Below are 1,125,584 nucleotides of genomic sequence, written 5' to 3'. Positions count from 1 at the left end.
GGCTGACCGCGGTTTTGGCTGAGAAGATGGAGGAGGCGGGGTGGGAGTAGGGCTCACCGGCGGTCAGTGTGTGCCGTGCTTGGACTGAATGATTGGAATCAGTCAGTCGCACCCGTTGGGGTGACGGTCTGCTCTTTTCATGACTGACAGATGGACAAATCAGCTTCTGTGTAGTGGTTCTTACGTAGCTGGGGCTGAGGTAGGGTGACCAACTGGCATGGGTGCAAATTCAGGATGGTGAGTGTAAAAATTCAGGACAAAGGGTCAAAATTCAGGACAGGGGGGCAAAATTCAGGACAAAACTTCTGGACAAAAGGTAAGTTTTACAGACACATCAGAGGAGGTTGCGCAATAGTATGTAAGTAAGTAAATAAATAGACAGCCATTTAAGCACTAGTTAAAATAAGTTTATATTAAGTTGAAACAATCGTGTACTTCACTTTTCAGTATGCACGCAGCTTTGATCAACTGTGCAGGTCTTGTGTGGTATTTCATATGATAATGATCTCTATATATGGTTACAGCACTGGGTTGTCCAGTCTGATATTTTGTTTACAATTCATGGTCCTGCGCAGGCATGTTTGGTGAGAGAAATGGTTGGGAAGATCTGCTCGGATAGACATTGTGAAATGTAAAGTGGCAAGCATAAGATGCAGCTAATCCAGATCTAAACATATTCAACCATTTGCAAACCTATCCATCATGTATCCTTCCATCCATCATTTCACTCATCCATCCCTCAATCCACCCTTTTACTCATCCGTCCATTATCCATCCATCCACCCTTTCACCCCATCTATCAGCACACTCATCCATCCACTCTTCTTTATCCAATCTTTTGCCCATGCACCCTCCCCTCCCCTTCGCCCCCTCTGTCCATCCATTCACCCTTTCACTTATCAATTCATCAATCCATCCATCCATCATTTCACTCATCCATCCACCCATTCTTTCTCTCATCATCCATCCATTCACTATTTCATTCATCCAGTCAGTCAGTCAAATATCTTTATTCGGTTTATGTGCAAACCATAAAAGCATACTAAAAACAGATTATGTCAGCAACTGAAAATCCCTGGTATATAAAACACAAACATAGCCCATATATACATATAAAATCAGTTAATAAAAATTGTACAGACTAATTTCATTCTAACACACAATGATAAAAAAATATATACATGATTATAAAATATTAGGTTATTTTCCTCAGGGTTCTCACAGCTGCAGATAAAAAATTGGCAATGTTAAAAGTTACCTTTACATCATTCAGCATTTGCAGATAGAGAAGGGCAGGTCTCACTTGCATAAAACCTTTGTTTTTTAAAACTGGGAAAATAAAACGTTTCCTAATGACAATAAGGTGCTCACAGAAAAATAAGAAGTGTATGATGTCCTGTCCAGAGAAACTATCGCAGAGGCAGGGCCCAAGATCATCTACCTTCTTCCAACCCTTCTGTTCACCAAGTAGAAAATGAATTTGATTGAATCTAAATCGAATCAATAAGAAACGGTGGTTATTATTTGTGACGTAGCCTAAATATGGTTCCATCAATGGTGTTGTTTTACATACTGATGGGCCCTTACTGTCACCTTTGCCAGCTCTCTCTCTTCCCTGTCCGTGGCAGCTATACGTAGGTATGTTTCCTTAGACCTTTTTATATCTCCCTCAGGGGTGGGGAATTCCTATCTTCCGACGCTCGAGACATCTAGATTTCTTACAAGGGCAAGAGGTTTTAATTTCTAACTTGTCCAAAGGACAAGTAGGCAGTTTTATGGTAATCCGATACACAGCTGTTCAACCCTTTTGGTCACAGCCAGTTAATAATGAGCTCTGAGCAGTTTATTGGCAGTGAAAGGGTCAATGCAAAAGCTGGGGCCTGCACTTTAATTTCCCCAGAGCAGAACAACAACATGATGGAGCAGAGCTCAAAGTTGCAGCGCCATATAAAACATCCACAGCACGGTCAGGTAAGTCTTTTTGCTTTCTCCCCGAGGCTCTTGTGTGGCTTCCAGGCCCTCCCCTGGTCCTTTCATTTTCTTCGAGCACAAGACGCAGCTCCAGAACGCAGACATCACTGGAATGTAAGAAGCTGCCTTAAGGGCCTCATGGCTCCTGCTCTAACTTTAACCTTGTGACCCCCTGCCTTTTATTCTGTGCTTCACCCTTGAGCCTCAAATCGGCCCCAAGATCCCTCTGCTCCAGGGGCCTACAGTAAAGCTCATGCTTTCCCTTCTCATGCAGCCCCTGCACAACCCTCCTTTACACTTTGCTTGGCCTGTACACCTTATGTTTCACCCAGTGCCTGTACTTGCTAACCCCACTCCACCCCACCCCCCTCTGCTGCCCCCTCTGACTGCCCTGACCCGCTCCCCTTGGCTCTCATATTTTACCACATCCAGGGCTTACATTAAAGTTAATAAGTTTGCCCATGGGGAATTGATGCAATCCTCAGGCGCACCCTCATTTCTCTCCTTGCACTGGGCCTCTCGTATCACTTTGTGCGTGCACCAGGGGCATCTTACAAAACCGCTGTAGCAGCTACAGCAGCTGCGGAGTTCTTAATGGGCCTCTTCTTTCTGCAGGTCCAGACAAAGGTTCATAATTAACATGAAATGGTGGATGGATATATACATGGATGAAAAGGATGTATGTAAGAATGGATGAGTGAAATAATGGATGGATGGATGAGTGCAAGGGGGAATGAATTGATGGATGGGGTGAAAGTGGATGGATGGATGAGTGAAAGAATTGATGGATGAGTGAAATGGTGAGTGAATAGTTGGGGTGAAAGTGGATGGATGAGTGAAAGGATGGATGGTTGAATAAAAGGGTGGACTGATGGATGAGAGAGAGTGGATGAATGGCTGGAGTGGGTGGATGGCTGGGTGAACGGATGGATAGATGGGAGGAAGGATGGATAGATTGATGGATGGAAGGATGGATAGATTGATGGGTGGAAGGATGGATAGATTGATGGCTGGATAGTTGAGTGAAAGGGAGGATGGATATGAGTGAAAAGGTGGATGGATAGGAGTGGAAAGGAGGATGGCGGGGTGAAAGATGGAAGAGCAAAAGGATGGCTGTATTGTATTGTATTGCGACTTATATAGCGCACGTATCACCCGAAGGCATCAAGGCGCTTGCCTTGGGAACCCGTCCTGGCTTTTCCCTGTGAGATAACCCCTACTGGGTATCCCCAGGGTGAAAGCCAGGCATCCCGCAGCGGGTGGGCCGCCGTAGTGGAGATTAAGCAACTATTGCCCAGAGTTGCAGCGTGGGACCCCATGATTAGAATAGGCACCGAGGCGAGAATTATCGAGTCCGTTGACATTTTGGGCTCAGGACCCTGCCGCGTCGGGAATTGAACCCTGGTCCCGGGCCAGACCTCTGCATCAGGGTCTGCCGCTCTAATCAGTGAGCCACACTCCTCCACCTGGATGGAGGGATGAGTGAAAGAGTGGATGGATATGAGTGAAAGGGTGGATGAGGGGATGAAAGTGGATGGATGGATGTATGAATGGAATGAAGGAGGGATGGATGAGTTTGAATGATAGATTTGGAGCTGGAAGGATAGGTTGGGCCCCAAGGGCATTGTGAACCACTCGCTTTAGCAGCTACATAGGGAGTGGAGCTCTTGATGAGCCTCTTCTGTCTGCAGCTTGGCAGACAAAGGCCCATAATTAACGTGTAAGGGTGAGTGAGTGAGAGGATGGATGAGTAGGTGAAAGGGTAGATGAGTGAGTATGAGTGTAAGTGTGGCTTCCTAGATGGATGAATGAGTGAAAGGATAGATGATAGGGATGGTGGATGGAAGATGAAGGCGTTGATGAAGGAATGGGTGAAAAGATAGATGGGTTGCAGGGTGGATGGATCAGTAAGTCAAAGGATGGATGAGTGAAAGGGTAAATTGATGGATGAGCGGAAGGATGGAAGAGTCGAAGGGTAAATTGATGGATGAGCGGAAGAATGGGTGAAAAGATGGACAGATGGTTGAGATGAATGGATATGTTTGGGGATGGATGGGTGAATTTGGATATGGATGGATGAATTGACAAACAGAATGGTGAAAGGCTGATGAAAGAATGCATGGAAGCCAATGTAAAGGTGAAATGCTAGATATCAGTGGGTGAATGAAAGGATGAATGTGTAGATCTGCAGAAAAGAGGCAAAATAAGGAAATCACCAGTATTCAAATCCTTCTATACTATGAGCCTGACATAACCAGAGAGGCTATTATCCGAGCTCTTATATAATGAGTGCTGCCAATTTTTGACGGTGCACTACATGATGGTACTAAAGGGACAAGTGGATTTTGTACAGGACAAGTAGATTTATGAAGCTGTCTGTCCCATGGACAAGTAGATATTTTATTAAATTCCACCTCCCTGCTCCCTTCTCTAATGTTTCTGGGGAGTTATATAATTCTGGTCTACCTAGCTTGACTGATAGCTTCTGGACATAATTGAGCCAGGGTATACACAAGCCGCGATCGAGTGACATGCAATCTTCCAAGATGTCATGATTTAACACTAGATCAGGGTTTAGCCAAGTAGCTATCCATTTCTATAGGGGTGCCACGGCAATTGCATCTTCAACAAAGCCAATTCCGCATTCCTGATGGACAGTGTAATTGGCTGTTGATTTAGGGACAGTTAGAAGGTTCTTTAAAAACCTGTCTTCGACAATCTGTATCGCCTTCGTGTTTTTTATGCCCCACAGATCTGCCCCATACATAGCTAGTGATATACACTTTGCTCTGTATATTTGAATTAGGGCCTTCATTGGCCTGGCTTCTAACTTCCTGGCGAAACCCAACACAGCAGATGTAGCTCTAATCAGGACTGGGTTTTTTTTCGCTGCTGTTTGGGTTCCCCAGGATCCTTGATCGTCAAATAGTACTCCAAGGTATGGGAACGACGAGACCCTGGTTAATAGATTTCCCCCGCAGTAAATAGTTTTAACCTTTAAGGATTTCTGCCCAATGGCCATTATGTGTGATTTAGAATAGTTTACACTTAAGTCTAGTGACTTCATAAAGGCCGAAAAAGAGTCTAACAATGACTGTAGTCCCACTGCCGTTCTTGCTAAGAGGGCGGCGTCATCCGCATATAAAAGAGCGGGAATGAAGCGTTTCCCTGCACAGGGGATATCTTTACAGGAGGCAGTTAGGGTAATATCTAAGTTGTTAATATATAATGTAAAAAGCAGGGGCGCCAAAATGCACCCCTGCCTGACTCCATTTGAAATTGGAATGCCTTCCGTACAATTACCCCGCTGGTCATACCTCACCGTTGCAGATAAATCCCTGTGCAGGTCCGCTAGAAAATAGACAATGTTTTTGTCTACACCAAGGGTTAAAAGATTGGACCACAGCTGTGACCTGTTTACTCGGTCAAAGGCCGAGGACAGGTCCATGAAGGCCAAAAATAGTGCACCCTTCTTTGCCACCGTATATTTGCCTATTAAAAGTTGCAAGTTTAGGCATTGGTCTATTGTGCCCATCCCTTTTCTGAAGCCATACTGGGCTACAGAAAGGGTTCCCCTTGCCTCAAGAAAGCTATTCAGTTGGCTTAAAACCACCCTACCAAGTACTTTTACTGAGGAGTCAATTAGGGATATCGGGCGATAGCAACTCGGGTCACCTCTATTCCCTTTCTTATATATTGGTATGATGACAGATCTTGCCCATGTAGGAGGCAGGCCCAAATGACAAGCATTGATAAAGACATTGAACAATATCTTTGCCCAGGTCTTAACGTCTGCTTTAAAAAGGTCTGCCGGGACTCCATCTGGTCCCGGAGCCTTATTACTCGTCATTTGCATTATGGCTTGCTCTACCTCTAACTCTGTAAAGGTCAGTATATAATTTTCCAAATTTAGGGCTGGACCAACCGGCATCCCTTCCCCATCATAAACATTTTTAAAATGACTGAACCATTCTTGTTCCTGAATGCCACAGTCAAGCTCACTGTTGCTATTATCCTTGAAAAAAGGCTTTACCACTGACCAAAATTTGGCACTATTTTTAATAAAGTCAATGGATAGGAGCTCATTCCAGGCCTCCTCCCTAATTTCATTTTTCCGCTTTTTTTGTGTCAGTTTGTATGAGTTCCTAAGGGCAGCTACTTTCACTTTATCAGGGGGATTGGATTTCAGCGCTACCATCAGATTACGATGGGCTATTGAACAATTTTTGTCAAACCATTTCTCCCCATTCGATGATGGCCCCTTGACTACTTTTTTGAGATCATTATCGACCTGGGTACAAATTCTCTTGTAGGCCATAAGGACTTCTTCACCGACAATACCATCTGTTAAGCAGGTAGACATATCTTGCCCAACCTTTGCCAGCAAATTGTCCACAAAATCCCTAGGCACCACCCGACACCATTTCAGACGTCGAGCTTGATCAGTGGGGCATAAATCTGACGTTCCAGCTGTCAAATTGGTTTTATCTTTTTTCATTAAGTCATCCTTCAAGATCAGCCTTACAGGGTTATGGTCACCATATGGGGACCAGGAAACATTATACTGACAGACCCTATTAGCCACATTTGTACTGACAAAGATATAATCAATAATGGACCCAGTGCCTTTACCCTTAAACGTTGGAACGTCCCCTCTAGATTGGGTAGGGTAAACCAGATCATTTCCAGCCACCAATTCTTCTAAATACGATCCCTGAGGGGAATGCTCAAAGTGGATGTTGTATTGATTAGGTGGTCCTAAACAATCCCAGATATAACAATTAGCATTGCAACAGTGGACATTAAATCTCCAAGCACTATAACCGAATAACAATTTGTGCTGTTGACATTATACAGTTCTAAGAAATCATATAGGCTGACTAGATGTTCATTTAAAAAGGCTTTATCAAAGGAGTTGTAAAAGTTGACAATGAGCCAGTTACCAAGGGTTTTGGTTAAAATTTCCACAGCCAAACAGTATGGTGAACCTGTCTCCACTTTAATATAAGTGCCCTCAAGTTTTAGCGAAATAAGGGTTAGGAGTCCACCCTTCGCCCTCCCCATAGGGGAAGCAACTGCTGGCGACCAAAAGGCCGCGTACCCGTCCAAAAGAAAGGTATTTTTTGTATCCCACGTTTCCTGGAGCCCGATAATATCACAATCAGTAAGACAGTCCCTCCACTCAGCGTTATTTGCCTTGTTTGCAATGTTCCAGCTAAGGAACCTAGTTCCACGACGAGGGACCTTAGTTACCACCATGCCATCATTACAGCCACCTTGTGCTACCCCCAAGATATCTATAATGTTAGAATTGCCGCCCCCACATGCACTCACAGAGTTTCTTACTACTCCGGCTTCAGTCCCCACATCTGGTAAACAGACTTCTACAACAGATGAAGAGTGGGCACGGCCAGATTGGAGTCAATCGTTTGAGTCTAGACCACTCAGGGGTAGATAACAGTTGGATATGGCAACCCCACAGGAATTAAACCCAACAGTACTATTGCTTCTGCCCCTAAAAGAATCGTTAGAGGGTTGCTGGGTTAAATGCCTGTAAAAGTATCCCAGTGGTCGGAGTATAATACCCTGGTCGTTATGGGGTAAGGAGGTGGCTCTTAACAATACCGTGTTAGCAAGATGTGGATTTGTAAAATTAACAATGACACAGTCACCAATAATATTTTTTTGAGATCTACCTATCCAGGAGGCTCTTCTGGTGGTTAAAATCAGATGTGATAATGCCACTGGAAACCCACATTCTCGGTTAAGCCATGACACGGTTTTGTTCTTCAAAGAATCGTGAGTTTCTGACTTATTTAAGTGGCCAGTCTCTCTTATAGGTGGAACATTAGTAAGGACTGCCACGAACGGTGCTCATTCCGGTGGTAAGTCTGGTTGTGAGTTAACCAAGCAGCTATTCTTCACTTCTGCTCTTCCTATTATTTTCACTGGGTCTGTTGCGGGCAATGGGTTTTTACGTACGGTTTCCTGGGCTGCAGGTTCTGCAGGTTCAACTGTACGAGTTCCCCCGTTGGGAAGCTTAGAGGTGTCATTGTATATTCCAGGACCCTTTTCGGTAGCCTTATCGTTTTCAGTAGTATCAATGCGCGGGTACCAGGAGACCTCCTAATCTCGCTACTTCCGCAGAAATCAGGTCAAGTTTGGCCATCAGAGGTTTAACTAGCTTGGCAATTTTTGCATCTATAATGCTGATCAAAAGATCTAATTGCTCCGTGTCTATTTTAACTGTGGCATTGTCATCCAGTCACCCTTTCACTAATCCATCCAGCCATCCACCCATCCCTTCACTTACTCTCTCATCCACCTCTTCACATTAATTGCGAGCTGAGCCTTCGGCTGCAGAGTTGCAAACAAAAGAAACCCTTCAGGAACTCACCCCTTGCTGTGGTTCCTAAAACAAAGGGAGGGGTTCAAGATGCCCCTGCACATAGTCAATCTGAAACCTTGGAAGTCATGCTTGATGCACAGTGCTAGGACGTGAGGTGACTGTGACATGGAGTTGTTTCCAGGGCTTTTTAGTTGGATCACAAAACTGTGGGGTCTCTCCAAAGGAGGTGTTCGATGTAATTAAGGGCATAACTTAAAACACCTAAACTAAAAATCTGTGCTTAGCACAGTGTGCCGCCTGACTGGTTTTCTGCTACATCTGTTATTGCACCCAGATATGTAATAAATCACACCTACAACAAGGACTACTGGCTTTGTCAGATGTTGTTAGTTTTATCAAATAAAAAAGCAGAAACAATGGTTTCCTTGAATATAATATTTAAAATCCATCCGTTCTAAATCGATGGGACTGTGAAAGAACTATAACCCTTTTTTTTTTTAAAGTTCTTTCATTTCATTTCATCTTTATTTCGACAAAGGCAATCATAAAAGAGTGCACAATAAAACATCATATATCAATATAATTGTTAAAAGAAAATATGTTCCGGTGTTAAAATTATTTAAAATACATTGTCAAACCACAAATCATAGGACTATCCCCCGAAGAAGGCCTCAAATCATCACAGACCACGGAACTCCTTAAGGAAATTACACAATTGTAGTGCATCTCATTTTTCCAAAATTTTCCTTCTAGTGTTCCACATGGCAGCCAGGAATTTCGTGACAGCAAAAACAATAATTGGGGACAAATCTATTTTTAATATTCGATAGGAGTGAGAACACTGCCTAATACCCACATTTTTGCAGATAGGGATGATCCACTTCCTCCTAGAGTACTTATAGGAAGGACAAAAGAATAGTATGTGTAATTCGGACTCTGTTTCGGTAGCACACGCAGGGCAGTTTCTGGGGGCATTGGGATGCCAGCGTGAGGTCAGGGCCCTTATCGGTAGGGAGTCGTATCTCCATTGGAGATATAGCTTCCTATGGCCATTAGGGCTAATAATGTCAAAAACAGGCTCTAGTTTATAGTAGTCCTTTTGACCCAAAAATGATCTCGTCAATGTTCCAGTTTTGGCATTGGTTAGACAAGCAGACATATTTTTATCATAATACAGGCTAACCAATTCCCGTCTGGATAGACCACTGCACGCTTCTTCAGGGTTCATCCAAAGTAGAGAACATCCCAATCTATCGAATTCTTGCCTAATGTATTTCAGCCAGGGCAGGTTCCAGACATTTGATGTTTTTAGAAGTTCTGCGAGCTCTTGCTTGTAGCTGGCAAGTTCTGGTGTTACCCAAAGACGTCTCCAGAAGGTAAGGGGTTTAAGTCCCAATTCTTCCCAATTCTTCTTTAAGGGGTCTGAGTCCCAAATCCATCCTGAGGGGAAGTAGGGGCGTGCTGGCTGGCAAAGAGACCAGCTGCCTGAGAAACCTGTTTTCTATGGTGTTGATTTCAGGGTTGCAGTTATAGCCCCATAGCTCACCACCATAGATCACCGCTCCCCGTGCCTGCATCTTATAGATTTCAAGGGGTGAGAAATAGGTTTAGAGACTGATTGCTTCAGAAGTTTAAGAATCCCACCTGCTTTTTGGGAGAGTTTTAATTGGGTTTTGATCTGGTGTTGTACCCAAGTCATATCCTCATTTAGGGTTAGTCCCAAATATTCAAATGTTTGGACTCTCTCTAAACGAACACCTCCTATAGCAGGATTCGGGCGGATTGTTTTCGGTGAGTTAAAAATCATGAACTTCGTTTTGGATTTATTTATTTCCAGTCCCCGATCATGACAAAATGAGTCAAATGCATCCAAGACTCGCTGTATGCCCATTGGTGTCTTAGCCAGCAACAGTGTATCATCCGCGAACATAATCGCAGAGATCCCCTCACCAGCGAGCCTTGGAGCGTCTCTATTGGGGACCGAGAGTGGAGACGAATTAACATATTTAAGAGGGGGGTTGGAATGCCTAAATCCCTCAGTACGCTCCAGAGTTTCCCCCGTGGGACCAGATCGAAGGCCGCACGGAGGTCAACGAAAACAGTATAAAGCGAGCCGCCCTGGACTTTGACCGTTTTCCAGTAGAGCATGTTTAATCTAAAGATCTGGTCAGTTGTGGACACTTTCCTTCAGAAGCCTGCCTGAAAATCACTCAGGATTTCTGCCTTCTCAACCCAATCTAAAAGACAGTCCAAAATCAGCCTTGAGAAAAGTTTTTGAGATACATCTATTAGGCTGATTGGCCTATAGTTGAGTGGAAGGAGAGGTGACCCCTTCTTGAAGATTGGGACCAGGTCGGCTCCCAACCAAGTATTGGGAGGTGCCATTCCCCCGAGGACTGCATGAAAAATTTTTGGGACCTTATCCAACCCTGGGGCTTTTCCCATTGGGAGCTTAACTATGGCCGCATGGACCTCAGCTAGAGAAAACTTAAGGTCATGGGGATCAGGGACCAGAGTGCTTACTATGTCCATCGTATGGGCATGTGTGCCGTGGGTATCTTCCTTATAAAGCTCAGCAAAATGTTGTTCCCATACCTCAAGTTCTTTCACTACCTTATTTTGTGGAACTATATTCTCTCTTAGCAGCCTGGACGTTTTGTACATTTCTTCCTTCTGACAGGATGCCCGAGGCTGGAGGAGGCCCACCACATGCTTTTCAAGCCAGACTGGCCCATTGTCATTCTGTATGAGGCAATCATCAGCCCCACACAGAATGACAATGGGCGGGGTGGGGCTACTGTTGAGCTCAGCAGTGTGCAAGGCGCCCCATCAGGGAGTTAGGGATTCTCACAGGGGAACAGTGCTGTTGCCCAAAGGCCAAAATTACGGACAAAAGGAGTCCGTAAAACGGATCCTCGGGGGGGGCGTGGCCAAGGCGTCAAGATGGCGGTCGCACATTGAGAGTGCTCTGGACCCCCCTTCCGTCATCCGCCTTAATCCTACCTGCCACAGTGCCTATCAACGTTTCTAGCTTGGTTGCCGGTGTTCGCCGCCTCCCGGACTGCCTGCTGCTCCCTTCCCAAAGCTGACGGGCGTCTCCTGTGTCCGTGCGGCTCCCTTCTGCTCGGCGGCCGGGCGCCGAGACAAGATGGCGGCCCCCTGGTGCGTCCCTGCCTAGGTGGCGAGCTGCCTCACGGGCGGCCCCGCATCTGTTCCCCCCTGCCTCTGACCTCGCTGAAGACATCGTCGGAGCCCCGGAGACCGCTGCGACCGGCGGTGGCAAACCCAGAGGCTGGGTTCGCGCTGACCCCCCAGGGGCACTGGAGGCTGCAGTGGCTCGGCGGCCTGGCGCCGCGACAGGATGGCGGCCCCCGGATGCGCCCCTACCTGGGTGGTGGGCTGCCTCGCGGGCGCCCCCGCATCTGTTCCCCCTGCCTCTGATCCGGCTGACGGCTTCATCGGAGCCCCGGAGATCGCTGCGGACCAGAGGCGGCAGCGACGGCAGCTGTGTTCGCGCTGGTCCCCCGGGGGCGCTGGAATCTGCGTTGAGGTCCCGGGCTGCTCCCAATCCACACGGAGCCTGAAGGGAGCTGCGGAGTCCCGACTCGTCCCCGGGACGGAGGGGCGCCCGGGCCGGGGACAGCCGCCTAAGAAGCTGCCCCATATGTACTGTTGAAGCCTGTTGATCGACTCCGGCGAGGGACGACGCCTTGCTTACTTTGCGGCTGGGGCCCGGCGCGGGCCTTGTTGACTGGGCCTGCCCAGGTGGACGCCGCTTCCTGGACCTGAACCGAGGATGCCGAGTTGGAGGATACCTGGCTTCCCCGAGCACCTGGTTATTGGCGCCGGAGTGCCCCTGCCGCTCTTCCCCCCCTCCTATGCCCCATCTTGCTGGAGGAGCAGATACCCGGCCTGACTTTGCCCACTGGAGCTCTTTGCGCCAGCTGCCATCTCGGACGCGTGGAGGGGGTTTGAAGCAGGCGGCGCTGCAGGGTATCTCCTGACCACTGGATGTTGCAGCGGTTTCCACTCCGCCCAACTCCCGGCCGAAGGAGAGGGAGTGACAACACCCTGGAAGCTACCCGTTGAAGGAGGGCCGGTGAGTTGACGCTAGGATACCTGAAGGGCTACGCTACGGCTTCTACGGCTGGGGGTTCAGCCATCTTGTCGGGTGGCGTGTGGGTGGTGTGCGGTGTGAAGTGGCGCCCTCCCGCCCCCCACCCTCTGTGTCCCCCCTCCGACCGACGGGGGCGCCCGATCGGCTGATTGACCGGGTGGGGATCCTCGGGACGGCAGGTGGGCCCTCGTCCTAAGATTCGCCCTGGCCTCAACTGAGGAGATACAACCACCTCGCTCCCTGACCACGCTGAGGGGCTGAAGGGCCCAAGCCTTCCCCCAGGGGTGCCATCAACCTCCAGAGATGCCGACCAGCCTGCAGTCCCCGCACCGGGCAGCGTGCCGCCCCTGTCGTCCCTCACCTGCGGTGCCATGGACTGCGAGGGATAGAGGCCTGCGGACCGCCCACTTAAATTGCCGCACGGCCGAGGCGTCCCGCCCTGCGACTGCCCCTCTCTTCGGGGGCTCAGTGGCCCTCCGCACCCATGGGCAAACCCCGCGCACCCTCGGCCCCTGGCCCCACATCCCAAACGACACTGGACAAATTCGCCAAGGTGGACCGAGGGTCTGGCTTAGAAACGACACACGGCCCTGGCCCAGTCGGAGGAGACTAAGTGACTATCCTGCAAGCGATCTCGACATCCCAAACGTCTGTCGAGACCAAGATAGGAGAAGTACGGGTCGATGTGTCTCTCATTATCCAGGACCTCCGGAAAGCCACGGAACGAATTACAGAAGCTGAGTCCCGGATCTCCACTGTGGAAGACGACGTCTCCACCATTAAGTCCCAGATGGCCCGCCTCCAGTCACAGACCTCGGAGCTCCACCGTCGGGCCGAGGATGCCGAAAACAGGGCGCGCCGGAACAACTTGTGCCTCCTGGGCTTCCCGGAGGGAGTTGAAAAGGCAGACGCAGCTACCTTCTTAGAAGACTGGATCCGCACCTGGATGCCCAAGGAGAAGCTCTCCCCATGGTTTGCGATCGAGCGTGCCCACCGATCTCTAGCTCCCAAACCACCACTGGGAGCCCCGGCCCGACCCTTTATCCTCCGTGTCCTCAACTTCCGCGACACCATCTTGAGAGCAGCCAGGGAGTCGGGGCAGATACACCATCGAGAATCCAGGATAATGGTGTTCCCGGACTACTCAAGGGAGGCCAGTCCCAGCGTCGCTCCTATGACGAGGTGAAACAGAAGCTCAGAGCGATGGACCTCCGCTACGGGCTCCTCTTCCCGGCCCAACTCAAGGTGTTCTTTCAGGGACAGACCCTCTTCTTTGACTCCCCACAGGCGGCGTGGACTTGGCTCACGGGGGAGAGGCCCCTCTGACTGCAGGCGACCCGGTCCCCGCCCCAAAGGGCCCCCGACCGACAGAGCAGCGCTGCATCCAAGCCCAGGCGACGCAGGACTGGATCCCGCAGGAGGGGCGGGCGCCGGGGGAGGGGGTCCCGCTCGCCGGAGTTGAGGGCCCGGCGAGCCTCGCCCCAGGCGCAGCAGCGCGACCCCGATCCTCCACCATCGGCTTCGTCCCTGATTGACCTGGGCAGTGCCCCTGGACCTGCAGATGCCCTACGAAGCACAATGTCGGACACTGACCTCTCCAGGAGCCGGGTGATTTGCGGATCTTAAGAGGGACTCCGACTCATGACTGGTGGCACCACCGCATTGAAATGCTCTGACCCGATGCCCGGAACTCACGCCCACGTCTGAGGCGCTAGGATTGGACTCGGCTGGGGCCTACTGCCCGGACCCGCAGAAACTCTTTCAGCCCGGCGGCTGGGGGCTCGGGGTTTCTCCTACACCACCCCAGAGACACAGGCCTACCTATAGAATGTAACCCTTCTTCTATCCTTTATTTCGAATTGTGATGACTCTTTGCTTGTCACTGTTGGTAATTATCCTACACCATGGAGGGGGGTCCTCCCTAATGGTTTCTTGACCACTGTTCCTACCCCTTGCTAACTGTTTTAGATTAGCACCCTTCCCCTAGTAGGGGCTGGTTCTTGTTTGTGGAACTGAGTTTGGGGTGACAGATGCTTCCTGTTTTGAAGTGTAGGGTGGGGGGAGTTGGGGGGTGTGGGTGGATAGGGAGTCCGTTCGCTCCCCTTGGTTGGTTGTTGTTTTTGGCTGCCTAAGGGCCGCCCTCTGCCTTAACTCTGATTAGCCGCTCCTCTGCCTGTGTTGTTGCCACTCGCGAGTTGCGGGTTGCAGCTCTCCTCCTATGCGCACGGCAGTGGAAGGGACTCCGTCTGACTCCTAGTCCCCACGACCCAATGGTTTGTTATTTTCGACCGCCTACGGGCCACCATGGGAGGCAGCCGCGGGCGGCTGCCCCCCCCTCCCCATCCCCTCCCCATTGGCCCCTGGCGCCTCTGGTCCGCTGAAGGGCCTGGCTTGTCTCCCCCTGGCCCCGCGTGGCGCTGCATCTCCCCTCTTCCCGGGCCTTCCCGCCGGAGAATCTCCTCCTCCCCACAACTTCCTTCCCCTTGATGGCTTACACACTAACTAAACCCCTTCACATTCTCTCCTGGAATGTCAATGGCCTCCTAGATCGCATTAAGCGTGCGGCCATCCTCCGAGCGGCCCACCGCCATGCGGCGGATGTCCTCCTTCTCCAGGAGACCCACTTCCTAGGCACACAATGTAACTTCCTGGCCCGCTGTGGGTTCGCAATGGTCTGGCACTCCGGGTTTGCGCGTGGATCCCGGGGGGTGGCAATTCTGCTTAGGAAAAGCCTGCCTGTCACTCTCACCCGGGCCGACACCGACCCTCAGGGTCGCTATGTGGTGATCTCGGGTATGCTGGAGGGGTGTCCCCTGAACATCCTGAGTCTGTATATCCCACCTGCCCTTCTCCCCCCGACGCTCTGCTGCCTCACGGGGATCCTCTCCTCTCTCCCACAGGGCCTGACGGTGGTGGGAGGCGACTTCAAAGCTGTTATGCAGCCCCAGTGCGACACGACTGGAACCCCGTCCGCGGCTCGGATTGCCTCGGCTGCAGCTCTGTCGGGATGGGCCTCCGCCTTGGGGCTCTGTGATGCGTGGCGAGTCTGGAACCCTCGCAAGGCGCAATTCACCCACACATCGGCCTCCCACCATACCCAGTCTCGTATCGACCTTCTCCTGCTCCTGGCCACTGATTGTCACTCGGTCTCCGGGGTGGCTAGTCTACCTCGAGGGTTATCGGACCACTCCCCCATTTCCCTCCGCCTCGGTTCGCCCTTGGCAGGTCCGAGAGCGGTGTGGCGCCTTAATGCCTGGTTCCTCCAGGACCCCGAGCTGGTGGACTCGCCGGAACAGGAACTAGCCCACTACTTCTCGGCCAACGAGGGGACAGTCCCGTCGCCCGGTACCCTTTGGGAGGCTGGTAAGGCCGTGATTCGTGGGGTGGCACGAGGGTTTGTGCATGCCAAGCGGGCGGACCAGCTGGCCCGACTCGTGGAGTGGAGTCCCGGGCGGCTCGGATGGAGGCGGAACAAGCACTCACCGAACGCGCGGACCCCACCCGGCAACTAGCGCTAATTCGAGAGGAAATCCGGCAGATTTCACTGAACTCGGCCCAGATGCTCTGGCGCTCCTCAGTGGCGCGGGTATACGGGTGGGGCGACAAAAATGGCAAGCTCCTCCACAATCTAGTTTCATACCCCAAAGTCCATCGTATCATTCCGGAGATCCAGGCGCAGGACGACACCCTACAAACTACCTCGGAGGCCATAGCAGGCGTCTTTGCACGCTTCTACACAAACCTTTATGCGGCAGGACCGGCTAAGGACTCCCTGGCCGCCCTGCTGGAGGAGACGGGTGCTCTGCTTCCCTCTCTGCCGCGGGACTCCAGGGAGGCCTTAGATCGCCCCTTCACCTTGGAGGAGGTGGTGGAGGCTATTCCCCTCCTGCATCCCGGCAAGACGCCTGGCCCCGACGGATTCCCGCAAGAACACTATGCCGCCTTCCGGGCCACCCTAGCCCCTCAACTACTGGCCCTTTTCCACCATGTGGCAGACACCGGCTCCTTCCCCTCTGAATCCGATCTGGCCACAATAGTGGTCATCCCCAAGACCCATCCACCCTCCACGAGCTGCGCGGAATACCGACCAATTTCGCTCATCAACACAGAGATCAAGCTCTACGCCACCATACTAGCCCAGAGGCTTAAGCCTCTCTTGCCGGACCTGGTCCACCCAGACCAGTACGTGTTCATGCCTGCTAGGGGCACTCGCCATTGCCCTCCTCTTCATCGACTTTGAAAAGGCCTTCGACACAGTGAACTGGGACTACCTACAAGATGTGCTGGAGACAATGGGATTTGGTCCCGTTTTCCGCCGTCTTATCAGAGTCCTCTACGCCAACCCCCGGACCCGGGTGATGGTCAATGGAGTGCTCTCAGAGGCCTTTCCAATCCATAGAGGCACGCGCCGGGGGTGTCCCCTTTCACCTCTTCTATTCGCACTAGCGATGGAGCCCCTAGCAGCGATTATTCGCCAGGACCCCCTTGTCCAAGGGTGGACCTGGAACGAGAGCCACATAGATAAAATAGCCCTCTATGCGACGATGTGGTCCTGTACCTAGCAGACCCAGCGGCCTCGGGCCCCAAGAGCTTGCTATCCATCGCGGCCTTCGGAACAGTCTCCGGACTTTGGCTCAACGCGGCTAAATCCACGTTGGTTCCACTACACCCATCGAGGGACTGTATCGACTGGCTGTCGGACATCTCTTTACGACGCCAATCGGTCAAATATCTAGGGATATAAGGGATAACCCTTCTGCCGGAGCTCGAATGGGCGCTGAATATTGCCCACTTGGTTGCCCGAATGACGACTGATCTTGAAAAGTGGCAGTCACTCCCCCTCAACCCCTTAGGGAGAAGCGCCCTCTTTAAAATGATGTTCCTCCCGCGCTTTCTCTATGTCCTGCAGAACACTTCCTTCCCCCTCCCCCGCGCCTGGTTCCGCGAGCTAGACGGACTTCTGACCCGCTTCCTATGGGGGCATGGTCACCCGCGCATATCCCTGGCACACACCCAAATCCCCCCCTACGACGGGGGACTGGGGGTGACTCATCTCTTCCTCTACTACCTTGCCTCCAAGCTCATCGTTGTCCATGACTGGTATGCGGGCGGCTGGTCCGACCCAGCATACTGGGTGGAACTTGAGGAGACGGATTTTCCCCGATTCCAAGCCTTCTTGTATGGCAGCCCTGTGCCGCAATCCATGGCACCCGTTACCAGAACGATCTTCATGGCTTGGTGGGCAGCTCTGCGCTACACGGGCTGGAACCATAAACTCACTAGACAAACGCCGCTGTGATATGGCACCTGGCTCCGGGAAGTGGCGGCCTTGGACGGATTCCGGGATCTGGTTGGCATCTCGGTTCTGGGGGATGTTTGGGCCGGGGATCATATCCCGCCTTTCGCGGACCTACAGCGGAACCATGCCCTTTCCCATACCCAGCACTTTCGGTACCTGCAGCTGCGCCACACGCTCCACACACTTCTCCCACTGCCAGTCCCCCTCCCGGAATTCAGTCCGCTGGAGGCTCAGGTGATGATGGGGAACTTGGGAAGGGGGGGGTGTCCCGCATCTATCGCTCCCTAGTTAATAATGGCCCTGCGTCCCTGGACACGCTGCGCATTCGCTGGGAGGGGTGGGTGGGTCCCCTGGAGGAGGCGGGCTGGAGGAACGCTCTTATGGCGCCTAGAACCCTAACCACATCTGCCCAACTACGTCTGGTCCAAATTTACTACCAGCATGCGGTCTACCTCTCCCCTGAACGACTCTTCCGCGCCCGCCTGCGACCCTCCCCGGATTGCCCGAGGTGCGCCTTGGCACCCGCGGATTTCTATCACATGGTGTGGCTCTGCGCCGGGTTGGCAAGGTTCTGGAGGGGAGTGGAGCAAGAGCTCACGCGGGCCCTGGGCTGGGAGGTTCCCCATGAGCCATTGCGGCAGCTGCGGGGGGGTCTTTGACGGTCTGGATGGTTCCAGATCGGACAAACGCCTGCTGGGGACGGCGATAGCGGTGGCCAAAAGGGACATAGCAAGGCACTGGTCCCGAGCCGTGCCGCCCACTATGGGGGGATGGAGGAGGGGGGTTGATTGGTGCGGGACCCAGGAGGAGGCCCTTTTTGAAGCCAGGGGGGCAACGGAACTGTTCCATAGGATTTGGGGAAAATGGTTTAATCTACTTCCACCGTGATTGGAGATGTACTGCACGACTCATGCCTCTATACCTATTGCTACAAGATTTATATACGGACTGGAGAAGGATGACCCGACTTATACATCAATATAGAACAGATAGATAGAACATCAAGATGGCCGCCTGAGGAGGAGCTGCACTGGGGAGCTCCTGGTTTTGGGATCACCTTCGGGTGTAAATCCCTGATAAACCACCCAGCCCGCCCATCCTCCGTCCACCTACCACAACCGGAACATGGAAACAGGCGACAGATGACTTCAAATTGAAAATTGGAACGATCCTTACTGCGTTCTCCTGTCTGGTCACTGCCTGGTCACTGAGCAGCTCGGCGTGCGGCGAGTTTCCTGGGATCGGTGGATCACCCGAGTGTAGTGCTGAGGAGCGGTTCTGGGACTTGGCGTCGGACCACAGATGCATCTGCGATGCTGGTTGCGGTGTGCCGGTAAGCGGGATCAGAGGAAATAGATCAGTGTTTTTGAGGCCGCGTCGGAGGACCTGGAGCGAGGCTCATGACTGGAGCGGCTGCGCGGGAGCAATCAGGGGAGCGACGCGAGGAAGAGTGATTGCGCCAGAGCGGCGGGAGAAACCCTGGTTATGCTACCGGGAATCCGGCCCCGGTGAGGAGCATGGACATAAAGGAAGGACAAGCGACGGCGAGCTGAGAGGAGAATGAGTCACGAGAGAGGCTCTGGATCTCCCAGTCGGCGTTTCCAGCAGAAGGGAAGGCAGGACAGAAAAGGTCTCCCCATCTCACTTATTTACACACGGCTACCGGGGAATCCTTCACATCACAGAAGCTGGGAGACTGATACGGCATGCCTGACCCTAAGATGGCGGCTAGTGCAGACAAATAAGGACGTGGAAAGTGAGAAAAGACTCCCTGCAGACAAATAAGGACATGGAAAGTGAGAAAGGACTCCCTGCTAACAAATAAGGACATGGAAAGTGAGAAAGGACTCCCTGCTAACATAAAAACAAACACAACGGCAGCCATCTTACAAGGGTTGTTTTTTACATCAAGCATAGAGCTGAACAAGTGTCAGCTGGCGAATTAATTAATTGATTAATTAATTAATTAATTAATAAGCACTCTGAAAGGACTACGAGAGCTAAATGTGGAATAATTAGGAAAAAGAGAAGCCTTTCCCAGCACTACTCAGTGAAACGATAAGAAAAAAAAATTCTAGATCCGAAACTAGAAGCAACAACAAAATTAATATCAGCAGGGAGCCTACCTGGAATAAAACTGAAAAAGAAACACCATAACAAATGCAGAACGGAGCAAAAATGAGCGAAAGATACCCAGAAGTTACTGGCTTGAGTGCCCAGAGTATAAAATACCCCAATAACTTAACTAAAAATGCAGCTAAGAAGTTTAAACACGACTACCTGAGAAAAAACCCGGACATAATATTCGCAGACCTATACTTTAATGCAACTACTGGTACGAAAATGAATGACCTCATATTCTATACATCCAAAACAGCTAAATGGCGCAATGCCTTCGCTAGGATGCTTACCATAAAAACTACGAAAAACATTCCTCACGGATTAAAAATGTCAACCGCACCATCACAAAGATGCAGAGCCGAACTTAACATCACGATATATAAATCCGGAACAGTGCTGATACAAGCAGCAAACCATGATCTAGAGAGATTTGCCAAGACTTTCCCATCGATAAAAGACGCATTGGACGACCCGAGTAATCAACCTCTCCTAACCCCACCAGTAGACACTCCAGGCACCCATGAGGCCACAATCAGAGGCGCAATTAGAACCAGGAGCCATCATCATACACCGGCATCAACTCTAGCGACTACCCGGGTAGAGTTAACTGGACTAGTAAGGCCTCTACCAGAGAACACGACTAGAAGAACTGAGAGGCCTACCTCTCAAACAAACAAAGAACAAAATCAGCACCTTAGAAAAGAATTGCCCCTATTCCCGAACCATGAGACCTCTCAAACAGATCATACACTGGCAGTGAGGGTAGCGCCACCTAACAACCAGGAGTGGGATGAGACTGAGGATGGTGAGACAGTGAGGGTAGCGCCACCCAACAACCAGGAATTGGTTGCGACAGAAGACATCAGCCTTCCTACATCCCAAACCCTCGTCAGAACCATACCAACTTCGTACACACCCACATTAACTAACGAACTCACAACAACACAGGACCTATCTAACTCCAGCAACCTCCCCACACCTCACGCTAATACAACACCAGCGGCGCACAGACCCTCAACCTCTAACACGATCCTACCAACTCAGAACATATCCAACATCAACGAAGCACCGAATGGAGATGGAATAGACAATCAAAAAGAGAAGATAAAGAAAATGGCAGCGCAACGAAGATTCGTGCCAAAAAGGAGAAGAGTTGAGCGGATGTACAGATCGGCCGCCCCAAAGAAACCCCACCAGAACAAGAAGGACTTTATTAAGCTTCAGAAACTTGTGAGCAAGCTAACACAAGCCACTATGAATACCGTACAAGCGATAGAAAAAATCGAAGAGAGGACGGAGAACATTGACGCCAAAGTCACGGATATCCAAAATCTCGTACAGTCCTCACACAGAAAGAGCATCGAGGCGAACATGCGTTTAATACAGAGAGACAACCGACCAGACAGGGCGAAGTCACTATCTAAAGAGGAAACGTTGGCCTTAATCCGAACATATGACCTATCGGACCACAAGGAGGAAGAGAGAATCCAAACAGTCCCGCTAGACGCTAACAGAACAGCGAGGAAAAACGAGAGAACTTCCAACCCCCACAATCTACAGCACATACAGCTAACACCAAACGAAGCGGAAAATGTGATCGCCAGTAAAAAAGAAAAACACCTATCCTGTCTATTACTCAACTGCCGGTCAGCTACCAAACATGCATCGGACATAGCGGACCTCATCCTCAACAAGGACATCGACCTGGCAATCCTTACAGAAACTTGGCTTACGGAATCCTCATCCCCAACCATGGATCTATTGATACCACCGCAATTCAACGTTCTCAGACTGGATAGACACGGAAAGCTAGGGGGAGGGATAGCATGCATTCATCGATCTGACATAGAGGTTAAACAAATTCAGGCCGACCCGCTGGAATCATGTGAGTATCTTGGTCTTAACATAAGATCATCCAACACTCAATGGTGCAACCTGCATACTTTCTACCACCCACCAGGAGATAACACAAAGTTTATAGCAGAGTTAATGGAGATCATAACAGCCAACTCGAATGACGCTGCCAATAACATATTCCTAGGCGACTTCAACCTGCATTGGGAGAACTGCAATGACAAACTGGTCAACATGCTTAAAGGTTTCCTCACTGAACTAAACCTCACTCAAGCGTGCACACTGCCCACACATTCGAAAGGAGGGACGTTAGACTGGTTAATCTCAAGAAACAAAGCTGCTACAATCCACTCCATAACTCCATGTGACTGGTCGGATCATCACGCCATAACTTTCATGATACCTGCAACGAGAAAAGGTAGAACCAGGCAACCTGTCAAGACCAAAAAATGGACTCGAGACACAAAAGAAACAAATATGGAACTACTGGTCAAAAGCTGTGAAAGAGACTTAAAGCCACCCAACGATATGGAAACAGTTAACGAACTGACGGAACACTACATAACAACTGTCGAAAATATCGTTAATACCACCATGCCACTAAAATTAAAACGAATCTCAGAAAAGACAAAAAACCCGTGGTTTAACGAAGGACTAAATGAAGATAGACGCAAATTGAGAATGGCCGAAAGAAAATGGAGGCAACACCCATCAACTCCGGAACTGGAAGCCCTCAGAAAAACAAGGAAACAATATAATAAAAAAATCATCAACTCAAAAAAGGAATTTATAAGAGAAGAACTGGATAATGCCAAAAACAGGCCACGAAAACTATTTGAAATCCTAAAGGAGCAATCAAACAAACTAGCCAAAACAGTGCAAGAACATTCAAAAACATCTCTAAGCTGTGATGATTTCTCCACATTTTTCATGGAAAAGGCCAAAGCACTCGAAATAGAGCTTAAAAATTCGGCATTAAATCTTCCCAACGAACCTTGGGCTACTAACGATGCCAACTCTACAACAGTTTGCACTAAGGCTAAAAACAAGGCGAGCTGGGAAACATTTGAACTGTACGACCAACACACGATTGCCAAGACGCTCTCAGGAATCAAACCTAACAACCACCACCAAGACCCTCTACCTGCAAAATGCGTAAAAGAAATCAATCACATCTTGATTCCAATATGGACCGAAATAATAAATGCGTCACTGTCACAAGGGATCCTTCCAGACTGCCTAAAAACAGGTCAAGTCGTTCCCATAATCAAAAAACCCACAGCAGATACATCAGATCCAAATAACTTTCGCCCAGTGACCAACATCCCTTTACTGGCCAAGTTGACTGAGAAATGTGTGCAGAACCAACTGTGCCAACACATCAACAAATTCTCCTTGTTAGATGAATGCCAATCAGGATTCAGAGCAGGGCACAGCACTGAAACAGCGATTCTCCACATTACTGATGACGCATTACAGGCCCTTGACCAAAATCAAGCATGCTTACTGATTCTCCTGGACTTGTCATCGGCATTTGATACGGTAAATCATGAAGCATTACTGGCCAGGCTACGGGACAGGATGGGAATATCAGGAACAGTGCTGAAATGGTTCGAGTCCTTTTTACAGAACAGAACACAGCGCTTCCTAGTTAACCAATCAATCTCCCCTCCGTGCCCTACCACAATTGGAGTCCCTCAAGGATCGACATTATCCCCAGATCTGTTTAACCTATACGTCGAGCCACTCACAGAAATTCTACAAAAATCTCAAATATCCTATCACATGTATGCAGACGACACGCAAATATACGTAAAGATTGGATCCATAAAAGAATTGGAATTAATGAATGAGACACTAAAAATGACACTTCAATGGTTAATGGCAAACCACCTGAAGCTGAATGCACATAAAACAGAGTTCCTATTAATCTCTCCACCAAAGAGGAATATAGAAATAATGGAATGGATGAAAGTCGTGACTGCGCTAAACTGTACCCCTACCCTTGTCAACTCAGCCAAATCACTAGGAATCATCTTAGATGAGAATCTAGACATGAAAGCCCACATTAACTCAATGGCGAAAAGTGCCCGATTTCACTTGAACTACCTAAGAAAATTGAAACCTTTCATCACAGAGTCAGACCTTAAATTGGCAATCCAATCCTTAGTTATCTCGAGGATTGAATATGGGTGCACCACCTTGGCTGGATTACCAAAAATGTCCACAGGACCATTGAAAGCCTGCCTTAACGCTGCAGCAAGACTTATCACCGGAACTAGGAAATATGACCATATATCCCCACACCTGAAAGCATTAAACTGGCTACCATATGAAGCAATAATCCAAATGAAGTTAGCATGTATCACACATAAAGCATTACACGACAACACCCCAAGATATCTTACAAAGAAAATTCAGTTGTCCGGTGGCAACCGAACATCTAGGAGTGCTGGGGAGCTGCTACTACGACCAGCATTCTTCCGAAAGAAAAAAACTTATGACAGAGCGTTCTCAGGAGCGGCCCCCAGAATATGGAACTCACTCCCTCCAAACATCAGGAAGATCCAGAATCTGGTAACATTCAAACGGGAAGTGAAGAGCCTGCTGATGAATAGATACATTACTTAATGAAGATCACTGATCTTGGATCTGCTATAATACTGCCTTAGTACAGATCATGTACGCTATCAAAATAGGAGGCTCAGACAATACTATAATGGAATATGTATCCTAGGATATGGGAACAACCCAAAGTCAACAGGAATGGAGATTGGATTGAACAGAAGAACAATATCTTTCATGAACCTATACAGTGCTACCTCATACATGAACCTATACCATGCTACCTCATATTTGTTATATATACATGTCTTGTATTTTATTTAATCATAGCTCACTTACTTTTGCTAACGTCACATGTGTTACGAATTTATATGTCATCTACCTCACTGCGATTGCATGCTAACGACGTATACATATGTAACCGTGTTTCCTTTTACTACCTCATGTTAAGCGCTCTGATACCTACGGGTCTTGTTCGCGCTATACAAAACTTTATAATAAATAAATAAATAAATAAAAAATACAAATTAATGATTGTAATCTGTTGTGTGTGTTGATTGAACTGCAACCAATGATTTTTCTTTGCTGTTTTAAATACCCAATAAAGTTGATTATAAAAAAAAAGGGATCCTCACGGACAACGGACATGAGGTCTCAATTACGGACGGTCTGTGAAATTTACGGACGGTTGGTCACCCTAGTCTGAGGCCGGGCCAGAGACTGACTTAGCCTAGGGCAGTGGCCGCAGTTTACTTTGACACTTTATTTATTTTCGGTGTTATTATCGTGCAAACTCGACCCAAAAGTATTGGAAGGAATTTGCATAAGCATGTTACATTACACAAGTTTGGATTTTTTTAAGGCACGGGTATTCATTCGTTCAAAAATCTTTATTCGGTTTATAGACATAAAACCATAAAAGTATATAATAATACATCGTAATCACAAAATAGATTTAAAACAATCCATAAGCATATTTACACCCTGAAATACATTCCCCGTGGTGGTCCCCCCTGATATTTATAGTTTAGCATCATAATTTCGACTCTTATTGACTGGCAGAAGGCTTCGATAGGGGTCTAAAGAACATCACTAATCGCGTAACTTCAGACCCTTCCCTGTTTCCGGTCGGTAAGACATTGAAGTCATAATATTAAGTCAGAAATTAGGAAGTAGCGGTTTGATCTACTTACTCATATGTTAAGGCCTCGAGGTATGCTAATTTTTTCCTTCTTCCCATGGCCATTGTAATAAAAGTTATAATAGGCAAGCAGATATCACTTTTTTCCAGGACACATAAATAATGACTACTCGTCCTGATAAAATAATTATTTGCCACTTTTAACAAGCATTGGCATAGCCAGTAGGTCTCGCCTTTGGGTTCTTGTAAGTGTTTATTTTATTTATTTTATTTTATTCTAAAAGTTTTATATAGCACTAGCTTAACCCGTAGGTATCAGAGTGCTTTCCATACACACAGTAAACAGCAGAAGGACATTACACTACATAGTAGGCTGGCACTGAGTAAGCAAACAAAATAAAAGAAATACATCAAGGGAGATAAATATGCAGTGCATCGGAGGGGGAAAGAGCAATAAAAAGAAAAAGGTGAGAATGACATAGTCCGGTCACCCACTGTCCATTGAATGTCCAGGGAGAGAGGAGACAACTCAGATATAGTAGTCTAGGTAGGTTGACGTTGGTCATGAAAGTATTTGTTTAGGAGATGGAGTTTCAGGTTCCTTTTGAAACAGGAGAAGGAGGTGTTGCATCTGAGGATTCCAGGGAGAGCGTTCCATATCCTGGGAGCGTTGCCAGAAAACGATCGGTATAGGGTGGATTTCTTTTTCATTTTCGGAGGAATAAGAAGGAGTGAGTTGGAGCTTCTCAGTGATCTGGATTGACCAGCTCTTTTCAGTTTCTTATTTAGGTAGTTGGGGGCAGGAGAGTGAAGGGTTTTGTGTGTGATGCAGGCCAGTTTATAGATTCATCTCCCTTCTATGGGAAGCCAATTGAGGCAGTTGAGAGCTGGAGTGATGTGTTCAAATCTTTTAACTCCAGATAAGAGTTGAGCGGACATGTTCAGCACTGCCCTTAGAGGGGCTAGGTGAGCTTTTGGAGTCCCTGTAAGGATGGCGTTCCCGTTGTCTATTTTAGAGAGAACTAGGGATTGGACTACTGTCTTGATGTCATCGTGGGGTAGAAAAGGTTTACATTTCTTGAGGTGTTTTAGAGAGAAAAGAGCACTTTTTGCAGAGTTTTGATGTGGGTCTCCATTGATAAGTTCTTGTCAAGGGTGATGCCTAGAGACTTAACTGAGTCGGATAGGATAAGGGGGCAGTTTAGGGCAACCAGATTCTTGAGCCACTCTTGGATTGGATGATGGTTACTTTTTGGAGAGAATAGGATTAGTTCCATTTTGTCTGGGTTGAGCTTTAAGTGATTAACGTAGAACCAAAATTGGATCTCAGTTAAGGTAGTATTGAGGAGTTGGGTGTCGCTGGGGGACTTATTCCTGAAATAGATCAGGGTGTCGTCCCCGTAAACTGGTAGTTCACTCCAGCTTTTTTCAATATGATTGTGAGGGGCTCCATGAAGAGATTGAAGAGGGATGGGTAGAGGATTGAGCCTTGCGGGACCCCAAGTGTGGCTTTAGTAGGCTTTGAGAGACCGGAATTAATTTTGATTTCTTGTGAGCGGTGTTGAAGAAAGGAGCTGAACCATTTTAGTACTGTGCCATTTATACCATAGCGTTTCGACAGGGTCTCCAGAAGGGCTGGATGGTTTACTGTGTCGATTGCCGCAGAAAGGTCAATAAGGATGAGTAGGCAGGCATCACCTTAGTCTAGGGCCTTGTGAATGTCATCGGAGACTTTGAGTGTGAGAAGTTGGCCTGATGTATGATGTCTCCAATTCTGGGGGCACCTTGTATCAGTCCAAACAATCCCTTATGGTGGTGGTTGTAAGTCAACCTTAAAAGACAAGCTATCCTAATGGTAGCATGGACTAAGCAGCCTTCAGGCTTAACTCAAGAGGGCATGTGAAGCCAGCTGTTTTACCATATGCAATCCTGTAATATCAAATGAAAGGACACCACACAAGTTATATATTATACAAATATATGTATTTATTACTAGAATAATCCCCTGTACTCTTTATGAGTATAGAAGCACAAGCGTTTAAACAAAAGCACATTATTACATATGAAAGTTGCACAATTATGGATGAGGCCGGTGGCCACTCAAACCATATATCAAAAAAGTGATATAAGTATCACCTTTCGAAACTGTGGTAAGGCCTGGGGCCTTTGGAATCGCTGGGACTACACTGGACTAACAGCAGTTAGGACGGGAGTAGCCCGCGGGAATCGGGTACAGCGCTAAAAGCACACGCATGCACCAATGCAAAGTCAATGGTGCGTAAAAGTTATCGAGTTACAGTTTTAAGAGTCTTCCGACTGGAATAGAATTACCACACTTTAAACTTAGACACTAGAGGTGTAAACCACTACAGGAGCACCGGTGTTAGATCGTAACCTCACCCACAGGAAGCGGGTGCATAGGTGCCAAAGTGTGTCGGGTTTCGTCGTGTAGATCTATGGAACCTGGAGATGAAGATGCTGCAGGCGGCCAGTAGAGAAGAGTCCAGTTGGATCCAAGGGTGGATCGAAGATGTAGAGTACCTGAAAGCAGAGGGGACAGAGTCTGGGTCACTCAGCAGTGACTAGGATGGAACCAGGAAGGAACCAGGCAATGTCGGGCGCAATCAGGTGCTTGTCGCGAAACTTGTCTCCGCTGCCACGTGGACTCTGGGGCATCGAGGGCGTCCAGGAGTGGATCACGAGCTGTCCCACGAAGGCTTCCGGATCGGAGTTGACAAGCCTTGGCAAGTGCAACCCACGCAGGATTGGAAGATCGCTTCTTGTTCGGACCAGCATGGTCAGATAGATTGCTCCTTTTCAGGGAAGCGAGGGCCAGTCTGGAGCAACCAGACCAGCAGTGTAAATTCAAAGGATCATCGGTATTGGGGCCACTAGCCAACGGGCAAGTGACCGGACCAACGCGTCGAGCAGGAAAATGCAAAAGGGCCCCACGCAGCACTCGGTGAGAGTGGAGGGGAGATCTTCGGTGCAAAAGCTGCTTGGGGCTGGGGCTTCTCAAACCCCAATGCAGAGCTTCGAGGGAGCCTCGGGAGCTGCACGGTCAGCACTTCGTAGTTTTTCCAAGATGGCCGGCTCCCCGCTTCACGTCGCCTCCACGGGTCTCAGATTCGCTGGGACTGTGGATCGGGCTGTTAGAAGTCTAGGGGAGCTGGTCTTGTCGATCTCTGTCGCTCGAGTTCCGGCAGGAACTGCAACAAAGCAAACCGTTGGGCGCTGGATGGTGCCTGTTTGCGCAGGGTGGTCACTCCTTGACCACAAGGGAGATTCTTCAGTCTTCCACGTCGAGTGGGATGTCGAAGGGTCCAGAGTTCTGTATCCAAGTTTCAGTCAGGATAATCTACTGCTCATGGGAACAGCTCCTACCTTTATTCCAAATCAAGGGGCTGGATTACCTGCTAGGTCCCTCCTATGGGTGGGACCAGGGAAGGGGGTGGTTACACCCCTTTCCCTTTGTCCAGTTTCGTGCCAGAGCTGGGGCTGGAGTGCCCCAGAACCGATTTGACTTGATTTTGCCTGGGACACCTTGTGTGTCCCAAGCAGTGTCTAGTTTCTTTCAACCCTCCCTGCTCCAGTCCACTATCTCCTGTCTGGGGTGGTGTAACACCTCCCTGTGACAGCAAACTCTTTATCCAAGCCTCCCCTGCCAGGTTTCGGTCAGCAGCAGGAGGCCAGACTTGTGTCGGGGCAGCAGCATCCATTTTGTGATGCTGAGGCTCTGGTTAGATTTAACCACGTTTAAGTAAAGTAACATGTCTTCTCCCTCTAGAAGGGTGGAATGCTACCCCCGTCGCCAGAACTGGCGAGGGGGTAGTATTCCAAAGTGTATGACACCTTACACGACATGTTTTGATAAAGCCAAACCAAAGTTAGCAATAACCGCGAGGATTATAATGCACTTAAGAGCATATGGTATGGCAATATCCTGGAATAGCTATAAGGAAATGGTTCCGAAAGCTGCAGACAGGCTCAGCTCATGCTAGAGCACCATCTCACATAAAACCAAGCACTCTGCCTCCAGGATTGTTAAGGCCTGCCATAGGAGTGACTTATAGGTATATATGTGTCCAGATATAGGTTTAGATACAGGTATACTATATCTAAGCAAGGGGTGATTACAGGACCTTGCCCCAGCTGAGTGATCAGCCAGTTGTGTCAGTTTGGATGGCCAGCCAGGGGTGGCAAAAGATATGCTGAAGCCCCTGGTAAGCCTTGGATGCACCTATGCCCTGGGTACCTATAGTACACTGTACAGGGGCTAATAAGGTGACCCAATCCAATTTAGTTATGCACCTAGGGTACATGGAGTCCATTTTGAAGAGAGAGCGGATAGCCTGGGACCCTGATTAGCAGGATCCCTGGCCAACTAAGTCGAAAACCAGCTAAACACAAGGCAACAAATCTGGGGTAACCATAGTCAGGTATCCACCTTTCTACATTGAGCATAGCTGTTAGCGTGCCACAGCCTTTTCTGAAACCAGATTGAAAGGCGTCGAGGAAGTTAAACTCATCAATGTGTTTATTGAGTTGGAGGAGAACACATTTCTCCAATGTTTTTGCAAGGAATGGGAGGTTAGAGATAGGTCTGAGGTTGTTAAGATCATTAGGGTCAGCCCCAGATTTCTTGAGAATGGGTGTGATTTGTCCTAGTTGGAGGGAATCTGGGACACAGCCTGAGGTGAGAAAGGCGTTGATGATTTTTGTCCAGAAAGGGTAGATGATGTGGTTGAGTTCTTTTATAATTGTGGAAGGGAGGGGGTCCATAGTGTGGGAGGAAGGTTTTAGATTAGAAATTATATTGAAGACCTCGCTAACCGACATTAGCTCAAAGTCAGTGTCTTTAACCCCTTGCGTGCGTTCGTTGGCCAACACATTTTTTGAATCATTGTTTGTGAACGTGCTTAAATAATTTTTCAAAATAAAGTGTTTTCATTATTTCATATTTAAGATCTCTGATGTTTTGATGCTTGGTAGTGTGTTTACGAGCTTAAGTGGCCCATTTAGTGCATTAGATTGCTAAAAAGTGGGAAACATCACTTACAACGCAACTTTTACCACGCAATGCTTTTACATCGCAACTTTTACAACGCAAACCATTACAACGCATTGCGCTGGGGGGCGCTCTAGGATAGGGAATAGATTTAATTTACTATCCAACACCTTCCCTACTATCCACAGGGACTGGAGTTGGAATAGTAAATTAAACTATTCACTATCCAGCACCCCAAAGCGCTATGCGTTGTAAAGGCATGCGTTGTAAAACTTGCGATGTAAAAGCATACGTGATAAAAGCATGCGTTGTAATGTCGTACATCCCTAAAAAGTAGCCCATATTTACAAATTGGAGCAGTTTAGAACTTGCAAACATAACGTGTGCCTTTTATTTCTAACGCACGCATGGTGCAAAATGACATTTGCAAAATTTCAGAAGTGAGCTCAGTGGAACCCCTGAATAAATACATGAATAAATAAATGGACAAGTGGATGAATGTATTACTTACAAGTGAAGGGCATTTTTTGTGAAGTAATCTGGGTACTCTATGGTAATAGATCCCTCCTAAGTCAACCACTGTCGCTTCGCTGTATTTAAACCATGTTTTCTCGTTAGCCTGTGATTATGGGCATATCACTTAATTTCCCAATGAATAAAAAAACAAGCAACATACTATGATTTGAAAATATCACCACCAGGTTTTGTAAATTGTAGGAGAGTAGGGTCTGCTTTCCTATGGTCACCCCATTTTTTTGCTTTTTGCTTCACTGGTATTCGACTTAATGTGGCTGTGGGCCTGCTAATCAGACCCACAGCCCTGCTGTTCTCTCTCTAAATTTCACACCATGTACTTTAGGTACATCACCAATTGGGATTTGGGTCACTCTTATGAGTCCCTGTACAGTGTACCATAGGTACCCAGGGCATAGGTGCACCCAAGGCCTACCAGGGGCTGCAGCATATCTTTTGCCACCCCTGGCTGGCCATCATAATCCACATTTGTAAAGCGCACAATCACCTGTAAGGGTCTCTAGGCGCTGGGGGCCGTCGGGAAGATTAAGCAAGCTATTGCCCAGAGTCACATGGTGCTGGGCTAACCTGCCGCCGGAGCCGGGGATCGAACCCTGATCCCCAGATTCCAGCGTCAGTCGCCCTGGCTGCGGCGCCACACCTCTCCTCTCCATCCAAACTGACACAACTGGCTGACCACTCAGCTGGGGCAAGGTCGTGTAATCACCCCTTGCTTAGGTGTAGTATTCCTATACCTACCATTATATATAGACACATATGCACCTATAAGTCACTCCTATGGCAGGCCTTAACAATCCTGAAGGCAGAGTGCTTGGTTTTATGTGAGATGGTGCTCTAGCATGAGCTGAGCCTGTCAGCAGCTTTCGGAACCATTTCCTTATAGCTGTTCCAGGATATTGCCATACCATATACTCTTAAGTGCATTATAATCCTCGCGGTTATTGCTAACTTTGGTTTGGTTGCAGCTTTCGGAACCATGTCCTTATAGCTGTTCTATGATATAGCCATACCATATACTCTTAAGTGCATTATGAACCTCGCGGTTAAATGCTAACTTTTGTTTTGCTTTATCAAAACATGTCGTGTAAGGTGTCATACGCTTTGGAATACTACCCCCTCGCCAGTTCTGGCGACGGAGGTAGCATTCCACCCTTCTAGAGGGAGAAGACATGTTGTTCCTACTAATCCCGGTTAAAGTTAACCAGAGCCTCAGCATCACAAAATGGATGCTGCTGCCACAGACACAAGTCTGACCTCCTGCTGCTGGGAGTCCTTCCAGCGAGGGAGGCTTGGACAATAGGTTTCCTGTCTTGGGAGGTGCTAGCACCACCCCAGACGGGCTATAGTGTATTGGGGCAGGGAGGGCTGAATGAAATGAGACACTGCCTGGGGCACACAAGGTGTCCCATGCATAGTCCAGTTCAAACCGGTGCTCGGGCACTCCAGCCCCAGCTCTGGCGCGAAACTGGACAAATGGCAAGGGGTGTAACCACCCCCTTCCTGGGTCCCAACCATAGGAGGGACCTAACAGGTAATCCATCCCCTAAATTTGGTATATAGGTAGGAGCTGAGACCCAAGACTTTGGATTTATCCTGACTGAAACTCTGAAACAAAACTCTGGACCTTCGACGATCTACTTTGCAAGAAGACGACTGAAGAATCTCCCTGACCACCCTGTGCAAGCAGACACGTCAAGCGATCAACGGTTTGCTTTGTCGACGCTCCTGCCGGAGCCCGAGCACAGAGCCTGACAAGACCCGGACTTCCAGACTTCCAACAGCCCGATCCACAGTCACAGCAGAGCTGAGACCCGTGGAGGCGACGAGAGACGTGGGACCGGCCATCTTGGAAAGCCAGCGAATTGCTTTCCGTGCAACTTCTGAGACACCCTCGAAGTTGTGCATTGGGGATTGAGAAGCCCCAGCCCCGAGCACCAACTGCACCGAAGATCAGCCCTCCACACTCCACGAGTTCTGCGTGGGGCCCTTCTGCATTTTCCTGCTTGGCGCGTCTGTCCGGTCACTTGCCCGTTGGCTAGTGGCCTCTGTGACGACGAACCTTTGAATTTACAACGCTGGTCTGGTTGCTCCAGACTGGCCCCTGCTTCCCTGAAAAGGAGAAGCTCATCAGACCTTGCTGGTCTGATCAAGAAGCCATCTTCGATTCCTGCGTGGGTTGCCTTTGCCAAGGCTTGTTGACTCCAATCCGGAAGCCGACACCGCCGACAGCAATAGCCTTCGTGGGACAGTCCGTATCCAGCTCCTGGTCATCGTCGACACCTCCTGGTCCACGTGGCTGCAGAGACAAGCTTCACGACATCACCTGATTGCTTCGCGACATCGCCTGGTTCCTACCTGGTTCCTTCCTGGTCACTGGCTAGTGACCCAGACTCTGTCCCCTCTGCTTTCAGGTACTCTTCATCCTCGATCCGCCCTTGGATCCACCTGGAAACCTCTCTCCTGGTCGCCTGCAGCATCTTTCTCCAAGGCTCCATAGGAATCAGCTACGAAACCCGACACACTTTGAAACCTATGCACCCGCTTCCTGTGGGTGAGGTAACGCGAGTATTTTGGTACTCCTGTGGGTATTGACTATCCTAGTATCCTAGTTTCAAGTAGCTTTTCCCTAGTCCATCCGGAAGTGTCCTAAAATAACTAGTTTCCATTTCTTTCGTTCCCATTCTAACTCTATGGTAACTTGCATGCATGTAAAGACACTGCACGCGCATCCCGTGGGCCTCCTGCTCCCTATCCTTTGGTAGTACAGCATAGCCCCAGCGATTCTCCCGGCCCTAGGCCTTTCCTTTGTTCGTGACATGGTTCTTATACCACTATTTTAGTATATGGTTCAAAGTGCCCCTAGGGCATTACTGTATTTTGTGTAAGTTATTGTATTTTAATTAAGTATCTTGTTATGTGCTGGTGCCTCTGACCTCATAAAGAGTTCAGAGGATTATGTTAGAAATAAATACATATATATTTTGATATACAACCTGTGTGGTGTCCTTTCACTTGGTATTAAAGGGGTTACATATGGTAAAACAGCTGGCTTCACATGCCCTCTTGAGTTTAGCCTAAGACTGCTTTGCCCATGCTACCACTAGGATAGCTGGTCTATAAGGTTGACTTTACACCCATCACCATAAGGGTCGTTTAGACTAATACAAGGTGCCCACTAGAATAGTGGACATCACATATCAGGCCAACTTCTCACATTGGTGTGCAGCGGTTGGGATTTGAGCTTGCTGTTGTTTTACCAATTGTAATCTTTGAGATATCATTTGAAAGATCACATTAGGTACCATAGGTACATATAACAAGACTTAGAATACTTAAGTTCTACTGAACTTAGTTTTTGTAGACCAAAGGGCCTAGCACACCCTGACTACAACTCCTAGAGAGGTTTAGTAGGAAACACTTAGTGTAGGTAGGTGCACACACCACACCTCACTAGATCATGTCTGCCACCGGTGAGCCAAGTGTGCCTCTACCTGTGGGGAGTGACCCTCCAAGGGCACCCTCAAGATATGAAATACTCAACTTCCAAGAGCTGAGACACTTGTGTACCACAAGGAGGTTGAAACAGGGTTCTAACCCTACCCTTCAGCACCTGATGGAACTCCTAGAAGGTTATGATGCTCAGAAAGCCTCTAGCTCAGGTCCTACGGGCAATGCAGATGAGGTCCTGCCCTCAACAGAGGATACCACTGAGCCTACTATCATAGATAATGAGGATGGGGTGGAGGCAGAGGACCCTGAAGATGGGGAGGGTAGCCAAGGCCAGGTTCAGGTTAGACGACTTAGCCAGGCCAACTTAAGCCTATTTGGGGCTGAGAATGGGACAGCCCCATTCAGGCCTTCAAGTGGGTTTAACCAGAGGTATAGGAGGGAAATATCTCACTCAGGTGAATCTCTCCATTCCAATGCCTCTAGAGGTCCTCAGAGGGGAATGAATTCCTCTCAAAGGAGAGAACATGAGGCTAGGATGAGGGAAGTCCAACTCAGAATAGAGAGGGAAGAACTTGCCCTAGCCCAAGCAAACCTTGCTTTGGCAAGGGAGCAAAAGTTAAGTGGATTAGATTCCACTGGTGGCAGCAATATCCCTAAGGATAAAGACAGGTCTTATGACAATAGATACCTGAGTAAGATTGTGTCCCCCTATAGAGATGGGGATGATATCCACAAAGGGATAACTGCTTTGGAGAGAGCCTGCAAGGTACAGCAGATCCCCCAAAGTCTGTGGCAGTAATCTTATGGCTCTCCTTTGCAGAAAAAGGAAGAGACAAGCTCCTCACAGTTAGTGATGATGATGCTAACAATTACACTGTCCTGAAGAGTGCTCTAATTGATGGGTTTGGCCTAACCACTGAACAGTACAGGTTGATGTTCAGAGATACCCAGAAGACACAGACTCAGGACTGGACTGATTTTGTTGATTGTGCCACTAAGGCTCTGGAAGGCTGGTTACTGGGAAGTAAAGTTAAGGACTATACAGGAATGTATAATTTGATCATGAGAGAGCAAATTCTTAACAATTGTCAGAGCCAGTTGTTACACCAACACCTGATTGACTCAGATCTGACCTCTACCCAAGAATTGGGAAAGAAGGCAGACAAATAGGTCAGAACCAAGGTTAAGCAGAAACCCCAGAACCAAGGTGGTGATCAGAAAAAGGCAGACTAAAAAGGTGGTGGATCAGAAAGAAAAAGACCAGAAGTCTTCATCAGGCCCCCAAAATTCTAATGAAGGGGGGTCCCAAACTTCTAAGAAGAAGAAGAAAGAAGGTCCAAAGAAACCTTGGTGTAATTATTGTACACCTGTCTCTCACTGGTTTAGTAAGTGCACCAAGAAAGGTACATCCCCTACCACTGTAGCCCCTAAGGCATCTGCACCCCCTAGTACAGTTAACAGTGGTAGTTCCCAACTCAAGGCTATGGTGGGGTTAACCATGGGTACTGAGGTGGATTCTGGCCTAGTCAGGATCCCCACTTTGTGGACCCTGGACAGATTGTACTGGGTGATAATTACCTGGTGACCAATGCAAGCAACGTCACTACTACACATAGTGTGGCAGTTGTTAACTTCTCCTGGGGAGGGGTAACTGGCCTCAAAAGAGTTGTGGTAAGTACAGACCTCCCAGTTGAATGTCTGTTGGGCAATGATCTTGAATCCTCAGTATGGTCAGAAGTGGAGTATAGGTCTCATGCAGAGATGTTAGGCATATCAGCTCATGTCCTTGCTGTGACCAGGTCACAGGCCAAAAAGTGCCAAACTGAACAGGCCTCGGACCCTGAAACTATGGACCCAGTGTCACCCAAGAGAAAGAGCAGTAGGGTTAAGGCAGTGCCTTCCCCCCTGCCCTCAGGTGATGATCAGCCTTCTCAGGAAGCTGATTGTGAGACCCCTGAAGGAACTGTCCTAGAAGAGCTTGAACCTGACCAGGTTGAGTTTCTTGGGACAGGGGGACCTTCAAGGGCAGACTTGAGGCAGGCACAGTTAGACTGCCCCTCTCTTGAACCCCTCAGACAGCAAGCTGCTTCTGAGGCTGCTGGGAATGCTACAGGTACCCATAGAGTTTATTGGGATGAAGGACTCCTTTATTCTGAGGGTAGAGACCCCAAGCCTGGTGCTTCCAGGAGGTTGGTCATACCTCAGGCCTTTAGGGGTTTCCTTCTTACCTTAGCCCATGATATTCCCTTAGCAGGATATCTATGCCAGAACAAGACTTGGGACAGGCTTGTCTCTCACTTTCACTGGCCCCATATGTCATAAGATACTAAGGAGTTTTGTCGCTCCTGTGTGACCTGCCAAGCCAGTGGCAAATCAGGTGGCACAACAAAGGCCCCCCTCATACCACTACCTGTGGTGGGGGTACCCTTTGAAAGAGTAGGGATTGACATTGTTGGACCAATGGATCCCAAAACAGCCTCTGGGCACAGATTTATACTGGTGGTAGTGGATCATGCCACCAGGTATCCAGAAGCTATTCCCCTAAGGACCACAACAGCACCTGTTGTGGCAAGGGCCCTCCTGGGAGTTTTCTCAAGAGTGGGCTTTCCAAAGGAGGTTGTCTCAGACAGAGGTGCAAACTTCATGTCTGGGTACTTGACTGCTATGTGGAAGGAGTGTGGTGTTAATTACAAATTCACTACACCCTACCATTCACAGTGCAATGGGCTTGTTGAAAGATTCAACAAGACCCTCAAGGGTATGAGCAAGGGTTTACCTGAAAAGATTAGGCGAAGATGGGACATCCTTCTACCCTGCCTTCTGTTTGCTTACAGAGAGGTCCCACAAAAGGGGGTTGGCTACAGCCCTTTTGAACTTTTGTTTGGGCATCCTGTAAGGGAACCCCTATGTCTGGTGAAGGAAGGATGGGAGTTACCTCTCAAAAAGCCTAAACAAGACATAGTGGACTATGTACTTGGTCTCCGCTCCAGTATAGCTGAGTATATGAAGAAGGCTTCTAAAAAACGTGAGGCTAGCCAAGAACTTCAAAAAGCTTGGCATGACCAAAAGGCTGTGCTGACTGAGTACCAGCCAGGACAGAAGGTGTGGGTGTTGGAGCCAGTGGCCCCAGCAGCACTCCAGGACAAATGGTCTGGACCCCACACCATTGTTGAGAAAAAGGGAGAGGTCACCTACTTGGTTGACCTTTGGAGCTCCCAGGAGCCCCCACAGGGTGCTCCAGGTCAACAGACTCAAATAATAATAATAATAATAATCCACATTTGTAAAGCGCACAATCACCCGTAAGGGTCTCTAGGCGCTGGGGGCCGTCGGGAAGATTAAGCAAGCTATTGCCCAGAGTCACATGGTGCTGGGCTAATCTGCCGCCGGCGCTGGGGATCGAACAGTGATCCCCAGATTCCAACATCAGTCGCACTCAAAGCATATGTTGACAGGGCAGACATGGGCTTGCTCATGGCTACAGATGAGGAACAGGAGGAAGAGAGGGACCCTCCCCCACACCTGTTGACTCAGAACCCTGATGATGGTTCAGTTGATGGTGTGGCCTTAGCTGGCAGCCTCACTGACTAGCAGCAACAGGACTGCAGACAAGTTCTACAGTCCTTCAGACATATGTTTTCATTGACACCTTGTCAGACTAACTGGTGCACCCATGAGGTGGACACTGGTGACAGTCTGCCTGTGAACAGTAAGATCTACAGGCAACCTGACCATGTCAGGGACTGTATAAAGACTGAGGTACAGAAAATGCTGGAGTTCAAGGTAATTGAGCCATCAGAGAGCCCCTGGGCCAGCCCAGTAGTCCTTGTACCAAAACCTCACACCCAAGATGGTAAGAGAGAGATGAGGTTCTGTGTGGACTATAGCGGTCTCAATGCTGTCACTAGGACAGATGCTCACCCAATTCCAAGAGCAGATGAGCTCATTGATAGATTGGCTTCTGCCAAGTTTCTGAGCACATTTGATTTGACAGCTGGCTATTGGCAGATCAGGTTAGCTGAGGATGCCAAGGCCGAAACTGCTTTCTCAACCCCAGAAGGTCATTATCAATTTGTGGTAATGCCCTTTGGCTTGAAGAATGCACCTGCCACTTTCCAAAGGTTGGTGAACCAAGTCCTCACTGGGTTGGATGACTTTTGTGCAGCGTATCTTGATGATATTGCTGTCTTCAGCTCCACCTGGGAGGATCACCTAATCCACCTGAAGAAGGTTTTAGAGGCCCTGCAGAAGGCAGGCCTAACTATCAAGGCCACAAAGTGCCAGGTAGGGCAGAGTAAGGTTGTGTACCTGGGCCACCTTGTAGGTGGGGGTCAGGTTCAACCACTGGAGAGTAAGATCCAGACCATCAAGGACTGGGCTCCTCCAACCACCCAGACACAGGTCAGAGCTTTCTTGGGCCTGTCTGGTTACTACAGAAAGTTTATTAAGAACTATGAGTCCATTGTGACACCACTTAATGACTTGACTTCAAAGAAGATGCCAAAAAAGGTTCAGTGGACAGTTAGCTGTCAAAAGGCATTTGATGACCTGAAGAAGCCCATGTGCTCTGCACCTATCTTGAAGAGTCCTGACTACTCCAAAGAGTTTATTGTCCAAACAGATGCTTCTGAGTTGGGGGTGGGGGCTATGCTTTCACAACTTAATGTAGATGTCAAGACCAGCCCATTGCTTTTATTAGCAGAAGGCTGACCCCTAGAGAGAAACGTTGGTCAGCTATTGAGAGGGAGGCCTTTGCTGTGGTTTGGGCCCTGAAGAAGTTGAGGCCATACTTGTTTGGCACCCACTTCAAGATTCAGACTGACCATAAGCCCCTCTTGTGGCTAAATCAGATGAAGGGTGAGAATCCCAAACTGCTCAGGTGGTCCATTTCCCTACAGGGGATGGACTGTACAGTGGAGCACAGACCAGGGACTGACCATGGCAATACAGATGGTCTCTCCAGGTACTTCCACTTAGAACATGAAGACACAACTGGTCAAGGTTAGTCTAATGTCCATGCGTTTGGGGGGGGGGGGGGGGGTTTATGTAGGAGAGTAGGGTCTGCTTTCCTATGGTCACCCCATTTTTTTGCTTTTTGCTTCACTGGTTTTCGACTTAATGTGGCTGTGGGCCTGCTAATGAGACCCACAGCCCTGCTGTTCTCTCTTTAAATTTCACACCATGTATTTTAGGTACATCACCAATTGGGATTTGGGTCACTCTTATGAGTCCCTGTACAGTGTACCATAGGTACCCAGGGCATAGGTGCACCCAAGGCGTACCAGGGGCTGCGGCATATCTTTTGCCACCCCTGGCTGGCCATCCAAACTGACACAACTGGCTGATCACTCAGCTGGGGCAAGGTCATGTAATCACCCCTTGCTTAGGTGTAGTATTCCTATACCTACCATTATATATAGACACATATGCACCTATAAGTCACTCCTATGGCAGGCCTTAACAATCCTGAAGGCAGAGTGCTTGGTTTTATGTGAGATGGTGCTCTAGCATGAGCTGAGCCTGTCTGCAGCTTCCGGAACCATGTCCTTATAGCTGTTCTATGATATAGCCATACCATATACTCTTAAGTGCATTATGAACCTCGTGGTTAAATGCTAACTTTGGTTTTGCTTTATCAAAACATGTTGTGTAAGGTGTCATACGCTTTGGAATACTACCCCCTCGCCAGTTCTGGCGACGGGGGTAGCATTCCACCCTTATAGAGGGAGAAGACATGTTGTTACTACTAATCCCGGTTAAAGTTAACCAGAGCCTCAGCATCACAAAATGGATGCTGCTGCCACAGACACAAGTCTGACCTCCTGCTGCTGGGAGTCCTTCCAGCGAGGGAGGCTTGGACAATAGGTTTCCTGTCTTGGGAGGTGCTAGCACCACCCCAGACAGGCTATAGTGTATTGGGGCAGGGAGGGCTGAATGAAATGAGACACTGCCTGGGGCACACAAGGTGACCCATGCTTAGTCCAGTTCAAACCGGTGCTCGGGCACTCCAGCCCCAGCTCTGGCGCGAAACTGGACAAATGGAAAGGGGTGTAACCACCCCCTTCCTGGGTCCCACCCATAGGAGGGACCTACCAGGTAATCCAGCCCCTAAATTTGGTATATAGGTAGGAGCTGAGACCCAAGACTTTAGATTTATCCTGACTGAAACTTTAAAACAAAACTCTGGACCTTCGACGATCTACTTTGCAAGAAGACGACTGAAGAATCTCCCTTGTGGTCAAGGAGTGACCACCCTGTGCAAGCAGGCACCATCAAGCGATCAACGGTTTGCTTTGTCGACGCTACGGCCGGAGCCCGAGCACAGAGCCTGACAAGACCCGGACTTCCAGACTTCCAACAGCCCAATCCACAGTCACAGCAGAGCTGAGACCCGTGGAGGCGACGAGAGACGTGGGACCGGCCATCTTGGAAAGCCAGCGAATTGCTTTCCGTGCAACTTCTGAGGTACTCTCGAAGTTGTGCATTGGGGATTGAGAAGCCCCAGTCCCGAGCACCAACTGCACCGAAGATCAGCCCTCCACACTTCTGCATTTTCCTGCTCGACGCGTCTGTCCGGTCACTTGCCCGTTGGCTAGTGGCCTCTGTGTCGACGAACCCTTCAATTTACAACGCTGGTCTGATTGCTCCAGACTGGCCCCTCCTTCCCTGAAAAGGAGAAGCTCATCAGACCTTGCTGGTCTGATCAAGAAGCCGTCTTCGATTCCTGCGTGGGTTGCCTTTGCCAAGGCTTGTTGACTCCAATCCAGAAGCCGATAGCGAGAGCCTTCGTGGGACAGTCCGACACCTCCTGGTCCACGTGGCTGCAGAGACAAGCATCACGACATCACCTGATTGCTTTGCGACATCGCCTGGTTCCTACCTGGTTCCTTCCTGGTCACTGGCTAGTGACCCAGACTCTGTCCTCTCTGCTTTCAGGTACTCTTCATCCTCGATCCGCCCTTGGATCCACCCGGAAACCTCTCTCCTGGTCGCCTGCAGCATCTTTCTCCAAGGCTCCATAGGAATCAGCGACGAAACCCGACACACTTTGACACCTATGCACCCGCTTTCTGTGGGTGAGGTAACGCGAGTATTTTGGTATTCCTGTGGGTATTGACTATCCTAGTATCCTAGTTTCAAGTAGCTTTTCCCTAGTCCATCCGGAAGTGTCCTAAAAGAACTAGTTTCCATTTCTTTCGTTCCCATTCTAACTCTATGGTAACTTGCATGCATGTAAAGACACTGCACGCGCATCCTGTGGGCCTCCTGCTCCCTATCCTTTGGTAGTACAGCGTAGCCCCAGCGATTCTCCCGGCCCTAGGCCTTTCCTTTGTTCGTGACGTGGTACTTATACCACTATTTTAGTATATGGTTCGAAGTGCCCCTAGGGCATTACAGTATTTTGTGCAACTTATTGTATTTTAATTAAGTATCTTGTTATGTGCTGGTGCCTCTGACCTCATAAAGAGTTCAGAGGATTGTGTTAGAAATAAATACATATATATTTTGATATACAACCTGTGTGGTGTCCTTTCACTTGGTATTAAAGGGGTTACATATGGTAAAACAGCTGGCTTCACATGCCCTCTTGAGTTTAGCCTAAGACTGCTTTGTCCATGCTACCACTAGGATAGCTGGTCTACAAGGTTGACTTTACAACCATCACCATAAGGGTCATTTGGACTGATAAAAGGTGCCAACTAGAATAGTGGACATCACATATCAGGCCAACTTCTCATATAAATATTAAAAATAGCTCATAATTGTAATGACCAACACCTGCACGCCCCACTCGGGAGTCTGCTATCAGAGAGAAATTACTAGCCACCATGATGCAACATGGGTCATCCATCTCTGTATGCTGTACTGGTACCGACATGTGAGTAGGGCTTTCGCCCTAGGACGTACAAAATGTAACAATTATTACTGTGGAGTATAGTTACCCTGACATGCAAGTGATACTGACACCTGTGGAGTGCACCCGCTGAGGCTCACAAGACCAGGGGTAATTTACCATGGAAAAATAGTTTTAAAAAAAGTCCGCCTGGTAGAATCAACAACAGTTGTGTACAAACCCAGGGAAAACCTCTGGTAAACTCAAATCTCGCACTGCAGAAGAGACGAGGCATCACAAACGAGTAATTAGATCACATGTCCCTTTTACATAGGAGACCCTTCACCACTTACTGGTAAACCAGCAGGGAAACTCTCTCCACTTAAACAGAAAGCGTGAGGATCGCGCTGACCCGTGGAATAACTCTTCTCCTTGGACCCGACTTGGCTGTAGAATATGTGCATTCTAATTTCTGCGCTGGCCCGGGAACTATTTGGACCAGGGCTGCGCTGCTTGTCTGGGATATTGTGCTGCAGCTGGCACTGGGGTGGAAGGCACATTTAAAAGGCCCGCTGTACCAGGTCACATGATAAGAGAAAGAGCAGTGTTGCCATCTTGAAATGTGTTCTTGCCTATGCATAAATATTACTGCCTGCCCTCCGAGAACAGTGCCTCTGACATCGAAGCGCGTTTGGCTGGTCTTCAGCAAGATGGAATCGAGTTGAAAAGGCAAGAGGGTGATTCTAAAGTAACAAACTTTAAAAGGTCCCTTCCACCTTAAGGTATATTTTCTGTGAAATAAACAAACAACTCCTCCTGAATTCAGTTTGTGCCATCCCTCTTGACTGCATGTGTCCAATTGGGAGTTGGGCCAAGATGAAGGATAGATATTACAACGAAAAAAGAAAACGGAAGGAAGGAAATGAATCGGTACAAACGGGAAAGGCGTACAGAAGAGAAGCTGGCGAGGACAAATGGAATGGGGGCAGGGGGGCTCTCAGAAAGTAGAATATTGTTAAAAAGAGAAAAACATGAATACATCGAAGGGCAGATTAATAAAGCCGACACAAGAGGAAGGGGGATAGAGATGTGAAATCAGCTCTAAACAAGCACAGAAAAGCAGAGATAACAAAGGGGGATGTTCCCTGCGTTCGCTGCTGCTTCCAAATGCCCGAGCCGACTAGAAAGTGAAAGTGCCAGCGAGCAGGGTAATGTAAACAAGCGCGCGCATTGCTCGCTCCCACAAGGTGGATGCCACCACAAGCATAAGTTTGCTGTAAAAGTAGCAGACCGATTTCTAACGGCCATCTCCTAGAGCAGCTCATGTGTGCTGCCTAAGCGAGACCTAAAAAGGGGGATTAAAAAGTGTTTCCTGAGATCTTTATTAAAGCTGCAAAATAGAATAAAGTGCGTTGTGCTTTGTTGTGAATTGCCGTTGCATGGGCAATTTGTAGTCCATGCCCCACCTTTTGGGAAGGCAAACTGTACATGAAGTATCTCTAAGTGCAATCTGGTGAGATAAAGTCTTTTTTGGCTGTTTTTAATGATTGTCAGGTAGTTTGGCTGGCCCTCATGCACATAATGTTGGAGGTAACTAGCTACCATAGTTGTTTTACTCTCATTTAATTCTCTCTCCTTTTCTCTTTGTCCCATAATTATAGTCACTGACCTCTTTTTTGGAGTAGGTAAGAATTTTGGCTGTATCTATTATACCTATGTCAGGATTCAATTTACTTAGACAAACATCTAGGTAGGACAGCCATTTAATTTTCTTCCAGGCATCTAGCTTGAGACAGTCTAGAATTATCTCCTTTGTAAACTGTGTCCCTGTTTTACTCCATATATTGTGCCACAGGATGGTAGGCCTAATATATAGGTCATCTTCTAAAAAGGGGACAGCCAGTTCCTTATGTGATTTGTACGATGAGCTAGATTTTGGTATTGCCAGTAGACGTTCCAAGAACAGATTTTCTAGTGTCTGCAGTTTTGCGCAATTTGCATAACCTCATAAGGGAGCACCATAACCAGCACTTGGTAAACATTTACTTTTGTACAGCAGCAACACTTCTCTAATCGGTTTTTGGCCTATTTTATTAGAGAACCTAAAATTCGATTCTATCACCCACAAAAATTTCATTTTTGATATGTCTAATTGACTTTCCCAAGAGCCCGATGCAGTGAACTGAATAACCAAGTATGTAAAAGTTTGTGTCTCCCCTAGCCTCTCCCCCTTAATGTAATGTATCCTCTTTTTTGCTCTACCTTTTCCAGCTACCATGGTGACAGCTTTCTTTAAATTAACTTTTATATCTTTATCATCCATAAATGTTACGAATTCATCTATCAGCAGCTGCAGCCCATTAGCTGTTCTTGAAAGAAGGACTGCATCATCTGCATATAGTAAGATAGGCACAGGGCGAATGCCAACCATGGAGACATCAGCTTTAGTTTCTTTTAGGTATGCATCCACCTCGTTTATACAAAGTGAGAAGATCAGGGGGGGGCGAAGACACAACCCTGTCTAATACCACGGGTGACCGTAAAGCTGTCTGTACACTCCCCGTTTGGGCGTATCGTACCTGTGCTGAAAGGTGGGAATACCATTGGGATAGGTAATTAATGATACCCCGAGGAGCTTCTAGATCTGCAAGTTTTTTCCAGAGTTTGTTATGGTTTACCAGATCGAATGAACTGCTCAGATCGGCAAAACATAGGTGCACTTGTCCTGTCCTGGCAACCGTATATTTATTAATTAACAAGTGTAAATTGACACATTGCGCTATTGTTCCGATATCAGGTCTGAATATATATTGTGTATCAGATAGTATATGTTTTTTCTCCGACCGTTGTTCTAACCTGCCCAAAAGGATTTTACCCATTAGTTTGGCACTGGAGTCCAGGAGAGATATTTGGCGATAGAATTTCGGGTCGCCTCGATTTCCTTTTTTTAAAATAGGGACTAATGTGCTTTCTGTCCACAAGGTTGGGAGGAAACCCTTTACTGTAGAATTACATACTTGGGTCAGCATCGGTGCCCATAAAGTGACATGTGCTTTAAAAATATCCATTGGGACCCCATCAGGGCTAGAGGCCTATCCACTAGCTGCTTTGTTTAGGGCGTTAATGACCTCTTCTAAAGATATATCGGGAATGTTCGCTGGTTAAATTTGATAAAAATGTGTAAATGACAAATTAAAAGTGCGGCCCTCAGGGTTAAACATTGTGTTAAAATGTTCTATTCAGTCCCCCTGTTGTACAAATGTCTCTTTGGCTCTTTTAGGAATGGCTAATTTATTGTTTTCCAAAAGAGGATGTTATCATTTAAATCAGCCGCCTCAAATCTTCCCATATTTTTTCTTTCAACTTGCTTTTCCTTTTGTCGAGGACATTTTTGTACATAGTTCTCAATCTGCTATTTTTTTCTCTATCTTTTGGCGACTCCTGTAAGGCTTTCCTTAATTTCCTGTTTATTACTGAGCATTCTGTATCAAACCAACCCGTTTCTAATTTTTTTCCCTCTGGGTGGGCATTTAAGTTTCTCTGCAATTCGAGCCATAATTTGACAGAAAGCTTCCATAATAAGCATCAGGTTAAATATAAAATCTGTGCTGGTGTAAAAATCATTAAGAGAATCTGCCATAATTTCCTGGGTTTGTGCTTTACCATCTATATTTGCCCATCTTAAGATATGGCCATTTTTACCCTGTATTCCAATTTGCTTTTGTAAACTATTTGGCCTTGTAATGTTTATATTAAGAGCTAATATCAGGGCAGCATGGTCGCTAGAGGCATTCGGGGTAGCAGTAAGGGAATCTATAAAGTGTTCATCCTTTTTTGTCACCAGTACATGATCAATAACAGAGCTTCTACCATTCCCATAATATGTAAGTACTTGCATTTCACCTTCACCAATGCATTGTGCCATAAGAATCAAACTATACTTATAAATCATCATCATCACAAGCTTTATTTCGACACAATGTCATAAGAGCAACACAAACAAAACAAAAATAACACCCACAAGACTATATATAGGTTAAGAAGTAAAAAAGTACAATGACACGAATGCAATTAATCATCATAAAATCGAGTTAAAACTAGAAAATAATTAATAACTTTAAAATACACAGCGAAAACTTCAAGGTGCTAGAAGAATTGGCAATATTTAAAAAAGAGTAAAATGTTTGTACGTGATAATGTTTTCAACAATAAATGTTAATAGTTTATAAAATTGGCTGCTGGCTGAACGGATAGAACTACTACAACTTCTTCGCAAGTGCTTTTCTTCGTGTCAGCCACGCTTGGCCCAGGAACTTTGCCATACAACAAGTTATAAAAGGTCTGCTATCAGTTCTGAGAATTCGGAGTGTAACATGATGATCCCGTGTTCCAAACTGCCGACAGAGCGGGCTCAACCATTTTTCTCGCGATAATTTGTACGCCGGACAGGCAAACAAGATATGTGCCGTGCTTTCCACAGGGGCCATGCAGCTGGGGCAACCTTTTCCATTATTGGTGGACCACTTTACCGTCACCTCCCCTACTGGGAGAGAGCCGTACCTGAAGTGCATGTAGAGTATTCTATCTCTCGGCACTTTAATTAAATCCAGGTAGGGTTCAAAGTATCTTCTTTGCTTGTGTAGGTAGAACTCTGTTGTCAATTTGCCCATATTAGTTCTTCTAATATCGCGTTGGTCCACCCATTCCCAGTAGAGGCGTATAATTACCTCTCTCCTGGGGGTTCCTGACTGACCCAGCAACCACTGAGCCCAATTGCAGAAAGCATTTTTTTGGTGTCACGTATCCAGCCTATTTTCCCCCCGGTGTTAAGCCTACTGACCTCGGTAAGTGCCTCTGCGTATGTAGAGAGCTCAGGTGTCCTCCTAATACGAGCCCAGAATAGTAAAGACGCAACCTGGCTATGTCGCTTATCAACCGCCTACCCATATCCAAAAATAGTGGGGTAAGGGGAATGTATTTTGGTGCTGACACTAGGTCTCTTAGGAATTTGTGTTCTGCTATGGAGAGCTCATCCAATTTATCGTGTCCCCAAACTTCGGCGCCATATAGAGCAGCACTGACCACCTTTGCGTTGTATATCTGGAGGGCTGGGGCTATAGGTCTTGTGTGGGAAAGACAATGTTCCTTAACTACTGCACCTGACATACGCTTATCGGCCAATAACAACTTTCCCAGGTGTGGCCTCCAAGACATTTTATCGGAGAATTTTACACCTAAGTAGTTAAAGGTATCAACATTTTCGAGGGGGGTCCCACCTAAAAGTGGGCCCTTCGTGCATGCCCTATGGGGATTAAAGGCCATAAATGTGGTTTTACTGGCATTTATGATGAGGACTCGCGTTTCGCAAAAGTGGTGGAATCTGCCAACTAAGCGCTGTAGCCCTGCCCGGGTCTTGGATATCAACAACGTGTCGTCCGCGAACAACAAAGTTGGTATTGCCCCTCCCCCAGGGTCGGTGTGTCCTCTAGAAGAAAGTCCACCACCCCGTTCACATATAGAGAGAACAGGGTGGGGGCCAAGATGCAGCCCTGCCTTACACCTCGCTTGACAGGGATGGGCTCGGCGAGTTGACCCTGGCCTCCCCACCTGACCTGGGCATAGGTCCCCTCATGCAATCGAATCAATAAGTTGAGGACAAAGGGGGGCATACCCGTTTCACCGAGCGTGTCCCATAGCCTGGATCTAGGGACCAGGTCAAAGGCAGTCTTTAGATCGATAAATGCTACGTAAAGACTGCCTTTGCCTAGTACCACGATCTTCCAGTATATCCGAAGAAATCTGAACACTGGATCTATTGTCCCGGTCTTTGGTCTAAAACCCACTTGAAACTGGGAAAGAATGTCCCCTTCTTCAGACCATGCCTAGATCCTTTGCAGTAGCATCCGACCAAATACTTTTCTGCATAGCATCGATCAAGCTTATTGGTCGATAATTAGCGGGATCATCCCTGTCTCCCTTTTTGTATATTGGAACTGATAGAGCAAGATTTCGCATCGCGACTTGCTCGATTCATGAACCTCGAAACCGTTGTAACCTCGTAACGAATTGTACGTTTTACTAATATCCTTTATTTCCGATATATATGTATCATAGAGACGCTTGCATATGTGTTCTACTAATACGATTAATCTGTGTCCCTAAAATGGCCGCTGCTTGACTTTCCTCTTCTGCGCATGCGTCAGTCACACTCACGTGACTACGTTTAGAGATAGTTTTGGAGGGAAAAGGGCGCGCATGCGTAATAGCAATAACGTGCTTAAGCTGTGTGCTGCTGCTCCTGTGAAATTATTCGTTGCACTTATCACTAATGCATAGTATATTTTTATAATGATGAAACTAAAGTACGAACTTATAACATGTAATACATTCATTTATTTCCATGTATTAATTTGTTTTCGCTTACTTTTCATGTGTCCTCGGCACTGAGGGGTGATGGGGCTGGGGAGTCCATCTTGGAGGGTGTTTCTGCGCAGAATCACCCGGTGGTGCGGCGGCATTGAAACCAAGCCAAAGAAGGTTGATGCCAGAGCCTGCATGGGAACGTGCACCTTCACCCAGCCAAGGCATCATGATTGTATTCTATTTGTTTCAAATTGTATTCTTCCCATTGTATTCTGTGCGACTTCTCGTGGGAACCCTAATCTTGCTAGGCGGCACCTTAGCATGTAAATTAGGCCTTAGAATAGTCTGTTCTGATTGGTGTGTTAACCAAATCCTACCTTAGGACCAATCGAAATTTGGGGATTCTGACACTTTGCAACATTGGGGGGTGGTACACTGACCCAAAAGAGTATATCTAGCCTAGGTTTAGCTAGAGAAATTGTCCGACTTGTCTGAATAGCTGACCTGTCACTGACCCAACGCACTCAATAGGTGACTTGATACAGAGCGCTGCGGAGCACTCTGTCCGAAATTGACCATAGACTCTGAAGGTTTTACCGAACCTTAAGTGCTGGCGGAGCACTTTGCTGGGGAATTCGCTGACCCAATCGGGGTCCTGATCGATAGCTGCAGAGAGGGTGGAGCGCAGGCGTTGCTTCCGAACTGCGGGTGCTGGTCGTATCCTGGTGGTCCTGTCCTGATCCGAATCTGGGTTTCCTGTCCTGTCCTGGGGTGTCCATTCTGCACCTGCTGTCCTACTGAGGGTTATCCTTCCTTGAGGGTTTTCCTGTCCTTAACTGACCCGTGGCCAGGGTTGGTTTTCACACCAGTCTAGGTAAATATTGCTCTGAATTCTTAAACTGCACCTTCCTATTTTTCTGTCTTTGCTTCAATAAAGACATACCCTTGCTCGTGAATAATTTTCCATGCTTTCTCCTGCAACCATTGCATTTCATAAAATTGTTTGCATTTTTATTTCATAACGTGTTCCTATGTTACCCTACCTTTTAGAAATCATTTTCTGTATTGCAGTTTGCAACTTCCTGATATGGTCGTGGTTTGTCTCTCTTAAAACTGACTAAAGTAACTCAGATTTATAGCGTGTTCACTTTGTCCTTATCTTAGTTTTACTCTTACTTAGCGGGTTCCCTGTCGCACTAGCATTCTTTTGATAACGCTGTATGACTACCCTTTATTTGAATTTAAGATAAAACTTTCAAAACTTCCAGTTGTCCGTGGTCATTTCATGAAAAAGTAAAGTCTTATGTTGGGTTTTGTATTTTGCTGCCTTTCCTTTTACAGCTAGCTCCCTGACCCATCGTGGTCATAGGTACCCATAACGGCGGATGGTAAGTTGGGTACACTGGAAGTCATCGAAAGGAACTCACAATTATTGATAGTAGATTGTGTGGTCATCTGATCAATGTACAGGAGAAAGTAAAGTATATGGGCCCGAAGCCAGAAGTGGCGTAATTATTGGTCAGGTGACCCGCGATCTCTAGCAGTAATTTTCTGGTAGCGGAGAGGATGGTTAGGGAATAGTTAAAGGTTAGGTAGGACTAGTTAGTCTAGCTAAGTCGGATGCTGCTATAAGAGTAGGCGCTTCAAGAGAAATTGATCAATCGCTTGAAATTGTTTACTTTGAAAAACTATGAAATGTTTTAAAATTATTGTTCTTATTATTATACTGTTATATGTATTAATCCAGTCGTACGTGAAGCGTCTTGCATGTTGTTAAGGAATCCCCGGGGAATTGAATAGCGAGTGGTGAATAGAATCCACTTGCTTTGAGGTCACTGGCCCAAGGAAAGTTAGTGTAGGTTAGGCAGAACTGGAAGCACTGACTAGGGTTTTTTCTGAATGTATGATTGAATAAATGTTAGTAACGAGGTTCATTGGCAAAATTCCTACTGCGGCATAACCTAGTGAGGGTCGCACCGGAAAAGTAGCAGGTTCATCGGAGCTCGAGTGAAAGCAAAGGGGTCCGCTAGGGAAACTTTAGGCTCGGATATATCCCGGAAAAGGTGGATGAGTCTAGGGGAGTAACAGGTTCTCCAATGCTAGTGTGAAGGGTAGGCAGAAGAGATCTACTCGTAGTAAGTGAAAAGTAAATGTAAGTAGTTTACTTGCAGTAAAACAAATCTTTCCTGTCTAGACACTTGAGCACAGTGGCGAATGTGTATTCGTTGTTAAATAACCAAGCACTGAACACTTTAGAAAGTAAGAAAGTTTCCGTTACCTTGTGAAGGAGGGAGTCAGTCGCGAAGCGGCTCTGACGTCACTCCGTGCCGCGCTGGGATTGGTAGGCGTAGCGAGCTGGTAGCAGAGCTGAAATTGTAAAGGAGGGGTGAGTGCCCAAGCGTGAGAACTGTCTCGCGAAAGGCCGCGCACCCATTGGTCGAGATTATTTGAACTCGTGCATTTTATTGGTCGCACGAAAATAATAGGCGCACTCGGATTGGAAGTGGTTTTGTAAACAAAGTCACTCGTAGAAATCGCATGTGGCATTCGTATAGACCGCATACCAGACCTGATCCACGTTATATGGGATTTGAGAACGATCAGTGGAAAGGCGTCAAAAACGACATTATGTACGGAACTAAGAGAAAAGTGTCTCTCGTAAACAAAGTGAAGAATTATTTCAAAAAGGACAAGCCGATTAAAACTAGAGAAGGTGTTGTCATACCGCAGCCCAACACTCCCGCATCTTTCATGATGTTCGATAAAGGGTACAACACCTGTGTATGGTTGGAGAACTGGGTAAAGTACACGAAAGATGACGGAGTATTGGCTTTTCCGTTAGATGGAACATTTAATAGCAGAATTCTATTTAATTTGAGAACCCGAATGAATGACTTACATCCCAGACCTAGGTTAACGCAGTATGAAGCATTAGAGGAATGGGAAATTGAGGCTTTTGAAAGGGATAAGCCCCGAATGGATAAAGGGTTGACTAAATTTTATCCAAAGTTGAAGCAGGAAGCCCGAGCTAAAAAGATGAAACAGTGGAGGCAGAACATGATAGTGGAAGGATTGTTTCCCATGATGCCAGCAGATGATCCTTCTGAGGGAAAGAAACGGTTGGAAAAATCTAAACATTGGGTACCCATGGGAGAGTCGGATGATGAATTATTAGATGACCTGTGTACAAGAAGTCCGCCCCCTTATAATGAAGGACATCGACCTTCCAGTGCAGGAGATATTTCCCGAAGACTTCCTCCTCAGGAAGAAGTTAGGTCCGCAAGTGTAGGAGGGGGTTACCATATACCTCCCTATACCGAAAGTCTAGGACCAGTGGATACTAGAAACATTTACCCCAGAATGCCAGCTAGTGGGGAGACAGGATATTCCCGTGAAGGAGATTTTTGTTCTCGACCTCCCTATGGAGGCGAGATGAGACCCTCAAGTTCAGGAATGCCGTTATTACAGCCACCGTATGAGGAGGAACGAAGGTCCCTAGGATCAGGAAGTTTATTCCCAAGACCAAATTATGGTGAAGGACCCAGTGAGACTCATCCCACTGCCCCAAGTTATGCTCCCACACTGACCCCGCAGGTGTTACATGACAAATCTTTAGAAAGATTACTGGAAGAAAAGGAGCGGGAGGTTCTAGCAAAACAGAGAGCTGAGATCATTCATAAAATGACCCAGTTAAACACCAGTCCTGAAGCATTGACAATCCCAGTAACAATCGGACCCGTGGTTTCATTGTACGGGGATCGGCATGAAAGTCCAAAACCTCCAGTCATTACTCCCGTCATAGCACAGCCCAGACCAGAACCCTTAATTGTAGATGAACAGACAAGTGAGTGTGAATCTGAAGTCTCACTGCTGGATTTGCCCATTAGAAATACAGGGAAAAGGATGCAGAAAAGACATAATCCTTTCAATGCGAGGAAGATTCAGATGGAATCGACTTCGGGTACTAGAAGTGTCACTTTGGTCACACCTGAGGAAATCGAAAGATGGAGTCAAGAATTAGAGAAACAAACTTCGCAAACGAAACCTTTAGACCTCTACAAACTGAGAGTAGAAATCGAAGAATTAATGGCAGGAAATGTAGGATTAGACAGATTAAATACCTACTCTGAAGAAGAGCTGTTGTTTATGTGCAAAAGTCTTACCCGCAATGTCCGAGTACTTCATGAAAAATTGACAGATACTGCTGCTAGTATGGGAATAGACATTTCAAAATCGAAACCCTTGCAGAAGCCATACCGAGCAGAATTTTCAGACAAAGATTTGGAAAACCTGAATATATCAGGGAAAAAGGCACAGGTCAAAGAACTATTGACAGTGTTGCAGAAATGGGGAGACGTTGAAAAATGGAAAGCCAGGTGGGCTAGGAAAAAGGATGAGGCCAGGTCTAGGCAGGTAACTCCCGAATTCGCTCTAAGAGAAGCAGACAAGCCCGAACAGTTATGCCCTATGCGGGAAGTGCCAGGAGGTAAATATGTACATGTTCCATGGTCCCGTCAGGATATTGTGTCCTTTACAAATGACTTCCCGAAATTGCGAGAAAAGCCAGTCGACTGGTACCGGCAGGTAGAGAGATTCGTAAAAGTGCAGAAATGCCTATGGAAGGACCTGGATGGGTTCTTCGACATAGTGGTCCCTGTAGATTTGTGGACTGAGTGTAAAATAGCCATAGCTTGGCCTAGTGAGGAATACCCGAGGGATGACAAAACAGGGGAACCATCGAAGGAAGTGATGAGGAAGTATGAACAAGTAATTCGACACTTGAAATTAAAAGTGCCTGCAAAGGAAACTGATTGGACCAAGATAGATAGAACCACGCAGGAAAGGGACGAGACAGAGCATTCTTTTTATGAAAGGCTGTTGCAGGTATTTAAAACATACAGTGGTATAGATAACATCGAGATGAAGGATATGACCCATTTCATTTACAGGTTTGTAAACGGTTTAAGACCCGAAATTTGTCAGTGGATAAAGGATAATAAAATCTGTTGGCATACCAAAAAGATAGATGAGGTCCTACGGTACGCAAAGTACTGTGAGGACGAAATGGCAGAAAAGAAAAAGGCCCTGAAGGAGAAAGTGATGTGGGCTCAAGTGAAGCTCGCAGAACAGCAAGAAAAGCAACTGAGTAAGTTAAACAAAACTACTCAGAACCAAAGCCCTGGGGCTGGGGGAGGAGGAAAACCTAGGCCTAAAATGAGTAGAGAAGAAGCGAAAAAGAAATTTCCCTGCCACCAGTGCGGAGAAATTGGACATTGGCGAGACGAGTGTCCGTATTTACAAGGTGATAATGCCCAAACACCTGATTTAATTCCACAGACGCAGAATGAAAAGCAAAGAAAGACCCAGCAGCAGGTAAAAACGATTCAAGTGCCTCGAGCGCCAAAACCTATTTTTAAAGGGAAATCACCACAGGGTGATGATGTAAAAATCTGGGGAGGCAATGAAGATAGAAATACAGCAACTTCGCAATATTTGTTGAGCAACACTTTTTTCTGTGATGACCAGTACTGACCGGGCCTGAGAGGGGAGGACGAGGAGTGCGTACTTGGAGCCTCTTTGCCGGTAGACCAGTCAGGGCCATACATTGAAGGAAAGGTTGATGGAAATGATGTCACCTTTCTATTGGACACTGGTGCTACCCGTTCTACTGTGAGAACAGTGGACGTTCCAAACCTACCCCTCTCGGGAGAAGCAATCCAAGTAGTAGGAGTATCTAATCAATTGATTAGTACGCCTGTTACCGAACCCATGGAGATCTCAATTGGAAACTTTAAACAAATGCACAGATTTGTTGTCTGTGATACTAGTCCGGTAAATTTATTGGGACGTGATTTGCTGTGCAAAATGAATTGTACCATCTTTTGCACACCAAAGGGCGTCGAAATTCAAACCCCAGATGAAGACGGTATCTACAAGCTAATGTTAATTAGACCTGACTCAGAAATAAAACGACTGACTATACAGGACTTACCGGAAGAACTCCAGCAGACAGTGAAACCAGAAGTATGGGACTTTACAGGAAAGGATGTGGGATTAATGAAAAACGTAGACCCCATACAAATAGCCATGAAGGAAAATGCAGTATACCCGAATACCAAGCCTTACAGAATGAGTGCAGAAGTAAGAGCAGGTGTTGCCATTGAAATTCAGAAACTGCTAGAAGCAAACATCATACAGGAAGTAATGAGTAGCCCGTGCAACTCACCCATCATGGGCATCAAAAAGCCTAATGGCAAGTATCGAGTAGTGCAGGACCTGAGAAAGGTAAACAAGATAGTGGTCCCTTGCTGCCCTATTGTTCCGAACCCAGCAGTGATTCTGTATCAGATCCCCTGGGATGCTGAATGGTTCACGGTGATAGATTTATGTCATGCTTTCTTTTCGATCCCATTGCATCCAGATAGCAAATTTCTTTTCTCATTTGCTTTCAACAGTAACGTGTATGTCTGGAACAGGGTCCCCCAGGGGTACACAGAAAGCCCCTCTATCTTTAATCAGATCTTGAAAAAATGCCTGGAAACTTTGGTCTTACCTGGAAAATCTGTTTTAGTACAATACATCGACGACCTATTGGTGGCGTCTAAAAGCCATAGGGATTGCGTGGTTGACACCATTGCCCTACTGAATCACCTGAGTGAAAAGGGACATAAAGTGGCCCCTGAAAAATTACAGTTCTGTTCGAAATCAGTGAAATATCTGGGACACCAGATAGAAAAAGGTATCAGAAAAGTCACCTCAGAGAGAGTCAGAATAATTCAAAATATGCAGTTACCCCGTACTCAGAAAGAAATCCGAATGTTCCTTGGAGTTGTAGGTTACTGCAGGCAATGGATTGTGGGATTCGCAGTCCTTGCAAAGCCCTTGATACAAATGACAAAGAAAGGAGCAAAGGACCCAGTTGAATGGAATGACGAGAGCCTAACAGCTTTCACACAGTTGCGAAATTGCCTGTGTACAGCTCCTGCTCTGGGAATGCCTGATTACTCCAAGGAGTTTGGCTTGTTCTGTGACACTCGTGACAATTGTGCATTGTCAGTCCTGACTCAGGAGCATGGGTTGACCAGAAGGCCTGTGGCATATTTTTCTGCCACTTTGGATCCAGTGGCTGCTGGACTACCTGGATGTCTAAAAGCAGTAGCTGCAACTTGCACCAGTTTAGAACAAAGTGAGTCAATTATTATGGGTCATCCTGTAACTGTGTATGTTCCACATGCAGTTGTGATCCTATTGACTCGTACGAAAACTCAGTATCTCACCCCTAGTCGGCTGACTAAATATGAGAGGATTCTCATGGGTGCTGCAAATATAGTCATTACCCGATGTAACATTCTAAACCCTGCCACTCTACTCCCTGACTCAATGGTAATGGAAGATAAGGGAGATCATGAGCATGACTGTATTGACCTGACAGAGTTTAGTACTAAACCTCGCCCAGACATAAAAGAAACTCCTTTGCCTGTACATGATGTGGAATGGTTCGTGGATGGTTCATGTCTGAGGCATGAACTAGGAGGCCTAAGTGCTGCATATGCTGTAGTCACGTTAGAAAAAATTGAAGAAGCATCCTATTTATTTGGAGTAAAGTCTGCACAAGTAGCCGAATTGATCGCTCTGATAAGAGCTTGCAAATTGGGAAAAGACAAAAAAGTAACAGTGTATACTGATAGTCAGTACTGTTACGGGGTTGTGCATGACTTTGGCCAATTATGGCTACAAAGAGAATTCCTGACTTCTTCAGGTACCCCCATTCGAAATGGAAAAGTTGTTCAAGACCTTTTAGAGGCAATCCAATTACCAAAAGAATTGGCAGTGGTCAAATGCGTTGCTCATAAGAAGGGCCTTGACCCTGTATCTATGGGAAATGACTTTGCTGATCGGGTGGCAAAACAATGTGCTATGGAACAAATGAGAATAAATCCCAATCGAGGTGGGGTTGGAAACAGCTGCCAACTTAGAATGTTTGAAGAAGTGCCTACATGGGATGAAGTGAGAGAATGGCAGCATGTGACGCCCTGGGAAGAGAAAGAGAAGTGGAAAGAAGAAGGTTGTAAACCGAGACGTGAGGATGGTGTCATTGTGGGCCCAAATGGTATGCCTGTGTTACCCAGACACCTGCTTGCCCCAATGGCTCGATTGATACATGAGGGATCACACATTGGGAGGGACGCCATGATTTTGGTATTTCAACAGACATGGTACAACAAGAAGTTCAGGAAAGTAGCAGAATCTCTCTGCCAGAGGTGCTTGTCCTGTCAGCAGTTCAACGCTGGCAAAAGAACAGTGGTTGAATTGATGAAAATTGGGAGATCAGGTGGTCCCTTTGTGAGAATACAAATTGATTTCATTACCATGCCTCGTTGTGAGGGAAAAAGGTATGTCCTAGTCATTGTCTGCCTATTTTCAAAGTGGGTGGAAGCTTACCCTGCCACACAGAATGACGCCATAACAGTAGCTAAGCTCCTACTAAAAGAATTGATACCTAGGTTCGGGGTTCCAGTCTTTATTGATTCAGACAGAGGCACACATTTTCAGAATGAAATTTTGGCCCAGCTTTGCAAAGCATTCGGGATCACACAAAAGCTGCACTGTGCATATCATCCAGAGGCTTCTGGAGTAGTAGAACAAATAAATGGCACTATAAAAAATAGATTGGCAAAAATATGTGACTCTACTGGCTTGAACTGGATAAATGCCTTGCCTCTTGTTCTGATGGGACTCAGAAGCATTCCAGATCGAAGAACGGGCCTGAGTCCCCATGAGATATTGATGGGAAGAGTGATGAGACAAGCTTGGGTACCAGGATACAAACTGTTAAACATTTCTGATGATTTGGTACTTGAATACTGCAAGCAACTGGGTGACCAAGTGCGTTCTATCTCTCGCCAGATTGGGGCAGACGCCGTCGCCAACCCGACAACACCAGTTCACAAATTGATTCCTGGTGACTGGGTTAAGATAAAGAAGCATACTCGTTCGAGTTGCCTTGCACCAAGGTGGGGACAAAAGCGCCAAGTAATCCTGGTCACCACGACAGCGGTGAAGTGTGCAGGCGTTCCCAAGTGGATCCATGCCAGCCATACCCAGAAGGTGATACCCGACGAGGAACCTGGAGCCGAAGGTTGTCCAGCTGAGGGGTCTACAGCTGTTGGTCCTGAAGTAGCTGATATCAGACGGCCGAGCACCAGTCCCATTGAGGGTCCTGTAGGCGTCGGTCCAGAGGTAACTGATGACGTATGGCCAAGTACCAGTACTGCTGAGAATCCCACAGTTGTTGGTCCGAAAGTAGCTGATGACGAGCTGCAGAGGATTTGGCCAGAAGATTGGATACCCATAATTGACTTTCCTGGAGACCCACTCAGAACAAGAGAGCGAATTAGAGAAGACAGAGAGTGGAATAGAGAGGTCGAGCAAGGCACAGGCGAAGACCCTCAGATCATTGAGATTCGCATCAAATCTAAGGACGAAGAAGAAGGTCAGACAGGGACAGAACAAGTGATCGATACTCCTCCACTGACTCCTGATGTCGAAAAGGGACAGACTAGACATAGTGTAATAGTTCGAGCAGAAGAAAATCAAGGGATCGAAGTGCTCGAGCAGGATCAGGCAGAATTAGAAGAACGTGTTCAGGACACAGAAACAGAGACATTTGAAAGCCAAAATCAAAACTCACCTGAACAAGGCCAGCTTAGTAACCAGGCAGAAGAAGTAGATACAAGACCTGGGACTAGTCAGACAAAAAGGGAGAAGGCAGAAATTCAAGTGCCACAAACAAGTGAAAATAAAAGGACATTAGAAGAAAGCCAAGTAACAGTGCCAACCAAAAGACTCAAGAAAAAGAAGCACATTGAGCCAAGGTATATTAAGAGACTAAGATTAAGAATAAAAACAGTCCAAGAGAAACTTGCAGATATAAGAAAAAGTCCCCGAATTGCAGAACTACCGGAAGATAGCTCCAAGAGAAGAAGTGAGCGAATAAAAAGACAAAACGAAAAATACAAGGATCCGGAGTGGACCTACTTGATCTTGGAAAACTTTGAAGATCTTGATATTACTGACGAAAGCGATAGAGAACAGATTACTGATTACTCTGCAGAGGAAGAGGAAGAACCGCCGTGAGATTGCTCAGCATAAAAATACCTGGGCAAAGCCACAAAGAGGGGTTAAAATTTTATTCTGAGCCAAGATGTCTGATACAAATGTAAGTAGTAGACCTAGCCGGAGTTGTTGCAAAACCTGCTGCAAGGTGTGCATATGTAGTATACTTATAGTTATAGTAATCTGGATAGGATTAACAGTTTTCATTCCTTTTATGGTTAGCAAAAATACTAATATTGACCCTACTCAGATTTCCGACACTGAAGAACTGACAACACGAAGTGTAGAAAGACGTGAGAAAGCACTCAGACAGACAAAACGAGACTTAGAAGCATCAGATGAGGAAGGACTACATTACCACGGAGTTAGAAACCAGACACATTTAAATGTTTTCGCAAACCTGTTAGTGCATTACGTAGAAACTATGGAAATAGAAGATTGTTATGTCTGCATGAAGCTACCTACTTCTGTGGCTGAAGGCGTGACATATCATCACCTACCTCTGACCTATGGAATCTCCTGTAGTATTTTAGCAAGCTTATTTTACAAAAGAGGACCGTTACAGTACTATTACTCTAATAATGACGTGATCTTTTCTGAACTTCCTGTTCGTGGAAACTTGAATCCTGTACATACCAAAAGTGACGTAATACGATATATGGGAGACTACTTTCTGACTATAGGCAATATAGATATAGCTGAAGCACACAGAGATAACTTGACCTGTACATTACATGAACAAGAAAAGGTATTTTTAAACATGGCAGAGAAAAGAAGGGAGAGTTTCCAAAGAAAGGCAAATGACAAAAGGCAGAAAACACCTAAATGAGCTGAAAACATGGAAAGCACCTCAAATGGCGGGGCAGGGCCTGCTTTGTTGCTGGATTTCGAAAAGAAAGGGAAACTCTGTGTTCATCGCGAGAAGACTAGTTATTATAATAACATTTTCATTGGTTCCAGTCAATGTGAGCACAATTACAAGGTAATTGGGGGTTGGGGATTCAAAAATGGGTCGGAGCCTGTGTTTCCTGGAATTTATTATATATGTGGAGACAAGGCTTATTTCAAATTGCCGGATCACTGGTATGGAAGCTGCTATTTTGGCATTGTCTTCCCGAGAATATACCATGAGAATGAAATTGCTGGAAGCAGTGAAAACACTAATGGCTTAGTGCGTAGCAAAAGAGAAAGCGTAGGTGAAATAATAGGTAGTATTTTTAGTGCACTGATACCTGGAGTGGGAGTGGTTCTGAACACTCACAGAATTTGCAAATTGTCTACAATAGTGGATGTGTTGTCTACTGACACAGCTCACGGATTTCTGCTGGTCAATACCGAAATGGTTGCGATCAGATCAATGGTTTTGCAAAACAGACTTGCTCTTGACACCTTGTTAGCAAAAGAGGGCGGAGTCTGCCGGATGTTGAAGGCGCAACATTGTTGCACTTACATTCCGGACAAAAGCGTACAGCTCAAAAGATATGTGAAAAACATTACTAATTTGGAAAAGGAACTGAAACCACTCGAGGTTGACAGTGCCTGGAAGAGACTGGTTGATGGTCTCTCCAATGTAGGTCATTGGTTTGCTAGTTTAGGTAAAAGCTTATTACTTAAGGTACTGATGCCAATTGGAGTGATAGGTCTTATCCTATTTCTCATATTCGTCTGTTGCAAATGTCGAAAGCATACTAAGAAGTATCAGGTGAATGCAAGAGGAGTGAAACGGAGTGCGGATGAACTTGAATTGGAAGAAATGAATAATCAGATTTATATAAAGGTGAAAAACTCTCACCCTACCAAAACTGAGAATGAAAAGCTGAATCGCTTGTTGGAAGAAATAGAGATGTACAAAGTGTGAAAGAAAGTTGGCATCTGGTTCCATTTTTTTTTGTGATGATAGTAAATATCATCAAAGAGGGGATTGATAGAGCAAGATTTCGCATCGCGACTTGCTCGATTCATGAACCTCGAAACCGTTGTAACCTCGTAACGAATTGTACGTTTTACTAATATCCTTTATTTCCGATATATATGTATCATAGAGACGCTTGCATATGTGTTCTACTAATACGATTAATCTGTGTCCCTAAAATGGCCGCTGCTTGACTTTCCTCTTCTGCGCATGCGTCAGTCACACTCACGTGACTACGTTTAGAGATAGTTTTGGAGGGAAAAGGGCGCGCATGCGTAATAGCAATAACGTGCTTAAGCTGTGTGCTGCTGCTCCTGTGAAATTATTCGTTGCACTTATCACTAATGCATAGTATATTTTTATAATGATGAAACTAAAGTACGAACCTATAACATGTAATACATTCATTTATTTCCATGTATTAATTTGTTTTCGCTTACTTTTCATGTATCCTCGGCACTGAGGGGTGATGGGGCTGGGGAGTCCATCTTGGAGGGTGTTTCTGCGCAGAATCACCCGGTGGTGCGGCGGCATTGAAACCAAGCCAAAGAAGGTTGATGCCAGAGCCTGCATGGGAACGTGCACCTTCACCCAGCCAAGGCATCATGATTGTATTCTATTTGTTTCAAATTGTATTCTTCCCATTGTATTCTGTGCGACTTCTCGTGGGAACCCTAATCTTGCTAGGCGGCACCTTAGCATGTAAATTAGGCCTTAGAATAGTCTGTTCTGATTGGTGTGTTAACCAAATCCTACCTTAGGACCAATCGAAATGTGGGGATTCTGACACTTTGCAACATTGGGGGGTGGTACACTGACCCAAAAGAGTATATCTAGCCTAGGTTTAGCTAGAGAAATTGTCCGACTTGTCTGAATAGCTGACCTGTCACTGACCCAACGCACTCAATAGGTGACTTGATACAGAGCGCTGCGGAGCACTCTGTCCGAAATTGACCATAGACTCTGAAGGTTTTACTGAACCTTAAGTGCTGGCGGAGCACTTTGCTGGGGAATTCGCTGACCCAATCGGGGTCCTGATCGATAGCTGCAGAGAGGGCGGAGCGCAGGCGTTGCTTCCGAACTGCGGGTGCTGGTCGTATCCTGGTGGTCCTGTCCTGATCCGAATCTGGGTTTCCTGTCCTGTCCTGGGGTGTCCATTCTGCACCTGCTGTCCTACTGAGGGTTATCCTTCCTTGAGGGTTTTCATGTCCTTAACTGACCCGTGGCCAGGGTTGGTTTTCACACCAGTCTAGGTAAATATTGCTCTGAATTCTTAAACTGCACCTTCCTATTTTTCTGTCTTTGCTTCAATAAAGACATACCCTTGCTCGTGAATAATTTTCCATGCTTTCTCCTGCAACCATTGCATTTCATAAAATTGTTTGCATTTTTATTTCATAACGTGTTCCTATGTTACCCTACCTTTTAGAAATCATTTTCTGTATTGCAGTTTGCAACTTCCTGATATGGTCGTGGTTTGTCTCTCTTAAAACTGACTAAAGTAACTCAGATTTATAGCGTGTTCACTTTGTCCTTATCTTAGTTTTACTCTCACTTAGCGGGTTCCCTGTCGCACTAGCATTCTTTTGATAACGCTGTATGACTACCCTTTATTTGAATTTAAGATAAAACTTTCAAAACTTCCAGTTGTCCGTGGTCATTTCATGAAAAAGTAAAGTCTTATGTTGGGTTTTGTATTTTGCTGCCTTTCCTTTTACAGCTAGCTCCCTGACCCATCGTGGTCTTAGGTACCCATAACGGCGGATGGTAAGTTGGGTACACTGGAAGTCATCGAAAGGAACTCACAATTATTGATAGTAGATTGTGTGGTCATCTGATCAATGTACAGGAGAAAGTAAAGTATATGGGCCCGAAGCCAGAAGTGGCGTAATTATTGGTCAGGTGACCCGCGATCTCTAGCAGAACTATTTCAGCGGACTTCCAAGTCGCTGGGAAAGGTGCACCTTTAGCAATGGCGTTAGATAGTATTAAGATGTAGCATGTCCATTGTACACAATCAGCCAGGAACAGATCGCCTGGTAGGCCGTCCGGACTTGCGGCCTTTGTAGAGACTATTTTACTTATCGCCGTTTCAACTTCCTTAGACTTATAAATCATTTCATTTAAAACTTCTCCAGAGGGGTTATGCAGAAAATGTGACATACCATCACCATTAGTTTTAAGGTATCTACAACTTTCAGGTCATTGTCTATAACATGTACTGATTTTAAAATCTTCTACCTATAATAAAACATAATCCTCCATAATTTTGTCTAAAAATAAATGAACTTCTTTGCCTAAATCCATTATAACTGTCACTTTAGTTGTATCAAAAAAGTTATTATAGAAGTTAATTATAACCAAGTTAAACCTTTCTTCTCTGATTAAATGGATACAATGGAAATAGGGGGAGGACAAATAGGACCTTAAAACGTTCATCGAGGAGGTTATTGATATTAAAACAGCCAGGTCTCCCTTAGCCCATCACCCCGCTGAAGGAGTTGCTCGGGTTAAAAATGACATGAAGCCCTCCACAAAGAATTCATCTAGTGCCCTGTTTCTTGAAGACAAGCTAGTTGAGCTTGGTTGATAATTTCCAGCCACTCTGGATTCAATAGTTTATGTCTCATTCCGGCAATGTTCCAGGTCTTCAATATGGTTTTAATCGTTTTTGTGTTTTGGCAATTTGAGCAACTCTGTTCCTTACTCTGTAGATTTCTTACTTTATCCTGTACAACAACAGGCAAGTTTGGAGGTTCGGTCATTGGGCAGGACGATAGACCCAGTTCTGAGTTACTTAGGGCATATTCTTTCTGATGTTCCTCTGAGGTTATTCGTTGAGAGCCTAAATCTGGGATAACTATTGCTGAGTTTGCAAAGTGTACATCAATATGATTGTGACCCTTTTCTCCAGCCCTCTCTTGTTGTCAATCCTGGTCATCATAGTGCGCGTCTTCACCCTGGCCACTGGTGCAGTGTAGAACAGGCACACCAGGTGAATAAATCGGAGGTGGGGGCCAACCCGCCCCTTTACCTCTGCCCTGCCGGCGCTGTTTGCTTGGGGGTCACTTTTCAGCTGTTCTGGATGAAGGTCAGCAGTCAAAGAAGTGGGCGTGACCTTCAAATGCTATTCAAAGAGGGGCAGGGAATAACAATGAGTCGTGCAGATCCAGCTTGTGCAGTCACCACTTGAATGCTTGAAAGGAGTTCCTTTGTTTCTGAACTGCGATTGTGTACTGAGGTAAGAGCGTTAGCGAGGATTTCCTGAAGGTTGCGCGATTCACGTGAAATGGCGTTGCAGTCTCTGTAATTCAGAAGGTGGAATAAGAAGGGCCTGGGGCCTTACTTATTTGAGGGATAAAAAAACAACAAAAACAAGAAGGGCATGGGGCCAGTCCCGGGCGGTGGCCTCTGTGTCGAGACCCAATGAGCCTGCTCAACCAAGAAGAAAGGTGTGAACTCAGCATCCGGTAAGAGTGTGCAGATCCATTTCTCAGTAAAGTCTACAGTATCCAGGCACTCTTCCCCCTCTGGCAACTCCACCACTAGGACATTATTACTGCGGCAACAGCCCTCTACATACTCCACCTTATTCTCCAAGGTGTGGACACGATCAGCTAAAGATTGGAGCAACGCGGTGTAGTCCCACGTGATTGATGGAGCTCATATAGTGTGTACTCAGCATCCCGCACCCTGTCGGTGAGCTTAAAGTGGTCTGCGTGCAGAAGAGTGAAATATGCAGTGACCATGTCGATCCTGCCTTCCAGTGATGTGCATGTCAGTTCGAGCGTGGCCCCAGTCTTCTCCACCACCTGCAGTACGTGTCTAGCTTAGCCCCCAATGATACTTCCGAATGGGGGGCCTCAGATCCTGCACCCGTGGCTGATGACTGGTCTGTAAGTGATTCACTAGGAGCATGAGCCAGCGGTTCAGTCGAGCGAAGGCGACCCACGGCTAGCTGCTAGGCCATAGGCATCAGGCGGTTCTGAGCCACGTAAGTACTTAATGAAGGGAAGAATGTGTCAGCACAAAGTTGCAATGCGATTTTGTTAAATTGACGTGGCTCCCACGAGCATGTGACAGGTACAGCTGTCCCCTCCAAATCCAGGCTACAGGAAGAAACTGGGACTATGCACCACCAGGGGAGGAGGACTCTTATGTTTCAGGCAATGTTAAGGGGAGAGCGAGCCTCCAATGCACAGCAACCAGTTAGGGTCAGTTAAGTCCATGGCAAGTGAATAAGGCCTCAGAATATTCTTTGAGCAGGAATGTGATCTAAGGAGGCCATCGGCATTAAAGACATGGCTACTCACAGGCCTGGGCCCCCCCCCATTGTAGTACAGGTCCCATAGCCCAATAGGGGCAGTTCCAAAGCGTGCAGCCCACACAGTCACTGCTTAGCACCAGGGCCCCGCCAGGACTAAGTTCCTCAGTACACCACTTGTCGGAGCCTGCACCCACTGAGGTGCGCATTATCACAACCAGGGGGCCTGGGCCTGAGACAACCCAGTCCCCCCTCTCCCTCACCGGCCAGACATGAGGAGCTTTACCGCACTCAAAGGGCCATGGGGCAGGTCTAGATTACAGAGCCAGTCTGGGCGTTAACAGCCGCAAGGCCCTGGCCAGAGCAGGGCTCCACAGCCACCCCGCAGCTCATGCAGTTAATGGCACACCAGGTCACGAGCAGGGGGCTGGGCCTGGCACCACCCTCTTGCTCCCACTCCTTCACTGGTCGCTCAAGAGGCCCCAAAACCCAATGGAGGCCACAGCAGGCTATATGGCCTGCCCAGTCGCTATCAGCCGTTGGGGTAATAGTCAAGGCGAAGCTCCACAATAGATGCGCACCACGCCACCTCAATCGGTCGCGATGTGTGCAAGCCAGAGCAAGGGGGGGCCCGATCACATCCCCGTGCCCCCCCAATCACCAGTCTCTGCTCGCTGAGGTCAGTCACGATATATCTTCAACACCTCAATAGGGGTAGCACAAATGCAAACCTTTTTTCTCTCTTCTATCCCTCCACTATCCTTCTCAATCCAAATAACTGAAAAATGTCCACCACTCAAATTACTTTCATATTTCACTATACTTATTCACCACTAATCCTTATGGGTTCCGGAGTAGCGTGCTACTCACCAAAAAAGTGCTTTGACACCCCGTTCAGGGTAACCAGCACTATATAAATGCAAACCTTTTTTCCCTCTTCTATCCCTCCCATATTCTTCTCAATCCAAATAACTGACTAATACCCACCACTCAAATTACTTTCATATTTCACTATACTTATTCACCACTAATCCTTATGTTCCGGAGTAGCGTGCTACTCACCAAAAAAGTGCTTCGACACCCCGTTCAGGGTAACCAGCACTATATAAATGCATACCTTTTTTCCCTCTTCTATCCCTCCCATATTCTTCTCAATCCAAATAACTGACTAATACCCACCACTCAAAAGTACTTCCATATTTCACTATACTAATTCACCACTAATCCTTTATGGGTTCCAGAGTAGCGTAATACTCGCCGAAAAAAGCGCTTCAACACACCATCAGGGGTAACAAACACTATATAAATGCAAACCTTTTCCCTCTTCTATCCCTCTGCTATCCTTCTGAATCCAAATAACAGACTAACCTATCCACCACTCAAATTACTTTCATATTTCACTATACTAATTCAACACTAATCCTTTATTGGTTCCGGAGTAGCATGCTACTTGCCGAAAATTTGCTTTTTTTTGAGACCCCTTTTCCCAGTGGCTGTGATAGTTTACGTTTTCCCATTTATAGTGTCATTAATATTGGCCTGTGGCAATTAGTTGAAAAGGTTGCACAGTAAGTTAGAGGCAGTAGAAAAAGGAGATTTAAGAAAAGTTTATGGACAGACCTGATTTTATTTTCTCCCTCTTTTTGCTGACTTTAATGTCCCACTTCAGGCTGGGGCATGTAATTCCGGCCCCCCAAGGCAACAGGCAACAAGGCAGACAAACATCCCCGTATGCTGGTTCAAGAAGACAGAGGGGTGGCCCAGCCTCCTCCGGGCTCTGATGGGTGCAGACGGGCCCGCCCTTGGCCCGGGCTTCGGGTAGATTAAGTGATTTTCCGAGAAACCAACCCCAAGGTTTGAACCTGGTTCCCCAGTTCCAAGATCGACAGCTTTGGCGTGATGCTACATCTCCCTTTGCCCTATGAGATGGAAAGCGGAGGGGACGTGACTGAAGAAGCATAACTAGGAATCCTTTTAAAGAGATATAATTAAGGACGTGACTTAAAAAGTGAATGAGAAAATCCTGTGTGTGACTTGACTAGTATTTTGGTACCTTTCTATGAGTTTTCTGGTAGGGCGTTCAGTTTCGACACATCACTTGACACCGGACATAACTCCTAAAACACCCCAGCCCAGTTGGTTTTGATAATGCGTGTTAGCAATTTCAGATGAATGAATAAATGGCATTGCTTTAAATGGGAGAAACAAGTGTGGGTACTCAACAAATTAGGCTGAAGGTGTGGGGATGGGGCAAGTGGGTATGGCTACGAGGCAGAGCTAGGACCGAACATTTAATGAGCTCCAGATTAATTGAAAATGTTTCAATTCTGAAAATATTGTGAATTAGACATTGTAAGATCTGGAAGGGGTAGTGGTTTTTGGAGTTTGCCAATTAATTCCATTCTCCGCTATACACCATTTTATTTGAGACACTTCCATAATTTGTAGGTTTTGCCTAAACAGTGCTTGCAAAATCTCTTGTAACGAAAAACAATAATCTTAAAAGGGGCTTAGAGCCTGCCCATTACTTACCTTTATTTACTATTGGTTGGCTCCTATGCCCCTCTTGTTTCCTTTTATCCTGTTGGTCAGTGCCTCCTTCGGTCTCCAGATTCCTGCTAGCTTCACGTCTTCGTCCTTGCTGTGGAGCTTAGACCGGGTACTTCTTCCGGCGGCCTGTGTCCTTCCATTAACCGTGTACTTGTAACATACTTTTCTTTTTTACTTTCCAGCCTCCGCATTCTGTTCATTGATTTCAAATCCGTCCCACCACCTCAATTCTGTTACTGCATGCCCCTCCGCCACCCCGTCGCTAGACAGAGCTTGTTTTTATATAGTGCAAAGTCAACTTGAAGAACATGGAGCACTTGTCATGAGCGCTTGTTACAATACACAAAGATACATTTTTTACAGGCATGGGAGATTAAGGGCCTGATTTAGATGTTGGCGACGGGTTACTCTGTCACAACGGTGATGGACATCCTGTCCACCGAAATATAAATTCTATACGTTATAATGGGATTTATATTTCGCAGTCATTATTTCCGTCATCGTTGTGACGGAGTAACCTGTCCATCAACATCTAAATCAGGCCCTTAATCTTCCACACCTGTAAACATGAATGTGTCCTTGTGTAATGTGGACTCCCATCCTCTAAAATATAAATCCCATTATAACCTATGGGATTTATATTTTAGCAGACGGGATAACCCATCCGCGAACATCTAAACAGCTGCGGCTCCTCCACCGAGGTGGAGGTGCGTCGCCCCACTGCTTTAACAGCAGTGCAGAGGAAAAATAAAATGATAATAACTGACCATTATTATCATTTTATTTTTCGGTTCCTATGTGCGGGGAGGGGTGGGGCTGGCCAGATCTGGTGTCGGGGGGAGTAGTGGTGAGCACACTCAAAATGCACATGACTGTTTGGCCTGCCGTCTTGACACGGCCATACAGTCATGCGCACTTTGCATGTTCCCAACCTGGCTGCATTACATAGCCTGGTGAGGAAGATACGCAGGCTCCATGTCCTTGCCTGAGCGCTGAACCACAGCACTCAGACCAATCACAACGCTGCATTGCAGTGTTGTCATTGGCTTAGGGAGCCCGGGTGCTCCTATGATGGAGGAGAGGCGGCGGTTGGCGACATGACCAGCAGATATGTTTTCTTAATTTTTATTTTTTTCTACTACTCTCCGCCTCCTCACCACAGTTCCCCACCTGCCGCCACAGCATCTAAATCAGGCCTTAAGTGATTTGTTTGGGGGGGAAGTTTTATATAGCGTGAACTCGACACGCCGATATCGGAGCGCTTTACATGTGCATCAGTTGCCTTACAGATCGACACATTCATTTTGTTAGGCACGGGAAGATTAAGTTATTTGCCCAGAATCACAGGATGTTGAACGTCCCTGCCCAGAATCAAAGGTTGTTGAGCTGGCGTCGAGACTTGAACTTGGTTCCCCAGCTCCTAAGTCTGCAGCTCTGGCCATAACGCCACAGCCTCTCCATGTGTAGTGTTCCAGCTAGCTACACTTAGACAAGCTGGTAACTGTAATAGGCATTTGTTCAATTTATTTAAATTTTTTTTTAGTGTTTTCTATAGCGCGAACATGACCCTGCACAGGGTATCGGAGCGCTTTACAATACCATATAAACAATATTCTTACCTTTACATGTTGCTAGCCATTGGTGATTGCGGTATTAGCAATTCCGTAAGGGCTAACATAACCAAAAAGTTCACAGATAGATTTCCATAAAGTCTTTAGAACTTAAATGAGATAAAAACTAGTATAACATTCCAACCTAGTACAGTGAGTTGCTTGTGTGGAAATTCTACCAGCCAGGCAGAATTAAATAAATGAAGTACAGTTTTAAGGATTTAAGGGAGAAATGTCCTCATATAAAACAACTTTGCTTCCTTTTTAAATTTTGCGATGGTTGGAATTCTTCTCAAGTCCTGGAGGAGGGCGTTCCAAATTCTCGGCGCCGCCCCTGAGAATGCTCGGTCATAAGTTCTTTTCTTATGGAAGCGCGCCAGTTTCAGTAGTAGATCAGCATTGCTCCTGGAGGAACGGGACCCTCCCGATATCGTGAGTTTCTTGGCGAGGTAGACTGGAGATTTGTTGTGAATTGCTTTGTGTGTGACGCATGCCAGCTTGAACTGGATTCGTGCTTCGAAAGGAAGCCAGTTGAGAGCTTTCGAGTGGGGGGAGATATGGTCAACTTTTTTGGATCCCGCTATGAGTCTTGTGGCTGCATTAAGACATGCTTTCAATGGGGCTGTTGAGATCTTAGGGAGCCCGGCTAAGGTTGTGCAACAGTATTCAATCCTTGAGATGACCAATGCCTGAACTGCTGTTTTGAGGTCTGCTTTGTTTAAGAAAGGTTTTAGTTTTCGTAAGTAGCTTAAGTGGAACCTGACGTTTTTTGCCATTGTGTTGATATGTACAGACATATTAAGGTTTTTGTCCAGAATGATACCCAGAGATGTAGTTGACTCCACAATCTTCGGAGTGCACTTTAGTGCCGTGATGAGGTTGGACCATTCAGCAATCAGTGTTTTGCTTTTTTTAGGAGTAATCAGGAGGAATTCAGTTTTTTGAGGATTTAGTTTTAGGTGGTTCTTGGTTAGCCATAGAAGTGTTCTTGCTAGAGCAATGTTCATTGTCTTTAAATTATCAGTCGACGCAACCTTGATGTACAGCTGAGTGTTGTCAGCATACATATGGTAAGCAATGTTAGCTTTTTGAAGTATTTCCGTAAGAGGTTCTACGTATAGATAGAAAAGTGATGGAGATAGCGTTGAACCTTGAGGAACTCCTATAGTATTGCCTGTTGCGCTTGAAAGGGTTTGATTGACCATTACTTTTTGCGATCTATTCTCCAGAAAGGAGCTGAACCAGGATAGCACTGTACCCTCAAATCCCATCCTGTTTTTCAGTCAATCGAGTATATAGGCATGGTTCACCGTGTCGAAAGCTGACGACAGGTCCAATAAGATTAGGAGGCATGTTTCATTCTGGTCCAGAGCCAGTAAAGCGTCATCTACTATGTGCAGGATCGCAGTTTCTGTACTGTGATTTGGGCGGAAACCGGATTGGCAGTCGTTTAGAAGCTTGAATTCAGAGATGTGTAGGCTCAATTGATGTTGGACACATTTTTCCAGAATTTTGGCCAACATGGGAATATTGGTTACCGGTCTAAAGTTGTTCGCATCTAAGGGGTTCTCAGTCATTTTTTTAGGAGTGGGATGACTTGTCCTGTTTTTGAGCAGGCCGGTATTTGACCTTGAGACAACGAGGCATTAATGATCCTAGACCAGGCCAGGATTAGCAGGTAATTTATGGAGGACCAGCATTTCGCCGGAAGGGGATCGTTGTAATGATTGTTAGGTTTCGAGGTCGCCATGATCTTTGAAATGTCTAATTCGCTGACCTGTGTAAAGTCTGACCATCTAGCATTGTTTTTGGGTTTGGCTGATTCTGGTTCATCCAGCACCTTATCTGCCCGGTCCTTCTCCAATTCAATGTCATCCGCCGCTTTTTTGAGTTCCCTCTCCAATGAGTTGGCTTTGTTTGTAAAGAAGATCGAGAAGTCTTCGCTGTTTAAGCAAGTTTTGGCAAGGACTGGAGCTATTTTGGCCGCCTTGTTTGATTGATCTTTAAGTAGATCGAAGAGTTTCCTTGGTCTATTTACTGCATTGTCCAGTTCTTTCCTGAAGAATTCTTTTTTAGATTTAGTAATGCTTTTATTATACGCTTTCCTGGATTGTCTCAGTAAGGTTAGCTGGGGTGAGGAGGGGTGTTGTCGCCATTTACGTTCCGCTAATCTCAGTGACCTTCTTTCTTCATTTAGGGCACCGTTGAACCATGGGTTTTTGTCTTTGTCTGAGAATCTTTTTTGTTTTAGCGGGGCTATGTCCTCAATGATGCTGGACATTGTTTCGTTGTAATGTAGCGTGAGGTCGTTGACGTCATCCATGCTCATGGGTGGCTGTAGATCAATATTGCATCGTGACGCTAAGTTTTCCATATTAATTACTCTGGTGTCCCTAGACCACTTTTTAGGTTTAATAGCTTGTGTAGATGATTTAGATTTTCTGAGGGGAATTTCGAAGGTAATTATGTGGTGGTCCGACCAGGTGCAGGGTGTGATTGCAATGTTCTCAATAGATTTCTCTTTAGCTAAGATCCAATCAAGAATAGATCCTTTTTTGAGGAGGAGCCTAGCTCGCGACCGAGATGGCCGCGCTTTAGCTCGGCTCCGTTCGCCCGCCTGTGTTTTTCACATTTATCCTGCATTTATCCTGCCCCGGGAAGCCCTCCTTGCTGTGTGGTACTACTACGACGCACTGCAGGCACTTACCACTTGTTCCGGTTGTCCTGGCTGCTGTGGGTCCGGTGCAGTGCCCCCGACCATTCCCGGGACTCGAGAGCGGACTGGCCTGGTTCTTCGTCCCGGCTCCTGGGCCGGATGCAGCCTGCGGGCTTGCCCTTCGGGGCGCACTGGAGGTGACTGGAGGGCCGCTGTCCGTGTGAGCCGGAGGTTCCTGGCTGAGAGACTCCTGTGTGGCGGCAGCCTTGGATGGTGACGCTGCCCTTCATTATTGGGGTTCCTCGTGTGTTCAGCTTCCTCCCCCTTTGTTCTCCGGTCCGGCCATTTTGTTCTTTGCCGCCCGGACTCGGAGACTCGGAGATCGGGACTGGCGACATTGGGGGGCCGGCGAATCCCCTTCTTCTGGTGGCCCCCCTTCCTGTCCCGGGTGTTCTTCTGCCTGTCGGCGGGACTTCATCTGCTTGACTGCCGCCCCGGCGGAGGTTGTTGGCCGCGCGGCCTGTTCGGGCTCTCAAGATGGCGGCCAACCCCATTTGTCTGGGCCGGGCCCGGACGAGCACTGGGGGCCCGCCGCAAGGCCCGGGTGTCGGATACTGTGAAGGTTTTCCTGCACTTAAGGGGATCTTAAACATCCTGCTATCCTGGCGGCTCTCGGTGGCCGCGCCACTCCTGGCTCTGGAGACGGTTCCTCACTGCGGGCCTCCCGGGCCCCCACGACCGGATGAGGCATTGATATCGCGGGGTGTGGCTGGTACTCTCCTGGCGGACTCGGCCCCGGCTGCCGCCCCGGAGGTGCGTACCCTGATGGCGCCTTCTCCTCCTGTGCTGCCTCCTCTGCCCTTGGCCCGGGAGCTGGATTTTGTTTTGCCGGACTTTCATGATTCTCCTGGTCCCTCTCAATCACCACTGCCCGATGACGTCTCCTGTGCCGGCCCGGATGGGTCGGTTTTTATGGATATATCCTTGGAACTGTGCCTGCATCGTTTGCTACATTCTGTGATTTTCCTGGATCTTCCGTGCTTTTCTTCCTGTGACTTTTTTGGACTGCCGTTGGATTCTCCTGCTGCCTGCCTTCTGTTCTTTCTGGCAGGGTCCTCGTTGGATCGGACCCTTACTGCTTTGGATAAAAAGGGTCAGGGCTGATGAATACTGACTCTTATATGCGGTAGCTCATGAACGGCTTGGATGATCTCTGTGTCCTGATATGGTTCTGTGTAACTGATTAGTGCTCCTGGACTTTGGCCTGATACTCTTTGGCTTCCCGAGGACTTGGACCTTTAACCCGGGCGGGTGGATGGGTGCGTTTACTCCTGTCTTTGGCCCTCCCCCGTGTGTATGTTTGTATGTCTTTACTCCCTTCTTTCCTTCCCTTCCTTCCCCCCCCCCCCCTTTTTCTTTGTCTTTTCATTCCAACTTTTCTTGCTCCACTATATCTCGGGTTCTAATTAGGGCGACAGGCACGCTGCGGGGGGGGTAGGCCGTAGCCTTCTGCAGGGGTGCAGGGTGGGCTTAAGGGTGGGTGGGGGGGGTCTGTTTGTGTCGGGGGGTCTTTTTCCCCCCTTATTTTCCCCTTTTTTGTTCTATGGCTCTTGTGTATTCACTTTTTCGGGACTCTGTCACCTCGTATCTCCCCCGGGGGTTTTCTGTCCTTCTTCCGGTGTGTGGCTGATTGTGGTTCGCTGCCTATTCTGGTATCGTGTTTCTGTTACATCGCATGCCGGTTTTATTGTCCTGTTTTTCCCCCTGGGGGTGCATGGTCTGGCGGGTGTTCCTTTTGTTGTCTTTTTCTCCCTCTTTCCCTTCCTCCTTTCTGGAGGTTCCCTTTTTTCCGTTGAGGTGCGTATTGCATAGTCTTTGTGATGGGGCTTTTTGACCACGTCTTCTTTGTTCGGGTAGGGGCGGAGGTGAGTGAGCGCGATTGACTGTTGCCACTGTCGCTATTTGATGGTCTGATTCTGTTTCTGTCCTTTGCTAGATTTGATTATATGGTTTCATTTTCTTACGTTGTGTCTATAAAATGGCGGCTTGCCACGGTCCCTCCCTTGTACTCTCATATACGGCCCGTTATTCCTTCGGTCCCCTCCCCGTGTTAGAAAATTAACCTTTATTATCCTGCTCTTGCTGAACGCTCGATGATTTTATTGCTTCACCAGTGCTCCTGATGTTTTATCCTGTGCAGATCTTCTTTTTGTATGCTGGTTATTTGACCATTCTGTTCTGGCCAGCCCGTGGGGTTGTAGGCCAGTATTTGTGAGCTTTCATTGTTCAATAAAGGTTTAAAAAAAAAAAAAAAAAAAAAAGAATAGATCCTTTATTGTGGGTGGGGAGATGACATCCTTGGACTAAGGATTGGCTATCCAGGAAGGATTTTAACATGGTGATTTGATTGTCATCATGATCTTCCCAATGCATGTTGAAGTCTCCTAAGAATATATCGCTCGTCTGCAGATTAGAGTTAGTAGTTATGATTTCTATCAACTGGTCTATGAATTTGGTCTTAGTACCCGGGGGGTGGTATAAGGCATGTAGTTTACAGTTCAGGATATTTGCTGCTCTTAAGGACATGCCTAGATATTCACAAGACTCTAAAGGCTCAGCTTGTATTTTTGTTATGGAAATGTCAGATTTATGTATACAAGCGATGCCACCACCCTTTCTGATGATTCTGTCCTGCCTCAAAATCTGGTAGTTAGGGGGGACAAGTAGGTCTAGGCAGGGCGACGAAGAGTCAGAGAGCCATGTTTCCGTTAGAATGATTACGTCAATGTTATGGTTAAGAATGAGATCGGCTATGTCTGCCGCGTGTTTATTTGCCGATCGACAGTTGAGTAGAGCGCAGCGAAAATGCTTCTGCTCAATGCTCAAGGGTGGCAGAGATTCTTCGGGCGTTAATGCCACTCTCCTAAGATTGTTGGCATTGATCCATCTAGTATTAGCCTGAGAATTTCTACAGGCTTTCGTTACTATAGTTTGAATATTATGGTTTTCTTCTAGCTTAGTTTGAATGGTAGGCATGGGTTCATATGTGGATACAATAGATAATAACTCACTGTCAGTCAGATAGTTGAGTTGCGTGGGAGGACGGTAAATTCTATTCGATAAAGCCAATGGGGTGGATCTTTTTTTAACATGCGTTTCAGGGGGGGAAGAATGAAAAATCTCCATTTTTGCCAGCCATTTTTCAGACAGGCACAGTAGGTTTTTCATATCTTTAATGGCGTCAAGCATAGCTTTGTAAGTTTTACGAGATTGCGCACTGACGTTTAAGAGATCACTATTAGTTTGATGGATTCCGATCCTAGCGGAGTCTGAACTATCAGGGGTGTTAGTGGGTTGTGCCGAGGGTGTCTCTCTAGGAAGTTTTACTTTGGTTATCCCCGTAGGATCTAAGCATATTCTGTTATGCTTAAGGATGGTTCCTCGCTTCTCCTTGAGGTTCCCCAGCGCTCCATTTTCGCTGACTTGAACTTGCTCCGTCTGAGCGGTTTCCATCATGCTAACAGTTCCCGCTAGTGTGTCGATATAAGTGTTTGAGGTAGGCTGTGAGCTCAAGCCCAGATTCGGGGGCATTGTTGCTAGTTAAGTGTTATTGTCCCTGTCTACTTCTCGATTGGAGTCATGACCAAGACGTTGTACTACGTTGGGTGGGATGGTTTTAGACCTCAAGGCAGAATCGGACTGTTGTGTTTCTATCGCCATCAAGAATGCAAACTGCGTATTAAGTATAGGGAAAATAAATTTGTTAAACTTGTTTGTATCTGTGATTGTTTTTTACTTTCCAGCGTCCACATTCTGTTTATTGCCGGCCCGTCCCTACCACCACCTCAATTCGGTCACTGCATGCCCCTTCCCTGGTGGCTTGTCCCCCCACCACCTCACTCCTGTCACTGCATTCCCTTTCCCCACTCGGCATCTCTTATTTTATATAGCTCAAAGTTAAACGGAAGGTCGTGGAGCACTTTACATGAGTGCCAGTTACATTACACAAGGGCACATTAATATTTACAGGCAGGGGAGATTAAGTGATTTGCCCAGAATCACAGGATATTGAGCTGGTCCCGAGACTCAAAGTCAGCAGCTCTGACCATATCACCACAGCATCTCCGTGATCAGTGTTCCAGCTGGCTACACTTTGACACACTAGTAACTGCAATGGGCATTTATAGCTTGTTTGTACGTGCATTACTTAAAGTAAAAAAGCGCAATGATGCGGTCTGGCCCCAACAAATGACTTTTTAAAAAACTTTAAACTATGTAGCACAGCAGCTCGCACCTGTTGACTTTGCAGGTGCTTGTTCTCTCTGATATCCTTCAACTCTCACATTAGCTCCATCTTAGTATCAGTCTTTTAACTCTCATATTATCTCGCTCTTCATGACAGCCTTGCTTCACCTCCTCTTCACCTGCCCTCTCGCACGCACCAACGTACACGTTCACTCTCTCTTCTCATCTGTAAACACAACATTTTCCGTTGTCAATATTTTATCTGCTGCATACCTCCTTCACACACTTACCTACAGAATCATAATTAAAACTGGTACATATGGAACTATTGCTCTGTAAACTCTGCTGAGAGGTCATGGATTGGATGGGCATGATGTCTGAACACGTTTGTGACCCACTGGAAGGAACAATGAGAATGTCACACTTTCTTTATCAAGGCCAAAAGCTCCTGATCTCATCATACAATGTGCGCCAATCACATCTCATCACTCTGCCTATTAACTTCTGAATCTTCTAGAACTCATTTTGTTCTCTTCCCTATGTTCCTTGTTTTATCTCTTTATCAATCACTCTTCGATGGACATGAATATAGGGGCCCCTATTGCACTCATTCCAAGCCCCTCGAAGCCCCGGCCACACCAGATACGGAAGAATAACACTGCACTGAAAGGTACACGCCTGCATACATTAGGGTTGCCAACTGGTTGTTTTTTCACTGGCATGGCCAGTGCCTAGCCAGTACAAAAATTATGAAAATCACTTACATTCGATATATCCCCCTTACAATTATATACTTAGAACAGCAAATAAAGGAAGCACTTTAAAACTTGTGCTCAAACTGTATTGACTATGCTTCAGTGATAAATAGGGAAAAAAGACAGAAAAGCCGTTTTAAAAATGAATTTGGGTGAGTTTATGTGGAGTCCTATTTTTGAGCATCACATGCAGGCTTTTGCAGAATCTTAAAATATTAACACGTGTCTAGGTCCAAATTTGTGTCTAGGTCCTGTCCAGCGCCCAATAGAAGGAGGGTTCTGCTACAAATCCGCTGCAGGCTGCCTGGGGATGGCCCTCCTAGCTGGGTCCTCGATCTGGCTGCTGCGGGACTGCAGGGGCAAAGACGATCCTCGTCTATGCTCATCGCTGGGCTTGGCTGAATATGTATGGTCCTCCTCATTTAGTGACGGCATGGGTGCTCAAAGCTGCATGTGGCAAACAAGAAAGGGAACGCCATTGGAAGCCGCTCCCCTTGAAGGGATTCCCTTCCTTCCTGCCACACTGCAACTTCTAGGATGACGTCATAAGCCACGTTTAATGCAGTGGCTCCTCACGGAAAAATGGTCATGAAAGCATATGCTATAGTAGAAATGCAGTGCATGCTGACATGACAATTTCACCCAAAAACCCGACATGCCCTGCAGCCCTAGTGTGTACCGGTACTCTCCTCAGTCCTGGAAACGTGGGTCCCGTGCTCACTGTGCCACTGGATTCAAGTGAGACTGGCTGATGAGGGATGATACCCCAAAACCTGTCCCAGGATGCTTGTTTCCGGTCCAGGGAGAGCCTGATTTGGCAGTTTGGGCTGGACTGTTCTCATGAGGAGCAGTGTCAGGTCCGCCTTCAGGAATTTTGTTTTGGGTGGGCCAAAGGTGCATTTGGGTGGGCCACTGCGGGCCCACTTTGTCACTTCTTGTGGTAGCCTACAAGCCCTATATCACATCATATCTACTTGCAAACAGTCATCATCATACAACGGATCGATTCTGTGTGTATACAGAGCATGTGAGAGTTACTGGAAAGTAAGAGCAATGGCTGGACCTAAGTGCAGACTCTCAAATTCCAAATTCCAACAGGCCAGGCTTCAAAACAAGTACTTCCAGGCCTAATTATCCACTTTTCTACCATCCCTCTCCTGTGCACTATATCTCACAGCTGACCTTGGGCCCCAGCTCCATATCAGCCACCATCCAGCTCCACTTTCATTATTCCCGTAAAAAACATTAGTAAAATCACCTTCAAACTTAAAACATTGAATATAGCAGTAAATATAATTAGCACACACTTAAATATGTTCCACAGTTGCCCTAATGATGTGACTGCTAATTAAATAAAAACAGAAAGGCCATGACAGGGCCGAAAGTCTTTTTTGCTGCCCCACAATGACCTCTGTCTCCACAGATATCATTACTACCACCCTCCAACAGTGCCCTTCATCTCTCCATAGCCACTCTCTCACATACATTTAATTCCTTGTATAGCGCTACTCATATCAGTGTAGGATGTCACAGTACTTTCCACCACGCACACATTATACAGATACAATGAATCATACAAGTATGTAAATCAGTCTATAGGGAATGCCATATAAACCAATGAGGATTACAAGGTGTAGGAATCAAACGTCACCCATACTGGTGGGAAGTATATTTTAAGAGGGTTTGGGCTGGGGAAACACAAACTCAAGATTTAAAGCATACCCCAGTGGTTAGGGGTTGGCTTTACTAATAAAAATATCGGCCAAAAACTCTTTTTAGCAACATTAAAATAATGAAAGACTGGGGAAGTTCTAACTATATCACAACACAAAAAAAAGTGAAGTTCTAACTATACAATTCAGGTTTGTATGCAGCTCTTTAATTACAGTTCATAGGTCACTGTCCTTTGTTAGGATTGTAACTTCTGAACTGCAAGTAACACAATAAATTCTGTGACAAAGACAGTAACCCACTGAGCTATCCACATAAACTACAGATAATCTGCATTTCAAAACTACCAACAGGCAAAGGATTGCTCTCCAGCAGGATCAATAACCACCAGTTATATTGACATTTTTATTGTTGTCTTGCATCCTTGGCCATGATAATGATAAAAACAATTTAAATGAATCATACACAAAGTATTTGTCTTGCTGGGCCTGTGCAGATTTAAAAAATAAAAGCAAATAGTAGCACATCCTCTTACCTACTCCCTTAGTCAAACTTTTTGTCACAGCCTGATCTGATATGCAGCTACAGTGGTCAGGAAAGGTGAACAGGAATAAACAAACTTCTTTCTCCTGTGCTGAACAGAAAAGGAAATGTCCACGGAACAGGATGGTAGGGACACGTTACGTGCAAAATCAAGAATGTGCCCCCTTCGCCATGCCCCTATTGTTCCTGCATGACACAGCCAACCTTTCTAAAAGGAGTTGGGTGCTTTGGGATGGCTGTGAAAAAGATCCTAGGCCCAATCACGCAACTCCCAGAGCAGGATGGAAAACAACGTTACGAGTAACGTTTTAAATCAAAGATACCATTTTGTATAGCCCTTTGCGCCATCACTGCAAGGGCCAAGGCTTATGTTTGGGTGGGCCAGACTCATGTTTGGGTGGGCCTGGCCCCCCCGCCCCGGCTAGAACCGGGCCTGAGCAGTGTCAAGACTGATTTGCATATGGCTGGGTCCAAACTGTGGTGGCGTGGTGAGCAAAAAAACTATGGATTAAACCCAGATCTGTGACTGGGTGTGAAAGTTTGCATTGTTCAGCTTTCCGTCCATCACCTGTTCTTTATGTTTTATCATAGGCCACCTCACTCCCCCCCACCCCCTGGTGAAATAGTACTACCAGGGCGGACTCAACCTCAAGTTGGACTGGCTTGAGTGTGTTCTTAGAAATTATTTTTTTTCTCTGGAAAGAGTACTTGGATCCAGTTTAGTAGTATTAAAAAAAAACTTAGGGTAAACAGCAAAGTATCCTCTATTACGGTGGTACCCTAGGCCTGACTAAAAATACCGTGAGGTATTGTCAGAGGACGTTAGTGGTTACTATGAGCCTTACATGCCTCTGAGGTGCTGTGCCAAAATGTTTCTGTCCTTTTAATAAAGCCTAAAGAGGTCTCAGGCATTCGTCAGGGCTGAATGTATTTAACCCCAAGACTTAAATTTAAGTGAGTGAAACATGAGTAAATCTAGAGAGGACATACCTCTCTTCAAGCAATCACCAGGTTATGGTACCCAGTGCCAGAGAGCACTTTGCCTCAAGGTCTGTTCTGGGTGGGTGCCTCCTATAGTCACATATTCATCAAAGAGATGCTCTCATATTGATACTACCCTGCCCAGTGGAACAGCTGGCCTAGGGTACCACCGTAATAAAGGATACTTTGTGTGTTTACCCTAAGGTGTTTCTCTCTCCACCTGACTGGCAAACTCACATCCAGTCCTACAAACACTTGCTGCAAGAAATCTTGTTTTTCTCCCCCCACTTCATTGTGCGCAAAATCTGATCCCAGAAATTAGATAAACAATATGCTTTCTTGTTCTTCCACCAGGAATATATCCAAACTCAAAATGATGCTCAGTTTGGTACTTAGCCTAGCTAACCTGGCCACATCCGTACTCAAATTCAGATCATTCTCATTTAGAATTGGAGCAAACAACTTATATGTGTAAGAAAAGTGGATTATTAGTTGAAGTACTTGTGAGACCTCACCAAGTAATAATGCCACTATTCCATGTCAGGTTCAATTAGGGTTCTTTAAATCAAACCGTAGCTTAGCCCTGGGAGGCTATGGCACAGAGCAGTCAGGCTTAACTTAAAGGAAAACAAGTGCAAAGCATTTTTCAGTACCAAAATAATCAATAAGTAAGAACACAACACAATAAAAAAATCACACTTCAGTTTATAAAAAATTATATATTTTTATCTTGAAGGGAAACAGATTTTTGCACAATTTTTACAAATTGCGGCTTTTTATTCTAAAACGTTTTGAAAGTTTCAAAAAGTTTGGTAAATCACTGCTTTTCAGTCGTTGGGGTAGTCTATGAGCCTCGAACACAAGGGTCTGGGGCAAAGTCAAAGTTTCAGGCCGACCACAATGGATGTCTGGGTCGGATGCAGGCGTCCTGTTGGTCCCTGTAAAGATTTTACGTGAGCACTTAAAACTTTTCTTGTTCCTTTCTCATCAACAGTGAGGTAAGCTGAGATCTCTGCAGCTTGAGGTATGCATTGGGCTTGATAGACAGGTGAAGTCCAGCGGTCCAGTGGTCTTGGTTCTAGATGGCATTCAAGGCTACCCACGAACTATGAGTCTTTGACACTGTGCCCAAAAAACATTATCTTTTGCCTTTGGCTTGGAAGTTACAGTTCTGAGGGAAGAAAGAGTACAGTGCATCTCCAGCCAAGGGTCTCATGGGCTACATCAGTGGAGTCCAGGGCAAGTCCAGTGGTTACTGGTCAGCTAGACACTTTGCAGCTTTTGTGCCCCTGAAGCTTAGCAGGAGGTTAGCCAACTAGTCCTTGAAGTCCACCCACTGGTCATTGGCCCAAGTGGGAGCATGTTAAGCCCTTAGGTCTTTCTCCACAAAGTTGAAAGTGGTAGCAACCCTACTCTTTCGGAAGCCCTAGCTTTGTTAAGCAAGTGCAGTCTTCCTTAGTGCCGCACATTTTTTTCTGAGGTCCACAGGTTCAAACAGGTACAGTTCTTCTTCCCTTTCCAAGTCCATCAGTGTTCTGTGGCTAGAAGCCAGGAGTGCTTCTTTTATGCCAATTTAAAGTTTGTGGGCGGAGAGGACTCCTTAGCCATTAGGGCTACAATTCCCACTGGGCAACCCTACCCAGATTGACATCATTTCCTGTGGGGCTGGCACTAAACAATCCTACAGTGCATCTCCCTGCCCAAATCTAAGATGTTGGTACCCTTCTTCCCTGGGTAAGAGCTATGGGCACACCCCTGAGGTCTTTACTATTAAAAGGTACTTAAAGTCCAGCATCAGCATTAAGTCAGGTTTAATGTAACAACTAATTTGATACCTTGGATTACTATGTTTGCTGGTCCTAAACTGAAGTTAACACTAAGCACATGGTTTAGTATAACCGTCCATCCCTATGGGTGACTTATAAATATTAATAAAAAGGAGGGTTCTGAAGTGGCAAAAGCGTGTATTTTGCCATGTGGAGCTAGCAATTTAAAAGCTGCCAGACTAGGCTGCAGTGGAGAGTTGTTGATGCTCTAATAATGCTATGTATAAATTAGCACTTCCTACGCCATTTTCTTCTGGTACAAGGTGATCACTAGAACTAGTGAGCATCATATACCAGGCCAACTTCTCACATTGGTGAGCAGCGGATTGGGATTTGAGCTTGCTGTTGTTTTACCATTACAATCTTTGAGAGTATCATTTGAAAGATCATACAGGTACCTGATAGGTACACTAAAACAAGACTAGTATACTTAAGTTCTACTGAACTTAGTTGTTGTAGAGGATAGGGAGTAGCACACCCTGACTACAACTACTAGATAGGTTTGGTAGGAAAACACAAGTGTAGGTAGATTGCAACACATCCACCACACTAGAGCAATGTCTGGAGCAGAGGGATCCACTGGACCTATCTCTATTGAGAGTGACCCTCAAAGGGCACCATCCAAATTTGCTATCTTTCCTTTTAAGGAACTGAGGCAGCTGTGTTCCATGAGATGAATCAAAACAGGTCCTACTCCTACAGCAGGACACCTCAGAGAGCTTTTAGACCAGTCTGAAGCTCTAAAGAACTCCAAGCCAGGCCCCTCAGGGACTGGTGATGGAGGTTCTCCTTCTGAAGAAGAAAACACTGATGCCCCTGCCCCTGTTATCCACATAGATGAGGAAGACCAGGTCACTGGAGATACTCAGCCAGAGGATGAGGAAGAAGAGGAGGAGGAGGAGGAAAGTGGGTCTGATGATGAGAGAAATAGCCAGGTGTTAGTCAGCAGGCTTAACCAGGCTAACCTAAGCTTATTTGGGACTGAAGGTGGGTCCAACCCATTCAGACCCCCAAATGGACTTAACCAGGAGCATAGGAGGAGGAGGAATCACTCAGGTGAATCCAATACTTCCCATGTTTCTAGAGGTTCTCATGGCAACTCCAGAAGGGAGTTGACTAGCCCTCAGAGAAGGGAACATGAGGCCAAAATGAGAGAGGCTGAACTTAGGATCCAGAAGCAAGAATTAGAAGTTGCCCTGGCCAAAGAGAAACTTGCTAGAGCAAGGCAGCCTAGAGAGAGTGGATTCGGATCCACTGGTGGCAGCACTATCCCTAAGGATAAAGACAGGTCCTATGACAATAGAAACCTGAGTAAGATTGTGCCTCCCTACAAAGTTGGGGATGATATCCACAAATGGATGACTGCACTTGAGAGAGCTTGCAAAGTACAGCAGGTCCATCAGGATCAGTGGGCAGCAATCTTGTGGCTCTCCTTTGAAGGTAGAGGCCGAGACAGACTCCTCCCAGTCAGTGATGGGGATTCTAGAAACTACCTGGTCCTGAAGAGTGCTCTGATTGATGGGTTAGGCTTAACCACTGAACAGTACAGGTTAATGTTCAGAGATACCCAGAAGACACAGACTCAGGACTGGTCTGAATTTGTTGAATGTGCCACTAAGGCTCTGGAGGGCTGGTTGCTGGGAAGTAAGGTTACAGACTATGAAGGATTGTACAATTTGCTTATGAGAGAACAGATTTTAAATAACTGTCAGAACCAGCAGTTGCATCAACATTTGGTTGACTCAGATCTAACCTCTCCCCAAGAATTGGGAAAGAGGGCAGACAAATGGGTTAGAACCAGAGTTAAGCAAAATAACCAGAACCAGGGTGGTGACCAAAAGAAAACAGACCAGAAGGGTGGGGAGCAGAAAGCTAAAGACCAGAAGTCTTCAACAGGGCCCCAAACTAATACTGAGGGTGGGTCCCAAACTTCCAAGAAGAAGAAGAAAGAAGGTCAAAGAAAACCCTGGTGTAGCTTTTGCAAAAACACCACTCACTGGACAAGTGATTGTAAAAAGGGTGGAGCCCCCAACACTGCAGCCCCTAAGGCACCTGCACCCACTAGTACAGTTGGCAGTGTTGGTCCACAGACTAAGGGGGTAGTGGGTATCACCTTGGGAACTGAGGGAGATTCTGACCTAGTCAGAATCCCCACACAGGCTGTTCTGATTTGTGATGGGGAGATTGATTTTTCCCCTACTGTCAGTCCCAATAATTTGGGCAAGTACAGACAGACACCTTTGATTAATGAAAAAGTGGCTCAAGCATACAGGCACACATGTGCCAGTGTCACTATGGTGACGCCTAGCTTTGTGGACCCTGGACAGTACATACCAGGTGATAATTACCTGGTGACCAATGCCAGCAATGTCACTACTACACATAGTGTGGCAATTGTTAACTTTTCCTGGGGAGGGGTAACTGGCCTAAAAAGAGTTGTGGTTAGTGCTGATCTCCCAGTAGAATGTTTGTTGGGCAATGACATGGAGAGCTCTCTATGGTCAGAAGTTGAGTACAGGACTCATGCAGAGATGTTAGGGATATCATCACATGTCCTTGCTGTGACCAGGTCACAGGCCAAGAAGTGCCTCTCTGAACCTCAGGTCTTGGATCCTGGAACAATGGACCAAGTACCTCCCAAGACAAGGAACAGGAGGGTAAAGGCTGGGCCTTCCCAAATGCCTACAAGTGAGGATCAGTCTTCACAGGAAGATGATTCTGAGACCCCTGAAGGGACTGTCCCTATAGAGCTTGAACCTGATCAGGTTGAGTTTCTGGGGACAGGGGGACCTTCTAGGGCAGACTTGGGGCAGGCTCAGTTATCCTGTCCTTCTCTTGAACCCCTCAGACAGCAGGCTGCTGCTGAGGCTGCTGGGAATGCTCAAGGTACCCATAAAGTTTATTGGGATGATGGGCTCCTTTATTCAGAGGGTAGAGACCCCAAGCCTGGTACAACCAGGAGGTTGGTCATACCTCTGCAATTTAGGGGCTTCCTGCTTACCTTGGCACACGATATTCCCTTAGCAGGATACCTAGGCCAGAACAAAACATGGGACAGACTTGTCTGTCACTTTCACTGGCCTCACATGTCAGAAGATACAAAGGAGTTTTGCCGCTCCTGTGTAACCTGCCAAGCAAGTGGCAAAGCAGGTGGTACCACAAAGGCCCCTCTGATACCACTACCTGTGGTGGGGGTGCCCTTTGAAAGGGTGGGGATTGACATTGTTGGACCAATGGATCCCCCTACAGCCTCTGGGCACAGATTCATACTGGTGGTGGTGGACCATGCCACCAGGTACCCATAGGCAATTCCACTTAGGACCACAACAGCTCCTGTTGTGGCCAGGGCCTTACTTGGAGTTTTCTCCAGAGTGGGGTTTCCTAAGGAGGTAGTATCTGATAGAGGTGCAAACTTCATGTCAGGATACTTGACAGCTATGTGGAAGGAATGTGGTGTCAACTACAAGTTCACCACACCCTATCATCCACAATGAAATGGGCTTGTTGAAAGATTTAACAAGACCCTAAAGGGCATGATCAAAGGATTACCTGAAAAGCTCAGGCGAAGATGGGATATCCTTCTGCCCTGCCTTCTGTTTACTTACAGAGAGGTCCCACAAAAGGGGGTTGGCTTCAGCCCCTTTGAATTGTTGTTTGGGCACCCTGTGAGAGGACCCCTATGTCTAGTGAGGGAAGGATGAGAGTTACCTCTCAAAAAGCCCAAGCAAGACATAGTGGACTATGTACTTGGTCTCCGCTCCAGGATGGCTGAGTATATAGAGAAGGCATCCAAAAACCTTGAGGCTAGCCAGGAACTACAGGAAGCCTGGCATGACCAAAAGGCTGTCCTGACTGAGTACCAGCCTGGACAGAAGGTATGGGTGTTGGAGCCAGTGGCCCCAGCAGCACTCCAAGACAAATGGTCTGGACCCCATACAATCCTTGAGAAAAAGGGAGAGGGAGACACCCAGTCAGACTAACTGGTGTACCCATGTAGTGGACACTGGTGATAGTCTTCCTGTAAAGAACAAAATTTACAGGCAGCCTGACCATGTCAGAGACTGTATCAAGGCTGAGGTACAAAAGATGATGGAATTAGGTGTCATTGAGCCTTCAGAGAGCCCCTGGGCTAGCCCAGTGGTTCTGGTCCCCAAACCTCACACCAAAGATGGAAAGAGAGAGATGAGGTTCTGTGTGGATTACAGAGGACTCAATGCTGTCACCAGGACAGATGCACACCCAATTCCAAGGGCAGATGAGCTCATAGACAAATTGGCTTCTGCCAAGTATTTGAGCACATTTGACTTGACAGCTGGCTACTGGCAAATCAGGTTAGCTGAGGAGTCTAAATCCAAGACAGCATTTTCTACCCCTAGTGGGCATTATCAGTTTGTGGTGATGCCCTTTGGTTTGAAAAATGCACCTGCCACCTTCCAACGGTTGGTGAATCAAGTCCTCACTGGGTTGGATGAATTTTGTGCAGCATATCTGGACGATATTGCTGTCTTTAGCTCCACCTGGGAGGATCACCTGGTCCACCTGAAGGAAGTGCTAGAGGCCCTGCAAAAGGCAGGCCTCACTATCAAGGCAACCAAGTGCCAGATAGGGCAGAGTAAGGTTGTATACTTGGGCCACCTTGTGGGTGGAGGCCAAGTTCAACCACTGGAGAGTAAGATTCAGACCATAAAGGACTGGACTCCTCCAACTACCCAGACTCAGGTCAGAGCTTTCTTGGGCCTGACTAGGTACTACAGGAAGTTTGTTAAGAACTATGGGTCCATTGTGACTCCTCTTAATGATCTGACATCTAAGAAGATGCCCAAAAAGGTTCAGTGGACAGTAAGCTGTCAAAAGGCATTTGATGACCTGAAGAAGGCCATGTGCTCTGCACCTATCCTGAAGAGTCCTGACTACTCAAGAGAGTTTATTGTCCAAACAGATGCTTCTGAGTTGGGAGTGGGAGCTGTGCTTTCACAACTTAATGTAGATGGTCAAGACCAGCCCATTGCTTTCATTAGCAGAAGGCTGACCCCCAGAGAGAAACGTTGGTCAGCCATTGAGAGGGAGGCCTTTGCTGTGGTGTGGGCCCTGAAGAAGTTGAGACCATACTTGTTTAGCACTCACTTCAAGATTCAGACCGACCATAAGCCCCTCTTATGGCTTAATCAGATGAAGGGTGAAAACCCCAAACTGCTCAGGTGGTCCATTTCCCTACAGGGGATGGACTTTACAGTGGAGCACCGCCCAGGGACTGACCATGGTAATGCAGATGGTCTCTCCAGGTACTTCCACTTAGAACATGAAGACACAACTGGTCAAGGTTAGTCTAATGTCCCTGCGTTTGGAGGGGGTTGTGTAGGAGAGTAGGGTCTGCTATCCTATGGTCACCCCAAATTTTTGCTTTTTGCTTCACTGGTTTATGACTTAATGTGGCTGTGGGCCTGCTAATCAGACCCACAGCCTGCTGTTCTCTCTCTAAATTGTTACCCATGCACTTTAGGTGCATAACGAAATTGGAACTGGTTCACCTTATTGGCCCCTGTAACAGTGTACCCAGGTACCCAGGGCATAGGTGCTTCCAAGGCCTACCAGGGGCTGCAGCACGTATTGTGCCACCCCTGGCCTGGCCTCCATATTTGACACAACTGGCTGATCACTCAGCTGGGGTAAGTCGGTGTAACCACCCCTTACTTAGGTGTAGTATGCCTATACCTAACCTAAAATGGACACATATGTTCCTATCAGTCACTCCTATGGAAGGCCTCTTCAATCCTGGAGGCAGAGTGCTTGGAAATATGTGAGATGGTGCTCTGGCATGAGCTGAGCCTGTCTGCAGCTTTCGGAACCATGTCCTTTAGCTGTTTCATGATACTGCCATACCATATACTCTTAAGTGCATTATAATCCTCGCGGTTAAATGCTATCTTGGGTTTGGCTTTATCAAAACATGTCGAGTAAGGTGTCATACGAATTGGAATACTACCCCCTCGCCAGTTCTGGCGACGGGGGTAGCATTCCACCCTTCTAGAGGGACACGACATGTACCTAACCTGAACCCCGGTTAAAGTTAAACTGAGCCTTAGCATCACAAAATGGATGCTGCCACCAAAGACACAAGTCTGACCTCCTGTTGCTGGGAGTCCTTCCAGCGAGGGCAGCTTGGACAAAGGGTTTCCTGCCTTGGGAGGTGCTAGCACCACCCCAGACAGGATTTTGTGTATTGGGTAGGACAGGGCTGAATAGAATCAGACATGCCTGGGGCACACAAGGTGTCCCTGTGCATAGGCCAGTTCAAACCGGTGCTGGGGCCTTCCAGCCCAGTCCTGGCGCGAAACTGGACAAAGGAAAGGGGGTGTAACCACTCCCCTTCCTGGTCCCACCCAGAGGAGGGACCTAGTAGGTGATCCGGCCCCCCAGATTCGAATAAGAGTGGGAGCTGTGTCCTGAGACTTCAGATCATCCTGAATCAACTTGAAACTAAGAAGACGACTGGACTTCGACATTCTGCTGCACAGAAGACTGAAGAGCATCTCCCTTGTGGCCTAGGAGTGGCCACCCTGTGAACACAGGCACCATCCAGCAACTCGAAGTCTGCTTTGCCGCCGCCTCCCGCCGGAGCCCGAGCCCAGAGCCTGACAAGACCCAGACTCCCAGACTTCTCACAGCCCGATCCACAGTCCCTGCAAAGAAGGGACCCGTGGAGGCACCGAGAGACGTGGGACCGGACCTCTTGAAAGACCCCCGAGAAGCTGACTGCGCAGCACCCGAGGCCCCCTTGACGCTGTGCTTTGGGGTTTAAGAAGCCCCAACCTCGAGCAGCCCTTGCACCGAAGATCAGCCCCCCAGCATCTCCACGATCTGCGTGGGGCCCTTTTGCACTGTGCCACTCGACGCGCCATCCCGGCCACTTGCCACGTGGCTAGCGGCCATCTTGGCGACGAAAACAACAAACTACACCACTGTTCTGGTTGCTCCAGACTGGCCCTTGCTCCCCTAAAAAGGAGCACCCGCTCTGACCTTGCTGGTCCGAGTGAGAAGCTTGAATCAATTCCTGCGTGGCTTGCTTTAGCCAAGGCCTGTTTGCTTCAATCAAGTTGCCGACACCGCCATCAGCGAGAGCCTTTGTGGGACTGCTCGTGACCAATGCCTGGACGTCCTTGACCTCTTCGTGTCCACGTGGCTGCAGAGACAATCTTCACGACATCGCCTGTTTGCACCCGACATCGCCTGGTTCCTTCCTGGTTCCACGGTAGTCACTGGCTAGTGACTTTGAACATTGTCCCCTCTGCTTTCAGGTCTTCACCTCTTCAGATCCACCCTTGGATCCACCGGAACTCTTCACATCGAGCCGCCTGCAGCATCTTCAGCTCCAAGCACCATCGACCTGCGTGACGAAACCCGACACTACTTCGACCCTGTGCACAGGCTTCCTGTGGGTGAGGTAACTCAGCAACGCCGGTGTTCCCACACTGGTACACACCTCTAGTGTCTGTGTCTAAAGTTTCATCCTTCTAGGTCACTCAGAAGGTTCCTTAATAACTAACTTTGTAACTTTTACGCACCATTGACATTGCATTTGTATATGCGTGCACTTTCCACACTGCACCCGAGTCCCGCGGGCCTTTCCCGACTTCATCACTGTTAGTCCCGAACAGCGCCAGCGATTCCCCAGGCCCTAGGCCTCTTCACTTTCCCCATAGTGGTTCTTATACCACTATTTTAGTATATGGTTTAGGTGGCCCCTAGGGCTCATCCATATTCGTGCAACTTTTGTATATATAAACTGTGTTTTGTTTTAACGCATATGCTTCTGTGCTCATAAAGAGTATAGGGTATCTTTGTAGAAATAAATCTATATATATTTTCAATATATATCTGTGTGGTGTCCTTTCATTTGGTATTCAAGGGATTGTGTATGGTAAAACAGCTTGCTTCACATGCCTTTACAGAGTTTAGCCTAAGACTGCTTAGTCCATGCTACCCCTAGGATAGCTTGTCTATAAGGTTGACTTTACAACCTGCACCATAAGGGTTGCTTGGCATGGTACAAGGTGATCACTAGAACTAGTGAGCATCATATACCAGGCCAACTTCTCACAACAACCACCTCCTCACATGGGTTCAGCCAGTACATTATGCACCTGTCTCATAACCAAAGCCCCAGCCCCAATTATCTCAAAAAGTTGAAACTTTGGGCAGTGAGAATACTGCCGACCAAAATGTGGATCCCCCCTTCTTGGAATTGTTTTGTTCTAGATTTAGTAATATTCTATACAAAAGACTTAGCCCATTGGTGGAGCGTCTGGCCAGCTTAGAGAAGAGTGTGGAAGCAGTTTACAACCACCCAACGATGATAACTGGGGATGGGGATAGGGGCAATTTAACTCAGGATCCTTTCCCACCATCTGCATCCACATGGGTACACGCACTTCAGAACCACAGCTTAAATCCTAACGTGGGGTCAACTAAAGTAGTCTTGCCATGGTGTTGTAGACCAGCTCAGCCTGATAAGCAAAATCCTGCAGGGAACATTGTAACAGTAGTCGCCATTACCACTGCACAAAACAAACCACAATCTAGTAATCACAGAGGGGCAAGACCTGAAACTTGGTCTGCTCGCAATCACGCACACTGCCCTATGGACACAACAAAGTTTAACCAATAAGGATGTACTAGATCTACCTCCTGCAACCTGTCCATACGTATTAGTTCTGGCTGGCGTACCCCCGCTGAGGTGCTCCCAAAGTGAAATTTAGGGGAAGCTGCAGAATAAATATATCGACTGGCTCTTCAAACATAAATATTTCAATCCTTCAAGGTGTAACAAAATACTGATGGTGCGGAGGGTTGGGTGGGTAGGTCGTAGAAACAAAGACATTGAGAGAGAGAGAGATTGTATTGTCATCAATTTCAATAGGCCATTGAGCATACGTAACATGTTAAAACAGAAGGAGGTCATTGGTGGGTCCAACCCCAAAATGTGTTGCCTCCCCCTTGTTTTCTTTTATAGTCCCACAGCTTTAGGAATTCTTTCTCCCCCACAGTTATCCATTCACCACAACAGGTTCTCCATTTTAGTGGGCCTTGACGGTTTAGATTGACTGAGGTCCGATCAAAAAGACAGGGCTGGCCCCTCACGTAATATCACAGCTTATAAACCTCCTCGTAAAACTCCACTCACCCGAGTGTAACTCAAGGCAATGACAATCATCTACTAAAAATTGTGAGCTGGAATTGTGCAGGGCTACAATCAAAATTAGTTTGCCCTGACTGGCTTTTTTTTATTAACCAGTTTGATATCCTAATGTTTCAGGAAACCTGGACGACCCAAGAAATATTTGTTGACTGTTACAATAACCTAGCAACCCCTTCAAGATCAGGCCATGCAATAGGTGGGTTAGCTACTTGAGTGAATATTAAAGCAGGAGGTTTTGTGAAGGCATTAGAGATGATTGGCAGTAATATTCAGGCAGTTAGGTACCAAAGAGGGCTAACCATCTATTTAATTAACTTTTACAATAATGACTTCAGTAACGTACCCAATACCAAGTTCCTAATTCTGTTTGAATACATTTCATCTCTACAAAGTGCAGTAGGGGTTAGCGGCCAACTAGCTGGGTTTTGTCTTGGCTGTGATTTTAATGCTAGATTAAACCCTCCAAGCATTTCTTCAGATCCTTTTAACAACACCCTGTGCACTGACGCTGCCTTCTTATACACGGAACAGATCGGATGTTAGAGGATCTGAGCTGGCATTACTTCTGGCAACTTACGAACTAGATAATGTTATGGATCTTACAGTTAACCACACAGGGGCTCTACCTACCTTTAAGGGACAAGGGCATACATCTAAAATCGACCTTTTCTTCATATCTTCTAATCTAGAGGACTGTTGCTAACAGGAAAAGTTACTTCTTCTTGTCATAGTGACCATAACCCAATGGAGGTAGTCCTTTGCTTAGCCCCTAAAACCTACTAAAGGACGGAAACTGGAACTAGTAGCATAGAACCATCATAAGATGGTCTTAGATAAACATGGAGAGCAGTCGCACCTGCACGCTTATTTCAGAAAGTGATCAGTTAGAATCTCCATGTGGTTACGGCATGCCTTATTGAAGAACACACTGTTTACCCAGCAGCTGTGGCTTTTGCCCTGCTCAATTCCCTCATTAAGGAAGACCTTATGAGACTTATAAAACCCCACAGTAGTAAACCAAAATGGTTTAGTCATGAGTGCACTATCGCTAATCGACAATTGCGACAGGCACTTAAGGCCTCCCAGAGGAATTTGCAAGTAGTGACAGACCTACATAAGTCATTTAAGCAAGTAACCGCAGCCAGAAAAAAGGAAGGACAAGATCAGCATTGTGACTCCCTAGTTCTATCGGCCAACTCTAAGAACAGCAAACTCTTTTCGTTAGCAGAGAAAGAGATGAAACAGCACAGTCAAGTAGAGTCTTAGATTAGCTGTAATATCGCGAGTGAGGCCTTGGAACGGCACTTCTCTAATATTTACAGACCCCTTTCCTCTGACACGGATTATATCCTGGATCCAAATTTTGCCTCCATGCATCTAACACTGGGGAAAGTTGAGGATGCATGAAATCAGAGTATCGTGGGCAAGGCCCCTGGTTCAGACGGGGTACCCATTGACCTTTTTTAACATACCTAGGATTTTGGGTCCGATGTTACTGAAAGTTTTTAATAGTTTAGGATATTTCCCTTTACCAGGTACATGGTCAACATCAATAATAGTTCCCATTTTTAACAAGCATTTGCAATGCAATAGGTCTCGCATTACTGAAAGTATGGGCTATTGGCATTGCATTATCATTTGCATCACCAATAGCTTAAACTTCCACTCACTAAGATACCTACTGTGCTTCGATTATACACAGCAGCTGGTTATGCCCTTTACATTGGTGCGCATGGAGTTAATTCTAGTCCCCCTTGCTGCTTTTGCACCCTGCTGGAAGCACTTGCAGGGTATGACGTGCTTTACAAAACCAACACACTGAGGTAAATAGGAAACAAATATATTGTGTGGGTTTATAAATTAAAAATGCCAAAAGATAACTGTGTCATAATGGGAAATTCCAAAATAACTACAATCCTCCGATATATAAGACAACAGACACCACCAGCGTCCCATGCCCACACTACTCCAATGGGCAAACCCTTTAGTGATCTAAACGCTGTACATTAGTAGGCCTTATGCTAAGAACAGGTGACATTTTAGTAACGAGGTGTAGGCTGGTGAACTAAATTCAAACAGGAACAAGGGTGTGGTGTGCAAAGAACCAGATTACCTTGCATGAGGAAAGAACCTCCATAAAGGAGGTCCACTGAAGTTATACTGCGGAGAACAACCACACGTCGCCGTCAGCCTTCGTGAAGGTCCACCTCCACTCCTATAAATGTATCGGGAGTCCCACTAACATTTGTTGCATGCTTTACTACCAAAAGTTTTCACGAGTGGGCTCACCCACTCTTTCAGATCCACGGCATGCAGGGGTGAGTTGCCGGTGAAGAAACAGCAAGGACAGGCCTGTCAGCCCGATAATATCAGTGAAGTTGCCGGCTTAGGGACAGACACATGCATTGCTGTAAAGTAAAGAAGAGCTTCTTCTACAGCTACAAATGTGGATTCTGAGTTATTATTTCTACTCACCGTGTACTCAGAAAGACACACAAAATAAACACAGTCTTAAAACGGAAGACAAGGAGTGAAAAACAAGCTGCAGAGCACTCGTAGCCCTACCTTAAAGTTTCCGGGATGATGTCAGTTTTTAAGAAACATGCACCTCTGCAGAGCCGTAATTTGTTGATTGGTTGGCATGCCTGTAATGAAGCTCATGGTTTCATAATTAGCAGCTCCAATTGACTTAGTTTCGAAACTCATACGTTGTTGTACAGAGATTGTCAGCTGCCATTACGCACCACAAATAGATGCTGCGAGGTATCCCGAGTTCTGTCAGAGTCTGCTCGTTACCATTTTGAAATCTGCCTACAATAAGCATGCCATGAATCATTGTGTTTCATTATGTGGCTATAAACTTCAGGGCTTTGCATATCTATTCTCGCTGATTTCAAATAAAAAATTAGCTTGATACCATTATTTTAAAACTAAGATATTTTCAGGGGATGATGTAGTTGTCTGAAAGATTACATAAAATATTTTGTGCGCACAGCTTTCACCTGGCGACATGCATGAAGTGGCCCTTGAATAAGACGCAATATTTGAAAAGAATTCCCAATTTCGTGCCTGAATGGCTTTTCCAATACCTGATGGTTATTGCAGCCTCAAGTGGGCGGGCTGGGGTTTGACTGCCAGGGCTTCCACGAGTAAATTGTGGGTCAGTTTAGGGGCACTCCTGTGGGCAGCTGTAAGTGGAGCTCCATTAAGAAAAATAAACCTCGGAGGCTGCAAGGCAGCGCGTAAACTTCAACCTCTCTGTTCTCCACCAACAGCTGTTAACGAGGGAAATGCGATTTAAGCACTGTGTAAACAAGCAACGTCCACACTGACGAAATGCAGCCAGTGAATTGGAAAGCAAAGCCTGTGCGCTAAGAAACCATCACACATAATTGAAGCTTGTATAATTTCCATAGGTACATGCCCAGTCTCTGGGAAGCTGAACATATCTGTAATTTAAGATCACTGGGAGCATGTTCCAGATGTGATTTTCCATCCTGGGGTGCCCTCGGAGTAATCTGCTTTGTCCCCTCCAACTGATGAATGTGCAACAGAGCCTTGGGCACAAACTTATCACTAGCCAGGGGGGTCCTACTTTGCTGAGTTTAATAGTCCACGACCTACGCCATTCTTCAGTGGCTGGTAACACCGTCCACGCTCACTAATCACAGAGCGACAAGAAACAAGAAACAAAAAACTGGGCAGAGGGCGTAGGGACTGTCAGCAGAAGTGAATGAGCCCAGGCAGGTTGTGATGGTGGGGCCAAGCAGCACTGAGAGGAACCGAGCAGAGCAGTCGGCCTGAGGGAGAAATTAAAACAAAAACACAATTGGGGCAAAGGGCATTGTAAATGTGACAGATACAGCATGATTTTCAGCCCTGTTTACAGAAACAGCCTTGCTAAGCTCAGAGCAAGAATGCTCTGCAAAAGAAAAGGAAACCATCACTAAACACGAGTAGGAAACCAAGGAAAAAAAGCCCCTAGGGAACAGATAAACAGGACAAAGGGTAATGATACTGTAGTTAGTCCCTGCTGCTGGGAGGAACTAAAGAGACAAGTCACGTTTAAAGTACTCGCACGGGTGTCTCTGTACGTGACGCGGGCTGCATAACCAAAAGCTGCCTACGGAAATAATAAGCAAAGCAACAAAGGTGATTGGCCCATGCTGCCGTTTTTGCTGGGGTGAGTCCGTGCAGTTAAAATGATGGCGGACCAGAGAGGGAGCATGTCTTCAAGGAGTTCTGCCTCCTGATTGGCTGTTGAAATAAACACTGAATAGAAACCTGTGGTGCGCGCGCACCACAGAGGAGCCGACGCAGGAATCGAAACCAGTGGTGCGCGCGCACCAGAGGAGCGGGGGTAAGGGAGCGCAAAGACGCCGAGACAAGGTAGGGGATGTGTGTGTAAGGGGGGGGAAGGGGGTTCTCTGTGTATGTGTGTGCATGAGTGTGTGTATGCTGGGGGGGGGCTGTATGTGTGTTTGCACGTGTTGTGAACAGCCTGCCGGAATCAGAGCGCGTGTTGACGCGCGCAACCTGATCCCGGCAGGCTGCTGCGTGCATGCGCGTGCCAGTCTCTTGTCCTCTCCCTTTCAGTCCTTGAAAGCGAGAATGATTGCAATAGTCTCGCTCTGCGACAGCAGGCCTTTGGCCTGCAATCGCAGGGCGAGACCTAAAAAGGGAGACCACTTGCAGCCCAATTGTTATAGGCCCATTTCCTTAATCGATATGACACAAAAAAGTTTGGGGAGGGTCTTATACAATTGGATAAAAGAATGGGCACATGAGAAGGCAATTTCTTGTCCTTGTCAATATGGTTTTAGATCTAAGATCGGTACAATAGAACAGTGTCTCAATCTTAACTTACTGACTGGAAAATATACTATTGCACAAAACTCCCCAGTATAGCTGGCTTTTATGGACCAGAACACATCATTTGATAGTATAAACCACTCAAAGCTGTGGTCCATCCTTTTAGGTCATCCTTGGTATGAATGAATCACTTTTGCACTTGTAGCTTATTTACATAAATGCATGAAGGCCAGAATAAGAATAAACAACCGGGGAGTTTTCTCTGGCCATTGGAATTGCTAGGGGAGTGAGACAAGGATGTGTTTTAGCCCCACTCTTTTTTATTGTATATATATATAAATGTTCTTCATCCTTTTTTATCATCCATTACCCCCGATGTTCCTAACGTTAAAGGCTCATTTTTACCATCCCTGCTATATGCCAATGTTGCCGTACGAATGGCCCGCACTATACGGGCTCTGAGACTGTTAGTGCAAGATTTTATAAATGTTATGGCATCACTGGATTTACACACTAATTAAAAAAAAATCATATATAATGTTATGCGGCCCGAAGAAACATATTTTGACCTCACTTAAAGTGGTTGAGTCTATTTTAAAATGCACCGGCACTTTCTCCTACTTGGGATAAATTTTTGCTGATAATGGCTCATGGACCGCAAATGTGGAGCAAAGTAGTAATAAAATCTCAAGAGCGATTAATTCATTGTTTAGTATACCCTAACCAAGGAGGGGTGGAGCTCTTCTCCCACTCCTGCAGATCTCTAAGATGCAATGCCTACCGATAGCTACCTACAGGGCTGAGGTATGGGGTATTAATAAGTGCAATCAAATTCAAGTAGAAGAAAATAGATTTAGCAGAAGAGTCCTAGGGGTCTCTATTCCCACCTCCAATTTTGTCATAATGAAATGAACATCCCTTTTTATTGAAGATTATATCTATGTCTGCCCCCTTTTATTATGGTTAGTAATATGGAGAAAGACGGAAGCTGGTCTCACTAGAGATATTATCTCAGATTGTCTGGTATGTGAAAAAGGTAAGAATATCCCATGGTTGGCGACAGTGGAATCACGCTAACCAAAGGTAGGTTGCCAACAGTTGTTTGAAAACCCTGACGGACCTCACACCATTAATAGAAAACAGCTACAAGTCGTTTTTTATAAATCTCTACAGACCGGCCGATAGATTAGCTGTTGAGACCTCTAAGGTGAGTGTGGTGACCTACATGAATATTGGAACTAATACATCGATCACAGGCCATTTAACAAAACCCATGGGGCGCTGGAAGTGAAGTTTACTCTTTCGTTTCAGGGCAGGCACCATTAACTATTTGCTATGTTTCCCTTTAGATTTTCAGGCAGATCTGGATATTTACCACTGCCCATGTAATAGAGGTTCATGTCAATCTCTGTTACATTTCCTATTCTTCTGCAACTTTTACTCTAAAGTACACTAAGAGCATTTTACTTCCCCTAATTAAGAAGTTTGCCATCAGGGACTTTAAAGTAGCATATAGCAAGTTTCTCTCAACTCACTGGAGAAGAGAGTATTTTTTTATGTGGTTACATTTCTTAAAATCGCTGTTTGAGCACGCATCACAATGGACACTCATTAGAATTGTCTTATAGTAATTTTATAGCCTAATGACATTTCTTAATTTTATCATGATTTTTATTAAATGTTCGTTTTAATATCTTCTGTGTTTTCAAAATGTACTTTTATGGATACTTTTGTTTCCAAATAAAGATGAAATTGATTGATTGAGACTAAGCTGCAGCGGCAGGCCTAGACTCACCTTGTCACTGTAGCGGTGGCACAATAAATGCTGCAGTTCACTAGTGACCTTTAACTTACTAACCCTGGGTACACGTTGTACCCTATAATAGAGATTTATAGGTAAATTAAAGATGCCAATCAGGGGTTACACTTTGAGGGGTCAGAGTACATCCTCTGGGGCCTGGTCAACAGGGCCCAGTGTATTTTAAAGTAAAAAAACCAGCAGCATCAGTCCAAAAAATTGAGGGGTGATCATACTTAAAGAGGCAGTTTCTTGCACTATGTATGCAACAAAACCTTCCCCCCCCGCCGCATATATTCTGAATCTTTCAACCGCCCACGTGCATGTGAGTATTTCTTGCTCAATTTACAGAATAATGACATTCTTGTGGCCTCAGATCATGGGATGCAAAGGCCACTGTGCACTCTGAATCTCCTTTTCTCTGAGACAATATTGCTCTAACTCCCTCATTGCTCGCATCCACAGTGCAGAGCATCTGTCCATGTATGTATGCAGTGTGGAAAGAAGCATTCAACAAACACTCCTTGAAAGCGTGTTCCTGTTCCACACACCAGCCAAATGTATAATTTTTTTAAAGAATTTGTGTCAAAGTTCAACAGTTGCAAATCTTTCAATACATTTGCTGTAAAATTCACACATTCCCAGTGATGTTAACAATTGATCACTGTTCTTCAGAGCAGGCAACTAGAGGCCCATAGGAATGAATGGGAAGACAATCTCAATTTGCTAATCGCAATTAGCGATTCTCAAATTGAGATTGCGATTTCAAGGGTGCAGGGGTGTCCAAAGTACACCCTGTTGTGTTGAAAGTTAGGCTGAAACCGTCAACATTATCGGCGCCCTCTTGCTCACGTAAACCGCCGCCATTTTGAACACCATGGCTTCCCTGCCCTTTGCTGATAGCCAGCGCGTCTCTCTCTCTCTCTCCTAAGCCCCGTAGGCATCCCCCGCATGCTGACAACCCCCTCGCCCTCACATGCCTCGGGTCATAAACCTCTCTTCAGCGCAGCTCTGCCTCGGAGTCCCATCCTGTCCCCAGCACGACACCTCCCTTCATTCCTTTCATGGTCCCAGGTCCTTTGATACAAACCCCCTTTTCCTGTGTGCCCGTTTGTCTTCCTCGTTCCCAGGCCACCACCTGGCTCTACGGATACTGTTTATTACCCCCAGTACAGTAGGAAGCTTCCTCCCATTAAAGGACCCTCGGGTCGATCAAAGCCCCCACCCTACGAGATCCGATCGAACCCCACACATTCCGTGAATCGGCGGGATATCCAGCTGCGCGATAATCACCACCTGTTGTGACCGGGGTGGGGACTTCAACTGTAACTATGTGTGGGAACGGGCCTGAAGGGGAGTTTCCGAGGATGTCTTTCCGTACATCAAAGTATTGACGAGAATGTGTTTCATGCAATAAAGTGATAAACTTGTGTATAAGAGGCCAGGCCTCAGAGATGCGGGGAGAGCACCTCATGACGATACCTGCTGTCTGATTTGTCGTGTTCTCCTCCGGAGAGAATAAACCTTGTTTCCTGCCTTCCAGTCTCCAGCGCCTGCCTCTTCATTTGTTAATATCTTGTGGGTTCAAGAGGCGACACCGCCGGGCAATACTTAAGGATCTTATATTCTGGTTGTTAGCATTCACCCTTTTACAATTGGCGTCCCAAGCGTGGGGCCCATCAGCGACTCGTGGATCCAGTGGGAGAGGTCCTGACGACAGAGTGAACGACTGCAACGATCGGGAGCGCGCCTGTCCGATAGACCCTCGTCTGACAGCCGATCATCTGAACTTCACTGGTTCCGAACAGACCTCTCTCGAGTGATCTACGGTCCTGACTGGGAACCATCAGGAGTGCCGCGAGGATAACGGAGAAAAGAAGACGATCGGGCGCTGGATTCGGAAGACAAGAAACTGTCCATGCGGTCCGGGTAAGGTCGTGTAAACACGACGAGTTGCGAAATAATTGCTTGATTGTTTAGAAAATACTAGTATTACCCTTTTTATTTATTTGGAGATTCGCTGTCTGCAAACGGAGAAACAACAGGCTCTCTCTTTGCAAGCAGTGGAGGATAGGTAAGGCAGCCGTCGTGCCTATTTTTTTCTCCCCCACTGAATAATTACTTGAAACTGAACTGTTGTTCGCGAAACTATTGTTTTCTGGAGATTCACTGTCTGCAAACAGGAAAGAGACCTCCCTTTTTGCAGATAGTGAAAGGGGTAGGTAACGCAGACCTTTGCGGGCCTACTTATTCTCCCCACTGAATATTTATTGGTCATTTATTATTTGATCCATGAGGTATTCACTGCCTGCAAACAACGTAGAATAGAAATATTCTGTCTAGTCTTTGCACACAGTGATAAGATAGGCAGTGCTGACTTTTTGTCCCTCGTTGCGAGCCGTCATGTCTGTCTTCTCCCCACTGATTAGTAGCCTGTTTAGCCCGGACCGCTTATTAGAGATGGACCATCCAGCCCCACTGGAAGGCACCCCTAATAAGGACATGTTCATGAAGCATGGACTGATCGCTATAGCCTATAACAAACTGTGGCATAAATATACGAAAAAGGATCAAGAAAGACAGTGGCCACTGGTAGGATCCTTTGATGATGACAAAATAAGCGCGCTAGAAGTAGCCCTTGGTAAAAACAAGACAACGCCCACTATGCACGATAGTTTCGGCATGTGGCGCAAAGAAACTGAACAACGTAAAAAGAAAACTGAGAGTAGGTTGGGAAAAGAGCTGCGAAAAGCAGCCCACCTAGCTGCCCAGAAACTAGAAAAAGAGATAAAGGAAAGAGAGAAAGCTAAACAGAAACTAGAAATGGAAACATCGGGCCAGTGTCCGGTTAGAACTTCCTCCACGCTCTACCCTGATTTACCTTCGAAACAACGAACCAACGATGATCTACTGTTAGGTCCTCCTATCATCTACATGCCCCCTCCATATGCCCCTTCCCGACCCTTAGCGCAGCACGCACCACCCCCAGGTGCAAACAAAAGTACCACCACAGCTTCGGCCCCCATGGCCTCTGTGCCAGCCGAACCCCTTGTATTAAATACTACATCAACGACAACGTTAGGCGACCCTGAGGCTCGAGGGGCTGGCCTTGCAAGAACAAACAGACTAAACAAAGATGAGCGAGCAGGGATCGACAGGATAGTAAGAGCGCTGATAGGAAGGAGGGAAGGTGAGGAGCACATCACGGATGTATTTAACTCATATACTGGGAGTCACAGACGACACTTTACTGTACGACTGTGTTACCATGTCTTGAACGCATACGAGGACCGATATCGAGACCAAGGTCCCGAGAGCCTAACGACCCTGTACCGGAAGGTCGATATCGGGGAAGGGGGTGAGTGTGATGTGTCGGACCTCCTTACGCGTACGCTTGAGGTTTTCCGCCACCTCACTGAACGAAAATCGGGGACTAAACCTGCGACACCCGTAGCAACCGAACCTCAAACTGAACAACCTAACACCATGATGCCAATACGAGAGGCTGCCCCTTACTGGGTTCCGCCCCGAGGTTCAGGGACTAACGATGATGCAAACCACCAGGATGCAAAGGGAAGGGTAGTGTACAACTGGGTCTACCAGCCCTGGGACCGGCAAGAGATTCTGACATTCCGGAAATCTCTGCCCGACCTACGTAAAAACCCCACTGCCTTTTATACTGAATTGGGTACAGCCCTGGGTTCAACGATTATGACCTTGGCTGACATCGACTTGTTCTTCAGGTTATGTCTACCAGCTGATGTGTGGAAGCAAATCCGGAAAGTCGACCACCTTGAGCTGTTTGGACATACCTGGTCACAACTCGATGACCTGGATAAACAACGAGGACCTGGACAAAAGCCTTTGAAATCCATTCTAGACCTTCCAGATAAAATCGTAGAGAAATTAAAAACCCTGATTCCAGAAAAGAAAGTGGACTGGTCGATAGTAACGGCCTGTCGCCAGAAACCCCAGGAGGATGTATCGGAATACTTCTCCCGGTTTGAAACGGTGTTCTCCGATTACAGCAGCCAGGACATGACCACTGCGACCGGACACCATGTGTTTGTCCAGAATTATGTAAAGGGCCTGTCAACGGAGATCTCCCAGAAACTACAGGCCAGCGAGAGTAGTTGGGCAGCCTCCAAGCCTACAGCTATTCTCCAAATGGCCCAATATTATGAACATCAGAAAAATGAAAACGATAGGGCAACAGAGAAAAAGAAGAAGGACCTGAAAGAGAGGGTGATGATTGCCAAACTGCAAGGGGTGACTATAGGACGAGACCAATATCGGGGAAACTACCAGACGAACGTCCCTAAGACTACATTTCCCCAGGACCGCACTCTGACTTCCTACAGTGGACGTACAGACCTTAGAGAGGACCAGTGTGCTTTCTGCAAAGGAACTGGCCATTGGAAATCCCAGTGCCCAGTTCTTCTGGAAATAACCAAAAACAGAGACCCCAGGGACATAGCAAATGGACTGAGAAATAAGGGACAACAGCGAGGGCCCCCAAATGACACGACTAACGACAGATCAGGCAGACCAAATACGTTTGATCGACCCAGGCAGAACCAATATCAGCAATCCGACTATGAGGACACCCACAACTTTGCATAGGACAGCCAAGGGCAAGGGAGGGATCCAGTCGAGCTCTATGTTGACCAGCAGGGCCCTTACGTCACTGCTAAGGTCCTGGGTACCAAGTTTCCATTTCTGGTAGACACTGGCGCAACACGTAGTGCGTTATCTAAACGACTGATTCCAAGGGCACCCTTGTCTGGCTCACTCATAACATCGACAGGCTTCGATGGAACGCCCTCCACTAACCCTTTGTCTGCCCCGATTCTCTTTGACGTAGAAAACAACACCACTGACACCACGTTTTTGCTCTCTTCCAATAGCCCTGACGCCATTATGGGACTTGACTTACTGAAACACTTCCGAGCGACGATCAGATGTTCTCAAGATGGAGTTCGAGTGTTTCTTTACGACAACCCCGTTCTGCTTAGACATTGCTCTCCCCAACACATGTTTTCCATCACCGACGCTGACGCATCCCTGCTTGACACTCTGCCTCCGTATCTGTGGGCCAAAGCGGATTCGGACGTAGGGCGTATGTTGATTGACCCAGTGCACATTACTGTCCGACCAGACGCAACACTCCCAAAACTTCCACAATATCGGATATCGCCCGAGGGTGAGAAGGCATTGGTAAAGATTATCCAGTCACTGATAGACGCAGGAGTGGTAGAGGAAGTGGTTAGCAACATTTGCAACAGCCCTATCTTGCCCATCATCAAGAAACAGGGAGAGGGAGATGAGAAAGCATACCGTTTTATCATCGACCTCCGAGAGATCAACAAAGTGGTGGTACCCCAGTACCCTGTGGTCTCAGACATCACCACCATCCTGACTTTGATTCCTTCTACTGCCACCACCTTCACCGTCATCGACCTCAAAAATGCATTCTTTTCCATCCCCATCCATCCAGACAGCCGATATCTCTTCGGCTTTACCCTAAAAGCCCGCTCATATAGGTTTTGCCGAGCACCCCAGGGCTACACAGAAAGCCCTAGCATCTACAGCCAGGCCCTCAAAAGACAACTGGATCAAGTCCAGTTACCCGATGGAGTGGTGTTAGTACAATATGTCGATGACATCCTTTTGGCGGCCGACACTACCCCATTAGCGGTTACCGCCACCATTCAACTCCTGCACTTCCTTGCGGAAAATGGTCACAAGGTCTCCAAGAAGAAGTTGCAATTCTGCCAACCCCAAGTTACTTACCTAGGCCACCTTTTGTCCAAAGAAGGAAGGAAACTCACTCCCGACCGGATCCAAACCATTCTTGAAACTCCTGTCCCTAAGACCCAGAAACAGGTTCGCTCCCTACTAGGCCTCACCTCCTTCTGCCGACAGTGGTTACCAAACTTTAGCCTCATTGTGAAGCCACTGCTTTCTCTGCTAAATAAAGACATCCCCTTCCCACTCCCTTGGACCCCTGAGTGTCAGACCTCCTTCACGGAACTACGAGATGCCCTTTGTTCGGCCCCTGTCCTAGGTACCCCTGATTACAAAAAGCCCTTCTCCCTTTACATTCACGAAAGGGAGAGGTGCGCTTTGTCCGTCCTGACCCAGGCCATTGGCCCGAGACAACGACCGTGCGCTTACTTCTCTGCCACTCTTGACCCTGTAGCCAGGGCCTTACCTGCCTGCCTTCGAGCCGTGGCTGCGGCTGCAATCTCTATCCGACAGAGTGAGGGGATCGTACTCTCGAATCCCCTCACGGTACTGGTACCCCACGCCGTTGACACCCTCCTGAACCAAACCAAGACGCAACACCTGACGAGCGCACGACTGACCGGATACGAACTGACTTTGCTTGCACCCCATATCACCCTGAAAAGATGCACCACACTGAACCCGGCAACTCTGTTACCCTTACCAGAGAACGATCCCAATGTGCACCCTATACACGACTGCGTGACTCTCACAGACGAACAGACTAGAAGTAGGGTTGACCTCAGAGACACGGCTTTCCCTGACCCCGACGGGGAGCTGTGGGTGGACGGTTCTTGCATCAAACTCCCCGATGGCACCACTTCCGCTGCCTATGCAGTCACCACGGCTCGAACTGTAATCGAGACAGCCCGCATCACGCAACGATCTGCCCAGGCAGCGGAACTGATTGCCCTAACACGAGCTTGCATCCTAGCAGCAGGGACCACCGCGAACATCTACACCGACAGCCAGTATGCCTTCGGGGTGGTTCACCATTTTGGGCTCCTTTGGAGGGAAAGGGGATTCTTGACCTCACACGGCACACCCATTTTGCACGGGGATCTAGTCTCCGCCTTGATCGAAGCTGTCCTTCTCCCCAAAAAGCTTGCAGTCATCAAATGCCAGGCACACAAAAAGGTGACGGACATTATTGGACAGGGAAACGCGCTAGCCGACATCACTGCCCGAACGACAGCTGAAAATAGGACGACAACACGTATGTACGTGACCAGGTCACAAGCAGAAAACTGGACTGACGCTAAGGACACTATTAGAGACATTCAAACGGCTAGCACACAACACGAACTGACTGAATGGACACGGGTGGGATTAAAGGATGACGAAGGCTGCTGGCGGACAAAAGCCACAAACAAATGGTTGCTACCTGACTCATACTTGATTCCCATACTGACCATGGCACACTCCCCTGCCCACATAGGGTCAGCCCCCATGATCGAACTTGTCTCCAGAGTTTGGCACAATGATAAAATCCCAGATTCCGCCAAACGCCTGGTCCAACAATGCTTAATATGCCTGCAACACAACCCCGGGAAAGGAACTGTAGTACCCCGGGGGGGATTTGGGGTCCCCAACCACCCATTTGAAGTCCTGCAGATGGACTACATCCAGCTAGACAGGTGCCAAGGCCTAAAATATGTACTTGTTGTGGTGTGCGCATTTAGCAAATGGGTGGAAGCATATCCAACCCGTGACAACACCGCTATGGCCACTGCAAAGGTACTGTTAAAAGAATTTTTCCCCCGTTACGGCCTCTGTCGTATTTTATGGAGTGATAATGGCCCCCACTTCATAGCCGAAGTTATCCAACTCATCTTAAAGGGGTTGGGCATCAAACAGAAATTTCACGCAGTCTTCCACCCCCAATCTGCTGGACTTGTTGAGCGACACAATGTCACACTAAAGCTTAAACTGGCCAAGATAGTGGCTACCACGGGTCTGAAATGGCCAGACGCCCTCCCACTGGCATTGCTATCGATGCGCTCTACCCCCACCCGACATCACTTAACTCCTTATGAAGTTGTCTTCGGTCGACCCATGAGTGTCTGGTCTGCCCCAAAACCAACCTCCATTCATGACGTCCCGGACGTCCTAATGTCTGATTATCTGTATAAATTGACTGAAACTCTGTCTGTCATTCATCAGCAGGTGCAGCAGGCCATCCCCGATGCTTCCAGGGGTCCGGGTCACGCCATCCAACCTGGAGATTTCGTGCTGATCCGGAACTTTCAGCGGTCAAAGAGTTTGGAACCCCGGTGGACGGGCCCCTGGCAAGTGTTGATCACCACCCGGACGGCTCTTCGTGTGGAGGGGAAACGGCACTGGCTGCACGCACACCACTGTAAGAAGGTCTCCTCGACCCTGGCCACGACGGAAAACATCGACAACCAAGAAGAGCTCCTGAACAAAGACCGACCGTCGCTAACCTGCTATCCCGATACCGAAGCACTTGAACTTTCAAAATTCTCTGATCCCACTGTGCCATCCAGAGAAGGGTATTTCCTGCGTCGAAAGGAGGGAGCTTCGGCTAAGCAGACCACGAACTAAGTTAAATCTCAGAACGGTGACCCAAAGCAACCAAGGGTTACCTGGAGAGAAGCTAAACTAAGTCTGTGGTTCTGCCCACTACCGAGCACCTTGAAAACGAAGATGATGGAAGCGCCAGATAAGAAGATGATGGAAGCGCCAAATAAGAAGATGATGGAGGCAACAGGAAATACCCACTACAGAAACCCAAGAACAGACAGACTCCATAGCTCAAAGACAATTGCACTCTTCATCGCAATCCTTTTCTGCTTTCTCCTCATGACCACACTCTGGATTGTGGAAGAACATGCGCCTGCTCACGAAACATTCCTGACCACTGCTCAGCCTACCACCATGAAGGAACATTATCTGATTTCGCTCTCTCCTCAACTCAGAGAGAGGCGAAAGGAGTTTTGGAATAACTCTTTCGTACAGCTCCTTCACCAGCACAATCTCGCCACCAATGCCACCAACTGTTGGATCTGTGGGTTGCTACCCCACGCCACTGGACACTCGATACCATTCATCCCCTCACCCTTCTCAGTTCATGGCTCCTGCCTTGCTTGGCTGATCCTCCTGCAAGAAAGCTATAAGGACAATGCCACCTCCAGCAAAACCGTAACGCATTTCTTCCACGGGGTCTGGCGGAACAAAACAAAGGCACACTTCTGCCCGCAGACCTCCAACGACTCGATCCACATGGACATCCCTGCTAAAGAACGAATTGAAATGCAGGTGTTCAACAATCCAACCAGACCCACCTTCTCCTACCTGCGGAAACGAACGGCTGCCACTCTGACTGTGGCCCTGTCAGTCATCAACGTCACAGGCCACATGTGCATAGAAGGACATGGGACACAGCTGGTGGGCCGCAGTACTTGCCGTTTTACCAGAACTTTGGACTCCACGGATCCACCTTCCTTTGTGTCGTCCCCAAACATGTATTTCGTCTGCGGCACAAAGGCCTACACCTGGCTCCCCAAAGGCTGGGGGGGCACTTGTTTCATCTCCTTCGTCCTTCCCCCGACTTATGTGGCCCCAGCGAATCACCATAGACAAAAACGAGCCAAAGACATTGAGCAAGCCGACTCAACAGGAGCGCAGTTCCTCGATGCTATGAAAGGACTCGTCCCCCTCTGGGGCCCGATGGCAAACAGCCGTGCCATCCGACATCTGACTCAGGCGGTTGAGACCACCATGAACATCACAGCTGGTATCTTTGCTAACAACACTGCCGAGCTCCAAGCGGTCCGTCTGGTGGCTCTTCTGAACCGCCTTGTTCTAGATGTGGTTCTGGCGGACCGTGGAGGAGCATGCCGCATTATTGGGTCCAGCTGTTGTACATACATACCGGACAACTCACCCTCAGTGTACAAAGCCATCGAACATCTTCACAGGCTCTCTTCAGAAGTCCACCAAGAACAAGAAGAATGGTCGCTTGGTGGTTGGTTCTGGGACACCGTTAAGAACTGGGGCTGGAGACTGCTCACCATTGTCCTGATTCCTGTAGTTGTAATATGTGGTCTATGCTTAGGAATTCAATGTCTGCCACCTCTGTGTTCTTTATGTGCAAGTTGTATTTTCCCCAAAACTGTGGACTTTGGAAGCGAACACATGAGAGCATTGTATGATACCGAGGTTAGGAATTTGATGAAAATTGACATTGAGTAAGCAAGTTGGCTAGATATGTTGAAAAGGGAGGACTGTTGAAAGTTAGGCTGAAACCGTCAACATTATCGGCGCCCTCTTGCTCACGTAAACCGCCGCCATTTTGAACACCATGGCTTCCCTGCCCTTTGCTGATAGCCAGCGCGTCTCTCTCTCTCTCTCCTAAGCCCCGTAGGCATCCCCCGCATGCTGACAACCCCCTCGCCCTCACATGCCTCGGGTCATAAACCTCTCTTCAGCGCAGCTCTGCCTCGGAGTCCCATCCTGTCCCCAGCACGACACCTCCCTTCATTCCTTTCATGGTCCCAGGTCCTTTGATACAAACCCCCTTTTCCTGTGTGCCCGTTTGTCTTCCTCGTTCCCAGGCCACCACCTGGCTCTACGGATACTGTTTATTACCCCCAGTACAGTAGGAAGCTTCCTCCCATTAAAGGACCCTCGGGTCGATCAAAGCCCCCACCCTACGAGATCCGATCGAACCCCACACATTCCGTGAATCGGCGGGATATCCAGCTGCGCGATAATCACCACCTGTTGTGACCGGGGTGGGGACTTCAACTGTAACTATGTGTGGGAACGGGCCTGAAGGGGAGTTTCCGAGGATGTCTTTCCGTACATCAAAGTATTGACGAGAATGTGTTTCATGCAATAAAGTGATAAACTTGTGTATAAGAGGCCAGGCCTCAGAGATGCGGGGAGAGCACCTCATGACGATACCTGCTGTCTGATTTGTCGTGTTCTCCTCCGGAGAGAATAAACCTTGTTTCCTGCCTTCCAGTCTCCAGCGCCTGCCTCTTCATTTGTTAATATCTTGTGGGTTCAAGAGGCGACACCGCCGGGCAATACTTAAGGATCTTATATTCTGGTTGTTAGCATTCACCCTTTTACAGTTGCACCCCTGAAATTGATGTGTGCACATATGTTGCGCACACACATGCCCTTAGGGCATGTGTGTGCGCAACATGAAACTTTGAAAAATGCACTTTAGTGCATTTTTCAAAGTTTTTGCTATTCACCACGTAGTTAGACTTTGCGGTAAATAGCGGCCCCAGATTGCGAATTGGCAATTTTAATATGGTTCATGAATTGCATTTAAGGAATCTCAAATTGAGATTCCTTAAATGCAATTAATCGCAATTTAGCGATTTCTAGAATTGCGATTTTTGCATTTGGGATGATGAATCCCAAATGCAAAAATAGCGTTGGCAAAGGGCCAGATTCTCAGAATCTGGCCCTTTGCGAGCTGATTTTCGTTTGATGAATCTGGCTGTATGTTCCTTGTAATCCTTTAAAAAAACAAGATGATCTCTAGGAATGCTAGCACACCACTGTGTCCCTTCAATATTTCACTCATAAGAAGCCATGCTGGAAGAGCATCTGCGTATTCCCCTGTTAAGTTTGGATCAAGGAAACAGGTGAGTACATTCTTGATGAAGTTTATTTCCATAACAGAAAGATGCTAGCCAAGAGGGAAACATACACCCCTCAAACCACCGCACAGCAACTGCCCCCAGCTTCAAATCTCCACCGACATACTAATACAAAGCATTCTTCATTCCCCAGTAACATTCCATTAACATTTCATGCTATGCACAAAGCTAAAGCATATATATAACAGCCTGCCCAAAAGGATACCCTACAAAACTGAAAAACACAGGAATCACAAACGCAGTCAAGTGCTTGGACTCTTCTACCTGATGATAGGCTGAACATATATCCAGCTTTGACAAAAACTTCCCCTCTGTCAAGATGGTAACCATCTTGTGAACTTTGGGTAGCTTATGACAGTCAACCGTATTGCTCCACTAAGACTCCTGAGATCTATGGACATTCGCAACTAATTTTTCTCTTTCGCTCTACGACAATGGGGGACACCATAAAGATGACTGCCACTTCTATCACTCCTTCATTACAAAGTTGTTTGAGTTGTTTGAGTAATGTACTCGACACCTCTCTCATGCTCATAAGCACTCAACTTATTTTATGTTTGGCACACAACTGTGAGCCGGAGGTTTTGTTAACTTCTCTTGGAAAACTTCAGTATTCTCCTCCAACTAGGTATTACATTGCATGAACCACCCTCTCCAGGCCGTGGAAGGTTTGCCAGGCGAATCACTGACATAATACCGAAAGTCACATTATCGAAATGCAAATATTTCGACACAAAAATATCGACATCAAACATATCGATGATGTATACTTAATTATAAAAATACACTAATGTCAAAACCACATTATCGTAATGAAACTATATTGACTACACAAATATCGTACACATAAATATTGTAATACAAATTATCAATGGTTATAAATAAGTATAGGGCATGACCAAAATATTGAGAACAAAAATATAGACAGCAATATTATCGTTTTTTACAAAATATTGACAACTCAAATATACATTCAAACTACTACTTTCAACACCATAAATATGATAAAGGACATAAATGCACATATCACATAAAATTGATATAAAAACACAGCTATCAAAATAATAACAACATAAATTAAAAATTACATAACAACTACACACATAATAATATTTACAAACAAATACTATCAACATATTCAACATTGTAAATATATATTATACATTTCTTTTGATATAATCAATTCAACATCTCTTTCCTCACCTAAAAAAACCTTTTCTCTCAATTTACGTTTTCCATACAAGTAAAACAATTACCCCCAAAAAATTCTAATTAACCAATAGAAACACAGAAGATCGAAATAGACCAATCATTTTCAACAAACAATTAAGCACACACTATATAAACAAAAAAATCTGTCTTCTTTTACACCTTAAACAAAAATAATTAAGGAAGGAGAAACTCTGCCGGATTTTCACCACTCTCAAACACTCCTCTAAAATCAAGCCTACTACATCTAAGAAAAAGTAAGTAAATTAGCATTTCTAAATAAACTGTTAAATTAAAATGCAACACAGATTTCAATTGCTAACTAAAATTACTAACTTATATATTTTATCTCTTTATATTTCCACAACAGATATTACTCCAAAAACGTGAAAAAAGATTTCACCTTGCAAAAACAGCTAACTAACAAAGTAAGTATACTCTAAAAATAACTTGTTAAATCTCACTCAAAGAGAACTAAACATCTAAAATGTCCTAACAGCCAAAGCGATCACATTTAGACTTTTAAACTTTTTTTAAAAACGTTTGTAAAATGAAACTAAAACGTTAATAAAACTATACTCTGTCCTAACACCAATACCACCACGTATACATTGTAAAACTTGAAATAAAATATGCTTTACTTTCTTTTCACAGAGCACTTGGAACACACAGCATCTCCATTCAACTACAACTAAATAACAGTTGGTAAGTATACAATAAAATACATTTGTTACTATTCATATAAACATGTATAATATTCTTTTACATATACTTTCATGTACAATTTTTTATAGATTTTACCACCTCACAATGACTGAAGATGCCCAATATATAACATCTCAGATAGGGAAATTCTTATTGTGTTATATGAGGTATGTCTACACCCAAGAGAAGCAAACAGGCCTTAAAGTGAACTGGAAATGTTTGAAATATTACTCTAACAAATGTTATGGTCATGCTACCACCAGGCACCAGGGAAACAATTGTATTATATACGAGGGAGCATAACCATTCACCAAATATTTCTGAAATTGAAGTGAGATCAACCCTTGAGAATATTAAAGAATTAAGTAGCACCTCACAACTTCCTACAAGTGTTATACTTAAAGAACTGTTACCTAAAGTACCCAGAGAAGCAACAGGTCAATTACCATTAATTCCTTCTATTAAAAGAACAATAGCTACGACCAAAACATCTACAACACCAACAATACCTACACCTAAAAATTTTGAGGATGTCATAATTCCCCCAGAACTTAGTATAACACACAATGATAAACCTTTGATTTTCTTTGACAATAAAAATAAAAGGATTATTATGTTTGCTACAGCAAACAATATAACTAAACATCAACAATGCCTAACATGGATAATGGATGGCACCTTCACCATATGCCCCAAACCATTCTACCAACTATACAGTATCTATGGGAAAATATCATAACACTTGCATTCCATTTATATATGCTTTATTACCAAACAAACAGAATGCAGCATATACTGAAATGTTAGGTAAAATAAAGCAAGAAACAAATGACTTTTTCCCACAAAGAATAGTAATAGACTTTGAACAAGCCATGATAAATTCTATCCTCAAATTGTACCCCCACACATCTATTCAAGGATGTTTATGGAGACATTTGAAGAAATCTGCACTTAGAGGTCCATTAGGATGTAAGGCAGATCGCCACCCCCCACATGGCTGTGGCGATCCGCCCTACATCCTTCCTCGCCCGCCACCCACTTACCCCCCGCCATATTAGTATGGCGGGGGTACCGCGACGGATGGGAAGACGGTCCGCTGCTTTTACGCCCGGTCGACAAGTCGACCGGGCGGAAAAGGGTTTAAAATGGTGGCGGTGTCTGCTAGACACCGCCATCCATATTAGCATGGGGGCGGAAACATGTCTTTCTGTGGAGGCATTGCTGCCATGGAAAGGCATGCAGATTTTGCTTTCGGGGGCCCGTTGCAGGCCCGAGGGTATTGGGAGGATGGGGGTGCACATGGGGGTATCTATGGTACCCCCCTGCATTGTCATGGACATGATGGCAGGCACCTCCCTGTGCCTGTCACCTTGTACATGACAATGCACGCAGTGCATTCCCAGCATTGTGGCGGGCAGTGCTGTGAGCACCGCCCGCCACAATGCTGAGAATGGAGGATGCCACCGCCAAGGTGGCGGTGGCATCCTAATCACCATTGCAGGACCACCGCACCACTGGTGGCCTGTCCCAGCACTGCTAGGGTCCATCCTAATGAGCCCCCTAGTGTGGAATATGCAACTAATATTACCTTTGCATACCAAATAAACCACCTAATAGCCCTGGCCTATGTGCCAGTCACAGATGTGGCTGAGCACTATAACATTTTAATAGAAAGTCAATTTTTCCACCAAAATGGACAAAAATGATCTCCCCTCCTAGATTATTTTGAGGATACCTGGGTAGGGAGATTACACAGATCAGGCCATAGACGGCAACCTAAATTTCAAATTCCTTGGTGGAATGTGTACCTAACTACACTAAACCAAGAAGCCAGAACAAACAAAACAGTCGAGGGTTGGCATAATGCCTTCCTATCTTCTAGAGGACGAAGCACTCCTACCCTACATAAACTATTATTCCCCATACAAAAAGAACAAAGCTTCCAAGAACTAAGAATGGAACAATCTGTCATACAATTAAAGCCAAAACTGTCTAGACAAACTGCTCAAATGTATCAGTATCTTCAACAACAAGTACAAATATATCCTTCAACAAGAGGCCTAGAGTACTTAAATATGACTCTAGTCTAAAACATGAAACTATTTTAATTTATCAATCACCACAAACAATTATTGGAATAAAAACAATGTATTCTTTTAAATCAACCAAATAATTATTTTGTCTACTATATATTATTATTTCATAAAAACATATATAGAGACAAAATAATTAAACAACTAAACAACTACAGTTCTTAAAATAACATAATTTCCCTCTCACAATAAAAAATTTTTTAAAACTCTTACCTTTTTTACTGCTGTAATACAAAAATCCACATCATCCAAAATAATCCAGGTAGTTCACAATCCATAGTTTTTAAAAATAGACCCCAATAAAATGTAAAAATACAACTGTGTCAAAAAGTCGATCCTCCAGGTAAAAATCGACAATCCAATAACCATAAAAAAAAAACAAAATTCTTTAAAAAGTTAAAAAACGCTCCATGAAAACCGAATAATAAAGGAAGAGTAAAATAAATATTAGTTGATATAACTAATACACACTTCCTTTAAAAAAAAAAGGTCTGTTTTTCCAAAATGATTTGTCGTAATACCTAAAATAGAAAAACAAACATTCTCACCCACACAAATGTACAAATAATACACTTTAAAACACCACTACAAACATTATTAATACAATATTAACGTAAACTAAACTCAAATAGAAAAATACTAACTACGCTGCAAATACGAAACACAGCGTTAACAATTAGTACCTAAATAAACAACTAAAAACACCATAACTTCTAAAAGATAACTCCACGCACCCTAATCCCAACACTACTACATTCAAAACACACCTAAAATAGTTTAATATAATAGAAAATTACTCTTACCTTCTCAGACGCGAAGCAGCTCCCAACCATGAGCTTCTTTCTTCCCAAATGACCCAAAACAACAACTAACGGTTACTAAATTAAAGGCCCAGATAAAGATGTCAACTATAAAAATGTTAAATAAATGACTAAACAATGTATTCACTATTAAATAATGACTTAAAAATTACTGTTGCATTCTAATAAAATAATTAAAAATATACCTCATATTTTTAAATGTATTATGTGTTTTTTATCTATTGTAAAATTATAATAATAAATATTATGACATAATAATATTTAATATGATAACTATAAAAATGTATATATGTTAAACAATTACTAAAACATTGTATTAATATTCTTTATTGTTGTAAAAAATATGTAAAATGTAAATAAAATAAACAACTGTTATGTGTAATAATTATCAATATTAATGTTTTATTAATAATATTACCAATACAAATATATTTCGTTTGTATAATTGTCACAAGTCCGATAACGGACTGCAGACTTCGGGCCTGACCCTTCGGGTCTGACACCGTAATTTCGCCCTCTGTACAGGAAGGAGATGACCCCTTTAAGGGAATCTCTCACACGGGATCCCCGGGGCGTGGCCTATGACGTCACACCCCAGCGGCCTATCGGAAGAACAGCGGGCGCAAACAAGAGGGCCGCCCAAGGTAAAAAATTTCAGGGCCGCCCAGTTAAATGACGCCTCTCTTAAGCATGCTTGGCAGAGTGCACAGGAAACAAGGAATGCCCAAATTAAGACCTATCCTTGCTTTCTAGAACAGCACGTGCTGCTGTACCGCATAGCTAAGGAGGGGGCCACCCCATAACTTTTAGTACCAACAACTTTCAGAGACCAAGTCCTGTATTTCGGACACTCCTACTTGTTAGCAGGTCACGTGGGGGCAGAAAAGACCAGTCAGGCCATCCTGGATAACTTCTACTGGCCTGGCATATATCTCCAAATAAGAAAATATTGCCAGGAGTGTGAAGTGTGTCAGAAGCGCAACCCCTACACCCCTCCAAAGGCACCCCTACAACCCCAGCCTATTATTGGACATCCCTTTGAGCGTATAGGGATAGACCTGATAGGACCCCTCCCTAAGTCCAGCAAAGGCCATCAATACGTCCTCATGATTGTTGACTATGCCACCCGCTAGCCTGTAGCCCTGCCCCTAAAGACAGCCACTACCACCTCCATATCCCAGAAGTTAGTTGAGGTATTTTCAAGGATGGGTTTTCCGAAGGAAATTCTTACTGACCAGGGCACCCCTTTTGTGTCTCGTCTTATGAGGGAGATCTGTAAACAGTTCGATATAAGGCACATTCAAACGTCTGTATACCACCCACAGACAGACGGACTTGTTGAGCGTTATAATGGGAACCTGAAACTTACATTAAAGAAGCTCCTGTCAGGGGATGGAAGAAACTGGGATCAGCTTCTTCCGTTAGCATTATTTGTGATCCTGAGTACTGTACAATCAAGCCTGGGTGTGTCCCCCTCTGAACTCTTATTTGGGAGGCGCCCTCGTACCCTCCTTGAAATAACAAAGGAAACATGGGAAGAACAAGGCGTTGCTGAAGCACACGGTCTGTCGGACTATGCCAACCAAGTGAAGGTCAGACTTCACAAATTAAGAACCCTGGCCCAGGAGCAATTGGATAAGGCCCAAACAAGACATAAAACACACTACGACAGGGGAACAAAGTGGAGGGAGTTTAGAGTAGGTGATTGGTTTTTAATACTTCTCCCCTCCTCCACTCACAAACTACGAAAAGAATGGCAAGGTCCCTATGAGATCCTGAAGAAGATCGGGAGGACCACCTACGTGCTGCGTCTCTCCCCCAACAAAACCCAAATGTACCGCGTGAACCTACTTAAAAAGTGGGTGGGTCCACCTCCAGCGAACCCCTGTGGTGTCTCTTTCACCACACTGGCAGAAACCACAGTGGGGGATACCATCCTTGGTCCCGAACTCAGTATGACTGATAAGAAAGAGTTGCAAACCCTACTCCTTTCTTTCTCTGAGATCTTTTCCAACCGGCCAGGAAAAACATATTTAGCAACCCATTCAATACCCACCCTTGAGGGAGTGGTCATTAAACAGAAACCCTATCGGGTTCCCGTAGCACGTCGTGCAGCCCTAAAAAAGGAGGTGGCTGACATGTTGGCTCTAGGAGTAATAGTACCCTCCCAAAGTAATTGGTGTTCGCCAATAGTCCTAGTCCCGAAGCCAGACGCAAGCACCCGCTTCTGCATTGACTTCAGAGCGGTAAACCGCATTTCTAAACAAGATGGGTATCCCCTTCCTCGGGTGGATGAGCTGGTTGATCGGCTGGGTGAGGTTTGCTACATATCCACCATTGACCTCACCAAAGGTCATTGGCAGATGCCACTCCACCCAAAGGACCAAGAAAAGACGGCTTTCTCTACGCCGGACGGGCTCTTTCACTTTTCTGTGCTACCTTTTGGCCTTCATGGCGCCCCGGCTAGTTTTCAGAGACTCATGGACACCCTTCTGAATAACCATCTTGAGTACTCGTCAGCCTATTTAGATGACATTGTTGTATTTAGTAAAACATGGAAAGAACACCAAAACCACCTTTCCGCCATCCTCACAGAGTTAAAGAAAGCTAACCTTCACATAAACGCAAAGAAATCCAAATTTGCCTTTCAAAAAGTCAAATACCTCGGATTCCTATTAGGGGAGGGGATGATTGAACTCCAGGCGGAAAAAGTAAGAGCCATCCAAGACACTCCCTTTCCTAGTACCAGAAAAGAGATAAGGGCTTTTTTAGGTTTAGGCCGCTGTTATAGACGATTCATTCCTCACTTTTCACAAACAGCAGCCCCCCTCACTGACTTGCTAACAAAATCCTCCACATCTGCTCGTATCAAAACCCCCACAGAACAGGAACTCCAGGCTTTCAGGGCCCTAAAACAGCATACTTCTCACTCCAGATTTTCGTAAACCATTCATACTCCAAACAGACGCTTCTGGGGTGGGGATTGGGGCTGTTCTTTCCCAACTAGACAGCGTAGGTTTAGAACGTCCCCTTCTGTACATCAGCAGGAAACTTTTTCCCAGGGAAATGGCCTATCCCACAATAGAAAAGGAGTGTGTGGCACTGAAATGGAGTGTAGAAAAACGTTGTTAGTATTTAGAAGGGCGCTCTTTTCTGCTTTATACTGACCATGCCCCTCTTACCTGGCTCCAAAGAAACAAAGGGAATAACGACAGGGTTCTGCGGTGATTTCTGGCCCTGCAACCTTTCCGCTTTGAAGTGTTACACCGCAAGGGCAAGGACCAAGGCAATGCAGACTACCTGTCCTGATTTCCTCTTTCCCCGATCGGGGAATCCCAGGGTGGGGCATGTGTCACGAGTCCGATAACGGACTGCGGACTTTGTTGCCCTTCGGGTCTGAGACCGTCATTTCGCCCTCTGTACAGGAAGGAGACGACCCATTTAAGGAAATCTCTCAGACTGGATCCGCGGGGGCGTGGCCTATGACGTCACACCCCAGCGGCCTATTGGAAGAACAGCAGGCACAAACAAGAGGGCCGTCCTTCCTTCGATACACGGAAGCGGGTTCCCCCGTAGCCGGAGAGGTCGTGGCGTGAAGTAGTGGAGGCGAAATCTAAGCAGGAAGAAGCGGAGCCGGAGAAGACACCGAATCCAGGACTACGGCGGCGTGCAGAGACAACAAGCCAGGAGGCCAACAGTACCACGCTTCGCCCAGCCACCCCCCTGGAGGAGGATGGCTCACCAAGGTACGGGCAACTCTACAGGGGCTTGCGGGTCACGGGAGGGGGAAGGACGCTGTATAGAGGGAGGAGGGAGGTCACAACAGGGCTCACTCGGTGCCGGTTAAAGGTGACATCTCCCCTTCACTCCTTTTCCCTGAAAGAGAAACGCTGGTTTTCTCTGAAATTCACCCCAGTCTATTTTTTCTTTTGTTGTCTCACCCCCATCTACCCTCGCTATCCCATCAACGCTACGGAGGTGACCATCCAAAGTCCAGGGGACGACCTGGTGAAGACGGGACCTTTGTCCAACCAGGAATTCGGACCCCTGACAACCCAACAGACCTTGATTCTATTTTCTTTGTGCCTTATTTTTGGAATAAAGACTACTTGAGCTATAACCCTCTCTCTTGCAAATTTCCTTGGTTTGGCCGGTCTTCCTCTGGGAAAGATCCCCGGGTTACGACAATAATAAAATTAAACTATGTTATTGTTTTGTGAACTTTATTGTAAAATATTTACAGTATATTATGTTAATAAATACTTTTCACATTTTGTAACAGTTGTAACAATATTAAAATTGAAAAACAATATGTTGTACGTATTAAAAAGTAAGTACCAATTTACAAAATATCATTTAAAAAAATTAAAATGCATCATACTATATTTGTAAAATATATACAATTGTAAAATATCATTTTGTTCAGTATAACATTTTTGTTACAATAATTTACTTGTTAAAAAATACATACTGATAAAAAATAATTCTACGTAATAAATAAACTCTCCTGCAAATACTTATATTTTGTGATTATGTTTCTACTGTTTAATAAAAAATAACATTTTGAATTTACCTATCATTTCTATGTTTTATATAATAAAATGTGTTAAATAAAATAAAAAATCTCTATTTTTTTAACTACCTTTTCATTGCTATCACTTTAAATATACATACAAAATATTTTTCTTAATTAATTTATTAATTTAAAGAATATCATTAAAAAAATATATATATATATAAAAGATATATTCTTATTCAACATATAACTAAATATGTTTTAAATATGTTTACCTTAAATAATATTATTACACTATATTTAAAAAAAACTCACCTAAATTATACTTACAACTAGTGTTCCCACGAAGGCAGGCGCCTGCGCACCTCCATGCCCCGGAGCGCGCACTGGTGTGTCTGTGGTGCACACACATCCACGAGAGCATTTGCGCCGCCGCTATATTTAGCAAGTGCTCCCTCTTGCTAAATGTCTTTTGTTTTCTAGAGTGCGGCTGTGGGGTTCATTGCATGCTTTTGTTTAAATATTCATGTTAATTGCAGAGCCCGTCACGAGCTGCGATTAACACTAATGCTTTAAAGAAAAGCACAAATCTGCCTGCAGCCACACTCTAGAAAACAAAAGAAATGCAGCACCAAACACAGCGTGTGCTTTTAGTATCACTTAAAACCACACGCTGTGTTTGTAAGCTTGTTGCATTTCTTCTCTAAATAGAGCTGGGCTGTGGGGTGATAGTGTGCCTTTTTTAAAGTTTTCATGTTAATTGCAGCCCATAAAGGGCGCTGCCATTAACTAGAAAGCGTTAACAGAGGCGCACAATCACCCCGCAGCTGTGCTCTATTATGAGAAGAAATGCAGCAAGCTTACAAACGCTGCATTTGCTTACAGGTCACAAGCTACAGGAGTGACAATTTGCCCATGGTCTGCACTATGTGACTGTCGGGGATTCCGTCCCGGTCCCTAGGTAAATGGAGATATGAGCGAGTCTGGGGGTAGGGTTTACCAGCTTTATTGCTTCTTTTTGGTTTTACGTGCTCTGGTTGGCTCATGAACAAAGTAACACCCTTCACACAAGCACGAAGGGTTCAGTTGTACAGTCACTGCATCAGAAAGGAAACAAACTAATAGTCCATGTACTACATGGGAAGTCAGGTGCAAATGAAATAGGTGTCCCAAACAAGGTCTTGATTCTTGATCCCTTCTTCGGGTTGGGCTTGGCTTCACGGAGTTGAGGATGTGGACCGGCCTCCAGAACCAAGGGGGGGGGAGAAAAGGAAAGGAAAGAAAACACAAGCGTCAGGGTCTCTGAATTCACTCTGTACACTCAGGGAAGGGGATGTGTGCACACCTTAAACCGGTCCCTAACAGTGGAGTGTCTAAGTGGGGGAGTATCGTGCTAGCGACGCAGTGAGGTGCTCAGGCGGCCGGTCCACCACCCTTTAAACAAATACCCTGTCTCCCCCGTCACTCGCCTGTTGCCACGGTCCCCGGTGACCGTGGTATTGTGAGATCCGGCCGCCTCTGGTTCCCTCAGGGGGCCTGTCTCGCTTGCGTTCTCTGGGGTCTTTTCGGCGTCTTCGGCTTGGTCGCTCTTTCTCGTGGCGTCCTCGCTGTTCTCCTCGCTCTTGTCGGCGTCTTCTCCTCGGTCTCTCCTCCTCGGGGCGTCCTCACTGTTCTCCTCTCGGTCGTCCGTCTCCCGCTCCTGCTCCTCTCGCATCGGCTCTGCATACTCGGCCATTTGTGTCCACAAAGCGGACGTTGCACGGCCTGATTGTTTGTGGACGACTGGAACGCCAACTCCACTTCCGGTTGGGTCCAGCCCGGCGGCCATCTTGGGTTGGGTCGGGGCGAATCCCTCACAGTGACACATAGCGGACTACTAAAAACATCTCTCTTATACAGTGTCATAAGTGCAGGCACTGCTCGGTTGCCCCAGACAGAATGAAATGGGAGGGTCACTCTGGTATCTGTAGGGCGTCAGATGTGGAATGATCCATGACATGTGCACCAATAGGAAAGACTTCTAGTAATGCCAAATTAAAGCTCTCCCAGTTCCATGTTTGCCACCATACCTACAGTAACCTGATACTATTACATAAAGTGTACAAAAAAATGGAATGATAGCTACCCTACATGTTATACCGATTAGCCTACTACATCTTCATGAAGGATACAGTCTGTGGTAGGTGATTCCACGTAAGTCAGTAAAAGTGATTTTCATTTTTGGCATGGTGGGGAAAGCTTGTATGCTTGGTGATTCTATAGCAGTCTAGTGGAAGCTTTTCCCATATTGGGAGGGTAAAAATGATTGTCAGCTGGACAAAACCCTCTAAATGATAGTGGGGTGTGGATATATAAAATGTGGTGCACCCACTGCAACCTTCTTCCACTTGACCAGGGAATGTCCTAAAACAGCATTTTTTTGTAAAAGGCTTCAAAAGCTACTAGATTTGGTACGACAAGCCTGTTAATTGAGAACATTGAGGCAAGTCATGCCTGCTTAGCAAATCCCATTTCTCGAAAATACAATGAAGAGAAAAGATACCATCTATGATTTGGTCCTAGATAGTTGTATTGTTGCAATGAATTGACAGAGCTCAGAATCCCTTGCATGAAATGACTGGCTAAAGATGTTTGGAAAATAGGAGGAAGAAGTAAACCCAGCTCGAATCCATTGTGAAGAGAACCTGGCAGGTAACATCATTGATTGGAAGGAATTAGTTAGGCAATTATGTGCCAACATGGCTGCATGCCACCCTAAAAAATGATTCTAATGTTGTGATTTGTACATGCTGCCTTCTATAACTCGCCCAATTGACTGGCACAACTGGAAAGAAAGATATGTGGGATCTTCTATGACCATAATGTGGTTTGGGATGGGAATGCCCCCTCAAAGATGTCTAGTCACGTTCATGTTCCTCTGCCATGAGTGTACAACTATGAATATCTGGTATCCTATTTTTTTTCTTTTGGACCCAGTCTCACAATAATTTAGTGTGTGTGAAGGCATCTGCCTATCCCTACACATTTAGTAGATCCTGGACCTGTCCTGGACTTGGAGGGGCACACAATCATGCCCTCCTTTGTATGGCAGTGGAAAGCTTTCCTTGTTACAAGTTTACTTTGTAGAGCGGTGGCAGTAGCGTACCATGTTTGTAAATCAGTAGTCATTACACAGAGACAATTAATCATATGTGCCCTATGACCCTGCTCGCAGGCAGGTCGCTCCCCACGCTGCTGCACGGCTCTGCCTGCATTGTTTTTGCCTAATCTTGTATTTTTCCCCTGTGCCTAACTTGCTTTTATTCCTCTGTGCCTGTACTTGCTTTCTTGCCTAGGCTTGTTTTTATTTCCCTGTGCCTGTTCAACATCAAAGTACAATTCCTATTGCATTTTCAAACTGCTCGACATTCAGCAACTTATTACTGTAAAGTATTTAATGCTTACCTGTGCCAGGCTTGATCGGTTCTAAAATAAAACAACAGTATATTTTTTATACAAAAACAATTGGTCTAGAGTTCAGTCCTTGAGTGTGTGAATTCATTTGCTGACTGTGTGTGTACATCAAATGCTTAACACTGTCCTCTGATACTGCCTTACTGCTCGACCACTCTACCACAATTAGAGAGTAAGGTTCTTTCTAACTTTAACATCTGCCTACCTCTGGGGTCACCTAGACTCTATACACACTGAACCTCATTTCCTACAATAACCTCAGAAACTTTCGCACAGTTTGTAGTTGGTGTGGTTGGCAGCTGAAACAGAAAACAAAATGACTGTCACACATACCTCTGACGTAATACATCCTGCCACAACGGGGGCAGCAGCAGAAGGGTTGACTTGAGAGACACAATGGTGTCACAAACCTTGAAGCACCAACGTTCTGTGAAAGGAGTAACATTCCTGGGCCGAAAACATCTGAACACGGGGAATGGTGGCTCTTAGAAATTAAAGGAAACCGCACAGACTCATTGTTGAAGACAAAATTCAAGCTCGGGAGTCCACGCGACAATTACATACAGCATTGAGGATGAAAGTTAAGAAAGTTGCTGTCCAATCAATGGGCCTCCCTATTCTAGCCGGAAGGCCCGTTGGGTACCACGCGCTCGAGAAATGCCAAGAATAGAATAGAAGAAAGATTCTTGTCATGACAAGCGCTTCTCGTTTTTTTTATTTGTCGCCAATATTATGAGGCTAAACTTGGAGGGGTGGAGAGCAGCAAGAGTTTGATTAATTACTGCAAGGTAAAAGGGCAGCTGCTCTCAACCACTGCAGTATCTCCAAACCTCTCCTTGGTTCCTTCTGGGCTACCTCCCCAGAACTCCAGCACGCTGACCACATAGTGACAGAGGGCAACACTCCAAAGCAACCAGGACATCAGACAAGGCATAACTGTTTGATGTATGGATAAATGCAATATGACATTTATTACTTTGTTAGATGTTATCGTTGCTCTTGGGGGTGTAGGAGGGATGGTGGCAGGTACAGCTGTTTTTTTCTGAACTTGGGGGGGTCATTAGTATGGCGGGCGGATCGCCACCGCCCATATGGCGGTGGCGATCCGCCCGCCATAAACCACCGCCCGCTTACAAATTCCTCCCCTCTGCCACATTACCATGGCGGGGAGACACTGGCAGATGGAAAGACGGTCTGCCGGTTTTCCGCCCGGTCGAAGAGTCGACCTGGTGGAAAAGCTGCTAACATGGTGGCGGTGTCTGGGAGACACCGCCAACCATATTAGCATGTCTGTGGGGAAATGCTGTTGCCGCCACGGAAAGGCAGGCGGTTCAAGCAATTGGGGGCCTGTAGCGGGCCCCCAGGGATTCTGGGGGTTGGGGGGTGCACATGGGGGGTACCTATTCTACCCCCCTGCCGTTCCATGCACAACATGGCAGGCACCGCACGGTGCCTGCCACGTTGTGCATGAGAGTGCACGACATGCCTTCTTGGCCGCAATGCCAGGAATGCAGGATAAGCCCGCCAGTGGGGCGGGCGCATCCTAATGTCAACAACGGGAACGCCATAGCAATGGCGGGCAGTCCCATTTCACGAAAGGATGGCGGATCCTAATGACCCCCATAGTGTCAGTTGCACAAGACCAGAGAGATGTACTTTAAATTACAGCATTTTCTGGATATTGGCACAACTGCCTTTTGCACCACTATCCTGTTAACAAATAAATGCCCGGTTACTTACCAGTAATCATTACTCTGAGTTCAGGTCTTCCTCAAACAGTCACCCATAAGTGAACTACTCTGTGAACAAAAATATTGCCAAGCAAACAAAACACATAAAGTTTCCTATCCCTTCAAAATGGCCGATCTTTTATATAACACCTCATTTGCATGAATGAGAAGTCTGTTTACATCACTTCCTTCAATATTAAAGCTAAACCAAATTTGAAGCTGAAACTTCACCGCAAGGGAGGAATGGGAAACTATGACTGTCACGAGGAAGACCAGGCCTCAGAGTAATCCAGAAGATCCAGGAATCCACAGCCACTTCCCAGGTGCTCTTCAAGAGGCCAGAGGCCATGGGCCATGGTGAGTGCAGGTAGGAGGGTGTTCTGCAGCTGGTTGCAGAGGGGCTGCACATTATGTCCCCAGTAGCAGGAGTGGAGAACCAGGAGCCAGGCAGAGGAGAAGGCTGGTGCAGGGAGATAGAAAATCCAGCTCCTTGCAAAACGCTCCCTTTGGAGGCCTTTGGAGGCCATTGGGGATCGGGACCCCACTGTTGCCACGCCCCCCCTAGTGGCGGTGTGCTGCACCCACGCCCTGTGCCGGTGTCCCGGCGGAGCAGGGTGCACATTGCAGTGTCCACACCCTGCCTGCATGGACTGGGCAGGGGGAATAAAGGTCCCAACTTCTGTGCCAGCAATCAGCAGTGCTGGCCGAGTGGGGAGCTGGATGGGGCAACTGGGAGTGGGCTCCCTGCGCTGCCTCCGCTGCATGACCAAGTCTGTGGGTGACCAAAGTGGGGTTGGGGGACCCATATAAATAAAAATAAAGACCAACAAGACAAAAACGTATGCACCACGAGGCCGCAAATGTTCAAAGAGCACAGTAGCAAGGCTGCTCATCTATTATTCATAAATCCCGGCTGGTGCACTCAATAATGCCCTAGCCCTACGGGGACTTATTTGTACATGTTGTTTTGCTTCTGTGGTGTCCCAAAATGGGCAGGGAAACCACTAACGTGCAGTACAGATATTATGGGGGCTGCCGGAGGTGCAGCAGCTCTCCCAGGAAGAGATTTTTCATTGATTTGGGCATCCCTAGAGTTAAAGCTTTAGTTGTTGGGCTCTGGAGCACGGGGACTCATAGTGGTTGGGCCTATAGGTACCTTACGTAGCCTGTAGCTAGTGAAAAAAGACTCAGATGCACATTTGGGTTTGAATGGCAATGCTTTATTGACAACTTGAATATTAAACAATGGACCTATGCCATTATAATCAAAGCTAATGGCTGGAAGTACTGTTTTATTTGATTTTAATGGGGATATCATTGAGAATCACAACCTGTTGCTGTTGTATTCATGTGGCGACACCTCGACAAAGCCAGTAGACTTGCCTTATAGAATGTATGATGTTGCAACACATACATTTACAATGCATCCACTTACAACGCAGGTTTTACATCGCAACATCCACTGAAACGCATTCCATTTCATCGCATGACACTACATCGCATTTTAAAAAACTACTTTAACAAAACATTCCATTACATCGCATACTAACTTTACAACGCATACCATTACATTGCATTTAAGGTAAGTATTGGATAGTATTGGGGTAAAATTACTATTCTAACTCCAGGGGGGGCAACAGTAGGGTAAGTGTTGGATAGTGTAGGGGTAAAAATTACTATTCTAACTCCAGGGGGTGCAACAGTAGGGTAAGTCTTGGATAGTCTAGGGGTTAAAAATTGCTATTCTAACTCCAATGGTATGCGTTGTAATGGTATGCGTTGTAATGCCTGCGTTGTAGTATCATGCGGTGTAGTGTCATGCGTTGTAATGGTATGCGTTGTAATGCCTGCGTTGTAGTGTCAGGCTTTGTAAAGGATGTTGCGATGTAATGCCTGCATTGCAAGTGTAATGCGATGTAATGGTTGCGTTGTAAAGGTTGTTCCCCGCCTTATATAAACGGACACCCCTTATGATGGGTTAAATTGACAATGTATAACACGTGCTTATTGCTATTAATGTAGTGATCCTTTGACAAAGGCATCTTACTTAAAATTACACCACCTTACATTGGGATGTTGCATCAGATATAGGTTAGTTGTATTGTGATAATGGAGTTCAAGACACATTAGGGTTGAAATGTGATATGAGGCTGCCACCAAAAGTATTCCCATCTACCTGAATATATATATTTGTAATTTAATGTGTAATATTTAGTAATGTAGGTATAATAAAAGTACTTGTCCTTAAGAAAAAGCACTGACTGGACAATCATTTATTGAGTGTTGTTGCTGCATGCCAGCGAATTGGGATTGCTTGCCCACACAACCTCCCCTGAGTGGGCCTTAGACTGCTCTGCTTTGCTACTCTGAGAGATACTAGCCTTACAATGGGGTACTTGGTTCCCAGTAAAAATATAAATGTGGACCTATTACTTGTGAAGGACTCATTTCCTTCACAACTAATAACTCAATTTCTTACAGAGCTAAGATACCCTCAGTGGGTAAGGCTGAATTGAAATGAACCGGCAAGGCTAGATCGATAATTACAATAGTAATTCAACCTCGTACTACTAAAAGAACCAAGGTCTTGTCTTCCATGATCTTCTTCAATACTCTCAGAATCATAAGAATCAATGGAAATGCCTAAACCAGAACTTTTGGCAATTGAATGACAATGTGTCTATCCTCCAAGCATCTCAAAAGAACGTAATTGTTTAAAAACAATGGAGCTGAGAGTTTTTCTCAGAAGTAAAGAGGTCTATCTCTGGTAATCTAAACCTCTTCACTAATTGCTTAATTACACTGCAACAATGATAGTGAACTAATTTGGGAAAACTAATCAAATGATAAGCCACCCGATTCTCTTTGCCCTGGAAGATAAATCGTCTTCAAAAACCTCACTCTGACTTCTGGCTGTAGACAGAGCTCCGTTGGCAAAATGTTCAGAGCTTGCACATGGCAACCAACCTGATGCTTTAGATGATGCATCATAACTCTATTGTCTGTTCTGATTTCAACATGTTGATCTATTAGACGAGGAGACCTATTCAATAGAGATAGAGCTAGGTGAAATGCCTTGAGCTCCTTCCAGTCGGTTGACATTTCTGTCTGCCAACTGACCCATGTCCCCTGCACTGCAGAATTGTTGAGTGTAGCATCCTGCCCAAATCTGCGGGCAGCCATGGTCACTATCCTGGTTATACCACCTGTAAAAGTAACCCCTTTGAAAAGTTCTCGACCTTCAACCGCCATTGTAATGCCTCCTGAACCTGGGTGGTCATTGACATTTTCTGTTCAAACTTCTGCCAGCTCAGATCCCAGAGGCTCAGTAAATGATTTACAGGGCCTACAAGTGTAGTCTGCACCAAGTAATATCATCAGAGTAGATGCCATAAGTCCCTGAAATTTGTTAACTATTCCCTTTTTGGAGGAGCTTTGTTTGTCAATGGGGATAGGAGCACTCTAGGCAGGTAGAAATACCTGTCCCAAGTCTGAGTTGAACTGAGCTCCTATAAACGTTGGATTTTGGGTTGGGGAGAGATGAGACCTGTCCTGGTTTAACAAAAATCTATGCAATCAGACCAGCTTGCATACCTCTTCCACAGCCTGTTGTGGCTTAGTAAAAGAAGAAGAACAAATAAGCCAGTCAGCCAGGTATGGAAACAATTGCATTCCCCTGTCATGTATAATCACTACTACAGGAGCTAAAACGTTTGTGAATATCAGTGGGGAAGCTGAAAGACCAAAAGGAAGTACCTAGAATTGAAAATGCTGCAGTACGACACAAACGCTGGATCCACTTGAATGTAAAGGTATGCATTGAGTAGATCAAAAGACGCCAGGAAATATTCTTTCCTCATAAACAGAAGGATCTGTTGGAGTGCTATCATTCTGAACCACACTTGAGGAATACATGAGTTCACTGTTGAAAGAAATTGGGTTATTAGTTGAGGGAGATAAGTGCTCATCTCAAGTAATGATCATACTCCTTGTCAGTGTGAACCGTTAAAGTCACTAAATAAATATGAGCTCAGCCCCCTGGTAGCTGTAGCACAGGCCAGGCAGGCTTAACTTATAGGCAATGTATGGGAATGTTTTCTAGGTGTCACTGGTATGGATGAAGTTTTAAAAAGTTTTCAAACCTTCTGGTTCCCAAACCACCACACATGTACGCTTCCAAAGCCTACTCCCAGAACCTCCGGGGGGGCATTTAGAGACTCATAGAATGTCAGGCAGAGGTCCAGTCCAGGTACAGTTGCCATTGGTCAGCTAGGTAGTCTAGAAAAAGGCCTCTTGCAGCTTGTTGTCTCCCTGTAGCCACTCAGGATGTTAGCCAACTGGCACTGAGCTGAGTCCTTTATGGCTCCTCTTGGATCACAGATAGCACGCCCAACCCTCTTCTATCCTTCCGCAGCTCCAGAAAGTTTTCTAAGCAAGGCTGGGTGAGGATCCAGCTTTGTAGGGTTCACCAGCATATGGGTGGGGACACCCTAAGACAATCCTACTTCCTCTCTGATGCATGAAGTAAAGGTCCCCATGCCCTGACCTACCTACTTTTGCGGTGGATCTTGTTTGCCTTACCATAAACAGACCCAAAATGGCATATGTCAGGGTATTTTCTAGATGAAAGTCTTTGGCCACATTAAACTTGGGCTCTGGGGGCTAGGGGTGTGTTTGGAAGTACACTATGGTAATCCTAGTGTCCTGCCACATCTAACACTAAATTCCAGTTTGAAGCAGCTAGTGTACGCATAACAAACCCAGAGATCAAAGCAGAGTCATTCAGCAACTAGACGAGGGAGCTGCCATAATTGTCTTGGTATCGTGTTCTCTCCCTTTCAAGTGCGCTCCAAGTGTTAAATGTGGCTGAACAGACCCGTCAAACAGCATTTGATACAGTGCTGTCAAAAGAAGGCCCACAATCCCACCCTGAAGGACTCTGCTTCAGCAGGGCCAAACCAGGGTCCTTCAGCACCCAAACAGAGGATCTGCAAGAATTATCATGGCATTCTGTTCTCTCCCTTTCAAATGTGCCCCAAGTGTTAAATGTGGCTGAACAGACATGCCGAATAGCATTTGATACCATACTGTCAAAAGGAGGCACACGTCCCCACACTGCATATTTTGTTGAGCACAGAGGAATTATCTCTGCCCATTCTGGTCAGCCTATTGTTTGCTCCTGGGAGGCATTTCACACCTCATTCATGTCAAATCAAAGCTCAGCACAAGTTGTAAGAAGCTGGAGATCTAATGCATATCTGTCTCAAGGAACTTCCGGCAGAGAAATGTTAACTTTAGTTTTTTTAATAAATCTTTTTACTAACATACCTCGGCATCAAATAAACAGTACAGAGGAATTAGAAATATTATACATGGTGGAGACAATAAGTGAGAGATAATGACAACATTGCATCATAGGGGTAGGTTACGGGGTAAGGGGGTCATCATGTTCAATACTATGTGGTGGTTGGCATATCTCCCCTCGATACGAGTTCCACGGGCCCCATAGGCGGGACCATTCTTTGGGTCATCTAGTATTCTATCTTCCAACGGGGAAGACTCTGGAGGAGTGGAACCCTCTGGCAGAAAGGATCTTAATGCGTGGCAGGCTTGTGTATATCGAAAATGCTCAGTGTCGGCCAATTCGTATTGCTGTTGCAATGTAGTAAAGGATTTCACCTTGCCCTTATCCCAGAGGACTTTGATACGCGAGATCCCGATAAGTTCCCACTTGTCAAGCCCCTTTGATTTCCATAGGTTACCCAGCTTCTCGGAGTCCCACAGCGGAGTCGCTAAAGTCAATTGATGACCCCATCCAAGGAATTTAGTAGCAACATGCCATATGTGGACTGAGTGTTTGGTGGGGCCAGTCAATGTGTGGCGCTCAGGTTTGGAATAGAGCGCTCTATTATAGTTCCGTCCGGGAAGGAGCAACCTATCTATGGTATAGCCAGGATTGTCAAGCAAACCGTAGGTGCCCTGGCTAATGGCTGCTAAGGGTGCCGCCCAATAATATTTTTTGATGTCCGGGAGGCTGATGCCCCCATCGTACCAGTTTAATGTAAGCTTGTTTAGGGCGATGTTCGGTTTTCCGTCCCACAGCAGGTCCCTCTGGAGGCCTTCGATTTCTTTAAAGTAAGTCATCAGGACAGGATCTAAGGAGTTTTGTAGGACATAAAGGAAGCGGGGCAAGGAAATCATTTTGAAGAGGGCTGCTTTGCCTAATAGTGAGAGAGGAAGAGACTTCCAGCTGGTTACATTTCGTTTGAGTCTGTGCAGTGGCGGGAGAAGATTGCGAGTATATCGGAGTGAAGAGTCTAATGAAAGAAAAATACCTAAATACTTGAAGCCCACTGTGTTGATTTTCATGGGGCAGCCCCTCGGCGGGGCTGGTGAGTCTCCCTTGAGTATGTATAAAAGGGACTTGCTCCAGTTGACGGAGAATCCGGAATATTTACCGAAGATTGCTAGTATATCCAAGACCGCCACCAAGGATTTCCTGGGGAGGCAAGATAAAGTAGGATGTTGTCCACATAAAGCGAGATGCAGTCCTCCCACTCCGGGGACCAGCGTAATCCTCGTATGACTGGGTCCCTACGGACTCATGCTGCCAGCGACTCCAGAGCTAGGGCAAACAGGAGAGGCAAAAGCGGACACCCCTGGTGGGTCCCGCGACTGAGTGTGAATGTGACCGATTTTTTTGTTGTTAACCACCACTGGTGCCAAGGGCTCATTATACAAGAGCCCTGCCCATTGGATATAGTTTGGACCGAACCCCATCTTTGCCAACACTGCCCAGAGATAAGTCCATTCGATAGTGTCGAATGCCATAGTCGCATCCAGGGATACTATCATGGCTGGCTCTTGGATTGTGTCTGCTCTACCCAGCACCCCGTGGACTCTGCGCAAATTCAAAGCTGTATTACGATGTGGCATAAAGCCTGATTGATCTGGGTGAACTATGCCTCCAATTATCTTGACAAGTCGATTGGCCAAGAGCTTGGCCAGAATTTTGGGTTCAGAGCTCAAGAGAGATATCGGTCTGTACGAAGCACAATCAGTTTTGGGTTTTCCTTCTTTGTGAATGGTAACTATGGTAGCGACCCTCTGATCTCTAGGCAGTGTTCTCTTTTCCCTAGATTCCTCAAACCTGTGTGGAAATCGCAGGAATTGCTGTTAGCATGAGCTGAAGCTATTCTGTCTGCGGCATCCATTTGCATTAGCCATGTATTAGCCATGTGATTCTGCCGTCCGCACTGTTGCCTGCCTTCCTATTCTGCTTGAGTCATCAACTGTAGTTAACTCCTTCAATACTGAGCCAGAGCACTGCGCATGCTCGGAAAGGCCGTAGCTGCTAGAATGCACCTGTCTTAGAATGTAACTGTCAAGCTGTTTCAACTGACTAAGTTGTACTATGACCCCTCCCACGTTGCTGAGTAAGAGGTGTTTGTCTGCCCATGTTAGTTGATAGTTATTCTTGTACATGCATGTGCCTCCTCTTTGAGTCTCCATGCTTATTCAGCAACAAAGTGTGTATAAAAGGCCCCTGGTCTCTGTATTCCTTGTACTTTCTGATACAGTACCCGAGGGTGCTGTATCGATATAGTCCCACTCATGAGTGATTAATAAACTTTTTTTTTTATTACAGCCTCTGTGCCAATGTCTATCTTGTTGGTTTAAGGAACAGTGGACTGATAAGGGTGAACCCCTGCAGCAGTGAGCCCCTACAAAGGCTTATTTTTCCACAAATTGGCACCCGAACAGGAACTCATCGGAGACGCAGCCATCCGAACGAGCAGTCTTGACGGAGGACAGGAATCTACTGAGGAGGTACCCTGCACGAGGAAACCCTTTGTCTTTGCAGACTGACGTTTTTTCCGGTTTTTCCGATTTGACCCTCCAGGTGATGGCCTGTCCAGATTGAGATCTCTTTTGGTGTACGTTTTTAAGAAGACAGGTCGACCCAGAGCTTGGCAGGTGGAGATTGGAGACTTTGGTGTGGTTAGATCGCTGAAGTGACACTCTTGTTTTGGATTTGCTTGGCTAAGATTCTGGTTTTGTTTGTTTATTTACTGCAGTAAATAAAGGCAGACAATGAGGAGATTTTTGTCTACTTTGTATATACTCAGGATAAATACTATTTGACTATAATATGGTATTATAATATTTTTGGGGTGCCTGCTAGCACACTTCGTAGAATGTGTTGCTGTTTTGGTGGTACCAATATGGATTTAGAAAGTACTCAGCCGGCTCCCCTAGAGGGGACACCTAATACGTTTATGTACATTAAATACGGTATTTCTTTCATAATGTACAGTACACTGTGGAACAAATACACTAAAAAGGATCCTGATCTACAATGGCCTGTAAATGGGTCATTTGACCTTAAAAAGATTCAGTATGTTGAGCAGTGCCTATTGAGGAAAAAAAGTCAACAAGCTATGTTTGATTGTGTACAAATGTGGCTGAAAGAGGTGAATGAGAGAGTGAGGAAAGAAGAAGCTATAGCAGAAAAAGAACAGCGCAAATCAATTTACCAGACAGCATTGGAATTGAAAAATAAAGAGATGAGGGAAATAAAAGAGAAAGAAGATATGGAGCGTCATTTCGAGGTAACTGGCCAGTACCCTATTCGGCGCCCCCTTTATCCCATGCTTAATAGACCCCAAGATGATTCCATTTTGTTAGATAGACCTCCAACCCGTATAAATTCCCTAGTGCCTCTGAGAAGGAAGTTTCTGATGAAGAGCAATGGTCTGTGGATCAGAAAGATAAGGCTAAATCAGACGGGCGGACAACTCGCTCTACTTTAACCACTGACCATAAGGCCACTCTTGGATCCGCTGCCCGTAAAGCAGCTTATGGGCATGTCCCTGTTTCAGAGATTCTAGTTGTGATTCAGCAAAGGTCAGAATTAGAGCTTTTATATTTTTTAGAGACATTTACTAGTGAGGTAGTGGCTAAATTTAGAAAATATTCCAAAACTCTAGAGCCTCCTGATATAAGTTCTGATTATAAACAGTCATACGATGGCACCTTTCTCCCTTCACGGGTTTCTGATCTAATCAGGTGAGTGGTTAAAATGTGCGCTGATGTATTCCGACTACGAGAGGAGAAAAGGGCAGCTGAGAAAGCAGCAGCTGAGCTAATACTTCAGATCCCAGTACACCAAGAAGGAGCTACAGGGACAGATACAGACACTGGTAATCCTGTAGTCACTGTAAAACCGATGCGTAAAGCTGCGCCTTTGTATGTTCCTCCAAAGGGCGCGGGAACGAGTGACGATAAAACTTCAGATAACGCAAAAGGATATTTTATTAATAATTGGGTCTATACCCCTTGGAGTAGAGCAGATGTTATGGCTCTTAAAGCTGCTTTGCCTGATCCACGTAAAAATCCAGCCACTTTTTATGAAGAGGTAGAACGAGCTATTAGTTCTTGTACTAGGACATTGCCTGATATTGACATGTTCTTGGGACTTATTTTACCTCCGATATGTGGAGATTGATTCGGAAGATAGAAGATAATGTAGCTTAAGGTGATACTTGGGTGCAGTTAGAGGGAGAGATGCTGATAGAGCGCCTGTGCAGAAACCACAACAAGTGATATTAGATCTTCCCAAAGGCATTGTAACTAAGTTGAAAACTCATATATCCCCTATGAAAATAGATTGGACTACATTAGCGTCTTGTAAGAAGAAAGCGGGTGAGTCAGTTATAGATTTCTTTACGCGATTTGAAGAGACATTCCATGACTTTAGTGGGCAGTCATTGACAGATGACACTGGTAAGCATCTGTTCGTCGACAAATTTGTTGCTAACATGTTGCCAGAAATAGCTAATCCACTAAAGGCCAGTGAGAGTTCATAGACTACGTCATCCCCGTCTCCCTTTTGACTATGGCTCAGTATTAAGAGCATCAGGAATTGCAAGCAAAAGGCAAGGAGAAAAAGGTCAAGGATCTAAAAACGAAAGTCATGTTGACTCAAGTCTATGGCCCATCTTTTAGAGGTAGTGCGAGAGGTGGACGTACAATGTATCACCCTGTTGTACCCCCTTTCCCTCGAACAACTTTGTCTTCTGATCAATGTGCCTATTGTAAGGAGATTGGACATTGGCGTTCTGAGTGCCCTCTTTTTCGAGGTCAGTAGTATCAGCCGGGTAGAGGCAGTATGAGAGGTCGCCCATGGAACACAGGAAATAGGGGAAGCATGGATAATCGTATCAGATAAGAGTCAGCTGAAACTAATCCTACTTCTTTTAATACCTTTGACAGACGAAACCAATACCAAATGTCTGATTACTTGGCTGATAGCCATAAGGATTCTGATTATGCATAGGAATGCCTAGGATGGGGTAAGGAACCAGTTGCGGTCCCAGTAGATCAGAGGGGTCCCCATGTCGATGCAAACGTTTTGGGTTCTACTGATCATTTTCTGGTTGATACAGGAGCTACTCGTAGTGCTCTGTCTAAACCAATTGTTCCTTGGGCTCCCCTGTCTGGCGCAATGATAACATCAATAGGATTTGATGGGACACCTTTCCTTAGCCCACTGTCAAGCCACTTGCATTCAGTCTTGATAAATTCACTGCAGCATGTCCATTTCTGCTTTCCCCTAACACACCTGATAATATTGTGGGTGTTGATGTGCTCAAACATTTTCGTGCTAAAATACTTTGTTTCCCAGAAGGTGTGCATGTTATTTTAAATGACAACTATCCCATGGTTGAAAGGTCTTGTCTCATTAAAGAGGATGTTGCTCTGGCATCGTTACCTAGCACTTTGTGGGCTACATCTGATACCGATGTGGGATAAATGGTTATCCCACCAGTACATATTCAAGTAAAGGAAGGTGCTTCATTGCCTCGATTGCCCCAATATAAAATCTCTAGAGAGGGTGAAGAAACATTGATACATATTGTTCAGGATTTGTTCAGAGTTGGGGTTGTGGAAGAAGTCCCCTATAATACCTGTAATAGCCCTATTCTTCCCATTTTGAAAAAGGACACTGACACTAAGGTTTATAGATTTATCATTGACCTGCGAGAGGTAAACAAGATAGTCGTTCCTCAATATCCAGTAGTCTCTGACATCACAACACTTCTTACTATGGTTCCTCCTGCTACAACTACATTCAGTGTGAATGATTTGAAGAATGCTTTCTTATCGATACCTTTTCATCCTGACAGCCTACCACTTGTTCAGCTTCACTTTGAATAATCGATCCTTCAGATTCTTTAGAGCTCCACAGGGGTACACAGTGCGTCCTAGCATTTATAGCCAGGCATTGAAAAGACAGCTTGATTCTTTCCCTGTGCCGAAATAGGTGGCTCCTATTCAATATGTCGACGATATCTTGTTGGCAGCTGATACCCCTGAACAGTGTGAAGAAGGAACATTGTTATTGCTTTCATTTCTTGCATCCATCATCACAAGGTCTCTCGAAAGAAATTGCCGTATTGTAGACAGCAGGTTACCTATTTAGGTCACCTCCTGTCTAAGGAGGGACGTGCACTCACACCATATCGCATTCAAACTATTTTGGACACACCTGTGCCCTGTACTCAGAAGGATGTTCGTGCACTGATTGGCCTTACTTCTTTCTGTAGGCAGTGGATTTTTGGCTTTTCCCACATTGTTATGCCCTTGTTGGCCCTATTGACTAAAGACACTCCGATGCCTCTCCCATGGACTACTGAATTTCCGAATGCTTTTCAGCAGTTACGCCAAGCTCTTTGTTCTGAACCAGTATTAGGAACTCCATATTACACTAAGGCCTTCACACTCTATATACACAAGAGGGACAGTTGTGCTCTCTCGGTTTTAACACAGACACACGGTGATAAGCAGCGTCCCTGTGCCTATTTTTCAGCTGTCCTTGATCCAGTCGCTCATGCGTTGCCTGGGTGTTTTCGAGCAGTAGCGGCAACAACTGTGGCCATACGTCAGAGGGAGGGAATAGTCTTGTCACACAGATTACTTGTGTTAGTGCCCCATGCATTTTATGCCCTTCTGAACCAAACAAAAACACAACACTTAAATAGTGCTCGCTTGACAGGTTATGAATTGACACTCTTGGCCCCTCATATCACATTGAAAAGATGTTCGACCCTAAACCCTGCTACACTATTGCCATATCCAGCTACTCAGCCTCAGTTACAATAGTCACATGACTGTATATTCCTTAGTAAACAGCAAACAAAGGGTCGTGTTGGTCTACAAGATTCGCCCCTTTCTAGTGTTGACGGGGAGCTGTGGGTTGACGGGTCTTGCTTGAAATTGCCTGATGGCACAACATCTGCTGCTTATGCAATTACGACACTTCAGACTGTAGTTGAGACAGCTCGCATTCCACAGAAGTCAGCCCAGGCAGCTGAATTGATGGCGCTCACAAGAGCATGTGAGCTTAGTACTGATCTGTTTGTTAATATCTATACCGACAGCTGATATGCTTTTGGAGTGGCTCAAGATTTTGGGCTCCTCTGCGAGGAAAGAGGCTTCCTTATATCACACGGGAAGAGGCTTCCTTATATCACACGGGACGCAAATAGTGCATGGGGAATTCGTATGTAATCTCCTTACTGCGTTGACATATCCTAAGAAAATAGCGATTGTTAAGTGTAGCGCACACAAGAAATTGACTGATAAAATAGGACAGGGCAATGCTTTTGCGGACTACACCGCCCATGAGACTGCAATGCAGTGAAGCACTACATCTATGTACGTGGTTAAGTCTCAGGCTGAACGATGGCATGATGCCAGGCAAGAGGTATTGGACATGCAGCGATCTGCCTCTGCTGACGAATTAGACCAATAGTCTAAGGAGGGAACATTGGATGATGAGGGCTGTTGGAAGACTAAAAACATGATCAAGTGCAAATTGCCCACAGCCTACTTGCATCCTATGATTCACAAGGCACATGGGCCGGCACATGTTGGAGCATCCTCAATAGCAAAACTACTTATGCAGGTTTGGGATCATCCAGATATTGCTGGCACAGCTAAAAAGATAGTCCAGTCTTCTCTGATTTGTCTCCAGTATAATCCTGGAAAGGTAACACAAACTCCAACAGGAGGATTTGTAATACCAACTGCACCTTTTGAGGTTCTGCAAATAGATTACATCCAGCTAGAATGCTGTAATAATTTAAAGTATGTCTTAGTGGTGGTCTGTGCCTTTAGTAAGTGGATTGAGGCATACTCTACGAAGGATAATAAAGCTCTTACTACAGCACAGGTGCTCCTAAAGGAGTTCTTCCCCAGATTCGGTGTTTGTCGAGTTTTGTGAGGTGACAACGGACCTCATTTTATTGGACAAGTTGTTGAGTATGTAATGAAAGGCTTGGGGATTAAGCAGAAGTTTCATGAAGCTTTTCACCTGCAGTGAGCAGGTTTGGTGGAGCGTTACAACTCCACGTTATAATTGAAAATCGCTAAAATCTTAGCTACCACATCTCTGAAATGGCCTGATGAATTGCCTCTAGCTTTGCTCTCCATTAGATCAATACCACATACACAATCTGGCCTCACACCGTATGAGGTGGTATTTGGAAGGCCAATGAACATTTGGGTGATCCCTAAGCCGCGCCCTATACATGATGTACCTTATGTGTTGATGAGCAACTACTTGTCTCAGTTGACTGACAACTTGCTTTCTATTCATCAACAGGTTCGAGAAGCTCGTCCTGACAGGTCGCAAGGTGATGGTCATGATCTGCAGCCCGGTGACCAGGTGATAGTGAAGGTGTTCCAGAGGTCGCGCAGTTTGGAACCCAGATGGTGAGGACCTGATCAAGTTCTTCTGCCTACTAAAACTGCAGTCCGAGTAACCAATCCGAAGAATTGGGTCCACTCCACCCATTGCAAAAGGGTGCCGTTCACCTTTTTTTTTTTTTTTTACGGAGTTTTATATAGCGCGAACTTGACCCAAATCGGTTATCAGAGCACTTTACATAGCACCAGTTGCATTACATGAGGACACATTCTTTTTTTTGTTTGTTCTAGGCACAGGAAGATTAAGGGCCAGATATATCAAAGGGTTTTGCCCATTCTGTGTCTATGGGGAAAGGTGTTGATACATATGGCCCTAAGTGATTTGCCAAGAATCACAGGATGTTCAGCGTCGTTGCTAAGACTCGAACCCAGTTCCCAAGATTCGCGAATGACCGCCCTAGCTGTTATGAACCTACTACTCTGAAGGATCACCGCGACATCCTGGACACAGAGAGAGGCCAAGCTGCGTCACCTGCAGAACCTGAGGAAGTCTTCCCGGACTATACAATCCCTGGTGCATCTCGATATCAGCTGCGACCCCAGAAAGGAGAAACTTCATAGTTGAAAAAGACTGGTTGAGTCACCGCACTGGGTTAGTGGAAGGCTGAGCTATAAAGGGGGGGGACCCTTGTAGTGATACCCGTCTCAACCCTCATTGAAGAAACCAACGGCTGCCCAGGACCTTAGGACTCCATCTGTTTTGTTTTCCAGCATCGAAATGAATATGTCTGTGGAGAAGAGATCAACTGCTACGAGAATCTGTGATTCAAAGACTATGTTTATTGTTATCATCATTGCTACGAAAACATGGGTTATAGAGGGAGTAATTCCTGCTCGAAATCTACTGACTGTCACTACTCCTGTCCCCATTGAGCACCACTATTACACTCTCCCTTATCATGAGCAGAAGCACCGACAGTCCTATCTCAACAATACATTTATTCAAATGTTTCATCACACCCATAATGTTGGATGTGTGGAATATGTGTCTAAACAAGGTGTGTTACCCTGATGAGGAAGGAGATTCACAGGCTAAAGGAACTTTATGGGAAATGGAGGAGTATCGCCGAGGAAACTCCACCACACGTTATGTTTTCTCAAACACTCCAACAACCAAAGGAAATGGATCTCCTGTTATAGCTGTTACTAGAGCTCGAGCAGACCTATGTGTGAGCAGTATTGGTAGCATTCCCGTGGGGAAAAGTGATTGCACCAAAACACTAAACATTACTGGAATAAACAATAGTAGTTTTTTGTCATCACACAACCCGTATTTTATTTGTGGAAATAAAGGGTATTACCACTGTGGGAGGGATGGGCGGAAACAGAAGCTAGGAGGCTTTAGTAGTTTGTCAATTGTGGGGTTTATTATAGAACAGCACTATCCAGGTAATGATACAGGTAGAATGCAGAGTCCTTGGCGTCTTCTTTGGAGCTGGTGTTATCTGGTACGTCCTTCAACCCCCAGGATGCTCGAAAGAAAAAAACAAAGAGGACGGTAAGTGTTTTGGTCTCCTGAATAGGTTCTAGTATTTAGAAATGGGAAACCACCACCACACCCTGTGTAGTATAACGGTCGATGATTATTAGAGTGAGTCAGGGTGAATATGAGGTAACCAGACGGTAGTGCTCGGGCCCTATTTACAGTGAGGGCTAAGGTTTTGGAGAACTTTTAAGGATAGACTCATGTGGAGAATATGTGGCTTGGTATATACAGGGAACAGGGAACGTGCTCCTGTGACGAAATATTGCTTGGCGGTGCTCAGCTCAGTGCCTCACTCCCCTCCCGTCCTCCCCACTCCCACTCGGTCTTCCCGTCTCCCCAGACTAACCAGTTACGCCCCGTGTGCAAGGCCACTCACTGTCCGTGCCGTAACTCTCCTGAGTTACGGCGGCAGTTGCGCCCTCCTGGGGGGAGGATGGTATCCACCACTCCTCAAACCACTTTTCGGCTGCTCCGCTGTCGTCCGTGAGGTCCTCTGGTTCCGCGTCTCGCTCTGGTGCTTTCTCCGTACCCGTCTCCTCGCGTCCTCGCGCTGCTCCTCCTTCCTCTTCTCTTCCGGGTATGAGGACGACGCGTTCTACGTCCTGCTCTGCCTTTTCCTCTTGCGGGATGCGTCCGGATTGGGCGCCTTCCCTGGTCCCGCCTCTGGCTTCCTGCAATAGAGACCCGGACCAAGAGTTACCCGAGTTTTTGGACAGCGATTCTCTCTCCCAGGTGATTCCATCGGTATAAGTAAGTACGGGTCCCGGGTTTGCCTCATGTTCGATTGGTCCCTTCTGACAACCACCTGCCCATTGGGTGGTCAGGTAGCTGCTACGTGTCCTTTTTACTACCACCTGTGTTTTTGGCTCCTGCATCCTACCACAAAGACTATAAACTGTATAATGACATTTTTAGGAACTGATATAAGAGAACAATAAATCATGATGAGGTGGCTCAAACTGATACTGCACTGCAGCAGTATGTTGACGTTAATTTGGGACTATTCTTCTTTGTTGGCCTTAAACAGCAGAAAAATCAGGCACTTGCCACGTGTTGTAGAGACTGTAATCAGACAGCTATGGCACTTGCAAACGTCACGGAACAATTACAAATTGCGAGAATTTTGGCAATCCTAAACAGGATGGTCCTCGATGTGGTTCTAGCAGACCGTGGTGGAGCATGCCACATCATTGGGAGCAGTTGCTGCGTGTATATCCCTGACCATGCCCCTTCAGTTTTTGAGGCAATTTCTAAATAACACAAGATAGCCACTGAAATCCACCCGGATTCAGGGACTTGGACTTGGACTGGATGAATCTAGACACTATTCTCTGTTTAAGGCTGGAAGTTATTATCTGTATTATGTATATTTATTGTGATTCTGTGTTCCTGCTGTCTGTGTATACAATGTGGCTCAATGCTTTGTTCCCTATGTATTTCTACTTGCATTCCTTGCACATGAGTTAAACGTAATGTGCCGAAAGTAAATGCCCAACTAGTAACTGATCAAGAGATTAGCCAGTTAATGCTAATTAATATGGAAGATAATTTTCATGTATCCTCTATTGCATAGCAATGTCTTCAGCAAATGCTAAAAGGACCGTCTGTGGAAATCGCAGGAATTACTGTTAGCATGAGCTGAAGCCATTCTATTTGCAACATCCATTTGCATTAACCATGTGGTAGCCATGTGATTCTGCCATCCTCTCTGTTGCCTGCCTTCCTATTTTGCTTGAGTCATCAACTGTTGTTAACTCCTTCAGTACTGTGCCACAGCACTGCACATTCTCAGAAAGGCCTTAGCTGCTAGAATACACCTGTCTTAGAATGTAACAGTCAGGCTGTTTTAACTGACTAAGCTGTACTATTTCCCCTCCCACGTTGCTGAGTAAGAGGTTTTTGTCTGCACATGTTAGTCGATAGTTACTCTTGTACATGCTTGTACCTCCTCTTTGAGTCTCCATGCTTATTCAGCAACAACGTGTGTATAAAAGGCCCCTGGTGTCTGTATTCCTTGTACTGTCTCATACAGTGCCAGAGGGTGCTGTATCAATGTAGTCCAACTCATGAGTGATCAATAAACGTATTTTTTTTATTCCAGCCTCTGTGCCAATCTCTATCTTGTTGGTTTAAGGACCAGTGGACTGATAAGTGTGAACCCCTGCAGCAGTGAGCCCCTAAACAGGCTTATTTTTCCACACATGGATTATTTCAAATATGGTGCCAGTTTATCAGGTCTAAGTTTATATAATACAATGGGAATATCATTGGGACCAGTGGCTTTTCCTGAGTTTAAAGATCGGATTGCCTGCGCTATTTCATCTGCCGTCAAGACACTCTCCAGAAAATTAAGTTTTTCTAAAGAGAGCTTGGGGAGTCTAATATCTCTTAATAACTCATGAGAGTCTTCTACAGTGTAGGGTTCTACGGCAGTGTAAATGGCACTGAAATAGTTGGCAAATTTGTCCGCGATATCCTGCGGGTCTGATAGAGGAGCATCTCCCTCATCTCTAAGTTCAGGAACCAGTCTGCTTGCCCATTCTTTTTTACCGAGCTAAGCTATTAATTTTCCAGCTTTATCTCCTAGGTCGTATATCCTTCCCAGTTTGTCTCTTCCCAGGGTTTTAACCTTATCAGTCACTAATGCCCTATATTCGTGTTGTCCTAGACTCAGAAAGTGGAGTTATTCTGGTGTGACCAGTCTCCGGTTCTTTTTCTAACCGTCAGATCTCGGTCTCAATGTCTGAGACCCCTCGTTGTCTATGAAGTAGTTGTCCATGGCTTAGATGAGATCTTTACGGATTTTCGGATCCCGAAGGTACCATGGATTAATAGGGGCAAGTCTCCCCACCCTTATTTGGTTGAGAATTAAGTGAACCCATACAGGAGAGTGGTCAGAAATACCCCTGGTTAAGTGTTTGATTTCGGGAATATGAGTAGCTTAGGGTGCAGGGACTAGGAAATAGTCTATACGGGAGAGGCTATTATGTGCCCCAGAGTGAAAAGTGTGCTGTATTTTATGCGGGTGATACGTTCTCCACCCATCTACCAACCCCATGGCCTCAAGAAAATCTGGCAACCAGCGAGAGGATAGCCCCACCTCCCGAGGGGGGTGTCGGTCCAGTGTGTCCGAGACTACTGAGTTAAAGTCGCCCCCAAGGACCAATAGGCCGTCTGATATAGAAAGTAGAATAGCGCCAAGATCATTAAATGTGGTGTTTCGCCGACCTGGTGGTATGTAGACTGACATAAGTGTTATGGACCGCCCTTCCCAGGTGCCCGTTACTCCTATATATCTACCCTGATCGTCCACCCATGTGGTGCTGACAGCAAGGAGGAAGGGAGTTTTTATCATGACACCAACTCCCCTCGAGCTGGATGTGAACCCTGCATTTGCTATCATGTTATACCCCCATCTATGCATTGCTTTACACAAATTGCTGACCAGGTGAGTTTCTTGAAGCATGACAATACCCGGGGCCTGCCTCTTAATATACTGGAGGACCACGCTGCGTTTGGTCTTATCCCCAAACCCGTTAACATTCCAGTTCAATATTTTAACACTTTTGTCCCACTGTGTAGTCATAGATCACTGAATAGGTCCTTGCGCCCTCTGCGAGTGATCCGAGACATATTGCTGATGTTAGAATCACAACAAAAAACAAACAAAAACCCCCAACCCAACAACCCCCCATCCTGCTGCCCTGCATTCTGGGCGTAAAACTGCCCATTTTAAAACTTTGCAGAGTGCCTGTAGCCCTAGTGAATAACTAAAAGTAGAAAAAGTAGGGGCACAGCACACCGTTCCTCTGCCCCCCTTACTGACTAGAATCTTGCATCCCCAAAGGAGAGTCACACACCAAAGTCTTGGGTATCAACAGTTGGGAGAAAATCCCCCTGGCCGTAACGAACAAAGCAGCCAGTTACCTGTCTCAACACAAACTTGGACCCAGTGTACTCAACCTTAGTCCCGGCCACATAATCCGGGTGGGCTGGGATGTCGCATTATCTCCACTGCTGCAACTATGCGGGCTACGAACCACCCGGCTCTCAATCCAATCAGCAGCCTCCTCCGGGTGTTCAAAAAGCAGGCTCTTCCCTCCACTTCAACATGAAGATGTGCCGAAAACAGCATAGCATACTTCAAGCCTCTCTCCCTGAGTTTTTTTCTCATCACAAGGAATGTTCGTCTCGGTCTCTGCACCCTCTGCGTGACATCCGGGAAGAAGGTGATGTCCGCGTTATCGTAACGGAGAAGAGTCCCCATCCTAGCAGTCTGAAGAATCACATCTCTGTCCCGGAAGTTCAGAACTCCCGCTAGCATCGGGCGCTGGTGGCCCCGGCCTCGGGCGCCCCTCCCCCCCAGGTGTCAGACTGTGCGCCACCGAATCCAGTGGTCCACCTCCCAACGTCACCAACACTCTGAATGCTATACACAGAGTGTTCGAGCCACTAGGCGAGGAAAGGGAAAGGGAGGGGTCAGCAAGGAAGGGAGCCTGAAAAGACAAAAGGCATAAATATAAACAGTGCATATAACACCCTCTCTACTCTCATGAGGTCTCACTAAATGGGAATCTACCTGTTTCAAACTGCTATACAAAATCCACATGATATTTCCTCAAGATAGGTCCCCAGCAGCATGACTAACCTGGAAACCATAGAATTCCATCATATATGTTATAACCACATTCTTTGATACACATTTTTAATTACTACCACAGGCATATCATGAATAAAACAGGCTCTATCAGCAAACTGGATTTCTATAGTATGGTGGCTGAAAGGAAACCCTTTCTCCTAGGTATCCAACCATGTAATTGAAAATGAAATGAATCCTTGCTAATAGGAAATGATTCTTAACCCTAGTTGCAATGTCATCAAAATAATACACAGACACGGTAGTGCGTGGGAAGCAAGAACCACATCACTCCGCTCTGGGTTATGGTATGTGATGCCAATGTAAATTACAGCTTATTTGGCCCAGCGTAGCTGAAAACACACTAGCACAATAATTCACATACATGTTTTTTGCCCATGCTTTGAAACACGGAAACGCGTGGTTAACCTCATCACAGCGTTCCGCTTCCAATAAAAGTTATAATGATCCTGTGTACACGAGAACACGGTAGCGCGTGGTTGTGTCCACCACAGCGCTCCGCGTCAGTAAATAATAATAAATCAAAACTAAGGTAGCCTGTGGACTCACTTGCCGCGGCTCTCCTTATATTCAGGCAGACTTCTAAGTTATACACAAAAGAAAACGGCAGCACGTGGACTTTAACCACCACGCTCCACTTTAACAAGGAGATACGTGGAGTAACGTGGTTCGAGGGAAAGCGGCAGTGCGTGGTTCCTGTAACCACCGCGCTCCGCTTCTGAGAAGTTGTTAGTCCTTAATAGGGAAGAATACACAGTAGCACGCAGTATTCACCGCTGCGCTCCGCGAGGCAGACTTCAATCAATGCTCCTACCTTCCCGACTGGCTCACGAAGCCGAGGACGCTGAAGCGAGGTAATCCCGACGGGAACCGGGACCCCGCCCGGTGAGCAGCAACAATCCAGCTCGGACAAACAGGAAACTGTCAAAATTACGCGCAACGTTGGACGCGCGTCGTGGTTGAAATACCTCCGCTTCCTCAAGGATCATGGGGGTTGTAGTTTTCTGTCATACAATGCAGGCGCAGCTCCGTGAGACCTGACACCAGGACCTTGTGAGCCCTTTCGATGACAAAGAATTTCCTAAGGCCTTTGTGTTGTAGGTGCTTTAGGATTAGGTCTTCAACAAAGAGGTCAGGGGTCTGCCCCTAAGCTCATTCTGGCACCCCCAAAATGCGTATATTGTTGCGCTGAAGGCACCCCTCTTAATCGTCCAGCTTAAGTTCGGTGAATTTACGGAAGGCCTGTATGTCCTGGATCTCTCCTTGGAGCTGTGCAACGTCTCCCACCAGGCTGGTCTTGGTGATTTCCACCTGCTTGACTTTTTCATTAAGCTTGGTAAGGTCTCCTCGAATCAGGTTCACATCGATCGAGATGGAGTCCATTTTGTGCTCCAGGGAGGTCTTAACATCGGTGATCGCGCCCAAGACATCTTTTAACGATAACTCCTGGTCTTCACCTCCGTGGTCGCCCAAGGAAGTACCCCTGGATTGGCGGCCCTGTAGCATGTCCTTGGGTAGAGCGTAGCGGTCCAGTTTATTGGATTGTACTGATTTGGATCCTTTTGACACTGTGGTTTTGTTTCTGTCCATTGTAAATATTGACTTTTTAAAAGTTACTTTCTCTTAATATTTATTAAAAGCCCAGCTTCGCCATTAATTTAGATTTTTTATAACTATTAAAAAATAAATGTTGAGATATTTTTCTACCTGGTCCTGTTCCCAAATGCAGAATTAGTATTTTAATCTGTTCTCTAGTTTTCTACATAAGACAGTCATGCCAGGCCAGCCACAGTGATAAAAGCTTTTTGGGCTTTGTCACTGTAGGGACACAGTCATATTAATTTTCTACATGACCCGCTTTTAAATACCATGCACCCTACCATGTGGGCCACAAGGCTTATTTAGAGGTGACTTGCAAATATTTCAATGGGATGTTTTTACCTCTCAGAAAGGTTTATTTAACAGGTCGCACTGCAGGTTATACACAGCTACATGGGGAAGGCCTCTAGCAATGCTTGCACTGCAACTGTAGTGGATGGCACAATAGGTGCTGCAGTCCATAAGTGGCACTTAACTTCCAGGCCCCTGGTGCACTTTTTATACATATACTAGGGACTTACCAGAAAATTAAATGTGCTAATCTGGAATAAGCTACTTTAAACATGGTTAGTGGGGAAGCACATGCACTTTTTACTGGTTAGCAGAGGTAAAGCGCACAGAGTTCTAAAGTCAGCAAAAATATAGGGTCCAGCAAAATGTGCAGCATCCTTGGTGAACACATAGAAAAGGCGGGCTTCCTACAATATCTATTTGACAAAAACCATGGCAAAGAATGTCTGTATCCTTCCATTCTGTGTCCATGAACACCTTAATGGCACTATGTAAGAAAGCATATCTAGTTCCGTCTTCTGATATTGACAGAAAAGGGCCTCACTTTTTTCCATCATGGAAAACTCAGGAAAAGCCATATTATCCCTGATGTGTTACAGAATGTCCACTAATCCATATCCCTGAATAGACCTCTCCTTTGTATCCCCTTCCTTATTATCTAGCCTGTCCGCATCCATCAGGTCTGGGTGCATTTTCTTGGGCGAGGGAGTATTATCACCGGATTTGACTGCAGCTGCCACAGTCATCTCAATCATGCGCTGAATATTAGCCATGGTGATACCCCTTCTGGATAGTCCTCTGCCTCCAGTGTAGAATTATTGTTCTTTGTATTGTGACTGTTTTTTACCACATTTCTTGTGCTGCTCTACACTGGCACCAAAAAGCAGTCTTGCAAACGAAGGCTCTGATTTCACGCACAAGAACAGAACTTTTCATCCACCTTCAAAACGGGTCTCAACACTGAGGAGCAGTCTCTTCTCCTTTATGTGGTTACTAGGCAACCAAGTCATGTAAGATGGTGCTGTTTTAAGATCAGGCTGCACCTCACTCCAAAACTGAAACACATACTCATCCTAAGCGCATACAAATCACTAATAGTCCACTAAAGCAGGACTTAATAATTTGTATAACCTGCACCATGTGCAACTTTTCCTTAGTGTGTGGGTCCATTCATGCAGGACCACTTACCTGAAAAATATCTATCTGTATAACCTGCACCATGTGCAACTTTTCCTTAGCGTGTGGGTCCATTCATGCAGGTCCTCTTACCCGATAAATATCTGTGCTTTGCATAGACTACATAAAACATGAGGATCCAGTGATGTAGGACCTCTTACCGATCACCATGTATCAACAAGCATTGGCAAAACCAATAAGTTTCACCTATGCAAGACCTCTAGCCATTGTCAATGTTTTTTTAAAAGATGTTGCACAGCAGTGCCATCTGCTCTACAGCATGGCTTAAAGTAAATAAAAACAAAGTGCTATGGAATGACCAGCATTGACCATGTTATAGTGTTTTTTTTGTTTACTTTAGCCCCTTCGGTGCTCATGACGAGCTCAGCTCGTCATGAGGTACACCTCTTGTGTGCTCATGACGAGCTGAGCTCGTCATGACCACACCCATTTCCATTATGATCCAGCACAGCAGGGGAAAAAGTCAAGCAGCCAAGGTGTTAAGCCAAGATATACAGCAGCCCACGCTGCTGTGCAACATCTTTAAAATACTCTGATGCCAAAAGTTATGGCAAAGAAGAAACCTGTTGGCTTTGCCAATGCTTGTTTAAACCTCGACTATCCTTTTCAATAAAAATAACAGATTAACATGTCCACCTCTTAAATTAATTTTATTATACTAATTCACCACTAATCCTTTATGGGTTCCGGAGTAGCGTGCTACTCGCCAAAAAAGAGCTTCAACGCTCATCAGGGGTAGCAAGCGCTATATAAATGCAAAACTTTTTCCCTCTTGTATCCCTCCGCTATCCTTCTTAATCCAAATAACTAACATATCCACCACTCAAATTCCTTTCATATTTCTCTATACTAATTCACCACTAATTCTTTATGGGTTCCGGAGGAGCGTGCTAGTCGCTGAAAAAGCACTTCTTCTGCCCATCAGGGGTAGCAAGTGGTATATTTATAAATGCAAACCTTTTGAGTTTGAGTTTGAGTTTAAAATTATTTATTAAGCGCACGGTCACCAGCGGTTTCATGGCGCTACAACTAGCAGATAACAGGGTAGGAATAGTAAATACTAAGCTAAGGGAATTAGAACTACAGAAGGGCTAATTAAAAACTTGGGTGAACAAGTGAGCTTTAAGCTGTTTCCTGAATTGCGGATAAAGAGTAGAGGCTCTGAGTTCTGGGGGCAGGGAGTTCCAAAAAAGTGAAGCAAGGGTGGCAAATTTCGATCCTCCCCATTTCTTCCTCCGGAACCGCGGGACTGTTAGAAGGGATTCGGTGGATGAGCGTAGTTCCCTGGTAGGAACATAATGCAGAGATTTAAGGAGGGGGGTAACATGGTGAAACTTTGGCAATTTAAACACCAAGCGCGCCGCCTGGTTCTGAATCTGCTGCAACCGCCTTAGACTATATGCAGGTATGCTAGCATATAGGGCGTTGCCGTAATCCAGGCGGGAGATGACCATTGCCAAGGTAATCAACTTCAGAGCGTCAAAAGAAAAGAAACGGGACACCTTGCGTATAGTGCGCAGTGAAAGAAAGGAAGAGGACACCACAGAACTAACCTGGGAGTGAAGGGTGAGCTGGGAATTGAGTTTAATGCCCAATGTTTTTACTGAGGTAGAGGGGACAGGTGGGGAACCTAGGGAATGGGGCCAAAACAGAGAAGACCAGGGACTGGATGAACCACCCGTCAACACCAGCTCAGTCTTGTCTGGGTTGAGTTTCAGATGGTTGTGATTCATCCAGTCTCGGATGTGAATCATAATAGATTGAAAATTAGAAACAGAAGAAGGGGAAGAAGACAGATTAAAGACAAGTTGGAGGTCATCCGCGTAATTATACACGGAGACCTCCATCTGCTGCAATGAAAAAATAAGAGGGGCGATGTAAAGGTTAAACAAAAGGGGTAAAAGGGAGGAACCTTGGGGGACCCCGCACTGAACTTTCCGGAAGTCCGCAGTAAAATCACCCAGGCGAACCGCCTGGGTGCGGTCCCTCAGGAAGGAGGACAACCATACCAGGGCGGTACCCCCGATCCCCGCCGCCTTGACACGGGAAAGTAAGATGGTGTGGTCAACCGTGTCAAAGGCGGCTGAGAGGTCGAGGAGGACCAGGGCCTGGGTCTGGTTGGTATCCATACCCTCCCTGAGGTTGTCAAGGACCGAAAGTACTACGGACTCCGTAGAGTGTGCGGGGCGGAAACTGGCCTGACGGGGGGCTAAGACCCCATGCATCTCCACAAAAGAGCTCAAAGTGCAGGTGACATGGCGCTCGAGTACTTTTGCCAAGAATGGCAAAAGGGAGATGGGGCGATAGTTGGCGGGGACCGAGGGATCCGCGCCCGGTTTCTTTAGGATAGGGACAATGATTGCTGTTTTCAATGGGGCGGGTACAACGCCCTGAGAGAGAGAGCTGTTGAGAAGATGAAGGGGGGGGTCAGGGCAAGAGGAAAAAATGTGACGGAGAATGTGGGAGGGACAAGGGTCTAGGGGGGAACCAGATTTAACTAAAGGAATTATTGAAGTCAGGGATTCCTTGGTCAAAAGGGGAAGAACGCCAAGTTGTCCCTTGGGTGGGGGACACTGAGGGTCCACAAAAGTAGGGGAGGGAGGAGGAATGTTGGCTTTAATGATAGCAATTTTCTGGATCAAGAAGTTGTTGAGGGAGTGACATAGTTCCGGAGAGGGGGTGGGCTTCAGAGTGGTTCTGTCGGAGAATGCCAGATTGTGCACAATCGAGAAAATTTCCCTCGATTGGTTCTCCGCAGCGAGGACTTTGGAGGAGAAATAGGTTGTTTTCGCCGCCAAGATGGCCAGTTTATATTGGGTCAAGATGTTAGTGAACTTCAATCGGAGTAAGGGGCAATAGCTTCTCCTCCAGGCACGCTCCGCTCTGCGTACCGCTAATTTGATGGTCTTAAGGTCCTCATTAAACCACAGGTTTGCATCCTTCTCCCGCTTTGAAGTGACCCGCTTCAGAGGAGCGATGAAATCGCAGCCTGAGGTGAGCCACTGATCGATGGACGTGACCTGGGAGAGAGTAGACAGACCTTGTAGGGGGGGTAGGAAGCGGTGAGTGAGGCAGATAAATTGTCGGGGTCTACTCGCCCCCAAGCCCGGACCCATACATTTTTAGGAAGTGTGGGCTTGACTGGGGGATGGGTAGGGAGGGTAAATGAGATCAGATGATGGTCCGACCACGTACAGGGTGAGATGAGTATGGACTTTACAGGGCAATTCAAGGATCAGATCTGGTCTAAGATATGTCCTTTAACATGGGTAGGGGAGTGGATATGGGATGTGAAATTAAGAGATTGGAGGGTTTCTGAAAATTCCTTTGAGGAAGGGCATTCTGCGGGATCAGAAGGCCAGAAGTTGAAATCACCCAGGAGCAGAATGGAGGAGTTATTAATCGTGATCGTAGCTAGTACTTCCAGAAAGCTAGGGAGAAACAATAAGGGCGATTGGGGAGGACGATAAATAAGTACACAGGTGAGAGGGGGGGTAATAGAGGTGGTACGGATAGCCAGGTACTCCGTGGTGGCAATATCTGGCAAAGAAAGAGTTTGGAAAGGAACTTCGGCTCGGGCGATGACAGCTACGCCTCCCCCGGCCCTGCCATTGGGGCGATCTAAACGTAGAACATAGTATGGGGCTGGTAAAGTGGCCAATAGGACGGGGAGGGAGTCGTCGCAAAACCAGGTTTCTGTAAGGAACAGAATATCTGGTGAATGGAGGTCCAGCAGCACCGACAGTTCATGCGAGTGGGCTACAGCGGACCGGGTGTTCAAATAATAAGCCGAAAGAGTTTTAGTGGGACCAGAATTGACAGCACCCCCAGAAGAGTTAGGGGGAATGTGATGAGGGGGAGGAATGGCGTGAGCAGGAAACAAACCGAGGGAGGAGATATGGGAACAGGTGGTGGCAGCTAGAGGCCATGGGCCCTGGAGACTAAGAAGTTTCGCCGGGGAATAGATGATACATTGGGCAGAATGACGTGCCCCTCGCCCCGGCCGGCCGCGGACGGGCGCAGACGGGCTTGACTTGTGCGCGACTTCGGCGCGAAGTCGGCGCTCCCGCTGCGCTTGCTCCAGGTCGTCATTTATGTCTGGTTGCCGTGAACTACTAGACCGCTGACCTGCACGGTGGGGAGGCAGGGCGGAAGTGGTGCAGGACCAGGCAGGAAATGTCGCTCATGGGCTGACCCTCCGCTCAAACGGCACACAGCCGGGGCGGACCGGGGTCGAGAGCGAAGATAATCAAGGTAAGTTGCCAATAATCTAAATCAAAGTGCAGGCACGATACTTGTAGTCAGCATAAAACAATTTTTAAAAGCACACAGAGAGCGCGATGTTTGTAGTCAGCATAGCACAATTCTTTCCCTCCACTGTCCTTCTGAATCCAAATAACTGACTAACATATCCACCACTCAGATTACTTTCATATTTTCACTATACTAATTCACCACTAATCCTTTATAGGTTCTGGAGTAGCATACTACTCGCCAAAAAAGTGCTTCGACGCCTCGTCAGATGTAATAAGCGCCATAAAAATGCAATTACAATACAAATGAATGCCATAATCAGCTCATGATGTGTGAAGTGCTCTGCTAGCTAATTCTTGCAGTTTCTAGGTTTCTAACTGCATGCAGATTGCTTCTCAGCTGGTCATTGTGTTAGGTAGCTTGATTTTCGCTTGCCCCAAGCAGGAAGGGAGAAAGGCAGTGAATTAAAAAGAAACAGATGAAGCAGATAGCACATTCGACATACGTCAGTGAAATGTGTTTACCTGACCAGTGGTTGTTAGCCGAATTAAAGAAAATAATAATAACAACCTGTTTGAGATTTCTGAATCATCCGTTAAACTGCAGCGTACAAATGATGCGTGAATAAAAAAGGATGAACAATGAATGTTAGAAGTTTTTTTTCCAGAAAAGAACCAGGTCAAATTAGTGTACAGTGGGTTGCAGGGTTACTGAGCTATGAAAACGGATTTTATAATGGGACGTGCCTTGCCCAGGGTTGTTCTAGACAGATGACAAATACAAACACCCCAAAAATATTTTACCTGTTTCCTCGGTAGTCCAAACTTTTCAGCTGTGAGTGGAATTTCATCAACACAAGCAACATTTAAATCTCACTGGGAAGGTACAAGTACACATTGTCACCAAGTGAAGTAAATCTGTGGTACGCCACAGCCGACGAGTAACATGATGTGTATTTGTAAAGTGAGCATTCTCCTCAAAATGTTTCTTGGCGCTTTAAAACAAATGCTTTTTTGAACCCAATTCAACGTCACTAATTTAATTGCCGTCAGGAAGAAGAAAGGCCAAGTTCTCCAATCTATGATCACAGTATGAAACACAGATGTCTTCTGTCAGAGCATTGGCAGGGTAAACAACAAGGGCTGGGGTGGGAGGGTAAACACATGCACTATTAAGGAGTGCTGAGTTAAAAATTAAAATAAAAGTAGCTCTACAAGCTGTGGCCAGTGGAAGGATACTGTCCGCAGAGACAGGAAATGTACTTTGTCCAAGCTCCATGGACGACCCAACGAAGGACTGAAGAGGAAGTGGAAGCAGCAGGGATGCCCTGACCAATAATAAGCAAGGGAATGAAAGCGACGTGGGAGATGGTCCAAGTATGGGGTGGGCTCTGAACCTGTTTTAAAGTTTTTTTATTCACATAAGTGCACCATATTCAAAACAAAAAATGGAGCTGCTATACCAGACTCTACCATAACTTAAATAAATAATCACAATGAATAAGATTGATGTGAACCTGGTGATTACCTACAAAGAAACAAAAAAAAACAGGAAGGAGAAGCTAAATTATTAGCGTGGCTTAAAAATCGCAACACAAAGAGGTCTTTTTATAAGATATGGGGCGACTGGCGGGACTCCCATACCACAGACGCAGATATAGCAGAAGCCTTTGCCTCTTACTATGAGGTTCTGTATGCCTCCTGCACCACCATGACGGACGCTGACAATAAAGACTTTCTACAAAATGTGTCCCTCTGGGTGCTATCGGAAGAGGAACGCAAGGCCCTAGAAACAGACCTGACTTTGGAATAGCTAACGCAAGCTTTACACGAACTTCAGTCGGGCAAGGCACAGGGGCCCAATGGACTACCGGTCGAATTGTACAAAGGGTTGACAAGTGTTGTAGTTAAACCAATGTTAGTGATGTTCCAGGAAGCCACTGCCACTGGTTGCCTCCCCATTGATCAGAGGATGGCGACGATAGTGGTCATACCAAAGGAAGGTAAGCTCCCAATGACTGCGGGTCGTAAAGACCAATCGCACTGCTAAATGTGGAGACCAGAGTGGTAGCTAAATCTCTGGCGACCAGACTAGGGGGGATCCTGCCTTCGATTGTTCACCCTGACCAGTTGGGTTTCATTCCCAACTGAAGTACCTGGCTGAAACTGAGGCGTCTATATGGACTGCTTCACCTAACCGAGTTGGACCAGGAAACACAAACGATAGTGATGACTCTAGACGCGAGGATGACCTTTGACTCAGTGGAGTGGAACTAAATGTTTTTTGCTGTGCTGGCGAGACTCGACTTTGGTCTAAATTTAGGGCATGGGTTGCACTACTCTACCGGGCCCCCACGTCCAAAGTCAGGGTGAATGGCACAACACAATATCATACACTTTTGAACTCAGTAGGGATACTCGACAGGGCTGTCCGCTATCTCCCATGATGTTCGTCCTGGCATTTGAACCACTGGCAAGATGTATCCGGCGGGATCCCTTAATCTGAGTTATAGATGCACCAGGTGGATAGGAGGAAAGAATCTCTTCTCTTTTTTGGAGAGTTTTATATAACACGAACTAGACCCGAAGATATTGGGTATCAGAGCACTTTACATAGCACCAGTTTTGTTACACAAGGACACGTACATTTTTGTTAGGCACAGGGAGATTAAGTGATTTGCCCAGAATCACAGGATGTTGAGCGTCGTTGCCGAGACTCAAACCCGGTTCCCCAGCTTCGAGGTCGACTGCTCTATCCGTAAGGCTACATCCTTTCCCCTTTATGCAGTGATGTATTTTTATACATTGCACGTCCTAGCCATCCATCACCAGGGTTATGCAGGTTTTTCAGATTTTTGGTGAATGTTCTGAGTACACAATTAACTGGTCCAAGTCAATGATATATCCTCTTTCGGGAGAGACCCCCGCCTGCCTCGGGATTGCCTGGCCCCAGTGAGGTCGGATGGGTTCAGATATTTAGGGATCTATATCACGCAGGACTCACAAGAGTTCCTCAGTAAGAATGTTGAGCCACAGTTAGAAAGGTTTCGAGGAGATGTGACACACTGGGGATCCCTGCCATTGGCGCTAGTGGGCAGAGATGCCCTTTATAAGATGATGGAGGCTACTTTATATTGTGCAAAACACGCCCTATAAGATTCCGCCGAAAGTGTTCAAGGGCATTGACCAGGAAGTTTGTGGATTGCTGTGGAAAGGGGGAGCACCTAGAATAGCACTGGCTAATTTACAATAAGCGGTTTATGATGGGGGATTGGCAATCCCTGACATTCTGAAATACTACTGGGCCTCTCAGCTCCTGGTTGTGAACGACTGGATATTTGTTGACCATCAAGACCCAGCATATAGGGTAGACAGAGCGTCCATGGGCCGTGGTGGATATGAGGAATGTCTTTATGGAGTTGTTGGTAAGATTTATCTGCCATAACACACATGCAGTAGTTGATATATGGAAGGAGGCCACTCGGTTCCTGGGCTAGAAGGAAAAACGTACCTGTATGACGCCGCTCTAATGCAGCGCACACCTGTTGGAAATATGGGGATTGAAGGGGTTCCGGAAATTGGAGCTTCTTGGCATAGAACATCTGGTAGACGTCTGGAGGAATCAAGCCTACATAACATTTGCAGACCTGCAGGGGGATTTCGACCTGGAGGAATCTGAGCGCTTCCAATATATACAGTAGGGGCCCGCTTTGTGGTGTCATCTGTTTGAGGGTGAGTAGTTGCCAGAGTGCTCTCCCTTGGAGGACTGGATATTGACCGAGGCCCTACCGGAAAAAGGAATGTCATTGATCTAAAGGAAACTAATAAATAATTCTCCTGACTTATTGTGTCCCTTGAGGCCGGTGTGGGAAGAAGACCTAGGTGATTTTGAGGATGATGTATGGGCAGAGGCTCTCCAGGGCCCACGAGAAATGGATATTAGGGTGCGGTTCAGGCCGGTCCAATTAAGAATACTCCACAGGACTTACTATGCACAGGCGCTCCTACATAAAATAGTTAGGGTGGAATCCCCACTGTGCGGCAGGGGCTGTCGGAGTGCGGAGTCCTTTTTTACATCCTTCGGGGCAGTCATCTGGTGCGGAACTACTGGGCCAGAGTGGCAGCAATAATGGCTGGGGTGGTGTCGTTGGAGGTCCCGCTTGACGCCAAATGGTTCATCTTGGGGATAAAAGGGAAGCAAATCTGGCCCAGGAGATTTGGCTGAGATTGGTGACTGGTGTTGCTAAGCGTAATCTAGTGAAAGCATGGGGGCTACTGTTGCACCGGTGGTCCCTGGTTGGGAGAGAGACCTGGACTGGTGTCAAAGGGCAGAATAAATGGTGCACAAAGCGAGAGGCTGCCCCCCAAAAAATGGGAGAAAGTGTGGGAGGCATGGAAGGCATTTAGGGGACAGAGTTTATTAGAGAGTGTGGGGGGGTCTTCAGGGTGGAGGGAGGGAAGGCAAGATGTGTAAACTGATGTCACTGACCGTTAAGGAGCTGTAAATGTAAGTTTAAACACTGTATAGGAACTGTTGGAACTATCGAGACTCAATGTGCATGTATTGCAAACCAACCATGCTATTGTCATATGATTTGCAAAGTCTGAGGTTTTTTTTCAATTAAAAAGAATTTTTAAAAAACAAAAAAGAGATTTAGGTGGACTTTCCTTTCATGCAAATACGGTGTCATATAAGGGAATGCAGACCTGGCAACTCACTAGGTGCCACTGTGTGTCACACAATATCGACTCCCTTCACACAGCCACCCGGTGAGGAGCCGATGCTGCAGAATGACAGGAAAGTCTAACTGGAAACCACTACACGGAGTGGGTTTCCAGCTGGTTTTTGGAGGCCCTGAACTGTTGATGTTCACATGGGCGGCCGCAGGGGAGGGCAAGGGGGGGCACTTGCCCCCCCCCTGGAACCGGTCCGTCACTATTGACAGCCCCCACAGACAGTGGTGTTTGTCTGCAGGGCCGTCAATTTTAAAAGCGTGACAAAGCGCTTGCAGTGACTGTCCTGCTTGATGAGCGGGAAAACTGCTGCTGATGGGCAAGAGAGAAGGTCCGGGCCTCCTGCAATGCACCGTTTGCTACCTCTTGTATTTTGTTGACTCACGATTGTCACTTTTGTAATGCACCGTTTACTACCTCTTATACTTTGTTGGCGCACAATTGTAATTTTGCTTCATTTAATGTAACGTTTGCCTTTGTATTTTGCTCACTTGTAATGTTCTCATGTATCAGTTCTGTTCCTATTGTGAAGCGCTCTTACACCTTCGGGTAAAGTCCGCGCTATATAAAAATGCATAAATAAATAAATAAATAAATAAATGGCTGCTCCCACAGCTTGAAGCAGAGGCGCACCTAGAGTCAAATTTCGGAGGAGGGGGGAGGGCACATTTTTTAAGCTAAGGAAGAGTGGAGCTGCAGGGGCCCTAGGAAGGGGTGAAAACCATCAGTAGCAACCACTGTGATGCTGCAAATTGTAAGCTTTATGACCACTACATCCTTTTGTATACAAGGGCCCTAGTTATTTAGATAAAGCAGGATGTGCAGTGAAAGGAATGACGTTACAGATGAGTAGTGCCTTTAATGCTCTGGAAATGCTAGGATCTCCAATCTACCTCTCTACCTCTCTCTACCTCTTTCTCTACCTCTCTCGCTCTACCTCTCTCTCTATCGCTCTACCTCTCTCTACCTCTGTACCTCTCTTACCTCTCTCTCTGTGTCTCTCTACGTCTCTCTACCTCTCTCTCTCTACCTCTTTCTCTACCTCTCTCTCTCTACCTCTACCTCTCTCTCTACCTCTCTTACCTCTCTACCTCTCTCTCTACCTCTCTCTACCTCTCTCTCTACGTGGCTCTACCTCTCTCTCTACGTCTCTCTCCTTACCTCTCTACCTCTACCTACCTCTCTACACCATTCTCTCTACACCTCTCTACCTCTCGCTACCTCTCTCTCTCTCTCTACCCCTCTCTCTCTACCTCTCTCTCTCTACCTCTCTCTCTACCTCTCTCTCTACCTCCCTCTCTACCTCTCTCTCTCTCTCTCCATCTCTCTCTCTCCACCTCTCTCTCTCTACCTCTCTCTCTCTACCTCTCTCTCTCTCTACCTATCTCTCTCTACCTCCCTTTCTACCTCTCTCTCTCCCTACCTCTCTCTCTACCTCTCTCTCTCTCTCTCTCTACCTCTACCTCTCTCTCTCTGCCTCTCTCTACCTCTCTCTCTCTCTCTCTCTCTCTCTCTCTACCTCTCTACACCTCTCTACCTCTAACTCTCTCTCTCTACCTCTCTCTCTACCTCTCTTTCTCCCTACCTCTCTCTCTCTACCTCTCTCTCTCTACCGCTCTCTCTCCCTCTACCTCTCTCTCTTCCTCTCGCCCCCTACCTCTCTCCCTCTCTACCCCCTCCCCTCTCTACCTCTCTCTCTCCCTTCCTCTACCTCTACCTCTCTCTACCTCTCTCTACCTCTCTCTCTATCGCTCTACCTCTCTCTACCTCTGTACCTCTCTTACCTCTCTCTCTGTGTCTCTCTACGTCTCTCTACCTCTCTCTCTCTACCTCTTTCTCTACCTCTCTCTCTCTACCTCTACCTCTCTCTCTACCTCTCTTACCTCTCTACCTCTCTCTCTACCTCTCTCTACCTCTCTCTCTACGTGGCTCTACCTCTCTCTCTACGTCTCTCTCCTTACCTCTCTACCTCTACCTACCTCTCTACACCATTCTCTCTACACCTCTCTACCTCTCGCTACCTCTCTCTCTCTCTCTACCCCTCTCTCTCTACCTCTCTCTCTCTACCTCTCTCTCTACCTCTCTCTCTACCTCCCTCTCTACCTCTCTCTCTCTCTCTCCATCTCTCTCTCTCCACCTCTCTCTCTCTACCTCTCTCTCTCTACCTCTCTCTCTCTCTACCTATCTCTCTCTACCTCCCTCTCTACCTCTCTCTCTCCCTACCTCTCTCTCTACCTCTCTCTCTCTCTCTACCTCTACCTCTCTCTCTCTGCCTCTCTCTACCTCTCTCTCTCTCTCTCTCTCTCTCTCTCTACCTCTCTACACCTCTCTACCTCTAACTCTCTCTCTCTACCTCTCTCTCTACCTCTCTTTCTCCCTACCTCTCTCTCTCTACCTCTCTCTCTCTACCGCTCTCTCTCCCTCTACCTCTCTCTCTTCCTCTCGCCCCCTACCTCTCTCCCTCTCTACCCCCTCCCCTCTCTACCTCTCTCTCTCCCTTCCTCTACCTCTACCTCTCTCTACCTCTCTCTACCTCTCTCCCTCTCTCTCTCCCTACCACTACCTCTCTCTCTCTACCTCTCTCTCTCTCTCTAACTCTCTTTCTCTCCACCTCTCTCTCTCTACCTCTCTCTCTACCTCTCTCTCTCTACCTCTCTCTCTCTACCTCTCTCTCTCTCTGCCGCTCTCTCTCTACCTCTCTCGCTTCCTCTCTCTCTCTACCTCTCTACCTCTACCTCTCTCTCTACCTCTCTACCCCTCTCTACCTCTCTCTCTACCTCTCTCTCTTCCTCTCTTTCTACCTCTCTCTCTCTACCGCTCTCTCTCTCTTTACCCCTCTCTTTCTCTCTACCTCTCTCTCTACCTCTCTCTCTACCTCTCTCTCTCCCTACCTCTACCTCTACCTCTCTCTCTACCTATCTCTCTACCTACCTCTCTACCCCTCTCTCTCTAACCCTCTGTACCCCTCTCTACCTCTCTCTCTACCTCTCTCTTCCTCTCTTTCTACCTCTCTCTCTCTCTACCCCTCTCTACCTCTCTCTCTACCTCTCTCTCTACCTCTATCTCTCCCTACCTCTACCTCTACCTCTACCTCTCTCTCTACCTATCTCTCTACCTACCTCTCTACCCCTCTCTCTCTAACCCTCTCTGCCCCTCTCTACCTCTCTCTCTACCTCTCTTTCTCTACCTTTCCTACCTCTCTCTCTACCTCTCTCTCTACCTCTCTCTCTCTATCTACCGCTCTCTCTCTCTCTCTCTCTACCTCTCTCTCGCTCCCTCTCTCTCTCTCCCTACCTCTGCCTCTCTCTCTACCTCTCTCTCTCTCTACCCCTCTCTACCTCTCTCTCTATCTCTCTCTTTACCTCTCTCTACCTCTCCCTCTACAACTCTCTCTCTCTCTCTACCCCTCCCTCTCTCTATACCTCTCTCTCTACCTTTACACCTCTACCTCTCTACCACTCTCTCTCTACCTCTCTCTCTCTACCTCTCTCTCTCTCTCTCTACCTCTCTCTACCTCTCTACACCTCTCTCTCTCTTCCTCTCTACACCTGTCTACCTCTCAACCAGTTGAATTCCGGGAAGCCCAAACCATCAGTATTTCAAATTTGCGCATGAAACGTGGGTAAAATGAGCTGTGTAGCTCAGAAAGGGATGTTCTTTTTACATAATTTGTATTTAATAGAATTGGGAAGCAGTAGACCAGTCTCACAGTTGAGATAGGGATTAACATACACTGGTGACAACTTTTGAATTGGCTTTAAAACCATTCAAAGATGGCTGCAGCATCTACGTGGGATGTGGTGGACTAAGTGGCAGCCGGAGCCCTATAGCACTGCTTGTCATTTAAAAAAAAAAGCATTGACATAGCCAATAGGTCTCCCGTTTGGGACCTTATAAGTGTTTAGTTGTCCAGTACAATCTCCTTGGTGCAACAACATCAAGTGTTGCATGGCTAAACAGTTATAAGGTCCCAATGGCGAGACCTTTTGGCTATGCCAATGCTTGTTTGTTTTTTCCTCTGATTCATTGTGGTTGCCAGGTAATCTGCTGTGGAGCCTCACATGATTTTTCTCCCACCCCATGGGTTTCTTTTGTTATTTAAGCTCTTTGTCTTATTAGATTTTTTATTTGTTTATTTAATACTTGTGCTCAATCATGCCGGAGGATGGTGATGAAGTAAAAATGTTGCCCCCCCCTGGAAAAATTTCTGCGGACGCCCATGGATGTTCATTAAGGGGTGAGAAAGCACCCCAGGACATCGGCGGCAGCCTCAGCAAGCAGTGGCATAGCAAGGTCAGGTGGTACCCGGTGCAGAACATTTCTTGTCACCCCCCGGCTTGACAAAATGGTAAAAATATGTGTTTAAAACACATGTTTTTGCCATTTTGTCACTCCCCTCAGAGATGACACCCCGGGCGGCCTGCACCCATCGCACCCTCCTTCCTATGCCACCAGGGCTTTAAGTGGGCCGGGTCTGAGCACCAGCAGTTTTTTTATGGGGGCCTTGAAATGGGTCTCTATCGGGCTCTGTTTTGTGCCCTGGCACAGGCAGTCCTTTTTTCTGGACTGGAGTCTGCAGTGACAGCAGGCACGTCGATGTGCGCGTGGTGAGCGTTGTAGAAGAAGGGAAATCCTTTAAGAGAGTCTTTTCTCTCTAGATTTTCTTTTTATTTTTGAAACTCTAGAGCAGCAACATTGTTGTGGTGTCACCAGGGCTTTAAGTGGAAGTTTTTTCAATATTATATACAAGCCATAGTTGCTGCTTATTTATCTTATTCAACTAGCAACCATTGACAAAGCCAATAGTCCTGAGTTGTAGGTATGATGTTACTTGTTGAATCATATATCATGACGCAATGACAGGAACAGCAAAATACAAGTCGGGCGGCACACTATGCTAAGCACAGATTTTTAGCTTACGTGTTTTTAAGCCACGCCCTTAATTACATTGGCCACGCCCCTTTGAGAGACCCACCAGTTTTTTCAGCCCACTTAAAGACCTGTATGCCACTGTCAGCAATCTTTAGCTTTCTTTTTATTTTTATTTTGGGAATGGGGGTTGTAGAGGAGAAGGGTCAGAGAGCCTCTTAGGTAGCTCTCGCTATGAGGCCCCACCTCCTTCTAGGCCACGCCCCTTTCTCACATTGTGAGACACTTTTGTAAGCTGGCTGGTCTGATTGGAGTGGTAGGAAACCAGGGCACAAGTCGTAAAAAAAGAAGTGGGGGGACGCTGTCACCGGAAGTGACGTCACGGCAGGAAGTGACGTCACGGAAGGTGCCGAGCTGCTCGTCCCAGAGAGGCCAAAGAGTGAAGTCCAGCTGTTTGGCAGGGTGGACGGCGTCCCCCGGTAAAATAAGTGGGGGGACGCCGTCCACCCGTGTAGTACCCCGACTCGAGCCCTGTGGGAAACTATGTGTTTTGTTTGCTTGGTGATACTTCTGTTCACAGAAACGTTCACTCATGGGTAAGGATGTGGCAAGGAAGACAGAGGTGAAGGTAAAGGCGCACCTTTTTATCACAACCATATCTTCTGTGTGTACTATGTATGCGTAGTCTAGTTCAAAAACGTCTTTCTTCTCTGTAATGCACACTGAACAGGCAGTTTATCAACAATGGATTAATATTTCCACTGCTGGCACATAAGAGACTATTTAGCAGACGCGAATCAGGTGCACTGCATAGTGTTTTCAATGCCATTTAGAATGAACAGGTGTTTAACAATTAATGAATGACAACAATCATTTTGTTCTGAGTAATTAAAATTGAAAATGTTTACATGTCTGAAAATATGAAACTGAATGAAACGTGACCACAGTCTGCGGAAGCGGTCTCCAGAGTGTCTCAATCACATCCCTCGTCCCTTCAGCCTTCTTTCTTCTGTGGTCTCTCGCTCAGTTAGGCACTTACTTCTCCCCACACTTTCCTGGAATCCTCCACCTGCTGATCTCGCACTTTCCCATAATTACAATTGACATATTGTATTGTATTGTAATTGCATTTATAAAGCGCTTACTACCCCTGGCGAGGCGTCGACGCGCTTTTTAGGCGGGTAGCATGCTACTCCGGGACCCACAGAGGATTAGTGTTGAATTAGTATAGTGAAACATGCAAGTACATTTTAAGTGGTGGATAGGTTAGTCAGTTATTTGGATTTGGAATGATAGCAGAAGGATAGAGGAGGACAAAGGTTTGTATTTATTTATCGCTCCGCATGCTGTGCAGATAGGCCAAGGATTTAACGGGCATGTAATCTGCACATCTTTATGACACACTGAGAAGCTCACACTGCACTCTACCTCAGCATTAATGCTCTCAATTGTGCCCCCTCATAAACACCCATCCATGACCTGAATTCACTTAGACACCCGAAGAGGACTCCGTTCAAAGTATGCAGTATAAAAAAGTCTTATGTTGCATGTAAAGATACATCAAAGCTTGGAAAAAACCCAAATATTATTAGTAAATGCAAAGTGAAGTGAAATATGAATTGTAAACCAGGATTGCATCGCGCATATGGACTATCATAAGGGTTAATTACATAAGGGTTTTTATAGTCATTGTCAAAAAAAATCTATCAGTGTTTTGTCAGTAAACAAAGGACACGATTAGAGAGTCAGCTAGGTACCCGCCCCACTTAAAGGCCTGCATGTTTCTACAAGTTACTGACATTGTATATTCTGTCTGTTACGTGACACTGATTTTATTTGCACACAGCTTCTACACTTAATGCCCGGTTTAATTTCAGTCAACATGTCAATCTTGTGGGTCTTGAGTGACTAGGTAGGACAAATTCCTTATGGCGCCAATACACACAGGATGCATGGTGCATAGCATCCATACACCGGTCCAATTCTGCATGCCTGTACTTCATTTGAGCCAGTGGTTTCCTGTGCTCAGCACCAGCACTTAATTGTCAGCAACAGCACTTATGACAGTCTACCACATGGTGGCGCTGTCTGCCTAATTTAGGGATGCACACAACACAAGCAGTTTATTAATTGAATATACATCACCATTGACTAATAGTATCACCCAAGCCAATCTTATAGGTTTGGGGATGTAGAATAGTCTGAATTATCACACTTTGAAAGAGTGTGATGGTTAGTTGTGTTGGTACTGTCATTGGCAGCACTGGCAGGGCTAATGGATGGGGTAGGCTGCAGAGGCCTACTGGCAAGGGCCCTGGCACTTGTTTTTTTACAAGTTAAACACTGAATTGGCATAGATATATAGGTCTAGGCAAGTCATGTTCTGCATGGCACATATACACACATTGCATTCTGCAGAGCACTTGTATACAAATCAGGTTCTGCATAACACATATACATAGGTAGTGTCCTGAAAGGCATCCTTGTACAGGCTGCGTTCTAAACAGTACCCATACACAGGTCATGGTTTGTACGGCATCCATACACAGGTCATGGTTGGTAGGGCATCCATACACAGGACATGGTTGGTAGGGCATCCATACACAGGTCATGGTTGGCAGGGCATCCATACGCAGGTCATGGTTTGTAGGGCATCCATACACAGGTCATGGTTGGTAGGGCATCCATACACAGGTCATGGTTTGTAGGGCATCCATACACAGTCATGGTTGATAGGGCATCCATACACAGGTCATGATTTGTAGGGTATCCATACACAGGTCATGGTTGGTAGGGCATCCATACACAGGTTGCATTCTACATAGCACCCATTCACAGGTCCCGTTCTGCGTGGCAAAGATATACAGATCTCCACAGTGTTCCTGGTGGCCGCCATTTGCAAGTCGCGTTCTCCCCAGCACCCATTCACAGGTAGTCATCTGCAAGGCACCCACACACAGATCGTGTTATGCACGACACTCACCGAGGGGCTTCAATGTTCAACGTTCAGTAACAGGAGTAGGTCTACACTGATAAATGGTGAACACTATTTATATCTGTTGTCTGTGCGAGCTCTTTGAAAAAAGTTAATTCTTCTCTGAGTGAATTAGAATAATTACAGAGCCTGTTCCAGCTGTTTCTTTCCTAGATAATATATAATTTTAGAATAGAAAATTAGGTAAGATGATCACCTTTGAATGGCATTTTGGTATCTGAAAAAAATAGTCTTCGTTTTTCTAATTTTGAATGATGGTGAACCATGAGTTTTAATAAACAACAATCTTGTGAAGAGCGCACGTCATTAAGCAGACTGAGTTTCATTCAGAACCATGGATGTCAATTAGGGGTCGCAACTGCGACCCCTAAGCCACCTGTTGCGGCCCCTGCCACCTTACTTGTGACCCCTGAGAAAAGAGCATGAGTGAACCCCACGGTTAGTGCTACCAGGAGGAGAAGAGTGCACCTTTGGATTTATCAAGATTCAAATGGATAGCACTATTCTATAAAGGATGGATATGGACCATGTGATCAGTGTTTGAATTGGAAGAGGACAAGATTTTTACATATTGGGGCCACAACTATCATATTGATGAATGAGAATAGGAACGGAAACTTATAATACTAAATCGATAAATGTGTGGTCACACATCCGGGATACCATCCATCCGTCACAGAGAAGTGCAACTTAGAGAACATCCATAATCATATACTTTTGGATAAATTGGTGATGAGCCTTGAGAAAGCCCTGTGGGCGAAACGCGCGTCGGCTGCTGTTTTCTTCTTGTGAACTGTGGAAATTAAAAACAGACCTCAACCTAAGAAGATCTGTCTGAATCATTTGATTTTCCCATTTGAGACTTTTTTGGATTCAAATTACATAGGGTGCTGAGACGTCATTGAACTATTTGCAAAACTACCTGTACTACTGAGTTTGGAAACAAGAATATTGGTGTGCTCAGGTGCTTTGTGTGCTTACTTGTGACCCCTGGCTGGAAATCACTCAGTCAGTGTGAGCAGTGCTTGAATACACTGCTGAAGAAAGAGCCCCGAGGGACTGCAAGATTGCCTGCAAACTGGATGGGCCCACCAGCCCGGGCCTGGGCAGAACTTGGGGAAACATCCTTTACAACGCACACGTTCCAACGCATGCCATTACAACACATTTTTTACAACGCAAAATCCATTACAACGCATGTCATTATATCGCATAATCCATTACAACACATTCCCCAAAGTAACGCCCTCAGGAGTTAGAATAGTAATGTGTTGTAATGGATTATGCGTTGTAATGACATGCGCTGTAATGGATTTCGCGTTGTAAAAAATGTGTTGTAATGACACGCGTTGTAACGTGTGTGCTGTAACGTATCCTATTCCAGAACTTGTCCTCTCTGCCGTTGCTATGGTGACCCCAGGCAGGCCGGCACGCACCACTGAAATGACTTCATATTTCACCACATTAATTCACCACTAATCCTTCATGGGCTTCCTGAATAGCATGGGTCAAGCGTGTAACAAGCGCTATATAAATACAAAACTTTTTTTCCTCCTATATCCTTCTGCTGTCATTCCAAATCCAAATAACTGACTAACCTACCCACCACTTAAAATGTACTTGCATGTTTCACTATACTAATTCAGCACTAATCCTCAATGGGTCCCCGAGTAGTGTGCTACTCGCCGAAAAAGCGCTTCGACGCCTCGTCGGGGGTAGTAAGCGCTATATAAATGCAATTACAATACAATACAATACAATGTGTACGTATACGCTGCGCTGCGTGCCTGTGCCTCTCCTCAGTCACTTGCAGGGCCACAACTCTAGTAGTGCGAAAGCGCTGCTACCAATGACAAACCTGGCAAGATGTATTGGCCTGCCCTCGACAAGTCTCTCTCTTGGACTCAGGCTCATTTGACGACATGTGTCAGACTCCAGTGAGTGTCCAATGGTTTCCAAGTTACAGCCGGGTATGTTACCTCTGCACATCTCTAATTACATAGGGCCTCTGTACTTTCCTGTTATATGATATGCTAAATGATCTAGAAAACAGTTTTCCAAAGGTTGAATTGGTGCGCGTTTCAGTACATTGTAATCAGGGAAATCCCAGCTATAATTTCCTACATTTGAAGAGACATTTCACATTTGAAGCTTTCTGGGCCTCAAAACAAATGTGATATATGGATATGAAAAAGTACACTCAGGCCCTTGTTTGATGCACACAATAGAATGTACAGATGCATTATTCACGGAATGCTTTTTTCTTAACCGAGAATGGATGTTGTCAATAGCATGTTGCGACAGAATTCACGTTTTTCAAAACGTTATGCTCATTTTTAAAGAACAGTCTGGAGAAGACAACTAATTGAGTTGGAAAGCATCAGGGTAAAGAGTGTGTTTTAAACTTGGTTTAAAAGTCTGCCTGTTGGCGGCAATGCAAGGTGTCGTGACTCACCGCTGTTTGAATTTTGTCCAACCAATTGGTACTTCTGTAAACTGTGCTAAGTGCCCCAAATCCGGTTAATGAAGATTTTGCAAACTACTAAAGAGTTCTATGCTCAGGTGGATAGATGAGGCCCATCCATGGTCAACAGACTTTATATGGTGGTGGTAATTGACAAAGTTTTTCATCATTCATATAGTATATTTATTTTATTTATTTATTTTATTTATTAAGTTTTATATAGCACGAAAGTGACCCAAGCGGGTATCAGAGCGCTTCAGATAATGAGGGAACAACAATTCGACAGGGCAGGGTAAACGGGTAACAAGAGTACTGCCGTAACAGAACAGCACAAAAATGCAGTAAATACAGTAAAGGAGCAGACGTGTCCAGAGGGGGTCTCCCTGCATTGTTTCCGGGGGGAGTAGTTACAATACAGGTTCTGAGCGTATGCATAAGTGCTTTGACTTCTTTTTTGAAAGAGGACGTTGAGGGATTCAGTCTGATTTCCGGAGGCAGGGTGTTCCATATTCTCGGGGCGATACTGGAGAAGGCTCGGTTATAGGTTTTCTTTCTTTGACATTTTTGTGGCTTTGGCAGTAAAGTGTTTGAGCTCCTTTGTGGAGGAGTGTTAAGGCGAAGGGCTTGGTGCGCCATGCAATACATTTTAAGATGAATCCTAGCCTCAATAGGAAGCCAATATAAGGATTTCAAATCCGGTGTGATGCGGTTATTTCTTTTGGATCCTGTGATGAGCCTAGCCGCCGAGATCAGAGAGGCCCTCAGTGGGGCCAACTTGTAGCTCGGAAGCCCACAGAGAGTTGCTCTCCCATACTCCAATCTGGTGATGACTAGTGCTTGAACAGCAGACTTCAAGTATATGTTTAGGCTACGTTATTTATTATAATACTATTTTTGGGGGGGAGTTTTATATAGCACAAACTCGACCCAAAGGTAACAGCGCTTTACATGAGCACCAGTTGCATTAGAGAAGGGCACATTAATTTTTTAGGCACAGGGAGATTAAGTGATTTACCCAGAATCACAGGTTGTTGAGCCTCCTGCCGAGACGCCAACCTGGTTTTCCAGATTCAAAGCCAGCCGCGCTTGCCTTTACCTACATCCTCAACTGCCATGCAGCAAACACATACCACTAATCGGAGCCGGCCTTTGCTGAGATAGCGCCCTGGGCGGAGAGACATTTGGGGCCCTTGAACATTTGGGGCCCTTTTGTTTCATTGGTAGTGCTATTGAATTAATCTATCCTGTGTATATTGAATTAAATGAGGCAGCACGGGCCCCTTTTGTGTTCACTGGTCAGTCCCTGGCTGAGAAGTGACTGGCCCCTGAACACAAACATCTCTGGACCTCCTCCAGCGCACCTAAATCACTGATAGCTTTGCTGCCTCACACTGATGAGGGTGTTGGTGTGTGTCAGCAGGGGTGAGAGGATGAAGGGATGGCAAGGAAGGGGGCTAATGAGGTGTAAGAAAACATCCCCCACAGTACAAATTAAGTATTAAAACCACTTTAAACCTGCAAACCACTTTATATTTGCAAATTAGACAGAAACTAGCCCACTGGGGCACAGACGAGACATGAGCTAGATGACTGGAGTGCTGCTGTTGAAATAACCTTAATGCACACAGCTTCATGTGCCCCTCAGAATATTGGCACCCTGGCCTGGGCCCAGCTGTTCGCCCATGCTAAAGGCTGGCCCTGCAACTAATCCAGCATAAAGCGCTGTTCAGCTTTATTGTTCGCCTACTGCTTGATGAACAATACTTAACTGCATTTCTCTACTTTTATAGACTCGGCATCCATCCCCATTTTATTCAATGGTTATCGGCCATGTGCTGTATAATGTGTGTTATTTTTTTAAGTAAGAGCTGGTAATAACTCAACTATTCAGTTGTGTTATACACAACTTTCCTAGTGTTGCAGGCCTCAGGCTTGTAAGCTCTATTTATTCTGTGAGGACATTTCTGCTCTTGAATTATTTTGTTTTTGTGAACTAGAATAACACCTACAAAGGAGCAGGTTCTTCAGAAACCTTCAATATCTGAGGGTCTTCATGTGTGATTATGGTCAATGGTTTAATACCATCTGTGCCCTAATTGCCAGGGGGTTCAGCTCAGGGTCATTTAGTGACTTTGAGGGTTCACCCTGACAAGGGTTGTGATTATTCCATGAGGCCGGTAGTCATCCACCTCAAATAACAGTCCACCTGCTTACACCCAAGAGATCACACAGCTCACTAACTATGCCACAGAGGATAGCAATGATGTAAGGCTCAGCATTATTTAACAACGTAGGACCTGATGTACGCTATGATTTTGTCATTGCAAACTGTGTTATCCACAATTTTACTGAGTTTGTGACCTCAAAATACATACTGATTATGTACAAAACCCCTCTTATGAGTTGGAAAAGGTTTGGGTTGGTGGCATCAAGGGGTGTAGGCAGTGCTCCAGGGTTCCACTGTCTGCTCCTTCTGAAGTTTCCCTAAACAGAAAAAGCAGCGCCACTTCCTTGAAGGAACTCAGGCTGCTATAAAACCAAGTTTCTCTTTTGGGAATGTACAATTTGTGACAGCATTTTGTGAACTGAATCTTAGTACATAGGTTCCCCATAGTGTAAGTTCTCTAAAAAGTGTGGTTCCTATCTTAGCTCCAGAGGGGGCTACACCTTTCGTTTTCTTCCTGTATTATAGATGAAGGTGCCTTTTTCACTCTGCTCTTAACAAAGGCCATGTTCATGGGCGTCAATTTACCAAAATGCAAGGGGTAGCGGAACCTTTGACCCCAGTGACAACTCAGGAAGGGACATAATTTGACCTTTGACCTGATGTCATCCTAGGAAGTGATGTCACTGAAATTTACCCATGAAATAAGTGCAGTGCCTGTTATAAATAACTCCTATATATTAAGTAGGGTGGATTAAGAATGACATAGGAATATATATCACCTGTTCATTTACCACCATCGTACTCCAAAGGTGATCATACGCAATTGAAGCCTAAAGTGTCCAAGCACTACTACTGAATGCTTGAGCATTCTTCATCGTGCTACAGTGGAGTACAACCACCATAATATGCTATATTACATTTATTTCCAAGAGAAAATGACTGCTTTACTTGCCCAGTCTCCCTCTTTTGTCTCTCCATTTCTCATTTCAAATCACTCTCAATTGTCACATTTCTGTTACATATTTCTCTGCACAGCTCTTGCTTCACATCTCCCTTGTACTCTTCTGTCTTTGTCTTCTCCCTTGCTTCATTTCTCATATCACCTTTCTCCCTGGCCCTATTCCTCCTAACTGCTGTTTTTTCTCTCCTCTTATGTTTCTCGATGTTGTCATCCTTCTAAATCATTTGACTTTGTTTCATCTGTCTCCCCCTCTCTTTCTCAGTTGTACCTTTCCCATCAAAGTCTGACTCTTTGTCATCTATCTTTTTTTGCCTTTCTCCCCTATTAACAATCTGTTTCTAATCTGTCCGCTGTTTATCAACTCTGACATGTCTCTCCTCAGGTACATTTCTCACTTATCTCTTTCTTCTTACTTTCACCTGGTTTCCACCTCTCTCTCACCTTTTGCTTTCTCGCATATCTCACATGGCCTTTCTTCCCCACCTCCCTTTCTAAGGTGTCTCTTTATAACAAGCCTGGTTCACTTCACTCTGTCTCTTACATGTCTATCCCTCTTTGCCCTCTCTTTCAACTTTCTCGTATCTGTGTCGTTATCACCTGTCTCTTAATTGTATCTATCTCGTCAGTCTATAATCTCTCTTTCCCATTTGTCTACCCTCCCCGAACTCCCTCAGTTGTCTGTTTGTAGTCTGTCTCTTTTTAAAAAAAATCTCTTTCTCCCGCTCACTCTGAGCTGACTCTCACCAGAATGCATCTTTGCCACCTCTCTCTCACTGGCCTACATCACCTCCTCTCTGCATTAACCTTTCGCCTGTCTCCTGACTTTTTCATGCATGTCTCTGTGTCTCTGTTACCCCTTCACCTGTCTCAGATCTGGCATTCCTATATCTCTCTCACAACTGTCTTCTGTCTATCTCAGATCTGTATTCTTTCTCTCTCATACACAAACACATATGTGCCTTTTTTTGTCTTTCTGCCTCTCACCTGTTTCTTCGCAGTGTCCACTTTCTCTCTTCCATTCTTTCAGTTTTCCCTGGTCCTCTTTCCCTGGCCTCTTCTATATTTCCCTTTCCCGTTAGACAACCAGGGACAGCCAGACACAGAGAGACGCGTTTTTGCAAGTTTGTTACTTTTTGTTTTTCTGTATTTCTTGTACCATAATATACAGTCTGCAAAGTAATCTGAGGGGCAACTCAAAGGAGAGCCACTAGGTCATAAATGGTGTAAGACGGTAGCATATTTTACTAAACAGACAAATGTCCACATTCCTTGCAGGCAACAGAAAGTAAATAACCCTTAGAGAGCCCTGTTTAAGTTATGTTCCTTGCACTGCCTTTGATATCTTTGAGGCCAAGGATCGCAAAGGCATTGCCAGGGATTGCAAGGGGCAAGCCAGGAGTGACAGCGGGGACCCCTGACGACCTCTAAATTATGTCCTTGAAGATTGGCTGGCATCTCATTTTAGATACTACATAATATAGGGTAGGTAGCATTACACAGAAAGGTCAATTTGGTCCTGATGAAAGCCCAGTGATATTGTCACATATTGGGAAGGGCAGAAACATGTTGACCATTTAACAGAGATTAGGGAGGCGTCCTAACACTACCCATTCTCTTTTCAGCTTTTCAACTTGTATAATATGGAATTGGGCATGTGAGGAGTAACAACGCTGCAGTATGTATCCTATTCGATTGTTAATACAATTTCAAGCTTACCCTCGATCCTTCTCATATCCAAGAGACACTCACTCTCAACAAGAGCTCTGTGCTGGTGAAAGAGCACCTCTATGATGAAGCATGCTACTTAATGTGGGTGAGGGGTGTTCTCCATTTTTACAGAATGTTTCAGTGAGAGGGTTATAAAAAGCCACTTTAAGTAAAGAGTATTTCTTTACAAAAATAGCTTCCCTGCTTTGCTAGTCTTTAGGCTTCACCATGTGACCCTGTCCCCCAAGGGCAGAATGATTCAGGCCTGGATTACAGGACACTCATACATAATATGGGGAACAAGCATAAGCAAGTCCATTCAGTAAACAACTGGGCCAGACCGAAAGGTGGATATCTATGCACTGGCTGAGTGAACAGAGTATGAGGTAGGGCCAGTCTTTGCTGAAGTTAGCGGACATGTTCAGTGCCAAAAGGTAATGGTAGTCCTCTACTGGAAAATGGCCTGTCTCGGCTAAGGGAGATTAAGAGGTTATGGGCTAGTATGCCTTCAACTTGTACAGAGCTAGTTCACAAGAGGATGTGAAGAGGGTCGATCAAGCCAGATCATCGCTCACTAAATTTAACAGAGAAATTAGAGGTGTTTGTGCAGCTGCAGGTATACAGCAAGAAACAGCACACATTGCAGCTTGTGATTACAGCTTATTTCGAGAGGACAGAGGGGCATATTATCAAGGGGGGCGATAGGCACTTTTCGCCGGTTTAGCGGCCGAAGCGGCGAAAATCCTATCGCCCCATTATAAAGCTGTCACTAACAGCAGTTAGCGACAGCTTGAAGGCGATAGTGAGCGGTTTGGGTCCCGCTTTGCATGTCAGCGATATTTATCGCTAATGACATGCAAAGTGGGCGTACCCAAACCGTTAGCGACTGAAAGCAGTCGAAAACGTCGCTATCGCCAATTCACATGGCTGGCGTAGCGATGGAAATATTCCCGCTATCGCCAAAAACTAACGCCTGCTCTGACCAGTTCTTAGCCATGTTATCCAGTGGGAGGTGGATGACATGGCTAAGAGCATTTCGTCGCTAATGCGAGAATATCGCTATATTCTCAGCGATATTCTCGCATTACGCCGCTATCGCTGGATATTTTAGCGCAATGGAGAAAAACGTTGCTAATTGCATGTTTTCTCCGCTAAAATATCCAGCGATAGGCAGCGATAAAAAAAAAGTCGCTAAGCGCATTTAGCGATAAATTTCGCTAGTTGTTGGTAATATGCCCCAGAGTGCATTTGTTCTTCCTAGAAAATAAGCATTACTTAGGTGGAATAAGGGAAGATGTGGCACCAGTATTAGAGGAGACATTATCGCGGTAACTAATATAGGTTTGGGAATGGACTGAAGACACTATAGGAATGAGAAGCGGAAAACAACAGTGAGGGGAAAAGGGACATGGTAACAGGGGGCTAAGGAAAGGTGAATACATGTGACATTTAGAATGCGAGTTGCAGATATGGGGACTCGGCAAGCTGAGATGGATTTGGTTAGGGCAGTGTTATTGCTAGGATGCTTAAGTGGGGTGGTTATAGGAATGTCCTTTAGTGTTGGATTAAAGGCTGTAATATATGTATGGCTGTTTAGCAAATACCTAACCATTAAACAGCATTTCACACTTAACCCGTTTGCTGCTTCGAACGTTCAGCGCCAGTGCTGAACGTTCGAAGAAACGGGTGCGGCCGCGTCGGCCGTTGGACGTGCGCAGCACCAGGGAGGTAGCTCGCGCAACGTCCAACGGCCGACGGCAGCAGCGAAGGGGTTAACCATGCAACCGTGCTTGATACACCCCATCTCAGCCGAAACCCCAAAATAAAACATTGGTGAACAAGGGCAAGCTTTTGACAGATTTAAAGTCCCAGAAGATGGATCAAGAAAAGCTGGCAAGGCCGACAAATCTGATCTGGCTAACATTTTCAGTTATAAGCTAGACTGAATGGCATTGTCAATGCTTGTTTTACTCGATTGCTAATAAAGACAGACATTGAAGCCACCTGTATTTATCTGCTGAAAGGTACAATGGGATACAATAATTCCTTTGCTGAGAGAGACACAAACACACTTTGTTTACTGAAGTAGCCTTTTAATTCAGGGTTGTAAAGTGTTCAACACAAGACAACTTCAAATTCACAGCCAAGATATGAGTCCAAGGGATATACAGGCGGGAACCCGCATTTGCTTCCAGTGAAGACATGGGTCTACCCTAGGCCCAAACTCCGGATATCAACACAGGGAGCTGATATCACTTTTGCTGCATCCCCACTTGCAGCAGGTGTTGGACAAGCCCACAACAACATCACGTCCCCGACGCTCTGAGGGTCGCAGAGAGCCCAGTCCTTCGCCTGATACCCCGCCAGGCCCTTGACTCTGTCGCACTGAGCCAGTCAACAGCTCTCGCCAGGCCGGCAGACTTCCATAGTCACCCAGTTCTTTGTTAGAGAAGCCGGCCATGTTCCAGTCGATCGCTAGGCCTTCCTCGGACTCTGCGGTACCAGGGCCAGTGAGACCATCGAGAAGGTCCGCTAATGAGGGAAAGAGAGAAAGAAAAGCACATGTTGGGGTTCAGTACATATTGTACATATTCATTACATATATGGGTTCAGTAGTCTTCCATATTTAGCCCTAACAGGTAACAAGTATAAATGTAAAGTGATTTATATCATTCTGTGTCGTTACTGTGCCCCTCTAAGACACAAGTATTTGATATATGAGACCAAAAATGTGTTCCTCTCCACAACTGATATCCAACAGGAGATAAATAGGGGTCAATAGGTATAAATAACCTCTCGCTCCTATATTCATTCCTTCCATAAAGTAAATATCTGATTTCAAGGATGGTGTATCCTTTACTGAAGCCCTAGGTGCCAGATGAACAAAGTATTTTTTCAGTCCGTTTGCGACTGAAAGAATCCTTTTCTGAGGGCAATATGTATCAAGCATTTTTGCGTTCGCGAAATGTGCCAATTCTTAGAATCGGCCGGTTTGCGAAAGCAAAAAAATGCTTTTCACATGTATCAAACCCTATTTTGCGATTCGGTAACTTGTTACCAAATCGCAAAATGGGTTTGCGATTAGTATTTAAAGGGCGTGTTTAGGTCCTACCTTCCAAATACCAAACCGTAACAATACGTATGAGTTTTTTTGACCATGAATGCGATCGCAAAACATTCGCATTTTACCGCCAACTTCAAGTTGGTGGTAACCCATCCGCAAACAGAAGAGGTTCCCAAGAGACCCCTTCCCCTTCGTGAATGTATGCAAAAACTTTTTTGAGAGCAGGCAGTGGTCCCACGGACAACTGCCTGCTCTTAAAAATTAAAAGTGAACTATTCATTTTTTTTCTAAACGCAACCCGTTTTCCTTTAAGGAAAATGGGCTGCATTTTTAAAAAAAGATTGCTTTATTTAAAAGCAATCATGCAATCATGGACATGGTGGTCTGCTGACTCCAGCAGGCCAACATCCCCGTGATTTTAGCGATTCCTAGGGGGTCGCAAATTGCAACCTACGTCATTAATATTAATGAGGTAGGTCGATTTGTGACCCCCTATGAATCGCTATATGAAACTCTTGGAGTTTCATACATTTGTAATAGCGATTACCTAATTTTTATTCGCTGCAAATCGCTATTAGGTAATCGCTATTACAAATGTTGATACATGAGGCTCCAAGTGTACAAAATGCGATTCGGTAACTTATTACCAAATCGCATTTTGCATTTTGTTTTCTTTTTTAACACATCCGGTTTTCATTTAAGGAAACCAGGCTGTATTAAAAAAAAAAATTACTTTACTGATAAGCAATCACAGACATGGTGGTCTGCTGACCTCAGCAGGCCATCAGTCCCTGTGATAGCTGTGATCTCGAATGGGTCACAAACTGCGACCTACCTCATTAATATTCATGAGGCAGGTCAATTTGCGACCCACAAGGAGTCCCTAAATGAAACTCAAAAACTTTCATACATTAGGAATACTGATTTCCTAATTGCAATTCGGAGAGAATAGCAATTAGGAAATCGGTATTCCTAATGTTTGTCCATCTCGCCCTAAGAGAATGAAAAAGTGAAAGAGAGAGAAAGAGAGATTGATCTAAAGCATAACCTCTCCAGTCAAGAGCATTGTGTGAAAGAAGAGGGCATTGGATGAATACTGAGGCGTACATTGAACAAAAATCCAGTATCAGATATGGGGAATCAATAACATGCCATTGCTTAATCCCAGAGCTGCAAGGGAATAAATATTAGTTCTTGGGGATCAATAACACGCAGTCGCCTACACTGAGAGCCACCAGGCAATAATTATCAGTTCTTAGGGATCAATAACATGCTTTCTCCTACACTGAGTTACAGAACAAAAAAATCAAACATTGTGGATCAATAACATTTTGCATACGTATCCCCCCTAGAATATAAATATCCAATCTCGGTGATCAAGACGATATCGTCTCCTGTCCTGGAGCGATAATAATATGAGAGAGACACAGACTGACAAATAGGATTAAAAACATATCCTCCCTATCATATTTTGAGAGCTACCAGAACATATGAGGAAGAGAGACAATGTTAGATATTGGGGATCAATAGCGTGACGCCGGCAATGCTTAAGGCCACAACGAGCTATAAGAAACACAGCAAGAGTCTAAGACACCAGAGAGGAGAAAACTAAGAGATAGGAGCAAAGTGAGAGACTGACCTGTGACTGCTTCTAAAGACAAGCCACCAGATTATACATATATCCTGTTGAGGATCACCAAGAGGAGACAGGGAGGTGAGTACCGAAAGAGAAAGGGAAAAGTTAGAGAGGGAGGGAGCGAGAACAGGAGTGAGAAAGAGTGAGCGAGTGTGAGAGAAGAAAGCAAATATCAGAGATTTGTGATCAGTAGCCTGTCACTTTCTTTACTGACCCCATAATGGAGATGTCTAACAGATACTGTGACCAATAAGATGCCTTCTAGTACACAGAGACCATTGGGACCAATAAGAGATGTTGGTGATTAATGCCATCTCCTAAATTGAGAGCTTGGTGTCATTTTAGGTAATTTGGGGGGATCTGGTCAAAACATATTTGGCGGTCCCTGCTTAGAATAACTTTGTATTTTATTGCCCATTTTCTGCTAATCAAAACCCACATTATTCCAAACAATATTGAATTATACACTAAACTTTCCAAGACGGGTCATGCAGAAACAGTTGAAATTGAGATACAGAAAGACATGGGTGAGATATGTAAAAAGAGAGAATGTTCTCTTTCCCAGGAGGCCCTTTTGGGACATGGCGCCCTGGACTATTGCGCGCTTTACTCATGCCTTAAACCGCCTCTATTCAGAGCGTAACCAAGCAATCAATAACGTACTGCCTCCTATACTGAGGGCTGTCTTAAAGAGAGAGCCTGGGGTGGAGGGTGCTATGAAAATAGAAATCCGGAAAAAAGAAAGAGGAAAAAAGGAAAGAAAACATCAGATATTGGGGAGGAATAACATTCTAGATCTTACATTAGGAACTACCAGGAAATAAATATCAGCTATTTGTATAAATAATGTGCCAGTTCCTATGGTGAGGACACAAAGCATCATTAACACAACAGTGCAATGATTTCTAAATGAGCAGTATAACATAGCACTTAAAAATACAAAACACAAATGCAAAAAAAATGTCATCAATCCATCGCCGGTCTCTACCTCCAGTCACTGCAAATCTCCCTCAAAGCTGGACAAGTACCCCGAAAAAAAGACGGCATGTAAGAGACCGACTTATGTCAGGCCCAGCACAAATCACCATTTCTCAAACGCAATTAAATACTAAAAAACAGTACATTCAGTACCAATGGCAATTACAATAAAGGATATTTGAATTGTTTATTAATTGCAATGTTTACATTTAAAACTAGACAATTCCTAGTAGTTACATATATTGTATTAGCACCTATGGACAGTAAATTGAGCGCAGTGATGCCAGTTTGAAAGGAAACTATATCTGTTTAAAACAGTAAACCAATATATCTCCCTTTCAATATTGGAAACATTCTCACATCTCTCTGAAACACTCTGAAATAACCGAACACGTATAACATGGTGACCAATTAAACAAAGGCTTCATGCCAAGCGCGCAATATTTCAGTGAATACATTGAGAAATCACTCACATTATGGGGATTTAAAAAAAACTGCGAGAAAGGGTAGACAAGTCACTATTGTCGCATGAAGCTCTAGGCTGGCTCCTTATTTCCTTAAAATCCCAAAAGGGTGGCCCCAGATCTCACTAAAATTAGCAAAGGGTCGAGGTCTCCCTGTAATGATGATAAATCATTAACCCAAATCCCTGTGAAATGCCTATACAGGACCCCAAAATCCCCTGGAAATAGGATAAATGACCACAGATATCATTAACATGGACCGAAAAGTTGAGGATGGAAGACAGTCCCCTCGGTTTTCTATTTGACCCCCAACCCTCCCAGCACAAATGCACTTAGCGATGTTTGATTTATATACACGAGGTGACAGAGACGCCTCGTCGGATGCATTTAAATCCACCATGCACTGGAGGGAGTGGGTTGAACTTTTGAGGGTTGATTTGAAACTTGCATTCAGTAGATGCAGTGGTTGTAAGAAAAACTGAAAGAAAAAAGAATGTACTTACTGAAAGTGCAAATTAAAAATTAAAATATTAAAAGCATTACATAAATAAATCCACAGAGGATTCAGCACTCTCTCTTCCCAACACACAGATAAACAATTCCCCACTCGTATGCCTATGCAGACATACAATGGGACATACCGGCATACAGAAACATTCAAATAACTTTCAAACATGCTACCTCACACAAAAAGAGACCAGCGACACACAGACATACTGGACAGATGCACAGAAGCATGTACTGGCACTAAATGCAGGCACACCTTCACATTATTTCTCATACTCCCACCGCACACCGACAATTCTATAAATGTATGCACCGACCTACACACAACCTGAGGCAAACATACCCATGCACCAACACATAAATACACACATCACCAATCAAGTTTCAAATATCACACAATTATAACAGACTGACGTAGTTACACCCACCTTAATTATACTCCCACTACTCGATACATGGCAACATTTTAGATGAAAGGGGGAGTTTAAAAAAAAATCAGTAGAATGTATTTCTCCTATTTACTTTTATTGAGGCCTGAATCAGGTTTATTGCCATGTATGGGATTTGCAACTGCTGCTGCAGGATCGGATAGAGCAATGCAAATATTCATTTCTTTTAATTACCTGTTAGGAGCACAGAGAAGCGCTGTCCCAAGCAGAGAGCGGAAAAAAATGTGCATTGGCCTGCATACGTAGGTTACTGGCAGTATGTACTCAGAGTCACACAAGATCAGTCCCTGAGGGCAGAAGCCCTCCAAGGGATCGGGCATTTGCAAGCAGGAATCAGGAGGCAGGAGACTAGCCTTCAAATCAGTAGACTTGCGCCTGAATCGGGAGGGTTAGCATGCATGCTACTGCACACCTTACGATACCTGAGTGCAGCCTCTTCTGTCGCATGCTTGCCTGCCTCACTCCCTACTATATTTCTTCTAACTGTCAACACCTCTCCTCATAAATCACAACCTCTCCTTTTGTGTAACCATTCCTTGCAATCAAACAGGGAAACAGTGTTTAAAATGCTGTCAGAACAACGCAGTGCCATTACAACGCAGGAACTATGACAAACGCGTCTTTACCACACGTTCCATTACAACGCAAGTCATTACAAAGACTTGCTTTAGGGAACTCGGGGCCCGATGTAGGTAGGCATTTACCGGTCGTTAACGGCCGAATTCGGCCGTTACCGACCGGTAAATGCCTTTTCCAATGTAGGGGGCATGTATTTACAGATTCTGTATTTTTACCGAATCTGTATTTACCGAAACGGTAAAATTACTGAATTGGTAAATACAGACTCGGTAAAAATACCGAATCGTTAAATGCAGATGTAGGTGGCGCTTTAAACAGTGCCACAGGCCCCTCAGAATTCGTTATTTACCATGTAATACTATTGCATGGTAAATAACGAATTCAGGTGTACATGCACATCTGTGCATGTACACCTGTGCCATGTGACACACAGACATGCCCTTAGGGCATGTATGTGTGCCACATGGCACACAAGCCTGACATTGGGGTGCTACAGGGTGTCAAAGTGACACCCCGTTCCCCCTGGCAGGATTCGGTATTTACCGATTCGGTAATTACCGAATCGGTATTTGCCATTGATTCCTATGGGCTTCAAGGCCCGTAGGAATCAATGGCAAATACTGATTCGGTATTTAACGAATCGTTAATACCGAATAATACAGATTTGGTAATTTAAAAAGAAAAATTGCCTACATCTGCCTACTTCAAATTTACCTACTCTTAAATACCGAATCGGTATGATTCGGTATTTAAGAGTAGGTAAATCGAAATTACCTACATCGGGCCCTCAGTGTTGGATTTTAAATCCAACACCTTTCCTACTGTTGCCAAGACTGGAGTTGGAATAGTAAAATATACCATTCCAAACTCCAGCACTTCCCTAAAACAAGTCATTGTAACAACTTGCGTTGTAATGGAATGCGTGGTAATGACGCATTTGTTGTATATCCCGCAAAGGCATGCATTGTAAACGCATGCATGAAAATGTGGCCTATTTAATCAAACAATATCTAACACCCTCTAGTCCAGACTTCTCCAACTAGTAGCTCGTGAGCTACTGGTAACTCTCAAACTAGCTGCAAGTAGCTCTCCTGTGTGCAGCCCAATTCATTACATTAGCATATTTTGCATTGCTGAATGAATATATGTATATCAAAATTCAAAAGCATGTATATAAGATGAGAATGTGTGCATTTTCAGAACACATAATTGGCAGTTTGTCTAAGATGGTTGAATTTCCAGTTGAATTTCCAATTCAACAATTGCAACCATTCAGTTGATTACCAATAAACATGTTATTTCAGAGCCAAAATACTCTATGGGGTAAATTAGCACTTTACAAATACACGTTATATTTAATGCTGATATTTGAGTGATAAATTATGCGGCATTGAGGAAACTTATTATTTACTAGCATGAGGTGGCCACTAATGTCATCTTGTTTGATGTGGTCACTATTACAAAACTAATAATAGTAGTAGCTCGGGCTGATATTTTTTTTACTTTATTAGCTCTTGTTATAGAAAAGGTTGCAGACCTCTGCCTAGTCTGTCTACTCCCCACCAGTGCTTAATATGAGTCATGGCTGCTGGTGGGGGCTACCAGCACTCATTTTTGGGGGCCTGTACGTATTTTCCCTCGTCAGATACTGACCCCAATCAAGACCGGAAAAAATACACAAAGTGAAAAGACGGAGAAATGAAACGATTGAAAAAAAGATACAAAGGGTGAAACCAGGGACCAGCAAGAGCGAGATAAAGGGGCTGTGGTGTCTAGCAGTGGATTAAAGAGGCCTGAGGTGAATTCAAGTCTGCAAAGCCTTGGAATTCCAGGCACCAATTTTAATAGCACCGCCAGAGCAGAGCTTTGGGCACCTGCACTTAATCTTTTACAAATTAAGCACTGCACAGACCCTCCTTGATTGAACTAACACTAATGAAGACCAGTAACTCTAGCCACAAAATAAATTAAGAAAATGCATGGAACAGTTTACTGAGCGGACAAGACGAATTCCAATAAGCAAAAATAACGAATAACCACAAACCTTGGATTCCGGAGTAGCGTGCTACCTGCCATAAAGTGCTTCAATGGCTGGCCATGATGGGTAGTAAGTGCTATATAAATGCAAATAAAATACACTACCTGTCATCATGCCCCCAGATCTCCTCCATCTGGAACCGCCACAGGTGAAGATGACGGCGCGGATAAACTCCCTCCCACAAAGCTTCACGCCGTAGGGAGGGTTCCGGACTTCGGCTTCCACACCCTGCTCTCCAGCCAGCAACCAGAGGGCTGCCACCAGCAGGAACTTGTGCATGGTGTGGGTCGGAGGTTTGTTTGTGCCGCTGTTCACCTGCCCGTGTGCCTTCTACACTGCGGTTCAGTGCTGCGGTCAGTGGTGCCCTACTTCGCCTTCCTTTACTAGACCTTTTATAGAGTCCACAACTTTCCAAAGGTGCGCTCTCTCTCCATCTCCTAGTGGGCTTTCGTCACTTCATGCGTCAGAAGGGACAGTAGATAACAGGCGCCACACGACCTTTCAGGTACCACAACGTGACCTTTCAGGTTTTTCTAACCTTTTGGCTGCGCACTGATAATTATACATTGGTTGAGACAACGTTCCATCTACGGAGAACATCTCACAAAAGTGTCCCCCCCACAAACTCCCCCCTCTTCTCATGCAGGTGACTAGCCTCCATTCCTTATCCTGGACCTGCACATCGAAGGCACGCAAGATAAAGGGCGGCCATGACCTTTAATATTTAAGACTGCTAATGTATTCCTGTTGATAATTGAGACAATACCCGCGGCCATGTCCTTAAAACTCGCGCTTCCCACAAAAGTGCGCCTCCCGCAGCATAACTCTCCCCTCGATGGCTTCCGTAGCCTGGCGCACCGAAGGCGCTGCAGATAACGTGATCTCTCAGGCCTAGACGTGCTAATGTATTCCTTTGGATAATGAAACAATGGCCGCGTCCCCTTCTTCCGCGCCATCTTGACATGTTGATATTTCTGACCGCCGGCGTGGCTGAGCTGCTCGGGCCTACTCGAGGCCGGCAATTATCGGGGGCTGGAGATAACCTTTCGGCGCCGCGGCTGGTGCTACGCAAGCGCTGCCCTTCTTCCGCTGAGAAGCAAAGGGACTTTACTCTGGTACTCTGACAGGAAGTGAAGTCTATGGTTTGAGAAGGGGGGCACAGACGTGCCAAGGGCTGAGGTAGAGACGTGGGGGTGCACACCTCAACTTCCCAGAGAAGGACTCGCACAAGACTAGAACATAGGCAAACATGCCTATAGACCCGATCCAGCCGCCAGACTCCCGATTTTGGCTTTATTTTAGCTGTTTCCCTCCCGAAATTCCGTCTGCCTCAATAGAAATAAGACCAAGCAGGCCCATCAGGGACGTACATCGACACACTGAACGACAGCATCCGCTGCAGTACAAAACAATGTGGGCTGACCAACGACGTCCCCGCAGGGGAACCTCATAAGAGGGCGGCCCTTTAGCGCCACAGGATGGCACACTGGACAGCCTAGTGTCCGGAGACCCCTTTGGTGTCCCGCTTGTCACTTCCGGCTGAGGTGGGGGAAGGTGAGAGGTATAAGTTCTTCCCCTGCCCACCTGGCGGCCTCTTTGTCCCTCACCCTGACGCCATTTGGTAGCTGCTGCATCGAGGTCGCATCGGACCACGAGGTTAGTGCAATGCGGGCCTTGTCTCACCCCACCTCCTCCCCGGCCCAAGCAGGGGCTCCACCACGTGGGCATTGCTCCAAGAGCTCCAAGAAGAACTGCCGAGCCCTCGAGAAAGTATGGAGAAGGGAACCAACAATGAACAACATGTCCACCCTCAAGCTCGCCACCCGGAAACACCACCAACTGATCCGCGCCACCAAGAAAACTGCATACAAGGACCGTCTGGACAACAACGCACACAACTGCAAGGAACTCTTCAACATCGTGAAAGAGCTCTCCAACCCCAACGCCGGAAACAACGACATCACCCCATCGCAAGACCTCTGCAACTCCCTCGCCTCCTACTTCCACAACAAGATCGCGGACATACACAACAGCTTCAGCATCCAACCGACGCACGTCACAACCGCAGCAACGCCACCCACCACCACCCTCCGCGCCTGGACCCCGATCAACACCGAAGACACCATCTGCACGATGAACTCCATCCACTCCGGATCTCCAACCGACCCCTGCCCTCACCACGTCTTCAACAAGGCCGACGTCGTCATCGCACCCCACCTGCGGGACATTATCAACACCTCCTTCGACACCGCCACCTTCCCTGAGAGCTGGAAGCATGCCGAACTCAGCGCTCTACTCAAGAAACCTACAGCGGACCCCACCGAACTCAAGAATTACCGTCCCATCTCGCTCCTCCCGTTCCCGGCCAAAGTCATCGAAAAGACCGTCAACAAACAGCTGGCCGCCTTCCTCGAGACGAATGGATCCCTCGACCCCTCACAGTCTGGCTTCCGAGCCAACCACAGCACGAGACCGCCCTCATCGCCGCCACCGATGACATCCGAACCCTGATGGACAACGGAGAAACAGCGGCCCTCATCCTCCTGGACCTCTCCGCGGCATTCGACACTGTCTGCCACCGCACCCTAGTACAGCGCCTTGGCAACATCGGAATCCAGGAGAAGGCACTGGAATGGATCACCTCCTTCCTCGACGGAAGAACACAGAGAGTCCGCCTACCACCGTACAAGTCAGAGGCCACCGAAGTCATCTGCGGCGTCCCTCAAGGATCCTCGTTGAGTCCTACCCTCTTCAACGTCTACATGAGCCCCCTCGCGGCCATCGCACGCCAACATAACCTCAACATAATCTCCTACGCCGACGACACCCAACTGATCCTCTCCCTGACCAACGACCCCGCCGCCGCCAGAGCCAACCTGCACGAAGGGATGAAAGACGTAGCCGAGTGGATGACGACCAGCCGCCTGAAACTGAACTCAGGCAAGACGGAGGTCCTCATCCTGGGCTCCTCGCCCTCCGCCTGGGACGACTCCTGGTGGCCCCCCGCCCTGGGAACCGCACCCAAACCGACGGACCACGCACGCAACCTGGGCTTCATCCTGGACTCCTCCCTCTCCATGACCAGACAAGTCAACGCCGTCTCCTCGTCATGCTTCAACATCCTGCGCATGCTACGGAAGATCTTCTGGTGGATCCTCACCGAGACCAGGAAGACTGTCACCCAGGCCCTCGTCACCAGCCGACTGGACTACGGCAACGCCCTCTACGCCGGAACCACTGCCAAGCTCCAGAAGAGACTCCAGCGGATCCAGAACGCCTCAGCCAGACTCATCCTCGACATCCCACGAAACAGCCACATCTCCGGGCACCTGAGAGACCTGCACTGGCTCCCCGTCAACAAAAGAATCACCTTCCGCCTCCTCACCCACGCACACAAAGCCCTACACGACCAAGGACCGAGCTACCTCAACAACCGAATCAACTTCTACATCCCCAAGCGACACCTCAGATCAACCAGCCACGCCCTCGCCGCCGTCCCCCGCATCCGAAGAGCGACAACAGGAGGAAGGTCCTTCTCCTACCTGGCCGCCAAGACCTGGAACTCCCTCCCGACCGACCTACGCCTGACCCAGAACCACCTCTCCTTCAGGAAGAAGCTTAAGACCTGGCTGTTCGAGCAGTAAAGGCACCCCCCCTCCTAGCGCCTTGAGACCCTACGGGTGAGTAGTGCGCTCTATAAATGGATTGATTGATTGATTGATTGATTGATTGCCCGTGAGGGGCACTGTCCCAGCTCCAGCCCGACCTTGCCCCATTTCAGTTAACTCTTGACGGGACCTTGGGTGTTTGGGGGCTAGGGAGCGGGACGGGTGTTGGGGCAGGAAGGGTTGTGGTCTCGCTGGCAGCAGCTGCTTCAGGCCTCGTCGGCAAGGCCGAAGCCACGCTCTCGGGGGTAGGGCCTTCTTTCAGGGTCTCCCCACCACCCCACGCGACTAGGTCGCGGCTCTCTCTCGGGGGCTTGGCCTCCCCCTCCACCCCACACCACGAGCTGGTCATGTGGTACAGCAGGCCTCTGCCCCCCACAGGGGTGCTACGGGCCATGCGGGGTGGCAAGGTTTTTTGTTTAGGCCCTGGGGCTAGCGGAGGGGCCCAATTGTCGAGGCCATGATGGCCAGGGAGACCGAGGCCTGGGGGGGACGTGGGGAAGACATCGAGCACTCATGCACCCTCTTCCCTGAGTTGTGTGGGGGGACGTATGTAGAACGTGAGCAGGACAGGGTGGGACCAGGGCGCCTCCATCCAGGTAAGGGGCGGCGGGGCTAGGCTCTGGTTAAAGAGCGCTAATTGGGAAAAATCAAATTTGCATTGGGAGCCGACGGAGGCGGAGGTCGGCACACTCGCCCGCGTCAGGGCCAGCGGGTTGCTAGTGCTGGCAACTGCCCTCATGCCGCACGGTGGCGCTTCTACGCGAATATGTGCTCGGAGGTGCCGCATCTTATGCCCGGCCCTCGGGGCCAATCTAAATCTTACCGGCTCCCCTCTGCTTCTAACCCCAGCATCGGGGGGGTCAGCGTGATTGCAGGTTCATCGCTCCGGCCAGGTAGCAGGCCGCCTTCTTTCATCTGTCCTCGGCCGCGGGCTGTGTCACAGGACACGGTACCGCCCCCCAGCTGGCGGGGGTTTGTGTGGCAGGAGGCATAAGCCAGGCCCCGTCCTATTTGTGGTTGCGCATGGAGGGGGGCGGGGTCTTAGCACACTGCAGCCGTCTCCAGTACCCGTCTCCCCCCCTCTTCCAAGGGGTAGCTTGCAGCTTAGGGCACACTGCTCGCCGGATTCGGTCACAGGCACGCTTAGTTTAGAGGCAAATGCAAAAAGAACAGTTGATGGACAGAATGCAGAACAATGTCATACATTCATCCCAGTACAGAGATCTGGGCCTAAATCCATTCTTTTTTTGCACTCCACACCACCCCAATTAAGACATGGCCATATGCAAATCAGCCTTGACCCTGTGCCACATGGGAACAGTCCAGCCCGAACTCCCAAGCCATGTCTTTCCTGGACCAGAATCAAGCATCCTAGGTCCGGTTTCTGGCTATCAGCCGTCTTCAGCCAGGATAGCTTGACTCCAGTGGTGTGGAGAGCATAGGACTCACGTCTGAGCATACCCATCCCACTCGGGGTGACAAATGCAAAAAGAACAGTTGATGGACAGAATGCAGAACAATGTCATACATTCACCCCAGTACAGAGATCTGGGTCTAAATCCATCGTTTTTTTGCACTCCACACCACCCCAGTTCAGACATAGCCATATGCAAATCAGCCTTGACCCTGTGCCTCATGGGAACAGTCCAGCCCGAACTGCCAAGCCATGTCTTTCCTGGACCGGAATCAAGCATCCTAGGTCCGGTTTCTGGCTATCAGCCGTCTTCAGCCAGGATAGCTTGACTCCAGTGGTGTGGAGAGCATAGGACTCACGTCTGAGCATACCCATCCCACTCGGGGTGACAAATGCAAAAAGAACAGTTGATGGACAGAATGCAGAACAATGTCATACATTCACCCCAGTACAGAGATCTGGGCCTAAATCCATCGTTTTTTTGCACTTCACACCACCCCAGTTCAGACATGGCCATATGCAAATCAGCCTTGACCCTGTGCCTCATGGGAACAGTCCAGCCCGAACTGCCAAGCCATGTCTTTCCTGGACCGAATCAAGCATCCTAGGACCGGTTTCTGGCTATCAGCCGTCTTCAGTCAGGATAGCTTGACTCCAGTAGTGTGGAGAGCATGGGACTCACGTCTGAGCATACCCATCCCACTCGGGGTGACAAATGCAAAAAGAACAGTTGATGGACAGAATGCAGAACAATGTCATACATTCACCCCAGTACAGAGATCTGGGCCTAAATCCATTGTTTTTTTGCACTCCACACCACCCCAGTTCAGACATGGCCATATGCAAATCAGCCTTGACCCTGTGCCTCATGGGAACAGTCCAGCCCGATCTGCCAAGCCATGTCTTTCCTGGACCGGAATCAAGCATCCTAGGACCGTTTTCTGGCTATCAGCCGTCTTCAGCCAGGATAGCTTGACTCCAGTGGTGTGGGAACATGGGACTCACGTCTGAGCATACCCATTCCACTCGGGGTGACAAATGCAAAAAGAACAGTTGATGGACAGAATGCAGGACAATGTCATACATTCACCCCAGTACAGAGATCTGGGTCTAAATCCATTGTTTTTTTCACTCCACACCACCCCAGTTCAGATATGGCCATATGCAAATCAGCCTTGACCCTGTGCCTCATGGGAACAGTCCAGCCCGAACTGCCAAGCCATGTCTTTCCTGGACCGGAATCAAGCATCCTAGGACCGGTTTCTGGCTATCAGCCGTCTTCAGTCAGGATAGCTTGACTCCAGTGGTGTGGCGAGCAGGGGACTCACGTCTGAGCATACTCATCCCACTCGGGGTGACAAATGCAAAAAGAACAGTTGATGGACAGAATGCAGAACAATGTAATACATTCACCCCAGTACAGAGATCTGGGCCTAAATCCATCGTTTTTTTGCACTCCATCACACCCCAGTTCAGACATGGCCATATGCATCAGCCTTGACCCTGTGCCTCATGGGAACACTCCAGCCAGAACTGCCAAGCCATGTCTTTCCTGGACCGGAAGCAAGCATCCTAGGTCCGGTTTCTGGCTATCAGCCGTCTTCAGCCAGGATAGCTTGACTCCAGTGGTGTGGAGAGCATAGGACTCACGTCTGAGCATACCCATCCCACTCGGGGTGACAAATGCAAAAAGAACAGTTGATGGACAGAATGCAGAACAATGTCATACATTCACCCCAGTACAGAGAGCTGGGCCTAAATCCATCGTTTTTTTGCACTCCACACCACCCCAGTTCAGACATAGCCATATGCAAATCAGCCTTGACCCTGTGCCTCATGGGAACAGTCCAGCCCAAACTGCCAAGCCATGTCTTTCCTGGACCGGAATCAAGCATCCTAGGACCAGTTTCTGGCTATCAGCCGTCTTCAGCCAGGATAGCTTGACTCCAGAGGTGTCGAGTGCATGGGACTCACGTGTGAGCATACCCATCCCACTCGGGGTGACAAATGCAAAAAGAACAGTTGATGGAAAGAATGCAGAACAATGTCATACATTCACCCCAGTACAGAGATCTGGGCCTAAATCCATTGTTTTTTTGCACTCCACACCACCCCAGTTCAGACATGGCCATATGCAAATCAGCCTTGACCCTGTGCCTCATGTGAACAGTTCAGCCGGAACTGCCAAGCAATGTCTTTCCTGGACCGGAATCAAGCATCCTAGGACCGGTTTCTGGCTATCAGCTGTCTTCAGCCAGGATAGCTTGACTCCAGTGGTGTGGAGAGCATGGGACTCACGTCTGAGCATACCCATCTCACTCGGGGTGACAAATGCAAAAAGAACAGTTGATGGACAGAAGGCAGAACAATGTCATACATTCACCCCAGTACAGAGATCTGGGCCTAAATCCAGTATTTTTTTGCACTCCACACCACCCCAGTTCAGACATGGCCATATGCAAATCTGCCTTGACCCTGTGCCTCATGGGAACAGTCCAGCCCGAACTGCCAAGCCATGTCTTCCTGGACCGGAATCAAGCATCCTAGGACCGGTTTCTGGCTATCAGCCGTCTTCAGCCAGGATAGCTTGACTTCAGTGGGGTGGAGAGCAGGGAACTCACGTCTGAGCATATCCATCCCACTCGGGGTGACAAATGCAAAAAGAACAGTTGATGGACAAAATGCAGAACAATGTCATACATTCACCCCAGTACAGAGATCTGGGCCTAAATCCATCGTTTGTTTTGCACTCCACACCACCCCAGTTCAGACATGACCATATGCAAATCAGTCTTGACCCTGTGCCTCATGGGAACAGTTCAGCCCGAACTGCCAAACCATGTCTTTCCTGGACCGGAATCAAGCATCCTAGGACCGGTTTCTGGCTATCAGCCGTCTTCAGCCAGGATAGCTTGACTCCAGTGGTGTGGAGAGCATGGGACTCACGTCTGAGCATACCCATCCCACTCGGGGTGACAAATGCAAAATGAACAGTTGAAGGACAGGATGCAGAACAATGTCATACATTCACCCCAGTACAGAGATCTGGGCCTATGGGTATGCTCAGACGTGAGTCCCATGCTCACTTTGCCACTGGATTCAAGTAAGCCGGGCTGAAGACGGCTGAAATGCCAGAAACCGGTCCTCGGAAGCTTGTTTCCGGTCCAGGGAAGGCATGGCTTGGCAGTTCGTGTTGGACTGTTCCCATGAGGCAAAGGGTCAGACTGATTTGCATATGGCCATGTCTGAACTGGGATGGCAGAGTGGGCTAAAGAACGCTGATGGATTAAACCCAGATCTGTTGACTGGGTGTTTGATTGGTTCAGATGCTCTGTCCATCACCACCCCCTTTTGTACCACTTAGTTTAGAGGCAGGCACGCGGGGAATGCCACCGGGCAATCCTGGTGCCTCCAGAAGGCACGCTTTAAAACCTTCGCTGTGGTCCCGGGAGGCGCGGTGCTAAGGGGGCATTCAGAGGGGGGGTAGCTTGGGGGCGGTTATCGGGCCTGCGTGTTGGTAGCAAGCATGCGATGCAGGGCCCATCCCCGACCTGAAATGTTACTGATTTCAGCAGGATGAGTGTCAGATGAGAGTATAAGGAGTACGGGTGGCCTAGGGGTAGAGCTGCAGAATCTCACTCTCAAGGTTAGGTGTTCTATTCCCAGTGATTCAGTATCCTCATTTAAGTGGTATGAAATGGTAATGGTTTTAACTGCGGTTCCAAATGTGTTTTATAAGGAAGGTGGGATACCGCAGGCTGATAGCCAATTCACAAGCATTTCAAGCAAATGGGAATGCGGCCTTCTTGCTCTGTGCTCGGTCCAGGACAGCTATGAGGTATGCTTTCTAATGATATAATGTACAGGGCCATGGGAGTACGCCTGGCCCCTAACTGTCTTAACAAGTGTTGGGACACGTATGCAGTAAATGTACACAATGATGTGCGTGGCTAACTTCTCTTTACTTGCAGGGGCTGTGTCCTTCGATCTTGCTCCTAGCTTCGTGGTGTCCGGCGATGCATTTGCCCGCAGCAGGTACTGGGACCAAGGGTCACCAGCAGATATGCGGCAGAGCGCGAGGTGTTCCTGGACATAGGGATCACCCCGGAGCGCATTAAAACTCTCCTTTTTATTCCAGGTCAGAACCGGTCGTTAGGGAAGCAACGTCGCAGGCGGTCCGGCGAAAAGGGATGAACAGCAGGAATTAGGAGCAGGTAGGGGTCAAGGCTAGCGCCGGCGGGTGGGAACAGGGGAGATAGCACCGGGCCCCACTGGTGGGGCACCAGGAGCAATGCGGGTGTGCGCAGAAGGGTCGCTTAACTCGCGCCAAGGTCGCAGCTAACGTCTTCTTTTCTCCCCCCAGCCCCCCTCATTATCTGCGCACGCAGAGCACACATTGAACCAGCCTTTGGGCACGTCACGCCCAGGTCCACTCCCGCTACCACACATTAAGTAAGTATAGGGGGAAGGTGGCGCACGGAGCGCCTGTGGCAGCAGGGGACTTGAGAGTTCCTCCCTAGACAACGCAGTGAATCCTAATTGCTGATCCCAAACATTTTTCTCCCCAGTTTGGTCCGTGAGGCGACAGAGGTATGCATGGATAGCAAGAGCTCCTCCCCCTTTTCCCGGAGAGGTCCCAGGTGAAGGACTCGATGCCGTGCATTTCACAAGACGTGCAATGAGCGCCTTTCTTTGAGATGGTTATTTAACAACAAGGGGTGGTGATGGACAGAGTTTCTGAATTAAGCAGAATACTCTCACCCAGTCAAGAGATCAGGGCTAGATCCAACACCGTTTTTTAGCTCACTGCACCATCCCAGTTCAGAACCTGGCTATATGCAAATTAGTCTGTTCCTGTCCCAGTGCATGATGGGAACAGGGCAAACCAAACTACCAAGCCAATTCTTACACTGGGAAGGAAACAAGCTTCCGGGGACCGGTTTCTGGCATTTTAGCCGTCGTCGGCCCGGCTTGCTTGAATCCTGATGGTGCAATGAGCAAGGGACTCACATCTGAGTATACCCTTCCACGCTTAGGGTGGACAAAATATTTAACAACAAGGGGTGGTGATGGACAGAGTTTCTGAATTAAGCAGAATACTTTCTTTGAGATGGCCAAGGTCAAAGGCCTGGCGGGGCTAGCAGCATTATGAATGCTCCCGAGCAGGAAGACTCTGGGATCGTCGATATTTCCCTCACTACAGAGCAGCAGCCCGGCGCAGAGGCAGCCCCCTCTAGGCCCAAGTGGGTCCGCAAGCCGACGATCAGGGACTTCCCGGCAGATCCGCTTCCGCCACCCAGAAGCAGAGCAGTCCAGACCCCCAAGGAAGTCGTTCCAGCGCTGGGTGCTCCCCCGCCCCCAGGGCCGCCCACACCGATGGACAGTACCACGGCACCAGGTAACTACGCCACTAGGGATGATCTTGCCAAGCTCATGGACACTATGAACAGTTTCATGTCACATCTTCAAGTAGGTACTGTTGGCCGGAGCCCCGCGCATCCGTGCAACAGCGTCAGGTGCAGCTGGGGGCCACTGCGGCTGTGGGGATTTCTGCAACCTCTACCTCCGGGGGGGGGACAGAGGCGTGCCAGCACCCGTCTCTCTCCTCCCATAAACATCCAGCCCGTTTCCTCCTCCTGGGAACACCAGTACGGGGGCCGTATCTGTAGTGTCTCCTCTCGCACCCACTCTCCTTCCCGCTATGGCCCAACAAGTCACCTCCGCCCCGCTGATGTCAGGGCGTTGCTCACTGGCCTGGCAAGTGCCCCAGGCAGCCAAAGAAGGAATTTGGAGGAGTGAGTTAATAGACATTTTTACCCTGCTCATGTTGGGCCAAGAGGGCCTGGACGCTAGGAAGATAGGGGCAAAGGAGGATGATAAAAAAGTAAAGTAAAGTACCAGCCTTGGCCAGAGAAGAACATAGAAAACTGGCTTGAGGCTTTCTCCATCCTAGCTTCTGTGACAATAGAGAAATTCCTAGAGCAGGACCCCGATCTGGTGCAGTACTCGAGGACGATACACAACGAGGCTATGAAGTGGGGGGGAAATGGATGGTTGAATTATGATAGGGAGTTCAGGAGGAAGATGTCCCAATGCCCGGAGATGGGTTGGGACCAAAAAGAGGTCCAGCTTTGGATGGACCATATGGGTGCCCGTGCGCAGGAGAGCGCCGGCCCCCAGGTAAATTCACAGGTGGGAAAATCTTCCAGGGGGTCCTTTCAAGCAGGCGCAAGGGGCAAACAGACATTACATGGGGCACGCAGGTGGGGGAGACAAAGGGGGGTTTCAGGAGGTCCCCCCATCGTACATGCTGCCTTTTCAACAATGGATCCTGCTCCTGGGGAAAGACGTGCAAGTTTCTGCATGCATGCGACACATGTGGAGGGCCCCACAGAGCGGGTTCTTGCCACACAAAGCAGGATAGACAGCCAGCCCGCAAAGGCGGGCAACAAAGTTGAGGCTGAAAGATCACCAGTATCTCTAGCTCCCCCCCTACCCATCACCCGCCCCTGCTCACCACCATGTCCCCGCAAACAACTCAGACCTATCCGGGAGCCTTTTCACCACAGCTAGCCCACCTGTACCCGGGCACACCACCAAAGACCCGTCCCCTGTTAGCCTGGCCAATATCACACCTCTCCTCAGACTGTTCCCCAACAAACCAGATAGCAGCATGCTGCAGGTTGGCTTTACCGAAGGCTTTAAGATCCCCTATGTGGGCCACCTGGGCAGCAGAGAGGCTGACATCCTTAGATCTGCAAGGGAGCGACCAGAGGTAGTCCGGGCCAAGGTAGAGAAGGAGAGGGCCTTGGGCAGGGTGGCAGGTCCATTCTTGCATCCCGTTAGACAACTTTGTGGTCTCGCCCTGGGGTGGTGCCTAAGAAGGAACCGGGGGCTTTTCTTCTAATTCACCACCTCTCATACCCAGAAGGGCATCAGTTAACCATGGGCTGGCGGAGGGCACCTGCTCCCTGTTTTGTTGTACTCTGGATGTGGCACTGGACCTAGTCAGGAGGGTGGGCAGAGTGGCCTGGTTAGCCAAGGCGGACATTGAATCTGCCTTTCGCTTGCTATCAGTCCACCCGAGCAGCCATCACCTGCTGGGTTTCAAGCTGGAGGGCAGGTACTTTTATGACAAATGCATGCCCATGGGTTGCGCTGTGTCCTGTGCATATTTTGAGGCGTTCAGTTGTTTTCTGCAGTGGGCCCTCCAGGAGACCTACGGGGTGGAAGGGGTGACCCATTGCCTAGATGACTTCCTGTTCATAGGGAGTGACGGCGCGCAGGACTGTAGGCAGGCCCTTGCGGAATTGAATTTTGCACCCAGGGTCATCCCAGCGGGAGGGTGTTTGCCAGAAGGATAGCCAGGGCCACTGCCAAGGTCACAAAGAAGCACCACATGGTGAAATTAAGCAAAGGCATGAGACAGGACCTGGCCATGTGGGCAGAGTTCCTGGCCAATTTTAACGACTCAGTAATTTGGAGGGCTCCCTGGGCGGGCAGCCCGGACCTAGCCCTATATACAGATGCATTAGGCAGAGAAGGAATCGGGGCCATCTTAGACAGGGAATGGTGTAGGGAGAAATGGCCCAACTCTTGGCACAAGAAAAAGATAATGGCCAACATCATAGTTGTTCCCGATTGTGGTGGCATTCCACCTGTGCCCTGCAGTACTGGCGGCTAAGAGGGTCCTCTTTTGGTCTGACAATCTGGCGGTAGTGCAAGCCATTAACTCCCAGTCAGCGAGTTGCCCCCTGGTTTTGTGCCTCTTGAGGGAATTGGTGCGGGCGTGTCTGTACAATAATGTTGAATGCAGGGCGTGACACATTCAGGGTGTGCAAAACACAGCGCTGATGCTCTCATTTTCAGTGCCACCGGTTCTGGGAGGCATGGCCGAGAGCGAGAGAGCAGGGTACCCCTTTCCCATCACACCTTTGGTTCCTGCTGAAGTGGAAAATCGACTGAGGGGGCTGGGTGAGCTGTCCCTAGCACCCAGGACCAATAAGAGATATAGGTCCTGCGTTGAAAAATGTTGTTCAGTGGTGGGATCCTGGGAAGAAGGCGGGTTATCTCTAGAAAGCAGAGTACAGTCTTTCATATTGTGGGCCAAAGACAATAAGAAGAGTCATTCTTGGATTTCAGGCCATCTTGCAGCAATCAGCTACCACACTAGACTAAGGGGCCAGTCAGACTCCGCCTAATCCTTTTTGATCAGAGCTGCGTTAAAAGGGTGGGCCAGGAGTGAACCAAAAGCACCCAACAATGGGTCCTCCATAGACTTCGAGACACTGCAAGGGATGCTGGATTGGGTGCACAAGGCTACTCACTCAGCGTTTGAGGCGGCATTGTTTGCTGCCACTTTCAGCCTGGCTTTCTGCGGGGCACTTAGAATTAGTGAGTTGGTGGCCAGAGCCAAGAACGACAGGTCTTGGGTGGCGTTGAAGATACAAGATGCGGTGCTCTCAGGGGATTCCCTCAAAATAACGCAAGAAGGTCTAAGACGGATCAGTGCGGGGAGGGAAGGGTGTTCTGGATGCACAGTCTGGGTGATGGCAGGTATTGCCCAGTTGGCCTGTTTGCCGCCTAACTGGCCCTGTGCCCGGCAGCAGACGGTTACCTTTTCCTCCATGCAGACGGCACGCCCCTTACAAAGTACCAGGTGGAACACGTTATGTACGCGTGCCTGGCGCTGTCAGGCAACAAGGACCCTAGCACGTGTTTCTGCAGCTACTCTTTCCGCATAGGGGCAGCAACTACAGCGTTTAAGGTAGGCTTGCCAGCTGAGGGTTTCAAACAGGTGGGATGTTGGGAATCCCACTGTTTCAAGAGATACATACAGCCATGAGCCCACAAACTTTAATATTCTTTCAGCAACCGTGTCCTGGTGACTGGCAGAAGTATGTTGTGAAGTGTATTCTACTGTGTGCAATTTTGGTATGGCCATGAGCCAACAAACTTTAATTTTCTTGCAGCAACCTGAGTCCCGGTTACTGGCAGCAGTGTGTTGTGGAGTGAATTTTACTGTTTGCATTTTGGTGTGCTGTGTTGTTAATAAACGTTTTGCAACATCACATTTCTTTATTTGTCAGGAACAAAGGTCTGAGTGATTGGCCACTCTGGCGTCTGCAGATTAGCACAGCGGGCTGAAAGCAGGAAGTGGAGGCATGGCTTTTCCAACACCGAGATCACTTGGCTGGGGTACACGGGCATGCGATGGAATGAGTTGTTGGGCAAACTACAGTAGAGACTGGGGGGAGTCACCCATTCCCCCAACATGCTAGTTATACACATGGGGTGTAATGACCTGATGGCCCTGCGCAAAAGGACATTGCTTCAAAACATCAAGTCTACAATTTGCAAATTAAGCAAAAAGTTGGGGACATGTGAACTTTGGTGGTCCAAGATCCTGTGGCAGGGAGCTCGATCAGGGGAAGCAATGGAGGCTGTGCGCAGGAGAGTCAATAGCGCGATGCATAAATTCACCGAACAAATGCGATTTGGCTTCATAAGACACAGGTTGCTTTATGCGAAATCCACAGGGTGTTTCGAGGACAATGGGGTACATCTCTCCAGAATAGGCATGGACTTGTTCCTCTTGGATCTGGGGGAGGCCATGGAAATAGCGGGATGTAAGTAGGATCGCCAGCCTTAGTGGGGGGCCCTGGCTGCAATGGTCTCCACACCCAGGGCTGTGGCGGAGTTACAGGACGGTCCAGAGGCGGAAAGGTACTTACTCAAGGGTACCCTCTTCAGGAGCACAAAGGGTGCTGAGGCCGAATATCCGCAGGAAGTCTGCAGTGGACCCTGAGGTGCAACGGTGCCCTGCCTGTTCTACGGGCTGTTGGAAACCTGTACAACCGGGGGTTGCTTGAATGCTCCACCCCTCGTAGGGGGGGCGAGAGTAAGGGGGTGGACCGATGGTTCACCAGAAGTAGGAGGGGCTATCCCTTCACCACAACCGCTAAGCACCGATTGGCTAAGGCCACGATGCAAGTTTGCCCATCAGGTGGTAGGCCGCGAGGGGCGGCTTGCCTTTGGATTGCGTGTAAGATAACCCACCATGTTGGCATATTTGGTATACTAATAAACCTGCAGCAAGTGTCTCCAGCAAAAAAGTTGTCTTGTCTGCTTATTTATGTTACCTGTATGTTGCTGCATGAGGGCTGGTGAGTGTGGCCGATATTGGCACTAAGTGGGCTGACCGACGACGTCCCCGCAGGGGGCCCTCATATGAGGGCTGCCCCCTTAGTGCCGCAGGATGGCACACTGGACAGCCTAGAGTCGGGAAAACCCTTTGGGGTCCCGCTCGTCACTTCTGGCCGAGGTGGGGGAAGGGAGAGGTATAAGTTCCTCCCCCGCCCACTTGGCCTCTTTGTCCCTCACCCTGACGCCGTTTCCCTCCCTACCGCTTACCCAGCGTAATCAGGGTGGCGGGAAAGGATTTTCTAATCTTTTTATTTGCATTGTAGGCGGAGTTACAGGGCCATCCAGAGGTGGAAAGGTACTCAGGGGTACCCTCTTCAGGAGCACAAAGGGTGTTGAGGCCTAATATCCCATGGAAGTCTGTGCGGTGGACCCTGAGGTGCGATGGCGCCCCGTCTGTCCAACTATAGGTTGGAAACCTATACAACTGGGGTTTGCTTGAACGCTCCGCCCCTCGTAGGGGGGGCGTGAGTAAGGGGGTGGACTGATGGTTCACCGGAAGTGGGAGGGGCTATCCCCTCACCACAACCGCTAAGCACTGATTGGCTAAGGCCACGATGCAAGTTGGCACATCAGGTGGTAGGCCGTGAGGGGCGGCTTGCCTTTGGATCGCCTGTAAGATAACCCACCATGTTGGCATATTTGGTATGCTAATAAACCTGCAGCAAGTTTCTCCACCAAAAAGTTGTCATGTCTGCTTATTTATGTTACCTGTATGTTGCTGCGTGAGGGCTGGTGAGTGTGGCCGATATTACTACTATAGTAATGGTTCTTCAGGATACAGATGAATGCACATAATGCTCCAAACAGGTCATTTACAGGATCTATTTGATCAGTAACCAATATAATCAGACACAAAAAAATTTATATTAGCATGTCTTAGCCTTGGTGGTCACCATCCAAAATGACACTAAACAGTGTGTAACAACAAAATGCTGTCAACAGACCATTTTCTGTGGTGACACTTACCGTTTGAACGCCACATCTCCTGCTGAACATTTTTGCTGCCCAGACTGCCTCCCTAATCGCGCCTCAGCACATGGACATCTTGGTGTGCTGGTCCCCCGCCGCCGCCGCCTTCCATATCTTTACGCGGCCGCTGAGCAGGGGGACTACAGCCCCCAGAGTGCCTAGCGGGACTTCCCCGCCCACCCACGCACATTCACGCGCCCGGAGGCGCACAAAACAACGGCGTGCCCTCGGCAGAGCGGGTGACACTTACCGTTTGAACTCCACATCTCCTGCTGAACTTTTTTGCTGCCCAGACTGCCTCCCTAATCGCGCCTCAGCGCACGGACATCTTGGTTTGCTGGTCCCCCCCCCGCCGCCGCCTTCCACATCTTTACGCGGCCGCTGAGCGGGGGGACTACAGCCCCCAGAGTGCCTAGCGGGACTTCCCCGCCCACCCACGCACCTTCACGCGCCCGGAGGCGCACAAAACAACGGCGTGCCCTCCACGTCGCGGGACACGCACTGGCGGCGCCGGGCTAAGCCCGGGCAAAGGGCGGGCCGTCTGTGGCCGTCCGGGGCTGGCCAAGGCTGGGCTGGGCCACCACCCTTGGTCAATATTATTCGGGACATTAAAGTAAGACTCTACCTTTTACTGTCAACACACGTTATATTCAGTAACGTTTTCATGCCTTTTATGCTTACTGTTCTGAAATTCCTGTATAGAAAATGACTAGCACCCCTAGCTTAGGACGGAAATCACTGGTGGGAGGCTCTGTTAGAGGGACCTTAGATGCTTTTATTACCAGGGCCACCTCTGTCTTAGAAAAGGAAATTTTATTAACAGAGCGGCGTATATCCTCTGAGTGGCAGAATAAACGTTCATCCTTGGGGGCCATTCAGGCAGTTAAGACCCCCACACAGGATGGTTTCAGAACAGGACAAACAAATGATATAGGCATTCCCCCCAGCTACAAGATCTACCTGATCGCCCAGGGAGACCCGGGGATTCCAATTTTATTGACATCAGTACTGATTCGCAAATCGATCAAACCCGGACAGAGTCTTCACCAGTAACAGCTAGTAATCGTATCAATGAGAGGGATGTTAACATCAAAACATTAGGTCGAAGCACTTCTACAAAAAGAAAAAGGGGAGTAAACAAGCAAAAGGGGAATCAAGCAAAAACCCATAAGATCACCATGAGCCCTAAGAAATCTTAAGGCCCAGTTGTAAGCAAAGCTGATCAGGACCATTCGACTATAGATTTCCAGCAAGCTTTAATGAATAACATTGAGTAATTGATTAAATCTCTGATACTACCTCTAGTTGAGAGGGTAAAGCGAATAGCTGAACAACTTGGCTCCATCACAGCTATTGGAAGTGCTAATACCCACTTACTTAAAGAGCTGTCGACAAAGATCGACCCTCCGATTGCCCCTGAGCCGAAGATAGTTTTAAAAACAGCTAACCATGTAATCAGTGGTAATCGGCAACTTATAGATCACGATGACATCAGGGATATACAGTCCACAAATATAGTCCCTGAACCCCCTAAGTCTAGGGAAGTACTAGATAAAAGCAGGGTTGGACAACCAACTAAGAAAGGCCAACAGGAACATGGCAATAAGCAGAGGACTCCCCATTTGGACAAAGAGATCATAGGCCCTGCTCAGCATACAGATCTCCCGCCGGAGGCCGAACCCTATGTCATTGTATTAACAGGGGTGCCAGAACTGTCAGGGGGGGAGTTTGAAAGCCATCAGACTCTCAAGAACAAGGTTATGCACTGGCTAAGAGTGAACAGGCCATTATCCCCAAACTTAGACGGCGGAATTTTACACGTCAGAAGGCTAGGTTGGGTGGGAAGAAGACCAAAAGAGGTACCTGGGGATGCCATTATTATAAATTTTAGGGATCACAGGGCAGTAACCTACATCAGAGACTGGTACTAGGAAGGCTATGAAGGAGGTATATCTACTAGAGATTTAAGCTACTTCTATCCAAAAGCTTTAGTAGGCAACCCCCTAAGAAGAGGAAATTTAAATAGTAGGTCTGCGGTGCCCCCTATGTTTAACATCACCACCTCAAATCGTTTCTCTTCACTCATGGGAATGGAGGGGGTTGATTGACTCTCACACGGGAGTGATGGAATTTTGAGAGAGCATGATGATATCCCCACGATCATAGATGATGAAGAATTAAGTAAGGAAAAAGGCCAAAATGATACAAATTGTAGGACAGGAGGGGCTGACATTATTGACAAGAGGACACATAAAGGCCTACTGATCATGTCCTGGAACTTAGCGGACATGAAGAATAAAGTGGACGACCCTGATTGGCTAGAGATAATACATAAATATAGTATTCTGTGTTTCCAAGAAACATGGCTGACCCATGAGATACACTTAAAGGGATATCAAACTTTTAACACCCCAGGTACACCAAGCAATCATGGCAGAAACAAAGGTGGCTTATGTATTTATATTTCAAATGCATCTGACATTACAGCCACCAAATTGATCTCAGTAGAGTTTTACCAGGTCCTATTAGTCAGCTGGCCGGGAGTAAAAAAGCTGGCTATCAAAAATTTTTACAAAACACCCTTGCTTCCTTATGGGATGGTATTATCACTAATTTAAGGAGGCAGCTATATACACTGGAAAAAATAGGTGCTGGAGACTTGGCACTTATATGGGCAGGTGATTTTAATTGTTAAATCTGTACTGGCAGTGATACTGGTATCTGCCCCCTGAAGGAGAACAGGGCAGAAACACCGACCCACTTTGTTCATTAAGGGATAGGAGACCTGTTAAACGCATTGATCTATGAGTTTGACTTGGGCTTTGTAAATGAAAGTTGCTCTCCAGCGGAGGATTTTAAACCAACCTTCAATGAAAGAGGGGTAAACTCTATAATCGATTTTGCCCTTCTATCCCTTAGGTATCGGCGTTTAGTCCTGTCTTGGGAGACTTTAGATCTTGCTTTCAGTGACCATTACCCTATTTCCTTCTCCTTGTTAACAACGGGACAGGTACCAACTAATGAGGCGACCTATCATATGCCAATAACTTTAGGCAGCACAAACGGCTATTCCATCAAATGGGAGAGAGTAGAGCCTGATATCTTTTATATAAACTGGTCACCAGAGTTTTTGAGCATTTATTGATTTGTTTGTCTGAATCCGAAAGTCATCAACAAGTTCTTGACTCTTTTGGGGAAATTACGACCGAGATAAAGAAATTGCTGTTAAGACCATACAAAAACAGTCTCATAAAGGGAAGGGCTGGTTTGACAAAGCATGCTCAAAGGCACATAAAAATCTAATATTGGTATTACATGAATCACCAAGATCATTAGAACGGGTAAGACAGGCGCGAAAACTCTACCGGACTGCCCTAGTCAGAAGGAGACAAGAACTAAAACATGAAACATGGCAGAGCCTCCACGAAGCCTGTTTAAAAAATGATAATAATGCCTTCTGGAGGGCTGTTAACGCTCCTTTTTTCCTGGACAAAGATATAGACATAATTGATATAGCAGTAACAGGAGATGTCTAGGTTGAGCATTTTTCCACCTTGTATAAGAACCCTAACCGACGGGTGACTAATAATGCCATTGATAACCAGGAGTCCTCGGAGCGGTTTCCACTGGGGATTGGCTTTGAGCATAAGGAGGTAAAGAGGGCTATTAAGGAAAGCGCTTCAGGGAAGGCACCGGGACCAGATGGCGTTCCAATTGACATATATAAAAGCAAGCCAGCATTGTGGTCACCTTTATTAACAAATGTTTTAAATAGCGTTAATGTTTTAGGCTTTATTTCTACATGGCCAGAGGCAATAGTAGTGCCAATTTTTAAAAAAGGGGATAGGAATGATCCTGCCTGCTATTGTCCAATATCTCTTTTAGATGCCCTAATGAAGGTAGCAGGCAGAACCATTCTTAATAGGCTGCAGGATTGGGCGGAGGAAAACCAGGTTATATCCACCCTACAATATGGTTTTCGTACAGGCAAGGGCACGATAGAACAGGGCCTCAATTTAGCACTGCTGACTGCAAAATGCACTCAAGCAAAGAACGCAGGTCTTTTTATAACGTTTGTGGACTTAAGTTCCGCGTTTGACTGTGTAGACCACTCTTTGCTATGGGAGACGTTAGAAGGCATGGGCATAGATCAGCAGATTATACTATTCATTAAAGAACTGTATAGGGATGCAGGGGCGAGGGTAAGGTACGGGGCATGCTCTGATAAATTTAGCATTAATAGAGGAGTGAGACAAGGGTGCATTCTGGCGCCTTTCCTCTTTATCCTATATATAAACAGCGTGGCAGAGCACCTTAAGACCTTTCAGAGCGATTATCCGGCTGTGGGTGGAAATTCCATTCCCATCCTTTTGTATGCGGATGAGGCTGCAATTATATCCCGCACCATTATCGGCCTGCAAAGGACGGTGGCTGAATTCTCAGATTATATGAACACACGCGGGCTATTAATCAATGTTTCCAAGACATACTCTATGAGATGTAGTGCCTCTCAAAAAACTAATAAGGCAATCTTTTTGAACAAGAAAAAAATAGAAAACACCACCAGTTTTTCTTACTTAGGAGTAAACTTTGACAGCAGGGGGAGTTGGACTAAGGCAGTGTATGCCAGAAATATGGCTTTTAGTAGAGCCAACGGTGCCTTGAAAAACTTCGCGAGGAAATTAGGTGGTTGCCTAGTTAAAGAGCTTATACAAATATATAAAGCCAAATGCATCTCCACCGGCATTTATGGCGCTGGTATTTGAGGTTTTACCAGAACTGACCAGATACAACTTACTGAAAACGATTTCATCCGTTATTTACTGGCAACACCTAAATCAACGTCTATTTACTTCAGCCATAGTGAACTGGGGATCCCATACATCGAGGATATCATTAAATCCTCCCCCCTTCTTTTGTGGCACAAGATCTGGATTACTCCAGAGACATCCCTAAATAGGGAGGTTATTTTGGATTGCCTACAGTTGGATGGAGCATGAAACATCAAATGGTTGCATTATATTAAAAACATGGCAACAGACACTGGTCATAAAGAATATTTTGAAAATCCAGCGTGCTTAGAATCTGTCCCTAGGCGTACACTTTAAAAACAGATTTTGGAATTTTTAGACAACAAAAGATGGCTTGTCGAAAAAGATAAACACACGGTTAAGGCAAGCCAGGCCTTTGTTCTTCACAAAGGTATAAAACCTTATCTAATGATAGATTCTAGTCCTTTTTCGAGAATGCTACTGACTAGGTTTCGGGCAGACATCTATTATCGCCTGGTAACGTTCCCAAACTGCAATGATTGGTCCAAACATCTGGTGAAGTGCCCATGCGATGGGTCATCGGACCAATCAAATATTCATTCCATTCTCTTCTGTAAATTTTATGTGGCACCAAGGAAATTGTTTTTAAAGCCTGTTTTTACTAAATGGGGCATTAGGGGATGCAGAGCTGCTTATTGTAAGTTGAAGATGCTGGAAACAGCTTTTGTGGTAAAAGCAGTGGCATCATATTTGAGAATACTAAATGCCTTGAGGAAGACCATGTGAGTTGTGGGATTTATCCCGCACTGTTTGCAAGCTGTCTTAACTTTTTTATCCTCAAAATTTGCTGTTTACAAGTGCACCTTCGATTTGCCGTTCCCTAAATTTGGATTGATTTTATCTAATATGATGGATTGTTTATTATGATCGTTTTTAGCTTGTGATATGTTTTATGATTGTTTTTGCTATCAATGTCGTTTTAAATGTATCGTATCTGTGCTTTTATGATTTTGCTCAAAATCGAATAAAGCAATTTTAAAGTTAAAGCTGTGGTCTACCACTGCGCCAGAATGGCAATCGCTGCACAATTCTGAAAGCTCTTCGGGACGATACATGGTTGGAATTAATTATTCAAATGCACTTAACATAAAATATATACAAAGTTTCAAGGGATCCATGCCCGTTCCAAGAGCTTTGGATTCAGAGATGGCCTCCCTTAATTATGTACCCTTCCCTTGGGACTAGACTAAAGCCATCTAATGGGTCATATGCGCTATATTGAGAGTAGTAATGGAGGGTCCACGTTTGGTTGTACACAGTGAGCCCGAGGGAGAAAGCCATCTGCGCACCGGAGCTCAACTTAGTTTCACAACTATAAAGCATTTATGATTACGATTGTTATGCAGTCAGTCAAAATACTTTATTCGGTTCATAACAAAAACCACAAAAGTATACAGAGTACCACAAAGGGAAGAAACATTTAAAATTACAATAAGACTAGCTATTTACAACAACACAGCATCCAAAGAGAAAATGTGAGATTAAAAAGCAATAAAAATATATAAATTTCATGTCTGAATTTGCAAACGTACACAATTCATCTAGAAGAAAATAAATATTCGTTGCTTAACAAACTATAGAAAGAGATCGCGGAAAACTATCATCTGAAGCTGGCTAATTTTTTTCTCAGTCTCATAGCTATGTTTAAAAAAGTGGCAACGTTAAAAATTTCCCACACATTAGACAGCAGTTGAAGATATAGAAGGGCAGGTTTCACTTGTTTAAACCCCTTATTCTTTAGTAGGGGTACAATGAATTTTTTCCGTATCTCATTAAAGTAACCACAAAAGAACATAAAGTGGGCAGTATCCATTATGGAAAAACCATCACAGGTGCATAGTTTCAGGTCTGATACCTTGGTCCAACAAGGACGCCCAGAGAGGAGTAAATGAAATTTATTTAGTCTAAACTTGGTTAATAAATATCTATGGTTGGCATTGTTAACAACCTTCAGATATAATTCCAGGTCATTATCAGTTGTTACGACTAGCTGATGCGCTCTTACAGTAGGCTTAATCAGCTCAAGGCCCTCTCTATCCATCCCTCTATAAAGCTTAAAAGCGGTCTTGGCCCACTTTTTGTCCGCTTTAACCAGTTTAGACGGCTCTTCAAATATTTCTGGGCGCCCTAGTGAGACTGCAACCTTTTTAACATAATTTAGCCACGGGATAGATTCCCAGTGTTCTAAACTAAGACAGTCCCTCAGGATCTCGTGGTTCACATTCACTTCCGGGTTCAACCAGACCATGATCCACTTTAAAAGGGGTGCGATGGCAATCCGATCCTCTAAGTATTCCACCCCAAATTCCTGATGAACAATGAAACCTGGGGTCGATTGTGGTACTGATAGAATGGACTTTAAAAATGTGTCCTCTGCCACCTGTAACAACTTAACGTTCTTAAAACCCCACAAATCTGCGCCATACATTACTATGGAAACACATTTTGCAGCGTACACCTGTAATACTGCTTGTAACGGTTTTACCCCCAATTTGCGAGAAAAACCTAAGACAGCAGAGATGGACCGAACAAATGCATTTCTTTTCTCAGACAATTGAGGAAGCCAGGTGGAACTTTCATCAAAAACCACCCCAAGGTATGGAAATTTGGCTACCCTAAATAACCTGTTCCCATTACAGTGGAGTGTCATCAACTTCCTGTGCCTACCCTTTGTGCCCACGGCCATGACGTGAGATTTGGTATAGTTGACGCTAAGATCCAAAGAGGACATAAACTCATAAAAGGAATTTAAAAGACTTTGTAAGCCTACTGGGGTGCGCGCTATGAGTACGGCATCATCCGCATATAATAATGCGGGAATGGAAAACTTGCCTGCTTTTGGAATATCCTTACAAACTGCTCCCAGGACACTGGCTAACTCATTAATGTACAGGGTAAATTATAAAGGGGCTAAAATACAACCTTGCCTGACCCCGTTAACTATACCTATCTTGCCCATGCAATTCCCCTTACGATCATATCTTACTGTGGCTGCGAGGTCTCTGTGGAGGTCAGCTAGAAAGTATACTGTATTTTCATCGATGCCCATCTTCAGGAGTATGCCCCATAGCTTGGACCTGTTTACTCGTTCAAAGGCCGAGGACAGGTCCATAAATGCTATGTGCAAACAACCTTGCTTCGCTATGGTATACTTTCCAATCAGTAATTGGAGATTGAGGCTCTGATCTATCGTGCTACGCCCCTTTCTAAACCCATACTGTAATGCTGACAAAGAGTTTGTTTCTTCGAGCCAGACTGATAATTTACAAAAGACCACTCTACCTAGGACCTTCACAGCGGAATCTATAAGGGAAATTGGACGGTAATTGCTCGGCTCTTCTCTGTTACCTTTCTTAAAGATAGGTACAATTACCGACTGCGACCAGGTCGCTGGGATGCCAGATTTAGAAATTCTGTTAAAAACATTAGATAAAACTTTGGACCATATTGAAGTGTTAGATTTAAAAAGGTCAGCTGGTACGCCATCAGGTCCGGGGGCTTTATTGCTTGTCATTTTACTGATGGCCTCAGCCACCTCACCCTCGTTCACCACCAAAGTGTATGGGTGACTAACCCCAGAGGTTAAATCATCATTCCCTGCGGATGCCTGTTCATAGACTGACTTAAAATGGGTGAGCCACTTGTCTTCCTGAATACCACAGTCTAAGACATTATTGCTCGAGTCAACAAAGTAGGGTTGGTTGATCACTGCACAGAATTTGGCGCTGTTTTTTATTACGTCAATAGAAGTCAATTCTGCCCAGGCATCTTCCCTGATCTCCTGTTTCCTCTGTTCTACTGCTGCTTTGTATGCTTTCCTTAGCAATGCCACGCGTTGTCTATCGACAGGCTTACATTTCAAGGCCTCCTTTAGATTACGGTTGGCTGATGAACAATCGTGATTGAACCAGCCAACTGACCCTAAATCTTTTGTTTTGCCAGAGTGTGTTAGGTCCGACATAATCTGGTGGCAAACCTTTTGGTAAGCCTCCACCACCTCAATATCCCCAGCATCCTTGTCCATGCATACCTACAGCTCCTCCCCTCTACTATTGGAGAGGTTAATTTGGAAATCCTCAGGAACAATTTTACACCATTTAATTCTGCGAGCCTGATCTGTTGCGCGAATGTCTTGTTTATAAACCCTGTTCGGTTGTGTCTCAGATCTACTGAGGACACCACTAACACGTAACAAAACAGGGTTGTGATCGCTGAAATGAGACCAGACCGGAGAATAGTCTACAATGTAACTCCCTAGCGTTAAACTTGTAAAGATAAAGTAGATAGTTGACCCAGTACCATTTCCTTTAAAAGTTGGAATATCCACCTCATCCCCCATGGGTAACGTTAAACCATTTTCAGCCAAAATGTATTCCAATAAGGTTCCATGCTCTGTGTGCTCAAAATGAGCATCGCTCTGTTCATATGGAGCAAAAGGATCATTGGGCAAACATTTGTCTGGGCATCTATGGATATTAAAGTCCCCTAGTAGTATTATATAGCATTCTTTTTCAGACAGCTCCTTATAATCTGTTAAAAAGGAATGTAACGCTATCAGGTTGCTAGTTGAGGTGGCTCTGTCAAAAGAATTGTAAAAATTAATGATTAAAACATTATGTGCCCCTTTGCGGGCAATTTTGACTACCAGACAATAGGGGGACCCTGAGGCAATCACCGTGTGTGTGCCAGAAATATTAGCTGCCACCAAGGTTACCAGACCCCCCCTCGCTCTTCCTCTAGTGGTTGTGACTGCGGGGAGGGAATAGGTAGTGTATCCATCCAAGGTGAGTATGTTCTTAGTATCCCATATCTCTTGTAGGGCAATAATGTCTATGGTCCCTATAGATTCCCTCCAAATGGGGTCATCAACTTTGTTCCTCAGCCCAGCGATGTTCCATGTTCCTACCTTTATATATCTGTTGTCTCTAGGTGCTTTCCCACCCACTACTTGACTATATGGGCTAGATACTGGGTCCCTATCTTTACCCAGCTCATGGACAACGGGAACAGGTTCCCTGGTGTCCACACTTGGGTCCCCGGTCTCCGGGACCATTTTTGAGGGTGAGGCAGGGTTAGTCCTGATTCCTTTATCATATCCTAGCACTTTCCCCGCCTGTTGTCAATCCACCCACCCCAACTCAGACAGGCAATCATACTGATTTGTCGTTGGGATGTTACCAAAGTTATCTAGTGGATAGCGAGCCTGGGCGTAGTTGTGGGGATGACCAAAAAACGTACCATTGGCCCTAAAGCTATCTGCATGGTTTCCAATGTTATTGTTCTGTCTACCTCTTCTTCTCTGCACCAGGTTCCACCCCTCCTCACCACCCCTGCCCCAACTGTAAGGGTTCCTTTCACTGGGCACCTCTTGTCTCAACGCTCTTCTATAATGATTTGGGTCTTTAAGCCAACTCCATCTGTTATCTCGTTGGTCATTGGGCATATAAAAATAGGACAGGGGCCTGGCCGTGACTGAGGTATCATTGTTGCTACGATGATTCCCCCGACAGATATAATCCGCGATGGGGGAATCCTCGAAGGTCACTACTGTACAGTCCCCCGTGTTCTTTTCCTATTTTGTCCCACCCAAGGCGTTCTCTCAACCATTAAAATATTGCCCCAAAGATTTGGGGGTAAAGGATGATTTTTAGCCAGCCAGTGGCATACCTTATTTATGAGAGCGTGGACATTTTCTGTATTTGGGGGGACCAATTCCGTTACCCCCGTCAAAATAATCACATAAGGGCAAGCATCTGGCGATAGATGGATATTTCGCCGTGTCGTGTTATTTTGATAGGGAGATAGGGCGGGTTTTGAAGTAGGGATAGCGGGGCCTTTAACGTTGGCTTGGTCAGTAGGCTTATTTAGTGTGGGCGTTTGGGTGCTCTCTTTATTGATCACATGGTTGGAGGGGTTTATTGCTGATTTTTTGGGCATCTTGTTTTTTGTCACTGTTGCGCTCTTGCCCGCAAGCCTTGATTTACTGGCTTCAATAGTGGCATTAGTGGTCCTATTGGAAAAGAGGCTATCATGAAACCATATATCCTTGTGTATGTCATGAAGCACTTTTTCAATGCCATGAAGCCTAACTTCTAGGGGTGCGAGTAAGGTTTTAACAATTTTGGATATAATGCTGCCTATAGGCTCCTCCTCCCCATTAACCTCCCCCAATGAATCAAACCTCGATCTATTGGCTAGGGAGTTATCCAAAATAGTATTGTCGATGATGTTCAGGGGTAAATTGGCAACCTCTGCCGGGGACACTACCGCCCCGGTTTTCTGACTGATAACTTCATTGCCAGGATCTCTCAACTCTACCAATCCGCCCCTCTCATTCGAATCGATACTAGTATTCCCAGCTGTAGTAACACGGGCTTTCTTGGCTCCGGTAATGTTGGTGTTTGGGAGCTTGCGTTTAGGGATTGCACCCTCCCGCCTCCCCCTCTTTTGTTCATTTACAGTCACTACCTGGGTGTCTGCCTGATGATTTACCTGGTTAATGTCCGAGCTAATCCCTGTGAGGTTATGAGCCTGAACCTGGGGATTAAGGGGTGATAGGGCTCGTGAGCCTGACTGACTACAGTGCGCATTGTGAATATCAGCAAAAACCTGCACAGGATTGGGTATATGGGAAGAAGTATCAGGGGTGCGAGCAGAACCAATGAGACCCAAAGACGATCTTTAGGCAAAAGCCAAGTCCTGGGAAACCCTTCTCTCCATAAGTACAATCCCTTGGTCAACCAACGTGTTGGTACGCACAATGAAATCATCTAAGGTGCCGGTCAATTTTTTAGTACCCGCCGCTGCCATACTTCTAGTTTCGCGGCACTCCATGCTCCTCACCGGGACAAAGAGGGAAAGCAGCAGGGCACGCAAACACTAGACTCTCATAAAAAATCACTAAAATGACAACTAAACAGCTCAGAGTATCCCTAACTAGCGTTGAACCCGTTACGAGAAAGGAACACTTACACAAAACAATAGAAAAACTACCACAGTCTCATGAGCGGAGCCAAGAGCCTTGGCCCAGTCCAGTCTCTTCCGGCCTCTGACGGCCGCAGACGGTCCCGCCCATGTCCCGGGCTTCTCCCGGGATGCTCCCGCGCAGCGGTATATTAATCCTGTTATATGGGGTTTGGGAGAGGGCGGGGGGCGGGGCAGCAGGGAGAGCGGACCAGGTGTACTAACGGTCAATGCAGGGACTCCTGGGATACGGAGTCCCTGCTACGCTGCTCGCAGCCCTGCTGCAGTTCTTCCCCCTAGCGCTCCACACCGGGATCAGGCAACACCCTCCTCAGGCTGCGATGCGGGACCCGCGCAGCGGGTCCGGCGAGCAGTCAACGCACCCAAGGAAGGTAACGGCAAGAACAGGGTCCAAGGGCCAACTCCTTCTCCACGAACGATGCAAGGCTCCAAAGTGTCCCACAAGGGCAGGGAACGCCTCTACTCTTCAAGACTCGTGGGCGGGGGCGGGGCAGCAGGGAGAGCGGACCAGGTGTACTAACGGTCAATGCAGGCACTCCTGGGATACGGAGTCCCTGCTACGCTGCTCGCAGCCCTGCTGCAGTTCTTCCCCCTAGCGCTCCACACCGGGATCACGCAACACCCTCCTCAGGCTGCGATGCGGGACCCGCGCAGCGGGTCCGGCGAGCAGTCAACGCACCCAAGGAAGGTAACGGCAAGAACAGGGTCCAAGGGCCAACTCCTCCTCCACGAACGATGCAAGGCTCCAAAGTGTGATTGTTATGCATTTCAAATAAAAATAAAATGAGTTGCACAAATGTCATGATTTACAAGTATGAAATTCACCTTAAGGATTCATAAAATCAGAAGTCCTGCTCGTATACGTTGATTTAGACATGCACACAATTACAATATTATGATGTAATATTATTTGTGAGTAAATCTGCTCCCGTGGGCAAGCAGTGGGTGTTCTAGGCAGGGATTGCCACGGAAAGAAGGCAAACACCCATACCAACTGTGAGCTTTTGGGTATTTTAAACTGCTCCCATTCCATTCTTATGATGAATAGCATTGGAGCTGTCCTGCTGTCAAGACAAGGAATAAATCCATATCCAGAGTAGTATGGCGTGGAACACCCCTAAAGAAGGTGTAAAGTGTTCATCACGTATATTTACTGAAGTGAATAAGCAAATGTGAGTATTCCTGTAAAGCTGCATCCAGTAGTAGTATTTACCTTTTTGGAGAATTCTCCAAAAATTGTAAATTTAAACCAAACACAGATGTAAGTCTAAGAGTAAACTTAATTTTGTAAATCACATAGAGTATTCTTTTCATATATTTGTGAAACGCCATCTATATACCACGAAACAGTAACACCTGGACTTATGAAATAAAAGGGATAGGTCAGAGAAAGCCTTGCATTCACAATATGCCACCCATTTGACGTCTCTTCCGTTGTACAACATGACGAGTAAAAGAGAACAATGTTGGTATAGAGTGAAACAGAGAGAGCAAAAGAAGCGACACCATAATAAAGAGAATAACTGTCACGCCAGTTAGCTGAATCTTTAATAAAGACAATTACAAAATAGAACAGATTTATTATGATATTTCAAAACTGGTAGTCCAAGTTTCATACAAGTATATGTGGTAGGGTGGAACTTGGGCGCTATGTAAAGCATGTAACAACGTAGGGAGATTGTCATTAGGGGGGGCTTCATTTTTTGCATGTAAAGGTCCATTTTCTTCCACAAGGGATTGAGAGTATGTGTGTACTGCAGGATTTATACAACAATATTGCCTAAGATTTTGGGGGAGTAAAAAGGGCTCTTTTTAGACTAAAATTAGTCCCCAATGTGGCATTAGAAGCCCTGACACCATGTGAGATACAAGACAAGACAAAAAAGGTTTGAGTTCATATAGCGCATATTCACATGATTTGCTAATGAGAAAACGTACATTTTTCCTAAAAAAATTGACGTATTGCAATCAATATATTTTCTAAAAAACTGAAGTTTTCTTCATTACCGAATCATGTGAATATGAATTATAAAACATCAAACCTTTTCTGTCTTTTCAAGGAAATTGCCTATGCTGAACACAAAGTTGAGCCATGCCCACCGGGTATTTGCTACCATAGGTCTAGTGGGTGTCCCCAAGTATTGCTGCTATCGTTAAAGTGAAATCAGTCAGTAGTGGATAAGGCATCTGTTATTTGAGAGTACGGCTGGCTGAAAATAAACCTACATTTGTGGTAACGGAATCTAGGTTAAATTGTGTACAAAACATTCCCTCGATGTATGAATCAATCTCTTCTCATGTTGTAAAACACATTTACAGCGTCCTCCAATATAAGACCTACTTCGAGGAGTTTGACTGGGCTCCAGTAGGATCAGTTAGGACTTAGGTATATGCATTGAACCAAAGCAAAAATATTTCTATATACAGTGTCGTGACTCACGTGACTGGAGCTCTCTGACAAGTTTAGTTTGTTATTCCATTTTTCTTGCAGAGGAAGGCGGAATGTGTATTTAGTAGTTGTAAGTAACTTAGAAATCTTGGATGCAAGGTGTCCAGATACGCACAGCTCTTTCAACATTATAGTGTGCATACCGTGTGCGAGTCGCCCCCCCTGCAAAACATGTGGCCACATAAAAGACATGAAGCAGGTTGTTATCGTTCACTGCGTAGTCCTTTATTAAATCTTAAAGCAGTGTAATTAATCCTTTATTCATTTTGATTAAGGTACTTGACCATTTTCTTCCAGGCAAAGGTATACACAATATTATTTACAATCCAATCATGGCCATACCTCTTCGTCATGGACCCCTGTGCTTGTTGTGCCAGCAGGCCCCAACTCGCACTGTTTCAGTTGTAACTTTCCATGCTAGTCCTCCTCCCAGAGAGAGGCACTACCACCGGGGACTGCTTCCGCCTTGACCCCACCGTACAGGGGTATACCCCTTTCAATGTTCTTAAACATACACACCGGCATCTTGGGTAGGGCAGGAGAGTCCAGGACCACCATCAGGTCAGTCCCCCCTCCTGCCAGCCCAGAGCTTCACAATGAATGCTTGCCCTGTCCAGGGTCAGCCAGTCCAGGTCAAAAAGGAAGTCCACACCCTTTTCTTGCCTGGGCCCCCACCATTCTCGTCCTTATTTGTAGGGATGGGTGGGTGGGTAATTCATCGCTGGTCTGCTGCCACCGGAGCTGCTTAGAGAGGACAAAGAGGGTTAGTTCTGCCCCTCCCAATGCTTTTATACCCCCAGAGGATGGGAGGTCGACCCTGCACCTCTGATGACGTTGCACTCGCGTGGGCCCGCCTCACCTTCCACCCCTCTTTTACCTTGCTGTCTCCTCCTCCCTGTCCCCTTTCTACCTCAAGGGCATCTATTCTGGCTCCCGCCCGGGAGGCCGCTAAGAGCGCCACGCCCCTAGGTGCGGGTGGCGCCTCTCATTTGCAGGATGGAAGCACATTATCAGCCTAATTTGGGAATGAGTGGCTGAAGTTTGTACAGAAGTCTATGTTTGGTAGCTCAAACTTTATTTGTAGTTCAGGGAAACTCAACGGACGTGTTTCTCTTTACAGATCCAAGATCTGTCTTTTGTCATCCACCATACCAAAAATCAGATTAAATTCTTTTATTGTGCCATAGCAACCTGAGATTTGATTTATACCGTTTGTGCTCACATTTCCTATCTAACACAAAAGCATGCAGCGTATCATGCAGGACTGTGTTTTAGTATTCATATTTAATAGGGAAAATCAAAAACCGCAGACTGCATGTGAAGTGGGAGCATTGACTTTTCTTTACAATCATCAGGCAAACTTTTTTACACTTCCTTTACCAAGATATTTGTCTTTAAACAGTCACTATGGACAAAAAAATGCTGCTCTTCCCAACCAATCTTCGTTGAAAGTTCTCTTCCAATCTGGACAGTTGCATTTTATACATAATAGTTACAATTGTCAGTGAAAAAACATCTGCAATATATAATATCACTGTTTTGCACGTTTTCATCTTTATAAAATGCAATTAAATATTTGAAAAGAAGAAGGACGTTCCTTCCGTTGTCCCTTCACCTTCAGACAGATTTAAAAAAGATGCTAAGAACAAGCCAATAGGCTAGAAAAACGGTGGAGTGCCATGAGCATAAGTTTGCATCATGGTGTAACCTACTTCTAGATAGTTTGCGATTCAAGTTTCTCCTACATCATCCAAAAGGACTCTTACCTTTTAACCCACTGAGGGAGGCACCATCCATCTGGGGAAAAATCCTCAGGCCATGGAGACTGCTGAACCATTATGTATACCAAAATATTACTTGGTGGGTCTCCCGCTTGCAGATCTCTTTGCTCAGTTATACTTTGTTTCTTGGGTCTTGTCTACCGCAGGGGCTAGGCTAGCGATTACTTTGCTCCAACCTTGTTCCAACCTGTGGTGCCAGCTTGCCCCAATTCTATTCCATTATTGGCTTACCTGCTCCCTTGGCTATCATATCTTATCGGGCAGGAAGCCCAAGAAGGCTCACTATATTCAGCAGCCAATATGCATCCCTTGCCAATCTATTTCCTAAAGTAGAGACCTTAATTTCCAATAACCCCCGTCTAATAAGATCTCACTGAGTGCTATCGGGCCTGGACTACTGGGTTTGAGTGCACTTCTTGGTAGGACAGTGATCATTGGGCTCGGTGTAAGCAAAGCACTATATCAATAACAAGCATTTGCAATACAATAGGTCTCACATTACTGAAAGTTTGAGCTATTGGTGTTGCAAATAATAATGCAACGCCAATAGCTCAAACTTTCAGTCATGCGAGACCTAGTGATGGAGCAGATTTCATCTGCAGTCAGGCATTGTTTTATTTTTGTGCTTCAGACAGACTGCATTTAGATTGCCACGCAAATTTTGGTGCAGGTTAAAAACATGGCACATGAAAAACATGAAAGTGAGGCCTATTCAGTCTGAAAATGCTTTTGCTGAATTAACATGTGTTTTTTTTGCAATGTAGAGAAAAGTGGCCTTTTTAGCTTTGAAGATTAATAGAATGTGTTTCTCTCTTCCCAGCTTATCCCTTGCAATCTAAATTCACTATTTCTGTCTTAAAAGACTTTGACTTGTTGCATATTTTGATAAACATTTTCAGTTAATAACACCTCTTTTTATAATGTGTGTAAATTAATAATGCACCAAACACCACACAGGGGGCTAAATGCTTTTTTGCATGAAAAGCTATCTAAAACACTAAAGCATGTTGCTGTGTGTGCTCTATTAACTGTGTGAGCTGTATTAATTGTGTGTGCTTTTAAATTTACACTAAAGCATGAAAATGCTATGTTGCACATTGCACATTTATTTTGCATGTTGTCATAAATAATAGAATAGCTGCTTGAAACTAATAACTTGAAGACTAGCAATACTAGCAAAGCTACTCAGTAAGGAGGACTAAATAACGACGTAACAGTGAGGGGGGAGCTAGACTTTAACTCACCGGCGGAAAATACTCCAAATAAAGGGGCGGACGCGCGGCCCACGCTGAACACTATAATTGGGCCTCCGGAGGCTACGAATGGGGGGGTTGATTCAGAGGTGAATATTGATATTGATACTGACGCCCTTCCCTCTGATACTAATGCGCTCTTACAAACCGACATGGCCCCCATAGTGACTTCACTAATCCTTCAACCCCTACAAGCACAAGCGCAAGCGCAAGCACAACTACAAGCACAAGTACTGGTGCTGGCGCCGAATACAACTCTGGTAGAGAAAGGTTCCTGTATCGATACTGATATGGAGAGTATTGAGGCTAACTCATTACAGGAAAACAATTCTAATGATGAGTACGAGGAATATGTGGAAGGAGTAGAGGAAGGGGAAAATAGAGGATTTGAGAATGCCCGAGTTCAAACAAGAAGGGAGAAATCCTCTGCCATTAAGAGAAGGGGGAAAGGAAAACTAAGAGTTAAGAAAGGGAAGACTAAAGACACAGCAACATTGCTTACAACTCTATTATCAACATCAATATCTACAGGAGCTACAGGAGGGAACATAATCAGAGATCAAAGCCTCTTACTCAAGTGGATGCAGGTTAAGGGGGGTTCTCAAAAGCTGCCGTTTGCATTACCAGGACCAAGTTCAGACCTAACTCTGGGCTCAATACCTAATTCGGCTCCTATCACTGTGGTCTCTCCGGACCTCACACCTGCTAGGCTTCATATTGGACTAGACGGGTGTGCTACACCTAGCCAGAGAGATAATCCCTTTATATCTACTACCCCTTGTAATGAGGAAATAGAACTACCGGCTATATCAGCTACAATGGCTATACCCGCTACATCTCTCATTTTCTCTCCTACTCCAACTGAAACTCCTTCTTCCTCTCTGGATCTAATCTTGAAAACAATGATGGTACTTCATGAAGAATCTCAACAACACTTCCGCCAACTAAAGGAAGATAACTGTAAGATACATAATTGCTTACAGGAAGTCACCAGCAAGTTAAGTGGAGTCACTAAAGATATTGACACGTTAAAAACGATCATCGGGGTTATAGTAATATTCAGTCTAGGTGAGTCTGCGACAAGGGATGACATTGGGCAAAATTAACTCTGGTTCTTGAGCATTTTGTCTAATTGAGAACACCCTTCTTTAACACTCTACCAGACCAACAATCTTAATGGAGTAACGTGTTAATGATCAGAAGTGGTGCCATGATTTTTAATACATCTTGGACGCGTCATACCGTCCTTTTCTGTAAACCGCGGTGTAGACCGAGCTAGCAAGAATTTTTGTTGTGAAGTCAGCAGCAGCGGTGCTTCAACTACCTGCGCTGTAGCCAGGTGAGGTGGGGCTTTTCTCTCCTGCACAAATTGGTAAGTGAGAGAATAGATACCACAAAGAGGTATCGCTGTTAAATTAATATAACAGAACCAAGGCGAAACTAATGATATATCGTTTTCCTGTTGTAGACATGATGTATCAAATGATGTGAGATATTGGACATCAGACCTATGCTAACTGTCCGTTTGTCTTTCTTTGTAACTGTACATGTGTGCCCTGTTCGCTTTGGAATGTGGAAAATTCAGCTAGGAGAATGATTCTTCAAAAACCCAGGTGAAAAATTTCCATTTTTATTCTCACATTTCTTTGTTTTTAAGCAGTAGCGTTACAGGTCCTGTGGAATGCAGTGGATACCACTGGGGTCCTTCAAATCTGCAGAAACATGTCGACCAGTCCAGAATATATTAGTAGCTATTAGTTAAAACTACTATAATCACACTACTTTTTTATTGATTTAGAAGCAGCGAGGTCCTAAATACAAATTTTTCCTCCTGTCTATCTAATTTTAATCTATAAATAGCACAAATATTCACTTTTTCACTTATCACATAGCTTATATGCACTGCTTCACAGTAGCCTCCTGTTGCCTACATAGACAATTACTGGGTTCCTCCCCAGTCTAACATACTTAGTACTGGTGCAAAACAACCTTCCTTCGTGGTTTGAAGGAACCCATATGATGAAAAGGGCGCCACAGGTCGATTACTGATGGGTATTTTCTTCACTCATGAATGAAGTACCCCACAGACTCTAGTGAAGTGATGTCACTAAATTTTGGCGAAGAGCACATGTTGTCAGTTGCATAGTTAGTCATTTTTTTGTTCTTTGACCCACCGCTATTCTTTGTTGCTATACATTAGTACAACTTAACCTAACAAATTAAAAATATGTACTATGTGCCTTATACGGATCAAATATTGACGATGCGGGGGTTTTTGACCGTCTTAATATTGAACTCTTGGATTGGGAAGGGGATAGAATAATGATGGGGGATTTCAACTGCGTCATGAACTACGCCAGGGATACGACAAAGATGAGCCCATCACATCGTATGCGTAAAACTAGGGCAGCTATTTTAGAGTTATCTCGCATTCATAATTTAAAAGATGCTTGGAGGAACTTATACCCGACACTTGCAGGATACACATATTATTCTGCCCCCCACCAAATGTGCTCCCGCATTGACATGGCATGGACGACTGACCGGGTTTTAGAGGGTTGTAAAATGGAGATTTGTCCAAAAATAACTTCGAACCACAACCCTATCATATTACGGTTTAATATTTCATCTACTAAGCCGACCGTTAGGTTATTCTCTTTTCCAAGACATTTGGTAACATATACTTTATTTGTTTCTCAATTGAAGGAACATATTAAAGAATTCTTGGAATTTAACTTAGACTCAGCTCACCCCATTTATGTATGGGATGCATGTAAAGCAAGCATTAGAGGGTTCGCACAGCAGTTCATTATGAGACAAAATAAAGAACGAAAAAATTAGATCTTGGAAATGACTTCTAGAATACCCTCACTGGAAGAATATTTGGCTGAGGCTATTAGACAAGAGAATTTAGGGGGACGTACTTCAAAAAATAAACCTCTACTGGAACTTAAATTGACTACCCTCCGGTCTAAAACTAAAACACTTTTAAGAGAGAAAGTTAGTTTGAAACTACATAAATACAAACAATCACAATATGAAAGCGGCGACAGAGCTGGCAAGATTCTTGCTTATAAGGTTGCTGAAGATAGGGCCAATTCTCTGATTAAAAACATGAATGGGGTGGAAGGGGTTAGCTATAATCAACCAGAACAGATATTACAGCAATTTGTAACATATTATGGTAACCTTTATACACCAGAATCTACCACTACCGAAGAGCACATACAAAGATATATAATCAAGAACTGGACACTAGATAGGGAACCTGATTTAATGGAACCACTTGAAAGACATTTTTCACTCTCTGAATTGCAATCGGCTATTTCCTCTCTCCCACAGGGGAAATCTGCAGGTGATGACACACTCCCAATAGAAATCTATAAATGCTGCAGCGAGGAACTGTTACCTACATTCTGCTTGATGATTAACCAAATAGGTGATACAGGCAAAGCCCCTAACTCCTGGAAAACTGCCAAAATTATCTTTTTCTTAAAAAAAGATAAGTCACATTCGGAGTGTGGGTCTTATAGGCCCATCTCCTTGATAAACGCTGATGCTAAGGTTTATTCCAAGTTAATAGCCATGAGATTAGCCCCGCTAATGCCTAAATTAGTAAGCCAACACCAACACGACTTTGTGTCGGGCAGAGATACAACAGCACATGTTAATACTGCTATTACTGCATTCGACGTTGCCACTACTAATTCCTCCCCACTCGGTATGGTGTTATTAGATGCAGAAAAAGCATTCGACCGAGTGGGGTGGGATTATCTCTGGGCTATACTAAGGAGGATGGGCTTTGGGAAACAGTTCCTAACCAGGATCCAAGTATTGTGTGATTCCCCCAACGCAAAAATAAGATATGCCAATTTAATTTCTAACAGTTTTCCGGTTTTAAGAGGTACACACAAGGGTGCCCCTTATCTCCACTTTTGTTTGCTCTTTCAATGGAGCCTTTTATTAATGCGATACTGACTCAAGAATGCATTAAACCTTTCACTCATGGTAATAATTCTCTTAAAATTACTGCGTACGCAGACGATCTGGCAATTTATACAACTGATGGGCTGGAAGCCATAGCTGGGATCATTAAGGAAGCCAATGAATTTGGCTTGGTTTCGGGATACAAATTAAATTTTAATAAAACGCAAATCATTGTCAACCACAAGCTCCAGGCCCCAGTCTTGGTGGTATGTCATACAGCAAACTATCTGGGTATTAAAATAACATCTAACTTAAAAGAAATTATGGCTCTAAACTATGATACTTTACTGGAGGAGACAACAAGGCTTCTCAAAAAATGGCATACGGTTCCCTTAAATTTGCTTGGAAGAATTAACCTTATAAAAATGAACATCCTGCCTAAATTTTTGTATTTATTTAGGTCTATCCCTCTTTTTATTAACAATTTATTCTTTAAAAAACTGGATGGTATTCTAGGCAGCTTTATCTGGGGCTACAAGAAAAAACGTAGAGCTCTTTCTCTTCTCAAATTAACAGCTATTAAGGGCGGCCTTGAATTCCCTGATTTTAAACTTTACTTCTATGCTTCTTTTTTGGGTCGGATACGTAGCCTTTTTTCCTCTAGCTACCCTTATTTCTTTCACCAATTTATGCTTGGGTCAAATTCTGTACAATTTCTAGCTAGAAGCAACAACCCGAATTACTTTAAACGAGTGAAGTTTAAGACCGCTAAAGACGCGATTCACATATGGAATATCATCATGGCTATCGATAAAATTTCGTTTTTTCACCCTAAGCTAAGCATGTGGAATAACCCAGGCTTGCCTGAGATTTTTAGCGACCCAATAGTTAGAATATGGGCTAATCATGGTATTAATCAACTTTCTGACCTATACGGTTCATCAGGTTTTTTAACATTTGATACCTTAAGAATACTTTATAAACTCCCGGAAAATGCGCTATTCAAGTATATACAGATACGTGATTGTTTCGTGAATAAAATGAAATTAAAAGAAATTTTAGATTCAGAATTATGGACTTGTATTTACGGGGAAACCAACAAAAATATAATTAGTATAGGGTATAAATGCCTCTGTCAATATAAACCTGATGACTGTATTAAACTTGCACAGAAATGGACCACTAATTTAGGAATGCCCATTTCCCCGCATAACATCTCCACTTTTCTCCACAATAACAACTCTTTAACTCACTCTTCTAGTTTAAAACTCCAATCTTATAAGACTGTATGTCAGCTATATTATACCCCGCTTCGCTTTTTTAAGTGGTCAGGGAACAATGCATTCTCTGAACGTACAAAATGTCCAAAATGTGACCTACAAGCTGCTGATTTAATACATATAATTTTCTCATGCCCGGCCTTGCAAGTATTTTGGGACGAAGTAGAAAAAGTGCTGAAATTGAAAAAACTGATCTTCGCTAAATTATCTGCCGAGATGATATTTCTGGGTATACAACCAAATACCGGTATCTACAAGGACTTAATGTTTATTTTAATTTCCTGTGCTAGACTGATAATTGCTAGGGCTTGGATCTCAGATAAACCACCATTGGTAACCGAATGGTGGCTCTTGATAAATGAGATATACGATATGGAATTCTCCTCTGCAAAAATTCGAGGCAAACGATCCCTGAAGAAAGTGGATAAAATATGGGGTATCTTGTTTCCTCCTATCGAATGATCGATTACTTTTTGTTATATTAGATCTGGGAATAGTTCCTATTTTCTTTTACCTTATTATTTAAGGATTTGGATTTTCATTTTTTTTTCGCGCAGGACTTTAACTGCTTAGCACTAATCCGATTATGTTGTTTAGTAAACTTGATGGATGACATTCGTAGATTAAGGTGTCTGTTCGGCCAGGAAAATTACGAACTCAGCTATTAATATTGGGGAATTCCTCAGCAGTTGATTGATTTTTGGTTTAAAAGCTGGCTGCGAGCCCATTTGATGATTTTTAAAATGAAACTGATGTACCTCTATTTGACTTACTGTAATTTCTATGCTTATTGCTATTTGATTAAGTCTTTAAGGCATTGCATTTACTATAATTTTTATTTTCGGAAGTGCTTTATTTCTGAATGAATGACTGCCTGTGCTGTCAATAAAAAAAATTAAAAAAGAAACTAATAACTTGGCTAAGTAAACATTTTTAAGGGGTATTAGTATGGAGTTGGGAAACATAATGGGCTGATTTACATGAAATTAATATTATATTTGTGTTTGTTTTATTTTTGGGGCCTACAATTAAATGGCTGCCTGTGAATCCAGCAAGGCTGTGACTTGCAATTTCAATGAAAAGGGAGCATGCGCAGACTGAGCCAGCTTTCCTCATGACAAGAAGTCAAGGACATCTTGAACTGTACATTCTTGTGATTGTGCCAATGTACAAGTTAGTTAAAAGTATCCATCTGACTGCACTGTGGAAGGAAGGAAGGACGAATTAGAATGAAACATTTTTCCTAGTAAAAGTTGCAAACATATACAATGTATTAAATCATTTGCGCTTCTTTTGTTAAAACTGGTATAGTCAGGATTTTAGAATGAGTCAGGACAGTGTGACCTAATGCCATCATGACTGACCAATCACGTACAAGTTTTCCTGAAGATGAAACATTTTTGTGTAGTCTGCCAAGAATTAGAGTATAAATATTGAACTCTCTGGAGGCGTGTTTGGCTTCTAGGGTCATTAGGGGGGTGTGTGAGCTCTTGAGAGAAGGAACAGATTAGACCAGACATTCTATGGGTTAGGTACGAGAAACGTCCCGGGAGATTGCTGAAGGGCGGAGTTTGCGTCCGAGGAGAGTCAGGGGGAGGTTTCTTGCTTCCACGTTATATTTTGGCACTGCAGGCCACATTCCTTTGAGGTCTCGTGAAGGAGGGGCTGTTTTCCTCTTTAGACACAGACAGACAGAGAATGCAGTGGATTAAGATAGAATTAGATGCTAAACTTTAAGTTTATGCTTTGACTAATTAATTAGGTCTGAAAAGATTTATTTGTCTTATGCATTTATTTCTCTTTATGGAAGATTTTTGCCAACTATTTAATTATTGATTAGCCTTACAAGACTATTTTTCTTAGAAACTCTTTTAAGAGTTTTGACTGAAATTTTGCGCCACATTTTCTTTCCTACATGTAATGCTTATATGCAGACTGTAATGTGTTCTGTATTAATGCTATTTTTCCTGTTTTCCAAATTCTGTAACCTGATTGATATTTTACTAATGAATAAAGGGTCAGAGAAAAATTAACTTTTGACTAGAAAATAAAACCCTTTAAATATTCAACAACTCTCTTTATTGGCTTGAATAATAATTGCAGTTTTTACTGTCCATGATTATTTAAAATCTCCTGAAGGTAATACATGGTGTGAAGGGCCCAACACCTTTTGAGCGGTAAATTAGAGGTAGCATGAAGGTTTTACATTGAGAAACTACCAGAAGAAATTACCGCTCCATCAGTTTTTGGTAAGCAGAGGACGGTTATTATTGATTAGTTTGGTGATTAATGATTATTGATTTCACCATCAACTATTCAACTAATGGATCATTGACCTTAGGAGGGAAGTAAAATAATTGCCCAAGTTAGATAAATGTCCAAGTCCTGATTCCTGACTCCAATGCTCAGAACCTGAAGACTGGCAAAGCAGTACTGGAAAGTGATGCAAGAAGTGGTGTGAGTATCAATAGGGCTGTGAAATGGTTTTAATGTGCTAGGATGTATATTTTGAAGTGTTGAAAATATAAAGTTTTTTTTTACTGTTGGCGACATTTTGCTCATTTTGAATTGAAGGTGTTATTGATTATATTGGTAATTTCATAGGACATAATTTTTTGGTTATTGATTACATGTTTTAACTCTTCATGTTAAGTTAGTGTCTTGTTCTATGTTGTCTGAACACGCAGGTATGCACACCTGTGGAATCCTGGGAAGGAATAGCGGGTGGTAAATGGAAGCCACACTGCACTGAGGTTACTCGTCTGTTGGAATAACACTGAGAAGCTAGGTAGGGCTGGCAGTGTTAAATTAGGCCAAAACAATCGAGGAAGTGAAGAGGTACTGATAGAATCACCCTCCAATCAGATATGCATCAGATAGAATCTCTTTGTTTATGCAGTGTTAAATTAGGGACTATTTTCTGTGTGAGTGATTGATAGCAAAGAGTTCGCTGCTAGAATTTGGTGTGATATCACCTAGAAAGGGTCACACTGAAGGAGTAGCAGGTTCTTCTGAGCTTGAGTGACAGCAAAGAGTTCGCTGGTGAAACTTTGGTCTGATATCACCTAGAAAGGGTCACACCGAAGGAGTAGCAGGTTCTTCTGAGCTTGATTGACAGCAAAAGGGTTCGCTGGTGAAACTTTGGCCTAAGATATATCCTGAAGGATAAGTGCAAAGGAGTAGCAGGTTCTTCTGAGCTTGAGTGAAAGGTAAGCGGAAGGGATTTACCTGTAGTGTTTGAAGAGTAAACGGAAAGTCTTACTTTGTGAAGGGTAAGCGGAATGTGTTACTCGCAGTGAATATAAATCTATCCTTTATTTAGTGGAACAGACAGAGTAGCGAATGTATTTACGTTGTTACTAACAGAGTTATTGATTAAGAGAGATATTGCAGTAAGATTTTGTGGAGGGTCAGTGGTAGGAGTAAAACTGACTAAAATTGAGACTGACAGCTTTGGAAAAAAGAAATTGCATTGAACTATTACAAAAATGAAAATGTTTGAAGGTTTAAAGAAGCTGTTAGGAGGTAAAGTGAAAAAATCGTTTTTTATTGGTGATGCTCCTGAAGGAACACCTGTGCATTTTATGTCTACCAATTTGGGACAAAATACATGTATGTGGGTTCACCAATGGTGCAAGATTACTGAAAAAGAAGGTGCTTTGAGGTTTCCAAAAGATGGTACTTTTGAATTGCAAATTATTGACAAATTAAGGGAAGTGTTATGTGAAATAAAGACACCATCTAAATCTGCACAATTTGAGGCCTTAAGCATGTGGGAAAAAGCAGCAAGAGAGAAAGCAAGTGAGGATGAAAAGGTAAAGCACCAGATGCAGGAGAAGGGAATTAGTGATGATAAAGAGCTTCAAATAAATATTGATTCAGGGGATGAAATAATGGATGAATTGTTAACTGAGTGTCCACCACTGTATGTGGTTCCCATGAAAAATACTGAAAATAGTGCACCAGTAAATACTACAGGGGCTACTGCTTCTGTTGAACAGAGAGAAATACAGACTGGGAAAACTGTGCAAACATTTCAGATTGACCCATTACCTTTTGATTCAGCACTGACAGTGATACCTCCAAGTGTTACTGCTTCAAATATGACTGATTCAGTTCAAGAATTACAAACTGCAGATGCACAGATAATGCCTAGAAAAATTATGACAGTCCCAATTAATATGGTCCCTACTGAAAAGGTTGAAAGAGCTGCAGAAAAAATGATTTTGCCAGGGTTTATTTCAGAAACTCAGAATACACAGATTATTGAACAGAAATTACCCCAAGCACTGAAAGGTGAGGGAAAAATGGTATTTGCAACATCTGCAGCCCAGGATAAAATAAATGTAATTGAAAATGGGATTTTTCAAACCTGCTTAGAGGAAGCAGCAGTGATTAAAAAGATAGAGAACATGGGAGAACATATTAACACAGACCATGAAAAAGAGAAACAGCTTAGTGTTTTAAATGGAGCATTTGAACATGAAGAAATTAACAGTCCTTGTTGTTTAAATAATGAAAGTGTGAACCAGTGTCAGGAAAAAGAATTAATTTCCCTGAGTAAGGAAACAGCTGCATGTGCATTAACTACACATAATGGACTGACAGATTTGGCTCAAAAATATGAAATCGATGTTTCAGGAAGATTTTCATTTCAGAAAAGTTTTAGGGTACATATGGATGATGAAGCAAATGAGAACATGTGTTCTTCAGGAATGCATTTGCACATTTCAGAAATAAAATATATTTTTAAATGCAATGGGTTTGAGAAATTAGGAGAAAAGTGGGCAAGAAAACATGAGAAGAAAAAGAAACCACCAGACCTAGCAAGGAAACTGGATAAGGAAAAGAAGCCACCAGATTTAGTTGAGAAAAATAGGCAGAATGAGGGAGAAGCTTTTGTTTACTCATTGAGCGAAAAGGTGGGAGAAGTGCATGTTCCTATGCCACAGAATAAAAGTGAACTTGCAGCATTTCTGAACACATTCCCACAATTGAGAAACATAATTATGCTGTGGTGCCCACAAGTTGATGGATTTTATGAAATTTTAAAAGAGTTGTGCATTAATTTGGAAATTTTCTTTTATATTGCCATGCAAACTGAATTGTGGTTTGAATCTAATGTTGTTCAAGAGCCAGGTGAAGAGACAATGAAAATGGTTTGCGTGAATGCACCATCATTTTCTGTTGTTATGGAGGAAAATATAGCAGTGATTATTTTCCTGAAGGGTGGGGTGCCAGCAAAGGATGTTGATTGGGTACAGATTAAAAGAACACAGGATGGAAGTAAAGGTGTTTTGGTTTGTGCAAATTCAGGTATGGATGTTGTACTGCTGAAAAATGTGTCACTTTGCCATCTTCATAACAGATTTGAGCATTGGAAGAAGAAAAATAAATTTTGCCGAACTGACTAGCGCTTCGAGGGGACTAGCGCTTCGAGGGGACCGGAGGAGCTATGTGTGCGTGAGGCCAGCGATAACACCAGGCAGGCAGGTAGAGAAGCGCTGCAGAGACTCGCTCTCCCAGGAGTCCCTGCTTGACCCTGCACACCTGATCTGCGCTCCCTGCCCGCCACGCCCACAGCACACTGCAGCGTTAAAATACCTCCTTTTCCTCCCAGGAGTGGGATACTTTTGCTGTTGGTTTGCCCGTGAGGAGTGTCTGATAGCATCACCAGCCGACATCCATGGACCCTTCAGCTGTCACCGCTGCCGGCACACTTGCAGCACCGCCAAGAACACGGATCCAGCACAACCCGCCCACAAGAACACAACCGAACCGAAGACCCTGCAATGCATCCTCCTCAACGTCCGATCCCTCCACAAACACGCCACAGAAATCTGGGACCTCCTCGACAGCACCACCCCGGATGTAGCATTCTTCACCGAAACCTGGACCAACACCACCTCGGGACCGGACATCGCCATCGCCATCCCCCAAGGATACAAGATCTCCAGGAAGGACCGCCCCACCCACCCAGGAGGAGGAATCGCCATCGTCCACAAATCCAGCCTCCGCCTGAGCACACTCCCTGACGAGTCCACAGAACTGATGGAACACCTTCACTTCAAGATACTGGCCAGCCCCACCGCCGCCCTCCGAGGAACCCTCATCTACCGACCCCCTGGACCCCGCGGACCCTTCGCCAACTCCATCACGGACATTATCTCCCCGCAGGCCATCGCATCCACCAACTACACCCTGCTGGGAGACCTCAACTTCCACCTCGACAATCAACTGGACCCCAACACCACATGCCTCCTGGACAACCTCCACAACATTGGACTCAGCCAGATCGTGACCGAGCCCACGCACTCAGCAGCACACACCCTCGACCCCCTCTTCACTACAGGAAACTCCATCACCTTCAGCCACACCACCGAACTCCCATGGACCGACCATCGTTGCGTCCACTTCACCTTCAGAACACCCACCATCCACAGACACCAGCACCTGCTTCCACAAAGAAACTGGACCAAAATCACCAACGACCAGCTCACCTCCTCACTCACAACTCCACCCCAACCATCGCGGAAAACGACGACCCCAACTGCGCAGCCCGAACCCTGCATAGATGGATCTCGGACAGCACCAACACCATAGCCCCCCTCAAGAAAAACAACAATACCCGTGCCAAGAAAGCCAGATGGTTCACCACCGAACTTCGAGAATCCAGGCGCACATGCCGCCGCCTCAAAAAGGCCTGGAGAAACACCAAATCCACAGAAGCCCACAACAACTTCAGAGCCGCCACCAACGCCCACCATCAACTCATCAAGGAAACGAGGAAAAAAGCGATTGAAGACAGAATCTCCACCCACGCACACAACAGCAAGGAACTCTTCAGCATCATCAAGGAGTTCGCCCAACCCACCAGCGAGTCTACCGACATCCCCCCTCCACAAGACCTCTGCGACAAACTCAGCACCTTTTTCCACCACAAAATCAAGAGCATCTACGACAACTTCGACGAAGACAACCAACCCACTGAACCCTCACCAACCACCCCCGACACCCGGAAACCAGCGATTGATGACTGGACAGCCCTCACCACCGAAGACACACTGAAGACAATGAAGTCAATCCACTCAGGGGCCCCCACGGACGCCTGCCCCCACCACATCTTCAACAGAGCCGCCGACACCATCGCACCCATGCTCCGCCACACCATCAACCGCTCTCTGGCGACCGCCTCGTTCCCCGACGACTGGAAACACGCCGAGGGGAACCCCCTCCTAAAGAAACCCTCAGCGGACCCCACCGACCTCAAAAACTACAGACCCATCTCCCTGCTCCCGTTCCCAGCGAAAGTCATCGAGAAATCCATCAACAGCCAACTCGCCACATTCATTGAAGAACACAACATCCTCGACTCTTCCCAATCCGGCTTCAGAAAAAACCACGGCTGTAATGCCAGAAACCGGTCCCCGGAAGCTTGTTTCCTTTCCAGTAAAGAATTGGCTTGGTAGTTTGGTCGGCCCTGTTCCCATGATGCACTGGGCCAGGGACAGACTAATTTGCATGTAGCCAGGTTCTGAACTGGGATGGTGCAGTGAGCTAAAAAACGGTGATGGATCAAGCCCTGATCTGTTGACTGGGTAGGAGTGTTCTGATTAACTCAGATACTCTGTCCATCACCACCCCCTTTTTGAAATTATTTTGGCCACCACAAGTGTGGAAGGGTATGCTCAGATGTGAGTCCCTTGCTCACTGCACCATCAGGATTCAAGCAAGCCGGGCCGAAGACGGCTGTAATGCCAGAAACCGGTCCCCGGAAGCTTGTTTCCTTTCCAGTAAAGAACTGGCTTGGTAGTTTGGTCTCCCTGTTCCCATGATGCACTGGGCCAGGGACAGACTAATTTGCATGTAGCCAGGTTCTGAACTGGGATGGTGCAGTGAGCTAAAAAACGGTGATGGATCAAGCCCTGATCTGTTGACTGGGTAGGAGTGTTCTGATTAACTCAGATACTCTGTCCATCACCACCCCCTTTTTGAAATTATTTTGGCCACCACAAGTGTGGAAGGGTATGCTCAGATGTGAGTCCCTTGCTCACTGCACCATCAGGATTCAAGCAAGCCGAGCCGAAGATGGCTGTAATGCCAGAAACCGGTCCCCGGAAGCTTGTTTCCTTTCCAGTAAAGAATTGGCTTGGTAGTTTGGTCAGCCCTGTTCCCATGATGCACTGGGCCAGGGACAGACTAATTTGCATGTAGCCAGGTTCTGAACTGGGATGGTGCAGTGAGCTAAAAAACGGTGATGGATCAAGCCCTGATCTGTTGACTGGGTAGGAGTGTTCTGATTAACTCAGATACTCTGTCCATCACCACCCCCTTTTTGAAATTATTTTGGCCACCGCAAGTGTGGAAGGGTATGCTCAGATGTGAGTCCCTTGCTCACTGCACCATCAGGATTCAAGCAAGCCGGGCCGAAGACGGCTGTAATGCCAGAAACCGGTCCCCGGTAGCTTGTTTCCTTTCCAGTAAAGAATTGGCTTGGTAGTATGGTCTGCCCTGTTCCCATGATGCACTGGGCCAGGGACAGACTAATTTGCATGTAGCCAGGTTCTGAACTGGGATGGTGCAGTGAGCTAAAAAACGGTGATGGATCAAGCCCTGATCTGTTGACTGGGTAGGAGTGTTCTGATTAACTCAGATACTCTGTCCATCACCACCCCCTTTTTGAAATCAGAAAAAAACACAGCACGGAAACCGCCCTCCTCACCGCAACAGACGATATCCGCACCCTACTGGACAAAGGAGAAACAGTAGCCCTCATCCTCCTCGACCTATCAGCGGCGTTCGACACAGTCTCCCACCGCACCCTAATACGCAGACTCTACGACGCAGGAATCCAAGACAAGGCCCTCGACTGGATCTGCTCCTACCTCTCCGGCAGGACGCAGCGGGTCAGACTCCCCCCTTTCCTCTCGGACCCCACACCTACCACCTGTGGAGCCCCCCAGGGCTCCTCCCTCAGCCCGATGCTCTTCAACATCTACATGGCTCCACTTGCCCCCATCGTCAGAACCTACGGACTCAACATCGTGTCATACGCAGACGACACCCAGCTCATCCTCTCCCTATCCAACGAGCCCAACACCGCCAGACGCAACTTTCGAGAAGGCATGGAAGCCGTCGCCAAATGGATGAAAAACAGCTGCCTACAACTAAACACCAGCAAAACAGAAGTACTCATCATGGGCCAAAACCCCGACGCCTGGAGCGACACCTGGTGGCCCACCGCCCTCGGAAACCCGCCAACCCCCACAGACCACGCACGCAACCTGGGAATCATCCTGGACTCCGAGCTCAAAATGGACCGTCAGATCAACTCTGTCTCATCTTCCTGCTTCCACACCCTCCGCCTCCTTCGTAAGACCTTCAAATGGATCCCCCTCGAACACCGAAAGACAGTCACTCACGCCCTGGTCACCAGCAGACTCGACTACGGCAACGCACTCTACGCCGGAATAAACAAAAACCTCATCCGCAAGCTACAGAACATCCAGAACGCCGCCGCAAGACTGGTCCTCAACCTGCCAAAACACGCTTACATCTCCCAGCACCTGCGCACACTCCACTGGCTCCCCGTCGAGGCGAGAATCACCTTTAAGATGCTCACCCACGCACACAAGGCCCTCCACGGCACCGGACCAGCATACCTGAACAACCGACTCAAATTCCACGCACCCCAAAGGACCCTACGATCAGCCCAGCTCTCCTACGCCGTGGTCCCCCGCACCAGAAAGACCAGATCGGGAGGCCGCTCCTTCTACTTCCTCGCGGCCAAAGCATGGAACGCCCTTCCGCTCCACCTCAGACAGACAACATCGCTCCCCATCTTCGCAAGAAACCTCAAAATCTGGCTCTTCGACAGACCCCCTCCTTGATGGAATGGAACCTGCACCCCCCCCAACCCTAGCGCCTTGAGACCCTTATGGGTGAGTAGCCGCGCTTTAACAAACCCCTGATTGATTGATTGATAGGAGGAGGAGATCTTTTGGAACTGCTCGCCGCACCGCTCCGCGGGTGCCGCTTCGCCGAACTGACCCGGACTAGCGCTTCGAGGAGACCGGAGGAGCTGTGTGTGTGTGAGGCCAGCGATAACACCAGGCAGGCAGGTAGAGAAGCGCTGCAGGGACTTGCTCTCCCAGGAGTCCCTGCTTGACCCTGCACACCTGGTCTGCGCTCCCTGCCCGCCACGCCCACAGCAAGTCACACGCACTATTTCTTGGCCACAGTCTACCGCTGCGCGGGAGCGCGCGGGGCTAAGCCCGGGCAAAGGGCGGGCCGTCTGTGGCCGTCCGGGGCCGAGAGGGGCTGGGCTGGGCCATCCCCCTAAGAACTTCACCCCGGTGGCTTCGGGTTTGTGGACTGCTGCCTCTTTTTACTTTGTATAGCTCTACTGGTTGAGTTAGTATATATTAACATCTACTTGTAGGTTCTTTCCTCATGTCGATGCCTACACGCTCTGGTAAGAGCTTGAGGGGGGAGGCGGATGTGTGAGTGGAACTATGGACCAGTTTCTCACCCGCGCATTCTCGATCGTTGAGAAAGAGATTGCCTTGACGGAGCGTCGCCTCTCTCGTGAACCTCTTGCCCACAAACGTTCCTCCTTGGGGCCTCTGGCTCTGGTCCCCTCCCCTGTACATGCTGCTGATCCCTTGTTCAATGTTTCTACTGGCACTGACAACCTACGGGCAAATGCCATTTGGGCTAGATTGGATAGGTTACATTCTATAGTTCAGGGTAGGGCCGGAACCACCTTGCCAGTCCCAGGGCTTGTTGAGCCTCCTGCTCCTTTAGTCGCTTTGCATTCCCCTCCTAGCCATGATGCTCTCATTTCCCAGCCTGTGTTAGCATCACTGGTAGTAGATGGAGTTGTTCCTATTAAAAGGAAACACATTGTCAGTCCCCGCTAGGGTAGTTGTTCCAAACCCTATAAAAAGTTGAGGAAGAACTGCAGCAGGGGGGGTGGGACTATGAAGGGTACGGAGGCCGGAGTTAAACAATCTCATGGACTTCTGGGAGGAGTGACGCCTGGTGCCTCGTGCGAGCAGTCGAATGTAGATCTGCAAACTGCTCCCATTGTAGGCCCCCTACCTGAAACCCCACTGATTGCTCAGATCTAACAATTAATGAGATCTCTGATCCTGCCAGTATTGGAGAGAGTAAAAGGGTTGACTGAGCGGCTGGACAGATTTGAGCAGGTCTCCCTGGACAACTTTTTCTCCTTGAAATCTTTAATTAAACTGCATTCTAAAATTAGAGAGGATGGGTGGGCAGGGAACCCAGCCCCCAGGGTGACAGCTCCGGATGTTAACTCTCCGCCTAACCCAGTAGGGATAGTGCAGGGGGTTACTGAGGCAAATGCAACCATTGTGCACTTGGCGGTCTTCTCTGGGGATCTGTTAGACACAGGGATGGCTGCCGCAGATGTTTTAGTGCATTCTGAAGTCTCTAGGAAAAACAACAAAGCTGTTAAGAAGGCTAAAGAGCCCGCACATTCTGGTGCTGGGTGTTTAGCTAAGAATAAGATCTCTGATAACAGTAAAAGAGACAAAGTGATTGGGTCTGGCAACTCGATCCCCGCCCCAAAAGTCCAGCAAGAAGGTAAGAAGGGATCAACTACTGCCCGCCACGCTAATTTACCACCTGATTGTCAGCCTTTCGTAGTTGTTCTCACTGGGGTTCCTCCACTTAAACCAGGCAAACAGGAGTCATATACTGAACTTAAAAATAAAACACTATTCTGGCTTAGAGAAAATAGACCTCTACCTAGCTTCATGGATGGCCGGGTTATTCATGTGAGAAGGGTCAGCTGGGTAGGCACTAGGCCTAAAGATTTAAGGGGAGATTGCATTCTAGTTAACTTTAAAGACCCCAGGGTAGCTAGATTTATTTGCAGCCAGGAATCTAATGGGGGTACCTCTGGTATTAGTACTCGTGACCTTAGTTACTTCAACCCGCACCCAGTAACCCCATGGCTTAGTGATCCTCTGTATGGGGAGGGAAGGGGAAGTAGGTACCCCCTCCATGACCCAGCTCCCTTTAGCTTGATGTGCCAGAACACAGGCCCTAGCTCTTATTGGCCATGGTGGGGCTGTTGACACGATAGCCATAAACTAGCCAGAAATCTACCTGCTGTTGCTGTAGCACCCATGAGCTGTGGCACGAGCAGTCATGAGGACACGGGTTTCTTCTGTCCTCATGAATCCCCTACTGCTCTCTCCTCTGGTTTACTACACACGGCAGTACCCGGTGGTTTAAGTTCGATTGCCTCTAGCGCACTGGTAGTGGCGGAGGGTGTAACAAAGGAGTCTGGTTCCGAGTCCAGTCTGATCACGCAACGACCCCTAGCTGAGCAAGTGACAATCGATAACGAGCTGAAGATTGTCAGTTGGAACATAGCAGGCCTTTCCCGAAACCTAGAATTACCAGAGTGGAATACCTTCATTGAGTCTTTTGGGATATGCATCCTCCAGGAGACTTGGTGTCTGGAGCCACGCCATAAGGTCGGGTATACGACCTACTTTGTGCCTGCTATTGCCTCATCCTCAGGGAGGGGTCGTCCATCTGGCGGCCTGCTTACTTGGGTTAGCATTTCACTGGGCTGTCAGATTAGGCACATAGAAACCAAGTCTCCTGACCTGCAGAGGCTTTCAGTGAGAGGGCCCCTTAGCGGTCGGTCCATGGAGATCTTTAACATTTATGTTAGAGGCCCCAACGGGGGTTTGGCATCTTCGACTCTAGTGGCCCTCGAGGATGAACTTAGAACATGTAGCCCCAATGCCTACATCTTGCTTGCCGGTGATTTTAATTGCTCTTATGAGCCCCTGGCAGCAGATGACATTTCGGGTACCTTAGATGAGGACACCAGGAGAGGTATTCCACCTTTAACTGTAGCACCAATTAAGAGGTGGTCCCAACGGGCCGTACAATTAAATGCCCTCACATTGGAGTATGGGTTAAGGGCGACAAATGGGAGAACAGTTTCGGACCCCTGTGGTGCTCACACGTTCAACAGGGTTGGCCATTCGTCCAGAATCGATTACATCTTGCTGGACTTTAAGCTTTGGGCCTACCTGTTAGACACGGCAGTTCTATCATCTGCGGACAGTGACCACAACCCACTCACTCTGTCCCTGACCCCCTTATGGAAAGCGGATAAAGTTCTTCAGGCGCCTCATGTTTCGAGGTTGACAGGCGAAGTCTGTCCCTCGAACTGTGGGAGACGCATGAAATGGGATAAGGTTGTCATCGATGAGGGGAAGGTTTTGGAAATAGGGTCAATTATCTCCAAAACTTTACTCAGGCTGAAGTCCATTAGTATGAACACCCAGGAGGTATCTTCTCTTTTTTGCCATACTACCAAAGCTTTGGGCGATCTCTTTATTGTAGGCAGTCAAGGTGGCAAAATAGGCAAACGGGGCCGTCCCAAGGGTAATCCAGGATGGTATTCTAACACTTGTCGGAGGGCAAAAAGGGAATTAATTAACGCAGTCAAAACAAAGGAAATTGGGTTGATTGGTACTGCCAGGAAGAGGTATAGGGCTGCTATTAGTGAAGCTAAGAAGGGGTGGGAGAATCAGTTTTGGTGTGACCTGAAAGCGGCAAGTGTAGGGAGGGATCCTAGGGGCTTTTGGGATTTAGTGAGATCCAGGAATAGGCCCACTGACTCGCTCATTACATGTAACATTTCTGAGGTGTCATGGTTTGAGCACTTCTCTCGCCTTTATACTACCACTGTGGAAGATGGGTTGGGCCCCTTTGCACTACCACCATTGGGCACCCCAGGGCTGAGGGAGGGTTTAGCATTTACTGTTAATGAAGTGGAGAATGCCATCAAATCTCTTGTACCCAATAAAGCTGCAGGACCGGATGGTTTACCGGGGGATCTGTTTCGCCTCAACCTGTCGGAATGGGGGATTCTTATTGCCTCATTGCTTAATGTAACTTATTATGGTGCCACTCTCCCAGAATCCTGGATGGGCGCTGAGGTCGTCCCAATTTTTTAAAAAGGGGAACGGGACGACCCAGCAAACTACCGGCCCATAAGCTTAATTGATTCGTCACAAAAAGTTGCAGGGAAGGTAGTCCTTGGGAGGGTGCTCCAGTGGGCGGAAGAAAATAGGATCCTGTCTGACTTCCAAGCAGGTTTTAGGTCAGGCACTGGGACCATTGAGCAGTCGTTTCGACTGCTGATGCTATATTGGAAGGTGGTTGTACTGGGCAAAGGCAGTCTGTATCTTGCGTTTCTCGATTTGCGGACTGCCTTTGACCTAGTGCCCCGGGTGCGCCTATGGAGGGTATTGCTTGATTTGGGAATGCCTCCGTATCTACTGTCACTAATAATGAAGCTCCACGCTGAGAATTTTGCGCAGGTGCGGTGGGGCAACCAGGGCCAAAAGACCACTCGAAAACCAGTAAATAGAGGAGTCCGCCAGGGGTGCGTTCTTGCCCCCACTCTGTTCTCATTATATGTAAACCGAGTGGTGGAGCATCTTTTAAAAAAATCCTGCTGACACACCATCCCTGGCAGGGAGGAGAATACCCACTCTACTATTTGCAGACGATACCCTTTTGATATCCAAATCCCCGGTTGGTCTACAGAGCCTCCTCGACAGCTTTCAATCTTTTTGTGAGATTAGGGGCCTAAAGATCAATACTGAAAAAACAAAACACTTGGACCTGAACCCTCCTAAAAAACTTGGCCGGCCACCAGTATTGAATATGGTAACCCTGGAAAGAGTCAAGGAGTTTGACTACCTAGGTATCCGCCTCTCTGACACCATGAGGTGGAACAGTCACCTCCATAAAATGTTACTAAGTCACAAAAGTGTGGTGGGGGCCCTTCTTAAGGAACAGAGGTCATCTACCCTCAAACCTATTGCCCCGGTGCTAGATATTTATATGGCAAGAGGCGTTAGTGCGGCGCTATACGGGGCAGAGCTTTGGGGAGCCCTGAATGTAGACCAGCTATCCTGTTCAGAAAATAAATTTCTGAAGGATTTGATGGCCTCCCTAATAGTACCCCCACTCTTCCACTGCTTCTGGACATGGGTTGTCGTTCCATCAAAGACCAGGCTAGACTGAGACCCCTTCTTCTCTGGGCCCGCATATGGAGGGTCCCTGAACTCGGCAGCTATGCAGAGGGGTTAAAGGAAGTACTATCTATGTCTGGTTGGTCAAAAATAAGGTGGTAAAGCACTTGTTAGGTGAGTTGGGTCTTGGAGAGGCTTAGAACTCCAGATCCGCCCCTCCCAAGTCAGTTCTGAAAAGAATGTATTGGAATTGGGTAACGAGTAGGAGAAACATCGATCCCAATTTATGCAATGCCGCCAGAGAATTTTTAATAGTGAAGGATGTAGCCCTCCGGGAACCCTATCTTGACATTATTTCAATACCAAGAGATAGGGCCTTATATTTTAAATTTAGAATAGGTGTGCTCCCTGTGGGAGAACTGACTGCACGCTGGAAGATCCCGGCACAAACTGTATCTTCCTGCTCTTTTTGTCCTTTTAGGACCGAGTCGGTCCCCCACCTTTTATTTGAATGCCCTGCCTATAAAGCTCCTCGCAACAGGTGGTTAAAACCCTTGTGCAAAGAGCTGGGTACCAGACATTACAGCGTGGCTTTGCGAATTTTAAAGTCTGATACACGACCCCTGTTTGTTTGTGGTATAGCGAAGTTTTTAAGCTGGGCATGGCTGATTAGGTCAAAAAGGCTTATGCATATTGTTTAATTTAGGTCATTTTGTCAGACCATCTTAGGTAATTTATTGCCGCCATCTGTATTGTATTTTGTATGATTGTATTTTATGGCTAGGCTTTTATCTTTTTATTCTTGTTGTAATGTGTATGTACTGCTTTTGAAGATATTTTTTATATCGAAATAAAGCCAATTTGACTTGACTTGACTTGATACATAACAGTAAACAAATACTTACTCCTATGATGTAAACCCTAACTAGATGTACCTAAGTGTACCTAGCATGTATGTAGGTGCATAGCCAAGAATTCCCTTAGGATAGAACCAATCCCATTAACTGATGTGGGAGAATGCAGGACCCCATCTCGGTCTCGAGCTGGACACCCCGCAAGGGATGTCAAACCGTAGTGTCGGCATGCAGGGACCTCAGCATCTCGCGTCAGCGAGTCAGCATGGAAGTCTTTCCCCTCTGGTTTGCCCAGCAAAGATGTAGTGCTTATATACTCGAAAAGTTACCCTAAGAGGTCCTATATAGAAGTGTACTGTGGGCATGTTGGGCAAGGATGATGATAGAAGTGACCCTTATACAGAGTTATTATGCAGAAGATCATCATCCTGCTGTGATACTGAGAATCCTCATGCATAATACATGAGGGTAGTTTTCGGAGAAAACCACACAAAAATCATGTAGCACCTAACTAGGTAAAAGGTCATCGCCAACCAGTTATGTAGAACAATGGTAGGACAGATGTAGATAAAAGGTTGTGTAACTACCTAGGCCTATATTTGGTCTACATTGGGGTTCATAACAGACCTAAAGCCTGTCTGTGGATGCATGTGTATGCCAGGCAGCTAAAGCTGTCTCAAAGGACAGACTGAAAAGGTGTGAAAACCAAAACTTTGTAAATAAAAATAAGAAACCAACATTTTGAGTTTTAATGAAGCTTATGTATCTGGAAATTAGTTTCAACGCCAAAGATTTGAAATTGTGTCCAGACTCTGACTCCTACTGTAAGGGGCCCTAAATCAAATATTGACTGCCATCATATATCTCGCACTGCTATGTACACTAACCCATAGTCCCTAGCCCCATAATTTATTCATCCCTGTACCTAATCCTAACACTCTGCCTAATCCTAAACCAATCCCTTAATCCTAACAACACCTACTACCCTAACTCTAACACTATGTCTTAAATGTACCCTTCCTTATTTCATATCCAACCTTAATCATCTCATTAAAACTAATCCTAACCAAGACTGTGAACCTATCTTTAACTCTAATCGTAACCATACTAGTACGCATATTCCTGTTCCTTCCTCTTACCTTTATCCCTAGCCTAACATTAACCCTACAGCACATCTCTACCCTTTCACTAAAGCAAACTCTAACCCTAGCCCTCAACAATACATTTCACATTATTGCACATTAAATGAACCATGGAGTATTTTCCTCTTAAAAGCTAGTGAACATTCTAAATTATAAAGCCGTACCATTTTCACAGGTGCAATAAGCTTTCAATGAGCTGCAACACTTATGAATCAGGTTATTTTGCAAACCAACAATTCTGTACCACATATGCCACTTATACTGACTTTAGAAGCCAGCCATACTGCCTTTTACACACATGGTCAGCTCAGGTTGCTGCACTTACAAAACACGAATACTCTGCTGCTTGTACAGTAGTTAAAAGAATGTTTGAGGGTTGTTAGTTTAAACGTTCACCAAATGTACGCACTCATTATTATTGGTCCTACAGAAGGCCAACCCAGATGAACTCACTCTGATAGTATCAAGTGTATTTAACATGGACTTAAAACATTGGCAGTAGAACAGTTAAGGTTTTAGAAAGGAAGGCTAATTAGATAGCTCTGTAAACCTCTGTAAATTGACAGGAATGTATAACATTATAAGTAAGGCTCCCTGCTTTCAGTTTTTTCTGATTTTTATAGATAAATACAGATAAATACAGACAAAAAACCATTTATTTTCCTGTCTATTATTTTTTAATGTAGATAAAAACGGAAATTGGGTTGTTTTTGAGTGATTCTATATACTGTCAATCATGACTGCCAGGCCAATAGCTGTGCAGATTGACAGGCAAGGGGGTTTAAAAAAATATAGGGATTTTAGTAAAGAACTTTTAACAGCAGTAGATTTGCACAACCTTGATACTAAAATGTACATATTTTCTTACAAGTGCAAATGTTTCCATCTGAGTGTGTATATATATCTTTGAAACCTATCAGACGTTCAGGCATAAGTGCACAGTTACTGGTTAAATATATGCAGAAATATACACTTTTCAGCTTAATTGTTTCACGAAACCTAAAATAAAGATGGATAAATACAGGTAGAATTAGCAAAAATTAATTATGGATAAATACACACAGAAATGACAAAGATATAAATACCATATAACCGGGAGCCCTAATTATAATGAACACCTTTACCATGCATGGAAAGTACATTTAAAGTAAGTAAAAAACACACACACATATATATATACACAAACACACACACGTGTGTGTGTGAATATAACGTACCATTGAGTTGGGTAACAATAACAATCTGTTACTCAGCACTAAGATACCCTTGGGTGAACGTGCACTTTACAAATACATGTTATGTTACACACTCACACACACACACACACACACACACACACACACAGATATATATATATATATATATATATATATATATATATATATATATATATATATATATATATATATCTGCGCAAACTCCAAAAACAGCCACTACTGGTTCCCTTAAACATCGGAACCCTCCGGGCAATAAGGAGACGGACCACAAACTGGATACACAGCTGTTTAATGTGCAGGGGGTTGAAAAATAGCGAGGGCAAGACGCGTTTCGGGCTGCCAAAGCCCTTGTTCACATATATATATCAAAGCTCCTGTACACCAATGAAAACGGGTCACTCTTTGTAGTGGGTGCTGTAACGCGGTGGTGTCCCGCGTATTAAATACACGCTCCAATTTTCCTCTCCTTCTGAAGAAAATACAGCACTCGCGGATTTACTGGGCAATCAGCAAAGGGTTTATTTAAAAACAAACGCGTTTCGGGACGCGTTTGTTTTGAAATAAACCCTTTGCTGATTGCCCAGTAAATCCGCGAGTGCTGTATTTTCTTCAGAAGGAGAGGAAAATTGGAGCGTGTATATATATATATATATCCAACACAACAGTTCCATCAACGGGATCGAGGCAGTCTCCCGATCATATCCAACACAACAGTTCCAAATATTGATGGCACTCCACTCAGAGATGATTTTTCAAGATGTTTAATAGTAACAATTGAGATCTCAATTGTTACTATTAAACATCTTGAAAAATCATCTCTGAGTGGAGTGCCATCAATATTTGGAACTGTTGTGTTGGATATGATCGGGAGACTGCCTCGATCCCGTTGATGGCACCAGCGCGAATGAGCTCCCCCTGCGACGAGGCAAAGCGCGAGGGAATATATATATATATATATATATATATATATTTTACTGCTCCAAACACACCAGATAGCGAGTCACTCTACAGGCGGATGCTGCGGCGCGTGGCGTTGGTGTACCGCGGTATCAATGCAAGCTCAATAATCCTCTCCAAATCTCGGAAAAGAAAAAGCAGCACTCTCGGGAAATTTCAGCAATGCAAGATTTATTTCCAAGTCAGACGCGTTTCGGGAAATCTCCCTTCCTCGGTGTCTAAAGGTAACGCGCTGCGCGGCGCCATTTTAAAACCAGGCATAAATGGTCAAAACAAATGAGGGGTATTGCGCACCTTGCATAATGGCAGGCGCCATGTTGTAAGTACAATACTTGTACCACGCTGGGCCCCATAAACAACTACACATTATATAAACTGTGTGGTCATATCGTACCCAGTACACTGTTAAACATTGACGATTTCGTCCTGTTTTATACAATCTTGCCGTGGATCGGCTATGGCAACCCTGCTGGGTTGCGTCGTCCCTCAAAACGGAAGTTTTGACATTATCAATTAATCCATGTGTCTGTGACATTAACCATATCAGAAATCTTTCAGACTTGATGAAATATATATGGTCTATAGGCGGGACGTGTGTCCAATCCAGTCTTAAAATCAACATTACATCATAATGAACCCCCATCTTTCCCAGAAATAGAAAAACATACGTAATTATAAAAGTCAAAGTCAAATATCAAAATTACACTCAATCACATGTCAAAACGGATTATACAGTGTAAATACTCAGTTCACAATATCTCTCTATCGCTCTTCTAAATGCCCAAATGTACTGCCAACTCCTCCCCACTGTTCAAGCCCCCAGGGACCTTGGTTCGCAAATCCACTATGTATCGGGACTCCAGTCTTCGAAGTCTCTGCACTCTATCTCCTCCTCTTGGATTTTCCGGTACATGGTCTAAACAAAAGTACTGCAATAAATTTCTGTCACTCTGGTGTTTTATTACAAAATGCCGAGCCACCGGATAGGAAAAATCCCTCTTCACGATGGCACGCATATGTTCAAGGATTCTCAGTTTGACTGGATTGATGGTGCTCCCTACATACTTTAAATCGCAAGGACACCTCAGACAGTATACCGCGAAATTAGTGTGACAGGACATACATTTGTTGATTCTCTTTCCTCCCTTGCATCCCTTCACCTCATAGGATAACATTCTTCTACTGAACTTTTTTATGGAGTTTTTAAATTTATTTTAGTTCTTTTAGAGTATTGTTAAATGAGGGGAAGGAATTTATGGTACTGTTTTTTTAGGAGTATCTCATTTATATTGATTGCTGCTATGCTTGGGGGGGGGGGAGTTCTTACTGTGAATCATGGGAGACTAAAATTGAATCTTAGTTAATTATTTTAGGCCCCAGTAATTGTTATTAGTAGGAATGTAATCTTCAAATCTAGAGGCAGACCTTCATTAAGATTGTTTATTGATTATATATTTTTGGAGTAATTTGTACATAATCTTGCTGCTATGGGGGAGTGGATTTTGAAGTAGAAATGGAGCATTTGCACAAATTGTAACTTTTATATGTTTTATGAATTGCTTTTATCCATAGAAGTTTTAATTATAATGAAATATATGTATGTATTTTACTGGATTGGCTCTATGGTTGTCTAGGGGCAGATTTTTCTTTTTTGTTTATTTGAAGTATGTGTGTATATATGCATCTAGCACTATATTTTTAGGGAGATTTTTCTGGGCAACACAAGGAATATTTGTTTTATAGTGCTATACCTTTGTCTTTAGAAACTATGCAAAATATATGTATTTGAATAATTGTGGTTAAAGGATTCAAATATGTATTTATTTAATATTATGATAAAAGGCGATTTAATTTTAGCGTAATTTTTCGTAACCTTTTTTGTGAAACTCATTTGAGATCCAAATCTTAATAAAGAATTGAATTGAATATACTTTCTCATTTTTTAGTTTGTTTCAGCAGGTCACTCTAAGTTTTGTTAAAGTGTGGGCTTAATTTTGGGCTGAAGAGTATGCATTTTTTTTGTTCCATTTCCATGCACCCCCCATTAGACAGTGTCCAGCTCTTTGTGCACGTAGGAGTGTGTCATGATGCCTGGGTACTGGCAGCCCCCTCCTTGAAGTGCACCCACCTTTCAAGGTTTACTTGAGGTAATTAGGTAATTCAGTGGCATGTGCAAGGTGTGGGCTGCAGGCAGCATCAGACATTCATATGTTTTTTGAATGTCCTCGGGTTGCTACATTTTGGGAAGCTATTGGTAATACTCTTACAGTGTCATTGGGCTACCCTGTCACTATTGATCTATCTTTAGTAATTTTTGGGATCCTAATAGGATCACAGAATGCAGCCAGAAGCTTAGTGTTTTATACGGTCCTCTAGGCAAGGAGGGAGATATGCAGGAGGTGGAAGGACCCCTTACCCCCTTCCCATGGAGACTGGCTGGCTTCTTGTCTGCAGACGGCACAAATTGACCTTGCTAGGCCGGGGAATCCAAGTAAAAGAGCTTTTTGGCACATGCTTGTTTGGGCACAATAAAAATCCGTTTTTTTTTTTCCTTCCCCGAGTCCGATGATTACACTACTATGGTGCCTATTTTTTGCACGAGCACAGCAGATATCCGGTCATAGCCCGGCCCTGGCCTCGCTGTAGGCCCCCCCAATGGTAGCCAAGATTGCGACCAACCAGAGACAGCTGAGGGATGCTTGGTCCCCCTATCACGATTGATCCCTTCCAGTTATAATACTGAGACAGCTGATTTATGGTTTGTTCTATATGCCTTTCTTATACCATGGTGGATATGAGGACAAAAAAAAAACAACAAAAACAAGCATTTGCAATGCAATAGGTCTCGCATTTGCGAGAGTTTAAGCTATTGGCATTGTAAATGACAATGCCTTTAATTTATATTTTAAAAACCAACACGTAACTAAAAGGCATTGCCATTTACAATGCTAATAGCTCAAACTCTCACAACTGCGAGACCTATTGCATTGCAAATGCTTGTGTAATGTTGTGCCTAACTTCAAACACCTTCTTTTCAAGCCATTTGGCTGTGCACAGTATAGCTGGGTTCAGGCCCTGGGCCCACCCCTTTTTTTACTCAGCCAAGATCACCCTGAAATTTTTCCGGAAGGAGATATGTAAAAAAAAAACTGTCAATTCAATATCGGATTCTTTGCTCTCCTCTAAATAAACAGCTGAAAGCAATTACACCTCACTTTACAAGAAATCGGAACTTTTGTCAAAGAAGTGCTTTTTTTAAAAACATTTCAGGATAGGCTGGAAGGTTTTATGAAGTTAGAGGTATGTAGATTGAAAGTCTGTGGAAGGTCAGACACCCACAGGTTAAATTAAAAAAAATATTCAAATCTATCTGGACGAGGGAGTGTTTTTCCCTTATCCATTTCAAGTCCAAAGCCCAAAGCGTCAGACTGACAACACCGAAAAATCTGCTTTGATCGCTATTACAGAACTAAGTCACTACATCCTGAAAAACAAAACGAAAAAAAATTCTTTGAAGGTAGAGAAAAATAAAAATAAAATAAAAAGGACGTTTTGCTGCAGTGTTTGCAGATACTTGAGCCTAAGGTCCACAAACCCGTTTCAAGGTCCCATCACCTTTTCCCATTTGTCATCGCTGGGGGTTGCATCTTAAGAGCATCCAGCACATCTGCCTCCATCCAGGGGAGAGCTGTCGCACACTGCGACCGCAGGGGACTACATGAACCAGAATCCCCACTTGTAATCTCACCTCTGGCCGTTTAGTGCTAGTTAAGTGCGTTGCAGTCCCGCTGTGTGGGACGTGCACGGGGCAAAGCCTGGGACAAGTACGGGTGCCCCGCCAGAGTCCGGAGGAGGCTGGCCCACCCCTCGTGACTGTACTTTCTGGATTAAGCTTGCAAAGGTACTTTTTTCAAACTTGCTGTGCCCCTTTAATGTCATATGGCCTGGAAGTTTCTGAATGGAGGCTGATCTTGTTGGTGACTTATTTGTCTCTCGTCGCATTGTAGTCAATAAACAAACATACTTCATTACCTAAAAATTATACCCTGCGCCTGCATTTCTGTAGACTAACACCATTGTATGTTCCTTTGTATCCTCTCAATCAGCTCATTAAGTGTTTAGTAAAATGGGCTCTGGAAAAAGAATCAGATCTAGAACAGGGCATCGTCAAACACTCCAAAAGTTCCAGTAAACCTGATAATTGTATGCTTAGGGAGATCAACTGGCTAAATAAGGATGTGGAGACACTCATTAGCTCAGATACATTACCTCCAGTGGAAGACAGACCTGACAGGAACCACGCAAATACTGTAGCCTCCCATGACAACCTGGGTGCTATTCCCAAATTAAAACGCCTGTGTGTCCCCAAAGCAAATGTTAGAACAGATCCCAAGGGCAAGCGCAATGCTCCAAATATAGCAAACTATTTCAACAAGTTCCCGCTTCCCGCCGGGCTGCCGCGCTGCCTGCGACGACCCGGAAGCGGTTGGGCAGCCGGCCAATCGCAGCGCGGCCCCAACCGGAAGTCCCGCCCCCATCGCGGCGCGAGAGAGAAGCCACTGTCCGAGGAGCCCCGAGGGCTCCTGATCGAGTCCCGGTCCCGAGATGGGGGACCGGGTGAAGAGCGGCCGGGCGCATGAAGAAGGCGGGGCTCTCATGTGGTGAGAGAGCCCCGCAAAGCGCAACCGCCGCCTGAGAGGCACGCCGAGCACCGCCAGAACAGGTGAGTGTGTTGCGGGGGAGGAGGGGTGAGTGGGGGTGGGGTGTGCGCATGTGTCTGTTGTAGTGTGTCTGTGCGTGCGTGTGTCTGTCTGCGCGTGTGTCTGTTAAAGGGGGGGTGCGTGTGTGTGTGTGTGTATGCAGTGCGTGTATGTGCGCATGCGTGCAGGAGCCTTTCTGTGCATGGGAATAGCAGGGACGGCGACGCGACGTGCGCGCTCACGATATACAATCGCCAGGAGGACAAGCTCGTCACAGTCTGCTGTCTACATTCCCCGGAATCCCTGGAAAGTGGCGACATAAGTTGTCTCCCTAGACAGCACAAGCTTCGCTTTTGCTTTCGTCTAGGCGAGACCTAAAAACACAAGGTTTACTTGAGGTGCTCCTGGGAGCTGCTCTGCCCCTGGAGAGAGAGTGAAATATAGCGGGACTTGCATACAGAGCTAGTAGAGCAGCGGGGCACCCCTGAACCATGAACCACGCCACCACTACCACCCCACACAGGCACTGGACAACCCCAATTGTTAATTTATCAGCCAAACGCGAGGAGAGAGGGGGCCTGGCTCAGCAAGGCGGCAAGCTGTGGCTTCCTAAAATGTAACAAGTGTGCTTTTTATTCACTTTATATACATGTTATGTGGCAGGCCAGGCGGACAATAGAAGCATTTAGTGGAAAGCTAATAATGGTTGCCCTCAGCATTCTCCTCCCTGCCGGATACTCTCAATGCTTCCCTGAGTACACAATAAGGAGAGTAGCACACTCCTCCCACGGGCACTATGCATTCAGTTTCCAAACAAAAAAGTTGATTAAACCCGCCAGGGTCCCGGGCTTCACTTTAAAGAAGCATCTCCAAGGGGACATGACACTTGCAGTTTCAACTAAAACACAAGGGCAGGAAGCTCACCTGATATGACATTTTAACTTGAAGTCTTGCCACAAGCTAGAGAGGCAACACTTCTTGGATAAACAGACCTGGCTCTCCTGTGAGCCTTGTATTCATACTGAGCATTTGATGCTAAATAACATTGTATTCAGGTTCTTTGAGTTGCAGGTATGTGCAGATGTACAGTCTTTTATAGTCCTTTACTGCAGAACGTTTCTTTTCTTCTATACATTACAGTGGGTGTTTGATGTTGGCTTAATTAAAAGTAGTATTGCTCACAAATAAGTGCACAGCCTGCACTTCAAATTGAGTTAGTAAGAGGTGCTCCTGTTTTCCAGCACTGCAGTGTATTTTTTTGTTGAACCAAAAGTCATAGTCGTCGTCAACAGGGAGCCCCTTTCACAAACTCTCTGAACCAGGTGCTGAGCCAACTGACCTATCCTGTTATAAACCTCATATTGGCAACGCTACCTGTGCTGTTAGTATTAGGCGGGAAACAACCTTTACAACATAGTCATTACATCGCACTACCTTTACATAGCAGTCATTACATCGCACTACCTTTACATAGCAGTCATTACATCGCAACATCCTTTACATTGCATGTCATTACAACACAGCCATTATATTGCATGTCACTACAACGCATGTCATTACAATGCATGTATACAACACAGGCCTTACGTCGCACGTCATTACAACGCATACCATTACAACGCATAGTACCCTTACACTAACCGACACTTACCCTACTGTTACACTCACTGGAGTTAGAATAGTAATTTATACCGCTTCACTATCCAACACTTACTCATTTCTGTTGCACTCACTGGAGTTAGAATAGTAATGATTACCCCTATACTACCCAACACTTACCTTAAATGCAATGTAATGGTATGCATTGTAAAGGTATAATGCGATGTAATGCAATGCTTTGTAAAGGTAGTTTCTGAAAATGCAATGTAATGGCATGCTATGTAAAAGAATGCGTTGTTAAGGATGTTGCGATGTAAAAACTGTGTTGTAAAGGCATGCATAGTAAATGTATGCTTTGTAACGTCATACATTCGTATTAGGCACATGCTTCACATGTTACTCCGTTATAAGATAGATATCATAAAGTGATTTCCCTCGAGGCTCTTGTATAGGGTGTTTATGTGAAAGGCACTGGGAAAGTAAGCCCTGGACAGCAGTACAAGTGTCCTTACCCTGCTCAACAGCGAGCACCTAGGACATGCAGAGGTTTCAGATTCCTGCATTCTTCGCTCTGCCCTCCTTGCAGTGATCACTAACAAGTGTGCAACAGTTTACCTATGTGATGGCAACTGACGTGAGCTTGACAGTTCCACATTGAAAATAGTGTGATTTTATAAAGGCCTGCTCCTCAGCTAAAAACTGCTGGAGGAAACATGTCTGTGCCAGTCTAGGTCAGATTAAATGTAGCATATACACATCCTGATATGGGCTATCTATTCTGTGAGCTCTCACTCCTATCTATCCACTATACCATATCATTTTATGGCAAGACAGGAGGCTAGCATTACGCATTAAACCCTTTATCGCCACTTCCAAGCACACACTTCAAAGTAATCCAAAAAGAACTTAACAACCAAACTATGAAATAGAACTTTGCAGTCCAACAAATGACTCCTGCCAGCCCTCTCCTTCCTCTTTTGTTGCTGCTTCTGAGTAGATAAGTAATTCATGCTTAGTTATTGTATTGTGTGTTATGAATGGTGAATTAGATGTGGAAAATTATGAAATTTTGAGGTGTGGTGAAGGATGGTTGACAATCCAATTTATGGACTGATAAAAAGGCTTTGTTAATATAGAATTTTTTGGTTTTGAGTATTGATAGGTTTTAAGGTAAGTATTTACGAAAATAGTAAAAGTTGGTGTACATAGATTTATTTTGAAGAGTTTAAAAGTATCTGGCAAGCATTTACAGATTTGATTAATTTGAACTAAATGTGGTTTAAAATTAGAGATTAATTACCTTTGAAACGCTTAGTTATTTGTGGCAGTTGACTCACGCGGTCCATCTGCCTCGCGCAGACTTTTGAGTCGTTACAGGCGCAGGACGAGCCATGCTTTCTAGCATCTGGTCTCGCTGAGTCACGTATAAAGTATGGGCAAGTCTCTATGCCCGTTTCAACTTCAGGCGGGTGTTTGTGCTTAGGTGGCCATCTTTAGTGTGGGCACGCATGGCACTTAAATTAATATGTAATAGGAAACACCGGAAAGAAGCACATTTTATACACGACTCGAGTAGTTGTGAGTTGCAATGTTTTTTAAAAATAGAAGAAGTAAAACAAATAAAATGGGGCTAAAAAGACTTTTATCGCGTAGAGGCGCTCAGCCTCATTGTTTTTTAAAAATCTGATTTCGAGAGGAAGTTGAAGTATATGGGTTGCTAGGTGACACTTCTGTCGGAGGCACTGTCAACAGTTATTTTTCTAGTCACGCAGCAGAGAGGATAGGATAATTTAGGGTTTGTTTTAGGAATTTGAGAGGAAAGTGGCAATTTTAAGAGTTTTTTAGTGATTTGGAAGTAGGACTTTGGAAATTGGTTAATTTAATTTTTTTTTAAAGTCTAAGTTTATTAAATATAAATCACCGAACAGGCATCTAATGAGGCAAACCATTCTGGAAAGGTGGTAGACTATTTCTACAGAATTAAGGGTGTTTGTACAGTAGTCTGTGCATGAAGCGTTGTCAGGAAAGAAAAGGACTTTTAATAATGAGGAAGAAGAGTATTTTTTGATATCAGAAGGTTAGGATAGAGCTGTAAGAGGTCCATGGGGGAATTGTACAAGGATAAGAAAGAGTTTGGATATTCAGATTGAGGAGAGAGGAGTCCAAAGCGACTCAAAAAGAAAGGGTGTCCTTAGCGACACGTCAGATGGGCAGGTTAATCCTGCTTTTGATGTGGAAGATGTTGATGAATACATCTTGGATCTAGATGATAAAGATTTGTTTGATGATGATGTGGATGGATGTTTACAGAGCAAAGAAGCTTCTAAAGGTTCTGTGATGGATCCCTTGGGGGAGAATTTGCGTGATCCAAGAGGAATTAAACACCCTTAGATGGAGTGCATGGTGGCCTTTGCCTCATGTAGGAAAATATATTAAGAAATGGATACGTAAACCTCTTGAGAAGGAGGAAAGGAGATTTATGAGGGCGGAGTGTTGACGCCTAGTGATAGGTGATAAGGAGACTTTGATTTAAACCTGAATCATCAGTTAATCACGTACCTTTTTAAGCTAGGATGTGATCCAACAAAAGGGTAGGAATGCTTTTTAAAGCGGTGTGAGGATAAGCTGCTAGATCCTTGGGCCAGAAATTTGTATTTGGTAGAGGATTCGTACATTAAAGTTTGTGATTTAGATATTAATTTATTAAGCGGTTGGAGCCAGCATGCAATTTGTTTTTTAGGAAACGCAAAAGCTGGATTAATAGCTGAAAGGAGAAAAGCTGTTCTTTTATGGATAAATCCCAAATTAGGAGATTTGAATAGAAGAGAACCAAGTGAGGAGGCAAAAGGATTTCTTTTCGGAGGAGGAATGGATAAAAGTTTGGAAAAATATATTCCAACTTTTACTGCCTTAGACAAGGCACATTATACTATGAAGAGATTTTTTCAGGGCAGAACAATTTATATGGTAGGGCTGGGAGGAGAGGGCAACATCTTGGCTGTGCCTATTATAAGACCCAGTATGCTGGAAGAGGTTCATTTAGAGGAACCCAAGGATCAAGTAATGGAGAATTCTATACTCAGAGAGAAAGATCTTCAAGAGCAAGGACAAATCGTGGAAGAGGACATTCAACGTCGTCAGGAACAGGTGAATATGAAGAAAGTCATTGGTTTTAGCCACACAAAAGTGGGAGGAAAATTGTGATTTCATGTAGAAAAATGGAAGTCGATAACAAACGACGCATGGGTAATATCTACAATAACAGCTTATCAAATAGAGTTCTATTCAATGCCATGGCAGGTCCAAGAGCCGAAGGAGATCAGTTTCAAAGTAGAGTTACAAGATGTGGTGAGGTGCGAAATTGTATCTATGCTGAGCAAAGGAGCAATAAGAAAGATTTGCCACGAAAAAGTGGGTTTTGTAAGCACTTTGTTTGTAGTAGAAAAAATGGACATAGGTTGGCATCCAGTGATAAATTTGAGGGAACTGAATGTTTATGTGACTTATAGACATTTCAAGATGGAGGGAATTCATTTTCTGAGGGATGAGTTATTAGAAGGAGATTGGTTGGTAAAGATGGATCTAAAAGATGCATACTTCACAGTGCCTATAGCAGAGGAAAGCCAAAGATTTGTGCAGTTCCGGTATTTCAGTTTTTATGCCTTCTATTTGGATTAGTGTCGGCGCCTTGGTGATGAGGACGGTAGTAGGCTTATCGAGAGAGAGAGGGGTACATCTTTTAATTTATTTGGAAGATATTTTGATAATGAATCAAAGCAGTTTGGAATTTGAGGCACAATTGACGATGGTTAAAGAACTTTTGGAGTCTTTGGGATTCATGATAAATATGGGGTAATCCATTCTGCAACCCACACAAAATCTGGAGTTTTGGGGTTTCGTGGTGGATACAATCAAGGCACAACTTTTGTTGCCAGACAAGAAAATGTAAACAAATAATGAAGGATACAAGATTTGTCTTAAAAAGGGAGGTGGTCAAATTGAGAGAGGTGGCCAGAGTGATAGGACTTTTATCATCATCAATTTAAGCAGTGTTTCCAGGTCCATAACATTACATAACTTTGCAGAAAATGAAAAGATTGGAACTTTCGAAAGGGAAATGGTATGGAGACGTAGTGAGTATTTTGTTGGAAGCTGGAGAGGAGTTGACTGGGGTTGGAGAATATTTATACTTGGAATGGAAGGGCAATTTTTGGAATGAAAGCGGATTTTGTACTGGAAACAGATGCGAGCAGTTTGGGATCGGGAGCTTTGTATTCGAATCCAGAGACAGGTGACATTTGGAGTTTGAAAGAATGAGAGGATCATATTAATTGTTTAGAAATAAAGGCAGGTTGTTTTGCTTTACGGAGTTTCAGTTCCCAGTTCCAGCTGAGCTTTTGTTTTACTAAGGATGACAATGTAACAGCGGTAACTTATATAAACAGGTTGGGAGGAAGCAGGTCAAAGAGGCTAACAGATTTAGCAAAGGTAATGTGAGAGTATTGTATGGGGCACAAGATTGGATTAGTGGCACAATATTTGCCAGGAAAGGAGAATTGTGTAGCCGACTGGAATTCAAGGAATCTTTTAGATTTCAGCAATTGGAAGTTAAACAGAGGTGTGTTTTTGAGGATTCTCGACTTAATGGGTCCCTTAGAGATAGATCTGTTTGCCACCAGACTGACACATCAGTTAAAAAATTATTACAGCTGGAGACCGGATCTGGGAGCTTTAGTGGTGGATGCGTTTACTCAGGATTGGACGTAAATGAAAGGTTACGCATTTCCTCCTTTTGCGATGATATAGAGAGTACTGAATCAGGTGAAAAAGCAGAGATGCCAATCTCAGGCTTGGTTTACTGCAATAATGAAAATGACGGTAGAGATACCTTACCTGATAACTTGTTGCAAGGGGATGCTAAAAGGAGTGGAACCTCCTTTAGTACAGTCGAATTCGTTGCATTAATCTCCTGACTGTTGTCCCTGGCAGGGGGCTTACCGGGTTACCGCTGTTCCTTGGGCTCTGCTGTTCTCCCTCCCGCCGCCGCAGCAAGACATCTTGCGGCCGCCGTGCGGAGGGAGACTACACTCCCCAGCCTGCACTGCTTCCACCCGGAAGCCGACGCCGTTGTTCCCGCGCCCGGAGGCGCTTGAAATTACCGGCAGCCCCGGTGGAGCGGGTGTTGCATTAATCTCCTGACTGTTGTCCCTGGCAGGGGGCTTACCTGGTTACCGCTGTTCCTTGGGCTCTGCTGTTCTCCCTCCCGCTGCCGCAGCCAGACATCTTGCGGCCGCCGTGCGGAGGGAGACTACACTCCCCAGCCTGCACTGCTTCCAGCCGGAAGCCGACGCCGTTGTTCCCGCGCCCGGAGACGCTTGAAATTACCGGCAACCCCCGCGTCGCGGGACACGCGTGGGCGGCGCCGGGCTAAGCCCGGGCAAAGGGCGGGCCCTCTGTAGCCCTCAGGAGCCGAGGGAGGCCGGGCTGGGCCTACTTATTGACATTATTGACATTTCGCCCAAGAGAAACTGTGCTGAATGTTAGTAAGTTCATATATCTGATAGTGCGGTTAGAGGTCTGCTAGATTCCTTGGTTGTGCTCCTATTACCTCAAAATCACTTCCACAAGTAGGTGTGCTTACCATTGCTTCAGTTAAAAACTGTAATGCATTATGAGTTCGAACACCACTAAAGGATTACCGCCATTGGCAAGTGGCGCTAATAAAGGAACATTGGACAATTATGTAATTAGGATTACTCCTGACACCAAAAGGGAGAGTATACTTGAAGAGCGGCGTGCTGAGCGACGACGCTCAGTCGATTCGTTTAAAAACAAACGCTCCTTCCTTGGTCGGTCACAGCTGGATATTTCACCACTTATTAGCTGTCCCGCTGATAATGAGGATCCCGATATAACAAATAACAGCATTCCTATCCTCTTACGCGATGTAACTTCTACTCCTGATACGGTTAATGAATTACATAGACAAATTTCGTCTTCTCCCCGCAAATCGATACCAGAAATAGAAGTTATACCTGATACGCCCTTACCAGTGGTAGAGGTTGCGCGTAAAAAGTCCAAAAACATAAAGCAACCCCGAGTACAAGGTTCACCGCCAAGAAAAGAAGGAAAAGGGGGAATGAACCACAGAGAAAAAAGATTAGCCATACCGACTTCGGTAAATCTTCCAAAGGCCCCTTACCAAATACAACTACTATACCAGCCCTAGGAACTCCACCACAATGCCCGACATTAGAAACCCCTGGTATGGACTTAATGGGAACAATGGAACAACTAATTAGATCCTCGACATTGCTGTTAATAGAGAGACTGACAAGAATAGAAGATTGGCTTAGAACTCTAGAGAAGGCACTAGCTACAAATACAGGGCTAACTAAATCCACTGTGACACCCGTATTGGCAACTCTGCCCACGGTACCATCCATAAACATTATCGCCCAAAAAAAAAAAATTACTGAGTTAAAAAAATTAAAATCTCCATGGATAGTTACCCACAAGTCAACGTATCAAACTGCACAATACACTGCTAGAGAGGCCCAGATGGGAGAGAAACTACCTGACTCAGGAACTGCACAAAGTAAGCAGGTCAGAACAAGTTCAGTTAGGACCACAAAACTTAAGGGGTGTCAAGTGGATTTACCACCAGAAGCGGTGCCGCTGGTGGTGGTTCTTACAGGAGTCCCAACACTAGAGGATGGTAAGAGGGAAAACTATTCCCAGTTAAAAAATAAAACCACGCATTGGCTTAGGCAGAATCGTCCACTTCCTCCAAACCTAACCGGCGAGATATTACACGTTCGCCATCTTTCATGACTTGGAATCAGAACAAAGGACAAAAAGGGAGACATAATTGTCGTTAATTTCAGGGATCACAGAGCAGTCAGCTATATCCTAAATTGGTTTCCAGAAACCGGTAATAATTCCATCACAGCCTGCGAACTGACTTATTTTTATCCTAGATCTTTATTGGTCTCTACCCCCAATCCTAGGGATAAAATGTATTCTCAGGCAAATCACTTTATACCCCTCCAAAACCGTTATGCAGCTCTTTCGGGTCTGGAGGGAGGGGATTGACTCCACCATAAGCTCACACCACATGACACTGTCGGCAGTATGTCGGCCGTGTCCCTTAAAAATATTGAGCCAAATTGTATCCACATTTCCCTCGAGCCCCAGTTAAAACACATTGAGCCCCAGGTAACATTCACTGATTTGGTGGCTAGAATTACTGGGCCTGACCAACCCCTTCCCGTTTTTGTTCCTGTACAGGACTCTAACATCACAGCAATCAACATAGGGACTGGGAGACCAAAAGAGAGGGGAACCAGGCCCTCCATCTTTGCTTTGTTTTGGAACATAGCAGGGCAACGTTCAAAAGTAACAATTGAAGAGTGGAAGACTTTTATTCCAAACTTCGATGTCATAGCCCTTCAGGAGACTTGGTTGCTCGACGCAATACACATAGAAGGGTTTAAAACCTACTTCTCACCAGCCCAACCGTCGACCTCAGGCAGAGCTAAGGGAGGCCTAACCATCAAGTTCCTTATAGTGAACTACTACAACAATCTTCCGGAGAAAGAGGCAGTAAATTTGGTATCCTCGATTCGCTCTATTCTGTCATCACATACAAAGAAGTCTACCAAAGAAGAAGTATTAATTTGGGGGGGGGGGGTTTAACTTGGGACCCTGCCTAGCTGGCAATAACAACATCTGCGGCATCCTTGACGAATGGGATAATCCAATCTCTCACTTCAGACATTCTATTCTCGGAAACCATCTAAATGAAATCTTGTTTGAACTAGACCTAGTCCAAGCAAATAATCTGGAAAATGAGGTGTCATCACTGGCTCCTACATTTCATGGACAGGGTCATCAAACAACAGTAGATTACATCTTGGTACCAAATGGGGAGAGGACAAGGGAAACAATATTTTCCAGGCATCCAATCGCACTGAGTGACCACTATCCACTCAGCATTTCTTTCCTATTATCCTGTAATCCAAAAAATAATCTTGGTTCCATTTTAGATCAAAATAATTTAACGTTGAATAGATTAAACGGTTACGCACTGAAATGGGGGAAAGTTGATCCAATGGCAATAACAAAGGCAGTGATAACAGGGGCTCTCCCTGCTGTCATGAAATGTCTCGACTCTGACACGACAGATGAGGAACTTATATTTAATTTTGGTAGGATCATTAAAACCATAAACGAGGCCTTATGGATAAAAATCAAACACAAATCTAAACCGAGGAAGGGATGGTTTAATCATGAATGCACGACCGCTTACCTAAACTTAAAATCTGCACTAAGTAAAGCGGCCAGGATTCCACTTGAAATAAGAACTCTTAGGAAAAAATGTAACATCGCTTTAAAGAATAGGAAAAAAGAACTAAAGACCCTCCTTTGGGCCCAACTTCATGATAGCGGCGCTCACAAAAACTCTGCCGCTTACTGGCAAGTGGTCAAGTCTCCATTTCTAACAAATAACACTGACCACCCAAAACTAGACGTAGCGATAGAGGAAAAGGACTGGGTCCATCACTTTTCTAAGATCTTTAAGTCCTCCCCAAAGGATTCCACGTCTCAGGATAACATCCCCCAGAATGCCACTATCAGTGATAGATCTGAAGGCCCTTTCCCCATTGACCTTCAGTTCTCCCTTAATCAAGTAGACCTGGCCCTGCGTGCAAGTAAAAGTGGCAAGGCACCGGGCCCAGATGGTGTCCCCATCGATCTTTTTAAAGCACAGACGGACATTTGGACTCCCCTTCTAACTAGAGTGTTAAACGCAACATGCAATATAGGCCTACCGGACTCATGGTCCAAATCCATACTAGTACCAATTTTTAAAAAGGGGGATAGGGGGTCGGTAACCTGCTATCGCCCAATCTCACTCCTGGACTCGCTGGGAAAGATGGCGGGTCGACTTATCCTTGAGCAACTACAGGACTGGGCGGACGATGTCAGGGTTATTTCAGACCTCCAGTATGGGTTTCGTCAAGGGTTGGGGACCATTGAGCAGGCTCTAAACTTGACACTCTTAATAGACAAGTATGTGCATATCAAAAGGGGTGACTTGTATATGGTTTACGTGGACCTTTCGACTGCCTTCGATTGTGTCTCCCATTCAAAACTTTGGACCTTATTGGGGGACATGGGAGTACCAATGAACCTGATTAAGTTTCTGAGGGAACTCTATTCCAATGCCACAGCTAGGAGTCGCTACGGGGTGGGGGGGAGCTGACGGGGGAATTTGCAGTGGAGAAGGGGGTTAGGCAAGGTTGTGTCCTGGCTCCCCTGCTCTTCACTCTATACACCAATGGTCTAGAGGGAGTGATGATCAGGTGATGCCGGGACCTTCCTATGGTGAATGACCGGCCAATACCTGCCCTTCTCTACGCAGACGATGCCGTCATATTAGCCCGTACCCCCCCTAGAACTCCAAAAGAGCTTGAGCAGATATTCCACCTTCATGGCAGGTCTCGACCTGAAAATCAACACCAGTAAAACCTTTGTTATGAGGGCAGGTACCGGCCATAAACGGAGAATGAGGGATATCTATCTAGACGATCAAAAACTAGCGACCACACAAAACTATTCCTATCTGGGCATAGCGATAGATAACAAACTATCCTGGAAACCGGCTGTAGAAACCAGAAAACTACTTTTCTTAAGAACTACTGCAGCTCTTGTTAATTTTTCCAGGAAGTTGGGTAAGAGAGCTCCCCTCGAACTTGTCAAGATTTATAACGCCAAATGTCTATCTGTGGCCCTGTATGGGGCAGGGCTTTGGGGTTTTGTGCCCACAAAAGAAATACAAACAGTGGAAAACTCCTTTCTGAGGTACCTCTTGGCGGTCCCTAAGAGTGCGGGTACCATGGCTTGCCATATGGAGTTGAGTCTCCCATATGTAACGGACTTAGAAAAGGTTGAACTGATTTTATTATGGCGCAGAATTTGGACCTCTGATAAAGCTTCTCTTACCCAGTCCATCCTCTCTGATTGTCTAGCTTTGGATAATGCCCACAATTCTAGGTGGTTGTGTTATATTAAAAAGTCTTTGCAGGATTTGGGTTGGGAGAGATACTATCACGATCCCTCCCTAATTTGCGAGGTACCAAGGAAGGCTTTAAAAGCGAAATGCCTAGCCCATTTTGAGGAGTTGATACTAACGAATGAGGCTACGAAACCATCTGTAGCCCTTAGCCTGTTAATACAGACGGTAGCTACAATTCAACCCTACCTTACATTTAACATCACAAGCTATGAGAGCTACCTCTTGGTAAGGTTCAGGATGAATTTCTTTCATCGTCTGGTCACATTCCCCACCCGAAACAATTGGGTTAAAGATCTACCGCTTTGCCCTTGTGGCGATTCTTCTTCGCAATCCACCCTACACACCATTCTTTTTTGTAAATTTTACCATTGTTTTAGGAAAAAGTGGTTAGCTCCATTGTTACAGCAAATTGGTCTTAAACAATGTTGTCCTGCTTTCCTCTTTTTGCAGCTATTGGAGGGAGAGAAGATAGTCTAACTAATAGTGAACTTCCTTAAATGCATTGTCAGACATCGATTGAATTTAAATTAATTAATTACCTTACAAAAGTTACTGTTATTTTAAGCTCTTTTAACTTATTTTAAAATAATTATAGATAAACATGTTTTTATAAAGTAAAATTAAGACGTAATAGGTAAAGCTTTTTACGCTGATTTTAAAAGGGAAAAAGAAATGTTTCCTACTTGCAATTGAGCTATATATTTGTGAGGTTCGGTCTGCTATTTTTAATTTGTACATATAGATTTTTATCACAATTTAAGTTTGATGTAATTGATTGTTGTATGCTTTTTATGATTTATATTTTAAATCGAAATAAAGCTCAATTGACCTGACCAGTCAAATTCACTCATCCTTCTAGTTTGGAGAGTGTCAGGGGTTCAGGAAGCCTCAAAGATCTTTCGAGAGCAGCTTTGGAGTTGCTCAATGAATCTTGGGAACCAGGAACTCATAAAAGATGTTGGTGCATGGCAAGGGATTTGGATCCTGTGGAGGCTGATGAAGTTAAAAAAGCAACTTTTTTAGCAGATCTTTTTTCAGAAGGGTTTGATGTACAGAACTGTGAATTACTATAGGTCAGCTATTGCAGCAATGCATTCATTAGTGAATGGTGTTTCAATAGGCAGACGTCCTTTGATCTGAAGGTCATGAAAGTTATTTGTTTAAAAAGGTCTCCTGTTTCAAGATATGAGGTGGTTTGGGATGTGAATTTGGTGTTAAGACTTTTTCAACCTTGGCCAGGATATAAATACCTTTCATTAAAACAGCTATCATAAAAGGTGGTTACTCGATTGTGTTTAATTTCGATCAAATGAGTGTCAGATGTCAGAGCATTGGAGGTAAGTAGACGTTTTTATCATCCTGAAAGAGTGCATTTTGAAATATGGAAAAGAACCAAAACTATGTTGGAATCTGTGTTCTACCCTAAATTTGAACATAATTCAAAATTGTGTATTGTGAATTGTTTGCAAGAGTATGAGGCAAGAGTAAGAGAGTACAGATGTCATGGGAAGGATCAGTTGTTGATTTCATATGCTACGCTTTTTGAAGGGGTTTCTTCAGCTACCATTGCAAGACGGGTAAAGTTGGTTATGAAGGAAGCAGGAGCGAAGTTAAATCAGCTTAAGGCACATTCAGTAAGAGGTGCTATGGTGAGCAAGGTGTATTTGAATGGTGGAAGACTGGAGGAAATCTTGAAGGTGGCAGATTGGAGCAATGCGGGAGTTTTTAAGGAAGTTTTATTGCAGGCCAATTGAGCATGTATCAAACAAGGTGTTGGAAAGCTTTGAATATACATAATTCTAGCCTCCTGTCTTGCCATAAAATGTAGATTCTCAGAGGTTGCACTGCATGGAGAATCGTAATTGTATTAAAGATAAGGGGGTTAGCATTATCCTACCCACCCTCCCTGGGTGTGGTAAGGTCATTTGGATGGGATATTGTTATTGGTAATACGTATTATCTTTGGAGATGTGTAAAAATAATAATAATAAATATTTTATGATTTAGGATTTTTAAATACTGTATTTTTATTTCAGATACTTGAGTTTGGAGCAAGAATTGGAGGATAAAGTGTTTTTAAGAAGTCATCAGAACAAAAGAGGAAGTAGAGAGCTGGTAGGAGTCATTTTTTGGGCTGCAAAGTTCTATTTCATTGTTTGGTTGCTAAGCTCTTTTTGGAATATTTTGAAGCGTGCTGCTTGGAAGTGTCAATAAAGAGTTTAATGCATAATGCTAGCCTCCTCGTCTTTAATAAAATCACGATTCTCTATGCAGTGCAACCTCTGAGAATCAACATTCCACTCCACAATTTCACTCGACACCACACCACACAATTCCTCAACAAACAATTCCAATCCAACCCGCTTAATACCACATAATTCTACTCCACACCACATACATCCACTCAAGGCAACATACCAATTTAGACGGTATACCCCCTTCCTCTCTCTGTCTGATGAAGAGACGCTGATGCAAGGAGGAGGGGCCGGTGCAGCAGGTCGCGGCCGCTCTGAGTTCTTCCCGGTTCTTTTAAATTGAGTTCCCCCCCACGACTGCTCTTTGCTGGGGGGGGACTCCAACACCGTGTGCTGAGCCGTGTGCCGAGCACCCTGAAAGGAGAGCCCAGCACCGATAAAGCACTGGCAAGTGCAAAGGTGTGAGTGTGGCTGCTGTCAGACAGCAGCCGCGGAGAGCGAGCCTCAGGGGGGGAGCGGAGGCGGCCCCGTTAGTCCCGGGTGTAGCCTGCACCTACCCTATAGTGCCCCACTCGGCCCACCTGCAAGGAAACCTATAAAAATATCTTTTTTTAAAGCCATTGCTTTGGTGTCTACCACCACCTCTTGCCACACTGCTTTGCTGCCTTGCTTGCAGTTCCCGGAGCCTCAGCAGCGGACCCAAAGGAGACCCAGCAGTCAAACTTGCCCCTAGGACAGAGATAATCAATCAGAGAACTTGATAGAGTGGCCACCTGCTCTCCAGCCAGAGCGCTCTAGCCCCTTAGTCCAGGTCTCCTAGCCCTCCACCTGGCCCAAAGTTCCAATAGCCAACAGCCTTCACCTTTCCCTTAGGGGGCACTTTCCGGGGTAGCCAAGCCTTGCTTGGCCAGCAGCTGGTATCCTGAAGGGGAGCCTTCTAATGGTGGTTAGACATGGTGGAAGAATTAAGTCTGCATCTCCGGCATCTCGAAAGTAACTGCATCGGCACCTGTAATACAGTCACCCTGGGAAGACACCCGAAGGAATAAAACAAAAAGGGGCATTAGGAACTAGCAGCCAAGACCAAGACCAAACAAGGATGGTCAAAAAGAGGTGTCCGGGCAGAAGCACGGCCAGGAAGGGGCAAACAGACCACGCAAGTGAGTGCTCAGGCACAGTCGAAGGGGGGCAAAACAGTCCCTCACCTTCCCATTTGGGTACTAGTAAGATACACCTACAAATTCATCCACCAACGATAATTACAACGGAACCCAAAATGGAAACTGACAATCATCTGAAGAAGAGCCCACCCAAGATTGGTCCGCCAGTTACGTATTAGCGCCCTCCTCCACGGGGGAAAATCTAAAGTTCTTTTCAAAGAATCATTCACCCTACACACTCTATTGTAAACCTCAAATGCAACCACACCCTTGAAAAGGGTACGAAGGAATTAACCAGGTGCTCCCAACTTTCAAATAGGACAGTCTCATTGAGCCCAGAGCCGGCCCAGCCTAAAGGGGGCGACCTAAGGAGATCAAATTCCCACCTTACGCTCCATCAAGTCTGTGAGCCAAAAAAACTGGCCAAGGGAAATACACATTCCATAACAGCGCAAGTCCATGTAGGACCTTTAGCACAGGGGCCGGTCACTCACTTAAGTCCGCCAGTCTCTCCAGCCTTTTCAGTGAAACAAGTCCTACAAGGGAAGCAGAGTCAAAGTCTGGATGCCCACTCCCGTCTATCCAGCCACGCGATCAGTTTTCCTGCTTTGTCTCCGAGCTCATAGACTCTGCCTTGGACCTCTCTACCCTGCGCCCTAGCTCTATCCCTAGCGATGCTATGAAACTCATCTTGTCTCAATCTGAGAAGGTGAAGGCCCCTGGGGAAACCACCTGGGCCAGTTCCTCCTCTGACTTTACCACGTTCTCTTCCGCTCTTTCAAGATCAGTCTGCCTTTCTTTCTTTTTCCCGGCTATCAGGGAGAGCGTTTCACCCCTGACCACTGTTTTATATGCCTCCCATACAGTCTGTGCGGAGTCAAACGAATTCTTGTTTTCCTGAAAGTAGTGATCCGTAACTTTGACAATGTTTTTCTGGGTATGTGGATCTTTCAAGTACCATGGATTAATGGGAGCTACTCTACCCGCATTCACATACTCCCACTCTAGTTGTAGCCACACAGGGGAGTGATTGGAGATGCCCCTTCCCAAGTGACATACTTCTCGGATAGTATGGGCCTGCGCAGCCGAGACAAGGACATAGGAGCCATATGTAGGAAGCCTAATTCCGCTCGCAAATGCTGAAATTTGCAGACAAAAACCCACATGCAAAATTATTAATCGCAAAATTTGCGATTCCTTATTTTGCTATTGCATTTAAGGAATCGCAAATTGCGATTTCTTAAATGCAATGTAGGAAGCACCCAAGTTGTGCGACTTTTGGCTTAAGGAATCGCAAAATACCACCAACTTCAGGTTGGTGGTATTTTGCGATTTCTTTGAAAAAAGCACTTTTTGGCATTTTTCAAAGTGCCATGTGGGTCACATACATAACCTTAGGGCATGTATGTGGGCCACATGTGCACACATGTCAATTTCAGGGGGTGCAAAAGGGTGTCCTATTGACACCCTTACAACCCTGAAATTGCATACTCAATTTGCGATTCTCTAATTGAGAATCGCAAATTGAGAATGTCTTCCCACTCATTCCTATGGGCCTTCTAGCCCATAGGAAGGAATGAGAAAGTATTCCTTATTTGCGAATCGCAATTTGCGATTCGCAAATAACCAATAAGTGGGATTCGCAATAAAATTTGCTAATCCTACCTACATTTTGTTTTGCGATTCTCTAATTGTGATTCCCTAAAAATCGCAATTTGAGAATCGCAAAATGAAAATTACCTACATATTGTCAGATTTACTCCACAGGATCCAGTTGTTGAATAGTGGTTCCTCCTCCAAATGTCACCAACACCCCGATAGTACAAACAAGGTGCTCGAGCCATTAGGTGAGGGAAAATATGAGAAAATAAAAGAAACAGGAAGGGAAAGGAAGAGGTCAGCAGGGAAGGGAAACCTGAAACGACAAAAGGACATCTGCATGAACACCTCATATATAAGTAAGGCTACACTCATATATTCTCGCTAATAGGAGCCAAGTATACCTGCTTAAAGAAAAAGAACCAGACCATTCGATAGTATAAAAATCTTCACTCTCCACAACTGTCTCAGTTACTCCTAAGGGAACATAAATGAGAAACATGCAGTCACAGGCATTTATGGAGATCAAAGAACACATGAATGAGACTATCTCTGTCTAAGGACCTACCACTGGGCAGCATGAAGAAATGTGAAATAAGGGATTCAGTAGAAATGAATAAATGAATGAATTCAGAAATGAACAAGCCCGTAGTTAGATTTGCAAAATCTGGACACGGTAATGTGTAGGAAGCAAGAACCACAACACTCCGCTCCAATCAGTCCAAAGAGAAATCACTTGAATAATATAAGCTAATTCAGTATTCAAATACAGTAAGGGACACTACAGCAATGCGTAGTTGCGTCCACTACAGCGTTCTGCTCCCTTTTCTCCAAAACCACAACTGTTCAGTAAAACACGGCAGCGCGTAGTTCAAGTCACCACGGCGCTCCGCTTTTACTATTGAAAATCCTCCGACGAATTAAATGCCCCAGAAAACATGGCTGCGCGTGGTTCCTTGCACCACGGCGCTCCGCTAAATGCTATAAACATTTCCACGACTCCAAAGTCATTGTTCAAGAGAGGAATCAAAGAACAAAACACAAAGAAAGAAGTTCCTCCGCCTCTTTTCAAAGAAGCGAAACAGGGTTCTCAACAGCACGGACACCCGCTGTAGCTTGCGAACGAGTCCGTGTTCGTGCAGAGTTTGTATCTTACCGGCGGTATCCAGGAACAGCAGCCAGTGAAGGCACACCCGGCAGAAACGTCCAGGAAAGCCTACCTCGAATATCAGGAGCAATTCGGCAGCCTCAAACAGACTAGCCAACAGGGATTGACGTGCAGAGCAGACGCTCCCACGTCAGGAAACAGGAACAAGAACCAGAATAACACGCACCAGGATGCGTGTGTCAATCGCTAATGTAACTTCCTGGCAGCACCGCTAAGGGTCATGGGCAATGTAGTCTATTCCATATATCTGGCAATGCAGGTGCTGTTGGGGCGAAACCTGACAGTATGCCCCCCTTCCTAGCGCCTACTAGGCCCAGGCCGCAAAGGATAACAGCGATGATATGAACGTATAGCAGCAGGAGCATGAACGTTCTCCACAGGCTCCCATGAATCGTCCTCAGCCGAGTAGCCCTTCCAAGAGACTAGGTACCACAAAACGCCACTTCTTACCCTCGAGTCTTTGATACTCCGGACCTCGTATACAGCCCCATCATCACAGACCACTGGCGGAGGTGCACGCCTTCTAGCAGAATGAGCAGGTTTCAATAGGCTGCAATGAAACACAGGATGTATCCTGAGCGTACCAGGCAACTTCAGTTTGTAAGCCACTGGATTGATCTGCTTCACTATGGTGTAGGGCCCTATGTACCTGGGGTGGATTACACTGCGTAGCTTGAACCTGATGTTGCGGGTCGATAACCACACTCTGTCTCCTACTTGATAGACTGGACCCTTAACCCGGTGTCTGTCCTCCCACTTCTTGTATTCCTTTTTTGCCTGTATCAGATGGGCCCTGATCTTCCTGTTGTGAAGGGTTGTCATCTGACCCAATACTGTGGGTTGTCTAGACACCTCCTCAGGGATACGAACCGGAAGGATTCGTGCATCGAAGCCATATGTAGCAAGGAAAGGAGAAACCCCCACAGAACAATGCCATGCGTTGTTATAAGCGACTTCTGCCATCCATAACATAGAAACCCATGAATCCTGAGCATCTGTAGCGTAACAACGTAGATACTTTTTTAGTGTCTGGTTCAATCGCTCTGTCTGTCCATCCGTCTGTGGATGGAAACTGGTAGAGAGTGTGGATTGTATCTGTAAAGCCTGGCACCATGACCTCCAAAACCTGACAACAAACTGTGGGCCCCTATCTGCAACAATAACCTCAGGTACCCCATGTAATCGGATAACATTGGTCATTAGTAATTGAGCCGTCTGACTTGCTGTAGGAAGATTCACACAGGGAATAAAATGTCCCAGTTTCGTGAGACTGTCTATGACCACAAGGATAGCTGACTTACCCTGATCAGGGGGTAGTCCGGTTACAAAGTCTAGACTGATATTCTGCAAAGGTCTTCTTGGTGTTGGCATAGGCATTAATAGACCTTTCTTTCTTCCAGGTACATTTTTTGCTCGTGCACAGGCCTCGCACTGCTCAATCCATTTGGCTACATCGGTCTTTTCAGTTTCACACCAAAAATGCGTTTCATTAGCTGTAAGGTCTTTTGCACCCCTTGGTGACCTGCCAACGGGGAGTCATGGCACCAAGCGAATGCCTTCTTTTGCAGAGCTGTAGTTGGGAGATACAGACGGTTGTCCTGAAAATACAATCTTTGTTTCAACGAGCGGTTGCTGCCCTGTGTAGCCCAAAGAACCCAGGCATTCAGGTCCTTTGTCTTGCGAACAGTCTCCAGAAAAGAGTCTGCCTGAATAGCGCAAACCACCTTTCCTGGATCGACGATGGCCACCTTGGCATCGTTTTTCTCTTTTTCCTCCACCTGATCTCTTCGGGAGAGGGAGTCTGCTTTCTGATTATCCACTCCTGGACGGTAAGTGATGGTAAAATCATACTCAGAGAAGAACAGCATCCATCTCATCTGTCTCTGCGTGAGATGACGGGCTGTTTTCATGAACTAAAGATTTCTATGGTCTGTGTAGACTGTAACTGGGAAACTAGCCCCCCCATAGGTACTGACGCCATTCTTGGAATGCCCTTTTTATGGCTAACAGCTCCTTCTCAGCTATAGTATAATTTTTTTCGGGCTGACTCAATTTTTTAGAGAGATAAGCTACAGGATGGAGTTGTCCTGTGTCTTTATCCCTCTGGGACAGGATGGCCCGATGGCCTCATCCGATGCGTCTGCTTCTACAATGTAGGGATGTTCTGGTTTTGGGTGGGCAAGAATAGGAGCGGTGGTAAAAGCTTTCTTCAAATACTCAAAGGCTTCCGCTGCTTCTGTTGACCAATGGAATGAAACCCCTTTCCGAAGCAACCTTGTCAGGGGTACAGCCACCTGTGAGAACTGCAGAATAAATCTGCGGTAATAATTGGCAAAGCCTAAGAAGCTCTGTACTTTTTTCACACAGGTGGGGGTAGACCATTCCTGAACCGCCTGTATCTTTCTTTCAGACATTTGCAATCCCTCCTGACTCAGCATAACACCCAAGAATTCAACAGTGGACACGCTGAATTCGCATTTACTAATTTTGCAAAACAATTTGTTTTCTCTTAACTTCTGCAGTACCTCTACCACGTGTTGGTGATGCAAGGAGGTGTCCTCAGAATAAATCAGAATATCGTCTATGTACACTACTGCACTGATGTCCACAAACTCTTTCAAAACGTCGTTCAAGAAATACTGGAATGCCGCCGGCGCATTACACAGTCCGAACGGCATTACAGTATACTCAAACAAACCGTATCTGGTCTTAAAGGTGGTCTTCCATTCGTCCCCCTCTCGTACGTGAACCAAATGGTACGCGCCTCTCAGATCCAGCCTGGTGAACACTTTGGCATATCTTACTTGGTCCAACAAAACAGATATAAGGGGTAGAGGATATCTGTTTCTAATCGTGTTTTTATTTAGCATGCGATAGTCCACACAGGCTCTTAGATCCCCATTAGCCTTTTTGATGTAAAACAGGGGGGAAGCGGCAGGAGATCTGGAAGGCCTGATAAATCCTATGTCCACATAATGATCTAAATACTCTTTTAGGTGTGTTGTCTCTGGAATAGACAATGCATAAACTCTGCATGAAGGAATGGTGGCCCCTCTATTAAATCTATTCGGCAGTCATATAGCCGGTGCGGAGGGAGCTGCTCTGCCTTGCTCTCGCTAAAGACATCCCGAAAACTATGATACTCAACAGGCAAACACACTGTTTTCTCAGCTGCTGTGGATACCAACAAACGAATCAGCAAAGGTGATGACAGAGCATTCATATGCCCCTCCATATGTGTTTTACACTCCATGGACAAGAACTGTACTTTCTTTTCCTTCCAGTTTATCGTAGGGTTGTGGTGACTAAGCCAAGGCATCCCTAGGATCACCTCATACTGAGGGGCTTCAATTATATTCAATGACAACTCTTCCCTGTGTCTACCTTCTTTTACCTCCACAGATAATGTTATCTTTTCGGTTTGTTCGGTAATAAGACCTGAAGTTAAGCGTTTCCCGTCTACTGCTAGTACTTCTTCCGGTGTATCTCGGGGTACTCTGTCCAAGGATAGAGAAGACACCAACCCACTGTCAATAAAGTTGCCTGTGGCCCCTGAATCTATCATGGCCATTACTGAATGAACCTGAAGTTGACACTCTAACCTTAGGGGCAATAGGATATGTGACTCTGATTCCAACAATGCTAGTATAGTGGGAGAAGGAACTTTCCAGGGTTGAACTTCACCCTGACTGGTCTTAGACATCCCGCTCACCTCATCCTGTGCCCCAACCATAGTGGTGGCTACTCTTTTGTTTCTATTCCATTCCCCCGTAGTTTTAGGTTTAGAGGGACATTCTCTAACATAGTGACCCTTCTTGCCACAATACATGCACAGCCCTGCCACCCTACGGCTTTCCTTTTCTTCTCTGGTGAGAGGAGCTCTAACCGCACCTATCTCCATGGGCTCGGATATATTTTCTGTGGAAGGCAAGGCCCTGCGGGGAGTCCAATCAGGTCTAGAAGGGCCCCTGTCCCATCTTCCCCTATCTCCACTTCTATCAGCCATTCGTCCATCCAATCTCAGAGTCAAATTAACCATATCAATACAGGTGGTAGGTTGGGGATCAATCTGGGCTATCACGTCTTTTAAACCATCTCGTAATCCCTGGTAAAAAAGAGACATTCTTTTCTCCTCAGGCCAGGAGGTCTCAGTCACTAATCTGTTAAACTTGGTAAGATAAGAAATCAAATCCCCTCTGCCCTGCCTCAGTTCTAACAGTTCCCTACCTGCGCTCAGGGTAGTGGCCCGTCAGTCAAACACCTTTTCAAATTCTGTGCGGAAAGCTGACCAGTTAGAAAGCACAGGATCGCCCTTTCTCACTAGAGGTACCGCCCAATTGGCGGCATCTCCAGTAAGATAAGAAATGGCAAACGCCACACGAGAGTGGTTATTGGGGAAAGAGGACAGCTTACATGAAAAATGAAGCAGGACTTGAGTCAGGAACACTTGCGTTTTGGCGGGGTCTCCTGAATACCTCTCTGGATTAGCCAGAGGAATAGGTGGAGGGACTGTGACCTGTATATGTGGTGAGGAGGCATCAAAAGGATTTCTAGACAATCTGTCTACCTTGTCCCGTAAGGCCGCTGCTTCGGTTTTAGAGGAGGCTAACTCCTGTTGTACCAGAACCAGTGCCTGCATTACATCCTCCATGGTAGCCATATTCGAACAACTGAATCGGGTAGAGCAACTTTCGTGGGCGTGTTATTCTGTCAGATTTACTCCACAGGATCCAGTTGTTGAATAGTGGTTCCACCTCCAAATGTCACCAACACCCCGATAGTACAAACAAGGTGTTCGAGCCATTAGGTGAGGAAAAATATGATAAAATAAAAGAAACGGGAAGGGAAAGGAAGGGGTCAGCAGGGAAGGGAAACCTGAAACGACAAAAGGACATCTGCATGAACACCTCATATATAAGTAAGGCTACACTCATATATTCTCGCTAATAGGAGCCAAGTATACCTGCTTAAAGAAAAAGAACCAGACCATTCGATAGTATAACAATCTTCACTCTCCACAACTGTCTCAGTTACTCCTAAGGGAACATAAATGAGAAACATGCAGTCACAGGCATTTATGGAGATCAAAGAACACATGAATGAGACTATCTCTGTCTAAGGACCTACCACTGGGCAGCATGGAGAAATGTGAAATGAGGGATTCAGTAGAAATGAATAAATGAATGAATTCAGAAATGAACAAGCCCGTAGTTAGATTTGCAAAATCTGGACACGGTAATGTGTAGGAAGCAAGAACCACAACACTCCGCTCCAATCAGTCCAAAGAGAAATAACTTGAATAATATAAGCTAATTCAGTATTCAAATACAGTAAGGGACACTACAGCAACGCGTAGTTGCGTCCACTACAGCGTTCTGCTCCCTTTTCTCCAAAAACACAACTGTTCAGTAAAACACGGGAGCGCGTAGTTCCAGTCACCACGGCGCTCCGCTTTTACTATTGAAAATCCTCCGACGAATTAAATGCCCCAGAAAACACGGCTGCGCGTGGTTCCTTGCACCACGGTGCTCCGCTAAATGCTATAAACACTTCCACGACTCCAAAGTCATTGTTTGAGAGAGGAATCAAAGAACAAAACACAAAGAAAGAAGTTCCTCCGCCTCTTTTCACAGAAGCGGAACAGGGTTCTCAACAGCACGGACACCCGCTGTAGCTTGCGAACGAGTCCGTGTCCGTGCAGAGTTTGTATCTTACCGGCGGTATCCAGGAACAGCAGCCAGTGAAGGCACACCCGGCAGAAACGTCCAGGAAAGCCTACCTCGAATATCAGGAGCAATTCGGCAGCCTCAAACAGACTAGCCAACAGGGATTGACGTGCAGAGCAGACGCTCCCACGTCAGGAAACAGGAACAAGAACCAGAATAACACGCACCAGGATGCGTGTGTCAATCGCTAATGTAACTTCCTGGCAGCACCGCTAAGGGTCATGGGCAATGTAGTCTATTCCGCATATCTGGCAATGCAGGCGCTGTTGGGGCGAAACCTGACACATATGCCCCATAGTCTAGTCTTGACAAGCTATGGTGTGCCCCCGATATGTGTAAATTGTGTTCTATCTGGGTTGTGCGCCCTCCACCCATCCACCAGTCCCGCTGTGTCCACGAACTCAGGGAGCTGAGCAGGTCTGATTGCACGAGGGGGATGTCGATCGAGGTCTCCAGACATCACTGCAATCAATCAATCAATGCATTTATATAGCGCACTACTCACCCAGAGGGTCTCAAGGCACTAGGGGGGGGTCCACTACTGCTCGTACAGCCAGGTCTTGAGTTGCTTCCTGAAGGCGAGGTGGTCCTGGGTCAGGCGGAGGTGGTTCGGGAGGGAGTTCCATGTCTTGGCGGCGAGGTAGGAGAAGGATCGCCCCCCTGTGGTGGCTCTTCAGATGCGGGGGACGGCGGCGAGGGCGTGGCTGGTCGATCGAAGCTGGCGTTTGGGAGCGTAGAAGTTGAGGCGGCGGTTGAGGTATCCTCGGCCCTGGTTGTGTAGGGCTTTGTGTGCATGGGTGAGGAGTCGGAAGGTGATTCTCTTGTTGACCGGGAGCCAGTGCAGGTCTCTCAGGTGTCCGGAGATGTGGCTGCGACGGGGGATGTCCAGGATGAGTCGTGCTGAGGCGTTCTGGATCCGATGTAGTCTCTTCTGGAGTTTGGCGGTGGTTCCGGCGTAGAGGGAGTTGCCGTAGTCCAGACGGCTAGTGACGAGGGCCTGGGTGACTGTCTTCCTGGTCTCGGTGGGGATCCACCGGAAGATCTTCCGTTGCATGCGCAGGATGTTGAAGCACGACGAGGCGACGGCGTTGACTTGTCTGGTCATGGAGAGGGAGGAGTCCAGGATGAAGCCCAGGTTGCGTGCGTGGTCTGTTGGTTTGGGTGCGCTGCCTAGGGCGGGGGGCCACCAGGAGTCGTCCCAGGCGGAGGGTGAGGATCCCAGGATGAGGACTTCCGTCTTGTCCGAGTTCAGCTTCAGGCGCCTGTTCTTCATCCATTCGGCTACCTCTTTCATCCCTTCGTGAAGGTTGGCTCTGGCGGTGGAGGGGTCGTTGGTGAGGGCATTGAAGTCTACTCCCAATACCAGGACTCCCAGAGGAAGAGTGAGGAAAATCACGCCTTGGTCGGTAAACGTTTCCGTCTGTAGGCCGGGAAGGACATATATCGAAACTAATGTGGTCGTCTTCCCTTCCCATTGGCCCGAAATCCCTACATATCTGCCTTGTTTATCTGTCCACGTGCCTTGTAGTGTGAAAGGGAATTAATTTTTGATTAGTATTCCTGCTCCCCGCGACCCCGAAGTAAATCCTGCATGTGCCACCAGTTTATACCCTCCCCTGTGCAAGGCCATACACTTGTTTCCTATCAGGTGAGTTTCCTGAAAAAGGATCACTTCCGGTGCATGTCGTCTGATAAATTGGTTGACCATTCCCCGCTTTATTTTGTCCCCCAGCCCATTTACGTTCCAACTAAGCACTGTGATCCCTGATCTCTGTCTAGCGCTCGACATTTTGCCCCTGTAGTAGTCTTGGTAGCTCTGCTCTGCAATGTTGTCGAAGAAATCAAATTTGCAAACAATAAAATTCCAACATTGAAAAACACAACCCCCTCCCAACATCCCCCCGCCCAGCACCCTTGCTCTTGGCTTTCACTCATCCCAAACTGGCAGAGTGACTGTCGCCCTACACACTAAAACTAATAAATAACTGAAGTTAGTAAAGAAGAGGAAGGCCAGCACCCCCCCCCCCCAACCCGCATCATATCAAACGAATTGTCCTTTGATGCTCACATTACTTATTGCAAACTCTTTTTAACCCTGGAGAAAGTCGGATCTCTTATCATGGGGCCAATACCCCATGATAAGAGTGTCCAGTTAGTCCGTGAGCGTGAATGTCGGATCTCATTCTTGTTCCTGTTATGTTATGTTATGTTACTTTGGTTTATATAGCGCCAGCTCACCAACTGGTCTCAAGGCGCTCCGGACCAAAGAAAAACACACTTTATTCTTACTCACAGAATACTCAAAACAGATTATAGGTTAGCCAGTGTGTCCAAAAGCCTCCCTAAACAGGATCGTTTTCAGCTGTTTTCTGAAGCGAAGGAGATTCGACTCCTTACGCAAGGACACTGGTAGCTTGTTCCATAACAGTGGGGTAAGTATGGAGAAGGATCTTCCTCCTTTTGTGACTAAGTTAAAGCGGGGACAAGTCATTAGTAAGGCATCAGATGATCTTAAGGTTCGTTTCGGGTTGTAGGGCATTAAACGATCCTTAATATAGCCAGGGGCTTGCCCATGGATTGCCTTGTGTGCGATACACAGGCTCTTGAATTCTACCCTCTGCTTCACGGGAAGCCAGTGGAGCTTGGACAGTAAGGGGGAGGCATATGATCTTCTCGGAAGTTTGAAAATTAGGCGTGCAGCGTCGTTCAAAACGACCTGCAGTCTATGGATCAAATTCTTTGGTAGACCTAAGTACAGGACATTGCCATAGTCCAATCTTGATAATATGGTGGCCGAAACCACTGTCCGAAGCATAGATTCGGATAGTAGAGGGACTAGTCTACGCAATTGCCTAATTAGGCCAGTGCAGGTACCCACAACAGCAGAAATCTGGGTGACCATAAACAAATCATTGTCAATCTTTATACCCAGACTTTTCACATTTGGCTTTGGCATTGGGGTAGGCCCAAGTTCTTTTGGCCAAAACAGATCTCCCCAAGGTGAAATGCCAGTTGACACCACCAAAACCTCCGTTTTCTCGGGGTTGATTTTCAGCAGATTGTTCCTCCTCCAACTGACTGTATACTTAAGTACCTCCTGTGTATGTAGTTGTGCTGCTTTAGAGTTCTCAATGCTAAAGAGTAGTTGGGTGTCGTCTGCGTAGTTAAACACCCGACAACCCATCTGTACCAAGGATTCAATAAGGGGTTGCAGATAAAGATTAAAAAGTAACGGGGATAATGCGGATCCCTGCGGAACCCCACAGTTCATCCTGCCCAACTCAGAAATCTCCTCTCCCAATTGAATCCTCTGCTGCCTCCCTGTCAAAAAGGACTCTAGCCATTTATAGGCTGTGTCCTTTATTCCAAAATTCGCCAGTCTATCCAAGAGCAGATCATGGCTGACAGTGTCGAATGCCGCTGATAGATCTAAAAGTATCAGGGCACTCGGTTTCCTACTGTCAGCCATGTCCCTGAGCTCATCCAGCACCGAGAGTATCACCAACTCGGTGCTGTGATGTTCCCGAAAGCCTGCTTTGTAGTGTAGCTCCTATTTTCCCAATAGGCTCTGCGCATTGGAATAGTACCTACAGCAGTAAAGGCCTAGGCCAGACGTTAACTAGGTCTACTACTGTCGATACTAGACTTAATTTTTGGGTTTGCCAGCTAAGCTCAGAGTTCGCTAGAAACTTTCTCGAATGTTCAAGGAAGGATGAACTCCCCTGATTAGACAAGAAGGGATTTAGTTTCTGACAACCATAGAACATGACAACTTTGCTCTCCCCTAATCAAGAGTCAATCTCGAGAGTCGTGTGAGCACAAGGCAATTATTTTACTCAGTCAGTACGTGCATTCTTAGTCTCATCAGAATGTAGAGAAAAGGAAGAGACGGGCGTGTTCAATAAAAGATGTTATTTATTGATCAGTCTCTTTTCTCGTACAAGAGAAATGGATCGATATTATTGCAATACTTATAGTTAAGTAAAGTGCATACATTAGAAGCAATAGTATAAAATAATACTGTAAAAACATTGATATGGTTTCTGAGCCATATGATGTTTAAAATGATTAAAATATATTTACATACACATATACATTTTGACTAAACGTACTCAACTGGTGTTTCTAAATACGCCTACCCCGTGTACCTGACCTAAGTCTAATGCGTGGGCGGGAATAGAAAGTTACAGTTTAGTTTAAGTTTGTTTTTGCCAAGTGAATAACTAAAGAATTCTCTAGGAGGGGTTATTCAGTTCTGTACCTGGAATTTAGGATGAATGAGGAATGGTATCTCTTTCTCTGCTCTCGATATTCCAGGCTGCCTGCGAGGGCTGCCCAGAAGCGCCGGTGCTGGGTCTCTCGGCTTGAGATAGCAGCGCGTCTCTCAGCGCGTCAGGAAGGCGGGGCTGCTGCCTGCGGGATCTGCTTCTGCTCTCGGCTTCGGCAAGTATGGCTGCTCCGTCTTGTCACCACGCGTGTGTTTGCATAGGGCAAGGTCGGCAATATTTATACCTTAAAGGTGCCGAGATTGACGTAAGGATGGACATAGGTACGTCAATAAAGATGTCATACGACTTGCTCGTTAGCACATTCTTTACTAAAGTTCTCTGTGAAATCAAAACAATGGCCGCACGGATTATCCAGGTTGTCATAGGTTTGATTTGTTATGAGAACGTCGTATGCCTTATCAGGGGCTGGAGGAATGTCGCTTGTCTAATTAGATCTCAAGCGTTATGACCTAATCAGATAACACGTTCCTGTGCCGTAGTGTGACTGCGTCAGATAACGGTATCTGCATCATGGGGGTTTTCTTGCCTCATGGGCTGACTGTTAGTTAACTAGCTAGTAAGTTTAACCAGAATAGGGTCAGGAATAGGGGGATCGAATCAGAACCTATAGAAATACACGACACCCACTCCACGCTAACTATGGTCATATCTACTAATCTATGCATAGTATAACATAGTACAACATACTATAGAGTATAGTGTATACCTTACCACCCCAAAATACATAAATGCATTTCGAAATTTTCAAATATACTGAAAAATTGCAGTCATATATATTGTATGCACTTAAGCTATGAATTAAATGCAAAAGTAAACACGCATTGTTATGTATTATTGCTTGTTGGTATATGAGAAATACACATGAAATGGCTCTTAATATGGCTATACAGAAAAAAAGTCGAAACCATTTCATCACATAAAATCTATTGCGAACATACCAGCGGGCAGCTAAAGTCTATAAAGTCTATAAAGTATCTAAAATAGAAATCTTAGTTCTCTAGGAATAGTCTCTTACTTTAAGCAGAAAATCAGTGTCCCGGGAAAAAATATATAGAAAAATATTTTAGGGGCTTGCTGAAAAAAGTTGCTGTCCGTGAACTGGATTGTAATTGTTCATGTGACTTTATTTTTAAAGTTGAAGGCCGAATTCAGGGAACGCCGTGTGCGAGTTTACTCAAAAGTCTCTATTTCTGTTCCGGAGAGAACATCATATCATTCAGGCTTTCGAAAAAACTGTCAACAGCTTCATGGGAAAGTTCCTCTAAGTCGGAAATAGGGGTAACCATGCATTCATGCGCATGATTGTCTCCATTGACATTCTGATTTGCATTGCTGACAGAAGGTCGTACCTGTTCGATGCTGCTTTCATCTTGAACTTCACTACTCTTCAATCGCAGTGGTGAAGATTCCAGGAATGCCGTCATCAGAATTGGCAGCCTTTGAGGGCAGCACAGTGCGTGAACCTTGGTAGGAACCAACAGTGTATCTGCATCCACCGGCGCATCCGATTGTAGCGTCAGACAGGTGTCTAACACGCATTCTTCTCCGCATAGCAGACACCTTAGTACAGGTAAAACACACCTTTGCCACATTGGTCGAAATGATAGAAACCAAGTCATGTTTAGGTCTCTAAGCCGGGATAGTCCCAGGATTTTTGATATCCGGTCCCGGTATCCAATGGCTAGGATCGTATCTTCCATTGTCGCGAGAGTTTGATCTGTGACATGGGTTGCCATAACGAAAAATAAGGACTAGGAATAGGATTCCTGCAATTAGTCCCAGGATCAAGGGAAGTCCGCCAAAAATCGAATGGACGAAGTCTGGAAAAATACCCAGTATGGCTTTGAATGGTGTTAATGCCATCGAAAATACTGTCTTAAATACCTTTGAGACCCCAGTGGTATCAGAAATATTTAAGATTTCGCTCAGAATTTCCGCGAAATGTACGGGGGAATTAGTTGATAATAATGTATGTATCTCTGCAGTCGTCCTTGCGACTTGTAGATCATACGTTTCTTTAGATGACGTGAGCCTTGTAGGCGTCTGAAGAAGCACTGTTTTCATTCTGCTTAAAGTGTCTATTCGAATAGAAGTAATTTTCAGACCGGGCCATGCCCTTGCCTCCCTGTCTGGAAAGGAGCTGGGAAACAAAGAACGTCCACAGCACTTGACCTTCGCCGTCGTAGTGACGAGATAAGGAGTCCCGGGCATAAGACTACAGCATCTGCGGTCTACAATAAGAATGTAACTCCCATTATAGAGTCTTTGAAAGAATGGTTCTATTTCAGTTGCAGGTGCGCCTTGCTGGTGACATGAAAGGTTGTATGAATTCCCTTCACAGGCTCCGTGCAAACTAATACCGTTACACAGAAGCGTGCCGCTTAGTGACATAGCACAATTGTTGCCACTAAGAAACACTTTCTGTCCTTTGTTACTGACACATGCATGTGAATAGGGCAGGTTCCAAGTTGTTTTAAGGTACCCCTTTCCCAATTTCTCGTACATGCCAGCCTGTATATATTTTTGGCAGTATTGAAACCTGAAGGTTGAGATTGGAATATTTATGATTCCGTGGATTATCCATTCACTGACAGGTCGTTCTGACATTGTCAACGGTAATCTTTCTAGTTTTTCAATGCTCAAGATTGTATAATCAGCACCCTTCTGCGCCATACCGATCTGTCTATCAGTAAGGTTAAAGATTTGGAATAGTGACGTTGTGTTGATTAAACGCCAAGGCACATAGCCTGAACGCAGATTTTGTAACGTCCAGCCAAGCTGTACAATAGAACGCAATTGTGACTGACCATGTTGTAATAACAGTAAGTCTTGCGATAATATATCGATTGCTGAAGACACAATGCTGTCCAATGAAAAAATTCTGGAGGACAGAGTCATTAACCCATTGTCCACTACAGAAAGTGATTTTTCCAAATTAATACGGTCAATTTCCCGTATTCTCTCTGCTGTCTCAATTTGAGTAACCTTCCAGGCCTCATTGTATGCTGCATATACAGAGGCTGCTATGAAACGCTTTTGACGCTGTTTGCGTGGTCCCATTATGAAATCACGCAAGTCAGCACCATCAGTAAGTAAAGTTAGGTGTTGCTTAATTTCAGGCAGTGTGGAAGTTTGTAGCCATTGAAGGCATAATTTGCCCACACTGTAGGTTGTTATTATCCCTGGGTGATGTCTTTGGGGATATCTAGGGTCTGGCCTGGTCATTTTGAAACCCTGTGTTTTATTCAGGAATCTATCTTGACAGTTATTTGTATCTGTGGGCCAGATCAACCATTGTTTCCAATCAGGATGTGTTCTGTTTTGGTTAAGTATATGGTTTATGTCTATTTCTTCATCTGTTTCAGAGTTATTGCTAAACATTGCTGGCTTTGGAATAGACAGGTTATTTAAATCTTTGATTTTGGCTAAGCCAAGACAGGTGGTTTGTTGAACGGTGTCATTTAAAAATATCATTTGTTCTGGGATCATGCAGGCTCTAAACAAAGCTTCTAAACCCTGTACTTGCCATTCTTTTGTGCCCCAAACACTTTTCAAATCAACATGTTTGTCCCAATAATCAAATCCAAAAGTATTCATTTTTTCAAAGAAAGAATCTGAATATATCAATTTTGTGTTGGTTATCATGGTTTTCATCCCTGTCTTGTTTGACAATTTGTAATAAAATGTTTCAGCATTAGTTATGTTAAAACCTGAAAAATATGAATATTTGCCATACACGGTTCTAGAGCTCCCTTTTGGAGGTGTAGCACAATGTTCCCATTGATTAAAATTTAAAACATTTCTCGGTTGTGCAGATTTATGCAAGAAATGGTTACCATAATGGTTATAGCAGTACATGCTGTCATAATTTGTAGAACCCTGCAAATAATCATGTTTTGTAAATTTAGCAGACATTACTAAGTCAGACATCATATTGTTTATACTTTCAAAGTCCCAATCATCAGCAAATGAGTTTGGTTTAGCAAAGTCACTCAAGGAGATCTTGATTTGGTGTGGATATTTCAGGATCTCGACCGGACCATAAATTTCATAGTCAGTGTTGTCCCAGGCTACCCCACCAGATATTGGAATTGCTGTGAAGTTGGCTGAAGAAAGTTCTGAAGAAAGTTCTCTTTTCTCGACGTGTGAAGATGTGTGTGGTTTGAGGACCAAGTTGATGTTCTGACTTGCTGTGTCCATTTTAGCATATTTTCCCTCAATGAAGCGTCCCAAGGTAAATACCATGATGAGCCAAAGTATGAGGATAAATGCACCAAAACCCACCCAAAATTCAATCCATGGAGAAACTAGATATGTTTCTTGCAGTTGTTTCAAAAGTTCCTTAGCTTTGTCTTTAAAGGATTTTGATGATGGCTGTGTCTTTTGTTCGCTGAAGCCTTCAGAGGAATCATCGAAGTTGATGAAGTAACCGGATGCAGTTCTGTCAATTGTTCCAATTGGTTCAGGATTTTTGTTTCTCGCATTTTCACTTGGTACTTCTGTATAGATTGGTGTGTCTCTGCTAAATGTCTTTATTTGGGTTTTCAGAGGTCTAAGTTCTATTGCATTGTTGCATAGTCCTTGTTGTTCTTCTGTAGGCGTTTCGAATGTGATGAGCCTCTTTGATAGGACCTCTGTACTGGTAGCAAACCTTGGTGTTCTGCTACTTATTGGGAGTCCACTTGGCCTACTGTTGGTTATCGGCCACATGTTGTGGTTTTACCAGGTCGATGGATACAACTCGGTTCTCCTTTTTTCCAGCAAGTGGCGGTAGTACAACTGATCTTGTCCCGTTGACAGACAATACAGGAACTGCTTTTCTGTAAGAAGGCCCAAATTCCTTCTTTACCGCGATCTTCTCCCTGACTAGATCCCCGACTTTTGGAATCCAGACAGGTCTTGCTGGGACAGGTGGTGATTCTTCAGTGGTCGTTGGCTGTTCTTTCAACTGTATGTTGCTCAGGTCTTTTCTTGTTTTGTTTAAGTCCTGCAAAATAGCCAAACGGTCTTTGACATCAAAGCTTTTTTCTGTTACCACTGAAGTCTGACTATCAAGGTCAGAGATCAACATCCTAGTTCCGAATAATAATTCGTACGGACTGAATCCCTTCAGAGAATTTCTTGGCAAGTTATTTAGACTACGTTGGACACTTATTAGATGTTTGACCCACCCAGCTCCCGAACCTAATACCTTTGCCGTTATAGATTGCTTTATGTCACGGTTTTTTCTTTCAACAATTCCGTTCCCCTCAGGGTGAAATGGACAAGAGTACCGCAATTGCACGCCCATGCTGACCATGGCCTCCTTATAAGCCCGAGAGCTAAAAGCAGGACCATTGTCCGAATGCAGAATGCCAATTGCGTATGTGCCGATAAAGACTCGCAAATCTTTTATAACAGTTCTGGCGTCAGCCGTTCGCTGGGGCCACATCCATATGAATCTCGTGCGTGAATCCACTGCGACCAAGATATATTTATAGTTACCATCCCTTTGTAAGGGACCGCAGTGGTCTAGATAAACACAGGCTAATGGTTTATCCGAGATTAGAAGGGGCGTCTGTGCTGGACGTCTCACAGTTGATACTTTCATTTTTTGACATATTTCACATGCTAGAACATAGTTCCTTGTTTGTCTTCTCATTTGTGGCCACCAGTATCTCTGTTTTAATAATGATACAGTGGCTGAGACGCCAGCATGGGTAGAAGCAAGCCCTTCGTGTGCCGCTATTATCAGTCCTAACCTATGTTCCATGTTTGGAATTGCCCTATCCCCCACTCCAGGGATTCGAGCAAAAGGAACATTGTTTGTATCAGTTATGTATGAGTATTTTACTGGAAAGCCTTTAGGGAGTGGTTCTATCGAATCCTTTTCTGAAGCGCTGACAGCTTGTAATATTTCGCTGTCTATTTTTGTTTTTGACCGGGTGACGGCAGCTACGGAAGCCGTTTGCACAGCTGCCTTCGCGGCCTCATCAGCCAATGAATTCCCTGCAACGTGAACGCCATCACGTTGATGACTCAGTGTATGTATTACGTGAGTCTTTGGTAGTTCTTTTTGTAAAAGAGCTACTTGTTCCCAGAGCATTTTATGCTTGATTGTGCCACCTTTCGCATCCTTGAAACCATTCTGAAGCCAGATCTGCAAGTATTCATTATAAGATTGAACGCAATAATACGAATCGCACACTATGAGCGTGGGGAATTCTCGATCGGTATTTTCAAGCGCCATCTTGAATGCTAGTAATTCAGCTCGCTGAGCTGTACAATCTCCTAGGGATTGTGTTTTAGTGAGGGTTGGTTTAAATTTCCCTTCGTGCCAACGACCTTTAACAATCGCGCACGCAGCACTGTAAGCTTGTTTACCCCCTACTGCGGGTTGTGCTGATCCGTCTGTATATATTATACAGCCGTAGTGGTCTAGAGGCAGAATTTCGGTTGGCGGAGGACATTCAAATTCATATTGGAGAAATTCTTGTGTTTTTAAATAAGGATCAAATTCGTACATCACGTCTGTTGCAGCAAGAGAGTTAGCCCATTGTATCCATCTTGGATGGAGTGCTTTAGCATTTGGAATGCTTGCCTTTGTTACCGCCTCTAAGGCTGGTATTGGTGTCACGATTATTATTCGTTTACCTTGTGCCAGGGCTCGTTCTTTTGCTATAGCTGTCTGTGTTGCTGTAAGAATTTTTTCCGTTGGGCTAAATTTCATTTCAGCCTTAGTGTACAAGTGTGATTTGAATGCAATTGGTACCTTTTCTCCCTCATTAGAGGTCAGGTATGTGAATCCGCATCTCCCTGGGATGACTCGGATCACAAGGTTGCGTGTATTATCACGGGTTTCTAATTTTGTTTTAATTAGCATGTCTGTTTGTAAGGATCTCAAAATTTCTGTGTGTGCTTGAGTCCAACTGGATCTTTTAAAGTCTGGTTTAATTAGATCGTAAAAGGGTTTGACCCTTTCTGCGTAATTTGCAATATATGTTCTTCCGAAATTTAGGAAGCCTAGAATTGACTGTAGGTTTTTTAGTGTTTTAGGAGCTTGGATTACGGCACATTTCTCTAGGAAATTGTCTGCCAGGCTTTTGCCTTCACTTGATAACTCATATCCTAAGAATAGGACCGTCAGATGGGCAATTCTGGACTTTTTGAAGTTGAATTTGTAACCCTCTGCAGCGAAACCAAGTATTATGGTGTTCACTCTTTTCAAGTGAGTCTCCAAGTCATCATCTGTTAAGTAAATGTCATCGACATAAGATAATGCTTCATCATCATATAGTTGTAGTAATTCTGTTACTCTCGCTGAGAATACCCCCGGGCTATTCTTGTACCCCTGGGCTAACCGACAGAATTGTTTTTGAGTGCCATTTACTGAAAATGCAGTTAAATATCTGCTCTCTGGTGCTATGTTTTGACAAAAGAATCCATTGGAGATGTCCAAGGTTGTTTTGTATTTTTTGCGCACTATGTTATTCATTAGTGCAGCACTGTGTGAGTTTTGCACTGCAAAAGTTTTGCAACATGTGTTAAGGTGTCGGTAATCCAAAACTAGACGATATGAATTGTCTGGTTTGGAGACCGGAAACAAAGGATTGTTCATTTGTGAGGTGCAAGTTTCAATCACCCCCTGGTATTCTAGCTGATCTAGTATTTCATTTACTTGTTTTTTAGCTTCTTGCTTAATTGGGTACTGCCTTTGTGCAGTAGGTTGTGATTTTAACTGGACTTTGTGAGGAGGAGAATCCTCATCCCATCCTACATGATTTTTATATAAAGCAGGTGCTAAGGCCACTGCCCACTTTCTAGCAAGTGTATATTTTTTATGAATCGGTATTTGATTCGAGAAGGCAGGCATAATTACTTCTTCGCCATGAGGGCACTCCCTGACAAACTCCGGTGGCCAGTCTTTTTCAGCTAGAAGGATGTCATAGCCCTTGGATAGGTTATCCCAAAATAGTCCCCTTATTTTCCTAGTCTTATCTCCCTCTATACGTAATGTTATCTCGTATATTTTGTGGGGCTTGCTAACTCTGGTGTCTGCAGTTTCCACTTGAAGGTATTCATTCGTGTCCACTGTCTCCAGATGATTCATAAGGACTTTGCGAGCTATGCTCACCTCTGCTGCGCTGTCTAGCATTGTCTGAGCCCATTCTCCGTTTTTCAGTTGTGTCCTCAGTATTCTCGGCATTGTTAACTACCTTGATACTGGCTACCTTCTTTTTTGGAAATTGTGATTTCTTTTTCAGTTGAGCAGGTTCCTTGTCTTTGGACTTGGCGTGCTCTTCTGATCGTCCTCTTCTTTCCGATTTCTGCGAGGAATTCTGAAAAGATTGAGAGGGACGTGTATCAATGTCTTGATATCTATCAGGTTTTTTAATATTATCCCTATTTCTAAGGTTATATCTATTCCCAGAGGGTTCACTCTGAGGTGACCTTTGTCTCGGGTTTGGAGATTTCTCTCTTCGCCTAGGAGACCTTCCTCTGGACTGGAATTTCTTTTCTTTAGGATTGGATTGTTTATTTCCATCCCAGTTCTTTTTTGGTGAATTACTATTAAAAAATATTTTTTCTGGACTTGTAGTCAGTTGCGGTTTTACTGGTATTCCACCTAGACTATCTCTGCCTAGTTCTTCATAGGATTTTTCTATGATTCTGGCAATTTCAGCTGGTTGGTCTGCTATATCTGTCTCTTTTAACCTCTGGCGGATCGCCACGTTTGCTGCTTCACCTTTTATGTTGGCTAGTAATATAGCCGAGACCTGCTTGAAGTCTTTCAGTAATTTCATACCAAGAGTTAAAGCAGGTTCTGGACCGTATTCATCTTGAATTTGTTTTAGCACATCTGGTATTACCGAAATGGATGGAACACCGTGCGTTTTTGTATAGATGGAAGCAAAGACTGTACCCCAAGTGTCACAGTCCTCAATGTGTGGTGCGATTCCCATTGGGAGACATATAGTCAGAATCCTGTGTTTTTCCAGCGGGGTGGTGTCAGGAAACACCGCCTCTATTTGGGTAATTTTCTGTGCCAACCAGAATGGTATTTGTTCCCGTTTAGCTGGAACTTTACCTAGGCAGGATTGGATGTTCTGTGGTGTAATTTTATTTGTGTTCCCCTGGTGAGGGGTCAGCTGTGGAAGTTTAATCGCTGGCTGAATTGTTGAAGTCCGCATTACATACTGAACTAATTGTCTGTGAATTTTTAGTAGTTGTTTTAGCTGTATTAACAGCTCTGCTGCAGGCATTCTTTCGATGTCTGGATGTGGTGTGTATCCGGCTAGGACCGGCCACGTTGCTCCTGGTCTTCCTAAAGGACCGAGCCTTGTAATGTGATTGTTATGTATTAGGGCGCCATCAAATAAGAGCAAATGCTCTTGGAATTTGAGTGGTACTTCCACCTCCTCGAAAGGAGTGTACTCATTAGGAGGTTCCTCTACTTTGTAATAGTGGAAGTACTTTGTTACAGCATTTGCTGCTGGAAAATGTATCCATGTATAGTATACCTCTGTCTGCCGATATTCGTGTGCCTCGATTACGAATATGACTGTACCACCTCTAGGTGTCAGTCCATTTTCTATAAGTTTTAGAGTTATAGCTCTCCTTTTGGCGACCTGGATGAGTATTATATCCGGGTCTGCATCGAGTGCTGTAGTATCAGCTGCTGCTATTTCAGTAGCTAATCAAATTCAAATTCAAATTCAAAATTAGCTTTATTCGATTTGTTTGGTAAAAATCATAAAAGCATACAAAACATTTTATACAACAATTTTTCCCCAACGTTTAAAAAGTCGAAAAAGCCATTTTCACATGATAAGAACATAAAGTCAGTGATGTCATTTCAGAAGATCAACCTTAGGTCGAAACATGTACGAAGATTTAAATATATAAAAGTTACATCATAGAATTTCTAAATTTCATAACTGACTTTAAAAAACGAGAAACGACATAGATGACATACACATCATCTAGCAAAAGTAACTTAAAATAAGCGTTTTTGCATGTTCTTATGCCCCAGCATTTAAGGAGGGGTAATAAGTACAATTTCCTTGGGGCAGAATACAGTTTGCAAAAGAACATAACATGAATGTTACTTTGTGATGAGTGATCATCACACGGACAGATTAGATTCGGGGTAGACCAATCATTTTGTTTTGGTAAAGTAACCATACGAAAGAAAGTGCCTAGGCGGAGTCTGGTAAGTAACATACGGGGATAAGGTGCAGTTTCGGTCCTGAGATACAGTTGCAAGCCTTCAGTGGGAGTTATTCTTTGGTAGCTCAAAGTAGTATTTTTGAGTTTCTCAGCCTCCCATCTAATACCCTCCAGATGTGTGATTAGAAGTTTTCTGAGAGATGACCTAGAGAGGTTTTCTAAGGACTCTGGATCGTCAAAGTATTCAGGACAGCCAATCTTGGAAAACATCAACCGGACCTGTCGCAGCCATTTTATTTTGGATGCAGCGTCCAAATTCATACAATCACTGATCAGGTCTCTGTTAAGTTGGCATTCCTTGGTAGTCCAGATTTTGTGCCAGAGCAAGCACGGGGCCAGCTTTAAGGAGTCGCTAAGATATTTAAGGCCAGTCTCAATATGAGTGAGATAAGTAGAAGTAGTTTTACCCACACCCAATAAATAACGGATAAAAAGGTTCTCACAGGTTTGGAGTGAGGACACATCTTCAAACCCCCATAGGCCTGCTCCATACGTAACTGTCGCTACACACTTTGCTTTGTAAACCTGTATCATCTCAGCAGTCGGCTTGCCCCCAATTTTCGCTGCAAAAGTTCTCAGGGCCCCAATGGCACGCGTAAAGGCAAGCCTCCTAGCCGATACTGCATGCTTCCAGTCTCCTTTTCTCCCAAAGACAACACCCAAATAACAAAAAGTATCCATGCTCTCAATTCTTTGCTCGTCAAGGTAGATCGAGCATTGTGACTTTTTACTCTTTTGGGTGCACGGCATAGAGAAGGTTTTGGAAATATTCACTTTTAGGTTTCTTTTTCCCATATAGGATGAAAATTCTCTAACCGCTCGCTGCAACCCCATCATGGTCCTAGACATAATAGCCGCATCGTCGGCATATAGTAAGATGGGTACAGGCCTATCATTAACAACTGGATAATCATTTTGAAACATTGTCAGGTGGTCTACAACAGAATTGATATAAAAACTAAATAGAAGGGGCGCAAGGATACATCCTTGCCTGACCCCTCTGTTTATGGGAAATTTCTGTGTGCATTGTCCCTGGGTCCCGAACCTTACTCTGGCACCAGCCTCTCTATACAGTTCTTTAATAAATACAATGATGGTGGGATCCACCCCAATAAGCTCCAATGTTGACCAAAGCTGCAGATGATCCACACAATCAAATGCTGAGCTAAGGTCAACAAAGGTAACAAACAGATCCCCTTTTTTTGGCCTCAGTATATTTTGCCATCAGTAGGGACAGATTTAAACATTGTTCTTGAGTGCCTAGCCCTTTTCGGAAACCATATTGGAATTCCGTGATGATCTTGTTTTCTGTCTCCCAGTACTGGATTCTCTTGAGGATAATCCTTCCCGCAATTTTCATAAGGCCATCTAATAGGGATATAGGGCGATAGCACGCCGGATCGTCCCTATTTCCCTTTTTAAAAATGGGGACAACAATGGCTTCTGACCAGGTTTTAATTAAGCCACATTTATTTCCCATGTTCAAAACATTAGTTAGGAGTGGAGTCCAAAGTTCCAAATTTGCTTTATAGACATCAACTGGTGTGTAGTCCGGACCAGGGGCTTTCCCTGAAGGGCTTTCCCTAATTGCATTTTCCACTTCTAAGGTGCTGAAGACCAAATCAATTGGATAGGGGGAAGCTGGGGGGTCACTTGACTGATGAACCTGTGTAGATTTGTTCAGGGGTGAAAGAGCCCGTTGTTTATTCGTGTTGTCCCCCTGGCTATTGGTATAAAGTTTACCATAGTGTTCAACCCAGCGCTCTGCTGTGATTGCTACATCTATACAGTTCTCAGTATCCTTAGTATTATAAGCTAATCTAATCACTTTCCAGAAAAGGTTAGTATCCTTATTCCTGGCCGCTTCTCCCAAAGCTTCCCAGGCCTCTCGTTTCCTAGTTGCTTTCCTGAGGTTAATCTCTCTCTTATACTCGCGTCTGGCCTCAGAGATTAGGACCCTATTTTTCGGGATGACCTTTAGAACTTTCTTCAAGTTCTTTAAGGCAGCTGTACACCTAGGGTCAAACCACCCGGTAGCGCGTTTCCCCTTCTTTTTATGGCTCTTGGTAAGAAGGCTTTTTATGTGCTCCTGAATATTAACGAAAGCTGCCATAATCGCCTTAGGCTCAGTGTCTTCCTCTAAACAGACAGATATGTCTGCAAAGCAAGAGGTTGTTAGGTTGTGGAGAAAGATTGTAGGGTTTAGGGTCTCCCACTTGAGCACATAGCCATTTAACTTCGTTAAAGTAACCTCCAATGGATAGAGTGGGCCGCTAATTTCCTTTACTTTCTCCTGGGGGAGCCTGACCCCAAAGGTAATAGGGTAGTGATCACTCATTGGTTCATCCCCTATCTCCCAAGAGGTTATAAAATTAGGTATAGTGGGGGATATGAGTGCAAAGTCGATTATACTTTCACAACCTCTTCCATTGTATGTTGGGGCAAAGGGAACTGGTGGAGAGCATACCTGATTAATGAAGGTGAGGTCGAAAGTAAACACAATGCTGTTAAGGAGAGACCCCAGCTTGGTGTGTGAGAAATGGAAAGGACCGTCCTCCTCTCGATCTGCAAGGCCGCACAAACCTAACTCAGAGAGTGGACAGACGGTACAGTTAAAGTCTCCCACCCACAAAACTGTACTGTCTCCCAGGTTTTGATCTCTCTCCTTGTGAATATAGCTCAACATTTTATTCAGGATGCATTCCATTTCATTTACAGGCATATTATTATAAAAGTTCACCAGTATAAACTTTTGTGTGGTGCCCCATTTAAACGAAAGGATTTGAAAGTATTGATCCAAGTGGAAATTGTACACCTTTATATCCCCTATATTTGAAATATATATACACAGGCCCCCTTTGTTACGCCCCTGGATGGCGGGAGCCGCGGGTGAATGGAATGTACGATACCCCATGATATGCCTTTCCTCTGCGAGCCAAGTTTCTTGCAGGCAAAGTATATCATGCTTCCGGACGGTCTCCAGCCATGATGTCTGCCTGATCTTATTACCCAAGCCTGCTACATTCCAGGATAATAGTGAGTGTTTCGGTTCCCTAGCCACCTGGTGTGTGTGACCCACATACTCCATAGCATCAGCCTGGTCTTGGGGATGTGCCCTGTCTAGGTGTTGTATGACTTGCGCAAAAGGCGGGTGACGGGCAAGGGAGGTTTGGGTCGCCATCGCATGGGTCAAGTTATTAGGAATATGTGGCGATGTGATACTATTACTGGCAATTATTGCTTGCATTTGGTCACTTGATCGTGGGGGTTGATCGTCAGTTTCCAGTCAATCCACCTGATCTAAGCAAGCAAACCTATTCATGGTAGGTACACCTTCCCACCACTTGTTAGTGGGCTGCCAACCCTGTCCTTGACCCTTCCATCTATGATTATGGACCATAGTCCAAGCCCCAGGATACTCAGCTACCTGTTTAGGGGGATAAAAGAAGGTAAGGGGTTTGGTGACAATTGTTTGCTCCGCCATATATGGATCCCATGTGGTGATAAGGTGGGCAGTGTGAGGGTCAGCAAAGGACACCACGATACAATCTCCTGGTATCGATTTATAAGTACGGCCCACCCAGGGGACTCTCCTGGCCATAAGGACCCTGCTCCTGTTGGTTTGTGGGATCTGCCTATTGGTGTTCAACCAGTGGATCACTTTATTTTTTAGGGACCACTGGGTTTCAACAATATCAGGGGCGAGCGGAGGTACCCCGGCCAAAATAACAACATAAGCCCCAGCCTCAGGGGGGAGGTCAATATAGCCCCCACGAAAGTTCTGATGATTCAGGTGTGAGTTTGGTAAGGGCTCTAGGAGAGGAGTGGCAGAATTACTCGCCTTCTGGTCAAATCTAGAGGAAGGTTTAGGCTGGACATGTTTTTTAGTGGATTCTTCCTTGCCTTTTGGAAGATTGGCAGGGACATTAACAAATTTCCTCGGTTTGGGGATTGGTGTCGGCTTAGATGATGGGGTGGGTAAGGGTGCAGGCAAAATCAGAGGGACAGGAGGGTCCTCCTTTAACACTGTGGCTACTTTAGTGTTAGTCTTAGGGTCTGAGACAGATTGAATACCAACATTACTAGCCAGGGGTAAACCCTCGTTAATATGGGGATGTATTGCTTCCAGCTGTTTTAGACTAAGTGTGGCCAGGGATACTAATGTTTTATCCATTTCAAGTAGGTGATTCTCAATACGAGACAGTCTGAGTTCGAATGGTGTCAATAGTTGTTTTAACGTGACCCAGACAGTTTGAAGAAAGTCTTCATCATCACCTGGATTATCCGTATCCCTCTCTATCTCTTTTAGCCCTCCCGGTGTTAGGTTATCTACAGGAATAGTAGGATTCTCGACCACAAGGGCATTAAGGGGGGTAAGAAGATTGGAATTATTATCACCCCCTATTGGCTGTGTAACTAACGGTGGTATTTGTTTGCAATCCCCTACGTTGGGTAGAGTTCTTCTACGATTGAAAAACTGCTGCCTAGCCACTTTGGCTTTTTTGCGAGCATAGGCAGATTTTACATTATTTTTTTTCTTCTTCAAAGCATAGGAACCTGAATTTGTGCTTTTTGCTACAGAGAAGGAAGGGGCAGTTATAACCGGCATGATGGTAAGATTTTCCTGTTCGGTAGGTAGTGCACCCTCATTAGGTTGAACGGTCATGGGTGAAAAGATGAGAGAAGAATCTAGTGATGGTGAAGAAAAAGAAGGGGAATGATGAACATCCGCAAGGATCAACAGAGGAGGGGGGCGTTCAGCCGGCTGGGGGGAAACAGCGGACGCGATATTTCCCAGAGAGGATTTTTTGGAATTAGCAAAAGTTTGGGAGAGTCTACGTGCCGCATCTAACTCGATTGAAACCCTTTTCTGCATTTTTGTGATTTCTACATCTATAGCCAGATTTGTTTTTGCTAGAAAATTGTCCAAGGTGCCTTTTGACTTAGTTAATCCCAGTGCAGTCTTACTGCGAGTCCCCCGAGTACACATGATGTGTGACGATTATGTTTTATATGTAGTACTCACAAAGCTCAAGGTCCAGGCACAATGGCGATGAGGGGAACCAAGGGGGGTGGGCCAGGCCAGACCTCTTAGACCTCGAACGGCGTCAAACGGCCCGCTCTTAGCCCGGTCTTCGCCCCGGGCTGCGTCCCGCGCTGCGGGAGAACTGGGTCAGTAAATAGGTGATCGGGTAGACAAGGGGGCGTGGCAGCGGGGAGAGCGGACCGGAAGTTGGTGAGTGGTCTTGCAGGGACTCCTGGGCAATGGAGTCCCCTGCACGCTCGCAGCCCCGCTGACCGCACTCACCCGGTAACTCTGCAGTCCTTCCCCTGTGTCCCGGTTGTAAAATGCACGCAGCGGCACCCGCGGAGCGGGTGCGGCAAGAAGTGACAGGAATCCTTTGAAGAGGCGCTGAGGGCAGTTCAATCAGCCAAAAAGTGCGTCCGTGCTCTGGAGGGCGTCCCGCCGGAGAAAAAGAGGTGAGGGTTTTTAAACACACACAGCTGCAAAGGGCGGGGGGCGGCAGCGGGGAGAGCGGACCGGAAGTTGGTGAGTGGTCTTGCAGGGACTCCTGGGCAATGGAGTCCCCTGCACGCTCGCAGCCCCGCTGACCGCACTCACCCGGTAACTCTGCAGTCCTTCCCCTGTGTCCCGGTTGTAAAATGCACGCAGCGGCACCCGCGGAGCGGGTGCGGCAAGAAGTGACAGGAATCCTTTGAAGAGGCGCTGAGGGCAGTTCAATCAGCCAAAAAGTGCGTCCGTGCTCTGGAGGGCGTCCCGCCGGAGAAAAAGAGGTGAGGGTTTTTAAACACACACAGCTGCAAAGGGCGGGGGGCGGCAGCGGGGAGAGCGGACCGGAAGTTGGTGAGTGGTCTTGCAGGGACTCCTGGGCAATGGAGTCCCCTGCACGCTCGCAGCCCCGCTGACCGCACTCACCCGGTAACTCTGCAGTCCTTCCCCTGTGTCCCGGTTGTAAAATGCACGCAGCGGCACCCGCGGAGCGGGTGCGGCAAGAAGTGACAGGAATCCTTTGAAGAGGCGCTGAGGGCAGTTCAATCAGCCAAAAAGTGCGTCCGTGCTCTGGAGGGCGTCCCGCCGGAGAAAAAGAGGTGAGGGTTTTTAAACACACACAGCTGCAAAGGGCGGGGGGCGGCAGCGGGGAGAGCGGACCGGAAGTTGGTGAGTGGTCTTGCAGGGACTCCTGGGCAATGGAGTCCCCTGCACGCTCGCAGCCCCGCTGACCGCACTCACCCGGTAACTCTGCAGTCCTTCCCCTGTGTCCCGGTTGTAAAATGCACGCAGCGGCACCCGCGGAGCGGGTGCGGCAAGAAGTGACAGGAATCCTTTGAAGAGGCGCTGAGGGCAGTTCAATCAGCCAAAAAGTGCGTCCGTGCTCTGGAGTAGCTAATCTAATTGCCTCTCTTTCTCCATCACTGTCTCCCATTTTACAGACAGGATGGTATTATGTCTATTTGCAGATCAGGTTTCTTTATGGAAACAGAGATTAGATGCACAATATTCTGGAACTGTTTTATCCTTCAACGTTGACTAGACCAAGAACCATACATAGGAGTTCCCTCCTGCGAGGTTTTGGAGGATATAATAACCTTTCACCCACTCCAGACGTCTTTGGAGTATTTGGGAAAAGGGGTCTGAGTGAGAAAGCACGACTGAGTTACTCTAAATGTCTTACGTTAGTTTTATCGCCCTTTCCAAACGCGTTGGGCGCCATGTAGTGTAGCTCCTATTTTCCCAATAGGCTCTGCGCATTGGAATAGTACCTACAGCAGTAAAGGCCTAGGCCAGACGTTAACTAGGTCTACTACTGTCGATACTAGACTTAATTTTTGGGTTTGCCAGCTAAGCTCAGAGTTCGCTAGAAACTTTCTCGAATGTTCAAGGAAGGATGAACTCCCCTGATTAGACAAGAAGGGATTTAGTTTCTGACAACCATAGAACATGACAACTTTGCTCTCCCCTAATCAAGAGTCAATCTCGAGAGTCGTGTGAGCACAAGGCAATTATTTTACTCAGTCAGTACGTGCATTCTTAGTCTCATCAGAATGTAGAGAAAAGGAAGAGACGGGCGTGTTCAATAAAAGATGTTATTTATTGATCAGTCTCTTTTCTCGTACAAGAGAAATGGATCGATATTATTGCAATACTTATAGTTAAGTAAAGTGCATACATTAGAAGCAATAGTATAAAATAATACTGTAAAAACATTGATATGGTTTCTGAGCCATATGATGTTTAAAATGATTAAAATATATTTACATACACATATACATTTTGACTAAACGTACTCAACTGGTGTTTCTAAATACGCCTACCCCGTGTACCTGACCTAAGTCTAATGCGTGGGCGGGAATAGAAAGTTACAGTTTAGTTTAAGTTTGTTTTTGCCAAGTGAATAACTAAAGAATTCTCTAGGAGGGGTTATTCAGTTCTGTACCTGGAATTTAGGATGAATGAGGAATGGTATCTCTTTCTCTGCTCTCGATATTCCAGGCTGCCTGCGAGGGCTGCCCAGAAGCGCCGGTGCTGGGTCTCTCGGCTTGAGATAGCAGCGCGTCTCTCAGCGCGTCAGGAAGGCGGGGCTGCTGCCTGCGGGATCTGCTTCTGCTCTCGGCTTCGGCAAGTATGGCTGCTCCGTCTTGTCACCACGCGTGTGTTTGCATAGGGCAAGGTCGGCAATATTTATACCTTAAAGGTGCCGAGATTGACGTAAGGATGGACATAGGTACGTCAATAAAGATGTCATACGACTTGCTCGTTAGCACATTCTTTACTAAAGTTCTCTGTGAAATCAAAACAATGGCCGCACGGATTATCCAGGTTGTCATAGGTTTGATTTGTTATGAGAACGTCGTATGCCTTATCAGGGGCTGGAGGAATGTCGCTTGTCTAATTAGATCTCAAGCGTTATGACCTAATCAGATAACACGTTCCTGTGCCGTAGTGTGACTGCGTCAGATAACGGTATCTGCATCATGGGGGTTTTCTTGCCTCATGGGCTGACTGTTAGTTAACTAGCTAGTAAGTTTAACCAGAATAGGGTCAGGAATAGGGGGATCGAATCAGAACCTATAGAAATACACGACAGCTTGGCGTCCCTGGAGAAGATTGTGTGATTCCAGGAAAGCGGACATCGATTGTAACACATGCAGCTCAAGAATTTTGGACATAAACGGCAGCTGAGAAATTGGTCGATAATTTTTCAAATTTGTTTGTTCAGCTCCAGGTTTTTTCAGCAGGGGTCGTACCCGGGCTTCTTTAAGCTTTATTGGGAGATAGCCCGTTTGTAGTGAGCTATTTAAAAAAGAGGCAGTATGGTCTGACATCAAGGCTAATGCTAATGCTGCTTGATCTCCACCTCTGTCCTGTGATCCAGAGCCGCCGGGGGGGCGGCTGTCGAGCCAGTCAGACGCCACTTTGGGATTGTCGAGAAACCATGCTCTCCCCTCAACCTCTACCCTCAGAGCCGCCGGGAACATCATGGCATACCGTATTCCTTTGTCCCCGAGTTTTTGCTTGACTTTTAGGAAGTACCTTCGTTATTTCTGCACCAATTGCGTAAAATTGGGAAAGAGAGGGTGGCATTCTCTTAGTGCAAGGGGGTTCCCGTGCAGGAAGCCTGCAGAATAGCGTCTCTATCTCTAAAGTTCAGGACCCTCGCAATCATCGGGCGTGGGGGCGCACCGGGCTTTGGCCGCCCGCTTGGGACCCTGTGTGCATGTTCGATTGTGAAGAATTTACCAATACCCTTGGGTTTAAGGTGCGTTAGAATCAATTCTTCGACGAACAGGTCAGGGTCTGGCCCTTCTGATTTCTCGGGCACTCCCAAGATGTGGATATTATTGCAGCTAGCTCTCCTCGCGTAATTATCCAACTTACGCTCAGCCATTTCGTAGAAAGACTTAAGATCGCGTACTTCCTGCTGAAGCTGCGCCACATCATCAGTCAAACAGACCGTCTTTATGTCAAGGGATTTAACCTTTTCGTTGACTTTGGTGAGATCCGCGATTATGAGATTCACTTCTATGGAGACTGTGTCGAGCTTATTTTCCAATGATCCATTTTTTGCCCTATGGATTATTTTACCCCATCTATGGCCGCCATGACATCATGCAGGGTCAAGTCCGATATAGTGCTCGTGGAATCTCCTCCCACCATGATGGCATGCCTTGCGTCTGTCGGCGAACCCTTGGGGAGAGTGTATCGATCCAGTTTATTGGTCTGGACTTTCCTCAATCCCTTAGTGGTTCTAGGTTGATGTTTTTCGGAATCCAATTTGGTCGCAATTGTTTACCCAACTCACAGCGCAATCCAGCAGCTTCTCTCCCGGGATCCCAACGCAGGGTGCACCAGTCTGCGACCACGATGAGGGACCGTCCACGTGACCACCAGTCCACTGGGGATATACTGTTCGGCAGCTCCTGGGGGGCACCAGGCAAGCGACAGTGCTAGTGCGGGGTAGGAGCACCTGTGGTCTTTCCAGTTCGCCCGCTAGTGCCTGCAGATCCTACCACCATTGCCCCCAGTCTGGCTCTCAATACGGAGAGTCTATGGTCGGGGGAAGGGGTTGCGCCCCCCCAATCAGGACAGACACCCCCCAGCAGTGTGCCCTCACTCAGGTTCTCGGTCTCACTGCACAACGCCGTCTCCTCCCGGCCTGTTTATCGCTTCTTCGGCCCTCTATGGCCAGGGAACAGTCTCTGGGGGGTTAATCTCTGCCACCAGGCGCCTCCTGCAGTCCTCACCATCATGTGAGCCGGTATGACAGTCACCGGTCGGCTACCTTTGCCTCCGTGGGAGCGGCGACTGCCAACTCTAATCTTACTTTTGCTTGCCCCCCTCCAAGTGATATGAGGAGGGGCGAGAAGGATCCGGCAGTCACTCATCCCTGATCCCATGCGAGTCTGTCGGGTGCCAGCCTCCGCCCGAGCCTCGCACCGTGCACCGACGCCGCTGTGGCACTTGGTCTCTATATTCACCCGGTGTCAGAAGGGAGTGGGCTCCGGCGTAGGCCCGCCGTCGAAGACCGCCACCCGTTATGCTCACCGCCTATGTCCTGCCGCGGGATCCAGCTGCAGTCGTCGCTGGCGATGTCAGTGCCACCGACGACTTCCAGCCTGAGTCCCCGTTGTTGTCACACTCCGCACCGGCCACCTATTTACTTCAGTGTCTGGCCCCGGAGCTCCGCAAGGCCCCAAATTACGTTTTCGGACGTCACCGGAGGGCGGGATTTCAGCCGTCAGCTTTGCTCTTTCTCCTCTTGAGATCGCTGACCATTTTAAGCAGGATTACAGGCAGGATACCGGGCTTAGGGGACAGTGGCGGCGGAGCCGAGGACTCACACGGCCATCTTGGTCCGGTGCGTGGCTCCTCCCGTTTGGAAGTATATTAATGCACAGTCTAAGGTCTGTGCATTCAGTTCCACTAAACAATCTACTTGCAGAAGAACTTACCATTAATAATTGCATGTATCATTGCTCCACATTCATAAGATTGATTGATGCCACATGGTAGAAGAGAACAAGTAAAGAATGGAAAACAAATGATACTGCTCCTCAGAGAATCAAAGCAGGCAATAACTCGACCTGTTCACGTAGCATCTCCGTGAGGAATAGGCAAACTTGCTTTCTGCTTCGGATCGAGAACAAGTACCTCTCTAAAATTCTCGACAGACCTCCAGCGCCAGCTATTTTGTATCGCGGACCATGTTAACAGCCATATTAAAAGCGAATTAATAAAGCAGGCAATCACACCTTTTCAAAAGCCAGTATTACTGCTTTTAAAGAGGGCAACGTGAATTCAAGTTAAAAGTAAGGGAAACAGCTAAAGTGTTGCTTTGGTAAAAGTTCAGTGGTTTATGTAGTAAACATGCATTTATTAAAACAATAATTAAACGTAGAGCCAATAACTAAATATAAATTGTTTCACTGCAAATCAAATTAGAGGCTAGCTCCTAAAAGTGCACTTCAGATCGAAAAGTTGTTTGTGTGCCACTGCTGAAGAAGTTACTGGAAAATTAGCCGGCAGGCTGTCAAAAAGGTTCTGTGCTCTCCAGATACTGGTTTCGATTATTCTTGCAAAACAAAGCAGAAGTTGTTGCCAGAGCTTCGGTTTTTGCAATGGACTGGACGATCCAAATGTAACCAGATCGAGAAACAGCACAAAGTGGCTCAGGGTGGAGTGCACGGACTTATGCTGAAAAGCGTCTGTGCATCTATCATGCTTAAAACGTGTTGGACATCTTACTGCATAAACAAAGCACGGCGGGTGGCCGTGCACATAATTGGCATATTAAACCATATTAAACGTCTGTGCATTGCGTCCGTGAACCAGGTGCCATGGCGATTAAAAACAAGCGTGGCCGCTAAAGTGAAAGCGTGATACCAAACAGATGGCACCCTGCGCGCCCCGAAAACTAAACGAAAACAAGCACAAAGCCTTTGAAATCTAACACTGAACATATGGCACACTGAGCGCCTGCTGCTCGTAACCGCAAGGTCTTTAGGCCTTAGGCGTAAGCATTTTAAGACAAAGATGGGACAAAAAGACACCTTTGGCCAATTGCGTGCTTTCATTTTTTAAATCGACACGCAAAGGCCAATGAAATGTCACAACTTCGAGCACGAGCTTGCTCAAAGTCCAGAGTGATTCCAAGAAGCCGTTCCTAGAGCAGCGTATGCGCGCTGCACTAGGCTCGACCTAAAAACACAGGACCGTGAAAGAACACTTCCCAACACAGTCGATAAGCACAACCACTCTATTAGAGGAAGAGTATCAGAGTGCGGAATGGTAACAAAATAAGTCCAGCAGACTTGAGGAGCTAGACTGAAGTGACATTGTAATTAAATAGAACTGTACCAATGTCGGTAGTTTAACATGAGTATTTTTTGTAAAATTAAGGCCCAAAAGCAGCCAGGAGAAAGAGTGACAGCAGAGTGAACAGCTGACGAAGGAAAATTATGAACGCTCGGACATAGGGGAAGGTGATAGGGAGAAGGGGTGCAGACAAACTATGCACAACCTAACCTGCATATAATATCAATTACAACATCTCCCTTCTTTAAAATAAGGAAGAACTAATACATTACATATTCTCTGTCCATATTGGGAAAACAAGACAACCTTCTAGAACTGGTACATATTCCATCATACACATTTGTAGAAGAAGCAATTGTGCTTAAATCAACATAATGTTCAGAAACAACCAAACTAGGTACTCTGGAGTTCTGTGCATCAGAGTGGACAAAATGATGTCTGTTGCACTCACTTTCCATTTCAGCAACAGTCTGTGTAGAAAGCATAGATTTTCCACTGGTGGAAGCACCACCACCGTTGGGTTCCAAATTGCTAGAGTGGTCACTTGTCTCACCAACTGCGTTCTCAATTGGATCAGACCCAAACCAGAAGTAATTGTCTTCTGGATCTAAATTTTCACTTCTAGCTCCAACCATGAGATCTTTCTGTCCAGGTTTGAGTTTTATAACATCACTTTTGTACCTCCAACCTAGGTTATTCAAACGAACTGCACTTTCAGAGGCTTCTACAACTTCATAAGGTTCATCAATCAATCAATCAATCAGGAGTTTGTTAAAGCGCGACTACTCACCCGTAAGGGTCTCAAGGCGCTAGGGGTGGGGGGGGGAGTTGGGGGGGTGCAGGTTCCATTCCATCAAGGAGGGGGTCTGTCGAAGAGCCAGGTTTTGAGGTTTCTTGCGAAGATGGGGAGCGATGTTGTCTGTCTGAGGTGGAGCGGAAGGGCGTTCCATGCCTTGGCCGCGAGGAAGGAGAAGGAGCGGCCTCCCGATCTGGTCTTTCTGGTGCGGGGGACCACAGCGTAGGAAAGCTGGGCTGATCGTAGGGTCCTTTGGGGTGCATGGAATTTGAGTCGGCTGTTCAGGTATGCTGGTCCGGTGCCATGGAGGGCCTTGTGTGCGTGGGTGAGCATCTTAAAGGTGATTCTCGCCTCGACGGGGAGCCAGTGGAGTGTGCGCAGGTGCTGGGAGATGTGGCAGTGTTTTGGCAGGTTGAGGACCAGTCTTGCGGCGGCGTTCTGGATGTTCTGTAGCTTGCGGATGAGGTTTTTGTTTATTCCGGCGCAGAATACTTGGATTCTCCTTTCTGTTGAATAAACGGCTTTTTGACAATAACCCAATCGCCTTATTACCTTGGTAGGGATGTACGTTGTTACAACGCATGCTTTTAGCACGCATGCTGTAACAACGCGGTTTTTATAACGCATTCTTTTACAACGCATAACAGAAAGGGGTGTTGGATAGTGAATATTTTAATTTACTATTCCAACACCAGTCCCCGTTGACACTAGGGAAGGTGTTGGATAGTAAATTAAAAGTATTCCCTATCCTTGAGCGCCCCCCAGAGTCATGCTTTGTAATAGAATGCGATTTAAAAACCGCGTTGTAATAGCACTGCGTGCTAAAAGTTGCGTCGTAAATGACGTTTCCCCCTTGGTAGTAGCTCTATGAATCTTGTCATTGTATTCTTTTGATTTTAGTTGGTGCTCTAAAATTCTTTCTCTTACTGTGAGTTGGGTATCATCAACTTCAACAAACTTTGAATTACTTTCTTCAGAAATAGCAAATTTGTGACTGAGAAATGTGTTACTTTGTCTTCCTCTCATGAGAAAAAACGGGGAATGTCCAGTTATACGGTTGGTCGTGTTATTGTATGCATTGACACTCTCCTGAGTGAATGCTTTCACCGGAAAACCAGAAGCGATGGCAAGTTGAATTCCGTCTTTTAAGAAGCGATTGACTCTTTCAACTTGTCCACTAGATTTTGGAGAATAAAAGGGTGTGTTTTCTTGCTGAATACCATATTGTTTTAAAAATGCAACCATCTTCTCTGAGGTAAGTTGTTTACCATTGTCAGAAACTAATGTAAGTGGAAGTCCTTCTAAGGAAAAACAATTCTCCAAAAATTCAATTACAGAATTAGAGTCTATAGTTGATACAAATTTAACATAAATCCACTTACTATAATAGTCACTTAACACTATTAACATTTTAAAATCATGATCTAAAATGTTGAATGGACCTGCAAAATCTATGGCAAACTTGCTCCAAGAAGTATAGGGACTATGAACCAATTGCATTTCTTGTTCTCTGGGTTTCCAGTGCTTGTCCGATTTTAAGCAAACTACACATCCATCAACAAATAAATTAACATCGGAATCCAAACCTGCCCACCAATAGTATTTTTTAAGCATCTTTTTTGTCATGTTGGAACCTAAATGACTGTTGTGTGCAAATTCAATCAACCTCTTCCTCATTTTGGTTGGAGGAATCAAGAGATCTCCTCTCAAAAGAAAACCTTTTTCTATACTAAGGTCATCAGCAGCTTGAACACATGTTTTAAGGTCAGAAGATAAGTTTCTGATGGGTGGCCACTTACTTAAAATATATTCTTTAACTTTAACAAGAACAGAGTCATTGTTAATTAAACTTAACCATTGGGAACCACTACAAACGTGTTCCAGTTCGTTAAAATCAACTACATAAGATACCACACATTCAGTGTCTTCTTCTACTTTTGGTTCTGAAGAAGTTAAAGGTAAACGTGATGAAAAATTTGCTCTTACATTGTTTTTGCCAGCAATGTGTTTTATAGAAAAATTGTACTCTTGAAGTTTTGCTAATAGCCTAACCAACCTTGCTGAGGCTTTACGATTATCTTTGCCTAAACCATCCATCATGAAGGTTAGTGGTTTGTGATCTGTGATTAATTCAAATTGCTTGAGGTATGCCGGTCCGGTGTTGTGGAGCGCCTTGTGTGCGTGGGTGAGGAGCTTGAAGGTGATCCTCTTGTTGATGGGAAGCCAGTGCAGGTCTCTCAGGTGTGGTGTGATGTGGCTGTGGCGTGGAATGTTGAGGATGAGGCAAGCAGAGGCGTTCTGTATGCGTTGTAGTCGTTTCAGGAGTTTGGCCGAGGCTCCTGTGTAGAGGGCGTTTCCGTAGTCCAGCCTGCTGCTGATGAGGGCCTGGGTGACCATTCTTCTTGTCTTGGTGGGGATCCACCTGCAGATCTTGCGGAGCATGCGGAGGGTGTTGAAGCAGGAGGACGAGACGATTGTCTGAATGATAAAAAGCTCTTAGAAAGCGTGCGCTATACATACTAAAAGTTTGGCGTGAATTGCCTCTGTTTATCTGACAATAAACTCAGTTGCGTGAATATCGGTAACTGACAGAAGTATCGGAACTTACTTGAAAGAGATGGAAAACAAAATGCAGTCACGCAACGTAATTACGTGCACGCACGTGTAGGCGGCACAGAATACGTCATACAAAGTCAGTTCCAGCTGATACTGACGTTGGAAATTGACAGTTGCATCTGAGCGTTGTCCTGCCGCTAACAGTCATCCAACGGCAATCATAAACTCCACAGCAACTACAATATATGAATGTCGTGACCCGCGAGTCTTTCCCAGATGAAGAGTTGGCTAAACCAATTACTTTTTCAGGAGACAGATGTGTTGGTTGAGAATTCTTTTCTTTATTCAAAAGAAATGAAATACAAAATAAAGAAAACATCTGTAGTGTCTTCGGGGATCCAAACTCCTGGTTAAAAAAAAAGGTCCCGTCTTCACCAGGACGTCCCCTGGACTTTAGATGGTCGCCTCTTCAGTGTGGATGGGATGGCGTGAGTAGATGGAGATGGGACAGCAAAGAAATAAACCGGGGTGAGTTATGGAGAAAAAAAACGGCGGTTCTCTTTCAGGGGAAAGGAGTGAGGGGGAGATGCCACCTTTGACCGTCACCGAGTGGTCCCTGAAGTGCCCTCCCTCCTCCCTCTATACACCGTCCTTCCCCCTCCCGTGACCCGCAAGCCCCTGAAAAGTTGCCCGTACCTTTGTAAGCCACCCTCCTCCAGGGGGGTGACTGGGCGAAGCGTGGTACTGTTGGTCTCCTGGCTTCTCGTCCTTGCACACCGCCGCAGCACTGGTCCTGGTGTCTTCTCCGGCTCTGCTTCTTCTGGCTTCTATTCCGCCTCTGTTGCTCCACGCCACGTCCTTCTCTGCTTTGGGGAAATCCGGTTCCGTATCCTGAAGGAAGGACGGACCTCTTGTTTGTGTCTGCCGCTCCTCTGATAGGCCGCTGGGGTGTGATGTCACAGGCCACGCCCCCGGGGATCCCGTCTGACAGATTCCTTTAAAGGGGTTGTGTCCTTCCTACACAGAGGATGAAAGGACGGTGTCAGACCCGAAGGGCAAAAGAGTCCGTAGTCCGTTATCGGACTTGTGACAATGAAATTGACATGCACCAAGCATACGAAAGTTAAAAACTGCTCACTCCGAAAACAGACAAGAATATGTAGTAACTTGCCTGAAAATTATCTTTAGAAGAACTTGACTCACGATGAAAGAAAAATGTTAATAACAGCTGATCCCAGCTTGATGCTACAACAAAGCAGAATAACACAAAACATGTAGAAATTACTGACCAATTAACCCGAAGTAAACAAATTAATTAGTGACCTGCCTGAATAAAAGCTTTTGAAGTGCTCAAAATCTTTTTCCCCATAGCAAAATTTAGCTGAAGCGGGCCTTTCCTTTAAAAATCGCATCCCGAACTCGTCGCCATTTGAAGTGACATCGTAATTAGATACAACTGTACCAATGTCAGTAGTTTAACAAAAGTAATTATTGTATACTTAAGGCCCAAAAGCAGCCAGGAGAAAGAGTGACAGCAGAGTGAACAGCTGACGAAGGAAAAGCATGAACGTTCGATGACGTGCACTAAATACTTAGCGAGCGTTCTGAATGAAGTAAGGGGAAGGTGATAGGGAGAAGGGGTGCAAACAAACTATACACAACCTAACTTGCATATAATATCAATTACAACACAGACGGCTGTTACTTTCACAGGGGACCGGACAAAGAACAACCACCAACAGCAAACATGTGAAGAAGCACAGAGTCAAATGTTAGGACTCAACTATTGCACCTAACCAGAGTTTTTAACTTTTATGAATTGTGTTTTAATTACCATATGTGTGTAGGAAGAGGAAAGGGCAAAGCACTAAAAGTATAATGAATATAACAGGTGTGGGATTGTACAATGCATTATTCACAAACATAGTCTGACAGTTTAACAGGTGGTAATAACCTTCTACCCGCCCTGCTGGTGACATGGGTGGGACCAGTGTTGAGTTCGGGTGTGGGAGGTAACATTCTACTCGTTCTACCCGTACTTGTAGTACACAGCCCTCTGTGGGTGGGAGAGGCATTGGTTAGCTCTGGAGTGGAATGCACAGCTGTGTTATGGGTGTGATATTCGCAGTCCATTTCCTTGTCTGACGATCCAGTGAACGTACTACCAAAGGCATGTGTATGGGTTTGGGTATTGCTGTTATGGTCAACCAGGGTGTCTTTGCACCATGAAAGGGCTGAGAAGTGCCACACCCTACCATAACTGAGCAAGGCTGAATTGCAGAACACTTTGCGAACAGAAAGGGGCGGTGTGAATCTGTCATTGCCCTTGCTAATGTGACTGCTTCTTTTAACTTTGATGGTGTCCCCAATTTCAAGCTTGACAGGTTTGCACCCATGTTTCAAATCATATCTTTCCTTGCAGCTAACTTGTGCTACCTTGAGCTTACTCCTAACTTGCTCTGTAGATAAATTGATCCTTTTAGCTGCCTTGACCCAACCTACATTGTCCTTTGACAAGGGAGTTCTACCTCGCATCAGCTCAAATGGGCTATGGCCAGTAGTGACACACGGTGTGATGCGGTACGACCACGCGGTTTTAAGTGTTTCCTGTTTCCATTCCCGTTTATTGCTATTTGCCAGTTGTACAATGCCTTTGATGACTCTGTTAAACCCTCCCATGCTCATGACGAGCTCAGCTCGTCATGGAGTACACTGCTCGTGTGCTCATGACGAGCTGAGCTCGTCATGAACAATGGCAAATCATGAGTAACAGCACTCAGGGGGAATTGCTGTAGCATTGATGAGGTTAAAACTCTCTACCGCCCCTTACTAGTGGGGTGATATACAGAGGTGGTTTTGTGACAGATTTTGTTTCTCTGAGTGTAGCTCTTGAAGGTATCCGACATGAATTGAGGCCCGTTGTCACTGATAATGGTTTTGGGTAGTCCCAAACGTGTAAAGACTTATTCTAGAAATTTTACAACACTTAAGGAATCTGCCTGAGTGACAAATTTAACATGAGGCCATTTTGAAAAATGGTTGATAAGGACAATAACATATACCTGTTCCCCATTTTCCATTATGGGCGCCATAATGTCTACTCCTACCCTCTCCCACAGCATGGATGGGCAGGGAATGGGTTGTAATGGGGGCCGGATTTGTCCGAATTAAGACATAAGGTGCAGTTCCTAACCACTCTCACAACTGCTAGACTTACACCGGGCCACCAGTAACCGTTCTTGATTCTATTTTTAGTTTTTGCGATGCACAGGTGCCCTTCGTGGCAGATCTCGAGTATTTTCCTTCTTAGCGTGTTAGGTGGGACAACTCTTCCACCCCCTTAACAGTAACCCGTTTTCATGGGAGAGTTCATGCTTCACCTCCTAGAAATGTTGCAATCTTTCAGGCAAGGTTTTCTTATAACTCCAACCCTTTGTTACCATGTCAATCACTTCACACATTGTTTTATCTTTGTTTTGTTCTGAAATCCATTCAACTAGAGAGATTCCCTCTATTTCCTCGTTTGTAATAGCGATACATAGTTCACCACTTTCGTCATGTTTCTCACGTTCTGGTATGGGCATGCAGCTTAATAAGTCCGCAACTACATTCTTTGAATACTCCGACCTCCTTCATGAGTTGTGAAGTAACTTGTTTATTATAATGCACCAACACAGGCTCCGTTGAATACACAGCTCAACAAACGCCTCCCCTCAGCCGGCCACCAGCTGTCAACTGTCAACATTCCAGTGATGACAGCTGGTGACATAAGGAGCAGAGTGGTACGGTGTTACACATGACAATCATAACAATATGCAAATAAATTCAATTCATTTACTCACTCTATTCCAAATCAAAACACATAGGTAAACAACATTGTAATTTATAACACCAATAGCCATTAACCAAATGCGAGACCTACTGGCATTGCCAATGCTTGTTTTTCATGTCCTCCAAGAGGTTGAAGAAAGAGTTGTCCGATTAAGTGAAGTCTGTTTTTTATGTCTTTCAACCACTCCTCACTAAACGGCACTTGTTGTCTTCTCGGTCACCCTAGCCAGTGTAACTACATAACCCACAATGCCAGTTCACGATGATCGTAACGTATCCAATCAGTTAGCACTAACTGATCATTGAGCCAAGCACATTCGCTGAAAAACAAGAGCCAACGACTAATACCGAAGGACCGCCAAGCATAGCCAACTGCGTCATGGAGCAGCAGGCGGTACCTGTCAGTGCGTTTCCATGGCACCAGGGCCAGCCTCCATAGCTAATGGCAGCCAACAAATGAAATCAGGGTGACGAGTCAAGAAATGACATAATGAACAGCCAATCTAGATAATGCAGAAAAGGAAGCAACGTCCCAGCATCTGCCAATGGCTCACTTAGTATGATAGACGTTAGAACAAACGAATGAGAATTGTAGGTAAATGCCTGACGGAGAAATGCACCAATAACAGTCAAGAAAAAAAGTGGTACAAGCGTAATAATGGCCAATCGACACCGGCGCGGCCCCTGTGACGCAGAAGGCGGGTAGCAACAGTTGCCGGGGTGAGGACGGAGCGCCATAGCCACGGTAGCCCTGGCGACCAGAGCCCGGCAACGGGAGACAACAACAACAAGCCGGGGAGCGGCGCCCCGGCCCCAGCCGAGCCCACCCCCCCACCGAAGAGGCGGAGCTTGGACTATCCAGCCCCGCCCTCGTGAGACCCACCCCCCAAAACACTGTCTTGGGGGTCGCCTAGAGAGCCCCTACGGGGAGAGGTGAGAGATAGCAGGAAGTGAAGGGACTGGGAGCCGAGCCCCCGGGGGGGGGGAGGGGGGCTGAGGTGGGGGTAGTCGCTGTTGTTATGGCGATACAAAATGGCGGCGAAGTACAAGATGTCGGCCAAGGGACGGTTACTATGGAAGCCAGAGGGCGAGTCACCATGGCGATGGATGAAAGGACCACTATAAACACATAGGGGGAGGTTTACTATAAAATATACGAGGGTGGGGACTAAAGAGTCTATGAAAGTGGTCGTTATAGAAATGGGGGTACGGTGATTAATCTGTAGAGCCCCTATGTCAGATGTGTGTGTAATCCGCCAGAACTATTTTTGTCTCTTCGTTGTTGTGCATGCCACGTTTGACAACATTGATTTAGTCTTATTTTATTTCACAACTCAATGCCTTATGGCATTTGTAGTATTTATGCATTTCGAGGAAGCAAATTATACATTATTCTTAAACTATCATGGGGACGCTTCGTAATGCAGCATTGCTCACTTTCAAGAGCATCTGTGCAATAAATATAAGAAGTAAGGGTTACCCATACAGAGCCGTACAGAGCACGTATGGTGACAGAGGTGTTATGGTAAAAGTTTAAGGACACCAAGGAATTGAGTCACTTCACTCGCCCATGGGATATGGCTCACAGTAGGCGATAAAGAACTTTGCTTTTCTGTCAGCTGGGTGTTAAATAGGGTGACCAACTGGCATTGGTGCAAATCAGGACCGTGAGTGTAAAAATTCAGGACAAAGGGCAAAATTCAGGACAAAACTTCAGGACAATTGGATAAGTTTTACAGACACATCAGAGGTCGCGCAATAGTATATAAGTAAGCCCAGTCATATCCAAACATATTGAACCATTTGCAAAAATATCCATCATGTATCCTTCCATCTATCATTTCACTCATCCATCCTTTCACTCATCTATCCATCCATCCACCCTTTCACCCTATCCATCTGTACACTCATCCATCCACTCTTCTACCCATCCATCCATTCACTCACCCATCCAGCCATTTACCCTTTCACCCATCCAGCCATCCTTTCAGTTACTCATCCTTCCACCCATCCACCCTTTCAGTCATCCATCCATCCTCCCTTTCTCTCTCCATCGGCCCTTTCACTTAGCAATCCTTCCTTCCATCCAGCTACTCATCTACTCATGAATCCATCCATTGACCCTATCACTTATCTATCCTTTCTCTCATCCATTTATCCTTTCACTCCTTCACTCATCTATTCATCCTTTTGTCCATCTACCCTCCCTTTCACTCATCCTTACATCCACCCTTTCACTCATCCATCCATCCACTCACCCTTGCACTTATCAATTCATCAATCCATCCATCTTTTCACTCAGTCATCCACCCACTCACTCACTCATCATCCACCTTTTCACTCATCCATCCTTTCACTCATCCATCCACCCTTTTACCCATCCAGCTACCCTTCTACCCATACATCCAGCTATTTACCTTTTCTCTCTTCCTTCCTTCCACTCACTCATCAATCCACCCATCCTCTCTCATTATCCATTTATTCAATCTTTCATTCATCCAGTCACCCTTTCACTAATTCATCCAGCCACCCACCCATCCCTTCACTTACTCACTCGCCCACATATTCATATTAATATTGAGCTGAGCCTTTTTGAGAAGAGGCCCATCAAGAACTTAACCCTCGCTGCAGGAGCCATTCCAGGACTGGGACAGAAGCCACCCAGGGCGGAGACATGATCCACCACATGGGGGGCAGGAGCCATCACAGGAGGGGGAACAGGACCCACCAGGGTGGGCACAGGGGTGGGCATGCAGTATTCTAGTATCGTCCTGGTCTCTTCCAGGGTGGGGTAGGGCTCCTCAACCGCTCCTGGACAAGACAACGAGAAGACAGGCTCTCTGTCCAAAATGTTAGTTTTGCCATCCCCCACTGTGATGTACAGTACTTAAAAGAGATACTCCAAGAGAACTGATTTAACTGATTGTCCTCCATACCTTGTTAATCAGTGTGGGTGCGATTGTGCCATTTCTTTATTTTATTACATTATAGACTGCATGTTTGTAAACAAACCTCGGTTCTTCAATTTAGTGACAGTAATTAAGCTCTGTGAAGAGAACCATGTGCTGCCTCAGTGTAATCAGGGTCAGTTCTAGAATGTTTGGGTCCCTGGGCAGAAAGGGAATGTGTGAGGCCCATCTAAATTGAAGAGACATGACGCATTCAGGGCTGTTTGCATCTGAATAGATGCCCCTGCTCCTGAAGCTGCAGCCCCTCCCTCTCAGTCACCTTCAAGCACCTCTTAATAGCTCATCAAGGGCTGAAGGTATGAGGCTTGCCATCTCGCTGTGCCTCTCCAAAGCTGCTGGGTATCTGAGCTTTGGTACTGCATCGGAGTCTATTACACCCGACCTCAACAGCATCGAAGTCAAAAAGGGAGGTGGGTGGAAGCTGTGCCGGCTTTAGGATGGTGCGACCGGTTAAAATTACAGACAAATGGCGTCCGTTAAAGAATCCTTCACGGACAACGGACAGACGGCCGAAATTACGGACTGTCCGTGAAATTTACGGACGGTTGGTCACCCTAGTGTTAAATGGTCGCATTTCTAGAATCGGCAGAGAACAGACCAGCACATCCAAAGCACAACCCAGTCAGGATGGGTGGGTAAGATTGGGAGGATCCGGGGAGTTGCGAATCATTACACATTACTCTATCAAGGGTCCAAGTAAACTCGAGCGACTTCAGTTTTTATCAGTACCACTGCAAGGAATAGCAATATTTCGAAGAGCTGTGTATGCCTGAGGGAGAAGTAACCTTGTAATTTAGTGTTTATGAAGTTATTTGGTAGGACTTAAGAAGGTTTTAAGTTTCCAGTTTAACAAAGGCTAATGATATACAGAAGCTCACGTTCTCGCAGTGCGTCATAATAAACAATGTGCTCAGGAAATAAAGAACAGTTATAACCTTACCACAGTAGTCACACAGGGACAGAAAGAATACAATACACAGTATTACTGGCAAAAACACAGATCAGGCTTGTTCAGTACAAAAACAGTAGTGGTTTGTCTTGATCATATCTGGAACAACAGGCAGAATCAGGCTGAAAAGAAACCTGGTTGGTACGCGTTAAATAATTAAATGATGTACAAAGAAGATTCTAAATTGAGGAAGATGTTTGCCGGTTGGGTAGACTTGGTATTGTCTAAAGTGGTAGGTAAGGAAAGCAAAGCATGGCATATTAGGAAGCAAAATATGGACTAGCAGCTGCTCCCTCTAACATATAGTATTCTGCAGATAAGCACATTTGATTCTTTTTCTGGGTCTTATGAATCTGTGTTGTCTTTGAAGAGCCTTCCTAGTTATCTACTACAGCGAATATTGGGTGTTGCAACAAGTAGAGTTTATAAAGTAGGGTTTCAACTAGTCACGTGAAGAGCAATAACGTATTTAGGTGGTTGAGAAAGACATCCCTTTTTCTCACATCCAGAATAGCACCGATTAACATTTTGGAGTTGATTTTCAACACTGTTTCTTTTTTTGTGTAGATCAACCCATATATTCGTATCCAACCTACAAGTGTTAGACCTAAACAAGCACGCCTGTTAGTGATTTGATAAAAAGCTAATATTAAACCTCCTGGCAACCCCAAACTCCAGCCTGCCATTTTGACATAGGAGAGCGGTAGCAGCATCATATATACGTCGCAGAACGCCGGGGATACAGTGACTGCAAGCTATTGCAAAAAATTGAAAATCCATTCATGCAACTTCTTCCTGTATACATGGAATTAGGTTTGGTGTCTATCATGGACACTATAGCCCAGTGTTGTACTGGCTACGGTTAAATTGCAACAACTATGGGGTGTCTTTTTTTTTTTCCTTCAAAATTTTATATAGCACGAACTTGACCCGAAGGTATCAGGGTGCTTTACATGAGCACCTGTCCATTACAGGCGGACACATTCATGAGCCAAGCATTGGTGAAGGTGCAGACAGAACCATGGCATCCAGCCTGACAAGCGAACCATGTGCATCAGTTTAGAACAGGGAAATACACAACACATTACTGCCTGAGATCACTGTGGTCCTCGAAATGTCAGTTATGCAAAGTCGAGGCTCTGGATTTTTTAGACATGGTATCATAGCTTAAAAGCGTGCATTATACCCAAAGGGTCTCAGCAGCTGCCAACATTTCCTAACACCCTTTCCCAAGTCAATTTCTGGGCTGTAAAGTCACCTGACGTATTCAGAATTTTATTGAGGCATAAAAGGTCCCCTCCAGAGTCATCAGTCTTTGGGTCAGCATATTTTGATCACTCGCATAGAGAATGGCTAGCATTCCTGGCCTTGTACATGAGTGAAACAGTCAGTGCTTCGCACACCACAGTCAGAAAATATGGATATGCATGTCTGGCCCAAAGACAATGATTACTTTCAGTAAAACCTAGGTCTCCTCCTTTTCCCAGCTGATGTTTCAATGCATAACTGTGCCCTTACATCTCAGAAATCATGAGGAATTGTAACCTCTCTTCACATATGTATGTATGCACCTGTCATAACCGACCTGACTTTGGCTTGAAATGATTTTCCCACCATTACTGTTTTCTCGCAGGGCCTCATTTATTTTAGATGAAGCGGAGTTTTGAGGCTTTAAGAGTCAAAACAAGTCTTCTATCTGGGACAAACTAGAGAAGTCACTTATATTTAGTCGGGCCCTGCACACTGAGAAGCCCCATGTAATTGAAAAGCAGGGAACTTAGGGCTGATCACGTCAGTTAGTATATACTCTAGCTCCAGATCAACTTACTGATTAAAGGAGCGAACCACCATGAACACCTTTTCTGGAAAAAAAAACACCTTCTCCATTCATCGCACAGACTTTGTGAAGGTCCCATCTTTCTCCTTTCTAGATTAATGTAGTACTGTCTCTGCTGATATCACTAATCAGCAGAATTGGTAACTGCAGAGCGTACAGAACCACAGTTGCTGGAACAATTGTCAAAGTGGAGGTGCTGTCATCCATGTTATATCACTGAAATCCTAGGGATTGTGATAATCCAAATGTCACACAAAGTGTAGCAAATGAGCCATGTGCAATCCAAAGGAGCATGGTAAGCTAGCTTGTGGCCTGTAGCTGGCGGTGCATTTTGGAACACACTGTTGCAAATATACTACAGAAGCATGGTGTTGTAGCGCACTTCCATTTACTAGCAGCACATTTTCCATTGAATTGAACACTACATTTGCATAGACATGCGTTTTTACTGCTAAACATATGTAGCACATGGACGTGGCCCGAACCTCAAAGATGGCGGTTCCTCTGTAACAAAGTTCCCACATCTCCGACCCATCATGCACCATCCTTGAGCCCAGAGAGCACCCACTTGGATGGATTTGACAGGTGTCCTTGGACACCCCCTGTCTTGTGAGCAACGTTCCCGGGGTACTACAAGGTAGGGATTATTAGCCCGCTGATCTAGCACCGAAAAGGGCTTGCAGTGCAATGCAATGGGCCAGACCTGCAGTTGTCTGTGCAGGTCCACTGGGGGAGGTGGCAGAACACTGGGAGGTGGTAGACCTGGACTAAGGCAGTGCGGGTGTCCTGGCCCCGAAGAGAGACTAGTGGAGGGGGGCTGTTCCGTCCATCTCAGAGGCAGGTGAGCGAGAGGCCTTGGAGACGGCATGGCCTGCACCAGTCTGCCTCTGTGGCTGCACAGCCTGATGGAGCCTGGGTGCCTTGGCATCTTGGGATACCTAGGGAGCAAGCTCTTCTTTGTGCCGGCACCACCGCTGCCTGCCCCATCTACAGTGAGGGCTTGTCTGGTTGCTCGTGCTGCCCCCCCCGCCCCGAGACCTTGCGATGGGGCCAAGTGGGCCGGAAATTGAGAGATTTTCAATGTCATTGTCGCCTGGGTGATGCCTGGAAGACCTCATGGGTAAAGATAATGGCCCTGCGGCCCAAACCAGAATAGATACATTTACCATGTCTGCCGCGGGTGCCGCTTTCATGCACAAATCGATGGAACCCCATGATATGGTGGCGTTCAACATGCTATCCAAGCATCACAGGAGGTAGTGGAGAACTGGATAGGCGAAGTGCGCATGGAAGCTACACTGCATCACCGAGATCTCCGTAATGTAGCCAACCGGGTCACTAAGGCAGAGTCCCTGGTGTTCACACTGGTGGATGACATCCATACACTTCCAGTTTCCAGACTTCTCTCTACCACCTTGAGTCACAAGCTGAGGACTCTGACAACAGATCAAGACAAAACAATTTAAAATTCGTGGGCTTCCCTGAAGGGGTAGAAGTCGGCGACACCGAGAGGTTTCTGGAGAATTGGATTAGGTCCTGGCTTTCATTGGAGGCCCTGTCCCGGTGGTTTGCCCTGGAGCGCGCCCAAAGATCCCTGGCCCACAGGCCTCCCTGGGGGGTACCGCTGAGACCACTCATCACCCGGGTTATGAACTACTGAGACAGAGACGCACGTCTTCACGAGGCCTTGAGACTCAGCAATCTCTTAGATGGCTTCTGGATCATGATATTTCCAGATGACACCAAAGCAGTACAGACTAAACGCAAATCATTCACTAAGGTTAAGCAGCAACTTAGGGCACTGAATATTCCTTACATGCTGATATTCTTCACCATATTAAAAGTGATACATGACTTCTGTACAAACATTTGTTGACTCTCTGAGGAGGCCTATGAGTGAGCAGCAGAGCAGAAGCTCCTGTTGCAGGACCAAGTGGTGGTGTTCACACCTGGCGGCTCAGGCTTCCGCCTGGAGGAATCGAAGACGCCACACTCTCCCCTCTGACACTTCTAATACTGATCAGGGAGCACCATGCCCGGCCACTGATCGGGATGACAACTTGCTGGGGGCGAGCCAGGGTCTTTAAAAAACCCTCATCTTCCTGCTTTTGATGTTCCTGAAGCGACGGTGGAGCCAATGCCCTAGAGATTGCAATCCACATAATTGCTCTAGGCTTGGACCGAGACATTGGGCCTCTGTGACGTATGGAAGGTCTGGCACTCTTGTGCTAGGAAATACACCCATACCTTTGTCGTCCACAAGACTCTTTTGTGTATTCATCTGTTCTTTCTACGGATGCCGTGCGCATCACTAGTATAAATATCCTTCCCCGAGGTATCTCAGACTATTCGTCCGTCCATCTCCATCTGGGGTCCACCTCGGTGGCCAGATGGCTGATGTGGCATCTTAATGCCTGGTATCTGACTAGCCCTGAGTGTACTCATTTCCTAGCTTCGGAAATTGAGGCTTACTAAAAACCTACAAACCCAGATCTGTGACTGAGGGTGAATGTTTTGCCATTGTGCAACATTCCGTCCATCATCTTGTGTGTTTTGCTGTTCACCCTATGTGGGAAGGGTATGCCCAGACGTGGGTCCCGTGCTCACTAAGCCACTGGAGTCAAGCTATCCTGGCTGGAGACGGCTGATAGCCAGAAATCGGTCCTAGGATGCTTGATTCTGGTCCAGGGAAGACATGGCTTGGCAGTTCGGTCTGGACTGTTCCCATGAGGCACAGGGTCAAGACTGATTTGCAAATGGCCATGTCTGAACTGGGGTGGCTTGGTGAGCAAAATAACGATGGATTAAACCCAGATCTGTGACTGGGGGTGATTGTTTTGCCATTGTGCAACATTCCGTCCATCATCTTGTGTGTTTTGCTACTAAAAACATAGGCATGATTGTCTCTGCGGCCACATTGTGGCAAGTGGGGAATGCGACTATTAGGGACCTAGCGAAAGGCCACGTCTACGCTAAAGATAGGTCACAGTGGGATCAGATGCTTTGACTCAAGCCACAAATCCTTGCACTCAAGAGGCAATAAATCCTTAACCCAGCCCCAAATGTGCTCTTCCAACTAGAACTGGATGAAAACTCCCTCCGTCAGCTGGTGCTAGGTGATGCATGCCGATGTTGGTGTAGACTACCCAACAGGTGTGTGAACTTGGGGACAAATCAGGTAAGCTTCTTTTCTTGCTGGCCTCCTCGGAGCTGCTGTCCAGGATTATCTCTACAATAGTAGATGACAAGGGACAGATAAAGATTTCGACTGTGAATATTGCAGAGGCCTTTGCTAATCATTGCCACTCTTTAAAAGCCCAGGTCTCTCTGCGGAGGGTCAGAACCCGATTTTCTCTGACATCCCCTTACCCAGGATTGCAGGTGCTCAGCGGGCTGAACTGGAAACCCAGCTGACCCTAGAAGAGTTTGGTGATGCCCTCTCAGACTCCCAGTGGAATGTTACCACAAGTTTTGTGTTTTGCTGAGTCCCTACATGCACAGCCTATACACAGAGGCGATGACACCGACCAGATTTCAATCAGAGCTGGACCCGGCCATGATAGTACTTATTCATAAACCGGGAATGACCCATGTTCGATGCTCCAACTATAGACCCATTTTGTTAATACAGAGAGGAAGCTCTACACTAAGATCCTTGCTTGCAGGTTTCTCACAGTACTCCCTACCTTGGTTCACATGGACCAGTGCAGCTTTATGCAGTCGCCTAGCACCGACTACTATATCTGGCGTCTACACCTGGCCCTGGCCTGCTGACATGAGCTTTCTGGTCTGGGAGTGTTGGTCTTGGTCGTCTTTGAAAGAGGATTTGACACTGTAGATTGGACATTCTTAGAAGTGGAACTGTTCAAAACTGGTTTTGGCCCTCATTTCAGACCTTCATAGGACTCTTATACTCCTCCCCAGCTGCCCAGATCTTTGTTAACTAGGTGCTGTCAGAGCCTTTTCCTGTTGAAAGGTTCCCCCTGTCTCCCATCCTCTTTGCCTTGGCCATTGAGACTCTGGCCTGCCTTGTCTGTTGATACACCCAGCTTTGGGGATGGAGCGGGGGGACGGTGCATGAAGAACGGATTACTCTACATGCGGACAACGTCCTTCTCTACTCTACGCACCCCTAAGACGCTGGTCTGCGAGCACTCCACATCCTTGACTTATTTGGAGACACTTCTGACCTCCAACCAAAGTGGTCCAAATCTGTTGTGATCCCTATGGATGAGGGTGCGGAGGTAGATACGTAGCGACTCTGTGTCCGTTATCTGGGAGTCTTCATAAGTCTGGAACCCACTATGACTTGGAACCTGAATCTGAAACAGTTTTGTGGTTCATGTTAAAGAGGACTTTCAGCGTTGGATGGCCCTTCCTCTACGGATTTTTGGGCGAGTTGCTCTCTTTAAGATTAAGGTCCTTCCCTGCTTCCTGTACGCCGTACAAAATGTTCCCCTACGCATTCCACCCATCTGGTTCAGCAACCTGACCTTGGCCTTGCAGGCCTTTTTGTTGGCAAACAGTCACCTCCGCATAGCCTTTGAGAAAGGCTGTCAGTCAATTTATGATGAGGGGCTTGGCATGGGGGTATTACATTATACTACTGTGCTTCCCAACTATTGGTAATCAACAACTGGTTTAACATGGTGGGGAGACTCTTGGGTTCGGCCAACAACTTACATCTGTTGTATGGGAGATTTATCCAGAAGCACCTCCTTCCCCTGAACTTAGTGGGCCTCCAAATGTGGAAGAAGGCATCTCTGATGATGGGCTGGAATGGAAGACTGACCAGGCCGATACCGGTCTTGGGAGGCACATGGCTCTGTAAGGCCGCCCGGCTGGAAGGGGTTGCCAGATGGGACAGGATTTGGATATTGTAGTTGGGAGATGTGTGGCAGGATCGGCAATCACACTTCTCCTTATCTAACACAAAATTCCATGAATATCTCCAACTGCGCAATGCACTGCCGTCCACAGCACCAGGATGCCTGTTAGGTGATAGAGCGCTTTATAAATGTCACAAATAAATAAATACATTTCTACATGATCTTCCGGGATTCAGCCCTTTTAGAGTAAAAGCTCCTACTGATCCCACTGGGGAAGGGTGGGATCTCCCAAATTTACAAATCTCTGGTTCTTAATACACTGGACAGGTTTTCCCACCTTAAACGTAATTGTGGGGTGGTGGGTTGATGCCCCAGATGATGTGGACTGGAAAGATGCCTGCATGGCCCCTGCACTCAAGCCTTTTCCTCACGGCTCTGTGTCATAAAACTGAACTACCTCCATGCTACTTATTACACTCCAGCAGACTCTGGCTTGCGGGTAACCTTCCATCTCCCAGCTGACACTGAGGTGCATCCCCAGAAGCCGACTTCTTTCATATGGTGTGGTCTTGCCCGGTAATTGAGCCTTATTGGTGATCCATCGAATGAGAGCTTGCTGGAGTCCTCAAGTTACCGCTTGAATTGACCCCAAGGTGGCCCTTCTGGGGATCCTGGATGATATAGGAACACACAAGCAGAATGCACAGTAGTGGGTCTAGCCACACTTCTGGCCAAAAGAGACATAGCACGCCACTAGACACATAAATAACCATCCACTTCTGCAGAGTGACGAAGGGCAATGGATTAGTGTGCCAAAATGGAGGAGCCGATCTACAGAGCTAGGGGGTGTGCACGTAAATATGCAAAGATTTAGGGTGCCAGGTAGGACTACTCAGGGTTGACGGGAGGGTGCAGTAATTCATGATAGATTTGTTCTTATTGTCCTGTGAGGTGGTATGCTTGGCCTTAATGGGCTGGGATGGGAGATGTGCCTTGATGGGTTGTTTTACCATGCCATAAAAGTCAATAACATTTGAAAAAACTATGTAGCTCACAAAAGATGCAATGCAAAACAAGCATTGGCATAGCCGATAGGTCTCGCTTGTGGGACCTTATAAGTATTTTGTTTTGCAGCACAATATCCTTGTAACTAAATACTTATAAGGTCCCACAAGCGAGACCTATTGGCTATGCCAATGCTTGTTTTTTATTCTTTTTAATACGAGAAGCACAATCTGACTTGGAAGAATGTCCTCCGTTTTAATTGGCTGTGTGAGGCAGCCGGGCCGTGCGGTATCTCGCATGGGCGGGCTAGACGATAAAAACTTACTGCAAACCAGTTTCCTTCTACCTTGGCGATGTATATTCGAGGCTTGCCGCTGCTTTAATATAGCTAGCCAGCCAGTGAGAACGGGCTGCTGCCTCGCTTCATTAACTAGCAGTGGCGATGGCGCTGTTGGAGCAAGGGCCGGCTCTGGAGCCAGTGGCAATTATACTTTCCTTTGGTCTGGAGTATGGATTTCGTATGAGCAGCCCACCGTCTGCTTCGTGCGTTTGATCAACTATCGTGAACGGCAAAACAACAAGTCCCAGAATACACCAAAAAGACCGTCACTTGCGTCTGCTATGACTGGACATGTTCGTGTAGCCGTCTTGCAGCATGCGCGCGCCCCTGGCGTGCACAGCCAGGCACGCAGCGAAGGAAGAAATGCTGGAGTTGTGCGTCTTTGGCTAGTCTTACAACTCTGGCTTGGACATGGCGCACCAGCGGCGCGCGGCGTGGCTCTGTGGCGTAAGAAGCAAGGGAGTCTGTAATATGGAATATTAGTCGGGCGGTGTCCGACGGCAAATGTGACTAGTTCGTTTCCCTGCTTTCTTGCACTCCGGTACTGTAGTCTTCATTTCGAAAGGCGACGATGTAATGAAAGGTATTGTGACGACCCCCCCCAACACACCACCAGTATTCACCGAATTGAGCGTCGGATTTACTATGCTATGTTATTAACCAAACATATTGAAGTTAACACTGGATACGCAAAACGGAATCACCAGACGATATAAAAGCGGGAGGGATGATAGGAGGGAGTCGGGGAAGTAAGGCTGAGAGCAAGCAAGCTAGGGAGTACGGATGGATGGGAGGGGACGACGGAAGAAAGAAAAAGACACGCGGGAACCGAGGGAATAATGTTTGGAATAGGAAGGAAGGCAAGAAAGGGGACGGAAGACATTTAAAAACAAGCAAAAACAAATGGAAGCAAATGGTGGGGGCCTGAAGGAGGAGGGGGTGCGAGGGATGAGGGAACACGGCCTGGGGGAAGCTGGCTGGGGAGAGAATGCAGAGCGCACGCTGGGCGAAGCCCTTTGATGTGCTGTGAGCGGCCCGGAATGAATGATTAGGGGAGGAGAAGCGGGAACTGAAAGTACGGCCGGCCATGAATAATTAGGGGAGGAGAAGCCCTGGCCGTGAATGCGCGTGCATGTTGCTCACGTGGTTCACATGAACTGCATGAAAACGCCATGAAAACGCCAGCAAAAAGCTGGTGGTTTCATGATGTTTTCGCCACTTGAATTCTCGCTCCGCTCGATGCGCATGCGCGCATCGATAGGTCGCGAGACCTAAAAAGATATGGGATTGGGTCTACTTGGGGGCTCAGAGAGTCTCGCAATAGAAGAGTTTAACATTTTCCGTTTTGCAAATGGATGAGTGGCGTTGCATGGATGAGTGGCGTTGCGTGGATGAGTGGCGTTGCGTGGATGAGTGGCGTTGCGTGTGCGAGTGGCGTTGCGTGTGCGAGTGGCGTTGCGTGTGCGAGTGGCGTTGCGTGTGCGAGTGGCGTTGCGTGTGCGAGTGGCGTTGCGTGTGCGAGTAAATGAAGGGAAGCGAAAGAGAGAGAGAGAGATAAGGGAGGGAGGGAGAGAGAGAGAGAGAGAGAGAAAGAGAGAGAAGGGAGAGAGAGAGAGAGAGAGAGTTATGGGAGGGAGAGAGAGAGAGAAAGAAAGAGAAGGGGGAGAGAGAGAGAGAGAAAGAGAAAGAGAGAGAAGGGAGAGAGAGAGAGAGAGTTATGGGAGAGAGAGAGAGAGAGAGAGAGTTATGGGAGGGAGAGAGAGAGAGAGAGAGAGAGAGAACAAGTGATACCAAAAAAAGTAAGCCATGCACGAGTGATTAACGAATGCTGATATTTTTAAGCCCACAGCAAATGTTACTTTGCCCAGTGGGAGAATATAAAAAATTGTTTGTAAAAAATTGACAGAGTGCGCAAACCACAAAGTTAATGGGCAATAAAAATAAATCCAAGAGCGACCATGTGAGTTTTAGGCAAAGGAGACGCTGAAGAGCCCCCGCTGCCTTGGTTTAAAACAAGCATTGAGAGCCTGGTGGGTGTTATTTATTATATTGCACACATTCTAAACGTAGTGTCCACAAGAGGTCTCGGATTCGACTCTCGAGTAAACCGATGCACGGTGAAGCAAAGTCATTTGACAACGATCACACATTTTGTCAAGCTGGGAACCTACGATGATTTGAGTGCAGTTTTCTTGATTAAATGTTGTTTTGTTGAGTCACTGGATAAATGTTGAGTCGGACACGCTGAAGAGCCCCCGCTGCCTTGGTTTAAAACAAGCATTGAGAGCCTGGTGGGGGGGGGGGGGGGGAGGGGGAGCCAGCGAGTGGGAGGGAAGGAGCATATGGGGATGGGGTGTGAGACGGTGGTCGTCCCTGGAAGGAGGGGGGGAGGAGGGGAGGAAGGGCTGGTGGCGCCAAGCAGAAAGCGGGAGAGTGTCAGCGTCTCAGCAGCAGCTGGCCTGCAGAAGTTACAGGGACTGCTCATGCAGTACACGGAAGCGGCCCAAAGTAATGGTTTTTAAACATTAACTTGACCCCACCTGCAATGTCCTGACAACATCGGCATGAGTGCGCCAAGGAAAGTCAGTGTGTCATGTTCACTGTATGTACAAGCAATATTGTGTATCTGGAGCAACTGTCTAGTCAGTCACTCACAATTGTTATTTATTATATTGCACACATTCTAAACGTAGTGTCCACAAGAGGTCGCGAAAAGCACAGGCTGGGTATTTATTTATTGATTGTTATGAAATGCTGTATTGATGGGGTGACCAGACGTCCCAGATTTCCCCAGACAGTTCCGGTCTCGGGAAAAGACGGGAAATTGAGTGTGAATGAGTGAAGAAGGGGTGAAATGGCGGGAGTGTCGTGGAGATGGGAGGTGAAAGATGAAAAGATAAGCAGAAGCGTGTAAAAGAGAGATAAGAAGAAAAGAAGGGGTGAAGAAAGAAGGTGAGGCTGCCAGCGACGAGGAGAGACTCTGGGGGCAGCGTGTAAGACATGGGCAGGAAAACCGAGTGCGTGTGAAGAAAAGTTTGTAGGGCTAACGTGAGCGAGAAGGAAGGGTGAAGAAAGAAGGTGAGGCTGCCAGCGACGAGAAGAGACTCTGGGGGAGCGTGTAAGACATGGGCAGGAAAACCGAGTGCGAAGGAAGAAAAGTTTGTAGGGGCAACGTGAGCAAGAAGATGGAGAAGAGTAGGGCTGGAGATGGGTAAATATAGATAGGACGAAGTGTGAGGAAAAAAAGAAATGAGAGGAAAGGGGAAAAGACGGGAAATTGAGTGTGAATGAGTAAAGAAGGGGTGAAATGGCGGGAGTGTCGTAGTGAAGGGTAGAATTGTTTGAGGTGAGAGCACATAGAGGCTATAATAAGACGGAAAAGAAGGCGGGAGATCGGGTGTGAGTCAGAGGGGCAAAAAAAATGGAAAAAGCTGAAGTAAAATGGAAAGAGTGGGCGAGGAAAGAAGGAAAAAATATAAAAAGCAGATTGCGAGTGGAAGAAGCAGAAGAGAAAGAGCGAAGCGTGTGTTTAATAAATAAAGAACAAGCGGGATCCTTGCGCTGAAAGTTAAAATAAAAAAAACAAGACGGAGGGCATTGCTGTGGGGAGGGGGTGGAGGAGAAATGCACACGGCGGGCAGGGGAGGGGGCGGAGCGGGGAGAGCGGCATGTGGGTGTGAAGAAGCCGGGGCCTTTGAAGTGAAGCTAAGCTTCACTTCAAAAGGTGTCGGAGGAATGCGGCTGAGGGAACAGACGGCGATTGCGGCTGAGGGAACTGATGTGCACGCGCTTTTAAGCTCAATGCACATGCGCATTGAGCTTAAAAGTCACGGGCACTGCAAGGAATCGCCACGATTCCTTGCTTGTTAGTTAAAGCGTGGTTAAGCCGCAATAGGCTCGCAAGCTCGATGCGCATGCGCATCGACAGGCGAGACCTAAAAATAAATGTCTGTGAATATTTATCATTTGCGTTTCACTAAACTGTCTAGAATTGTTTTAATCCTATCAAAACCTTTTTTTAAGCACACATGCTGCAAGGCAACTTTAAAGCAAACAATATGTATAAACCAGTCATTGAAGACCGAACACGGTCAAGGATAACTGACCTAACTAAAAAGAAAGGGACTGAAAAGCATCACAGCGAGAAAAAATATCCTGTTGCTCGTTAACATACCACAGAGGATCGACAGATGGGAATTAAGTTTACATGATGGACGACTCCTTTGGGAGTATCTGTGCTAAAGATAGAAGATAACTACACATTGTTTAGATTCCCTGAAGAAGCTCATAACTGGGTTAAACGTGTTGGTTGCACGAAGTTCTTTACTCAACAATAAAATGATATTTGAATAAAAAATAGCATAAACCAAGGACAGCACCTCTCGATTTAATCTTTTTGAGATACAAATAGCATTTGGCCGATATATAGTGTTTGCTTTAAAGTTGCCTCTCAGCTTCTGTGTTTAAAAAAAAAAACAAAAAAAAAAACGTGCAGAATCTATGGTTCAAATTGGTGGCGAACCATTTTGAGGTGGGCAACTTTTGATTCTTGTATTGAAATCAATATAACACACATGGTTTGTGCAACTAACAGGCCCCCTAGCCGCCAATTACGTGTTCGGTCAAAATCTTTGTTGTAATCACACTTCAGAATTATAAGAAAAATGTGTATCATTTGTGCTTTGCTGATATATTTGTACAACTCATTTACAGATTTTTACATTTTGTGCGTTAGAAAAAAATTAACAACCTGCAGCTTTTTGTTCAAACTCCCTGTGCCCCAGCAAGATTGTGGACCAGTTCACTTTAAAAATCCTCTCACTTTGCTGTCTGAGAAAGAAAAGTAAACAACAATGCCATGCTAAAAGAATGAGCTGTAGTAGTAACTTGTCAGAAGACATAGCCTGGCATTTCACCTCCATCTTTGAACTCACAGCAAATTCGACAAAATAAAAACCAAATGTAAAGACATCTTAATTGCTCATTCACCTTTCGAACTCAAGCATGCAGGGGCGTAGATTCAAGAGAGGTGTTTGGGAACTTCCTAATAAATGTATTATCTGGTAAATAGTTGGGTATAGTGAGGTATGTGTCGGATTTCACCTAGAAGTTTTAAATGCACCCATAGCCTAAAACACGCACACACTCTATCCTCTCTGTTTTGAAGTTTAAAAAAAAAATGTTGGTTATTTTACAAAATATTTTAAGTGCCGCTAACAATCCGCACTACTCTCCCTTTCCACTGCCTCTTAAGCCCTCCTCTTGTCCTGTTTCTCAGATAATGTGTTGTACTATGATATTCGGGTGTGATTATTGGGAAATCTGAAGCTTGCTACCCGCAGTCTTACTGACCAAGCTACGCCCTTCAAGCATAGTTATTTTGGGGTGTTACACCACCCCTACTTCCAGCTCCTTTGTACAGAACAAGACAGCCAATACTTGCTGCCATCTGAAAAAGCACAACTATGTGCCCTCAAGACTACCTGACTCCAATAGAGCATGTAATCCATTCACACAACACCCACCATGCCTCTTAGGACGCAGGAACTTTGCTTTCTGGTTAACCACGCTGTTGTAGAAGGCCTGTTGTACCCCTCACTCTCGCCCATATTGGATCCAAATCTCATTTGAAACTGGCGCTTACCTAGTAAAATTGAATACACATCTGCTTTCTTTTTGTCACACAATCTGTCATAAGAGACAGCGACTAAGACAACAGCACATTAAACCGGGATGTCTTCTCTCCCGTTGGGCCGTAGGTATGTAGGACTTTTATTTTGATCTTACTTGCCACATGAGCCTGATAGTGAATTGAAACTGGTAAATAAGCGGGATGCAAGACCATAAGTAATAACATTTATTTGAAATATAACTTTTTTCCCTCTAATATGTCAATATTAGTTTCTGTAAAGAATTAGTAAATTTGCTAACAAGCTGGAGGATTGCAGGTGTTACTGGTTTCAGGAAACAGTATCTTTTTAACGTATGCTGGTTCTATGCCCTGTTTGTAAAATTCTTTGAGAGTAGTTACACTGTGTGAAAATTGTTTTCTCAAATGCACATTTGATGATTTTTTATCAGGGATGCGTAAATGCAATATACAGAACCAAGTTTCATTAACAATTACTAGGTTTCTGCTGTTAGAGATTCTGACATTCAGTGCGTGTTGTTACATGCTTTTAGAAAATGTTCCCAGATAGCATTCTATAATAATTTTTAAGGGCAGAACTAAACTGTATAAAAACATTTGATACTGTATGAAAGGAAATGTATTGAAAAGAGACATAGAGGAATTGGGATGATTTGAAATGATACATTCACCAGAAAAATAAAAGAAAAAAACACTAATGTTAAATGCATACCTTTATGAAAGTGACTACATAGCTACACATTTGATACACTCTAGGCTGGTACTCCCCTAGATCCTTTTCAACACTTAGCTTGCCTGAAAAATAATGTATTGTATCAATATTTTTGTTTCGCTTTGCATTTGCATTTACATTTATAGTTCAGGTTGTAAAATCTGATGGGAGATAAGTCCCATTATTATAAATGTTTATATAAGGGTTCCTGTAGGCGGACCATTAAAGGAACAGGGCAAGGCAGGTTGCAATATAGAGTCAGGTGTTCTAGTATGTAATTGGGTTCTAGGATGACTTTTATTACTGGTCACAGGGTCGATTTCTGAAGTTTTGTCAGATGGCACACAAAGACAGGCACAGTGGGAACTATCGGGAGAGGAGAGATAAGATATTGTCTGCATTTAGGAGTGCCTGTGCGACAATGCCTGCTTCTTGACATGAGGTGGATATTAAAATTAAACTAAGGATCTGCATCAGATTTAAGCCCTGTAATACTTGCTGTACAGACGAAGGAAGTGCAGCTAAAAAGCATCTGCTACTGCCCGTTGCTAATGTTTCTTTAAAATAACCAAGAAAGCCTAAGGCAATAATACAGACATATTGCAAAGTTAATGGGTACTTTTTAGGTATGGCTTGACAGTTCTTGTGTGACACCTCATGTAAGAAACTGAAAAGGAGCTTAAAAAAGCACTACTGAGAGAAGTGCTTTGTTTCTGTTCAAATGTTGGCTCCCTTGGGTACAGCATTTGATTGAGCAGAAGATGTGTGGTTCCACTGTAGAAGAGTGATGATCCTCAGCTTTTGCTTGTGAGAAAGTGTATGCTTAATAGAGCAAGATTGAGCTGTCTATGCTGACAAACCAGCGATAAAGACTGTGGGCTTCACTGGTTCATTAGAAAAAAATAGCGTGGGTCTGAACTCTTTATTCTGAAAAGTTTTGATCAAGGCAGTTGGCCACTAAAAACTTTGTGACACAATACTATTTGTGCCTTGATGTGCTCTGAGTTGAATGATGATATAGGAAATACTTTTCTATTTAATAAAGTAAACGCTGTGATAACGATACCTTTAGTGCTTAATCCAAATGACATACCTTTTAATTAGTCTACATTACAAATGAAGAACTGGCTAAAATGTATTTTAATAGGCAGAGTTTCCTGCATGGTTATAATCGCAGCAATATTTATAGCCCTAATCCCATTTGTAATACTGCAATCTGTGGTCAAATGTAATTTTACCTAACTTCAAATTTAAATCTAGAAGTTAATAGTTTTTTTTAATAAATCTGATTTCTGGGAGTATCCAAAATGTAAGGACATGATGAGCTAGATAGAACAATGGTTTTTAACCTTTTCACTTATGTGGAACCCCATTGAATCATTGCTGGAATCCAGGACTGCCACCGAGTCATAATTGGAAGCAGGGTACCCCCGGCCTAAGCAATTTAAGCAATTTCTATGATGTGAACCTCAAAATCATACACAAATACAAAAACAAGTATACACCATGCATATACTTAGATATTGAAATATTTTGTTTAATTCACAATTAAGTATAAAAAAGAGTTTTCACATTTCCAATTGTGATTCGTTATTTGCATATTCTTTATTCATTTTAATATTATTTAATTTTGTAAAACAGTTGCAGCCCCTCTAAGTAGAATATCAGACATACCAGGCTGGAAATTCTTTGAATGCCTGCTAACAGACTTGAATAACAGCTTTTTTCTGCCAAGACTTAAACTCCCATTACTTTGATTTTTGATTCCAATATTTCACAGGTTTTAAAAAAGATACTGTTTTAAAGTTCCTGTCCCCTTTGTATAAGGTAAACTGTGAAGGTTTGTTATAGATAATATAAATCGGTAAAACGTTGAAGGCCATGTTGATGTGTACTTATAGTACTGTATTGTAAGTATCCATGCACTACTCTATGTTAAAGCCCGTACAGAGGTATTTTGTTACATGGAATCTCACAGGTTGACATACTAGGAAAAGTGTTTTAATGTTTGCTACCCCCTCTGACAAACCCTGGTGTATAAGATTTGCGCAGTGCGAACCCTTGACTTGTGTAATATTAACTTAAGACCTAATTTCATTAAAACTAATGTACCTTTAAGGGTGGTTTGTTATTACACTATGTTAAAGCCTTTTTAGGGGTATTTTGTTACGTTATCTCTCAGATTACTACAGTAGGCAGGGGTTTTCGGCTGGTTGCCCCCTCTGAAAAACCCTTGGGGTAGAAGATTTGCACTCTGATTATCCTAATCAGGCCATTTTAGGTGGGGGCTGTGTATTGTTTTGCCACCTGCAATTTTATCCAAAGTCAGAATTTTATGACTGCAAGTATGATGATGGCCTTGTGGGAAAACTACTGATCAACACAGTAGGCCCTAGTTACTCATTGTGACAAGCCAAGGTTAAAGGTTGTCGGGTTGATATGTTCATTGGGAATAATTGTGTCAGATGCTATAGGCCTGATCTATTTACTATGGAACACAGGTAGTAGGCCTGATTTATGTATTGCAAAAAGTATATATATACCAGCGTTTAGGGGTGGTTTATTATTAAACTGTGTTAGTGTGCATAGGTAGATCTTTTGCTACAAGGAATCTCACTGGTTACTGCAGTAAGCAGGGTATTAGTGTTGGTTGGCTACCCACTCTGAGAAACGCTGGAGGTAAATTTGCTTTGCAAAAATCCTTGTTTGGTCCTCTAATGAGCTGTTGTATTTTCTTACCCACCTGTAATTTTGTTCAGATTTATGATTTTATAACTGTATACCAGATGATTTCAATTTTGTAAAGCTTATGCTCAAAATAATTAGGCTTTAGTTGGTTACGATGACAAGCAGTTGATAAGTGCTGTAGGCCTGATTGTTCATTGAGACACTTTATGTTTAAAGCCATAGGTCAAATCTGTTGTTAACGTACAAATCAGGTACACTTGTCTGTAAATGAGAGACTGTAATCAAACTCAGTTGCTAAGGTATATTTATTTAATCTTAAGTCTGAGAGATACACAGCATTCGGCTTCCAAGTATACTCTACCACTCGTTGCTGTCGCAATCCCTCTATACCGTTTAAACATCATTGACCTATATTAAAATAGCTGAGTCAGATGGATGCACAAAATATAATTTGTAAGTTAAGCTAAAAGAAAACAATGACAGGAATCTTGTCAAAGCATGAATACATTCTCACAGTAATGGGGACAGGTGCGGTTTCAACATTTGCTATATGTCGTCCTTTCTCATGTACCTCTTATCTACCTGAGCCCGTTCAGTTCTTGGAAACGAAAGGGAAGCTAACATAAATTAACAGTTCATGAACCTTTACCCTCCTCAGCCTAAGTGCAAAAGCCAGTGTTTGTAATGCTGCATGGCTTATGAACTCACAGCGAAAACACAACATGATGAACAGTTGCTCAATATTACATTTATGCTCCTACAAACCACCGTTTGAACAACTGTTAGACATGTTGTTTTAACTTTGCTACTCAATGTTTATTTGAATCAGTGCGGCCACTTCTTCCTACTGTATAATGACACTTAAAACATGAACATTACTTGGTGGGAAAATGTACAATTTAATACATGCATGACAGCAAACAGAACGCATATTTACACATAAACTAATATTGCAATAGTTTTTTTTTTTTTTTGAAACTTTATTTATCATTTTCCAAAAGAAAAGCAAAAATAAAGGTAAACATACCTGGTAGAAACATACAGATGAGCCCTAGTGTGTCACTCTAGTCACATACGTGTAGTATACAATAATCCGAACATACTCAAATATCATTCGTGGGCCAAGGTGAAAGGCACATGGGGGGACGCAGAACCTGTGTTAGATATCGGAGGGAGCGAAACCTCACATTTGTATCAACGGGATATGAACATCGCCTGAGTTTCCCAGTCAACTGGAAGAAAAGGGTAAAATAAACAGGGGTATCGTACAATACATTACACCAATCAAGTGACAAAGTTAGTAACCCGAAAAAAACACAGTAGATGGACAGAATGTAGAACAATGTCATACATTCACCCCAGTACAAGGATCTGGGCCTAAATCCATCGTTTTTTTGCACTCCACACCACCCTGGGTTAGACACTGGCTATATGCAAATCAGCTCTGACCCTGTGCCTCATGGGAACAGTCCAGTCCGAACTACCAAGCCATGTCTTTCCCAGACCGGAATCAAGCATCCAAGGACCGGTTTCTGTCTATCAGCCTGGATAGCTTGACTCCAGTGGTTTGGAGAGCCTGGGACTCACGTCTGAGCATACCCAGCCCACTCGGGGTGAAAATTGCAAAAAACACAGGCTGATGAGGATTATGAATCCGAAACCGGTCCCAGGATGCTTGTTTCCGGTCCATGGAAGACATGGCTTGGCAGTTCGGGCTGGACTGTTCCCATGAGGCACAGGGTCAGACTGATTTGCATATAGCCATGTCTGAAATGGGGTGGCTGAGTGGGCTAAAGAATGGTGATGGATTAAACCCAGATCAGTTGACTGGGGGTGAGTGTTTGATTTGCTCAAACGCTCCATCCATCATCCCCTTTTGTATCGCTTTGTTCGCCCTAAGTGTGGCAGGGTATGCTCAGACGTGAGTCCCTTGCTCACTTGGCCACTGGATTCAAGATAGCCTGGCTGATGAGGATTATGAATCCGAAACCGGTCCCAGGATGCTTGTTTCCGGTCCATGGAAGACATGGCTTGGCAGTTCGGGCTGGACTGTTCCCATGAGGCACAGGGTCAGACTGATTTGCATATAGCCATGTCTGAAATGGGGTGGCTGAGTGGGCTAAAGAATGGTGATGGATTAAACCCAGATCAGTTGACTGGGGGTGAGTGTTTGATTTGCTCAAACGCTCCGTCCATCATCCCCTTTTGTATCGCAAAGTTAGTAACCCTGCACAATCCTTCAACCAATCCCCTCAGGAACAATATCATGAGTAAGGGTAGTCTGGCTCCCGGCCATGGCGCCGGCGATATATGAGCGGTACGGGCCCCAAATATCAATGGGTCTGGAAGTAGAGGGAACCATGGTGGAGTACTCCTCACTGTTGGCGTTGCAGTGCGCCAAGCTCCGGAGCCAGGAACCGTGTAACGGGGGGCGGCGGTCACACCATCGCAATGCCACCTCGCGCTTGGCCAATAAAAAAACCAGCGCTGCTAGCCTACGCACCGCCCTCGGAAATTCAGCCATATAGCCCAAAAGGGCAATCTCAGGGATGGGAACCAGATTCAGGAGCAGCATATCACCAAGTGTGCGGTGTACCCGGGACCAATAGTCATGGATCACTGGACACGACCACGAGAGGTGCGCAAAGTCTCCGAAGGGCCCACCGCACTTGGGGCAAGCGTGGGGTCTTGCTGGGTCTATCCTATGCAGTCGCGCTGGCGTGTAGTATAATCTACGCAAGAATTTAAAGTGCAGAAGCTTTTGTTTACTATTTAGGGAGATGTCTTTGGTCGCCCTACAGCACCACTGCCACTGTTCATCTGAAATAGGGTAACCCAAATCTGCTTCCCATGCGGCCCGCACCCCTTGATCCGGGGAAGGGAGAAGTGCGCAGCATATATGATATAACTTAGATACCAAATGAGTGCCCGATGGGTGTTGAATGAGAAAGGTGAGGGGGGACATCTCCTCAGGAGGGAGGGGGAACGAGGCACGCAGTAAAGAGCGCAGCCTGGTCAGCACAAAGGAGTCCATAAATGATCTTTCCGTGAAGCGCTGATCTTCTGTGAGTGAGAAGGCATGGCCGTCAGGGAACAAGTCCCCAATGGTAGAAATGTGGAATTTGGTTAATGTTTGCCGTACCACAGATTCCCCAGTTATTGGTAGTCAGGTGGGATTGGGCAATGGGAGGGCCGGGGAGTACAGCTGGTCAAGACCTATAAGTCGGCGCAGTCTTCCCCACGCCCAGCAGGTCGATGAAACAGTTTGAATATCCCGCGGGTCTCTAGGAAAGCCCGTCGGTAGAGTGGTGGGCAGCGACCCCGGCAAGACCAAGTCGGCTTCCGGTTTCAGATAAATAATCCGAGCGTCAGGGTGGAGCCATGGATATGCGTAGGAGCATTGTGCTACCAAAAAATAAAGGTAGAAATCGGGACACCAAGTCCACCACGCTCCTATGGGAGTGTCAACACGAGCCAAGACACGCGTGGAGTCTTGTTTCCCCACACCAGCTTTAATAATAAGGAACGTAACTGTGTAGAAAAAAAATTGGTGAGGGGCACAGGTATATTATTGAACAAATATAAAAACCGTGGCAGTACTATAATTTTAATTATGGCGACACGCCCAGCCATGGACAACGGGAGACGATTCCACCGCTCAATCTGGCCCTCTAGGGCAGTCAACGCAGTGCCGTAGTTTAATCTGATGATGGATTCAGTATCTAAATGAACGTGGATTCCCAAGTATTTCACCGAGTCCCGGTTCCACGTGAGGGGGAAGGGACTTGACCATTCGGCTGTACTGGGCGTAAGTGGAAATATGACAGATTTATGCCAGTTTATACGCAGGCCCAAAAACTTGCCAAACCGGGTTATTTCCAAGATCAAAGGCTCTAGGTTGATCTGGGGCTGCCTGACATAGAGGATGGTGTCATCCGCATAAAGCGAAATCAAGAGTGGGCCTGTGCGGAACTGGAGACCTCTGTGTAAGTGCCTCTCCTGAAAATGACGGACCAACGGGTCCATTGCTAAAATGTACAATAGCGGCGACAGAGGACAACCCTGCCGCGTGCCACGCGTCAGGCGGAACTGGTTAGTAATAGTACCATTTAGGCGCAGTCTGGCCGTAGGAAGAGTATTCAATAACTCCACTGTATTCTCTAAGCATTCAGGTATTCCCATACGGCGCATCACAGACATAAGGAATGGCCACTCTAAAGAGTCAAATGCCTTCTCGGCATCTAGGAGAACCGCCGCTGCCGGGGTGGCAGGGTCAACATGGTGCAAAATGGAAAAAAGGGTGCGGAGATTGAGTGAGGTGGAGCGATGCGGCACAAAGCCAGATTGAGCTGGGGATATAATGGACTCCATTAGTAACGAAAGGCGGATGGCGATGACTTTCGCTAGGATCTTGTAGTCCAGGTTTAATAAAGATAGAGGACGGTAAGCTCCACACAGAGTGGCATCCTTTCCCGGCTTGGGGAGAAGCACTATGACCGCCTCCCTAAGAGTGGGGGGCAGACAACCCGTTTCGAGGGCCTCGGCGTACACCTCCACCAAGCGGGAAACCAACAGTTCTTTATAGGCCTTGTAAAAATCGGCCGAAAAACCATCCAATCCAGGGGCTGAAGACCCTCTCATGGAGTCAATAGCCTCGACAATATTGTCAGGCGTGATAGGATCGGCCAGAAAGTCTTTCATCCAATTTTCCAAGTATACCATCGCGATAATATTGCAATAGTTAACTATTATTACCTTTAATATAGTCCAACCCGAGGTCCAAATAGTGAAGAAACTGTATTCCTTGCGCCTAATTACTGAATTCCTGAGCAGAGGTATCCATCTGATCTATTTCCTTTCTCCCTCTTTCCTAACATGTTTCTTAAAATGGTTTCTAATACTGTTAAGCACTAGGCCCAAATAACAAGATTCATTAAGTGTCATACTCGAAGGCATTCTTTGTTGTTGCAGAAGGAAGTTTTAGACAAATCCAACAATTTTATGGAACCAATCTTTTTATTAAAGAGTCATAATAAAAGAACACAGCTTCACGCCTACAACCACTGGCCAGCATCGCTTACTTCATATGTAATTACTCAGCTGTATGCCTACAACCCTGAGGCTGGCAGCAGAATGAGCATTGTTTCTTGAGTCTACATGCGCTGACTCACATAACTAAGATAGGAAAAACCAAACCTTAATTAACAATCCCTCCCGCACCCCGAATCATCACCAGTCATCTGCCCTCTTCCCCCACCCCCTCGGGTCTAGGTAACAGAAAGGGTACTTGAATACATCCTCATAGCCTCGGCCGCACTGGAAAGTTAGGGAGCGTCTTACGGCAGTAGTCGGAGAATTTGTAAATATTTGGGGCATGTGAACTCCCTCATCTCTTTAGAGAACAAGTGTAGAAAAGGGGCCCATAGCTCAGCGTACGAATCTCCTTTGTGATCAGCCACCAAGGACAAACGTTCCATAGCCAGCACAAGCCATAGTTTCTGAAGCCAGGCACTAAAATCAGGAATAACTGGTGTCCCCCAGTGTGCCAGAATCACTTGTTGTGCTGATAATAGGGCTAACATAAGCTGTCTGCCCTTCAGGGAGCGAAGGGGAAAGGTCAGAGGGTTTGATAGTCCCAGAATGGTGTAGCTTGGAAATCTAGGGAGGGAAGTGTCAAAGGGCTCATCAACACTATCTAAAACCTCCATCCAATAGCGCTGCAGTTTGGGACAGTGCCACAATAAGTGCACTAAGGATACGGTCATCCTGCATCCCCCCCAACAGAGTTCGAATTTGCTTTTATCCCAGCTGTGTATTCGTGCTGGCGTATAGTACCAATACAATATCACTTTGTATGCAGATTCCGTACCTGCCGTGTTATGTGCTGTATGGTGTGCCCAATAGTGTATATCAGTCCATTCTTTGTCAGAGAGTGTCCTTTCTAATTCTGCCTTCCACCGCAATTGCCCCTTTGTTCGCCTCCCTCTATTGCCTGCAGAAAGCATTGAGTATAAATCAGAGATGGGGCGCTTATCCTCCTTCTTGCATACCAACCATTTTTCAAATGCCGCAAGCGGCCACGATGCCCCATCATGGCAGGAGGATGACCCTGTATAACCCTGTGTCTCAATTGGCGGTAGGGAAACTCATCAGATGGGGAGAGGTCATAATCCCGTCTCAACTGTTCGAATGGGATCAGTCCCTTCGAATCAAACAGGGATCCAATCCTCTTGCAGCCCCCCTCCCTCCATCTTTGGAACACTGCTGAGTCACGCCAGAGGGAAAATCTGGATTGTCTACTATCCGGGACATTGGAGATGGAAAGGTGGTCCAGCCCCTCTTGCCCGCCACGGGGTCCCATACCTTCATAGTTGAGGATCTAACTGGGGAGGAGTATAGTGCCCAAGCCCTGTGCTTGCGATGTAGCCAAATCTCTCGCCATACGTTTACCCCAGCTACAAATTGTCCCATAAAGTTCCACTGCTTTTCTGGGAGGGGTCGATTCCACTCTACAATGTATCGGAGGTTCGATGCCTGGAAATATCGGTTAATCATAGGAAGCCCACACCTCCCTCACTCCTAAGAAGCGTAATTTGGACCAGCGCTAAACGCGGCTTTTTCCCTCCCCACACAAATTTATTAATTAGTGACTGCAGTTGACCCTACGCTTTTGGCGGCGGTGCTATGGGAATCGTCTGAAAAATGTAAAGGATGCGAGGTAAGATCGTCATTGTAACAGCAGCAATTCTCCCAAACCAGGTCAATTGAAGTTGGGTCCAGCTGTCATGCGCTTTTGTTGTTTGGTCAAGCAAGGTTGCATAATTTAGGGCCACGGTTCATGAGATTATCTGGGCCAATTGGATACCCAGATACAAGATGTCTATTATTGTTATTTTTTAAATATATTTGTATTGACAGTTTAAAAGTATATACAGAACACATCATGACCTGTATTCATGATACATGCTGTCAAACATATGTCTTAATCCAACGTATACCAAATAATATTCTTTGCCTACAAAGAAACAGTTATCTAATTCACATGACAGTGTGTAATCCCATTACATTTTATCGCCATATTTTGTTACAGCCTGGATAGCAAAAAAGAAAACAGTAAACAATAAACATCCCCCCCCCCTTCCTTCTTTTCCTGCAAATCAATACAAGTCTGCTCGCTGAGATCACCAGTAGTTCTAACATACTTATGTTAATCAGGTGACGGGGCTTGCCTGGCTGGGCGTCCGCCTGTGTTATTCTCCTGGGTGCCGGTCCCCCCGCCACTATGCTGGTTGGGCTGTCCCTGAGCTTCTTGTAGGTCTGTTATCATGGTTGCCCAAGCTAGTCTATCGTCCTCTGCCTTTTCATCCTTCCTCACGAATCTCATCCGGACCAGCTCAGCAGTCGCCCACTCATTCATATCCCGTAACCAGTCTAAATGTTTCGGTTGGCATGGTCTCATCCAGGCAATTATGATGCGTCTCCCGGCCAGCACCAGTCCCAGGTGTACAAAGTGTCTGCTCAGTTTTTTGTTTTTTGGTGTGGATAACAGTCCAAGTAATACTGTCCTTATGTTCTGTGAAATGTTCCACCCCGAGGCCTCACCTTTTCCCAATAGGGTCGCACTGTGGGACACTGCCAAATCATGTGAATGAAATCTGCTCCCCATGTGGTGCACCTAGGGCAACAGTTCTTCTGTTCAGGGTATATAATATGCAGCATGCATGGGGTCAAGTATACTTGATGTATAACATTATAATGAAGTAATTTAAAATGGGCATTCATACTCATTTTGTCTACACCCATATGTACATTTCGCCATTCCACCTCCGTTAAAGGCTCATCCCATTTCTGCTGAAGGCCCAGTGGCTCTCTCGGGAGATCCTCTCTTAATGTTCTATACAAATGGGAAACAAGTCGTCTACCCTGTACCATCTCGATCATTGTCCGGAGGACATTAGTGACGGGTGGTTCTCTGGAAAATTATGCCAAAGCTCCCATGCGACACTCCGTATTTTACTATGTTGTAGGAATTGTCCTGGCCCCTTCCCAAACTCAGTTTGCGCCTCATCACTGGTTAGGAAGTGTCCTTTATAAAGGTCCCCCATTAGTAAGCACCCCCCCTCTGTCCAACGGCTAACCGACATGCAAGTCTGCAATTGCGGCAAACGTCCGGACCGCCCATAGAGACCTATCCAGTGCATATGGGGCCGGCTGGACTACCTGTCTTATTGCTCGTTCCCAAAGTATTGCCACGTGTCGTATCACATAAGGCCGATTATCAGCGATCGATGACCCCATCATTAAGAGTTCCACAGTAGATCTTTCTCCCAATTGTCCCCATTATCGAACCATTGTACTGCGTATTGAAGCTGAGATGTCATATAGTCCAGGTCAAACCGTGGAACCTCAAGTCCACCCCCTCCCATATCCTCTGCAGCGTTGTCAGTCTGACACGTCCTCTTTTTTTCACCCACAGAAGAGTGCCAATTAGGGCTTCCACGGTAGTAAAGTACGACCTCTGTATCACATAAAAGGAGAGTTTCAGTATGTAGAGACACTGCGGGAGTATAATCATTTTAACGTTTGCTATACCTCCCCTAAGTGAAAGTGGTAAATCAGCCCAGATGCGAACCGCGCCCTGTAGTCCCTCCAAAATACAGCCCTGGTTGGCCGCATGAATGGTATCAGCGGAGTAGGTCAGTCGTATCCCCAAGTATCTCTGCCCCTCTGCAGCCCACGGTAGGTCTATCTTGGGTCGCAATTCCAGTTGAATCGTGGCCAACCAGCCCATCAGCATCACCTTAGATTTGCCGAGATTGATATGTACTCCCGAGAGTTTGCCAAACTTCCACAGCTCCCGTAGCAATATCGGGAGGGATCTCTCTAGCTGTTGCAGGTAGACCAACGTGTCATCTGCGTATAGCGATATCACATGATTGGTGTTCCCCAGTTTTATTCCCCAGTTATCCATTACCGTTCTTACACGGATTGCCAGTGGTTCCAGAGCGAACGCAAAAAGCAGGGGCGACAATGGGCACCCCTGTCTAGTCCCTCTATGTAAGTTTATCTGTCTCGAGTCAGTCCTGTCCACCCGTATCCTGGCAACAGGAGCTGCATAAAGCAGTTGAGCCCATTTAAGATACTGATCGCCAAACCCCACACGGCCCAAAACCTGCCAGGCGTAGGGCCATCCCACGGAGTGAAATGCTTGTTCAATATCTAGAGATACAACTGCCTTATTGGAGTCCGCCAAGCTAGGGGCATTCCACACAAGCGTCGTAAATTATAAGAAGTATTTTGTCTAAGGATAAATCCTGACTGATCAATGTGAATCAGACGCTGCATGAATGGGAGAAGGCGATCATCCATGATGCCTCTCAATACCTGTACATCTATAGTCAACAGGGATATGGGTCTATATGAACCCGGCAAATCTGGATCCTTATCCTTTATTGGGATCATAGCGACTAGGGCTTCGTTCATGGTAATCGGGAGAGAACCCTTCTGTAATGCTTCATTGTAAACTTCCAGCAATTTATCTACTAGTATTGGTGCAAAAAACTTATAGAACTCTGCGGGGAGTCCATCAGAGCCAGGACTTTTGCCGGGTTAAGGCGTCCTATTACCCTATTTATTTCCTCGTCTGTGGTAATGTGAGATAACTGTATTATATCCAGGTAAAGGGTCAAGTGGTTTGGTTCCGCCCTCTCACGGCTAGTGTATACTTTTTCGAGGTGTGTCGGCAGGGTGTCCACAATGCCCCTTTGTTTGTATTGTAATGTTCCCTTCGCCGTACGTATCTGCAGTATGGGGTAGCTGATGTCTCCTGCCTCACCAAACGTGCCATTAAAGCCCCGGTCTTATCGCCCTCTCTATAGAGTCGTTGTCTGTACGTCGTGTATACATATTTTTCCAGTCTACGAAGATCTGTCATAAGTAACTCCTTAGCGTCCGTCCATTCTTTCAGTTTCTGAGGGTCTGTGCTAAGTTCTGTTTGCAGTTTTCCTAACCTGGATTCATGGACAGCTACGTCCCTTTCCAACTGAGTCTGCACTCCATACACAGTTTTGATGCAAATGCCTCAGATGATTACTTTCATAGCCTCTCATTCGGTGGCTTGGCTTGAAGCAGATTCCCAGTTTTCCCGGAAGTGGGTCACTAAGCGCCGCAGATACTGCAGCCACAAAAGGGGGTTCTGTCAGTGTCTCAGTTTTCAGTCGCCACAGAGGTATCTCAGACCCAACCCATCTAGCACCCAACTCCAGCAATACCGGGGAGTGATCCGACAGATATTGTGATTGATACGTTATTTCCCCACAGATGTACCCAAGTCAGAAGATAAAAACCAGTAATCCAATCTGCTGGACGTGCCCGTGGCTGGGGTATAACAGGAGAACTGTTTTGTGGTGGGTTACCGTTCCCGCCATATATCTCAAAGTCGTAGCTCCAGCAGTATGCCCTGGAGCGTCAATGTAATTTTCAGTTTTGTGTGTAGTCTAGGGGGTTCCCTATCCAATGATCCATCTATTACACAATTAACGTCCCCAGTCAACATCAGTGGAGCCCCAAGGTACGGAGAGGCTGCCTCAAATAAATCAGTAAAAAAGGAAGAGTTGTCATCATTCGGGGCATAGACATTTATAATACATATTTCTGAGCCATCAAGTCTCCCATGCAATACAACATATCTCCCGTCAGTATCAATCACATGATGTAAATGTTGAAAAGGGACTCCCGGTGCCACCCTTGCAAACCCAGAGTAGGAGGTGGCATACAGCTGCCCCCGCCACCTTTTCCTCAAACGTTTGATTGAGTCACCCCAAATATGAGTTTCTTGGAGACATGCCACCGACACCTTATACCTCTTTAGGGATGCAAAGACTTGTCTTTGTTTGTCAAAGGTAGCAATGCCCTGTACATTCCATGTAAGTAACTTAGTCATGGCAGCCGCCAAAGCATATCTCCATTAGCACTCCTCCCAGCCATTTTTCATGAAGGTGAGCAGTGTCCTCCACTCATACAACCACTGGTAATCTTCAATCTGTTTCTCATGAAGGAAGGTTTGGTTACCCAACACTGAACTTCCCCAACCACCCCCTTCACCGTGGGCAATATCACACTTCCCTCCCTGGCAAACCCTGGCTCCATGAAGGTATGTAGATGCTGCCCCATTTCCCTGGGTTGTGCCCTCAACAAGCTCAAACTATTACAACAATAGAAAACAAAAGCACAGTCATGCACATTACCCCCCACCCCACTCTGTTCAAAAGAAGTGAGTGATGAACCACCAAGGAGTGAGGTCGAGCCTCCAACTCCATCGACAGGCACCAGTCACTAGGGGGTCAGGCCCCGTCATCCAATAAGACACGTGTGGAAAACAAAACATTTTCCTGTGATGCAATCAATCTCCCCTAGTACACCTCTACCCCTTTAATACGTCAGTCTTACCAATCAGTAGTGACCAGTAATATGTCAAATCACCTTCCCCATTACTGTCCTATATCAGGCATCAGTGTCCTTGCTCACGTTATTGTTCGGTGGGCGTCCAGGTGACGAGGCCCTTAAATTTGGAACAACATCGGAGACCTGCAGGGTGCTGTCCGGGCAAACTTTGATCCTGCTGGGGCTGCGACTCTTGGCACTGTCCTGAGAGTGTCTCTGCAGTCGGCGGTGCCTGGATGGATTTTGGGAGCCAGGCTTGCTAGGCGTTATCCTGGAGGGGACCAAGCAAGGGCCCCGGGGGCCATGCGTATCCAGCCAGTCAGTCGCGTCTTCTGCTGTGAAAAAGAAAAGTGATTGCCGTTATGTTCCACTTTGGCTGGATAGAAGAGACTATATTTAAGATTCAGGTCTTGCAGTTGTGATTTCACCGCCAGAAAAGAGCGTCTTTGTTCCTGCACCTGCTGGGTGTAATCCGGATATATCGCACCACTCTGATGGCCCTCATAATGTAGCTGGTCTTTATTACGACATAACTGTAGTATGAGATCTCTATCTCGAAAATTGAGAAAGCGGGCTATTATGGCTATGGGAGGTGCCCCTGGTTTAGGGGCAGGCACAAGCACCCTATGTGCCCTCTCCACAGTGGAAAACTTTGAGAGTCCCTGGGGGGCTGAGACACCCATCAGCCATTCTTACAGGAAAAGTTCAAGGGATGACCCTTATGCTTTTTCCGGAAATCCAATAAAGCGAAGATTATTCCTCCGGGACCGTCCCTCCGCGTCTTCAGCCTGATCATCTAGGCGCACAATTTAAGGTGATCAGTGTCTCTGAGGCTGTGTAGCTCCGTCTGCATTGTGTCCACTGTCTGTTCCATCATAGTGACCCTCTCCGATATTTTCCGCAGTTCACAGCGGAGAAGATTAACGTCAATAGCGACCAACTGTATCTTATTTTTCAGTTCATCCCTTGTGGTATGGATTGTTGAGAGGATTTCTGTGATATATATGGGGGTCTGTCAGCAGCTTCCATTTCCGTGGTTGTGGGCATGGCTGTAGCTCCTTGATCCATATTAAGCTGATGGGCATAATTGGATATCTTATTGGACTGAGCTGCCTTGCCTCCTTTGTCTTCATCCATCATGAAACCGGGGGTGTAGCACACGAAAAATAGGCCCAATGTAATGGCGGAGTCGCCCTGCGTGTCTCTCCAGTGCGCAGCAAAGATGTCAGTCCCCGATGCCTAATAGGGACTAATTTCCCCTCAGTAACTAAGCCACAGTAGGGATACGTCAGCAGTTGCTAGATTATTGCTTCAGGGGGTTATCCTCTTTGTATAGAGCCCCCAGTCCGGACCTCTCCGCTGCGCTGAAGCCCTGCATAGACTCTGCACCAGGCTCTAGACGTGGTTTGATGCCAGCATATAAAGCAAGTGCCAGTCTCAACATATCAGTATTTCATTTCTCCGTGCCGAGAACTCCCAAACTCAGGCACTGTTAAGCATTCCCACTAAGGGCTATAGCTTCATATCTTGGCTATGCCCCTTAAGTGATAGTTGTGTCCTCAGGCACTAGCCTGCCGGATCTTCCGCCACTCACCAGAACAATGAAATGCTCGCAGCACAGCCGCCGCAGCGCAGGGATCAGGCGTCTGGCAGCCGATACCTGCACGCCGCGTCAGCCCCCCAGAGCGCGGAGTTCTCTCACCAGGCGCTAAGCTCGGACCTGCGCCACAGAAGCTCCACGTGTGACGCCAAGAGCAGCGGAAGCCACAGAGGACCCGGCACAGCCTCCGTCCCCACAGATCGCCGGCCAGTTCTAGAGAACCGTTGTATCCTCCCCTAGGCGTCCGACCTCGCCAGCGCGAGGAGGCCCGGGAAAATGGCCGAGCAGTTCCAGCGTCCCACGGAGGACTCCTCACGATACTCCGACTCACGGGGTCTCCGAGCTCAGTGTGCCTTGGCCAACCACGTAGATGAAGGGGTCAGAGAGCAGGTCGGTGTGGATGATCAATTTTCCGCCGTCAGGATGTTATCTGATAACGAGATGACAGGAGCTCCGGTGAAATATGTCTATTCTGACATCTTTCCGCCCCCCTACAAGATGTCTTTTTGCGTCCATTGAAACAGAAACTGGTGCTGGATGCTTTCTACTAAAGGACGCGGAATCAATAGATTTAGTATTTGTGATTTATTTAGAATGACTTTGAAACCTGCGGCATCTCTAAATCTGTTCAGTTCGGTGATTAATGCAGGCAGGGTGGTCTGAGGATTAGTGAGCAATAGTATGACATCATCAGCATATAGGCTGACCTTATGAATGTCCTTCCCAAACTTTATTCCCTCTATCTGAGGGTCATCCCGCAGGCATTGCGCAAAAGGCTCCATATACAGAGCAAATAAGAGGAGGGACAGAGGGCATCCCTGCCTTGTCCCCCGGGTGATCGGGAATGTAGCAGAGGGAATACCATTCACTCAGACAAAGGCCCTAGGGGCCCGGTATATGCAGTTGATCATTTGATATATTTTTCAACAAACCCAAAGTACTGCCGAGTGTCAAATAGATGCGCCCAGTTCACCCTGTTGAATGCCTTTCTGGCATCTATTGCAAAGAACAGTGCTAGCTTACTAGATATCTGACTACTGCCCATAAGGTGGAAAAGGCGTTTAGTGTTATCCCCCCATGCCTGGTAGGGATAAGTCCGGCCTGGTCGGCATCAACCAGGTCTGCCATCAATGGGTTTAGACGAGCTGCCAAGATACTAGCGAATATTTTCGCATCTATGTTTAATAAAGAGATGGGTCTGTATGACCCACATTCAATGGGATCTTTAGATGGTTTTAAGATGACAGAGATGGCCGCTTCTGACACGGAATCTGTCACCGATCCAGTTTCCAGAAATTAGTTGAACAGTTTAGTCAAGAAGGGTGCCAGTTCCTGGCAACAAAACTTATAGAACAAGGCAGAGAAGCCATCAGGGCACGGAGCTTTCCCCAGTTTGAGCAGGGAAATTTCAGAGATTACCTCTTCTACGCGTATTGATTGGTCTAATTGCTCTGCTGTAGATTTTGGCAGAGTGGAGAGTGAGCAGTTCTCCAAGTAAGATCTTGATTCTACCACAGGGGAGTCCCGCCCTGTATGAAGAGGCAAATAGAAGGTTCTAAAAGCCTCTACTATTTGCAGGCAAGTACTTACCTCCCCTCCAGAGGTACTTTTAATCGCCGTTATCAATGATGTCATAGTTTTAGCCCGAAGCATCTGTGCTAATGTCATAGTTTTAGCCCGAAGCATCTGTGCTAGTAGTTTGCCATATATGTCGCTACTGAGATACATTTTATGTCATAATCTGAGAAGTGCGTACTCAGCCCTATCTAGGTCTAGGTGTTTCAATAAAAGCCTCTTTTTCTCTAACTCTCTCCAAACCCTCAGGGCCCCAGTTTTTTTAATGTATGTATTCCAACTCCCCCACCTCGCTTTCTAGCTCTTGTCGCTTTTCTCAGCGAACCTTATTCTCTGCAGCAGAGGTTGCAATGAATTCTTCTCACAGCACCAGCTTCAAAGCCTCCCAGTCAGCCTCCAGGGACGCAATTCCCACATCATTGATCTGCAGGTATTCTATCAGCTTGGTTTTCATCTCAGCCACAACTAATGGAGACTGCAAAAGGCTTCCTCGAGGCGCCACGTGTGTATTCCACCCCGGATATTGCCATGAGATTGCCGTGAAGTTATTTCAGGGGGAAATCGGGCGGTCTGGTGACCAGTACAGTGAGTTAATCGCCGCCTCTCTTACTCTGGCAATCGCTGCGGAGTCCGATTTAAGCTTGGTGATTGGCCTTCCGACCTGGTGCCATTGTAGGAGCTTCTGCAAGAGATTCTCTCGTGGTTTTGCCGTCTTGCTCAGTTGAAGAGGCATCTGTGAGCTCCAACACCTCCTGTGCCTTCTTCAAGGAGCAAAGTTGCCTCAGTTTCCCTTGGTACTTGAAGATGATTCGAACAGGATGACCCCAAGAGTATGAAATTCCTTGTTGTCTGAGGTGGGTGGTTATGACCCGAAATTCTTGTCTCTTGACCAGGGTGGACGTCGCTAGATCCTGGAAAAAAAGTAGGAGCATGAACTTGGAAGTGAATAGGCTGGATTTCTCATGCATTACGGATGATCTTCTCCTTCAGGTGGAAATCGTGGACGCATACAAGAATGTCTGGTGACGGAGCTTTATTCTCTCTCTGCAGTCCCACTCGAGGAACCCGATCCATCTGTATGTCCTTGTTATCATCTCTTCCCAGGACATGTTGGAAGAGGGGGAGAACATATGCCTTAAGATCGTCTCCCTCTGCCACCAAGGAACTCCCCTAATCCTTACATTATTTCGCCGGGAGAGGTTCTCAAGATCCTCTGCATGCGCCTACAAGTCTATGTGCTGCTTCTGGAGACAAATCAAATCTTATTGCATCACAGCGATCTCCTCATCCCTGCTGGTATCGTGTTCCTCTACGGTCGCCACGTGCTTCTCCATCTTTCCAATATCCCGTCTGATCTCTTTCAGGTCATGGAGAGCTGCTGGCCTTTCATTTCTTGGATGTCCTCCTTAAGAGATGAGAACAGCTCCGCCATAAAAGCTTTGGTTGCCGGGCCATCAGCACCTTCAGCCGTTTCCAACTGGCTCTCTTCACTGTGCTTGCCGCCCGCTGGGCCACTCGCTCCAGATTGCTTCATAAGCATCCCTTTCACCGTCCTGTCCTTCTTAGTATGTGCTATGGCCATGTTGATGTGTGGCGCATAGTAATGCTTCTTCACGTGGTTTCGCACCATGAGTTCCGGTAGATCTTTTCAACTTGATCTTGTTACTCCTGCCTCACTCTGTGATGATCCATAGGGTTTGGGATGGTCCCTCTGTCCAGACCCCAGTAAGCGATTGCGGCGGCATCACAATAGGGCGTTCTGCTCTTGACCGATCGCCTATTGTGTATTGCCCAGTCAGTCTGTGAGCGGAGCCCGGAGCTTGCTTAGTGGGCCGTCCCTCCACTTAGTATAATAGTACTTTGCAGGGGCATTCCTGCGGTTTCTTTTATCACCCTTTACTTTTGAAGTCTGGGATCTCTGGCTTCGCTTCTCCCTTTCTACCATGCAGCATAAGGGTCGCCACAGACTCAGCACAGGAAGGGCGCCGGTTATTGTAGGGTCGAGATGGTCTCCCAAGGGGGGTATGCTCGTGGTCTGGGGGACCATCCGGTGCTTTGCGATCACTACTAGCCCTCTTCAAAATGGCAGCTTGAAAGCCCCTTCGTCATCTCCGTGAAGCGTGCAGCTCTGACACAGCTGTTATGAAGAGTTTGCAACCCGCCTGGTTTCCTCCCGCTACATATCCTTCTCCGTTGGTATAGACGGGTACTGTACTGCTTGCCTCATGCGGGTATCTCTAAAAAGGGACCTAGCTCTTTCTGACCAATAAGTGCCTATGCTGTGGCCAGGATCTTCTGTGGCCCAGAGAGTTTTTGGCGCTCAGAGGTCCTAGTTTAGACTACTATTGCTGTACCCTTGGGATGGTTTACATAAACTGCCATCTAGCTCGAAGGCCCCGCCAGTCCAGTTGCAAAGGCCTCCAGGTGCTTGTATAGGCCCGCGACGGGGGGTCTGATGGCTTCTAGGTGGCAAAGAGAACTGGGCCCGCACTCCCTCGCAGGTCGCGCCGACACAGGGGCTGTGTCCGATAGCTGTTTGGGGCCTCAGATTTATGCGGTGGCCAGAGTCGTCTAAGTTCCTGTCAGGAGTCCTAGGTTTGTCAGCTACTGTTGTACCCCGGGATGCCTCGCTTCACCTGCCATCTCTCTCACTCACAAGCTCTGCCAGACCAGTTTTTAAGGGCTCCAGTCGCTTATCTAGGTCCGCAATGGAGGAGGCCTACTGATTTCAAGGCGGGAAAGATGGCTAGGTCCCCCCCACTAGCCGTGGAAGCACCGGGGCGTGGATTGAAATTAGCTGTGGCTGCCCAAGACGCATTCATTCAACTGGTTGGTCATGACAGGCCCAGAGAGCATCCATCAGTCTGCCGGTCGCAAGATGGCGGCCGCTAGTCTCCATCTCTTGCCTCCCAGTCTCAGTGCAGCACTCTCTCCCGCTGTCTGCCCTGGCCGGGAGGAGCCACGCCAGAGCCTCCAGGGGGTCAGATTCCCCTCGGATCAGGACCGCATTCATTGCAGGGACGTGCAGCGCATGATGTGCAGCCTCGGGCCGTCGATGTAGGCATCAAGATGGCGGGCGCCGCTCAACCCCCGCCATCGCGTCCCTCCGCAGGTTGGGGCTCCTCCGTCGCTCGCAGCTACACACCGCCAGGTCAGTCACACAAACCTTGGGGGCAGCGCGGGCACCGCTAGACCTAGCACTTCACTCCCACAATGGCCTGCTTCTTTGTGTGCCCCGGGCGCTCATGGCCCTTGTCGCATTGCCGTGTTCTGACCCCACCTCGTCGCCGCCTCTGTTTCCCGGGTCCTGAGGGGTCGGAAACGCTGCCACTGCAATTCAGTATCGCCCCGCCTCAGTTACTCTATCACGCCCAGATCTCTTTATTGAAAATTAGGGCCGGGAATGGGCATTAAAACAAAGTTCAAGCATGGCAAAGTCGGAGGGACACGATTGTGCGTCCTATCCAGCCGCCATCTTGGCCACGCCACCAAATCCAACAATTTTAGATATTTAATGCCTTGTGATAGGCGTTCATTATTTGTATTGCAACGTTTTAATGGTACTTTGAAATGGTGGTCATGCAGATCTTCAGTAACCTTGGTGTTGAACCCAGTTATTTCTGGAAGTATAGCACCGAAGTAGATGACTGTTGGGGTAGTAATGACAATCATAGCAAATGGTATACACAATTTCTTTTTCGGCATTGTTCCTTTCCATCCTAATTATTCCTCCTGAGCAGTTGGGCCTCTTTGTTTCTTATTCTTCACCATCAATAGGCCGTGAGAGGTCACCAATACTTCGTGGCTCTGGACCCGGTGGTATACGTTCGTAGGTTGGGTCAAGATGATGGACTTACTGTAGGGCATGGGTGCAGGTTGTATTGAGGGCCAGCGTCCTTGATGGGCTGCGGTGGCACAGTCATTGGGGCAATCCTGTGCTGCAGTCGATGGCTAGCTCTGAGGCAAGGGAGCTGTTTCACATTTGAGGCATCAATCACATTTTTATAACTCCTATATTTCACATCTGGTTGTGTTACATGCAGAACATGTATAGGACCCTTCCAGCATGGTGGCAGGCAATTAGATTTCTGGAGGTGCTTGATCATTACCCATTTGCCATGTTGAAGATTGTTTCCAGGCCCCTGAAGGGGCAATGGCAAGGTGTCTTTCTCCTGTTATGGCAGAAGCATATTTTGTTCAATTAATACAATACTCTTGGAGCAGTGTATCAATTATTTGTGTTGTTAGCAATGTTTTTGGGAACCCCCAACAGGTGATGGGCCGTCCAGCCACTATTTCATATGGACTGAGATGTGCTACAGTATCTGAGATAGTTTGTTTACTCATAAAGGCAAGTGGCAAGGTATCCCCCCAAGTCGGTGTGCAATCTGCACACATTTTTGCTGTAGGATGACATTTCTGCTTTAAATGGCAGCTTCTGCTTTGGGGTGATATACACAATGACACTACTGGTGTACTCACATTGCCTTATACACCAATTCAATTACCTTACTTGCAAAGTACACCCCCGTTAACACTTGAAATCATCTGAGGCAAACTAAAGCATGGAAATAATTATTTCAGAAAGCAGTTAGCTGTAGTCTTATAATTGGGTAGACTTTGATCCAAATTTTCGTATACTTTCGTTTTCCGAAAAATGTTTCATGCTGTTTTACAATGCCATGTGTACCCAAATGGCAAGGGCTTTGCATCATCAATGTCATAGGATATAATAGTCTGTCACGTAGTATGAATCGATAACCATTTTGATACTTCCAACAGCCATTCACCAGAGTACCATATTGTTGCCATTTTTGTATGTCTTCTTTAGTGTCTTGATTTTTGCAAATCTGTTTTGCCCCTATCACTGAAGTCATATGCACTTTCTCTACAATCAATATGAAATGGGAAATATATGTTAATAATATGACATTCTTTGCAGTCTCTTTGGCTGTCTCGTCAGCAAAAGCATTCCCTTTGCCATCTACTGTCGTTTTGTGTGCATTACATTTGATGATAGCTACTTTTTTTGGCAATGATAAGCATTTAGTAATTTTACAGTCTGTGAACCATGTTGTATTTTTAGGTCTCGCCTAGACGAAAGCCAAGCGAAGCTTTGCTGTCTATGGCGAGACAACTAATGTTGTTACTTTTGGGGGAATGTGGACAGCAAAGTGCCACGCGCTTTTTCAGGCCGAGATTTGACCTCGTGAGCGCGCACGCCCAGCCGGCGCCGTGTACATCCCCGCCGTGCACATCCCCTGCCTCTGATTCTCACCTAAACATGCAGTCAGGCACAAACGCAGGCAGGCACACACACAGACGCAGGCACATACAAGCGCACGCACACACAGCCACACACGCACCTCCCCCCCCCCACAGCCACGCACGCACCCCCAACACTCACGGGCGCGCACACACTCACACACACACAGATACAACCCCCCCCTCCCACTCACCGTGCTCTTTCTGCCTCGTCCGTGTCCCTCTCTCCCTCGGCAGCCATTGGGTGTGTCTCGGCGTGGGAGCTCCACAGCGCTGGTGGTCACTCGGGACGGGACCCGGGACTTCAGCTGCCTTAGCGCCGGGGCTCCCTCTCCAGCAAAGAGCGCGCATGCGCGGGCAGCCCCCGCCCTCAGTCGCAGCCCAGTCCTGAGAGCTGCTTTCGGTTTCATAGTAGTGCTGTCTGTGGAGGACTTTAAGGATCTTGTGAAAGGTATGACATCATGTACGTGATTCTTATATTCGTCCTTTTAGGAGTCAAATCCATTGTATAAGCCTTGAGTTATTTTCGCCCGTCTGGAAACTAAAACTCCGCTACATTTCATGTCTTACTTACTGGACTGAAAATATAATGCAACGCTGGTACAATGCCCTCCGAGTCGCTGCCTCATTCAGAACAGGAAGGATTTTCACTAATCAGCAACTATGCTCCAGGAATAAAGCAGTATTGGTAACCAAATGTATTGCTTTTACTAAGTAATTTTATTTATTTCTCCACGTAGTTGAAGTCCGTTTCAAAGCTCTCACAAATATCACAACAGTGTAACAGCAGGTACAGAAGTGTTCGTATAGTGCTTGTTTCACATAGGGATAAATTATTTCCGTGTATTGCGAGTGTCTTGTACTGTGCAGTCATTTCACTTTATGCGCCTCATGCGAAGTTACTGCTGTTGGCGCTTTATAAACTATTTCTCCCTTAAAAATATAAGCTAGTCAAAAAGCAAACAAAAAGCAAACAAAAGTCTCCCTCTGCCTTCCCGAACACGCTCAGCAGCTGGTTTCTCCCCCGTCCCCCAATCAACCCCCTCCCTGCTTGATAATGGCTTTGCATTTGCACGGGATAGCAGTAAACATGCCCGAGGCGCCAGCAGAGGCCAAGCCACATGGAGACATTCTCCTTAAGTGTTGAAAACTCCGCTACATTTCATGTCTTACTTACTGGACTGAAAATATAATGCAACGCTGGTACAATGCCCTCCGAGTCGCTGCCTCATTCAGAACAGGAAGGATTTTCACTAATCAGCAACTATGCTCCAGGAATAAAGCAGTATTGGTAACCAAATGTATTGCTTTTACTAAGTAATTTTATTTATTTCTCCACGTAGTTGAAGTCCGTTTCAAAGCTCTCACAAATATCACAACAGTCATGTAACAGCAGGTACAGAAGTGTTCGTATAGTGCTTGTTTCACATAGGGATAAATTATTTCCGTGTATTGCGTGTGTCTTACTGTGCAGTAATTTCACTTTATGCGCCTCATGCGAAGTTACTGCTGTTGGCGCTTTATAAACTATTTCTCCCTCAAAAATATAAGCTAGTCAAAAAGCAAACAAAAAGCAAACAAAAGTCTCCCTCTGCCTTCCCGAACACGCTCAGCAGCTGGTTTCTCCCCCGTCCCCCAATCAACCCCCTACCTGCTTGATAATGGCTTTGCATTTGCACGGGATAGCAGTAAACATGCCCGAGGCGCCAGCAGAGGCCAAGCCACATGGAGACATTCTCCTTAAGTGTTGTTTCCCCTGGGCAGAGTAATTTTACGCTCAACTCCAAACCTACAAAAGGTTGTACTTTTTTCAAATTATTAATAAATACCACCCTAAACAGTAATGTTTGTGGGGTAAAATTGGAACGTCACTATGTTCATCTCAGTATTTCACCCTATCAGCATTATCTTGGGGGTTTAAGCCGATGTAAGTATATATTTTTTTCTAAAATACTTTGATAGTCACACACAACGTAAAGGAGTATTTAACGTAAAGGAGTATTTGTATTATTTTGTTTGCACTACATTATCTGTCAGTATATTTGCCGTCGATTGCACCATTCTGCCAGCATGAGAACATACGTGCAGGCAATTGCACCACGCTGCTAGCATGACAACATATGTGCAGGCAATTCCCCCCCCCCCCCTTCCCGTCCCATCTTGATGCTCCATGTGCAGTTGGTTACACTCTGTGCCATCCTGACAATGCACATGCAGCCAGTTTCACTCCAAGCCATTCTGACAATGCACGTGCAGTTGATTCCATCCTGACAATGCACATGCAGCCAGTTTCACTCCAAGCCATTCTGACAATGCACGTGCAGTTGATTCCATCCTGACAATGTTCGTGCAGTCAGTTGCACCCCCGGGGCCAAACTAACAATGCACGTGCAGTCAGTTTCACTCTGTGCCATACTGACAAAGCACGTGCGGGTGGTTCCACCCTGTGCCATCCTGACAATCCACGTGCCATCTGTCCCATCCCAGTGCTATACTAACAATGCGCATGCAGTTGGTTTCTTCCACCCTGTGCCATCCTGACAATCGAGGTGCAGCTGGTTCAATCCCGGGGCTATTATTACAATGCACATGCAGTTAGCGGCACACAATGCCATATTGACAATGCATGCACAGTCAGTTGCCCTCTGTGCCATACTGACAATGCACGTGCAGTTGGTTCCACCTTTGCCATTCCGACAATGCACATGCAGTCACTTTCACTCTGTGCCTTACTGACAATGCACGTGCAGTTGGTTCCACCCCGTGCCATTCCGACAACGTGCGCGCAGTCTGACAGTGCACCACATCCAACCAATAGAGTTGGAAAAGAGCAAGCCGGTCTTATTTTTACACTTTCGACATTGCCCCTGTATTCTACGAAAGACCCAATATTCAGTTTGTGTACAAGAATTTGAATGGTTGACTAGGCCTAATGGCTCAGTGAGTTGAACGACTGCCGAAAACAAACGCATTGATGTGGAAATCATGAACTCGAATACCGGCAAGACTCCACCCCCCCTCCCCCCTCAGCAATATCAAGAGCTTTCCCAGCGCGCGCCACTCTCTCTCTGTTGCCAAAGGCATTAGTAGGCAGCCCACCCCCCTCCCCATTGCTCACTGGTTGTTTTTTACTTCCTTAATTGTAGTTGCTGGACGCCCGTTATCATTGACGCCGGCTTTGTTTTCCCAGCCATTAACTCTGTGACCATTCGTTGGACTCACAATACTTCACACCGTAAACAGCATCACTCAGCACCACTCAACAACACAGCATCACTCAATGCCACAGCATCACTCAACGCCACAGATTCACTCAGCACCACTAAATGCCACAGCACCCCTCAACGCCACAACACCCCTCAACGCCACAACACCCCTCAACGCCACAACACCCCTCAACGCCACAACACCCCTCAACGCCACAGCATCACTCAACGCCACAGCATCACTCAACGCCACAGCATCACTCAATGCCACAGCATCACTCAACGCCACAGCACCACTCAACGCCACAGCACCACTCAACGCCACAGCACCACTCAACGCCACATCACCACTCAATGCCACAGCATCACTCAACACCACAGCATCACTCTCAACACGACAGCACCACTCCACAGCACCACTCCACGCCACAGCACCACTCAACACCACAGCACCACTGAACGCCACAGCATCACTCTGTGCAACAATTCAACAACAACTGGTTCTAATATGTTCTCTCAATGTTTCAAGCTTTATTACAAATGTCACAAAAAGATGTTAATATTTCACTTCTGTTCTTGGATTTTCATCACAATAAAATACACTGAACATAATGTTCCCAAAAAAAAAGCTATTGCCATTATAAATTACAATAACTTTTATTTAAGTATTAATTAAAAAAATAAAAGCCATTGTTATTTGTAATATTAATACATCTAAGTCATGTAAATACAACACATATTGCATTACAAATGCTATAGGTGTCACGTTTGCGAAAGTTAGAACTATTGGCATTGTAAATGACAAAGCTATTAATTTCGCTATTTTCAAAACCAACACTTAAATAAAAACTTTGTCATTTACAATACCAATACCTCAAACTTTCCTAATGCGAGACCTATTGCATTGCAAATGCTTGTTTTATTCCTGGAGACACAAGGCAATCTCTGCCCAAAGTCTGCCAACATTATGCGCAACTCTAAATGCATATTGGCTATCAGTATATATATTTACAGTTAATCCAGTGCTCAGTTCACAGGCTGCTGTTAACACTATTCACTTGTCTGCTTGTCACAATAATTATAGTAGTCTACAGGTTTCAGTGACTTTGTGTAAGGTGGTAACAGCATAGGCTGTAGTAGTTGTCCCATCCTTAAGCTTAAAGCAAGAACCATCAACCCATAAGTCACCATCTCTTTCTTCCTTCAGGGTGTGTCCTGTAAATCTATTCTCCCTTTGGTCTATTCTTCTGTGATCAGTACACAATCATTGGGTGTGTCAGTATCATTCTGGGGAAGGGACAAGAGGGTCGTTGGATTAAGTGTGTCACATCGGTGTATGCTAACATGAGGAATGAACAAATATAACTCATAATTTGCTAACCTGGCATTTGTCAAATGTTGAGTTTGCGGTTTTTAAAAACAATATATGTACAGAGTGAGGTACATACAGATGTACTTTGTTTCCTAGAATCAGTATTTCTGCTTGTTTTAGGAAAAAAGCAGCTGTTGCAGTTGCACGCAGGCATGCTGGTAAGGCTCAAGCAGCCATGTCTAAGGTGGTGGAAAAGTAAGCACAGGGTCTTTTCCTGTTGCACTGTTGTTGTGTAAAAACAGTAAGTGTGCACCCATCTTGTTCATATACTAAAAGATTAAATTCTTCAGTATAGTCAGGTATTCCAAGAGCAGGAGTGGAAAAAAGTGGCTGGTTTGATTTGCAGGGTCTCTTTAATCATAAGGCTTAGCAAGGGGTTGGAAAGAAGGGAAGAGATAGTGATTCACTACCCTGCCATACCCAGGAAGGCTCTTGTGTTGTAGAGTTGACTATTCAATAAAGAGTTCACTCTTTGATGGTTAATTCTCCTTTCCCCCTTCTACAGGAGGTGTCCTTAACAGGTAACCTCCTGATGAACAAATTGCAATTTAGCTGGAGATACTTTGTGGCCATATGTACCAGGGAAATTTAACAGTGGAGTTTCAGAAGTGCAGTCTGTTTCGCTGGTGCTGGCCAATAATATTTAATTTATGTATTGTATGACAGTGGTGGTTGGTGTCAACTGAAAGGCGTCTAGTTGTGTGGTTGAACAAAAACTACAAACCTCAAAACATCTTCCTTTATGGGGTTATCACTCTCTCTTTTGCAAAATAAAACAATAGTCGGTCGGGCCGTGAGGGGCCCCGGGGACGGCGTTTATGGCCGGGCCACACAGCTTGGGTGTACTGGAGCGGCAGAGCGGAGGGGGCCCCCCCCGCATTACCCAACAGTGAGATTGCGCTAGCAGTTGGCTTGCCCTCACACATTCTATTGGGGGGGGGGGCTCTGCCTGACGAGGCCTCCATCTGTGGATTGCGGGCCCTGCATCGGAGGCGCTTCCCTGCGGGGGATGGATCAGGTCCCTGACCGGCCTGCTACGTATATACGCTGAGGGAGTTCCTACGTCTGCGGCTGGCCCGGCTTGGTCCGAACCTGCGGGGTGTCCGCTGAAGGTGGATATGATGAGGGACAAGGGCCGCGGTGGCTCCACAAAACATGGGCCTATCGACAAATTCATCGGCCCGGGAGCGGCGGCTGTTGCTACGGGAGGCCAGCAGGAGGCTATTCCGGATAATGCCGCCCTGATGGCGGCAATTACCCAATCCAGGGACATGCTTGATGCCAAGATTGGAGCGGTGGGCTCGGACGTTATGTTGCTGTGACAGGATCTACGGACTGCAGTGTCCCGCATCACTGAGGAGGAGACCCGCATTTTAGGTGTGGAAGATGATGTCACGGTCCTGAAGCAGAAGATGGGAAGCATGGAGAACATCCAGTTGGGCCAGGCGCTCCAAGTTGAGGATGCAGAGGGGCGGGCCCTGCAGAACAACCTGCGATTTGTTGGATTTCCGGAGGGCTGCGAAAATGGCAACATGGAACGCTTCCTCACACAATAGCTGGAAAGCTAGCTCCCTCCTGAAGCCATGTCCCGTTGTTTCGTTGTGGAGCAGGCCCATAGAGCGCCTATTCAGAAACCCCCTGTGGGTGCCCGTCCAAGGCCGGGATTGCAAAACTCTTGAATTATCTTGACTGTGATGCCATACTGAAGCAGACCTGGGCCAAAGAACCTCCGCTCTATGACAATCAACGTACCCTGATATTCCCGAACTACACGCGTCTAGTGCAACAGCAGCGCCAATCATTCATGGCAGCGAAAGCCCACGGAGATACCTCAAGCTCCCGTATGCCCTCTTATTCCCGGCTCGCCTGCGGGTGGTGTACCAATCCCGCACCTACTTCTTTGACACTCCGGAGGAGGTATTCAGATGGACAGATGAAACTGTGCGAGTGCACACGCCGCCTGGGCGGGAGTCTGACTCATCATTGAGTGAGGCGCCGTCGAAGGGTCCCCGAGGTCAGCGCCGGAGGGGGGGGGGGACAGACTATCTTGATCCCGGTAGCGCTCCATGTCTTGCTGAGCTTCCTCCCGGGGGGCCCTGCTCCTAGGCAACAGACACTGGATCCTTAACTTCTGTTGTCAAGGTGGTGCCGAGGTGTTCTTCTAAAGGAATTTGTGAATGCTTGACTTGTATGGATGGAGAGAGTCTACATGTGGGCTGAATCCCCACATGTCTGGTACCGGTGGGGGCGGGTTCGGAGGAAATGGGCTGTAAGTTGGGGATCCATTGGCGGGGGCGGCCCTCGTCCCCCCTTTGGGGACTAGATGCTATCCTGCCGCGACTGATACTTCAATGTTTTTGAGGTATGGGGTGGGGGGTTTGTTGTTGGGGGGGGTTTATTTTGGGGTACGAGTTGCACCTTCACGCTGGGCCCACCACGTTACACACAAACCGCCGGGGCCCTCCATCCGCTCTATGGCAATGCCCGTTACTTTATGGCTGGTCGGTCTGTAGGGGGTCAGGTGTCCCTGGGTACCCTCCGCATTGTCAGCTGGAACGTGCGCGGGGCCCTAGACAAAATTAAAGGGGGCTATACTGCGTCAGGCAAAGAGTGCCAGAACTGATATCCTTTTACTGCAGGAAACTCACCTGATGGGTTCCAAAGTCCTATGTCTACAGCGTTACGGTTTTCAGCAGGTTTTCCACGCTGGATTCACAAGGGGCTCAAGGGGAGTTGCGATCCTGGTGTACCGCAGGGTCCCGTACGTACATGCACAGCAATGGGTTGATACGCAGGGGGGCTACTTATTTATCCGGGAGCTAACCCTGACGGATGAGGAACTGGGCACGGCCCTGGGAGAGCTCAACTCTGGGAAGGCGCTTGGACCCAACGGGTTCCCTAGCGAGTTTTTTAGACGGTACAACCTACAGCTGGCCCCTTATTATCGGGCGGCACTGGGAGAAGCCAGGGAGGCGGGCCGGCTCCCCCCAGACTGGAGAAATGCGGAGGTGGTGGTGTTCCATAAGCCTGGCCGGACCCTGGAGCAGCACACCTCCTACTGCCCCATTTCTCTCCTGAATGTTGAGGCCAAAGTTTTGGCCAAAGCATTGGCTAACCGCCTCTTACCTCACATTTCGGCACTGGTACACCCGGACCAGGCCGGGTTTATGCCTCAGAGGGCGACAAGACATAACATAAGGCGGGCGCATGTGGCAATGGCGGCTATTCGACAAACCGGGGAGCCGGCTGCACTCCTACTAGCGGACAGGGCATTTGACACTCTAAGTTGGGTCTACTTGTTCGCCCCACTACACAGACTCAACTTTGGCCCACGTTTTCTGTCATACTTGATGTTCCTATATATACACCGACTTGACGGCATCGGTACGGGTGACAGGAGCGGTTTCATCCAGCTTCTCTTATCAGATGAGGCACCAAGCAGGGGTGACCCCTGTGGCCATATCTATTTGCCTTTGCCATGGAGCCGTTGGCGGCCTGGGTGCGCATTGACGCGCAGCTTAGGGGCTTTGAGTGGGCCCCGGGTTTGTCTGACAGGATTGCACTATATGCGGATTATGTCCTTTTTTTCCTTACGGCATTGGATAGATCAGGGCCACGGCTTCTGCAGAGCATGCAAATATTCGGGGAATTGTCGGGGTTATATATGAAGCTGCTTCTTCCCCCTTGAGAGAGGACGCCGCTCCGCGGTCCGTGCTAAACCCCGATGAGTCAGGACTATCCGTTGTCTTCTTCTATGATCCTGCCTGTACCCGACTCCTGACGGGAAACATTCTGGCGCTGGATTCTGTAAGGTCTGCCCCACTAGAGACGCCATCTTCTCTATCTACTTGGGGGCTATCCCTAGTGTCATTTCTTGACCACATATATACCCCGCTCCCGACAAGAAAGGAATTCGACGCCGAATCCCTTAAGATTCAATCCCGTCGAGGCCCCCTCATCTCTGAACCCCCGGGACTGAAGATCTTTCCTATCCAGACCCTACGAGCCCTATGACCGCTGATTTGCTGATCTTAGAGCTCGTCGTGTATGCCAGAAAGACCCCATCAGACTGGTCGAGCACCCTACCTAAAGGAAGGACCTCTATACAGCTCTATCTTTGAGATATCACCCTTCATGTTCTACCAGGACTCCACATCGTACCTTTGACTCCTGAAGCCTGAGCGTTTAGAAACCCAGAAGCCGGACCCGCGAAAATCCACATCATCCTCTTTAGGAACCCCTGACTTATTTGACGCAGGAAATCCCCATCCATGCTGATCAAACTTTTACCACGTCTCCTATTTATAGAGTGAAAAGTGTGTGTGTGTCCCCGCCCCCTGGTCCTCCTCGCCCTGATGAAGGTGCAGCCTAAATAGGCCCTGCATCGAAACGCGCATTGGCGTGACCCACATGGATGGCCCCAGTGTAGTCTCTGTTAAATTACCCCGTTCACATTGTTTTGTCTCCATGTTGTAATTTCAGCCTTAGCAGCCATAAGATATGTCCCTTGCAGGCCTTAATGTAACCTTATAATTTTACATGTGTGATTGTATTATTATTGTAGTGAGTGAGGTTGAGAGTGAGTGTATTTTTAGTGGATGACTGTGGGAGTGTGTGGGACCTGAATGAATGCATTTTGCTTAACTTCAACTATGATATACACTATGTAAGAGTTTAAACCAATGTATATATATTCCCTCAAAGCACTTATATGGACTTCCTATATAAACTAAAATCTAACAAATAACCAATAAATTATATATATATTCATAAAAAAGTATACTGATTTTGATTTTGTGTGATGTATTGTAAGCTCTGATACGTATCTTTTGTCACCTCTCTTTTGACTGTAAGGATCTCCTTGTGGGACCTTGAAATTAAACCAAGGCAGGGTAGTTCTTGTTTCTATTCAGCAGGGGTTATATATGAACCCTCGTAAATCCACACTGTGGGTTCTGGGAGACCGGGTGAGAGTGGGCACATGGGCGTCCGCGTTTCAGGTGGCAGTGGGGGGCCTCAAGTACCTGGGGGTATTCCTCTCGGATGTGCCGGCCATTTCTTGGGAGCGAAACCTGGCACCGATTTGGGAGCGTGTTCGTGCGGATATAAAAACCTGGTTGCGTATGCCCGTGACAATATACAGCAGATCAGCAATTTTTAAGATGGTAGCGCTCCCTCGCTTACTCTACCAGCTACAGAATCACCTTTACCCGATCGCATCTAGATGGTTCCGGCTGGTGAATTCGGTGCTGGGACAGTTCCTGTGGGAGGGGGGCGCAGTACACGTGGCGCTGCGCACATGCTTTCTTTCCACTTACTACGTAGTACTCACAACCTCGGATATCCTCTCATATTACCAGGCCTCGCATTTATTGGTCCTCAATGAGTGGTGGTATGGGAATAGGGTGGACCCGGCTTATGGGTTGGAGTGTCGCCCTCTGGGGCCCCACACATTACACACTATTCTCTATTCAGCGTTGTTGCGGTGTGCGCTGCCACCAATCATGCCGGTAGTATTTCAAATCTGGAGGCAGTCGCTGAGGCAAATGGGTTGGTGGAATACCCTGACTCGAGAAACTCCTCTATGGCACAATGGGCGCCTGCCTGACCTGGCAGCCCTGCAGGGCTTTCGGGGCTGGGATGCTATAGGCATCTCAACCCTGGGGGGACGTCGTGAGGGATGTGTCACTCAAGTCCTTCCGAGATTTGCAGAGGGAATTTTGTATGCCCAGGTCCCAGTTCTTTCGGTACCTCCAACTCCGCCATGCACTGTCCCCCAGTCTGGAGGGCCTGGAATCTCTCCCAGAATTTAGCCCATTGGAGGCGAAGGTCTTCATGGGGGATCTGGAGACAAAGAAGATCTCCTGAATCTACCAGTCCCTAGTTACTCATTGCTCTCCCACGCTTCAGAAACTTGGGGGGATTGGGAGGAGGATGTGGGTACACTGGAGGAGGAAGATTGGAGGTAGGCCCTAGCCGCCCCCCCGGGGAGCGGCCATAGCAATGCGTCTCCGCCTCATTCAATTTAAATATCTACAGAGGGCCTACTTCACTCGGGTTCGTCTGTGGCGGGCAGGATTGGTTGCCTCCCCGGAATGTCTTTGTTGCGGCCGGGAGGATGGCACATTCTTGCATACTGTATGGCAGTGTCTATCACTTGACCGATTCTGGAGGGGGGGTGTTTTCCGGTCTGTCGGAGGTCTTGGGGTGGGAACTCCTGTGTACGCCACAGTTCGCCCTGCTCCATGTCATGGAGGGGATTGGGGGCAATGTCTATAAGACATCTTATGCAACTGGGCCTCACATTGGTGAAACGCGATATAGCCAGGGCGTGGAAGGATCCATGTGCCCCCTCGGTGGCCGCCTGGAAAAATGGCCTGGACTTTTGCATGGGGCTGGAACAGCCAATCTTTGTAGCCAGGGGATGCCCACGTAAGCACTACAAAATATGGAAACGGTGGGCGGATTATCGGGGTCTGTGGCTGGAGCCTCCCATCGTTGCAGACGATCTCCCAGCGGAGTGATGACGGGGTCCCATGGGATGGATCTGGTGCAGGGGTGGGGGGCTAGCCTAGGGTGTGTGTTTACTTATGCTGATTTTCTTCTGTTCTTTTTTCTCTCTGTGTTCTATATTTACTGCTCATGGACTGGACTCAGTGGTGCGACTCAAGGTGGGGTCGTGGGGGGTAATAGGGGGGCCTTAGTATCCTAATTGATACACTATGTCAGGTGTTTTGGTTATACCTTTGAAAGGGTCAATTGCTTTCTTGCATCTATACAATTCGCTACTGCAGCTGTCTCTGGGATACAGAGCCCTGCAACATTTGTGCAATTTGACAATAAAATCTATTTAAAAAATAAAATAAAAATAGTACAGGGAGGATCGGGCTTTTGCATGGGGAGCCTGTATCTCTCTTATCACTCTGTTCTAAGTAAGTCCTGTATCACTATTTCCATTCCCTATTCTCTCTCTGGTAATATTTTGTACTGTTGCAATTGTGTGAGAGGAACATTTTGTGTCGCTGTTATTTGTACAGGTGCTATTGTCATACGTCCCACATCGTTTTTACTGGAAGCCCAAACATTGTTGCCAACTTTGTCAAACACCCATTCAGGTACTGTCGTTTGGAGTTGGGCAAAGTAGACATTAGTGGGAAAAGGAGAGTTTTAGTTAAATTCAGGATGCTTGCCATCTGCATGGCATTTTATTGATATGTGTAATTTTTTAATTAAGTCTATTTCCAACAAGTTATGGGCGCATTTATCTGTCATTACAAAACAATATTTATCAGTTATTGGAACTGTGTTATACGTCAGTGGGGTGGAGATGGGAGTGTGCAAAGGTACATTAGAAAATCCCACAGATGTATTATATTTTCCTGAGAGGGGTGCATGTGGGATACTTTTTCGAGAAATGAAAGAATAAGTGGCCCCAGTGTACAGGAGGAATTTTACCTCCTGTCCTTGTAACATTGCTTCAACATATGGCCCTTTTGGAACCATTGGAATTTCCACCCATTCCTGTCTTCTTCCCGGGCAATCCTATTGGGCAACATCATAACTGGGCAATGGGACAGTTACCATCTGAGACCCATTAGCCTGTCTGTCAAAATATTTTTGTTGGTGTCCCTGATAAGTGGCGTTATTAGCATAATACCAATAATAATAAGGTAATTTGTAGAGCGCATAGTTATGTCAGCTGACATGTCCCAACGCTGGGACAATATTCAGCGTAGGAGCTGTTATTGGATATATCATTATGTTGTTATGACCTTCTGTGAAAAGAATTTCTGTATGCCCATTGGGCAGGGCCTCATGACACGGAGTGCCCTCTTGTAGTTTTCTGTAGCAGTGGGCACTCTAATCGAATTACAATTGTGGCACCCATTATCAATTTGGGAATTCTGGGGTCTGTAAGTTAGTGTAATGTATGTCCTTGCGCCCCCCCACCCCAATTTACAGAACAACTGGGGAATTTACAGTTGTTCAATTTTGTCCTATCTAGGCTCTTACGGGGCACTAACTCTTGCAATCTAACCATTAATTTGCCTGGAATGGCTGCTTTTTCATCGGTCACTTGACCATCGGCTTCTCCTGTTGTAATAATTTTGGTCCAGTCGACATTTTCAAAGATTTATTACCTGCACTTCCTCCATATATTAGGTGGGAGAATGCAGGAAAACATTTGGTTTATGTCATTCAATGTTAACTGGCCTCTGCGCAATATAGTTTCTGTTCTGGCATACCATTCATCTGTGTTTTCCTCATATCAGGGTAGTCTTCGGGATAGGCAATGAGTTCTGTTATAGTCCAGGGGACATGTACATGATAATGAGGGCAATTGGCGTCAAAACCTGGTACCTAAATCACAGGGGGCATCATGGAGGCACATAAGTATTCGTACTTATCAACTCATTCAAGATATAGGACAAACACATTGTTACAGTCAGAGTCCGTCAGGCCAAATGTCTCAGATTCGCTGTCATAATAGGTGAAAGTATTGGGCAGCGTCAAGTCCTGTAGCTGAACCTGTTTTAGACCTTACTGAATTATAATTAATGCATAAAGGATGTATAACCTTTCCCATGTCTTGTATTATAGTGTTTTTTTGCTACCTTCCTTATCTGCATATTGCTTAGTGCCATGGTTCATTCAGTTCTGAACTAATATTTTCCTTCGATCTTGCATTTCTGGTGTTATGGCACTTCTTAATTTAGTACTGAGAGCAGGTCCCCCGGTAGGCAGAAAATTGGGGTGTGTGGAGTGGGAAGGAGGTTCATCCTCCGCTGGGTCTCCCTGTTCTTCTAAAGCAGACATATTGGAAACAAAGGTTTCTGATATAACCCTTTTTTGCCGCTTGATAGGGTGGCAGGTGCAGGCGTTTAGTGAAATGCGTTTAATTATAGGGTCCTCCAAAATTAAAGTAGCACAGACCATCTGTTTTGGTTTATAGACCACACATGTTTTACTCTACTTCATGTAATGTTCCCTTGCTTTTTCCATTTCCATCTTCATTACTTCCTTCATATGTTTTTGCTTGCCATATTTTCCCCACCTTTTCAGCACATCAAACTGCAACTGTCTCACTTTCCTCTTTCAAACATACTTTCCCTTAGATAATTCAATTAATCATAATCAAAAGTGCCATTCAATAGAAACTGTAATGGGGGACCCTTTTCAGTATATTCATGCCATAAATGCAAAAACAGCCCATTCAGTGTGTGCAAGCTTGTGCGTCATCTGCTCCTGTGCGGTGGTGTGCCAGAGCTGTGTGAACCAGGATGCTGTGGAGGGGGCCCGCAGGGAGCGCCAGGAGCGCGCTATGAGCTACTTAGCTGCACCCGTCATGTGCCGCGCCAGGTACCAATCCCTGTGGGTCATTGCGATCAGTGATATATGGCAGGCACCTAGAATGATTGTGTGATAGTCGTCTGGTATTGGATATCTCAGAGTGCCCTTGATGTGGCTCAGGATCTCCTTCCAGAGGCCTTCAGGGTAGGGCATGCTCACAGTATGTGGTGGAAATTACCTTGCGGTGCCCCGCAACGCCAGCAGGAGGCAGGAACTGCAGGGTGCATGGCATGTAGATGGATGGGGGTATAATACCATTGAAACATGACCTTGTAGGCTGCCTCTTTCTGAGGGATGCTTCTGTGTATGTGTGGGATGTCTTGCCAAAGCTGCTCCCACTAATTCTTGGTGAGTCATCCGGGGACCACTTTCACTGATATGGATGGCGGCGGAGAAGGCGTTTAGTAACTTTTGATCTGTTTGAGCTAGAAACAAATTTGTTTGTGAAAATATGCAAATTATGCAGCAGATATGGATTATGTGGGAAATGTGGCAAATCCATAACTAAAATGCCACAGCAGCAGATTTGCATAATGGCCATATACCATAGCATACTAAAAAATGACAGACCATACTATGCCATACCAGGCTATACAATGACTGGCCATGTCATATCATATACCATACCATACTGTGCTATACAATGACAGGCCATATCATACTATTCTATACAATGATAGGGCGTACCACACCATACTATGCAATGACAAACCATACCATACAGTGACAGGCCACACCACACCACACCATACCATTCCATACTATACAATGATAGGGCGTACCACACCATACCATACCATACCATACCATACCATACCATACAGTTACAGACCATACTATTATATACCTTGGCAGGCCATACCATAGTACCAAGGTAGCAGTGGTTCATGAACAGCTTAATGGTAAGTAATTGACAGCAGGTTCTCCCGATGGCAGGCACGGTTAAGGAGGTTATTATTGCTCCCCATTTTATACCTTTGGCTGCATGCAGGGCCCCCCTGATTTAGGCAGTAGAGGCTGAGCTATTGCATATATTAGGAGTAGCAGAGTACACATATGATGCACATGGTTCCAGATCAGAGTGGCTGATTATTATCGTACTTCAGCAGAACGGACATAATCCTGTTTGACCTTCTAGGGAGCCTTTATTAGAATTATTTGGAAAAAGGTTTTCCGGTCAGGAAAACAAACAGCAAGCGATTCTTGGCTTCTTACAACCTCCCTACTACGGGCACTGCTGGCACCCGTCCAGAACAATTAGTGTTCACCTTTCACCCAAAAAGATGAACTGCTAACATGTCGTCTTCATTCCTCCATAGTCCCCGACCCCAAAGGACTAGAGGGGGGTAAAGTATTGATTTCTACCCGGTAGCGCCGCATCCAAACACTTCTCATCTCAGTCAAACTATTGATTCTCCACCAGACACCATAAATCTGTAGACCTGACTTTATACCTCTACCCCAGGCCTTTTATAGCCCTAGTAATCAGGTGACACCTTCCTCCAATGGGAACCCTAGCCCTAACACTATCCAATCACAACACTAGCCCTAAAATCTAGAACCAATAGGAGACCAGGACCTTACAGCCAATCTTAGCCCTAGTGTGAGTTGCAGCCTTCCTGTGCCCCAGATTGCAGTGAGCAGAGTCAAGGAAGTGGTAAGGAGACAGACTAGTGCTGTCTCTTCCCCAAAACAAAAGGTGTTAAAAAAAGATTTTCCATTTCTGTGATTACCGTCTTTGCCTGTGGTTGTTACAGTTTAAAATTGTACTTTTAACCTGCCTGTGATTGCATATTTTATTACCTGTTTTGTGTTTTAAACTTGTGGTTTTCCCTGCCCATGATTGCTTCCATTTAACGTGTTGAATTGTGGGATTTGCAGTCCAAACTCTGTAGTTTATCCCTCTCATTCCTGTTGACAATTCAGTTTCCCTCCAAATTTCTCCTCTGCTCTGTGCTAAGACCTGTATCCTGTATGTTAAAACAGTGCACCCCCAGCCACCATTTTGAGTTCACAAGCCAGTGGAACCAGCCCCCCTGCCCCCCCCCCCCCCAGCAACATGGATGTTCTACATCAGAGGGTGCTTCTGTGAGCTGTTTAAACTGTGTTTACTAGGGACTGTGCACTTCGTTTTTTGGCCAGGAGAGGGAGTAACTTTTTATTCAAACAGTATTGTTAGATTTCAAGGTAAAGTGGCCTTTACCTGCAGAAGTCCAAAGTGTGGATTGGGCCTGTCTGTCTCCTAGGAGATTCTAAACAGGAGAAGCAGCTCCCCAGCCCCCACCCCCAGGCCAGCAGACTATTGGCTATTGAGCTACCAGGCATCTCTGAGTCGTCCCCTTACACTTGCCCAGGCCCCTTAAGGCTTTGCTGGGTGCACCCCAAATCATTCCCCTCCATCTTGTAAGTTGCAGCCTTCCTGTGCCCCAGATTGCAGTGAGCAGAGTCCAGGAAGTGGTAAGGAGACAGACTAGTGCTGTCTCTTCCCCAAAACAAAAGTTGTTAAAAAACTATTTTCCCTTTCTGTGATTACTGTCTTTGCCTGTGGTTGTTACAGTTTAAAATTGCAGTTTAAACCTGCCTGTGATTGCATATTTTATCACCTGTTTTGTGTTTTAAACTTGTGGTTTTCCCTGCCCGTGATTGCTTCTATTTGACGTGTTGAATTGTGGGATTTGCAGTCCAAACTCTGTAGTTTATCCCTGTCATTCCTGTTGACAATTCGGTATTCCCTCCAAATTTCTCCTCTGCTCTGTGCTAAGACCTGTATGTTAAAACAATGCACCCCAGCCACCATTTTGTGTTCACAAGCCAGTGAAACCAGCCCCCTGCCCCCCCCCCCAGCAACAGGGATATTCTACATCAGAGAGTGTTTCTGTGAGCTGTTTAAACTCTGTTTACTAGGGACTGTGCACTTCGTTTTTTGGCCTGGAGAGGGAGTAAAGTTTTATTCAAACAGTATTGTTAGATTTCAAGTTAGTGAGGCCTTTACCTGCAGAAGTCCAAAGTGTGGATTGAGCCTGTCTGTCTCCTAGGAGATTCTGAACAGGAGAAGCAGCTTCCAACTCCCTGGCCAGAAAACCTTGTCTGAGGTCGCGGGGACCTTATAGGGTCTGCTAGTGTTTGGTACATGTGTACACTGATTGGTGGTTGTATCTGGTGTTTCTATTAGATTAGGGTTAGGTCCTCATTGGTTTGGTATTTGAGGGTTCTGATTGGTTTCTGGGTCTGTGATTCAATCAATGTAGGGTTGGGACTAGGACTAGGGTTATGATTTCTATTGGAAGTAGGGACTAGGGCTTCCTATGTTATTGGTTGTTGGGAGTAGGGTGGGACTAGGGCTAGGGTTAGACCTTTAATTGGAAGTAGCGATTAAGACTTCCGGTGTGATTGGTTGCTGGACTAGTTGTGGGACTAAGAGTAGGGTTAGGCTTTCTATTGGAAGTAGGGACTAGGGCTTCCTGTACCATTGGTTGCTTGGACTTGGGTTGGGACTACTGGTAGGGCTAGGGCCTTTATTGAACGTAGAGAACAGGGTTTTTGAACTGATTGGGTATAATAGCAAACCCTGCTATTCTCATCGTGCGATGCCAGCTGGGCTGAAAAGCTCAACAAGGGAAGGATGAATGCCTTTCACAGTATTCTTCAAATAAAGTGGGCAACACAGTTCTGCATGTCTATCTTCTCGCCTGGCGAGCAGGGCAGGACTGGCCGTAGTGGGCACCGGGCAGTTTCCCGGTGGGCCGGAAGGGCGGAGGCAAGTACTGCAAAACGGTGTCCCCTTGTAACAAACGTGCTGCAGCAGTGTTTCCCACCAGCCCTCCCCCACTTCCTAGGGCCGGGCCGAAGTAATTGCCAGGGCTGGTTTGTGAGTTCCCAGTCCGGCCCTGCTGGTGTGGAGGTTCTTATCTTCTCCTTAACCTCATGTGCTCAGTTTTTTAAACATTAGTCATTGTTGTTTAATGTTCTAGAATATAACAATTCATGGAAAATGACTTGATGTCCTTTTATTTATTTCTACTCTGCAAAAATGTGTTCTTCGAATAATGGCAACAAACAATATCCACAGTTATCAGCTTTCCATGAAAACTTTCTCATACTGCAGCAACAGGTATTTGAAACAGAACAGCACAGTCATCACATATTAAATACTATCAATATATTAGGGCAATCTTGAGTCTCACGTTGCAAGGAAAAAATGTCATAAACGAAATATATATTCTAAGTTAATCAGACACATTCACTTTTGATTGATTAGCACACATAACTCAGAAAGGCGGATACCCAGTAGAGAAAAGTCATAATAATCATGCCAGTAAGTCTGGTAGAAAGAGGAAGCAACAGCAACAGGTGTGGTACCCAGCATTGATCCACCACCAACCCGTATCATGAAGAGTACCTTCCAGAATGCCCCTTAAAGTTGCACAACGCAAACATACGTTCTGAGGTAATGGAGCACCATACCTTATGAATGAATGAATACATGGCAAATCCCACCCAAGTGTATAATGTACCATTTTCTCAGTAAATGTGTCTTAGACAACTCCGCCAAGAGCGGAAGACTGTCAAATTAACACAGGCATAGTGTATACCTGAAAACAGCTTTTCACTCCCCATCTCCTTACTCTTTGATCCTACAAGTCTTATGTTCATGAGACACTGAAGTATGCCAGTGAGATAGAATGTTAACCCAACAGGAGGGACAAGAGGCTATGCTGAAACCCCTGCAGCTGTATCACGATCACCACTCCTAGAAACGGGTCTTTCCTAGAAACCCACAACATCAACACCCTTGACTACTGCATCAGATTTGTCAGCTAAACCCTCTCAGAGAATCATCTGTGTAGTCTGGACAATGACCGCTACCAATATTCAGTAGTCATTCAAGCAAGGACCAACATGAGGAAATAATTCTGAATGATTAGTCGAAGCGTAGATGAGCTCAGCAATGTCGTCAAAGGCTTTGATCCCCTAATTTGCTATTTGACTGAAATGTGCCAGGCATCGATTGCTATATTATGTGGTATTGCACATAGAACTTGTTGGCATATAGTTGTCAATAGCATTGCTCTGTCACCTAGCTTGAACCCTGTGAGAGATGTGTGTACAGATTGAACTCTACCCACCCCACTCTGTGCAGACGTACTGTGAACACCAGGGTGGTGTTGGTTCATTATAACTATGATTTCTCAAGGAGTCAAAAGCAGGTAAAAAATGCATTTGAGAGCCTCAAATCTCCACTGCAGCATTAGGTCAGCTGTGCCACTTGTGTAGAGGCGAGCAGTGCTAAAGCATTAGCTGGGCATCAGATGTAGAAGGAACCACATCAACTCATGCTCGGAGCCTGGGTGTAGAAGTTGTTCTTGAACTGGCAACGTTCACCAAGCGAGAGGCCTACTGTGTCCAGAGTAAGAAGATGACGCAAATCAGTGTTGACAAGCAGTATTATGTTTGTTTCATCATCATCACATGTTAGCTCATATACGTTTGTAACCACTCACAGACACAATGCACATTGGGTGGCATTATTGCACACTATTCTTGCAATGCTTTATGACCTTCTCAACGTGTAAAAATCAACTCGAATTTTCAAAATAAGGTCAGGTTTTACTGCATCAGTTTGAGGTTCGAAAACACAGCCATTCAAATTTCCAAAATAACACATTGGGGTACTTATATTATGATGATCTTTTATTTGTTTTTCAATTACAGTTTAGCAGTTAAAAAGCATGCACAAATCAATCAGGCACTGCATTTTGCTCCATATATTTGAACTTCATCAAGACTAATGTGCATTGTCTATAGTTGGGTTCACTGATGTCCTCAGTCTGTCCGTAAACTGTGGACATTGTTGAAAATCACTTGTTTTGATGTTGCTTGTCACACTGTTCAAATGGCATACACCCAGGTTGTTGGTATCAAACATGTGGTACGCCCTTTCGTCTCATTGGGTTTACATGTACGTGGTATAAGACTAATAAACAGAGTGTATGCAATCCTTAACAATGCGTTTTGGAAATTGAAACACGATTTTGATGAAATTTGGAAATAATTTGCCTCTTGCCTTCCCTTTCTCAGTTGCCTTTAGTGGTAGTTGCTCAGTATGGAATGTCACTTGTGAACCGCAACATAATGCCCCTGACCTCTGCTGCTCTTTATTTCATTTGAGTGTTCATGAAAACGCAACGTTTGTGCTTTCATGAACACAGCAAGTGTGCATGACAGCTCCTTCAGTCTCCCGATGGCCTATGGGAGAATGAAGGGGGTGGAAGGACATAGGCCACGATCCGTTCGCAGAGTACTGCTAACATAGCATATCATTCAGCAAAAGGTGCCTGGATTGCAAATGTGTGAGGACACTCTTCAACTACATCCTCTCACACAGACACACGAGGTCGGCTGCCATGACTGATGGTGGCAGGGTAAATACGCTGAAAACAACTATAACTAGTGGTTTTCCAGCTCGTTTACCCCAGGACAAAGACACCAGCCTCAGCAAGCTCTTTTTGGGGCGGTACGAGGAGGGGGGTGGGGGCGTGGGCACATACACTTTACTTGGTGAGCTCGTTCTTCAAGTTGGCAGGTATGATAGACCGTTTTATTTAGTAGACACGCTGTGCATACCTCAGACAGCACAGTATTACTGCTAATATGGGGCTCATCAGTGCATCTCTGTACCCAGTGAGAATCCCCACTGAGCCGCAGGAGCGGGATCCCGAGCCTTTTCCCAGCTTCTGCGAGTTTTGAGATTACTGCCTTACCAGCTGCCCGGCTTCTAGTTTCCGGCCTGAGACTCATGCCTTGCTTGTTCTCATGTCCTGAGCCGGATTCCTATCCTGCTGCTTCAATGGAGTATCACCAGCACAGGAATTAGTGGGAGTAAAAAAAATCCAACGTTGTTGCTCTCTGGGTGTGTGAGAGTGAGTGAGTTTATGTTTGAGAGTGTTTTTGTGTGTGTGAGCGAGTGGGTATCTGAGAGTGTGAGTTAGTGTGTTTGTGTGTGAGTGAGAGTGAATGTATGTGTGTGTGTCTGAGAACTAGTCAAGGTGAGCATAAGTGAGAAAGAGGGAGTGAGTGAGGTAGAGGGAGTTACTGAGGTAGTAGGAGTGAGTTATAATAAGTGAGGAATTATGAGAGTGAAAGTGTGTGTCTTTGTGAGTAAGAGTGAGTGTCAGTAGGATTATGTGTGTATGAGTGAATATGAATGTGAGTGAAGTGCATTGTGCTTTTGAGTCACCCTCCCCCTGGCCATGGCATACTATATATTTTAAATACTGAATTTAAGGCGGTACCAAGGGAAAACCGCTGGCTCTGGCTTTTTGGAGGTACATTATTGGAGGTACATTTTAGCTTAAGGAAGGGCACACCTGACAACATTTAGGCCTTGGATTTAAAGGGTAATCCTTGTACTATAGGGTGACTAATTGTAAAATACTGATGCTGGCATATTAGATGTAATCGTTGTACTAAGGAAGAGCAACAGTGTCATGTGAAGGAGGGGGAGACACCCAAGAGAAAATCTGGACTGACATACTAAGGGTGTTATTTGGTATACGGGGCAGCCATGGGATGTTGACAGCATCAATGGCAATATACTGGAACTCTATCCAGGCGAGGAAATATCTCCGCAGCCTTAAACAGTTCCCATTGCCTATCTATTTAACGAAAGGCTGTGTTTAAATCTGTGCTTTGTTCACAAAATATTTGATACCAACCGCATAACTCCACTCTCTTTCCGCTTTTGCTGGTATCAGCCCGTTCAAGCCTTGACATCAGCTGATCATTGCCTGTTAACAAATTGCTAAATTCAAGAAACTTAATGTCTGTGATTTTGACATTGTTTCTGGAATCAATTAGATTAGTTGCAAATTAGCAGCAAATTGCTGAATTCCAGAAAAGCCTCAATAATTCTTAAGACTCGCCTTTCTGCATTGTTACCTTGGGGTTCTCTTCATCCTGCACATTAAAATGGAATCTTAATACCCGAACACAGCAACCAAGAAGTGACACCAACAACTGAACATGTTCCAGATTTACCCTCCTATACCTTTTTACTCTGCAAAATCACTTGTGTAACTAGTACTAAGCACGCTTGGCTTTGACAGTATTTTACTAATGGGCCTAACCCAGTACTTCTGTTGACGGTTCGACAAGCTTGTAAATTCTGGATGTATGACGTTACTCCGCATACCGTTACAACTACCTACCATTACAACGCGACCATTACAACGCATACCATTACAACGCATAGCGCTTTGGGGTGCTGGATAGTGGTAAGTATAATTTACTATTCTAACTCCAGTCCCCGTGGACCCTAGGGAAGGTGTTGGATAGTAAATTATACCATTCCCTATCCTATAGCGCCCCCCAGCGCAATGCGTTGTAATGGTATGCGTTATAAAAGTCGCGTTGTAATGGTAGTGCGGAGTAACGAATGCGTTGTAACAGGTGCATACCGTAAATTCTGCCCCTAGAACTCTGTCCAATGTTTCTAGGCCTACTCTGGTTGTATTGGCACCAGGTTGTCTGGCTCTCTGCCAAACACCAGCCCTGTTTTTTAAGCTGTTACACTTGTAGTCCAGACAATAACTGGCATGGCTTCTAACTACTTCTACTACTTTCCTTTTCACTGCATACCTGTTTGGAGCCTAGAGATCAACTCGTCATAATCTAGGCGCTCTCAAAATATTCTGCACTGCCTCAAAGTTCTGGTCCTTCTACTTCCTAGTCCCGCTCCACTGGAGCTACTACCAAGCATTTGTGCAATGTCCTTTGCACATGAGATGAAAATTGCACTGAAAGATAATTTTTTGTGGCTCGCATGTATTCTTAAGTTATTGTAGAAATTTAGGGATCCAAGATGTGTATCTCTTTGCCAGCACTCTCTCTGTACATAACAATCAGTCGTTATCCTGAGGGTAAAGGTATGATTTAGTAAATTGGTTGTTTTTTCTGATTGTTTGGACTATTGATTACTGTGTCATTATACGTGACCTGTATCAATGACCAGGTTCTGGAGGAATAAAATGCAGAACAATCTGCATATGGAATTGCGGACTAATATATTTTTCTACTTCGCATTGGTGAGCTTTTTTGATATATAATAGCACCATTATTGTGGTGGTTCTTGTTCCTAAACTGCCAATGACGCACCACAAATTTAATCTCTTTTTAAGATGGTCGGGATTACTCTTTGTTGGGCTTAGACTATCATTTATTTTTATTGTGGCTCAGAAAAAAATCTGAGTTTCTTCCCTTACAGTGCCCCTCCCCCCCACGTTTTTTCTTTTTAGGTCTCGCCTGTCGATGCGCATGCGCATCGAGCTTGCGAGCCTATTGCGGCTTTAACAACGTTTAACTAAGAAGCAAGGAATCGTGGCGATTCCTTGCAGTGCCCGTGACTTTTAAGCTCAATGCGCATGTGCATTGAGCTTAAAAGCGCGTGCACAGCCACAATCTCCCTCAGCCGCATTCCTCCGACACCTTTTGAAGTGAAGCTTAGCTTCACTTCAAAGGCCCCGGCTTCTTGACACCGACATGCCGCTCTCCCCGCTCCGCCCCCTCCCCTGCCCGCCGTGTGCATTTCTCCTCCACCCCCTCCCCACAGCAATGCCCTCCGTCTTGTTTGGCTTTGAAATTCTGGACACCCTACTTCAAAGCCCCAGGCACCCCATCTGCTGCCTTCCGCCTGGCATGTGTTTGGTGGATCCCAAAGGCGACGCTACACCGGTTCCCTCTCTTGCTCTCCTCCCCCCTACTCTCTCGTGCTCCCCTGATACCGTCACTTGTTCTGTCTCCTCAGATGCGGCTCCCTACTCCTCCCCCCTGCTTGTTATTCGAAGGATGCGTGCTTTTTAACATGCACTCCACTGCAGATAAAAAATAAATAAATAAACGTGGGATGCCGTATCTCCCTCTGCCCCCACCTGCCCTTTGCCTGCCTCGGTTTACTTATGGCGGTGGTATGTCAGGTCTGTTAAACCTTTCCCCCTCTGTCGATACTTTCAACAATGCGCACAGTTATACACAGGGTGCTGCCGCTTTAAATTACCCCTGCACAAAGCTCGCTGACTGCCTGCAGATTTCAAACTCCCCCCGGCCGTTCAATAGACTTGGCGGTTATCATGCAGTAAGAATACTGTAATTAGTTTCACTTTACAAGAGGAGGTAGCTGTATGCTTTCAGAGTTTGGGCAATTATTTTTAATAGAAGTCTGCGCACCTTTTAATAGCAAGCACTCGCACAGCGGATCAAAATAAAAGCCTTGTAGCGCTTCTCACAGAATTTACATGGTTGGGTCAAGGGACTTTTAAATATTTCTGGCTTTTCACTATGACGCCTGCATGTGGCTCACGGTGGGCTAATAGGTTTTAATCCTGCACAGTGGTAAACACTTCCACTTTCAAACAGTGCTGCTGGGCGGCAGCTATCAAACACGTCATACGTGTCCACTATTCACTGTAAGCATGGGTTTAGCATGGGTTTATCACTCTGCTTAGAGCATCACTGGCATGTTTTTTTTTCCATTTTGTATATATTTGTGATAGCATGAACACACACACAAAAACACACACAGTTTTGGCACTGACTATCGCAAGCGCATGTAAAACTCACGGTTATCATTAACAGAATGGATTTTTATAAAAGCACAACAAGGGTCTCTTTGACTCTGTAACCTTTTGGTGCGCACACACGGACTATATCGCTTCTACACAGTAAATTTTCTGGCTGCACTGTCAGCACAACATATAGATCGTGATTACCAACGCCACTCATCCATTTGCAAAACGAAAAATGTAAAACTCTTCTATTGCGAGACCTATTGGCTATGCCAATGCTTGTTTCTTATTTTTGTTTTTGTGAATGACTGAAATCACGTCACTCAATTCTTGTGGGTTCTTTTGACACCCTAACTAGACTAACCTTTGGCAATCATGATATCGTAGATATAATTCTCTTTGACCTCTCAGCTGCCTTTGATATGGTTGACCATGACAAACTGAAACAAAGACTTTATGAAGCCGGCATAGAGGGAACGGCTCTAGACTGGATTGCGTCCTACCTTCGAAACAGAACTAATGTCATCCATACCCCACCTTTCTCGTCCAAACCGTACTCCACAATAGCAGGGGTTCCTCAAGGTTCAATCATCTCGGCCATGCTTTTCAACATCTACATGAAGTCATTACCAGTACTGATCAATAAATTTCACCTCACGTGCTATAACTATGCAGATGACACACAAATACTCCTTCAACTGGAATGCCCCAAAGACATTGGAAAATCACCAATTTTCTGCTGTCTCAGAGCCGTGGATCAGTGGATGACTTGGAGCCATCTCATATGGAATGCTTCAAAAACTGAAGAACTCACGTGTGGCGATTGGAAACATTACAACCCGCTTGCCGCATGGCCTGATGAACTGGGATCACTGCCTAAAGTATCGAAGGAAGTAAGACACCTCGGAATGACCATGGACTCCAAGCTATCGATGAATGCCAAAGTGGATAAACTAGCAAGATCAAGCTTTGCTACTATAAAAACGCTGCGACAAATTTTCCCTCATTAGGGATTACCACACAAGGTCCAAGCTACCATCTCCCTTGTTCTGTCCAAACTCAATTATGCCAATAGCCTCTACCACGGATCACCTTTAATGACCATGAAAAGACTACTACGGATTCTGAACTCGGCCACCAGACTACTCTTGCATATCAAACCGCGAGACCACATCTCCCCTGCCTTGAAAGCCCTGCATTGGTTACCGGTTGCCAGAAGATCCACGTTCAAGCTGCTTTGTATCACCCACAAAGCAATACATGGAATAGGACCACTCTTCATTAGGAATAAAATCACCAAACACATTCAACAAAGGAACCTCCGCTCTAAAGGAGCATCTTGCCTCAAACTCCCACTATACAAGAAAAAAAACATGGGTGGCACATCCTTCTCTGTTCAAGCAGCCACACTATGGAACTCACTATAGATATGTACCTAAGTTTGTGTATTACTCAGTATAAACATGTAAAATAATTTTATGTTAAGAGAAAAAATAATAATAATAATAAATAAATAAATATCATCTTTGGTCTACATGTACATACTTCCAGTGTGCATCTATGTACCATCCATGTACTTGGATGTGTGTGTCTGTTACTTTTCTCCTGAAAGAGCATATCCAATGCACTACCCTATTTCTCATCCTGTGCCTCTATCTTTAATCTACATATACTTACCTCCTTTATGTATCTATATACTTTCAATGTACTTATGGATCTATATACGTATCACTTTCTTCTAATTTAGCATTTCCTTTTTTTATTTTATTTTTTTATATTTTTATTGGGAATGTGGTACATACAAGGACAAAATTCATCAATTATTACATACACAATTACAGCACAAGCCAAACAATCAATGTATTTACACACAATTTGCGAAGAGGCCTGACAAAAAGAGGAAATAAATTACGAGAAAAGGACACTTTAGGGGACTTAAGAGCGAGCCTGTCAGTCCATAAAAGAGAAAATTACAGCAAAACCCATCACATTCTGACAGCTCTCCAGTTTGTTACAGGAGCCCAAAGACGTAGACTCTTCTTGCGCTTCCTATTACCTTTAAATTCATAGAGGCATGATTCTATATTGTGGATTCCCAACAACCTGGACAACCACATCTGGAAGGACGGAGCAATCGCGTCCTTCCATGCAGCAGAAATTAAAATTCGAAGTACTGCAACAGATAAAAACACTAAGGCTCTTTCATCCTCACCCAGACCCAGCTTAGAATCTATGCCAAGCAACATTAGAGTAGGGGATAGATCAATAGAATGACCTAGCAGCCCCTCCCAAAATTTCATTATCTCATTTTTAACAGCGTCCAACCGATTACAAAAAAAGAACATATGTGTAATGTCAGCATGACTTTCGTGACATCTGGGGCAACTGTCATTTTCCCTTATACCCCAGGCATATAGCTTCGCAGGTGTATGATATAAATTAAAAATGGTCTTATAATGTTGGGCGCGAAGATTAGATGCCCGGAATACCTTTTTGTTCAATGAAAGAGCGAGATCCACATCAACATCAGTATCCCCCAATTTTAGAGCCCAATTAGATTCCACCTTCTCAATATCATCCTGAATTCGCTCCAATAGGCAGTTATAGATAGTCTTGATCTTCCTACAACCTCTGTGAAGTATCTCAATCATAGGAAAGTCGGCTGTCGATGAAATCCTGGGCCTAACAGACCTGATCGTACGGATAACTTGGCCATATACCAGCCAGTGGCTATCTGGAATACCATATCTTTCCTGCAAAATCTCGAATCCCAAGACTTCACCTCCTTCCAATATATCTCCCAAAGATTTAATCCCCATTCTCTTCCACCCCTGCAGATTTCTATCGGTTCGCAGATGGGGAAAGAGAGACGAGTTACACAGTTGTACATAGGGATTTACTTTCGGAATATTAAAGAATTTCATGATAGCTTTCCACACCTGCCATGCCCCATACAGTGTCTTCAGCCTCGTTTTTTTATAAAAGCGTCGTTCGAGTTCACTCTGCAGTAAACCTGCAGCCTTGCCACCCAATAACATCCTATAAATCTGGGGGGGCAGCTGCCCATCTACATTCCTAGGTCCTGTATCAATTGGAGATTCAGACTGAAATAAGGTGGTCATTTGAACCAAAAGACAGGCCCAATGATATAGTCTTAAGTTCGGGAGAGCCATCCCACCCCGTTCTCTCGGTAACGACATTAAGTTTGTAGAGCGCCTTACCCTACCATATTGCCAGACAAATCTAATAAACACGGATTCCAGATGTTTCATAATCTTATCTTCTATTACTAAAGGAATAGTGCGAAACAGGTACAGCACTCTGGGGAACATAGACATTTTAACTGCATTCACCCTGCCTACCAGTGAAAGATGTAGCACGTCTATTCTCTTTAATTCCGTTTCAATATTCTTAATAAGCGGCAAGTAGTTCTCAGTGACAATCTTTTCCACAGTGGCATTGATTTTAACCCCTAAATACGTGGCAGAATCGACAAATCTATAGTCAGTTTTAATAATATTCTTGGAACATATGACCTGCGTTTTTGTTTCATTTAATAGGTACCCTGACTCACTACCAAACACTTTAGCCATCTCCACCAGGATAGGGAGGGACTGCTGTGGGTTAGATGTTATAACAGCAAGGTCATCAGCATATGCCAAGATCTTATTTGAATAGCCGTTAATAATTACTGGAGTTATTCCGGGGCAAGTAAGAATGCCCTGAATGAGGGGGTCAATGTACAGGGCAAAGAGGATAGGGGAGCAGGGGCACCCCTGACGGGTTCCCCTCTTGATGTTAATCACCCCTGATTTCTCACCCATGGCAGTCACCCTAGCTACAAGCTCTACGTACATGGCCTTAAGGGCTCCTATAATGTTAGGGCCGAATCCCCTTGCCGCTAAAGCGCTCCAGAGAAAGCTCCAATCAACACGATCGAAAGCTTTCTCTGCGTCGAGCAGAATCATGGCCATCTCCCCCCCCCCCCCCCGCGGCAGCCTGGGCGTCAAATAATGATATTGGATATTGCCCTACATGTGTGGTCAGTTGAGCCCCGACTCGGGACAAACCCATGCTGCCACGGGGATACGAGACTACTAATGACCCTGCCCAACCTCTTTGCCCAGATTTTTTAGTAGAGTTTTGTGTCAGAATTGATCAATGTAAGGGGGCGATACGATCCTGCCATTTCCGCTGGTTTCCCCTTTTTGTGGAAAATTACGATATTTGTCTCTTTCCAAGAGTCAGGTATAGAACCTGAGCACATAACCCCCTTAAATAGATCTAGTAAGAGTGGGGCAATTTCTGCTTCAATAGCTTTATATACTTCGAGGGGAATCCCATCGGGACCTGAAGCCTTCCCAGAAGCTAATTCCCGCAATGCTGACATAACCTCTACTAATGTAATGTCCTCATCAAGTTCTTTTTTGGTTGATTCCTGTAATAGAGGGCCAGAATCTCGGAATCCTTCCCCTGGTTTTTTACTAGGTCCTTCATGCTCATAAAGCCGCTGATAAAAATTCTCAAATACCCTGAGGATATCCTTAACTTCCGTAAACCCAACCCCGTCCTCTTCAATACGGACAATGGTATTCCTATCCTTTTCCTGCCTTAACTGGAGGGCAAGCGCTGTCCCTGCTTGTTCCCCGGTCTCATACCTTTTTACCCTATTCGACTGATATTCCCCTACGGTCTTCATGGCTACCTCTTTCTGGAGTGCGGCTTTAATTACTAAAAGAGCTTCCTGGCTTACGGTAGTATTCACCCCTGTGGCTATATCTTTCACATGTTGTTCTTCAGCTTTCACTAATTCTGTCATCAAAGCCTCAACCTTACCCCTATCTTCCCTTCTCAGCCTGGCCGAGCAACTGATGGTCTCGCCCCTCAGAGCCGCCTTGAAAGTTTCCCAAACTATATTCCTAGAGGTGCTGTATCTGTTTGCCACAAAAAACGGTGTCACCCATTTTTTCAAATGATCCGTGAATCTAATATCACTAAGTAGCTTCTTCTCAAAAGACCAAGAGTTTATTTTCCTTTTCCTATGACCTAAATTATATGATAAAATTAAAGGATTATGGTCTGAGACCACTCTGGGGAGTTTAGTGATATCCACTTTAGATAATTCAGACGAAGAGATGAGGAAATAATCTAGCTTTGTATACCTTTGCGCTGGGTTAGAAAAATAAGTAAATCCATAGTCCAGAGGAAATTTAGCCCCCCAGACATCCTGCATCCCATGGGAGCCCAGCAGAGATTGTATAGATTGGAAAACCTTGGGCTTACATATATGGTGTGGAGCCAGCCCAGTCTGCCGAGATATTAAGATCCCCTGCAATTATCAGCGGGTTAGACCACCCCACTAGTTCAGCTTCAAGAAAATGGAATATCTCAGGCTCATCCAGGTTTGAGCCATACGTTACACATAGCGTAAAGCCCAGATCTAATTTGGCAACTGTCCATCTCCCATTACTATCTGCTTTCACTTTTTTTACTTTACCTAAGGACCCTCGGATTAAAATAGCGACCCCACGAATTGTGGACGTCTGTGTAGAACATACAGCTAGTTCAAAGCCACTAAGACAAAGTTGTCTACGTTTAGCCCATGGAAGATGGGTCTCTTGTGTACAGACGATATCTATTCTTTCGTGTCTTAGCAGATATGCCAGCCTCTGTCTCTTCCCCCAGTCGTTCAAGCCTCCCGCATTAATAGTACATATTCTAATGTTTGCCATTAAATTGTGCTTGCATCTCAACAATCAAATCCTTTACCATGTTATTATCCGTTGCATCATATCTTTGCCCTAGGCTGTACCACTTCCCTTTTACCCCCTTTTTCCACCCAATCGCCCACCAAACCCCTCCCTCGTCCCACCCCCCTCCCCTTCTGCCCTCTACCACCTCCCCCCCACCCCTCCACACCCCCCTACTCTCCCCTTTACGTGAGGCACACAGACCTGGTCTGTGCAAGTGATGTAGCGCAGTGACTGCAGTGAGCTATTCCAATTATCTACCAGTATTTGTGGAGCCCAAAACGAAAATACACTCAATCATTAACAAACTTAACAATTCGAGAATCTAATAAAAATCACACATTACTCGGGCCCGCACCACTGCCGCTTAAATCAATTATTCCCTGCCACATATTTTAGGCATCAACATCAAACAATCAGAGTGAGTCCAGATACTCTTTCACCTTAATCTCAGAAGAGAAAAATAAAGCCTTGCCATTATTGATAATCTTTAACTGCGCAGGGTTTAGCAGGAAGGCCTGCAAATTCTTATCCTGACAGGGCTTGATCATTTCTCTCAATCGCCACCGCCTCTCTACCGTAGTGTGGCAGAAATCTGGCCTAACAAAAAAAGAAATCCCTTCAGCACTTCTTTTCGCATTTGGCCTTGCCAGATCTGATATAGCTTGCTGTAAGATAAAATTTCCAATGAATATCAAGACCGCTCTTGGGTAATCCCCCTCCTTAGTATTTTTTTTCGCCTTAAAAGGGGTACAGTGAACTCTCTGAACCTCAGTGGACCAGTTCCATCCATTCAGCTCGGGAAAGGCCTGAGTAAATAGCTTGATTATATATGCTCTAATGTCAGACCCTTCTGATCCCTCAGGAATTCCCAGCACTCGCAAATTGTTCCTGCGTAGCCTGTTTTCCATTTCCTCGAGCTTCCAATGGACATCAGTCATTTGAGCACCATATGAGCCAACTTTAGAGACTGCTTCAGCCACTTCTGTTTCTGTAGATACAATCCTGTCTTCTAAATTTGCCACTCTGTCGCCAGTGGTAGCGCAGACCTTTGATAATTTTCTAACTACCCCCTGCATTTTTTTCATAGCGGTATGGGCTTTCTGATTGTCCTTGCCAGTTTCCTCTCTATGCGCAATAATCTCCTGGTGTATTCTTTCTAAAAGTGACATCTGGGCGGACTCCAGGCCAGAACTATCCTGTAGAGAATTACCATTGGGCTGATCCCAACTTGACTCATATTGAACAGTGGATGTCGCACCCTTATTAGTTTCTTAGTAAAACAAGGGAACCCAAACAGTTGGCTGAGGACCGTGGGGAATTAAGTTTTAGGAGACAAGGGTCCTTAGCTTATCAAAATTAAAAGTATAAATGAAATATAGGCCATGATAGGAAACTATATTTGTCCTCTGTCCAGCCGGACAGGGTATTTATTTAAACACAATGAATAGACACTTGTATGAATGATATTAGGCACAGTCCTGTACCACTAATTACACAGGAATCATCATCAGGACTAGAATTGACAACATTTGCCTGCCTGGTATTGTGATACAACCGCCCAAGTTTGGGCTTGTTCTATCTAGAACGGGTGACGTACCAGCCTACGAATGTAGATGACCGCACGGTGATGATGATTCCTGTGTAATTAGAGCCAAAAGGGATCGAAACGTCGACTTTATATAGTGCTTTCACAACCTAACCATTGTGTTTTACTTTAGTTGTGTTTAGCGCTGTTTGGCAAACACTTCAGTTCAACATTTATAAGTGGCCAACACTGCTCTCTCTTTGCCTGTGAAATCCTTTTCCATTTTCTTCCTATTTCTTCTTATGTGTTGTGTTTCCTCCATGAGTAAGGTACAGGACTGTGCCTAATATCATTCATACAAGTGTCTATTCATTGTGTTTAAATAAATACCCTGTCCGGCTGGACAGAGGACAAATCTAGTTTCCTATCATGGCCTATATTTCATTTATAATTTTAATTTTGATAAGCTAAGGGCCCTTGCACCCTTATTAGTAACACCGGAAACCTTTAAGGCCGTTGCTGGTTGATCTAATTCTGGATCGCTTTCAGAGTCTAAATCGGAAGAGCCGACTTCTTCATCCTCCGACCATTCTTGGCCATCCGAAGCAGAGTAAAAAGCCTCACTTGGAGCACTCTCCTTCGCACCCCCCTTCTGGGCTCCGTCAATCGGTACATCTGTACCTCCACTTTCGTCTACAGCAGAAGTTGACTGATTTACTAACTCATTTGTGACACCCAAACATGTCTCCAATTCTGAGGGGGCCAGACTTAACGCATTACTCTGCAATAGCTCAATATTCGCCTGATGTGTCTCATTTATACTTGAGTCCATGCTCTTAGCCATATTCATAATTGTGCAATTCACCGCTATTTGTATTTCGCCCTCCTTCAACTTATTTTCCAGTTCTGGAGAAACCTTAGCGGGGGTAATTCCCTTGTTAGGCGCTAGACAGTCCTGGGGGTACACTATCTCAGCCCCATTAACAGCCTTCGTTTCAGTTGATGTGAGCCCTTCATCCTTCACAGACTCTACAGCCCCCTTCACAGCCTCTTCAGCTCCCTTCTCCTTACCGGCTTTGGCGAAAAGTTCCACGATTGACACTGTCGCTAACCGTGTCCGTGCTCCTGCTGGCTGCTGTATCTGTGGCTGCTTCCTCTTGCTACGCTCGTCAGCCTGGGGTGTATGCACCCCTCCCGGCTCGACCAATTCTTCCTCCCTTAGTGCTTGCTGTTTCTTCTTGGCACCCGGGGGTTTACCGGTGGAATTCACTTTGGGGGCCATAGCTTTGTGAGAGGTAGAATTCCTCTCCGATTATCTGAGAAACACCGCCTCTCCCAGCCGGCTTCTGATTTGAATAGCTCTCGGCATCTGCAACAGCTACGGCGTCCCTCAGCTGAGAACGCTTACAGCTCTTACCCTTACTCCACCTCCCAGCTGTATCGAATCGCTTCCACCTCGCCAGCACAATGGCGAGGATGTTTGACAAGTCCCGCAGAATCTGCCTAGCAGACCCACGGCAGGCGAACAGACTGCATCAATTCCGCTCACAAGGCGTCTTCCTTAGCATCCGTTCGCTGGCACAGGCTGTGGGTCCCGGACTGTTCATTGAGCCATCCTCAACATTAACAATAAACCGGCAAGGTTTGGCAAAGTTCCGCAGAATTCATTTTCGCAGCTCCACGGCTGGCAGACTCGTTTAAAACTCATACGAGCGGCAGCTAATGCGGCGCGTCCCGCACCATGCCTGACCCTTCAGAGCTCCATTTTACAACGTCCTCCCTGCAGCGCTGCTACAGTCACTAGTGAGCAGCCGCCATCTTGCCTCTACCCGTGAGTGCTAGGGCTGTCTCTCTCTAATTTAGCATTTCCAATGCACTACCCTATTGCTCAGCCTATCCTTGGCTCAATATATCTTCTAGCCCAACCTTCTGACTCATCGCAAACTTCTTTCTACTACTCCTTCCAATGCACTACCCTATCTCTCATCCTATATATTTATCAATACATCCTCTACATCCACTCTCTCATTTATCCCAAACCCCATACCACTACTATGATCGCCAAAATAACCCTTTCTAGACTCTCTCCTACTCTACCCCTCCTTGCATCATGTGACACCTCTTTCTATACCGATCCCCTAAAACAAACCTTTCTAAACTCTTCCCTCTGACTCCTCACTCAACCAAAAGCCTCCTCCTACTTCCTAAAAAAAAATCCTTCACTCTTTTATCCCTTCACTATCCTTTTCAATCAACATTAACAGACTAACATGTTCACTTCTCAAATTCCATATTCAACTATACTAATATACTACCCAAATAACTGAATAACATATCCACTACTCAAATTACTTCATATTTATACTATACTAATTTTCAACACTAATCCTTTATGGGTTCCGGAGTGGCGTGCTACTCGCCAGAAAAGCGCTTGAACACCCATCAGGGGTAACAAGTGCTATATGAATGAAAATCTTTCTTCCCCTTTTATCCCTCTACTATCCTTCTCACTCCAAGTAACTGACTAATATCCACCACTGAAATGACTTCATATTTCACCATATTAATTCACAACTAATCCTCATTAGGCTTCCTGAATAGCGTGTGTCAACAAGCGCTATATCAATACAAACCTTTGTCCTCCTCTATCCTTCTGCTATCATTCCAAATCCAAATAACTAACTAACCTATCCACCACTTAAAATGTACTTGCATGTTTCACTATACTAATTCAACACTAATCCTCTCTGGGGCCCGGAGTAGCGTGCTACTCGCCGAAAAAGCACTTTGACGCCTCATCAGGGGTAGTAAGCGCTATATAAATGCAATTACAATACAATACAATAGTTAGAGGGTACATTTTTCTTGTTGTTGTAGCCCTGAGGAAGTCGGTGGGTGATGACCCAATGACGAAACACGTGTTGGCTACATCTATCATCTGGCTGTGATTGTATCAACCATTGTACCAACTAAACTGTAACGATGTACTACCTGTTGTGATTTTCATGAAAAACTAAATGAATACTTGGAATTAAAGAAGGTTTCCAACAACTATACGCTTCCGAACTCTTGGACATTATTGTTTCTGCTCGGGATAAAGACTGATTGTTAGTTATAATTTTGGGGCTTGTTAGTCCACAGAATTCTTTGAAACTTGGGGTGGCCGTTTCTTCCTTATCCTTGGAAGCATTCAGAGGAATTTAGGAAGTTTTACCTGCTTTACGGGTGTGCGCAGAATTTAACCCAGCCGCGCTCATCATTTAAGTACTCTCTCTATACAGTCGCACATTTTATCCATACACAACTTTATCTTAACCTCTTCCCTCCCACAGTTCTGTGTACCATCATTTAACTTTTGTTAAGAGCTTCCAGTCGAAATGTTATTTATTTTAAGTAACTAAATACACTTGCATACAACGCCAGTTCTTTCGTGCCTGCGTACAGCACTGGTCTCTGATGTGTGCAATTTGTGCTGTGCTAATCGACCTCTAAAGTCATCCGTTCCCTGACTGGTTTACTGTCCTCTTGAGTCTGTAAGTAAAGCTACATTCAGTGCTTGCAGTTTGCTGATTTCCGGTCCAGCTGCTTGATACTTTCGTAGTGAACTGCTCGTGATGTCTGTGAAACGTACAGCTCTCAGGACAGACCCTAAATGTGTATTACATTGAATATGGTGGCCCTGACAAAAATGTAATCTCTTTTTTTTCCCTCTCTCTTTTGGCAGGAAGTTTAAAACCGCATATGTCACCTTGTTCCTTCTGTTGGCATGGCAACCCCAGCCTATGTGACAGAACTACAAGCAGCACAGCAGCCGCAAGCAGCTTCACAGGTGCCACAGCAGCCACAGCAGCAGTATGTCGCAGAGTTGCAGACTATACAGGCACAGAAACAGTTTGTGTCCGAGATCCAGTCCCCACAGCCCCAGTCTGGGCCACAGACTCCTTCCCCGGTGCCCCAGCAGTACATCGTGGTGACAGTATCTGGTAAGGATGAATATATGGTCTTCTTAATCCTTCTTTCAGTTGAGATTGGATCTCAGTGAAAGGAAACTGCACTCTGAAAGCGGCTAGACTTAGGCTACAGCAACATGAAAGGCTTGGAACTATATTACAGTAACAGGAAAACCACAGTGATAGGGTTACAGTGATAGAAATTGTGGAAGAACGGTTTACGATGACAGAAGAAAGGTATTTATTAGCTGTAACTCCTTTTGTAAGCGTTTACTCCTATGGTGGGTGTCATGCTTTTAATGTGGCTGTTGACGATGGGCACCTGGCATAGACATTGGATGTATTTGGTGGATGTTGGGCATGTGCACTGTGGATGTTGATAGAATGGTAGGTATTGTGACTGAAGATTTGGTATAGTTTGGCAGTATGAGCAAAGAAAGTGAGTACTGTTATATATGTAAACCCTGGCTGCAAGTTGTGAGGGTTGGAAGTTTAACAGCACCAGCCCTTGCAGTCTGGTGAGATTTCAGTGTCGTATGCCAAGAGGTGACTTCTACCCCCGACATCCAGCTAGGAAACCAAAAATAATGACACCCAAACCAATCATAGAGAAGGCCTGGATCTAAGAAATAGTTAGCTCGGGAGGTATAGTATCAGAATCTGTGCTGGCCTGACTGAAGGGCAAAATAGAAATTAGAATGTCATAAATCCAAATACTTATGCCCCAGAAACCACTTGAATCCTGCTACATTTCATATCCTCACCAGTCAGAAACTGATGTATTATGGCCTCTGCCCTTTCAGTTTTGCTGACTTATGTCAGTACTGTGTATGGGCAAAGCCTCATTTCAACAATGAGCATTCAGACACTAGGCAACCTGTCTCATATATGCTAGCGACCATGTAATCCTCATCAACCTCCCATTCTGGCTACTCCCAACTTGAGTGCCAACGCTAAATATTGCTTTAATAAATGTGCCCTTAAGGGACACTGAAATGCAGATATAAGCACCTATTATGTGTCTTGTGCATTGCCAGTGGCAATAACCCACCAATTCACTGTCTTATTAAGAAAAGGCATTGGCTTTATATCAGTTACTTGTGGCTACAGCTGTCTTCCACTGCTCTTTTATGATTAATTTATCCATTGTTACACCATCCAAAAATTCTCAATCATTAGGTTAAACACTTTTTTCAAGTGTCCGTCTGGCATAATTTTTGTTAAAGCACTGGAAATAATATTTCTATCAGTGGGGACATCAGTTATGTTGCCTGATGTTATTCTAGCATAACCTAAGAAAGCACAGTTTGAGCCTGTGCACTAGTGCTAGCTTTGATATTTGCCATGGAAAGTAACTCCTTAATGGCGATAAGATCAACTAAGAGAAGTAGTGACTTTCAGGCCATTCAGCAAATGAACATTGTTCACAGGTGCTCATAATGAAAAGGTAGAACTGAGCGGGTACTCTTCTACCATGAGAATTGTTGGATTTTCATGACAATTAGTCCATTATTAATAGTCCACTAACGTGCCTTCTTTCTTTCAAAATCATTGTGATGCATTCACACTTGTGATAAGACTCCAGTTTATGTTCTTGAAAGTATTTTAATACCATTATGGCCAGGGACTACTGGAAACCCCCCTCCCCCCCTTGTGTTAACCAACATTATTAAATTGACATGAGAGGGATTTCTTTGGAGGCGGGGGTCGTACAACCCCCGGCCGTATTTAATAAAACATTAAATAAAATGAAAATTGAAATAAACAATATTTACACAATTGCGCAGAAAACTGTTCATAACATTTGATCACAATTGATATATACAGATATCAGATGGCTAACCTTAACATACTTCTAGTACAAGGTATTTCCTATCCGAATCTAACATATGAACCATAATCATACAAAACTTTCGGGTGTTACTAGGGGCTCATATAAAAATAAACATTTAAATCCTCATCTTCTGTTATTATAACTGGTGCATCCAAGAGTTTTGGGAGCAAACACCCCACTTCCCTTGATTTTCAACCACTGTTGAAAACTACATAAGATACAAGATCTCGGAGCACACAGAGATTATATAAAGTTGTCAAATATGTGAGTCCAAAATTCCACTCCAAAGTAAAGCTGCTTGCAAAAGAAATCTTTTTATTCCACAGAAATCCAATCCTTGTGCCAACGCGTTTCGCCTAGGTTAGAGAAACCTACGGATTCGTCAAGGCTGCACAATGTCAAAATCACTCCTAGAGGTCTTTGTCGGCGTTCCCCTTCTAATTTTGTGCAATATTCAATTTAGCGAGAGATTATTTCGAAGTGCGCCGTGTTGCCCAGTCTATTCGGCCATAAGTAATGGGACTATTTACAACAAGGGGTGGTGAGGGACAGAGTCTCTGAATTAAGCAGAGTACTCTCACCCAGTCAAGAGATCAGGGCTAGATCCAACACCGTTTTTTAGCTCACTGCACCATCCCAGTTTCAGAACCTGGCTGTATGCAAATTAGTCTGTTCCTGTCCCAGTGCATGATGGGAACAGGGCAAACCAAACTACAAAAGCCAATTCTTACACTGGGAAGGAAACTAGCTTCCGGGGACCGGTTTCTGGCATTACAGCCGTCTTCGGCCCGGCTTGCTTGAATCCTGATGGTGCAATGAGCAAGGGACTCAAGTCTGAGTATACCCTTCCACGCTTAGGGTGGACAAAAATATTTACAACAAGGGGTGGTGAGGGACAGAGTCTCTGAATTAAGCAGAATACTCTCACCCAGTCAAGAGATCAGGGCTAGATCCAACACCGTTTTTTAGCTCACTGCACCATCCCAGTTTCAGAACCTGGCTGTATGCAAATTAGTCTGTTCCTGTCCCAGTGCATGATGGGAACAGGGCAAACCAAACTACAAAAGCCAATTCTTACACTGGGAAGGAAACAACCTTCCGGGGACCGGTTTCTGGCATTACAGCCGTCTTCGGCCCGGCTTGCTTGAATCCTGATGGTGCAATGAGCAAGGGACTCATGTCTGAGTATACCCTTCCACGCTTAGGGTGGACAAAAATATTTACAACAAGGGGTGGTGAGGGACCGAGTCTCTTAATTCAGAGACTCTGTCCATCACCACCCCTTGTTGTAAATATAAGTAATGGGACAGCACGCCTCCGGAGTATAAATAAGGTAGAAATAACGTAGAGTGGCGTAAAGAAACGTATTTATGTCATCAGCCGGAGTGATAGTAGGACTTGATTATCCAGTCCAAAATCGTAATTTCCCTCAAAATCCAAAGTCTGTCCGCTGTTCGTGGCGTCCTGCCCGTGTACAGGCATGAACCATAATCGTACAGTAATTACTTTTCTGCGTATCCTATTTGGGCCTACGGCAAGGTCACTAACTGGTATCAGATCCTTATCAATTAACCATGCCCTCCAGTCGGAGTACGCATGTGCAGAGGGCCCGTTTACCGTGAGGGTACCCCCCCCTTCCCCCCACCCCCCGGTTACCCCCGGACGCTCCATTAACTCCATTAAAGGGGCCCTTGCATCTCTGCGCCGTTTACTGACGTCATTGTGCACGTGCGGGGTGGCCAACCAGCCTAGAGAAAGCGTGACTTCCCCCTCCCCCGCACCCATCCAGCCAACCGGCTGTACTGCCCCTGGAGTTCTAGGAGAGACCACTTGTCCCTCCCCTTGGGCGACCCCATTTAAGAATGGCACCGCCCTCTACAGACCTTAAATTTACTGCTCACCAATCATGACCTTACCGCCTGACCAAGGAATAGCAATAAATACGACGATTGATGACCTGTAAACGGGGTAAAGTTCTAAGGAACAAAGCATATTAGAACGATACACTTGTCATCCATATACATTTGGAACAAACATGCGAACAACCTTCATGAACACAATACCAATCATCTGCTTTAGGGGATGGTGGGTGAGGAAAAAGAATTACAGCCTCCTGGAGGCTGGGGGGGCTGGCCATGGAACACGGGGTCAAAGAGGCAGACTCCCCTGCTCCCCGGCCCTTTAATCCCTCACTAGTCAGGCCGGTTCTAACCGGCCTGGCCTTACCTCCACTTCCGGGTCACTGAGGAACCTCGCGACCAATCTGCGAGAAGGTGCGCCCGCCGCGTCATTGTGACGGGACGGGGCGCGCCCCACCACAGAATACGGGTGGGGGCCGGTGCGCCTGCCATACTTACAGCCGGGCAGATGCCGGGCCGGCTTTCTCTATGGCCAGGGACTACCGGAACACCCCTTGTGTTAACCAACATTATTAAATTGACATGAGAGGGATTGCTTTGGAGGCGGGGGGTTGTACAACCTCCGGCCGTATTTATTAAAACATAAAATAAAATGAACATTGAAATAAACAATATTTACACAATTACGCAGAAAACTTTTCATAACATTTGATTACAATTGATATATACATATATCAGATGGCTAACCTTAACATACTTCTAGTACAAGGTATTTCCTATCCGAATCTAACATATGAACCATATTCATACAGTAATTACTTTTCTGCGTATCCTATTTGGGCCTACGGCAAGGTCACTAACTTGAATCAGATCCTTATCAATTAACCAGGCCCTCCAGTCGGAGTGCGCATGCGCAGAAGGCCCGTTTACTGTGAGGGTACTCCCCCCCGCCCCCCCGTTTACCCCCCCGTACTCTCTATTAAATCCATTAAAGGGGCCCTTGCATCTCTGCTCCGTTTACTGACGTCATTGGGCATGTGCGGGGTGGCCAACCAGCCTAGGGAAAGCGTGACTCCCCCCACACCCACCCAGCCAACCGGCTGTACTGTCCCTGGAGTTCAAGGAGAGACCCCTTGTCCCTCTCCTTGGGCGACCGCATTCAAGAATGGCGCCGCCCTCCAAGGACCATAATTTAATGCTCACCAATCATGACCTTACCGCCACAGGCCAGCGTAGTTGACCGACTATCTGCCCCCCCCTACCCTGCTACACTGAACGGTCATGCCCTGCCCTTAAAACTCACTAGCCAAGCCATTATATTTTCCAACAGGATTTCGTTACCTATCCTAGTCAGGTGGACCCCATTTTTTAAGAAGCACAGTTCCCCCCTGATACACCCATGCGCGATCGTCTGTAGCTGAGGGGACCTGAACAATTTCTCTATTTTATTCTTGATCCTTCTTACTGAGTGATTCAACGCTTTCACAGAATCTCCCCCCTCCATTTAAATCTGGGTACCATCTGAGACCAAACTATGGTGCAGCCCTGGCACGTCTTAGCTAACCACCCGACTTCAGAGATTATGTCCTCCATCAAGCCTCTTCTACCCAGATTCACCAGATCGTTCCCACCCAAGTGTAAGATAACTATCCTGGGTGGAGCCCCGTGTCTACTCAACAGATCCGTAACGAAACCCCTGAACTGACTATGGCATAAACCCCCCTTTCCATGGAAAGATACCCTAAAACCGTCCTGCTCAGCTCTGTGTCTATAATTTCCTGAAAGAAAAACTGAACTCATGCGTCTTACATTCGAATGACCAATGACCCAAACAACATGTGCTCCTGCTTCCTGTGGATGTGCCCGTCGTTGTGATGTATCTTGTTGCTGGTGCGCCGACGCCAGTTTCCCCCCTACGTGACAGGTTTGAGAAACTGAAATGTAAGCAGAAGATGGGACAGGCATCAGTACAAGTCAGAAATGCCACACTCACAACATGTGTAGCCGCACATAGCGCTTATAACAATTGGAGGACCACCTCCCAATTTTCTTCACACTGTTGCTGTGCAAACCTCTAGCTGTTGCTTCTGTGGCAGCCCCTATTCTGAAGAAATGTGTTCCAAAGCTCTTTGGTTCCAAACCTGTCCTGTCTATTGCCATGTCCAAAACTCTTTTGAACTGGAATCTGGTAAGTGGGGTACCTTCAGCATGTATCAGCAGTGCTCCACCCCTTGCGATATTCCTCTGTCGGAGGAATGCTTCTAGCTGAGTCACAGGGCAGCAAGGATTATCCTGTGCGTGGTGAAGTACTATCCTTTCGCCAAGGGCTTCCTGATCTGTTTTGGATTTTCTAATGGGTATTAGTAAAGTGTCGCCCTGTACCCTTGCATGTTCCAGCTGCAGCCCTCCTTGCACGTACTGCTTATTGCACGACACCAGCGCCCCTATCTTAAAGGCTCCATAAAAAGCCAGTGAAAAAGAGGCTCTGAATACCAACACTTCCCCTGTTGAGCTGCAAATGCCACCAAGAGCTGCTAGCAGTGATGTCAGTAGCTCTATCCCAATTGGGCGTCTTGTGTCTGACCCCTGGAGGCGCCGCCACCCCTTCAGTGCCTTTCTAACAATAAAACTATTCGTGGGATCCCTGCTGTCCTTGATTTGTGCGAAGAAAGAGATTGCTGCTACATGTCGCCTGGCTGTTGCCGCAGAGCGCCCCTCCTTATTCAAAGTATCCAAATACCGGAGGAATGCCCCTGTCTCATGCCAGCTGTCTACCCAATACTGCCCCAAAAAAGAGCAGTAAGACCAAAACACCCCTTCGTAAGCTTTCCTGGTTTTGGGAGCTAGGTTAGCTGTCACAAGGTTCTGTAGCTGGGGGCACCAATCTGCCAGAGTACTTCTGATAGATACATCTGCCGTGTGGATTCCTCACCTTGTGAATACCCCCTTGCGTCAGCAACATTCGGAAATTCTTTTTTCGTAGCCTCGCGCCGACGTGGACTCCTGACGTCATAGAGACACGACCTCGCTCGCGACTCCGCTGACGTCACCGACGCCTATAATAGGCCCACGCCGGCGTGATGACATCAGTTCCCTTTTTTCCGCGTCGTCGACGCTAACGGTTATCGGGAATCTCTGTAGCCAACAGATACTTTGTTGTCTTTATTATTAACATTTTCTGCGTCTCTGTATCCTGTCTCTTCGACAATGTCTTCAAAAAAGACCGGCTTCAAGCCCTGCAGAGAATGCGGCAAAATGATATCCATTACCGACCCACACAGCGACTGCATCTGGTGCTTGAGCTCGGACCATGATGTGGAGGACTGCTCTTCGTGTAAGAAGATGAACCCGAAGGCCCTGAGAGAGAGAGAGGCGAAGCTCCTGGTGGCTAAAATGAAAGCTGGAAAAGGAAAATCGTCGAAGTCTCGTTCTCGAAGGGCGAGGTCGAAGTCGAGATCGAGGTCCAGGTCTAGATCTAGAGGAAGGTCGTCTTCGAAGTCGGCTTCGGACCATGTTTCGAAGAAGAGGAAACATAAAAAGAGGAGACATGAGTCCCGACGTCGTTCTGGTAAGGAGTCGGGGTCGAGGTCGAGGTCACCGAAGGTTCGTTCGAAGGTGGTGACCATTGAAGTTTCGGATCCAGAACCTGAAGGTGAGGCTTCCCCTTCTGAGTCACGGGCGCCGTCTCCGGCTCCGTCTCCGACTCCGAATCCGGCTCCGAATCCATCTCCGGCGCCGTCCCCGGTCCGAGATGAGGAGGAGCCTCATGAGGATGAGGGTTCCGAGCCCTTAAGCGAGCCGAATCCGAACGCTCCTCGAGACAGGCCTGAAGGTTTTCATCCACCATTTCCTGCCCCAGGCCAGGACCCTTCTGCGTTTCTCAACGCGATGTATGGAGTCTTTTCGAGGTCATGGTACCCCTCTGGTGCACCTTCGGGTCCCATGGGTCCTTTGGCGTTTAACTTAGGAGTCCCTCACTCCTACCCTCCGGCTCCGTTTATGCCTTACATGCCGGCTCCGACGCCGCCGTGGCATTTTCCGGCTCCACCGAAGCCGTCGACGCCGGTTCCGGCTTCGCCAGCTCCGGGTCGACCTAGAACACATCCCGCTGAACCTGCGGATTCGATCCCGACGTCGATTCCGAATCCGTCGGAGCCGATGGTGGATCCGAGGGCAAAACGGGTCAAGATGAGATCCAGAAGAGAGGCTCAGCGCCTTCTGGAGGAAAGGAGGTTTTTGGACTCACAATCTGATCTCGAGGAGGGTGAGTTGGATGAAGATACTTTTGAAGATTTGGCAGAAGCAGGAAGCCTGGATTTCTCTCCAGAGTGGGAGTTACCATCAGGTTCTAGTACTCCTTCTAAGGACATTCAACCCTACCATTTGATTATGAGAAAGGCTGCCAGTCTGCTTAAGTTGACTTTGCCTACGGCAGAATTCAAATCTAATATTCTGACTGAAGTACTCCATTCTCCGAGTTCAGTGGTGGAACCTCTTCTTCCTTTCAATGAGGCTCTAACAGAGCCCATTCTGGAGGTGTGGAAAAAGCCTTTGTCTGCTCCAGCTGTCTCTAAAAGTGTAGCCAGAAGATACAGGGTTGCCCCTGATGATCCTGCCTTTTTAACCTCTCACCCTTCACCGGAGAGTTTGATCATTCAGGCTGCATGCTCCAAAAAGAACATTAGTGCTTTCCCTCAGGTTCCTTTTGAGAAGGAAGCAAAGAAGCAGGATCAGGTGGCAAAGAAGTCCTTCTCCTCTGCCAGTATGGCATTGAAGTCATCAAATGCCACTTGCTTGATGGGGAGATATTTACACGCTCTGATGGACTCTTTACATGTTCTGGTTCCAAAAGTTCCTGATGACAGCAGGAAGGATTTTGAGGAAGTCATCTCTGACGCTCAGGCGGCGGCTCGCCAGGTCATTCAGAGCGGTTTGGATACTGTAGACTCTGTGGCGCGCATTATGGGCACTGCTGTCGCTACTAGGAGGTCTGCCTGGTTGAAATCCTCTGACTTTTCGGCTGATGTTCAGGCGACATTATTAGATCTTCCTTTCGATGGTTCAGGCCTTTTTGGGAAGAAGGCTGATGCGGCCCTTGAGAGGTTTAAAGATTGCAAGGCGACTGCTAAATCCCTGGGTCTCCAAATGAGAGGTTCTTCAACTGGCAGAAGATTCAGAGGTTTTGGCCGTCCTGCCTTTCGGAATTCCTGGCAAGGCCAGCAGCAGCAGCAGCAACAACAGCAGCAGCAAAACTCCTTATACAGGTCCTACAGGGGAAAGCAAAGAGTGCGTCCTCGTGGACGTCAGATCTCTTCCTCCTCCACTTCCTCCAACCCTCCTGCCCCTGAGAAGCAGCCCTAGATCCGACATTCAGGATCATGTGGGTCCGGTTGGGGGCCGGCTTACCCATTTTCTACAGGATTGGGAATCGGTTACGTCAGATCTTTGGGTTCTCAATCTTGTAGAAAATGGGTATGCCCTTCCCTTTCGGGAATTCCCTCCCAATTTCCCTCCTTGCCAAGGGTATTGCTCCGAGGAGCATCTGTCTCTTCTGCAAGAGGAAGTTTTAACTCTGATAAGAAAGGGTGCGATAGAGGTGGTCCCAGAGCAGGAAAGGGGTCAGGGATGCTACTCCCGGTATTTCCTGATTCCGAAGAAGGATGGCAGGCTTCGTCCAATCCTGGATCTCAGGATCTTGAATCTCTATCTGAAACAGGAGAAATTCAAGATGCTCACCCTTGCTCAGGTTCTTCAAGCGCTGCAAGAAGAAGACTGGATGGTGTCACTCGACTTGCAGGATGCTTACTTTCACATCCCAATCCTGAAGTCGCACAGGAGGTATCTCCGTTTTACGGTGGGATCGCAGCACTACCAGTTTGCGGTCCTTCCGTTTGGACTTACTACTGCGCCTCGAGTCTTCACCAAGGTGATGGCAGTGGTGGCGGCACATCTCAGAAGGTCAGGGATTCCGGTATTCCCTTATTTAGACGACTGGCTGATCAAAGCGGAGTCGTCAGAGAGAGTGCTCCATCATTTGCGGGAGACAACCCAGTTGTTGTACAGGTTGGGTTTTTCAATAAATGTACCCAAGTCTCACCTGGTGCCCTCCCAGCGCAACCTGTTCATAGGTGCGGTACTGGACACAACCGTATGTCGTGCATTCCCTCCCCCTCAAAGGATTCGCGACATACGGGAGATGATTCCTTTGTTTTACAATGGAGCGGTCGTTCCAGTCCTGAAGGTCCTTCGCCTGCTCGGTCTGATGGCTTCATGCATTCTGTTGGTCAACCATGCACGCTGGCACATGAGGGCGCTCCAGTGGTGTCTCCGCAGGCAGTGGTATCAGCACAGCGGAGACCTCAGGGAGTCAGTGAGGATCTCCAGAGAAGCTGCAGCGGATCTGTCTTGGTGGGGCGTGGAAGGCAATCTGTCCCAAGGAAAGCCTTTTCAACTTCCCCCATCGGTGGCCACGGTGATAACGGATGCATCCACTCTCGGGTGGGGTGCTCATCTGGGGGATCTGGAGGTCAAAGGCCTTTGGTCTCCAGAGGAAAGGTTGCTTCACATCAACCTTCTAGAATTGCGGGCGATACGTTTGGCGCTCAAGGCCTTCCTCCCTTCCCTTCGCAGTCAGTCTGTTCAAGTCCTGACGGACAACACGACTGCGATGTGGTACATCAACAAGCAGGGAGGAGTAGGGTCGCAGTGTCTCTGCAGAGAGGCTCTGCGTCTCTGGTCCTGGGTTCAGGACCATCAGATTTGCCTGATGGCAAATCATCTGGCCGGTGTTCTGAACGTTCGTGCAGACAGTCTCAGTCGGCAGTTCTCTGCCGACCACGAGTGGAGGCTGCACCCGGAGGTGGTTCACGACATCTTTCAGATGTGGGGGACTCCTCGGGTGGACCTGTTTGCCACTCGCGAGAATGCGCACTGCCTGTCGTTCTGCAGTCTCCAGTATCCGATGCAAGGAGCCTTGGGGGACGCGTTTCAGTTGAGTTGGAAAGATCAACTCCTTTACGCGTTTCCCCCCATACCCTTGATTCCTCGGGTTCTGAGGAAGATTCGCCAAGACCGGGCCCAAGTCATATTGGTCGCTCCGGATTGGCCAAGAAGGGTGTGGTATACAGATCTACTCCACCTCTCCTCTCACCCGCCGCTCCGTCTCCCTCTCAGGGCAGACCTCCTCTCTCTGATGGAGGGGCAGGTTTTACACCCCCACCTCCAGACATTGCACCTTCATGCCTGGAGATTGAGCGGGGCAACCTGAATTCCTTTTCCCTCCCGCCTGACGTTGTGGATGTCATCTTGTCAGCCAGGCGTGACTCCACTAAGTCCATCTATTCTTATAGATGGGCGAAATTTGTCACGTGGTGTGGGGAAAGGTCTGTTGATCCTTTGAGGGCCCATTTGTCTAATGTTCTACAATTTGCTCTTTCTTTGGCGCGGCAGGGTCTGGCGGTTGCCACGGTAAAGGGTTACCTGTCGGCGCTGTCGGCTTTTCTCTGTTTGCCTGACCAGCCCTCTCTTTTTAAGTCTCCTGTGGTCTTAAGGTTTTTGAAGGGTCTTACTAATATGTTCCCTCCTTCACCTTTCATTGTGCCTCAGTGGGATTTAAATCTTGTATTGACCTTTTTGATGGGGGCTCCCTTTGAGCCTCTCCACAAATGTCCCATGAGGCTTCTTACCCTTAAGACAGTCTTCTTGGTGGCAATAACCTCGGCAAGGAGGGTTAGTGAGCTTCAAGCTCTTAGCTCCAAGCCCCCATTCCTGACCATTCATGTTGATAGAATGGTTCTTAGGACCAGGGCTGCTTTTCTGCCTAAGGTGGTAACTCCCTTCCATCTAGGACAGTCCATTACCCTACCTACCTTCTATCCTCCCCCTCACCCTTCCAAGGAGGAGGAGAGACTGCACCGTCTGGACCCTAAGAGGGCGGTGTCCTTTTACTTGGACAGATCCAAGGACTTTCGCTTGGAGGACCAGCTCTTCGTCGGATTTGCTGGCTGCAAGAAAGGAAGGGCGGTCCATAAAAGGACTTTATCGAGATGGATCGTCCTCTGCATAAAGATCTGCTACTCTTTGGCCGGTAAGGAACCACCAGAGGGTATAAGGGCTCATTCAACTAGAGCTAAGTCTTCAACCTCAGCATTGGCTAGAGGTGTGCCTGTGGAGGATATTTGTAGGGCGGCGACTTGGTCTTCCCTCCACACTTTCGCGAAGCATTACTGCTTGGATTCCGAAGTGAGGAGGGACGGCCATTTTGCGCGCTCTGTCCTTCAGGATTTCCTGGTTTAGAAGAGTGGACACCCTCCTCCGGGAGTGGGGACTGCTGTGGGACTCTATTCACAAGGTGAGGAATCCACACGGCAGATGTATCTATCAGAAGAACAAGTTACTTACCTTCGGTAACGCTTTTTCTGGTAGATACTATATCTGCCTGTGGATTCCTCACCGACCCACCCGCCTCCCCGTTGTCCACTCTTCTATGCCAGAGTTACTGTAGTGTAATATATATATATATTTTATTGTCAAGGAAATGTTTCAGTTGCTTTCCTGCTTTTGCTTAACACTGTGTGTTTTGCCTTGAGTACTGTGTACTGTGTATACTTGTATATTTCTACTGTCATTGGTCCGTCCGTGTGCCTCGATGGCACGGAAAAAAGGGCGGAACTGATGTCATCACGCCGGCGTGGGCCTATTATAGGCGTCGGTGACGTCAGCGGAGTCGCGAGCGAGGTCGTGTCTCTATGACGTCAGGAGTCCACGTCGGCGCGAGGCTACGAAAAAAGAATTTCCGAATGTTGCTGACGCAAGGGGGTATTCACAAGGTGAGGAATCCACAGGCAGATATAGTATCTACCAGAAAAAGCGTTACCGAAGGTAAGTAACTTGTTCTTCCGGGAAGAATGTTGGAGTTGCCTCCGCAGAGGGTAGATGTTCCCTGAAAACCTACATCTTGAAGCGAGAGAGTGCGTCAGCTGCATTGTTCAACACCCCTGGGACATGATTTGCCTTAAACTGTATGTTTAATTTCATACACAACAATACTATTTCTTTCAGCAGGTGGAGAATCATTTTACACCGTGCAGCCTGTTGGTTGATGCATTCTACCACCGTCATGTTATCTGACCAGAAAATCACAGATTGATTACGGAGATGATGCGGCCAAACAGTCCGTGCCACCCAGATAGGAAACAGTTCCAGGAAACTAATGTTGGCTGTTACACCTTTCTCCACCCACCACTCCGGCCAATGTTGTGCCACCCATTCGCCCCCAAGTATGGCACCAAATCCCAAACTGCCCACAGCGTCCGTCCATAAACCCGACTCTGCAGAAGTGGTGGGAGGAACGGGCCACACTACCCTGCCATTGAAACCCTCCAGAAATGCCATCCAAATACGCATGTCCTGGCAGACCTCAGACGACAGTCTTGTGTGATGGTGTTTTTCTTGGAGGCCTGTTATGGCCTGTGAGATGGAGCGGGAAAATGGTTGCGCCATAGGTATGACTCTTAGTGTAAAGTTCACCTGACCCACTCTCTGTTGCAGCTGATGTATGGTTACTTTATCTTTTACCAAGCATTGTTGCAGTGCTGCTCTAAATTTCACAATTTTTTCTTCAGGTAACCGGAAACACCCCTGTACTGAGTCCAATTCAATGCCTAAAAGTTCTATTGTGGTTGCTGGACCCACCGTCTTCCCTGGTGCCAGAGGAACCCCGAAGGTACGCATGAGCACGCAAAATTCCTGCAATGCCCAAGCGCACTCCCGGAAGCCAGCTGACCCCAGAAAGAGAAAGTCATCCAGATAATGCATGACATATTGGTGCCCTGTCACCTGTCAAGCGCAGGAAACAGAGCAACCCATGGGCATACACATATCCATGTAGAATTTGTCCTGAAATTTAAAGCCCAGAAGGTGGTGATCCAGAGGATGTACAGGCAGCAGCCGAAAGGCCGACTCAATATCTGATTTGGCTAGCACGACCCCGGGGCCCAGAACCCTTAGCATATCCACTGCCTGGTCAAAGGAGGCATACTTCACGCTACAGGTTTCCTCATTGATGGCGTCATTCAATGAATTACGTCTAGGGGCTGACAGATTGTAAATCAACCTGAACTCCCCCTCCTCTTTCTTCGGGACCACTCCAAGGGGTGAGCAAACAAAAGTGTGCACAGGGATGTGATCAAAAGGACCAGCTTTTCTGCCCAAGCGTAGTTCTTTTTCAATGTTTGCTGCTGCCACCCCCGGATTGGTCCTTACAGAAAGCTGATTTTTACACTCAGGTGTCCCTATGTAATCAAATGCAGGAATCCTGAAGCCATGCAAAAAACCTTCTTGTAAAATCCTAGCCGTTGCATGATCTGGGTATCTGTTTAACCAAGGGGTCATAGCCATACCGTTGATGGGTGAGTGTGTTACAAGTTGTGTCCCCTCCTAACTTCTGTTTCTTCTTTCCCCTATACCCTGAATTTTTTGAGGTATTGGGTGTGAAGGGTTGTTGCAGATAGCACATGCGTGCCTGAACTTACAAGTGCCTTGTGCCCTGGTGCATGTCCGTCTATTAAAATCCCAACATGTCCCCTTCCGTCCCCCCGTTCCCTGGACTAGGGGCAGTGCCCATGTTTTGGGATGGCCAAAAGGGTTGAGACGCATGAAATGTGTGACCCTTGTTCGAGTGCTGCGTTACGTTACCCGGCTGCCCTGGCCCAAACTGATCCAACCATGAAAGCGTATCAACTCGGTCCCAGGAAAGTGATGGTTCAACTGCCTTGGCCTTCCTGAAATTCATGTCATAATCCTTCCACCCTACGCCCCCATATTTGTCATAGTACATAGTAATCCTGCTCTGGTAACAAGCCATCTCTGCTTGTAAGTTAGCTGAACGCTCAGTTATTATTCAGACCCTCCAGGATTTCGCGATATCGAGGTTTGCCGCGAAATCGGCACTTTTGTAAAAATGCCGCGATTTTTACAAAAGTGCCCGCGAAATCGGCACTTTTGTAAAAATGCCGCGATTTTTACAAAAGTGCCAGCGAAATCCAGATGTCCATTGCTGCATCCATGCTGCCTGTTACACACTAATTTCATTTTGAAAGTACGGAGAACAAATATGTATTTTGTTGAAACACACGAGCACAGCTAATATAGCAAACACTTTGCAAATACGGCGATTGTTTTTTAATCCGTGAACAGTAAAATATGGGCAATATTAATCAAATGTCATAAACTCTGAGACAGAAGCACGTGTTTCTCAAATGCTTTATGCCTATTCACGATGAAGGCAGATAAGACGATCTAAACACCTGTGACACCCAGAGCGCCACTTCCTCCACCTAGAAGGGATACCGGTGGCCTGTAAAATTCATTTTTCCATGATTCTACAGTCTCAGGTCACCGGAGGAAGACTTGAAGGAACCCTTTCCAACTGATCACTAACAGGAAATGACGACTTTCGTGCTATAGTGCTCCTAACTGGCGCAGAGCTCTGCCAGCAGAACTAACCTTCGAGTCACATAGACAGTAAAGGCTGCCGCATTAAACGCCAGAGCTATCTCTTGGGTTACAAGAGAACTGGTGGAAAAGTGTGGTGTATTCCCAATTACGCCCATGCAAAAGCAATTCTATCTACATTTATGTAGTGAAAAATCGTGCTTGTGAAAATGCCTTCAGATTAACTGGACTTTTTTCTCCATGTGGAAAACATCCTTCTGTGAGGAAAAAAAACCCTTGTTGCGCTGTGATATATTATGAGTATTAGCAGGGCTTTAAGTGGGATGAAAATACGGGGGTCTCTCAAAGGGGCGTGGTCGATGTAATTAAGGGCGTGGCTTTAAAACACTTACTCTAAAAATCTGTGCTTAGCATAGTGTGCCACCCAACTTGTATTTTGGTGTTTCTATCATTGCAACCAGATATGTGATACAATAAGTAACATCATACCCACAACAAGTCAGGACTATTGGCTTTGTCAATGGTTATTATTTGCATAAGATATATAATTTGCAACTATGGCTTGTTACATATAATATTGAAAAAGCTTCCGCTTAAAGCCCTGGTGACGCCACAATGTTGCTGCTCTTTCGTTTCAAGAAGAGGAGGGAAATCCAGAAAGAAAATGACTCTTTAAAGGATTTCCCCCCGCCACAACGCTCACCTGGCATGACGTCAGTAACTTCTCCTCTAGTCAGACCCTCCAGGATTTTGCGATTTTGCAGTTTGCCGCGAAATCAGCACTTTTGTAAAAATGCCACGATTTTTACAAAAGTGCCCACTAAGATATCTGTGTTTGTTGTAGGAAAAACTGCCAAATGAAATGCCGCAAAATGTCCATATTTGTGCCGCTAAATTTCCATTTTTGTGCCGCTAAATTTGCTAATCCATGCCGCTATATCCTGGGGGGTCTGATTATTGCCATAAATACAGAAAAGGCCCTAATCCAGTTGCTCAAATTCTCCTCCACCCTGAATTTCAACAGTTCAGCGTGCCATTCACTAGGAGGCATCCAATCTTTCTGTTTCCTAGAATATTCCATTTCCCTGTTGTTAGACCTGACACCCTTGGCGTGGTTTTTCCCCCATCTTTTTGCCTCTGACTCATGTATTTTTGATGCTGTGCTGGATTTCGTTTTTACTGGTTTAGATGCTTTGGACACTCTGCCACTGCTGATCAGTGCCAGAGTGTAAGTGCTCCCTCTGTAAATTGTCATATTGATTGAATATACCTGATTGGCATATTTGTATCACCATGAAGTCCCTAGTAAAGTGCACTGTGTGTGCCAGGGCTGGTGATGACAGATGCTACTAGTGGGCCTGCAGCGCAGATTGCGTCACCCACATGAGTAGCCCTAAAATGGTGTCTCAGGCCTGCCAGCGCAGGGCCTGTGTGCAGTCAGTGGACTGCCCTGTCCCCCTAGCCAGTGTCTCCACTGGCTGGGCCTAACCCTTCCCTGTCTGTGCACATCAGTCACCCCTATGGAAGGCTCAAGGTACCCCCCTGGGCAGGGTGCAGTGTATGGATAAGGTAGAGCAGGTACTAGTGCAGGTCACATGCTCTGGTAGTGAGCGGCAGCCATTTTGTGCGCTCACTGCTGTAAGGCTATCTTGCTCCATAGAATAACATGGGGGAGGCTGGTCCCAATGGATACCAGCCTATCTTCTCATAGGAACAAGATGGGACATAAGTGAAAGATATCCCTGAACTCAGAATTTAATAACACATCTTTTAGTGAAGGTTGTTTTTGGATCCTGTGTTTGAGAATAGTACTTTTAGAAAGTGGCTGTTCTCTTGTCTAAAACCTTTCTGTGTGCCTGGGCCTGCTTGTGGATTGACTGTCCGGTCTGGGTGTGACAGGGGCTGCAGAGCCCCCGGAGGGAGGGGGTCGGAGTCAGCCCATGGATGAAAGGCCACATCTGCTGCCAGGGAGGCGGGAGGAGAAAGCGCCTGATAGTGCCGGGCTGTGCCTGCCTGACCACCATGCTGGCCCCCCCTCCTGCCGGCCAAACTGTCAACTCTGACCCTGATGCTGACAGGAGACGGAAACCAGAAACACCCAGCGCTCCGCAACCCCCAGAACTGGTTTAGACCGGGCTCAGGGCCCCCTTGCACAAAGACTTCAAAGGACTTCAAAGACTTTCAGGGGTTTAAGGGAAGGACCCCTGACTACAGATGACCTGCCTCTGCGAAGAGCTTCGACAAGCCCGCCAACAGCTCTTAAAGGATCAGTTTAAGCAGATAGGGACTACCACACGAAGGCAAGCGGTGCTCGCCTGTTTGAATCCAGCAAATACCACACTGAACTGCAGATAGGTTAAGTTCCTGGCTATAATAGAGCAAAGGCTGCCAAAAACTGCAAAAATCGACGATCATCAACACAACCAACAAGCAAACAGTAACTAGGTTGCAAAGGGTGTATGCTGCCCTGGCTCCGGGAAAAGACTGCTAGATATTCATTTTGGGCCCTCCACTGTACGTTTTAAAGAAATGCTGATCTAAATGATCAAACTTTTTATTGTATTTTTATAAATTTTTAATGCAAAATGTTTGTACTGGTTTTAATTAACTATGCAATAAACTTACTTACTTACTTACTTACCCTGACTACAGAAGATTAGATTCTAAGATCCTACCATCAAGAAGGAACCTCCGCTGGAAGAAGGACTGCTGGAGAACTAAAGGAAGATTGCCTTGCTGTGTGCTCTAAGGGCTGACCTGTTCTGCTGTGCAACTGAAAGCTGAGGAGGAGAAAGGGACTTTGCTGTGTGCTGTGACCCTGCCTGCTTGAAACTGCTAAGACTTTACTGTGTGCTGTGTCTGCAACTGGAATCTCCAAGGGCCTGAGAAGAGCTGGCCTCCTGTTTTTCAACCCAGGAACATAAAGGTTGCTAAGGACTACAATACTGCTGTGTCCCCCTGAAACTGCTGTGGGTGGAGGAGATCGTGAAACTGCGGTGTGCAGTGTACATCGGGGACTGCTCGTCTAAGCCTTGCTGTTGTGCCCCGGATAGCGCGCTGGCTGCTCTCTGCTCTGATTGAGAGCGCCGCGCTGATTGCTGTCTGCCTTGCCCCGAGCTCGGCGTGTTCATCGACACGTGCTCGTGGGGGCCGAGGAGTTCTGAAGCTCCTCCAGCACAGCGCGGGTTAATTCCGCTTGCCCGCATCATCACCGCCGCGGGCCCGGGCCCTGAAATTGACCTCGAGGGTCTGATTGCATCCACGAAGGGGCCACGCTGTGATTGGCTGTGGTCGGAGGGCTCGGCAAAAGTGCCGCGACCGGATTGGTCGATTCCCCCAGAGCGGCGGTAGCGTCATCGGCGAGGCCGCGCTGCCATTGGTTGGCGGCCTCGCGTTCAGAGGGGCTCGTCACAGGAGCCGCGACGGGATTGGCTGCCTCAGCAGAAGCTCTGAAAGGGCCAAGGAATTGCCGGGATCACCGCCGGGACCGGGGAAGACTGACCCGACCTCGCCGAGGGACCCGGAGAAGTGCTCGAGCACCCGGCCTGCCGTCTCTGCTCCCAGCCGCTCCCCGAAGGATTGAGAGCGGGCGGAGAGCCTGCTGAGACCGGCCGGGCCCGAGCGCGAGTGAGCGCTCCCCAGCGAGGTACACCTGAGGCAGGAGAAGTGCCGGGGGAGGGAACAGGAGTCCCCCCGGCCCTCGGGTGAGACGCGCTTGTAGCGCTTAGGATTCTCAGCGGTAGGGGGTGATTCCTGTGGCACATGTTGGCATCCACCTTGTTTTCCTTGCTCGTTTTGAGAGCCCATTAAACCTAAATCAGTGACCATATTTTTGAAGGCTAATTTAAGTGACTTGAGACACTTTTTGGATATACGAACTTCCTGAAATTAAGTACCACCTTAAAGATTACCTGCAACCATTAAGATTAAGCGCAACATATTCTTGAAAAAGTGATTATCGTGCAAATGCTTTATTTACTTGCTGAAACTAGATAAAGATATATATTTTATTAAAATATAATTACCTGTGTGGTTTGTGGTGGATTGGGGATTATTGTTGTGTTAAGTGCAAATATTATCCAAATTGCCTTTGGTTAGCCTAGACTGCTCGTGCCATGCTACCTAGAGGGTGAGCAGGGGTTATCTCAGAGGGTTATTCCTTCACCCTGACTAGAAGCAAGGGTCCCTACTTGGTCTAAGGTACTTACCTCTGCCAACTAGAGACCCCCAGATCTAACACCTGTCATCCACCATTAGAGAGAACATATTAATGTAAGCACCAGACCATACCAATTCTTTCACCTCGCATGTTTCATGCCTGGCCAAATGTTCCCTTCCTGTGGGTAGCACACCCGCACCCAGTAATGGCAATGTCACTTCCTTACCTATTGCCCCGGCTCCAGCTGGCTCCGCCACCTTGTCTTTTCCATTGCTGCTTGCTGGCACCTCTTTGCTGCCGCCTGCAAAAGGAACCCCCCCTGTTGGTTGCAGGAGAGATGGAGCACCTGGCCCTTCAGCTGTTGCAATAATCTTCGCCACCATCTTTTTTGCCTCGGCCAAAGGGTCCTCCCCTACTTCCTTTGCCCCCACTGAAGTTGGCAACATCCCTCCTCTCCCTAACCAAGGGAGAACTGCAGCTATCTGTGCCACTAATTCCTGTGGGACCTGATTGATGTCTGCTGACGTTGTGACAGGCGTAGGGACCACTGGGGTAGGAACCGGAATCACTGGACTAGTAGTGGGCACCGCTGGGAATGATGTAGGGACCACTGGGCAAGGTGTAGGGACCACTGCTGGGACCGATGTCAATGGAACCCCTGTAGGAGCCCCTCCCACCTGAACTTCTCCCAAAAGGGTGGGCTGGCACGGGAACTAGCTCTTGATTCTTCCCTTTCCTGGGCCTAGCCCGCCTTGGGAGCGGATCCAGTTCACCCCTGGGTTTTGGGGGCACTATGGTTCGCTTAGGCCTCCCCCCCACCTCGCTCTGCCCTTCCACTCTTTCTCTGAGCTCTGCAAGGCTCTGCCCCAGTTTTTCTACCTTTCCCCATTTCCTATCCATTGTCACCATCCTACGCATCATGGACTCCATCATGTGTTCCATGCGGCAACGCTTCGCACTCCGCTTTGCTGGCCATAGCTCTTGAACCAAAAATGTAAGGTCACTTATAAACTGACAGGCAATAACACCGCGATCACAATGTTATCTTTACCTAAGTGATTTCTCTCACTGAGAGCCTCCCCACAATATTTGCCTGGCCTGGAAACCTGTCTAGGTCCTTACCTGAGCACTGTTGGGGGTACACAAACCGGCCGTAAGCACCACACAACTGGAGCCGCGCCACACCAGCTAACCTGGGTGTTGGATGAGTACTCTCCAGCCCGGTGGCCCACAGAAGCAGTGAAATGCAGGCCTGTCTGTGCCCTCTTTTGAGTGATGTCCTCATGCCCCCTCTGCTGCGCCGCGTCGCTGACTCTTTCGCACTTTGGACTCTGTAATCGTGACAATTTGATATTATTGATTTTTCACTTAATACCACTCTATAAATGCAAGCCCCCACACACATTACGAATAAATGTCGTCAAGAAACCTTTAAAAAAATGGTTAAAATTCTCAGCCAGACAACCGTTATAAATTCAGGTGACGCGCGAACGCTGTCCCACCCTACCAGCCAATTCTAGAATCAAGTACCCCTAGTTGTGGACCTCGCAGGTGGCACCGTAATCCCACCAAGTACGGTTGCAGCTTTTTATAACTTGCACTGAAATACAGCAGTTACTAGTTACTGTGTCCCTCAGAGTACGCAGGCCCTAAATGCCTGCCCCACCCCAAGCGATACAACTGACTGTCCAATGTGCCCTAATTAACCTCGTTTCCCTGATCATTCAGCTCCAAAACAGGTTAAAAACAACAATGTGTGTGAAGATTTGCACTGTACTTCAGCAAAATGGGAACAGCCCAAGACAATTTTTTTTCCTGGTGAGGCACGAAATCACAACCTCAAATCTGGCTCAGAGCGAGTACTGCGCCGCTAAAACAATTGCGCACTGGAGTTTACCTTTTGCCAAAATCCCGCTTCTCGAAAACACGGGTAGACTTTCCCCCGCATTTTGTCAGATTCGCAAGCCCGGCCAGACAAACCCCCCCCCTAGCGTACCTTCAGAGCGCGTGTGTGCGCCTTACTGCTCCCAGTGTCCAAGAAGGAATCCTCACGGTCTCGCCACCCTCTCTAAAACAAACATGCAATCGACGGCTGCCCCTCCTTCGTCGTCTACCGCCGCACGCTCTTTCTCGGCGAGTAGCACGCCGCTCCGGCACCAACCGAACCTTCAGTAGGCAAAAGAAAGGGAAAAAACCCAAGCCACACCACGACGCGATCCTGTCTCCGACTCCTCCGTCCACAGCGACCTGCAGAAAGGAGATAAAAGAAAAGAAAAAGAATTACAGCCTCCTGGAGGCTGGGGGGCTGGCCGTGGAGCGTGGGGTCAAAGAGGTAGACTCCCGTGCTCCCCGGCCTTTTAACCCCTCACTAGCCAAGCCGGTTCTAATTGGCCTGGCCGTAGCTCCCCCAGTGACCCGGAAGTGATTCAATCACTTCCGGGTCACTGAGGAAGTGACCAATCTGCGAGAAGGCGCGCCCGCCGCGTCATTGTGACGCGACGGGGCGCGTCCCACCACAGAATGCGGGTGGGGGCCGTTGCGCCCGCCATACTTGCAGCGGGGCCAATGCCGGCCCCACCTTTCTCGACTCCGCCTCTGTTCTACTGCAGGAAAGGCTGTTTAAGAAAGGCTTTTTTCAAACGTATCTGGATTGTTTAATGCATGAAATCACACCATCAAAAGGCAAATGGATCACTTTCAGGAAACCCAAGAGCTCAATTTACCCAAAGATAAGGTTTCAGTTGCAGCTGTGATGCGAAATACTTGTTGACTGATAACTATAGGGGGCAAATTGTTTGTATAGTCATACCTTTGTTGGCTATTACTTGTTGGGTTTTCACACAACAACTGTTACTAAAGTATGTCTGATGTCTCTTAAAGATATGCTCTGAGAGAAACCTTCAGTTCTGTGGGTGAATTTTCCAAGACTTGATTTTATAGGAAAAATAATTGCATACTTTGGTATGACTGGAATTGTTTGCGAGACAAACTATTCTTGTCTAACAAAGTAGATCACCAGTACGAAAAGACATGAATAAAATAGGATAGGGCTAAGTATCTATAATGACTACCCACTGTGCTGACACTGAGTGACTATTTTTTCCAGCATAGATAGATGGGCACTTTTCAGATATTAAAAACATACACTGTCCATCAATCAAATAGTATTATCAGTGACAAAAAATAGACATCTCTGTTCTTACGTTTGGTTTCCTCATTATGTATCTTGACTTTGACCTGAAATGTAAAAAAAATAATTTAAACTGTTAGATTTCAGTTCCCTTTCTAATTTTCGATTTCACCTGATTTGGCAACAGTTTCTATTCTAATCTGCACTGTCATCACAAAGTGTCCCTCTATGTCCATTTAGTTGTCTTCTCTTATGATTTCTTTTTTATTTCACAGTGCATCCCATACCATAAACCTATCTTCATCTATTTAAACTAAGTCAAAAATCAGTGTAGTTTCACCCGTCTCTAATGTGTGTAATTCCATTCCTGTGTTCTGTTAGTTCCTCTCTTTCACTATTTTGACTTATAAAAAGATGTCCGTATTTTTTCGGAACCTCTTTTGTATATGTCCCAGAAGTGTTCACCAGTTCCGTAATTCAGTTTAAGCTCTACAGCTGTCATTATGGTCCACAAATGTTTGAAGTCCACTTATCAAGTTAAAAGTTTCCCCTGCAGAAATACACCTGGTTTCTTTTGAATTTCCATAATAAACAAATGCCCGAGCAAACACTTCACTCAGTACAAGTCAAATTTCATAACACAATTCTTGTCTTTTTCTTGGTCTTTAATTTTCTTTCTCTTTAGTTACCCAGCCTGCCAACACGTGTTTTGTCGTGTAGGGTGTACCCGCCGACTTCATCAGGGCTGTGTTCCTGGAGTATCTCTTGTTTGAATCTCCAAGCCGGTTCTACTTCCATCCTGGCACAACTGCAAGGAAATCTCCCTTTCAATGCACCACGAATCTAGGTGACCCTTAAAATCCTTAGATTCACTTGTATACCACCTCTATATGGATATCCTTAACTTCCAATTGTTTCAATAAACTCATTAGTCCATGTGTATGTGACCCTCGTATCTGCCATTTTAAAAAGGATGCCACTAATCATCCCGGTCCACTCGTATCTTCCGCCAGTACAGCTTAAAGGTGGCAGATACGGGGGCCACATACGGACTACTGATTTTATTGAAACAATTGGAAGTTTTGGATATCCATATAGAGGTGTTACACAAGTGAACCTAAAGATTTTAAGGGTCACCCAGATTTGTGGTGCATTGAATGGGAGACTTCTTTGCAGTTGTGCCGGGACAGAAGTAGAATCGGCTTGGAGATTCAAACAAGAGATACTCTAGGAACACAGCCCTGATAAAGTTGTGGGGAACACCCTACATGACGAAACACGTGTTAGATGATGGCTGTGCAACCAAAGAGAGAGAAAATGATTAAAGACCAAGAAAAATACAAATATTTTGTTATGAAATTAGACTTGTACTGAGGGAAGTGTGTGCTCGGGCATTGGTTTATTATTGTGGCGGGATCCTTATGGTCTCATTTAAGGGGGTTGGGTGATTCCCCCTTCCTTTGGAGCACCACTACTGAGATAGACATAATATACTCACACCCGTTAACTATTGAGCACCAGTGTAACCCAGTGAATTATCACCCAAGAGAACTGAGCTATCTCTTGAATTTCCAGGTCAGCACTTTTTTCTGCCTGAGAGAATATGATCCCAATAGTTATAATCTTAGAATAACTCTTATTGTCTTGTCACCTGGTCAAAACGCAGAAAAACCTTTAAAAAAGTTTTCAATCTTCAAATGTTTTCCCCTTCCAATTAAAACCATCCCAAAAATGTTTACAAGCAGAGCATACAGCGAAAATACTGCCTGGCTCTTGACATTTCTTTTTACAGTCAGCTGTAATTATACTGACTTAGGTTGCCCACAAAGGAATCATATGTCAGTTCCTTTTTGTTTGCTTTATCAAGTATACCTGTAATTATCTACTGAGAAAAGAGGCAATAGTTTGAATCTGGAAAGCACTGTTGGAGAGTATTTATTAAAAGTAAATTGCATTTCCATCCTTTTCCACTTGTCAAGATTTCCAATGTATTTACGTATCTGATTATTTTTGTCTAGTGCTTATGCCAGCAATAAGTCATTTCAAAGCATTATAATTTCTGAGCTCATGCAAAGGAATGTGTTTTAAATCATGTGTTTGGTTATTATTATACTGCTCATGTCTTGTTGAATTCCTTGTGATAAGCATGAGATGTGTAACTGGAGGCGGAAGGGTAACCCAACAATGTTGCTGGTATTTGTGAATGTGATAGGGGTAACAGTAGTTGTATCAATTGTGCAGTAGGGTTAGGGGGGTGGCACACTTATATGTCATTCCACCATCAATTCTTCGTTTCCTCTGTTTTTCATTCAATTCAGATGGTGTCTTGAGGCCCAATGATGCCGTGTCAGAACACAGTCCTGGTACACCTCCTACCCAAGTGGGAGTGCCAACACAGGTGGTGCAGCATGTCCAAGCGGCTCAGCAGGTATAGAAAGAGGATGGCACTTTTGACAGATCAACAAAGTTCACTGTATCTAATAATGTTGGGCTCATTGTTACCCAAGTACCAAATGCTGCATGTTGAATCCTATACTATTTTTAAAAGATGGGAGAGGAGGCCAGGGGGGCGGGATTATTTCAACAGGTTAATCTAATGTGGCCATGGTTTTAACATTTACCATGTTTTCAATGTTTCATCCATCTTAAGGTAATTAAGAGTCTATTTCTTTTTGCATGATTGCTCTAGGTGCACAAGCATTGATTTATTTGATATTTTACTGCTGTGTTATCTATGCCTCCCTCCAACCCACAACCTGAATAGCTTTGGCGTTGTGGTTCATCCTCACCACTGAACGGAAGTGGCTGAAGAGTCCTAATTTGCCTTGACAGACATAGTAACTGGACTGCTTGGTTCTAGGAAAGCTTGGGTAGTTGCACCCTTGGAACCACCTACAATTCTCTTGACCAGGGAAAGGCTGTCACCTGCTACCAGCCTCTGGATTAAGCTAATTTACTGAAGACAGTTCTGTGAAAGGTGATGCGTGTGTACTGTTGTAGCTGGCTTCCTTGGCTTCATTCTGTTATTTCCCTGATCATCTAACTGCCAGTTTTAATGTTTTGGTGCACAGAGACTGCTTGTCCAAGCTGGTATCCAGCCAAAGGCCACTGCCCTCCCCTCTCTGCAGCTGGCTGGAGTGCAGGTATCCCTTCAAGTATGTGTCCCCTTTGTGTCCTCGAGCAGAGGGGGTCTCATCACATCAGCCTATTCTGTACAGTGAGAGTGCTCTGTTTCGCCTTTTGTTCAACATGCTCACTGCAAGCAGAGTCACTCTACAGCTCTTTGCACTGTATCCTCATTCTGTTATTGGTGTGGTCTCTGCATGTATGTTTTCTTTGTGCATGCTTGCTGTCTAGTGTTATACACTACCATATGCACATCTTGTCATGGATGGATTGTAAAATCATGATCCCAGACATATTGATATAGGTGTTCATGCTGGACCTGCTCAACGCTTTTAAACTAGAGGCAGCCAGGATCTTTTTAGCTGTCAACTTCTAAATGTTTAATAGACTGCAAGGGCAGTGGGGCTCTTGAATGTTGTATATATTTTGGTGAACACAAGGGACCTTCAATGTCACAAATCTAGTGGCGATTGAAGGGTTTCCTGACTGCTATGTACCCCTCGAAGGAGGAGGAAGTGCCTCTGAAGGTTTTATGCCCTGTGCATGGCAGCAGTCTCCTTCATTTTACATATTCAATAGACCGCAAAAGGGGCCATGAATGTTAAAATATTTCTGGAAGCTTTGCTAAATCCCTTATCTGCAGCAGAGATTTTCTGTGTTACATTGGCCAAGAAGAACGGCCCTTTGGGTTGGCAGTCTTCCATTGGCCAATTGCAAACGTGATATAGTTTATTTGTGATTACAGATGTGGCTGTGTGCAGGAATGAGAGTGGTAGTGAGCATCTTCAAGGATTTAAGATGGATTGCTATTGGAGTTGCAGTGCTCTTTCTCCATTTCCAGATATGGATTAGTTTAGGAGATTTGGGGCCAGATGTAGGTAATCTCAATTTACCTATTCTTAAATACCGAATCATAGCGATTCGGTATTTAAGAATAGGTAAATGGGATGTATGTCATTTTTCGTAAAAAATTACCGAATCGGTAAGTTTCAGTAATTACCAAATCGGTATTTACTGATTCGGTAATTGCCATTCATTCCTATGGGCCTCCAGCCCATAGGAATGAATGGCAATTACCGAATCTGTAAATACCGATTCGGTAAAAGGGGGAAAACATTGAAGGGTGGCAGGGTGTCACTTTGACACCCTGTTGAACCCCTCAATTGTGTATGGGTGCACGTGTGGCACACATACATGCCCTAAGGGCATGTATGTCTGCCACATCGCACTGTTGGAAAAGCAAAACAAATGCTTTTTCAAAGGTTTTCATTATTTACCACCAACTTGTAGTTGGTGGTAAATAACGAATCCTTAACTGAGAAATGCACCAACTTGAGTGCTCCCTACATCCTGGAATCGGTAATTTACCAAATCGGTATGTTAAGAATTCGGTATTTTTCCCTTATATATCCTTTTATCGTTTTTTTATCCTTAAATTACCGATTCGGTAAAATACCGAATCCTAAAAAAATGCCACCTACATCTAAAAAGCCCAATACCGGTCGGTAACGGCCGAAATTCGGTAATTTCGGCCGTTACCGACCGGTATTGGGCCACATTCATCTGGCCCTTGGAGTTTTACTAATCTTGGTACTTGAGTCTTAGAAATGGATGGATGTGAGTGCAGTCATATTCCCTTTGTTACATGCGAGAGTCTTTTTACACATGTGGTTACTTGTAGAAAAGCTAGTCCTGTTCCCCAAGGCTAAGATGTAGCTGGGTATAGGCCTGAGCATCTTACTTATTCATTCAAGGATGTGGTTGGATGTTGAAACAGCAGACATGTTCCCTCAATCACAAGTGTATGAGAGACAGTCTGGTTCCTCTTGTTGCAGATGTGGTTGGGTGTAATAGTCCACTTCTTTTAGCAACACAGTGATCAGGTGTAGGAGTTGACTGTCAGGTCCCCTCCTTGACAGATATCGATGTTTTAGACGTGGAAGTCTTTTTCCTAAGTTACAATTATAGTTGTGTGAAAGACCAACAAATATAATACCCCAATCACAGCCTTTTTGTATCTTCTCATTTTCAGCGACTCGTGGTACAGAGCACCTCGCAAGCCGGAAAGGGACCACAGGTGGCACTGGCTGTGCACACCATCCAGCAGCAGGTCCATTCACCTCCTGAGGTGGGTAAGAGCAGTGTCTGTGGTCTTGGTGGGCACCCCAGACATAACCTTCTGTATGATCTTCCTGTTTCTGAACTCTAGCTCCTAAGGTGGGCTTCCTTATTACTTTTTCTCCTACTACTCTGGCTCACAATAAGGCTTTACAGTAGGTTTCCAGTTATTTACCTGCTCTAGTCACTTCGTAATAGCAAAAAATATACAGTACGAGAACATAGAATGGAGATTAGGCTGCAGCTGTATTTCACATGCTTTCAGTCTTCCTTGCTGTCTACCACTTGCACATTCTCAGCCGACTCCCCTCTGTTTCAGCTATCCTTCTCCTTATTTCACATGTCATTGCACAGGACACATGGCATGTTTCCCTTGGCCTCCCATCACACTTACCATCACAAAATACATCAGTGGCAAATCTTCTACAACCACACATCTCCTCTATGCGTGTAATGACATTTCTGGCATCTGTTTCCAATCAGAGTGGTACTTTGGTGCCGAAAAAAACCTTAGGTCAGCAGGTAGAACAATAAAACAAAAACAATTACGAGAAATAAGGTGGGGCAAGGGAGGCGTGGGAGTAGGAGGATGGGTAAAAGGCATGGGGCTGTAGGGAAAATCTGTCCTCCATTTGAATTAAGATTGCATAATACCACAAAACCGCTGACAATTGCATGCTCCAGGCAGATGTTAAATCTACCCCAAATCGATAGACCAATTGAATTATAGATATAAATCTACAGCTTATTGACGTTGATCTTTTGCTACCCAAACGGTTTTTGGGATATTCCCTTTTGTAAGCTGTAACTCTTAAAGTGGGATGCCAGACTTGAAGTTACCCAGCACATGGCAAGATGTTATAGCGCAATCCCAGGACATTGAGGCCTGGATCAGCGCAATCTATTAAAGGTCACTTGGTGCCATTACAACGTCCATAAACCCTGTCAGGTCTTCTTTCTGGTATCCTAGTTTCTAAATGTCTGCTATTTGGAAAGAAAATACTTGTTTTAAAGTAAATCTACTTCAAAATGGAGGCATTTGCCTAACAGGAAGTGTCACAAATACCCACACCACCAGACTAATCCAGTACACCAGCAGACTAATCCAGTTGAAGGTCTATGGAAAATGAAAACTGAAGCAGGCACAGTCCAAACAATTGTCTTGGAAACGAAGAACAATTTTAAGGATTCAGTTATTGCCTTAGGGTTCATTTACCATCCTAGAAGAAGCAAGAGGGCTACCTAAACCAGCATCCAAGGAAAAGCTATTTCAAAGAAGATGGAGGTCAACCTCTGCAGCGCTAAAGAAGACCCCCTGTAGGCCACCATTGTCTTCTGGTTTGACCTTTTAATATGAGGGAAGGGCAGAAGCATAACACCACATCTTCGAGCATGGAAAAATATAGTGAAAGACATATGGGTGCTAGATGTTCCACAAAGTGCATCCAAATTCGAATTCTGGAATTCTTGGCCAGACATTCTACGCAATGCACAACATACCAGTTCAGGGGAGGTAGTTCCCCCATGGAGCAGTTTCCACCATAGAATTCAGAGCAGTCTACCTAAATCTGTACTTTTCATTCATCCAGTTTCGGTCCTTGTTGATATAGATAAGGCAACAGCAATGTATGATCTCAGCTAGCAGGAACAAGATTGCACGTTTTTGTGAAAGCGTTTTAGATCATCTGTTATGGACTCTGAACATCAACAACTTAGTGGTATTTTTAGCAGATCTGCAGGGTACCAAGGCAGATGAGCAGAGTAGATCTCTGCAAGAGAAGCATGCATGGTTTAAAGCAATATGGTGGTGATTGTTTTATAAAATGTGTTTTCGACAGCAAACAACAGAGAATGGTGGCTCTTTACTTCCAGAATAACAGAACTCAAGTTAAACGAATCCCATGTTGAAAGACTAGTCAGGAAAATATCTGAATGCCTCTCCACTGGTTCTACTGTTGCAGCACAAAATGATGATTCTGACTGCTAGTAGTAGAAAGTTTATTGTGATGGTAAGAGAAAAAGACAATGCAGTAAAAATTAACATTTTTCCTCCATATTGCTCCCTCCTGCGTTGTCACAATTGGCTCCCTGCATTCTCGTTTCCACCACCAGGGGGCTGAATTGTGGGGCTCTCCAGTGTTCTAATAAGCTTCCAGACCCTCCCCTTCATGGATATACTGACTTCCAGTCATTTGGATTCTACTTGCAAATTGGCATCCATTCCCAAACTGTGCCGGGTTTTATGAAAGCCAGCCTGCTCGTGCTTGAAGCCAGCCTGCTCATGTTTGACACTCCATTACCTAGAATTCCCTTCTCACTGCTTCATCTCCACCCTGCATGCCAAGGATGGGTGGACGAATTCAGCTCAGCTGTGGCTGGCTGCTGCTAGCCTGATCACACCACATGCTTGTGATTACTGCGAGCTCTTTTAAGCCCCAGCTCCCTTCAGTCCAGGGTTGGTCACTGTAGCTGTGTTCCGGTGAGACTGATCCTTGTTTGCTGAGCTTTTGATATTCCTTCATTCCTGAGCTATAGTTAATCCTTGTTCCTTGATTCTTGAGCTCTAGCTATTCCTTGTGGCTGAATTAGCACTGCCTGCAGTGCTATCTTCTTCCCTGAATTCCTGAGCTGTAGTTATTCTTTGTTCCTGTTCCTGGGCTTGAGCTATTTCTTGTACCTGATTTGCACTGATTGCAGTGCTCTCTTAAATCCTTGTTTCCTGAGCTGTAGCTATTTCCTGTTTCGTTGAACTAGCACTGCCTGCAGTGCTACCTTGATTCCTGAAGCTTTAGTAATTCTCTATTCCTAAACCAGCACTGCCTGCAGTGCTACCTTGACCCGTGAGCTTTAGTAATTCCATGTTCCTGAACTAGCACTGCCTGCAGTGCTACAGTGACTCCTGAAACTTAGCTCACTTCTTGTTCCTGCCCCAGCACTGCCTTCAATGCTACTTTGTTTTCTTGATTCCTGACCCTGCACTATTCTAGTATACCCTTGTAGCCTCCCCTTCTGTATATCCTTTTCCAGTCCCTGCCTTTCTTCCCATTTCCTTGGTTCCAGTTCCTAGTTTGATGTCTTTCTATTCCTGCTGTCTTGCTTCTAATTACCTTGTATGTTTGTTCCTTGCTTTCTGCTAAGTGTGTCCTGTAATTTCCTTCCTTTCCTATTAAGCACTCCTCCTTGCTGGCTCTTTGTCTATTGTGCTTGTGTTTAGTTCTACCCCCTTGCTGTTACGGTCTTGTGTGTTCCTGTTTGATCGCCAGGATCCGTGGGCACAGCTGACAACCTAAGTGGTGTTTCTTGTTCACTGTGAGTATTGTCTTTGAGTTACATTTATAACATGACCATAGGTATCAGCTCCACAGACCCTGCTTTTCCATGCATATCCTATGTGTGGGTATTTACAGTCAGTATCTGTAACAGCAATTGTGGGTGAGGAACTTACTGAGCTTAAGTCTTACCATGTGGAGCTCCAGAGTGCTTTACCCCACATTCCCTTTTTTGTTAATGTTGTTTTATATAAATGTCTTGCATATCTGTCCTGTGTGTAGTTTTTCTGAATGCTAAATCACCTCTGAGGGCCTGTCCTTTCTGAGCCTCAACTCTCTTATTCTCTTGTGCAGAGCTTCCTCTGAGGATTCCCTTTCGCCTTTGACTCACTGTGTGATATAAGGCAGCTCTGTACCCAGTATTCTCCAGTATTGGGGTGTTTTTCATAGATTCACATGCTTGAATATTCCTCGTCGTCGAAGTGGGAGTACCACGGTACATAACATAGCAATGTAGCAATAACATAAGTATATATACATATAAGAAAGAAAAAACAATAGAATTGTTCTGGATAGACAAGTTGTCCCTTCTATAACATATCACAGTCATTATGTTTTGGTCCAAACTCCATTCAATCAGGCGTCAACACCCTCTTAGAATGTTCTCCTCTGAGGCTCAGGCCCTCAGATTTTCTACCGCACATCATATGAAGGGAGTCTCCCTGAGCTCAGCTCAGTTTTCGTCTCATTTCTTCTCAGAAAGTCAACTTTATGATGTCTACCACCAAGAAGTCCCTCTTCAGACCTTGTGGAACCTGTGGAAAACAGAGACTTCATTCTGAAGACCCTCATAAAAAGTGTATATATTGCCTATATCCTGAACACCAGGTAAAGGGTTGTAAAATATGTAGAACCTTCTCTCAGAAGACTCTGAAGGACAGAGAAGGGCGTCTCCTTCTGTGGCTACAGAAGTTGAAGACTTCAGAGAACCCTCTCTCAGATGTGGAGAGTGTGTCATCAGTCAAGACTTCTTCATCATTGAAGAGAACCAGTGAGTATCAAAAGGTTTCTCCAAAACCTAAAGTGGTGAAGAAACATCATGTGGATAAGCCCACTATTCAACCTTCAACTTCAAAAGGGGTGAGTTCTCCCCCTCAGAGTCTTTCTGCACTTTTTTCGCCCCGAGATCTGACTCTCGGGCGTCAAAGACTCCATCTGCGCAGTTTTTACCTCAGAATCTGCCTATCTCCTCAACGAGCTCGTCGTCGCTTCCCCCGTCGACGAGAGCTGCCGCGTCGCGTCTACGTCGACGACTTTAACATCAACGTCTATGAAGCCGGCTGATCCTGTCATCGGCATCTTCACCGTCGACGTTTGTATCCGTTAAGGTGAGGCCTATTTCATCTACGGTGCCTTTGACCTTGTCGAAGGTGTCAAGCCAGCAGAAGAAGAAGATTTAGTCGACGCGCACTTCGTCGTCGATGATGGCTTCGTAGGCGGTGGCTTCGTCGGTAGTGGCTTCGTCGGCAGTGGCTTCGTCGGCGGTGGCTTCGTCGGCGGTGGCTTTTTTCGACGGTGGCTTCATCGGCGGTGACTTCGTCGGCGGTGGCTTCGTCTGCAGTGGCTTCGTCTGCAGTGGCTTCGTCTGCAGTGGCTGCGTCGACGGAGGCTGCGTTGACAGTGGCTGCGTTGACGGTGCGTCTATCGTCAATAGTGACAGCAACAACTGCTTCCATGGATCTGGTACCATTGAAATCTTCAAGCTCTTTACTTCAATGGCGACATTCCTCTTTGGATACACTAATGCCAATTCAAACTCCTTCTCAACCTCCAGCTGAGTTATTTTCTTCTGATGATGAGGAATCTGAGGATGATGAAAGATTTCGGGCTGCTCGCAGTCCCTCTGAGCTTCTTATAAAAATTCAGGACTCTGATGATGAGGACCTACAAGAAGAAGAAGTTTTTTTACTTGTGACACGCAACCCGTTCCGGAACATCCTACGGCACAGATGCCTTGAACTCTTATTTCCAACCTCCAATTCATGCTGGATGATTACTACCTCTGTTTTCCAAGTTCAGTACAGGCCTCTCCAGCGCCTCAAGCGCCTCTTCAACCTCCTCCTAATAGAGAATCAGTTGCTACACCTTCTGCGTCGACGACCAAGGATCAACATCAGGATGCTCCTCAGGTCATGGAGGAGGACAATGACGATAATGATGATGACAGGGAAGAGGGTGAGCTGGATGACAGATCCTTTCTTTCTGAATGGGACAACTATCAGATTCAAACACCTTTCTCCCACTCCAGCTCCTCTGGAATCTCCACCAGTGGACATAGGTGGTTTTCATTTACTCATGGAAAGAGCGGCAAAAAGATTCCAACTTCCTATGACAACAAGAGAGGAAGATTGTTTCTTATATGATTTTAAAGATCAGCCTCAGAAACCAGTTAGTTCAATTCCCATCATCGATTTTATCTGGCAAGAAGGGCTCAAGCTCATGCAAAACCCCAATTCAATTCCAGCTGTTCTACAGAGGCTGGATAAGAAGTACAAAGCCCTTACAAATTCACCTGCTTGTCTCGTTTCTCAAACAAAGCCTGATTCCATTATTACCCAGGCAGCACAACGTCGGGCTAGGAATCCTTCATCTCCATTATCTGCACAGCCGGACAGAGAAGGTAGACGCCTTGATGCTATTGTCAAGACATTTTCCACTATGGCTGCAACTACAGTTCGTTCAGCCAATTCTCTGGCTATCATTGGTCGTTACGACCGACAAATGTGGTCAGACATACCATCACTTGTAGATCTAATACCGGAGGCGTCTAAAGCAGAGGCATTAAAAATTCTTCATGAAGGAAAGAAGATTTCTTCCGAAATTGATTGTGCTGTGGATGTGTCTTCCACTGGTTTCCGTCTTTTGGCTGGTGCAGCAGTTCTCAGGCGACAAGGCTGGTTAAAAGTCACGTCTTTTCGTCAAGAAGTACAGATGAAAATATTAGACATGCCTTATGATGGCGAATCTTTGTTTGGCCAACATATCGACGATGCCCTTCAAACAATAAAGAAAGACACCGACACGGCCCGTGCTCTTGGAACTCTCCAGTTTAAAAAGCAACCTTTTCGAGGCGCAAGAGGTCGTGGCTCCACTTCTTCCTTTCGAGGAAATTCCAATCAATATAAACAAGGGCAACAACGGTACTCCTCCCAGAATCAGCAATCGTACAGGCAACAGCATTCTTCGTCCTACAGACAATAGAGAGGCAAATCATCTTACAGAGGAAAGGATTCCTCCAAAAAACAATGACTTTTACCATGCACCGTCCCTGATTCCTTCCGCTTTTTCAAGAGTTGGAAGTCGAATCTCCCACTTCTATTCCAAATGGTGACTGATTACTACCGATCAATGGGTTCTGGATATTGTGTGCAGGGTACACGCATTGGAGTTTGTAAAGATTCCTCCTAATTCTCCACCAAAAGGTCCCCCTCCTGCTCACCTAAGGGAACTTTTAAATCAACTCACAATTTTATTAAGAAAGGACACGATCAAAGTGGTACCAAAAGTACAAAAGGGCAGAGGATTCTAAACGAGGTTCTTCCTCATACAGAAAAAGTCGGGAGAATGGCGCCCTATTCTGGACCTACGTGCCCTGAACAAATACATCAAAAACAAACGTTTTGCATGTTGTCTCAGGAGGTACTTCTTTTACTTTCCCAAGGGGAGTATATGACTACTTTGGATCTTCAAGATGCTTCTTTTCATCTTCCCATTCTGCAGAGACACAGGAAATTTCTCAGATTCAGAGTGGCTGGAAAAGACTTTAAATTCAAGGTTCTTCCATTCGGCCTTCGCTCCGTTCCGCTCCCCGAGTCTTAACCAAAGTCCTCGCACCTGTGGCAGCTTACCTTCGCCTACAAGGAGTGCAAATCTTTCCATACCTAGACGACTGCCTGCTGAAGGCACGGTCGTTCGAACAGGCATCCAAACACACTCTTTTCTGCAGGTCCCTCTTCCAGTCTCTAGCCCTTACATTCAACATGGACAAGTCTCATTTTCTCCCTGCTCAAAACAGACTGTTCTTGGGAGCCATCCTGGACACCAAGCAAGCAAAAGCTTTTGTGTCGCACGAAAGACGTCTACGACTTCACAATCTAGCGGCCTCCCTCCGTTTAAACAAGTTCGCTTTTGTCCGACAGCTGAAATCTTTCCTAGGGATGTTGTCCTCCTGCATTCATCTAGTCCCTCACTGCCACCTAAAAATGAGACGTATCCAGGAGGAACTGCAAAATCAATGGGCTCAAGTCTCCGGATCCTTCAACGATATGATCAAGGTCACATCTCTGATGCAGAGCTCTACTATGGTGGACTTTCGAGGAAAATGTCTCTTCAGTTCCACCATTTCTGGTGGACACTCCAAGTTTTACTCTCACAACAGACGCATCTCTCGAGGGTTGGGATGCACATCGTTAAGGATTAACAGTAAAAGGAAAGCGGAACATTCATCAAAAGACCTGGCACACCAACCTGCTGGAGTTACTGGCCCATTTTCTGGCTCTAAAAGCTTTCCGCACCATCATACAAGCAGCCTCAGTGTTGATCCGGAGGGACAACACAACGTGCATGCACTACATCAACAAACAAGGGGGCACAAGGTCCATCCGGCTGTCCCTTCAGGCTCAACAAATTTGGGATCGGGCGATTCAACATCACATCGTCCTCACAGCAGTGCATTTTCCGGGAGCGTCGAACAATCTTGCAAATTCCCTGAGCAGGTCATCCACGACCAATCATGAGTGGGAACTACACCAACCCACACGGAATCACATTTTTCGATTGTGGGGTCCCCCGAATCTAGATCTATTTGCAACGCATCTGAACCGCAGATGCCTGTTTTACGTAAGTTGGCTTCCCCAACCAGAGTCATGCGGGAATGTTTTTTTGATGAACTGGTCAAAAATATACGCCTACGCTTTTCCACCGATACCTCTAGTCCCCAGAATACTTCGAAAAAGGAGGAAGGAACCCAGTCACATTATTCTAATAGCTCCCAGGTGGCCTCGACAAGTCTGGTTTACGGAACTCCTGCTCCTGTCACAGTTCGACCTGATCATTCTTCGCCCTCTTCTGAATCTTCTGACCATGGATCAGGGCCAAGTTTGTCATCCCGACCCAGCATCTCTACGCTTAGCGGCTTGGAACCTGATTCTCTGAATTTGTAAATTTGGACATTCCTTTAGATTGTAGAGAGGTCTTGGCTAAGGCTAGAGCATCTTGAAAAATACAAACTCAAATGGAAAAGATTCTGTCTATGGTGCTATGAAGCTCAAGTACATCCTATTCATGCCAAACCAGAGCAACTCTTGCCTTTCTTTTTACACCTGGCAAAATCAGGCCTCTCGTATTCTACCCTAAAAGTATTTCTAGCAGCAATCTCACAGTTTCGTCAAGATGGCTCCAACTATCTCTACTCTTCAAGAGTAATTCAACAATTCTTCAGAGGTCTTTTTCGGATGTTTCCACCAACTCGTCGACCACCTCCTCCTTGGCATTTGAACATTGTATTGGCACAGCTCATGAAACCCCCGTTTGAGCCAATCCATAAGGTCGATCTCAAATACATTACTTGGAAGACTTCTCTACTTCTAGCTCTCACTTCATCACGTCGAGTCAGTGACTTACAGGCGTTTACTACTAATCCGCCTTTTCTTCAATTTACCAAAGACTCGGTCTTGCTCCGCACCAATCCGGCCTTTATCCCCAAGGTGCCATCGGATTTCCACCTCAATGAACCAGTCGTTTAAAAAAGTTTTTCCCTAATCCTCAAACACCTGCAGAGAGGACTCTTCATTCTTTAGATGTCAAGAGATGTCTAAAAATTATTCCTTTAAAGAACGGCTTCTCTTCGTAAGAATGACCAACTTTTTGTGACCTACAGACAGATGCGAAAGGGCATCCGGTCACCAAACAAACAATTGCACGCTGGATATCTACTGCAATTGCCTTTTGCCATCAACAAGCTGGAAAACCACTTACTGCAATGGTTCTAGCGCATTCTACCAGGAAAGTTTCCTCTTCCATTGCACTATTTGCTGGGGTGCCTTTTCAACACATCTGCAAAGCTGCAACAATGTCCAGCAGACACACCTTTACAAGACATTACTGTCTGGATACAGCTGACAATGCTGACACAGCTGTGGGACATGCAGTCCTTCGTAGCCTTTTTAAATAAGGTGAGCCTCTGTTGCTTCCCTCCTCCTGTATACAAGGTACTTTTTGTATTATTACTATATGTATTCATATAGATATAAGTTTATACCTTTAGTCTCTTTGTACTGGGTATTATTATCATATTGAGTCTTATGTACCTTGTATTGTTATGATACCACTGCTCACTACTATTATTAAAGCATGGGAATCTATGAAAGACACCCCAATACTGGAGAAGAACAAAAGTCACTTACCTTTAAACTGTGGTCTCCGGTATTAGTGTCTTTCATAGATTCACATGCAACCCGCCCTTCTCCCCTCAGAGGCTCTCTTCTACTTTTTGTCTCTATGTCACTCTTGTGCTACGAAAATCTGAGGGCCTGAGCCTTGGAGGAGAACATTCTAAGGGGGTGTTGCCACCTGAGTGGCTGGAGTTTGGACCAAAACATAATGACTGTGATATGGTATAGAAGGGACAAGTTGTCTATCTAGAAAAACTCTGTTTTTTCTTTCTTATATGTATTTATACTTATGTTATTACTACATTGCTTTGTTATGTACCGTGGGACTCCCACTACGACAACGGGGAATATTCAAGCTTGTGAATCTATGAAAGACACCCCAATACTGGAGAATACTGGGTACAGAGCTGCCTAAGATCACACAGTGAGTCAAAGGCGAAAGGAAATCCTCAGAGGAAGCTCTGTACAAGAGAATAAGAGACTTAAGGTTAAGAAAGGACAGGCCCTCAGAGGTGATTTAGCATTCAGAAAAACTACACACAGGACAGATGTGCAAGACATATATATATATAAAACAACATTAACAATAAAGGGAATGTGGGGTAAAAATCTTGAACTGGTAAATAAAAAATCTAATCAAATGGCCATGCATCATTCCGCTGGCATGCTCCTGTATTCTGGCACATGCATGCACATCAATCTGGATTGATGTGCCCGCTATCTGCATTCTCTTCATTGCGCCTTTTTGTTTATTTATTTATTTTGTGGTTGTGCGCAGCGATTGGAAACAGCCTAACATTGTAGAGTATCACCATAAGGCAATGGCGAAGGCAGTAGGTCCTAGAGGGTGATATGTTAGCTTTTCACACGCTTGTAAATTCTGGCATTAGCCAAGACATTTTGATTTTACTAAGAGCTTATGTATATGTATAATGTACTGTTCTTCCAGGGATCCTCATCAATAGAAAGAAGGTTGATAGGAGGTAATACACACGATCATCAAATTACAGTGTACACAAAATAAAGTGCATTTAGCAGCCGTTGTGGGTTTTGTTGCATGTCTTTATTTTTCACAAGTCCTTTGTACACATGTAGAAACAGCCAACGCATTTCACCCTTCACAAGGGCTTCTTCAGGGCAAAGTAAAGGTAACGAGGTTCGTTTGCCAATAGATTGAATCCAGCAATAAGTTAGCCTGCAAAGCGTCCTTCTTGTTGGGACGTGGTCTCCAGGAATAAGGCCGTATGGCGGTAATGATTACCCTTGTGTCTTCAGTCCAATTGTAATATACGTGGCCTCCAAACGGCAGAGAAGTAACTCACATGACATTGATAAGCCTCCAGTGTATTCTGTAAGGGTACTAGGTAGATCAGTGTCTGTGTCCGATCTGAGCCCGTGTCCGGCAGCAACGCGTGTATTACCTCTCATCAACCTTCTTTCTCTGTATTCATTTGTGGTCATGTGGCAGCTGGCTATTTGAGGTGGTCAATACTACTCTCAAATACGTCTCATGACTAGCCTAGATGGTGCAGTTGCCGTTAACCCTGCTGCCTTTTGCCTTTGTTGATTCTCATCAATAGTCATAAGCATGGAATAGTGCCGCCTACGTTCAGGGACCCTGTAGCACTTCTAAAATATTATATATATATATATATATATATGTTCGAGGCACATGAGCTGCAGATTACGCACTGTGCATAGATCGCCACCTAGTGTTGGGCCTGGATGTTTGCAGTTTGTTTTTGTCCTGAAAAGTTCTTTGGAAGTCACAAGATTGGTGACTCCTCCTTTGGACCACATTGCGCATGGGCATCGGCTCCGTCCTCAGATTGTTTTTTTCTGCCATCGGGCTCGGATGTGTTTCCTGCGCTCCGGTTTGGAAATGAATTTCCTTCGGCACTCAATCCTCACCCAGTTCGACGGTATTGTTTCGATCGCGCTCCCCATCGACGCGATTCTTCACCACTTCGAAGTCTTTGATTCCGGTCGTCGACGAAGGCTTTCGGGCCTACCTGGGCTTTACTCTTTGGCTCATGGAAAGGACGCCATTCAAGAAGTGTCCTGGATGTGGGTCTAAGTTTCCCCATACAGATCTACATGAGGTGTGCAACCTTTGCCTCTCACTGGAGCACGAGGCTAAAGACTGTTCCGCTTGTGCCTCTTTCCGCTTCAAAAAGACAATTCGGGACCGACGAGCTCGAAGAACCATGTTTCGCTCGTCAGCTTCGATCCCCGATGACATCTTTGAAGAGGGCGTCGACGTGACAGAACACCAGCGGGCCGAAGAAAGTGCCAGCTCCTCTGATGCCGAAGACTCAGACGTCGAGGACATCACTCCAGCTCAACGGATCGTAAGTAAGACCGTCGACCCCAACCCTTCCTCGACACCCTCAAAAAAGGCTTGGGTCATACCCTCACCTTTGGGCCCAGGTGCACACCGAGAGACTGCTTCCCACGCCCTGCCTTCGGTTCCGGCAAAGAAGCCTACTAAGCCTTTAGGTGGCTCGGGCTCGAGTCAGCCTATTTCCGGTGACGATCCCACACCGAAGAAAAAGCCATCTTCCTCAACCACGTCGACCGCTGCTCCGACACCTAAGCACTCGGCGCCGAAGAATGGCACTGGCTCATCGATGCAAAAACCGCACTCGGAGCCGATTAAAAAACCGCCTAAAGGTCCTGACTCACGCGCTTCTTAGCCGAAAAAACACCCGGAACCGAAAACACACGTTCCAGTAAAAGACATTTCGAAAGGTCATACTTCTAAGCCAAAAGACCCTAGACCAGCTACTGAGTCGGTGCCAAAAAAACCTCCGGAATCAAAAACTTTGACGCCGAAGGATCTGCCCTACACAGAAGAGCTTTTTACACCAGATCCTACTCAAAAGACTCTTGTAAAGGATCCTAAGACTGGCCAACTAGCTCTTAGCTCCAAGAAGCGACCACTAGAGGCGCCTGCACCTCCTCCTCCTCCTCCTCCTCCAAAGAAGAGAGACATTGCAAACCCTCCATTAAGGGTCCCTTCTCCACCACCTCCCCATGCTATTCCTCCCCCTACACCTCCTCCACCACATCATTCGCCTCCACCATCCCCTAATCCAGATTATGATGTAGATACAGACTCTGATGACACAGGTGGGGGTGGACATGACCCAGTAGGGACCAATAGACCCCCTCAGTCGCCTAATCCATGGGATGATTATAACACCCCTGATGTGCCTTACGTCCCCCAAGACGATGTATATCCTGCCAGGCCTTCCCCACCAGAGGACACTATAGGTTTTAACCTACTAGTCCAGAGAGCTGCCAGTACCATGGGCTTGACTTGCACACCGATACTGTGGAGGAAGATTTCCTTTTGGACACTTTTGATAATACACAAAGGTCCACTGCCATTTTGTCAATGCTTAAAGGGGTCATTAAGCACGCAACAGAGGTATTTCAAGATCCTGTCAGGGCTCGGGTCCTCAACCCTTGCATTGAGAAAAAATACAAAGCTGCCCCTACAGATCCAGTTTACATTAGAGGTCCAGCACCACTAGATTCTTTAGTAGTATCTAATGCACGTAAACGTGTTAATTCACAAACATCAGGTGAGTCCTCACCACCAGATAAGGAATCTAAACTCCTTGACGCCTCTGGTAAGCGCACAGCGTCACAGGCAGCTAACATATGGCGCATTGCTAATACTCAAGCGCTATTGGCAAGATATGACAGGGCACATTGTGATGAACTAGAATCCATAATGCAGCATCTACCAGATAAATATCAAAACCGGGCCAATTAACTCATACAGGAAGGTAAAAATATCACCAATACTTCCATTTGTTGTGCCCTAGATGCCGCAGATACTGCCTCAAGGGCAATTAATACTAGTGTACTTCTGAGTAGGCCTGCCTGGCTACGTATTTCAGGGTTCAAACCTGAAGTGCAAAATTCCATCCTCAATCAGCCATTTGATGAGAAACACCTATTTGGCCCTAATGTCGATGTATCTTTAGAGAAAATGAAAAGAGACACCAACACAGCCCAATCTATGGGAGCCTTGCAATTGCAAGCTCCCAGCCGTTCTTTTCGCCACTCATCATATAGAGGCAACACAAGAGGCTAGGCACCGTGTAACTTGTAATCACAAGTGTAACTAATAATCATATCCGCTAGAGTGCCAGAACTTCCTGTTTCTTAACTCAAACCCATCCTCTTCACCCACACAAGAGGCTACGTGTTATGCTTGACACGAAGGTTGCCCCAGAAGTACCAGGTAGGTGATGCTCTTTCCCTATACCCCCTAACCGGTTCACCATCCGACAGAATATAACACTGCACCGGAATAGTGATGCCCGTCAGGGGAACACAGGGAGACAAAACAAGGAAAGTGGGGGACAAATGAATATGTAGATTTCTTCTTTACACCTGAAGGAGTAATTCCTGGAATCACAGAACGTCTGAATATCAGCTTCCTAGGGGAATGTAAGGAACACAGGTTAGCGCAGTAATACTAAGTGTAATTGGGAAGTGCAATAATAGAGAGAACAAATACCTACAGAATTGGGGTGTAAGGGCTAATCCGTGTACTTGTATAATGTGGAGGGAATGGTATCCAGGAATCGTAACTCTGTCTCCTGTAGAACACACAACAAGGTGAGGAAGCCTGTCTCAAAACATATGCAGGAATAATGAGCAAATACCTGCTCCTGCGTACCTGTGTATATAAACAATGAGCCTCGAAGAACCTGGAACTGGAATCAATACTCCTCCAGTTCCCGGTGACTTAGTATCAAAACCGGGACTAGTATCAATACTCAACTAGTCCCGACAATACCAAAAACAAAGTAAAGACACGCAGACTAAATGTCCCCACTATCTGTATGGAGATCTCACGAAAATCATACAATAATCAAAACAACTCATCCCTAGAAGTCAGGGATAACTTCAGGACTCTTAAAGAAAACCGGAACGCGTGTAACAACTTGACATGCTTCCGAAAATAACCAAAATGCCAATGCGCGCACAATCAGATAACAGCAAGGGCCGATAGTACCTTAAGTGAAGTACCGACGCCCGGCGAAGACCCGACGGATCCCGCAGCTCGCCACCACCGTGACCCGGATCCGCAACACAGGAACCAGCAAAGGACACCGGAACGGAACGCGAAGCGTTTACTGCAGGGAAGGGGGGTGGTTAAATGACGCGTCGGTACTCTCTGCGCATGCGTGTCTCTTCGCGCCTGCGCTGTAGACTTGCCAACCAGCAGGCGCTGACATTTGCCAACCAGGCGTTCGTTTACAGGCACGACACTACGCCTCCGATAGCCCCTCCACTTCTTATAAAACCCCTAGTCAATCCACATTCACTAAGGGCTACCAAAGAGGGGGTTATAGGGGTAACAACAACAAGGGCAGGGGCAAAACCAACAACTCCCGCTCTGCCTCCACCCCTACCCAATGACTTTCCTTTGCTTCCCCCCCACCATTCCACTCCTGTGGGGGGAAGACTACAACAATTCCTTCCTGCCTGGACCACCATCACATCAGACAGGTGGGTGCGACAAATTATTCAATCAGGTTGCTCTCTAGAACTAACATTATCCACCCCCAAACATACCACCCAAACAGCGTCCAATGTCACAAGAGCATCTATCACTGCTAAAGCAAGAAGTAATATCCTTGCTACAAAAAAGTGCAATAGAACAAGTTCCTCTGCACCAACAAAACAAGGGAGTTTACTCCCTATACTTTATTATCCCAAAGAAGGACGGCTCTCTAAGGCCTATTCTAGACCTCAGACCGCTAAACATATACATACAGTCAGATCATTTTCACATGGTCACACTTCAACAAGTCCTTCCTCTCCTGTTACAAAACCACTTCCTTGCTACTCTAGATCTCAAGGACGCATACTTCCACATTCCTATTCACAAAGCTCACAGGAAGTATCTCAGATTTGTAATAGACGGGCAGCACTATCAATTCAAAGTACTCCCATTCGGAGTCACAACAGCACCAAGGGTATTCACTAAGTGCCTAGCAGTAGTGGCGGCACATTTACGAAGACAGCACATCCACATCTTCCCGTACCTCGACGACTGGCTCATAAAAGCCAGCTCATACAATCAGTGTGTGGAACACACCCATGTCACGATCCAACTACTCCACAACTTGGGGTTCACAATGAACCACACCAAGTCTCATCTGCAACCATCAACAGTACCTCGGTGCCACAATAAACACCTCAACAGCGCTAGCTTATCCCACTCCAGTAAGGATAGCCAGCATGCAAGCTCTTCTCACAAAATTTCAGCCACAACACTCCCTTCCGGCACGAGTGTTCATGCAACTCATAGTGATGATGGCCTCTAGCATTTTCATAGTGCCCCATGCAAGACTTCAAATGCGTCCTCTTCAAGAGTGCTTATCACGTCAATGGAACCAGGCTCAAGGTCAATTAACAGACCTAGTGTTGGTAGACGGTCTGACTCATCGCTCTCTGCAGTGGTGGAACGCCAAAAACCTTTCTAAAGGGCGACCGTTCCTAGAGCCAGTTCCTCAAATAGTCTTGACAGTGGACGCATCACTCTCCGGCTGGGGAGCCCACCTACTGCAACACACCATGCAAGGCAGGTGGACACCACAACAAAAGTTACTCCATATCAATCACCTGGAGTTATTAGCACTGAAAGCTTTCCAAAAGCAAGTATCAAACAAAGCTGTGTTAGTCCGCACGGACAACATGACAGCCTTGTATCTGAAAGAAACAGGTTAGTGTTAGATTCCTTACCTTAGAATATCCCCAGGCGTCAGACTGGATCCGTAAAGTTTTGCGTAGCAGTACCCCTGCTTGTCGGTAGGCGTCGTCTGCGGCTCCGCATCCATCGTCGGTATCGTTGCCACCGGGATGACGTCGTCGGAGCACTTAGACTCAGCCCTCGCGCGCTGATGTCAGTTCTTCTTTTTTCCGCGCCATCATGCGCAGATCCAGGAAGAGCAGTACTCCTTAGTCACTTTTTGACTAACTTTTTTCAATCTATTTTGGATCTTATTGAGTCGTTTATCGACTCCGGTGCCGGTAGGAATGCCGGGGTTCAAGTCCTGTGACAACTGTAGCCGACTGATGTCGGTTACCGACCCCCACCGTCGGTGCCTTTATTGCCTCGGGCCGACCATGATGACAAGTCGTGCCTCGACTGCCGGGTCTTGACGTCGAAAGCTAGGCGGGAGCGGTTCCATAAGCCACTCTAGATCTGGCAGTTGGCCCCGCGCCGCTCGAGGTCCCGGTCCAGGAGGAGGTTCGAGGGACCGGTCGCGGGGCCGCAGTCATCACAGCTCAGCGAGCCAACAGCACTCGTCGGGTTCAAAGTCCTCAGGTAAGTCGGGGCACACGAAGTCAAAGAAGCGACATCGCTCTTCTGACCCCCCCGACGCTCGCGCTACGCGGCCGGGGGTTCGGGTGACACCACGGACGCGGTTCCGCCGGAGCCACTAGCGCCGCGTCCAGCTCCATATCTGCCGGTCCCTGGGGTGCACGCGACGCCGGAGGAGATCAGCGCCTTCCTCACGGCCATGAGGTCACGCTTTCCTCCGCCGGATTCCGCTGCGGCGTCTTCGGGCTCCGTGGATCCGTCTGGGAGCCCAAGCAGGCCAGCAGCTCCGGCCCCGACGCTGTCGGGTGCTTCGGCCCCAATGCCGTCGACGACTCCGGTTCCAACGCCGCAGGGCCCCTCAGGATCCAGGCCTGGATCCGTGACGACGCCGGTCCACCTCACGACCCCTCCACCGGCGCCGTCACCAAGCGTGTCGCCCCCGACGCCGTCTCCAGACGACGACGTCCCCGGTCCCAGCCCCGGTCCGGATCCGGGGTCGGACAGGGCGCCGTCCTGCGCCGGCTTCGACGCAGAGGGATGAGCAATTCATCTACGATCCGGCTCCATCATTTTACCATTACTATCAGGAGATGGATGTCGGGGAGGACTGGGAGGGGTCTGAGGACCCTCTGGCACAGGAGTTCCTGTTGGATCAGGACTGGGCAGTTGAGCTAGGGGAGGCCAGTGGACTGGACATTTCGCCCGACACTGGATTTGTCTCCCCTCCTACCGTGGCTACGGAGGAGGGGGCTGCTTACAGCCTGGTGTTGACGAGGGTGGCCAAGGCTTTGGCTCTTGAGCTCCCCGTCGCGGCCGTGAGGACTAACCTCCTCACTGAGGTGCTCAAATCACAGGCAAGCTCCTTGGAGCCTCTCTTGCCGTGTAATGAAACCCTTTCGGACGTTCTGCTGGGCACCTGGTCCAAGTCCGCTACAGGCCTTCCTGTAGATCGGAACATGGCCCGACCCCACCGCCCAGCCCTGGGCGACCCTTGCTTGCTTTCTGTCCACCCATCCCACCCCTGAGAGTCTGGTTATCCAGACCTCTAATTCCCAGACCGCATTCCCGACTGCCCCGCTAGATCGGGAATCCAAAAGGTATGACCAGGTTGGTAAGAAGCTGTTCTCCTCACTCAGTTTGAGGCTGCGGTCTGTCAACACCGCTTGCCTTTTGGGCCGTTACATCCACTCTCTGTGGGACACGGTTGCGGACGTGCTGCCGCAGTGCCCGGCGGAGGCCCGGGCAAAGTTCGCTCAAGCCCTTGCGGAAGGGCGGGATGCATCCCGTTACTCCATACGATGTGGATTGGATACCACGGCCTTGCTAGGTAGAGCGATTCCCACGACGGTGGCGGTTCGTCGCCATGCCTGGCTCAGGTCCGCCAACTTTTCGGCTGATGTCCAGGCCACGCTCATGGACATGCCGTTCGATGGACGTCACCTTTTTGGCGACAAGCAGACGTGCGCTTGAGCGTTTCAAGGACTCCAGGGCTACGGCCATGCCCTTGGGCTTGTCGGGCCAGCGCCAGCAAACTTCTGCCTTTCGCCCCTTTCGTGCCCAAGGAAAGGGCGCCCCTTCACGTCCTGCCAGCCACATAGCCACATAGCCAGAAAGAGCAAGTACCGGAATGTATACATTGGTCTCCCTTGCTCCAGATCCTCACCAGTGCCCAGCAGCATCATGGAAGCCGATATTTTGACAACAACTCCCGAAATCTGTCATAAACTTCTCGATATGTTCTATAAATGGCACCAATTTTAGCACAGATATAAAAAATATGGAGACTGTCCGAGTTGTCCATACCACATCGGAAGCATTTACCATCATTCCCCCTCCCCCATTTCATCATCTTGGCAGGAGTATGATAGAGATTAAATATGGTTTTATAAAACTGGGCTTTAAGATTCTCCGGCAGACAAATTTCCCCGGCAATAGCGATCGCCTTCTCTAGAGAGACCCTTGGCTCTCCCAATTTAAGTGCCCACTTACAGTTGTGTTTATCCAGATCATCCCTTCTTGAATCTAAAAGGATTTTATAGAGGACCCCTATCCTTTCCTGCCGCCTAATAGCTTGAACTAATTTAAGAGGAGTCATCGCTATGGGTTGTTTGCTCAGGAAATCACATACTTGTAAGAATTTAAAAAACTGGTTCTTATGGAGAAGAAATGTATCTGCTAGGTCTATAAAAGACGTATATAGCCACCCAGCCTCATAAAAATCCCCAATTTGAGTAATACCATTCCGTCTCCAGCTAGTTGCCACTTGGTTGTGAAATTTCAACGGCAATATACCTACGGCCGTGGTAGAAGTATAAAAAGTTAATCCCTGAATTTGTAAGTTTTTTCGTACCATGCTCCACACCTTAAAAGCTGCCCCCAAGATTTTAAAACACGTTTTTTGTAGTAACTCCTATCCAACTTCTTGAACAGGCAGTTCTTAACCTCTTTTCCTAACACCACCTGATAGGTTGAGGGAGCCTCAGCAGAATTGCTCACATCTTCTCCAGTCAACATTATCTGCATATTTGGTAAAAGACACGAATAATAATAGAGTGTGAAGTCGGGAACCGACCACCCACCCCTCTTTCTGGGAAGAGTCATAAAATGCAAAGCCCTCCGAGGTTTCCCTGAAGCCCATAAGAATTTAGCACAAAGTGCGTGTAGATGTTGTAACTGTTTGCTGGATACCTCCAAAGGTACTGATCTAAAAAAATACAACACCTTAGGAAGTATATTCATTTTGTGGATGTTGGCTCTTCCCACCAAAGACAGATATAGGCAATCCCATCTTTCTAATGATTGCTTTACCTTGCTAATGATATCCCCCCAATTGATGTCAACCAAGTCTTTCAAGCATCCTCGGATCTTAATTCCCAGATATGTGACCTCCTTGACCACTCCAGGATCACTAGCTATAATATGCTTCGTACACAAGATCTAGGTTTTAGATATATTAATCTGATTGCCAGAGATAGTGCCAAACTCGTATGCTGTACGTTCTACTTCAGTTATAGCGGTGACAGGATCTGATGTTGTAATGGCAATATCGTCAGCATATGCAAAAACACGAAATTGATCTTCCTGAACGCGAAAGGGTTTGATCTGGGTGCTTCTCTCTAACATTATTAAACAAGCATTTGCATTGCAATAGTCTCGCCTTTGGGACCTTATATGTATTTAGCTATACAGCACATTAGCCTGGGTGCTGAAACATCTACTGTTCTTTAACATGGAGGGAAAGTAAGCACCAAACTGCGTGACACACCAGGTATGGGAACACATGGAGGGAAATATTGCCTTTCAGCTGAAAATGGTACAGTCCAAAGCTCTGTTATTAATATAAAATCAGGGCCTTCAGTGGTCATTTCACTGAAAATACAAGTTTTGAAAAAAATGTTATTGTCTATGGGTGCTTGTGGAAGACAATTTCTATGGACTGGAATCTAGATAATGCTAAAATGATTCTGGTATTTTACTGACCTCTGCTGGTCGGGTTCTATCAAGAAAGTTAAATAGAGGCAGTTGCCAGAAAAAATTAAAAAAGAACTTTCCTCAGCAGAAAGCAATTCTGGTATTTTACTGACCTCTACTGGACCTTTTCTATTAAGACAGTTAAATGGAGGCAGTTGAACAGAAAAAAAGTCCCTAAGCAGAAGCAGAGAAGTCCTAGGACTCATCTCCAGAGCCCACAAAGTACATACACATAAAAGTATATACTAATTTATAAGTATATACTAAAGTATATACAAGAAGTCTTGAATGCTCGACCTAAAAAGGAAAAAAGCCCCATATCTAAATAGCAGTATAAATACACAAGACATCAGCTAGGATTCAATTATTTTACTTTGATCGCATGCAGACATTAACAGTGATCACATTAGCCAACTGTGGTTTTACAATGTAAAAGAGCACATTTCCCACCAATTAGTTCACTTGCATTTATTTTTCATTTAACATGTGCTCATTATTTTATATGTGGTTAGCTGAAAGTGAAAAAAATAAATGTGGTTAACTGAAAGTGAAAAAACATAACAAAATAGTTGCTGAATATTTTGTTCTTTTTAGTAAAAGCTTTCGACCTGCCAAAGCGCTCACTTAATACCCCGGGGCACCCAGTATCAGAGGTCACATACTTTTTTTAGGCTCTTCAACTGCTGCATGTAAATGAAAAGACCCTGGAAGTGTACAGATAAACACATTTGCGCTTCCAGGCCATGTTCTTTTACAATTGGCTGCAGACAAATTTGCTCCCCCCCCAGACTGCCGCCACAGACCACCAGAGGGTCAGCGCCGGGACACCCCGTTGGGGTAGCTGCGCGCTCTACAAATGACACAATAATAATAATAAGGGTGCGCTCCACAGTTTGAAGGCCCCTGCTCTACTGCCTTCACCCCTCAGTCTTGAGCCCTGGTGTACTCATCTCCCAGTGTTCACCACTGCTGCCCTCACATTTGATTCCCGATCACTACTGACCTCGCTTATCAAGGCACTGCTGCCCCTTCTTCACTAGACTCATTGCTCCATAGTTTATTTTGTACTCTCCCCTCACTTAGAACCTCTGCAGCTGCCAGGGCCTCTCCACAACCTCTGCTCACCCTTTCTGGGGTGTCACCTATCACCTCAGCTTCCAAACAATTCAATAACATGCTCCCTTTCCCACCTGCCCTTATAAACTCTCCCTAGCCATTTTTGCCTCATACCTTCCCTCTAACCATAATAATTGATGCACTTAAAGTGCACTCGACAATTTGTCTCATTTCTAGGCACTGATAACAGGTGTTAGTTACCAAACTCTGTGGTACTCAGTTATAGACCTCAGTACTTAACCTGAATCTAATCATCCCCCTCCATAACCTACCAGCAACAAAGGGCCTCTACCCTTCCCTTACCAACCCACCAACAGTCACCAGTCCCCCACTGCAAGTGTAACCACGGATTCCCAAACCTTTAACCCTAACCCAGCCCCAGCCACACTTACTTTTCACCCATGGCCCGATGGTCACTGCCAACAACACCATCCCACAAAAAAAGCAGTATGTTCTCTAACCTCTGTGGTATTCACTACTCTTGCCCAAAACCACATTACTAATCCTGTTGGTAGTGTTGTCCATAATTTTCACTCCTAATCCATGGGATGCCATCACCTCATCCACCAACCCCTATTGCTCGTATCTCTCACCTGACTCCCACCCACTACTGTCCTCACCTCCTACATCACCTTTTATTAATTCTCTCAGCCTCTCACATCACCCCCAAAGAATGCTAAGCGGATCCTTCTCCTCACCTACAACATTTACTGTTGATATCTCGTCTCTGAACCACTGATCTAATCGATTCCCAAACATCAACCCACAACCAACTCCTTCCCAGCAACACTGTTCAACCCGCAGTCACCTCATGTACATCTCAGGTTCCTCCACCTCTTGCCTAATCAGCTGCTGTTGCCCTGTCTCTTACATTGTCTGTAATCACTGCTGCTATTGGGGTCACTCCCATCTCTCACCAAACCTGAACAAGTTGGCGCAACACGTTTCCCTTTACCACAAACAATTCTGCAGCTGAATGCTACAGCCCCCAAGTAGTTCCTTAATGTCCACTAAAACAGTGATATTGAATCCCTCACTATGCCTCTCCCTTCACCTTCTCTGGCTTCCATCTGTCACCCAATCATTTACCACAAGGGCCCCCAATTTCAAGCCACCCTCAACCATTAATTTTCTCATACCTCACTAATCCCCAACCAATTCTGCCAGCTTTCCTCAGCTGCACACCACCACCTACCTTCTCCACTAGCCAGCACTAACTTCACCCCTAATGATCATCCATCAACTCCTATTTTCCACCTCTGACTATCACTCTTCGACCTACCTCACTGACACCCACTGCTGCATCTACCCTTCACCTGCTTCCAATGAGTAACCAGCTGTCAACTCTCCGTCCACTGAAACCCTCCACCAGTCATCTCATACCTCAAAGCATTGCTTCCCTCGCCTAACACCTTAACACCCAACCACCACTGCTTCAACTCCGCATTGTTTACATCCCAACATCTCAGCACATCTTTTACGGTATAGAGGGCCAAAGAGGGTGGAATGTTTCTCTCCATTTTCCATTTGATTTGGAGCTGCTGGCCTGGAAGTAAAATGCAAATATCCTAAAATTGATTACTTGAAAAATAAGAGCCTGTCTTTGAGAGCCTTGAGTTTACCCCTCTAAAAGAATTAGAGTTGGGTCACCTTCCACTTGGAGCACAACATATTGAGTCTCTGAGTGAAGTCAGCGGTTTGAAGCAGAACTTCTTAAAGGAATGCGAACAAAGGATTTGAGGTAATGTAGAAACGCTAAGTAGGTAATGACAGGGAAGCCAGTTGAGGCATGTAGCATGGTAGGAAGGTCATGAAAGAGAATGCGATGTAGGATTTAATTTGGCAGAGAGTGATGGTATTCAAATCTATTGTGGCATTTCTGTCTGATTATGTACCGTGGGACTCCCTCTTCGATGACGGGGAATATTCAAGCTTGTGAATATATGAAAGACACCCCAATACTGGAGAATTGGAGCTCCCCCTTCATCCGCTTTAGCTGCCATTTAACATGTAAGACAAGTTTGTTCTGTAAGTGGTTACCTGTGGGAAGTCAGTCTCTGTAGAAATCTAATTTCTTCCTGTCGTGTATGGTCCAGCATGGATCCTCACATTGGTGGGGTGACTTCCCCACCATGTTTTTTTAGTTTCCCCTTTCTTGTTGTCAGTGAATGCTCGTTGTAATGTTTTTCCCAAGGGGTTTAAGCCCTTCCTCTGTCGTTCGGACATGTTGGTTCCCTCCTTCGGCCAGAAAGACTGTTCAGCACTGTAATGTACATCAGAATCTGATTGTCTCTTTATTCAGGACGTCGGTGAGGTGTCTTAGCGTTCCTCAAGGGTAGAGTAAGAGAGGTCCTATTGTAGTACAAGCTTGTCACCACCAAAGGGAAGCAGCAAGGATGTGCACACGCCTCTAAGAACTGTCTCTTTTGGCTGGAATGAGGAGAACTCTACTACAATACCTCTAGGTCTGGTGTTGGTATTACTGTAGACATTACGTCTGTGTCTTCCTCTTCTTCAGTTACATTTCTAACCCTGATGTTATCTCTTCATGCCCTATGTTCTAAGTCATTGCATTTCAGTTGCAGCATATCACCTGAGTCTCTAATGATTGAATTTTGTTGGGGGTGTTCTGTTTTCACTTGAGAGAACTCCTGCACTTCAGTCTCCTTGGTCTGCCACTCTTGCGCTTGTTTGGTCAATATCTTTAGTAAGTGACAAGTTTGTTTTATTAATGCTTTTTGTGGCGGTTACTAACTTGTCTCATATCTGCCTTCCATTCCTCCCTCAGCTCCTGGAGACTCACCCTCAGTTCAAATACAAAAAAAGAGAGGAACAATCCGCAGTCTTGATGTAATTTAATTTTCAGTCGCACCGTGTTTCTAGAGTCCAATCGCAACTCCTTCCACATTCAGTCCATTAACATATTCAGTATATTCCTTGCATGTCCTATTTTATTCTCCAAAACTGTTGACAAAATGCCTTGCACAATGTTGTTTTCAGGTCCTCAGTTCACTGTTTTTTGGATGCCATTTTTAATATTCTCTGTGGATTTCCCCACAGACGGCCCTTCACTTTTTTCTGCATGGTACTCCAAAAGGACTCTATCGCTTTGCATGTTGTTGTTGAAGGCTTCTGATGAATTCAGGCTGACGTTGGTGCAATCCTTTAGCAAATAGAGTCTGCTGTATACTGTGGCCATCTCTGATGTCCCACGCTATTAGCAGGTTGTGCCCTATAAGGTTTGTCATATGTTAACTATCACACTGTGGTCCTTCATGTTCCCCTTGCTGGAGCGTAGCTCCATCCTTGGAATATTGTCCAGTGCTGATAAAAACCTCAGCTTAGGTGTCATATTTATGCCCCATGAAGTGAATTTGTGCAGGCTTTTGAGGGTCCTCCCCCTGTATCTCATCAGAAACTCTTTTCATGAATGTCTAGAGGGGTGGAAGGGAGGAGTTTCCCCTCCAAGTTGTTCATGTGGATAAATATGTTGCAGTGGTGGCCTTGATGGGAGTACTCATTTTAGCTCAATTATATCTGGTCCTGGAAAGTTGCCCTGGGATGTCCAGGCCTCATGAGGCTAGGGTTTCTGACCACCTGCCTCCCCTTCCTCCCGCCTCGCCTCTCTCCTCCTTCAGCAGTCCTCCAGCGACCTGGAGGACATTATTTCACCACATTGGCTCCTGGCCTCTGAACTGGGCCATATTATGAACAAGTTCCACGCTACTGTGTGTTTGCGCCACCCACTATGATCCTGCCCGCCAGCTTTTTGTCTTGCATTCTGTTTCTCTGGCGATCACCATTTCTGTCCACCTTCTGCTGGTTGTCGGTTGCACTTGTACCAGGGAAGCATGGCCACCCTCTGATGGCTCCTTGTTATGATTAGGCACTTTCCTTCATCTTTATCCCAATAGGTGGTGGTGGAGCTTAGAAGCTTGCATCCGCCATGTGGGCTTGCAAACTATGCACCAATTTTTCTCTTTTTTATATGTTTTCTTCCTTCTATTTCACTGTGGCATCCATTCTCTATTGCAATCTGGGTTGTGACCTACATTACTGTATTCACCAGAAAGACTAACAGGCCTCTTGCAGCAAGGCCTAGAACTCACTGCAGTAGAGGGGACAGGCAGCTAGAGCTGCTCCCATGAGGAATGTCAACAACTTAGATATATGTATGTCTCCAGCCTGGCTATAGGTTCACGCCTTTTGCTGACCATTATTTTTTGATTTGGACAACAGTGCAGATGCCTTAGCAGGTGTTTGTACATACTCTTTTTGCATAAGTTCGCCCACAAGTCTTTTTCCTGGTTTTCCTTCCTCTGTTCCAGATGAGCTTGCTACTTTGTTCTACTGTTCACATGATAGGGAGGAAAAGTTACCTGTGTATTATTCTGTTTCTCTTTTGTGGGTATCTAACTTAAATACATCAACATTCTTTCTCTCTCACTAAAAAACTAGGTGAATAGAAAAAAGGTGTGAGCCTTGTGAACTTTTTTACCTAACAATAATCTGCTAAATGACACAGCAGAACGCACTAGGACAGCTACAAAATGCCTCTCGCCCTGCAAAATGTATTCCTATGCCACAATTTCCTACCTGTTTTTTTGTTCCTCTGTCAGCCAAATGTAAATGAAATGTTAACATTTTAAAAAATGTGTTCCGGGATCTTGTGCAAAGGCCTAGACATTTTCCTGTTTATGAATTCAAAGAAAATGTCCAGATGGAGAGAGAAATGCAGTAAAAAGCAGGCTTTGGACATCTGGTGCTTTCATGACTAACAACGCAGAATAGGTGCTAGGTGGTCACTGACAGCAGAATTTAATTTCAGATTTATTAGACATTTGAATGGCATATGCTTGCTTTTCTGAACTTGTGTAATGAGCATTTTTGGAGATATTGATTACACTTCATCATACAATTTATTGCTAATCTATAATTACATGATGCCTGATGGCCCGACTGCCTCTAGAACCAGTGAACATAGACTTTCTCTGTGCGACCAGGCATTCCTAATCTATCCTACTCTCCGTGCTGGGTGCTCAGCAGAGTACTGTATATTCACTAGGCTTTTCGGCAATGGGTCTACATTTGCTTTGCATTGTGAATTTTCTCCCAATTAATTAGTATGCTTACCTGAGTCGTTTAGATAACAATGAATAAACATATATGACATGTAGTGGTAGAAAAGCTGTTGTATTAAAGGGTACACTTATAGGGAATGCTCTCAATGTGGGAATATTGGTTAACAGTGGTAGCATCACTGTTTGATGGTTGGCTGATGAGCCAGGCATAGGGATGTAAAGCAGACTTTGTGTAAAATGTAAGAAATTAGATTGTAGGCACTTGATTCCCAGCCACATTGTTGCTGTTAGAAGGTGATCAACTGAGGAGCAAGATGGCGGGTTGACACCGCCACAGAGTTCAGCCGAATGAGCTCCCACCCGACACCCGATTGAGACGATCTCACAACGTGTTTTCTTCCCTGCATTCTCTGCATAACGCAACGGCTTGGAAAGGAACTGAAAACTGAAAAGAACTGAAAAGAATTGAAATAATTGACAACTGTGGTTATCCTCTCAACCGGAGACACTGAAAGAAAGCGGATGTGGCAGTCCTTCGCGAACAGACTCGGTCGCTTGATTTCAGCGTCTCGGCTGGTTTACTGGAAACTAGGAAGCCGCCTGCGGTCGTCTGACCAGGCCTGGTTTTTGCTATTGCTCCAGTGGCGGGGGTGGCAGCTATATCATCGTCTTATCTACCGTCGGTTTTCCCCTCATTTCTGGTCAAGAGGATGGCACCAAAAACGGCTCCGAGGAGTACTCGCGCCGGAAGGAATGTCGGTGCGGAGTAGGAACAGGAGAGGTGAATATACCGATGAACGTATTGGATGGCGCTGGGAAACCATCACCTGCAGGCAACTCAGAGAGGATTAGAGCGCCCGTCAGCCAACTCGAGGCTCAGTCAGCGGTCACTGGACCCGGAGCCATCCAAGAAGGTAATATTGTTACCACGCTTAACGTTGCGGATATTGCTTTAAATGTTCCCTTAAATACTGCTACAATTGTAACTGCCACTACAACCGCTACTGTTACTGTCTCGGAGCCGTTAGAATCTACTGGTGTTACTGCTAACGATAATATAGCTCTGCCTCTGCCTCCATCGGCTGCTGATGGCTGTGGAATTCACCTGATACTGATGTGGGTGCAGGGGATGGATGCGCTCTGGCGAGTCACATTGCGTATGATGGAACTGCCCAATTGAAAAGATGGGCAGAATTGGGGGCAATAGTCTGCAGTGCTATAGATACAATTACCGTGGATACTACCGTTGAGGAGAGCGATGAGGAGGACTTGAAGGCGGACTCAATTGATGATATTGAAGACGCTACGGAACTCTCAATGCGATACAAAAGGGGATGATGGACGGAGCGTTTGAGCAAATCAAACACTCACCCCAAGTCAACAGATCTGGGTTTAATCCATCACCATTCTTTAGCTCACTCCGCCACCCCAGTTCAGACATGGCCATATGCAAATCAGTCTGACCCTGTGCCTCATGGGAACAGTCCAGCCCGAACTGCCAAGCAATGTCTTCCCTGGACCGGAAACAAGCATCCTGGGACCGGTTTTGGGTTCATAACCCTCATCAGCCATCCCTTTTTGTATCACAGAACTCTCAACTGCATCAATTGATATTGCAAAATCATCTGTGGATAAAAAGGGAAAGGCAAAAAAGAAAAACAAGAGCAGTAAAAGCAAAAAGAAATCACCTGTTGGACAGAATGTTGGACAGAATGTGACTACACCACTTGAAAAGGTAATTCCTGACAATAGCCCTTTGCGTAAATGGATGCAGGCAAAGGGAGGCATCAAGAGTGTGGCATCGCTAAATACAGGAAGCACTCCCAGCGAGGACATATCAGCAAAATCCCAATTAGTAACCTCGGTGGTTGATAGTCTAACGAGGTTGCCTTCAGGCGTAGCAAGTTATATTCACCCAGGTCCAGGAGCATCCTATACTATGGATGGAATTCAAGGTATTACAGGCGCTACTATAGGCGCTCAGGAGATGGCTGTAACAACGGACAGTGCAGGAACAGCTGGTAATCAAGAAGCTATGACACCATCATTGTGTTTGATACTGCAGTCGCTAAAAGAGCAAAGACAAGAAGCTCAATATCACTATACGCAGGCCCATGAAAATAACAGTAGAGTTCAGCAGTCCTTGCAGGAGATGGCGAATCAGTTGGGGAGTCTAACCCAGGATATTTCAGAATTACAACAGATGGTCGTAGACACGGAGGAGCTATCAACCCGCATAGACAGTCTCAGAAAGAAACATGACGATCAGATTTTAGCGATGCAGATCAAACTGGAGGACATGGAAAACCGTCAGCGCCGACAAAACTTAAAACTTTTCGGCATCCCTGAAGGCTCAGAGGGGGCAGACCCGAGGTTCTATATGGTTCAGCTACTTCAGAAGGCCTTTCCCATGCTCGCTGATTGGGACTGGGATTCTCAGCTGCAGAGCGTCCATAGACTACCAACTACCCAGAGGGGCAAGGGCGGGCAATACACACGACCATTTATGATTTATTTTGGTAATTTTCTGTTGAGACAGGCAGTCGCATTGAAAGCCAAACCTAACTCTCCGGTAAAAGTAGGAACTATACGCTTCTTTGTTAGATCTGACTTAAGTAAGGCTACGATGGACAGACATTGGAAGCTACGCTAATATATAGATTCGATAAAGGCTTTGGGTGCGCAGGTTTTTTTACAAAAACATGCATGCTTAAAAGTTCTTAAGAATGGCCATACCTATTTTTTTGCAGGAGAAAAGGAAATCGAGCAGGCAATGGCTAAGTGGAAAACGGAGGCTGAATCACAAAAGTAGAATGGGGGTCGTAAATCATTGGCCTCGGAAGCTTCTTAGTATGGCCTCAAATAAAAAATTAAATCTTATTCAGCTTATGTTTAGTTTATGCTTAGCTGGTGCCTGGGTATTTCTGTAATAGGGCCAGAGGGGGGCATCCGGGACTAATGTATGTATCTGGCAAAGCGATGGACAAGTTATATCTGTGTAGTCAACTTCGGCTAACTAAGGCACTATTTCAGGGGGAGGGAAACATATTTGATTACACGATGAGGGTGTCGGGGAGAGCATTATGGTTGAAGCTCTGTAGGGGCTGCCTAGCTAGCGGCAGCTGGGTAACGGGGGGAATCCTCTTTCATTGGGGGGTGGGGTTGGTTGTGGAGGGAGGGAGGGGAAAGGAGGGCAAAAAATGTCATCATTAGGGCACCGTAGGTTATTAGCTCTTTCTTTTCTTTTTGGTTCTACTTTTCCAATTCTCTCTTATTTGAAATGCAAGAGAGTAAATATAAACGGAGTAATGGCTATGGAGGTACTAAAGGGGGTACGGCCAAAGGTTAGGAAAACTTATCATGGATCAGAATAAATGCATGGTCTGGAATGTGGCTGGTCTCAATAGTACTAATAAACGTAAGTTAGTCCGGGAGGAGCTGAGAATGTACCAACCTCATTTAGTAGCTATAACAGAAACACATTTTGCTTACAAAGACCGTAACTTGCTAAAACAATTGGGGTATGAGATTATTACATGTACCACTCAATCAATATCTTTAAAAGGAGTAGCTATTCTAAAAGATAAGAGGTTTAATGGTAGAGTGCTAAAAAGCCAATCAGACCAACGTGGCCGTTGGGCACTCGCTCAGCTGGAGATAGGAGGTAAAACATTTGTGGTGTGTGCAGTGTATGGCCCTAATGTGGAAGATCCTGCAATTTTTGAACATCTCATTTTAGAATTGCTGAATTGGGAGGGGGAAAAACTGATAATGGGGGATTTCAATTGCGTTATGGACTATGGCTTAGACTCTTCTGGTAAAGGCCGGGCCCAAAGAATGCGCAAGACACGTGCCGCGATATTCCAAATGGCAAGGCTACAGTCTGTTAAAGATCAATGGAGAAACAAATATTTAACACCGGGCTATATATATTTTTTGGTCCCCCATAAATCTTACTCAAGAATTGATATGGTTTGGGTATCAGATGGTTTAATTAGAACATCGGATAAAGAAATATGCCCCCACGTAACATCAGACCATATTCCTATTATGCTAGTATTCCGGGTCGATGTAGTAAAGAGGGAGACTAGACCATTTTCATTTTCCAAGATATCTGTTGACAGATAGCAACTACTTAGATAATACGGCCAGGGAACTGGAAGAGTTCTTCAGAGTTAATACAGGAACAGCCTCACCGACGATTGTATGGGATACAATGAAAGCGTTCATTCGTGGTATTACCCAAAAATATATTTATGATTGGAATAAGAAATGCAGAAACGAAACAGAGTCTCTATTAAGCACTTCACGTAATCTTGAGGTGCAGCATACAGAGGCAGTAAATAAAGATCAGGCTCCTCGGGATATTCTGCTTCTATCATTAATAGACGCAAGAGTATTGGTGAAGAAGACTCTTCGGGAAAAAATGGTAGCTAGCTTTACTAAACATCGACTAGAAAGATACGAATATGGGGAACATATTGGGCAGGTACTGGCCTATCAGTCTGCAGAGGCAAAAGCAAAAACTAAGATCAGTGCTATAAGGGGCTTAGATGGACATATGCGTACTGAACCCTCGGCTATTTTGGAGCAATTTCTCTTATTTTATCAGAAACTTTACTCCCTTACATGGGACCCGAACCAGAAAGATATACTAGGTTATATAGAAGATAGCGGCATACCAAAAGCTGATGAAGAGGAAGCAGCTAAATTAGAAGACATAGTGTCTATAGAAGAAGTGGAACTGGCTTTGTCAACTTTACCAACTTGGAAGGCAGCTGGAGTTTACTCGCTGCCATTAGAATTTTATAAATCTTTTAAGAGTACTATTACTGCCTATGTGTAGAGTGATACAGTCGGTGGCAGTAAGCGGGCAGGTACCGGAGTCGTGGAATACAACACAAATAGTATTTTTCTTAAAAAAGGGCAAATCTCCAACAGAATGCGGGTCATATCGGCCTATCTCACTTATCAATACTAACGCAAAGGTCTTTTCAAAGATCTTGGCAACTCACCTAGCTCCACTTATGCCATGACTAGTTTCTGGAAGGCAACACTGGTTCATTATGGGGAGGGACACCACTGCTCACTTCAATATGGCCATTGGGGCATTCGATTACGCAGATAAGAAGGGGATCGACTTCGGTATGATATTATTAGACGCCGAAAAGGACTTTGACCGAGTCAGGTCGGACTTCTTATGGGCCGTACTGGCCAAAATTGGTTTTGGACCTCAATTTCGGTCCTGAGTACAGGCTATATATTGTAATCCACAGGCCAAGTTGTGGTATGGGGGAATGTGTTCACCTCCATTTCAGATTTTGTGCAGGACAAGGCAGGGATGTCCCCTGTCCCTGTTATTATTCGCCCTTTATATGGAGCCATTCCTGGGCACACTACAAAAGTGCACACAAATTAAACCTCTAAAAGCTGACAATACTAAACTAAAGATCACAGCTCATGCAGACGATATTGCAGTCTATGCAATCAATCCAGTAATGAGTATTAAGGTAGAAGCAGACAAATTTGGCAAAGTTGCAGGTTACAAATTGAATGCTGACAAAACTCAGGTACTTACCACTGTTGGGATTTAGAACTCCATTATTGGATCTTGTGTCACTGTAACTTACTTGGGAGTAACGATAACGGGTAAGATTAATCAGATTATCGATTTAAATTATGCACCCTTGCTAAAAGAAACTATTAAATTGTTAAAAATTTGGCATAGGCTCCCTATAGGTCTGGTAGGTAGATGTAACCTGATCAAAATGAAAATATTGCCTACATTTCTATTTTTGTTTTGTTCTATTCCTTTGAAAGTCGCCAACACATTCTTAAAAAATTAGAGGGGGTTTTTAGTAGCTTTATTTGGGGATATACAAAACTGAGGAGGGCGATTGAGTTGCTCAAAGCTACATATGATCAAGTTGGGCTTGGTCTCCCAGATTTCAAAATCTATTTCTGGGCCGTTTTACGGGTCATTTCCGTAGCTTGCTCGGCCTAGATCAGACTGATTTTGTATCCATGTTTATGCTTGGAAACCAGAGGGATACATTTTTATATGGAATTAGAGATCCAAACTATTTTAAAAGGATAGAATGTAAGACCGTAAAGGACATTGTTTATATTTGCCAAGCAATGGCTACTAGGTGCAATCTACCGATATTCCATAAAAACTACCCATTGTGGGAGAATCCCACTTTTCCTGAGGTATTTCAGGATCAAGCGGGTAAAATTTGGCGAACTATGGAGTAAACTGCTTGGGCAATTTATATAATGATAGAGGTATCAAATCATTTGAAAATTTAAGACTGGCCTGTAAACTTCCAGACCATTTTTTTTAAAAATACTTACAGATTAAGGATTATCCTGCTTCTAATGTGGCCATAAAAGAAATTAGCGGTACAAAAGGGGGTGGTGATGGACGGAGCATCTGAACCAATCAAACTCTCACACCGAGTCAACAGATCTGGGTTTAATCCATCACCGTTCTTTAGCCCACTCTGCCACCCCAGTTCAGACATGGCCATATACAAATCAGTCTGACCCTGTGCCTCATGGGAACAGTCCAGCCCGAACTGCCAAGCCATGCCTTCACTGGACCGGAAAAAAGCTTCCTAGGACCGGTTTCTGGCATTTCAGCTGTCTTCAGCCAGGCTTGTTTGAATCCAGTGGCAAAGTGAGCAAGGGACTCACGTCTGAGCATACCCTGCCAACTTATGGCGAACAAAGCGGTACAAAAGGGGGTGGTGATGGACGGAGCATCTGAACCAATCAAACTCTCACACCCAGTCAACAGATCTGGGTTTAATCCATCACCGTTCTTTAGCCCACTCTGCCACCCCAGAACTGGGTTGGCTTGGTGAGCAAAATAACGATGGATTCAACCCAGATCTATGACTGGGGGTGAATGTTTTGCCATTGCGCAACATTCCGTCCATCATCTTGTGTGTTTTGCTGTTCACCCTATGTGGGAAGGGTATGCCCAGACGTGGGTCCCGTGCTCACTATGCCACTGGAGTCAAGCTATCCTGGCTGATGAAGGCTGATAGCCAGATACCGGTCCTAGGATGCCTGATTCCGGTCCAGGAAAGACATGGCTTGGCACTTCGGTCTGGACTGTTCCCATGAGGCACAGGGTCAAAACTGATTTGCATATGGCCATGTCTGAACTGGTTTGGCTTGGTGAGCAAAATAACGATGGATTCAACCCAGATCTATGACTGGGGTGAATGTTTTGCCATTGCGCAACATTCCGTCCATCATCTTGTGTGTTTTGCTGTTCACCCTATGTGGGAAGGGTATGCCCAGACGTGGGACCCCTGCTCACTACGCCACTGGAGTCAAGCTATCCTGGCTGATGAAGCCTGATAGCCAGAAATCGGTCCTAGGATGCTTGATTCCGGTCCAGGAAAGACATGGCTTGGCAGTTCGTTCTGGACTGTTCCCATGAGGCACAGGGTCAAAACTGATTTGCATATGGCCATGTCTGAACTGGGTTGGCTTGGTGAGCAAAATAACGATGGATTCAACCCAGATCTATGACTGAGGGTGAATGTTTTGCCATTGCGCAACATTCCGTCCATCATCTTGTGTGTTTTTCTGTTCACCCTATGTGGGAAGGGTATGCCCAGACGTGGGTCCCGTGCTCACTATGCCACTGGAGTCAAGCTATCCTGGCTGATGAAGGCTGATAGCCAGAAACTGGTCCTAGGATGCTTGATTCCGGTCCAGGAAAGACATGGCTTGGCAGTTCGGTCTGGACTGTTCCCATGAGACACAGGGTCAAAACTGATTTGCATATGGCCATGTCTGAACTGGGTTGGCTTGGTGAGCAAAATAACGATGGATTCAACCCAGATCTATGACTGGGGGTGAATGTATTGCCATTGCGCAACATTCTGTCCATCATCTTGTGTGTTTTGCCATAAAAGAAATAAGACATTCAACAGTTTGGGATTGTATCTATAGTGAGAAGTCGAAATCTCTCATTGGCTCAATGTATGCTCTACTACATAGTTTTAGACCATTGGGCAGTGAGAACTTAGCGGAACGTTGGACTCAAACTTTGGGGACAATGGTCTCAACTAGAATGGTTGAACAAGTATTAGGCTATGTTAAGGACTCGGTCCATTCTGTTAGCCTACAACTCCAGCAAACACGTATTACCTGCATGATGTATTACTCTGCGGCTAGAATAGCTAAATTGGCCCAAGGAAATAAGACGGGGGATAAGATAAAATACCCAAAATTTAGGACTGTACGTGGCTAACTTAAAACATATGTTTATGGAATGTCCAGAATTGAATAGGTACTTGAGGAAAATCGAGCAAATACTTAATTTTAAAATAGGATTGGATCACCCACTTACGGATCTTGAAATTATGTTGGGATATAAAGATGGTAATCCGGCAGTAGTGCGTCTCTTTACGATTTTGATGGCTGCAGCTAGGCTGGCTATTGCCAGGGCATGGGTCTCTACTACACCACCGGTGGCAGAGGATTGGTGGGCGATTTTTAGAGGCTAAGAGGCAGCTCTGGCAAAGGCAAGGGGCATCATATCGTTAGCTAAATTAGAGGCACTCTGAGGGCCATTGGCCCTGGATGGCTTATGGTAGCTAGTTCTTGGCTAAAGATGAAATAAGAAGTAGTCCCCCTAAAATATCTTCCCCACATATGCTATGCTACTGTGAGATTTTTTCCTATTTGTTTCTTCTCTTCTATTTCTTATTATTCTCTTGCCTATGTATTAATATATTTGTTTATTCATATTAATTTGGTTGCTTATGTCAATTGTATGAATATGCCCTATCTGATGAAAATAAAAATGTATATAAAAAAAAGAAGGTGATCTACAGAGGATCTGATGCCCTGCAACTCTGACAATCTCCTTTTTTTGTTTTAGAGATCTACGGTGCAAAGCCACATCTCAGCCGCCAAACCAGGATCCCTGGAGCAGCTGCAGGTGCATGGAGTGCAGCCAGTACTTGTGACACAGGAGGTATGGAAACTTTGTTGACCAGGCTTTGTGTCACCTGATGATCCCCAACCAAGTGCTATTGCAGAACCTTCTTTGAATTGAGCCCCCAATCACAATATGGGCACTCTGAAGACAGTACTTTGCCCGGCCCCCACCTAACCAATCAAAACACGTGTTTTGTGCAGACCTTTTTTGTCTCCAAGGCAACCCTTTAATCATGGCACCAGCAACTCTCAGCAGATGACATTATTGTACTGGAGTACAGTTATGCATTGTATAATTCCATCTGTATACCCAGCTCATCTATTCAGAGTGCAGACTTTCCCTGTAAGTTTTACTCCTATGCTGACTCATCCAGTCAGCACATAGTAGTTTAATTCAACAATTCATTTTCTGAAACAATCCTTCACTTTCTGCTCCTTCATCCACAAAGCAAATGTGCCCCTATTGACTTCCCTCTTAACCACCGCACAGAATTACCCAACAGACCACCTCAAACTGAGCAGATGCTCCAGTCAGAGTGCCAGCATCCTCTAGAGACCACCATCTTTGAGGAATTTCTGAAGATGCTCCAATTCTGAGACTCTCCTTCAGATTACACGCTTTCTCTTATGACATTCTGTCTTTCTGAGTAGGTCTTCCCAAATGACCACTCAGTTATTCCCAGCAGATCTTCCCTCTCCAACTAGGTTCTCCAACCAGGATGCAGATCTCCATTGCAGACTTCCTCCCTACCACTTGTACGGCTGGGTAGCTATGCTGCATTGACCTTAAGGCAAGCAAGGTAAATGGACTTCCCTGCCCCTTATTAGGTAGTACAAGGCTTGTGATTAAAGTTGCACCTCACTTAGGTCTTGAAAGGCCAACACTGGCCTGGGTTTGCTTGTGCATTGACCTTAAGGCAAGCAAGGTAAATGGACTTCCCTGCGCCTTATTAGGTAGTACAAGGCTTGTGATTAAAGTTGCACCTCACTTAGGTCTTGAAAGGCCAACACTGGCCTGGGTTTGCTTGTGCCTCTATTCAGAGTCAATGGCACAATTCGTGGCAAACCAAGGCTGATTGCATGTGGTTGGTTCTTCTCTGTAGTGGCACAGTGAGGGAAAACAAGGGGTTGGAATGCGGCTGAGATTGATTACCAGTGGTTGAAATTAATTCAAGGATTCCACCAATCACGACTGTGATTTTCCTGGGCAATAAATGACTTGAATAATTGTGGTTCAGTGGGTCTCCTTAAGCAGCTGTGTCATAGTGCCACTGCAGGTGCTGCTTTATGGCAGCTATGCCTCAGCCTCTTTGCGTAGCTTCATCAATCAGAGTTTAGGTATTCCCAGTAAAGCCCTTCTACCTGAGGAGCTTCTCCAGTCACTGCACACCCACTTTGTCCACAGCACTTCCTGTCAGGGTCACCCACCTTCCACTCTTCCTTTGACTTTGATGGGGAATCTGCGTGCACTGTATTCCATCTCTATTTGTCCTCATTGAACTGTTTTATGTGTGTAATGTCTTTGTTCTCATAAGTCATGTTGTCTTGTTTGCTTTCTCAGAGGTCGGTTGTGCAGTCCACAACTCAGGTTCCTAAATCCAGCCCGGTACAGCAGCTGGCGGTACAAGGCCTGCAGCCGGTGCATACCACACAGGAGGTAGGGCACCTTTCATGGGGATATGGTGCCTCAATGGAGGTAGTATGCCTCACAGGATGTGAGACTTCTCTTTGGAGGGGGCTGTAGTTATGTCTCAGGCAGTGTACTTCATTGCAATGGGAAGGGTTCCTCCTTGGTGACTGAGTACTTTACAGATGGCAGGTTGCCTTGTAAATCTCAGGGAATCGCACAAGAGATAAACAGTTTTGAAAGAGCTTGCTGACGCCACTGAAGTTAATGTGTATTGCAAGATAAGCCTGGTATATGAGGAATACAGGAAGTGCACCAAAGCACATTTGTTTATAGGGAAAAAGTAGGAAAAAAGCAGTGAAAACGATATCCCAAAAAGCGAAAGAGGGCTTACACAGCACCGCATAGTCTGTAGAATCAAATGCAGCACCAGGGAAAGGATAGTTAGGGAATGCCACTATGGACCATCAATTGTTATTTTAGCATGTATGAAGTGATTTTCTTTTGTTACGTTTTAGAGAAATCCTGCACATAGGCAGAACTAGTCAGTGTTCATAAATTCAGTGAAGATTCGCTGGACTAGAAAGCTAAATTTACAAGTAACTATCCTTTTAGATGTTGTGCTCCTGTTGTATATTCATTACAAAGGCCTTAGCTGGAACAACTCACCTAATCCATTTTTATGATTAATATATATATATATATATATAAGTTTAAATGATATATTTGATTTTATATATATATATATATATATATATATATATATATATATATATATATAATCAAATATATCTATATATATATCCAAATATATCATTTAAACTTCTCAGTATGTATATTATTTGATATGAAAGTTTAAAATGTTAGATCAAATTATACAACATCAAGAAAAAAGTTGAATAGATATGTTCAGTAAAGATGCTGTAGTTAGATAGGTGAAGTGTATTCCATCCCCACACAACAATTTTCCTGTTTCCCTTTTACCGTGTTTGATAGAATAGAACACATTATAGGTACAAGGAGTGCAATTTAAAGTTCATTATTATTACTGAAGGTCAGATTGTTCTGTTCAAAACGTTCCATACTGCAGTAAAACGTCAGTCCCTTCGGTCTACCAAGCAGGTGTGGATACAAGACACATGTTGCATCGTAGTCATCCTCCTTTAAATATCTAGATTTACCAGGAATCTAAATACTGAATTATTTTTTATTGCTGATGCATTCTGGCAACGTATAGTGCAGGCTAAAAGGAGAATTAAGTTAGAGACCAAACGGCTCATCCATTCAATTTGTCAATGTGAGAACTTTTTGACGCGTCAGAGTTGACTCTTTTTTGGCAGTGAATCAGACTTTTTTTTCTTTAGTAATTTGAAAAAGGGCAGTGAAAGAAAACATGTGCGGTGGTTCTATTCTCCTTCATAGCGATTGCAGGGGCCAGCATGCTGAGGATTAGTAAATCAAGTTTTTATGTAGCTGTCCATTGGATATTCACTCATGGTTTAGAGAGTGACTGAATTGAACTAGAACTGTGCAGGTGATCTCAATTCTCGCTACTTCTGAGTATTGACTGATTTGTTCTACAGTGTACACCTAGCAATCTTTAAACTATCCTGTGCAGGTAAACCTACATTTCTTGTTGCCCTTCTCCAATTGGATGTTCATTCGTTTGTTCGCCAATAAGTGTGTACATTGATCATTCTATGTAGATGATTTCTTATTCCTCTCTGCCCTCATCCTGTGTGATTTTCTCATAAAAGTTTTCTAGAATGTGTTTCAATTGATGTGGGAATGTTGTGCTTTGAAAAGAAAATGTATTTATCTTTAATCAGTAAGATTATAAACCTCTGTGTCTTGGGTATCACTCGGATCCTAAACTGCCCAAACCACACACATCTTCTTTATAAAGAAAGCAGCTTGCTGCATTCATGGTGAGCATGATCAAATTAAACTTTCTGATAGATACATCTGCCGTGTGGATTCCTCACCTTGTGAATATCCCCTTGCGTCAGCAACATTCGGAAATTCTTTTTGTAGCCTCGCGCCGACGTGGACTCGGACGTCATAGAGACACGACATCGCTCGCGACTCCGCTGACGTCACCGACGCCTATAACAGGCCCACGCCGGCGTGATGACATCAGTTCCCTTTTTTCCGCGTCGTCGACGCTAACGGTTTCGGGATACTCTGTAGCTTCTGGTACTTTGTTACTATATTTCTTAGATTCTCCATTCTCTGACCTTTTTACTCGATTGAAAAAAATTCACAGAAACCTGTGTTATGGGGAGCACTGTTCACTCATTCACAGTAACGTGATTTGTTTTTTCTTATTTTTCATCCATATATTCAGTCCAACATAAACATCATAAGTTTAACAGCCTTATAATTCATCAAAAGTTCAAACTTAATGTATCCACAGTCTTATTGATCAAACTGAAAACCTTAACAAACAAGAAAGTAAATGCTCATCAAACGGTGATCGTATTTCATTTCTTCAAAGTTGACTTTATTCTTCTTTTTCATCAATAAATGCGACAATCTGAGTTCTTCAAACAACTCTCCATAATTCAACAAATGATGACATATCCCAATGCATTTCGGTATGCACCTTCGTCAGGGGAATGCACTATAAGTAACAAAAGTTCTATCATGTATATATCCGGTAGATACAATATTTACAATCACAAATACAACAGTTTCATTATTTGGTAATCGAACAGCAACCAGAAGATCTCCTAGTGTAATCCATGCATCTAATGTGTGATTAAAAATCATGCTCACAAAAGTTCACCTGCCACCTTATAAACCAAACCGAAAACGTGGTGAACAGCCCAGTGCTACCACCACCTCCTACTTACTACATTCCAAAAATAACCTAATCTGAACAAAAACCATGCGGGTCAATTACATGTTCTAAAATACTGGCGGTGCCGTATCTAGGCACTCTTACCTTCATTCAATCAATGAAGCAAAAAAGTCGACCACGGTCAAAGTCCGTGCTATTCTTTTTCTAAAAAACAAGGCGGTGCTCTTAGTACACTAAATCCATTGCCTCATGACTCGCTTTTACATTACAAATAGAGCCGGTACTTACTTGGTCTCCAAGACCCCAATTGTAAATCTTTGTGGCGCTATTTCAATCAAGTCGTGCCCTTAATCTGTAACACATTAAAGGAGAGAACTCCTTAGTATTTAGATGGTATATGTTACCATGTGTCGTAATGCTTAATTTATGTAGCGTCATCTTACCTCTATATATTTAATCAAACGCTCCGCGTTACTCTGAGGTTCTCTCTTTCTGTCGCTTTCTCGCTAGGTCGAGCCCTGTTCAAAACGCCGGTATATGGCGTCTGACGTCATACTGCTAAGGAAATCGAAAACGGACTCCCGGCTTACACTTCCTCATCCAAAATGGCACCCGTTTATTTACTAATCGCGAAGATACGAGTAAACTAGTCCCATTCCAAGTTATTGGAAATAAGACTAGGCTCGTAATTCCAATAGCCAAAATAAGACTAATGAAACTAATAATAACAATAACAAAGAAAGTGTATGAGTCAATACACGTATCAAGAAATGTGAGATTTTATGAGCATGAATGTCAATAACACTTAAATGTAATATAAAAAACATTAAAATACAGGTACCAAGCATATATTTTACAGCATAATGTTACAGGAAACAAATCATCTCAATCTTGTCATTGAGTCCATAGGGTGTCAGCGTCCTAAGGGACTTTATCCAGTATGTTTCTCTTTGTGCCAACAATCTAGTTGTGTCAACATGTGGTTTTTCCACCAATCTTTCTAGTACAGTGAATTTCAATTGAGGTATCGAGTGACCCCTCTCATGCCAATGTACAGCCAAACACGATTTCATATTCTTTGTACGTATCATACTCTTATGTTCGGTCATCCGAACCTTCACCTTCCTTGTAGTGCGTCCAACGTAGACTAGTCCACATGGACATTTGATTGCTTATATTAGAACACTAGAGTTACAATCAGACGTGTGTCTCAGGGTTATGTTTTTGCCTGTTTGGGGGTGAGCAAATGAATTGCCTACCAATACATTGCCGCAATGACCGCAGTTTAAACATTTCATCATACCTTTCTGGCCTAGGTCTGTGCTTTCATGCCTGCGATCCTTTAGAAGTTCCTTAATGTTCCTCGACCTTGAGTGTGCAAATAGGGGTTTGTCTAAAAATACCTGCTTAAAATCAGGTTCTTGCTCGATTATTTCCCAACGTTTCCTTACACATTTTTTTATAGCCGCTGCGGCTGTAGAGAATTTAAGTACATAGACTTCCCTCCTGTTTTGGCTTCTTTCTCTTTTTTCCAACATGGTGGATCTAGGCATGGTTTTTACTCTATTCTCGGCTTGATCAAGAATTGTATCCGGATACCCCCTTGTTTTATATTCTGAGCGCATTCTAGTAATGGTCTCAAACCCTTGTTTCTCATCTGAACAGATCCTTCTTGCCCTGATAAATTGTGACAGTGGTAGGTGTCTTTTTAGTGATGCTGAATGAAAGCTATCGAAGTGTAAAGCATTATTTCTGTCCGTTGACTTCTTAAATACGCTTGTCACAAGTGTATTCCCTTTTTTTGTGATCATGATGTCAAGATAGCTTATTTGTTCCGCACTGATAGTGTAAGTGAATTTGATGAAGGCATGACAGTTGTTTAACTCATGGAGTTGTGCTCGTAGCTTTTCTTCTGATCCTTTCCACACAACCAGTATATCGTCGATATACCTAAGGTATAGTGCTAGATGTTGTTGCCAATTTTCGTTCTGCAATATGTGCTCATCCTCAAATTTGGACATAAACATATTAGCATATGTAGGTGCCCCGGTAAACCCCATAGAGGTACCCGTCTTTTGTAGGAAAAAACAATTCTGCCATTGAAAATATCCATGATATAAACAAAATTGTAGTAATTCAAGAAGAAAAATGTTATGACCCTCCTCATACTCATGTCTCAACAGCATCCACTCTGCTGCCTCTAGACCTTCCATATGTGGGATAGAAGTGTACAGGGCTGAAACATCAACAGTGCACAACCACACTTCCTCATTATCAAAAATAGGCACACTCTGTAATTTCCGTAGACAATCCGTGGTGTCTTGTACAAAAGTAGACCATTGTTGCACCAAAGGTTGCATAAAATGAACTAGATATCTCCCTACTGGTTCATGTAGTGACCCACATCCCGCCACAATGGGTCGAAATGGTGGGTCTACCGGGTCTTTGTGCATCTTAGGCAACATATATATATATGGCCTATTTGGATGCTCTGTGGTCAGATACCTTCTTGTTTGTTCATCAATCCTGCCTAACTCGATGGCTCTTTTTAAGATTTCAGATAGAATTCTCTGGAACTCCATTGTGGGGTCCGTCTCTAACTGTATATAGGTGTTGGTGTCCTTCACATGTTGATCTACCTTCTGATGGTAATAGGCAGTATTGAGCACCACTAATGCTCCGCCTTTGTCTGCAGATACTATAGTTAGTGTCTCATTCGAGGCCAATTCATTAAGTGCCAACGTTTCATGTCTGGTCAAATTTCTTTTGGTTTGTCTGTGATGTTTTAATTCAGCAAAATCTTTTTTTACCAATGTTTCGAAAAGATCTAAAGCTTTATGCGTCATAGGTGGCATAAATGTGCTTTTGGGTTTAAATTTTTTGGTTCCTGACGTGTCTGTCATAGGTTCAGGATTCTCTGCGGCTATTTGGTGAAAGAACCATCTGAGTCTCAACTTCCTCATAAATTTAAAAAAGGAAACTTCAGTCTCGAGATCATTACTTTGATATGTAGGCACAAACGACATACCCTTATTCAAAACTGCTATTTGTGTGGGAGTTAACACAATATCTGAGATGTTCATAATCAATTCCTCTTTGGGTTGCGTCTTACTGCGTCTTGTTTTTTTACCTTGTCCCCTCCTTGTTCGTTTGTTCTGCTTTGTGTGTGTTGTGCGTCCGGTGGGTGATTGGAACTGTGGCCCCCTTCTAAAAAAGACTGCCTACCCTGGTTGCTTGTCATACTTTCTGCGCATACACCTGCTGCTGTTGTCTCTACTGAGGGACGTGTAGGTAAAGTGTCTTGGTCTGTAGCCAAACTCTCCTCTGAGGTATTTTCTGTCGGTTTTCTAAATGCCCTTCTTTGTGCATAATTGTCGGCCCAGCTGTATACCTCGTCCAGCTTATAGTCCAATGTATCTCGCTTGAATTTCCTCAATTTTCTTTCGTGAACTTCCTTTGTGTGTTCGTCTAGTTTATCAGTAATTTCTTTCAGAGTCTTATCCATATCCTCAGCAGACATACGTGTAGACAATTCAGTTTTCATGTCATTAATCTCTACCTCTAGCTCCTTCAAAACATTAGACAACTCTTCAACTATAAGAAGTACTAAATCAAGTGAACATTTGTTCAATATCGCAAACCATCTTGCTAAAAACGGTTTATTAAATTTGAACAGCATTGGTCTTAGTGAAATCCGCAGTCCCCTAGGAATACGTTTAACCCTATGGTATTGTATCAGGGTTGTGGCGTGGAGCCTCTGATTAATTTCTTTGCGTAAAGTGTACTGTAGTTGTTTTACTAATTGTGCTGTAGTGCCTGGCTTGGTTTTTAGATCTCTGGTTTCTTTAATCAGGGTGTAAATGTTCTCGGCTTCCTCTGCTGTGTAACCTTTTACATCTGCTTGATTCTTTGTCATCTGAGCTATTTCATCAAAATCCATCTTTACACGTGGGTGCAAATCACAAACGGAGCTAAGAAAGTACAATATTTACAACAGTATTAAGCGATATGCACTCCTATTTTTATCAGTTTAACTTAAATGTCAACAAATTATATCTGGTGCTGACCCATATCTTGACTGGCCCCTAGTCAAGTTGGTAAAAAATGAAAAAAATTCACAGAAACCTGTGTTATGGGGAGCACTATTCACTCATTCACAGTAACGTGATTTGTTTTTTCTTATTTTTCATCCATATATTCAGTCCAACATAAACATCATAAGTTTAACAGCCTTATAATTCATCAAAAGTTCAAACTTAATGTATCCACAGTCTTATTGATCAAACTGAAAACCTTAACAAACAAGAAAGTAAATGCTCATCAAACGGTGATCGTATTTCATTTCTTCAAAGTTGACTTTATTCTTCTTTTTCATCAATAAATGCGACAATCTGAGTTCTTCAAACAACTCTCCATAATTCAACAAATGATGACATATCCCAATGCATTTCGGTATGCACCTTTGTCAGGGGAATGCACTATAAGTAACAAAAATTATATCATGTATATATCCGGTAGATACAATATTTACAATCACAAATACAACAGTTTCATTATTTGGTAATCGAACAGCAACCAGAAGATCTCCTAGTGTAATCCATGCATCTAATGTGTGATTAAAAATCATGCTCACAAAAGTTCACCTGCCACCTTATAAACCAAACCGAAAACGTGGTGAACAGCCCAGTGCTACCACCACCTCCTACTTACTACATTCCAAAAATAACCTAATCTGAACAAAAACCATGCGGGTCAATTAAATGTTCTAAAATACTGGCGGTGCCGTATCTAGGCACTCTTACCTTCATTCAATCAATGAAGCAAAAAAGTCGACCACGGTCAAAGTCCGTGCTATTCTTTTTCTAAAAAACAAGGCGGTGCTCTTAGTACACTAAATCCATTGCCTCATGACTCGCTTTTACATTACAAATAGAGCCGGTACTTACTTGGTCTCCAAGACCCCAATTGTAAATCTTTGTGGCGCTATTTCAATCAAGTCGTGCCCTTAATCTGTAACACATTAAAGGAGAGAACTCCTTAGTATTTAGATGGTATATGTTACCATGTGTCGTAATGCTTAATTTATGTAGCGTCATCTTACCTCTATATATTTAATCAAACGCTCCGCGTTACTCTGAGGTTCTCTCTTTCTGTCGCTTTCTCGCTAGGTCGAGCCCTGTTCAAAACGCCGGTATATGGCGTCTGACGTCATACTGCTAAGGAAATCGAAAACGGACTCCCGGCTTACACGTCCTCATCCAAAATGGCACCCGTTTATTTACTAATCGCGAAGATACGAGTAAACTAGTCCCATTCCAAGTTATTGGAAATAAGACTAGGCTCGTAATTCCAATAGCCAAAATAAGACTAATGAAACTAATAATAACAAAATAACAATAACAAAGAAAGTGTATGAGTCAATACACGTATCAAGAAATGTGAGATTTTATGAGCATGAATGTCAATAACACTTAAATGTAATATAAAAAACATTAAAATACAGGTACCAAGCATATATTTTACAGCATAATGTTACAGGAAACAAATCATCTCAATCTTGTCATTGAGTCCATAGGGTGTCAGCGTCCTAAGGGACTTTATCCAGTATGTTTCTCTTTGTGCCAACAATCTAGTTGTGTCAACATGTGGAGAATCCTGAACCTATGACAGACACGTCAGGAACCAAAAAATTTAAACCCAAAAGCACATTTATGCCACCTATGACGCATAAAGCTTTAGATCTTTTCGAAACATTGGTAAAAAAAGATTTTGCTGAATTAAAACATCACAGACAAACCAAAAGAAATTTGACCAGACATGAAACGTTGGCACTTAATGAATTGGCCTCGAATGAGACACTAACTATAGTATCTGCAGACAAAGGCGGAGCATTAGTGGTGCTCAATACTGCCTATTACCATCAGAAGGTAGATCAACATGTGAAGGACACCAACACCTATATACAGTTAGAGACGGACCCCACAATGGAGTTCCAGAGAATTCTATCTGAAATCTTAAAAAGAGCCATCGAGTTAGGCAGGATTGATGAACAAACAAGAAGGTATCTGACCACAGAGCATCCAAATAGGCCATATATATATATGTTGCCTAAGATGCACAAAGACCCGGTAGACCCACCATTTCGACCCATTGTGGCGGGATGTGGGTCACTACATGAACCAGTAGGGAGATATCTAGATCATTTTATGCAACCTTTGGTGCAACAATGGTCTACTTTTGTACAAGACACCACGGATTGTCTACGGAAATTACAGAGTGTGCCTATTTTTGATAATGAGGAAGTGAGGTTGTGCACTGTTGATGTTTCAGCCCTGTACACTTCTATCCCACATATGGACGGTCTAGAGGCAGCAGAGTGGATGCTGTTGAGACATGAGTATGAGGAGGGTCATAACATTTTTCTTCTTGAATTACTACAATTTTGTTTATATCATGGATATTTTCAATGGCAGAATTGTTTTTTCCTACAAAAGACGGGTACCTCTATGGGGTTTACCGGGGCACCTACATATGCTAATATGTTTATGTCCAAATTTGAGGATGAGCACATATTGCAGAACGAAAATTGGCAACAACATCTAGCACTATACCTTAGGTATATCGACGATATACTGGTTGTGTGGAAAGGATCAGAAGAAAAGCTACGAGCACAACTCCATGAGTTAAACAACTGTCATGCCTTCATCAAATTCACTTACACTATCAGTGCGGAACAAATAAGCTATCTTGACATCATGATCACAAAAAAAGGGAATACACTTGTGACAAGCGTATTTAAGAAGTCAACGGACAGAAATAATGCTTTACACTTCGATAGCTTTCATTCAGAATCACTAAAAAGACACCTACCACTGTCACAATTTATCAGGGCAAGAAGGATCTGTTCAGATGAGAAACAAGGGTTTGAGACCATTACTAGAATGCGCTCAGAATATAAAACAAGGGGGTATCCGGATACAATTCTTGATCAAGCCGAGAATAGAGTAAAAACCATGCCTAGATCCACCATGTTGGAAAAAAGAGAAAGAAGCCAAAACAGGAGGGAAGTCTATGTACTTAAATTCTCTACAGCCGCAGCGGCTATAAAAAAATGTGTAAGGAAACGTTGGGAAATAATCGAGCAAGAACCTGATTTTAAGCAGGTATTTTTAGACAAACCCCTATTTGCACACTCAAGGTCGAGGAACATTAAGGAACTTCTAAAGGATCGCAGGCATGAAAGCACAGACCTAGGCCAGAAAGGTATGATGAAATGTTTAAACTGCGGTCATTGCGGCAATGTATTGGTAGGCAATTCATTTGCTCACCCCCAAACAGGCAAAAACATAACCCTGAGACACACGTCTGATTGTAACTCTAGTGTTCTAATATATGCAATCAAATGTCCATGTGGACTAGTCTACGTTGGACGCACTACAAGGAAGGTGAAGGTTCGGATGACCGAACATAAGAGTATGATACGTACAAAGAATATGAAATCGTGTTTGGCTGTACATTGGCATGAGAGGGGTCACTCGATACCTCAATTGAAATTCACTGTACTAGAAAGATTGGTGGAAAAACCTCATGTTGACACAACTAGATTGTTGGCACAAAGAGAAACATACTGGATAAAGTCCCTTAGGACGCTGACACCCTATGGACTCAATGACAAGATTGAGATGATTTGTTTCCTGTAACATTATGCTGTAAAATATATGCTTGGTACCTGTATTTTAATGTTTTTTATATTACATTTAAGTGTTATTGACATTCATGCTCATAAAATCTCACATTTCTTGATACGTGTATTGACTCATACACTTTCTTTGTTATTGTTATTTTGTTATTATTAGTTTCATTAGTCTTATTTTGGCTATTGGAATTACGAGCCTAGTCTTATTTCCAATAACTTGGAATGGGACTAGTTTACTCGTATCTTCGCGATTAGTAAATAAACGGGTGCCATTTTGGATGAGGACGTGTAAGCCGGGAGTCCGTTTTCGATTTCCTTAGCAGTATGACGTCAGACGCCATATACCGGCGTTTTGAACAGGGCTCGACCTAGCGAGAAAGCGACAGAAAGAGAGAACCTCAGAGTAACGCGGAGCGTTTGATTAAATATATAGAGGTAAGATGACGCTACATAAATTAAGCATTACGACACATGGTAACATATACCATCTAAATACTAAGGAGTTCTCTCCTTTAATGTGTTACAGATTAAGGGCACGACTTGATTGAAATAGCGCCACAAAGATTTACAATTGGGGTCTTGGAGACCAAGTAAGTACCGGCTCTATTTGTAATGTAAAAGCGAGTCATGAGGCAATGGATTTAGTGTACTAAGAGCACCGCCTTGTTTTTTAGAAAAAGAATAGCACGGACTTTGACCGTGGTCGACTTTTTTGCTTCATTGATTGAATGAAGGTAAGAGTGCCTAGATACGGCACCGCCAGTATTTTAGAACATTTAATTGACCCGCATGGTTTTTGTTCAGATTAGGTTATTTTTGGAATGTAGTAAGTAGGAGGTGGTGGTAGCACTGGGCTGTTCACCACGTTTTCGGTTTGGTTTATAAGGTGGCAGGTGAACTTTTGTGAGCATGATTTTTAATCACACATTAGATGCATGGATTACACTAGGAGATCTTCTGGTTGCTGTTCGATTACCAAATAATGAAACTGTTGTATTTGTGATTGTAAATATTGTATCTACCGGATATATACATGATAGAATTTTTGTTACTTATAGTGCATTCCCCTGACGAAGGTGCATACCGAAATGCATTGGGATATGTCATCATTTGTTGAATTATGGAGAGTTGTTTGAAGAACTCAGATTGTCGCATTTATTGATGAAAAAGAAGAATAAAGTCAACTTTGAAGAAATGAAATACGATCACCGTTTGATGAGCATTTACTTTCTTGTTTGTTAAGGTTTTCAGTTTGATCAATATGACTTTGGATACATAAGTTTGAACTTTTGATGAATTATAAGGCTGTTAAACTTATGATGTTTATGTTGGACTGAATATATGGATGAAAAATAAGAAAAAACAAATCACGTTACTGTGAATGAGTGAATAGTGCTCCCCATAACACAGGTTTCTGTGATTTTTTTTCATTTTTTACCAACTTGACTAGGGGCCAGTCAAGATATGGGTCAGCACCAGATATAATTTGTTGACATTTAAGTTAAACTGATAAAAATAGGAGTGCATATCGCTTAAAACTGTTGTAAAACGTTTTACTTGATTGTCATGTCGACAAAGAAAACAGGTTTTAAGCCTTGTAGAGAATGTGGGAAGATGATGTCCGTTACAGACCCACACCAAGACTGCATTTGGTGTCTGAGCTCTGACCACGACGTGGATGGGTGTTTGTCGTGTCAGAAGATGAATCCGAAGGCTCTACGAGAAAGAGAGTCAAAACTTCTTGTGGCTAAGCTGAAGGCGAGTAAAGTTAGAAGATCTTCAAAACACTCGAAGAGATCGAAGTCGAGATCCAGGTCGAGATCTCGTGAGGCGTCGGTCTCGAAGTCTTCATCTGATCACGCTTCCAGCTCTCGTAAAAAACATAAGAAGAGGAGACATGAGTTCCGACATCATTCGGATGATAAGTCTGGCTCAAGATCGAAATCTCCCAAGAGGATGAAGTCGAAGGTAATTCCTCCACAAGTGTCGGATCAGGAAGGTGAGGCCTCACCTTCGGAGTCGCTAGTCCATTCTCCGACTCCGGTTCCGGATCCGACTCCGGCTCCGTCTCCGGCTCCATCTTCGACTCCGGAGGACGCCGATGGAGTTCCTGTTGAGGAGGAGACTTCGAATCCTGTTATGGAAACAGATTCAAATCTGCCTCGAGGTCAACCTGAGCATCCACCATTTCCAGCTCCAGGTCAGGACCCTTCTGCGTTTCTAAACGCTATGTATGGTGTTTTCTCAAGATCATGGTACCCCTCTGGAGCACCTTCGGGTCCCATGGGTCCAATGACTTTTAATTTGGGTGTACCTCACTCATATGCTCCGGCAACTTTCATGCCGTATATGCCAGCCCCGACCCCGCTGTGGCAGTACCAGGCTCCACCGAGGTCGACGCCGATATTGACGCCGGCTCGACCGAAGTCGACGACTCCAGCTCCGGCGTCGCCGGCTCCAAGCAAGTCTATGGAACATCCTTCCAAGCCTTCGGATTCGATTCCGACGTCGGCTCCGGCGCCGTCGGATTCGACATTGGATCCGGCTGCACTTCGAGTTAAGCTGAGGTCTAGGAGAGAGGCTCAACGTCTCCTAGATGAACAGAGAATTTGTGAGTCTCATTCAGACTTGGAAGAAGGTGAGCTGGATGGGAGTTATTTCGAGGACCTGGCAGAGGCGAGTGGTCTTGAATTTTCTCCAGAATGGGCTTTACCTTCGGGACCTGATACACCCTCTAGAGATGTTCAGCCATATCTTGTTGTTATGAAAAAGGCAGCAGGACTTTTAGGTTTAACTTTACCTACTGTCGAATTTAAGTCAAATTTACTGACTGAGGTTCTTCATTCTCCGAACTCAGCAGTGGAACCTTTACTACCATTTAATGATGCTTTAACGGAGCCCATTATGGAAGTATGGAAAAAACCTTTTTCTGCTCCTGCAGTTTAGAAAAGTGTGGCTAGGAGGTATAGAGTGGCTCCTGAAGATCCTGCCTTCTTGTCATCTCACCCTTCTCCTGAGAGTTTGGTGATTCAGGCCGCATGTTCTAAGAAGTCGGTTGGTGCTTTTCCGCAGGTGCCTGGCGACAAAGAGGCCAGGAAACAGGATCAAGTCGCCAAAAAGACTTTTTCTTCTGCTAGTATGGCATTAAAATCATCTAATGCCACTTGCCTTATGGGTAGATATGTACATGCACTTATGGACTCTATGCGTTCATTGATCCCTAAGGTTCCAGAGGATAGCAGAAATGACTTTGAGGAAGTTTTATCTGACACTCAAGCGGCAGCTCGTCAGGTCATCCAAAGCGGCCTCGATACTGCGGATTCTGTGGCAAGAATCAGGGGCACGGCGGTTGCCACAAGGCATTCAGCTTGGTTGAAATCATCTGATTTTTCGGCTGATGTGCAGTCTGCTTTATTGGATTTGCCTTTCGATGGTGAAGGACTCTTTGGAAAAAAAGCAGACACGGCCTTGGAGAGATTCAAGGATAGCAGAGCAACTGCTAGATCTCTTGGCCTTCAGGTCAGAGGTTCTACAACCAGGAAATTCAGAGGGTTTGGTCGCTCTTCCTTTCGTTCATATAGACAAGGTCAGCAGCAGCAACAACAGCAGCAGCAGCAAAATACCTTGTATAGGTCATACAGGGGAAAGCAGAGAGCACGTCCTCGAGGGCGTCAATCCTCTTCCTCCTCCACCTCCCCCAACCCCCCAGCCACGGAAAAGCAGCCCTAGATCCGCCATTCAGGATCATGTAGGTCCGGTGGGGGGTCGGCTTACCCACTTTCTACGGGATTGGGAATCGGTTACATCAGATCTTTGGGTTCTCAATCTCGTAGAAAATGGGTATGCCCTTCCCTTTCGGGAATTCCCTCCAAATTACCCTCCTTGTCAGGGATATTGCTCAGAGGAACATCTGTTACTCCTTCAGGAGGAAGTTCAAACTCTATTGAGAAAAGGTGCGATAGAGGTGGTCCCGGAGCAGGAAAGGGGTCAGGGATGCTACTCCCGGTATTTCCTGATACCCAAGAAGGATGGCAGGCTTCGTCCAATCCTGTATCTCAGGATCTTGAATTTTTATCTGAAGCAGGAGAAATTCAAGCTGCTCACCCTTGCTCAGGTTCTTCAGGCTCTGCTGGAAGAAGAGTGGATGGTGTCGCTCGACTTACAGGATGCGTATTTTCATATCCCAATCCTGAAGTCGCACAAGAAGTATCTCCGTTTTACGGTGGAATCGCAGCACTATCAGTTTGCGGTCCTTCCGTTTGGTCTTACTACTGCGCCTCGAGTCTTCACCAAGGTGATGGCAGTGGTGGCGGCGCATCTCAGAAGATCAGGGATTCCTGTATTCCCTTATTTGGACGACTGGCTGATCAAAGCAGAGTCGTCAGAGAGAGTGCTCCATCATCTGCAGGAGACAACCCAGTTGTTGTACAGGTTGGGTTTTTCGATAAACGTACCCAAGTCTCACCTGGTACCCTCCCAGTGCAACCTGTTCATAGGTGCTGTACTGGACACAACTGTATGTCGTGCATTCCCTCCCCCTCAAAGGATTCGCGACATACAGGAGAGGATTCCTTTATTTTTCAATGGAGCGGTCGTTCCAGTCCTGAAGGTCCTTCGCCTGCTCGGTCTGATGGCTTCTTGCATTCTGTTGGTCAACCATGCACGCTGGCACATGAGGGCGCTCCAGTGGTGCCTCTGCAGGCAGTGGTATCAGCACAACGGAGATCTCAGGGAGTCAGTGAGGATCTCCAGAGAAGCTGCGGCGGATCTGTCTTGGTGGGGCGTAGAAGGCAACCTGTCTCAGGGGAAGCCTTTTCAGTTGCCTCCCCCAGTGGCCACAGTGATAACGGATGCATCCACTCTAGGGTGGGGTGCTCATCTGGGGGATCTGGAGGTCAAGGGTCTTTGGTCTCCAGAGGAAAGGTTGCTTCACATCAACCTTCTAGAATTGCGGGCGATATGTTTGGCGCTCAAGGCCTTCCTCCCTTCCCTTCGCGGTCGTTCGATCCAGGTCCTGACGGACAACACAACCGCGATGTGGTACATCAACAAACAGGGAGGAGTGGGGTCGCAGTGTCTCTGCAGAGAGGCTCTGCGTCTCTGGTCCTGGGTTCAGGACCATCAGATTTGTCTGATGGCAAATCATCTGGCCGGGGTTCTGAACGTTCGTGCAGACAGTCTCAGTCGGCAGTTCTCTGCCGACCACGAGTGGAGGCTTCACCCGGAGGTGGTTCACGACATCTTTCGGATGTGGAGGACTCCTCGGGTGGACCTGTTCGCCACTCGCGAGAATGCTCACTGCCTGTCGTTCTGCAGTCTCCAGTTTCTGATGCAAGGAGCCTTGGGGGACGCGTTTCTGTTGAGTTGGGAAAATCAACTCCTTTACGCGTTTCCTCCCATACCTTTGATTCCTCGGGTTTTGAGGAAGATTCGCCAAGACCGGGCCCAAGTCATATTGGTCGCCCCGGACTGGCCAAGAAGGGTGTGGTATACAGATCTTCTCCACCTCTCCTCTCACCCGCCGCTCCGTCTCCCTCTAAGGGCAGACCTCCTCTCTCAGATGGAGGGGCAGGTTCTACACCCCCACCTCCAGACATTACACCTTCATGCCTGGAGATTGAACGGGGCAACCTGAATTCCTTTTCCCTCCCGCCTGACGTTGTGGATGTCATCTTGTCAGCCAGGCGTGACTCCACTAAGTCCATCTATTCTTATAGATGGTCAAAATTTGTCACGTGGTGTGGGGAAAAGTCTATTGACCCTTTGAGAGCCCATTTGTCTGATGTTCTCCAGTTTGCCCTTTCTCTGGCGCAACAGGGACTTGCGGTTGCCACAGTTAAGGGCTATCTTTCTGCGCTGTCGGCTTTTCTCTGCTTGCCTGATAAGCCATCTCTTTTTAAGTCTCCTGTGGTTTTAAGATTTTTGAAGGGCCTCACAAATAAGTTCCCTCCTACTCCTTTTATTGTGCCTCAGTGGGACTTAAATCTTGTCTTGACCTTTCTGATGGGTGCTCCCTTTGAGCCTCTTCACAAATGTCCCATGAGGCTTCTTACTCTTAAAACAGTCTTCCTCGTTGCAATAACCTCGGCAAGGAGGGTAAGTGAGCTTCAAGCTCTTAGTCTCAAGCCCCCTTTCTTGACCGTTCATGCTGATCGAATGGTTCTTAGGACCAGGGCTGCTTTTCTGCCTAAGGTGGTGACTCCCTTCCACCTTGGTCAGTCCATTACCCTACCTACCTTCTATCCTCCCCCTCACCCTTCTAAGGAGGAAGAGAGACTGCACCGTCTGGACCCTAAGAGGGCGGTGTCTTTTTACTTGGACAGAGCTAAAGACTTTCGTTTGGATGACCAGCTCTTCATTGGGTTTGCTGGCTGCAAGAAAGGAAGAGCGGTCCATAAAAGAACCTTGTCGAGATGGATCGTCCTCTGCATTAAGATCTGCTACTCTTTGGCCGGTAAGGAACCACCAGAGGGTATAAGGGCTCACTCTACAAGAGCTAAGTCTTCGACCTCAGCGTTGGCTAGAGGTGTTCCTGTAGAGGATATTTGTAGAGCGGCAACTTGGTCTTCCCTCCACACTTTCCCGAAGCATTACTGCTTGGATTCCGAAGTGAGGAGGGACGGCCACTTTGCGCGTTCTGTCCTTCAGGATTTCCTGGTTTAGAAGAGTGGACACCCTCCTCCGGGAGTGGGGACTGCTGTGGGACTCTATTCACAAGGTGAGGAATCCACACGGCAGATGTATCTATCAGAAGAACAAGTTACTTACCTTCGGTAACGCTTTTTCTGGTAGATACAATATCTGCCTGTGGATTCCTCACTGACCCACCCGCCTCCCCGTTGTCCACTCTTCTATGCCAGAGTTACTGTAATGTAATGTATATATATTTTGTTGTCAGGGAAATGTTTCAATTGCTTTCCTGCATTTGCTTTACACTGTGTGTTTTGCCTTGACTATTGTGTACTGTGTATACTTTGTATATATCTACTGTCATTGGTCCGTCCGTGTGCCTCGATGGCACGGAAAAAAGGGCGGAACTGATGTCATCACGCCGGCGGGGGCTTTTTATAGGCGTCGGTGACGTCAGCGGAGTCGCAAGCGATGTCGTGTCTCTATGACGTCCGAGTCCACGTCGGCGCGAGGCTACAAAAAGAATTTCCGAATGTTGCTGACGCAAGGGGATATTCACAAGGTGAGGAATTCACAGGCAGATATTGTATCTACCAGAAAAAGCGTTACCGAAGGTAAGTAACTTGTTCATTAGCACAAAAGCTTAATAGCTCTAAGCATTGCATCTATCACGTAATTGATCAGAAACCACCAGTTTCCAACACGTTTCCCACAAACACGACACCCAGGACATATATTCAACATTTCCATTGAAGATTTCTTTGTTCAATTTAACAAAACTGAGATATACACAGTAGTGCAGAAATGATTTGAATGCCTGTACTTGAAAGGTGGGTGCCTGCAACCCATTTAGGGATGGCAGATGCTGTCCTCTTCATAGAGATGTGAAAAGCCGGACAGAATGTTCATTAACTAATGATGTCTTCCTCAATTTAGAGTTCTTCTCACTATCACTTGCCTCTCACCCTAGCTGCTATCTTCCTGAACTGTGTAGCCTTCATCTTTCTCTCTTTTTATCATACAGAACTCAGTCAGTCAGGTGCCCTTTATGGTTATGAAAAGGAAGGAAGAGCAGAAGCTGAAGAACAAGGAGGAGGAACTGCAGCAGCTGCCAGCCTCAGAGCAATCAAACAAGTTAGAGAGCAGTGTAGCGACACAGCAGTTAGCCTGCCGCAGCCTGAGAGGCGCTGAGCACCGGTTGCACTACCTACAGTCACTGCAGTCTGGCTCAGAGCAGTGGGTGGAGCTGGTCAGAGTTCTGCCCCAGCAAAAAGTGGTGATGGAACAGATGCTGATACCCAACTCTGAAAGGACAGATCAGAGAGTCGAGGTGCAGAGGCTGCCTCAGGTGCTAGTGTTCGGAACATCAGCTACAGCCCTTAAAGTAGGTCACAGCAGGGTCAACAAGGAGTTAAAAAAAACTTGCTACATCTTGGGGTGATGGGAACTCCAACCCATGACAAGAAGAAACCACATGTGGATTATTCCTCGTCCACCACAGCAATCAACACACATTCAGATATATTGCTCCATATTTTATATGTCTAGACAGGAGAGGGATGAAGTGTAGACTCTACATAATGTGAAAACAATTCATAATGAAGAAATACCATAATTACAAATCTGAAACGAGACAATGTTAAAATTAAGATATGTTTTTTAGGGGTAATGATAAAATGAAAAACATTAAAGTAAAGTACATTTTCGATTTTGAAAAATGGCAAACAGGCAAATAAAACAAGCATTGACATAGCCAATAGGTTTCGCCTTTGGGACCTTATAAGTGAAAAGCGAGACCTATTGGCTATGCCAATGCTTGTTTGTTCCAGTAATGCTGTAAAGTGAAAGAGACACCATGTTTAAGTGTAGCAGGAGGATTGTTTTTTAATAGCGGAAAAAAGCAAACTTGTGAAAGCGATTAGTTGAGGCGAGCGCAAGACATCCCATCTCTAAAAGTACATTTTTGATATAAAGACCACTGTCACATTGACGCAGTTCGATATTGTGTGTTGCAGCGGAGGCACAGCGCAAGGTAATCAGATACAGTGGGGGAGAGATAAAACAAGAGCGGCCGGGAAACTGAAAGTACGGCCGGCCAGCCATGATTAATTAGGGGAGGAGAAGCCGCAGAGCGCACGCTGGGCGAAGCCCTTTGATGTGCTGTGCGGCCGTGAAAAAATGCAATTAGGATGGAGGGAGGGAGGCTGATGCGCGTGCTTGTTTGGTCACGTGATTCACGTGAACTCAAAGAAAACCGCAGCAAAAAGCCCTTGGTTTGACGAACTTTTTGAGCACTTGAATTCTCGCTCCGCTCAATGCGCTTGCGCGCATTGATAGGTCGCGAGACCTAAAAACGAGTGAGGTTTATATATAAAGATAGAGGATGTATCAAGATATGTGTACCATTAGATATAGTGGAAGGGCGGGTGAAACTTAGGGGTAAGTGTGGGGTTACTTCTTAAAGTGAGTAGAGCTAGAGTTAACGTAGAGTAATTGTATCTAGTTGTGAGGTAGGGCTATTGTTGACAACAGCGTTTTGCCATTATGGTGTTCTTTATTATGAGTTCTTCATTAGTGTCAATTTAATATAAAGTGAAAAATTCAGCAATATGAATTCATTTTGTATTCCTTATTACTGTAATCCTTTATTTTAGCATTCTTATTCACATAGATCTATACAAAATGTAATTGCGATTGTGTGGTTGATTGTGCAAATGCACGTGGTGGAAGGTACACTATGATGAAGGAGGGAATGATTGATCAGTGCAGAATTGCAAGAAGGAATTAGTGTAATATATGTAAGCATGTTAAGGGTAGTGAGGGTGTAGGCTTCTGGAGTTATGTAATAGAAACTGCTAATTCTGCATTGGATGCACCAGTGTTGTGGCATAAATCTATCAGCTTTTCAAGGGCTGGTTTACCTACTTTTATAAACCTGATCTTTGTATATTAGAAATCAGCACAATTTCTTTTTTTTCACCCCCAAGTATTGTGTTTCTCCACCGTGAGGCGTTCTTTGATACCCAGAAACATTAGAATATTTTTGCCTTTGAGCGGTATCCAAGAGCACATTTTTGTAGATATAAATTTCATTTTTGAAAACTCTCATAAAGAAAACATGTTTATAAAATGCAACATTTTGTAGGGATTAAGCCATCCATTATAAAAAGTCAGCACCATAAAATATATTTACCTAAATAAAATACCCACTTCAGTTCTCCCCCCACCATCCCAAAATAAAACAAAACAATGAATTTTGCATATAGGCATCACCTTTTCCATATACAAATGTTATTATTGCTCCTTTGAGGAATCCAGAAGTTCAGTTTTCCAAGAGTAGACAGCAGTGTGAGCCAGTTAATTATCCTGGCTATGTGATGCAAGAATTCAATAACAGAGCTGGGCCTGTTTTGAGCTTTTGTTCAGTTACAAAGCCTTAATTTAATTTAATTTAATTTAATTGTGGGTTTATATAGCGCTAGAATCAACTCCCGGAGGAGTATCTCCGCGCTTCGACTGCTGGGGAACCCGTCCTGGCTCACCCTGAGAGATGGTCCCTAATGGGTATCTCTAAGGTGCGACCAAGCATCCCCGGCGGTCTGGGGGGCCGTTGTGAAGATGAGGCAGGCTAATGCCCAGAGTTGCCGAGTGTGGTCCCTGACTGGAGTAGGCACCGAGGCGAGAAATATCGAGCCCGCTGACCCTGGTCCACGACCCTGCCGCGTCGGGAATCGAACCCTGGTCCCGGGCCGTCCTCTGCTTACGGGTCTGCCGCCTCTAACCAGTGAGCCACACCACTCCACTTAGAAAGTAATTTATTTATTTTCACTCAGCATCTTTAGAGCGTTCCTCGTTCTTACAGAAGTAGGGAGTTTATTTTCCTCTTTAAACAATGAAATTGTCTCCTCTTCCTTTGTGTGAGTATATGAAGTCTTTTTGAAAAGTGTCATTACTGTGGTGGTAGGGAATCTTGAATGGACAAGTGCACAGTTTGTGAGTCTGACATATGTCCGAAGATGCGATTAGGGAGGGTGAAGGACAGAGATGGAGTTAATGTGTGGGCTAGGTTTGAGCTTCTGAGTAGACCAAAATAATGTCTGCCCCAGGTTTCCTTCTCAAAAAAGAACCAATGATGGGCGGAATCCTGAACAAATCAAACATTCACCCTCCAGTCACAGATCTGGGTTCAATCCATCGTTTTTTTGCTCACCACGCACCCCAGTTTGGAGCCAGCCATATGCAAATCAGTCTTGACCGTGCTCCCCATGGGAACAGACCAGGCCCTCCCCGGAACAGAAACAAGCACCCCTCATCAGCCAGGTTGGCTTGAATACAGTGGCACAGTGAGCCCGGGACCCACGCCTAGGCATACCCTTCCCATTTAGCGCGACAAATGATCTGCTGCTTCAACCAGGTCCCTTTTTCCGTCTGATATCATTTCTCTAAGATGGAGACTAGTTATCTGAATAGGCCTTTCCTGTGTAGGCCTTTGTTCAACTCAATCGTTTTTACAGTCCCAGATAGGGTTCTTCATTTCTCTATTCTAGCAAGGTTGTTTTTCACCTGCTGTTTTCTTTTTCAGTTATCTCTTAGTCACCTGATTGTAACCATTTAGTCTGTAGTGGTCTGTGATACCTTCACTCCCTCTATTCTTTTATACGGTATCATGTGGCTGTTTGCCAGCTCGCCCTTGTCACAGCTTCGGTCAATGACCGATGTTCTGAACGTTTATATGTACCTTTCTTGGAAATATTTTACTATACAGCGTATATGTGTGTGTGTGTGTGTGTGTATATATATATATACATATCTTTATATATATTTATACCTTTATATATCCTTTTATATAGGTATCTCTATAAATAGTCTTAGGATTAAGTGCATTTTTGCTTACGTCTCTGTGCTTTTTCTAGGGTCCTAGAGAGACCTTCACTTGTTCGTTGCTTTGCAATTGCTAACCCTTCCTCCTCTGTGGGTTCTACGTTGAATAGTCCCAGAGTGCTCTCTCAAAGTGTTTCCTCTCACCACGAGTGGTCTATGCCCAATATTGTTGTTTTTATTCCCACTGCTTTTCTCAAAGTATTGATTGGTGCTGTCTACATTGCTTTTTTTAATGGCAAGAGCTTTTACTCAGAGGTATTAACTATTGTCCTTGGCCTTCATCCCCGTCCACTAATGGTCCGGTTACCTTTTGGGGAGCTATGTAGTATTATGATTATACAAAGTGTTCTTTCCAGCACCTCTTTATTCTTCTACCATGGATGTCTTTTCCATGTTCTTCCATAGTTTTGGACTTCAGTTCTCTATGGTTTTTCCCCAATATTTCTGATGGATGTCTTCTTTTCTCACCTACCTTCCTAGCAGCCGGTTACTCTTTCTCTCTCTCTTATAATAGACGACTAGTCCTGGTCATGGATCTTTGCAGGATCAGTTCGCAGACCCTCCTCCGGGGATGTTATTGCTTGGGTATTTAATTGAAAGGTTTGGAATCTGCGGCTAGATGTCTCTATCAGATCAATAAGTTACTTACACATTTGGAGGAAACATGTTGAGCCATCTTCCAGCATTATAGAGACTTTTAGCTGCAGATTCTTTACCTTTGAAATGCCCTGGTGTCAGGCTGGATCCGGAAACTTTTGCTTGAGCAATAACCTTGCACGCGCCATCGGTTGGCTCCATTCGGCTCTGCGTGACGGCGTCGTTAGTGTCTGGTATGACGTTGCGGTCACCTATATAGGCACCACCCAGGCGTGCGGATGTCAGTTCTTTTTTTTCTGCACCAGTTAAGCGCCCAGCCAGAGAAGAGCTGCCCCTCTGTCCCTTTTTTTCTGATAGATACATCTGCCGTGTGGATTCCTCACCTTGTGAATATCCCCTTGCGTCAGCAACATTCGGAAATTCTTTTTGTAGCCTCGCGCCGACGTGGACTCGGACGTCATAGAGACACGACATCGCTCGCGACTCCGCTGACATCACCGACGCCTACAATAGGCCCACGCCGGCGTGATGACATCAGTTCCCTTTTTTCCGCGTCGTCGACGCTAACGGTTTCGGGATACTCTGTAGCTTCTAGTAACTTTGTTACTATATTTCTTCGATTCTCCATTCTCTGACCTTTTTACTCGGTTGTCATGTCGACAAAGAAAACAGGTTTTAAACCCTGTAGAGAATGTGGAAAGATGATGTCTGTTACGGCCCCAAATCAAGACTGTATTTGGTGTCTGAGCTCTGACCACGACGTTGATGGATGTTCATCGTGTCAAAAGATGAATCCGAAGGCTCTACGAGAAAGAGAGTCTAAGCTTCTTGTGGCTAAGCTGAAGGCGGATAAAGTTAGAAGATCTTCAAAACACTCGAAGAGGTCGAAGTCAAGATCCAGATCGAGGTCTCGAGAGGCGTCGGCTTCGAAGTCTTCGTCTGATCACGCTTCCAGCTCTCGTAAAAAACATAAGAAGAGGAGGCATGAGTCCCGACGTCATTCGGATGATAAGTCTGGCTCAAGGTCGAAATCTCCCAAGAGGATGAAGTCGAAGGTAATTCCTCCACAAGTATCGGATCAGGAAGGTGAGGCCTCACCTTCGGAGTCGCTAGTTCATTCTCTGACTCCGGTTCCCGATCCGACTCCGGCTCCGTCTCTGGCTCCATCTCCGACTCCAGAAGACGCCGGTGGAGTTCCTGTTGAGGAAGAGACTTCGACTCCTGTTATTGAAACAGATTTGAATCTACCTCGAGGTCAACCTGAGCATCCACCTTTTCCGGCTCCAGGTCAGGACCCTTCTGCGTTTCTAAATGCTATGTATGGTGTATTCTCAAGATCATGGTACCCCTCTGGAGCACCTTCGGGTCCCATGGGTCCAATGGCATTTAATTTGGGTGTACCTCACTCATATGCCCCGGCACCTTTCATGCCGTATATGCCAGCCCCGACCCCGCTGTGGCAGTACCAGGCTCCACCGAGGTCGACGCCGATATCGCCACCGGCTCGACCGAAGTCGACGACTGCGGCTCCGGCGTCGCCTGCTCCAAGCAAGTCTATGGAACATCCTTCTAAGCCTTCGGATTCGATTCCGACGTCGGCTCCGGCGCCGTCGGATTCGGCAGTGGATCCGGCTGCACTCCGCGTTAAGCAGAGGTCTAGGAGAGAGGCTCAACGTCTCCTAGAAGAACAGAGGTATTGTGAGTCTCATTCCGACTTAGAAGAAGGTGAGCTGGATGGGAGTTATTTCGAGGACCTGGCAGAGGCGAGTGGTCTTGAATTTTCTCCAGAGTGGGCTTTACCATCAGGCCCTGATGCACCCTCTAAGGATGTTCAGCCATATCATGTGGTTATGAGAAAGGCAGCGGGACTTTTAGGTTTAACTTTGCCTACTGTCGAATTTAAGTCAAATTTACTAACTGAGGTTCTTCATTCTCCGAACTCTGCTGTGGAACCTTCGCTCCCGTTTAATGATACTCTAACTGAGCCCATTATGGAAGTATGGAAGAAACCTTTTTCTGCTCCTGCAGTTTCGAAAGGTGTGGCTAGGAGGTATAGAGTGGCTCCTGAAGATCCTGCCTTTTTGTCATCTCACCCTTCTCCTGAGAGTTTGGTGATTCAGGCAGCATGTTCTAAGAAGTCGGTTGGTGCTTTTCCGCAGGTGCCTGGCGACAAGGAAGCTAGAAAGCAGGATCAAGTGGCCAAAAAGACTTTTTCTTCTGCAAGTATGGCATTAAAATCAACGAATGCCACTTGCCTTATGGGTAGATATGTACATGCACTTATGGACTCTATGCGTTCATTGATCCCTAAGGTTCCAGAAGATAGCAGAAATGACTTTGAGGAAGTTTTATCTGACACTCAAGCGGCAGCTCGTCAGGTCATCCAAAGCGGCCTCGATACTGCGGATTCTGTGGCAAGAATCATGGGCACGGCGGTTGCCACAAGGCATTTAGCTTGGTTGAAATCATCTGATTTTTCGGCTGATGTACAGTCTGCTTTGTTGGATCTGCCTTTTGATGGTGAAGGACTCTTTGGTAAAAAGGCAGACACTGCCTTGGAGAGGTTCAAGGATAGCAGGGCAACTGCTAGATCTCTTGGTCTTCAAGTCAGAGGTTCTACAACCAGGAAATTCAGAGGTTTTGGTCGCTCTTCCTTTTGTACATTTAGACAAGGTCAGCAGCAGCAACAACAACAGCAGCAGCAGCAGCAGTATACCTTGTATAGGTCGTACAGGGGAAAGCAAAGGGCAAGTCCTCGAGGGCGTCAAGCCTCTTCCTCCTCCACCTCCTCCAACCCCCCAGCCACGGAAAAGCAGCCCTAGATCCGCCATTCAGGATCATGTGGGTCCGGTGGGGGGCCGGCTTACCCACTTTCTACGGGATTGGGAATCGGTTACATCAGATCTTTGGGTTCTCAATCTCGTAGAAAATGGGTATGCCCTTCCCTTTCGGGAGTTCCCTCCCAATTACCCTCCTTGCCAAGGATATTGCTCAGAGGAACATCTGTTGCTTCTTCAGGAGGAAGTTCTTACTCTATTGAAGAAGGGTGCGATAGAGGTGGTCCCAGAGCAGGAAAGGGGTCAGGGATGCTACTCCCGGTATTTCCTGATACCCAAGAAGGATGGCAGGCTTCGTCCAATCCTGGATCTCAGGATCTTGAATTTTTATCTGAAGCAGGAGAAATTCAAGATGCTCACCCTTGCTCAGGTTCTTCAGGCTCTGCTGGAAGAAGACTGGATGGTGTCGCTCGACTTACAGGATGCGTATTTTCATATCCCAATCCTGAAGTCGCACAAGAAGTATCTCCGTTTTACGGTGGGATCGCAGCACTATCAGTTTGCGGTCCTTCCGTTTGGTCTTACTACTGCGCCTTGAGTCTTCACCAAGGTGATGGCAGTGGTGGCGGCGCATCTCAGAAGATCAGGGATTCCTGTATTCCCATATTTGGACGACTGGCTGATCAAAGCAGAGTCGTCAGAGAGAGTGCTCCATCATCTGCAGGAGACAACCCAGTTGTTGTACAGGTTGGGTTTTTCGATAAATGTACCCAAGTCTCACCTGGTGCCCTCCCAGCGCAACCTGTTCATAGGTGCTGTACTGGACACAACTGTATGTCGTGCATTCCCTCCCCCTCAAAGGATTCGCGACATACAGGAGATGATTCCTTTATTTTACAATGGAGCGGTCGTTCCAGTCCTGAAGGTCCTTCGCCTGCTCGGTCTGATGGCTTCTTGCATTCTGTTGGTCAACCATGCACGCTGGCACATGAGGGCGCTCCAGTGGTGCCTCCGCAGGCAGTGGTATCAGCACAACGGAGATCTCAGGGAGTCAGTGAGGATCTCCAGAGAAGCTGCGGCGGATCTGTCTTGGTGGGGCGTGGAAGGCAACGTGTCTCAGGGGAAGCCTTTTCAGTTGCCTCCCCCGGTGGCCACAGTAATAACGGATGCTTCCACTCTAGGGTGGGGTGCTCATCTGGGGGATCTGGAGGTCAAGGGTCTTTGGTCTCCAGAGGAAAGGTTGCTTCACATCAACCTTCTAGAATTGCGGTCGATACGTTTGGCGCTCAAGGCCTTCCTCCCTTCCCTTTGCGGTCGTTTGATCCAGGTCCTGACGGACAACACGACCGCGATGTGGTACATCAACAAACAGGGAGGAGTGGGGTCGCAGTGTCTCTGCAGAGAGGCTCTGCGTCTCTGGTCCTGGGTTCAGGACCATCAGATTTGTCTGATGGCAAATCATCTGGCCGGGGTTCTGAACGTTCGTGCAGACAGTCTCAGTCTGCAGTTCTCTGCCGACCACGAGTGGAGGCTTCACCTGGAGGTGGTTCACGACATCTTTCGGATGTGGGGGACTCCTCGGGTGGACCTGTTCGCCACTCGCGAGAATGCTCACTGCCTGTCGTTCTGCAGTCTCCAGTTTCCGATGCAAGGAGCCTTGGGGGACGCGTTTCAGTTGAGTTGGGGAAATCAACTCCTTTACGCGTTTCCTCCCATACCTTTGATTCCTCGGGTTTTGAGGAAGATTCGCCAAGACCGGGCCCAAGTCATATTGGTCGCCCCGGACTGGCCAAGAAGGGTGTGGTATACAGATCTTCTCCACCTCTCCTCTCACCCGCCGCTCCGTCTCCCTCTCAGGGCAGACCTCCTCTCTCAGATGGAGGGGCAGGTTCTACACCCCCACCTCCAGACATTACACCTTCATGTCTGGAGATTGAGCGGGGCAACCTGAATTCCTTTTCCCTCCCGCCTGACGTTGTGGATGTCATTTTATCCGCCAGGCGTGACTCCACTAAGTCTATCTATTCTTATAGATGGTCGAAATTTGTCACGTGGTGTGGGGAAAAGTCTATTGACCCTTTGAGAGCCCATTTGTCTGATGTTCTCCAGTTTGCTCTTTTTCTGGCGCAACAGGGGCTTGCGGTTGCCACAGTGAAGGGCTATCTTTCTGCGCTGTCGGCTTTTCTCTGCTTGCCTGACCAGCCATCTCTTTTTAAGTCTCCTGTGGTTTTAAGATTTTTGAAGGGCCTCACAAATAAGTTCCCTCCTTCTCCTTTTATTGTGCCTCAGTGGGACTTAAATCTTGTATTGACTTTTTTGATGGGTGCTCCCTTTGAGCCTCTTCACAAATGTCCCATGAGACTTCTTACTCTTAAAACAGTCTTCCTCGTTGTAATACCCTCGGCAAGGAGGGTAAGTGAGCTTCAAGCTCTTAGTTTCAAGCCCCCTTTCTTGACCATTCATGCTGATCGAATGGTTCTTAGGACCAGGGCTGCTTTTCTGCCTAAGGTGGTAACTCCCTTCCATCTAGGACAGTCCATTACCCTACCTACCTTCTATCCTCCCCCTCACCCTTCTAAGGAGGAAGAGAGACTGCACCGTCTGGACCCCAAAAGGGCGGTGTCTTTTTACTTGGACAGATCTAGAGACTTTCATTTGGATGACCAGCTCTTCATTGGTTTTGCTGGCTGCAAGAAAGGAAGAGCGGTCCATAAAAGAACCTTGTCGAGATGGATCGTCCTCTGCATTAAGATCTGCTACTCTTTGGCCGGTAAGGAACCACCAGAGGGTATAAGGGCTCATTCTACAAGAGCTAAGTCTTCGTCCTCAGCTTTGGCTAGAGGGGTACCGGTTGAGGACATTTGCAGAGCCGCAACTTGGGCCTCCCTCCACACTTTCGCGAAGCATTACTGCTTGGATTCCGAGGTGAGGAGGGACGGCCATTTTGCGCGCTCTGTCTTTCAGGATTTCCTGGTTTAGAAGAGTGGACACCCTCCTCCAGGAGTGGGGACTGCTGTGGGACTCTATTCACAAGGTGAGGAATCCACACGGCAGATGTATCTATCAGAAGAACAAGTTACTTACCTTCGGTAACGCTTTTTCTGGTAGATACAATATCTGCCTGTGGATTCCTCACTGACCCTCCCGCCTCCCCGTTGTCCACTCTTCTATACCAGAGTTACTGTAATGTAATGTATATATATTTTGTTGTCAGGGAAATGTTTCAATTGCTTTCCTGCATTTGCTTTACACTGTGTGTTTTGCCCTTACTATTGTGTACTGTGTATACTGTATACCTTTGTACTGTCATTGGTCCGTCCGTGTGCCTCGATGGCACGGAAAAAAGGGCGGAACTGATGTCATCACGCCGGCGTGGGCCTATTGTAGGCGTCGGTGACGTCAGCGGAGTCGCGAGCGATGTCGTGTTCTCTATGACGTCCGAGTCCACGTCGGCGCGAGGCTACAAAAAGAATTTCCGAATGTTGCTGACGCAAGGGGATATTCACAAAGTGAGGAATCCACAGGCAGATATTGTATCTACCAGAAAAAGCGTTACCGAAGGTAAGTAACTTGTTCGACAGGCCTTTTTTGACTTTTGTCGACTTCATCATTTTTTCTTCGAGGAAGACAGGGTTTAAACCGTGCGGTGCCTGTCACCGTATGATGTCGGTAGCCGACCCCCCCCATCTAGTCTGTCTTTAGTGTCTCAAGCGCAACCATGATTTAAAGTCATGCTCGGACTATTGGGCTATGGCTCTGAAGGGGCTATGGCTCTGAAGGCCCTGCGGGAGCGAGGTATAAAGCTCCTTGTGGTCCGGCAGTCAACGGCATCCAGCAAAACCACGTGATGTTCCCAGTTGCGTTCGAAGAAGAGGGGGTCGCAAGACTGCTCCCGGAGGAGCCCCAAGTTCTCTTCTTCCCACTCGAGGTCATCTGTACACTTAGGAAATTGGCATAAGAAAAAGATTATGTCCAAGCAGCTTCGCCTTGACTGTCGTCCGTCGAGGAACAAGGTAAGGAGCACTAGCGCTCTAGGCATGGTTCTGCAGAGCCGAAAAGAGGGTCAATTTTGTGCCTCCTTCCCTTTCCGGGAGCCGGAGCAACTCCCACTCAAATAGAAGAATTTTACGAGGCCATGCTCCATGTGTTTGAGCCGGCCGACCCTCTGGTGAGCCCTCAGGCCCCGTGTGGTTAGAAGGGGCCCCATCGGATTAGACGGTATTGGCTCCGGCCACGGCGCCAGTGGGGCCTCGGGGATACGATCCAGGACGGCACCAGTTGTGCCCTTGTGATCTTCCCCGGCATCAGACCCAAAGTTGGTGCCTTCTCGGCTGCCAGTGCCCACCGGTGGTTCCAGCCCCACCCTTATCCCCGATGACACGGAGTCGGAACGCCATCGCTCAACCCTGATTCAGAAGGCGAATCAACCCTGGGGTTCTATGTGGTTTCCTGAATATTATGATGTTATTTTAGACACGTGAGAGGATTGGGAGGGGTCTATAGAGCCTTTAGAACAACAGGATATTCCTGCAGAGCAGATGGACTGGTATGGGGAACTTGGGAAGGCCAGTGGACAGGACACTTCCCCAGATACTGGCATGCTCTCTCCGCCAACTGTGGCTATGGAGGAGGGGGCATGTTATGCCAGGGTGGTCAGAACAGCAGCTGATGTCCTCGGACTGGAGTTGCCCTTTGTGCAGGTCAGGACTCATCTCCTGACAAAGTGCTTCAGCCTGGACCTTCTACCTCTGAACCACTTTTTCCCTTCAATGAGGCACTTACTGATGTCCTTCGAGGCACGTGGTCCAAGCCTAGCACTTGGGCTCCTGTGAATAGGACAATTGCATGCCACCATCACCCTGCTCCGGGTGACCCAAAGTTCCTCGGCCAACACTCCACCCCTGAAAGCTTGGTGGTGCAGGCTTCTACCTCCCAGGGCGCGTTCCCTTCTGTCCCTCCGGAAAGGGAATCCGAGAGGCTGTAATCACTTGGGAAGTTGCTTTATTCCTCTAGCCTGGCATTTTGGGTGGTAAATACTGCATGCTCATTGGGCCAATTCTCCCACTCCCTTTGTGAGACAATCACCCAAGTGCTGCCACAAGTCCCGGATGAGGCCTGGGCTGTGCTCTCTCAGGCGGCTAAGGACTGGAGAGATGCAGCAAAATTTACCATAAGGTGTGGCCTTGACACAACTGATTCGCTGGGCAAAGCGATTCCTCAGTGGCCTTGCGGCGCCACGCCTGGCTTAGAACGTCTGGATACTCGGGTGATGTCCAGGCAAACTTGATGGGCATGCTGTTTGATGGATCCCGTCTTTTTGGGGACAAAGCAGACTCTGCCCTAATGCGGTTCAAGGATTCTTGAGCTATGGCCAGAATCTTGGGCCTCTCTTCTAAACCTCGTGGCCAGTCTAGCTTTCGCCCCTTTCGTGGCAGTGGAAGGGGGTCACAGCCGCATCTGCCCTATCCCAGCCACTGTCCTGCACAGATTTCACAAATTGTGAAGGGGACGTGGAGGCAGTTCTTTCCGACAAGGAATGGAAGCCATAAGTCGTCGGCCACCCTGTCCTCGGCAACTGCAGCCTCCAAGCACTCCTAGTCTTACTCTGTAAGACCACACCACTCTAGTTGGTGGGAGAATCCATCATTTTCTCCCCCACTGGAGGACCATAACATCGGACAACTGAGTCTTGCAGATCATTCAGGAGTGCTATTCACTGCCTTTCCTTTCTTTTCCTTCTCCCATTCTGCCAAATCAAGAATAGCTGGCGGAGGATGATATAAAATTGCTCAAGAGGAAGTTACATCTCTCCTAGCCAAGGGAGCTATAGAGAGGGTCCCGGATTCAGAAGTAGGCAGTGGCTGTTATTCCCACAACTTTCTGATTCCGAAGAAGAACAAAGGGATGCTGCCCATTTTAGATCTTTGTACTGTACCACCAATCTCTTCCTCAAGAATGAGAAGTTCAGGATGCTTACTTTAGCTCAGGTCTAGTTTGCCCTAGACCAAGAAGACTGGATGTTAGCATTGGACCTGCGGGATGCTTATTGTCACATCCCTATCCTGCCGGGCCACAGGCGTTACCTGTGGTTCAAGGTAGGCAACAAGCACTTTCAGTTTACCTTGCTCCCCCTTGGCCTTATCAGTGCCCCTCAGGTGTTCACCAAGGTGATGGCGGTGGTTGCAGGTCATCTGCGCAGGTTATGGGTGTCAGTCTTCCCCTTCCTCAACGACTGTCTGTTGAAGGGGTCCTCACCCCAGGCTGTCGTCTCCCACCTTCAGACTACGGTGAACCTCCTGCATTCACTGGGCTTCTCTATAAACGTGCCCAAGTCACACCTGACACCTCAGACGCTCCCTTTCATTAGTGCTGTTCTGGACACCGTGCAGTTTCGGGCCTATACTCTAGAGCAGCGAGTACAGGATATTCAGGTTATGATTCCGATGTTTCAGCCTCTATCCTGGATTTTAGTTAGACTGACTCTGAGGCTATTGGGCCTCATGGCCTCCTGCATCCTGTTAGTAAAGCATGCTAGGTGGCATATGCAGGCTCTGCAGTGGGACCTCAGGTTCCAGTGGGCACAGCATTGAGGAAATCTCACTGATGTAGTCCAGATCTCGAAAGGAACTGCGAGAAAACTGCAGTGGTGGTTGACAAACCACGATTGAGTCAATGGCAGACCCCTTCCCCAACCAGAGCTCCCAGTTGTTGCTGGGATGGGGGCGGCCATCTGGGAGAGGTGGAGATCAGGGGACACTGGTCTCCGGCGGAGTCAGGGGCTCTACATCAATTTGTTTGCGCTTCGAGCGATTCGGTTGGCATTGAAAGCATTTCTTCCCTTTGTCAAGGGGAAGTTATTGCAGGTGTTCATGGACAACAACACCGCCATATGGTACTGCAACAAGCAGGGCGGGGTGGGGTCATGGACCCTTTGGCGAGAGGCCCTGCGTCTCTGGATATGGCTGGAACCGCAGGACATAACCCTGGTGGTTCAACACCTGGCAGGCTCTTGAATGCCAGAGCGAACAAACTCAGCCGCCAGTGTCCAGCGAATCACGAATGTCATCTCCAGTTGAAGGTGGCGCGAGGTCTCATTCAGCACTGGGGAGATCCTTGGTTAGATCTGTTCACCTTCGGAGAAAACGCGCAGTGTCAGCAATACTGCTCACTGGAGTTTCCAAGGCGGCTATCTCTCGACAAGGACTTTCGTCGCGAGTGGAACTCAGGCCTGTTGTATGCCTTTCTGCCCATTACACTCCTGCCCAGGCTCCTGAAGAAGATCAGGAACGACTGGGCCCAAGTCATTCTTGTGGCTCCGGACTGGGCGAGGAGAGTCTGGTATCCAGACCTTCTGAAAATGAGCAGCAGCAGAAGCAGGGCAGGGTGCTCTACCCAAACCTGTCAACTCTTCACCTCCATGCGTGGAGATTGAGCGGCGGTAGTTGATGGCTTCTGACTTTCCTCCTGTAGAATGCAACATTATTTTGGCGTCCGGGCAGCCCTTCACTAAGACGGTGTACGCCTGCTGTTGGCAGATGTTTGTATTATACTCTACAGAAAGGTCTATTGACCCTCTTTCTGCTTCTCTTTCCACTGTTCTTCTGTTCATTCTAACCCTTGCTCAGCAGGGCTTTATGTTGGCTACTCTTAAAGGTTATCTATCTGCTCTATCCGCTTTTTTGCGGCTGCCAGACCAACCCTCTCTCTTTAGGTCTCCAATTGTAAATAGGTTTTTGAAGGAGCTGGCTCACTTGTTTCCGGCCTCGCCCTTTGTTATGCCGCAGTGGGACCTTAATTTGGTCCTCATTTTTCTTATGTGTGCTCCTTTCGAGCCTCTGCAAAGTTGTCGCCTCTGGCTGCGCACAGTCAAGACAGCCTTTCTTGTGGCAATAACATCTGCCCAGAGGGTGAGTCAGTTGCAGGGGCTATCTTGTACGCCTCCCTACATGATGTCTTTTCCAGATAAAGTGGTGCTTTGCACCCTTGCTTAATTTTTGCCGAAGGTGGTGACTCCATGCCATCTGGGTCTGTCTATCATGCTTCTTTGCTCCCCCGCATCCCTCTAAGGAAGAGGAGCGTCTCCATCGTCTGTACCCAAAAAGAGCGTTGTTGTTCTACCTTGACCGCACAAAAGAGATCCGGGTGGACAGCCAACTCTTTGTGGGGTACGTGGGAGCTTAGAAGGGTCGGGCAGATTAGAAAAGGACCATCTGTCACTGGGTTATTTTCTGCATTAAGATCTGCTATGCTCTGGCTAAGAAGCAGTCCCCTGAGGGATTAAGGGTCTATTCCACCAGAGGAAAGGCTGTGACTATGCCATGGCTTGGTGTGTCCCAGTCCTGGACATCTGTCAGGCAGCAACGTTGGCATCTTTTTACACATTTGCCAAGCACCACTGCCTGGACCGTCAGGTCCACAGGGACGGGCATTTTGTTTGCTCGGTCCGCAACCCCCTGCCGGGTGAGTATGGCTTGGGTATCTAATTCAAAGGCAAGGAATCTGCAGCTAAAAGTCTCTACCAGAGGAACACGTTTACTCGATATCTGGTAGAGACAATATCTAGCTGCAGATTCCTTATAGGCCCACCAATGCCTCCCTCCTTTGCGGACTTCTTATGTTAGGGCTAGGGTTATCCCCTTTTTCAGGGCCCTAGTTCACATACGTTTACGTCAGTTACCTCGTGGCTCTGTGCTTCTGGCATGGAAAAAACTAAAAGTACTGATGTCTGTGCGCCTGAGTGGTGCCTATATAGGTGAACGCGGCGTCATAACCGACGCCCACAACATCACATGGAGCCACCCGACGGTGCACGCAAGGGGTTTTGCACGAGCAAAAGTTTTCCAGATCCATCCTGACGCCTGGGAAATTCAAAAGTTAGGAATCTGCATCTAGATATTGTCTCTACCAGATAATGTGTTACCGAAGGTAAGTAACTTGTTAGTCAGATCCAATATAGAGTGGTTACAAGCTCTGATTTCGAAGCTCCTCATCCAGCATTTTGCACAGGGTGTCGAGAACATCTTCCACAGGCAGTCTAGCACAGGTGGTATACCTAGTGAACAGCAGATTGGCAACTGGGAGACTTTTAAGACCCCAAAGTAAAATGTATATTTAATCTTGCTACTTCTTAGTAACAAAAGCTCCTAGAGGATTTTTCACTCCATATTAGACCCCAAAGGTAGAAATGGATTAAAAATTAAAATTTCTGGCTGCTAGTGCTTGACTACTGCTTGCGGTTTGGATAGCCACCAAAGATTTGCTGGGTGTATATTTCGTTTACCAATCATCCCAAAGCACATGAGCGGGAGCAGACTTTCTGAAACTTCAAATTTCATGTACCCATTCAAGGTAATGCAAGATTTGTAGAAAGCACCAGAGTCCTGGTTGAATTTGTTCTCCAGATTGTGTTTGAGAAATTAACACCCATTTCAGTCCAAGTGAAAAAACACATGAGGCTAGTGAAGGTCACAAAGACCACAAAAGTATTCGCCCTGGAAAACCGGCTCTTTTCTATACATAAAAAATCTCTACAATATCAGAGATTTCCTCATCCATCAGTCCAGTAAAACAGATTTCCTTTCTTCTGTGTACTTTGTTTTGTATTTATGTATTTTCACTCAAAAACCTAAAGTTTGGGTTCCATAGCATTGTGTATTTTCATAGTTCAAAATGCTCAATTCCACATGAAAACCTTGCAAATGTGACTGTGGTGTCAATGGTTCCCGAAAACGGGAGACTGGTAGGACAGATGGAGTCTGTCTCTAGTAGTACTTCAGTCATACGCTTATGGGGCAAGAAGAACATGTTTAGAGTAGTCTCTGTCCAGAAATTTCCCCACCCCTAAAATCAATTGTGACAAGGCCCTTTGAAGAGAATGGCTGGGTTACTTACATAGAACAAATTATATTATAGGGAAAATTATTGTCTTAAAATTAGTCCACCGTATGAATATCCTCAGGCACCGTATGAATATCCTCAGGTTGAGAGCAGTTCTCCTTGCCCTGAAGTTGTTTTTGCCTTTTATAACATTGAGCTACATCTGAATCAAGGTGAACAATGGCACAATAATGTATTACCTGATAAATTGGGAGCGACAACATCCAGAAATCTCTCCATGAAGCCTCAAAAAATGTGCTTCTGGCTTGCAATCAAACCATTGCAATTCCCCTTCCAAGTTTTTAAAACAGGAAGGCAAACCAGTTAAGCAGACCTCCCTGGAGGGCATGAATGCATGCTGAACGTCGGATGTGCCTGAGGATTTCAGTCAGGAAAACAGAGTCTTATTCTTTGTAACGGCAAGAAACTCAAAATGCAGAGCCTTTGTGTTCGGCTTCCAGAGCTTATTTCCAAGGAGATTGCCTTTTTCATTGAGTGGTCAGAAATGTATCTATATACTGACCTTGGTTACTCTGCTCTCCACAGTGATCATTAATTCCATGCAGCACAGAGATAACATATGCACTGGAAGTAGCTTATGAAGCTACCTGGAATCGAAACAGCTTCCTGGTGCTATATTGCAAAAGTTACTTTGGAACCGGTTAGGTAAATTGAAGCCAGGAATGAAGCTTAAAACTGCAAAAAAGGTTGATTTTTAGTTTTTTGTAAAGGTATGGTGCTTTTTGATCTGTTTAATTCTTTGGTTAAAGAAATCCATTTTACTTCTATGAGCGATCTAACTTTCATAGCTACATAGTAACAAAAAAGTAGAACTTGGCTCTCTGCAAAGAGTATACCTTGTCACCATATTTTGCAAACATTTTGGGACAAGTTTGTAGACTAGCTTGTGTTCCAAGCTGACTAATTAATTTGGAAAAGATTCTTCTCCAGGCCTGGACCCAATTGATGAAGTCTTGTGGAAACTTGTATGACTTTAACAAGTTCAACTGCCCTGTTTAGTATTTTTTGACAGTAGCCTCAAATATATATAGTTACCGTAATCTAGGCAAGAATGTGTTTATGTACCTACCACAGATGAATATATATCCGAAGGCATAAAAGGCAGATTTGTGCCAAGAGTCCCTGATCTGAAGGTACAACAGGACATGACATAATTAATTTGTGTATTCAAATGTAAGCCAAACTTTAAATAAAACCTGAGATATTTTACATTTCTGAAGTGTTAGTCTGCTGGCACATGATTGAAGAAGACCAAAGATTGTTTTCCAGTGCTGAAACTCAGTATCCCACCAGCAACAAATCAGTTTTATCAGCATTACGCATCACAAAATTATCTTATGTCCACTGAATTTTGCTGTGGCATGATCAAAAAAGAGAAACATGTTGCATTCACTGTTTCCAAGACCTAATACTGCTAAATGACCTTCTTGCATATTTTGGTCAACTGTATCAAAACCTGGTTGTACATCCTGTGTTTTTTAACTCTCCTTACCAGGCCCAGCACTGCAGCAAAGACTTTTTGTGCTCCATGGCATGTCCAACATGACTAACCCTTTTTTCCTTGCCCGGTGACACTTTTTGGAATAGATTACTTTTTCAAGAGAAAAGATTCAATAAAACTGAGCAAGCCAATGCGCGAACAGTGGGGGATCAGGGTCCAGTCAGGCCATCGCGATGCATCTAAGACGTGCCCAGGAGTATTTTCCTCCAACAATACAACAACCAATTTGCCAAGAACGTATTGACAATTTTCACTATCACTGGGGAATAGAGTAATTGGCCTATAATTATAGAGAATCTGATTTATGGTTTTTAAGTTTAAATATTTTTATTAAAGAACACTGTGTTTGATGCACAAAGCGGAACCCCTGCAAACACATGGCACCTAGGCTCTGGATTTCAGATTTCCATTAAGGCGTCCTTGGGTAGTTATCCTATAGCTTGCTACAGCTTCTGGGAACGAACTCTGACCCGAGTACAAGGGGAAGTAAAAGGAACGGGGAAAGCAAATTGCATCTGAACCAACATATAAGAATACCAAGCTTACGCTGCCAGTCCCAAACATACGAGAAAATATCAGGAGAATCGGTAGCCCCCACAAGGTGATCAATCCCTGTGAAAAAGGAACCAGTAGCTTAGGAATCCTTCGGCCCTTATTGACAGACTTGTGTACCCTTTGGTTGGGTAAAGAACCTTTCCCTCACGCTCAACTCTTAGGTTTGCTGTGAACTAGAGGGATGCTTAAAGTCCATTTGCTATCAAATAGTTCTTTATGCCTTCTGAGGAGCATTGTTTGACTGCCATCATGAGACCAACTTCTTAGCTGCCGCCACTTTGTGTCGCTCCTCACTGACTTAACTCCCTCTCTTGATGCCATGTAATCCTGGTAAGCACACTCAGCCCCCCAGCTTCGTTGCCTACAAATTCACTTCCGGCTCTTCTCTAGGGAGCACACCAATGGTCCATAGGTTGGAGGGGAAGTGCTTACTTTGTTTTTAAGTTGTTTATGTGTCAAGGAAGTAAATGCACAGTTCTCAAAATGTGTTCTCTGATCTGACTATCTGTTTCTGATTTCAAGGCCAAGACACACTGGCCTAAACAGCCCACAGCCTTGTTGTTGCTCATTAGCTTTTCCTTTATGTCACCCATAAAGCCGTCAAGTGAGCTATAATAGACTCTATATTTGGGTTTGATTTTTGCAAGTTTGGCAACACTATGGTAAGCTCAACATTTGTCTAGCCAGATCAATGCCAGCTAACTCCTCTGACTCGCTTCCCTGAAAGATCCTTGGAGGTTAGTAATTTCAGCAGAAAAAAAATTCCTTCTGGATTACTGGGGGGTCAAATTTTAATTTCTTCAAGGGACATGATGAGGTGCTAATGAGGTGTTACCCACTGTGCCTAGCAAGACTAGTGTGGTCATTAAGCTCCCAATTGTTCCCAACTTGTGGGCAATGCTCCATCATGTGCGCAGAAAGACACTGGATGACCCATCAGGGCCAATCCTCCATTGCCATCTTGCCACTCAGCCAGCTCTACCAGTGCAGATCCTTCGCACATATTAACATTTTTAGGAAGTGGCTTGATTGGGAACAATTCCTGATTTAAAGAAAAGATTGACTGTTTTAGTAATAACTTTTATTATCTCAACATTTTGTTTTGTAATATGAAAATGGAATAGGGTTTCCTCTGGAAATCCCATTTGTTTTGATGCACAATGAACTTACATTTTTCCTCAAAAATATAAGCCACCAAATAATTTGTTTCTGTGATAAACACTTTTCAGCAAAGCACAATCTTAACCTGTCACAAGGATCTTGTGAGGCTTGTAGTTCAAGATTCAGTCTAATTAAGTGAGCAAAATCTCTGCCAAATGAAAATAGTTCAAGAGGAGAATAAGAAAGTGTAAAACATAAACACTTTGTGGTAGCGCTCACACAAAGGTGGTTTGTCTTCAGTAAGGCTCCATAGCATTGTGGTTGATGTATTCCTTCTTTTTTTTTTGTTTTGTTTTTGTTTTTGGTTCGTAAGAGCTTTATTTATAGTTTCCAACAAAACACAGCTTCATGCCTACAACCCTGAGGCCGGCTGCTTTGTAAAAAAAGATATTTTTCGGATGTAGATTACACAGCTGTTCAGCCGACAACCTCCGGTCCGGCAGCAATTTATCCAGGATGTCACTACACATCACCACATTACTTACCACAAATCGTATTTCCTCTTACTTTTGTATTTTTCTAACAAAACTCAACTTTTGACTCAATAGTGTTACAAACATGGTATAGCACTGCACCTAATTGTGTAAAGTGTCTCTTGCGGCCAGTCTAAGCGCCCACATTGCTCATCTCTGCTCCTGGTACCCCCCCTGTATTTGTCCAACTGCCTGTTGTCTGCCGACCAATCAGTTTTATTCCGGCCTAGATTCAAGTATCAGTTCTCATCCCTCCTCATCGTCTGAGCTTTCTATGTCGTCCTCTTCCAGAGGGTCACATAGGTCTCCCGATGTATTCCTTCTTTATTTAAGTGACATACTGATAATTGTCAATGTGGTAAATTCCTTTTTATTAAAAGAATACAGTTAATTTTTCACTAATGCTCTCTCCCGAAATCATGACATCTGCTTTCATTAACCGCATGCGTGCGGTCGATATTCTGCTCCTGCGCTGGGCTTTACAAAAACCCATTATTCATGACGAGCTGGGCTCGTCATGAGCGTGCGAGGAGGCTACCTCATGACGAGCCCAGCTCGTCATGAGCGTCGAAGGGGTTAAAGCTCTACAGAGTCAGAGGAACTTAGATGGTACTGGTTTCAATTCTTCAGAAAGGTTCAACTGGTACAATACCCAGGTACCTGTTACAGCAAGGGAGCAACCTATCGACACATTCCCCTCATCCACTAAAGCAAAACTGGAGGTTGCTCATTCTCCTACGTCACACCCAAGACATGGAACTGCCTCCTCAGCACATCAGAGCCTCCTCCTCACTTCTTGAGTTCCATAAGAAGCTGAAGAACTAGCTCTTTGTATAAGCACCTTGGGACCACAAACCTACACACCTGCCTGAGCGCTTGGATACCCTCTCGGGTGATTATTGCTCTATACAAATCAACATAACAAGACATAACATAACATCCTTTCAAAAGACCATTGTGCACTCAAGAGAGTGTTCTGGTGTTCTGAGAAGCAAATTCACCAAAGAACTAATTTTCAAATTAATCAGAATAAACTATTTCCTCAGCTTCATTCTTCCCGCATCTGGACAGGACATATAAAAACAAATGAACATATACGCCGTTCAGGCGATAATATTCCTTATTTTAGGAAAGTTTACATTTGGCCTTTCAGTCAAATATGTTTTAAAGCTCATAAAATTAATTCTGATTGGTTCTATTAAAAAAGACAGAACTTGCTTATCTTACAATGACTTATTTTTACTATGAGATAAGTTGCAATGCCTATAATTGTATCTATTGGAATGTGTTGGCTTAGATATTTTAAAAATCAAAGAAAATGCCCTCAATATGAAACTAATATTACAAGTAGCATTGCTTTTTGTTACCTGTTAATTAAGTATTCCACACTTGTTGATATATTTTTTTTTTGGTAGTGTGATTATCTTGTATTTTCATTTGATTGTCTAGTTGACTATCACTTACTGTCTGCACTTACCCTTTTAAAAAATAAATTAGTACTATTTAACAACTGTGATTCGTTTAAAAGATTTTAATATATGAGACATGTTTGTTAATGTTGTTTGTGTCTTTATTATGTAACTAAAGTGGACCATTTATTTTGCTGAAATCAGCAGGTTGTGTGGCATGATGAGATGGCTGTGAAGTCTATGTTTACGTGGTTAGCTGTTCACGTTGAATTGCATAATTTCAGAATCTGCGACAATAATTGTACACATAAGCTAGGGGAGCTTGTAATATTGGCATGCACTACAGAGCCACAGGGCATGATGAGCATTCTTTAATTAGAGTGTGTATGATTGAAGATTTTATAATATGAGCATTTGATGTGAGTGGGCTTTGTGCATAGGAGTTAATCTTAATATGAGCATGTGCAGGATGGCACTAGGGCGCAAAGCACATGCTCTGTGAGTGTGCTCAGTCTTGTTCTATTGTAACGAGGAGGGTTGCATTGGGGGCTCTACAATGGTAGGGCTGTGGCATAAAGAAGACTCTGAAGAATTATGTCTTCAGTGTAGAGGCTCAATCTCTTATTTTCAAGCACTGACTTGCAGCCATCACTGTCCTTGCAGGTTCAGCAGCTCCAGCAGGTGCCTGTGCAACATGTGTACCAGAACCAGGTGCAGTATGTGGAAGGAGGAGATGCCAGTTACACTGCAAGTACAATGTGAGTATTGTGCAGCCAAGTCAGTGGTACTCCATGTATGTCTCACGCCTAGAGGTATGGCCCTATGATAGTCACTGTGACTGTAAGACACTTGCAGTGAGAAGGTTATTGCTCTAGTGCAAAGGTGTGCCTGTCTGTAGGACCGCCCTTGAACTGACTGGGAATTCATCAGCATTGACTTTCTCAGCTGAGTCAGTAATGTTTGTTGAGTCTGACCCCAACACGGTCCTGCAAGGAACTTCACACTTCCTGCTGACCCATAGCGACAGCTACCCCATTCAATTCTCTGGCGACTGTTAATCCAGTTTACTTCTTGACTGCTTCCATTTGAATAGTGTCCCAAGTGAAAACGGACTACCAGACCCGTGTCGCCCTGTTAAACTATTGACACCAAGACCCTAAACACCCTAAATTCACCATTTTCAATTAGATCAGACTTTTCTTTCGTTTGGGCTGTGAGATATTGCGCAAAAAAAGGATTTCTGGTCTAATTTAAGCTGCTAACTCAGTCGTCCAATCTCAAACCCACTGAGGTGTCACGGGACAGTGAAACAACAGGCCACGGGGCACATGTGACATACACAATTGATACATTGCATTCTTTTGTCCGGCACTTCTTTCCCATTGACTGGAACTGGTTGCAGATACTGTAGTAAAACCCAAGTCTCGAATATTACAAAAAGTGACTGGACCCTTCTGATTTGAATAAAATGTATTTAGAAATATTTTTAATTTATTAGACTGTACATTTAGAAAGAAATAGCACAGCAACCTAATGAATATGTTTGAGGTTGAACGTCTGCCACAGATGGTCTTTATCTTCGTTTTAACTGCCCTTTTTACTCTGCTGTCCTTTTTACTTCGCTGTACTAATAGTCAGTGTTTTCTATGAAATGGCAAGGCAGAATTTCTCTGTGCAGTGATATACCTTTCTTAGTTTCTGACCCCCCTACAACCTTCTAAAGTCTTTACTGTTCCAAATATAGGCCTCACATCTTTTACTCTCCGATACAGCACTAGGACTGGAGTAGAGGCAGTAACATTTCTTGTCCGATCAGACAGCTTGTACCTCAGCCATCCTTGGCTTTCCATATGGCCAATCTGCCTCTGGCTAAAATAGTGATTGCCTTTGAAACACTTCTGTGCTGCTATTCTGCGTTTGCTTTATTGTGCATTGCATGTGTTCTGTATACTGCAAGCATGAAGCATCAAGCTGTCTGTATAATACAAACACATCATAAACAACATGAGCTATAAACATGCTCCAAATGTACATTCGGTTGTCTAGCTATAATGGCTGTTCTGTGTTTTCGGCTGCGTGTTACACTGCTGTAGGGTTCCCTTCATGACCTTGTGGCCGTGTAGCTACAGGAAAATAAATGTTCTCATTGTCATCGGATGACTTCTACAAGTTAGACCATTAACTAATACCTGCTCCAGGTTGTGGTCCAAAACGTACTACGTGTTAATAATGCTGGTATTTTCCTACATGTGTGTACTTATTTAGATATATCTAAGTCTTCTATCCCTTGCCACCTTTTTCAGTGAGTCTTACACAGTATATGAATCCATGCAGGAGAAATAAAGGAAAAAAATAAGCATGCACAGAGTGTGAAGGAAGCTGTGTCTCTGACAGTGCATATTCGGTTTATGAGTAAAAATGTGGTGTTGCTTTTTAGGTGGGTGTTTGGAGTGAATCAGGTGGGGAAGCGTCGCAGTTCTTGTTCTTGGAGAAAGGATCAGTTTGTATTACTTCCAACTTTCAGACATTTCCTGATCTTTCCTTTACAGCAGATCCGGCGCCTACCCCTACACTGAGACTCAGCTTTATAGCCAGAACCCTCCAGCCACCTACTATGAGTCACAGGATGCTCCTGCACAGGACAGCAGCCCAGCCACCTCACAGGCAGTGGCCGGCAGTGGATCAGTTCCCATGTACGTCAGTGGAGGGCAGATTGTGTCTAACCAGAGTGGAGGTAGTGGAGGCGGAGCAGCAGCGGGCACTTATGTAATTCCAGGAGGATACCTACTGGGGAGCTCCAGCCAGACCTACTCACATACCACACGTGCCTCCCCGGCCACTGTAAGTATCTAGAGTTATTCCATGTCACACGCCATGCAGGCTTAAAAAAATCATAAAATTGTTACCAGACCTGTGTGTCTAGTGTCTTAAATAATCTACTTGACTTAATTGTAATGCTCTTGACCCATAAACTGGTCTCAAATTATGTGATCCTTGGCCAATATTTTAATTCACTGAGCCGCCATTTTCTTCATTATCACATATGAGAGCACCTTCAAATATGCGAGTTCAGTGTGTCTGCTGTACAAAAAAACTATTTTGTTTGATTTAAAAGACTATACTTTTTCTCCATATATAATACAAAACTAGCCACATATAGGATACACATGACCCCTGATGTGCATCTTAGTTCATTAACCACATTGTCTTCAGGGCGGGGCAGGAATGTTTCTCAAATCGCTTTTAATAAATACAAAACTAAAGCATGAAGTGGTAGCACACTGTCATTTGCAATCAGCACATTTTCCATTGAAATAGCCATATTTCCCACTGACATGCGGTTTTACTGATAAAAGTATACAATGCACAAGCAATAATATTTGGAAATAGAGTTTCTGAAAATATTTGTCATTTGCACATCACCAAGTAAAGTGTTCTGAATTGTTTTGCTCCTATTTAAATAATCTATGTTTGCATCAAACTTCTGAATTACAAAAAAAATTTGCTTTTGAAATTCTTGATATATTTTGACATATTTGTACTTTCCATTTACGAGCTAATTAAATGTGGTGTGTTAGAAAACAGAATGACATCCTTCTACCTTTTGTTTCACCATGATTGACAAATGGCTCACTTGACACAATCCTCTAACTGTAGTAAGAGAAAGAAAAGTAAACACCATTTTCCAGGATAAGATAAGCAGCAATTAGTAAAAAGACAAACTGACAATTGACCTCTGTCTTTGAACAGACAGCACACGTTTCAAGATAAAAACAAGATTTAAAGGCATCTTTATGGCTCATTCACTTTCTGAATGAACAGAAAACCTGTTCCTTTCCAGCTCAAGTTCACCTCCAGAACAGACCAGTAGGTCCTAAAAATACCTCGACTTGATAAAACCTGTCTCGCCATAGCGAGTGGGCGATTAGATTTTTCGAGCCCTGCATGTGTCATGCGTGCATCATATACAGCTTTACCATTGTAAACCTATTAACCAGTACTGTGCACCCCAAAAACATAAACTTCACTTCAGTGCTATGCAACCATTTCTGCTTAAAGAGATGCTCCTCCTAGTGACTGTGAGTTACTTTCCATGTTCTTTCAGAATTTTGGGATCTTCATTGGCAAGTAGATGTTATGTTTAATGCACTCGCTCAGCAAACCTTTTTTTGGTCAGAGAAAACAACTTCTCAAAAGGTTAGTTTGTTTTCTCTGAACAAAAAATTAAATTCTTGCGCGTGGGGGCCATTTAACATTTTTCCTACCCGTGTTAGACAGTCACTGTGGGTGGAATGACTGGCTTTGTGACCCAGTAGTTCAGCAAGCTCCACTGATAGTAGCCCATTGATTTTCCTGACTTTATAGTGGGGGAATTTGGCAGGCTGGAGGAACCACCAGGTTATGGCCTTTCGCCTGCTCCGCCAAACCAAGAATTCAATAAGTATCTTCACCCACGTACGAGGCTCCATACACTTTCCAAAATCTTTTTTTTTTTTAAAGAGGATGTTTATCTTTTTTGAGATAAATAGATACGAAAAAGGAAATTTGTTCCTTGTGAAATGTTCACTGCTCTTTATGAATGTTGAACAACTGCATATCTAGAAATGCTTTACAAGACAAATAAAGTCACATTTTATTTCCTTCTTTTTTTTAATGGTAGTCAAGTCGATGGGCAAAATGACATACAGGAGGTAACAACCAGTACACATTCTTAACGCTGCTTTTTAAATATGAAAAATGAAAAGAAAGTGGGCATATAAGAAGCACAGGTTTACAGCTAGTGATTTTCAGCCTGGTAGCCAGACCTTCCAGGATATAGTCACACAGACACAGACATTTTGTAGCACAGTATGTGAAATTATGTGGCATACTGTTGCACTTTTAGTAGCTCGTTCGAGCTGGTTTTATTTTGTTGCAGTTCATTATTTTTTCATAGTTTTAGTTTGGATATTGAATGTAAACTGAGTCACCATGTTAGAAGATATATATATACCTATATATTTACACCCACATGCATATCCTACCCCTCAACATCTTTTGCAACAAAGAACAGTATGCACTCTCACTTGCTCACTGGTTTTGCTATGTATTACCACATATCTTGAAGGGGTGATCATACATAATAAAAGCACTTTGCAATAGATGAAAGTACTGTGTTATCACTGTGGAAGTGTGTGTTGATCTTTGTTGCAACTGATGCTGTGGGGAAATTAGTATAGTACCAGGCCTGATGTGGCAAACACACTGGCTAGCAGCTATAGAGGAGGACAGATGTGTGTGTGAATATATATATATATATATATATATATATATATATTTTTTTTTTTTTTTTTTTTTTAAAGGACTAGTTGTTGAATGCAGCCAATCAGCTGCTAGCACTAGAACCTTCCCAGCAGAGGCAGTTTCCCTCAGATTTTCACTGCATGTCGTGTGTGCAGGGAGTCTTCCTGAATTCTACTCAGTTTTCTACCTTACAGGTTTTTACTTCAAAAATTTCTACTCGTCATGTCTGATAAGAAAGGACTCTTTCGCCCTGCAAGACCTGTGGCAAGAAGAGAGTTCATGTTGATGATCCTCACAAGGTCTGCATTTACTGCCTCCACCTAGCTCATGAGATAAAACAGTGCAAAATCTGTCGCACTTTCTCTTCTAAGCATTAAGAGACCGAAAGGGGAGGCTGCTTCTGTGGTTTCAGTCCACAAAGCACCGCAAGTCATCGGAGGAGGACAGTGATGGTTCACCCAGACCTCATAAAAGAGCAAGGTCTGAAGAGAAATACTCTGGAGAGGGCTGGAAACACCTTACCCTCTCCAGAAAGCAAGTGCTCAAAAAAGGGGAAACATTCTAAGGTCTCTTTTGAGCCTTCGTCTTCTGTTTCCTCTACCCCTCTGAGGAAAGAAAAGAAGCAGCACAGAGCCTCTTCATCAGATCCTGGAAAGAGCAGAATTGAAAAATCCTCATTGACGACAGCACCGTCGACGACAAGTTACACGATCACGTCGTCGACCCTGTCGACATCAGGTAGGATGACGCCTAAGGCCATCTACGGGTCCATACCATCGATGAAGATATCGTTGACGCAGTCACCATCGATGTCTACCCCATCTGTGCAGTCGGCGAGCGTTACAGTAGCGAAGCCGTCGAAGATTCTGTCAACATCTACACCGTCGACGACACTGTCGACGACAGGTTCGCCGACGATGCCACCATTGACGATGATTCCGTTGACGACACTGCCGACGACCGGATTTTGAACGGCGGTGGCCAAAAGCCCGTCGACGCCACCGTCGATGATGATTAGGGTGACGAAGAAATATTTTCATTCTTAGAAGTCAGCTTCAATGTAAAATCTCCCCTTTGCCTCCTTTGTACCTTTTGGATCTTCAGGAGTTGGATGATGATGACGAGGAAGATCATGGTATATACGGAGCAGCACACAGTCCTTCGGAGTTACACGTGAAGTGCCAGGATCTTGACCAAGTCAATGAGAACCAGCAATACTACCAATTGTATCTAGCACCGCCGTGTCATTGTCAACGTTATGAATATCAAGAACATCACCCTAGAGAGATGGCTCACCTGCCGTCAACTTTAATTCAAGACCTTCAAGCTATACTGGCAGATTACAAACAAAGATTTCCATCTCAAGATGTTCCCAAGGAACTACTGGCTCAAGCGCAAGACCTTGAGAAACCCAGTTCATCAGCAACATCTACGCCACGACCTTTTACGCAAGAAGCTGATCCGGTCGACCCTTCCTCTTTGGACGAAGAGCGAGAAGAAGGCGAAATCCCAGACCCAGCTGCCGATCCTTAGGAGGGCTACATAATTCCTACACCCTCCCCTCCGTCACACCATCCAGCGGATTCGCCGCCTGAAGACAAAGGGGGTTTCCACAACTTAATGGAGAGGGCTTCTAATAGATTCCATCTCTCCATGGAGATCAAACATACAGACTGCTTTCTGTATGATTATAAAGAAGAAGCTAGACAGTCAATGTGCAGAATTCTAATTATTGACTACATATGGTAAGAGGGTATAAAGATAATGAAGACCCCAGCCACAATACCACCAGTGCAGAGCCCCCCGAAAATTTGCCGCCTTGTCTGACAGGCCATCCAAAGCCGGATTCTGTTGTTTTGCAGGTGGCACAAAGGAGATCTAAGCACCCAGCCACCCCTATCTCCACTCCTTCGGACAAAGAAGGGTGTAAGCTAGACATTATGGGGAAGTGTTTCTCCACCATGGCTGCTACTACCATTAAGGCGGCCAAGGATTTGGCTGTCATCGGACGCTATGATAGACAAATGTGGTCTGATATGGCTGATCTACTAGACCTTATTCCTGAGGACAGAAAGCAGGAAGGATGGCCTCGGAGACAATCTATTGCGCTATGGACATAGCCAACACGGAGTTCTGCCAACTGGCAGGGGCGGCGGTTTTAAGACACCAAGGATGGTTAAAAGCAGTCACATTTAGACCAGAAGTCCAGTCAAAGGTTCTGGATATGGCATTTGATGGGGACACTTTATTTGACAAACATATAGATGAGGCACTTAAATCTATCAAAAAGGACACGGATACAGATAAATCCTTAGGTTCCCTCCGATACAGGAAAGTACAGTTCAGAGGGACAAAAGGAGGTGGTTTTTCCACTTACAGAGGAAACTTCCAAATGGCACAACAATACCAGCCCTACTAGACACAATAGAGGCAATCCTACCAACCCGCTGCCTACCGTCAGCCGGCTACAGCTGGTTTCTCTCGCAAAGGGGATCGAAAGAGAACATCGACCCAAGGCAGGGACAATGAAAGAAAACAGTGATTACACATGGGTACCAGCTTTCCCTTCACTTTCCCCTCCCATGGGTGCAAAGATATTCAGTTTCCTCCAGCAATGGAAGAGTATAACATCGGACCGTTGGGTGCTGGATTTGATTGCCTTCGGTCACACGCTGGAGTTTGTAAAAAACCTCTAACAACGCCACCCAGGGGAGCCCCTCCCCCTCGTCTTCACTTATTGCAGAAAGAAACAAAAGTTATGCTCACAAAAGGAGTCATCGAGAAAGTTCCAGCTCTGCAAAGAGGGCAACATTGCTTCTAGATTATGAAAAAGTCGGGGTAATGGAGACCAATTTTGGATCTCAGAAAGTTACTCGAGTATTGGAACTTTCATAGATTCCCATAGCTTGTATCATTCCCCGTCATCGGAATGGGAGTCTCGGTAAGTAAAAATAACATAGCAGTAGGTACAAAAGAGAAAGAAAAGGCCTAGGCCTCATCTCATTTTGTAGCATATTCACTTCTTTTTGTAAAAGAGACCAAACTAATGCAACAACCAATCAGATTAGCCTCACCCCTTAGAACCTTCCTGAGAGAGCCTCAGGGCCTCAGATGTTCTGCCGCACGTTGTGCTAGGGAGTCTCCACTGAGCTCTGCTCAGATTTCTCTTCAACTTCTGTGTTTCATCTGTTTCTCTATAGTTTTCTCTTCAGGATGTCAGACAAGGAGAAGAAGGCTTTATTTAAAGCTTGCTCCACCTGTTCAAAAAGGAGGCTTTATGTGGAGGACAAGCATAAAGATTGTATTTATTGCTTGTATCCTGACCACAAGGCTACTGACCAAGATCTGTCGGACCTTCTCTTTAAAGACCTTGAGAGACCGCGAGGGACATTTACTCACCTGGTTACACATGTTAAAGTCACGAAAGGAGCCAATATCCAGTGACAGTGGTGATGCCTCCTCTGCGACATCTTCGAGGAGATCTCAAAAAAGGGGTAGGTCTTCTCCTTCAACTGACCCCCCTGCCAAGACCTTACAAAAGACCTCTGAAAGGTCTGACAGGCGCAGTCCCATCAAATCTCCTCACCAAGGTGTAAAGGAGAGGGAAGGACTGGTTTCTGAGGTACTTTCCATTCAGAAGGCGAGCCATGGGCCTTCTATTTCGCCCCCACCATCTGAGAAGCCAAAGCTGTTAAAAAAACCCAGCTTCAGTACCTCCTGAGGGAAAATCTGACAAGAAAATCCGTCTGTCGACGACGACAACATCAGGTACGTCGCCAACTGCGTCAAAGATGCACCTGACGTTGATTTCAGCTCCGTCGGCGGGACGACGACTTCGTCGATGCTACAACCTGAGGTACCAGTTACAATGTCGTCAACGATGATGACTACCTCAACGTCGACGCCTATGACGTTGATGATGGTGTCGACGACGAAGACGACGTTGACGTCGACATCTACAGTGGTACTGACAACGAGCTCGTCGACGGTTCCGTCGATGATACAAAAAGTGGCAATTTCGATAAAAAAATGCCCGATTACCCCGGAGAGGACATCTCCTCAGAGAGTGACACCACTACCTCCGGCACTCCTTTTGGAGGAGCAATTTTCAGACTAAGATGAGGGTCCTTATGGGGATGCATACAGCCCATCCCAATTACGTGTAAAATACCAGGACTCAGACTCTGAGGAATATTATATGGACCAGCAGCAATACCTGCCGCAAACTAGATCTCAAGAACAGTTGCAGCAGGGCATGATAGCCATGTTGTCTTCACTTATTAATGATCTACAATTCATGTTGTTGGATTATAGGAGATTTCCATCACAATCCTCCGACCAACAGACAGTGCAGGTGGCTCCACCTCCACCTCCAAACTATTCTTCTGACACGGTAGCTCCTCAACTTCCACAAGCTCCGGTCCCGAAACCAACAGAACGTCACCAGAATGTCGTCACAGTGCAAGATGACTCATCGGATGATATGATGACCAGAGCATAGAACAAGTACCAAATCCAGATAGGGAATGGGATGACTACGTTATTCCGGATCCCGCTTCACCATCATCGGATCCGGTGGATTCTCCTCCAGCGGACATTGGAGGCTTCCACAATTTAATTGAAAGGGCTTCCAAACGGTTTGATCTTCCCATACCATCAGTACAGTCAGAATGTTTTCTTTATGATTTTAATGAGCCTTACCGAAAGTCTGTCCGTTCTATCCTGATTGTGGGACATGTATGGAGTGAGGGGATAAAGGTAATGCAGTCTCCAACTACCGTCACCCCTGTTCTTCCTCGGCTGGAGACAAAGTACAAGGCTCCAGAGGATAGTCCCGATGCCTGGTTGGCCAACCGGAGCTGGACTCTGTAATTTTTCAAGCGGCCCAAAGGAAGTCAAAGAATCCGTCGGCGTCCCTTACCACACCACCGGATAAGGGGGGTAGGCGACTAGATAATGTGGGAAAGAGCTTCTCCTCTATGTCCAGCCTCCTGGTAAGGGCTGCTAACGCCTTAGCGATTTTGGGACGATATGATCGCCAAATGTGGTGCGACTTATCTCCGTATTTGGACCAGCTACCAGATGGATCAAAGGCGGACGCAAAGAAGATCCTGGAGGAAGGAGAGCGTTCTTCTTCAGAGATTATTGATTGCGCAATAGACATTGCTACCACTGCTTTCCGCTCTTTGGCGGGTGCCCTTAGATGACAAGGTTGGCTTCGAGCCACCTGGTTTCACCCGGAAGTTCAAAATAAAATCCTAGATCTGCCATTTGATGGGGAAATGCTTTTTGGAAAGCATGTGGATGACGCGCTGCAGGATATAAAGAAGGACACTTAAACGGTGATGTCCCTTGGGACTTTGCAATACCGCAAAGTACCTTTCCCTGGAGCAAGAGGGAGAGGTTTTTCTTCGTACAGGGGTAGATACCAGCAGCAGCGCAGCAATCGCATTCGTACAAACCCCAGTATTCTTAACGACAATCGTTGTCGTTCTCTCACCAACCTTCAAGAGGACGACAAGGGCATCAGGGGAGAGATCCTCTAAGCGCCAATAGCGGCTTCCCGGCTCTGTCTACTGTTCCTTCACCCCCTGTAACACCCGTGGGGGGCAGGATATCACAATGCCTCCACAGCTGGGAAATCATAACATCAGATTGGTGGGTCCTCAATATCATCCGGTTTGGCCATACACTAGAGTTTCAACACCTTCCACCCTCCAGAGCCCTTTGCGCCACTGAATCAAAACATCTACACCTTCTACGTCTAGAAGCAAACCAACTGCTTCTCAAAGGAGCGATAGAACCGGTACCTCTGTCCCAACGAGGCAAAGGAATCTATTCCCGGTTCTTTCTCGTTCTCAAGACAGTAGAAAAATTACGCCCAATCTTAGACCTGAGGGAGCTCAACACCTATCTCATAAAACTCTGGTTTCGGATGGTATCCCTTCAGGACATTTTACGGCTTCTCAATCCAGGCGATTACATGGCCACTCTGGATCTAAAGGACGCATACTCCATGTTCCTATCCACCCGGCCCACAGGAGGTTTCTACGCTTTACAGTAGCCAAGAGCCACTTTCAATTCAAGGTCCTGCGTTTCGGCCTCAGATCCGCGCCACGGATATTCACGAAGGTATTGGCCCCAGTTGCAGTATTTCTCAGAAAACAATCTCTACAAGTTTTCCCTTACCTAGACGATTGGTTGGTGAAAGCACCATCTTCTCAGGCAACTACAAGAGCAGTGAAGAAGTGTGGCTCAATGGTTAGAGCGGCAGACCCTGATGCAGAGGTCTGGTCTGGGACCAGGGTTCAATTCCCCGCCTCGGCGGGTCTTGGGCTCAAAAATTCCACGGACCTGATAATGCTCGCCTCGGTGCCTATTCCAATGATGGAGTCCCACTCTGCAACTCTGGGCAATAGCTTGCTTAATCTCCACAATGACCCCCACAACGCTAAGGATGCCTGGCCTCCACCTTGGGGGTGCCCAGGAGTGGACACCTCACAGGGAAAGCCAGGATGGGTTCCACAGCGGTATTCGTACAAGCGCCTTGAGACCCTTGCGGGTGAGTAGTGCGCTATACAAGTATCAATTTACATTTTTAATTTACATTTAAAGTTGCATTCAACTTTTCAATCATCTGGGACTTCAGCTCAACAAGGACAAATCAGTCCTCTGTCCTTCCAGGTCAGCCAAGTTTCTGGGGGCCATTCTGGATACAACTTGTTGCAAAGCTTTTCCATCAGAGGAAAGTCAGAAAAGACTGATTTCCTCCGCCCGTAAATTACAAACAATCCGGTCTCTGTCTGTTCGCCTATACAATTATCTTCTAGGATCAATCTCATCTTGCAGTCCCTTAATTCCGCATTGCAGGCTTCATATGCGCCTGCTCCAGGAGCAACTGGACATGCAGTGGCGCCAAGCGGAAGGCTTGTTCAAAGACAAGATAATCATCACTCCTCTTATGAAAGAGGCGGTCAGCTGGTGGATGATCAAGAACAATATCTCAAAGGGTTTCACTTTCACAGTTACCCCAGCTCCTTTGATAATTACCACGGACGCCTCTCTAGAAGGCTCGGGGGCGGTCTTGCAAGACCTTCAAGTGAACGGCCCCTGGAGGCCCGAACAACGCATTCTCCACATTCTGGAGCTCGAGGCGATTTGTCTGGCGTTACAGGCTTTCCTTCCGAGAATATGGAATTCCACCGTCCTGGTCCGTACAGACAACACGACTGCCGTGCACTATATGAACAAGCAGGGTGGAACGAGGTCTCAGCTACTCTCCAAAGAGGCCCAAGAGATTTGGGAGTGGGTGATTCATCCCCAAATCACTCTTTCAGTGGAACATCTGTCGGATACCCTCAACACGACAGCAGATACATTGAGTCCTTCTGTCACGAGTGGGAACTGAATCAGGAAACCCTCAATAAGGTTTTCAATGGTTGTGGTACTCCGTCCATAGAATCCATAGACCTGTTCGCCACCCCAGAGAACAGGAAATGCCACTTTTACAAAAGCAGGGAACACCATCAAAGGTCGTTGGGGAATGCGCTTTCGATGGCCTCGTCAGGCGCATTTGTTTACGCCTTTCCTCCAATTCCTCTAATTCCAAGACTGCTCAGGAAGCTCAAAAGCGGAACCATGCACAATGATTCTAGTAGCACCGGCGTGGCCCCGCCAGTTTTGGTTCACAGAAATTCTCCTGCTCTCCCAAGATCGTCCAATTCAACTGCTGCTAATTCCCTCTCTATTGACGATGTCCCAGGGCCAAGTGGTACATCCGGATCCGAGCTCACTTCAGTTGACAGCGTGGCTCCTGAACACCGAGAGTTTCAAAACTTAGATATCCCTCAAGAATGTAAAGAGGTGCTAGCTCAGGCCCGTGCACGAATAAGACCTATTGTTCGAAATGGAATTGTTTCTGCTTGTGGTGCCGCTGAGAGAACATTCATCCTTTCTCTTCTGCTCCTCATCAGATCTTACCTTACATTTGGTCTCTGGCCAAGTCAGGTCTCGCCCATTCTTCTATCAAAGTGCATCTGGCTGCTATCTCTAGATTCAGACGGACGGCTTCTGGTCCTTCCCTCTGGTCGGCAAGAATTGTCAAACAATTTTTAAAAGGACTCTTTAGGGTTTTCCCTCCGGTTAGACCTCCGCCTCCCATGTGGCAACTCAATTTGGTTCTTGCTCAACTCGTGAGACCTCCTTTTGAGCCTATTCATAGAGCGGATCTTAAGTTTCTTTCATGGAAAGTGGCCCACCTTCTCGCTTTTACATCAGCCAGGAGGGTTGAGGAACTTCAAGCTCTCACTATTAAGGATCCGTTCTTACAGTTTAAGAAGGACACTCTTATTCTGAGGACAAATCCGAAATTCATTCCGAAGGTCCCTTCGGATTTTCATTTGAATCAGCCGGTAATTCTAAAATCCTTTTTCCCTCGACCTACAACTCCAGCGGAGAGGTCTCTTTATTCCTTGGATGTCCAAAGATGTTTAAAATTCTATCTCCAGCGCACCAAGGACTTCGAGAAATCTACTCAACTCTTTGTCACTTTTAGTGCACCTCGCAAAGGTTTTCCCCTTTCAAAGTAAGGAGTTGCACGTTGGATTGCCAGCGCAATCCACTACTGCCACCAAGCGGCTGGTAAGCCCCTAGAAGGGCGGGTCCAGACGCACTCCACAAGATCAGTTTCATTGTCTGCTGCTCTCTTCGCTGGAGTACCGATCAAGGACATTTGCAGGGCGGCTACATGGAGCAGTGCCCATACCTTCACAAAGCATTACTGCTTGGACTCTTCCACACGGAGTGAGGCGGCACTGGGACAGGGAGTCCTAAGGAAACTCTTCCAGTGAGCGGTGAGCTTTCCCTTCTAACCCTCCTTCCTGTTATTGCTATTGCACATTTTATATCAAATGATGTTTACTGACTAATGTTTGAATATCTGGTTATTACTGATGAGAATATAGATACAAAGTTATTCCAGTATTTATTTCACAAAATGAGCACTGTTGCTGACTGCTAACTACTCTGATACAAGCTATGGGAATCTATGAAAGTTCCAATACTGGAGTAAGAAAACAAATTACTTACCTGTAACTTTGGTTCTCCAGTATTGGTAACTTTCATAGATTCCCATGCGCCCACCCTCCTCCCCTGGGAAAGCTCAGCCTTCAGCATATTTGGTTATACTTTCTCGAAAGTACAAGAAGGGATTAGTTCCTGACAACCATATAACATGACAACTTTGTTTCCCAAGAATAAGAAATCAATCTTCAGAGTCGCGGAAACAATAGATAACTATTTTACTCAGTCAATCGTGTATACTTAGTTTCACCAGAGTTGCTGAGAAATTAGAGAGACGGGCGTTTTCAATAAAAGGTATTTATTGAACAGTCTTCTATCTCGAGCATGAGAAATGTACTGCTACAATAGTAATGCTGGTTATAAAGTACAAGGCATATAATACAAACAGTATTCTAAAGTAGTACTGTAAAAGCATGATATGGTTTCTAAGCCATAAGTTGCTTTAAATAGATAAAATGCATAAAGTACATACAATGATAAAAGAGATGGCTAAAAGTACTCAACTGGTGCTTCTAAAATACGCCTACCCCGGTGTACCTGACCTAAGCCTAGCACAAGGGAAGAAATACGTTTTAGGAGTGGTTTTAAGTTTAGTATTCTTTGCCTAGAATCTGCCAAGAGTCTAATCAAGAAATCTCTAAGGGTCTAATCAGCTCCGTACCTTGGTTTAGAATGAAGGAGGTCTTGTATCTCTCTCTCAGGACTCGATCTCCCAGATACCCGCATGGGTAAGATGAAAACACTGGAGCTGGACTTCTCGGCAAGAAAAGAAACAGCGTCTCTCAGTGCGTCTGCTGGAGGGTCGGCTTCCTTCGGCACTTGCTGCTGCAGGGCGTTGGGCAAGTAGTTAGTCGATCTGCTCCAAGAACCACCGTGTGTTAGTTTGGGCAAATGTAAGCATATTTATGCCATGAAGGTGCCGAGTTTGACGCATGATTGGACTTAATAACGTCACTCAAAGGTTCATTTCCTAGAAAACTCCAGGATTTCTTGGATAACTTAATATTCAAGCAGGGGGAAAATTCTAGCTGCTGAAGGCGGGTTTCTCCAAGAAATCATTGTGAATTCTCGGAACTTAGTGGAAGTAGTCTTGCCGTATTTGGGCTGTAAGGCTCAGGCCAAATATGGTAATGATTTCTATGCCTATATAAGGATAGAGCAAAGTATACCTATATAAGGGCATGAATCAGGAAAAGTTACACTAGGGTCCTAGATTCGTTTACAACACCCACTCCACGATCTTAAGTTCAATAAGACTAGACCTGTAAGCACTGAGCAATTCTAAAGTAAGTGTTTCACAATCCCACCCAAAATACAAATTTGCATTTGAAAAGGCTTGTTCATATGAAAAAAACAAAAGTGAAAGTATGAGTATGAGCTGATAAGAAAGCATACCTTCAGATATTTACAAAGCAAATGAAAATATACATTCATGAAATGTCTCTTTAAGACTACAGAAAAGAAAAATTAAATCGAGACCATTTCATAGCATTTAATTTCTAGACCATTGTATTATGATGGCTAGGCCAAAATATTGTCAGTAGGAAGTTCTATAAAGAAATCTTGTTCTCTATGAATAGTTCTACTTCAAGCAGAATACTCTGTGGCAAACATTTTTTTTCTAATTTTGGAAAGAGTTCAAAAGTTGCATTTGTAGAAAAGTTTTTAAGCCGGAGCGTTTGTTTTAAAAAATGAAGGACGAATTTCAGAGTTCAGGGAACGCTGTGTCAATATTATCAAAAGTTATTCTCAGAGTCAGGAGAAAACATCAGATCATCGAGGCTGGCAAAAAAGCAGTCTACCGTAGTAGGCGAAAGTGGAACCACTTGATCAAGCATATCAAATGTGCATAGGTGTGGATCATTGCCGTCAGCATAGGGAAGCATTAGCAACGTCAGCAGTCGATGTTACCTTTATGCCTGTAGTTTCTCGTACCTCACCCGTAGTTAAACTTGCCAGTGAGATCTCAATGAATGCCGTCATCAGAATTGGCAGCCGTTGGGGGCAACACGATGCATGAGCCGTTACAGGACCTAGCAAGGCGTCAACATCTGATGGCAGTACTGATGGAAGTGTGAGACAGATGTCTAACACGCATTCTTCTCCGCAAAGCAGGCATCGCAGAACAGGTAAGATACAATCTTGCCAGATTGGTCTGAACGAAACAAACCATGTGGTGTTCAGGTCCCTTAAACGTGCCAAGCCGAGAATCTGTGTAATCCGCTCACGATACTTCATTGCACGGAGGGCTTCTTCCATGGACATCTGGGTATCGTTGTTTGCCGGACTTGCCATATCGAAGCAGGAGAAACAAAAATAGTATCCCAGCTACGAGTCCCAAGATGAGAGGTAGTCCGCCGAACACAGAGTGTACGAAATTTAGAAAAATTTCTAGGACTGCTTCAAAAGGTGCTAACAGTACAGAAAAAATTGTCTTAAATACATGTGCGATTCCGCTGGTATCGGACATGTTTAAGATTTGGCTCAACATTTCCACAAAATTTGTTGATAAAAGGGCATGTATCTCTGCCGAAGTCCTTGCGACCTGCAGATCATACATTTCTCTAGACGAGGTCAGTGGCACAGTTTTTTGCAAAAGAATGGCTTTCATTTTGCTTAAAGTATCCGTATAGAAGAGATATTCAGTGAAGGCCATAACACCGTCCCTCTGTCTGACTTGCTCCTCGGATACAATACTTGCATACAACAAGTAACCCTGGAGGACACACTAACGAGATAAAGTTTTCCTGGCAACATGCCACAGCAGCTGTGATCATTCAGTAAAACGTAGCTGCCATTGGATAGCTGTCTGAAAATTGGTTCTATCACGGTGGAGGGAGTACCGTGCAGGTGGCATGAGAGGTTATTTGCAGAACCATCGCAGGCTCCATGTAAATTAATACCTCGGCATAAAAGTGAACCACTTAGTGAATTTTTACAATTATTACTACTAAGGAATACCTCTGTTCCCCTATTCCAACATTTGTGTGTGTAAGGTAAAGTCCAGGTTGACTAAATGTATTCTTTACCCAACCTTTCATACAGGCCAGCTGTAGACAATACTGAAATTGGAAGATCGTCACTGGTATTGTTATGGTGCCATGAATTATCCATTCTGTGACAGGTTTCTCAGAAACTGTCAATGGCAATCTTTCCAGTTTTTCAATGTTCAGCAACGTATAGTCTGCTCCTTTTTGTGCCAAAGAGATTTGTTTATCTGTAAGGTTAAATACAGAAAACAATGACGTTGTGTTGATTAGACGCCAAGGCACGTAGCCTGAACGCAGATTTTGTAACGTCCAGCCTAACTGCATGATAGAACGTAATTGGGGCTGGCCATGTTGTAGCATTAGCAAGTCCTGCTCTATTATGTCAATGACAGAAGATACAATGATGTCCAATGAATAAATTCTGGAGGACAGAGTTGTTAACCCATTGTCCACTACAGAGAGACTTTTCTCTAAATTAATACGATCAATTTCTCGTATTTTTTCTGCAGTTTCCATTTGCGTTACTTTCCAAGCTTCATTGTACCCAGCGTATATACCGGCGTATATGGAACGTTTTTTTTTTCACAACTGATTTTATTGATTCATTAGACAGAGGGATAATCACAGTGTTCCACAAACAGGAAAATACTGTCAAGAGGCAAAGCATATTTCAATATACGTACAGTCCAATCAAGCAAAAGAGAAGTATATGAAACGTTTTTGACGTGGTTTGTGAGGTCCCAGTAAGAAGTCTCACAAATCATTGCCTTCTTTAAGTAAAGATAAGTGTTGCTTAATTTCCGAAAGTGTAGATGTCTTTAGCCATTCAAGGCATAGCTTCCCTACACTATAAGTAGTTTCTATCCCTGTATGTTGTCTCTGGGAGTATCTCGGATCTGGCCTGTTCATTTTGAAACCCTATGTTTTGTTCAGGAATCTATCTCGACAGGTATTAATGTCTGTGGGCCAGATTAACCATTTTTTCCAGTCAGGATCAGGTCTGTTTTGTTTTAAAATGCGTGATATGTCTAAGTATCACACATTTTAATATTTACTATTCGAGTGTGTCGAATGCCATAGCGGCATCCAACGAGACCACAACCGCATCCTCCTCGATCGTATGACAGCATCCTAACACTCCATGGAGTCGTCGTAAGTTGAGCGCGGTGTTGCGGTGCGGCATTAAGCACGATTGGTCTGGTGGATCAATTTGGTGATTATCGGCTTAATCCAATTTGCGAGCTGCTTCGCAAGGATTTTGGGTTCAGCATTTAACAGTGATATCGGCCTGTAAGAGGTGCGCAGCTCTCTGGGTTTCCCTTCTTTAGGGATGGCCACCAATGTGGTGATGCACTGGTCTCTCTGTAGTTTCCCCAGCACTTTGCTGTCCTCGAACATACTTTTAAGATATTGACCCAGGCTGTCGGGATTGAGCTTGTACAGCTCAATAGGGAGACCATTGGGTACTAGGGCTTTCCCAGGCTGGAGTTCATTGATTGCCTTGGCCAGCTCTTCTGCGGTGAGCACACCTTCTGAGGTCTCTCGGTCGTCATCAGAGAATGTGGGTAGCTTAATGTCGGCCAAAAGCGCGGAGGAATTTTCCTCCGGGAGCTCCGACCCCATGCTGTACACTCTTTTGAAATGTGCTGCAAATTCACTAACTATCTCCTGAGGTTCAGTGAGGAGGGCGCCCGACCCGGTCCTCAGCTCAGACACCACCCTCTGCGCTTTCTGCTTTTTGTCCAACCAGGCTATTAATTTACCCGCTTTGTCCCCCTTGGTCGTATACGCGGCCGTCCCTGTCTCTCGCTTGGGTTTTAGCTGCATCGGTGGCCAGTGCCTTGTATTCGGCCGCTTTGAGCTGCATCTGATGCAGAGCCCCTGGATTCCCATCAACTTGAGCTGCCCCCTCCTGAGCGAGAAGGTCGCGCTTGATGGTTAGCATTTGTGTCTCCTTTTCCTTGCGGTGTCTGGCAATTGTGGAGAGGGCTTCCCCCCTCAGTACTGTTTTGAATGCTTCCCAGAGGACGGCAGGGGATTCCACCGTCCCAACGTTTTCTTGGAAGTATTGGTCAATCGAGCGGGTGATCTTCTTGGTCTCTGGGTTGCGAAGGAACCAGGAATTTATGGGCGCAACACAACCTACCCTCTGTTCCCCTATAGTGAGGTGTGCCCATATGGGGGAGTGGTCAGATATACCTCGTGCCAGATGTTTGATCTCTTGGATGGTAGTGTCATGCTGCAAAGGCATAAGGATGTAATCCTAGAAAAAGTGCGGTGTGGTGCCGAGAAGAATGTGTACTGTTGTAGGTTTGGGTGGCGCATACGCCAGAGGTCAACTAAGCTGAATGCCTACAGGAGATTGGAGAGCCACATGTGCCCTGTGGCGATGTCTCGGGTGGGTGCCTATCCAGTCCTCCCAATACTACTGCATTGAAGTCCCCGCCAAGTAGTAGCTGCCCCTCAGGAAGGGAAAGGAGAAGTCTACCCAAATCATGGTATGATTGGGTTTGGAGACCTGGTGGGATATAGACCGTCACTAAATTGAGTATGCGTCCCTCCCATCTCCCCGAGAGCACTGTAAAGCATCTCAGCGGGTCCTTCTCCGAGCGCTCAGTGACAAATGGAAAGTTACGGCACAATAGAATGCCCACCCCTTGGGACCCGGAAGTGAAGCCGGCATGTGTCGCCAGGGTATAGCCCCATCTATTGAGTGCATGACAGGTGTTGCCAATAAGGTGCGTTTCTTGCAAAAAGACAACATCTAGGAGGTGCCATTTGACAAATTGGGGAACTATACCCCTCTTGAGTTTGTCCCCCAACCCGTTGATGTTCCAACTGAGGATTATTAGACTTTTATCCCACCTTGTAGCCATCGCTGGAAGCTATCCTTTTACGTGATAGTTAGCTCCTGCAACACTACACCAGCACACAATTACATTTCCCGTATGACCAACTCAAGCCCCCACCCCCTCCCCTCCAGGCATTACCAACCATTAGTAAATAACAATGAAACTGCTGTCCCCCGCCTGCCCCCACCATGCTACCCTGCCACGTAGGTTTAAAACAACCCACATCCCCAACTAGCAGAGCGCCTTTCGCCCCAAAAAGAAGGTCCTTTTATTAGTGCCCTAAGGATGGCCGGACCAGTCTGCCCGTGAAGTTCGGATAGTAAAAGTCAAGAAGTGTCTCTGGCCCTCCTTGTCTAGTTCTGGCCAGTTACGGGTATGCAGAGCACACCTTCCGCCCGGTTGGCGCCGCCCCGGCGAGCCCACACCCCAAATATCATAAGACATGTTTATACATTACATTACAGCTTGCAGAGGTCTGAAAATGTAGTCTCTCCAATCAATATGAGTCCTCGAGCAACTTTGAGTGCCGCTTAAGCCGGGGCTGTTTGATCTCGATTGCCAGGAGCGCTTACTCATTCTGTCGGTGTCCGATCTTTTGTCCAGTGAACCCGGTGACTTGGCCCGAGTGTCTCTCCTTTCGTCACCTGTAGCAGTCGCCGATGCCTGCGCGGCGCCTCTGTCTAGCCTCTGTCTAGCTTGGGCCTAGGGATTGGCGCGCGGTGCGCCCTCTCGATGGTGAACATGGTAGAGAGCCATTTTGGTTTCAAACAGTTGAGGATCAAATCTTCATGGAAGAGGTCCATACTAGGCCCTTCGGAACCTTCTGGAACTCCCACCACCCTCATGTTGTTCCGGCGGGCCCTCCCTTCCTGGTCCTTGAGCTTCAAGGCTACCTGGTGGTGTTGGTGTACACGTTCGTTAACCCTCTGCTCAAGCTTCTTGGAGGAGGCCTGGAGCTCCCGGGTGTCCGTCTCATTGGTCCTGGTCTTGTCTGACGTCTTGTTGAGATTGCCGCGTGTGATATTCATCTCAATGGACATCTTGTCGATTTTAGTCTCGAGGGTGGTCCCTAGATTTTGCATGGCCGCCATAATGGAAGCTAAGGAGGGCTCTGCCTGCACAGGTCAGCCTCCCGTTGCTCCCTCAGTCTGAGGGGCCGACAACCGGACCGCATACTTATCCAGCTTATTCGTCTGGGCAGCCGCAGCACCCATGGGCTTCATTTTGCAGTCTCCCTCATCTGGGCCGCTGCAAGCGGGGCTTTACGAAAGTCCTGCGAGGCCTTCCCGTGAACAGTCCGTAGGCTGGTATCTTCAGGTCTTCCTTCCGTCCCTTGGTGTCGCTTTGCTGCAACCCTCAGCGGTCCCTTCTGTCACCCAGCAGGATCTTTGCCCGCTTTTACCGGTCGGCGTGCGGGCCTTCACTCCCCTAGTCTTGAGCGTGCGCCACCCGCAAGCCGGGTCTCCTGTCATCGCTTCTGGCCCCCAGTCAACACTGGGGTCAGTCAGAGGGGGATGCTGCGTCTGCTCCCTTTTGGCTCATTCCCGCAAAGAGGGGCTGTGTGCCTAGATCACTGTACTGCCAGCAATTATCGCTTCTGGGCGTGGACACAGCTCCCCCGCAGTGCCGCAAGCAACCCCACTCTCCGTCCCGCCTCCGCACCTGGATATTTTGGCTTCCAATCCTTTTTGGCCCACCTCTGGCAGTCCCACACGGTGCCTTTATTCACTCAGGAGTTCTTCCCCGTCCCCCCCGGGGGTCCCCGCCGGGCTAGTAGGCCGCTGGAGCACAGGGAGGGTCCCTCGCGGGCAGGGGCCCGTCATAGGTTTGAGGCTATTGTGGCGCTAGGTATTTTTTGCGGCCTCCGCCGTGGCCTTCACTCACCCAGCAGTCCTCAGGCCTCACGGGGCCTCGCCAGGATTCAAGCACACCTCCCTCTGCTTCACATAGGGGTCGCGGCTCACTGCGCGACCTCCTTCAGGTGCGGTACTAGGATTAATGGGGGTGCCGAGACCAGGCCCCACGCCTCAGAGCAGGCGCCGCGGCAGGCCTCAGCGCCGGGCCGCTGCGAGCTCCGGGCATGCCGCGATGTCGGAGGCGTCTCAGAGCCTCCAAGTTTCTGTATTGGGTGCCGCTAACTATCTCAAGGTCATTCCAACCTCTCTTACGTGCTGCCTGAAGGATTATAAGCGGATTTGCGGGGGATTTGGAGCTTTGCTCCGGCAGAGCTCTCTTCTAGGCGGCCATCTTCGCTGGCGCCTAGCCATGCTCCCCTAACTTAATATCTCAATCTCTTTCTCACTGACTGATTCTCACTCTGACTGACTGACTCTCTCAGTCTCTCCCACTGACTGACTGACTCTCTGACTGACTGACTCTCACTAACTGACTGACTCGCTCACTCTTACTGACTGACTCTCACTGACTGACTGACTGACTCTCTCACTGACTGACTACCTCTCACTGACTGACTAACTGACTGATTCACTGACTGACTCACTGACTGACTCTCTCTCACTGACTGACTACCTCTCAATGACTGAATGACTGACTCTCTCACTGACTGACTCTCACTCTCTCACTGACTGGCTGACTCTCTCACTGACTGACTCTCAATCAATCAATCACAGCATTTATAAAGCGCACTACTCACCCGGTGGGTCTCAAGGCGCTGGGGGAGGGGAGGTCCGCTACTGCTCGAACAGCCAGGTCTTGAGCTGTTTCCTGAAGGCGAGGTGGTCCTGGGTCAGGCGGAGGTGGTTCGGGAGGGAGTTCCAGGTCTTGGCGGCCAGGTAGGAGAAGGACCTTCCTCCTGTGGTGGCTCTTCGGATGCGGGGGACGGCGGCGAGGGCGTGGCTCGTCGATCGAAGTTGGCGTCTGGGAGCGTAGAAGTTGAGGCGGCTGTTGAGGTATCCTGGGCCTTGGTTGTGTAGGGCCTTGTGTGCGTGGGTGAGGAGACGGAAGGTGATTCTCTTGTTGACCGGTAGCCAGTGCAGATCTTTCAGGTGTCCGGAGATGTGGCTGCGACGGGGGATGTCCAGGATGAGTCGTGCTGAGGCGTTCTGGATCCGCTGGAGTCTCTTCTGGAGTTTGGCGGTGGTTCCGGCGTAGAGGGAGTTGCCGTAGTTCAGGCGGCTGGTGACGAGTGCCTGGGTGACCGTCTTCCTGGTCTCGGTGGGGATCCAACGGAAGATCTTACGTAGCATGCGCAGGATGTTGAAGCATGACGAGGAGACGCCGTTGACTTGTCTGGTCATGGAGAGGGAGGAGTCCAGGATGAAGCCCAGGTTGCGTGCGTGGTCTGTTGGTTTGGGTGCGCTGCCTAGGGCGGGGGGCCACCAGGAGTCGTCCCAGGCGGAAGGTGAGGATCCCAGGATGAGAACTTCCGTCTTGTCTGAGTTCAGTTTCAGGCGGCTGGTCATCATCCACTCGGCTACGTCTTTCATCCCTTTGTGTAGGTTGGCTCTGGCGGTGAGTGAGGGAGAGGATCAGCTGGGTGTCGTCGGCGTAGGAGATGATGTTGAGGTTGTGTTGGCGTGCGATGGCTGCGAGGGGGCTCATGTAGACGTTGAAGAGGGTTGGGCTGAGCGAGGAGCCTTGAGGAACGCCGCAGATGACTTCGGTGGCTTCTGATGTGAACGGGGGAGGCGGACTCTCTGTGTCCTTCCGGCGAGGAACGAGGTGATCCATTCCAGTGCCTTCTCATGGATTCCGACGTTGCTGAGGCGCTGCACTAGGGTGCGGTGGCAGACAGTGTCGAAGGCCGCGGAGAGGTCTAGGAGGATGAGGGCCGCTGTTTCTCCGTTGTCGAGCAGGGCTCGGATGTCATCGGTAGCTGCGATCAGGGCGGTCTCGATGCTGTGGTTGGCCCGGAAGCCAGACTGCGAGAGGTCGAGGGATCCGTTCGTCTCAGTCTCTCTCACTGACTGACTCTCTCAGTCTCTCTCACTGACTGACTCTTTCACTGACTCACTCTGACTCTGTCTCACTGACTGACTAACTGACTCACTGACTGACTCACTCTCTCTCACTGCCTGACTAATTCACTCTCAATCTCTCTCTCACTAACTGACTGACTCTCTCACTCTCTCACTGACTGACTCTCACTGGCTCTCTCTCTCTGACTGACTGACTCTCTCACTGACTGACTCTCACTTTCTGACTGGCTCTCTCACTGACTGACGGACTCTCACTGACTGCCTGACTCTCTCACTGACTGACTCACTTACTCTCTGACTGCCTGACTCTCTCACTGACTAACTCTCATTGACTGACTGACTGACTGCCTCTCTCACTGACTGACTGAGTGACTGACTTTCTCACTGACTGACTCTCATCGACTGACTGACTGCCTCTCTCACTGACTGACTGAGTACCTGACTCTCTCACTGACTGACTGAGTGACTGTCTCACTGACTGACTGACTATCTCACCCTCTCTCTGACTGACTGACTCTCTGACTGACTGACTCTCTCACTCACTGACTCTCTCACTCTCTCTCTCTCCTTGACTGACTGACTCACTCTCTCCCTGACTGACTCTCACTGACTCTCTGACTGACTGACTCTCTCTCTCTCTCACTGACTCACTTACTCTCTCACTCTCTCACTCACTGACTGACTCTCACTAACTGACTGACTCTCTCACTGACTCACTCTCACTGACTGACTCTCCCCCTGTCTGACTGACTCTCTCACTGACGGACTCTCTCATTATCTCACTGTCTGACTCTCTCTATCACTAATTGACTCTGACTCTCTCTTTCTCACTGACTGACTCTGACTCTCTCTCACTGACTCTCTGACTCTCTCTCACTGACCGAATCTCTCACTTTCTCTCTCTGACTGACTATCCCACGCTCTCTCTCTCGCTGACTGATTGACTCTCTCACTGACTTACTCTTATCTCACTGTCTGTCACACTCTCTCTCACTGATCGACTCTCTGACTCTCTCTTTCTCACTCACTGACTGACTCTCTGACTGTCTCTCACTGACTCTCTGACTCTCTCCTACTGACTGACTCTTTTACTCTCTCTGACTGACTGACTCTCTCACTGACTAACTGACTGACTGACTCACTGACTGACTGACTCTCTCACTCTCTCTCTGACTGACTGACTGACTCACTGACTGACTCTGAATTCTCTCACTGACACTCTCTCTCTCTTTCTCTCTCTCCCTCTCCCTCTCTCACTGACTGACTCTCACTCTGTCTCACTGACTGACTGACTCTCTGACTGACTGACTCTCACTCTCTCACTGACTGACTCTCATTCTCTCACTGTCTGACTCTCTCTCTCTCACTGACTGACTCTCTGACTCTCTCTCACAGACTGACTCTCTGACTCTCACTGACTGACTCTCTCACTCTCTCTCACTGACTGACTCTCACCGACTGACTGACTCTCACTCTCTCTGACTGACTGACCCTCTGACTGAGTCACTCTCTCTCTCTCTCGCACTGACTGACTTACTAACTGACTCTCTCACGGACCGACTGACTAAATGACTGACTCGCTCACTGACTGACTGACTCTCTCACTCTCTCTCTCCCTGACTAACCGACTGACTGCCTGACTCTCTCAATCTCTCTCACTGACTCTCTCACTGACTGACTCTCTCACTCTCTCTCTCACTGACTAACTCTCTCACTGACTGACTCTCTCACTCTCTCTCACTGGCTGACCGACTCTCTCACTGACTGACTGACTCTCTTTCTCACTGACTGACCGACTAACTCACTATCTCAATCTCTTTCTCACAGACTGACTGACTCACTCTAACTGACTGACTGACTTTCACAATCTCTCTCACTGACTGACTGAGTCTTTCACTCTCTCACTGTCTGACTAACTGACTGACTCTCACTAACTGACTGACTGACTCTCTCTTACTGACTGACAGACTCTCTCTTACTGACTGACTCTCACTGACTGACTGACTCTCTCACTGACTGACTAAGTGACTCTCACTCACTCTCTCTGACACTCTCTCTCCCTTTCTCTCTCTTTCTCTCTCTTGCTCTCTCCCTCTCCCTCTTTCTCTCCCTCTCTCTCTCTCTGACTGACTCTCACTCTGTCTCACTGTCTGACTGACTAACTGACTCACTGACTGACCCTCTCACTGACTGACTGACCGACTCTCTCTCTCACTCGCTCTCACTGACTGACTGACTAAATGACTGACTCGCTCACTGACTGACTGACTCTCTCACTCTCTCTTTCCCTGACTAACCGACTGGCTGCCTCACTCTCTCAATCTCTCTCTCGCTGACTCTCTCACTAACTCTCTCACTGACTGACTCTCTCACTCTCTCTCACTGACTGACCGACTCTCTCACTGACTGACTGACTCTCTCTCTCACTGACTGACTGACTGACTAACTCACTATCTCAATCTCTTTCTCACAGACTGACTGACTCTCACTCTGACTGACTGACTCTCACAATCTCTCACTGACTGACTGAGTCTCTCACTGTCTGACTAACTGACTGACTCTCACTGACTGACTGACTCTCTCACTGACTGACTAAGTGACTCTCACTCGGTCTCTCTCACTGACTGACTCTCTCACTGACTGATTGACTAACTCTCCCTCTCTCACTGACTGACTCTGACTCTCTCACTGACACTCACTCTCTCTCTCACTCTCTCCCTCTCCCTCTCTCTCTCTCTCACTGACTGACTCTCACTCTGTCTCACTTTCTGACTGACTGACTCACTGACTAACTCACTCTCTCTCTCAATCTCTCTCTCACTCTCCCTCTGACTGACTCTCTCACTGACTGACTGACCGACTCTCTCTCTCACTCGCTCTCACTGACTGACTGACTAAATGACTGACTTGCTCACTGACTGACTGACTCTCTCACTCTCTCTCTCTCCCTGACTAACCGACTGACTGCCTTACTCTCTCAATCTCTCTCTCGCTGACTCTCTCACTCTCTCTCTCCCTGACTGACTCTCTCACTCTCTCTCACTGACTGACCCTCTCCCTGACTGACTGACTGAATTACTCTTTCACTGACTGACTGACTCTCTCTCTCACTCTCACTGACTGACTCCCTCACTGACTGGCTGACTGACTGACTGACTCTCACTCTCTCTCACTGACTGACTCTCTCACTAACTGACTGACTCTCTCACTGACTAACTCTCTCACTGACTGACTCTCTCACTCTCTCTCACTGACTGACTCTCTCTCTCACTGACTCTCTCACTCTGACTGACTGACTATCTCTCACTGACTGACTCACTCACTCTCTCAATCTCTTTCTCACTGACAGACTGACTCTCTCACTGACTGACTGACTCACTGACTGAGTCTCACTAACTGACTGACTGACTCTCACACTAACTGACTGACTGACTCTCTGACTGACTAACTCTCACTCTCTCACTGACTGACTCTCTCATTCTCTCACTGTCGGACTCTCTCTCACTGACCGACTCTCTGACTCTCTCTCACTGACTGACTGACTCTCTCACTCACTCTGACTGACTCTCACCGACTGACTGACTCTCACTCTCTCTGACTGACTGACTCTCTGACTGACTGACTGACTGACTGACTGACTGACTCTCTCACTCTCACTGACTGACTCCCTCACTGACTGGCTGACTGACTGACTCTCACTGACTAACTGACTGACTGACCCTCTCACTAACTGACTGACTCTCTCACTGACTAACTCTCTCACTGACTGACTCTCTCACTCTCTCTCACTGACTGACTATCTCTCTCTCACTGACTCTCTCACTCTGTCTGACTGACTGACTATCTCACTGACTGACTCACTCACTCTCTCAATCTCTTTCTCACTGACAGACTGACTCTCTCACTGACTGACTGAATGACTCTCTCACTCTCTCTCTCACCAAGTGACTCTCTCACTGACTGACTCACTGACTGAGTCTCACTAACTGACTGACTGACTCTCACACTACCTGACTGACTGACTCTGACTGACTGACTCTCACTCTCTCACTGACTGACTCTCTCATTCTCCCACTGTCTGACTCTCTCTCTCTCCCTGACTGACTCTCTGACTCTCTCTCACTGACTGACTCTCTCACTGACTGACCCTCTCACTCACTCTGACTGACTCTCACCGACTGACTGACTCTCACTCTCTCTGACTGACTGACTCTCTGACTGACTGACTGACTCACTCTCTCTCTCTCGCACTGACTGACTTACTAACTGACTCTCTCAATGACTGACTGACTAACTGTACTATTTCCTGACTGACTGACTGTTATACTAGTACTATTTCCCAACCTTCACCCTCCTGTTATTTATGCCCCCCCATAAAAAAACTGTAACAAGCAACCATTGGGCCAGGCAGATGGAAATTTGATGGAACCTGCCTTTTTGAGGAAAGGCCCTGGTCAGGTTCAAGGACTCTCGAGGTACGGCCAGATCCTTGGGATTCTCCTCCACCCCCAAACGCCCCCCCCCCTCCCCCACCCCCGTGGCCAGTCTTCCTTTTGTGGCAACGGACGGGGTTTCCAGCCAAGTCAGCCCTATCCCAGTTACTGTTCCGCACAGACTGCCCAAGGCAATTTCGGAATGGAGGCCAGAAGTGGTCGACCACACTGCCCCCAGCAGCCGCAGCCTCCAAGCAATCCTAGGCTGATTATGCAGGACCACACTACTTCAGTTGGTGAGACAATTCGTCATCACCTTCCCCACTGGAGATCCATAACATCGGACAAGTGGGTTTTGCAGATAGTCCAGGAAGGCTATTCTCTACCTTTTCTTTCTTTTCCTCCTCCTATTCTGCCAAAACAGGAATTACTGACGAAGGATCATTTAAAGCTGCTCCAAGAGGAAGTTACTGCTTTTTTAGCCAAGGGAGCTATATAAAGGGTCCAAGTGTCAGAAGTAGGCAGGGCCTGTTAATTCCCGCTACTTTCTGATTCCAAAGAAGAACAAGGGGCTACGGCCTATTTTAGACCTTCGAACCGTCAAACTCTTCCTTAAAAAGGAGACATAAAAAATGCTCACTCTGGCTCAGGTCTTTTCTGCCCTAGACCAAGAAGACTGGATGGTAGTATTGGACCTGCAGGACGCATATTTTCACATTCCCATCCTGCCGGGTCACAGACGTTACCTGCGGCTCAAGGTAGGCAGAAGCACTTTCAGTTTACTGTGCTCCCCTTTGGTCCTACCAGTGCCCTCGGGTGTTCACCAAGGTGATGGCGGTGGTTGCAGCTCATCTACGCAGGTTAGGGGTGTCAGTCTTCCCATACCTCGACGACTGGCTGTTGAAGGCGTCCTCGCCCCAGACTGTGGTCTCCCACCTTCAGACTATGGTGAACCTTCTGCATTTGCTGGGGTTCTCTATAAACATGCCAAAGTAACACGTGACTCCTTCTCAGACGCTCCCTTTCTTCAGAGCTGTTCTGGACACAGTGCAGTTTTGGGCTTATCCTCCCGAGTAGCGAGTCCAGGATATTTAGTCTATGATTCCGATATTTCAGCCTCCATCCTGGATTTCGGTGAGACTGACTCTGAGGCTGTTGGGCCTCAAGTCCTCCTGTATCCTGTTGGTAAGACACAACAGATGGCGTAAGCAGGCTCTGCAGTGGGACTTGAAGTTCCAGTGGGCACAGCATCAGGGAAATCTCAACGGTGTGGTTCAGATCTCGGAAGGAACTGCAAAAGATCTGCAGTGGTGGTTAACGAACCGCGGTTGAGTCAACAGCAGACCTCTCTCCCTTCCCCAACCAGATCTCACAGTCATGACACATGCGTCACTTCTGGGATGGGGCGGCCACCTGGGAGAGTTGGAGATCAGGGCACACTGGTTTTCGGGGGAAACAGGTCTCCACATACATTTATTGGAACTCAAAGTGATTCAGTTGGCATTGAAGGCATTCCTTCCTTCTGTCAAGGGGAAGTTACTGCTGGAATTCACAGACAACACCACCGACATGTGGTACTGCAACAAGCTGGGCGGGTGGGGTCGTGGATCCTTTGTCAAGAGACCCTGCGTCTCTGGACATGGCTGAAACAGCAGAGCATAACCCTGTTGGTTCAACACCTGGCAAGTTCTCTCAACGCCAGGGCGGACAAACTCAGCCGTCTATGTCTAGCGGATCATGAGTGGTGTCTCCAGTAAGAGGTGGCGCAAGATCTCTTTCAGCAATGGGGAGAACCCTGGTTAGATTTGGTCGCATCCAAAGAGAACGTGCAGTTTCAACGGTACTGCTGTAGTGTAGTTCCTATATTCCCGATAGGCTCTGTGCATTGGAATAATATATCCTATAGATTTGACGTAGGACTTAAGTCAATAGGTCTCTATTGAATATACTAAACTTAATAGTGAGTGCCAGCTAGCTCAGATGTCACTAGAAACTTTCTCAAATACACAAGAAGGGATTTGTTTCTGACAACCGCATAAACATGACAACTTTGTTTCCCAAGAATAAGAATATATCTTTCAGAGTCGTGGAAACAATAGTTCACTCAGTCAATCGTGCATGCTTCGTTTCTACAGAGTTGCAGAGAAATAGAGAGGCGGGCGTTTTCAATAAAAGGTTTATTGAACAGTCTTCTTTCTCATGCAAGAGAGGTGAACTGCTACAATCGTTAGATAGAATGCAATGTATAATGCGTACAGCGAGAATAGTATTATAAAATAATACTGTAAGAGCATTGTATGGTTTCTAAGACATATAAAAATACATGCATAAATAACATAGACTAAAATACTCAACTGGTGCTTCTAAAATACGCCTACCCCAATGTACCTAACCTAAGTCTCGTATAGGGAGGAAGTAAGTATGGTATTTTGCATAGGTTTAGTTTTGCCAAGATTCTACCAAAGGTTTCTCTAGGTTCTAATCAGCTCCATACCTTATGTAGAATGAAGGAGGTCTGGTATCTCTTTCTCGGGACTCGATTTCCCAACACCCCACAAGCGGAGTCAGAAACACTGGAGCTGGATTCTCAGCAGAGGAGGGCAGCTTCCTGATCAGTACGTCAACTGGAGAGTCGGCTTCCTTCGGCTCTTGCTGTAGCGAGCTGCGTCGGGCAAGTAGGTCGTCAAACTGCTCCGAACCACTGTGCTTTGCTATAGCAAGTGAAGGTATATTTATACCTTGAAGGTGTTTAGGAATGCCATGTTTGACGTAAAGTCGGGCATATGAACGTCATGAATGAACCCCTGGGGAATAGTTGTTCATTGTAAAGTAACTGAGTTCTTGGAGAAATCAATATTCAAGCAAGGGGAAGTCCCTAACGGGTTAATCTAGTTTTCCAAGAAATTGTTGTGACGTTTGATGAACGGATGGAAGTAGCCATGCCTGTATGTGGGTAGCATGGGCTATGCCTAAATAAGGGCTCGATTTCTATGCCTATATAAGGGCAACGTGAATTGTACCTACATAAGGGCATGAATTGGGAAAATCCATTCCGCCGTTCCGTTCCGCCTCCTCACCCACGCACACAAAGCCCTCTACGACACAGGACCAGAATTCCTCAACACGCGCCTGTCCTTTTACACCCCCACCCGCCAACTACGATCGGCCAATCAAGCCCTCGCCGCAATTCCACGCATCCAAAGATCCACCATGGGGGGAAGATCCTTCTCCTACTTAGCGGCCAAGACCTGGAATTCTCTCCCCACCCACCTCCGCCTTACACAGAACCACCTCTCCTTCAGAAAACAACTAAAAACTTGGATATTCGATAAGTAAAGTACCCCCTCCCTCAAGCGCCTTGAGACCCTCTGGGTGAGTAGTGCGCTATACAAATTTTTTAAACTTCATTCGGAATCTAAAACGCCATAGAACACCCACTCCACTTTCTTATGTACGACTTCTACTTAGTTCTAAACATGTTAAACATATCTAAACATGATGTGTTAAAAACCCACCCAAAACACATAAAAATGCATTGGTACTGGATGTACACGAAAAGAGCATTTGTGCTGTACGCATTTAAAGCAATGTTTCATTCCAAATATAGTTGACATTTGTAAATGCTGTCTGAATGAATCACGAAAATACATTTATGAAATGGCTCGTAAATACAGGAGAAAAAAGCCAAAACCATTTCATGTCAGATTTACATAAGCTGTTTGAATGTGGACAAGGTCAAATATTGTCTCTGGAAGTTTTCAAAGAATTCTAGTTCTCTATGAATAGTTCTTCTTTAAGCAGATTACTTTGTGCCAAAAAATGAAAAATACAAATTTGGAAAAATTCATAATCATAGAAAAAAAGAGTTCTAAAGTTAGAACTTTGTTTTGAAAAATGAAGGTCGAATTTAGAGTCTCTCAGAACACTGTGTGCCAAATCAAAAGTCAGTGTTATTGTCTGGAGAAAACATCAAATCTCCTAAGTCTGTAAAGAATTTGTCTACCATTGTAGGTGAAAGTTGGATTACCTCGTTAAGAACATCAATCGCACATAGATGTGAAGCATCGCCGTCAGCATTGGTCGCATTAGCAATGTTCGAATCAGATGGTACCTGTGTGCCTGTCGTTTCTCGTACCTCAGCAGTAGGCTTTTTGCATCTGTGAATGCCGTCATCAGAATTGGTAGCCGCTGGGGACAACACAGTGCATTGGCCGTTACTGGTTCAAGCAAAGTATCAACATCCGTTGGCATGACTGATGGGAGTGTGAGACAGGTGTCTAACACGCATTCTTCTCCGCATAGCAGGCAGCATAGAACAGGTAAGATGCAGTCTTGCCAAATTGGTTTGAATGACAGAAACCATGTGGTATTTAATTCTCTTAAACGAGTTAAGCCCAAAATTTGGACAATGTGCTCCCGACACTTCATCGCCGGTAGAGTGGTCTCTACGTGATCTGGGTATCGCTTGTGGATTGGCCAGATCGAAGCAGTAGGAGCAGAAATAGTATCCCTTCAGCGGTCCCAAAATGAGAGGCAATCCGCCAAACACAGAACAAAGTTTGGAAATATTCCTAGGACTGCTTCAAAAGGTGCTAACAGTCCCGAAAAAACTGTCTTAAATACATGTACAATACCACTCGTATCAGACATGTTTAAGATACGACTGAACATTTCAGAGAAATGTATAGGACAATTTGTAGTTAAGAGGGCATGTATCTCTGCAGAAGTCCTTGCGACTTGCAGATCATAGGTCTCTTTGGCCGAGGTCAGTGACACAGATTTCTGTAAAAGAATGGCTTTCATTCTGCTTAAAGTATCAATTTGCATAGAAGAGATGTTCAGTGAAGGCCATACGGCGACTGTCTTGGTTTTAGGAAACAATACTTGCATACAGCAAGTGACCCTGACTGACACAGTTACGAGATAGGGTAAACCTGGCAATATGCCTCAGCAGCTGTGATCGTTCAACATGAGGTAACTTCCATTAGAAAGCTGTCCAAACATTGGATCAATCACTGCAGCCGGTGAACCTTGCAGATGGCAGGATAAGTTGTTAGAGGAACCATTGCAGGCCCTGTGTAAATTAATACCCTGACAAAGGAGAGAACCGCTTAGTGCGTTTTCACATTTTTTACCACTAAGAAACATTTCTTTCTACCCACTCCAACATCTGTGTGTGTATGGTAATTCCCAGAATGTCTTTTTTTTAAATCTGTTTTTATTATTTTACCACACAAAATAATCATACTTTATCAATAAACAATGTACCTTACAGCAAGTCATCAGTTCCCGGGCTCTTATACCTTCCCACGTTGATCTTTTCCTCTTTTACACCTCAAGTACATATATACTCTAGTGCCGCGATCAACGGAACACACCCCTATCCGTTTCAATAGGAGCTCGCTATCAGTTGCCTTACGCTAACTTATGCACATTGTAAGCCATAAATTTCACAGCACATCATCTCACTCCAGCTCCCTCCCCCTCCCTCTGCCACCGGTGTGTCCAACTCTCTAATCACGCAATTCAATATGTGTATCTGGTCCTTCTCATTTCATTGCAGGATACTTATGGGGACAATACCTGCTACACTTCATACGTCTCACACAACTTCTATCATTTCCCACAGGGCAGGGCCTGCACTATCATCTCTTCTTCCAGAACGATCAGGGGGAGCCCGCCACATCTTCCCCAGCAGGGTCCGCCTCTGAGTCATCTTCAGGTATTTGTAGTGCTATCACTAGGGCTTCCCACGCTCTTGCTGCTTCCATCGCCTTCTCATTGTTGGCGCGTCTAGCCTGTTGCAACCTAACTGTACTCTCACTCGTGGCCCACTTGAGCAGCTCCGACTTCCATTTCCCTATACTTGAGCAGCTCCGACTTCCATTTCCCTATAGTACGCCCTCGACGTGACTTCCACTGGGCCGTGATCTCTCTCTTAGCCAGTAGTAGGCCTAGGTCCAAAAATGTACTCGTGATTTTTGTCTTAGTAGTATGAGGAAATCAATGCAATATACAGGTTCCCATGTCGGTATCTATGTGGCGCTCCGTAAGTCCACAAAGCAGTTCTACCACCTCCTTCCAGTATGTTCCCAACTGTCCGCAAGACCACAGCATATGAGATAACTCCGCCCCCCCTAAGTTACAGCTCGGGCACTGGGCAGTTTCCATCCTAAAGTATCGATTAAACTTGGCCGGGGTTAAATGGGCCGTATGCAAGATAAAGAAATGTATCACTTGAAACCTGGCATTCCGTGCACTCTTCCAGGCCCTTCGGATCAGTTGGGCCCACGTCGTTTCCAGTATTTCCTTCCCCAGGTCTGCCTCCCACTTTCCCTGTAACTCCGTCAGTGGGTGCAGGCCCTCCGCAACTAACCTCCTGTAGATACATGTGATTGCCTTAAATAGTCCCTGCCGCCATCACTACATATTGACACGCCATAGAAGTCTGGGGTTCGAGAAGCCCTTCCCTCCAGTGGCGCCGTATCGGTGAAACCAGGGCTGCATGCAGCAAATAGTCCCCTCGCGGTAAGTCATACCTCTCCTGCAGTGTTTGAAATGGCAGTAGTACCCCATCCTCATACAAATCCCCCATGACCTGGACTCCCATCCTTCTCAGAATGTCTTGATATATTCTTTACCCAACCTTTAATATGTGCCTGCTGGTATATGTTTTAGGCAATATTGAAAATGGAAAATTGTAACAGGCAGAGTGATTTTTCAGTGTATAACCCATTCAATGGCTGTTTTTTTCAGCGACTGTAAATGGCAATCTTTCCAGTTTTTCAATGCTCTGCAACGTATAGTCTGCTCCCCTCTGTGCCAGTTTGATCTGTTTATCAGTGAGATTGAATTCTGAAAACAGTGACGTAGTATTGATTAAACGCCAAGGCACATAGCCTGAACAAAAGTTTTGTAACGTCCAGCCTAATAGCATGATAGAACGTAATTGCGACTGACCATGTTGCAGCTTGACCAAGTCCTGTTCCATTATGTCTATGGCAGAGGATACTATGCTGTCCAAAGAATATGTTCTGGACGACAGAGTCGTTAACCCATTGTCGACTAGAGAGAGAGATTTCTCTAAATTAATCCGATCAATTTCTCGTATTCTTTCTGCAGTCTCTGCTTGCGTAATCTTCCATGCTTCATTATAAGCAGATAGATACCGGCATATATCAAACGTTTATGACGCGGTTTAGTAGGTCCTTGCAAGAAGTCCCTTAGATCAGCGCCATCTTTAAGTAAAGAAAAGTGTTGTTTTACATCCTTGAGTGTAGATCTATGTAACCATTCAAGGCACAGTTTCCCTACACTGTATGTTGTTACTATTCCTGGATGCTGTCTCTGAACACATCTTGGATCTGGCCTAGTGAATATGAACCCCCGTGTTTTATTCAGGAATCTATCTTGATAGATGTTTGTGTCTGTGGCCCAGATTAACCATTTTTTCCAATCTGGATCTGTTCTGTTGTGATGCCAAATAATAGTATGTATGTCGACCTCCCCCTCTGAAGTGTTATTGCTATCAGGTGTAGGTATGGACGGATTGTTTAGATCTTTTATCTTGTCAGTCTTTTGTGCCCCAGACAGTTTTTGTCTCAATGTTGTCTTTCCAATAGTCGAAACCGAGTGAAGACAGCTGAGCATAATAGGCCACAGAATAAATTAGTTTGGTATTTGTCAGCATACTTTTCATTCCTGTTTTATTAACATTTTTAAAGTAAAATGATTCTGGATTGGAAATATTAAAACCTGAAAAGTATGGAAATGTTCCCAAAAATTTTTTTGAGCTACCCTTTGGTGGCGTAGGACATTGTTCCCATTGGTTATACATCAGTACATTTCTAGGATTTGCCGATTTGTGCACAAAATGATGACCATAGTGATAATAACAATACATTTGTTCATAATCTGATGAACCTTCTAAGTATTCATGATTTGTAAACTTTGCATCAAATTATTAACAGTCTCATAGTCCCAATCATCAGAAAAGGTACTAGATGAAACAAAGTCATTCAAGGAAATCTTGAACTGGTGTGGAATCTTCCAGCAGCTCTGCCGGGCCAAAAATGTCATAATCAGTTCTGTCCCAAGCTGTACCATCAGGTATAGGAATGGCTCTGATGTTCACTGATGACTAGTCTCTTTGTTCACAATGAGATGATTTGTGTGGCTTAAGGAGTAAGTTGATGTTCTTACTTGCTGTGTCCTTTTTAGCAAATTTTCCATTTATCAGCATTCCCAAAGTTATTACCAGAGTCAACCAAAGTAGAAAAAAAAGCACACCCAACACAATCCAAAGTTCAATCCATGGTGAAACCAGATAAGTATTTTCCTATTATTGAAAAAGGTCTGTTGCTTGTTCTTTCAAAGTTCTTTTTACTGGCGTCGTTTCAGGTTTTCTGGGATCCTCAGAAAACGTATCCAAGTTAATGAAATAGCCAGAGGCAGTTATGTCAATGGTCGGGATTGCATCCGGATTCGTTGAAATCGCTGGAACCACTTGATCACTTGATACATTCGTGTAGTCTGATGCTACTTCGTTGTAGACAGATATTTCTTGACAAACTGTTATTTGGGTCTCAAGAGGTACAAGTTCCATAGCTTTGTTGCATAGACCTTCATTTCGCACTGCAGATTCTTCAAAGGTGATGAGTCTCTCAGTTTGAACCTCTTGAATACTAGCCACATTACGGCGTCTGCTACCTTGACAGAGTCCACTTGGCCTACTGCTTATGATCGGCACATGATGTGGTTTGACCAGGTCGATGGACACGAACATCTTCTCCTTTTTACCAGCAAGGGGCAGCAGTAATACTGTTCTTGATCCGTGGATTGCTAGGACAGGTACTGGTGGTCTGTAAGAAGGCCCAAATTCCTTCTTGTCTGCAATCTTTTCTCTGATTAGATTCCAATCTTTGGAATCTAGACAGGCCTTGCTGGGACGGTCGGTTTCTCTTCAGTGGTGGTTGGCTTCAGGAACATGTTACTTTGTTTCATTCTTATTTCATTTAAGTCCTGTAAAACAGCCAAAAGGTCTTTGATATCAAAGGGTTTTTGGTCTACCAAAGAAGTCTGACAATCGAGGTCCGACACTATCATTCTGGTTCCAAAAAGGACTTCATATGGAGTGATACCCCCTAGAGAACTTCTTGGCAGATTGTTAAGACTAAGTTGGACACTTATTAGATGTTTGACCCACCCGTCACCCAAGCCTAATACCCTTGCTGTTATAGATTGCTTTATGTCCCGGTTTTTTCTCTCCACTACCGAATTTCCCTCAGGATGGAATGGACTAGAGTACTGCAATGCAATGCCCAATTTGGCCATGGCCTCCTTGTAAGCTCGAGAGCTAAACGCAGGACCCTGGTCAGAATGTAGCGTGACGACTGCGTATGTGCCGATAAAGACTCGCAAATCTTTTATAACACTTCGAGCGTCAGCCGAGCGCTGATGTCACCTCCAAATGAATCTTGAGCACGAATCCTCTGCGATCATGATATATTTATAGTTACCATCCCTCTGTAAGGGAACGCAGTGGTCCAGGTAAACGCAAGCTAATGGTTTATCTGAAATTAACGGGCGACTACGCAGGACGTTTCACAGTAGAGACTTTCATCTTTTGGCAGATTTCACATTCCAAAACATAGTGTTCGAGGCATATGAGCTGCAGATTGCACACTATGCATAGATCGCCACCTAGTGTTGGGCCCGGATGTTTGCAGTTTGTTGTTGTCCTGAAAAGTTCTTTGGAAGTCACGAGATAGGTGACTCCTCCTTAGGACCACATTGCGCATGGGCATCGGCTCCATCCCCAGATTGTTTCTTTCCGCCATCGGGCTCGGATGTGTTTCCTGTGCTCCGGTTTGGAACCGATTTTCCTTCGGCGCGCAATCCTCACCCAGTTTGACGGTATTGTTTCGGTTGCGCTACACATCAACGTGATTCTCTACCACTTCGAAATCTTCGATTCCGGTCGTCGACGAAGGCCTTCGGGCCTACCTAGGCCTTACTTTCTAGCTCATGGAAAGGACGCCATTCAAGAAGTGTCCTCAATGTGGGTCGAAGTTTCCCCACACCGACCTACATGAGGTGTGCAACCTTTGCCTTCAACAGAGCACGAGGCCAAAGACTGTTCGGCGTGTGCCTCATTCCGCTCCAAGAAAACCATTCGTTCCGACGAGTTCGGAGAACTATGGCTCGCTCGTCAGCTTCGATCCCCTCATTTTCGAAGAGGGCGTCGACGTGCCAGTACACCAGCACGCCGAAGAGAGTATCGGATCCTCAGATGCCGAAGACTCCGAAGTCGAGGACATCACTCCAGCTCAATGGGTCGTAAGTAAGTCCGTCGACCCCCAACCCTTACTCGACACCCTCAGAAAAGGCTTCGGTCACACCCTCACCTTCGGGCCCGGGTGCACACCGAGATACTTCTTTCCACGCCCCGCCTTCGGGCCCGGCAAAGAAGCCCACTAAGCCTTCAGGCGGCTCGGGCTCCAGCCAGCCTATTCCCGGTGCCAATCCTATACCGACACCGAAGAAGAAGCCATCTTCCTCTACCACGCCGATCGGTGTTCCGACACCTAAGCACATGGCGCCGAAGACTGGCAGTGGCTCATCGATGCCGAAACCACACTCTGAGCCGAGTAAAAAAACGCCCAAAGCGCCAGATTCACACGCGTCAGAACTGAAAAAACAGGTTCCGGTAAAGACATTTCAAAAGGGCAAACTCCTAAGCCAAAAGACCCGACAACAGCTACCGACTCGTTGCCGAAAAAACCTAAGGAGCCGAAAACTTCGCCGAAGGATTTGCCCTACTCAGAAGAACTTTTTACACCGGATCCCAAGCAGAAAACTCTTGTAAAGGATCCTAAAACCGGACAATTGACTCTCAGCTCCAAAAAGAGACCACTTGAGGCGCCAGTACCTCCTTTCCCTCCAAAGAAGAGAGACATTTCAACCTCTCCATTAAGGGTCCCTTCTCCACCACCTCCCCATTCCTCCTACACCTCCTCCACCACATCATTCACCTACACCATCTACTAATCCAGTTGATAATGTAGACAGAGATTCTGATGACACAGGTGGGGGTGCACACGACCCAGCAGGGACCAATAGTTCCCTTCAGTCACCTAATCCATGGGATGATTACAACACCCCTGATGTGCCTTATGTCCCACAAGATGATGTATACCCTTCCAGACCTTCCCCACCAGAAGACACTATAGGTTTTAACCTACTAGTCCAAAGGGCTGCACAGTATCATGGGGTGGACTTACATACCGATGCAGTGGAGGAAGATTTCCTATTAGACACTTTTGATAACACACAAAGGTCTACTGCCATTTTGCCAATGCTTAAGGGTGTCATCAAGCACTCAACAGAGGTTTGTAAGGATCCTGTCAGGGCTAGGGTCCTCAATCCTTGCATTGAGTAAAAATATAAAGCTGCCCCTGCAGATACAGTTTATATCAAAGGTCCAGCACAATTAGATTCTCTAGTAGTGTCTAATGCACGTAAACGTGCTAATTCCCAGACATCAGGTGAGGCCTCACCACCAGACAAAGAATCTAAGCTCCTTGACGCCTCCGGCAAGCGAACCTGCGGCACAAGCAGCTAACATCTGGCGCATTGCCAACACCCAAGCGTTGCTGGCAAGATATGACAGGGCACATTACGATGAACTAGAGTACATAATGCAGCACCTACCAGACAAATACAAAAACAGGGCTAATGAACTTATACAGGAAGGTAAAAATATTACTAATACTTCCATTCGTTGTAGACGCTGCAGATACCGCCTCAAGGGCAATCAATACCAGCACCCTACTACGTAGACATGCCTGGCTATGTATTTCAGGTTTTAAACCTCTGAGGTAAACCTGAGGTACAAAATTCCATCCTTAATCAGCCATTTGATGAGACACATTTATTTGGCCCAAATGTTGATGTGTCTTTAGAAAAAATGAAAAAATACACTGAATCTGAAAAATCTATGGGAGCCTTGCAGCAGCAAGCTCCCAGACGTTCCTTTCGTCGCTCATCATACAGAGGCAACACAAGAGGCTACTCCTCAGAAAGTCCCTTCACTTCCTACAAAACCCCTGGTCAATCCACATTCACTAAGGGCTACCAGAGAGAGGGTTACAGGGGTAACAACAACAAAGGCAGAGGCAAAAACAACAACTCTCGCTCTGCCTCTACCCCTACCCAATGACTTTCCCCCCCCCCCCCAACATTCCACTCCTGTGGGAGGAAGACTTCAACAATTCCTGCCTGCCTGGATCAACATCACATCAGACAGGTGGGTGCGGCAAATTATTCAGTCAGGTTACTGTCTAGAACTAACATCTACCCCCCAAACATACCACCCAAATAGCGTCCAATGTCACAAGAACATTTGTCACTGTTAAAGCAAGAAGTAGTATCTCTGCTAGACAAAAGTGCAATAGAACCAGTTCCTCTACACCAACAAAACATGGGGGTTTACTCTCTATATTTTCTGATTCCAAAGAAGGATGGCTCTCTAAGGCCTATTTTAGACCTCAGACCGCTAAACACATACATACAGTCAGACCATTTTCACATGGTCACACTCCAACAAGTCCTTCTGCTCCTGCTGCAAAACGACTTCCTGGGTACTCTAGATCTCAAGGACGCATACTTCCACATTCCCATTCACAAGGCTCACAGGAAGTATCTCAGATTTGTAATAGACGGGCAGCACTATCAATTCAAAGTACTCCCATTTGGAGTCACAACAGCACCAAGAGTATTCACCAAGTGCTTAGCAGTAGTGGCAGCGCATCTACGAAGACAGCACATCCATGTCTTCCCGTACCTCGACGACTGGCTCATAAAAGCCAGCTCACACAATCAATGCGTGGAACACACTCATGCCACCATCCAACTTCTCCACAACTTGGGGTTCACAATAAACCACACCAAGTCTCATCTACAGCCATCCAAAGTACAACAGTACCTCGATGCCACAATAAACACCTCAACAGCGCTAGCTTATCCCACTCCAGCAAGGTTAGCCAGCATGCAAACTCTTCTAACAAAGTTTCAGCTACAACACTCCCTCCCAGCACGAGTGTTCATGCAACTCATAGGGATGATGGCCTCTTGCATCTTCATAGTACCCCATGCAAGACTTCAAATGCGTCCGCTACAAGAGTGCTTAGCACGTCAATGGAACCAGGCTCAAGGTCACTTAACAAACCTAGTGTTGGTAGACGGTCGGACTCATCGCTCTCTGCAATGGTCGAACACCAAAAACCTTTCCAAGGGTCGACCGTTCCTTGAGCCAGTTCCTCAAATAATCTTGACTGCGGACGGTGGGCTGGGGAGCCCACCTACTGCAACACACCATGCAAGGCAGGTGGACACCGCAACAAAAATTACTCCACATCAATCATCTGGAGTTACTAGCAATATTCCTAGCACTAAAAGCTTTCCAGAAGCAACTAGGAAACAAATCTGTGTTAGTCCGCACAGACAACATGACAGCAAAGTATTACATACAGAAGCAGGGAGGCAGACACTCCCTGCAACTCTCTCAACTAGCACAGGACATATGGAGGTGGGCTATACCTCAAAACATATTCCTCCTAGCCCAGCATGTTCCGGGAGTACAAAATACTATAGCGGATCTGTTAAGTCGTCAAACACAACAGACCCACGAGTGGGAACTTCATATGCAAGTTCTTCAGCCATTCTTTCAGATGTGGGTACAACCTCAAATAGACCTATTTGCCACCCACGAAAACGCAAAATGCCCAAGCTTCGCCGCCAGATATCCACACCCACTGTCAAAAGGCAATGCGATATGGATGAATTGGTCAAACAGATTTGCGTACGCTTTTCCACCAGTACCACTCATGCCACTAGTAGTACGCAAACTACAGCAGCATTCTCTGACCCTCATCCTAGTTGCTCCAACGTGGGCCAGACAACCGTGGTACACCACACTGCTACAACTGTCAGTAGTACCGCACCAAAAACTGCACCTGTCTCCACACCTCTTAACACAGAACCGTGGAGAGATCAGACACCCGGACCCAGCTCAGCTCAACCCTTGCGATCTGGCTCCTGAAGTCCTAGAATTTGGATATCTGAACCTTCCTCCAGACTGCATGAATATCATTAAAGAAGCTAGATGTCCAACCACTAGGGCATGTCACGCAGCCAAGTGGAAACGATTTGTGATATATTCTCACAACAACAATATTGATCCCCTAGATGTGTCTATTCAACACATCATAGGATACTTACTGCATCACCAAAGATGTAACTTACTTATCCTATACGTCTATTAGACTACATCTTGCTGCAATAGCAGCATATCTGCAAAACAGACATCTATCTCTGTTCAGAGTGCCTGCCATTAAAGCTATATGGAAGGCCTTAAAAGAATAATTCCTCCCAGAGTACCAACTTCACCTGCGCCGATGACCTCGCACCACTGAAGAACCCTCCCAGCAGACCCGGCAGCAAGAAAGCCTCCTGGTTCACCGACGAACTCAAAACATCCAAGAAAAACTGCCGCACCCTTGAAAAAGCCTGGCGTCACGACCAGACCACAGAAAACATGACTGCCCTCAAGAACGCCACCCGCAAACACCACCAGCTGATCCACACCACCAAAAGGACAACATTCAAAGAACGACTGGACAACAACACCCACAACAGCAAGGAACTCTTCAGCATCGTCAAAGAGTTCTCCAACCACAACGCCGGAAACAACGACATCACACCCTCGCAGGACCTCTGCGACTCACTCGCCACCTTCTTCCACCGCAAGATCGCCGACATACACAACAGCTTCGGCGCACAGACCACGCACCCAACCACCGAACCAACGCCCCCCCCCACCACCACCCTCTGCAACTGGACCCCCTGTCAGCACAGAAGACGCCACCCGCACGATGAACACCATCCACTCCGGATCACCAACTGACCCCTGCCCCCACCACGTCTTCAACAAGGCCGACTCCGTCATCGCACCCCAACTCCGGGACATCATCAACATCTCCTTCAACACCGCCACCTTCCCGGAGAGCTGGAAGCACGCCGAGCTCAGCGCCCTCCTGAAGAAACCAACAGCGGACCCCACCGACCTCAAGAACTTCCGCCCCATCTCGCTCCTCCCCTTTCCTGCCAAAGTCATCGAGAAGACCGTCAACAAACAGCTCGCCGCCTTCGTCGAGACAAACGGATCCCTCGACCCTTCGCAGTCCAGCTTCCGAGCCAACCACAGCACCGAGACCACCCTAATCGCAGCCACCGACGACATCAGATCCCTGCTCAACAACGGGGAAACAGCGGCCCTCATCCTCCTGGACCTCTCTGCAGCATTCAACACTGTCTGCCACCGCACCCTAGCACAGCGTCTCAGCAACATCGGAATTCAAGAGAAGGCACTGGAGTGGATCATCTCGTTCCTCGCCGGAAGAACCCAGAGAGTCCGCCTCCCCCGTTCAGATCCGAGGCCACCGAAGTCATCTGCGGCGTACCACAAGGATCCTCACTCAGCCCCACCCTCTTCAACGTCTACATGAGCCCCCTCGCAGCCATCGCACGCCAACACAACCTTAACATCATCTCCTACGCTGACGACACCCAGCTGATCCTCTCCCTCACCAACGACCCCGCCACCGCCAGAGCCAGCCTACATGAAGGAATGAAAGACGTCGCCGAGTGGATGAAGAACAGCCGCCTGAAACTGAACTCAGACAAGACGGAAGTCCTCATCCTGGGATCATCACCCTCCGCCTGGGACGACTCCTGGTGGCCCCCTGCCCTGGGCACCACCCCCAAGCCAACGGACCACAGACGGAACCTGGGCTTCATCCTGGACTCCTCCCTCTCGATGACCAGACAAGTCAACGCCGTATCGTCATCGTGCTTCAACACCCTGCGCATGCTCCGTAAGATCTTCCGATGGATCCCCACAGAAACCAGGAAGACAGTCACCCAGGCACTCGTCACCAGCCGACTGGACTACGGAAACACCCTCTACGCGGGAACCACTGCCAAACTACAGAAAAGACTCCAGCGCATACAGAACGCCTCCGCACGAGTCATCCTGGACATCCCTCGCCGCAGCCACATCTTTACCCACCTGAGAGAGCTGCACTGGCTCCCTGTCAACAAGAGGATCACATTCAGACTCCTCACCCACGCACACAAGGCTCTCCATGACATGGGCCCGAAGTACCTCAACAGCCGCCTCACTTTCTACACACCCACCCGCCAGCTACGATCGGCCAGCCTCGCCCTCGCCGCCGTACCACGCATTCGCAGAGCCACCGCTAGAGGAAGATCCTTCTCCTACCTGTCGGCCAAGACATGGAACTCCCTCCCCATCCACCTACGGCTGACCCAGGACCACCTCTCCTTCAGGAAACAACTCAAGACCTGGCTTTTCGAGCAGTAACGTACCCCCCCCCCCTCCCCCCCCCCCCAGCACCTTGAGACCCTACTGGGTGAGTAGCGCGCTATACAAATTGTTGATTGATTGATTGATTGATTGACCTGTGTGGAATTTAAACGTTGTTCTCACCGGTTAATGAGACCTCCCTTCGAACCCTTACACAGATGTGAATTACATTTTTTTAAATGGAAAGTTACTTTCCTAGTAGCTATCACTTCTCTGCGGAGAGTTAGTGAACTACAAGCACTAACCATTCAAGAACCCTTCTTGCAAATGCATCAAAATAAGGTAGTTCTACGTACTAATCCAAAATTCCTGCCCAAAGCCATTTCTCCATTCCATCTCAATCAATCTGTGAAACTGCCCGTTTTCTTCTCACAACCAAAGTCAGTAGCAGAAAGAGCTCTTCACACATTAGATGTCAAAAGAGCATTGCTATACTACATAGAAAGGACACAACCTTTTCGTAAGACAAAACAACTATCTGAAAGAAACAGGTTAGTATTAGATTCCTTACCTTAGAATATCCCCAGGCGTCAGACTGGATCCGGAAATTTTTGCATAGCAGTACCCTTGCGCGTCGGTAGGCGTCGTCTGCGGCTCCCCGTCCGTTGTCGGCATCGTGGGCACCGTGATGACGTCGTCGGAGTACTTAGACGCCGCCTCCGTGTGCTGACGTCAGTTCTTCTTTTTTCCGCGCCAGCAGCGCAGATCCGGAAAAAGTGGTACCTTAGTCATTTTTTGACAAAACTTTTTACGATCATTTTTCGATCATTCGATTCTTCGACTCCGAACTGTGCCGGTAGGGATGCCTGGTTTTAAGCCTTGTGAGGACTGCGATCGACTGATGTCGATTACCGACCCTCACCGCCGGTGTCTCCACTGTCTCGGCGTCGATCACGACGACAAGGCCTGTTCCGACTGCCGGGCCCTAACGACGAAGGCTAGGCGGGAGCGGTCCCGCAAGCGGCTCGAGCTCTGGCAGTCGGTCCCGCGCCGTGAGAGGTCCCGGTCTGGACGGAGGTCGAGGGACCGGTCGCGGGGTCGGAGCCATCATAGCTCCGGGAGTCGACATCACTCCTCAGGCTCGAAGTCGTCAGGTAAGCACAAGAAGATGAAGAGACGTAATCGCTCTTCCGACTCCCCCCGACGCTCGCGCGATGCGGCCGGGGGTTCGGGTGACACCGCCCTCGGCCTGCCCCATACCCTCCGGTCCCTGGGCAGCACGCGACGCCGGAGGAGATCGAGCGCTTCCTCATGGCCATGAGGTCCCTCACTCCTCCGGCAGGCTCCGTGGCGCTTTCGGGCCCAGCGGACCCGTCTGGGGGCCCTAGCGGGTCGGGTGCTTCGGCCCCGACGCCGGCGGGTGCTTTGGCCCCGACGCCGCCGGCGCCTTCGGGCCCGGCGCCGCAGGGTCCTCCTGGATCCGGTTCCGGATCCAGGTCGTCGCCGGTTGACCCAACGACCTCACCGGCGCTGGTCCCTCAGGTGTCACCTCCGGCGCCGTCCTCGGGCGTCGTCGTCCCCGATGCCTCCCTCGATCCGGTTCCGACGCCGGAGCGGCGCCGCTGGGCGCCGCTCTCGACGTCGATTGGGGAGTTTTACTTCAATTAACCGGCCCCATCATTTGACAACCCTGAGTATCAGGAGATGGGTGATGAGGAGTATTGGGAGGGGTCTGAGGACCCTCTGACACGGGAGTGTCAGTCCCAGGAGGACTGGACAGGTGGACTACGGAGGAGGGGGCAACCTACAGTGTGGTGCTGACGCGGGCGGCCAAGGCCTTGGGCCTTGAGCTCCCCGTCGCGGCCGTGAGGACTAACCTCCTCACTGAGGTCCTTAAACCGCAGTCAAGCTCGGCCGAGCCTCTGCTGCCGTTTAATGAGGCCTTGACTGACGTTCTTCTGGGCACTTGGTCCAGGCCCGCTACAGGTTCGCCTGTAGATAGGAACGTGGCCAGACGCCACTGCCCGGCCCCGGGCGACCCTTGTTTCCTGTCCACCCACCCCACTCCCGAGAGCCTGGTTATCCAGGCCTCCAGTTCCCAGACCGCATTCCCGTCCGCTCCGCCTGACAGGGAATCCAAGAGGTATGAGCAATACGGCAAGAAGGTATTCTTCTGGGACTGCGGTCTTCCAACACCGCATGCCTCTTGGGCCGCTACACCCACTCCCTCTGGGACACGGTCGCGGCCGTGCTGCCAGAATGCCCGTTGGAGGTACGGGCAAAACTCGGACAAGCCCTTGTGGAAGGCCGGGATGCGGCACGGTATTCCATCGGGTGCCGGCTGGATACCACCGACTCTCTGGGCAGAGAGATGGCAACGACGGTGGCGATTCGTCGCCATGCCTGGTTGAGGTCAGCCAACTTCTCGGCCGATGTCCAGAATACACTCAAGGACATGCCGTTTGATGGCAGTCGTCTTTTTGGCGACTAGGCAGACCATGCGCTTGAGCACTTTAAGGACTCCAGGGCTACGGCCAGGTCCTTGGGCCTCTCGGCCCCGCGCCAGCAAACGGGTGCCTTTCGCTCCTTTCGTGGCCAAGGATGGGGCGCCCCCACACCTGCTGCCAGCCACGCACCGCAGACTAACATCCAACGCGGTGGCGGCCGAGGAAACCGCCGTGGCGGCGGTCGGGGACAACGGCGAGGCCAGTCCACACCTTCCCCCGCAGCATCCGCCTCAAAACCCTCCTAGTCCGTGCTTTCAGGCCCATGTGACGCCAGTGGAGGGCAGGGTTCGCCATCACCTCCTCCACTGGCGCACTGTCACATCGCACAGGTGGGTGCTGCAAATCGTCCAAAGGGGCTACTCCCTCCCCTTCGAGGCGACCCCTCCAGCCATGCCACCGCAATTCCACCGCATGTCGGGGGATCATTTGCGACTTCTACAAGAGGAAGTTACGGCCCTCTTGGCCAAGGGGGCCATCAAGCGCGTTCCTGGGCCAGAAGTAGGGTGTGGTTGTTACTCCCACTTCTTTCTGGTACCCAAGAAGGACAAAGGGGGCCTACGTCCTATCTTGGATCTAAGGAACGTCAACGGCTTCCTCCGGAAGGAGAAGTTCAAAATGCTGACACTGGCTCAGGTTTTGGCTGCCCTAGACCCAGAAGACTGGATGGTAGCGTTGGACTTGCAGGATGCTTATTTCCACATCCCCGTCCTGCCGGCCCACCGGCGTTACCTGCGGTTCACGGTAGGCCACGAGAACTTTCAGTTTACCGTGCTCCCCTTCGGCCTTACCAGCGCCCCACGGGTGTTCACGAAGGTGATGGCGGTGGTCGCCGCTCATCTGCGCAGGTTAGGGGTTTCAGTCTTCCCCTACCTCGACGACTGGTTGTTGAAGGCGGGCTCGCCCCATACAGTCGTCAGCCACCTCCAGACGACGGCAGACCTCCTGCACCAGCTAGGGTTTTCCATCAATGTACCGAAGTCACACCTGTGCCCCTCTCAGAAGCTCCTCTTCATCAGAGCGGTTTAGGGTTTATCCTCCCGAACAGTGGGTCCGGGATATTCAGGCTCTGATTCCACTCTTTCAGCATTTATCCCGGGTCTCGGTCAGGTTGACGCTGCGGTTTCTGGGGCTGAGTGTCTCCTGCATCCTTCTGGTGCATCACGCCCGGTGGCGGATGCGGGCTCTACAGTGGGACCTGAAGTTTCAGTGGGCCCAGCATCAGGGCAACCTGTCCGACCATGTCCTGATCTCGGAGGGCACTGCGAGACAACTGCAGTGGTGGCTCACGGACCGCGATTGGGTCAGCGGCAGGTGCCTCTCCCTTCCCCAACCGGAGCACGTGGTTGTGACGGACGCGTCCCTCCAGGGCTGGGGAGGCCACATGGGAGAGGCGGAGATCAGAGGCCTCTGGTCTCCGGCGGAGTCCCGGCTCCATATCAACCTTTTGGAGCTGCGGGCGATTCGTCTAGCACTGAAGGCATTCCTCCCCTCTGTCCGGGGGAGTGTAGTGCAGGTGTTCACGGACAACACCACCGCCATGTGGTACTGCAACAAACAGGGCGGGGTGGGGTCGTGGACCCTATGCCAGGAGGCTCTGCACCTCTGGCAGTGGCTGGAACATCAGGGCGTGACCCTGGTAGTTCCACACCTGGCAGGTTCTCTGAACGCCAGGGCGGACGAACTCAGCCGTCGGTGCATGATGGATCACGAATGGTGTCTAAACTCGGACGTGGCGCAAGGCCTCTTTCAGCAGTGGGGAGAGCCTTGGTTAAATCTATTCGCCACCGAAGAGAACGCGCAATGTCATCAGTTCTGCGCGTTGGAGTTGCCAAGGCGGCACTCGCTCGGAGACACTTTTCGTCGCGAGTGGAGTTGCGGTCTGTTGTACGCCTTTCCGCCTATACCACTTCTGCCCAGAGTGCTGAAGAAGATTAAATGCGACCGGGCCCAAGTCATCCTTGTGGCTCCGGACTGGGCACGAAGGTACTGGTATCCCGAGCTACTCAGTATGTCAGTCGATCCCCCGGTTCGTCTGCCTCTTCAGGAGGACCTTCTGTCGCAGCAGCAGGGGACGGTCCTCCACCCGAACCTGTCCAGTCTCCACCTCCATGCTTGGAGATTAAGCGGCGACAGTTGAGGCCATTTGACTTGCCTCCTGAAGTTTGTACTGTGATTCTGGCAGACAGGCGTCCCTCCACAAAGTCGGTATACGCCTGCAGTTGGAACAAATTTGTGTCATGGTGCACAGCAACGGCTGTGGATCCACTCTCTGCCCCTCTTTCTGAGGTTCTTCTCTTCCTTCTTTCTCTTGCCCAGCAGGGCTCTGCTCTGGGCACTATCAAGGGCTACCTTTCTGCCCTTTCAGTCTTTCTGAGGCTGCCTGATCAACCTTCTTTGTTCAAGTCCCCTATTGTAACTCGTTTTCTGAAGGGCATCACACACGTTTCCTCCTGTTCCATTTGTGATGCCTCAGTGGGACTTGAACCTTGTCCTTACTTTTCTGATGTGCGCTCCCTTTGAGCCACTTCACAACTGTCCTCTCCGCTTTCTTACTTTGAAGACTGCTTTCCTGGTTGCCATCACCTCTGCCAGGAGAGTGAGTGAGCTCCAGGCTCTTTCATCCACACCCCCTTTCCTTTCTGTCCATCCGGACAAGGTTGTGTTGTGGACTAAACCCTCTTTCCTGCCCAAGGTTGTCACTGCCTTCCACATCGGGCAGTCCATCACCTTGCCCACCTTCTTTCCGCCAACGCATCCCTCAAAAGAGGAAGAGCGGCTCCACCGTCTGGACCCAAAACGTGCGATTTCATTCTATTTGGATCGCACACGTCAGTTCCTGGTGGATGACCAACTCTTTGTTGGTTACGTGGGCACTAAGAAAGGTCGGGCGGTGCACAAGAGGACCATCTCTCGGTGGGTCGTCTTGTGTATCAAGGCTTGTTACTCCTTGGCAAAGAAGGAGCCTCCTGTTGGGCTGAGGGCCCATTCCACTCGGGCCACGGCGGTTACTACTGCCCTGGGCCGGGGAGTCCCCTTGCAGGACATTTGTCAGGCAGCTATGTGGGCCTCGCTGCACACGTTTGCAAGACACTACTGCCTGGACAGCCAAGTCCGGAGGGATGGCTTCTTTGGCCGTTCCGTCCTCCAGAACTTTCTGGTGTGATTATTGGTTCACAGACCCACCACCGGGGTTGGTATTGCTGGGGTATCTATTCTAAGGTAATGCCGTCTATTTTCGTTTTTGAACGAGTGATTGCAGCTATGGAAGCCGTTTGCACAGCTGCTGTAAGAAGGTGGAATCTGACTATATGATTACCCCCACTTTTTGCCTGGTGTTTTGCTGGTTTTCGACTTAGTTGGACTGGGATCCTGCTATTCAGGGCCCCAGTCTATCTGCTTTCTCTATAAAATGGATACCATGTACTTTAGTTACATACCAGATTGGTTACTGGGTCACCCTTGTTAGCCCCTGTATATGGTACCTTAGGTACCCAGGGCATATGGACCCCAGAGACCTACCAGGGGCTGCAGCATGTATTGTGCCACCCCTGGTTAGCCTTCCAAACTGACACCACAGGTCTTCACTTGCAGCCTGGGTAAGGTGGTGTAAGCACCCCTTACTTAGATATAGTATACCTATATCTACCTTATATAGAGACACATAGTAACCTATAAGTCAGTCCTACGGCAGGCCTTGACAATCCTGAAGGCAGAGTGCTTAGTTTTGTGTGAGAGGGTGCCCTAGTATGAGCTGAGCCCCTCTGCAGCTTTCGGAACCATCTTTTTATAGCTGTTCTATGATATAGCCATACCATATACTCTTAAGTGCATTATAATCCTCGCGGTTAATGCTAACTTTGGTTTGGCTTTATCAAAACATGTCGTGTAAGGTGTGAAACACTTTGGAATACCAGGGGTAGCATTCCACCCTTCTAGAGGGAAAAGACATGTAGTTACTGGTAAACCCGGTTAAAGTTAAACAGAGCCCCAGCATCACAAAATGGATGCTGCTGCCACAGACACAAGTCTGCCGTCCTGCTGCTGGACGTAACTCCGGCAGGGGAGGCCTGGACAATAGGTTTCCTGTCCAGTGAGGTGCTAGCACCTCCCCAGACAGGCTTTAGTGTATTGGAGCAGGGTGGGTTGCATTCAGTGAATGCTTTCCAGACTCTGCCTGAGGCACACAAGGTGCTCCATGCATTTCCCAGTTCAAACCGGTTGCAGGGGCACTCAGCTCCAGCTCTGGCCGAAACTGGGCAAAGGGGAAGGGGTGTAACCACTCCCTCCCCAGGTCCACCCATAGGAGGGACCTTACAGTTAGTCCAACCACTAAACTTACTAAAAGTATAGAACCCCAGTCCCTAGGACTTTAGATTACCCTGGACGAAACTCTACAACATATATCTTGGATCTTCGACATTCCATATCGACTGGAAGACGGAAGAATTCTCCCTTGTAGTCAAGGAGTGACCACCCTGTTCAAACAGGCACCAACTGCATCTTTGCCGGTCTGCATTTTCGCGGCTCCCACCAGATCCGGAAGAATCTGTGATACAGGACACGGACTTCCAGACATCTCTGAAGCTGACCCGAGCTCCCAGCAAAGCTGAGACCCGGAGCTGACACGAGAGACGTGGGACCGGAACTCCTGGACATCCTGCATTTTTGCAACTGCACCTACTTCCCGAGGTATCCCAAAGTTGTGCATTGGGGTATTTGAAGTCCCTGCCCAGAGCTCCTTTTGCACCGAAGTAAAGAGGCCAGCACTCCACGAGTGACCCGTGAGTCCCCTTTCTTCACCGCAGCTCGAGCGCCTTCGCGGTTCCTAGTCCGTTGGCTAGTGAGCCCCCACAAAGGCCAATCCTTTGTTTCTTGAGCTTTCCTGGTTGCTCCAGACTTGCTCCCACTCCTCTCCAAAGGAGAGTCCCTCATACCTTGCTGGTCTGCACCGAAGCCAATCTTGTCATCTTGCGTGAGGCTTGCTGGGTCCAATCCGGATTCCGACACCGCAGTCAGCTAGATCCATCGTGGAACAGCTAGAATCCAGCTCCTGGTCATCGTCGACGCCTCCTGGTCCTCGTGGCTGAAGAGTCAAGCTTCACCTCTTTCACCTGAAATCACCCGACAGCGGCTGGCATCTATTCCTCGCCATCGTGTCACTGGCTAGTGACCCTGACTCTGTCCCCTCTGCTTTCAGGTTCTTCACATCTCCGATACACCCTTGGATCCACCCAGACACTTTTCCTCTGGTCGCCTGCAGCATTTCTTCGCAGCTCTCCAGAGGAATCGACGACGAAACCTGACACCAAAAGACACCTATGCATCCTGCTTCCCTGGGTGAGGTAACACGAGTACTCCGGTGCTCCCGTGGGTCTTGACTCTTGAAGTGTCCTAGTCTAAAAGTGTTCCATCGTAGTTCACCTGTAAGTGCCCTTAATCTTTAAAATTGTAACTTGTTCGTTCTCCATAGAAAGTCAATGGTGATCCGCGGCTATGTTTAGACACTGCACGCGCCCCCCATGGGCCTCCTGCATCCTAACCGTGGGTGGTTATAGGTATCTCCAGCGGTTCTACAGGCCCTAGGCCTGCTTTCTAACTCTCACGTGGTTCTTATACTCCTATTTTAGTATATGGTTTGTGAGGCCCCTAGGGCATAACGTATACTGTGCAACTTATCGTATGCTAATTAAGTTCCTTGTATTGTACTTTTACCTCTGACCTCATAAAGAGTCCAGAGGGGTTGTGTTTAAAATAAATACATATATATTTGTTATATACCTTGTGTGGTATGCTTTCATTTGATCATTCAAGAGATTATATTTGGTAAAACAACTAGCTTAACTCGCCTCTAAGTCTTAGCCTGAAAGCTGCTCTCCACAGCTACCACTAGGATAGCTTTCTATAAAGGTTGACTTTAAACCTACCATCAATAAGGGTCGTTTGGACTGGTGCAAGGTGCCCACTAGAATAGTGGACATCATATGCCAGCCAACTTCTCACAGCTGCCTTTGCGGCTTCATCAGCCAATGAATTTCCTTCAACGTGAACGCCATCACGTTGATGTCTCAGTGTATGTATCACGTGAGCGTTTTGTAGTCCCTGTCGTAACTGAACTACTTGTTCCCAAAGCAATTTATGCTTGATTGTGCCGCCTTTTGCATCTTTGTAACCGTTTTGAATCCAGTTCTGCAAGTATTCATTGTAAGATTGAACACAATAATACGAATCGCACACTATGAGTGTGGGGAATTCGCGATCTGTATTTTTAAGTGTCATCTTGAATGCTTGTAGTTCAGATCGCTGAGCTGTACAATCTCCTAGAGATTGCGTTTTAGTGACCATTGGTCGGAATTTGCCACTGCGCCAGCGACCTTTAACAATCGCGCACGCCGCACTATAGGCTTGTTTACCCCCCGCAGCAGGTTGAGCTGATCCGTCAGTATAAATTATACATTCATACTGCTCTAGAGGCAGAATTTCAGTAGGCAGAGGACATTCTTGTTTGTAGTGTAGAAATGCTTGTGTCTTCAAATATGGGTCAAAAACGTATTCAACGTCTGTTGCAGCAAGAGAATTAACCCATTGTATCCATCTCAGATGTAAAGCTTTAGCATTTGGAATGCTCGCTTTTGTCACTGCCTCTAAGGCAGGTACAGGTGTAATGACCATAATGCGTTTACCCTGTGAGAGCGCTCTCTCTTTTGCTACTGCAGTTTGAACCGCTGTCAGAATTTTTTCTGTAGAAGTGAATTTCATTTCTGCTTGTGTGTACAAGTGTGATTTGTAAGCGATTGGTACTTTTTCACCTTCGTTAAAAGTTAAGTACGTGAATCCGCATTGTCCTGGAATTATTCGGATCACTAAGTTGCAAACGTTTACGTGTGTTTGCAAATGTTTAGTTGCTAACATGTCTGTTTGCAATGAACGCAACATTTCTGTGTGTTTTTGTGTCCAATTAACTGTTTTAAAATCAGGTTTTATTAATTCATAGAGAGATTTAACCCTTTCTGCGTAGTTAAGAATGTAAGTTGTTCCGAAATTCAGGAAACCTAGAATCAACTGTAAGTTTTTCAGCGTTTTTGGAGGTTGGAGCAGCGCACACTTTTCTAAAAAGTTGGCTGCTTGGCTTTTGCCTTCACTTGATAACTCATATCCTAGAAAAAGGACGTTGAGGTGGGCAATTCTCGATTTCTTAAAATTCAATTTATACCCTTCAGAGGCGAATCCCAATATAATTGTATTCACCCTGTTCAAGTACCTATCCAAGTCATCATCTGTCAGATAATGTCATCCACATATGATAAAGCTTCATCATCATATGTTTCTAGTAACTTTGTTACCCTCGCCGAGAATAACCCAGAACTATTCTTGAATCCCCGTGGGAGACGACAGAATTGACGCTGTGTCTCCATAATTGAGAAAGCGGTCAAATACCTACTTTCTGGTGCAGTGTTTTGACAGAAAAAAACGTTAGAAATATCTAATGTGGTTTTATATTTTTTACGCATAATGCTATTCACTTTTTGTCGAAAGTGGAGCTCAGGTCTGTTGGACGCCTTTTCGCCCGTACACTCCTGCCCAGGGTTCTGAAGACGATCAGGAGCAACCAGGCCCATGTCATTCTTGTGACTCTGAACTGGGCGAGGACAGGCTGGTATCCAGAGCTTCTGAGAATGAGTATCGATCCTCTGATCAGACTGCCCCTTCAGGAAGATCTTCTGTCGCAGCAGGGGAGGGTTCTCCAATCGAACCTGTCAACTCTGCGCGTCCATGCGTGGAGATTGAGTGGTGACATTTGACAACTTTTGACCTTCCTCTCGAAGTCTGTAATGTTATTCTGACAGCCAGGTGGCCCTGCACTAAGACAGTATATACCTGCCGTTGGCAGAAATTTATATTATACTTTACAGAAAGGTCCATTGAACCTCTTCCTGCTTCTCTTTCTACTGTCCTTTTAATCATTCTGACCCTTGCCCAGCAGAGCTCTGCCTTGGGAACTCTCAAGGGTTACCTTTCTGCTCTGTCTGCTTTTTTGCGACTGCCAGACCAGCTCTCTCTCTTCAGGTCTCCTATTGTAAATAGATTTCTAAAAGGGCTGGCTCACTTATTTCCACCCAAGCCCATTGTTATGCCACAGTGGAACCTTAATTTGGTCCTTACCTATCTGATGTATGCTCCCTTTGAGCCTTTGCATAATTGTCCCCTCTGGCTGTTGATCATCAAAACAGCCTTCTTAGTGGTGACTACATCTGCCCGGAGGGTGAGTGAGTTGCAGGCGTTATCTTGTTTGCCTCCTTATCTTATGTCCTTTCCGGAGAAGGTGGTGCTTTGCACCACGGCATCCTTTTTGCCAAATATTGTGACTCAATTCCATATGGGTAAGTCCATCACTTTGCCCACCTTCTGTGCTCCCCCGCATCCCTCTAAGGAAGAGGAGCGTCTCCACTGACTGGACCCAAAAAGAGTGTTGCCGTTATACCTTGACCGCACAAAAGAGTTCCGGGTGGATGACCAACTCTTTGCGTGGTACGTGGGAGCAAAGAAGGGAAGGGCAGTGCAGAAAAGGACCATCTATCGCTGGGTCGTTCTCTGCATCAAGATCTGTTATGACTTGACAAAGAGCCAGCCCCTGAGGGATTAAGAGCCCATTTCACCAAGGGAAAGACAGCCACTCCGGCTTTGGCTCGGGGTGTCCCAGTCTAAGAAGTTTGTCAGGCAGCGATGTGGGCTTCTTTGCACATTGCAAAATATTACTGCCTTGATGGTCAGGTGCGCAGGGACAGACATTTTGCCCGTTCAGTCTTGCGAGACTTCTTAGTTTAAGATGTGAGTCCGCAACCCACCTCTGGGATGGTATGGCTCCTGTATAGGTAAGGAATCTGCAGATAGAAGTCTCTATCGGATGAAAAGGTTACTTACCTTCAGTAACGCATTATCTGGTAGAGACTCTATCTAGCTGCCGATTCCTTACAGACCTACCCACACCTCCCCGCTTTGCGGACTAATGTTGTAGGTCTAGGTTTACTCTCCTTTTCAATTTCCTAGTTTTACATACTATTACGTCAGTTACTTCTTGGCTCTGTGCTTCTGGCGTGGTAAAAACAAAAAGCACTGACGTCTGTGCGCCTTGCTGACACCTATATAGGCACCGCAACATCATAACCAATGCCGACGTCACGCGGAGCCAAATGGAGCCGCCTGACGTCTCGCGCAAGGAGTATTGCTGAACAAGAGTTTCAGGATCCAGCCTGACGGCTTGGAAATTCAAAGGTAAGGAATCTGCAGCTAGATAGAGCCTCTACCAGGTAATGCGTTACTGAAGGTAAGTAACTTGTTCGTCATTGCACGTTGGATAGAGCAGCAACTCATGATCTATTGCTCTGTGTGTTGCATTAGCGATTAGAGGTTCTTGCTTTCAATAGTTAGTGTTTAAAGCCTTCCCAGACGTACTCCTTGCTGCCTCATTACCCATCTTCTTCCTCCTTAGGTGCAGTGGTTGCTGGATAACTACGAGACAGCTGAGGGTGTGAGCCTGCCCCGGAGCACCCTGTACTGCCACTACCTGCTGCATTGTCAAGAACAAAAGTTAGAACCTGTCAATGCCGCATCTTTCGGAAAGCTGATCCGCTCTGTCTTTATGGGCTTGCGCACTCGCCGATTGGGCACCAGGTAAGGCTTCTTCAGAGCTCTTCTAAAAGTGGAGGTGGGGGTATTGAGTTCAAAGTTGCAGAAAAGTGCCGTAGTACCCTGCTATATATTGAATAATGAAATTCAAAAACTCCTTCCATCGCTGAGTAGCCCCTTTAGCACTCAAGTATTTCATTCTATCACAGCAGTCAAGCACCCTTGAAGTGGTCTCTTATTCTGATGCTGGCTCATATTCTGAAACTGACTGCTCAGACCTAGTACCCACATAACTCCAGCAATCATGGAGAAAAAGCATGAATGTGTGGCCACTTCCAGAGCTCTGTAATAATTATTAATTCGTAATGATGCATGTATTAGTGTCTCCCTTGTGTCACCTAAAGAATATTCCCCAAACGTCAGACTGGCTGGGAAAATCTTTTCCCCAGAAACAGCTCTTCTGTTATGTGAGGTGGTACCATGTGTCTTCAGCCACAACAATCCGCCATATATGATGTCATCAGATTACAGTTGGTTCCACCCTGCTGCTAACATCAGTTTCTGTTATTTTAGCACCTCATTTTCACAGCGCTCTCTTGGTACTTCACCAGTGAAACTTTCCTCTGCTTCCATTGTGATTAGGTGAAATGTCTCCTCTGAAAGACTCGGGGTTCAAACGCTTTCCTACATGCCACAAGCAGATGTCTTTGTGGTGTCTTGAATCCACCATGATGCCACTAGCTTCAATGTATGTCCCTTGATGCCTTTCAAATGCCATCAGGGAGCAGGAGGCCAGGTTATTTTTGGCAAAGGCCCACAGGAAGATGCCAAAGCGTACTCTTCTCCCACAGGTAAGTCTCCTGAGCGGGAATAATCTCCCCAGAATATCTCGATTACAAACATAAGTAGTTCAATCGTAAGCAGACATCCATTTCTTTCTAAAGGAAGGAATCCCACTCCCTGACCTTTTGAAGTCCCGGCCACTCCACAACGCCAGGTTCTTTTTCATCCTCAGAGCTGATTTGTAAGATGCAGCCAAACTTTCCTGCTCAATCTGCTTACTGTGCAAGTGAAGGTCTACAGACATGCCATGTTGGGCATCTTTACGGCGGCGCTGGTACCCGCTGTCTCACATACCAAGGGTGGACCCCTTCTTCAGGCTTGCCGACTCATGCGACTCTGACGCCCAACTCCTCCTGACTCTTTTGCTTCACAGGCTCCAGCCCTTGCGCCTAGAAAGAAGTCAATGATTACTCTATCCCCTGCTGGCAAGAGTCCTTACCTATGCAGCCCTCAGAGACAGCTAAAGATATTTGGGTGGCAGAAGACAAGGTCAGATTTTGCCTTGAGGAACTGTCTCTTGCAAGGTCTCAAACAGTTCCTTGATTGGTTATGGAGCCCTTGCTACCATTTAATGAGGCACATCCATCACAAGAGATCTTGAGAATTCAAGCTTCCTCTTTCAATCTGAATCCCAATCCCTTTCAGTTACTGCTCTGGACAATGAATGTAAGAAACTGGAAGCAATGGGCCAGAAGGTTTGTGCATCTGGCAGTCTAACTTTGTACGTGGAATGCCACATACTTGTAAGGCTGCTAAGTACATGCCTTTTGGGATATGGAAAAACTGGTGATTGTTAGCTTACTTGGCCATATGAAAAGCCATTTTCCAATTTGATCAGTGATAGTTTGGATGCTTCAAAGGAGATCCTGAAGTGCAGCTTTGATTCCATGGATGCTTTAGTCTGGCCCATGGGCACTGCCACCATACTATGTTGCCATGCTGTGACTACTCAGCTGGCTTTTCAGTTGATGCCCGTCGATGGTGAGTGACATTTTGGAATGCTTTAGGGATAGCAGAGGTGCAGCCTTCTTGCTGGACCATTGGCTCAACAAAGAAGCAATAGCAGCAATTAAGGAATATTTGGGGCTATTCTAAAGCTAAGTAGTTCTGACAGAGTCATCCCTATCCACAAGTTCAGACACCTCAGCAAATGTACTAGTCCTTTCATGGCAGGGGTGTATCTAACACTAGCAGTATTAGCAGCAGATCAAGCCTCCTCCATCCGCGGCCAGCTCAACAACCTTAAAACCCCTCTAACCTCATAACCCCTCCCATCCCCCACATTACCACCTTCTGGTGGGGTGAAAGGTCTTCTGCATTTTAGCTGTTAGGAAGCAGTCAAAATTTACTTTTGAGTCATACACCTGGTCTGGAAGATCTACGCCCTACCTTTCCTGTCCCTCCTTCTGGACTGCCCTCCTTCTGCAAGATCATGCTCTACAGCACACAATTCAATTGTGCAGTCAGAAATGTTTGTCCTGCTGAACAAAAGAGGTACAAAAGGGGGTGGTGATGGACGGAGCATCTGAACCAATCAAACACTCACACGCAGTCAACAGAACTGGGTTTAATCCATCACCGTTCTTTAGCCAACTCTGCCACCCCAGATCAGACATGGCCATATGCAAATCAGTCTGACCCTGTGCCTCATGGGAACAGTCCAGCCCGAACTGCCAAGCCATGCCTTCCCTGGACCGGAAACAAGCTTCCAAGGCCCGGTTTCTGGCATTTTAGCCGTCTTCAGCCCGGCTTGCTTGAATCCAGTGGCAAAGTGAGCAAGGGACTCACGTCTGAGCATACCCTGCCAACTTATGGCGAACAAAGTGGTACAAAAGGGGGTGGTGATGGACGGAGCATCTGAACCAATCAAACGCTCACACCCAGTCAACAGATCTGGGTTTAATCCATCACCGTTCTTTAGCCCACTATGCCACCCCAGTTCAGACATGGCCATATGCAAATCAGTCTGAAACTGTGCCTCATGGGAACAGTCCAGCCCGAACTGCCAAGCCATGCCTTCCCTGGACCGGAAACAAGCTTCCGAGGACCGGTTTCTGGCATTTTAGTCGTCTTCAGTCCGGCTTGCTTGATTCCAGTGGCAAAGTGAGCAAGGGACTCACGTCTGAGCATACCATGCCAACGTATGGCGAACAAAGTGGTACAAAAGGGGGTGGTGATGGACGGAGCATCTCAGCAGAGCCGCGTATGGGGCATTCAGGAGGCATATTCTCTCAGGCTTCATAGCGAACCAGCACGAGCACCCCTACGTTTCTGAGGCTCATGAGGCATAGTAATTGACTTATAAAAGTCGACTGAATAGCAACAAAATCATCAACCTTGTAGGTACATTGTAAACCTGCACTATATCTCACTTTTGTAAATAATCATATTTTAAGTTGAGAAACGTGAGTAAGGTGGGGATTTGTGTACCCGGTCCTGAAGAAGGAGTTCCGACTCCGAAACATGTTGACACACACACTCAGGAGGTGATGCACATTGTCACACCTCTGCCTTTTTTCACCTTTTAATAGTACCAGCCCGGGGGCCCATTAAAAATTTCTTGAGCTTACCTCACGAGCCAGGTCCTTTTTAATCATCACTCGTCGATAACCTCACCACTCACGCACATAAAAACAAAACCCTCACAAACACCACACATAGCCATCTAAATAAGTGCTCCCGCGTAGTCGTAGGTCGCAGCACGCCGCATCCCGCATCCCGTAGAGGGGTGCGAAGACCCCAATGATGAAGCATGACACCAAGGGTCCTTTTGGTGTGTGAGGGGTATTTTACCAACACTAGATGCGCCCCACCATTTTAGGGAAACCCTTCCATTGTAAGATTGGATTCTTATTGTTTATGCATAAGATAATCGTTGGCACTTGGTATTTAGCCAACTCTTCCTTTTCCATACAGGGTGGGCCTTCTGTCACACCAGGATGGTGTGTTTTTCCATTCCAATACCCAAATGCTGCTGCTGCATATGTGGAAATTGAGCAGTGCCATCAGGAATATTCAGATCGATACTTTTCCCCTGAGATTCGTCACCTTGTGAATATTCTGTCACACTGTAGCCAGAAAATTCAAAGCAGTGCCTCTGCATGCCAGTGGGTGGTGTTGCGTGGCTCTGTACCGACATCAGTACACTCTGGAAGTGAAGAGTGGAGCTGCATATCACTGTCACCCATTGCATTGTCCTCTGCTACTTCTTTTCTTTGTGTGCCTTCAGACACAGGTCCAGAACTACTCCTTGGTCTTTTTTAGACCTTTTCAATAAAAAGATTTCCAGTGTGCAAGAGAAACTGTCACCTCCAAGACAACAGGGTTCAAGCCATGTCGGGACATTCACAAACAGAACTCTGTGGCAGACCCTCAATTTTTTTTTTCTTTTGCCTGGGGTTGAAGCAAGATTCCAGGGCCATGGCGACTGTGTATGGATGAATCCAAAAGCCCGGGACTGCAAGGCGAAGGTGTATGTCCCCAAATATTAGAACATTCCATGGTGTGACCGATCGAAGTTGAAAGGAAGGTCCTTTTTCCCCTGGTAGAACATCATCGCGGTTAAAGACTTCAGGTAGGTCCAAGAAGAAACATAAGAAATCTAATCAGGAATGTTCCCCTTTCTGCCACTCTCAGACTCCACAGAAGGCACAAGGGCATTTCTATGCATCCCAAATTTCCGGTCCGTCAGAGTTCCCTCTGATTCACCTTTGATGCTCCAGTCAGACTTCTGCTGTGGGTCTGCCCCCTGCACTGTCTGTGGCCCTTAAATGTGCTTCTGTTTAGCACCGGCTTAGGTTTTAGCGTCACCGGCTGTGCCGGTTCCCTTCACATCAGTGCCGGTGCTGATGCCACCAATGCTAGAGAAGTAATCACAACCTCTTGTGTTCTTCAACTCTGAGCAGAATCCACCACGACCTGAACTGCGTCCTGGTCTCACCAGAGCACAGGCAGCCAGCAACCCTTCTGATTCTGATACTTTTCCATTAATTGCAATAGGGCCCACACTTTGCACAGTCTTTTTGGCACTGACTCAGACAATGGCCTTGTTTCTAGTCCCAGTCTTGCCACTGAAGAAAGTGTCTGTTTGTTACGTGTAGGGCTGTAGATTCACATGTGCCCACCCTCCTGACAGGAAGCCAGTGTTTGCTACAGATGTCTTTCACCTTTCACATTCCTCTCTTTTCTACACATATTGTCACTATTCTATCCTACTCACAACTCCATACCTACTCTCATCAGCTGGACTAAAAACAATTTACCAATGGAGTCAGTGCCGTTGCACATTCACAACCAGAGGAAGAGTCACAGAGACCGAGTGACTCAAAAGACTTCTTACAAGAAAAATAAGCGGAAAATGTCTGATCCCAACACTAGATGGTGAGAGTATGCACAGAATGTGAACCTACAGCAGTACATACAACAAACAGATGCTTACAGGGTAAGTAACAATAATCCTACTGGTGGATACATAATCTTCCTGCAGACTCCTCACCACCATCTCTTCTGCCCTGATGACTGCTGCATACCTACTGCCACCAGCTGGGCAAAAAACAGTCTAACAATGGAGTCAGTGCCTCATGCATATTCACAACCAGAAGTGGAGTCATCGACACCTTGTGACTCGAAAGACTTCTTCAAAGAGCAAAAAATGGCAAGTGGCTGAACCCAACAAGAGATGGCAGGCGTAGGAAGGGAATGTGAATCTACAGCAGTACATGCACCAAACCGATGCTTACAGGCTAAGTGACATAATCCTTTTGGGGGTACATAATCTTCCTGGAGAATCCTCACCACCCTCTCTCCTGCCTTGATGAGTCAGTGCTGTATATAATAGGATGCCAGAATATGCAAACTTGTTATGCGCTGCTATTATCTCTGTCATTGATGCTATGTGTTCCTCTCCGCACCCTTCGCTGGGGGAGCAAAAAAGCGTTAAGGAACTGACATCACCTTGCATGTGGCATCTGTCTTACGCTGGTGCTGTCATTGCACCATCTAGCCACCTCCACTGGGGCAGGGGGGACCTCAAGCATACAGATAAAGATACCCTATTGGAAAGTATAAGAAAATATAATAACATTTGTTATTTAAAAATATAAACAATTACAAATCGTTTATTGTATAAAATAAATGTAAATACAATGACTATATTTAGTATTGATCTGGAATTTATAAAATAACATTTTACAGTACATTTGCTCCTCATTACCACCTCAAAATAAATATGTATTCAGTCAGTCAGAAAACTTTATTTGGTGAACATAAAAGTTAACCATAAAAGTACAATACACAATCCAGCAAGTACATAATCTTAATCTGATATTCAAATCTGACTCTTGGATTTACACTATAATGGTTTTACAATATTTAAAAATATATTTTTTAAAAGCTGTCACAGAAGCAATTTTAAATTCATCATCTAAGGTTTGTAATGCTGAAACTGCAGGTCGGCATTGTCTCAAGTCAAATGTTCTCAATACCGGGATAATCCATTTCCTTCTAGGCATGATATAAAATGTACAAAAAAACAATATATGTATAGTTGACTGTGTCGAGCTATCATCACAAGGGCAGTTACAAAACATTTTTGACCAATCATTCCGTTCCGGGCAACTTAAAGATCTAAATAAAATATTCAGTCTAAAACTAGCTTGCAAAATATATGGTTGCATTGTTGGAGTTGCCATAATAATTTAATGGGTTTGAACCGATGATTTACACCTTTCTATGGTGGTTCTGCATTCGCCTAAAAAACGCAAACAACGAGCTTTAAGTTCTTTACTGGGGGCTTCTCGCATAGAATCTGGGTTGCTAAAATATTCTGCATGTCCAAATTGTATAAAAAACATGTTCGAGGCATATGAGCAGCAGATTACACACTGTGCATAGATGGCCACTTAGTGTTGGGGCCGTATGTTTGCAGTTTGTTTTGTTGTAGAAAAGTCTTTGGAAGTCACGGGATAGGTGACTCCTCCTTTGGATGATACTGCGCATGGGCATTGGCTCCATCCCCAGATTGTTTTTTTCTGCCACCGGGCTCGGATGTGTTTCCAGCGCTCCGTGTTGGAACCGATTTCCTTTGGCGCGCAATCCTCACCAACGTACAAAAAAATCAGTTTTGAACGCTTTCCCAGTCGCCGCTACTCTTCAACACTGAAGATTTCGATTCCGGTCATCGTCGACGGCCTTCGGGCCTAACTAGGCCTCGACTCCAGCTCATGGAAAGGACGCCATTTAAAAAGTGTCCTCAATGTGGGTCGAAGTTTCCCCACACCGACCTTCATGAAGTATGTAACCTTTGCCTCTCCCCGGAGCACGAGGCCAGAGACTGTTCCGCTTGTGCCTCTTTCCGCTCCAAAAAGACTATCCGGGACCGAAGAGCTAGGAGAACAATGGCTCGATCTTCAGCTCCGATTCTGGACGACATCTTTGAAGAAGGCGTCGACGTCCCAGAACAACACGACATCGACAGCAACTCCGAGGTAGAAGATTCAGACGTCGAGGACATCACTCCAGCACAGCGGGTCGTAAGTAAGACCGTCGACCCCAACCCTTCCTCAACACATTCAAGAAGGCCCCTGTCACACCCTCGCCCTCGCCCAGTGTGTCGGTGCACACCGACACACTGCTTCTACTGCCCCACCTTCGGGCCCGGCTAAGAGGCTAACTAAGCCTTCAGGCGACTCGGGCTCGAGTCGGCCCTCCCACGGTGCCGGCACACACCTACCGGCACCGAAAAAGACAATGTCACCAGCCCCGTTGACATCCAAACCACCGGCACCGAAGCCTACCGCTACTCCTTCGGCACCGAAACCCACGTCGGAACCAAGCAAACCCGCTTTGGATTCAAAAAGACCACCGGAATCGAAAAAAACATCGGATCCAAAAAATATACCGGAGCCGAAAAAATCATCGGAGCCCAAAAAATCTTCAGAGCCGAAAAAGACTCCTGCTTCTCCGGTTAAGGACATTGCCAAAAAACCAAAAGAGACCATTTCGGTGCCGAAGCCTCCCTCCGCACCAAAAGATCGGCCTCCTGCAGAGGACTTATTTCATCCAGATCCTGCACAAAAGACTCTAGCTAAAGATCCAATCACTGGGCAGCTAACTTTAGCTTCAAAAAAGCGACCACTGGATACACCAGCGCCAACTCCTCATTCAAAGAAAAAGGGCATGGCTACCTCGCCTTTAAGACTTCCTTCCCCTCCTCCTCCACATATACCATCACCACCTGCTCCCCTACCACAACATTCCCCTGCATCCTCTATCATACCAGATGACGACAATATGGATGATAGCTCTGATGATATAGGGGCTAACATAGATAATCCATCTATTTTTCCAGGCTCACCTGACCCGTGGGATGATTATAACACCCCAGACGTCCCAAATGTCCCTCAAGATGACGTATACCCCTCAAGGCCTTCCCCACCAGAAGACACTATGGGTTTTAATCAGTTGATACACAGAGCCGCGCAATATCATAGAGTAGATATGCATACAGACCCTGTAGATGATTACTTTCTAATGGATACCTTTGATAATGCACAAAGGGCCTCATCCATTTTACCAATGCTTAAAGGAGTGATTAAGCATGCTCCTGAAGTTTTCAAAGACCCAGTGAGAACTCGGGTCATTAACCCTCGAATAGAGAAAAAGTATAAAGCTGCCCCTTCAGACCCAGCATATTTATTTATTTATTTATTAATGACACTTATAGAGCGCGTACAGTTACCCGTGGGCGTCTCGGCGCTAATATGCAATGATGTCTCTCCCTGATCAGTTTGTTCAGAAGCTTGATTTACTGATTAAATAACCATGTTTTCAGTTTTTTTCTAAACTGAAGGAGTGAGGAACTTGTTTTTATGTGGTTTGGTAGGGTATTCCAGATTTTAGGGGCCGCAATTGAAAAGCGGCGGTCACCCCAAGAAACTGTTCTGCTGCGTTGGACCACTAGTTGGTTAAGTGAGGTGGATCGAAGTGTTCTGGACGGATTATAGGGAATTAGTTGCTCTTTGAGAAAACGCGGTCCTTGGTCCTGCAGTGTTTTGTAGACTATGCACAATGATTTGAATTTTGCCCTGTTTTGGATGGTTAACCAGTGGTAACTTTTCAGAGTGTCCGAGATGGGTGCGAATTTAGGTTTTTTGGACAGCACGCGTGCCACTGCGTTCTGCACGGTCTGTAGTTTTTTGGTAACTCTGTTTTGTGCATTAAGCAGAAGACCGTTACAGTAATCTAACGATGTTAGGACCAGGGAGGTGACTAACGTCTTAGCTGCTGAATCTGGTAGATAAGGTGTAATTTTTCTTATCATTTTAAGCTTAAAATGGGCGTTAGCTGCCACCTTGTTTGCGTGGGCCATGAAGTTGAGCTGGTCATCGAATGTCACTCCTAGGTTTCTGACCTTAACGGTGGGGCAAGGAGGGGTTCCTAGAGCCGATGGCCACCAGGCTGCCGACCAGGCTGGCAAAAGGTTACCAAAGATAACCACCTCCGTTTTATCGGAGTTGAGCTTCAGGCAATTTTTTGCCATCCACTCACCGATGGCCTTCATCCCGCTTTGGAATCTCTCTGCCACCTCCTGTCCATTACCCTTTATGGCCAACACCAGTTGAGTGTCATCGGCGTATGAGGTTAGGCCCATCCCATATGCTTTGATGACACTAGCGAGGTCCGACACATATATATTAAATAGTGTCGGACTTAGGGATGAGCCTTGGGGGACCCCACACGGTAATGACAAGTCAGCTGATTGAAAAAGGCCCAGTGTAACCGCCTGGGTTCTGTTGGCCAAAAAGGAAGCAAGTAGGTCCCTAGCAGTGAGCTGAATACCCATCCTTTCGACACGATCGACCAAGATCTTGTGGTCGACCGTGTCGAAGGCTGCTGAGAGGTCAAGACGGACAAGCAGAGCTGTTCCTCCTTGATCGCGGATGACTCTTATGTCATCAGCTGCTTTGATGAGAGCGGTTTCCGTACCATGGTGTTTACGGAAACCGAACTGAGTGTCATCCAGCAAGTTGTGACTTTCTATATATTCCGACAACTGCTGATTCATAGCCTTTTCGGTAACTTTAGCTAGAAAAGGGAGGCTCGCTATGGGGCGGTAGTTTTTTAGTTCACCTTTATCTAGACCGGGCTTTTTGAGCAGGGGTTTGATCAGCGTATTTTTTAATGAATCAGGGTAAGTTCCAGATGTCAGTATTGTGTTACAGACATGAGTTATGATAGGGATGACTGTGTCTGGCACAGTTGCGATCACAGAAGTTGGGCATGGATCCAGAGCTGATCCAGCTTTAATCGATTTTACTTTTTTTTTACATATATTAAAGGTCCAGTACCAATAGACTCACTTGTAGTTTCCAACGCACACAAGAGAGCAAACTCACAAACATCAGGTGAAGCTGCCCCACCAGATAAAGAGTCTGAGCTACTTGATGCATCAGGGAAAAGAACTGCGTCTCAAGCAGCAAACATGTGGCGTATTGCCAATACACAAGCATTATTGGCCAGATATGACAGGGCACATTATGACGAATTAGAATCATTAATTCGACACCTCCCTGATAAATACAAAGATAGAGCAAATAAACTTATTCAAGAAGGGAAAAATATTACAAACACCTCTATTCGGTGTGCACTTGATGCAGCGGACACTGCCTCCAGGGCAGTTAACACCAGTGTTTTATTACGTAGACATGCCTGGCTACGCATATCAGGGTTCAAACCTGAAGTCCAAAGTGCTATACTTAATCAACCCTTCGATGAGCAACACTTATTCGGACCCAATGTAGATGTATCACTTGAAAAAATGAAAAAGGATACAGATACAGCCAAATCTATGGGAGCCCTGCAGTAGCAGGCTCCCAGACGTTCATTTCGCCGATAATCTTATCGAGGCGCCACCAGGGGATACTCCTCAGACACACCTTCTACCTCATACAAAGCCCCTACACAATCCACATATAGTAAGGGCTGCCAAAGGGGAGGTTACAGGGGTAGCAATAACAAAGGCAGAGGTAAAAACAACAACTCCCGCTCTGCCTCTACCCCTGCCCAATGACTCCCCTTCCCTTCCCCCATCCCGTTCCACTCCTGTCGGGGGGAGACTACAACAATACCTACCAGCCTGGGAAAACATCTCATCAGACAGGTGGGTGCTTCAAATAATTCAATCAGGTTACTGTCTAGAGCTAACATCCACCCCCCCAAACATACTACCCAAGCAGCGTCCAATGTCACAAGAACATTTAACACTTCTCAGACAGGAAGTAATGTCCCTCCTGCAGAAAAATGCAATAGAAATAGTCCCCAAAGCATCATCAAAACAAAGGAGTATACTCCCTATATTTTGTAATCCCAAAGAAGGATGGAGCTCTAAGACCTATCCTAGACCTCTGACCTCTAAACATTTACATACAGTCGGATCGTTTTCATATGGTCACACTCCAACAAGTCCTTCCACTCCTGTTGCAAAACGACTTCCTTGTCACTCTAGATCTCAAGGATGCCTACTTCCACATTCCCATCCACACAGAGCACAGAAAATATCTCAGATTTGTGCTAGATGGGCAGCACTACCAGTTCAAAGTGCTTCCATTCGGAGTCACAACAGCGCCAAGGGTGTTTACCAAATGCCTAGCAGTAGTAGCAGCACACTTAAGAAGACAACAGATTCACGTCTTCCCATACCTAGACGATTGGCTCATAAAAGCCAGCTCATACAGCCAGTGTGTACAACTCACTCACGCTACTATTCAACTGCTCCACGACTTGGGATTCACAGTAAATCACACCAAGTCACATCTGCAACCTTCACACATACAACAATATCTCGGCGCTACAATAAACACTCAACTAACACTAGCATATCCCTCTCCAAACAGGATAACAAGTGTACAAACTCTCCTAACAAAATTCAAACTGCAACACTCGCTTCCAGCTCGATTGTTCATGCAGCTCATAGGAATGATGGCATCATTGCATATTTATAGTACCTCACGCTAGACTGCAAATGCGTCCACTTCAAGAGTGCCTAGCACACCAATGGAACCAGGCTCGTGGTCAATCAACAGACCTAGTGTTGGTAGACAGTCGGACTCATCGCTCTCTGCAATGGTGGAGCACCAAAAACCTTTCAAAGGGCCGCCAGTTCCTAGAGCCAGTTCCTAGAGCCAGTTCCTAGAGCCAGTTCCTCAGATAATCCTGACAGCGGACGCATCGCTCTCCGGCTAGGGAGCTCACCTACCGCATCACACCATGCAAGGCAGGTGGACACCGCAACAAAAGTTACTCCACATCAACCACTTGGAGTTACTAGCTGTTTTCCTAGCCCGAAAAGCATTCCAAAAACAAGTATCAGGCAAAGCTGCCTTAGTCCGCACAGACAATATGACAGCCATGTACTACATAAACAAACAAGGGGGAACACACTCTCTGCAGCTCTCTCAGTTAGCACAGCAGATATAGAGATGGGCTATACCACTAGAAATCTTCCTCTCAGCCCAACACGTTCCAGGAGTACAAAACACCATGGCAGATCTGCTAAGTCGAGAGACACAGCAGATCCACGAGTGGGAACTTCATCCACAAGTTCTTCAACCGTTCTTTCAAATGTGGGGACAACCTCAGATAGACCTCTTCGCAACCCACGAAAACGCAAAATGCCCAAACTTCGCCGCCAGATATCCACACCCGCTGTCCAAAGGCAATGCGATATGGATGAACTGGTCCGGAAAATTTGCGTACGCTTTTCCTCCACTCATTCTCGTAGCTCCAACTTGAGCCAGACAAACGTGGTACACCACACTGCTGCAACCTTTTGTGGTACCACACCAAAAACTAAGCCTATCTCCACGTCTCTTGACACAGAACCATGGAGAGATCAGACACCCGGACCCAGCTCAGCTCAACCTGGCGATCTGGCTCCTGAAGTCATAGAGTTCGGTTACCTCAACCTTCCTCCAGAATGCATGAACGTCATTAAAGAAGCCAGACGTCCCACTACAAGAGCATGTTATGCTGCTAAGTGGGAGCGATTTGTAATATACTGTCAAAACAACCACATAAATCCTTTAGATGTGTCTATTCAGCACATCATTGGATACTTATTACACCTTCAAAAGTGTAATTCAGCTTACACATATATCAGACTACACCTTGCTGCCATTGCAGCATATTTACAAAATAGACAACATCTATCTCTGTTTAGAGTACCTGCTATAAAAGCTTTCATGGAAGGACTCAAAAGAGTAATCCCTCCCAGAACACCACCTTCACCAGGGTGGAACTTAAACATTATTCTTACACGGTTAATGGGACCTCCCTTTGAACCGTTACATAAATGCGAATTACAATTCCTAACTTGGAAAGTAGCTTTCTTAGTAGCTATTACTTCTCTCAGAAGAGTCAGGGAACTACAAGCATTTACCATTCAAGAACCCTTTTTGCAAAATGCATCATAACAAAGTGGTTCTATGCACTAATCCTAAATTCCTTCCAAAAGTAATTTCACCATTTCATCTCAATCAATCTGTTGAACTGCCCGCTTTTTCCCGCAGCCACAAACAGTCGCAGAAAGAGCTCTACACACCTTAGACGTCAAAAGAGCATTACTGTACTACATCGAAAGGACACAAACTTTTCGTAAGACTAAACAACTTTTTGTGTCTTTTTCACCACCACATAAAGGCAACCCCATATCAAAATCAGGGATAGCTAGGTGGATTGTTAAATGCATACAAATATGTTACCAGAAAGCCAAACGTAGGTTAACAATTCCACCAAAAGCCCATTCTACGAGGAAAATAGGGGCTTCAAAGGCATTCTTAGGGAACATTCCCCTAGATGATATATGCAAAGCAGCTACATGGTCTACACAGCACACATTCACAAAACACTATTGTGTAGATGTGCAAACTAAAAAACAAGCCACTGTGGGCCAGGCTGTACTAAAAACTCTGTTTCAAACTACTGCAACGGATACTGGTGGTTGCCGCGAGGTGTGGGTACTGCTATACAATCTATGCATAGTGTGTAATCTGCAGCTCATATGCCTCGAATGGAAAATGCTACTTACCAGTATGCATCTGTTCTTGGCATGTAGAGCTGCAGAGTTACACACGCCCACCCGCCTCCCCGGCTACCTGTATCTGTTACAGTATTATCTTAATTAGATACAAATCACATGGACATCACTACTACTTGTACAGCTCCATCACTTCCCTAATGGCGAAAAACAATCTGGGGATGGAGCTGATGCCTATGCGCAGTATCATCCCAAGGAGGAGTCACCTATCCCGTGACTTCCAAAGACTTTTCTACAACAAAACAAACTGCAAACATCCGGGCCCAACACTAGGTGGCCATCTATGCATAGTGTTTAATTCTGCAGCTCTACATGCCAAGAACAGATGCATACTGGTAAGTAGCATTTTCCTTTAACATACCCTAACCATCTTATATATTTGACCCCATTAGTCCCCAGGGCGTCCTTCAAGAAATGGCAATTAAAGACAGTTGTATCGGCAGACTATACTCTATGGCAAAGTAAGATTGGCTGGATCTTAATGATGTCCTCTAAATAGGGTATGCCTAATTCCAAGTGGCAAAAGTGTTGAGGTGCTATCTGGCACTGCCAAAAGAAACCTAAAAAAATTGTTTTCTACCACTTGTAATGAGTCTAAATTCCTGCGCCATAAGTGGCAATAACTACACACTTGGTTCTATAGATCTGAAGCAGTTCGACTGGGGGACGTTTTCCCAATTTCCTACTGAAATTAGATAAAGCCATCAAAGATTTAATAAAAAGAAGCTTTCTTGCTTTCACCGCCTGAACCCATGATCCTGTCTGCTCAAATAAAATTCCTCAATAGGAAAAGGTTTTTGTGTGCTCGATCGCCTTTGATTCTATAAAAAGAGTGTTCATTTTCTTATTGCTTCCAGCCCCACAGTTCATATTAAATGTTTTGACCAATTTATAGTAAGGCCTAATTTTGACATAAAATTAGCAAACAAATTAACCACCCTTTGGAGAGCTAACGGCGTACAGGCCATTAAAACCGCCATTAAAACCGCGCCATCCGTGTACAACAAAGCGGGAACTGGATGATTCGCTACTGTTGGCAGATCCTTGCACTCCTGGATCAGATTTGTTTCTAAACCATTTAAAGTGTGAAAAGGAAAGGTGCAAGGATACATCCTTGTCTTACACCTTTCATCACTCTAAAGTGCTTGGTACATTCTCCATCCAGCCCATAGCGTGCCCTTGCCTGTGCTTTTGAGTAAAGCTGTTTTAAAAAAGAAACTATTAAAACATCCATCCCTAACCCCTCTAAAATATGCCACAGTTTATCATGAATCACACAGTCAAATGCTGCAGTCAAATCAACAAAGGTTAAAAATAACTTTTCCTTTTTGGCTGTAGTATATTTATCTAAAAAAATATGTAAATTAAGACCCTGTTCAATTGTTCTGAGGCCTTTGCGGAAACCATATTGTAGGTCACTTATTATTACCCGCTCCTTCGCCCACACCTGTAGCCTATCCAATATAATTCTACCGACAATCTTAACTGTGGAGTCCAACAACGAGATTGGTCGATAACAGGCTGGGTTGGCCCTATCCCCCTTTTTAAAAATAGCAACAATTATTGAATCGTACCATGTCGATATAAGGCCCTGTGTACCACATGCATTAAAAACCTGTGTTGAAACAGGACCCCAGAGTGCTAAATTAGATTTAAAAAGGTCCACTGGGATTGTCTAACCCAGGAGCCTTTTCCCCCCTGCTTGAGTTAATTGCCTTATCGACTTTGCCTAAGGTAAATTGCAAAGGCAGATCTACTGGAGGTGATAAAGGATCAGGTACCCCCACATTTTCTACTCAAATCCGGCTCAGTCGACCTAGTATTGTTGTACAGTTTAGAAAAATGCAATATCCAGTCTGATTCGGTGATTGATATCGCTAAACATGCTTTATCACACTCCCCCAGGAAGGGCGCGTTTACCGCCTTCCAATAGGCGGATGAGTCATGGTTCTCTGAGGCCTCACGTACCGTGTGCCATGCTTCCTCTTTCATTGCCACCCTTCTATCTTTAAAAGCCTTATTATCCAGTATTGGGGTATCTTTCATAGATTCACATGCCTGAATCATTCCCCGTCGTCGAGGCGGGAGTCCCACGGTAAAAATATATATAATAGCAGTGCCTAAAAATTTCTTGTAGTAGGCTGGAAAGCCTAAAGGCCTAACTAGGCCTCAAAACTTAGCAGCCTATCTACATCATTATGTAAAAAGACCTGAAATAGTAGCCTCAGCCAATCAGCTGTCCTCACCCTCTAGAACCTTCCTAGCCCAGGCAGTTCTCCTCAGATTTTCACCGCACTTCGTGTGTAAGGGAGTCTCCCTAAGTGCCTACTCAGTTCTTTAGCTTTTTTGGCCTTTTCCTCAGAAAAATGTCTGAAAAGAAATCTCTTTTCAAGGCTTGTGGTACCTGCTTTAAGAAGAGAGTCCATGTGGATGACCAGCACTCTGACTGCATTTATTGTCTGTACCCCTCACATGTTGTGAAGGACTGTAGAATTTGCCGTACCTTCCCTCAGAAAACAATTAGGGATAGAGAGGCAAGGGTTCTTTTGTGGTTGAAGTCTTCTTCCACTGATGATGAGGACAAGGCCTCTACCTCCGGCAAGAGAGCCAGATCCATGGACAGCTCTTCTCCTGAGAGAAAAAAGAAACTAAAATCCTCTCAGAGAGCTTCAGAACCCTCAAAGAGTGCATCTTCTCCTCGGAGGACAACTGTGAGTACAGCCCAGACTAAAACTGTTTCTCTGGTGTCTTCTCATACTACTACATTGACTTCTACTTCTACAACTTCTTCTACGGTCACCACTTCATCTATTACCTCACCTTTGATGTCTGTGAAAATATTGTCATCATCTGTGAAGACTTCGACAACAAAAACTGTCCCGTCGTCGACGTCTCCGTCGACGACGGCCCCATCTACCAAGCCTTCCGGTCCGTCGATGACCATCCCGTCGACGAAACTACCATCATCGTCGTCGACGAAGGTCTCGTCGACGAAGACACCGACGACGCTCTCGTCGGCGAAGGACGTGTCGACCAAGACACCGTCGACGGCCTCGTCGACGAAGGACTTGTCGACGAAGACCCCGTCGACGGCCTCATCGAAGAAGGACCTCGACGTCGAAGACACCATCGACGGCCTCGTCGACGAAGGACTCGTCGCCGAAGGACTCGTCGACGAAGACACCATCGTCAGCCTCGTCGACGAAGGACTCGTCAACGAAGACACCATCGACGGCCTCGTCGACGAAGGACTCGTCGACGAAGACCCCGTCGACGGCGAAATCATTAGTTCAGTCAGCATCGACGGTTCCGTCGACGGACATTCCAATTACAATGGCTTCGTCTTCATCGACGACAGTAGTGGCAGCTGCTCATCAGTTACCCAGTGCTGCCCCTAGGAAAATTCAATATACACATTTTCAAATGAAAACGTATCAGCTGGATTATTCCCATATTTCTCCACTCTTACCATCACATCTATTGGAGACATATGTGGAGGGTGAGTCAGATGACGGTGAAGAGGATGAGGGTCCCTTTGGAATTGCCCGTCACAATTGAATATTAAATTTCAGGAGGATGCTGATGAGGATGATGACCATGGCCATTATGGGCATGAGGATTTCTCGACACCATATCAATCACCCCATGCCAGACCTCAACAATCTGAGAATACTGCTCAATTGCCATCCACTTTAATTCAGGATTTACAAGCAATGTTGGCAGACTATCGCCAGAGGTTTCCTCCGACACCAATTGCACCTGTAGTGCCAGTAACTCCAGTTAACTTGCCAAAGCCTCCGTCACCGCGAGCATCATTATCTCCAAGACAAGATGCTGGTCCTGCATCTCAGCATGACACGGATACTTCTTCTCATGAGGACGATGATGGCAGAGAAGAGGGTGAATTGCCAGATACTACACCTGTAGATCCATGGGAGGATTATGAATGAATGAATGAATAAGCTTTATTTCGATATAAAAACATATCATAAAAGCTGCATTTTACATCAAATAAAAACAATATTTGGCGCATACAATACAGTAAAATTTTAACATATTGTACCATAAGAACAATCTAAATAATCATATGGGATTCTTTAAGCAGAGGAGAAGAGAAAAATAAAAGCATACTACTGTATCAACAGTTTTTTTGCAGTTCGTAACCGCCAGGCCCAACCTAGAAATTTTGCCAAACAGCAGGCGAAGAAGGGTCTTGAATCAGTGCACAATATGCGTAAGGCTTCTACATGCGATCTTGTTCCCAGGGTCCTACATAGTGGTTTCAACCACAATTTCCTGGGTGCAACGTAGATGTTACATTCAAACAACATATGTGCAACAGTTTCAACCCTGGATTCGCAAAAGGGACAATATGGCACCGTTTGCAGGGGCGGTTTCCAGGATGAGGTAAATTGGCAAAGAGGGAGGACACCTAACCTGAATTTTATATACAGTGCTCTGTCTCCAGAGTTATGAATGGAGTCCAGGTAGGGTTCCCTAAGAGGAAGCTCTTTAATTAACAGGAACTGAACAACAGTTTTGCAGTGATTAGGATTGCGTAGCATTTCATTGTCCAACCACGACCAGAAGGCTTTTTTTATTACTTGTTTTGGGGGTGAGGTTTTACTAACCCAAAAATCTCCTAACCCCAATTTAAAGAGGAGGGATTTAACATCTCTAAGCCAAGCGATCTTATGGCATCCTGTATGGGACAAAAGATCGTCCAGGGCCTCTGCATAGCTTTGGAGTTCTGGGACATTCCAGATTCTGGACCATAATAAAAGCGGGCGTAGTTTTGCTTGATCACATATCGGACGTGAGCCGGCATCAAGCATAATAGGGATTGTAGGGGTACTGTGGGGCAGCCTCAAGAGATCTTTATGAAAGTTGTTATCAAGGGAGGCAAGAGTGTCAATTTTCTGTGAGCCCCACAGTTCCGCGCCGTATAGTGCTGCGCTTACAACCCTTGCCCTATAAATATCAAGAACAGCCCCAATGGGTTTCAGTGGCGAAGCTCGCTGTTGTTTGAGCAGGGCTCCAGCTACCCTCTTGTGAGCAAGAAACACCTTCTGATGATGTGACCTCCAACTCATGGAATCGGATAACCGAATACCCAAGTAGTCGAATTCCTTGACTCTCTCTAAGTGCACAGTGTCAAGGACAGGGGTAGCGATTGATTTTTTCGGGGGATTAAGCACAAGGAATTTGGTCTTTGCTATATTAATGGCCAGACCTTTGACATCACAAAAAGACTTGAAACTGGATAGCAATTTTTGAATACCCACAGGGGTCTTAGAAATTAGAAGGGTGTCATCCGCAAACAGGAGCGTTGGGATTTTTTTCCCCGCCAGGGTCGGAGCATCAGATGGATCTCGTAAAAGGTGCTCCACCACTCCGTTAACATAGAGAGAAAACAGAGTGGGTGCAAGTACACAACCCTGGCGGACGCCCCTGTTGACCGGAATGCGGGATGTTTTTTCGCCTTGTGAACCCCATCTAATTTGGGCAAAATTGCTATCATGAAATTTTCTCAGTAAAGCTAGTAGGTATGGTGGTAAGCCTAACTCATTAAGAGTGTTCCAAAGTGATGCTCGCGGGACCAGATCAAAAGCTGTACGTAGATCGATAAAGATCAAATACAAACTCCCCCCTCCCAACACCACCACTTTCCAGTAGAGGATAAGGAGGCGAAATGTCTGTTCAATAGTGCCAGTCCCCTTCCGGAAACCTGCTTGAAGGTTGGACAGTATCTGGTTTTCTTCTGCCCACTGCAATATCCTGTTTAGGACAACTTTGCCCGCCACTTTTTGGGTAGAGTCCAGCAGGCTAATAGGGCGGTAATTCGCCGGGTCGTCTCTGGAGCCTTTCTTAAAAATGGGGACCACTTCCGCTCCCCTCCAGGAGTCAGGAAAAGCGGCTCCTAACAGGGCCTCATTTAAAAGGGAAGTGATCAATCTGCTCCACCACGCCGGGTAGGCTTTTAGCAGATCGCCCGGAATTCCGTCAGGGCCTGCAGCTTTATTAGAAACAATGCCCTTAATTGCAAGTTCTACCTCCTGCCTGGAAAAAGGGCCACCACTGCTCATAGAAACTGTTGTAGGGCGAGGCAAAGGAGCCAAAATATGATCACCAACCCCCAGTGGGATCGAATACAACTTGAAGAAATGGTCGAACCATGCGGCACCGGAGATGTTGCAGGTTATTTGGTGATCAATAGGCTTTTCCCTGGCTCTTAGTAGGTCCCAAAACTCTTTGGCATTTTTCTTTTTACATGCTTCGGCCAGATCCCGCCAGAAGTTTAGGTCGTATGCTTCTTTTGCTACTGTTATGACTTTTTTGTAGGTCTTCCTTGCAGCCCTTACTTTGTCAGGTTCCTCGTTTTTTACTGCCGAGATAAGGGCCCCCTTTGCTTCTCGGCATTCCGAAGAGTACCACGATGACCTGGACGAATAAGCACCATTACGGACAACCTTGGAGCTTGTCTGGGAAATAAGAAAAAGATCACTCAAAGCCTCCATTGTCTTTACAAACAGGGGCAAGGTCTTTCCGTCCGTTGGGATCAATGCATCCAGCCTAGAATCAGCCTCTAGCAAAATAGACGCCGCTTGCGATAGCCTCTCTTCGTCCGCCGAGACTCTTGCCCACTTCAAGCGCCTACTACAGTTAGTGGGAACAATTTCGCGAGAGGTTTTCCACTTATGATCTAAACTAGCAAAGGTCCCCTCTTTCCATGGGCTATAGATCAAAATCGAAAGTGGGTTATGGTCACTGTCACTAGATGCGATGACCTCCATATCTTGGTGGAAAGCCCACAAATTAAAATTAAGCATAATAAAATCAATTCTTGAGGTCCGTCCAATTCTGTTATAAGTATGGGCTCCATTGGGGTCAGATTTGGAGCGACCGTTGACTGCTCTTAGGTTGTGTTCCAGGCAAAGGGCATTGATTTCTATTGCACTTTGAGTCCATTTGGGGATCGGATCGATGGTTAGAATGGGGATACCTCTCCTGGAGTCCTCTTCGAAGGTGTCCAGAATGTCATCCCTAGACAATGGCTCAAAGCAACAGTTAAAATCACCCGCCAGCAGGACATAAGAATCAATATTACAAGAGGCTAGTTCGTTGCTTAGGCCTGTAGATGATAATCGTGAAGACCCACCATTGGTGCCCCTCAAATAAATGTTGAAGATTTCAAAGGACCTCCCTCCTTTACAATGCAATGATAGCCATTGTAGGTCAAGAGATTTAGTAGACCTTTGGGTGACACCTAGCCTTAGGGCGATACTAATCCAAATCAATAGACCGCCTGATGGGCGCCCTTTAGATCCAGGAAGCTGTGCGGCAGGGACGAAGTAAGTCGTGAACCCCACTCTGTGCCTTGGTTCTTGGCACCAAGTTTCCTGAAAGAGGCAAATATTATATGGTTCTAGGAGTGCAGTCCAATCCGGATCATCAAGGTTACGATCAAGCCCAGCCACATTCCAACTCAGGACCTTTAATACCGCTGAATTAGAGGTATGCTGTGGAGAGGCAGGGATGGGCGGAGCAGCTTCAAATACAACATCTCTGTAGACATTTGGACTAGGTTTAGAATGCTGCGAAGGAGGAGTCTTGGTTGGGTCAGCCCCATTCACCTCTGCAGCACTCCCTAGACTCAGTGGATGAGGAGTCGTAAAGGATGGAACTGTGTAACCTTCCGAAGTATGAGAAACGAGAGTGCCAGGGGGCGTCAACCCTACCTTAGTATCCAGGGCATTGGTGCATCCCACTAAGCCCACTACGGGATCTGGGGGTACGTGCTCTAATGGGCTTCCGACGAACAAATCAAGAGATTTATCGGAGTTATGCTGGAAACGTTGGCTAGAGAGTCAATCCACCTCCTCCAGGCCACCATATCTGTTTGAAGTGGGAAAGCCATTCCAAAGTGGCTGGAATTGGTTGCGGACTTTAGGATGGCTTTTCCAAGATTGATGTTGAACTATGGACCAATTATCCACTGGGGTATGCTGGAAACGGGGTGGGTAAAAGAAAGACAGGGGTCTAGGTATTACGGGGGACCCTTCAGGACCCGGCCAGGAGCAGATAAATTGTGCCGTATGCGGGTCCTCGAAGGTCACCACAATGCAATCCCCTGGACTAGATTTCTTTGTGGGGCCCACCCAGCGAGTTCTGCGGACCATCAGTACTCTACTTTTCTGGCCATTGGGAATAGGTCTATTATTATTTAGCCAATACATTATTTTATTATTTAATGACCAGTGGTTCTCATATTGGTCTACACCAATCTGAGGGACGCCCGTTAGGACCACCACATAGTCGTTGGCCTCAGGGGGAAGATCAATATATCCCCCTTTAAAATTCTCCTTCGAAGGCGGGTCCTGTGCAGTACCAGAGGTGGATTTAGGCTGGGCATCAGATTTGGGCTTACATGAGTGGGGCTCTGTGGCTCGTTGGGAAGCTTTAGATTTAGTGGCAGGAGGGATTTGATTCACTGCCACCGACCTTGGCTTGGGTATCGGTCGGGAAAGGGGTGGTGCTGGGGGCGGGTTATCCTGACATAGTGGGGCAGGGTTACGAGGAGGAACATCCTGCGATTGGGTTGAAGAAATTGGTGGTGTAATGACCGGGGCAAACTGCCCCTGATTTTCAAGGGTTTTCAAGCCGAGAGTTGCCAGAGCGATAATACTTTTTTCCATCTCGAGCAGGTTATTCTCTATTCTCGAGAGTCTAAGATCGAGAGGGAAAAGAAGTTTCTTTAAAGTTGTCCAAACCAATTCTATAAATGCCCTATCATTGTTGCCTAACCCTTCGGACTGCAAGCCCTCAGTCTCTTGGACCATACTAGTTAAAATGGCTTCTGGAACCACTATACCACCCTCCCTAAGTGTTTGTGACCCCAGACATTGCCCTTGGGAAACATTTGATGGCGCATTAGGTGATAGGGCTCTCGTTATGTTTAGGTTTTGGGGAGGCACAATTTTCGCCTTTTTACGAGCATAAGCAGTGCCTGCTCGACGCTTCCTTTTAGGTGGTTTGCTAGTAGTAGGGTTTGAGGATAGCTGGGGGTTAGGGGTCGTAGTCTGGGCACAAAGTGTAGACGCAGGTAGGGGTTTGGCTTCTTCTACATTGATATATTGCTCTAACAGTGGGGAGGGGGTAGAGTTAGTTGAGTTCCGGTGAACAACAGCCTGTGTGACTATGCTTTTAGGGACAATAGGGCGTTCTGGCGTAACTGCAGTGGCTATGTGGCCTAAAGAGGATTTTTTTGAGTGCGCTATCACTTGCGACAGGCGTCTAGCAGCATCCAGTTCTAAGGACACCCGGGTTTGCAATTTAAATATTTCATTATCAATGGCAATGTTAGTGCGGGTGATAAAGTCATCCATAGGGCCGCTGATTTGTGAGGCAGCCTTGGAGGTCTTACTCCGAGTTTCTCTAGTACTCATTTCGTATGGAGCAAGTAAATGAAGATCTAAAGAAAAAACGATAGAGAGTGGGCCAGTCCAGTCCTCTACCGTCCTCTAACGGCCTCAAACGGCCCAGTCTTAGCCCTGTCTTCGCCCGTGCTGCGTCCCGCGCTGCGGGAGAGTCGAGCCAAAATATAGTGGCCGTGTGGGGCGGAAGGGGCGGGGGGAGGGCCGGCGGGGAGAGCGGACCGGATGTTAATCCGTGGTCTTCGCAGGGACTCCTGGATAACGGAGTCCCTGCACACTCGCAGCCCACGCCTTTCCTCTTACCCCTACCTCTGCTTCCAGTGTCCAGGTGCTGGTGGTAACACACGCACTCCTGTGCGCAGCGGCTCCCGCGGAGCGGGAGCGGCAAGCCGTGTGGGCGAAACTGCCCTCAGAACTCCTCAGCAAACAGGGTGAGCCTCTTCTCGTGCTAAAACAGCGTCCCACGGGAATGGTGGTAGGAGCGCCCTTTAAACTGTCAGATGGGCGGGGGGAGGGCCGGCGGGGAGAGCGGACCGGATGTTAATCCGTGGTCTTCGCAGGGACTCCTGGATAACGGAGTCCCTGCACACTCGCAGCCCACGCCTTTCCTCTTACCCCTACCTCTGCTTCCAGTGTCCAGGTGCTGGTGGTAACACACGCACTCCTGTGCGCAGCGGCTCCCGCGGAGCGGGAGCGGCAAGCCGTGTGGGCGAAACTGCCCTCAGAACTCCTCAGCAAACAGGGTGAGCCTCTTCTCGTGCTAAAACAGCGTCCCACGGGAATGGTGGTAGGAGCGCCCTTTAAACTGTCAGATGGGCGGGGGGAGGGCCGGCGGGGAGAGCGGACCGGATGTTAATCCGTGGTCTTCGCAGGGACTCCTGGATAACGGAGTCCCTGCACACTCGCAGCCCACGCCTTTCCTCTTACCCCTACCTCTGCTTCCAGTGTCCAGGTGCTGGTGGTAACACACGCACTCCTGTGCGCAGCGGCTCCCGCGGAGCGGGAGCGGCAAGCCGTGTGGGCGAAACTGCCCTCAGAACTCCTCAGCAAACAGGGTGAGCCTCTTCTCGTGCTAAAACAGCGTCCCACGGGAATGGTGGTAGGAGCGCCCTTTAAACTGTCAGATGGGCGGGGGGAGGGCCGGCGGGGAGAGCGGACCGGATGTTAATCCGTGGTCTTCGCAGGGACTCCTGGATAACGGAGTCCCTGCACACTCGCAGCCCACGCCTTTCCTCTTACCCCTACCTCTGCTTCCAGTGTCCAGGTGCTGGTGGTAACACACGCACTCCTGTGCGCAGCGGCTCCCGCGGAGCGGGAGCGGCAAGCCGTGTGGGCGAAACTGCCCTCAGAACTCCTCAGCAAACAGGGTGAGCCTCTTCTCGTGCTAAAACAGCGTCCCACGGGAATGGTGGTAGGAGCGCCCTTTAAACTGTCAGATGGGCGGGGGGAGGGCCGGCGGGGAGAGCGGACCGGATGTTAATCCGTGGTCTTCGCAGGGACTCCTGGATAACGGAGTCCCTGCACACTCGCAGCCCACGCCTTTCCTCTTACCCCTACCTCTGCTTCCAGTGTCCAGGTGCTGGTGGTAACACACGCACTCCTGTGCGCAGCGGCTCCCGCGGAGCGGGAGCGGCAAGCCGTGTGGGCGAAACTGCCCTCAGAACTCCTCAGCAAACAGGGTGAGCCTCTTCTCGTGCTAAAACAGCGTCCCACGGGAATGGTGGTAGGAGCGCCCTTTAAACTGTCAGATGGGCGGGGGAGGGCCGGCGGGGAGAGCGGACCGGATGTTAATCCGTGGTCTTCGCAGGGACTCCTGGATAACGGAGTCCCTGCACACTCGCAGCCCACGCCTTTCCTCTTACCCCTACCTCTGCTTCCAGTGTCCAGGTGCTGGTGGTAACACACGCACTCCTGTGCGCAGCGGCTCCCGCGGAGCGGGAGCGGCAAGCCGTGTGGGCGAAACTGCCCTCAGAACTCCTCAGCAAACAGGGTGAGCCTCTTCTCGTGCTAAAACAGCGTCCCACGGGAATGGTGGTAGGAGCGCCCTTTAAACTGTCAGATGGGCGGGGGGAGGGCCGGCGGGGAGAGCGGACCGGATGTTAATCCGTGGTCTTCGCAGGGACTCCTGGATAACGGAGTCCCTGCACACTCGCAGCCCACGCCTTTCCTCTTACCCCTACCTCTGCTTCCAGTGTCCAGGTGCTGGTGGTAACACACGCACTCCTGTGCGCAGCGGCTCCCGCGGAGCGGGAGCGGCAAGCCGTGTGGGCGAAACTGCCCTCAGAACTCCTCAGCAAACAGGGTGAGCCTCTTCTCGTGCTAAAACAGCGTCCCACGGGAATGGTGGTAGGAGCGCCCTTTAAACTGTCAGATGGGCGGGGGGAGGGCCGGCGGGGAGAGCGGACCGGATGTTAATCCGTGGTCTTCGCAGGGACTCCTGGATAACGGAGTCCCTGCACACTCGCAGCCCACGCCTTTCCTCTTACCCCTACCTCTGCTTCCAGTGTCCAGGTGCTGGTGGTAACACACGCACTCCTGTGCGCAGCGGCTCCCGCGGAGCGGGAGCGGCAAGCCGTGTGGGCGAAACTGCCCTCAGAACTCCTCAGCAAACAGGGTGAGCCTCTTCTCGTGCTAAAACAGCGTGGGAGGATTATGTCATTCCCATGCCTTCACCGCCTGTACCCCGCCCTTCAGATTCTCCACCTGAGGACATCGGCGGATTTCATAACATTATGCAACGTGCAGCAAACAGATTTGAGTTGACTGTCACAGTGGAACAATCTGACTGCTTTTTGCATGACTTTAAAGAGGGATATCGCAAATTTACCAGATCTATCCCCATTATTGAATACATATGGAAGGAAGGCCTCAACATTATGAAAACGCCTGCTTCCATTCCAGCAGTCCTTCCATGGATAGAGAAAAAGTATCGAGCACCATCGGATACTCCATCTTGCTTAATAGGTCATCCTCAACCAGATTCTGTGATATCACAGGCTGCACAACAGAAATCTAAGAATCCTTCTGTTCCCATTTCTACTCCACCTGACAAGGAGGGCAGGAGGCTGGATGCCATTGGCAAGAAGTTCTCTGCAAATGCAGCAGCCTCCATTAAAGCTGCTAATTCGTTAGCTATCCTGGCCCGTTACGATAGGCAGATGTGGTCCGATCTGTCTGAATACCTCAAATTGGTCCCTGAAGATCAGCAACCAGAGGTGCGCAGGATTGTACTGGAGGGAGAAAGGGCGGCATCGGAGATCATTGATTGCGCCCTGGATATTTCGAACACCAACTTCAGACAATTGGCAGGGGCAGCAGTACTTAGGCGTCAAGGTTGGCTCTGGGCAACCACCTTCAGGCCTGAGGTCCAAACGAAAATCTTGGACATGGCGTATGATGGGGATTCACTTTTTGGAAAACACATTGATGACGCTTTGCTGGCAATAAAGACAGACACAGAAACAGCTAAATCCCTTGGTACCCTACAATACAAAAGGGGTTCCTTTAGGGGAGCAAGAGGCCGTGGGTATTCCTCTAGGGGGAACTATTCCAATCAGCAAAACCGCCAATACCAATCTCAATACAAACAGCCATACTATCAAGGCTCTTACCGACAGCCTGCCTCTGGATCTTTCTCTCGTCAGGGAGGGAAACGACGCTCAAACAATCAAGGGCGTGATTCCAACAAGCGCCAATGAGCTTTGCCGGACGTCAGCCGTTCATTCTCCCCTTCCCGTGGGCGCCAAAATTTCCGTCTTTTACCAACAATGGCGAAAAATTACTTCGGATCAGTGGGTCCTAGATCTTGTCAAGATCGGACATACTCTGGAATTTGTACAGAAGCCACCAACAACGCCGCCCAGGGGTCCCCCTCCCCCTCGTCTTCACTTACTCTTCAAAGAAGCCTTAAAGATGCTCCACAAGAATGCGATAGAACGAGTTCCACTTTCTCAGAAAGGGAAAGGATTTTATTCTCGCTTCTTCCTCGTAGAGAAAACTTCAGAGGAGTGGCGTCCAATACTAGATCTGCGCAAACTAAACAAATATCTAAAGAAACAGAGTTTTCGCATGGTAACGTTGACGGACATTCTGCATTGTCTCAACAAAGGGGACTTTATGGCTTCTCTGGATCTGCAAGACGCCTACTTCCACATCCCTATTCACCCAAAACACCACAAATACCTAAGGTTTCAAGTGGCTGGCGTCCACTTTCAGTACAAGGTTCTTCCATTTGGCCTCAAATCGGCCCCCAGAATCTTCACCAAATGTTTAGCCCCAGTGGCAGCAATGTTGAGGTCCCAGGGAATACAAGTTTTCCCTTACCTCGACGACTGGCTGTTAAAAGGACCATTGAGGGGCTCCGCAAAGGAAGCGGTCAGGAGTTCCCTATCCCTCTTTTCGAATCTGGGCCTGACTCTCAATGCAAACAAATCTCAGCTTCAACCTCGTCAGCAGTTGACCTTTCTGGGAGCGGTCTTGAACACTTGCCAGTGCAAGGCGTTCTTGACTCAGGAACGGCAGAGCAAACTATCGAAACTGGCAAAACAAATATTTGCAAGAAGGTCACTTTCAGTTCGGACATTTGCTTCCCTTCTAGGGATGTGCTCCTCTGCTATCAGCCTCATCCCTATGGCAAGACTCAGAATGAGACCATTGCAGGAGGAGTTACTTCGTCAGTGGAGGCAAGTCGACGGATCGTTCGACGACCGCATCAAAGTAACTGCCAAAATGAAACAAGCCCTTCTTTGGTGGTCAAAGGCGCCAAGTTTATCACCAGGCCTCACCTTTCTGCAAGACATTCCAGAGTTCACCCTGACTACAGACGCCTCCATGGAAGGTTGGGGAGGTCACCTCCAGGACCTTCAGATCCAGGGACGATGGCCTCGTCGGTACCGACAGAAACACATCAACAGCCTAGAGCTGAGGGCCATTTTTCTTTCCCTGCAAGCCTTCCTTCTCAGGATTGCAAATTCGTCAGTGCTGGTGCGTACGGACAATACCACCAGCATGTACTATATCAACAAACAGGGAGGAACAAAATCTCTCACCCTGTCACTGGAGGCTCAGGACATGTGGGAATGGGCTCTACGCCACGGAATATCCCTCAGAGCAGAACATGTGCAAGGAGTCCAGAACTCTCTGGCCGACAACCTCAGCAGAGCTTTCACGGGCTGTCACGAATGGGAGCTCGAACATCATCAAGTGGACAGGATCTTTCGGACTTGGGGGACACCGGCGCTGGATTTGTTCGCCACGCAGCAGAACAGCAAATGCCGGTTTTATGCCAGCAGGTTTCCTCAACAGGGGTCAAGGGGAAATGCCCTTTTGATGAGATGGTCCGGAATATTTGCGTACGCTTATCCTCCGATTCCGCTCATTCCAAGGGTACTGCAGAAGATGAAGAGGGAGCATTGCACTCTCATCCTCATTGCTCCCCGTTGGCCAAGACAGTTTTGGTTCCAGGAACTTCTTCTGCTCTCTCAGCAGCCTCCACTTCGTCTCAAACCGGCAGTGTCCATGTTGACGAGAGAGGGAGGCCAGGTCCAACATCCGGATCCTCAATCGCTGCACTTGCACGCTTGGCTCCTGACTTCCTAGAGTTTAAGAATCTTAACATCTCCTCAGACTGCAGGGCGATATTATCACAGGCCCGTGCGCAAAGTACCATCAAGACATATCGTCTTAAGTGGAAAAGATTCTGCGTATGGTGTGGAGAACATAATATCCATCCACTTCAAGCTCCTCCAGAAGACATCCTTCCATATCTGCTGTCTTTAGCCAGGGCTGGACTCGTTTTTTCGTCCATTAAAGTGCACCTGGCGGCGATATCCAGGTTCAGGAAGAGTTCCAACAAACCATCCTTATGCTCATCATCTTTGGTCAAACAATTCCTTAAGGGGCTCTTTCGAGCTTTTCCACCAGTTCGTCCTCCTCCCCCGGAGTGGGATCTTAATATTGTTCTGTCTCAACTTCTAAAAAGGCCTTTTGAACCAATTCACAAAGCGGAGCTCAAGTTTCTAACTTGGAAAGTGGCTAATTTACTGGCTCTCACTTCAGCCCGCAGAGTCAGTGAGATACAGGCCTTCACTATTGCACAGCCTTTCTTACAATTCTCTAAGGACTTTGTGACGCTTAGAACTAACCCAAAATTCATTCGAAAAGTACCAACTCAGTTCCATATCAATCAACCGGTCAAACTCAAAACTTTTTTCCCGGATCCTAAAACTTCCGTGGAGAAGATTTTACATTCTCTGGATGTGCAACGGTGCCTGAAGTTCTATCTTCAGAAAACAAAGGACATCCGCAAATCCAATCAACTTTTTGTTGCTTATGGTCAAGCCACCTTGGGTCAAGCTGTAACGAAAGCAACTATAGCTAGATGGTTGTCTTCTACGATTATTTTCTGTCATGACAAAGCCAACAAACCTTTAACAAGAAAGGTCAAAGCGCATTCTACCAGGACAATGTCAGCGTCAACGGCCCTGTTCGCTGGAGTGACGCTAGAGAACATTTGCCGAGCTGCTACGTGGAAAAGTGTGCACACTTTTACCAAACATTACTGTCTGCAGTCGGCAGTTCATGATGATACAGCAGTTGGAGAAGCAGTTCTGCAGCATCTTCTTCAATAAGGTTAGATTTTTTACAGTCTTTTACTCTTCATTTGCCTGTTTAAAGCATATCTTTAATTATCATGTTTTTGCATTACCAAATACTGTCATATATCTAATGTACTTATAAAGGTTTAGATGCATATGTTATGTTAATAAGTTTGTGCTCTATTACCTTCCTGATTGTGTGGGGATGTATATGGTTTATTTTGTCTCCCACCTTCCTCTACCGACAGACATGATGTCACTGCTTGCTACTCTGATTCAGGCATGTGAATCTATGAAAGATACCCCAATACTGGATAAGAAAACAAGTTACTTACCTGTAACTACGGTTATCCAGTATTGGTATCTTTCATAGATTCACATGCACCCACCCTCCTCCCCGGCAGGGCAGTTCTGTTTTATGGATACTCATTCTCACTTGTGCTGGGAAAATCTGAGGAGAACTGCCTGGGCTAGGAAGGTTCTAGAGGGTGAGGACAGCTGATTGGCTGAGGCTACTATTTCAGGTCTTTTTACATAATGATGTAGATAGGCTGCTAAGTTTTGAGGCCTAGTTAGGCCTTTAGGCTTTCCAGCCTACTACAAGAAATTTTTAGGCACTGCTATTATATATATTTTTACCGTGGGACTCCCGCCTCGACGACGGGGAATGATTCAGGCATGTGAATCTATGAAAGATACCAATACTGGATAACCGTAGTTACAGGTAAGTAACTTGTTTTCTTATAGTCTCTTCAGGCACTTCTTATATTTTCCTGTTTTTTTTCTACCTCATGAAGGGAGTGTTTAAGTCTCGAGTAAGCCTTAGTCCAATTAGTCAAACCAGCCTTTTTTTTGTTTCACTTTCTTGTTAGTTTTTATAAATAATGTTTCTTTAATGTGACTAGAGATTACAGAGAAATTGTCCAAGATTTCCTGGGGTGAAGCCCTCTCGTCCAAACAGGATAGAAATTTATCTTTACATTTTGACAGAACTGTACTGGTAAATGCATCCGATTCCACCATCGCCCTTCTAAGCGCATAGCATATCTGTCTGTGCAAAGTGACAAATTCCCCAAAATGTGATGTACCATTTCTCGTATTAAAGTCCTGATTATACACAGTAATACTAAGGGGAAAATGATCGCTTAAAGAAATATCATGTACACTAAAATCTCTAATGCGTGAAGCATATCTATTGGATGTTATTATGAAATCTATAGTAGAAAAAGTGCCACAGCCGTTGAAAGTAGGGCCAAAAGGGACCATGGGCGCACATAGAGTGTTTGCAAATCCTAGGTCATGTGTAAACAATATATCTGAAAGAGACACGTTAGTGATAGATTTCTTACCTTAGAATATCCCCAGGCGTCAGACTGGATCCGGAAAGTTTTTCTGCTTAGCAGTACCTCTGCGCTCCAGTAGATGGCGTCCTACGACTCCCCGTCCGTCACTGGTGTCGTAGGCGCCGAGATGATGTGACGGAGAGTACGTAGGCGCCACCCATGCGCGCTGACTTCAGTTCTTTCTTTTTCTGCGCCAAAAGTGCAGATCCGGATTGAGCACGTTCCTCTGTCATTTTTTTACTGCTTTTTGAGACTTTTTGTCTCCTTATCTAGTCTCCTGGTGCACATAGGGATGCCCGGCTTTAATTCTTGTGGGTTGTGCCGCTGTAATATGTCGGTGGTGGACCCCCATGATGTCTACCTCTACTGCCTGGAGAACGACCATGACCATGACTGTCGAGCCATGGCCCGAAGGCCTTGCGGGAGCGGCGCCAGAAGTTGCTGGAGGCCCGGCACTCCTCTCACCGCCGCTCCAGGTCTAGAGACTGTTCGCGGGACTGGATGCGTCGCTCCTTGGGCTCTAAGTCTTCACCTTCAGATTCCGGTAAGCGACGCCATAAAAAGAAGTGAAAGAAGCGTGTTCGCTCTCCGACATCCCCCCGTCGCTCCTCGGAGGTGAACGAGGGGGACAGGGGCTCCGCCCCTGTGGCTCCTCTGGAGCCAGGTAGTCCTGTGGCCTACCCACCTTACCCAGGTCTGTCGGCGACTCCCGAACAGATGCAAGAGTTTCTTGCTGCCATGGACCACCTTTTTAGGTCTCGGGCTCCCACCGGCGCGCCTGCGGCCCCGCCGTCCCGTGTCCAGATCCTGTTGGCCCGGCGGTACCGCCTCTGGCGCCGGCCTCGGAGCCACTGGATCCGGCGCCCTTGGCTTCGGCCACGGCGCGACGAGGTGCAGCGCTGCTGGCTCCGACCCCTGCGCCGCCCTTGGCTCCGCCACAGGCGCCGCGCTGGGTGCTGTTTACCCTGCTCCTGCCCCGGTTCCCGGACCATTTTGTTCTGGCCTGGGATCCACATCGGGATGCGGCTCCAGTGCGGCCCCGGCTGGCACTGTTACCTTTCCGCTCCCGGTGCCGCTGACCCCCTCTCTGGCCCCGGCCCTGCCGCCGTGGCTGACTTCTTCTACTCCGGAGCCAGACGAGGACTGGGACGGCTCCAAGGACCCCCTTGCGCGGCAATGTGACTCCGAGCAGGATTGGGTAGATGACCTTCAAGATGCGGGTGAACTTGAGGTGTCTTCTGACCCAGTATTTGCCTCCCCTCCGTCTACTATGGAGGAAGGTGCTTCTTACACTATGGTATTACGTCGGGCTGCGGAGGCTCTTCATCTCGACCTCCCTACAGTGGCCCTTTAGACCAACCTCCTTACAGAGGTGCTCCAGACGGCGTCTACGTCGTCGGAACCGCTGCTCCCTTTCAATGAGGCCCTTACCGAAGTCCTCCTGGGCACTTGGTTGTGGCCGGCCTCGGGGGCGCCAGTGGATAAGAATGTCGCTATGCGTCATCGCCCGGCGCCTGGTGATCCTGCCTTCGCAGAGTGCCTTTACTACGGCCGCGCTGGATAAGGACTCTAAGGGGCTGGACCAATGTGGCAAGAGGTTGTTCTCCTCTGCCAGCTTGGGATTGCGGTCGGTTAACACCGCCTGCTTGTTGGGCCGTTACGCACACGCGGTGAGGGATTCAGTAGCCGAGGTCTTGCCTCAGTGTTCTGAAGAGGTCCAGGCTGTCCTTTCCCGAGGGGTTGCGGAGGGCAAGGATGCGGCGAAGTTTGCCATCAGGTGTGGTCTGGACACCGCTAATTCATTGGGCAGGGCGATTTCCACGACTGTGGTGTTGCGGCGCCATGCCTGGTTGCGGTCTACCTGGTTTTCGCCCGATGTCCAGAGCTCGCTCATGGACATGCCCTTTGATGGCTCCCGCCTCTTTGGCGATAAGGCTGACAGTGCCCTGGAGTGCTTTAAAGACTCGAGGGCCACGGCCAAGTCTTTGGGTCTTTCCATGAAGGACCCTCCCACGTCTGAGTTTCGTTCCTTTCTTGGCCAGGGTAAGAACACCCAGGCACGCTCCTCCACTAAGCCTGTGCAGAACCAGCCTCAGCGTGTCCGCGGACATGGCTTCCGCAGGGGTGGGTCTCGTAACCAGCGAGCGGGTCATTCCACCTCCACCCCCGCTGCTTCCACCTCTAAGCCTTCCTAATCCAAGCTTCAGGGAGCACCCCACGCAGGTGGGTGGCAGGGTACGACACCACCTCCAGCACTGGTGCGACATTACCTCGGACAAGTGGGTGCTGCAGATAATCTGCCACGGTTACTCGCTCCCCTTTCTGTCCCCCCTCCAGCCATGCCGCCTCGGTCCCACCGGCTGTCGGGGGACCATTTGGCTCTTCTCCGTCAGGAAGTCATGGACCTCCTGGCCAAGGGGGCCATCGAGCGCGTTCCCGGTCAGGAAGTAGGGAGTGGTTGTTATTCCCACTATTTCCTGGTCCCCAAGAAGGACAAGGGGGCCCTGCGCCCCATCTTGGACCTCCGGGACATAAATCGCTACTACTAAGAAGTTCAAGATGCTGACTCTGGCTCAGATCCTGGCTGCCCTGGAACCTGGAGACTGGATGGTGGCGTTGGACTTGCAGGACGCTTATTTTCACATCCCTGTCCTGCCAGCCCACCGGTGCTACCTGCTGTTCACGGTAGGTCTATGACAGGCTAAGACAGGCCCGTCTTGGCCCGGTCTTCGCCCAATCCTCGCCCACGCGCGTCCTGTGTTGCCAAGACTTGTTTATATTCAAGCAGAGAACAATGGTCCCCCTTCAGCCCATACCGCAGTAAATGGAATACTACCCCTTCAGCTTTATCAAGCTCAATTTGAGAAACTGATACGATTCTAGCATTTACATTTTTTTCCAGATAGCTAAAATCAGGCGCACTACCCAGGAATTGGGAGATAGGGGGTAACATTTTGGTAACATCCGATCGCCCTTCATAAATATATTGACTATGGTGGAGAGAGTCAACGAATGAGGGATCTTATTACCCACCAGATTATTGAATACGTTAGTAATTGAAGGACCCCAAAAGCTCCCATTACATTTGATTAATCCATAGGGACTTTATTCGGTCCTGGGGCTTAACCACATGGGCTGTGACTGATGGCTACCTCCACCTCAGTCAAAGTAATATGTGGGTCGCTGGGATGGGTGGAAGAGTCTGGGCTTTATGCTACAGTGGTCGTGGCCCAATGTTGGGTGGTGGCATACGCCTCACAAATGGCTACACCCAAGAGCCATTGGGGTATGCAATAGTTTATGTTGTAGGAAGAGGTCGGTACCTTTTTATTAGATGTCGTAAAGGGAATGATTTCTAAGACTCAAATTCATTTGTGTTGACAGATTGTGTCATTTTTAATCACTTATTTAGAGTATGAAAATCACACAAGAAAATAGCCGACAAGTGTTTCGCCCGATGGCCAATCGGTCAGGGGCTTTCTCAAGGCAGAATGTTCGATATGTAATCCTAATTCTGTATTAGATGGCGTGACGTGGTCTCTGTGGTCCCAGGAACAAAAAAACAAAAAAAAACTCCGATTCTGTATGGTAATTGCACTGAAATATGAGACCCATTGGGGTCTGCAACATTCCACTGTGATAGGGAAGGAGTCGGAGCATCCCTTTGTCTGAATTTTTTTACCACATCCCAAAATAATGTACTAGTTTTTATTGCGCTGCGCTTTCTAAGCACTCCCAATCCTTTATATTCAAAGTCTCCCTCCTCTCCCTCATAGTGCACTTATAACATTTCCTAGCTGCACTAACCTCTGCAGGGTCTCACTGTTTGGATTTAAGTGCCACTCTTAACCTGCGATTTACTGTGGAGCAGTGTTTATCGAACCGCCATGGACACTGTAGAGTACACAAATATGGATTCAGTAACAGGTTCTTCTCTTCCAGGGGATCCATATCAATAGTCAAAAGCACATGAATATTCCCGCCCATGCGCGGGACCCCGGAAACACATCACATGTATGTGAACACCATATATGTAGCTCTATATATATTTATATCCATATATATATAAAAAAACACACAATGCAGCCTTCCATAATAAATGCTGAGCAATGTTGCAAGAAATTCTCTTGTACATAAATACATTCCAATGAAGCAGGGAGAAAGAAAGCGTTTGAAAATTGCTTTAATATACAGCAGAAAACACAATCCCGCAAGGAAGAATGAAAAAAAAAAACATTGTCAGCACAAAAGCTGCATTGCAGAAACATTAGTGTATAAAGCTGAAAAGTTAACCCACATAAACTCTCAGAATAAACTGGCACTGTGCCTTTAAGGCAGCCATGACCCCTAGCTTCCCATCATGCCTCAGGGGTGACAGTTAGGTCAGTTGTTCTTTCCGGCTCCTTCTGTCAGGAAGGACCCTGGTTACTTCAGCTCTTACTTTGTTCTGATTTCTGTCAGAAAATACTTTTATTTGTTTGTCAAAACGTTTTAACTTCGATGTCTTTTTGGTGTTTGAGTGTATCTCTACTGTTTTTTAGAGAGAGGAGCATTATTTTTCAGTGAGAAATGCCCTCTCTTTTTGACCCTTGCCCTTCCTGTGGCAAGAAGAAGGCTAAAACAGACTCCCATCCTGTCTGTATTCTATGCCTTCCTCCTGAACATAATCCAAAGACCTGCCATCATTGCCAGCTGCCTTCCAAAAGAACTCTGAAGGACAGGTAGAGGATTCGCCTCTATGGGCTGGCTGAGAAGAGAAAGTTCGAGGCATGTGGGCTGCTGAATTCATATCTATAGCATAGTTCGCCGCCTAGAGTTGGGTCCGGATGATTGCACATTGTTGTCCTGGAAGAGTCTTCGAAGTAGCACGAGATAGGTGGCTCCTCCCCTGGACTACAGTGCGCATGGGCATCGACTCCATCCCCAGATTGTTTTTTTCCGCCATTGGGTTCGGATGTATATTCAACATCTCCAGTTCGGAATCGATATAGACTTTTCTTAAGGCCCGAAGGCCTTTCCTATACCGTCGGTATTGTTTTGCGCTCGGTGCCCAGCTCTGTTCCGGCTCAGTTCCCGAGTCGGATGTCCAGAGGAGTCGCGTGACTCTTCGGTGCTCGAGGCCCAGTCAACGCAGCAAGACTTTACGACGACGCATCATGGAACGGAGTCCGTTCAAGAAATGTCCCGTGTGCGGATCTAAGTACCCACACATCGACGTCCACCCAGTGTGCAACAAGTGCCTGTCGCCGGACCACGATGAAGCCAACTTTATGGCTTGTTCCAGGTTTCGATCGAAGAAGACGATTCGACTTCGGCGCGTGGCGCGCCAGGAGGCCCGGCAATCGGCCCTGGCACCGGTGGACATCTTCGACAGAGAAGAAGCAGACGAACAGGAAGTTCATATGCAGATTTCCCCTCCGGCGGAGGAGATCGACTACGAATACGACGCGGACGTCGAAGTGGTCGAGGAAGAAGTCGTCGACGAGGTAGGAGACGACAATGAGGCCTACGGGGCCACAGAAGATAGCTCATGTGAAGAGCTAAGCCCCGAACGAACAATTACTAAGGCTCAGGTCGAGGGATCGCCACACGGCCTTACCCAAGACCTTCCATCCGAATCCACGGCCTCGCCTATGGGCCCGGCTACGGACACTTCTGCGGAGCCTGCCTTGGCCAAAACGAAACCGAAACCTTCGGTGTCGACGAAAACGAAACTAATACAGACGCCATCGAAACAAGACGTCTGTCCCTCCGGCCGCCTCCTCGTCTTCAGACACGTCGGGGCAGCCGAAACCGAAGAAGGCCGTCGACCCGGGGAAGTCGACCAAGGGCGCCGAGCCAAAGTCGGTCAAGGGCGCCGAGTCAAAGTCGGTCAAGAGCGTCGAGCCAAAATCGGCCAAAGGCGTCGAACCGAAGACTGTGTTCAACGAGTGACCAGTGCCCAAGTCCGCCGACAAGACGTCGTCGGCGCCGAAGGCTGTCGGCGCAGAAGGGGGGCACAGTGTGCCGAAGAGGGCCGATCCTGTGCCTCGGCCGGATAAGAACACGGCATCGACACTCGAGTCTTCACTTGCAGGTGGTCCGAAGACATCTGTCGGGTCGACGAAACCGTCCGCTTCCTTTACGAAGCAGGTGTCGAACTCTCTACAACGCATCAGGAACAAGGCTTTCGCTGCAGCACCGAAGGATGCTTCCACCGCGAGGCCGGCTGCCACCACGCCAAAGTCTTCGACGCCACTCCTGTTTACGCTGCCGCCGAAGGTGGCACCAAAGGCCTTCGCACCACGGTCGGTCACCGAGGCGGCCGTCCAAGTGTCTACGGCGTCGAAGCCTTCTCAGCCGCTTGGGAGCTTGAAACCTCGACAGCCCTCGGTGGAGGAGCAGTCGGAACACTTTATCGACGCCGACACCGGGAAACTGACCCTCTACAAGAGGAAAATCACGGCAACCCAGCCTTTGGAGTCCTACACCATTCCTTTAAAGCACAAGAAGCCTGCTGTGGACTCCCCTGTTCTGGTGGAGACTCTTGTTCCACAGACTCCACGAGTGGCTACACCCTCACCCACTTATTCTGATGTGGAGGGTGGAGAAGGTGAGGACGAGGAGTACAACTTTCCTGCCAACACTGATCCTGAGGATCACCAAGACTCATGGGCAGATGCGGTGGACCCAGGAGATCCGCTAACTGCCCAGGACCCTCAGGTGTACAATGTCAAGACCTCTCCTACTGAGGATTCGGCGGCATTTAATGCTCTAATTGAGAGGGCGGCTACAAACCACGGCGTCCAGCTGCATGCTGACCCTATCGAGGTGGACTTCCTCTTTGATACCTTTTCCACAGCAGAAAAGACTGTCAAGACACTCCCCATGCTGAAAGGGGTTCTCAAACATGCTACAGACATTTTTAAGGAACCCACACGGGCCAGGGTGATCAACCCTAGGATTGAAAAGAAATATAGGCCGGCACCTGGCGACCCCACCTACATCAAAGGCCAGTTGCCATTGGACTCTCTGGTCGTTTCTAATGCCCGGAAGAGGGCGAACTCGCAGACCACTGGTGATGCTCCTCCCCCTGACAAGGATTCGAAAGTGCTGGAGGCATCAGGGAAAAGGGTGGCGGCTCAAGCGGCCAATGTTTGGCGTATCTCTAACACTCAAGCACTACTGGCCAGATATGACAGGGCACACTATGACACACTAGAGACCCTGTTACAACATCTTCCAGATCAGTATAAGGAGGCAGCGGAGATGCTTATTCAGGAAGGGAAGCTTATCTCCAACGCTTCGATTAAGTGTGCACTGGACGTGGCGGACACTGCGGCCAGAGCCATTAAAACCAGTGTCATGTTGAGACGCCAGGCCTGGCTCAGAATCTCCGGTTTCAAGCCGGAGATACAGACCACCATCCTCATTCAGCCAGTAAACCCAGATAGGTTATTTGGTCCTGAAGTGGATACCACGTTAGAAAAGATGGATACCGAAACTGCAAAATCCATGGGGGCTCTCCAGTCCCAGCAGTTTCGGGGCAGCACTCTTCGTCGCTCAGGCAATAGAGGTATTTCCAGAGGCCAGATGTCCCAGCAGACGCAAAACAATAAAGGTGGGGCGCAGTCCTCGTACACCATGCAGACTAGAGGCGGCTATTGGGGCAACAGCACCAAGGGCAGAGGTCGTGGAAACAACAACTCCCGCTCCTCTGCCACCAACAAACAGTAACGCCCTGTCACTGCCCCCCGACCATACTACACCTGTCGGGGGGAGACTCCAGCAGTTCCTGCCCGTCTGGAAGTCCATCACCACAGACAGGTGAGTCAGGAAACTTATCCAGTTCGGTTATTGTCTGGAGTTAACATCCACTCCACCCAACATGCCACCAAAACACCGTCCTATGTCCACAGAGCATTTGCACTTATTGCAGCAGGAGGTACTCGTCATGCTGCAAAAAGGGGCAATCGAGTTTGTAGCGGTGGAGGAAGAAGGCACGGGAGTGTACTCCCTGTACTTCTTAATCCCAAAAAAGGACGGGTCCCTCAGACCCATACTGGACCTCAGACCACTGAATCAGTACATTCTATCAGAGCACTTCCATATGCTCACACTGCAGCAGGTTCTCCCGTTGCTCAATCAGGGAGACTTGCTCGCAACCTTGGATCTCAAGGATGCCTATTTCCACATTCCACTGCATCCATCACACAGAAAATACCTCAGGTTCACTATTCAGGGTCGGCATTATCAGTTCAAGGTCCTACCCTTCGGGGTGACCACGGCTCCCAGGGTGTTCACAAAATGTCTGGCGACAGTAGCTGCGCACCTCAGGAGGCAGAACGTTCACGTTTACCCTAATCTGGACGACTGGCTTGTCCAAGCAAAGTCGGCCCAGGAGTGCGCCGCAAACATGTCCCACACCATTCACCTTCTTCACGATCTGGGATTCTCACTGAATTATCCCAAGTCGCACCTTCAGCCAGCCCATGTGCGGCAATATCTGGGGGCGACGATCGATACTCTTGCAGCCACGGCTCAGCCAAATTCTGTGAGGATCGACAGCATTCAGTCACTGATCCAGAAGGTCAGACCACAACACTCGCTTCCAGCAAGAGTGTTCATGCAGTTGATAGGCATGATGGCCTCCTGCATCTTCTTAGTCCCGCACGCGAGGCTACATATGCGTCCGCTCCAAGAATGCTTGGCTCATCAGTGGATTCAGGCTCATGGACAGTTGAACGACCTAGTGTTGGTGACCGGTCGGGCATACAGCTCTCTGCATTGGTGGAATCCACACAACCTTTGCAAGGGCCGACCGTTCCAGGAGCCTGTGCCACAGATTATCCTGACGACGAACGCATCTCTCCAGGGATGGGGAGCTCAGGTACTCCACTACATGGTGCAGGGACTATGGACGACGCAGCAAAAGAAGATGCACATCAACTACCTAGAACTGATGGCAATCTTCATGGCGCTAAAGTCCTTCAAAGTACATCTGTGCAACAAAGTCGTGTTGATCCGGACGGACAACATGACGGCCATGTACTACATTCAAAAGCAGGGAGGTACACACTCTCCGCAGTTGTCTCATCTGGCTCAGAGCATGTGGAAGTGGGCCATTCAGAGGAACATCTTCCTCATGGCGGAACACCTCCCAGGCAAGGACAATCAGATGGCGGATCTGCTCAGCAGGTTCAGCCACCAAATGCACGAGTGGGAGATACATCCATCAGTACTCCGCCCGTACTTCCAGCAGTGGGGTCATCCAGAGATAGACCTGTTTGCCACAAGGGAAAACGCAAAATGCCAAAGCTTTGCCGCCAGGTTCCCTCACCCACAGTCGCAGGGCAATGCGATATGGATGAACTGGTCAGGCAGATTTGCGTACGCTTTTCCCCCAGCACCTCTCATACCGCTGGTGGCACGAAAGCTAAGGCAACACTCGATGACGCTCATCCTGGTTGCTCCAACGTGGGCACGCCAACCATGGTACACCACGTTTCTAGACCTCTCCGTGGTACCGCATCAAAGGCTGCACCTCACACCCCGGCTTTTGACGCAGAACCGTGGCGACATTCAGCACCCAGATCCGCAACAGCTCAACCTGGCGATCTGGCTCCTGAAGTCTTAGAGTTTGGCTACCTTAACTTGCCTCCTGACTGCATGGATATCATAAGGGAGGCAAGAAAGCCCACCACCAGAGCTTGCTATGCAGCAAAATGGAAGCGGTTTGTCATTTACTGTAATGAACACAACATCAACCCGTTAGATGCATCCACTCCTAACATCATCTGTTATTTGTTACATCTTTACAAATGCAATCTAGCATATGCTTCCATTCGGATACACTTATCCGCCATAGCGGCTTATCTCCAAAACAGGCAGCATCTCTCCGTTTTCAGAGTTCCTGCCATTAAAGCCTTCCTAGAAGGACTAAAGCGGGTCATCCCTCCCAGGACCCCGCCAGATCCTGTATGGAACCTCAATGTGGTCCTCACCAGGTTGATGGGCCCTCCTTTTGAGCCTCTACATTCCTGTGAGATTCAGTTCTTAACGTGGAAAGTGGCTTTTCTCATTGCCATTACGTCTCTACGACGTGTAAGTGAGCTACAGGCGCTCACTGTACAAGAGCCATTCATTCAAATTCATTCCAACAGGGTGGTGCTGCGCACTAACCCTAAATTTCTTCCTAAAGTGGTTTCGCAGTTCCATGTCAATCAGACCATTGAGCTTCCCGCGTTCTTTCAGAACCCAGAGACAGTAGCTGAAAGAATGCTCCACACTCTTGATGTCAAGCGAGCCTTGATGTATTACATCAATAGGACCAAGGAATTTAGGAAGACACAACAACTCTTTGTTGCCTTTTCAGCCCAGCACAAAGGCAACCCCATTTCCAAAGCAGGTATAGCCAGGTGGATCGTTAAGTGTATTCAGATTTGCTATCACAAGGCTAAGCGCACTTTAACGGTCCCCCCAGAGCCCACTCTACCCGTAAGCCGGGGGCCTCCATGGCTTTCCTTGGTAATATCCCTTTGGAAGACATTTGTAGAGCAGCCACATGGTCTACACCACACACATTTACTAAACACTACTGGGTAGATGTGCACTCCAAGCAGCTGTAGGGCAGGCTGTTCTTAGGACACTTTTTCAAACGTCTGCAGCTGGCACAGGCGGCCGCCGTTAATGGAGGGACTGCTATTTATTCTATGCTATAGATATGAATTCAGCAGCCCACATGCCTCGAACTGAATATGCTACTTACCAGTATGCATCTGTTCTTGGCATGTAGGGCTGCTGACATTCATATCGCCCGCCCTCCTCCCCGGCGCCTGTAGCGGCTGCAGAATTTACACTTACTCTTAGCATGGCCATCGCTCACACAGTTACACTCCATCTTCGCCACAATGGCTAAAAACAATCTGGGGATGGAGTCGATGCCCATGCACACTGTAGTCCAGGGGAGGAGCCACCTATCTCGTGATACTTCGAAGACTCTTCCAGGACAACAATGTGCAATCATCCGGACCCAACACTAGGCGGCGATCTATGCTATAGATATGAATGTCAGCAGCCCTACATGCCAAGAACAGATGCATACTGGTAAGTAGCATATTCAATCTCCCTCAAGAGTCAAGTCTCCGATGAAGAAGAGGAAAGAGAGAGCTACCACTACATCTAAAAGTAAGGTTCCAGTATGCTCTCCATCGGCGTCGGGCTCGGCGCCTCAAATTCCTTCATCAGCAACGAAAACGTCAACGAGTAGACCATCGACGGCTGTCTCGCCGTAGAGAGAACCTCATCGTCGACGAAGATCACAGGTACGTCGGATCCTCCGCCGTCGTCAACCCGGCAACGATCACCGTCAAGGAGTCACTCTCCGTTGGTGCGCGCTCTCCCAACGTCGAGAAACAAATCTCCATCGTCGCCGTCAACTTGGCGTTCGACGTCGAGATATGCTCCGCCGTCGCAAGGACACCGGTGATCCGCGTCGAAGCAGGCATCTCCGTTGCCGTCAACCAGGTGGCGGTCAACGTCGAGAGACGCTTCATCAACTGAGGCCAGGCACTCATCACCTCCATCGTCGTCCAAGCGACGTTCGGCGTGGAAGGCCCGATCCTCCCCTGCGGCGAGGGACTCGACGTCAAGACCTAGAGTAAAATACACCAAACGTCGTTCGCCATCAAGACGGAGGTCTCCGTTGTCGATGAGAAGTGCCCCGATCTCGACTCTACTGTCTTCCAGGAGGTCAGCGTCGAGAGAAAGATCGACGTCGAGAAGGATTTCTCCGTCTAATCGTTCATTGTTGAGATCTCCTGCATGCTCAACGTCAAAGGCCAGACATTCAACGTCACACCATACAACGCTGAAGCACACTGAGAGATCGACGTCGAGGAGATGATCAGGTTCTAGGGACTCACCAGTAATGGTGACACAGAGCTCATCAAGACGCCGATCACGCTCCAGAAGCCAAAATGAGTCTTCTCACTGTATTCGGAGCTCACCCCAAACGATTGCATCATCACACAGTGCCTCTGCTCATTCGCCTGAGCAGTTAAGATCACCGCCAAGAGGCTCTCCAAGGAGACAGCGATCTCCTTCATCCATCTTCCCAGATGGCTCCAACCTCTCCTTCATTGGCAGACAGTGCACCCAGGCCATGCTCAGCGGCCTATGGACTATTCCAGTCCGCTGCACAGATCACCGTTGCACTGTCTAGTGCAGGAGGTGGACAGGTCACCCACCACTCGGACCAGAGAACACCGAGGCAGATCCCCTGAACGCAGGTCAACTCAAGGTCATCGCAAGAGGCGACGAACACCATCTTGGTCTTCCTCTTCGACACGCTCATCCAAAAGGGATTATTCACCTACCCTTCTGGATAGCCCTCCTTCTAGGTTGTCACCTATCGATGACGTGAACACTTTTCACGATGTTCTCACCAGAGGAGCTCAAAAGCTGGGCATCACCATGTCCGCTCCTCAGACCACCACCTCCATCATTTTCGAGACCCTCCATCAAAGGTCTGCGACTAGGCCATTGCTTCCTTTGGTCCTTGGTATATTTGAGCCAGTAATGGACATCTTCCTCACTCCATCATCGACTAAAGCAGCTCCAGCTCGAATCCTGAAGAAATATAAACCGGCTGCATCAGATCCTCTTTTTCTGAAATCTGATCCTCCACTGGACTCTGTCCTTATTGCAGCAGTGAAGAAGACACACGCAGTTGCATCTTCCTCCTCAGCTCCTCCGGATAAAGAGAGCAGAGCACAGGATTCTTGGGGACGGAAGGCTTGTGGCTCTGCAGCGTCTTCCCTTCAGGTGTCTAACGCTGCGGCTCTGCTCGGCCGTTATGACCGGTCCTTATGGGATTCGCTGGAGCATTTCAAGGACAAACTTCCAAAGGAGGATCAGCAGGATTTCTCCAAGATCCTCCAGGAAGGTGCGCTGGTAGCCACCCAGGTAATCAGCACTGCAGCGGATGGTGCGTCTCTGGCGGCCAACTCCTATGCACATGGCATATGTGCACGAAGATCTTCCTGGTTACGCCTCACCGTGTTGAGGAGGCACCAAAGCGCATCTTAAATCTTCCATTTTCTGGCACCTCACTGTTCGGAACACACACGGATGACAATTTGGCCAGAATGAAGGCCGAGTTGGACACTTTAACGGCGGTGGGCCTGGAAAAGAAAAAAGAGTTTAAGCGACGATACAGGCCCTACAATCGGAAAACTTTTCAACAGAGGGTTTAAACCCCTCAATGGTCACAAAACAAACAGAACAATCCCAGTACCAAGGCCGTTGTTCCTCGAGAGGAAGAGGAGGACACCAACAGCAGTCCTCCTCCGCAACAAAAACTCAAGGGAAACAATGAGTTTCTGCTTCCTCTGGCACTGTTGCACACTCCAGAGGGAGGAAGTGTCTCAGACTACATTCAAGAGTCGCGCAACATAACCAAAGATCAGTGGGTTCTGAATATACTAAAAAATGGGTACTCACTACCTTTTTGCGCGTCACCAAAAAACATTCCTCCGGTAAAATCCTGTCATCTACATCTAGACCTTCTGCGTCAGGAAATGTTGACCCTTGTCAAAAAATTAGCAATAGAAGAGGTCCCTCCTGCACAAAGAGGAAAGGAAGTTTACTCAAGATACTTCCTTCTTCAGAACAAAAAAAATGAACAAGTTCAGACCAATACTAGACCTACGTTCTCTGAACATGTTCATCAAAAAGGAGATTTTTCGAATGTTGGGGCTCCATCAAATATTTCCACATCTGAGGAAAGGCGATTGAATGTGTTTGGTGAATCTCCAAGATGCGTACTTTCACATTCCAATCACACCACGACATTGGAAGTTCCTGCGGTTCATGGTGGGTACGAAGCATTACCAGTTCAAGGTTTTACCCTTCGGCCTAAAATCTGTTCCGAGGGTATTCACAAAATGAATGACAGTAGTAGCGGCAGCATTACATCGCCAAGGTCTGTTCGTGTATCCATACCTGGACGACTGGCTGTTGAAGGGATCATCTCATCAAATGGTGCAGGAACACCTTCACATCTGCCTGGATCTCCTTCAGCGCTTTGGCCTGCATGTCAACCTGGACGAATCAGTTCTTCAATTGACCCAATCACTCCACTATCTGGGCGCCAACCTAATCTCAGACCTCGGAAAAGTGTTTCCTTCGGAGGAGAGATTGTCATCATTGAGAGACAAAAGCAACATCATCCTCCAAGCTCATCAGTCATCAGTAAGACAGGCGGCATCCCTGCTGGGTTCGATGGCCTCTTGCATTTTTCTCATACCCAACGCCAGATTAAGGATGAAACCGTTGCAGCAAGATCTCGAGGACAAATGGAACCAATCCTCGGGTCAGTGGAACAACCGGATTTTTCTCTCTCCCACAGCAAAGAAGTCCATTCTCTGGTGGCTGCAGCCGCAGAACCTTTTGGTGGGAGTCCCATTCCATCAACCTCTGCCACAACAATCCCTGATCACGGATGTGTCGCTTCAGGGATGGGGAGCACATCTGGGTCATCTGCAAACTCAGGGCAGATGGACCAACATAGAACAGACATATCATATCAACATGCTGGAACTGCGGGCGGTTCATTTAGCCCTCAAGGCTTTTCAGCCGTCAATTCAGTCGTGATCGATCCTGATTCAAACGGACAATACAACCACCATGTATTACCTGAACAAACAAGGTGGAACATGCTCTCGCCCTCTGTCTCTCGAATCCCAGGCGATCTGGCACTGGCTGCTAGCCAGGAACCTATCGATCACGGCAGTGCATCTGCCAGGACACCAGAACGTGCGAGCAGACACCCTCAGTCGTCACTTTGAGGAGCATGAAGACTGGGTGCTCAACGACCAAGTTTTGGGGGACATTATTCATTAATGGGGTCATCCTTTCATCGACCTCTTTGCAGACGATCAAAACAGAAAATGCTGCGCCTTCACATCCAGGTTTTACCGACCAGGAACGAGGGGGAATGCTCTTTTGATAGACTGGTCAGGGTCTTCTTGGTTCTTATGTAAAGGGAGAACTCCTTTCAGAATCACAACATAAGGGCAAGCGGCTGAGGGAAGATTAATAGTAACCTGGTTTGCTTTTAGTTCAGCAGAATGTATGATAAGTCCTGACCTGGCCTAGCTGATGAACAATCTCAAGCTGAAAGTGTATCAATAGGGGTCCCATTGCCAACCCCTGCTCCAATCCCACCTAAGTGGTATGAAGCACCAGCTGCTTCAACTAATGAGGTGTTGATAGTAGAAGTTGTGCCACGTGTCAGGTCCAAGGGAAGTTCCGTAGCCTCAAGAGAGAGGGCTTTGAGGCTGACCCTAGATTCAAAGAAAGCCGTCTGTCAAGGCTATCTCGGTGCTAATGACCGCCCCAGCCCTCTCCAACATCCTGTCAATAGAAGTGCATTTCACTGGGGGATAGGAGCGAGCTGGCCACCAAGTGTGTTTTTCTTCCTCATGACAGCACAAGGGTGTCCTTAACCAGAGAGAGGTAAGAGCATGCAACAACTGTTGCACAACCTGGGCAAACAGAATGTGGACACAAAGAGGTTGAATGTACTGGTACCTGAAAAAATCAGAACCAATTGGGGTGGCCTAGCCCAGCATCCTTTGTCTCTAATGGGTGTGGATGGGCCGGACCTTGGTCCGGGCTTCACCTGGGCAAGGCCCAAACAGCAGGAACACAGTTGATGTTTTAAAGCGCTGCAAGACTTGTGCTCCTTCTCCCCCTGCTGGTGCCTTCTTTAATGTGAAGTATGCTGGGGCTGGAACTCTCCAAAGCAAAGGCTACAACCCTCGCAGTAGGAAAACATTTGGTGCTTTAAAACGCTGGGAAGAGGGGAGATTGGGGGGGTGGGTCACATTCATCCTCCCCCGCTGGTGCCTTCCTTGATGTGAGATATGCTGGGGCTGGAAGTCCTCAAAGCAAAGACTTTGTTTATAGATATACATTTTTAAACAGTAATTCTTCACCCCACTATCATTTTTCTTTTTATGCAATATTTTGAATCATTATTTAAAGTTATATATTTGATTAGTTTACATTATTTAAAAAAAGGTTAATTAAAAAAAAGTATAATAATTGCTATATAATTTTTAATCACTTAAAAAGATATGTAATGTTGAACCAATGTAATTAATTTAACAATAGTTCCCATGGGGTGTTGTTTTATTCCCCTGCCTCTATTGATTTCTTTGGGAGTGTGTTACAGTACCAGTGGTGCAAGTCCAGCTGAAGTACTTTTACAAATGTTTTGACCCCTTTAGGGCTAAAGTAACTTTTGAAGTTTATTCTGTGAATTGCAACTCTCTCTCTTTTGTGGATATGTGTTTTCTATAAGTATGTCCCTCTAAAACCCATCCTTAAATTTCCCTAAACCCTTCCGATTTAGTAGCAAGTATTCCCCATTTTTCATGCACTCTCACATTTAATAACAAAACATATACCTACACACATTTCTGAGCAGAGATCTTTTACCAGAAAGGATAGATAATAGAGGTAGAGGTGTTTGGCTGTAGGTTTGTAAATTCCATTTGGAGTATGGGAGTAGTACTACTTTATGCTACGAAAGGTGTTTAGAGTGGACTTTTTTTGTGCAAATCTTTTCACCAGACTGCTATTGTCTAAACCAGTGGTTTTGCAGCGTGAATCCATTTCTGGATTCACATGCTGTGCGTTATTCCGCCATCTAGTGTTTGGGTCCGGAATTGTCTTTGTTTTTGTTTGTTTTTTCTTTTCTTGTTTTGATCGCTGTCGACCACCATTTGGTGCCAGGTACGTCCCCTGTGTGACATCCGAACGGTATCCTGCATGGCCAACGTGCGTGGTGGCCATCTTCAGATTCTTTTTTCCGTCATTGTGTCTGGAAGCTAGTCGGGAAGCTCCGAAGAAAGCTTAGATTTTTCCCAAAAACCTCCAAAAAGAAGAAGCTAGTTGAGAAATATCATCGACGTCGAAACCGGAGGCAGGAGCAGAGCTTCAGTTTAACACCAGAGGATCACTCCGGTCCAAAAATGGCGCCCCAAGTGCCACCACCAGTACGCTCAATGCGACCCACATGGTGTCTGCAACCTTTGTCTGCCAGAAGATCATCAAGACAAGGACTGTGAGGCCTGCGCAGCATTACTGCCGAAGACACTGAGGACACACTGAAATCAAAGACCGGCCCACTACTCCACAATGTCGTAGACAACAAAGAAAACTTCCCTGAGAGACCTGGGTTTCTTTAGTGACGAGGATGAACATGGAGCACCAGTGGAATAGACGCACGAGGGATCGGACGTCAAGATCCTACAAAAAATCCATGCCGAGAATGAGGCTAGTGATCCGAAAAAGGAGACGGAGAAGGTAAGACACCATAAAGACCCGTCGCGAAGGGCCACAAACATAAGGCGCACAAGGCAGCCCCGACGCCGAGCAAGAAGACGATCGAGTGTCAGCCACGATTAAAGGAACCCCATGGAACCCAACCGAAGGTTACTGAGGAGGGAAAATTGCTAAAAAAGCCGAAACCAAGGGTCGACACCGAACCCGCAAAAAATGGCAGAACACCCCCGAAGACTAACGTCGACGTTGGGAAGAAATGAAAATCTCCAGCCTCCAGAGCCGAGAGGGCCCTCGAGGTCGAAGGAAAAAGAAAAAGACTCAAGGAGGAAATGGCAAAAGAAAAAGGAATTTGATGCCTCACTGAAGGATTTTCGAATCCCAAAGACACCGGCGGCCGACCTAGAGAACGTCGACTCCGAAGAGGCAGAAGACGCCGAGGGAGAAGAAGAAGGTATCTTTGACTTCCCTCCAACCCCTGAACCTAGAGGCGAAGAACCAGAGAAATACGGAGACATATCTGAAGAAGAGGAAAACTCCAAAACTTTTGAGGATACGTGGAACGACCTCGACACCGAGAGCCCAGATGAGAAAATTTGCAGTTACCCTTCGAAAGTTTCACCTCCAGATGACATAGCTTTCTATAATGACATTATTAAAAGGGCCCTCTCGACCCGCTGTCGCTCTTCTCCCGGTCGCAGCTCCACGGCTTTGCAGTAAAGGGATTGATGTGAGCTGTCCCCTTGTTATTGAATGTGAGAAAGTAGATTATTGGGGACGCTGCAAAATCACACGAAGAGGCTCACCTACATTTCGAGGGTTCTAAGGGCATTTCCGCCCACACGGCTTGCCGCTCCCGCTCCGCAGGAGCCGCTGCGCACAGGAGTGCGTTTGTCATCAACAGCACCCGGACACTGAACGCGGAGGTAGGGGTGTGAGGAAAGGCGTGGGCTGCGAGTGTGCAGGGACTCCGACATCCAGGAGTCCCTGCGAAGACCACGGATTGAACATCCGGTCCGCTCTCCCCGCCGGCCCGCCCCCCGCCCACCTGTCAGTTTAAAGGGCGCTTTCGCCAGCCATTCTGTGGGACGCTGCAAAATCACACGAAGAGGCTCACCTACATTTCGAGGGTTCTAAGGGCATTTCCGCCCACACGGCTTGCCGCTCCCGCTCCGCGGGAGCCGCTGCGCACAGGAGTGCGTTTGTCATCAACAGCACCCGGACACTGAACGCGGAGGTAGGGGTGTGAGGAAAGGCGTGGGCTGCGAGTGTGCAGGGACTCCGACATCCAGGAGTCCCTGCGAAGACCACGGATTGAACATCCGGTCCGCTCTCCCCGCCGGCCCGCCCCCCGCCCACCTGTCAGTTTAAAGGGCGCTTTCGCCAGCCATTCTGTGGGACGCTGCAAAATCACACGAAGAGGCTCACCTACATTTCGAGGGTTCTAAGGGCATTTCCGCCCACACGGCTTGCCGCTCCCGCTCCGCGGGAGCCGCTGCGCACAGGAGTGCGTTTGTCATCAACAGCACCCGGACACTGAACGCGGAGGTAGGGGTGTGAGGAAAGGCGTGGGCTGCGAGTGTGCAGGGACTCCGACATCCAGGAGTCCCTGCGAAGACCACGGATTGAACATCCGGTCCGCTCTCCCCGCCGGCCCACCCCCTGTTTATCCCGCCCAATACGCCCACTATATCTTGGCTTAACACTCCCGCAGCGCGGGACGTAGCACGGGCGAAGACAGGGCAAAGACTGGGCCGTTTGAGGCCGTTCGAGGTCTACGAGGGCTGGGTTGGGCCACCCCCTTTGTTATATCTTAGCATCACTGTCACATCTTACAGTTTTATTGTTGTGTGTATAGCTATTTATTGACTTGTACTCTGTAATATGTGTTCACGGGGTAGCCGGAGTAAAACCCTTATGGCGGCTAGCAACTCCAATAGATCTATAGATGACTTCCTGGTCAAAACCAATTTGGCGATTGACCAGGAAATCACCAAAATGCAGCACAAGGTCTCTCTAGAACTTGATGCTGCACGCAGGTTGTCGGCCCACATTGCCAACGCCAAAAAATCTTCTTTGGGGGAAATTGCATCTGCTCGTTCCCCTGATCGCCCTGTTGCCCTACGCCCCTTGATAACAACGGCAGTTATGCATCCCGTTCCCTCCACTATTCCTCTAGATCCCCCTCCAATTTACCAACCTGACTCAGTGTTACAGAACACTGCCCCTGCCCCTTTATTTAGTATTGCGGGTTCTTTTCCCTCCCCCAAAATAAGTCAAGCTGCCAGTCATTTTAGCACCAAGAAAGCTGCAGCATATAAAAAGAAATGTCTGGCAAAAACTATACATGCTAGGAAAAAAGCCAGAATAGCAAGGCTAAAGTTTTTTAACAATAGAAGGGTCATGGGTTCCCTTGGGATGAATGACGCTAACACCAAACTGACCAATACTGTTTTCAACGGGGAACTTACTACGGAAATATCTAGCCGGGTCGAAGATGATATTCTTACCATCCCTCCTAGTCAGAATAGCATAAATATCCTGGAGGGTCGGGCGAGTGGATCCGTACATGATAAGGAGAGTGACAGTGAATTCCTCCAACTAGTCTGGGGTACGTTAAAGCAGTTACTTTCCCCTCTGGAATTGAGGCTTTCTCGCATAGAGAATAACCTCCTTGAAATGGAAAGGACCATAGTCACTCTAGCTAGCTTGAGTCTCAAGGAAATGGACGCTAAGCTCACTTGTGTAATGGAATCCACTTCACAGCCTAAAGAAACACAATATGTTCAACCTCCCTCACAAAGAGTCCATAGCATCCCTGAGACCCTACCAAAGCCTATTCCAAAACCCCGTACTATTGTTGTAAATACTACTCCACCTACTCCGAGCTCAGCAACACGTAAACCTCTTTATCCGCAGAAACCAGCACAGAGGCCGAACACAGTCTCTAGGGCACCGGTTCACCACCCTCACAGGCCACTCCCGGTGCAAAACCAAACACGACAGGTTAGTCGTCACAATTTTCGTGGAGGGTTTATTGACCTCCCGCCAGAAGCAGGGTCGTACGTAATTGTTCTAGTGGGCGTTCCAGAGTTAGATCAACAATCACAGGAGAACGATTTTTCCTTAAAAAATAAAGTCATTCACTGGCTTAATTCTAATAAACAACTCCCCGACCATCAAAGAAGTAATATACTTATGGTGCGGAGAGTTCCCTGGATTGGTCGTACGCACAAATCCATACCCGGTGACTGTGTGGTGGTATCGTTTTCTGACCCCCTCACAGCCCGGTGTTTATGTGCAGGGCCATCCTTCGAACCCAATTCCACGATTGTGGTTAGGCCACTCACCTTTTTCTATCCTCCCAGGCAACAACATGCGACTGAGGGGTCATGGTCTACTGTTAGAAACCCGGGTCGACCAAAGTATAGTTTAGTCGGACAAAACCAACTTAATTGGTGGCAGGGGGTCCCCACTTCAAACAGGTTCGGCTGCCTGGAGGAGGTGGATTGACTCGGGAGGTCTGGAGATTTATCTCCCCCCAAGATCACTCCCCACCAACGGAGCTCCTCACCCCTCAATTCATCCGATAGAATGAAGGATATTCGGGCATCAACTCTAGACGAACCAATCCAGATGCCAGCTATGACAAATCCGTCCCCACTGATTGTTTCCAGCCCACTTGGCTCTACACTTCCTTCTCCTAATTTTACGGCCCATCACGAATCCAATGACATGGCTGCGAGCTTGTCCTGTGCTGAAGTACCACACTTAACTATAATTTCATGGAATGTGGCTGGGCTCTCTAGCAAATTAGACTGTCCAGAGTGGGGCGCTTATGTCAGTTCCAAAAACGTAATACTATTACAGGAAACCTGGGCGCGAGAACAAGTAGATCTACCTGGCTTTGCTGCTTTCACCAAAATAGCCAAGTGGGAGGGAAAGGGGAGACCCTCTGGGGGATTAATGATAGGGATAGCAACGGATCTAGGTTGTCAGGCCTCCGCTCTGGAGACCGCTTCTGATGATCTGCTGGCCGTCCTATTACAGTGGCCTGGCGCACCAAAGCTTTTAGTTATCAACATCTACTCTAGGCCGACTAAAATGCATAATGAATCCCCCACTATAGACGAGTTAGCCAGGTTTCTTGAGGACATCCCGTGTGATCTCCCCTGTCTTGTGGGCGGTGATTTTAACTCCCACTATGAACCTCTGTCTGGACTACGTGATGGTCCTTCCCTGGACGAAGACTCTAGTTGGCTGATTCCAGAGTCGGCGGCACCACCTCCAAAGACCTGGACCCCCTTGGCCTTACAAATAAATGCCCTCACCCTTAACCTTGCCCTTCGGGCATGTAATGGGCGTTGTAATTCGGATATTCCAAGTAAACCGACTTACAACAAACCCGGTAGTGAATCCCGTCTAGATTACATTATGGTCAAAACCTTCATGTGGCCAGCAATAATTGATTTTAAAGTATGCCCAAGAATGGATAGCGACCATAATTCCCTGGAATTGACTTATTCCCTTCACTGGAACCAGGAACCTTCACAGGGAACTGGTTGTGACAAGTCAGGCCTCCTACTTGAAAACAATCGTAGGAAAGTCAAGTGGGAGATGCTAGTCACTAGCGTAAATAAAATACCGTGCCTCTATGAAAGGTTAATTCCATTTCTAGAGTGTGCCTTTGAGCTAGGTACTAAAGACCTAGATGAAGTATCTAGAGGTGAACTAGCAATAATACATAAAAACATTATAGACTCCCTTCAACATGACTTGTTCACATCCGCCACGAAAAAGAAGGGCATTAAGCCAAAGACCTCGTGGTATAATGCCACGTGCAGGAATGCAAAGGCGCACTTGATAGCTGCTATTAAGGGACGCCTTAGCAGGGAAGAAATTAGTGACAGGAGAAAAAAGTACAAGAGCCTTGTGGTGAACGCCAAGGTGGAATGGGATCATGATTACTGGGAGACCCTCACGAAAACACTATCAACCAGAGATTCACGTAAACTCTGGCGGGTAGTAGCGAATGGTACGACCGAGCTATCTACAGCACTTGAGCCAAATATAGCCCCTTCTGCGTGGCAGGCCCACTTTGAAGCATTGTATGCACAGGGTGTTGGGGATCCCAGTAACGAGTGCTTTCTGACTAGACCAGCCCCCTCCGGGCCCCCTTTCACAGAGAAAGAAGTGAGGCAGGCCATCAAGAGCTTATCTGCTGGAAAAGCACCGGGATTGGACGGGGTCCCGGGGGACCTGTTCAAACAGGAACCAGGGATCTGGGCACCGTACCTCACACTTGTGTTCAATGCTATTCAGGGTGGAATGACTGTGCCGGACACTTGGATGGGAGCAGAGGTAGTCCCAATCTTCAAAAAGGGATCCCCTCTGCTCCCATCCAATTATCGTCCTATCAGTCTGATAGATATATCCCAAAAACTCTTTGGCAGACTGATTCTAAATCGTTTGCAGGTGTGGATTCAAGAAATGGATATCCTGTCACCATACCAGGCAGGATTTCGGGAGGGTGTATCTACCACTGACCAAATCTTCAGGCTTCAACTGCTCTATTGGAGAACAGCGGTTATCGAGGGCGGCAGTCTATATACCATCTTTGTAGACCTTCGTGCCGCCTTCGATTTGGTTCCCAGAGCAAGGTTGTGGAGCGTCATGAAGGACCTGAACGTCCCAGAGGACATTTTGGCAATCCTGATGAGACTCCATTCCAACAATTATGCCCGCGTTAGGTGTGGCAAAGGTGGCAAGCTAACCGAAAGGTTCCCCGTTCGCAGAGGTGTAAGACAGGGTTGTGTGCTTGCACCTACCCTGTTTTGTATCTTTGTGAACGGGGTAGTTGCCCACCTCAACAGGATTGCTAACTCTGATGCCCCAAAGTTGACTGGCAACAGGGTGCCCGCAATCATGTTTGCGGACGACACCCTGCTGCTGTCTAAATCCCCGATGGGGATCCAACGTATTTTGGATGGCTTCCTAGACTTCTGCTCTGAGAGGGGACTGGAAATAAACCCCCAAAAAACCAAATTCATGATTTTAAATCCCAGCGCCCGAAATAGAGCCCCTCCCATCTTAGGAACGATCCAGTTAGAACGGGTACATAATATTGAATACTTGGGCATTACGATAAATGAATATTTCGCTTGGTCCTCTCACCAGGCCAAAATGACCATCAAACTGGCACAGTTGGCGGGTGGCACTTTGCGCCTGGCGAATAAATCAAGCTATCGACCACTTGCCCCAATTATTCATATATACAAGATGCAAGCGAGAGCAGGGGTTACTTATGGGGGTGAGCTGTGGGGCCACATTCAACACCCGAAGCTACAGGTCAGCGAGAACAAATTCCTGAGACAGCTAGTCACCCTTCCCCAGAGTACCCCACTACTTCCACTCAGGTTAGATCTGGGTATTACTCCAATAATAGAGGAGCTGGGACTCAAACCCCTTAAATTCTGGAGGCGTTTGTGGTCTAGCCCTGATCTTATAACTTATAGAGAGGAATTACAGGAATTCCTGGAAATAGGGAAGATAAAGAAGATCCCTTGGCTGATTTATGTTAAGGGAAGGTTTGAAGAAATTGGGCTTCCAGAATTATGGACTGACCCTATTAATTCATGCACGAAAACCTCTAAGAAGGCACTTACGAGCGCCTACAACGACATGATGCTTACTAGAGCCTTCAATAATTCCCCCGAGGGGTCCCTGACAAAATCATTCCTGAAAATTAAAGACACTTACTCTCTTGAAAAGGTATTGGATAATATTTCCCCCGCATTAACAAGGAAATTGTTCCTCCAGTGGCGCTATGGATGTCTTCCTCTGGCCTCGTACACAGCGTCTTGGACAGCGTGTTCTACGACACCATCGTGTCCGATGTGTGCCTACCCGAAAGAGGATGACATCCACGCGATCTTTTTCTGCAGGGGTTATGACCGAAGTAGAAAATACTGGCTAATCCCTATGCTCAGGAATCTGGGATTTAGATCTTTCCATACTGCTTATAGAGTCCTAAAATCTGACCTTTCTCCTTATGTAGTTTTTGCACTGTCAAAATTCTTAACTGCATTGTGGGTCATCCGAACTCGCATGCTGAAAAGACTGGTATAACGGACTCCCTCAGCGATTTCCTCGAGTGTTTTATTCAATATTTAACGATTTTTATTACTGATCACCCCATGTTTAATAAGTTTTTAAAATGTATGTTCTTGTTGTATCTTTTATGATCTGTGATCGAAATAAAGATTTTTGAAATTGAAATTGAAAAGGGCAGCAAATCAATTTGGTGTACCCTTAGATGAAGAAAAAGGGGACACATGTTTCTTGCTCGAAACCCTGGCACCAGCTACAAAGGGAACACAATACCTTCCTATGCTACCCAGTATTCTGGATCAAGGCAAAGAAGCCTTCAAGGAACCAGCCTCAAACAAGGGGGTAACCACCAGAGTGGAGAAAAAGTATAAACCCTCCTCAACTGACCCTAATTATATTCAGGGAAGTACAGTACCTGACCCTTTTTATTGTCTCTCTGGAACTCCCTACCCACCGAACTGAAACAGACCAGGAACTTAGAACTTTTTAGGAAGAAACTGAAAACCTACCTCTTTACTATGCCTTAAAATTGCCAGGTCTCCCTTCCTCAGCTCTAATCCTTACAGTAATCTCCTAAATGCTAGCATCAGCGCAGAGATATCCCTTCGGGAATTGACTCATGCGCTTAACAAGCAAATAAATAAATAAATAAATAAATAAATTGTCACCACAGCCAGGAGGAGAGCAAATGCAGTCTCCAACACCGGGCCTCCACCAGAAAAAGAAAGTAAGAGGAGGATGGATATGGTGGGGAGAAGGATGGAAAAAGAGGCAGCAATGCAGTGGCGTATTGCTAACTCAAATGCCATACTAAATAGATATGGCCACCAACAGTGGAATAAGATAGAGGAGATTTTGAACAAACTCCCTGAGGAGGACAAGAAGAGGGCAAGATCTTTTGTCTAGGAGGGGAAAAACGTGGCAAACACCTGTCTCATGTCCGCTTTGGATGCAGCAGATGCTAATAGTAGGCAAATGTGTACAGGAACTATCCTGAGAGGACATGCCTGGCTCAAATTCTTTTGTTTTAAGCAGGAAGTTCAAACCTCCATCATTAATAGAACATTCATTGGAGGAGCACTGTTTGGCAAAGAGGTAGATGAATCCCTTCAACAAGCTATCAAGGTTGGCAACAACAACAGCAGCAGCCCTTTCAAGGAAGAGGCAATGGCAGGGGAAGAGCAATCCTCTAGAGGAAGAAGAAATAGGTCAAACTGACTCAATCATAAAGAAGGACCCACACAAGACACCAGTGGGGGAAGAATATCCTTTTTCCACACACAATGGGAAAGGATCACAACAGACCATTGGATATTACATTTGATAAAATATGGGTATTACATAGAACTAACAAAGATACCACCTTCAAACCCACCAAAAACAAGGAAATTGAGGAGATCAGAGCAAACACTACTAACCGCAGAGATCAAGGAACTAAGGGCCAGATGTAGGAGCCCAAATACCGGTCGGTAACGGCAGATTTCGGCCGTTACCGACCGGTATTTAGGAATTGGCATGTAGGGGCTCTATTTTACCGATTCGGTAAATTTACCGAATCGGTAAATTTACCGAATCGGTAAAATACCGAATCGTATTTTTACCGATTCGGTAACTTGCAGATGTAGGTGGGACTCTTCTGAGTCCCAAAGGCCTTTCAGATTTGGTATTTTACCACCCAATACAATTGGGTGGTAAAATACCGAATCCAGGTGTGCATGCACACCTATGCCATGTGACAGACAGACATGCCCTTAGGGCATGTCTGTGTGCCACGTGTCACACGTGCCTGAATTCGGGGTGTCAAAGTGACACCCCCTGCACCCTTGCAGGATTCGGTATTTACCGAATCGGTAAATACCGAATCGGTATTGCCCATTGATTCCTATGGGCTTCAAGGCCCAAAGGAATCAATGGGCATTACCGAATCGGTATTTACCGATTCGGTAAATACCGATTTTTACAGATTCGGTAATTCAATTACCGAATTTACCTAAATCTCCCTCCTTCAATTTACCGATTCATAAATACCGAATCGGTAAAATTCGGTATTTATGAATCGGTAAAATAGAATTACCTACATCTGGCCCCTAAGCCTAAAACAGGCAATAGAAAAAGCACCAAGACAAGAATGGTTCACAGGAAACTACTCCTCATATTTACGAATACCAAAACAGGATCAAAGTCTAAGCGCAATCATGGACTTGAGATTCGTAAACAAATTCATACTAACACAAAGTGTCAAAATGTGTACCCTTCAAGAAATAATTCCACAAATTCAAAAAGGGGATTATTTGGCAACAGTAGACCTCAAAGATGCCTACTCACATATCCCCATGAACAAAAGACACCTAGGGCCAGATATAGGTAAAAGGTAATTTACCGATTCTTAAATACCGAATTTTACCGATTCGGTATTCAAAAATCGGTAAATGAGATGTAGGGGAAAAATCGGTATTTTTTACCGAATCGGTAAAATTCGGTATCGGACTTTCGGTAATTACCGAATCGGTATTTACCGAATCGGTATTTACCGAATCGGTATTTCCCATTCATCCCTATGGGCCAAAAGGCCCATAGGAATGCATTGGAAATACCGATTCGGTTAATACCAATTCTGTAAATACCGATTCGGTAAATACCGATTCGGTAAATACCGAATCGGACAGCAAGCAAAAGTGAAACTTAACACAACAGCCAATCAGGTGCAACCACCCTCCCCCTTCATACCAGGAAGTGGCTACACAGGCAGCTTCAACTAATTAGAAGGTTCTGGAGAGGCAGTTGGAGCAGAGAGACTGGGAGCAGCAGCAGACAGAGTTTGTGCACTTTTAAAATTTAAACATGGCAAGCAGCAAGGACACAGAGCAGACAGAAAGAAAAAGAAAGCTCAAATTCAGCAGCATGGAGCTCCAGGTCCTTGTGGAGGAGATGGTAAAGGTCGACCCAAGACTTTTCGGAAGGCTGTCCCTTTATGTGCCTGAATCAGCAAAAAGGAAGCTTTGGCTTGAAATCCTTGAGAAAGTCAATGCAGTGGGAGTGACCACCAGAGTCATTGAAGATTTAAAAAAGAGGTTTTATGACCTAAGGAGCCTCACAAAAAAAAATTTGCTGACCACCACAAACAGGCCTCGCAAACAGGTGGAGGAAAGAACACAGCACCCCCCCTCACTGACCTGGAGGAGATGGTAGCCACCACCTTTGAGCCAGAAAGCGTCCATGGACTGGGAGAAGTGGACAGCTCGGCGAAAGCTGCAAAAAGAAAAGGTAAGATGCATGCACAGCAATCCCCCTCACACCCTCATCCATCCCTCACCCCTTGAAGCTAAGTTACCCCAGTCCCAGTGTGTCTGTGCAGAACAGTAGCAATGCATCATGGTACATGTAGTCAGTTCATGAAAGAGCATGTCACACAACACTGTAACCACCAAGTTAGGCAAATGATTGCAGACATAATGAAGGGCAGGTAGCATGTAATAAGTGCAATTTCATAAGTTTTATTGTAGTGTCTGTGAGACATTTGCACCTAGCTGATATGTGCTCATATGTCCACAGGTCACACATCCAGAAGGCAGTCACAGGAGGCAGAAGGCACGGCACCCGAGAGGGATGAAAGTCATGAGCCAGGTCCCAGTGCATCACAGGACACAGGTGTTCCGAGTGGGCAGCCACCTTCCCAAGAACATGACATCAGTGAAGAAATGCAGGCATCCTCAAGACCTTCACAGTCCCCACTATTGGTTTAGTCACCAGAAATGCCAGCATCACTGGAAATAGAAACACCTGCTGCACACCCTAGCAGGAGGCATGTCGTTTCCCCACTGATGGAAATGGAGACAGCTGCTGGTGAAATGGTGGGTGAAGACTCACACAACTTGCCTGGAGCTGACATCTCTGCCACACTGCAGCCCAGCGCAGAGCCTGTACCTAGTACCACTAGACGCCGCACAGTACAAGGAAGGAGTGTAGGTGCACGTGGGGAGGGGTCCAGTGTCTTCCAAGGCCTGGAGGGATCCATGGTCAGGATTCAGAGGATGCAGGGCAAGGGCATCATGTCCTGTCAAAGACAAATGCGCAACCTCAACATCAACATGCAGGAAATTGGTAAGGGCATCAGGGAACTGGTGGAAGTTAACAAGAGCATGGCTACAGGGATACATGACATGACCCAATCCATACAGCAACTGTGCACAAAACTGGACTCCGAAATAAGATCAAGGCGCAGGGAGAAGCAGCGTGCAGAGAGAACTGAGAAATCTATCCACCGCCTGGCAACAGCCACATCCCTGCTATGCAGGCGTAGCATGAATAGTCAGGAAGTCCTGACTCAAAACAGCAATCAGCTGACAAGGGGCATAGCCGGAATGACCAGTGCGCTGGAGGCTCTACTCAATGCTCAAACTGCACAAACTGCTGCTATTGACGTACCGGACACTGAAGGTAGCACCAGTAGGAGCAGCACGGCAAGCCCCCATGTCGTAGAGACAAGGAGGAGCAGCAGGCAAAGCGTGCCCGCAAATGAACAGTTGATACTATGGCCTACTGCCATTGGACATTCAATTTATAGATACAAATGTTTTTGTTGCACATTTGTGCCATTTAAACCTGCCTAGTGACAATATACAACTACGGTGGGTGGATTCAACACCTGTCTGTGTGTGTTTGCTCACTGTGAGCATTGCTGTGAAATGCTTACAGTTGCACTTTTGTTCTTTAACATACCTAGAAATATACTAAATAAAACATTTTCTCGTGCTTTCAATATAGGTCTCAGTCTCATCACTTACTCAGAAATAGTTGCGTGTTATTTCCTCACGTCTGTATCTGCAATCACTTGGTGTTGACACTCCAGCAGGTTGTGTTTCAGGCACAGCAATGTCGTCGTCATGATCCTCATAGTCTGACAACTCCACCTCAGTACCCCTCTTCACAGCAAGATTGTGAAACATAGCACAGGCAGCAATGATCTTACAGCAGCTGATGGGGGTATACTGCCTTGCACCTCCGCTCTTGTGCAAGCATCTGAACCTGCTTTTCCAGATACCAAATGTTCGCTCTACAACATTGCGTGTGCTCTTGTGTGCCCGGTTATTTCTCCTTTGGCTGGGTGTTGAGGGGTTGAGGTAGGGGGTGAGTATGAAGGAGCGGAGGGCATATGCACTGTCTCCTAAAAGGAAATGGGAATACATTACTCACATGCATACATGTACTTCTTACTGCAATAGGTGTTATAGGGGTCGCACACTGTGTCTTACCGAGGAGGTATCCTTCACCAAATCCCCCTGCAGTCAGCCGTGCATAGATGCCACTGTTTTGAAATATATAGGAGTCGTGGGTACTCCCAGGGAATTTTGCCACAAGGTCAGTAATGGCGAACTTTGCATTGCATATCACCTGCACATTGATGGTGTGGGTGGACTTCCTATTCCTGTATATATATTCGGTGGCAGCAGGGGGACAAATGGGAATGTGCGTGCCATCAATGCAGCCAATTATATTGGGGAAACGTGCCATCTGATAGAAGTCAGATTTTGTTTGGACCAGTTCAGCATGAGTTGCAGGAAAAGATATATAATGCTCCATCCTCTGTAACATGGCGTCAAGGAATTTGTGGAAAAACCTTGACAGGCTGCTCTGGGTCACCCCACCTACCGCAGCAACCACACTCTGGTAGCTCCCAGACGCAAGCAGGTGTAGGCTGCACAGCACCTGCACGTGGGGAGGAATAGCGTGTGCCCTTGGGGTAGTATGCTCCAACAGTGGGTGAAGGTCCCTGATGAGTTCCGTGATGGTGTCTGGGGCCAACCTGTACCTCTGGAGTATCTCTGCCTCTGTGAGCATGAACAGGGTTATCCTCTGTCTGTAGACCTGCTCCTCTCTCTGCCATTCCCTCTCTCCTTCCTCCTGTAGCCGTAGCCGTCTTGCAATGACATAAAATGCCGCCATTGTGCAAGAAGAATTGCATTTTGGGTCCATTTTTATAGGTTGCACCTGTTTACCACCTGATTCCAATCCATGGTAAATACCGACTCTTAAATACCGAATTTCAAGCAAATTCGGTATTTCAGAGCTTCCCTACATCTCAATATCCATTTTTACCACTTCTTATTTACCGAATCGGTATTTTACCGATTCGGTAACTTTACTGATTCGGTAAATTTACCGATTCGGTAAATGTACCGAATCGCAAACCGTTGCGAGTCGGTAAATTTACCGATTCGGTAATATTTCCGATTCGGTATTTTACCGAATCGGTAACTTTACCGAATTGGACGATTTTCGTTCTCCTACATCCCGAAAGCTCAATACCGGTCGGTAACGGCCGAAAATACCGATTTTCGGCCGTTACCGACCGGTAAAGGGCTTCCTACATCTGGCCCTAAGAATCTAAGATTCCATTACAACGGAACACACTACCAATTCAAGGTACTTCCTTTTGTAATAAAATCAGCTCCACAAGTGTCCACAAAGTGTCTAGCCGCAGTGGCGGCATATCTGAGAAGAGAGACACTCCACGTGTACCCCTATCTAGACGACTGGCTCACAAGGGTACATTCAAAACAAATATGTCACAATCATGTTAAAAAAAACGATCCAAACGCTACAAACACTGGGTTTCTCCATAAACCACAAAAAATCTTCAACTACACCAGAAAGAGAAAAAAACTTCCTGGGAGCAAGGTTAAATACAGCGAATGCAAGGGCATACACCACGGAGACCAGGATACAAGCAATCCATCAAGAAACAGCCCTCTACCAGAGGGATCAGTCTCTGACAGGGAGGAAGCTCATGAAACTAATGGGCATGATGTTATCATGCATCTCACTTATCCCTCACGCACGCCTACACATGCGCCCATTCCAGGAATGGCTTACCAACAGCTGGTCGCAAGCCACAGGAAGTTGGGAGGATCTAGTTGTTGTTACACAAAGGGTGCAAGAAGAGATACAATGGCGGGCATCCAACAACATAGCACAGGGGAGACCTTTCAGGAACCCAACTCCATCTGTGACAGTTACCACGGATGCATCCTTCAACGGTTGGGGAGCGAATGTCAACCAGCTGAAAGTCTATAGTCAATGGAATGAACAGGATTCCACAAAGCAAATCAACTTTTTGGAAAATAAAACTGTCTTTCTGCACTCAAGCCATTCCAGAAACACATTCATGGGAAAACCCTCTTAATCCAAACAGACAATACAATAACAATGTTCTATCTGAACAAACAGGGGGGGACAAGGTCCTTTCCCATAAGAAAACTTGCACAGGAAATCTGGCAACGGGTAATAATTCACAAAATCAACCTACAAAATGTACATCTACCAGGAGTAGTCAGCATTACAGCAGACCAGCTGAGCAGACAGAACAAATGCTCCCACGAATGGGTGTTGAAGCAGAGAACAGTACATTATCTGTTCAGCATCTGGAGAACACCAGCAATAGACCTGTTTGCAACAGTGCAGAACAAAAAATTCCACTCCTTTGCCTCGAGGTTTCCACACCACCTATCAAAGGGAAATGCACTTTCACTCAACTGGTCAGAGACTTTTGTGTACGCCTTTCCACCAATACCCATGATGCAAAGAGTGTTACAAAAAGCTAAATTTCCTGGAACAAATATGATTCTCATTGCCCCTCAATGGCCAAGGCAAACATGGTACTCAACCCTCCTAGAACTATCCAGGGGAGAAATGAACAAGATCAAAGCAGAAAAGGACCTGCTAACAATGCAACAGGGGCAGATCTTTCACCCAGAGCCAACAGTGCTACATCTAGCAGCTTGGTGCCTCAATACATAGAAATTGGGCACCTCAATCTGCCTCTGCAAACCATGGAAATTCTAAAAGAGGCAAGGAAACAGTCAACAAGAAAATGCTATATAGCAAAATGGAAACGATATACCACTTGGTGCACCGCTAACAAGAAAAACAGTTCAATCAACATGCAAGAAACGGTTATTACATACCTTACTGACCTTTTAGACAGCAACATCAACTACTGAAGCATAAAGGTGCACCTTGCTCCCATAGTAGCATATACAAGAGGAAAATCATGCAAAAGCTTTTTTACAAGACCAGTAGTTAAAAGGTTTATAGAATGAGCAAAAAGAATTGCCCCACCAAGAGCAGCGCCAGTACCCACATGGAGCTTAAATACAGTACTTTCTCAACTAATGGCAAAGCCCTTCGAGCCCATGCATACAGCGGACCTCAAACACAGTACTCTAAAGACAGCGTTTCTCATTGTGATAACATCACTACGAAGAATAAGTGAGCTGCAAGTGTTAACAATACAAGAACCCTACTTACAAATCCACAAGGATAAAGTAATCGTAAAGACTACCACAGTTCTTACCAAAAGTGGTATCCAAGTATCACTTAAATCAAAACATTCTCCTGCCAGTTTTCTTTAAAAAACCAAAGTCTAAAGGAGAGAGAAGCCTCCATACCCTAGATGTAAGGAGGGCTTTATTGTATTATTGGCAAAAACAGAACAAATCAGGAAAACAAAACAATTGTTTGGCGCCTACGCACATACATCACAGGTTCACCTGTCACAAAGCCATCTATTGCAAGATGGATAGTACAAGCCATCCAATTATGTTACACCAATGCCAAGAAAGAACTAACAATTCAACCAACAACTCACTCCACTAGAAAGAAAGGAGCAACACTAGCCTTTATGGCCAACTTACCCATTGACTCCATTTGCACAGCAGCTACATGGGCATCACCACACACTTTTACAAAACATTATTGCGTGGATATACAAATGAATGTGGAAGCTCAAATTGTACAAAGGGGGCTTCAACACCTGTTTGCACGGTTTTCCTTCTACCACAGCCTCCTAGAAACGGGAGAAACCGCTACATAATCTAATGCACAGCTTGTGAATCCAGAAAAGGATTCAAACTGCAAAACGATTTGTTACTTACCAGTAGGAGTAGTTTTGCAGCTTGAAGAATTTTCTGGATTCACATGCGACCCACCCAGCCGCCCCGATAAGGAAAACAAACAGGTGGGGAAGCAAAGGACTACATCAGGTATTCAATAACCATCTCAAGGATTATAAAAAAGAATAGGAACAGAAAAAATAAATTGAACATGGCCACCATGCACGTCGACCTCCAGGATACCGTATGACATCACACAAGGGACGTACATTTCACCAAGTGGTGGTCGACAACAACCAAAACAAGAAAAGAAAAAGAAAAAAAACATTCCGGACCCAACCACTAGATGGCGGAATAATACACAGCATGTAAATCCAGAAAATTCTTCAAGCTGCAAAACTACTCCTACTGGTAAATAACCATTTTGTTCTTAACCTTTTGACTTTTGTGGATCCCTGCTTAATTATTACTGGAATCCCACATCCCCTCTGAATCATTATTGGAATCCAGAGACCCTGGCCTAAACAATTTTGAAGATTTGGGCCATAAAACAATACACAAAAATATGGAGTTGAGTATTCTTGAAACAAATACACAAATGAGGAAATATTTAATTCACAAGCAAATATGAAAAAATAAACATATATATAAAATAAGAAGGTGGAAGGCCACCCATCATCCACACTACATTTTGTTTGATATGCTTGCGTTGCTCCCACAAATCTAAGTTAAGGATAGCAACTTCATTTTCAGCCCCCAGTTCCGAATTCCTTTGCATTTACAGAACATTTTAACATTTTCAATTTTAGATTTTACTACTTTATCTATTTACACATTATAAACTTGTTAATACTATTTAATTTTCTAAGCAGTTGCAGACCCCTTCGGTAGACGTCATGGACCCCCAGGGGTGCCCAGACCACAGGTTAAGAACCAGTGGTCTAAGCAACCTCTAACCCACTAGTCCTTTTTTTCCTGCTAATCCTCCAACACACTGGGAATAGAGGGAGCCAGATTAAGACTACGGAAGAGTTACTCATCTGTAGTAACTCCTGGGCTTTATCCTATCATTTCAATGACACCGTTTACAGCTTGTTGTCATATTAGAGTGAAAACTATATAGGAACAGTGGGTGAGAGTCTTAGAGAAAAGTATTGTATTACATGACCTTTTAGGACATTCTGGATAAAGCTATCCTGTGATGCTTTTCGCCCTATATCAATAAAGGAAATCATTTAGGTCGACAAAAACATGATTAAATAGACCGTATGCAAGTTGCAGGTAATCACACTAGGCAGTTCATAGATCACAGTTTTAATGCTCAGTGGAATGTAACAAATCTATTTTTCAGGGGGAATTCCAAGTACCATTACTATGGGCTACGCATCAAAGCCAATTCTGCCCTCCTACGCCTGATGGAAGACCAACAACACCTGGCAATGAGGCAGCAGCCTTTCTCCCAGAAACAAAGGTAGGTGGCGATATGCATTTCTCGTGCAATGGTACAACAGCTGGTATTGAAGTACATGTACTGTAGTAACTGATCTCAGCATGGTGTCTGTGCAATGGTACCTGATCTGGCTTGGCATTCCATGCAATATCCATTGTCAAAATATAAAACCAGTGCAGTATCTAAAAGACTCCTCACATCACTCCATAGATGGATAGAGAGACCCTATGCCACAACCCATTGCAATGGCAGTTTGCCTGTGAGAGAAAGTTCTTTTTTCCGGCTCTTTCAGGCAGGATCTCCGAATACCTCAGGTGGGTTTTTCACCTAATTACATTGGAAGTATTGCCTAAGCGTTTTTTAAAGCTACTTTATTTGACATTTTATCATCTTTCTTGTCTAGTAAAACCCATTTTTCAAGTTTTCTAAAGAGAATTTTTTCTCAAAATGCCTGCTCTCGTCACGAAGTGCCCTTCCTGTGACAGAAAGGAAGCTTCCTCTGATGCCCATAATGTTTGTGTGGTGTGTTTATCCCCTCAGCACCTCACAAAGGGATGTGACATTTGCAGCAAAATGTTGAAAAGAACACTTAAAGTTTGGGATGGTATCAGGGTGCATGGCTGAATGGAAGACTTGAAAGTGGACCAACAAAGGAAGAAAAAGAAAAGATTGGAGAGTTCTTGCTCACACCATTCTCCTGAAATACAGCAAAAACAGGTACAGACTCCCACAAGAGGAGATCTCGGTCTAAAAAATTCCCCTCTCGGCACCAGCCCCGTCATCATTCACATCCCCGCAAAGCGCCGGCGTCAAATTCATTTGACGTCAAGAGGCCTGGTCACATCCTGCTTGCCTTCAAAGGAAGGCTCAACGTCGATGGGACTCATACATCGTCAATGTTCGACGTCAAAGTTGGCAACAGGACCTTCCTCAACACCGAAGACAGCCACGGCACCGCTATCGCATTCTGATCAGCATCACATCATTTGAGATCACTCGACGTCGAGGTCATACCATTCAGAGTCAAAATCTCAATAATCGATGATGAAGCAGCATTCCCACTCTGGAACACTCCATCTAGAACGTTGACTATGTTTAAAAGGTGTTTTGTTACACCTACTTACTTTGGAAATATCTTCTCAGTGTTTTTGTAAGCTACTTTACATGACATTTTATCACCTTTATTGTTGCGTAAAGCCTTTTTTTCAAGTTTTCTGAGGAGATTTTTTCTCAAAATGCCTGCTCTCTTCATGGATGGTGCCTTTTAGGCCTATGGATCTGGACCTCAGCCCTCCATAGTAGAGTTCTTTGCATGGAGGGGCATGGCAGTCCCTGAGGAGCAGATTTCAAAGGAGAGTCGCATCAGGGGAAGGGACAGTGTGGACACAGTCCTCGGAATCATTGCCAACAATATGGTGGAAACAAGGCCTTATGCAACCTAACCGGGCTTTGTCTGTTACGAACGCCTCAGCCGCTTGCTCAGGAGATATTCAAAAGGGCGGTCTCACTCCGCAACCTGGTAGCTCGATGGCAGAGATTAGCCCCCAGGTCAGTCACCTTTTTGGCCATGTTATGGAAGGGGGGAACAGGGTGGCGGAAAGAACCTGGGGCAATGGGGAATTTCATGATTTGTCTGCTGCACTTTTCTCAACTTAAGGGGGATAACTCTAGTGATGGCCTCAGGTGCCTCAAAGATACCGACCCTCCCACTTCACCCTATGACATAAATGCAATAGGCCTTAAACTGGAGCTCATCTCATCTGGGTCATAATAATTGGAGCTCTATAAATCCAATTGAGATACCAGAAAAAGCTAGCGAACAGTAACTTGGCTCAAGAGGAGGCCCGACGGTCTATCTCCCTGAAGCAACAATACTCAGAGAGGGAAAAGAGGCTTTTTTATTGGTTAAACTTGGCAGCAAGGATTTAAGGAGACTAGTAGATTGCGCTTGAGTAAGGCGCCTGATGAATCCCTAGATCCACGGAATAGATTTTTTTCACTGACTGATGAGTCAGATGTTTTTAGCTCAGAGGATACTGAAGAGGTAACTTGCTCTTCTGCTCTAGGCAGTAGCTCGAGCAGCTTTTCAGATAAACTTAGCTCTACAGTAAAATGAGCAAAATGCTGCAGGAAAGCTACAAATAAAAAGTGAACTGGAGAAATGAGCGAGAATTCGGATGCCCCCGATCTGAAATGGGACAATTGTGCAACACAACAGGTATTTGTGGAGCCACATAATCAGCAACAGTTATCCCCATCAGCTACAAATCTGATGGTTCCATTGGCGGGCGCAGAGGCGCCAACACTAAGCCTAATGTATAGCTTCATTAAGCAACATCAAGAATAAACTGTATCTGATAGCCTCAAGGCCGGGCTGACCACAAAGAAACTACTGGGGTGTAGGAAAGTGCCCCTTTTTGTCATGGTCATCCCCACTTTTTGCCACTGTTACTGATGTTTTTTGATTGATTGCACTGGGTTCCTGCTAACCAGGCCCCAGTGCCAGTGCTCTTTCCCTAAAACAAGGTGCATTGTTCTAATTGTAAACCAGTTGGCCCACACTTTGCCACTTCTGTAAGTCCTTAGCAAGTGGTACCCTTGATACCTAGGGCATGGGTACCTACGAGAGAGGGTCTCTAATGGCTGCTGCATGTATTATGCCTCCCTAAGGGGCCCCCATACAAATTACATGCAGCCTGCCATCGCAGACAGCATGTCATGATGCAAAACTGTAGTGTAGTTCCTATATTCCCAATAGGCTCTCCGAATTGGAATAATATATCCTATAGATTTGACGTAGGACTTATGTCTACTAGGTCTCTATCGAATATATTAGACTTAATTGTGAGTGCCAGCTAGCTCAGAGGTCACTAGAAACTTTCTCGAATAAACAAGAAGGGATTCGTTTGTGACAACCGCATAAACATGACAACTTTGTTTCCCCAAGAATAAACATATCTTCAGAGTCTTGGAAACAATAGATAGATATTTTACTCAGTCAATCGTGCATGCTTCGTTTCATCAGAGGTGCAGAGAAATAAAGAGACGGGCGTTTTCAATAAAAGGAATTTATTGAACAGTCTTCTTTCTCATGCAAGTAAAGTGAACTGCTACAATCGTAATACAGGCTGCAAAGTATAATGCGTACAGTGCGAAGAGTATTATAAAATAATACTGTAAAAGCATTGTATGGTTTCTAAACCATAGATAAATACATATATAACAAAGGCTAAAATTACTCAACTGGTGATTCTAAAATACGCCTACCCCGATGTACCTAACCTAAGTCTAGTACAAGGGAAGAAGTAAGTGTGGTGTAGCATAGGTTTAGTTTCTTTGCCAAGAATTTATCCAAGATTTCTCTTTAGGGTCTAATCAGCTCCATACCTTAGTTTAGAATGAAGGAGGTCTGGTATATCTGTCTCGGGACTCGATTTCCCAACACCCAGCGAGGGGATCTTGGAAACGCTGGAGCTGGATTCTTGCCAAGAGAAATGCAGCCTCTCGATCAGTGCGTCAGCTGGAGGGTCGGCTTCCTTCGGCACTTGCTGTAGCGAGCTGCGCCGGGCAAGTAGATAGTCGAGCTGCTCCGAACCACCGTGTATTTGCTAGAGCAAGTGAAGGCATATTTATACCTTGAAGGTGCCTAGTTTGACGTAAAGTCGGGCATAATAACGTCAGTAAAGAACCCCAAGGGAATGGTAGTTCTTTATAAACTCCATGAGTTCTTGGGCAAATCAATATTCAAGCAAGGTGATGTCCCTGACTGCTTAAGCCAATTTTCCAAGAAATCGTTGTGGCTTTTTGGTACGGGTGGAAGTAGCCATGCCTGTGTTTGAACTGCATGGGCTAGTTCTAAATATGGGTATGATTTCTATGCCTATATTAGGGCAATGTGAATTGTACCTATATAAGGTCATGAATCGGGAAATTTCGCTCAGATCCTAAAACGCCATACAACAAACCATGAGTGAAAACACAACATGGCACACTTACTGTGTGCCATGCCAAAGTCACTGCATGTAATGCATGTAAGTCATCCTTACAGCTGGCTAAGGCTGGGTGCATTATATTACATGTGAGGGCATATCTCCATTTGCAGATATGCCCCTTTGCTGTCTAGTCCAATTAATAATTGGTGCAAGTGAACAGGGAGGTCATCTTAAGTACATGTACTAGGCCCTGGTCATTACGAGTTCCCCAGCTACGTGATGGCTTTACTGAAAGCTATGATGTTTGGTGTCAAACACATTGTGTTAATAAATCTGTACTGATTCCAGTACAAGATTTATTATGACATGCATTCAGAGGGCACCTTAGAGGTGCCCCTGAAAGCCTATTAGTCCTCTAGTGTGCTGGCTGACTGGTATTGACCAGCTTGCCACTGTAGATGAGTTTCTGACCCCCTGGAGGTGAGAGCCCATGCTCTCCGAGGCCAGAAAAAAATCCCTGCTCCGGAGGAAGGTGTTCACACCTCTTCCAGAGGGATGGCTAGTGAATCTGCATACCAAGGCCAGGGGCTTCATGACCCTGGCCTTGGTATGCAGGTATGGCAGACAGGGATGTGTGCCATTTCGTAGTTTCACTTTTGCCTGCACATGTGTTTGGTGAGGGGTCCCTTAAGGTGGAATAATTCATGCTGCAGCCCTTTTTACCAGGGGTTCCATTCACTAGGGACTTACAGGCAGTAGGAAAGTTACTTCCAATTGAGGAAGCAATTGTTCAGTTCTCAGAAAGAGATCTGGCATCTAGCAGGAACCCAGTGTACTTCCAGTCAAAATTACATTGAATACCAGGCAATAAGTGGGAGTGGCCATGTAAAAAAGGGCACTTTCCTACACCGTGTGTGCTTAAAGGCACTTTGTGGTTGTGTGTCTTTGCATTTCATGACTGTATATTTACCCAAGGGTGTCTCATATATGTTTTAGTGGTATTTTTGTGTGCTATAAAACACTGCACCCTGTGTCCTTCACTTAATATGCGTCTTTGTAAGCATGTGTTGCAAGAAAAGTATGTGTGTCAGTGTTTGAGGCTGAGGGGAGGGCTAATGTTTCAAGGTGTCACTAAGCACTGAGTCTGCTTCCCTCGTAGACTCAAGCCTGTACAAAAGATGGACAGTATGACAAATGGCGTTGGAGTTGGGCAGCAGCAGTCGTCGGGGTTATCCGAAATCAGTGCCCAGGTGCAGCAGTACCAACCATTCTTGGGTAAGCTATGCCACCACTTTCCTGCGTTCTTCTAACCTGTTGGCTACTCAAACGTGCTAGATTCTTGTTCTAAAACCCTTGTGTGTCAGCAGTGTTCTTTAGTGTTCAGGCCAGGGTATCATTTCACAACCTCTATCCAATGTCCTGTGGACTTACTAATTGACATTTTGTTGTTCTCCTGCCTTGCCATCTGCTGTTTTCACCCACTCTGTCAACCATTCTGCACTCTCCATCTAATGTGGAACTGCTATTACGTAGTCATATGTGTCTCTGCTGCTCCTGCTTCATTTGCTACACATAGCTATTGTGAGAACATGCATTGTTTTGCCTGGGCACCCCACTTTCTTGCTTAATGTTATTGCTCGATTTTAGACTGTGCAAGTGAAGGCACCACTGTTCAGGGCCCATTGCATGTGCTCTGATGCCTAAAACATATCAAAATGAGCAGTTCCCTGGCTGGTATATATAACTTTCCTGTAAGGATATAATATATGGGTAGATATTACATCCATAGCATGAAAAGATATATGTCGTCTGTGGGCTGCAACACCTAATCTGCCATCCGTTAGTTTGACAAGGAAAACATGACTTCAGGCCTACCAATGTGGCCTTTCTACTGCAGTTTTAGCCTGCTGTCCAACCTGTCAAAGTAACCCTTTTAACAGGGGAAAACCCTCTCTTTTAAATATAATATTAATATATTACTCCCATGTAGATGTTGTAGCCCACAAGGTAGGGATGCAGGAATTTAAAAGCGGGACAAGTATAAATGTAATGTTACCATGTCCCTGCAATGACAAGTCCCCAAAAGCTATTTTCACTGTAGAAGGCTACGGTTGTCCCATGTGTTAACTAGCGCACAGATTACAATTATTATTCGTTTATCTCCGTTTGCCACTAGCGAGAAAAATAAGTGATTCAACCAGTATTTTCAATGCTTAGTAAAAATCCAGTTTAATGTTGAAGTTGTAGTTTAAAGAAATATTTTGGAAGAGTAACATTTTGAAACTTACTTTTTTCCTGAGTAAAGCTCTTTGAGGCTAATTTGCATTAGTCTGACAGCAGTTGTTCAGCCAGTGCTTGACTTTAATGAGGTGTGAATATTGCTTCCAACTGCTTCCAAAACTGAAACAACTGGGTGTGGGAAGGTGGTTTTCTACCCCTTGCAGGAATACCAATTTTGAACTTCATTAACTTGTAAAGGGCTTGAACTTTCAAAAGTAAATGTAATATGAGACATACAAACTGCACAGCTTCATTCCGTCACTCCTGTTACCATTTATGGGAGGTTTATTAGCATTCATTAACAGAAGAGCAGAGCAAGCCAACCGCCAAGCGAAAGGATGTGGGAAAGCCAGGAGAACAAAATAACTAATATATAATAGAAGAGGATAATGAGATTTTAGTGAAATAACTTATGCACACTGGTCAGACCCTCTTAGTTATCCAGTATTGGTATCTTTCATAGATTCACATGCGACCCACCCTCCTCCCCAGAGAGACTTACCTTATCATTATGGCAGACTTATTGTCACTTGTGCTTCGAAAATCTGAGGGTTTGCCTCTCTGTGGGGAAGGTTCTAGGAAGGGCTGATGCCTGATTGGCTGGCTTCCAAGTTTGGTTCTTTTTGCAAAAGGACTTAGATAGGCTAGTGTAGTGACTTTGCTATCTACTATAGCCTATGGTGTAATGTTATTATTACTATAATGTATATATTTTATTGTACCGCGAGACTCCCACCTCGTCGGCGGGGATGATTCTAAGCATGTGAATCTATGAAAGATACCAATACTGGATAACTGAAGTTACAGGTAAGTAACTCGTTTTCTTTTTCGACTACATTTAGTTAGTTTATCTGCCATGAAGCCATTTAACCCCTCCGCTGCGCTGAACGTTCCGCGCTGGTGCGGAACGTTCTATTGCGCGGGCGGGGCCGCGGCGTTCAACGGACGTGCGCAGCACTACCGAGGTGGTGCACACGATGTCCGTTGAACGTGGCCAGCACTCAAGGGGTTACATTTGTGAAGGCCACTATGACATTCTCCGATGAAGCTGAGTCTGAAAGCACTGTCTCTATATCAGCCTTATTTTTTGTCATAAGGTCTGTGATTGAAACGCCATCTTATCAACCTTTTCACATTAAATATAAATGCCTTTATTTCTGTTATATACCACCCTGTTCTGAATATTCTTTTCCTTTTCCGCTGTCACACATAGATTCAAAGTTAAGACAATGGGGTTGTGGTCACTCATGCAACTAGCCTTCATTATATTCTTGTCTGCTAATATGACTGATGGATAACTAGAATATGAATAGCACATTTTCCTTTTCTATTCCTTATATGTTCCCCGTCTATTAACAAACGGTCTTTGTGAAGGTTGTGTTTCCTCTGCAAAACCTGGTCTCTCCATTACAACCTCTTCTTCTAAGAACTCTCATGTTCAATGTCTTTCCACCCCCTTAGTCCTTTGTGGCCTCCCTCTAATTTACTGTTTCTACTCTCTCCACCCGGCTTTGCCATAGTTTAAGAAAATGTGGCAGTGTTAACTCTGTACTAGTGCATATTTGCTCATGAAGGTCAAACCTAGGTGGTGAGCACGACCATCTGACCACTTTGCATGAAAAGGGGATAGGAAACAAAGGTACATGTATAACTCACTGATGGTGCAGTGTTGTATCCTTAGTACAGTCTGTTTCATGTTATTTCAGATTCATTTTTTCTTTCCCACTTTAGATGCCTCGCGGAGCCTTCCTGAGTTTGTGGAGATCGACCTGCAGGGGAAAGCTCTGCCTGTGGGGCTGGGAGCTGAGGATGTGAAGGAGTTCCAACTTCTGTACCGTGAGCACTGTGAGGTATGTGACACTTGAGCTGGTTTCAGTTGCACACAGCAAAGCATCTGAAGTGCTTCGCAGTGGTTTGGTTTGCCTGGGTAGAAGGATCAGAAGTGACAGACATGCAGCAAGGCACAGAAGAAGTCTTTCCAGGTAACACTTTCATAAGCCCTGTGTTGGGAGATAGTGCCATACTAAACAAAACCTTCTACAGAGGGATTTGGTGCTTGGGCTTACCTTAACAATTAATGGTGTCTGAATAAGTTAGATATTCCCTGGAACACTTGATCTCTTTATATGAGCTAATGTTTTCTAAACTGTGGAACCTGTTTGTGAACTTGTAATAAAAATTCTGTAGTAGGTGATCTCTGTGTATAGTCATAATCTAGTGAATAGTCCCGCCCATGTGCGTGGACCCCGGAGCAATCAAAAATAATCTCTTAAGTCATCTTCTTTGCAGTCCTGCATAGACACTTAAGAGAAAATTAAAGCCAATAATGCAGCCTGTACCTACAAGGCTACACTGTCCAGTACTTCAACTAGAAATGCCAAGGATATTTTACCAACATCACATTTACCTTAATGTGTCAAGTTCCATCCATAGAGAAACTTCCCCTCCACAAAAACCTTGGAATGATAGAGAGGAAGGGATGGACAGACAAGCCCCCATAGGCTGCCATTATATGTCTGGAAAAGGGATACAGTGCCTTTAAGGAACTCTCCAGAGACACTCGGTATCCCATGATGCACAGCAAACTCCTTTTACTTTCAGTTCTTTTTTTTCTGGCTCCTGCTAGCAGGACCCTGGAGCATTGAGCTCTCCCTTTTAGGGTTTATTTCTAATTTCTTGACACTTTTCCAGTGTTTAGAGTGTTTCACTAGACGTCCACCTACTCCTTCTTCCATTTGCAGGAGTTTTTAGCCAATTTTTGCCACCTTTTCTGTCGAAAATGCCTGCATTGTTCGACAGATGCCCTGAGTGTGCCAGGAAGAAGGCCAAATCGGATGGCCACAGAGTGTGTATCCTCTGTCTCCCTTCATCCCATGTTCCTGGGGATTGTGACATCTGCCAGTCCTTTTCCAAAAGGACCAGGAGATAGAGGGAGAAGATCCGGCTCCAAGGCCTGGAGCTGAGGAAACTTCAGGATCAAGGTGGGTATGGGCATGGGAGGTCTGGTTCTGTGTCCTCTGCCCGTGCCTCGGCCTCTGGGGGGCTCCACAGTCAAGAGAAGGCCAGGAAACGGCACATTTCTCCGTCAATGTCGATGGCCTCGGCGTCTAGAGGGTTGACCACCGTGTGCTCCCCGTCGACCCAGGGCTCTGGGTCAAAGCGGCGTTGCCGTTCGACGTCAAGCGGGCTGACGTCGAGACCTCGGACCAGGTCGACGTTGAGAACTACTTCAACGTCGAGGAGTCATCGACGTCGTGATGGTTCCCGGCACCGGCGCTCGCCATCGAGGCGACACTGCCGCTCGCCGTCAAGGTCTACTCGGCGTTCGACGTCGAGGAGCAGGCACTCAACGTCGAGGAAAAGGAGATCGCCCTCGAGGGATGTGTCGATGTCGAGGCATTCGACGTCTAGGAAGAGGTCGACATCTAGAAAAGAGAAGTCAACCTCCAGGAGGCAATCCAGGACAAGGACGGCGTCCCGGTCTCGGTGGTCAGCCTGTCCTCTGCTTCAACGATCCCCCGGTCGCGGCGGCGCTCGTCCAGTAGAAGGTCTGCTTCTAATACTTTGTCGCGAAGGCCGACAAAGAAGAAGAGAGTGGTTAGATCCTCCGACTCGGAGTACTCTCAAACCTACTCCCCTTCTCGGCCAAGGTCGTCTACGCCTCCTACGCTGCCGCAGAATAGTCCCACTCCTCCACCGCTTCCGCCACTTCTGAGGACTCCTCCTCCTCCTCCTCTTCCTCCTCCTCCTCCTCCTCCTCTTCCGAAGACTCCTCCTCCTCCGCCTCTGAGGTAACGGGTTTTTAGGAACCCGGTGGTGCCAGGGGATAACACCCGAAGACCTCTGAGTTCTCCCTGTTCCGGACCACAGAAACACGGAGTCTTCTAGTTGAAGTCAGAGATCGAGTTTTATTGGCAGCTACCAAGTAACACGTGTCCTAGAAACACGACAATCCGGGTCGCGTATTCCCAGAAGACTGTTCGTTTTTACAGAACCAGCTTTCTCCTTATATACAGAAATAATAGCTGTAGGCAAGAATTCTTGAGTTTACGATATGGTTATACACATATTTCTACAATAATACAAAGAGCGAAGTCATGTAGGCCAACCCACATTTTAGACGTCCAGTTCGTGATGGATTACCCGGCCAGGCCCGGAACTCCCATCAGATATCGATGAAACCCCAATAAAGCAGGGTACCTCCTAGTCATAAAACTGGCCATAAACAAGGAACAATGACAGGTGTGTGTGTGTAGAAAACATGGTCTGTACGTAGTGAATGGTTTGTGGCATGTTATGCATTGATGCTATCTTATTCGGCCACTGGGCGAGGAGCTGCCCAAACAGGTTCGGCTGGAGGCAATGGAGTCAGTTGGGACAGGTCAGGGGGGAGTCAGGGAAGGTGGACGTGTCCTTTTAGATCAAGCTCGACCTTACTCAATTGACTTATCATGAGGGCAAGACACAAGATGGATGTCGTTTACAAAATGGAGTCTAAGGGGTCGGGACGGAAACTACGATTTAGGGGTGTTGGCATCCCTCAATCATGACGCAAATGTATAGGGATGATGTCCTAATCATTACCGGTCCGTCGACACCAAATTCGTCATGGTACGTTGATATTTTGTGGCCCGGGTATTGCATCTCGATACCGGGATAACAGCAGGGTCCAGAATTTCAGAACCACACCTCCACATCGTCCTCCGCCTCTTCCACCACAGTCACTCTCGCTGCCGCGCTTCCCGTCACCACCTAAGGGGACGCCACAGCCAAAGACTCCAGCTCTACCTCCGCAGCCGACCAGGCCGGTGGATCGTCCGCGACCTCGGAGGTCCAGATCCCGGTCCAGGTCGCGATCCAGGCGAAGACGCCGTTCTAGGAGTGACGTCATTCACCTACAAGGTCCCGGCGGCGTCACAGACGAGATCGATCGAGATCCCGCCATACGGATTCGTCCAGTGCTTGGGGGTATTCGCCCACTCTGTCAGATTCACCCCACACAAGAGTGTCACCAGTGGACGACATTGTGTCATTTCAAGAGGTGTCATTGCGAGGGGCGGCGAAGCTGGGTATTACCCTGACGGTAACCACACCTGCTAGGTCAGTGATCTTCGAGACCCTCCATAAGCGGCAACTGTCACGACCACTGTTGCCCTTAGGACCCGGCGATGCAACTTTTCCTGACGCCAGCGTTAACAAGATCCGCCCCCTCCAGGCTGCAGAAGAAATACAGGCCTCCAGACTCCGATCCGGCGTTTCTCAGTTCGAACCCGGTCCCAGATTCGGTGATCGTTACGGCCGCCAGTAAACAACACGCTACTGCTCCTTCATCCACGCTACCCCCTGATAAAGAGAGTAAGCAGATGGATTTGACGGGGCGTAAGGTCTGCGGTATGGCTTCTACGTCTATGAAAGCCGCTACTGCCCCGGCTCTCCTGGGGAGATACGACCGATCACTGTGGGATTCCCTACAGCAGTTTATGGAGCATCTCCCTAGGGACAAAAGGGAGGATTTTCAAGAGATCATCAACAAGGGCATGATGATGTCTAATCAGGTGATCAGTGCGGCGGCGGATTCCTTGCTCTTGGCTGCCCATGGCTATTGCCACGGGATAAATTTGAGACGTCATGCCTGGTTACGCCTGACGTCGCTTAAACCAGAGTCCCAGCAGAGGGTCGCCAACCTGCCGTTCTCTGGAGTGACATTGTTTGGAAAACACGTGGATGAGGAGATGGCCCGCATGAAGGCGGAGACTGAAACCCTGACGGCCATCGGGTTAGAGAAGCCGAAGGAGCAGAAGAAGTCTTTCCGCCCCTTCCAGAGGCGTTTTGGTGCCCAGGGCAGAGGGCAAGGTCGTCAAGCCGGCCAGCAGCAACATCAGCAGCAGCAGTACCAGAGGCGGCCTTTCCAGAAGCGACAGAGGGGCAGAGGCGGCCAACAGTCCTCCTCGACGCCCACAGGCCCGGCCGGGTCTAGGCCCTGAGGTGCTATTTCCCCCTCGTCCGTTACCCGCTCCGGTGGGGGGAAGCATCCAACATTACTTGGCAGAGTGGAGAAAAATTACTCAGGACAAGTGGGTGCTGAATATTGTTTGCAATGGATACAGTCTTCGTTTCACCAGCCCGCCTCCAGCAATTCCATCGGTTGGCTTACAGTTTTGACCGCGCGAGCTCCAGGCGGAGGCCGATACCCTGTTGAGAAAAAGGGCGATAGAAGATGTCCCTCTGTCTCAAAGAGGAAAGGGCCTGTACTCACGTTTCTTCCTGGTACAGAAGAAGGACAAGAACGAGTTCAGGCCCATTCTGGATTTGCGACAAGCAAACAAATGGATTCGCAGGAAAAAGTTTTGCATGCTGTCTTTGCACCAGATCTATCCTCAGCTGCAAATGGGAGACTGGCTTTGCTCAATAGATCTGCAAGATGCGTACTTCCATGTGCCCATTGCACAGAAACACCGAAAGTTCCTGCGATTTCTAGTCGGCACCAATCACTATCAGTACACCGTACTACCGTTGGGACTGAAGTCTGCACCCAGGACGTTTTCCAAATGCATGGCAGTGGTGGCAGCCCACCTGGGAAAGAACAAGGTGTTTGTCTACCCGTACCTGGACGACTGGTTGATCAAAGCCTCCACCGTCCAGGAAGCGCAACTGCACTTCAACAAGACGTCTGTTCTGTTGAACCAGCTGGGGTTGCATATAAATATGTCCAAGTCTGTCCCGATTCCTGTCCAGTGCCTGCAGTACTTGGGAGCCTCCATCAATACGCTGTCAGCAAGCGTGTCTCCTTCGGAGGAGAGACGCTTCTCTTCCAGGGGATACTCATCAATAGCCAAAAGCGCTCAATAGTCCCGCCCACACGCGGGACCCAGAGGCAATAGCCAATAATATGTATGATGAAGTGAACAAGGCGGACTTGTCCGCCGAAACGCGTCTGATCGTATGTATTGGTGAATAAAACCTTTGATTTGACCCACGGAGTCGGTGCCTGTTCTTCTGAAGCCTAAGTCAGGATTGGGAAAATATATATATATATATATATATATATATATATATATATATATATATATATATATATATATATATATATATATATATATATTTAATATATATATATGTATATACATATACACATATAAAAATATACATAAATACCCATATATATATAGATAATATGCATATACATATACATATGCAGCCTGAAACACACCATACTAGGCTCAAAAACTGCCATTATTGCATGTAAAACTTTTACATTTGCCAAATAAAGACATATAAATCACATTATATGATAATGTACAGAAGAACACTGCCCTGGGTTTCTTTGAAACACACAACCTTTATTTTCAAAGGTAAAAAACAGGCAGGATCATAGAGGCAGATTTAGCCTAGATAGGCTGCATAGTAACAACTGAAAAATTGGCGCCGTGCCTTTAAGACCTCCATGAGCCCTCAGGCTCCCATCATGCACCACAGGTGACAGTTAGGTCAGTTCTTTTTTCCGGCTCCTTCTGTGAGGATCCTGGAGCATTGAACTCGCCAGTTTGTGATATTTTATCACTTTTTTCTGGTACATCTCTAATTTTTTCGTCTTCACTCAACGTCTTTAGTCATTGTTTGACTAAATCAACAATTTTTTCCCGGTTTTTGCCTATTTTTCCAGTCATAATGCCGGCCTTATTTGTTAAGTGTCCAGCCTGTGGTAAAATAAATGGCCAAAACAGACCCTCATTCGGTCTGTATTGCTTGTTTACCATCTTCTCACAAGCCAGAACTATGCTACCACTGCAGCAAGTTTTCTAACAGAACCCTCAGGGAGAGGGCGAAGATCAAACTGCAGTCCCTTCATGAGAGACGAGAAACAGTGAGTGGAAGAGAAGAATTTCGCTCCAGAAAGGCTTCTTCTCATCTTAAGAGCGCAAGGACAAAGGTGAGAAGAGAAAACATCGGTCTCCTTCTCCGTCGAGGGACAGATCTTCCTCCAAGGTACCTCTGTGTTCCGAATAGGCGTGAAAAGCACTGTCGAGGCGTCCGCCGACGTCGAAGCACCCCTCGCCGTCGAAGATGATGTCGCCGTCGAAGCAAGGTAAGAAGAGACAGAGGATTAGGTCTCCATCTGCACGTAGGCGGTCCAGGTCTGGCTCGCCTACGACGGCAAGAGGTCGGGACTCGACGTCGTCGACGGTCGCCGTCGAGAGGCTCTGAGCTGACGTCAAGACCACCGTCGAGAGGTGACGTCGACGTCGAACCGTCCATCGCAGGTTTCGACGCCGAAGAGAGCCAGCCATTCGACGTCGAGACACACGATGCCGAGGAGACCATCGCCGTCGAGGCACACGACGTCGACGCCTAGGAGACCATCGCCATCGAGGAGGTCGCCGTCGAAGAAGTCGCCGTCAAGGAGGCCGCCGTCGAGGAGGTCACCGTCGGCGTCTCCTGCAGCGAAGAGGCCTAGAACGGTGTCTAAGGACCGGTCTAACATCCCTACTGTGTCTTCGAGGGGTTCCTCTTCCTCCCCTGAGCTTCAGATCGTACAGGTCTCTCCAGAGCCCTCGAGAGCACCGTCTCCAATTCAACCGACGACTAATATCTCGCCCAAGATGGCTGGGAGATATTAAAGAGTGGAAGATAAGGAGAATTAATCTTCCATGGTCTTCTTCCAGGTCAAGGTCACCTATAATCTGCCAAGATCTTTGTCAAGATCAAGATCACCTTTAAGGCAGTAGGTGCACTCTCCAAGGAGACATGAGCGTACTCCTCTGAGGAAATCTCCATCAGTAAGACGGCGATCCTCACCCTCTCCCAGGAGTAGAGCATCACGCCACTGTTCTTCAAGGAGGCGCAGTCATAGGTCCTCGACAAGGTCTACGGATTCAAAGAGGGACTATTCTCCAAAGCTGTCCTCATCTCCTCCGAGTAGGATATCACCAATTGATGACGTGATAACTTTTAATGCCGTGGGGCAGCAAAACTTCACATTGAAATGCCGATCTCTACCACCAAGACATCGGTAATATTCTAAACCCTGCACCAAAAGTCAGCTTCTAGGCCTCTACTCCCTTTGGTACCAGGTCTGTTGGAGCTTGCTCTACACAAGTTCCTAACTCCAGCAGCGTTGGGAGCGGTTCCATCTCGGATCTCAAAGAAATATAAAGCTCCTGACAATGATCCTTTCTTTCTGAGGGCTGAACCACCACCTGATTCTGTGATTGTGTCAGCGGCACGTAAAAATCAAACAGGAGCGGCGTCATCTTTTGTGCCGCCGGATAAAGACAGTAAGGCTATGGACTCTGTAGGGAAGAGAATGTGTACCACCTCTGCTTCCTACATGAAGGTCGCCAGTGCTTCGGCCCTGCTGGGTCGTTATGACCGCGCACTATGGGACGCCATGTCCCGTTTCGCAGAAAAGCTCCCTAAGGAAGATAAGCAAGACTTCCTTCAGACCCTGCACGAAGGTGGGCTAGTGGCTAACCAAGTGATCAGTGCAGCCACTGATGCTTCTGATCTATCTGCACATGGTTACTCACATGGAATTTGCGCCAGGCGCTCAGCTTGGTTGAGGCTCACGGGACTTAAACCTGAAGCACAACACCGGATACTTAATCTTCCTTTTAACGGATCATCACTCTTCGGATCTCATGCTGATGATGAGATGTCACGAATGAAAACAGAGCTGGATACAGTGAAAGCTGTTGGTCTTGAAAAAAGGAAAGATTTTAAGCGAAAATACTGTCCTTACGACCGGAGACAGAACCAGCAGAGGGTTCAAACCCCTCAATGGTCATCACAGCAAAATCAGGGAAGTTCTCAGTTCTCCCAGTGTCGCCCTGGTCGAGGAAGAGGTGGCAATTCATGACAGTCCACACCTGGTAACAAGCAGCAGCAACAAAAACAGTGAGCCTTTGCTTCCCATGGCCCCGTTACTCACTCCGGTGGGGGGGAAGTGTTCGTTTTTGCCTGGAAGAGTGGACAAAGACCACACTAGACAAATGGGTTCTGAATATTGTAAGGAATGGGTATACCATCAAATTCAGGTCCCCCCCACCTTCCATTCCTCCTCAAAAGACTGTCACCCATCGTATACAACTTTTGAGGGAAGAGGTGTCTGCTTTACTCCTAAAGAACGCCATCGAGGAGGTCCCAAGGTACCAACGTCGACAAGGGATTTACTCCCGATTCTTTCTGGTATTAAAGAAAGGTCCAAACAAGGAGTTCAGGCCCATACTAGATCTCAGACGTCTCAACAAATTCATTCAGCGAGAAAAGTTCAGAATGCTGGCGTTACATCAAATAATACCACTTCTGCATCAAGGGGCCTGGATGTGCTCCATAGATCTTCAAGATGCTTACTTTCACATTCCCATCTCCCAAAAGCATCGGAAGTTTCTGAGGTTTTCCATCCAATCAAGCCACTTCAAATTCACAATTCTGCCCTTCGGACTAAAGTCAGCTCCTCACACCTTCTCAAAGTGCATGGCAGTAGTAGCGGCTTTCCTGAGGAAGAAACACATTTTCGTCTACCCTTACCTAGACGACTGGCTCCTAAAGAGTGCATCTCCGGCTCTGCTACAGCAACATCTCATGTTCGGCATCCACCAGCTGCGGAGCCTCGGCCTGCACGTAAACTTCAAAAAGTCCATCCTCAATCCAACACAGAGGATACACTATCTGGGCACACTTCTGGATTCGGTCGACGCAAAAGCGTATCCTTCGGAGGAGAGACTATCCTCCATTCTCCTCAAGTGTCAGACTCTCCTGAAGACTCCTCGTCCCACGGCCAGGCAGATCTCCTCGCTTCTAGGGCCTATGGCCTCATGCATTTTCCTCGTTCCAAACGCCAGACTGCACATGAGACCTCTGCAGCAGTCTCTGGAGGATCAGTGGTCCCAGTTTTCCAATCGTTACGAGGACAAACTGTCACTACCCCTTTCAGTTCAGATCTCCATCCGATGGTGGATGCATCGGAGTCATCTGGTAGTGGGAGTTCCTTTCCAGGAGGACTTGCCAAGACAATCGCTGGTGACGGATGCGTCCCTTCAGGGATGGGGCGCTCATCTGGGGTCACTTCAGATTCAAGGAATGTGGTCAGAAAAAGAGCGACTGTATCACATAAACATGCTGGAATTCAGAGCTGAACACCTAGCTCTCAAAGCTTTCTTTCCCGCAATCAAAATGCCCTCTCTGCTTGTTCAGACGGACAACACAACAACGATGTACTATCTGAACAAGCAGGGCGGAACGAGATCCAGACCTCTGAGCTGGAAGCGCAAGCAATCTGGAAGTGGCTTCTGGCTCGAGACATGAGAATATCAGCGGTTCATCTGCCGGGTGTCCTCAACGTCCAAGCAGACGATCTAAGCAGACACTTCGCAGAAGCACACGACTGGGTGTTAAAAGAAGAAGTGGTACGAGACATCTTCCAGGCCTGGGGAACACCAGAAATCGATCTCTTTGCGGACGCCGCAAATGCAAAATGCCACGTCTTCGCATCCAGGTACCCACAACAGGGGTCCAAGGGGAATGCTCTGTGGATAGACTGGTCAGAGGCATTACTCTATGCTTTTCCACCGATTCCACTCATTCCCTTGGTGATCAAGAAACTGTACAAGTCCAAAACAGACATGATCCTGGTGGCTCCAGATTGGCTTCGCCAATGGTGGTACCCGGACCTTCTTCACCTGTCCAAAGTACCACACAGGAGGTTGCCTTGCCATCCGGATCTGCTGGTCAGAGCGAACGGCAAGGTGTTCCACCCCAACCTGCCGTCCCTGAAGCTAGCAGTGTGGCTCCTGAGTTCGTCCAATACGGACATTTAGGCCTCTCGCAGGACTGTATGCACATTTTAAAAGAGGCGAGGAGAGCTTCTACGAGAAAGTCGTATGCTTTCAAGTGGAAGCGTTTTTTCATGTGGTGTACTGCTGAAGGTCATGACCCTATTCGAGGTCAAGAACAGGTACTGTTACCATACTTACTTTTCTTTGGCAAAAGCAGGTTTACAGTATTCTTCCATAAAATTCCATCTGGCAGCAGTAACAGCATATAGAAAGTCCCCCACTCAGGCTTCTTTCTTTCAAATGCCAGTTGTGAAGGATTTCCTGGAGGGTCTCAAGAAAGTCTATCCTCCTGTGAGGGCCCCCTCCCCTCCCTGGGAGCTTAACGTGGTTTTGTCCAAACTGATGGGCCCTCCATTCGAACCTATTCATAAGGCGTCCCTTCAACATCTGTCATGGAAGGCTGCCTTCCTAGTGGCTATCACTTCTGCGCACAGGGTGACCGAGATACAGGCTTTTTGTTCTACAGAACCTTATCTCGTTTTCCATGCGAATAGAGTGGTGCTTCGTACTCACCCGCGATTCCTTCCTAAGGTAGTCTCGGATTTTCACATTAACCAGTCAGTCACACTGCCTACCTTCTTTGCTAACCCGAACACTCCAGCTGAGAAAGTTCTACACTTGTTGGATTTAAAAAGAGTTCTGAAATGTTATCTCGATAAAACCAAGAGTGTTTGGAAGTCTGATCATTTGTTTGTGAACTACGGTCCTCTGAATACAGGCTTACCTGCATCTAAGAGGTCCATTTCTAGATGGATTGTGTCATGTATTATGTTATCTTATCAGTTGGCACGGAAGCAGCTCCCGGGCAAGCCGAGAGCGCATTCCACTAGAGGAAAAGCTGCTACGATAGCAATGCTTAAAAGTGTTCCAATTCATGAAATTTGTAAGGCAGCTACGTGGCGATCGGTTCATACCTTTGCACTCCACTACTGCCTTGACTCTGATACTCAGGCGGATGCTCAGGTTGGTCAAGCATCCCTGAGGAATTTGTTTGGGTAATAATTATTGACATACTGTTTAGAGAGACTGGTATTCGCACCGCAGATAACATACCGTTGAGCGCCCAACCTGAAAGATCGACTAACACATAGTCACTTTCGTAAAGAAAAAAAGAAATGGCTGCAAAGTAAGGGTTTTCAAAAAGGTTACAACTGTAAGGTGTGTCAAATCGCCAAAAATGTACAAAATGTGATGCTGGCTAATGGAAAGATCTGGGACATACAGGAACTTATCACTTGCAAGACCCAATATGTAATTTATGTAATCGAATGTCCGTGCCAACTGAAGTATGTTGGCAGTACGAAATGTGAGCTGAAGAAGCGGTTTTAGAACATGTGAGGGTAACCATACATCAGGACAGAAGCAATGCAGTTGCCAAGCACATGGAAATGCATCATGAAAGTAGCAGTAAGAGTCTAAGCTTTTACGGAACCGACACAGTGAGCAGACGAGAGGAGGAGATAGAGAAAAATCACTGAGAATGAAAGAGTCACGATACATTCTTAGTTTACGATCAATGACTCCACATGGACTCAATCAGAGTGAAGAAATGTATATACATTTGTAAATAGTCTTATTGTGAGGGAAGTCATAAAACTGATCTAGTGTTCTATTCTGGAGGGAAACATGCAGTCTTTTAAATTACGGAACAATCTTTTGTTTTCAAATCACATATTTTTGATTAATTTTATTTTTGTCACAACATTAGGTCACAGTAGTGCTTACATTACCAAGAATTTGAATGTCAGCATTGTCAAAGTAAAGAAATGTCAGGACAAACGGGTCTGAACATACCATAAATAAAAAACGATGATATTGCTTGGCCACTAGAGGCAAAACATACATGAATGGTTAACACTAATGGTAAACAGACAGAGCCACTGGAGGCATTCAAGACTGCGAGTTTGACAAATTTCAGAATTGGCACCAACAGTCATTTATTTACCAGTTATTAACAGAAGTTGTAACTGCACTCAAAGAATGAATTACAGGTGGATTAGTCCCCGGCATTGGGCCTTTATAAACTTTAAGATATTTTTCAATTACGTTAAGACAACCCCCTATTTGCTCTAATTTATCCATTAATGGAGAGGTAAATGATCTGAGCCGTTCATCCATTAGTTTCATGAAATCAGACATCTTCCCCCCCCCCCCTGTTATTTTCTACATCTGGAACAATGATTTCATTTCTTCATGCACCCCCATCCTCAGTAACCTGATGGGAGGCATTAGTTCCCTTACGACCCAACCCAGATGCGGAATTTATGTTCCTTGGCTGTTTAGCTGGTTGGCGACTCCCTTTGGGGGTGTTCTTAGCCTTCCTTTTCCCCGGTATAGTCTTACTCCGTGTAGCCGTCATATCCGGCCTAACCCTCAACTGCCTGGTACATATAACCGTAGGTGAAGGGACTGGGCTAGGTACAGGAGAATCGGCGGAAGAAATTAATAGGCTATCCTCTAGTACTGACCCATTAGGAACTTGATGGGGAATCATGCAGTCTGGTGGGGCAACAGTGGGAACAGGTATGTCCATGTCTGGTAATGGAGAGACTGTTTGACGAAGTGGGTCCAAGGACAGTCTCCTCTCTACTAGCTCAATTTCTTTTGCCACTACAGATTTAACCCGTTTCAAATAGGCGTCAAGAGTCCCCACGCCCCCAGCCCCGGTACACACTTTAAGGTTAGTTTTAGCCATAGCAAAATATTAGACCTAAGTATCAACAATCAACTCTTTAAGGTAGATAGTTCGATATCACTGGCCCATATAATAATGTCTCACACCTTGCTTATGAAATGGTCAGCTAATGTTCATCCAAGAAACCATCCAAGAATCGAAGGGGGGTGGGCCCAGCCCGGCCTCTGAGGGCCTAAGAGGACCTGCCCTTTGCCCGGGCTTAGCCCGGCGCACACCCGCGCGCGTCCCGCGACGCGGCGCTGTGAGTCAGTTTTAAGCCCTCCTGCCGCCTCCCTAACGCGCTGCCGTCATGCGCGCCGCAAGGGATGATGGGAGTAGTAGTTCAATGACTCGTGGCGGCTGCTGCGGGACCCCCGGTGCTGCTTCCTCAGGTTGGTGTTGTCGCTAGCAAGTTCAGCGGTATACTTGCGTTTTAAAATTGTTCCCCTGTGTCTGACCCTTGCAGGTGAGAAGCTGCGTTCTCTAAGGCCAGCAACAGTGCCCGCTCCTGAGGAAGATGTTCACACATTCTCCAGCAGAATGGCCAGGGAACTGCCTAGCAAGGCCAGGGACTCCAAAGCCCCTTCCACCTTTGATATGTGACCCTGGCTTCCCCCAGACCTGGGAGATGCCACCCCCTGCCCTGAGGCCCATTTGGCAGCAGGACAGGTGGGATATTAGCTATGCAAGGAGGCATCTTACACTACCATGCCTGTCACACCCCTAAGGTGGGCTGCCTGATGTGCTCCAAGAAAGAAGGGTTCCACAGTTTTGATTTAGGTGGAATTAGGAATTCTGGGACAGACTCCCCATTGGCAACTACCCTTCACTCCTCTTAATGCCCCCAAATTCGGTATTTAGGTGACCCATTGACACCAGTTACTCAGATTTCCCTGAAGGATCAAGAAGAGCTGAAGAAGCGAGAACTGCGTACTACTGGTGGACTTTGGCGTCAAACCCTGCTTGCTCCTGGCCCGAAATCGTGACAACCTGACTTGTCCTGCAACTGTTCATCCTCCAAAAGCCTCAGAGGGCCTCCATCACTTTGCCAAGCCATCAGCATCTCCCTTGCATGCAACCTGCAGACACCGACCGCAACATCCTGTTCACCGTTCTGCTGACCACTGGGTCCACCAACGCAGCAGCCACCCAGTAGGAAGGCGTCATTCTCCCAGTGGTCAAATCTGTCTCCTTGCCAAGTGGGAAGACGCCATGATCAACCGGAGTTGCCCTGCACCAATATCCGGTGTTGGCCCCCCTGCAGCAACCAAAGATTGCTTGAGTCATATCCAGATTTCAACGCCGCAAAGACCGACCAGCCGACAAGGAAGGTCAGCATTGCAGAGGCCAGGAAAGAGAGTGGCCGAGCTGTCCTGCTTTGTCCTCGTTTGCAGGTCTAACCAGAACCGTGAGTGTCTTTGACGCATGGGCACAGCCGAACAAAACTCTCTGCCCCCGAGCTACACGGCCTGTGTCCACGACAAGCGACTGTGCCCCCTCCCTTGCTCCCTGGTCCCTCACAAATGGAGCCCCCCTCCTTTTTGGGTGCTCCCAGACTTGTCCCCAAAGTCCCTCTCTGCAACTGGTTTCTAGATGTCCCCCCCGACCCCTCCTTTTGCGCAAGGCTATAAAACTTTCCAGCAATTCTGCACCCAGATACTCCAAGACAGGTAAACTTGAACTGATGACAGTACTTTAGACCTTGGCCCCCTAGCACCTTAAGTCTTAAAGGAGACCCCCTGGAATACGATTGCAAGTGCCTGTATGCAGTATATGTTTCTTTATCCATTGGAAAGCATTACTGTGTAAAACAACTCTGTGTGGCATTTCCACTTACTGTGAGAAGGTGATTCTGGTCATCTTATCCGCCTGTGTAGCCTGGCGCAGAAGGGACTATGTTGCATTGGGTAGTGACCTAGGTAGGTCTGTATAATGTAAGAGCTAGTCAGTGTGCATTACTGTTTGACTGTAGGGACACAGGCTGCCCTAGGGCGCAGCTCCAGTTCCCTTTGGGGTAGTATATGTTTCTTTCTCCATTGGAAAGCATTACTGTGTAAAACAACTCTGTGTGGCATTTCCACTTACTGTGAGAAGGTGATTCTGGCCATCTTATCCGCCTGTGTAGCCTGACGCAGAAGGGACTATGTTGCATTGGGTAGTGACCTAGGTAGGTCTGTATAATGTAAGAGCTAGTCAGTGTGCATTACTGTTTGACTGTAGGGACACAGGCTGTCCTAGGGCGCAGCTCCAGTTCCCTTTGGGGTAGAGACGCCAGATTCACACCAATGTATACTGTAACCTGTGTAAAAAGAACAATTTTGTGGAGTCCAAAATCATATTTGTACTGATTATGGGTCATCCAGGAATGTGATATTCATCTGACAGCTAAGTATCAGAGCCCAGACCTTTTGTCGCCCTACTGGGCTGGGTTAATTACTTATTTCTCCAGCAGCAGGAACAAAGGCCTAACCCGCAAAGGGAGCAATTACCATTGACTAGGTCAGCTCCTCAAAAGGAAGGGGTGGGAGAGGACTGTTCTTCATTAATCAACCAGGTGTCATCCTGCACCAGGTGAAGGCTGTGGCAGTGACCTCAGCGAAGGGTGAAGCTGATGTTCCTAGAGCACACGTGGCAAATGACTTCTGGGTGATTCCATTTTTAGCTATTGCAAAAGACTGTGTAGGGAGGTTGGGGTAAGGGGCCCAGAGAGATAATGTGGCACATCAGGATAGGTCAGGGGTGCGGCACTGCTGGACACTTCCGCCCCCACTTAAAAGGTCCTGCTCAGGGGAGAGAGCTCTCTTGGTTGTACTTTTCTGCTGGACACTGGACTTGGAGGCAGCCGCCATGGACAATTGGAAAGAGGAACCCCCTGACTTCCATCAGACCCATTACTTGTGCAGGCCACACAACTAATGACCCATTTTCCTACACTTACCTGGAAAACATTATATCTCACAAAAGTATGTACCCAATTATAAAGTTCTTGGTATAACAGATATATAAAAACACCTGTTATTTTTCTGAATTGGTCTCGAGTTTCTTCTTGAGTGCATATCGCATTTACTGACTCTGTGTGCAAAACAAATGCTTAAAACTACCCTCTGATAAGCCTAAACTGCTCGCCCACACTACCACAAAAGAGAGCATTTGGGAATATTAATTTAAGCCCTCTAAGCCAATAAGGGTCATCTGGACTTTCTACATAGTATACCTCGTTTTGGTATACTACATAAAAAGCCAGCTTCCTACACTCCTGTTTATGAAATGTTGGTTATTTTCTAGACTATGCTCCCAAAACCTCAAGCGAGGCAAATGGGTTGCCCGGCTTCCAGCTCTTCTAGAACCCACTCTGCATGCCTTTCTGACCCCTGCATCTATGAAATCAATTCACCACCGTCCAGAACAAAATCCAGAATCAGACCCTTTGTTCTTCTTCTGATTAATTGGTAGTATCTTCTGCCGTGAAGCACCTCAATGCCTCCTGATCAACATAGTAATCTCCCCCTAAAAAAAAATAATGGACTTGCTTGGTAAGAAAGTACACATGACTTCAGACACAGCCCTTAGATTTGCCATTTCCATTGTACAGCTGTGCTGTAATAACAGAGAACTATACAGCTCAAAAGTCTGTGTTTTTGGTAGCGTTTGTGAGGAGGTTCAGTAGGTCTTTAAAAAAAATCCTTCTAGAGAGTTTGATCACATTGGACTAGACCTTTAGTGCAGCCAAGAATTCCTCAGATTTGATATCTGTCATGTCACCTGTTTGAGATGCAACTCCTGGACAAGACTCAAATCTTTTGACGTATTAGGCGCAACAAAAATCATGGACGTGCCTGCTTTTGTATCTACTGTTTGTGGTTCTTATGCCAGTGATAAACTTCAGTGGCTGAGAACAGAATTGGAAACATTAAAATCTGTTGGTTTAGGAAAAAAGAAAGAGGTTTCAAAATGTTCAGTTTGAGGGTTATGGAAAAGGTAACAATGTATCCATATTACTTTTTTGGGGGGAAATGCAGCAGCAGTTACAAAACAAGAGCAATAGTTGCAAAAGCAATTTTTGCCAAGATAAAAAATCTCACAAAGGCTGGGCTTTCCTCTTGGAAGAAGATAACAAAACACAAAGACAAAAGAAAAAAATGTGCTAAATATTGTGAAATCTAGTTACAAAAACATATTTCTTTCTTGAACGTCTTTCATTCCATCGAAGATGTCCAAGCCTCTACACTTGAGGCATCTGACACAAGAGAAAAGTGTATTCATATGAAAAGAGCTATACAGACTCAAAGCTGCAGTAGAATAAGGGAAATTACTCCCATTATATCTTGGTATAGAACAATAGTCAGAATTGAGAATTTCGTCCCATCCTGGATTTCATATATGCTAACAGTTAAGGTGGTGAGAAACGTTTTGAAATGGTGACTCTCCATCAAACGCTTCTCCATTTTAATAGAGGGGATTGGATGGCATCAGTAGGCCTACAGGATGCTTAATTCCACATCCCTAGCTACAAGATCTACCTCAATGATCTCAGCTTCAGAACAAAACACTTTATTGTGTCCTACCTTTCACTCTGAAGTGTACCCCAAGGTTCTTTTCCAAATGTATGGCAGTGGTGGCAGAAGGAGCATTCCCGAACGCAAGTCATTTTGTTTTTCACTGTCCTTCTGTCAATGTCTTTAACCCCACACAAGAGACTGCCGTGCAAACTGAACCTGTTAACAAAACAAGAGGGCCAAATTTGTCTTACAAATGTGACAACATTGAATTTAGCAGCATGGCTCCTGGGCTCCAGCAATATGGACTTTAGTATCTGCCACAAGTTTGGGTGGATATCCTGAAGGAAGTCTTGCTCTTTTAAATGGAAGAGATTTTGTATATGGTGTCTAAGACAAGGTGCTGAATATTGATTGGCAGGAAAAAAAAATTTTTTTATATCTTCTACATTTAACTAAAGCTAAATTGCAATTTGCCTCTATCAAAGTACACATTGCAGCAATATCAGCATTCAGGAACAGTCCGACACAAGTCTTCTGTTTCAGAATTCCGGAGATAAGACTTTCTCAAACGCTTAGGGTCCAGCCTCCTTTAAGAACACTTTCGCCTTATTTTCCGTAAAATTAAGTACTTTCTAATTAATGGACTCTTTGTTTGAACACACCCACAAAGCTTAATTGCAGTATCTATCTTGAAAGATGTACTTCTTCGTTGCCATTACTACTGCATGTGGGCTCAGTAAACTACTAACTCAATTGGATGTCAAGCCCTCCATGACTTCTATTGAGTAACGATGGGAACGCACCCTTTGTGTCGCCCCAGAATAGTCCGATTCATCAAACCGCTGCACATCCTGTATTTTTTAGTACTCCAATTATTGCTGATTGAGCGTGCCGTACATCCATTAGTTTTCAAGAAGGTTTTATGGTTTTATCTAGCCAAGACCAAACCAATAGCAACACCTTACCATTTATTCCCTACAGTCCAATAAAGAAAAGTCAGGTCGCATCGAAACAATCTGTTTCTTGGTGGGTTGTGTCTCTCTTTTTACCCATTGTGAATAAGTCTCATCCTTTAAAGCCCAAAGCAGATTCCACCAGAGATAAAGTATCTACTACACCATGGTTAAAAATTATTAAGTTCCCCAGACCCTCCCACTCTCGCCGAATGGAAGGCGAGCATGGATCTATATATGCTAGCAGAAAGGGTGACGTATAGGGTTAGGGGGTGCCCCCAAAAATTCAGAAAGGTATGGCCCTTCCTGGCTGAAATACTATGGGCTAGACGTGGGGGAAGAGGAAGACACACTCAACCCAACTCAACGAGACCCAGGAAAGAGAGATATTAGATGAGGTTTCCCCTTTTTTTCTTTCTTTCTTTCACCATGTAAACGTGATCAACATTGAATGTGGCCTCATGATGGCCAAGCCGGTTGTAGCCTCCATCTAGGCTGTTGTCGCTCTGTTCAGCTGTCTATGTACTTGTACAATGCCATACACTATTTCATGCAACTCGTGTATCCAACGTATTACTTATGTAAATAAAAACAGTTAAAAATTATATATATTAAGGTGTCTTAGATTTGTAAGGCAGTCTCCTGGAAACTGCTACTTTAACAAAACTCTGTTCGCTTGACTCTTGCACAACAACTAACTCAATAATGGGTTAATCTACCCTCAAAAATGTAAATCCAGAATTAAACTATCTTCATATTTTCTTATCTTCATTATGGTGGCAGAGAGTTTCAATAATAGGGAGTTTTGACTATTAGTGAAGGTCCTACAATGTAAAAGAAATGCCTACGTACTTTTAGACCTGGTGTTGGGTCATTGTAATCTTCATTGAAGTCCTAACCAACGCTCCCACATCTCTGGTTTTTGCAGCCTTGGAGATGAAGTTTGGGTTTTTGGTTTTAAGAGGCAACTGCCAGTATAGTGGATTCCAGCGATTTGAAGCATCTATGCGCAGATGGCCTTTGTTTGCATTGTACTAATGTGATGCCTATCATACCTCCTTTTACGCTCCATAAACTCACATTTTTGCTGCAGTCTAGGATTAAGATGCTATATTGTAGTTTTGTAATGCCATTCTTATTAGGTCAGTGTAAATTGGGGACCAAAACAGGCCTTGTTATGATATGGTGCCTTATTTTCTTTAAAAAATATATCTTTATTGAGTTTTTCTTACAAATTAAACTGGCATATCTTCATTTGCATGGGATACAATATGAACAAAGCATATGCACTTACATGGAGTATTTATGAGTACATGGCCATCTGTCTAGACCGTTAACCTGGTAATAGGTACTCCTTGAGAGTTCTGTTTGTTATGAATATTAGCCTGCGTTGATCTGACAAGTTAGAAAAACACTCAACACAGGGTGAGGAATGACTAGAAATAAGCCTTGAGAAATATTAACAAGGACTAGTGAGTGGTGATGGTGCATCATCAGTGGTTGTTTAGCTCAATAGGAGAGAGCAAGCACAAATTGAATTATGCAGTTGGATTGAATATGTGTTTGTATGTGAAAACTTAAAGTACAGGGGCATTTGGGCAGTGCGGAGGTGGTATGTATTTCTAATAGATCCTAATATTCGAGGGCAGCAGGAGAGGCCAGTGTGGTTCTCTGTGGAACAATAGGCTCAGGGTGGGTGGATGTCGCCCCCCCTGGGTGGAATTCAAGGCAGCAAGCAGTGCGTCCCATCCCTGTGAGAGGAGATTCTGCCTCGCACTCTCCGCCTCTGTCCAGACTATCACTGATTGATACCACATAGAAACTGATGGAGGTGTGCTTGCCTTCCAGTGTCGAATCACCATGAGCTTTGCAAGCAGCAGAGCAAGGTCTATAAAGCAGGCTGCAACTTTATTCTTCGAAGTTCACTGAAATAGCCCTGGCGTGCAAGCCTCCCAACTGTGTAGTATGGCATTCCCTGTTATTTGACAGAAACGTGATTTGACCCCATCCAGTATTATAAAAGTTAGGGGCATGACCATAATGTATGGCTCATGTCAACCCTGAGCAAGTGACATTGCAAGCACCAGGAGATTGCACCGGTGAAATACTAGTTTTTTTGTAGGGGTGAGGTAAGCTCTGTGCATGAGGAAGAACTGAATGAGCTTGAATCTGATGTTCCTTGACACCTTAGCAGAGTACGCTAACACTCTGTCCAATTCTTTGTCATTGAAGGCTATCCCAATATCAGCCGCCCATTTATCCCACAGTCCAGTCAGTAGTACAGAGGTGTGATAGTGCCTTTTTTCCTTTCGACATGTTAATTTTGTATATCCACTTTGAAAATATTTTAGGAAAGAAGTGTTTCAGGGTCCCCACACTCAGCAGGAAATTATTCTAATGTTTGACTTCAAAGACGTTCATTATGATGTATAACTAGGATTACAAGTAAGTAGCAAGTAACCTTTTTTCTGTAGACTTCCATTGCTTAGGTTTTATACGAGTCACTCTAAGATGTCCTTTCCACTAATCAAGAATGTAAGTTTCCTAAAAGAGCCGTTCCGTGTGTACATTACATTAGTTACCCTAGATTGAGCCTGTGTTCAAGTTGATAATAGAGCCTTGTCCCCTAAGGCATGACCGGTGACATCCTCCTTCTTTGTGACAGTTGAACACGTACCCCAACCTCTCATCCAGTACGTGAGTTTTATGAAGGAGCCTGCCTCAAGGTACTTCTTCCTTTTGCTGTATCCTTGCATTAACTACCACCCCCCGTTTTTCTCATCTTACCATCTTCAGGTTATTAGAGCCTGCACCCTGGTAGATAAGTGTTGGCCTCTAAGCCTTTCTTCCAGTTCAAGCTAACGCTTATGTCAAGGAGATTTAAAGAAGAACAGTTTTCTTCAACCTCCTAAAACCTGACCTTGCTGTCTCTTCCAGGCTATCGTTGATGTGATGATAAACCTTCAGTTTACACTGGTGGAGACCCTGTGGAAGACGTTCTGGAGATACAACGCTAACCAGCCCTCTGAGAACACTCTTTCCACAATGTGAGTACCAATAGCCACCGCAGGCAACCTGCGTGGTGTGAATGCTAATCATTTACCATCTGGGTATCAGTTTGACCCTTCTGCACACAATGTCTATCAATCTTAGAGCATGCCCCTACATAGTGTTAGGTTATGTTACAAAAATGTATGTAGGTCTGTGTTACACTTGCTGTGGCCTTATGGTGCTCTCAGAGTTTGAGTACCTACTTGCCCTGGTCTTGAGGATTCAGTTGCATACCCAAGCTTGTTTTCTCATTTGTGTCTGTTTACGAGACTCTAATCACTAATCTTAGCCACCCCCAAACACATAACATGAGTACCAATCATGGATCCTGCCTACATGGTTTGAGTACAACTGTTAGATCCCCTTTGCACTGATATTAATGAGTTCTACATCCCTCCTTTAAGCAATGCGAATGTCCATAATCATAGATACAACTTTACTACTTGGTATAAGTATCAATTTACCAATTTGGGTAACTCATCAACAGTCCACTCTCTTCACCTATAAAGAAAGGAAATGAGCACATGAGTTAGTGAGTGAAATAATTACTGTCATGGGAGATAATTTCTCTCATGTCCATCCATGCACAACACAGTATGTCCGTACACATGCCCATGCAGGTTCTATGACATTTTTAAAGCATTAGTAGTCAAGGACATCAGAGCCACAGAGAGGTCATCCTGTAAGCTCTCTGATGCTGAGAGGCCGGATGCAGAACTCTAGTGAAAAGGTCAGATGCTTAAAGCATTTCAAGCATGTCTCACCTTCTCCAGAGTCTCATCACATCCCTGAAAAGATGCCCTTTCCATTAACCAATAATGTCCCATTCCATTGCAGAGGCAAAGTTCGACTCACTACAATCCAGGTATTAAGGGGGATTATCTGGTCCCACAACATTGTTTCTTACATAAATGGTGCGTCCTGTGGTTCCATCACTTGTAGTGCCTTCTACTGACCCAGCAGCTCATAATGCTTCAACAAAGAGAACAAAAAAAGAAAAGTCATCTGCATTAACATTCCTCAGAAGAAAAACTGGTGAGGAAAAAAGGAGACCACGCTCATCAGTCAAGGGAAATAGTTTTGTAGATAACAAACATCCTGATTGTGTATTCCTCCTAAAAGCAATACTTCCTCCTTATCAGATATGAGTGTCCAGAAGAAGCTCCCCCTCATAGACTTTCCCCAGTGAGCAATGTCGTCTTTTTCTAAAAGGTGAATCGCTGTTTGGTGGGGAGGCCTAATGTCAAGGCTCCAGCTCCTTTTTATGAAAACTTCAGTCATAGTTGACATTCTAAAACCACAGTGGGGTTTATGGAACCTCTGGTTCTGGGGTTATTAAAGCCCAATATGCAGACCCTCCTGACTCTGACCTTTATCAAGCCTGTGGACTGATGGCAAGAGAAAAAGTACAGACCTCCAGACTCGAATACGTTTTTTTTTCTTGAGTGAAACTCCACATCCGGACTCTCTAGTAGTGCGTGCAGTTAAGAATTTCTGCAATACTGCTTGTTCTGCCTTACCTGCTTCATAGAACAAAAAATAAAACAAAATCGAAGCAGTGGATAAAAACGTTGGCACAACTTCAGCTACAGCTTTGAGAGCAACAAGTTCACACGTCTACAAGTATGATACAACCAAGATATTTTGGATTCCCTGGAACATTTTACTTGTTTGCTTACGATGATTGACAGAAAGGAATTTGAATACCAGACCAGACAATCTGTGCTGCCAAGGACTCAACAGATTTGGTTGCTCAAGACATATGCCATGATATCTCAAAAAGATGCTTCTCTTGGCTAAGACTGACATCCTCAACACCCCAAACACAACAAAAGATTCTGGGCATATTTCCCTACAGATATTCTCTTTTCAGCTGAAGACAATGACCTACAGTGGAAGAAGGCAGACGTTTAAACTCTGAATTCCATTGGATTAGAAATAGGAAATACTTTCCTGCAGTACAGTTGAAAAGGTATGGTAAAGGGAAACACAGAACACATGTACCTTTTTGGAAAAGGCAACAACTGCAGCATCGAGCAACAACTGCAACAGAAGCAATTAATTTTAGCAAGAAAAGTCTCAGTAGGGCATACATTCTCAACAGCCTTTCACAGCTGTAGGAAAGGTCTGACAGGAACACACTGTCAACACTGTACACCACCCTGGTTGGGAGGAAATATTTCCAGCCATTTTCCCTCCTTGCAGAGCATCACAAAGATGTTTGTATGCTGAATAGCCTCGGTTTCTGTTCTTCTCTATCTTGCATTCCTTCAAGGTTTCAAGAGGACTCCACATGGGACATCTGACTCTAGAGGTTACAACTGTTCTTCACAAGAAAGCAATCGAAAAGGATCCCAAGTTACAGAGGAATGTAAAATGTAAATGTAGCCGTACTTGTAAAGCGCACTGATACTACTGAGTGTCCTGGCGCTGTACTCATACCGCTAGGGAACCCTTCCTGGTTTTTCCCCGTGAAATGTCCACTCCTGGGCATCCCCAGGGTGTAACCAGGCATCCCTAGCGCTGTAGGGGGCCGTTGTGGAGACTAAGCAAGCTATTGCCCAGAGTTGCAGCGTGGGACCCATGCTTAGAGTAGGCACCGAGGTGAGAAATCAGGTCTGAGGAATTATGAGCCCAAGATCCGCCAAGACCAGCCAAGGCAGGAATTGAACCCTGGTCCCGGGCCAGACCTCTGCATCAGGGTCTGCCGCTCTAACCATTGATTTTTAGAAAAAGAGATGCCGGCCCTGCAATTTGTTTCATATAGCTACTTAGTTAATGCAACAAACCAAACTTATTTTTTGATTTGTATGGTCTGTTTTATTTAAACCATTCACTTTTCTTTTCATTAGCTTAAAGCATAAATTTCATGAGAAAAACACTACATTTACACTACATTTACACCATACTACATATACATTTTTACATATACATTTTTTACCACAAAAAACAGAAAACAGAAAAACATTCCTTCATTCAATGTACATATAAAAATTTGTGAATACGAGAAGCATTAATCTTTAGGTGAAAATAAATATTGAAAGTGAAGCTAATCACAGGAAGGAAAAAGGAAAAACAAATTGACTGCAACAAATACAGATTTCTCAATAATCTGATTGATACACCGATCAATTAGTTCCTTCCTGCTTTTGCCGACGCGTTTCAAACTTGCTTTTTCATTATACAAGTTCTCATCAGGGCTTTCTCATTTTAATCCTCTGTAAATTATGTACAAAGAAAATGGGTCAGAAATTTTACTCCTCATTTTCGTCCCCTATTTAAAATGCCCTCTACTCTGAATTCAAAGAATACCTTTTTATTGGGGTTGACAGCGGCTTTCCAAAATTCATGTATTCTTGTTTGGTCAAAATTGATGATTTCTAAAAAGATGGCAATAATCTCAGTTAGAACAATTGCCTGAATCATTCAGCCATTGCCTTTACTACCAAAAACACTCTTGGAAAAATACCTGTGGGTTGTTAGTCAATCACTTGACTCGGTCTCTAACCTAAAGATTAATGCTTCTCGTATTCACGAATTTTTATATGTACATTGAATGAAGGAATGTTTTTCTGTTTTCTGTTTTTTGTGGTAAAAAATGTATATGTAAAAATGTATATGTAGTATGGTGTAAATGTAGTGTAAATGTAGTGTTTTTCTCATGAAATTTATGCTTTAAGCTAATGAAAAGAAAAGTGAATGGTTTAAATAAAACAGACCATACAAATCAAAAAATAAGTTTGGTTTGTTGCATTAACTAAGTAGCTATATGAAACAAATTGCAGGGCCGGCATCTCTTTTTCTAAAAATTAGTTTATGGTCCAGCCGACCCTGTGTCCCGGGACCTGTCTCCCCATTTTTTGCAAAGCTCTAACCATTGAGCCACACTTCTCCACCAGGAACACTGTAATATACTCCTACTATTCTATTGCCCAGTTATTTTGGAGTTTGTCTCAATCTGGGTTAAAAATATGTCAACAAATGGCTTAAAAGAGAGAACATTCTGCATGCTTTTCCCTAATAGTCACCAGGAAGATTGGATGGCTTAGAACACTGCCACAGACCAATCCACAAGACATACCAGGAATTTCTATGCTTTTAAGAGAGAAGCCCTCATTACCAACCTTATGTTTCCCACTCAACCTGAAAGCAGCACCAAGACTGTTTTCCAAATATATTGTGGTAGTGCTATGGAATTAAACATTTGCCTAAATGTATTTAGAAGACTGATTGATGAAAACTCCAACAAGACCGGTAGACTAACTAGTCGATTATGCATCCATTCCAACCAAAGAATACAATACTTGGAAACTCAGTAGAAATGGTGCAAACAAGTGTCTCCTATGGAAGAGGGGCTGTCATCTACACTTTTAAAGATTCTTTCTGTTAGGGTAAAAGCAGCCCCATCCGTCTGACTAGTGTTTTCCTTCCTGAGCAGCATGACATTTTGCATCTTTCCACTTCCGAATGCCATATTGCATATATGGCCACTGTAGGAATGTCTGTAAAACCAGTGGTGTCAGAAGATGGGCGCCTTGGAAGAGAAGATGTCAGTCTGTTGTATGTCAGTACAAGAGTTTGAAAATGTTGCAGTGAGTTATATCCTATCCCAGAAACATCAGTCATCACAGATGCCTGAATTAAAGGTTGGGGAGTCCACAAAGATGGATCTGTCTGCTCAAGCGGATGGTCACCAAAGGAGAACCTCTACCATATCGACATTCTAGAAATGAGTGCTGGATACTTGGCTCCTCTGAAATCTTACTATCAAACTGTTTCAGCAGTAATGCTTCCATCACAACGACCTTGGAGTACATAAACAACCGGGGAGCAAGATAAAGAGTTTTGTCTAGTAAGAATCATTTTTGCCCCAGTATTGGAACTTTCATAGATTCCCATGCTTTGTATCATTCACCGTCGTCAGCCTGGGAGCCTCGGTAATTAGAAAAATACCATAGCAGTATGTACAAAAGAGAACCTAAGGCCTAGGCCTCATCTCATTTTGTAGCATATCCACCTCTTTTTGTAAAAGAGACCAAAACTTTGCAACAACCAATCAGATTAGCCTCGCCCCTTAGAACCCTCCTGAGAGAGCCTCAGAGCCTCAGATGTTCTATTGAATGTTGTGCTAAGGGAGTCTCCACAGAGCTCTGCTCAGTTTTCTCTTCAACTTTGGTTTGCTACATCTATTCTCTCTTCAGAATGTCAGAAAAGAAAGCTTTATTCAAAGCCTGTGCTACCTGTTCAAAGAAAAGGCTTTATATTGAAGATAAACATAAGGACTGCATTTATTGCTTATACCCGAAACACAAAGCCACTGATTTTAAGATCTGCAGGACCTTCTCTACAAAGACTCTGAGAGACCGGAAAGGAAGACTTCTGACTTGGTTACAGAAGATGAAGTCACACGGAAAGAGGTAATTTCCAGTGACAGTGAAGATTCCTCCTCAGCTACATCTTCGAGTTGGTCTACAAAAAGGGGTAGGTCTTTCCCTTCTACGTCCACTGAACCCCCTGCTAAGGCCTCTCAAAAGACCTCTTTCTGATGGATACATCTGCCAGTGGATTCCTCACCTTGTGAATATCCCCTGCGTCAGCAACATTCGGAAAATTATTTCGTCGCTCGTCACGCCGTGTGGACGGCGTCACAGAAGCACGGCATCGCGTGCGGCTCCGCTGATGTCACTGAATCCATAAAAAGACCCCGTCTGCGTGATGACATCAGTTCAGCCCTTTTTTCCGCGCCCTCGAGGCACACGGACGGACCGACAACAGTATATATACACAGTGGACACAGTACAAAATAATCAAGGTAACCCACACAGTCTGAAGACAATGCAGTAGAGCAAAAAGAAACAAGACATTGCCTTAAAAACAACATGCACCAAAGCAATAGCAACTATTATAGGTATACAAGGGTGGACAACGGGGAGGCAGGTGGGTCAGTGAGGAATCCACAGGCAGATATTGTATCCACCAGAAAAAGCGTTACCGAAGGTAAGTAACTTGTTCTCCTGATGGATACATCTGCCAGTGGATTCCTCACCTTGTGAACAGATTCCCACAGCAGTCCCACTCCCGGAGGAGGGTGTCCACCCTTCTATACCAAGAAGTTCTGAAGGACGGAATGAGCAAAGTGTCCGTCCTTCCTCAGCTCTGCATCTAAACAATAATGCTTTGCGAAAGTGTGGAGGGAGGCCCAAGTTGTCGCCCTGCAAATGTCCTCCACAGGAACACCTCTAGACAAGGCAGATGTAGATGACTTTGCCTTAGTAGAATGAGCTCTCAAACCTTCTGGAGGTTCCTTACCGGCCAGGGAGTAGCATATCTTGATACACAAGACAATCCATCGAGACAGCGCTCGCTTGTGCACCGCTCTGCCTTTTCTGCAGCCAACGAAACCCATGAAGAGTTGGTCATCAATTCGGAACTCCCTGGTTCTGTCAAGGTAGAAGCTCGCCGCCCTCTTAGGGTCCAGACGGTGAAGTCTTTCCTCCTCCTTGGAAGGGTGAGGGAGAGGATAGAAGGTAGGGAGGGTAATGGACTGCCCCAGATGAAAGGGAGTTACCACCTTAGGCAGAAAAGCAGCCCTGGTCCTGAGTACCATTCTTTCAGCATGAATAGTCAAGAACGGGGGTTTTGAACTAAGAGCTTGAAGCTCACTTACCCTCCTTGCCAAGGTAATCGCAACCAGAAAGACCGTTTTAAAAGATAACAACCTCAAGGGACACCTGTGCAAGGGCTCGAAAGGTGAACCCATTAAGAAAGTAAGGACACAATTCATGTCCCATTGAGGCACAATAAAAGGAGTGGGAGGAAATTTATTCGTAAGAGCCTTTAAGAATCTTAAAACAGGTGACTTAAATAAGGACGGCTGGTCCGGCAGGCAAAGGAATGCCGACAAAGCCTAAAGATAACCTTTCACTATCGCTACAGCAAATCCCTGCTGAGCCAAAGAGAGAGAAAACTGAAGAATGTCGGACTGGCGAACCTTCAAGGGGTCAATGGACTTCTCTCCACACCATGAAACAAACTTGGACCACCTATAAGAATAGATAGACTTGGTGGAGGGCCGCCTGGCTGATAAAATAACATCCACCATGTCAGGTGGGAGAGAAAAAGAATTCAGGTTGCCTCGTTCAATCTCCAGGCACGAAGGTGTAAGCTCTGGAGGTAGGGGTGTAGCCTGCCCCTACGACTGCGAGAGGAAGTCTGCCCTCAGAGGGAGATGGAGCAGGGGGTACGAGGAGAGGTGGAGAAGATCTGTAAACCACACCCTTCTTGGCCAATCCGAGGCGATCAATATGACTTGGGCCCGGTCTTGCCAATCTTCCTCAGAACCCGATGAATTAAGGGTATGGGAGGACACGTGTAAAGGAGTGGTGAGCCCCAACTCAACTGAAAAGCATCCCCCTGCATCGGATACTGGAGTCTGCATGCAGAATGACGGGCAATGAGCATTCTCGTAAGTGGTGAACAGGTCCACCTGAGGAGTTCCCCACGTCCGAAAGACGTGACGAACTACCTCCGGATGAAGCCTCCACTCGTGGTCGGCTGAGAACTGCCAACTGAGATTGTCTGTACATACGTTCAGAACTCCGGCCAGATGATTTGCCATCAGACAAATCTGATGGTCCTGAACCCAGGACCAGAGACGCAGAGCCTCTCTGCAAAGGCAATGCGAACCCCCTCCTCCCTGTTTGTTGACATACCACATCGCGGTAGTGTTGTCCGTTAGGACTTGAACTGACTGACTGCAAAGGGAAGGGAGGAAGGCCTTGAGCGCCAAACGTATCGCCCGCAACTCTAGAAGGTTGATATAAAGCAACCTTTCTTCTGGAGACCAAAGACCATTGATCTCCAGATCCCCCAGATGAGCACCCCACCCTAGGGTGGATGCATCCGTTATCACTGTGGCCACCGATGGAGGCAGATGAAAGGGCTTTCCTGGAGACAGATTGCCTTCCACGCTCCACCAAGATAGATCCGCCGCAGCTTCTTTGGAGATCCTCACTGACTCCCTGAGATCTCCATTGTGTTGATACCACTGCCTGCGGAGACACCACTGGAGTGCCCTCATGTGCCAGCGGGCATGGTTGACCAACAGAATATAGGAAGCCATAGACCGAGCAGACGAAGGACCTTCAGGACTGGAACTGCTCCATTGTAAAATAAAGGAATCATTTCCTGTATGTCGAGAATCCTTTGTGGAGGAGGGAATGCCCGACACACAGTGGTATCCAGTACCGCACCTATGAACAGGTTGCACTGAGAGGGGACCAGGTGAGATTTGGGCAAGTTTATCGTGACACCCAACCTGTACAACAACTGAGTTGTAATCTGCAGATGATGAAGCACCTTCTCTGGCAACTCTGCTTTGATCAGCCAGTCGTCCAGATAGGGGAAAACTGGAATCCCCGACCTCCTGAGATGGGCTGCCACCACCACCATCACCTTGGTGAAGACTCGAGGTGCAGTAGTAAGACCAAACGGAAGAACCGCAAACTGGTAATGTTGCGATCCTACCGTAAACCGGAGATACTTTCTGTGCGACTTCAGGATTGGAATGTGGAAATACGCATCTTGCAAGTCGATCAACATCATCCAGTCCTCTTGCTGCAGTGCTTGAAGAACCTGCGCAAGGGTGAGCATCTTGAACTTCTCCTGCTTCAGAAAGAGGTTCAAAATCCTGAGGTCCAGGATTGGACGAAGTCTGCCATCCTTTTTGGGGATCAGGAAATACCGGGAGTAGCATCCCTGACCCCTTTCCTGCTCCGGAACCACCTCTATCACACCTTTTCTCAGTAACGCCAGGACTTCCTCCTGCAGGAGAAGTAGGTGGTCCTCTGAGCAAAATCCTTGGCAACGAGGATAATTCGGGGAAAATTCGCGGAAAGGGAAGAGCATACCCAAGATTGAGAACCCAAAGGTCTGATATGACCGATTCCCAATCGTGCAGAAAATGAGTAAGCCGACCCCCCACAGGACCAACATAATCCAGAATGGTGGAACTAGGGCTGCTTTGCTGTGGCAGGAGGGGGGTGGGAAGAGGAAGAGGAGGAGGAGGAGGAGGAGGAGGAGGAAGAGGAAGAGGAGGAGGAGGATTGACGACCTCGACCACGGGTCCTGTTTCTGCCCCTGTAAGATTTGTACAGGGAATTCTGCTGCTGCTGCTGTGGCTGTTTGTAAGAGCAAAAGGAAGACCTTCCGAATCCTCTGAATCTCTTATTTGAAGATCCTCTGGTTTGTAGGCCTAGAGACCTAGCCGTCGCCTTACTGTCTTTGAACCTTTCCAAGGCCGCATCTGCCTTCTTGCCAAACAGACCCGATCCATCAAAAGGAAGTTCTATCAAAGTCGCCTGCACATCAGGAGAAAATTCAGAAGATTTCAGCCAAGCAGCCCTCCTAGTGGCAACAGATGAACCAATGACCCTTGAGTCCGCTCTATCCAAACCGCTCTGGATTATCTGGCGAGCGGCAGCCTGCGTATCTGCTAGAACCTCACTGATGTTCTGCCTATCCTCTACAGGTATCTTTGGAACCAACTGCTTCCCGGAGTTCATAAGAGCATGAATATAACGCCCCATAAGGCATGTCGCATTCGTAGATTTTAAAGCCATGCTGGCCGATGAGAAAACCTTTTTTGCTGATTGGTCCAATTTCTTTGACTCCTTATCACTTGTCACCTGAGGAAAGGCTCCAGTAGATTTCTTGGAGCAGGCTGCCTGAACTACCAGACTCTAAGGAGATGGATGTGAAGACAAAAAGTCTGGATCCCCAGGAGCAACCCTATACCACCTTGCTACAGTCCTTGATACCGCAGGAGAAGAAAAGGGCTTACGCCACACCTCCAAAACTGGCTCAGTAATAGCCTCGTTAAATGGCAGCATTGGCTCTACAACCGAAGAAGGGGAATGAAGCTCCTCCGTTAAGATGTTAGATTTAAACTCTGCAGGAGGCAAATTCAAATCCAGGAGCTCAGCCGCTTTTCTAATGACCGTGTGATACGGCACAACATCCTTTGATGAGACATCAGGAGTCGAAGAAAGCTCCCACTCCGGAGATAATTCCAGACCACTTTCCTCTTTGAGCTCTTCAAACAAGTCCTCAGACTCTTGTAATTCTCCCTTCTCCATCTCCTCTGCTCGATACCTTTGCTCCTCCAATAGTCTTTGAGCCTCACGCCTAGATCTCATCCTCGGGATCGGCGTCGATGGAGCTACAACCGACTTCGATGGCGCCGGCGTCGTGCTCGGATCCGGAGGCACAGTCTGGACAGTACGAGTTCGAGACAGAACCGGAGCCGGAGAAGATGGTATCGACGTAGATGACCTCGGCGCCGGGAAATTCCAGGAAGGAGCCGCCGGTATAAAAGGCAAAAACGGTGCTTGTGCATAAGCCTGCGGAGCACTCAAATTATAGGCCATTGGACCCATGGGACCAGAAGGTGCTCCAGAGGGGTACATGGCTCTTGAGAAGACGCTGTACATTGCATTCAAATAATGCGTCTGGTCTTGCCCCGGACCTGGAAAGGGTGGGTATGGACCCATAGGCTGCTCCTGTCGTGGTACAATAGGAGTCGGGACAACCGGACCTGAGGGCGGATCCATCGGCATCGAAGACCCCTTCAGGCACTGGAGCTTCAACCTCCTCTCGAGATGGAGAGTGCGATGGCGCCGGAGAAGGATTTGAAGCCGGCGCCGGGGAATGCTCTGAAGAAGCCTCAGGAGAAGGCTCACCTTGCGACTCCGGATTCGATGGAACAGGAGAAGGAGGGATACAGTCCTTGCGATGTCGATGCCTCGGAGACTTCGACTTCGGATCCGACTCTTTTCAGAGTGACGTCGCGACCCATGCTTCTTCTTCTTGTGCTTCTTCTTAGATCGAGAAGCATGTGCCGAAGTCGACCACGAAGCCGACCTCGAACAGGATCTCGAACGTCTCCTACCTCTCTTCTCCTTCATTTTCGCTACTAGTAGCTTCGCCTCTCTTTCTTGCAGCGCCTTCGGGTTCATTTTATTACAGCTGGAGCATCCTTGGACGTCGTGGTCAGATGAAAGGCACCAAACGCAGTCCTCCTGCGGATCAGTGATCGACATAAACTTCCCGCATGCCCACAGGGCTTGAACCCTGATTTCCTCGATGACATGTCAAAAGAAAACAAGTTTTAACGCGAAACAAGTAACAGTGACAAAGTAACTCACGAGCTACTGTTGATCCCAAGAAAAAAACTTTTGCGTAGACGACGCGGAAAAAGGGGAACTGATGTCATCACGCCGACGGGGTCCTTTTATGGATTCAGTGATGTCAGTGGAGCCGCACGTGAGCCGTGCTTCTGTGACGTCGTCCACATCGGCATGATGAGCTACGAAAGAATTTTCCGAATGTTGCTGACGCAGGGGATATTCACAAGGTGAGGAATCCACAGGCAGATACTGTATCCACCAGATAAAGCGTTACCAAAGGTAAGTAACTTGTTCGATAGGTCTAAAAGGCTTAGTTCCAAAAAATCTCCTCACCAAGGTGCAAAGGAGAGGGAGGGATCTGTTCCTGAGGTTTCATCTGCCAAGAAGGCAAGCCGAGGCCCTTCTGCTACCTCTTCACCATCTGAAAAGCAGAACATTTTCAAGAAACCTTCAAGTACACCTGAGGAGACAAAAGGGGAGAAGAAAATTCGTCCGTCGACGACAACTTCCTCAGGTACGTCGACATCAAAAATTCATCCAGTCTCAATTTCAGCTCCGTCGACGGGCCTGTTGTCGAGAGCTTCGCCGGCGACATCGTCGACGCAGTCATCGTCGATGATACATCCTACCTCTGTGTCTTCGATGAGACTGACAAGCTCGACGTCGACGGTGATGACGCCAACGATGGTGTCGATGACGACAAAGAGGACTACGATGACCAGCTGACCGTCGACGAAGTTTCTTTCACCGGCGACGATGATTCCTTCGTCGACGACACCGTCGACGATACAAAAAGTCAAAATTTCTATTAAGAAAAGACAAATTACACCAGAAATGACATCGCCCCGTAGGGTAACACCGTTACCTACAACACTTCTTCTGGAGGAGGAACATTCTGACGAGGATGAAAGTCCGTATGGCGATGCTTATATTCCGTCTCAGCTCCAGGTGAAGTACCAGGACTCGGATTTGGATGATTATAACTTGGGTCAGCATCATCCACAAGAGCAATTCACTCCTTGTGATAGACTTCAGGATCCATCTCAGCAGGGCATGGTGGCCATGCCGTCTTCACTAATAAATGACTTGCAACTGATGTTGCTGGACTACAAGAGGAGGTTTCCATCTCAAGCCTCTGAATCCATACAATCTCCTCCACCACCACCTCCGCAGCCTCCTGCTACGCGGCGTCAATATCTCAAAGGCCTGAAGGGTAACCTTTTGCAGAAAGGCAAGATGCTATTACAGTGCGTGATGACGATGATGATTCCTCAGACGAGGACAGAATGTGGAACATATCCCAAATCCTGACAGAGAATGGGACGATTATATCATCCCAGATCCGGCTTCACCATCTCCGGACCCTGTGGATTCGCCCCCGGCTGACATAGGGGGTTTCCATAATCTTATGGAAAGAGCGTCTAAAAGGTTTGGCCTTCCTGTTCCACTGGTACAATCAGACTGCTTCCTCTACGATTTTAAAGAGCCTTATAAGAAATCTATCCGTTTGTGGGCGTGGGAACAGGGACGACCGTGACACCAGGATTTGGATTTAAGGAAGGTTTTATTTTGAGAGTTCTTTTAGGGTAGGACATAAGCGTCTTTCTGTTTCTAAATGTCAGTCTCTCTCGGGCAAAGGTGTTGGGGTCCGTGGCGAGGGTCTTCTTCTTTCTCCTCTGATGTCGGGGTGTCTCCTTTACTCCGGATACCGCAGACTCAGGGCCCTGTGGTAGCCACACTCCTCCCTCGGGAGCGTGGCACGGCGGTTCGCGGGGTCGTTGGCCTCCTGGCTCTCCTCTGGTCTCGAACCCTCCGTCCCTTCCGCGTTCTTCCTCCAGGTAGTCGTTTTCCTCTTCTCCTCCTCCTCGGTTTCTCCTCTCCGCTCCGCCGCCTTCCGCCTTCTCCTCCGGGGTGATAACACACCCCGTGTACATCACTTCCTGCCCTTTACCCAATCCGGTGCGGCTGACGTCATTCAGGGCTGTCTCTCCTTCCGTAGTTGTAAACGCCCAATTAAAGGCGCCGCTCTCTTCTCCCTCGTCGGTCCGTCTGCTGTAATCGTCCTCCCAGTCGTTGGTCTGCGGAGAAGGGGGAGACGCACTTTCAGCAAGGTATGGATTCCACCATTCACTCGTGCATGCCCCTACCCCGTTACACCGTTCCATACCTATCGTAGAGCACGTTTGGAGTGAGGGTAAGAAGGTGATGCAGTCTCCGGCTACTATAATTCCGGTTCTACCGCGTCTGGAGAAAAAATATAAGGCTCCAGAGGATAGTCCTGCCTGTCTAATTGGGCAACTGAAGCCAGACTCGGTTATCTCCCAGGCGGCTCAAAGAAAATCAAAAAACCCAGCAGCACCCCTGACCGTACCGCCAGACAAGTAGGGCAGACGCCTGGACAATGTGGGCAAGAGGTTTTCCTCTATGTCCAGCCTTCTCGTTAGAGCCACTAACGCACTGGCAAGTTTGGGGCGCTACGATTGCCAAATGTTGTGCGATCTCTCTCCATTTATTGATCAGCTTCCAGAGAGTTCCAAGGCGGATGCAAGAAAGATCCTGGAGGAGGGTGAACGATCTTCATCTGAGATTATAGATTGTGCAGTGGATATTGCAACAACTGCTTTTCGCGCCTTAGCAGGTTCAGCGGTTCTGAGGCGTCAACTTTGGCTACGATCGACCTGGTTTCGCCCTGAAGTGCAGAATTAAATTCTGGATCTGCCTTTTGATGGTGATATGCTGTTTGGCAAGCATATAGATGACTCCTTGCAGGACATTAATATAGATACAGAAACTGCAAGGTCTTTGGGCACACTTCAATATCGTATGGTGCCTTTCCGGGGTGCAAGAGGAAAAGGCTTCTCAACGTATAGGGGAGGTTATCAACAACGCTACTCCTCCTATTCACAATCTTCTCATTCATCAAAGCCCTAGTACTCTCAACGCCAGAACCAACCGGTGTCTTTCTCTCGCCAGTCTTCGAGAGGTGAACAGGGACGTCAGGGGAGAGATACCTCTAAACATCAATAGCGGCTTCCCGGCTCTGCCTACTGGTCCTTCACCCCTTATGACATCAGTGGGGGGCAGGATAACACATTTTCTCAATTGCTGGAAGATCATAACAACAGATCGGTGGGTCCTAAATATCATCCAATTTGGCCATGCATTAGAATTTCGAAACCTCCCACCTCCCAGAGCTCCTCGCGCCACAGAATCAAAATATCTGCATCTTCTCCGTCTCGAAGCTCGTCAACTGCTCACCAAGGGAGCGATAGAGCCAATACCGCTCTCTCAAAGAGGAAAAGGGTTCTATTCCAGGTTTTTCCTGATTCGCAAGACGGAGGAAAAGTGGTGCCCAATCTTAGATCTGAGGGAGCTCAACACCTATCTCATAAAACTCTCCTTTCGGATGGTTTCGCTTCAAGATATCTTACGTCTTCTGAATCCCGGAGATTACATGGCGACTCTAGATCTCTAGGACGCATATTTCCACGTTCCGAACCATCCAGCTCACAGGAAATATTTATGCTTCACAGTAGCCAAGAGCCACTTTCAATTCAAAGTACTGCCGTTCGGGCTCAGATCGGCTCCTCGGATATTCACAAAGGTTTTGGGCCCTGTGGCAGCATTCCTCAGGAAACAATCTCTAGAAGTTTTTCCATACACAGACGATTGGTTGATAAAAGCTCCATCTTTTCAAGCAACGACAAATGCAGTCAAAAGTTGCGTCCAGCTTTTCAATCATCTAGGTTTACATCTCAACAAAGACAAATCAGTCTTTCTTCCATCCAGGAGGGTCAAGTTTCTGGGTTCCATTCTGGATACAAGAAGCTGCAAAGCTTTTCCATCGGAGGAAAGACAGAAAAAGCTTCTCTGCCAGCAAATTACAAAAGAGACGGTCCCGGACAGTTTGTCTATACAAATCTCTCCTAGGGTCGATCTCATCTTGCATACCATTAGTTCTGCATTGCAGACTGCGTATGCGCCCCTTTCAAGAACAACTAAACATGCAATGGCGCCAAGCGGAAGGTTCTTTCGAGGACAAGATAAAGTTCACTCCTCTCATGAGGAAGGCAGCAGTTTTGTGGACTATCAAAGAAAATATCTCAATAGGTCTCTCCTTCAGGATGGCTCCATTCCCTCTAATTCTAACCACAGATGCCTCAATGGATGGCTGGGGTGCTGTCCTACAGAACATCCAGGTGAGCAGTCACTGGAACCCCGAAGAGCGTCTTCTCCATATCAATCTCATGGAACTTAGGGCGATTCGTTTGGCCTTGCAAGCTTTCCTGCCGAGGGTTCGGGACACCACCGTTCTGGTCCGGACGGACAATACAACGGCCATACATTACATCAACAAGCAGGGAGGTACGAGGTCTCATCTTCTCTCGAAAGAGGCCCAAGAAAATTGGGAATGGGCAATTCTCCAGAACGTCGTCCTTTCAGCGGAGCATCTACCAGGCACCCTAAACATGACAGCAGACACCTTAAGTCGTCTGAAATCGGCCTGTCACGAGTGGGAGTTGGATCAAGATATTCTGGACAAGGTTTTTCAACATTGGGGCACTCCAACCATAGACCTGTTTGCTACTCCAGAAAATAGGGAAACTTTATCTCAGGCTCGCGCTCCAAGTACAAATAAGACTTATCGTGCTAAATGGAAGCGCTTCTGTCTATGGTGCCACTGTGAAAACCTTCATCCGTTCTCTTCGGCTCCTCATCAGATACTGCCTTACATTTTGTCACTGGCCAAGTCAGGTCTTTCACATTCTTCCATCAAAGTACATCTGGCGGCTATTTCAAGATTCAGAAGGACAGCTTCTGGTTCTTCTCTCTGGGCGGCTAGAATTATCAAGCAATTCCTGAAAGGTCTTTTCAGGGTCTTCCCACCAGTTCGGCCTCCACCTCTAGCTTGGAATCTCAATCTGGCTCTGGCTCACCTCATGAGACCTCCGTTCGAGGCAATCCACAGAGCGGATTTAAAATATTTGGCTTGGAAGTTAGCTCTCCTGTTAGCCCTCACTTCAGTTAGGAGAGTGGGAGAGCTACAAGCTCTCTCCATTTTGGAACCGCGTCCTACGTCTCCAGCAGAACGGACTCTACATTCCTTGGATGTCCAGAGGTGTCTCAAATTCTATCTTGAACGCACAAAGGATTTTAGAAAATCCTCACAACTTTTTGTGGCTGTTAGTGCTCCTCGAAAAGGATTTCCTCTTTCAAAACAAGGAATGTCACGTTGGATTTCAAGTGCAATTCATTATTGTCATCAAGCGGCAGGAAAACCGCTGGAAAGACATGTGCGAGCCCACTCCACAAGATCAGTCTCATCTTCTGCTGCTCTTTTCGCTGGGGTTCTTATTAAGGACATTTGTAGGGCGGCTACATGGAGCAGTGCCCACACGTTCACAAGGCATTACTGCTTGGACTCTTCCATAAGGAGCGAGGCGGCAGTCGGACAAGCAGTCCTGAGGAATCTTTTCCAATGAGAAGTGAGCTTTCCCTTCTATCCCTCCTTCCTGTAATTGCACATTTTGGATCAGATAATGTTTCCTATATATTGTTACAAGATATATATTACTTCATATGAAAATGGGTATGCCGAGGTATGTTGATACTCATGTAACAAAATGTGCTCTTATGGCTTACTGCTAGCTACTCTGATACAAAGCATGGGAATCTATGAAAGTTCATATACTGGGGCAAGAAAACAAGTTACTTACCTGTAACTTTGGTTCCCCAGTATTGGTAACTTTCATAGATTTCTATGCGCCCACCCTCCTCACCTGGGAAAGCTCAGCCTTCAGCAGATGTGGTTACTGTTACACAACGGCTACGGAAATCTGAGGCTCTGAGGCTCTCTCAGGAGGGTTCTAAGGGGTGAGGCTAATTTGATTGGTTGTTGCAAAGTTTTGGTCTCTTTTACAAAAAGAGGTGGATATGCTACAAAATGAGATGAGGCCTAGGCCTTAGTTTCTCTTTTGTACATACTGCTATCGTATTTTTCTAATTACTGAGGCTCCCAGCTGACGACGGGGAATGATACAAAGCATGGGAATCTATGAAAGTTACCAATACTGGGGAACCAAAGTTACAGGTAAGTAACTTGATTTCTTCTGATGGCAGCCCTTCTTGCACTTTACAGAACTGGAAAGCAGAAGCTAATCAGGCACCTTTTTGAGTAGGGGTTACATAACTGCTTTCTGGAAGACCTCTTTCGCAAGCGTGGTATTCTGCAAAACCACTTGTTCACTACAAGACAAAATGCAACTGCCTTGCCTTTGCATCTAGTTTTACAGAACCCAGATCAAGGAAAAATGCGCTTTTGATAGAGTGGTTGAGGACATTCGCTTACGCTTTTCCTATGATCCCCGTGCTTTCCAAAATCAAAATGATATAAAGCAAGATGGCAATCATCCTCATTGGTTCGGATATGCAGATATTGGTGTCTGGATCTACTTCATCTGTGACTTCATATCCACCGGAGTCTTCCGCACAAGCTGGAAGTGGTTTCCAGAATGTCGGGTGGAATTTGTATTTCCCAGCCCACACTCACTGAACCCTACTGCCTGGTGCCTGAGTGCCTGCAATATGACGTTGTGAATCTAACAGCTGAATACATGATTATACAGTAAGAAACTGAAAGACAGTTTACTTGCTTTTAAGAAGAATAAGTTTCTTTACATGATGAAAATTGTGGATTATTATTTTGGATGAGTGGCCTTCCCACCACAAGGAATAATCCAAATCCTTGTTGGGGTGAACCCTCAAAGTCACAAAATTAACCTGAGTTCAGCTCCTTGGTAGCTATGGCACAGAGCAGACAGTCTTAACTTAGGGTAATGTGTGAAGTATTTATGCAGTAACAAAACAATAATAAAGTAAAAAAAGAATCCCAAACCGAATTTGAAAATTGAGTAGAATTTAATAAACAAAATGACACCAAAATGACACAACTCCGAGGTGAGCTCGAGATATGAGGTTTTAAAGATATAAGGGAAAAAGATAGTCAAAAATCACAAAGTGCCAATGGTAGTCTATGGTCACAGTAGATCAAGAACTTAGGAGTAAATTCAGGCTTACCTTGATGGAGCTTGGGTCAGATACACCAAACATGTTCGTCCTAAACAAAGAGTTTATCTTCTGACGTAGGGCCTGATTTAGAAGTTGTTACAAAGCGTGCTTTGTTGCAACGGCAACAGAGTACCCTTCCCACCAATCTGAAGGTCCGCCTGCATCAGTTCCAGTCCAGTGGACATTCAGTGTACAGACGGCGGAGACTACTTTGTCTTCGCTGCCTATACACCCCTCCGACAGCCCATTGTAGTAATGTCTGTCCGCCTGTATTTATATTGGTGGGACACAAAGACAGTTTTCACTGCCTTTCACCGCCTTGAAAACCGTGGCTGTAAGGGGCAGTGAAAAGCTATAAATGAGCCCCCCCACGCCATGAGAGAATGTTCCCACCACGAGGGGGTCATTGCTTATTTTATTTCAAAAAGAAAATCCTGCTTTGGGAATTTCTTTTTGAAAAAAAAAAGTTATAAGTTTGATATACTCTCTTTGATGTTGACGGAGTTGTCCACCAAACGTACAATGCATGTCCAGGTCACATAGAATGCCCGCAGCCTCCCACCCCTTGCCCCCCCTGCATATTCTGTGGAGTTTAGATGATTCATGTTTGCCCATTGAGGTCAGTTAATTGGTTGCTCCCGGGAGGCATTTTACACCTATACCAGCCAGCAGAGACTTATGCTAATTAGTTTTCTGACAGTTGAGGCAGGTACGAGCTAACTTTCTAAAAGTAACTTATCCAGTATTGGGGTATCTTTCATAGATTCACATGCCTGAATCATTCCCCGTCGCCGAGGCGGTAGTCCCATGGTACATTAAAAAGCAGTGCCAAAAGTAAATTACAGTAGTAGGCCCTAGAGAAAGGCCTGAGGCCTAGATAGTAGTAGCCTATCTCCCTCATTATGCTAAAAAGACCAAAGTCTTTGTTCCAACCAATCAGCTCACAGCACCCTCTAGAACCCTCTCTGCAGAGCCAGTTCTCCTCAGATTTTCACCGCACGTCGTGTGGAAGGGAGTCTCCCTGAGTGCCTACTCAGTTTTTCCTTCAGGATGTCAGACAAGAAGGCCTTGTTCAGGCCTTGCAGAACATGCGAGAAAAAGAGAGTCTATGTTGATGATCAACATAAGGACTGTATCTATTGCCTCTAACCAAAGCATGAGGCCAAGAATTGTAAGATTTGCCAAACCTTCCCTTCTAATACCTTAAGGGATAGGGAGGCTAGAGTCCTTTTATGGCTCAAATTTTCCAGCGCTGATGATGATGACAGAGCTTCAACATCTAGCAAGAGAGCCAAAGACCTCCCACTCCACTTCTGGTCCTTCTCAAAGATCTCCTTCAACTTCTTCAGGACCTTCTGCTCTCCAGGATTCTAAAAAACAATCCTTCAAAACCGTGAGTAAAAGCTGCTCTGTCTCTTCAGCTTTCCCTATGTCGACAATCTCTGTTACATCTTCAGCTTCTTCATCGACGGCGACTATTTCTACTACAGCTATCACCTCTCCTATCCTGTCAACTAGGATTTCCATTGTGACTAAAAAGACGATCGTCGACGATCCGTCGACCAGAGCCTCATCGTCGAAGAAACACTCGTTGGCGAACATTCCGTCAACGGCACCTCCGTCGTCAATGAAGTCATCATCTATGCCGTCGAAGACGACTGCCCCGTCGACGAAGAAGTCAAGCCCGTCGACGTCGAGCCCGTCGACGACGATTCAGTCGACGTCGAGTCCGTCGACGATTCCTCCGTCGAGGTTGAGTCCGTCGACAATGCCTCCGTCGACGTCGAGTTTGTCGACGATGCCTCCGTCGGCGTCGAGTCCATCGACGATGCCTCCGTCGACAATGCCCCTGTCGACGCGTCGACAACGAAAATGAAGAGCCCATTGATGACACCACTGCCTCCATTGACAGCCGTAACATCCACAGCAACTAAAGCCGCTTCTACTAAATCTTTAGCGGCAATACAAAGATTTTCAACGCCTATTTCATCTAAGAGTTTCCAACTCGGGTCATTCCAGAGGCAAGAATATTCATATATCTCGCCACTCACGCCTTCACACCTCCTCGACATTTACGCTCAAGATGCGGAAGGAGATTATAATGATGACGAGAATGAAGGAGCTTTCGGAGTAGCTAGCCATCCTTCTGAATTAATCATAAAATGTCAAGAAGAGGATGAGGAGGATTACATTGAACATTACTATCAAGAGGATATTGTAGTTCCTCATCATTCAAGTCATCCACGGACTGCAGATACCAGCCATCTGCCTCCTACCCTCATCCAGGACCTGCAAGCCATGTTGGCTGATTACAGGCAGAGATTCCCACCACAGCAGGTCATTTCACCGCCTACTCGTGCGGCAGTACCAGACCCTATACCTCAGCCTAATTCTCCAGCGCCCATGTCTTCGGTCACGGAGACTCAACAGCCTGTTCCGCCTCATCGTACGCTGGATACATCTTCGGACGAAGAAGTAGAAGAAGGAGAACTTCCGGAGAATCCTCCTTTGGATCAGTGGGATTCTTATATTATCCCCATGCCATCTCCACCAACTCCACAGCCATCTGACTCACCACCAGAGGACATTGGTGGATTTCATAATCTCATTCAAAGAGCCGCGAGCAGGTTCAAGCTCCCAGTAATAGTGGAACAATCTGATTGTTTCCTACATGATTTTAAGGAGGAGACTAGAAAGATTTCCAGAGCAATTCCTATAATAGATTACATATGGAAAGAGGGCATCAAAATAATGAAAAATCCTGCCTCCGTGCCTGCCGTGCTGCCACGGATTGATAAGAAATATCACGCTCCATTCGACAGCCCATCCTGCCTTGAGGGTCACCCGAGTCCAGACTCGGTCATTTCACATGCCGCACAGCAAAGCTCAAAGAACCCAGCCACGCCCATCACGACTTCACCGGATAAGGAGGGACGTCGCCTTGACCTTATCGGTAAAAAGTTCTCGACCATGGCTGCCGCCTCCATCAGGGCAGCAAATTCGTTGGCGATCATAGGGCGCTATGATCGCCAAATGTGGTCGGATATGGCTACTTTCATTGATTTGATCCCAGAGGACAAACGGATGGAAGCTCGTAAGATCTTGATGGAGGGAGAACGCGCAGCTTCAGAGACTATCGACTGCGCCCTGGATATCGTTAACACGAATTTCAGGCAATTGGCTGGGGCTGCCGTCCTCAGACGCCAGGGTTGGCTGAAAGCTACCACCTTCAGGCCAGCGGTTCAGTTAAAAATTATGGACATGGCCTACGACGGTGAGTCTCTATTTGGGAAACATATTGACAAGGCCCTCCAGGCAATCAAAACGGACACTGATACTGCAAGGTCGTTAGGTTCCCTGCAGTACAAACGAGGTTCCTACAGAGGTGCTAGAGGACGTGGCTACTCCTCTAGAGGAAGTTACCATCAGCAGGGCAGACCATATCAGCCCCACTACCGACAGTATTATCATTCTTTTTACCGACAGTCAAATACGGCTGGTTTCTCTAGCCAAGGAGGCCGCAGACGCTCCAACAATCATGGGTGAGATACTCACAAAAACAAGTGAGTTCAGCCAGGCGCCAACCACACTTCCTTCCCTCCCTGTGTATCTCTTTTCCATCAACAGTGGCAAAGAATTACCTACGATCAGTGGGTGTTAGACCTAGTACAGCATGGACACACCCTAGAGTTTGTCACCAAGCCTCCAACTGTTCCTCCCAAGGGACCCCCTCCCCCTCGTCTTCACTTATTGTTCAAGGAGGTTTATGCCATGCTCCTCAAGAACGCCATAGAAAACGTCCCGGTTCAACAGAGAGGGACAGGTTTCTATTCCCGTTTTTTCCTTATAAAGAAGAAATTGGGGGAATGGCGACCAATTCTAGACCTGCACAGCCTCGACAAGTACCTCAAGAAGCAGGGTTTCGCATGGTCACCCTTTCAGAGATTCTAAACTGTCTGAACGAGGGAGATTTTTTGGCTTCCTTAGAATGGAGGATGCATACTTCCACATCCCCATCCATCCCAAGCATCGAAAGTATCTCCAATTCACTGTGGCTGGCGCCCACTATCAATTCAAAGTACTACCGTTCTGCCTCAAATCGGCACCAAGGATATTCACAAAGTGCCTGGTCCCGTTAGCAGCAACGTTGCGCTCTTGGGGAATCCAGGTGTTCCCGTACTTGGACGATTGGCTAATCAAAGGTCCTTCAATGAACAGTGTTCAGGATGCCATGACAAACTGTCATGCTCTCTTTGCATCTCTGGGTTTGATTGTGAACACAAGCAAATCCCAACTACTTCCAAGACAGGTCCTGCCTTTCTTAGGAGCACGTCTGGACACAATACAATGCAAGGCATTCTTGTCTCAAGAGAGACCACTCCGTTTGCAGAAATTAGCAATCCAAGTGTCAAAAAGAAGGTCACTTTCTGTTCGCCTATTTGCTTCACTCCTGGGAATGTGTTCCTCAGCCATAAACCTCATCCCATTGGTACGGCTCAAAATGCGACCTCTGCAAGAAGAACTACATCTTCAATGGAAACAGGCGACAGGTTCCTTCGAAGACATTATCAAAGTCACTCCGCGCATGGTCAGTGCTCTTCAATGGTGGTCGCAGTTACGCAATCTGAGGCAAGGGCTCACCTTCATACAGACGCCTCCAGACTTCATACTGACAACGGATGCGTCCATGGAGGGATGGGGAGGTCATCTCCAAGATTTACAAGTCCAAGGCAAATGGACTCAAGAATACAGACAGCGTCACATCAGAAGTCTGGAATTGAGGGCCATCTTCCTATCCTTGCAAGCATTCCTCCCCAGAATCGCAGGATCTTTGGTTTTGGTCCGAAACGACAATACCACCAGCATGTTCTACGTGAACAAACAGGGAGGAACAAGATCAATGACGCTGTCGCAGGAAGCTCAAGAGTTATGGGACTTTATTACACTTCACAACATAACTCTCAGGGCAGAGCATGTCAAAGGCCTCCTCAATACTCTAGTGGGCAAACTCAGCAGATCCCTGTCAGACTGCCATGAGTGGGAGTTGGACCAAGCCCAATTACACAGAGTGTTCCAGACTTGGGGCAAGCCAATATTGGACTTGCTTGCAACACAGCAGAACAATAAATGCCGGTTTTACGCCAGCAGATATTCTCAACAGGGATCAAGGGGGAATGCCCTATCCATGCGATGGTCAGGGATTTATGCTTACGCTTTTCCTCCGATCCCGTTGATACCAAGGGTGTTGCGCAAGATGAAGTTGGAGAGTTGCTGGTTAATCCTAATTGCTCCCAGATTGCCACACCAGTACTGGTTTCAGGAATTCATGCTGTTATCCCAGGATCGTCCAATTTTTCTTCTTCCGTCTCCAACACTACTGTCACTGAACTAGGGACAGATTCTTCACCCAGATCCTCAATCTCTAAAATTCCACGCATGGCTCCTGACTTCTTAGAGTTTCGCCACCTTCAGATTCCGCAGGATTGCCGGGACATCTTAAAGAAGTCGCGAGCTCAGAGCACATTGAAGACTTACCGTCTTAAATGGAAAAGGTTTTGCTCTTGGTGTGTCTCCAATAGTGTACACCTGATTGATGCTCCCGCAGAAGTTCTTCCTTATCTGCTAAAGTTATCTCGCTCTGGCCTTTCTTTTTCTCGATAAAGGTGCACCTAGCGGCTCTATCCAGATTCAGGAAGGTTACTAACATTCCTTCACTATGTTCTTCATCTTTAATTAAACAATTCATGAGAGGACTTTTCCGAGCTTATCCTCCGGTTAGACCTCCCCCACCGGAATGGGAACTCAATACGGTTCTTTCACAGCTGATGAAACATCCATTCGCACCTATTCACAAAGCCGACATCCAGTATCTCACATGGAAAGTTGCCTTACTTCTAGCTTTGACATCTGCCAGAAGAGTAAGTGAGATACAAGCGTTCACTATTAAAGAACCCTTCCTGCATTTCTCACAAGATTGCGTCACTCTTCAAACGAATCAAAAATGTATACCCAAGGTTTCTTTCCAAACCCTGCTACACCAGCAGAAAGAATGCTGCATTCCTTGGACATCAATTTCCAGATGGATAGCCTCCGCAATTCAATTCTGCCATATCAAGTCACACAGACCATTGTCAAGAAACGTCAAGGCTCATTCCACAAGAGCTGTAGCAGCGTCTACAGCGTTATTTGCAGGAGTGACGCTAGAGAATATCTGCCGTGCTGCGACATGGAAGAATGTCCACACGTGTACAAGACATTACTGCCTGCAATCGACAAGCCAACAAGATGCAGCAGTTGGTCAAGCCATCTTACGACATCTGTTTGTTTGAAGAAATCTACAGGTACCATGTGTTTTCTATTTATATGCATATTCATGTGTAGATAAACTTATTTCAAGTTGGCTGCTAATACGTTTAATGTTACACATCCATTCTGATGTTTTCTAACGGATTTATAAGGTTTATAGTCATCTTTGCCTATGAAAATGAGATTGTTTCGCACTTATTAGTTGTTAACAATGGTATTACTGGGAGTGTATCAGTATAATTCTCCCACCATCCGCAACCGACTCTTACCTGGCTTACTGCTTGCTACTCTGATTCAGGCCCGTGAATCTATGAAAGATACCCCTATACTGGATAAGAAAAGAAGTTACTTACCTGTAACTTCAGTTATCCAGTATTGGTATCTTTCATAGAGTCACATGCACCCACCCTCCTCCCCGGAGAGTCAGTTCTTTAGTTTGGGATACTTATTCCTCACTTGTGCTAATGAAAATCTGAGGAGAACTGGCTCTGCAGAGAGGGTTCTAGAGGGTGCTGTGAGCTGATTGGTTGGAACAAAGACTTTGGTATTTTTAGCATAATGAGGTAGATAGGCTACTACTTTCTAGGCCTCAGGCCTTTTTCTAGGGCCTACTACTGTAATTTAATTTTAGCAATGCTTTTTTATGTACCGTGGGACTCCCGCCTCGGCAACGGGGAATGATTCAGGCATGTGAATCTATGAAAGATACCAATACTGGATAACTGAAGTTACAGGTAAGTAACTTGTTTTCTTTTCCTTGATATTTATTAAGAAATTTGAGCAAACCATTGAATTAGATTTTTATAATTATTAAAAATAGTTATTTGAATAGTTTTCTAGTTGGCCCAATTCCTAAGATAAAATATTAGTATTTTAATACTGTACTCTGGTTTTATGCATAGGCTCACATAGGGTGACATATATTTAAAAGGGAGGTTTGAACCTGTCAAAAGAGTCTATTTTGATAAGTTTTGCACTGTTATAGTCAGGTACATTGATAGGCCTGAAGCATATTATAGTGTATCGCACACTAATGATATTTAAGTTGCAGGCCTTGGGTACATTTTGTACCATAAACTAGGGCGATTTAGGCAAGTTAAACGTCAACCATGTTTAAAGGGGAAGCACACACTACCTACTGGTTAGCAGGGGAAAAAATCACAGAGTTCTAAAGGCAGCAAAAGCATAGGGTCCAGCAAAAGTTGAAACATCTGGGATGACCACGCAGAAAGGGTGTATGAGCGGTTCACGAGAACAGGAATGGACAACAGTGTGGGAAGCTGGCTCTGTTTATACTATACCAAAGTGAGGTATAGTGTGCACAGAGTCCAGTAGATCCCCAGAGGTATAGCAGAGGCTAAAGTAGATAATAGAAACAGCTCTATTTGTGGTAGTGTGGTCGAGCCATTCGGCTTATCAGAGGGCAATGTTAAGCCTTTATTGTACACACTCAGGCAAGAAATGTTATCACACACTCAAAGACTGAATCCAGACCAATTGGTAGGTATAAAAAGTTTTACTTTGTATTTTATTTAAAAACCAAAGGGTACTTAATGCAGGTAAGTTGCAATACTTTCAAAGTAGCAAAGCTTTTTAGGTAGAAAGGTTTTTAGAGTTTGAAGCAATACTTTTCAGTCGGAAAGAAAATACTTGGTATTCAGGATATACAGTTAGTGGATACAGAGAGAATGCTATGCAATCCTGTGTAGGGAAAGATTGGTGATGGACTTAGAAGTAATTACCCGGCTTACAGTTCCAGTCTTCGGGTGGTCCATGCCAACACTGCGGGCAGGGTCAGTCGTAGGGGAGTGAGGGCACCCAGATGTGCAGGATTCAGTATCTACGCCGGGACGGTCGATACTGGCAATGAGATTTACCCTCGGGGTCTGCAGAGAATAATGAAGTTGGTTGGTTTTCAGCAGGCCATCTACACAGTCGTGGTCGCAAATGGCAGGCTGCTGCAGTTCGACTGGATGATTTCCGCTGCCGTCAGACCATCACGGTCAGGGGGCGGTAGTGCAGGAGGCTCCAGAGGAGGCCGACAGGGCCACTTACAGGAGGGTATGGGCTCTTGTGCACCAGCTGGGCACCGCTGGAGTCGTGGAGCCTAAAGGATCCCTTGAGGTCGTGGAGGCCGTCCATCTGGGGTGCTTTTCTTCTGGCATGGCAGAGTCACGTGGACACAAGTGTGGGTCCTTCACTGCGGTCAGAGAGTTCTCTTGTAGCAGTGAGTCGCGTCGACACCAGAGTTTGTTCTCACTGTGTCGGTTTCTCACGATTCGCTCCCTGCACTCTCATGCCCACCACCAGAGGGTTGTATAGTGTGACTTTCCTATGTTCTAATAAGCTTCCAGACACTCCCCTGCATGCATATCCTGACTTCCATCCATTTGGTCACTTTTTGGGAATTGACATTCATTCCCAATCCATGTTGGGTTGTGTGAAAGCCAGCCTGCTCATGCTTGAAGCCAGACTGCTAATGTTTGACACTAGAATTCCCTGCTCACTGCTTCATCTCCACCTCTACAGGCCAAGGATGGGTGGAGGAATTCAGCTCACCTGTGCCTGGCTGCTGCTAGCCTGCTCACACCTGATACATGTGATTACTGTGAGCTCTTTTAAGCCCCAGCCCCCTTCAGGCCAAGGTTGGTCATTGTAGCTGTGTTCCGGGGAGACCGACCCTTGTTTCCTAAGGTTTTGATATTCTTGATTCCTGAACTATTGTTAATCCTTGTGCCTTGATTCCTGAGCTGTAGCTATTCCTTGTGCCTGAATTAGCACTGCCTCCATTGCTACCTTGTTTCCTGAGCTGTACTTATTCTTTGTTCCTGTTCCTGAGCTTCAGCTATTTCTTGTTCCTGATTTGCACTGCTTGCAGTGCTCTCTTGACTCCTTGTTTCCTGAGCTCTAACTATTTCCTGTGTCCTTGAACTAGCACTGCCTGCAGTGCTACCTTGACTCCTGAGCTATAGTAATTTCCTGTTCCTGAACTAGCACTGCCTGTGGTGCTACCTTGACTTTTGAGATTTTGCTCAATTCTTCTTTCTGCTCCAGCACAGCCTTTAGTGCTACTGTGTTTTCTTGACTCCCGATTCAACTCTATTCTAGTATACCCTTGTAGCCTTCCCTTCTGTATATCCTTTTCCAGTCCCTGCTTTTCTTCCCATGTCCTTGGTTCCAGTTCCTAGTTTACAGTCTTTCTATTCCTGCTGTCTTGCTTCTATTACCTTGTATGTTTGTTACTTCCTTTCTGCCAAGTGTGCCATGTGATTTCCTTTCTTTCCTATTAAGCACTCCTCCTTGCTAGCTCCTTGTCTACTGTGCTTGCATTTAGTTCTACCCACTTGCTGTTACTGCCTTGCCTGTTCCTGTTTGCTCGCCAGGATCCGTGGGCACAGCTAACAACCTAGGTGGTGTTTCTTGTTCACTGTGAGTATTGTCTTTGAGTTACATTTGCAATATCACCATAGGTATCAGCTCCACAGACCCTGCCCTTGCATGCATATCCTATATGTGGGTATTTTCAGTCCATATCTGTAACAGCAATTGTGGGTGAGCAACTTACTGAGCTTCAGTCTTACCGAGTGGAGCTCCCGAGTGCTTTACCCAACATTCCCTGTATTATTAATGTTGTTGTGTGTGTATATAGATATAAATGCGCATCTACTCATCCATCCTGGGTGTAGTTATTCTGAATGCTACATTGCTTCTTGCATGCCCATCCTCTGAGTCTTAGCCATCTTGTTCACTTATACAGGCTTCCCCTTTGGATCCCGTTTTCTCCTCTGACTTCCTGTGTGATCCTGGGCACCGCTGTACTACTCTTTCTGTGTAGGTTTTCCACCCACGTCCCAGTCCTTGCCCAAGTCCCTGAATGTGTTGGCATAGGTGGGTCCACCTTCTGGGCTATTCTAATTTTTCCAGCCTGTCTTCCCGCTGAAAAGGGGGTGAGACAAGTAGGGAGCTTGCTCCTGATAGCAGGAGAGACTGGGGTGCCGCGTTGCAAAGGCCTTTGAAGCTCCCCTGCCACAGATGGCTCTTCCTTACCTGAGGGAGGTGTGAACACCTCCACCCATAAAAGGCTTTGTTTCTGGGCCCAGGGAGTGAGGGCTCCCACCCCATGGGTCTAGAAACTTGTCTCATGGTGGCAGGCTGGTGTTCACCAGTCATCAACCCACCAGAGGTTGATTAGGTTTAGGGGTCTCCTCTAGAAGGGACCCCTAAGTGCAGGGAATAATACATCTGACACTAGAATCAGTACAGGTATATTATTCTGTGATGTTTGATACCAAACATCCCAGGATTCAGTAAAGCCATTATGGTGCTAGGAAACTCGTAATGACCAGTTCCAGACCATATACTCATGCTTGCTTTACTGGGCACTTATAATATCTAAGAATGACCTTAGATATTATAGGGATCTGTTTGCGCATCTCTCAAGAGGTGTAGGGCACCCTGCCTCAAGGGTGACTTACCTAGGTCTCATGCAGAGCTGGGCAGGCAAGGCACACAGGGATGTGTTTCATTTTGATTCTTCACTTTTAGCTGCACCACATCACGTAGGCTGCATTGGCAGTGGTGCATGTTTGTGGTGATAGGTTCTGCAGTGTGGCATAATATATATAATATATGCTGCAGCCATCAGAGGCCTTTCCCTTCCTACCATGCCCTTGGTACCATAGGTATCCTTTACAAGGGACTTAAAGGAGGGCCAGAGTTGTGCCAATTGTGGAAACAATGGGACAGGTTAGGGAAAGAACACAGGCCCTGGGAATATGATTGGCAGAAACCCAGGGCACCCTCAGTTAAAGTGCATCAGAAATCTGGCAAAAAGTTGGGGGTTATTGCAACAGAAACCCGCTTAACTACACATAGCTAATTTTGCCTTTTATTATCTTCTCTTAAACTGCATTTAGCTGCTATTGCTGCTTAAATGAAGAGTCCTTAATGGAGTTCTTTTTTCACCATTCCAGTGATCAAGAATTTTCTCGAGGATCTGAGGAAAGCCTTTTCACAGTTAGGTGAGCCTCCTTTCCTTGAGAATGCACTTTCATAATTAATAGGACCTTCAATTGTATCTGATGCACAGGCAGATCTGCATCATCTTTCTTTGAACGTCGCTTTTTTGGTAGCTAAAACATCAAAAAGAAGGGCAAGTGAGCTTCAAGTTATATGTTTAGAGTAACCACATTTGATTTTCCATTGTCATAATGTTTCCTTAGGAGCTCATAACTTTTTTTTCTGCTGGACTTTCACATTATTAATTTCCCTTTCATCTTCCTTTTCTCAGTATTCATCTCTGGCAGAACGATCACTCCATACCGTGAATGTGAACACTAAAGTTATTAGAAAATTCAAACATCAGTTTGCGAATTTTGGAGTGGTCCGTACTTGATTGACTTCCTCTAAACAACCCATAAGTAAATAGATTATTTCCTATATAATTACCAAACGGATAGTAAACCACTTCCTGGTCACCCTTAGGCTCATTCCACATGAGGAACAACTCCTACATCTAAAAATTATGCAAAATGTCTTGATGCCAGTCATTTGCTGTTCAGCAACCTGCATATGTTTGCAAAATATTACTGTAATGACTTTGACTCCAGAATAGATATTCTGGAAGGCCAGGCCTCCTTGTGCAGTTTCTTTACTTAGGAACTGTTTGGCTCTGCACCACCATCCCAGACTGCTCGGGAGACTATATCGAAACTTTAATTGACGACATCGCTCCAACATGCTTGCCATCGAAGGATGGTTTATCAATGGCTCGCCAATGGCATAGACATTCCAGACCTTTATCATCAAGATTTTCAGAATTAAAAAACGTTCCAAACAACTTCAGTCCAGTCACTTTTGGGATGTCCAGATTATCGTCAAGCCATTCGGGGTTGTAGAGACCCATATTGCTGCTGACGGTCTGATCCATGTCAGTTCACGGAAAAATTCAAGAATATTGTCACCATCCCCAGAGACATCCAAGGTCTGGACACTGTCTGTTTTGACAATTCACTCCCTGCATTCAAAGTCAACTCAGTCTGCAAGGGCATGTACTCGCCTACCTAGTCCAAGAAAAGACAGCGAGAACAGACTGATGTAGCTTCTTTTGGGAGTTACAGAATGGCACTCAATATGCATACTGCAAGGCTTCCGCTTCTTCCATTAAGACCTATTATCTTCTTCAAAGATCCAGTGCAAGCATCTTTGAAACCTCTGGTTCATTCGCCACCAAGGAAATAGTCAAAGGAGACCTCAATAACTCCAGTCAACAAGGTCAACATCTTCAATCAGTACTTCTTTCAGTAAGAACAGATCTTACTAATGGTCACATTCACCTTACTCAGACAGTCCTCATTTGCCGTTTACTCCAACCTTGCTAGCACATTGTCCATCTGTCATCTGTCGATGATATCCTGAATTTTAAGAAAGTATTCACCAGAGGGGTGAAATCACTTGAGCCAGCCGTGTCAGTAAGTTTAGAGACACCTCAGCCATAGCCAGCCCCAGACCTCTTTTGCCTCTCGTTCTAGATCTCCTGTACATTACAGAGGAAACATTAATGTCCCCTGTAAGGCAGCAACACCTCACCTTCTAAAAGAAATATATGAACGACCTTAACAATAATGGACCCTAAACCTGATTTGGTCATAGTGGCTGTAGTCATACGCAAGCACGCTTCTGCCCCAGAGGCAGTTACCCTACCGGAAAGAGACAGCAAGGGACTGGATTCTACATGGAAGACATTTTTTCAACATTTTATTTTATTTTTTAAAAAGCAGTGCTGCAACGTGCTGGGCAGGTATCATGGGAAGATGTAGAAGGTCAAAGAGGTGTTGCTAGTTTCAAATCAAGTGATCATTGCCGCTGTAGACCAAGCTTGCAGCAACATGCTATTGTCACAGATTTCCTTTGAGAAGAACATCATGGCTACAACTCTCATCCCTTAAGCTTGATGCTCAACTCAGGATTGCTAATTTGCCATTTTCTGGCTCAGCATTCTTCAGGCAACACAAGAAAAAGTGATCCTTCAAATGAAAAATGATTCAGAAGCTCTGAAGGGGAGCAAAGGAAGTATTTCAGACAACAGTACAGACCTAAGGAAGACCTTACTTCCATTAGAGAGTTCATTCCCCGAGATAGTTGTATCAAACCCAACAACATAGACAAGGTAAACTACTACCATAAGAGGAATCAAAAACTAGAGACCATCCCCCCAAAAACATAACATGCCTAAGGGAGAAATTCCTCTGAAAGCCACTATGATTGCCTGGCACCCCCACTTCAGTTACACACTCCTGTGGGAAGGAGCAGTGACATTTTACCCTCGAGAGTGGAAAATAAGAACTACAGACAGATGTGTTCTGAACATCATGCAGTGAGGATACTCAATCAGTTTTTGCCCATTTATACCAAAACTGACAGCAAATCACCAACTATAGTATTGGAAGATGAGCCCCATCTCCTATTAGAAAAGTGGGCAGTGGAAATAGTTTCATAAGACTATCGAAACAAGGGAGTATACTCCAAGTATTTTACATTCCTGTCTCACAACACTAAAGACAATTCCTAAGATTTCTATTGGGAAACAAACATTTTCAGTACATAATGCTACCTTTTGACCTAAAATGTGCCCCATGAATCTTATCCAAGTGTATTGCAGTAGATGCTGCTCACCTAAAGAGAGAGGCACTTTTTGAATATCCCTACTTCGACAACTGGCTTATAAAAACGGACACATGGATAAAAGCGACACAGGACCTCATGACTACAACCACGCTGCTTTGGGACTTGGACTACAAAATAATAATTGCAAATCAGTGCCAAAACCAGTTCACTGTCTTTCATACTAAGGGGCAAAGATAAGAACCAAAAACAAGTGTGTATCCTTTGGAGAAAAAAGAAATATTGATTGGAAAAAAATGTTAACTGAAAACTATAGTCAACACAATGGCTCACAAAATCTCCTCACTCCTAGGTTCCGTGGCAATAAATAAATATATATATATATATATATATATATATATATATATATATATATATATATATATATATATATATATATATATATATGTTGTGTGACTAAACAACTACTTCCTTAACCACGACTTCCTAAACAACGAAAGTTTAACAACGACCTATTCTTAACCACTACTAATTTTATAACGACTTCCTGAACAACGAAAATCGTTTTTCTTGCCAATTACTAATTTCTGAGACCGTTTTCTATTAAATCTTCAAGTTAATTCTGTGTCTTTCTTCGTGCTCAATACGATCATGAAAAAATGAAAGGCTGTGATTTTCTTTTTAGTCTCATAAGTAACGAGCACAAAGACATTAATCTGAGCACCTCTGCACAAGTGCAAACAATTAAAGTAGACTTGTTATTCTTAAATAAATTAAACATGCTTTTTTGAAAAATTAAATAATAGTTGAACATTGTTTAAATCATTTTAAGTTAGATTTTTTTTTTTATTAAAAACGAACTTCATAAACCATTATCCATAAAATATGTACATCGTGTTGCAAGAAGTAAAAGTGTTTAAACATCAAATTAAATACACATGTATAAACACCCTTTTTTTAAAACAAAATGACCAACCTTAGAATGTCAGATAATTTCAGAAACGCTTTTCCAAAGTCGTTCATCCGAGCAGATGAAAACCAGACTACATCCCAATACTGTTTTTTTTTTTTAAACGTCAGCCAGGGTGCAGACAAAACGTTAAGGCTGACATTAGCACGTTAAGGCTGACATTAGCATTACAAGATGCCAATGTCAACATTCTTTTCCTAAACTACCGCGGGTAACAAAGGCGGCCCAGCACTGAGCATGCTGTGTAAGTGGCCAATTCCAGCACTGGAACCCCGGACCAGAATGGAACCTCAGATGTAGATTGAGCGGAGCTGACGTACCTCGCCTGCGGTATTCTAAAAGTCGTGGATCCGTCCTTCGTTGTTCAGCCCTTCGTGGTAAGTAAATCTTCGTTGTTAACTCTTCGTTGTTCAGGTAAGTCGTTGTAAATACATCGTGGTTAAGGATGTTTTCCATATATATTTATATATATAATCCAATTGCCTCAGCTTTCCAGGGTGCACTCTACAGCACGTTCCCTCGACGGTCTTTAGCATTTCTCGCCATCATCCGGGTAATTATATTCGCCTGACGCGTTTCTGTGGCCCAAGTACCACTTCCTCAGAGGCGTTCTCCTGCATTGGCTGAATTGCGCTTCTATCACGCATGCTCATTTGCTGATTACCATATGTGGGACCGGCTTAATTTCTTGATTGATCCACACTGCATGCTGGTCTTAGTAGTCCTTTGCGCAAAAAATGTTTTTTTCAGCCAATGCAGATATTTGGAGATAGTGTCATTTTCCTTAGTAGGATCCGATTCGTGAAAGCGAGTCATTTAACATGCAACGCGCTGTGCTGACAGATTGGAAAGGTTCCTCTGCCTTGGCCGCTCGCTTGTCTGAGCCGGTGCATCCTGCACGGGAAGGCCCCCGTGTCAAATTTTTATAATCCAATTGCCTCAGCTTTCCAGGGTGCACTCTACAGCACGTTCCCTCGACGGTCTTTAGCATTTCTCGCCATCATCCGGGTAATTATATTCGCCTGACGCGTTTCTGTGGCCCAAGTACCACTTCCTCAGAGGCGTTCTCCTGCATTGGCTGAATTGCGCTTCTATCACGCATGCTCATTTGCTGATTACCATATGTGGGACCGGCTTAATTTCTTGATTGATCCACACTGCATGCTGGTCTTAGTAGTCCTTTGCGCAAAAAATGTTTTTTTCAGCCAATGCAGATATTTGGAGATAGTGTCATTTTCCTTAGTAGGATCCGATTCGTGAAAGCGAGTCATTTAACATGCAACGCGCTGTGCTGACAGATTGGAAAGGTTCCTCTGCCTTGGCCGCTCGCTTGTCTGAGCCGGTGCATCCTGCACGGGAAGGCCCCCGTGTCAAATTTTTATAATCCAATTGCCTCAGCTTTCCAGGGTGCACTCTACAGCACGTTCCCTCGACGGTCTTTAGCATTTCTCGCCATCATCCGGGTAATTATATTCGCCTGACGCGTTTCTGTGGCCCAAGTACCACTTCCTCAGAGGCGTTCTCCTGCATTGGCTGAATGGCGCTTCTATCACGCATGCTCATTTGCTGATTACCATATGTGGGACCGGCTTAATTTCTTGATTGATCCACACTGCATGCTGGTCTTAGTAGTCCTTTGCGCAAAAAATGTTTTTTTCAGCCAATGCAGATATTTGGAGATAGTGTCATTTTCCTTAGTAGGATCCGATTCGTGAAAGCGAGTCATTTAACATGCAACGCGCTGTGCTGACAGATTGGAAAGGTTCCTCTGCCTTGGCCGCTCGCTTGTCTGAGCCGGTGCATCCTGCACGGGAAGGCCCCCGTGTCAAATTTTTATAATCCAATTGCCTCAGCTTTCCAGGGTGCACTCTACAGCACGTTCCCTCGACGGTCTTTAGCATTTCTCGCCATCATCCGGGTAATTATATTCGCCTGACGCGTTTCTGTGGCCCAAGTACCACTTCCTCAGAGGCGTTCTCCTGCATTGGCTGAATTGCGCTTCTATCACGCATGCTCATTTGCTGATTACCATATGTGGGACCGGCTTAATTTCTTGATTGATCCACACTGCATGCTGGTCTTAGTAGTCCTTTGCGCAAAAAATGTTTTTTTCTTTCAGCCAATGCAGATATTTGGAGATAGTGTCATTTTCCTTAGTAGGATCCGATTCGTGAAAGCGAGTCATTTAACATGCAACGCGCTGTGCTGACAGATTGGAAAGGTTCCTCTGCCTTGGCCGCTCGCTTGTCTGAGCCGGTGCATCCTGCACGGGAAGGCCCCCGTGTCAAATTTTTATAATCCAATTGCCTCAGCTTTCCAGGGTGCACTCTACAGCACGTTCCCTCGACGGTCTTTAGCATTTCTCGCCATCATCCGGGTAATTATATTCGCCTGACGCGTTTCTGTGGCCCAAGTACCACTTCCTCAGAGGCGTTCTCCTGCATTGGCTGAATTGCGCTTCTATCACGCATGCTCATTTGCTGATTACCATATGTTGGACCGGCTTAATTTCTTGATTGATCCACACTGCATGCTGGTCTTAGTAGTCCTTTGCGCAAAAAATGTTTTTTCTTTCAGCCAATGCAGATATTTGGAGATAGTGTCACTATCTCCAAATATCTGCATTGGCTGAAAAATACATTTTTTGCGCAAAGGACTACTAAGACCAGCATGCAGTGTGGATCAATCAAGAAATTAAGCCGGTCCCACATATGGTAATCAGCAAATGAGCATGCGTGATAGGAGCGCAATTCAGCCAATGCAGGAGAACGCCTCTGAGGAAGTGGTACTTGGGCCACAGAAACGCGTCAGGCGAATATAATTACCCGGATGATGGCGAGAAATGCTAAAGACCGTCGAGGGAACGTGCTGTAGAGTGCACCCTGGAAAGCTGAGGCAATTGGATTATAAAAATTTGACACGGGGGCCTTCCCGTGCAGGATGCACCGGCTCAGACAAGCGAGCGGCCAAGGCAGAGGAACCTTTCCAATCTGTCAGCACAGCGCGTTGCATGTTAAATGACTCGCTTTCACGAATCGGATCCTACTAAGGAAAATGACACTATCTCCAAATATCTGCATTGGCTGAAAAATACATTTTTTGCGCAAAGGACTACTAAGACCAGCATGCAGTGTGGATCAATCAAGAAATTAAGCCGGTCCCACATATGGTAATCAGCAAATGAGCATGCGTGATAGGAGCGCAATTCAGCCAATGCAGGAGAACGCCTCTGAGGAAGTGGTACTTGGGCCACAGAAACGCGTCAGGCGAATATAATTACCCGGATGATGGCGAGAAATGCTAAAGACCGTCGAGGGAACGTGCTGTAGAGTGCACCCTGGAAAGCTGAGGCAATTGGATTATAAAAATTTGACACGGGGGCCTTCCCGTGCAGGATGCACCGGCTCAGACAAGCGAGCGGCCAAGGCAGAGGAACCTTTCCAATCTGTCAGCACAGCGCGTTGCATGTTAAATGACTCGCTTTCACGAATCGGATCCTACTAAGGAAAATGACACTATCTCCAAATATCTGCATTGGCTGAAAAATACATTTTTTGCGCAAAGGACTACTAAGACCAGCATGCAGTGTGGATCAATCAAGAAATTAAGCCGGTCCCACATATGGTAATCAGCAAATGAGCATGCGTGATAGAAGCGCAATTCAGCCAATGCAGGAGAACGCCTCTGAGGAAGTGGTACTTGGGCCACAGAAACGCGTCAGGCGAATATAATTACCCGGATGATGGCGAGAAATGCTAAAGACCGTCGAGGGAACGTGCTGTAGAGTGCACCCTGGAAAGCTGAGGCAATTGGATTATAAAAATTTGACACGGGGGCCTTCCCGTGCAGGATGCACCGGCTCAGACAAGCGAGCGGCCAAGGCAGAGGAACCTTTCCAATCTGTCAGCACAGCGCGTTGCATGTTAAATGACTCGCTTTCACGAATCGGATCCTACTAAGGAAAATGACACTATCTCCAAATATCTGCATTGGCTGAAAAATACATTTTTTGCGCAAAGGACTACTAAGACCAGCATGCAGTGTGGATCAATCAAGAAATTAAGCCGGTCCCACATATGGTAATCAGCAAATGAGCATGCGTGATAGGAGCGCAATTCAGCCAATGCAGGAGAACGCCTCTGAGGAAGTGGTACTTGGGCCACAGAAACGCGTCAGGCGAATATAATTACCCGGATGATGGCGAGAAATGCTAAAGACCGTCGAGGGAACGTGCTGTAGAGTGCACCCTGGAAAGCTGAGGCAATTGGATTATAAAAATTTGACACGGGGGCCTTCCCGTGCAGGATGCACCGGCTCAGACAAGCGAGCGGCCAAGGCAGAGGAACCTTTCCAATCTGTCAGCACAGCGCGTTGCATGTTAAATGACTCGCTTTCACGAATCGGATCCTACTAAGGAAAATGACACTATCTCCAAATATCTGAATTGGCTGAAAAATACATTTTTTGCGCAAAGGACTACTAAGACCAGCATGCAGTGTGGATCAATCAAGAAATTAAGCCGGTCCCACATATGGTAATCAGCAAATGAGCATGCGTGATAGAAGCGCAATTCAGCCAATGCAGGAGAACGCCTCTGAGGAAGTGGTACTTGGGCCACAGAAACGCGTCAGGCGAATATAATTACCCGGATGATGGCGAGAAATGCTAAAGACCGTCGAGGGAACGTGCTGCAGAGTGCACCCTGGAAAGCTGAGGCAATTGGATTATAAAAATTTGACACGGGGGCCTTCCCGTGCAGGATGCACCGGCTCAGACAAGCGAGCGGCCAAGGCAGAGGAACCTTTCCAATCTGTCAGCACAGCGCGTTGCATGTTAAATGACTCGCTTTCACGAATCGGATCCTACTAAGGAAAATGACACTATCTCCAAATATCTGCATTGGCTGAAAAAGACATTTTTTGCGCAAAGGACTACTAAGACCAGCATGCAGTGTGGATCAATCAAGAAATTAAGCCGGTCCCACATATGGTAATCAGCAAATGAGCATGCGTGATAGAAGCGCAATTCAGCCAATGCAGGAGAACGCCTCTGAGGAAGTGGTACTTGGGCCACAGAAACGCGTCAGGCGAATATAATTACCCGGATGATGGCGAGAAATGCTAAAGACCGTCGAGGGAACGTGCTGTAGAGTGCACCCTGGAAAGCTGAGGCAATTGGATTATAAAAATTTGACACGGGGGCCTTCCCGTGCAGGATGCACCGGCTCAGACAAGCGAGCGGCCAAGGCAGAGGAACCTTTCCAATCTGTCAGCACAGCGCGTTGCATGTTAAATGACTCGCTTTCACGAATCGGATCCTACTAAGGAAAATGACACTATCTCCAAATATCTGCATTGGCTGAAAAATACATTTTTTGCGCAAAGGACTACTAAGACCAGCATGCAGTGTGGATCAATCAAGAAATTAAGCCGGTCCCACATATGGTAATCAGCAAATGAGCATGCGTGATAGAAGCGCAATTCAGCCAATGCAGGAGAACGCCTCTGAGGAAGTGGTACTTGGGCCACAGAAACGCGTCAGGCGAATATAATTACCCGGATGATGGCGAGAAATGCTAAAGACCGTCGAGGGAACGTGCTGTAGAGTGCACCCTGGAAAGCTGAGGCAATTGGATTATAAATATTTATATATATATATATATTTATTTATATATTCACTGAAAAAAAACAAAGGTTACAGGGATGTTATAGTGGTTCTCAATTTACTCGCACAAAACCATAGAAATTCAGCAGTTATAGTTATGGTTAACTCAAGTAACTATAACTTGCATCCTAACGGAGCTATAATCCGCGCGTCTGCCATGCACAGTTTTCTCATCAATAATTTTATTGAAAATGTTGCAGTTATAATGTCAATGATGCCACAGAAGGTGTCATCAATGATGAAATATGTGGAGCAGTTAGCTATGGATGGTGAATGTGCAAGTTAGAGTTACCTTAGGGCGAGAGTTATAGTTGCTTGAGTTAGCCATAACTATAACTGCTGAATTTCTATGGTTTTGTGCGTGTAAATTCAGGACCTAACTACAATGTCCCTGAAACTTTTGTTTTTTAAGGGAATTTCTATGGGTTTTTTCAATTATGCACATTAATTTAACCAGCGCTGTGAAAGCCCTTTTTGCGGCAAACTTTGCCACATGCACCCAAGCGACTGGGTTAGATGCAGTGGGTGTTTTTTTGTCTTCACTTTTCTCTGATCCTTCGTGTATGTACACAGAGGGCCGCACTGAGATCGCAAAGGATCCACAGATGAGGCGGGAAAAAAAAAAGGCAATTCTGTTCTTAAGGAGAGTCCCTGTATGAGTCCTATGGGGTCAGGATACCTGTATCCTGACCCCTTATATGTTTTTGCACTTTTCTTTTCCCACCCCCAGCCGATGCAACAAACAAAATGGCAGCTGCAACTTTTCTGTCTGGTTGCGACCAGCCAATTACGGCCTTGCCCAGATCTGCCGGAGGATCTACATCCCTATATATCCTTACATTATGACCTTTAATATCTCTAAAGCCACTGAAGAGATTTACACCAAATGACAAAAAATTTGATCTGCGTAATTAAATCTACATTCCTCCAAATGTGATGTATTTCTGTCCAGAAGTTCGGGCTGTAGGCTTATTCAAATGTCCTATGGGAATTAACATGGGGAAACGTGTTTTGGAACCCCCCCCCTATTTTCTCGGCCCCCGCTTGATACATCACTCTGAAATTTTAAACACAGCAGCTGAACCGACTAATTTATATGTTTTAGAAAATGTCGTGAAGATTCGTCAAGCAGGACCAGAGTTATTTGCAAAACAAAAAATGTTCTTCCTATGAAAACTAGGTCCTAACTAGAACTATCTACTAGCAACTGCCAGCAGGTATTTATAGCCCAATTTCAAAGATCATGGGCTTTATTCAAACGACAGTATGCTTTCCATCCTGACGTGTTTCGGCTCCAAAGAGCCTTGTTCACAGCGGGGCATACTTTGTGATACAAAGTGACCCGTGCTTATAAAGTTGGACTCCCATGTGACTTGTAGTCCCTAGGGCTTCCATTTCCCAGAAAGCACCGTAACTGCAGTGTTTTGATGCACTACACTAGTATTTATATATTTCACTGCAGTACAAGAGGAATATTGATGATGCTTTCCATGGTGCTTTCTGGGAAATGGAGGCCCTGAGGACTACAAGACTGTCTATCCCAAGACAAACAACAAAGGCTATAGGAACTGGCTTTCAAACTAAAGAAAAGAAAATTCTGTGTGTCTGTTCACTTAGCTTCTGCTCATCATGTCCTCAGCGATCAATATGATCCCTCTTGCACACCTGAAAAAGAGAACCTTACAGGAACAGCTACAAAAACAATAGATTCAAACAAAAGAATCGTTCAAGGGCCTGGTGAACATCACATCAAAAGAGCCCAGATATCAATCTCCTGGCGCTCAAAGCCAACTTACTCAGTCTCCAAGCTTTTCTGCCAATGATAGCAGAGTCTTCGGTGCTAGTTCGCAAGGACAATGTCACCAGAATGCAATGTAACAGCCTCCATGAATGTGAGTTGGATCAGTTGGCGGTAAATATGATCTTCTCGTTCTGGGGCAATCAGACTCTAGATCTCTTTGCAACAAGCAAAACACTCAAATACCAATTCTATGCAAATTGATATCCACATCCAGGATCGTGGAGGAATGCCTGTGGAAAGATGATCTGGGATCTATGCTTACCTTTCCCCCGATACCTTTAATACCAATGGTTCTCAGCAAGAGGAAAGCGGAGAGGCGTCGTCTCATCCTGATAACCTCTCGGGTGGCCCGTGCAGCATTGGTTCACAGAGCTTCTCCTGCTATCAGAATACAACCACAGTCACCTTCCAACATCCGTAAATGTTTGACAAACTAAGTGACTTCTTTCCTCTTATGCGCACAGCTCCTAAATTCCATGAATTTAAAAATGTCAGTGTTCCTCAGGACTGCAGATGTATTCTCTCCCAATCAAGGTAGTAGTAGTAGTAATTTTACTTGTTGATTAATTAAGATCATTACAAACAAGAAAAGCAAGAAAAAGGAAGAACAAAAAAAAACAAATATACACAAAACCTTTGACAACCTCAGAAAGATCCACCGATTATGAGTTGATGAATGACATTTTCACAGAATGTTAAAAACCTTACAAAAAAATAATTAAAGTGCATTATGCTTACTAAGGTGCCTTATGCTAGCAGCAAATACTATTTTAGCAGCATCTAGCTAAAGTGACATGTGTTAGCAGCAGGTATTATAATTGCAGTTGTTTTGCTATTATTCATTCACAAGCAATAATAAAGTGCGATGTGCATCACTACCAAGGTTAATTTATAGATATTATACATACGACCACAGAGCTAAGCTCACTTCTGCTTGTCGCAAGTATTATAGCTTCAAAGATGAGCTATTGACAGATCACAAACCAAAGTAAAGTGCAATATGCATTCAATACCCAGGTTTTGCTGCCCATTCAAACTATTTGATGAAAACATTCCACAGCAAAAAAAATAAGGAACATTGTAAAACAACGTCATAATAAAATGCCTTTTGTTAACAGCAATTAGTGCGATACAACCTATGAGCTGAAATGGCTTATAATAGCAACACCATTCATAATTTCAGTAGTTAGCCATTAGCAATTCACACCAAAAGAACTGAAAGCAATGTCTTCAATAATTATCAACAGACTCCTTAGATTAGATTGTGCTACTGACACCCCAAGCTCGTATAACAATGTTCTTCAAACAAACCTTAACCATTGTATCTGGAACAAAATGCATTATGCGGTCTAAAATAAAATCCTTACAAAGAATTTAGGTGCCGTAAACATTACTTAAAAATTCTAACAAGAGAATTAAAATGACGCAGGCAATACTTTAAAATAGCATCCACTGTTATAGGGCAATACTCAATACTACACAATAACTAAAACAGTCTCCCTTTTTAAAAAAAAAAGAATAACAATTTTTAAAAAAAATTTTTAAGAACCTTATTGCCAAACCAGTTTTTTCCTAAATTAATTTATCACGGAATTCATTTGCTTAGACCATCTACTTTTTGAAATTTCTTTTCCGTAATAGTGATGAACTTGACAAAGAGATGAATACGTTTAATATCGCCCCCACTTAAACGGGCAATAATTGCATTCCTACATGTTATAACTCCCAGTTCGTTGAAAATCGGTTTAAGGATAGACTTCCGAGCGTCTGCCAGGGCTGGATATAGAGTTACAATATGCATTAAGGTTTCCTCACTTAGCCCACAGAGCCTGCAGATACTCGATGACCATTTCTTCTCCCATTTTGGAGTTCCATCTTTTGTTGGATATCTTCCCAACCTAAAGTGCATAAATGTATTCTTAATCGTCTTAGATGATAGGACAGATAGGGTTGGGGCGACAACCTACCAAAAGAGGTAGCTATTGACCAGAAATGATTTTTTTTTCCTTAAGTCCTCCTTGTCCGCTATAGTAGTTAGTAATGTTTGATTCATTTTTTTCTTAAAAACTATTTTACTCCTCATTTCGTCTTCTAATTTTGAACATTCAAAATTACATAGACATTCGTTTAAATAAAGCTGCCAATTCGTCGAATATTCACCTTCTCAGATTTCGAGCCAGCAGAGCTTTGCTAAAGATCCGTCCTCTGATCGAACTAATGATAATAACGACTTTAGAAATGAAGATTGACGCGCCAGTAATTGGTTCTTCAACCCAAATTCTAATCTTATATTGGCACGACTAATATATTTAGGAATCTTAAAAACGGCTTTATATGTCCTAATTTCTATATCGTTGAGCCGTTTCGCATCTTTGCCCCTAAAGATGATGGAGCAATAGTCCAAAGATGGAATTAACTTTGCTCTCATCACCCTCATTAGATGTTCATAATTAGGGCATGATAATTTGTCTCTCAATTTTCTAAAGGCAAATGCGAGAGAGGAACCCCTGGCTTCAAGATTGTTAAAATGCTGCCTAAATATCAATCCGTCATCAAAAGTAATTCCCAGCTATTTATATGATTTAACATTTCCAATTACCAGGCCATTAATATTCCATTCTTTTATTCTCGGTTTGCCTTTTCCCATAGTCATTATTTTTGTCTTTTTTATATTAATTGTTAATCCATTTTTTGTGACATAAGAGTTAAAAGAATCAATTAATCTTTTTAACCCTATAACTGTTTGGCTCAATAAAATGGTATTGTCTGCATATTGCAGATATTTAATCTCTTTACCATAAATCGAAGGTGAGTGCGAATTAACATTTTTAAAATGGGCTGGGAGATCGGCCATAAAAAGATTAAAAAGGCAAGGAGCCAAAACACAGCCTTGTTTCAATCCAACATTAGTAGCCAAACGACGGGTCGTATGTTTGCCGTTGCCAATTTTGATCTGTACCCAGGTGTCGGAATATAGTAGTATAATCATTTTTAAAAGTGTTTCCGATATGCCCCAATTCCTTAACTTCCACCAAAGAATATTTCGCGTCACAGAATCAAAAGCGGCTTTTAAATCAATGAAACCCACATACAATCTTTGTTTCCTAGTGTTGGCTCTCCCGCCTAATAGTGTTAATAAAATCAAGTTAGTGTGAGTTGATTCACCCTTTCTAAAGCCAGTTTGAAAGTTGGGAATCAACTCCTCTTTTATAGCCCATACCTCTAACTCATCCAGCAGGCAACTGGCAAAAAATGTTGCATCTACATCTCTAAGTGTGATGAAGCGATATTTTGCCGGATTATCCTGGGGGCCACATTTGTATATTAGTTGAATGATACTTCCATGCCATGATAACGGGATAAGACCTGATTTAAGTACATCATTAAACAAGAGCATTAATAGCTCTGGCCAATTCCTTAATTTAGCTTTAAATATGGCATTCGGAATACCATTTGGTCCTGGCGCCCCATTGGATCTAATCTTATTTATCGCTTTTTTTACTTTATCGAGCGACCAAGGCTTAATATCCACACTACATTGAGGGTGATGAGTACTATCCTGCCTCCTTCCATGTATTATTTTATACATGCAGGTAGGACCATTACTGTTACCATTATCATACAGTGGGCCTTGTGTATCAATTTTCGAATTAAAAAAGTTTACCCAACTTGCTTCGTCTACATTAGCACTGTTGCTTCTATTATTACCATTCTCAAGGTTATTAATTATGCTCCAAAATAACCGCAGATCTTTGGATTTACAGGCATAATGTATCTTAGCCCATCTTGATTCATAATGAGCTTGCTTTGCTCTCCAAATTTCCTTCTTATATCCGTTTTAGTTCTCTAATTTTAAGAGATATGATAAAAAATTATAGCTTATTTTTATTCCTGTACAGTGATCTTATTGCTTTATTGAGCCTTCTTTTTAGATATAGTAGGTGAAAAGAATACCACCCTGGTTTCTTAGGGTTCAATGTTATACCCCTAGAGGGGTTGTCCCGAGCAAATTTAGCCAGCAATTCATCACATAAATGTGACCATAAATCAACCATGGATTTCCCTTTACCATAAGCAGACTGCACATCCTGTATTAAGCAGGAAAGGACTCCCCAAAAACTTTCCTCAATTTTTTCATTCCATATTAACCTTTTAAGGTTAAAAGCTGTAGAAGCAGTTTTCACAATTCTAGTTTCAGACAGGTAGTCAAAAGCTAGGTCAAAGAGAACCACTTGAGGGTTGTGATCACTTTCAATCCTCGGGACTATCTGATAGCTTCTTACTAAATTATATATTTTTTCAGACATTATTGTATAATCTATTAAGGAGGGACTACCTACTTTATTAAAAGTCTGGATATTATCTAAGTCATGCATAATCTTTAGATTGTATTTTTTAAATTCACAATCTGTCCATTGAGCTAAACATTTTAAATCAATTGTCTGCTTTTTAGAAGCAACAAAATGCCTGTTAAAATCGCCTGAGATAATAAAAACTGAATCTAAATAATCAAAGAATAACGTTTTTACCATTCCCCATAACTGAGTAATTTGTGTGGATCTAACCTTTTTTTTACAACTTAAATAAACATTTAAAAGAATATTAGAATGACCAGCACTGCAGCCAATTTACCTGGAGGTCAATTTCGAAATGTTCCACCTTAAGGTTCAGAGAAACATATATAGAAAGACCACAACATGGGCGACCCGGATAAGCTTCACGCGTTGCAACATTACAGTATTCAAAGTAACCAATAAAGGGTTCACTACACGTGTTCCAGGTTTCTTGAAAAATTAATATACTAAAAGTCTTCAAGAAATCTATTACATTTGGGTCCTCAATTAATGATTTTAGACCATTACTGTTCCAGGAACAAAGTTTCAGAGGATTTGAAGCTTCTTCAGAAAAAGGTCGGCATCAATCCTTCTTTCCAGGATATACATTTGGTAATATTCGTGGAAGCCAGCTCCAATCATCTACGGATTCTGGAACTTTCTTTATCGCCTCACATGTTCATAAACCAGACTGACTGCTTCTAATCTTGATACCATATGACAAATGTAATTCCGTAGATGGGCCTGACTCACCTTTTAGTACTCTAACCTGTGCTGCAGTAGCTATTTTTTTATCATCCTTTTTTAGGGTCATTCTATCAGTTGACTTGATTGGAATCAGCAATGTTGGATAGCGCAGTCCTTGAGGTCTCCAAACTTTAATACCCCATTTCTCAAATATTATGCCATTAGCCATTATTTTATCAACAATTTCAGTATTTAGCTAGGTTGTAATTGTTATCTCCCTGTCAATATTATCACCTTCTTTCCTAAACTCTACAGCTTCCAAATCCTTCGTTACCACATCTTTGAGATCTTTAACTGCATGTAACAGTTTCAAGATGTTACCACGATTTAAAATATCATGGGGGCCTCTTGTTATATATTGGGGACAGAAGACTACTTTCCTCTCTACCTTCTCTTTATCTACTATAACAGTTGGAAACCTATTCTCACTAGAGGGCACCAGAACAATATCTGTCGAGAGATTAACTTCTTTAACTTTCTTTATTATTTTATCTTGAGTACCCGAGTAGGCCACCTGATCGATCCTATTACAAACTTGCTGATGGGTGAGATTTACAGGTTTCTGGTTAATAATGTTATGGTCTCCTTGTTCGACAGCTACTTCCTTACTGAGTTTCAGGCATAATTCGTACCCCTGATCATTTCTACTACTACCCAGGTGATTAGTAAAATCAACCGTTTTCTGATTGAGACTTAATTGCTCACCTTGAACGTCGGCCCTTTTATTTGTAAGTTGTTCCGATACATCTTCCCCCAGTGTTTTTGAAGATTCCACTATGGGTCCTGAACTCAATTTAGACTCATCCTGCTCAAATGTATTGATGACACACTCCATAATTTGATTTTCCTTTACATTAAGTCCCGAATTTTTATTTGGACCGAAAATCGGAAAATATGGTTTCGTTTCAGTTTCAGTTTCTTCAGAAATTTTAAGATCATCACAAACATTCTTACTAGGTGATTGTAAGTCATGCATTTTCTTATTATGTATCTTCCTTAACCTTTTCTTTGCCCTTTTGGAAAGAATCGCTGATTTTGGAGGAACACTTATTTCCTGAGTTTGATTAGGGGATGATTTTTTCCTACTGCTTGACTTTTGAATTAACACTGGATAATCACCAATTGCATCTCCTATTACCAAGCAATCTTTATTTATATTACATTCCGGGTTAAATAGAGGGACCTCTATAGCTTGCATTTTGCTTTAGTCATTTACAAGTTGTGCATTACCATCATTAACTGAACTGCTTATACTGTTTCTACCGTACGCTTCTTTTTGTAATAAAGCCAAATTATTTTGCATCGATAACCTTGGTCTAGCCATGCTACCTGAGATGTCCTTTTTTCAGTTAGATCGATAATTTCTTCATTACCTTGCGCTTTTCTGCCCGAAAACAGTTTTACTTCATGCACCATTGAACTTACTATTGATGGTAGGTCTGAAATGTTATCAATCAATTGTGCACAGGTACAGGTTATAAGCGGGCTCTCTTTATCTGCTTGCACCTTTGTAATCAGGTTAGTAAATTGCAGGAGTTTTGTATCAATACCCACTACATAAGAGGCTAGTGTGTTTAGGATATCTACCTGAACATCTAATTTATCAGAATGAAAATTAAGCGCATTAGTAATTGAGTCCATGGTGTGTAAGAGACAATCCCATAAACCCCGCTCAGGACTAGCAACACTTTTTTCTAGATCACCTGGGCTAGCCTGAAAATTCCCCTCAAGTTTAGTTAATAAAGCTATCTCAGCTGGGTTAAACTGGCCTTTTAAGTCTGAGCTGCATTGGTCATTTGTATTAATAATCTTCTCAGTGCTGCCGACACCTGGAACTAACAATAATTTATTGATGGTAAAGCTATTCTCCATAATTATACTTGACTGGTCCAGGTTACATAAGCTGGCATTGCCACTTTTAACAAAACGGCTATTTGGACTGGGAAGCAAGTCCTCTGAAACCAATATCAGTTCACTAATCTCATCCTTGTGAACTGGATTTCCAACTCCAACTTCAAGATCTAACACAATAACATCTTTGTTTACATTTAGTGTCCTACAAGAAGACGTATCACACACTACATCCAACCCTTTACTACACCCAACTGGTGTTTTATAACACACCGCCTGACTGGTGATCTGAAAATCATTAACCAGCTGTAATTCTACCTTATCGGCAGCAGGGACAAAAGCGTGGATTTGCGCCTGAGCCCGTAACTGCCCAACTACAGATAATGGCGGGAGCAAAGATGACAGCACCTTCTCCACTACAGCACCTTCATCAATTACACTCCTATCCTGGCTGTCTGCTACAGCATTCAATTTTTCAGGCAACTTTGAATGAATCAAATCACCAGAATAACCACTCTTTTCTCCTTTTTTACATAGTGGTGACGGTAATGGAGAGGACAGTGTACAGTCACTAACATTCCCACTAAGTTCTCTCTTTTCGGTGATATTTTTCTGTTTGTTAGATTGTCTTTGATGGAAGTAGCTCTTTATAGATGGCTGCGCCACATATGGAGACTTCATACAATCCTTGCCAGAAGATGCAGATAAAGCCTTTTCATCGGCTGGCTGACACAAATTCCCCTCTATAGCGGCACAGCCGCTGCTATTTTCCACATTTTCCTCATTTTCTCCATTTTCCTTACACATCTCCAGTTGAGGTGGAGCAACTATAGACTCTGCAGTCGTCTGTCTTTGTATAGGCTTGGGTTGGGCCCCACGCTGGTGGCCAGACCTCATCCTTATTCACACTGTAATTGACCGTGTTTATCCAAGCGGCCCCTTCCTTTGATCTATTCCCTTTGCTCAACTCTCCGTGCAACTTACCGGTTTCCACAGTCACAGGCAAATCTGCTACTGCTTCCGCTCACCTTCCTCCCCGAGACTCTTTTCTACTCGAAAGAACAAGCGTTGGCAGGATATCAAATTTGCACAGCCGAAGACAGTTCACGGTCCACTACATCAAAAAAATATATCAAAAGCGGCAGAGCAGGGCAACTGCTCGTTCGGAGTTCTAATCAGTGTTCTGTTTATGCACCTAGGAGCTCTTGCAGTGCTAGGTGGGGAGACGGGTGGGGGCTAGGCAAAGCGGGTTGAGAAGAGCGAAGGGGAACAGCTGTTCAGCCCAACTTGCCCCCCCTGCTACTTATCTGCAGACGCAGACCGTCTACTCCCGTGGCCCCCCAGGTATCCGGCACCACCCACACCAGCGCCAACACCGGAGCAACCTTCCCTCTCCTCTGGTCGCTCTGCCCCTGCTCCTAAGCGCTCATCCTCCAAGCGCTCTTCTCCTAACGTCTCCTACACGCTGCTGATGTTCTAACGCAGCTCTCCACGGCTCACCGCTCTCCTTTCACTTTTTTTTTTTTTTACCGCTCTGCTCTACTTCTCTGTTTATGGAGGCAACGGTGTCAACTCAACTCAAGCGGCTCCAGTGGAGGTGGAGGTTCAATGGTGGCGGCTCTGCTTTGCTCGCTCGCCAAACCACGTTCGGAGCCTCAAGCAGCCCCGGCGGCTCGATGGTGGTTCAAGCGGCGGCGGTGGCTCTCCTCAGGCACGCTCAGGTCCGCTCCGAACCCTCCGCTCGCTCACTCGCTCGCCACGCCACGCCGTGCCGCATGCTGCTCCTCTCTCGCAACTCTCTATCGCAGCTCTCTCTCAGCCGGAACCGGAAGCTGTCAAGCCGTCAAGGTAGAAGCCACGATAAAGACATGTAAACCGTAATGGAAACATTTCTGCCTACGGCGCCAGAAATGAAACCTATATCCTCTACTAGCATAATCTGGCAGATAACAAGTCTATCTCCTCTCGCTAGCTCAGTTACGGTTGGTACATGCATCTGTTAAGGTGCAGCTTGCAGAAATATTAAGATATAGATACTCATCACATTTTCTCTCTCTTGCAAAATCCTCAAAGAGTTCATAAAGAATTATTCCGAGGTTTTTCCTCCTGTAAGGGCTCCTTCCCAGGACTGGCCCCAGAATATAGTTATTTCTCAATTCATGAAGAATTCATTTGAACCTATTCACAGAGTACACCTCATATTTCTCACTTGGAAGGTCGCCTTGTTACTAGTAGAGGAGATACAGGCTTTCTCAAATCAAGAACCTTCTTGCGCCTCGCAATTCAGTACTTCTCAGAACCATCCAAAGAGGTATTCTCAGGGTTCCTTCAGATTTTGTCTCAATAAACTTATAATATTTTGGACTTTTTCCCCAAATCCAACATCATCAGCTGAGAGGCCTATTCATACACTAGGTATTATATGATATCTAAAATTCTACTTACATCGCGCTAAACAACTCATGAGAACTGACCAACTGTTGGACTTAGATGGACACACTCATAAGGGTGCTCCAGTCACAATAGCAACCATCGCTCAATGAACTTCAGCTGTGATCCAGTTCTGCCACTCAAAGGCAGGCAAGCCCCTCACGGTGAAAACCAGGGTGCACTCAACTAGGGCAGTTTACTCCTCAACTACTTTGTTTTCAGAAGTGCTTCTGGAGAAGATATGAAGATATGCCATGCTGCGACTTGGAAGAGTGTGCATATAATTTGTGCAGTATTATTAACTGGATCAACACAGCGCAACGTTAGACAGGTTTTACTACACCACTTATTTCAATAAAGGTAGCCTCCTTTGGTTCCATGTCATTTCTTATGTATTTATGCAAATCTTAATGTATTATATATTACCTACTGGCATTCACCAACAGGTAGTTATAGTTAGAACTTAGTTTACAGAGGAAACACCTTTTTTGAATTGCCTATATCTTTGATGAATCTTCACGAATCTTTCCCCCCAAAAATTTAAAAGCAAGTTCTGTTGTGCATGGGAAGTTTCGGGGTGATCCGTTAAGTGGGGGTCGAAAAAAAGTGGGTTAAGAAGTGTGTTTTCCCATTTTAATTCCCATAGGAACACATTGTCGAACCTACTGCCCGACCTGCTGCATGGAAATACACCAAATTTGGCAGAAAGATAGATGTTACGCAGATTGTGCTTTTTGTTATTTGGTGCAAATCCATTCAGTAGTTTTTCAGAAATGTAAGTTGAAAATGATAGTGTTATCTCTGATCATGAAGCCTCCGTGAAAACAGACGAGCTCGTGCTGAGAAATGCACAGCTCTGATTGGCTGCCAGCACTTCGGCTAGGAAGTACTGGCAGCCACCTTGGGACTCACTTCACCAAGTCCCCCCCCCCCCCCCCCCCCCAAAAAAAAGTTTTTAAAAAAAAGAAAGCGGCGCAAGGTGTGAATACCCTGACCCCATAAAGTTGGTCCAACAGGCCACAAAAACTTTTTTTTCTCAAGAAAAATTGCAGTGTAATCGGAATATTCGCGAATTAGAGGCAAAAAAGAAAAAAAGAGCGGACTCCTGTGTTTGCTTTTAAGTAACCCCTGGGTGGGCCAGGTCCTGGAGGCATATAATAAAATAGAGGGGGGGGCGCACAAGCCCGCCCCTGCATTATTTTACTCATGCCCCGGGGCATGTGTAAAATAATGCAAGGGGGCCCACGCAGCCCCCTTGGAGCCTCGGGGACCGCCACCTCCTTGGGGGTTCTCATTAAATTGTACGTGCAACAGTCCCCCATACCCAGGGGACTGCCACCTCCCCGGGGCTACAGCAAAATAATGAAGGCGTCCGTCACCGAACCACAGGGGGACCACCACCTCACCGGGGCTTAAACAAACGCTGCAGGGGTGCTGCACAGCCCCCCTGGAGGAACCATGCCTTGGGGGCCGCCACTCTACCGGATGTGCCTACTCTCGGGAGGTAGCTGTTTGCTAATGCTTTGCTGGAGCTTACAGCTCTCACCAAGCCATAACAAACTCTGCTCCGCATCAATCAGGTGAGAGCAGAAAAATGCTCTTGCTTGCATGAAGCGGAGCAGAATTGCTTTTGGAAAGAGGTAGCTGCATGTTCATCAGCTCCCTAAGTCCAAAAGCAATGCCGGCTCTCACAGGACGCAGGGAGCTGGTAGGGACTTTGGGGGTCTTCAAGCTCCCCCTGTGGTACCCAACGTGAATTGATAGGTGCCCTGGGTGTGAACAGGGCACCCAGTATTGTGGCCAGTCCCAGGGGGATGGGGTTCCCGGGGCCAAAACCGGCTCAGGAAGGGGGCCATGCAGCCCCCTTCCTTTAAATAATTGTTTTTTTTAATTTACGAAAAAGAAACTCAGGGCCCGGGGCTGTAATTGGCCTGGGGAGGGGTCACATGGCCCCCCTTCCCTTATTAATTAAAAAAATGGTAATAATGAAAAGCTACCAGCACAACTACCGAGGACCTGCCCCCGTTCTGCAGCACTCTGCAATTGCGCCTCCCTCCTGTCGTGCTGCTGGTGGGCGAATGAAGTCCCCATGGCTGCTGAAGGTCCTTGCAGGCCAACAAGACCTCCGTTTACCTCCAGTAAGTGCCACACAGTGGGATTGCGGAGAGGTCTTTGGAGGTCACAGCCCCTCTCTCCACTACTCTGCAAACGTGCCTTCCGGTGTGCTGCTGATTGGGGGATGAAGTCCCCTTGCCTCCTATGAATACAGTGAATATTATAGCCACTTGCCCCTACAGTTTAACACACGCCCACTCACTTACTCATACAGATACTAACACATACTCACCTATACAGTCACTGACAAAGCGCACTCAACTATACAAGCACTCTCGCATTCACTCACACACCCACCGATACATTCACTCATGTACCCTATCACTCATGGATACAGCCACTCACATACCCAATTACTCTCCCATATACCACTAACACATGCACTTAGGCACTGACACAACCATACGTGCACACTCACCCATACAGCCCCTGACAGACGCACTCACTAATCCTTACAGCCACTGACACACCCCTTCACCGACCCATACAGACACACAGACAGGTACTCAGACAACCAATCACTCACCCATACAGAAACTCACGTACCCACTCACACACGTTCAGCAACAGACACACCAACTAACACACTGATACAGACATCCACTCAAACAATCACTCACCCATATATTCACTGAGACACCTAATCACTCACTCACTTATTCAGTCAGTTACGCAACCACTACATCATTTATACAGACACTCATACACTCACTGATTCACCAATGCACCTTGGTATATATGTATTTAACATTAATAAATTGTTTAAAAATAATCATAGTCACTTGATGAGGTCATCCGTGATGTCATTTGAGATGTCATCAGTGATAGTGATAGTGACCATGACATGAGTGATGTAGTGTGTGTGTGTGGGTGTGTGTGTGTGTATATCTAATGTTTTTGAATGCAGTATAATGGCAATGTAATGCAGCGTGTCTCCCTCGAATTCTAATTATAATATTGAGCAGCACGATGGTTTTACACTTATAACCATATGACCAGCGCGATGGGATTCTTTTAAATGGCATATGGACATTACGAGATGTAGAATAACATGAAGATATCTACTGTTCAGGATCAGTGATTTAGTATAAATTTGTATTAGAATGGTTTGGTCTGTGCACTATGCACTTTATTTATGAACAATCTTGCATGCATTATGCATTATAGAAATGCCGATAATAATAACCATCTAATACACAGTACCAACGAAACGTTCAATATTCACTGTTCTTAAAAATATTTACATTTACTATTTAAATGTCAAATAATTTTTTTTTAAAACGTCATGAACTTTTCTATGTCTATGATTTTAAGTATGTATAAAGGTTGATACCAAAATGGCGCACACTAGACTGAAGAAGGCTGCTGCGTCAGCTGAAACGCGTATCTATGCTGGGTTGGAGGAGGCTCATTTAATAAAAAGGCCTTAACCCAAATGGTCCTCGTGTGCGTGCTCTTTTCCTGATGGGGAGTAGAGGTTTTCCTGTTTGATCTATATATATATCTATATATATATCTATATATATATATATATATATATATATCTATATATATATATATATATAGATATATATATATATATATATATATAAAACTCCATTTGTGAATTTTGCCACAACCGCCTCTCTCCTCACAGCAGGTGCCTCAGCACGCGAGGGTGAACATTCAACAGTAAACACAGAGTTCAATAGGAAACAAGTGTATACTGTTATGGGTGTCAGCAATCGGTCTTCCAACACCATATCCATAATTCTTCTTCACCATTGACCCCTGTTGGTACTTTGGTTCCTAATTGGATTATGTATCTGGGCTCCAATTGTCTCAACAATTAAGATTAGGCATTTGGAGGGAACGGATGACAGACCATTCTTCCGCTAATCTAGGAGTACAGCTCTAGGGAAGATAGAGGAGAGGTGTTTAAGCCCATCCAGGGTTTTATGTATGAGTCTGTATCTATTGCAACATATGACAGGGTTGTTGCAAAGCCCATCCAGGGCCTGATGTCCAATCAACTATTACATTTCTAAATTAATGTACAAATTTGATGGAGATGAAGACCGATTGCAAATACCCACGACATTATACACTTGTTTCCTATTGAACAGGATCCTTATAACTCTATGCTAACATATCTCAAATTTCCGTATTATTATAGATTTTTCCCTTCATGATGTATGCTTCAATAAGGAGTTAGAATGCATCATTTATGAGAATGATTGATAAGAAATCATATATTGTTTGTTTTAAAGATGGCCACCATGTTTACTATACTATCTAATGGTGGGGGCCGGCTGAGTCCTCTTTTTATGTTATACGAAACATGCTGCTAAACAAATTAAATGAAGGTTTATAAGGGGGCAGTTCACTCTGATTGATTGACTTCAACGAAGGCCAGGAGGCCCAAACGTGCCTATCAGTCCATTGCACATGGGTTGCTTGTAAAATAAATAAACAGAAATTTACGATGTTTGGAGTGCTCAGCGCTTTTTCTTTGTACTAATATTAAATTGCATATGTCCGAGGCATGTGGGCTGCTGAATTCATATCTATAGCATAGATCGCCGCCTAGTGTTGGGTCCGGATGATTGCACATTGTTGTCCTGGAAGAGTCTTCGAAGTATCACGAGATAGGTGGCTCCTCCCCTGGACTAGAGTGCGCATGGGCATCGACTCCATCCCCAGATTGTTTTTTTCCGCCATTGGGTTCGGATGCATATTTGATCACTCAAGATCGGAATCGATAGAAACTTTCCTTTAGGCCCGAAGGCCTTTCCTTTAGCGTCGGTATTGTTTTGCGTTCGGTGCCCAGCTCTGTTCCGGCTGAGTTCCCGAGTCGGACATCCAGAGGAGTCGCGTGGCCCTTCGGTACTCGAGGCCCAGTCAACGCAACCAGACTTCTTCGACGACACATCATGGAACGGAGCCCGTTCAAAAGGTGCCCCGTGTGCAACTCGAAGTATCCCCACATCGACGTCCACCCGGTGTGCAACAAGTGCCTATCGCCGGATCACGACGAAGCCAACTGTATGGCTTCTTCCCGTTTTCGCTCCAAGAAGACGATTCGACTTCGGCGCGTGGCGCGCCAGGAGGCCCAGCAGTTGGCCCCTGACCCGGTGAACATTTTCGAGGGGGAAGAAGCAGACGAGCCGGAAGATCGAGAGCCGATTTCAACTCCGGCGGCAGAGCTCGACTCCAACTACGACGCGGACGTCGAAATGCTCGACACAGAAGACGTCGTCGACGAGGTAGGAGACGACAATGAGGCCTATGGGGCCACGGAAGATAGCTCAGGTGAAGAGCTATGCCCCGTTCGAGCTGTCACTAAGGCTCAGGTCGAGGGATCGCCACGTGGCCTTACCCAAGATCTTATACCTGGATCCACAGTCTCGCCTCCGGGCCCGGCTACGGACACTTCTACGGAGCCGCCATTGGTCAAATCGAAACCGAAAGTGAAAGCTTCGGTCTCGACGACACCGAAAGTGATAGAGACGACGTCGAAACAGAAGACGCCTGTCGCTTTGGTCGCCTCCTCGTCTTCAGACATGTCGGGGCAGCCGAAGCCGAAGAAGGTGGTCGATCCGGTGAAGTCGCTCAAGGGCGTCGAGCCGAAGTCGCTCAAGGGCGTCGAGCCGAAGACTGGGACACCGAAGCCAATTGTCAAGGCCGCCAACCCGAAACCGTCAGCGCCGAAGGCCGTCGACACAGACAGGGGAATCGGAGCTCCAAAAGCTGTCGATCCAGCACGTCGGCCAGTAAAGGCCAAAAGTACTGTTACACTCGAGTCAGCACATGCTGGTGGACTGAGAACACCTGTCGGGTCGACGAAACCGTCCGCATCCTTCACGAAGCAGGTGTCGGACTCGTTGCAACGCATCAGAAACAAGGCTTCCGCGGTCGATCCGAAGGATACTTCCACCCAGAAGCCCGCTGCCAAACCGCCAATGTCGACGGCGCCGATCCAGTTCACGCTGCCGACGAAAGTGGCGCCGAAGGCGTTCGCGCCCAGGACGGTGGTCGAAACGTCGACGAAAGTGCCCTCGGGGCCTAAGCCTACCCCTGCAGTTGTGAGCACTAAACATCGACAACCCCTACTGGAGGAGCCGTCGGAACAATTTATCGACGCCAACACCGGTAAACTTTCCTTCTACAAGCGGAAGATTGCGCCGGCACAGCCTATGGAGTCCTACACAATTCCTTTAAAGAGGAAAAAGGCTTCTACGGAGTCACCAGTTCTGGTTGAACCAATTACTCCACGGCCTCAGGACATTGCCCCAACCTCACCCACTTACTCAGATGTGGAGGCTGGGGAAGGGGACAATGAGGAGTACAACTTCCCTGCCGACACTGATCCTGAGGATCACCATGACTCATGGGCAGATGCTGGGGACCCAGGGGATCCGCACACTGCCCCGGACACTCAACTATATACTGTCAAAACCTCTCCTACTGAGGATTCTGCGGCATTTAATGCTCTAATTGAGAGGGCAGCTAAAAATCACGATGTCCAGCTGCATGCTGACCCTACTGAAGTGGACTTTCTGTTTGATACCTTTTCCACCTCTGAAAAGACTGTCAAGACTCTGCCAATGCTAAAGGGTGTTTTAAAACATGCTGCAGACATTTTTTAAGAACCCACGCGTGCCAGGGTTATAAACCCCAGGATTGAAAAGAAGTATAAGCCGGCTCCTGGTGACCCTACCTACATCAAGGGCCAGTTGCCGTTGGACTCTCTAGTTGTTTCTAATGCCCGGAAGAGGGCAAATTCACAATTTACTGGTGATGCTCCTCCCCCTGACAAGGAATCTAAAGTGCTAGAAGCATCAGGGAAGAGGGTGGCGGCTCAAGCGGCCATTATCTGGAGCATTTCAAACATACAGGCGCTTTTGGCCAGATATGACAGGGCACACTATGATACACTTGAGACCCTGTTACAACACTTGCCAGATGAGTATAAAGAGGCAGCGGAGATGCTCATTCAAGAAGGGAAGCTCATCTCAAATGCTTCTATTAAATGTGCACTGGACGCAGCGGACACCGCGGCCAGGGCCATTAACGCAAGTGTGATGTTGCGGCGTCAGGCCTGGCTCAGAATCTCCGGGTTCAAACCAGAGATACAAACCACCATCCTCAATCAGCCTGTAAACCCTGATCACTTATTTGGCCCTGAGATGGATACCACCCTAGAAAAAATAAAGAAAGACACCAAGACTGCAAAGTCCATGGGGGCTCTCCAGTCCCAGCAGTTCGGGGGTAGTACTTTTCGTCGCTCAAGCAATAGAGGTGTTTCCAGAGGCCAGATGTCCCAGCAAACACAGTACACTAAAGGTGGGGCGCAGACCTCTTACAACAAGCAGAGTAGAGGCGGCTATCGTGGCAACAGCGCCAAGGGCAGAGGTCTTGGAAACAACAACTCCAGATCCTCCGCCACCAACAAACAGTGACGTCTTGTCACTGCCCCCCGACCATACAACACCCGTCGGGGGAGACTCCAGCAGTTCCTGCCAGTCTGGAAATCCATCACCACAGACAGGTGGGTCAAGAAACTTATCCAGTACGGTTATTGTCTAGAGTTAACGTCCACTCCACCCAACATCCCACCAAGGCACCGTCCTATGTCAACAGAGCATTTGTACTTATTGCAGCAAGAGGTGCTTGTCATGCTGCAAAAAGGGGCAATCGAGCTCGTGCCAGTGGAAGAAAGAGGCACAGGAGTGTACTCCCTGTACTTCTTAATCCCAAAAAAGGACGGGTCCCTCAGACCCATACTGGACCTCAGGCCCCTAAACCAGTACATTCTCTCAGAACACTTTCACATGCTCACGCTGCAGCTTGTTCTTCCGTTGCTCAATCAAGGGGATTTCCTCGCAACGTTGGATCTCAAGGACGCATATTTTCACATTCCACTACATCCATAACACAGAAAATACCTCAGATTCACCATTCAGAATCAGCATTACCAATTCAAGGTCCTCCCTTTCGGAGTGACCACAGCGCCCAGGGTGTTCACAAAATGCCTGGCGACGGTGGCTGCGCACCTCCGGAGACAAAACGTTCACGTCTACCCTTATCTGGACGACTGGCTTGTCCAAGCAAAGTCGGCCAGGCAGTGCGCTGCCGACATGTCCCACACCATTCACCTTCTTCACGATCTGGGATTCTCACTGAATTATCCAAAGTCGCACCTTCAGCCAGCCCATGTGCGGCAGTATCTGGGTGCGACAATAGATACTCTGGCAGCCACAGCTCAGCCAAATTCTGTGAGGATCAACAGCATTCAGTCGCTTATACAGAAATTCAGGCCGCAACACTCGCTTCCAGCACGAGTGTTCATGCAGTTGATAGGCACGATGGCCTCCTGCATCTTCATAGTCCCGCACGCGAGACTACATATGCGTCCGCTTCAAGAGTGCTTAGCACATCAGTGGAATCAGGCTCAAGGACAGTTTAACGACCTAGTGTTGGTGACCGGTCGGGCATACAACTCTCTGCATTGGTGGAATCCACACAACCTTTGCAAGGGCCGACCGTTCCAGGACCCTCTTCCACAGATCATCCTAACAACGGACGCTTCTCTCCAGGGTTGGGGAGCTCATGTACTCCACTACACAGTGCAGGGACTATGGACAACGCAGCAAAAGAAGATGCACATCAACCTCCTAGAGCTGATGGCAATCTTCATGGCAATGAAAGCATTCAAGGTACATCTGTGCAACAAAGTTGTGTTGATCCGGACGGACAACATGACAGCCATGTACTATATTCAAAAGCAGGGAGGTACACACTCTCCACAGTTGTCTCATCTGGCTCAGAGCATGTGGAAGTGGGCCATTCAGAGAAACATCTCCCTCATGGCGGAACACCTCCCGGGCAAGGACAATCAGATGGCGGATCTGCTCAGCAGGTACAGCCACCAAATGCACGAGTGGGAGATACATCCATCAGTACTCCACCCGTACTTCCAGCAGTGGGGTCATCCAGAGATAGACCTGTTCGCCACGAGGGAAAACGCAAAATGCCAAAGCTTTGCGGCCAGATTGCCGCACCCACAGTCGCAGGGCAATGCGATATGGATGAACTGGTCCGGCAAATTTGCGTACGCTTTTCCCCCAGCACCTCTAATACCGCTGGTGGCGCGAAAGCTAAAGCAACACTCAATGACACTCATCCTGGTTGCTCCAACGTGGGCACGCCAACCTTGGTACACCACGTTTCTAGAACTCTCCGTGGTACCGCATCAAAGGCTGCACCTCACACCCAGACTTTTGACGCAGAGCCATGGCGACATTCAGCACCCAGATCCGCAACAGCTCAACCTGGCGATCTGGCTCCTGAGGTCTTAGAATTTGGCTACCTTAACTTGCCTCCCGCCTGCATAGATATCATACGGGAGGCAAGGAAGCCCACCACCAGAGCATGCTATGCAGCAAAATGGAAGCGGTTTGTCATTTACTCTGCAGACCACAACATCAACCCGCTAGACGCATCTACTCACAACATCATTTGTTATTTGTTACATCTTTACAAATGTAATCTAGCATATGCTTCCATTCGGATACACTTATCCTCCATAGCGGCTTATCTCCAAAACAGGCAGCATCTCTCAGTTTTCAGAGTGCCTGCCATTAAAGCCTTTCTAGAAGGACTGAAACGAGTCATTCCTCCCAGGACCCCGCCCGCTCCTGTATGGAACCTTAATGTGGTCCTCACCAGACTGATGGGTCCACCCTTTGAGCCTCTACATTCATGCGAGATTCAGTTCTTAACATGGAAAGGGGCTTTCCTCATAGCCATTACGTCACTGCGACGTGTTAGTGAGTTCCAGGCGCTCACCGTACAAGAGCCATTCATACAGGTTCACTCCAACAGGGTGGTGCTGCGCACTAACCCTAAATTTCTTCCTAAGGTGGTTTCACAGTTCCATGTCAATCAGACTATTGAACTGCCTGTGTTCTTTCAAAATCCAGAGGCAGTGGCTGAAAGAATGCGCCACACTCTTGACGTTAAACGAGCTTTGATGTACTACATTGATAGGACCAAAGATTTTAGGAAGACGAAACAACTCTTTGTTGCCTTTTCTGCCCAAGACAAAGGCAACCCCATTTCCAAGGCAGGTATAGCCAGGTGGATCGTTCAGTGTATTCAAATTTGCTATCAAAAGGCTAAGCGCACTTTAACGATCCCCCCGAGAGCCCACTCCACCCGCAAGTTGGGGGCCTCCATGGCTTTCCTTGGTAATATCCCTTTAGAGGACATTTGTAGAGCAGCCACATGGTCTACCCCACACACATTTACTAAACACTACTGTGTAGATGTGCACTCCAAGCAGCAAGCAGCTGTAGGGCAGGCTGTTCTAAAAACACTTTTTCAAACGTCTGCAGCTGGCACAGGCGGCCGCCGATAATGGAAGGACTGCTATATATTCTATGCTATAGATATGAATTCAGCAGCCCACATGCCTCGAACTGAATATGCTACTTACCAGTATGCATCTGTTCTTGGCATGTAGGGCTGCTGACATTCATATCGCCCGCCCTCCTCCCCGGCGCCTGTAGCAGCTGCAGAATTTTACACTTACTCTTAGCATGGCTATCGCTCACACTGTTACACTCCATCTTCGCCACAATGGCTAAAAACAATCTGGGGATGGAGTCGATGCCCATGCGCACTGTAGTCCAGGGGAGGAGCCACCTATCTCGTGATACTTCGAAGACTCTTCCAGGACAACAATGTGCAATCATCCGGACCCAACACTAGGCGGCGATCTATGCTATAGATATGAATGTCAGCAGCCCTACATGCCAAGAACAGATGCATACTGGTAAGTAGCATATTCATTTCTAGCCACCATCCACTAGTTACGCTAATGCTATGAGGTATACAAATACAGTAACTGCTTGCTATTCTGATTCAAGCATGTGACTCAATGAAAGATCCAATATTGGAGAAGAAAATAAGATACTTACCTGTAACTGCAGTTCTCCAGTGTTTGTATCTTTAATAAATTCATATGCGACTCACCCTCCTCACTGTAGAGGCTCCCCTTATAGCTCTGGATTATTTATTCCTACTTGTGCTTGAAAGTCTTCGGGACTCAGCCTCTGATAGGAATGTTGTAGAGGGTGTTGTCGCCAGATTGGTCATAGTTCAAGTTTGGTCCTTTTTTAAAAAGGACATGAATAGGCTATTAAACTGACTATTTCCTTGCCATTATTGCCCATGATAGTGATATATACTGCTTTATTATGGTACCATGGGACTCCCACTTCAACAACGGGAAATGATTCAAGCATGTGAATCTATGAAAAATACCAATACTGTAGAACTGCAACTACCGGTAAGTAACTTATTTTCTTTTTTACCTTCATGTAGAGAGGATTTGGAAGGTTTTCTGTTTGTTAGATTCTAAAATGTAGTTCTGTGTATGCAATTAGGTGATTTACTTTGATAATTCAGGAAAACATTATACCATCAACAGACTTCTATCTTATTTGGCAATGTGTGATCTTGTGTATTGAGACATTCTGTGATGTTATTTCCATGGAAGAATAACTATACAGACAAGTATTGTGAGGACTACACGTGTAGTGTGGAATTATTCAAGCATTCATGACTTCAATTAACATTCCTAGAACACTGAACCAGGACTACAGGGGCATAACCCTTCTGGCTAGTCTATTGTACTCTATATGGCTATCAGAGAGAATCCTGTGATCAAAAAAGAAAGATTTCTTCCTTTAATTGTAGTTCTCTATCATGAATATTTTCTCTAAATAGATAAACAACCAACCAACCTCCACATTTAGCTAAAATGCTGGTAAAAAGACTCGCAAAGCAGTAACCCTTACTGTATTTCCTCCACAACAAACCTCATTAACAGTGTCACATTCCAGTCTGTTAAGACTACTGTCGCTCTCCAATTTCCTACATTAAAAAAATTAATTAAAAAACAGAATTTACTCCAGTATTGGAGCTTTCATAGATTCACATGCCTGAATCATTCCCCGTCATCGAGACGGGAGTCTCCGGTATATAAAAAAGCAATGCTTAGCAGTATAGCAAACTGAAAGAGGCCTAGGCCCATTTCCCTTTTGCAACCCATAACACTTGTTATGGAAAAAGGACTAAACTTTTCCATGAACCAATCAGCGCTCCTCACCCTCTAGAACCATCCTGAGAGAACCTCTTGCTCCTCAGATTTTCTACCGCACGTTGTGCTAGGGAGTCTCCTTTGAGCTCTGCTCAAACTCTTCAATTCTACTCACTTTGACTGGGATTTGAGGTACTCTCTTTTTCCAGAATTACTTATTTGAAGTTCCTTTTTCTTCTACCATGGCTGACAAGGAGAAAAAATGATTATTTAGAGCTTGTGCCACCTGCTCTAAAAAAAGACTTACAGATGACCCTCATAAAGATTGATATCGTCGACGACGGCGGCGATGACAATATCGCCGACCGGGGAAAAATCCCCAGAAAAACAGTTTTGGGCTTAGAAAAGAACAATCACACCAAAAATTACATCTCCAAGTAAAGTGTCTCCATTAGTTCCTTCTCACCTTCTAGAGGAAGAGGACTCAGAGGACGAAGATGAAGGTGGTCCGTTTGGATATGCTAGTAGCCCATCGCAGTTAAGGGTGAAATACCAGGAAGACGACTCGGAGGATGAGTATGAAGGATTTCAAGTTCATCCCCAACAACAGCAACAATACCACCAGGAGCATCACGAGGAGATGACAAGTGTACCGTCTTCTTTATTAAAGGATCTACAAGTCATGTTAGAAGATTATAGGAGAAGATATCCAGTGCCTCAGGCCTCTAAGGAAATTCACGAGGTTACGCCTAGACCACGCTCTGTACCGGGTACGCCAGTGCGGAGGCGAGAGATCTTGCCGGAGCCTCTTCCTAAATCTCCACCACCAAGGTCTCAGCAGGATCCAGATACCACCGATGATGGCCATGAAGAAGGAGAGATTACCCACCCTAGAAGAGAGTGGGACGATTATCTCCTTCCGTCACCTTCATCTCCTATACTGAAACCTGTGGATTCTCCACCAGAGGACATTGGTGGGTTTCATAACCTGATGGAAAGGGCCACTAAAAGATTCGCACTTACCAAAGTGGAGGAATAAAGATGAATGTTTCTTATATGACTTTAAGGAACCCTATCGAAGATCTGTTCAGTCCTTACCTATTGTAAGTCATATTTGGGAGGAAGGCCTAAAGGTTATGGAAACGCCAGCTACAGTGACTCCAGTGCTCGCCAGACTGGACAAAAAATATAAAGCGCATGTAGGTGCTCCAGCGTGTCTTTTGGGTCATCCCAAACCGGACTCAGTTATTACACAGGCGGCACAACAGAAATCGAGAAATCCGTCAGCTCCAATTACGGCACCCCCAGACAAGGAAGGTAGGAGGCTGGACAACGCAGGAAAGAGATTTTCCTCAATGTCGCCTCTACTAGTAAAATCTGCAAATTCCCTGGCCATTCTGGGGAGATATGACAGACAAATGTGCTGCGACCTTTTGCCATATATTGACCGTGTACCAGAACCAGAGATACAAGAGGCCAGGAAAATTCTTCTTGAGGGTGAGAGGACTTGAGCAGAAGTAATTGATTGCGCTATGGATATAGCGACTACAGCGTTTAGGTCTCTGGGAGGAGCAGCGGTTCTGCGCAGACAAGGGTGGACAGCGACAATCAGGAGGTTATACAAAATCGACTCCGAGAGGAAAAGGAGGTCGTCAGGGGAAAGACAACACCCGACGACAATGACAACCTTAGAGTTCCGGCTACACCGACTCTACTGAGATCACATGCTCCCCTGGGTGGAAAGATTGCTCATTATTTTCAAAATTGTCAAGAAATAACTACGGACCAGTGGGTCCTCAACATTATTCAATTCGGCCACACTCTAGAATTTCTACAGATGCCTCCTTGTACACCACCGATGCATCAGAAAGTCAATCATTTGCATCAAATCCGGAAGGAGATTCGGACAATGCTCCGAAAGGGAGCAATAGAACCGGTGCCGAACTCCCAAAAAGGAAAGGGGTTTTACTCCCGATTTTTTTCTGGTCAAGGAAAACATCCTCCAATGGCGTCCTATTCTGGATCTCAGATCCCTAAACACCTATCTCAAAAAGCAGTCTTTCAGAATGGTTTCTCTTCAGGACATCCGTCTACTATTGAACCCAGGAGATCATATGACCACTTTAGATCTACAGGATGCATACTTTCACGTCCCTATCCATCCTTCACACAGGCAGTACCTTCGGTTGATGGTAGCCGGAAAACATTACCAATTCAAGGTACTGCCATTCGGCCTAAAGTCAGTGCCAAGAGTGTTCACAAAATGCCTGGCTGCAGTGGCGGCTGTTTTAAGGAAACAAAAACATCAAATATTTCCTTACCTCGACAACTGGTTAGTCAAAGCACCATCAAAAGCACTAGCCCGAGCGTCAACAAAGGCTTGCATAGACTTGTTTGCCAAACTAGGTTTGACTCTACACGAGGAAAAATCATCCCTTCGACCAACGAAACTGATCACTTTTTTGGGAGCAATACTGGATATGGAGAGAAACAAGGCGTTTCCCTCCAAAGAAAGACAGCTGAAGATCGTGTCTCTCTTCCAAGACTTTATAAAAAGATAGTGTCTTTCAGTACGCAGGTACAAGTCATTACTGGGCATAATGTCATCTTGCATTCCCCTCGTGCCTCACTACAGGTTAAGAATGCGCCCGTTGCAAGAACAGCTCGATCTACAATGGCGTCAAGTGGAGGGATCCTTCGAAGACGTAGTCCAAGTAACACCAGTCATGGTTCAAGCAGCGACATGGTGGACACAAGAACAAAATGTCTCTCAAAGTCTTTCATTTCTCACAATACCAGCTCCATTGGTAGTGACTACAGATGCGTCCCTAAAAGGATGAGGAGCATTTCTTCAAGATCTTCAAGTCAGCGGTCGTTGGAAGTTGCACGAGCAGCAATTACACATAAACTTGCTGGAGCTCAGGGCAATCCGCTTCGCATTACAAGCTTTCCTGCCAAGGATAAGAGGCTTGTCGGTGTTGATAAGAACGGACAACACGACTGCGATGCACTACTTGAACAAGAAAGGAGGAACAGGATCTCTATCCCTTACTCAAGAAGCCCAGAGAATATGGGAATGGGCGCTACAGCAAGGGATATCCTTGACAGCGGAACATCTCCCGGGGGATCAAAACATCAAGGCGGATACTCTCACCAGGCTCAGGTTGTCCTGCCACGAGTGGGAACTGGACCAGGGGATCCTAAACAGCATTTTTCGAAAATGGGGAGGACCAACAGTAGACCTCTTGGCCACAAGGGAGAACAAGAAATGCCGGTTCTTCGCAAGCTGGCTTCCCCAGAGGGGGTCTTGGGGGAGTGCGTTTTCGATGGCATGGTCCGGTGTATTTGCCTACATTTTTCCTCAAATTCCTCTCCTACCGCGAGTGCTTGTGAAGATCAAGAAAGAACTGTGCAGGCTGATCCTGATAGCCCCATGGTGGCCCAGACAACACTGGTTCACAGAACTCCTGCTGCTGTTGGAGGTCCGCCCAGTTAGTCTCCAACCAATTCCATCACTTCTGACAATGTCCCTGGGACAAGTGCTCCATCCGGACCCGAAATCCTTGCGCTTAGCGGCCTTTCTCCTGATCACTGTGAGTAGCAGCATCTAAATATCTCAGAAGAATGTAAAAACATCCTGTCAAAAGCTAGAGCGGATAGTACCAACAAAACCTACAGAATGAAGTGGAAGAGGTTTTGTCTCTGGTGTCAGAGAAGTAAAATTCATCCTCTAACTGCAGCACCTCATGAAGTTATCCCATACATCTTACTTTTAGCCAAATCGGGATTGGCTCACGCTTCTATAAAGGTGCATTTATCCGCAATATCCCGCTACAGAAGGTCTGCCTCGGGCCCATCCTTATGGTCGACTAGGATCATCAAACAATTTAAGAAGGGATTGTTCAGAGTTTTTCCTCCAATAAAGCCTCCACCACGACTTTGACGTCTAAGCATAGTACTGTCACAATTGATGAAGCAGCCTTCCGAACCTATACTCAGAGCAGATACTAAATTCCTATCATGGAAGGTGGCGCTTCTCATCGCTCTAACGTCAGCGAGACGGGTAGGAGAACTACAGGCTCTCATGATTCAAAACCCTTTTTTGCAATTTAAAGAAGACAGGGTGATTCTTAGGACTAACCCAAAGTTTATTCCTAAAGTACCAACTGACTTTCATTTAAATGAACCATTAGTTTTAAAACGCTTCTTTCCTCAACCAGTAACAATGGCGAAAAGAGTTTAGCATTCGCTGGATGTACAATGATGTCTCAAATTCTATTTGCAAGAGACTAAGAGCTTTCGCAAGTCTGCACAGCTTTTCGTCGCTTACAGCGCACCCAGAAAAGGTTTTCCTTTATCAAAACGTGGGATTGCTAGGTGGATTTCCAGTGCGAATGTCTACTGTCACCAAGCTGCTGGAAAACCTCTGAACGCACGAGTTCGTGCTCATTCAACGAGAGTAGTGTCCACATCCACTGCATTATTTGCAGGAGTGCCGATCCAGGACATCTGCAGGGCAGCAACCTGGACATCCACGCACACCTTCACTAGGCACTACTGCTTAGAAGCGGCTGCAGAAACAGATGTGGCAGTGGGAGAAGCAGTGCTGAGAAATATCATCCAAAAACGGTGAACCCTCTTAACATCCCTCCTTCCTTTTTTCTTTTTCTTTTAATATTTCTTTGTATTAAAATTTTAAAACATAAACAGTAAAGAAACAAGGCAATACAATCATTACAAATGGTGAAGCGTCCTATGAGGAGGAAAGCATACAACTTTGATACAATCAACAATACGGGATGGGGGAAAGCAAGGGGAATTGCAAGTCAGGAGGCATTTTAGCTGAAACAGTAGTAGGAATGTCGGGTCAGGGGGAAGGTGGAGTGGTCACGACGTGTGTGAAGGGAGGTGTACATATTTCACCTCGATTGGAGTTCCACTGGCCCCAGACTTTCCCCCATTTTCGGGGCCTGCCACGTGCCACGTATGTTGTCTTCTCTCTAAACATACACCAGTCCATGTTTTCCTTCCATGCCAGAACAGTGGGCGGCCTCTGAGATCCCCACAATTGCGCAATATCTCTCTTGGCAATCATATTCCCGAGGGTCACCCACTGAGTCTGAGCCACATCATAGTCAGTCGGCTCCCAAACATTCAACAAGCATCTCCTAGCTTCAGGCCACAACGCAACACCCGTGACCTCTTCCATAACCGCATGCACTCGGTTCCAATAACACACAACCGCCGGGCACTCCCAGAGTATATAGAGAAAAGTGCCCAGTAGGCCGCATCCACGCCTACACATCCCGTCCGAGGAATATCCCATACTAATAAGGCGAGGACCAGTCATATAGATCCGGTGGAGGATTTTAAGCTGCACAAACCGGAGACGAGCCGGAATTGCAACCTCCTTCGGCGAAGATACCGCCGACTGCTAGTCTTAATCGTCCAACTCCAGACCATCGCCGGTCCAGGCCTCTCTGAGACGGTCTAAGAGGTCAACCCGATTATTTATCAACTTTTTGTAGATCAGCGAAATTGTACTGTCGGGAACGTACCCATCCAGTACCCGATCTTCAAGTGGGGATGCCTCCGGGATAGTGGTACCCGACGGAAAAACCGAGGTCAGGGCGTGGCGAATCTGCGCATAACGGAAAAAACCCCTATCACTCAACTCGTATTCCACTTTCAACTCCTCAAAAGTCTTGACCCTGTCCTTGACCCAGACATCATTCACTCTGCATATACCAATCACGTCCCACCTATCAAAGCCTTTCGTCTTCCACAGGGAGCCAAGCCTCTCGGATGCGTAAAGTGGAGTCGCTCGAGTCAATCTATCCTTCCATCCCATTGCAGCATTTGCACGATACCATGCTTACACCGCTATCTTAGTTGGACCCGTGAGCATCTTCCCGGCAGATTTTGTATAGAGCGCCCTGTTGTAATCCCCGCCAGGCAACAGCCACTTGTCCATTTCGAACGCGGGGTTCGACGCAGGACCATACGTACCATGATTAATCGCCCCCAGCTGGGAGGCCCAATAATAGCGCCTAATATCTGGGAGTGTGATTCCACCATCGTACCAGGGGAGTGTCCGCTTGGCAAGGGCAATGCGGGATCGCCCGCACTATATTAGTTGTCTCTGTAGACTTTCCACCTCTCGAAAGTAGCTCGCTGGGATAACGTCAAATGTATTTTGTAACGCATATAAGAACCGGGGCAGTGACATCATCTTAAATAATGTTGCTCGTCCGAGGGGGGACAACGGAAGTTAGCGCCATGCCACAACATCAGTCCTTAGGCGTTGAAGCGGGGGGAGCAAGTTACGTTCATAGCGGACCACAGGATCTAGGGCAATAAATACCCCCAAGTATTTAAATCCCGCCTGCACCACCTGTATGGGACAACCACGCGGCAAGGGAGGAGATTCACCCGAAAGGACATATACACAAGACTTAGACCAGTTAATTACAAGGCCGGAATTCTTCCCGAAAGAATTTAAAACATCAAATAACACTATCAGCGACTTCCGAGGTGACGTGAGGTACAACAGGATATCATCCGCGTAAAGTGCCACTCGGTCGTCAAAATCCGGGGTCCACCGAATACCTTTCATCGATGACTCCCACCTCAGCCAGGCTGCCAAGGGTTCCAAGGCGAGGGCAAAAAGAAGCAGAGACAACGGACACCCCTGGCGCGTACCCCTTCCGAGGGTAAACGGCCCAGAAACTCGACCATTCACGACCACCTGGGCCAATGGTTCCTCGTACAGCAATCTCACTCAGCCGATAAAAAAAGGGCCAAAACCAAACTTCGCAAGGGCTGCCCAGAGGTACGGCCATTCTAGCGTATCGAACGCCATTGTGGCATCCAAGGAGGCCAATATGGCCGGCTCACGTAGCGACGTAGCCCTCGCAAGGGCGCCATGTAAGCGCCGCAGATTCAATGCCGTGTTACTGTGTGGAATGAAACCGGATTGATCTGGATGGATCAGGTCGCCAATTACAGTTATCAAGCGGTTTGCGAGCACTTTCGCGAGGATCTTGGGCTCAGCGTTTAAGAGCGAAATAGGTCTGTACGATACACAACGATCTCGTGGTTTCCCCTCCTTATGAATTACGACAATAGATGCAAGTCGTTGATCAGAAGGGAGGGAGCCCACATCTAACGACTCCAAAAACATAGACCGAAGATACGGTGCTATTCTATCAGGGTGCAGCTTGTAGAGCTCAATGGGGAGTCTGTTAGGGCCCATGGCCTTTCCAGATCGCACGGAGCGGATAGCAGTCGCAACCTCCTCGACGGAAAGCGTTGCGTCCATCGATTCCCTGTCTAAATCCGACAAGCGGGGCAGTGTAATGTCTCGTAACAGCAGATGCGAGTCCTGCTCTGGCCTGTCGGATACAGGGGAATATACAGTTTGGAAGTATTCCGCAAAACACTCCACAATATCATTAGGGTCAGTCACTCTCACTCCATCCACTCTCTCAATCAAAGTGACCACACGACTCGCCCTCTCCTTCTTGTCTAGCCAGGCAATCAACTTTCCCGCCTTATCTCCCACATCATACAAACATCCTTGCTGCTCTCTACTCATCACTTTGGCGGCGTCCGTTACCAGTGCCCTATAGTCGAGTTGCTTGAGACTGAGCAGGTGGAGCTTGTCCTGAGTGACACCAAGTTCCAATTCCCCTTCCAAGTCAGTTATTTCGGTCTCAAGTCGGACCACAGCCTCGTATTTACGTTTCTTAGCGCCATTGATTAATGATAACGCCTGGCCACGGATAACAGCCTTGAAGGCTTCCCACAGCGAGATAGATGACACAGACCCCACATTTTCCGTGAAGTATTGATCCAGTGAGTTGACCAATTCCGCACGGGTCCTAGGATCGCGGAGATACCAAGGGTTAATCGGGGCTACCCTGCCCTCAGTTCCCTGCCTCGCTTCCATCACAAGCCATAGTGGGGAGTGGTCCGAAATACCCCTGGCCAAATGTCTAATCTCCCCGACAGAAGAGGCATGTGTTTTGGGCATCAGAATGTAATCGAGTCTCGAGAGACTACCGTGTGCACCAGAGTGAAACGTGTATTGTAACTGCCCCGGGTGAAGAAGCCTCCAGCAATCTATTAATCCCAACGTATCCAAGAAGCCACCCAGCCAGGACTGTGATCTTACGAGTTCCCTGGGGGGGTAGCGGTCATCACTTCCGGAGACAACCGAGTTGAAATCACCACCCACCACCAGGATGCCCTCCGGAAGCACCAAAATCACTCTCCCCAAGTCGGCAAAGGTCATAGTCTGAAGGCCAGGTGGGACATAGACAGAAAGCAGATTGATAGTCTTCCCCTCCCATCTTCCAGTAATGACGGCATATCGCACCTTATCATCAAGGATGATATCATCTACTTCCAGAGGGAGGGAACCCCTGACCAGGATGCCCACCCCCCAAGAGCCAGTAGTGAATCCAGAATGTGCCAGAAGACGGTAGCCCCACCGATTCATAGCATGGCATGTGTTTCCTATCAGGTGTGTCTCCTGCAGTAGCACCACATCGGGGGAGAGGCGTCTCAATAGTTGTCACACCACACCCCGTTTTATCCTATCCCCCAACCCATTAACATTCCAACACAGTAATTTCAATCCCCTACCCCCATCCCAGGAATAATTGCTGCATCCACCCCACAACGAACGCGACATCCAAATCCAGAAGTCAATCAATACATTGCCTTGAAATGAACTGAACGAAACACCAACAACTTCCCCCCCCTCACCCCCCAATAAATACCCAAAACCCGACCAACCACCCTGCACCCCTGCGTTAGACTCAAAAGCCACCCCAACTTGCAGTGTGCCTGTCGCCCTAACATATAACTAATCTACGAAAAGAAACCCCGGAGGAGGAAGAGACCCCGACCCCCCCCACGCCACCCCTGGGTAATCACCACTATCAAGCCAGTTTAAGAGTCATCAAACCACAGCTGGAAGGTCTGTGTGTAATCCAGAAAACCAGGTCCATTTCTCATTCCTGCTCCATCAGGCCACCTTCAGCTCCTCCAGAATGTTCAGAGTGTTCCTGCTGCCTGGGCAGCGTGTCGAGCCAGTCACTAGCGGCCTCAGGGTGATCAAAGAAAAACGTCCGATCTCCATATTCCACACGCAGCTGAGCTGGAAAGAGCATTGCGTATTTCATGTCCCTGTCCCTCAATCGTCTCTTCAACCCCTGGAACCCCATCCTTTGCTTCTGCACGAGCTGGGTGAAGTCAGGGTAGAAGCTCACCGTGGTATTTTCGAATTTCGCGGGGCCACCCAACCGCGACGCCTGCAGGATAGCGTCTCTATCTCGAAAGTTGAAGATCCTGGCGATTATGGGTCGCGGGGTAGCACCCAGCTTAGGCTTTCCTCCCGGCACCCTGTGAGCACGTTCCACAGCAAAGAAGTTGCTCAAGCCTTCAGGTGCAAGATGGTTTACGATGAGGTCCTCAACGAGGAGATCCATAGTTGGGCTTTCTGGTTTTTCAGGGACCCCAACTATATGAACGTTGTTTCGTCTTGCTCGACTTTCAAAATCCTCCAGTCGGCGAGAAAAAAAATCGTTGGAGGACCGTACATTGCAGACCTCCGTTTGTAGATCGGAGACATCAGTCGTGAGGCTGGAGGTCTTCAAATCCAGAGTTTTAACTTTTTCATTGGTCTTAGCTAAATCCGCCCTGATCAGGTTGACATAGATTGCCACAGTGTCAAGTTTTTGGGCCAGAGTCTCATATTGTTGGCCAATAGAGGTCTTCATGCTGGCAATGGCGCCCATGACATCACGTAAGGTCAAATCATCTCCCGCCGTCGAGTCATCTCCCGCATCTCCCAGGGACTTACTCGCACCACCGGGGATCCCTTAGGATGAGTGTATCGGTCCATAACATTCGATTGTACGGTACCCCTACGGTGGACTTGGTCTTTCGCTTCTCGATCTCCGGTTTGCCGGCCATCTTGGAAGCTGGGGTCCTCGAGACCTGGTGAAAATGGCTCCGTTCAGTTCACCCAAAGGGGTCCGCTAGAAGAACAGGTTACAACTTGCCATACGACGACCAGTGACATTCGATCACGATACTGGAGCGAAGTTGCGGAGTTCATTACGCCATGGGTAGCAGGAGCGAGACCAAGGCGGGAGAGGGTCCAAGGCCAAAAGCGAAACCGAAAGCTAAGACCTGGGTAGCGAGCAGGATCAGGCAGGCCGATGTTGTTCAATTACTGCCCGGGCCGGCCATTGACTCGAGCCCGGGGCAGTTCCGTGGAGCAGGCCACAAAAGTTCAGAGTATCGTTAGATCGGTTCCCGGAGTCCAAATCGATTTCTGAAAACAGCTATTATATCAGCTGGGTTGCATCTTCAATGACCCGTCGTCATAACCAGGATAGTACTCAGGATAAGTGCAGGAGGTGGCGAAGGTCCGGGAACCCTGTGCTCACGCGGCCATCACGGTTGCGCGCGAAGCTCCTCCTCCCCTTCCTTTTTTCTTGATTACAAAGGCCCATTTTTATTACTCGCTGTGTATAATGTTATTCATACTGCCTTACATGATAATGGAATACAGAGAACAAATGTGCTTTGTTATATTACTGCTCGCTATTCTGATTCAGGCATGTGAATCTATGAAAGCTACAATACTGGATTAAGAAAACAAGTTACTTACCAGTAACTGTAGTTCTCCAGTATTGGAAGCTTTCATGGATTCACATGCAGATTCTGTGCTTTCGGGGTTTGACTTTTGCTGCCTCTCGCTCTCTTACCATATTTGTATATTTATACATACTTATGTCCCCATCCAAATGGTAAAGAGCAAGATTCACAGTTACACACAAAATTCACAGAATTGCTTTCAAGGTGATTTATGGTAGACATTGTACTTGTTCTCCGTCCTTCATTGCCCCCATCCAGATATTCGCCTATGTAGCACATACCATGCTTCAACCATATGTGAGAGATAAAATGCATATAAAACGCTTGAATGTGTGGAGAGTGGAGTGTGAGCACGATGAGCAGATATCATGCAACAGTCCTCCATCAAAATCTGAAGTGACAGAAACATTTAGAAGCTGGGGCTGACCTATCCCAACCAGTTGACCTATCCCAACCAGTTGTGAGGAAGGAAGCACCATGAAGACAGTTTTTCTTTAATATGCATTTCCTCTGCACTGTTCTTCACATTTTGTCCTTCTCCTGTGTCTAGACATGATGAGGCTGAGAAGCGACTGCCCCGGGATTACCTGATCATCCTCTCCAAGTATGAACCTGTTCTGAAATGGACAAAGGACTGCGACAACCTGCTCTACCAGGGCCTTGTAGAGATCCTTATCCCGGAAGTGCTGAGGCCCATCCCTAGTAAGTGATTCTGGGTCAGGGCAACTATACAATGGGGCCTGGGGGAGGGTAATAGACAGAGTATTTACAGGAGATAGTGTGATTGTGGAAGTGAGGTCAGAGTTTGTTCATCAGGAGGGTTAATACAGAAGCCGGTCTTGTGCCATAGATAGGGGTCGGTGTGATATATATTTTAAAGTTTGCACAGGAAGCATAGAGCAGAGGAAGGGATAGTACAGAGGAAGAAGAGGATGGTGGAGGATGCAAAGGGAAGATTGGTATTGAGATAGCTTATGCAGTAGGCACAGATTAGGGGGAATGGTGATTTGGTGGTTAAGACTTGCACATGTTAGAGATAAGAGTAGTATAGATGCATACCTTGTGTGAAGGTAGGGAGGTGGTGTAGAGAATGCATCTTGTTGTGAATGGATTGGGAGGAGTGGTGCAGAAGACAGGACGTGATTAGAGGTCAGTGGGATTGAGTGTGGCAGAGGGCAGATTTTGGTATGAGCAAAGGGAGTGGTTGCACAGAAAACCAGGATTTTGAAGGGGCAAAGTGCAAATGATGGTCTATGTAAGATATGCAGGGCTCCTGGTTTTACTTGAGGTCTGTATGAGGTGTGGGACTCCTAGGTGTGAAGAACAAGGTGCAAATTTTTAAGAGAGACGTTGTTATGAAATGTGGGCTGGTGAGGTGTGATAATCCTGGATCTGTGTAATATTTGAGATTTGTTTAAAGCTCCTTTGTCTTTATGATGCATGTCTTCTGTATGTTTGTCTGATAAAGACAAAATTAATAATTGATAAAATTCTTGCTTCTAAGTAATAATCTTGTGCCTTGTTAGGTAATACACAGTTTCTAATTGATGGAGTATTGTACTGACTGCTTACTTCACCCTTCCATCAAGGTAGTTGGGATGCAGGCAACTTTAAGTTGCCACAACGTCCCACTGTTGCCAGTTGTCGCTAATCAACTTAATCATCAGGGCTGCCAGAACTCCACTTATGATGTGCACTGGTGCCTATGTTCCTTTATGTCTGTGCCTGTAACTGACCCTGAGTGTCAACAGTTTTTAGAGTGATTTATTTTTTTCCAGAGTTCTTGAGAAATTCCTGTTTTTAGGGGCTGTAGGTCCATATCACACAATTTGTCCGGCATCCAGGCTTGTGCTTCATGCAGATATCAAATATCAGTAATGAACCCACATTCTTAATTTTCTTTGCGGCCCAGGAGGTTGCCTGATGATGCATCATGCAACTTAAGTACTTTGATGTGACCCAAGGAAGTCTAAAAAGAGTCTAAAATGAAGCTCTCATTGGTTTGTATAAATCTAAATTTAGATCTCCCTCCGTATCTCAAGATAGAGACTGCATCCAATCTCATTAACGGGGCGTTTCTCCAAAGCTTTTTAAATAAAGGAGGGGCCAATTTTCTTCCAAACTCAGGAAGCACAAGAACTTCAAGGGGACTCCTTCCTCCTCATCTTATGGTGGAGGCGATCCACCTTTCTGCTACCAGTTCAACATATATGCTTCTAAAGGATAATAACTCCCCCAAGTAACTTACTTGAACCTCTCCCAAACAACAGACTGCATCCAGAAATGTTCTCCACAGCACTCGTCATCTGCAGTGTCACTGGATTTGGGACTGCGTTTTTGGCATCTCCTGACTTCATTGGAAATAACATGCTGGATGCCATATAAGATGCATCTTTCACCTATGTCCACAGTTGTGTTTTGTCATGCCTCCAACGTATGCCAGTCTGAAGCCATTGATTATTATGTGCATTCTGCATATTTACAGTTGCCACTTTGTAGTTCTAGGTAGGACCAGGTTTCCGGAGAAAATAGTTTTTTCGATTTGTAAATAACCGTGGCACCATTTGATGAATCTTTACAAAACTTTCCCAAAAAAGGTTCATCCTCCTCAGCTTCCTCCTGGAAAGTTTCAGGGGCCCAGAAAAAGTGGCGGGCCCAAAACATGTTTTTCCCAAGCAGTTTCCTATAAGAACTTTGGACACAGCTACAGCCAAAAGGGAATGACACCAAATTTGGCAGAACGCTCAATCCTTACCCAGAAAGCATGCCTTTTGTGATTTGGTGTAAATCCCCTAGTAGTGTTTGAGGAATTAAGGTTCAGAATGTAAAGCTATCTAGAGACGCTGCAAACCATTGGAACAGCAGATCAAAAGATAAAATTTGATTGGCTGTCTCACATCAACAAAGATGTTTGGCAGCCATTTTATGACTCGCAGACTCAGTCCCCATGTCCTGAAGAAAAAAAATGAAAAATAACATACAGGGGATATATAATAGGGATACCCTGACTCCTTAGAATTTGTGGGGCCAAAAATCAATTTTTTAGCAGTATTGCAATAATACCATGGTAAAAATAAATGTAAAAAAGGGAGGCGGGCTACCACCTTTTTCAATTAAAGGACAACCAATGTGAGCCAGGGCCCCAGGGGCCGCTGTATTCTCTTTAAAAAAAAATATGCAGGGGGGGTGTGGGACCCCTCCATGAACCGCTTAATGGCCTACAGGACCCCATCTCCTGGATCCTGATGGTAAACCGTGCCCTAGGAACCCATATCCTCGCGCTCTGGTAGGCAGGTAAAACAGTATTCCTCTCACCCAGATGGAGCATAGAAGTAAAGTTGGCTCTTAGCACCCAGGATGGCTGCTGGCTGGGTAGCTGGTGGGACCGCTGAGGTCATGGGCCTCCCCCCGCAGCCCCCCATGTTAGCCAGTTTTGTTGGAGCCCTGAGTGAGACTAAGGCACCCACTATTACAAAAAAATGACCAGCTCCTGCCGGCACCCATGATGGGTGTTGGCAGTAGGGTCTCTGGGCCTCCCCCTGCGGCCCCCACCAAAAACAAGAATTGTTGGTGATGCGAGTGGGATCAGAGTCTCCAACATTAAGAAAGAAATGTAAAAATGTGTAGCTGGCTCAGCCTACATACCCACATGGAAGGGTGCTGGATGGGGAGCTGGTGGGTCCTGGTGAATCCCAATGTGGCCCCCAACATTATGTCGAAGTGTGGGTGTCCCGGGTGGTACTGCGAGACCCCAAAAAGCAAAAAAGGCTGCACAGCTGCTCATGAAATATTCACTGCTTTAGAAAGCAGTGCTCCATAAGGTCCTGCAAGGCCTTTATTTTTACATATTCCATTTGCAGTGGGGCACACCAAGGAGGTCCAGGATCACCACAAATATATTTAAATGTTGTGGGGGCTGCAGCGAGCACAGCAGCCCCCCCAGAAACATTTTTTAAAACTTACAAGAAGTCTCCTGGGTCATTGACTACATTGATTGAATGCATACTTGATATTGTTTTTTTACCACTTCGAGCTCCAGCTGGAGCTGTATGCTCTGGAACTAGAGAGTAGGGGCCCATTGTGTTTGTTCCATGGCTGCATTATGTGGCTTGAAAAGAAAGACTCAAACACATATTTAGGGCTGATTTAATTAAAAATGCTTTATTTAAGATTTTTTTTAGAATTATTATTCTTTAGTGTTGCCATGTGTGTCTTAATCAGAAATATATTGGGTTATGAATGAAGATAAATTATTGTGGTGACTTTTTGAGAAAGCCAAAAGGTTTTCTTTTTGTATGTTGATGTGCTGACCTCCTGATAAACCATATAGGCCTGTCATCAGCATATCATCCAACAAGAGTTTTGTGCTACTATACTTCCACTGAAGTTTGCAACAGTTCATTTTCCAAACTGGTGATTTCTTGTGGAGTAAGAAAATAAGTTACTTACCTGTAACTGCAGTTATCCAGTATTCGTATCTTTTATAGATTCACGCGCTTGTCGTCTAAGTGTGTGACTCCCACCATTTTTTTTTTTCTTTTTTTTTTTTTTTAAATATGTTTTTATTGCAGGAATCAAATATAATCACATCATTGGCACCTTGTATGGAAATAGAACAGAATTGGTAGTATCTCTCAGAACGTTATACACGGCAATTCAGCCCACAACCCGGGGGTCGGGCGGCGTGTGCCAATTTTTTGTAATGTACATTTCCATACTTTCGTCTTGTAACATAGGTGGTAAAAGGAAATCGCAACTGCTTTATGAAAACACCCCAAAACCAGTACCCCCCCCCCCCCAACCGTCGGTCAATTCCCCGCCCCAGAGGAGTAAAGTGTCATTCAGCTCATTATATGATTCCACCGGCTGGTGGAGACGATTGTCTTTCCTCTTCCTCTAACCCCTCCTCCACCCCTCTCGTCATCGGTAGGATATCTCGCGGTCAAGTATCATGAAACTTAAGCTGCAATTCTCTAACTTGGGTACAATCCAGGAATAAACTGTCAGTGGGGACCAGGCTGTTCCTCATCTACACTGTCTGAGTCAGTATGTGTATCATGGTCGCGTAGGGCCTGCACTATCGTCTCCCAAGCCTGCGCCGCCTCTAGCGCCCTGTCATCCCTCCGCCGCCTCGCCTGCTGAAATCTTAATGTGCTCTCACTCCCTGCCCACTTGAGAAGCTCATTGCGCCATTTAGCGCCCGACGGACCAACCCGCGCCTTCCAATGTCTAGTTATTTCCCTCTTGGCCAGAAGCAAACCTAAATCGATAAATTTACTGGTGAGTTTATTTTTAGAGGTGTGTGGAAACCAGTGCAGAATCCCCACAGCCACATCCATCCGCAACGATCTCCCCGTCGCTGCGGTCAGCGTTTCTTCTACCAGCAACCAATAGGATGTCAGCATCGGACAGGACCACAGCATGTGGAGAAGGTCCGCTCCGTCCCCCCTACACCTAGGACAGGCTGCCGTCTCCAGGTCAAAATATTTCTGCAGTTTCTCCGGGGTTAGATAAGCCCTATGTAATATATAGAAGTGGACCAATTGGAATCTGGCGCTCCTCGTTCCCTTCCAGGACCGTTGCAGTAACTGGGACCACGTGGATTCAGGGATCTCCTTCCCTATATCAACCTCCCAGCGGGCCTTGAGGACCGCCAAGGGGGTCAACCTCTCATCTACCATCCTGGAATATAAACAGGACACCGCTTTAATTGTCCCTGCGGACATCATGACATATTGACACGCTCTCGACAGCTGTGGCTCCTCATGTCCGGTTCTCCAGTGTGCCTGGAGCGCCCTAGTGATCGCTGCATGAAGTAAAAAGTCGCCTCGGGGGACGTCATAACGGTCCAGAAGCGCCTGAAAGGGTAGCAATGCTCCATCATCGTAAAGGTCGCCTACAACCTGCACCCCCGTTTCCTCCCAAACACTCAGTCGAGACCAGTCCCCGCCATGGGGTAACGCTGTAAGCATCCCCAGGGGGATTTCTGGGGCATAAGGACGCTGATTGCCCGGACCGCGGTGCAGTCGGTTCCAGCATAACCGTATGGTGCGCTCCTCTTGAGTGAGGTCCTTCAATGCTAGCTTCTGTTGCAGCGCTATATAGGAGAGGACATGCCTGGGTATACCACTGCCTCTCGTTTCCTCCGGACCGCGAAATTCACGCGCCACCTCCTGAGTATAATATTGCAGCTGGGCAGCTAAATAGTACGCCTCGAAATCAGGCGCTGCCAAACCTCCTTCAGCTCTCGGCCTCATCAAGGTCTTAAGCGCCACTCTGCGGCGGCCCGAGCCCCACAGGAACGCCACTATTGTGGAGTCCAGGCCCCGAAAGATGGATCTGGGGATCCAGACCGGCAGCGTCCTAAAATAGTACAGCAGTCGGGGTAGCGCCACCATCTTCAATAGCGCTATTCGCCTCGCTACTGATAGAGGCAGGGTGGACCAGAAGGCCATGCTACCCTTGAGCGCTCGGATGCCCCTGGAGATGTTACCCTCCAATACGTCCACAGAACGATGGTACACATGCACCCCCAGGTATTTAAAACAAGCCGGCTCCCATCTGATCTCCCTGTGCATGTCCGGCTGGGGACTACCTCCGCGGACCGGAAACAAGCAGGTCTTAGCCCAATTCACCCGGAGCCCCGAGATCTCTCCAAAGGTCGTGAGCACTGAGTCTGCCCCAGTCAGGGCCGTTCCAGCGTCAGAGAGAAAGAGCAGCAGGTCATCAGCATATAGGGAGATATATTGGTGGCCCATCGGAGAATGCAACCCCCGATAGTGTGCCCCCGTACGTTTCGAGATAGCCAACGGCTCTACCGCAAGGGCAAATAGCAAAGGGGATAATGAACAGCCCTGTCTTGTTCCCCGTTCCACCGGGTATTGTTGGGATATCAGCGGGCCCGATTTCACTCTAGCCACCGCTGAGGCATACAACACTGTGGTCCATGTCAGGAATCCCTCCCCCAGACCGAATCGTGTAAGGACCCTACGGAGGTAAATCCATTCTAGACTGTCGAAGGCCTTCTCTAGGTCAACTGAGAGGATCATAGGTTCGGGAGCGTCCGCATGATCTTCCCCCAACAGTCGAAAGAGTCGACGGATGTTCATCGTGGTGTTGCGCTTGGGGATAAAGCCCGCCTGGTCAGAATGAATCAGGGATCCCATGTGTCCCAGCAGCCGGGCAGCCAGTATGCTGCTCAAAATCTTATAATCGACCGTGAGCATTGAGAGCGGCCTGTAAGACGCTGGGTCCGATCCCTCCCGGTCCGGTTTAAGGAGGGGTATCACCAGGGCCTCCCGCATGGAACCCGGTAGCTTACCTATAGACTTTGCCTCATTATAAACCCGCAGTAGTTTGGGGGCTAGAATATCTATGTACGTGGAATAAAATTCCACAGGTAGGCCGTTTTATTACGGGCCATGGATTTAATTGCGCATCTTATCTTAGCCAGTTCCACATCACGATCTAGCTCTTTCGCCTGTTCCGAATCCAGGGCGGGAATCGGCAGATCCTTCAAGAAGGAGTCTGTCGGGGAAGTGTCCGGCGATAGCCGACTACGATATAACTTCCTGTAATAACCCCAGAAGCAGGTAAGTATATCAGGTTGAGTATAAACTTCCTCAGTCCCGCAAGACTTCATCGCCACAATGGGCGACGTACGTCGCGTGGGATTAGCAAGCCAAGCCAGTAGTGCACTCGACTTGTCGCCCTCCCTCAGCGATCTAGTCAAGTATAGCTTGTGGTCATAACTTCTCAATCGTTCAACCTCTACCGCCACCGCCTCTTTTGCCGCCAGGACCCGCTGTTGTAGTTCTGGATGGCCAGGTCGGGCGATCTCCAAGTCGCGGAGGTCCCGGTCAGCTCTGTCTAAATCATCTAGGAGCACGCGGCGGACACCAACTTTTTGTGTTATACAATAGCCTCTAACCACTACCTTGAAGGCATCCCACTCCGTAGCCCTCTCTGCAGTCGTGCCCTCGTTTATTTCAAAGTATCCCGAGATCTTGCCTTGCAGGTCCCGGTGGAACACTTGGTCTTCCAGCAGCTCTGGCTGCAACTTCCAGGAGGGCACACAAGGGGTGCCCCGAAGCCAGCACACGGTGATCAACAACGGATTGTGGTCCGAAATTGTTCTTGCCAGATATTCCGACCGCCTAGCCGAGGAAGCTACGTCAACCGATCCCAAGAAACCGTCTAGTCGCACATGCAATTCGTGCATGCCAGAAAAGTGGGAGTAATCACGAGCGTGCGGGTGATGCACTCGCCAAATGTCCGACAGTCCCCATTTCGCCTGCCAGTTCACCCTACCTGTAGCGACCCGATTCGCCGGGGAGTCCGGGAGGGGTGGATGAGATCTATCTAAGTCCACGTCAAGCACCGCATTAAAGTCACCCCCCAACAGGATGGGTCCCGAGAGGTATCGGGCCAAGGAGCCCGACAGCCCATTTAGAAAGGCGAGCTGGTCCGTGTTCGGCGCGTAAATGCAGCAAATATTCAACTCTCTACCTCCTAATTTCCCTGCCAACGCGACATACCTCCCTTCTGGATCTACAGTGTGGCTAACAACCTGCAGAGGTACCCCCGCCTTTATCCATATGAGCGCGCCTCTCGCGTAAGCTGAATAAGTAGTGCAGTATACTTGCCCATGCCACCTACGCTGCAGTGCAAGTCCCTCAGCTTTGTTGAGATGTGTTTCCTGTAGCAACGCGATCTGTACTCCCCTACGCACTAGGTAAGCGTGGACCTTGTGTCGTCTGGTCATTGTGTGCAGACCCCTCACATTCCAGGTGATACATTTCAGATTCGACAAGTCAGCCATAGTCCCATGTCCCGTCCACCCGCCATATTGAACACATTACAGCCATGAAGAAGTATCCAGTGAAACCCACACCGATGACGAGTCCCCTCCCAAACAACAATAAATCAACTTGTGAATAAGAACCCCCTTCCATCCCCCCCAGAACAGGTACCAAATAGTGCCATCTAGTCCCCATCCAAACTAATCCCTCCAAAACCTCCCACTCCACTAACCTATCGGTGGTCACCGCAGGTGTGCCTTAAGGGCAATGAGGGGGCCTATCGTCGACGCGGGGTCCCGCTGCTAGCCGCATTGCAGCCGAGCTCGATAACATCAGGGCCTATAAGAAGAGTCCCTGCAACCCCCCCTCCCCCCCAGACATCAAGTAACCAATTCTCTCCTATAAGTCCCAGCAGCCACACGCGCACGTCCCCCCTCCCAGCAACCCAATCAGAACCGGCTCACCCAAGGCTTCATTGTTCGTCTAGCAGTCCATCAGCCGTCTCTGGGGTGGCCTCCGGGAGCCTCACACTGCCCGATTCGGACCCCTCGGAGTCCGAGCGGCCTCCACTCTCTCCGGGCTCCGAAAGTCCAGCTCCATGGTCGCTCTGAGGGCCAGATATATTAGAGACCATCTCCAGCACTCCTCGCCGCTCTGCCGCAGTCTCTATTGTGGAGGGGCGAACAGTCCTTCCCCTTCGGTGCCTGAACCGCTTGGGTTTCTTCTGCAGTATGCCCTCCATCGTTGGATGAGAGGAATTTCCGAAGCCATCCCTGCCCGCTCTGTACAATTCCAACCAGCTGCACGCCTCATCCGGGGTGTCGAAAAACTTAGTGGAGTCGTCCACAATGACCCGGAGTCGTGCCGGGAAAAGCAGGGAGTACTGGATGCCCTCGGTTCGTAGCTCACGCTTGACGGCCAGGAATGACGAGCGGCGCCTCTGCGTTTCGTAGGTATAGTCCGGGAAGATGTTCACGCGGTTGTTGTCCACCTGATACGGACCCTTCTGTCTGGCAGCCTGCAATATGAGGTCCCTGTCGCGAAAATGGAGCAGCCGTGCCACCACTGGGCGCGGCGGGCGGCCTTGTTGTGGCGGCCTGGCTGGCACTCTATGCGCTCGTTCCAAGGTGTAGAAGGCGGACAACCCCTCTTGTGCCACAGCCGTCCGCAGCCAGTTTTCAAGGAACGTCACCATGTCCCCCCCTTCAATTTTTTCCGGAAGGCCAACTATCCGAATGTTATTTCGCCTGTTGCGCCCTTCCGCATCCTCCGCTCGCTTCTCCAGCGCCTCTATTCGGGACAGTGCGTCTTTCATCGTGGCGTCCAAAGCTTTTTGCGCTGGTTCCAAGTGTCGCACCGATCCCTCGACCTCCTTTACTCTATCGGAGAGCTTGCCATGATCCGCTCGGAGAAGGCCCAAGCCCGTTGCCACCTGAGCAATGTCCTCCCTAAGGGCCGACCTGGTCTCCGTGATGGCCAGTAGGATTTTATCGAGCTGTTCCTGGATGAGAGGGCTCCCCGGCCCCTCCGTGTGGAGGCGCTCCTCATTGTCTGGCGGTTCCGCGTCAGCCGCAGCCTGTGTGCCTCCCTTGGGTCCTTTCGGTTTCCCCATGACGAGTAGGGTTCACTGCACAGCCTCGGCAGGAGCGGAGATGGTCGTGTCGGGGACACTCTCTGCGTCGCAGTCTTCAGAGGCAACTCCGCTCAGTTGCCCGTTTCTCCGCGTGTCCTCGGCCCCCTCACAAGCCCAGCAGGCCTCTAAGTGTCGGCCAGGTCGGCCGTCCGAGGGCGGGTCAGTTCGGGGCCAGGGTGGCGGGCGTTGTTAATATGTGTCCCCAGGGTCCGCAGGCTCCGCTGTAATGGCAGCTCCTCCCCAGCCGAGCGTGGCGAAAGTTCTAAGGGCAGCGGGACCCCAGTTCGCCCTGGGTCCGTCCTCCACCACCCGGCTCACCCGAGAGTCTTCTCAGCTATGTGGCAAAATAATCAGTCCACAACTCCCATCAATGGTGGAGCGGCGGCGCCCCCCCGCAGTGGTTGCGCTGTTTGCTCCCTCTCCTCTATCAAGACTCCCCCTGTAATGGAGGGCCGTAGCGCAAGGGGCTCCGCCGGCGCCACCGGGTCCCTCCTGAGTGCTCGTCACCTCTTCAGCACTGCGTCGGTCCCCTCATTGTCAGCACGGCTGGGGGAGGCGCACCCCCCGCGTAGCATGCCCACCTCCAGTGCGGGCGGCAAAGTCCACACCGCAGCCTCCGCCGCTCCGTTCGCTCGGCCGCGAGCAGGCTCCTCCGCCCCTCCCCCACTCTGGCCCGGTGAGCGTCTCCCGGTCTCCGGCCGTCGGCGGCCCCCCCAGGAGTCAGCGGGGGTCGGGTCGCTGAAAGCCTCTCTGTCAGGGGACAGGTCGCCTGGGTCTGCTGGGGCCTCAAGTCGCCCGCCTCTCCCGGATCGCGGCCCCTCTCAACGCCGGGGCCGTAGAGGAGGAGCAGGCGCCATCATGGGTTCCTCTCCCGGGACCTCGCTACTTCGTCGGATCCGTCAGTCTCGAGGCCGCCTCCGGCCTCGATTTGCAGGAGGGGGAGCACAGGGCACAGGGCGAACAGTGTCGGGGTGCGGGTGCCCCAAGGACCCCTCTCCTACCAGGATTAATGCGAGCTCGGCCGCGGAGCCGAGGCGCTAGGCGACCTCCGCCATCGGCGATCAAGCTACGCCCCGTGTGTGACTCCCACCATGACGGCGAGAAATGATTCAAGCATGTGATCCTATGAAAGATGCCCCAATTCTGGATAAACTTATAAGTCACCCCTAAAGATAGGCCTTACAGCCCACAGGCAGGGTGCATGCTTTTAAGTGTTAGGGTGCCCCTACAAACCCCGGTGTCCATTCTCTGGGCTTTGTAAGTGCAGGGTAGCCATTTTAAGGTATGTAGTGGACACTGGCCAAGTTGAGATGTTCAACTACATAATGGCTTCACCGAACCCTGTCATGTTTGGTATCAAACATGTTGAAATCATGCCACTACACCAATTCCTGTGCTAGTTGCTCTATCCCATGTACTAAGGGCTCCTTATAGGACCCCCAAAGTGTACCTGGGTAGCTGTGCAGCGTCTGCATGCAAGCCAGTGCTGCTGCCAATCCCAGACACGGTTCGGCCCTCCTACTGCTGACCTTAACTCGGGCAGGGGAAGGCAGAACAAAAGATTTCCAGGAGAGCTGTAGCCACCTCTCCATAGAAATAGGTGTCCTAGGCTGGAGGGGGAGGTGCTTCTGTGCGCCTCCAGACTGCTTTCAAGGGCACATTTGGTGCCCTCACTGCATAAATGGGCTTGCCTTGGTCCAGGAGCCCTAGGCTCCCGCTCTGGAGCGACACTACACAAAGGAGAGGGGAGTGACCACCCCCTGCCTGGGTCCTCCCCTGGGAGGTGCTCAGGGCTCTGCCAGGTGGTACTTGATTCTGACATTGTGAATCTTGGATTGGCAGAGGCCCCTGGAAGCATCTGACTGGTCAGTCCCCAGAGTAGCGTCCCTGACCCCTTAATAGGTTGGTCAACACAGAAGTAGTCCTAGCCCCTTTCTGTATTACTTAAAGGCTCCCCTGAGAGTGGATCCTTTGATTCATCCGGACTTCGTCTTCAAGAACCGACTGGTTTCCTGTGAAGACTCTTCTGCTGTTGGACACTCCTCGTACTTTAGCAGGCTGTCCAGTCATAATAAATGTGATGTACATGAATATCCCAGCCTGCACGGGTGAAGCAGTGGAGAGGAGGGAGAACCACAAGTCTCAATGGAGGACTGCTTTAAGGTGAACTAACAGTATTATATGCTGCTATTTTAAAGAAGTTTACTGTGTTGAATGTTTTGCATAAAGATTAATAATATTCAAATACTCACCGTGCAGGCTGGCATTTTCATGTACATTACGTTTTTTATGACGGGGCAGTCTGCTAAAGAAGTAAGAGTATTTGCTTCATGTTGATGGAGGGACAATTTGCATCAATTAAACAATCAGCACTTGACGCCAGATTGAAAATGGCAGAAAGTGCTGAAACGCTGCTCTGTGTAAGGCAAGCAGCTTTGAATAAAGTTAAGTGGTATAGTCGGTGCTTAAGAGAGGGAAGGCTGGCAGTAACTGCACCTCTTTTACCAGCAGCCTTGCTTCACGTAAGCAAGGACTATAAGTACAAAATGTGCGGTTACGCAACGCTTTCAGGTTTTCAAAACACATAAATAAAAGGCATTCCGCCAGATTCATCAATGTCCCGATTTGCGAGTCCTTAATAGCGATTATTAAGGAATCGCTATTAAGGACTCGCAAAACGGGATTCATGTAGAAATCGCAATATTATTTGCGATTTTTACAGCTTCCTTATTTGCGATTAACAAATTGCTAATCGCAAATAAGGATGCGATTTCAAGGGTGCCAGGGGTTTCCAAAGGACACCCTGTAGCACCCTTGAAATGTCAATGTAGACTGATGTTGCGCACACACATGTCCAAAGGACATGTGTGTGTGTAACATACAACTTAGAAAAATGCACTAAAGTGCATTTTTCTAAGTTTTCGCTATTTACCACGAAGTCAGACTTCGCGGTAAATAGCGGCCAAAAATAGTGAATTCCCAATTTAAAAATGGTTAATGAATTGCATTTAAGGAATCTCAAATAGAGATTCCTTAAATGCAATTCCTCGCAATTTAGCAATTTCGCAATTAGCGATTTTTGCATTTGGGATGATTAATCCCAAATGCAAAAATTGCGCTCGCAAAGGGCCAGATTCTCAAAATCTGGCCCTTTGGAGCCCATTTTTCAATGATGAATCTGGCTGTTAGTCATTTACAATGCCAATAGCTCAAACTCTCTCAAATGCGAGACCTATTTCATTGCAAATGCTTGTTAATCAATCAGACCGGTTGGCTTAACAAAACAGTCAAATCATCAATATATAAAAATCAAAGTCAAAGACAGCCAACAGCCATTAGGTAGTTATAGTTAGGACCATGTTTCCACAGGAAAAGCTTTTTTTGACTTGGCTATATATTTGAAGTTGTTTGACGAATCTTCATAAAAAAAGTGTGTTTCACATGTTAATTCCCTTAGAGATTTAAGACACTCTAACAGCCCGTATCACTGTACAGAATTACACCAAATTTGGCAGAAAGGTAGTTCTTGGTCCAAATCTGTTGAATAATTTTCAAGATATTAAAGGAAACCCAAATTTGTATACCTAGGGTCGCAAAGCCTTGGTGAATAATGACAATCTTTTGCAGACATGATCTGTTGCTGAGAGATCTGATTGTCTGGCAGCACTTCAACCAGGAAGTACTGGGTGGCAACACTTCAACCAGCAAGTATTAGCAAGTCCCAATAAAAAAACGAAAAAATAAAGAAAAGAGGGCTGGGTAGGAAGACCTTGACCCTCTAGCTCTAGTGCTTGGGTACCCCAACGACCCTCCCAGAGGAAAAAAGCATTAAAAAATAATAATTGGCAGCGTAATCACGTATATCCATGAATTTGTAGCAAAACAAAAAGTGATGCCTCCTGCACTTGTTTGATGATTTGCGGCAGGTCCCTGGGGCTTCATTTTATCTTGTAAATGAAGGATGGGGTGCACGGGGCCCCTCTCCTAGGGTTCTTTATAGCTCCTGGGACCACCACCTCCACAGGACTTCATTTAAATATGGGAGGGTGGCCACGCTGACCCCCCCTCCTTTGAGCTAGATGTTCCCCGGGGACCATCATCTTCCTGGGACTTTACAATAATATTGGAAGGGGTCCTTGCAGACCCCCCTCCTGGGGCTTTAATATGCCCAGGGGAACACCACCTCTTCATGGCCTATGCAATATATGAAAGTGGGAGGGGGAGCTCATGGGCAATATATAGCCCGCCACCCACAGGGTTGGCTCCTGCTGTCTCCTTAGGTGCCCACCCTTGGGAGATAGATGCTTGCCTTTGCTTGGCGGGGGCTGTGACAGCTCCTGCCAAGAGAAAGCAAGCATTAACTCCGCTTCCAGCAAACTGGAGCTGTCAAACTGCTCCCGCTTGCTGGGAGCGACGTTTTAATCTGATTCTGTGCCTGCTGCCATGTGGGCATAAAGATTGCTCCCACACGGAGGGAGCTGCATATTTAGCAGCTCCCTGCATACAGGAGTAATGCCAGCTCTGTCTGGAGGCAGGAAGCCGGCAGGGATCACGGGGGCATTCAGGCTTCCCCGTGGTCCCCATTAAACCACAGTGGGTGCCCTGAGTGGGGCCACAGCAACCAGGTAGACATAGCCTGGCCTCGGGGGATGGGCTCCCCGGGGCCAAAATTAGCCCAAGGTTCACAAGGCTCCCCGCCCTCCGCTTTGGGCACGCTCCAGAGGATGTAGTCCCCAGGCCTGTTCTGAACCGGATGTTCATTTCACTGAAATTAAACTTCAACAGGAAGCATTTCAAACTATAAACTTGCAAGTGTCCTAGTTGAAGCTCCACTTCCGTAAAGGACAAATGATCCTAACTCCTGGCTTGGCAAATGCTAAACAAGTGTGTTTAATCAGCAGTTCCATATTAACAGACAGGCTGAAATGCTTCGTGGAGGTGAATGCATCGTTGACCTATTGGAGTGCAATCTGTAGTGACTGTGACAAGTCGGTCTTTTTCTTGTCTTACCTGGTGAGAGCTGAATCCATGGTTCTCCCTTTAAATTGCTATGAGTATTAAAATGTACAAATCACTTAGAAGCTTCGCTGTTTGGCCCCGCCCACCTTAGTAGTTTGCAATGCTTTTTGTAAGGATGATGGACAGCTTAACAAGCAGCCCCCTCCCCCCCCCCAGAACATTTCCTGGTGATTTTGGTGATGTATTCTTGATGCCGAGGAATATAAGGACATCTCCACCAAACAAAGAAGCACTTACTTCCTATAGTTAAGAAGAAAGACCCCTGTTTGATGGAAATTTACCGCTTTATAGTCTTGTTGTCTTCTCTATAGAAGGATTCATGTTCTCTTCCAGGGAATACTCATCAATAGTAATAAGCACTGAATAATCCCTGCCCACATGCGGGATCCCGGACCATATAGAAATATACATATATATGTGTATGTTGGACGACGGTGAGTGCCTCAACTGCGACGAAGATCTTGACGTCGTCAGTCAGTAAGCTCTCGGCAAAGTCTTCGCCTGCGAACCCCTCGACACTGACCTCCGAGAAGGCGGCGGAGTGTTCCTTGCCGTCGACGGATGTTTCGACGTCAGCGGGTGCTTGTCAGGTCTCTCTGGACCAGCATACTTTCAGCCCGAAGTATGTCTTGACGATGACTTACTTTTGTGCGACGGAGAGTGGCGTCATCTCAACGTCGATCTGTCCCTCGAAGCTGAAAAGTGTCTTGCCTGCTTCTTCGACGGCAAGCAGTCAGGAGTCGGTCTCTTTCTGGACTCTGGAGAGGTGGATCTTCGCCGTTTTCTGTGTTCCTGACGAGAGGAGGGCTCTTGGATGCTCCCAAGGCCACTTTTATGATGACTTTTTTCTCTCTCCAGCAAGGCATGGAGCCTAATCCTCTCTCGACCGTAGGGTCAGTTTTGAAAATTGCTGACAATAATTGCAAGCATCAGGCTTGTGTGAAGATGGCAGACAAACGATGCACACCGAGTGCAGGTCAGATTTTGCCATCTTTTTACCACATGAAGGACATTTGTGAAATAATGCTGGCATTCTGACAGAAAAAGATATGGTAAATTGTCAGAAAAGATTAAGAAAAATCAACCAGCATGCTGTGGACTGATCGTTTGTTATAGATCCACTGCTGAGAAAATTTACCTGCGGAAAGAATAACAAAGACAAAACATCACATAAAACATGAACTTGCTGTTCAGACATTCATCATATGCCATTGTTTAGTGGTTGCAAGGCACTCAGTGTCACATATACATTTGAATGCATTCATACACAAATCAAGCAGGCAGTTTAAAAATGAGCAATGTGACATATTGGTGTAACATAATGAGGGCAGGGCAGCGACCGCACAGCGGGCGCGCCGAGTACGCGCTGAAGGTGCGCACAAGGCAAGCCCGACTGCGACCGACCGCGGCCAGGGGCCAGAACCCCTGTTTCTAACCCTATGGAGACGGTAAAAAGTGTAAGATATTCGTGTGACCAATTAACTCTTCTTCGCCCCACCCCTAGTGCCGCCTGTATTCATAGTATGCTGCCTGAATATATGGCCCAAAAGTGCAGGGTATGTCATTTCAAACCTGCATTAGCCCTGGTGAACACCAAGAGGGTGGACCAACTGACCATGTTTTTAGTAAATTGCCGTTCTCTTAAAAAACATAGATTTGACATCTATGATGTCCTTACCGACCAACAGCTGGATCTGTTGTTTTTAACGGAGACATGGCTGGATGAAGCTTCTGCTCCTGAGATTTTGGAGGCCCTCCCACCAGCCTATGGCCTGCTAAGAATTGACAAGGGGGCCCAAAGAGGGGGGGGCATTGCAATGGTGTATAAAATTGAGTTTGAGTGCTCTCTGGAGCAAGTGAAAGTCAGTAATAGTGAAGCTGGCCTATTTTCTATTAAAGTCTCCCCTGAGTGTACTATCAAGGGCTATCTCATATATCGCCCCCCAGGGGGGTCCACACAATTTGTTGAGAGCCTACTGGAAACGGTGACCCAACCGGCCTTACGCTACAGTAAATTCCTCCTAGTACCCTACATTTTGAGGATGCTAACTGTTCAGAGGCACAATCAGTAATTGTCTCTCTGAAGTCCCTGATGTTTAGACTTTCTGGCGGGATGCCAACGCATCAAGCGGGACATCTCCTTGATCCCTTTTTTCTAACTGGAATGATATCAAGGTGCTCCCCCCATTAGGATCCCGTGGTCTGATCATCATCTCATTCCGTTTATAGTAACAGACATGCCCAGAGGGGAAACACTTAAGAGACCTGTCCTACCTAAACGCAGGAATTGGAAAAAATTCAGCCATAAGGCATTTGAATCTGCGCTAATGCAGGAAACTCCTCCGCTCAGTAAGACTCTTAAGGAAGCGCGGAAGGATTACGAGGAATGGGTATCTAAGGCATTAGATGAGGTGGCCCCATGGACCCTAAAAGCCCCAGTACGTGGGACTAGGTCAGCCCCATGGTATAACGAGGAATTGCGTGCAGCTAAAGCCAGATGCAAAAGCCTGGAACGCCTATGGCGTAAAGACTATGATACTGCCCGGAAAGAGTCATACAGGAACAGCTTGAAGGAGTACCACGGATTTATTAAAAAGGCTAAAAGGAAATTTTTCAAAGAGAGGATTGAATTATCCGAAAATTCCTCCAAAGAGCTCTTCTTAATTTATAAGGAGCTAACGGCACTCACGAGGACAGTGACCAAAGATCTTTTTTCCACTGAGATATGCGAATCCATCGCCGACCACTTTGTGAGCAAAGTGGAGCAGATATATGTGTCTTTTCAGCAGGGTCCAGCCGCAGAAGTCCCGGCCTTGGATACCTGCCAAAGGCTTACTAAGAAATCATGTCTCAAGGAGTTCATGGTGCCTCCGAGGGAGGAATTAATAAAATTAATCATGGGTATCCATTCTGGATCCCCTACGGACGTCGCCCCTCCGAAAATTCTCAGGAGTCATTTATATCTCCTGTGGAACCACATAGGTAATTTGGCCACCCTATCTTTTCAAGAAAGTCAGGTGCCTGAGGAATGGAAGCTTGCCCAGGTCGTTCCTACTAAAAAGAAAGCTAACCAAAGTATTTCCCAACTGGATAACCTCCGCCCCATTTCCCTCTTGCCTTTCTGTGCCAAAGTGGTGAAGAAATTGGTCAATAACCAGTTGGTTAAATTTGTGGAGGATAATCATCTTCTACACTCCTCCCAATCTGGTTTTAGGGTGAAACATTCTACGGAAACTGCCCTTCTCTTCTCCACAGAACTGCTTCGTCAGAAAGTGGATGAAGGACAGACCGCTGCTTTGATATTGCTGGACTTGAGTGAGGCGTTCGATACTGTATCGCACTCTAGACTTCTTGCCCGTCTGAGCGAGATGGGGGTTGCCGGGCCAGCCTATGAATGTATGGGCTCTTTCTTGGCAGATAGGAAATTCCAAATACACTGTCCCCCCTTCAAGTCCACGCCTCGATCTCTTAGACAAGGGGTCCCGCAGGGCTCCATATTGAGCCCTACGTTGTTTAATCTGTATATGGAACCCCTGGCTAGGATGGTGGAATCCTATGGGGTGTATATTGTGTCATATGCGGATGACACTCAACTGGTGGTCACTCTATCTCACAACCCAGTTGAGACGGCAGATAATTCGTCTGCTTGTCTTGTGGCACTTGCAGCCTGGATGAAGAGCAATTGCCTCCGCCTTAATGGGAACAAGACCGAACTTCTAGTGATTGGTTCCTCTCCATCAATTTGGACATCGGCCTGGTGGCCCGGTGACCTGGGTCCTACACCCACCCCCTCTGATATGGTGAAGAACTTGGGTGTTCTCCTGGATACCAATCTTTCATATTCCCAACACATTGGCAATATGGCGGGTAAATGCTATAGCATACTGAAGGTCCTACGTAAAATCTTGGATCTCCTACCCATCACAGTTAGGAAAACATTAGTGCACGCCTTGGTCACTTCCCATCTTAACTATGGGAATTCCCTGCTCTGTGGCCTCAGTAAAAAGGGCCTGAACCAACTTCAATGTGTCCAAAATGCGGCTGCCAGGCTTGTCTTAAACTTGCCGAGGAAGTCGTCTGGGAAACGTGCGCTACAGACCTTACACTGGCTCCCCGTGCGGGAACGTATCCGGTTCAAAGCCATGTGCATTACCCACCGTATTGCACAGGGCCATGGCCCGGCTTACGTCCAAAAGATGCTCACCATATACCGTCCCAAACGCCTTTTGAGATCTATGGGCAGCATGCAGTTTTTGGTACCCCGTATCTATAAAGCGCGGATGGGTGGGCGTTCTTTTAGGTTTCTAGCCAGTAAACCATGGAACGAACTCCCCATTGAACTTCGGATGGAACCTTCAGAAACGCGGTTCCGGCTGAAAATTAAGACTTACTTGTTCCCTAAAGATTAGTATTGAGACAGGGTCTTATCTCTCGTGTCCCTTCCCCTTATCGTGGACCGGTCTTTGTTTAGGAGTCTTGTGGAATGCATCCTCAGCGCGGAGACGCACTGTTCTTAGTGTAATCAGGCGCTTAATAAATGTTTTTATTAGTATTATTACATGCATCCTTAATCAAGGCCCTTTGTCGTGGCGTTACTGAAAAGGGATTAACTGCGTAGGTCTTGTGGCACCAAAATCACGTGGACTACCTTCCTTATTTAGTAATAGTCAGTATATCAGCAGCAACAGCAACAAAAAAAAGCAGCTGCGTGATGCCGATTGCGCCATGTAGTTTTTAATATTATCACTAAGCTTTGTGATGAACTGCATTTAATGGCGGCTTAAAATCCCCGTTCGCCAAGTCGCCCATTGTGCATAATTACGTTAGCTTTGAGATTCCCCAGCGAATCTGTTCCCCAGAGGGGCAAGCCCCTATAGTCACACTCTGTAAAAGAAAGAGAGAGGCGGACGATAATTAGATACTGCATGTTGCTGATAGGAAATCAGTGTTATTTGGCAGAAAATGTAGGGCTGCGTACTAGGTATTCCGCAAGCAAAAAGGGTTAGTTGCCCCATAAACTTGAAAGGATCTTACTTTATCAAGGTGCTTGCCCGCTTCTGAACCTGCTCCGGTCTCCTGGGGAATAGGATGCATCCTGATTTGGTGACCGGAGACGGTATTTAAGAAGCAAAACCGCAGGAAACTTCCTGGTAGTGTTTAGAACACATCACCACGTCGCTAGCTGTGGCGCGTGAGGCATGAAAAAAGACTTGACCGCTTCAGTGGGAGCGCCTTGATAGTCCGTCTTGAGGAACTTCGTATTGCTACGGTTGCTATGTAATGGTGTGATGCGGAGTTCTAATTGTGTAGGTGGCTAACCAACATTGTACTTGTCTGTTAGGTCCGAAAAATCTAATTGATTATCTATGCCTGATGTTCATAAGGTGGAAACAAATATATTACCTGCATTTGAGAAGCACACAAAAATATTTGCATTCCTGTATGGAAATGCAGATTTTTCAGATAATTGCTTGATGTACGGAATATTAGGGGACCCAAGAAGGGAAGTACAACAATTAGTGACTTTAGACTATATGGAATGTTTTTAACCTCATATGTTAAATAATAAATAACATTTAGGGAGGCAATAGTCAATTCCCTATCTTATGGATCCCGGTATTGGTACAGACCCATAATGACATGAAATGCTGTGTAGGTATAAACATCTTAATAGTACATGCAGTTATAGTTAGTTTCAGGTTGATTATTTGTTAAGACTATTCCATGGTATATTGTCATTCAATCCATGGAGATGCGGGGACAAACGGTATATCCAACATTGCTCTTTCTCCAGAAGCTGTTGTTGAACATTAGTGGTGTTTGGCTCCAGTTCCTCAATGATAACCCATTCCATGTCATTTGTGGTGTGACCTTTCTCCAAGAAATGGTTCGTCATTCGAGTTGTATTTCGTATACATCGGATGGTGCTCCTATGCTCGCAGATGCGTGTCTTGGCTCTGCGACTGGTCATGCCTACATACCTCAATCCACAAGGGCATTTCATGAGGTAGATGGCATTCATAGTGTTGCAGTTTGTGTGTTTACGTAGTTGCCATATCTTGCCTGGTTCAAGGTTCAGGTTTTTGGTTGTTATTGTTGAATGGCACACACAGCTATTGCTAAATGGGTGGTGCCCAGTCACTTTAGGGAGACCCCATGCATTGTGTATGGAGTTAATTTGTTGTGTATGCTGTTGATGTCTGTTGGGCACCAAGCTGTCTTTAAGGCTTCTCCCTTTTCTGTGAGAAAACAGAGGCTTCTCGCACTGTTGATTCCCTGTGTTTAGTATTTTCCAATGTTTTTGGATGATATGTGCAACCTGGTTTGACACTGGATTATAAGTGGTCTCGCATGTTAGGGGGATAGTTGGTTCACTGTGTGGTTTTTGTTCAAGGAGTCCATCCCTGTTTTGATTGTGAACCCTCTTTTTGGCTTTGTTGACAATTCTGTCAGTATAACCACGTTCTTTCAGCTTAGAGGTCAATGTCTGGGCTTGGTGTTTGAAATCCTGCACGATGCTGCAATTTTTACGCAATCCTAAGTATTGTCCACAGGGTAACTTTTCCCTTTGTGTCCGAGGGTGAAAGCTAGAAAAATGCAGTAGAGAGTTCTTTGCTGTAGCTTTAAAATGGGTCTTAGTATCAAGTTTCCATTTATGTTTGTGATATCTAAATCCAGGAACGTGATTGTCTCCCTGCTTGTAGTGTGTGTACATTTTAGATGGGGATCACAGCCATTTATCAAAGTGAGGAATGTCTGGAGCGATTCTTCAGATCCTTCCCAGATGAGAAAGACATCATTGATGTACCTCTTGTATAATAATATATTTTGGGTCAGTGGCATATGGGGGTTGAACAGATGTATTTGTTAAAAATTTAAGACATACAATCCAGCTACACTGGGGGCAAAGGTGCTGCCCATTCATGTTCCGTATGTTTGTAGGAACAATTGACCCTCAAATTCAAAATTGTTGTGTTTTAATGCCAGTTCCGCACAGCTTAAGATGAAGGATTTTGGTGTCTTGTACTCCCACATGATGGTATTAAGTGATGTTTCTAGAACCCTCAGAGTGTCATCTTGTGGTAGAATAGCATATAGACTTTCTATATCTAGGCTAACCAAAAAAGATGTGTTAGGATTAAAAGTGAGGGTTTTTATTTGCCCTAGAAGGTCTTTTGTATCCCTGAGGTATGTATATGTAGCCTGCACAATTGGCTTCAGGACAAAATCACAACATTTAGATAATGGTTCAAGTAAAGACCCAGAGAATCATGAACAGCACCAAAGACACATGTTTACCTTTATCCAGATGATTGGCTAGAAAAAATGGAAAACTGCTCAGCAATGCTCGACTCACAAAGAAAACAGTGTTCTAATATCATATGTTTAGGTTCACCATCAGCACCAACAAAATTCCATCTGCACCCGCTCCAAATCCAAAAATATTTGAGTACAATGCTAAACATTTAGTTAATACAGGTTTTTGCAACAGTGGAGAGAGTGCAACTATTTCAGAGACTGGTTCCAATGTTCCAGACATTACATCTGTGATATTGAGGATTGTGATTAAACGATTAAATATGATGGCTTTATGCACAGCACTAGCTTCCCAATGCACTTTTACATATGTGTCCTTTACAAGAGTGTCTATCATCCCAGTGGAAGCAGACAACTAGGCTTCAGAACGTTTAGTAGTGTTTTCACCTCAAATATAGCACTAACTACAATGGTGGAATACAGACAAACTCCCCATATAGTGACTGTAGGTCCCCAGGAGTGCATAATTCTTACCACAGACACTTCAATTTAGAAATGGGGAGCTTTCTTGCCCATCTCACTGTTCAGGGGAAATGGACAAATGCAGAACAATTGTGACACAATGTCTTATAATTGAAAGTAGTATCCCTAGCATTAAAAGCTTCGCCACAACACAAAACTGTCCTGATTTGCACCAACAATATGACAACCATGGACTGTTCTTAGTACCAAGGAGAGACATACTAGTTAATTCCATCTTAGATCGTTCAACAAATACAAGATTTTGCGCTCAACTACAAAATTCACCTCCTTGTAGAACACCTTCTCTTCTAGGTACAGCCATTTTTTTCTTCAAAACTCCTCAGCAGGCCCAGTCAGAAATCGTGCACGTGAGAAATGAATCCCAAGATTCTTCGAAATGTTGATACTGCCCCATTACCGTATAATCAGATTGTATAACAATACACTATGGCCACATTTACCATTCCAATTCATATTCATTTAATTCATCAATTTTGCTCCTGGTTGCAATCACTTGCTTACTCAGAGTTAGAAAACTGCAAGGGTGATCAGTAGAATAATACTTAGGTGAAGTTCAGAAAGACAAAGAAATACATACACTCCCACTTTTCCGAAAGGCTGAATCTCTTTTTCACCTTCCTCGAACCATTGAGCTTCCAAAATTCATTAAATATCCTTTAAAGGGCAGAAACAGCACTGCACTCAGATTTGTACTTAGTTAGTACATGGACAGGACCAAACCCTTACGCTAAACAAAACAGTTATTTGTTTCCTTTGCACCCTCACCACTTTGCCAAAGGGGAGGTAGAGCGATGGATTCTACAATGCATTCACGTTTGTTCTACACATGCAAACAGACAACTCATAGAAAGTCTGCAGGCTCATTTCACGCCCAAAAAAGGTGCCTTCATGGCTTTCTTAAGCAACATCCCATGAACTGATATTTGTAAGGCAGTAACATGGTCATCTGCACACGCGTTCACCAGACATTAGTGTTTGGACGTTCATGCAAGGAAAGAACCCAAAGTGGCCAACACTGCTCTAAAACATTATTCACTACAACTACTTACATTTTCTATCTGCCTCAGACTTAAGGTAATGGGGCTGTACTTCTAAGTTATCTCTAAGCATGTGATCCACAACAGCACATGCTGCAAATGGAAAATGTTACTTGTAAATACTGTTTCTGGATTTTTGTGTTGTAGTTTCAGATGCACCACTCACCACCCCTGTGGTTAAAAAGTATAGGAGTTGCTGGCATAACTTAACTAAGCAGTTTAATTTCACTGCTACACATGCGCATACACCTGCTCTGATGGGAGAAAACACAATAATCTAAGGTGGGTTGTGGGTTTCTACTAAATGATCATGTCATTCTTGAAACTGGAACTTAATCTTTGAAGTAAACATGTTGTACTGAACTCAAAACTATTAAATCATGATAAATAACTAAATATGTTTCTCTTTGCTTTACTATATACCAGTATAGTCCACTCAGTATTGAACTCCAGAATTTGAGTAAAACTTTCCACGTTTGAAAAAAGCATTGATTCGTTGAGAACCAAATTTACTATGTAATATAAAAAATATACATGGGTAAAATGTTTCTATATTGCCAGCTCGGGCCTCTGCTGACATTTACAACCAGTTTCCCTCTGTCCTCTTACTTTCGGATGCCACCAGAACCCCTCATTGGTAATATTGAACCATATTACGTGGTTGTCCTATTTGTGTGTCTTCTAATAGTGGAACACATTACACGGTTACCCTTTCCTATGTATCCTATATATTTATGTATATTTACTGTATATTGTTTGAGAAACTGTACTGTATACAGTTCCGAAAATATGGAAACAGGCTAAGCTTCTGCCACTGCTTAAGAAAACAGGCGCGGATCCAGCTGTGCCGAATAACTATCGACCTATTTCTCTTTTACCAGCTATGGCTAAAGTTGGTGAGAAGCTGGCATTCTCCCAGCTTAATGCCTTTGTGGAAACTTCAGGGGCGTTACATCCTGCCCAATCTGGCTTTCGTGCAGCCTATAGCACGGAGACAGCGCTGGTGGAGGTTACAGAGGCGATTAGAGGGTGCCTGGACAGTGGCGGCAGAGCGGTCCTAATTTTATTGGACCTCTCTGCTGCGTTTGACACTGTCCCACACACACTTCTCTTGGCACGACTGGCCGATCTCGGCATAGTGAGTTCTGCTCTGGATTGGGTGAAATCCTTTCTTACAGAAAGATCTCAGCAGGTCTGGATTCCTCCTTATTCATCCTCGATTAAATCCCTTACTACAGGAGTTCCCCAGGGCTCTACTTTGAGCCCCCTCCTTTTTAATGTATATCTCACCCCTCTTATTTTTTTAGCTGAAGAAATGGGAGCGAAAATATTAGCATATGCGGATGATACGCAGCTCCTGTTCACGTGGCCAGATGCGAACACTGACACTGAGGTAGTGCGTTCATGCCTTTCCGCTGTGTTTAACTGGTTAGCAGCAGCACAGCTGAAGTGCAATGAAGATAAAACAGAAATCCTGCTATATGGCCAGTTTCCGTCCAATTTCAGAGAAACTCTATGGCCTTCTGATTTTCCCCAGCCAGGCGCTGTCAATATCCCTGCTAAAAATTTGGGAGTCTGGTTTGGGGAGGATTTGCGATTCGAGGCACACATAAAAAAACTCACTGGGGTGTGCTTCGGGTCCCTAAAAGCCATGAGGAAGATTTTTCCTTATCTACCTTCTTCAGCAAGAGAGTCGGTCGCAAGAGCCCTTATTCTATCACGACTTGATTATGCCAACTCTCTGTTGTGTGGCTCTCCGGCTTTTTTGGTCTCAAAGCTCCAGATCATCCAAAATGCGACTGTTCGCCTACTGTGCAATGTGCCATATAGAGAAAGTCCTCGGGCTCACATGAAGGAACTACATTGGCTGCCAGTAGCACAGAGGATTACCTTTAAAATTCTTACTATAGCTTTTAAAGCAGTTCATGACCTTGGTCCTTCTTATTTGAGAGACAGATTTTCCCGCTATGTCCCTACTAGGGCTCTGCGTTCTGCAGATGGTAATTTCTTAAGAGTACCTCGATTTCAGCGAGTTCGTTTGGGAGGCCAATCACTTGCTGTCACCGCGGCCAGGACTTGGAATATCCTCCCTCTCTCCCTGAGATTAACTGAAAATCTTGTGACATTTAAAAAGGCACTCAAAACATATCTTTTCAGAATGGCTTATTAATTTCTGTTCTCTTCTCTCCCTCTGGCCACATGCTTGTTTCTTCTTACGCGCCAGGACACTCTGGTAGTATTTGAGCGCGATATAAAACAGCTAAAATAAAAATAAAATAAATAAAGAAAATAAAGAAAAGAAAGTGTAGGCTTAAAGCTTCATCTAGAAGAAAAGCTGCACTGTTGCATTAATCTAGCAAATAAGGCGAGAATGCAGTACAGTGGCATTTGGCCACTCAGTTAATTTTTGACTCTAAGTAAGAGCTTTTATGTGCCAGGAACGAGGCCTGTCATGCCCCAGTTGTGGGGCCCTAGAACAGAAAGGCGCCACTGGGTCCCAACAGTGGTAGTTGAGGTTGTTTGCCACTGGTGTCCTAGGGTCTGTCTTACTATGGCTATACAAACTTATCCAAATACAGCTGTTTCGTCCATTAGCTTTCAGGTTAGCAATGGCATGCATTCAGTCATTTCAGAAAGGTAGTGTGGAAGGGTTTTTTTGGGGGTTGGGGGTCAAGAATTCAAATCTAACCAACCTACCAACAGACATAATAAAGTATTATCCAGCCCAATATTAGCCTGTTCTTTAATCACTTAGTGTTACAACATGTTCTTGAGGTTGTTTGGTTACAGGGTTCTATACCCCTATGGGACTGAACATAATGCCGATATCCCTAGGATGCCTGCTTGCTCCCTCATACTCGTGTAACACAGGCAAAAATATGGGTACAGGCATAGGCAAGACAAAGGCACACATCACAAGTGATTAACCCAAACAGTCTTTTGGCCCATCAATTCCATGATGGCAAAGCCTTGTTTTATCAGCAACAGTTTCCTCCCCTCATATTCAGACATCGGCTCTCATTTTGAGTAGACTGCGACTACTGCACCAGCTTCTCTCGGGTGGGGACCTTGTGCAGTAGCAGCAGGACATAACCCTTTGTCTATGGTGGGGACCCCAGGCTGCACAAGACAATTTGGTGAATATTTCTATAGGCAGCTCACGGTGGGAGCAGCAACTAGATTCAACCGGACCCTGCAGACTTTAGGTTAACACCGGCCTCACTCCTTTAAGCAGTCAGCTACTTCTAGGTGCCCCACACCCTGGGAACAGACTAGGATTCTCCTCCTTAAATATCTCTCCTTTGACCAGGCACTCTCCTTCCCTCTCTGAGCAGGCAGGTAGGCTTCTAGGTGCTTTGACAGACCCTCTGATTTTCCAGCAAGTTGTAGACTTCAGGTGATGAACCAGGAGCCCAGTAAGACTGGCTGACACCAACGCTGGTCCTCACAGTGCTCTAGGGAGCACTCCCTTCCTTGGTCATGAAGGACTTGCAATTTCTACTAAGTCGGGTGGTTGGGGTCCCAATTGTATACACAATTTCCAGAGAGGGTAGTGGATCCCCTGTCTCAGGCTTTCAGAAGTTGGTTCTCTTTCAAATGTCATTGTGCAGAGTGATGGTTCTCACAGCACATTTGTGGCTAGCTACAGAAGGAGTATCCAAAACATTGTTTGAGTTCTCTGCACCTGGCTGCTATTGGTCTCCCAAAGCAGTAATCCGAGAAAGACAAAAAGCAGGCCTTGTCCAGAAACTTTCTTATTTAAACACCAGAAACGGTTGTCCCATTATTTACATCTACCAAATGGCAGTGTTAAGAAGAACTAATTAACAGCCTTTTGCTAACATGGACCGGATGTACTAAACTCTGGTCGCAAAATTCCAGTTGCAATTTTAGACTAGAGTACTCATTTTAGACCCAACCTATGTATCAAAAGGTTAGTTTGCAAATGATCGAGTCCTCTTGGGAAGTCATTTGCCCAGAATCACAGGATGTTGAGCGTCGTTCCCGAGACTCAAACCCGGATAGCCAGCTTCGAGGTCGACCGCTCTAGCCGTAAGGCTACATCCTCTCCCGTTTAGTACATATGAAGAAGTATTTTTAAGATTGCAAATGGCCTTATTCCGCAAATCAGGCCATTTGTGACTACAAAAGTGCTTTGTACTTCTGGCCCACAGTTCTCAAGGAATTTCTAACGGTAGCCCTGTCTCCTTCCTCCTCACCTGTCTGGGTCTGCACACCCCATCTACAGCAATGCAGGGTATACACTTCCTCTGTCTGGGGAAGCTCTCCTCATTCTCCATATTGAGCCGTGCTAAACCAGGGGCATCCAACATTTATTCCACTAGCTCCAGTATTCTGTCTCATACAACACACCAAGTGCTACTGCCATACATGAGCCCCCCACACACCCTTACTTACGCAATCTGTAGACTGCACTGTCACTGACACAGAGAGAAAGGTCTCGTCACACTATAAATTCACAAAACACGCTATACTGCTGCTGCCACCACCACTGTATGTGATATACCCAGGGCAAGGACTGTAATCCATTGATAAGTATAAGTAATGAAAGGGTTTTACTGAGAGGAGTCAGAGTTAGGTAAGGGAGAATTATCAACTGCCATTGCTAGACAGATGATGCCCAGACTCTTCAAGTATAGTGGTTGACTCTGCAAGCCTGGAAGGTCCCAGTGCAGCAGAGGGGGCAAACGGGGTAGCTACATGGAGCAATCAAAGAAAACATATGGAGCACATCATAACAGACTCATGATTTGTGTCCACCTGTCAGGAAAGATAAGCAAGTGAAACAGCGCACACAAAATCGAGTCATAGTGGCTCAGATTAAAGTGCCTTAATAGAATTTTGACCCAACAGCATTCCATTGCATTTTGTTACATGCCTTGATCTTGTACTGATCATTTCTAAAGCGCAAGTGGTGTGGTGTTTCTCTCACCGATACAGGTGCCTTGACACAAGCCATCCGCAACTTCGCCAAGAGTTTGGAGAGCTGGCTAAGCAGTGCCATGATGAATATTCCAGAAGAGATGGTGCGTGTGAAGGTGAGACACTCCCCTTATGCCATCTGATATCCTCAGCCCCTATCTTCCAGCAGTGTTTGACCTGTGCTTTCCCCACAGGTGGCAGCGGCTAGTGCCTTTGCCCAGACACTGCGGAGGTACACATCCCTTAATCACCTGGCCCAGGCGGCCCGGGCAGTCCTTCAAAACACAGCGCAAATCAACCAGATGCTGAGTGACCTCAACCGTGTGGACTTCACTAATGTGCAGGTAAAAGGTCCCCTGGTGCGGCCTCTATACTTATATTGCCTATAGTGGCTGGGTGTGAGGTGGCACTGTTCACTTTTTTCTCCAAGCCCACCACACCAGGATGGTATGAAGGGATTTTCTGTGGTACTTTCTTTATGGTGAACTCTGTGGTAGTTATCTTCTTTCACTGTGTACCACTTTCTCCCTCATATAAAAACCTCATAGGCTGGGTACAAGGTGCTCAAGCTTGATGCTTTTTCTATCCGCAAGGTGCAGTTAGTGGTAATGTCTTACCTGGAGTTGGCTTCTATCCATGCATTAACTGAGTATTCAAAGTACCCTGGTGTGGTTCTTTCTTCCCATGTTGACTTCAGTAGCTAAATACAGCATTAGATCGTTCATATATTCACATTGTTGAATCATTTGTCGTTGTCAGGCTTGGGATCCCTAGTGATTTTAAATAACATTAAACATGTTAAAGTGGCCATAGGCCACAACAGTTGTGTTTGTTCATTAGTACATCCACCTCATTTGAATCAACCTGAATTTCAGTCAATTCTATGAAAAAAGTTCTAACTCCCATATTTCCCCTAAAGGCCATAATAGCGCAGGTTTCTACGTGAAGAACCTGAGCCGCCTGCAGGTCCTGCAGAATGCTGCGGCGCGGCTGGTTCTCAAATTACCCAGAAGAGCATCATCTAAAGCTGCGCTCCAGGCCCTGCACTGGCTCCCGGTGAGAAGCAGGGTGGAATTTAAAGCACTATGCACATGCCACCGGATTGTTAACGACAGGGCTCCCCTCCCTCTGCAGGGCCTGCTAACACAATACGAGCCCCCCCCCCCGTGATCTCAGATCTTCCGGCTCGGGGCGCCTATCCATTCCTAAGGTATCTAAAGTGCAGATGGGCGGTAGATCCTTTAGGTATCTGGCGGCCTCAAGCTGGAATAAACTTCCTGTGGCACTGCGCCTGGAACCTTCAGAGCGCACCTTTAGAGCCAAGTTAAAAACCTTCCTATTTGCCCGGTAGTTGGGTCCCTGTCCCGGTATTTTCCTAGTAGCACTTGCCTCTTAGCGCGGGGACACGCCGTGGTGCGTCACCAAGCACTCTATAAGACCGCCTATTATTATTATTATTATTACGGCACATCTCTGTGAAATCTCTGCTGTAACCTTTCATTGACATTGACTTGATATTTTCTGGTGTACCCTGGAACTTTCCCACCCCTGTTTGCAACATTCAGTGAACTGTAAGCTGTTTCTTGGGTACATTTCGGGAAGTTTTCAATTTTTCTGGACCAGGGAGACATATCCTGTGTCACCAACTGTCATCATGGTTTACAGAGAGAAAACATCTCTATTCAAATCCTGCTCTACACGTGGTCAGAAGAAAATCTACAATGAGGACGCATATGACCAAATCTATTTACTGCCTTTATCCAGTGCACAAGCCTTCAAGCTGTGAGATTTGCAGCACCTTCCATTCAAAGACACTGAAGGATATGTCCTGAAAAAATTAAGAATACCCTTATTCTAAGGGGGATACTCTCATACCTGGGGAGGGAGGAGGGGAATAAGGGGGATGGGGGGGAGGATTCCAGTGAAAAGTGCTTCACCAAGCACTTCCACAAAGAAGGTGAAAAAACAGAAACATGAAGATTTCCCAGAGATGGGCTTACATTCTAAAACACCTGCAGTCACCACTCAGCAGAAAAAGACTGCAGTATCTCCAGGCAACATGAACACCAGCCTGCACGAGAATCAGTGTGACAGTCCAACTCCTTGGATGTCCCCAGCGAGCTCCAGCTTCCTCTGGTGACTTCAGTGGCATCGTAGTCGATGGCAAAGAAGAAATCGCTGACGACCAGACCCTCAATGACAACACAGTTGAAGACCAGACCCTCTTCTAAGGTGATAGTACAATCAATGTCACGACCTTCATCGACAACACCCTTGACACTGACATCACTGTCGCCAATAGTAACAATTTTGTTGTCAAGATCACTGTTGATGACCAGACCCACTTCAACAGCACCAAGAATGTCACTACTCCAGACTTCGGCACCGTTGATGTCACTACTCCCAACATTGACGATGACCTCATCAACATTGTCAAGTTTTTTCTATGCCGTCACTTTTTCACCATGTGACAGAAAGCCTCCCCAACCATATTCTGGATTCTGAATTGGAAGGTGAGTTCAGCGACCAGGACATCTCTGAAACAGATTTTAGACATATGCAGTCGGATTTCTGTTATGTCCCCAGGTTTGAAGGAGGCACATTAGATGATCAGAGTTATCACGAATATGATTACCAGCCACAGACGTTTGCAGCTGACTACCCTTAGCCCTGTGTACATCATCGTGGCTATACGGACATTAAAGTGTTGCAGGTACCTGTTGTGTTTTTCACAGCCCTGCAACAGATGATGAACAATTTTCAAAGACCAATCCCTCAACAGCCATCTATGTCCGCCCTTCTTTCCACTGGCACCTCCACCACCACCTTCAATACTAGCACCCTCTACACCACCTACTCCCCCTTTACCTCCAACGAATCAGTCTCCAAGACCCATGGCACCTAAACTGGTCCCAAAGGGGATGACGGAGGGAGCGTTGGAGCAGATCAAACACTCACTGATCTGGGTTTACTCCATCATCATTCTTTAGCTCACTCCACCACCCCAGTTCAGACATGGACACATGCAAATCAGCCTGACCCTGTGCCTCATGGGAACAGTCCAGCCCGAACTGCCAAGCCATGTCTTCCCTGGACCGGAAACAAGCATCCTGGGACCGGTTTCTGGCTAATCATCCGTCATCAGCCAGGCTAGCTTGAATCCAGTGGCAAAGTGAGCAAGGGACCCATGTCTGGGCATACCCTGCCAACTTAGGGCGAACAAAGCGATACCAAAGGGGATGATGGACGGAGCGTTGGAGCAAATCAACTGGGGGTGAGTGGTTGATTTGCTCAAGCGCTCCGTCCATCATCCCCTTTGGTATCTCTTTGTTCGCCCTAAGTTGGCAGGGTATGCCCAGACGTGGGTCCCTTGCTCACTCTGCCACTGGATTACAAGGTAAAAGAGGGTAAGGTACAAGGGGAAATGCGATGCCTGGTCGGCGAGGATGATTGGGTTATTCATTTGAGTAACTTATATAGGAGTAAAGATTTGAAGAAGATCCTGGAATTAAGACCTGAGGAGCTAGAACAATTAAAGCGGCACTTTTCTTTTCAAAATATAAAAAAAAGATTCAATCTTTAAAGCTAACTAAAGCTGCAGGACCAGAACATCTACCTGCAATTATTTTAAAAAATAGGTCAGATTGGTGGGCAAGCTTCTTAAAAACAACCTTCCAACAAATTCTTGTTGCAGTGTTTTTCCCAGAGAGTTGGAAGGGGCAATCATGAGACCCGTTTATAACAAGCACTGGCATAGCCAATAGGGCCCGCTTTTTTGACCTTGTAAGAATTTAGTTATGCAGAATAATATCAATGGTGCAACAATATTAATTGTTGCATGGCTAAACAGTTATGATGTCCCCAAGGCGAGACCTATTGGCTATGTTAATGTTGTTTTTTGGGGGGTATTATGCGCCTGAGTAACTCATATACAAGTTCCAGGCACCATCCCGGGTACGTGTCACCGCGGTAACCCTCCGTGCAGAATTCAGACATGCCTTGCTGATTCACACGATCAGAACGGGGCAGGCGCAAACAGATACTTTGCGGTCTAGTCCCACTGAGATTTGTCCGATTGTAGTTCCGGGTTAAACCTCACCGGAACCGCTTCAGGTTTTTCATCTCTTTAACTCACAGCTGCTAAGGGTGACGCTCCGGTCACACACGTACACCGCACAAGCGGCGGGAAAATTAAGCCAATTAAGTACAGCATAAATACCGAGAGCTCCCGGCTGCACATTAACCACGGAGCCGTGAAGGGGACGATCGAACGAGGTAGTATCCTGACTGATGTAAGTACGACATAGCCGCTTCTACGAGGCCACTCCTGCTGGAACCAAGTGAGTTTACAACGCATTCCTAATGCAGGTATTCTCCTTACAGAGTGCAAATAGCACGGGGTCCCCACCGTCCTGAAGGCTCATGACGGACTTCTGGATAACAAGTATGCGAACATTTTCTTGTGCTGACAACTTTTTTCATTCAAAGTAAACCCGCAGGAACTAATAGGAATTGACCCACATAGAGTGTGTGTTTTATGTTATGTGTTGTGTGTGTCTAGTATTTGTCCCCTTTTTTACAGGTCACTGCACCAGCACTTATTTCCTCAAGGTTATCATTAGACACTGAATATATCACTTTTACAGGTCACGAACTTCACGTCTGGAGTATTTCTACCCACCTGATGTTTTTTTCCGTACATTTTTGTGTTTCCTTTTCAGATTGATACAAAGGTATTACCTTGTCATAGTACAATTGAACATAATAGGCATATTTTTCAACATTTATTCATTATTTCTACACATAATATTTCCTGTGTATGGACGGTATTATACTGTCCATGTGAGTAGGGTAGGGATCTGTGTACCCATCCTGAAGAAGTAGCAGCACGATTCGAAACATGTTGACACACATAGGAGGTTTTGTACATTAATACATCACACCTCCACCTCACCTTTTTAACAATACCGGCATGGAGGCCTATTAAATCCTTTTCATTCCTCACATGCTAGGTATTTTTTAACACTCACTCATTTATCCACTCCTGACCCTACCACTCACCCCCTCGCACACTACACATTGTGGTTACATCAGTGCCCCCGCGTACTCGCTGGTTAGTAGCACGGGAGTTCCATAGAGGGGCGCGAAGACCCCTATGATGAAGCATGAAACCAAGGGCCCTTTTGGTTGGTGTGTGAACGGTATTTAAAGAACACAGTACGCTTCCCACCCATGTAGAAAACGCATCCAACCCAAGACCATCTATCTTCTATCGCCAATCTCTTGTTGGTGGATTCAATTTGTTTATTAATATCTTGTATCTCCTTATCTTATCAGTTAGCTAACAAACAACCCCCTCACTGGCCTAAGACTCATTCCACGAGAGGTAAAGCCGCCACTACGGCCCTTCTCAGGAATGTACCCATTCAAGAGATATGTAAAGCGGCTACATGACGTTCGGTTCACACCTTTGGTCACCATTACTGCCTAGATTCTGATACCCAGGCGGATGCCCGGTTTGGGCAAGCGTCCTTGAAGAACTTGTTTAGTTAAAATGTTGTTCAGAGTGTATCTGCTAAACCGGTGTTCGTCCGCAGGATTCTGGGGATGTGCTTGCTACTCTATTCAGTGCTTATGACTATTGATGAGTATCCCCTAGAAGAGAAGGATGAGTTACTTAATACTAGTTCGCTTCCAGGGGTATACTCATCAAAGTCATAAGTGAAACCTCCCTCCATCCTGGACGAATACAGTGGTTATAGCAGCACTATATTTCCTGATGACCACTATACAATGTAATACGCCGTTAAAAAGACCTGACATAACTGTCAACTGTGGTGCATGATGGGAGCCTGGAGGTCCTGGACGTCTTAAAGGCACGGCGCCAGTTTTTTTATGTGCTATCTATATGCAGCCTTCTGGGCTAATCAGCCTGCTATCACCTTGCCTTTTTCTTTAAAAATAAAGGCTGTGTTCAAACAAGTTAAGAGTACATTTCTCTACATCTTGGAAATGTTGTAATATGTGTTTTATTTTAAATGAAAAAATACAATGCAATAGTGGCATATTTTAGCCTAATTTGATATTTAGGCTGCATATATGTGTGTGTGTACATATATATATATATATATCTCACAACGCTGCTCCTGGAACTTCCCTTCCTCCATCATGACGCGTTTCAGCCTCATTCGGCCTTGTTCACATGACATGCTATGGAGTTACCATGCTGTTTTTAAAGTGACAGTGTGCGTGATATTGTATTTTCATAGACATAAACAACAAATTTTGAATGCGTGTTTACGTTCGTGCAATTTCACAAATCCAATGTGCAACATACTGCCATAAATAAGACTTTAACTTATTTAAAAACAGATTAAAATAATAACATTAATTTGATAGAATAATTTAGGTAAAATACCCATTTCATTATACTAAAAAACATTTTTCTAAAAAATCACCCTTCATAGATAAAACACAATAATTTAAATTGAAAAACCCTCTCAATTGTAGGTCTCCATTGATTCTTTACGGACATGTTGAGTGCAATAATGGCATGCGATTATTCAACCCGCTATTTGTATAACTTTATGATTAATATCCTTTCACACTTTCCACGGGTTACATGATTATTCCTTTGCCTAGCATGTTGGATTAGGTCTCTTGTTTTGAATAGCCATCCCACATTTGTTACACTCATTCGACCTATGGATGAATTGTGTTATACCTTGCTTGACAGATTTTTTTACCATTATTAAGGTGCGCACATTGAAAATCGTTGCCGCTTTCACCACATACTTGCATTTCTTTATATGTTGAACGTCCTAAAAAAAAGTGCAAGTGCTAATATATACATGTGATCAAGGCCTCTGTGAAGGCCGAAACGTCATGCTGAGGTGTGCCATCTTCCCGACGAAATAAATTACACTGCTCACCTGCACTTGGGTCTCCTCTCTTCTTCTGCGCTGCGGTATCCAGGATTGGGCTCCAGGCGAGAGTGGCAGGGACTGTTTCATATATATATATATATATATATATATATATATATATATATATATATATATATATATATATATATATATATATGTATGTATATTACCTACTGGCGGTCGCCAGTAGGTAGTTATAGTTAAGATTGTTTTCCATAGGAAATCCGCAACATTCTATTGGGAATAACTTTGGCGCCGAATGAGGGATCTGCCTGTAATTTCCCTTAACTTAGCCTTGCTGCGCTCCGCTCCTTCCCTGAAAGTTTCGGGGGGATCCGTCAAGCGGGGGCCGAGATAAAAGGGGGGTCCCAAAACGTGTTTTCCCCATGTTAATTTCCATAGGGCGGTTGGACTCACTTTTAGTCCGAACGGCTGAATGGATTTCCACCAAACTTGGCAAAATTGGAGGGACTGGTACCCCGATGTGCCTTTGCTATGTCTCAAGATATATGCTCCAGTGGTTTTTACGAAAATTAACTTTGAAAAAATATATATTGGGCTACATTGGGCTATATATATGTTAGAGCCCAAATGTAGCCCGATGTAGCCCAATGTAGCCCAAAGATGGCCACCAGAGTAAAAAAAAAAAAATTGTAGCACAAATATCAGCCAGATGTAGCCCAACTATAGCCCAATGGCTGAATGTCCCAGAGTGTTCTAAAGAACAACTAGAACACTAACAGTCTTACTTATGACAAAAGTATGGCACACCTGAAGTCATCTTGATTGGAATAAAGTGGTAACACTTAATACATTTAATTTGAAAAGGAACAAAATGAGGGGTTTCATTTTGCCATAGAAATTTGTTATATATATATATATATATATATATATATATCCAAAACCACCTTCGCAGGCAATGAAAACGCACTCGAGAAATTCTTCCTTTCACAGTTGTTTATTGCACCATTGACCGTGATCAAGCCGTCTGCAGGCGGTGAAACGCGTTGGTATCTGCAAGAGCGATGGTGCAATAAACAACTGTGAAAGGAAGAATTTCTCGAGTGCGTTTTCATTGCCTGCGAAGGTGGTTTTGGATATTATTTCGGCAGGGCTCTGCCGAGGAAAACGCACCGGTGACAGAGCGCCAGGGGTCACCTAAGCTGAGCCAAGTTGTGGAGATATATATATATATATATATATATATATATATATATACACTGAAAAAACCATAGGTTTCACACCAGTTATAGGTAGGAATTAGCATTTAAAAAACCTATTAAATTCACTGAAAAAACCATAGGTTTCACACCAGTTATAGTTAGGTGGAAATTTTACTCGCATAAAACCATTGAAATTCCCACGTTATAGTTAGTTGGACTCACTATAACTTGCACGTGCAATGCACTGCTGATGACGTCACATATTACATCACTCATGACATGGTCAGTGACATCACTCATGACATCACTCATGACATCTCAAATGACATCACTGATGACATCATCCAGTGAATGTGTATCTTTCTGAAAAATAAATATTTTTTATATATGTATATCTAAAGGTTGATGGAAAAATAAATGGGTAAATAAATGTCTAAATGGATTTTTTTTTTGTAAAATTGATTGGTTAACTGACTTATTAAATGTATCTTAGTGAATACATATATTAGCGAGTAATGTTTAAATATTTAAATATCTGTATCTGTGTCTCACTTTGTGTATAAGTGGCTGCATGGGTTGGTGAGTAGCTACATGAGTGTGTATATGGGTTATTAGTTGTTTTTTTGAGTATCAGTATCAGTGTCTGTATGGTTCGGTGGGGGATATTACTTAGAGCACAGATGCATGAATGAGTGACTCACTATTTGTATGTATTTTGAAGACAGCATGTGTGCAAGACTGTATGGGTGGATGATTGTGTGTATGGGTGGGTTAGTGAGTATGTGTTTTTATAATTGATTGTTTAAGAGAGTTGTGGTAAATAAATAAATAATACCCTATTTTTGAATGTATAAATGAATAACAGATAGCTCAATAAATAAGAGTCAAAATTCGAGGTAGTAGGAGTTTCGCAGGTTTATTACAGCATAAAGGACAGGAACAGGACAACCTGCATAGGAATAGGATGGCAGGGCCCAGCAGCTGCTGGGGCTGGATCTGGGATGAGCGCGCTAGCATTTAATAACAATACACAAGCATATATAGTAAAACAGTTGCATTACAGTACATATGATAGGCGGAGCAGTGGGTGGAGCAAAGGGTGTGACGCGTAGCAGTCGCGAAAGATAAGGGTGAAAAGAGGTGTAACAGGGCGTATACATGGACATGTTATGCAAACGTAACAGAATATGTCATGAATGGGGCGGAAACCATGGAGGGGGCTACCTAAGGAGCCGGGACCTCTAACCTGATGGTGCGCGCAAACTAGCAATGACGTATCACTAGGAGAAGCTGGGGGCTATGAACTCTGTGCTTGGAGCAGAGACTGAAGTCTGGAGAGTCAGGGCGACATGTACCTAAGCAGTATCTAGTATCTGATGTTTAGAGAACATGTTGATATAAACTAGAAGTTAGGAGAGGAAAGGCTAACTTGATTCTAAGACTGGACCAGGCATTATTCTACATGTAGTGCGTGATGAAGAATATTAAATGACCATTAATACAGTATTTCTCTAACGTGGAGACGTGAAGGCTAGACAATGACGGAAACTATTGATGCGATTCAGTAGCTTAGGAATGCAGAGAAGGAGGACTGAACTGATAACTGGAACTATAACATACTTTTGGCAGACTCAGAGGCTGAGCCAGGCTGAACCGGGCACTGTGAGGCAGGAAGTAAGTGAAGGGTTTCAGGAGACAGGAGCTGAATCAGGTGTCCAGGCCCTTTTGAGGCCTAGAAACGGGGACTTTATAATGGAATAACGTACACACTGAGAAACGTGGCAACGTAGCTTTACATAGGCCTGATATTCGTAGTATTCACGAGGACTAGAAACTGGCATATTAGAGATGGACACAACTATAATTGCGTCATTAATCGAACATGGGGAATGCATATGCATATTTAATCATGCACACATAACATATGATGGATGACACGTAGGGACACAGAACATGGCAAAATTTACTTTTCCACATTCCCTCCTTGTCACTACGTTTCCATCAGGAAACATCAATATTCATGATACCATCTATCATTTCATACAGTATCATTTGCTCGTCTCGAATTATCCTGGAACGGGATTTAGAACGGGGCTTGGGACTAGGAATACAAGAGGTAGCACAAATGCCGCAAATCGCAGGGCCACATTGTATACAGAGACAGCAGCTGAATATGATCGCTACTGCAATACCTAGGAAGGACAATATTTTCCATCCCCATGCGGAAATTATATTCCAGAACCAACCGGACCATGTCCAGGTGCCTGGATCTTGGTGTATCAGATGGGCAATTTCATGGAGTCTGGTTATAGCTGAATAAACAGACGGCGCGTTATTTGGAATGAAAATGCAGCAACTAGATCCGATGACTCTACAGGCCCCGCCCCTATCGGCCAGTATGACGTCAAGGACGAGACGATTCTGTAAAACGACAAATCTCATAGCAGATTGCTCTTCAGTTAAATTACCTAGAGCAGAGGCAGTCTCATTTACTACAGCTTCGAGGGTTCTGGTTAACCTACGGATTAGCTTACTATTCTGGATAGGTCCTATAAAGAAGAAGAAACCTCTGTTGAAATCTGTATACTGTTCTAGAGCAGTTTCAGTATAATCGACAATTGGGGACTCCCTTCTATGTCTAACGTGTACTAGATGTGTGTTTCTATGATAATCAGGTGGGGCTAGAAAAACTGGTGGCAGTAGGAAGGCAATGTAACAGGTTCCCTCCCAACCGAGGGGCAGACTAACATATGCAGTTTGACCACAAATAAAATAAGAATGACGTGAAGCTTTGAAGATAGATTTCCCACTGTCACTATACTTGACAATAGTAGTACAATCACTATGTCCTACATGTACGGAACCATTATTTCGGACACATAATTCACCTCTGACTGGCAGTACTGAAATAGCAGGTAAGTCTGGAGTAGTATCAGACTGAACATTCAGGACCATGAAATTCGAAGAATAATTACCTAAATTATACACTTCATTTTCTAGATCTAAACCTGTTCGGTGAGGGAGACCTTGCTTGTCTGGGAAACATGTACTGTTAAGAAAAGACATATCTGTTGAGGATGACGTTAACGTGGACCATGCTCCACACGAACCATTATGTGAGAATGGATAAGGAAAAAGTGGCAGAACTCCCTTCGGTATCTGGAAAGGGGGGAGTCGACCACACACCCAACAATTAGTGGCATTGCTGGACTGGTGTGAGTAATGTAACATGCGGATGAATGAGTTATTTCGCATAGCGAGGCGGTAAGAGAGTTCATGAGGAGGCAGATCACTAAACGTGTGCTCTACTGTAGCATTAGCAGACTTATTTACATGAAGAACTGGGAAATACAAGAAAAATGCATAACTGGTGCAGGAAATCATAATGCTGAGAAATAATATGAAACATAGAAAAATGATACATCGGATTGAGTTTTGACTAACTCTCTCACTATGGGGGTCTATTTTATACATGTCAGAAACAGTCTAACCGTTTCACCTAGGGGAGGACTTAGACAATCAAACTGACTGACTTATTTTACTAGACCGGAGTTTGAGTTTATACTCCTGTTGCGGAGTTTTCTCTAACAGGGAAGGGTTTGTAGCAATGTCTTTTGCGGGACAGTCCTTGAGATCAATATTTTGGCAATCCTTCAAATCCTGGGAAACGTTCTTTAAGACGGGTTTCAGTCCATTAAATTGTTTTACATGAGAAAGGTGCACCCAGCCTTTGCGACCTTCCAACTTCACGGCTGTACGGGTGGTGAGGAGGACCTGTCGGGGCTCTTTCCAGCGAGGCTCCAGCGGACTTGATCTGTCGAAATTCCTCACCAATACCATGGATCCTGGAACGATTTCATGCGGTGCCACCTCGGTATTGTCTGGAAATGCGGCGGCAACCTGTGAACGACATGAGTTGAGGGCAGACATCAAGGAAGCTAGGTAATCTGTCAGCATATTACTTGAAACATCGGTAATACTTCGGGGTCTAGGAGTACCCCACATATTTGGGGGGCGGCCGAATACGACCTCATACGGGGACAGACCTGATCTGGAATGTGCGACCATGCGCATATAAAATAAAGCGACTGGCAGAGCTACTAGCCAGTCCACACCTTTCTCTTTACATACTTTAGCGATACGGATTTTCAGAGTCTGATTATGTCTCTCTACAAGACCGGCTGCTTCAGGATGGCGTACACAATGAAACTTCCACTGGTACCCTAACAACAGGGAAACATGCTTCATGAGTTCAGATGAGAATGGCTGGCCGTTGTCAGAATATACGACTCTAGGGAGTCCATAACGGGGGAAGAACTCACGAACCAACTGCTTGGCAGTGGTCGCGGCTGTGTAATCTGGGACCGGATATGCTTCTGTCCACCTGGACAAAGCGCATACAACTACAAGGACATACTTGAAACCTCGACATCGCTCCATCTGAATATAATCCATCTGGAGGACTTCAAAAGGGTGGTCAGGGGGCTGGAATCCACCTTGTTCCACCGGGACACTTTTACCTGGATTAAACTGACAACATATCATACAGGTACGGACTTTCTGCTTGGCTGCAGCTCGTAAATGCTTGTTGAACCAAATGTTCTGGATACTGTCTAACATAGCTTTTTCTCCTAAATGTGCTGGACTATGTGCGGTATTAATAATGACTTGAACCATAGAGTCGGGGAGAAACCATGTGGCTCTACCCTTCGTTAACCATCCTTGATCTGTCTGGACCCCTCCTTGTTCGGACCATTTCTTGATTTCTTCGGGAGTAGCATGTAACTGGATATCTATGACATCTTGTGTAGGGTCCTTAACTGTCATGCATGTAATCGGATCTGGAGTGTGTGTCATGTTAACTGGAATGTCTAGAGTCTGTGTTGTGAGCTTGGCTGTGCGATCTGCTAGATCGTTACCTTGAGAAATGGGGTCAGTAACTTTCGTATGTGCTTTGCACTTCATGATAGCGATAGATGTCGGTAAATGTATGGCATCTAACAGAGCTTGAATAAGGAGACCATGCTGAATCTTGGTTCCATGAGAAGTCATGAAACCTCTCTCCTGCCAGAGCACTCCGAAGTCGTGTACAACTCCAAATGCGTAACGTGAATCTGTGTAAACATTAACTTTCAAGTTCTTGGCGTGTATGCAGGCTTGTGTCAGAGCAACTAGCTCTGCTGCTTGAGCGGACAGGGTGTCAATGCGGTGTGTCTCAATAACTTCAGTATCAGTAGTCACTGCATACGCGGCGACTAGTTCTCCTGTACTTGTTCTCATACATGAACCATCCACATAAAGTGTCAGGTCGGGGTCTGGTAACGGAGTATCTGTCAGATCTTGTCTTGGCTTTGTCGTAATGTTAACTACTTCCACACAGTCATGTGTGGCTGGATTCGAAGTAACTGATGGTAACAGTGTAGCAGGATTTAAAACGTTGCAGCGTCTGATTTCTATGTGTGGCTGGAACAGTGTCAATTCATAACCTGTTAAACGTGCAATCGTCAAGTGCTGAGTTTGTGTTCGGTTTAAAAGAACTTCCACGGAATGTGGAACTTGTACTGTCAAGGAGTGTCCTAAGACTATGGAATCACTTTGTCTGATAGCTAGTGCTGTGGCTGCAACTGACTTGAGGCACGCAGGCAGAGCCTGGGCTACAGGATCTAATGTGCTCGAAAAATAAGCACAGGGCTTGTATTGTCCTGCTTGATCTTGTGTGAGAACAGATAATGCTGTACCTTCACGTTCAGTAACGAAAAGTGTAAAAGGCTTACTGTAGTCCGGTGTCGCTAGAACTGGAGCTTGGCATAGGGCTTTCTTTAACTCATTGAAACTAAGTGTATGTTCAGATGACCAAGGGAGGACAGTCGATACGGCTGCCTCCTGTGTCGTTAACTGTATCAGTGGCTTGGCTAGAAATGCATACTGAGGAATCCATTGTCGGCAGTAAGAAGTAAGGCCAATAAAAGCACGTACCTCCTTCTGGGTCTTGGGCTGAGGAAGACTCGCTATTAACTGGATACGGTCTGGTGTCAACTGCCTACCCCTCTTGGACAGTAAGTGTCCTAAGTAGACCACTTGCTGGACACAGAATTGAAGCTTAGAAGGGGACACCTTGTGCCCCATCTCGGCTAGGAAATACAGAACTGTCAGTGATGCTCGCTCGCAAGCACGTTCAGAACGGGCTGTGATCAGTAGATCATCGACATACTGGAGCAGGGCAGTGTCAGTTGGCATGTGAATGTTGTCTAGTTGTCTCTTGAGTGCTTGACTGTAAATACTAGGACTTTCTGTGAAACCTTGAGGAGCGCGTGTGAACATATAGCTCCTTCCATTTAAACAAAATCCGAAAAGGAACTGGCTGTCTGGATGAATAGGAACACTGAAAAATGCGTTCTTGAGGTCTATGACAGTGAAGAACGTGGCTTCGGAATCAATGGCTGTCAATAGGGAAGAGATGTCTGGGACAACTGGGTACTGCGGAATAATACATTTATTAAGCTCTCGTAGGTCAATCACTAATCGATATACTGGGGGTGCATTTGGATCAGTACGTTTCATGACTGGAATGATCGGAGAATTACATACATTGGAGTCAGTTTCTACAACCACTCCTTGAGCCATGAGCTCGTCAATAATTTTGGATAAGGCTGCTACAGCCTCAGGTGGCAATCTGTACTGTCTGATCCGTGGTAACACTACACCTGGCTTGAGAGTCACACGATAGGGTGTGATTTGCATGTAACCTACATCAGTTGGACCTTGCGCCCATAAGTGCTGCGGGACATTAGACAGTCTTGAATCAAAATCTCGTAATACATAGTGACCCTTAAAGTCACGTAGGAACAATCGTATTCCCTCTGGGGAACAGCATATAACTGCACCTAACTCTTTCAGTGTTTTAATGCCTAATAGATTTTCTGGACATGACTTAGTAAGTAACAGATCAGTAGTGCGGGACAATGGACCTACTTCTAGAGAAACTGGTTTTGAAATCTCATTTACGATAGGTTTTCCTGAAAATCCAAGGGAAACATTTCTTGAGCCTGAGAGCGGAGCCCCTGGAACTTCGGCGTGACTAATTGTGGTCCTACTTGCCCCTGTATCAATCAAAAACTTTCTGTCTTTCCCTAATACTTGACTGTGAACATAGGGACCTTCTTGATCTACAGGTATCTCGATGAGAGGCAAGCCTACCTCCCTCTCTAGGCTGTTTCATGAATACTGCTGGTACTCTGGATACTCAGACTGTGCATACTGGTACATCTGCTGTGTAACGTGCTGTGTTGCAGCAATAGGCTGCGGTGCGGTAACTGTCTGTGGTGCATTCTGTGGCTGAGGAATCTGTGAAACTTGTTCTTGTCTAGGCGGACGTGGTCTTTCTTTAGTCTTACCAGTAGCTATGTTGTGTTTCAGAACTGCACACTCATTTATAAAATGACCTGGCTGTTTACAATAATTGCAGTTCCCTTTAACGGGAGCTGCAGGATGACTGGCTTGATTCGGACCCCTCTTCTGACTGTCTTGAGGAACAGATTGTGCAACTAGTACTTTCATTTTCGTGTCTTTCATACGTTTTCTTTCGTGTTCTTGTTCTTCTCTGATTCTATTCTGGTGGTATTGAAGCATCTGCAACATCTGGGACGGGGTATTAGCTTGCCAGGTACTTTCGACTTTTAAAACTCGATTTTTAATTTGTGGGCTTGAATTCTCGACTAATTTAGTAACAAAAAGGTGAGGGTATGACTCACTACTTGTCTTGAGGCCACTGTTGATGCTAAAACATTTTTCAAATCTAGAATAAAAATCACTGATATCTTCGTCTTGTTTCTGTTTACAGGCTGAGATTGCATCCCAGTCTTCTTTTCTAGTTGTCAATAATCTGGGTAAAACTTGTATTAATAATTCCGGTAATTCTTTACATTTATCTCCAAGACCGGTACCTGGTACTCGTGCCTTATCTTCAGCTTCTAGAACTGCCCAATCGATCTTTTTCTCCCCCACCTCCCATTCTTTTTCCTTGAGCTTTTCATACACCCCTGCGGGCAGCAGAACCTTTAACATTTTAATTATATCTGGATACGTGTATTCTCCCATACGGAGCATGTCTTTTAATTCTCTATGGAACCCTGCTGGATCTTTGTCATGACAGGGAATTAATTTCTTCATCTCGAGGAGTTCCATCTTTGTAATCGGAGTGTAAACAAACACTCGTTCTAGTTCGCCACCCGTTCCTCTGACTGGGTGGACTTCTCGTAACGGATTCTGTCTCTCCATGTAAAATGGTTTACCTTCTGGGGGTGAGACATGAACAAAATGCGGGTTCAGAAACGTTCTATATTTGTGACGCTGTTCTAGAATGACACTAATTAAATCGGTACCTAAACCTTTCCATCTATACTGGAGTAACTCGTTCAGGACATCATGTAACGGGCCTGGATCAGAGTGTTGACCCTCATACAAAGTAATGAGGTGCTGAATCATATACATACCCACCAGTCGTTGTTCGGCTGGGGGCATTTTCAGAAACATCTGTGCCACTATTTCGTCTGGAAAAGTGGTAGAATCAGTAATCCATCGGACTGCTGATCGGGCTAGTTCTTGTTCATGCATGGTACTTAACTCACTGTAACCGATTCGTGATTTCAAAATGTGATCGGTAGCTTGAAACACTTGTTCTAGTGAACCTTGTGCTGGATGATGAAAAATAGACTTGTGTTCTAGGCGTAAATGGCGATCTGGAAATCTAGATTTTCCTACATACGCTATTCTGGCGGGATTCTCGTCCTCTACCTCTTCAGTATCAGAGTTACTTTCTTTCTCGCTTACTTGTGCTGCTTTACGTTGTTCGTGTATCTTTATTATTTCTCTACGGATTTTCTTGTACATACTCTCCATAGCACCGACGGTCTTGTGCTTACCCTCGGCTATATTATCACTCCACCTTGTCAGGGTTCTCATTTCTGCCGGATCTTTAGACGGGTAATCTTGTTCTCTTATTAGACAATTGATCAGAAACTTTAATATCATGAGCTGGATCTCGGCTTTCCTTTGAGACATGGCCTCGCTAATACTTTCTGGATCATCCCCTGTACGGATGAAACGATATATTCTGTCTAGATCTTCTTTCATATTCGGTAAGGTGACTAGATACTCGGCCACCTTTCTTACGCGGAATGAATATAAAACCATATTATCCTCGCCTGGGACTGGATCATAGCCGCATTCGGCAAGGGATTTTCTTATTTCTGCTACAGTCTGATGTCTGGGCGTACGCTGTGATGCTTGTGCATGTAATTCGGCTGTCGTTAAACGCTTGTGTGGCGGCGGGGTTTGAGGAGTACCTCCCCCTGCGGCCCCTAAACTAGAGTCGTCTACTGAGGCTCTTCGTCCTGGCAGAGTGGGAAATGGAAATGCAGGCTGGACTTGTATGGCGGGCTGGACCGGGGGTACCGTAACAGGTACTCCGGTGTCTGGAGGAGCGGGAAGTGCCTGATTTACAGGGACTGGCGGAGCGCGAACAGGATTTGCATATTCTGGGACTGTGTCGTCCAAATAGGACGAAATAAAAATATCAGCTGCGGTCTGTTTGTGACGTAGCTTGGTCGGAACTAATGGTGGCGGGAAATTACTGGATGCCTCTGGGGTCGCTTTTGGCAAGCCCTCGGCAAAGAGAGGATACATACCCCTAATAAGGGCATGCCTCTGTCTGTCTGACTGTTCGGCTTTGACTTGTTCACCTATCTCGATTAGTTCTTTTTCTTGTGCTCGTTCTAAGGATTCTCTACTTAATTCTGACTTTCTGATTTCCTTTTCAGTTCTTTTATGAGCTTCTTTGCGCCATAACTCGATGGCATCTTTCTGTGACTGTCTGGCTTTCTTTTTCCATAATGCTTCTTCTACTCGCATGATGCATTCAGCATCCCATGTACCCGATACGGGCCATCTATACTTTTCTTCTAACTGTTTGGTATACTCTACCCATAAATCTAGATACAATATGGCGTTTATGCCATGCTTCTGATACATAAAATGACCTGGACTGTCCCTAGGCGGAACTGGAACTGCTGCTTCCAGCAGACCCTTTCTGGTTTTTAACTGACGTAATTTCGAAAAGAGCGGCATGACTGAACTATAATCTAGACACAATACAATACACAATAAACACGATACTTATTCCCCATTCATACCACGACATTAAAATACATGAAGAACATTTAAAAATAACAATTCGAACAGAATACTACCTGGAATACGGAACACAGAATACATGAATTTTCTCGAGAACAGAACTGACTAGAACAGGAACTAGATGCACTGCTGAAACAGTACGAAACTTACCGGTCTCATAAAGAGACACGTCAGGACCCGCATCCACCGAAGTGGACACTTCGTTTGTGGGTCTGTGTACCACCAACCCACGGACCAGAGTCAATTAGATCGACCCTGTCTAGATACCACCCCAGTAACGGTACTCACCGGGCAGCAAGAACGGAAGGCCTCGGACTGGACTGGACTGCTACGGCGACGGACGACGAACTTCGGACTTCAGTTACGGGTGGACCTCCGGATACCTCGGACCTTGGACTCTCGGCTTGGGCTCTGGTCGGGACTCGCCGCGTTCCTCCACCGTCTCGTTTGGATGCTGGACCGCCTCCTCCGTCTCCTCCGTGGGCCTGAGGGATACTTGAAGCAGAAATATCTGCCGGTGCGCAGAAGAGTTCCGTCACGACTGCAGAGGGTCAGGGGGTCGGCGTGGCTTCACCGACGCGTGGGGAAAGGGCAAGTCCCTGTTCGGGCGCCATTATGTGGTAAATAAATAAATAATACCCTATTTTTGAATGTATAAATGAATAACAGATAGCTCAATAAATAAGAGTCAAAATTCGAGGTAGTAGGAGTTTCGCAGGTTTATTACAGCATAAAGGACAGGAACAGGATAACCTGCATAGGAATAGGATGGCAGGGCCCAGCAGCTGCTGGGGCTGGATCTGGGATGAGCGCGCTAGCATTTAATAACAATACACAAGCATATATAGTAAAACAGTTGCATTACAGTACATATGATAGGCGGAGCAGTGGGTGGAGCAAAGGGTGTGACGCGTAGCAGTCGCGAAAGATAAGGGTGAAAAGAGGTGTAACAGGGCGTATACATGGACATGTTATGCAAACGTAACAGAATATGTCATGAATGGGGCGGAAACCATGGAGGGGGCTACCTAAGGAGCCGGGACCTCTAACCTGATGGTGCGCGCAAACTAGCAATGACGTATCACTAGGAGAAGCTGGGGGCTATGAACTCTGTGCTTGGAGCAGAGACTGAAGTCTGGAGAGTCAGGGCGACATGTACCTAAGCAGTATCTAGTATCTGATGTTTAGAGAACATGTTGATATAAACTAGAAGTTAGGAGAGGAAAGGCTAACTTGATTCTAAGACTGGACCATGCATTATTCTACATGTAGTGCGTGATGAAGAATATTAAATGACCATTAATACAGTATTTCTCTAACGTGGAGACGTGAAGGCTAGACAATGACGGAAACTATTGATGCGATTCAGTAGCTTAGGAATGCAGAGAAGGAGGACTGAACTGATAACTGGAACTATAACATACTTTTGGCAGACTCAGAGGCTGAGCCAGGCTGAACCGGGCACTGTGAGGCAGGAAGTAAGTGAAGGGTTTCAGGAGACAGGAGCTGAATCAGGTGTCCAGGCCCTTTTGAGGCCTAGAAACGGGGACTTTATAATGGAATAACGTACACACTGAGAAACGTGGCAACGTAGCTTTACATAGGCCTGATATTCGTAGTATTCACGAGGACTAGAAACTGGCATATTAGAGATGGACACAACTATAATTGCGTCATTAATCGAACATGGGGAATGCATATGCATATTTAATCATGCACACATAACATATGATGGATGACACGTAGGGACACAGAACATGGCAAAATTTACTTTTCCACAGAGTAAATATGTTTCCCTTTCTGTAGAAGTATGTGTAGTGGTGTGTATATAGCAGTATAATCAAGTAAATGGTTTTTTGATAGTTTATTTGCATGTGTGAATTTGTGTGTGAGTAACTATATGGATGAGTATTAGTGTGTAACAGGATGTATAGGTGTATGAGTACATATGATGAGTAAGTACATGCATGAGTGACTATGTAGAACTGTTGGTGAATGAGTGGATGTGTATGTAGATGTTGGAATTACCTAATAAGTTGTTGTAATTGGTATTGGTTTCTCCTTTTTTAAGAAAATGTTAGTTTCTATTTTTGATTATGTGTGTCAAAGGTTATTTTATGCTGATAGGAGGTCTGCCACTTTGTCACAAGGATGTTGTCTGCCACTTTGTCACAAGGATGTTGTCATCAGTGATGTCATTTGAGATGTCATGAGTGATGTCATGAGTGATGTCACTGACCATGTCATGAGTGATGTAATATGTGACGTCATCATCAGTGCATTGCACGCGCAAGTTATAGTGAGTCCAACGAACTATAACGTGGGAATTTCAATGGTTTTATGCGAGTAAAATTTCCACCTAACTATAACTGGTGTGAAACCTATGGTTTTTTCAGTGAATATATATATATATATATATATATATATATATATATATATATATAATTTTGTCCCTTGAAACAGTATATAACATGTATATGAGCAAACTGTCATGTTACACAGCCAGGGAACCAGATTAGTAACAACGCACAGTAGTCAACACAAACGAATTAAAACCATAATCAACTCCAACTGGCCCATCAAAACTGATGCAATTTTAGGAGATCTTACTCCGCTTGAGCCCTCTGTTAGTTTTAGGAGAGCTAAATCCATGCGTAACTCATTAGTCAGGAGCAGTTCGGAACTACCAGTCGTGGACTGTAAATCAAAGAAAACCTGGCTAGCTCTGAAAAATGGGTTTTATAGGTGCAGTTCCTGCCAAGCGTGTAAGTTCAGCATTAACACAACCCAGTATTCCTCCATATTTGGTTCAACCGCCAACCAACTCAAAGGGATATACAACTGCCGCACGGAATTCACGGTATACATTTTAATCTGTGCCTGCGGCCTACAATACGTAGGCAGTACTAAATTGCAGGTACATGTGCGAATTCTGCAACACCTTAGGGCCATTGTCAATTCCGTCATGTCCTACCCAGTGGCCAGGCACTTCTAGACAGTCCACAACAAGGTCCTAAGTAGCCTCAAGTACTTCGTCATAGGGGTGGTTCCCCCCCCTTAAAAGAGGAGGGAACATCGAGAAACTCTAGCAGAGGTTGGAGTCCAAATTCTTTCTGGAGGTAGACACTCGTACACCCAGTGGACTTAACAATGGGGAGGAACTGCACAATTTTCTATAGTTTTAAATACTATAGAAATGCCTTTGTAGGTACGCCTTTAAAAAATGTAGTCTGGCTGAATCAACATGGAGCTATGTTTTGAGACAAGACATGTTTTAAATGCAACTATTCTGCTGCCAGCATTCCCAGCCCCTGGTAATAAGGGTTTTTAATTTAGCGCTTCAGCACTTTTAGGAACACTTAGGCACTTTCTATATTTATCTTAGGCAATATGGGTTATATACTAGATAGGTCCCTGCCTTTAATGCAAGAGGAAAGGTATTGACCATAGCCTGTCATACAGGTTCAGATTCGACTTTGTATTCCGAACAATTTGGTATTAATTTTTCAAATACAGTTAACATGCACTTAGCACTTTAATAATTCTCTATTAAGAGATAGGCACCATTTTCACTCTGGAACTACATATAGTTGGGCTCCAATATAGGGTCCAATGAAATGTTAAGTACCACAACAAGAATAGCCAACGACATAGCATGTTAACCTGTAATAAGGTCAAGATCAGCCAGACAATGCATTTAAGCTAGTATTAAAACATCATGAATTTGACATTATTACTATATGTTCTTGATTTTTAAAGTAGAAAGTATACATGATACCTGAAAATCAGTTTTTACAAATACTTTGTCGAAAATAATGAAATCTAATTTAGGCTATACTATGTTTTATTTACACATGCACTTTTTATAACATAAAATATGGAAAGTTTTATACTTACATGTATTTTTCTGTATAATGACCACAATAGTCTGTTGTCCATAACCATGCCTGCTTTCATCACGTGGTGTTTACTGCACTTAAAATGTTAGATCTGGAGTGTGCCTCGTTATGTGAACAAGCCCAGCGAGGTGGGCGAAACTTGTCATCCTGTCATCTAATTTCTAAATAAACTATCTCTAACAGCACGAAGTGGAGTCCGTGTCCCCGTTTCCTGTGAAGCATTGTGGCATGAATCCTTCATTTACATATATATGTATATATATAGATGTATGTTTTACAGGACTAGTCCTTAGTTGTTTGTTGATCATGCATTAATCAGACCCCCCCCCAGGATATTGCGGCAAAGATTAGCAAATTTTGCGGCAAACAAAAATGAAATTTAGCAGCACAAAAATTGAAATTTAGCGGCATTATTGTAGCACTTTATTTTACTCTTAATCATTCCACTTTAAAATAGGCATGTTTAAAGTGTCTGAGTATTTGTTTGCTATGCTAAGTCCCCGAGTCCTGTAATGGCTGGCAGCAACATTTTCCGGATGTTGCTGCCAGGCAATCAGAGAACTTGCATGGCTCTGAATTCTGCAGGAGCGATATGGCCCAAGGGAAATAAAGATCCCGGGGACAATCATAACTCTCAACTTTGAAATTGGTGTGCCCACAAGAGTCTGAGACACTCTTACAAGCCTAAATGCACCCCTGCTGGGTCCCAAAACAAGAAGAGAGTGGATGCGTTGGTGCCCAACGCTGCTTCCCGCTTCCTGTCTACTCTCGCCCCAGAACAGGGTGCAGGCCTGTTCACCTGAAAGGAGGCAATCAAAACTCCTGGGTTCTAATGAGTGCACCTGCCGCCTGACTAGACCCGGCTGCTGTGCACACAAGCACCTGTTATCAGTGGCAGCATCTCAGTAACCCGCTGTAGAACCAGTCACACCGGCCTCTTGGGGATCCAAATTGCCAGGCGGCCCCATGTCGTGTCTGACACCAACAGGCCTTCTAGCTGTTCAGAAAAGAGCTCTATGGAAGCCAGCACCATTGATCCATTGCTCATAAGTGTTAAAAATAAACTACAAGCTCCACAAGGTTGGTGGAACACATGGCACGTGGCCACCTGATAACTATGTACCCGGAGGGTGCCAGCTGGTGTGGTATAGCTTTAGGTCGGTCACTGAACTTTAAAATCAAGTAGCTGGCACTGGACCCTGGCGCCTTGAAGGTGAAAAGATGTCTTCTGAGCACGTCTGGAAGAAGAGTCTTTGCTTGCATCCTGAATTTGAAGAGCCCTCCCCCTCCCGAACCATAATTTCACACAGTGACTGCCACTGTATGAACTTATTCAGTAATGTGAGGTGATGCGATTAGGAACACAAAAACCACCCTAGAATTGAGCTAATAATCGACCCAGCATATACAGAAATCTAATTGGTTGGGGGTAGGATGACCAACTTCCATGAATGCAAACTCAGGACAGTAAGTGTCAAAATTCAGGACAGAGGGTCAAAATTCAGGACAAAACTTCAGGACAAAAGGTAAGTTTTACAGACACATCAGAGGAAGTTGTGCGATAGTATATAATTAAGTAAATAGACAACCACTTAAGTACAAGTCAAAATGTAAGTTCATTTTAGGTTGAGACAATCGTGACTTCACGTTTTTTTGGTATGCACGCAGCTTTGAGCAACTGTGCAGGTCTTTTTGTGGTATTGCATATGATAATAATCTATTCCAGACGCATTCCTTCAACTTCGCAGGCCCTTTAGTAAAAATCGGTGCATTTTTACAAAAGTGCCGATATCGCCGCGGTAAATCACGAAATCCTGGAGGGTCTGACAAAGCCCTATGCCAAGTCACACATAGAAGGATCACAATATTGTAAAAGGCCACCTTGTGCGACGCACAACCTCGCATAGATCAGTGTGCGCTGTCTAGCGTAGCATTCTTACCGGAAGCATACCCTTCCACCACATAGCCCTATGCCAAGGCACGCAACGAAGGATCCCACCTCTGTAAAAGGCCACCTTATGTGACGCACGTCCTTCACAGATCAGTGTGTGCAGTCTAGCATAGTATTCATACTAGAAGCATACCCTTCCAGCACAAAGCCAAATGCCTAGGCACGCATAGAAGTATCCCACCACTGTAAAAGGCTGCCTTGTGCTCCGCAAAGTCTTTCACAGATCAGTGTGAGCTGTCTCGCTTGGCATTCCTACAGGAAGCATACCTTCCCAGTACAAAGCCCTATGCCTAGGCACGCAAAGAAGGACTCCACCACTGTAAAAGGCTGCCTTGTGCAATGCACAACCTCATACAGAACAGTGTGCGCTGCCTAGCATAGCCAACCTACTGGAAGCATACCCTTCCAGTACAAAGCCCTATGCCTAGGCACGCATAGATGGATCCCACCACTGTAAAAGGCTGCCTTGTGCTCCGCAAAGTCTTTCACAGATCAGTGTGAGCTGTCTCGCTTGGCATTCCTACAGGAAGCATACCTTCCCAGTACAAAGCCCTATGCCTAGGCACGCATAGAAGGACTCCACCACTGTAAAAGGCTGCCTTGTGCAATGCACAACCTCATACAGAACAGTGTGCGCTGCCTAGCATAGCCAACCTACTGGAAGCATACCCTTCCAGTACAAAGCCCTATGCCTAGGCACGCATAGATGGATCCCACCACTGTATGTGTGTGTGGATTTTGTGCAGAAACACAGTCACTCACAGTTTAGCACGGGGCTCAAGGAGGCGTTAGTTTATGATGCTGTCTCCAGTCCGGTTACCTCAGCAGACTGCCCTCTCCAGCACCCATGGGTGTTTGCCATGATCTGCCCAAGTGACACCCTAGGAACTCCCCCTTGACACAAAACAATGCAAATCAGCACAGCGGGGTTTGTGATGAAAAAAAGGCCCCTCTCCACGGTGAGCCCCACTGTGCAGGATAAGAGATGCTCTTCGAGACCCTGCATGGCTTTAAGTCTCTGGACTCTTGTGCAAAACTACAGTGAACCAGGCTTGGGTGGTGTGACAGTGGCACAGACTCTGGAATGCCAGGGCCACCTGTGTGTAGTGTGCACGCAGCTACTTCACAGACTGTGCATAAAACCTGCATTACTCACAGGAATCATCAATGTTTCACAAGGGAAAATATCTCTCCTTGTCACCCACACTGTCTCTGTCTCTGTCATTACTCAGAACTGCACAGGGAACGTCTGCTGCTCCCTGCAGGAAGAGAGGCCTCGAAGAGAGGCCTCTCCATCCCTTCCACCCACGCAGGAGGAGGGGCCTCCCCATCCCTGTCATCCACGCAGAAGGAGAGGCCTCGCAGAAAGGCCTGCCCATCCCTGTCATCCACTCATAAATAGAGGCCTTGAAAAGAGGCCTGCCCATCCCTGTCACCCACGCAGAATGAGAGGCCTCCGAGAGAGGCTGTCCATCCCTATCACCCATGCAGGAAGAGAGGTCTGCCCATTCCTTCCACCCGCGCAAGGAGAGAGGTCTTGAAGCGAGGCCTGCCCATCTCTATTACCCATGCAGGAATAGAGGCCTTGAAGAGAGGCCTGCCCACCTCTGTCACCCACGCAGTGACTGGAGTCATAGGGACTCAAAAATCCAAGCGTCACACCAGACGCATTCCCTCAAGTTTGCGCCACTTTTGTAAAAATCGCTGCAGAATTGTTTTGGTATCCTGTTTCCCTTCCTTTCACTTCCTCTCAAGTGCACCCCAATGCTATATGTAAAAATCCAACGCACCTGTCAAGGTTATTTGACACTAATGTCAAAAGGGATGCTCACAGCCACTACCCTGCAAATTCTGAGATGGTCTGAGAAATCATCTGTGCCCATTCATTCAGTTCTTTCAATTTGCTCGTGGTGGCACTTTGCACCTTTTTGACACCTGTTCAGATGCTAATTACAGGCTGGCGGAAGTGGGACGGCAAATACAAATTTAGCCTCAAGGAACTTCATGCAAGGAAAGGGTAACTTTCTAAAAGTTAGTTCGAGGCATGTGGGCTGCTAAATTCATATCTTTTGCATAGATCGCCGCCTAGTGTTGGGTGCGGATGATTGCACATTGTTGTCCTGGAAGAGTCTTCGAAGTATCCTGAGATAGGTGGCTCCTCCCCTGGACTACAGTGCGCATGGGCATCGACTCCATCCCCAGATTGTTTTTTCCGCCATTGGGTTCGGATGCGGTCTCGACGTCTCTCTGTCGGAACCGAGAAAACGTACTTCTTTAAGGCCAAAAGGCCTTCGTTACCTACGTCGGTATTGTTTGCGTACGGTCTCGAGTTTCTCCCGTCTCTTTGAGTCGGAATCTGCGGAGTCGAGTTACTCTTCGGACATCGAGGCCTTCTCATCGCAGCAAGACCACGACTTTTTCAACATGGACCGGAGCCCGTTTAAATACTGCCCCGTCTGTGGGTCCAAATACCCACATATCGACGTGCACCCGGTCTGTAATAAATGCCTCTCGCCAGACCATAACGAGGAGAACTGCATGGCCTGCTCCAAGTTCAGGTCGAAGAAAACGCTCAAGCTTCGGCGCGCGGTGCGCCTCGAGGCCCGGCGGGCAGCCCCGGCACCCGATAACCTCTTCGACGACCCAGAAGAAGAGGGCCTGAGCCATCATCTTCAAATCTCACCACCTGCGGCGGAGGTCGAGGCCGATCCCGAAGAAGACGACGGGGTCATGGGCCAAAACCTTGAATACGTCGACGAGGTAGGGGACGACGAAGAAGTTTATGGGGCCGCGGAAGATAGCTCGAGGGATGAGCTATGCCCCGACAGTTACACGGATCAGGCTCAGGTCACGGGATCGCCACTCGGCCTTACCCAAGACCCTGCACCGCAAGCCACGGCCCCGCCTTCAGGCCCGGCCACGGACATACCTGCGGGGGCTACGCAGCACGTATCGAAACCGAAACTGAAACCATCGGAATCGACTGCACCTAAAATGGCCGACGCCAAATCGAAACCGAAACTAACGGATTCGGGTGCACCTAAGATGGCGGACGTTCCATCTAAAACATCGAAGCCTGCTACCTCATCGGCTCCGTCGACCTCCGGGCCACAGAAGTCGAAGAAGACTGTCGACTCGACAGTGCCAAAGTCATCGGCGGGGGATGCGTCCTCTAAGAAGGTCGTCCGTCAAGGGTCGACCGGGGCGGCACCGGCAAAGTCCACAAAAGTCGTCGACAAACATTCGGTGCCGACAGGGGCACCGTTAGACGGACGCATGGTCGAGGCGGAGTCTACAAAATCCCTCGGATCGAAGAGCGGAGGCTCTACTCATAGGTCCAAAGACTCCGTGTCTAAAGCTGCGGCATCGACGTCTAAGCCTCCAAAGGACCCGCAGAACGTCGGAGGCGAAGGCCCGTTAGCGGCCTCCTCGTCGGCGCCAGTGTGGCTCATCACACATCGCTAGTTCACTGCAAAGAATTCGTGAGAAGGCTACTGCGACGTCGGCTCCCGCGCCGTCGCATCAGAAGCCGCTGGACATGCCTGCAAAGCCTGCTGCCAAGCTTCTATACATTCTGCCGCCGAAAGAGGCACCGAAAGCCTTTGCACCAAGGACGGCGCCGAAGACATCGGAATCTTCAACGTCTGGTGGAATATTGGCTCGACAACACGATTCAGAGGGAGAATCTGAGCGTTATATCGACGCGGACACGGGGAAATTGACCCTTTATAAGAGGAAAATCACTTCCCAACCGGTGGACTCCTATGTTATTCCACTAAAAAAGAAAAGGCCTGCACAGGACGTTCCTGCCCTGGTTGAACCTATCCAGCCTCCGCCTAGGAGGAGTCCAACACCTTCCCCCGACCAATCTGGGGGAGAGGAGGGGGGACAAGATGACCAGTACAATTTCCCCATCAATGACCCTGATGCACAACAGGATTCCTATGATGACACAGGTGACCAGGGAAGCCAACAAGTGGGACACGACCCACAGCTTTTCAGTGCACGTGCATCCCCAACAGAGGATTCTGCAGGTTTTCATGCACTAATTGAGCGGGCAGCTGCTAATCATGACGTGGACATGCATGCTGACCCGGTGGAGGAAGATTTTCTGTTTGACACTTTTTCTGTCTCTGAAAGAACAGTTAAGACACTTCCTATGCTCAAAGGTGTCCTTAAATATGCTGCGGACATCTTTAAGGAGCCTACCAGAGCGAGAGTGGTCAACCCACGCATCGAGAAGAAATACAGGCCGGCACCTGCAGACCCAGCATATATCCGGGGACAGTTGCCTCTTGACTCTCTTGTGGTCGCAAATGCCCGCAAACGGGCAAACTCCCAGACAACGGGTGAAGCTCCTCCCCCAGACAAGGAGTCAAAAGTGCTTGAGGCAGGGGGCAAAAGAGTAGCTGCGCAGGCTGCCAATTTCTGGCGTATAGCAAACACACAGGCGCTATTGGCACGTTATGATAGGGCGCATTACGACACCCTAGAGCAACTTTTTCAACACCTACCTACGCAGTTTCAGGAGGGTACCAAACTGCTCATAGAGGAGGGAAAACTCATCTCCAACGCAGCAATAAAGTGGGCACTTGATGCCGCAGACACAGCAGCTAGGGCTATTAACACTAGCGTCATGCTAAGACGACAAGCGTGGCTACGCATATCAGGGTTTAAACCAGACATTCAAACAACCATACTCAACCAGCCCGTCAATCCTGATAGACTGTTTGGTCCTGATGTTGACACCACCCTCGAAAAGATTAAGAAGGACAACGAGACAGCTAAGTCTATGGGGGCCCTTCAGTCACAACAGTTCAGGGGGAACACTTTTCGTCGCTCAGGTGCACGCGGTGTTCCCCGGGGACAGATGGGTCAACAGTCACAATTCACTAAGGGCGGCGCACAGTCCTCGTACCCCAAGCAGAATAGAGGGGGTTATCGAGGAAACAGCACCAGGGGACGAGGCAGAGGAAACAACAACTCCCGTTCCTCTGCCGCGAACAAACAGTGACTCTCTGTCACTGCCCCCCGACCATTCAACACCTGTCGGGGGGAGACTCCAGCAGTTCCTGCCAGTCTGGACAAACATCACCACAGACAGGTGGGTAAGACAACTTATCCAGTACGGTTATTGTCTAGAGTTGACATCCACTCCACCCAACATTCCACCAAGGCAACGTCCTATGTCCGCAGAGCACTTGCACTTATTGCAGCAGGAAGTAGTGGTGATGCTGCAAAAAGGCGCAATCGAGCTCGTGCCAGTGGAGGAGGAAGGCACAGGAGTCTATTCACTGTACTTCCTTATTCCAAAGAAGGACGGCTCCCTAAGGCCCATTCTGGACCTGCGCCCCCTCAACCTGTATATTCTGTCAGAACATTTCCATATGCTTACACTCCAACAGATTCTTCCCTAGCTGAACCAAGGGGACTTTCTCGCAACCTTAGACCTCAAGGATGCCTATTTCCACATACCACTACACCCATCCCACAGAAAATATCTCAGGTTCACCATCCAAAGCAGGCATTATCAGTTCAAGGTCCTACCCTTCGGAGTGACCACCGCCCCCAGAGTGTTTACCAAGTGTCTGGCGACTGTGGCGGCGCACCTCAGGAGGCAGAACATACATGTCTACCCCTACCTGGACGACTGGCTCGTTCAAGCAAAGTCGGAACAGCAGTGCGCCACGGACATGTCGACAACCATTCACCTCCTTCACAGTCTGGGCTTCTCGTTGAACTACCCAAAGTCGCACCTTCAACCAGCACATGTGCGGCAGTTTCTGGGTGCAACTATAAATACCCCGACTGCTATGGCTCAGCCAAACAAGGTCAGGATAGACAGCATCCAGTCTCTGATCCAAAAGTTCAGACCGCAACACTCCCTTCCAGCGAGAGTGTTCATGCAGTTGATAGGCATGATGGCCTCCTGCATCTTCATAGTCCCTCACGCAAGGCTGCACATGCGTCCGCTCCAAGAATGTTTAGCAAATCAGTGGACACAGGCTCGAGGACAACTGACAGACCTAGTGTTGGTTACCGGTCGGGCATACGACTCTCTGCATTGGTGGAATCCACACAACCTTTGCAAGGGCCGACCGTTCCAGGAGCCAGTGCCACAGATTGTCCTAACAACGGACGCATCTCTCCAGGGATGGGGAGCTCATGTGCTCAATTAAACGGTGCAGGGACTATGGACGACGCAGCAACAGAAGATGCACATCAACTATCTAGAATTGATGGCAATCTTCATGGCGCTCAAGTCCTTCAAAGTACATCTGTGCAACAAAGTCGTGTTGGTCCGGACGGACAACATGACAGCGATGTACTACATCCAGAAGCAGGGAGGCACCCACTCGCCACAGCTGTCTCATCTGGCTCAGAGCATGTGGAAGTGGGCCATTCAGAGGAACATTTTCCTCATGGCAGAACACCTCCCGGGCAAGGACAATCAGATGGCGGATCTGCTCAGCAGATAGAGCCATCAGATGCACGAGTGGGAGCTACATCCATCAGTGCTCCGCCCGTACTTCCAGCAGTGGGGTCATCCAGAGATAGACCTGTTTGCCACAAGGGAAAACGCAAAATGCCAACACTTTGCCGCCAGGTTCCCTCACCCACAGTCGCAGGGGAATGCGATATGGATGAACTGGTCAGGCAGATTTGCGTACGCTTTTCCCCCAGCACCTCTCATACCGCTGGTGGCAAGAAAGCTAAGGCAACACTCGATGACACTCATCCTGGTTGCTCCGACGTGGGCACGCCAACCATGGTACACCACGTTTCTGGAACTCTCGGTGGTGCCGCATCAAAGGCTGCGCCTAACACCCAGGCTCTTGACGCAGAACCATGGCGACATTCAGCATCCAGATCCGCACCAGCTCAACCTGGCGATCTGGCTCCTGAAGTCCTAGAGTTTGGCTTCCTTCACTTGCCTCCAGAATGCATGGAGATCATCAAAGAGGCAAGGAAGCCCACTACCAGAGCATGCTATGCTGCGAAATGGAAGCGTTTTGTCATTTACTGTACAGCCAATAACATAAACCCGCTAGATGCGTCTATTCCTAACATCATTTGCTATCTGTTACACCTTTACAAGTGCAATCTAGCGTACGCTTCCATTCGGATACATCTATCCGCCATAGCGGCTTATCTTCAGAACAGGCAGCATCTCTCTGTTTTCAGGGTGCCTGCCGTTAAAGCCTTCCTAGAAGGACTGAAACGGGTCATTCCTCCAAGAACACCGCCGGCTCCGGTGTGGAACCTCAATGTGGTCCTCACCAGGCTGATGGGCCCACCTTTTGAGCCACTCCACTCATGTGAACTCCAGTTCCTAACATGGAAAGTGGCTTTTCTTATTGCTATTACGTCACTGAGACGTGTCAGTGAGCTGCAAGCGCTCACAATACAGGAGCCATTCATACAAATTCATCCAAACAGGGTGGTGCTACGCACTAACCCCAAATTCCTTCCGAAGGTGGTGTCACAGTTTCATCTCAACCAAACTATTGACCTGCCCGCATTCTTTCAAAACCCACAATCAGTAGCGGAAAGAATGCTCCATACCTTGGACGTTAGGAGGGCGTTGATGTACTATATTGACAGGACACAACACTTTAGGAAAACAAAACAACTTTTTGTTGCCTTCTCACCACAGCACAAAGGCAACCCTATTTCCAAAGCAGGAATAGCCAGGTGGATTGTTAAGTGCATTCAAATCTGTTATCAGAAAGCAAAACGTACTCTAACAATACCCCCCAGAGCGCACTCCACACGCAAATTGGGGGCATCCATGGCTTTCCTGGGAAACATTCCTTTAGAAGATATTTGCAGAGCAGCCACATGGGTTACACCGCACACGTTTACCAAACACTACTGTGTCGATGTGCATTCCAAGCAGCAAGCAGCTGTAGGACAGGCTGTTCTCAAGACACTTTTTCAGGTTTCTGCAGCTGGCACGGGCAACCGCCGTTAATGAAGGGACTGCTATGTATTCTATGCAAAAGATATGAATTTAGCAGCCCACATGCCTCGAACTGAATATGCTACTTACCAGTATGCATCTGTTCTTGGCATGTAGGGCTGCTAACATTCATATTGCCCACCCTCCTCCCCGGTGCCTGTCGCAGCTGCAGATACACTCTTCCATTCAATCATTAGCATGGACATCCTTTACACTTTTCACTCCATCTCTGCCACAATGGCTAAAAACAATCTGGGGATGGAGTCGATGCCCATGCGCACTGTAGTCCAGGGGAGGAGCCACCTATCTCAGGATACTTCGAAGACTCTTCCAGGACAACAATGTGCAATCATCCGGACCCAACACTAGGCGGCGATCTATGCAAAAGATATGAATGTTAGCAGCCCTACATGCCAAGAACAGATGCATACTGGTAAGTAGCATATTCATTTTCCTTAATGTTTAATAAGAATCTGACTTCACCATTGAATTGGATTTTTAAAAATAACTATTGAAATCGTTTTGTACTTATGTTTCTAGATCATCCCATTCCTGAGATGCACTAGTAGAATTTTAATCTGTACTCTGGTTTTCTACATAGGACAGCTAAGCCTGCCACAGTGAAAATTAGCTTTTGGGTGTTACATAAGGGTGACTTATTATTATTTAAAATGAGGTTTTGACCTGTCAAAGGGGTTTATTTTGACAGGTTGAATTGTAGTGTCTAAACTACCATAGTCAGGCTACAATGTTAGGGCTAAAGACACGTTTTTCACTGTAGTGGTTGGCACATTAGGTACTGCAGTCCACTAGTGGCATTTAGCTTACAGGCCCAGGGTACATTTTGTACCGTATACTAGGGACTTACAGATAAGTTAAATATACAATGAGGAATATACCAATTAACCCATGTTTAAAGGGATAGCACAATCAATTTACTAGTGATTAGCAGGGATAAAGAGCTCTAAAACCAGAAAATACATAGGTTCCAACAAAATGTGAAAAATTCATTGTGACCATGCAGAAAAAGCGGATGGATTTCAAGCACCCAGCCTGATGACAGGGAGTGATTTAAGCATGTGAATATATTAACAACACCAATCCTAGAGAACTGGAGCTACAGATAAGTAACTAATTTATTAAAGTGTTTTTCCACCTCTCCCCACCATGTAAGGTCTCCAGGTGTGCAAAAGTATGCACATGCCATTCATAACCTGTAGTCTTTTTCTGAGTGTGTACTTAATTTCTTCAGGAGTCATTCTTGATCTGGGTCTCTAACTCCTATCGCATACAGATTAAGCCTTGATTTCTTGCCGTCACTGGAAAACCAAGTGCCCAAAAAAAGTAACTTGGTTATACACTTTGAGTGCAATAGAATTGGTGGAGCTGGGACACCAGTGTTTTAAAAGCAAAAACAAATACTCAAATGTAGTCCTCATTATGAGTCAGGCAGAGCAGAATTGATGTATGGAATTCCACTCTGCCTGATCACCAGTGGCCCAGTGTTTTTGCATTTCATTTCCCAGTTGTTGAAACACTGGGCTCTATTTTACTGCCTGGGAAAATAGGCCAGCAAAATTGCTTTAGCCTTTGGCCACATCCCCGGCTCTGCTTGACCAGCTTTTCTAGCAAGTGGTGTCCACTTTTACCCCTTCCCTTACGCCTGAGGTCCCCACCGCCAAGTACAGGGGCCCCTGCTCCCATTTACCACCTGATGAACCATGTGGTAAATAGGAGCATGAAACCCAACTGAATTAAGAAGTGGTGAAACCGGTTCAGCAGGAGTCATTCTCTATTCTATGAGGTTTAACTAGTAAATGTACAATACTGGCAGGGTGTTACCGTTTGGGACCAGTAATTATGGGTGTGGAGTTTGCACCTCATCACTTCCATGCAACTTGCACAGAGTGCCTTAGTATACCAACTATTATCCACTCTGTGTTCCAGGACCCAAGCAGGGAATCACAGAAGCTCTCATGGGTCACCTCATAATTATGCTAACCTGATAAAGGAGAGTACTGCCTCACAACCTAAGATTCATTTGTGGGCCTGCCATCCCGATTCGGTTTCAATGTGTGTGTGTTTGTGCCTCCATGCATGTCTCAGTACACTCTTCATTCACTTAGGAGTAGACCACCTACAGTTCATCTGTGTGCATGCCATAAAGAGCCTGTCCTCTTTTCATCCTGCATGTCTGCATGTCTGCATGTCTGTATGTGTCTGGTCTTCATTCTATCAGCGGTAGGTGACTAAGGTCAATCTATGTGCCTGCCATCAGGGCCCTGTCTTGTTTTTTTTATTTTTTATATGTGCATGAGCCTATTCGTTAAGGGTTGAGAAGCCTGTTCCAGGTATATTCAAGTCATTCCCTTTCGTTCTTGGAGGTCTACTGTGATGGTCATGTCACATTTACTTTTTCTGCATATTATTTTCCCTTCTTTTAGGAGCAGGCTTCCTGGGTGTGTCGTTGTGAGGATCGTGTGGTGCAGCGCCTGGAGCAAGACTTTAAGCTGACCCTCCAGCAACAAAACTCTTTGGAGCAGTGGGCAGCCTGGCTGGATGGGGTAGTGAATCAAGTGCTGAAACCATACCAGGGAAATCTTAGTTTCCCAAAGGCAGCAAAACTGTTCCTCCTTAAGTGGTCCTTCTACAGGTATGGTATTGCTATTTTGGGTCTCATCAGTTACAGATTACCATTCTGTGCATTACTATCGCACTATAATCTTGTCAGGTGTCATCAGTTAGATTCACAAACTGAATAATCCTGCTACTGTTGGATCGATAAATCTGATTTCATCTTTCAAGTTCACTGTATATGGCTAATCCTATCATCTGTTGAATTTATATATCAGGTTTATTCTTATGTCCTAGCTCTATAATCCGACAAATGGGACCCCCTAATTTGAAGGCAGTGAAGACTAGGTACCTTAGCAGTTCAAGAGGTTAGATGTCTAGGTTTCTGATGGATACTTCCAACTGCAGATTCCTTACCTTTTGAACACCCCCCAAGTGGCAGACTGCTTACTGAGGTCCTTACTGATCATTACAATAATTCAATGACAAAGATTCTAGATGCTATTGCACCCCTCCAACTAAAGAGTGTCCACCAAAAGCTCCAAATCTTTGCACAAGGATAGCCTAAATGCGGAAAGACGCAATCTAAGATTGGCTGAGCGGTCATGAAGATTCTCCTCCTCTCTCGTACACCTCAAACACCTGAGATCTCTGAGAAGTATTTACAACGAACGCATACGTAGCTCAAAAACAAACTTCTTTAGGAAACAGCTAAATGACGCCAGAAACAGACCAAATAAACTTTGAACTTGTCAAATTGTAATCTAACTGGCAGCCCAACCCTTTACTTGGGTATAATCTGCAGCCTAACTGCAAAGAACTTTCCGCCTTCTTCCTGGGTAAGACGGAAAAGATTGAAAATTACCTACGAACTGCTTTGGATCTCCTACCAGGGTTTTCACACACCAGGCCCCACCGGCTTGAGCGTCCTGCACATACACCTCCAATAACAATGTCCTCTGGTACTCATTCCAAACCTTTGATGACACTACCATATTAAAATTCCTGTCAACACATTAACCCTCAACCACTTCAGCGATCCGCTTCCCTCGAATCTGTTCAGTGAGATTAAAACCTCTTTGCTCCCACTCTGGACCAAAATAGTAAATGCTTCATTACTTCAAGACACTATGCCAGACTGTCTCAAGTCCGGACAAGTAACCCTCATTCTTAAAAAAAAAAACACGGCTGACCACACTGATCGAAATAACGTCCCTCCTATCTCCAGCATATTGACTCTTTCAACGCTCCTTGAGAAATGTGTTATACAATCACATAGAGCAATTCCAACTCTTACATCAATACCAATCTGGCTTTCATCAGGGACACAGCACTGAATCGGCCTTTAATCACATAGCTGATGATTCGCTACAAATGCTTGATCAAAATGAATCCTGCCTTATACTCCTTCTGGACCTCTTATCAGCATTTGATACGGTCAAACATGACAGCCTCCTTGCCTACTAGAACACAGGATGCGGCTTTGTGGTGCCGTCCTAGACTAGTTTGTCTCCTTCCTCCACAATAAATCCAAAAGAATAAAGATTAATCATTCCCTGCCTAACTCCCCACCTGTCTCATTAGGGGTACCTCAGGGTTCCTTCCTCTCATTCACTGTTTTTAAACTGTTCATGGATCCATTAACAAAATTCGGAGAGCATCAAACATCCATTATCACATGTATGCCGATGACACCCAACTTTACCTGAAAATCACCTCCCTGGAAGATATTAGGTCTCAACGCAACTCTACAGAAAACATTGGCTGACCTGCAAACACCTCAAACTAAATAATCTCAAAACTGAATTCCTTTTAATTGCACCAACTAAACAATCACTAGACATTAATGAATCGATAAAACATTTAACAGCCCACAATTGCATTCTACATGTCATCACTTCCATGAAATCACTGGGAATATCGCTATAACTAGCAGGATCACATCAGCTCAGCCACCAGAGGAGCTAACTTCCAATTGAGCATCTTAAGGAAAATCAAACTCTTCTTCCCCCCAGATGACTTCAAGTCAGTTGTTCAAGCCCTAGTGATTTCCAGGCGTAACTATGGAAATGTAACCCTTTGTTGCCTTTCTAGATCAAAGTTGGCCCCTTAAGGGTCTCCCTTATCTCAGCTGCAAGACTCATTATTGGATCTAAACTCAATAACCACATCACACCTGATTTGAAATCATTAAACTAGCTCCCTTACGATGCAAGAATTCTTTTAAAGATTGCCTGCATGACACACAAACCCATACACTCCAACACCCCGGGGTACATTGCTCAAAAACTGGAGTTGTCTGGTGACTCTAGATCCTCATGAAGCACCTTGTCGTTACTGTTGAAACCGCAGAAATTCAAGAAGAAAACCTACAATCAAGCCTTCTCTGACATTGCCTGAGAATCTGGAATTCTCTACCATCTGAAATCTGAGTTACTCCTTCCTTCCTTACCCTCATCTTTAAAAAAAAAACAAATGAAAATGCTATTGATAAACAAATTCTTGCTCTAGCTTCTATAATCTTGACACCGCTAATGCACACTGTCCACACTGGTAATCTATCCCTGACACTTTGGCCTTTGCTGTTGATCTCTCTGTTGGACTAGAGGGAGTTCTTCACCCCGCCTGGGTACTGATATTTCCTGTACTGTCATTGAGATTGGTATTATTGCCTTCCTTACCTGTTTCTCTCATCCTTATAATTTATAAAGCATTATATTGGATGCTTGGAAGTTCTTCACCCCCACCTGGGTTCTGCTATTTCCTGTACTACTGTTGTGATTGTTATTAAATGTTTATTATTGTCGGACTGTTTCTCTCACCATGATCATTTGTAAAGCGCTCTGATACCCTCTTGGGTCGCGCTATCTAAAACTCTAATACTTACATACATACATACATTTATTGCACATACAAAGGCAGTAAGTCAGACACGCACTCAATAAAGAAATCCGACACCAATTTATAAAAATAAGACATACATTTATATGAATTCAGATACCAAGATCATAAGAATCAGGTAAATACTTTTCGAGTTATGAATTTTTACAGTTTTCAAAAGTTGACAGTGCAATTTGTAGGTGCGGTAATGTTATCCTATGAGGGAAAACCATGTACTGCATTCGGGAACTTAACAGCGACTTATGGGACTGTTCTACGGAACCTAAGGTGAGTATGGGGCAAGGTCCAAGGCCACACCAATAGGTCACCTCTGATGGCTCTGGGGCGCCGGGTGCATAGGTAGGTTACACGTAGGTGTCCCACTCACTTCAATGGTGAACAGTCCGGTCTCGAAGAGGCTGCCAGCTGAGACTGGGGTACCAGTCTGTGGGGACTTACAGGGGGGCTCGATCCTTGATATCCTCGGGCATGTAGGGGCACCGTTGGAAGTGCATGGTGCAGGGGTACTTTAAGGCGTCGGGTGGCGGCTGTCGCATACTCACTTCTTTTCTCTTGGGTTCTGCTGCAGAGGGGCAAACAAGGCAGCTGGGCCACTAACGATGCGGGTCTCAGTGTCCTTGAAATCCCTCGATGTACATGTGGTTTTCCTCTGCATTGTTGTCTGCTCGGGACACATTAAGCCTGGGCTGCTGCAAGGGGTCCAGTACCCCAGGTATTAATATTGTGTGGCTCAGATCGATCCTGGCTTCACCACACTTGGAGGGAGAATGGACCTGACCGGTGGGAGCACTGCTACCTCTTCCTGGGCTGCTGCTACGTCAGTAGTCCAGTTGAGCAGCAGGTCGGTGAACCGGGTCTTGCATCTTTGGTGCCTGAGGCTGCAGGGGAGTAGCTCCTCAACTCCAAGGGAATTTCTTTGGCAATTGGCGAATTACTGGCAGCCCTCCGGGTTTCTTGGAGAGTCTGCTCAGCAGCAGGACAAATCTGAAAGAGACACGTTAGTGATCGATTCCTTACCTTAGAATATCCCCAGGCGTCAGACTGGATCCGGAAAAAAGATCTGATGTGTTTTTTATTTCCTTGCTAATTTCAGTGCATGTATGAGTAATTACATTATTTAGCCTCAGTTTTGGGGCTGCATTGGATGTGAGAAAAAATGATATATGTGCATACACATATGTGGGGCTGTTTATATGTGATTTACATATATATATTTATATTGTTTCCGCGGTCCCCGCACGTGGGCGGGAATATTCAGTGCTTATGACTTTGATGAGGATACCCCTGGAAGAGAACTAGGATTACAGGTAAGTAACTTATCCTTGCTCCACAAGGGTCGGACGCAGCAGGCATGCTGGAATCGTTGGTTCTAAGTCAGTCGTGCTTCTCGGTTCTCAGCTCAGCAGTTTTCTGCGCCCACTCCTTTTGTGTCTGTCGAAAACTCAAGTCCTATTTCTTCGTCAGAAATATTGACTCTGTTGCCAGCCTCACGACAGTGTGGGAGGCGTTAAAAAAAAGAAGAAAAAAAAATGAAATCTCAAGTCCTGGTAACAGGGGGTCCACTAAATACTCAATTTAGGGGCATTAAGGAGAGTGAGGGGGTAGTAGCCAAAAGGCTACTTACCCCTGGGGTCACTACACCTCCTAGATGGCCACTTCCTTTGGGTAGTGGGCATCACCCTGTCCCAGAGTTCCTGCACATGATGGTGGAATTTTTATATTCGTATTCACTTCAGGCTTGGTCACCCAGAAGTGTGCAATAGCAGTGCAACACGCCTCCTGCATAGCTAATTCCCCCATCTGTCTTGGTGCCAGATGGCTCAGGGCGGGGGTGGCATTTTCCCTGTCTGGAGAAGCCTTGGGACACATATCAAAGGCGGCAGAGGCATTTCAAGCCTCATGCCTTGGTATGATGATTTACCAGTCTTTCTGGGGAAGGAGATGATAACACCTCTCCACAGAGCAGGTATTGTTTCTGTCCTGTGAGAGCAAGGCTTTCACCTCCTAGGTATAAGAAACTCGTCTGTGGTGGCAGGGTAAACTCGATTAGTTTGCCAGCACCCTAGAAGGCTAGTAGGGTTCAGGGGTACCTCAAAGGTATCCTCTGGGTGTGTGTATTAATAAATCCATCACTGGAATCGGTGTGAGTTTGTTAATATGAGGTGTTTGTTACCAAACACCATATGTTTCAGTGAAGCCATGATGTAGCTGGAAAACGCGTTTTGACCAGTGCCCAGTTCATACCTTAAGATGGCTTCCCTGCTCTCTTGCAATATCTAGCAGTAGAACTAGACATCACAGTGGCATATCTGCTCCTACAAAAATGTCTTAACATAAAATATAATGCACCCTGCCTTAGGGCTCAAAGGGCTGCTGTAGGGTGACTCACATGTGTGGCAGGTCAAACTCTGAGTTTGAAGTCAGAAGCACTTGCGCCGGCAGGCTTCGAGGGTGCGGTGTGAAGCGGAGTGGTATGACGTGCGGTGCCCTCAGGTTGCGGTGCAGGCAACGGCTCGGTGACAGTCGTCCAGCGGAGACCGGTGGGACCACGACTGTGGTGCAAAGCGGGGCAGTGCTTGTTGCGGTGCTGACAGGTCCTGGTGCAGGCACTGGCGTTGTTGTTGCTGAAGCTCTGTTGCCGGTAGGCCCAAGGCTGTGGTGTGAGATGGGGCAATGCGGTGTGCGGGGCCCACAGGTTGCATTACTAGCAGCGGTGTCAGTTGAAGATCTGGAATCAATGGTCCTGGCATCGTTGGGCCAAGACTGCAGTGTGGGACGGGCGGTGCGTCCAGTAACCTATGAGTGGTGCCCCAAACCATGGTGCAGGCAGCGGCATCGAAGTCAGCTTGGAGCGGGCAGTGTTGGTGAGACCAGAGCTGCGTTGCAATGTGGGACAGTGTTCTATATTCTCCACGAGCCCTGTCCACAGGTCACAGTGCAGGCAGCGGCATCAGTGACGGGGTTGTGGCATCACCAGGGCGGCGGTGTGTAGCGAGGGAGTGCGGTGCCCAGAGCTCACGGTGCAAGCAGTGGTTCGGTGGCAGCTTCAGACGGTGCCACCGGTAAGACCAGGGTTGCGATGCAAAGTGCGGTGATGCCCTCTGTGGTGCCTTCAGGTCACGGAGCCGGCAGTGGCGTCGTTGACGGTGTTGGGTTACCTTTTCTCCACTGTCGCAGCTGAAACATCCAGTTCCAGAAGTCGGTACCCAGAAGATGTTGAACTCTTTGATTTCCCTGAGACTTCCTACAGGAGGCAAGCTCTACATCAAGCCCTTGGAGATAATTAGGATACAAAAAGCTAAGTCCAGTCCTTTCCCTGCTCAAGAAAGAAGCAGCAACTGCAGGCCAACCCAGCAAAACACACAACAAAGTGGTAGTCTTTCCTCACAGCTCTTCCAGCTCTTCTTCCTGGCAGGTTCCTTAGTCCAGCAGAAATCTAAAATTCTGGGGTCAGGATCCCAATATTTATACCACATTTTCCTTTGAAATTGTTACAAACAAGGCTCCCCTGGTACTCATAAACCAGTTCAGCCTGGCTCAGGCCAGGTGCACCACAGGAGGCGGCGACAGCTTTGTGAGAGACAGCCACAGTCCAATCGGGGGCAAACGACAACTCCTCCCACTACTCTGAATGTAGCCAGGTCTATTAAACCCAGGAAAGGCAGAATAGACCTCCACCCCCCCCCCCCCCCTCTTGTGTCCATCAAGTGTGAATGCACATCCCCTGCTCCTGTCACTCTGAACCCAGACGGGGAATACATACACAGGCAGAGGCTCACAGGATGATTAGACAAATAAAAAATACCCACTTTCTAAAAGTGGTATTTTCAAATACACAATACAAAAATCATCTTTGCTAAAAGATGTATTTTTAAATCCTAAGTTCAGGCATACTAAACTCCATTGTTCTTTCATTATTAGGACATGCAAAAATACACCACTACGTGTCTTACCTTTTAAATACACTGCACCCTGCCCATGGGACTACCTTGGGTTTACCTTAGGAGTGACGTAACTATAAGAAAAGGGAAGGGCCTGGCAAGTGGGTGCTCCTGCTGGGTCGACATGGCAGTGAAAAACTGCATGCAGACACTGCAGTGGCAGGTCTGAGACACCTTTGAAAAGCTACTTGTGTGGGTGGCATAACCAGTGCTGCAGCCCCACTAGTAGCATTTGATTTACAGGCCCTTGGCGCACATGGTTCACTGTACTAGGGACTTAGTAGTAAATCAAATAAGCCAATTATGGAAACACCAATCCATAAACACAATTTACATAGAGAGCACTGAATATCAGTGGTAAAATGCCCAGAGTCCTAAAACCAAATGGATCAAAAACAGGAGGCCAAAAGGCAAAAAGCCTGGAGGTAAACCAGCTGAAAAAGCCAAGTCTAACAGCTATGCAGCAATTTTAAATGTATTTATTTATTTATTTATTGAAAGATAAGACGTAGACGCTGACCAGTAGTGTGGTGCAATACCAAGAAAATTCTCTAAACTGTGGAGGGTTTGTAGGGGACATGAAGAAAATGCTATCCATCTTTTGTTAGATGCTAAGAAGGTATTTGACTGTCAGTAGCCCTACAAGAAGGCCAGACTTTCATTATTTGACGTAGAGCCTTACTTCACGACGGGGGCCTTGGTGAGCTACCAGAGGTTAAAGCAAATGTGATAATATCGTTGCCATTGTAATCTATAGAGGAACATGGCAGGGATGTCCCCTGTCACCCCTTTTGTGTGCCTGATGATGGAGGCCCTTGCTGCACTTGCCTGCAGAAATAAAAACAATCCTCTTGGTATGGACGACTTTAACAATGGTTTTGGATGATGTTATGGTATTGCTGTCAGATCCATTGTAGTCATTATCAGCCCTGATCTCTGGTTTCAAGATAAACAGCCAAGTCTAAAGCCCTGGCATAGCACACCCCCATGAACAATGTGAGACTCTTCAGCAAGTCTTCCCCTTTAAATGGGTGCCAAAAGCAGTGACGTGTCTGGGCAGATCCATAATGTCATTCACCGCTCTGGTTATTGCACTTCCTCGCCCCCGGCAGAGGTACACTCTAACCTTCATTACATAGAACAGGCAGAGCTTCTTGGAGTTGGCATGATTGGCAATAATGGAGATGACAATCCTCCAAACGTTTCTGTACCTATTGCAAACCCTAGCACCTCTAATCTCTCCCAATTAGACTTTCAGTTGTTGATTAACTATTGTGTATGGGCGGGGAAGTATTCACGAATGACAATTAAACTTTATATCTACCTACAGAAAGTGGTAGTTTGGCGCTGCCGAATTTGACATTCTACTCTCAGATGGCACAGCTGCACTACTTGTTTGTTTCTGGGGTTTTTCTTAACCAAATTCTATGTTCCTTTGTGAATCATGCTTATCTTGTGGCACGTACAGGAACTACAAAAGAAACAATGGGATTGTGGGATCAGGTGGCTGTTTATAAGGGCTTCCCCATTTACCCGTCCCCATTTATACACATTGCGCCTACCCAGACCTCATTCCAGGCTCTGGAGTCTGTATAGAGGCATAGGACAAACATGTCTTACATCAACCCTTTTGAAGATCCGAAAAAAGAGTTTGGTTTGACAGAGCAAGAGAGGTTCCGATTTGTCCGAGACCTCACAGACTTTAAAAAAGGGATGTTAAACGGAAACCATGATAGGTATTTCATATCTTCCATTTATAAGCAGCTAATTTCTAGCCAGCAGGGAAATAAGGCATCAGGCAAGGTGATGACAGAGCAGGGGAAACATATCACTAATGAAAACTGACATTTTATTTATCAAATGACCCACACAATCATTTACAACACTAAGAGGAGTAAGCCTGTATGCAAAACTAGTGATGTAGTGTTGTTTTGGTATCAAACCCTGTCTAAAATGCATGATCCTGATAGGAGCAAGCCTAGGAATTGCTAGAGAGGGTGGTGTGTAAAGGGCATTTTTTGAGCTGATTGTCTTCTGGGAGGATGTGTTAACAGTTATAAAGATGTTCCGGATTGCAGACCCAAGAGATCCATGAGTGATAATGTGGAATCTGTCGCACCTTGTGGAGAAGTGTGGCTCACTGGTTAGAGCAATGTATGAAAGTGGGTGCTGCACTCTATATGATCAATTTTAGTAAGTTTGTACGGTATGTGTGCCGTGTTAGACTAGTGCCTGCCCACTGACGTAATATTTGTATATGGCCTGGCGCCAAGAGGCCACCAGGACTCTAACACGCACTACTAGAAATGAAATGTTTCGTTGATCAAGATACCAATCAATTTTATCCAATAAGGTTCATCAAAAAATTCATCACATTACAGTCATTGTAAAGAAATACACTTTGTAGATTATCAATTCCACATTACATTTGGATTGCAAAAGTAAAACTTTATACATCAAGTAGATAAATTTGTGCGGCCTCTTCCACAGTGTATACCTTGGTATTTGCTCTATTGTCTGTAATTCCAGCGATCGAATCGAACGACATCTTTTCGTGGTGCAAGCTCCCGTGTTGCAGTGAAAGATATAACAATGTATGAAAGTGGGTGCTGCACTCTATATGATCAATTTTAGTAAGTTTGTACGGTATGTGTGCCGTGTTAGACTAGTGCCTGCCCACTGACGTAATATTTGTATATGGCCTGGCGCCAAGAGTCCACCAGGACTTTAACACGCACTACTAGAAATGAAATGTTTCGTTGATCAAGATACCAATCAATTTTATCCAATAAGGTTCATCAAAAAATTCATCACATTACAGTCATTGTAAAGAAATACACTTTGTAGATTATCAATTCCACATTACATTTGGATTGCAGAAGTAAAACTTTATACATCAAGTAGATAAATTTGTGCGGCCTCTTCCACAGTGTTAGAGCGGCAGACTCTGAAGCAGAGATCAGGCCCGGGACCAGGGTTCAAGTCCCGACGCGGCAGGGTCTTGGGCTCAATGTCCGCGGACTCGATAATTCTCGCATCAGCGCCTACTCTAATCATGGGTCCCACGCTGCAACTTTGGGCAATAGCTTGCTTAATCTCCACAACGGCCCCTGCAACACTGGGATGCCTGGCTTCACCTTGGGGGTGCCCAGGAGAGGCATCTCACAGGGAGAGCCAGGAAGGATTCCACAGCGTTATACAGTGCCGGTACGCCCCGTTGGGGCAGCTGTGCACTTTACAAAATACACCACTACATTTACTACAAAGATCGCTGAGGTCCCAGAAAGTGGTGATAACCCTGGGAGCTGCACTGCAGACAATACTAGTGCTGCAAGGTACAAATAATGTTCCCACAAGGCATGAGTAGATATTTAGAATATGAGAATTTCTAGCTATGGAAAAGATAGTGCTCTGGCTCCACAACCCAGATAGAGCCTTTGACACAGAGTGGGCCCTATTTCTGACCTACTGGGTGAGGGACTTTGGAGAACCAACGTTCCCAAAATATCTCAGAATACTGTATATGAATCGACCTGTGATCACCCAGATTTAAAGAGGTACTTGATATATGAATTGTGGGGGTATTCTTTTGTTCTATTCACATGACTTATCAGTTTAGTGGTTTGACATCTTGCTACCTACTTTACAGCAGAAGTGTTCCAGAAATTCAGTAGATCCCAAATCCATCACACTAAAACAGGGACCCCATTGAATTTAAACAATTAGTTCATGGTGTGAAAGGCCCTTCAAAAAAGTCTTGGTCTCCTTTGACGAGCATTACTAGTTGGAGGGTTCGGTTACATTGTGAACAGTCACTGGGGAGAGACTCTATAGGGACTTACCTGCTCTCAAGTCTCTGTAAGGAGGACATTGCACTAGGTAGTGCATTCACCAACAACAGTGTCCATTAGAGGGTACAAAAGTTCAAAAGCATTGCATTTCTGGGTTGGCTGATCACTGTTCTCCAGTTGATGATACAAAATGGGCTTAAGGCTTCCACATGATCAACCAGTAAGAAAAAAATAATTTATGGGCCCCCAATATTAACCTCCTGTGTAATGCTGTTGCCTCTGGTGCGCCAATTCTCGGAACGTGGCGGGGTGCAGAAATTGTAACCATTTTTAAAAAGGGTGATCGCCAGGATCCAGCGCATTGCAGGCCGATTAGTTTTTTCGATGTTCTACAAAAGGTTTATGCTCGCCAAATTTTAAACAAATTGAGTATCTAGAACCAGAAAAATAGCATTTTAACCAAGTATCAAGCAGGTTTTAGAGAAAAAATTAGTACAGTTGATCCGGTCTTTAGGTTTCTTTGTATAATTTGGAAGTATATTGCAATTAGGAAAACGCACTTGTGCATCGCCTTTGTAGATCTCAGGGCAGCTTTTGATCTCGTGCCCAGAAATCTCCTGTGGAAATCACTAATGAATTTGGGCGTTCCCGGGGAAATCCTCGTGCAGATCATTAGACTGCACAAAGGTAATTTCGCCCGAGTTATATGGGGCCTAACGGCAAACTCACAGATCCCATACAAATAAATAGGGGCGTAAGGCAAGGGTGCGTGCTGGCCCCGACGCTGTCTTCGCTATATGTGAATGACATTCCGGACTTCCTCTTGGGCTGCGAACATGATTCTCCCAAGTTGGGGGGGGGGGGGGGGGGGTACCAGCACCGGCACTTTTATTTGCCGACGATACGATTTTAATATCCCAAACCCTAAAAGGTTTGCAAAATTTACTTAATACCTTTGAAATATACTGTGAACAAAAGGGCCTGGAAATCAACTCTACTGAAACAAAACATATGGCAGTAGAGCCTCACAAACTTTTTAGAAAAAATCTAACTGTAAAAAATGAGAGGATAGAACTTGTGCCAAATTTTAACTACTTGGGTATTACTCTAGATACTAAGCTGAACTGGAGACCACAGCTGGACAAAAGCAAAACAATTTTAATCCAAAACTCAGTCCCAATAATGAGAAAACATAAGAATAGCCAATCCAAAGCAGTCTCTCCTGCTTTGGAACTATACAAGTACAGGGCACAATCGGCTTGTCTCTACGGGGCTGAGTTATGGGGCTACACAACAAAGAATGCCTTTATGGTTCAAGAGAATACTTTTTTTTAGAAAGCTACTAAGTATTCCTAAGTGCGCCCCTTTATTACCTGTAATAATGGATCTAAATATACATCGTACTGATGAGCAGGCTGCCTTGCGGCCATTATTGTTTTGGGTCCGCCTGTTAGCTACAGACGAGCTTGTACATTATAGGGAAGGCCTAAAGGACATTTTAAGAATCAGAAACAGTGCAAGGTTGCCATGGTTAAAGCACATTCAGGACTGGTTTTATAAACTGGGCCTAAAACACTTTTGGGAGGATCCTGAAGTTTTGACTATAGGATCAAAAGAATTGTTGAAACAAACTTACTGGACGTTTGTCCAAGACTCTCGGTCCCATAACTCTAAACTGGACACCCTATCTGCAAGGTACCTAAATATGAAGCCAAGTAGCAAATTTAAGTCTTTCATGGATGAAATAGAACCACAACTTGCTAAATCTCTTAATCTTAAATTTCGCTACGGTATCTTAGTGATCAATGCAAATACTGTTAAGTGGAAGCGTAGCATAGAAAATGCAAATAACGGTAGTTGTGATATCTGCCAAACAGGCGCCAAAGAAAATGAAGTACACGTTTTATTCTTCTGCCCTGCCTACATACGTCCTAGGAGAACATGGATTAAACCCATCTGTCGATTGTTGGGCATCAGATCTTGTAAAGAGGCAGAAAGAATACATCAAACAGATACTGCACAAACAATTGCGTTTAGTGTGAGCAGATACCTCTTTTGTGTAGACTTAATAAGAAAGAGAAGGGGACTAAAGCTGTGATTGTCTCCTAAAATAAGTACTAATTAGGTAGTAAACGCAGAGCCAGATATTATTATTTTTATTTGAGGGGTATGGAACCTTTCATCTGTTTCTGATAGTTATTACATGTATTTTATAGGAAATAATTGCTTTGCAATTAGCGCTTTGTAGTATTATTAGCACTTTGAATTTGTTGCAAAAAGCTATTGCTGAATTTATTAGAAAAAGGTACTGGGAGGGCTTTCTTTTACCTTTTATAAAAATTACAAATTAATATTTATTGTTTTAAATTTTAGTAAAATTGCTATTAGGACATCGATTGCTATTTATAACTGTATATATTCCTGGCATCACATGCCTTGATGTATTGATGTATTGCTGTATGAATGTTTTATATAGTATGTAATTTTTTATGGTTTCTAAAACCGAAATAAAGATATATTGAATTGAAAAAAAAATTTTAGTTATAAGATTAGGGTCCAGTCTCGCCTTCTAACGCCTATGTCACTATGTAATCCCAAGAATGGTTCTGCTCTCAAAACGGTTGCAGTGGAACATAATCTTGAATTTTGAGGTGAAGAGGAAAAACCTCCGGGTCTGAGTGGTGTCGATAGTCCTCCCTGATGTTACTGGCCAGGTTGGAACTAGTCCAGACTCACCGAAGCTTCACTCAAGCTTAGCTTCTTTGCAGCTCCTAGAGCACATTTTATTGCTTGAGGGGCAAGTATTTATCCGCTTCTGGGCCTCTGATAAGAAGCCTGAGACAATCAAAGTACCAGCTTTCTTTGAGATTCAAAGTCTTCCCTAAATCAAAGGATTTGCTCTTGCTTCTAAATCCTGTTCCTTACTGTGCTTTCGAGGTAGGCAGAGGTGAGCTTGGTCAGAACTTGTCACAATGTTCTGTTGATTCAAGCCAGATGCTATGAGCCATAGTGCAGATGCAGATCAAACAGCCGTTCCCCTCACGGCAATGGAAAGACCAAGGTAGGATGATTCACGGAGGGTAATGCAGCCGTTCCCCTCACGGCAATGGAAAGACCAAGGTAGGATGATTCACGGAGGGTAATGCAGCCGTTCCCCTCACGGCATGAATAAAGGAGTTTTTCGCGGATGGGGCAGGCTGAATATGAAGATCTCTGGCGCCCTGTGATGACGTCCGCCGCTCACAGGCCGCTGGGAGATGTAGTCACCAGCTGGCCGTTCCCCTCATGGCTGAAACCAGGGGCAGAGCAGTGCAGATGCAGATCAAACAGCCGTTCCCCTCACGGCAATGGAAAGACCAAGGTAGGATGATTCACGGAGGGTAATGCAGCAGTTCCCCTCACGGCATGAATAAAGGAGTTTTCGCGCGTCCCGCGCTGCGGATTGGGCAGGCTGAATATGAAGATCTCGGGCGCCCTGTGATGACGTCCTCCGCTCGTGCCGCTCACAGGCCGCTGGGAGATGTAGTCACCAGCTGGCCGTTCCCCTCACGGCTGAAACCAGGGGCAGAGCAGTGCAGATGCAGATCAAACAGCCGTTCCCCTCACGGCAATGGAAAGAGCAAGGTAGGATGATTCACAGAGAGTAATGCAGCCGTTACCCTCATGGCATGAATAAAGGAGTTTTTCGTGCGTCCCTGTTCTAGCCAGTTATCGTTGAGATCAAAGTCTTCGTTAGGTAAATCCCACAAGAAAAAGAACAAGAAGTCAAAGTGCTCTCTGACTTCACTGTGCTAGTCCAAGTCATCAGACGTGGTGTGAGAACAACGCCACAAATCTGGACCCGCTCCCACACTTCCACTGCGAAGCCTGAGTCTGGTCCACTCTATTCAAAACATGAAACCTCTGACACCATAAAAACCAACATTCTTTTCTACCAGGTTGATTTTTTATTTATCCCTGGTGTGCAGTTAAATGCATATCAAACATATTTTTAAGTTTTCACCAAGACAAGATGTCCCTGTGTAGGACGTACTAGAACCAGACTCAATTACTCTAAATGGTGTACAATGTATATACAAAAATCAAAAAAATCAAAACATATAAAGCAAAATTACATTCGACATCAATCTAGAAACTTTTCAAAAGGGATAACTCTACAATTTACACAAAACAAATATCTGTACAATTTATATACATTAAAACTGTGCAAAAAAACTTAAACTCGAATAATCCTACTTCCCTTTTAGATAGTGGTACGGAGACTTATCTCATTAAGATCCTCACAGTACGCTAAACCTTTAATGAGCCAATGAGAGTTAGCCTCGAGTTTTGAACCCAGATCTGAGCAGTACCAAGTGGGCTCTAAGCTACAAAGAGTTCTCAGCGTGAATTTGTCCTGGGCTCTTTAGGCTCTTCTCTCAGGGAAAAGTAACCAACGCGTTTCGACCTTCTGCTTGGCGTTTCTTTGACCTGAGGTCTTCATCAGGGTGGATGGTTAGCAAGGAGGACTGGAAGTATCGGTTTCCTTCTTCATGTAGCGTGGAACATCTTGACTCTATGGGCGGATACTGATTTGTAGACTTAGCGGCTGGTGAAAGGATGTATACGCCATCTCATTGGGGAAAAAAAGACCGTGCTTGGTCTAATTAGTTTATGGCAGGCTTCCCGAACGGCGGGCGTGTGGGGCTCCGGAAGGCGATATCCTTCTTGTGCCCGTGTACGCTGCGGGACAGGGGTAATCAGTCTCTCTCGGGCGTACCGACCTCAGTCTCGCTCTATTACTGCCCCAGTCTGGTCCACTCGGCACCTCCCAGAATTTCCCAGATCAGGTGCTACCTCGCCCAATATAAGAAATTCTATGTGGCTATATACCTCATCTTTGGGCACGCCTACCCTCTGGAGCCCCTTCAGGCCCCATTGGCTCGGAAGGTGCCCCAACTGGATTCGCACCTGCAGGTTCGCCCTCAGTGCCAGTTGGGCCCTTTGGATCTGTTACCAGATCCGGACTAGCTGCGAGTGTTAATCCGCAACCTTCTTTGAAGGAGGCGCAGTTCCTGGCCCTGCCCACTCCATTGTAATTCAGAACTTCGATATGGAGCCGGACCGGGGTCGTCAGACATCAACTCCTGCGCTAATCGGACCATGACCTGCCTGATCAGAGACAGTGTATTCATTTTTTGACAGGCCTTGGGAGGAATATGCTTGGGACGGATCTAAGTATCCATATGGCTACCCTGGCCCCCTTGAATTGCCATTGGCTGAGGATTACTGGTATGAGGAACTGGCTAATGCCAGTGGTTTGGACACCTCACCAGATACTGGCCCGGTCTCTGCTCCTAGAGTAGCTCCGGAGGAAGGGGCTTCTTTTGTTATAGTGGTGCGGTGCGTGGCGGAGGTCCTGTACCTTACGCTGTCCTCGGTGGTGGTCAAGACCAGTGTCTTGACAGATGTGCTTCATCCCTGGGTATCCTCCATGGAACCCTTCAATGATGTCCTGCTTGGGGTCTGAGCCAATCCCTGCACAGGCGCTCCAGTGCAGAAGATGATCAAGCTTTCCTCACCCAGCGCCCCACCCCTGAGAGCATGGTCGTGTAGGCCTCACCTTCCAAGGTTAAATTAGGGGTGTTCCCTACCACTCCACCAGATAGGGAACCTAAGAAAGAGGCTGGACACTCGGTAAGAAGATTTTCTGTTCCTCCAGCCTTGCACTGTGATCCGTGAACAGCACATGCCTCTTGGGCCGGTTCACCCACACAGTGTAGGACTTGACCATGTAAGTGCTGTCCATGGTATTGGAGGAGGCCTGACCTATCCTGACCCAGTGTATTGCAGATGACAGGGATACAGCAAAGTTCACAATGTGCTGCAAACCGGACACAACAGACACAGACTCATTGTGTAGAGCGATTGCTTCTTCCGGAGCCACACCTGGCTGAGATAAACTGGCTTCTCGTGGGATGTTCAGGCATCCCTTACTTATGGACATGCATTTGATGGCACTCGCCTGTTCGGTAATACTGCAGATTCAGTGCTTGAGCGCTTGATCCTTTATCTGATACAATACACCTTACTTGTTTACACACCCCGCTTACCTCTCTCTCAAATGTGAAATAATGTAAAACCTTGTATGCTACTTGGAGTTTCTTTGTTTTGTATACACCTCCTGTGTGTTAGAGAATATACTGATAATTGATAAGTATATGGGGCAGTCTGGATGTCGACTGGCTAGGAGCTTTTGATTGGCTTAACCCCTTGTATGCTTGTGACGGAACCGTTCCGTCACAAGCCTCGGGTGAGCTGTGCTTGTGACGGAACGGTTCCGTCATGGCCCGCTCGCCGCGCCTGCGCGGCGCAAATTCCGCGCCTGCGCTGAGCGTTCTATTAGGCGGTCGGGGCGTGACGGAATCGTTCCGTCATAAGTACAGCTCACCCGAGGCTCGTGACGGAGCGGTTCCGTCGCGAGCACGGGAGCGCCGTGCGGCTGCCCCGCCCCCTTAGCACTGCGGTGGAATAGCCGCCTCAGTGAAGGGGTTAAAGTATTTGATGAAGAGAATGGCTAACACATTCTTACTGTAAGAACTCTGAACACATTTGACTGGACTGAAAGGAGTGTGGGAAAGAACTTTTATAAAAAGTGCTCCAAAGACAGCACGGCGACTGCCAGTCATTGGGACTTTTCATGGCCCCATGCCAGCCTCATTGTGCCTTCTGTAGTTACTGTAGGGGCTACCAGCCATGTCCATTTCCACCCAGCCCCATGGCGTACAAACTCCCCCACCCCCCAAAAGTCCTTTTGTGGCAATGGAAGCGGCTCCCACCAGCGTTGTGGGGCTCCAAACCATAGAGCTGCCTAGCAGCTGCAGCCTCCAAACCTCTTTAACATGCCCTTGCAACGCCACAAGCAACTGATTGGTGGCAGGATCTAGCACCACCTGCCCTGCTGGCAGTCTATAACCTCAGACAATTGGGTGCTCCAGATTGTTCAGCAGGGTTACCCTCTTCTGTTCACAGAAACCCCACCACCCATACCACTGTCCTCAGATCGGCTGATGGAGGATCATCTCTCCCTGTTGCAACAGTAAGTATAGGCCCTTTTGGCCAAAGGGGCCACTGAGAGGGTACTGACATCAGAAGTAGGTTGTGATGGTTATTCCCACTACTTTCTGGTGCCGAAAAAGGACAGCGGCCTCTGCCCCATTCTAGATCTCTACCCTTTCAACCACTTTCTGAAGTAAGAGAAATTAAAAATGCTCACGTTAGCTCAGGTCCTGTCTGTCATAGATCCCAGAGACTGTACTTTTAGAACTCATATTTCCATATACCTGTCCTGCCAGTCTACAGATGTCACCTGCGGTTCATAATAGTCTACAAGCACTTTCCGTTCGCTGCGCTCACCTTTGGCCCTACCAGCAATCTTTGAGCTGAGCGTTCACGAAAGTGGTCTCAGCCCATACCTTCCCGTACCTCGACGACTGGCAGTTGAAGGCGGGCTTGCCCCAGGCAGTCATCATCCACCTCTAGACTATGGCAAATACTTCATTTGCTAGGGTTCACTATTAAAATAGTTCAGTTTCATCTGAGCTGTTCTGGACACACATCAATTCCATGCCTACCCTCTGGAGCAGTGCGTCGAGGATATTCAGGCTATGATATTGATGTTTAAGCCTCTGTCATGGATTTCAGTGAAACTGTCTCCGATGCTGCTGGGTCTCCTGGTCTCCTGCGTTCTGCTGGTAAAGCATTCCCTCTGACATATGCAGGCTTTTCAGTGGGACCTAAAGTCCAAATGAGCACAGCATCAGGTGAGTTGCGCCAACCTGGTCCAGATATCGGAGGAAACGGCAAAAGACCTGCAGTAGGGGATAAGGAATCGTGATTGGATCAGCAGCAGATCCCTCTCCCTTCCCCATCCAGATCTCACAGTAGTGACAGATGCATCACTTCTGGGTTGGGACGGCCATCTGTGAGAGGTGTATATCAAAGGACTCTGGTCTCCAGCATAAACATAAACATGCTGGAGCTCTGAGCGATCCGACTGGCATTGAAAGCCTTTCTACCCGCCATCAAGGGATGGCTGGCTCAGATATTCATAGACCACACCACTGTGATGTGATACTGCAATAAAACAGGGCATGTGAGGTTGTGGATCTGGTGCCAGGAGGCTCCGCACCTCTGGACAAGACCAGAACGTCAGGACATTTTTCTTGTCGTGCGACACCTGGTGGGGTCTCTGAACGCAAAGGTGGATGAACTCAGCTGTCAATACCTCGCAGATTACGAATAGAGTCTACATTTGGAGGTGGTGCAAGGTATCTTCACCAATGGGGAGAACCTTGGTTACATCTATTTGCCACTACCTTTTTGTCATTAGTCCGGCAAGGACTTGCTCTGGGCACAGTTAAGGGATATCTTTCAGCCATCTCAGTTTTTTAGCGGTTGCTGGACCACCCCTCCCTAGTCAAGTCACCTTTTGTGACACGTTTTCTATAAGGTCTTCAACATCTGTTTCCCTGCAAACATTTATTATGTCTCAGTGGGACCTTAATTTGGTGTTAACTTTTTTGTTGTGTTCTCCCTTTGAACTCATGCATAATTGCCCCCTAAGATGTCTCGCAATATCAGCTAGGAGGGTCAGCGAGCTGCAGGCGCTTTCTATTAACCTTCTGTACAGCCAACTTCTTCCCAGACAGCTGAACCTGTGCCTCCTTTTTGCCGAAGGTGGTGACACCTTTCCATGTCGGCTGAAGCCTCTTACTGCCTACCTTCTTTGCTCCCCCTCTACCCTCCTAGAAGGAGGAGAGACTTCACAGCTTGTGCCAGAAAAGAGCGTTGTCATTCTACATTGATCGCACCAACAAACATCTGGTGAATGATCAGTTCTTTGTTGGTTTCACTGTAGCGAAAAGGGGAAAACAGTGCAGACATGGACCATCTCCAGATGGATGCTACTCTGCATTACGATCTGCTACATATTGGCCAAAAGCAACCCCCTGAGGGCTTGTGGGCTCATTCTGCCATAGCCAAAGCTGCAATGACTGCATTCGCTCGCAGAGTCCCTGTCCTGGATATCTGTCTGGCTGTAGGCACTTAGTTGCTGCACAATGATAAATCATCCTTCTGACATGACTGTGCTTATGGCATGGAAAAAGTCACGTAGAGAAACAGATGTTGATGCGCCTTTATAGAGACCACACACGTCACATCATCCGGTGTGGACAATGCCATTGCAGAGCCGATCTGCGCCACCTACCGGCATGCTCAAGATTTTCCGGATCCAGTCTGGGGAATATTTTAAGTTAAGGAATCTGCGGCTAGAGACTTTACCAGATAAGGCTTTACCAAAGGTAAGTAGCTTGTTCAAACTGTCCACTACTTTCAACTATGACAGTCTGCAGGGAAAGCATCATCCTGTGCAGCCCATATCTTTTACCCCATATGGATACGAGCCACCCTGCATGCATGGCATGCCACACATATGAAAAAGCAGGAACCCCAATTAAGGAAAACTGCTATGGTATGGAGTCGAGAACAGTAGAAAACCACCTGCTTTGCTGGTGCAGATAATAAACGACCAGTACACCAGAAACTAGAACTAGCTGCCACAAATTACCAATCACCTCAGTGCTTGTTCTTAGGGGACAGCAACAATCCTCAACTGTGTGTTGTAGAGGGAGAGGGAACACTCTGGGTGCACTCTTTCAGCAGTGCCTTAGCTCTAGTGTCAATCAGCTCTTGTTAACAGGGGGACGACCTTCATTTTTGACACCCAGATTGGCATGTTCACTGGAGAAGAACAAATATTAGAAACACGCATACAGGACAGGGAAGTACAGCTTTTCCAAGCCAGGCACTTTTGCTCCAACACTGATTTTATTTGGTCATACAAAGGTGTAGTTTCTTAACAGGTACTTGCTGGATATGTTGTTATTGCAGTAGAGCAGTTTCTCAACACTGGCTTATTGCATTTGCTTAGTCTTAGAATGTTGCCAGATCTTGACACCTATTTGTTTGGTGCACTTGGTCTTGCAGAGGTGCCAGTTTTTCACTGCAGATTGTTTGGTTTGCTTGGTTCTGCAATGTTGATGTTCTTAACACTGTTTTGATGGGTATGGTAGGTCTTTCGAATGTGCGATTCTGTGGGCTGTTTTTTGACTTAGTTCACCTTGTAAAAGTATGAATTTTTAAAATCCTTTTGTTTGGGTCTCTTGGTCTCGCACCTTTGCTTTTTCATCTTACCCAATTGTTAGGTTCACTTCATCATGTTTATTTGTTTGGCTGGTCTGGAATTGCGACGTCGTTGCTTTGCTGAATTTTTATTGTCTTGCACTTTCGCAGCTCATTGATACCTTGTATTTGTGACTGCCTGATCTAAAAATGGTGTAGGTTTGTATACTGCTGTGTTGAAGTAGTTTGGTCTTGTTACGTGTTTATTCCCGACTCTGGTTTGTTTTGTCTGTCTGATTGCTTTGGGTCTTTTGAATCCAATTAATTTAGCTTGATGCACTGTCTGGGATGGCTAAACGTACTTGTTATTTTACACTGCATGTTTGGGTCACCTCGCCTTGTCCCTTTTAAGAATGGTGGCATGTAATTCCACCACTGTGATAAACTTTTTTGTCACTTCTTACAGTTCCATGGTAATTCGTGATTTGACTCTACGAAGTGCAGCAAGCTTTGGATCGTTCCATCTCATCCGACTTCTCTATGATGAGTACATGTACTACCTCATTGAACACCGTGTGGCCCAGGCTAAAGGGGAAACACCAATCGCTGTCATGGGAGAGGTAGGTGAATACTGTAGATAAGGCATTATTGTGCTTATTTAAGAGGGAGGACCACTGAGGGGTGGGACACTTTTTAATGACATGCATTGAATATGCTGGTGAGAGTGAGAAATTGGGTTACTAGTTGCAAAGGATGCAAGCCTTTCACAAGTAATAAGTCCACAATTATCTTTTTACTGAGACCCAAGTACCCCATTGTAGTACATCAACTTTCTAATGGTAGCGAAGCAGAGTAGTCGAAGGCCTGCTCAGGGGAGGTGCTTTGGGCTAGTAACCATAGCTCCTGGGTACTCAACTGCATTACTGAATAAATCAATGTCTAGTCAGTGTTTTTTCTTTTAGGATTAATTCTACTGTATTGATTAGTGGCAAAGAACAGACAGAATGATAGATGAACAAGCACACAGCTCTGTCGCCTACAACCTGTGTGATTTGCTAATTTGAGTAGATCAGTGCCGTGCGCATGGTGGGGGCTCGTGTAGTAGTGTAAGATTTTTGGGTCATGTGAGCTTGTTGGGGCCCGAGACTCTTGATATGTGTCCAATTTGTTCTCTATAGATAAAGGTAGTTTTTCCATGCTCAGCAAGTGCCACTTCAGTGTAGCCATGTGGTGTGGTCAGGCACTCTATCTGAGCCCCAAAGGGACTGGACTGCATGCTGTGTTGACCCTAGGGCCATTACCATGCGCTGACCTTTTGGGGGCTTCAGAGGGTAGGTTAGTGGATTGGGTAGGCTCTGCAGGACATACACTGGGAGCTGCGGCACTCGTATGTCAAAGAATTTATCCATGTCATCCAGGACAGTGGCACAGTATTTGGCCAGTTTTGTGCAGTTCCAGAGTAGGTGCAAGTAAGTTCTGTGCTTTATCAGACCCCCACCCCTCCCCCCTCCCAATATGGGACATGGCATATTTAACAACAGAAAGAGAAATAGGCTCAAGCGTGTAACACAGATATTACTGAAAAGAAAGTCTGCTTCTGTTCGCCTGTTCAAGTCCCTTTTAGGGATGATGTAATCTTGAATTCTTTTGGTCCCATTTTGCCATCTTCGAATGCGACTTCTGCAGGAAGAGCTGGACAAAAAAATGGCTGCAAACTCCAGGCTTTTACAAAGATCTAATCCACATAACTGCAAACATGAAGAAGGCTCTTCCATGGTGGACCCAGGAGACAAATCTCTTGGCAGGATTACATTTCCTACCACAAATCTCCGAATTTGTTGTCTCAGTCAATGTCTCACTGGAAAGGTGGGAAGCTCTCCTATGTGACTTGAAGATCACTGGAAAGCTCCAGATAACCGATCAGTGGGATGATCTAGGTGAGGTGGTGTGGAGGTGTGTTGTGGGAGATCTCACTCAGCCACCATCTTGCTTGATTCTGGTAATTGGTCACCTCCACACCACCTCACCTAGATCATCCCGCTGATCGGCTAAACTGCGCCCTGGACCTGGCTTCGCATGGGTGGAATCCGCTCCAGTTGTTGGCGTGAGCGAGGGGGGGCTGAGTGCGAACACCGCGACAGCGACCGCGGGGAGCAAGCAAGCAACAAGGAGCAAGCGGCATCACTTCACAGTTTGCAGCCGACGCTGGGAGGCACTAACGCGGCTCATCCAGCTTGTCGTCCCCGGCTGGGGAAAGAGCGAAGCGCGGTGCCGGTTGCTGGGCAACAGCCGTAAGCATCGGGGAACCACGGCAACGAAGAACGAGAGGCCCGCCTGGAACACGGAAGAGCCCTCGTGGAGGGCAATGGCAGCCCGAGGCGGTGCGCGGAGTAAGACGCGCTCTACAGTACCGGTTCCAGAGATTACAGCGGCGACCCCACAGCAAGATGGCAAGACACGGAAGGGACAACGTGAGCCCACTGCTGATACTGGTAAGAAGAAACCGTGGGATAAAAACATTAAGCCTGCAATCGGGTATTCATCTAGCAACCCTGCCCCATTGAAAGTTAAAAAACAAGCTGTCATCACCAGTCTTTTTTCTGGTAAAGCAAGTAAAACTGTTGGTATTATTTCGGTTGATAAGGGCGACCCCGAGCCTGACCAGTTTATGACTACTGCAACGAAGGGGGGGCAGGATGAACTCATGCCAGTTAAAGATAACAACCCCAATAAAAACTCTACCGATTCTATAGATATGAGTATTGCGACCAGTAGTTCTGTACAAAAATCCTGGGGGTCAAACTCGGAAAATAATGGATCTGGTACTGCAACTAACACGGGGGGTAATTTGGTGGACACCCCATTGGAGGTAGCAGATGGGGTAAATAATACAACAGCAACCAAACAAATGATCAAGGAGATCGACGCAAATAATGGTGGCAGTGCTAGTAATGTCGAAAACTCGGAAGCAGACACTGAGACAGAAACAGGTTATGTATCCCCAGACCTGGTTGAGAAACTTCTACTCGGTGAATGAGGAATCTGGGGGGTCTGAAGATACTCACCTTTCAAGTGCTAGCAGCAGAGAGGGCGGCGAAGAGTCCTCAATAAGTAACGAAATACAACAAGACAGCCAAAAGAAAATAATAAGATCCAAAAGGGTGTCAGGAGGGCGCAGATCAAACCCACATGAAGATACAGAGGAAGAGCAAGACTTCAGATGGGATTACTCGGATACGCTGCCACTTCACATAGCAGAGGGGAAAGATTCAAATACAGTGAGCGCAAAGTTGCTAACAAATCAGGATCAAGGCAGTACAGACGACGGTAGCTCGGAACCAATGCTGGCAATGATATTTCAATCCCTGAGCTCGTTTAAAAAAGAAGTCAAAGCAGAAAGTCGGATTGCCAGAGCCGCTGGTAAAAAAAATCCAAGGTGCGGTGCGTAAGGTTGGGAAAACCTGCACGGATATAGCTGAGAGACTATGTATGGTGGAAACCCGCACGGAAATTCTTGAGAGTACAGTAGAAAATATCAAAACTCAGATGACATCTCAGGATAGTACCGTCAAGGATATAATGTGGAAAATGGAAGAGGCAGAGAATCGCCAACGGAGAAACAACCTTAGGATCCTTGGTATTCCGGAAAAAAGTGAGGGGGATGACATCAGGGCATTCACAATCGACCTCTTTAAGAATGCGTTTCCTGAGCTTATACACTGGGATTGGGACAAAGAGATTCAGCGGGTGCATAGATTCCCCTTTCTCACTGCCTAAACACACGAGAGGCGAACCGGCATTTCCCCGAGTTATCCTGGTTTTTTTCGGCAACTTTTTGCTTAGACAAGCGGTTTATGATCTGGCAAGGCCTCTAAGCCTAATTCTGTCCACTATTCAACAGTGATTATTGATTTCGCTATATTGATTTGAAACCATTTGTATAAATCAACAGTTTAGGCTTGTATTTTGTAGTTTGGAGCAACTGAATTTCTCCTCCTTTATCTCAAATGCATTCTTCTGTACCCTGTTTTTATTATTTTTTGAACTAAATTTTTATAAAGAAAATAACAATCCTTTGAAATAGTTCACCTGGTTTCTTTGCATTTCTTGCATTCTTTTGTATTTTGTGTATCTACTGATATCATCTTGTTAGTGTGGTAACATTGTTGACTATCTTCTGATCCAATTATATTCAGCCTCCAACCCCTGGTGATTTGGTACTCTATTTAATTTGAGTCCTTTAGTGCTGACACTATGAATTTTAAATGAAATCCCTTGCTGGCCTTCTATTGTATTAAACTATATTTGCCCAAGCCCGCAAGGGTTTATTGGGTTGCTCACCTTTGTTAAAATAAACACACGAGAGGCGAACCAGCATTTCCCCGAGTTATCCTGGTTTTTTTCGGCAACTTTTTGCTTAGACAAGCGGTTTATGATCTGGCAAGGCCCTACAAGAAACGAAACTGGGGGAGCTTTTCTTTTTTTGCTAAGCCTGACTTTGCTCATGCGACTGTAGAGAGGTGTTTGGCGCTTACGACAGTTGATTACACCCTTTCAAAAGGCTGGGGCATTAGCCTTTTTACAAAACCCTGCTAGCTGAAGGTAATTTCACAGGGCAAGACTATGTTTTTTTACTTCAGAAATTCAGGCGGAGCAGGCCCTTAAAGATATTACCCTGGAGAAGAACAGTGCGGCAGGGGGGAGATAATAACAGTGAACTTTTCTTTTTTTTGACTAATGGAGCAGATACAGTGTGGCTATGCTGATATCTAAAAAGAATCTCTCCGTCTTATTTCTCTTTCTCCCTTCTTTTTTCTCTCTCATGTTGTATTACTCTGTATTCGTATGTATTATTTTACCCTGCATCTCGATGAAAGAATCAACATGAGGTATTACTAGTTTCAAATGATGTTAAAGATGAGCTTATAATATAGGAATGTCATTGATTCTTGAAGTGTGGTAGGGTGCAGAACAGACCATAGGAGAGGGTGGTGGTGTGGTGTGTGGGGGAGATTAGTCAGACGTCATCACACAGGCTCCAGTGGAGCCTGGCAGCTTCAATAAAGGTGGGTGGGGTGGGAGTGGGAGGGAGGGGGGAGAGTGGAGGGGGACAGGGACCGGAAACTTTCACAAGGGACACAAGGTGTATACAGGGGGAGAAGGGAATGGAGGCTAAGGAGGAAAGGTTGTGTTCAGGGCTCGCATTTGATCTACCTGGTAATTCTGAAAGATTTGGATGGCTAAATTAAAAATACTTTCATTGAATATATGCGGCCTGAATGATCTAAACAAAAGGCAGAGAGTGGCAGAAGGTTTTAAGCTATCTGCTGCAGATATTATATGTCTCCAGGAGACTCACATTGAGGTGTGACAGCAATACCTATTGAAAACACTTGGATATAGACTTATCTCTGCTACATCTCAGGGGTCACGTACAAGGGGGGGTAGCCATTTTTGCAAAAGGAGGGGGGATCCAGTTCTCGTGCTCAATTGCGGATAAATTCGGGCGATATGTGATAACTGAGTGTTGTTATAATAAAGGGAAAAACAAATTGACATTATGCACTGCTTACGGCAGTATCAGTGATGACCCAGAAGTGTTGAACAAGATCTCCAACGAACTGGTACACTGGCCCCTCCCCGTTATTGTCTGTGGAGATCTTAACATTCATTTACCTGGCGATTGGCTATCCGACCCAGGCTTTGGATATCATGGTAGGAAACGAAAGGTATATCACTCTCTGAAAGATTTGTGTGCTCTCCATGGATTAATAGATGGGTGGTCAGAGATATACCCGGGAGATCCTGGATATACTTATTATTCGCACCCTCACTCTAGGCACCTAAGACTGGATTACATGCTCATGTCCTGTACTCTAAAATCAATCTGCCAAATAAATAAACTCCCGAGAATCCTCTCGGATCACAACCCACTTGAACATACCATCACAGTTGGGGCTGATAGACCCACAGTTGCTAGTTGGACGTTTGAAAGAGCGTTATTGAATAACGAAGAATATTGCTTGTATATGAGGAACTGGATTCCGGCCTTTCTGGAGGATAATCTAGGGTCCACCTCAGTAGAAACTGTTTGGGATACTATGAAGGCCTGTGTCAGGGGTGAAACTATGCGATTCTCATTCCGACGTAACAATATAGAAAGACAAAAAATGATGTCCTTAGAACAAAATCCACGGAGAGCAGAAGAAGATCTGATCAAGGCAGTACAGGATGGTGAGGTGTCAGACAGGGAGGTGAACAAGGTGGCAATTGCTAAAAACTATATTTCGGAAATTTTAATTGAGAAAGCAGTTGTCAGAGCAACTACCCGTAGGGAAACCATTTACGAACTGAGCGAGAAAGTGGGTCATCATTTGGCAGTTAGAACCCGGGAAGAGACATCCAGTACTCTAATTAAAGCAATTAAGGATCCTGCGCTTGGCTTGAAGTCGGATCCGGCAGATATTAGAAAAGCCTTCCAAGTATGTTATCAGAAGTTGTACCATGAGGACGAGAATGAATGCGAGGATCCCATGAGCTATATAGATCCATCAGTTACAGAGGGTTTGGGAATAGAAGACCAGGAGATCTTAGATAGCGCACTTTGTTGGGAGGAAATCCTACTATCTATGAATTCCTTAGCCACTGGGAAAGCTGCAGGCCTGGATGGGATTCCAACTGAGTTTTATATCAAATTTGCACCACAGCTCAGGTTTATCATGACAGAACTTTTTCAATACATCTTTGAAGGCGGGAATCCACCGAAATCCTGGTCACTTGCCAAAATAATAGTTTTCCCCAAGAAAAACAAAGATCCCCAGGAATGGGGGTCGTACCGACCAATTACACTGATTAAAGGGGACTCCAAAGTATATTCTAAATTATTAGCAACACGGCTAGCACCTCGGATCCATAATATAGTCTCTGAAAGACAACACGGGTTTGTACCAGGTAGATCTACGACTGACCATGTGCAAAGAGCTATATCCCTTTTTGACTACACGGGGACGACAGGAGACCCTATGGCGCTTATACTGCTTGACGCAGAGAAGGCGTTTGATAGGGTCTCCTGGAAGTTCCTGTGGGCTGCCATGCTAAACTGTGGCATAGGAAAGAAATATATTACAGCAATCCAACAGCTCTATGTTAATCCCAGTGCCAGGGTACTGATCAATGGGGATTTATCCGACAATTTTAACATCAACAGGGGGACACGGCAGGGGTGCCCCTGCTCGCCCCTCCATTTTGCCATTTATATTGACGGCTTTATACACAGGCTCGAAAAGAATGTGTTAATTTCCCCCATATGCGTGCGTGGTCTAGAAACAAAATGCTTAGCGTACGCTGACGATATCGCCATTGTCACAGGGGATCCTACAAATGCTATGAATTGGATTGAAAACGAAGCACAGGATTTCGGTAGAGTTTCGGGGTACAGGCTAAACTCCAGTAAGACACAGATCGTGCTTAACACTAAGATTGTGATGAGAGATCCGAGAATAACTGATAAGGCGACCTACCTGGGTGTCAGCATCAGTGTTGATGTTGGGAACATTGTTAATAATAATCTGGAGCCACTTATGTCGCACACTAAGAGAGAATTGTCACGTTTAGACAACTTGCACCTATCTATTGGAGGTAGAACTAATTTAGTGAAGATGGTTTTTTTTCCTAAGTTTCTGTATTTTTTTAGGGCGATATGTTTAGAATTCCCACCACATGTATTTAGGAATATAGACACAATGTTTTCACGGTTTATATGGGGTTATAGTAAGCCACGGAGAGCACTCAAATGGATTACATTACCTAGAGAGCGTGGGGGGGTGGGCTTTATTACATGCTTTATTACTGGGCCTCGGTAATGAACTATAGCATAAGATTACTAAACTCTAACCCAGACGATCTGAGTATTCCTACACCTCAAGAACTCATCCTGGGGAATGGGAGTACAGGCTGTCTCTGGCGACACGTTAATGATGATCACCTTAAAAAAGTGAAATTCAAAACCATCTCTAGTGTCGTCAAAGTTTGGGGAAAGGTTAAAAAACTACTTGGTCTAGGCCGATTTTCACATTACACACCGGTGTTACAGAATACGGATCTCCCAGAAATATTTCATGACTCCTGTGTACGGAGATGGTGTGCATTAGGGATAGGGCAACTCGGTTGTTTTTTTACTACCCAGGGAATTAAATCATTTGATGAATTAAAAAAAGATTATAACATCCCCAACAGGGACTTTTTTAAATATCTTCAGGTGAGAGATTTCCTACTAAAAAAGGGGGGTGGTCGTATTAAATTTCAAATATGCCAAATCATAGAAAATATACGCAGCAACACGCCCCCAAGAATTGGTGAGATCTATGAAAACTTTAACGCCTTACTCCCAGATGATATGGATAAACATGGGGCGGCATGGCAAATTAAACTTGAAGTTCCATCCAGTATCCCCCTCATTGCATATGATTTGTCACTCACTTACTTAATGTCCATAAAACCACAGGCGCAGTTTTACGAAACATATTTTTCATTATATTATACACCGTATAAAATTGCTAAATGGGGGACTGGTAAAGGTACTACATGCCCACGATGTGCGCTCCCCGCTGCAGACAGTGTCCATATATTCGCCACATGTAATATCCTAACAAATGTAATAAATGAAATATCTGGGTTTCTCTCGGACATTACCCATGCTAGGGTTAACATCACAACTGAAGAGGTTATGCTGGGCATTTCTAGTAATGAACGTCCTAGACAGGTTCAAGGGCTGATTTTCGTGGCAATGGCTATCTTTCGACTGTGCGTCGCATCAGCCTGGTTAGATCCTACTCCACCATCCTTTTCTCAATGGAAGGCTAGATTACTTGCGACATGCAGTCTCGAGGTCGCCATCTATAAACAAAAGGGGCGTAATATTCGGAAGAGGGGCATGAAAATATGGGCACCTCTGCTAGACTGGATTCAGGCGCATTGAATGCAGGAATTGGAAAAGCTTTTTATAAATGCTAAATTCTTAAATTATTAAATAACGCAATCTAACTTTTTTGATAATACTAAATTGTGTCTCATTAAATCGTTACAGGAGGAAATGTATGATTAAGAGTGCATTGAGTTCTGATGCTTTTGTGTTTTCTTTCTTTTCTCCTTTATTCCCTCCTTAAGGAATTCGTGTTCGTGTATTGTAATACCTATGTATGTAACGATAAAAGTACCTGTCCTCATGGGGGGTGGGGGGTGGGTGGGCCAGGGGTTATAAAAAAATATGTTGTAAAAATCTGAATAAAAATTGTTTAAAAAAAAAAAAAAGGAAAGCTCCAGATAAATCTTCACATAAATCACTTAGATCTCAAGGCTGTAGATTTGAGTCTTGAGTCTTTTCTTCCCAGAATAAAGCATTTGGTCCGCACTGACAATACTACCATGATGCACTACATCAACAAAAAGGGTGGTACAAAATCTCAAGCTTTGTCTCAAGAAGCCCAAAAGATCTGGAATTGGGCACCTCAACACCAAATACAAATCAAAGCAGATGTCCCATGTACAGGCAACGTTCTAGATGGTACGTAGAGCAGAATGAAAAATAGCTGCCAGGTCAGTATTTATTCTTGTAGAGTCTCTTCTGCAACAAACTACATCTGCGCAGATACCTTGCTATGCAAGATAGTAGTCTCACAAGTGCAACACGCACGTGTGCTTATGTGTTCACATGTAATCAGCCCAGAGCCTCTTACCCTAGCTGTGCAGCAGCTGTCTTATCTTAAAAAGCTGACACTGGCACTTATCACACTCCTGTTTACCAAGAGTGAGAATCAGGTAGTGAGGCTCACTCACTCACTCATTTTGTGTGCTGCACAGGAAGTAAGCACGCAGGAAGCGTGCTAGGGCTACTGGGGTTCCCCTGCAGCCCTCAACAAACACCACCATCCGGATGCCCATTTGGCATCAAAAACAGAAGGAAAAAAACAGGGTATGCAGCACGAGGACGCTTGATGGAGAGTGGCTTTCGTCACTCATTACATATTCACCACTCCAGGCGAAGGAGCACCCACGCAAAGCAGAAATATTTGCAAATGTGTTTCTTTAGTGCCCCAAGAAGGACAAGGACACCACTAACTGTGTTCTTGAAATGTTTGGTGGCTGCAGGAAGAGCAGCAGCCACACAAAAATGCATTTTTAAAAAGTCACTCAACCTCTCCCAGGGGAGTAAATCCCTGACCCCTGGAAAGGTTGACCATGATTTTAAAGTATTCCTGGTGCGAGAGGTTTTGCTTTTGAGCTTTGGAGTGGCCGGACCTCTTGTAGTTCGTCCTATGACTATGATAGCAGTGAAACAAAAGTAAAAGAAAGACTATGACATAGGTTATTCAACTAAATGCTATGGTTGTAATGGTGGTGCTTAATAATGCAAGGTTTAAACTTATAATGAATACTTTTGAATGTCGGTACTACCCCCATTGACTTTAATGGTGGGTCATTTATATGTATTGCATATTGGTACTGTCCCTGTTTACTTCAGTGGGGTTACACAAGTGCATAATAATAACATATGACTGCTTTTACTGATACAGTGATCCCTGACAAAGCCAGTGGGTCTGCTTTTTTAAAATAATGATACCCCCTTATATTGTAATGTTGCATCTAGTGTTAGTGGGGGTATTGTGGTTATAGAGTTCAGGACACACTAGGTGTATAATGTGATATTAGAGAGTCACCAAAGGCCTTTTCATCTACCTGGTTGTATATATGTGTAATTGAATGTGTAGTATCTAGTAGTGTGGGTATAGTAAACATGCTTTGCCTCTTTTTTAAAGAAAAAGATCTGACCAGACAATGATTTATTGGGTTTGGTGGTGGGTACCAGCGAGCTGGGATTACTAGCCCACAGTACCTTCCCTTAGTAGGCCTTGGACTGCTCTGCTTCGGTACCCTGAGAGAGGCAAGTACTTTAATGGGGAGCTTGGTTCCCAGCAAAAAGACAACACAAAAAAGGACCGATTATCGATCTTCTGTTTCTCTAACATTGGATCTTTAATAGTCATATGCTTGAGTCTTCCCTTTCATGAAAGTAAGATCATCAAACCATATTTTAACACAGTGTAGAAATCAGTTTTCCGTTGAAACAACTGAGAAATAGTGTAGATTTTGCCCTTCCACCTAATTTCAAAGTACTAAAACTCCAATCAATGATGTTGAAGGGCTCTGAACTCCATTCCTCCAGAGGTCACCTGAAGTTCCAGTGGGCACAGCAACAGGGCAACCTGTCCGACCACGTCCTGATCTCGGAGGGCACTGCAAGACAGTTGCAGTGGTGGCTCACGGACTGCGATTGGCTCAACTGCAGATCCCTCTCCCTACCCCAACCGGAGCACACAGTGGTGACAGATGCGTCCCTCCTAGGATGGGGGGGCCACATGGGAGAGGCAGAGATCGGAGTCCCAGCTCCATATCAACCTTCTGGAGATGCGTGCGATCCGACTTGCACTGAAGGCATTCCTTCCCTCTGTCGGGGGAAGTGTAGTGCAGGTGTTCACTGACAACACCACCGCCATGTGGTACTGCAACAAGCAGGGCGGGGTGGGGTCGTGGACCCTTTGTCAGGAGGCTCTGCGCCTCTGGAAATGGCGGGAACACCAGGGCATCACCCTGGTGGTTCAACACCTGGCAGGCTCCCTGAACGCCAGGGCGGACAAACTCAACCCCCGGTGCATGATGGATCACGAATGGCATCTAAACTCGGATGTGGCGCAAAGTCTATTTCAGCAGTGGGAAGAGCCTGGGTTAGATCTATTCGCCACCGAAGAGAACCCGCAATGTCATCAGTTCTGCGCGTTTGAATTTCCAAGGCGGCACTTGCTCGGAGACGCTTTTCGTCGCGAGTGGAGTTGCGGTCTGTTGTATGCCTTTCCACCTATACCACTTCTGCCCAGAGTGCTGAAGAAGATCAGGCGCGAACAGGCCCAAGTCATCCTTGTGGCTCCGGAGTGGGCATGAAGATACTGGTATCCCGAGCTACTCAGTTTGTCAGTCGATCCCCCGATTTGCCTGTCTCTTCAGTAGGACCTTCTGTCGCAGCAACAGGGGACGGTCCTCCACCCGAACCTGTCCAGTCTCTACCTACATGCGTGGAGATTGAGCGGCGACAGTTGAGTCCATTTGACTTGCCTCCTGAAGTCTGTGATGTCATTCTGGCAGCCAGGCGTCTCTCCACAAAAACGGTATACGCCTGCAGGTGGAACAAATTTATGGCCTGGTGCACAGCAAAGGCTGTGGATCCACTTTCTGCCCCTATTTCAGAGGTTCGCCTCTTCTTTCTCTTGCCCAGCAGGGCTCTGCTCTGGGCACTATCAAGGGCTATCTCTCGGCCATTTCAGCCTTTTTGAGGCTTCCTGATCAGCCTTCTCTTTTCAAGTCCCCTGTTGTAAATAGATTCTTGAAAGGCATCACACACATGTTCCCTCCTGTTCCTTTCGTGATGCCTCAGTGGGACTTGAACTTGGTTCTTACTTACCTGATGTGCGCTCCCTTTGAGCCACTTCATAATTGCCCTCCGTCTTCTGACGCTTAAAACTGCTTTCCTGGTTGCCATCACCTCTGCCAGAAGAGTGAATGAGCTCCAGGCTCTGTCTTCTAAGCCTCCTTTCCTCTATGTCCATCCGGACAAAGGTGTTCTGAGTACTCGTCCTTCTTTCCTGCCCAAGGTGGTTACGGCCTTTCACTTCGGGCAGTCCATCACCTTGCCCGCCTCTTTCCACCTCCGCAACCCTCGAAAGAGGAAGAGAGGCTCCACCATCTGGACCCAATATGTGCGCTCTCTTTTTATCTAGACCGCACACGCCAGTTCTGAGTGGACGACCAGCTCTTTGTTGGTTATGTGGGCACTAAGAAGGGACGGGTGGTGCACAAGCAGACCATCTCTAGGTGGGTCGTTTTGTGCAGCAAGGTCTGTTATTCCTTGGCGAAAAAGGAGCCTCCTGTGGGGCTGTGCACCCATTTCACTTGGGCCACAGCGGCTACTACTGCCCTGGGTCGGGGAGTCCCCTTGCAGGACATCTGTCAGGCAGCTACGTGGGCTTCGCTGCACACGTTTGCTAAGCACGACAGCCAAGTCCGGAGAGATGGCTTCCTTGGCTGTTCTCCAGGACTTCCTGGTGTGATTTTGGTTCGCAGACCCACCACCGGGGTTGGTATTGCTGGGGTATCCTAAGGTGAGGAATCTAACACTAACCTGTTTCTTTCAGATGCACAAGTTACTTACCTTGGGTAACGATATATCTGTAAGAAACAGTAGGTTCGAGGCATATGGGCTGCAGACCACACACTATTGCATAGATTACCATCTGGTGGTGGGCCCGGATGATTACGCTTTATTTTTCTTGGAAGAGTCTTTGTCTGTTGGATGACTCCACCTGTAGATCGTAGTGCGCATGGGCATCGACTCCATCTTCAGATTGTTTTTTTACGCCATCGGGCTCGGATGTGTTCATCGTTAGGTTCTGTTACCGATCTCTTTTTCAACTTCTAAAACTTCATCATACCATCGCTATCGTCTTCGACAGTAATTCCAGTTACCCGCGTCGGAGAAGGCTTGCGCTTCTGGATTCCAGCGTTTGTCGGGCCCAACTGCGCCATTGGGCCTTAGGCTCATGGAAAGAACACCTTTCAAGAAGTGCCCTCAGTGTGGACACAAATTCCCTCACACAGATCTTCCTGAGGTTTGCAATCTGTGCTTGTCTCCAGAGCACGAGAGTCGAGACTGTGAGGCCTGCGCTTCGTTCCGGTCTAAGAAGACCATCAGGGACCGTCGAACTCGAAGAGTCTTGGCGCCGTCATCTTCATCGACACCAGACATCATAGACGAGGCTCCGATCGAAGTAGAGTCCGAAGAACAGCAGCAGGACGACATCGTTTCCGAAGCAGAGGATTCAGCTTCCCGAGCCAAGGACCGATCTGAAGACGACGATCTTCTTCCAGCTGGTCAACAGGTCGTGAGTACAAGTGTCGACCCTGTTCACCTCCCCATACCGCGACAGGCTTCGGTTCCACCTCCACCTCCAGGTGCACACCGACCAAAACCTTCCGACGCCCCGCCTTCCAGCTCGGCAATGGAGAATACAAAAAAGCCTCCAGTCGACTCGGGCTCGAGTCAGTCTGTCGGTCCCAACAAGCAAAAGGTCCTCAAACCAAAATTAACCCCGGCACTGAAGCAGCCATCAGCATCGGAACCAGTCGAGCCGAAAATAAGCTCAGCCCCGAAAGACGTTCCCAAGTCTGCCGAACCGAAGACCACTCCTGTTCCGAAAAAATTCGACCCGAAGCCTGCTTCGGCATCGAAACACACTTCGACTCCGAAGGTCGATGATCCCAAATGCACTTCGGGAGCAAAGATTCTGGATCCAAAGAGCGCAGATCCGAGGAAGGCCAAGTCTTCGGAACCGAAACCAAAAGCCACTCCAAAGACAATAGACACTTTAAAACCTAAACATTTTGGTACCAAACAAAATAAATCGGCACCAAAAAAGGATTTTTCAGCAGAAGAGCTTTTCCAACCAGACCCAAAGCAAAAGACTCTTCATATTAATCCAATAACTGGACATGTTATTACAGTGCCTGAAAAGAGGAAAATGGACTATCCTAAACCACCTCCAGTTCCTCTCAAAAAGCATGCTCAAACTTCCCCTATAAGAATTCCTTCACCATTAATAGAAATACCAGTAGATATTTCTCCAGTACACTCACCATCCAGCACACATAGCATTGTACCACAGGATGATGATGACGAAGACAATTATTCACATGGGGTAGAAAGTGAGCATCATATAGAGGACACAGATGACCCAGACAATATTCTTGGGCCATCAGATGATCCCTGGGAGGATTATAATGCGCCAGATGCACCAGATCTGCCACAAGATGACGCATACCCTTCTAGACCATATCCCCCAGATGACACTATTGGGTTTACACAGCTCATTCATAGAGCAGCCACATTTCATGGAGTAGACTTACACACAGATCCAGTGGAAGAGGATTTCCTCATGGATACACTACTATTGTTACAAAACACCACAACCACATTACCAATACTTAGTGGAGTGGTGAGACATGCACCAGAGGTATTCAAAGACCCAGTCAGAGCCAGGGTAATTAACCCCAGACTGAAAAAGAAGTATAAAGCGGCTCCAACTGACCCAGCATACATCAAAGGTCAGCTGCCATTAGACTCATTGGTAGTATCAAATGCGAGAAAAAGAGCTAACTCGCAGACAACAGGGGATGCTCCACCCCCTGATAAGGAGTCTAAGCTTTTAGATGCTTCAGGGAAACTCACCATCTCACAAGCAGCCAATGTCTGGAGAATTGCTAACACTCAGGCTTTGTTAGCAAGATATGATCGAGCTCATTATGATGAGTTCGAATCACTCATGCAATATTTACCAGAGCAATATAAGACCAGGGCTTCTGATCTAATACAAGAAGGCAAGGTTATTACAAATACCTCAATCCGCTGTGCATTAGACACTGCAGACACAGCCTCTAGAGCGATAAATACAGGAGTATTGTTGCTTAGACATGCATGGCTACGCATCTGAGTTCAAACCAGAAGTACAGGCCAGTATTCTAAATCAACCCTTTGACCAGAAACATCTCTTTTGTCCAACAGTTGATAGTGCACTAGAAAAATGAAAAATATACAGATACAGCATAATCTATGGGAGCTTTACAAACTCAAACCAATAGAGCGTCCTTTCGACAGTCCTCATATAGGGGCACCTCCAAGGGGTTTCAAACTGACAACACCTCCTCTTCTTATAAAGCGCCCACCCAAACCTCACCCATCAGAGGGTATTATAGAGGAGGATATAGAGGTAACTGTCGGAGGGACGGTCAGAAACAGAAGCGAGGAGGCCATAGGGGTTGAATATTGCAGGGTTTTTATTGATGTTTGTATTTGTATTTGTATTTTTGATTTGTAGAGCGCCTTATCACCCCGGGGTCTCTAAGCGCTTAGCAGGCGAGTGGACACTGGTATAGAAGGAAACAGGCTAGATATTACCCCATGCCTCTTGGAAGAGCACGGTTTTTAGCTTTTTCCTAAAAGGCAGGAGCTTTGTTTCTTTGCGCAAATTCTCAGGCAATTGGTTCCAAGCTTTGGGAATTGTGTAGGAGAACGTCCGTCCTCCAAAGGAGGACAGTTTAATCCTAGGGCAGATCAATAGTGCAGCCTCTGCTGAGCGTAAGTTCCTGCTGGGGGCATATGGGACAAGGCGTTTTTTAATACATTTCGGGGCTTGCCCGTATAAGGCTTTCTGCGTAATACATAAGCCTTTGAACTTGGCTCGTTGATTCACTGGCAGCCAGTGCAGCTCACGGAGAAGGGGGGTGGCAGGGGTCCTTCTTGGTTTATTATAGATGAGTCTAGCCGCATCATTCATGACAATCTGAAGTCTTTTAGTGAGTTTTTTCGGAATGCCGAAATACATGACGTTTCCATAGTCCAGTCGTGCCAGAATTAATGCGGACACTGCTCTCCTGAGAGTGTCCGCCTTTAGGATGGGAGAAAGTTTGCGCAGTTGTCTCAGGAGGCCTACACAAGTGCCCACCACCGCCGAGACCTGGGCTGACATAGTGAGATTGGTGTCAATAACTATGCCAAGGCTTTTTACTACTGCTGCTGGTACTGGGGGTTGCCTAATTCTGTGGGCCATAAGAGGTCACTCCAAGGGCTGGATGATGTCGTGATTGCAAGTACCTCCGTCTTATCAGGGTTGATCTATAAAAAATTTGCCGTCATCCAGTTGATGGTAAATTTTAGAATATTCTTCAATTTTTGATCTGCCGTTGGGGAGTTGCCTATCTGAATGATGATCTGGGTGTCGTCAGCGTAATTGTATATACTGCAGTCCATCTGATTCAGGGATGAGATGAGGGGCTGCAGATATGCATTGAACATCAAAGGAGATAGGGCTGAGCCCTGTGGGACTCCGCATGTAATCCTTGCTGCCTCTGATACTAGGTCATCCAGTTGTACTTTCTGAACCCGTCCACCAAGGAACGAGGTCAGCCAGGCGTGGGCCGTGCCCTGGATACCAAACTCCCCCAACCGCGACAGAAGAAGGTCATGGTTGACCGTATCAAATGCCGCGGAGAGGTCGAGTAGCACCAAGGCACAGGGATCTTTTTTATCTGCTTTAAGTCGCAGATCGTCTAGCACGGAGAGCATGACTAATTCCGTGCTATTGTGGGCTCTAAAACCGGCCTGGTTGGGTTCCAACAGTGAGTTGCTCTCCAGGTGGTGAGAGAGGCTGGACAACACATGTTGTTCGAGTATTTTTGCTAAAAAAGGAAGTTGAGAGATAGGCCTGTAATTTTTTAGAATCTTGGTGTCAGCTCCAGCCTTTTTTAAAAGAGGAATTAGTCGCGCCTCCTTAAGAATGGAAGGAACTAGTCCGGAGGTAAGGGAACTATTCAGAAGCAATAATATGTCGTCCTCCAGTCCTGGCCACGCTTGTTTAAATATCCGCGGGGGGCATGGGTCCGCCGGAGAGCCAGATTTAACTTGGTTCATCACTCTTACCAGGGTTTCCTTGGTAAGTAAGGGTAGTGAAGTTAAAGGCTCAATGACTGTGGGGGGGAGAGTTTGAGAAATTATCGGGCAGTCAAGTATAGGGGTGCTTTCGATTTCTATCAAGAGGTCCGATATCTTTGTAGTAAAGAAAGATTGAAATTTATGGCAGTCTTCTTGCGTGAAAGAGGGGGGTTGTTCCTTCTTTTTCCTCAGTTCAGTAAGAACTTTGAAGATTTCCTTCTGGGGGTTCGGTGCTGTAGCAATTCTGCTTTCGTAGAACTCCCTTTTCCTAGTTCTGATGGCTTGTTTATACGTGGCAAGTTTTTCCCTATATAGGATTTGGGAATTGGGATCATACCCCTTACGCCAGGCTCTCTCGCACTGGCGCAGGGCACGTTTCAGTAGTCTCAAATCGTCATTAAACCAGGGGGCCCCTTTACCTTTATCCCTTATTTTTATCTTACGTGCTGGAGCCACTGCCTCAATAGCAGATTCCAGTTTTTGTGATATTTTTTGACTGGCCCTCTCCAGGTCATCTTCTGGTAGTCTGTTTAGGTGGGAGGGTTGCTGTAAAATCGATAGCAGAGTATCAGGATTAATAGAATTCCACCTTCTCACTACCCTTAGAGAAAATAGCAGGATAAGTTAAAGGATAAGTTAAAAAAAAAATAGAGTCTATGTGCTAAAGTAGTCCTTGAGCATAGGATCTTTCTTGACTGGGGTTGTCAGGTGCTCCATATGTCGCCTGGTCCTCTCGTGGATATGGCTTCCCCCCGGGGTTTAGCGAAAAAGAAAACAGGGGTCACTGCCCGTATCCTGCGCTATTTGTTATGATGAAACCGCCACCACACCGTGTGAAGTTTTTTCTGAAAGAAAAACGTGAGGGAGGGTGTTTTTCTGCTTGTACACGGTGCTTACTAGGGCCGGAGAGAGTGTTTTGGCTATGAGGAAACGCTTAGGGTAGGCAGTTAGAGCTTTCTCTATTGGCATTTAGATCCTAAGCATGCAGAGGAAACAAATTAGGTTTTCAGGGGTTCAGGGAAGACAATGTAAAAAGAAAAAGACTCATGGCTGTGCCCCTTTTAGTTCTACAACCTCCTCCCTCCCCTCCCACACTGTTCCCGTGGTACCCGTTACGTACCGCTGTCTGCCACAACTCTCCTGAGTTGTGGTGGCTCGTGCGTATCCCCCGGGCTCCACCAATCTTCAGTCCAGACTTCGGGTTTCTCTGGGCTTTCGGGTGTAGTCTCCTCCGGAAGCTCTCCACACGTAGCGGCGTCCTGGTCTCTGTCGGCGTCTTCCTTGTTACTCCTTCCAGCTGGCGCCCCGACTGTTCCTGCTTCCGGCTTTTTCTGCCACTCGTGACCCGCTGGGCTGCTTCCTGATTGGTCCGGGCTTGGTGTTCCGATAGCTCCGGGACAAACCACTTCCGGGTCACTTTTATCGCGCTGTGGGATGGGAAAAAGAGTCTCTGTTATCGAGCATCCTGGGACACTGCCTTTGTCGTAGTTAACATGCGGGCGGTAAGGAATCCACTCAATTGTTATGTTATCCTGAACCACCTCACAGTAACAACAATAAGGGCAGAGGCAACAACAACCTCAATGCCTCTACTCCCAAACAGTGACTTCCCTTCCATCCCCCCCAGACCATTCCACTCTTGTCGGGGGGGGGAGATTACAACAGTTCCTACCTGTCTGGAACTTCATCACCACAGACAGGTGGGTAAGACAAATAATTCAGTCAGGTTATTGTCTAGAGCCCACTTCCACCCCTCCAACAATACCACCCAGACAACGTCCCATGTCACAGGAACATCTCATACTTCTAAGACAAGAGGTTGCATCTCTATTACAAAAGAATGCAATAGAACCTGTCCCAAAACACCATCAAAACACAGGAGTTTACTCCCTATACTTTCTCATACCCAAAAAAGACGGGACTCTCAGACCTATACTGGATGGAAGGCCCCTAAACCTGTACATACAATCCGACCATTTCCATATGGTCACACTACAACAAGTTCTGCCGTTGTTAAAACAAGGCGACTTCCTTGCCACATTAGCTCTCATGGACGCTTACTTTCACATTCCTATTCATCAATCTCACAGAAAGTACCCTCGATTTGTACTAGAAGGTCAACACTACCAATTCAAAGTACTCCCTTTCGGAGTAACTACAGAATCTCGAGTGTTTACAAAGTGTCTAGCAGTAGTAGCAGCACACTTGAGAAGGGACAACATTCATGTATTTCCATACCTAGACGACTGGTTAATAAAATCCAAGTCATACCACCAATGTGTACAGCACACGCATCAGACCATCTGCCTGTTGCACAAGCTGGGATTCACAGTAAATCAAAAGAAGTCACACCTCCAACCATCCCTATCTCAACAGTATCTAGGTGCCACAATAGATACATCAAAAGCAATTGCATACCCCAATCTTACAAGGATACAAAGTATGCAAGCTCTGATACAAAAATCCCAGCCACAACAACTCACTACCAGCTTGAGTGTTCATGCAATTGATAGGAATGATGGCATCTTGCATTTTCATAGTACCATACGCAAGACTACAAAATGTGCCCCATCCAAGAATGTTTGGCAAGTCAGTGGAATCAGGCTCAACAACAAATAACAGATCTGGTGGTGGTAGACGACCGGACATATCGCTCTCTGCAGTGGTGGAACACCAAAAACCTTTCCAAGGGCCGGCCGTTCATAGAGCCTGTTCCACAGGTGGTGCTAACCACAGACGCATCTCTCACAGGATGTGGAGCGCATTTAGAGAAACACACAGTACAAGGTACATGGACACTGCAACAAAAGTTATTCCACATAAATCATCTGGAGTTGTTAGCGATTTCCCTAGCTCTAAAATTGTTTCAACATTACCTCTCAAGAAAGGCTGTACTGGTCCGTATGGACTATATGACGGCCATGTATTACATCCAAAAACAAGGAGGAACACACTCTGTACAGCTCTCCCGGCTGGCACAGAGCATATGGAGGTGGGCCATTCCTCAAAACATCTTTCTGTTAGCAGAATATCTACCAGGAGTTCACAATCAAGATGCAGATCTGTTAAGTCGTCAAGACAACAGATACACGAGTGGGAACTTCATCCACAAGTTCTTCAACCAGTCTTTCATAAGTGGGGACAGCCAGAGATCGATCTGTTTGCCACATACTGCAACTCCAAATGCCCAAGCTTTGCCGCCAGATACCCACACCCATTGTCCAAAGGCAATGCGGTATGGATGAGTTGGTCAAACAAATTTGCGTACGCTTTTCCATCTCTCCCACTAATTCCGTTAGTGGTACGCAAGATACAGCAACATTCCCTCACATTGATTCTCATAGCACCAACGTGGGCAAGACAACCGTGGTACACCACACTACTAGAGCTATCAGTAGTACCACATCAGAAATTAAAACTCTCTCCACATCTGCTGACACAGAACCATGGAGAGATCATGCATTCAAGCCCAATGCAGCTCAATCTAGCGATTTGGCTCCCGAGGTCTTAGAATTTGGATACCTCAATCTTCCGCCTGATTGCATGAATGTCATTAAAGAAGCAAGACACCCCACCACTAGAGCATGCTACAAAGCCAAGTGGAAAAGGTTTGTTATGTATTGCACAAATAGCATTAACCCATTAGATGTTTCCATACAAAACATCATATGCTACCTACTTCATCTACAAAGATGTAATTTAGCTTACTCCTCAATCAGGTTACCTCCTGCTGCTTATCTTCAAAACAGACAACTTTTGTCATTGTTCAGAGTACCTGCCATCAAGGCGCTTATGGAAGGATTAAAAAGAATAATTCCTCCCAGAATACCACCCTCTCTGGTATGGAATTTAAATATTGTTCTCACTAGACTTATGGGTCCTCCATTTGAACCATTACATAAGTGTGAGTTACAGTTCCTTACACGGAAAGTTGCATTTTTAGTTGCTATTACCTCACTCAGAAGAGTAAGTGAGATTCAGGCATTAACAATTCAAGAACCATTTATACAACTCCATCACAACAAAGTGGTTCTTAAAACAAACCCAAAATTCCTGCCAAAAGTCACTTCACCATTCCACCTCAACCAATCTATTGAGTTGCCAGTATTCTTTTCCCAACCACAAACAGTTGCAGAAAGAGCTCTACACACATTAGATGAAAAAAGAGCACTCCTCTACTACGGTGACAGGACAAAACCGTTCTGTAAAACAAAACAACTGTTTGTGTCCTTTTCTCCTCCACATAAAGGCACTCCTATTTCATAATCAGACATTGCAAGGTGGATTGTTAAGTGCATTCAAATCTGTTACCAAAAAGCAAAACGCACTCTATCCATTCCCCCTAGGGCTCATTCTATCCGTAAATTAGGACATCTATGGCATTCCTAGGAAATATACCATTAGATGATATCTGTAAAGCAGCTACATGGTCTACACCGCACACGGCTTTTCACCATCAAATCTGTATTCCTAGTTGTCATTACTTCCGCATGGCGTGTGAGTGAGCTTGAAGCTTTGTTTGTTCATCCACCATACACCACCTTCTTTTCTGACAAACTGGATTCGGGCACTAAGGCATTCTTTCTCCCAAAAGTTGTGATGCCGTTCCATATTGACCAAACCATCTCTCTACTGTCGTTTTATGCTCCACCTCTCCCTTATAAGGAGGAAGAGAGACTCCATTGCTTGGACCCCGAAAAGTACTCTGCATCTACATTGATCGAACTGGAGACCACCAGTTAGACGATCAGCTCTTTGTGGGGTTCACTAGAGTGAAAACAAGGCAGGGCTGTGCAGAAGTGTATCATCTCATGCTGGATCATGCTCTACATTAAGATCTGTTTGCACTAGCGAAGAAGCATCCTCCGGAAGGACTATGTACTCATTCGACCAGGGTCAAAGCTGCTACCATTGTCTTGGCACATGGAGTCCCTGTCCTAGACATCTGCCAGGCAGCGCCATGGGTTTCCCTCCATATGTTCATGAAGCACTTTTTGTCTAGATGGTCAAGTCTGCTGAGAAGGGCACTGTACCTGCTCGGCCCTGAAGGACTTTATGGTGTAAATCCATGTACAGCCCACCTCCCTAACATACTGCTTTTGTATCTATTCAAAAGATTAGGACTCTGCGATCAGAAATCTCTATCAGAAAAACAAGGTTTAAGTCATATGAGCTGTAGATCATATGCTTTAGTATAGAGCGCCATTTTGTGTTGGGTCTGGATGTTTGCACTTTGGTTTTGTTATAAGAAGTCTTGTAGTCACGAGGTAGGTGACTCTCCCTTTCGGTGATAGTGCGCATGGGCATCGACTCCATCCTTAGATTATTTTTTTTTCGCCATCGGGTTCGGATGTATATTGCTGCGCTCCGGTTCGGTACCGTTTTCGGACCCTTCGACGCGCAGTTCTCTTCCCTGAATGGTATTGTTATTGACCGCGACTCATCATTTGACGTGCATCGTCTTACTTCGGAAAGCTTTCCATTGGAAAACCAGAGGCAGGCCATCGGTCCTACCTGTGCCGACCACGTTAGCAGTTGATGGAACGAACTCCATTTAAACTATGTCCCGGGTTTTGTGCTAAATTTTCACGCACCGACTTGCACAAAGTTTGTAACCTGTGCTTGTGCCTGGAACACGTCGAAAAGGACTGCGACGCGTGCCAATCCTTCCGATCGAAAAAGACATTTTGTGATCGTCGGGCTCGGCAATACGAAATGCAGCACCATAGCGACTCCATTCCGGATATCTTCGGAGAAGATTCCGGTATTCGACCTCCAGCTACGGAGCCAGAAGAAGAAGAGCAGGTCTCCATGTCCAAAGCTGACTTCGCAATGGAGTAAGAGGAAAACATCACTGCGGGACAGCGTACCATGAGTACAGATCCATCTGTGCCCATTCCACAAAAGGCAGGCTCTGGTCCCTCCTTCGCCCTAGGGTTCAGGTGACACCGACAACACGTTTCCTATGCCCCGCCCTCCGGCTCGGATCCGAAACAAAAAGAAAAGCTTCAGGCTCGGGCTAGCCCTGCTCTGATGCCAAAACGACACCTTCGGCTTTGAAACATAAGAGCAAGATACCTTCAGCACCAAAGATTGCGCCTTCTATGCAGAAAGGCTCGCAGCCGAAACCCTCCAAGCCTAAAGACTCGGAGCCGAGACATCCCAAGTCCAAAGACTCATAGCCGAGACCATCCAAAGCCAAAGACTCGGAGCCCAAATCCTCCAGGACCAAAGATTCTGAGCTGAAATTTTCCAAAACCAAAGTCTCGGAGCCCAAATCCTCGAAAACCAAGGACTCAGACAAGCTCAAACACACAGAGCCAAAATTACCAATGCCCAAGAGCTCGAAGCCGAAATCTTCGGCGTCAAAATCTCCAAGGGAAGATAAAGACACTTTCCCCAAAAAGCTTTTGTCGAATGAGCCAATTTTCAACCCAAAACAGAAAAAATAGGTTATAAATCCTAAACCAGGACATACTCAAGCAACCATTCCAAAGAAACGGAAAGCCAACTTGACAGAGGACCATCATGCCCCTCCTAAAAAGAATATAGGCACTAACCCTTCTCCTTCTTACAATTCACCTCCTTCTCCTCCTCCTAATCCCACCTTACTCATTACACCTATCAATTCACCACTTAGACCTATTACACCTGTGACCCTGATTTGTATCCCTCTAGACCTTCCCCACCTGATGACAACATTGGTTATGTTGAGCTCTTTAACAGGGCTGCTCATTACCATGGGGTAGAACTTCACACGGAGCCTTTAGAAGAGGATTTCCTTTTTGAGACACTTTCTTCCTCACAAAGAACTCATACCTTGCCAGTGCTGGAAGGTATGCTAAAACATACAGACAAGGTCTTTAAGGATCCTGTAAGGGCTAGAATTATCACTCCTAGAGTAGATAAAAAATACAAATCCACTCCTACCGATCCTATTTATATTAAAGGACAGCTACCCTTAGACTTTCTTGTAGTCTCCAACGCATGCAAGAGAGCTAACTCCCAAGCCACAGGAGACACCCCTCCTTCTGACAAAGAGTCCAAGCTTATCAATGCCTCCGGCAAAATACTAGCTTCTCAAGCAGCAAACAACTGGCGCATTGCTAATGCCCAGGCGCTGCTAGCACTTTATGACGGGGCTCATTATAATGAGCTAGAAAAACGCATACAACACTTGCCTGACCAATACAAATCAAAAGCTAATTACCTTATTCAAGAAGATAAACTTATTACTAATACCTCCATTAAATGTGCACTAGACGCAGCAGACACAGCAATTAACACAAGTATATTGTTAGGCTGGCACGCCTGGCTCAGGATCTCTGGATTTAAGCCAGAGATGCAAACCTCCATACTTAACCAACAATTTGGTAAAGAGCATCTTTTCGGCCCAGCTGTTAATACCATGCTGGAAAAGATGAAGAAGGACACTGAGGTCGCAAAGTCCATAGGGGCTTTACAGTTCCCTGCTAGTAGAGATTCCTATTGCCGCTCCTATTACAGGGGTGGCTCAAAAACCATGTCCACTGACCATGCCTCCTCCTCTTACAAGGGCAACAATCCATCCCCCTCGCCCAGAGGATTATCTAGAGGAGGTTATAGAGGAAACCATAATAGAGGAAGAGTAAGGGGTAATTCCACACGCTCTTCACCCGCAAATAAACGCTACCCCCCGATCATCCCACTCCTGTCGGGGAACTTCTCTCCCAATTCTTAACTGTCTGGAATTCAATCACCTCAGACAAGTGGTACTACAAATTATCCAATATGGTTACTGCCTGGAGCTTACAAACACTTCACCAAATATTCCTCCAAGAGCACATGCAATGTCACCGGAACATCTCACTCTTTTAAAGCAAGAGGTTCTATCTTACAAAAACACGCTATAGAACCTGTTCCGTTAATACATCAAGGGACCGGGGTATACTCCCTGTATTTCTTAATTCCCAAAAAGGACGGCTCTCTCAGGCCTATACTAGACCTCAGACAGCTAAACCGCTACATACAGTTGGACCACTTCCACATGGTCACACTCCAACAGGTGCTCCCACTACTTCAGCAAGGTGACTTTTTATCCACTCTAGACCTAATGAATGCCTATTTCCATATTCCCATTCATCCTGCTCACAGAAAATATCTCATGTTTGTGGTGGATAAACAACATTACCAATTCAAAGTCCTCCCATTCGGAGTAACTACGGCACCGAGGGTTTTCACCAAGTGCCTCGCAGTAGTCGCAGCTCATCTAAGAAGACAGCATATTCATGTCTTCCCTTACCTAGATGACTGGCTGATAAAAGCCAGATCACAACAAAGCTGCATACATGACAACTCTAAGGACAGTCCAATTGCTTCACAACTTGGGGTTCACCGTAAACCTCACCAAGTCTCACCTCCGCGAATCCAATACACGAGTGTATCTAGGAGCCACAATTGACACTTGCAATGCTCTAGCATACCCCAACCCAGTCAGGATTCGCAACATGCAAGCTCTAATTTCACAGTTTCAGCCTCAACACTCACTACCAGCCAGAGTGTTCATGCAACTAATCGGAATGATGGCTTCTTGCATCTTAATGGTTCCATATGCAAGACTTGAAATGCGTCCCCTACAGGAATGCCTCGCACATCAGTGGAGCCAGGCTCAAGGTCAGTTATCAGATCTGGTGTGGATAGATGGCCGTACTCATCGCTCGCTGCAGTGGTGGAACATACAAAACCTTTCCAAAGGACGGTCATTTCTCGATTCAGTTCCACAGATAGTGATAACAGCAGACGCATCCCTCACTGGTTGGGGTGGAAAAATGGGAAAATATACCATTTAGGGCATGTGGATTCTGCAACAAAAACAACTCCACATAAACCATCTAGAACTGCTAGCAATTTTTCTAGCATTGAAAGCCTTTCAACTTCATCTAGTAGGCAAAGCTGTCCTGGTTCGCACAGACAACATGACAGCCATGTACTACATACAAAAAAGGGGGGGGGGACGCACTCTCTACAGCTGTCACAGTTAACACAGAGCATCTGGAGATGGGCCATACCTCAAAAGATATATCTCCTTGCAGAACATATTCCAGGAGTACACAACCAAGTTGCGGATCTGCTCAGTCGCCAACGACAGCAGATACACGAATGGGAACTTCACCCTCAAGTTCTCCTCCTGTTCTCCCAAATGTGGGGCTTCCCAGAGATAGATCTGTTCGCCACCCACCTAAATGCCAAATGCCCAAACTTAGCGACCAGACATCCACACCCATTGTCCAAAGGCAATGCACTATGGATGAATTGGTCAGGGATATTTGCTTATGCTTTTCCACCTCTCCCACTCATTCCATTAGTGTTTCGGAAACTCAAACAGCACTCCCTGACGCTATCTTAGTTACTCCCACATGGGCCGGACAACCCTGGTTCACAATTCTGTTGGAACTATCAGTAGTTCCACACCAAAAGCTACACCTCTCCCCCAAGTTCTTTACTCAGAACCATGGAGAGATAAGACATCCAGATCCAAATCAGCTCAACCTTGCGATTTGGCACCTGAAATCCTAGAGTTTGGCTATCTTAATCTTTCGCCAGACTGTATGAATGTTATCAAAGAGGCTAGACGCACTACCACAAGAGCATGCTACGCAGCAAAGTGGAAGAGATTTGTTGTTTATTGTAACAACAATCACATCTATCCACTAGATGCTTCAATACAAAACATAATTTGTTATCTATTACACCTGCAACGTTCTAACTAAGCGTACACAGCCATACGCTTACATCTCGCTGCAATAGCTGCATATCTGCAAAATAGATAGCACTTGTCTCTTTTTAGAGTGCCCGCTATTAAAGCTTTTATGGAGGGACTCAAAAGACTCATTGATCCCAGACTTCCACCTTCTTCAGTGTGGAACCTTAACATAGTCGTTACAAGACTCATGGGTCCACCATTCGAGCCGTTGCACAAATGCGAAATACAACTTCTCACTTGGAAAGTAGCCTTCCTTATAGCCATCACTTCTCTAAGAAGAGTGGGTGAGCTTCAGGCACTAACCATAGAGGAACCATTTTTGCAAATACACCAAAGCAAAGTGGTCCTTAGAACTAACCCCAAATTCTTACCTAAAGTCATCTCTGCCTTTCATATCAACAAATCTGTTGAGTTGCCTGTATTCTTCCCTCAACCAGATTTTGTGGCAGAACAAACTAAACAACTCTTTGTTTTTTTTACTCCACCACATAAAGGCAATCCCATTTCAAAATCAGGCATTGCAAGGTGGATAGTTAAGTGCATTCAAATATGCTACATCACAGCTAAACGCACACTAACAATTCCCCCCAGGGCGCATTCTACATGCAAACTAGGGTCTTCTATGGCATTCTCCGGAAACATACCCATAGATGACATCTGCAAAGCTGCAACATGATCTACCCCACACATATTCACAAAACACTATTGTGTGGTGGTGTTAGCAAAACAAGAAGCTAATGTGGGCCAGGCTGTTTTACGAACACTATTTCAAACCACTGCAACAGCTACAGGTTAGCCACTGCTTCAAAATAACTGCTTTTAGTGTATGGTAAAGCATATGATATACAGCTCATATGCCTCAAACGGAAAATGCTACTTACGCAGTATGCATCTGTTCTTGGCATATATAGCTGTAGAGTCATATGCACCCACCGCCTCCCCGGGTACCTTTATCTGTTTCAGTTATATCTCACTTAGATACAATTTACATGGACATCTCTCATTACTTTACTAACTCCATCATCACCCTTTATAGCAGAGCAATCTAAGGATGGAGTCGGTGCCCATGCGCACTATCACCGAAAGGAGGAGTAACTTACCTCGTGACTACAAGACTTCTTCGAACAAAAACAAAGTGCAAACTTCCGGACCCAACACCAGTTGGCGATCTATGCTAAAGCATATGAATCTACAGCTCTATATGTCTATATGCCAAAAACAGATGCAAACTAGATAGGTAGCATTTTCCTTCATCAAAGATGTACAAGAGCGACTATTAAATCAATACATAATATGTGCTCGCAGCTTACTAATACAGTAATAGTGGCTGACAATGGTTTGCTTCACTTAGTCAACGACATTTGGACCCACTTAACAACGTGGGGTCTCATCAGGACCTAGCAATGATGGGGCACCTAAAAAAAATGATAACCATAGTGTCAATAATGGTTTGTTGGTGAAAAATAAGAGAAAAGCATATCTGGGGATGACTGTCAGATAATGTGGTGTGCACAGTGTGGGGGTGAAACCAATTTTTTTAAACTTAAAGCAGAGCTTTTCCAATTCTTCCCAAAAATAAGCCTAAGAATATTTTTCAAAGACAATGAATTGGCCACACAAGAATTGGTTACAGTTCTACGACCGCCATCGATCTTCTATCCCTCTAATTCCATGATGCCACCTGAGTTAGTTACTTTTGAGAAACTCATCTACCAAGTGTTTTGTTCCCTATAACACCAGTCTAGCAGAAAGAGAGGCCCTAAAGAACCTAAAAAATGATTTTGGAAACTGTAGTTATGAAGGCAGGAAGAAACAAGCATAAACACCTTCTCCACAGAGAGAATTACTGGATAAAAAGATTGGACACTGACGTGGAATGGTTTGAATGACAGAATGGAGTTTAGTTACCTTTAATCCTCTTGGGATAATTCAACATACCCCCTTTCAGGGCACAACACTTATTTTTCCAGGTGCACCGTCATTCCCTTTTTCTGGGTTGGACTAGTATTTTTTATTTCTGTCATACAGGGACAATGGACACTTCAAGATGGCCTCCACCTGTATTGATGTACATTGCTAAACGACTGTATTTTGATCGCAACTTGTTTTCACATTTATCACTTCAAATGTTTTCTTGCCAGTACTTTGGGTGATTATGGCATTTATTTTTTACTGTTAAATTCCTTCACCTCTTGTTCTTTAATTCACACATCCTTTTTGCATCACAAGCTTTACATCATACACACACGTTTAAAGATGGTCCCCATTATTCAGGTCTAGTTGACCTTCATTTTAAGTCACTTCTAGATTGCAGAGCACGTTATACGTTGCATGTAAGGGTTTTCTTTTTAGTACATTTAGGATGGCCCCCACCATTCTTGATAGTCCAACTTTTAGGTCTAGTTGACCTTGCAAAATTTAAGGTGTTAGGGAAGCTTGTTTTGGTTCACCACGATAGAACACAGTGGATATATGGGTCTTCCGTGACTGGATAGTCCCGTGAGTTGACATCTGCACCTGCGGGATTGATTTAATGGGGGTTATGGGATCGGTATATAGAGCAGATTGCATGATTATTCACTAGAAGCAGTTTTATCACAAGAGCAGCTGTCTTATTTTCACTGATTGTTCACTTAACCAGCACTTAACGTGTGTGGAAAGGTTAGTTTGTCACTTTTTATATACTGAGTTGCTTGCTCACTGACTTGGTCATGCAGAGTTTTCGTAGTTTTTGTCAGCAGGAGGGTAATCCAATTGTTGTACTCACAATATCTACAATAGCACAGGAGTCTGCTGTTGAGAATGCACGAGGCTGTGAAAATGCTGTTATTTGTTTAGCACACGGTTAATTCCTTTATCACGTATACACATCGGAGGTTGTAACTTTGGTGATAAGTTTGACCTGCAGTTAACAAGTGTTCACTGCAGTTCAGTTTTGAGAGATGTTGGTACACATGTAATAGTTTATTAACATTGAGCCAGTTGATTGGTACTGGTTGTGAACCTCATATATTGTTTTGCTTGTAGATGTTTTATCCCCTGGCTCCAGCCCGAAATGCATCGGGATGGGACACTCTACTCTAGACTTGTGTATAAGCACATGTTGGAATTCTTGAAGATGGTGTTAAAGATTGAATGTTGAGAATTCAAAGACCATAAAAGAATAAAATGCTTTATTGAAATATGATTTACTAACAGTGAGAATTGAAGAAGTTTTCATCCCTGGTTCTAAGGGCATCAAGCTGTTCAAATAGGGACATGAACCCCATTCGGGGAACGCTGTTTTCATACATTTATTCCATACACTCAAGGATCAGTGAGTGAATCCCCTCTGTACGCCACAAAATTGAAACCAAAGGAGGGCGTGTTCCTTTACATTTTAGACTTCACATGAGACCTTTACAACAGTGTCAGGAGGACCAGTGGAATAAGATCTCAGGCAGCTAGGAGAAAGGTTTGAGGCTGCTGCAATCAACAATCTAATAAATGCCATGTTATTCTCAATTAAAACAATTTACTGCAGAGAATAACATTTAATCAGGACCTTCTAGCCCAAACAACAATTACAGCTGTGTCTCTCTGGGAATGGGGAGTTCACAGCGGTCACCTAAAGGCTCAAGACGCAAATGGTCAGAGCCGAAGACCTTTCATATTAACTTGCTGGAATTGAGATTAGTCCTTCTGGCCCTGAAGTTGTTCCTTTATTCACTTCAAACTCCCTTCTTGAACAGAAGTACAATACAAAAACATTGTATTATCTGAACAAGCAGGGAGGGATTCATTTCAGACCTCTGTCCGTGGAATCACAAGCGATCTGGAAATGGTTAATAGACTTGCTCATCGCTGCGGTTCACTGTCAGGGATTCAAAAACCAGAGGTAGACACACTTCGTAAGTAATTCCAAGAAAACTATGACTGGTTCTCAATATTGGCATTCTGCCACATGCAATCCAAGACTGTAGTTTTACTCAAACACATTTGTTTGTAGAAGCAGGAAACAGGAGTTGGCAGGTTATGCCTCCAGATACTACCAGTCAGGGCCAAAATGGACTGCCCTTCTGATAGATTATTCAAAGAAATTTCTGTTCACATTTTCTTGCACCTCGGTTTCTGCTGATAGCCAGTTCTGATTAAGCACTATCATTCCAAGGCCAGGTTGATCCTGATAGCACCAGAATGGCTACAACAGTGATATATCATGTACCTACTACATTATTCAAATGGCAGAGAGCTAGAACTATGGGGAAGTAACTTTTTCTTCTTCCGCATTTTTATCTTATTTTTATATTAATATTATTCTTAAACAATTGCTTATTTGTTTCTGTTTCCTTTGACAGGGGTTTCACATGTGTTTTAAGAGAACCGTAAGACAAGAAATGTATAAACGGTGTCTCCTTGATGCCTACTTCTGTTTAAGAACTTTTAACGTTGATCAGCTTCTTAAGGGAGGGTGAGAACAGTCTACCTAAACATGTACAGTAAACATAGCGATTAAGATAGCAGTAATCACAGCCCTAGACTAAATAGCTGATGTTCCAAAACCTTGTAATGTTACTTTTTTTTTTTTGCAGAGTTTTATATAGCGCGAACTAGACCCGAACTGAATCAGGTATCAGAGCGCTTTACATAGCACCAGTTACGTTACATGAGGACACGCATTCATTTTAGGCACGGGGAGATTAAGTGATTTGCCCAGAATCACAGGAGGTTTTTGGCGTTGTTACCGAGACTCGAACCCAGATCCCCAGGTCCGAGGTCGAGCGCCCTAGCCGTTAGGCCAACCCCTCTCCCCTACTTAACTTTAGATGCAGTGTATACATCTACACCAATAACACAATGTTGTGGAGTGAGAAAAAAGTAAACATTTACTGATACATAAAGAGACAAAGAGTAGAAAGGAAAAGTAAGGCTGAGGTAGGCAGCGTGGTTAGAGTAGAGTGGTTATATATCATCCCTCATTCAAACTTGCTGAAATACAATTCTTCATATTTGTGAATCCAACTTTAGTATGTATATGGTTATCCTAGTCGTATCTGTTCATTATTTCTATGATGGTTTAACTTTTGGACTTAGACCTATATTTTATGCCTGAGGTGGTCCATGCATATTTTTCTGGGATATCATTTTTGACATATGGTTATCATATATGTATGTGTTTTAATTCACATATATGTGTATACCTTTTCTGGGAATTCAAAGTATGTGAATCTATCAAAGACCTCAAAGCTTGGTGGCCATCATCAGTCTAACCTAACCCATGTTAGGTCTCTGTGATCTGATGACCATCTACAAGGTGGCAGCAGGCACAAGCAATTCAGGTTATCGGCTGGGGTAGATTTGAGTAAAAATAGAAAAGCTACTTTTAGCTGAAAATACTCAGTTTGGCTCAACCAAAAACACCTTCTTTGACTTTAACACAAAAGGAAGGATACAGAAAAGGTGTAGACGTCCTTGACAAACAAGTAACACACACTTACATTGTATCTCTTGATTTCGGTCTTTCAAACTTGGGGATTGGCCAAAGAAAGGATAGAGGGAACTGCAAGGGTTCGCCCCAGATGCAGTAACAAAAGTACCATTGTACAGTGCCTGCATAAGCAATAGATAGATATTTTACTTGATATTTACAACTAACCACCTCAAAAAGAAGCAAACTATAGAGGCCCAGTCAAACACTGTGTAAAAGTGTAGGGGCCCTTTTCATGAATTACATCATGCAAAGCCTCTCATTCTTTCTATTGCTACAATCATGAACCCTGTGTAACAGGCTTACAGAGCAAGGGGACAGAATGAAACATAATCTACAGGTCACTGGTGGTAGACCCCCCCTCTTAAGGAACATAATGAATGAGCGGTGAAAGGTAGTGGCAAGTGTACTGTTGTGTAATATGAAATCCAAAGATGACAAAAGACTAACCTGCCTGTTGTTTCAATCTCTAGTTTGCCAACCTTGGAAGCACCTTGAACCCACTTGACCCAGATAAAGGTGAGTTCTGCAAACTGTGCTCTGAAATGAGGGGGCATTCTGGATGTTCGTGCTGTTGTCAGGTGGAGGCAATCTGATGTGTTTTGAGGCAGGTCTAGAGTAAGGCAGTTGAGGTGGAAGAAAGGTGTGGTTTGAGGTTGAGCCAAGAGTGGTGTTGCATGCAAGCAGGTCTAGGGTACAGAAGATGTTCTGTGTCAGGTCTGATGTAAGGCCAGTCCGGTGTAAAGCAGAGGCAGATATGTTGTTAAGCAGATCTTGTGTAAGGCAGAAGCAAGTCTGTGGTTAGGAAAATACAGATATCTTGTAGGACAGCCGTTGGTCTTGTGTTAAAAGGGTCCTTTTCATGAGGTTTAGAGTTTGTATTAATTGGATGGTCTCAAGCAGTTCTGCATTGCTGGCTCTCTTTAATGCAACATTTAGCAGGAAGTGCAGACTTATGTGACTCTCTGAAAGATTGCACACTGGAGAATGGGCGTTCAAGAAATGGGCAGGTGGCCCTACTGGTCACTGTGGTTAAACTGGCAGGACTAGCTTAGTGGAAGCAGTTGTACAGTGGATGTCCTATTTCTCCATCGAACCCGAGGAAAAGGAGAGGAAGGGGATATGGAGTGTAGACTTTTAGCTTTTATCTCACAAGTAAAGGGGATGGGTAGGTCAGTTTTGCTTAGTCAAGCGCAGGATCTGAACTGAATTGGAAAATAACTATCAACGTCTTTCTCTGTCTCTCAACTAGATGAGGAAGAAGAAGAGGAAGATGAAAGTGATGATGAAATGTCTCAGGACATCTCCCTCCATACCAATGACTCTGCGACCCTAGTAGCAGAGTCCATGGAGCCCCCACTCAAGCTGGCACGGACAGACAGCCGAGGGCTTTTTGTCCAAGCTCCCCCTTCTACCTAACATTGATGGAGCCTGAATCGAACAGAGGGAGCCAAACTGCTCTGTTGGCTCTGCTGCCTTCAGAACCACTGAAGGAATCTTCCATAGAGTGGATTTGGCCCTTTCATGGAGTAAGACCCTTGGGGAAAGGATATCCTCCCATCTCTGGGGAGATCATAACTGCAAGAAGCCCTCATCATGAATACTAATGGAATTCTCAGGGGCAAAGCCCCCACCAATACCAGTGCCTCCTTCTGGTAATCCGCCTGCTGGAGATGACTGCAAAGGCCTCTTCCGCCCCTGTCGGGTCCTTGTAATGCTCAGAAGACTGTGGACAGATGTGCTGGGTGAGAACATCCTACCAGCAAAACACATGCAGAGAAACCCATTCTGCACAAGTGGAGCAGAGTGACCTCCGCGGCAGGCCGGTGTTTTCTGCATTATTGTGTAAAAGGTGTGCAGGTGTGTATATGGAATGAATGTGTGCAGTTATGTATGTGCTACACCTCTCTTTCTGTGGAGAGGCCTGCTAGTAGCCCTTTTGTAAAGGTTTCTGCTTAACATCGGATTCCAGTAAGGCCAAAATTCAAAGTTTTCACATTGCCTTATTCTCTGGAGCGGAGTCTTTTCCCAGGGCCTATTTTCTTCTGTCTCTTCGACCTTTCCTCGGTTCTCAATCTTTCCCAAGTTCGTGTGCCTCTATTATGGGGTATCCATGCCAGGGGCGAATACTATTCCCAGTGTTTAACCTCTCTTCGTGGCTCCGTCTCTACTGGGCAGTGAGAGCACAGGAGTTGAAGTTTATCTTGGGTAAATCTTTTCACTTCAAAATATATTTGATTTGCCGGAAAGAACACAAAGCCACTACATACAATGAGACATTGTTACCCTTTGGCATGACCCTTAAATATATGCAAGTCAGTCAAGGTCCCTCAAAAATAGGAATACTTCTATGCGCACCTGATACAATTTGACATATGTTGTCTATGACATAGCCAGATGTTGCAGCGCCTGCAAGCTGACCGTGGTCCTCTGAAGCTGCACTGCATTAGACCTTGAGCCAGCATTGTGCAGTACCATGCAGTCCCAGCTGCTGCTGTATAGGGCAGTATAATCTGTCATAGAGTCCCCTCTCATGCAGTACTATGCAGTGTACTTCACTTGGACACTACACCGCTGTGGTTTTCATTCCCTTTGTATGCTGGTTTGTAGTAGGTCTGAATTCTCTGACTGATGGGTTTTGGAGCGGAAGCGGTCATTAGTGCCGTAGAGAGCTGAAGATGATGGAGCAGCAGCAGCCTTTCCAGTAGGGTGCCCTGTGCCCATAGATATTTCAGCAGTGGTCTGGCACTGAGGTGTGCTATCTCAGGCAATTGTTAGACTGTGTGCTGAAATCGCAGTTTGATGCTCCATGTGCATCTGAACAGCAGTTGAAAGCAGTAGCAAATGATTTGCTGTGCAGATCTCTCAGAGTTGCAGCTGGCACTGCAGGGCTGTGTTGTGCCTTTTGTGTAGAAGAGCAACAGCATGTTGTTCCCTGCAGCCAGATTTACTAGCTACTGCCTCTTAAGGGCTGTTAATGGATTACAGCAAGTTCAGTGCCATCCATGCCCCTCGTTATAGGTAGCCTTTGCCCATGCAGCATTTTATTCTGAGTTGCAGTCTGTGCACGCTGGCTGAATTCTACCTTCATGGTGTTTCGGAACCATGCAGTAATGACTAAGCTTTCTCCTGTCCAATATGGTTAAGCTGCTACAACAATCTGGTATTGTTTTGTCTATGAATTGCCACTATGATATTCTCTCACCTGTGGAGTGCCAGCAAAGGGGGCCCCTTGTCCACATAGTGCTACCAACTATTTCCCTCCTGACAGCCTTCAGGCAGGGACCACTTACATACTTTATATTAACCTGGTGTGCTCTCAGCCGTACAGTGTTGGCGTGGTGTCATTCTGCCCCCGGAATTGCAAACCTTATGGGCTAATATCAGCAGTGCTAAGTTTAGATAGCATTACTTTTCCTCTCTGATCCATGAGTTTTAGGGCTTTGACACCACGTTTATCAACCCAAGTCTTGCCGTACCGCCCACCTGCTAACATTGGCATCCTTTGGACAAGGTCTGACCTTAGTACGTAGATGATTATCCATGCTGCTGGTTGCCTGGTTCAGATGAAAGCAGTGTGCATGTTACTTTGTTGATAAATATTGCCTTAACCCAGCCTTTTCCTCAACAATATCCAGGGACTTTAACAAGCCTGAGAATTTTAAAGCATCCCTACTTGGAGAGAGACAAGAGAACAGACACAAGGAACCATAGTCTTTTCTGCAACCTTCGATGGCCTTCAGTGTCACCAGTGTCCTACACTTTCGCCATCAGACATTGTTTGCCTGCTCACTGACTCTGCATCCACCATGTAGTGCTCTCTCACTCTCATCAATATTGTTCAGATTCCACCATCTGACAAGCCCTGCATTATTAGCACTCAGGTCTACCTTTTCACGACTGACCAAGTTCTGCTCACTTACCATTGCCAATACCTTTCCCTCAGCAGTTGTGCCTGCACTCTCATCCACCCAGCATGGTCCATTCACTGCCTCTGTACCCCGTTGGCACTTCCCAAGTCCTTTTCTTGTAATCCCTCAAAATTGTCCAAGTCTCGTCATATTGTGCCTCAGTATTGTTCCGAAACTTCCCTCTTATCCCTCTGCCTGGACCCATCCCTGCATCCCTCAGCTTCACTTGGCCTTCCCTTTTATCCTCTTTTGCGTCACTGAGGTCTTGCCCTACCAGCTCATCTGCATTCTTGCCATCTAACCCCTAAGTACAGTCCCAATGTTGTCCTCCTTTCGTTCAGCATTGCCTAGTCCTACCTGGTAACCCCATAGCATCACATAGGTTCTCACAGCTCAGCATCAACCTAAAGCCTACACTCTCAAACCCTCGACCAGCCTTCCAGTCACTCACCATCTCATGGTGTCTGCCGCTCATCATCATTCACTTACTTTCTTCCCTCTTCCTATGAATCCCGAAATTATCAAATGTGCTTTTGCCATCTGTCATGCCAGGTCTCATGGCTATGGCCCATTCGCTACTTGCCCAGAGATGTTGCTCTCTTACACCTCACACCAGGCCTAGTGGTTGTGGCCCTTTTACCACCCTACCTGAGTGAACAGATAGCCAATCAATCATCCCAGTAGTTCGACTAACCATGTGATTTGTGTAGATATTTTCTGATCTGTATGATAAGTTGTGTGACTCTTGTGAGATTTGGGGAAAGATATCAAATATTTGGGGGGTGTTCAACCATCATGGCCTTATTTATGTAATCTTTTCAGTGCATTTGATTCTGTGATATAGATGTTTTATTGCAAATCTACATATTGTATTTTATATAAATTATATAAAGTTGTGTGTGCTACAGCAGCAGTGTTTTTGCCGTGCTGTTCAATGGAAGACTGTTGTCTTTATCCTGGTCCGTGCCTCCTGGGGCAGTGCCCGTGCTGCAGACGTCCATTTACGTAGGAGTGCCAGTGATGTTTTCTACCTTTTTGTAGTATTTCTTAAAATCAATAAATTCCACTGGGCTCTTTGACTTCTTAACTTGACTTTTTCATTTCTGAAACATGTTTGATTCAGGTGTAGCCTGGCTCTGTGAATCTAAGCTGTTGAGTATTTTGCTGCTTTTTGTCAAGAAACTACAATTGTGGGCAGTAAGTGTTGGGCATGTATGTAGTCATGCTCCCTGTATGTTGCCAAAACCCTTAAAACCCCTCGCGATTGGTTGCTATTCTCAAGTTATTTTTTTACCGTCATGAGTGGATTTAACAAGAACTTACTCCTGTGGTTAACTCATATTTTAGCTAAGTATAAAAACACTCCAATGTAACAACATTGCAGACACAAACGTGGACAGTAAAAGCAAACAAAAAACCCTTGATGAAGACTGATGTACATCAACCCATACTCCAGACAAAAAGACACTAGCTGCTTCACCCCTGAATAAAGAAGTACTTCTTCCATTCCTGCTCAAACCTGAGCTGTTAAGTGAACGCGAGTGAGGCTGATATATTCATATTGTTTAAATCGTTTTATTTTCCTAAAAGGGCCCTTAAAGTTTGCTTTATAGCAAGCTTTTTCTATGCCGTGTTCTTGCCACACCCCTCCCTGATGAGCAGTACATGGCCCTAACGGTTACTTTTCATTCCCTGCACGCTTCAGAGTTCGATCCTGGTCTGGTAGCCATTATTAGTTGACAAGGACACAGAAAGCCTATTTTCTAAATTTTTCAGACCCAGACTGTAATGATTTCTCTGTCTCTTTGGGCCTTCGCCGGTGCTAGGAAAATGCTGTCATGCTTGGCAGGATACCTTTGGCATTCCCTTATTAACTCTGAAATCCTTATCAAGGACCAGACCATCAGTTGGTAAGTTTAAATACATAAAAGTATATATAGAAAAGCAATTGTGTCCCTGTAGAATTCTTATGTGCAAATGATTTTATTCACAGTGCTTGCAAGAAAAACTATTTTTTAATCCACCAAAAGCTATCAGTGAGCACCTACTTAGTAGATACCTCATGTGGGTGTATTGTTTTGCCAATTACTTCATGGATATTCTATTTTAATCTTTAAAATTTGAACCACTACCAATGCAATATTCGTATGAGTCCATAGCTAGGATTGATGTGTTTTTCCCCATGTAGCTAGCTGCTATGTTGCAGTTTCTGACAGAGCCTTCTAACTGCTGAGTCTGCACCTTTTTAATAGATGCCTCACCTTTTGAATATTTTCCCAGGAGTCTGATTGGATCCGGATTTTTTTTAGCTGTACCTCTGTCTGCCATCAGGTGGTGCAGTTCTGCACCGCACTGACACCTTTCCAGCCCGGAAATAAAATGTGGAGCCAATATACTCCTGCGCACTGATGTCAGTTCTTTTCTTTCTGCGTCGCCAGCCATGGATCTAGAGCGACATCTTATCTTTTTCAAGACTTATTTACCTCAGTTTTACCCAGTGTGTAAGGGAATGTCACTGCCCAAGACAACAAGGTGTAAACCTTGTAACGACTTTTGCATGGATGCATGATAGTACAACGCGATCATTTTGATTGCGGTACTTTACATTGCGGATTTTACAACGCAAGTCGTTACAACGACTTGTGTTGGAGGGCGCGGATTGAAGATTATTATAATTTTCTGTTCCAACTCCAGCCCACGTAACAGTAGGGAAGGTGTTGGAATAGAAAATCACAATATTCCTTAACCAAGAGCGCCATCCAGCGCAAGTCGTAGTAATGACTTGCGTTGTAATGGCAGCGTGGTAAAGGTCGTGCGGTGTAAACACCGCGTTGTAAACGACGTTTACCCTTTTGGATACAAATGTGTGTGACAGATTCACACCAGTGTGCCTGGGGTCGGGACACGACTCTAAGGCCTACAGTAACTGCACATTGATTAATCCAAAGGCAATTCGGGACTTGATTAATCTGAAGGCCATCCGAGACAGCGAGGTGAAACTATACGTAGCCAAGCATCGTAAGACTCCGCGGCGAGACAGGTTCAAGTCCAACAGTTGTTCTCGGATCGGTTTTCCATCCAGAGGTCAGTCGTCATGGCATTCTAAATCTTAGGGTAAGTCGTAGAAAAAACGTTAAAAATCTGGTAGAGACTTCTAGCTCCAACTTCCTTACCTTTGAATTTCCCAGGCGTCAGGCTGGATCCGGAAACTTTTGCTGAGCAATACCCCTTGCGCGCGACGTCAGGTGGCTCCTTTCGGCTCCACGTGTGGTCGATGACTTCGGTAGCGTCGGTTATGACGCCGCAGTGCCTACATAGGCACCACCCAGGCGCGCAGACGTCAGTTCTTTTCTTTCTGCGCCAGTTAAGCGCTGATCCGAGAAGAGCCACCCCTCTGCCGCTTTTTGGCAGGCTTTTTCTCGACTTTTGTCGAAATGTTTGAAAACTGTGTGGGAGGGATGTCGGGTAGGAAGACAGGGTTTAAACTGTGCAGGACTTGTTCCGGCACAATGTTGGTTACCGATTACCCACCGCGTTTGTCTGTGGTGTCTTGAACGTGACCACGATTCGAAGTCGTGTTCAGACTGCCGTGCGATGGCTCCGAAGACCTTGACGGAGCGGGCATTGAAGTTGCTCGCGGCCCGGCAGTCGACATCGTCGAGCGAGATTCCGAGGAGGTCAAGATCCCGTTCGAAGAAGAGGAGGTTGTGGGATCGCTCTTAGAGCCCTAAGCCCACTTCCTCCCATTCGAGGTCATCTGGACACTCGGGGAAGAGGCACACGAAGAAGAAGTCCAAGCAAACTTTGACTTCACCTCAACTGGCGTCTGTCGTCGATGAGGTAATGAGCACCGACACTAGGCACGGTTCTGCGAAGCCAGATTAGACTTTGCGCCTCCCTCCATTTCCCAGAGCCAGAGTGACTCCTGCTCATGAGAAGGAATTTTATGAGGCCATGCTCCGAGTATTTGAGCAGTACGACCCTGTTGGTGAGCCCTCAGGCCCCGCGGGGTCGGATGGGGCCCCAACGGGTTCGAAGTCGTCGGCTTCGGCCACAGGCGCCGGTGGGGCCTCAGGGGTCCGATCTCGGATCCGATTTGACGCCGGTCGTATCAAGGCGACCTTCCCCGATGTCGAACCCGAAGTTGGTGCCAGCAGCGTTGCCTGCGGCTGGTGGTGGCGCAAGCCCCATCCTCGACATCACGAAGCCGGAACATCGACAGAACCCAGGGGTTCTATGTTGTTAGCAAAAAACAGAAACTTCTGTCTGCATAGCATTCTCATCTCGTAGGAGCATGCATGCTATGAGGGGCAATCTGTGCTCCTTCAGAGACTTTGCATTGAATTTTGCCCTTCACCCAAGTATTCTTCGTTGTGGATTTATTCATTAGTCCACCAGTGAACCTTTTACAGTGGATGTAAAGGGACTGCTGCCATGAAGGAAAATCTCCTCACATCAGGAACTTTTCCAGAGAATCCACCGAATTTATATTGTTTCATAGTCCAGCCAACCCCTGGCATCCCTAGTCCTTATGAGACACTACTATCCTTAAATGGTCAAAACGCCGTCAACACTGTTACAGAGACAGGCAAGGTTTCCATTTTTTGCTGGTACAATGATTGAATTTATGTATCCATGATTGTCTTTAACTAAAACTGCTGCCTCTTATTTTTTCAACCAACTTACCTCTTTTTGCTGATGCTTAATTTTAACTTGTCTTATTTTCTTTGGTTCTGGTTTGTTTACACTCTTGAGGTCTTTTGCTACTATATTCTCTCTCTAGACAAAAAGAATTGTTTGAATTTTGTGATTGTTTTGAATTAAACTCTGCCTTGCTGAACCATTTTATTTGCTGGCTGAGTTATCCAGTATTGGGGTATCTTTCATAGATTCACATGCCTGAATCATTCCCCGTCGACGAGGCGGGAGTCCCACGGTAAATAAAAAAGCAGTGCAAAAGCACTTTGTAGTAGTAGTAGGCCCTAGGAATAGGCCTGAGTCCTAAATTATAGTAGCCTATCTACCTCATTATGTAAAAAAGACCAAAGTCTTTGCTCCAACCAATCAGCTCACAGCACCCTCCAGAACCCTCTCTGCAGAGCCAGCTCTCCTCAGATTTTCACCGCACGTCGTGGGTGAAGGGAGTCTCCCTGAGCTCTGCTCAGTTTTTTTTCTTCAGTTTTATTTCTTTTTGGATTACAAGCTCATACTTCATTTCTCTGACCCAATTAAGGCGGTAATATGTCAGAATGGCAGTAAATAAGGTAATAGACTATGATTTATGTCTAACCTTTTCCTCAGTAACTCTCACGTTCTGAGAGATGAGGCCGCTTTGGGTCAGAGACTTTTACCGGCCACTTCTGAGGAGGATGAGGAGAGGTAGAAGGGAGAAGTCGCGCCAGGAGCCTACTGAGGGCGCACATACAAACCTGCCACTTCTGAGGAGGATGAGGTCAGGTTGAAGGGAGAAGTCGCGCTACTGAGGGCGCGCATAAAGCCATAAGATTCACCTTGAGTCTTTATAGGCACTTCTCACAGAGGATACAACTCCTTTTTTTCATCCCTGCACTACATCAGGGAAGCCCTCTTGACCGGACATTAGGAGTATATACCAAATATCTCCATGTCTAATATTTCTGCCTCACCAAAATGATCCTCATCTACGATGATCGTCGACGATGGCCTCTTCCTCGATGGTCGTCGACGATGGCCTCTTCTACGAGGGTTGTTGACGACCGCCTCATCTACGGTGGTCGTCGACGACCGCCTCGTCTACGACGGTCGTCGACGACGGCTACGTCTACGACGGTCGTCGACGACGGGCCTCGTCTACGACGGTCGTCGACGACGGGCCTCGTCTATGACGGTCGTCGACGACGGGCCTCGTCTATGACGGTCGTCGTCGACGGGCCTCGTCTATGACGGTCGTCGTCGACGGGCCTCGTCTATGACGGTCGTCGACGACGGGCCTCGTCTATGACGGTCGTCGACGACGGGCCTCGTCTATGACGGTCGTCGACGACGGGCCTCGTCTACGACGGGCCTCGTCTACGAAGGTCGTCGACGACGGGCCTCGTCTACGACGGTCATCGACGACGGCCCTCGTCTACGGCGGGCCTCGTCTACGACGGTCGTCGACGACGGCCGCACATTGATGACGGCCTCATATCTGACTGCTGATTTTTCATAGTGTCATCTACAATGGCAATGCCTAGCTACGACGGACGTCTATGACAGCTTTATCAAGGTAGCTTCATATACATATGGCCTCATTTGTGCATGGTCTATACTACACATGGCTCCATCTATGCATGGTATAATCTATGGCTGACCATCATTCAATTGCCTCATCTGTGAGTGCCTCATCTACGGAGGATATCGCCTATTTTAACTTCATCTATGATGGTATTGCTATGACTGTCTTCTATGACAGCATCATTCACTAACAATGGCCACGTTTGCCAATGGCCACGTTTACCACCAATGGCCTCGTCTATCAATGGCTTCCTCTGTAAAGGGCTTGCTCGTATAATGGCCTTGTATGCCAATGGCCTTGTCTTACAATGGTCTCGTCTACCAATGACCTAGTCTATCAATGGCTCTGTCTATCAATGGTTTTATCTACCAATGGCCTCATCTCCTGATGATCTCATCTACCAATGGCCGCATCTACCGATGGCCTCATCTACGAAGGGCAAATGGCCCCATTTGTTACCCTCATCTACGGATGCCCTCACTTATGAATGCCTCATCTACAATGGCATTGTATATAGCTGTCGTCTGACAGCCTCGTTTGGAAGGGTTGCTCATGACTGTCATCTATGACGTCGTGCTAGTCTGCAATTACCCCGCTTACATGACCATGTCTACGACAAAGTCTATCATGAGATTGGCTGAGATGGCTTCAGCGGTAAGAGCATCGTATATATTTTTAACGTAGTGGGCAACAGCTAGATTTTTACTGCCAACTACAGGCAAACAGAATATGTCCTTCATGGTTTCGAGGAGGTATGCATCCCGAGAGTGGTACATATAATAGACTAAGTCTATTCCAGCAGTTTTTCTGCGCATAGAATAGAAATAATGTGTTCCTACTAGCAGCCCATCCAATCTGATAGGCCACCGTTCGACCAGATTCTGTAACTTCACAGACTGCTCATTAGCAATCTAAAATCCTGCAATACCTATCTCCACACCACCTTACAAAGAAGAATGTCGTCTGAACCTTATTAAAAAAAAAAAATAATAATAATAATAATTTCTCTACTTTGGCAGTGGCCTCTAGTAGAGCTGACAATCTTTTATCCTTGATCGGTTTCTATGATCGTCCAATGTGGTTGGACATAGCGAATTTCAATGACCTCATTCCTGGGGACCGAAAGCGGGATGCAGGAAAGATTCTGTTGGAAGGTGCACGCCAGGAATGGCTTAAAGCCGCTACCTTCAGCCCTGAGCGAAGTTTCTAGGCATGGCCTATGATGAAGAGTTGTCGGTTTGCTAAACATTTGAATGAAGCCCCCTTAGTTATAAAACCGGGCACTGATAATGCACGATCATTAAGCATCCTTTAATAGGGGCGCGGATCTTTCAGAGAAGCGTAATAATGGGGTTTTCATCAAGAGGAAGATACCAAAACCAAACGGATGAACAGTATCAATCTCAGTACAGCCTTGCAGCCAGGCATCTTTCCGTAGATACTCTGTCTACTTTCTCCCGTCACGAACGAGATTTAAGTATCCAAACTAAGACACTAACAGGAGGCCATGATCACCACAAGGTTCCAATCATTTTATCCTTTTCTCGCGTGGTCCCGAAGGTTTCAGGTTTTTTGTTTTCCAAGCAACAAGGAACTATATCGGACCAATGTGTTCTAAACCTAGTAACCAATGGCCATTCCATGGAATTCATCAATCAGCCATATACTACTCCGCCCAGGGGTCCCCCCCCCCCTTCGTTTTCACAACAGTTATGTTATTTAACCAAAGGATATTTTATGGCTTCTCTGGATGGAGAGGGTGCGAATTTCCACATACTTGTCCACCCCAAACAGCACGAATATTTTCGCTTTCACGCGGCTGACGCCCATTATAGGTGCGTAGTGCTCCCGTTTGGGCTGAGATCGTCACCAAGAGCCTTTCACGAAGTACTTGGTACTAGTGGCAGCAACATTGAGATCTTGAGGAATGCAAGTGTTCCCCTGTCTAGACGATTGGCTGCTTAAAGGTCCTTCTGAACACGAAATCAGGATTGCCACAGTAGATGTACCCATTTCATTTTTTCTCTGGGGCTGATTCTCAACGACAGCATATTGCAGTTAGGCCCTCTCCAAGTAAATGTATTTTCTCGGAGCAGGTTTAGACACAATCCGCAACAAAGCATTCTTGTCACACGACCACCAGTTGTGTTTTCAAAAAAAAAAAAGGCAAGGTTAACTTCATAAGGTCAGTTTCAGTTCAAATGTTTGTTTCGTTCCTGAAGATGTGCTCTTCAGTGATACATCTCATACCATTAGCATCGCTCAAAATGACACCTTTTCAGATAGAACTACAGTTTCAAGATCAATAACCAATGGGTTCGTTCGACGATACCATCAAGGTTACGCCGTGCATGATCAATCCTGTACATTGCTGGTCGCAGACAGGAAATATTGCCCAGGGTCGCACGTTCCTGCAAACCATTCCAGGGTTTGTTTTAACGCTTGATGCCTCCATGGAAGGATGGGGAGGTAATCGGCAGGATTTGCAGAATTCAAGGAACATAGTCTCAAAGACAACGACAACAGCAGATCAACAGGCTTGAGCTCCACAACGCTGTTCTGTCCCCCCAAGCATTTCGCTTGAGGATTGAGGGTTTGTCTGTGCCAGTACAGACCGCAAACACCATCCGCATGTCTTATATCAATACACAAGGAGAAACTAAATCTGCTATACTCTCGCAAGAGATTCAGGAATTGTGTGAAGGAGTTGCATTGCACAAGATGTCTTGAGAGCCGAACACGTCCGGGCTCTCCACAATGCTCTGAGCATGTCTCAGTCGGACTGTCACGAGTGGACGCCGGAAATGGGACCGGTGAACCCAGTTTTTTCCAAGTTTGGGTTCATCTGCCACGGGATTCAGAGAGAACAAGGACGGCCGATATTATGCCAGCAGGTTTCCTTAACAGGAATCAAGAGGGAATGCCCTGTCCATGCAAGGGTCAGGGTTTTGTGCGTATGAGTTTTCCCCCAATACCATTGGTTCCGAAGGTGTTCTGCAAGATGAAGCTGCAAGGTTACCATCTGATTCAGATTGCACCCCGTTGGCCAATATTGGTTCTCGGAACTTCTGCTATTGTTTATAGACAAGCCCATTCGGCTGCGGCTTGGGCCTACGATATTGTCAGGGGACGGAGATCAAGTGGTTCGTCCGGATCCACAGTCATTACTATTGCACGCACAGCATATCATTCAAGGGCATCAACGTTTCAAAGAACTGTTGTGAAATTTTGACCAATTCTCGTGCCCGAGGCACAATCAAGGCTTATCGCCTCAAATGGAAGCAATTTTGCGGTTAGTGTGAGGTGATAGCAATTCACTCAATTACGGTTACTGCAGAACAAGTTCTCCATTATCTGCTCTTCTAGCCAAGTCTGGGCTTAGTTTTTCTTCAATAAACAAAATGCGTCTTGCTGCTCTTTCCAGAATTAGGAAATGTTAAAAAATGTTCTTTTGTCTGCTCTTCGGCGCTTGTCAGACAGTTTATGAAAGGGTTTTTCCGAGCCTTTCTCTCCAGTGCGAGCACCCTCCCAGAGTGAGCACTCTGCATTGCTAGTGCGGTTAATGCAGTGTACATTTGAGCTGATCCATAGACCAGCTCTCAGATTCCTCACCTGGAAGGTTGCCCATTTACTGGCTCTTACTTTGGAAAATAGGGTTCGTGAAATCTAAGCTTTCACTATAAGGAACACCTCACTTTTACATTTTCCTCGGAACTATGTCACCCTTTGGTCGAATCCTGGGTTCATTTCTAGGGTACCGACACAATTTCACTCTAACGAACCGGTAAGATTAAGGACATGCATGTTTTCTTTCCAAATCCTTCAACCCCAGCGGACAGAACATTGCATTCTTTAGACATCAAAAGATGCTTAAACTTCTACTCCAGAGAACCAAGACTTTTAGAAAATCAGATCATCTGTTTGTGACTTATGGCCAGATTACATTGGGTATAGCGGTCACTAAAGCTACGTTTTCTAGATGGATAGCCTCTGCCATCCAGTTCTGTCACAATCCAGGCTAACTGACCTTTGACAAGGTCTGTTCGATCTCATTCCACAAGAGCTGTGGCAGCATCTGCAGCTTTGTTTGCAGGGGTGACGCTTGAAAACATTTGCCGTGCTGCGACATGGAAGAATGTCCACACGTTTACAAAACATTACTGCCTACAATCAGCAAATCAGAATGATGCGGCAGTGGGCCAAACCGTTTTTACGCCACATGTTTCCATAGGAATACATTCAGGTTCTAACATTGGCTTCTTTCTTAATAAGTATATATAATTCAAGTTGTTGTTTATAATATACAGACATGTTATCATATACTGAGTTTCTATGATACTAAGGTTCCTTTACTGTAGGAAATTGCATGATTTCTATGTTGGTTCGGAAGATGACTTGTTAATAGGTCAATCTCTAGCCGATTGTTGGTTGTTAACAGTACATTCATGGGGGTGCACTACAATAAGTCTCCCACCATCCGCAACCGACTTTGCCAGGTTTACTGCTTGCTATTCTGATTCAGGCATGTGAATCTATGAAAGATACCCCAATACTGGATAAGAAAACAAGTTACTTACCTGTAACTACAGTTATCCAGTATTGGTATCTTTCATAGATTCACATGCACCCACCCTCCTCCCCGGAGAGTCAGTTCTCTATGATTGGGATACTTGTTCCCACTTGTGCTACGAAAATCTGAGGAGAGCTGGCTCTGCAGAGAGGGTTCTGGAGGGTGCTGTGAGCGGATTGGTTGGAGCAAAGACTTTGGTCTTTTTTACATAATGAGGTAGATAGGCTACTATAATTTAGGACTCAGGCCTATTCCTAGGGCCTACTACTACTACAAAGTGCTTTTGCACTGCTTTTTTATTTACCGTGGGACTCCCGCCTCGTCGACGGGGAATGATTCAGGCATGTGAATCTATGAAAGATACCAATACTGGATAACCGTAGTTACAGGTAAGTAACTTGTTTTCTTATCATTGCTTTTTCCAAACGTTTTTTATCAACATTGGTATATTTTTTTTAGTCGGCACAGAAGTTTCTGTGCTATTCATAATTTTCTTTTGAATGAGTTCCATGTGAACGCATGTTTCAAGGATCACTTGATACCCCTGTTCGCATGTACATAAGGGTTGCTCTTGTTGTTTTGTGTAATAATCTGACGAGTATGATGCAGGAGATTAAATTGTGCAACCATACTCCTGGTGTGAAAACCTCCAGTGACCTTGGCACTGCTCCTGACACCAACTTAGTGACCCAGGCCCTGGTGCCGAGGGGAATGCCTCCTTTGTGATGGTAATGTGTGTGTGGTGGGGCATAAAGTTCTCGACCTCCAGCTACTCTCCTTGGAGGTCAAAACTATTGTTCTAACTGAAGTCTTCCAGCCGGGGCAAACCAATACTGCCCCTCCCCAATCCCTCTCTAAAGAAGCCATAACCAATGTCATTTTAGGGGCCTAGGCCAAACCCTACTCTGGACCCCGGTCACTTGCTAGATTGCACAGTGCCATCGTCCAGCCAACAGGAAAGTCATGTCCATTCTGGGACTAAGGAGCACTAAAAAATTCAAAATGACATTTCAGGTTGATCACACTTCCTTATCAACAGCAAAGATTTCCTAGCATCAAAAGATCTAGACAAAGCTTACTCCCTTCTGCCCATGCACCCACAGCAAAGAAAGTTTGCTCTTCATGGTGGAGGGCTGTCACTACCAATTCAAAGCACTTCAGTTTGGGCTCCAGACAGGACCAAGAGTACTTATGAAATATCTGACTTGTGTGGCTGCATATCAATGGCTTCAGGGGGCACAACTTTTCCCATATCTAGACCACTGCATCATCAAAGCCCATTCATTGCAGCAACCTGTAAAAGCAGTTGGTCTGACATTAAAAGTACTGAAGAAAATGAAGCCTAACCCGCTGTGAAAGAGAGTTGATGCTCACTCCTCAGGAGACACTGCCTCTTGGGGCACACTTCTCTATTGATACTCTAAAATATTACCCTTCTCAAAAAAAGAGAGAAATAGTTTTCGTCCAGGGGATCCTCATCAATAGTCATAAGCACAGAATATTCCCGCCCACGTGCGTAGACATTCAATGCTTATGACTTTTATGAGGATACCCCTGGAAGAGAACTAGGATTACAGGTAAGTAACTTATCCCTATTGGAACATGTGCAGGACAACCAGGGAAAATCCTACAACACAGTAATGAAATACAAAATACCGTTGGGGATAGCATTCATTCCCTTGATTCCACAGTGTAGCTTGAGAATGAAAGCACTCCACGTACAGCTGGAGATGCAATGGAAATGCATTTCAGGACTATTAGATAAAAAAATTCTAACAACTTCCGAAATCAAATGAGCCCTATTTGGTAGGGACACAAAATAAAATATTTATGCAGCCCAAGTACTTCACTCTGTAGAACCACGATTCCAAAAAATGACTTACTGCACTAGAAGGTTAGGACGCTCACATATGTGAAATCTTTCCAGAAGCAGTCACTGGACCCCTTAAGAACAGAATCTGCCTCTAAAAATTCTTAAGCACAGAGCAGGCAAGTCTGCCCTGAAAGCATTCTTGTTGTTATTCATACACCCCAAAAAGTGCTTATAAGGACAGACAATATGACAACTTTTTACTGTATTAGAAAACAAGGAGGAACAAAATCAAAAGCTTTGCACATGAAGCTCATTTTCTTTGGCACTGGTTTCTAAAATAAAGGATCACATGAATGGAGCATGCGCTGGGGCTGCAAAACATAATGTCTGATGCCCTAAGAAGACGCAATGTAGGTTGTCGCAAATGGGAACTGGATACAAGACAGCTGTGCTTGGTGTTTCAAAGGTGGGATACACCTCCTGGATCTCTTCGTGAGGCCAGAGAAATCTAATGACAAAACTTCCCAAGCAGGTGGGGATGTCCCTGGACAAACAGGGAATTGCTTTTGATTTCTTGGTCAGGTGTATATGCCTAAACTTTTCCTCAATTCCCCTGGTCTTTCGAAAAGAACCATGCAGGTTTATACCAATCGACCCAGTGTGTGCCAGGCATGTTTGATACACAGATCATTGGGATCTTTCATTAGAAACACACATCGAAATCTCCTCTCAAAAAACCAGGGCCAAATTCGGCATCATGGCTTGGATTCTCTGCACCGGACTACGTAGCTACTTCAGACCCAAGTATGGTTTCCTCAAAATTCCACCAAACTAGGAAAATTATTGAAAAATGCACTCTCCACTGCAAAGGCACATTGCTGTCATTGAAAACTGTTCTGCTTCGGGGCCTCCTTTCAAGGCATTAGTGTGTCCTCATGAAATCCTGCCTTATCTTCCATACCCAGCTAAGTCAGGATTACAGCTTTATTCTTTGACAGCACATCTGGTGGCTATTTCCAGCTATCTCATAGCTCCAAGTGATCCTTCCCTCTTCTCGACTAGAGTTGTGAAGGACATCATGAAAGGATGTTTGTGCATATTTGCCCCCTCTGTCGAAAGCCCACCGACTTGGGAGCTAAACAGACTACTAGGAGCTCTCATTAATTACCCATTCTAACCTATACACAAAGTGTCTCTTCACACGTTCTCACAGAAGACAGCTCTTCTTTATTTTATTTATTTTTTGTTTATAAAGTTTTGCATAGCGTAAACATGAGCCCGAAGGGTTTCAGAGCGCTTCACATAATGGAAGGGAAGAACAACGTAAAGGGGAAATTGCAAAGGGGTAACAGAGAATAACATAATTAACTAATAACTATGTACCAGGATGAGAACAAACATTACTTAATAGGGTATAACAGACAACCCTTAGCTTTACAGTTGTCAGGCCAAAAAGAGTGTAGTCAGGGATCATTGAGAAAGCAGATGATCCATGACCATTTAAGGCAAGAACTTGTTCATTAGGATTATTTTTACTTCATGTTTGAAGGCAGCCGTATGGGGGTTTTTGCGGACTTACGGTGGGAGAGAGTTCGAGATATTCGGTGCCGAGCCAGAGAAAGCTCTGAGCCACGTTCTTTTTTTGCAAAAGGTCTGAGGTTTCAATAGGAGAGAATTTGCACTTTTTAAAGGTCTACCTCCTACTGATAGTTCTAGCTTTTGAGACAGGTTTTTTGAAATGGAGGGCTTTGTGCTTCAAACAAGCAATCTTTAGCTGTATTCTTGCTTCGTAGGGTAACCAATTTAGAGATCTTGGGGCTGGGGATATGTGTTCATTTCTTTTTGTGCCCGTAATCAATCTAGCAGCGTTATTCAAGGAAGCCCGGAGTGGGGCCAAGGTGTATTTGGGGAGGCCACAGAGCGTAGCGCTACCATAGTCTAGCCTCGGTAGGACAAGCGCTTAAACCACCTGCTTGAAGTCCTCTTGAGGAAGGAATGGTTTTAAATTTCTAAGAATCCTCATTTGGTGGTTAGCACGCTTACACATCTTACTAATATGACTCATGTTCAAGTGCGAGTCCAGCGTGATTCCAAGAGATTTAGCTGAATCAATGATACGAGGGGAGCTGTTGAAGGCAGCAAGGTGTTTCATCCAGAGGTTTATCTTGGGGGTGTCATTAGGAGGAGTTATGAGAAGGAATTCTGTGTTTGCGGTGTTGAGCAGGAGGTGGCTCTCAGTTAGCCAGTTTTGGGTATTCGGCAGGGTGGAGTTGAGTGAAGTGAAGTCTTCAGAGGAGGTGATTTTCAGGTAAAGTTGCATGTCATCCTCATACATGTGCAAAAGAATGTTCATGGAGTTTAGAGCATTCGCTAACAATTCCAGGAAAATATTAAAGAGTATGGGAGAAAGGGCAAACCCGTGAGGGACCCCCATGGAGACTGTAGAAGGTTGGGATAGGGATTGATTCACCTTAACTCTTTGGGATCTATTGTGAAGTAAGGATGAGAACCATTGCAATATCAGACCTGAAAGGATCATCCTGTCTTCCAGAATGGCTAAGAGGTTGTCGTGATTAACCGTGTCGAAAGCTGAGGAAAGGTCAAGGAGGATTAGGAGGCAGGATTCGTTATGGTCTAACATTTTTAAAATGACATCCATAATGTGAGTGAGCACCGATTCAGTGCTGTGACCACTCCGAAAACCAGATTGAGAATTTCAAACGTTAGTGAGCCCAATTTATAATTTGGTAGTTGAGTCGTTCTCTGCCAGGGGTGATGGAGGAATTTACTCCGACTCCCTGGTGGAGGCCCAACCGCGAAATTAGGAAATATCCGTTAACTCGACCGACATTTCAAGCATTCACAGGAGCTGCCTTCAAGGCTTATCCTGTGAATGAATTGAAACTTTTCAGTGGAGCCCTATCATAAAGACAGATCCATATGGCAAAGTTCACAAGGTGTTTTTTTTTAAATTTAATTCAATTTTCAATAACAAAACCACAAAGTGGGCTTTTGTTTTTGCGAAAGAAAAAAAGACAATGCCCCCTCCCCATCCTGGTGGTGACGGGCAGTAAAAAACAGTTGTATGTCGGCCCATCCAAATTGGGCGGTCGGACAGACATATAGCCAATTCTTCAATGACCCTTACTCTGTTGGGCTGTCAGAGAAGCTTGACAGTGTAAGGGCCATCTGAGAAGTTTGGCCACAACTGAGACAGAGTAGTCTACCCTGTGGCCAAATTATGGTCCAAGAAGAAGGAGGGAGTGGCCCTACTATCCAAGGGACAGGGTGCCAATAAATTGACTATAACGTAGGAACAAAATGTTTCCCTTGGAAACTCATGTTCACGGTATTTGCATCAAACCCATGCGGGGTCTATAGGTGCTTGTGGTGAAAATAGGCAAATTCTTTAAAATACACATCGTCCGAAATGATAAAAACGATTGGGTTCCCAGTTACGGAAAACCTCAACATCAGAGTGCTTCTCTAAACAGACATCCGGTGCAGTTCTTGAATGAACAAAGTCAACTGACGACATGTATTTTAAAAAAGTTGCCTATTTTCACCACAAGCACCTATAGGCCCCGCATGGAGAGGTTTGATGCAAATACTGTGAACACGATTTTTTTTAAGTTATACACGGTGCAGTGCCTCGTTACCCGTTGCTTCATTAAAGTTTATGAATGAAGAGGGGCGAGTTATTTTTGACAGAGTGAATTTTAAAGTTGATTCCCACCATAGATGAGGTGTTTTTACTGAATAGCCGTGAAGAATTTATGTGATTACATGATACGAGATGTACATGTCTTTGTGCTAAGATCTGAAAAAAAGAGACACTTACCTTGGAAAATTCCAGATTAAGGTGGTGCAATAATTGATAGCACACCGAGACGCGTCAACGCCCTTGTTGTTTTAAATTCGAGGAACTATTGAGTCTGGAATTTCCTATGTGGTCATGACTCTACAGTAATACATTCAATCGAATTAATGTTTTTATGATGATTTTTTTTTAAATATCACGTGTAATTTTTATTGGGAGTTATTACTCGTGTTTTATGAATTTGTGTTTTTAATAATCTGTGTTTCCAATGAAAAATCTTTTTGATATTTTTATATGTTTTATTATAAGTCTATAATTGTGTTGGGTTTCTCTACTGTTGACATACATTTGTGAGAACATTGCATATTTGTGATATATGATTGAGGTTTACTTGTTCGTTAATTCCAAGGGAAATATTTTGTTCCTACAAATTATGGTCCACCCATTTCTAAATTTGCGGGCGGACCAAGTTGCCGGGAAGCATACTCCATCGCAGTTGCAACAGAATATACTCACTGCCAACATATAAATCGTGCCAAATGTCAGCAAAATGCATCAGTGAAATTGAGTCACTCTTTCAGACCGTCTTGCCTCAAGTTTAACAAAAACAAAGTGGCACTTTTTCAATCCATGGTTCATGCCTCAAGTCTCAGTATCATTCCATCTAAATAAAAAGACCTACCAAATATTTTCCGCAGCCATATCCTGCTGCATTCTTTGGATCAGAAATGCTGTTTAAAGCTCTACGGTTATAACATTAAGGTCGTAAAAAAATCTGATGAACTTTTTGTTTCTTAGGGTAACAACAATAAGGGTTGCCCCAGTATTGGAACTTTCATAGATTCCCATAAGTTGTATCATTCCCCGTCGTCGGAATGGGAGTCTCAGAAACAAAAATAACATACCAGTAGGTACAAAAGAGAAAGAAAAAGGCCTAGGCCTCATTCCCTTTTGTAGCATATCCGCCTCTTTTTGTAAAAGAGACCAAAACTAAGCCTCAGCCAATCAGAGGAGCCTCACCCCATAGAACCCTCCTGAAGGAACCTCAGAGCCTCAGATTTTCTACCGCACGTTGTGCTTAGGGAGTCTCCTTTGAGCTCTGCTCATTTTCTACTCTTCTGAGAGATTTTCTTCAACTTTTTTCTTCAGGATTGTTTAGAGTTTCTTCTGAAATGTCTGACAAAGAGAAGAAGGCCCTTTTTCAAGTCATGTTCCACCTGTGGCAAGAAAAGGTTATATGTGGAGGACGGGTATAAGGACTGTATATATTGCCTGTATCCTGATCATAAGGCTGCGAACTGCAAGATCTGCCGCACCTTCTCTACAAAGACCCTCCGGGACCTCGAGGGTCGCCTCCTCACTTGGCTCCAAAAATTGAAGTCAGAAAAGAGACTGTGTCATGTGACAGTGAGGACTCTTCTTCAGCTACATCATCCAGAAGGTCAGTCAAAAGGGGTAGGAGTTCCCCTTCACCTTCTGTGGAGCGTCCAGTTAAGGCCTCAAAAAAGACCCCCCGTGAATCTGAGCGCCAAAGTCCTGTCAAATCTCCTCACCACGGTGTAAAGTAGAGGGAGGGACCATCTACACCTTCAGCAGTGGTGGAGACTGCTTCAACATTAAAAAAAACGTCTTCTCAGTCTTCTGAGAAGTCTGGGAAAAGCTCCAAGTCGTCGACAACGCAGCAGAAGACTCCGTCGACGAAGGCGTCTAAATCTAAGGTGACTAACGTGGTGCCGTCGACTGGCTTATCGACGGCACAATCGTTGTCGACAGGATCGTCGATGACTGTGACGTCGACGAGGATGTCGATGGGAATTTCGACGACGGTAGCGGCAACGAGAATTTCGGCGACGATGGTGACTACGACAGCGTCGGCGACGAGTGCTTCAACGACTACGACCATGACGACGACAGGATTGTCGACGGTCTCGTCGTCGACTGTGTCGACAATGCCCATCTCGTCGCCGGCAGTCCGTCCGTCGACGGTGGCTCTTCCGTCGACGACGGTTATACCTTCACCTTCTCTGTCGTCCACGGTACCGTGAGGATAACTATTTCCTTGATTAGGGTAACTCCGGACATGACGCCTCCAAGGAGGGCTACCCCCTTGCCTCCCGCTATGTTACTAGAAGAAAAAGAGGAAGATACTGACAAAGAGGATCAGGACTCTTTTGGGTATGCCCACAGTCCATCTCAGCTGCTGATTAAAAGTCAGGACACTGATTCTGAGGGCGAGTTGCTTCATGAATGTACTTACCAACATTCTTACCAACGTCAAGAATCCGCAGGCCAAGAAATGGTGTCTGTTCCTTCCTCACTTTTGGTGGATCTCCATAGTATGCCGCAGGACTATAAAAACAGGTCCTCTCAAGTTACGACTCAGGCAGAGTCTGTCCCAGCAGTTCAAACTACGACTGCCCCTACAACTCCATTGATGATTTCTCCAGTGTTGCCAACTCAGGTGTTCTCTCAGCCGCCAATACCTGCTTTGAATATTCCTTCAACACTACCGGACGTACAGGATGATTCCTCGGATGAGGATCAGAATATTGATAACAGGCCTAATCAAGGCTTCGAATGGGATGAGTATGTGATCCCGGATCCCGCATTGCCTAACCCAGATCCGGTGGATTCTCCCCCATAGCGGATGTCCGGGGTTTCCATAAGCTGATGGGAAGAGCATCAAGCCGGTTCAAGCTGCCTATACCTTCCGTACAGACGGAGTGTTTCCTCTATGACTTTAAAGAGCCCTATAGGGAGGTGACCCGATCTATACCCATTGTGGAGCATGTGTGGGATGAGGGTCTTAAGGCTATGAAAAATCTGGCTACTGTTATTCCAGTCCTACCACGCCTGGAAAAGAAATATAAGGCGCCTGAAGATGGTCCAGCGTCCTTTACTGGACAACCTAAACCGGACTCTGTGATATCACAGGCGGCACAGAGGAAGTCCTGCAACCCTTCGGCCCCCCTTACAACTCCTCCTGATAAGGAGGGCAGGCGTCTTGATAACGCTGGGAAAAGGTTCTCATCAATGGCTAGCCTTCTGGTGCGAGCGGCAAAAGCTCTGGCGATATTGGGCAGGTATGATCGCCAATTGTGGTGGGACCTTTCACCTTATCTGGATCAACTTCCACAGGAGGCAAAAGGTGAGGCCAAGAAAATTCTGCAAGAAGGGGAAGCGACGTCGGCTGAGGTGATAGATTGTGCCATGGACATCGCCACTACAGCTTTTAGATCTTTGGCTGGAGCTGCAGTACTTCGTCCCCAGGGATGGCTCAGAGCGACGTGGCTCAGGCCAGAGGTCCAGAATAAGATCTTGGACCTCCCCTTCGACGGAGAGGCATTATTCGGAAAACACATAGATGATGCCCTCCAAGAGATAAAGAAGGATACAGAGACGGCTAGGTCTCTTGGTACGCTTCAGTACTGGAAAGCTCCTTTCAGGGGTGCCAGAGGCAGGAGAATCACGTCATACAGAGGCTCATACCATCAGCAAAGGTACTGGTCATATGGATCAACGTCGCAACAGTATCGTCAGCCATATCATCAAAAACAAGGTCAAGCCTCGACTTTCTCTAGATCGAATACCAGAGGGAAACAGAACCGCCAGGGACGTGATACGTCCAAGAGGCAATAGCGGCGTTCTGGCTCTGCCTGCTGTGCCCACCTCCATGACAACATCTGTAGGAGGCAGGGTGTCACAATACCTCCGCAACTGGTCTCAGAGAACATCAGACTGTTGGGTGCTCAACATAATTCGAAAGGGCCATACCTTGGAATTCACTCAAATCCCACATTCCAAGCCCCCTGCTGTCATTCCATCAAAACATCTGCGTCTCTTGCAGCTCGAAGTTCATCAGATGCTCCTGAAGGGAGCGGTGGAGCTGGTTCCCTTAACTCAAAGAGGGAAAGGATTCTATTCCAGGTCCTTCCTGGTGAAGAAGACGCTGGAGAAATGGCGCCCTATTTTAGACCTCGGGGAGCTAAACACCTATCTCATTTCCCAATCCTTTCGGATGGTTTCCCTTCAGGATATATTACGTCTCGTCAATCCGGGGGATTTCATGCCCACTTTCGATCTCGAAGATGCGTATTTTCACAGACCCATTCACCCTGCACACAGGAGGTTTCTACGATTTACAGTAGCCAAGAGCCACTCTCAATTCAGGGTTTTACCCTTCGGACTTCGCTCTGCCCCAAGAATTTTTACCAAGGTGCTGGCACCGGTGGCAGCTTTCCTACGGAAACATCACTTTCAGGTCTTCCCATACCTGGATGATTGGTTGCTGAAGGCCCTGTCCAGGGAGGCTGCGAGGGAAGCAGTCAACGCATGTACGAACCTAATCCAGAATTTGGGTCTTACTCTCAACAAGGAAAAAACATCTCTGATTCTGTCCAGGACAGCGCGTTTCGTGGGGGCCATTTTGGACTCAAATCTCAGCAAGGCTTTCTCATCCTTAGAAAGGCTGGAAAAACTGCGAACCATGGCGCTGCTCTTGAGAAGAAGGTGTCTTTCAGTACGCCGTTACAAATCCCTTCTGGGGGTGATCTCCTCATGCATCCCTCTAATCCCTCACTTCAGATTGCAGATGCGGCCTCTTCAAGAGCAGCTAGACAAACAGTGGAGGCAGGTTCACGGATCATTCGACAACAAGGTGACTATTACTTTCGCATTGAAAAGAGCAGCCTTCTGGTGGACAAAACAGGAAAACCTTTCCCAAGGTCTATCCTTTGTAGGCAATCCGTCTCCTCAAGTGGTGACAACGGATGCATCACTGGACGGCTGGGGTGCGGTGCTTCAGGATCTTCATGTCAGCAGGCATTGGTTACCCCAGCACCGTCTTCTTCACATCAACCTCCTAGAGCTCAGGGCTATCAGGCTAGCACTTCAAGCATTTCTTCCTCGACTGCAAGGGTAGGAGGTTCTTATCTGAATAGACAACACCACGGCCATGCACTACATAAACAAGGAAAGGGATACCTCTCTTCTGTTGTCTCAGGAGGCCCAGAAGATTTGGGAATGGGCTATTCTTCACGGAATATCACGGCAGGCAGTACATCTACCAGGAGTCCTAAACGAATAGGCGGACAGACTCAGCAGGCTATCGTCAGTCAGTCACAAATGGGAACTGAACCAAGTGGTCTTGGAAGAGATTTTTCAACGGTGGGGAAAACCCTCAATAGATCTATTTGCCACCCCGACCAACAAGAAATGCCAGTCTTACGCAAGCAGGCTTCACCATCGAGGGTCATTAGGGAATGCGCTTTCGATTGCTTGGTCAAGAGCATTTGTGTACGCCTTTCCCCCCATTCCAATGATCCCGCGGCTTATCAGGAAGATCAAAACGGAACCGTGCAAGATGATCTTGATAGTTCCTGCTTGGCCGAGACAGTTCTGGTTCACAGAACTTCACCTTCTGTCACTCGTCCCTCCTCTTCCTTTGCGGACGTTTCCGGATCTTCTCACGATGTCCCACTGACAGATTTGGCACCCGGATCCAGAGTCATTACACCTGACTGCATGGGTCCTGAGCAGCGAGAATTCATGAACCTTCCCATCTCAAATGAAATAAGAGAAGTTCTATCTCAAGCTAGAGCTCCTTCCACTAATAAAACTTACCGTTTAAAATGGAAAAGATATTGCATTTGGTGCCGGAAGGAAAGTGTTGACCCTTTCTCTTCTCAGCCTCATCAGCTTCTACCTTATCTTTTGTCTTTGGCTAAGACAGGATTGGCTCATTCATCCATAAAAGTTCACTTGGCAGCGATTTCTCGCTACAGACGCACGGCATCTGGACCTTCTCTCTGGTCTTCAAGAATAATTAAACAATTTCTCAAGGGCTTGATTCGAGTCTACCCCTCAGGGAGGCATTCGCCTCCTACATGGCATTTGAATTTAGTTCTCGCACAGCTCATGAAGGATCCCTTCGAACCAATTCATCGTACAGACATAACATTTCTTTCATGGACGTTGGCTCTCCTGCTTGCCCTCACATCGGCGAGACGCATTGGGGAATTGCAAGCTCTCACAATACAGGAACCTTTTCTCCTATTCAAGAGAAATACTGTGATTTTGAGGACTAACCCGAGGTTCATACCTAAAGTGCCTTCAGACTTTCACCTAAATGAACCAGTGATTCTCAAGTCTTTCTTTCCTCAACCTTCCACACCGGCGGAGAGGTCACTTCATTCTCTGGATGTGCAGCGGTGCTTGAAATTTTATTTGGATCGCACCAAAGGGTTTCGTAAATCTTCACAATTATTCATTGCTTTTAGTGGTCCTCGCAAGGGCCTTCCACTTTCAAAGCAAAGTATTGCAAGATGGATTTCCAGTGCTATTCTATATTGCCACTCAACAGCGGGTAAGCCGCTGGACAGCAGGATTAGAGCACACTCCACAAGATCCGTGACTTCATCTACAGCTCTATTCGCGGGAGTATACATCAGAGACATTTGCAGAGCTGCGACTTGGAGCAGCGCGCACACCTTTACGAAGCATTACTGCTTGGAATCCTTGACACAGAAAGACACAGCTGTGGGCCAGGCAGGCCTGAGGAACCTCTTCCACTAATTGGTGAGCTTTCCCTACTATCCCTTCTTCCTTTTTTATGCACATTTTGTGTTTACTGTCTATACAAATTGTTATTTCAGTATATAATTTACTTCTGCTTTCATGATGGTACAGAGGCAACCGTGTGTCTTTTTATGTCACAAAATGTGCTATATTTCTTACTGCTAGCTACTGCTAGCCTCTGATACAGCTATGGGAATCTATGAAAGTTCCAATACTGGGGCAAGAAAACAAGTTACTTACCTGTAACTTTGGTTCCCCGGTATTGGTAAATTTCATAGATTCCCATACGCCCACCCTCCTCCCCTTGGAAAGCTCAGCCTACAGCAGATGTGGTTACTGTTACACAATGGCTACGAAAATCTGAGGTTCCTTCAGGAGGGTTCTATGGGGTGAGGCTCCTCTGATTGGCTGAGGCTTAGTTTTGGTCTCTTTTTACAAAAAGAGGCGGATATGCTACAAAAGGGAATGCGGCCTAGGCCTTTTTCTTTCTCTTTTGTACCTACTGCTATGTTATTTTTGTTACCGAGACTCCCATTCCGACGACGGGGAATGATACAAGCTATGGGAATCTATGAAAGTTACCAATTCTGGGGAACTAAAGTTACAGGTAAGTAACTTGTTTTCTTACCCTCTTTCAAAGCAAAGTATTGTCCACTGAATCACAGCTTCTACCTTCTTCTGCTATGTAAAAGCCAATCGCCCACTCAGGGGAAGCATTGACGCACATTCTACCAGAAGTAGAGTAGCTGGAGTGTTCTTTATGGAAATAAAGAAAGCAGCAACGTGATCATCTTACACTCTCAAAAAGCATTACTGCTTGAATAGCCAGCTGAAATCCAAAACGGCAGTTGAACAAGTGAAACCTCATTACCTGTTTCACTATTTTGAGCTTCACTTACAACTGTTAGCTGCATTCTATGGTTTATCGTGTGGAGAGGCATGGAAATTGGTTTAATCTCAGTGCCTCTCCGCGTAGGTCCCTTGCGCGACTTCCGCCCACCCCCACTCATGATTGCCTCCATTTAGCGTGTTGAATTGTGGGATTTACAGTCCAACCTCTGTAGTTTGTCGCTCTCATTCCTTGGTGACAATTCTGTTTTCCCTCCAAATTTCTCCTTTGCTCTGTGCTAAGACCTGTATTTTAAAACGGTGCACTCCCAGCCACCATTTTGTGTTCACAAGCCAGTGAGACCAACCCCCCTGCCTCCCCCTCACCCCAGCAACAGGGATTTCCTACATCAGAGGGTGCTTCTGTGAGCTGTTTAAACTGTATTTACTAGGTCCTGTGCACTTTGTTTTTTGGCCAGCAGAGGGAGTAAAGTTTTATTCAAACAGTATTGTTAGATTTCAAGTTAGTGTGGCCCTTCAATGCTGAAGTCCAAAGTGTGGAATGAGCCTGTGTCTCCTAGGATTTTCGGAACAGGAGAAGCAGCTTCCAACTCCCTGGCCAGCAAACCTTGTCTGAGGTCGCTGGGACCTTAAATGGTCTGCTAGTTGTTGGTACATGTATACACTGATTGGTGGTTGTATCTGGTGTTTCTATTGGATTAGGGTTAATGTCCTCATTGGTTGGGTATTTGAGGGTTCTGATTGGTTTATTGGTCTGTGATTCAATCATTGTAGGGTTGGGACTAGGGTTAGGATTTCTATTGCTATGGTTGCTGGACTAGGTGTGGGACTTGGAGTAGGGTTAGGCTTTCTATTGGAAGTAGGGACTAGGGCTACCTGTGCCATTGGTTGCATGGACTTGTTTTGGGACTACTGGTAGGGCTAGGGCCTTTATTGGACGTAGAGATCAGGGTTTTTTAACTGATTGGGTGCTTGGACTAGGGCTAAGATTGGCTGTAAGGTCCTGGTCTCCTATTGGTTCTAGATTTTAGGGCTAGTGTTGTGATTGGATAGTGTTAGGGTTAGGGTTCCCATTGACTGAAGCAGTCACCTGATTCCTCGGGCTATAAAAAAGGCCAGGGTTAGGGCGTCTCAGCCCGGGCGTCGAGGACAAGGGCAGAGAGGACAAGGGCAGTTCGAAACTGGTCGGGACTAGGGCCAGAAATGCTGCCCTTTTTCTCATTTAGCAATACCCAGCCCACACCATCCACATCCATAAACAGCGCAAAACTCTCACACCAAATGTACACCACGCACAACACTATGCGCAGATTAATGTACCAGCATGCACTACAAACCCAACCAAACCACATCTACACACCCTACTATCCCAACTACCACACATATCCACCATCACCTACAAACTGTACACAACTCTATCCTATACCACTAACCAATATACTCTTCACTAACACAACACCAAACAACATCATACATAACTACATCCCATTCATACACACTCTCCCTGCTGTAATTACACCTAACAGACCACCTTTTATCACTAACAAACGTATAATGAAGTAGAGGTGAGTGTTTATCTTAGACTGGTTTGTTGCAAGAGTTACAAAGTGTGGTGGTGTGCAGTGTGTATGTTGTGTGTTAGTGTTATTATGGTAGAAGGGAGAGGAGGGTGTTTGTTGGACAACTGATGGAAGGATGATTCTCTTCCAGGGGATACCCATCAATAGTCATAAGCACTGAATAGTCCCGCCCACGTGCGGGACCCCGGAGCAATAGCCAATAATATGCATATATCTACATATATATATATAAATACATATAAATACGCATAAAATAACCATATATATATAGATAATATGCATATACATATGCAGCCCAAATATAACCATACTAGGCTTAAAAACTGCCATTATTGCCTGTAAAATCTCTACATTTGCTAAATAAAGGCATATAAATTACATTATATGACAATGCAAAGAAGAAAACACTGCCTTGGTTTTCTTTGAAGCACATAATCTTTATTTTATTTTCAAAGGTAAAAACTGGCAGGATCATAGAGGCAGCTTTAGCCTAGATAGGCTGCATTGTAACAACAGAAAAATCTGGCGCCGTGCCTTTAAGACCTCTGTGAGCCTCCAGGCTCCCATCATGCACCACAGGTGACAGTTAGGTCAGTTCTTTTTTCCGGCTCCTTCTGTGAGGATCCTGGAGCATTGAGCTCGCATGTTGGTGATATATTTTCACTTTCTTCTGGTATTTCTCTAATTTTTTCGTCTTTACTCGACGTCTTTAGTCATTATCTGACTAATCCAACAGTTTTTTGCTGTTTTTTGGCTATTTTTCCAGTGATAATGCCGGCCTTATTTGTTAAGTGTCCGGCCTGTGGTAAAAAAATGGCCAAGACAGACCCTCATTCGGTCTGTGTAGCTTGTCTACCATCTTCTCACAAGCCAGAACTCTGCTACCACTGCAGCAAGTTGTCAAATAGGACTTTGAGAGAGAGAGAGAAGAGCAGGCTTCAGTCCCTGCATGACAGAGGAGAAACTGTGAGTGGAAGAGAAGAATTTCATTCCAGGAAGCCTTCTTCTCAGCACAAAGAGAGCAAGGACAGAGGGGAGAAGAGAAAACATCGGTCTCCTTCAACTTCGAGGGAAAGATCTTCTTCTAAGGTACCTGTGTGCTCAAAATCAGCATCGAAATCACCGTCGCGGCATACGTCGACGTCGAAGCATCCCTCGCCGTCGAAGAAGAGTTCGCCGTCGAAGCAAGGTGAGAAGCGACATGAGCGTAGGTGGTCCAGGTCTGGCTCGCCTACGACTGCAAGAGGGCGGGACTCGGATGGTCGCCGTCGAGAGGCTCGAAACATCAGTCAAGGTCGCCGTCGAGAGGTGCCATGACGTCGACGTCGAACCGGGCAGTAGAGGTTTCGACGTTGAAGAGCCCCAGCCATGCGACGTCGAGGCACACAACGCCGAGAAAATCATCGCCGTCGAGGCGCATGACGTCGACACCGAAGAAGCAATCGTCGTCGAAGAGGCAATCGTCGTCGAGGAGGTCGCCGCCAAGGAGGTCGCCGCCAAGGAAATCGTCGTTGAGGAAGTCGCCGTCGAGGAAGTCGCCGTTGGAAAAATCGTCGCCGAGGAGGCTGTCGTCAACGTCTCCTGCAGCAAAGAGGCCTAGAACGGTGTCCAAAGACCGGTCTAAGGTTTCTATTGTCTCTTCTGGGAGTTCCTCTTCCTCCCCTGGGCTGCGGATTGTACAAATCTCTCCAGAGCCCTCAAGAGCACCTTCACCTACAGGGGCTAATATCTCGCCACGATGGCTGGGGGAGATCAGAGACTGGAAGATAAGAAAAATTAACCTTCCAAGGTCTCATTCCAGGTCTCCTGTGTCTGTAAGACCTGCTTCAAGATCAAGGTCACCTCTTGTACAGTTGGTACACTCTCCGAGAAGACGTGAGCGTACTCCTCCGAGAAAGTCTCCATCGGAGAGGAGGCGAACTTCACCCTCTCCTAGGTCTTCGCGTCATCACTCTTCTAGAAGACGCGATGCTAGATCTTCGACAAGGTCTACAAATTCGAAGAGGAACTACTTGCCAACGCTGTCATCAACTCCTCCGAGTAGGATTTCACCGATTGATGACGTGATTACTTTTAATGAAGTTCTCTGTCGTGGTGCAGCGAAACTTAATATCGAGATGCCTGTCTCTACTGCCAAGACAACGGTCATTTTCGAAACTTTACATCAGAAATTATCATCAAGGCCTTTACTTCCTCTGGTTCCAGGTCTGTTGGAGCCTGCGGAGCACAAGTTCTTAACTCCTGCATCTTTGGGAGCGGTTCCTTCGCGGATCGCAAAAAAGTATAAGGCTCCGGACAATGATCCGTTATTTCTGAGGTCTGAGCCACAATCTGATTCGGTCATCGTCTCAGCGGCACGTAAGAATCAGACAAGAGCGACATCATCCTCTGTGCCTCCTGATAAACACAGCAAAGCTATGGACTCTGTAGGAAAGAAAATGTGTGCCACCTCTGCTTCCTACATGAAGGTTGCCAGCGCCTCCGCTTTACTGGGTCGCTATGACCGCGCACTATGGGATTCCTTGTCTCGGTTTGCAGAAAAACTTCCCAAAGAAGACAAACATGATTATCTTGAAATCCTTCATGAAGGTGGGCTAGTGGCTAACCAGGTGATTAGCGCAGCTGCGGATGCTTCCGACCTGTCTACGCATGGCTATGCTCATGGACTCTGTGCAAGACGCTCAGCTTGGCTAAGGCTTACGGGTCTTAAACCTGAAGCGCAACACCGCATTCTGAATCTGCCGTTCAATGGAAAGTCTCTCTTTGGTTCTCATGCTGACGATGAGATGTCAAGAATGAAGACGGAGCTTGATACGGAGAGAGCTGTTGGTCTCGAAAAGAGAAAGGACTTTAAGAAAAAATACCGTCCTTACGATAGGAGACAGAACCAGCAGAGGCTTCAAACCCCTCAATGGTCGTCACAGCAGAATCAGGGAAGATCTCAGTTCTCCCAGCGTCGTCCTGGTAGAGGAAGGGGTGGCATTTCCAGACAGTCTGCGCCTGGAAACAAGCAGCAGCAACAAAAACAGTGAGTGTTTGCTTCCCCCGAGCCCGTTACCCACTCCGGTGGGGGGAAGTGTTCGTTTTTGCCTGGAAGAGTGGAAAAACATCACAAACGACAAATGGGTGCTGAATATTGTGCAAAATGGATATGCAATCAGATTCAAATCTCCTCCACCTTCCATTCCTCCTCAAAAGACTGTGCTCCATCAACTTCATCTTTTGAAGCAGGAGGTGTCTGCATTAATCTTAAAGAAAGCCATCGAGGAGGTCCCGAGGGCACAGCGTCGGCAAGGCATTTCTAGTTCCAAAGAAAGGTCCAAACAAGGAGTTCAGGCCCATACTAGATCTCAGGCGCCTCAATCAGTTCATTCGGCGAGAAAAGTTCAGAATGCTGGTGTTACATCAAATAATTCCACTTCTGCATCAAAGGGACTGGATGTGCTCCATAGATCTTCAAGATGCTTATTTTCACATCCCCATCGCCCCAAAGCATCGGAAATTTCTAAGGTTTTGCATACAAATCAGTCATTACCAGTTCGCAGTCTTGCCCTTCGGGCTAAAGTCAGCTCCTCGCACCTTCTCAAAGTGCATGGCAGTCGTAGCGGCTTTCCTAAGGAAGAGACATATTTTCGTCTATCCCTATCTAGACGATTGGCTGCTAAAGAGTGCGTCTCCGATTCTGCTTCAGCAACATCTCACGTTCTGCATACATCAGCTGAGGAGGCTGGGCCTGCACGTGAACTTCAAAAAGTCTATCCTCAACCCCACACAGAGGATACACTATCTGGGCGCAGATTCCAAGGACGCAAAAGCGTATCCTTCGGAGGAGAGACTATCCTCCATTCTCCTCAAGTGTCAAACCTTACTAAGGACTCCTCGACCAACGGCCAGACAGATCTCGTCTCTGCTAGGGTCCATGGCGTCTTGCATTTTCCTCGTTCCGAACGCCAGACTGCACATGAGACCTCTGCAACAGTCGCTGGAGGATCAGTGGTCCCAGTTTTCAAACCGTTGGGAAGACAAACTGTCACTACCTTTGTCAGTGCGGATATCCATTCGATGGTGGATGCAGCGGAGTCATCTGGTAGTGGGAGTGCCTTTTCAAGAGGACATGCCCAGACGATCGCTGGTGACAGATACGTCCCTGCAGGGATGGGGCGCCCATCTGGGGTCCCTTCAAGTTCAAGGAGTGTGGTCAGAGAAAGAAAGACTATCACATAAACATGTTGGAACTCAGAGCTGTCCATCTAGCTCTCAAGGCTTTCTTTCCAGCGATCAAGACATCCTCTCTGCTTGTTCAGACGGACAATACAACAACGATGTACTATCTGAACAAGCAGGGCGGAACGAGATCCAGACCTCTGTCGCTGGAAGCGCAAGCAATCTGGAAGTGGCTTCTGGCTCGGGGTATGAACATTTCAGCTGTCCATCTGCCCGGTCTCCTCAACGTCCAAGCAGACGACCTAAGCAGACACTTCGCAGAAGCACACGACTGGGTCTTAAAAGACGAAGTGATAAGAGATGTCTTGCAGGCCTGGGGGTCACGAGAAATCGATCTCATTGCGGATGCCGACAACGCAAAATGCCGCGTCTTCGCGTCCAGGTACCCACAACGAGGGTCCAAGGGGAATGCTCTATGGATGGACTGGTCAGAGACATTACTCTACGCTTTTTCACCGATTCCACTCATTCCCTTGGTGATCAAGAAGCTGTACAAGTCCAAGACAGACATGATTCTGGTAGCTCCGGATTGGCCTAAATAATGGTGGTACCCGGATCTCCTGTATCTATCCAAAGTACCGCACAGGAGGCTTCCTTGCTGTCCGGATCTGCTGACCAGAGAGAACGGCAGGGTGTTCCATCCCAACCTGCCGTCCCTGAAGCTAGCAGTATGGCTCCTGAGTTCGTCCAGTATGGACATCTAGGCCTCTTGCAGGACTGTATGCACGTTTTAAGAGAGGCAAGGAGAGCTTCTACAAGAAAGTCATATGCTTTCAAGTGGAAGCGGTTTTTCATGTGGTGTGCTGCTGAAGGTCATGACCCGATTCGAGGTCAGGAACAGGTACTGTTACCATACTTACTTTCTTTGGCCAAAGCAGGTTTACAGTATTCCTTTATTAAGGTCCATCTGGCAGCAATAACAGCATATCGAAAGTCCCCTACCCAGGTTTCTTTCTTTCAAATGCCAGTTGTGAAGGATTTTCTGGAGGGTCTCAGGAAAGTGTATCCTCCCGTGAGGGCTCCCTCTCCTCCTTGGGAGCTTAATGTGGTTTTGTCCAAATTGATGGGTCCTCCATTCGAACCTATACATAGGGCCTCCCTTCAGCATCTGTCATGGAAGGTGGCCTTCCTTGTAGCTATCACTTCTGCGCGCAGGGTGAGCGAGATTCAGGCTTTTTGTGCTTCAGAACCCTAACTCGTTTTCCATGCGAATAGAGTGGTGCTTCGGACTCATCCAAGATTCCTTCCTAAGGTAGTCTCGGATTTTCACATCAACCAGTCAGTGACACTGCCTACGTTTTTTGCTAATCCGAGTACTCAAGCTGAAAAAACTCTACACTCTTTGGATTTGAAAAGAGTTTTGAAGTTTTATCTTGATAAAACTAAGAGTGTTAGAAAGACTGATCATCTGTTTGTGAACTACGGTCCTCTGAATACGGGCTTGCCTGCTTGTAAGAGGTCCATTTCTAGATGGATAGTGTCATGCATTACGTTATCTTATCAGTTGGCACGGAAACAGCTCCCGGGCAAACCGAGAGCACACTCCACTAGAGGAAAGGCTGCTACTATAGCAATGCTTAAAAATGTTCCTGTTCATGAAATTTGCAAGGCAGCTACGTGGCGTTCGGTTCACACCTTTGCTCGCCATTACTGCCTTGATTCTGATACTCAGGCGGATGCCCAAGTTGGTCAGGCATCCCTGAGGAATTTGTTTGGGTAATATATATTTTAGTATACTGTTTAGAGAGTCTGGTATTCGTCCGCAGGGTATGGGATGGGCTTGCTACTCTATTCAGTGCTTATGACTATTGATGAGTATCCCCTGGAAGAGAAGGATTAGTTACTTACCTGTAATCCTAGTTCTCTTCCAGGGGTATACTCATCAAAGTCATAAGCACACCCACCCTCCTCCCCGGGCAAATACCAGAACTGTCTATTTTACATGTTACCCATGCAGGTATCACACTGTTATACGCCGTCCCAAAGAACTGACCTAACTGTCACCTGTGGTGCATGATGGGAGCCTGGAGGCTCACAGAGGTCTTAAAGGCACGGCGCCAGATTTTTCTGTTGTTACAATGCAGCCTATCTAGGCTAAAGCTGCCTCTATGATCCTGCCTGTTTTTACCTTTGAAAATAAAGGTTGTGTGTTTCAAAGAAAACCAAGGCAGTGTTTTCTTCTTTGCATTGTCATATAATGTAATTTATATGTCTTTATTTAGCAAATGTAAAGATTTCACAGGCAATAATGGCAGTTTTTAAGCCTAGTATGGTTATATTTGGGCTGTATATGTATATGCATATTCTCTCTATATATATATGGTTATTTTATGCGTATTTATATGTATTTATATATATGTAGATATATGCATATTATTGGCTATTGCTCCGGGGTCCCGCACGTGGGCGGGACTATTCAGTGCTTATGACTATTGATGGGTATCCCCTGGAAGAGAATCATCCTTCCATCAGTTGACCAACAAACACCCTCCTAACTAGGATTACAGGTAAGTAACTAATCCTTCCCTCCTACCCTCCTACACGCATCATACACTCTACTCATAAACAAATCACCACCCCCTCTATGTCACAATTTCCTCTCACAAACAATACAACACAACCAAATCCATTGCATGAAACATATACATCAGCACCCTTTTTCACTACTCCTCAAAAGCAAAACATATCACACACACCAGCACAACGAGTTCTTCGAAGCGCAACACCTCATAATACTTACCATCACAAAATACAAACATATACCCACCTTTCAAACCACACAAAGGAACAAACTCCAATGCCAAGCGTTCACTCTTCCACCACACCTAACACAGATACAGCAATACAGGTCCTCTCTTCTAACCGCCTCTCATCCATTGGATAATTTAGAACATTACTACATGACCCACATGCTGCACCACCTCCCCTGACTCATACACCTTCCGCCTTAAACACGCGCAAAAAATATAAGCAACATGCCACACCTCACAACTTTGCTTCCCCATGTCTACTTCACAACAATGTTACACCACAAATGCAACACAGCACTCCAACTCACTCTCAAACACCTTCTCCAACACATACACATGCAGACCCATCAAAATGCCTTCTTAGCATGCTGGATGAGGAACACGATACAGAACAGCTACACGATTGCTATCCTAATACAGCTAATACCAGCACTAAAACACACCTGCTACAAACCCACACAATACTGATCACTCTTCTACCAAAGTCCCACTATCACCAAAGGCCACTCACTAAACTGTCTACTAATAAATGCTCGATCCCTCTCTAAAAACAAGCATCACATCTACGACCTTCTAACCGATGCAAAACCAGACATACTATTCATAACCAAATCATGGTTGGGAGAAGATATGGCTCCAGTCCTGCATGAAGCCATTCCTCTAGGCTATCAAATAATCACCCAAAATCGTATAGCCAAAAAAGTAGGTGGTCTAGCTGTTGTATTCAGGCAAACAATACATATCATTAAAATTGACAACATCTCCATAAAGAATTGTGAGGCTGTTCTAACAAGATGAAATCCTACACCGTCTTCCTACTGTAACTTCCTGCTCCTTTACAGACCTCCACCTAGCAAGGCAACATTCCCAGACGCACTTCTAGACACAGTTTCAAACCTGATAACAATACACTCCAAGCTATGTGTTCTGGGTGACCTTAACATTTGGTTTGATAAACCAAATATGGCCCATCCAAAAACTATAATCACCGGCCTAGACACATTGAACCTGCATCAGATTTTCCACAATCCGACACACACCGCTGGGCATATCCTGATGTCATTTTTTCTCATACTGAACTAGTTACCTTTCAAACTATAACTCCAGTCACATGGACCACTTGCTTGCCTTCCAACATAAAACAACACTAAGCGATTCACCTAAAACTACCTTACATCCATCCAACTATCGGCCGTGGAACAAACTCAATTTAGAAAACACAACTAACATCCAGTACAAATCTGGAAACCATAAATTCTATTCAAAATCTATATGAGGGGCTACAGGAAGCTTTTGACATCCTGATACCACTCAAAACCACACAACAGAACAAAAGAAAAAAGCGCCTTGGAGAAACAATGAAATAAAAGACATAAAACAACAAATTAGAAAGCTGTAACGTACTTGGCTCAAAACAAACGCCAAGCCAGACAAACTTCACCTACAGAAAATTAACAGATTATACAAGTGTGCTATCAAAAAAGCTAAGAAAAGGTACTATTCAGACAGAATTCAAAACGCTAAATGTGCAAATAAAGAATTCTATAAAATACTCAATGAATTTCGCAAACCAAATTGCCTAGAAGGAACTCATCCTGTTACTCAAGATTTCACAGACAAAGTGGCAAATCATTACACGAACAAAGCAGACACGCTGGAATTGTACTTAAAACAGAAACAAAGCACCAGCACTAACCCTTGTACAAAACACCAATCCAAGAATGCTCTAATTAAGCCTCTCCGTTCCTTCTAACACATCTCACATGACGAATTTATGGACCTGATCAAAGCAAGCAGGCCTGCCGGCAGCCCTTCTGACGCCTGTCCGCCACAAACTTTCAAGACAATTCTTTTAACAACCTCTGATGCCACTCCAGTAAGAAGACTCATCAACGATTCCTTAACTACTGGAATATTTCCAGAAGAACTCAAAAAGTCATACATACGCCCTTTACTGAATAAAACAAACTTGGACCTGCTGAACCCCGACAACTACAGACCCATTACAAATGGACCGTTCCTGGGCAAACTGATAGAAAGAGCAGCGTTCGCCCAGATGTCACAATTCATTGAAGAGAATGACATACTTTCAGACTTCCAAACAGGATTCCATCCGGGAAGAGGCACTGAATCTGCCCTCCTTGCCATCTGGGATGACCTAAAGAATACAGTTGGCCGCAACGAGGTTGCTGCGCTACTCCTCTTGGACCTCTCAGCTGCCTTTGACACGGTTGACTATGACACTCTGAAACAAAGACTCTGTGAAGCAGACATAGAGGGAACTGCTCTAGACTGGATCGCGTCCTACCTTCGAAACAGAACTAATGTCATCCATACCCCACCTTTCTCGTCCAAACCGTACTCCACAAAAGCAGGGGTCCCTCAGGGTTCTATCATCTCGCCCATGCTTTTCAACATCTACATGAAGTCATTACCAGTACTGATCAATAAATTTCACCTTACATGCTATAACTATGCAGATGACACGCAAATACTCCTTCAACTGGAATGCCCCAAAGACATTGGAAAATCACCAATTTTCAGCTGTCTCAGAGCCGTGGATCAGTGGATGACCTGAAGCCATCTCAAATTGAATGCTTCAAAAACTAAAAATACTCACATGTGGTGATTGGAAACATTAAAACCCGCTTGCCACATGGCGTGATGAACTGGGATCACTGCCTAAAGTATCGAAGGAAGTAAGAAACCTCGGAATGACCATGGACTCCAAGCTGTCGATGAATGCCCAAGTGGATAAACTAGCAAGATCAAGCTTTGCTACTATAAAAACGCTGCAACGAATTTTCACTCATTTGGGATTTCCATCTCCCTTGTTCTGTCCAAACTCGATTACGCCAATAGCCTCTACCACGGATCACCTTTAACGACCATGAAAAGACTACAACGGATTCAGAACTCGGCTGCCAGATTACTCTTGCATATCAAACCGCGAGACCACATCTCCTCTGCCTTGAAAGCCCTGTATTGGTTACCGGTTGCCATAAGATCCATGTTCAAGCTGCTTTGTATCACCCACAAAGCAATACATGGAATGGGACCACTCTTCATCAGGATTAAAATCACCAAACACATTTAACAAAAGGAACCTCCGCTGTAAAGGAGTATCTCGCCTCAAACTATGGAACTCTTTACTCCCCAACATAAGGTTCACCGACAACCACCTTATCTTCAGAAAACTACTCAAGATTTGGCTCGTCCCCACATAAGCACCATACGCAAACAGAAAATTACAGCATATCCCTCTGTATACAACTATTTTTTTCACTATAGATATATCCCTATTTTTATGTATTACTTTGTATAAACGTGTAAAATAATTATGTTGTTGAGAAAAAATAATAATAATAAATAAATAAAAATCATCTTTGGTCTACATGTACATACTTCCATTGTGCATCTATGTACTTTCCATGTACTTGGATCTGTGTGTCTGTTACTTTTCCCCTGAAAAAGCATATCTAATGCACTACCCTAGTTCTCATGCTGTGCCTCTATCAATATCTTTAACACCTTGCCTGCTAAGGCAATTCCCGCTGGGTGCTGGTACTAGAGATTTCCCATTGTTCATGACAAGGTCAGCTCGTCATAAGCACAGGTCCAGTAAAGTGCATGACGAGCTGGCCATGTCATTAGCATGGAAGTGGTTAATCTACATATACTTACCTCCTTTATGTATCTACTAGCAGCCCGTACCGACGTTGTCCGGGTATGAATTGCTGCCGGCCAGTAGTATATTGTTTTGTAGGATTTCGTTTTGATAGCATTTCTTATCTGTGACAGGCCTGTGAAACGCTCCGATTCACAGTGCACTACTGATGCACTTAAGAGTGCGCGTTCAGTAGTGTGTGAACTCGAGTTTCCCTACTTCATTTTTCCTTGCAATATTATATAGCGCGAACTCGACAACATGGCATGAGCACAATTTACATTACAGAAGAACACATTCATTTGTGGTAGGCATGGGGAGACAAAGCGATTTGCCTGGAATCACGGGATGTTGAACTAATGCCGAGATTCGAATGTAGCTCCCCAGCTCTAAAGTTCGCAATTCTAGAACTTGTGGCGGGAGGTGTGTCTAAAAGTGTATTTCGGAGCTGGCCATCAATGAGAGAGACCTGTGCCTTTTTCAAATGGGTGGTGAAAAAATATGAGTATGTTGCTGGAGATGTGGGCCGACATGCCACCAATGTACTTACCGGGGGAGGGTAAACACACATTATTCCGTAACTTTCTTTCCACATACCACCACTCCGCATACTTTCATTATGAAAGTACCATAACTCCGCAATGCCATCATAACGCATGGCATTACATTTTATATGCTTTTACCACGCATACATTTACAACGGAATTCGTTGTAAATGCATGAATGGTAAAAGCATGTTTTTTTTAATGTTTGGATAAGGTAAGTATGGGTATAGGGGTATATGTTTTGGGCTACTGAGGTATATGTTTTGGGGTGTTTGGGTATTTTAAGGGTTCAGATATAGTTTGGGGTTATGGGGTACAGGGGTATTTTTAGGGTTCAGGGCTAGGTATGGGTTTTGGGGTACAGGGGTATTTTTAGGGTTCAGGGCTAGGTATGGGTTTTGGGGTACAGGGGTATTTTTAGTCTTCAGGGCTAGGTTTGGGTTTTGGGGCATAGGGGTATTTTAAGGGTTCAGGGCTAGGTTTGGGGTACAGGGGTATTTTTAGGGTTCAGGTCTAGATTTGGGTTTTGGGGTACAGGGGTATTTTAGGGTTCAGGGGTAGGTTTGGGTTTTGGGGTACAGGGTAATTTTTAGGGTTCAGGGCTAGGTTTGGGTTTTGGGGTACAGGGGTATTTTTAGGGTTCAGGGGTAGGTTTGGGTTTTGGGGTACAGGGGTATTTTAAGGGTTCAGGGCTAGGTTTGGGTTTTGGGGTACAGGGGTATTTTAGGGTTCAGGGGTATTTTTGGGGTACAGTGGTATTTTTAGGGTTCAGGGCTAGGTTTGGGTTTTGGGGTACAGGGGTAGTATTTTTAGGGTTCAGGGGTAGGTTTGGGTTTTGGGGTACAGGGGTATTTTATGATTTAGGGATAGGTTTGGGTTTTGGGGTACAGGGTATATTTATAGGGTTAAGATGGGTTAGTGTTTAAGGGTGTTGGGGTATTTTAAGGAGTAAGGGTGGGTTATGATTATGGGGTGCAGGGGTATTTAAAGGGAGCAGGGTGGGATTAGCACACGATATGAGACATGGAATGAAGGCCGGAACGTACCACACGCCCCCAGCGTTTGTCACGCCCACAGCACAACGCAGACACGCCCACAAGGGACTACTTTGCTGGCACGGTTCTTTTACCTTTTAAATGTATATGGTGGGCGTCTGCATAGCCTATGTCCTTCTGCTGCATCTGCCCTTTCCAACGCTGTATTGGGTGTTGTGATTGGTGCTGTGGTTCCTGAGATTACCCGCCTCAAAGGTTTGGGCTCTCTCTTTATTATATTAGTATAGATAGTATAGATATACTTTCAATGTAATTATGGATCTATATATTTATCACTTTCTTCTAATTTAGCATTTCCAATGCACTACCCTATTTCTCAGCCTATACTTCGCTCAATATATCTTCTAGCCCAACCTTCCGACTCATTTCAAACTTCTTCTACTACTCCTTCGAGTGCACTACCCTATCTCTCATCCTATACATCTATCAATATATCTTCTACATCCACTCTCTCATTTATCCCAAACCCCATATCACTACTATGATTGCCGAAATAACGCTTTATAGACTCTCTCCTGCTCTACCTCTCCTTGCATCATCTCTTTTACTATACCGATCCCCTAAAACAAACCTTTCTAAAATCTTCCCTCTGAGTCCTCCCCTCCAAAACTCATTTTTACTCATCCAAAAGCCTCCTCCTACTGCTAAGAACTAAAAAAAAAAATCCTTCACTCTTATCCCTCCATTATCCTTTTCAATCGAAATTAACAGACTCATATGTTCACTTCTCAAATTCCATATTAAACTATACTAATATACTACCCAAATAACTGAATAACATATCCACTACTCAGATTACTTAATATTTTTTTACTATACTAATTTTCAACAGTAATCCTTTATGGCTTCCGGAGTGGCGTGCTACTCGCCAGAAAAAGCGCTTCAGGGGTAACAATTGCTATATGAATGCAAATCTTTCTTCCCCTTTTATCCTTCCGCTATCCGTTTCTCTCCAAGTAACTGACTGATATCCACCACTGAAATTACTTCATATTTCACCATATTAATTCACCACTAATCCTTTGTAGGCTTCCTGAATAGCGTGCGTCAACAAGCGCTATATAAATACAAACCTTTGTCCTCCTCTATCCTTCTGCTATTATTCCAAATACAATTAACTGACTAACCTATCCACCACTTAAAATGTACCTGCATGTTTCACTATAGTGACTATACTAATTCAGCACTAAAACTTTATGGGTCCCGGAGTAGCATGCTACTCGCTGAAAAAGCACGTTGACGCCTCGTCAGGGGTAGTAAGCGCTATATAAATGCAATTACAATACAATACAGTTCTTCGGGATTAGTATCTTTCAGAGATTCACATACACCTGTGTTTCTCCCCGTTCCGGAGGCTTCCTGTTGTTTAGAGGTGGTAGTTAATTTCTTGCAGAATAAGAATATCATAGAGATGGTGTCTCTGGAGTGGAGAGAGATCACATTCAGTCCTCTTTACTTCTCTACCCCAAGAAGTGCAGAGGTCTGAGGGCCATTGTAGATTTTTGCCTCCTGAACTTGTTCCTTGTGCAGGACAAGTTTGAAATGCTATTCCTGGGCCAAATTCTGTTGGCCTTGCATGCAGGAGATTGATTGGCATCCTGCGAGAAGCTGATTTTAGTGTTCCAATTCTTTCCATCCAAATGAGCTACCTGAAATTCAAAGTGGGATCCCTGCTCCAACAGTTTCTAGTCCTGACTGGACACTGACAGCAGCTCCTTGCATCTTTATGAAGGTTTTGGGTTTGTGGTGGCTTTAATTTGGCCGCTGGGAGTCCATGTTATTCCATACTTCAACAACTGACTGTTGAAAGCAAAGTGCCAGCCTCGATCAGGAAAACCTTCCGACAGGCAATGACTCTCCTCCACATCTCAGACTTTACCATAAAGGCCCAAACATTGCACCTTTGACCCCCAAAGAGGTTAACCTTCATTGGGGCAGTGCTGGACACAACTCACATGAAGCGCTTTCCTTCTCAACAGAAGGTTGTGTGTATTCTTGAGATGATTCACAGATCTCCAACTTCAGATCTCAGCTCAGTCCTACTGGTTTTGCTTTTGCTTATCCTTTTGGTCGTGTAGATCATGTTGGTGCCATACACCAAATTGTAGACTTGAGACCTCCAGTGATGTGTGAGGAGGCAGTCCTTTCAACAACAGAGGAGGATCTTGACTCAAGTGCAGAGCTCGCAGTCGCTGCATCCAGAACTGCACTGTTAGATGGACACCCTCCAATCCCATCATGGTACATCTTCACAGGCCCCTGTAAACACAGGCTGCCTTGGTCATGGATGCCTCATTGCTGGGATGCAGTCCTCATCTGGGAAACTTGTTTTTACTAGCCCTTTGGTCCACTTGAAAGCAGTTCCTCCACATAAATGTGCAGTCTGTCTTGCAACAAAGGCTTTTCTCTCTTCATCTCATGGATTCCGGTGGACAATGCTGCTGGCATTTATTATATCCAAAGACAATTGGTTTGGGGTCATGGACTCTGTTTGAAAGTCCAGGACTGTGGAGGTGGGCACAGCGAAACCGAATCTTCCCAGTAGTGGCTCTCTTTACTGGCTCCCTAAGTGTGTGAGCGGTTGCCTTCAGTACACTCTCGATGGAGGACTAGGCAATCTTCACCAACCTGTGTTTTCAATTCATAGATCTTTTTAACACGTCCCAGAGCTGCAAGTGTCCTCAGTTTTGTGCCAAATACGTCCCTTCAAATGGTTCTCTGGGGAATATGTTTGGGACCAGCTAATCTCAGGCGCCGCTATACACCTTCCAACCAATTTGTCTTGTATCAAACGTTCTACCTACAATGCAAGGGAATTGAGCATAGCTAATCTTGATTTCCCCAGATTGGGCACAGAGGTATGCTGATCTGTTAGCATGAAGTATTTGCCCACCTCGTCCTCTCCTGTACAGCACAGGCCTGCTCTCACAGCAAGTTGGTAGACTTTCATGAGATGTTGAAGAAGGGGGTTGCTTTATAGAGTATCATCAGTGCTTTAAAAACCCAGCATACTCACTTTCAGTCAACTAGCGCTGCGGCCTGGCTTGAGGGCGATCCTTATGGTTGTGTTGGTTGTGTCTCACCTGATTTACCCTACAGGTCAGCTGCGGCCGGTAGTGGGAGTACCGGCCGGGCGGTGACGAGCTGAGCTCATCATGACCGCCCCCGTTCCAATGGAACGTTCAGCATAGCAGGGGAATCAGCCCAGCGTGCGAGCGTTCCACGGAACGGGCGCGGTCATGACGAGCTCAGCTCGTCATGAACACCGGAGCGCCGTCACTCATGACGAGCTGACCTCGTCATGAGCGTCCAAGAGGTTAAAGTCCGTAATCCATACATTACTACCCCCCACCCTGCCCCTCTCCCTCCCCAGGTCACCGCCCAGCCGGTACTCCCACGATCGGCCGCGGCTGCTACAGGCTCTGCAAAACATTTCTGATCTTCCTATTTCATGTTTTTCCTAATGTTCTCATGCAGGCAAACAAATTCTTTAGAACGAACACCAATGCAGAGCCTCTCAGATCTGTGCAGAAGAGGGTATTTACAAATGTTCAATGGAATTTACTCCCCATGATGCATATGTCCACATCCCTATCTGCACGAGGCACAGACATTTCTGATGTATCAAGCAAGAGTACACCTCTTCAACCCGGTCCCTTGTCCATTCTCCAAGTGCTGGTGGTATTTCAAACTACTCTACATTGCCAGTTAATTTGTATCTATTACTACCGAGACAATTGACTGATAAATTCTATTTGGTGTTGACTGTTAAAACCCCATTGGTTGCATCTATAAAGAAATTTGGGGATATATCTTTGTGAAAAAGTTAACAGGGGAACAACTCCTGGACCCAAGGCATCCAATGGTAGTGGATATAAGGAAATCAACAGTTTGGAAGGGAGTCTTATTGTCTGGCAACAGGGTGTGGACTCACTGTATGTACCAGAACCACCATTATCTTCTCCAGTATTTTGGCTGGTGAGTATGTCTGATCCCGAAATAGAAGATGAACAGGGTGGAGTTCTCTCTGGGAGAAGAGAAAGAAGCATCATGAAGAACTGTCTTTCTCAAAGGATGAAAGGGACGAAGGCCGAAAAGACATTACCTGCCCTGCACATCCCTCCCTATTGGACCAATCAAATCAGTTATCTACACATTTCTACGGCACATGGGGGGGGGGGGGGTCTCATTGATTTATTATTGCTGATGGAAGAGGTGTGGCGCCGCGGCCAGGGCGACTGACGCTGGAATCTGGGGATCACGGTTCGATCCCCGGCTCCGGCGGCAGGTTAGCCCAGCACCATGTGACTCTGGGCAATAGCTCGCTTAATCTTCCCGACGGCCCCCCAGCGCCTAGAGACCCTAACGGGTGATTGTGCGCTTTACAAATGTGGATTATTATTATGCAGAAAACTCTGCAGAGGGTTTTTAAAGTAACAGTGGCAAATAATGATGACTCAAATAAATAAATTGGGTGTCTCAACTGTATTGCAACTGTATTGAAAACTATTAATGAATGTATGCTCTCCTTAGTGCGACCAGTGGAGTTGGTGAATGATTCGAATATACCAATAGGGCATTTGGAGAATGAAGTAGGAGCAAGGGGTGCCGCTGATATTTTTGTGGCTAGAGTCCCGATGTTAGCAAAGAAAACGGGTGACTATGTTGTCTATAGGAGAAGGGCTTTAGAGCGAAGGAAGATACAGATGTCTTGCAAAAGGGTAAGAAAACCTAAGGGAAATTTAAGGTACGAAAGGAGGTACAAACGAATAGTAAAAAGGTGATGAATGCCAAAGTTAAGAAATTGTATACAAAGGGGCAAGATTCTGCTGGCAGTAAAGAGACTAAATACCTGGGGAAATATTCTGGTCAAACAAACACCAAAAAAGGCGACTTAGAAAAGTCATATCAAGAGCGAGTGGGAAGTTTGAGGCTAAGGGGTTCTCTAGGGGTGCTAGTCAAATGAGCAATGGTCGATTCATTTATATGGGTACCAGCAAACAAAATTGGACAACATCAGCCCATGTAAGTGGGACTGTAGAATCAACCCAGGAAAATCAAAGGAAGTCAGATGGGATTCCTATTGCCAAAACAGTCAAAACGAATAATCCCGTGTGTGTTACTAGAACCAACATTGATAAAACCAATAAAACTAGATATGCGGAGGGACAGCAACCACTTACTGAGCCATTAATATTGCACTTTGATATTGCCAAACAGGGAAAGAGAGTTAGGAAGATGAGACATCTAAATAGGTTGAAGCTCATTGAGGTCTTCCATACACGTACAGCCCTAAGGATATAACCTCTAGTGACATCAAGCAAGTGGGATTTCTATATGGGGGATCCACAAAGGAAATAATAATGGTTCTCTTTTAGGGGATCTCCATTGGTCCAATAGTGTTTTTAACTTTGTTTAATTCATGAATAAAAAATAAAAATTATATAAAAGATATATACTTAATGCATTTTAGAAATTAATTGTTGTGGTTACTTTTGGCTATATTGACTTGACACATAATTCAATATATGTTCTTTATCCCAATAATTGTCTAGGAAGATAGTGTTCATTGTGTTTTGCCCTGTCCTAGAAATTTTATTTCTAAACTATCAGGGGGTCTCTGTTGCCCACATATATGTTACTGAACAATGCCAGCATTGCAGGAAGTTTTCAAGGCGCACACTAAGAGAAAGGGAGAAAATTTGCCTCCAAGGCACTGAGGAAAGACGCAGGCAGCAGGCACAGTCTTAAGGTGTGACTTTAGAGCGAGGAGAGGGTCAGTCCTCTACTAGGGCTCTGCCATATACCTTTAAAGGACGAGGAAGGTCCAAAAAAAGGGTTCCAGCAAAAACATTATTGTTCCCGGTCATCAAGAGTATCGGCGTCAGACAAAGTACTAGTTCGCTGTCAAGGGCTGGGTCGACGTCAACGAAGAGGCGATGGACGATGTCAAGACAGTGTAGGTTGACCACAAAGACACCTACGCCATCAACATGCAGATTGAGTTTGGCGCTGAGGAGTGCGTCGCTGTCAATGAATAGGAATCTATCGACTTCAAGACATCGAAGGAGGTCAACGTTGAGAAGTATATCGGTGCCGAGGACATCACCACAGCGGAAAGGGAAACGTATTTATTCATTGCAAGATTGTGAAAACTTGAGGGTATACTCTCCTTGTTCCACAGGAAGATTCTCACGGACACTATCAGACTCACCACCACCTCGCATCTCTCTGATGTATGGCTTCACTACCTTCCAGGATGTCCTGGTAAGAGGAGCTGCAAAGCTCAATATACAGATGTCGGTGCCTACTCCTACATCAATTATATTTGAGATGCTTCACCACCGGTCAGCATCAAGACCACTCCTTCCTTTCACTCCTTCCTTTGGTGCCAGGCCTCCTACCGCCAGCAATGGAATTGTTTTGGACTCCGGCCTCAACTAAGTCTGCTCCATCAAGGCTACAGAAAATATACATTGACCTACAGAGCAGGGTCCTCTCTTCCTCTGCTCCGACCCACCTCAGGACTCTGTGGTCATATTAGCAGCCAAGAAACAGCATGCTACTACTCCTGCTTCTTCTGTACCACCGGAAGAAGAGAGCAAGAAGCTGGACTCTGTAGGTGCAAAGTATGTAGCACAGCTGCAACCACCATGAAGGGTGCCAGTGCAGCAGCCCTTCTGCGCAGGTATGATAGAGCATTTAGGACTCTATACAAAAGTTTGCCAAGGATCTTACCAGGGACAAGCGGGACGACTTCCCAGAGATAGTCAATGAAGGCTTGATGGCGGCACATGGATATTGTCATGGCTTGGCCTTACATAGACCTTCTTGGCTCTGTCTCATGACTCTCAAACCAGAGTCTTAACCAAGGATATGTAATCTCCCATTCTCTGGATCCACACACTTCGGCAGCCACACTGACAACGAGATGGCTCAGATGAAATCCGAAATTGAGACCCTTAAAGTAGATGACCTGGAAAGGCCCAAAGAACAAAGAAGGTTTTTCAAGCCCTACCAGTGGTGTTTTTACCCTCGGAGGTTTCAAACTCCTCACTGGTTTCATGATCACCAGCAATCTCAACAGCAACGACTGTACCAACAACAGCAGCAGCAAAGACAGCCTAGAGCATGACCCCCCCCCCCCCAACAGTCTTTTGTGGTAAACCTACAACAGGCTCCAAGCCTTGAATCTTTCCTTCCCCCTCGTCTGTTACCCACCCTGGGGGGAAGCATTTCTCTTTTTCTGGCAGAGTGGCAAAAAGTCACAAAAGACGCCTGGGTATTGAATATTGTTTGAAATGGGTATTGTCTCAGATTCAGGTTAGTGCTTCATATAAACCACAACAAGTCAATGTCTAGCCCTGTCAGACTCTGCATTATTTGGGGGCTTCCATCGACATTATTCAGGCCTGTGTTGCCCTTCAAAGGAGAGATTGTCATCAATCCATCTTAAATGTCACTCTCATGAAAGTATCTCATCCCACGGTGAGGTCAGTGTCATTTCTCCTCTGCTCGATGGTCTTGTGCATCTTCCTAACTACGAATGTCCAGCTCCACATGCGTCCTCTTCAGGAATACCCCAAGGATCAGTGGAACCAGCTGATGGGCAACTGGGAGGACATGATCATACTCTCCCTATATGCAAAGCAGTCTCTGGAACAGTGGTGTTCTCCACCCAACCTGCTTCAAGGGATACCGTTCCATCAAGAGGTTCCCTCTTGCACCATAGTGACAGAAGCATCACTACTAGGGTGTGTAGTCCGCATGGATCATCTTCTGAATTCAAGGCATATGGTCTCCAAGAGAAATGACCTATCCCATTAATCTCCTCGAACTCCGGGCATTTCACTTAGCACTAAAAGCCTTTTGCCCGTAATTCAAGACCCAATCCCTGCTTGTTCAGACTGTCAATACGACCACCATGGTCTGCCTCAACAAGCAGGGGGAAACGAGGTCCAGACCCTTATCCTGTGAGGCAATGACAATTTAGAAATGGCTCTTAGTCCGTAACCTACATATCACGGCGACACACCTCCCAGGTGTACAAAATGTTCATGCAGACTCCCTCAGCAGAGTTCTGCAAGAAAACTCCTTCACGAAGACAGTGTGCAAAGCATTTTCAGGCTGTGGGGCTCTCACTTATCGACTTGTTCACCAACTCAGAAAGCAAAAAATTCCAAGGCCTGGCCTCTAGATACTTTCAACCAGGGACACTGGGGAATGCCCTATGAATCGACTAGTCCGACAAATTTCTCTACGCTTTTCAGCGATCCCCCTGTTCCCATCAGTCCTCATCAAAACTGTCCTACTCGAGAGCCAAAATGATCTTAATAGCCCAAGTGGCCATGTCAATGGTGGTTCACGAACCTTCTTCACCGGTCAGTGTTTGCATGTTCATGTTAAGCTGCCATGCAGACCAGACTTACTGATGAAATTCGGAGGACAGATGGTTCACCTAATCTCTCTTCCTTGAATTTGTCAGCATTGCTCCTGAGCTAGTGCAGTACGGACACTTCAACCTGCCACAAGACTGCATGAACATCCTCAAGGAGGCTAAACAGCCATCAACCCGTTCAGAAAATACCTTCAAGTGGAAGAAATGTTGCAGTTGGTGTTCCTCCAAGAATGTGGACCCTACAACTTTCCAGGAAGATGCCATTCTTCAATACTTACTGCCTTTGGCAAAATTTGGCTTGCAGTTCTCTTCAATAAAGGTTCACTTGGGTGCCCTTACTGCCTACAGAAAATGTCCTTCACAAAACTCTTTTTTCGAAATCACTGTGATCAAGGATTTTCTAGAAGGTTGAAGAAGGTTTCACTCCCATTAGGTGACCTTTCCCTCCCCGGGAGCTCAACATAGCCCTACCTGAAAGAAACACGTAGTGATAGATTCCTTACCTTAGAATTACCCCAAGCGTCAGACTGGATCCGGAAAGGGTTTTCGTCAGCAGTACCCCTGCGTGTTGGTAGGCGTTGTCGTGCAGCTCTGCGTGCGTCGTTGGTGCCGGGATGACGTCGCTGAAGCTACATAGACGCGCCCACATGCGCGGACGTCAGTTCTTTCTTTTTCCGCGCCAGCAAGCGCAGATTCGGGAAGAGCAAGTATCCTAAGTCAATTTTTGACTGAGTTTTTCGAGGCCTTTCACCACATCTTTTTGAGTTGATCGACTCCTGGTGTCGTTGGGATGCCCGGTTTCAAGAACTGTGGGGATTGTCATCGCATGATGTCGGTGACGGACCCCCACCGCGTGTCTCTACTGCCTGGGACGCGACCACAACCCCAAGTCGTGCCCTGACTGCCGAGCCATGGTGCCGAAGACTTTGCGAGAGCGGTCCCGAAAGTTACTTGAAGCCCGGCAGTCGGCTCCACGCCGCTCGAGGTCCCGGTCCAGTGGGAGGTCGAGGGACCGGTCGCGGAGTCGCCATCACCATTCTTCTGGATCTAAGTCTTCGCACTCGGGGTCAGGTAAGTCGAAGCATTCCAAAAAGAAGTCGAAGAAGCATCATCGGTCTTCGACTTCCCTTCGCCCGTCGTGCGACCAGGCTGAGGGTGCGGGCGGTGCCACCCCCGCAGCTCTGGCGGAGCCTGTGACGTCGCCTCCAGTCTACCCCCTTTCCGGGTGCGGGGGCGACGCCTGCTTAGGTGCAAGAGTTTCTTGCTGCCATGGCCCAACTCTTTGGGCCGTCTGGCTCCGCTGGTGCGCCAGTGGGCCGACTGGGGGACCTGTTTTGCCAGCTTCACCAGCTCCGGCGTCCCCGGCGGCTCCAGACCCGACGGTGCAGGTCCTCCAAGGATCCGTTATCGGACCCCGATAGACGCCGGTCGACCTCGTGACACCTCCACCGGCGCCGATCTCCCCGGCACCGCTTCTGACATCGCCCGCCCCACGCCGATACCAACGCCGATGGGGCCGTTTATGCCATATGTCCGTCCTCCTTATTTTGAGCCTGTTCCACAGACTTCGGAGGAAGGGGAGTACTGGGAGGGGTCTGAGGACCCTCTAGCACAGGACTGTGCTTATGATGAGGACTGTCATTACAAAAAATTGGGTGACCCAATAAGTCTTGGACCTGGGCTCAATTAGATACAGGAAACAGTGGTCCTAAACCTTCATTTAGTGTAATTAAAATAAATTATATCACAGCAATTTTTGAGCTCACGTAATGTCTGCTCACAGTAATTAAAACATCTAAGAGAATTATGTGCCACAACCAAGGATATCCAAAATAATATAATTTATTCAGTTATATTTGGAATAACAGTTGGAATCCAACTGCATTTTTATTTGAATACACAATAAAAGAGATTTAGAGTGGTTGCTCCAGGGTGAATGGCAGAAAGGGAGTGGGTGCTCAAGTGTGGGGATTTGGGAAGTTTCCCAGGTGAAATAGAAAAAGGGTTTAAAGACAGTTCAGCAATTTGATTGATAGAGAAATATCAATTTCGGCGACCTGGCCATACAGTATCAATAGTTTACAAGGCCTATTTACATATTTTCCACATTCCAAGAATGTATCATTGTTTAGCACCACAAGGATAGGGTTTTTTTGGTCAAAGTTCGATGGGTATGGGTGTCGACATTTCGACCCGACTTGGGGCACAGAGGGTACTTTGGGGCCTCGGCCTGCGGGTCTTCCTCAGGACTGGGGTGGGCAACCAACTGGGAGACGTGTTGTCCGTGATTCACATCTACATAAATAATGGATAGGCTGTCAGGGTTGGGCACATGTAACCATTCAGACCAGTTAATGGGGCTTACCTGCAAGTTATGCTGAGAGGACTAGTTGAGTTATTACAGGTTCAGGGGCAGGAGGCAATCGTCCTCTGCTGAAGGCATGAGGCTTGTGGGTATATCCTTATACCATAGGTAATTGTCCCTATGCAAGATTCCACCCTCAACCGTAGTGTAGGGTAGTCAAACCGCTTAAGTCAGTTCTATAGCACTCAATGCCGGAAACTATAATTAAATAAACAAACAAACACAAAACGTCACAGTGCTGTCAGGCTCGAAAAAGGGTAAAGCTTTTTGGGCAGCAGGAGCGAGAAGTATCAATTACAACCACAACGCTGTCGGGATAAAACAAGGGTTTATGCTCAGTGGGCAGCGCGGGCCGGAATTATCAGTTACCTGGAGCGTCAGTCTCCGATTCCGAATGAGAGGCAGATGGCGGGAGACGCAGAGTATTTAAACAACGCGTACCTCAAGGACGTTCTATGCAACGTTCTGCTGGCGCGAGCGTGAGTCTCAGGCTACTCGAGCCTTCATTAGTCAAGAAACTGGAAATGAAGGAAAGACTGGATCTCGTGGTCCAGGATGATTCCACAAGTCAATTCAATCTTTATTATGTTTTGGAACTCCTTAGAGGTCCACATAAGAAAAAGAATACAATACAAAAATGCCATTCACAGTGAAGGTAGACAAATCATAGCAATTACTGGAACACAAAGTGACACATTGATAGGCATGCCAATATTCAAAAGATATCTAAAAAACATTTTAAAAAATTATAAATATAGAAACAAAATCTCTCATTAGGGGGATTATGTAAGGCAAACATAAAAGAGTTTGCATTTACAATACCCATTTGCAGACATATTTGTCTTAACCATTTGCTGCGATAAGGACGCAGCACTGGGCATATAAAAAGTACATGTGTTCGATCTTGAATAGATTGATGACAGAAATTGCAAGTTGCAGAAACTCCATACCATTTAAACAAAAGATTATTTAGGGGTAACAAATCTTGTCTCAATAGAAACCAAAATCTCCGAATACCATGAGGTAAATTCCAAGTAACGTAGGGTTGGACGGATTTTCTTGCGAATGAATCAGTTAGGAGATTAACACCCTTCTTAGCAAGGATTGAATTAAAGTCTAGTCTATAGCTAAGATCCCAAGTAGCTTCTTTCAAGACAGACTTTAGCTGGGATACGGGTAGAGAGAAGAGAGTACTCTCTTCCAACTGCAAGAGCGATACAGCTTTTCTAAAGTTGTTAACAATTAGGGAGTGTTCCCCTAGACTTCCCAGTAGTTCAGTCTTTAGGAGAAACCTCATAGTCCCCTCTTCTCCTGCGGCTATGCTTGCGACCCAACGTACCACAGCTGCCAGGCCCTGCACCCAGCTGCTGCGCAAGCCAAACTCAAGTCTGCAAGCTGCCACAGAACAGGCAGAACTGATAGTGGATACGCTTCTTAGCAATTTTCCCTCCACCTTATTTAAGAAATCCCAGTGCTTAATATCAATTAATTCTAAACCATATAGAAGGGTGGAAGGGATTTTTGCCCTAAAGACCTCCAATAAATGTGAAAAATGCCTTCTTCCCATTGCCGAGTACAATGCACTTAAGCTTCTCCCTTGGGATAAGGCCTTCCGGGCACTGTTATCGGTATGGGGTTTAGCGCTTAGATTATCACAAATTAGTTTTCCGAGGAAAACATAACTCTTTACTACCTCCAATTTGTCATCTCCGACAGACCAGGTAAAGTTCCTAAATTTATGTTTTTTCCGGCCTGTGATGCACATGATTTTGCTCTTGGATGCATTAATTTTTAAAAAATGAGAGACTGCATACTGATGTAGGGCAAGGAGGCGTTTGGCGAGACCTTTGGGCATGAGATCCATTATTATGATGTCATCCGCATATAACATACATGAGATGTGTTTTCCGCCCAAGATTGGAGCTATACCATCGCAGGAGGAAAGAGAAGCAGGTAAATCTGCAATATATAACGAAAAGAGTAACGGGGCAAGGAGACAGCCTTGCTTAAGGCCGTTACATGAGGGGATAATCTTGGAAAGCCCCCTGTCTCCTCCTTGGAGGACCTGGCACCAGGTGTCTGTATGTAGAAACTGGATCATATCTAATAGATAAGGCGGCATTCCCATAGCAGAGAGCTTTCTCCACAGCAGTGGACGGTCAACCTTGTCAAATGCTGTGGAGAAGTCTATAAAGGCCACGTAAACTCTTCCGCCACGTACCCTTATATATTTATCTATAATTGTCTGAAGAGCGGAAAGGTTATCCAGAGTTCCGTGACCCTTACGAAAGCCTACTTGTTCTAAAGGTAAGATTTGTTTTTGTGCCACCCAATCATTAATTAGGGATAGTAAACATTTACAAAAGACTTTCCCAATAGCGTCTAGGAGAGCTATTTGGCGATAGTTAATGGGTAAGTTTCTATCACCCTTTTTGAACATAGGAACCAAAATAATCCCTTTCCAGGATGCTGGAATAGATTTTTTAATGTAACAAATCCTAAAAAGAGGAAATAAGATTTTACTCCAGGATACTGGATTTTGTTTCAAGACTCATATCGGGAGTTCATCAGGACCCATGGCACCTGATGGACGCATGTCCCTAATAGCCAAATCTATAGATAATTCTGAGGGGTATTCAATTATAGAGTTAGTATCTTCCTCAATTCCCCTAGTTTCACATGGAGATCATTCTTAGCATACAGACTTAGGATGTAATTGACCCAGGTTTGTTCAGAAATAGGGATTGGAAGTGGTCGCACTCTAGAGCCACATCCCTCCCCGATGAGGGTCCAAAATTGTCTAGAGTTCCCATGAACAGCGGCTTCCCGCAATCCAATCCATAGCAGGTCCTCTTTTTCTTTTTTCATTTTTTTCTTTATCCTGCTTCTCCTCCTTTTAAGGAGAGATATTTTCTGAGATCTTTCTACTGCACCACATATGTATTGTTCCCTCACCAATTTATTTATTTCCTTATTAAGGGAAACAACTACTTTAGGGAGGGTGTTTTTTTTCCTAATTAAATTCGATTTTTTAACGGCAGAGATGATCTCCTTTATGAAGGCCTCAAAAGAAGACTGTTCCGCCCCCTGCCAATTGTTCAAATTGGATAGTGTTTTTTCAAGAAGAGGTTCCAAACCCTTCATAGCTTTATAATCCCAGAAGCATCTTCCTGTTTTTTGAAAGGTGACCACATCCCTATCAAGCGCCCAGGTGTCAGAATTAGGGGGCTCTACTAGAAGAGTTAGCATAATAACATTATGGTCACTAAGAGTAGTGTCCATAACAACCAAATCCCTTAAGAGAGAGAAAATAGAGTGGTCAACAATTATGTAGTCTAAAATTGATTTGCTATTGAAGGAACTATGAGTATAGTTTGCAGGAACATCGGATGGGAGCCTACCGTTAACTATAAGTCCTTCCGTACTATATAATTCTTCCAGCAGCAATTTACCCCGTTTGTTTGTTTTTATGTTATCTGGAAAGAGGGCTTGGGGTATCATCGAAACCTCCTCTTTTTCTTTATTCCTGAATAGCTCCAAACTGTAATTGGACACTTTACAATTTAAGTCACCAACTAACAAAAAATTAGAGAGAGGAGCTATTTTTTTAATTTGTCTAATGAAAATAAAAATATGCTTCAACAAGGTATTAAAAGGATCACCTGGCGGAATATAGGCATTTATTATAACAAAGGGGTGTCTCTCTCCGGTTTTATCTAAGTTGGAGAGAGTCACTGCCTGGAAAAGGTTACTGGGATCTATATGGTGGGAGAAACTCCACTTTATTCTATTGGATAATAGGCAAGCAATTCCCCCTTTTGCATGACCTCTACGAGAGGGGGTTGCCACCACCTCCAATACGAAGTAATCTTTCCCTATGTTCAATTTGTCAATACACCAGGTTTCCTGGATGCAGATTATATTGGCATTCAAAGAAAAAAGATATAATAATTTTTCAGGGTTGTTATTGATGCCGGCGGCATTCCAGGAAATAACAGAAAAGATACTGCTAAAGGTGAGAGAACAATCTAGGGTTGTCTGTCACCTTAGTCGCCAGAGCACCAGGTAACCAATTCCATTGCTGTTCATTTTCAGTTATACCCCTATTTATTGTTATTGGGGGTGGAATAACATGTGTAACTATCCTTTTTGTTTTTGAGACACGAATTTTTAAATCATCAAAAGGTTGAGAGAGGCCAACTTGACCCAATCCCCTATGGTAGCCATTCGCAATATGATTATCAACACATGTGGCGGTAAAAGGCACCACATCAATACCCTGACTCTGGAAAATTTCTGCTTTATTTAATATAAGATTCACTATCAGGTTTGAATAGAACCTTACCCTAGTAAATGACATAGACCCTGATCCCAATATTGTTACTAGGTCAATATCGCTTGATTTAATTAATTTTAATCCCTCGATGTCTTTACAGCATTTCAGCAAAAAAGATCTATTCAAGCTTAAATCAATATCAAATAGTGGGACGAAGTCCAAAAGCAAAGAGTCAGTACGGGTTTCCATCAATTTATAAACAGAGTTTTGACCTGAGACTACCCCCTCTGCCCGTATGTGGAAAGAAGGGGCAGAAGGGTTTAGAGAAGTGGATACCACGGGACAAAGCTTCTTTCTTCTACCACTAGGGGGTGGATCATAAGTTTTTCTTTTTCTACACCCTGTTCTATCGAATTTAATTTAGAAGAATTCGTAATAATTTCATCAGAATTAACGGAAGGCCCCAAAAATTCAGGAGATGACCTAATTGAGTCATGCCTCAGAGATCCATTATCATTGACGTTCTCAACTTCAACAGAGGAGGATTTAAAGGAAACTTGGGGATTCTCAAAGAAAATTTGTCTCTGCCTCCTCTTTTTAAATCTACGGAGAGACTTCCTCTTTTTTTCCCCTTATGCTTTCCTTGTTTTTCCACTTTTTCCTCCAATTCCGGCCCCTTAAAATCTGGATCGAAAATAGGATATAATGCCTTTTCGGCATTAGCATTTGGGAGTACAATACTATTTTCCTCTGAAACAATATCTGGAACGAAATCACTTATACAATTATAAGCAGATGTTTTCAAAATAGGACATAGGTCCTTCAACACAGGTGCAACCAGTATATTCTCAGTTAACAAACAAGGTGCATTAGCTAGAAGATTTTTGGGAGGTATTGTAATAGGAGAATCTGAGCCACAACTCCTTTCACAGGTTTTTGATAATAAAGCCTTTAAAATTTGGGTAACAGAATCCAATACACAATCCGAGCTACCCACAAATTTATTCAGTAGCGTCAGAATTGAGGATAGCAAATGTTCCAAGGAAAGTAGAAATTCAGATATGGGTTTCTCTGATAATTTCAAGCTAGGATCATTAATAGCCTCAATCCCTGTTATATTGAGCATTGGACTTGTAGACATATTTGACTGAAGGGAAAGATCTTGTGAATTGGAAGAGGGGGTACTACTAAAAAGATGGAGACCAGAAGGGGTAGCACCCATTGGGGTCTTCGCAGCTTCTAGCAATGCCCTAGGTACATCAACCAAATAACGTTCACATAACACTGGGTCAATATCCAGGGACTGTGAGTCTTCGTTTATATCCTCCCTCAGCTTAGAGAGGGAAAGTATCCCATTTTGCAAGACATTTACAGATGTCAATGGAGTCTTGATATTTTTGGGATTATCTGGGTTGGAAATTAAACATTTATCATTCTCCAAAAGTAAAGAAGGAGTAGATAGAATACCCACAGTAGTACATGAACTTAAACCAAGAGTTCCCGGTTCTACCTCCTTCGGGTGTTGGTTAAGCGATGGATTAAGTGATGAAGTCAAGGAGACACTCTTATTGAAAGCAGTATTTTCCAGGGGCACCCTATCTACCGATTTCTCCCAGAGCTGGAAAATCTGGTTTTGGCCTTTCAACTGAATTGTTGAAACATTCTTATTTCGGAGTGGGTTGGATCTGGTCTTAGCTGTTGATCTTCCCCCCAGCAGTCTTCCAGATCTTAGCTTTTTGGCAGTCATATTGCAGCTGATATCAAAATATGTAAAATAGAAAAGTATATAAAGCCAGTGAACAAGTTAAAATATATAAAATGAGTACTATCAAGTCACAAAATCAATGGGACGCGTATACAGAGTCACTGAATAAACAGCAGTTGCCAACGTCTACATACAATCAATGGATTACAAAGTAGAATTATCTCTGAATTATCAAATGTTGAAAAGTGGGCCCAGCCCAGCCTACTTTAGCCACTGAGGGCCACAGAGGGCCCGCTCTTTGTCCGGTCTTAGTCCGCGCTTCTGTCCGCGCGCGTCCCGCGTTCGCGTATGACAAATTATTTAAGTAGAAGGAGGAAGAGGGGGCGGGAAGAGGCACCAGGTGCGCGCGATGGACAAGCGCTAGCACCTCTGGGCCTCGCAGTCCCGCTCCCGCTACTTGCGTTGGACGCTTCTCTCCCCTACTCGAGCAGCAAAAATCCGAAGTGGAGCACACGGGCTCCTAGGTCTCCAGTCAGCGCCTCAGGGCGGAACAGCCCACGCAGTCAGGACACAGAGCAAAGTTAGTAGGAGGAGAGCACAAGGTGAAGGCAGGCAAAGCGAGCGGCACCCGCGGAGCGGGGGCCGCGAGAAGTGAAATAGCCTTCAAGGAGGGGGCGGGAAGAGGCACCAGGTGCGCGCGATGGACAAGCGCTAGCACCTCTGGGCCTCGCAGTCCCGCTCCCGCTACTTGCGTTGGACGCTTCTCTCCCCTACTCGAGCAGCAAAAATCCGAAGTGGAGCACACGGGCTCCTAGGTCTCCAGTCAGCGCCTCAGGGCGGAACAGCCCACGCAGTCAGGACACACAGCAAAGTTAGTAGGAGGAGAGCACAAGGTGAAGGCAGGCAAAACAAGTCTAAATGATGCCTGAGTAATTACTCAAACATGTGGTCACTGTTGCATGGAACTCAAACAATTTGTATGCACAATAAAGTTCGACATTTGCAGTGTTAATTGCGTGATGCATAGAGGATACAAAAATTACAGAGGTGATAATGCGGCACATGCTGTGATTTAAAAAGACAACCACGCTGATTACATATATATACTTCTGGAGAGGACAGTAACCATATGATGTTCGGTCTGGTGAATTGGCTACAGTTAAGCTATATCCATATTAAAAGATACCTCATATGCATGATAAGTGCTAATGCATACAAACAGTGGACAGTGCAATATATACATCAAGTGGCATATTTACAAGAAAGTACAATTACAGGGGATCTGCAGATGAACCAATTGTCAAGGTCCATGGGCTGAGAGTTAGCCATTATTGAGTACTGCCACCTGTTCTCCTAATGAAGGCTCGAATAGCATGGGACTCACGCTCGCATCAGCAGAACGTTGCATAGAACGTCCTCGAGGTATGCGTTGCGTAAATGGAGGGCTTCAAAGACTCCCGGGCTACAGCCAAATCCTTGAGCCTGTCGGCCGCTCAGCCTCCTCCGCCTTCTGCTTTTAGCTCCTTTCATGGCCACGGAAGGGGCGCCCCACATCGTTCGCAGAGCCACAGGCCACAGCAGCACCAATCTCAGCGTGGCCACGGATGTGGGAACCGTTGAGGTGTTTCAGGTGGCCAGCGGGTGGGTCAGTCCACCACCCCCCCCCACCCCCCAGCATCCACTTCCAAGCTTTCCTAGTCCGACCTTTCATCAGTCACCAGTGGGTGGACGCATACACCATCGTCTCCACCACTGGCACAACATCACTTCGGACAAGTGGGTGCTGCAAATTGTCCGAAGGGGCTACTCCCTCCCCTTTGAGACACCCCCTCCAGCCATGCCACCTCAGTGCCACCGCATGTCAGGGGATCACTTGGCACTTCTAAAGCAGGGACCATCGAGCGCGTTCCGACGCCAGAAGTAGGTTGTGGTTGTTATTCCCACTACTTTCTGGTTCCAAAGAAGGACAAGGGCCTGCGTCCTATCTTAGACCTTCGGAACGTCAATCGCTTCCTCCGGAAGGAGAAGTTCAAGATGCTCACACTGACTCTTAAGAAACACGTTCGTGATAGATTCCTTACCTTAGAATTACCCCCATGCATCAGACTGGATCCGGAAAGTTTTCGTCAGCAGTACCCCTGCGCGTTGGTAGGCGTTGTCGTGCGGCTCTGTGTACGTCATTGGCGTCGTAGTCCCCAAGATGATATCGCTGTAGCTACATAGACACGCCCATGTGCGCTGACATCAGTTCTGTACACGACTTTCCACGCCTGCATTCGCCGATCCGGAGCGAGCGGTACCTCAGTCACTTATTGACTGAGTTATTTTTGTGACTTTTATCTCTGGTTTTTTAGTCTTTGACTCCTGGTGTATAGGGATGCCCTGTTTTAAGTCTTGCGTGGCTTGTTCCCGCGCTGACGTCAGGTCTGTACACGACTTTCCGCGCCTGCATGTGCTGATCCGGAGCGAGCGGTACCTCAGTCACTTTTTGAGTGAGTTATTTTTGGGACTTTTGTCTCTGTTTTTTTAGTCTTTGACTCCTGGTGTATAGGGATGCCCTGTTATAAGTCTTGCGTGGCTTGTTCCCGCACGATGACGGTGACGGACCCACACCGTGAGTGTCTCTACTGCCTGGGGCGCGACCGCGACTCCGAGTCGTGCCCCGAATGCCGGTCCTTGGCTCCGAAAACTTTGCGGGAGCAGTACCGATAGTTGCTGGAGGCCGGGGAGTCGGCTCCGAGCTGTTCAAGGTCCCGGTCCCGAGGGAGGTCGAGGGACCGGTCACCGAGCCGCCGCCACCACCACTATCATTCACTCTTCGCATTCGAAGTCAGGTAAGGCGAAGCACAAGAAGTCGAAGAAGCGTTGTCACTTTTCGCCTTCCCCTAGCCTGTCGTGTGACATGGGTGCGGGTGGTGCCACCCCTGCGGCTCCGTCAGAGCCTGCGCAGTTGCAGACGGCCTACCCGCCTTTCCCTGGTCCGCCAGCGACTCCAGCCCAGGTACAGGACTTCCTGTCAGCCATGGCCCACCTTTTTGGCACATCGGGCCCGCCAAAACGCCTTCGGGCCCCGCGGACGAAGAAGAGCGAGGACCCCCATTGCGGGTGGCCTCATACGACCGACAACATCTACGGCACCGGCCGGCTCCATGGCCGACGCCGGCTTCCACCCCGAAGTGGAGACGGCGCCGGGCCTGTGTCTATCGACGCCGATACCGACAGGGAATTTCTATCCCTTTCTCCATCCCCCTCCCTCTTTTCTGCCTGCCCAGCATGTTGGGGAGGAAGGGGAGGACTGGGAAGAGTATTTGGAGAATGAGGTGACATGGATTGTACTCCGGAACCTGGCACACGGTCTACTGCTACCGTGGCTACGAAGGAGGGTGGCACATATTCAGTGGTGTTGCGTAGAGCAGCCGAGGCACTCAACCTCAAGCTCCCTACGGTGGCCGTCAGGACTAACCTCCTGACAGAAGTGCTCCGGCCAGCGTCTTCCTCTACGGGCACCTGTTCCAGGCCCAACACAGGGGCTCCTGTGGATAAGAACGTGGCCCAACGCCATCGCTCGGCCTGACCCCCTTTTCCTCTCCCAACACCCAGCCCCTGAGAGCTTGATTGTCCAAGCCTCTGTGTACCCGTGCTCATTCCCTTCGGCACCTCCAGACAGGGAATCCAATAAACTGGAACAGTTTGGGAAGAAACTGTTTACGTCCGCCAGTTCAGGGCTGCTGTCTGTGAACACCGCATGCCTCTCGGGCTGTTATTCCCATTCTGTGTGGGACACTGATGCGCAGGTGCTGCCTCAGTGTCTGGAGGAGGCCCGAACAGTGCTCTCCCAAGCTATAGCTGAGGGGAGAGACGCAGCCAAGTTCACAATTCATTGTGGCCTTGACACCGCCGACTCGCTGGGCAGGGCGATTTCGGCAACAGTGGTGCTACGCCGCCACGCCTGGCTGAGGACAACTGGCTTTTCCGGGAATGTCCAGAACACTCTGATGGACATGCCCTTTTGGTGACAAGGCAGATAGGGCGTTGGATCGTTTTAAGGACTCATAGGCTACGGCCAAGTCCTTAGGCCTTCTGGCCACGCGCACTCCTTCCACTTCTGCATTTTGCTCCGTTAGTGGCCAAGAGAGGGGTGCCCAGACACGTTCGTATCAGAGCCACAGGCCTGCGCAGCAACAGTCTCAGCGCAGCAGCGGACGTGGACCTGCAGAGGTAGGTCACGGGCCAGCGGGCCTCCTCTGCGGCCACTGGCTCCAAACCTTCCTAGTCTGGTGTTTCAGGCCCACCAAACACCAGTGGGTGGCAGGATTCGCCATCTTCTCCCCCACTGGCGCACCATCACTTCGGACAGGTGGGTTCTCCAGATAGTCCGACGGGGCTACTCCCTCCCCTTCGAGACTACCCCAGCAGCCATGCCACCTCAGTCCCCCCACATGTCGGGAGATCACTTGGCACTTCTTCAGCAGGAAGTTACATCGCTTCCTCCGGAAGGAGAATTTCAAGATGCTCACACTTACTCAGGTCTTGTCTGCCCTGGACCCGCAAGACTGGTTGGTAGCATTAGGCTTGCTGTACGCTTATTTTCATATCCCCGTCCTGCCGTCCCACCGGCGTTACCTGCGGTTCACGGTAGGCCACGAGCACTTTCAGTACACTGTGCTCCCTTTTGGCCTTACCAGCGCCCCTCGGGTGTTCACGAAAGTGATGGCCGCAGCTCATCTGCGCAGATCAGGGGTTTCAGTCTTCCCCTATCTCGATGACTAGCTGTTGAAGGCGGGCTCGCCCTAGGCAGACGTCTCCCACCTCAGACTACGGCCGACCTCCTGCATTTGCTGGGGTTCTCCATCAACGTGCCGAAGTCGCACCTGATTCCCTCTCAGAAGCTCCTTTTTATCGGAGCGGTTCTGGACATGGCGCAGTTTCGGGGTTATCCTTCCGAACAGCGAGTCCAGGACATTCTCGCTATGATTCCGATCTTTCGACCCTTGTCCTGGGTTTCGGCCAGGATGACCTTGAGGCTGCTGGGCCTCATGGCCTCCTGCATCCTGCTGATCAATCATGCCAGATGGCATATGCGGGCTCTGCTGTGGGACCTGAAGTTCCAGTGGGCGCAGCATCAAGGGGACCGGTCAGAGTACGTCCAGATCTCGGAGGGCACTGCGCAACAGTTGCAGTGGTGGCTCATGAACCAGTGTTCGGTCAGGGGCAGATCCCTCTCCCTTCCCCAACCGGAGCACACAGTGGTGACGGATGCATCCCTCCTAGGATGGGGTGGCCACAAAGGAGAGGCAGAGAGCAGAGGCCTCTGGTCTTCGGCAGACTACAGGCTCCATATCAACCTTCTGGAGCTCCGGGCAATCCTACTTGCACTGAAAGCTTTCCTTCCTCTGTCAAAGGGAGAGTAGTGCAGGTGATCACAGACAACACCACTGCCATGTGGTATTGCAACAAGCAAGGCGCGGTGGGGTTGTGGACCCTATGTCAGGAAGCTCTGCGTCTCTGGACATGGCTGGAATATCAAGGCATTTCCTTGACGGTTCAACACCTAGCAGGTTCTTTGAACGCCAGGGCGGACAAACTCAGCCACAGGTGCATGATGGATCACGAATGGCGTCTTCACTTGGTGGTGGCGCAATGTCTCTTTCAACAGTGGGGAGAGCCTTGGTTAGATCTATTCGCCACCGAAGAGAACGTGCAAGGTCATCACTTCTGCGTGTTGGAATTTCCAAGGCGGCACTAGCTCGGCGACGCTTTTCGTCACAAGTGGAGCTGCGGTCTATTATACCACTTCTACCCAGAATGCTGAAGAAGATCAGGCGCGATCCGGCCCAAGTCATTCTTGTGGCCCCGGACTGGGCTCTAAGAGTTTGGTATCCTGAGCTACTCAGTATGAGCATGGATCCCCCGATCTGACGGTCTCTTCGGGAGGCTCTTCTGTCGCAGCAGCAGGGGAATGTCCTCCACCCGAACCTGTCCAGCCTCCACCTACATGTGTGGGGATTGAGCGGCGACAGTTGTTTCCTTTTGACTTGCCTCCTGAAATCTGTGAAATCATACTGGCAGCCAGGCGTCCCACTAAATCGGTATACGCCTGCAGGTGGAACATTTGTGGCATGGTGCACAGCAAAGGCTGTGGATCCCCTTTCTGCCCCTTTCAGAAGTCCTTTTGTCCCTTCTTTCTCTGGCCTAGCAGGGTTCTGCTCTGAGCACATTTAAGGGCTATCTTTCTGCAAATTCAGCCTTTCTCAGACTTCCTGATCAGCCCTCTCTTTTCAAGTCCCCTGTTGTAAATAGATTTCTCAAAGGCATTACTCACCTTTTCCCTCTATTCGGTTTGTGATGCTGCAGTGGGACTTGAATATGGTTCTTACCTATTTGATGTGCCCTCCCTTTAAGCTGCTTCACACCTGTCCTCGTTTATTGACTTTGAAGACTGCTTTCCTGGTTGCCATCACCTCCGCTAGGCGCGTGAGTGAGCTCCAGGCTCTTTCCTATAACCCTCCTTTTCTGTCGGTCCATCCGGACAAGGTTGTGCTTCGCACTCGTTCTTCCTTCTTGCCAAAAGTTGTCACTGCCTTCCACATCGGCCAAACTATCACCTTGCCCACTTTCTTTCTGCCTCCGCACCCTTCCAGAGAGGAAGAGAGGCGCCACCGTCTGGACCCAAAACGTGCACTCTTATTTTACCTGAATCGCACACAATTGCGGTTGGATGACCAGCTCTTTGTTGGCTATGTGGGCGCCAAGAAAGGCCGGGTTGTACACAAGAGGACTATCTCCCGCTGAGTCGTCTTGTGTATCAACGCCGGTTATTCTCTGGCTAAAAAGGAACTTCCGATGGGGTTGCGTGTGCCTTCTACCAAGGCAACAGCAGCTACTACTGCATTGGGACGTAGTGTCCCCCTGCTTATAGACTGCATAATAATATGTTCTTTCTTAAGTGTTTCTACAGGCTTCTGGAACAAAGGCAAATATCTACACTTAAAAAGATATACTTTGGAAAAGTGATCCGGGATTATCACACATAGGTGGAACTATTCAATGCTTATGACTTCATTGGAGATTCCCCTAAGAGAGAACTGGGCTTACAGGTAAGACACCATACCTTACATTCTTTTCTAAGATAATAAAGAAAATTATAGAGGAGGCAAGGGATGAAATAGCCTTAAAAAGTATAAAACTCGTACCTCTCCCAAAAAAATATATTAGGCATGTGGAGCCATTCTTAAATGATCATGCAGGTGTTGATGCCAGACAAGAAGATCTGGTTTTAGAAGATTTTAGGATCAATAGCTCAAGGAGAACTATGAGACATAACCTCTGCATGATTGTAGAAGTGACGAGTTACAATAGATTTGACACAGTTAAACCGGAGGATTTCACCTGGCAGGAATTTTTCTAGGTTAAGTGATATTATTGATTAGGACAGTATTTATCCTGACAGTCTTTTGCTATTAGTATGGAATGTGTATGGGATAAGACGTATCCTGGAATTTGACTAAATGGAAACAATTCTGGTAGAATACAAGATTTTATATTTCCAGGAGACCTGGCTGTAGGGGGAAAACATGCCCTTCCCGGGTTGTGTTCAGGTCTACTCTGAAACTTCATCAAGTGGCTCTGGGTACAATTTGGGAGGATTACTCACTTTAATCTCTACGCAGATTGCTAAAGGGGTAAACCAGGTGCGGCTAAGATAGACCTATTTAGTTCTAGTGAATAAGCATATAGTATGGTTATAGTAAATATTTTTATCAATAAGTGAGAATATAATTTAATCCAGTATAGATTATTGGAGGAAGATGTTGGTCAAATTGTAGTGTTTTACCCAGTGCTTGAAATGGAAAAATGGAAGTGCAGGTACTCTGTAGCAGAGTACCTGCTTGTTTTTAAGAAGTGCCAGTACTCTCCAATTAAAAGTATAGAATTTTTCTTGAGAAGTGCTGGCACTCTCCCCCCCAAAATAAAAAAGTGCTGGTACTCCGTACCGGGCAGTACCGGTCCATTTAAAGCACTGGTTATACCCATCGAGTCTGATATTAGTTTTGGGGGATTTTAAATGCAACCAAATCAGGAAGGGGCCAGTACTGGGGATTTATTGGAAGCCCTTAAAATACCTTTGACTTCCTTTCCATGGTGCCAAAAGTCCAAGACATCAATCAGATTACTGGGTTTTCTACAAAGCTGTAGTTTTGTCGGCCTAAACAGCCGCTGTGCTTCAGATCTATCGGAGCAGCGTACGTTTAGGCATGGTAACATAGAACGGCCGATACATTATATTTTCATTCAAACGTGGCATTTCTCCCTGGTTGAAGACTTTCAGGTTTGGCCAAACCGAATGAGTGATCACTTCTCATTGACAGCCAAACTGCATTTACAAATGGCAGGTAGTGAAGCCAAAAAGACCTTAGATATGGAATTTCCTAAGCACCTTACAACGAGGATAAGTGCTTAACATATCCAGGCGCTTGTGGAACTACAAAACAATATTGACCTACACTGTTATTTATGTCAAGAGGAAGATCCTATAAATATATATGTAAATACAATAAAAACGTTGGTCACGTGCCTAGTTAGAGACTGGCGGAAGAAATTAAAAACATTAAAGCCTTGCACTTATTAAGGGACGAAAAGGAATAGGTGGTTTGATAGGGAGAGACAGTTAATGAAGCGGAAGTTAAGGAAGTTACGGTAGGCCTTAAAGTCAATTAGAAATACATTATCATACTGTGAATTGTTAAAACAGTACAAAAAGTATAATAAGGTATATTAAAGCAATATTTTATAAGGAAAACAGAGAGGAGATGATGTCTGCCACTGTATGGAAAGATGTCCCAAAAATTTGGAAATTGGTCAAATTTGGCACCCAAGGGAATGGGGACGATGAAATTAACATGCTACCAAAAGATTCGGGTTGAGTTCATAACTGGACTTTATAAGCAAAAAGGTGATTTCGCCGCCCAGATCTTTGGCCCCGTAGCCAGTGAGTCCTTGGCTTTATTTTCGGAGTCTTCAGTAAACTATATAGGGCCCGATGTAGGTAATTAGTATTTGCCGGTTCGTAAATACAGAATTTTACCGATTCAGTATTTACAAATCGGTAAATGCTATGTAGTTATTTTTACTGATTTTTTTACCGAATCTGTAACATTCGGTAATTACCGAATCGATATTTACCGATTCGGTAATTGCCATTGATTTCTATGGGCCTTCAGGCCCATAGGAATCAATGTCAATTACCGAGTCGGTAAATACCGATTCTGTAAAATTACCGAATTTGCAAGGGGGACAGGGTGTCACTTTGACACCCTGTTGCACCCCTGATTCTGGCTTGTGTGCCATGTGGCGCAGATACATGCCCTTAGGGCCATGCACCATGACCCAGGCATAAGGATGGAGACTTCATTAGAACCATGGTCAATGGGGGGCGTGGCTAAGCCGCCTAAGATGGCGGACCGATCTTCCTGAAGCTCCCGCAGCCGGCCCACTTCAAAGGCCTGACACGAGACCCCCATGGTGTAACTACAGATCTGCGGGCAGAATTTACCATCGGAACCTCCATAAGCGGCCCAGAGGTGCCCACAGACGCGGACAGCGACCCAGAACGAGCCCGGGGCGCCGCGATGGGTTCGCCGGGCGTACCAGGGCAAGATGGCGGCCACGGAGTGCAGCAGCGGCACTAGAGTGCCGCGCACTCCAACAACAAAGCGGCTGGGAAACCCCGGCGAGATACCAGCGTGTGAACGGTGGCTGACGGAGAGATACAGCTACGAGGTGGAGGGGTGCCGCCGATTGCCGGTAGTGCGAGCGGGAGGAGCGGAACACGGGCAGACAGAGCTCGAGGGAGGCCCATCCCCCACCGAGCGAGCCCTTCGTCCCAATGACCCTCCCTACCTGCAACAATGCTGCCTGAGAAGCGACGAAGACCCGTACAGCCCCAGCCATGAGTCAGGGTCGGAGTCCCGGGGAGCTGCGCTGATAGGTGACCCTCCGCATCATCATCTGAGGATGCTCCTAGCCTGGGAGCTAGACGCGGCACGTTCCCGTGACGGAGACAACGGTGGACCCCCTGGCGATACACCCACAAATGTTCAGCAGGTGAGGAGGCAGAGCGACTGGGGAGGCGAACGGACACCATACGCCCAGTTAGTCGGGAAGATTTGAAAGGCCAGGACGGCCCGCACAACTGGAGGCGCCCATCCCCCACTGGGAAAGCCCCTCACCCCCTACAACCTTGGCTACCGATGCGCAGACGGAACGAGAGTCACCCCGATATCAACGTGGGTCCCGATTAATGCTTCGAAGAGGCATGGACTGTGGCTTCCGCCCCCCTCCCCCCAGCCCGACCGCCAGGTCACCACAAGAGAATAGCCAATAGAGGACTGCAGGCCGCGGGGGGGACGAAGGACTTGGGCACAGCGACCACCCTTACTGGGACCCCGGGGCAACCCCGCCGCCACTGACCCACCAACCATAGCGCCAGAGCTTCACCAATTCCCGGCTCCACAAAGCTCAGAACGCCCCTGCCGCCGGGCTACCCCCCTTCCTCCACCTGCAGGGTCCACATAGACTGAAACTGGGAGAGAAGTCAAGCAACTGCGGGGTTCACCCGGACCAGAGCGCCCTTACGCTCGGCTCACGCAAGCGACTGCCACCCCAGGGACACCCTACGAGGACCCCCTCACCCCTCGCGATGGGCCGCCGGACAGCGACGACTCTGCCAGGCGCGGACCCACAGAAATCACAGTGCCAAGCGCTGGATCCCACATCCAGAAAACTAGACCAAGTGCTTGCAGCAATAGAAAACTCCAGAGTAGCGATAGAACAGAAATTTGACTCTTTAGCTACAAACCTTAATCTTCTCCGAGATGACCATAGGAAATTGTCTGATAAAGTGTCCCAGGGAGAACAGGAGTTACACACGCTACATCCGCAGGTGCAACACCACCACGGCGACATCGCTGACCTCCAATCTAGGCTCAAAACCTTGGAATACAAAACGGACGACTTGGAAGGGCGCTCTCGAAGGAGCAACATCCGCGTCATGAACTTATCGGAAGGGGCGGAGGGGACTGACCCCATACAATTCATCACTGACTGAATCAAAACCTACACGCCATCCACAGCCCTGACCCCCTTCTTCTCAATGGAACGGGCGCACCGAGTCCCAGCACGCAAACCGTAGCCGGGCCTACCCCCGAGACCGTTCCTGCTGAAACTCCTCCACTTCCGAGATAGGGACGCAATTCTTAGAACGGCCAGAACACACGGACGAATACAAGTGGAGGATAACCAAGTCATGCTCTTCCCCGACTACTCCCGGGCAGTGCAACAGCAGAGAGCCACCTTCCAAGTGGTGAAACGGACACTCTGGCAAAAGAACATTCAATATGCCCTCTTATTCCCGGCCAAACTCAAGGTAATCCACGAGGGTACCACACACTTCTTTACTGACCCGAAAGAAGCAGACACCACGGGGACAGAGACGTAAAGTCACCCTGACGCAACTCAGCACCCGCTCCACCCCGCCAGGGAAAGGCTCCCCGGACCTCACCCAGATCATGGCGGAACGCAGAAGAGCGCTCAAAGCCGTGGCCGCACTCGGTCCACCTGAGGAAGCATCGGACCTAGACAATGGACCGCATTTGTTCAGCTCAGAGGAAGAAACCAGCGACGCTCGGGCCTCCCGCGAAGGATCCCAAACACCCCCGAGGGTGACACCCCAGACCTCAGACTTGCTGATGTAACAAATGACAAATATCCGGAGGCCACCCACTACAATGGCCAGACCCGCGCTGCTCCACCCCCCTCAGGCCCCGAGCGACCCAGGACAGCACGAGTAGGATCGGATCTGACGGCTGGACCCAGGGCGCAACCGGGTCGACGCCGCACTACTCCGGAAATGCCCAGCAGCGCTCATGTTACCTGTGCTCCATAGTCACACATTTTTTGATAGTGGAGCCGGCGGCGCCGGAGAGTAAACCAAGCCACCACCCCTCAGCAACGGACTAGCGAACCTACATGTTCTACAGTTTGGACGTATTGCCTTGCGTGATAGGTCCCCCTAGTTGGGAACGTTTCCCGATGTTGAAATTTATTCCCCCCGAATGGTATTACTTTCCTAGTCACAATGCAACCAGTGGACATGGAAGCGTGGAAGCTGAGCGAGGGTCGGCGGGGGGACCTGGGAGGGGGATCGGGGGGGGATGGGGCGGGGGGGCCCACTAGCTCCTTACATGACGCAAGCGTATCATGACACCCACGACCCCACACTCGGATCTTAAAGTCATAACATTAAATGTCAGGGGGATGCACAAAGCCACTAAACGATATTCCATATATGCCTACATTAAACGACAACAGGCACAAGTGGCCCTCCTACAGGAGACCCACCTGACAAACCAAGTGGTAGGCCGCCTTCACCAAAAATGGCGGGGAATCATATGTGCCACAAAATATTCTGCCTTCGCAAGAGGTGTGCTGGTGTGGATCAGACCTGGAGTGCCTTTCAAACAACACACCCGATTGGTAGACAGTAGCGGTCTATATTCCTTTATTAGTGGCCTATTAGAAGGTCAGCCAATACTGCTTGGTAGCATCTATGCCTCGAACACAGAGCAGGACCGATATTGGGAAGAGCTGACTGGAATCCTGGCACGCTATACTGCGATTCCTTGGCTACTAGGAGGGGACTACAACTGTGTGTTGGATCTGCTCCTCAACAGGTCACCCCCCCCTCCCACGGAGCTCCCCGGCACACAAACAAACTGAGAGTTTTCGTAATTGGGTCGAGCGCTGGGCACTGATAGACGCCTGGAGATCGCGGCACCCAACGACCAGATTATACTCCTTCCACTCTATCCCACACGACCTTGGGGTGCGCTTAGACAGATTCCTCTGCTCCCCCACAATCCTACCAACAATACAAAACACTGACTACCTCGGGCGCACAGTCTCGGACCACGACGCACATGTGGTGACCTTGCGCTGGCGACCGCCCCACCCCCCCCCCCGATCCCCACATGGCGACTCCCTCAGAAGTGCCTCACCGATCAGGCTTTTTGTCACACGCATGGGGACTTCATTGAGGGACATTTCCAACGCAACGCGGGCTCTGCTTCCACTAGAGGCTTAGAATGGGACACGTACAAGGTCACTGCATGCGGGCACTGCATCCAACAGATAGTGGGGGTGAGAAGAACATTAGAAAAAGCATTAAGCGACGCGGAGATGGCACTGGCAGGATTATCCCGAGACTTGGACCAAGGTGGGGGCTCCCCAGAACGAATAGGAGCGGCGAAACTGACCTACGCGGAAGCGCTCCGGGACCTACAGAAATATAACTTCCGCAAATACGCAACCCGCATACACAGGGAGGGCAACAGGGCGGGCGCCTTCCTAGCATGGATGGCCAAACAGGACACGACCTCGCAACCCATCATGGAGCTCATAGACGAAACAGGCCAGCTCCACTACTCTCAATCTGGTATCCTTAACACATTTCGCACCTACTACACAGGAATATACCGCAACCCAGCGCCAGCGCCACACGACACACTACAACAATTCCTAGGCGCACACAGACTCCCCAACATATGCCCAGAAGACCAAAGAGATTTAGACAGCAAAATCACAGCATCAGAGATTAAACATGCCATAGGGTCCCTCGCTCGAAAGAAATCACCGGGGATGGATGGGCTCCCGCCGGAATATTATAGCACATTCTAGGCCCAGTTAGTGCCCCACCTTGCACTCACTTTTGAGGAGGCCCTGACCACAGGGATCCTACCCGCATTGTTTTGGGAATCCATTATGGTGACATTTTTAAAACCCCACAGAGACCCCACACACCTTTCCTCATACAGGCCCATCACACTTCTCAACGCGGACTGTAAAATCCTGGGGAAAATACTAGCCGACCGTTACAGTCCACTCATACCCACATTAATCCACCCCGACCAGTGCGGATTCGTACCCAGGCGCAACACCTCACGCAATTTAAGGAGGCTCTTCCACATCCAGGACAGTGTGCGCGACAGGTGCCTCCGAGCAGCATGCCTGATATTCGACCTAGAAAAGGCGTTTGACACACTGTTGTGGTCACAGCTGTTCGCGGTCCTCCAATCCCTAAGTTATGGTCAGACCCTGTTGCCATACACACGGCTCCTGTACAAGGGGCTCACCTCTAGGGTGAGAATCGGTAAACTAATCTCTATTCCCTTCCCAATCAAAAGAGGCACCAGGCAGGGGTGCCCGCTCTCTCCCCTTCTGTTCGCGCTAGCGGTCGAACCATTGGCCATACGGCTACGCAGGGAGGGTGAGAGCTGGAGGATACCGATAGCGGAGACAACACACTGTGTCTCCCTATACCCAGACGACCTGCTAATCTACGTCCACGACGTCACAGAGGATCTCACCCCAATATGGGACACCCTGCAAGCCTTTGGCGCTATCTCAGGACTCAAGGTCAACTGGGAGAAGTCAACCGTCCACCCGCTCTGCCCCCATCTGCCGCCACTTGCGGTAACGCTAGGCACGCAATCGCCCCATTGGAATGGAACAGCCCCCCGATACCTGGGAGTGAGACTGTATCAAGCCCCTACAGACCTGTACGAAGGCAACCACCGCAAGGTGCTGGCTGGCTTACGATCGGCGGTGTCCTTCTGGAAAACTCTGCCTCTAGCACCTATCGGCCGGGTGGCCCTAGCGAAAATGATAATGGTACCCAGACTACTTTATCATTTTTCCAATCTCCCGGTGATCCCACCCAGATCCTTTTTCCGGGAACTGGACACATTGCTCACAACACTCATATGGGGTAGTGGCAGGCATAGAGTAGCGCTGAGTAAACTGCAGTTGCCCACCACAGAGGGCGGCCTAGGTGCCCCGTCCTTCGAATCATATTTCCTGGTGGCACAACTTCAGTGGCTGTCCCACTGGACGGCGGAGAGCCATGTAGTGGAAACTACAACAGTCACCGGTAGGATACCTCTCCCGGTCATCAGACGTATGCTCCTACCGGGTACCAAGCCGTCCCGCAACCACCCGCTCCAGGTATCCACAGCGCGCAAGTGTATGATGCGCATTCACCGACTTTCCAAGGATAAGCTGCTCTACTCCCCACTATTACCGTTGGTTGGTCTCCCTCGCGGGGAACACCACTTCACCACCAGGAGTTCACAAACTTGGACCGATCATGATGTGACGGAGATAGCGGAGTTGATCCAGGACGGACAACTGCGCACCTATGAACAGATGATCGAATGGTATGACCTCCCACGAGGCCAATTCTTCGCGCATAGACAGCTCCTAGAGAACACTCGACTGTTCTGGGACCTGAGAGACGGGGAACCACCCGCACACCCGGTATTCCATACAATACTTCGTATGGGATCCGGCAGACATCTAGTAACGTGGCACTATAAAGCCATCAGGGAACTGACAAATGTCTCCCTAGACACCCTACGACGAACCTGGGAAGATGACGTTGGAAGGGTGTTCCACTAAATGGAATGGAAACGCGCCCTGGAATATACCAAAAAAGTATCCAGAAACGCGAGATTTAAGAATATACAATTCAACATTCTTCACCGGGCCTACCACACGCCAGATAAACTTCAACGATACTACCTGGATACACCATTTCTTTGCCCACGAAGCCACATGCCTGCAGCACACTTAAACACATATTCTGGGATTGCCCCTCCCTCCGCCAATATTAGACTACGATACACCAGACCCTTCGCACGTTAGTTAACCTACCACAAATAGAACCCTGGGAAGTTTGCACGTTGGGAACCTACAACCGAAAAAAATCGGAGAAACTACAGTGGAAGTTCGCCTCCTTTGCCCTTCTACTGGCAAAAAGGGCCATTGCCATGCACTGGAGGGCCCCCTTGGGCCCCCCAGAAGCAGCCTGGATAGGTGCAGTGAACAAGTGGGGGCCGGCAGAGGAGGAGCTTTTGCGAGACGGGGGAAGTAAAGGGAATGCGAAAGAACCGCCTCTCTCTAGAGTGGGCACAACTACTCATCCAATTTAAACACGAAACGACCCCAGAAGTCGTACCAGATCCATCTCCCCCACACACCCAGGCCTCCCCGCGACACCCCACTCAATTACCAGTCACCTGAGCCCCCCACGCACAAAGCTGAGCGGATCGACTATAGACCCCTATCGCAGATGGGATACGCAGACCCCGGCGGCCCCCCCCCCCCCCCGTCCATTTAACTGACAGATCTTGACACCCTCTACGTACCGCGCCCGCTGACCGTGACTAGCGTGCCACACACGTCCAGCACCACATGCTACACTATGAAAAGTTTCCCCCACGGTTCCATGTTTTTTCTTCAAATTACAAGCCGGCGGTTCTGAGACGGGCGCACATTTCCCTCATCAGCATCTATCATGGGATTGCAGGATTATGACACACACGGGGACGACACTCACATACGCCTCTATTGATACGCAATTTCACGGAAACGGAGGCGAGGGCCCTAGCACAATGCACTCAAACCTCCACTTTACACGCTAATGGACCCATTAACTACAGCAAAGTCAGGCGAGGTTATGACTACTTGTCACAAGAAGTCCGCTACAGATACTTCTATTCATTGCTATGTAACCCTCTAATCTGTGATTGATATCTGCTAAGTCTAGGAAACTAATATTACTCTCACTTATTTGCATAAGGTGCCCATTCAGGCAATGCTTAATATAATCCTAACGGGTGAATTGGTTTGCACCCGCTGCAATCTCCCCTGGCTGGGACAGTATGTTTTTAAAACCTCTGAAGGTTTATGAAGTTGTGGGCTAAATACGCATCTAACAACCAAACATATTGTACTGGATTGTTTTCATTTTTGAAATGTACGCCAGAAAATGTTAAAACCTGTTTTTCAAAATACAATGAAAGAATGAGATCAGAAGCAAAAGTATTTCTGCTTCAAATGCAATATATGGATGTGGCCTGTACGTGGGCTAGATTTTTAATGGTTTTAAAAGATGCTGTGCCTGCGAAAAGTAAATATAGCTGTGTCTAGGTGTTAAAATGTATTCATATTTTTATCTGAGAGAGTGTTGTAATACTAGGTTTATGGATTTGATATTATGGTTTAAGAGGCATTGTCTCAAATAAACGTATTTATGAACCCTGGACCGGACTGACTAATGTCAACTCAATGCAAGTTATTCCATGGCTTTATAGCAACAGTTGACCCTCTTTAAAAACTAGGGGGCAGATTTACAAGCCCCTTGTGCCACTTTTGCGTCACTTTTAACATGCATCATCATTGCAGTTACAGCTCTGTCGCCCCAGTGCACAAAAAGCGCAATAGTGGAGATTATTATCTATTTAGGAAAAACATTGCTGCCATCAGTCAACTCATTAACCCACAGTCCGAGAAGTATCTTTGATTTTGTTGGGTACTTTTAACCGCAGAATAAGCCGGCTTCTGCTCTACGGCTCCACACCTCTTTATTGTGTGGCTAAGGCTTTACATTAATTGGACTCCATCTTGCATTTCAAAAGCAGTGTCTGAAGTGCCTGATACCGACAGTCAGACCCTGATGGCTTAATTCTTTCTCCGAGCACAGACATGCAAGTCAGACAAGATTCGGAGGCCCAATGCACACCTGCGACATTCTTATTACAGCCGGTGGTTACTATGAGGGAGAGGCCAGATCTGTGACGTGGAACCCCGCCGATCTTAACTAGCCTTACAGGGCAATGCGTACTGAAGCCTTGTGTTATGATGTCAGGCCTCTGATGTCATTCAGCAAAAAAGCCGTTTTACAGCAGTGAAGGCAAGCTGTCAGTCGGTGGGTATGTGTTGGCCCAGCTGAAATGCATATAGGTACATTTGAAACCTGCGTAAAAGTTCCCCACACCTTGTTCGAACCTTATTAGCAAAACGCATTAATATTTTTTTTCAAAGAAGCTATGTCAGTAATGACTTGAAGAACCTCATGTTAGGGAGGCAGCAGCCGCGTAATTAATATTTACATTCAGGAATACAGCGAGCAGTCCGACCTCTCCGACTGGAACGTGCCTCCTTTCCCGCTTGAAGCCAGGACCACCCAGCTGGGCTGAGGTGAGTGCGCCACGTATTGGAAATTAAGCGTTTCTATCCATGTATGTGCTGCCGTGGTAGAATTGTTTTATTTTTTTATTTAAAGAATGTCACTTGATTGCATAGCTGGTTACTTTATTTGTTTTTTATTTGTATCTTGCCGACTTCAGATTGAGGGGCATATTCTCAAGGAACTATCGCAGAGTTATCGGCACTTTATCGCAGACAAAGTCGCGATAAATTTATCTCCCCATTCACAAGCTGGTGCTAACATCCCATTTCAACTGTTTACCTGCGATAGCAGCCGCTAAAAACATCGCCACAGATGACCCCGGCAACTATCGCTAATGAGATGCAGAGTAGGCGTTCCCGTGCAAAAAGCCACGACAACACCACTCCGCAACATTCTCAATGACCAGCCCGATCGGCGATAAGAACCCAAAACAGGCAATAAGGAAGGAAATTAACACCTGCTCTGACCTGGTGTAAAGTTGGACGACAGCCTGCACCAGAAAAGGGAGCCCAGCCCAGAGCCACACCTGAAGGGCAACAGATGCCATGGAACCACTGATCATGCAGTTCAGAGCCCTAACAGGGCCACAACACCCATTGCCGCCACCCCCAGGACCCCCCCAGGCATCCCCCCCACCGGTAAAGACATGCCACATCAACTTCACTAAATCATGTACCAAAGAATCCACCTGTAGTCACACGCTCACATCTGAAAGAGACACGTAAGTGATAGATTTCTTACCTTAGAATATCCCCAGACTGGATCCATCAGCAGTACCCCTGCGCATCGGAAGGTGGCGTTATGCGGCTCCGCGTCCGTCGCTGGCGTCGTATGTGCCGAGATGACGTCACAGAGACTACTTAGGCACCACTCTTGCGCGCTGACACCAGTTCTTTCTTTTTTCCGAGCCAGCAAGCGCAGAGCCGGTTTGAGCACGTTCCCCTAGTCACTTTTTGACTAACTTTTTTGAGACTTTTGTCTCTACTTCTTTTGAGAATTTGACTCCTGGTGCCACATAGGGATTCCTGGGTTTAAATCCTGCGGGGCCTGTCGCCGTACGATGTCGGTGGCCAACCCCCATGGCGTCTATCTCTACTGTCTGGAGTGCGACCATGACCCCAGGTCATGTTCCGACTGTCTAGCCATGGCTCCGAAGGCTTTGTGGGAGCGGTCCCGAAAGTTGCTGGAGGCCCGGCAGTCGTCGCCGCGCCGTTGAGGTCCAGGGGTCTCTTGAGGAACCGACCGTGGAGCCATCACCATCGCTCCTCGGGGTCGAAGTCTTGACACTCGGAATCGGGTAGGGGGACGTCATAAGAAAAAGTTGAAGAAGTGTTTGCGCTCTCCGACGTCCCCCGGTCGGTCTCTGGACGTGGACGAGGAGCCACAGGTACCTCCATTGCGCCTCTATTGGAGCTTGTGAGTCCCGTGGCCTACCCACCATATCCGGGTCCGTCTGCGACTCCGGCCCAGGTGCAAGATTTTCTTGCTGCCATGGACCGTCTTTTCAGACCTCGGGCTCCGGCTGGCGCGACTTTGGGCCCGCGGTCCCAGCTGAGGGCCATTCCTTGCCGCCGGCTCTGCTACCGGTGCCGCAGGCGGCTCCGGTGCCGCAAGGTCCTCCGCCGCCGGCTACTGCCCCGGCGCCGCTGGGTCCTCCGCTGGCAGCTCCGGCGCCTCCCGCGGCTCTGTTCCCGGCACCGGAGTGGGTTCCATTCGTCCCACCTCCACCTTTGCCCGGGTTTCCGGACAATTTTGCTCCGGGTTGGGACCCTATTTGGGACATGGAGCCGGATCGGCGCCGTCCGGCACCGGGAGCCATTTGTATTCCCCTGTCCCTCCCCCACTGCAGCAGCAGCCTGTGCCACAGGCAGTAGAGGAGGGGGACGACTGGGAGAGGTCTGAGGACGCTCTTGTACGGCATTGCGAGTCTGAACAGGAGTGGGCGGAGGAGTCGAAGGATGCAGGTTGCCCTGACCTCTCCGCTGAGCCTGGTTTTCTGTCTCCTCCTGCTGTCATGGAGGAGAGCGCCACATATACTGTGGTGCTCCGTAGAGCAGCTGAGGCCCTTGACCTTGATCTGCCTTCTGTCACTCTCAAAACCAACCTCCTCACTGGAGTTCTTCAGCCAGCGGCAAGCTCTATGGAGCCGTTGCTTCCATTCAATGAGGCGTTAACGGATGTTTTAATGGGCACCTGGTCTAGATCAGCCACAGGGGTTCCTGTGGATAAGAACGTGGCCAGGAGTCATCGCCCGGCACAGGGTGACCCTGTCTTTTTAAAGAATCACCCAACTCTGGAGAGCCTGGTCATTCAGGCCTCCAATTCCCAAAGTGCATTCCCTACCGCCCCGCCAGATAAGGAATCAAAGCAGCTGGAGCAGTTTGGCAAGACATTGTTTTCCTCTGCCAGCTTGGGGCTGCGGTCGGTGAACACTGCATGCCTCTTTGGCCACTACTCTCACGCTGTGTGGGACACAGTGGTGCAGACGCTGCCTCAGTGCCCAGTGGAGGTTCGGGCATTACTTTCCTAAGCTGTTGCTGAAGGAAAAGATGCTGCAAAGTTCGCTATCCTGTGTGGGCTGGGTATGGCAAGCTCCACGACAGTAGCCCTCCGTCGCCACGCCTGGTTGCGGTCCACAGGGTTTTCAGGGGATGTTCAGAGTTCCCTCATGGACATGCCCTTTGATGGTATTTGCCGGTTTGGCGATAAGGCAGACAGTGCCCTGGAGCGTTTTAAGGACTCTCGGGCTACGGCCAAGTCCTTGGGTAATCTCCACCACGCGCCCGGCAACGTCTGCTTTTCGTTCCTTACCTGGTCACGGAAGGGGCGCCCCAACACGTTTGTTCATCCAGAAGCCTGCGTAGAACCAACCTCAGCGCGGCCGCAGACATGGTGGCTGCCGTGGCGGCACAGGGGGCCAACGTGTGGGTCACTTCACCACCGCCCGCAGCATCCGCCTCAAAGCCTTCCTAGTCCAAGCTTTGGGGTGCACCCCACGCCGGTGGGCGACAGGCTTCAACATCACCTCTCCCACTGGCGTTCTGTCACCTCGGACAGGTGGGTGCTGCAAATCACCCGAAGGGGCTACTCCCTCCCCTTCAAGTCTGCCCCCCCAGCCATGCCACCTCAGTTCCACCGCATGTCGGGGGATCACATCGCGCTTCTCCAACAGGAAGTCATGGCCCTCTTGGCTAAGGGGGCCATCAAGCGTGTTCCTGGGACAGAATTAGGACGTAGTTGTTATTTCCACTACTTTCTGGTCCCCAAAAATGAGAAAGGGGGCCTGTGCCTCATCTTGGACCTCAGGAACGTCAATGGCTTCCTCCAGAAGGAGAAGTTCAAGATGTTGACTCTGGTTCAGGTCTTGGCTGCCCTCGACCCTGGAGACTGGATGGTAGCGTTGGACTTGCAGGATGCATATTTTCAAATTCCAGTCCTGCCGGCCCACCGTCGTTACCTGCGGTTCACGGTAGGCCAAGAGTAATTTCAGTTTTCCGTGCTCCCCTTCGGTCTTACCAGTGCTCCTTGGGTGTTCACGAAAGTGATGGCGGTGGTCGCAGCTCATCTGCGCAGTTCAGGGGTTTCAGTCTTCCCCTTTCTTGACAACTGGCTGTTGAAGGCGGGCTCGCCTCAGGCAGTCGTCTCCCACTTCCAGACTACAGCCAACCTCCAGCATTTGCTGGGGTTCTCCATCAACGTGCCGAAGTCGCACCTGAATCCCAGAAGCTCCCCTTCATCGTTTCTGGATTAGATGCGGTTTCGGGTTTATCCTCCCGAGCAGCGAGTCCGTGATATTCAGGCTATGATTCTGATCTTTCAGCCTCTATCCCGTGTTTCGGTCAGGATGACCCTCCGGCTCCTGGGCCTGATGGCCTCCTGCATCCTGCTCGTGCAACATGCCAGATGCATATGCAGGCTCTGCAGTGGGACTTGAAATTCCAGTGGGCGCAGCATCAGGGCAACCTGTCCGATCATGTCCAGATCTCGGAGGGCACTGCACGACAATTGCAGTGGTGGCTCACGAATCGCAATTGTGTCAATGGCAGATGCCTCTCCTTCCCCCAACCGGAGCACACAGTGATGACGGATGCATCCCTCCTGGGATGGGGAGGCCACTTGGGAGAGGCAGAGATCAGAGGTCTCTGGTCTCCGTCGGAGTCCTGGCTCCATATCAACCTTTTGGAGCTTCGGGCGATCCGCCTTGCACTGAAAGCATTCCTTCCCTCTGTCCTGGGAAGTGTAATGCAGGTGTTCACGGACAACACCACCGCCAAGTGGCATTGCAACAAACAGGGCGGGGTGGGGTCGTGGACCATATTTCAGGAAGCTCTGCGCCTCTGGACATGGCTGGAACATCAAGGCATTACCTTGGTGGTTCAACACCTGACAGGTTCTCTGAATGCCAGGGCGGACAAACTCATCCGCAGATGCAGCATGGATCACAAATGGCATCTGAACTCGGACGTGGCGCTAGGTCTCTTTCTGCAATGGGGAGAGCCTTGGTTAGATCTATTCGCCACTGAAGAGAACGTGCAATGTCATCGGTTTTGTGCGTTGGAATTTCCAAGGCGGCACTCGCTTGGCGACGCTTTTCGTCGCGAGTCGAGCTGCAGTCTGTTGCACACCTTTACGCCTATACCACTTCTGCCCAGAGTGCTGAAGAAGATTCGGTGCGACCGGGCCTAAGTCATCCTTTTGGCTTCTGATTGGGTATGAAGATACTGGTTCCCGAGCTACTCAGCATGTCGATCGATCCCCCGATCCGACTGCCTCTTCGGGAAGATCTTCTGTCTCAGCAGCAGGGGACGGTCCTCCACCTGAACCTGTTCAGCCTCCACCTCCATGTGTGGAGATTGAGCATCGACAGTTGATGGCTTTCAATCTTCCTTCCGAAGTCTGTGATGTCATTCTGGCAGCCAGGCGTCCCTCTACTAAAACGGTATGCGCCTGCAGGTGGAAAAAAATTGTGGCATGGTGCACAGCAAAAGCTGTGGATCCCCTTTCTGCCCCTCTTTCCAAAGTCCTTCTGTTCCTTCTCTCTTTGGCCCAGCAGGGCTCTGCTCTGGGCACTATCAAAGGTTATCTTTCGGCCATCTCCACCTTTCTACTGCTTCCAGATCAGCCTTCTCTTTTTAAGTCCCTGGTTGTTAATCGCTTCCTCAAAGGCATTACACACGTTTCCTCCTGTGCCTTTCGTAATGCCTCAGTGGTACTTAAATCTTGTCTTGACCTTTCTGATGTGAGCTCCCTTTGAGGCTTTCATAACTGTCCATTACATCTTCTTACTCTCAAGACAGCTTTCCTGGTAGCTATCACCTCTGCCAGAAGAGTGAGTGAGCTCCTGGCTCTTTCTTCTAACCCTCCTTTCCTTTCTGTTCATCCGGACAAGGTGGTTTTAAAGACCCGTCCTTCTTTCCTGCCAAAGGTTATCACGCCTTCCACATCGGGCCGACCATCACTTTGCACACCTTCTTCCCGCCTCTGCACCCTTCAAAAGAGGAAGAGAGGCTCCACCGTCTGGACCCAAAACGTGCGCTCTCGTTCTATCTGAAGCGCACACAACAGTTCCGGTTGGATGACCAGCTCTTTGTTGGCTACGTGGGCGCCAAAAGAGGTCGGGCCGTACATAAACTGACTACCTATCGGTGGGTCATTCTGTGCATCAAAGCATGTTACTCGTTGGCTAAGAAGGAGCCTCCTGTGGGGCTGCGTGCCCATTCTACCAGGGCAACGGCAGCCACTACTGCCTTGGGACACGGCGTTCCATTGCAGGACATTTGTCAGGCAGCTACGTGGGCCTCCCTGCACATGTTTACCAAGCATTACTGCTTTGACAGTCAAGTCCGGAGAGATGGCTTCTTCATCCATTCTGTTCTCTGCGACTTTCTGGTGTAATCTTGTTTGCAGACCCACCACCGGGGTTGGTATTTCTAGGGTATCTATTCTAAGGTAAGGAATCTATCACTAATGTGTCTCTTTCAAATGCACAAGTTACTACTTGTGGAACAATATATCTGTAAGAGACATTAGTTAGTGATAGATTCCTTAACGTCCCACCCATCCTCTGCGTTTTGCGAACTGATATCTAGGGTTAAGGTCATCCCTTTCAGGGCCCTAGTTTCATGGCACCAGTGGTCAGTTTCTTGCATGGCTCTGCATTCCTGGTGCGGAAAGTCGTGTACAGAACTGATGTCCGCACGCATGAGTGGTGCCTAAGTAGTCTCCGTGACGTCAGCTCGGCGCCTATGACACCAGCGGCAGACGTGGAGCCGCACAACGCCACCTTCCGACACGCAGGGGTACTGCTGACAAAAAACTTTCCGGATCCAGTCTGACGCCTGGGGATATTCTAAGGTAAGGAATCTATCACTAACTAATGCCTCTTACAAATATATCGTTACACAAGTAGAAACTTGTGCATTAGGTAACATGCATGTGTCATCACAAAAATGAGCATCACACATTCACCTTTGAATTACAAAACGAAAATTTATTTTTAAAAACTCAGAAGAACAACAATGAAGACACATGGCGGCTCTCCCCGAGACAATCTGTAGGTCACAGCCTGCAAGACAAAAAAACAGATAAGATGTGTAATGCGCTCACCAGAGGACAGAGAGAGAGTGAAGGAGAGTGAGAGAAAGAGAGAGAGAGAGAGAAAAATGCAAAGAGAGGGAGGGAGAATGAGAGGGAGGGAGAGAGGAAGACAGAGAGAGGGGGAGAGAGAGGAAGATGGAAAGAGAGGGTGAGAGAGACACAGAGAAAAGAAGAGAGGGACAGGGAGAGAGTGCCAACACTGCGCACCCAGGCCTCACTGCTCACCTGTTGCCACCGGTGTGTCACCAACCACGTGCTGGTACATTGTTTCAGATGAAGAACCTGGTGAACTGCACTGAGTCCAGATACATGAATGGCAAAGTACATACAATTGCACATGCCATCATCGCCTGTCCGACCCTGTACACCCAGGCAGCAGCATCCCAGCCCCTCCCGCCGCCTAGCGGTGCATGCCCACCCCTGCGCACCCAGGTAGCTACACCCCAGCCACTCCCGCAGCCCAGCGGTGCATGCCTGCCCCTGCACACCCAGGTAGCTGCACCCCAGCCCCTACCACCGCACAGCGGTGCATACCTGCTGCTGCGCACCCAGGCCTCACTGGTCACCTTCCTCCACCGGTGTGTCGCAAAGAGGGCCCACCACGTGCCGGTGCAAGCCCCAAGCCTGCGGACATGGCACCCTCCACATCATGCAGCCCGCCCGCTCGCTCCACGGGCCACCAGGTCTCACATTTGATCCTGGGTCTTGATGTCGCTATGGCAGAGGACATACCAGTACACACAGCATCATCGCCGGCTGTACACCCGCTCAGCCCTTGATGTACCACTAATTCTGTGACCTACGAGGCAACTCCCCGTGGCGGTACGCAACCACTGCCCGCTGGGTCAGGCCTACACTGCGGTCTAGCAGGGCTCACAACGATCGTCACCAGTCCGGACCGCCGGGACGGGGCATCATCGCAGACTGCACACCCACTCAGCACTTGAGGTGACCCTATCTCAGTGCACCGAAAGTCACCGTCCCGTGGCGGTGTGCCTGTGCCAGCCGTAGTGTATCCGGTGCCACCAAGTCTGTGCCCTGAAAGTCATGGACCCTCTATGATTGAGTATTGTGGTGCCGACAACAGCATGTCACCTCCGGCCCTGGGAATGTGATGTTGCCGGGCCCTAGGCCCTAATGCCTACATTCACACCACACGGATACACGCAGATAGAGAGTGGAAATGGTGTTGAGTACGTGCGCCCAGACCTTTATATTGGCAGGGTCACATGTCCTGTGACGCGTGTGCTGGATGGGTGTGGTGTGGGTGTAAACCAGCCGTGATGGAGTGGCTGTGGCATGCTGACAACTAGACCTGTGATCAGCAGAACAATACAGGGAAGACCTGGGACATGTAGCGTTGTCGTCGTCCCCTGTGAGCGTAAGCTGAATGGGCTGGCCTGTTGTATGCCAGTCCAGCGTTAGGGTTTGAACATTGACCCCGAGTCTCTGGGCGTTGTTCCGCACTGGGCTGGACAAGGAAGTAACTAATGCGTGTGTACCTGTTGTTGTGTCAACGCCACCCGGACTGCATTCGGCAATGTGTCACCGTGTGACCCCAGTCCAATGAAATGAGCAACATGGACACTGAGCCTACATTCATGACATCTGTGCGATTATGTATGTTTAATTCAGATGCAGTGGAGTGTTGCAGCTGGAGCAGTACAGGGCCATGCAAACCCCACTTTACAATGTTGGTCTGTGGAGGGCCAGCCAGAGTCCTTCAGGGAATGACAAGTCCAAAGGAAGAGGATGAGTTCAGTCCGCAATCTGATTGCTGTGTCATTGGTGATCAAACAGAATGTCAGTCCATGTCGAAGTCCAAGGTGAGTATCGCAGAGTGTATCGTTGACAGTGGAAGGTGATGATGCAGAGGGCAGAACCAAGCCGAAACAGGCCCTATGGCGGAGATGGATGCTACAGTTTTCTTCTTACCAGTAAGGCGGTTTCATCTGCTTCTTAGCCCTCTGCTGTTTCATGTGCTTCACGTGTTGGTGGTGGCGCTGCGAGGCCCTAGGGCAGTTATGCGCTATACAAATGCAATTTTTCATTTCATTTCATTTCATTTCTGAGGTCATTGAGGAACCCAGCTGCCTCTCACTGGTGTGCAGCGGTGGAAGCCTCTCTTTCCGCCTGCGTAGGCTCCATGGTCTCCATTGACCTCCGCATGTGTTCCAACACCCATGTGACATCCCTAGTGCCACTCTGACTGGACAGTTGTCCTAATCTCCGAGCCAGGGCTACAGCGGTCAGCCATGGTCCGTTGGAGAGCATGGAACAGACAGTTAGGGACCATGAATGGTCCGGGGTGGGACTTAGACACCCACGTATGACATCTAGTTTGACTGCCATGAGGTCGAACCCCACCCGCACCTTTTCAGCCAGATTCTCCTGTCACCCCAACACACGGCTTTGGAAGGCCATGTGTTCTTCGTGGGGGTCCTGGAAGGCAGCCGGGGTGGTGGGTGCTGCCTGCTGTGTGATCTGTGCAGGGGGTGGGGTCTCCTTGTGGCAGCTGGGCTGCCCTGCTCCTGGAGGTGGGGTGTGGAGGGTCGCCACGAGCTGTTGGAGGGTGTCGGAGTCGAAGCTGTGGTGGTCCTCTTCGTCATCAGAGAGGAGAGGTTTGGGCTGCTCTGCAGGTGTTGATTCTCCCTCTGCAATGTAAAGCGGAGATGCAGTTTAACAATTTGTTCAGATGTATGTTGTCGCATTGCACATGTTTCATACAGACTGCATGACTGTGTACATTGTGGCTGTTTGGGATGAGCTGCCTATTTGATGGGGGACAGTGGACATTTTGGCAATATGAAGGATGTGTGTTTGTACTTGTACATTATCAACTCACATGTCCCTGCAATGCCAAATGTGATTGGCCAGTTGCTACATACAAGCAGCACCAGTTGTGTTCTGTTGTGGACGTGTTGCGGGTTGTACCACATTGTTGTCAATGCTGATGTGCTCTGCATGTTGTGTGTGTGTGTCCTGCATTTTGTGGGAGTCGCCCATGCAGCTCTGATTTTAGTGGCCCTTATCCCTTTCATGCGGTGTGCCTTTGACTTCTATGCTTATACAGTGCTGAGATGTTGCATTCTTGGGTACATTGGTCTCTTGGTGGGAACAGGGGGCTAGGGCATGGTTGGTCCGCAGATGTGCTTTACTTAATTGTACATATGTGCCATTGTACCCATCTCCCCCGTCCCCCTCAGTCCCTGGTCATTACTCACCCTGGTGCTGTTGTGCCCAGTCATGTTGAGTAGTGTCCGGTCCCCCAACTCCTGCCACGTCTCCCATCTGATGACTGTGGACACCATTTCCTCCATATCGTCCAGCTCCTCCTGTGGCGCAGGACTCCCACCTCCAGTCTGCATTGCTGCCTTCCGGTTGTTGGTGAGTTTCAGCTTGGTTTTGCGCTTGACATCATTCCAGCGCCTCTTGACCTCTTCCATTGTCCTCTTCAGCACTCCGACTGCATTCACCTTGCCCACGATGGACTGCCATAGTCAATGTTTTGTTGCCAGTGACACAGTGGAGATGAGGAACAGTTGTTGATGGTGTTTTACAACCTCCGTTATCAGGATTCTGTTTTCCTGCAGAGTGAACCGCTTCTTCCTACTCTTCTTCTCCTTGCCCTTCCCTGACCCCGAGGACCCCGGCTGGTCCTCTGGGGGCTTGTGGGGTTCTGGTTGTCCTCTGTACTTGCTCCGGCAACATCCATTGTGCTTCTCTGTTTGGCATTTGTTTGTCAGTTTTTAGGCCTCGGTAATATCCGGTCTGCCTTCGGCAGACCGGAAGTCCGAGAATTAATGCTACTTAGTAGGGCTTCAGAACCCGCCTCCCTGCTCTGTCTCTCCACCATTGGCTGGCTTCCTAAACGGAGGCCAGCCATTGGAGGAGAGAGCCGTCCCTCCAAAGAAGCTCCGTCTTTTTCGGATTCGGGGGCGTAAGTTTTGCTGTTCTTTAGCTTGTGACGTCGTCTGTCACTCAGGACAGCAAAACACGCCCCCGAATTCGAAAAATTCCAGAAGCTTGCGCCGCCATTTTTTTTCTCCGCAGTGAAGGTAAGCATCGAGCCTCTGCCTCTGCTCCCGTTTGTGCCGTTTTTAGTGCCACCGGATTACAGGCCGGTCCCTACTTGCCTGGACGGCGGCTGACGTGCGATGCGCGGTGACTCGCCCTGACAGACGCAGCAGCAGGCAGAGACGTGTGATGACCCCGTGATGCCTTTTTCCCTAGCTGCGCTCGTCTTTTTAGCTCGCCCATCTCCTCCCTGCTATTGTCTTTTTAGCTCGCCCATCTCCTCCCTGCTATTGTGCCCTCCTCCCTAACTTGTATTCCTTTTTTCCTCTGCTGCACGATAAGCTCTGCCCCCCTGCTCCTCTCCCAGTGTGGCACAGCGCGCTTGGGGCTGCTGAGTGAGAAGACCCAGCAGTGTCCGTCGAGCAGCCCCACACGGGCATGGCAGAGGAGAGATGAAGGTGTCCGGGTGCAATGTTACCCTCTGCCCCCTCCCCAAAACCCCCGGGAGCGCTCGACCTAGGTCCTGGGCTGCCTGCTGAGCCCGTGTCTGGGGGCAGCGGGGCTGGTTCTGTAGGGGATGCCGAGGCGCCCTGGATGGTATGCGTTCCCGCCCCCCCCCCTGTCCGTGTGCTTCATGTTTTTCCTGTGGCCTTCCCGACCCCCCTCCCGCTGTCCGTTCCCGCCCCCCCCCTGTCCGTGTGCTTTATTAGGGCTCGCCTTTCCTATTCCACACTGATGTTGAGCCTCTAGCCAGACTCGAACCTGGATCCGCAGCTTCAAAGTCGGTCGATCTGGCCGTTAAGCCACACCCTCTTGAGGCATAGCCGGGCCACTCCTAGTAGTTGAGCACCGTATATTCAGCCCTTGTATTTTTGCACGCCAGTGACCTGTATGAGCCTTTTACTCTAGCTGCATGGGTTCGAATCCCACCTCAGCCACTTATTATCTTTTTTTGTTGTTGCAGTTTTTATACTGCTTGAACTCGAGTCCAAGATATCGGAGCGCTTTACATGAGCACCAGTTGCATTATGGAAAGACACATTCATGTGTTTTTTAGGCACGGGTAGAATAAGTGGTTTGCCCAGAATCACACTGATGTTGAGCCTCTAGCCAGACTCGAACCTGGATCCGCAGCTTCAAAGTCGGCCGATCTGGCCGTTAAGCAACACCCTCTTGAGGCATAGCCGGGCCACTCCTAGTAGTTGAGCACCGTATATTCAGCCCTTGTATTTTTGCACGCCACTGACCTTTTTACTCTAGCTGCATGGGTTCGAATCCCACCTCAGCCACTTATTATCTTTTTTTGTTATTGCAGTTTTTATACTGCTTGAACTCGACCCCAAGATATCTGAGCGCTTTACATGAGCGCCAGTTGCATTATGGAAAGACACATTCATTTGTTTTTTAGGCACGGGTAGATTAAGTGGTTTGCCCAGAATCCCACTGATGTTGAGCCTCTAGCCAGACTCGAACCTGGATCCGCAGCTTCAAAGTCGGCCGATCTGGCCGTTAAGCCACACCCTCTTGAGGCATAGCCGGGCCACTCCTAGTAGTTGAGCACCGTATATTCAGCCCTTGTATTTTTGCACGCCAGTGACCTTTTTACTCTAGCTGCATGGGTTCGAATCCCACCTCAGCCACTTATTATCTTTTTTTGTTGTTGCAGTTTTTATACTGCTTGAACTCGACCCCAAGATATCGGAGCGCTTTACATGAGCGCCAGTTGCATTATGGAAAGACACATTCATGTGTTTTTTAGGCACGGGTAGATTAAGTGGTTTGCCCAGAATCACACTGATGTTGAGCCTCTAGCCAGACTCGAACCTGGATCCGCAGCTTCAAAGTCGGTCGATCTGGCCGTTAAGCCACACCCTCTTGAGGCATAGCCGGGCCACTCTTAGTAGTTGAGCACCGTATATTCAGCCCTTGTATTTTTGCACGCCAGTGACCTGTATGAGCCTTTTACTCTAGCTGCATGGGTTCAAATCCCACCTCAGCCACTTATTATCTTTTTTTGTTGTTGCAGTTTTTATACTGCTTGAACTCGACCCCAAGATATCGGAGCGCTTTACATGAGCGCCAGATGCATTATGGAGGGACACATTCATGTGTTTTTTAGGCACGGGTAGATTAAGTGGTTTGCCCAGAATCACACTGATGTTGAGCCTCTAACCAGACTCGAACCTGGATCCGCAGCTTCAAAGTCCACTACATTCATTCATACCCCCACAACAGACATACATCCATCCCACTCCATCCATCCATCCCACCACTCCATCCATACATCCCCCCACTGCATCCAACCATCACACTCCATCCATCCCACTAAATCCCTATTTACATCCACCACTCCATCCATCCATAGCCTCCCTCCATTCCATCCATACAAAACATCCACTCCATTCTGCCAGCCATCCCCTAATCCATCCATATATCCATCACCACACTACATTCATTCATAACACCACACCATACATCCATCCCACTACATCCAACAATACATCTCAAAGCATACATCCTTTAGCCACTCCATCCATACATTACATTCCAAACATGTAACACTACATCCAGACATCCATACTATCCATCCATCCCATAAACTCCATCCATCCATACACTACTACATACATACATACAGCCAAACCACAATTACAAGTGCAGGGGATGAACAGTGCTAGTGTGAGTTCAGAGTGATGAGTGTGTCTTTGATAGTGCAGCCCATTAAGGTCATACGTATTTGTACTGTACAGCAGCACAGACATCAGACATGGAAGATGTGTGATTCAGGGGAAAAACCCCAGTACAAATAGGTACTTCAGGCAATATACCATAATACCGATTGCCTGTGCCTGACTGCATTGGCGTTTTTCATGCAAAAATTGATTTACTCTGCTACTTGTGTCACAATATCTCTTGCACAAACCTTTAGTAAATGTGGGCCTTGCTGTATCTATAGAAGTATTTATTGACCCTTCCCTGTCATGAGCAATGTCAATAGCTCTAACTTTAACAATGCCGAGACCATTGCATTGTAAATGCCTGTTTTCTTCTTTTATGGTGATTTTTCCTGTCAGACGTGTGTGAGTTGCAGGCCTGTCACTGCTTTTCCCTGACTTTTGTTAGCGGTTGGCCTCATCGCAACTTTTTTTGCGTTCATGTTACACATTTTTGTGGCGTCGACGTTATCACAGTCATTTGAAGCGTTATCATGCGCCTATCGCATGGTACCGCCGTGTTGTGAATACTTAGTTAACATGGCGTTATTTACCAGCGATAGACTGCGATATGAAGAGTTGCGTTAAGCTCAATTTGCAGTACTTATTACATGTTCTTGAGAATATCCCCCCTAGTCTTTAGTGTATATTAGTTGGAACTGAAATGGACAGAATGGAAACTTCTAACTTTGAGAGGAATTCGGTTCAAAACGTGAAATAGTTTTTTGTTAGTTATTGCTGAAGACTTGCATGGTTCCACTCCAGGTCGCCGCGTTTACATCTTAAGCGTTCAATCTATACTCTTGGTTGATAAGTTGAACGTAGACAGCTAGTTAGTTTAGTTCCTAACTGGAATCTGATGCAAGACCCTCCTTTCCCATTGGCATTAGCCAATTGGGAACCAGATGCTTGTAATCTGTAGTGTGTTTGTATAGGATGGGTGCAGGAGGCTGTGATTGCCTCCCCTTGTCCCGCCTGAAGAAGCTCTTAAATATGCAAGTAGGATACAAGCTCCCAAAGCCCAGAATGGAAAGACTGATCTCCACAATATAAACAGGATGGAGGTTGCAGGGGTGTTGTGGGCCACATGGCAGTTATGTTGTCCATGAATTGTTGTGTTGAATCATGTCCTGTTATCCTAAAGCAGTCCCAGCCTGCCCAAGAGCTGAGATAGGTTTCTGCAAGGACTCTGCGCCAGACACACTAGATTTAAAGGGTATGGGACCGCTGTCACAAATGGAAGAACTCTCCCTGGTGTTTTGTTGTGGATTTCGGGGCTTGTAGTCATGTTTATCCATTTTAAAGTCAGAGTTGCAACTCCTACCATGCAGAGCAACACCCTGTAGGACAGCGCTTCCTAACCTTTGGACTTCTGAGCACCCCCACCTAGTGATTATTGGAAGATGAGGATACCTGGCCTAAGCAGTTTCAACCTCAAACAATACACAAAACTACAAAAACAAGTGTGCACCGAATGCTTAAATATTGAAATATTTTGTTTAATTATCGATCAAATATAAACAAAGTTTTTAAAATGTCAATTTTGCTTCTTTATTTGTATAAACTTTAATAATTTGAATATTATTTAATAAAACAGTTGTTGACCGGCTTGTGTAGGCTTGACGGACACCCAGGGTCCGCCGACCACAGGTTAAGAACCACTGCTGTATGGGATGGGTTGTTCACGCATGTACCTGTAAAACTTGAGAACTACTGTGGCTTTTTAGAATTATCTCAGTGGATGCCAGGCCTGGTTTCACATTCAACATTGTGTGTATGGGCCAGTAAATTCAAACATGCAAAGTGCATAGCCATCAATAATGAAGCAGGTGCATTTGCATCAGGACCTAGAGGTCTAAGGGACCCACTCCACCCTGAGCACAGTTGTTTTTATTGCGTAAACTGGGAATGGGAGATAGTTTTCAGTGCTTGCTTTAGAGACCATGTTAGACTTGCAAATTCATTCAAATTCAAAAGTGCTTTATTCGAGTGTTACTCATAAAAGCAGACATACAAACACGTAATAAAAAACAATTAAATTACAGAGGTCATATTTGACATAAGCACATATCACAGTAAAAAACAATTATAATTCAGCAGAATTTGCATAATCACAGGTGTAAAGTTCATTACTGTTAAGAATCAGGTTAAAAACAGATACAATATCAATGCTAAAAATCAATGAAATTTCAATCCGAAATGACACATAAAGTGAGCCAATACAGAGAATAGATAATCTAGCAGTCTCTGATCAACTAGGCAGAGAGTAGTTACCCTACTAGCAATCTCTGCCCAATTACCCCCGCCCACCCCAGGTACTTTGCAGTCGCAATTATAATCCAGGTCAAAGAAGTAGATCTAACAATACGCAAAGCTACCATACTACTTTTAGTACCCAAGTTCCTACACATAGGTGCCAACCAAACTCGCCTTGGAGCAGAATATACATGGCAGGAGAACAAAAAATGACCAAGTGTTTCATTTCCTTCCCCACAAACTGGGCAAGTAGCTGGTCCTCCTTCTCTCCACTTAGATGTTAAATTGCGGAGAGGGAGAGAGCCAGCCCTTAGTTGAAAAAACAGTTTCCTATCCATGGGTTTCGATATGTAATCCCAATACATTTCATATGTAGGGAACAGTTTAACCTCGAGAAAGGTGGTAGTCATGGACCCGTTGTTAATACTGAGCAAACTCTTATTTGCAACCCGTTCCCAAAATATATTTTTTAGGATTGACTTAGAGGGGAATGATGACCCAGCTGGATCAGACCATAGTTCATTTAGTCCTAGTTCACATAATGCTAATTTTAGTGACTTTAGACTTGCTACTCGCTGTGCCCAAACAATATGGAAGTGGCCAAATGTGACCCTCTTGCCATGTGTCTAGCTGACATATGTGCCACACTTTCCTGGAATAACTTCAATGTTCATACAGATGCCAGGAAGTGTGGGAGCTGAAAGCATTTCATGGGTATGTAATTAAGGTAATTCCAGCACTAAAGAAACACATTAGTAGAGAACCCTCTTTGAAGTGACTTGAATAATAGTGGTTAAACGTGTGGTGGAAATCGCAGAGTAGTCTGGCCGTATTTTGCACTGTGCTCGGAGATTTTGAGCTGCCCATGTCAGGAATTGATTACCAGTTCGTCTAGTTTATGTTTTTGTTTTCTGGGACTTGCACACTTGATTGTGTAATTCATAGCGCCTTTGGCTGTAGAGCCTGGACTGAATAAGGATGCTATACATACCGCAGGATCGTGATAACTGCATACGTACGTGTGCGTAGATATGCGTAGCACATTTTTAGGTCTCACCTAGGCAGCTCATGCTCTGTCTCTTCAAGACGTGCTGTATCTACTCTGTGGGCTTAGAGTATGCCCATCATTTTTCATTCGTTCCGTTGTGTGCTTTTCAAAAATCCTTGCTTTTCAATGGTGCATCAGTTATATTTGTCCCTCCTTTTGCTCCGTTGCTCCCTCCCTTGGAGCATGGCCCTATTATATGTTGCATTTCCCTTTTGGCCATTTATGTCCGTTTCGGTGCACTATTTTTTTCTTTTGCCTCGGCTCGTGTTTTCGGATTGTTGTGTTTTTTGACTTTCCAAACAAAACATGCTCGGTTGACGGCATTTTTAGTGTTGCAAACCTGCAGCTGACGTACACGGCGATCTGCGCGCCATTAGTCTCTTGTCTTCGTTGATTGCAGATCACAGTGTATGTTAGCTGTATGGTTGGTGCGATCCTGTCATGGCCTGGAGAAGCTGGGTTGTGTACTGTGACACCATGTTGGAAGGCGAGATCACCCATGTACATAAGTAGTCTAGTAATCCCTTGGCTCTCCATTGCCACACCTGACCCAGGTAGCATTTGAAATGCTTCCAAGACTATTGGCTAGTTTGAGCAAGCGTCATTTGTGTTAACCTGGTGCTACTGAAGAGATATAGAATCGTTTTGTTCCTGTTTTAATATGGACTTAATCTCCGTGAAAAAGACTGAATAAACATCTGCTGTTGTGATAAAAAAAAATTTACAGCGGTTTAACATTCAGGACAAAAACTGTATTGCTAAAAATTCTAACGATTCTCTGTTTATGTTTTTTTGAAAACCGAAGTTCATACTGTTCCTGTCACGATAACAGCGCCTTAGGGCGAGTGCCAGATTCTGTTTATGGTTCTCTCTGCCCGATAGTTCACCACACTCCATAATTACCTACAGGCTATAAAAACAAGAAACTAAGGCACTGGAGCTGCATCTCCAGTTTTTTACATTTACATTTGGTTTTTGTATATTGCTGAAGCTAAATATGGTGTCCGTCCATCACCACCCACTTTTGTACCACTTTGTTTGCCATAAGTTGGCAGGGTATGCTCAGACGTGAGTCCCTTGCTCACTTTGCCACTGGATTCAAGCAAGCCGGGCTGAAGACGGATGAAATGCCAGAAACCGGTCCTCGGAAGCTTGTTTCCGGTCCAGGGAAGGCATGGCTTGACAGTTCGGGCTGGACTGTTCCCATGAGGCACAGGGTCAGACTGATTTGCATATGGCCATGTCTGAACTGGGGTGGCAGAGTGGGCTAAAGAACGGTGATGGATTAAACCCAGATCTGTTGACTGGGTGTGAGTGTTTGATTGGTTGGTTCAGATGCTCCGTCCATCACCACCCCATTTTGTACCACTGCTTAAAACAAGCTTTTGCAATGCAATAGGTCTCGCATTACTAAAAGTTTGAGCTATTGCCGTTGCAAACAATAATGCAACGCCAATAGCTCAAACTTTCAATAATGCAAGACCTATTCAGGTGCCGCTATTATACCAAAAGTAAATAAATAGAACAAAATATTGATTTATTTACTTGTAGTATAATCGCGGCACCAGTGCTTTACTTATAACATTAAAAGTAAAGCGCAGGTGCCGCGATTATACCAAAAGTAAATAAATAGAAAAAAAATATCTATTTCTTTACCTTTGGTATAATCACAGCACCCGCGCTTTACTTTTCATGTTCTAAGTAAAGCACAGGTGCTGCGATTATACCAAAAGTAAGAAATCAATGTTTTTTTTCTATTTCTTTACCTTTGGTATAATTGCGGCACCCTCGCTTTACTTGTGTCTGGGCACGATAATTGAAACCATGTGACGGCCTATTGGTGTCTATTATGCGCACCAAGCACGTAATAGACACCAATAGGCTGTAGGCTGAGCAATGCGCCCGCCTTTGGCCAATAGCGTGCAGTCTTTCATTAAAAGACGCACGCTAAGTCCAATGGGGTAGCTGAAAAGGAAACGCACAAGCTATTCCTAGGTCAGCTCAGAACCCCTGTTTTTCCCTCACTAAATGTCTTGCGCTGCGCAAGTGCTGCTGCACAGTGCACCGCTAGGCGCGAAACCTAATATCCCCAGGAGCCAGAATGGAACCAAAGATTTTTATAGCATTGCTCTCAGTCTGGTAGATGGTGTCATGCATCTCAGCTGTGACTCCATACTGGCCTTGACGTGCCTGAATGGAGCTATGTATACCCATCCACCCCTGCGAGCTGACATCAGTCCCTTTCTTTCTGCAAACTTCCTAACTTGTTTGGTTTTCTAATGACTTCCAAAAGTCTTCCCTTCCCAAAACAACAAGATTTAAGCCATGCAGAGCCTGCAGGAAGCTTATTTTGATCACAGATGTGCATGATAGTGATGGCTGGAGCCTAAGCGCCACAAACACATAAGTCGTGTGACAAATGTGCCCTATCTATCCAGTGATGAGTCAGGAGGGGAAACTCTACATCACTGGATATAAGAGGTCAAAGCGCTGATTCCACTCCTGCTCCCAGTTGCAGACCCGCTCATTTTCTTGGTATTGAGTCCGCTCTCATGAAAAGTTCCCTTGCCAGTCGAAATCCTCTAGTATTAGTCTAGCCAAGTGGTAGTTGACCCCATAACTTGTAAGTCTAGGAGATGGTGCAGGTGCAACAAAATAAAGAACATACAGCTCCAGTTTTACCCGGATCTGATCTGGCCTGCAGTTGGTCCGGACACCCCTGAATTTCTCATCTGTCATTGATCTGGCAGCAGATAGTGGGAGTAAAAGAAGCCAGAGTGCAGGTCTTCAGTGTGATTCCTGCTCTTTCTGGTGCATCTTTAGGCCTCCAGTCTGACTTCTGCTAGTTCCTTCTATACCGGCACTGACTCTTCCAAAGCCAGCTCAAGATCTTCACGCTCTGATCCCGTTCTCTGACCCTGAACCAACATAGACCTATGTCGCACTCCAAGATCACAAAGGCATATCCATTTGTTATGCAGCTTGACTAATTCAAGACCTCTGCCACCACACCAAAAAGGTCAGAGGCTTAAGGGTGTCTTCGGATTCGATTCTAATCTAGTCCAGTGCAGGATGCACCTACTGTCCTTCAAGACACTGATGATGATGGGAAGAGGGACAACTTTTTAATATTCTATACATCAAATCAGATTTTATTGTTTAAGCATATTCCACAAAAACAGAATAAGTTAAGAACTTTACGGTTATCTATAATTTATTACAAAAATAACCACCAATTTTATAGTGATATAAATCAGTTTTAAAATAAAGGCTTCAATTCACCCTTTGCTGCTAAAAATGGCAATGAAATCTAATACGCTCAATATAATACATGTCAGATACAAAACAAAAAATCACTTCCTGTACCATTTGGTCAGCAACTTGCACAGGAGCAAACCACTTCGATAATGTTTGTATAGCCTTGCGCCTTGTGGACCATACTGTCCATAGGTATGACGCTACTGCATTACAAATACAAGAGTCAATCGACATACAGCAACTGCATCACCACCTTTTGGAATCTTCCACTGCCTTGGTGTAAAATAGCAAAAAGTGTGCGATTGTATCCCTCTTTCCAAAACTACAGTTGCATAGCGCATTGTTAATCAAGGACCTATGCCATTTTGCTCTATACTCACTGGATAGAATAATACCCAATCGAAACTTAAGGTAGATTGTGTGCCGTGTTTTCTGGCAAACCCAATCCAAATAACTTGTCCCCAGGTAATTTTTATGTGCTAAAGGTTGTACAACGGTACATCGCAATTACTTTGCATGCCTTTTACACACATTTTTTAGCGTGCAGGTTTTGACTGCGAAAATGCATTTAATACGCTTGCCAATACCAAGCAATTGTTTTCAATGTAAAAACAATGGGGCATATTCTCAAGGAGTTATCGCTGAGTTATCGGCAATTTATCGCAGCCAAAGTCACGATAAAATTATCAACCCATTCACAAGCTGGTGCGCATAGCACCAGTTTACCTGCGATAGCGGCCGCAAAAAACATCGCCACAGATGACCCCCCGCAACTATCGCGAACGAGAGAGAGAGTAGGCGTTCCCATGCCAAAAGCCTCGACAACACCACTCCGCAACATTGTCAATGACCAGCCAGATCGGCGAAAATACCTCTATCTTCCCAGCCCCCTGGACACAGAAAGCAGCTGTAACATTAACCACTGACAGGGGTATCGGCTTATCTTCAGTAACATTACGGGTCTGAAAGGATTGGAAGTATTCAGATGTTTTGAACTGCAGAAAATTATCCATTTCTGCCTAGGACCATGTTCCATTTCCCGGTCCCCTATATCCTTGCATGCAAGAGCTTAGGAACAATCTGCCAAACGGCTCTTGGCCTATAGGATCACCAGGAGGTGTTCTATGCTGGAAACGTACATTTTGTTTTAGGGGGTGGGAATCAGTACTCTTTTGTTCCAATGTAGCAGCCCGGAGATATAAACGTACCATACTAAGCAATGCAAACCACCCCTCGCAGCTATTGACACATGACAATGGCATGGACAACAAGTTCTCACTTCTATGAATCACAGAGGGCAGCAACCCACATACCCAGCATTTTGTTGTGTTATAAGCATTGTGTTTGGTGCAGAGTCTGGATGAACACATTATCTTTATAGGGCTTTCGGTGCTCCTCCTTGTGAGGTGCCAAAGTGACAATAATATGTTCAGGGGGAACAGGCATAGTACCAATCAAAGTATGCACAAGATATTTCTTCTCAAAGAAATACGCTATTCCAAGTATTATCAGAGAGATCAGAATAATCGTTACAAAAACTATTTTGCTTTTCACAGACCAAGTGGACCAAACAGGCCCGTTCCATTCAGAACTCGGAGCGGCAGAGGGCTGTTCTTCGTCCCAAATGGGGCAACCAAAGAGGTATACTTTTTTTTTTATTACAACCAGAGGAAAATACTTATTTTTGGAGCGAACTGGAGGTGGAACAAGGAAATGTGACTGTTCTCAGCGTCCATTTGAGTCCCGTTGACGGACTCTTATTTTTCCTCAGGCATAGGCGCTGTTGACCACCGGCGGTGGAGCTGTTCATCTAGCTCAGATCCAAATCCCACGCTGCAGGGCAAAGTATTTCTGTCTTGAGAATCACAGTCCTTTGGCCCTGATCGTTCACTGTCCAAACAATGCACCAATCTACCTTTCCATAAGCTACCGTTGGTACCACAGGTAGGGTACGTTCACCCTATTCTTCAGCAATGCAGTCCATCCCTACTAATCTGACTTTTCCTGTGGTACACTGTTCCTCCATCAGGGACATAAATTGTACCTGGTTACGCCAGACACAGAGGGGTCAGGGAAAAGGAGTCAGGCTCAGCAGGACCAAGGAGCAGAGGCTCAAACACCGACAAGAGAACAGGCTGGGGCTGAACGGACTGGGACTCGGGCACAGGTGCACAAACAAGCTGGGGCTCCTTGATGGCCTTAATCTCAGGTGGCACTGCCTCATTCAGCACGGCGTGGCTCTCTTCCTCAGGTGGTGCCCACATCAACCGTGCATCCGAAAAGGGAATGAAGCACGGTACCTGCCCTGTCTCAGTCACCAATCCCATCCAGCACCCATTGGTCGTAAGGCAATGGCAGGGGAACCCTCTTGCAGTGGGTACTGTGGATCCAATTCTTCCAGCCGTCAACCTTCACCGCTGTTCTGGTGGCAAAGAGGACCTGGAGCGGTTCCCTCCAGCGTGGCTCCAAGCTGCTTTTCCTCACATTTCGCACAAGCAAACAGTCCCTGGGTCGTATTTCATGGTCTGGCCCTTTGGAAGTTTGTGGTAAGGTTTAAGAGATCTGTTGGTGAATGGAATGCAAACTTTTAGTCAAATCCTAGAGATAATCCACAAGCATAGGGTATTCTATGTCAGAAAACCGGCGATGTCGTAGGACACCCCAGACATCTGCCGGGCAGCCGAACACAACCTCGTACGTTAACAGTGCTGTTTTAGAGTGGGCTATGTCTCTTGTGGACAACAGCGCTAGGGGTAAAGCATCTGGTCAATGCAAAGCTGTGCTCTCCTTGATCTTTGCCATTTTTTGTTTGAGAGTACCATTGTACTTCTTAACTAAACCTGCAGATTGGGGCGGTTTGCTGCATGAAACTTTTGCTTGATGTGCAACCCATCACACACCAGCTGTATAACCTTTGAATTAAAGTGACTTCTATTGTCACTCCAAATCAAACGGGGCAAGCCGAAGCGCGGGACCTCTTTCAATAGTGCATTCGCCATTGCCATGGCTGTATTCTCTTTAGTGGGGTAAGCCTAAATCCATTTGCTAAATGCACAGACTACCACTAACACATTTCAGATTGTTAAGTTGTTCCATTTCGATGAAATCCATCTGGAGAACCTCAAAAGGTAAGGAAGGCGGTGCGAAATTGCCAGAAGGTGTGGGGGTACCTTTCCCAGGATTGTGCATCATACATACCATGCAGTACTTCACCAAATGAGCAGCAACTTTATGGATGTTGTCGTTCTGCCACACAGGATCCAACAGTTTACATATCCCTTTTGTACTAATGTGGGCTGGCCCATGCACCATAGTAACCACAGGAAGGACATATGCATTGGGTAACAGCCATTTCTGCTTTCTCAACTTGTCAGTCCAACACCCATCCTCATCGAAACGGGCCGTAATTTCCCACCATACTACTAACTCCTCAATCGCTGCATCGCTCGGTATCTCCTTGACATTGTCCAAGGTGTCCTCAAACATAGTGACTTCAGGTACCCACCTAGCAGGGCCTGCCACGAACATTCATTTCATTTGTGTTCGGGCTGTCTCTTTAGCGGTTAGGTCAGCAAATGCATTTCCCTTTTCCACATCATCAGTAATTGCCTTGTGGGCACTACACTTCAATATTGCCAACTTCTTGGGAAGTGTTAAGGCTGACAAGAGCCTGTGTATCAATGGGCCATTCTGAATTTTTGACACATGTAGTCCGGAATATATCTCTCTCCCCAGAGACGCCCAAAATTATGAGCAACTCCAAAGGCGTACTGGCTGTCAGTATAAATATTGACAGAGTCCCTCACTCAACTCACAAGCTCGAAGAACAACTTGGGCCGATTGGTAGGGAACCTGTGATGTCTTGACTACTGTGTGTAATGTTGTTACGGCATACGCCGCAGTTGTGGTGCCATCTGGTAATTTGAAACAAGAGCCATCGACATACAGCTCCCCTTGGGGATCAGATTGGGGAACATCAGTCAGGTCTACCTGCCCCTTCGTCTCCTCCTCTGTACGGAAAATGCAATCATGCACCTCCGTGTCCTAGTAACGTGGCTGGATTCAGAGTGGCACATCTTTTGATGGTGACGTGTGGCGCAAACAGGGTCAGCTCATAGCCAGTCAGATGCGCCCTGGTAAGGTGCTGCGTCTTCGTTCTGTTCAGAAGTGTGTCCACAGCATGCGGTACCATTACTGTGGTCAGTATCAAGGACGAGCCCTGCTGATTGTTGAATAGAGATGGCCAAAGCCACGACCACTCAGAGAGTTCGGGAGGGCTCTCGTGACGTTTTCAAGAAGCGCAGAAAAATAAGCACACTGCCTCTGCTTACCTCCAAAGGACTGTGTTAAGCCAGAGCGTGCCTGGAGGTGTCTCATGTACGTACAACACAAGCGGCTTCTGGTAGCAGGCGTGCCAAGCACAGGCACAGAAGAAAGCGCAACTTTTCCTTGTTCAAAAGCTTGTTGACATTCATGTGCCCAAGGCAAGGATTCATGCACATCTTTAGTGGTTAGTTGCAATAGAGGCTTCGATAGTAGGGAGTGGATAGGAATCCAGTGCTGACAATACAAAGTAATACCAATAAAAGCACGCACATCCCTTTGAGTCTTAGGGATGGGCATTTTAACAATAGTGCTAATGCGTTCAGGTGTTAGTCTTCTTCCCTCCTTCAACAGTAGGTGACCTCCTATCGACAATACTGACATTTTGAGAGGGACACTGTTTCCGTGGTGGTCCAACTGTAGCAACAATTTAACCGTCGGATCCTTGCAACCGTCCCAGGAGTCAGAAACGATCACAAGATCATGCACATACTGCAATAATACATTACAGGTGGGAATGATGAGGGAGTCCAATTGGCTTTTTAAAGCTTGACTATAGATACTGGGGCTTTCAGTATAGCCTTGAGGAGTGCAACAGAATCTAAAGCTTCTGCTGGTGAGGGCAAATCCAAACAGATACCTACTATCTGGATGTATTGGGATGCTACAGAAAGTATTTTTTTAAATCGATGACAGAAGTATTTGGCAGAGGAAGGAATCATAGTCAGGAGGGAAGTGATGTCGGGGACAACTGGGAACTGAGGGACCACAATCTTATTAACCTCACGCAAATCAATCACAAAACTATAGACAGCTGGATGATCATCAGAGGAACCCAAGTTTGTCCTTTTAAGAATGGGAAGAATAGGGCTATTGCACACATTCGCAGACGTCTCTTCAACAACCCCTGACTTACTTAAATCCTGTATAATCTGCAAAAGCACTCGCTCCCCTGCTTGCGGTATTATGTACTGAGGGATACGGGGAAGAGCAACGTTGTCCTCGACTCTAATAGAGACTAGTGGTATCTGCAATAGCCCCACGTCTGTATCACCTGTAGCCCATAATGTCATTGGCACATCCTTGAATTCAGCAGAAACTGGCTCATCCTTTGACAAACATTGCTTGGAATTCACTACATTGGGTCCTATTGTCATTTAGACACCATCCAGGGAGCAAGAAATAGTTGCGTGCCACTCCTTAAACAAATCCAAACCCATCACATTTTCTCCACAATTAGATGTCAATAGGAAAGGCGACTATACAGTAAAAGGACCAATAGTCAGGGCAAGTGGCTTGGAAATGAGGCTCACAACCGGTATACCTGAAAAGACTACAAAAACATTATTTTGGCCAGCAGGGTACCCGTGAACGAGAAATAGAGCTATTCATTGCACCAATATCCACCAAGAATTTTTCAGCAGAGCCCTGCAAATCAGCTGTCAAAATGTCTGTACTGATCCACAGGGATCTGAACTGATCCCTCACCCAGCCCCTGGCTCTCCTAGCCATTTGTTAGCCCAGTCACTTCATCCAAATTGTAGTCATCATGATAATACAGTCACCCCCTAGGGTCATCAAAATAGTTCTCATTAGAGGACCTGGTTGTTCCTCACCTCCCTGGCATCCGTCATGGCTGCCTGCCCCACAACCCCATCTTCTAGGGACAGCAACTTTCTGCAACAAAGCCAGGCACTCACTGCACCAGTGTCTCTCCTCCTTACAATATGCACACTGGTTTTGCCCAGAGGCGCAGCATTTCTGCTAGTGCGAGGCAGCTGTCAAGGTGGGCCAATGCCTCTCCCCTACCGTTCCCCCTGGACACCAGCTGCATCAACACCTTTGTCGTCAACTCCCTATTTTTCTTCACCTTCTCCTTGTTCTCTCTATGCTCATAGTCCTGTGCCATACTCAAGGTTACTGATGAGGAGGTAGTCCAGGTGCTCTCCGAAGCATGTAACCAAGTCACGATCTCGGGAAGCAGGTTCGTAACAAATCTGTAAACAAACAATCGGACACCCCATTCCATTGACAAGTCCTGCCCACTGAAATCCAAAAACACTCCTTCAAACCGAGAAACAATAAAAAATAAAGACACACTTTCATCTTTCTTCTGACTACATGCAGTTAACCTGTCCCAATCTACTCTTCTAGGTGGAATAAGAGTGCATGTAGGTAATACCTCCTGGTAAAGCTAGTTTTTTAGCCTTAGGCTTCTCACCAGGCTTCCTCTCTTTATCCCATGTCCTGATCTCATCCCAAGTGCCACCCAACTCCACGACATGGTCCTGTGTATGCACTTGCCGCCAAATATCCACGGGCACCAATAACCCATAAAACATCTCAATGTCTGTCAACGTCATCACAGTCGACAAAGCAGCCTCCGTTAATTCTTTATAATATGCAGTTGGATTTTTTTCTAGGGTCGGGTAACCGAGTCTTAAGCGACAAAACCTCACTCCTTTTCCAAGGAGTATAAACCCATTGTTCCTGGAAACAGGCCTCTACTCGCTATCTGACAACAGCATTATGCTGATCTCGCAGCTCCGGTATCGCAGGATCAAAAATAGGGTGCACTTCCCTCATCGGAAACTGGGACGATGTTGTCGGACTCTGCTGTTGCAACCCACCTCGGTATTCAATTAACGTTTAACATTACTAAAACGTCGTTAGGGGCCATGTCAGCCGCATACAAATAGTCCTGGATGTCATAATTAATTTGGGCTGAAATCCAATTGAAACACTACTCCCACAACCCAATCAGAGTAGCCGACATATGCTTGAGAGCATGCTGCTGTACAAATGGCTCATACTCTTTCAACACTCCACATTGTAAACTGGATTCCGGGGTCACTGGGCAGCCGGGTTAGCCACCATCCTTTTCTCTGCATCTCCCATTCGCTCCCGTGCAGTCGCTCAACCCCCTTCATCCAGTCCACGCACAGGAGTCGCAATGCTCAATGATGTCGGGGAGAGAAAATGTGAGGCAGGCGCAATAATCGAAGGGGCAGGTACCAGAGTTATTATTCACTGTGTTGTAGGTGTAAGTGATGGGGAGAGGGAAGAAGTTGGAGCAACAGGCGTAGCAGAAAGACCTTCAGTCATGTCAGATGAAGCCAAAGACGAAGGAGGCGCTGTAGCCGAGGCAGTCAGGTCAATAGCAGGAGAATCAGAGACAGAGGCAGGCGAAGCAGAGGACTGGTATTGTGGGACACTAGGATATACTTTCTGCGGAGCATATCGAGGCCTAGTATCTTACAGGTCCTCTGTAAAGGCATTGCCTTCTTTTCCAGCAACATATGATTAGTCACATTGCAACCTAAACTTCCGGTCAGCACACTATGCCCTTCGCTATTTTCTCTCTATCATATGCTATTGCCTTCTGTGTTATTGTTTGCGTCTTCCCCCTTCGAGCCTCCCTTTCTGCTCTCATTCGCTTCTGTTTAGCTTCCTTTTGCCATACCTGGAGATAATCTAACAGATTGTCTACTCAGTTTTGCAAACAATTTATCCTACAAGAAATTCAATTTCTGTTCGTCAAATGTACCTGGTAATGGCCACTGTAGCTCTGCATGGTCCCTCGTATATTTGTGCCATAATGTACTAAATATAATAGGGCCAAGGCTGTACTTAACGTACATGTCCTAGTTTGGAGTGCCTTCCGGAGGCGCAGGTTGCCTCTCCTCCAATCGAGCATCAGCAGAACAGCAACGGCACCTCAAACACCACAACTTACTAAAACATGGCACCTTAAAAGGGGAAACAGATTCGCTATTCGTACCAGATGAATAACTACCAACTAAATATCTTTCTGAAAGTCGGTCCGAGGACAGGACAAAGCAAAGACAAACCAAAAACAAACCAAAAGTCAGTCCTCAGACTGCACCAAAATTACAAACCAGAACCAACAGCACAAGAGCCAAAGACTAGTCAAACCCCAAGCATATTCACCAGGAAGCCAAATCCATTATGTTGCCTGACAGAATGTCCGCAGACACTCTGTACCCAAATCGGTACGCAGACCTACTAAGTGAAATCAAATGGTCTGCAGACCATACCAAATATTATTCAAAATGACGCCATATTCACAATGAACCAAAGCAAACTCACCTGGTGCACACAGGTCAAACAAAATTATTCTCTACTGCCGACTCTTCAGACCAAACGGTCAACTCCAAGGGTTTCACCTTTCAGGATCCCAGCCAGGATGACCACTAGGCGAGGCACCACCCAATCAGACAGACGGGGCAGCTGCAAGAACTAAGCTCTGTGGTGTGGGGACCCCCAATTAGCCCATCTGACCTGACGTGGCCCCGTCCTCCCCACCCATCCGCAGGCTAGGATGGATTACCCGGTAGGTTCCTGTTCGGGCGCCAAATGAAAGAAGTGGCCTGATTAGGGTCACCCAGGTCACATGAGATCACCTCTCAGCCTTCCATACAAATGAAGTCTCGGTCAGACACAATGCAAACCAAGTTATTTATTAGTATAGCGCTGCAGTGGAGCCCAGTCTGACCAGCCTCTTGAGATGGCTGCCGAGGGACTGACCCCCCCAAATCTCTAATAACACGCACAGATTGGAAAATTCCAGTCCAGGCACTAGCAAACAAAGGGGGCACAGAAGGATGAGCTACAGTCCTGGGACGGGGTACATATTATCTTCACTCCAAGGCCACTTCACCCATGCTCGCCATTAGAGTGAAGGTGGGAACGAGCCTATCAAACAGCTACGGTATGCAACAATAGGGTTCATTCATTAGTGCAACTGATATCAGCCTTGGAGAAACACGAGCAAATGTGCATGGAGACAGTTTTCTGCTGAGGCAAGCAGCACAAGGCAGGAGCTTAGCTTCGATCATGAAACAGAATAGTGGTTACTAATAAAACGGCGCCATGAATGCTAACTTCACAATGTCGATCGCGCCGCCGGTCTGAAGGTGGGATGTCAGCATAGGAGTGCTGGGCAGGAACACACCCAGCGATTCGTATATTATCAACCAACTCCGAACCACAACCTCAGTCCCCCCTACCGCTCCCCAAGCCAACCCACCCTTCTCCCCTGACACTTTTGGGGAAAGCTGCATTCTTCAAAATGATTACCTTTCCCAAACTCATTTACAATTTCCAAAACACTTATTACAGACTCCCAGAAGAGCTATTTGCCCGTATGGAGACCGAGTTGAGAAAAAACTTCTGTGGAATGATGGAAACCCAAGAATCGCCCTCCGTAAACTTCAATGCAACTCATATTTACAGCATTAGCCTTCCTTACCTCAGGCATATTACTGGCCAGCTCATTAATCGGCATCAATGATGGGGGGGGGGGGGGGGGGGTGAATCATTGACGGAAGCCACCCAACCTATGCCCTGAAACAGACCCAGTTCCAGAAGCATACATTTCACCACTTTCTATATGTGGGGGGAATCTCCCCTCTTTCCAGCTACTCAACTTACGTTTGCTGCATGGGACAAGGCAAATTCCTATATCAGTTGGAAAGGCAAAATCGCACAGGAAACACCACTATGACTGGGTAAGGCTTTAAAAGAATTCGCTAAGCTCTAGGGCTTTGCTCGCTGGGACAATACAATATAGGTATTTCCAAAGTGGGGGACCTACTCGAGAGCTGCGCCCTCAAGACCTTTATCCCCCTACAACTGAACTTTCAGCTCCAAGATCACCAACTGTATAAATACTTACAGTTGGAACATGCATGGAAGGGTGAGAAGATTCCCCAAGATCTACCAGAATATGCCCCTCTGGAAGGCAGACTCCTGATGTGCGAACTGTCTGAAAAAGCACTATCATACACTTACAAAACGTTAACAACAATATGCAAGATGCCTTCTGGAAATTAAGGACAGCATGGGAGATCGAGGTAGGCACACTCAAAGACATTGATTGTGAGGTGGCATTAATGTTTCCACGGGAAGTGGTAATTAAGTCCCGACTGCGCCTCATACAACCAAGTTCTGCACCGGGTATACTACGATAGGGCCCGCCTTTTCAAAATGGGCAGAGCGTTCTCACCCAAAGGCCAACACTGTGGGAGGAACAGGGCTATTTCATCCACAATCTATGGACGTGCTCAAGTATACAGAGATATTGGGGACAAGTACAGACAGAGTTGAGTGCGAGCCTAGAATCTCCAATACCCAACAGTCCCAAACATGTCCTACTGGGGATACCGAATGATGTAGACCTACCACGCATGAAACTGTTATGCAATTTAGGGTTGGTAGTCGCTAAACGAGATTTGGCCAAAAAGTGGGGGTCTCCCATGACACCAACTCTCACGGAATGGAAGAGGGGTATGGACCTATTCATGGCAGCGCAGAGTGTGACCTACAAATGTCTGGGTTGCCCACGTAAATTTATGAAAATATGGGGACGGTGGATAGATTTTGGACTTGCTGAATGTTTCACTAATTCCCACACTGGCATCAGTGTGGGTTTACTGAGAGATGGTGTTTGGTACCAAACACTACTGGGTTCAGTGAAGAAGTCATGGTGCTGGGGAACTAGATGTGTCAAGTTTCCAGCCCATGTACTCTCTATGGCTTCACTGGCCCCCTACAATATTAAGAAGAGTCTTAAATATTGTAAGGGTATATCCACTCATGCAGATATGCACACACCTGCGATATAGTGCACCCTGCCTTAGGACTTGTAAGGCCTGCTAGAGGGTTGACTTACCTATACCTTAGGCAGTGCTGCTAGGCATGGCACACAGGCAGTGTGCCATGTCCACTTTGTTTTACTGTGCACCAAGGGCTGCAGGCTGCAGTGGCAGTTTGTATGGCCTTGGTGAGGGTTCACTAGGGGACCCTCTTCAGTCTCAATGCCCTAAGTACCAGGGTACCAATTACTAGGGACTTACAAGGGGGTCTGAAGTGTCAATCATGGTACCGTTTTAGGGAGGGTGCTCTGGCACAGGAGACCTGGTTGGTAGGGACCCTGTGCACTTTTTATCGAAACCATCACATTTTCCAAGGAAAAAGTGTGGGGCTAACCATGTAAAAAGAGGCACTTTCTCCCAATCAGTATATGAAATAGACGTCCTTGTAGTCCCCTTCAGGTATGGGTATGACCACCTGCAGTGTAGTCATTTTGAACTTTAGAATCTTTATACATTTGCAGAGGAGTATCAGATATAAGATTGCCCTTAGTGTTTAGTCTTACTATGGGACCAAAAAAAACAGGAAGTCCACCACTTTGTTTTGTTCCACAGGACAGATTTCCACTGTGGCTTGCTTCTGTAGCTGTTCCTTTTGTTTTGCTGTAGTAGCTCAAGTTGTGTTCCTTTGTAAAACCTTTCCTCTGTTTTTATGATTCATGATTTTAGCTCCAATTCAATGCAAAATCCATATTGTATTACATTTAGTAACCAGAGGTGAATTTTCTCCACTCATGTAGGAAACCTTTTCATTTGCCCCCGACAGGTGTACATTAGGTATTACGTTAGTCATATTAGTCTTTAGGGGGTCCCCTCATGTACAGCCACTTAGGAGATCAGTGCTGACCCTCTGGTGCATCGGCTACTGCCTCTCGCTTCATCAAAAGGGCTAACTTCAGTGCTGTTGGAATTGCCATCATGTGCTGGATCCCTGGCCGATGGTGTGTTGCTGAATTTCAGTTTGTCCACGGGCCTTGCCTGGGTGTCGTAACAAATCACTACCAATTAATAAGTTCCAACGTTAGGTTTATTGTCATAAGTACAACAGGTGCTTCCAGCTTGGCGGCAACAGCTTAATCTCAACATTCTAACCCACACTCCAAGATGGAGCGCGGTTCATACCAAGAGGGCAGGAAGGAAGGGGGGGAACGGGAAGGGAGAGAGAGAGAAAGATTACAACACACCTCCCTCCCTATGAAAAGATGAAGAGAGGATGTGCAGAATGACTGTGCGCAGAGAAGGCTGGAATGGGGGGAAAAGGGAAACCAGGGGGTGGTGGAGAAGTACAGAAACGCACAAGAGGGTCGAAAGAGGGGACCCCATGCAAAGTTCTAAATGAAAGGACAATGAAGACTACACAGAGGATGTAGTACAATATCTAAGAACACTGTTTTGCCCACTGGGGGTGACTGGGGAAGAGCTTGTTAGATTCCCCCTCCCACAATAGTTGTAAGGGTGTAATGAATTTATCTAGACCATATCTTTAAACCCATATTTGTCTAGCGGGGAGCAAAGTGAAGCACTTACAAACTCATGGTGTGCCCGGTACAAAATTATCATGTTACTATAACCAACATTAAACTACTGTAACTGTCTGATGCAACAGGGGTGTGTACCCTCAAGGTGTGAGCAAAGCAATTAAGTGGATGCACAAAGAAGTGCTGCGCCATCCTGGCATTGGTGGTATGCTGGATACATATGTCACCCCTAAACGCAAGGTGATGCTCTGCAAACTCAGGGTGTAATAGGAAAATTGTCATGTTGCATCAACCCCTCCTAAACAACTGTGACTGTCTGATACACAAGGAGTGTGCACCCTCATGGTGTTGGCAATGCAGTTCAGTGGATGCACGAAGTGGAATTACGACATCCTGGCATTGGTGGAATACGGAATGTAAGTCACCCCCTTTCCACCTTTGGCTCACCATTGTCTGATCTTGCCTCACCGTCTATATTTCCGTTGGATTCCACTCTCCTCATGTTGGAATTACTACTCCCTTCCTGAAGATTGAGAACGGCTGTACTATTCTTTTCTCTAGGCAGTAGCTTGGGCCAGGACACCCCCCGAATACTACCTCCTATGAAATAAGCTTCTCCTTCCATGTCCTTGTCCCTGCCTGGACTAAGCCTTCTTCTGCTCCCATTTCCTTGGCCATAACCAATATTACCACCATTATTGCATTTTGTTTTCCACCGTCGTTGATCATTTGCATACGCCTCCTCAGCCCTAGATATGTCTTGTTGTTCACTCTTGGACATGCCATACAAGATCATATCTGTGTTTCCAGGACAATTAAACTTCAGCTTCCTCCCATTATAATAGACTGGACACCTCTCCCCTTCCATGACTTTTAACGGGGATCCTTTAAGGTTTCTCGGGATTTTCTTACTCTCCCTCGTCATCAAACTGTGATCCACCCCTTGTAGGTGTTCATCTTTGTTTTCTCCTTTAGGCTCAATATAACTTGCACCACTTTTTTTTTTCCAATCAAAATTGTCCACATACTCCTCTGACATCTTGATTCCGAACCCATCCCACTTGCTTATCTGCTGAATCTCCTTGTACTTGGACTGGTTACTTTCATTCATCTGCCATCCACGTTCTTTAGTAGTGATTTTTATATTCTCCACTCTCCTTTCCACTATTCCATCTGTCTCCATTTTTTGTTTCCTACTGTCCTTCCACCTCAGTTTCTTACGTATTTCTCTTTCCTCCACCTGACTTTGATATGTGTTATTTTCCTTGTTGAGTTCGTCCCTAATAGTTCTTTTCTCCCACTCCTTTTTCCTAGTATCTCTTTCAAGTGCCGTATTACTCTTGGATGGCTGCATGAGAACATTAACCGTTTCACCTCTGTTCTCTTGTTTGCTCAGACTCCGTGCCTGCTCATTACTGAGTTCCTTTATTTTCCCATCCAATGAAATCCTCAACTTCTGTTGATCTCTCCAGCCTAGCATGTTGATACCACCTTCCATTATGTGTATAGTACTCTCCGTAATGTTTTCTTTGTAAACTATGTCCATGACTATGTAGCCAATAACCTGTATACCCTTCCCTGTATACGTCTTCAGAACTGTGTTGGCCTCTTTCAATTCATCACCGTGTTTCTTTGCAAATTTTCTGTCCCAATCGCTCTTACTTACTAGACTATATCTTGAACCGGAGTCCATAATCATTTCTGTCTCAATTTCACCTATGATAACGGTACATCTCTGAGGTATCCTTCTGGCCTTAACATCCTCTTTGCCAATCATTTCTTTCTTGAACCCTACCTCCCTTTGCACCTTTCCACTTGTAGCTTGTGTATAATACTCATCCCACACGTACAAAATATTTTCGTAGATGTTTCTATCAGTTCCTTTCATGAATTCCTTCTCCATGTTGTGATATATTTTCCTTCCTCCCGTACCTAAACTGCGAAGTAGAATTTCCGCCTTTACTTCCGGTGAAAGAGATGCTACCTCTTTCTCCAATAAGGACAAATAGTTTTCAAGATACACTTTCCATTTCCCTCCACTCTGCAATATTATTATCAACCTCCTCCATGAACGGCACAGGTGGAAGGAGATTATACATTCGGCCCCACTCCATGTTAAGTGTTCAGCAATTCACCAACCCTACACCTGAAGATGTCACCACCCGGAGATACAGCTGCGCAGTGTGCAGAATGGGTGCTGCGGAACACTGCGGCTAGATTACCCCCGTTACTTACTTGAGCAATTGGGGATGATAAACACTTGCGTATGCTGGACACTAAAACTCCTACAAGGCTTCTAGGAGAACTGCTAGGAATATCCCTTCATAGGATGACATGAACAAAAACAATCCCAGTATGGATTACTTGGTGTGGGATGGTCTGGTTGTTGGCAATTAAGTACATAAGGGTGAAAGGTGCTATGACGTGCCCTTTCAATGAACAATTAACTTGAGTGCGTATCAACATTGGCTAGTTAAATGTGTAGAGACTTTACTGAAATTGCACACTGCCTCGCGCTGAAATACTCGCAACGTGTATGATTAATCTCACTCTCAAACGCTGCAAACTCCCAGTTCATTGGCTGAGTACGGTAGACAAGCGATGCGCAGCCTTCGCCCTGGTGTCGCACCAACTCAGCTGTCTGCCCTTAAGGCGCTTGCCTTCCACCCATCATCCTCGCCTTCGCGCTCTTCACCAATGCGCCACCAGTGCCAGTCAGACACTCGAACGGTAGCCTCCCCACCGTCGTCCTCACCTTCGCGCTCTTCACCTATGCGCCACCTGTGCCCAGTCAGACACTCGAACGACCGCCTCCTAACCGTCGTCCTCACCTTCGCGCTCTTCACTTCTGCGCCACCTGTGCCCAGTCAGACACACGAACGATCGCCTCCCAACGGTCGTCCTCACTTTCGCGCTCTTCACCTCTGCGCCTCCTGTGCCCGGTTAGACACCTGATCTAGTCAGAAACACCACTCCTTATAGTCGAATCTCGACTCTCTTCAAACACTTAAAGGCAGGTCGGAAGCGAGGTGCCCGACACGACACCCGAATTCAGTTTCTACTTTCCCTGCCGGATTTCCTTATGTCTTTACAACGAGAATGATAATATGGATCCTGCGCTCCAATATTCCGCTAGAGGCGTTTAGTTTTCCACTTTCCCAATTAATAAGTAGACACTTCTTCTCTCTCTTCGCCTCATTTGCCCCCTTCATTTATCTTCATTTCTTTCTTCTTTGACATATATATAAATGAACTCACCCCAGCTATGCGACAACTGCTGTCTCTGGTACCGTTTTCCTTTGCTCCCTTCCTCAATAAACTCCGAAAATATGTCACTCAACGTACTGCCACGGTTGGTTTTCAGTCTCTGGAACTATAGATCGCTAATCTTTCTGCCCTGCGAATATTTTCCACAAGCCGCTACCATGCACTACCACCGTACCGTTTCATAAGTTTTCAACAAAATATTTTTCCATTACATGCTCCTCCCAGCTTTTCGATGGCTTAAAGTAATTGTGAAATGCAGCTTGGTCCCCTACGGCTAAACTTCCTCCAAATTCTTGAGCAAATACTTTCAGAAGACTCTGAGGCTTTTAGTTACACGCCTCCCTTATCACTGGAAGTAGAGGGGTTAGTAGCTCCCCAACGCTGTCACTCACTGGTGCCTCGCTAAATTTGCGCTCACCTCTAAACTGTTTCTTTAACGTATTCCTGAGAGTGACTTCGTTCCTCCGCTCCCTTCCTCACGCACTTCAAGGGCTCAGCTCGCTGAAATGTGCGACTCGCTCCGGCCACGTGAAGTACTTTCCTTTTGCTTTATTTCCTCCTAACTTCACACAGGAAGAGTTAGGCAAACGAAGTCCTCCTTCTACTGCCCCTTTTCAGGGCCGGAACTTCCCGTCGACGACTCTGCGCGAGATCGGAACAAGACCTGCTCCGTCTTCTCCTCACGAGAGTTCCCTGCTTCTCGCACACAGCATAACAGTCCTCACAAACCACGGAGGGGACTGAGCCTGGTGCCGATGAACGTCTCTTCACAGCCTGGATCGGAGAACCGCTGCCATGAGTCATCCGCTTCACCTCCACATCGACGGTTTAACTCCTTGTCTCCACTCTCAACCGGCCTCGAGGTAGACCGAATTTTTTTTTTTTATAAACTGGGTGAGACTTCCTTGTTGCTTTGCTCCGCTCAAGCGTCAAATATATCCAGGGGGAAAACACCACACTGACCCTGGCTCAGTATCCCGTCCTCGTCGCCATAAATGTCGTAACAAATCACTACCAATTAATAAGTTCCAACGTTAGGTTTATTGTCATAAGTACAACAGGTGCTTCCAGCTTGGCGGCAACAGCTTAATCTCAACATTCTAACCCACACTCCAAGATGGAGCGCGGTTCATACCAAGAGGGCAGGAAGGAAGGGGGGGAACGGGAAGGGAGAGAGAGAGAAAGATTACAACACTGGGTTATTGTCCATTTTCATTTGTTGAAGTGACTCCTCCTCAGCTGGTCCAAACAAGTTTCTCTCCTCTGAAGAGAACGTCAACAATGGTGACTTTCGAGAGGGGAAGCATGGCTGAGCTGCGAAGTGCAATGGCTGCTGCCTAGCGAGGCTCTGTGACTCCCTATCCTCCCCCGCCTATCTGCCACAAGTATCCGTAGCCCAGAAGAGGAATTTGTCTACCGAAAGGCATCCGGTACCTAATTCTGAAGTGTCAAGTTCTGCGTATCGCCCAGAGAACGGCACGTCTAGACCGCGGCTTAATGGGGTTCGCGCGCCGGGACCTCGCGTGCAGGTGGAGACCGTGTGTATGCCCAGGTACCCCAGCGGCCCGAGCCACAGACCCCGGGTCGGCGTAGCCAGAAAAATAATTTGACTACCGGAGGGCATCTGACGTCTACTGCCAAAGCGGTGGTCTCTACAGAGTGCTCAGTGCCCCAGATAGCAACACGCAGAGACTGCAGCCTACTAAGAGAACGAGCGCTGGAACCTCGCATTGAGGCGTGCGCACATACTCCGCCTGGCTGTATCACAGAAGCAGAGTCTGCCGCATCGTTTGGCCACAGGTTCCACCCGATCACAGACCACCAACTCAGGACAGGCTTGGGGGCAGAGGTCGCGTGGCCTCACAAGGACAGAGGCCCCCGCTTCATCCTGCATCACACGGCAATCGAAATGGAGAGTACGCGGTAGGCTAACACATCAGGCCTGCTGCGGGTACAAGAACGCTATATGCAGAGTGAGATCCAAATAGCCACATCACTCCGGATTTCATAGTTTGCTAGTACACTTCACGGGCCAATGGTCTGGAGCACAAAGTGGCCCGTGACTATCCGGAGGGCATAAACACTGGTCTGTATTGCTCTGAAGAAACCACTAACTTCCCTTTTAGTACAACGTCCTATTGCCACAGCACTCCAGACCTCCGAGTCCTCGTGTGAGAGCCTCAGCAACCCATACTAAAGGTCGGGAAGGTACGCAAGGTGCGAGACCCAAATACAATAGTCTGCCCGTCGTCTTCCTGAAGACGCGATCAGCCCCACGGTATCATCCGCAGCCCCGAGCAGGGTGGCACCGTCGTCATCAACGCCCAGAGTGAATGCAGAATACTGGCCTTTTCACATCCTTTCACTACTGACGTGCTTGAGACAGTTGATCGAGGCACGATGTCATCCACTAGACGTAACAAACCAGTGCAGCAGAACAGACTGGACTGATACTCTCCCCAAAACATCCTTGCCTGATCCTTCACCCACAGGCAAGAGCAGAGGAACACAGGGAGAAGTAGACCCAGAGCCCACACTTAAAGAAGTCCTGGAGGCAATTGCGGGGAGCAAGACATCGTTAGAACAAAAGATGGACACTATCACCGTGGAAGTCAACCTGCTACGAGCGGACCTGAATAAAAATAGTGACCAAGTCAAACAAGTGGAACTCACAACTGCGAGCCTCGAAAAAGATACCTCCCAGCTGAAAAACAGACGTCAAAGAAATGCAAACCTTTCGGAAATTCGCAGAAACCAAACATTTTCGTTTGAGACCTGATCCTTAACCACCTACAACCCAAGGGGCATGGAAAATTCTTCGTCATAGAGAGGACCCACAGAGTCCACGGGGTCGTCCAAAACCTGGGGCCTCTCCTCGTCCAATTCTGGCCAGAGTCCTCAACTTCCGGGACTGAGACGTAATACTTCAACATGCCAGACCGGGACCCCCACTTCAGTAAGATAACGCGGACATAACCTTTTTCCCGGTCTTTACCTAACTGGCCCAGAGGCAAAGACACTCCTTTCTGGGACTCAAGAAGGCACTGAGAGACAAAGGATACAAGTACACCATGTTGTTCCCAGCCCAAAATGGAGTAAATTCCGGCTTTCACATAAGGGCATTGCATGATCGTAATATCTGAAGTGGGGCGGGAGCACCACGTACCCACTTTTCTACATTAAGTTAACTTGGGGGGCAACCGGCACTCTGCAAGTTGGATCATGGGCAGTTTGAAGCCCAGAGTGCAGGGACGCAGGGAGGGGGGTGGCTGGGAAGGGACATTAAAGTTGTCAGGATTTACATTTTTTGTAGTAATTGTTTTATAGACAACACCAAAATGTAACGCAGCACAGGAGCAGTACACTTGCATGGACTCAGATAGGTACATAGTGGGACACAGGAATTAAGGTCCTCAGTTGGAACGTCAATGGGCTCGGGGATAAAGTGAAACGTAGTGTGGTTCACCAGTACATTCAGAGATCAGCCCTGACCTTATCCTCTAACAGGAGCTGCACCTGGTGGGGAACATGTGTAAGGCAATGAATATGGGCAGATAAGGTTTCACAACCGGGTCGCGAGAGGTAGGCATATTAATCAAGAATTTGTTCCCTTTCACCATACAATCGATATGGTTCGACGACCGGGCAGATATATTTGTCTCAGTATACGTACCCCCAGGTTTTCAGGGCGATACTGTTAAGGACATTGGTGCGACCCTTTTGTCACTCCCAGAGGGCCTCCTTATGATGATGGGCGGGGGGGGGGGGGGAGACTAATACAGTAGTCTCTGGAGCATTGGATCGACACTCCCCACAAGACATCAGACCTGCACATTGGTGGCTACCCGACTTTCGAGGCCATGGGATTGGTGGATGGGTGGAGAATTCATAACCCAGATAGGATCAAATACACCTTCTTGTTGGGTGCCCATCGCAGCCTTTCCCGCTTCGATTATATCCTAGTTCCAGCGTCGCAAGCACTCAATATTCAAGAGATCCGCCACTTAGGCAGGGGTATTTCCGATCACTCACCGCTTTGGATACATGTAGTCCTAGGCCAAACAAGTACTGGAAGAGTTGCTCCCATCAATTTGTGGTATCTCCGAGACCTTGACATCTGAAAGAAAATAACCCAGGCCAAAGACCACTATTTTCATGAAAATGAGGATACAGTGGAATCTGCCCAAACATTGTGGGAAGCCTACAAATCAGTAATCCGCGGGCAAGCCCTGTCCCCGATTGCGGGTAAGAAAAAAGACAAACAGAAAAACATAGTGCAAGCAGAAGATGAGGTACTTAGATTGGAAGAATAGCTAGAACGGACGATAAACCCTGAGAAATTGAACCTCTTGCATCTAAACAAGACGAGTTCAAAGCCTTAGCAACAGACAGACCGGGATCAAGGGAGGGAAACACAAAGCAGAATTTATGAACATGGGGATAAGGCGGGGAAGTTAATTGCATGACTGGATAGGAAGGAATGGGCCAGCCGTCTTGTACCGGAGCTACAGGGAGAGGATACCGACCCTATTACTGACCCACAAGAAATCGAACACAATCAGACAGTGTACCACACGAAAGAGCAGTACACAGAAGAAGATAATCGTGCCTTAATTCATGATATTTCACTTCCCACCCTAACAGATGAAAACCGTGAATACCGAGAGTCGGATTTTTCAGACGACGAAACAGCTCAGGTAATACGGTGATTCACTCAGGGAAAGCCTCGGGTCCCAATGGCATACCGATGGAGCTCTAAAAGCTCAGACCGGACAGGATAGCCCCATACCTTCGCTCGATGTTTATAGACCGCAAAGAAAAAGGGACACTCCCAACGGATCAAAGGATAGCTAACATTGTTGTCATTCAAAAAAAGGTAAACCCAAAATCAGCTGTGCCTCATATAGGCCAATATCTCTTCTCAACGCAGAACACAAGATCCTTGCAAAACTGCTGGCGATCGGCTAGTAAAAGTGATTAGACAGTCTAGTACATCCTGATCAATCGGGCTTCATGCCTCATAGCAACACAGCCTTAAACCTGCACAGAGTACACGGAGTGTTGGGAAGAGTAACCACTATTCAAAAAACAGCAATACTGGTCTCTCTAGACACCACCATGGCGTTTGACATGGTGGAATGGCCATACCTCTTCGCTGTACTCTACAAGATGGTATTCGGGCCCAATTTTGTGAGCTGCATCAGATTACTATATTAAGAACCAATGGCACAAGTGGTGGTAAACAATCACAAATCAAAGGTATTCCAACTTCGCCGTGCTACACGCCAGGGGTGCCCCTTGTCCCCGCTCCTGTTTGCTCTGGAGCTCCTGGCAGCGTGGATCCACAAGGACCCAGTTATTCGCGGTATTCGTTGGTCCCCGGACTGGGAAGATAAGATATCCCTATATGCAGATGATATTCTGTTATATCGGACTTTACTGAGAGCCTCTTTAATATGGACGTTGGATATTCTGGCAGTGTTTGGCAGATATTCCAGATTCAACATAAACTGGGCCAAGTCCATTGTGCATGTCCTTCGAGGAGAACCGCCTGTTCTCCAGAGGAATTGCCCAATCCAGATAACGACAGATGGCTTTCAATACCTTGGCATTTTCCTCTCACTGAACCCTACTCTCCGCTTCACCCGGAACCTCCTGCCACCAGTACAAAGATTGAAAAAGGACAAAGGGAACTGGAAGTCTCTGCCCCTCTCATTGCTGGGCAAAGCTGCCCTCTTAAAAATGATGGCACTGCCCAGCTTCCTCTACGCCCTCCAGAACTCATTAGATCCGGTTCCTAAATCATATTCCAGGAAATAGAGAGCCCCCAGAGGGATCTACTGTGGGACAGAAAACCCCAAATTGCCTTAACTAAACTCACCCTAAATTAAAAACAAGTTTGAGCTAGTCGCATTGTAAATGACAATACCTTTTATTTATCAGTCAGTCAATCCCACTTTATTCGATTAATACTTTAAAATACATCCATGAGTACAATTTTATAAAACTCCTATATACAATACAACATTTCTCAAAGAAAAACAATTATAATTTAAAAAATCCAATAAAATTCATAATTCTATCATTCTTGTGTTTCTTAGTTTCTTGATCCGAACAGCAGATACAAAAAAATTTGCAATATAAAAGATATTCAGTGGGATTATGTACTTCTTTCGGATATCTGTATAAAAGGTACAAAAGAATGTAAAGTGCGCAGTGTCCTGAATTGAATAACAATCACAGGTACAGAAAGCAGCGTCCTCAGGTTTACTCCACCCTGCAAAATCCCCCAAAATGAGATGAATCTGGTTAAAACGAAATCTGGTTAATAACCAACGGTGGAACGGTTTTGAAACGATTTTTAAATAGGGCTGAATAGTTAAAGATGTTACTAATAGATAATGTGCCCTAACCAGAGGTTTTTTTAGTTCCACTGCCTCACGTTCCTGTTCTCTAAAACTCAGGAAGTTAGTTTTGACCCACTTTACATCTGCTTTTACTATTCCCTCAGGTACAAAAAAGATCTCAGGTCGTCCCAGTTTCGTAAACATTGCTTTGATAAAGGACAGCCACTGTAGCTCATTAGCTCTCTCTAAGCTCACACAATCCTTTAGAATCTTATGATTTAATGATAGCTCCGGATTCAGCCATGTTTTGATCCAGCAGAGTAGGGGGGCCATACTCGTTAAATCAGAAACATATCCCATCCCTAACTCCTGATGGATTGCATAAGTTGCAGTAGACTGGGGGAGGGATAGGAGTGAACGAAAAAATTTATTTTCCGCCTTCTGGATACATTCCGTTTGTTTATAGCCCCAAATTGCGGCACCATATGTCACGATTGCCAGGCATTTTGCCTTATAAATAGAAAGGATAGCCTCACATGGTTTACCACCTAATCGCTGAGCAAAACTAAGTAAGGCAGAAGAGGCTCTTCTTACGGCATTTACTTTAGCCGAAGATTGGGCAGCCCAGGAACATTTATCGTCGAACAAGACCCCCCAAATATGTAAAGGCCTTCACCCTTGTGACCTCTGCCCCATTGCAGTAAAGAGATCTAATATTATTCTTGCGCAAGCCCAAAGACATGACATGCGATTTATCAATGTTCACCACCAAGTCTAAAGAATTCATAAATTCCCCGAATGAATTCAGTAGTCTTTGGAGTCCTAGCGGGGTGCATGCCAGTAATACTGCATCATCCGCGTATAGGAGTATCGGGATGGTCAAATTTCCTATACGCGGGATGTCCGGGGTATCTTTAACCAGGGTTTTGTCTATGGAGTTTATATATAGGGTAAAAAGCAGAGGGGCCAGCATACACCCTTGGCGGACCCCTCTACCAGATTTAAACCTTCTTGTACAATTACCCTCCTGCGTCATCCTAATGGACGCGTACAAATCCCTGTGCAAATCAGCCAGATAATATACCAGGCAAGGATCAATACCCAGGTCAAGCAGGATATTCCACAGCCTTGATATGTTCACCAGGTCAAAGGCTGTGGATAAATCCATGAAGCCTAGATAAATTGACCCTTTAGATGCTACAGTGTATTTGTTTATTAGAAGATATAAGTTAAGACACTGGTCCACGGTACTTCTGCCTGATCTAAATCCGTATTGAGAATTCGTCAGGATCTCTTTTTCTGTGACCCAATCTGAGATCTTGGCTAGGATTACTTTACCTAGGATTTTGACAGAGGAATCTATTAATGATATGGGCCTATAGCACCTAGGGTCCCCTCTTTGCCCTTTTTTGAACACAGGAATAATAGAGCGAGACCAGAAGACCGGAAACCCCTGGACCGCTGTAGAATTAAAAACATTAGTTTAAATTGTTGCCCACAGTTTAGGATTACACTTGTATAGGTCAGCAGGGACTCCGTCTGGGCCTGGGGCCCTATTACTGGCCGTATCAATTATTGCCATCTCCACATCCTCCTCAGTAAATACCAAAGGGGACAGGGGAGTACTGCTATAAGGGACCAAAAAAGGTTCAAACACCTCATTAATCCCATAGATTTTTTCAAAATGGATCAGCCATTCGTCTTTTGGGATATTTGCTTCTAATATGCAGTTCTCTTCGCCTGAGAACAGCGGGCTATTAACAATGGACCAGAACTTTGAACTGTCCCTTAAAACTTCATTGGACATTAAAGCTTCCCAAGCCTCTATTTTGATTTCATTTTTACGGGTCTGAACCACTGTCTTATATTCTTTTCTAAGGCTAACTATGAGGGCTTTATCCCTAGGTTTAATTTTAAGGGCCTTTAATAGGTCTTGGTGAGCTCTGGAACATTTAGAGTCAAACCATCTTTTTCCTTCTTTTGGTTTAGGCCTAAATGTAGCTGTTGCACCTGTGTGCAAATAGCTTCATAGGCTATAATTATTGAGTCCACCGGGGTAGAGGGATAAGCACACTTTTCTATTTCATCGCCAACCTTTATACTTAGATTTTCATAGAGGTGTTCGGGGATTTTAGCCTCCTTCCTTGCTCCTTGTTTTTCACATCAATGAGCCCTTCTCTAATGTCTGGGGCATATAACCGGGTTATGGTCGCTAAAATTGAACATAAAGCATTATAAAAAAGCACATGGCCTAAAAGTGCTGAAGAAATAAAAACAATCAATTACTGTCTCTCTATCCCTTGCCTTAAACGTGGCGACCCTCTCGCTATTGTAAAAAAAAAAAAAACAGGCTCATTAAGGTCAGCATTTAGAAGAAGTTCTTCCAAAGCTTCCCCCCTGGCAGTGTGTTCAAAGTGCGGGAGAGACGAATAGGCGGGACCATGGATTTCAGTAATACGACAGTTTGTTTTACACAGATGTATATTAAAATCACCCATCAAATGGTATAAACATAAGTGGTTTGCTGTTCCTTATATAATTCTAAAAATTGTATCAAGGTGCAGAGGTGCTCATTACTAAACTCGCTTTCCCTAGAGTTATAAAAATTGATTAACAATATTTTAGGGTTGTTCGGGGAGGTGAGTTCTGCTATTAAACAGTTGGAAGAGGGTGACTAACAGCTGTACTGAGCCTTTAACTCTTACCGAAAAGAGGAACATAAGCCCTCCTCTATCTCTACCCGCCAATGAGGTGCGGGCGGGCATAAAATACGATTTATACCCATCAACCCAAAAGTTACACTCTCTATCCCAGGTCTCTTGCAGGGCAATGATCTCATATTCTTTTATAAATTTGAACCATATCTGGTCATCCCTTTTTGTACGTAGCCCAGCAATGTTCCAACTTAATAGCCTAGCTATCCCTGTCCCCCCAATAGAAACATTAAAGGTATTCGGGACAATGTGTCGGAGCAGGATAGCGGGGGCGCCAGTCAATCAATCTCCTCCATCTGTGACAGGGGAGAGAACCTGTTGGACAGCGCTAATGACTCCTTTCTCTCGGTACTTGGTGCTTTAACTACTGCCCTGGGTCTAGGGTTAACCCAGCCGCGTTGATGATCCATGTCATTGGAGTTGGAGGGGCCATAGAGGGTCCGAGTTAATCTCCTAACGGTCTGTGCGGGGGGAACTCTTATGTCTATATTAGGGTTTCTAAGGGGTGGATAAAAAAAAAACAACAGTAGAGCCCTGATGGCTCCTTCCCCACTTTTTATAACTGAGGCGTCCCAGAACAAACGGTCTGCAACATCCAATTTGTTAAAATTAACAATAAAGCAATCCCCTTTTAGATCTTTCCGTGAATTACCTAGCCATCCAACCCGTCTGGCCATGATAATACTAGAGGAGATTTCCTTATCTCCGGAGCAGTTAATATCACACCAGTTTTCAGTGATGGCTACCAAGGTTTCTGTAGTTTCTACCTCTCCTGGCATCAAAGGGGGGACCCTTACAAGTATCGCGACCAGCGGGGCTGCCTCAGGAGGGAGGTTAATAAAGGATTGAGTAACTGTTTTAGTGCCATTCAGTAGTTCCCTAGAGTTCATGTGATCCCCTAAATGAACAGGGAGGTTTTTTGCCTCACAATTTCTAACAGAGCTCCTCTGTGACATCTCCTCCCCACTATACTCATGGGAATATTTTAATCTAGTGGGCCCAAATACAGGTTTCATTTCCATTGGAGAGACTGGAAGCAGACTCTCATTTCCCTCCTTAACTAGATTACCAGTGCATCTTTTAGGATTTGCCAGCTGAGGGGCAGGCTTCAAACCCAGAACACTGTAATGCAAAGCTAAGATTCAATTCAACCGCTCACATTTTTCCAGTAAGCTTGCATCACAAATGTTCAGTGTCAATAATGTCTTTGGCAATACTGGTTAATGCTGTCTCTAGTCTCGATGTGAAAATATCCTCCACCATATCCCGCACCGTTTCCTTCATCAGCTTAATCGTAACAGGGCCTTGTTTTGCAGGAGTATCTTTGGTAGCTCTATCCCTCTTATATGTCCTCTTTACCACTCTCTTGGGCTTATTTAACTGCCCCTCGTACCTGAGGCCTGATTGGGGGAATTTCTTAGTGGCTCTAGATCATCCACCTTAGTGTCAGCATGTTTTGGCCTCAAGTTATCTGGTAGTGGCTCAATTATTATCAGCGGCTCCAGAGGGACTTGATTTATCATAGTCATGTTCTGAGAAGAGGTCCCCGTTGCCTGTACATTTTTTAAGTCCAGCCCCAGTTCCCTTTCGGCATTTGCTATTTCAGTGTTCAAAGCCCCAAAAGCAGATGTTAAATAAGAGATAATACTGGCCGATTTTCTAGGGACTTTAGCCTTTACCCCCCCCTCGATCTCGAGTTGACTGATGTTTCCGCTTACCCATAATGTAGAACTAACGTACGAGGGGTGGCCCAGCCCAGCCTCCTTCGGCCACAGACGGCCCCCCCTTTGCCCGGGCTTAGCCCGGCGCCCGCCCCGTGGGGCGGGAGGTGTTCCGCGTTCAAGCGCCTCCAGGCGCGGCGGGAGCGTCACGAGTGCACCGGTCCCCGGGGCCGCTGGGTAATGTAGTTTCCAGTGCTGTTGCCCTCACAGCAGGAGAGCCCCTGGGTTAGTGTTGCCGTTGCCCTCACGGCTGGTGAGATGCAGGGTTTGCGTGGCTGTTGCCCTCCCGGCCTCCTCACTACTGCAGGTGAATCGGTAGAGCCCCCCAGAACACGCTCGGCGCTTTTCAAGTGCCTCCAGGCGCGGCGGTAGCTTCACAAGTGGGCCGGTCCCCGGGGCTGCTGGGTAATGTAGTTTCCAGTGCTGTTGTCCTCACAGCAGGAGAGCCCCTGGGTTAGTGTTGCCGTTCCCCTCACGGCTGGTGAGATGCAGGGTTTGCGTGGCCGTTGCCCTCACGGCCTCCTAACTACTGCAGGTGATTCGGTAGAGCCCGCCAATACCTTTTATTTATGTTTTGTTATATAAAACAAATAGAAGGCACGGTCATTGACTGAGGCTCAAATTACACCCAACAATGACGCTGATGCTGAAAACAAAGCAACAACTTCACGGCTGAAGGAAATAAGGCGGGAAATAAAAAATAAACAATGTGTTTTAGTCTCTTGTGTAATTTCTTTTAGTCGTTGTGATGTACACTTAACAGAGCATATACCTCATATTTACACCAAATGCGCCGAACACCACGTTTGTGTCTTTTTTGTATGTTTATGTGAACAATCTCTCAAAATAACATGAAAGAAACAAAGATCATGCCTGTGGTATGATGTTTGATCGCCCACTTATGGAAAAAAATATAATTGCGGTGACACTCCTGAGAAAAACAGTGTGAACCCGGCTTTCCTGCCATTTTCAGTCTCAAACATTTCTTTAAAACACATACGGCACAGGATGAAAGGCTGTCTGTGCGCACTAGATCTGCTCTGTGATTGGCCAAAATGATGGTGGATGTCAGGTTTTAGGGCAGGATATAGCTCTGTACATCCGTGAAACCTCAGCCATTACCCCTGGTGAAACCGGGAAGGCAGCAACCTGTGTGGCTTCGGCAGCAACTGCAATGATTCATCTGCGGCGGCGCCTGGAAAAATCGGAGGCGCGGCACCCGCGCAGGCTGAGTTTGATGACGATCACACTGTTTCTTACGTATCAAGGGCACGCCGGGCCTCACCTTTGTTAAAAACAACGACAAGAAGGCGTGCGTATGTTAAGAGCGAGGCCTGGAACGCAGGCGAGAGAGGCGGGCTCTGCAGGAAAGTTCCTTGGAGCCTGCGAGGGTCCAGGAGATGCCCTGCCTCTGTGCCAGGCTCGCGGTGACGTAGCTCGTCCGGAGCGCTGCACCTTGGAGGCAGAGGGGTGTGGGTAGTGGAGAGCCCAGAAGAAAGCAGGGATCCCGGGAGTGCTGCGGTTCCCGGGAGAGAGCAGGCAAGGCATAAGGGTGCAAGCGAGGAAGGTCCTCCAACTCCCAGAACGTCCCGTGGACAGGGTTGTGACGTTCCAGGAAAAGGGAAGGAGAATTCCAAATAAGGAGAGGAGAAATCCGGTGAAGCGATGGAGTGATGGAGCCTGTAGCAGCGCAGCGAGAAAATAGCCCGGTGAGTGGGGGGTGTGTGCGCGTGTGTGTGTGTTTAGCTGTGTGTGTGGCTGTGTGTGCGCGATTGCGAGAGGGTGACTTGCTCTGGAAATGGGACAGGAGATGTGCATGGCGCGTGGGTGAACGTGCGTGCACACATGGTGAAATCGCCGACGGCCCTGCGCGTGCCCATCCCCTGTCCCACTTTCCCAGCAACTTACACCAGCTCGACCTAATACTACTGGGCAACCCAACTAGCGGCCATAAACCAGGGGACCTATGTTAAGTCTCGACGACCCGGGATACGCCATGGACAAATGGCTCCTCCCAGGGGGAGACTAAAGTAGAGCGCTCTACTTTAGACCCCGTAAATACCCCTTAACAGGACCAACCTCACACTCAGTCGATATATGGCATGTCGTGAACAAACATCTGGGTTGGAACTGCAGACTCACCGTGTCAACACCCCTGTGGAACTCCGAAAAACTGGGGAACCTGTGGCAAACCAGGGGCTTTGATGAATGGGACCTTATAAGAATCTCCCAGAGCAAGGATCTTTGGGTAAAGGATGATATCATCATGTTTGCCTCCCTCCAACAACAATATAGCTTGGCAGACACTGAACGCTATAGATATCTCCAAATCCAACATGCCCTTCAGACCCATCTCACTAGGAGGTCTTCCCTCCCTGATGCCTCGCCTTTGGAGGATAGAATACTTGACGGCCACCTGCCCGAAAAGGCCATCTCCTTGATCTATAAAAACGAATTAATAATATGGAAGACCCACTCCAGTCTCTCAAAGAGAAATGGATAAGAGACGGCCTTGACCTAGACGAGGAAGACTGGCAAGAGGCAGTTTCCTCCAAGAGGGAGGTGGCGATCCAGGCCAGACTGCAACTAGTGCAACTCAAGATTCTCCACAGGATAGTTATAACTGGACCAGGATTGGTCCGTATGGGTAGAGCTGACAATGGGGAGTGCAGACGTAAATGTGGGAAAGACGGCACTTTCATCCATATTATATGGGAGTGTGAACAAATACAAACCTACTGGCAAGCCATACACCGCACACTCAGCGAGGTACTCACAATAGACTTGCGCCTGGAGGCGTGCAGGTGCCTCCTGCACATTTGGGAACCGACGGACCTCACCTCCTACACTAAGCTATGGGCAACACTAGCAGTAATGATCGCAAAGAGAAATATCGCACAACACTGGGAAGCCCTCCGCTACAACCACCCAGAATAGAAATATGGAAGGAAGTTCTAGACTGGTGTATGTTCAGGGAGAAGTCAGTCTACATAGACAGAGGGTGCCCCAAGAAATGGAACAGGGCCTGGGGGCTTTGGAACTCGTACAGAGGAGATATCTGCACCCCACTGGCACACTTGCATGAAGATGAAGACCTTACAACCCTCTGATTGTTACACATTGTGCACTGTGACTTGAAGCTCTAATCCAGGACTAAAATACTTGAAATGTACGCTATCTCCTAAACATGTTTCAATATGGTATGTCATGTCGATAATATTTGATAAAAAGAAATGTAAAAAACAAAACAATTGTGACTCACCTCCTGCTTAAACCCCGACACACAGACAGGCATTCCTCTCGAGTATGATGTCCATGCACATCCGTCTGCTCAGTTTCTGCAGCATCTACAGCAGATTTCAAGCATGTGTGTACAATTGTTTTGCACTCCAGAATGATTCTTTTGGCTCTGTTCTGGGAGATGCTGCATCTGGTCTATATTTCATAACACTGCTGGTGCACAGTAGCAGCTTGAGAGCATTTGAATTTGCTATTCTACACTGTGCGATAACCATCTTTACTTTTCGGAATGAAGATGGCAAAATAGGCAGATATTTGTCTTGGGTTGCTTGTATTCCAGTTCAGAGAGGCCCTGGGCTGGGAGCTTGGGCTGAACTGTTCCTAATGGAGCAGGACCAAAGATGATTTGTATATGGCTGGGTCTAACCTGAGGTGGCAAAAAAAAACTACAGACTGTGGCACAAGTAATCAACAGTGGCTGAGATGAATTCAAGCATTCCATAATTTTGTTGTTCTTCACTAAATTACTTACCATGAACTATTGAAAAGTAAAGTAAAGCGGTACGTAAAGAAGTAACCAAAGGGTTAGATAAATGTACTGCTTACTTAGACTGTGGACCAGAAGTCAGAACCATCACTTGTTCTCCATCTTCAATGGAGCTCAATCTACCAGCAAACAATTACACAACTGAAAGGATAAATGGGTATTTCCCGCATACATTATGCAATGATTTTTGGTCACTGTAATAAGTAAGAGAAACCAGGAATATAAAGGGTGACAATGTCTCTGTGCGCTGGTGATGTAATGACAATTTAATCATGGACATTAATTTTATAGGATGGGGTAGTAGTCCCTTTCAAGCTTCACCTACGTTCACACACTAAATGTGGAACCGATTAGGTTTGAGTGTGACGATTATACACTAGAGTACTGTATAAGGCCAGTTCACACAACAGTGAATTGGGGTATTTCTGAACACAGCCACAAAGGACACCATGGGATCAAGAACCAGGCCCATGAAATGTCAAAATGGAACTTGAGACATAAAAGCCCGGTGAAGAGGTAGATACTCACTCAGCTAGGAAATCGCATGCAGACAAAAAAACATGCCAACAGGACTACAAAAGTGTGTGTGTGTGTGTGTGGGGGGGGGGGGGCAGGGTGAAACTCAAGGTACAATGTACTGGCACGTTAGAAATTACACTAGTCAGTTTTGCAGCCTTTTCTACCTACATGCAAAAACAACAGTTGATGGACAGAATGCAGAACAATGTCATACATTCACCCTAGAGATCTGGGCCTAAATCCATGTTTTTTTGCTCACCACACCACCCCAGTTCAGACATGGCCATATGCAAATCAGCCTTAACCCTGTGCCTCATGGGAACAGTCCAGCCCGAACTGTCAAGCCATGTCTTCCCTGGACCGGAATCAAGCAACCTAGGACCGGTTTCTGACTATCAGCCGTCTTCAGCCAGGATAGCTTGACTCCAGTGGCGTGGAGAGCACGGGTATCGCTTTCTACCTATATAGCATTTGGCATATTTCAGTTTGTACATGTTAAAATGCAATGTATATAATTGTAAGGATGGTGTGCAATAAAATAAGCAAGAGATTATGCAGAAAGGAGGTAGTTCTTGGTAGTGACAAACTAGGAGTAGTTTCTGTCCTGTAACTCCAGTTCTGTAGTAGGGGTATCTCGGTTATAGTCATAATCTAGTGAATAGTCCCGCCCATGTGCGTGGACCCCAGAGCAATCAAAAATAATCTCTTAAAGCGTCGAAAAATGCAGAACTGCACAGACACTTAAGAGAGAATTTAAAGACAGATAATGCAGCCTATATCCAAAGGCTACACTGTCCAGTACCTAAACTAGAAATTCCACCAAAAATCCACAAACAGCAAAGCCTGTCCAGATTTCCCTTGCTTTAACAGCGAAATCCCTCTGGAACGATAGAGAGAAAGACCTGGACTGACAAGCCCCATAGGCTGCCATTATGTGGCTCAAAACAGGATACTGTGCCTTTCAGAGAACCTTCCAGAACTTCACAGTATCCCAGAATGCACTGCAGGTCCCTTTTACTTTCAGTTCTTTTTGAAGGCGTAACACGCCAGACCTGTAGCATTCCTTACATGAATATCTCTCTCCACCGGGGAGGAGGGCGGGCGCTTATGACTATAACAGAGATACCCCTACTACAGAACTGGAGTTACAGGACAGAAACTACTCCTATGTAGTAGGGGATCTCTGTGCATAGTCATAATCTAGTGAATAGAATGGCAAGCCCATCCCCACACCAAAGCGCGGTGGAGAAAAGAGAAAATAACACCACTACTGTGCGAACAGATTTTGCAGCGAAGCCTGCCCAACCGGAGCATCAGCCCTGGCATCAGGGTCCAGACAGTAATGCTTAGCAAAGGTATGGACCGACTTCCAAGTGGCCGCCTTGCAGATTTCTGCTATTGGAACATTACGGAGCAAAGCAGTCGTGGCAGCTTTGCCCCTGGTGGAATGAGCCTTAGGCTTACCCCCTAAGGTCTTATTAGCTTTTTGGTAACACAATGGTATACGGGACACAATCCACCTAGAGATGGACTGTTTAGAGGTAGCAAGACCCGTCCTGACTGATCCATAACTAATAAACAATTGGTCAGACCTACGAATATCCTTGGTCTTATCCATATAAAATTTCAACACCCTCCTAACATCCAGGGAATGCAGGGACCTTTCCGCTGGAGAGGAAGGATTCTGAAAAAACGTAGGCAAAGTTATGGTCTGGTTAACACGAGTCAGATATAACTTTAGGAAGAAACTTAGGGTGAGTACGCATTACAACCTTAGCAGCATGAAATACAGTATAAGGCTCTTGGCAACACAACGCCTGAATTTCACTCACCCTGCGGGCCGATGTAATGGCCATGAGGAACTCCGCCTTCCAGGACAGGTGCTGCAACGAAGCCTTATGAATAGGTTCAAAAGGCTCCTTCATCAATCTGGACAGCACCACATTCGGCGAAGGAAGCCGGACAGGAGGGAACACTTTCTTCAAGCCTTCCAAACAATCTTTGATCACAGGGATCTGAAAGAAGGAAGTCTGTGAAGGGCATTTCCTGTAGGCAGTCAATGCAGCCAGATGCACCTTAATGGAATGGATATTAAGGCCAGATTGCGCTAGATGAAGAAGATATGGAAGGATGACATTTTCCTTACATGTCGTCGGGTCATAGTTCTTGGACTCGCACCAGATGAAAAACCTCTTCCACTTGTAAGCATAAGAAGTCCTAGTGGAAGGTCGCTTAGCCTCTTTCAGTATGTCCATGCAATCTTCAGGTAGATTCAGATGGCCATATTGCACTATCTCAGGAGCCATGCCGCCAAACTCAAAGACGAGAGGTTGGGGTGTAACATCTGCCCCCCGAACTTCGTGAGAAGGTCCGGCCTGCACGGCAACCGTATGTGAGGAAGGAGAGACCGGTGAAGCAGGTCCGTGAACCACCACTGTCTGGGCCATTCTGGGGCAATCCGGATCATTCACGCCCTGGACTGGGACAGTTTGATGAGCACCGCCGAAATCAGGGGAATGGGTGGAAAAGCGTACAGAAAGCTGTTCGACCAGTTGATCCATAGCGCATTCTCCAGCGTCCCTGGTTGGTAGTAGCTGGAGGCAAAGTCTCGGCATTTGCTGTTTTCGGCGGTGGCGAACAGATCTACGTCTGGAGTCCCCCACCTTGCGAAGACTTCTCCTAGTACTTTGTCGTTTATGACCCATTCGTGGTTTTCCTGAAGCAGTCTGCTCAGTGCGTCTGCCCGAACATTCTGCACACCTGGTAGATGGGTGGCAGTTATCGTCAGTCCTCTGGCCAGAAGCCAGTGCCAGATCGCCTGCGCCTCCGGCGACAGAGTGCGCGATCTCGAACCCCCTGCTTGTTGAGGTAATACATCGTGGTCGTATTGTCCGTCTGAACAAGGAAAGAGTTGGTCCGGAAGGAGGGAAGAAAGGCCTTCAGTGCCAAGTGAACAGCTCTGAGTTACAGGAAATTGATGTGGTACGTGGACTCCATCTGGGACCACGACCCTTGAATCTGTAAGTCTCCGGAGTGCGCCCCCCAGCCGTGGAGAGACGCATCCGTCACAATAGTCTGCGTGGGAATGTCCTTGTGGAAGGGAACCCCTCTCAGGAGATTCTCCGCTTAACACCACCACTTCAGAGACTGAAGAGCATGTAGAGACAGTCGTATCTTGTCGTCCCAAGATCCTTTCCTCTGATCCCACAGTCGTGCGTGTGGCGTGAGGAAGATACAAGAGGCCTTCGACCCCAGTAGAGAAGACACCGTCCTCACTGTTGTAGATGGAGCGGTCATAAGAGCCTGAGCCTTCCGAAGGAGTGATAATCGTCTCTCCTCCGAAGGAGACACGGTTGCTGACAGCGTATAGATGGAAGCTCCCAAGTACTGTATGCACTGGACCGGAGTCGGGACAGACTTGGACATGTTGATGTGCAACCCCAGCTTGTTCAAGAGAACGCACATCTTCCGGAAGTGCGCTTGAGCTTCCGAGAAGGAGGAGGCCTTGATCAACCAATCGTCCAGATACGGGTAGAGAAACACCTTGTTCTTCCTTAGGTGTGCGGCTACCACTACCATGCACTTCGAGAATGTCCTGGGCGCAGACTTCAGTCCGAATGGCAGTACTGTGTACTGATAATGATTGGCGCCGACTTGGATTCGCAGGAACTTCCTGTGTTTGTGTGCAATGGGCACATGGAAGTATGCATCCTGTAGGTCTATGGCACACAGCCAGTCTCCCTGTTCCAGCTGAGGATAAATCTGATGCAACGACAGCATGCAAAACTTCTCTCTGCGAATCCACTTGTTTGTTTGTCGCAAATCCAGAATGGGCCTGAACTCGTTTTTGTCCATTTTGCGGACCAGGAAGAACCGGGAGTACAGACCTCTTCCTCTTTGAGACAGAGGTACGCCATCTATCGCCCTTTTCCTTAACAGGATATCAGCCTCCACCTGGAGCTCGTGCAGCTGAAACTGCGAGCTGACCGGAGGAATTGATGGAGGCGGGCTGGTGAACCGAAGACTGTATCCATTGCAAACAATATTCAGCACCCACTTGTCCGGAGTAATTTTTCTCCACTCTGCCAGAAAAAATTGAACGCTTCCCCCCACCGGAGCGGGTAACGGATGTAGGGAAAGTAACAGCTCAGGGTCGAGACCCGGCCGCGCCCTTGTTCGCTGTAGAGGATTGCTGACCTCCTCTACCCTTCTGGCGCTTCTGAAAGGGCCTCCGGAACTGCTGCTGTTGCTGCTGTCCCGAAGCCTGTCCTCGCCCCTGCGCCCCGAACCGTCTCTGGAACGGGCGGTAGGCTTTCTTTTCTTTGGGCTTCTCCAAGCCCACAGCTGTAAGAGTCTCGGCCTCCGCCTTCATGCGGGCCATCTCATCATCCGCATGTTTTCCGAACAGGGTCTCCCCCGAGAAGGGCAGATTAGCCACTCACTGCTGGGCCTCCGGCTTGAGTGATGTGAGCCTGAGCCAAGCATGGCGTCGCTGGTTGATCCCATGACAGTAACCATGGGCCGCCAACAGAGAACCATCCGCCGCCGCGCTGATAACCTGGTTCGAAACCAGCATCCCTTCCTTCAGGATTTCTAGGAAATCTTCCCTCTTATCTCGTGGCAGGAGTTCCGTAAACTGCTGGAGAGATTCCCACAGGGCACGATCATACCGCCCCAGCAGAGCCGTATCGCTAGCAGTCTTCATGGCCGTAGCCGCCGTCCCACAGGCCTTCCTGCCATTAGAGTCGATCCAACGGCTCTCCTTATCCGGAGGCACGGTAGAAGACGGAGCGGTAGAATGTTGTTTTCTGGCTGCCGTCACTATAACGGAGTCCGGAACAGGATCAATCCTTAGAAAAGCCGGGTCGGAATCCGGAGCCCTATACTTCTTAAGCAGACGGGATGGAGCAGCTCTAGTCACTGCAGGCGTGAGGAATAGCTCCTCCGCTGGCTCTACCAAGCCTGGCACGAGCGGTAGTAGAGGGCGAGACAAATGCTTCTTGTGAAGTGTCTCAAAGATCACGGACGTCGTAGGTGTGGGAGCCGTCACCGTGATTCCTAATTTCGCCGCACCCCTCAGGGGAACGTCCTGGAACGTGCTGATGTCATCCACTGGAGACACCCTAGTCCCCGGGGAGTCTGACAAGGTCAGGGAGTAGGACCTGGTTCTGGAAGAGTCCGTGCGGGACCGTGATCCGCGCCTCCTGTGGCGCCGTCTTGACCTCGTAGAGGATCTGTGACGACTGCGCGACCTCCCTCTCCGTCCGGAGCGGGATCGCGACTTCCGTGGCTTTGGTCGTCCTGCCGGTTCCACCGGGACAGGAGACTGTGGCATGGATGGGCCCCTCGGCCGAGGGGTCCCCTTCGGAGGAGTCGGGTACCTGGGCAGGGAAACCGACCTCGGAGGAAGCGGGGGAGGCGTGTCAACCGGCAGCTGAGGTTGAGGCTGGGGCTGAGGCCGAGGTGGTAGAGGTGGAAGAGGAGGCGGGGTAGGGACCCGCGTAGGAAGTCCTCTCGGCAAAGGAGGTGGAGGGGGAGGCGTCACTGTCCCCGTCTTAGGAGGGGTATACACAACGGAGTACACCGAGACCGGTGACCCACCCTCCTTATCAGGCTGGGATGTGGGAGTCTCTCTCCTAGGCACTTGACGCCTGCCAGACTGACTCCTGGCGCCCAAACTCCTTCTGCGCCGTTCCTGCGTCGAAGAACGGCGACCCGACAGCGAGCGGCGGCCCCTCGACGTCGAACTGCGCTTCCTCGACGGCGAACGCCTGTCCCTCGACGGCGAACGCTTCCGCCTCGACGGCGACCTCCATCGCTTCGACGTCGATCACCGTCGCCTCGACGGCCTGTGCCTCGACGGCGATCTCCTGTCCCTCGACGGCGATCGCCTCTTTGACGCCGAGGATCCCCTCGACGACGACCTTCTCCTTGACGGCGAACGGCGGTGTCGCCACGACGGCGAGCGCCGGGCCACCTGTCGACGTCGAGTCCTTGACGCCGACGACGAAATTGTCACCGGTGATCTCGACGGCGGTCTGTTCAGATCCCTCGACGTCGAACGTAGACGCCGCTTCGACCCAGAGCCCTGGGGAGATGGGGAACAGACTGTAGTCATCCCTCTCGACGCCGTAGTCGGTGCAATCGACGCCGACGGAGAATGGGGACGCTTGCTGGACTTCCTGCCTCTGGGGGGCCCCCCCAGAGGCCTCAGCATTGGCAGATGGCACCTGCCCAGACCCACCTCGTGCTTGCAGTCTTCTCTCCTCCATGCCTTGGAGCCTGATCTTCTTTCTGTCTCTCAGGGTCCTGGTGGTAAATCCCTGGCAAATCTCACACTCCTCAGGGTTATTAGAGGAGGGAAGGCAGAGGATACACACTTCATGTGGGTCAGTCTTGGCCTTCTTCCTGGAACACTCCGGGCATTTGTCAAATAATGCTGGCATATTCGACAAAAATACTGCCCCAAAAGCACACCAAAGAAGAAATAACCAAAGTACTTTGAGCAAAGTACCAAAAACACTTGAAAAAGTGAGAAAATCACAAAAACAAATCCCAAAAGGGAGAGCTCAATGCTCCAAGGTCCTGCTAGCAGGAGCCAGAAAAAAGAACTGAAAGTAAAAGGGACCTGCAGTGCATTCTGGGATACTGTGGAGTTCTGAAAGGGTCTCTTAAAGGCACAGTATCCTGTTTTGAGCCACATAATGGCAGCCTATGGGGCTTGTCTGTCCAGGTCTTTCTCTCTATCATTCCAGAGGGTTTTTGCTGTTAAAGCAAGGGAAATCTGGACAGGCTTTGCTGTTTGTGGATTTCTGGTGGAATTTCTAGTTGAAGTACTGGACAGTGTAGCCTGTGGATATAGGCTGCATTATCTGTCTTTAAATTCTCTCAAGTGTCTGTGCAGTTCTGCATTTTTCGACACTTTAAGAGATTATTTTTGATTGCTCCGGGGTCCACGCACATGGGCGGGACTATTCACTAGATTATGACTATACACAGAGATCCCCTACTACAGAAGCAAGCAATGTCAGTGATAAACATGTGCCTAATCTGCTTTCTAAAAATGTACGTGTCCAATTTCTTTTTCCTGGTCTTGAAATGCCTAATTTTTTAATAATAATGCTATTGTTAGTGGTTTGCTCAACTGTATGAATTAAAGATTTCGCCAACTTCTTGCCTTTCTTTGACCGTAAACATTACAAAAACTTAATTAAAAAACATGCAAGAAAACAGAGCTTGTGAAATCAAACATTTATTAAACGTAGAAGAGAGAAACAATGCTAACAAGCAACCCCCCCCCCCTTCTCAAACTCCCAATTTAGAAACTGTTTAATGACCGAAGGAAAATAAGAGTTAACGGACCGATATCAACTCAGAACTGGACCTCTCAGAAGTTACATCCCTTAACTGGAGAGCAATCCCATAATGGAGGTTCATTCAAGTGATACCAATAACCAGAAGGGCTCCACCTAAAAAGCAAAGGCACTCCAACCCAACAAGTCATTACATTACTCCAAAATTGGAGCCCAAAACGGTAGACAACAAGGAGGAACTCCATAACCAGAAGTTACAAGATGGTTTCGAACTGCTGAAAGCCATCAAGTGTTCTTCCCAACCCAAAAAGTTAACAGAGTGCTCCAAATAGAAGACAGTGGCACCCAATGTTCCACAACCTCATCAAGTGCAATGTAAACCCAGACTACCTCAGCCCCCCCTAAAAACCTAGATCACTAAAGGGCAACGTACATGCAAAATTCCTGATGGGTGGCGCCTTATGTGCGATAGCAGGACATTAGGGATTTTGCACAAACAGCTCAAGAGCGGACTGCTCAAGCAAATGGGTTAACCAATATCTTGCAACGTACAGGGTCACCCCATAGCAAACAAGATCAGCTGTGCATTTTACACAACCCACCTACTGTTAAATAGTCTCGAAATAAGTAACATCACAGATGGAAAGAGGAGTTGGAAAAATCTGGGCTGGGACTACTATGATAGATGGCATAGGAATTGGAAGGATGGGTGATGTTCCTATAAAGGCTAAATGTGTTGGGATGATGTACAACAAAAAAGGATGTGTCCCACATGAACACGAAGTTTGGTGGGACTTGCCAAGAGGCATGTTTTATTTATATCAATACACTCAGAGAAGCATGGGACCGGGCCCAGGAATGTGTTCTACGGCAATGGTTCAGGACTTACAGAGGAAAGCGTTCTACATCTACATAGTTAGAACAGACCATCAATGTAGGTCAAGTTCTACACCAATATAATGACTATGAAGATAAAAAAAAATACTGGTCTGTAGCAACTGGATCTCTATACATTTTTTATATGTATATATGTACACACACACAAACACTTGTCGTGCAAACGCAAACATTCTGGTATGATTAAGAGATCCCCGGGGCATGTACAAGACCAATGCCTCAAGGGCTTCTTCGAGATATCTCTGGAATGGCACAAGGAGATAAAGGGTTCCTGGTCATAGGTCAGAACTGCAAGCAGCCTCAAAAGTAATGAACCAAGCTCCAAAGCAGACGCCTCCCACCATCATTGCTATATTGAAAAGGATTAATAAGATATACTGTTTACTGGACACAAAGTGCAGGTTTTCTAGGGGTTTCCGGGCTTCTTCCAGAGCAGATCCAAAGGCATCTCTATGAACATCGATACTCTGCCCCCCTCACCCATCCATGAGGATAGGCAAGGACTGAATCAAGTATCGAATTCCAGAGTGAAAACATGACATCTGGTTGTGAAAAAGTCCAGAGAAGGAATCCTGATCTCTAACCCACGGTGTTTTCAGTGGTAAAAACAGTCAACCTGTCCAACAAATTACAGACTTCATATGGGCAAAAAAAACATGGGAAGGAGCACAGAGTTTCTTACACTGGTCTGAACTCTGTGACCATGCAGGCCCTGGGAGACATGAAATAGAAGGATGCATCCAAGGATATTACCTTGCATCTTTCCAGAAGTACCACAAAGCGCAAAGGACCAATATCAGTGCTAATTCATAGGCCTGTCTCCTAGCTGCCATTCTTTCCTCCTCCTCCAACATTTAGCCATTGCCCAACAAAAATTTACATACATGCATTTTTAAATGGCATTTACAATTGCTATCGATTTCCAGAGAGCACCCACAGGATCTACTCGAAGAAAAGCTGTGCAATAAGGACCAAAACAAATCTCGAGGAGGTAGTGTTTTTAGATGGCTGGAAATCTTTGTCAAAGTTTCTAGAATTCAAAGCCATGTCTCTGCATCCTCTGCGCCACATTACAATACAATCCACGTGTAGCGCACGTTGTCGGCCAAAACCTTCAAGGAGCAACCTTTAGGAGAAAACAAACAAGACATTTAGATAATATCATGAGAATCAGCGTGTAATAGGTAACATGGTTTTGAAATGAGACAAGGCAGCACAGTCTGAAACTAAATAAGTCAAACTGCAAATGAGCAGACAGATGCCGGGAGTGTTGTGGAAAAGTAAATTTTGCCATGTTCTGTGTCCCTACGTGTCATCCATCATATGTTATGTGTGCATGATTAAATATGCATATGTATTCCCCATGTTCGATTCAAGACGCAATTATAGTTGTGTCTACCCCTAGTATGCCAGTTTCCAGTCCTCGTGAATACTACGAATATCAGGCCTATGTAAAGCTACGTTGCCACGTTTCTCAGTGTGCACGTTATTCCATTATAAAGTCCCCGTTTCTAGGCCTCAAAAGGGCCTGGACACCAGATTCAGCTCCTGTCTCCTGAAACCTCGCTGAGGAGCGATACAGCCCCCACCTGTATCCTCGACCCTTCACTTACATCCTGCCTCACAGTGCCCGGTTCAGCCTGGCTCTGCCTCTGAGTCTGCCAAAAGTATGTTATGATTCCAGTTATCAGTTCAGTCCTCCTTCTCTGCATTCCTAAGCTACTGAACTGCATCAATAGTTTCCGTCATTGTCTAGCCTTTCCGTCTCCACGTTAGAGAAATACTGTATTAATGGTCATTTAATATTCTTCATCACGCACTACATGTAGAATAATGCATGCTCCAGTCTTAGAATCAAGTTAGCCTTTCCCCTCCTGACTTCTAGTTTATATCAACATGTTCTCTAAACATCAGATACTAGATACTGTTTAGGTACATGTCGCCCTGACTCTCCAGACTTCAGTCTCTGCTCCTAGCACAGAGTTCATAGCCCCCAGCTTCTCCTAGTGATACGTCATTGCCAGTTTGTGCGCACCACCAGGTTAGAGGTCCCGGCTCCTTAGGTAGCCCCCTCCATGGTTTCCGCCCCATTCATGACATATTCTGTTACGTTTGCATCACATGTCTATGTATACGCCCTGTTACACCTCTTTTCACCCTTATCTTTCGCGACTACATACGCGTCACACCTTCTGCTCCACCCACTGCTACGCCTATTGCAATGTAATACTATGTGTTTGCGTTATGTATATATGCTCATGCACTGTTATTAAAAAAGTCATCCTTTTCCTTGTCCCGATCCTGACACCAGCAGCGCTGCTGGGCCCTGCCATCCTATTCCTATGCAGGTTGTCCTGTTCCTGTCCTTTATGCTGTAATAAACCTGCGAAACTCCTACTACCTCGAATTTTGACTCTTATTTATTGAGCTATCTGTTATTCATTTATACATTCAAAAATAGGGTATTATTTATTTATTTACCACATAATGGCGCCCGAACAGGGACTTGCCCTTTCCCCACGCGTCGGTGAAGCCACGCCGACCCCCTGACCCTCTGCAGTCGTGACGGAACTCTTCTGCGCACCGGCAGATATTTCTGCCTCAAGTATCCCTCAGGCCCACGGAGGAGACGGAGGAGGCGGTCCAGCATCCAAACGAGACGGTGGAGGAACGCGGCGAGTCCCGACCAGAGCCCAAGCCGAGAGTCCAAGGTCCGAGGTATCCGGAGGCCCACCCGTAACAGAAGTCCGAAGTTCGTCCGTCCGACGTCGAGGCAGTCCAGTCCAGTCTGAGGCCTTCCGTTCTTGCTGCCCGGTGAGTACCATTACTGGGGTAGTATCTAGACAGGGTCAATCTAATTGACTCTGGTCCGTGGGTTGGTGGTACACAGACCCACAAACGAAGTGTCCACTTCGGTGGATGCGGGTCCTGACGTGTCTCTTTATGAGACCGGTAAGTTTCGTACTGTTTCAGCAGTGCATCTAGTTCCTGTTCTAGTCAGTTCTGTTCTCGAGAAAATTCATGTATTCTGTGTTCCGTATTCCAGGTAGTATTCTGTTCGAACTGTTATTTTTAAATGTTCTTCATGTATTTTAATGTCGTGGTATGAATGGGGAATAAGTATCGTGTTTATTGTGTATTGTATTGTGTCTAGATTATAGTTCAGTCATGCCGCTCTTTTCGAAATTACGTCAGTTAAAAACCAGAAAGGGTCTGCTGGAAGCAGCAGTTCCAGTTCCGCCTAGGGACAGTCCAGGTCATTTTATGTATCAGAAGCATGGCATAAGCGCCATATTGTATCTAGATTTATGGGTAGAGTATACCAAACAGTTAGAAGAAAAGTATAGATGGCCCGTATCGGGTACATGGGATGCCGAATGCATCATGCGAGTAGAAGAAGCATTATGGAAAAAGAAAGCCAGACAGTCACAGAAAGATGCCATCGAGTTATGGCGCAAAGAAGCTCATAAAAGAACTGAAAAAGAAATCAGAAAGTCAGAATTAAGTAGAGAATCCTTAGAACGAGCACAAGAAAAAGAACTAATCGAGATAGGTGAACAAGTCAAAGCCGAACAGTCAGACAGACAGAGGCATGCCCTTATTAGGGGTATGTATCCTCTCCTTGCCGAGGGCTCGCCAAAAGCGACCCCAGAGGCATCCAGTAATTTCCCGCCACCATTAGTTCCGACCAAGCTACGTCACAAACAGACCGCAGCTGATATTTTTATTTCGTCCTATTTGGACGACAGTCCCAGAATATGCAAATCCTGTTCGCGCTCCGCCAGTCCCTGTAAATCAGGCACTTCCCGCTCCTCCAGACACCGGAGTACCTGTTACGGTACCCCCGGTCCAGCCCGCCATACAAGTCCAGCCTGCATTTCCATTTCCCACTCTGCCAGGACGAAGAGCCTCAGTAGACGACTCTAGTTTAGGGGCCGCAGGGGGAGGTACTCCTCAAACCCCGCCGCCACACAAGCGTTTAACGACAGCCGAATTACATGCACAAGCGTCACAGCGTACGCCCAGACATCAGACTGTAGCAGAAATAAGAAAATCCCTTGCCGAATGCGGCTATGATCCAGTCCCAGGCGAGGATAATATGGTTTTATATTCATTCCGCGTAAGAAAGGTGGCCGAGTATCTAGTCACCTTACCGAATATGAAAGAAGATCTAGACAGAATATATCGTTTCATCCGTACAGGGGATGATCCAGAAAGTATTAGCGAGGCCATGTCTCAAAGGAAAGCCGAGATCCAGCTCATGATATTAAAGTTTCTGATCAATTGTCTAATAAGAGAACAAGATTACCCGTCTAAAGATCCGGCTGAAATGAGAACCCTGACAAGGTGGAGTGATAATATAGCCGAGGGTAAGCACAAGACCGTCGGTGCTATGGAGAGTATGTACAAGAAAATCCGTAAAGAAATAATAAAATTACACGAACAGCGTAAAGCAGCACAAGTAAGCGAGAAAGAAAGTAACTCTGATACTGAAGAGGTAGAGGACGAGAATCCCGCCAGAATAGCGTATGTAGGAAAATCTAGATTTCCAGATCGCCATTTACGCCTAGAACACAAGTCTATTTTTCATTCTCCAGCACCAGAACAAGGTTCTCTAGAACAAGTATTCCAAGCTACCGATCACATTCTGAAATCACGAATCGGTTACAGTGAGTTAAGTACCATGCATGAACAAGAACTAGCCCGATCAGCAGTCCGATGGATTACTGATTCTACCACTTTTCCAGACGAAATAGTGGCACAGATGTTTCTGAAAATGCCCCCAGCCGAACAACGACTGATGGGTATGTATATGATTCAGCACCTCATTACATTGTATGAGGGTCAGCACTCTGATCCAGGCCCGTTACATGATGTCCTGAACGAGTTACTCCAGTATAGATGGAAAGGTCTAGGTACCGATTTAATTAGTGTCATTCTAGAACAGCGTCACAAATGTAGAACGTTTTTGAATCCGCATTTTGTTCCTGCCTCACCCCCAGAAGGTAAACCATTTTACATGGAGAGACAGAATCCGTTACGAGAAGTCCACCCAGTCAGAGGAACGGGTGGCGAACTAGAACGAGTGTTTGTTTACACTCCGATTACAAAGATGGAACTCCTCGAGATGAAGAAATTAATTCCCTGTCATGACAAAGATCCAGCAGGGTTCCATAGAGAATTAAAAGACATGCTCCGTATGGGAGAATACACGTATCCAGATATAATTAAAATGTTAAAGGTTCTGCTGCCCGCAGGGGTGTATGAAAAGCTCAAGGAAAAAGAATGGGAGGTGGGGGAGAAAAAGATCGATTGGGCAGTTCTAGAAGCTGAAGATAAGGCACGAGTACCAGGTACCGGTCTTGGAGATAAATGTAAAGAATTACCGGAATTATTAATACAAGTTTTACCCAGATTATTGACAACTAGAAAAGAAGACTGGGATGCAATCTCAGCCTGTAAACAGAAACAAGACGAAGATATTAGTGATTTTTATTCTAGATTTGAAAAATGTTTTAGCATCAACAGTGGCCTCAAGACAAGTAGTGAGTCATACCCTCACCTTTTTGTTACTAAATTAGTCGAGAATTCAAGCCCACAAATTAAAAATCGAGTTTTGAAAGTCGAAAGTACCTGGCAAGCTAATACCCCGTCCCAGATGTTGCAGATGCTCCAATACCACCAGAATAGAATCAGAGAAGAACAAGAACACGAAAGAAAACGTATGAAAGACACGAAGATGAAAGTACTAGTTGCACAATCTGTTCCTCAAGACAGTCAGAAGAGGGGTCCGAATCAAGCCAGTCATCCTGCAGCTCCCGTTAAAGGGAACTGCAATTATTGTAAACAGCCAGGTCATTTTATAAATGAGTGTGCAGTTCTGAAACACAACATAGCTACTGGTAAGACTAAAGAAAGACCACGTCCGCCTAGACAAGAACAAGTTTCACAGATTCCTCAGCCACAGAATGCGCCACAGACAGTTACAGCTCCGCAGCCTATCGCTGCAACACAGCATGTCACACAGCAGATGTACCAGTATGCACAGTCTGAGTATCCAGAGTACCAGCAGTATTCATGAAACAGCCTAGAGAGGGAGGTAGGCTTGCCTCTCATCGAGATACCTGTAGATCAAGAAGGTCCCTATGTTCACAGTCAAGTATTAGGGAAAGACAGAAAGTTTTTGATTGATACAGGGGCAAGTAGGACCACAATTAGTCACGCCGAAGTTCCAGGGGCTCCGCTCTCAGGCTCAAGAAATGTTTCCCTTGGATTTTCAGGAAAACCTATCGTAAATGAGATTTCAAAGCCAGTTACTCTAGAAGTAGGTCCATTGTCCCGCACTACTGATCTGTTACTTACTAAGTCATGTCCAGAAAACCTACTAGGCATTAAGACACTGAAAGAGTTAGGTGCAGTTATATGCTGTTCCCCAGAGGGAATACGATTGTTCCTACGTGACTTTAAGGGTCACTATGTATTACGAGATTTTGATTCAAGACTGTCTAATGTTCCACAGCATCTATGGGCGCAAGGTCCAACTGATGTTGGTTATATGCAAATCACACCCTATCGTGTGACTCTCAAGCCAGGTGTAGTGTTACCACGAATCAGACAGTACAGATTGCCACCTGAGGCTGTAGCAGCCTTATCCAAAATTATTGACGAGCTTATGGCTCAAGGAGTGGTTGTAGAAACTGACTCCAATGTATGTAATTCTCCGATCATTCCAGTCATGAAACGTACTGATCCAAATGCACCCCCAGTATATCGATTAGTGATTGACCTACGAGAGCTTAATAAATGTATCATTCCTCAGTATCCAGTTGTCCCAGACATCTCTTCCCTATTAACGGCCATTGATTCCGAAGCCACGTTCTTCACTGTCATAGACCTCAAGAACGCATTTTTCAGTGTCCCTATTCATCCAGACAGCCAGTTCCTTTTCGGATTTTGTTTAAATGGAAGGAGCTATATGTTCACACGCGCTCCTCAAGGTTTCACAGAAAGTCCTAGTATTTACAGTCAAGCACTCAAGAGACAACTAGACAACATTCACATGCCAACTGACACTACCCTGCTCCAGTATGTCGATGATCTACTGATCACAGCCCGTTCTGAATGTGCTTGCGAGCGAGCATCCCTTACAGTCTTGTATTTCCTAGCCGAGATGGGGCACAAGGTGTCCCCTTCTAAGCTTCAATTCTGTGTCCAGCAAGTGGTCTACTTAGGACACTTGCTGTCCAAGAGGGGTAGGCAGTTGACACCAGACCGTATCCAGTTAATAGCGAGTCTTCCTCAGCCCAAGACCCAGAAGGAGGTACGTGCTTTTATTGGCCTTACTTCTTACTGCAGACAATGGATTCCTCAGTATGCATTTCTAGCCAAGCCACTGATACAGTTAACGACACAGGAGGCAGCCGTACCGACTGTCCTCCCTTGGACATCTGAACATACACTTAGTTTCAATGAGTTAAAGAAAGCCCTATGCCAAGCTCCAGTTCTAGCTACACCGAACTACAGTAAGCCTTTTACACTTTTTGTCACAGAACGTGAAGGTACAGCATTATCTGTTCTCACACAAGATCAAGCAGGACAATACAAGCCCTGTGCTTATTTTTCGAGCACATTAGATCCTGTAGCCCAGGCTCTGCCTGCGTGCCTCAAGTCAGTTGCAGCCACAGCCCTAGCTATCAGACAAAGTGATTCCATAGTCTTAGGACATACCTTGACAGTACAAGTTCCACACTCTGTGGAAGTTCTTTTAAACCGAACACAAACTCAGCACTTGACAATTGCACGTTTAACAGGTTATGAATTGACACTGTTCCAGCCACACATAGAAATCAGACGCTGCAACATCCTGAATCCTGCTACACTGTTACCATCAGTTAATTCAAATCCAGCCACACATGATTGCGTGGAAGTAGTTAACATTACGACAAAGCCAAGACAAGATCTGACAGATACTCCGTTACCAGACCCCGACCTGACACTTTATGTGGATGGTTCATGTATGAGAACAAGTACAGGAGAACTAGTCGCCGCGTATGCAGTGACTACTGACACTGAAGTTATTGAAACACACCGTATTGATACCCTGTCCGCTCAAGCAGCAGAGCTAGTTGCTCTGACACAAGCCTGCATACACGCCAAGAACTTGAAAGTTAATGTCTACACGGATTCACGTTACGCATTTGGAGTCGTACACGACTTCGGAGTGCTCTGGCAGGAGAGAGGTTTCATGACTTCTCATGGAACCAAGATTCAGCATGGTCTCCTTATTCAAGCTCTGTTAGATGCCATACATTTACCGACATCTATTGCTATCATGAAATGTAAAGCACATACGAAAGTTACTGACATTATTTCCCAAGGTAATGATCTAGCAGATCGCACAGCCAAGTTTACAGCACAGACTCCAGACATTCCAGTTAATCAGACACATACTCCAGATCCGACCACATGTATGACAGTTAAGGACCCTACACAAGATGTCATAGATATCCAGTTACATGCTACTCCCGAAGAAATCAAGAAATGGTCCGAACAAGGAGGGGTCCAGACAGATCAAGGATGGTTAACGAAGGGTAGAGCCACATGGTTTCTCCCCGACTCTATGGTTCAAGTCATTATTAATACCGCACATAGTCCAGCACATTTAGGAGAAAAAGCTATGTTAGACAGTATCCAGAACATTTGGTTCAACAAGCATTTACGAGCTGCAGCCAAGCAGAAAGTCCGTACCTGTATGATATGTTGTCAGTTTAATCCAGGTAAAAGTGTCCCGGTAGAACAAGGTGGATTCCAGCCCCCTGACCACCCTTTTGAAGTCCTCCAGATGGATTATATTCAGATGGAGCGATGTCGAGGTTTCAAGTATGCCCTTGTAGTTGTATGCTCTTTGTCCAGGTGGACAGAAGCATATCCAGTCCCAGATTACACAGCCGCGACCACTGCCAAGCAGTTGGTTCGTGAGTTCTTCCCCCGTTATGGACTCCCTAGAGTCGTATATTCTGACAACGGCCAGCCATTCTCATCTGAACTCATGAAGCATGTTTCCCTGTTGTTAGGGTACCAGTGGAAGTTTCATTGTGTACGCCATCCTGAAGCAGCCGGTCTTGTAGAGAGACATAATCAGACTCTGAAAATCCGTATCGCCAAAGTATGCAAAGAAAAAGGTGTGGACTGGCTAGTAGCTCTGCCAGTCGCTTTATTTTATATGCGCATGGTCGCACATTCCAGATCAGGTCTGTCCCCGTATGAGGTCGTTTTCGGCCGCCCCCCAAATATGTGGGGTACTCCTAGACCCCGAAGTATTACCGATGTTTCAAGTAATATGCTGACAGATTACCTAGCTTCCTTGATGTCTGCCCTCAACTCATGTCGTTCACAGGTTGCCGCCGCATTTCCAGACAATACCGAGGTGGCACCGCATGAAATCGTTCCAGGATCCATGGTGATGGTCAGGAATTTTGACAGATCAAGTCCGCTGGAGCCCCGCTGGAAAGAGCCCCGACAGGTCCTCCTCACCACCCGTACAGCCGTGAAGTTGGAAGGTCGCAAAGGCTGGGTGCACCTTTCTCATGTAAAACAGTTTAATGGACTGAAACCCGTCTTAAAGAACATTTCCCAGGATTTGAAGGATTGCCAAAATATTGTTCTCAAGGACTGTCCCGCAAAAGACATTGCTACAACCCCTCCCCTGTTAGAGAAAACTCCGCAACAGGAGTACAAGCTAAAACTCCGGTCTAGTAAAATAAGTCAGTCAGTTTGATTGTCTAAGTCCTCCCCTAGGTGAAACGGTTAGACTGTTTCTGACATGTATAAAATAGACCCCCATAGTGAGAGAGTTAGTCAAAACTCAATCCGATGTATCGTTTTTCTGAGTTTCATATTATTTCTCAGCATTATGATTTCCTGCACGAGTTATGCATTTTACTTGTATCTTCCAGTTCCTCATGTAAACAGGTCTTCTAACGCTACAGTAGAGCACACGTTTAGTGATCTACCTCCTCATGAACTCTCTTACCGCCTCGCTATGCAAAATAATTCCTTTATCCGCATGTTACATTATTCACACCAGACCAGCAATGCCACTAATTGTTGGGTGTGTGGTCGACTCCCCCCTTTCCAGATGCCGAAGGGAGTTCTGCCACTCTTTCCTTATCCTTTTTCACATAATGGTTCGTGTGGAGCATGGTCCACGTTAACGTCATCCTCAACAGATATGTCTTTTCTTAACAGTACATGTTTCCCAGACAAGCAAGGTCTCCCCCACAGAACAGGTTTAGATCTAGAAAATGAAGTGTATAATTTAGGTAATTATTCTTCGAATTTCATGGTCTTGAATGTTCAGTCTGATACTACTCCAGACTTACCTGCTATTTCAGTACTGCCAGTCAGAGGTGAATTATGTGTCCGAAATAATGGTTCCGTACATGTAGGACATAGTGATTGTACTACTATTGTCAAGTATAGTGACAGTGGGAAATCTATTTTCAAAGCTTCACGTCATTCTTATTTTATTTGTGGTCAAACTGCATATGTTCGTCTGCCCCTCGATTGGGAGGGAACCTGTTACATTGCCTTCCTACTGCCACCAGTTTTCCTAGCCCCATCTGATTATCATAGAAACACACATCTAGTACACATTAGACATAGAAGGGAGTCCCCAATTGTCGATTATACTGAAACTGCTCTAGAACAGTATACAGATTTCAACAGAGGTTTCTTTTTCTTTATCGGACCTATCCAGAATAGTAAGCTAATCCGTAGGTTAACCAGAACCCTTGAAGCAGTAGTCAATGAGACTGCTTCTGCTCTAGGTAATTTAACTGAAGAGCAATCTGCTATGAGATTTGTCGTTTTACAGAACCGTCTCGTCCTTGACGTCATACTGGCCGATAGGGGCGGGGCCTGTAGAGTCATCGGATCTAGTTGCTGCATTTTCATTCCAAATAACGCACCGTCTGTTTATTCAGCTATAACCAGACTCCATAAAATTGCCCATCTGATACACCAAGATCCAGGCACCTGGACATGGTCCGGTTGGTTCTGGAATATAATTTCCGCCTGGGGATGGAAAGTCTTGTCCTTTCTAGGTATTGCAGTAGCGATCATATTCAGCTGCTGCCTCTGTATACAATGTGGCCCTGCGATTTGCGGCATTTGTGCTACCTCTTGTATTCCTAGTCCCAAGCCCCGTTCTAAATCCCGTTCCAAGAAAATTCGAGACGAGCAAATGATACTGTATGAAATGATAGATGGTATCATGAATATTGATGTTTCCTGATGGAAACGTAGTGACAAGGAGGGAATGTGGAAAAGTAAATTTTGCCATGTTCTGTGTCCCTACGTGTCATCCATCATATGTTATGTGTGCATGATTAAATATGCATATGTATTCCCCATGTTCGATTCAAGACGCAATTATAGTTGTGTCTACCCCTAGTATGCCAGTTTCCAGTCCTCGTGAATACTACGAATATCAGGCCTATGTAAAGTTACGTTGCCACGTTTCTCAGTGTGCACGTTATTCCATTATAAAGTCCCCGTTTCTAGGCCTCAAAAGGGCCTGGACACCAGATTCAGCTCCTGTCTCCTGAAACCTCGCTGAGGAGCGATACAGCCCCCACCTGTATCCTCGACCCTTCACTTACATCCTGCCTCACAGTGCCCGGTTCAGCCTGGCTCTGCCTCTGAGTCTGCCAAAAGTATGTTATGATTCCAGTTATCAGTTCAGTCCTCCTTCTCTGCATTCCTAAGCTACTGAACTGCATCAATAGTTTCCGTCATTGTCTAGCCTTTCCGTCTCCACGTTAGAGAAATACTGTATTAATGGTCATTTAATATTCTTCATCACGCACTACATGTAGAATAATGCATGCTCCAGTCTTAGAATCAAGTTAGCCTTTCCCCTCCTGACTTCTAGTTTATATCAACATGTTCTCTAAACATCAGATACTAGATACTGTTTAGGTACATGTCGCCCTGACTCTCCAGACTTCAGTCTCTGCTCCTAGCACAGAGTTCATAGCCCCCAGCTTCTCCTAGTGATACGTCATTGCCAGTTTGTGCGCACCACCAGGTTAGAGGTCCCGGCTCCTTAGGTAGCCCCCTCCATGGTTTCCGCCCCATTCATGACATATTCTGTTACGTTTGCATCACATGTCTATGTATACGCCCTGTTACACCTCTTTTCACCCTTATCTTTCGCGACTACATACGCGTCACACCTTCTGCTCCACCCACTGCTACGCCTATTGCAATGTAATACTATGTGTTTGCGTTATGTATATATGCTCATGCACTGTTATTAAAAAAGTCATCCTTTTCCTTGTCCCGATCCTGACACCAGCAGCGCTGCTGGGCCCTGCCATCCTATTCCTATGCAGGTTGTCCTGTTCCTGTCCTTTATGCTGTAATAAACCTGCGAAACTCCTACTACCTCGAATTTTGACTCTTATTTATTGAGCTATCTGTTATTCATTTATACATTCAAAAATAGGGTATTATTTATTTATTTACCACAGTGTCCTTATAACTGTAGAAGCTTTGGGTAGACCACGATCTAAGTTGCTTAAAAGCTCCCGTGCTTAAATGGTTGAAGGACCAACTATGCAGGAGAGCAGTATGGTATTAAGTTGGGCACCCGCTGTTTAGTGAAGGTATTATTTTAATAGTGGATTTTAACAGACTGCCAGTGGTACATAGGCCGCGGAGCAGGTTCTCAAGTGAGTGCCCACCAGCCTTAGCGCCGCTTAAAAAACTCCAATGTGCAGTTTTCCTTGGAATGGAGAAAAGCCTATTCAACCAGTTAATCTGGAGCAGCACCATCCCCAGGAACAGGTCATTAGGCATGGGTGTACATGCAAAACTCGGCTGCCTTTTTATTATCACAAGGAGGTTAAAACTTTTGAATCCACTCCCACTACAAAGGACATGAACATATTTACCCGCTAAACTAAGGCCCTGGTAGACCACTGAGTAATCTTGCTTTTAGGCACAGTCCAATTTAAAAAATATATATAAATCTTACATTGCTATGCTGTCCTGTGTATAGCTCCTCTAGATAGATTTTCTTTGTATACATATTCTAGTGTCAGCCTCTTGTTATGTTATGCTATTCTTCTGGAAATTAGCCCAATTTAAGGATGGGGAGTGAAAATCTTAAAAGTGTGATTATTGCTCATATGGAATGGTGTTTATGGTGTAAAAAGGATAAGGGCAAGCAAGTAATTTGCATCTTACATAGAGAAGGGGAGGAGGTAACATGACTTATCAAACATCTAAAACAGAGGGGCCCATCCCTATCAGATGGATTCCCTTAGATTGAGTAGTAGGAAAACAGCAGCGGCTTACAACAGCTTCAAGATACTGCGGTCAGACAATAAGGTGGTGAGGCACTAAAACCAAAAAGCATCAACAAATGCAAGCCATTTTAGTAAACCATGCCTCATATGTGGTAAGCGGTGGGGCAAACAGTATTTACCACGCCGTCTCAACCATGCCATGTTGTTACAACACAAGCGTTACTACGCTTGCCTTTACCACTCATATGACTTTATTACGCATATTCTTTTACAACACATGCCTTTACAACGATTTTCGTTGAAAAGGCGGTAACGCATACGCACACTAAAGGGAGTCAGCACTCTAGACTGAGCAAATGGGAGGGGTGGGAGGTGTTGGAGATGCTTGAAGGGACTTCCTGCCTGGACGAGATTGAAACGAACGTGAAGGATTGGACGCGGCTTGTTGAGGAGTTTACTGGTTAGGGCTGGGGTAGTTTTTAGGGCTCTGGGCCAGGGTGTTTTTAGGGCTGGGAGACCGTTTTAGGGCTGGGTAGTTTTCAGGGATGGGCGCTGAGTTTTAGGGCTCAGCACAGGGGGTGCTGTGGCGGTATGGGGTGTTTTTAGGGCGGGAGGCCAGTTTTAGGGCTGCAGTAGGGGTAGCTTTCAGGACTGAGGTCGGGGCAGTTTTCAGTGCCCGGGTTTTAGGGCTCAGGGTGTGGTGTAAGCTTTACCATGCATATGCCTTTACCAACAATGCCTTTACAAAGAAATTAGTTATAACGGCATTCATGGTAAAGACGCAGTCGCGGTATGGACCACGTTAAGGCATGCTATGTAACTGCATGCGTAGTTCCATCATACACCCAAGCAGCGGAGGCAGCATGAGGAACAAAAACAAAAAAATGTCTAACCACCTCCTGATCACTGATCGTTACAGTGTTCGCTCACAACAAAAAGCCCAGCTGATGACTTTCTATTACAGATATGTCATGTAGGATCTTAAGCAATGCATGACAGGGGTATGTATTATGGTTAGTCTACATAACCATAAGTGGCAAGTTTAAGTGGTTTTTAGGTTTTGTAACCGCAACTACACCAGAACAGTTTTTTTCCCCAGACAATATCAAAGTTTTGTTTTTAATCAAATGTTAACTTCAGATGTAGACTTCAGACGTAGATTATATATATATATATATATATATATATATATATATATATATATATACACACACACACAAACATGCATCTCTTTATTCATATATATATCTACAGATACCCATATACATATAGACACACACTCCTATATATTTATGCCATGGCAGTGAAAATAAACATGTCCAAATAACTATTGTTATTTACAGCAACTGTACTAATAAACATGCATTCACACATTAATACAGTGCAAAGGTGAAATAAGAGTTAATTTCCACAGTACAGAAAGTGGGAAAAATCACTTTACTACCTCGCAGATTGGATTTAACAGTTACAAACGCAAACAACTTAGTATTCACAACAATCTTTCTGTGTGATTATCCCTTGCTGCACACACGTAATCCCTTATACCCTGGTTTTGGTTAAATGCCTTTTGCTAAAAGAAAAGCTTATCTACCAGTAATCCTGTTTGTGCATTACAGGAATCAATAAAGGCAAATTCTTGAATAATTCCCTACTGTGTGTGAGGACCCAGGAAAACCCTTTCAAATTTTTACTCCATGGAAACTGCATCATAGAATGTCTACATCTATGACTTCATATTCGGATAGGTGAAATGTAAGCCTAAAAAAATGCTACTTTTTCCCTAAACATTCAAAATAATTCTCCCGATTAATGTAATAGAACGGCATTACAGCATCCAAATGCAGAGAAAACGCTTTTAAGCAGTGAACACAAAGTAAAAAATGCAGACTGATAGGGTTACTGTTAGTCCTAGCACTCTCGGTAGGGTCACCCTTTACACTCCACCAAAAAATTAATTCCGCAAAAAGTGGCTTTAGGACTATGAGCACTTTACCACTGCTAACCAGTGCCAAAGTTATTGTGCTCGCTACTTAAAACATGGGAGATTAGGCTTGTACCCAATTGGCGCATTTAATTTACTTATAAGTCCCTTGTAAAGTTGTTCTACATGTGCCCAGGGCCTGTAAATTAAATGCTATATGTGGGCCTGCAGCACTTATTATGCCACCCAGTTAAGTAGCCCTTTCAAACTTATCTCAGGCCTGCCCTTGCAGCCTCCGTCAGCAGCTTTTAAACGGCCCGTTCGACCTGGCGGCAAAATGAACCTTTTGCCAGACCCAAGCTTTCCTTTTAAATACACACAAGTCACCCCTAGGGCAGGCCCTGGACAGCCCAGAGTGAAAACTATTTAGAAAACAGGACATATATTTTTAAGTTTTATATGTCCTGCTAGTGAAAAACTCTGAAATTCGTATTTCACTAATGTAAGGCTTACCTCTTCCATAGTAGACTAACACTGGAGTTACCTTGTTACATTTAAAACGCTGTAATAGTGCCTGTAGCCTGTCTCTGGGTCACATGACTGGGTGTAATTGATACTTGGGCTTTGCGTATTCCTCGTAGACGGTCACAAAATATGGAGCTTAGGGGTGCGAGGATGGGCAGGATGGAGGAGGGGTAAGAGGGGCGGGGGGGGGGCTGACGACTGAATAGGATGTGTCCTGCTGCCACACAGAGGGCTGCATACCCTGAGCATTTAGTCTGGAGTCAGGTCCAGGAAGGCAGGGCACCTGAGCACTTCAAAGGAATGCCTCTAGAAGGTTCTCCCCACTACAAAGGCACAATTGGGTATAAAAACTGGACCTCCAACACCAACTCTTTAGTACACATCTGGCCCTGTGTATACACTGCCGAGAAGGACTGTTGTGCTGACCTGCTGTCCTCTTGCCTGGGTGAGGACCGGGCCTGCATCTCTTGAACCAAGAGCCCCAGACTGACTGCATGGCCTAGTTGACTGGTCTCCTGATCTGAAGCCTCAGGGGCACAGTCATCCAACAGCCTTGCACTTTGCCATCTGTGAGTCTACCTTGCCAAGTGCTGCCACCCCCGTCCTGGACCCTTGGAAGTAGGCCTAAGCTGCTCTGCCATCCTCTGTCGATCTAGCAAAACCAATGCATCTCTTCTGCTGCATGGCGCAACCTCATCCATCACCAATGGCAGCATCAGCAATACAGCCTTGCAGCTCTTCAGTACTGACGGCATCACCCAGACGGAGCATCGTATCCTCAACGCGGACTTCACATCGCAAACCCCCCACCGACAAGATCCTGGATGCCGATGCAGGTTCTCGCCTCATCTCAGAACTGACGTACGCATCATCACACATCACCTCAACTGCAGTACGCATCATTTTTGGACATCCTTGCAAAGCTTCACAAACCAAGATTGAAGGTACTTTGTCAGTGGGCGCACCTCGGTCCTTGCAACCAGCGGGCGCTCCATTATAGTCAGCCTGAACTTTTGATTTTGTCCTGAAATGGCGAGACAAGATATCCACAGTTGGCTTTTTGGCACGATGTTTACTAAAATCTTAAAAATTGCATATCTCCGGTCCTAGTTACTGGATTTTTGTGGTTATAGTCTTGTTATATTTATTACACATTACTCTATTTCTCTAAATCTATTGTGGGACCATTTTGGGGTTACTGTTTGAGATGTTGCACAAATACTTTACACATTGCCTCTGAGTTAACCCGAAACCGAAAGTATGGATCCAGGACACCAAAATCCTAGACTCCGAGAAGCTGGTATTGCGATGCGAGATAGACCTTCCCTCTGCCACCAATCTACCACTGACCACTACAACTCAACAATGTCGGATATAATTGACTCACTAGCCTGCTTAAACTAAAAAGAGTTCAGACCAAAGACAAAAATCCCTCGTTCAATGGGCCCTAAACACCGAAAGGAGAAATCTTCAGCTAATAGAAAGGACTTGAAGACAACACCCCTCCTCCCACCAACTAAAACTTCCTAGAAAGACCAGAAATGCGTACAGTAAGAGCATTCGCAATTCAAAAAGAGAATTCATCAGAGCAGAACTTGAAAACGCTAAGAACAGGCCTTGCAAGCTCTTTCAATAGATAATACAACAATCGAATAAAATGGGTAAAACCTCTGACGAATCAACCAAATCTCTAATAAGCTCTGATGAGTTCTCCTCCTTCTCGGGTGAAATGAACTCCCTGGGTAATGAGTTCTCTGCTGCTACCGTCCCCCCACAGCCAGCAGGGACTCTTCAAAATGGCGCTACACAATCCCGACGGACGTTACCCAAAAACCAAGGACACTGGATCACCTTTAACCTTTAGGACGAGCATGGCATAGCAAAAATTCTATAATCCATTAAACTGAACAACCACTTAATTGACCCGCTTCCATCCAACTGCAGCCACTCATCTCATCATACCCATCTGGACTGCAATGCTCAATGCTTCCTTAATGCGAGGGTCTATACCAGACTCGTTAAAAACAGGACAAGTCATCCCTATTCTAAAAAAACCCTTGCTAAACCCTGCTGAACCAGACAATTTCAGACCAATATTTAACATTCCTCTATTTGCAAAACTACTTGAGAAATGCGTGCAACAATTTAGCCTACACATCGCCACTTTCAACTTGCTAGATGAGTGCCAATCTGGTTTCAGACCAGCCCACAGCACTGAAACTACTATTCTCCACATAGTAGATGATGCCCTCCAAGCCCTAGAACGAGGCAAAATATGTCTCCTAATTCTGTTGGATCTTTCCTTGGAGTTCGACACAGTCAACCATGAAAAGCTTCTAGAACATCTGGAACTCAAGATGGATCTAGGAGGAACCTTTCTCAAGTGGTACAAATCCTTCCTACAGAATCACTCCGACATTCTTAATTAATCACATTCTATCCTCCCCTTCCCCGACAACTCTCTCCCCAGCTCTCTTTAACCTCTATATCAAACCACTACCTGAAATCCTTCTCAACGCCAAATCTCTGTCCACATGTACGCGGACGACACCCAGGTCTACATCAAAATCTCTTCTCTAGGAGATCCAAATAATGAATGATGCTCTGAAACAGACTGTTCGCTGGCTTGCCAGCAACCAGCTCAAACTCAATGCGCAGAAAACAGAGTTCTTGCTAATCTCTCCTCCGAAAAGCTCCCCTGACAGACTTGAATGGACCAACTTGATCACCGCGCTAAACTGCACCCCTACCATAGTGGACTCCGCCAAATCACTAGGAATCACACTTGACAAAAACCTGAACATGCGAGCCCACATAAACACTCTGGCCAAAAATGTCAGGTTTCAGCTCAGATATCGGAGAAATCTCAAACCTTTCCTAGACACTTCGGACCTAAATATGGCAGTTCAGGCCCTAGTTATCTCTAGGATCGAATACGGATGCTCAACCTTATCTCGCCTACCAAAGATCTCTACACCTCCCCTAAAAGTCTGTCTCAACGCAGCTGCAAGACTCCTAACTGGCTCAAAACAATTCGATCATATCTCTCCGCACCTAAAGGTGCTGAACTGGCTACCGTCCGAAGCTAGAATCCAACTCAAATTGGCCTGTATCACTCAAAGCTGTAGACTCCAAATCTCCTGTGTATCTTGCTCAGAGAATTGTGGTCTCGGGAGGAGACAGGCACTCTGGGAGTGCCAGGGATTTTGTGTTGAAACCACCCCTCTTCCGGAAGAAAAAAAAACATACAACAAAGCTTTTTCTGGGGCTGCCCCCAGAATCTTGAACTCACTGCCGCCTTACATCAGAAGAATACCTGCCCTACCAAGTTTCAAAAAGGAAGTGAAGACCTTTCTAATGGGCAAATTCCTACCCTAATCTCTCTCAGTGCCTCAGCAGCCCAGCGACTATCCTCATCTCATATTTGAACTTTAACGGGATTGTCGACTCTTCTATGATCCTTTTTCATCCAACTTATTTTTGTTAATTCTTGTAATTAATGTCATTAATGTAATTACTTACTACTGCTGTAAAGCGCTTGGATACCCTCGCGGGTCATATTTGCGCTATACTAAATAAATAAGTTAACGCAGACTGCTCTGTGCCAAGCAACCAAAGGGGTAAGCACAGGTTAATTTAGGGTTTGTTTGTGACAAACTCAAGAAGAACTGTGGTTTCTGCTTGATAAGGGTTACACCACTCCCAAACATGAACCCAGTTTCTTCCACTTACATAACAGTGAGGAAAAAAAGCCTGGCCCTTTAAGAACCTGGGAAGCACCCCTCCCCAGAGTGTGCTGTACTGGCAGTTGCCAGGAGTCACTTCTTTTTAACTGTATAGACTAGAGAATGGCTAAAAATGACTGCCCTATATTAAAGCAGCTAAGGAAGTGGGCAGGTTGTTTAAGACTTCAATGAAAATTCTGATAATGCAGAACCAGGACTTCAGGCACGCAACCTTTTCTCCTGCGTCATAGGATCGTCAGTGATAGTCAAAAGCATGAAAAAAGTAGAAAGATACATAATCAACTATAACACATACACCTACCTAACACACACCTATCTATATGCACTTTTTTCTTGGAATCCAAGTACCTCATATATATATATATATGCTCCTGGCAGACGCGTTTCAGCGGTATGCTTTCCTCAGTGCCGGTTACTTGCTGGAAGGGTGGGTTGTGCTAAAAACTCTCGTAGGCAGTTTAAATCGCCAGGTGAGTGACCCCATAGGCAAAACAGATATTTACACAGAGAGAGGACTGGGACAGTTCCACACACAGTACTTTTCCCCTCTCTGGCTCCAAGGTCTCTCAAGTGCACGGATCACGCTTTTACAGGGACAAGACGCTTTGGAAAAGTGAGCAAGATACAGTGTTCCTCTCAGGCATCCGATTGTGCTCTGACTTCGTCAGTCCTCCAAGCGCCCTATTCCTTCATACAAAGCACAATCCATGGCGGAATTCTTCACCTGTGCGCAGCTCATCAACAGACAGGCTGTTGCTCTTTCCCCAATACCTACACTTTCATCCAGGTTGGGGGGGAGCCGCATTTGTGCAGACCATGCACGAAAACCACAAAGTTGCCGGCATATGCGGAGCTCCAGATCAAGAGGCGTGCCAGATATGCGGAGCCGACCTCAGTCATTAAACATTGCCACCATTCCCGTCTTTTGTAAAAACGGGTCTGACACATGCTGAGCTGCATTCAGGTAAGTTTTATTGCCACCATTTAGCACTTTTCAAAATTCACGAGGTCCTGTCTCCCAGCTCCTGGCAGACGCGTATATATATATATATATATACACACATTAAAACGTCTTCCCTGTTTTCCATTGTCGGATGTATTTTCTATTCGAGGCTATTGTGGACTGCTGGATATGAGGTGTTTTGAGGTCCTGACCTCTGGTTCTGAATTCCACTCGGAACCTGGACTGATATATAGATAGATATATATATATATATATATATATATATATATATATATATATATATATATATATATATATATATATATATATATATATATATATATATATATATATATATATATATATATATATATATATAGATACGTTCGTGTTTCTTAGCATCTGCTTGGGTATCAGATTTCAGACAATAGTACCTTGTGAAAGTATGTACTGACTTCCATGTTGTGTGTTTATAATTGTAGGAAATAGGGTCATGGCCATGCTGTGGTGGCCACTTTCTCCCTTGTGGAGTAAGCTTTCAGTTTTCCTGGTACTAACTTGTTTGAAAGTTATTGGCATTAGGAAATAATACACTATCCAGCAATAACCCTTTGTCCGATGTGCCCATATATTGCAAAACAAATGTTTTTTTTCTTATGTATTTTTTTCCAAGTTAAAATTGCAGAACCCTTTTAATAACTGAATGGAGAGCCCTCTCTGCTGATCTGCTGATGGATGTTTTGCTTTTCAAAGTATCGCCATGCATTCGTGAGGAAAATATATATGTCCCTATGGCATAACTTCCGATCCTAGAGTCCCTGGATTTGGCTGCATGGTTTCTGGAGATAAATCCCCAAAAAATTGATAAATCTGAAGTTTAGTCAGATCTGGTTTGCAAGGTAGTCTTCTTTGATGTACTATTGAAAGATCTAGAAGGCCCAGGTACCACCACTGATTGGGCCGATCTATTGCAGTCAGAATCATTTTTATTTTTTATTTGTGTAGTTTTAAAAATCGCCGCTGGTATGAGTGGATTTGGAGGAAATGTTAAGATAAATGGGCTCGACCAAATGATCAAAAGAGCATTGCCCTCAGAGTTTTGTTCTGGACGCGAAGTGTCTGCATTTTTTTTGCTGTGGCAAACAAGTCTAAAGTTGGGAATACCCACATTCCAAAGAGGTTTAGTACGACTTTTCATTCAAACAGTTTGTGCTTCAAGAACGGTCTTGATCTTGTTCCCCCTTACTTGTTGGTATAAAGCATGGTTTTAGTGTTGTCTGTTTGAATCATGATGTCCAAGTATTCCAGATAGCAGAAAAGCTTTGAGAGCATGACGAACAGTCTACAGTTGTAATTATTGATGTGGTAGATCTTTTTCTTGGCTGTCCAAATGCTGTGGATTGTCAGGTGATTTTGATGATCTCCCCATCTCGGCAGCAAGATATCCATCATGGTCAGTTTTAGAAATTTCTTTTAGAAGAATACTCTTGTCTGGAGATTCTCATCGCAGCATCACCATGCTACTGACTGTACAGCCTAGGTTGTGAGGATTATGTAGTGCTTCCAATTGTCTTTCTGTGACCACTGATCTTTAGGATACTATTGGAGGGGCTTTTATACAGTCTTGTGTTTGGGAAAATGTATATGCAGCATACCATGGATTCTAGGAGGGCGACGACCCATCAAACCGTAAGATTAACATTATTCCTCCAATTCAAGCATTTCTCTTTGATGAAATTCTCCCCCAAATGATACACTTCTCTGTATCTATTTTTTGCTCATAAATATGCTCGACATTGGACTGGCGTTGGGGTTCACTTTTCCACACTGACATTCAGATATAGCCTCTTTAGCTGTTGGACCAAGGCTTTGAAGTCTTGAGCTGCCTTCTGTTAAGTCTGCTTTTATGAGCCAGTTCTCCAAGTATGGCTAAATAAACATTGTTTCCTTTCTTAGGCTGTCAAAGTGCATGGCAGTTGTTGCAGTCAATGTCTTGCGAGTAGACTTTAGTAAGAATGGAAGGACAGAGTATTGATAGTGAATGTCTCCCATAAGTAATTAGTTATTTTCTGTGTTGGACTCAGACTGGAATGGGAGCCGTGCAGATCGATAGAACATAGGCAATTGTTCCTTTTGATGTGTTGTAAAATGTGATTAAGGGTCAGAATCTTGAATTTCTCTCTGAGAATAAAGGCGTTGATGAATCATATTTAATATTGGATGCTGATGGGTTAACGGACCCATTTTTCTGCACTAGAAGTACCTTGTTTTTCTGTGCTGGCAGACCTTTTTCTACTGTTTGTTTGGCTAATAGGAGTTGAGATTCTTCTTTCACTGCAGGAAGATGGTGATTCGATGTTGGTTTTGGTAGAATGGGCAGTGGTACTGCCTTAAATCAAATTAGGTAGCCTCAGCTTATGATGTTCACAATTATCTGTTGTGGTTATAGCTGTCCACTCTTCCAGGCGATACATCACCGCTTCCCTTAGGAGAGGGGTAACTTGAAAGGGGATTGGGGATGATGGCGATCACTAGAGAAGTTTCTTCCACTGAAGTGAGATGTCTTCAGTAAGTTTATTTGCTCTTTTAGTATCTTCAAGGGTATGGACGTTCCTGTTTTTTGTTGAGATTGTGCCTCGTAACACCATCTCCGGGATTGAACCCTCTGATGGACCAAACAGTGCTTTTAGCATCTATATTGACTGAACATCTTTTTTTCTAGCCCAAATCCTTCAGGGTTTCTCCTTCATTTTTTTATACAAAGCATCTCTTCCACCATTTGTTGCCCAAAGGGTCCTGTTCCTGAAAGGGGTTGATTGGTTATCTTGAACTGGGCATCAGGCTTCAGCATTTTGGCAGTATTCTGTAGCAGCAAGTGCAGCAGATCCAGCACAGCACTAATGACCTGGTTTGAGACAAGGGAACCTTCATTTAATATCTCCAATTGATCAGGTTTGTGTTTCGGGAAATCTGACAATGAATTTAATTCCATCCAAGATTCTATGATACCACCCGAGCTGTGCTGTACTGCTAGATTTCTTTAAATCAGTTGAAGCTGTACACACCTTTTTATCCAGCATTGGGGCATCTTTCAAAGATTCACAAGTGTGAATCTTTCCCCGTCGAGATGGGAGTCCTACGGTACCATAATCAAACAGAATCTAAATAATGCTATAGGCTAAAATGGCCATGGACTATGGCTAACATAGCCTATGCTCTTTTTAAAAAAGGACTAAATGCAGCCAATCAGCTGCTAGCCCCCTCTAGAACCTTCTCAGTAGAGACAGTTTCCCTCAGATTTTCACTGCACGTCGTGTGAAGGGAGTCTCCCTGAGTTCTACTCAGTTTTTCTTCTAAAAAATGTCTTTTCATCATGCCTGACAAGAAAGGATTCTTTCAGGCCTGCAAGACCTGCAGCAAGAAGAGAGTCCATGTTGATGATCCTCTCAAGGACTGCATTTATTGTCTCCACCCAGCCCATGAGGTAAAACAGTGTAAGATCTGCCGCACTTTCACTTCTAAAACTTTAAGGGATAGAAAGGGGAGGCTGCTTTTGTGGCTACAGTCCACTAAGCACCGTAAGTCATTAGAGGAGGACAGTGATGGCGAATCCAGGCCTTACAAAAGAGCAAAATCTCAAGAGAAAGACTCTGGAGAGGGCAGGAAACACCTCAAAACCTCTCCAGAAAGCAAGTGCTCAAAACAGGAGAAACATTCTATGGTCTGCTCTGAGCCTTCGTCATCCGTTTCCTCTAGTCCAGTGAAGAAAGAAAAGAAGCACCATAGAGCCTCCTCATCTGATCCGGGGAAAAGTAGAACACAACAATCCCCATCAATGACAGTCACTGGGTCGTCGATGACCAGTTACACGATTACGCCGTCAACTACGATGATGACAACGCCATCTCTGGGCCCATATGGTCGATGAAGGTATTGTTGACGGCATCATAGTCGACGTCCAGCCCATCGGTGCAGTCGGCAAGGGTTGCAGTAATGAAGCCAACGGAGATGGTCGACGTCCACACCGTCGACGTCACTTAGGTCACCGACACCGTCGACGGGTCCGTCGATGACTACACAGTCAATGTGGTCATCAGCAGTTGTGATTTCGTCGACTACACCACTGACTACCAGTTTTCCATTGTCAGTGGCCAGGGGTCAGTGGACGATGATTAAGGTGAAGAAATATTTTAATCCAGAGATGTCAGCTTACAGTAAGATCTCCTTTGCTTCCTTCGCACCTTTTGGATCTTCAGGAGTCGGACGAAGATGATGGAATATATGGAGTGGCGCATAGTCCTTTGGAGTTGCACGTTAAGTGCGAGGAAGATGTCAAGGACTATGAGGACCAACAATACTACCTGCCATATCTGGCATCGCCACGTCATTATCAACACTACAAATATCACAAACCTCGCCCTAGAGAGATGGCTCCCCTGCCGCCAACTTTGAATCAAGACCTTTTAAGCTGTGCTGGCAGACGACAAACAAAGATTTCCATCTCAAGATGTTCCCAAGGAGCCGCTGGTGCAACCAGAGGCCCTTGAGAAACCGAGTTTGCCAGCAACACCTACAGTGCCACGACCTTTTACACAAGAACCAAATCCGGTCGACTCTTCCTCCTTGGAGAGAGAAGGCGACGAAATTCCAGACCCAATGCCTGCAGACCCTTGGGATGACTACATCATTCCCACTCCCTCTCCTCCGTCACACCATCCAGCGGATTACCCACGAGAAGACATAGGGGGTTCCCACAACTTAATGGGGTGGGCTTCTAATAGATTCCATCTCCCCATGGATGTTACACATACAGACTGGATTCCTGTATGACTTTAAAGAGGAAGCCAGAATATCAATGCTCACAATCCCAATTATAGACCATCTGGCAAGAGGGGATAAAGATAATGACTACCCCGCCCGCAATACCACCAGTGCTCTCTCGCACAGAGAAAAAGTACAGAGCCCCAGAAAATTCGACTTCCTGTCTGACAGGCCACCCTAAGCCAGATTCTGTTATTTCGCAGGCAGCACTAAGGAGATTTAAGAACCCAGCCACCCCGCTCTCAACTCCTCCAGACAAAGAAGGGCGTAAGTTAGACATCATGAGGAAGCGTTTCTCCACCATGGCTGCAACTACCATCAAGGCAGCCAACTCTTTGGCCATCATCGGCCGCTTGATAGAAAAGTGTGGTCGGGTATGGCCTCTTTACTAGACCTCATTCCGGAGGACAGGAAGTCAGAAAGATCCTCTTAGAAGGAAAGCGGGCAGCCTCGGAGACAATAGACTGTGCTACGGACATAGCCAACACTGGGTTCTGCCAACTGGCAAGTGCAGCAGTCTTAAGGCACCAAGGGTGGTTGAAAGCAACAACAATTAGATCGGAGATCCAGTCAAAGGTTCTGGATATGGCGTTTGATGGGGACGCTTTGTTAGGCAAACATATAGATGAGGCGCTTCTATCTATCAAAAAGAACACAGATACAGTGAATCCTTATGTTCCCTCCAATACAGGAAAGTACCATTCAGGGGGCGGGGCGGGGGGGGCAAAAGGATGTGGTTTTACCACTTACAGAGGACACTTCCAGAGGGCACAACAATATCAGCCCAATCAACCACAATATAGGCAATCCTATCAACCTGCTGCCAACCGTCAACCTGCCACAGCTGGTTTCTCTAGCCAAGGGTGCCGAAAGAGAACATCGACCAAAGGCAGGGACAATGAAAAAATAATGATCTCACCAGGGCACCAGCTTTCCCCTTCTATTTCCCCTCCCGTGGGTGCAAAGATACCCAGTTTCTTCCGGCAAAGGGAGAGTTAAACATCGGACCGTTGGGGGCTGGATTTTACTGACTTCGGTGACATGCTGGAGTTCATTTAAAAACCTCTAACTACACCACCCAGGGGAGCCCCTCCCCCTGGTCTTCACTTATTGCAGATAGAAGCAAAAGTTATGCTTGCAAAAGGAGCCATCAAGAAGGTTCCAACTCTGCAAAGAGGGTAAGGTTTCTACTCCCATTTCTTCTTGATTATGAAGAAGTCAGGGGATTGGAGACCTATTTTGGATATCAAACAGTGAAACAAGTTCCTGAGGAATCAAACTTTCAGGATGGTAACTCTGAACGAGATCTTACAACGTCTCAACAAGGAAGGCTTCATACCTCCCTCGATCTGAAAAGGGCATACTTCCACCTCCATATTCATTGGAAGCATCGAAAATTCCTCAGATTTACGGTGGCTGGTACCCACTACCAATTCTAAATTCTTTCGTTCAGCATCAAGTAGGCTCCCAGGATATTTACAAAGTGTCTTGCACCAGTGGCCATAGCCCTACGCTCTCAAGGTCACCAAGTATTCCCTTACTTGGACGACTGGCTGCTAAAGGCACCAACGGTAAATCAAGCAACACAGACCACAAGTGCATGTCTTTGGCTGTTCAGCAAACTGGGGTGGACCGTGAATATCCCCAATCGAGTAATTCCATTCCTGGGAGCAAGATTGGACACAATCCAATGCAAAGCCTTCTTGTCAAAAGAACGTCAAGCCTGTCTACGGCACATGGCTAAAGCCATATCAAGATAAAATTCAGTTTCAGTAAGGAAAAATATATTGCTCTTAGGGATGTGTTCATCAGCGATAGACCTGGTTCCCTTGGCCAGACTCAAAATGAGACCTCTCAGAGAAGAACTTCAAAAGCAATGGCTTCAAACGACAGGATCTTTCGAGGATATCATTCAGGTTCCTCAAGCCATGAAGATAGCAATGTTATGGTGGTACCACACCACAAACCTTTCAAAAGGACTTGCGTTCTTACAAGACATACCAGACTACATCCGGACAACAGATTCCTCCATGGAAGGCTGTGGAGCTCACTTGGAGGCCCTCCAAATTCAAGGCAAATGGTCCAATTCTCAAAAACAACAGACTAGAGCTGAAGGCTGTATTCCTCTCTCTACAGGCTTTCCTGCAGAGAATAGCAGGTGCTTCGGTACTGGTCCGCACGGACAACAGGACCAGTATGTTCTACATAAACAGGGAATGTCTAAATCGCGCCCGCTTTCTATGGAACTGCAAGAATTGTAGGCCTTGGTAACAGAACACAGAATTTCTCTGAGCCAAGCATATTCCAGGTTTACACAACACGCTAGCAGATGCTCTCAGAAGAGCTACAGACAATTGCCACGAATGGGAACTCAAGCAATTCCAGCTAGACGGAGTATTCGCACTATGGGGAAAGCCAACTCTGGACCGGTTTGCCACGAACGTCAACACAAAATGCCTGTCCTTTGCCAGCAGGTTCCCCCTCTCAGGGTCTCTGGGCAATGCCCTTCCGATGCGATGGTCAGGGTTATATGCCTACGCCCCCCCCCCCCCATCATGTTGATTCCCAGAGTACTGACCAAAATGAAGCGGGAAGGATGTCACCTGATTCTTATTGCGCCCAGGTGGCCCAGACAACATTGGTTCCCTGAACTTCTTCACCTTTTAGAGTCAGACCCTTACGTCTGAGCTGTTTGCTCCTCTCCTGTCCGGGGACAACAGTTAAGTGTGCTATCTGAATCCAGAGTCTCTGCACTTACACGCTTGGCTCCTGAATTCTTAGAGTTTAGAGACATGTATATTTCGCAGAAGAGTAGAAGAACAAGTTACTTACCTTCGGTAACGATATATCTGTAAGAAACAGTAGTTAGTATTAGATTCCTTACCTTAGAATATCCCCAGGCGTCAGTCTGGATCCGGAAACTTTTGCGTAGCAGTACCCCTGCGCGTCGGTAGGCGTCGTCTGCAGGCGTCCCCTGCGGCTCCGCGTCGTCGGCGTCGTGCGCCGTGATGACGTCGCTGGAGTATATAGACGCCGCCTCCGCGCGCTGACGTCAGTTCTTTGCACACAGCTTTTCCGCGCCAGAACACGCAGAGCCATGTGAGAACCAACACTGGTGCCATTTGAAACTAGGGCCCTGAAAGGGATGTCCTTAACCCTAGGTATCAGTTCGCAGAACGGGGAGGATGGGCGGGGCGGTAAGGAATCTAATACTAACTACTGTTTCTTACAGATATATCGTTACCGAAGGTAAGTAACTTGTTCATCTGAAAGAAACAGGTTAGTATTAGATTCCTTACCTTAGAATAGATACCCCAGCAATACCAACCCCGGTGGTGGGTCTGCGAACCAATACAACCTACACCAGAAAGTCCTGGAGGACCGAACGGCCAAAGAAGCCATCCCTCCGGACTTGACTGTCCAGGCAGTAGTGCCTCGCAAAGGTGTGCAGCGAGGCCCACGTGGCCGCCTGGCAAATGTCCTGCAAAGGGACTCCCCGGCCCAGGGCAGTAGTAGCCGCCGTGGCCCGAGTGGAATGGGCCCTCAGCCCAACAGGAGGCTCCTTCCGAGCCAAAGAGTAGCATGCTTTGATGCACAGGACGACCCACCGAGAGATGGTCCGTTTCTGTACCGCCCTTCCCTTCTTCTCACCCACGTAGCCAACAAACAGTTGGTCATCCACCCGGAACTGGCGTGTGCGATCCATATAGAATAAAAGCGCACGTTTTGGGTCCAGACGATGGAGCCGCTCTTCATCCTTTGAAGGATGCGGAGGCGGGAAGAAAGAGGGCAAGGTGATGGACTGCCCAATGTGAAAAGCAGAGACTACCTTGGGCAGGAAAGAAGGTCTAGTCCGAAGAACCACCTTATCAGGATGAACAGACAAGAAAGGAGGTTGAATAGAAAGAGCCTGGAGCTCACTCACTCTCCTGGCAGAGGTGATGGCTACCAGGAAGGCCGTCTTTAAGGTGAGAAGACGGAGAGGACAGGAATGAAGGGGCTCAAAGGGAGCGCACATCAGGAAAGTCAAAACCAGGTTCAAGTCCCACTGAGGCATCACGAACGGAGTTGGAGGATACATGTGCGTGATGCCCTTCAAGAATCTCAACACAATAGGGGACTTGAACAAAGATGGCTGATCAGGTAGCCTCAAGAAGGCGGAAAGGGCAGAAAGATAGCCCTTGATAGTGCCCAGAGCAGAGCCCTGCTGGGCAAGGGAAAGGAGGAAGAGGAGAACCTCAGACAGAGGGGCAGAAAGGGGATCCACAGCCTTCGCTGTGCACCATGCCACAAATCTGTTCCACCGGCAGGCGTATACCGACTTTGTGGAGGGACGCCTGGCTGCCAGAATGACATCACAGACTTCAGGAGGCAAGTCAAATGGCCTCAACTGTCGCCGCTCAATCTCCACGCATGGAGGTGGAGACTGGACAGGTTCGGGTGGAGGACCGTCCCCTGCTGCTGCGACAGAAGGTCCTCCTGAAGGGGCAGGCGGATCGAGGGACCGACTGTCATGCTGAGTAGCTCGGGATACCAGTACCTTCGAGCCCAGTCCGGAGCCACAAGGATAACTTGGGCCCGGGCGCGCCTGATCTTCTTCAGCACTCTGGGCAGAAGTGGTATAGGCGGAAAGGCGTACAACAGACCGCAACTCCACTCGCGCCGAAAGGCGTCGCCGAGCGAGTGCCGTCTTGGAAACTCCAACGCGCAGAACTGATGACATTGCGCGTTCTCTTCTGTGGCGAATAGATCTAACCAAGGCTCTCCCCATTGCTGAAAGAGGCCTCTCGCCACATCCGAGTTCAGACGCCATTCGTGATCCACCGAGCACCGACGGCTGAGTTCGTCCGCCCTGGCGTTCAGAGAACCTGCCAGGTGTTGAACCGTCAGAGTCACGCCCTGACGTTCCAGCCATTGCCAGAGGCGCAGAGCCTCTTGGCAAAGGGTCCACGACCCCACACCGCCCTGTTTGTTGCAGTACCACATGGCGGTGGTGTTGTCCGTGAACACCTGCACTACACTCCCGTTGACAAAGGGGAGGAATGCCTTCAGTGCTAGGCGAATCGCCCGCAGCTCCAACATGTTGATATGGAGCCGGGACTCCGCCGGAGACCAGAGGCCTCTGATCTCCGCCTCTCCCAAGTGGCCACCCCAGCCTTGGAGGGACGCGTCCGTCACAACCACGTGCTCCGGTTGGGGAAGGGAGAGGGATCTGCCCCTGACCCAATCGCGGTCCGTAAGCCACCACTGCAACTGTCTCGCAGTGCCCTCCGAGATCAGGACATGGTCGGATAGGTTGCCCTGATGCTGGGCCCACTGAAACTTCAGGTCCCACTGCAGAGCCCGCATCCGCCATCTGGCGTGATGCACCAGAAGGATGCAGGAGGCCATCAGCCCCAGAAGCCGCAGCGTCAACCTGACCGAAACCCGGGATAACGGCTGAAAGATGGGAATCAGAGCCTGAATATCCCGGACCCGCCGTTCCGGAGGATAAACCCGAAACTGCGCCGAGTCGAGAACCGCTCCGATGAAAAGGAGCTTTTGAGAGGGACACAGGTGTGATTTCGGCACATTGATGGAAAACCCCAGCTCGTGCAGGAGGTCTGCCGTCATCTGAAGGTGGTGGACGACTGTCTGGGGCGAGCCCGCCTTCAACAGCCAGTCGTCGAGGTAGGGGAAGACTGAAACCCCTAACCGGCGCAGATGAGCTGCGACCACCGCCATCACTTTCGTGAACACCCGTGGGGCGCTGGTAAGGCCGAATGGGAGCACGATAAACTGAAAGTGCTCGTGGCCTACCGTGAACCGCAGGTAACGCCGGTGGGCCGGCAGGACGGGGATGTGAAAATACGCATCCTGCAAGTCCAACGCTACCATCCAGTCTTGTGGGTCTAGAGCAGCCAAGACCTGAGCCAAAGTCAACATCTTGAACTTCTCCTTCCGGAGGAAGCCGTTGACGTTCCGTAGATCCAAGATAGGACGCAGGCCTCCCTTGTCCTTCTTGGGTACCAGAAAGTAGTGGGAGTAGCAACCACACCCTACTTCTGGCCCAGGAACGCGCTCGATGGCCCCCTTGGCCAAGAGGGCCGTAACTTCCTCCTGCAGAAGTGTCAAGTGGTCCCCCGACACACGGTGGTTCTGCGGTGGCATGGCTGGAGGAGTGGACTCGAAGGGGAGGGCATAGCCCCTTCGGACAAGCTGCAGCACCCACCTGTCCGATGTTATCGCGCGCCAGCGGGAGTGGTGATGGCGAACCCTGCCACCCACTGGCGTCACGTGAGCCCGAAAGCTCGGACTAGGAAGGCTTGGATGCCGCAGCGGAGGGAGGCGTGGACTGACCACGACGCTGGCCTCTACCGCCACCACGGCGGAAACCACGGGCGCCACCGCGCTGGGGAGCGCTCTGCGTCGCGTGGCTGGCAGCACGTGTGGGACCTCCCCTCCCTTGGCCACGAAAGGGCCGAAACGAACCCGTCTGCTGGCGCTGGGTCGAGAGACCCAAGGACTTGGCCGTGACCCTGGAGTCCTTGAAGCGCTCCAGCGCGTGGTCCGCTTTGTCACCAAATAGGCGACTGCCATCAAATGGCATGTCCATAAGTGTATTTTGGACGTCTGGTGAGAAGTTGGCAGATCTCAGCCAGGCATGGCGACGAATCGCCACCGTAGTGGACATGGCCCGTCCCAGTGAGTCTGTGGTGTCCAGACCACAACGGATCGAGTACCGCGCCGCATCCCGGCCTTCAACCAAGGCCCGGGTGAGCTTGTCCCGCACTTCCTGGGGGCATTGCGGCAAACACTCCTCGACCGTATCCCACAGGGAGTGGGTGTAGCGGCCCAAGAGGCACGCGGTGTTACAAGACCGCAGTCCAGCGCTCAAAGAGGAAAACACTTTTTTTACCAAATTGGTCGTACCTCTTTGATTCCCGGTCGGGCGGAGCCGACGGAAATGCGGACTGTGAAGTGGAGGCCTGGATCACCAGACTCTCCGGGGAGGGATGGGTGGACAGGAAGGCAGGGTCGTCCGAGCATGGACGGTGACGCCTGGCAACGTTCCGGTCAACCGGCGCACCAGAAGCGGGCCTGGACCAGGTGCCCAGAAGGACATCCGTCAGGGCCTCATTAAACGGCAGCAGAGGCTCCTGGGGGCATGACTGCGGTTTAAACACTTCCGTCAGAATATTCGGTTTGACCTTCGCGACGGGGAGCTCAAGGTGTAAGGCCTTGGCAGCCCTCATCAGGACCACCGAATAGGCAGCACCTGCCTCGGACGCCACAGGGGACGGAGAGACAAACCCAGGGTTGGGCGACTCGTCCAGGCCACTGGCATCACCCAGATCACCTACCCAGTCCACATCATACTGGCAGGCACGGGATAGAGGGTCCTCAGACCCCTCCCAACCCTCTCCATACTCCTCCTCATCATACCCATATTCTGGATCGACGATATAGACATCGGGGTCAACGGGCCCCATCGGCGTCGGATCCGGCGTCGGCCGACGCCGGTCCGGCTCCGTGTCCGGAGTCGGGGAGGAAATGGGGGTGGCGCCGCGCGGCGTCGGTGCCGGGGACCCGACGCCGGCCGGAGCCGACGGCGGAGTCGCTGCACCACGCGGGGGCGGTACCACGGGTTGGCCCACAGGAACCGACGCCGGAGAGGCCGGGAGACCAGCCGGCGACGAACCAGAGGGAACCAGCGGCGCCGGGGCCGGAGCCACCGGCGGCGCCGGGGCAGGAGCACCCGAACCGCTCGGGCCCCCAGACGGGACCGACGGGCCCGCAGGTGCCGAAGGCCCCGCCGGAGAAGACCTCGCCCTCATAGCAATGAGGAAGGCCTCGATCTCCTCACGCGACGCGCCTTCCCCAGGGACCGACAGGTGTGGGGTAGACGGCGTCGGCGACCCACGCGGGACCGCGGGGGTGGGGTCACCCGAGCCCCCGGCCGCAGCACGCGGGCGTCGGGGGGAGTCGGGGGTGCGATGGCGACGCCCCGACTTCTTGTGCTTACCTGACGAGCCGGAGGAATGGTGGCGACTCCCGGAGCGCCCATGGCGGCTCCGCGATCGTTCCCTCGACCGCTCCCTCGACCTCCGACCGGACCGGGACCGCTCTCGACGCGGGGCCGACACCCGGAGCTCGAGAAGCTTGCGGGACCGCTCCCGCCTAGCTTTTCCAGTCAAGGCCCGACAGTCGACGCAGGACTCCACGTCGTGGTCCGCGCCCAGACACCGGAGGCAGAGTCGATGGTGGTCGGTGACCGACATCAGGCGGTCGCACTCGTCGCAACTCTTGAAACCGGGCATCCTACCGGCACCGTAAAGATCAATTAGTTAACAAAAAACTTGGTCAAAAGACCGGAGTACTGCTCTTCGGATCTGCGCTAACTGGCGCGGAAAAAAGAAGAACTGACGTCAGCGCGCGGAGGCGGCGTCTATATACTCCAGCGACGTCATCACGGCGCACGACGCCGACGACGCGGAGCCGCAGGGGACGCCTGCAGACGACGCCTACCGACGCGCAGGGGTACTGCTACGCAAAAGTTTCCGGATCCAGACTGACGCCTGGGGATATTCTAAGGTAAGGAATCTAATACTAACCTGTTTCTTTCAGATATATCGTTTCGAAATATAGGGCGGACAGCACCAACAAGAAGTACAAACTTACATTTAAAGGTTCTGTTTCTGGTGTCAAGGAAATGTCTGCATCAGTTTCAAGTCTCCCCTCAACAGATCTTACCAGAACTTCTCTCCTTGGCAAAGTCTGGTTTAGCTTTCGCTTCGGTTAAGGTGCTTCCATCTTCCATCTCTTGCTATAGAAGAGTTTCTAGTGCCTTTTCTCTTTGTGCCTGCAGCCTGATCAAACAATTTATGAGGGGGTTTTTCCGTACTTTCCCTCCAGTGCGAGCACCTTCACTGGAATGGAACCTCAAGTAGTTCTTGCACAACTTATGAAAAGACTATTTAAACCCATTCATAAAGCTGAGCTGAAATTCTTAACTTGGTAAGTTGCCCTTCTGCTTGCCCTCACCTCAGCCAGGAGGGTAAGCAAAATACAGACGTTCACCATTAAGAAACCGTTCCTAATATTTAAGGAGGACGCTGTGATCCTGTGGACTAAACCTACATTTATTCCTAAATTACTGCCAACATTCCACCTCAATGAGCTGGTGATACGCAGATCCTTTTTTCCGAAACCATCAACACCTGCAGAGCAAGTGCTGCATAGGCTGGATGTCAAGCGTTGCCTTAAATTCTATCTTCAGAGAACGAAGGACATTTGAAAGACTGATCAATTATTTGTGGCCTATGGCCAGGGCAGAGAAAGGACTGCAATAACAAAAGCAACGATGGATATCGGCTGCAATACAGTTCTGTCATGTTAAAGCCAACAAATCTTTGGAAAGGACAGCAAAGGTTCACTCCACCAGGGCTATCGCTAAGTCAGCGGCCCTTTTCGCAGGAGTGTCTCTGTAGAAGATCTGTCGTGCTGCAACCTGGAGGACCACTCATACCTTCACGCAGCACTACTGCCTAGAATCTGCACAGAATGCAGATGCAGTGGTTGGACAGGCAGTGCTTCGCCATCTCTTCCAGTAAGGTAAGCCTCTTTCCAGCCTTTAGAAAGAGTCTTTTGCTCTTGGTAATTTCAAATACTGACATGTACTGGAAGAGGTATAGCATAACTAAATAAATACTACTACTAGCTACGCTCGTTTCTCTTTCCGATTGCTAATGCATTGCTTATGGAAAGCTAGTATATAATGCATAATTTACCTTTCTTTTAAGAGTATATTGATAAACCTAACAATGGGCACACCTATAGCCCTAAGAGGCCTGTTTCAGGTCACCTTCAAATGTTTTAGGTTCGCTAAGTGATAGAAGTCAGACACCATCCCCAACAGGCAACAATTGGATGGGACTGCTTGCTACTCTGATTCAGGCATGCGAGTCTATGAAAGATACCCCAATACTGGATAAGAAAATAAGTTACTTACCTGTAACTGAAGGTATCCTCTATTGGTATCTTTCATAGATTCACATGCACCCACCCTCGTCCCTGTAGAGCAGTGGTCTTCAAACTTTTTAATTCCGCACCCCACCCCCCAGTGTAGAAAAACAATTCGCCGCCCCCCCCCCCCAAAAAAAATATTTCACAATTATTTTATTTAACTGGCAATGTTTAAATAAGTCTAGACTCATTTAAACATGGCGGTTAAGTTCTGTCACTGTTTTAGAAATGCAAACAAATACATGATTTCCAAACATACTATTCCGGTGAGGCAGGCTTTACTAATGTGCAAAGTATCCAGTGTGGGTATTCAAAATGGTAGTGTGGGTCTTGGAGAAATGTGAAGTCCCTTCCCTTTTGACACATTCTCCCAGCCAGGATTTAAATGGCAAAGGATGTTAATGATGGCCCATTACAGACGTGCTTACTGCTGCTCATTTTTTAGGCTGAAAACAAAGCATATTGTTTCTTCTGGCCAGATCCTGGCACCCCCTGGGATCACTTGAGGCCCCTCTAAGGGGGACCGCCCCCCAGTTTGAAGACCTCTGCTGTAGAGGCTGTTTCCATACTATTCATTAAGACACTTCTCACTTATGCTGGGAACATCTGAGAGTCACTGCCTCTGCTGGGAAGGTTCTAGAGGGTGCTAGCAGCTGATTGGCTGCATTCAACATGTAGTCCTTTTTCAAAAAGGACATAGATAGGCTATGTTCCATCTGGCCCATCTCCATTATAGCCTATAGCATTATTTAAATACTGCTTGATTATGGTACAGAGCAACTCCCATCTTGACGATGGGGAATGACTCAGGCATGTGAATCTATGAAAGATACCAATACTGGATAACCACAGTTAGAGGTAAGTAACTTATTTTCTTCCTTAAACTCTTTCAGGTGGAGCAGCCGATTCTAGAGCCGATGCATGTTTTCATCTCACCACTGTTACAATGATTGAATATGGTCTAGGTTCTTACATGAGGAACAACTGGGTCTTGTGGAGATGCCCTATATTTTTTCTGCAGGGTGCTGTTACTACATTCAGTGACCAGAATCATACACTTTTTTCAGGTACCTCTATCAAATTACAAATCAGGAGGTGACCGAGGTTTAAGAGCAACCCTTGGTGGTAGAGTCTCAAATATTTAGGAAACCGCTGTTTGGGGCATCTCTAAAGTGATATTTAGTTTGGCTGCCTCGGTCACCAGTACCTCATGAAAGGTGAGGATGTCATGCACTAGCAACTTATCAGATGGAGCTTGTGCTGGAGATTTGGGAGTGTATGAAGAGTGAGATAAATCTGGATTATAACCGAAAGCCAGACTGGGTGTACGATCTGTGAACACAGTTAGGAGAACTCAGATTTTGAAACAGCTTTGCTCATTTGGGGTGTTTGTAGAGAATATTTTTCCACCCAAAAAGGTATAAATGTTTCCTTACTGTCAGAAACCTGCCTTTGGCGGTGGTCACCTGTATTTTTTTGCATCTTGCTGGACCTTACATTTTTGCTGATTTTAGAACTCTATGCACTTTACCCCGGCTAACCACTAGTAAAGTTCCTGTGCTTCCGCTGTAAACATGGTTGAATTGGCATATTACTAATTGATATATTTAACTTGTATATAAGTCCCAAGTATATGGCTAGGCTACATGGCTTCCAGTTTAAACCAATTACTGCCATTAACAAGCATTGGCATAGCCAATAGGTCTCACCTTTGGGGCCTTATAAGTGTTTAATTATGCAGCACAATATCCTTGGTGCAACAACATCAACTGTTGCATGGCTAAGCACTTATAAGGTCCCAAAGGCGAGACCTATTGGCTATGCCAATGCTTGTTTTCTACATGGATCACTTACGTGGTGATACTCAAAATGGCTAAGTGCTGCAATGACAGAAACGTGTGTGATGGACATGGTCTGCCGCCTCTTTCAGAACCTACTTCGCGCCAGCCACGTCTTGCATCATGATACACAGTCTAAACACTCCATCACCACGCTAACAGTAATGCCACGAATATCGACTCACGAGGTGTGATGTTGAGGTCATGGCCAATGTGAATGGGCATAGAAAGAAGTAGGCACTTTTAGGAGGGATATGAGGTAAAACCTTTCACTTCTGAGCAGGCAACCAACTGTTCTTTATGCAACAGCTGAATACCCACAGCAGACACCAGACATGACAGGTGCTTTCTAGCAACACAAAAGGCACCTCATGGAGACACATCAGGCAATATAGGAAGTAGGAACACAACCATGAAAAACCCTCTGGACAGTGGTTCAGCTCTAGCATGCATCAGCTGTATAAGCTTGTACAGCCCTTTGCCAGCTCAGAATATGTCATGTTGACAGTAGTGTACCCCTGGCCAATGATCCTTGGATACCTTTTTGCTCAGTTATTGGGTAGCTGCGAGTTCTGGAAAGATTAGTCTACAGAGGTGTACTGGGACGTTGTATGCTAGGAGGGATAATCTAGACTGCACAGGAGCATTTGGACGTTGTATGCTTGGAGGTATAGTATTAGGAGACATGCTAAAGGAAAAGTATTAGGATGTGCAGGAGCATTGGGGCGTTGTATGCTAGAAGGGATAATATAAGACCGCACAAGAGCATTGGGAAGTTATATGCAAGGAGGCATAATATAAGACTGCGCTGGAGCATTGGGATGTGGTATGCAAGGACAGATAATTTAAGGCCGCGCAGGAGCATTGGGACACTGTATGCTGGGAGGGATAGTATTAGGAGACGTGCTAAATGAGTAGTATTAGGCTGTGCAGGAGCATTGGGACGTTGCATGCTAAGAAGGATAATATAAGGCCACGCAGAAGCATTGGGATTTTGTATGCAAGGAGGCATAATATAAGACCTCACAGGAACATTGGGACATTGTATGCAAGGACAGATAATATTGGCCGCGGACGTTGTATGCTGGGAGAGATAGTATTAGGAGACATGCTAAAGGAATAGTATTATAATAATAATAATAATAATAATAATAATAATAATAATCCACATTTGTAAAGCGCACAATCACCCGTTAGGCTGTTCATGAGCATTCGTTGTATGCTAGGAGGGATAATATAAAGCCACGCAGAAGCATTGCGAGGTTGAATACAAGGAGTCATTATAATTGTGACGTTATTTGCTAGGAGGGATAGTATTAGGAGACGTGCTAAAGGAATAGTATTAGGCTGTGCAGGACCATTGTGACTTTGTATGCTAGGAGGGATAATATAAGGCTGTGAAGGAGCATTGAGACATTGTATGCAAGGACAAATAAAATAAGGCTGCGTCGGAGCATTGGGACATTGTAAGCAAGGAGTGATAATATAAGTCTGCGCAGGAACATTGCGGCGTTGTATGCAAGGAGGTACAGTATATGACTGGGCAGGACCATTGGGGCGTTGCATGCAAGGAGGGATAATATAAGGTGCACAGGAGCATTGAGATGTATGCCAGGACAGATAATGTAAGGCCGTGCAGTACCCTTGGGGCGTTGTATGCAAGGAGGGATAATATAAAGCTGCGCAGGACCATCTGGGTGTTATATGTTGCAAGCTAGTAAGGGGTGGTATTAGGCTGCACAGGCTCGTCGGGACGTTGTATGCTGGGTGGCGTGGTGTTTGGCCACACAGTTGAATGCTACAAAGGGGTAGGATTAGGGTGCACAGGGGCATTAGATGCTGATTGGCAGTAGGATTAGGCACCACAGGTGGAGTGGGATGTTGTGTGTTAAGAAAGGGTACATTGGGAGCTTGTATGTCCGGCTATTGATTTTTAATGTCGTAGCAAAAATATCAGCAATTAAACTAATGTCAAGGTAGGCACACAGTGGTAAGTATAGATTTACTATTCAAAATTTCGCATCTACATACTTCGAATATATATGCCTGTAGCACCAAGGTACATACATGTCGAGTTAAGTTTATATATTTAAATTGTTGAAATTTTGATCATCAAAATTTGTGCTGAAATATTATGGTAGTAGCACAATAATAAAGACTCAATACTTCGGGACAAGCCCACATGATTAACGGGATGTTATAGGCTACTAAGTGTAGGATTCATCTGCACAGGTGTATTTAGGCGGTATGTGCTTGTAAGGGGCGTAATTAGGATGTGCAGGGTTATTGGGTCATTGTATGTTATTGAGGGGTAGGATTGAGCAGTACAGGGGTACTGAAGCGTTGCATGCTGGGGAGGATAAGATTAGACCACGCTGAAGTACGAGGCCGGTGTGGTCTAAGAAAGGCCTAAAATTGTGCCACAAAGAGGTATTGAGCAGAACTAGGAAAGCCGAGGGTAGGATTAGGTTGCACGTTTAGTTGTCAGTTTTGGCCTCAGGAGGGGCTAGGAAAAGGTCACACTATGATTTTGGGTCATTGGGACTAAGGATGTGTTTGTGACGAGGGAAGATGTAAGATTAGCTCTCACTGGAAAAGGAGTAGTTGCTTGGTTATGGAATCTGCCAGATTACATATGGGGGTGCGCGAAATTCGCCTTTTGCTTCTGTGCAATCACGTGAAAATGTGAAATAATCATGCATAATTACGGGGAATGCAAAACCAGCATTTGGTATTGTATGTTACCCCAGAATGCATCCTGGCATCCATTCGGACGATAGGCACATTTTGCGCTAAACGTCACATGTGGGTTTGTGAGGGGGTGAGCCAGGGAAGAAGTAGGCTTGGACCACCCAGAGGTTTCTGGGCGTAGTGCTTATGATGAGGTTGGGATTATGTCACACACTGGTATTGTACAGCTGCTGACTCCGAAGACTACTTTACGTCACACAGAGGTATTGTACAGTTGGTGACTTCATGGACTACTTTATGTCACAAAGAGGTATTGGGCAGTTGTGTTGTCTATTCAGCATTCAATTCTTCTGAGGTTGATAAACAAGCACCATTGCGCTGGGTAGCAATAAGGAAATTGCTACTTACCAGTATGCATCTGTTCTTGGCATGTAGGGCTGCTGACATTCATATCTTTGCATAGATCGCCGCCTAGTGTTGGGTCCGGATGCTTGCACCTTGTTGTCTTGGAAGAGTCTTCGAAGTATAACGAGATAGGTGACTCCTCCCTTGGACTACAGTGCACATGGGCATCCACTGCATCCTCAGATTGTTTTTCGCCATTGTGGCAAAGATGAGTTTAGTAAAGTAAAAGATGGCCATGCAAAGAAAAATCTGCAGCTGTGACAGGCCCAGAGGAGGAGGGTGGGCGATATGAATGTCAGCAGCCCTACATGCCAAGAACAGATGCATACTGGTAAGTAGCATTTTCCGTTCGAGGCATGTGGGCTGCTGAATTCATATCTTTGCATAGACTGTATAGCAGTACCTCCATTAGCGGTGGACGCAGGCCCCAGCTGCAGCAGTTTGAAAGAGTTTTGACGACAGCTTGGCCTACAGCAGCTTGCTGCTGTGATTGCACATCTACACAATAGTGTTTAGTGAAAGTGAGTATGGTAGACCATGTAGCTGCTCTTCAGATGTCTTCTAGTGGAATGTTTCCCAGGAAAGCCATGGATGCCCTCATTTTGCGCGTAGAGTAAGCTCTTGGGGGAACTGTTAGAGTGCGTTTAGCTTTGTGGTAGCATATTTGAACGCATTTAACTATCCATCTGGCTATTCCTGATTTTGAGATAGGGTTACCCTTATGTTGTGGTGAAAAAGCGACAAAACTGTTTTGTTTTCCTGAATGTTTTGGTTCTGTCAACATAGTATAACCGAGCTCTTCTCACATTTAGTGTGTGTAAGGCTCTTTCAGCTACTGACTGCGGGTTTTGGAAGAAAACGGGCAGTTCAATGGACTGATTGATATGAAAAGTGGATATGACCTTTGGCATGAACTTGGGGTTAGTACGTAGTACCACTTTACTTCCATGTATTTGCATGTAAGGTTCCTGAATTGTTAGAGCCTGTAACTCACTTACTCATCTGAGTGTAGTGATGGCAATTAAAAATGCCACCTTCCATGTTAGAAATTGCAGTTCACATGAGTGGAGTGGTTCAAAAGGAGGTCCCATAAGTCTGGTAAGTACCATATTTAAGTTCCAGACTAGTGAAGGTGGATGTTTGGGAGGGAGTATCCTTTTAGGCCCTTCCATGAAAGCCTTGATTGCTGGAACTCTGAACAGAGACAGGTGTTGTCTGTTTTGCAGGTATGCTGCTATAGCTGCAAGATGAACTCTTATTGAAGAGTATGCTAGATTGCATCTTTGAAGATGCAACATGTAACAGATAATGTTTTGTATTGAAGCATCTAATGGATTGATTTGGTTATTGTTGCAATAGATTACAAATGTTTTCCATTTGGCTGCATAGCATGCTCTAGTAGTAGGACGTCTCGCCTCTTTGATAATGTTCATACAATCACGAGGCAAATTGAGATATCCAAATTCTAAGACTTCAGGAGCCAGATCGCTAGGTTCAGTTGATTGGGATCTGGGTGCCTGATTTCTCCATGGTTCTGAGTTAGAAGATGTGGCGACAGACGCAGTCTTTGGTGTGGAACAACTGAGAGTTCTATGAATGTTGTGTACCATGGTTGTCTTGCCCATGTTGGAGCAACCAGGATCATTGTCGGTGACTGCTGACGTAGTTTGCGTGCCACAAGTGGAATCAGTGGGGCTGGTGGAAAAGCGTACACAAATCTGCCTGACCAGTTCATCCATATCGCATTGCCCTGTGACAACGGATGTGGGAACCTGGCGGTAAAGTACTGGCATTTTTAGTTTTCGTTTGTGGCAAACAGATCTATGTCTGGATGCCCCCATTTTTGGAAGAATGGCTGGAGAGCTTGAGGGTGAATCTCCCATTCGTGTATCTGTTGGCGATGTCTGCTTAACAGATCCGCTATTTGATTGTCTTTCCCTGGCAGGTGTTGTGCTAGGAGGAAGATTTTCTTTGGTATTGCCCATCTCCATATACTCTGCGCTAGGTGAGAAAGCTGTAAAGAGTGAGTCCCTCCCTGTTTCTCGATGTAATACATGGCTGTCATGTTGTCCGTCCAGATCAATCTTTCAAAAAAAGAGAGAGTGTCCCAAAAAACCAGAAAGGACTGGGTAATACAAGTAGCAAAACAAAAAGAAAATTCCTTCCTGTGTTATTCAATGTAATTATATTCAGGACCTTGTCAGAGTTTAGAAAAACCCATACTATATATATATATATATATATATATATATATATATATATATATATATATATATATATATATATATATATATATATATATATATATATAATATCAACACACTAAATTGCATATACTATCTTGATTTTATTAAAAAACAGGCTTATAGCCTAAGTTCATAATTATTTAGACAAAAATTTTCTTTACATAGTATTCACAATGCTTCAAATGATCATGATACAGTCACAATGTGAAAACTACAAAATGTTTATACACAATTCTTATACAAATAAACAAATTTAAAAACAATGGTTAAAATGAAGTCCTTATGTCGACGCGTTTCGGTGTCTTGTTCAGATTTTATGAACACCTTCCTCAGGACAGATCAATGTTAACACAAACAAATTTTTAATTGTGTATGCTTTCACTCGATTCAAAGTAGACCATTTTTAGGCTTTTGGTACTTCTTCCAAGGGTTCAGCGAGACATCCTCTTAAAGTTAAAGCGATGTTATCTCCTCATGATATCTTTCTATTACAGGGCCATCATTATCATACAGTTGCTCCTGTTAGAGACGATTTTTCTGTGGTGTCTTTTTTAAAATTACACCCATCCTTATGGTGCTGGTTCTGTTTCTTCACTTTTTAAATTAACCGTGCGGATCAACACAGCTTTGTTGTATATATGTTTTTGGAATGCTTTCAGTGCCAGAAATACTGCTAGCAACTCTAAGTGGTTGATATGCAGTTTCTTTTGTTTGGCTGTCCAGAGCCCTTGGACTGTGTATTGATGTAGGTGGGCTCCCCAGCCTGTCAGTGATGCGTCCGCTGTCAATACTACTTGTGGAACTTGCTCTTGGAGCAGTCGCCCCTTGGAAAGGTTTGGTGGATTCCACCACTGCAGAGAGTTGTAAGTGTGACTGTCTACCAACACTAGGTCTTTTAGTTGTCCTTCAGCTTGGTTCCACTGCCTTGCTAGGCATTCTTGTAATGGACGCATTTGAAGTCTGGCGTGGGAGACAATGAATATGCAGGAGGCCATCATGCCTATGAGTTGCATGAACACTTGCGCTGGTAAGGAGTGTTGTGGCTGAAACCTTCGAATCAGAGTCTGCCTATTGGCTATCCGGACTGGATTTGGATATGCCTTTGCCACTGATGTATTTATTGTAGCTCCCAGATATTGCTGTATGTGGGAGGGTTGCAGATGAGATTTTGGGTAATTTATGGAAAAACCCAGACTGTGCAGCAGCTGGAGTGTTTGAGACGTGTGACTTGCACATTAGGCATGTGAGTTGGCTTTTATGAGCCAATCGTCGAGATAGGGAAATACGTAAATGTGTTGCCTCCTGAGGTGTGCTGCCACTACAGCTAGGCACTTGGTGAACACTCTTGGAGCTGTAGTTACTCCAAAAGGTAGAACTTTGAACTAGTAGTGTTGTCCTTCTATTGTGAACCTGAGATTTCCTGTGAGCTGGGTGAATAGGAATGTGGAAGTATGCGTCCTTGAGGTCTAGTGTGGCAAGGAAGTCGCCTTGCTGAAGCAATGGAAGTACCTGTTGCAAGGTTATCATATGGAAGTGCTCTGAAAGTATGTATTGGTTCAGAGGTCTGAGGTCTAATATGGTTCTGAGCGACCCGTCCTTATTGGGAATTAGGAAGTATAGAGAATATACTCCTGTTCCTTGGTGTTGAAAAGGGACTGGGTCTATGACGCCCTTTTGTAGCATGGATTGGACCTCTTGCTGTAACAGTGTTATATGTTCCTTGGACATAGGACGGTGTTTGGGTGGTATGTTGGGTGGAGTAGAAGTGAGTTCCAGGCAATAACCATACTGGATAATTTGTCTCACCCACCTGTCTGTGGTAATTGCGTTCCAGACAGGTAGGAATTGGTTGATTCTGCCTCCGACTGGTGTCATATGGTCTGGAGGGAGTGTGGTGAAGTCACTGTTTGGTGGCAGTGGAGGCTCTGGTGTTATTGCCTCCACGTCCTCTGACATTATTTTAGATTCTTTATCAGGAGGGGGGGCATCTCCCGTTGTCTGTGAATTGGCTCTTTTACGAGCATTTGCAACGACTAAAGAATCTAAAGGCAACTGCTGTTTTATATATGTAGGGTCTGCTGGTGTTGCCTTATATTTTTTCTCTATTCTTGGATTTATCACCCTCGCCCTAGCAGGATCTTTAAATATATCAGGCGCATGCTTGAGGACCCCTTTAAGCATTGGAAGAGTTCTGCCGTTTTTCTCGGAAGTCGGGAAAGTGTCAAACAAAAAGTCCTCCTCTATAGGGACAGTGTGCATATCTACGTTGTGATATTTAGCTGCCCTGTTTATAAGCTGATTAAACAGGATTGTGTCATCTGTAGGCGACGGATTTGTAGGGTATCATCCCATGTATTATCTTGTGGATCAGGATCCCCAGTTTCATCATAGGTGTATTGAGGATCTTCCCCCATGTCCTCTCCCTCATTGTGATCAGTGTGTGTGGGAGAGTAAGGAACGAAAGGCATATCAGGAAGAAAAGGAGGAGGAGTGAAAGGCCTTGAGGGAGATGTGCCAAAGTCTTTTTTCTTTGGAGGAACAGGAGAAGGAGTGTCTTGTGGTAAAGGCCTCTTCTTTCAGTGGTAAACTACCACGTGCCCAGTTTCTGGATCAATATATAATTTAGATTGCTCTTCATTCACCAGATCTGGGTGGTGTTGGAGCTCCCTTGGGCTCGACAGCTTTCTTAGGTTCGATAACCTTTTTCAGTTCGGCACCTTTTTTGTCTTTCAAGTCCTTCTTTGGGTCGGCGACTGGTTTTGGATGGACTGGGACTCTTGGTTCGGTACGTTTTTTTGTCCGAATCCAGGTGTTTTTTCGGGTAGATTACCTTCTTTATGTGTTCAGCAGCCTTTTCTGGTTCGTCTGTTTCGGTTGGATCGACGATGGTGGGGTCTCCGAAGGAATGTCTCGATCTTGGCTAAGGCCTTTCGGCGATGCTTCTACCGGAGCCTTGATGGTTGGGCTGTGTGGAGTGGGGGCTGAGTACTCATAGTTTGCCCCTGCGTGATTTGGTCATCTGAGTACGACTGGTCCTCGACGGTGACGATCTCTAGATCGGAGTCTGCAGCTTCGGGGAGATCTTGCTCGTCCTCGAAGATATTCTCCGGTTCCGGTGCAGACTTCTGCATCTCTCGCCTGGCAGCCAGTCGATTCCGGATGGTTTTTTTTTTATCGGAATTGGGCACACGCCGGGCAATCTTCTTCTTTGTGTTCAGGTGACAAACACTTATTGCATACTGTATGTTTGTCAGTATGCTGGAACTTCGAGTGGCATTGTGGGCACCTTTTGAATGGACTCCTTTCCATCGACGGCAGTCGCATGTGGTGTCGATAAGGCCCAACGGCCCGCGTCGACGACTGGATCAAGATGAAAATTGGATGGAGTCGAGGGGTACCGATCGAAAACAATACCGTCGAGTTCGAAGGCCTTTTGGCCTTAGAAGGTAGTTAGTTTTGATTACGAATATGGAGCATTGGAAATAACATCCGAACCCAATGGCGGAAAAAAAATCTGAGGATGGAGTGGAGGCCCATGTGCACTGTAGTCCAAGGGATCTCGTGATACTTCGAAGACTCTTTCAAGACAACAAGGTGCAATCATCCGGACCCAACACGAGGCGGCGATCTATGCAAAGATATGAATTCAGCAGTCCACATGCCTCGAACACCTGTTTTCTTTCACCATTAATGCCTGGGAAAGCGTCCACTTTAAAAACAAACATTGGCTGCGCAACCCGGCAGGGAGTTGTGTGCGCGTGCAAAAATTTCATTTAAAAAAACCGCGATAGGTGACGTGAGTGGTGCGCGCGTGGGACGTGAAAAAGTGCTGTGCGCGTTCTAGCAAGCTGGTGGCCGGCCTGGGTAGCACTTTTCAAAGCAGCTACTAAATTTCTCGCAAGAGAAGCGCACGCACGCGGACTCTAGCGAGCCCTAAAAATCTACCAGACAAAGTTATGGCTTTTCAGCGGAAACCAAAGACTACCTAAAATGACCAACAGAGGGCAGCACAACATCAAATAACTTGTCAGGATAAAATAAGAATGGCATGGTGAGCAAACAAACGATGTATTTAGGCCCAGTTCTCTGTACTGGGGTGAATGTAGTACATTGTTCTGCATTCAGTCCATCAATTGTTTAATTGTTTTTTTGCAGGATAAAATAAGAAGCCCAGACCCAAGAGTCCAGCAGTACTTTCCCCCTCCTTTGTATTGGTACCTGTTATGCATACAAGGCAGTATCAAAAAACATGCTTTTAAGCATGTTGCTGCAAACTCTTAATTTTGGGGACATATTCATGAGAACACTATCGCTGCCTTGCCAAGTGTACAAGTGTGTAAGTTTGCATCTTTTCCCATTAATATTGCAATTAACCTGTTCCCTTTGGTCTTTTTTCCCTTATTCCTCTTCAGCCTCTCACCATGTGTTACTCCTCATGCTCAACACAGCATACCTGTTGGTGGTGCAGTCCTGGCTGACTCATTCTGTTTTACGAAGTAAAAATCCACATAAAGTTCTGCATTATATTTGATTGATTTTGTTGCCAGGGGCCAGAGAGCTTTGTGTTTATATGCAATAAGGTCCTTATGTTTCCATTGCCATTTTGGCATGCAAATCAACTACATATAGACGAAGTAGTGTACTTTCTTGATTATGATGCTGCCTTCTTGGGTGAGGGACAGTTGTGTGGGTAATTCCGGCTCTCATTCAATATGAACACAAGGTCTTCTGAGGGCCTATGGCACACTGTCAGCAGACTAAGAAAGCAAATTAGATACAACTTTTCAATTAGTGTACTTTTCTTAAATAGTCAAAGGGGTGTAAAGGAAATAGTCTTTTTTTAATATAGCTGCATACTTTCAATGAATTCGTAAACCATTCTTGCTCATTCTTCGTTTTTTCCACAGCATGTGAAATACAGCTTCCAGCTATGAATGTTAATCGTTTTGATGGGAAGACAATGAAGTGAACCTCTTTGCTAAGCTAGCATGTACAACAAAACTGTGTTCTGTGTACTGTCAAAGTAAAAACAGTTCAGTAAATAGGCAGAGGTATGCACAGAAGAGGGACTGATGCGTTACTCATGCGAGAATGGCACTGTGTGCACCACCAGTGTTGAGTTTTATTTTGACTTTGTGGTAAGAACTTTTCTTTTAAAAGACATTATACAGTGCAGCCCTGTTAGCAGACTGGAGGACAGCAGCAGAATTGGAAAGCAGGGGCTAAAATATTAGAGACGCCCAAGATAGGAGTCACAACACAGTGGCACAGCAGGGCTGATCATTAACCAAGTCTGGGAATTGCCCAACGCTTTCGGTGGACTCTTGATGGTTCAGGGTTGTTTCACTGCAGGTATTTACATTCTTCCTTATTAGTATCATCAGCATAAAAACATGATTCTATAGCTGTTTAGCTACTCCACTGAGTTAACATGCATACAAACACCGGCAATTCACGGGTCCTGCAGTACAAATCTGCATATTAGGGACATTTAACTTGGTACACTTACAGCTTTTCAGTCTACTCCACATGACTGGTTATTCTTTGAAGTAATTGTGTGGCTTGCAAAGAATGCGAGTTCTAGCTAGTCTATGCTATGGAAGCACTAACTCGCCTACTATAACCTCTCAAAGACTTGAGTCAACTTCACCCAAAGAGCACTGATTTCAGAATTTGTGAAAACACTGGAAAATATCCACTGTAATTCACAAAAAATAAACACTGAAAATAGGACACCCTATATATAGCACAAACTGTACCCAAGGCCCGTACTACAAGTTAAAAGTCACTAGTCCAACTGCAGCAGTGCCATCCGCTAGTGACAATGTAAAACATGGCTTCAGGCCTACCAATGTAGCCAGAGTGTAGCAGTGTAAAAACTGCAATTCGACCTGTCAAAATAAATCTTTTGACGGGTCAAAATCTACCTTTTAAATATAAAGTCAACCTTATGTAGGCCTTGGAGCCCACAGGGCAGGATGCATGGTATTTAAAAGTAGGGCATGTAGAAATGTAATGCTAGTATGTCTTTATAGTGACTAGCTCCCAAATGCTGTTTTTTCATTGTAGCATGCCTAACTGTCCTTAAAGAGATCCAGCACAGAATCTGCCTCATCGTCAAAGAGGAGGGTGCCATTGAATGGCATGTATATAAGGGATGTCTGGACATCCCCCAAGAAGCCAGCACAGTCAGGCATGGAGTCAGTGGCACTGACGATGCAATCGCTCTGTCTAGCGAGCCAGTTGTATCAAATCCGCAGCGAACGGTGAACTTTGATGTCTTTCTGACCGCTGGCAAGAACCAATGGCTTGGGCCTTCTCCGAGACCATAGGCAGCACTTGTGCAACCGAATTTCAAACTGTGTGGGTGTATCGGTCCAAGAGGAATGCGGAGTTTACCGACCACAGAGCTGGGCTGGTAAAAGAGAACATCCTCTTGCAAAGATATACAGCTTCTTGGATTTTCTACCGGGTGGTGTGGTAGTGAACATGCACGGTTAACTTTGGTGCTAGAGGCCTGGACAACCAGACTCTCCAGGGTGGGGTGCTGGGTGAGTGTACCCGGGAGAGGGGCAAAGCAAAGGGCAATTGTCTTGTGCACAGGAGCCCCTGTGCAGGGCTTAGACAATGCCCCAAGCAGGACATCTGCTTCATTAAAGGAGAGAGGAGGTTCGGGGGAGGGGTGGGGGGGGAGAAGAGTCGCAGCTAAAGCATTTGTCTCAAATGCCACTTAGGGCAGCATATGGTCCGGGTGCACACCTGTCCTACTCACAACCATGGAAAAGGAAGTCCTTCCCTCCGCGGCCACACTAGGAGTTGAAAAACACCACCTACTGGCTCAAAGGAGGTACTGCTTGAAAATTTCCCGATCCAGTCTGACATCTGGGGAATATTCAAAGGTAAGGAATATGCGGCTAGAAGTCTCCATCAGATACCCTAGTACTGTATCTCTGGAATGGGAATAAGTAGAACCATTTTAATGGTTATCAAAAAAACAACTCTGCCCGCTGTCTCCGTTGCTCTTCGCCCTCGCTTTAGAACCGTTGGCTGAATGGCTCCGTTGGGAGCCTTCCATGAAGGGCATTCGGTGGGCCCCCGATTTCGAGGATCGTATCTCACTATACGCAGATGACATCCTCCTATATCTTACCTCCCCTCAGAAATCCCTTAATGTGCTCTTCGATGTTCTGACTTCCTTCGGAAAGAACTCGGGTCTTATTATTAATTGGACTAAATCCCGTGTCTACGTCTTGGCTGGAGATCTCCCCCCATTGCCTCGTAGATTTCCAATTCAAGTAACTGAGACTGGTTTTACATACCTGGGGATCTATGTCTCCTTGGATCCCGCCGTTCGCTACGAGCGTAATTTGCTACCCCCTCTCCAAAGGCTGAAGCTTGATGTCGCACGCTGGCGTCAGCTTCCACTGTCGCCGCTCGGTCGTGCGGCTCTTTTTAAAATGATGTCGCTGCCTAGATTTTTGTACGCTCTCCAGAACTCATTTGACCCCGTTCCTTTGGGTTACTTTTGAGAGGTGGAGAGTTTACAAAAGTGACTGGTCTGGGATGGACGTGCACGCATCGCCCTGTCTAAACTCACGCTTCCGTGGTACGACGGAGGCATCGCCCTCCCTGACATCAGGCGTTACTATTGGGCTTCTCAATTAAGTGCGGTTAATCACGCAACGTATGCTCCCGGTCCTGCCCCGGCTTTTGCAATGGACAAACACCTTCTGCCGGGGGGGAACTTCAACAGGGCGCTGTACTCCAAGAGGCTCTGTAATGCGCTGGCTGGACCCACTAAAATTGCTGTACGTGTGTGGCACGACGCGAATGCGGCTCTTGGATAGAATGATAGATTCACCCGCGCGACCCCTTTGTATGACTCTGAATGTTTGGGTGGTCTGTGGCAAACTAAAGGTTTTGATAAATGGGATATGATTGGTATTAGCAGGGTGGGGGATCTCTGGTCTAAAGGCGACGTTAAGACCTTTGCGGTGCTAAAGGCGGAATACGAACTCGGTGACAGGGAATTCTTTAGGTACGCCCAGGTTCGTCATGCCCTGTTGTCGGTTTTTGCTGTGGGTACAGATATTCCCGAGTCCTCACCTCTTGAGGATCGTATACTGGATGGACATGTGCCCGATAGCACAATTTCACTGATTTAGAAGAAGCTGATAAACAATAGGGCTAATCTGCTAATACGCCTAAGGGCTTTGTGGACCGCCAACGGTCTAGAATTGGATGACGAGGACTGGCAATCCGCCCTGTCCTCGCCCAAAGAGGTTGCCATACCCGCTCGCCTTAGGTTTGTTCAACTTAAGATCCTCCACCGTGTGTATGTCACTGGTCAGAGTCTGGTTCGCATGGGTTACTCTCTGGATGATTTGTGTAAGCGTGGTTGCGGCTTGACTGGCTCCTTCCTCCACATTCTATGGGAATGCCCGGAGGTGGTTGAGTTTTGGTCCCGTGTGCATGTTGTAATGGAAAGAGTCACTGGTGTGGCGCTACTGCCCGAGGCCAGGCGCTGTCTCCTGAATGTCTGGGAACCCAATGAATACAATTCGGCGCAGATCAACTGGGCGATCCTTGGTAATATGATCGCAAAAAGGGATATTGCACAGCTCTGGTGTTCCCATAGGCCGCCCACTGTATCATTATGGGAGGAGAACATGGATTGGTGCATGTTTAGGGAGAAAAATGTGTACCTGTCACGGGGCAGGCCCAAGAAATGGAGTAGAATTTGGTCACAATGGAATTCATATCGTGGAAATATATGCACCCCCCCACATGCTTTGCTTCCCGATGTTGCCCTGTCCCCCTAATTGACATTCCAAGTATTAACTTTTACTGTAATGCTGTTGGTTTCCTCGCTACCCCCCCCCTACGGATATCGTATGTATTGTATATGTTGCAGTGCTGGAGTGCAGAATGCATGGACCCATGGCCGTGTACTTACCGTATTGATGCCTTGTGTAGTTTGTTATTTTTTCTGTTTTATTTCCAATAAAAAATATAAAAAAACCAAAAACTCAATGGTTAAGTATGTTTTTTTTATAAACATTAAGGAAAAGTAAATTTAAGAAAGTTACTTTTTCTCTGCCTGAAATTTTCAGAGGCTAAATTTGCATTTGCACTCCCACTTCTGCCACCCAGTAATTAGCATTTGAATAAGCGTGAACAAGTTTTGAAGTGCATTCCAGGAGCAAACAAAAGGCTGACTTGAATGGGCACAGATGACTCTTCTGAACCGGACAGAACATGGAGGGCAAGGTTTTGAGCATCCTTTTTGACATTAGAGTATCAAATCCTTTGCGAAGGTAAAATAAAACTGGAAAGGTCTAAGGCGTTTTGCACATAACGCTGGGGGCTCACTTAATAGGAAGGGAAACAGTATTGTAGGAAGCTGGGTACTTGTTGCAGGAACCAACACACACACACACACACACCTTTTGTATTGAAATTGTTTATTAGCATTTCATTAAAACCAAAACTGTGTTGAAATGGTTTATTAGACATCTTCTGCCTGGTATTTGAGGCACCTTTGACTGAAGTGTACCGGGTTCCTCCTAAGCAGGTCCCCAGTACCAGTGTTCTTTCCCCAAAACTGTACAAATGCTACGACAATTGGCAAAATCTTTAGCACCCTCTGTAAGTCCTTAATAAATGGTACCCTGGTACCCAAGCCCTGAGTTACTAAGAGGGCCCCTAATGTCTGCACCAGACTTCTGCCACCCTAAGGGACCCCTCACTAAGCACATCCAAGACTGCCATTGAAGGCTGTGTGTCTTGGTGCAGAAAAAAGTGATAACACAACATGTCGCACATCCCTGTGTGCCATGTCCCCTACCATTGCATATAATATTTGTAAGTCACCCATACAGCAGGCCTAACTGGACTAAGACCGGGGCGCTGAATATTACATGTGAGTGTATACCTGCATGAGCAGATTTGCCCCTGTGCTGGTCAGTCCCATTACTGCTAGTACAAGTGACCAGGGAAGCAGTTCTAAAACATGTGCTGGACACTGGTGAAAATGAGTTCCCCAGCTACATAATGGCTTCACTGAAAATAGGGATGTTTGGTATCAAACATCTCGTATTGGTAAATCCATACTGATGCTCCCTGAAAACCTACAAGCCTCTGGTGTGCTTGAAGGTGAAGCCTTGACCTCCGACCCAGGCTACCAACTATTACCGGCAGCTCCGCCTCATTGGTGCGCTCAGGTTTATCTCCCACCTGCCTGCTAATCCTTGCATTGTACCGCATTTGGAGGTTAACTGTACTACTTGGATGTTTGCGTGATTTAGATTACTACTGCCTTTATTGCAGGTTCTTCCCTCCATCACTGTTCTTAATTTTCTGACTTCACACTGTTGGTCAGTTTCCCGCCGCTACTGCCCTTGGGGCCCCGACCCCCCCTACTCAGGCCCGTTCCCTCCTCCTACCTGCACCCGCCCCCCTCCCCTACTTATGGCGACAGATGCGCAGTCGCGCTGCTGGCACGCCCAAGGCAAGCCTGTCTGCACCCGTCCGCGACCCGAACACAGCCAGTACCAGGAACCCTGGTCCTCCGGGACCTCACCGCTACGAATCAACCTCCCTTCATGCACTCAACCCCGGAAGACACACCGACTGCGCTAGATCCTCGCCGGCCAACACCCACGGGCAGTTCTCACGCAGACCCTGCCGCAAATCCTTCACCATCGACATAGCCCCTGGGACCACCGAGGGAACGCTCGGGACTCACACCACCAAAACCCTGACCTGCATCCTGCTCAACGTGCGCTTCCTGCACCAAAACACCATTGATATCTGGGACCTGCTCGACACCCTCTTGCCCGACGTAGCCTTCACGGAACCCTGGACCAACACCACCTCTGGCCCGATATCGCCACCGACATCCCAGAGGTCTACAAGATCCAGAGAAAGGACCGTCGCACAAGTTACTTACCTTCGGTAACGATATATCTGTAAGAAACAGTAGTTAGTATTAGATTCCTTACCTTAGAATATTCCCAGGCGTCAGACTGGATCTGGAAACTTTTGCGTAGCAGTACCCTTGCGCGTCGGTAGGCGTCGTCTGCGGCTCCGCATCCGTGTCATTGGCTCCCGGATGACGTCGCCCGAGTATTTAGGCGCCGACGTCAGTTCTTATACACAGCTTTTCAGCGCCAGAAAACGCAGAGCCATGATTAAAACCAACACTGGTGCCATAAAAACTAGGGCCCTGAAAGGGAATGATCTTAACCCTAGATATCGGTTCGCAGAACGGGGAAGATGGGTGGGGCAGTAAGGAATCAAATACCAACTACTGTTCTTACAGATATATCGTTACCGAAGGTAAGTAACTTGGGCATCTGAAAGAAACAGGTTAGTATTAGATTCCTTACCTTAGAATAGATACCCCAGCAATACCAACCCCGGTGGTGGGTCTGCGAACCAATGATCACACCAGAAAGTCCTGGAGAACGGAACAGCCGAAAAATCCATCTCTCCAGACTTGGCTGTCCAGGCAGGAGTGTCGTGCGAACGTGTGCAGCGAGGCACATGTAGCTGCCTGACAGATTCCTGCAAGGGGACTCCCCGGCCCAGGGCAGTAGTAGCCGCGGTAGCCCGTGTGGAATGGGCACGAAGCCCCACAGGAGGCTCCTTTCGAGCCAAAGAGTAACAAGCCTTGATGCACAAGACGACCCATCGAGAAATGGTTCGTTTGTGCACTGCCCGTCCCTTCTTAGCGCCCACGTAACCAACGAAGAGTTGGTCATCCACCCGGAACTGGCGTGTGCGGTCCAAATAGAATGAGAGCGCACGTTTTGGGTCCAGACGGTGGAGCCTCTCTTCCTCCTTCGAGGGATTCGGAGGCGGAAAGAAGGTGGGCAAAGTGATGGACTGCCCGATGTGGAAGGCCGTGACTACCTTGGGCAGGAAAGAGGGTCCCGTCCGGAACACAACTTTGTCCGGATGGACTGAAAGGAAAGGAGGCTGAGAAGAAAGGGCCTGGAGCTCACTCACTCTCCTGGCAGAGGTGATGGCAACCAGGAAAGCGGTTATCAGAGTAAGGAGACGTAGAGGACAGTTAAGAAGTGGCTCAAAGGGAGCGCAAATCAGAAAAGTTAGAACAAGGTTCAAGTCCCACTGAGGCATCACGAAAGGAACTGGAGGAAACATATGGGTGATGCCCTTCAAAAACCTATTTACAACTGGGGACTTGAACAAAGAGGGCTGATCAGGTAGCCTTAAGAAGGCGGAAATGGCTGAGAGGTAGCCCTTCAGAGTGCCCAGAGCAGAGCCCTGCTGGGCAAGAGAAAGAAGAAAGAGGAGAACCTCAGAAAGAGGGGCAGAAAGGGGATCTACAGCCTTTGCTGTGCACCATGCCACAAATTTGTTCCACCTGCAGACGTATACCGATTTTGTGGAGGGACGCCTGGCTGCCAGAATGACATTACAGACTTCAGGAGGCAAGTCAAATGGCCTCAACTGCCGCCGCTCAATCTCCACGCATGTAAGTTGAGACTGGACAGGTTCGGGTGGAGGATCATCCCCTGCTGCTGCGACAGAAGGTCCACCTGAAGGGGCAGACGAATCGGGGGATCGACAGACATGCTGAGTAGCTCGGGATACCAGAACCTCCGTGCCCAGTCTAGAGCCACAAGGATGACTTGGGCCCGGTCGCGCCTGATCTTCTTCAGCACTCTGGGCAGAAGTGGTATAGGCGGAAAGGCATACAATAGACCGCAACTCCACTCGCGACGAAAAGCGTCTCCGAGCGAGTGCCGCCTTGGAAATTCCAACGCGCAGAACTGATGACATTGCGCGTTCTCTTCTGTGGCGAATAGATCTAACCAAGGCTCTCCCCACTGCTGAAAGAGGCTTTGCGCCACGTCCGAGTTCAGACGCCATTCGTGATCCATCATGCACCGACGGCTGAGTTCGTCCGCCCTGGCGTTCGGGGAACCTGCCAGGTGTTGAACCACCAGGGTCACGCCCTGATGTTCCAGCCACTGTCAGAGGTGCAGAGCCTCCTGACATAGGGTCCATGACCCCACCCCGCCCTGTTTGTTGCAGTACCACATGGCGGTGGTGTTGTCCGTGAACACCTGCACTACAATCCCCCGGACAGAGCGGAGGAATGCCGTCAGTGCAAGTCGGATCGCCCGCAGCTCCAGAAGGTTGATATGGAGCTGGGACTCCGCCGGAGACCAGAGGCCTCTGATCTCCGCCTCTCCCATGTGGCCTCCCCAGCCCTGGACGGACGTGTCCGTCACAACTACGTGCTCCGGTTGGGGTAAAGAGGGATCTGCCGCTGACCCAATCGCGGTCCGTGAGCCACCACTGCAACTGTCTTGCAGTGCCCTCCGAGATCAAGACATGGTCAGACAAGTTGCCCTGATGCTGGGCCCACTGAAAGTTCAGGTCCCACTGCAGAGCCCGCATCCGCCATCTGGCATGATGCACCAGAAGGATGCAGGAGGCCATCGGCCCCAGAAGCCGCAGCGTCAACCTGACCGAAACTCAGGATAAAGGCTGAAAGATCAGAATCAGAGCCTGAATATCCCGAACCCGCTGTTCGGGAGGATAAACCCGAAACTGCACCGAGTCTAGAACCGCTCCGATGAAGGAGCTTCTGAGAGGGACACAGGTGCGACTTCGGCACATTGATGGAGAACCCCAGCAGGTGCAGGAGGTCGGCCGTAGTCTGGAGGTGGCGGACGACTGTCTGGGATGAGCCCGCCTTCAACAACCAGTCGTCGAGGTAGGGGAATACTGAAACCCCTAACCTGCGCAGATGAGCTGCGACCACCGCCATCACTTTCGTGAACACCTGGGGGGGCGCTGGTAATGCCGAAAGGGAGCACGGTAAACTGAAAGTGCTCGTGGCCTACCGTGAAACGCAGGTAGCGCCGGTGGGCCCGCAAGACGGGAATGTGGAAATAAGCGTCCTGCAAGTCCAACGCTACCATCCAGTCTCCTGGGTCCAGGGCAGCTAAGACCTGAGCCAGTGTCAGCTTCTTGAACCTCCTTCCGGAGGAAGCCGTTGACGTTCCGCAGGTCCAAGATAGGGCGTAGGCCCCCTTTGCCATTCTTGGGAACCAGAAAGTAGTGGGAGTAACAACCACACCCTACTTCTGGCCCAGGAACGTGCTCGATGGCCCCCTTGGCCAAGAGGGACGCATCTTCCTCTCGCAGAAGATTCAAGTGATCCCCCGACACGCGGTGGTACTGGGGTGGCATGGCAGAAGGGGTCGCCTCGAAGGGGAGGGAGTAGCCCCTTCGGATGATTTGCAGCACCCACCTGTCCGATGTGATGTTGCACCAGTGGAGGAGGTGATGGTGAACCCTGCCCCCCACGGTGGTTACCACGTCCGCCACCGCGCTGGATGTTAGTCTGCGGCCAGTGGCTGGCAGGACGTGTGGGGGCGTCCCTTCCTTGGCCACGAAAGGGGCGAAAGGCAGCAGATTGCTGGCGCAGGGCCGACAGGCCCAAGGACTTGGCCGTAGCCCTGGAGTCCTTAAAGCGCTCAAGCGCACTGTCTGCCTTGTCGCCAAAGAGGCGACGGCCATCAAACGGTATGTCCATAAGGGTGTTTTGGACATCAGCCATAATGTTGGCGGACCTCCGCACCCGAGAGCGCCGGGGCCGAAGCACCCGGCCCGCTTGGGCTCCCAGTTGGGGCCGCTGGGCCCGAAGGCGCCGTGGAACCAGACGGAGGAGTGAGCGACCTCATGGCCGCGAGGAAGGAGTCGATCTCCTCCAGCGTCGCGTTCTGCCCAGGGACTGGCAGGTATGGAGCAGGACGCAACGCCTGCGGGTCCGACGGAGCCGCGTGGTCGGTGTCACCCGAACCCCCGACCGCATTGCGCGAGCGTCGGAGGGAGTCAGAAGAGCGATGTCGTCTCTTCGACTTCTTGTGCCTCTTTCCTGAGGACTTGGAGCTCGAGGAGTGGTGTCGATCCTCCGAGCCGTGATGACTCCGGCCCCGCGACTGGCCCCTCGACCGGCGCGGGCCGACTGCCAGAGCTAGAGGCGCTTGCGGGACCGCTCCCGCCTAGCCTTTGACGTCAAGGCCCGGCAGTCGGGGCACGACTTGTCATCGTGGTCGGGCCCCAGGCAATGAAGACACTGGCGATGGGGGTCGGTAACCGACATCAGTCGACGCAGGGTTTAAACCTGGGCATCCCTACCGGCACCTTCGGGGTCATTCGACTTTGAAAAATATATTCAAAAGTTTAGTCAAAAAATGACTAAAGGGTACCACTGTTCTCGGATCGGCGCTTGCTGGCGTGGAAAAAATAGGAACAGACGTTAGCGTGCGAGGGCGGCGTCTAAGTACTCTGGCGACGTCATCCCGGCGCCAACGACGCCGAACGTGGAGCCGCAGATGACGCTTACCGACACGCAAGGGTACTGCTACGCAAAAGTTTCCGGATCCAGTCTGACGCCTGGGGATATTCTAAGGTAAGGAATCTAATACTAACCTGTTCCTTTCAGATCACACTGCCCAGGAAGAGGACTCGCCATCGCACACAAGACCCGCCTCCGACGCTCCACATCCAGCACGAGTGACCCCCACTCCAACACAGAACACTTTCAGATCCAGACAAGCCCCAGGACCACCCTCCGTGGCACTCATCTACAGACCCCCAGGACCTCGCACCCACCACGCAACTACCATCGCCGAGCTCGCCTCACCCTACGTGATCACATCCACGGACTACGTCCTACTCGAGGACCTGAACTTCCACCTTGACAACAACAATGACTCCGACTCGACTACTCTACAACCTCGCCAACCTTGGACTGAAACACCTAGTCAACACGCCCACCCACAGAGCGGGGCACACCCTCAACCCCATCTTCGCGGGAGAAACTAACTTCCGCTTTAGCCACACGACCCAGCCACCCTGGACTGACCATCGCTGCGTCCATTTCACCTTCAGCACCACCCTGTACCCAGACCCGCCCCACGTCTGCCACGACGAAACTGGAGCAAGGTCACGGAGTAGCACCTCAAAACCACTCTCCGTCAATATCCCCCTTTTGTGGTGACCGACACCAATTCCGCAGCCAGAGAGTTTCACCGCTGGATCTACTGCTGCGCCGACAAACTGACACTCCTCCGCCCCCCTGCCAAACAGCGCCCGCAGAAAGCCGCCTGGATCACCACAGAACTCCAAGATGCCAGACACTCCTGCAGACGCCTAGAAAAAACCTGGCGAAACCTTAAAACCACGGAAGCACGGAACGACCACAAGAACGCCCTAAAAGAATACCACCAGCGCATAAGAGACACCAAACAGACCTTCATAAGAGACAAAATACCAAGGAACTGTTCAATGTCATACAGCAGTTCGCAAAACCCACCTGTGAAGCCACGGACATCACACCTTCCCAGGAACTTTGCGACAAAGTCAGCTCCTACTTCCATCTCAAGATCAAGGCGCTCCACGACAACTTCAGCGAACCTACGACAAGCACAACCCCCCCTACCCACCACCAACAATAAGCCAACCATCACAGCCTGGAATCCCGCTACCATTGAAATCACCACAACAACCATGAAAAATACCCACTCAGGAGCCCCAACCGACCCCTGCCCTCTGCACATCTTCCACAGAGCCCCCCCTGTCATTGCACCCAAACTAGGACACACCATCAAGGCCTCCCTCAGTTCAGGCATCTGCGCAGATGACTGGAAACGGGTGAAGGTAAAACCCCTCAAGAAACCATCGGGCGACCCAACGGACCTGAAAAACAACCGGCCCATCTCTCTCCTCTCCTTCGCGGCCAAAGTCACAGAGAGACTCGTGAACACCCAGCTGACCACCTTCATAGAAAACTCCATCCTAGACGCCTCCCAATCTGGATTCCGCAGCAACCACAGCACAGAGACGATATCCGCACGCTACTCGATCAGGGACACACCGCGGCCCTCATCCTTCTAGACCTCTCCGCAGCCTTCAAAACCGTGTCTCATCGCACTCTCGCGGCCAGACTGCACGATGCAGGAATACAGAGAGCAGCCCTAGACTGGATCCAATCCTTCCGCTCAGGCAGAACCCAGAGGATGCAATCCCTCCCTTCCTCTCCAAACCCATTGAAATCAACTGTGGAGTTCCACAGGGATCATCACTCAGCACCAACCTCTTCAACATCTACATGGCCCCCCTCGCCACCATCGTCAGACAACATGGGCTCAGCATCGTATGCTACGCCGACGACACCCAGCTCATCCTCTCGCTCACAAAGAATCCTGATGACCCCAGACTCCATTTCCAGGATGGTATGAAAGACGTGGCAGCCTGGATGAAGCACAGCTGCCTGAAGCTAAACTCAGAGAAGACAGAGATCCTCATCCTCGGGCCCTGCACCTCTGCCTGGGACAACACCTGGTGGCCCTTCGCTCTAGGGAACCCACCCCCACAGACCACGCTCAGAATCTCTGCATCATCCTTAACTCTTCACACTCCATGAACCGCCAGATCAACGCAGTCGCCTCCACTAGTTTCAACTGCCTTCGCATCCTCCGGAAGACCTACAAGTGGATCCCCCAGACTGCAGAAGGACCGTTAACCACACACTCATCACTAGCAGGCTGGGCTACGGCAACGCCCTCTACCCTGGAATCAACAAGACTCTTCAGCACAGGCTCCAGACCATTCAGAACATCGCAGCCAGACCCACTCTCCATGCTGGCACTACACAGAAAATGGAGCTATTAATACAGAAAGTCACACCTAATGTCCTTGCCTGTGCTTGTTATCAGAGGAAGGCATAGGTATTAAGAAGAAACAATCATGCGCCAGCTCCGTTCGAAACAATAAAACAACAGAACTGAGAGACCCGACTGTGTACTGTACAGTTAACAACTTAAAAATAAAAACTGACGTAGTCACTAACTCCCTGACTCATGATCATCAACAACACAGAGATTGAAGAAGACTCTGACACACACGAGTGACAACACCGGGTGGCACGAGTTCGAGACCTCAACTCTAGTCTTGTGACTGATTGACTCTCACTACTCGTGTGGGGGGTAGCCCAGTGCGCCAGACGTGGTGACGACGTGATGACAGCGCAGAGAAATGGCCAATCACCACTGCATGGCTCGCATAAGCCACAGTGTGATTGGCCATACAAGTGCGTGCACTGGGCAAATGCCACCACCCACGCGCGGCACCATCCAGCAGGCTGCCTGGCTGAGCAGTGACTGCTCTCAGCCAATCCTGGCGCTGCAGTAGCAGCACCACTGCGCCAGGATTGGCTAAGAGCAGGGTTACTGCCTGTCCATAATCAGACCCGGGGGCCCGGGTCCCTCACACTGTGATTCGCAATAGGGGCGGGAGGAGGGAAGAAACTGTAGTGTGGGCATGCACGGGCCAGTAATAAAAATACATAGCCCAAAAATGTACATGCGCGCACTGTAGCTAGCGCTGTTTGTGCTGCACTGTCAATCACTGCCGCAGCCCCCACGCCTTCTGCGATGTCGGGCTTGTCCCGAAGATCATAATTGCCGCAGACAGTGAGCGGCGCTCATGCTCAGATTAGACTCGAGATTTGTATTATTTTGATGAATCCTAGGAATAGGAATCCTATTCCTGCCTAAATGTTAGCGTGACGGTCGTCCATGGCTAGTGGGGCAACGCCCCAACAGACGGACCGCCACTGCCTGTACCAAAGACGACTACTCCTGCAGCTGTGAGCCTCTAAAACATGGGAGGACTGCCTGCCTTCAATAAAGACCAAGACTTCCCAAAGAACAGGGGAATTGTTCCCTGCATCCTGCAGAAACTCAAAAAGAAAAGACTCTGAGGCCTCCAGGACTGGCAAAACCAGACACCCGAAGTCACTACTGCATCCTTCGCCTCCGGTCCGAGTTGAAGTGGGCCACCAGTGCCAACAAGGTTCCCCAGCCCTCCAGTCCATTGTGGTTTCTCTCCTCAGGGACTCCCCGACATCGCCTGCAGCCTCTGCACGCAGGCCCCCTCGACCGTGACTGCTCCCGGTAAGAGAAACCAAACGCCTAAAGGCACCTCTGCATTAGTCTCCCCCTGGCCTTGGAGAGGAAATGTCAGCTGGGCTGTATACAGTGGTTTTTTGTTCCATCAGATTCCTCTGAAATGCAATGAGTTTCCTATGTCCCCGAGGACCGCAAACACACTGCAGTTGGTTCACCCCAACTGGCTTCCTAGCCAGAACCTGCAGCCTCTTCTTACAGTGACTGATCCCCATTAAAAGCCAGTTGGGGTGAACCAACTTCAGAGTGTTTGCGATCCTCGGGGACGTAGGAAACTCATTGCAGTTTAGAGGAATCTGAACCATTGTATACAGCCCAGCTGACATTTCCAAAATTCTGTTTCCTCCTGTGGCCAAATGTCCTTCGCACAATCCACAGTGGAGTGACGGATCCCCATTGAAACCTATTGGACTCCCGATGCTGTTTTGTACCCTGAACCCATCCACCCTCGTGATGCTGGTGGTGTACTGTTGGTGCTGTCTTGGACCTTGCCCGCCACTCACCTTAACCCCTGGAGATTGCTCCTGTAAGTTGATGTACTGTACCCGTTTGAAGAACTTGTTCTTTCTTCCATAGGATAACATTGCAGAGCTCAAAAATTGCACTCTGTTCACTTTAATTGAAAATAATTCATATTTAAAAACGAACTTGCCTGAACGATCTTTCTCTGATGCCTAAACACATAAGGATGCTTGCTATTTTTATACATTAGTGTGGAGAAGCCTTTTCCTGCAAACCCAAAACCATTGGCAACTGAATCTGGACTGGACCCTGCTGTTTGTCCTCTACCTGAAATCCTGTGAGTCTAAGTGCGCCCCCTGAGCTCCTGGGTGCTTCAGTAGTGTGCTCCTGTGGTGGAAGGAGACTTAAGGGACTAAAGTCAGAAGGTAAAATCTTTGTCTAGGACAAACCTGGTTATTGTATCTGACCCATGCTTCATTGCGGTCTTTGCCAAATTGATCCTAGGTTCCAGTCTACTGCAACCATTCACTAGCATTGCTACTTTGTGCTCCTTGGAGCTACTCCTATTTCAAACTTTATAAATTCTGATCTCCGGTTCCCCTTATTGGATTGTCGTCATTTGGTGTAATTTTGTATCTTAAATTTAAGTCTCTTTTTTTAATTTGGTTTGGGATTTTCATGATTTTGCATTTAGATTTACTGTTTTGGTATTGCATAAATACTTAACACATTACCCCAAGTTAAGCCTATCCCCTCTGTGCCATAGCTACCAAGGGATTGCGCTTAGGTTAATTTAGTGACCTTAAGCGTTCATCCTGACAAGGGCTGTGATTATTTCTTAAAGTAGGTAGTCGCAAGCCCCAAATAATAATCCAATTTCTTACAGTCTCTCTTTGAGGGAGGGTTATTCTGTCTCTACAGAAAAGGTTATTCCAGTCTAAGAAGAGGTCAAGTGAATTGAGTTGACATTTAAAAGTGATGCTTACCCACTTGGCATCTTTAACAGTTGAGTAGTAACTTTTTCTTTCTTTGACTTAGATGGCTAAGTGGCCTACGGCGATAGGTGTTTTTAACATAGACATTCTGTGTTGATGACGTTCCCGTGAAGATAAACATCGATCTAATTTGCTGAATGCCGATGGAAGTTCATGTTCTAAGTGTGGAGGTGTTGACATTGAGCCGTCCTTCGACAGTGAGCAGGTCGAAGCAAAGGCCCTTGACTGCAACATTGGTGATCTCTACATTGGTCTCCTGTGGCAGCGGGAATGTTATCGTAAACTGCCACTTGATCCTCTCTCCCTTAACCCCTTCCACGCTCATGACGAGCTGGGCTCGTCATGAGGTAGCCTCCTCGCACGCTCATGACGAGCCCAGCTCGTCACGTAAAGTGCGATTTAAAAAAACTCAGCGTACGGGCGGAATTCCGCCCGCACGCATGCTGTTAATCTCCATCATTGGTGGTCTTTTTCAGGAGGGGGTAAGTTGACTGAAGAAGGCTGAGAGGCAAATCTTTCTAGCCTTCTCTTCTTCCCCCCTGTCCTCCAACACTACTCTTAGTACGAAGCTCTTTCAATGTTTTGTTGACATCTTACAGATGTCACATTGTCACAGTATATATATATATATATATATATATATATATAGTATGCAGAGGGCAATATGTTATTTATTACCAATGTTGAGGGAGAAGAGCAGCATCATGACTCGCTCAAAACTTTGCCCTGTGACACATGGCCCCTTCTCATTTTCAGAAATAGGAATAAATAGCATATTACACTTTATGCCTCCATATAGTCTATATACACACACATGCACCATTTTTGCCCCAAAGCCCACTAACACCTCCCCCCTGTAGCTTGAGCACTTGACTCATGCTAGTGTTTCTTAATCACCCAACTTCACATTGACTGACAAGTCATCTCCCCTATTTTGCATTCCAACAAATTATAGGCAGTCCTCTGCATATAAATACCTCTGCGTCCCCCAATACCCATGTTACCTTTATGGAGGGCTTCATTGGTCATCCTGTTTACACATCGCCCACTGCTCTCTGGAACCAGCCATTTCATAACCATGTCCACACAGCTCTTCCGATAGGCGCTCCAAACACTGCCACTGATGAAGTAATAAAGGAGACATGCTTACAATCAACCCAAAGCTGAAAAAAGACACATTTGTAGCCTGGATGGCGATACACTGAAAGTGCATACAAACAACCCTAAACATCAACTACTGCTAAATTGTGATACAAAGAGCTGTACTCGCACAAACTCAAATAGAATACATTAGATGGACAGGTAGCTCCTGGAATATTTCTGTTCCTACCCAGAATTAGAAGCATTCAACTGCTAAAAAGCTGTACCCAGTAAAACAGGCAAGGGATGAATCTCAGAAAAATATTAATCAGATTTAAGAGATCTGTCAAATCCCAAAAATCGAATATACACTAGTGACTGTGGTCATTAGACCCTTCTTGCACTACCGTTGGCAAAACTCCATCTGCTGTTGTAAATCAAAAAATATCTGATGCTTTTTTTCTGCTTTGCAAAATTCTTTTAATTTGAAATAAATCATTTCATTTTCTCATGATTGTCTGTACATCCATTGTATGCATTTTTTTACTAGCAATCAATCTTGTTTCTCATTTCTTTACGAAGCCAGTAAGTATGCTTCTAATAACAATTGATTAAATTAAAACAAATGCAAAATCAAATCCCAATGCATTTCGGGAATATTTCCCTTCGTCAGGGGAGCTGAAAAACATGAAACAATAAATGGCCTTAGTTTTGAAGGACCGACATTCAGCTCTTACAATCTATATGACAATTTTAAGTGAACTACTTCCGGAGCATATTATTCAGCTTCACTCGCGTTTAAACGCGGGCCGCTTTTCAGACGTTTTTTTGACTACGAAACTGAACGCCAGGGATTATTTTCGATTCTTCGTAGAAAGGTATGTTTACTTAAGCGACCCCTATAAGTCATCAAGTTTGCAAACTGGATAGTCAAAGACTGACTCTCGCTTTTTCATGTTTTCAGTGTTTCTTGCCAACCTGAAATCGGATTTAGACCTTTCATTCTAGCGTCATTCAAGTAAAACGTTACGGTTTCACGCTGCTTTATGTTGAAGGTAGTTTTTTAAGCAAGTCAAGATGATTCTCGCAATTCGTAATAGAGGAGGTTCACCACCTTGTTTATTTTTGTTTCATTTACCAGAGGTGGAACAGACCATCGGCACCCTATTATCTTTGAGCGTAAAGCTCACAGAGTCTGCTATGCATCTTTAGGTAGGTTGATTAGTCACAGTTCTAGGGTAATCTAGTCGATTCAGTTTAAATTGAGGCATTTTTGACAAATTTATTTTTATTTGATCCCCAACTCTTAGGTTTCTACATTCTGCCCAGATGTTCCACGATAGCGAGACGGGTACCGGTATTTAACCCTTGACTTAGATTTCCACTGATATTTGTGCATATACGGAGTATATTTAGGGTAAGTCAGACCAATGGTTTTCTTCTGCCTTTTAACAGTCTGGTTTACTCCACACATTATTATTGAGACACATTCTTTGAATTTTTTAATTTTTGAACAGAGTGCATACTTCAAGAACAGCACGACGGTGAAACAGGTTGACCGTTATCAGCTCGGACGAGTCATTTCTACAACTCCATATACATTTTTAGACAGGTACGGTTTTCCAGCACGTTGCATTGAGATACCTGCAGGTGTTTATGTTTAACTAGATCTTTAAAGCATCCATATTTTTTTCACCTGTAGAAAGTGTACATTGTGCGCAGTGGTAGAACCTCACAACGATATAAACGCCAGCATATCCATGGTAAGGAACTCTGTAATTTTTTCCTGGTTAGAATTTGTCCGGAGTAACACATAGGTTTTCTTATTAGATTAACAGCACAGAGTGTAAATATTCATTACACCTACTGAATCTGGTACACTGTGTCCATAGGGTCATCATTTTTCAACATTGTTTATCATTTTTTTCATTTCTTTAACATTGTATTATCATGATGAGCAATGTTTGCTTGTATTTCAAATGTTTACCTCACCATGTTCTAAATATATGAACGCCTTGAATTGTCTTTGGTTAGGCTCTGGCCTGAATAACAATTACAGCTTTCGAAATGAAAAAATAGGCACTAAAAGCATCAATAAAATTGTCATATAGATTGTAAGAGCTGAATGTCGGTCCTTCAAAACTAAGGTCATTTATTGTTTCATGTTTTTCAGCTTCCCTGACGAAGGGAAATATTCCCGAAATGCATTGGGATTTGATTTTGCATTTGTTTTAATTTAATCAATTGTTATTAGAAGCATACTTACTGGCTTCGTAAAGAAATGAGAAACAAGATTGATTGCTAGTAAAAAATGCATACAATGGATGTACAGACAATCATGAGAAAATGAATGATTTATTTCAAATTAAAAGAATTTTGCAAAGCAGAAAAAAAGCATCAGATATTTTTTGATTTACAACAGCAGATGGAGTTCTGCCAACGGTAGTGCAAGAAGGGTCTAATGACCACAGTCACTAGTGTATATTCCATTTCAATTCCTGTGGAGGGTGGCTCCTCCTTCCCTCTTAGCACACCAAATTAAAACTGAAGACAAGAAACAAATATACAAAGTAAAGATAAAGCAATAATAACGGAGTGCACGGCTCAACCCCCAACTGATTTGAATCCCAAAAATCAGCATAGTGTTTCAAGCAAAACTGGCATCACTGTAGATCTTCTCATATAAAACATGTAGTCCAAAAGGTTTGGTAAATATTATTAAGTCATATGAAAACAAGCAATGGCAAAGCCTAAAGGTTCACCTTTGAAACCGGTTTGCTTTGCCAACACCTTTATGCTATGCTGTGTCACATTTCTGATGCTGTGCAGCAGGGCTAAATAAGAAAAAAAAGCCTAGTGTCCTTTTTTTAGGCACAAACACCAAGCATGCTGGCAATTACAAAACGGCGCAGCAGCTTTTTTTCTTTTTAATTGCCGATCCAACTCGAATGGGCAAATAGAATGAATGAAAGCAAAAGCTTTGGGGGGGAGGGGGGAAGAATGCAGGTGTGGGGAAACAAAACAGATGGGGACATGGAAGCAATACTGGGCAAAGCAATACAGATGGAAGGAGGCTGAAGCAACATGGATATTGTGGAATGGTGCAGGAGGGATAACAGGGAAGGGGGATCATACGGGTGAAGATTGAAAGGGCAACGTAGAACTGGGAAGGGGAAAGACAGGCAAGAAAGCAATGCGGGTGGGAGAGCACAAGAAGGTGAGCGCATCATAGATAGGAGTGATGGAGAACCATATGGGCAAGAGATGAGTGATGAGGGGAAGAGAAGCACATTAGTGAGAAATCTAGAACACACATGCACTCTTGTATAGCGCTTAAACAAACAGGCAAAAGTAGCACTTGACCAAGTAAGCAGTGTAAGGACAGTAATGTGTCCATGCTCTAGCGAAGGGACAAATATGGAGGAAGATATAGATATATATGAAAAAAACAACCTTGGAATAATAATTCAGAAATAAAGGAACCGCAGATATACTCTATTCTGTTAAATAAAGGTGATACAACTTCCTGATCCGAAAAAAAACTGAAACCTCCTCAAACCAGAGATTACATTTCAACATTTTATTATTCTTTGTGCACAGTCGCAGAGTTAAAGACTTCCAGACACCAAGCTCAGAGGTGTGAGGAACGATTTACCAGCGGATTTCAATTGCATCCGCCCTAGTGGATTGGGTATGTAAGAAGTCTGATTTGAGTTACTGATAATAGAGTAAGGTCCTTGTGCCATACTGAAATGCTAAATTTCTGAACTGGTTGGCCTTCCAGAAAAGCATAACGTTTCTATCTGATAGTTTATCGAAAGGGCATTGTTCAGTAACCAGAGAACAGCCACACTAGCTCCCCTTGAACCTCTGACAAACGTCTATTGAGAGCATTTGGTCAGTATTCTTTTATGCGGACAGTCCAGCATTGCTTAGGAACTAATTGTACTTCATGTATGTTGATAGGGGTGAATTTGCAGATTAGCCTGGAAGGTTCCAGAATCTTTATTAGTCACTTTTAAACAAACCACAGGCATAATGGTGCTCATGGAAATGGTGATGACAACTCAGAATAAGCACACTTCCACAAGTTTCCTAAAACACATTTTCTGTGTCTCTCAATCTGTTTCTGGAAGGGCTTCCAAGAAGACAGGCATGGAAACAAAGATGTATCATCAGCAATAGACTGCTATAACTTGAGGACTAACACAAATTCCACTGCAAATGCAATCTCCAATGGGGTGAATATATTTTCAACCTAGATTTTCAGTAGGCTCAAAGGCTCAGTGCATAGCATTGCAGGCAAGATTTAATGTTGCATTTTTTTTTTATCAGTGACTGAATATCTGGAGAGTACATTCTTTTTTAATGTGTTTCTTGGTTCAGAGAGCGAGTAAATCTATTTTTGATCTACTGATCCACCCAGCGAAGGTGACCTTTTTCTGCCAAGAAAAGGGATATTTTTACATAGTAGTTCAATAAAATGGTTTGATATTGCCATCTCCGCATTAGAGTGAGCTTCCATGGACATAGAGGAAGTAAGCTGTACATCCAGAATGTTGTTTCTAGGTTGGGGTAGATAACGTTTCCAAGTGAAAAAGGGAGAGCACACTCCCATTCTTAAGTTTGTGGTATGAACTTACGGATCTTGAATGCGCTCCATAATCATTAATTTATGAATCCATGAAACGTCTCTTCTCTGTAAAAAATTGATCAACTGAAGGCTGACCCCGCAGCTTCCATGACAAGGATTTTATCCAGCCAGTCCCTCAAAACCACTTTTGCCTTTCAGGAAATTTCTGAAATGGACAACTCCACTGCTTGGAATATTTGGGTCATCTGTTAAAAAGTCATGAATTGTAATAGAATTTAAATAGGGCTTACTATCCCTTATGAGGCATTGAAGCACTTTACGGAGAGTAGCACGCTACTTCAGAACCCAAGGTTAGTTGTTAATCCTGTAGTTAAATGTTGGTTATTCCAACTAGTCATGCGCTCTCAAGAAGTAACTATGTGATACATTATACTAACACAAGTTAGGTGTGCTTGTTCATGGGAGCTATGTGGTTTCAGGTGAATGGTTGGTGAGATAGGCTGAGGGCGATTCGGTAATGTTAGGTTGCAGGGGCAGGGTTTTAAAGCAGGAGAGGTTGTGATCTATTAAATGAGGTGTCAGCCTTTTGCAGAATTACAATAAGAGAATAAGGCAGGCAGACATGAGACAGAGGAAGCTATACGGAGAGAAGAAAGCACGCTGAAGAAGGAAGGTAAGAAGAGGGCCTTTCCAAAGAAAGAAAGGAGAGGAAATCACACCTAAAGGAATCAAGTGGACTTAAGTCAAGTTCAGTTTTTTTATGCATTGCTCTAAGAGTATAGTGGAAGGCAGCTTTCTGAGATAGCAAGCAATCCAAGGATGTAAGCCGTAGAAAACAATTAGAGAATGTAAGCTGTAAAAAGAAAACATTATACATAATGCTTCATAACCGGGGTAAACAGTTTAAAACATTCAAGTTAGAGTGTATACTTCACTTAAACATTAGGAGTCTAGCCTGCTGTGTGCTACTCGAGAACAGCCCTTTTAACAATAGTCTGAAGTATGCCAACCTTAGTACAGGGTCTGAGCCCTCTTGTAAGTACAATAATGTAGAGAAAGGAGAATGCCGAGGTGGAAACTTCCGTAGACCACTTTCTATTGGTATATGTGGGCTCATGAACTTCTCTGGCAGAAGTTTCTCTTGGTTCCAACTGCATATAGAAGTAGTTATAGGTGTATACTGGTTTCAGTGATTGCTAACCAGTAGAATGTAACTTAATTACACCTCTAACACATACATCAAAGATGAAAAACATGTTTGCAATTGTATCTAGCAGAACAACATCTGTTACTGGTAACTAGGATGAAATCCTTACCAAGTCCACATCTCATAAAACTACCCTCCGCACATGCCCAGACTCTACTTACGATCAGCAAGGAAGGTTGGAAGAAGAGAAGACTGAGAGACAAGGAGGCCAGAAAGCATAAACATCAGATTCTTTGGCCTACACTTAACTTTCACAAGGTCTACACATTTGGTTATGTTAAAAAACTATGGCATATTGATACAACCTAAAGGGTCAGTAAAATAATAAAACATTAAAATTCAAAATCATATGCATTTTCAGTCAAATTAGGAGAGAAAATGCAGGCCTCCAACGATAAAGTACTAGAATAAATGGGATAATTATACGTTAAACTTTAACATAGAAATTTGGTATTGCCAATGAGTCCCTATTAATCTATACATTCACGTTCTTTACCATGACTTTAAAATATGAATCTCCCCAAGGAGAAGAAACCCTGGTTTAATGAGATTCTGAGACGAAACTGTGAAAACGACCACTAAATCCCAGACACAGAACATAATTGTGCAACTCAAAAAAATGTTCCTTCACTAGTCACAGAATTTCTTAATTTGTTTGTTAACAAAGTCTTGGAAAATACTCAATGAAAATGGTGATTGATGACTCACTGACATTCCAGAACCATGAAAAGACATCTTGGAGAGAGGAATATTAAGGTAATACAAGACTCTGCGGTAGTAACATTAACCAAATGACATGCTTAAAAAAAAAAAAAGGTCCTGAACGGTTTCCCTTCTCACTGTAGTTACACTGACTGGCGGGATTACAAAATACATTGTGCCAAGTGCTGATTACTTTCTCAGAGCTGGATTACTCTGCGGCATGAACCTTGTTAGATATGTGGGTGCAGACTTTGTAGATCTCTTCAAATTTCAAAGTGTTTTATTAGGATTGCTACTCTTTACCATCTTTACACATATTGCAGTGGGACTAGTAAAAGCATATTTTTTTCAGTGGTTCAGGGACAGAGTTCCCTTCCCTTCCGTCGCCTGGGAAGAAAGTTGTAATACCACAAATCAACCTCTCATGGAAGAATCGCAAGGACCTACTACCCATCATAGTAGGGGGAGTAACATGAGGTCTGCTACATATGCAGCCATTTCGATTATGTAACTAAACAGAACAAGCCCACCCTGCACTAGGGCCTTGGCTTGTACACTAAGTCTTCATGGCGATCATCTTGTTCCAAAGGTGGAGACAAATACGTCCCATGCTTGTAAAATAAAACGCCAACTCTCAAAAGGATAGTGGGCAGAGTCAAACATTCTACTTCCTCTTTGCAGAGCAGAAAGTATCTGACATTGGTTTACCCTATCTATAATGCCTGACCTTTGAGAAGGGTCATTAAAATTAAATAGGAAAGATGCATGCATTTCCCTCTGTCGAATTTGTTTTATACTACAACACTCAACCACTGCATAAGGTCTGCAAGAAGAAACTTAATCATGTAGAGGCAATGTGGACCAGAAATTATTCTCGACAGAGGATCCATAAAAATTGTCCCAACTGCTAGAATTGGGTCTCAATGCTAAAGGGTCTCCCACATCACTTGTCTCACTAGATAAGACTTCAATTCCAGGGATATGTGAAGAATGTTTTTGAATGGTAAAATGTGAAGCCTTAGTCGATGAGCATACCTTCAATCTAAAAAACCTGCGTGGTTACTGGCTGGTGCCCTATTCATGGCTGTGCTTAGCCGCAGAAATTGTGGATCACTGATGTGGCTGAATAATGCAGAGAGACAGCTGGGGCGGTTTGTGCAACTTGAGAGGGTACATAGCTCAACAGTTCTGTCTTAACTACTCATTCTGGGTTGAAGCAAAGACCAATTTGCATACGGTTAGTACACTTCTGTAGCCATACAAATGAGCAAAACGATAGAGGGGGAAAAAGCAGCTAATTTTAATGGAAATACTTCCATCAATTACTTCTTGTTGCATGCCATCAACATTTCTTGGGTTTGAAAGATCCATAAATTGTGCAGAAGCAGGATAAGTGGAAGGCCGTCTAATAACTCACAAGTAAATTGGCTAGACATTTAGATCCACAGTTTTGGATGACCGAGACATCTGCGTGCTACAAAGTTTATTCTGATTAGGCATACCTTGAGCACTCATCTAACACTGCAATTACAATTAAAGTCTGAAAAGTGGAGCCATAACAGACTGTTGACAATAAAAGACCTAAAATTAACCAAGAAGCCTAAAACAATTTGTTTGCCACACGATCAAAGAATAAATAAATGCAATGATAGAAGTCTTTGGTAAAAGCTAAAGATGTCAAAAATGGCAAATGAGCAAAATTATACTAAATACAAAGTGTTAACAAAAAGATTGACTTATTTGGAGATCTGTACATAAAAGTGCATTAAAAAGAGGAGAACTTACCATGCTCTGGCACTAACCTAAAACGTAAGCCCGGCCCCAGAACCTAAGAATGAAGTCATTCCACCCCTTCCCTCCCACCAAGACTTGAGCAGGTTCAAATGATTAGGCCACGATTTAAAGGGAGCAGAGCGATTTTGAAGCTCAAGACCACCACATAGCTTTAAGAATAATCCGATATTTTGGAAAGCAAACAAATAATTCTAAGAACTGGATTCAAAGTGGCAGTGTGCTTCCTTAGCAGGGTTAGAGAGCCGTACCCTACAAAAGAGCTATAGACAGTTCACAGTTGGCCCACAAAATAAAAACAATCCGAACATTACTGTTTCTTTGCTAGGAACTTAGAAGCACTTTAAGACAATGCAGTTGTGTGGCTATGGAGCAGTATCAAGCACTTACCTTGTCTGCCCTTTGACCTCTGTAAGATCTCCCACACTGACAGTGATGAAAATGCCAGTGTTCAGATCCCAAGCTACCTTTAAGCTGGTGTGGTAAGTCTTTGGTCTGAAAAAATAAAAACAGCAAGCAAACTCAATGGGGTATTTACAACTACTCCTAGAAGGATGCTGTGAAACATCCACCAAGGAACAACTACTTACCATCACAGAACTACAGTGATCACTCTCCTACCAGAATGAAAAGTAGAGTGGGAATCGGTAATGTAAAGAACAGAGCAGATACTCACCTTAATTGGCCCTCCTCGTCGGGCGCAGGGAAGGCCAAGAGCAGCAGCCCAATGTTGATTATAACTTGATTAGTTTCTGAACATACCTGAAATGCAGAATGACTGTATGAAATTCCTATCACGTGACTAGAAAAAGTCTGTGTGGCTAATCGTTCTGAGCAATTGTGGCCTCCCACCAAAACAAAGGTATTTATGGGGGGGGGGAGGGATTTAAGAGGACTATAGAGACAGAGCAACCATTTAGGGCAGGGAGAGCGCAAACAAACTTGACAGAAAGAAGTCAAACAGCTACAACTATGGCACAGGTACAATTAGCATATTAAATCATGCGTGGAAATAAGCATTGGTAAAGCCAATAAGTGACGCCTATGAGAGTTAACAGCTATTGCAAAGATTTTCAGCCATGTTGTACAGCAGCACAGCTGTTTACAGCGTGGCTAAAAATGTTTTTAAAAAAACAATTATGTGCCGAGCGCCAAAATGCATTTTTGTCCCAAAACAAACAGAGGAGTGGGTTATGGTAGGAGGCAACTAGGAGGGAAGGCAGGAAAGGACGACGTGGGTGGGAAGGAGAGGACGTGACATGGTAGGTGTGCAGGGGAGGAGGATATAAGTGAGCAGGAGAGGAGGACATAGGTGGGCAGGTCAGACAAAGGAGAGGCAAATGGACAACAGAGGGTGGGCAGGAGGGGCTTGGAAGGAAACTGACAACACAGGGAGTGGGAGCAGCAGCATGCTGACAACAGAGGGTGGGGCAGCAAGCAGATTAGAACGGTGGGCTGGTAAGCAACCATTCAGAGGGGGCGAGGACAGACTATGGATGGTGAGAGGAGCTGGGGAAGCAAATGGACAACAGAGGGTGGGGGAAACAAAGGGACAGCAGAGGGTGGGGGAAACAAAGGGACAGCAGAAGGTGGGGGAAACAAAGGGACAACAGAGGGTGGGGGAAACAAAGGGACAGAAGAGGGTGGGGGAAACAAAGGGACAGCAGAGAGTGGGGGAAGCAAAAATAGATGACAAAGGCAGGAAAGCCAGGGCTAGGGAAATAAACAAGGGTGTGGTACGGAAGCCAGAACAGGAACTTGGGAAGGTCCAGAAAGAGGAACCCGGATAAGGGGGGGCGGGGAGAGGGAGAGAGAGGGGGAGACACACCTGGAAAACACATGCGCTCTCTTAGAGAGCATGTACAAACAGAAAAAAAGTATTGTATGAAACAATGAGCAGTGGAAGGACACATGTAATGAGTCCATGCTCCAGGGAAGACAAAAGATGATAAATGAAAGACTACGGAAGTTGCCTAATAAGAAGCAAGCAGATGTGTTACAAAGCCAACGAATGGAAAGCAATGGTTTGGCTCCAAACCCACTGTAAACTAACAATGTCTCACAACAGAAAGCGAATCCATGGTTTTAGGTGAGACAATAAAAAGAATAAGTCTCTATGCTCCCAAATGGTGATCCCCTAGGTCTCTCCCTTTGAGCTCCACACATCACCTTTCCTTCACAACACACACTCACCTCTAAGATGACTATGTCATAATCACTAAAGGAGCAGAACTGCTTGGACCAAGCAGCATCATTCCGGATCACCTCATTAATGACGTACTCGAAGTCCAGAGTCAGTTGTTCCACACTGAGATACTCTCCCTGGAAAAATGAAACAGCCATGTTAGGTGAACAGTGGGTAAATGTTAGATTGTCTTCTCCATGATCCCATAAAACCTCCCACCCTACCACGCAAAGTATGCTGCATGCCCAACACCACCACATGAGCTTTCAACAAATCGACAAGTTCAGAGCACCACACATCTAACAGCAAGGCAAGAAGCGTTTATTCCTTCATGCTTTAGGCGCTGCACATTCCGTGTCAGGAGGCTTTCACTACCCATGTCTTAAGGGTAGCACACACAATGACAACTCAGGACATTTTCCAGCCCAATACATATCAAACAGGTAGACCAATCACTTCACATGAATCCTACATATGACCACTGCTAGGGACCTGACACTGAAACCCGAGAGAGGACGCAGTCGATAATCCTCCAGACACCCGAGATTCTATTGGCATGACTCACAAATTTGAAGTCTTAAGAGCAGCCAGTGAAAAAGACACAAGGAAAACTTAAGATATTCCGGACAATTCATCTATAAACCTATGGGGTCTAGGAGGTACATCAGGATCGCATCTTCACAACAATAAGCAATTTGAGAATGATGAGAAAGCGATAACTATCCAAACAGGTGCTTTTCCTGTGATAAATGGTGCCCCAAAATTTAAGAGAGATATGAACCTGTCTTGATAAAGATGGAAAGAATGTTTTAATGATCCATTGAAACGCGTCGACGCCATACGAACACGCACAATCTACCGACTTAGCACTGAAGGATATTCATGATAACGGAACCTATCTAACAGTACAAGTACAACAACGCATGAGTAGATGTGCCAATTGCAAAAGACGGACTATAGCAGTCTTGTTTCAGAACTCTTGTTTGTGTGCTCCCATAAACTGTATGCAATCTGTTACCGCCGAGTGTGGTTTTTATTGTTATTAGGATCGCGAGATTATATATCTCTTTTATGAAATGTGTGTAATGCGCAATAAATGATTTTGTATATTTTTTTTAAACCTTGGTTGAGTCACTTTGATATATATGGCACAATCTTTTGGTGTGGAAGGAGAGTAAAGTGTGGCAATAGTACGAAAGTATGAATGTCTGAGACACGGTGTTGAATCTGAGTATAACTAAGCTTATCCCTTGGGATCTTTTTCTAATTCCCTGCACACATGTAACACTTACCAGATACAGATAGGTTTGAGGTACATGGCAAGTTTCCATTTGTTCTTGAAACTACCCTTTCAATAACGAGAAGCAGGTGTTCTACATCACAGGATGTTCAAAGATAGTCAAATACTGGAAAATCTAGCTTATCCGTGGGATCTTGAAACACTCTACTAAACGCAAGAAACAAGAACTTCTGCCTACCTTAGGCCTAGTTTCCCGAATTTGTTATGCTTTTGCAATCAATTCTAAACAAAAAAAGCTGAACAAAATGAAGCACTAAACCACCTTTCAGCATACCCTTAACATTGCTGCCATAAATCACTTTGACTAGCCCGACACCATCTTGGGTGTCGGGCTAGTCGTCCTAAGGACCATTGTCCTCTATTTAAATCTGCCATGCTGACGCGCAGCGGGCTCGCCGGATCTCCGCCGGAGTTACGCCAGAGTTCAACCCGTCTGCGCCCGTCAGCGCCAAGGAGGCGCCTGAGGCTAGACTCGCTGTTCCCCGGTTTTCCATCACTCCTGGAGGTGAGTTATACTCCCGCTCCAAATTGTTATCTCTTAAACCTTTATTTCGCCCCTGTCATTATACTAAAGCTCCGAGCAGTATTCCCTGCGATTGCAGTGCTTCTTTGGAGAGAGATACTAAACCTATAGGCTCATTTAAGAAATACCGGACACAAATAGAAACGGAATATCAGTCTAGTCCGGCGAAAGCTGGTTTCCTTATAAATGCGAGGTCCCTTGTCAAGAACAGTGTAGCCTTCAGGGAATTTGTGCTCGCCAGAGATCCCCCTTGGGTCTTTATTACAGAGACCTGGGGCTCTGAATCCACCGGCCCGGACCTGGTGGACGCTATCCCGGAAGGGTACGCCCTGGCCAGGCTTGATCGGGAGAAACGGAGAGGGGGGGGCCTTGGGATCCTCTGCAAAGAGGATTATACCTGTCGTATAGATCCACTCTCATCCTCGGCTGAGAAATTGGAAGCTCTATACTTTTCCATACAGCTAAATGCATCCACATCTTTCTCTGGCATCCTATGCTATAGGCCCCCTGGTCCTTGGTCTTCATTCGCCAGTGATCGGATTAAACTATTAGAACCTTTTTTAAATAAACCCCGCTTCACCATCTTAGGTGATTTTAATGTTTATCTCGAAAAATCTGAGGATATTGATACTATTTCCCTCGTAGAAGGCTTGAAGGTATATGACTTCAAGCAATTGGTGATCGGCCCTACCCATCTGGCTAGCCACACACTTGATGGCATCTTTACGAATGATGACAGGCTGATCACAACGCCTCCTATTCCTCTCACGTGGTCTGACCACTTCGCCGTCCCTTTCATTCTGAATGGGTCTGTGGTTGCCGACATGGTAAAAAAATAAAAATCCATGGGAGGTTACAAGAAATTTTCGAAATGTCAATAATGACACGTTGACTTCGCTTTTTCCAACAAGCGACTCCTGTCTAAGTTCTGGCCCGGATCTTGCTGCGCAATGCTGGTCTAACGGACTGGAGAGCGCGATAGATATCTTGGCACCTTCTAAAAAGCGCTACATGGCTAGAAAAACTCCTTCGGCCCCCTGGTATTCTGAACGACTCAGAGGGCTTCGACAGATATGCAGACAAAAGGAGAGGGCATGGCTCGCCAGACCGAATGAGCTCAAGAAGCTACAGCATAAACTGGCGATAAAGGAGTATAAAAAAGCAATAATTGATGAAAAAAGGAATCATTTCATTAAAATTACAACTGGATCGAAATCAGCCAGAGAACTTTTTCAAATCATAAAATCCCTATCGGTCCCGAAGTCAGCTATGTCGGTGATTGAATCACAAATGCTGTGTAATAACATTGCTGACTTCTTCTCGACCAAAAGAGCTGATATTTATTCCTCATTGGACATACACAACCAGAGGCTGAATAACGAAGCGAATTGGGATACATCGCTTCCGCACCTCGATGGTATAGACACAATTGAGGTCTCCAGCCCCACTCCCCTCTTTGCGAAATTTCCTATGTTATCCTTAGAGGAAGTAAATTCCATCCTTGATTCTATCAAATCCTGTTCTCCCCTAGACCCCTGTCCATTGAGAATCTTAAAGGCCTGCAGAGCTACCTTATTACCATCACTTCTTGACATCTTGAATAGTGCCATCACGGAGGGGACTTTTCCCCAGGTGTGGAAACTTGCCGTAGTGAAACCATTACTTAAGAAGCCTTCTTTAAACCCTGAGGTGATAAAATTTTTTAGACCGATCTCGCTACTGCCAGCTCCAGCAAAAATGCTGGAAGTTCATCTAAATCGGCATTTGACAGCGTTTCTGGAAAAGGAGAATTGCCTGGATCCATCTCAGCATGGATTCCGTGCATCTCTCAGTACGGAAACTGCCCTTACGGTAGTAGTAAATAACATCAGATCTGAGGTGGACAAGGGCCAAACCACTTTGTTGGTTATGCTGGATTTAACAGCAGCTTTTGATACCCTGTCCCCCACTATCCTGGTGGATAGGTTGAGGGGGATAGGGGTAGGAGGCAGTGCTCTGAAACTCCTCTCCTCCTTCTTGCACTCGAGAAAACAAAAAGTGAAGCTGGGTGAGTTTATGTCCCCTACTATGGCGGTGCAATGTGGAGTTCCACAGGGCTCAGCGCTTAGCCCAGTTTTGTTTAATGTTTATGTGACACCCCTAGCCAAAATAATAAGGGATTTTGGTTATCAGGTGTTGTCTTATGCTGATGACACGCAGATCATTGTCTCAGCAAGCCAGTCAGGGAAAGACTGTGCGGCAAAATTTAAGACCTGCATGGAGAGGGTTGCATCCTGGATGGTAAGAAACTATCTTAAGCTCAATGGCGAGAAAACAGAGGTGCTAGTAATTGGTAGGAACCAAGACCTGTGGAACGAGGAATGGTGGCCCGCCGCCCTGGGCGAATGCCCTCGCCCGGCAAAATTCGTAAAGAATTTAGGCGTCATTATTGATCCCACCTTGTCGTTTGACCGACAGGTAAATAGAACCGTTGGCACCTGCTGTTCTATCATCCGTACTCTGAAGAAGATAGCCCCGTTTTTATCCCCTGAGGCGCGCAAACAATCGATGGTCGCCCTGGTGTTATCCAGGATCGACTACTGCAACGCCCTCTACTGTGGGATTAATCAGGAGGAGATATATAAACTCCAGGTTATCCAAAACGCTGCCGCGCGACTGGTCTTGAATCTTTCGAGACGATCATCAGCGACGGCAGCAAGAAAAGAACTACACTGGTTGCCCGTTCAGGCAAGAATCTCATTTAAGATTCTTTGCCTCGCGCACTGTGTTTTCTTTGGATCGGGCCCAGAAGGGGTCAAAGGCCTGTTGAAGCCCTATACCCCCAGCAGATCTCTTCGATCTGCCTCAAAAAATATGCTGCTGGTATCGAGAATTAACAAGGCGAGATGGGGCGGTAGAGCCTTCGCCTGGCTTGTTCCCAGACTTTGGAACTCGCTCCCGCTCTTATTCGCCAGACAATCGTCTCTGCCAATTTTTCCGCAAAATGTTAAAAACATGGCTGTTTTCCTCGTCGTATTAGCTCCTATGGCATTTAGTTCTGCCATTCTCTTTTGACTCTACAAACTTGGTCTTTTCTGTATGCTCTTTCCATCTTTTAGCGCCTTGATGAACTGTGAGGGTTTAAGTGTCCTTTTTATCTTCTACTCTAGCGCTATATAAATCTATCTATTATTATTATTATTATTATTATGAAAAACATGTAGGAAATGAGGGTAATCCCATCCAAATTGGCAAGAAGCAGGTAAAGAAGATCAAACCAGGATTCGGCTCCTTTAAGGATCCAGTACATTCCATATTACATCCTGCCTTCTGGAAGTTGATCCAGATGTTCAGTCCATTTTTGCAGCTCAGGTCAGGTCATCTCTGAACAAATCTTGGTTTTTTTAATCCCACCTTTTATATTCTGGTTTCACTTGACATTTTTAAAGACTAGTGTTTTCAGAGAAACTTTTATGGATTTATTATCTTTTCCCACTCATTTTTTCAGACAACAGAAGGCAAGCAATCTCAGTTTGTCAAGTTTCACATTTGTGGAAGAGAGTAATCTCCCAATGACTCTCGTACATCGTGTTGTCTGTTTGCGAATTACACAGAGGTGGAACACTCATTTTTTTTTTTGTTTGAATCCGTTTTATTACAATTGTAACAAGGATAAGTAGCTGTCATGTCAGAATGAGATGCATTCCATTTATGCACAATTGCAGCGTTTAGAACATTAGCTATCCTTAACATGCTACAGAGTGCATAACACATGGCCATATTTAACAGAAAAATAGGCACATGGTAATACAAGAACAGATAGTACGTGCACCTCTTTTTAATGGAGTCCAGGCAAGATGTTCATGATGAACCAGCTGTAGGATCCACGGCATATGGCGTCAGCAGAGGTACAGATGGTTTTCATAAGCAAAAAAAAGACAAACTAAAGAAACTAGTCCAAACTAAATCTCCCAGCCACACTCCGCCCCACCTAATCAACTTTAAGCATCACCGCCACCTGAGTCCACAGACCAATCCACTGAGTCTGAATTCTGTTGTGGATTGAGCAAGGATGTGCAAGTCACCACTCCAGGTGCCCGTTGTGAAATGACAAGTCAGGACCCCAACACCTACATTGCCCTCTCCCATGGAAGCACGTGGTGTATCTGGATCAGGGTATAACTCATTTTGAAAGCCATGAAGTAATAATTCCAAGATTTGTAAAGTCGGACTTATCCAACCTAAGAGTATCTAGGCGCTTGGGGTCGTCAGGGAGATTAAGTGAGCTACTGCTCAGTCATATGATTCAGAGCTGGCACCGAACCGCAAGCCCCGCGCTCCAGTCAGCTGCTCTGGGCGCTGCACCTCACCTCTCCCTCAGTACAGTGTCCAAGGTGGCAGCTACAGGGTATTTACGCAGCCCTAAACTAACCTCTCTGTGCAATGCATGCTCTCGGCCTGAGCATATATCAGGAGCAACTGCCTCCAGGCCGCTGGCTTGGATGATTTCCAATACCTTACGATTAGGAATTTAGCTGTCAGCATGCCTGAATCAAGGAAGCAGGAGATGCGCCTTTGCCTCTTACAAAATAGACCTAGGATACATACTTTTCACATACATCACATACGTAAAGCTGGGCGCCCTGTGCAGGCGGACATACGAGTCGCGATGCCTCGCCAGTAAGCAAAGAGGAGTGGGCAATCTCTCAGCAAATGATGGTCGGTGAAGGGAAGATGACATCTAGGACAATCGGCGTCGGTGCAATGAAAGTAGCGGTTAATCTTGGCAGGAGTGAGGTAGGCCCTTTGGACAATGTAATACTGGATGAGACAGAAGCGAGCAGTGCAAGGGACTCTGACCAGGCCTTCTAATAAGGCAGCCCACTCCTGGCCGGTGCAGGGACGGGCCAGATATCCCTCCCAGTGGTACCGTAAAGGTAGGAGTTGTAGTGCTGTGTGGTAGCGTAGCGAGTCCGCAAACCAACGTGAGAGATGTCTGCCTGTCTCTGTGACATGTAGGTATTGTATAGTGAAGTGTGTTAAATGTTCCTGATACATGTCACCCCAATTGTTGCCCAGCGCCGCGAGTAATGAGTTATGTAAAAGAGATTGGCCAGGCGGTAGGCTGTCATCCTCCAACAATGTGTTGTACAGCACAAGGGCACCATACCAGTAGAGATCCCCTAGGGTGTGTAAGCCAGCCTCTAGCCAGGCGGAGAGTTCCGCAGACGGAGAGGTGGTGCAGCCTCTAGGTGTGCAGAGTAGTGATAGTGTTGGCACGTATGGGATTGTAGTTCACTTGAGATACAGGCATAGTCTGTAACAGCAGTACACAACTCCAACCAAGAAGCAGTGACTCCGGTGGTGAATGGGTGAAAGAGTCGAAGAATCGCTGAGTGTGTCCAGGCCCGCGACAGTGTGGCAGTGTCGGTCAGGTGTAATCCCTGCAACCACCTGGCCACCAATTGGAGTTGGAGGCAAGGTAACACTGTTACAGTTTCGGCACTGCAAGTCCACCCTGGTCTGTGGCCAAACAAAGATTTGACAGCGCCACCCTGCAACGTGACTAACTCCAGAGACCCTCATGGTCCCATCAAATGAGCAAAAGAAGGGAGGGACGATATATAGCTGAAAATTAGTAAAATACAGCAACCGGGGTAGGACCACCATCCAAAGAGGGCTAAGTGGTCCATCACAGACAGGGATTGGACCAAATGGCAGTTGTAGACCACACAAAATTAGCATCAAACAAATCAGCTGGCAGATGATACACCCAGACTCCCAAATACCAAAATGTGCCAGGTGCCAGAGTATGGAAACTTCATTAAGGACCAAGTTCAGGTCAGGGTATGCAGGGGCAAATGGAAGGCATGATTTGGCCCAGTTAACCTTCAAACCGAAAAGGGCGGCAAAGTTGTTAAGCACTTGAACTATTGTGGCAGGAATTGAGTGTATGTACAGGAGGAGATTGTGAGCATAAAGTTAAACTGCTTTTAATCCATTGTATTACGCTTTTATGATATCCTTTTATATCGAAATAAAGCCAATCAATCAAAATTGCATTAGTATCTCCCTAAGGAATGCTCCTGTCCGCACCCAGAGTCTGGATAGTGGCTGCAAGTGGCGGGGAGGGCAGGCAACCTTGGCAGGTACCCCTGCGTATTTGAATTGGGTCAGATTATAGGAAACTGTTCCGACTCTAGTGAGCAGTTCGGTGTAGAACAGCTGGATCAAGAAGAAAAGGGGACTCAAATAAAAAGGCCCATACCAGGGAATCAAAAGCTTTCGAGGTCTAGTACCAGACACCCGGAATGAGGGCAACAATGAGAGGAATATTTGAAGACACAAAAGAAACGCTGCAAGGTAAAAGAGGTATTGCAAGACAGGATGAACCAATGATGGGACATGGGGCACTAGGCAGTCTGCAAAGACCTTGGCCACTATCTTGTAGTCAGTATTGAGTAAGGCCCAGGATTGGTAGGAGCCCAAAGTGGCGGGATCTCAGTTTGGCTTGGGGAGGGAGATGAGCAGGGCCTCCCGAAGGGACGCAGGAAGCAGATAGGAACTCTCCGCAAAGAGTGTGTAGTGGAGGAGCCAAACGATGAGCATATGCTTTATAGTACTCAGCCGGCAGGCTGTGCGCTCTCAGGGTCTTGACTGTTTCTAGGGCCAGATGGCCTACTGGATTTCAGGGAGTGTGATGGGGTATTTGAGCTCTGCCCTCTACTCAGGTGTGATGCAGGGCAGGTGTATCACGGAAAAGAATGCAACTATGTCGTCCTGGCAGGCTTCTGTGACTGATTGGTATACCAAGGTGTAATGGCGTGTCAATTCCGTGTGCATGTCCAGTTGGGTAAAGAGGAAACCTGTAGAAGATTGTAATAAAATAAAAGGGTGCCTGGAATGATCCTGACCTATCAGCCATGCCAGCAACTTGCCCACGCGGTCCACAGATGCACGAGTCCAAGGGTAGTGTGCAGTATAGTTAAGACAGCACAGCCATTCAAGCAATAATGTATGTTCGCTGCGTGCTTTCGATAACAGAAGGCTCGTGCACCAACTGGGTCTTGTGTCGTATAAGCGTGTGTATGATACGGGAGATGTTGCAGTCAAGCTGCTTGCGAATATTCCATTTCGACCCCAAGCAATGACCTCTGATGGACACCTTAAAGGCGTCCCATTGTAACAATCTGTTAGTGGCAGTATTGCCATTAAACTCAAAGTAGTCCTCGATAGCAGTGGCAAGAGAGGAGTGAATCTGGATATCATCCTGTGATGTAGGTTGGAAACTCCACGTGAGGATGGCAGGTCTACCCGCCTCCCATGTAAGCTACAGTGGTCTATGTGTGTATGACGTAAGTAATCTATTTGAGCCATAGTAGGGAGCAGGCTGGTTGTCCCAACGAAACAGTCTATTCTAACTTGTAGGCTGTGTGGTGAGGCGTTAAAGAGGAACATGTGTGCATTAGGATTACGGGCGCACCATATGTCTATGAGCTGCCAGTGTTGGAGGGAAAGAGCGGTCAAGAGCTGTTCTAAGAACAGAGTTAAAGTCTCCCACTATGAGTCACAGGATCCCACTCCAACAGGACAGTTCACTAGACAGCGCTGCTAGGAACGAGGGCCTGATCTGTTTTAGGGGCATATATAGCACCCAGTAGGAGGTGACTATCATCTAAACAGCCCTGTAGAAACACATACCAACCTTCAGTGTCCACCACAACATTGTCTGCTACAAATGGGGTCCCCAGTTTCACACTAATCAGCACTCCCCTGGCATAAGAGGAATAATTAGTGCTAATAGTTGGCCTCGCCGTCCTCCTCTGAAGCTTGTGGGCCTCCGCCAATGCCATATGAAGCTCCTGCAATAATGCTATTTGAGTGGAGCAACGCTTGAAGTAGAAGTACACTGCATAATGGCACGAGGGAGTGTGCATACCCCATTGCTCCCCGTACATTCGGCATTATGTTAGTGTGGGCTATGTGGGAAATGTGACATTGCCCCACATGCAGCCAGTGTACACAGGGCAGGGGGGCCTTGTGATGAGCAGTAGTTGCAGTGTGTGAAAGCGAGCGGGAGGGCTGGGCATCTTCGGGCAACTAATCATAACTGGGAAAGGAGGGAAAAATAGAATAGGAAACATTATCTGAGCAGAGGGACAACAGGTATCTGCCCAAACTGCCGAACTACTATAGGCAGGTAAACTGCACTACAGGCCGGTTGAAGGAAATTTGGCGGCAGTGGAGGTGCGTAAGCCTAAGATGCACTACCCCACATGCAAAGGACACTTGGATACCATTTGCAGTGATGAGCTACACTTTGACAGTACTACATCCCAGAATACAGATTAATTGTATGACATGCATAAGCAATTTATAAAGTGGCTATTCACCCGGTAGCTGTAATTGTATAAAGGTTAAAGCATGCATGGAAGAAAACACTGGTATGTAACAGCCAAAAATAGTACATCAGGCAGGCCTCAAGGGGCATCGACATTAGGTAAGTTAAATAGTATTATCTGCGTGGTCACCTCAGGTGGGGCCAGTGAGTCCGCTCTAGAGGGCCATGTGTTCGAGAATGCGTCATCGCTGAGGGAACTTGTGGAGCCTATGGCTGGGCTCGGAGCATGTTCCTGCATCATGGATGCCATCTGAAGGGCCTGGCGTCTCTCCAAAATTACTTGTTCTTGGGTCAAAACATGGCTGGGTTGCAGAGGGTGGCCAATCAGTCAACTGCGCACACTGCGACAGGCCCCATCACTGTTCCGAGGGCGTGGTGTTCCAGACGATGGGGGGCACAAGGCTGTAAGCCCAATGGACTCCAGCAAGTTCCATGTGTGAGAAGTTGGCCTGGTATATGATGTTCACTATTCTAGTGAGCACCTTGCACCAGTCCAAACAACCCTTATGGTGATGGTTGTAAAGTCAACCTTATAGACCAGCTATCCTAGTGGTAGCATGGACAAAAGCAGTCTTAGGCTAAACTCAAGAGGGCATGTGAAGCCAGCTGTTTTACCATATGCAAACCTTTTAATACCAAATGAAAGGACACCACACAGGTTATATATTCAAAATATATATGTATTTATTTCTAAATAGATCACCTTAACTCTTTATGAGCACAGGAGCACAAGCGTATAACAAGTAACTTAATATAACATACAAAAGTTGCACAAATATGGATAGACCCTGGTGGCCCGTAAAACCATATACTAAAATAGTGGTATAAGTACCACGTCACGAACAATGGTAAGGCCTAGGGCCTTGGGAATCGCTGGGGCTACACTGGACTAACAGCAGTTAAGACGTGGGAGGCCCACAGGATGCGGGTGCAGTGTCTAAATGCACACGCTTGCACCAATAGAAGTCAATGGGTGTGTAAAGTTAGAAAGTTACGGATTTGGAAGTCTTCCGACTGGACTAGAACGTAACCACTTAAAACTAGGACACTAGGGATGTAAATCTCTACAGGAGCACCGCAGTACTCGCGTTACCTCACCCACAGGAAGCGAGTGCATAGGTGTCAAAGTGTGTCGGGTTTCGTCGTGGAGTTCTATGGAGCCTTGTAGAAAAGATGCTGTAGGCGACCAGGAGAGAAGAGTCCTGTTGGATCCAAGGGTGGATCGAAGATGTAGAATACCTGAAAGCAAAGGGGACAGAGTCTGGGTCACTAGCCTCTGACCAGGAAGGAATCAGGAAGGAACCAGGCGATGTCGGGTTGCAATCAGGTGATGTCGTGAAGCTGGTCTCCACTGCCACGTGGACCAGGAGGTGTCGACGACGACCAGGTGCTGGACACGGACTGTCCCACGAAGGCTCTCGCTGTCGGCGGTGTCGGATCTCGATTCGGAGTCAACAGGCCTTGGCAAATGCAACCCACGCAGGAATCGAAAATGGCTTCTGGATCAGACCAGCAAGGTCTGATGGGCTGCTCCTTTTCAGGGGAGCAAGGGCCAGTCTGGAGCAACCAGACCAGCGTTGAAAATTCGAAGGTTCGTCGTCACAGAGGCCACTAGCCAACGGGCAAGTGACCGGACAGAAGCGTTGAGCAGGAAAATGCAAAAGGGCCCCACGCAGCACTCGGTGAGTGCGGAGAGGTGATCTTCGGTGCAAAGGATGCTCGGGGCTGGGGCTTCTCAATCCCCAATGCACAGCTTCGAGGGTACATCAGGAGCTGCACAGAAAGCACTTCGCTGGCTTTCCAAAATGGCCGGTCCCACGTATCTCGTCGCCTCCACGGGTCTCAGCTTAGCTGTGGCTGTGGATTGGGCTGTTGGATGTCTGGCAGTCCGGTTCTTGTCGGTCTCCGACGTTGGAGCTCCGGTGGGAGCAACAACAAAGCAAACCGTTGAGCGCTTGATGGTGCCTGCTTGCACAGGGTGGTCACTCCTTGACCACAAGGGAGATTCTTCAGTCTTCTACGACGAGTAGGATGTCGAAGGGTCTAGAGTTTTGTATCAAAGTTTCAGTCCAAATCAAGGGGCTGGATCACCAGCTAGGTCCCTCCTATGGGTGGGACTCAGGAAGGGGGTGGTTACACCCCTTTCCCTTTGTCCAGTTTCGCGCTAGAGCTGGGGCTGGAGTGCCCCAGCCCCGGTTTGAACTGGACTATGCGTGGGACACCTTGTGTGCCCCAGGCAGTGTCTCGTTTCATTCAGCCCTCCCTGGCCCAATCTACTATCTCCTGTCTGGGGTGGTGCTAGCACCTCCCTGTGACAGGAAACCTATTGTCCAAGCCTCCCTCGCTGGAAGGGCTCCCAGCAGTAGGAGGTCAGACTTGTGTCTGTGGCAGCAGCATCCATTTTGTGATGCTGAGGCTCTGGTTAACTTTAACCGGGTTTAAGGAAAGTAACATGTCTTCTCCCTCTAGAAGGGTGGAATGCTACCCCCGTCGCCAGAACTAGCGAGGGGGCAGTATTCCAAAGCGTATGACACCTTACACGACATGTTTTGATAAAGCCAAACCAAAGTTAGCAATAACCGCGAGGATTATAATGCACTTAAGAGTATATGGTATGGCAATATCCTAGAACAGCTATAAGGACATGGTTCCAAAAGCTGCAGACAGGCTCAGGTCATGCTAGAGCACCATCTCACATAAAACCAAGCACTCTGCCTCCAGGATTGTTAAGGCCTGCCATAGGAATGACTTATAGGTGCATATATGTCTAGATTATAAGGTTAGATATAGGAATACTATACCTAAGCAAGGGGTGATTACACGACCTTGCCCCAGCTGAGTGATCAGCCAGGTGTGTCAGTTTGGATGGCCAGCCAGGGGTGGCAAAAGATATGCTGCAGCCCCTGGTAGGCCTTGGGTGCACCTATGCCCTGGGTACCTATAGTACACTGTACAGGGACTCATAAGAGTGACCCAAATCCCAATTGATGATGTACCTAAAGTACATGGTGTGAAATTTAGAGAGAGAACAGCAGGGCTGTGGGTCTGATTAGCAGGCCCACAGCCACATTAAGTCGAAAACCAGTAAAGCAAAATGCAAACAATGGGGTGACCATAGGATAGCAGCCCCATCTCTCCTACACCATGCTTCCACTGGGGTATCGAAAAAATGTGTAGCTCCCTCAGCCACTACACGAAGAACAGCCTGGAACAGGAGCGACTAATGAACACCCAGCTCCCAGAGCAGACACCTGACAGCCAGAAAGGATCTCCTTTGAGGATACATTACCATGGTATAGTCAGGAAACATGACTAGGGCATTATCAACCTTGTTGTCCTATAGTTTACAGTCCTCGAACGTTAGGGAGTCATGATCCAGGTAATGAAGCAGGCGAACAGAATCGCTCAGATGCGATGGCCCGCAAGGATAGGAACAGTGCGAGGTTCATCAGGGTCCGAAGCCAGCTCTAATAAATAAAACCAGTGATGCGACTGCCGCAGGTTTCAGGGTCCATGCAGAAGCGCCACCAGGGAGAGGCCAGGCTGCATGCGATTTAGCATGTGACTGGGCACTGCAGCACGAGCAGCCCAGGGAGTCACCAGGCAATCCGGGCAATCAATGAGCGCAGGGAAGCAGCGTAGGTTGGGGCCTGCTTGGCAACGCCAGGAGTGAAGATGTACAGCAGCAAAAGCAGCCCCCGATGTCCGGCCCCCTATGCCGTTTGAGGACTAACTCATTAACTGGTGTGGGGGCTTGGCACTCATGACTCCACCAGATGAGCCCGCTTGCCGACACCTTAGTGTATATATAATATTTATTGCTTGATTAATTAAAATTATTGAAATCACAACATCTAATATCTCCAAGAAAAACACAATTACATTACAAACAAAACATCTTCACATCACATATTTCAAAAACGGTCCCATAAATACAATTAAAAAACTTATTGATGAGCCCAAATCTAGCCACCTTACATCGCTAATCACATATTATTGCACATTATACATTTTAAAGTGACGGTGTGCATTACATACTATTTCCATAGATATAACAGAGAAATATTCGGACAAATAATCATTAATTTCCCCTTCCTTTCAAAGTGCTAATGTGCAAAAAATGCCTCAATTTGCGGCGAAGTTTAACCAGCTTTTGTTACATTTCAAATTAATACAGTCACAACAAAAATTAAGTAATAGAATTTATAAGCCGTTAAAACGAATAGCATCAGGGCCATAAAAATGGAGGGGATCTGCCCTATATTAGACTTTTTTCAACTGCCATTAAAAATGTTACCAGTTGATATAGTAATGGAACCGATTCACCAGACAATGACATGATTAATGCCTGTCGGGCATATCTCACGACACTCAACTGAAAATAAGGTCTCAAAACTAAACTTCTAAGATTAATCAGCTTCGGGCATAAACATATTACATGTACAAGAGTTTCCTGAGGCAAGCCGCAAAATCTACAATTAGAATCCGTCCACTGTTTGATCCAAGATCTAATGCCCTCCTTTGTTGGGTTTATACCCCTACGTAGCCTTAAAAACATTTTTTTTTAACTTTACAGAAAATAAAACAAATACAGCTGAACACGCGGGGATTGGTATGAATTGATCACATACCATGCATAGTTTCTCAGCTAATGCAATTTATTCCAATTTAAACAATTCTGCTTTAATATGCTTTTTTAAAATTAATTTATAGTTGGGCATTTTCAGAGCTGGCAGTTCAATTTGCAGGCCGATATCTCGCAGGGAAGTTAAAATATAAGCTCTCCATTTAGCCGTGTAAGCAGATTTATCAATTACTTTAAGAATAAACTCATATGATTGACAGTTTCTCTAATAAACTCATATGATTGACAGTTCAGTGATTTTTTTAAACATTCAAAAGCATGGATCAATGTCACAGCCTTGGCCCTTAGATCTTTAAGATGAAATTTAAAAGACATGCGATTGTCAAATATCACCCCTAAGTATATATAAGTCTTAACAATATCAATTGTAACTGCTCTGGCCTTCCAGGGATTAAACTTCTTTTTTTTAACATTCAATTCAAGGCCATTCTGCTGTATATAATCATCAAAGGCAGTAACAAGTCTTTGTAGGCCCATAGGGGTATGGCTCACAGGAATCGTGTCATCAGCATACTGGAGGTAGCTAATTTGCACTCCCCCCATCCTAGGAACATGCCCATTAACAACATCCAAATGCTGAGAAAGAACTGATAACAATAAATTAAATAAGCAAGGGGCAAGAACACAGCCCTGCTTCAGGCCATTATATGTTCTAATCTTCCTTGTTAAGGAATTACCCTCCCCAATCTTAACTTGAACCCAAGTGTTGGTATACAGAAGTATAATAGCTTTTAACAATTTATTTGAAATCCCCAGATCTGACAATTTTGTCCATAATAAATTTCGAGGCACAGAGTCGAAGGCTGCCTTAAGATCAATAAAAGCAATGTATACATTTTGTTTATTCAAGACCGCCTTCTCCGCAAGCAGGGTTAGAGCCAACAAATTAGTGATAGTGGATTGACCTTTCTGGAAACCAGTCTGATTAAATGGGATAATACTCTCCTTTATAGCCCAGTCTTCCAATTCTATTAGGAGACAAGAAGCAAACACTTTTGCATCGACATTGGTTAACGAGATTAGTCGATAATTAGCGGGGTTTGACACCGGGCCGCGGTTTGACACCGGGCCGCTTTTATAAATTGGTTGCACTATGCAACCTTGCCATGATTCCGGAACAATCCCCAATGTCAAAACTTCCCTAAATAAATTATGCAAAACGCTACCCCAAAAATCACTATTAACACGAAACAGGGCATTCGGTAGCCCATTGGGTCCCAGGGCTCCATTTGCTCGCAGCCCGCGTAACAGGGTCAATACTTGATTACAGCTTGGAATTTCAAAATCAAAATTTGGATCAGGACTAAAATCAATAACCTGATCATTAGAGTTCAAATCGAGACACTCTCCATTCCCCGCATTGGATAGAGATACATTATTTACCTCACCTAAAGCAAACCTGTCTGGGTGTTTTCCCACCAGAACCGATACACCATACAAATTGGTTATAAACTTTACCCAACTGGGTTCAGGTAGATTTACAGAAAAAGCCCTACAGCCTCTGCTTTCGAGCTTATTAATAGCCCCCCAAATCTTTTTGCATTATTTTGCTTAGTGGCGGATAGTAAGCTATTCCATATCCCAGTTTGATATTTAAGTTTTGCTTTCCATATTTCTTGTTTGTAGGTCTCTTAAGTTCCTTCAGGTTTTCTTTATACACTAGGTAGGACTGACAAAATCTACGGGTGAATGCCTCACGGACAGCTCTATTAAATATTTTCTTTAACTTTAATAGTTTGGGGTAAAAACATATTTTATATATATTCAAATTGGTGTTCATTTTCCTAGTCTCTTTTTTTATTTCAAAATGTTTTTTATTTTGAAGATTTTCAATATAGTACAGTAGTAATGCAAACAAAAGAAGGGGGGGTGGGGGTACAGTGGGTCTTTTTATCATTACACACACGGTTACTCTGAACATATACATTGTACGGTGGTTGTGCTGTTGGGTCTGTAAGCCCCCCGGTGGTGGTGAAGGAGAAAGAGAAAGGTGTTGGGTCTGTAAGCCCCCTCGGTTGTGGTGAAGGAGAAAGAGAAAGGAGGAAAAGAGATAAGGGGGGGGGGGGATGGGTTTAGTACGCATAACATTATAGTTGCCCGCTACTTCGGTAGTTCGGCTGCCTAGTGGTGGTGTGGTTCACGGGGGTTTGTCTGACCCCAGATGTGCGTCTTCGGCCGCCCACATCTCATTCTTAGCATTGTGGTTTGGCGAGAATTTCCCAGTGATGTTGTCTGCGCCTCTGAGGAAGGTGACCCAGTTTAGCCAGCTTTTGAATGTTGCCTTAGCTGTGTCTTTCCAATTCGCTAATATGGTTTTGACTGCTGCGATGAGTAGGATGTCCACTAAGTCTCTCTCTTCCTTGCTTCCTAAGTCTGGGGCCATAAATGCTGTGGCTAGCCCTATGAAGCCCGGTGGCATGGTTCTTCCTATGACAGTGTTGATGAGGCCACTCACTTTTGTCCAGAATGTTCTGACCTTGGAGCATTTGAATATCATGTGTTCTAGGTTCCCTGTTTCCTTGTGACAATTCCAGCACATGTCACTGTCTCTTATGCCTGCCATCCCAGGTTTTGCAGGGGTCCAAAAGGCTCTGTGTAGGAGCCAGTATTTTGTCTGTGCGAGTTGTGGTGTGACTTTATTTGTTGTGGCTGACCTCCATAGTCTGCCCTTTTCTTCCTCACTGAGGTGTCTAGTGTATCGTGTTTCCCAGTAGTTTGTTGTTTTTGCGTTCAGTGTGGATGTTTGGGGGCTCAGGAGTTTGTAGATCTGCGCAGTGTGGTGTCCTGTGTTGTTGAGGTTGCTCATGTATTGTATGAGGGTGGGTTTCTCTTTGATTAGATTCGCTTTGGTAATGGCTGTTCTGATTTTGAGGAAAGTGTAGAGCTCTATGTCAGGTAGATTGTGCGCCTGTTTGAGGTTCTGGAACGTGAGTGGGGTGTGGTTCTTTTCCAGCTGCGCTGGTGTGGTGATGCCCATGTCGATCCAGGCTTCGTTGCACAACGTCTTCCCTTTGTATTGTTGTGTTAAACCAGATTGATTCCCAGTTGGTTCCTCTAATCCGTTGTCCCATTTTTTTTTTGTAGAGTTTTATATAGCGCGAACTAGACCCGAACTGAATCCGGTATCAGAGCGCTTTACATAGCACAAGTTACGTTTTACATGAGGACACACTTTCATTTTTAGGCACAGGGAGATTAAGTGATTTGCCCAGAATCACAGGAGGTTTTGGCGTCGTTACCGAGACTCAAACCCAGATCCCCAGGTCCGAGGTTGAGCGCCTTAGCCGTTAGGCTAACTCCTCTCCCCATTTGCTTATCTACTCTTATCAGGGCTGCTTTGGTATGTCTGATGATGGGGTCGTGCCTTGCGGGGTGTTTGTTTGCTGTGAGCATTGCTATTGGGTTAAGCCCCCCTAAAATATTCCTTTCTAGTTTTAGCCACTCAGGTTCTTAGTCCTGCGTGTTGGTGACCCAGAAGATTCCCTGCTTAGCTAGGCATGCAGTTTAAATTTTTTTAAAGTTCATAATGTTCAGACCACCCAGGTTTTTGTTGAGCCTCAGTTTCTGTAGGCTGATTCTTGGTTTCTTGTCTTTCCATATGAACTTGTTCAGCAGTTTGTCAAGTCTCTTGTGGAAGTCGTCTGTCATTGTTAGGGGCAGCATGCTGAGCGTGTAGTTGATGATTGGTGTCACCATCATCTGTATTGTCTCAACTCTACCCCACCAACTGATGTACTTAGGGGACCATAGGTCCAGTGTTCCTTTATTTTCTTTAAGGTAGCTTCTTCGTTGTGTTCCAGCGTTGCTTTTAGGTCTCTGCCGAAGAGGAGGCCCAGGTATTTAAGGGGTTTTGTCTGCCAGGCTAGCCTGAATTGCCCAGTAACGCTTTTGTTGTGTGCACATTCATCGGTTTACACTCCGACTTGTCCTTGTTTATTTTGTATCCTAAGGATCTTGCGTACTCTTCTATGGAGTTCATCAGTGCAGCGATGGATGTGGTTGGTTTTTTCGTCGTGATTAGCACATCGTCTGCATACGCCGCCAGTTTCACTGTTTTGCTCTTGACTTGGACTCCTGCTGTGTCCGGGTTCCCCCTTATCATTGTTCGCAATGGTTCTAGCGCTAGTAGGAAGAGGCCCGGAGATAGAGGGCAGCCCTGCCTTGTTCCTCTTCCCAGAGTTAGTGGTTCTGATGTTCCGCCGTTGACTACAACCCTGGCTTTCGGCTTGTTATACAGTGCCATAACCATGCCCCTGTATTTGGTGCCTAGGCCGAATTTCTCCATACATAGGTCAAGGAAGGGGCCAGGAGACCCTGCCGAAGGCCTTCTCTGCGTCCAGCGCTATCATCACCGCCTGGTCTGTGCTGTGCGTTGTTTGGTTGATGAGGTGGCATAGTAGTCTTGTGTTGTCCTGGGACAGTCTATTTTTAAGATATCCTACTTGTGAGTCGTGGATGAGGTGGGGCAGGACCATGTTTAGTCTGATCGCAAGGATTTTTGCGTAGATTTTGCAGTCTACATTGATGAGTGATATTGGGCGGTAGCTTTGCGGGTATTGGGGGGTCCTTCGCTTCTTTGGGAATCACGATGATATTGGCTTCTGCCATGGAGTCAGTCATTCGCCCTTCGCGGATGCAATGGGTGAACACCTCCGACATGGTCGGTTTTAGTTCCTCTAGGAAGGCCTTGTAGAACGCCACCGTGTACCCATCGGGCCCTGGTGCCTTGTTTGATTTGAGTGTCGTTATTGCTGTGTCTATCTCTGCGTCTGTGATGTTCCTTTCTAGTGTTTCTTTCTGGGTAAGGTAAGTGTTGGTAAGGTTAGTTTGCTCAGCAATTCCGCCCCCCCATCTGCCGCTAGGGTCTTGTCGGCGCTGTACAGCTCCTGATAGAATTGTTTGAAGACTTCTAGGATCCCTTTGTTGGTTGTCTGCGATTTGTTTGTTTTGTTCGTTATCGCCGCAATCGCGTGTTGCCTCTGTTTGGCTTTCAAGTATGATGCTAGCTCTTTCCCTGCTTTGTTGGCGGAGCAGAGGTTTATTGCTCTGAATTTGTTGATCCACGTGCCCGCTCTTTTACTCAGAATCTTGTTGAGCTCGTACTTCCTCCTTGTTAGTGTTGTCAGTGTGTTCTTGTCAGTGAGGTTTGCACAGTGCCCTTTTTCCGGGTTACCGATCTGTTCCTCTAGTTCGGCTATCTTCTTTTTTCTGCCCTTGTTCATCCTTGCTCTGATGTTAAGAAGTTTGCCTCGGAGTGTGGCTTTAAGGGCGTCCCATATGGTGCCTTTATTCACCTCGTCGTTGTCATTGAGTTCCAGGTATTCCTTTATGGCCTCCTTGATTTCGGTTATGTTACCTGGGTGTTGTAGGATGTCGTCGGTTAGCCTCCATCTGCGGCTTGGTGTGTCATTGTGCCCGCCGCTCATGGAGAGTGATATGTGTGCATGATCTGAGATGGTGAAAGGGGCAATGTCCGTTTGGTCAATCAGGTGTGTGTGTGTGTGGCTGACATCACGATGTAGTCGATCCTGCTGTATGAGTTGTGTGGGTGTGAGTAAAAAGTGTATTCCCTCGCGTCTGGGTGTTGTAGCCTCCACGGGTCTCTAAGTTGGAGCTTGGTGCATATGTCTTTGAGGATGTTCTGGTTTTGGGAGTCGTGACTAGGTCTATATGGGTGCCCGTCTATGGGCTGATCTAGGACCCGATTCATGTCTCCCGCTAGTAGGAGAAGGTCTCCTTGAGGTAGCTCCGCTAGTTTGGATCCTACGCTGTGCCAGAAGTCTTTATCATCTGCGTTCGGCCCGTATACGTTGGCCACGTGTATGGTTTCTTCCCCTCTCTTTAAGCTCGTCAGTAGTAGTCTGCCATCTCCGTCTGTGTGACTGTTTTCTAGTGTCATGTTGGCTTTCTTACTGACTATGGTGATAACCCCACGTTTTTTGTGTTTGGCTGGTGAGCAGAAGACCTCGCCTATCCACCTCGCTTTGAGGCGATTTGCGTCCTCTTCTGAGAGCCTGGTTTCCTGTAGGACGTACACATCACCTTTTAGTTTCGCTAGGTAGTCTAGGGTTTTACTGCGCTTGATGGGGTGGTTGAGGCCTTTCACATTGAGGGAGACAATTTTAAGGTTTGAGCACATGTTGGTGTGTGTTGGTGTAGTCATGGTGGTTTATCGTGTTCGCTTCTCTTTTCGAGTTCTGCTAGATTTGCTTCCCTCCCTATCTGCCGCAGATCCGGGAGCGTGCTAAATCCTGCTCTGCTGTTAGGCGGTACTGCCCTGTGTGGACTGGGTGCGGTTACCTCCCCTCGGTGATGGATGGGTGTGGATGGGGACATAGAGATAGTAAAGACCGAGAAAAAGAAAAGCATACTTCTGTACTGTGAATAGCGATCTCTCTCTCCCTCCCTTCCCCTCCCCCCGCGTTTAGAACTGTGAGCGTGCGACAGCAAGGCCCCCCCCCCCCCCCCCCCCCCCGAGTCTTGTACTAGCCCTTTGTCGCAGTTATGTCCTGCTGCTTATTATTTGGCTTGTTAGTTGGAACGTAACAGTTTTATATACAACAAGGTTAAGGTTAAAAGGATATAGGTGCACCATCCTGCGTCTCCATCGTCGCTGCCGGTGCTCCTGAGGTAGATCATTGAGGTAGATTGTCATTCAAGTAAGACAGTTCGCTCCCCTTCCCTGCGGGGAGAGCCTTGTACGTGGGCTTGAGGTAGAAATGGTTATAGTCTCTTGGACATAGTCTCTGGGCGCCGGGTGTCTCCAGTTAGTTCTCTGTTTCATTATTTCTTTTGGGTTCTCTTTTTGTTGTGTCAACGTTCCTCCGGTCCACCTTCTGCTCCGTCTGAGGGGGCTCTCCGTTTTGCTCCTGGGTTCTGTGCCTCCATGTTCTCTGGTTCTGAACCTCTCAGATAACTCCTAAGTTCGTTGGGCTCATCGAAAATTAGGGTGCCACGTCTGTCCGTTATCTTCATCCTTGCCAGACCGGCAAAGCTGAAGGTGATGTTGTCCTTCCGCAGCTTATCTCTCAGGGCTAGAAACCCTTTTCTGGTCTCAACTGTGAGCTTGGAGAAGTCCTGCGTGATGATTATCTTTTGCCCGTTCACTCGCAGGGTTTGTCCCTTCCTGGCGAAGGTGAAAATGGCTTCAGTGTGGTTTGCCCGCAGCGGCTTGCAAATGATTGGTCTTGGGCCTCTGCCGTGTGGCGGCTTTGTTGCTGGTACCCTGTAGGCTTTATCTACTTCGAAGGGTCTATCGAACTTCAGACCAGTCAGTTTGGGCAGGAGGTCCTCTAGTAGGGCTGCGCATGAGCCTTGGGGTATTATTCTCCTTCTGGTACACCTAGGAGCCTTATGTTCCCCTTCCTGCTCTTATCGTCCTGCTCTGCCATCATTTTTTGCAGGTTGTTGGTTGTCCTTATTACTATGCCTAGGTCTTTGTGAGTTATGCTGGTTACGTCTTCTAGGTCGCTGATCCTTTTCTCTGCTGCATCGATTCTACTGTTTGTTTTGCTTTGGTCTGCCCTTATGGCTGCCAGCTCCATCTGAATATTGTCAATTGTTTTTTTCGTAGCCTTGACAAGTTAGTTACCTTCATTGATTTTTTTAAGGAGAGTGTCCAGCGTTGTTTCGTTCTGTTGGCCGTTTTTGAGCTTGTTTGGGGAGTCGGGGTAATCCTTCCTGACTTTTTTGGTGTCATTGGCATTCTTCTCGTCGCGTCCCGTCATTGTTTCAAAGCCCCTTCTGACTAGGTAGGTGTGGAGTCTCCCTTCTTTTTGTTGCTTGGTAGGGTCCCCTTTCGCTGCTTTTGCGGTGGTGCCCCTCTGTGTGGGTGCGGAATCTGCTTGGTCACTTGACCGTCCTTGTTCTTGTCTTCGCCCCCGCCAGCTCAGAGGGCTTGCCTGCCTTGCGTAGGTTCCTTGGAGCCTGATTTTGCTCCCCTTTGGTAGGTCTTCCTGGGTGCCCAATGTTTGCTAGGGTTGTTCCTTTCTCTTCCCTCCAAAGTGGGTGCCTCTCTGGTCGGTTGTGGTACTTTTTATTTTCTTGGTTTATTTTGCGGAATTGGTTCTGCTGGTTTGTGTGTAGGATCCTGTGTAGGATCTTGTCCTACTCGCTCGTGTTCGTCTGTTTCCCTCGTCAAGTTGGCCTTCGCTTCTGGTTGCGGACATGTCACTGTGTGGTTGCCTGGGTCTCTTGTTGTGCCCCCGCTCGCCTTCCGCCGCGACTGCGTGAGCGTGTGTGGTCTTAGGCTGTTCCCCCACGGTACGTGGCTAGGGTCGTGGCAGATTTGTTTGATGTCGTTCTGTATCCCCTCCTAAGATGGCCGCCCTTGTACCGGTTAGTTACTTCGATGCAAGAAGGGGGTCCTTTTCCCTTTCCGCTTGGTGTGACTACAGTCCGACAGTGCCAAATAGTGCTCCCCCTTGTCGCGTGAGTCTTAGGCCTTTGCTCTCCTGCTTGATTCCGTCTCGCTCGTGACCTCACCAAGATGGCCGCTCTCGTTCCGGTCTATTCCTTGTGCCCGGTGTGTGAGACGGCAAGATCAATTTACCTCCTTCTCGGTTATTTGTGTGTGTCCGGGTAGGGCTTGGTCTCTGCTTGTGCCTCTACTCGGCTCTGCCGCGTGTTGGTTTCTTCTGTGCTGTCCCCCGCCAAGATGGCTACTTCCTGGGGAGTTCCTATTGCTTTTCCGCGGGTGAGAGTGGGGCTCGATCTGAATAGGTTGGGTAGCGCTAAGGCCGCGGGCTTCCACGCTCTGTGTGTGGGTTGTGAGCTCCTGCGCGGACCGCTGGCTGCTGCTCGGCGCTTGTCGCGTACTTGCCCCCGTCCGTTTCTGCTGCCGTTAGTGCCGCTCGCCTGCTGCTTCCCTCGGGGCTTACTTGCGCCGTTGGTTCCTCACTGTGGTGCTATTCGTGGGGTTTTGCGAGGGATGTAGGTGTGCCAGTGTGCGGTTGCTGCTTGTCTGCCTCTTCGCCTCGCCCACCTCACCCCCGCTTACCAGCGATCCCTCTGTGCCATCGGCCCTCTTAAGATGGCCGCGCCTGAGGCTTTCAGTTTCGTTTCGATCTTGGAGACGACCAAAGCGCTCCCGTCTGCTGCGACGTTTGGACCGGCTCGCCTCTGCCGCTCGCCTCTGCTGTCCGGACCGCTGCTTGGCTCCGGTCTTGAAACTCGCTCGCTTACTGCGTTCCTGCCGGGTAGTTAGTGGCCAGCTGCCAACCTTCCGCCATTTTGCGCTCCTCCTCCTCTCCCCTCTCTATTCTTCTTACTTCGTTATTTCGCTTCCTGTTGCCTCCTCGGTGTGTTCGGTTGGGCCTCGGCGTGCCTCTCGGCTTCAGACACCTTCTCCTTCGTTTGTATCTTTGCCAGGGGCTGTTACGCCGCTGCAATCGCCGTTATTTTACTCGGGGTGGTGGAGGCTCCGGACTTAGGCTTCCGTCCTCCTCGCCATCCAAGCCACGCCCCCATTTTCCTAGTCATTCTAGTTGAAAATTTCCCCACGATAGACTCGGTAATAAAATTCCATTTATTAATCATATTCATGTCACCCCTGGATACCCTGATCACATTCCTTAATCAATTCCTCAGCTGTTTGCATAATGTCCTCCTTTTTGGCTAAATTTCATACCAGCCTCTTCAGGTTATATGCATAACATGCCGTGTTGGGAAGATCCTTAGATTTAAGAAGACATTCTACCAAAAAATGTAATTTTACAACGTGGGGGTTGTGATCACTTTTTGGCCGGCCGATTAGCTTACATTCAGACAAATTTAATCTCAAATTGTCTGAAATAAATGTGTAATCAATAATTGAACCTTGCTTAGAGTTCTTAAATGTGGGAGTAGATCTAGTTTTTCTTTTAACTGGCTGGTTCCAGCCTCAGACAAAATGTCACAGCAACCCTTAGCTAGACCCCCTGATTTATAGTTAGATTCTGAATATTAAAATAATTGCAAATTAAAATCACCGGATACTATTAAGCCATATTTGGATATTGGAGTATTAATGCACTCAGTACATCCCGAAGGATATACAGCTGTGAGACTTATTTTTACTACCACTCAGGTACACATTAAGAAAAACAAACCTTAAATCAGAGGTATTTATCACAAGGCATTGTAACCAACCAAATTAAAGTCTACCACTTCCACAGCTAGGTTTAAATTAGCTGCAAAATAGCATGACAGTCCACATTTTGCACAGCCAAATGTATTGGTTTTTACTGTATTGGTTTTTACTAAGATGGCCGCCTAGGAGGAGCTGCCAGAAGGAGCTCCCCGTGCTTGGGGTCCGTTAACCGGGTATATCCCTGCTAGCACCCCTGCATCAAGAGTAACAGGATGAAGAGTAACAGGTTTAACCGCTAAAAGTAACAGGATGACCGACCAGCACCACAGAGGAGTCCCAGCAGCGCCGGAGAGAGGCTCGGGACGTGGACCATCGTCGTGACCGGCACGCATCGCAGCAGAGAAGCCCCGGCACACCTCGCAGCAGAGAAGCCCAAGCGGCCCCGGAGGGCTGAGAGTGGCGCGGGACGTGGTAACTGCTACCCCATGACCCCATCAGCCTGCACCGGAGCTTAGAGAGCGGAACGAACACCGGACCCCTCCCCCATCCCGAAGAGAAGTAAATATTGGTGGACACTCTGGGAGGCATCGACCCTCACGACGGCAGCAGAGGACGCTGCACCGGGACCAGCGTTGGACGAGTCACGACTGCAGACCCCAGCATACCCCCCCCCCCTCCCCACCCTCCGCCGTTTCAGCTCAGCAGCAGAGGCGCCCCAGCGGACAGTCACCGGACCCCTCTCCCACTCGCCGGCAGCAGAGGCGCTGATTGCTGCACTGGACCAGCGCGGGACGAAATCAACACAACGGATCACCCCCTCCCGCCCGCACCGCAGCAGAGGATGACCAGCGGTCTGTAGGGCTGAGAGGGGCTTGGGGACGCTGGTTGCTGCATCGGGAGCCCTACAGTCCTGGGCGGCGGTGGACGCCCCACCTGCACCCCTCACTCCCTGTCCCGTTGCAGACACAGAGGGGACTCACTCACTCGTTCATTCTCTCGCAGCAGACAGCGAGAGCTAACCTCCAATATTCACTGTGAGTAAAAATAGGTGTAAAAAAAGTTATTTTCTCTGTGTGAACTCGCCTATACCCCTTTCCTTTGTTCAAAATGGCGGGGGACTAGAGAACGAATAAAATCTAAGGCTATAAATCACCTCCTGTGCCACCAGATGCTCACGAGGCTCCTGCAAGATAAGACGCCCTCACAGCAAGGTAGAATCTGCTCGGCTTGAAAGTGAAACTGTCCACAGAGCAACTACAACAAAGAGAGGACTACTGTCTCCCTCACCCTTTTGTGGCGGCCATCTTTGTCCAGTCTCTCTATCGGGTGGCCATCTTGGACTAGTCACTGCTCACTGGAGCCCCGGTCCTCCCCTCGTGGCGGCCATAGCTAGACTACTACTCTATCTCTCTATGGCGGTCTGCATGGACTAGTCTTCCTGGCTATCAATAACTATCGGTACCACAGTCTCTACATAGCTCTATACTTAAATATACGTATGCTTAATTGTCTACCTCGTACTGCAGTATCATTTTACATTGGGTATTTTGCACTCTATATAACCTGGTGCTCCTGACGCGCTTAGTGACTACCTTTACTGAAGTATGATATGACTACTGGTACTCTTCACCCAATGTAACCTACACCCTTTGTCACTTTTCCCTGCCGACAGGGCACTGACTGCTACCTCATATTCTATCGGCTGCCCACCAGTGCCATAATGTTCATTGCTGTAAGTCGTCTGCACCTATATTGGATCTAGTAATTCCATTAGTAGTTTAGTCCTAGTTGTATATTGTATATGTTGTAAGTTGCACCTATAGCACTGTGATCCCTCACTCACGGATAGCTACCTCAACTAGCTGGTTATCATGTTAAACTACTTTCACTTCACTTTATCACTATGATGCACTGATTATTACCTCATTTACACCGCTATCTACCTCAATTATATGGTTATTATTGTATACTACTTCCATTAGTAGTTTAGTCCTAGTTGTATATTGTATATGTTGTAAGTTGCACCTATAGCACTGTGATCCCTCTCTCACGGATAGCTACCTCAACTATCTGGTTATCTTGTTAAACTACTTACACTTCACTTTATCACTATGATGCACTGATTATTACCTCATTTACACTGCTATCTACCTCAACTATATGGTTATTATTGTATACTACTTTCATCTCGCTGTATCACTGAGTACCACCTCAACCATCTCGTCTGCCTCATGCAAACTGCACCCAGCCATTCTCGACACCTGGACTACACCGCTACTATTCCGTACATTATGTTGTGTCAATTTGGCTCCACCTAAATGATTTGCTACCTCTCAAATTTTGTACATTGTGTAAGCTGCATCTACGCACTGCCTGACCTTGGATTGCCTCGACTGCTACCTCTATTCTTTTTGCTACTTTTGACCACGCACTAACGTCACTCCTGTGCCCTCTAGCCCAACGGCTGACTGATTACTGTCGTCTTTTCTCCCACACCCATCCCTACAGCCACCCTAACATGGATCTCATCGGTAAGCACACATACAGAATCAACTACCCTCCCGCCCTCACCAAAAAAGCAGCTAAACGTTTTAAACATAGCTTCCTGAGGTCGCACCCTGAAACACCCGTGGCTGACTCCTACTTCTCACCGGGCAATGGAGCCCGGAACACTGATTTCATCTTCCACACCTCACGCATAGCCCAATGGAGAAAAGCATTTCTAACCCTACTTACCGTCTCAGCCACCAGGAAAATAGCTCATGGTATAACCCTCTCAATCACACCTTCCCAACTCTTCCATGGCAGAACCACCATCACCATCTACAATAACGGGATTGTCCTAATTCAATCCACGGACAAGAACCTGGAAATACTAGACAACCTGTTCCCCAAGTTCAAAGAACACCTCTCCAAGATGCGGACCACCACCCAGAACCCCACCTGCACTATCATCACCCCCGATGACGCAGCCCCCACCCACAACACTACTAACATAGCTCAGCGCCGGATCGATACGCACCTCACCTCCTCCCTCAGCACCCTAAACAATCACCCACCCGCTGTTGCCACCCCACGCTCCCCAAGCGCAGTCACCAATCTCTCCCCTTCATACACTAGCCTCCCCTCTAACATCACCCCCACCTCGACCCCCACTCATACCCCCCCCATCCCTCTCTCCCATGACATAACAACCCCCACCCACAACACCCCCTACCTAGATCAGCGCCAGAACGGCACGCGCAATGACAAATCCTACCCTTCGTTCCCCCCCACTCTCAATACCCAGGTGTGCACACCCCCTCCCATACCTCCTCGATACACCCACATTCTCGACTCCCCCACGCCCCTTTCCCCCCACGCTACACCCCCCACGAACGCTTCTGAATACGCCACTGTACGGAGTTTATCTCCCCTCCCTCTCCCTCCCCCCCAAGGCAGATCCATCTCCTTCCCCAGCTCCCTCCCCACTCTCTCTCACGACACCCCCACAGAACATACCGCCTTTCTTACCTTAACATCCCCCCCTCCTCCCACTCTCAGCCCCCACTACCCGCCTGCCACCCCCACTGTCTTCAGCCTTCACTCTCTCTTTAACTCACCTACACCGTCTCCCACTGTTGACACCACTTATGTCTCACACTCTCCACCTACTCCACCTACACCCATCGTCCGCAAATATGCCCACACTCCGAATAACATCCCACTCATTATCACCGCAGAACCCTTCAACAACGCCAGCATATCCCCCCCTCCGATACCCTGCCCGCTTTCTAGCCCACTACTCAACCACGCACCAATCGCTCTCACCACCAACACCATCTCCATTACTCCTCTGGACCCGACCTTATCTACCCTCCAACAACTCAAAGAGGATCTCCTACAAGTCAAAAAGGATGTCCACGACATCAAAGACCTCCTCCTCTCACGGCCCAGCCTACCTCCCACCATCCCACTACCCTACAAACGACGCACCCCCCCTACATACACTCGCCTCAAACGATCCCCGAGATGGCCGACTATCCCCGTTCGCAATAACTCCCACCGCCCCCGCCGTGTCCTCAACTCACTGTCTGACCGCGACCTTTGCTCTCTCCTACACTCCTATGGCCCAGGTCCTGTAAAACACATATCCAACACACACATCCCCATACCCACAACTCACTCAAACCCTCTGAGGCTCCCAACCCATAGCAACAGAGTTTCCGTCCCTAGCAACCTCAGAAAAATCCCCCTCTCTCTAGAAGGTTCGACCACCCTTCTCACCCCCAAACTCAAATGCATCCTACTCAACTGCAGATCGGCCCAAAGACACTCCTCCGACATCGCTGATCTCGTCTCAGCAATGGAACTGGACCTAGCCATTCTGACGGAAACGTGGCTTACTGAAGCCTCTACCCCGATAATGGACATATTAGTCCCCCCCAATTATCACATCATTAGACTGGATAGGCCTGTCAAGACGGGCGGGGGAATTGCATGCATCTTTAGGAGCAACCTCTCCGTCACTAAAGCTGCCTCCCCCTCCCTCACCTCCTGTGAACTCCTCTGCCTCGATATCACCAGCGAGGGCAAACAAGTTTGTGCTTTACATCTCATCTATCACCCGCCTGGCGACAACCTCATATTCACCCAACAACTCATGGACACGATCACCTCCAATGCCGGTCGGCAGATCACCCAAATCTACCTGGGTGACTTCAACCTCCACTGGAATGATCAGAAAGACACAGAGGTGAACAGTCTCAAAACTTTCCTTAATGCGCTTGACCTCACCCAAATAGTTGATAGACCAACACACGACAAAGGCGCAATACTCGATCTCATCATCGCCAAGGAGGACTCCACCAAACTGGAGGCGATCAAACCTTGTGACTGGTCAGATCACCACATTATCACCTTCTCTATTAACGAAAAAGTTAAACCTAACCCGGTTCAGCCCACCAAATCCAAAATCTGGAAAAGGGACATGAAGAGTCTTAACCCCACTACACTCCCTCCCCACCTCGACAATCTCCTCCTCCCCCCTCCAGGTGTCTCGGATGCCCAAGCACTGACCGACCACTACCTTGACTCTATGAAACTGATAGTCAATGAAGTCGCTCCACTGCAACTGAAGAGAGTCTCCAACAAAAGTTCTAACCCCTGGTACGATGGCAGACTCAATGACGACAAGCGCACTATGCGAATGGCAGAGCGTACCTGGAGATCTGACCCCTCATCACTGCATCTAAAGACGCTTAAAAAAAAGAGAAATGACTATTTCAGGAAAATAAAGCGCACAAAGTCTGACTTCTTTAGCCGTCTACTGGACCAAGCAAAAAACAGGCCAAGGAAACTGTTCGAACTAATCAAGACTCAAACAAAGGCACAACCCTTACAATCAAACAAAGCAACAAGCGACACCCCACACTGTGAAGCCTTCTCTGCTTTCTTTAAGCAAAAGACCGACAACATAAGAAATGACCTCGTCATGGACTTAAGCCGATTCCCCAATCACACCAGAATGTCCAACATTCAACCTAAAAACAATGCATCATGGCTGCACTTCGACAGCTACACGGAAGAAGATATATACAAACTACTCTGCACCCTGAAGCCCTCTAATCACCTCACAGACCCCCTACCTGCTAATGCGTTAAAAGACTTCACCCCCTTGCTCCTCCCTCTTTGGACCAAAATCATCAACAGCTCTCTTCAACAAGGTCTCATCCCAGACTCCCTCAAGGTGGGGCAAGTCACACCTATACTCAAGAAACCCACAGCTGATCCGTCTGACCTGAACAACTACCGGCCTATCACCAATATCCCCACCCTGGCCAAACTGCTGGAGAAATGTGTCCAAATCCAACTAACAAAACACATTGACCAATTTGACCTTCTCAACACTCACCAATCAGGCTTCCGAGCGAAACATAGCACGGAAACAGCTATGACACACATAATTGATGACGCCCTCCAAATCCTTGACCGCAATGATTCCTGTCTCCTCATCCTTCTTGACCTATCGTCAGCTTTTGACACGGTCAAACATGAGAACTTATTGGAGCTGCTAAGCACTAGAATGGGTCTCTCGGGAACTGTTCTCAAATGGTTTGCTTCTTTCCTTCATAACCGGTCGCAGAAGTTCAAGATCGACAATGTGCTATCTAAACCAGTGCCTGCAGACCTAGGTCTCCCACAAGGATCCTGCCTCTCCCCCACACTGTTCAACCTCGTCATGGAACCACTCGCCACCTTGCTCCAAGCATCCAATGTTCAATTCCATATGTACGCCGATGACACACAACTTTACCTAAAGCTACAATCCCCGGAAGACATCAAACTACTGAATTCCACACTTAGCAACACTCAATCCTGGCTGGCCGTTAATCACCTCAAACTAAATGCGCTGAAAACTGAGTTCCTACTCATCTCACCCCCGGCGAAAACTTCCACCACCCAAACGTGGCTCAATAACCTAACAGCACTCAATGTCCAACCTACTATCGTGGACTCAGCGAAATCCCTAGGCATCACAGTTGACGCCAAGCTCAACATGCAACAGCACATTAGCATAGCCACAAAAGGGGCTAATTTCCATATCAACACACTGAGGAAACTCAAACCCTTCCTCCCTGCCAAAGACTTCCAAACTGCTGTACAAGCTTTAGTCATCCCTCGCATAGACTACGGAATTGTGGCCCTCAGCGGACTCCCGCTATCCACAACAGCACCCCTAAGAGCCTCCCTGAACGCTGCTGCGAGACTCATTACTGGCTTGAGAAAACATTCGCATATTTCCCCAGACCTAAAATCTCTAAAATGGCTGCCTTTTGAAGCCAGAATTCAACTAAAAATTGCAATAATGACACACTCGGCGGTGCACCACAAAGCACCCAACTACCTCGCGCAAAAGTTGTCTATATCAGGAGGGTCGAGATCCAATCGTAGTACAAAAAATCTACTTCTGAAACCTAGTAGATTCCGGAAAGAAAAAACTTACAAGCGCTCCTTCTCAGGAATGGCACCCAGGATCTGGAATGCGCTCCCTCCGGAAACTAGGCTTATCTCCTCCACTGCACTCTTCAAGAAAGAGGTGAAGAGAATCCTTCTGGCCAAGTTCTCCTGAACATTACAGAGACTGGAACTGAGTCTCTGCATCGCGCTGTATCTCTGATCACCCTGCCCTCTGGCACTATCCTACTACCTAGAGGGGCACTACTACGCTACTCTCGTCCTATCGACCAATATATGCTACTCTTTGTTGGATTTATATGACTTGTTTACCTGACTGTATTGTGATAGGTTTTGATATGTTTCTGTACATTATTGTTATCTATGTTACTCTATGTTTATTGACCACTATATTGCTCCCATTATTTTGTTCATTCCTGTTGCCCTTGCCCCTGTCTCTGTGAAGGGCTCTGATATCTGTAAGGATCTTGTTCGTGCTATATAAAACTTTGAATAAATAAATAAATAAATAAATACTGCTGGAATACTATATTCAATAAATCCGGACAAAGGAGTCATTTGTTCACACCATGTTTCTTGAAATAATAAAAATGCAAATGAATTTAAAAATAATAACCTATCTGGATCAGACAATAAATGACGCAGACCGTGGACATTCAAGGAGCATAGACTTATTTCATTTAAATCATCTTCAGTAGTTCCGGTTGTTCAATTACTGTCTCCACGGGGCACCTTTGCCAATGATGCTGGCAACCAAGACCAGTCCTCCATTCGCACATTGTTTTTGGGTAACCACTCGCAAAGATGACCCCCTGACTGGGGATTAGTAATCAACAAACCAGAGCTGCAAGATTGGTTATTTGATGGGCCCACTGCACCTCTAATCACTGGATATGACTTATTACTTTCAACAATTTTACAATCCATATCCATCTTAAGGGCCAGTAAGTACCTTCAAGATCAGGGGATATTGTACACAGGCCCAGATCTCGACCTTTATTCCACAGTCCATAAAATTCAACCTAGATCCTGAAATCTTGGTAACAATATCACTCGAGGACCAAGTTGTAACAGTGGACTCCCGAGGAGTGTTGGGCTGTACCTGTCTAAATTGTACTGACACCAAATCAGAGGATTTAATAAATGCCAAGTCAGGGATAGTTGAAATGATTTTCAAGAGTAAACCACGGTTGAGGCTATCCTGGGATCCCTGGGATTCATACAATGGGTGTATTACTAATTTGGAGTCCCCCTTTTTACAACTATAGTCCTGTCTGCCGCACAAGGGGCTTAATAAACCTGAGTTAATTTGTTTAGGTAAAATAGATTTAGGAAATATTTGTAGTGGGGGTTGACTCTGGGCAATGGTAGGTTCTAAATTTTCTACCATACTTGACCGACTCAGAGTATCAGCAACATAATCTTTGGGCAAAAGTCCTAACCCCTGAGGTTCATTATCCAATTTAATCGCACATTCCTTATTGATGTTTACCAAATCCAATTTTATTATATCACTTGGTTTGAGAACACCAATAATATTACCATTTATAGGTCTCTGATCATTATCCCTCATAGGTAACGGCAGTGCTATAGATGAATCCCCACCTACTACAACGTTGACCTGCGGTGGGCATTTCTTAACAGCTGGTTTAAATATAGGGTAATAATCCCTAGGTTTCGCTGCTATAGCTGCTAACACAACTGCACTTCTGGCCTTATTACGCTCTTTCGGCAGCCTTTTCCTTGAACATTTAGATAACAGAGGACAATCATTTGTACCTTCCCCTGGGCTTGTACACGGGGTTTGGCTGTGGATATAGGCTTGCCTTTCTTAGCTCCATTGGAGACCTGGCCATCCTCTACATGTACATCTAGACACTTATGACCACGGCCTCCCAGTCTACCTCCTTTCGCAGACCCGAGTAATCACAACCCTCGTTCGCCTCAACATCTTGCAGCTTCTTATTTTCAAAATATACACTATCATCCCCTTCCTTTGTACAAATCAAGTTTTTACCCAAAACCGATTTCCCTGCTGTTTTTTAACTTTCACAAGAGAGACTAAAATTTCTGGGAGCTCAGACATTTTCTCCAACATATGAGAACATGTACATCTAATCAATTAGTCATTAACCTCAGCCTGGTCTTTAACCACCAAACCTGTCAGGTTTTGTAGTTTCAAGTTGGACTCGGGGATGCGAGCCCTACTACGGACGACTGCCGCCCAGGGGATAGGACTACTGCCCCCTGCCCGACCTCGCTGCACTGCGGAACGGCTGAACACCATTGAGGTAGGAGTGTGGAAGCACTGCTGGGACCGCAGGGACTACGAGGCCTTTGTGATGCCAGGGATGTGAGCCACATGGGTGAACCGGAGCCCCGATTTCCGCAGGCCCCCTGCTAATGGGACGCATAAGAACCTGAGGGGGACTACACATCTCTGCTCCAGCTAGAACCTGACTGGGGTGCTGTGTACTGAACGCGCCATCTTGCCTACCCACTCGATTTGCGGCCGGCTACCGGGCCCAGCTAGACGGACAGACAACACTACCGACGAGCTCGGCTATTGGCTCTTGGCGATGCGAAGAGACTCTGCATGGTTGTGGGACAATACTCTGAAGGCACAACTAGTCTGCTACAGGACGCTATAGACCTGCTAGGCCCCTACCACGTGCTGACCCCTGGGGCTGATCTCATCGCCTTATATTCGCGCTGCTGGGGTGAATGGTACTGAGCGCCAGCATTTTCCATCTCTAATATCTCTATTGACAGGCATGAGCATGGGAAAGCCGGAGAGAACACAAACGAAGCTTCCATTTGATAATCAGCTAAAAGTAACCGCACCGCCTGCTGATTGACCTACGCCGACCCGAGATGTCGCGTCCTCCCCGACTGCGCAGGCTGCAGTGGATGTGCAAGCAATGTTTGCTACTTTTCAATCTACCCTAACCAACATTGACGGAAAGATTGACTCTTTAGCCCTGGGATGTGGAATTCCTATAGCCCGACGCCCAGGACATATTGTTTGGGGTCAAGGGCAACAAGTTTTAATGTGTATTTTGTCCTTGGGACAAGTAGGCCCAACCCCCTGCATCACAAACCCTTTGGCTGCCAGTTTGCAGTACCACATTAAGGATCAGGGAAGGGTACAGCCTGTAGTTAAGTTAATATTTGTGTGCATGTGTTAATGCTGTTCAAACTTGTATTTATGGTTCATTAATTGAAAGCCGTAATTATTAGGGTGAGCGCTCTAAGTAAATGTACGTTCTGACTGCACTACTGACAGTGGTTCCAGTATGAAAATGTGTACACAAGATTTCAAAGTTTAGCAACATGAGGCTCTGCATGATGCTCACAGAATGCTCTCTGATTAGATGCAAATATTTGCAGAAGCTTGAAAAAAAGATTAATGTTTCTTTGCTTTCAATATAAAATATTCCTAAAAAATGAAAGTAGGTAAAAAACATTTTGCTAAACTACTGTGAAATTTCAGGTACCATTTCTTTGCAGCATCATTGAGTAAAATGTGTTGATGCATGCTAGTATTTCCCAAAAATATTCATATTGGAAAATGTGTAACCAGTTTCAATAAGATTATGGGAAACCCAAATAAACAAGCCTTGGCAAAGCCAGTAGGTCTGACATTGGTGGTAAGCTTTATAGTTTTGGTAATGCGTGACTTGTTTTGGCATGGCTTTTGTTAAACCTTATTGACCCCCGTTCAGGGTATTTAAAGCGCGCTGAGTAATAGCGCGAACAGAACACCTTTGACCTCCTGAGGCGGAAGCCGGGAGAGACGCATTGCTAATTTAAAAAACTGAGTGTAATTTGTTGTGATTTTAAAACAAGATTTACCTTCACTCTCCCTGGGCACCCCCGCGCAGCGGTTTCGAACGCTGCCGTGGGATACTTTCTCGTGTTGCCGCCATTCCACGGGACACAAAGGCCACGCCCACTACCATCAGGCCACGCCCCCCTCCCTACCTCCTATTTAACATGTGCATTTACCGCACGCGCAGCGGACGAGCGCAGAGGAAGGCGCGCCCAAGGCAAGCCCGTCTGCGCCCGTCCGCGACCAGTCCGCGGCCGGGGCCAGGCATGCTGTCGGTGAGGGCGCTTATAAGGGCAGGATTGTGCGGTCGCGGGAAGACCTGTGGGCTCTTAACACCGCGGCTGACTGCTGCGCTCATAGGACAGACCTCTGGACTACCGCCCTCCCTCAGGCATGTGGGGCTTGCGGGATTTAATTAGGAGCGTTGGATGATGCAAGGGTTGAGGGGCATTCTAAACCCAAGCCACTGATTAACAGAGGTCTCAGAGCTGGCCTTCTGAACTGCAGATCTCTAGCCAAGCATGCAGATGACATCTGGCTGCTACTGGAAGGTCATGAGTGGGATGCTCTGTTTCTACAGAAACTTGGCTCAATGAGGACAATATGACCGCCATCGCGCTGGCAGTACCCTCAGGGTATAAAATATGTTTTTCTAACCGGACAGGTGTTAGAAGAGGTGGAGGTGTGGCGGTTATATTTAAAGAGCAGCTTACACTAACATCCTCCGCCCCTACCCTGATTCAGGGACTGGAGGGGCTTCACTTCTGCTTTCAGGTGGGACCTCAGCTATCCCTAGCGGGATTAGTTATATACCGCCCGCCTGGTGGGGAGAATCCCAACCTGACAACTCTGATGGATACTATCGTTCAGAGCTCCCTCCTTTATCCTCAATTCCTCATTGTCAGGGATTTTAACATCCATATGGATAAGGAGGACTGTGTCCCTGCAGAGATATTGAGGTCCACATTAAATGCAGCCAATCTGAGACTTATCAACGATGGCCCCACGCACAGAGCGGGCCATACGCTTGATTTAATTTTTTCCAATATTAACAATGTGGTGGCAGAGGCGCCATTACCGCTAGTCTGGTCAGACCATTCACTTATTCCATTTAAACTAAATTTAGCGGCTGACAGACCTGCGACAAGCAAGTGCTCCTTTGTGAAGAGACATTGGAAGAAACTAGTCCCTGCTACCATGGGCCCAGTTCTGGCTCAGAATATACCTACTCTTACTTCGAATGTCAACACAGATGCACAGCTGTTTAATGACTGGATCGGGAATATGGTGTCATCCATTGCACCGGCAACACACGCAATATCCAAGCGGGATTCCCCTTCCGCTCCCTGGTTCTCACAGGACCTCAGAGTAGAGAAGGCAGCATGTAAGAGGCTGGAGAGGCTTTGGAGGGCAAACTATGGGCCCCTAGAAAAAGCCCGATATAAGGAAGCATCCAAAAAACTGCAGAAGGCCGTTAGAAAGGCAAAAAAACTGTTCTATGCAGAATCAATTCAGCAGGCAGAACACTCGAGTAAAGAAATCTTTAAGGTGGTACAGTCCTTCTTTAAACCCAGGTGTATTGAGAGGGAGGTTCCCCCGTCGACCACTCTGTGCAATAGCATTTCAGATTACTTTGACTATAAAATTATGCAAGTCTATGAGTCCTTCGGGCCAGAGAAGAAAACAGTGAAATCGGACCTGGCTGTCAAAGTGGTGGATGGTGAAACTTTGGCACAATTCCAGCCGATCGCTCTGAGCGTGGTTATGCAGGAATTAAGCCGTTGTAAGTCAGGGTCACCCGACGACCCTTGTCCACCTAAACTCTGGAGCACTATAGCTGACTTTGTGGCTCCCACAATACATCAGATTTGGAATATGTCCATCTCCTCCGGGGTGTTTCCGAAGTTATGGAAACATGCCACTCTCCTGCCGCTAAAGAAAAAACCAAATGGGGATCCAAAGGACCCTAGTAATCTTCGTCCGATTTCTCTGTTGGCAGCGCCGGGTAAAATGTTGGAGAAAGTAATCCAGCGCCAGCTAAGTAAATTCATTGAAGAAAACAGAATATTGCATGAGACGCAATCAGGCTTTAGGCCCGGCTTCAGCACTGAGACAGCACTAATTGAGGTGGCAGAGTCAGTAAGGTGGACGATGGATTCAGGAGACTCAGCGATGCTGGTGTTCCTGGATCTGTCCGCCGCTTTTGATACGGTCGACCACGCTAGTCTGCTGATGCGACTGGCTGAGATAGGCATCCAGGACCAGGCACTGGGGTGGATACCGTCGTATCTGACTCAGAGAACACAGAAGGTGGCGCTGGGGACCGTTTCCTCAACACCCAAGGTCCTCAGCTGTGGCGTCCCTCAGGGGTCGGCACTTAGCCCACTATTATTTAATATATACCTGGCTCCACTCTTTACGTTGATTGCCAATTGGGGGGGTCAAGGCAATCTCATATGCCGACGACACCCAACTGGTGTTTCCGTATTCGGAGGTGTCGAAGGCGTCCTTTTCGAGTTTCAAGGGCTGTCTCCAAGATGTTGCATGCTGGATGAACACAAACAAATTAAAACTTAATGCAAACAAGACGGAAGTGATCTTTTTTGGCAAAGGCCCCCCTCCACCCTCAGAACTTTGGTGGCCGGCAGAGATGGGACAGGCCCCTTCGCCTAGCCATACGGCAAAAAATCTGGGGGTGCGGTGGGATGACAGTTTGTCCTTTGCCTCGCACATCCAGCAAGTAGTAGGCTGCTGTCTGAGTAAGCTGAGGAATCTTCGCAAGATTCTGCGACTCCTACCAGAGAGCTGCCGAAAAACAGTAATCCATGCCACAGTGACATCTAGGCTGGATTACGCAAACGGCCTCTATCTGGGCTTACCTAAGTACCTAATTCAGCGGTTGCAACTGGTCCAAAATGCGGCTGCGAGGCTGTTAATGCGGATCCCTTTCAAGCATTCGGTCTCTCCGCACCTTCTTTCACTTCACTGGCTACCAGTAGCCAGTAGAATCAAATTTAAGGCACTTACGCTGGCCTTTAGAGCTCTGTATGGCACCTGCCCAAATTATCTGAGAACTCGACTGCCGAGATATACCCAGGCTCGCTCTCTTCGCGCCAACTGCCGCGTTCAGCTTGCTGTTCCACGAGCAAAAAGGGCTCGGTTGGGTGGACAAACTTTTTCTGCCAATGTGGCGGCACTCTGGAACATCCTGCCCCCAGCGCTTCAGCAGGCCCCCTCCGAGCTCTGCTTTAAGCGGATGATGAAGACCTGGCTTTTCACCCAATCGCGCTAGGCGCTAATACTCTAGTCCTCATGGTCAAACCTGTTCTTTTTAGCGCCGGGACACCTCCTTGTGCGGTAGCTGTTCGCGCTTTATAAAATGCTGTATTATTATTATTATTATAATTATTGACGTGAGAGCTGCCGGGCCCTCAACATTATAACAAACATTGGCAAACGCAAAAATTGTTTTTGGTCTAAAAACAGCACACACTGCCACATTAGTTACTGGCACTGAACAAAACTACTTTGCGTACCGATATGCTCCTTGTGAAAGAGCAGAATGCGGTCACTCACAGTGAAGCCAGCCGATTCTGAGCGAGAGAGAGAATTTTAATAAACACGAAAAGTCATAGTTAACGCCAGTCCAAATTAGGGGCCCAATTATTAAAGAAAGTCTCAAAAGTGCACCTTTGGTATATGGCTTTCGTGAATTCACAAGAATTAACATTAGTAGGGCAAGAAATTGTACTTCTACAAAATATTTGTGAACTGCATTTCAACATGAGCAAATCTGCATGTGTAGATTTGCTCATGTGAAAACCTAGATGTTTGAAAGTTCATTTTCCCTCCAACTACTTTTTTCCCAACTCTGAAAGAAGGTTTACGTCTGCCACTCTCAGGAGTAAATTTCCAACATATCTCAGTATGGGAAAGATTAGAGAAGATTTGTTGAAAACCCTTAAAACATGCAAGTTAGTAGGTTTGCACACTCAAAGGGACATTCCAACCCTGGAACTACTGCTTACCACCATCATCAGTCCCAGTATGTAGATCTCCGGAAACATGGCAACATAAAATGATTACTAGTATTCAAACAATACTATGGTATATGCCCTGGTATAATCAGAGAGGCCACATAAGAGCTCTTATTTAATGACATTGCTGCCATAATTTGTGGCAGCACTACATCGCACCAAAGGGACAAGTGGATTTTGTTACAGGACAAGTAGATTTATGAAGCAACCTGCCCCATGGACAAGTAGATATTTTAATAAGTTCCACACCCCTGCAAGTTTAGCCTATCGGATGGATCGCATGTCTGAGAGGTTGGACAAGCATACTGAACGCATAGACATGGCGGATCGCCGCATATCCGATGCAGGAGATGCAGCACAACAACTTGAATTCAAACACAAAAAGGTGGATAAACTCATGCAGAGCCTGGCGGCCAAGACGGAGGATTTGGAGGCAAGATCTAGGCGCTGCAACCTGCGCATTCTAGGAGTTGCGGCGACGACCCACACGGGCAATAGGAGACCTACATTGAAAGTCTCCTGACCACCCTCCTTGGTAAGGATATCTTCTCTCCTGTCTTCATAGTGGAGCGAGCGCATCGCACGCTGGCGCCACGTCCGGCAGTTGGAGCAAAACCGCGCCCTATTATCGCCAAAATCTTGAACTATAGGGACACTGCGCTCCGGAGAGCCCGAGAAATTGGGACCCTCACACATGAAGGCATGAACATCTCCATCTACCCAGACTTTACCTCTCAGGTCCAAGAGGCAAGGAAGAAATTCTTGGATATCAAGCGGAAATTGAGAGAGAATGATGTCCCATACACTATGCTTTATCCATCTCGCTTAAAGTTAACTCTGGAGGGGAAGAGTGTGATCTGTAACACCCCGCAAGAAGTGATTAAATATCTGCAGGCGAATCACCCCCATGTACTGAGACGCAGATCGCCACGAGGCCAGCAGATTGAACAAGACCCCCCCTCGGATGCAGAATGAGAGACTACCCTCCTTGGATTTATATCCTTAAATTGAGGTTGCTACTGTAGAGAGTCTGCGGACAGCCTGTTAAATGTTCTTTCTATTTTTTCTGTTTATAAATCCCTTACAGAATGTCTTTATTCATTCCTGTATATGACCATGATAGCAAGATAGAGCCTTACACAACATGCTCTAATGCGGTATAGACTCCTGAACTGAACAGCTTATACGCTATAATACCCTATTACTATTTACTCGTGCTGCTGCGAGTATGGCTTGATCCCTCAGCATCTTGGTGCTGGGGGTATGGCGGGCGGCTCCCGGCCCCCCTTTGTGTGATGCACATTGTTTGCCCTTTTTGAGGGACCCATGTATGGACAGACTGTAATGATGTGGGTACTCACTTGTATTTTTCTTAGTTTTGGGCAGAAGATTTCGGGAGAAGATTTGGGGATTAGGCTTTGTCATGTTTGGGATGGCGAAGTGGGTGGGGGGAGGGGGTTGGGAGTTTGATACGATCAGAACAGTCACTGCACGTTGTTGTCACATCACTACTTGTGAATCTAGAAACTTCTGCACACGTTTGAAATGCACACGGTATCTATATGTCGCATGGCGGATATTCAGTGGCGATGGGTGACCACCTGAAGTTGATGACGTGGAATGTTAGAGGCCTAAACAGCCGCAAGAAAATACGTCAGGTCTTTGCTTACTTAGATAGGCATACTATAGACATAGCGCTTCTGCAAGAAACACACTTGCTCCCTAGTAAAGCTAGGACACTTGGGTATAGATGGGCAGAGCATTCCATATCAGCCACATACTCCTCCTATGCCCGAGGGGTATCGATCCTTATACGTAAGGGGATTCAGTTTCAGACAGACCATACGGACGTAGACCCGCAGGGTAGGTTCATTATTATCACTGGCACACTGCGAGGCACGAGAGTAGGTATCGTTAATGCTTATGGACCTAATGTGGACGACCCAGATTTTTATGGGACTATTTGTTAAATTACTGGATCTGCCACCAGTAGAATGGATCTGGGGCGTGGACCTGAATGTTACCCTAAACTCCACTTTAGACCGATCTCAAGACACTGTTGAACACCACAAGCGGGCAGCGGACACCCTTCTTACTGGCATTGATGAATTTAACCTTCACGATGTCTGGAGGGAACGACACCCCACCCTACGAGAAAGTACACACTTGTTCACAGCACACAACAGCTGGTCGAGGCTTGATTATTGGTTACTGACTGATCGGGCGTCCACTTGGGCCGCCGACATATTGCACCTCCCAAAAACACTGTCAGACCATAAACCGGTTCTTTTAACATTAGCTATCCCCACATATATGCCACCTCCCTTGATATGGTGCTTTTATGCGGCGGCGCTGCTGGACCCTTTATATAAGGAAACACTACACGGCCATAGAGGAATTTTTCGACATCAACAGTAAAACAGTGGACAGCGCAGGCACACTCTGGGAGGCCTTTAAAGCAACAATACGTGGGGTCTGTATTGGCACTACTGCAGGGATATTGAAAGACATAAGGACGCAACTACAGAACTGCGAGCAGGACATCAAACTTTTAGAGACAGACTATGAAGCCACGCACGATGCAGCAAATTGGGGGCAATACGAGAGGCGGTCACACGATATAACGACCTAGCAGAGGAGGAAATACGATACACATCCAAACGTCACAGGGCACGCAGACTAGGTGAGGGTGGTCGTCCAGGCCGCATCCTGGCACAGAAAATACGTACAAGCCGCAGGAACCACATAGTTACACAGATAGAGGATGATGAAGGACAAATACATTATGACACCCCTGGGATTCTGGCCACATTTGTTAAAACGTATGGCGACTTTTACACTACACAACATACAGCCACTGAACCTCAAATTTTTCAATATATTGAGGACATAGCGCTGGTATGGCTTCTCAGATGGCTTACAACCATTAAAGCCTTGCCGAACGGGAAGGCGCCAGAGCCCGACGGATTCACTGGCGAATTTTACAAGACCTACGCAGAAGATATTGTCCCCCATCTCCTCTAAATGTATGAAGAGGCCCATAATAACGGCACCCTTCCGCAAACATTGAGAAGCACTCATAGTTGCAATTCTAAAACCTGATAAGAACGCATCTAAGGCGGAGTCATACCGACCTCTGTCATTAATCAACACAGAGGTAAACATCCTTTACAACGAAACTTTTACCACGCAGTGCTGTTACAACGCAAGTATTACAACGAAAACCTTTACAACGCATTACACTGGGGGGCGCTCTAGGATAGGGAATAGGTTTAATTTACTATCCAACACCTTCCCTAGTGTCCACGGGGACTGGAGTTGGACTAGTAAATTAAACTATTCACTATCCAGCACCCCCAAGTGTAATGCGTTGTAAAGGTTTGCGTTGTAATACTTGGGTTGTAACAGCATGCGTGGTAAAAGCATGCGTTGTAACGTCATACATCCAACACAGATGTTAAAATACTAGCCAAAATCATAGCCACAAGATTACAGCCACTTATGTCCACGATTATTTTACCCGATCAATCGGGTTTCATCCCTGACCGATCCACCGCGCATAATTTGCGCACGATCTTTACCTTAATGCATCAATTAAACCCGGATCTCAAGGCTGTGGCGGTGCTGCTAGATGCGGCCAAGGCCTTTGATTCGGTAGAGTGGCCCTACATGTTTACTATTTTAAGGCGGATTGGCCTACCCCTATGAATGTTAACATGGATCAACCTCCTATACATGAACCCCACAGCCCGCATTAAAGTGAATGGCTATATATCGGAATCAATACCCATTCAGCGAGGCACGCGACAGGGCTGCCGGCTTTCTCCCTTACTCTTTGATAGCTCTAGAACCCCTAGCCTGTAAAATACAACAAAAATACACCCATACCGCACTTAGATTCCAATTACGGCCCATCAGTATCTCGCTTTATGCTGATGACATGGTCCTCTACATCCGGGACCCTGAGGATAACCTCTCCCCTGTACTCCGCGAATACGTGAAATTTTGTAGGCAATCAGGTCTACATATAAACTGGAGTAAATCCGCCGTAATCCCCTTGACTGACAGCACCAGCGCACCACAGCTAGACTTTCCTCTTGTGTGGCAAGATGACCCAATTAAATACTTGGGGATATGGGTACACAGGGACGCAGAACTAGTAATCAGACAAAATTATGGGACAGCGATTGACCGCATAGAAGCGAAGATACAGAGGTGGATAACACTTCCCCTGTCCCTGGCTGATCGGATCTCCCTGCTAAAAATGGTGATGCTGCCGAAGCTATTGTATTTATTCGTCAATATACCTATCACTCCTCCCGTGTCGGTTTTTGCCAGACTTCGGACGGGGTTTGTTAAATTGATTTGGGCAGGAAAGCAATCTAGGATCAGCCTTCGAACACACCCTCCCCTTTAGTGCAGGGGGCTTCATGGTCCCAGATGCCTATCTCTACTATCTATGCGCGCAAGCGCACTTCGCTTACTACTGGCACCACCCAATGCAATATTTACCACACCTAGCGGTTGAACACGGAGACGCTAATCCGATACCGCTCACAAGCATTATGTCACATACCAGACCTCAACTCACATTGCAGGAGATAAACACAGTACACACCACATCCCAAGCGTGGGAGCGGCTCAGTCAACTGGCACACAAGAACCCTATATACGCTCCGAACCTTCCATTAGCCTTTCACTCTAGATTATCGGTCACAATGGAAAAGAACAATATGGCACTCTTGGAACAAGTGGGCATATCGAAGCTAGGGGACCTATACCCGAATGGCACATTTATCACACAGGATGACTTCGCGTATATCAGCAATCAAACACTGCTCTTCCGCTTCCTATACCATAGAATAAAAGCAGCTGCCCGAGAACTATACCCCTCCTTTCCTGATGAACCCCCTACTCTGCACTCACTGCAACTACTACTAACTTCACCTAATCATGCGCACATCATATCCAAACTATACAAGCAGATGCAAGCAGAGATAGGAGATGACAGTTCAGGCGCGAGACATGGTCTGTAATGCTAGACACACCTCTCACAGAGGAAGAATGGACAGCGAGCTGCACACTGATCACACTTCTAACTCCAAATGGGAACCTGCGTCTTATTCACTATAAGTATATTCATCAAGTATATCACACTCCCCTAAAATAGTTGAAAATCAGACTACGAGATGATGCAAGGTGTGCACGGTGTGGGACAGATCAAGCGGACTTCGCACATCTTGCTTGGTGCTGTGAGAGAGTGCGGCAGTATTGGGTCGCAGTGACCACCCATTTGGCGCTGATGATGTCCTGTAACATCTCATGCACACCTAGAGTATGCTTACTTGGTCTTGATGTACCACTAAAGGCAAAGGGAAAGAAGCTTGTATCCATACTACTATTGCTAACGAAGCGTAGACTATCCATGTACTGGGGCGGCAGACGCGCCCCAGCGGTTAAAGATTGGTTGGTGGACGCTACCTACTGCAGAGATAACTTTCTGATATATGCTGAGGAGTTGCCAACTATCTCTAGACCCTCAGACATCTGGGAACCGCTATCTGAGTATTTACGAGACAACCCGGATCTGACTAAAGCGGTCTCTGACACCATGATTCAACCTTAGACATTACCATCTATAATTATTGCTTGGTATGATTTGATTATTAAGCTCTGTAATTGCGATGTATTTCTGATACTTTACTGCATATGTGATTCGCATTTTGGATCTCACAGTGGAATTCTAGGATTTGTATGTTTAGTGCTTATGACTGCTGCATGACCTGTTTTTTTGTTTTTTCTCGCCAGATTGTACGAGATAAAATTGATAAATAAAATAATTTTAAAAAAAAGTTTTGTAGTTTCAAGTCAATATCGGGCACATAGACTGCTAAAGTATATTACAAATCAACCTGAATTTCAAGTTTGAGTGGAAGTCAAGTGCACCTGTTATAACTTTCATGGTATTAAGCAAACTTTTCCATACACCCATGACACCTGTATTTTCGTTTTTTGTAACTTCATATTTTTCCAAAAATGAAAGATCCGCAGGGCTCAGTGAGTTGTCAGGCTGACCTAGAATAGGATCTGCAGCATTCAATGAAATATCAGCTTGTCCTAGGATCTGAACACCCTGAAGATTGTTTATATTATCCATTTTTACCGGAATTAAAATTGCCCGGTCATCCAGTAACTGGAACGGTACCTGATCATCACCACATTTCTCTAAAGCAAATATACTTAACATATTCTTCTCATTTATTATCTCTAAAATTGGCATTCCTAGATTCTCACCTTTATCAGCCCCAGACACGGGCATCCCAGTTATCAAAAGGTCTTGGCACACTTTGTTAACCTGCACATCCTCCATACAGATAACAGATGCATCACTAACATTCAAGGGCATAGTGCAGTTTTAGAAGTCCAAAGAAATAACCATCGACTGATCAACCTTTACACCAGGCCGCGTCTTCCATTGAGACTCCTCCTTTATGTACTCATAAGTTGGAGCAGCATGGACTTGGGCATTGACTACCATTTTATGCGTTGATTTTTTCATCACAGATACATCTTGGCTTAATTGAACTGGTTGTGTTGATTGTATGGGGCTGAGCACTTGATTTCCAATGACTCAGCTCCTCAGGAAGTATAGAGTCCTCAAGTTCTGCTTGTTCTTTATTCACAGTTTCCAATGCGGGGGGTGAATTGACATCACCATTACCCTAATTTTTTACGACACCCTTCTGCATAAAGACATCCTTAATACTAAGCTGGGAATAGTTGGTCCCTCTCCTATAGAGGATGGGGTACTAATTGGCCCCATACCCTTCATGGGAGCCCCCGGGCTTGAGTTTGGGCTTGACCCAGTTCTTTCCGGTACACTCTCGTCGCCTGTCTCAATCATCTCTTGGGGATTTCTTTTTTTAGAGTGGGTTAGTTTTTTCCTAGCCGCTCTTCACCTTTTTAGGTTTTGCCTGGCGAAAAGATGCGCTCTGCGCATCTTTTTCGCGCAGGCGAAATCCTGATGAGAACTGTAGTGTGGCTTTGGTTCGGCCCTCGTCATTCATTGGCTGGCTCCATAAATGGAGCCTAGCCATTGGACGAGGGGCCTGTCCGTCAATGCCGGACCAGATTCGGGGGCGTTCCCGACATTCTTTGGCTTTTGCCGACGTCACGCGACGTCAGCCGAAAGCCGGGAACGCCCCCGAATCTGGTCCGGCATTGCCGGCACCTGCCTCTGCCTTCCTGCTCGGGACATTGCACAAAAGTCGCTCGATAGCCCCTCCCTCCCGCTCCGTGGCAGCCCGTCTCCCTCCCTCTCCTCAGGCCGGCCAGCCGAAGGAAGCAGCCGTCCGCCTCCAGCCAGGGCCGCGCTGGGATTGGCCCAGCCGGCCGAGCCTCCACCACGTCATCGGGAGGAGGAGTGGAGAGCAGGAAGCAAGAGATCTGCCGGAAGATGTCCAGGTGAGTGCTTTGTTTTTTAGTTTGTTGCTTTGTCCGTGTGTGTGTGTCTGTTCCCGCCCCTCACCCTCCCGCTGTCAGTGTGTGGCCGTTCCCGACCCCCCTCCCGCTCTTTGTGCCTTTCCAACCCCCCCTCCTAGCCGGCACCCGCCTTCCTGCTCCGGCCAAGGGTCGCCTACAATCCCTGACGAACCCCAACAGCTCTCTTCCACCAAGGGAGAATGTGCACCAGCAGAGGCAGGCAGTCTCTGACTCAACTGTCTCGCACACAAGGCTCGTGGTTCAGGCGGGGAGTCTCTGGCCTACTCTCGGCCTACTGCGGGCACCGGAGCCGGCCGATAACGTAGCCCTGCAGCCCAATTCCTGCCAGCTCCCCACTGCATCGCGAAACTCGAAGTCCGCTCCTGTTCGGACTTCGGGACAAGCAGTCGCGCCCCCCCTTACCGGGTACAGTTGTTCACGCTAGCTCCTCAGAAGGGCAGCAGGGGCAGCCTACGACGCCAGCAACAAGAGGGCACTCGCTGGCTTTGTCCCAGACTTTCCAAGGCTCCGGCGTCACAGTTGGGTGCCGCCGATCTCTCTGCGCGGCGGCCTCACAAAAGGTCCAGCAGTCAGCCCGATCGGCGATGACAGGTGTCCGTAGACCGCTCCCCGTCCAGAATTTCGGCAGCTGACTCAGGTAGGGCAGGATATTCCGCGGTGGCCGGCAGAGCAGCACTACAGCACTGCCATCTTGCCGCGCGCCAAGCCACGCCCGCGGGAAACACTGAATTAGGTGTTTGAATACACCATGACCCCAAATTGATGACATGTGAAAACTATGGCACTGCTCTCACAAAATTGGAAAGCCAGGTTGTGAGATGGGTCCTATTGCCACTATCAATAGCCGACAGAATTGCAATCCAGAAAATGGTGTTGCCCCGCTTTATTTTTCTATTAACAAACATACCCACAGCACTCACACAACAGTTTTTCACAAGACTGCGCTCCTGTATGACCACCCCTACATGGGCAGGCAAACAACCCAAGGTAGGGTGGAAGGAGCTTACTCTGCCATATACACAAGGTAGTTTCGGGGCCCCAGACTTGCCGCTTTATTATCTTTGCACCCAAGCACAATACGTGCATTATTGGATACACCCACATGCATATCTATCGCACGAGGCACTGGAGAACGATAGTGATCATCCACTGCCATTTTATTGCTCCCAAAACGGTACACTCCACAGGCCGAAATTAACCCAGTGCACAATACAATTACAGCATGGTACAAGACGGGCTAATAAACTCCCGGCATATGCCACCGGCCCTGCCTTACAACACCATCCTCAAATAACAGTGATGCAGGAGAATAAAACGCAAAAACTTCTGGGCGAAATGGGACTGCATACAATGATTGAAATATTTCCCAATGGCTAATTCATAACACAATTGGACGTTATCCCAGCTGCTAACCGCACGCCGCTAATGTTATTTGCATATTTTAGATTACGAGCTGTAGTGAGATATTTATCCTACATTTCCTGAAGAACCCCCAACGCACAATACCCTAAAGCACTCTAGAGCATCGACTTGTAGCAAATATTTATTTATTCGTTACTTCTTTATAAAAAAACAAATTAATTAATTACATTTCCTTGCATAAAGGAATAATTCTGGACATGATTGGCAATCTATTTATCGTGTACAAAATATATACTATTAATTCCAGCTTTGTGTGCTATGGAACACCCTTGTTTGTAACGAAAAAACATACCGGTAACCTGAATGTGGACTCATCTGTGCATATGGTGTGCATTATTCCTACAAAGTAAATCCAGCGCAGCTCATACACGCATCAGCTCGAGAGCGCAGACCTCAGAGGCGGCGGCGCCCTCGGCTCCGAACATGGGCCTTCTCATAGCCACCCTTCAGGGGGGCATCATGCTGCTGACCCTGCCAGTGCACCTCTTGGCTCTCTTAGGAGTATGGCAGCCACTAGCCAATAAGATGTTTCCGTACGTGTTGGCCACATTTAGCCACGTCTACAACCGGAAGATGCATTCCTTCAAGAAGACTCTTTTCACCAATATGCTAGACTTCGCCGGCCCCGGGGGGAAGCTCAACATTTTGGAGGTCGGAAGCGGAACGGGAACAAATTTCCAGTTTTTCCCGCCAGGATGCCGAGTCACGTGCACGGATCCGAACCCAGACTTCGAGCGCTTCCTGGGCAAGAGCGTTGCAGAAAATGACCACGTCCGGTTCACGCGCTTCCTCGTGGCGTCTGGGGAAGACATGTCGGCGGTGGCCAGCGGCTCCGCGGATGCTGTGGTCTGCACGCTGGTGCTGTGTTCGGTGCGGAACGTGGAGGGGGTCCTCAAGGAGGTGGTGCGAGTCCTCAGACCGGTGAGTATTCTGTAGTGCTATTTTGAGATGTACAAGTTTAATATGGCAGCTGACTTTCACTTTCTCTGAGTCACTATTTCGAAGCGCAGATTACAAGGGAAAACTCGGCAAAGCAATAGCTACGACCTATATATTGGGCAAATGGCACTGGTTTCCTGACCCACACTTCACATGAATTATGTCAAAGCTGAGATTATTACTTGTTCACAAATTACATATTTTAGCCAATAGAACGTGTGCACTTTCTAAACTTGTAGGATTGCACATTCATAAAGGTTAAAATTTACAGAGACTTTATCTGCCAGCCTATGGCGTTACTTACCCAAGCGAAGGGTCGTTTATAGGAATTCCATTCCATTGTTTGATCCTCTACCCCTTTCCTAAACAATTCCATGTTCCGCATTTTATGCAGTCTATGCTTCATAGCATGTATGGAAAACTTGGAATCACTGAAAAATCATAAAAATAATGCATGTAGGAGGCAAGAAATGATCCAGGCTTTGTAGGCAACAGGCACCTCTATGTAGGATCCTGGGCAACACCCACCCTCTTGCTGAGGCAGATCTTTATCTTTTTGTTAGGAATGTCGCAAAGCACACTTTTGAAAACACTGCACTTCACGTGCACAACTCGACTTGTGTCATTTGTATCGGTGTAAACCTACGATTTTGTGTACTTGACTGTACGCTTCTCCACATTTTAGTAAGTCAATGCCAAACATACTTTTATGATGCTAGTAATACAAAATATATATATCTCTCTCAAAAATAATATATATATAGATAGATACACATAGAGAGAGACAAATTGTGTTTATAATTTTTGAACTACAGTAACTCATTATTCCTCTAATAACTAGTATATCTTTTCCGGAAAACCAACTGGCTCTGCAGATTTTCCTTTATTTATTCCAGTATTTTCTAAAGTGTTAATTTAGGGAATTGGATATCCTTAAACAAAGTAGCTTAACTTCCTAGTTGAAATATTCTCTCTATAGGTCAGAACTATGATCTTGAAACTCCAAATATATTTCCCTTACATTTTCTATTGTTGTTGAAATATTATTTCTACTTTTTTTGGCCTTTGTCTTCTACAATAGAATGACATTCCTAGCATACAACTCTCCAAAAGCAACCCCACCTCAGCTTACTCAAATTATGATTCAGAATGCCTTACGCCTAAGAGATGTTTACGTGCCTCTGTTGCCTGCAATGTGTGGGGGCTCGCAGTGTGTGTGGGGGCTCGCAGTGTGTGTGGGGGGGCTCGCAGTGTGTGGGGGGCTCTGTGTGGCTGTGTGTGTGGGGGGCTCTGTGTGGGTGGGTGTGTGGGGGGCTCTGTGTGGGTGTGTGTGGGGGGCTCTGTGTGGGTGTTTGTCATTTGCGAGAGATTAAGCTATTGGCATTGTAAATGACAATGCCATTTATTTATGTTAAAAAAACATAAATAAAAATAATGTCAAGAGCAATGCCAATAGCTCTAACTTTAACAAAGGCAAAACCATTGCATTGTAAATGCTTGTTTGTAGCTGTTCTTAAAAGGACGGTTGCACTTGACCTCTCACACGCCCAGATCTCGTTGTGCAATTTCAAAAGAACACACAACAGAACCTTGAGGAGGTTCCCGATTTCCGGCTAGCTCCCCTATCTGCAGTTACACCCCTTGAAAAATGCAAAATTCCAAAAGTTCCTCTCGGAGAAGAGCCTTTCAATTTGTACAAGTGCTATTTCCTAGAGCACCACTTGAAAACTGCAACATTTCAAAAGTTCCTTTAGGAACAGAGCTTTTCAGTTTGTACAAGCGCTATTTCCTTATTGGAATTTTTTCTATACTATAACCACTTTGATATAGGGACCCTCTAGGCGGCAAGGAACACCTATGCTAAAACAAGCTCAAGCGTAAGCAAGCGGGCAGGTAAACACCACAGCTCTTACCCCCTAGCCTTGCTTTGGTGCACCGTACAGCGGCAACAGGGAAAGGAGTGTACCGGTGTCAGGTCTGTGTTCCAGGAGGGGATAGAGGGAATGCAACAGGGTGCAACCATAGACACCCAAAAAAGGGGTTGGGGGGGGGGGGGCGGGGGTAAGAGTGGATTTGCCCATGCCTACATGGAAGTTGCAGCTGATGCCAGGAGCCAGTCCTGATCCAGTCCCCAATGTCTCAAACACAAGCATCGCACGTATGTGAGAAGAGGCCAGCTCAACAGGAGATACATTGTGCATGCATCTTCAGGCAGTCACCCCTCCTGGGAGCCACCACCATCACCATCACCTACAATTAGGTTTAGGCCCAATGTGACCCCCGGGCGCACACCAGGTTTTACGCGTTTAGCAGCAAATGCAGTGTGGCACAGGTGAGAAAGGGTGAATGTAGCCAGTCATAGCCTGTGCGTGCATCCCCAGTGGAGTTAGTCGCTGAAAGAACTGTTCTGACACCTGCGGTAGGCCACAGGCCAGACACGACCCCACCAGTGTTCGTGCCGCTGCCCGCAAACAGAGCATGGCTAAAGCTCAGTGTTAACAAACTTTTTATGCCTTATCGCCCGGTCTGAAGCCCAGCAGGGACACAAGCACCCGGACGGAGCCGTAAACCATCACAGTGCTGCTTGCAGTCAGGCCCGTCCACCACACAGCCTAGGCCCAATAAGACCTCCAGGCTCCTACCAGCTGCCGCACACCGAGGGGGATGCGGTAACGCGCCACACCCCCGATTCCTTGTGGAAAGTGACTGCGATGGATGGCAGCTGGCATGGCCAGTGCCCCTCGTGTATCTGCTGTGAATACCAGTAGTGTGGACATCAAATTCAGGAGCCTCTTTTCGTTAAGAACATTAAAGATTGTACCACAGCAGTACTGCCCCCTCGTTTCACTCTGGCACACCAAAAGCCTTGTGTGTCAGCTGGTGCAGGACAGTGAGGGGAGTAGAATAGGGTAGATGACGAGTCAGAGGCCTCACGGTTTTTAGGTCTCGCACCTGGCGACGCAGCGCGAAGCGCTGTCGCCAGCAAGATCTATTGTTACTGACTTGGCTCGGAGGGGAGACAGGAGATGGGCACGCGCAGGGGCGATTGGAGGCTGTGAACACGCACGTACAGACGTGCGTTGTGCACATCTCCTGTCCCCCTCCTGTCCTCATAAGCCTCATGCAATTTCACTTTCTCGCGGCGCACTTTACACATACCGGCTCTTGTTGGGACTCTTACCGGCTCTTGTGAGGGCTCTGTGCTACTCCTCGGCTGGTCTTGCGTCTTCAGCCGGTCATCGCAGGAACAAGCGGGGCTCCATCGAGCTCACAGGTGCCCCGCCTAAAATCCTGCTTTGGCACAGCACTCACTCAAGTACGGCGGCTTTTCAAGTCGGCACGCACCGCAGGCCACGCGGCGCCAGGCTGACTCTACGTTAGAATGGGGGTAAAAAGTTCCAGGTACCGCGCATGCGCGGGCAGCCCTCGCGCCAGGCTGACTCGGTTTAACCCTTGTGTTGCTTTTGCTCCTGCCCTTATTGCCTCTGTGTTGTTTTCTTTTGGGGGGGGTTGGGGGGGGGTTCTGTAAAACAATTACGTCTGTGTCACCCACAGAGAACATGCTGTTGGGGAAGGGCCTTGTCCCGGACGTGTGTTTACAGTAGCAGCTGCGCTCCCAGCCAAGTACAAAGCACACGACTGAAGGTCGCGGGGTGTCTGTACTCGGAGGTCATGACACTTGATGGCACTGGAGTCATGGGGGGGTAGGGGTGTCCATCTCCCAGCTACCTTGACTGTAAAACATACCCCCTAGCCTCTTGCAATCCCATCTTAACCTGCTGTGTTCATATAGATACACACTGGGGGCGCACACAGTGCATGCTGCTATGTGCTGTTTTTCCCAAGGTGCTCATGGGTCATTCTGATCAATCAGTATTTCTGTGTGTACGGGGAGAGGTGTACCTTTGTAGGTACAAAAGTGTTACTATCTGTTGCAGTAAAACTGTGGTAGTGCTATAAAATGGTGACGATTTATTGAGCGTAAGTGGCTAGAGGGAAGCCTTCATCAAACGTCATTGGCGTGAGCAGCCTGCGCTCGGCTCCTCGTCCTCCCTTTCTTCCACCAGGTGACCTTAGACACCAGGTGCTTCCCTCGCTCGCCTGTGCCACATCCACGGTCACCTGTTTCCTGTATACAGCAGGTGCAGTGCTGTGCCTCGGGGCAGGAGGTCGTCCAAATCTTGTCTTTAGAGCGCCTGAAAGTGTGAGTGTTGTGGCTAGCACAGTCTCAGTGCTTGGACTCCAGCAGCCGACTACTCCATCCTACTCACTGGATATTTCCTTGTGGTGGGCATGTCTTGCACTGTACATCTGTGTATGTATGTATAGCAATATTTATATAGTGCTTACTATCCGTATCTGGGGTTCCTAAGCACTTGCCAACATGGGTAGCACACTACACAGTCTGTGGTGTGTGGTTGGAAGGGTCATGTCTTTGTTGTGATCCTGTGTACTGTGGGGAGTGTTTCCTTCTCGTGCGTGTGTGAAGGCCACCGAAGTGCGGTTGTCATGTTGTGGGACACCGAATTTAGCAGAGTGCGAGATAAAAAAAAAGTGTGAGACGGTTGCACAGTTTTCAGTAACCTGGCAGCTTTGAGCAGCACTGCAGGTCCCTTTATTGCATACATGTTTAAATTGTGCTGTCAAAGAATGCCTTTTAGTAACTGGTAAGAAGACTTTACCTAGTGCAAACATTTTAATAAGTCCAGTAAAAGGACATGTTCCCATTAGTGAAGCAAGTGCTGTTGCACAAAAGTGTGAAGGGTCCACTGCATCACAGTTATGACTTATTGTACAAAAGATGTATGGGGGCTCGTTTTACTAGCTCACATTAGGTCCGATGACACCCTTATTGCAGAGAGGCTGCAGCGTGTGGGAGATCCTTTCTTTAGGTCGAGCCTGAGGCATGCAGTAGTGGAGTATGGAATAGAAGCCCCGCCCACTCTCCGCCCATGTTTGTAATTGGCTTGCATCAGTGTCCTTTGTAAAAGTTGGCTTCTGATTCATTAGGCTTATTAGTCCCTCCTTGGTACAGTGTTTGCATTTGTAACCTCCCATAATGACTGGACCTTTTTCTGGTGTTGTTAACCTTGTCTGCTTTATAAGTTTGCGAGCACCTATTTTATTTAATGCTCTTTCCCTATTGAACCCACTACCTCGCAGCACGCATGCTTTTATTTTAAAGTTTCCTAAAGGAGGTACTCTTTAAATTTAGCGGCCGCATTTCTTTTCTTCTTTCTTTTAGCAGCGTGGTCCGCATTTATCGGGCACACTTATTTATTTAAGCAGTGTAGTCTGTATTTAGTGACCACCCTGATTTATTTTAGCAGCTCGGTCCGCATTTAGCGTCCACACTTATTTATTTTGTTTACTGACACCCATACAGCGCTTACACATTCATAGAGACTGCACCCCTTTCTTTACACAAACCACGTCTAAAGAAAGGTACGCAGCCGAAAAAGGGAAATCGCAGCTTGGGAGCTTTTACCCTGCAAAAAAATCTGTTTATCAACTTGGCAAACATGCTTTTTTTGTGAAAGCCCCGATTCCGCGTTTTCACTTTACCGTAGGACACGCCCTTCATGAACGTAAAAGCGATGCATGGGTGCTAGTAAAAATGTTTTGTTTTCTTTAAATTCTTAATTTCAGTAAGCTTTTTTATTGTTTTTTTACATAGAGATAAACATACACGTAAAACATATAACATACTCTTTTAATGGATAACTCGATATTTGAAATGCAATAGGTCTAGCATTTGAGAGTTTAAGCTAATGCATTGCCAATAGCTTAAACTCCTGTTAATGCGAGACCTATTGCATTGCAAATGCTTGTTAGGATTAGTGACAGATAATGTGGTAGGGGTGGAGGGCCTCCCTAGAGTGTGTTCGCCATCTTGGACATACTAGCCACCCACCCTTGAGGTGGACTCTCAAACTGACAAAAAAATTCCAGGACTCTCAAAGACAGTGAAATAATCCAATTTATAGAAAGAATGGAGTCTGACCTCAAAAATAGAAGGGACGGACTATAGGGGAGCAGCCAGTGGAGAGACTCCATCACCATCTAACAGCTTTCTACCTCCAAGGGCTCCGACAGGGAGATCCAAAAGAGGAGGCACACAAAGCATTGTCACTCCAAAGCATCTATTCTATATTTAGAGTAGACGCACTTTCAACCCGTTTGCGGAAGACCGATATGATATTACAATGCTGAAATGAATGCACCATCTTCCGTTAAAACTGTTTTGACAGGGAGGCAAGCCCCATCACATCATTCAAATTCAAGCCACTCATCTTTGGAGCACTCAATGTCGAGACAGGGGTTTTAGACATTAAAGCACAAAACTTAAAAAGTGAGGAGTCTCCTGTCAGTCTGTGATATAATCGGATGACCGTGCACATACACAGTTCCAGATTCCACAAACTCCAAAACCTCCCAAAATGCTCCCAATGCTTAGTAAAATGGTTTTTCCATCACAGAGTATAAATATTCGACCATCCATGGATCCTAGGGGGAATTGAGTCTTCACCAACAGGTAAATCTAACTTGCCAATGGTGCTAAATGGTCGCATCATGCCTAATAAACCGTTGCTTCCCAGTTCCCACCAATGATTGTTCTGGTACCTCAGAAAAAGACAACTACAACTCCTACTCTGTCACCTCCTAAATATACAGATCTGGGCAATTATTCCAATACATTGACCTAGGTCTTTGCCTGGCTTTCCATCCCGTCTGCCTCCCTTTGATATTACCTCCTTTATGTGGGTGACTAGAGGTGAACAGAAATTGAATGCCCCAGCCGAGTCTCCACAACCACTGGTTTCAGTCATTACGGAGGAAATCCAACAAAAAGTGCAGTCTGGACTTTTTCGGTCTATGGTTTTGGGGCTTGATGAGATTGCAGAAGAGAGCTTCCTTACACTAGCAACCACAAAAGAAGCAGATCCACACTTGCATAAACAATACAAACTTCCTCACAAGATCCAGTGTTTTTCCAGTCCAATCTCAGACCAAATGTGGACTTGTTTCTGCAGTCAGAAGTAACCATGCTTCAGCTCAGTAAACAACAATGCCCTTGAATGCAGAAAATAAGCTCCAGGATGTTTTGCATACAAAGGTTTGTGGCAATGAAGGGACAGCATTAAAAGCGGCTACTGCAACAGCTCTTCAAGGGTGCTGCAACAGAGCATTGTGGGAGACGGATACTATTTTCCAATCCTTTCCTTGGTCTAGCTCTCTTGACTCCACGCATAAATGAAGAAATGCTGGGGACAGGGGTCCTGAGGAGTGAACCAGGTACTTTAATTGAAAGTTCAGTCAGAGGAGAGAATTACCACCCATACCAACATTTTTAAAGCTACACCCGGCCAACTCATTAACAGCAAAAAAAGTCTTGAAGACCGATATATCACCAGGGAATATCTTTGAATGTGGACTTCGCAGCAGCAATACTACGGTAGGAAGGCTCAGAAAAACCAACACATTCTTCTTCCTTCCCTGCCTCTGGACATTAATGCAGGTGGGGTGAAGTGTCAAAGATTATTAAGAAGAATTGCTAAGCATTACTAGAGACAGAGGGGTACTGAACACTGTGCATAATGGTTATGCACCTGCTACTTTACCAGAACGCGGCTTCGAAGCTCCAATTAGAATTTCTGAAAGAGGAAATGCAATCTCATCACTAAGTTGGCCTCAAAACACATTCCTCAATCACAAAGGGGAAAAGGTCTCCACAAAAGCTTTGCTACCTAAGAAAGGTCTGAGAAAAGGTTACATGCCAAGCTGTGATTTGAAAAAACGCTAAGTGGATCAAAAGGTAATAGTTTAGAATATTTGGTCTTAATCAAATTTAGCCTCAAATGCAGACAGTCTTCAAAAGGGGTCAAAGGTTTCAAACATGGAGTCATCTGAGCAAACTCAGTCTTAGTCACCTTTCAAAAGTCCACCCCATTACGTTTTCAATTATAAGGGGGCCACTCTAAATAAGTAGTTAGCAAAAAGTGTTTTCTTTGGAGAAGTGTGTACCATAATTATTATGAAATGCCTGCAACTGCCAAAAAGAGCCCCTCAGCAAGACCAGCCTAATTTCTTATGGGTTTCACAGTCTCATGCATTTCCATAATTCCAAAGACAACATTTAACATGGAACATCATCAACAAAGTCTAGAGGATCAATGGAGCCAGAGTCATAACCAGAAAGAAACTACACCTTTTTAAAGAAAAATGCCACTCTCTGCCTTGGCACCAAATTCATAACTCTTTTGCAAGGATTTCCTATCTATCAGGACTTACTGACTCAATCCACTGGAAAAGACATGTCTAATGGTTTGGGGAGGACATCACAACATGCAAGAACTAGGTTCAGTGCAATTAGCCCTCTCGCCCTTCCTTGTCAGGCGTGGACAGGATTCTTTTTCTAACTGAAAACACAACCCCCGTGTGTGATCTTAACAAAACTTGGCTCCAGAACTTTTTCAAGGCACACACAAGCCATCTGGAGAGGTTTCATTCACAGAGGTTTCTCAATCAGTGTAATAATCTAAGGCAGTGCAATCAATCTGTAATGTGTGGAAAAGATGCAAGCGGACACTCCCAACTGAGTAGGCAAAGAAAACCACAAATCATTGTTGGACAAGTGCTTCCAAGTCATTTTTAAGGCATAAGCCTTTTTACTCATAGAACACTTTGCCACAACTGAAAACAAAATGCATCATGGTATTCAGGCCAAAATCACTGGGGAATGCACTTTTGATGGGGTGGTAAAGACATTTTCTACGTGCTTTCCCTCAGATTCACCTGCTATCATTAAGTCTGTTAAAACTGAAAAATTCCAGGATGATTATCATTGCCCTGAAATGCCAAGGACAATGATGGTTTACAGATTACTTCACCTTTCCAGGAGACTACACAAGAGGTTGTCATGCAAAACAAATCTTCGATAAAACTTCCAGAGAAAGTGTTCCATACCTGTCAGATGTCCATCTTGGGAGCATGATCAGGGGTACGTGCAATATGAGCACTTGAATTTTCATTAAGACAGTATGGACATTCTTAAAGAGTAAGAAGCCAAAAAGATTCCTTCAAATGGAATATATTGTATCACTGGTGCTAGCAATAGACCAGGACTCCTCTGCCTGCCTAGAAATAGCAGTTAACCAGTACTTTTTCATCTGGTCAGATCAAGTCTCCAACACACTACCGCAATGTACATTTGGTTACAACTGCTGCCTACATAAAGTCAGTTATCAATTTTTCCAGTGTTAAAATTTCTTATAAGTATTTGTGAATACCACCCCAACCCCATGAATAGCTGGGTTGCCCCCCAACCCCTTATATTAAGATTTCTTTGAACTATTTATGAATTCCAACCCCTATCCTGCCCTTGCCGCTACTGCTGGTTTGCAGGGCTGCAAGTTGGAAACCTAGGATTCCCTTCATTAAGCATTATTGCCTGTATTTGAATGTCAAGGTAGACACTTTAGTTAGTTAAGCTTTCCTGAGACATTTGTTCAGTTCGTTTTCCACTGTACTGGTTGGATGTTGCAGTCCAAGTTTAGTTAAGCTCCAGAAGTTTGGGTATTTGCTTTTTATTTTGTACTGCTGTTTGGAACAACCAATGACGATCCTGCAATGCAAAGGAGTGTGTCTCACCTGCAAGTCTAGCTCTGCATTGTAGCAATCTTCCTTGACATTATGAACAACTCATATTCCTGCCCAGATGAATTATTGGGTAAGGCCTATCACAGTAACAAGAACTGTAGTTCTGGAGCAGTTGCATGATGGGCTATGGAAGATGCTGCACCTTAAAGAATCAGTGTACCGATTTCAGTTTCACATGATTTCAGTCTAGCTGACTGCATTTCCCTTAATTTCCTTCAAGAAGTTGAATGTGGGGTTATGGCAGCAAAATGAGAATATACTGCAAAGTAGTTTTATAAATCCTTTTTTCTGGCATTGAACTGTTTAAAACAGAGATAAAGATGTTTATTTATTTATTTATTCAAAGTTTTATATAGCGCGAACAAGATCCTTACAGATATCAGAGCGCTTCACAATGAAAGGGGTAGGGGCAGTGGGAATGAACAGAGGTAATGGGAGCAATGTAGTAGTCACTAACATGAAAGGATAATAATAACATACATAAAACATATCAAAATACAGTCAGGTAAACAAGTAATATAAGACGGCACAAGTCATTGATCCCACTACAGAGGTGTTCAGGTACACTTTGGGTGTGTGGAAGGCTTATAACAGTGTTTTAGTATAGAGAGAGCACTGAGTGGGGGCACCGGGAGGGTGAATCAGTGACCCAACGTGTATCATATATTGGTTGGTAGTAAGAAAGTAGCGTAGTAGTGTCTCCCTCAAGTAGAGGTATAGTGCCAAAGGACAAGGTGAGCATTGACACAAAGCAAGGCAGAGTCTCTGATCCAACACCTATAACGTTCAGGAGATCTTGGCCAGAAGGATGGTTTTCACCTCTTTCTTGAAGAGTGCAGTGGAGGAGATACGCCTGGTTTCAGGAGGGAGCGCATTCCAGATCCTGGGTGCCATTCCTGAGAAGGAGCGCTTGTAAGTTTTCTCTTTCCGGAATCTACGGGGTTTCAGGAGTAGATTTTTTGAGCTTCTATTGGATCTCGAACCTCCTGATATAGACAACTTTTGAGCGAGGTAGTTGGGTGCATTGTGGTGCACTGCCGCGTGTGTCATAACTGCAATTTTTAGTTGTATTCTGGCTTCAAAAGGCAGCCATTTTAGGGACTTTAAGTCTGGGGAAATATGAGAATGTTTTCTTGAGCCAGTAATGAGTCTTGCGGCAGCGTTCAGGGAGGCTCTTAAGGGTGCTGTTGTGGATAGCGGGAGTCCGCTGAGGGCCACAATTCCGTAGTCTATTCGAGGGATGACTAACGCTTGTACAGCAGTTTGGAAGTCTTCAGCAGGGAGGAAGGGTTTAATTTTCCTCAGTGTGTTGATTTGGAAATTAGCTGATTTTGTGGCTTTGCTGACGTGCTGCTGCATGTTGAGCTTGGCATCCAGTGTGATGCCTAGGGATTTCGCTGAGTCCACGATGGTGGGTTGGACATTGAGTGCTGTTAGGTTGTTGAGCCATGTTTGGGAGGTTGAAATTTTCGCCGGGGGTGAGATGAGAAGGAACTCAGTTTTCAGAGCATTTAGTTTGAGGTGATTATCGGCTAGCCAAGATTGAGTGTTAATAAGCGTGGAATTCAGAAGTTTGATATCTTCCGGGGATTGAAGCTTTAGGTATAGTTGTGTGTCGTCGGCGTACATATGAAATTGGACATTAGAAGCTTGGAGCAAGGTGGCGAGCGGTTCCATGACGAAGTTGAACAATGTGGGGGAGAGGGAGGATCCTTGTGGAACACCTAGATCTGCAGGCACAGGTGAAGATAGCACATTGTCGATCTTGAACTTCTGAGACCGGTTGTGAAGGAAGGACGAGAACCATTTGAGAACCGTTCCCGATAGTCCCATTCTAGTGCTTAGCAGCTCCAGCAAGTTCTCATGTTTGACCGTGTCAAATGCTGACGAGAGGTCAAGAAGGATGAGGAGGCAGGACTCATTGCGATCAAGAATTTGGAGGGCGTCATCAATTATGTGTGTCATAGCTGTTTCCGTACTATGTTTCGCTCGGAAGCCTGATTGATGAGAGTTGAGGAGGTCAAATTGGTCAATGTGTCTTGTTAGTTGGAGTTGGACACATTTCTCCAGCAGTTTGGCCAGGGTGGGGATATTGGTGATGGGCCGGTAATTGTTTAGGTCAGACGGATCAGCTGTAGGTTTCTTGAGTATAGGCGTGACTTGCCCCACCTTGAGGGAGTCTGGAATGAGGCCTTGTTGCAGGGAGCAGTTGATGATGTTGGTCCAGAGAGGGAGGAGCAAGGGGATGAAGTCTTTTACAGCATTAGCAGGTAGAGGGTCTGTGAGGTGATTAGAGGGCTTCAAGGTGCAGTGCAGATTGTGTATTGTTTCTTCCGAGTAGGTATCGAAGTACAGCCAAGATGCCATGTTTTTGGGTTGAGTGTTAGCCATTCTGGTGTGGTTGGGGAATCGGCTTACATCCATGATGAGGTCATTTCTTATGTTGTCAGTCTTTAGCTTAAAGAAAGCAGAGAAGTCTTCACAGTGTGGGGAGTCGCTTGTTGTGCTATTTGATTGTAAGGGTTGTGCCTTTGTTTGGGTCTTGATTAGTTTGAACAGTTTTCTTGGCCTGTTTTTTGCTTGGTCCAGCTGGCGGCTGAAGAAGTCCAACTTTGTGCGCTTTATTTTCCTGAAGTAGGCATTTCTCTTGTTTTTAAGCCTTTTGAGGTGCAGTGCTGAAGGGTCCGCTCTCCAGGTGCGCTCTGCCATTCGCATCGAACGCCTGTCGTCATTGAGTCTGTCGTCATACCAGGGGTTAGAAGTTTTGGTGGAGACTCTCTTCAGTTGCAGTGGGGCGACTTCATTGACTAATGTATTCATAGATTCAAGGTAGTGGTCAGTCAGTGATTGAACATCCGAGGCACCTGAAGGGGGAAGGAGGAGATTGCCGACGTGGGTAGGCAGAGTAGAGGGATTGAGATTCTTCATGTCCCTTTTCCATGTTTTGGATTTGATTGGTTGAGCCGGGTTAGGTTTAACTTTTTCATTGATAGAGAAGGTGATAATGTAGTGATCTGACCAGTCGCAGGGTAGAATCGTCTCCAGTTGTGTAGAATTCTCTTTGGCAATGATGAGATCAAGTATCGCGCCTTTGTCGTGTGTTGGTCTATCGCATATTTGGGTGAGGTCAAGCGCATTAGGGAAAGTTTTGAGACTATTCACCACTGTGTCTTTCTGATCATTCCAGTGGAGATTGAAGTCACCCAGGTAGACTTGGGTGTTTCTCATTTGTTACACATAAGGTGCAGATGTTCACCATCTGAATTACTGTACTTACATATGCATGGGTATGACTTTACTAGGGTTTAGGTTTTAAGTGAAGATTCCCACAATGTACTGCTAGATTATAAATAACCCAATAGCATAAAAGGCTTCTGGCTACATTACACCAAGTGTTCATTGCTAATCACCCCAAAACAAATCTTTTTTCTTCTGGGTCACTGCAACAAACCGTTTGAAGGCATGTCCATTTTCTTTATGCAAGACCTGCCTAAAACTCCAACTAGGTTATATGAGGGTCTTCAGATTGGTTGCAAACCTTTAATAATGGGAACGCTTCACACCAACCCTTTTGCTCACTGTTCCCCAAACTAACAATCCCAGCTATCCTTTGGATACTGCTTTCCTGTGCGGTAAAGATGGCCCTTTCTCTTTCTAGACCTGGCCACAAAGTCATTAGGAGACCTCTCTCTGAGCCGATGTAGGACCTCTTTAGATAACAAAAGAGCAAAAGGTACCATGAAGCATGTGTACGTCCTTGACACATTCACCCGATTGGCAAGTATGTTGCAATTCTGGGCTTTACTAAACTCTTGCATGTGCAAGAGACATGCACAGCACATGGCTGCGTGTGGACACTATTTGCAGTACAGCCAGCTCAACTGATGACTGAATTTACAGTCCCAAAATCTCTTTGCTCACTGCCCTTTTTCGGTTTCTATGAGGATTAAGTAATCCTACATATTCCTGCTTTTCTTGTCAGAGTATTTAGTGCATATGCTGCAAGATACCTCCATGCATTTGCTCGTACATGATGCAGGGGTGGCGCAGTGCTCAGTCCCTAGTGAAGCCTGGGCTGCATAACAGTCCACAACACGCAATTGTAAACACGGTAGGGGTTAAGGGAAGTCTGTACGGTAGCTTAAATAGCTCATTCACCCAAAATTATTTCTGATGTTTTACAATGAACCCTTTTTAAGAGTGTTTATGACAGACTTATTTTTTTAAAGCCTTATGTATCGTGGAGCTAAACATTTCTCAAAGTTTAAATAAACTACACAATCTCAGACTTCCAATTTTAAACGATTCAAATTGAAAGGTCCAGAGTGTTTGAGTTAAGCACATTAGCTTACTCAGCCCCGACATTTTGACCAAAAGAGACTGAAGTGAAGACCCGAAAGGGTGCAAGGAGGGAGATTGACTGTCTACAGCCTCCAATCTCCGAAGGTAATAGGCGAAAGCATCTCAGATTCCAGGGTCTCCCAGTAAGAAGTTTTCATCATTATATCACACCAGTCTAAAGACTAGGCACAGAGCAAATGTAAGCACTAAACTATGCCTATGACTACACTCCACATCTAAAAATCCCAATAGCCAACAGCATCTCTAAATCAGTCATTGTAGAGCACACCATTGCATTGGAACTCATTCAGTCTCCAAGCCTTCACAATACTTAAGGGTTATCCTGCTCGTTACAGTGCACCACACCTCAGGCCTTAAATACAATCTTCAAGGCATGGAGAGCAGATACTCACAGGGACAATGGCACTGGCTTTCATGGGTTTAAGGTTCCTTCCCCTCAGGTCTGTGACAACAAAGGGCAGCGAGATTTTATCATCTTCATACTCTAAGTGGGAAAGAGAGAACAAATATGAACAAGAAGCAAAATAAACATGGCCCATTGAGTTAAAGATCTAAGTATAGAACAAATAAAAATGAAGGCAAATGCGCCCCTGAGAAGAAACTGGAAAATAAGAGGAGCTAACAGAGCACACAGGATTCACCTCATTCAAAGGTAAGACAAGGAAAATACTGGAAAAGAAAAGGTTACTTAAGTATAAGAGTGTTTTTTCAACGTTTACAGATTACACATTCACATGCTGGGCCACGATCTATCCTTGTGTGGTGGCAATCAATCAGATCTCAATTTCACCTTCATATTGCCCTTTTCCCTGCGATCATGTTGTGTGATTAACAAAAAGTTGTGATATTAGAAATTAACATAAACCTTTAACCACCCACATAAGTAGTAGTTATGATGTGTTGTATGTGCATCTGTAATTAAGATGCGAAACGAAAGTAACAGGTAAGTAAACATTTTCTTAGGCAGAGCAAACCTGTTCCAGATTTAGAAGCCAGACACTGATATTACAACACTGGTCATCTTCCAAAAACTGGAGACAGGTGTGATGGCAGAGTAGCAGCAAACAAGTTGCTTAGCAGTTTAATATTTCAGTGTTTTCTTGTAGATTGAATATGCTCTTTCCCAAGATAAGCTAATTTGTAACTATTGAATACATTTTAATATCCATTTAGTGATGGACATCTTGGACACCACTTTTCCATTAATTAGCTTTGAAAAAACACAGACCCGAGCATTCACAAATTATACAGAAGTCAGCTGAAGTAATTACCAAAATGGCTAAGCAACATTAAATCAATGTTGGCTTTCATGTACTCTTTCCAAGGAAGTCTGATTAAGAATCAGATTACCAGGATTGCCCCGGCTCAGAAAGAGGTGATTAATTGCTCACTTCACCATGGCAATGACCTAGCCCACTTGATAAAAAACGGTGCTTCAGCAAATACAGAGAACTATCCCTCTTACACAATAGGCAGTCAGGGTTTTGACTAGCCATAGGAAGAGTCTATGTATGTCAATTTAAAATAAGGAGCTACACACAAGCCTTGGAGATAATCAACCACCAACGTTTAGCTGGTCAGTGGACATCAAAGCAATTACTGCGACATCTTACTCAGTAGCAGGGCTCGAAAAATCTAAAAATTGTTACTGGACCGGCAGGACTAGTAACTTAAAAAAAAATACTCAACCTAACTGTGATGCACTTGACCTCTGTGAGCCAATGTGACAAGTAAGGAAAATGCTACTTACCAGTATGCATCTGTTCTTGGCATGTAGGGCTGCAGAACCACACACTGTTGCACAGATCACCATCTGGTGGTGGGCCCGGATGATTACACTTTGTTTTTCTTTTTAAGAGTCTTTGTCCGTTGGAGGACTCCTCCTGTAGATCGTAGTGCGCATGGGCATCAACTCCATCTTCAGATTGTTTTCGTCATTGGGCAAATGATGGAGTTGTAGGAGTATAAGGATGTCCATGTATTGTGTATCTAAGATATTACTGGAACAGATATAGGTAGCCGGGGAGGCGGGTGGGCGTGTGTGGTTCTGCAGCCCTACATGCCAAGAACAGATGCATACTGATGCAGCCCTTTTCAAATTGTCTATCACCCCCCAATTCACGCTGTCAGGACTACTGGTATACCGTCCCCCTGGGACAGCGAGCCCCTGGATAACATCATTACCGGATTTCCTAGCTCCAGTAATGCTTAAAGCACCGAATTTCACAATCTTAGGGGACCTAAATATACATTTAGACGACCATGAGTGCCCTAATAGGAATCAGCTTCTCTCTATTTTGGAAGCTTTTAACCTTCAACTTCTAAACACAGGTCCCACTCACTGTGCTGGTCACTTACTGGACCCGATCTTATCCAACCTGTCTCTAGATTGTTCTCGTGAAGCCCTACAAATTACCTGGTCCGACCACTTAGCTGTCCCCTTCTCTTTTGATATGGCCGATACAGCAATAAGACCTGAGGTGGAAACTACGCGGCCAGTTCGGAATTGGGGGAAGATCAACATGCCAGAACTCAATAAACTATTGATTAAAACACTTCCGTGTGTTGAACTACCCACTGCAGCACTCAATTGCGCCACTGAATTCTGGCTAATCACTGCACTTAATACAGTGCTTCCAATAACATCAAAGCCTGTATTTTCACACCATCCCCCTGCTCCATGGTACTCGGAACAACTTAAAAGCATCGCTCACATTGTAAGACCTTGGAGCGTAAATGGAGACAAGGCTATTCTCCTTCACGCAAAGCGATATACAAAGATGCCTTGAAAAAATACCACAACAGTTGTAAAACTGCTAAAGCAGACTACACAAGGAAAACTGTGACCGATGCACAAAGCTGCCCAAAGGTGCTATTTTCTGTTGTCAAAAAACTGACCGGTGCTAACTCTACCCCTCCTCCCCCGGCACTTGATGCTACTCAGTGTCAGTCCTTAGCGGATTACTTTATAAATAAAGTTGATCTTATCTATGAAAATTTCACTACACTTCCAGGTACTACATACACTGTCCCTGACACAGTCCAGGAATTGGAAAATACCAACATTAATACAGTAGTCACTACCTGGCAGCCCTTAGATGCCATTTCCTTCCTCTCCTGTTTAAATAGTGTGAGATCGGGCTCCCCACAGGACGCTCTCCCGGCTAAAACACTAAAACAATTAGATCCCCTCACTCATCCCCCTATCATTAAATTACTCAACACTTCTCTGAGCGAGGCCCATGTCCCACAACCTTGGAAACACGCCATGGTTGTACCGTTATTGAAAAAACTGGGTGCAGATCCTCTAAATCCTGCTAACTTTCGCCCTATATCTTTGCTGCCAATCTTCTCAAAAATACTGGAGAGACATATAAATTCTCAGCTCTCCAAACTGGTTGAAAACACTTGTTTTCTCCATCCTTCTCAGTCGGGCTTTCGGCCTAGGCACTCAACTGAGACAGCCCTCCTGGGGGTGACAGAGAGTCTTAGGCACGGTGTCGATCAGGGAAACACCATGGCGCTCATCCTGCTGGATTTGAGCGCAGCCTTCGACACCGTGTCACATTCCATTCTCACTGACTCTCTGAAATCTCTAGGTGTGGCAGGCCAGGCTTTGGCCTGGCTGGTGTCTTTCCTTAGCGATCGAAGCTTCCAAGTGTTTTCTTCTAAAGCAGCCTCCGCCATCTGTCCATCCACCCACGGCGTCCCCCAGGGCTCAATTCTTAGCCCTTTATTATTTAACATTTACGTTAAACCCTTGGCAACCATAGTCGAACAAGCTGGGTTAACCCTGTTTTCCTACGCAGATGACACCCAGATCGTCTTCTCCTTATCAGGGAGAGACGTAAACAACATCTCCGCACTCAGGTCGGGCCTCACTCTTGTGGCCGATTGGATGCGGAGAAATTGTCTCAAACTGAATGGGGAGAAGACCGAGGTGGTCATTCTGGGACAGAACAAACATCTATGGGGTCCCCGCCACTGGCCCATCGAACTGGGAAATGCGCCTACACCTTCTACTGCAGTTCGTAACCTGGGTGTCATTATTGACGACAGGCTAACTATGAGACAACAGGCTACTAAGGTTTCAGCCATCTGCTTTTCAACCTTGCGGTGGCTTCACAAGATTTTGTGGATGCTCCCCCTTTCCTCTCGCAGAACTGTGGTCCAGGCACTTGTAACATCACGCCTGGACTATGGCAACATTCTTTACTTGGGTGCAGATAAAGCCACTATACACGTGCTGCAGGTGGTGCAAAATGCGGCCGCGCGCCTGCTAAAGAACGTCCCCAGACGTTCCTCAGCCACTGCCGCCTTGCGCGACCTCCATTGGCTGAGCATCCCAGAACGTGTTAAATTCAAGGCACTCTGCTACATGTTCAAGGCTAAGCAGGGTAGCGCCCCAGTATATGTTCAGGGGCTGGTAAAGCCCTACAGACCCCTGCGCTCACTAAGGTCATCGGACACTGGCAATTTCACAGTACCAAGATGGAAGCTGACAAAAATGGGAGGCCGCTCCTTTTCCACTCTGGGTCCTAAATACTGGAACTCCCTCCCATTGGCATTAAAATCTGAGACCTACCTATTCCGCTTCCGTAAGGCTCTGAAGACCCTGCTCTTTACTAAGCGTGACCAATAGTCGGCTGAGGCCTCAAGTCAAGGTGACACTCCTTTCTTCTACAGTCTATCCCTGGCGCCGGGAAACCCATTGTGGGTAGCTGTGCGCGATACAAGCTTAAATAAATAAATAAATAAATAAATAAATAAATAAATACTGGTAAGTAGCATTTTCCGTTCGAGGCATATGGGCTGCAGACCACACACTGTTGCATCGATTGCACAGCAGTTTTCTCCCTTAGCGGCGACCACCCGTATCTGCTGCAGTAGTCTAAAAATAATGTTTTGAGTACAGCCTGGCCCACAGTAGCTTGTTGTTTTGCCTGCACATCATCTACACAGTAGTGTTTTGTAAATGTGTGCGGTGTAGACCATGTAGCTGCTTTACAGATATCATCTAATGGTTTATTTCCTAGGAATGCCATAGATGCCCCTAATTTACGGGTAGAATGAGCCCTAGGGGGAATGGATAGAGTGTGTTTTGCTTTTTGGTAACAAATTTGAATGCACTTAACCCACCTTGCAATGCTTGATTTTGAATTAGGATTGCCTTTCTGTGGAGGAGAAAAGGACACAAACAGTTTTGTTTTACGAAAGGGTTTTGTCCTGTCAATGTAGTAGAGGAGTGCTCTTTTTACATCTAATGTGTGTAGAGTTCATTCTGCAACTGTTTGTGGTTGGGAAAAGAATACTGGCAACTCAATAGATTGGTTGAGGTGGAATGGTGAAATTACTTTTGGCAGGAATTTTGGGTTTGTCTTACGAACCACTTTGTTGTGATGGAGTTGTATAAATGGTTCTTGAATTGTTAATGCCTGAATCTCACTTACTCTTCTGAGTGAGGTAATAGCAACTAAAAATGCAACTTTCCATGTGAGGAACTGTAACTCACACTTATGTAATGGTTCAAATGGAGGACCCATAAGTCTAGTGAGAAAAATATTTAAATTCCATACCGGAGAGGGTGGTATTCCGGGAGGAATTATTCTTTTTAATCCTTCCATAAACGCCTTGATGGCAGGTACTCTAAACAATGACAAATGTTGTCTGTTTTGAAGATAAGCTGCTATAGCAGCAAGATGTAACCTGATTGAGGAGTACGCTAAATTACATCTTTGTAGATGAAGTAGGTAGCATATGATGTTTTGTATGGAAACATCTAATGGGTTCATGTTATTTGTGCAATACACAACAAACCTTTTTCACTTGGCTGCGTAGCATGCTCTAGTAGTGGGGCGTCTCGCTTCTTTAATGACATTCATGCAATCAGGCGGAAGATTGAGGTATCCAAATTCTAAGACCTCAGGAGCTAAATCGCTAGATTGAGCTGCATTGGGTCTGGATGCATGATCTCTCCATGGTTCTGTGTCAGTAGATGTGGAGAGAGTTGTAATTTTTTATGTGGTACTATTGATAGCTCTAGTAGTGTGGTGTACCACGGTTGTCTTGCCCATGTTGGTGCTATGAGAATCAATGTGAGGGAATGTTGCTGTAGCTTGCGTACCACTAACGGAATTAGTGGGAGAGGTGGAAAAGCGTACGCAAATTTGTATTTGTTTGATCAACTCATCCATACCGCATGGCCTTTGGATAATGGGTGTGGGTATCTGGCGGCGAAGCTTGGGCATTTGGAGTTGCGGTGTGTGGCGAACAGATCTATCTCTGGCTGTCCCCACTTGTGAAAGAATGGTTAAAGAACTTGTGGATGAAGTTCCCACTCGTGTATCTGTTGTCTTTGATGACTTAACAGATCTGTAACTTGATTGTGAACGCCTGGTAGATGTTCTGCTAACAGAAAAATGCTTTGAGGTATGGCCCACCTCCATATGCTCTGCGCCAGCCGGGAGAGCTGTACGGAGTGTGTTCCTCCTTGTTTTTGGATGTAATACATGGCCGTCATTGTCTGTACAGACCAGTACAGTCTTTCTTGAGAGGTAATGTTGAAACGATTTTAAAGCTAGGAAAATCGCTAACAACTCCAAATGATTTATGTGGAGTAACTTTTGTTGCGGTGTCCATGAACCTTGTACTGTGTGTTTCTCTAAATGCGCTCCCCATCCTGTGAGAGACAAGTCTGTGGTTAGCACCACTTGTGGAACAGGCTCTATGAACAGCCGGCCCTTGGAAAGGATTTTTGGTATTCCACCACTAAAGAGAGCGATATGTCCGGTCATCTACCACCACCAGATCTGTTATTTGTTGTTAAGCCGGATTCCACTGACTTGCCAAACACTGTTGTATGGGGCGCATTTGTAGTCTTGCGTACCGTACTATGAAAATGCAAGATGCCATCATTCATATCAATTGCATGAACACTCGAGCTGGTAGTGAGTGCTGTGGCTGGAATTTTTGTATCAGAGTTTGCATACTTTGTATCCTTGTAAGATTGGGGTATGCAATTGCTTTTGAGGTATCTATTGTGGCACCTAGATACTGTTGAGATAGGGACGGTTGGAGGTGTGACTTCTTTTGATTTACTTTGAATCCCAGCTTGTGCAACAGGCTGATGGTCTGATGCATGTGCTGTACACATTGGTGGTATGACTTTATTAACCAGTCGTCTAGGTATGGAAATACATGAATGTTGTCCCTTCTCAAGTGTGCTGCTGCTACTGCTAGACACTTTGTAAACACTTGAGGTGCTGTAGTTACTCTGAAAGGGAGTACTTCGAATTGGTAGTGTTGACCTTCTAGTACAAATCGAAGGTATTTTCTGTGAGATTGATGAATAGCAATGTGAAAGTAAGCGACCTTGAAATCTAATGTGGCAAGGAAGTCGCCTTGTTTTAACAACGGCAGAACTTGTTGTAGTGTGACCATATGGAAATGGTCAGATTGTATGTACAGGTTTAGGGGCCTTCCATCCAGTATAGGTATGAGGGTCCCGTCTTTTTTGGGTATGAGAAAGTATATGGAGTAAACTCCTGCGTTTTGATGGTGTTTGATCCTAGGTTCTTTTGCATTCTTTTGTAATTGAGATGCAACCTCTTGTCTTAGAAGTATGAGATGTTCTTCTGACATGGGGCGTTGTCTAGGTGGTATTGTTGGAGGAGTGAGTTCCAGGTAATAACCTGACTGAATTATTCGTCTTACCCACCTGTCTGTGGTGATGGAGTTCCAGACAGGTAGGAAATGTTGTAATCTCCCCCCGTCAGGAGTGGAATGGTCTGGGGGGATGGAAGGGAAGTCACTGTTTGGGAGTAGAGGCATTACGGTTGTTGTTGCCTCTGCCCTTATTGTTGTTACCTCTTTATCTTCCTCTGTAATACCCTCTGCTGGGTGAGGTTTGGGTGGGCGCTTTATAAGAAGAGGTGTTGTCCGTTTGAAACCCCTTGGAGGTGCCTCTATATGAGGAGCGACGAAAGGACGCTTTATGGGTTTGAGTTTGTAAAGCTCCCACAGACTTTGCTGTATCTATCTTTTTTCATCTTTTCAAGTGCACTATCAACTGTTGGACCAAAGAGATGTCGCTGGTCAAAGGGTTGATTTAAAATACTGGCCTGACCTTCTGGTTTAAATCCAGAGATGCGTCACCATGCATGTCTACATAACAGTACTCCTGTGTTTATCGCTCTAGAGCAGAGGTCTTCAAACTTTTTGATGCCGAGACCCCCTTGTCAAACCTTTTTAGGCACGAGGACCCCATTCTGACAAACGTTTCTAGAAACTGGTACTCCTCATCATCAACTATCGACAACCATAAATGCGCCGGTTAGACTTGGCATCTTTTGGCATGTTTCCCTTGTTTTTTTCCTTTTTGACATCCTAGTTTTGACTTTTGTTTCTTATTTAGTTTCTCTGCACACTTTCTCACTGCTATTCAGTGTTAAAGTGCAAGTGCTCCTATTATAAATTGTATTATGGAATGGTGTTTCCATGATTGGCATGTTGGACTTACTAGTAAGTCCCTAGTAAAGTGCACTGAAGGTGCCAGGGCCTGTAAATCAAATGCTGCTGGTGGGCCTGTAGCACTGATAGTGCCATTCACCAAAGCAGCCCTGAAAAGGGTTTTCAGACCTGCCACTGCAGTGTGTGTGTGTGTGTGTGTGCAGTTTGTAACTGCCATGTTGATCTGGCAAGTGCACCCACTTGCCAGGCCCTATTCTTCATTTTTCTTACATGCAAGTCACCACTAAGTTAGGCCCAAGGTACCCATGTGGGCAGGGGGCCATGTATATTAAAGGTAGGACATGTACTAGTGTGTGTGACATGTCCTGGCAGTGAATTACAGTGAGTTTCATTTTTCACTATGGAAAGGCTATTTGTCCCATAGGATAGAATGGGAGTTTACTTATAACATCTTCCAAGCATATCTTCCCATTGGGACAAGATGGACAAATGGGTTTTAGTATGCCTGAACTCAGATTATAAAAATGAATCTTTTAGTAAAGATGATTTTTATGTTCTGTGTTTGGAAATAGCACTTATAGAAAGTAGGTCTTTCGTTGCTTAGCCATCCTGTGTGTCTCTGCTGGGTTTGTGGATTGACTGTCTGGCTTTGGAGTGACAGGGGCTGGGCATGTGCATTTTCATCAGACAGTCACTGAGGGGGAGGGGGGGTCAAGGTGTGTCCAGCCTTTCCTGGATGAGTCAGGGCTGTGCTGAATAGACCTGGGCTGTATTTATAGTAGTGGGAGGTGATTTCCTGGCACCTGAATGGGCCTGGTCTGCCTTGGACAATGCGGTCACCACCTCCTGTCAGGAAGCTGGGCCAGAGAGGATGGAACTGGTTTGGGCTTGGCACAGGCACTCTCTGCCCAACAGCACAAAGAGAAACTGAGTATAAATATTGGGGCCCAGAACTGTAGAACTTGCTGGAATCAAGGAACCTGCCAAGAAGAAGAGCTGGGAGAACTTCCAAGAGGAGTACGGCCCCTTTGCGGTGTTGTTGCTTTGTTGGGTTGGCCTGCAGTTGCTGCTTCTGCCTTGGGCAGTGAAAGGACTGGACTAAACTTTCTTTACTTGTTGCTGAGTATCTCCAAGGGCTTGAAGTAGAGCTTGCCTCCTGTTCTGAAGTCAAAGGGACCGCAAAGACTTTACCTACCTCTGGGTACCGCCTCTGGAACCGTGGATTCAGTTGCCACAGAGGGGGGAAGCAACCAACTCGTCACCGACTCTGTCGTAGGTCCCGTCGCTGGCTCCGTGTCCCGAAGGCACCACAGAGGGCACTGTCGCATTTCACGCTGCAACCCTGGTCTCACGGACAACGACCGCCGAATAGCTGCTGCTTGCACGTGACCTGTCGGCAACGCACTCTGCACCACCTCGCTGCACTTTGCCGCCCTGGTCTCACCGTCGCGGACTTCGAAAACCGTGACCGCACCCTGGCTTAGGGGCACTGCTCGCAAGTCTTCCGACACACCGTCCCACACCGCAGTCTGGACCGACCAACACCAGCTCCCCGCAACTGGCTCTATCACCTGCACCGTAATCTATCAGCAAAGAGCACAGTCTTCACTCCGCACCTCAGCCCTTGTCTCACCGATGCAGCTGGATGACCATCACCGAGCCGAACAAATCTTTGTCATCACAAAGAGCCAGACTGCTCCCAAGCAACCAAAAACACTTACAGATTAACTAATAAGGCACATTTGCCTTTTATTCAGGCAAGCAAAGCAGCCGATAATGATCTAAATTAGCCTTCCCAGGGCAGGAGGGCTGTCTTTTTGCAGGGACAAGTAAAGGTGGGAAATCTGCAACCCCCTTCCCAGGACTCCATGACCCCCCTGGGGGTCGCGCCATCCACCCTGTCATCCTTCCATCCATACATCCATACATCTTACCTTTCATCCATACATCCATCCTTCATCCATCATTCATCCACCCACCTTTACACACATCCATACACACATCCACCCATCCTTCATCCATGCAACCTTTTATCCATCCATACATCCATCCTTCATCCATCCGCCCTTTCATCCATCCATCCTCCATCCATCCATCCACCCTTTTATCCTTCCATCCATACATCCATCCTCCCCCATTAATCCACCCACCTTTTCACACATCCATCAATCCATCATTCATCCATGCAACCTTGTATCCATCCATACATCCATCCACTCTTCCATCCATCCATTCTTCATCCATCCACCCTTTCATCCATACATCCATCCTTCTTCCACCCACCCTTTCATCCATCCATTCACCTTTTCACACATCCATCCATGCAAACTTTTATCCATCCATACATCCTTCTTTCACCCATCCACCCTTCCATTAATCCACCCACCTTTTCACACATCCATCAATCCATCATTCATCCATGCAACCTTTTATCCATCAATACACCCATCCTTCATCCACCCACCCTTTCATCCATCCACCCACCTTTTCACACATTCATCCATCCATCATTCATCCATCCATCCATGCAACCTTTTATCCATGCAACATTTTATCTATCCATACATCCATCCTTCATCCATCCACCCTTCCATCCATACATACATCCACCCTTCCATCCATCCGGGAGAGACCAACAAGAGGTTACAATTGTGAATTCTGCTTTTTTTAACGATTTTTGGTTTTTAAAAAGGTGTCACATTGTTTTAATTATTACTCTCACTGATAGTCTGCTTATTTGCACATTGACCACCCTCGGTTAGAAGTTCACCGCAAGTCAAGTTCTCAGCGGGACTTCCGACAACGAGGCGGCCATCTTGGAGGAAGTAAGGGTTAGCGGGCCAGTCCTCATGCCCCAAAACCTACTTAAGACCGCCCCGCAGCGACCGTGCAGCGGACGCGCCGCAGGCGCGCCTGAGGCAAGCCCGTCTGCCCCCAGGCCGTGCTCAGTGCGACCATCCCTGGACCAAACGTGGTAGATATAACTCCTAAGATAAAATATTCAGGAAAAGAAATACTACAGCTCAATCTCACTCCCAGTAACCATAAATGTTCCATCTTTCACCCTGATACCATCCGCCCTATGAGCTCAGTCTGCTGTGAAGGGTGTAAGGTCACTATACCTAACTTTATTATTAAGTCGGTTCGTGATAGATGCCTTACTCGACTGACCACCACTCGGGATGCCCCTAAAAGTCCCTGGAACTTTGCTCTGTTTAATGCTAGGTCTCTTGTGAAACATAGCATAGAAATTGCCTCCCTTATTTCGGAGGAGAGCATACATGTTGCTTTCATTACAGAGACATGGACAGATAAGGCATCTGGACCTGATTTAGTTAAAACTACTCCCCCTGACTACTTTAGCTACACCCTAAACAGACAACATAAACGTGGAGGAGGCCTTGCCATCATCTATCACCATTCGATCATGGCATCCTTCAATCCGCTAGCGATAGAGGATTGCGAAGCACTTGAATTTTGCCTCAAACTTTCCCAATACTATTCCTTTAGAGGCACCCTCCTCTATAGAGCACCAGGCCCAAGAGGCCCTGTTCCTACTCTACGTAGTAGAATAATAGAAAGGGGTATAGGCTTAGAGTCCTATACTATTCTGGGTGACTTTAATTATCATCTGGAATTACTTCTGGACCCTGATACCTTGAATTTATTGGATACCATGAGAGATGGGAATTTCGAACAATTAATTCATGAGGCCACGCATCAAGCTGGTCATGCCCTAGATGGGATTTTCTCCAATCCACATATTTCAGGAATCAATATTCTGCCTCTAGTATGGTCTGGCCATTCAGCTATCCTTTTTGAACTATGGACTCCTGATCGAAAACCAAGGAATTTAGCTGTAAAATACACCAATAAGAGAGCTTGGAACAAGATAAAGGAGGAACGTCTGGTCCAAACTCCAACGGACTCTGCCACCCCCATCTCTAGCAATTTGGACGAGGCCACTAGGACTTACTCTAAATGGATAGAATCTGCAGGAAATAAGCTAGACCCCCAAAAAGACATAGCCACACTAGACAACATCCTTCTGCACCATGGTACTCGAAGGAGTTGAAAGACCAAAAGCTAGCCTGTAAACGCCTGGAGAGGACTTGGAGGGTAGGATACAAAGAAAAGGATAACAAGCATTTGCAATGCAATAGGTCTCGCATTAGGAAAGTTTGAGCTATTGGTATTGTAAATGACAATTTTTTTATTTATGTGTTGGTTTTGAAAATAGCGAAATTAATAGCTTTGTCATTTACAATGCCAATACTTTTAACTTTTGCAAATGTGACACCTATAGCATGACTTAGATGTATTGATATTACAAATAACAATGGCTTTTCATTTTTTAAAATAATTAATACCTAAATAAAAGTTATTGTAATTTATAATGGCAATAGCTTAAACTTTTGTAAATAACTTTTGTGAAGATTATGTTCAGTGTATTTTATTGTGACAAAAATCCAAAAACAGAAGTGAAATATTAACATCTTTTTGTGACATTTGTAATAAAGCTTGAAACATTGAGAGAACATATTTGAACCAGTTGTTGTTGAAAGGTTGCACAGATTGATGCTGTGGTGGCGCTGAGTGATGTTGTGGTGGCGACGAGTGATGCTGTGGTGTTCAGTGATGCTGTGGTAGCGCATAGTGACGTTGTGGTGCCCCTGAGTGATGCTGTGGTGCCCCTGAGTGATGCTTTGGTGCCCCTGAGTGATGCTGTGGTGCCCCTGAGTGATGCTGTGGTGCCCCTGAGTGATAGATAGATAGATAGAGGGAGGGCGATAGATAGAGTGATGACGATAGATAGTGTGAGGGCGATAGATAGACAGATAGAGTGAGGGCGATAGATAGATAAGACAGAGTGAGGGCGATAGATAGATAGATAGAGATAGGAGATAGATAGATAGATAGATAGATAGATAGATAGATAGATAGATAGATAGATAGATAGATAGATAGATAGATAGATAGATAGATAGTGAGGGTGATAGAGTGAGGGAGGGCGACAGATAGGTAGAGTGAGGGCGATAGATGTGTGTGGTTGTGTGTGTGTGGTTGTGTGTGTGGTGTGGTTGTGTGTGTTTGTGTGGTTGTGTGTGTGGTTGTGTGTGTGTGCGTGCATGGTTGTATGTATGTGTGTGCGGTTAAAGAAGGATGTATGTGGAAGAGAGCAGCAGATCAGCACAGCAGAAGAGAGCAGGGAGTTAAAGAAGGAGGCGGGTGGAAGAGAGCAGAAGATTAGCACAGGAGAAGAGAACAGGGAGTTAGAGAAAGAGGTGGGTGGAAGAGAGCAGCAGATCAGCACAGGAGAAGAGAAGAGAACAGGGAGTTAGGGAAGGAGGCGGGGTAGAAGAGGGCAGCAGATCAGCACGGGAGAAGAGAAGAGAAGAGAACAGGGAGTTAGAGAAGGATGTATGTGGAAGAGAGCAGTAGATCAGCACAGCAGTAGAGAACAGGGAGTTAAAGAAGGAGGCGGGTGGAAGAGAGCAGTAGATCAGCACAGGAGAAGAGACGAGAGAACAGGGAGTCAAAGAAGGAGGTGAGGTGGAAGAGAGCAGCAGATCAGCACAAGAGGAGAGAACAGGGAGTTAAAGAAGGAGGCGGGTGGGAGAGAACAGCAAATCAGCGCGGGAGAAAAGAACAGGGAGTTAAAGAAGGAGGCGGGGTGGAAGAAAGCAGCAGATCAGCACAGGAGAAGAGAACAGGGAGTTAAAGAAGGAGGTAGGTTGGAAGAGAGCAGTAGATCAGCACAGGAGAAGAGAACAGGGAGTTAAAGAAGGAGGCGGTGGAAGAGAACAGCAGATCAGCACAGGAGAAGAGAACAGGGAGTTAAAGAAGGAGGCGGGTGGAAGAGAACAGCAGATCAGCACAGGAGAAAAGAACAGGGAGTTAAAGAAGGAGGTGGGGTGGAAGAGAGCGGCAGATCAGCACAGGTGAAGAGAACATGGAGTTAGAGAAGGAGGTGGGGTGGAAGAGAGCAGCAGATAAGCACATGAGAAGAGAACAGGGAGTTAAGGAAGGAAGCGGGTGGAAGAGAGCAGCAGATCAGCACAGGAGAAGAGAAGAGAACCGAGTCAATAAGGAGGTGGGGTGGAAGAGAGCAGCAGATCAGCACAAGAGGAGAGAACAGGGAGTTAAAGAAGGAGGCGGGTGGGAGAGAACAGCAAATCAGCGCGGGAGAAAAGAACAGGGAGTTAAAGAAGGAGGTGGGGTGGAAGAGAGCAGCAGATCAGCACAAGAGGAGAGAACAGGGAGTTAAAGAAGGAGGCGGGTGGGAGAGAACAGCAAATCAGCGCGGGAGAAAGAACAGGAAGTTAAAGAAGGAGGCGGGTTGAAGAGAGCAGCAGATCAGCACAGGAGAGGAGAGCAGGGAGTTAAAGAAGGAGGTGGGGTGGAAGAGAGCAGTAGATCAGGAGAAGAGAACAGGGAGTTAAAGAAGGAGGCGGGTGGAACAGCAGATCAGCACAGGAGAAAAGAACAGGGAGTTAAAGAAGGAGGTGGGGTGGAAGAGAGCAGCAGATCAGCGCAGGTGAAGAGAACATGGAGTTAGAGAAGGAGGTGGGGTGGAAGAGAGCAGCAGATAAGCACAGGAGAAGAGAACAGGGAGTTAAGGAAGGAAGCGGGTGGAAGAGAGCAGCAGATCAGCACAGGAGAAGCGAAGAAAACGGAGTCAAATAAGAAGGTGGGGTGGGAGACAGCAGCAGATCAGCACAAGAGGAGAGAACAGGGAGTTAAAGAAGGAGGCGGGTGGGAGAGAACAGCAGATCAGCGCGGGAGAAAAGAACAGTGAGTTAGAGGAGGCGGGTGAAAAGGGAACAGCAGATCAGCACAGGGGAAGAGGGCAGGGAGTTAGAACAGCAGGCTGGGAGGGAGAGGGCTGCAGATTAGCAATTGTTGCCAATTTAGCTCTGTCACTTAAAAGATTAGTTTGTTCCTCTGTCATGATGTGCAGCCAGTAGTTTGTTTTCCTGCCGGGCTGTGTCTTCCATCCTTCCCAGGTTGGTATTTGAAGTATGATTAATAGCAGTAATGGCAATTTACAGCGCTTACAATCTGCAACTAGTTGCTGCTCTTTGCACGTGGTAGAAGCTTGGAATGGTGCACTCAGTACAGCAGCTGCTGTTTGTGCATGTATGCTATTGCTCTGCTGCTGACTGCTAGAGGGACCCTTAAGCTCACCGACATTTAAGAAAATCCTTTTCACGAGGTCATAGGGGAAAAACATGGTCTTTGTCAATGACTGGGGAAGGAGGAGCGTGACTGCATGGATTGGCACTGGAGTGTGGGTGCTGTGAGAGTCTGGGGAAGGAGAAGTGTGACTGCATAGATTGGCACTGGCGTGAGCGGGCTGTGAGAGTCTGGGTAAGGAGGAGCGAGACTGCATAGATTGGCACTGGAGTGCTGGGGCTGTGAGAGTCTGGGGAAGGAGGAGTGTGGGGGCTGTGAGTTTGTGGGGAAGGAGAAGCGTTACTGCACAGTATGAGACTGGAGGGTGGGGAGCCTGGGAGTGCCTGGGGAAGGAGTAGCGTGACTGCACAAAATGAGACTGTAGGGTGGGGGGATGTGAGTGGCTGGGGATAGAGCAGTATGATGTCACGATACCAGACATGAGAATCCAGGGCCAGGGAGTAAGAGGACGCAATACAAGAGTTGAATGAGAATTTAGAAGTGTAATGGCACAGCATGAGACTGGAGGATGAGGGGTCTGGGAGTGCCTAGGGACGGAGACGTGTGACTGCACCGGTATGAGGCTGGAGGGTGGGGGGGCATGTGAGAACCTGCAGACGGAGGGGTGTGATGGCATAGCATGAGACTGGAGGTTTGAGGACTGGGAGTGTCCAGGGTTGGGGGAATGATGACACCGTATGAGAATGGAGAGTTGGGCCCTGAAAGTATCTTGGGTAAAGGCGTGGGTTGGCAGTGTGGGGAGCTTTAGCGCCTGCAAGGATGGCGAAGTCGCAGTAAGAGTCTGGAGGCTCAGGGGCCAGGGAGTTTCTGAGGAAGGAGGGCATGACGTTGTGGTGCGATCCTGGAGGGTGAGAGGCTTGGGCACCTCCAGAGACGGCAGAGCGTGATGCACAACATGAGTCTTGAGGGTGAGGACCTGGGAGAGTCCTGGGATGGAGGAGTGCAATGGTACAGTGTGTTCATGGGGGGTGCGTGGGGGGAGGGGTGTCTTTGGGTGGAGTGGTGTAATGTTGCAGTACAAGCCTGGAGGGTGAGAGAATTGGGCACCCATAGGGATGGAGGAGTGTGATGTCACAGCATGAGCCTGGAGGGTCAGGGGCTGCATAAATAATCACCTGGCCAATGCTGGTTTGTCTTGAAGCTTGCACATTGAAAAGAAGTGTATCCTTTTGATTGGCGGTTGTAATGCATTCCATAAAGAAACAAAGAATTTAGCTAAATGCAAGTTAACGTGTAAACCAGTTTGGGACGACTTTAAGTTCCCTTTCGCTTACTCCCAAACGTTGACACGTATGGCCGAGCTCTAACGACCACTGTTTGCGGCGTGAGCACAGCCCCGCAACTGAGGAGCAGGGAGAACGAAGACTAGCATTCGGAGCAGTGGCAGCAAAAGGATGTATGCAGCCTACCCCTGCAGAGCACCTTCTCATATAACTGTACGTGTGCAAGGGGACAGTATAGTACATGGCGGCACGACACATAAAAAGATACCAAAAGGTGACGGCACACTCTCCGGTGCAATACCCCATTCCCCAGGAAATACCAGTGAAGCCATTAAACTGCTGGAAACTCCGCGGAGAAAGTCTTTTCACCAGGGCAGATATGCACTGCACAGGAAGTGTTGGATGCGGCCACAGGAAACTACGCACTGACACAGAGTAGTACAGGTCGGGTGGCTTTGGTTTGCGGAAGGTTAATCCCCAGCATCGGTCCCTGTTGCGTGTTTCACACTGTTCTTCCTGCTGCTTCAGGACGCCGATCGCCAAAGTGGTCGGTGAAGGGAGGAGCCAGTTAATGTAGAAGGGACGCATGCAGCAGCTCGGCATGCTGTGAAAACCAGCATCACACCGCAAGAAAAGACAGATGGCAGAGAAGTGCAATAGAAAAAGGGGCGGATGAAAAAACTGAGAACTCAGTGTCAGGCAAACACCCGCACATAGAGTATGTTGGGGTATGTCCTGAGGGTGAAATAGACGCAAATCACAACAAAAACATCATCAGTAACGACCACGACAGGGAGGCAGCGGCCATGAGACACGCTCTGTGGAGGGGGAGGGGCGAGCAAGACAGAGGCAGAGCGAGCCAGCGAGGAGGAGACATGTGTGTCCGCCATTGTTTAGCATTAATGGCGTGCCGCCCAGAAGAAAAGCAACGCCGGGCAGCCTGTGTTTCAGATTAGGAGTGCTGCGCCTTTAAAAAAAATACACTCCATCGCAAGTTAAACAAGCTACTAAGAAGACAGTTCGCCTGTTTCAAACTTCGTCCTGGATGACGCTAGAAGCTCAACCCGCTCCCGCTGCCCGTCCCTGAAGTGTTGTGTACCTGGGTCTGCTGTCCTCGGCACCCCTCGGCTCCCGCACCCGGCGCACGTTCATGCTGGCATTACCGAGGCTCGGCGTCTCGGATTTGACCTCGTGAGCGCGACTCTGCCATGCGCTTAGGAAAACGAAACCTAAGAGCCACATGCGCGCTCCCGAGGTCAAATCCGAGAGCCACGACGGAAAGCGCGTGCACCTCCCCAGTCCCAGCGCGTGCACCCCCCCCATTTACAAATACTAAAAGTATACTAAAGTATACACGAGGTCGGTTCGCTACGCTCGACCTAAAAAGGAATATAAAATATGTCTGTCACTCTATAAGCAACTTCTCAAGAGTTCAAAACAAGAATATTTCAGCAATAAAATTGCTTCAGCAAAAAATTCACCTAAAGAACTTTTTAAAATTGTGAATTCCCTGGCCCATCCCCAGACGCCGCCAATAGTGGCTAGTAAGGAGCTATGCAATAATATTGCTCGTGGCCTGTTTGACAAAGTCACCATCTTCCAAACTTTTTCATCGTATGACCAGAGTACCAGTCCTAATGATGACTGGCAGGCCACTAATCACGCTAGGCCAACTTTTAACATCTTTTCGACATTAGAGGTAGAGGATACCCTTAAACTCCTGAATAAGGCCAAATCAGGTTCCCCAACTGATCCATGCCCTTGCTCTATTGTTAAAAGAGCAGCTGGTCCCATTGCAATACAGCTGACTAACATATTTAATAGAATTTATCAGGAGGGATATTTCCCTAAGGAATGTAAACACGCATCTATCTTACCCCTTTTAAAAAAGACAAATGTAGACACCAATGATCCAAACAGTTTTAGACCAATTTCCAGGCTACCCCTCCCTGCAAAGCTCATAGAAAGTAATATGAACTCCCAGCTTTGCAGGTTCCTACAGGACACACAGGCTCTTGATCCAACCCAATATGGTTTCAGAGAGGCCCACAGTACAGAGACTGCACTTTTGAAGTCCACAGAAGAGATCAGACCCATTCTAGATCACAGGGGGAAAGCCGTATTGATAATGCTGGATTTATCTGCGGCTTTCGACACGGTCCATCACGATTTGTTGATGGACCGACTGGACAAATTGGGTATTTAAAACAAAGCGTGGAAACTTTTAAATCCATTTCTCACAGACAGAACCCAAACTGTGACCCTGGATGAATTTAAGGCCACACCTTTTTCCCTGCCGTGTGGTGTGCCACAGGGATCCTCAATAAGCCCGACATTGTTCAATGTCTATGTGTCTTCCTTAGCCCCATTGATTCAAAGTTTTGGTTGGGTTATCCCTAACATCATACGCCGATGATACTCAAATTGTTGTGTCTCTTCTACAGGAAAATGTACATGATACAGCTACTAAATTAAAGGATTGCATGAAGGCAGTGGGAGCGTGGATGTCCCAGAATTGCCTAAAGTTAAACGCCGGTAAGACGGAGGTGGTCCTCTTTGGTAATGACCCCAATTTCTGGACTCCCAATTGCTGGCCAGAAGATGTGGGATTGCTGCGGACCCCTAAAAAAAAGTCCAAGAATCTTGGAATCTTGATAGACGACAAAATGAACTTAAAGGACCAAATAAATCAGGTTGCCTCCACCACATCATACATCCTTAAATCATGCAAAAAAATGATGCCCCTATTACCCAAGGAAACACAACAAACAGTGATATCAGCCCTTATGTCAAGACTAGATTATTGCAATAGTCTTTACCTTACTGTTCAAAAAGGATCAATGAACAAGCTGCAGATGTTACAAAATGCAACCGCAAGACTTATAACAGACACACCAAAATTCAAATCCATTTCGAACAAAATTAAACAGCTTCATTGGCTTACGGTCAGCCAACGCCCTAAACTCAAGGCACTTTGCCTTGTATTTAAAGCGCTTCATGGCATAGGACCAAAATTTCTCCAACAACGCTTTACCTGGTATAAACCAAATAGAGCAAAGCGGTCAGCGGACCAAAAGCTCATCAGTATGCCTCGAGTAAAAAAAGCTAATTGGGGTGGAAGGAGTGCAGACCAATGCAGCGAAATCCTGGAATTCACTACCGCTGAATATAAGAAACATTCCCAACCTCCTGCCTTTTAGAAAGGCACTGAAAACCTGGTTGTTCACAACATAACTAGATATGTCCCGTTTTTAAGCTGATAGTAGGTCTTCTCACAGCGCCAGGACACCTTTTGGGTATCAGTTAGCGCTCTACAAGTACAACTAACATTAACATTAACATCCATCCATCCTTTCATCCATACAGCCATCCTTCATCCATCCACCCTTTCATCCATCCATCCTTTCTTCCATCCACCCATCATTCATCCATCCATCATCCATGCAACCTTTTATCCATCATACATCAATCCTTCGTCCATCCACCCATTCATCCTTCCATCCATACATCCATCCTTCATACATCCACCCATCATTCATCCACCCAACTTTTCTGTGCCTCTCTCATGGGGGGGGGGTCAGTATCTCTGCGTCTTGCGTCTTCTTCCTCTCTCATGGGAGGGCATCTCTGCGCATCCCTGCTGGGGGCAGGGTGCAGACAGGCTGTACCAACATATCTTTCATGTGAAGAACAGACTCTCAGGCACATTGTCCCGCACAGGCGCCAGGTATGAGGGCTCCAGCGGACTTGAACCAATGATTTATGGGTTGTGTCAGAGGGGGGGAGGGGACCTTTCACGTGCTTTACAGGCGAGACACACAGCTCCAGGTGCGCAACGCCCATTAAACTCAAAGGGCTACAGCCTACTTCCCCAGCCACCCCCCCCCCCCCCCCCCCGCTTCCCGCCCCCCTCGTGTATGTGAGCCCGGCTGAAACAGCTTCACGGACACACAAAGCCACACCCGGGTACTTCACAGGTCTTTAGAAGGCCTTTTGATGGTAAATGAGGCTTTGATGTTTTTCACCCCTCGGTGTGAATTAGACCTCCGCTGTGAGCACCCTCAAACCAGCCCAACGCCACCTGCTCTCCACTGGCCCTTTTATGTGTACACAATGAGCACAGCAACGCTGCGGGAACCTTTAAAATATGCAGGTATGGCGCTTATGGGTCAAGGCAAACCACGCTCCGACAGAATCTGCGACCCCTTCCCAGAACTCCATGACCCCCCTGAGGGTCACGCCCCACAGATTGAAGACCTCTGCTCTAGAGGCTGTGTCTGCAGTGTCTAATGCACAGCGGATTGAGGTATTTATAATAACCTTGCCTTCTTGTATTAGATCAGAGGCTCTGGTCTTATATTGCTCTGGTAAGTGTTGCATGAGTGATTCTAGCTTATCATAATGAGCTCGATCATATCTTGCTAACAAAGCCTGAGTGTTAGCAATTCTCCAGACATTGGCTGCTTGTGAGATTGTGCATTTCCCTGAAGCATCTAAAATCTTAGACTCCTTATCAGGTGGTGGAACATCCCCTGTTCTCTGCATGTTCGCTCTTTTTCTCGCATTTGATACTACCAATGAGTAATGGCAACTGACCTTTGATGTATGCTGGGTCAGATGGAGCCGCTTTGTACTTCTTTCTAGTCTGGGATTAATTACCCTGGCTCTTTGAATACCTCTGGTGCACGTCTCACCACTCCACTAAGTACTGGTAATGTGGTTGTGGTTTTATGTGACGACAGTAGTGTATCCATGAGGAAATCTTCTCCCACTGGATCTGTGTGTAAGTCTACTCCATAAAATGTGGCTGCTCTATGAATGAGCTGTGTAAACCCAATAGTGTCATCTGGTGGAGATGGTCTAGAAGGGTATGCGTCATCTTGTGGCAGATCTGGTGCATCTGGTGCATTATAATCCTCCAGGGGGATCATCTGATGGCCCAGGAATATTGTCTGGGTCATTTATGTCGTCTATATGATGTTCCCATTCGACCCCCTGTGAATAATTGTCTTCATCATCATCATCATCCTTTGGTATAATGCTATGTGTGCTGGATGGTGAATGTACTGGAGAAATATCTGTTGGTATATCTGGTAATGGTGAAGGAATTCTTATGGGGGAAGTTTGAGCATGCTTTTTGAGAGGAACTGGAGGTGGCTTAGGATAGTCCATTGTCCTCTTTTCAGGCACTGTAATAACATGTCCAGTCTTTGGATTAATATGAAGAGTCTTTTGCTTTGGGTCTGGCCTGAAAAGCTCTTCTGCTGAAAAATCCTTTTTTGGTGCAGATTTATCTTGTTTGGGACCAAAATGCTTAGGTTTTACAGTGTCTATGGTCTTTGGAGCGGATTTTGGATTCGGTTCCGAAGCCTTGGTCTTTCTCGGATCTGTCTATTTTGGATCCGGAATCTTTGCTCCCAAAGTGCGTTTGAAATCATCGACCTTCGGAACCGGAGTGTGTTTCGATGCCGAAGCAGGCTTCGGGTCGACTTTTTTCAGAACTGGGGTCTTCGGTTCGGTAGACTAGGGAAGGTCTTTCGTGCTGAGCTAGATTTCGGCTCGACCGGTTTCGGTACCGATGGCTGCTTCGGTGCCGGGGTTAATTTTGGTTTGAGGACCTTTTGCTTGTCGGTACCGACAGACTGACTCGAGCCAGAGTCGACTGGAGGCTTTTTTGTATTCTTCGTTGTGAGCCGGAAGGCGGGGCGTCGGAATGTTTTGGTCGGTGTGCACCTGGAGGTAGAACAGAAGTCTGTCCCGGTATGGGGAGGTGAACAGGGTAGACGCTTGTACTCACGACCTGTTGACCAGCTAGAAGAAGGTAGTCGTCTTCCGATCGGTCCTCAGCTCCGGAAGCTGACTCCTCTGCTTCGGAAACGATGTCGTCCTGCTGCTGTTCTTCGGACTCTACTTCGCTCGGAGCCTCGTCTATGATGAGGTCTGGTGTCAATGAAGATGACTGCGCCATGACTCTTGAAGCTCGACGGTCCCTGATAGTCTTCTTAGACCGGAAAGAAGCGCAGGCCTCACAGTCTCGACTCTCGTGCTCTGGAGACAAGCACAGGTTGCAAACCTCATGAAGATCAGTGTGAGGGAATTTGTGTCCACACTGAGGGCACTTCTTGAAAGGTGTTCTTTCCATGAGCAAAAGGCTCAATGGCGTAGTTGGGCCCGACGAACACTGGAATCGAGAAGCGCAAGCCTTTCCTCGACGCGGGTAACTGGAATTACTGTCGAAGACGATACCGATGGTATGATGAAGTTCTGGAATTTGAAAAGAGATCGGTAACGGGACCGAACGATGAACATATCCGAGCCCGATGGCGGAAAAAAACAATCTGAAGATGGAGTCTATGCCCATGCGCACTACGATTTACAGGAGGAGTCATCCAACAGACAAAGACTCTTCCAAGAAAAACAAAGTGTAATCATCCAGTCCCACCACCAGATGGTGATCTATGCAACAGTGTGTGGTCTGCAGCCCATATGCCTCGAACACAACATTTTAAAGCATTTTTATTGCTCAGTCACTTTGTGAGCAATAAAGATGCCTTTAAATCTTGCTACCTTGCCACATTTGCTCTGCTTTCAGAGACAGAGGTCAAAAGTCGGTTTCTCACCAGAAAGGGTGAGTAGGACCTAAAAATAGCTTGCCCTAATTAAATCTAGCTCGCAAATGCAAGCGGGCGAGTGGATTTTCGAGCCCCGAGAAGCCTCAAGATATATATGGCCTTGATTGAGACCACCCTACAGGACTTTCCTCCCTGATTGCAACAAACAAATCTGGACACCTAAGGAATATAATGGGGGTTCCCTAAAGTTCCACCTTCTGTGCACACCACTTAATGCATATTTAAACCCCATAGCCGAAGCAAAGCAGCTTTGTAAGGCATTTGTTCAAATCTACCCACAAATGTTTCTCTTAATAGAAGGTAAAATCGATAAGCACTCTCTATCAATCTACCTAATGTCCCTCAATAAATGAGTAAAAGCAATCTATGCATGAGGATGCTACAATTTTAATCAAACGTTGTGAGAAGCTAAAACCAAGACAGCTACCTTTTCAGTGTCAACGATTGCTAACTGACCCATATCAGTGATTTGTCTAAGTGGGAGGGAGTCAGTTACACCGCCTGAGGCGAGAGATGTATTAATGATTTTTGTCCATAACGGAGCAAAGAGGTGGTTGAGATTTTGAACTATTGTGGATGGGAGGGGATCCGTAGTGTGTGAGGTGGGCTTTAAGTATGCAATTATATTGACTACTTCATTTTCTGTCATGGGTTTAAAGTCAGACCACTGAGCATAATTTTTCAGTTGAGTGGGATTCTGGTTGACATTTGTTTTTTGGGGGTCATTAGTTTGTTCTGATGGTGGGGTTACCGTGGAGGGAAATGAGTACAAGTAGAAGGCTGGGAGGGATGGCATATTTGTGCCTAGGATGAAGGATTGCTCAATTTTTGTGACTATCAGTGAAGAAGCTGGCAATTTCTTTGCAGCGTTATTTGTTGGCTGTTATTTCGTGACAGGGGGAGGGCTGTTTGACGTTCAATGATGTTGAAGAGTTCCCTGGGTCTATTCTTAGCACGGTCATGTTGGATGTGGAAGAAAGAGGCCTTATCTCTAAAAATGTGCTTCTCGTAGGAAATCTGTGTGGTTTCTAGTAGTGTAAAGTGAATTGTCAAGGGGTTCTGTTTCCATATCCTTTCTGCCTGTCCGAGTGGTCTTCTCTCGTTGTTATGATCAGAGTTAAAAAAAGATTGATTGGATTGTTCGCGATTGTTTTAGCTTGAGCAGTGTCAATTGGTCAGGAACTTCAGTCATCACTGTATTATAGTGGGCAGTGAGGTCATCAACTGAGTGAGAAGTTGACGTAGTTGGGCACGAATCATGGATTGCAAATCAGTTATTGAGACTGGTTTGGTGTTCCTAGCCCAGGGCTTAGGTTTATATGTTGAGGGTGGGTGAAATCTGAGGAGGGAATCTATATAAACCGTATGGGATTGGGGGACGGGGGTTGGACTAGTCAACGGGTGCGATGGATCTAAGTGGGACAAGCTCATTTTTTGTGATAATCACATCTAGGGTGGAGCCTTTATTATGAGTTGGGTCATTCCAGAGTTGTTTAAGGTCGTTTATTTCAGTAAAGGTTTGTGAGGTGTCCTCTGCGTTGTTCCAGTGAATATTAAGGTCACTCAAGAGCATTTCCTTCATGTCAGTTAGGAAGAACTGTTTTATCAGGTCAGTTAACTCTTCTGCGAAGAGGGTGTGATCACCAGGAGGGTGGTAGATGGTGTGTAGTTTGATAGGCGAGGAGCCTTTAGCTTATGTTCAACTCTGAGGTATTCAAAAGTCCAGCATTCTGGGGTTTTTAAGATGGAACGATGTATTCCTTCTTTGTGAATGGATGCAAGTCCACTACCTGTTCTTTGTAGTCTGTCATGTCTAATGATGGTGTATCCAGGTGGTGTGAGCAGGACTAGTATGGGGGTTGAGTGGTCATTAATCCATGATTTGGTGAGGAAAGCGATATCTATTTCTTCACCGAGTACAGTTTCGGCAATATCTGTAATGTGTTAAACAGCTGATCTACAGTTGAGGAGCATGCATGTTAGAGAGCAGGGATTATCGTTAGTGGAATGTATTGTTTGAATGGGGTGTATTGAGCAAGAGAGCAGGACGAGTATATAATTCTAGGGATTCTATTTGTGCCCACCATTATTGGGATTGTGGAGGGAGGCTTGTGAACCATATTCTGGTTCTTTGTGTAAGATTTGCTGATAGCATCAGCTTCCAGAGCAGATATCGGGATGAGAGCTCAGTGGGACTGACGACATAAGAGAGTAGAGGGCCAGAAGGTTAGTTTTATGGCACATGGAAATCCTGTGAGGGGAGACAATTTATATTTACCAGGAGTGTGAGAGCAGGATAACTTTGCCTGGTTTGACAGGCCCTGTCTTATATGTAGGAGGTCATTAGCTTGGTTCAGGAGCTGGATAAGTGTGTCAATGAGACTTTCAGCATGCGTGCACTATGCAATGGCGGTGGTCAGTGTCATTGGGACTGAAGTGTAGACAGTTTGTGTGAGCATAGAGAGGTCTGCATTTGTAGGGAGAGGTGTGTCCGCAGAGGGTTCAGTAGCTGGTGTTCCGCCCTCGCCATCCCGCCCAGGATGTGGATCATCGAGTTTGGTTACAGTGTGTTTGCTAGTTTGGGTGGAAGCAAGCAAAGTCCTTCTAGTGGATATATGTTGAAGGTGTGTGTGTGTTAATGGGGGCAGCAAGGTTGCTAAGAGTGTCAGAGGGTGTCAAATAGGTGCACAGCAAATCAGTGGGGAAAAGAAGGCAGGTCAGTTCAGGATTGATGTTCAGGGGGAGACAGGAGTTTGGGGCACACGGCCCGGTTGAGTTCACGAGGTGAAAAGTGACGGGAAGTGTCGATCAAAGATGGTGAGGTGAGGGTCTGTAGCTTCAGTATGTTCCCTGTCCTGAAATAGGAATAGTGATTTCCCCTGTTAAGGTTAGATAGGGGGACTTGAGTTTCGTTCCATAGGATATTTTGATTGACTTAGTAGCTTGTAAGTGGAGAAGAAGGAAAATGCTACTTACCAGTATGCATCTGTTCTTGGCATGTAGAGCTGCAGAGTTACACACTGTGCATAGATCGCCACCTAGTGTTGGGCCCGGATGTTTGCAGTTTGTTTTTGTCCTGAAAAGTTCTTTAGAAGTCACGAGATAAGTGACTCCTCCTTTGGACCACATTGCGCATAGGCATCAGCAAGATCCTTAGATTGTTTTTCTCCATTAGGGAAATTATGGCGCTTTGCAAGAAAAGGAAGGATGTCCATGTAAGCTGTATCTAATTAAGATAATACTGGAACAGACAAGGGGAGACGGGTGGGCGTGTGTAACTCTGCAGTTCTACAAGCCAAGAACAGATGCATACTGGTAAGTAGCATTTTCGGTTCAAGGCATATGAGCTGCAGATTACACTGTGCATAGATTGTATAGCAGTACCCGCTCTTAGCGGCGACCACCCCTATCTGTTGCAGTAATTTGAAACAATGTTTTGAGAACAGCCTGGCCCATATTAGCTTGTTGTTTAGTTTGCACAGCTACACAATAGTGTTTTGTGAATGTGTGCGATGTAGACCATGTAGCTGCTCTGCAGATGTCATCTAGGGGAATGTTCCCTAAAAATGCCATTGAAGCCCCTATTTTCCTTGTAGAGTGAGCTTTAGGAGGAACAGATAATGTACGTTTAGCTTTGTGGTAACAAATCTGTATGCATTTGACAATCCATCTAGCTATCCCAGATTTTGAAATGGGATTACCCTTATGTGGTGGTGAGAAAGACACAAAAAGTTGTTTGGTCTT

At 46.4% G+C, this 1,125,584-nt stretch overlaps 3 protein-coding genes and 1 pseudogene across 9 annotated transcripts in view; 2 read left to right on the top strand and 2 right to left on the bottom strand.

The window, feature by feature from the left end:
- Positions 1–172,746: 172,746 nt before the first annotated feature.
- RLN3 (relaxin 3) lies at positions 172,747–180,693 on the bottom strand. The gene is made up of 2 exons (XM_078658224.1): positions 180,470–180,693; positions 172,747–173,182 (listed from the first exon to the last, which is right to left on the bottom strand). The coding sequence occupies exons 1-2, from the start codon at positions 180,642–180,644 to the stop codon at positions 172,884–172,886; spliced, it is 474 nt and encodes a 157-aa protein (XP_078514350.1). The 5' UTR covers positions 180,645–180,693; the 3' UTR covers positions 172,747–172,883.
- A 120,085-nt stretch (positions 180,694–300,778) lies between these two features.
- RFX1 (regulatory factor X1) lies at positions 300,779–829,821 on the top strand. Of its 7 annotated transcripts, none has more exons than XM_078685636.1 (21): positions 300,779–301,020; positions 376,439–376,697; positions 401,419–401,528; positions 404,259–404,354; positions 439,996–440,091; positions 441,616–441,711; positions 459,835–460,194; positions 482,725–482,819; positions 484,614–484,902; positions 539,020–539,201; positions 605,149–605,268; positions 610,339–610,454; positions 613,191–613,309; positions 634,357–634,466; positions 707,877–708,028; positions 736,579–736,676; positions 736,755–736,904; positions 771,098–771,306; positions 792,491–792,644; positions 825,297–825,342; positions 826,076–829,821. In XM_078685636.1, the coding sequence occupies exons 2-21, from the start codon at positions 376,481–376,483 to the stop codon at positions 826,240–826,242; spliced, it is 2,982 nt and encodes a 993-aa protein (XP_078541762.1). In that variant the 5' UTR covers positions 300,779–301,020; positions 376,439–376,480; the 3' UTR covers positions 826,243–829,821. The 7 variants fall into 7 exon arrangements, with proteins under 7 accessions (XP_078541762.1, XP_078541758.1, XP_078541768.1 ...); XM_078685632.1 differs by having other exon boundaries at positions 484,611–484,902; XM_078685642.1 differs by lacking the exon at positions 441,616–441,711 and having other exon boundaries at positions 484,611–484,902.
- Positions 829,822–959,227: 129,406 nt separating this feature from the next.
- The window catches only part of DCAF15 (DDB1 and CUL4 associated factor 15), a 324,736-nt gene continuing 158,379 nt past the window's right edge, over positions 959,228–1,125,584 (bottom strand). Inside the window, exons 8-13 of the mRNA XM_078685623.1 lie at positions 1,098,712–1,098,803; positions 1,034,699–1,034,827; positions 1,033,182–1,033,267; positions 1,032,896–1,033,000; positions 1,024,136–1,024,251; positions 959,228–961,327 (exon numbers count right to left, since the gene is read on the bottom strand). Of these exons, the coding sequence (XP_078541749.1) occupies positions 961,272–961,327; positions 1,024,136–1,024,251; positions 1,032,896–1,033,000; positions 1,033,182–1,033,267; positions 1,034,699–1,034,827; positions 1,098,712–1,098,803 (584 nt within the window). The 3' untranslated portion in view covers positions 959,228–961,271. The remainder of the gene's footprint in view (positions 961,328–1,024,135; positions 1,024,252–1,032,895; positions 1,033,001–1,033,181; positions 1,033,268–1,034,698; positions 1,034,828–1,098,711; positions 1,098,804–1,125,584) is intronic.
- On the top strand, positions 1,083,782–1,084,985 carry LOC144773277 (thiol S-methyltransferase TMT1B pseudogene; annotated as a pseudogene).

The sequence above is a fragment of the Lissotriton helveticus genome, chromosome 1_1 (genome assembly GCF_964261635.1).
Source record: "Lissotriton helveticus chromosome 1_1, aLisHel1.1, whole genome shotgun sequence".
Taxonomy (NCBI): domain Eukaryota; kingdom Metazoa; phylum Chordata; class Amphibia; order Caudata; family Salamandridae; genus Lissotriton; species Lissotriton helveticus.
Note: the sequence above shows the minus strand (reverse complement) of the source record. Positions and strands in the feature narration are given on the sequence as shown.

Coding starts and splice junctions, on each gene's coding strand:
- RFX1 (XM_078685632.1), top strand. CDS start 376,481: ATGGCAACCCCAGCCTATGTGACAGAACTACAAGCAGCACAGCAGCCG. Junction 401,529..404,258: donor ATGTCCAAGCGGCTCAGCAG/GTATAGAAAGAG, acceptor TCTCATTTTCAG/CGACTCGTGGTACAGAGCAC. Junction 825,343..826,075: donor CCCACTTGACCCAGATAAAG/GTGAGTTCTGCA, acceptor TCTCTCAACTAG/ATGAGGAAGAAGAAGAGGAA.
- RLN3 (XM_078658224.1), bottom strand. CDS start 180,644: ATGCACAAGTTCCTGCTGGTGGCAGCCCTCTGGTTGCTGGCTGGAGAG. Junction 173,183..180,469: donor ATCTGGGGGCATGATGACAG/GTAGTGTATTTT, acceptor TTCCCTCATTAG/CGGACCTTCTCGATGGTCTC.